Source organism: Eublepharis macularius, chromosome 5 (genome assembly GCF_028583425.1).
Source record: "Eublepharis macularius isolate TG4126 chromosome 5, MPM_Emac_v1.0, whole genome shotgun sequence".
Classification (NCBI taxonomy): Eukaryota; Metazoa; Chordata; class Lepidosauria; order Squamata; family Eublepharidae; genus Eublepharis; species Eublepharis macularius.
This window is the reverse complement of record NC_072794.1, coordinates 117,529,031-118,682,463: the sequence shown is the minus strand read 5'-3', so window position 1 is coordinate 118,682,463 and position 1,153,433 is coordinate 117,529,031. Positions and strand designations below refer to the sequence as shown.

Here is a 1,153,433-nt window from a genome sequence, read left to right as displayed (position 1 = left end):
AGACTTTTCTTTGCCATGCCCTCCTCTGCTTCTAGTTCTAAAGAATCTGAGGGTTGAAAGGGCCACAAGCTTATGAGGGTCCTATCTTCCCAGTCTTTCTGGGTCCTTGGTGTAGGCTCTGGTATATCTTAGGAATGATCTTGAGTCTGATTAAAGAGTGAATGAAGAGTGTTTATTCAGGAAGTACAACTTTGACAGAAATGAGAGAAACAGAATAGATACTAACTACCTCAGTAAAAAGGGAGGAGGGACTTCTGGGAAGAAGCAGGAAGTAGCCTAAGAATACCAATCTGGAGACATGCAAGAAGGACAGAAGAGAGAAGGAAAGAAGGATCCCACTCTGCCAACTATCTAACTGTCAGACCCGCTGCCCCTTGCAGGTATTCTGTGTCTTCTGCCTTCTCTGTACACAAGATATTGTATCTCCAACACTTGGTTAGGTAGCTATGAAACTGTGTTTCCATACTTGCTAGGCAATTGGGTAGGAGGGTAGTAGGGAGGCAATTAGTATTTTAATATTCAGAGGGGATAACATGCATTAAACTTGCATTCATGTTTGAAGTGTATTTCCAATGCATTGTGGTTTAGGGTTCATCTTTCCATTACCTACTCTCTACTGGGGAGTAGTTTATGGATGTACTATAGATTCATATCTAGGAATGCCAGCCCCCCTCCCCACTATAGAGACCTCCCAGCCTCCAGCACTTGCAGAAAGAACTGGGGGTGGGGGGGAGCTTGGTGTGCCAGCAAGTGAAAATGTCACTTCCAGCTTAGACTGGAAGTGAAAAAGATGCTCTAGCATTCTACAAAGAATCGTTGGTATATCATACAGCATCCCTGGCAGTGTGCTGATACTGCTTCTGGGCATATATGTAGTGATGTCAACACACTGCCAGCGATGTCAGCACTTCACTGGTAATGCCATCACTACCACACCACCAGCAAGGTAATTCTTTCACCAGTTGAATTAGTTTTTGCAATGACCGTTTGAGTATAATTGGTTTCATTTTAACCTAGGGTAGTAATTGATAAGCCATAATGACAGAATTCGGCACTTTAGGGTGAGAGAAATTTGCACTCATGATGGTTGAGGACAGTTACATACTTTCCCACGGCTTGTTCAACATCTTGATTCAGCTGTTTGTCCAAATAGGGTATGTGAAAAAGAAAAAAAATTGATATATTGGTATTTTTTTAAAAAAGGTATGTTCGTCATTTAGAATGCTTAGTGTAATGTTAGCAGGTGTAAAATATCACTTGTCACTTTCCTGGTTCTCAGAATAAAAACTGAAATCAAACAGACTGGATCATTTGTAACTCATGTTTACTTACATGAAATTGCTTCATTACCGAAGATGTATGTTTCTGGCTTCTGTTCTGGGATTAGATTCAAGCATGTCTATAGTAAAGTAGTGATGGATGAATACCTGCTGGGAGAAAAAACATGTAGTGAGGAACTGAAACTTAAGATTGCCTCCATGCAAACTGTTAAAACAAGTAAATGAATTTCCAAATACTACATTTACAGTGCAATCCTAAGCAGTGTTATACTTTCCTAAGTCAAGTGACTTTAGTGGATTTAGAAGGCTGTAAATTTGTTTAAGATTACACTGTTATTGTTTTTTAAACTGACTGCATTACTTAGCAACAGCTGACCTGCAACATTTCTCCTAAAAACAAGTACTGTTAATAGGCAGATGTGTTATTAACAAGTAGGATGAATAAACGTTGGGATTGGTGAAAATAAGAGGAACGAAGAGGGCCAGAGAAAAGAACTAAAAAAGTCCTGCTTTATAAAATTTCCTAAGGGAAAACAAAATGGGGTAGCATTGGGGGAAGATTTAGCCTTTCAAGCATATTGATCTTCTAAATGTGTTTCATTTGTTCTGTATTATTGTAAATATAAATTTAAGAAAATTGCATATCTGTCTAGGCTATTGTTATTAGAGCAAAAGGTGGATATAAGCAGAGGCTGGGCTTTGACCTCAGAGATAGGTAGCCAATCTGCTCTGTGTCCTTAAGGCTCTCTATAGTTAATAGTAAGTAGAGAGAGAGAGCAATGTGGATGATACGAGAGATTAAATAATCTCCTGGGATCTCTTCCAGCTCTATGTTTCTATGTTTTAAAATTAGCTGAATTTGAACATGAATAATATTTCTGTGCATATTTCCAGTCCTTGATCATTCCAATTTAAAAGCATTCCAAATAGCAAGAAGACATCTTACTGAGGCCTTGTGAAGGATCTTCTCATCAAAGAAGACAATGCTAGGCAAGATAGGCCAGTGCAAAACGGGAGGGGGAGTTCCACTTCCAATTCAAGGATACAACAAGGAAGAGAAGAAGTGGAAGAAGCACAATCGTAATCACAAAATACAAATATATTCCACAAAATTACAATTGCAAACTCCACAATCCTAATACCATAAACGTCCAGAATCACAATCAAAGTAAATCTTTCGCTACAGTAGGTAAATATAATGCAAAAAGTTCAAGCCGTAATACATATAGGGCACTTCAAAGCAGTTGGCTGTGTAGAGGTACCAGTCAAGAGTCCAATTAAAGACCAATCATGGTCGTATCCAGTAACAGTGTGAATGCGTATACAAAAGGCAGTGCTGCAAGCAGATAATTGGTGAAGTAAGTGGATGGCAACGAGTATGAGCCGGCAGTCTTTCTTCGCTCGTTTCAGACTGCAATGTCTTTCTTCAGGCCACCATATCTGGAAATAACAATGCACAATAATACTACAATTATCATGCCAATAGCACAAGATGTTACAAAATTAAACGCCATTCAATTACTTACATCAAGGAAAAATTTCCAATCAATTCAATTCCACCAAGGTACCGCATCCATAATTCCATAAGTTATCCAGTGTGAACACAAGCCCTCCTTTCCCGTTTAAATATGTCTCCTAATAAGTTAATTGAAACACGCCCAAATTAATAAAAGTTCCATTGCACTTTTCCCCGTTTACCAATTACAAGTAATATATGTAGTTTTTAATAAATATTTCAATAATAAATACTTGGTAAAAATATTTTAAAAATAGAACTTTTAGAATGTAGTATATTCTAAATGGGGAAGGCACCAAGAGAACCGGCGTTTAAGGGGAGGGAGGGAAAAAAGGGAGGGGGGGAAAAGAGGAGGAAAAGGTCATATAAGAAAACTTAAAGGGGACTATATAAGGCCTGTTGTTATATTCATAAAAAGGATGAAAAATCGATGTCATGATTAAGGCCATGAGGGATCATAGTGTTTAATCGAAAGATCCATCTGATTTCTGTTTGAAGGAGGAACTTCACATGATGTTCAGACTTCGATATCGTTTCCAAGACGGAGAAACAAAAGGTTCTGTCATTAGGATGTGTTGAGCGGAAATGTTGGTATAGGGGTGTATCCATATTAAAAAATTTTATCCTTGAGATGTGCTCTTGGATACGAAGGCGGACCGGGCGGGTGGTGCATCCCACGTACAGGAGACCACAACTACACTGGAGGAGATAGACAACATATGAAGTATTGCATGTAGAGAAAGACCTGGAATAGAGTGGTTTACCAGTGAGTGGATGGGAGATCTGTTTCAAGTCAATGCAGAATCTGCATACACTACAATGACCACAGGGGAAATGTCCCAATGGAAGATCGTTCTTTTCCGTCCCTCTCCTGAAGTCAGAGTGTACCAACATGTCCCGCAGGCTCTTGGTTCTCCGGTAGCCGATTTGAGGTGGCTTGTCACATCCAGGTAAGTTTTTGAGTATATTCCAGTACTTTCTGATAGTCTGAGTGATCGCGCCTGACATAGGAGTGAAATTAATGGCCCAGGTAATTACCCCAGCTGGACTGTAAATCGGGCTATGAGAAGAGCCGAGTCAACACCCCGATCCCACTTACTCACTTATAGACCTCGAGATCAGGGCTCAGATAGGATTACCTGGGCCATTAATTTCACTCCGGTTCTCTTGGTGCCTTCCCCATTTAGAATATACTACATTCTAAAAGTTCTATTTTTAAAATATTTTTACCAAGTATTTATTATTGAAATATTTATTAAAAACTACATATATTACTTGTAATTGGTAAACGGGGAAAAGTGCAATGGAACTTTTATTAATTTGGGCGTGTTTCAATTAACTTATTAGGAGACATATTTAAACGGGAAAGGAGGGCTTGTGTTCACACTGGATAACTTATGGAATTATGGATGCGGTACCTTGGTGGAATTGAATTGATTGGAAATTTTTCCTTGATGTAAGTAATTGAATGGCGTTTAATTTTGTAACATCTTGTGCTATTGGCATGATAATTGTAGTATTATTGTGCATTGTTATTTCCAGATATGGTGGCCTGAAGAAAGACATTGCAGTCTGAAACGAGCGAAGAAAGACTGCCGGCTCATACTCGTTGCCATCCACTTACTTCACCAATTATCTGCTTGCAGCACTGCCTTTTGTATACGCATTCACACTGTTACTGGATACGACCATGATTGGTCTTTAATTGGACTCTTGACTGGTACCTCTACACAGCCAACTGCTTTGAAGTGCCCTATATGTATTACGGCTTGAACTTTTTGCATTATATTTACCTACTGTAGCGAAAGATTTACTTTGATTGTGATTCTGGACGTTTATGGTATTAGGATTGTGGAGTTTGCAATTGTAATTTTGTGGAATATATTTGTATTTTGTGATTACGATTGTGCTTCTTCCACTTCTTCTCTTCCTTGTTGTATCCAAGATAGGCCAGTGGACTGATCTGATATATGTTCATCTCAATTCTCATTTGTATCTAACAAACTGGTAACAGTTTCAAACATTCAAAAATAGAAAGCCTCTATTCATGATCATAGTAATACACAAACTTGTTAATAAAGCTGTAAATACATAATAAAGCACAATTTCTTTATTAGCAATAAAGTTAATGCCATCCGCTATGGATCTAATCAACTATACATTATTAGATCAGAGTGAGGAAAAGTTGGCTCAACTGAATTGACATGTTCTCCCTCCCCTCAACACCCAAACTCCTGTGAATAAATTCATATTGTTTTGCAAAAGCGTATAAAAAAAGCACCAGACATGTAGGCCTGCTTTACTTGGATTAAATTGCAAGAGTCCAGTAGCACCTATAAAACTAGCAACATTTGTGCTAGGGTATGAGATTTCGTGAGTCGCAGCTGACTTCTTCAGATATGAAGAAGTATCTGAAGAACTGAGCTGTGACTCACGAAAGCTCATACCCTACCACTAATTTTGTTAGTTTTAGAGGTGCTATTGGACTCTTGCTCTTTTCTACTGCTATGGACAGACTAACATGGCTACCCATCTTGATCTATCTCCTTGGATTAAATTGTTTGTGAAACATGTTTCCTACCTGTCACTCTCGTTATGAATCAGCACTAGTTCTAATATCATATTGCCCTGCTATTTCTCATTGGAGGATTGAGATTCAATGTGTGTAAACTACATTTCCAATATCTTCCATAGTATGCCATGTCCACAAATGGTGAATGGTATTCATTTTGGAACTTAGAATGCCTGGGGAAAAGGAGGGTCTTTAAATATTTTAAATAAATAAATAAAATATGGAAGACCAGAGTTTATCAATGAATCCGACTGTATTGCCTTAGGTAGTTCAGTAACTCACAGTGTAATCCTAAAAAGAGTTACTCCAGTCTAAGACCACTGAAATCAATGGGTTTAGACCGGAGTAACTCTTCTTAGGATTGCACTGTCAGTTTAAGACTGTCAGTGTCAAAAGATACTCTGTAACCCTCAGCTAATCTCAGACTGAGCAGGAAAAATGTAAAGCACAAAATGAAAGTCTCTTGAGCATGTATCTGAATCACTCAACCATTCAGTCTTACCTCTGAGCACTGCCTGTGAATCACTTCAGATTTGGAAACTAGCTACTGCGACTATTAGAAATTGGTCAATTTCACTGTAGCCTTGTATATTCAATCACTGTGGTTGAGATGCCCACATAGCCCACATACCACTAACAAATCCAGGATCTTCTGGACTAGAGAGCTTGAAAAAACAAAGAACAAGGGGCTGTTAACTTTAACAAGCAATTAGATAGCCACCTACAAGGCTTGTGCCATTTGTTACTAGGAATTGTACACGATGAAGCACTAGGAAGCATGCTCATTTTCTTCTGGAAGTGTAGAGAGATGAGCTATGGCAATGTGTTAGCACTTAAGAGTAAACAGACTTCACATAAGGTAGAACTGATAGAATGCTGTTAGTAAGGTTGCCCTTTATATGAGGTACCACAGAAATGTGCCAGGACGGAAAGAACTATACGTTAAGAACAAGTTAAATTATACAAACAGTAGTACTAGAACTTCACTGCGGTGCAGAAAAATTACGTATGTTTGAGGTACAATGCTATCTTAAATGTCAGGGTTAGAAACGCTTCCGAAATATTCTTTTCAAAACCAACTTTTTTATATTAAAGGAGATTCTCTTTGCATTACCAGTCCCAATGGATATTTGCATTTCTAAATACTGAGGAAGTTACTTACTTTGTTCTAATGTTACATGATTGTTTCTATATCCGCAGATTTGATATTTGATATGCTTTGTTGTCCATTGTTTCTTATTTATGATGCAACTTCAGTTTAACTAAGTAATAATACCCTTCTAAACAGGTACTTCATTGATCCTGCTATCTGGAATAGTATTTCAGAGACTGTGCAGGCAGCCCCAGGTCCTTCAGCCTTTTGAAAAACTTGCAAGGCTATTATATTCGAAAAAGCTTTTCCTGAGAGCATGAATTGATCTGCTATATTGAGGCCTATGTATTAGAAGATAATATACTTAGTTTGAAATGTTTTATGATTGGTGGTTTTGCAGTGTAAATGGGATTGTATGGTATCTTTTTGTAAGCCACTCTGAGTTTTTATGGAAGGGTTGGCTGTAAATCATCCGATCATGCTCTTATACAAACTTTGTTCAGTGCAATGGTGTTTGTTTGGAAGGAATTATGGGTAGATTACACTTGATGTTTGTGGCAAATGAGTATTCAACTGAGATAACTCTTATTTGGGGTCTACATTTTATGCCCAATCAAGGTCTACAACACAGGAGATGTAACCCTTGGATTTCTCAGAGAAAGGAACCTGCACTTGCTTATAGGCTGGCTTGCTGCTGAGAGCAGAACCACAAGTGACAAAAGGCACAGATTGGACACTTGTCAGCTTCCCTCAAGTTTTGATGGGAAATGTAGGCAGCTTGGCGGAATGTTGGACAAGTGACAGTTGAAAAGTCCATTGGACAGCAGTCAGAGAGCGAAGCTGCGAGACCAGGATGCCTACATTTCCCATCAAAACTTGAGGGGAGCTGACAAGTGTCCAATCTGTGCCTTTTGTCACTTGTGGTTCTGCTCTGAGCCTCTGCTTTATGTAACAGATTGAGTGGCACCAACCATGCATCCCTGTGGCAGGGATAGTCAGCTTCCTAAAATCATGCTATAGAAGTGGAACACAAAGTGAAGGAAGAACTGAGAGAGACCTCAGACATTTCTATGAAGCCTCTAAAGAAGCCTTTAGGATAACATAAACATAAAATCATAAGAAGAGCCTGCTGAATCACGGGTCCATCTAGTCCAGCCTCCAGTTTCACCCAGTGCCCAGCTAGTTGCCCTGGAGGGCAAACAGGACATAGAGGCCGAGCCTCTCCCCTGCTGCGGCCTCTCAGCACAGGTATTCAGAGGTTTGCTGCCCCTGGATATGGAGGCTCCCTTCATTCATCTTGCCAGTACCCATTGCCCTCTCCTATACTGACTGGTCAAACTCCCTTTAAAAGCTATCTGTGCTTGTGGCTATCACTGCCTCCCCTGGCAGTGAATTCCACAGTTTAATTTCTCATTGGGTAAAGAAGTATTTCCTTTTATCTGTTCTGAACCGATTTCCTAACAATTTCATCAGAAGTCCTAAGTTCTAGCATTATGAGAGAGGAAGAAAAAGCTCCCTCTACCCCCCTTCTCCACCCATGCACCATTTTATAAGCCTCTATCATGTTTCTCCTTAGCAGTCTTTTTTTCAAGACTGAAAAGTCCCAGACGCCTTTCCACATGGAAAAAAGTGTACCGACCCCCTAACCATGTTGGTTTCTCCTCCAATGTACTTTTTTGGGTTCTGCAATATCCTTTTTTTTGAGATGTGAAGATCAGAACTGTACACAGTATTCCAAATGAGGCTGCACCATAGCTTTATACAAGGGCATTGCAATATTGGCTGTTCTATTTTTAATATTGGTGTTTGCCTTTTTCACCACTACTACATACTGGGTTTACATTTTCATTGAGCTTTCCAAAACAAACCCTAAAATCACTTTTAATATTAGTCTGAGATGGTTCTCAGACCCAATCAGCATATATTTAAAATAAGATTTTTTTTGTTCCAGTGTGCATCATTGCACACTTACCCATGTTTAACTTCATTTGCCACATGGTTGCCCACTTACCTAATTTAGAAAGATCCTCCTTTAGCTCTTCACAATCCATCTTGATTTTCACCAGCCTGAATAATTTGATATCATTTGCAAATTTTGCTATTATATTTTTATTTTTAAAATTTTACATCATCATTCTTTCTTCCATTTTATCCTCAGAACAACCTCGTGAGGTAGGTTTGGCTGAGAATGTGTGACTGGCCCTAAGTCACCCAGCGAATTTCCATATCAGAATGGGGATTCAAAACTGGGATTCACTGATCCTAGTCTGACACCCCTAACCACTACACCACACTGGAACTGCCAAATCATCTATGAACAAATTAAGTAGCACTGGGCCAAATACCAATCCCTGTGGGATCTTTCTTTCTTTTGTTCTTTTGTTCTTTCGTTTATGTCATTGATAGTCTACCTTTCTCACTGAGACTCAAGGCTAGAGGTGGGCATGGACCAAAAAAACCACCAGCCCATGATCTGTTGATTTTCATGGACCACAAACTTTCCGTGGACCAGCCCCATTCACGGACCAGTTCATCGGTCCATGGTCCATCATTTCTGGCAGCCCTGGCTCTACCCACTTCACACCTAGAGAGTCCAAACTCACAGAGAATCTTCAGCAGCCTCTCCTCAAGCCACCCTCCAAGTTTGGACAAGATTGCATTTTGGACATCTGAGTTACAGACCCCCAAAGCAGCCACCCTCGGGAAAATTCCACTAGATACTGGAGTCACAAATGCCGACTTGCATTGGCTAGCAGCATGAAAAATTTGCAATGAGGCAAAATCAAACAGAAAAGGGTGAGGGAAGAGCTCCCTCATTCACCACGCAGACACTTTCCCAGTTGTTGCCTAGGGAATTAATTCTTGCTCCTTGCTTGCATAGAGAAGAATGAGAACTCTTTGGTTGGCAGGCATACCTGTGTATCAGGGTTTTGAGGGCTAAGATTGGTGCTGCCATGGCTGCAGAATGTCCACCCCTCTGTTGTCTAGAGAATTTATTCTTCCTCTTTGATCGCATAGAGCAGAATGGGAGCTCTCTGGTTGGCAGACAGAGCTGCTTATCAAGGTTTTGAGGACTAAGATTGGTGTTGCTATGGTTGCAGAATGTCCACCCCTCCATTGCCTAGGGAATTAATTCTTTCTTCTTGCTTGAACAGAGCAGAATGGGAGCTGTCTGGTTAGCAGGCAGAGCTGCCTATGTTTTGAGGGCTAGGACTGGTGCTGCCTTGGCTGAAAACGTCCACCCCTCTGTTGCCTAGGGAATTCATTCTTCCTCTTTGTTCGCATAGAGCAGAATGGGAGCTCTCTGGTTGGCAGGCAGAGCTGCCTATCAAGGTTTTGAGGACTAAGATTGGCTGCAGAACATCCACCCCTCCCTTGCAGAATGAGAGCTCTCTGCTCAGCAGGCAGAGCAGCCTATTAAGTTTTTAAGAGCTGCAAAAGGTCTGTGGATATCCTTGCCATTGCCTAGAGAACTGATAGATCGGTGCCAGGATGTCTGGACTCCTGGACCAGGGACCAATAGACTGGCTCAAATGGACCAAAATTCATGAAAAAGGTGAGTCCCACAAACTGTGTGTTTGCGAACCATGAACCAGGCCGGTCCATGCAAAATTTTGGTCCATTTTCCAGACTGTGCCCACCTCTACTCAGGGCAGATTACATAGTGTGAGGTTAGTACAATCAGTATCAAGGACATTTCTATAAACAATGCCATAGGGTAAATAAATACAAGTTTACAAAGACATAGCATTATCAGGGATCCAATACAGAGTAGAAGAAACAGAATATAATCAGTTCTAGGACTGATATTAGGCAACATGAAGCACAGGTAGTATATAGGAGTACATATTTAAAGCAACAGATAGTATGTAAGGCAACATAGTGGTGAAGTCTATGGCCCCTAACTCATTAGTAAAGCATCTGAGACCCCCTCCATACAATATAGCTCTCCTATCCTTTTTGAATAATTTGGTTTTGCATTGTTTGCGGAAAGCCAGCAAGGAGAGTGGGGGCTCTCTGACCTCAGGCAGGCCGTTCCACAGGGTAGAACTCCCTGCCTCCCTCCAGTACAAGAGCTGTCCATTTATTCTGCTTCCTGCCATTTAACCAATTTTTAATCCTCTTATCCCATAATTGGTAAGCTTACTTAGGAGGTACCTTGTCAAAAGACTTTTGGAAATCCAAGTACATGATGTCTACCAGTTCAGCCTTATCCACATGCTTGTTAACCAGCTGAAATAACTCCAAGAGGTAGGTGAGGCACAACTTCCCTTTGCAGAAGCAATGTTGATTTTCCCTTGGCAGCCTTTGCCGTTCAACTATGCTTAATATTTCTCTTTAATATCAATTTCTACTAATTTACCTGGAAGAGATGTAAGGCTAACTAGCCTGTAATTTCCTGGATCTCCTCTAGAACCCTTTTTTAAAAACTAGGGTGACACCTGCAGTTTTAGTGACAAGTTACATACGCTTGTTAGTAGGGTGTGCTTTTATTTCATAAGGAAGGGGACCTTGCCTGGTGTGGCAAACACTTTATACCTGCTTTTCATAAGAAACAAGTACTACTGCCCATACCAAATTCAGGAAGCAAGAGTTCTCTGGAGCGAGTGGGGAGGTGCAAGAACTGCACAAATGTGAAGCAGAGCCAGATGTGACTCTTGGAGGATATTTACAAGTCATGTTGTAGACTTTTAAAAGCTGGAAAGTGAATTGCTTTTGTCATAACAACCACCCTGTTGGTTCTCAGCTGCCCCATAGGGCATTTAAAAACCTTTTCCTTCTCACTCCAAGTTTGCCTGAAGTTGTTACTTCAGATTATAAACTGCCATCGACAAGAGAAACTTCCCCTTTTAATCTTTGATCCTGGCTTTTTTGTACACAAAAAGTTTAGGGGAAGAGTTCCAGGTCCCAAGCATATGCTCTACCATTGAGCTGCAGCCCTTCTGCATCATGACTCCTTTGACAGCTTGTCCAAATGGTGAGATGAGCTCAAATCAATTCCATTCTTAGCTCCACTGATATACCTGACTCTCCCTTCCTGGGATGTAACATCAGGATCTAATTGTCCTCCTTCCACAGTTAAGCTGCTGTTATTCTAAAGACATCCTCTATACTTTGGTATCAGCTTTCACCTAGAAAAGGTAACAAAAATCATTATTCACTGAGATGTTGCCTCTCCAAAGACATGCTCAAAGCAGTTCATGAAGTAAAAACCAGTACAATAAATCCATAAAACACCTTTTTTCTTGTTTGCATTTGTCTTACCTATTCTGGCAGGTACTACAATGAAAGGCAATGATTTAAACCATTTGGGTTCAGAGCACTGCTCTTTAGCACATGATTTCCTAAGTCTTCACAAAAAGTTAATTGATAGATGTATTTCCAGTAAATGTTTTTTGGGCTGCAGCTGTAAAAAAATCCATTCTTATGAACAAACTTTAGTTGTTGCAATGCAAGCAATTTTGATCTTTTTGGCCTTTCAGAAAGTAACTAATCAGACCTGAGCTGAACATGCCTTATTTGTTAACTGTGGAAGGCTGTTTTTCTTCCTTCTGTTCCTATTTCCATGGAGAATGAAGTGTATTTTCCTAATACTTCTACAATCTGTCTTCAGATATCCCAAAATGTACTACTACTAGTGATAAACATGGACAGCTGTTCGTCAATCAAATAAGTACTTAAGTGGGTAGATCAAATGGAACCAGGATGTTCACTGGGTTTCAATTTAAAGCTCTTGCTAATTCGGTTGAAAGCTCCTGCTATCTGGCGCCACTGCAACAAGCCTTGCTTGCACAAAAGCACTGCCTTTCAAAAATAGATTCCAATTACTGAACTCTCTCTCCAATCAAAACAACCTTGCACTTTGGCCAGGTTTTGTTTTGCTTTTCCCCCCAATGGCTTCTATGTACATGAAAATTAAGAAAACAAACATGGCTATTTCCAGCCCTAGAAACCACTTTGTTTTACTACTGCATGTAGATAAATTCACTGTGGAATCAAGCTTGCATAGTGACGAGAAGAAGGGGGGGAAAAACAATTCTTTGAAAACTGGCAGAAGTCAGATAATTGGCCTCAAACCTACCCAGGCTGCAATTCAGAGGATGTTTCATCCAGAGAAGTCCTGATGTCCTCAGTAGGGCTGCTCTTGAGTAAGAGAGTGAGAGATTGTGCTTGAAATCATTAAAAGACCTGTAATTATACTGCTCAGAATTAACCCAGAAGGCTGTTTTTTAAAGTCCATTTTAAAGTGAATTTATACTATTATAAGGCCTGTCGACTGTGAGCAATAAAAGTGGAGATGCTAAGTTAAGCTTTGTGTTATCCTGTTTGCTCAGATGGTGCTTATGGTGCTGTATCCCATAGAAAAGCACTTTTCAATTTATTTTTATTGCTCTTCTCTAAAAGCATTCCATTAAAGGAATATTACACTGTATGAAGTTTCGAACCACAGTCGGCAGTTTATTTGCTTGTTTTGCTGGAATGGAATAAACAGTTATTCATGTAACTGTTATTACTACTTCATCCTTGCAACACTATAGTTAAGGGTCAATCGCTGTTTGTTCTTTGTGTTTAGATACCACATCTTCATTTTTAGGAAATTTTAACTTGCCTCATTCAGCAGTCAAATTGGTCTGGGATTTGGTATAGAGCAGCAGTATGCCTGCCGAGGTGGAACAACGGACTTCACTGAGACTTTAATTGGCTTGGATAACACTTGTCCTTTCAAATGCTCAGTCTGGAGGTCAAAAAATAGGGTTTTTGTGCCAAAATCAGGTGTAATATGGAGTAAAGGGCTACATGACTTTTCCCATCGACTTGAGAGCTCAAGGAACAAGGGTCCAGCAAGTCATTGAGACCTATGGAACAGGACTTGATAATACTCTGTCATTATCCAAACCCAGCTTCCTATGTATTCTGGCTTTTAACTTGATACATTACTATTATGTCCCATGAAAATATAATAGAATTCTCCTTGAGATAGATAATCACAGCACAAGTGTTGTACATAGGAGAGAGGTGAACAAAGGAGCATTTGGCAGGTTCCTAGGCCTGGCACTTGGGCTAAAAGCTAAGGAGTAGAATCCATCTACTATACCAGTGCTGTAAGCTCCCAATATGAATGCACCTTTCAACAGCCTAATAGTAAGCTTTGTGAGTGAAGGGCTGAATGAGAACTATATCAATGCACCAAGAGTCTAACTTACCTTCTCCCCTGGCCCAAATCTTATATTTATGTCCATTATATCACTGTTAATACTATTATACTTCCAGGCTGGCAAATTTTGTCTGGGTTTCCATAAAATAGTAATATTGGTGGGTTTCCTGATGGATCAGTAGAGGTGGATGGAAATGGGAATGACATTCTATAGGAGGTGCAGTTTACCAGTGGTATATCCTGGCGGAAGCCAGGTTCAAGTATCTGGCTCAAGGATGACTCAGCCTTCCATCCTTCCAAGGTCAGTAATATGAGTACCCAGTTTCCTGGGGGTAAAGTGTAGATGACTGGGGAAGGCAACGACAAACCCAGTAACATAAAGTCTGCCAAGAAAATGTCGTGATGTGACTTCCCCCCATGGGTCAGTTATGACTCGGTGCTTTACCTTTACCTACCCTTCTCTGTTTAAGTAATTACACTATTTCACTACACTTTCCATCCCTCATCTCCTGAATCTTCTTGCAAGGAGTCCTATGGTAGCAAAGGTGACAAAACTCTGAAATGATGCAATTAAAGGTTGAAAAGCAGCCATGCAATAGTTGTCTCTCAAGTCAGCAGGGATATTCAAGTAAATTCCACAATCTATTTATGCATAAAATATTACAGGGTGTTGATCTTGCTATAAAAATTAAGTACAAAGGAATACCTCTGCAAACCAATGCAACAAATACGCAAACCAATTGAACAATGAATGGGTTGAAATGCAAAGCATTTCACAAAACCCCTAGGATATTGCAAGTACACAATACAGGCATTGTGTGGGATGACTACAAAGAATGTTTCACATATCTGTGTAAGAACAACAGATGATGTGGGATAACTTCTCTTGCTCTGTTGCATTCTTTCAGATCTTGTGCATTTGCAAGCATCTGAATTGTGCTTGATCAGGAATGAATAATATTTCCGAAAGTTCTGAAGCATCATCAGGGGCATCAACCTTGCTGTCACATATAATGTAAAGAACAATATAGGCAGCAATAATTGGAATTACATTCTGCCCCTCAACCTCAAGTCAGGTGGCAAACCAACACCAGCAGTTCTCTGACCCACATTTCTACATGTCTATTACTTAACATTGTACCTACAATGAATGAAACAAAAATGGATATATGTCTGGTTTGGGACTTCTGAGAGTAATCATGCTTTTTATGAGTATTTTTGCAATAGGTATTTTATGAGTATTTTTGCAGCAGCTCCATCACTATCTTGCCTGCTGTTATGAGCAGCAAAATTCCAAAGAGTTTAGCTGCCAAATTATAACAGCTGAGAGTTGCATATTTCTATGGAGTACTTATTTAGTACCCACAGTGTAGTTGGAACTTTATAAAACAATGTAAACAAAGAAAGAGAGAGAGTTGAGGCAATTTTAAGATTTTACAGTGGAGCAAGTAACAACTGTACTTAGCTACATAGTGCCACAACAGCTACATGTTTAAGACATGGCAGCTGCCCAAGAGTGGCAACAGAGAAAAAAAATAAATAAGTAGATAAAGGAATGCTGTTCATCCTCCTCACTCTACCCCCCAAACCCACATGGCTATTCCTCTAGGAATTATGTTTCCAAAGTTCAGAAGGTACTGCAAAAACAAGAATGTGGGAAAATAAAGCATTCTATGCACAGAATGGTAACATACTACACATGAGGGCAGAATGACATGTTTCACCATACAAGGAACATGGGGCTCCTGTCCCAAATAGTACTAGTGTACTAAATTACACCTCTAGGTTTGCATCCACATGTCATTTGATATTATGCTATAGTAATCATTTATATCTGATTTTTCTTTTGTGGGCAAGACAATTGAGAAGATGAATGATTGTTACAGTGCAATGGTAATGCAATATCCAATGACGTGTGGATGCAGCCTAGAACAATTTTATCACATCATTACAATATATGTTTCCTCCCCCCTGTCTCTGGAAGCCAATAAGGTGGAGATGTGGGGATACATCATAATGAGAGCAGGAAGTAGGTTAAATTGAACTTGACATTAAATAAAAGGAAATGGGGTCTTGAGATAAGAATGCCATTTTTGGAACATGAAGTTCACTCTGGCATCTATTCGGGCTATTTTGCTCATCTTCAATCATCCACAGCAACTGGTCTGGTTATAGATTTGTCTGTACTGAAAACAAACTAAGAATCGAGTGGGAGAGGCCAGGGTAGTCTGTTTCTGACTGTTTCTGACTAATGATCTTACCAGTCATTATTGTTGCATGCATATACATTCAAAGGCATCTTAAGTAAAGGGGCAAGTGCTGTCAGCATGATAAATGCAATAGTGACAGAATATAATGTCCAAGGAAAAGGCCATTTGACCTAAATTCTTATGGTTGAGCCTCATATGTGAATCCTGTGTTTTCTGTGTAGATAAGGAAATGATTTGCAGACATCAAATTTTGTAATTCAGTTAATGTTCTCTAAACTTAGGACAGCAGTATATACAGACAAGAGTTGTTGATGCAGAATAATATACTTGCACATGGTAAGCAATAGACTAGCAACAGTCTATCACAGTGAACAGTAATGGCAGGTTTGGGAATCAAATAAATTGCAGAAAAACAATGAAGAAGTCAAGCAGCCCTTAAAGAGGCAGGTGATAGAGATGGGTGTAACGCCACTGCCCCCATTGTTTGGTGAAGGGAGATGGTGACCAACGGGGTGAAGGTAGAGGAAATGGGTAGCTAAGGTCTGTAAAGCTGTGATCATACATAGACATGATTATAAAAGGCTTTGACCTGGACAAGAAAAGATAATGATAAGGAAATTAAAAAGGAATGCTCAGACACCTGCTCACAACAGGACGAGCAACTGCTAATCTCTTCACTGAAGACTGTGAGAGGTTCAGAGGGCCATATTCTTTTCTTCCATGGTTCTCATATTGTCTTTTCCATAATACCCAAAAGAATAAACTGGACTTGCAGTGGCCCTCTGAAGAAAGTGTGTTATGTACCGTCAAGTCCTATGGCAGCCCTATGAATAAAAGACCTCCAAAATGTCCTATCATTAACAGAATTGCTCGGATCTTGCAAACTGGAGGATGTGGCTTCTGTTATTCAGTCAAGCCATCTTGTTTTAGGTCTTTTCCTACTGCATTCCACTTTTCCTAACATTATTGACTTTTCTAGAGAATCTTGTCTTCTCATGATGTGACCAAAATATGATAGCCTCAGTTTTGTCATTTTAGCTTCTACGGAGAATTCAGGCTTGATTTGATCTATATCATAACATTTGATTTATATTCTGCCCTTCAGGACAACTTAACACCTACTCAGTGCAGTTTACAAAGTATGTTATTATTATCCCCATAACAATCACCCTGTGAGGTGGATGGGGCTGAGAGAGCTCTGAGAGTACTGTGACTGACCCAAGTTCACCCATCTGACTTCAAGCAAAGGAGTGGGGAATCAAACCCAGTTCTCCAGATTAGAGTCCCTCCACTCTTAACCACTACACCAAACTGTACCCACTTATTTGTCTTTTTGGCTGCCCATGGTATGAACAGAACTCTCCTCTAGCACCACATTTTCTTCCTGTCAGCTTTCTTTAGTGTCCAACTTTCACATCCATACATGGCAATGGGGAATACCATAGTCTGGTTTACCTTGACCTTGGTTCCCAGATAGACATCTTTATCTTTAAGAATCTTCTCTAGCTTCCTCACAGCTGCTCTTCCAAGTCTCAATCTTCTTCTGATTACTTCATTGTAGTGTCCTTTTTGGTTGATGACTGAGCCAAGGAACAGAAAATCTTGAACAATTTGAAAAATATAGACAGACACACATTCATTTTATTTCTTTTAAACCCTTGTTTATCTCAGGCCTCTTTTGTGCTTGGAGAATCACAGGAAGCAAGGATGATACTAGAATGATGCAAGGAAAAATACCTTGTGAAATATAGTTAGCTGAGATGAAATGACTCAGTTTTATGAATATTTGGAGCAGCACCAACCTCACCTTTCCATGATCTTAGTTGGAAATAGTTTTAAACATATTTGCCTATTCATTTACAATCTCCTGATACAGGCACACCTGAATTTCTTCCACACATGAACATTAACATCACAGGACACTAGGACAGTGGTTTTTCACACATGCAAATAACAACACTTGAAGTAATACCTACACAAGTGGTTTAAAACTGATTTTGGACATACTGATATCTGCAGTTTGGGGTTTAGGCAACAGGGGTGGTGCACCTAGAAATGAATTGTTATAATTTTGGATCCAGGCTTGGTGGGAATTTTTACCATGACTGCTTATTTCCAAGTAGGGCGTTAACAGTTTGGATTCAAATCATGTGTTTTTTCAGATTCTGGATTTCTGGGATCATTTTTTTCAACGGGGAATGCACAGAACACACTCTAATCTACCCCCCGCCCTAATTTTCAAGCATATTGAATAAAGGTGTTTATTTTACACACACACACACACACACACACACACACACACACACACACACACACACACACAGAGTAAAAAGTCCAGTAGCACCTTTAAGACTAACCAACTTTATTAAGGCATAAGCTTTCGAGAACCACAGCTCTCTTCATCAGATGCATCTGACAAAGAGAACTGTGGTTCTCAAAAGCTTATGCCTCAATAAAGATGGTTAGTCTTAAAGCTGCTACTGGACTTTTTACTTTTTTGCAACTACAGACTAACATCGCTAACTCCTCTGGATCTATGACTAGACATGGGCATGAACGGGGGGGGGGGGGCAAACAAGCTGTTCGTTGTTTGACTTCCGGTTTGGGATCCATGGAGGTCTAACGCAGCTCTAAGTGCAGAGCTGACCGGGCTGCCGTTTCAGCGGCCGGAGGGGCACAAATAGCCCCCGGCCACCTGCTCTCAGGCGGAGAACAGGCAAAGAACGCTCAAAGACCTCAGGGCGCGTCGATCTCGGGCGAGGGGGGGTTCTGCGCTAAGGACTCTCTCTCGACCCTTGAGGTCCCACCCTTCGACAGGTCGGCATAGATCTCTGCGGCAGACCCGGGGCCAGTGCGGCTGGCATAAGACCTTTGTGCCCAAGCTTCAACAGGGGGAAAACAAACGGAAAGAGAACTTAAGATTGAAGCAGTGATTACAACCCAGAAAGACGTTTGAAAAGGTAAAGATCACTATCTCCTGAATTGGGATGGATTGTTAAGAGTAACGAAGTTTTAAAAAGACTTTTTAAACTGCAACAGACTTATTATAAGGAGGGGGAAACCCGGCAAGAAATAGATTGGAAAAAGGACTAAGTAAAAAGAAGTAATTTAAGAAAAGGGACATTTGTTTATCATACCTGTGGTTGAGAATCGATAGCAGGCTGTGGGAAAATTTCTACCATCGCGAGAGCTGCAGCGGAGAGTCGGGAAACAGGAAGTACGTAATAGTGATAGAGTCGTCAGAAGGAGACGGCCCCTACTGGAAGACAGGAAGAAGGGCATCGCCATTTTTGAACAGGGAAGGGCTTTGGCTTCAGCAAGGGCGGAAGTAGGACATCTTGGATTGCAAAAGGGTACAGAGAAACCATAGAGAAAAGACGCCCGACATTTTGGATTTTCGGAGCGATTTTTGTTTATTTAAAGGACCGGGACTTTTAAATTAGTTAAAAGGATTATCAATTTGGACGCCACGGAGCTAAGAAAACGTGCAGACTCGTGGGAGCGAGGTAAATCAAGCCCCACGATGTCGAAGAAAGAGTGGCAAGCAGCCATAGAGAACTTGGACAAAAAATTCTGTGAAATGCTAAAGGAGCTTAAAGAAACAAAATTGGAGTTGGTGAAAGAAGTCAAAGATGTCAAAGAGACAGTTAAAAATGAGCTGGCAGAAGTAAAAAAGGGAATGGAGACGATACAAACCAACCTGCAGGCAGCGCAGCAAAAAGTTAACGATGTGGAGAAGGCGATGGACAATCTTACAGAGACGCAGCGAACGGATATGAGAGTAATGAGGGGAAGAATGGCAGTTGCGGAGAGTAAATACATGGAGAAGCAGCTGAGGTTTCGAGGTTTGCCGGAAGTAGAAGGAAAGACAGCACAAGAACAGGTGACTGAAGTGTTAGCTGAATACCTGGAAAAGGAGGAGGAGGAGGTTGTGGCTTTCCTGGATGTGGTGTACCGAATAAATTCCAGATTTGCGACCCAGAGAAAGGTACCAAGGGATGTGATAGTGCAATTTACGACAAGGAATGTAAGGGAAATGATAGTGACCAAGCAATTTCAAGATCCACTGATAGTTGATGGCAAGACAATTATCATTATGAAGGAGTTACCCAGATCGGTGCTCTTGGACCAGAAAAAATACAAAGTGTTAGTTCAGACTTTGAAAGACATGAAAGTAAGATATAGATGGGAATTACCGGAAGGGATATCTTTTGAATTTGGAGGAGTAAGAAAGCGCATCAGATCTGAATTGGAAATGGAAAGGTTCATGACGGACAATGAAAAAGACTTACCAACAACAAGGCTTTGAATATGGAGTGCAAAGTTTTATCGTGGAATGTAAATGGACTCAACTCACCTAATAAGCGAAAAAGTATTTTCCACTGGCTATTAAAACAGAAATGTGATATAGTTTGCTTACAAGAGACTCATATTAGAAATCAGGACGTAAAATACCTTAAAGTAAGTAAATTGGGCATTGAATTTGTAGCGGCCTCAAAAAAGAAAAAAAGGGGAGTGGTATTATATATAAAAGAAGAGCTGCAGCCAAAGGTGATAATTAGAGATGGGGAAGCCAGATTTATAGCAGTGGAATGTATTTGGAATTTAAAGAAAGTGTTGGTGATTGGAATATATGCACCTAATGGAGCTAAAGAGTGCTTTTTTGAGGATTTAAAGAAGCAACTAGATGAACTTTCATATGATCAGATAATACTTGCAGGAGACTTCAATGGAGTTACGAATTTGGAACAGGATAAGAAATCAGCCACTACACAAAAGAAAAGAGAACTATTACCAAAGACTTTTTTTGGATTAATGCAACAGGAAGCGTTGGAAGATGTGTGGAGAATGCAGAATCCCATAAGCAGACAATATACCTTTTTCTCTGCAAGACATTCTACCTTATCGCGTATTGATATGATCTGGGCCTCAAAGGACTTAGTACTTTGGACTAAGGAAGCAGAAATAATGCCCATGGTAGGCTCAGATCATAACCCAATTATGTGGAAGTTTGGAAAAAGAATTAAGAGAAAAGGATGGAGAATAAATGAGGATTTGTTGCAAGAGGGAGAAAATATGGAAATGTTGAGAAGGGAGACTAAATTCTTCATACAGTACAACATGAATCAAGAAGTACCAACCAATAAGGTATGGGACACGTATAAAGCAGTAATCAGAGGTGTATTAATGGACTTAAATGGAAGACTTCGAAGGAAAAAAGAGGAGAAGAGACAGGAGATTATGGAAAAAATAAAAGCCAAAGAAATGCAGCTGAAGAAAAGACCAGGGAAAAAGAAAATATATCAGGATATTAAAATCCTTCAGGAGCAGTTGACGGCTATGAACAATAAAGAACTGGAATGGAATCTTAAAAGACTGAATCAAAAGTCATTTGAAGGGGCGAATAAACCTGGGAAATTTTTGGCATGGCAATTGAAGAAAAGAAAGGAGAAAAAGACAATAAATAAAATATGTGATGACAATAAAGTACACTTGGAACAGGTCGCTATTAGCAGAGCCTTTTATAAATTCTATGCTAAATTGTATGATAAGAAAGAAGTGAATAAAGATGCGATAGCCGCATATTTGGAGAAAATGAAGCTTCCAGTAATTTCCGAGAAGTGGAGAGTTAAACTAAACAGCGAAGTAACAGAAGAAGAGATAAGGAAGGCAATACAGTCAACAAACCTAGGAAAAGCGCCAGGGCCTGATGGACTTACAGCTAAGTTTTACAAGGCAATGGCCAATGAACTGGTACCGTTTTTAAAAGAGGTGATCAACGGTGTTTTGAGGGACCAAAGGATCCCAGATACCTGGAGTGAAGCAAATATATCATTGATCCCCAAAGAAGGACAGGACTTGACCAATGTCAAAAACTACAGACCTATCTCTTTACTCAATAATGACTATAAGATTTTTGCAAAGATCTTGGCGGAGAGAATAAAGGGATGGCTAGCCGAAGTTATTGGAGAAGAACAAGCAGGCTTTTTACCAAATAGACAAATTAGAGACAACCTAAGGACAGTTATAAACGCTATAGAATATTATGACAGGCGATGTGATAAGGAGGTTGGTTTCTTCTTTGTAGACGCTGAAAAAGCATTTGACAATTTGAACTGGGACTTTATGTTTGCCACCATGGAACAGCTACAAATGGGGGAAAGGTTCATAAGAGCAGTGAGAGAAATTTATAGAGACCAGAGTGCAGCAATTGTGGTGAATGACGAGCTGACTAAAAAACTGATTATTGGAAAGGGTACAAGACAAGGTTGCCCGCTATCCCCATTGTTGTTTATTTTGGTTCTTGAAATTTTGATGATGCAGATTCGAGAAGACAATGCAATCCGTGGTATAAAGATAAAAGACTTTTCCTATAAGGTCAGAGCGTTTGCAGATGATATAATGTTAATTGTGGAAGATCCAATTGAAAACATGCCTAAGGTAATAGAAAAAATTAAAGAGTTTGGAGACTTGGCAGGTTTCTATGTAAACAAAAAGAAATCAAAGATTTTATGTAAGAATATGACCAAACAAAAACAACAGTTATTAACGGAAATAACAGATTGTGAGGTAACAAGTAAGGTGAAGTACTTGGGAATTGAATTGACTGCAAAAAATATAGATCTATTCAAGAATAATTATGAGAAATTATGGACTCAAATAGAGCATGATTTGATTAAATGGAATAGACTGAACTTGTCATGGCTGGGAAGAATTGCAGTAATTAAGATGAACGTGTTACCAAGAGTTATGTTTCTGTTACAGACGATACCAATCATTAGGGACTCCAAGCAATTTGATAAATGGCAGAGGAAAATATCAGAGTTTGTGTGGGCAGGCAGGAAGCCTCGAGTGAAAATGAAAGTGTTACAGGATGCAAAAGAAAGAGGGGGAATGCAACTGCCCAACTTGAGACTTTATTATGATGCAATCTGTCTGGTATGGTTGAAGGATTGGATCATGTTGAAAAATCGCAAACTGCTGGCCTTAGAGGGATACAAAAAATTATTTGGATGGCATGCATACCTATGGTATGACAAAGTAAAAGCAGATTCTATGTTTCTGCATCACTACATTCGGAGAAGCCTCTTTACAATTTGGAAGAAGTATAAAGAATACCTACAAGAAGGAATTCCCTCCTGGGTGGTTCCATATGAAGTAATAGATCCAAGAACGGTCGACAATGAACAACAGTGTTTAACGTACAAGGGAGATAACTCAAATAGAATCTTCTAAAATAAGAATAAGAACGCAACAAGAGTTGTCTCCAAATTACGACTGGTTTCAATATAGACAAGTTAGAGATCTTTATTACTCAGACTGTGCGAAGGGAGGGATAAGGATGGAGGACTCAGAATTAGAGAAAGTAATTTTACAAGAAGACCAAAAGGAAATTTCCAAGGTTTACAAAGTGTTGTTAAAATGGTATACTGAAGATGAGATAGTTAAAGTGCAAATGGTGAAGTGGGCTATAAACTTTAACAAAGAAATAACAATGGAGGCGTGGGAATACTTGTGGAAACATACATTGAAAATCACGACATGTACCAATATTAAAGAGAATATTTACAAAATGATCTACTGTTGGTATCTGACGCCAAAGAAGATTGCGCTAGGGAACTCGAATATGTCTAATAAATGCTGGAAATGTAAAAAACATGAGGGATCAATGTATCACATGTGGTGGACTTGCGAGGTAGCTAGGCAGTACTGGGGGGAAATAATAAGAGTAATGAGTGAGATTTTACAATTTCAAGTTAATAAGAACCCAGAACTCCTGCTACTGAACTTGGGAATGGAAGACATTCCAGCACAACATAGGACATTGATATTTTATATGACGGCAGCAGCCAGACTTTTGTATGCGCAGAAGTGGAAAGTACAAGAAGTGCCAACTATTGAGGACTGGATTTACAAATTGCTGTACATGGCGGAGATGGACAAAATGACAAGAAAACTGAGAGACCTTGATCCAGGGCAGTTTAACACGGACTGGGGAAAGCTGAAACAATATCTGGTGAAAAAATGGGAGGTGGGAGGAGAACTGTGGCAGTTTGAAAACTATTGAGGTACATAGGAGGAGAGAAGTGACTATACCGAGGGGGTGGAGCGTTAATGGAAAAATTCTAAGCAACTTTATATGATTTTTAAGTATTATATTAAGTAGTGTTGATACTATGAGAATTATTGGGATAGAAATTAACTAATCTATATTTTTTGGAAAGATAACCGTATAACATAGAGTGAATATATACATACATACGTAAATTTAAAGATAGGTCTAATTGTTAGACTTATGGTATATGTATAGATAAAGAACAATATATAGAATAGAAGCCTAAGCAAATGACAATAAGTGTGTATAATAAGTATGTGTATAGCAGTATTGGAATTGATGTATAAAGGGGGGCAAATTGTTTGTCCCATATCGAAGAGAATAGAAGGAGTAAGATAAAACACAGGTTATCAAAATGAATATTATTAGTAGTTTTAATGAAAAAGATAGATTAAGAGGTTTTTATTTATATGACAACTTATATGACAATCTATATGTGAAAGGAAGTGGAAATAGTGCTTAGAAGAATCTGAAAGTATATTATAATAAATAAATAAAATAAGTATGAAGGGAGTAGAGGGAAAGTGGATAGGGGGTTGGAAAACTGTTGGAAGTCAACAAATAGGGGGGGGAAAGGGAGGGGGTTAGAATTAGAAGAAATTAAAGAATGTGATTATAATTGTTATTATATGTTTCTAATCCAATAAAAAAATTTTTTTTAAAAAAAAGCTGTTCGTTGTTTGTTGCCATCCACGAACAATGAACAATGAACAGTAACAAAAATGACCCTGTTCACAAACATGTTGGTTGTTCGTGACCCCTTAAAGATCCCTTTAAACTATCAGCTGGCAGGTGGCAGGGGGAATTCCCCCCTGCCGCCTGCCAGCTGATAGTTTAAAGGGCCTTTTGTGCCACGTGCAAGGGGCAGGGCCGTTTAAACACCCCACAAGCTGACCTTCCCAATGTCCAATACCCACCAAATTTGCAGGGGACATAGTCTTCACTGTCCTCCAAGGACCCTCCAAGTTTCAGAAAGATTGCACCCCAGGAAAGGCATGATCCATGGGTCATTCCCTTTGTTGTCATTTTCTGTTCACAGTGGCAAAAATGGGACTATCTGCTGGAAGCTAGTTTGAGGGGTTACAAACTGACCTTCCCAATGTCCATTACCCACCAAATTTGCATGGGACATAGTCCTCCCTGTCCTCCAAAGACCCCCCCCCCCAAGTTTTAGAGAGATTGCACCCCGGGAAGGACATGATCCATGAATCCTTCCCTTTGTTGTCATTTTCTGTTCACAGTAGCAAAAATAGGACTCTCTGCTGGAAGTACTTTGAAGGGTTAAAGCCAGAAGGAAAACCAGAAGAAGTTCAGAGAGAGTTCAGTCCCTGCCGTTACCAGGGGAATTGATTGAAAGGCCTCAGACTGTCTGGCTTGATGAACAGCTGACAAAGGCAACAAAAGAGTTTTGCAAAGACCACTCGTTGTTTTAGAATGGAGCCTCACGAACGGCTTGTTCGTGAACAGATGAACAGGCTGTTCTAGGGTTTTTTCCATTCGTAGTGCTGTTCGTACCCATGTCTATCTATGACACACAGAGTAGGTCCACGGCCACACTAAATTTTCTCTTCTAATTCCTAAAATAGCTGTCAAGCAGCTACTTGCCTGCAGAAGAGCTGCAGTAGGCCACCAGATTTTTAAAAAGTAAAGCCTTGTGTGCATTCATTTCATTCCCCTACTCTTACAGTGACTGACTGTACAAAAATACCTTTCCACTGAAAACTCTGCTTTTGCCATCCTTCCTTGTTGTTTTTTGTTTCCTTTCAGAAAGTGAGGAAGAGTTCTGTTGCAGAATTGCCCCTCCCGTCTTGTTGGTCTGCCATTATTCCCTACAGGAGAATATTGGGGGGAGGTAGTCGTCATATCTTAACCAAAAGCCACCGAAATTGCAGTGGAACTCCTTCTACCTGTCTGCCTAAGAACCACCAAGTTTCAAGCATATTGGACAAATGGTTTAAATTCTATAGGCCCCTGTATGAGCCCAGGCTTTCGACATTCAGGGGGAGGGATCTCTCTGTACCCCACAAGGAGAGGAGAATGAGAATGGCATCTCTCTGCAGCCTGGGATTGGCTGATAATATTCTGTGCTCCTCCCCTGTAAGGATCTGATTAGAAGAGAAATAACATTGTCCAGGAAATCAGTAGAATCAAAGCCAAATTCAAGCTCACGCTGCATGGCCGGTAAGCACTGGAACTCAGGGGGGGGGGGGGGAAACAGGTTTTTTTCAGGAAGGGGTTTTTGTGATTCCCAAGCAGCCCAGATTGTGTTATAATTCCAGATCTAGAATATCACATAGTATCCCTGAAATCAGTTATTTTTGACAGTTGTCAACGCCTCGGCATAGTGCTAAACTCATGGAACAAGAGCTTCTACATGGCGTGATTTCTGATGTCATTGCACCATGATTCTGTTTTCGTGGAGCGATGGCATCGAAAATCATGCCATGAAGATGCCCTAATTCCATGAGTTTGGACCTATGCCAAGACGTGTGAAAATGGCCTTTGTGTTTTTTTTCTAGCTCAGGAATTTTGCAATGCACACCCTATTCAGGGTAATGTTCCTCACCACATAAATAGACATTCACAGTGTCTATTTCTGGTAATATACTTAAAGTATGCAAAAGCAACCTAAGAATGATGTCACCCTTTGAAAGCTATATCTAAAATGACATGTATCATGACTCCGTCTTACCAGCCCAGTGATTCTGACTTAGAGAGCATCTGAGGAGCCAAGGCCAGGGAACCAAGACCATGCAATTAACCTCAGAGATAACCACTAGACTTCTACCAGACAGGATGTGAACCCAAGTCTGAAGTCCCCCCACCCAGGACCTACTCCCACTCTGCATGAGCAGTGCCAGTGGAAGACCTGGGCTAAGATAGAACAAAGGAAGTAAAGTGACAGACTGGTAGCACACAATCCCAGCTTGAACAGGGCTCTGAGAGTAGAAGTGCTATGCAGGATCCTGGCCAAGACACAGCTCCGTCTCAGGAACCTCATCCCTGCCAGCAAATGCAGCTGAGCTAGATTACCTCTCAGCCTATCTAGGCTGAAGCTTGAGAAGGCTACATTGCTGGATCAACTGGTACACTAGGCACAAGCCCTGTACTCCAACTTCAGGATCCAGTCTATGCTCCCACATCTAGCCAGCCAGACCAGCAGCCTCACTCCAGAGAAGCCCAGACCCAGCCAGCCTGCAGGATAATATGTCCCAGATATCATTGTCATTTTTGGAATGAGTTTCCGTTAATTTGCAGTGTTCTTCAGCAATGATGAAATTGCCTGCAGGCCTACATGAACACTACAGTGCAGACTGAAAGCAGAACTATAGCTTGATGAAATCTGAAACTTAGGATGAGCTAACACCCTGATTTTATATGTTTACACACAAATAGAGTGCTTTGTTGTTTCTCTTCACAGGTTACACATCTTGAATGGAGGCTAAGCCTGGACATTTACCTCAACCAAGCAAATTAAAGCTACATGAGTATAATTTGCTGGATTTACTTCCTGAGGCAAGAAGAAATAGTTGTTTTGATCCTGTAATTGTGACTAAGATTCTCTCTACATGAGATATCTGACATGTGAAGAACACATGTTGGGAGATGCAATGGTAGCCAAGAAGGGTAGTTTAAAAAGACAGAGACGGTGGCAGGGTTTGCTATACACTGGAGTTGTGTGAAGGGGCTTTGAAATTCCAGAAGGGAAACTTCAGCCCATTATAACCTCTCCAGGTCCAAGTCCGGCTATGGAAGGCAGCTCCAGCCCATTTCCATTACTCGCTACCCTCTGATTGAGATCCTACATAGTTTTAGACTGGAGCAGTGAAATTGACAGAGCCTTTAGGGAGGCTCTGAGGAGCAGTCTCCACCATCTCTTTTTAAACTATACTTCCTGGATAACATTGCATCTCAGTACACTTGACAAATGCACATTGAGGTGTTTCATGTAGGGAGACAAAGCTTGCTTCAGCAGAAGAAGGGTTGCTCTGGCTAAGGAAGGCTAGCCCACTACAGAAGTCACACAAGCCAATCCAGGGAGTTTAAATGACAGGAATGAGGTCATGAGTAAGACAGAAACAAGCATGGACCCAGAATACTATTAGAAAAATGGAATTAATTACTCAAGGAAACTCCTGTATAATCACCAGTATTCATTTTTTTAAGTGACTGCTTAGGCATCTGAAATAGTTGGTCCTTATTATATCTTATACCCTTGACCCCAAAATACTGCATTCCTTCTATATGGGATAGTCATCTTCTTCCACCAAGCATGCAGCTTTGGGAGGGATGCAAAAACAATGGTGATGAAGTAAGGGGACACCCACCTAGCCAGCCATATCAGCTGAATCAAAACTGACAATCAATGGGGTAAGGGATGTCTCACTCATCACACCCTCTATGATGGACTCCTCCTTTACTTCCCCAATGTGAGGCAGATTTTCCTGCCAAAATTCAGTTTGTCTGCTTTGGCTGAGCAGCTCCAAGTAGCGTGTTAATCTTTGTGGGTTAAAAGTCTGTTTTCCCACCCTGACAGTCAGATATAATTTTGGCTTTTCAGCCCAACCCAATAACTTGATGGGGAAAAGCAAGAGCCTTCTTCCTTTTTGATGGAAATGGCACTGGAGACTATATAAAACAGTTAAAAGGAAATAACTATATTTAATAGGCAGGGATTGAATAAGTGTAGTCAGAGAATGAAAAGTGCTCAGCTAAAATTTTGTTGGTTCTGCAGAATACACTTTCAATAAAAAGCAAAATAATTTCCTTGAAGCTTAGTTTCTTATATTCTTGGTTCTTAGCAGTGAGAGGTGTTTTACTTAATATTTTAGTTACAGCAACAATGTTTCCTCACAGAGTTTCCTACAACAGCTCAGGTTTCCTGGAGTTAGTTTAAAACTGTTTTCCCTCCACAACAGACCCAGGGTCCTCTTTAGAGCCAACCTCCCTTTAGAAACTGGGCAGGAATTAATCTTCTTCTCCTAAGAAGATATAACTCTTCTTCTTTTGGCTTGAAAGGGAGTCTCCACCTACTATCCGATCACTCTTGCCAAAACACACTCCCAGTTCTATGGTGTCTCTGTCAAGCAGGCTTCAGCTTACTCTTATACTAAGAATTCTTAAATAGAATTCTTCTTCAGGACAGTGATGTTACAATTAAGGCAAAAGATTTCTCTTCCTTCACTTCAGAGGGAACTTGTCTGACCTTGCCTGTCAGATTCACTCACAAACTCTCACTGAACAATCCTGACACATACCAACTGTCAGCCCCTCTAACTGACCAATCAGAGAGGAGGGAGCAGCTTGTCCCTCAAACTCTATTCCAAGCAAGAGAGTTAACTCTTTCCTTCCAAGTTCTCTGATTGCTGCACCTAGGAAACCTGCTTTCAAGTGCAGTTCACCACACCCTTTATCATTCTTTACCAGTTAAGAGAAGTGCAGTATATTCATGAGCTCTTGACATTCATTTAAGTACTGTGAATCTACAGATCCATACTGTCTGGCCATTTTCCTGGTGTTTCTGAGCCTTACCACATCCTCTGATCTTGCAGAAAAATGGGAGGGGACAATCTGGTTGTACCAGGGGGTTCTTATTACACCAATTTGCTTCAGAAACATCATTAACTCCTGTGCAGCACTCCCGGCTACAAAGGCGATTCAATGGTTGCAAATAATTTCTTCATGCAGCTTGGTGCTATGATCAGCCTATCATTTTGTACATATCCAGGAGACTGATTTCTTTATTTAGAATATGATGTCACTTCCTACAATGGCTAAGCTGAGGAAAAGAAACACAGAAGTGCACACCAACAATTACAATAACCAGGCAGAGAAGCAAGGGGGTGGGGAACACCATGCATAGATGGCTAATCTGTATTTAAATCTATCATTGCAGCTCTGGGTAGTGCTGGGGCACATAATTATTTAGACTCAGTTGGACACATACCACTATGCTACACAAACACATCACACTCATCAGAGTTAAATAATAGATTCACTAGCTCAGTGTGATTTCTCCCATCCAAGCATGCTCAAACTAGCTCAAACTGCAAGAGCACATTCTTATGTCCCAGTTCCCTTTCTTGCTTAGCCTCCTTGCTTTTTTGAGGGGGAAGAATATGTATATTTCATAGCAATGCACACAGTAGTTAGTAATTTTTCAAATTGGGGTCTCTGTCCAGGAACAATTCAATTTCAAGCCTACAGGGCTTGTCAGTTGGCCCTTCTCCCAATTCTAGCTGCCTTTGCTGCAAATTACCAAGCAGGGAAATAAATGACAGTTTTCATCATTCCTGTGTAAATGATTCCGTGCTGATTCAGCCATTTTGGACTCCAACTGCATTGCTTTTTTGAGAATGGAGAAGGGAAAACAGTATGAAAGTCAAATGAAAATCTCCAAAGGAGAAAACCAAATTAGACTGTGTGTGTGGGGCGGGAGTATTAAGAAAACTCATTTTTTTCTTTCTGATTCTGTGCCTATTACTACTTGTTCCTTGTTCTTCTTAACAATTTCCATTGACAGGTGGGTGAGCAGGTGCAAAAGAGGGCATGGCTTTTCTATGCCTCTGTTACTCATATAGAAGAGGAATGTTTGGCAAGCACACCTTGTCGCATAGGAGTGAGAAACCTGATATATGATATCTCCTCTTTGACACAACCATGAAAGATACAGGTGTTCTCTATTTGTACCTGATGGCATTGCTAAAAAAATAGAATACGGTTCCTCATTATACAAATAATAAAAAGGTACATATGAGTAAAGGCATGGAGGCAAAGAAAATTAAGATATTCAAAATCTTACCTTTTAAATGACGGGGCAGCTGCATTTCTAACTAGGCAAATCTATCATTTTTATTTTTATGGCATATATTACAGACACACAACATCTAACTCAAACATTTAGGAAAGCTATCTTTAATGCTGCAATCCTATAAACACTGTGGAAGTGTATCTGATTGCCCTCCATAATTCTACATTGTGTAAGCTGAATTTCAGCATAAAATTGTCTCAGCCCTACTGGACCTCATCCATTCCACAGTCTTTTTGCCCCACTGTTTTCATCTCGTTCTCTCCCTCACCTGCCCCATTTGCATATGAATGTGTGTGTATATATATATATATATATATATATATATATATAGGTGTATATATAGGTGTGTATATAGGTGTGTGTATATATATATATATATATATGCCATAATAAATCTGTGAGTCTTTAAGGTGTCAAAGGGTTCCTACAATACAGTAACACAGCTGTTTCCCTGTAATCTATGCCTTTACTGCATCTTGCATGTTACATTTTGTATAGATTTTACAGACAAGAAAGAAAACATAACATGGTTAAGAAAGAGAAAAAGCTTGAATATGAACATGCCACAGTATTTATTTATCATTCTCAATACTAGGAGGGTAGAGAGCATCCTTGTAGCTCAAAGCAGCTTTCAATTCCAATACTAAACACATAAAAAATACTGAATGCACTTTGCTCCAACTCCTTGCTTACCTGCAAGCCAAACCCTGTCACCAAATAACCTTGATGTTGTTGACTGATCTATGATTCAAACACCATGCCAAGGAGCTTTGCATCTATATGGTTGCAGCTTGGACTCCAATGTCGTGGTCCAGGCATGCCTTGGTAAATAAGTTATATTAGTAACCTCTCTGTTGGAGCTTGTGGAACCATTTGCACATATTGTGCTCATGCAATCCACTAACTGAATCTTCTCAGTCAGCTATGAAGGCAAATATCATCTGGGGTCATGGTCAAGTCTCACATCCATCCCATCCTCTTTGTGCCTGCATAGCCAAATGGATCCTTTAAATTATCTACAGTCTATATAATAAATGCTTTTTGAGTGTGCACAGTCATCAGTGTCTATCATGTTGGCACATGCACATCTTGTGCACCATCCCCAGAATCTCTAATACTTAATTTGACAAAGTGGCAGGTCTCTGATGCCACTAGACAAGGCCCTGTAGTGACAGATGCCTCCTCCAGCAAAGCCTGCCTGTGCATAATACCAGGGACAGACGGAAGCTGCTCATGGCTGCCAGGATTCATTGAGGGAAGGAGCACAATGAAAATATACAGCATGTGAAAATAGCCCATCAGAGCAGCTCTTCATTGTTACTCTAGACAGCATAAGCATCTCCTCCCATACAATCCAGCCTGCCATTTAAGATCTGCCTCATAGGCGATATTCCTGGCCTTTAGAGGTGAGGTGAGTGGCAATTAGAGAGAGGGCATTTGCAATAATGGCACATCACTTATGGAATGCCCTTCCCTTTGAGACTCACCTGGTACTTACAATGCTTTCTTTTAGGCACCAGGCCAAAACATTTCTGTTCACCTATGTTTATAATTAAATGGCTTGATTTTTTCACTATTTTAATAACAACAACAACAACATAATAATAATAACATTCAATTTATATACCACCCTTCAGGACAACTAAACACCCACTCAGAGTGGTTTACAAAGTATGACATTATTATCCCCACAACAATTACCCTGTGAGGTGAGTGGGGCTGAGAGAGCTTGGAAGTGCTGTGACTGACCCAAGGTCACCCAGGGGGCTTCAAGAGGAGGAGTGAGGAATCAAACCCAGTTCTCCAGATCTGACCACAAAAAAACCAAACCATAAGGTTCGTGGTTCGTGAGTTTTTATGAACCAGGAACTATGAACTGGCATGAACTGGGGCAAGTTTACAAACCAGTTTGTGGTTCATGGTTTGTGGGGTTTAAATGCCCCTTTCCGGCTGCTTAGCAGTGGTAGGGAAAGGGGCATTTGACAGTTTAAAGGTCCCTTTCCTGCCGTGCAAGTGGCAGGTCCCTTTAAACTATCAGCTGGCAAGTCCTATGAGAGACACTGTGAGAAGGAAGTTGGTTTCCTTTTTGTTGATGCAGATAAAGCTTTTGATAATTTAAACTGGAATTTTATGTTCGTCACAATGGAAGGACTGCAATTGGGAAATGAATTGATTCAAGCGGTGAGAGCAATATACAAAGATCAATGTGCAGCAGTTGTAGTAAATGAGGATTTAACAAAAAAAGTTGGAAATAAGAAAAGGTACAAGACAAGGTTGCCCACTATCTCCACTGTTGTTTATTTTGATTTTGGAAACGTTATTGATTCCGATAAGAGAAGATGATGCCATAAGGGGCATAAAGATCAAGGAATTTACATACAAGGTTAGAGCTTTTGCGGATGATGTGATGATTATTGTCGAAGATCCAATACAAAATATGCCGAAGTTGTTTGATAAGATAAAGGAATTTGGAGATTTGGCTGGATTTTATGTGAATAAGAGAAAATCAAAGATATTATGTAAAACATGGTCAAACAAAAGCAACAAGAATTGATGGAAATTACTAATTGTGAAGTAACGCATAAAGTAAAGTATTTAGGAATCGAGGTCACTGCAAAGAATATTGATTTATTTAAGAATAACTACGATAAGTTATGGCAGCAGATTGATAGAGATTTGATTAAATGGAATAAAGTAAATCTGTCATGGCTTGGAAGAATGGCAGAAGTAAAGATGAATGTGTTACCACGGATTATGTTCTTACTACAAACAATACCAATAATTAGGGACAGCAAGCAATTTGAAAAATGGCAGAGGAAAATATTGGACTTTGTATGGGCAGGCAAGAAACCACGAGTAAAGATGAAAGTTCTATGTGACGCTAAAGAAAGAGGTGGACTGCAGTTACCAGATATTAGATTGTATTATGAAGCTGTCTGTTTGGTGTGGTTAAGAGATTGGATGTTATTGGAGAACCGCAAGCTTCTGACTTTGGAGGGATACAAGAAATTGTTTGGTTGGCATGTCTACATGTGGCAAGATAAATTAAAAGCAGATGCTATGTTTTTACATCATTATATTAGAAGAAACCTCTTCACGATCTGGAAAAAGTACAAGAACTATTTGGGTGAAGGTATCCCTGCATGGGTGGTACCGTTTGAAGTTATCGACCCGAGAGCTATTTACAATAAAGAATAATGTCTGCCATATAGAGAGATATTGACAATGGAACAAAATATGATTAAAATTAAAACAGAAGAAGAGTTATCTTCACACTATGGATGGTTTCAATACAGGCAAATTAAGGATTTATATAATGCAGACTGTACAAAACGGGGAATTAGATGGAAAGATTCGGAGTTTGAGGAAAATATACTACAAGAGAATAAGAAAAAGATATCAAAAATTTATAAAATATTTTTGAAATGGTATACAGAAGACGAAACTGTTAAAGTCCAGATGGTGAAGTGGGCTATTAACTGCCAGAGAGATATAACAATGGAATCATGGGAGTATTTGTGGAAAAATATGTTAAAAATTTCAGCTTGCACTAGCATTAAGGAGAATGTTTATAAAATGATATCTAGGTGGTATTTGACGCCTAAAAAAATAGCGTATGGAAATGCCAAGATGTCAAACAAGTGTTGGAAAAGTAAAAATCATGAAGGATCATTGTATCATATGTGGTGGACTCGTGAGGTGGCTAAGCAGTACTGGGGAGATATTTTAGAAGTGATAAATGAAATTTTGCAGTTATCGATAACAAAGAACCCAGAACTGTTGCTACTGAACTTAAATATGGAAGATGTTCCTATGCAATATAGAACATTATTATTTTACATGACAGCAGCGGCAAGAACACTATATGCGCAGCAATGGAAGGTGCAAGAAATACCATCTATTGAAGTCTGGATACAAAAACTGCTGCACATGGCAGAAATGGAAAAAATGACAAGGAAGCTGAGAGATCAGAATTTAGAAGAATTTTTCAACGAATGGGGCAGGTTAAGACAATATTTAGAGAAGAAGCGGGCCGTAAAGTGAAAATTATGGCAGATGGAAAATTATTAAATTGGGAAATTAGGAGATATGAATCTTTATCTGACAAAGGGAAGTTTTAATTATGGTTAGTTTAAAATAAGAATTAGCTTTAAAATTGATGGATACTATTTAGTATAGTAAAGTAAGATGTTATAATGATGTGTAGAAGGAATAGATTAAGTAATAGATTTTATTATTGGGTTGGAAAGCTGTTGGAAGTCTCAGAAAAAGGGGGGAGGGAAAGGGTGGGGGAATATAGATATTAAGGGTTTAATAGATAATTGTTATTTGTAAATTATGCTCACCTAATAAAAATTTTCAAAAAAAAGAAAACTATCAGCTGGCAGGCAGCGGGGGGGGGGATCCCCCCTCGCCGCCTGCCAGCTGATAGTTTGGACTAGGATCCTGAAATGAAGCAGGAGAGTGACTCATAGATTTTTGTGAAGCCAACAACCTGTTCACTGCTAACACATGCTTCAGGCAACCAAAAAGATGATTGTATATGTGGACATCACCGAGTGACCAATAAGAGGAACCAAATAGATTACATAATGGGAAGCAGAAGATGGAGAAGCTCTATTCTCTCTGCTAAAATAAGACCAGGAGCTGATTGTGATATAGATCATTAGTTGCTATATCAAAAATTAAAATAAAGCTGAAGAGAAACTCTAAAAGAATCATAGTCCCCAAAAAGGGAGATGCCAAAGAGTGCAGCAACTATCAGACTATTGCATTAATTTCTCATGCAAGCAAAGTGATACTGAAAATTCTATAGCAAAGACTCTTACCATATATGAAATGAGAAATGCCAGATGTTCAAGATGGATTCAGAAAAGGAAGAGGCACTAGAGATCACATTGCAAATTTACGATGACTAATGGAACATACCAGAGAATTGCAGAAGAAAATCAGCCTGTGTTTTACAGATTACAGCACAGCTTTTACTGCGTAGTTCATGAAAAGCTATGGAGAGTGTTAAAAGAAAAGGGGGTGCCACAACACCTGATTGTTTTGATGTGCAACTTGTACAAGTGGCTACTGTTAGGACAAATTATTGGGAAACAGAATGGTTTTCAATTCGCTAAGGTATCAGACAGGGATGCATATTTTCTCCCTATCTGTTCATCCTCTATGCAGAGAATATCATAAGCAAAGCTGGATTAGATCTAGAATAAAGTGGAGTGAAAATTGGTGGAAGGAACACCAACAATTCGAGATATGCTGATTACACCACATTACTGGCAGAAAATAGTGAAAATGATGAAGATTAAAGAAGAAAGCACCAACGTAGGATTACAGTTGAACATCAAGAAGACAAAAGTAATGAGCACTGAGGAATTACACAATTTTAAAGTTTACAATGAGGAAATTGAAAAGTGGAAGACAGTAGGAAAAGAGGAAGACCTAGACTGAGATGGCTAGACTCAATAAAACAAGCCACACTCTCCAGTTTGCAGGATCTGAGCAAGTCTATTAATTATAGGATGTTTTGGAGGTCTTTCATTCATAGGGTAAGTCGCAATAGGCTGGAGGTAACTTAACACCACATAACGCACATGCGCACAAGAATACCTTTTCATCTTTTTGTGCTGTCTCTGATACCGAAGCTAAGACACGAGCACCAAAAATTCTTAATATGCAGCAGCAAGCATAACAGCAAGTTGAGAACGGCATCTCCACACACCCATCTCTGCTGCTTGCTGCGGCTACCACCCCTTCTCCTGCTCCTCCCATTTTTCTACATCACATCTGGAGAGAAGCCCAGCTATGGCAGCAACTTTCATGCCCACTTGCAGCCATGGACCAACCCCCTCTTTCCCTCAGCTGGGAAAAGGGAAGGAAAGCTCTTTAAGGGGCTGAAAAGTGGTGGAGGAAATGTGAAACATTTGATGGTACAGCATAGCTTCACTCCCTCCCATAGTAGCTGCAGGCTGAGCATCCATATGGACTCTCTGCCTACAGCCACCCACAGGTTATCCTTTGAGCCAAATTAAAGTAGGTTTACTTTTAGTCCACTTCAAAGGAGGAGGATGTGGGTGCCAGACGAGGCATAACCACATTGTTCCCAAATACTACAGGGACTTCCTGCTACCCAGGAAGAGAAAAATCTCTTGATTTATTTGGTGCCTTTTTTGTGCCAACGTCATTAATCAAGGATCACTACACAAAGAGCCACAGAAATGATTAGAATGTGTGATTGATTCTGAAGCGTGGCATTTCAGCAGTTTTGAAATCACAAAATTCTCTTGTGTGTGCTACAACTTCCTCTGCATTCATATTTATTGATATTTTGAATTGTGTTTTTATCTGATCCCATCCCAAAGTCTTGTAGGTAGTAATGACATATACAAATATAAAACTTGGAAAGGGAGGGAGTTCTCCATATTTGAGATGCAAATCCTGAGGATACCTCTCAGGATGCCCTTGTAGTTCTAATGGGCACATCAGTGGCAAACTTAAAAGGATGTTTTTAGTCTGTCTTACCACTCATGATGGAACTCAAGAGGATGGGCGTCCTTTAGGCGCATTGCGGCCAGATTACTTAGGGCTTTGCAGGTTTATATAACTCTATGTCAATTGGTCTTAATTACACAAAGGACTCTGTCATCATCATGCCTGCCAATTTGCTCTTCTTTACCTACTCTTGATAAATGCCATAAAATTTATGCCCATTATTTGATACATTATTATTGCCCTTTTCTACCTTCCCCTGGGGCACTCCTAGAATAATGTCAAAGCACCAGTCTTATTTGTGCTGAAAATGCATTGTAAAAGTGCTAGATTATGCCTTCAAGCATCAAAACTGCTTATTTTATCATTTGCCCAGGGATTTTGAATTTCAGTCTGCTGTTACCATCTTGAAAACCCTGTTGAGAGGGATTATTTTTGCTATAGTCCCTATTTGTAAGCATTTTCATTGTAATGCAATGTGCTTGGATATTGAAATGCACTTTGCAGAAACGACAGGGGAAAATTGCTTCAATTGTGCCAGTAAGTGCCTTTTGTGGTAATTATTAGGTTGCTTCTTTTAGATACTTGCTTGCTTTGGCCAGTTGAATTTTGCCCTTTCTTCTTCCTTTCCTCATTTTTGGGAAAGAGCAGAAGATCTACCATAGTGCAGAGAAACAGATAATCAGTCATTACAGGGCAGATTTCGCTAAAAGCCTGCCATGTGGCAGCTCCAACCATTTGATTCCATGCCACAAAGCTTCCAAGTTCCTAGTCAAATGGGGTGGAGGCTCACCTTTGCTCATCTTCAATTTATATCATTAAAAATGGCATAATTCTGTTAATGTATGAGTAAACTCTGGCTTCATATTGTGATATGATTAAACCAAATAGCCATATGAGCTGAGCTCACCAGGCTGCCACAATGTTACTGAAAAACTCATAAACTGTCCTCTGCCTTTTCTTATACGTAGTTGAAAATTGCCTTGCAGGGTGATTAAAATCTCTAAATAGTCTGCAGCCAGGATAATCAAGGTCTATCTTCTTCCATATGAACGAGTCCTTAGAAAGTCTGTTGCATTATGTGTCTCCTCCACCCATCTGAGATATTGGGGTAAACTCACATGACAGCAGTGGCCCTGTTAGAGGCTGAGGCTGCTGGGTCAGAATCCTGGGCATGGCTGTTCTCCATCCTACTTTGTAGGAAGGTCTCTGTATTAAGAGACAAAGGGATTAAACTCACCCTATGTCTTTTATCTCCCACACCAGGCCTCTCCACAGCCTAGGAGAGAGAGTCTCTCACATCCTCCTTAGCCTTGACTCTCCTTTAAAAGGAATTACAGGAGCCCCACAGATCCAAGAAGATCCAGGGAACTCCTGCAAGAGTAAGTACTCTCATTAGGCTTCAGATGAGGGTGTGGCTTTAATCATCGCAAGGAAATTTCCCTCAGCCATATTCTGGGCCTGCCAGCCAGTCAGCAGCAGAACTAGCTATTAGGTAAAGCCCCTTAGGGGCAACACAGTTTTTTAGTCACTGCAGACATTTTGATCCCTGTTGCTGTCCCAGGTTTGGCGAGCCTTTCCTTGGGGTACAGCGAGAGTAACCCCCCTGCTGCTGGACTAGAGTTGCCAGGTCCCTCTATCCTCCCATTGAGAGGTTTGGGACGTGGCACTTACCTTCTGCTGCTCCATTTAAAATCTTTGTGATTACGCAAAACGTGCATGCGCTCCAACACTGACATGATGATGGCACTTCTGGAAGTCGTCACCATGCCAGCTGCATGGTGCTGTCACTTCCATAAGTGACATCATTGTGCCAGCCATGCAAGCACTCCTGCGCTCCACATGGCTCTTTGTCTGGTTTGGGGCCTAAATCAACCCCAAATGGAGTGCAGGGACTCTCCTGTGGCTGGTGCAATTATGTCACTTATGGAAGGGACATCGCCATGCCAGGTGGGAGCACATGCACAGTGCGCATTCCTGAGGTACCTGCCAGTGGCAGGCAAGCTCCAAGAGTTTGCCTCCTCCCGTTGATCACTGGGCAATTGGCAGATGAGGGGACAAATCCCTGGGAGTTTGACCATCACCAGCGGGCACCTGGGAACCCTATGCTCTGGGGGAAGGCACTTCCCCCCCCCCTCAGTAAATACAGGGATAAGTTTCCAAGCCCTCAACAGGGCCCAAAACTTAAAAATTTTCTGCCCAGGTGGGTCCATCTGCCCTTGCTTTAGTAGCCACTAGATGTTTAGCATGCTGTGAATTTTACCACAAATATGTTCAAACGTTAGACTCACTATGTTCAAAGATGGGAACTGATCACTTGGCCTTTTCAGTTGATGCCAAGCAGCCATTAATACCTGCCAAACTGGTTCCTTGCTTTCCAAAAACGGTGCATGTGCAAAGATGCTGCCAGTTCAAACTGATCAGTGGCCATTAGCATTGCTAAAGACTACTCAGATGAACACTGAAGGGTAGAGTTTTACTGAAACAGCATTTACTGATGATTAATTTAAATTATCAGTGACTGATCTAATTATCTATTTAAATCATTACTTGCTGAGTGGTAGGTGGGGATAGAATTCCATCAGGCTATATGGAAAAATGCATATGTAAAAAGACCATTATACTATACTGCGTGGTTCATAAGGAGTATAGCAAAATAACCTGCTGAACATCCATAAACAGATTGGTGAACTATTGAACCAATCGTGGAAAATTAGGTCTTTGTTCATGATCAATGTACAGGACACAAAACAAACAGGTGGGTGTTCAAGCATCCCTATTAAAGTGCAGCTGAACGCAGTCTCTTTCCAGAAAGCCTTTGGTTTATAGTTTCTAGCTGGAACTATATTTGTATTTTAAATATCCCACTCTACTTTAAAACACTACTGGCATTTCTCCTTCTCTCTTTTTATTGCATACATTACTTTTAATTTTGTTCCTATAGCTTTTAGAAGGAGGTCTGACAAAAGATGGGGTATAAATAAATCCAGTTGGGGATGAATAAAACTTTGTACTTGATAATGTTGGACTGGATCCAAAGTACTGCCGGCAGAGCAAAACTTGAGAAATGTAACTTTCCTGCCTCTCCCTTCCCGCTGCAACCCACAGAGTCTCCACCCACCCCATTTCTACCTCTGGGATCAGGAGACCTTCATGCACAATGTGGGGCAAAGCGGGGGACTGCAGTAAGAGGCAAGAACTGGCAAATTTCCTCCTCTCCTTTGCGCAGAGGAGTGCCATTCCCTTAGCATAAGTGACATTACACAAGCAAAGGAGCACCTCTGTATTCAACCTGTTGTCTCTAACATTACTTGTTCACAGAGAACAACCTTGAATAGCACATCTAAACTAGATTGAATCCTCTGAAAGGCATTAGAAAGCCTGTTGTCCCTGCTTGCCCCAATCCAGTTTACATTCTTTATTAAACATCATACAGAACAGCACATCTTAAACACCATTCACAAAATATATCTAACATTTATCATTCATTAAAGCCTTCTGCAGGGCTTACACATGGGCAAAATCAACAGCTGCCCGTACATGTACATTCTCTGTGGTAGCCCCCACTTTATGGAATGGTCTACCTGAAGAAGTTAGGAAAGCTCCCATTTTCCTGGCTTTCCACAAATGATTCAAAACCAAATTATTCAGGAGGGCTCTTCATTCAGATAGAAGGTCTGTACCATAAGGAAGTGGTTTCAAGAGAACCATCCTTAAAGGAATAGGGAACCCATCAGTAAAGGGATAAGGAAGGACCACAAACTTTACTACCATTGCTGTAAATATTGAGGGACCATGGACTTCTATTTCTAGAAGTATGATCCTACTGAGTAATTCCTTTGTGGTTTAATATGTCAGTCATGGAATTGGTTCTGCTCTGTTTCATCATTTCTTCAGCTTTATATTGGATTTCTGCTGATTTTTTAAAACTTTGTAAATTTGCATGTATATAACCATTACATGTTTGATACTGACTGTACTGACTCAGACTGTGCAATCCACCTTAAGTCTCAGTGAGAAAGATGGACCATAAATGATGATAAATTTATTAAATAAATAAATTAAAAAACATTAAACACATGTTAAAGGGAATGACCCATAAATGTTACTCCATTTTGTTATTAATTCTAACTAATTTCCCATTAATTCTGATAAATTCTGTATCCTATCCTGTTCTTTAGGTTGTCTGATATACTTTAATGCTACCATTTTAAGAATATACCTGGTATTCACCATTAATTATTTCCTCATTTCTGGTGTCATTAAATGCTGATGTAAGCCCATCATCATCTAATTTTAGGCACTATGATAATCTTACATGTAAGGTAAAAAGAGATCTATGCCTCCTTCTTGTTATTTCTGGGCCCTGAGATGTCATTGAATCTTTTAAATATTTCTACTGTAGAAAGAAAAAGGAGTCTCTTCCACACTGGGTGATTGGGGCAAAATTCCCATTAATCATACATTCATTTATAGCAGTGATATAGACAACATTGGCAACAATCTTCTGTTTTCCCTATTCTTTCCCCACTGCACTCCCAGTTTTCTAAGAGCTGCTTGTTTTCTGATTTTTTTCCTACTATGGTTTAAAAGGGATGATTTCTGTTGTTAATGATATTTGCACTACTATCCTAGGTAGTTTTTGTTGTTGTTATTGTTTTTGTTGCAGATTTCTGTCTTTTTAAAAAAAGAATAGTACTATAACACCATTAAGAATTAGCATCATTTCTCAGCATAAGATTTCCAAAGGAAACCATGGAATTTCCAGCCAAAATGTGCTGAAACTTGGATGCAGCCTGGGTGGGAATGGGGTAGCACAAATAACTTCTTGGGAACCAGATACTGGATTAAAGGATTTGCTTCTTAATAGCAGAATGAGCATGGGGAAATGGCAATATATTACTATGAAATAATGGGGCAAATGGGCTCACTTTAAAAAAATGTTGCAGAGATATCCCTCTGCTGATAGTGGTCAACAGAGGAAGAGGCCAGAATCATGATTAGACCAATAGAATCACTCAAATTGACAAAAAAAAATCTCAGAGGTGAATGAATTCAATGGCATGATATCTGTTGTATGACTTTTCCATTGTAATTCCATATATGCAACTAATAGCATGACAAGATCAACCTGCTTGCATAGAATCTCTCCAACTGTGGACTGACCAAAGTGCCAGCAACAATACAGTTAGGTGAGATAAAACCCTATGTGGAAGAGCTGTGAGGAACAAAGGAAGTTTTTGAAGTACATGAAACAGAACATCTATTTTTTTTAAAAAAAAATCTATCTACTTTCAAGAGAGTTTGAAGTGTGAGTGAAGGGCAAGAGGAAGGAGCAAAGCAGATAACAAGAAAGGGAGCTGGAGAAAAACTCATGTGGAGGTTAGGATATATGTTGTTGATGGGAAGCAAGTAGACAGTAGGGATGTGCACCAAAAATTTTTTGGTTGATCTGGACCCAGGTTTCAGGAAAACAAAACAAAACAAAAAAATCAGTATCTCTGAAATCCAGGTAAGGTTCTCTCATCTGGTTTGGCAAGATCAGAGAACCCCAAATTTATCAGGCCATTATTCCCCACATGGAACACTGTCTGGGTGGCAGGAGGTGCATTTTTCAAGCAAACTCCACCAAACTTGCAGGAAATTTACTCCTTCCTGTCCACCCCCAGGTTTCAGGAAGATTGGACCTTGGAGTCTAATTATATGGGTCCCTGAACAAGTTGCCCCCAGCCACTCTCCATTGTTTCCTATTTGGGGGGTAGGGAATTTCCAAGTTCGCTGTCAGACAAAAATACACAGAGGCAAGGCAGCCACTAGCCAGTCCCAACTGCAAGCTGAACTCAGAGAAAGCCCAACAGGACCAAATTGAAGCAAGGGAATGGAATCCCCCCAAGAACCAAAGTGAAGCAAGGGAAACACCATCAAACAGAAGAATCATGTCAAATCATCGAATTCTACCAAATACAAACTGAAGCAAGGGACACTATTGCAAGCCCCATGGAACCAGTGTCCCTAACAGAAGCCTGGCAGAACTCAGGGCCAATAGGGGGACATCACAGAACAGAACCACATCATCAGCCCTAAAGTGACAGAACCATCAAGCACAAGGCAATGGAAAGCAATCACAGTTGCTATGACTTACTATAATGAATCCATTTCCCAAAGAAGGCCTCAGAAAGTGAGAGGGAGGGGTAATTTTGGGAAACCCAAATTCTCCTCTCTCTAGCCTCTGCATTCTGCTCTGCAGACTATTCTGCCACTCTCACTGGCTCAGAGACCCTCAAGCCAGAGCTGCAGGCTACTGCAGCACTTCATCTCTGGTCATCCTGTTCTCTCCCACCCTGCAATGAAGAAATATTATACACAAGAATAACACAACAGCATTCTCTAGCTTTATTTTGGCTGTTTCTGATTATTTGCCTCTGGCACTTACATGGTGTGTCAAAATCTTTTCTTTCCCTAAAATCTCTCTCTGACTCTTCCTGTTCCAGTGGCAAGAGAACACCATTTCAGAGTTTCCAGTCTCTGACTCAAAATCATGCTATGAGCCATGGCTGCTTTTAATCTCTTTTGCAGAATTTGAAAAAGGCTGTTTGTCTCCCATCAGACAATCCTGATTAGTCAGACAACGGCCATTTCCACATGGCTTACCTTTGTTCATAAGGACCCGGAACATCGTGCAAAAAACGCAGAAGATTGCGTTTTCTCGCGCGAGATTTGTGCAAAGTTGCGCAACGTCGTGCAAATCTCGCGCGAAAAAACACAATCTTCTGCATTTTTTGCGCGATGTTCCGGGTCCTTACGAACAAAGGTAAGCTGTGTGGAAATGGCCAACCAAGCTCTCTCTCGCCATTGGCTATTCACTCACTCACTCACCCTCTCTCCTGCCTCACTTCCTCCTTCCCTGCTGGGAAAAGAAGAAAAATAGCCTGGAGAAGCAGCCAACATTTGACAGATTTAACTGAATTAACCCAGTTAATCCAGCCCATCTTGATCTGGCTTCCCAGATCCAATCTGGGATTCTATCATTTGATTTGGCACAGTTGGATCAGAAAAGCCAGATTACACACCCCTAGTAGACAGACAAGGGAATATGGGAGAAAAGGAACTGTAGGCTAGAGAGCCAACAAGCCACTGACATAGTGATCTGAACTTTACATTTGGGCTTGAAGTTCTAAATCATCTTTGCCTAAAGCAGAGATGCTTTAGGCTGATCCTGCGCTGGGTAGGGGGTTGGACTAGATGGTCTGTATGGCCCCTTCCAACTCTATGATTCTATGATTCTATGATTCTCAGCAAATCTTTGACTGGGGTCTTCAATAAGATCTAATGGGTGACTAGAATATGGCCCTCCCAGCCAGCAGCTTCCACTGATAAGGCTGGGGGCGACTCTTTGGCTCCCTGGAAGGAGAAGGAGACAGAGCATTTCCATGGTATCTGGGTCTCAGGCCAGAGGGGCGGAGAAAGGAGTCTTATGAGGCAACTCCGCCCAGCCGGCTGGCAGTTGCTCTGCATGCTCGGCCCACCCACCTCACCCTGTAGTAGTGCAAGACTAGCCGGCTGCTGTTGCCAGAGCCAGGTAGGAATTTTTTCCCCTTTTCCCTAATTGGCATGGGGAAGAGCCGGTTTTTTGCCTACCTTGTACTGCTTGCAGAGGTTTGAGGTAATTGGCAAGGTGGAGCCACCTTAGGATGGTCACTGGCAGGAGACAGTTTGGGAATAGGGAGCGGGCCGGTGAGTACCCTAGGCGCTTCTCCACTGATGGGGAAGAGGGGTCTGCCAGGAGCGGATGGTACTGCTTGTGACGGCTGCCATGCTGCGTGGGCAGACTGCCTTGGGGAACCCCATGTGCAAGTCCTTCCCTCACTGCTGTACGGCTGAGGCTTAGGAGCTTGAGCTGGGGGGGATGCATTTTGCCGGCTGGCTGGGTCTTAGCCATCCATAGGATGGCTCGCACCTGGGGCTTCGGGGCTCGCCCAGACAGGTCAAGGCGGAGGTCCAGGGGTGACCCCGTGGCTTGACCTGTACCGCTTGTTGGCCCTTGCCGTATTAATGGTTGATGTTATGTTTAATAAAGTGGCCCTTTAGTTCCAAGCCTTGTGTCTGTCTCATTATTCCGACTAGGGTGGCAAAGATAAAAGCCCACATATTGGTAGGGAATTACTACTGCCTCCTTAGCTATGCATCAGAACTATCCATTGTTGGCAACTGAAAATTAAAGAGATATTGGAAAAAATCCAAGTAACGACATTGTATTTTATTGCACATTTCCAGGCAATAAAGCTTACCAAGACAGAGAGAGAGTTAAGGATAAAATCAAATTCTTCTGCAGTACAGCAACACTGGTAGACTTTTAAACTTAAAATGAGAGAGAGAGATGAGGAACTAGGGAAATTTACATGAAAGATTCTACTATTAGCCCTCTTAACTGTATATACCATTTCTTACCCAGCAGGAGAGAAATAGTGTGTTGCTTGTCAACGTGCTACCAAGAGGCTTACCCATTTTCTGTGATGCCCACTTGGCTCTGAATTTTATATATTTTGTATATAATAAAGAACAAAAATATGGTTCCAAATACAACAATAAAGGTATTATCAAGGGTAAGTAATATTATAGTATACATAATCAAAGATTCCATTAAGATGATCATTTGTTTCCAATTAACCATGTCCCCTAAATGTTTAGCTCTCGAACTGTTGGTCAATCTAACCATGCTTGAACAGTTCATTACTTTGTCCAACCATTCTGTTCTATTAGGAGATGAAGAGTTCTTCCAACAATATATGAACACTGTGCATGCAATAGCAAATGCATATCACAGTAGATCTCTTATTTTGCCTGGAAATTCCCCTGAAATCATGATGACCTTTCTGGAAGTTATACATACTTCTCTTGTTTTATTCTAATCCTCCTGCTAAGTGTCTCCATTCACCATCTAGTCTCAAGTTATATCTGATGTTTGAGGATTACTACTAGTTCATCCTTGGTCTTCCTCTGCAGTCCCACGGGACTGCGTGTGCATAGGCCTGCCGAATTTTGAGATTTTCTAGCTAAAAACCACCAGGGGCACCCTCGCTTCCCAGCGTGCATGTGCGGCCATCTTCCCGCCAAAATGGCACCTAAGGAGGTGGGGTGCCCCCGATTACCCTCAGTTCCTCTTTTGCCACCATTTCAGGAAGTTCTAGCTTTGTCGACTTGGATAAGTATGCCGATTTTTTTTTGCAGAAACATGTCAGACAAAGTGTTGTTTAAACAATGTGTTACCTGTAATAGGAAAATGACTCGTGCTGACGGTCATTCCAATTGCCTTTTCTGCCTGGGCGAGACCCAGAGGTCATTCCGTAGAAAAAGAACTGCATGAACTCATTAGCATAACCCATTAGCATAACTCATTAGCATGTGCCACGCCCCTTACCATCACCAGAAGTGTGTCATTGGCATAACTGATTTCCATATGCCTCACCCCCTGACATCACTGGGGGGAGGCTTTATCTCCCTCCAGAGTGCTCTTTTTCTCCCTCCAGAGGAATACAGATATGTATTCCTAGGGCCCTTCTGGAAGATAACAATTAACAGATAACAATAAAAAGATATCAATAACAATCAAAAGAGGACAATCAAAAAATAACCGCAGAGGAAAAAAGTCACTACACAGTGTAGTACACACTAAAGAACAACCCTGTCCTTGCAGTGGCAAAGATCAAACTGAGGAAGAGGTCCCTTAGACTGCAGTAACTCTGCTTAAAATTACACTGTAAGTCACTTAACTATACAATCCTCTCTAAGTGGCCACCTTGTGCACTTGCTAGGCCAGCACAGAGCTTTCTAACACAGTTCAGACCTGAACTTCATCTCCTGGGCAACTCAAGAAGGAAAATGGCATGCTAGACAGATAACTGAAGCAGTAGAGCTGATTCTCAGATGAAATGAATTTGAGATCTGTGGATATTTGTATTCATGATCTATGGATTGATTTCTCTCTCTCTCTTTCTCTCTACCACCCCCACTCTCTCTCTCTCTCTCCCCCTCCAGTCCACATACACACTCCTTCTCTCTCTCTCTACCACCCCCACTCTCTCCCTCTCCACACATACACACTTTCTCTCTCTCTACCCGCCCCCTCTTCCTCTAGTCCACACTCTCTCTCTCTCTCACTCAGGAGCCATGAATGAAAATAAAGCAAATGAAATCAAAGCAGCTTACCCTCCTTTAGAAAGCTAGCCCCAGCAGGCCGGCTTGCACTCACTCACCAGTCACGAATGAAAATAAAGCAAATGAAATCAAAGCAGCTTATCCTCCTTTAGAAAGCCAGCCCCAGCATTGCACTAACTCACTCACTCACCAGTCACGAATGAAAATAAAGCAAATGAAATCAAAGCAGCTTACCCTCCTTTAGAAAGCCAGCTCCAGCAGGCAGGCTTGCACTCACTCACTCACTCACTCACTCACTCACTCACTCTCTCTCTCTCTCTCTCTCTCTCTCTCTCTCTCTCCAGTCATGAATGAAAATAAAGTAAATGAAATCAAAGCAGCTTACCCTCTTTTGGAGAGCCAGAGCCAGCCTCAGCCCCAGCAGCCTGGCTGCTGCCTCCGCTGCCTGCTGCTAAAGACACGGGCAGCAGAGAGGCAACCGGGAGGAAAAGGAATCACATGGGTGGGGCCAAAACCCATGTGATCTCTCTTCAGATTTACAGGAATGCTGTTCCAGCGCATTCCCCGAACCTTTACTCCGAAGGCAAGGACAGAAAGAGCAGACAGATTACAGGCTTCCCACTGGCAGAAAGCAATGGTAGCCATGGATCCCCCAGCTAAGGCAAAAACACCTACCTCATCCAGTATTCCCGAGCACTCCAATTCAAATTCTAGCAGATCAAAAACTCCACGCACTCAAACTTCTCCATCACACCCAGAGCCTCAGCCCCTGTCAGAACCACAAACCTTGGAACCGAGCAACCCTCGGGTTTGAAGCGCCTCAGAACCATTGGTGCCAACCACTTCAATGGATCTGATCCCCTCGGTGTCTAAGACGCCTCGGAGTCGTACTCCATCGACTGCAGTCACAGTACCCTCCACTCCTACTTTGGGCCAGCCTCGTCCACGATCATCTCAGATCCGACTGGACCAGCCTTTGGAACTGAAGGACCTGGAAGTGGCCTCAGAGCGGAGATCCTCATCTGGTTCCGACCTGAAAAAGAAAAAGAAACACCATGCTTCTAGAAGAGACAAAGCTGTTCCAGAGAGCTTTTTATCATCCCACCCATCCATTGATGACTTATATGATTTAATAGAAAAAGTTCAGGGTTCAGTGGTATAGGAATTTTGAGAATCTGCTGGATCATTCTATGAGTCATCTTCCAAAACTCCACAACTTTTTTACATGTCCACCACATATGGTAATATGTACCCACCTTAATTTCACATTTCCAACATTTGTTTGGCATATTTAGAAACATTTTAGCTATCTTAATAGGAGTCAAGTGCCATTTATAAAACATTTTGTAAATATTTTCTTTTAAAGAGGCAGATTTTGTCATCTTTAAATTTTCTTTCCACATTTGCGACCATTGCTCCAAATCAATTGTATGCCCCACATTTTCTGCCCATTGTATCATATTGTCTTTGACTTCTTCCCCCTGTAGTTTTACATTTAAAAGCTCACCATATATTTTCTTTATCATTTTAACATTGGTACCACACATTATCATATCAATTTTCTCTTCTGTTTCATAGAAACTCATTGTCTTATCTTTTTTATATCTAGATTCCAATTGTGCCTGGCCCCACCAGCCCAATTCTATATCTAAATCTGTCATTTCTTTTGTATTTTTTAATAGACCACCTGGTTTCAGTAACATCTTATAAGTGGGCATCTTCCCCTCTTTTTTCAAAGTAGGTTGTGTAAATACTTCAATTGGGGATATCCATAATGGAATTTTCTCATAAAAGGTATATCTTATTCTTTCCCAGACAGACACGAATGCTTTCCTTATCCAATGATTTTTAAAATATTTATGATGTTCCCATTTTTTGTACCACAAAAATCCATGCCTGCCCATCATTAGGTCATGACCTTCCAAATTTAAAAGTCTTTCATTTTCCAGGGTAATCCATTCAAGTCATTGCACAAGCTTTATAATATAATGGCCAGTCTGGTAAGGAGAGACCAGCTCTTTCCTTTGTATCTTGTAAAGCTTTCAGTTTGATTTGTGGTATTTTATTCTGCCATATAAAGGATTGTACTGTCTGATTCAGTTCTTTAAAAAATACTTGGGGAACCCCTATTGGTATAGATTGAAACAAAAATAGGACTCTTGGAAGGATATTCATCTTTACCGCTGCAGTTCTTCCAAAAAATGATATCTGTAAGTCCTTCCATCTTTTCAAATCTTTTTTAATTGCTTTCATTAAGACCATATAATTGTCTTCATAGAGAGAGCTACATCTATTAATCATCCAAATTCCTAAATATTTTATCTTCTTGTCGGTCACAATTTGTGATTTTTGAGCTAGTTCTTCCATTTGCTGCTTTTGAACATTTTTTGTAATCAGCTTTGTCTTTTGAATATTTATCTTTAACCCAGCCATGGCACCACATTCCTCAATTTCTTGCAGGAGCTTCTGTATTAATGTTAAAGGATCCTCTAGAATAAATAGAAAGTCATTTGCAAATGCTTGCACTTTATATTCTTGCTTCCTAATTTTGGCTCCTCTGATTCCATCTGTGTTTTGGATCACTAGGGGACGCTTTCTAACTCAAGTGGTCCACCCTCCATTCCACTTCTGACCAGAGTAGTCAGCAAGATTCTGGCAGACAGGACATCGACAATCATAATAGCTCCTTACTGGCCACAGCAACCCTGGTTTCATGGACTGATGAGGTTGCAGACTCAGATATACCGCCTACCAACGAATCCAGACCCGTTGTCCTGGAGAGAGGTGCTGCACCACAGCACAGTCAAACTCAGACTGACAGCCTGGCTGATACTTCAAGAAACACCTTCTCAGAGGATGTGACTCATGTCCTGTAGAACACCCGGCGGTTATCTACCCACCAATCATACAGTTTGAAATGGGAGAAGTTCAGTACCTGGATTCAGGGAAAAGGACTGAACCCTCTTGAGTGTTCCCTCCCTGAGATATCAGAATTCCTATTATACCTCAAACAAAAAGGTTTATCCAATTCCTCTGTTAAAGTCTATTTGGCGGCAATATCCGCCTTTCATCCCCCTATCAATAAGAAAACAGTTTTCTCTCACTATACTTCTAAGTTGTTTTTGAAAGGATTGTTCCTGTTGTATTGTTGAAGGCTTTCACAGCCAGAGAACGATGGTTGTTGTGGGTTTTCCGGGCTGTATTGCCATGGTCACAGTGTCACAGCAATACAGCCCGGAAAACCCACAACAACCATTGTTCCTGTTGGTTACGATTATAGTTCCACAGTGGTCTTTACCTCTATTTCTAACTAAACTTATGACAAAGCCTTTTGAACCTTTGGCCACTTGTCACCTGCGGCTGTTATCGATGAAAGTGGCTTTATTAGTAGTGGTCACTTCTGCCCAGAGGGTCGGGGAATTGGCTGCTTTATGTAGCGAACCCCCATATTTAAAGATGCACTTGGAAAAGGTGGTATTCAGAACCAAGACTGACTTCCTACCTAAGGTAGTTTCTAAGTTCCATTTGTCTCAAGAAATAGTTCTGCCTGTATTCTTTCATAATCAGTCTACCAAGGCTGAAAAGGCCCTACATACGTTAGATGTTAGAAGGGCACTTCTGTTTTATTTAGACTGTACCAAGCCCTTTAGGTTGGATTCTCAACTTTTTGTTAGCTTTTCGGACCCAAAGAAAGGAAGGTGGGATAGGTGGGATAGCCTTCCTATATCGTTGTGTTATAAAGCAGCTAACTTACCTTGTCCATTGGAGGTCCATGCTCACTCCACCAGGTCCCAGGCCTCTTCGGCAGCATTGATGAGAGGTATCCCAGTTCAAGACATCTGTAAAGCTGCTATGTGGGCTTCGGCTGACACCTTTGTCAAACATTATGTGTTGGACATCCTGGATAGGAAGGTGACAAAAGTGGGCACAGCAGTCCTCCAGTCTATCTTCCTATGATGAGACATCAGTGCCACCACCCAGGTAATTAAGCTTGTTAATCTCCCATGTGGGACTGCACAGGAAGACCGACGATGAAAAACAGTGTTGCACTCACCTGTAACTGTTGTTCATCTAGGTTTTCTGTGCATGCACATATACCTTCCCTCCTTCCCCACTAATGCTCTTGTGACTTACCTGAGAGTATGGTGGTGAAAGAGGACTGAGGGTAGTCAGGGTGCTCTGCCTCCTTAGGTGCCGTTTCGGCGGGAAGACAGTCACGCATGCCTGCTAGGAGGCGAGGTCTCCCCCTGGTGGTTTTTAGCTAGAAAATCTCTGAATTCGGCAGGCCTGTGTGCACGCAGTCCCATGTGTGTCTGCACAGAAGACCTAGATGAACAACAGTTACAGGTCAGTGTAACACTGTTTTGACTCATTACACTATTGGGCTCACTTCTCTTCCCCTTTACTGCCTTATCTTTAGCCTTTGTTTCTGCTAGAGCAGAATAAAATATTAAGTGTGCACCAATCAAATTCAACTTGCTTTCTTCCTTTTTTGTTATACCAAATATCCTGCAAAAACCATAAGTAAGTATGCAGCAAATATGATGACAAACATATTCATAGGTGAATATAAAGTATTTGACAGCCATTATCACCTGTGAGCCCAATGTCTGACCTATTTGCCTGTCCTCCATCTGCCTTGAACAGCTGTTGAACAGCTTTACAGCTACCCAGTAGCTGGGCTGGAGGAGTTTTTTTTTTCCTTGTGGTAGTGGAGCTTCATGTCCTGCCTTGTGGGTACTTTTGCATATACACAGTAGGTAAGATGATTCTGCTCAAGGTCATGGATGGTTGGGTCAGGTAATTAAATTAAGTGAGGGGAAAATAACATATCTCATTAGGCTGTGCAAAAAGGCATGTGCATGAAATATCATTGATAACATGGACTTAAGCAAATGCCAAATTGGCAAAACGTTTGGTTTAAAAAACAAAAAAACCCAGCATTTATTTGTAATTACTGGCTGATTTGGCTGCCAAGCAACATGCAGGGACAACATCTGTGGATGAGGCAGAAAGTTGGACCCTGTCTGGCTGTGCTGCCCTGGGAGCGAAGTCCAGGGCCATCACCAGTCTTTGAGCACTTTGTCCAGCCTGGATGCATAAGAAGAGGTCTCAGAAGTGGGAAAGGAGTGAGGTTGTCTTGTCTCTCTACAGCAATATGCCACTCTACACAGCTCTCTGGAGTGGTTGTGGTCTTCCTCCCTGCAGGGCTATTTAAAGGATCCTCCAAGGGTCACCCAAACAGTCCCTCTCCCATGGGAAGCCCTGGGAGAGGGGCCAATGGCTTCCCTTGCTCTGCCTCCCTTCTTGAGGCCCTGCCATTGGTCCCTGTCATGTGGTTAGCTATTCCCAGCCCTCATTCTCACCATCCTCCTCTGGCAGTGGCTGCCTGTAAGTCCAGAGAGGGTTCTGCATTGGCCTCACTTCCTCCACTGCCATGCCCATCTGGTCCTATGGCTGTTTGCTGCTCAGAGGGATCGCCTGCTCCCACATTCTCCTCAACTTCCAGACACTGTTGAAGGTAGCACCACACCTGATGCTCTGGACCTCACACACTCACTCCTGCCATGTGTTGGGCTGGCAGTCATGGCTCTTGTTGCTGTTAGTGAGGGGCCTTCCCCCACCATCTCTTCTCTTGTCTTGCCACATCCCTCTGCTACCACCCTGTCTGTGACTCTGAGGGTCTGGTGGCTGCAGCTGCTCTTCACAAGCTCTGTGGGGCTGGTGAATGCAGCGTTGGGGTTGCCTACTCTGGACAGACCTCCATTGGGCTATGTGAGAATGAACATCTAAACTGCTTGATGAAAAATAGGCTCTCTGTTAGCCACCAGCAAACAGACCATCAGCCAAAGTGGTTGGTGTTCGAGCATTCCTAGCCATAACCCTCTTATTAATAGTTCTTAGAAATTATTACAATATGTGAAGTAACATATAATTTGCAGCTTTAGATGCTTGCCCCAAAATTCCTTTTAAGTAACAATATTTTTCAAATATTTATCTTAAAGAAAATGTACTTGAGCTTGAAAATAGGAACCTTGTCCTTAATAAAATTGAATAGACCCACAGATTGGCTTCCATCGCATGCACATCTCATGTGCTTTAGTCAAAGAAACCAAATTATAGCACAAAGGAGAGTCCTTAGACATTGGTGATTAAAGGTACAACAACATGGTATTAGTTTTATATTGTCCATCAAGCAAGCAGTATCTAATATTTAGGAGAGGCTGTAGGCAACTGTTGCTTTTTAAAATATTGCATGTAAGGATGGCTGAATATGCTGTTTCTTGTTTCTTTTTTCCCCTATATTTTGTCATGGTAAACGGTTTTGGGATGATCTGCTTGTTTCTTTTCCATCATTTATATGTGGTGATTCACAAATAACTCTGAAAAATAAGTACATTTTATGAAAGAATTTAGCTCAAAGAAACAGAAAATAGCACAAAAAGAAAGACACAGGTTTAATTCATACAAGGAAGAAGGGAAATGGAAACAGGGATTTTCAAGCTGAATCAACAGGTATGGGAAAGTCAATAGCATTTCTAATTGTACACTACATTTAAATACAGAAATAAAGCCACAAATGGACATGGCTGAGATTATCAGAAGAATAGTTTGAGTGGTATGTTTGAATTTTGTTAGCCATGCTGGGCACATTTTTCATTTGGAAAATAAAGGTAAACTTTTGGGGCGTAATGATTTATGGCATGTTTTCCCACATTTTCTCCTCACAACCCCATGGTGCAGTGTTAGAAAGACATTGAATGGCCCAAGCTCATTCAGAGAGATTCATGCCTGTGCAGAAATTTGAACCAAATCTTCTGAGTCCAACATCCTATCAAATACTAGAAGGTTAATAAGTTCTGGTACATTTAAATATGGAAACAAAAACTGAGAAGACCTTCAGTTACAAGAAACCTAGGCCCAGGATGATGCAATCCTCTAACCAATTCCCCCAGTGCCAGTATGTCTGCAACTGCATGGAGGCTGAGCTCTGTATTCCACAGCCATTATAAAGATCTGAGTATTTTTGCTGAGCTTTAATGTGTTACCACCTTGTCAATTTGCATCTGAAGAAGTGAGCTGTAGTCCATGGTTTCCACAAGAATTAAATTTTGTTGATGATGCAACAAGACTCCTTTTTTTCATGTTGAGGAGTTAGCCATGTTAGACTGTAGTTGCAAAATAGTAAAGAGTCCGGTAGCACTAGGGCTGCCAATCCCTTGCCTGGGGTGGGGGAGTCCCTGTTCCGACCTCATCCCCCTGACCCCGCTTACCTGGCCAGTGGGGGGCGTGCTCCCTGGGGCACCCCCTGGCAGCATGGCACACCCCTGGGCAGTGTGGCACACCCTCACACCCCACAATGGGCCTGTTTCGGGCTAAATCAGTCCTGGGGGGGGGGGCGATCCAGCCCTTCAGAGAGCGCGGGAGTGCACTCTGGGCCACCCTTTGACCCAATGTTGTCACTTCCCAGAAGTGACATCATCACACATGCTGGGAGTGCGTGTGCGTGCAGGGTGAGTACTGGGTTCCCAGTCCCCTGCTGGGGGACTAAAGGGACCTGGCAACCCCAGGTAGCACCTTTAAGACTAACCAATTTTATTGTAGCAGAAGCTTTCAAGAACCACAGCTCTCTTCATCAGATGCATCTTAGGCTATAATAAAGTTGGTTAGTCTTAAAGGTGCTACTAGACTCTTTATTATTTTTATCTTGTCACTTTTTCAGGTGCTAGGCCTAACTTGATGTCCTTGTCATTGACCAATTTGCTTTCTTTCTATCAATGCTGACACTCATCCTCAATTCTGCAAACTTCCTCAAGATGAGAGATCTCTCAACATAAAATGATATTGCTGTGTCCAGACATGGCTGAACTACATAGTTTCCTATTATGGTTCTACTGACATCTGTGGAGCTAATCAGAATGGGGGGGAGGGTCATTAGTTTGATCAAACTGTTTTATATGTAATGCAGAAAACATGATCTGCATCCTGATTGACTCTGATTCAGAAGTCACTGGGATTCAGTGAAGTTCACAGCATTTGGCAAGAGATTGATCTCTATATTTTCTATGTCTAAATTGTCACAAACGGTATTTTATAAGGTCTCTGCTTTTCATTTTGTTTTCTTTCTTTGTATTGGACTATTCCTTCATTAGACAATGCTTTGAGTCTAATAATTTTTCTCTCCAGACGCCAGTATTTTGCAAGCAAGTAGAATGAGTCTTGGAAATGGAGCATTTTAAAAAAGTTAAGTGTAATTCTGGTGTTACTGTTGGTTTTTCCCCCCAGTAGAGCTGCCTCTTAAACTGCTGTGTAAAAAAAATAGCCATAAGAACATTTTGCTTGCAAAACAGAGTCATAGATGTGATTTTTCATTTACCCACATTTAGGAAGTGTTAAATGTACTGGAACGTAGCAATAACCATAGACTGCAACTGTATTGCAAGCTAAAATTGTTAAGGCAATCAGAGCTGAAAAAGTGACACAAGCTTTCTCCTCTCATAATGCCCCACAGGCTGCTGTTGTTTAATCCAACTGATGGACTTCACTTTTAATTTGAAACTAATGCTCCTTGATAGAGGTATCCAGCATGGACCAAATCCAAACCGCAAAAACAGTTTTTTGCTTTTTTGCCCTGTGACACAAACTGTCAGACTTCTTCTGGTTAGACAATCTTGCTCCAAAATGAGGAAGCCTCCCTATGAATCACTTGAAGCCTTGATGGACTCTTTGAAGTGGGTCACTTATTTCAGGTGCTCGGAAGTCGGCAGAATAAATCCAGGTTCATGTTACTCTTTTGATGTCCTTCTGCTGCTTTGGCTGTGAAAAGACATTAACACTCAGTAGAATTTAGTATGCCAAGATTCATCTTCGGAACCTATGCAGCACTGTATTTTTTGTAGCTTCCTTTTTAAGTCTTCCTAATGGAACTCCTCAGAAACTTTTACAATCAACAACAGGACTAGGCCAAATTATCCAGTTCTTTTAAGGAAGCTGCAATGTAGCTCAATCATTCAGCATTGCAGAGAGATTTCCCAGCCAGTCCCCTCAGCTCTTTCAAAAATGTCCGCAGCTCAAAAAATAGGGTCTGTTTCCTGATCTCATCAGGGAGCTAAATTGTAGCCTGCCTGGACTACAGAGTATAATAAGTCCCTTTAGTACAAGTTTTCTCATACTAAGCTTCTACTCTGCTTATAAAGTGGGTGTACTGTGTCCATAGGTGATTCTCTAATTCTGAATCCGTTGGGGTGAGATCCGATCTAAAGCATCTATGCCCAACAGCTAGTACCTTGGTTCAGTGATGTCATTTCTTCTTGCAGTCAAAATGCAAGTTGTTATTGCTGAAGAAGTTAATTTTGCAAGTCCATTACAATTGTATATGTTCTCTAGACAGAGATTGTGCAAGTATCATAGACACTTATTGAATGGTGCTTTTAATATTACCAGCAAGGAGACACATATTTCCTCCCCTTGCTTATCAGCACCAGTTTTTTTATGGGTTTGAGAGGGACAGAAATTTAACTTCAAGGAGAGTGTTTTCTATACTACCATACCTAACTTGCTACTCAGAAATCCCTTTCTCCTATTATCTTTTATCAATGGATTATCCTTATATTTAATAAACAAGGGATGACCTATTGAGCATATCAAACATTCCACACAACGGGCTTAGCCAAGACTAGAATATAGGCAAACCTAGGAAAACCCACAGGTTGGCAGAAAAAATTGGGGGGAGGGGATTGGGAAAACAAAACATTGAGATAAAAACTTATCCAGAAGGGTAACAGAAATTCTGCACATGTTCAGGCATTGTGAAAAACACTGAGTGGCATTTACATTTATCATAATAATCTAAAATGGCACCAGTCATTGTGGAAGAGAACATGGCTGCCATCAGAGGAGTGAGGGCCAGATGTGAGGGAATGGGAATCAGAAGAGAAGGGTGAGAAAGAAGAGTCCGCAGGCACTGGTGGGGGCAGACGCTGATGAGGGGGAGGGGGAGGAAACATGTAGTCCACATAGGAAAATGATAACAAGGGACGTGAGGACCAGTGTGGTTGGAAGGCAAAACTAAGAGCCAGAAAGAGAGATGGGGAGTACGAACTAGAACCTAAGGAGATAAGAATGCCAAGACTGTGGAACTCCTTCCTAAGGGATATTTATCTGCTCTCATCTATCACTGACTTCTGCCAGCAGGGAAACATTTTTTTTTGTTTCAGCTGGCATTTCCTCAATTATCTCTCCTTCCTGCCCTACGTTTTTTAATTGGTGTCTCTTTGTTTTGCCTCTGTGGGTGTTTTAGTTCTAATCTTTAACTTACTTCATGACTTGCTTTTATACTACTCTATTTTCAGTTGTTAGCCACCTTGGCAGTCCTCATTGGACTGGAAGATGGGATTTAAATCTTTTAAAGAACTAAATAAATAATAAATAAAATAAGAGGGGGCAAGGTGGGGAAAGCATGATCCAGAATGGAAAGGGAGGCCAACATAAGCAATAGGATTTCTCATCCCCTTGTTTCTTTACAGATCCCATATGTCCCAACACACACACCCATACTACCTTGTACCATGCACCACAATCCCACAAAGCAAGTGAAATGCTGCAGTTAACAACAGCCGCAACAACAGATTATTATTTTTATTTATTTATTTATTTATATTCAATTTATATTCAGCCCTCCCCACATCAGCAGGCTCAGGGTGGATTACAACAAAGTTTAAAATCACATTTCACAGTTTAACAGTTTAAAAACATAAAACACCTTAAATGCCATAGATTAAAATAACAAATATATAAATATAAACACAGCAGCACATAATCTGGACGACCACCTTACAGAAATGAAACCAGTTTTAAGTGGCATTATACGACACTACATCTTCAGTGACTGATCCACATACATGTACATCATTTATCATTTAATGCTGTCCAATGACTCTTAGATAAGTCTCATCTGGAATTTATTTTGAATGTATATTAGGCTATCTGAAAATTCCACCATTAGTGATTAATCAGTTATTGCTCATTCACACATGCAAATCATTATTTGATGCTGCAATCAACAAGTGATAAGCATGTGAGTATAAAGCGGAGTATAGATATCTGTGCTGAAGAAAATCAGTAGGCTGACATGGTGGCCCATTCCAAACAACTAAATTGCCATCACTTCCAACTCTGTAGGATTGTCACCTTTATTCTAGTTCATTAGTACATTTTTATCTCTACTCCAGGGAGCTCAGAGTCACAAAGAAATCTTCATGGCAGGATGGGGATTTGAACTTGAGTCTCCCAGACCCTAGTCTAACACTATCCACTGTACTACATTGGTTCTGTACCTTTAACAGCTGCAACAACAGGCAGAAATTCAACAGTAAAATACCACTCTTAATAGAATCTCTGTGCCAAGAAATACAACTTGTATTCAGTCTCTGCCTGTTGTGCCACTCTTGCACAAGAGTTCCACCTGAGCACAGTAGTTAATTGTCTATGGATGCCGAGACTGTTCAGTGATAGATGTTGCAATCTATTCATTGCCTTATAGGATTGTGTTATATGGATAGGAACATTATTATTTAAATCAGTGCACACAATGGGGCTTCATCCCACCTCATGCTATAATAACGTAGGCCAACCATAATGAACTAGTTCCTGGGGTAGAATTAATGTGCAATAGTAATGGTGATTAGGTAATTATCAAGTACTGTAAGAATTTAACCTTCCCTCTGACAAGCATATCTGGCATCACCTGAGCTCATACAGACTCTCAGAAAAGAATTAACAGTTTTAAATTATGCCATTTAAGTTATTAATCGAGAAATTAAAAGGGAACTCAAGAATAAAACAGGTCATGCACACATTCTTCTCATGTTTTAGTATTTTGGCATAACTTAAATCAAAGCAGTTCTTTTTAGTGTTAATATAAAATAAAAATGGGATTGCAGATCTGAAGATTAGAGATGGGCACGAACCGAAATACGAACCAAAGTTCAGCACAAACCAGGCTGGTTTGTGGTTTGCAAACTGGCGGTTCGTCAGAGCCCATTTCTGAGGAGCCGCCATGAACTTTAGGCTGGTTCATTAGTTTGTTTTTTGGTTTGTCACTGCAGACAGCCTGGTGCTGATCAATCCATTTCCTAGGCAACAGGGAATGAACTTCCTGCAGACTTTCTACAGACCCAGAAGTGGCCTTCTGTTGGCCCGGAAGTGACTTTCTGCTGACCTGGAAGTGATGATTTACTGACCTGGATGTGACGTTTTCATGAACCAAATGAACCGGTTCACGAACCAGGGCAGGTTTGTGAAAGTTCGTGGTTTGTGAAATGTGATGAACCACAAACTGCACAGTTCTCTTTTTTTCCAGTTTGTGCCCATCTCTACTGAAGATAGGGGGAAGTATGAAATGTGATTGGTCAAAGACCAATCTTCTGGTGTTTTCCCTCATTCTGGTCAGGCTAGCAGGAATGTGGGCAGCAGCTGAGGATGGGAGATCCCTGCATGTCCCATGCCACCCATTGGGGGGACCTGGAAAACCTGATTCCACAAGGTTCTGTTTTGTCCCCCATGCTTTTCAACATCTACATAAAGTCACTAGGAGAGGTCATCCAGAGATTCATGTGGATGATACTCAGCTCTGTCTCATGCTTCTACCAGATCCAAGAGTGAGTGTGGAAACCATGACCAGGTGCTAGAGGCAGTTTTGAGATGGATGAGGGCTAATACCAGAAACTTAATCCCAACAAAACTGATGGGCTGCTGTTGGGGAGAAGGTTTGACCCAGGAATCGGGGCATTTCCTGTTCTGGATGAGGTTGTCATAAAGAAGCAAGTTTGTAATTTGGGGGTGCTATTGGACCCAGGCCTCCTGTTGGATAAATAGGTGTCTATGCTGGCCAAGGGGGCTTTTCACCAGCTTCAGCTGCTGAGGCAACTGTGGCCCTTCATGGGTAAAGATCTTGCCACTGAGGTGCATGCCCTGGTAACGTCTAGATTAGATCACTGCAATGTGCTCTGTTGTGGGGCTACCCTTGAACAGTGTGTAGAAGCTACAGTTGGTACAGAATGCTGTGGCCAGAGTGTTGATTAGAGTGGGTCTTAGGGACCATATAATTTCAGTTTTGTTCCATCTACCCTGACTTCCAATTGGCTTCCAGGACAAATTCATGGTGCTGGTATAGAGCTTTAAAGAACTATGCAGCATACCATGGACCACATTCTCCCATGTGAACCTATACACCCATTCCAGTCATCTTCAGAGGCCTTGCTTCAAGTTCCTCTACCATCTGAGGCTAGATGAGTAGCAACCTGAGAAAGGACCTTCTCAGTCATAGCACTAAAACTTTACAACTCTCTCCCTTAGGAAATTCATCTGGCTCCCTCTATCATTGTCTTCCATGAGCAGGTGAAGATGTATTTGTTTTGTTTGGCATATTTATTTATTTATTTATTTATTATTTATTCATTCATTTTATTGCACATATTCCACTCTCTCCCTATAAAACAGGCTCAGAGTGAATCACATCAAAATTATAAAACAAGGTAGCATGATAGATAAAAACAATTCCAACAAGTAAAATAAATATTTATTAGATTTATATCCCGCCTTCCCCACGACTAGGCTCAGGGCAGTCACAATATTATAAAGAACAACAAAATATTACATAAAATGACAATAAAATGCTATAAAATACAATATGAAAACAAATCCACCTCCCAGATGCAGATCTCACACTAACAATTTCAGTCACAAACTTGCAGTGGGGCAGGTATGGCAGATCTAATTAAGATGGCAGATGCAGAGCAGACCAGGCAAGAGACCAGCAGGATAGTCTACCAGCTCCTCAACCACAGTCATAGGCCTGGCAGAACATCTCCATTTTGCAGGCCCGGCAGAACTGTAATAGGTCCCGCAGGGCCCATATCTCAATTGGGAGAGTGTTCTACCAGGCTGGTGCCAGAGCCAAAAAAGCCCTAGTTGAGGCCAGGTGAATGTCCTTGGGGCCAAGAATCACCAGCAAATGTTGATCTACCTAGCATAATACCACCTAGGAAACATACCCCCAGTAATTTTTATTAGCCCTCCTCCCTTGTTGTGTTTTTATGTGTGCTAGTATGTTTATATATGTTCTTGAATTCTTTATTTAAGATATATTGTTTTAAATGCTGTTTTCATGTTTCAATGTTTTGGGTAGAAAGGTAGCATAGAAATATTTTAAATAAATAAAGAGTAGTAGTGCAGTTCAGAGAGAGGGAGAGAGAGAGGCAATTAGGCAACTTTATCTCCAATCAGATCTCCATACAATTTATTGTAACATCTTTTAGATACCAGATGAAGTGCATCCAGGCTACTGGTAAATAGTTTACTGTTTTATTTGGGCTTTTTAATTGGATGCTACTTAGGGTGTTTGACATCATAAGCCCCTTTCATGGCAGAAAAACAGGATAAAAATTCCTAAATAAATAGTACAAATTTGGAGGAATGGGAAGATGAATATCTGTGTTTGTTGGGAAACAAAAAATGGGCCAAGCCACTGGGTTTACTCATGATTAGAATTAATTTTGAAAACTTGTTATGTGATTCTCCTGCTAACAGAGTTAACAAGAAGTCTGCAGTATTGTAAAACTGTCAACCATCACTTCACACAGCCTGTGCAAAATACAGGCTTCACCATGTGTCTCATTATATGTAGTAAACTAATAACACATTGGGGGTAGCTCTGTTGTTGTCATGGTGGCCATGCAGTCCAACTTACTGGTGGGTCCTGACTAGAGATGGGCACGAACAGCAATACGAACAAAAAAAAAAGCCACGAACAGCCCAATCTGCTGTTCGTGAACAAGTTGTTCATGAGGACCCATTCTAAACGAACAGGTGGTCGTTGCAAGCCTTGTTTGTTGCTGTTCATTGCTGTTCATCAAGCCAGACAGTCTGGCACCTACAATCAATTCCCTTGGCAACTTAAGCAGAGATTGTCTGAACTCTGTCTGAACTCCTGCTGTTGCCCTGGAAACCCCAATCTAAGCCCAATTTAGCTTGATAGGCAGGTCTTCCTTTCAAGTGTGGAGCTCCAAATTTGTTACAAGGGAGCAAAGAGCATGGGAGAGGGGGGCTCCCAGCTCCGGTTTAGTTTGCAGACAGTGGAGAGGGAGAGAGTTGCTGTTGGCATTTTGATAGAGTGCATTGGAGCTTGAATTTTCTTTGTGTGCGGTGGGATAGGGATCTACCCCTTCAAGTTCCAGGGCTGCTGCCAGGCTCTGGGCCAAGCTGTTATTTAATATTGGTACTTTTCCTGCTGCCTGCTCAGGTAAGGTTTCTGGGAGTGGTGCAGTAGGGATCTACCCCTTCAAGTTCCAGGGTGCTGCCAGGCTCTGGGGCCAAGCTATTATTTATTATTGGTACGTTTCTTGGTGCCTGCTCAGGTCAGGTTTCTGGGAATGGTGCAGTAGGGATCTTGACTTGGATAATGGCTGGAGGAGAGCCTGCTGGCCCCCACGAACAGCCAACCACAAACATGTTTGTGGACAGGGCCATGTTTGTGGTTGTTCATGGATGGCAATGAAGAATGAACATCATGTTCATTTTTTTTTCTGTCTGTGCCCATCTCTAGTCCTGACCCATCCTTGAAAAAAGATTGGGGGACATTTGTCAAGTCAAGCTTGGGCAGGTACGTTGGGGAAGAACCAGGCAAGGAATGTGTTTGGTTATGAACAGAATTCTGGTGGTATTTGGCAGCTCTTAAGTTCAGCTTGCTCATTCTAAGAATAGGGTTAATAGCAAAATATATATATATATTTGGGCCAACTCTGTTGTTGTTTTTTAATTTGCTTTTATGACTGCCTCCCAGAGCAGAATCAGCCAGGAAAATATCTGACTGTACCAACACTCCTTGAAAATTACTGGCTACAATTCCTCTCTTCATATACTTAGTATATGAAGAATTTGTTTCTAACAGTGCTTATTCAAATATTTGGAATGTTCACACTTCAGGTAGAAAAATTTTCCTCTTAGAGAGCTAGGTTGTGGAAGAGGTTTGTGTCAAAATCATGTTCATTTTGAAAATACGTGGGACACATTCTTGCACAGTAATTCCCATTTTGTATTGAATCTAATTTCCTATGATGAATCACAACCTTTTCACAGGTAGCAGGAAATTTTACAGCATATCCAGGTATTAACACTTTTTTTTTCACTGTTCAGAATCTGTGCATGATCGTACTTTCAGCAATGACATTTGTAAATAATCTTACCTGGTTCAGTCCAGCCAGCAGGATGGAGCATACAAAGCAGAATGACATTGTTGATGCCATACAAAATGCTTCTATCAAGGAGTGCCACTGCCACTGCCTACGCTGAAGTGCCAAAAAAGATTACTGTAAGACACTGACATCAGTATGCGGTTATATCACTGGGTGCAATAATATGAAGATGGCACTGAGCTCACAAGTTTCACAAAAAAATGAAAGACAAAAGTGAAAAGTAGCAAGCAATTTCTACTCTGCTGTGGTTTTTGATTAGAACAGGTCTAGTTCAATTTTGAACCATTAGATCTTTTCTACATTTGATTGCAATTCTCTTTTGTGCTGAAGACCAAACGTGTTGTGTCAGTGACTTCAAAAGAATAAGATTTGCTCTCTTCATCTCCTGGTTTAGAGACGACTGCTTTCAGAAATCTCCTCCCTACAGAGATCAAATAGCATCTTAACCTTCTTATTGATAAAATAATTAGTCCAATAGTTCAGTTTTCAAAGTTTTAATCTGGGGGAAATACCATTACAGCGAATGGGTCTAGGGCTAGCGGTGGACCCTGAAGACCGAAGCAACTACTTTTAAGTAATAAAGCTGATATTCTGTTCGGTATTTCTGAGCCATAATTCCATTTTAGCAAAGTTATAAACAAGTTTAAAATAGCTTGAATACTCTTCTGTTACCTTAATGGCAGGTAGCATAACAATTCTGCCTACATCGGTACAATATGTCTTGCTGCATTTATTTCTGCTCAGTATGAGCCCCTTTGGAATACACAGTTTTCATATTCATTGTGTATTCTTCTCACTACATTAGAGAGTCTGTTTCTTTCTCTTTATTAGTAGCCAGTAATATATTAATGCATACCTTGGTGTGAAATGTGCTCTTAACTATTACCTTGGATGCTCATTTAGCTGAATTTGATAGTGACAACACATTGACATTGGTAAGGTTAATGATCCAATCCTTTATTTCATCGAACAAGTTGAACAACATTTAGTACATTGTTTCATGATGTCCTGGAGAGCTGTCTTGGCTATTACTTTAATAGTGCTGTGGCATCTATGCCCTTTAAATAATTGGCACCGTGAAAATATTCTCCAGGTCCCGTCACAATTGATTAGTATTGTTCTGAATTACAAAAAGATTACTTTTAGTTTTTGCTTTCTGCTGGAGATGTTGAAATTTGGTGATTACGTAAGTCCATAACTGTTTGTTTCCAGCACCTAGTAACTAAGAAATCTTCTTGCAAGACTTACTACATCCTTGAAAACCATTTCATCTCTATCATCCATGACTGCCCTTAATCACACTTTACTCAAATATTGTGAGCCTGGAGTCATTGCCAACAAAGTCAAAGTCTTATGCTCCAACCACACCTTACCAATGATTTAATGATGATGATTTACTGTCTAATTGTTGATAACGCCTTCAAACCTTTCCCATTCAGAATTCTCTGTGGTGTCAATTAGCATAGCAAAATCTCACATCAAAACCTGCTGGTACAGTCACCCTTTCATGTATGGACAAAATCAAATTTAGCAATATTATTTTATTGTTCTCATCCCTCAACCTATTGACAAACATGTCCATCACCAAGCCAATAAAAGGAGTAACTAATTCAAAACTCACCCCATCCTTGGAGGGTTCTCTTGCTTCTCGACAAAAGAACCCAAATAAAGTAAGAGCTGACAGGGCAATGTGTCTACTTTGTCAAGGAGGGTTATACTTAAGGGGGTGTTAAGGGGGTTGTAACTTTAACACTTTGGCTTTAAATAGAATTAAAGATTTTGGTTATGGATCAGAGTCCCAAAGCGACAGATACAAACTAGAGTTTCAAGATTTCCCATACAAACAAGATTGAAATTTTATTTTGGAGAATGCTTACTATACATTGCCATATCACATATGGCAGCACCATGGCCATTATTGATACTACATATAACATAACTGACAGTACAATTTACCTTGTTATAATTCCTTGATTACTTCCAGATATTGTTCATTTGCTGATGTGTTCACAGTTTAGAAAAGGCTGTATTTTGAGTTTATGCACAGTTGGTGACATTCATCATTGTGCTAGGCAGCTGACCAGTAGCCACTGCTAACACATGCTCAGATTCATAAAGCAAGGCATTGTGACACATGGCTTTCACAGATATACACAAAGTTATACTAAGTAGATAGACCTAGGATGCCAGGTTTTTGAATGCACAGCACTTTATTCTTAATGTTGTAATATGGAAAGGTGCACCATGCCTACAAAAAGTATGATGGCAATATGTTTGCCAGAATGTTCTTTAAAAAATGTTCAGAAAGCAAAACACGTAAAAGTAATGGCCAGAATCCAAAAGAATTGCACAACTACTTTCCTGTGTCCAATGAAAGACTTGCAGAGCTGTATTTCTGCAAAAACTTTCCAGAATGCAAGGGCTTTTAAACTACTTTAAAAATTCAACTAAGTTTCAAAGGCAGTTTGTAACATGACATATAGAACAGCTAGGCAAAGAATTAAAAGTTCTGCTAAAGTAGCCCTTTGGCCCATGTTTTATATCTTTAGCTCTGATTATCTGAAGGGGGGCTGAATTATGATTTAAGGCTGTCGACTGATGTGCAAAATCCGCACTCGTGCAATTTGTAGTTAGATCATTCCATTTTGGTGACCAGATATGTGTTTTCCTTCAGACAAGAACATTGCCTCCCTGGTTCTTAGCTAAAGTTTCTGGAACTTGTGTGAATGTCCAAACTAAGACTTCAGAGTGCATGGAATGAACATGTTACCAGCAAGAAAAGTCCACCTTATGTGTAGCAGAGAGTATGGATAGCAAGTATGCTGGGAGGGAGCAATGTATGGGTGCAATTCCTTTGGGGGCAGAGAGCCAAGAGCACAGCACTGAAATAATGACATCCGGGGGGGGGGGGGAGTGGCATTTGGTGGCATTGACTTGGTATCCAGCCAAATTATTCACCAGGGGACTTGGAAATGCAAACAGAATGGGGGGGGGGGAGGGGGAGAGAAAGAAAGATCTTGAGGCTGATTGCTATTTTGTCCTCCTACCACCTTCCCTTTTCTTTAAAATTACCCTTGATTGTGTAGCATCTGCTCCTTTCAAGCCTGCATATGGTACTTTCTGTACATCTGCATGTGCCTGTGTAGAAGCAGCATAAAAGCACCAGAATACAAATACACGTCAGAATTTTTCCTTTTGAAGCTCTACAGTAAATCAAACAGGCAAGCTATAGTTGCATTGCAAAACCAGGGGACAGATGCTGAAAGTGCAGGCCCAGCACGATCCTTTCTATGCAGATATCGATAGTGTTCTTGTTAAGATTCTGGAGTGCCAGCCAGCCAGCTCAGTAGTGCATTGGATGTTATTGTATCATCTTGAAAGATCAGCAAAGTTTCCAGAAAAAGAAAGGACCCAGACAGACTACTAGATGAAGTGGATTTGTGTGGGAATATTATTTTTTGATGCTTGAAATTTAGTCCTCCTCACTTAAACACAACACTAGCAGGACAGAAGAACTTACCTGGTGTGATTTTCGATGCTCCCAACATTTCATGTAAACATGTATGCCAAGTGGTTCATGTGCTATGCCAGAAACCCATAGCCCAAGCCAATGTAGCACAGTTTAAATAAGATGCTGGGAGTGTGAAGTCACACAGATAAGTTATTCAGACACATTTAAATCAGGCTTTAGCTGAAGAAGCTAAAGAAAGGATTTCATACCTACACATAGGTAGCCTTAGAGAAACACAACAAGAATACTTGCCTAAGGGCTTTGCTCACCTTTCTATAATTTTCCTTCAAGGGGACAGTGATTCTCTATTTAGTACTGAAATTGCACCTCCTCACACACACACCATTTCAACTCTCAAAAAAGTGCCAAACCATATCTACAAGCTTACGGCATTTCCAGGACCTTATTGGGCAGAATGAGTGCTCAGGGGATGGCATAATAACTGATGATTAAAGGGAACTTTATGTACCGGACTAACATATTGTATTGGAAAGCAGAGAGTGTGATCATTACATAGCTAGCTAGAGAGAGTTCAGTGTGGCACTTCAGAAAAAAGCAGGATGTAGCCTACGTGTAGTATTTTGGAGACGCACAAGGAAAGGACACATAATGAGATGGTAAAGAGTCGCACATTCCTATCTGACTAGCTCTCTTTATGCTGTCCCCTGCAGGACCTTCTTTACTTTTTGGAAATTGGATATAGCCTATTCCAACAAACCTAAGAGTGTCTCAAGCCATGTTTTTACAGTAGAGTTTTCAGGCACATGCCTGGAACTCATGGCAGACTTTTGGAGATAGAGCATGAGGAAAAGGGCATTGGCAACCCTTCGACATCACATCTAGGTTCCATCCATCACCAATGCTTTAGGATTTTGCCCAGTTTCTGTGGTCAAAACCATAAAGATCAGGAATATTCCTAGAGTGTCACTGAGGTTCCTTTTCCCCCATCAACCCTACCCTGCCTCACAAACAGGAACAGGAAATCATCAGCTAAATTAGCCCAACGATAGCAGGCAAACACGAAGCCTAGTCTCCAGCAACTGTTGGTGGAGGGCTTCCAGTATCCCAAAAAAGCTGACCCCATTACATGATTAACAGCAAATATATTGCAGTGTGTATGTGCACTGATAGAGTAATGAAACTTGGCCCCCTGTGGGTTATTCAAGTGCCCCAACTGTTAAACTAACTTATTGGCAGAGAAGAGTTGTGCAGCTTTGACTGGCTCCCAGTCTTAACTATGAAATTGCATTTAGGTCACCTGCATTTTAGATCAGACTTTTGTTCCTTGAGAACTTGAAGTTTGGACTATTTTGTTCATATGACAGCCTGGTCGCTTTCAGCCATGACAGGCTGTTGCATGATCTATGGTGTTATAATAGCAAAAGCTGTTCTTTATTGCTAAGAAATCCAAGCAATTCCATCTCCAATGCAACACAGTGGCTGAACATAAATCAATTATATATGTACTGTTATCTCCAGTTGGAGCTCTGACAGTTCAGTCTCATCACACTATATAGCTGTTCAGTCCAAATGCAAAAGAAGATTTACCTCTAGGTCTTAAAGTGATCTTCATATACCACCATCAAGATACATTTGGGATTCCCCCTACCCCCACCCCATCTTAGTTCTTTGAGTTACTTTCTTTCTTGACCTTTCCTGAAGCAATACCTGCAAGGGTATAAGCCGCTCCTTTATTGGAAACTTCCTCAATCTCCTTATCTGTATTCCATTCCCCACTCTGTTCAGCTAGCTTTGCACCCTTCTTAGGCAACATAGGATACAATTTTGGAGCTGTAGTTACCAATTAAGGCTTTGGTCTGCAAAATTTTTGTCACTTTAGCCCAAATCAGCAATAAATATGATACCTAACCCCAGCAGAAATATGTACTCTCCTCTCCTTTCCCCTACACAAATGCATTTGGATACACGTCTAACTTTGGTTACCTCTCAGAAAAGAGGTGGCGGAACTCTCAAGAGGGAAATGAGGAAGAAACACATGGGATTCTTTGAAATAATATTATTTTCATGCACTATTGCTGAGTATTTTCAAGAGGTGCCGGAACTCTGTTCCACCGCGTTACCGCTGAAAAAAAAACCCTGGTCAAGGGCCTGTCACACTGACATACTATGAATCTTGACTATTCTCACCTTCCCTCTTTCTGAATTTAATCCAGTTTGTTCTCAATCCATCAGAAATATGTAGACGAGAGTAATTGCTCTTGCAGTCTTCTCTGATCTGTCTGCATACTCCATCTTTCTTGATTTCATTTCCTATTCTGAAGTCACAATGGGCTTCATGTCACTCAATTTTTTGGCCTTGCATTGGCCTCTTTAGGGACATGGTCTTTGTGGATAGAATTAGCACAGCTGTTCTAATTCCCATCTTCAGCTGTTCTGATGTCACAAATGGTTTATCCAACCTTAGCCCAGGCAGCAGTTGGTTTAGGAGAGATTGGGGGGTGGGGTAGAATCTGAGCTATGTAACTTACTCTATGGCAGGGTTCAAAAATATTCTATTGCAGTGTGCCATGGACTTTGAAATGCTCTCTTACAGAGATTAACAGGTCTATTGGCAAAGACTTTTTCCAGAAAGGGACAACATGTTCTGCTTATCAAGTTAATTGTCTGGCTTTAGGTATGTCAAGGAGCATATTCTTCCATATGAACCCCTTCCATAGAAAATTAAGTTAGAGCAGAGCTGCATCACAACTTGGCCTTGACACAAAGCTGAATCTTTTCAATGGTTTCCTCACATCATCCCTTGAAAATTTTGCTTGGCTCCATCTTTGTATAATTTTCCCAATGGGGTGTTTAATGTGTTTCATGTTGCTGTTACTTCATCTTTTTTTGGGGGGGGGGCTTTTATTATGCTGCTGGTACTCCTTTTTATGGATATGAGCTGTATTTTTAAAAAATAAAAATAAAAAATACTGTAATTGTATTTCTCATGTTGTATGCTGTTTCAGAATTCCGTGAAAAAGAACCTATACATTTTGTAAAACAAATAAAATAGATATTAGTAGTGTCAGACTGATTATAGCCACACCATCAGCATTGAATCCAAGCCACCCAACAATCATAAACATCTGTGAAATTACCTGATTTTCACTTCGCATAGTATATTTTCCCTCAGAACTACTGAAACACATTTGTGAGGTATTGGATCTGACCATTCTATAAATGCTTAGAGGAGCCCATATTTCATTTGACATGGTATCTGAAAACTTGGCAGGTAGATAGGACAGACTTTAATAATAGCCTTGTGTATTGTATTGATTGTTACCCCTGTTTTCACCAGTGAGCATCCTCATCAAAAAGAGTGGAGTAACTGTAGGCAAATTGCTGTTAGCTAGAATAACTCATTAAGTACATTTGAATGCATGGATTTGAGAGAGAAATCTGGATTCAATACTAACATATTGGCTAAGCAGAGGTATTACATTGCTGAATAATTGGATATTGGTATGACAATACACATTAATTATTGAACAAGATGTATTTTTGAATGCAGCAATATGAACATGCAATTTTGTGTGTAATGATTAATCTCACCTAGGAATAATAATCAGTAGGAGAACAGCCAGTTCCAAAAGCTGTTGGGCATGAAGGTGGCAGCAAGAAGGTACAGAACTATTGTGAGGTGTAATCCATCTTTATGCTGTTTTTTTTTAGCCCACTGCTTCATTAAGCAACATTCACATATGCTTATTATTAACATGCTTGGAAAATCACACATCAGCCCATGAAAAGTATCAGATTTATTTCTTTGTAGCTCAAGTGGTATGCAAGGTGGTCTTGATGGTTGTGAAGTGGGGCAACAGTTTATAGGAACCCACAAGGAAACACACATCACTGAAACAGATCCACTGCTAAACTTGTCTTAGGAAGTATGACAGGAACAGAGTGAGACTAGTTGTTAGTACTAGAATATTTTGGAAGCCTTTTGCGAGAGAACTATCTACATGGCTTTCCAAGACTTGGCAAAGCATTTCCCCAAACTTTAACTGCCATGCATTCACAGATTCCTTGTCTCTCCTCATCTCTGACCTCAGTGTGTGATGGGAAGAGGATCAAGTCTGAGTTGTACTGAGTTTTAAAATTTCTAAACTTGTGTAAACTGGATGGAACTCATGGAACTGAAAACTCAAGGAAATCAAAACAAATTATGTTTTTATTTCAAGCTAGATTTAGACAAGAAGAGTCCATTCCTCCTACATAGCTGATGAGATGTTTTCAATAAAAAGCTGCCAGATTTACCAAAGCAAAGCAATGCAGCTTCATTCTTCCCTTGAAGGTTGACTTCTGGGGCTGCAGTGGTCAGAAGACACAGCCTCAGTGTGGCATTTCATACAGCCAATACAATAAGCACAAAAGTAGTGTACCCCAGATTACAAGTTCAATCGTATCATTCAGTCTGCAGCTACCATGCACATGATCAGACTTTTGGAGGGAAAAAAAATAATATTGGCATAACCATGAAGAATTATCCACATAAGAGATGACAGTTGATGGTATGAAAGAATGATAATGACAAGTGTCAAACAGAGACATTGAAAGTGGCTCTAAAGGACTAAAAGCAGTCATCACAGCCAACATCTACAGTTGGAAACACAATATTATTCCTCCTCTTTTCTTTTCCACAGAGATTTTAAAAACCCCAGAAGAGAAGACGAAAGTGGCTTTGTCTGTTTGTGAAGAATCCATACAATTAACATGCTCAGGAGGTCTCCTCAACAGATACTTGTTAGCCTAAACCAGGAACCAAAGAGCTTCAACAAAGCACAGAGTGGTGAGCAGATAGGTCTGTAGTATAAAGGCGTGTTTTCCTGCAAGCTGTATTTAATGAAAGCCGTTCCTCACCTCCACTCCTCCTTTGTTTTGTTTTTGTTCTACTTCTGAGGTATTGGCAATCATTTCCTACTCTATTTTTTAAAGTATCCCTTATAAAAAGATACAGCATTATTGAATAGTCCCCCGCAGCAGCTTGTGACAGTTTTACAGCAATTTTTGTTATCTCACAGGAGGACACAGCTGTGTTTCTCAATTGAAATTCCAGTTGTAGATTAAGCAATACAAAGCAAAATATCCTTTTCTGAAGATAAGGACTGTCCAGTGTTTGGGAGAACAATCCTAGGCTGAATTTACACTAAAGTGAACAATAATCGGTGTCACCAGAGGAGTTTGAGCCCACAGTCCAGTGTGCCTCATAAGGTGAGTGTGCAATGCACACACACATGCAACAGCTTTTTACTTTTTTCCTCTAATATCATATCTTGACATTTAATTGGACAGGGAATACTTCTGAAATTTGGGGAACAGCTTATTGGAAGTTATGCTGAACTGTTTTTGGAAAGAGAGGACTTAGAAGCTCCTCTACAAACTGGCCACATTACACCCCCCCACACACACACACAAACGCACATACACCCAAGAATCAGGGTCTGCTTGTTTTATTGCAGATTAACAATGTGATCCTGAACAGAATTACATTCTTCTAAATCCACTGACAGAGTTACACTCTCCTATACCCATTGAAGTCAATGAGCTTAAAAAGATGTAACTCTGCTTAGCATTGCTCTGATCGTATCTGATTCTTATATTGTCCATAAGCACAACAATGTATATTGCTGTGGCTGCTAGGTATCTTTTCCTAGAATGATTGTTTCCTAATAGGCAGGAATGATGTTCCTTCAATATAAGCTAACAGCTACAGATGTGTCCTGAATGAGCAATTTACCTGCAAGACTGGTTTCAAGATCCATGTTTTGCCAGTAGGGTTGTGTAGCAGAAACAGCAGTAGTTTGTAATTTGGGGCAGAGATGGAAGATGTTGAGCATTTTTATCTGGAATTGGCAGAAACAAGGCATCCTGGGTAGTTGAGAAGTTGCTGAAGGATTCGTGGTTGTGTGTGATTATCCCAGTATATTTCACCTTTTTGGAAATAAACAGATATTATAAGGATAGCAAAAGTCTCCAGTGCTCTCTCAGCTAAAGGAAATTCAACCTGGTAGCAATTCTTTTGAATGTCAGTACTTAACAATATATTGGCCAACACAAATGAGTAGAACAATACTCATATTCTTCATACTTGTATTCACTCAACAGTATCAGATTACAAAATATTAATTCCCCAAAGCATCTTTGGTTTATTTCTATCTATTTGCCTATTCCTACCCACTCCCACCCACCCCCCATTCACAAAATCCCATTCATTCCTGATTGTATGGTCTTATTACTCTCTCCACAGGTCCTCCTTGGTAGCTCCTGCCTCATACTTTCTGTAACAGCTTTTCATTTGCATTGCCTATACCTATCAGCCTTGCCCCAACACAAAAGCCACATATGTTTATTTAGAACCACCCGAGACAAATGAAATGACCTCATTGAAACATGTTTTATTCAAGCTTTTTGCAATTGCTCTTCTCGACTCTCTCCCTGCCCTCCCCCTGGGTCCTTTCTCTCCACTCCCGACTTGGATCTTCCTGGAGTAGGCAATGTATCTGTCTGTTGCTTCCCTGCACACCCATTATTATGTGGAATGCAGGAGCTCTGCTCAGAACCTCTGCTCAGTGGCTCAAAGTGGGTTGAATTGTAGCCAGCGGCAGGGGAGGATAAATGTAGTGTGAGATGCCTCTTTCCATAGCAAACTGCAAATTGCCTCAGCAGCACGGTCCACAAAAGGTTCCTGTGGAGTGAATTTATCTCCCATTGTCATCCCAAAGAGGGAAGCAGATAAGACCAGGCATTTTATTTTTTTTAAAGTATTTGATCTTGTTCAGCTTTGGAGTCCATGGCACTTTAAAGGACTTTCCATGGGGAAAAGAACAAGAATGCAAGCCTGGGAATGCAGTACTGATAAAGGGATTTACTTTTAACAGCGGACAGGGTTCATGACCATGTAAGCATTTCAATTTTTAAGCCATATGCTTTGGATAATACCATTTGCCATCATGAGTGTTATGTCACTGAATGACCCATGGGGTAAGAGAAAGACTGCCAGCAGTGGAAGAGAGCTAAGAGAAATTATCCCCCAATTATGATCCCATTCTACCTTTAAATGGAGAAAAGGTACAAAACTTCTCTCTTTCTCTTTGACTTCCATTATTGAAGCAACACTCACCTGGCAGTCCTTTACCAATCACATTTCATACTTCCCCCTAGCTGACACTGGGATGCTACCTTTATGGACAGTAGTTGAGCCACAATGTAACTTGCAATAAACATTATTACAAATATTGTCCAAGATCACCACTGCCAAAGACAATTACATGGGAAATTATCAGATATACAAAAGCAACTGTTTTACCTTATCAAGATACCCTATTAGGAGAAATAGCATTACTGCAATATGAAGCAGCCATACAACACTCACACCTTCCATATTTTTTTTAAAAAGCATCATTATTATCTTCATAGAAAAAGTTCAAGGAATGGAAATACTGGTTGAAAATGTAGCTATACTGAAGAAAATGCTTCACTGCTGTAGTAACTTTATACTGTAAATTCACGATAAAGTCAAGGAACTACAATGCCAAGACCACGGCAATACAGCCCGGAAAACCCACAACAACCAAAGTCAATTTTAATTGCAGTTGCGACAGGAAGTTGCCACAGAAGAAGAAACCTTCACTCTTATAATATAAATTTCAGCTCAGGTAACTGAAATGTTTTCTTGGGGAAAGTTTGAATAAATTTATATAATGGTGTTTTAGAAATATAATTGCTTTGGTATATTGAAAGTAATCATGAACCACTTCCCCTCCTGCCAACTCCTGCCTCTTCCTATCGAGAGCTGAGTGGCTTTGCCCCTAGCTGACATGTTTAGAAGATCGTGATTTGGGCTGTAACAAAGCCCCAAGAACCTTCTGAACTGCTGGAGCAAAAGTAGCCCTTTTGAACCAGAGTGAACAATTTCACAAGTACCCTCAAAAAATCTCTTCTCCATTATTTGTAGTTGTTTTCCTACCCCCCCCTTTTCCAGCCTCAATGCCATAAATTCCCATAAGAGAATCCCATTGAACATGACCACACAACCTAAAATGTTTTGCTTTAAGCTGCTCCAAAGCTGTACCTTATGTGAATATATTTTCATCTACAGAGAAATATAGGACTACATTTAGAGTGGATATTAACAATACAATGCAATTTTAGTTACCCCAAACCATTTGCTTCTGCTCCAAATGACCATTCACTGGAAGATGTTACCATACAGACATCCCACTCTCTGAACTAGAACCTCTTAAAAGGTTGGTGCATCACAGATGCAAGTCCTTTTTCATATGTTGGTATTTTTGCTGCCAGCTGATGGCTCAGATGAATAAAGCTACTGAGAATACAACTTAATGGGGATACATTATTTTACATAATTAATTTGTATATTCATGAATCTCTGGGTATAACAGGCTCACAAACTTTAGATACAGATCTAAATCTGCATTAAGAAGGGTTTGGGTTGAAGTGGGCTGGAGAAAAGATGGAAAGGGCCATTTGATATACATGTAGTCCCAGCAAGTGCTTTTAAAAAGATCAGGCACCAAACTAAATGTGATGGGTGAATCATATTCATTGCTTGCAAGTCTACTCTCTTCACATGTAAAGTAAAATACTGAGATCCTAATTTCAACATCAAAAAGGGATGCATTTTAGAAAGGAGAGCCAGGTAGCCACTGAAAAGTGTCACCAACAGAGGAAAAACAGCACTGGAAGCTCTGCAGCTCAAGCTCTCTTCAAATCCTCCCAATGCAAAAATGTGGTACAGAGGGGAGAACAGAACGCCACCAACATCATTTGGATTAGCCTTATCTGCCAATTTACCAGCACAAATCCCCTGACAAAATACTCAGCTAGATGAAATGTCAGTCCACTTTAGAATGGAGATATGTGCACTACACCCTGAGAAAGTGGTCAAGAAAACAACATCTAAGACAATTTCCTACAAGTATTCATTTTCTCTCAAGCTGGAGAAAAACACATTGACCTTTTTACAATTCACAGTGATATTCTGGGAAAAGAAATACCCTAGTGTGCCATGTTATTATAGCAGGAAATATATATGTGCACATTTATGTTCTTGCATATATAAAGAAACATTTGAGTCAAAGAAAGCTTGCACAATGTAAAGTTTGTAAATGGCAGCACTCAAAACCTATACTCTGTGTCTTCTGCAAAATCTCCCACACCAACTTACTGAAAACAATTCAGATTTCTTTAACAGCATTTACACTATACATCATTGAGCTTCCTTCTGCACTACTGGGAGTGGTAATCTTTAAATCATGTTGAAGAACCGGAGTACACAAGCTGTAGCTCTTAAGATTTTTTTTGTAAGGAAAACTATTTTTTCTGTTTACATTGCAATACTAAGAAGACGTCCCCCTGACACAGGGGGTAGGGGTGTGTGTGTACCCACATGTATTCCAGGCCTGTCACCCTTCACGCAGATTTGCCCCTCCCTCATTTATCAGTGGCTTGGGACACTAGTTGGGCTCCATGCGTGTGAGTGTGGATGCTTATAGCTCCCACCACCCTTTTGCCTGTTGCTATCCAACCCAACCTAGCCAGGAGATTGTAGTGTATGTGGTGAAGAAACGTTCAGGTGTGCAAGTGAGGGTCTTGGAATACAGTTGAATTCTTAAAACAGAAAAATCTTTATTCACTATAAGACAGCTTTATGTTCTAGATCACACAAACATAGGGATTACATATATCACAATACTAAGGACTAGAGATGGGCACGAACAGCAATACGAACTAAAAAAAGGTACAAACAGCCCAATCAGCTGTTCACGAACAGATGGTCATTGCAAGCCTCATTCGTTGCTGTTCATCAAGCTAGACAATCTGGCACCTGCAATCAATTCCATGTGTGCTGCACTGAGCTCCTCTGGCAAAGGGTGGAATACAAATGTACCATAATAAAATTCTCAATATGGTTTTGTAGCATTAGAAGCCTTTTTTTAAAAATGAGAGCTGATTCAGCAATGATTAAACTTTGTTCATATGCACCTGTGCTTCTGCTTACATATAAGGTGTAGATTTCTAGTAGATCTAGTATGGCATCAAATCTAGGCAGCTTCATGTTCATTGTAGGACACAAATTGGGCTACAGGTTATATTTGCATGAGAGCAATTATAAAGGACATTTTGAGGAAAGAATACAGAGCTGAACCCATAAAAAAAGGATTTGAGAAGCAGACAAACCAGCCTCAAGAACACTGGAATTGGGATGCTTATGAGTGTCTGAAGCAAAAGTAATGAAATAGTCATGTGAGAATTATTGTGTTTGGGATGCTCAGCTGGGAAATTACCAATCAAGATTTAACCTCAGCAATTCTCATTTGTAAACACCAAATCTAAACAAAATTATTTCTGATATTTGGAAGTAATTGGAAACCTTCCAACCGTATGGTTTATTCTAGCATTTCCCTGTCATTTTCCTGGGCAGTGAGGGGCAGGAACAGGCTGAGGCAGCAATCTGTACATGACAGGAATATGGCAGGATGGTCCAAAATGTTGATTTTAAACAAAACATATCCACTTTCCCCAATCATTGCCATTTCACTGGCTTTGGAGAGCCTTTCTGATTCTATCTCAGCATGAGTCCTGGTTGCCTGTTCCATCATCTGGGGTTGTGTGCATATTAGGCAGCAAGGGCAGACGGAGAGTGGGAATACAGGCACAGAAGCTAATGCTCCCATAGCTTATACTCCCATATGTAAGTGAAGATGGGGGTCGGGATAAAACAGATGCCCGAGCTTTTATTTCTGATAGAAACAGGCAGCCCATCTGCCCTACAGGCAGATAGGGTTTGTGCTTTATTTACTGATTTATTTTATGTACTTACATGCCACACTGTCAGTAAAGTTCTCAAGGCATCTCAAGGCAAACAGAGGCAGTGGTGTGGGCTTCGCCTTCCAATAATTAAAATAGTACAAAAAACACAATCCACAGAAAGAGAGAGATAAGGAATTGGTGATAAGGAGACCCAAACCATCGCCATAGATGAGAAACAACTGCTAGATCAATATTTAAAAACTCTGAACATATGTAATTTCATGTAGTAGAACTTTCCCACCAAAATATCTCTTGCTCCCCAGCAATGCCACTAGTGAAAAAACACAAGCAACCCATTTATATATAAAGAAATATAAAACAAAATCAGAACACATGGACTATGGGAGCTACATTCTGCCCCATCCCATTCCTTACTCTATTACATGAACCTTTTTCATCTGGATCTGCTCCAATAAAAGAAGTCAGCCAGTGTGAGAGAGGTAGATAAAGGTAGACCCCAGTGCAAACACTGAGTCATTACTGACCCAGGGGGGGACATCGCATCACGATGTTTTCTTGGCAGACTTTTGTTACAGGGTGGTTTGTCATTGCCTTCCCCAGTCATCTACACTTTACCCCCAACAACTGGGTACTCATTTTACCAACCTTGGAAGGATGGAAGGCTGAGTCAACCTTGAGCTGGCTACCTGAACCTGGCTTCCACCAGGATCGAACTCAGGTTGTGAGCAGAACTTGGACTGCAGTACTGCACCTTACCACTCTGCACCACAGGGCTCTTCATGTGAGAGAGAAATAGTGAAAAAAATGGACTGCAAAGAAATAAGGAGAGTATAATGGGTAGAGAGCTGGACTGGACCAGAGATTCCTGTGTTCAAATCTATATTCAGCCACGTAGCTCACTGGGTGATCTTGGGATTGCCATTCTAGTTGAGTCTAATCTGCCACACAAGATTTGTTAGGATAAGGCAGCAGAGGGGAGAACCAAGTACGTTGCCCAGAACTCTGTTAAGAAAAGGCAAGATAAAACAGAGAGAAAGACAGTGGGGGACGGGATGGATATGGCATTGCCCACTGAACATGGATGCTTACTTCTATTTACTTTAGGGTTGCCAGCCGGGCACCCACAAAAATCCCAAGAGCTTTCAGGTACAGAGCCTGGGAAAGCATTGTGGCACTATGACTTCACTTCTGGGGGGAAGTGACATCACAGTGTCTACAACATTTCCTCCCTCCCCCTGCCCGCTGTCAGACTGTGGCTTGAACAAAAGTTGCAGTCCAGATTACCCCTTGCAATGAGACAAAAGTCCATCGATTTCAAAAGGCTTTACTGAAGATAAACAACCATTATAAGTCCACACTCCAAGATACAAGGATCATGGCTGAGCTAGAAATTGTTACGAATGACAGGCAAAAGCAAAGGTACAGAATAGCAGTTCCCTGAGGGCCCCATCCTCCCCCTCAATTCTCAAAACAATCGGCCCGAGGGTGAGAAAGTGAAAGTTTCCCAAGGGTGTCTGAAAGGCAGATATATGTAGACATAACATTCCTCTTCTCTCTGTGAGCTTCCAGCGGAAAGCTTGTCACCTGCAAAGAAAACACTTAATATACAGACAGGATCAAAATGGAGTTTCTTTGGTTTAAACAGAGTCAGAAACTGACATTCTGACCCCTCTAAAATGTTCCTCCCCCAGGTTTAAGAGGATATAGAGTGTGAAATGCTTTTAACAATTTAGGGGCTTGAATATGAATAGACTCCACCCACTCATCATGCCCAGAGTCAAAATCCTTCCACCTAATGAGGTAAAACAATTAATTGTGTCTAATTTTAGAGTCCAAAACTTCTTGCACTTCATAGTGGATTTGGTCATCAATCAAAGTAGGTATTGGTGGAGAGGTGGTACTCCATTGATGTGCAGGGGGGACCTTTTTCAGCAAACTGATGTGGAATGTAGGATGGACTTGACGTAAATTTTTTGTTAAGTCAAGTGCTACAGTAACTTTGTTGACCACCTTGTGAACAGGAAAAGGTCCCTGGAATTTCAGAGCCAATTTACAGCTTGTTTGAGCCACTCTTAAGTTCTTTGTTGAAAGGTAAACAAGATCTCCTGGATGTAATTCCCATTCGGCCACACGATGGCGATCGGCGTATTTTTTATAATACTGTTTGGCTTTGTCAAGATGTGCCTGAATTAGAGTCCATTGTTGTGCAGCTTCCCCCCACCATTCTGAAACATCTTTGGGAGCCGTTGGAGGGGGAAGAGCTTCAAAAGGATAGGGTTTAAAGTCATAGCCATAAACTACTTTGAAGGGCGTTTCTCCAGTAGAGGCATGAACACTGTTGTTATAGGAAAATTCTGCCAAAGGTAGTAGATCAGTCCAATTATCTTGTTGAAAATTAATATAACATCTGAGGAATTGTTCTAATATTTGATTAGTTTTTTCCGATTGTCTGTTGGTTTGTGGATGGTGGGTGGAGCCCAAGCCTTGTTCCACGCCCATAAGTTGAAGGAGTTCCTGCCAGAAGTTGGCAACGAACTGTCCGCCGTGGTCAGATATTACCTTCGATGGAAAAGAATGTAGTTTTACAATATGTTTCTTAAAAATGTCCGCTAATTTCTTTGCTGAAGGTATAGTGGTACAAGGAATGAAGTGGGCTTGCTTTGAAAATAGATCCACTATGACCAGTATACATGTGTGGTTCTTGGAGGGGGGAAGATCAGTGATAAAGTCCATAGAAATAATTTCCCAAGGTCTGCTTGGGGTTTCAAGGGGTTGTAATAGTCCTGGAGGCTTCCCTTTTCACGTTTTGGCGCTGAGACAAATTGGGCAGGAGGCCACATACTGGGAAACATCTTTGCGTAAGCCTGGCTACCAGAATTGTCTCTGTAATAGGTGAAGGGTTTTTAGATATCCGTAATGGCCAGCAGTTGGGGCATCACGACAATGTTGCAATACTTCTTTTCTTAAGCTAGCAGGTACATAAAAACGATCGCCCCAAAGCCATTCCCCTTGTGCAGATTGAGTTAGCTTCTCTTTGGGCACATTTCCCCCCTCCTTTTCCACTTCGTCTTTCAGTTTTTGTCTCCACCCCTGATCTGGGTGAGGAGGTTGGGCTGCACGGCTGCACGTTGTGACCACACCTCCTAATTGCGTAGGCGAAAATACTGTCTCTACTGTTTCCTCCCTCTTGCTTTTGAGTTGGGGCATGCGCGATAGAGCATCTGCTAGGAAATTTGTTTTGCCAGGCAAAAATTGGAGAGTGAAATTAAATTTGGAAAAATATTCTGCCCATCGTAACTGTTTTGCATTCAATCTCCAAGGGCTGCGCAAGGCCTCCAGGTTTTTGTGATCCGTCCAAACTTCAAAAGGATGACAGGCCCATTCTAGCCAATGCCTTCAAGAGGAGAGCGCTGCCTTGACTGCAAAAAAGGGGTCTGGCCCTTCCAAAGGGAAGCAACCGGCCAAGAAGCCCCCGCCCAAGAGGCCCCCCCTCCCATGTTGTCATCTTCTGAGGAAGACGAAGGCCCAAGTCGCCAGGCCATTTTGGAATGCATTGCGGCCTTGGAGCAAGCTCGGGGGTGGGGGTGTCAGATACTGTGAAGCGCAGTAGGCCGGTTCGGTTTGCATCAGCTGCTGCTTTCCAGACTGATGTTCTTCGACAGCTTTCTGCCCTTGAGGGGCCTTCTGTTTCCCCAGATGCTGTGGCTACCGAGCAACAACAATTTACAGAAGGCATGGTGGGCACTGTGGAGATGTCAGGTGTTGATCCAGGAGGGATTGCTGATGCTGTGCCTGTGGCAGTGGCTGTGGAACCGGTGTGGGATGGTAAGTATTCATTTACCCAGCCGGGTGATGGATGGCCATGGGAACCATGGAGTTTGGACCCTGCCCACACGGCCTCAACATTAATCGCTACCCTGGGCATGCAGCACGGCACTGCGCTTAGTCAGGGTGAATTTGGGGTGGGGCCAGCTTGGGGTAACCAAGCATGGGGAGGTCAGTATGCCCATTCTGTCCCCGGCGCACTGGGTCCGATGGGCAGGACTAGTTGGCAGGGTTTTGATGGCCAGTCATTGTCTGGCCCATCCTCTACATGGACTGGTTCCCCCCCCCCTGTTGGCTCTACTTTTACAATGTCCCCCTATGGCCTGGTCCCTTTCCAGGCCCTTCCGTTTGGGGACACTGCCCTCCCACTGACCGCTCGGACAGTGGCCATTTAGTCCAACGGTCCAATAAAACTGAGGGGAATTAAGTACTTCTTAGAGACTTATCCTAAGTGGGAAGACGCTGTGTTCTTGTTTACTGGGTTTAAGTTTGGGTTCAGGATTCCGTTCCAAGGTCACAGGACTCCTTTCATGGCTGCCAATCTTCGGTCAGTGGCTGGCATGGAAGGGATCATTAGGGAAACGATTGCCAGGGAGTGTGCTGAGGGTAGGGTGTTGGGCCCCTTTGCGGCTCCTCCAGTCCCTTGTTTGAGGGTCTCCCCCTTGGGGGGGGTGCCAAAGAAGGCAGCGGGCGAGTTCCTACCCCGGGGGGATCAGTTAACGACGCCATCCCTGACCACCTTTGCTCTGTTAGGTACACATCCTTTGATCAGGCAGTCAGGGTTGTCAGGCGTTGTGGGCAGGGGGCTGAGATGGCCAAATGCGACATTAAGTCAGCATTTTGCCTTCTCCCAGTTCATCCAGATGATTTTGAGCTGTTGGGTTTCTCTTTTGAAGGCCATTTTTACATGGACAGAGCATTGCCCATGGGGTGCTTGATTTCTTGTGCGGTCTTTGAACGCTTCAGCTCCTTCCTTGAATGGGCACTGTGTTGCCAGCTTCGATGCCGGGACACTATTCATTATTTGGACGATTACCTTTTCCTGGGGCCCGCAGGAACCGGCCAATGTGCCCGGCTTTTGGAGGGCTTTATAGCCCTGGTGGCACATTTGGGGGTCCCCTTAGCCCACGAGAAAACTGAGGGCCCTGCCACTGTCCTCACTTTTCTGGGAATCGAACTGGACACTGTCCAGCAAACCTCCAGGCTGCCGCTGGATAAGCTCGCTGACCTTAGGGAGCGACTTTCCTCATTTAAAGAGCGGAACAGAATATCATTGCATGAGTTACAGCAGCTAGTTGGCCACTTAAACTTTGCTTGCAGGGTGGTGGCTCCCGGCCGGCTTTCTTAAGGCGTCTCTGTGATGCCATGGGCAAACTAAGGCTTCCCCATCATAAGCTCAGGATGGATGCTGGTATCAGGGAGGACCTTAGGGTCTGGGAGGAGTTTTTGCAGGCATTTAACGGCATCTCTTTTTGGAGGGATGACCTTCTGCTAGAAGCAGACCTGCAGGTCCACTCGGATGCTTCTGGCTCCATGGGATTTGGGGTGTTTTTCGAGGGCACTGGTGTGCCGAGCAGTGGCCCGCAGATTGGATAGAGCGGGGTCTCGGAAGGGACCTCACTTTCTTGGAATTCTTTCCTATCTTAGTTCCGGTATTCCTATGGAGCCAGCAGCTTGCCAATCACACTGTGCATTTCTGGTGTGACAATTTGGCAGTAGTGCATGTAGTGAACACACTTACCTCTAAGTCACAGAGGGTGATGAAGCTGGTTAGAGCTTTCACTCTTCGCTGCTTGAAATTGAACATTGTGTTCTTGGCCAAGCATGTCCTGGGGTTAGATAATGCGGTGGCAGACGCTTTGTCTTGCCTGCAGATGGAGCGATTTCATCAGCTTGCCCCAGAGGCTGACCTGATACTGGCCCCAATGCCACAGGAACTATGGCAGCTTGGAAGGTTGAAGCCTACAGGGCCATCCAGCTAGCCATTGCCCCCAGCACACATAGGTCCTATGATCATGTGGTGAGGCAGTTTGCTGGGTTTAGAAAGGAGCAGGGGCTACAACAGGTATGGCCTATTCCGGTGGGTCACCTTATGCAGTTTTGTGTGCAGCTGAAGGTGAGGGGCTTAGTAGTGAAGTCAATTAGGGGGCAGATGGCGGCATTGGCATTTGCCAGCAAAGCCCACGGGTTCACGGATGCCACTGGGGACTTCCGGCTCAAGAAAATGTTAGAGGGTTGGTCTAGGGAGGCGGCCAGACCATGGGATGTGAGGGAGCCTATGTGTCCAGACATCTTGAGTGGCCTGGGCAGGTAATGGAGTTCAGTGTGCTGTTCTGGCTATGAGGTGGCCCTGTTTCATGCAGCTCTGCTCACAGCATTTTTGGGGGCCCTTAGGATAAGTGAACTAGTAGTCCACTCCATTAAGGATGCTTCTGGGAAGGCCTTAATGGCCTCTGATGTCAAGTTTGTGGATGATAAGGTCACTTTATGTATTAGGCGCTCCAAGACTGACCAGTTGCAATGGGGGTCCATGATTCAGCTAGGTCCTTGTGCAGATGCTGAATTGTGCCTGGTCCTGGCTCTGCAGCAATATATTGCACTTCGCGGTGAGGACGGGGGGTTATTATTCCGTCACTGTGATGGAGCCCCCTTGACTAAGTACCAGTTCTGGACAGTTACTAGGCGGGCTCTGACAAAGTTGGGTCTGCAGGATGTTAAATTTGGCACCCATTCCTTCCGAATTGGGGCAGCCTCGACAGCTGCAGCCATGGGCTACTCCAGTCAGGTTATCCAGCAGGTCAGCAGGTGGAAATCCAAGGCCTATCGGTCTTACATTCGTCCTCTGGGTGCTGGGAGCCTCAATTGAATTGTTCTCTCTTTAGGTGCTGTGTTTCATCGCGGAAGGCTGCAGATCCTTGTGTGCGGACACAGCATGGTTTTTTGGGCAGCCCACCAAGCCAAGAGGACAGCCATCAGGTCCCAGCTTGGGTTGAGTGAGTGGGCCACCATCGAGTGGCAGGGCCGACACGGCCTAAGGAGGCCAGGGCTGCTGCCTTTGCTGTTCAAGGGGAGGAGCGGTCCTCCGCCTGACATATTGGTCATTCACCTGGGTGGTATTGACCTTGGCCTCGTCAAGGGACAGACCCTTATTTTGCAAGCACAGGCTGACTTACAATGGATCGGCAAGCAATGGCCCGGCATCTTAATTATGTGGTCTGAGATGCTTCAGCACCGGGTTTGGCGTGACGCTTTGAACCGCAAAAGGAATTGAAGGGGCTAGGTGTAGGGCTAATAGGGCCCTTCAAGTAGCTTTGGGGAAGGGGCTGGGTATTTATCTTCCTCACCCCAGGATTAAGGCCCGTATGGCTGACCTCTACAGAGGGGATGGGGTCCACCTATCGGTGGCTGGCAACAACATATTTTTAGATGACCTCAGGCAAGGGCTGCAACTTGCATTAAGTCACCTGTGGGGTGCGAAGGCCTGAGCAGAGGCTCGGCCTTGGTGTTGGCAGGATTTAGTTGGGAGGATGTTAGCGGGATGGTGAGTACCCTTGGCACATCTCCATTGGTGGGGATATTGGGGGCCTGTCAGGATCGGCTGGCATGCTTGGCGGCGGCCAGTTGAGAGGGCAGGCTGCCTGGTGGGAACCCCTGGAAAAGTCCTGCCCTCATGCTCTGCGGCGGGGGTGCTTGGAGCTTTAAGGGGGAAACCATCCACCAGGCCGGCCAGATCCCAGCCATGCAGTTGGATGGCTCACATCCGGGGCAGCGGGGCTCGCCCAGACAGGTCAAGGCGGGGTCCAGGGGAGTGACCCCAGGGCTTGACCTGTACCGCTGGTTAGGCCCTTGCCAGGTTCCAGTTATTGCATTTCATGTTGTTGCCATAAATAAAAAGTAGCCCTTTATTTCCCAAGCCTTGCGTCTGCCTCTTTATTTCGACTGGGGGGGCAAAAACAAATTAAACAATCACCAAGTCCATCAGCCTTTTTATTTTCAAGTACTGAATTGGTGCAGTCACAGTGACATATTTCAGCATTTCTCTCTTCTGTTGCTAATTGTTTTAAAGTCCTGTACTCTTTAGCTTTCTGCATCTGTAAATTGAAAAATTGCTTCTTGAATCCTACACAATAGTGGATATTTTAACATCTGAGCTGACAGAATGTAAGTAAACAATTAGAGCAGAGCACAAGTACTTTTTTGTCAAGACCTCAATGTTTCATGTATTGTGAAGTTTAACATGCCTGAAGCTCCGGGTCTGAAAACTATTACATACAGTAAAATGAGGGAAGCTGTCCCATACTGATATTTCTATGCAGTGTAAGAAATGTTTTACCCATTTTTGACCAGCGGTGTTGCATGCACTGCTGGGGTATTCAACAAGAGGTATATGAAATACTTCGATGGGGGTTTCTTAATGCACCAAATTGTATTCTGTTCCTTGTTCCAGCAGCAGAATTTCTGTTGCTGGATCAAGCAACAGAATACAATTTTAATTTCCAAACTAGACTTTATTTTGGATCTTAAACAAGCATAAAAACTGCTGTGCTATCTCACTCAGTAAAACAAATTAGACCCAGACCAAATCGCCTCCCTTCTACTTCCTCTTTTCTGTCCTATGACACTATATCCCCCTGCAGGCAACAGATGTTTTCCCACATCTTAAAAATCGCATGACACTCACAGAATTCTGGCAGCTTCATGGCACAATTTCTGATGTCAGGCAGTGATGATTCCATTTACGTGGCACCATGACATCAGAAATCACACCATGAAGTAGCCAGCATTCCGTGAGTGTCGGGTAATTTTTAAGATGTGGGGAAATGGCCAATGTTTCCAGCTCTGTGGTTTATAGCCACAACTATGTCTAACAATGCCACAGGCTCCTCCCTTTAGGAAAAAAGGCAATCTTATTGGCTACTTAGCCAGGCGAGGGTTTTATTTAATTTACACATTCAGATTTGTTTGCCAGTGCATTCATTTTTAACATGATCAATCATCAAGGCAATAAACTATTCACCTGAAAATTTAAGTGCATTTATTGAAGCAAAATTCAACATTCCAAGTTCACATGACATCTCTGAACCTGTTTCCAAAGCATGGAAGGCATAACAATACAATGAGGTTATATCAACTGAAAACTGAGACATATAATGAGAGCTAGTGTGCACATTCTGGACACCATTTTATGATTCAAATTCAATTTGACTCAGACCTGTTCTCAAGGAGGTGTAGAAAAATGTAAAGCATACTATAATGCAATGCCTGCCTCCCTTAAAGATATCAGTATGAAAGAGGGAGTATTTTCAAAACTGTATTCTACATTTCAAGTTCAAATCAATATAAAGAACACCAGAATGCCTTATCTCCCTGGAATATTGGATAATAGAATGAAATTTGACATGTACATATAAGATATAATTTGAAGAGTGAATACGCATTCAACCCCTGCACTCATTTTCAAGGAAATGCTCAAAATACATTGTAATGCAATTTTTAAAGAAAGGCCTCAAAATCATATGTAATGCAATTTTTAAAGAAAGGCCTCAAAATCATAGTGCTTTATTGTTAATGAGAGCTATCTGCGCATACAGAGAGAAACCCCATGAGCATTATTGTCCCTAAATCCAACACTGTGTGCCATGGATCCCATACACTACCTATTTAGCAGATGATCCATCAACTCAGCAGGAAGCTATCTATGTCAGTAATAATAGAGTTCTCTGGCTCCCAGACATTATCAGTGAATAAATTATAATAAGTAACAGTTAGAATTCAATAATGAACTTAGCAAAAGATAATAAGATAGTCATTAGACTGACAAAGCTTTGCCTGCTGGTGAGGAGAAAAGTGTACTATCAAAAGCAGTACTTTAGCTAAAGAAGCATTCCATCAAGTGCAAGAAAACATAGCTTTCAATTAGTCTGAAATACAAAAGGGGAATCATTCCATCTATTGAACTAGCACAAGACTGGGATCCAGGTGACTTGGCCTGTGCCCTTCTGCATTTGATAAATCTGAAAGATATTTGTAAAGGGACTAAAGTAGACTTGGTATGATGAGTGATAAGCTTGATACCTTGGATTTTGTGAAGGACTCAGCTGGAAATCCTCATGAGAGGAGAGTAAGTGGGAGAGAACTAACAGCACAGCCTTAAGCAGCTACACACTTCTAATGCCATTGAAGCTAATGGACTTTGAAGGGTGTGTAACTTTGCCTAGGATTGCACTGTAAGTGTTCTTTCACATCACTCCCAGAAGCTCTAATAATACCAAACTGAAAATGAGAGGTACTTCCAAAAGGGAGGAAAATGTTTTAAGCTACCAACACTCTTTGGATCAATGCTTACTTTGTCACTTGCATTGATCCTACTGGAACATATGATTAGCTGCAGTGAGCACATAGATTGAGCCTTTCCCCATACGGATTGTAGGCATTCCAGGTTTAATTGAGTGCATGGATCACTTAAGAAGCTGTTTTTATGGAAATGCTCCAGATCAACCCTCAGATGTTTTCCTACTCACCAAGCTTCCATGCAGGTTTGATTTATTTTATTTCTTCTGGATTTCCATGCTTCAATATTTTCCTAGTATGTTGAGGATAATTGACTCTTCAGATGAGTTTTGTGACCAAAGGGAATTGTGGAGTTGGGAAGTGAAAAGAACTGAATGCTTAGCCATTGGTGATTTACTCACAGTGGGAAGAGAATTGTGGGGAGAGGTAATCGAGGGTATAGTGGGAAGGCAAGTTAGCAGTGCCATCCTGTGCAGAGTTACATCCCTTCTAAGTCTATTGAAGTTAATGGGCTTGGATGGGTACAACTGTGCATAGGATGGGACTGCAAATTTGTCACCCGACTAGACAAGAACAATAAAAATCTCTTGCTCTACCGCATCAGCTTTCACAATCTATAATGAAATCCAGACCTAAAGAAATATCCAGTGCATGATATAAGTTAGCCCACAATAGAGCAAGAAGCTGTTGATCTCAAAAGTGTTATTTCATGAAATGGGTGAAATTTTAATACAATTCTATGGCATCTATGAAATTCTTTCTCACCAAAGGTCAAAAGAGAAGGGGGTGGGGCAGATGCTTGTCCCTATAGGGCCTTCATTCCCTCACCTCCACCTCCTCCACAAGGGCTCAGGCCATCCAGCTCCCCTTTCCAGATGTTGTAGCAAATCACACCTCCTTCTGATATCTCCCTTGAGGCCCTGGTGCAGGAACATTTTTCTCAGACTTGCCCATTTTGGAGCTGACATTCTGCAACAGTTGCAAAAATTGCAATTACCCAAGGAATAGGGTGGAAATGAGGTTCTAAGGAGACTAGAGAGCAATTGTAGCACTACCTGTCCACACATGGGAAAAACAAAATTGAATTAGGAATTTTCAAGTCAAACCATGCACAGGGCTACAAAATTCAATAACATCCTTGCTACAGTAAAGTTGGTTAGTCTTAAAGGTGCTACTGGACTCTTTTCTATTTTGCTACTACAGAGTAACATGGCTAACTCCTCTGGATCTAATAACATCCTTATCCACCATACTAGAGATGGTCATGTAAATGGAACATTTGAGTCATCAAATAATAATGATGATACAGAATTCAACATAAAATTGACAAAATTAATTAACTGGGGAAAGGGTATTTACTTGCAATGAATAATTGAGAATCTGAATGCTAATTAGATGAACAAATGTCAATACTTTTAAAAGGAAAATAACTCAAAAGAGATGTTTAAGAAGGACTCCTCTCTACATCAGAAAGGGGGAACTGTTACCTGAAGTAATCTTGAAGGAGTCCCCCCCTGGACTTCTAAGTAGAGATGGGCACGAACAGCAATATGAACAAAAAAAGCCACGAACAGCCCAATCTGCTGTTCACAAACAAGCTGCTCATGAGGCCCCATTCTAAATGAACAGGTGGTCATTGCAAGCCTTGTTCGTTGCTGTTTGTTGCTGTTCGTCAAGCCAGACAGTCTGCAACTTAGGCAAGGATTGTCTGAACTCTGTCTGAACTCCTGTTGTTGCCCTGGAAACCCCAATCTAAGCCCAAATTAGCTTGATAGGCAGGTCTTCCTTTCAAGTGTGGAGCTCCAAATTTGTTACAAGGGAACAAAGAGCATGGGGGCGGGGGCTCCCAGCTCTGGCTTTGGAGAGGGAGAGACAGCTGCTGTAGGCATTTTGATAGAGTGCATTGGAGCTTGAATTTTCTTTGTGTGTGGTAGGATAGGGATCTACCCCTTCAAGTTCCAGGGCTGCTGCCAGGCTCTGGGGCCAAGCTATTATTTATTATTGGTACCTTTCCTGGTGCCTGCCAGATCAGGTTTCTGGGAGTGGTGCAGTAGGGATCTTGACTTGGATGATGGCTGAAGGAGAGCCTGCTGGGCCCCACGAACAGCCAACCACAAACATGTTCGTGAACAGGGCCATGTTTGTGGTTGTTTGTGAATCCCTGTTTGTGGATGGCAATGAACAACAAACATCATATTCATTTCTTTTTTCTGTCCGTGCCCATCTCTACTTCTAAGTACAGAATCTCATTTGAAACATTCTTTTTTTAATCATAATAAGCACAATTAAATATAAGTAGTTTAGAAAATGTCTTAGTATGAATGAATGCATTAAATAGAACACATTAATGTGATTCCAGGCAATTATACATTTTCACTTCATCTTTGGTGAGTCCCTAATACAGAAGCACCCACAGTGCATAGTATTTTGAACTAGACATTTTGTAGAGAATACCCGCCATGCAGGATAGCACTGTAACTGAGACAGTTCTATGAAGCCAAATGTATTTAAGACAAAGAAAAAGCCTCCATTATTTGATGAAATTAAATACATGTCTGTCAAGCAAGAAATGCAGAAGTCCGCCATTATCTGCTTTTAATATATGGAAGCACATAATAGAAAGGGGTTGGTGCGTCTAAAAGTAAACCGGATATGTTGAATAAGTACTATTTTGCATATACAAAAAAGAGTCAATTTAAAAAATCAGATGAAAATACACTGGCATCTAATCCAGCTGACATCATTCTGCTCAGCTGAAATGTATTCTATTTCCCTGTTGGAAGGGTGTTTTGTAGGGGAAGTTTCTATTCCTATTGTTTTCTTAGTCATAAAGTCTTTCAAGGATTTGAAAAGGGATAATTATTTAGTCAATTAGAAACCTGCCACCAAAGATACTGATGGTTTTTTAAAAATCAATACATGAAAGATGTCCCCCAAATGTGTAGGAACATATAAAGAGGCATTGGTGTTGCATGAGAGGGCAAGCTCCACCACTTTTCCTTGGCCCCTCCTCCAATCCTACTCTAGTGTTTTCTTCAACAACCTCCCCTGAGCAAACTCATCGATTTAAGAACATAAAAAGAACTCTGCTGGATCAGACCAGCCATCTACTTTAGCATTCTGTTTCCTGGTGGAAAACCAGATGTCTGCCCTTAGATGGCTCCCCCAATAGGTTCATAGCCTGTTTGGTGTAGTGGTTAAGAGCATCTGGAGAGCTGGGTTTGATTCCCCACTGCTCCACCTGAAGCCAGCTGGGTGACCTTGGGCTAGTTACAGTTCTCTGCAGTTCTCTGGAGCTCTCTCGGCCCCACCCACCTCACAGGGTGATTATTGTTGTGGGGATAATAATGGCATACTTTGTAAACCACTCTGAGTGGGCATTAAGTTGTCCTGAAGGGTGGTATATAAATCGAATGTTGTTATTGTTGTTGTAATTATAGACTTCAGTTCTCCTCCTGTTGTTGCCACCTAGCATCTAGCATTCAGATATATATTGTGTCTGAACACAAGGGTTCCATTTCACCATCATGACTAATACCCTCTGATAAGCCAGTCCCCCATTTGTCTGGTCCCTCTGTGCATTTTCAGCCTTGTCCCACCTCCTCATTCTTCCAAAGCAATCCTTGTCTGCCTTAGCTTGTCTCCTTTTTTCACCCTACTCCCTCCATAACTCTTACTCTTTCTGGTTGCATGTGTCATTTCTTCTTTCTTCCTTTCCCTTACTAGCTACTTCATTTTTATTTAGAAAAAATTTATGCTGCCTTTCCAGGAAACCTACTTTTCAGCTTTTTGCCTATATTTTACATTCTTGTTTCTTTCCTTATTCCTAGTAATCCCAGTTAAATATAGTCCATTTCATTGGCCATGATTCTGTGTACATTTCTGAGGAGACTGGACTAGAACATCAGTTTTCGTTCATCCCTTAGTATCTTCTGGAGTGCTTTTACAGCTTCTTTGGGGATGACAGGATGTCAAATGCTGTGGGCTTCCTGATGGTAACTGCTAATGGCAGGATGTTTGGTGAGAGTACTATTTCTGTGCATCTGGAACCTGGAAGATAGGGGAGATGGAGGTCTGAAAGATGGATGGTGAGACATAACTAATTGCCATCCCATCCAGAGAGATACTAGTGTGAGGGCCCCTAGTGCCTCTACTTCCTCACCAAAATTGTGTAATTCCAGACTGAAGAGGAATAAAACTCCACTCCTGTCTGAGTTTCTGGAGCAGGCAAAACTTATCTGGTTTGCATAACCAAGAACTGATTAGAAGAAAACAGTGATATACAGTGCTTCACCTGACACATAGTTGAGAGAGGGGGCATCAACCCCACACTGGAGTTTTTGTGAAGGGGGTTGGCTATTATTCTCCAAGAATCTTTCACTTTTTCAGATTCCCAGAGCAAACTATTGCCAGGATAGATTGTCTGTTCCTTATGTAAGGTTCCAGGGATAGATTGAACATTCTGCTTATTTATTGGCCACCTAGTTCTCTACTGGGCACTCTGTCTGACCTAGCAGAGATAGTCTCAGGCTTGATGCTGGAGATATCTAGATTGATTGTTTTAAGTGATTTCAATATTCATACCAACAACCCCTTGTCTGAGCCTGTGCAGGATTTCATAGCTTCTTTGACCACTATGGGTCTCTCTGAAATTGTGATGGGCCCCATCCATAACAAAGGATATACCTTAGACTTATTTTTTTGCACTGAGCCTTTGGAAGAAGCTCTACTCTGGGGGCTGGAGGTTCAGCCTGTGTGGTGGTCTGACCCACATTCCGAAGGGGTGGGGGAGCTGTTAAAATGGTCTGCCCACAGGGACTTATGGATATGATTGGATCCCCAAATGCCCAGCAGGATTTTAGGATCCAAAACAACAGCTCTGTACAGAACATGATCGGAGCTTAGAATAAGAAACACCTGAAAGCATTGGCATGGTTGCCCCTCCCCATCAACATCTCCTGTTCTTAAGGTGGCATCTAGTGTCTTTGTTTACTTCGGGGCTGGGTGATCTGAAGAGGACTGGGAGACATCTAGAATGGCACTGGCAAAAAATTCTTATTGAATCTGACAAAACCAGTTATAGAGCAGTGAGGAGATGTTCAAAGCAGTAAAGAATCCCATTTCGCTGCTACCATTGCATCAGCTAGCTTGCACCCAGCTCATTGTTTCAGCATGTGTGAACTTCAAAGTTTGAGTCCTCAGACTCTTAGGAACTGATTATTAGTGGTGATGCTCTTGCAATGTTTTTTTTTTTTTACTGAGTAAATCTCTAAAATATGTTATGAGTTAGAGCTGATTGTAATATAGCTGAGATTGTAGAAATTCCCAGAGCTGGTGGTGTTAGTGGAGGATCTCTGTTTGAATCTAGATAAAGATGATGCCTCTTTGTTTTTCTTTTTGGATTTATCAATATCTTTTGATACTGTGGACCATGTCATCTTGTTGAGGTGGTTGGGGTTAGAAATAGGGATATGTTTTGGATTAGTTTAAATCATTCCTTATGAACAAGACTCAGAAAGTTCTTGTTGTTGACTTGCTGTCATGGGTGCGGGGCTTGTCCTGTGTAGTTCCATTAATAGATTTTTATTGGATGGGTCAATATATATTCAATTTCAAATACAAATACATTCCATTTCATAGTTCCATAGGGTTTAGTCTTGTCTCTTGTGCTATTTAGTTTCTATATAAAGCTCTTAGGAGAAATCATTTACAGTCTTAGTAGGCTCTCGTCAATATGCTGATGGCACCGAGTTCTATATTTCTTTATCCAAATCACCTGGTAATTCTGAAGAGGTGGTAAGCTACTGCCTGACTTCTGCTGTTAAGATGAACAAGACGAAACCAGTGCTGGTTGGGAAAGCTAAGGTCTTGAAGAATATTGTGCTACCCACATTTGATGGAGTCTATTTGACACTCACTGAATCAATTAAGAGCCTAGGGGTTGTAATGGATCCAGCATTATGCAGCTGCAAAAAATGCTTTCTTTCATTTTCATTTAGCTCAGAAGATGGCTCCCTGTCAATCTGGCCATGTGGATCAATGGCACTATAACATCAAAGTGGGACTATTGAAATGCGCTCTCTGTGGGTCTACCCTTAAAGTCAACTTGGAAATTCCAGCTAATATGGAACACTGCAGTTTGGTTTCTATCCAAAGTGAACATATCATATCCATTCTGCAGCGACTCCTTTGGTTTCTGATCATTTACTGCATTGTTTTCTAAGTATGAAGTAGGGAGCTCTTACTCTCAAAAGCACATACCCTGAAAATCTTGTTGGTTTCTTAATTTGCCACTGGACTCAAATCCTGCTATACTACTGCAGACTAACACAGCTACATACCTAAAACTATTTTATAATTCTGTAATCATTTATTCAAGGTACTTGACATCACTACAAAGCCTCATGGCCTTATTATGAGGAATTCCTTTCCTACTTTGCTCCACCATGTGAGTTTTGCTTGCTTGAGCAAAGCCTTCTAAAGGTGCCACCCTGCAAACAGCATGTATATGTGCACTGCCTGTTGTGACTCTCATTTTGTGGAAGTGTCAGGAAGCCCCTCCTTAATCCTCACACACACTTTTACCATTTCGCAGAAGGTACAAAACAGAAATGTTCAGAAGGGTATTTTTATAAAGCAATTAGAACTGTAACATGATGGAACAGCTCAGGAGACCATAATTATAAGGAATTTTTTTAAGGAGTTGTGATCTATTGCAATGTTTGTTTTCTGTATCTCCTTGCTTTTACTGCATTTGAAATCCACTTTATGCATTGTGGTACGTCATGCTTTAGACAGTGTTTTGTTTGCATTGTTTTCTAATTTTGAAGTAGGGAGTTCTTACTCTCAAAAGCACATACCCTGAAAATCTTGTTGGTTTCTTAATTTGCCACTGGACTCAAATCCTGCTATACTACTGCAGACTAACACAGTTACATACCTAAAACTATTTTATAATTCTGTAATCCTGTTCCTATTGCATTTTATTGGATGTCTTATGCTATTTTATTGCATTGTTTTATACCATGCAATCTGCTTGAGTTCCAGTGAGAGAGGCAGACCATAGATGAAGAAAATAAATGGTAATGCATATGGAAACATGGTCCAGAACTATCCATTCATAACAAATACAGGGGCTTGAAATGATTAAACCACAGGACCTCCTGTCACTCATTCTCTTCCTTCTGGTGACATTGCAGCATTGGTTGGGAGCATGTGCACTTCCAGAAGTGACATTGTTGTGCCACTGATGCACCGAAGTGTTCCCATGCTTTGTTTGGGGCCGATTTTCAGTGCATGGGAGTGCTTGCGTGGTTCGCGTGGTGACATCACACTGGCTCTGGGGCAAGTGCGCACAAAAAAGAAGACCGCGTGCCTGGCACAAGGTAAGTGTCAGGGACTCCACACTCCCAACAGGAGATAAGGGGTATCTGGCAACCCTAGTGTGACTAGGAGAAGAGAGTAATGTGCCTTCGGGTAACAGAGCAAAAAGATTCTGCATCTAGTGTTATCTACAGGCACTGAGATGTAAATGTGGTCAGAATTTTAGAGTTTGGATCCATCTGAACCCAAACTCATAACATAGAACCAGTCCTGGCCCAAGAAGCAACTTCCAAAGGCTCTCACTTTGGTTCATGTATGCCTGCGTTGTGTGAGAGCTGGCAGAAGTCTGCAGCAGCTCCCCCTTGACACAAACCAGACATGGGCCATAACAGAGCATTAAATTGGGAGAAAGGTATTCGGCTTAGACATATAAGACTGACAGAAAGAGGTCCAAGCCATGATATAAGGGTTAAAAAGTTCCCCCCTGACCTCTTTGATCAATCAGAGCAGGACAGTTCATTAGGCTTCATGAGTAATGCTGACCCTTCAATAAGGTACATTTGATAGCACCAATACAGTAAAAGTCACTTGAGAAGAGAATGTTCCAAAACAATGCTATTCTAGGCACAAGGATAGGGAACACCTGAAGACCCAAGATAGAACAAAAGAACTGTAAGATCATATATATCAACCGGGTCATGTGACCACCTATGTCAGAGGGCCACTGACCAATTAGAAGGTTAGGGACCACTCTATAAAAAGAGTGACCACAGAGCTGGTCCTTGCCACTCCTTGGGAAGACACAAGGGCTTTGTGTCTGCCAACTGGGGGCCATTAAGCTTCCTCTTGGGAACCCATAAGGACCCACTTTGGTCCAGGGGCTTTCCAGGAGGTAAGTCAGAAGGCTTTCTGTGGGGTTAGTAACTTTGTTATAAGGGTTTAATGTATTATTTGCTTATAGGTTAAGGATTTATTGGTTAACATAAGTATAGGTTAAGGATTAAGAAATTAGGATTGTATAAGGATTTTGCTATAGAATTGATGTAAGGTTTGCTTAGGGGTTTATATCATTAAGGTTAAGTATTCTGTTAGCTCTCTCTATCATAAGGTTCATAGGTTATAATATTACTAACTGCATGCTTGTATTTCTGTACCGTTACTGATCTTACTCTGTATTTGTAATATTCAAGGGCAGACGGACCTAGTGGCGCCTGGTCTTGACATTAAATGTAACATGCTATCTGTCAAAATAAACCTTGGGACCAGTTAAGATCTTCCCTATACAGAGGTGATTACTTACGTCACTGGGACGGACCGACGAGGGAAAGCAAGGATAGGTTAAGGGTTACACCATTCACACCTCACAAGCCTTGGTAAGTGGCTGTCCAGAACAAACGGACCGAGGGGCTGCCCGGGGAGGGCAGAAGGGGAGAGAGAAAGAGGGGTCCATCCCCCATTTCCACAACAGTAAACAAAGAATTTCTGGAAAATTTGAATGCCAAAAAAAAGCAAATATGTAAAATATCAAAGAGGCAACTTGAGTTCTTCAAGTTTAGTACCAAAATGTTATTCAAGCTCTGTTGCTGTAAAGCATTTTGTAGCAAAATGGAAACAAACAAACAAACACCCTGCCCAACAATGAAAAATAATGAATTGCATCTCTAAATAAAGCTTACAAATGAATCACCTGCGAGTCACAGTATTGAAGGAAAGTTACATAAAAACACAAAATGATGTTGTAGAAATCAAGCTTCCAACGGGAAAAAATGAATGGACTAAATCTCCTTGATTCTTTTTTATGGCTCATTCAGAGGATATAAAAGAGAAAAAGGAAGCACCTGGCCAAATTATTGCTAGCCAAGATATTAATGGAAAGAAAAATGCCAGAGCAGATGAAAATGAGCTTGTTCTTGCTCAGAAAGTTGGTAGAAAGTGATCAAAGTGCTACTGTCAATGGTGTCTGGCCTTTCATTAGTGGTGAAAGAACAGCCTGATTAATAGGAAATGGCCAAGGTTGCCATTGGCCTCGATGAACTGAGAGATACTCAGCAGAGATGCGGGGGAGTGGGGGTGATATTCCAAAGAGTTTTCGGCAATCACAGGCAAGATGCTGAGAAACCTGCAACTTATTACTGTCTCGGTTCAGCCCCCCCCCCCTTTTTAAAAAAAATACTGTTTTCATCTCTAGAATACTGCAGGTGGATTTGTCACAGAACCCAGTAATCAAATAGAATGCCCCTGAGTCAAATCTGTGTACACAGATCCTTTTTCAAAATACAGGAATGCTGCTGATCAGCTCTTCAACAAGGAGACTAAATTCAGCCTCCCCCTACTCTTAGCAAAACCACAGTTCATCTTACTTACTGCCTTTTGAAAATGATGCCACGTGGAGCCCTGATAGCTAAACACAGGAGCAGAAATACACAGGAAGCACTCTGTCAGACTCTGAGGCTGCCATACTCTCCAGTATTCTTTTGAGGTGGACCACAGGAGGAGCCTCAGACACTGTGGAAGGGGTTTCAACTCACCCAGGACCCCCTCTCTTTCTTGCCTACATGTATTCCCTGCCAGTAAGATAAAGGTCTGACTGGATCCTGCCTTTTAAAGGAGGTCATGGGTTTGGCTCATCTATTGCCCTGCAACATGAGGAGGGGCTCTGTCAGGCATGGGAAATAAAGGAGACTTGGTTCCCAGTGCATGCCCCCTCCCCATGCCCCTCCTTTCTCCACTGTCTCAAAAGGCTTCCTCCTCCTCAGTCTGTGCAGGTCCAAGAAAGGTGAGGATGCTGCTAGTCTCAACTGAGGGAGTGCTGGCAGATGCAGCTTGGCCATGGAGCACTGCTTCTCTTCTGTGTCATGTGGTGGGTGCAAGTGGCTCGGGGAATATCTCAGGTGAGTTTATCTGGGCCATGGCTTGCTCAGATCTTTCTCCTCTGCTTCTGGGCAGGGCCTTGGACAGGGCTGCCTCAGCCATCTGCAGATCCTGCACCACCTACTCAGAAGTCCCCTTCAGCCCTGGTAAGTTTGGGAGTCGGGCTGGAAACACTCTCTGAGAGCCAGTTTGGTGGAGTGGTTAAGAGAGCAGGACTCTAATCTGGAGAATCGGGTTTGATTCCCCACTCCTCCACTTGAAGCCAGCTGGCTGACTTTGGGTCAGTCACATTTTCTAGGAGCTCTCTCAGCACCACTCACCTCACAGGGTGTTTCGTTGTGGGGATAATAATAACATACTTTGTAAACTGCTCCGAGTGAGTGTTTTGTCCTGAAGGGCAGTATATAAATTGAATGCTATTGTTATTATTATATTGTACCACTAGAAATGAATGTTGAGGCCTCCTTCTGAGGGACAAAATACATATTTGTGTTTTAATGTGTGAGAAATTGGGTTCCCTGCAGCCACACAGAAGCTGCAAGGAATGGCTTTTTATAAAATAAAAGAGAATCTAAATGGTCTTGGAACGCATCTGGTAAAGGGAGGAAGAGCTTCTGCCTCCTCCCTAAGCCATTTTCCCACACAGAAACAATGTGGAATATTCTATGCATGTGAAGTAAAAAAAATGGAGAAATAACTTCTCCCCAGCATTGTTTCAGTGCAGGGAAATGGATGGGGGAGGGAGGGCAAAAGTCGTTCCTCTCCAGGAGGTGGTGTTCTGAGCCTGTTTGGGCTCTTTTATGTTGTTGTTGTTGTTGTTGTTGTTGTTTTTTAACATCCATGCACTGCAGTTGTGTGCCTGTGGGGAACCCAAGTCGGTTCCAGGCAACCCAGACCAAACTCATTAAAAACTAAGTGTGTAGTTTGGCCCTGAGTGTGTACAGTATAGATGGATGTGGACATGTGTTAGGGGAGAGGCCATAGCTCAATGGTAAAGCATCTGTTTCATGTGCAGAAGGTCCCATGTCCAATCTCTGGCATCTCCCTGATCCCAAATTCTGCTGATGTTAAAATGGGCTCTTAAGGATCTGTGAATTTGAAGTGGGCATATATGCAAACCTTCCATTGTCATTTGTGTGCCTATCAGAGGCCACTCAAGAGATGAATCTGAAGAAAAGTGTGCAGCAGATTGGTTCTCTAAAAAGCTTTGAGGAAGATTTTTTAAAAAACATTTGAGTATTCAGGTTATATCTGCAGACATTCACTTGTATCATTCTACCATGTGACAGTGGAAATGTGCTGGTCGCTGATTCGAAACTGACCAGATGGAGCAATAACTTGAGTGGGTGGATTAGCAATTCATGGGACTCATCATCTATGTTTGGGGGGGATGAAAATTATTGTAGCAGCTGTTATTAATAATGAGATATTTTTGTGCTGCATATGGCACTTCTCTTACTTTTATGACACCTGACACATAGTACATGTCTTGGTCAACAAAACATTATTGAAGGAGTCATTCATCATTTACTGTGTGTGCAAGATTCCAATTAACACTGAGCCCAACTTGAAATTGTAAAATATATTCCTCCATGAGCCAAACTGCTAAACTGAAGAATATCACCTTTGCTACAATTCAGATAGACATGAAAGACATGGGTTACGGTGCCTGTTCAATGCTGCATTGAAAATGCAGACAAAGAACCCTCCAAATATTTCAGTTATTTTTTAATGTTACAAAGGTCACCATTTTGGCAGGGGGTAAGTGGGTTAATGATGATGCTAATGATAAGGGCATGCAGGCAATCAGACCCTTACATCCTTCGTGTTAATTAATTCAGACCACCCTTCTGCCTCACAAAATTGTGAGCACAGATTGCATCCCAATCCCTACATCAGGGGTCCATCTCTTTACCAAGCATTACAGTGCAATCCTAAGAAGAACAACACTCTTCTAAGTCTACTGAAGTCAGTGAGTTTTAAAAGTATAATTCTGCTTTAGGATTGCACTTTTAATGACCTAGATAGCAAGCAAGATAGCAAGGTAGAGAGATAAATAGACTGCATTAAAGTATCCTGCCTATGTTCCTAATCCTGACTAGCAGGTGGAAACTAGAGATGGCGTTTTCAGTGGTGGCACCTTGCCTGTGAAATACACATCTACTGAAGACTCGCCTGGCTCCTACCCTACTCTCTTTTTGGTGCCAAGCCAAAATGTTTCTTTTTTATTCAGGGTTTAAAAACTTTTAAATTGTCTTTATAGTGTGTTTGTAGCCAGAGAATTGTTTTACAAGAATCATTTTAGGCTGCTCAATATTTTATGCTGTTTGTATGCTCTGGCTGAGTTTTTAATGGCTGGATTTTTAATACTTTGTTAAGTATCAATACTTTGTTAAGTCTTTTCTGCACACCAAATTTAACCAACACTTCTCAGTATTCATGCCAATCGGAGGTGAGTCAACTTGGGCTTCCTGTATTCCACAGTGTATGACACCATACTGAACTGGTGTCTGGTTTTTCTTTCCAGATGTGTTGATATGTGTTGGTGTGGAGTTGGGTTTTGCAGGGACTGGAGTCTACCTCATTTTTTAAATTATTTTCATGTATGCAGTGTTGCAACTCAGTATGTATATGATTCCCCTCCCTCTCCTTGATTCCTGTAGTTGCTGATTGGACAGTCCTGTTCCCACCAGTCTACTTTTGGAGTTCTGGAGAGATAGTTGGTGATGGATTTCTGGAAGGAAATGCTCAAAGTGCTTTTTGCATGGTTGATTCACACACAGACTTTTCTGGCAGCCATTGCGGTTGTTTGTGATTGCTCTGGTGTGTTTTTAATTGTCTGCTGGGAGCTTGGTGAGAGTCATGAGAGTTCCAAAAACTGCCATGCTGGCCTTGATCCAGGTCATTCTGCTGTCTTCGAAGCATTTGCTGGATGCCTGTGTAATCCCCATGAGCTAATGGTTTAGCCCAGTAGGGCGGCATTAGTATCTGGAGCCAGGCAGCTGAGGAAGAGGCTGGTTTCTGGAAGCTTAATAACATTTTACAAGCTCTTATCATCTTAAATAAGGTAATCAGAAATATGTTATATGTGAATGATAGTAAGTAAAAGTGGTGCGTGTGTGTTATAATTAGTTGGTATTGTTATAGGAATCATATTATTCTTGCCGGGCTGTAATTCTCCAAGAAGAGGATAGAAGCCTGGGTTCCAGTTACTTCATAATTGGAAGGATTGTGGCAAAGGACTCTATCACTTGGTGGGATCTGACAAGTTGAATGTGCTTACTTTGAGTGGTTTTCAAAGGTATTGTTGGCTGAAAGTTTGCAGCCTACTGCTGAGGGCAGGGAGGAAGGAGGAGGCAAGGTGACAAACTCAGACCACACACTTGGCTGGAAAGAAAATAGGCCACAACTTTATTGAAACAGCATGTAAGGAGCATAGGCGATCATGTGGATCGGATCCCGCACAAAACATTGGCAGACCTGCCTGCCAGCCGATGACCCCTCCCCCCTCAGGCCCCAGCTGAGGGGGAGGAACCAAGGAGTGGCATTAAGGGGGAGATCATGTGGGTGTACACCCCTGAATGATTTCCCCTGCCACCTGGAAGTCAGTGTGCCCCAGCAGCCCCCGAGCTGGGCATGCACCTCCATCACTCACTCCAAGATTCCATATGGGAATCCCCTTAACGGGGAACCTGGGCACGCTGACCTGGGAATGTGAAGGGACAAAACAAATCAGCACTTGATCACCTGCTCTGGGTGGATGTAGGAACAGAAGGCTCTGGAACACCACCGGCCGAGGCGCTGGATGGCGGAAGTGGGGAGGCCAAGGTCAGACGCCACTGTGGCTGCCCCAATGTGGAAGGAATGGGTGGCAAAGTCCGCTGGAGGAAGGCCGGCCACCTGGAGGCATGAACGAAGCAGGGCTGCAAACTGGTATTGGGTGAGGGGGGGACCCATCCCTGTGAACCAGGAAGGGGCCTGGTTGGTGTGGCCGGACCAATAGGAAGGCTCGCACGGCAGAGACGGGGCAGATGGCCTGCTCTGGAGAGGCCTGCAAGCAGTCGGTGGTGCCCCAGCCATACTGGTCCATCTTGGAGTGCCGTACTGTCATAGTCACCCTGCATCACGAAAGGGCAACATCCCTGCAGGAAGAGTCCCAGCGGGAAGATGCCACTAGCTCGCTGACACGGAAAGCCCCCAAAAAGGCCAGAGCAAAGGCCGCGTGAAAAAGCCGAGCCTCGAAGGAGGACCAGCAGAGGTCTGGAACTACCCGAAAAATGGCCTGCAAGATGGGCAGGGTGATGGGCATCCACCGATCGGGGGTACGAGGGGAGGCCCGACCCCATCCTTCTATGGCCCTGCGGGTGGCAAAAAAATTGCAAAGGTCGGGGAACCCCTGCACCTTGCTGAAGAAAGTGATGGTGGCCATGTCTGTCCGCATGGTTCCAGGTGCGAGGCCCAACTCCCACAGATGGGCCAGGTATTGCAGCACCAGTGTCCGTGCTGCAGGCCAAGGGTCCTGCTCTCCTGCCCTTGATGCGAAGGCCAGGAATCACGCTACAGCCTTGGAGTATGCCCGCAGGGTCAACTGGGCCACCGAGTTGAGGATTCCCTGCATTATGCTGTCTCGCCAATTAGCCACAGGTCCAAGGAGTGAAACGGGCCTTGGGAGCCAAAGCGAAGAAGCTCTCCATCTGGAAGCAAGATAGTGCATCTGCAGTGTCATTATCCAAACCTGCTACATGATGGGCTGAGAAGGAGATGTTAGAAGCAAGGCAAACCAACACAAAATGGCGGACGAGGTGCATGACCCGCTCAGAGTGAGAGGACTGCTTATTAATGACCCTCACCGAGGCCTGGTTGTCACACCAAAAAGGACCCGCCTATCCCACACTGGGGAAGAGGGGGAATGGGGAAGAGTTCCAGGAATGTTAGATCCCTGAGAATCCCCAAGTTGGCCCAATGGGAGGGCCAGCACTGAGCACACCACCTCCCATTGAAGTAAACCCAAAACCTGAGGCTGCCGGCCGCATCTGACCGGACCTGTAGATCAGCTACGGGGACAAGGGAACTCTGCCACAAGGACACCCCATTGTAGTTGGACAGAAATTCGAGCCAAACCCTAAGGTCATCCTTGATCCCCTTTGTGAGGCAGATGTGATGGTAGGGGGATGAGGCTCCCCTGCAGGCCCTGGAGAGACGGGCACAAAAGGCCCAACCAGGGGAGACCACCCTGCAGGCAAAGTTAAGGTGCCCGATGATGGATTGAAGGTCCTTCAATGTACATTGCTTCCACACCAAGGTGAGTGTATTGATTTCTCGCAGGTGACCCAATTTATCCAGAGGGAGGCGAGAAAGCCCGGCCTCCAAGTCCAGCTCGATTCCAAGGCAGGTGAGCTGGGAAGCCAGGCCCTAAGTTTTTTCTCGGGCGAGGGGGATGCCTAATTCCTCGGCCAGGGACTGGAATATGTGAATGCAATCGGCGCAAGAGCTGCCCCTGGGGGGAGCCATTATCAGAAATTCATCTAAATAATGGCAAATGTGGGGGGAACCCATGCGGTCCTTGGCAGCCCATTCAATAAAAGTGCTAAATGTCTCAAAAGCAGCACAGGCCACTGAGCACCCCATGGGCATAGCCCTGTCCACATACCACTCCTCCCAAAACTTAAAGCCCTGCAAACAAAAATCCTGGAGGTGGACAGGTAACTACCTGAAAGCGGACTCCACATCACATTTAGTCATAAGGGCCCCTGGCCCACATGACCACACTAGGCGAACTGCGTGGTCAAAGGAGGAGGAGGAGTAGTAGTAGGTTTAATTGTATATGGCCGAAGGCCGTCACAATACAAAGTTAAAAACAGTAAAAATAGAAATCTAGAAGGAGTACTTTACTGAGCAAAGCTCCTGGGGAATGCAATCGTTGACTGATGAACCACAGGGCTACGAAAGATGATGGATCAGCCTGTATTCCCCGGGGGCCTTTTGGGGGACCACCCCCAATGGGGAAACCCTCAATTTAGCCATGGGGGGAGAGGCAAAGGGGCCAGACACCCGGCCGGCTGCCACTTCCTTTGCAATTTTGGCTGCAACGACGTCTGGCAAGTCTCTGGCAGATTTAAGGTTGCCAGAGGTGGTAGCTACCCGGGGGCCCAAGAACGGAATGTGGAATCTGGCTGTAAAACCTTCCAGTAGGAAGCCCGCGGCCAGCTTGTTGGGGTACCAAGATAGGAGTGGGCCGAGGGCCTGTAGACACACGGGGGAGTAAGCTAAGCCCAATTCCACAGGACCAGGGCTATTTACTGCCACTGGCAGCCTGGGCATCGGTGGCACCAGTCCCCCCATCCTTATGGGACCTGCTATTGGAGGGCTGGCCACCCCGAAAGGGCACAGAAGTTGGGGGGCCACAGGGGCAGGACTGGTGGGAATGGGGGCCCCCGCATGACTCGTAGTTATGCTCATAGCAGCACTTTGACCGCTGGCACCTGCCCTGATTGATCTCCCAGCACAACCCCCGGAACCTGTCCCGCTGACCAAACCAGTACACCTCCTGGGGGCCCTTGGTCTTCCCCTTCATGTGGGGGCCCACCAGCCAGAGCCACAATTTCTGGCTGATGAGGTCCACCTGGCTCTAGGATTGTGTGAGGCCCTCTTGCGAAAAGCCTCATCATAATCCATAGCCACACTGTCTCCAGCCAAAGCCTGGGCCCGAAGAACATTAACCAGGTGGTTAGAGAGATGCCAGCCCCTCTGAGGATAAGCGACCTGCACCACCCCCATGTAGATGGTGAACCCTTCCAGCCAATTGCTGAAGGTGTGCTCAACCACCCCCTTCTTGCCCCCTTTCTTTTCCCGCTTGGAAGAGGGGGCACTTCTCCCATCCTCCTCCTCTGGCTTGAGGAGGGAGATGTCCACAAAAAACCTGTCTAGAATCCGCTGCCTAACCTTGCGGGCAAGGTGAATACCAGGAGGGTCCTCATCATCCATGAAGGAGTAAAGAGCAGGAGGGGCATCGTTTTTTTCTGTATCCCAGACCCCACAGGGATCCTCCTTTCTAAGTGCCCCCCCCTGTGATGATGGGCCCAGCCTGGGAGGCCTGAGACTGAGGATGCCGTTTCCCAGTAATCCTCCCATGGGGCCCCCTCATCAGAAGAAGAAGACTCACCTGAGGATCCATCACTGCTTGAATCCTCATGCCGCCTGTGCCGCCGGGCCTTTTTCCGTGAGACCCTTCTCTTCTTGGGAACTGGCTGCCTCTCTCAGCTAGAGCTTCCAGAATCGGAGCTGGAGGGCTGTGGTGCCCGGTGTCCTTTGACTGCTTCCTTTTTTTTCTTCTGGGTGTGTGATCTCTTCGGGACCTTGACAGGCACTGGAGAGGGCAAAGCCACTTCAGGCCCGGAGTTCCCCCGTTGCTCTACTCAGGCTGTAAGGAGCTCCAATGCCCAGCTGATGCTTAGAAGAGAGCTAGGGGAAGAGTCAGAGTTAGCAACTGAATTTTTTTGTCTACTTCCCCTCCCTTGGCAGGGTAGCTGAGACCCCCTATGCTCCCTCCCCCCTTTCCCACTACCGGTTGCCCCAGCATGGGATGGTAAGGGGGCCCCTGCTGAGGACTTCTGCCGCCCTTTTTACTTTGCAGGCTTGCCTTCTTTTCTCAGCCCCCTATTGGTTTTACCCTTGCTGATTGGTGGGGGTGCAATTGCTCTGCTGCCAGCGGCCTGCCCTTGCCCTGCTGCCTTCTTGGCCCTGGCCACCTTAGAAGCCGATGCTGGGATACTCCACCCAGCCTGAGAAGGAGCGCCCGCTGCCCTTGCGCCCCTTGAGGCCCCTGGTCTGGCCACCCTCGGCTGCCTATTTGGGGACATGGAACAGGCCTTCATGGAGGATTTAAATTAAATAGAGGAGGATCCCCGCCTGGGCTGCTCCTGGCCTGTGCAACCGGTCCCAACCGATAGTGTGCTGTCTTCTGCCCTGCCGGGGCTTGGGGCTCAGCTGCACCCCGCTGCCCACAGGCTTGGTGCTCCCACCCGACACAGGCGCTGCCTGGATCAGGGAGCTGCTCCTCTGTTGCCTCGCCGATCAGCGCACTTCCCGCTCCCACCTGACTCCAAGTGTTCCTTCGTCAGGCAGCTGCTTTGTGGGGGAACAGGGGAGAGGCTCAGCTCAACCTTCCCCACTCTCGGGTCCCCTACAGGTCTTCTGCACTGTTGCTCTTCTCTCTGCTGCTCTTTGCTGCTCTTTGCTTTGCAGCCAGGAGCAAAGTGGCGAAGAGCGGGGCAGCAGCTGCTTAAATGCAAAGCTGCCGAACCGGAGTGAAGACAGCCTACCTGAGGTCCGGCAGCAAGCGCACCCCCCCCCAGCCACTGCTGATTGGGTGGCCGGGATTCAAAATCATTGGCTGCCGGCTCACCCAGTGAATGCTGGGTGAGCCAGCATGGCAGCTGCCATGCTCCATCATGCCTCCCTGCCCACAGCAGCAAACCGATCGCCCAGTAAGTTGGGCATTCATGCTTCTGGGGGTCTTGCACTTATGAGTTTGGTTAAAGAAAAAATAGTTGTATCGTTCTAATCATTGAAAAGTTTGATGAAAAATATTCTTAACTTACATTTGTGTGAAAGTTTGCTCCCTAAATTAGCCCCATAGAACCCATACAAAAGAGGTTACACCTGCTCAACCTATTTGATGAAGGTGTCTGCCAAAAGCATGTATTGAGATCTTCCAGGGCACTTTCAGTTATCAGACCTATTTCTCCAGTTTGCAAAAAGAAGTCTCATGGAACAACTAGAAGACAGTTAGCGCTTGCAGGAGTGCCTGTGTTGCTTCTGGGTCAATCCTAGAAGCACAGACTGGTGGGGTAACTTCGTTCTTGTGATCTGGTATGACTAACAGTGAAAACTTGTGGATGAGCCACCAAACTTTCAAGGAAGTGATAGCATCCATCAGAGGAAAGTTGGTGTGGCAATCAGCCAGCACACAGGATCTCATTCCAGTGGGAAAGAGTGTGGCAATCACAGTGTGGTACCTCACCAACTGCAACTGTTACCAATTTGGGGTTGGTCTCTCAACTGTGGCAGAAATTGTTCTTGAGGTCTGCTTCACCCTTGAGATAGATTTTCTTTGAAAAACCATTTGCCTGGGAACAGAAGTAGGCAAGGTAAGGCAGCACATGTCATTGCTTTCTTTTCACCTTTTATCAATGTGATTCAATTGCAAGGCCATCAATGCGAACACTGCCTTTCTGTTATGTGATCCTTTTATTTTTCTGAATTGTTACCATTGTGTTTTTATTTTTGTTCTTATTTTGGGTCCATAGCACCAGTGGAGGGATTCCAATGCCTCTGCTGTGCAGCATACTTTTTTCCTATTTTTAAAATGAATAGCACCGTGATACTGGTCTGCTAGCTGCTCTTTGCTTACCATGTTTATGAACACATTGCAAGATGGTTGGCCTATGTGTGAAGTAATAGGCATCTTCCCTGTTATATTTGTCTCCTTTCATATTATGGATAGTTTCCTTAAACTCTGATTTCCACACTGCATAGGCGCAGTAGATTGGACACACATTACAATTCAGCAATCTAAGTGGCGACATGGCCAATAAAGAAACAGAAAGGACATCTCCACATCAGTTGATCACATCAGTTCCTTTACAGATGCAGAGGTGGGCTGGAGTGGCAGAGACCATGATACATTCATGTTTATGAACTCCATCATCTGCAACACAATGGATGCTGATGTATTTGTGCCCAGAAATCCTACTTTGACTCTGAATTGAGCGAATGTTCCATGACTGATCATCTCTGATGCTGCCTACCTGAAGAAATGGCTTATGAAGCCATACAGAAGACCAAGAAACCATTGGGAGAGGCACTTCAACTACATACTGAGCAGGGCTCATGGTGGAATGTGTCTTTGATCACTTAAGGGTTCGTTGGCATTGCCTCTCCTCTAGGCTGACTGTTTTTGAAGAGAACATTCCCAGTATAATAACAGTCTGCGTTACCTTGCACTATGTGTGTGAGAACAAGAGACATGCAGTACTACAGAGTCACTGTTCATACCAAACAACTCTGTACCTGGTAATAGGTAGCACTTGAATGACAGAAAACAAGTTCAGGACATGCATGCTAGGTTTATGAAAGAAAGTATGCTTGATGTCTGTGTGCAAAGAAGAGAGAGTGTGAGTTCCACTTTTCCTTTCCTGTTTAGAGTTCACAATAAAAACTAAGTTGCTGATATAGAATCTATGTCTCTTGGTTAATGAAAGACTGTGGTTGGGGTACTGGGGAGAGTGTATGGTGGTGTTTGTCTTTGTCTTCCTTAACTTGCATGTGAAAACCCAGCAGCAGACTCCACCCCCCACCCAATGAAAAATCTACTTTCTGGCTTTGCAGTAATTTGATATTCAAGCCTACTTTTAAGAACTCTGTTCACAAATTCCTTCAGAAATATAGTTATGATGCACTGAATTGCACCAAGCAACTCTTTCCATCTTCCCCTGGTCAGTGTATAAAATGGAAGGGAAACAAGGAATATGGAAGCCCACACTTCCCAAAACGTAGCAACACAGTTGATTTTTGAATCCACCAGTAGAGATGGGTATGCGGCGGGAAAAGAAACAATCAGCAAAGAGAACAGAGGGTCATGATGACAGGGCCACCAATCAATTACTGATAACCAATTCAATATAAGCAGCAATGTTTCTGTGTTGCAGCATCTAGACAGTAGCCTAACCTTGCCACTCGCAAGAAGCAAAGGCTCCATGAAAAAGTGTTCTTGCTGTTGAAATTCATTCTATGGCTGGAGCGTGCCTGATGGCGAGCACCCAACAGAGGAACTGGTTGATCTACAGAGCCATTTCCAGGGAGCTCTCTGAAGCTGGCTTCACCTACATGACTGACCAATGCTGGACAAAATTAAAGTAGATGAAGTGCAACTTCGTGGAATCCCTGTAGGGATGGTAGGAGATCCCTCGGCAAAGCTGCCAGATGCTCCACTACCATTCTATAATGTGCCTTTGGGAGGCTACAGGCCACCTGCATGAGGGTAATGTTTATGTGAAGAATTCTGCCATTTAAAATTGGAGGAGTGTAACTATAATTCAAATGTAAATTGGTGGAGTGCAAATATAATGTATTATATTTGCACTCCACCAATTTTAAATGGCAGAATTCTTCACAAAAACATTACCCTCATATGGGTGACCTGCAGCCTTTTTTACCTGGGACTCTACCTATACTATAGCACTACTTTCTCCAGGCCTCTTCTCACAAGCCATTATCTCCTTGCTCTCTCCCTTCAGCACAACACAACTAATATTGTTGATCTATAGGAGTTGTAAGTACGCAAACATACGTTGGTGAAGAAAGGGCCATTTACTGCTGGATGACAATTTAGAAATATAATCATAACAAGTGGAGACAAAATTGTGCAGTGTGTCCCATTCCAGATTCTAAGAGAAGCATCTCTATTCAGGATACCGGTAAACCTGGAACCACAGAGTTGGACCCTTGGGGCTTGAAAACTGGGGATTTCAGAAAGCGTGAAAGTAAAAATTATACCTTTTTATTTCCTACCAACCAGAAACCTATCCTCTGCTATATAATAGTAAAGGGATTAAATTGGGGGTGGGGGTAGCTGATTTAAACCTTCCCACATGTACTTGGGGAAGGGAGTTAAAGCTGCCCAACCTGTGCTGTTCTAGAAGTTCACTGGCCCAAACCTTAGCACTTTGGCATGACGTAGTCAAAGGTAGAGAATGTGTTTCAAAGATCAAAACAGAGAAAATGAGTCGTCTTTCCTTTCCCTCTCATGAAATTTCAGTACACTTTCCTTTTCCCTTCATGAAATTTCAGTACACATACCATCCCCATACCACTAGCAGGTGTTTCCCACCACTGTTCAACTGACTGGGGTGGGGGGGAGGCAGATAACAATAAATAGGAGGGTGTCGGCAGCATCCCAAAACATTTATGTCCCCCTCATATGTACCTAGAAGTGATACAGGGATTCTCTGTTATTTGGGCAAAACTCTATGGCTGAATGATATTAAACAATAACTGATTTACTATGGTTATGGATAAGTCTTAGTATGTAAACAAATAAGAGAAAGTAATGCACACTCAGGTTTTGGAATGAATTAAAACCTAAAGGGGTTGCCAAAGCATACATTTTGTAAAGCTTAACTAGATAATAATATGTTTAATGTTAGGATAAGCAGGTGTAGTTTACTATAGAAAAGAGGTGATTTTATACCTGAGATACTTTGGATGTTATTGATGGAAAGTTTGTTTTGTATTTTGTATATGTTTCAGGCATCTATGAATAAAATTTGCATTTGAGGATATGTGGTAATAATAAAATAACAATAATAACAAAACAATTATTATCATTATTATAATTTTGCTTGTAGAAGGTCCCCAGTTTAGTAGCTGGCATCTGTAGTTAAAGATCCTGAGTAGAAGAGATGAGACAGAGCAATGGCCAAAACAAAACTTGACATTCTGGGGGGAAATTTGGACAGAAGCATATTTTATTTGTGCTTTTAGGTTCTAATTTATGGTTTGTCCTAAAATCCACCTTGAGTCTCAGTGAGAGAGGCAATAAATGACATAAATAATAAAATAATAATAATACTGCTATATCATATGCTTAGAATAGGAGTATGATAAGAACAGCAATGACCAAGTGAACTCTTAAATATTTTCCCAAAGATACGTGATGAACTGTGAATTTAGACAGTTAAACGCCCTTGAGGATGCTATTAACAATGGGACACTGCAGTGAAGTACTTCTGAAAAAAGTTCTCTGCTATATCCATCAGGAGCCATTCTATCAAAAACGGACATAAAAATGGTATTAGACTCTGGCAGGCATTTTAGGCATGAAATGGGCATTTATGTTTCATTTGCCAATGGCTTGCTTTTTATAGCAGCACTCCTCGGGCTGCTTTGATTTCTGGATGTGCGAGTTTTTCTTTGCATGCACAGATGCAGCTGAATTATTATGGCACAGCTATAAGGCAAGTGCTTCCAACCATCCGGTTCTTTAAACAGCTCCAGGGATTCTTTGTATCAACAACAGAATCCACCAAGATTACCTCCTGTTTGGATAATATTCCACTAATTGTGCTGTTTTATTGTCATTGTCATTTATATTAGCCAGCCTTGGATTCCTTGTCAAGCAGAGCATTCACTTCTGTCTTATTTTACTTCTTGTACAAAACTTCAGAATTGCTGACTATTTATTCTTGACAATGTTCATGTTCTAGCACAAGGTTGCCAGTTGCAAGTGCTGCCTCTTCTGTCATAGTGGTGAAGAAGTGGAAGGAGCTGTCCCTATGGAAGTTTCCCACCTCTATCCATCTTTTATGGTTTGAGGTGACAGTCCATATTGTGTTAGAGAGTATAAGGTAACTTCATATATTCACATAAAATAGACTTAGAGTTTCAAACTTCATATTTCTCTAGTGAGCCTCCTGTGAATCATAGAGGAAATGATATCTTCCTGTCCAAGTACAATGAAGCAGTGTCTCCAGACCACACAAAGTTCCTCCAGAAAAAGTAGATTCCTTGCTTCACTGTTCTAGTCCTTCACCCACCCATCCACCCCACCCCTGGCATCTAAAAACTCGTGGAGAGCAAGGGGGAAAGAAGATAAAGGACTGTGCTGATCTAAAGCTCAGTTTGGTGGATCCTTCTTGCAAGCATTCATAATCCCATGGCAGCTGTTTTAATCCTAAATTTCCTGGGAGAAAGCACTTCTGAATAACATGGGGTTTGCTTCCAATTAGACCTGCTGGGAATTGTTCCCTTAGCCAGCACTGTCAGCCCTGACTCAAGGAAGCAGAATTTTGCCAATATAAACTTCAAATTGGGAATATTGTAATGCCATGCAAAGGCTTTGACTGTGACTTTAGACAATTGCTTAGACTTTCAATGCCTTAGATTTCCTTCTGTGATTTGGAGTATTTTAAAGACAGCACTTCATCACTGTGGTATCTAGGTATAATAATATGGGCCATAGGCAGCTAAGTACTTAATGAGTTATATTCAGATCACCAGTAGAGGGAGATAAAATAGCAGCAACTGAAGCTGCTTTGTTCTTATAAAGATAATACATCTGAAAAGAAGAGATTAAAATACTCTTTCCTTTGTTTATTTGTTTGTTATTTTAATTCTGGCCTTTGTCTTGCTGCCATAAATGTCTCAAAAGACACTTATGGGCAATGTAGAAAAGCTCCTCATTGCCAGTGAGGAAATACATTTAAAGCACAAAGCAAAGTGTTTGCTTTGGAGTTAGCCCAAAATGAATGGGATTTCAGGACTTGGGGAGGGGGAATGTTATTGGTAAGCCAAATTTGGCTCCCAGAGTCTGTTCAAGAAAATCTGAAAAAAGACCACTGATGTTAATGGAGCCATTCCAAATTTAATCGCGCATTTTGTCAAACCAGAAAGATGTGTGACTGGAATAAAATCCCTTGTATACATTTTCCCCAGAACTATTCTTCATAATAACCTTTGTATGGTATGAACCTTGATGTATATACACAACTTTCAGCTATAAAAAATGGCATTGGACCAAGTGTAAGAATAACCTCCAAATGCAAATTTAGCAACCTTTCTTTCTTTCTTTCTTTCTTTCTTTCTTTCTTTCTTTCTTTCTTTCTTTCTTTCTTTCTTTCTTTCTTTCTTTCTTTCTTTCTTTCTTTCTTTCTTTCTTTCTTTCTTTCTTTCTTAGATGACGCAAACCAAGAATTTGATCTCAGCTGTACTTTTTTTAAAAAGCTCTTCACATGCCTTGATATGCTTACTAAAGACATACAGCTTTTGTTTTTTTTGTTTTTTTTAAATTTTTATTGGATTAGATTATAATATCATTCAGTACATTCATTACCCCCTTGTAAGTCTATTTCTAACCCCTCCCTTTCCTCCCCCCTTTTTAGTTGACTTCCAACAGTTTTCCAACCCTTAGTCTATTTTATTACTTAATTACTTAATATCTCATATACCCTGTTAAACACACACTTAATACTCTTTTCTCTAAGCTTATTAAATCTCTACTAAAAATATCTCTATATCTCTATGGTACAAGTTTCCCTTTAAATACCTCAGGTAAACCATATATTCTACCTAAAATAATGCTAGCATAATCATATATATTAGCAATCAAGATATTAAAAATATAACATTGCATCCATTTTACTTTCCGATTATCTAAACTCTTTACTTTCCACAATCCTCCTGATTCTAATATTAACTTAAACTCTAATATTCTATTACACACCCATCTTTTACTTTTTCTTGTTCTGAGCTTATTTTAAGTCTATAAGGTAACTGTTATACTCAAATATCTATTATATACTCTTTACTTAAACTATATATTGTACATAATATCTAGCTAGCTTAATCTTATATATCTTATGTATCCATAGTAAAAAATCTATTATTTAATACTCTATAATTTTTACTTTTATCATAACCCCAATAGTAGCTTAGATTTCTATAATTATATTCCCCCTTTCCCGGTAAAGTCACTTCTCTCTTCTTCTTCTATTACATTTCAATAACTTTCGAACTGCCACAGTTCCCCTTTCACGTCCCATTTTTTTTCTAGATATTGTTTCAATTTCTCCCAATTTGCATTAAATTGTCCTGGCTCAAGATCTCTAAGTTTTCTTGTCATTTTGTCCATCTCAGCCATGTACAGCAATTTATAAATCCAATCTTCTGTAGTTGGTATTTCTTGTACTTTCCATTTCTGCACATATAAAAGTCTTGCTGCTGTAATCATGTAAAATAACAATGTTCTATACTGCATTGGAACATCTCCCATTCCCAATTTCAGTAGCAGCAATTCTGGGTTCTTATTTATTTGGGTTTGCAAAACCTCATTAATTACTTCAATTATATCTCCCCAGTATTGCTTCACTACCTCACAAGTCCACCACATGTGGTATAATGATCCTTCATGTTTTTTACATTTCCAGCATTTATTCGACATATTAATATTTCCTAGCGCAATTTTCTTTGGTGTCAAGTACCAACGATAAATCATTTTGTAGACATTCTCTTTAATACTTGTACATGTTGTAATCTTCAAAGTCGTTTTCCACAGGTATTCCCACGCCTCCATTGTTATTTCTTTGTGAAAATTTATAGCCCACTTCACCATCTGGACTTTTACTGTTTCATCCTCTGTAAACCATTTTAAAAGTACTTTATAAATCCTTGAAATTTCCTTTTTACATTCTTGAAAAATTACATCTTCTAATCTGAATTCTCCATTCTTATTCCTCCTTTCAAACAGTCCGAATTGTAAAGATCTCTGATCTGTCTATATTGAAACCATCCATAACATGGAGACAGCTCTTCTTCTGTTTTTATTCTCAATTTTGAAAATTCTACTCGAGTTATCTCCTTGTAGGTTAAACATTGCTGCTCATTATCAACAGCTCTCGGATCTATTACTTCATACGGAACCACCCAAGAAGGAATTCCATCTTGTAGGTAATTTTTATACTTCTTCCAAATTGTGAAGAGGCTTCTCCGGATATAGTGGTGTATAAACATAGAGTCTGCTTTTACTTTATCGTACCACAAATATGCATGCCATCCAAATGTTTTTTTGTATCCCTCCAAAGCCAATAACTTGCAGTTTTTCAACGTCATCCATGCCAAACATATTGCTTCGTGATATAGTCTTAGATTGGGCAGCTGCATTCCACCTCTCTCTTTAGCGTCCTGCAATACTTTCATTTTCACACGAGGTTTCTTGCCTGCCTACACAAAGTTCGATATTTTCCTTTGCCATTTTTCAAATTGTTTGGAGTCTCAGATAATTGGAATTGTTTGTAACAAGAACATCACTCTTGGCAATACATTCATCTTTACTGCTGCAATTCTTCCCAACCATGACAAATTCAACTTATTCCATTTTATCAAGTCTCGCTCTATTTGTATCCACAATTTCTCATAGTTTTTCTTAAATAAGTCTATGTTTTTCACAGTTAGTTCAATACCAAGATATTTCACCTTATTTGTTACTTCACAGTCCGTTATTTCCATTAGTTCTTGTTGTTTCTGTTTAGTCATATTCTTACATAGTATCTTTGACTTCCTTTTATTTACATAAAATCCTGCCAAATCTCCAAATTCCTTTATTTTCTCCATTACCTTTGGCATGTTCTCAATTGGGTCGTCCACAATTAACATTATATCATCCGCAAATTCTCTGACCTTGTAGGAAAACTCTTTTATTTTTATTCCTCGGATTGCATCATCTTCCCGTATCTGAATCATCAATATTTCCAAAACCAAAATAAACAACAATGGTGACAAAGGGCAACCCTGTCTTGTACCTTTACCTATTGTTAATTTTTTAGTCACATCATCATTCACCACAATTGCTGCACTTTGGTCCCTATAAATTTCTTTCACTGCTCGTATGAACTTTTCTCCCATTTGCAGCTTCTCCATAGTGGCAAACATAAAGTCCCAGTTCAAGTTGTCAAATGCTTTTTCAGAGTCCGCGAAGAAGAAACCAACTTCTCTATCACAACGCTTGTCATAGTATTCAATAGCATTTATAACTGTCCTTAAGTTGTCTTTGATTTGTCTATTTGGCAAAAATCCAGCTTGCTCCTCCGCAATAAATTCAGACATCCATCTTTTTATTCTCTCAGCCAAAATCTTCGCAAAGATTTTGTAATCATTGTTCAGCAACGAAATTGGTCTATAATTTTTAACATTGGTCAAATCCTGTCCCTCCTTAGGAATCAATGATATATTAGCGAATCCCCAAGTATCGGGGATCCTCTGATCTCTCATGACTCCATTAATCACTTCTTTCAGGAAAGGCGCCAGTTCATTAGCCATTACTTTATAGAATTTAGCTGTTAGTCCATCCGGACCTGATGCCTTTCCTAATTTTGTTGACTGAATTGCCTCTTTTATTTCCTCCTCCGTCACTTCCCTATTCAATTTTTCTCTCCAGCTTTCAGAAATTGCAGGGAGCTTCATCTTTTCCAAATACCTCGTTATAGAGTCTTTATTTACTTCCTTTTTTTGGTACAGCTTTGCATAAAATTTTAAAAAAGCTCTACTAATGGCTGCCTGTTCCAAATATGTCTTATTCTCCTCACAAATTTTATTTATGATTCTCTTCTCTTTTCTTTTCTTCAGTTGCCACGCCAAATATTTCCCAGGCTTGTTTGCACCCTCAAACGACTTCTGGTTCATTCTCTTAAGATTCCATTCCAATTCCTTGTTATTCATTGCCGTCAATTGTTCTTGTAGGATTTTAATATCCTGATATATCTTCTTTTTTCCTGGTCTCTTCTTAAGTTGAATCTCTTTGGCTTTTATTTTCTCCATAATCTCTAACCTCTTCTCCTCTTTTTTCCTTCTAGCTCTTGCATTTAAATCCATTAGTATGCCTCTAGTCACTGCTTTATAAGTGTCCCATACCTTATTAGTCGAAACTTCCTTATTCATATTATGTTGTATAAAGAATCTGGTCTCTCTTCGTAACAACTCAATGTTTTCTTCTTCATGCAAAAGATCTTCATTTATTCTCCATCCTTTTATTTCTTTTCCCAAATCTCCACATAATTGGGTTGTGATCTGAGCCTACCATAGGCATTATTTCCACATCTTTAGTCCATAACGCTAAGTCTTTGGAGGCCCAGATCATGTCAATTCATGATAAAGTAAAATGTCTTGCAGAATAAAATGTATATTGTCTAGTTTTGGGGTTCTGTCTCCTCCACACGTCTTCTAAAGTCTCTTGTTCCTTTATTGCAAAAAAAGACTTTGGTAGTAATCCTCTTTTCTTTTGTGCAGTTCCTGATTTCTTATCTTCATCCAAGTTGGTAACTCCATTGAAGTCTCCAGCTAAAATTATCTGATCATAAGATAGTTCATCCAGTTTTTTTCCCAAGTCCTCAAAAAAAATTTCTTTTGCTCCATTAGGTGCATATATTCCAATCACCAACACCTTTTTTAAATTCCACATAATTTCCACTGCTAAATATCTGGCTTCCACATCGCTCACTACTAATTTTGGCTGTAATTCTTCTTTTATATACAACACCACACCTTTTTTCTTTTTTTTTGAAGCAGCCACAAATTCACTTCCCAATTTTGCAAACTTTAAATACTTTATATCTTGCTTTTTAATATGGGTTTCTTGCAAACATACAATGTCACATTTTTGTTTTAATAGCCAGTGGAAGATATTTTTCCTCTTATTAGGCGAGTTAAGTCCATTTACATTTCAAGATATTATTTTGCACTCCATAATCATAATCTTGTTGTTGGTAAGTCCTTTACATTGTCCCTAATGAACTTTTCCATCTCCAATTCAGATCTGATGCGCTTTTTAGCTCCTCCAAATTCGAAGGACAGTCCTTCTGGTATTTCCCATCTATATCTTATCTTCATGTCCTTCAAAATCTGGACTAAATCTTTGTATTTTTTGCGATCTAACAGCACCGATCTGGGCAATTCCTTCATAATAATCACCACCTTGCCTTCGACCTCCAATGGGTCCTGGAATTGTTTACTCACAATCATTTCTCTTGTGTTTCTAGTCGTGAATTGCACAATCATGTCTCTTGGTAATTTCCTCTGGGTCGCGAGTCTTGAATTTATTTTGTATACCACATCTAGGAAAGCCGCAATTTCTTCTTCCTCTTTCCCCAGGTATCCAGCCAAAACTTCTGTAATCTGTTCTTGGGCAGATTTTCCTCCACTTTCCGGCAAACCACGAAATCTCAGTTGTTTCTCCATATGTTTACTTTCTGCTACAGCCATTCTGCCTCTCATCGCCCTCATCTCAATTAGTTGCGTGTCTGCTAAAGTGTCCACTGCATTTTCTACTACATTAACTCTTTGCTGTGTGGCTTGCAAGTCATTTTGTATTTTTTCCATACCTTTCGTCAGTTCCGCCAATTCCTTCTTAAGTGTCTCTTTAAACTCTTTTGCCATCTCTTGTATCATATCTTTAACTTCTTTGTTTCCTTCTGAAACTTTTTTATCCAAACTTTCAATTGCTGCTTGCCACTCCTTTTTCGACATCATGGGGCTAGCTTTGCCTTGCTCCCACGAGTCCGCTCTTTTTCTTAACTCCGTGGCGTTTAACTTTATATACTTTTACTTTTAAAAGTCCCAAATTTGATCTATTCCTTTAAGAAGAAAAAAACACATTTACACAGTCCAAAATGTCGGGCGTCTTTTCTCTATGGTTATTTCAACTATACTTCTAATCCAAGATGGCCTACTTCCTCTTCCGCTGAAGCCACAACCTTTCCCTTCTTCAAAATGGCGATCTTCTTCTTCCTGTCACATAGAAAAGGCCGCTTCTCTCCAGCTTCTCTATTGTTCTGACGTATTTCCTGTTCCTCTGCCACACACAGCAGTTCTCGTGATGTTGAGACTTTCCCACAGTCCACTATCTCTTACTCTCCGCAGGTATGTAAACAATAATCAGCTTTCTCTACTAACTCCATTATACATAGTCCTTTTTAAAAAAATTTTCTTGCCGGAACTTCCCCTCGTTATAATCAATCTGTGGCAGTTTTTAAATTTCCTTTAGTACTTTATTTCTTAAAGCAATCTGTCCCATTTCAAGAGATAGTAATCTTTACCTTCTTAGTCGTTTTCACGGGTTGTAATCACTGTTTCTATATTCAATTCACTTCAAGTCCCCTTGTCCCTGTATGAAGCTTGGGCATGCAGGTCTTATGCCAACCAAATTGGCTCCAAAACTGCTGTAGAGATCTTGGCAAAACCTTTCTTCAGGTGGGACCTCAAGGGACGGGAGAGAGTCCGTTGCGCAGGACCCCTCCTCGCCCGAGATCAATGCGCCCTCAGGTTCTTGAGCATTCTATGCCTGTTCTCTGCCTGAGAACAGTTGGCTATGGGCAAATCCTCACCCCTCTAGCCTCCAAAACAGCAGCCTGGACAGCTCAGCTCTTAGAGCTGCATTAGACCTTCATGGATCCCAAACCGGAAGTCTCAAGACATACAGCTTTTGAAGAGTGGGCAACAATATCTTCATGCAGTGTTTGTGATGCTATTGCTCATATTTTTAACAAAGCATTGTTTTCCTCTGCATTTTCCTCTGTATTTTTAAAAGGACCATTTTTCCTTTTAAAAATAGCAATTTTTAAAAGGACCATTTAAAAGGACTTTTCCAGAAACAAATCACTCATCAAATCACCACTTTTAAGAAACCTACACATAGCCGTCTCATATACCACACTGACTTCTTTTCAACCAGCTTGGTATTGCTGACAATGCTGATTAACTCACTGGAAACCAGTAGAACTTTTGAAACAATACAAATGTTATTTTTCAGGGACACACTATGCCAACATTTACTCCTCCTGAAACATACAGAAAGCTCCAAGATTACAAGAGAATTTAATTCAGTCTAGAATACTGAACAGTTGCTGCCATATCCAATTTTTGTATAAGTACCTAACTACACATCACATCAAGATCACCTGTACTCTGAAAGAGTGTGAAGACTACTACTAAATTTGCCTTCTATGCATCACTCACAGATGTTAGTTTAACAGAGCAGCTCTTTCCAATTGAGGAATTCAGGAGTTCGGCCATGAAAAAGTCACAAACAACAGATGTTGCTGTAATGGACAATGTTTTGTAGCTCAAAATTTTCATGCTAAGCACTCCTGTTTTGTGCTAAACAGATTTGAAAGCAACTGTGTTCTAAAATTCACCTGTGCAAATTTAGAATAAAGATATAGTTTGCAAAGAAAGGAGATGAAGTCTATGGTAAAGAAGGATAGCGGAAGTCATTGTGGGAAGTTTTTTAAGTCACAGACATACTAATTCAAGATAGATGCTGTTTATGCTGCCCCTAACCTGATCCCCTACTAGACTGAAGGAGTTGCAGGACAGTATGGGTGAAACTGTGCACAACCTTAGCAAAATTTTCTTATGCTGGTGCATACTGTAGTTATTTTCAGTGCAGGCTTCAGAAAACTTGCACCCGTTTAAGCCTATTAATGCTGCATATGATTGTGTTTATAAGTTAGCAATCCTAAGCATGGTTGTTGTGGATTTTCCAGGCTGTATCGCCGTGGTCTTTGCATTGTAGTTCCTGACGTTTCGCCAGCAGCTGTGACTGTCATCTTCAGAGGTGTAGCACCGAAAGACAGAGATCTCTCAGTGTTAAACTGTGGAGAAGACGTTAGCAGGTAATTTGTATCTACTCAGGAAGGTGGGGTTGGGTTGTGTCATCCTGTAAGAGTTTCCCAGAGTGTGGAATGCTAATACGACCTTACCTCCAGGCAGCTTGCTGCTCAGGAGGGGGTCCTGCATTGCTTCCTCGGAAGGAGGAAGAGCACCATAGACTCACAGGCATCCGGGTCTTTGCTGGGTGGGTGGAGCCAGTAGCTGTTACAGGCTGCTCCGCTTACCCAGCCTCAGTTGGATTCAACGCTCGGGGTGGGCAGATGTGCTCCAGAGCTCCCGAGCGTTGGAAGAGGCGGCGACGGTGGAGTCCGGCGGCAGTTGCAGTGGCGCTTCCTGGAGAGGAGGCAGAGAATTGGCCGTAGCTGGTGCTGTTGGCAGCGGTGTTCGGCAACAGTGTTTGATGGTGGCGGCGGCAGCTCAGTGGTGGCTGTGGCGGCGGCTCAGCTGCTGCACAACCGAGAGGCTTGGGTTTGCAGTGGCTTGGCTGCTGCGCAAATAGGAGGCGCGGGCTATTAGCAGCGTTCCGCTGCAGCGACTCGGTGGCTGTGCCATGGTGGCTCAGCTGCGGCAGCTGTGCAGTGCACTGCAGCAGGGCCAGGCCGTCTGCGGCGGTGTGCCCTGCAGGGCCCTGACTGGGAGGCCGGGAAGGGCACTTGAGTGCTTGGGCTCTGGGCTGGTTAGGTGTTTTGAGACTCCATTAGGGGTGCGGGTGGGCCAGTGGAGTGTCCTGCCCCCCCCCCGTATTGTGGCCTAGTCAGCAGGAGGCCCGGGCCATGAGCTTCACCCTCCCCGTGCCTTTTTTTTTTTACAGGGTATCTACTCTCCTTGGGGAATTAATGGGGGGAGATTTGGCCTAATTGAAACCCCTGTGCATTGCATGCAGGGCCAGCCTTTGTGGCCTTCTGGGGAGCGGCGGCCATTTTCGAGGCCTCATTGATGGCCATTGTGTGGCTTCACTGGTGGCCATTTTGAGTCTTCCGGCCTTAGGTGCTTGGTTGCCCCCTTTTGGCCTGGGCCATTTCTGTTATTGTTATACTTTAGTGTATAATACTTCCTTTTTTATTTGGTAATTTGATAAGCAGGCCACCGTGATTTACCATGCCACCTAAAAAGGGTGCTGGCCCAGGTAAGGGCAAAAAGCCAGCTAAGCGGGCTCCAGTTAAGCGACCTGCACCACTGGCCACTTCTTCAGAGGATGAGGAAGACTGCTTTAATCAGCAGGCTATCCTTCAGCGTCTTGAGGCCCTTGAAAAGAATAAAGGAGTGGGTGCTGGGTCCACAGCTGGTAGTGACCATGCTTGGCCCATTCGCAGGGCATCAAGGGATGCAGTAAACTGAGAAATTTTAAGACGTCTTTCTCTTTTGGAGGGGACAGCAGGTGCCATGGCTGGTCAGTCCAGCAGAGTTCGTTCGGCAAGTGGACAACCGGGCGAGGACACAGTGGTGAGCATTGCACAGGAGACTGTGGAGGAGACTGCGGCATATCCTGTGCCAGTGGCGTTGGCTGTGGATGATCCCATTCCTGCTACATTGGCGGTTGACCCTGTGGGGTCTGGAGGTACTGACACTGCACCTCACACATATTCCTCTTGGCCATGGGGGCCTTGGGGGCAGAGCGGCTATCATGGGACTGCTGCAATGGCTCCTGGAACCAATCAGCACTTTCCAGCAGCCTGGGCCCCATTTGGCCAACAGCCCTGGCTTTCGCAGGGTGTCGGGCTTGCGGGGGTTCAGCAGGCTGTACCAGCTCAACCCACATGGGGTGGAGTGGATGGTGCTTGGGCTCAGGGTCAGGTAGGAATGTGGCCTGTTTGTTCGGGTGGCCCTTGGGGATTTTACCCTTATCCTGCGATGGCTTATGGGAATGTGCCTTTTAACGCACTCCCCTTTGGTGACACGGCACTTCCTTTGGGTGACCATCTTACTCAGGCTACGTGGGATAAGATTCTCAAGGGAGAACATGTTGATGTATTTACCCTTCTTTTTCGAGAGCTGGAAAAGAAGGATAAAGAAGATTTAGATGACAGGGATAAAGAGTGCCTTAAGAGGCAGGGCGTGGAAAGACCTGGGCAAATTGGCTGCCAGGCTTTTTGATCTACGCTGGTGTACTGGTTAGGGCGCAGCCTCAAAGGGCGGCATCTCTTCTCCAGTATCTTGATATTATTTGCAAGGGTTATACTGGATTTTTGGGTGCTGCGTGGATGCAGTATGATGAGGAGTTCAGGATGCGGGCGGCGCTTAACCCTTCTTTACCTTGGGACCACATTCACCAGCAGCTTTGGCTGCAGGTGATGGCACCAGCAAAGCCTAACTTGGGGGACCGGTCTGACAGTGGTCATCTAGTCCGGTGCCCATCTTCAGGGACTACCACCCGCCCTGCGGCGAGGCAGCAGGTTCAAACCCGGCTGCTTTGCTGGGAATTTGCCTTTAAAGGTGGATGTAACTGAAAGCCCTGCAGGTTTAGGCATGAGTGCCCCTCCTGTGCTGGCCAACACCCATATAATGCCTGCCCCAAAGCTAGACAGGGCGGGGGAGGCAAAAAATTTGCAGGCAGTGGAGGTGGCTGTCAGCCAGCTTCTGGTAAAGGGGTCCAGCCCGGTAAGGCTGAGGGTCCTTGAGCGCCTGTTGCAGGCCTACCCAAGGAGGCAGGATGCTCTTTTTATGTTACAGGGCTTTACTTGTGGTTTTCGCATTCCAGTTCAAGGGCAGCTTTCGCCCTATTTATCAAAGAATTTGCATTCAGTTGTTGGGATGGAGGATGTAGTTAGGAGTAAAATAGCCAAAGAGTGCGCTGAAGGACACGTACTGGGCCCCTTTGAAGCTACTCCCGTACAAAATTTGCGGGTGTCCCCTTTGGGAGTTGTTCCCAAGAAGGCAGCAGGTGAGTACCACCTGATACATCACCTCTCCTTTCCTCACGGGGAGTTGGTGAATGACGCCATCCCTCAGCATTTATGTTCAGTGCGGTATACGTCCTTTGATCAGGTGGTCAAGGTAGTTCGACGCTGTGGGGTTGGGGCTGAGATGACAAAATGTGACATTAAGTCTGCATTTCGCCTTCTTCCTGTCCACCCTTATGACTTTGAACTTTTGGGGTTTTCTTTTGAAAGGAAGTTTTATATGGACAGAGCTCTCCTGATGGGCTGTTCCATTTCTTGCGCGGCCTTTGAATGTTTCAGCTCCTTTTTAGAATGGGAGTTGCAGCGGAGAGCGCGCAATAATAACTCCGTTCATTATTTAGATGATTTTTTATTCGTAGGGGAGGAGGGGTCTGGGCAGCGCACCCAGCTGCTGACCACTTTTCTCCAATTGGCTGAGGAGCTGGGAGTTCCATTGGCACACGAGAAAACGGAAGGGCCTTCTCAGGTTTTGATGTTTTGGGGTATTGAGCTAGACACAGTCCATCAATGCTTTAGGCTTCCCCCAGAGAAAGTGGCTGACCTTAAGGCTCGGCTCTTGGAGTTCAGGTCACGACGAAAGGTCACATTGTTGGAACTGCAGCAGCTGGTAGGCCACTTGAATTTCACCTGCAAAGCAGTTGCCCCGAGTAGGGCTTTCTTGCGGTGTCTTTGTGACGCCATGTCATCGCTGTGGGGCCCCCATCACCGCCTTAAGGTCACTAAGGGTATGCAGGAGGATTTGGACGTTTGGTCTGACTTCCTCGTGGATTACAATGGGGTTACATTTTGGCGGGATGACCTGCTGCTCGAGGCCGAGCTGCAGATTACGTCGGATGCATCGGGCTCCCTGGGCTTCGGTGTTTATTTCCGGAGGCACTGGTGTGCTGACCAGTGGCCATCTGATTGGCTTGTGTCTGGGTTAGATAGGGATTTGACTTCCTTAGAGTTTTTTCCCATGTTAGTGGCAGTGCACCTTTGGGGCGGAGAGTTGGCCAACCACGTTGTCCACTTTTGGTGCGACAATCAGGCAGTGGTTCATGTGGTCAACTCCTTGACTTGTAAGTCCAGCCGGGTGATGAGGCTGGTTAGGGCCTTTACCTTGCAGTGCCTCCAGTGGAACATTTTATTTAAAGCCAAACAGGTTCCAGGTGTTAGTAATGGTGTGGCAGACACTTTGTCTCACCAGCAGATGGAGTGGTTTCAGCAGCTTGCCCCGGAGGCCGAATTGGAGCCGGTGCAGATGCCCCAGGAGCTATGGCAGCTTGGGAGGCCGAGGCGTACAGGGCCATAAGGCTTGTGGTTGCCCCCAGCACGCGGCGAGCCTACAACAGAGTGGTAGGACAATTTGCGGGGCTTAGGGAGAGTGCTGGCCTTCAGCAGGTTAGGCCCATCCCAGTAGAACATCTGATGCGCTTTTGTGTACATCAGAAGGGAAGGGGTTTAGCAGTTAGGTCCATTCGGGGTCAGTTAGCGGCCTTGGCTTTTATGAACAAGGCTCAGGGGTTTCCTGAGGCCACAGGTGACTTCCGAGTTAGGAAAATGTTGGAGGGGTGGTCATGTAAGACTATTGTCTGCGCTGACCAGAGAGAGCCTATTTCCCCAGTGGTTTTAAAGGGCCTCATATCAGCCTGGGGTATGATTTGCAGCTCTGGCTATGAGGCCAGGTTGTTTCATGCAGCTGCGTTGGTGGCCTTCTTTGGGGCTCTCCGAATTAGTGAGCTGGTTGTCCAGTCCAAAGCGGACACGGCCAAGTGTGCCCTTATGACACGGGACATAACGTTTGAAGGAGATGGGGTATCTCTTATGATCCGCAAGTCGAAGACGGATCAGAAACAGAGAGGGATGGTTGTTAAATTAGGGACCTGCTCAGACCGGGAACTGTGCTCGGTGCATGCTCTTCGTAAATTTTTGCGTGTGCGGGGTGATGGGCAGGGGGTCTTATTTCAGCATGACGATGGTTCCCCCCGACCCGTTACCAGTTTTGGGCAGCAACAGAAAAGGCACTGGCCAAGCTGGGGTTGGCTGGTGTCAAATTCGGCACACATTCCTTCAGAATTGGGGCCGCATCCACGGCCGCGGCCATGGGATATTCGGGGCAGGCTATTCAGGGAGTGGGTAGGTGGAAATCTTCCACGTATCATTCCTACGTTTGCCCTTTAAAGCAGTTTTGAATGTAATGCTAATTGGTGTTTTCCTTAGGAGCTGTGTCTGGCCGGGAGAAAAAGCAGATTCTGATCTGCGGACACAGCATGATCTTTTGGGCTGCGCATCAAGCCAGGAGGACGCAGTTTGGGTCCCAGCTTGGTTTGAGTGAATGGGCAGCGGTGGAGTGGCAAGGCCGTCGTGGCCTTAGATGGCCTGGCTTATTGCCCCTCTTATTTAAGGAGCAGTGGGGTCCCCCACCCCACATCTTGGTCATTCACTTAGGTGGGAATGACCTTGGTTTTGTCCACGGTAAGGAGCTGTCCCTGCAGGCTAAATGGGACATGCAGGTGATTCTGCAGCATTGGCCTGGCGTTCTGATCATGTGGTCCGCCATGTTGCCCCTCAGGGTTCGGTGGGAGGCGGAAGATCGTCAGGCAATTGAGTGGGCTCGAATGAAGGCCAACAGGGCCATTCAGAAAGCTCTTGGGGAGGGTTTGGGGGTTTATTTACCCCACCCTAGGATCAGGGCCGAATTTGCCAGCCTCTACCGAGGTGATGGGGTTTACCTGTCAGTAACCGGCAATGAAATTTTCTTCAAAGACTTGCAGCAAGGGCTTAGGTTGGCGCTAGGCCATTAGTGGGGTGCATGGTCCTAAGCAGAGGCTTGGCCCTTTCGATGGCGGGATAGAGTTTGGTTACAGCTAGCGGGCTGATGAGCACCCTTGGCGCTTCCCTATTGGTAGGGACGAGGGGTCTGCTAGGAGCGGCTGGTACTGCTTGTGACGGCTGCCAACACGCGTGGGCAGACTGCCTGGGGGAACCCCAAGTGCAAGTCCTTACCTCACTGTTGTACAGCTGAGGCTTAGGAGCTTGAAAGGGGGGAACCGAGTTGCCTGGCAGGCAAGGTTGTCTTGCCATCCCCTGGGAGGGCTCGCACCTGGGGCTTTGGGGCTCACCCAAACAGGTCAAGGCGGAGGTCTAGGTGTGACCCCGTGGCTTGACCTGTACTGCATTACCCTTGCCGCAGTTTAGGTTAGTGTTCATGTTGAGGTTAATTTAATAAAGCGGCCCTTAGATCCAACACCTGTGTCTGTCTATTCATTCCGACTGGGGGGCAATAGAATGTTAATGCATCACTGTATCCTGAGGAGGTTCTTTTGCATATGGATTGGTGCTTGATATGCTAATCTTCTCTGCAGGGCTATTGTCGGGTATAGAGTGTTTTGTTAGCCTGGTGTTTTTCAGGACTGGAAACCATGCTCTATTCATTCTTAAAGTCTCTTCTTTCCTGTTGAAATTGTGCTTATGCTTATGAATTTCAATCACTTCCCTGTGCAGTCTGACAAAGTAGTTGGAAGTGTTGTATAGTATTTTAGTGTCCTGGAATAAGATACTGTGTCCTGTTTGAGTTAGGCTATGTTCAGCCACTGCTGATTTTTCAAGTTGGCCAAGTCTGCAGTGTCTTTCATGTTCTTTTATTCTTGTCTGGATGCTACACTGTGTGGTCCCGATATAAACTTGTCCACAGCTACAGAGTATGTGGTATACTCCTGCAGAGGTGAAGGGGTCTCTACTGTCTTTTGCTGATCGTAGCATCTGTTGTATTTTTCTGGTGGGTCTGAATACTGTTTGTATGTTGTGCTTTTTCAAAAGCTTTCCCATCTGATCAGTGATTCCTTTGATATATGGCAAAAACACTTTTCCTGTGGGAGACTGTTTTTCCTTAGTTGTTTGATTTATACTTGGTTTAATCACTCTTCTGATAGAGGCATGAATTGGGCATCTGAGTGAGAGTTTACTCCTATCCATAGAGCCACAAGTGAGGAATAAAGGGCTTTGTTTTTCAGAAAAATGGGGTCAAGGGCTGAAGGGAAATAAATTTTGCCCCTTGTTTAACACTGCATTCAGGTACTTTCAGCATTTTTCTGCCAGCCTGGCTTTGATATCAGAAGTCAGCTGGACTGGGGATAATACTCAAAGCATTGGAGTAAGATGCAAGATGTGACAAGATTTAACTCCTCAAGCCCACTCATTACAGTATTGTTCAATAAACCCTTCACCTTTGGTCATGAACAGGAAAAATTCCTGGTCTTTTTCACCTACTGTGGCTAATAATAACTGGGAGAGGCCAATTTGTATCAGGGGAAACTGCAGCTGCTTAGCGCTTTTAAATGAAATGTCAGATATTGAGAGAACAAGATCTAGAATCAGATGTTCAATCTCACATTAAATGGATGATCTGATCTTTCTCATCACAGTAAAAAGTCCAGTAGTGCCTTTAAGACTAACCATATTGAGACATAAGCTTTCGAGAACCACAGCTCTCTTCATCAGATGCATGGAGGGTATAAAGAACCTGGCCAAAGATATATAGGTGGTGAGGGGAGGGGGAAAGGGTGCAGGGAGTGAGGTCCATGTAGATGCAAATCAGTTGGAAAAGTCATGAAAGAGCTGGAGTGCACAATTCAGGCCGGGTGTGACCCCTCCCTTCCATTACTGAATCTGATAGTACTGGATATTTTACTATTTTGCAGCTACAGACTAACATGGCTAACTCCTCTGGATCTATTCTCATCATACAGCTCTTTTTTCTGAGTTTGGGGGTAGCGTTTACTGTTGAAGGATGCTGAGCCTCTGCCCTCTGTTCCTCCCATGCTGTCTGCAGAGCAGGTGACCTTCTGTTAGAGGAGCAATGCATGGGCATTCTGTCCCTGCCTGCCTTCTTACTAATAAAATCCTGTGCCGTGTTGCATAGGTTGGCTGGCTGGCAAGCACTACTTATATGGTAGGGGGGGAGAGCCATAGCCACTGCCTATATCTTTACTCCAGTCTGTAAAGGTCTGCAAGCTAAGCCTTTATCCTGGTTTCTTGCTATATGCACAGCTCTGAATAACAAAATAGCTCAGGCTTACTTATAATTAGAAATTCCTCCTGGACCACTGTGATGGTACAATAAGTAGAAACTCCATTCACAGTATGTCAGTCAGGATGATCCTGTCTGATGAGAATACGAGCTAACTGTGCTGTTTGGATGCCAACCATGTTTATTAGGTTATCTGCTTTCCTCCCTCCTACCTTCCAGTGCCTTGGAAAATTACACCAGATAACAAGGCACCAGAATATCCATCAGATAGGAAGGCTTCTGCCAACTCCTAAATGATTTTCTTCAGATTCAGACCATTAACAATATTTTTGAATGGGACATTGTTTGGGTTAGATTGTAATCAGTAATAGGGATGTGCTCTGAGAAAATTTCACTTTCAGTTTCGGTTCCAGAGCGTTCCAGAATCATTCCATTCCATTACTGTTTGTTCTGGCTGGGATGGTGCAGGCTCAGAACTGATCCGTTTCATTTTAATTTTTTTTTCATGCATTTTGGTCTGTCACATTTGTGTGCAAGGTGGGCATAGCTACACATGCACAAACACACACTGTTCTTTTCAAGGGGGTGGGGAAACATGGCAGTGGGGCAGCTGTTTTTGCACACAGTAGCACAAAAATCGCACAGATCACAGTCCTCCCTCTAAACCATCGACCCACTGAGCTTGAAAGCACAAAATAATGGGGTTCCCTGAGGAATATTTGGGGAAGGCATGCATCAAGGTGAGCGTTGATCAGCTGTGCACATGCACACTCATTGTTCTTTTCAGCATCCAAAAACCCATTGATCCAATGAGTTTTGTTCTCAAGCACATCAAAACTCACACAATAGTGGACCTCAAAGAAGACATGTGTTGGCAAGTGCACACAATGGTGAGAAACTTACTGGCAAAGCAGCATTGATGGTGCACAAGCAGGAAAGCACTTTGTTGCCAACCAGCACAGTGCAGCAGGAAAAAAAAGTTGCTTCTGACTAAGCCAATAAATTACTATCTTTGAGTCCTGCTGTTATGCTGTGTTTCTCTACGCCTTGTAATTTCATTTCCATGATGAGGGGCAGGCAAATCCTCCTCACCCTAATTTGCTTTGCAGCAGTCTGGGACTCCTTGTTTAAACTCACCAGCCACTGGCCGGTCCTTGCACTATGAGTAAAAGTGCACAGAAAGAAAGAGTTAGATGTTGTTTTTTCCTTCACAGAAAGGGACATGGAGGATAGCACTATTTTCCCCTACTTTTTACCAGTAGAACTGGGAAACTGGACAGGTTGCTGGCTGAGTTAACCCAGAGTTGAATGAAAATGAAGAAAAAACATTGGTGTCCACTGCTGAACAATAGAGTTCTTTTGCTGTGCCAGAAAATAACAAATTTGACCAGATTGGTCCTGATCTAGAAAGTCGTGGGTGTGTATGTCTGTGCAAGTGTGCAATGCACTTACTACCTTCCCATCATTTAACACTGGATTAACAATTTTAATCAGAGAAGCCCAGAAAGCCTGCTAGAAGACTATTGGAGCAAGATGAAATTCCTCCTGGTATTCCTCGACCCACTATCTTTGGAGGACTTCTTAAGTCACAGTGAGTGGCCCTGGCACCATGGCATCTAAGTGAAGGACAGCAGCAGCAGAAGGCCACAGAGTGGGTATGAACCAGCTCCACATACTGAAGAGGGACCTCCTCATGTGGCTCTCCTTTAATAATTGCTTTTTCTTTCCAAGTTTCATCCTAACCTGAATGACATGAGCCTTTGTGGCATATGGGGGATCAGAGACCCCTCCCTCCTCAAACCCATGTGTGCACACCCACATGGATGTTGCTGGGCCAGACTTTCCTTGTATTGTGTGCTAAAACACACAGAAAAGGATGGCAATGGCAACATTGGTGTTGATGGCATCATGCTGTCTGTTGCTCCCCTCCTCAGCACATGGCAACCCTTTGGTCCCTATGAGCCACTCAAAATGGACTCATGTATGCCACACACATCCTCCTCTTGCCAACAGAGTTAACACTAAGGGCTCAATCTTTCTCCTTTGGAGCCAAGAGTGTAGACAGAGTGTAGACAGACTTGCCATTAAGGAAAATAAGATCCTGCTGGATAGCCTGGCTTTCCTCACTGCCTGGCTTGCCTGCGCAGCCTCTGTGCAGTAAGAACCAAAACAAAACACACAAACTTTTTGGCAGGGGGGAGTCATTACAGCCTCATTTCCCAGATTTGATTCAGTTTTACAGAAGCTGCTTTAATGAGTAGAACCATTGATTTCTGTGTGTATTTTCAACTCTTTTTTCATTATGAACACTCCTAATCAGTAAATAGCAGACCACCAGCGCATATAGCTTTGTTGTTCAAAGAACAACAGAAATAGAATTGTATCTCACTGCCCAAAGATGTGAATGCAATCCTTTCATCACTTCACATTTTCTTAGAAGTGTTCCAGCTAATGTTCAGGTGAAGTTTAAGATTCTAAAACATTCAGATCCATTTCTTTCACTGGGATTTTCTCATGAAGTCTCCAGCTCTGTTTTTAAGGGGATTGAATAAGTACTGGAGTGCAGCCAAAATCTTTTTAAAATATACTTTTTTGTCTAATTATAATCTGCCCCCAAATCAAATGGATCTCCATAGCACAATATTTAAAGTTGACGCTTATTACTTTATATGCACCTTTAACTTAAAATTGTTATCTTGACTATTGGACAAAAAAAAAGTCTCAATTGTAACATGAACCTTGCTGGGTTAAATTCTTCCAGTTTATAAACCAACATTTTTAACTTAAGTGTAATGAGATGGTTATATTATAGAAAGCACTGACTTATTAAAGTTGAATTTCACTAGATTTTTTTGCTGCTGTTGTAAAGCATAAACACCATCCATATGAATTGCAAGTTCACAACTATCTGTACTGTTTTCTGTTTTCAGCAGCCTAGCCAGATCTTCTAAGTACACTAGGTTAAGTGATTTCTCAACCTTCTATTTAACACAATAAACTTTGTCAGATGTTGTTATTTTTTTTGCTGAGAGCACTATCCAAAGTGTAATAATTTGCATAAAATCCCCCTTGACTCCATAAGCATTTTAAATAGAAAAGAAACAAAGTGAAGTGGGAAAAAAGAAAGAATTTGGCAAGGTAGCTTTTATTTAATCTAGGTAGAACAGCATGTAATGATAGACATTAAAATGTCACTAAATCCAGTGGAAAATTGTTATTTGCACAGTGTAAACTGAGGGCATTGCCAGTCAATCCCTGCCCCCACCACCAAGCTGAATACACACTGCATTGGAAACCTTTAGAAATGCATCAAGCTGTTTGATTCGGACCCTGGTAATGTTCCTCACTCAGAATGCCATTTCCCCATTTTGACAAGGTTAAGGGAATCACCAACAAAGATACATTATCTTCAGTACAATGTGGATTATCACAGTTAGGCTGTTGCAAATTGATGCAAATACCTAGGAAAACTATTGTGTGGGTGTGGGTAACATAATGCATTCATGCTGCTTTTGAAATCATGCAGACAGCAAAATAATCCAATGAAGAAAGTACTTTGAGAAGATATTAAAAGTAAAACACACAGAAAACATCAAAATATTGAAACCACCAAGGAATCCATAGAAATCATTAGACGGTAATATAGACCCACCACTGCATATTGGAAAGGCACACACTGAAGTGCCCTGCCGTTGTCACTTGCACCAACAAGAGGATATTCTTTCTTGGGTTGGGGAAGAGAGCAGCAGCAAGCATAGACTGGGACAGGGCAATGATTAATCATTAGTCTGTGGACAAAATTGAGAGGTTGCAGAAGAGAGCGAGGAGGATGATCAGGGGTCTGGAGACCGAGCCCTACAAGGAAAGGCTGAGGGGCTTGGGAATGTTTAGTTTGAGAAGAGATTGACGGGGGGGGGGGGGCTGACTGCTCTCTTTAAATATTTGAAAGGCTGTCATTTGGAGGAGGGCAAGGAGCTGTTCCAGTTGGCAGCAGAGGATAGGACCCAAAGCAACAGGCTTAAATTACATGCACAAAGATACCAGCTGGATATTAGGAAAAACTTTTTCATGGTCAGAGTAGTTCAAAGGTGGAATCAGCTGCCTAGGGAGGTGGTGAGCTCCCCTTCACTGGCAGTTTTCAAGAAGAGGCTGGATGAATATTTGTCAACGATGCTTTAGGCTCATCCTGTATTGGGCAGGGGGTTGGACTAGAAGGTCCGTATGGCCCCTTCCAACTCTGTGATTCTGTGTGATTCTAACACAGCCACATTCAGCAAACTGTTTTTTGGATCAGGTTGCTTGCAGAATCTTGAACTTATTGAACAGTTCTTAGGGGGGCTGTTAATTTTGTTATGTGGAATCAGGACAGTGCAAGGATCTTGAGATTACCCAGAAAGATGTATGATAAAATGCTGTATTTACAAGATCATTTTATTTTAAAACTGACATGCTATGTGCAAAGTATCTGCAAAGTAAAAGTATGCTTTAACTCGAACATTCAACCATCTGTTTTGGATACCAGTAGGTATCCAAATATTACCTCTGTATGGAGCCCCTGCATTCTGTATTTTAGATATTTGCATATATTTACACACACACATATGCATATGTACAGAGAGAGATACAAGTATAACAGCTGGCTTTTTGTACAATTTTTCCCAGCTCATGCAGCTTATTTATATTACAAATCAAGTGCTGTAATTCTCAGAAGGTCTTATCTGACATGAAATGTTAAATGAAACAGTAGCACCTCCAAAGCATTCAGCAGACTGTAATCAAAGGAGCTTCTTTGGTTCAAGGAAGTTCTTGACTATTAACACCGTACTCTCAATGGAACTCTCATTGACTGCTAGAAATTACGTGAAACTACTCTCACACCAGCAATCCAAGCAGTCTGTTGTTTGGTGAACATCTTCTCTGCTTGGGTGATTTTTTCTGTTCCAGACGAATGTTTTATGTGGTTGCTCCCATCCATACCTAAATCCTCCTCTGCTTCCTGTTTTGCTTTCAGGAGCGGGGGGGGGGGCAGGGGGATCAGTAGAATATCCAAGGAACTCAAGTCTCCACCAAAGCCGGTGCTGTGGGCAAGGTACAGGGCAGGGAAAACCAAACTGTGGCCGTTTCCACACATCTTACCTTTTGCCGGCACATCGCGGAAGAAGGCGTCTTCGCACACAAAATCGCTCCAGGAAGACGCTGTTATTGTGCGAAATTGCACCAGGAAGACGCTGTCTTTCATGATAACAGCGTCTTCCTGGCATGATTTCGTGCACAAAGATGCTGTCTTTCGCGATGTGCCAGCAAAAGGTAAGATGTGTGGAAACGGCCTGTGTTTCCCAGAGGATAGTATGATAATGAGCATGAGGGCTAACATCACCAATATTCTCATACCAGCACTTAAAATCTGTGAAATAACATAACATAAACCTTTCTAATAGATGGTTGAATTATTGGGAGCACAATGTAAAGGCAGGAAGGAGGTTAGTGTGATGAAATTGATAGTGCTGGATTTGGTTTGGAAAGACCTGGGTTGAAATTCCTGCTCAACCACTGCAGCTCCTTGTATTAGCCTGAGATGAACCACTTTTCCTCTGCCTAATGTAACTGCTTGCTTGGGTTGTTGTGAAAATAAAATAGGATATCCATTCCAGTACACCTGAATGAAGCCAGTCGGGTGCTGATGAAAAGAGACTTGGAAAGGAGAGGAAACATTACAAGCACATGCAGAAAAAAGAAAGCTAAGGTACCAAACCAATCATGAAGCAAGAGGGAAAAAATCTCTGACAAGATAAAATATCCATGATGTAATAATGACTAGGGAGTCAAGAAGAGCTTGGAGGAAGATGACAATAATGATGAAAAGGACTTACAATCACTTCACTAATTTTTGAAAGCCCGAGAGTGTATTGTTCAGTTTTAGGCAGAGGATATCAAATAAAAGGTTCAAAGGTCCCACGTTACTGCACTGAACATGATGACTGTTCTAGTCTTATTGTTTTGTTTGTTCGTCTGTTTGTTTGTGTGTTCCTTTCCATTTCCCATGCACAGATCCTGTCAAGGACACTGTCAGTGAGAGCAAAGGAGGAAAGAAGACATTCCCTTTATGCTTGAACTGGAGAGAGAGGCTTCATTCAGGCCTTGCCCTATTTAGACTGATAGTTCCACACAGCAGCAGCTGTTTTTGACTTTATGCACTGTGCACAATGGATGAAATGTTGCCCGAAGTGTTCAGCTGCTACACACAAATAATGAATAAACCATAGTTGCCCCTGAAATAATGCTGGTCAGTAAAACTCAATGGGACTAAATAGGCACTACAAAGGGGAAAGATTTATTCAGGCAAGAAAGAAATGTGCGGTAAGGCAGAAGGATCTGCAAGGATCCATCTGAAAGAGTTAACCTATGACATCACTTTTCTCCCATGAACTGAATATATGAAAGTAAAATGCTGCTTTTTACTGATGGGGAGCAACTCTTCAAGGCCTTTTTTGCACGGACAATTTTTGTTGCTCTTCAAGTTTTCTTCCAAATTCTGGACACTTAACTCCCCCTTCCGATTTCAATGTGGTGTTTCAAGGGTTCTCTTGCTAATTTTCTGACACCAGTATAAGAGAACCTGTGAAACACCACATTGAAATCTGAAAAGGGAGTTAAGCATCTGGAATTTGGAAGAAACCCCAAAGAGGTATGGGACCAAAAGCGGCAAAAACTGCCTGTGCAAAAAAAGGCCCATGTTCTCAGACAAGGATCCTTCCCAGTCTTGTTTCTGAGGGCCAAGCTACAAGTGACGAATGGCACTTGAACAGCAAGTGGATTGAGTGGAGTGCAAGTGAACAGGGGGAAATACACTTGCCGTTCAAGTGTCATTCGTCACTTGTAACTTCGCCCTAAGATTCTTTTTAGTTGGTAATGCCAATGAGCTGAACCACTAACCTATCTCCCACTAAAGCACATGGTGAATCTACCAGTGTTATCCTTATTTATTTAAATTTAGTTCATTAATTAAACATTTATACTATGCTTTTCTATCATACGGCAGCCTCAAAGTAGTTTACATACAAAATATACACAAAAAATGAGCTGGGGACTGTAGGAACCCATCCAACGTATCATCAGTGACCTACAACCCATCCTGGAAAATGATGCCTCACTCTCACAAGCCCTAGGTGGAAGACCTCTCCTTGCCTACAGACAGCCCCCAGCCCAAACCTTAAACAACTTCTCACCTACAACCATGAATTGGCTAGCAAAGGCAGCAACAGAGGCACCAGACCCTGCAACAGACCCAGATGCCAGCTCTGCCCTCATATCTACTCAGGAAATACAATTACAGGACCCAATGGCTTCAACTACACTATCTCTGGCTCTTACAGCTGCTCATCCTCCAACGTGATATATGCCCTCACGTACCAACAATGTCCATCTGCTCTGTACATTGGACAAACCAGCCAACCTCTGCACAAAAGAATAAATGGACACAAATCTGACATTAAAAATGGCAACATCCAGAAACCAGTGGGAGAACACTTCAGTCTATCAGGACATTCCATCAAGGACTTAAAGGTCACTGTAGTTCAACAGAAACCTTTCAAAAACAGAATCCAATGGGAAGCTGCTGAATTGGAATTCATATGTAAATTTGACTCAGTCAGGCTTGGATTGAATAGAGACTATGAATGGTTATCTCATTATCAAAAGTGACTGATTTCATTATCAGAAGCAAACTGATCCCATTACCAGAAGCTACTGATTGCATCTACTCCCCCCTCCCCTCTCCACCTATATATCTGACGAGTTTCTTCTTACCCTCCATGCATCTGATGAAGAGAACTGTGTTTCTCGAAAGCTTATGCTTCAGTAAAGTTGGTTAGTCTTAAAGGTGCTACTGGACTCTTTTCTATTAATGATGGCAGCCGTGTCCATCTGGGGGGTAAGAATGACACACTTGCACAGCCAGTCCATGGACTTCTCTGTGATAGTGATGATAGCAGGGTATATTGTAGCTGTTAGGTCTGATAGGGTCGTCACTACTGTGCCCAGGCCTGCAGGGATGGTCACCTTTCCTTTGGACTCAGGATATGCTGTCCCCTATTTTTAGTAGGAGTTCAGAGAATTCCCCAGCAGACATCTCACCTCTCAAGTGGACCCTCATGTTCTTTCTTAGTGAGAGTTTCCTGATGAGGGGCCACAGGTATGACACCTTGACACACAGAGCAACCCCGTCAGCTTGAGTTCTCCAGCCAGCAGCACTGTGACTCCTCCCATCACTCTCTCACTGTCCCTGACATCTTTGAGGGTTATGCTCAATGCCTCAAAACACCCCTTAAGCACCATAGTGCTCAAATCCCAAACAATGAGCTTCCAGTTCCACTGCACTTAGGCCATGTTGCTTTGTTTTCAGATGCTGAACATGGGTGTTTCTGCATGGATGAGGTTAAGAGGTAGCTTGAAGGGAAGGAAGTATCATAGGCCATGCCTGAGTGAGCCTTGACCTTCCATGGAAGTGAGCGCCTCTCTACTTGCCTTCCAGGATTGCTATGCTCATAGAGAGACTCTGCTGCTCTGTGGACCTTGGGGTGATCTTGCTGGTTCTTGGCCACTGCTGCTGGGTGCACTGCAGGAGCAGGACATGCATATTTCCTTGCCACATCTCTAAGTTGCTTACTCTTTTTAGCATCAGTGTATCTTGCGTGACATCTGCCAGAAGGCTTCTTGGTGGCAGTAAGAGGTGATGGCTGCAAGAGGTGTGAGGTGGAGGTGGACTGAGGGAGGGGTACTGTGGTGGGCACGTCGGCAGATTCATGAGAGAGGTTCACATTGAAATGGCCCCTAGAAAGGTTGTGTACCATCTCCCCATGAACATTTAAAAACTCAGTTGCCATACTGACTTTTATATAAAATCCCTATTCAGGAGTCTTGTACTGTTTTTCTTCAACTGTCTGCAGTTTCCTTTGCCTGATTTTTACCTCTACAACACAAAAGGCACGTCCTCCACAAATTTCATGTTTCTAGGTCCAGGGGTTTGGGCTGGGTGTTGATGATGAGTCAGTCAGGACACTTGTCTTTATATATATACTAGCTTGATACCCATGCTTCGCTATGGTATTTAACTACTTTAAGTCCAATTATAATACTTATGGGTATGTAACATTTTTTTGGTTGGCGGGGGGAGAGTTGAGTTGTTTTTGTAGTCTAATAACATAGTACCCGAGCTTCACAAAAGTATTTGAATAAAGTGAAGTGTGTTGATGCCAAAAACTGATGAAGTGAAATTCAAAATGTAACAGTTATTTAAGAGATTTTTAAAAGGAAAAGATTGTAGTGCAAGAAATAAAGTGAAAAATACACACAACCTTTTTTTTTCTACTGAAGGACCTTTTTGTAGACCACATTGGTGGTTTTCCCCTTGGGTGCTAGGATCACCAGGCTGCTGGGTGAGCTCACTCTGCAGCAGGCCATGTAGAACTGCCCATGTGAGAAGCAATCCTCCCTCAAGTCAGTTCCTACCACCTTAAGTGTCTGCCCCTGGGACTTGTTGATTGTCATAGCAAAGCAGGCCTTGAGGGGAAACTGCAGTCTCTTATATTCAAAGGGGTTCTCTGATGGTATGGGTAATATGCATGGTATGAACACCACCACTCCCCCACCCCCACCCCAGCATTGCCGGTGAACAATGTGGCCTCGATGACGTTCCTGTGGAGGTCTTTCACTCACAGTCTGGTTCCGTTGCAGAGTTTGGGTTGGTTGAGGTTCCAGAGCAGCATTACTGGAGCCCCCACTTTGAGGAGAAGCTTGTGGTCTGGGAAGCCAGGAGGGTTGAGTGTGTTGAGGAACTCCACAGGGTAGTGGACCATTTCATCCATTTGCCTCACTGAGTCCCCAGATCTGTACTCCATTTCTGCTCCTTTGAGGGAGTTGTGTTTCATTAATGATGGCAGCCTTGTCATTCTTGGGGGTCAGAATGGCATGCTTGCACAGCCAGTCCATGGACTTTTCCATTATAGTGACGATATCAGGGTATATTGTGGCTGTTAGGTCTGCTAGGGTAGTCACCATTGTAACCAGATCTGCAGGTATGGTCACCTTTCCCTTGAACTCAGGATATTCTCTGTCCCATATTTTTAGTAGGAGTTCAGAGAATTCCCCAGTGGACACCTTGCCTCTCAAGTGGACCCTCATGTTCTTTCTTAGTGAGAGTTTCCTGATGAGGGGCCACAGATACAATGCCTTGACACACACAATAACCTCATCAGCTTGAGTTCCCCTTGGGACTACTGGCAGAGTCTGCCAGAAGTCTCCAGCCAGCAGCCCAGTGACTCCCCCTATCACTCTCTTGTAGCCCCTGACATCTTTGAGGGTTATACTCAGTGCCTCAGAATACCCCTTCCTCCTTTTAGCATGGTGTATCCTGCACTATGTCTGCCAGGAGGCTTCCTGGGGGCAGTAAAAGGTGATGGCTGCAAGAGGTGTGAGATGGAGGTGGACTGAGGGAGGGGTGGTGTACTGGGCACTTTGGCAGGTTTATGTAAAAAGTTCATATTGAAATGGCCCCTAGAAAGGTTATGCACCATTTCCCCATGAACATTTAAAAACTCAGTTGCCATACTGACTTTTACATAAAATCCCTATTCAGGATTCTTGTACTGTCTTTCTTCAACTGTCTGCAGTTTCCTTGACCCGATTTTTACCTCAGAACACAGAGTTCCACGACTGACCCATCAGAGAGAGGGGGGGGGTGCAAGCAGGCAGGCATCACAGTAGGGTTGCCAGGTCCAAGTTAGGAAAATCCTAGAGATTTTCAGAGTGGAGCCTGGCTAAAGTGGGGTTTGGGGTGGGGAGTGGAGGGGCCTCAGAATGGTATAATACCACAGAGCCCATTCTCCAAAGCAGCCATTTTCTCCAGGGGAACTGATCTCTGTCACCTGGAGATCAGTTGTAATTCTGGGAGATCTCCAGCCACCACCTCCACAGGGAGATTGGCAACCCTAGTGAACTTTTAGGGGAAGACTGTGAGGTGCTTTTTACCTCAGGACACATTCAATGACTCCCTTAGCAACTGTTTAGAATGTTGGCCCCATATACAAATGACCCTGAAAGCTAGCCCAATCAGGGAAGAGTGGCTGAGGGCCAAGCTACACATGACGAATGACACTTGAACGGCAAGTGGATTGAGTGGAGGGCAAGTGAACAGGGAGAAATACACTTGCCATTCAAGTGTCATTCGTCATGTGTAGCTTGGCCCTGAGTTGGCAGGATTGGAGAAGCCTGCCAGCCACACAGGGAAGCTGTATCCCTATGGGAAAACACATTTCACCATTTTTTAACCCCCGTAGGGGGCAAATTTCTTAAAATCCCTTCTTAGTGAGCCTCTACATCACAAAAGGAACGTTCTCCCCATATTTCACATTTCTAGGTCCAGGGGTTTTGGCTGGGCGTTGATGAGTCAGTCAGGAGGACACTTGTCTTTATATATATAGAAGAAAGGTAGAAGTAGTCCCCTGTGCAAGCGCCAAGTCATTACAAACAATACTCTAAAATCTCTAATGGACTCCCTGACTATTCCAGGACTGTTCTTATTCCTTTTCCTTCCAAAATCTCCTTTTTCTCAATTTGTCATTGGATGTTAAACTGCCTCAGGTGCCCCCCGCCCCAACATTCCATTCAGCATTTCAAATGTGATCTGTTGGAGCTGAAAGGGGAAGAAATCTTCTGTCTGTTACATTTGTGTGATGTCAGAGAAGTAGAGGTGGGCATGGACTGGGAAAACTGCATGCTCCGCCGGTTCATGGTCCGTCAATTTTCACGGACCACAAACTTTTAACAGATCTGCCTAGTTTGTGAACCGGTTCATTGGTTCATGATTTATCACTTCTTGGGGCTCTGGCTCCGCCCCTTAACACCCAGAGAGCCCAAACCTGCAGAGAGTCTTTAGCAACCTCACCTCCAGCCACCCTCCAAGTTTGGTCAAGATTGCATTTCAGACATCCAAGTTACAGACCCCCAAAGCAGCTGCCCCCAGGAAATTTCCAAAAGAAACTGGAGTCACAAATGCCAATTGACTTGCATTGTCTAGCAGCACCAAAAAGTTGCAACAATGCAAAATCAAACAGAAATGGGTGGAGGAAGAGCCCCCTCACTCACCATACAGACACCTTCCCACGCATTGCCTAAGGAAATAATCCTTGCTCCTTACTCACATACTGGCTACACAATGTCCCATCCTCCATTACAGACTGGGGCCTCTTTGTTTGGCTGACAAAACTGCCCATCAAAGTTTCGAGGGCTAAGATTGGCTGCAGAAAATCCCCAGCCTCCCTTGCAGACTGAGGGCTCTTTGCTTGGCAGGCAGAACTGCCCATCAAAGTTTTGAGGGCTAAGATTGGCTGCAGAACATCCCTGGCCGAGCTGGGAGCTCTTTGCTTGGCAGGCAGAGCTGCCTATCAAGGTTTCGAGGGCTAAGATTGGCTAAAGAACATTCCCACCCTCCCTTGCAGACTGGGGGCTCTTTGCTTGGCAGGCAGAGCTGGCCATCAAAGTTTCAAGGGCTAGGATTGGCTGCAGAACATCCCCAGCCTCCCTTGCAGACTGAAGGCTCTTTGCTTGGCAGGCAGAACTTCCCATCAAAGTTTTGAGGGCTAAGATTGGCTACAGAACATTTCCACACTTCCGTGCAGACTGGGAGCTCTTTGCTTGGCAGCAGAGCTGTCCATTAACATTTTGAAGGCTAAGATTGGCTGCAGAACATCCCCACCCTCCCTTGCAGGCCTGGGGCTCTTTACTTGGCAGCAGAGCTGCCTATCAAGGTTTTGAGGGCTAGGATTGGCTGCAGAACATCCCTTGCAGAGCTGGGAGCTCTTTGCTTGGCACGCAGAGCTGCCCTTCAAAGTTTTGAGGGGTAAGATTGGCTGCAGAATGCCCCTCCCTTCCTTGCAGACTGGGGGCTCTTTGCTTGGCAGGCAGAGCTGCCTATCAAAGTTTTGAGGGCTAAGATTGGCTGCAGAATGCCCCCGCCCTCCCTTGCAGAATGGAAGCTCTTTGTTTGGCTGGCAGAGCTGCCTATTGTCAAATCTGTGGCTAAATAATAATTGTAATCCAGACTACCTTCTGCAATCAGACAAGAGTCCGTTGTTTCCAAAAAGATTTACTGAAAAAGCAATCATTATAGTCCACTGGCCCAGATGCAATATCTGGGTTGGTACACGTGTATTGTTACGAATGACAGGCAAAGCATAAGGTACAAAGTATCAGATCCCAGCAGACCCAGCCTCCCCCCATAGTTCTCAAAACAATCTCTTTGAAGCTGAGAAAGTGAAAGTTTCCCAAGGCTGGAAAAGCGATAGCCAAAACAATCCTCTTCTGTGAGATAGCTGCTTGGAACATCTTGGCACCTGTGAATGAAGCACTTAGAATACTAAAAGAATTAATATGGAGTCTCTTTGGTTACACATTCAGGAAGAACATCCTAACCCTGACACCTATTAAGTTTTTAAGGGCTGCAAAAGGTCTGCATATATGCCCTCCATTGCCCAGGGAATTGGTAGATCAATCTCATTATGTCTGGACTCACGGACGATGAACCAACTGGCCCAGACGGAGCAAAATTTGTGAAAAAGTTGAGTCCACCACCTGTGTGTTCATGAACCATGAACTGGGCTGGACCGTGCAGAATTTTGGTCCATTTTCTGGACCGTGCCCATCTCTACAGAGAAGCATTCCACTCTAGAACAAGAGTGACACAGTGTCAAACTAGAATATGGAAGGTCTGGGTTCAAATGGCCACACTGCCATGTAGCTCACTGGATGACATCGGGCCGCTCACATTCTCTCAGCCTAACTTACTTCATAGGGTTATTATGAAAATAAAACAGGGAAGACTAAACCATAGAAGTCCTTGGAAGTAGGGTGGGATTTTTTTAAAAAAATGTCCTAGATTAAAATGTCCTATCCCCCAATATGCTAGTTTCTTTTGTCTGACTGTTTTCCTCATGGGGAATATATGAGCACACAACCCCTTCCTCTGCCACAGTGAAATATGAAACGGAACAGCCCAGAAATATCTTCTGTTGTTTGTGTATTGATCAGGGCTCCACACACAGACCTAAAGATACAGACAGAGTTTGTAATCTCTTAAATTTATTAAGACAGTAGCAGCTGCCATAAATTTTAGGTAGTTTATCTACCTCTCTCTGAATGTTTTAGTTTATTGAGGGCAGGAAGTACTTCTAGAAATTAGTTATTGTTTCAGAAATGCATGCTATTATTGGCTTATGTGAGTTAGAAAGAGAGAGAAGTGCAGCAAAGAGACTGATCATTTTCTGGGTGCACATTATGAGAAAGATTGCTGGCAAAAAGTGTTAAATCTTAACACAGGAATCATGTTTATACTACAGCAGTTGTCAACATCACAAGGTTAAAGAAAAGGTCAGCTGATCTGCAGTTTTGTAATATTTTTAGACTTCTTGGCAAAATCTGACATTTCTGTGAAATTTTAATTAAATAAGTTAAATTCAAAATTGTTCTACAATGTAACTTACAATAACGATTTAAAGAAGCCTACAATATTCCCATCAAGGTCACAGAGGCTATTCACATGCTTATTGTTAACTCAAAGAAGGTACAGTTTCTTGGGCAGAGAAAATACTCCTACGGCTTACTATTTATAATGCATTTACAGTCAACAAAGCTCTTTATAGTATTTTATTGAGCTTCCCTAATAACGAGCCTACAAAGTAGATTCCTATTATTGGTGTTTTAAAGATAGGAAGCTGCTGCTTGAAAAGCAGTGATTTGCACTGAGAGTTGCAAGACTGGAAGCTAAGAGACCATTGTCTCTTTAAGCGCTGTGACATGACCAGCAAACTATGGGGGTAGAGGCTGTATTTAGCCACCATTACTGAGTAGCAGTTGTGATGGAATAGATCAATGATTTTACCCAAGGAAGATGCAAGAATTCAGCAAAGGCTTGGCTGGTAAATGACCACCGAGTGCCCCACAAGATGTTGAATGCCAACACCAGCTGTTTATGCAGGATGATGCTGGCCATTCACCAACCAGGTACTTGAACAATTCTGGAAGTTAGCAATAGAGGGAGACAGACGAATCTCCTTAGGGAGGGAGTTCCAGAGTTTTGGTGCCTTGAATGAGAAGGCCCTTTCTTGGGATGGCACCTGTCTAGCCTTAGATGGTGAGGGCAACAGAAACAAGGCCTCTGAAGATGGTAGATTGGATAGATTCATTTGAGAATAAGTGGTCCTTCAGGTATGTTGGCTCCAAGCCATATAGGTCCTTAAAGGCTAATAGCAGCACCTTGATTTGGGCCCAGAAGCAAATTGGGAACAAGTGTAGATTGAACAAGACTGGAGTGATATAGTCCCTACAACCCACTCTAGTTGCATTCTAGCCACAGCATCATGTACCAATTGTAGCTTCCAAACAGCCCCACATAGACTACATAGCAGTAATCTTATCACCAGGGCATGCACCAGTGTGGCAAGATCATCTTGCACAGGAACAACTGCAGCTGGTTTACTAGCCAAAGTTGGTAAAAGGAACCCTTAGCCACCACTGCAAACAGTTTATCCAACAGCAGGCCCAGGTCCAGCAGTACCCCCCTCCTTTAGTGGGAGTGCAGCCCTATCCAGAACATGAGATATGCCTGTGCCTGGGTCAGACCGTCCCCCAACCAGTAGCACCTCCATTTCATTTGGATTAGTAGTTAAAGTGCAGGATTAGGATCTGAGAGACCCAGGTTTGGATCCCCACTGTCCCATGGAAGTGCACTAGGTGACCTTGGGTCAGTCATACACTAACACCCTCACCTGCTTCACAAGGTAACTGCATTTACTGTCTCATTAGTATCTCTTTTCATACTTATTATTTCTAGGGATGTGCGTTTCGGCATTCAGAATGCCGAAAGAATGCTGAAACAAAAGTGTTTCGGCTTCTTTCGGGGAATGCCGAAACGTTTCGGGGAATGCCGAAACGTTTCGGGTAGCCGAAAGAAAAAAGCCGAAACGTTTCGGGATTCTTTCGGCTTTCTTTTGGCTTTTCAATGGGAAAATGCCTCCGTCTTCCCGGACGTCTGGGGGAGGCATTTTCCCACCGAATAAGCCCAAAATTGGTGGGGACCTTCCTCTAACCCTTCTCTAACAACCACCCAAGTTTCAGACAGATTGAACTTTGGGGGGCCATGTTATGGCCCCCCAAAGCAGGTCCCCCCATCCTCCCATAAGAAAGCGAAGGAGCAGCATATTGTTAGCATGCTGCTGCTCATCTTTCTTCATTATTTCCTATGGGGAAAAAATGAAGAGGCAGGCTTCCTTTGCCAGGGGTGGCATTTTGCATGCAAAATGCCCCCTTACCCTCAGGGGCCCTTCTCCCACCCCTCCTCCCACCCCCCACCAAGGCTCAGCCTGCTCCCACTTGGGGGGGCCATTTCATGGCCTCCCCAAGTAGGTCCTCTCAGCCCCTAAAGTCCACCCCTTACAGCCCCACACAAACCCAATTCCCCCCCAGCTGCCACACACAGACCCAAATCCCCACATTAGCCCCTCACAGACCCAAATCCACCCCCACCTGCCCCACACCCATAACCCCAGGAACAGGCTGGCAAAGGCCAGCCCTCTCCCTTTGTTCCCTATGCTGGGAACTTCTAAACTCTCTTTCCCTGGGCAATTCTGCACAGCCCAGGGGTGCCACAATGGTGGGCACACTTCTGAGTGCCAGCTGGTCCCTGTGAAAGAGCACCTGAACCACAGACACCCTCCCTCAAATTCCCCCACCACCTACAGAGATGGCTGGCCGGCCAGCCCCATTGTTCCCTATGCTGGGAACTTCTAAACTCTCTTTCCCTGGGCAATTCTGCACAGCCCAGGGGTGCCACAATGGTGGGCACACTTCTGAGTGCCAGCTGGTCCCTGTGAAAGAGCACCTGAACCACAGACACCCTCCCTCAAATTCCCCCACCACCTACAGAGATGGCTGGCCAGCCAGCCCCATTGTTCCCTATGATGGGAACCAACTGCACAATAAAGAATAAAACAAGAACAACACAAAATAAAGTTTTAAAAAAATTATTTTCTCCCTTCCAAAGTACAAGTAGGCAAAGCATTATGACACATTACACCAGCAGTCCCCCACACAGAAAAATTAAAACAAAACTCACTTAACATCAGAGAATCACAAAACATGATTCCTGTCAAAAACACTTTATTTCTTGAACAGCTTTAGGTTACACAGCAGGGGGGAACACCAAAGGGCATGGCAGCACTATCTTACACAAAAATAACACAACTCACTTAACATCAGAGAATCACAAAAGCACAATTCCTGTCAAAAAACACTTTATTTCTTGAACAGCTTTAGGCTACACAGCAGGGGGGGGGGGACACCAAAGGGCATGGAAGCAGTATCTTACACAAAAATAACACAACTCACTTCACATTAAAGAATCACCCCAAAAAATTGCTGTCAAAAGCACTTTATTTCTGTAACTGCTTTAGGTTACACAGTAGGAAGGCACCACAGAGCAGGAAAGCAGTGTACTACACAAAAATAACACAACTCACTTCACATCAGAGAATCACACAAACACAATTGCTGTCAAAAACGGTGAAGTGGGTTGTATTATTTTTTGTAGTACATTGCTATCATGCCCTGTTGTGCCCTCCTACTGTGTAACCTAAAGCTGTTCAAGAAATAAAGTGTTTTTGCCAGGAATTGTCTTTTTGTGATTCTCTGATGTTAAGTGAGTTGTGTTATTTTTGTGTAAGATAGTGCTGCCATGCCCTTTGGTGTTCCCCCCTGCATCAGAGAATCACATCAGAGAATCACAAAGCACAATTCCTGTCAAAAACACGTTATTTCTTGAACAGCTTTAGGCTACACAGCAGGGGGGAGAGAGTTTAGAAGTTCCCAGCATAGGGAACAATGGGGCTGGCCGGCCAGCCATCTCTGTAGGTGGTGGGGGAATTTGAGGGAGGGTGTCTGTGGTTCAGGTGCTCTTTCACAGGGACCAGCTGGCACTCAGAAGTGTGCCCACCATTGTGGCACCCCTGGGCTGTGCAGAATTGCCCAGGGAAAGAGAGTTTAGAAGTTCCCAGCATAGGGAACAAAGGGAGAGGGCTGGCCTTTGCCAGCCTGTTCCTGGGGTTATGGGTGTGGGGCAGGTGGGGGTGGATTTGGGTCTGTGAGGGGCTAATGTGGGGATTTGGGTCTGTGTGTGGCAGCTGGGGGGGAATTGGGTTTGTGTGGGGCTGTAAGGGGTGGACTTTAGGGGCTGAGAGGACCTACTTGGGGAGGCCATGAAATGCCCCCCCCCAAGTGGGAGCAGTCTGAGCCTTGGTGGGGGGTGGGAGGAAGGGTGGGAGAAGGGCCCCAGAGGGCTGGGGGGCATTTTGCATGCAAAATGCCACCCCTGGCAAGACAAGCCTCCCCCAGCTGTCAGTGGTAGAGATGAGAGCAGAGCACCTACTTGGGGAAGCCATGAAATGCCCCCCCCAAGTGGGAGCAGGCTGAGCCTTGGTGGGGGGTGGGAGGAGGGGTGGGAGAAGGGCCCCAGAGGGTTGGGGGGCATTTTGCATGCAAAATGCCACCCCTGGCAACACAAGCCTCCCCCAGCTGTCAGTGGTAGAGATTAGAGCACCTACTTGGGGAGGCCATGAAATGGCCCCCCCCAAGTGGGAGCAGGCTGAGCCTTGGTGGGGGGTGGGAGGAGGGGTGGGAGAAGGTCCCCTGAGGGTAAGGGGGCATTTTGCATGCAAAATGCCACCCCTGGCAAAGGAAGCCTGCCTCTTCATTTTTTCTCCATAGGAAATAATGAAGAAAGATGAGCAGCAGCATGCTAACAATATGCTGCTCCTTCGCTTTCTTATGGGAGGATGGGGGGACCTGCTTTGGGGGGCCATAACATGGCCCCCCAAAGTTCAATCTGTCTGAAACTTGGGTGGTTGTTAGAGAAGGGTTAGAGGAAGGTCCCCACCAATTTTGGGCTTATTCGGTGGGAAAATGCCTCCTCCAGGCGTCCTGGAAGACGGAGGCATTTTCCCATAGAAAAAAGCCGAAAGAATGCCGAAATAATGCCGAAAGAATCCCGAAAGCCGAAAGCCGAAAGAGATTCTTGTTTCGGCTTTCGGCTTTAACGATAGAGAATCTTCTTTCGGCTTTCTACTTTCGGCTATAGCCGAAAATTTTTGGCTTGCACACCCCTAATTATTTCAATGGTAATATCATAATTAAAATTTAAAACTGGACTATTTTTTCTTAATGTAAATTATTGCTTATTTTTCAAACAAAGCAGTGAAGTCTTTCTATTTAAAAGGTTATCTATGTTATTTTCAGGAGAGTGAGGTTTGGGATGTAATCATCCACTTGCTTTATTAAATTCTGTAAGTATCACAATTATTCCTCTGTGGGCTGACAGCTGGCAACTCAAAGTTTCAGCTTGATTTGAAATGGCTGAGAGATGAATTCCAGGGGAAAAATAACCCCAGCTGTGTAATGGACATGCTGACAGAGTCTTTAACTAGAATGCTGTTCTCTACCTTAGCAAGCAGACATTGTAATTATAGGTCAGGAAGGAGAGCTGTATTTCATGTGATTAGAGCCTATTTGCTTTCCCAAACGTTAGAAAACAAGATGGAGGAAGCTTCCGTCATGTGGGGATGTTAAAATCTAAACTGTTTTCACTGTAATACATGTTCAGCTTCTTGTTAAAACACTCTCACAGTGGTGGAATTATAGCCTCATCAGAAATGTATACAGAAAAATTTATATTCAAAGAATTTTGAAAATGTCTTGTTAAAGAAAATATATATATACATGACTGAAAGTTTCAGAAAAAGGCATCTAAATCCACCTTCATAACAAGGAAAGACTGAAGAAGTATTTTCATTTTGGGATTATTTTCATTTGGGGTCAACAGATAACTAAAAGGGACATAGTACAGAGCGTATAAACTATGTAAAAGGAAGAAAAATATGATTTTTCCCTCTTCACTCATAATATTAAAATTTGGGGCAGTTATAGAAGTTCATGGACATAAGAAAATACATCTATGTACAATAAATCACTGCATAATTCACTTAGATAATTTATTGCATGAGAAGCTTCTGTGCACTTCTAACCACAGTAACATACATTGAAAATCCCACATCAATACACAGAAATAAAAGATGCAAACTCATTTATATGGCAAAACATTATAACACTGTAACTAACTTTGGCTGCAGTTCTATAGAAATAAGGCCTATTGAATTCAATAGAGCTTAACTTCAAATTAAACAAGCTTTGGATGACTTGCACAACTGACTTTTTTTTAAAAAAAGAACTAGACAAATTCATGGAGATTGTGTCTGTTATGATTGAGAGGGCTTCTCTCTCCCTCTCCAATTTTTGGTTCCTCTGGTAGGCTGCCACCACCCAAACTGAAACAGGTTTGACCCTTCACCAGCCGTTTGGGAAACCGGTGAGCCTTTCTGTGCATGTGCAGAGTTCTAGGAAGTGGCTGAGCAGAAGACTTGAAGATGAAGCTTGGAGCACACTGTGACTCAACCAAAGTAAGATCTTTATCATACTACAGTAGACGATATAATATACAGAACATGAGAATATATGTAGAAGGAACTGTGCACAAGGCTATAGCAAATGAAAGAAAGAAAGAAAGAAAGAAAGAAAGAAAGAAAGAAAGAAAGAAAGAAAGAAAGAAAGAAAGAAAGAAAGAAAGAAAGAAAGAAAGAAAGAAAGAAAGAAAGAAAGAAAGAAAAGAAAACCAGAAGTCTAATATCTAACTGTCCCTTTAAAGTTACCAACCAGTACCGGAAGCATCCCCTGTTGGAATGGGTGTCCAGAGCTTGGGAAGGTGAAGGCAAACCTGCCTTTAGGGCTCTCCATTATCTCAACTTCTCTCTGAATTGAGACTTACATAAATGGAAAGGAGCATAATAGGCTGCAAGGGTTGGGAGGGATTTTTTTAACCTTTACTGCCCTTGAGTCTAATGTGAAATATGCAGCCTTAAACAGATCCTGCTTTATTAACTGTGTTGTTTTAAACAAATACATTAATATAAGCTGTGCTGAACATGCCTTCTGCTCTGCTAAAATGACCACACATCTCTCTTGATATATGCATATATTAAGAGGTCAGCATGCCCTTCTCCATAAAAATTCAATAATGATCTCTACAACTGCCCATTAAACACCACAAATGGATAAATGAGGAACCAGGCTGTGGCACTTTTATGTTACTGTTTGAAAAAGACAGCCTCATATACTCCCAGACTTGGGCTTTTTTGTAGCTGGCAGACTCCTTGTGGTCCTCCTGAGGCCCAGAGCTCCCCAGTTCCTGAGCAAACACTCGGGAAGAATGATGTTCACCCTTGTGGTAATAAAAAAAAAGGAGATGAAATAAATAAATAAGATGAAGACTGCATTTTGTGTCTGCATGATATATCCTTTCACTACCTGTCCTACTTGGATTCTGGGCTTTAACTCCTTCCCACCACACCCCTCCACACATCATTGTCCTGCTTATTGCCCCAGAGAGAGAAAGAGAGAAGCACTGCATTGTGCCTTTTTCCCCTTTACAAGACTACACAAAATAAGAAAGTATAACAATCACAGAACCATTGTGATATGGAACAAAAACCCTTGGTTGATAGAGGGATTAGTTCACTCTCTCTCCTCAGGATGAACCCGAAATTGCATAGTTACCAAAGGAACATCTATCACATGCTCATTCTGTTGGCTTAAAAACAGGCATTTATGTAGTTTTTAAATAGAGAAGGGGGGAGGAAGACATTCAATTTGCTCTACTTAAAAATATGAGTTGTTACACTGTACAATACAGAGGCCTATGAATGAAAAAAAAAATCTTCCTCAGTTAGGTAAGCTTGCAAGTAGCTATATATGTCTTAATATTGTTACTTTGAATATATTAGTTTGTTGTTCCTCCAGGAAAGCTGATTTATTTGAAATGTTATTACTTGAAACAGCCTAATCTCTTTGTAATAATTCATATACTGGAGATTACAGTTTTGGAAGAAAGCCCAGCTCTGGCTGCAATCCTATTTATGGATTAAAGGATTTAAACAGCCTTGCAAGCTAGATCTCCAATAGCAAGGATAATGTAAACCTGGTTCCATATAAAGTGCTTTACCTCTGCAATAAGTAACCCCATTAAAGGCAGACAGTGAGAGGACACCGGACAAGTGTACTTTCATTATTGCAGAAAGTGAGCTCTTGAGCCCCGTAGAGCAGGGTTTTTCTGAGCCCTTGTTAGGATCTTTTGTAGGCATTCTTTTGTAGATTGCCTGAAAGACCATCAAGACAACTTATTAGGAAACCTTTACTCCAATTCATGAAAACCTTTTGTGGGGCTTATCCCATGAAGAAGCCCCCTTTCTTTAGCTACTGTAGTAAGCAAAATAGGGCTGCATTCGTAGGGAACATTTGCCAGGAATGTGTAATATAATTTGGAGAATTAAGTGCTACAGTTAACTTCTGCATTAAAGTCTGATTTCTTCCAGGCTCAATTGAAACTGCTGTTTTTATATATGAAAGCATAGACCCTTCCACCCTGCTGCAGAGATGGAAGAACATCTCTTATTCTACATTCCGCTGCAATTAGGATAAGGAAGTTCTCATAATTATTTCATTTGTATCACATATCTGAGAGGTGTTGTGGAATTCCTTTCCTCCAGATATTCACCTCCTTTGAATACTTTTCTGAATGTACTATAGGACTATACTATAGGACAAGTTTTTGTGGTTTCCCCTCTGCTGCAGTAACAGGACTTCCACTTGACAAGCTTCCCCATAGTTTCTGAGCCCCAGTCCCCTCAACAGTGGCCTACCCAAATCCACCAGGGCTTTTAATGGTTTTTTTTTTTTTGTGGCAATGAAATATCATTGTATTGCTACAATATTCTAACAATCTGTGGATCATATTGCCTGAATTCTCCGCTTTCATTTTTGAAAAGTTGCCAAGAGATGACCTTCCTCTTATATCTCCACAAAGAAAAGTACTAAAGACTTAATTTAAAAAGAAAATATTCAAATGTTGATTGATAAAGCAAAAAAAGCCCCCCCCCCCCGCCCATGGCAAGTGGGAAATAACTTCTGCAGGAAAGGGACAGAGAAATTACTGTCATGTGGATGGGACCAGGAGTAACTCCCCACCCCCCACCCCCACATAGCATCCAGGCTTTGCTGTGATCTTACCCAAATCTTTGCAGCAAAGCAAGTGTAAGAAAGATGAGGGGAAAGCCAGAGGGCACTTTCCAACAGCATCAAACCCAGGGAAAATAAACCATATGGAAAAGGTCAAAGCACTGCAAGGTTTGGGGCCTGCATAACTGATGGGCCACCTACTTCCATATAAACCTACCCATAGAGTTGCCAACTCTGGGTTGGGAAATTGCTAGAAATTTGTTGGTAGACCCTGGCGAGGATGGGATTTAAGGAGGGGAGGGATTTGAGTGGTGTATAATGCCTTACAGTCCACCCTCCAAAGCAGCCATTTTCTTCAGGGAAACCAATCTCTGAAGACTGTATATCAATTGTAATTCCTGGACATCTACAGGTCCCTCCTGAAGGCTAGCATTTCCTCAGTGATCCATTCTTCCTGCCCTATGTTTTAATTACTGTTTTATGTGCTTTTAATATGTATTTTAGTTTTGGTTTTAATTGTTTTATGAATAGTTTTCATGATATGTTTTTACAATTTTTAATTGTTTGCTGCCTTGGTGGCCCTGACTGTGCAGACAGGTGGCATACAAGTTTTGTAAATACATAAAGAGAATAACAAATAAGATGCTGTGCTTTTAATATATCTGTGGCCGAAGCTACACATGACGAATGACACTTGAACGGCAAGTGTATTTCTCCCTGTTCACTTGTACTCCACTCAATCCACTTGCTGTTCAAGTGTCATTCGTCACTTGTGGCTTGGCCCTGAGACAGGCAGAAATGCATTGGGTACAATTTATTTATTTATTTACTTCATTTTTACCTTGCCTTTCTCCTCATTGGGGACGCAAATAAACTTACATTATTCTCCTCTCCATCATTTTATCCTCACAACTACCCTGTGAGGTAAGTTGGGCTGACAGTGTCTAAGGGCCAAGCTACACATGACGAATGACACTTGAACAGCAAGTGTATTTCTCCCTGTTCACTTGCCCTCCACTCAATCCACTTGCCATTCAAGTGTCATTCGTCATGTGTAGCTTGGCCCACAGTCACCCAGCAAGCATCCATGGCAAAGTAGATATCTGAATTACATCACCCAGATCTGACTTTACTATTTGCCTGGCCTTGATGGGCAAACTCCCAACCTTGCTCAATAGAACATCCGGAGAAAAATGGTAGGGAAACGATGTCACACAATGGGCCAAGCTACACATGACAGATGACACTTGAATGGCAAGTGGATTGAGTGGAGGGCAAGTGAACAGGGAAAAATACACTTGCCGTTCAAGTGTCATTCGTCATGTGTAGCTTGGCCCAATGAAGTGACATCACTTTCAGGTGCTTGTCAAGAGATGATGTCACAAGTGCTTCTCTAGGAATTCCCGCAATCTCTATGGTCTTTACATAGAGATTGGGGTAATTCCTAGAATGTTGTTCGATGCAGTCTCCACTCAGAAAGAGCATCATGTTGTCTCACTCTGTTCCCCTCCCCATGCCCTGCCCCTAAAGTTTCCAGGATTGCCAGAGGCAGTTCTGGCAACCCTACCCAGATCAGAATCCAACACTGTAATCACTACACAACACTGACTTTAGGAAAAGCAACCTCTGTGGAAATTTTGGTTGTCAGGAAGACTCAGAGCATATCAAAATAATGGGGGGGGGGGCAGTCGTAAATAAATCTAGAGAGTGTGGATAAGACTTGATGTCATGTTGCAAAAAAATTCACAATTTGCTGAACACTCAGCAGGTTCTCACAGGTGACAGGAAGGTATGCTTTTATACATGTGAGAGACTGGTAAGGTTGCCTGGGCCCCTTTCACACTGCTTACCTTCACTCACAACGATGCAGAACATCGCACTAAAAACACGGAAGATTGTGTTTTCTCATGTGAGATTTGCACAATGTCGCACAAATCTCATGTGAGAAAACGCGATCTTACGCGGTTTTTGCGCGATCTTCCGCGTCGTTGTGAGTGAAGGTAAGCAGTGTGAAAAGGGCCCTGGTCTCCCATTATGGCAGGAGCCCTCCCACCAGCAACTCATGCTTCCTTTGGGCAGCAGAAGAAAACAATTAAAAATTGCCATCATCATGCACAATGTGACGTGACATCACTTTTGGGGGAAATCTGGAAGTGACTGTCAGATCTGTGGCTAAATAATAGCTGTATCCAGACTACCTTCTGCAATCAGACAAGAGTCCGTTGTTTTCAAAAGATTTACTGAAAAATGCAACCATTATAGTCCACTGGCCCAGATGCAATATCTGGGTTGGTACACGTGTATTGTTACGAATGAAAGGCAAAGAATACAGTACAAAGTATCAAGACTCAGTAGGCCCAGCCTCCCCCCACAGTTCTCAAAACAATCCCTTTGAAGCTGAGGGCCAAGCTACACATGACGAATGACACTTGAATGGCAAGTGTATTTCTCCCTGTTCACTTGCCCTCCACTCAATCCACTTGCCGTTCAAGTGTCATTCGTCATGTGTAGCTTGGCCCTGAGACAGTGAAAGTTTCCCAGGACTGGAAAAGCTGTAGCCAAAACATTCCTCTTCTGAGAGATAGCTGCTAGGGAACATCTTAGCACCTGTGAAGAGAGCACTTAGAACACTAACAGAATTAAAATGGAGTTTCTTTGGTTACAATATATTCTGAACCTGACAGTGACATCATGTCACTCTAGGACTTGTTTAGGAACCCTAGAGACTGATGTGTGTTTGCATACTTAAATGCAAATTTTCCTCTCTTCCTGGTCCCTGCTCTTTTTGTTGAACAAGTGTCACTCTACAAGGCTCAGATAAATGGTGATCTTAATACACTGACCAGTATCCAGAGACATCTGTTCCCAAACCTCTTCTGAGAGTACATGAATGAGAGTACATGGTGATTGGTTCATACATAAGCAGTAATCTTTAAAATAGTGTAGGAAATGATCTCTGGGAACTTCCACTTGAAATAATAGATGTGATTCACCCGAGAGCCTCCTAATTTGAAGGCTCTGAGGACACATGCTTTGCAATGTCCACTAAGTCTGTGAGATGGACTTTCATTGAAAAATACTTTATTCATGTGAAAGCAGAGAACAAATTATAGAAAATCGGGAATAATTATCATTCTCCAGCAGCCCAAAATGTTGGCATATTTTATTAAGCTCCCATATGGTGTAAAAATCTGTCTGTAAATAGAAAGTTGTGGGTTATTCTTCAAATAAAGAGAAGAGAGGTTTGTGATATTAAGCTTGGGACTTTTCAATATCAACTCAGTAACTTTTTCTTTTAACTCTAAACTATAGTTCTGTAGATAGGCTAGATCTATGGTAAGGCCCTGCTAGCTAATATTAGTATTATTATTGAAATATTAATTTTCTGTTTAGAAACAAATTTTGATCCAAAATGCTATGAGTAGTGATCTACACATGCAGAGGAGTGTCTGAGTTTCCCCCTTCCAGGGGCAGCCTCTGTTTCTCTCTGAAAGCCCCTCAAAGCATTACCCTAAAACAGGCCTTCTCAACCCAAACATATTTTTTTTATTTATATATTTATATCTTATTTTTCTCCCCAATGTGGACCCAAGATAGCCTACAACTTCATTCTCCCCTTCTCCATTTTTGTCCTCACAACAAGCCTGTGAGGTAGATTAGGCTGAGAGACAGACTGTGGCTCAAAGTCACCTAGTGAGCTTTGACGGTAGAATGGGGATTCAAACCCAGGTTTCCCAGGTCCTAATTCAACACTCTATCTACTACACCACAGTGATTCTCTCTAACCACTTCACTAACAAGTTCTCCAGTGTCAGCTCTCTCACAGGTAAGTTGTGAGACCAGGAAGGAGGAGGAGGAAGAAGAGGACCAAAGTGAGCTAATAATAAATAATAACATTTGATTTATATACCACCCTTCAGGACAACTTAACTTCCACTCAGAATGGTTTACAAAGTATGTTATTATTATTCTCACAACAATCACCCTGTGAGGTGGGTGGGGCTTAGAGTGCTCTGTAAAAGAGCTGTGACTGACCCAAGGTCACCCAGCTGGTTTCAAGTGCTATGGGGCACTTGATGGTGAATTTGAATATGCCTTTATATGATACATAAAATGGTCATGGTAGAGCATAAAAGTTTATAAATTCTGGTGTTTATGAATGCTAAACACACACACACACACACATGTTCAGTGTTAGTTTATGTGACATTTGTTTTATGCTGAGTGGAGGCAAGCAGAGTGGAATTACTTTGAAGTGTGTCCCTAAAAACAGAGTAAGTTTAAAAGTGGGGTTCCACTTCCAAATGTTTGAGGCAGGAGAAGGAGGATGTGCTGGGGAAGATGTTGCACTGTATGTCCAAAAGGACAAAAAAAATCAAATAAGATAGAAAACATTAATGGAATGAATTCCCCAACAGGAGCAATATGGACTGAAATACTGGGCCCTAAGAGTTACTTTAAAATGGGGTAGTACTATTGCCCACCTGATCAAACCCTTAAGGCTGATCTTGAGATAGAGAAGAAAAACATCATAAATGACTGTACATTGTGACAGCTGGTCACAGCCAACCAGAGGGGTAGTGATCTTGGACTTGGTTCTGATCAGAGGTGTAGATGTTGTAGAGGTTCTGATCAGAGGTGTAGAGGTGTAGACAAGCATTCTTGTCAACGGAAAGTTACCCCCGAAGTCCAAAACAATAACATTTGATTTCAAATCTAGAGGACAGTTAAAAGGAAGCTGAAAGCACAATGCAAGAGAGTCAATTCCCTACAGGATGCTTGGATGCTATTTAAAACCACACTAAAGGAAACCCTGATAGAATGCATTCCCCAGGTTAAGAAAGGCCCTGCCAAATCTAAGAGTGCCTGCATGGTTTATAACTAGACATGGGTATGAATAGCATTACGAACAGAAAAAACCCACAAACAGCCCGTTCATCTGTTCGCGAACAAGCCGTTCGTGAGGCTCCATTCTAAACCAACAAGTGGTCATTGCAAGCCTCGTTTGTTGCCTTTGTCAGCCATTCATCAAGCCAAACAGTCTGGGGCCTTTCAATCAATTCCCCTGGCAACGGCAGGGACTGAACTCTCTCTGAACTCCTTCAGGCTTTCCTTCGGGCTCTAACCCTTCAAAGTACTTCCAGCAGAGAGTCCCGTTTTTGCCACTGTGAAGAGAAAATGACAACAAAGGGGGAGACCCAAGCATCATGCCTTTCCCGGGGTTCAATCTCTCTGAAACTTGGGGGGTGTTCGGAGGACAGTGAGAACTATGTCCCCTGCAAATTTGGTGTGTATTGGACATTGGGAAGGTCAGTTTGTGGGGTGTTTAAAGGGACCTGCCCCTTGCACATGGCAGGAAAGGGCCCTTTAAACTATCAGCTGGCAGGCGGCAGGGGGGAATTCCCTCTGCCACTTGCCAGCTGATAGATTAAGGGAACTTTAAGGGGCCAGGAACAATGAATAATGAACACATTTGTGAACAGGGTCATGTTCATTACTGTTCATTGTTCGTTGTTCGTGGATGGCAACGAACAACAAACAGCTTGTTCGGTTTTTTCCCTGTTTGTGCCCATGTCTATTTATAACCCAAGTCAAGGAATCCATAAAAAAAGCAAAAAGGCTTCTTTTAAAAAGTCGAAGATCTGCCCCAGTGAAGTGAACAGAAATGACTAGCAGGTCTGGCAAAAGAAAAAGCTTGTTGAAGGGAAATCTGCACGGCTTCTGCAAAGGGAAGTCCTGTCGTACCAATCTTTTATGTTCTTTAAGAAAGTGAACAAACATGTAGATAACAATGACCCATTTATCAGTGGTTAAATGACAGGAAGTAAATGGATGGTTCTCATAAAGGAGGGAAGTAAGCAGTGGTGTCCTACAAGGATAGGTACTGGGGCCAGTGCCGTTTAATTTTTCCATAAATGGTCTGGAACTGGGGGTCAGCAGTGTAGTGGGCAGATTTGCAGATAATACAAAATTAATCAGATGATTAAAAACAAAGCCAGCTGTGAAGAGTTTCAAGAAGTCTCCACAAATTGAATGAGTGACCAACAATGTGGCATATGAAGTTCAATGTACATAAGTGTAAAGGGATGCACTTTGGAGCACCCCCCCCAAAAAAAAAACCCTCGAGTATATGCTAATGAGATCTGAACTTGCTGAAATGGGGAGGGAAAGAGACCTTGGTATTATAGTGGATAGCTCAATGAAAGTTGTTCTGGATGATTCTGGCCAGGCCTGTACTTAAGAAGCCTAATTGGCTTTCCTATATCAAATCATTTCACTCCTAGAAAGAGGTACTCTACAAATAATGTTTTAGGTTCACTGCTGGGTATAGTGCATAACTAACACTGTAACAGAATCTTTGTTTCCATTCTAAGCCTTTATTAATAAAACATGATTATTCAGCATTCTTAATATTGGCTCAGTCAACAGAAAATCATACCATCCATTATCAACTACGGAGATCATTAAGGAGAGCAATTACATGAGTCCAAGAAAAATATCTTACCCAAAGGTAAGAAGGTCACAGGCAAAGAGCCCCTTCTAGGAAGACCCTCCCAATCAATTCAGCTTCTCATATTTAGGGTTTCACAACCATCTCCTAACAATAACCACTTGTCCAGCTTCAAAGGGCTAAATTTTTTGGCTAACCAATTATCTTATCATTTCAAACACCAGACAAGGTTATCTATATATGAAACATCTTCTTAAAGTTTATAAAATTGTTAGTTCATTCTTAATATATTTTATCTTAACAAAGTCTATGGGAAATTAGTGATTACAAGTTTCTAATACGTATGAATATCTTTTGGCCCTCCACCAATATCCATCCCTGAGTTATACCTCTAACTTCAGTAAAATTCGACATTCCTGTCATTCTCAGACACATATTATACCTGGGCTTTAAAACATTGTATATATTCATATATGAGTTAGACAGCTCTTCTAAACTACACAAGATCATATATCTGTGTTTCTCCTCTGATTTGTGCCACTCTCCAAGATTGTTCTGTTCTAGGCCTCTAGACTCCCTTTGTGACATGTCAAGCTATGGGACTGGACTAGCTCTGTTTCTGTGTGCAAAGGCATCTTTCTTGGTCAAATCCAGCAACTGTTCTCTGATAGTTCTAGCTTTGTCCTTCACAAAGCATAAACCCAATGTGCCACAGCAGTGAAAAAGAATATTCAGAAAGGGGAAAAAAATAAAACAGCCAATATTACAATGTGTATATCTATGGTGTGGCCTCATTTGGAATAGTGTATGCAGTTCTGATCACCGTATCTCAAAAAAGACATTGCAGAGCTCGTAAAGTACAAAACAGGGCAACCAAGGTGATTAAGGGGTTGGAGCACCTCTCCTATCCTTTCATGTGAGGAAAGGCTGGAGAATATGGTACTTTTCAGTTTAGAAAAAAGACCGCTAAAGAGGGAACATGATAAAGGTTTATAAAATTAAGCATGGAGTAGAGACAGTGGAAAGAGAGAACATTTTCTTCCTCTCTCAAAATACTAGAACTTGAAGATATCCAATGAAGCTGTTGGACAGTAGATTCGGGATGGAAAAAGATACTTTTAAATACTTCTTTACACAATGAAAGATGAAATTGTGGAATTTGCAGCAAAAGGATGGCGGCCACAGGCAGAGACAGCTTTAGACAGATTCATGGAGGATAAAGGCTGTTTCCTCATGGTCTAAAAATAGCACAATACTCACAAATGTGATTTGTGGTGTTTTGTAAATGGAGGGTGTCAAAATCGTGCGAGGAAGCCAGCACCAGCAGCCTTCCGTGAGTATTGCACTATTTTTAGACCATGAGGAAACAGCCAAAGTCTATCAGTGGCTACTAGCCATGTTGACTAAAGGGAACTTCCACACTCAGAGGCAGTAAATCTCTGAATGCCAGTGCCAGGAGTCAACATCAGGAGAATCCCTCATTCTCTATGCCCTGTTGTTGGCCCGTGAGATTAACTGGTTGGTCCTATGTGAGACAGGATGCTGGACTAGATGGACCACAGCTCTGAGCCAGTAGGGCTTTTCTTATGTTATGTTAGAGCCAGTACTCTACAAGATGTGCAGGACTGTCACAGGCAGGAAAAATCAGCCACCACATCCTTGTATGACCACAGAAGAGCTTTGCACAGAAGCTTCTTTGGATTTCATTCCCTGTAGCTCTGTGTTACAGCATTAAGATTATCATTTATATGAGCCTCACAGAGTGATAAGTATCCTGAATATAACAGTTGTATTATGTATTTTGTCAAATAATCTTGCTAGAGAAAAAATGCCTTCTCTGGCTCTTCTTTTGGACCTCATCTTTGCAACTTTTAATTTTGTAAACATTATTTATGGTTTAGAAATGAGTGTGGAGATTTGCAGATTTTTAAAAAAAAATTAGTCCGCCTCAGTTGTACTGAGTACATGTAGGATAGTTTTGACCAGATGGATTCAGGTTAACATATGAAAGCTTGCTCTGCCAGTAATACATCAGCATGACTTACAAGCAGAAAATGTATTGTTCTTTTTATTCCTCCTTTGTGTTTCAAAGGCACCCAAACACAATTGCATACAAAATTATTCTTTTAATGGTCCCTAAATGCTACTATAATAATTCATGCAGTCCTTTGATGCACTCATGTTCTGGCTGACAGCCCAAATGTTTAATGGAGTACCTGATGGAGCTTTGATGGACATTTGTACAACTTGGGATGCTTCTGCGTATAAACAGAACCAGCATGGCATCTCTGCCTGCACATACACTGACACACTAACTGGAACAAGTATGCTGTTTTCATTTCCTCTTTGAGTAAGATGTACAAGGGGAGGGGTCTCATAAAGACAGAAAGAAGGGTTCTGTTTCCAGGAATCATCCTCTCGCTAGCTAACCAGGGCATCTGGAGAGTGTGTGGGAAGAGGCAACCTTTCCAAGACATTGTGAACACTTATGTACACAGCAGGAGGTTCTCTAATCACATTTCTGTGTGTTTCTGCAAAAGGCAATTGATCTTGCTTGCAATTAGATGGCATTCAGAATATCACATATGCTTATTAAAATTACGTAGGACAAAAAGGGTGACATTTATGTTTGTTCAAAAGACAAAAACATTTCATTCTAAACTGATGTCATGTTGAGCCCTCCAGTTCACTGTCGAAAACTTCATTCTAGAGATCCCTTGTTCTTGCCAAGCATGCAAATGAGGACTGCTTTGTAGAGTTGGAGAGAGAAAGAGCAGCATTTACTACTTCCACTTCCGCAGGACTTTATAGTCCTAAGAAATTCATGATCCCTATTTGAGTGCTGAGGAGATTGAAAGAAAATCTTTCCTTCTCCAATTCCAAAATCAGATTTTGGAAAAATCAGTATTGTATTTTGAACTCTTTGAGTTTTGCAGTGAAATTTGAAATAAATAAGCTGAGCATTAAAGGTGCTTCACGTTCAAATTTGTCATTGTTTGCATTAAACAGTACCTGTTTTGCCTTTGCTAAATCTCAGTCCCTGTTTTTCTCTTGTCAGTTTTTTTAAAAACATTAGTACCTGCACATGTGTAGTAGATCCATGCCACAAGTGCCATACCGTTTATAAGTATTGCTGAGCCAGAACCACTGTAAAATCGAATATTGCACTAAATATCTACAGTTATTAAAAATTGCACACTAAAGAGAAGAATACATCATAAATAAAAGCAATAAATAAATAAAATATGAGTCCCTATGGTTGTCAACTTCAGGCTGGGAAATTCCTGGAGATCAAGGGTGGAACCTGAGGCTGGTAGAGTTTCAGGAGGGGAGGACCTCAGTGAGGCATAATGCTGTGGAGTTCACCCTCTAAGGTAGCCATTTTCTCCAGGAGAACTGAACTCTCCTGTCTGGCGTTCAGCTGTAATTCAAGGAGATCTCGAAACCCCACCTGGAGACTGGAAACCTTAGTCCAAGTATCTTTTCACTCCATGTAGTTGAAAACTTTAGTCCCAGTATCTTTTTACTCCATGTAGTCGAAAACCACTTGATGTGTGGGAAGAAGTGATTTCGAGCAGACAAATGGGTGGCAGAGAATCTACCAAGCACCATTTCTTCAACCAGTGATCAAGCTTCTTTAGTATTTTTCTGTGAAAAAAGCTCATTGGGAAAAGGAATTCATCCCCAAACACCTCTGGGAAAAGAGCCTTTGGCACAAGCCACTGAAAGGAAGCCTAGGCTGATGGACCTATTTATCTCCATTTCCTCCACACTCCTTTTCTTGTATCCCTCGTGTTAAATTTTAGATTATAAACTGCTCAGAATAGCCATTTAAATTTCAGGGAAATTTTGCAGGTCACTGCCCTACAGGGCTGGTGCTGGCCAAATGCAAGCAGAGCCAAGGCCCAGTGACTCTGCCTCTGTGACTACTTGGTTCCTATCCTGAATCAATGATAATCCATGTCACCTCATCAGCTGATGCCTCCTGCCTTGCCTCCAGTAATGGCCATTGCTGGTACTGCTGAACTGTGAGGCCCCTGGAGCATTGACTACTGCCGGGGCTGCTCTGCTTGGTTTGCTCCAGGGCCATTTTAACTTCCCTGTCCACTTCTGCTGACTTTTTGTACTCTGCAAAATACCCTAGACAATGATTGCACACTTACAATAATTACATGTAACATGGAGTTTGACAGAGAAAGAGTTTGTGGATCAGTTTGTTACTAATCTCACAATATTATTGGCAAAGGGCATCTACCATGACATATTCGATTTCACATCTCTGATGATAAGACACTCTTCAGCAAACTCCAAGATGGAATCTTAATGCTGAATTTGTTTTACCATGCATGTGCTTTTTTCAAATGTCCTGCAAAAGGAGGCGAGAGCAGGAGGAAAGTGGTGGGGGCAGTGCAGAGAGGACTAAATGGCAATCTCACCCCCCCCCCCCCGCTCACCCCAGCACTCCAGGGTGAGGCAGCAAGGCTGTGCCCCTGGGCCTGCTGGCTGGCCCACATGTATAAGACTGCCCAGCTGTATGCCTGATCTGGAAAGGGACTTTGTTGAAAAACTACAAATCAATTAAAAATGGGGCCAGCAGGTATACATCCAGAGAAGTCGTCACTTCCAGATTGGCCCTGAGATATTTGTATTGTGAAGAGGAACTCTAGTTATATCCTATATACTTGGCTTTTGCCCACGGTCAGAGTTAGTACCTCTGGAATGTAAAACAAAGGACCATTGATTAGTGTTCATGCAGTCAGTCCACTCTTGTAAGAGGGCCTTGGGAGGATTTCTACCTTGTAAAGAGACTTTATTTTGCTATTGAGTTGGGAGGAATCTTTCCCTCTATGAGTCTCAAGAAGATTTGGAGGGGGTTCTCATTGGCTAGCAATTCTAAATATAGAATGATACTAGGTAGTGGTAAACCGCTTCATCTCTTTCAATTGCAATCTACCCAAGCATTTAGTAGGATTACTCTAGAGTAATGGGCTATCGCAGCCAGAGCCACCAAGGGGGAAGGACTTGGGGTACAAAATTCTAAGCATATGAAAATCCAGGTGGTTCATCTGCCTCAATTTGCTTTCATTTGCATGCAAATGAGAAGTCAGCAGAGTCCTGTTGGTCCCAGTTATCGTATGAGTGATCCTTTTGCACAAGTAGATACTGGCTTGAAGCACCTGGTTCACACACTACATCATTTTTGTGGTAAAGTAAAGGGGGATATGTCTGTTTCTCTACCCTAAGTGGATGAAATGAGGAAAAATTTTGCTTGATATATTAGCAGTGAACAAATAGGAGGGGGGGAAACAGCCCTTTTTAGGATTCTTTCCCTGCCCCTCCTCTGGTTGTGAGTATAGCAGCTAGCATGTGTAAAATACTATGTGAAGATTTTGTACTTGCCAGCAGATCATCAGTAGATGGGACTTTACTGGGCACTGCTCTAAAACATAGGGAGTTGGATCCTATCAGCTTTTTCACCAAGTCCTGCCTGATTCTCCTCCACACTGCAGCCCTTTCCTGCATGGTTTGTGTCCATGTGGATCCCACAATCCTTAGCAAAATCTAAGGCCCCTTCTCACACTTCCACCTTCAGGAAAGCTTTAGTATCCAACCCTATGGCCATGAATGTGGTGTACTAGTATCAGTAAATAAAGGTATTGTAAAAGGAAAATCAATAATGAAACATTCTTTTAAGTACACTGGATAAACCAGTCATAGTTTGGCCTTTGCTTCCTTTTTTATTTGTTTGAGTAAAACAGAAAGTCAGTATTTTCTGTCTTCTGAATATGTGAGTGGAGTAGCATTCTACAGAGACACTGTCTTGGCAGATTGGAAATCATAAAGCCATTCTTTACAGTGTCTATGGAGGAATCACAGGCTGATCTTGATAAATAAAATGTGACATTCATAACAAACAAAACCAAAGGAAAGGAAAGATAAAGGATAAGAGCTTTAACATCATTGCTTTAAAAACCCTGGTGATAAATAAAGGATATTATAATACAGTCACTTGTGGGGGGGGGCGGGGTAGATAATATTGCCAGTGAAGAAAGATGGATTGTTCAAGTGGTTTGCTTGACAGTAAAATAATGGTTATTAGATGAGATGTTTGGAATATATAAAAATATTAGTGTTATAAGAGAAGATAACATTCAGATAGTCCTGGCATCCTATAGAAAAGGGCTTAGCTACAGTAAAAGGAAATGGATATGTGGAGAAGGGGGGATAGGACAGTAGAGTCAGCGCATAACAGAAGCCCTGTTTTGACTAGAAAGGTGTATAGATTCAACTTGCAGAGGGTGTAGCAGGGTTAATCTTGCGGACCCTAACCCTGGCTCTACTTATTAGCGGGGTCATAATAAGACAAAGCCTAAGGCTGTACAAACTATATATGCATAGGCTCTGAACCTTCTAATATTGCAAGGTGCTGATTGCATGGATAGAGGATACATATTTTAGCACCTGTTCAGAACTAGACATAGGCACGAACAGCATTACGAACGGAAAACACCCACGAACAGCCCGTTCGTCTGTTCGCAAACAAGTCATTCATGAGGCTCCATTCTAAACGAACAAGTGGTCATTGCAAGCCGCATTCGTTGTCTTCCTCAGCCGTTCGTCAAGCCAGACAGTCTGGGGCCTTTCAATCAATTCCCCTGGAAATGGCAGGGACTGAACTCTCTCTGAACTCCTGGCTTTCCTTCTGGCTTTAACCCTTCAAAGTACTTTCAGCAGAGAGTCCTGTGGTTGTTGTGGGTTTTCCGGGCTGTATTGCCGTGGTCTTGGCATTGTAGTTCCTGACGTTTCGTCAGCAGCTGTGGCTGGCATCTTCAGAGGTGTAGCACCAGAAGACAGAGATCTCTCAGTGTCTCTGTCTTCTGGTGCTACACCTCTGAAGATGCCAGCCACAGCTGCTGGCGAAACATCAGGAACTACAATGCCAAGACCATGGCAATACAGCCCGGAAAAACCCACAACAACCATCGTTCTCCGGCCGTGAAAGCCTTCGACAATACAGAGAGTCCTGTTTTTACAACTATGAAGAGAAAATGACAACAAAGGGAAGGACCCATGGATCATGCCTTTCCCGGGGTGCAATCTCTCTGAAATTTGGGGGGTCTTTGGAGGACAGTGAGGACTATGTTCCCTGCAAATTTGGTGGATATTGGACATTGGGAAGGTCAGTTTCTGGGGTGTTTAAAGGGACCTGCCCCTTGCACATGGCAGGAAAGGGCCCTTTAAACTATCAGCTGGCAGGCGGCAGGGGGGAATTCCACCTGCCACCTGCCAGCTGATAGCTTAAAGGGATCTTTAAGGGGCCATGAACAACGAACAACAAACATGTTTACGAACAGGGTCATGTTCGTTACTGTTCGTTGTTTGTGGATGGCAATGAACAACCAACAGCTTGTTTGTCCCCCCTCCTTCATGCCCATGACTATTCAGAATATCTTCAACTTGCATGTACCAGGAGTTAGGCAAGATCTTCTTTCACACATTTGGGCAGGATCCCACCACCGAGAGATCTGGTTCTTTTTCCTGCTCTCTCACAGTAGTTGTCTGTTGGCTTTGAAATGACAGGGTCTCTCAGGAGACCCACATGGACAAAAAGCCACATAACTTATTAACAATCCTGCTTCTTCCACCAATGGAAATTTTATTGGTGCTAAAGGTTCCAATGATGGAAGAAACCAAGAGGAGTAATTTTGCTTGCTTTCCTCTCTTTGTTTCAGTTGATATGGATCCTGCATTGATGTGGATATTGCATGCCTCAGCATAACCTTTTCAGGACTCATAGGGGGCTGCTGGGGTAAGGAGAAGTTGAAAAAGGTTCACTTCATGAGTGCCTTCTGTTAGCACTCCACAGGATCCACCTCATTGTTTCCACAAGCATTTGTTGTTTGAACACTGAATAGGACAGTTTTGTAATCGCTTTCTGTCAAGCAGTCTTGCACTATTTTTTTATTTTTTAAGAGCCACTTTTTAATGTGCACTCTCTGTTTAGTCCTCGCTTTAACTGAATTGTTTAAAGAACTTAGAAAGGCAGTTGCAAATCAGATCTGTTTATAGGTGGGGAATGACTACTTGGGCATAATCAAGCATTAGCCAACAGGTAACAGCAGCACCTTCACATTATTCTGCAGAATCACCCTTTCCTTCCCCTTCCTAATAGCAGAATCAGATTTCCCCCTGTACAGCTAAAGAATGCCTGCAAAATTTGTTTTATCACACATTATGTACACAGTGAGACAAATAAATATATTCATGTACTGCATGCAGAAAGGGTCTTTTCATTCTGCCTCCAAAACCAAAATTACAAATTATATACAGCCCTACATTTCTCCATATGTAAATTATAACAGAAAAAATTGAAATGGCAAAATGGCAATTGCAATGGAGATTATTTCACCCCACACCATCACTTGCAACATCTGGAAGGTTTATTTCCCCATTTTCTAAGGAAAATGAAATAGTTCTGGAAAATGGCAGATTGTATCTGCCCAACAAAGTGTGTACAGCTTGGTGGCAGTATAGAGTAGTATTTTCCTCTCTGGTCCATGTAACAATGTTTATATTTGTCTTTTGGCTGGATCTATTTGTATGTGCTGCAGTTTGTATTCATTTCAGAGGCTGTAGAGCTGGGTGGGTGTGAAGGTCAGAGGGTAGTGCTACAAGAACAGAGGGAGCCCATCTGGCAGCAAGACTGGGACAATGTGGTGTTTGAAGCTGCTCAAAGGTTTGATTGGCAGGCAGGGCTGCGGCCCCACCTGGTGTGGCTGTGTAGCAGCAAAGCCATCTCAGGAATGCAATTGCCTCTTCCATTCTGAGCACTGGGAGACACAGAAATTCTATCTGTAAAGCTTCTGTGAAAACTGTTAATGGCCAAAGACAAAGCCAGCTTCTGACAACTTGAACTTCACTTACCAGTTGGTCGCTTTCATTATCAAACAAAAACCCACTCAGCCATCAAAGTTATGCCAGCTGGGCACTGGGGATTGGGGCAAAAAAGAACACTCCTTCCAACAAACTAGGAACAAATCCCTAAACTTGGGGGGGGGGGCGTGTCTCAGCTGCCTGCACAGTTGGCCCAGCTGGCACAATAAAAATCAGTTTCTCACCAGCTTGTGGATAGTTGTTACATGTGGTGGTGAGGCCTTATCATGGGAAATTAAAAGGAAAAGTTCCTGGTAATTCAGTCAAAGAGGGATGCAGCCATTGCTGATTCTATAAGCATTTTACTAAATAAGCAGGAATAGATGTTTGCTTGCTTCTTTTAATCTGCTTTGTTAGAGAAGATGAGATTGGAAAGGTTGACTGAGACTCAAAAATAATATACATACTAAATAAGACCTTACTAAAAGCCAGCAACCCAAAGTGTTTCAAGTCTATCTACTTCTTTTCCAGTCCCTCCTGATAGTAGCTGGTATCTGTACACCCAAAGTTCTAGTATTTATATGGCATATATCATGTGTTTAGAATATTTCACTTACACTGTTTTAGTGAACCCTTCAAAAGCCCCATCCATATTGCTGATGATAGAGTCTGACACTATAATGGTTAGCCTAAGTCCATGCAGTGAGTTAATATCTAATATGAGATTTTAAACCAGGGACAGGGCTTGTAGCTACAGTCTTGCAGCTCAGTTTTGTGCATGTTATTGAGTACAATGGAACTTGTTCCCATGTAAAAATGCAAATACAGTTCCATCAATACATCTTCTAATAGTAAAACTGCTAGCCTCTGTTACAATCACAAAAGAAGCACTATTTTAGCCACCATTTTGAATGCTGAATTTCTTTTCACCAACATCTCCCACAAAGATGGAATACGAGCCATTAGGAACACAATGTCTGACAACACCTTGACTGAGCTTGCTACCACCCACAACCACTTCAGATTTGATGATGATTTATTTCTTCAGATCAATGACATAGCCATGGGCACCCATATTGCACTACAATATGCCAACATTTTTATGGCTGACATGGAACAGTGCTTTCTCAGTTCCCACTCCCTAACAGCCTCCTTGAAGTTTAGATTTATCGATGACGTTTTTATCATCTGGCTAGGGGTGTGCACCCCCAAAAGATTCTGGTTTCCTGCTTCTGTTTTATCCAGAGCAGGAAAGAAATTCGGGCAAACCCGAAACCCAAAGAAGCAAGCTGCTTCAGGTTTGGGTATTCAAGCAGATTCAGGTCTATTAGGGAAGATTTAGCCATTGTTTCCAATGGGAAACACTGCTCCCGGCTATCTGGGGGTCTAGGAGGGCATTTTGCACCAAATTTTCAGGGTATCCTCTCTCAACCCTCCTCTCACAGCCACCCGAGTTTCAGGGAGATTGGACTTCGGGGGGCCATGTTATGCCCCCCCCCAAGAAGGTCCCCCCAGCCGTCGCCTATCTCCATTGTTTCCTATGGGAAAAACCGGGGAGGAAGGTTCCCAGGAGGCTGCGGGTGGCATTTTGGAACCAAAAGGCACCAAACCTTCAGGGGACCCTCTCCCAACACTTCTCTCACAGCCATCCAAGTTTCAGGGAGATTGGAATTCGAGGGGCCATGTTATGCCCCCCCAAAGAAGGTCCCCCAGCCGCATTATTCCCTATGAGGACTAACTTCACACCAGAGAATCACAATAAGAAAAAATCGTTTAAAAATGCACAAAACCATATGAAGCAAGTGAGTGAGCAACTAGAAGTGAACAAATGATCAGCCTCACTCGATACAGCCAAACGGATGAAAGGGCATCAACTTCACTCCAGAGAATCATACATTGAATTCAGCCCAAACCTAATGGGCAGTTCTGGAAGGCTGGGGGTGGCATTTCGGATGCAAACCTTCAGAAGACCCTATCCCAACCCTCCTCCTTCAGCATACCAAGTTTCAGGGTGATTGGACTTGGGGTGGCCACTGTTTATAGCAGTGGAATGAATACAATAATGATCAGCATCAATTTGCATGACCCTCTGACAGGAATAAGAACAAAGAAGCAACCAGGCCAGCAGAGAGAAATGTAAAGCAAACTGAAAGGAAAGAGACACTCCAAGCAGAGACAACTTTGCTTGCTGCTTCTAGTCAATTTCACACCAAGGCATTGTGAAAGGCTGTGCTTAGAGGACACAGTCAATGAATAAAGTATAACTCTTAACTTGTATAAAATGAAATCTAGTCTCAGTAGGCGCAGGCTGAAGCCCACCTCAGTGCCCCTCCCTTCACCCAGTGCTCTCGGAGCCAGGGAACTCCGTGGCTCCATGAGAACTCTGCTGCTCTGAGAGCACTGGGTGAATGGGTACCTGGCAGCAAGGCGTAGGCTGAAGCCCGCCTCACCTCCCCCCCCCTTCATTCTGTGCTCTGGACAGGGAACTCCGTGGCTCCAAGAGCAGTGGGTGAATGGGTACCTGGCGGCAAGGCACAGGCTGAAGCCTGCCTCCCTGCCACCCCCTTCACCCAGTGCTCTTGGAGCTAAGGAACTCTGCGGCTCCGAGAGCAGTCAGTGAATAGGTACCCGGTGGCAAGGCGCAGGCTGAAGCCCACCTTCCTGCCACCCCCTTCACCCACTGCTCTCGGGGCCATGAAGGGAGAAAGGGACTCTGAAGGGATAAAAATTCCAAACAGCAGATTGTTTAAATGTCCCTCTCCCTCCTACTCCGCAGGCAATGAGAGGGTCGAGGGACATTGACCTGAAGCTTCCCGAAGCTATACAAATAGCTTCAGGAATCTTTGATTCGGGTTTCTGAAATGGCCCCGGTATGCTGCAGCTGTTTTGGAAATCCCGAATCTTTGCAAATTGGGTCCGATTTGGGTATTTTTCCCGAATTGGAAACCCAAAGCGCACACCCTTAATCTGGACACAAAGGAAAGAAGCACTAGAGAAATTTCACCAGACGTCCAGCAACTTCTACCCCACCATCAACCTGACCATGAATCAATCCACATAAGAAGTTCATTTTCTAGACACCACTATATAAATACATGATGGAAGCATAAAAACCACCTTATACCAAAATCCAACTGATCATCAAACATATTTACACGCCTTCAGTCATCATCTTAGACACCACACAATCCATTGTCTACAGCCAAACTCTACATTATAGCCGCATGTACTCCAACTGAGATTCTAACCAGTATGGTATGCAATAGAGATTTCTGGAATTACAATATCCTCCACATATTGTAAGCAAACAGATCAACAAATCCAGAATGATACCGAGGGATGACCTACTAAAAGATAAGCCCAAACAAAATAACAACAGAACACCACTGGTAGTCATATAGAGTTTCCAGCTCAAACCAGTTCAACACATCATTAATGACCTGTAACCTATGCTGGACAATGATACTAGTCACTCACAAGCATTAGGAGGCAAACCGTTTCTTGTCCACAAACAGGCTATCAACCTTAAACAACTCTTTACTAACAAAAATGCATTTCCCAACATGGAGACAAACTCTGGAACCAGGATCTGCAATAAACCAAGATACCAACTCTGCCCCCATATTCACTCCAACAACACAATCACTGGGCCTAACAAAACCAGCTATGTTCATCTTCCAACATTATATATGCCATCAAGTGTCATCAGCAATGCCCTTCAGCTAGTTTTCTGCACTTCAAACCCCTGCTCTATCAAACTAATTAGAACATTATTATAGCTAGTTTTCTTACACTTTAATTTACAGTACCCCACCCTATGCCTGGATTATAGATTCCTTCCGTTTTCCACTCTTTCTGTCTGATGAAGGGAGCTTTGACTTTCGAAAGCTCATGCTTTAGAAATCTAGTTGCTCTTTAAGGTGCTATTGGATCTGGGTTCTACAAAAGCTCATATACACTCATAACTGACTCATATAAAACATAGGGGATTTTATAGAGAGAGGGGCTATTTATATTTTTATTTATTTATTTATGTCATTTATAGTCCACCTTTCTCAATGAAACTCAAGACGGATTACACAGTGTGAGATTAGTATAGTCAGTATCAAGGACTTTTTTATAAACAATGACATAGGTAAATAAATACAAGTTTACAAAGACATAGCATTAGCAAGAATCCAATACAGAGCTGAAGAAATGCTGAAACAGAACATAAGCAATTTTAGGACTAATATTAGACAACACGAAGCACAGGTAGCTTTTATTTAAAACAACAGATAGTACATGCAGCAAAATAGTGGTGAAATCTAAGGTCCCTAACTCATTAGTGAAGCATCTGAGACCCCCTCCCTACAATACAGCTCTCCAATCTGAGTAAAAAGCCTTTTTGAATAATTTGGTTTTGCATCGTTTGCAGAAAGCCAGGAGAGTGGGGGCTCTCCTGACCTCCTCAGGCAGGCCATTCCACAGGGTAGAGGCCACCACAGAGAAAGCCCATATATGGGCTGCAGTTGATTTTGTCCATGTGTTCATATATAAAAATGTGACGTTGTTGACTCAAATTAAAAGAAGAAGAATATCTGTCCTGATTAAAGGTGTGCACGGACCAGAAAATGGAACAAAATTTTACACAGACCGGGCCAGTTCGGTGTTTGCGAGCCAGCAGGTCGTAGGATGTGCCTTTTTTCATGGATGTGACAAACTTTGGCCGGTCCGTTGGTCTGTGAAACCAGACATTCTGGCACCAAGCAATCAATTCTCTAGGCAATGCAGGAGCCACCTGTAGACTTTCTGCTGCCCTCGAAACATACCAATCTTAGCCCTGAAAACCTTGATAGGCAGCTCTGGCTGCCAACCAGAGAGCTCCCATTATTCTCTATGTGAGTGATTAGTATATAAGACACAGCCACGGTTTCACTTTCCAGCCCTCAGTTACTGAGTGAGGAACTGCTTGCCGTGGGAGGTTTTTTTGCATTGTGCGTTGCGAGAGGGAGGCTTGGGGCTTGTGTTACAGCTCTAGGTGGGAGTAAGCTCTGAGTGGGAGCAAGCTAATTGGGTTTCCTTCATTAAGGGCTCACTCTTCTGTTTAATTTTTTTAATTTCATTTCTCATTTGCTTGTGGGGTGGTGGGCTAGCCTAGGGCTCTGCCCCAACCTAGTCTCAGAGCTGCAGTAAGGCTCTGGGTGCAAGCTTATTGGGCTCCTTGAGGGCTCACTCTTCTGTCTCATTTTTTTCCTTTTCAATTCTTATTTGTGGTGTTGGGCTAGGGCTCTGCCCCAAACCAGTCTCAGGGCTGCAGCAAGTTTCTGGAACCAAGCTCAGGGGGTTCCTTGAATGAGGGCTTTTCTTATAGCACCATGAGGGTTGGAATGAGGAGGAAGGGTGGTCATGGGGGGAAGAAGTGCCAAGGTTGTCCTGGTTGCCCATCAGTGCCCAGTACCAGCAGTACTTCTCTCCCTCCTCATTCGAGCCCCAGAGCAGTTTTTTTTGCTCCCAGGAACCATCATTTCAATCTGTGGGGGGGGGGGGCATCAATCCATTCTCAGAGGAAGATTCTCCAACTCAATCCAACATTTTCATTGCAACGTTTTGGTTCTGCAAGCCAATGCAAATCAATTGGCGTTTGTGGCTTCTATTTTATCTACTGAAAGTTTCCTGGGGCGGCTGCTTTGGGGGTCTATAACTCAGATCTCTGAAATGCAACCTTGACCAAACTTGAAGGATGGCTGGAGGAGACCCTGCTGAAGACTTGCTATGAGTTTGGCATCTGTGAGTGTGAAGGGGGTGGTCCCAGGGCCCCCAGAAGTGACAGACAATGGACAGACAAACCGGTCTGCAAACTAGGGTAGGTCTGTGACTGGTCCATGGTCCATGATCCATGAAAATCAATGGACCATGGACCAACGGACCATGTTTTTTTCCTGGTCCGAGCCCACTCTAATCCTGATGAGACTGAATATGTTCCAGGAGTCACAGAAACCTGAGAGCAGTTAAGAGCCAGCTAAAGAAAAGCAAAATTAGTTTGCTCACACTGTTTGGAAGTTTATATATTTATGGAAGGAGAGGTTTTGGGAAGTGGGGGAATTTCCAAAGCGTTCTTCCTCCTCAAATTCCTCATGGGCACCCAGCATGTAGATTTTAACTCTCAGCTTCTGGTATATCTTTTAACTTAACCACCTGGTGTACTAATGCCAGCTACACATATATATATATAATTATTAATCAAAGAGAACAGCGCCGTCTAGCTTCTTGCAGTGCCATCCTAAGCAAAATTACACCTTCCTAAGCCAATTGACTTCAATGGACGTTGAAGGCTGTAAGTCTGTTTAGGATGATACTGTTGAGTCACTATTTTTTCACATCCAGTTGGGTTATTGCAGAACATTCAAAGCTGCAACCCTTCTTGGTAGACTAAACACTGAGGAAAGCTTTACTATGATTCTGAAAATTTTATGAATTCACTCTGTCTGCATAACACCTTAGTAAAACTTGCATCCATTCTGCCTGGATTGCAACTAATCAACATATGAGCTACTATGAAATAGTCTGGGATAAACTTCAGCTCTGTAGCCTTATATATGTACTTCAGACATAATCGAATCAGCTTGGGCTTTATGTGACTCGACAAAATGTTTATTCCTACAGGAAGACAAAATGTTTTGCTTGTGCTTTTGCTTTTAAATGGGCTGGACTTGTGATGTGCTTGGCAATTAACTTTGATGTAGTGGTGAATTTTGAAAAACAGCAGCTCTTCAAGATACCCCATTACCACATTCCCTTATCTAGAACTGTAGTAAAAGTATACAACAAAAATGAACTTTAGATCTCCCTTAAGCAGAGTTCACTCAAATGAGTGGGGAATGTAGGATTAGGGAGTATGTGAGATGTAGTCTCAACTAGATACCTCTGTGAAGTTCAATACCTCTTACCCCTCAGCATATATTTAAAGTTAGAAATGTTTGCTACAATGTACATTACAGGGAAGGGGTCATAGTGACAAAGCATGTGGATTGTATGCAGAAGGCCTGCTAAGGGTCCATTTAATGCAGCATTCTGTTTAACTTAATATCCAACCAGGTGCCTCTGGGAAAACCATAATCAGAGCATGAAGGCAACAATTCTTCTCTGTTCCTCCAGCAACTGCTATTCAGAGCTACACTGTCTCTAAGTTTTCATTTAGCCAACATGGTTGATAGCAATTGACAGTCCTGTCAATCAATCAATCAGTACCTTTATTGGCATAAAAACAGTGATAATCTACAGTCAGAGATAAACATAAAAAACCTAATAAATAAAAACATGAGCATAAAACAGTCAAATAAAATAATGAACAATGATAAAAATGAATAAGTGACTGACAGTTAACATATAGTAGTGTGCTTGGACTTAATTTTGTAAGCTTCTGCTAAATATTTTGCGACACATGTAGTAACTTGGGGATTAACATCTACCAGAAGATAAATTAAGGTTTTCGTTTGGTAAGAGTGCTGTGCTGAAGATACTCAATCAAGAATTGTTTACATTGTGAGGCAAGGAGAGGACACTCTATGAGACAACAAATCAAGAACTCCTAATTCGCATGGGCATAGCCTGTTTTGAGAAGGTATTTGCCTAAATCTGCCAAAGAGAACTATTGATGGAAAGGCATTTAGGCAAGCCAGAATAAAAGTTTGGTGCTGGAATGGGGAATCTAAAACAGAAAAATAATGGGGTATCATTCCATGCCTTTGGTGTATACCTAAATTGGCTGCAGAACAGACAGGGGGGTGCGAGGGGAACACTTTTTGGAATTCATGATCCATAAGCCTGAATTTGATTGGCTGTTGTGGGTTTTCCGGGCTGTATTGCCGTGGTCTTGGCATTGTAGTTCCTGACGTTTCGCCAGCAGCTGTGGCTGGCATCTTCAGAGGTGTAGCACCAAAAGACAGAGATCTCTCAGTGTCACAGTATGGAAAAGATGTAGGTCATTTGTATCTACTCAGGAGGGGTGGGGTTGAGCTGAGTCATCCTGTAAGAGTTTCCCAGGGTGTGGAATGTTAATGGCGGGAGGCTTCACTGTATCCTGAGGAGGTTCTTTTGCATATGGATTGGTACTTGATATGCTAATCTTCTCTGCAGGGCTATTGTCGGGGATAGAATGTTTTGTTAGCCTGGTGTTTTTCAGAACTGGAAACCATGCTCTGTTCATTCTTAAGGTTTCTTCTTTCCTGTTGAAGTTTTGCTTATGCTTGTGAATTTCAATGGCTTCCCTGTGCAGTCTGACAAAGTAGTTGGAAGTGTTGTCCAGTATTTTGGTGTCCTGGAATAAGATACTGTGCCCTGTTTGAGTTAGGCTATGTTCAGCCACTGCTGATTTTTCAGGTTGTCCAAGTCTGCAGTGTCTTTCATGTTCTTTTATTCTTGTCTGGATGCTACGCTTTGTGGTCCCGATGTAAACTTGTCCACAGCTGCAGGGTATACGGTATACTCCTGCAGAGGTGAAGGGGTCTCTACTGTCTTTTGCTGATCGTAGCATCTGTTGTATTTTTCGGGTGGGTCTGAATACTGCTTGAAGGTTATGCTTTTTCATAAGCTTTCCCATCTGATCAGTAATTCCTTTGATATATGGCAAAAACACTTTTCCTGTAGGAGACTGTTTTTCCTTGGTTGTTTGATTCATCCTGGGTTTGATTGCTCTTCGGATTTCATTTCTGGAGTAGCCATTTGCCTGAAGTGCGTGGTTTAGATGATTAATTTCCTCATTGAGAAAGTGCGGCTCACATATCCGTCTTGCACGATCCACTAATGCCTCTTTTCTGTCAGTCTTGCATAGTTTTCTGTGCGTGTCGGGATGTAGTGAGAATCCACACTACCCGCAGAGAACTTGCTGCCACAGACAAGGAGCTATTTTGCTTGCATATCAACACCAGCCATAAAATGAGAAGTCAGGATTGGGACAAGGTTGATAATCTCACCTACAGGAAGATGGAACAAGTTTTTACCAACCACACATCCAGACAGAAGCAGAAGTTTAACAAACTACAGGGAAAAAGACAGACAAGCCCAATGCTCGACAATGCACGCATTGTCATCAATCTGACAGACCGTCAACTCTCACCAGAAGAAACCTCTATCTTGGCGAAGGGAGGAAACTTTGCAGTCACCCCCACCAGAATTCCTGTGGAAGACATCATTGCAAATGTAGAAGCTGCCATTCGTCATCTACCTGAAGAGGAAGCTGAGGAAATAAGAGGAGAGACAGCCAGGATTCTACGAAAGGCAAAGCTTCCCACCAGCAATATAACACGCAAGGAGAGAAATGCCATCAAGACCCTCAATGCAGATTAAAACAATTAAAACAATTCAATGTCTGCTGTGGTAGATGGGAGGAAATGGCTACTGTAGGGACAATCTCAAGAAAAAGGCCTCCCCTCCTTGGATGATACGACCAACTTCTCACATCTCCGTAATTGTCCTTCCCCATTAAGCCTCTTTATGTTGTTGTGAGATTGCTTTTTTGTTTGGAGGGCTTCTTACACAGATTATAGGATTGTGAGATGAGGAAATGGTTTAAAGAGATGCTTTGAGAAAGTGATAGGAAGTGTAGACTATACTACTGTGCACTGTCTGTTACTGTGAGTTCCGACTGGGTTGTTTCCACGTTGTTTAATATGTCATGTCCCAGATGTTTCACCAATGAGTTAGGAACCATAGATTTCACCATTATGTTGCCTTACATATTCTCTGTTATTTTAAATATATACTTCTATATACTACCTGTACTTCATGTTGTTTAATCTTAGTCCTAGAGCTGATTATGTTCTGTTTCAGCAATTCTTCAACCTCATATTGGATTCTTGTTAATACTATAGAAAAGAGTCCAGTAGCACCTATAAGACTAACCAACTTTACTGTAGCATAAGCTTTCGAGAATCACAGTTCTCTTCGTCACATGCATCTGACAAAGAGAACTGTGATTCTCGAAAGCTTATGCTATAGTAAAGTTGGTTAGTCTTAAAGGTGCTACTGGACTCTTTTCTATTTTGCTACTACAGACTAACACGGCTAGCTCCGCTTGCTAATACTATGTCTTTGTAAACTTGTATTCACCCTATGACACTGTTTATGGAAATGTTCTTGACAACTGTATGGAAATGCCTGCCCTTGTCCTTGCCACTGATTGTACTAATCTCGCACTATGTAATCCGCCTTAAGTCTCAATGGGAAAGGCGGAATATAAATTACATAAATAAATAAATAAATAAAATAAAAATAGTCAAGGTTCAGCAGTGTTTTCACCCTCGAAAAACAGCTGCTACAGGTCTCAGGACAGAGGTTCTCCTGAGAAGGAAAGAGCACACATTGCTTTTAAGCAATAATCTTTATCCACTGAGAATGCCAGTAGATGATGTCATCGCTCCAGGCCTGAAAAAAGTCCTAGAGCTCCATTCCTGTGTGTCTCTGTTCTATATACCATGGAACCACCAAAATGTGGAGGGGTCTAGGGGAGTCTTCAGGGCCCCTTCCATTTGTTCACCTGTAATTGCACTTTTAGCCCAGTTTCATTACTTTGATACATGATTTGCCTGAAGGATTGATCCCTGTCATATAAAGTAATACATTTGCAGACTACAATCTGTAAATCTGTATTTACATATAAGTGAATGAAAACACATTTGTTTGGCTTTCACACTTATTAACCTCATGATGTCTGAATATTCTTATTCTGTTATCCATCATACTACAATCATTCACACATATCCTTTTTGCTGAATGGACATTGATGTTAATTCTCCTGTGAATTAAAATATTAACATGCACATCTGTATTGACAGCACCCCGTCATTGTTGTCAATTTGTGCCATTTGTTTACAGTTGTTGAATTTATTAGACAGCCCATGTCAGGTGACTTTGGAGCTCCATCCCTCAGGCAATTGCCTGGCTCACTTGCTCCTAAATTAAGCTCCAGTTCCAGTTCACTCCTAGAAATGGGTTCTTTGGATTGCACTGCTAGTAACTGAAGTTACAGTCCTAAAAATACATTCCTAGGAATAAACTAGGACTTATTTCTGAGTAGACCTGTTTGCTCCCTTTAACTGCTAGAACTCTGTGACTAGTAATAATAATAGAATTTTATAGTGGTTTTTAACTTTTCAGAGTGTGTCAGTCCTTACAATTATCCTATAAAGTAGGCCAGCATCATTACCTTCATATCACAAATGGGGGGTGGGGGGAAGAAGGTTGAGCTGAGAAATTAGTAGTTTATCTAAGGCCACTTAGTGAGTTCATGGCTGAGGTGAGATTTGTGCTAGCCAGGGCATTTTTTTTTAGAGGGAATGCTCTGGAATGGCGTTCTGGCAGCTGTAAAATCTGTCCACATGATTCCTTCCTCTTTTGGCCCCACGGGCTCAGCAGAGGAGACTAAGCTGCTTTGAGTTCATTCTGCTTTCTTTGGTGAATGAGAGAGAGAGAGAGAGAGAGAGAGAGAGAGAGAGAGAGAGAGAGAGAGAGAGAGAGCAGACGCTGCTTGGGCCTGGTGTGGGCTCTGCAGAGGAGGCTAAGCAGCTTCAAGTTCATTCTGCTTTCTTTTCATTCCTCTGTGAGTAAGGGAGGGAGGGAGAGGGAGAGGGAGAGCTGGGGTCCAGGGCGGGCTCTGCAGAGGAGGTTTAGCTGCTTTGAGTTGATTCTGCTTTCTTTTCATTCCTCTGTGAGTGAGTGAGTGAGTGAGTGAGTGAGTGAGTGAGTGAGTGAGAGAAAGAGAGAAAGAGAGAAAGAGAGAAAGAGAGAGAGCAAGCTGGGGGGCCAGCACAGGCTCTGCAGAAGAGGGTTAAGCTGCTTTGACTTCATCCTGCTTTTATTCAGGGGTTTCTGTGTATATGTGTGCTGCTTTGAGTTCATTCTGTTTTATTTTCATTGGGGGAGTAGGTGGGGCTGTGTGTGTATGTGTGCTGCTTTGAGTTCATTCTGCTTTCTTTTCATTCCTCTTTGAGAGAGAGAGAGAGAGAGAGAGAGAGAGAGAGAGAGAGAGAGAGAGAGAGAGAGAGAGAGAGAGTGCCAGTAGAGCTGCTGGGGCCAGCTCTCCAGAGGAGGCTAGGCTGCTTTGCGTTCATTCTGGTTTAATTTCATTCAGGAGTTTCTGTGTATGTGTGCTGCTTTGAGTTCATTCTGCTTTCTTTTCATGGGGGTGGGTGGGGTTGTGCATCTCTGTGTGTGTGTTGCTTTCATTCTTTTGTTGACTGAAATTGACATTGTTATGGTTCCCACAGCTTTTGAATTTAGATTGGTTCTCTGTTAGTTAAATATATCAGTTATGGTTATTTGTATTAGTTAAAATATCAGTTATGGTTTTTCCAGTTTTATGCTAGGAATGGATAGCTGTGTCCAAGTCACAGAAGGCTTTCATCAATATATTCATCAGCATATAGGTGTTCTTATATTTTAATAGCTGTAACTCAAATGGTTCTCCCCACCCTCAGCTGATCAACATCACTTAAATTGCAGTGGACATATGAGTGTTAAGGAAGTTTTTATTAATACTGTTTATGTGGGACATTGGAATATTTATGAGCATTTCACAATGTCATGACAACTTATCCATTGGTAAGGTAGAGCTGGCAGGCAACAAAATAAGCCATTTTAAACTAAGTATAAATCTAATGCAGCTAAAGCTGAGTATCTAAATTTGTATTGCTCCAGTAAAGCAAAACCCTCTCTGAAAATATGGAAATTCAATATTCATTAGATTAGGAATTTCAGACTCTGTAGAATTTTGAGAAAGAATTTTGGATTTTTTTTTTCTACGCTGGCAGACGGAATCTGTTAGAATTTAGATTTGTGAGATGGGTTTTAGATTTTTAGAGGCCCCCTCCTTCTTGCATAATTTAAAACATGATTCCAAAGAAATGAAATGTTTGTGAAAGGGAATGGAAGATTTCACTTTCTGTAGAGGATACAGAAAGAAAGAAAAAACCCTTTCTCATAATAGTGTAATTTCCCAAGCTTACTAACATTTATCTCATCGTAATGCATTGTGCTGGGTTCCGGGCAGTGACGTCACTTCTGGGAGTGATGTCGCTTCCTGGAGAAATGTAACTTCCAGAAGTGACATCATCACACTTTTTTGGGAGCACATGTATGCTTCGCACGCACAATTGTGATAATAGAGAGTTCCACCACCTCTTTTCACAGAAAAAAAGCCCTGGTGCTAGCACTTCCCATCTTATAGTTTTCATCACTAACTGAGTCAAGAACAGTTAGACAAAAGATAGGATTCTGAATCAACTATAAAGATGACTCCTAAATGATCCTGGCTGCTGGAACAATTTTTATTCCAAACTAGACATTACAGAGTCATGCTGCTGCAAACATATGTACACAATTCCATAAAGTTGTTATGGAATCGCAAGATACAGTTCTTGGATGACATAAGAGCTGTTTCGATAAGGGCTGTAAGTTTACATTTAAAGGCAGGGTTTCCCAATTCCAGCTAGGGAAATTCCTGGAGATTTAGGGACAGTGGTTTGGAATGGTAGAGTCTGGGAAGAGGAGGAAGATCTGCTGGGATGAGATTCCTCTGGGGGAACTGATCTCTGTATTCCGGGAATCAGTTGCAACTCCAGAACTCCAGGCCTCAGAACTGCCAGCCTGGAGGCTGGCAATGATATAGGCATTGTTATTGGTTTGCAACATGTGAGAGGGAAGAAGGAACTAAAATACGCTGAACATACAAGATGTGGCGTATTCACAAAGTAAACCCACCATAATTCTAATTTACATAAGTTGTCTTTCTCCCTCTAGACCAAAGTATTTTCCATTTACTACAATAGTTGATGGTCCTTTCAGAAATAAGGCCCATGTGGGAGGTGGGGGTGGGAATGGCATTCTTTGAATTTCTCTATGAAAGGCACAGGGGAGGGGATAACAAAATGTGATCAGATTTAACTAACAGAAATATAAATGTAAATGTTTTAGTTCCTCTCATAGTTCACAATGGACCCAAATATCTTACAAGATTCCAATTTAAAAACCAAATATAACTGAAAATAACATACATTTAAAATTGACCACTAAACACACACATTGAAAACAGTCCAAATGCATGGGCTTTTCTGCACAGGGTTTTTCCATCGGTTCTAGCACCATACAGCTTCGATTTATCTCCTGATTTCAGCACATGTTTTTTTGCCTTTAGTTTTCACTTCAGGTTTCTTTGTTTTGTTTTGTTTTGAGAAACTTTTACTCCGATATTTTAAAAAGCAGATTCTGAGTCACCTTTGCTCCTTGTGCAGAAATTTTGTTTTGTTTTTGTCTATCTTGTCCATTCCCGCCCACATCCAAACTACTTTCTGGTGTTTGGTTGTTATTCATAGTCAAACCACTCCTCCCTCCCTCTGCCTTCCTTCCCCCTCCTGGTTTCACTTTCTATTTTTTTTATCATCAAATTCATAAAGTTATAAGGCCCTAACATTGTAATAATAGATGCAGCAGATTCTCTGAATACCTAGCTTTCATTTGAAAAAAAAAGTAAGTTTATAGTCCCTTCTATTAAGGAAATATGCCTCTCCCCCTATATCTCTACAAAGGAAGGGGCTAAAGATCTTTTTTTTTTTTAAATGAAAGCTGGGGAGTTAAAGAATCTGCTGCATCTATTATTACAATGTTAGGTTGTTATAATGTTACGACAATGTTACAATAATAGATGCAGCAGATTCTAAGAATCTCCAACTTTCACTAAATATCTCTAGCCCTTTTTGAAAATATATCACAAAGACCGCAATCCTAAATTCACTTACCGGAGAGTTTATCCAATTGAGACTTCCTTCTAATAAACTAGCATAGACTGGGCTGCTTATTTAGCTAAAAGTAGGTCAGCCAGGTCAAACAAAATAAGAAGTTCTTATCTGCCTTTCTAAAGGTAAGTATAAGGTTGTCTCATAAAGGGTTGTCAAAAAAGGAGTTTCACAGAGATAGCATAACAGAAGTTCTGACATTACAAGCCTAAGAACTCTTTCCTGGGAGTAAGGCCCAATCAATAGACCTGAGTAGAATTCTGAGTAAACCTGCTTAGGATTGCTCTTTAAGTTGCTCAGACTTTGGAGGTCAACACAATGAAACCCCCCTAGGGCTTCATCAAGTGATTTGAGCTTTTGAGAAGGTCCATTTGACCCATTTTTTTTCCCATGAAAGACTGTTGTTTATTCTCAACCAGTCACTTTTTAGTATCAGGGGAATGAAGCAGAACAATATGCCCTTTTCAGTTCAGCGCAATGTTGAGCATTATATCCATGCTATTGTCAATGTGGGTGGTACCAAAACAAGCAGAAGAGATGCACAACTTAAAGATGTGGACACTGCAGACTATGTTCATGTCACTGATGTCTCAAACTGACACTGACCTTTGGAAAACATATAGTACAAAACATGCTTTCTAAAGTTAAATCCGAACCTTCACATAATAAATGATGCTGACCCTGAGAACAGCAAAACTTATGGGCTCTTTCAGAGCACAATCAAGAGCACACTGACAACCTGAGCACCTTGTCACTCCTTGCAATTGGAAAGTGTTGAGAGGTGCATCTGTCTAATTCATATTAGGCACTGCAAAAAGTAAGTGGAGCATTTTTTTACAGAGATTTCTTGGCATTGCCACTTTTTTGCTGATAGGGGCATGCAGGTATTGATGGAAGTCTGAGCCAGGAAAAAGGGGATTAACCAAGATTAGATCTGCCTGCTAATCATAGCAAGACTCATGGAGGAAGGCAGCATGCCATGTTCCAGTGATCCCAGAGCAGAATTAATTATGGACGAGAATACAAATCATTCATGGTAAAATCACAAAAGACATAGAGAGTTGCTAACCATGGTTGCATCATTCTCTTTCAATAAATCCAGGGGAACATCCCAGCATCAGCATTTGTTGTCTCTGCTTGCATTTCAAAGCAGGACATGCAACAGGGCAGTAGAGATAGTTTATGAATAGATGTACTGTTGTGTTCAGAGCATTCTTGTGATGAAAACCTCAACAAGAAAATCCTGAAACTCAATCCCACCATCAATTGGCTGTGTGACAGACAACAAATCCAAACACCTGCGTGGTAGAGGTATGCAGCTGTTCAAGTGACTGCTGCTGATCAGTCTGACGGATAGGACACTGTTTCTATTAGACTTTATAATGAAGGAAGCTGAGAGCAGTTGAGGTAACAGAACTAAATCCATGAATTGCCTATGTAAATATTCAAAGAAGCAAAGGAACTTAAAAATAGTGTAAAAAGTCAGTTACTGAAGAGTGCAGTAACTATGCATGTTTATGCATGTCAGAAGTAGACATGGGCATGGACCGAAAAAAGATGAACCACGTGGTTCATGGTCATCACATTCCTCAAACCAGAAACCAGGTCATGAATCGGTTTGTGGTTCGTGTTTCGTGGAATTTCAAATACCCAGTGCCTGCTGCTGAAGCCGGCACTGGGTGTTTGAAACAGACAGCCCCCTTCTCCTGCTGCTCGCGGTGGCAGTAGAACGAGGCTGTCACTGTCACAAACCCCAAGCCAGTTTCAGCCCATCGGCTGAAGCCAGTGCAAAGTGTGTGAAGCTAACAGCCTGTCGGCAGGAGAACAGGGCTGTCAGGTTCACTGACCCTGCGCCAGCTTCAGCCCAGTCTGTGAAACTGACAGCCCCTCCTACCACCCAGGCGGCAGGAGAAGGGGCTGTCAGTTTCACACATGATTAGCGATGCCAGCCTGTCTGGCTTTACAAACTGCTGATGACTCGCACGAACTTGGTAAAAAAAGTCATGGAGTTTGTGGAAAATACGGTCCCACGAACTGCATTTTCACAAACCACAAATCGGCCGGTTTCATGCATTTTTTTGCTTCGTATTGTGACTCGTGCCCACCTCTATTCAGAAGTAAATGCAGCTTTGTTCAATGGGGGTTTGCTCTCAAGAAGATGTGCATAAGATAGGTTAGGCTGAGAGTGTGTGACTGGCCCAAGGTCACCCAGCTTTCTTGACAGTGTGGGGAACGAGGAGTCAAACCTGATTCTCCCAGATCTTGTCTGACACTCTAACTGCTACACCAGGCTGGCTTTCCTCAATGTCGCATGCTTTGTGTTATAACTTTCAAGCGAGTGGATCAAAGTTGCACTTTATAGAGAAGTTGCACTTTATAGACAGTTCTGCTCTTGCAGGGGGAAGATTTCTATAGATTGTCCTTTTAAGCTGCAGCACACACACATACATGCTCCATCACATGTTGTTCCCATCCAGGGCTGCCAAGAGGGAAGACCTGCTGAACAAACTGAGCGGGGAGGGCTGGTCACCTTGGGGTCCTTGAAACTGGGTAAGTCATATTGTTTGCTTTTATATGTTTGGTTGAGTCTGGGCCCATGATGACTTTGGGCTGCATGGTTACCAAACTCCATTTTAAGAATTCCTGGAGATTTGAGGGTGGAGGCTGGGGAGGGCAGAGTTTGAGGATAGAGCTCAGCAGGAATGTGATGCCATGGCGTCCACCCTCTAAAGCTGTCATTTTCTCAAGGGGGACTCATCTGGGTAGTGTGGAGATCAGTTGCCATTCCTGGAGAAGTCTGGGGCCAGGGCATATGGTGACTAAGGAAGATAGGAGGAGCTACACAGGGTTCTCCTAGCAGTTCATTGGATCCAACCCAGAGGGATATGATTCGGGTTTCTTACAGCTAACCTCCATACCTTAAGCAACATATCATGCTGTTTCTGGCATACTATGCTGTTGTTGCGTAAACATTTGGAAACTGTGAAAAATCTGTGCCTCTCTGCTGTGCAAATGGTTTTGGTAGAAAAGTAAAAAGCATTCATAGCATGAGCATCCACTAAAACAGCAGAGAACTTAGCGCTTTAAAAAAAATGTCTTCTCTGGTTCATTTATATTTAATTTCAAATTAATTAAGAGAACATTTATCAAGGCCTTAGCAGAAAAGAAATTAAATATTTTATATTAATGGAAGTATTTCTATTTTACAAAGTTTGAAAAGCTTTAAAGAACAACTTGTGCTTAATAAATAATAAAACCACATTGGTCATTTAGGTGTACAATTAAATCCTCATTAAAAAGGTATACATTTATCATATTCTACCGATGAATTAAATAGACAATTCTCAGCTATAATTTTATGAAAGCTAAACAAATCTGTATTTAATGGCTGGAAGATGTGTAATCAGCATAATTGTCTTTTTAGCTCTAAGTGCAATCTTTATTGGCTTCAAGTAATTTAGCAGTATGACCTTTATTCCGTCTTCTAAACTCGGCAAAACTTTTCTGTTTGTTTCCTAGCTGCAGGCATTTCTTTCCATTGCATTAATAAAATATTGAGTCCCAGGGATGGGTGTACACAAGAGAGAAGTCACAGTACATGGCAACAAGAGTTGGTTTTTTTCCAGATATTGTGCAGATATTTTGAAAGCCAACATCTGCCAATCCTACACACATTTATTTATGACTTCAATGAACATAGATTCCAAACAAATGCACTTCTGTTATATTTGTGTTCAACTACTTTTCTGAAAAACTCAGAATGGCATTTTAGCCTCAAACAATAACCCTGTGAGGTAAACACACCAATAGTGTTTTGCCCAAAGTTTGCTCAAAGTTGCAAGCAAAATCAACTACATATGAAGGTTGACAGACACAACTTTTTAAATGAGGGTCTGTTCAGTCATATGTACAGCAAGGGCTGGAGTCTGATTTCAACAACAAAGAGGCCACATAGGCAAGGAGTGCCTAAATCCTCATGTTATTCCTGGCTCACTTCCCATAATAAAACAAAAGTCCAGTGGTATCTTAAAGACTAACAACATTTATTTTTGTATGAGTTTTTTTGAGTCACACAGTCCCTTTCTTCAGATAGATATAGACTCCACTGCTTCTCCTGGATGAACGTCAATCTGAATAGCTTAAGACAGTCCTTTGTAAACTTGCAAGCCTAGGCTTTTCACCTTCCATGATTTTAACCATGGGTTTTGGTCAGACAAAACAGGCCATAAAACAAAGGATATTGGACACTGAATGCCAGCTTGATTTAGGGAGGGTCCCCACTTTTTTGTGCCCCATGAATACCAGATATATAATCAAGCTGGCTATCTGTCCCTCTTGTAGGTGTATAGTCACAGGAGGGCCTTTACACTTTCAAGGTGTGCTGCACTCCCTTCTGCTGTTTTAGATGGGCAGTTTAATAGAATTTCCTTTGAGAAAAGGCTTTGCCCCTGCCATGAAGGAGAAATTGAGACTGTAGATCATGTCCTTCTATGTTGTCCCTCCTATCAAGATGCTCATATTAAGACCATCACCCCTTTGATCAATAGAATACCTGGAAGAATGAGCTTGGAATATGCTAGGCTACTTCTAGAAGATGGAAATACAACAACTGCAGCCTCAGTTGCAAAATTCTGTGCAATAGCCTATAAAATCCATCAAATGCTTTCATTATCGGAGTTTATGTAAATACCAGCCTTTTATATTACTGTTTTAATTAATTATTTTAACTTTGTGCTATTTTTATCAATAATTTTAACCTTGTGTTAGTATCTCACCTATGCTGGTCTTTGACCATACAATAAAAAAAATGATTTGATTTGATATAGGAAGGCAAAATCATACCAGGAATTCTTCTTATGGATTATGGGGCCTTGGTGGAAATTCCACCACGAACTTTTCAAGTGTAACATCTCAATAAAAGGGAAAAATGGATGTGTTGATATAGGAAAGTTAGGTATGAGTCCCATCATAAATCAACAGAATTAGCAGTTATACACACTGAATGGTGATGAAGGTGAGAAGTTTGCACAAATAAGCAAAAACTTAAGTGTAAATTAAATGATATCTGTACAAGGTTATAGTCTCATACAACATGTTAAGAATAGTCAATTAAAATGTCTAAAGAGTGAGTCCTGTAGAGCTATTAGAGAAGTCAGGATGACATGTCATGCTTTATTTTTGATAAATTCAGGACTTTCATGCTGTATATTCTCTTTGAATTTTTTGTCCTAGTCTGTAACTGCCAGGTTCTTAAAGATACGTTTAGGGCTACATCTTAAGATCTTTTTCATCATAAGTCTCCTAATGCTACTCAGAAGAGTTTGATACAATACTACTCCATGAGGCATAATGGGACTGAAGGAAGACAGCCCAAGTCAAATGATATCAGGCTGAATACAAGAGCTTTAGCAATGATAAGAATGGCAAAGCAAACTAACAGGACACCATTCCATAACATTCATAACATTTGAAAAACAGTTTCTTACACAAAATTTTTTTTGGTTCATACAATTTTGAATTATTTGATAGGAATGAATAAAAAGAAATATCTCTCAGTCTGTGTGTGAGGAACCCATTGAAATCCACTTACTACACAGACTACAGTGAGAAACTATGCAACACCTTATCCAGGGAACTCTTAATTCACCTCATTGGACTGATGTACAGCAAGCAAGCAAGAGATCTCTGAACTAGACTCTTCCATGAAAAACAATCCCTCTGCCCAGACCAGGAACTGGCAGATATTTACCAAAACCAGAGAAACTATTTATTGCACTCTTTTCACTGAATTACAGAACAAGAAGGAGAAGAAATTCTTAAAACTCCTGCATGCAACAGGGAACAAGAACACTTTGGATCCACCAAGCAACATCATCAATCTCTCCAGCCACAAACTGAGCCCAGCAGAGGAATCTGTCCTCTCACATGGACTATCTTTTTGCCCAGCCAGACCCACACAAACCATACAACTTTGTGGAGACCTGGAGGCCTATTTTAGACGTCTAAGACTGAAAGAATTCTTCAACTACTCTGCTGAACAAAACGATGAACAAAGCACTGAATAGACACCATCACAGCAGCAAGCACCCCCCCCCAACCCAGCAATACACAAACATCGTTACAAAACTCCAGAAAAAAGAATTCCACATGGATACCCCCTGAGAGCCGCAACTCCTCATTGGACTTTTACATTGAATGCTTCTGTTGACGTACTCAGGCTGAGATAATTGACAAACAACAACACCTAAAGCAGAACCTCAGCCGTGCAGAAAGAGATGCCATAAAGAGCCTCCAAAATAATTCTGGCATCGTAATCAAGGAAGCTGACAAAGGTGGAGCAGTTGTCATCATGGACAAACATAACTACATACAAGAAGCAGAAAGACAACTCTCCAACACAACATTCTATAAAATACTACCTTCTGACCCCACGGAATAGGCACTATCACAGTAGGAGTCTCAGGATACATGGACTCTATCCTCAAGCCCTATGCCACCAGCACACCCAGCTATTTACGGGACACCACTGACTTCCTCAGGAAAATACAGTCCATTGACAACCTACCAGATGACACCATCCTAGCAACCATGGATGTGGAGGCTCTGTACACCAATATCCCACATGCAGATGGCCTGCAAGCCATACGGAATATTATCCTGGACAAAACCACAGCACACCTCGCCACTGAACTTTGTCACTTCGTACTCACTCACAATTACTTCGAATTTGGTGACAACTTATATCTACATATTAATGGCACAGCCATGGGCGCACGCATAGCACCACAATATACTAACATATTCATGGCGGACTTGGAGCAACGCTTCCTCAGCTCCCTTCCACTGGAACCACTACTATACTTAAGATTCCTGGATGACATCATCATTTGGACCCATGGGAAGGAAGCCCTTGAGACATTTCATCAGGACTTCAACAACTTTCACCCTACTATCAACCTAAGCCTGGACCACTCTACACAACAGGTACACTTCCTGGACACCACTGTACAACTACATAATGGATGGATAAATACCACCTTATACCGGAAACCCACAGACCGATACTCATATTTACATGCCTCCAGCTACCACCCTAAACATACCACTCGGTCTATTGTCTACAGCCAAGCCTTACGTTACAACCGTATCTGCTCCAATGCTCTTGATCGGGACTCCTACTTAAGAGATTTACAACAAGCATTTTTGGGGCTACACTACCCACCAAATGAAGTGAGGAAACAGATCAACAGGGCCAGACTAGTACCCAGAAACAGCCTGCTCCAGGACAAACCTAAAGGAACTAACAACAGAACACCGCTGGTTGTCACCTATAGCTCCCAGCTCAAACCCATCCAACGTATCATCAGTGAGCTACAACCCATCCTGGAAAATGATCCCTCTCTCTCAGAAGCCCTGGGTGGAAGACCTTTCCTTGCCTACAGACAGCCCCCCAACCTTAAATAACTTCTCATTTACAATCATGAATCGGCTAGCAGAGTCACCAGCACAGGTACCAGGCCCTGCAACAGACTCAGATGCCAGCTCTGCCCCTATATCTACCCAGGGAATACAATTACAGGACCCAATGGCATCAACTACACTGTCTCTGGCTCTTACAGTTGCTCATCCTCCAATCTGATATATGCCCTCATGCGCCAACAATGTCCTTCTGCTCTGTACATTGGACAAACCAGCCAACCTCTACGCAAAAGAATAAATGGACACAAATCTGACATTAGAAAAGGAAACATCCAGAAACCAGTGGGAGAACACTTCAATCTACCAGGACATTCCATCAAAGACTTAAAGGTCGCTGTAGTTCAACAGAAACCTTTCAAAAACAAAATCCAACGGGAAGCTGCTGAATTGGAATTCATATGCAAATTTGACTCTGTCAAGCTGGGACTGAATAGGGTCTATGAATGGTTATCTCATTATCACAGGTAACTGATTTCCTTTTCAGAGGCGGGGTCAGGGGGAGTCCAGTGGCACCTGGCATGGGCTTTCGAGGACCACGGTTCTCTTTGTCAGATGCATCTGGCAGGGAGGACTGTGGTTATCGAGGGCTTGTGCTGCAGTGCTGCTGAACTCTTTTTGATTTTGCTACTACAGACTAACACGGCAAACTCCTTTGAATATTTACACAAGCAAACTGATCCCCACACCAAAAGGAGCTGTCTGCATCTCCATATCAAAGGAGTTGTTTACATCCACTCTCTCCTCCTCCCCCCCTTCCTCTCCTCTCCTCCTCTATATTTAGCCAGTTTCCTCCTGCCCTCCATGCATCTGACGAAGAGAACTGTGATTCTCGAAAGCTTATGCTACAATAAAATTGGTTAGTCTTAAAGGTGCTACTGGACTCTTTTTGATTTTGCCACTACAGACTAACACGGCTAACTCCTCTATATCTCTCAGTGTGTCTCAACTATTCATTGCTTCATAGCATTTAATTATAGGAAGAGTGAAGTAGTTTATGACAGACAATGTATCATTTCTAGAGATGGGCACGAATCGAATTACAATCCAAAAAAACGTACAAACCAGGCTGGTTCATGGTTCGCGAACCAGTGGTTCGTGGAAGCTCGTTTCCATAAACTTCCATGAACTGGTCTACTGGTTCATTTGGTTGTAAAGGGACAGTTTAAATGGCCATTTCCCCAGGGAAATGGCCATATAAACTTTTCCTGTGGCTTGCAAGTGGCAGGTCCCTTTGAACTATCAGCTGGCAGGTGGAAGGGGGTATCCCCCCTTGCCGCCTCCCAGCTGATAGTTTAAAGGGACCTGTCACTTGCAAGCTGCAAGGCCCTTTAAACTGCCCAAACCCCAGCCCCACACTTACCTTGCCCTGCAGGCCACAGCATCCTGCCGCTGCGTGGGCCCACAGGGTGTCAGAGGAGGCCGAAAATGGCCTTCCTGCCACTCAAATGGCCACTGCTAAATGGCTGGAAAGGTGCATTTAAATCCCACAAACCACGAACTGGTTCATGGTTACTGGTTCATGTGGGCCTAGCGTTGGACGCCGAGGAGAGGTTGGCAATGTGCGTGGTGTACCAACTGCCTACTGCACCTGCATCTTCCCTGTCTGTTCTGTTGGAGGCGGTGGCCAGCTGGGCCTTGGAATTCCCGAAACTTTTGGTTCTCGGGGATTTCAGCATCCATGCTGACGACGATGCCTCCACACAGGCCATTGACCTGGTGTCCTCCATGGAGGCCCTAGGACTCCCCCAGTTTGTTTCAGCTCCCACGAATCAAGCAGGTCACACACTGGATTTGATTTTTGGGGTAGGGATGATGGTGGTCCTGGATGCCTATGATGCAGTGCCATGGTCAGATCTCTTTGTTCTGAAGGCTCATCTGAGCATGCCGCTCCTTTCCCGGGTGGGTGGTGAGCACATTTATGATTGCCCATGGAGACTTATGGATCCAATTGGTTTCCAGGTGGCTCTGCGGGATCCGATGCCCCCTGGCAATACGTTAGATGAGCTGGTGGATGATTGGCATGGCCGACTTTCCGAAGCCATCGACGTTATTGCCCCCTGCTGTCCTCTCCGAGCCCGCAAACGGGTAGCTCCTTGGTCCACTGAGGAGCTTCGCCAGATGAAGCGGTCTCTGAGATGACTAGAGCAAGTGTGGAGGCGGGGGCGTGACGAAGAGGCAAGAACATCTTATAGGACGTTTATGAAAGCCTATGAGGTGGCAGTGAAAGCAGCAAAGAGGGATTTCTTTGCTACTTCCATTGCATCTGCTAGCTCACGCCCAGCTCAATTATTTCAAACAGTGCGGTCCTTGGTCTCCCTCTCTCAGGGAGACCACCAAATTCTTAATTCAACTATTGGCTGCGAGGCTTTTGTGAGCTATTTTGCGGGCAAAATTCTGTCCCTTTGCCATGGCCTGCTGCCCACTGTTGATAGAGTAAGGGAACTGGAGACCCCTTGGCCATCTTCTGGGTCCGTATTAGATCATTTCAGGCTGCTCTCTGGGATGATGTTGACAGGATCCTGCAGGGGATGAGGCCAACCACCTGTCTTCTGGACCCCTGCCCATCCTGGCTGGTGAAGGCCAGCTCAGATGGGCTACGGGACCATTTGGAGGCCATTGTTAACATCTCCCTGAGCTCTGGGGTTTTTCCAGGAGCGTTAAAGGAGGCAGTAGTGCAGCCCATCCTGAAAAAAACATCTTTGGACCCCACCAACCCATCCAGTTACCGCCCAGTGTCGAACCTCCCGTTCCTGGGCAAGGTGATTGAGCGGGCGGTGGTGGTACAACTGCAGGAATTCCTGAATGATGCTGTAGTCCTGGACCCATTCCAGTCTGGCTTCTGTCCTGGCCATGGGACAGAGACGGCCTTGGTTGCCCTCACAGGTGACCTTCACAGGCATCTGGATCGAGGCGGGTCAGCGCTGCTTGTGTTACTCAATCTCACAGCAGCATTTGACACAGTTGACTATGATTTGTTGGCCAGCCGCCTTGCCGATGTGGGGATTAGGGGGACAGCCTTACAGTGGCTGGTCTCCTTTCTCCAGGGTCGGGGACAGAGGGTGGTGCTCGGGGGAGATCTATTGCCCCGTCACCCTTTGGTGTGAGCGGTTCCCCAAGGGGCGATACTCTCCCCGATGTTATTTAACAGCTACATGCGCCCCCTCACCCAGTTGGTGTGGAGGTTTGGGCTGGGTTGTCATCAATACGCGGATGACACCCAGCTTTTTCTGTTGATGGACGGCTGGCCAGACATGGCCCCAGACAATCTGGCCAGAGCTCTGGAGGCTGTGATGGCATGGTTGAAACAGAGCAGGCTGAAATTGAACCCAGTGAAGACGGAGGTCCTGCAACTGGGACAGGGGCTGCCAGATGTTGGGATCCAGCCCCCTGCCCTGGATGGGACATCACTGGCAACTTTGCCAGTGGTGAAGAGTCTGGGCATGCTCCTGGATGCCTCCCTATTGATGGAGGCCCAGGTCACGGCGGTTGCCTAGTCTGCATTTTTCCATCTTTGTCAGATCAGGCAACTTGCTCCCTACCTGACGCCCCAGGACCTGGCTACAGTGATCCATGCAACGGTCACCTCCAGGCTAGATTACTGTAACTCACTCTACACTGGGCTACCTCTGGGCCTGATCCAGAAACTACAATTGGTCCAGAATGCGGCAGCGCGGGTCCTGACTGGTATATCTTACCAGTCACATATCACACCAGTCCTGTGCCAGCTGCACTGGCTTCCAGCCCTCAGCGGGTTGGGACCGGCATATCTTCGGGACCGCCTCTCCCTGTACATTCCCCAGAGACCGCTTCGATCAGTGGATAAATGTTTACTGGTGGTCCCCGGCCCTAAGGAAGCCCGCCTCGCTTCAACCAGGGCCAGGGCCTTTTCAGTCCTGGCCCCAGCCTGGTGGAACACTCTGTCAATGGAGACCCGGGCCCAGTGGGACATATTATTGTTCCGCCGGGCCTGTAAGACAGAGCTGTTCTGCCAGGCGTTCGGTGGTTGAAGGAGGCGGTGCCATGTCGGCCTCCCACCTTTGGGGTGGGGGAGGGTTCTCCCCACCATTGCACTTGGTTAATTTATTTCATTATTGGTTTGTATATTGATTTTAGTATTGTTGTTTTTTGTTTTTATTGATTTTAAACTGTTCACCACCCAGAGCCCCTGGGATGGGCAGTATATAAATTGAAATATAAAAATAAACTTGGCCCAGATCGTGCCAGTTTGTGATTCCTGGTTTGTGAAAACCCACGAACCATGAACCTCATGGTTCAGTTCTTTTGTGGTTCGTGCCCATCTCTAATCATTTCAGTCTTCTCCTTAAGTATGAACATTGTTCCATAGGTGTTTCAACAAGATTTTGCTTTATTTTTGCATCTGCCATTTTTGAGACTATAATATTTCAAAATCCATGGAATTATGGTGTCCCATAGCACGTTGTACTAAGAAATATATGTCACCTATCAAAAAAAGGTTACATTTCCCAATATCCTTTTTGGATCAAGAATGTGCACAACTCTTACTGCACTGAATAGGTGCAGTCCTTATGCTCACTGTCCTGTTTTCAAGTGTACTGCTCAGAGAACTCAATTGTGAAGAGCACACAACAACAAAGAAAGAAGATTTCTCCACGTGACTTTATTTCATGCTGTAATGCTGCCGGCTTTGGAGCCAGCCAAGACAAATCCAAAATCTATCCGCTATTGTGTCATGTCAGTTGCTTTCCCTCTGTCACTGATTTCTCAACAAGTACCGATATAATAGCTACTGCATTTTTGGTGCACAAATGCAATTTGTTTGAATGGTAACAGAAAATCCTTCTGGCACAGCATCAAAAAACAATTTACCATGTGCTGTTAATAACATTTCCATTGGGGGGGGGGGACTTCCTTCAGAGCAGGAAGTTTCTGAGCATCATATGTTAAAGATGTGATCCAGAAGCCACTTGGGGAATAGAGAGCACTCCTCAGTGAGCTGCAAACACAATTTACAATCCTGTACTAAAACAGCTGTTACTAGAGATCATTTTTTGAAATATTCACTGGCATTTGTCAAGTAACTTGAGAAATTCATTTTGAACTTTGAAAATAAGCCATATACAAGAAAGGGAAAGAGAAGCATGGGGGGAGAAAAAACATGAGGAAAGATACATCTCTATAAACAGAAATTTTGTAGCATCCAAGCCATTATCCTAAATGGGAAATATCCAGTTTTATATTTTTGAACTGATGAAAATGTTGAGTCAAGATATTTATAAGGTATAAAATAACAACAAAACCAGGGACTATCAGAAGGTATCCTGGTAAGATACAGGATTCTATCTTCTAAAAACAGGAGCCACATCCTAGTACCTCTGACAACTTGCCATTTACATGACTCTAGTAAGAAGCCCATAATAATAAATAATGGTTATAATTTGAGCACAGCCTCATTGTGGATGTTGGATTGTGGATTGTGGCCACAACATATGACCTATTGTACCATATTTATGCTTGACTTCAAAACACAGATATTTGTCCCATGCCTTTTTTCTTACCCAGAAGTGAGTGAAATTAAAAAAGTGGTTTTTACTATTCATTTTTGATCTATATGTTCTGTTAAAAGGTTTTTGAGGTAGTTGATAGAGAGCTATTGGCTTAGTTCCACATGTTATAAGAATATTGTTGGATATGTTTTATATTAAATGCAAAGTTTATTTTAAAAATATTTTAAAAGCATATTATATCTACTTATTCTTTTAAGAGAAAAAGGAAAAAAAAGAAACCATCCAAGCACTGATTTCAGTACAAATGCATTTTATTTTTTCCCAAAAGTTATTTATTTTTATCCTCCCTGCCTATGTCTGAACTTTCTATTTTTAATTTAGATAAATCCTCTAACTAGTAATCTGAAGTATCATTTGAACAAAACCTTTCATATTATCCTTACATCTAAGATATATGCAGTGTATTAGATGAACTATAGAAGCAGCTGGTCAGCAGCAACAGTGCACATTATTTTTTATGAGCCGAGTTGCACAATCTAGTATTACCAAAGTCTGATTTATTCACTGTATCCTACTTGATGATACTGAAGAATAGCACCTTTTAAAAGAGAAGGAGAGGTCTGTTATGGCAAATTATGAAAGTTCAGATCACCAAACAAACACCAAAGAACAAGAAATCACAAGATTGTTTTGTGGATAATTCTTTGGTCTCCTCCAGGAGAAGGATGATTGTTGTTTTTTTGGAAAGTTAATCCTGAAGGTGCATGGCAGTTGCATTAGTTTAGCAAGATTGAGCTGTTTAAAATTTCAGGGTTGTCCGCCAAAAAAATAATAATAGAAAGTTGTATGGAGAGGAATCTGCTGACAGCAGTAATGTTTCGGTAATAATTCATGTATTGTAGATGATGTGCTGGAAAGAAGCCCAGCTGGCTAATGCAGATTGGTGATGCTCTCCTGCTGATGGTTGTTCAATTGATTGGCATTTCTGCTCCATCATGAAATCAGCTTGCAAATTAAATGGAGATAGTTGAAAGGGGGAGAGAACAGACAAGGAGGCTCACTGCCCAAATGTATTGTGATGGACAAGATTCAGAAGTCTGATTTCTTCTCAAAAGAAATGAGCTGAATTTGTAAACTCAGTTTGACTCCAGTAGGAGTTTCATCATCCAGTAAAGGAGACAAATTTCTCTTCTACCTAAGCATCTCCCTCCCTTTTTCTCCCAATAGTAGACTACTGCCATTATAGAGATATGTGCTTACTGAACTTAAGGGAAGTTTATGCTCAGCTGTCTATTTAGGCAATGCCCTTGTGGACAATAAGAGCATTACAGCATTGGTCAAAGATAACATTTTTTGATGCTTACCTTAAAGCAGAAAATGGCAAACATGACAATGAGGTAATGCAAGGCCAAAACACATCCCTAAGTTCTTCTATAATTCCATAGCCTTGTTGTACCTTTCGATCACTTATTCAATTGAAAGGTGAAAGAAAATGTGCTGATGTTTGGTTTTTTTCTTGGTGCAATAAAGATTATATCTGTACTTGCAGCTTTATATTTGGCCAGAGGCTTCTAAACTGTGTTCTTCATTCAATAATTGGATGTAAGTCTCTCTAAATCTGTGCAAATGTGTATTCACTGGACATCCCTGACATTTTGAGACCACTTTCAACCATACAATGCTATACGTATCTCACACAGGGCTCCTCTCTGAGTTCAGATGCATTAATTCAGCAATGACTGGACCTTGTAAACCACAAAACAGCTGTACTAGTCTATGTGCTGGTGCCTGCTAATCCAGGGTAGATCAAAAGGATTATGGCATTGTCATTGTTGGATCTTTTCTTCTTGCAGGTGCTATGTCTAGTGTTTCCAACTCAGTGGCTAAAAGGTGAGCTGGTAATATGGGAAGTTCTCGTGCAGGGCATACTGATAGTTAGGACTGTGCAGAACAAAACAAGTGAGCCAGAAATGCACCCAGAAATTGCTGTTTCAGTTTGTTAAAGTGGCTGATGGAACAATGAACCAAATCCAGGAAACCAAGTTATAACAAACACTCTCCCACCCAAAAGTTTGTATATTTCTTCATTTTAGTCCTTTAGACACAACAGCAGCAGCAGGCAGGCAGGCACTGAACTGGCAGCTGGTTGGAGGCTCTGCTGCTTGGATGCTGGACTGCCACCACCAGTTCTCTACTATTTTGCCAGTTTCCCGCCATAGTGTGCTGCTGCCAACAATCACCTTCTTTGGGCATCCATTGCTCTGAGTATGTGTGTGTAGTGTACTTGAGGAAAAACTTGGTAAATCAGTGTCTTAGAGGGGGAACTGATGGTTGATATAGTTTTTAGTGCAAAAACAGCTGCCCCAGAGCCTCATCCCCCAAAAAAGAACAGTGTACACAAACACAACCAAGACTCACTTTAACACCTTCCCCAAGCATTCTTTTGGGTCTGTAAACACTGAAGCCCATTGTTGTGCTGTGATTCTTGTGTGCTTCGAACTCAGTTGGTCAATGGTTTAGAGGGAGGACTAATGGTCCATGTGGTTTTGGTGCCATTAAGTGCTAAAACATCTGCCCTAGAGCCTCCCTCACCCACCTTGAAAAGAACAGTGCGTACATGCTGAGCTAACGTTGCCCTTTATGCTTTTTCCTAAGCATTCTTCATGGTCCATAAATACTGAATGTTGCTGTGTGTGCTCAAACAAGGTGAGTTAATGGTTTATCAGGAAGACTATGGTCTGTGCAATTTTGGTGCCATTAAGTGCAAAAACAACTGCCCCGAAGATCCTCAAAGGACTCATTACAAAGGGCAAGAGCCAAAACATGATAATTTTTTTAAAAATGGACTTGAGCCATAACCAGCAATGGCCCTCCCAGAAAACACCAATTGATTGTAAACAGTTTGTTAGAAACCCCCAGATTCAAAACTGAAATGAAAATTTTCTCAGTGCACACCTCTACTGATTGTTTTTTATCTACAATAGTAAAAATATGGAGGCCAAGTAGATGTGCTGCACTCCTGTGAGATCTACACTTCCAAGTAAGTCAGTTGTCTAACTAATATAGAATCTGCCAGCACAATCATCTATTTTGCAGATGAGTGCAGTTGCTGGATATATCTATGGAGCTGGAGTCCATACTGTGTCAAAGGCCACTGCTGCACTCGGCTGTGCCCCACCCTCACGTATAGTGTTGCAGGACAGCTAGTCTGTGAAAGTACTAAAACAACTACTAGTGATATAGAAGCTGTTTGGCATGCAGAAGGTCTGTGGTTCAATTCCTGGCATCTCCAGTAAAAATCATCTGGTAGCAGATGATGAGGCAAACCTCTGCCTAAGAACCTGCCAGTCTGTTGCCAAGAAGGCCCCCTCTCCTGCTTCAAGGCCTGCCATGAACTGTGTTGGAGTTTCCCGCATTGCTGATTTACTGCTTCACCAAAAACTGCCCTGCACGTGTGCACTTTAATACACGTGTCAGTTTCCTGCCTGCATGCTAGTTATCCTGCTGTTGCAATAGACTGTGTCAGTTTCCTGAATCCATGTCTGGACAACTACACTAAGGACTCTCTTTCTGGGCAGCCTTGCCCAAGCCTATATCTGGACCTCCCTGTGTGTGTTTGGACTTTATTACACGTGTGCACCGTGCCTGCCTTGCCCTCCACCACGGGCTGTGCCTGTTCCCTGCTATGGACTGTGTTTTACGTGCTATTTCCCTGCCTCCATGGAAGCCTACCTCACCTGGGCCCCAGCCGTGCTGTTAGCAGCCAGGTGCCAGCCGTGGAAGACCTCCAGCGAGCCTGACCAGGCACCCCCTGGCCAGTTCCCACCTGGGAGCCTCCCGCGGGCCGGTCACCCAGCTTGCCCTCACTACCGGGCAGCCTGCTAGCCAGCCCCAGCCATGCCCATCCGGCAGCCATGTTCTTAGGCAGCCAGAAGACCTAGAGAAGGCCTGCTTTGGGAAGCCATTTCAGAGAAGCGGGCACACCACGTTCACAGCAAGAGAACCTCGCCCCGCTCTGCATATCTTAAGAGCTGCCCCAGAGAAGAAGCTAAGTGCCAACCATCCCAAGCACTTAGAGAATGTATCTCAAAGAAGCCTCTGCATTCCAGAGCTGATGACATCAGGACAAGCCCCGTCCGCTGGAACATCCATTCAACATGCCCAGATCTCCCCCTCCCTCCTTTGTCCCCTCTTCCTAAGGTGTCACTATAACACAATCAGATTACTAAAGTGGCCCATCTAAGACATTCAGAAAACCATTAAGACCTTTGTTTCGACCCGTGAGAACCACAAGGTACAGCACCAGCACCAGGGTACGTTTTGGGGTATTTAAGCTGGCCACCCCGGCCACATGGCATGTATGCCTTCCCTCTCCAGACCCCTTGCTGTCTCTCTATGGATGCAGTGCTGGCATTGGACCACCTCGCTGCTGTGTCTCTACTGCGTTTCAGGATTGTAAGTATATCCCTTATCATCGTGGGTACCTGCTCATGCGACCGTCTCTATATTTCCTACTCTATGTTTCCTAGTCCTTGTATGCTGTCTTGTGTGTATGTGCAAGTTCAGGCTTATGCCACACTACTAGTAAATACACGTTATTGATTGAATATTTGTAGTCTGCCTCTTTATTACGTGAGCGTCTGGAGAAGGGACCTTGGTATAGATGGTTAGATCCGCGCTAAATTTAGTTCCAGACTGCTAAGCTAATTCCCCATTCAAAAGTGCAGTTCCGGTAACAAGTCTGAGTAGCCAATATGGACATTGGCGGACCAAAGATCTGATTTAATACAAGGTAGGTTCATGTGCTCATTTTTTTAAAAAAAATCAAGAACATAAATCCAAATTATAATTATTTCAGTGAAAAACCCTATAGACCAAACCTGACATACCTTGCAAAACAGTAGAAGTACTCTTTCATTGTTCATAATTTCTTTACCGGTTTGTTATTTTCTCTTGTGAAAGAACTTAGCAAAATTATCCGCATAAAAAAGACACTTCTCAACAGGTCATTAGAGCCACTGCCAAGACCAATATCCAGGACTATTTTAGGAGTTTATTTTCAACCTATACTCTTTTTTAAAAATTTGTAGCCCAAATAGAATACAACACTGAAGTAGTCTTTTATATGATCTGTCACTTACCTAGAGCTTTATTCATGAAACTATACATTTTGAAACATTTGCAGGGGCATGCTAAATCCGTTTCTGAGTGATAGTAGAGTACTCTTATTGATTCAATACACCAACATACAGATCAGAAGAAGCGCAGGCTGAAAGTAGGCCAAAATTGTTATGTATCAATCCTGAGTACACCATTGTCTGAGAGGCCCAATTCCTTGACTGTGCTGTATGAGCCCACTCATCTTTCCTTGACTGTGCTGTATGAACCCACTGTATCTTTCCCTTTTAAAAAAGAATCTTTGCCAGCTTTTCTAATCTGGTCTCTTCACCTGACATGTGATCCTGAGATTTTGTGCCAGTCCTTCCAATCTTCTACCTTGCTATTTTTTCCTTTCAGTTGCACACATTCAATTTGTTTATTTTGATGCAAAAAGTGCGGTGGGGGGAAATCTCTTCTCTGAGAAGCTTACAATTCAAAATTTGGTAATAGGAAGCAAGCTAGTGAAAAGTGGGAAAAGAAAAGACCAAGGGTCCAAAGAGACAGAACAAAGGGAAGCATGCAAGTAACAAGTGTAACTCGAAGGGAATATAAGCACTGATTGCTGTGTGAATAGAACCATTAGACAAAACCAACCCTATAAAGTTCAAAAGCCACAATGCTTTTCTCCTCCATACTTGTTCAAAGCATTGGCCACATTTGCTGATATCTCCATTAGAGAATGTTTTTGCCATGAAAACAATTAAATAGTGAGTAAATTATACAAAGCCTATAGAAACTTCTGGAGTCTTCCAGTAAACCTCACAAATTCATACATTCCTTACCACTCAGAAATAAAAGGTAAAGGTGCAATAAATGAAAGAATAATCTCCTGCAGTAGTTTAGATGTTGCCAATTTTATATAAAATACATTAGGGCAGTTACCAGAAGGCAGTACAGTATAACCTGATGTCATCAGATCTCAGAAGCTAAGCAGGGTCAATACTTGGATGGGCAACCACCAAGGAAGACTATGTAGAAAAAGGCACCACCAAACCAACTCTGCATCTCATTTGCCTTGACAACCACTTGTTGGGGTTGCCATAAATCAATTGCAACTTAACAGCACATACACACACACAGGATAGTTACCAACATCATACCAAGCATTACTGTAAATAATTAAAACTGAAAACTCAGTCAAATGAGCTAAATCCTAATCTGGTGCTGCAATAGACTTGCTATAAAAATAAATTTGTTTTCCATCTCTACCTCGCAGAGTAATATTTTAGTTTATTTGGGGTATACATAATTTCAATAGTATGCCCTGCCTATTGTGGAAGCATAGAGTTGCCCAAATTCTGACACATGAAAACTACTGCCATCCTAATCAGTTTTGGTCTAAAAACAGATGCACTAACCAAATTTGCATAGTTCTGATTGTTCACTTCTTGTGATAACAATAAAGCAGATTCTTCTCTTCTCGAAGAACTGTGACCAGTGCTGATTGATTGTCTTATCTGTCATTCAGGATCCCCCAAGATCCAAAGCAGTCTTCAAATTCTAATAAAACCAATAAAGTATGCTGGAACAAATGTTGGAGCCAATTACCATGCCAGGTGCTTTTTTTTTAAAATATAAGACAGTATACCTGTAGAGGATGTGCACTGATAAGCTGCTTTTTATGCATGGGATAGGATCAAAAATCATGTTAGAAAAAATGTGGAGAGTAGTAGTAGGAGACATGGCTATTAGTATTTTTGTCACTAAAGGAGATGCCAGAATTCCACCTGCTTTCAAGCCAGCCCTTCCAACCTAAAAACTCATTCTCTAACAGCAGGCAGGTAGGTGAATGTGATCACTGTATAGTGAAGGAAAGCCAAGGCCAGGAATACAGCCAAGAACATTCTCTTTTCCTGTTTGCAGTCTTGGCATTGAGAGCACAGGCTATCCCCACCTCAAAAAATATTTAAATTCCCCCCTCTCACACAACACAAGACCTTTGGTTGCAGCAGTTGGAGCTTTGGCAGGAGTCAGGCCTCCGGCTCCTCTCCAGTGGCAGATTTGTGGCATTGGGCCGGATCCCAATAGGGTGAGTGGACCAGGGGTCTGCTCACCCCGATGGAGCAGAAGGAGAAGACTGCCTGGCATGTGCTTGCTTTGTTGGGCCAGCACGAGACTGGCAGAAGAGGCATCAGTCGGCAGGGTGGCCCTCCAATGCCAACAGGGATCTGAGCCCAGATGCCGGGGCAATGTTCCATCAAACTGTAATCAATAAAGTTGTGGCCATTTTCTAACCCAAGACAGTTGTCGTGTGAGTCACTTGAGCTGGAACACAGACTGACATAACACATAGGTGACAACCAGAAGTGGATGTGGCATGACCATTTGAATGAATAGCTTTGAAAAAAGGATTGGATTCTTTGGAGGTGAGGTCTATAGCTGCTAGCCAAGGCAGATGTTCAGAGACAGTAAACCTCTAAATAATAGGACTAGGAGGTAACATCAGGGGAGGCCTTGGCCTCTATGCCCTGTTTTTGGGCCCAAAGGGCACAGGGTTGCCAACCTCCAAGTGCCGGCGGAGCCCATTCAGCTGGAGATTCAATTTAAGCAACAGAAAGGACGCTTGTTAAAAAAACGCAATTTGAATTTGCAAAGATTTTAATTGCAGTCCGTCATTAACATGCCCAAGAAGAAGTGAAATCATGAAATGGGAATTGGAAATTTGCGAGCATAAGCCCGTCGGCTGCATGTCTAATGGCACGTTCAGCTTTATTTTTCTGCTTGGATTGATGGTCTTCAACCTAAAAGCCAAGGAAATACATGGTTAATGTTTCATCTCTTGGAATTCCTTTCTCACCAGTTGGAACTCTTATTATAGAGCGTTGATTTCTATATAATTGGACTGGCGGACATTGCATACATATTGTATTATAATAATAATTGTAATATTGTATTTATCATTTGTGCACTTAGCACTTTGCACTTTGCACTATTTTTTAAAAAATTCTATAATTGTGTAGTGACTGTTGGTAATTGTGTCTCCCCGGACTATAATATTGGCAACCTCCAAGTGGGACCTTGGAATTATCATGAGATTACAACTAATCTCCAGATTATATAGATCAGTGCCCCTGGAGGAAATGGCAGCTTTGGAGGGTGGGCTCTATGGCCTCATATCCACACTGAACTCCCTCCCCACACCTTCCCTAGGCATGGCTCCTAAATCTCCAGGAACTGTCCAAGGTGGAGTTGGCAACTATAGGGCAATTGAGTGACCATGCTGTGAAACAGGATGCCGGACTATGTAGACTGATCTGATTCAGCAGGGCACCTTTTATACCCACTATCCTTTACCTCTGTTTGAAGAAGTCCCTCTGCTCCAGAAGGATATCTGCCTTCTGGAAGGGAGTGGCTGCCTGCCTGCCTGCCTGCCTGCCTGCGTAGAGACTGTTGCCATCAAGAACAGAGCAGTTACTACTGATTCTGCCCTTATATTGGTATATAATATAAAATAGTTTGCGGCAGTAGAAGGTACCCCACACATGCTGATGTACCAGAAAATGACAGACCCGGAAGGCAAACCAGAAGGCAATCTGAGTACATGCATTAGTTGTTCCCTCTTTTGAGTATCTGATTCCCAGCAGCACTGGCCTAATCCATGCTTTTAACTGAGGGTTTCCATTATTTTAGTTGTTTTACATTTTCTTCTAGCCTGCGCATTTTTTTAGGCACGGGATGTTTGTTTTATTTGGTTTTTATACTCTGGCTTGTTTTTAATGACTAGTTTGTGCTTTGTTGCATTGCTTTACTTGTGGACTGCCTCAGGCAGATCACAGGAGAAGCAGTATATACAGGCCCCAGCCTGGTGGAACGCTCTGTCAATGGAAACCCGGAGCCAGCGGGACATATTATCGTTCCGCCGGGCCTGTAAGACAGAGCTGTTCCACCAGGCGTTTGGTGATTGAAGGGGGCGGTGCCATGTCGGCCTCCCACCTTTGCCATGTCAGCCTCCCACCACTGCACCTTGTTAATTTGTTTTATTATTTGTATATTGATTTTAGTTTTTGTTTTTATCGATTTTAACTGTTCACCGCCCAGATCCCCTGGGGATGGGCGGTATATAAATTGAATAAATAAATAAAATAAATAAATAATAAACCTCTTTTGAGGCATTTTCTTATTTATTCATCTATACTTTTGCATCTCTTTTAATTAATTACATGATCAGTTTGTCCCTCCATATATTTCCTCAGGTTTGCCAGGGAAATTCTTGGAGATGTTGGGATGTATCCCAGGGAGAGGCCTCAGCACAGCAAAATGCTATGGAGTCCGACCACCAAAGCAGCCATTTTGTCCAGAGAAACTGATTTCTATTGTCTGGAGATGAGTTTTCATTCTGGGAGATCTCCAGGCACCAACTGGAGGTTGACAAACTTATTTCTCCTGTAAAATCTATTCCTCTGTAGTGCTCAAAATGGAGCACACAAACTTTTCCCTATCCACCAGTCCCCTAAAGGTATGAGACTCCAGCATACCTAAAATGTTTCGGCGGGTGCGGGGGAGATGCATATGAATATGCAAATCAGTGCACTATGGGATGAGTTGTGGCTGACCACTCATCTTATTTTTTATAGAACAGCTCTCTTTTTTACAGTTCAGTCCTAAGTAGATTTACACCTTTCCAATGCCATTATCCATAGAAAGGAGTTCACTAGAGTCATATGTTCTGCATTCCATAGTAGAATACTAATAGATACCATAAATGTATCTTTTCTATGAGGCTGGACTGAAATAAATGATTTTAGGGGCTAAGAGTCTTCTGCAAAACCACAGAGACCCTAGCCAGTCTTTCACAGTTGTCTTATCCATTCATTTCTTATTTGTACCACTTGAGTCTGCCTGATTATTTCATGATATCTACAGTAGTTGTTATTAGCTAGGACAAAACAGTATTTTGACCAAGAAGATTCTATTGTAAAAGCTTGAAGTACTTCCTGTGCACATAGAGGCCACAATAATGAGCCAACTCTATAGCCTTTGGTGGTGGAAATGCCCCATCTAAAGTCCTGACTCCCTGGTTGTACTATTGGTTGACTACCTGGATGGACAGTTGTGACCGCTAGGATTTCCAGCCAGTGGCTGGTAACCAATGAGAATCTAGGAGTGAGCCATAGGGAGCACCATCTGTGCAACAATATGATGTTACTTCAAGGGAAAAACCAGAAGTGACATCACGCCGTTGCAGCAATGGTGATTTTTAAATTTATTTTTCTCCCACCAGCTGTGGCAAGTAGTATAGGGCTGTCATCCCCCTTAGTGGGTCAGGGGATTCCATGCCACCAACAGGAGCTTCCTGCTACCATTCAGCAGGCTAGGGAGGGTGGAATGGTGGGAAAGGGGAGAATGTTGGTAGCATCCCGACATGTTGACATCACTCCCCCCTGCACAGGGAAGTGATGTCAGTGTGTCAGCAGGGGATGCCACTAACACTTTGCCCAAATACCAGAGTGTCTGTGACATCCCTGGCAATGCACAGAGGTAACTTCTGGGTGCACAGATGTTGCCAGTGAGCCCCCCTGACCTAATAAGTCCCTCCACCTGGTAGTCTCTCTGCCCCCCTGCTGCTGCCAGGAGGGTTTTGGCAACCCTGTGACGGTGGGAGGTCTCCTGTTGCATGATGGAGAAGACTTCTTGTTCAGTGAGTTCTGCATGTGTTGTTTATCTTTCAGGTCTTGTGTTTAGGTTAGGCTGGGAGTTCTCTCAGAATTACAACTGATCTCCAGACTATAGAGATCAGGCTCCCTGGAGGATACATATAGACCACTGTGGCCCTTTTACTTTCATATTTGTACCCCTGGAGGATGCCCTGACTTGGAAAGCCCAGGTGAGTCTGATCTCATCAGATCTCAGAAACTAAGCAGGGTCAGCCTTGGTTAGTAATTGGATGGGCAACCTCCAATGAAGAACAGGGGTGCAGAGGCAGGCAATGCCAAACCACCTCTCTTAGGGCCAAGCTACAAGTGACGAATGACACTTGAACAGCAAGTGGATTGAGTGGAGAGCAAGTGAACAGGGAGAAATACACTTGCCGTTCAAGTGTCATTCGTCACTTGTAGCTTCACCCTTAGTCTCTTCCCTTGAAAACCCCACCAGGGGTTGCCATAAGTCAACTCTGATTTGAGAGCACTCTCCTCCACCACCACCCCGGAGGATATGGCAGCAGACATACAACAATAGGTTAGGCTGAGAGTATATAACTGGCCCAACTCTGACAACTACACCAGACGGGCTGTCATGGGGTGGCTGCTGTTGAACAGTAGCAAGGAGCTGGGCCTGGGTGAGTCATCGAACTCATGTGATATCAAGTCACTCATGGTTGCTGCCAGGCCTGGGCACAATGGGTCTTCCCTCACAGAACCCTGGAAATCGCTCTGCCCCTTCCCCTACCTTTTACTGACAAAAAACAAGGCTTCAACTGGCAACATTGTTAGAGTCGCCTAACAATGGCCACTGGGGCCATTTATTTCTTACAGACACTGTTTCTGTTATTGAGGGGAGAGGTGGTAGATCAGATCAGATCTAATTATTAGATATAAATAAATGGGGGGGTTAATTAAGATTAAAGTGCTTGTGTATATGCAATTGCAATACGATAAAGTAAGACTTTATGTACTCCAGAGTGCCCTAACTGAGCTCGTCTGGAGATCAGCAATGAAGAAGGAAAGACCCAGACTGGAAGCAGCAAGTTGTCATAGGCTTGCCTTGACTATATTTCAGGATTTATGTATCTAGCATTATTGTGCAAGAACAAGAACCATGAAAAGGCAGTTTTTTAAAGCTCTGTTGTGCCATAAATGTATTTTTCTCTTGTTAAAGTTGCTGTAGATTCTTTATTCTGTAATGTTTAAGGGTATGTGTAGCAGTGGTTTAATTTAATAAAAATGTAATTCTCAATGTGCAATGCAATTGCAGCACTCATTTCAAATTATATTGGACTGGGCTGGCCTTAAAGGCTCAGAGATTATTTTTAAATGTAATTTTAAAACTTTTAATGCAGGAATATATGTGCATATCCTTCAAATTTTACCATTTTTGATGGCCTTGTAGGGTTGTGTGGTGGAAGGGGAAATCTCCTGTATTCTTGAATTTGATCAGAGGTCATCCTGTCAGTGGCAGAGATTATATTTTGCATGCAGAAAGTCCCAGATACAATTCCAAGAATTTTGAAGGCTCTCAGATCTCTGCCGGTCTACATGGAGAGTTGTTGTTAGTCAGAGAAGACAGTATTGTGCTATGTGAACCATATTCTGACTCAGTTTAAGACAGCTTTATATATTTAAAGAGCTGCTCCTTCCAATAACGTGAATCGAAATCTGTTCTCACACAGGAACTCTCTGTGTACTTAATAGTACATTGTACATAGTACATAGCTAGTATGGTATAGTAGTTAGTGTCAGATTAGGATTTGGGAGAACAGGTTTGAATTCCTACTCTGCTAGGGAAGTTTGCTGGGTGACCTTGGGCCAGTCACACAATCTCAGCTAAACCTACCTCACAGGGTTGTTGTGAGAATAAAATGGAGGCGATTATAACAATGTCTGCACCTTTGAGTCCCGTATGGAGAGAAAGTTGGGGTATAAATTAAGTAAATAAATACATAATAAATAAAAGTCAAGTTTCTGTATCAAAGTATCTGCCTGTATGAGTACCACATATGCACACTCTTTAACATCACAATCTGCTGAACCTTTCTTTCCAGTTCTTGTCAGCTTTTAAGAGGAGGTTTTACAAACAAAAATGTGTTTTCAAGTTACTGGATATGCTGTGATCGTATTGATAGGTTCAGGATCCCCCCCCCTTTTTAAATCAGGATATCATGAGCAAGAGCAATTAGGCAATTATTGTGATGTATACTATTCCACATAATGCAGAAACCTGCACAACAGCTCAGCAGCATTGCAATAGCAAGCCAGTCAATCAATGGTTAGCATAAGGGCAAGGAAGAGATTGGTACAATGTGCAACAGCAAGCCAATCCTTTTGTAGCTTGAGTTGGAAATGATACTGAGAAATAGCTCGCCCACTCCAAGCCCAGAAAAAAGGGAGGGTGGGGGTGGGAGAGAAGAGTATACATGTATGTTTTTATGCAATTTTTTAATATGCCATTTAAATCTTATCTCTGCACCTTCCAAAGAGGAATGAGGGCAATAATGATAGAATTAAAATTAGCATTTAATGTAATTCAGAAAAGCCTATGAAACTGGTTATTTTCCTCTGCAAGACAACAAAGAAACAAATACATATCATGCTAAGTCACATGCAGTGTTTATCGAAGATTTTTTTAAAATCATATGTTGCATCGGAATCCACTATATACTGTAGAAGCTGATCTGCCTGGTGAGTTTGTTGAAGGTATGAGACTACATTTAAAAAGTTGTCTGGTTAAATTTCTGACCAAAAAGTGCAAATTGCTAGCTCCTGTAGCTTCGGTTTGCCTTGAGGTCATGCAGAGAAAGGAGAGGGTTTTTAAGCCTTCAACCTCCATTTAATTTTGTTATTTGAAATTGGACTCTGTACAGGAATGCATTGGGGGGGCACCATAAAAGGGCCCTGTCCCCAGCCCACCTTGGCCCTGGCCTGGCCACACCCAAAGGAGGGATGGAAAGCCTGCTTTGCCAGCTTTGAGCAGAACGTACACATCCACGCTAGTAACCAAGGTACAGTGAAGCCAGACAAGGTGAGTCCAGGTGAGCATGCTCCATCACTCACTGCAGGCAAGTGACAGGTGGGTGCATCCCATCCAATGGCAAGGCTGGATATAGCACATCCCAGCCCTCGGCAAGGCCAGGTCAGGTAGACGCATCCCATCTCTTAGTGAGGCCAGACCAAGTAAAGGTGTGCCAGGTGGGTGTGCCCTTTGCCATGGTGAACCCTCCTTCTCTGTGCTTCTGACTCCTGCCCCTCCCCTTTGTTTGAGCTGGGGTTGGCCTGGTGGGAGATAGCCCCAGTGTAGGCAAGTGATGGCCTCTCAGGCCGTTGGTCCACGTGGACTCTTTCTGGTGGCTTTAATGGCCAATCTACCCCTGGTTATTAGGAGAAAAGGTATACACTTTAAAAATTAAGGGTGTGTACTTTTAAAATACTCCACTATTGTCTTCCAGATCCATCTTGCTAAGCTAGCAGATAGCTGCAATAAGTTCTGAAAGCCATTTGCTAATTCAGAGCTAGTTACAATGTCAACACATGCTCCAGAAGGATTGATTTCCACATAACATTATTCCTGTTAATGAATATCTATCTATCTATCTATCTATCTATCTATCTATCTATCTATCTATCTATCTATCTATCTATCTATCTATCTATCTATCAGAAAACATTATGTTATCTTTCCAGACCTGCTTAAGATGGCTTACATCAATACAACACCAAGAATACAGTAAAAACAATAAAAACAAATAATAAAAACATAATTAAATAAGTCAAGTCAATAATAAAAGCATACTAATAAAAACTACCATTAAAAGCAAGTCAAGACACACAAAAAAGCCTAAAATGGAGCATCTATAATGATATCGGCCCTGACCTGGATAGCCCAGTTGAACTTGATCTCATCAGATCTCAGAAGCTAAGCAGGGTAGGCCTTGGTTAGTAATTGGATGGGAGACCTCCAACAAAGACAACAGTTGCAAAGGCAGGCAATGGCAAACCACCTAGGGTTGCCAGCCTCCAGGTGGCGGCTGGAGATCTCCTGGAATTACAACTGATCTCCAGGTGACAGAGATCAGTTCACCTGGAGAAAATGGCTGCTTTGGAGGGTGGCCTCTATGGCATTATACCATTCTGAGGCCCCTCCCCAAACCCCACCTTCTCTAGGCTCCACCCCCCCAAATCTCCAGGAATTTCCCAGCCTGGACCTGGCAACCCTAAAACCACCTCTGACAGTTACTTGCCATGAAAACCCCACCAGGGGTTTTCATGGCAAGTCAACTCTGACTTGAGGGCAGCACACACACACAATGATATTGATAAAACAGACTATGAGTGGTACATAAACATCTTTAAAAGGTTATGATTACCCAATTAAAAGCCTGGGTAAAGAGAAATATTTTGGCTTGGAGCCTAAAGGACAGCAAAAGCAGGAAGGGAGCATTCCAAAGGCAAAATGAACACAAATACAAAATGAAATACTTGAATGAGTAATATGCTGACTACAATTTCTACACAAGTAATGGAAGTTTCACTTCTGTGAGACAGGAGTCCTTCTGTCCATGGAAATTTTACACAGGGTTTAACCCAATATTCATTATGCTAGAGAGGATTATGAGCAGGACACAGACCTTTTCATAGAACCAAGTGGATTATAGAGTAATAAGTATGTGGTTTCCCATGTAATATTACACTTAATTCTGCTCCATATTTTCTATACAAAAGTCATTCTAAAGTACTCCTTTAAATTTAGAATATTACACTGAACCTAGATAATTTGTTCTGTTCAGATGCACATTCTGTAAAGATATAATGTATATCTAGAAAATAAATAAAGATAATAAATGTATATAAAGATATATACATTTTTAAAAAGCAAGCAACCAAACACAAAATCCGTCTTCGTATCGGGATGACTAGGAAAAGATGTCCTTGGGCTGTAAAATTCTGCAGCTTGGATTATGAATTAAGGATTTCAGAATTCTACTAGAAAGCAAATAGTTCTATGCTGTTTCCATGAAATGTTAGGTATTTGATTTTTTTTCTGTCATGTAGGGGCTTGTTTGAGAACAGTAAAGTGGTTCTGCTAGATCAGTCACTGGTTTGTACTTTTCTTCAGCATAAGTAATTTAATCTGGCAATTTATTCATCTCCTGACATCTGTAACAAAACCCAAGGTTTCATCCTAAGCTGCTTCTTTTGTTGTAGTAATAATCTACTTATTGAATTTTGTTCAATAGGCATAAAATAGAAAGGTCTCCACAAGGAAACAGTTTATGGTACATTAGCACAAATTCACTTGAGATTCAGAACAACTATCATTGGGTTTCACAATGTACTTTCATGTCTAACTTGTAGAGAAACAAGTAAGAGCAGGACCTTAACTTGTATTTACCCAGATACTTACCAGTTAATGAATTTTAAATAAGCTAGCCATGATGAAGGAAGTCACCACAATGAAAATGCTAATACTAAATGTGAAGCAGGCAAATCTCACACTATACGTCCCAGTAAAAGTAGTTTTAGAGAGCTGATTGCAATTGATTCTGACATTTTTCCTTAACCATGTCAATCACAAGAGGGAAATCTCCTAATATAGACTACTCTCAAGGGAGCCAACATTCAAGGAGATCAAAATCAGGAATACAATAAAGCACCCAGAGAATCGCATACATCTGTTGTTATTTTAAGTTTTTAGATAATTATTACATACACTTCATTTAAATACATGTAATAAATCACAGTTCCGTTACAGTTCCGTTCCCAATATTTTGTGTGCAGACCCTTGTAAAGTCCTCAAGTGATAAGTCCTTTTTTATTTCTCGTTGCCTTTCCAGACTGCTCCAATAGATGGTAAGGAGTATAATACGACGTTTGTTCCCCCGATGGGTAGAATGAAATGCGGTGTTCCAAATAGTAGCTTGGCAATAGAAAACAGTGTTCCAAACTGTCGCTTGGCTAGGCTACGAGCTCTGCCAGCTCACTTACTAAGGCTCGTTTCGAGTTTCATCTTCATCTGGCCAATCATTATTTTTTTCCGATAATTCTTTTTCCAATCAAGGCTGCAAAGTAAATCCTGAATGGGACCCCCATTCAGGATTTACTTTGCAGCCTTGATTGGAAAAAGAATTATCGGAAAAAAATAATGATTGGCCAGATGAAGATGAAACTCGAAACGAGCCTTAGTAAGTGAGCTGGCAGAGCTCGTAGCCTAGCCAAGCGACAGTTTGGAACACTGTTTTCTATTGCCAAGCTACTATTTGGAACACCGCATTTCATTCTACCCATCGGGGGAACAAACGTCGTATTATACTCCTTACCATCTATTGGAGCAGTCTGGAAAGGCAACGAGAAATAAAAAAGGACTTATCACTTGAGGACTTTACAAGGGTCTGCACACAAAATATTGGGAACGGAACTGTGATTTATTACATGTATTTAAATGAGGTGTATGTAATAATTATCTAAAAACTTAAAATAACAACAGATGTATGTGATTCTCTGGGTGCTTTATTTTTCCTTAACCAAACATGACCCACAGATCTGCTTCTGGAAGGCATCACCAGCACTTCTTTGAGAGAGAATAAGATGCCAAAACACATCAAGGATGTGATGGTTAGACACCTTCTCAAAAAGCCATTGAAATATAGACTCCAGCAATTGCAGATGAATTGTAAATGCAGTCACAGCACAGATATAGCTGTCAAGATCTCATTGGCAGGGTTCTTCACCTGAACAATGTGGTGTCTTTCTTATACATCATGTTTAGAATTTGCTATGTTAAACTGTATAACCATCTAGTTTATTCCTTTCCATGTTTTGAGTACTGAGCAACAGTTACGCCATGTTACTGTGTTAGTTGTTAGCCTCTCCTTCCCTCCAGGCATTGCCGGACGGCTCCTTCCGTGGGAGAGAAGGCAAGTTTATCTTATGCCTGCAGCTCTGACCTTGAGGTTCCCGCTTCCTCGTCTCCGCACTCTTAACACTGGGAATTCTGAGGGGGGAGGATGGGAACCCAAAGGTTGAAATGTAATTGCTTTCATCAGCTACCTCATTCTTAGCAAACGTCTGTGGTCAGCTAGGACTGTCTAAGTCCTGGAATGTGGACCCAGGGCCTGTATGCTGTTTTTCTAATAAACCTTTTGAAATCAAGAGACTTTGTCGTCTTGCAGAAGGGAAGAGGGCAGTAGCTGGTTGACTGGAATGCCGCAGCCTGACAATAGCAAAAGTGGAGTCCTGTAGTACCTTAAATACTAACAAGATGTTCAGACTATAAGCTTTCAAGAGTCAAAGCTCTACTCATCAGGATCCCTGAGCCTTTATCCCTCCTCCTGAGTGGGATATAAAGGTTCAGGGACCTTCATTCCTACTTATAGCTGATGAAAGGAGCTTTGACATCCCCTGAAAGGTAGCCAGTCTTCATGTACATGATAGTAATTTCTCCAGAGAAGTAGTTTTCATATTTATACTGAGCCAGACCATGAGCTATGTGGCTGAATTTTGTCTGCTGTGACTGGCATTGATTCTCTATGGTCTCAAGCTGAGATTATCATTTCCACCACCATCGTTTACTTGAGATCCTTTCACTGGGGTTGCCAGAGATGGAACCTTCTGAATCCAAACTATGTATGCTACCACTGAGCTACTGCCCCTAGTTTAAAAAATCACATTCAAATTCTTGGTATATGCGGTCTAGTGGTATATATGAGGTGGCAAAAAAATGGGAAAAAATATTCTGAGCTTATTTGCAAGGATGTTCTAGTACTTTCCTGTTATCAAATGAAATTTATAGTATAGTACAAGATGCTGCATCGTAACACTTTGAACAGGGTTACATCAGAGTCATGGCTAGAATGTTTGACTGTCACAAAAGTTGTATTGGGATTCTATGCAACTCTACTCACCTACCCTTTGCACATATACCAAGCAAGTTCATTATCACAAAATTATGTCCATATCCATCTACATACTCAAGCTTCTTTTCTTCCTTCCTCTCTCCTGCCCCATTAACATTTCAATAACAATATTAATGCTACTAGAGTCCTAAATACTTTCACTATATATTTAACACCATATACAATATGAAACAATAAAACCTTACCCTTTTGGTAAAGGCTGTGCCCTTACCACTGGCCAGGCTAGCTGTTGGTACCCAGGCCTAGAGATGTTGGATAGACTGGTGCTGAGAACTGCTGAACCAGGCCAAGCTGATGCCTATGTGAATTTCACCTCTGTTCTCTAAGACAGCCAGGCCTGGACTCTCAGCAGTCACTGCAGAAAAGAGATGTAGATCCACTGCCAAGCTGCTGCTAATGCTTCAGGGAACTAGATATGTGAATAAACCTAGAACAACAACAATGGACAGCAAAAGCCTGAAGCAACTGCCCTAGTAGGGTGAACCTCGAGGGTCTCCACGCTCTGTCTGAAGCAATCTTGACCTATGAGCACTAGACCAATGTCAATATTCTTATTTCTTATATACATGCCCAATATTCTCATTCTGCCTAAAAACATGTTAGACACAATGCCATCAGAGACTTCTCAAGAGAAGAAAAGACAAGCAGTAGATGTTAAGCTCAGATAAATGAACATGGTTGTTCCAAGTTGTTCAACTCGGTTCATGATGATTCCTAGAAAAATGCAGGTTTTTAAAAGGCAGCTGGATTTGAAACGATATACAGATTGCAGCTGCCTTTGTAATTGTTTGCAGAGAGCAATATAAGCACCAAAATAAACAGACATGCAAATCCAAAAATGGTCTTTTCCAAGAAATTGCATGCAAGATAAACAAACAAACAGTCAGAGAGTCTAAGTACTTCCATTAATCGCTGTGTTATTATCATACTGACCCAACTGAAAGTGATGCTTGTAATGAATAATGTCTTTTGAATCCAAAAGGATGGTTGTCAGGGTAAAAGAAGGCTGATGGGAAATGGAGCTGAAACACTGACAAGCTCTGCTGTCAACAAGTCTAAATGAGCCTTGGTAATTTATTATCTGAAGATTAGTCACTAACAGGTTTTTTTTTTCTTATATGCCCATCTACAAGCCATTCAATTGTTTAGATAAAGTATTCATCAACAAAAATTGCCATTTGGTTCTTTTGCAATCCCCTTCTAGCCTCTGTTATGGGATGCAATGAAATTCTTGATTTTGAAAATGCAGATTCAACTCTGTGTAACTGTCCATTGTTTATTCTAAGAACATGAAATTGTCACAATTTAAGAAAACACAAATGCACATTCCACAGTCCAGATAGCAGATGTGATATTTTTCAGAGGTATGTACTAGCCTGAGGGTTCCCTTTCCTTCAGCGACATGTAAAAAATGGAACTTTAAAAAATGTCTGGATCAGCAATCCTGAAGGATATTTATTTATCTAAAGTAAGTGTAGGCCTGCCTTTCTCCCTAATATAGAGGCCAAGGTAGGTAACAATAACAGTCTAAAAACAAAACTGATCAATCTCGAAGCACAAAGCTCAGTGCACACAATGAGAAAAATAACCAAATATTTAAAACACTGAATAAATCCTATATTCCTCTTTAATAAGCTTGATTTCCCTGCTTTGCCTAAGAGAATTGTTGTTGTTGTTGTTTATAGTCTGCCTTTCTCATTGAGACAGTACCCAATAGTCCCTGAATCTGGCTCTTACCAAGTTATCTCTTTGAATTATTTTTTATGACACAGCCCTATAATCTGAGTAGAAAGCCCTCCAAATAATTCAGTCTTGCATAGTTAGTGGAAAGCCAGGAGAGTGGGAGCTTTCCTGACTAGACATGGGCACGAACAGAAAAAAAAATGAATATGGTGTTCATTGTTCATTGCCATCCATGAACAATGAACAACGAACACTGACGAACATGATCCTGTCATGAACATGTTCATTGTTCATTGTTCGTAGAGGCCAGCAGGCTCTCCTCCAGTCATCAAGATCCCTACCGCACCAGTCCCAGAAACCCTACCTGAGCAGGCAGCAGGAAAGGTACCAATAATAAATAATAGCTTGGCCCCAGAGCCTGGCAGCAGCCCTGGAACCTGAAGGGGTAGATCCCTATCCCACCACACACAAAGAAAATTCAAGCTCCAATGCACTCACCCTGTCTAACAGCAGCTGTATCTCCCTGAAAGCCAAAGCTGGGAGCCCCCCTCCCCCATGTCATTCTAAAGGGTTAGATTTGGTCCATGAGCAACCACTTGTGGTTCCGTAAGCCAAGGGAAGAATGTCTTCCAGTATGAATGGTCCCTATATAGACCAATGCTGCACTATCTCAGCAGTTTGTGATCTTGGTTCCTGCAAGCAGATGCAGACAATGCCAACACATTATCAATCTTTGTTTCCCCAGTAGGATCCTGGCTTTTGAAATAGCTTCCCTGGAAATACCAGAAGTGACCACTGGATGTGATAGCAAATCATTTTGGAGGGTGGAGACTGGGGCCCAGACCCACCTCTGCCTCTCATTTTTCAAGGTAGTCCTTAGACAAATATTGTTGCTCGGCAGAAGAATAGGTATTTTCTATCACAATGCTAGTTTCAGTCAGATGAAAAAAGGCTGCTATACATAATATGCATTTTGTTTTATTTGAAATACCTGAAATTCTCACCAATGGATTTATGTCAAGGCTGTTAGACACTTTCAGGAAATCTTAAGCTTAGCTGTCTATCTCCTCATGAAGTACACATACCTGTTAGACCTGCATCATTTGTTCTTCCTGTTATTCCTTTGGATCTGTAAAAGAGCTACAATTAATAATGACAACTTGATTTGCACATCTGGACAAGTAACATAACAGATCTTCTTTCTGAAGAGAGCATACCATTTAGAACTTTAAGTAAACGACTTCTGGCTTGGGATTAATGACTGTCTGAAGGAGCCCAAGTCTGGGTTGTCCAAGGCACTGTTTTTTTTTTGGAAAGTGAGGCGCCCGAATGCCTGCTGCCAACCCAATTTCAGGGAGAAGTTGGGCTTCAACGCTTCGCAACCCCAAGAGAGTGTGATCTCGGTGAGGGGGTGTTCTGAATCAAGGATTCTCCCCACCACCTTGAGGTCCCCTCAGAGAAGGGTGAGCTAACAACTCTGCAGTACCTCAGGAGTCATTTAATTGGCACAAGATCGTCAGAAACAAAGCTTCAGTAACAGCTTTGACCAAATATAAGTGTATGAAATAGCACAGACAACCCGCAGAAACATCGAAAGGTAAAGATCATTATCGGACTTTATAGATTAAATGATAGTAAAAAGACCAAGATAAAAAAGTTGAAGGAACAGAATCTAATAGAACAAACATCAAGGATTAATTACTGAGTAAAATTTTGAATGCTGTTGAAGTTTTAAGTACAAAAAAATGGAAAAGAAATATTGTTTATGCATACCTGTGGTTAGAAGTGAGATAAGCAGTGTGAGAGAAGAGCTGGGCTGGAGGAAACATCGCGAGATGGGAAGTAAGCAAGGGAGCAGAGAAGGTGCTGTCTAGGGAGGACAGCAGAGGGCAGAAAGAAAGAAGATCAACTAGAAGAAGGAAGACCCGGAAGCAAAACAAAGGAACTACTGGAAAAGCTACAAGGACTTCAGGAACAGGAAGTACGCCATTTTAAGTGAGGTATGAAGTAAAGCCAGTAATCAAAGAGAAGAGGTGAAGAAACCATAGAGAAAAAACAGCCAACATTTTGGATTTCAAAGGAACTATTTTTAAATTGTTAAAAAAGACATTTAAATATACTGAAAGAAGAGAAGGGCTATAGAAGTTAAAACGGATTTAAGAAAGAGAGCAGACACGTAGGGAGGTGCGAAGCAGAGCCCCACGATGGCTGGAAAAAAAGTGGAAAGAGAGTGGCAAGCTCAAGTGGATGCATCGAATGAAGGATTAGAGAAAAGAGTGGCGGAGAATCACAAAGAATTGTTGCAAAAAATGCAGGAAATGCTTTCAAAATACTTAAAAGATATGAAAGAGGCTATTAAGGCGGAGGTAAAAGATGTTATCAAGGAAGAGGTAGCAGGATTGGCAAAAAATATAGATGCAATAAAAGGGGAACAGCAAGCAACTAATAAAAAAGTGGAGGAGGCTGAGCAAAAGACTAAGGATCTTGCAACGGATATAAAACAGGAAAATCAAGGGATACAAGGAAGAATGGTGTTGATGGAATGTAAAGCAATGGAAAGGCAATTAAGATTCCACGGCGTTCAAGAATCAGAAGCACAATCTGCACAAGAACAAATGACAGAAATACTGGCAGAATTTTTAGATAAAGAACCAGAAGAAATATCAATAAATATGGATCTCGCATATCGAATTAATTCAGCTTATGCACAATGTAAGAAAATACCAAGAGATATTATTGTCCAACTAGTAACAAAGAGAATGAAAGAAGAAATTATCAAAAGGCATTTTGAAAAGCCCTTAACACTGGATGGAAACAGAATTCAGATTATGAAAGAAATGCCAAAAGGTATTCTCCAGGAGAGGAAAAAATATAGAGAATTGACCCAGAAATTAAGAGGAAAGGATATCAGGTTTAGATGGGAACTACCAGAAGGACTGAGTTTTTACTATAAAGCCTTAAGAGTTATCATCAAAACAAGAGAGCAGATGGAAAAAATTTTTGAGGAAAATGCATAAGATTTTTCCAGAACATTAATATAGTAACACAATGGAATACAAATTAATATCATGGAATGTAAATGGACTAAACTCACCCCAAAAGAGAAAAACAATTTTTCATTGGCTAAAAAAACAAAATTGTAATATAATTTGTCTACAAGAGACTCATATTAAAGATCAAGATATTAAATACCTAAAAATAAACAATTAGGAAAAGAATATATAACATCGTCTAAGCAAAAGAAAAAAGGAGTAGTGATTTATATTAAAGAGACTATAGATTCTAAATTAATTTTTCAAGATCAGAATGGAAGATACGTGGCTGTGGAAATTAATGTAAATACCAAAAAAACATTGATAATAGGTCTTTATGCACCTAATGGTGCAAAAGACCAATTTTATAGAGAAATAATGGACAAACTGGATCAGGACTCATATGAAGAGATGATAATGGTAGGAGACTTTAATGCTGTTGTGGACTTACAGACGGACAGGAAGATCAAAGGAGGCAACAAGAAATCTGGAAAGTTGCCAAAAGTATTTTTTGACATGGCCCAGCAAGAACAACTTGAGGATGTATGGAGAAAAGAAAATCCTAAAGCCAAAGATTTTACATACTACTCCGTGAGGCAGTTATCATTTTCAAGAACTGATATGATCTGGACATCAAAAGAGCTGGCTTTAAATACAAAAAAAGTGGAAATTCTGCCAAGGGTGAGTTCAGATCATAATCCAATATTATGGAAAGCAACAATGGGTCGGAGAAGGTTAAGATGGAGAATAAATGAAGATCGACTACAAAATCGGGATGATTTGAATTATTTGAAAGTGGAAACAAAGCAATTTTTTCAAATAAACAACAGTAATGAAGTTTCAATCCAGATGGTATGGGATACATATAAGGCAGTAATAAGAGGAAATTTAATTTTTTTAAATAATAAGGACAAGAAAAGAAAGCAACAGAAATGGCAAGAAATTCAAGAGAAATTGTACCAAAAAGAACAGGAGTTAAAGAAAAAACCAGGGAAAAAATCAATAAGACAGGAAATCAAAATACTGCAAGAGCAAGTAAGAGCCATCAGCAACAAGGAATTGGAATGGAAGTTAAAGGTATTAAAACAGAAGTCATTTGAAGGTGCAAACAAACCAGAAAAGTACCTAGCCTGGTAACTGAAGAAGAAAAAAGAGCAGAAAATTATTAGCAAGATAACTGAGGAAGGAAAGAAATTGAAGGATCATCAAGCAATTAAACGGGCCTTCTATAAATATTATGTGAAACTATTCCAAAGTAAGGCAGTGAATTTGGAAGAAATAGATGGATATTTCCAAAAAATAGATCTACCAAAAATATCAGAAGAAATGAAACAGAGACTGAATGCTCCAGTAACAGAGGAAGAAATTTTACAAGCAATAGAAGTAGCAAAGATTGGGAAAGCACCAGGTCCGGACGGGATCACAGCTAAATTCTACAAAGTAATGAAGGAAGACCTTGTACCGATATTAAAAAATATAATGAATGATACACTTCAAGGAAAAGGACTTCCAGATACATGGAATGAAGCAAGCATTGCTTTGATCCCGAAAGAATTACTAGACTTGACAGATGTGAAAAATTACAGACCAATTTCGCTTATAAATAATGTCTATAAAATAATGGCAAGAATACTAGCAGACAGACTTAAAATATGGCTAATGGACTTTATAGGAGACGACCAGGCTGGATTCCTACCAAACAGACAACTAAAAGACAACCTGAGAGTGGTTATAAATGCCATTGAATATTTTGACAAGCGATCAGACAAAGAAGTTGGCCTTTTCTTTGCAGATGCAGAGAAGGCCTTTGACAACTTGAACTGGGACTTTATGTTCGCATTAAGATAAAGAATTTATAGAAGCAGTAAAAACAAAATATAAGGAACAAAGAGCGACAATCTGTGTCAACGACGACCTAACAGAGAAGTTTGAAATAAGAAAAGGTACAAAACAAGGATGTCCACTATCACCGTTGTTATTTGTGATGGTCCTAGAAATATTACTAAGGCAGATTAGAGAAGATGATAATGTAAAAGGAATAAAAATAAAGGGATCTTCTTATAAGCTAAGAGTGTTTGCAGATGATGTGATGTTTATAGCAGAAGATCCACTACAAACTTTGCCAAGATTACTTGATAAAATTAAGGAATTTGGAGATTTGGCAGGCTTTTATATAAACAAAAAGAAGTCAAAAATAATAACCAAGAATATAACCAAGAAGAAGCAACCGGAACTGAGTGAATTAAGAAACTATGAAGTGGTACACAAGACTAAATATTTGGGAATAGAGCTGACAGCTAAAAAATATTGATTTATTTAAGAACAATTATGAAAAGCTCTGGACGCAAATTGAAAGAGATATGATAAAATGGAATAAATTAAACTTATTGTGGTTCGGTCAGATTGCCACAGTCAAAATGAATGTGTTGCCTAGGATTATGTTCCTAATGCAAACAATACCAAATATAAAAGACAAAAAACAAATTGAAAAATGGCAGAAGATATTGGAATTTGTGTGGGCAGGAAAGAAACCAAGAGTAAAGATGAAAGTACTTTGTGATGCTAAGGAAAGAGGTGGAATGCAGTTACCTGATCTTCGACTTTACCACGAAGCGATATGTCTATTCTGGTTAAAAGAATGAGTGTTGTTAACCAATCATAAATTACTAACTTTGGAAGGTTATAATAAACTATTTGGATGGCATGCATACATGTGGTACGATAAGTATAAAATGGATGCAATGTTTCAGCACCACTATTTGAGAAGAAATTTACTGTTGACTTGGCTAAAGTACAAAAAATTTATAGATCAGAAGAAACCACTGTGGATTATACCAGCTGAGGTGATCAACCCAAACCCAGAATACAAAGGAAGAGAATGGCTTACCCTCAAGGACCTAACAGAAGTAGCAGATAAGGAGGTGAAACTCAAACCAAATGAGGAGTTGCCATTCAAATATGGTTGGTTACAATATAGACAAATTAAAGACTTATTTGACTCAGACCAAAGAAAGACAGGTTTTAGAAACAAGAATTCAGAATTTGAAGAACTATTGTTGGTAGATAATAGTAAAGCAATTTCTAAAATGTACAAATTGTTATTGAAGTGGTTTACAGAAGATGAAACAGTCAAGGTACAAATGGTAAAGTGGGCTATAAATTGTAATAATGAAATAACGATGGAAGCATGGGAACAACTATGGAAAATACCTTAAAAATATCAACATGTACCAGTATTAGAGAGAATGTCTATAAAATGTTATACAGATGGTATTTAACACCGAAAAAATTAGCCATAGCCAATAAACAGCTATCTAATAAGTGTTGAAAATGTAAGGAGCATGAAGGTTCTCTATTTCATATGTGGTGGACTTGTCGTAAGGCTAGAGACTTTTGGACCAAAATATGTGCTGAGATGTCTTTGATACTTCGCTATACTCTTGCTAGAAATCCAGAAATGTAGTTACTATCTTTGCATTTGGAAGATGTTAACAGAAATGATAAGATATTGTTATATTACATGATAACAGCAGCTAGAATAATATATGCTCAGTACCGGAAGAGAGAAGAGATACCTGAAATTGAAGAATGGACAAGGAAATTGTTGTACATGGCTGAAATGGACAAACTAACAAGAAACTTGAAGGATCAAGATCCAAAAGCATTTTTGGAAGATAGGAAAAAGTTGAAAAAATATATGGAAAAGAAATGGGATGTTAAGGGACAATTATGGTCTTTTCAGGGGTTTTAATTATACTAAGTAAGATAAGATATAGTTAAGATCTTTACTAATAACAAGATAAGAACAATTTTAGTATAGAAATAATGTGTTACTAATAACGGGGGGTTGGAGTGCTGTGGGAAGTCAACATCGAAAAGGGGGGGGGAAGGGAGGGGGAAATATATTCATGGGAATTGAAATGGATTATATTTGTATCTTAATTTGACTACATATTGACCCATCCAATAAAAATTTATTATAACAAAAGAACTTTAAGTAAACAAATGCCTACTAGGTCCAGCCAAGAAATTATAGGGATTGAAGCTGTCTTTCTGCTCCCTGGGGTCAGATAAGTTTGTTTATGATGCCCAAAGTCTGCCACTTGTGGCAGCTCCCTCACCTTTCTTTGGGCTCATATGGTAAGTCCACTTCTGATGCCAGCTGAATCTTTTGAGAAAATGTGCTCAGGAATCCTGCATAATTCTACAAGAACTGGAGTCATGTTTCAGTCTGGATTATTTCTTTTCATTCCTCAGAACCAGATATCTAGTGCTTAGCTTCAGGATTGACCTGAAGTGCATCTACTACCTTTGAGGCAAGGAGTTGCAATGGATTTCAAGATGAGTGAAACTTTATGGATAGGTTCAGGTGGGTAGCATTCTTGGTCTGCAATAGAAGAGCAAGATTTGAGTCCAGACCTTCAATGAAGTTTGACTCTCAAAAGTTTATAATCTGTAAATCTTGTTGGCCTTTAAAGTGCTACTGGACAAAAATTGTGCTCTTTGGGGAACAGCTTGAAACATTTCACTAAACCTAATTTATGAACTATTCCAGCATCCTTACTTGTTTTTTATTATGCATTCAATAAATGAATAGATAAATCATTGGGCTATTTATTTTCTTTCCACTTTCAAATTAAACCAAACACTTGAAAATATTGCAGATTTAGCCCTGGAGTCTTTAAGCCATCCACATATATTTGGCCTTGATCTGAAACTAAAATCAATTTTAATTTTATATACATTTGATTTCTTTTTTTTTATTCCTAGCAAATTATGTAAAACTCCAGAGTGACTCAAAAATGAGAAAGATTTGTTTGCATCATCTTGGCATATCTACCTCTGTCTGATAACATTTATTCTCAGGTCACTTCTCTATCTAATTATTTGAATATATCAGTCCTGTTTTATAAAAACTGAAATATGGGGCTACTATTATTATGATTCTCAGATTTCATATATATATTAATATCTTGTTGGAACTAGCCAGCTTTTTAGCTGGAGAAAAAGGGAGGAAAGAATCCCCCTTTGATCATCAAAAAGTTTGTGGGACATAGACAAAAGCCACGTGGGACAGAAGCTGGAGTAAACAGGGAAACTGAGCAAGACTGAGCAAGAAAGCAGGCTAGAGAAAACCCCACGTTTGAACAATGAAGTCTATGTATTTAAAATAGATACAATACGTACAGCAGTACATGGTACTTTCTCAAATGTTTAAAACAAATGTTTAAAACCAGTCCCTCGCCAGGGGCAGAGGATCCCCTGCTCCCACCCTCCACCTCCACCCCTACCCCCACTTACCTGGCTGGCGGGGGGAAAGATGGGGGAACATGCCTCCTAGGGCCTGCTCCCTGGTGATGCGGCATGCAGGAGCATGTCGCAGTAGGCCATATTTGACCGAATTGGACCAAATTCAGCCTAATTCAGCCTAATTCAGCCTACTGAGGCACATGGGAGCACTCCCCAGGTGTCACATGGCCCGCACAGTGACATCACTTCCTGGAAGTGACATCATCATGTAGCCCAGGAGCCTACTGAAAGGTAAGTGCCAGGTCTTCTGCCCAGAGGGTGAAGGGACCTGGCATCCCTACTTGTATATACACCATAAGACTTTCAACAGCCTTGGAAAGTAAGCTGATGTATTGCGGACTGGGAGGAAAAGCAGAATGAGGCTTGCCTAAAGAAACCAAATGAATCAACAGCAGAGCTGAGATTTGAACAAAGATTTCCAGCCCCTAGCTGCTTTGTTACAATTGTGGTATACCAAGTACTAAGTTGCAAGCTCTGTCTCATTGAAATCAATAACAAAACTTCCATACTGGACAATGTTTCACCCATTTTTATTTGACTATTTTCTCATGGAGTAACCCAGTCAGCTGCTATTGGCACAATATTAATAAAACATAATTACATGTCTCCTTGGATATTTATTTCTGGCATTTTCCACCTAAGCTGGACTGACATATCAGGCATATGATTGGGGAAAAGTAGTTTGATCTTCCCCATCCCTATATATTTATTTCTAGTTCTCATTTTAAACAGTAATTCAGTTTCTGCAACCTTTTTGGCATCTCTGTATGATTCAGCCATTTGTATTGATAAATACACCCACATACATAACATCCCGTCTTACACTGCCAGCCATGGAAACATGGATTTTTACGCTTTTTTGCTACCTAGAATGCTTTCTGTAGAAAGAAGAATTTCAATTCAGAAGGTCATGTTTGAAAGAGGGATGTTGGTGGAGACTAGTGCACCAAAGAGAACTGACATGAACTCTTGCAAACGGGTGCCATTTACAAAAAGCTTCTGCCAATCCTGTTTTATCTACTTAACCTTTTCCACTTTCAAATGCAGCTGTTATTTTAGACAGGCTAAATTGATTTCACTACTCATTTTGCCATGACATTCGCTCGCTTTATTTTGGTGAATGGATCTGAGTTTTCTCCCCTTGATTCCATTTCTTTGACCTCTGTGCTTTCAAACTTGTTCACCTTGAAGGAGGAAAGCTCTTCCTCACTTAACCAATTAAATATACATACAGCAGCATTCTCGAAAAGATCAGTAAAAGAGTGTACCAGGAAGAGAAAGCATTTTAGGATGAATTATTGATCAGAATTTCAGTTTTTAAAAAAACTACTGTCACCATGTCTGATTGGGCCAAACACTGCGGTATCATCACATAGCCTTTGCTGGGTTAAGAAAAAAAGAACTCTCTGCCTCATAGTAAGTAGCAGAAAACAGTGATTCTGGTGCCTCTGAGAGTCAGAATCCTGAGTCAGCATGTTTATGGCTAACCTTTGCTGGAAAGCAGAACAAGCATTCTACTTGGTGGATGTTACAGTGTTTGAGAGGTGACTGATGTTTGCTGTGATAGATTTAACAAGGCAGGGACTTGCAAAGGACTTGCAGGAAGGCATCTCATTTTCCTCTCCCTGAGTATTTCTTCTTTCCCCATAGCCTCTCCCCTTCTCCTACTTCACCCTCACCTTCCCACTCATCAGCCAACACCTTTATCTGGGCCCTGTCTTACACTTTCCTCATTTCCCTTCCCCTGGCAGCCTCTACCTATGGCTTAGTTGTGTGGTGCCAGCTGTCAGACCTGAGCTCTGTTGTGAGGGCTGGTCACCAGACCAGTCCAAATCGCACAGTAGGGAACCCTCAAGGACATGCATGGGGCATGCCATTTCCTCTTCCACCACTATTTCCTCTTTCCCTTCCCCAAAGCCTCCCATAGCTTCTTCCTTTTTTCTGTTTCCTATCTTCTCTCCTTCCCATCCACCAGCTAACCTACCTTTATCTGCCCAATCAGTTTTCAGCTTTCCCTCCTTCCCTCCTTGTGGCAGCCTCTACCTGTGAAAACTATGGTACCATCCTCTGGGCCAGACCCACTTGCTCAGTGAGGAATCCACAAGGACTTGGGGGCAACTCATGTTTCCCAGCCTCTCCTTCCCCACAATATTTCCTCTTTCCCTCTTCCTGCCAACCCCCACATCCTCATCTTTCCCTGTTGCCTTCTCTTCTTCTCACTCATGCACCAACCTAACTTTTATCTGCCTCCCATCTTCAACTATATTTATTATTTCATGTATACCCCACCTTTCTCCAAAATGGGGACCCAAATCAGGTTACATCATTTTCCTTTTCTCTATGTATCCTCACAACAACCCTGTGAAGTAGGTTGGGCTGAGAGAGAGCGACTGGCCCAAGATCACTCTGAGCTTCCATGGCAGAGTGGAGATTAGATCCTGAAACTCTAACCATTAAACCATACAGACTTTTGAGGAGTGGCTGCTGTTCAACAGCAAGCAGCTTTGGCTGGATGAATCATGCAAGTTGTGTGATGGTTGCTGCTAGGCCTGGCCACTATTCCTCATCCCAGGTGTAGATTGGCTATTATGGGCACCCAGATGCCTGAGAGCCAGTTTGGTGTAGTGGTTAAGAGTGTGGGACTCCTCCACTTGAAGCCAGCTGGGTGACCTTGGGTTAGTCACAGTTCTCTGGAGCTCTCTCAGCCCCACCCACCTCACAGGGTGTTTGTCGTGGGGATAATAATGACATACTTTGTAAACCGCTCTGAGTGGGCATTAAGTTGTCCTGAAGGGTGGTATATAAATCAAATGTTGTTGTTGTTGTTGTTATTGGGATTTCTACTCCACTTCCCAGTTCTTGAAATGACTAACAAATTTGCTGCCAAATCTGTGCCCCACCCAGCTTAATACAAGGTAGAGCTACAGAAATGCATCTTTCTGTATTTTATTAGTCCCCAATAGATAAGCAAACATGTATAAACAGCTGCCTTTTCCCATATGAGCCTGTGAAAGCCTGTGAGGTACACAGTACTGTCATTTAGGACTAGGGTCTTGGACTTGGGCTGGGGAAACTCAGATTCAAATCCTCACTTTGGCAGAGGATTCCCTGCTCCCACTCTCCACCCCCGCCACCACTCACCTGGCTGGCAGGGGGAAAGGTGGGGAAACAGGCCTCCCAGGCACACGCCCATACTTCACACAAGGCCAATTTGAGCCCCAAACAGGCTGAATTGGGCCTATTTGGGGCCCAAATTGGCCCAGTGCAAAGTGTTCGTGTGCTTTGAGCACGAAGAAAACAGAAGAGGCATTGGGTACCCCCTCCCACCAAGAGGGTAGGGGGACCTGGCAGCCCTAGTTGTTATGAAGATAAAATGAAGGATGGCAGAACTACATTCCCCCCTCCCCTGGACTACTTGGAAGAGGGATGGGATAAAAATATGATAACCAGCCTACCCTGACTCTAAGTCCTAGGAGACTCTATTTGCTCCCCTCCATTTAAACTGTAGTTAGTGATGACTAGAGATAGGAACAAATCAAAATATGAAACAAAATTCATCATGAACCGGGCTAGTTCATGGTTCATGAACCAGTGGTTTGTCAGAGCACATTTCTGACAAACTGTGATGAACCACTATGATTTTTAGGGCAGTTTGGTTTGGTTTTTGGTTCGTCATTGCAGACAGCCTGGAGCCGATCAATCTATTCCCTAGGCAACGAGGGGGGTGGACTTCTGCAAACCTTCTGCAGTCCTGGGAACACTAACGTTAGCCCTCCAAAGTTTGATAGGCAGCTCTGGCTGCCAACCAGAGAGCTCTGATTCAGCTCTATGAGAGCAGAAGGAGTATAACACCCAACTCTCAGGTGAGTGGTTTCAATTTCTGGCAGGCAGTTAGACAGGGAGGAACTTCTGCTGGATTCCCAGTCACAGAGGGAGCTATTTGAAGCTTGTGCCTGACATTCTGGTGCTTCAGGGCTCTGAAGCACCTGCTTCTGTTCCACAGCCAAGCTCAGGGGCTAAGCTAGTGGGTTTCTGTGAGGACTCACAGAATACTTTTATATATTATACTTATTAACAGCATCATCATCATTATTTTGAGCGCCTCCCTCATAGTGTTGCCAGCTCCAGGTTGGGAAATTCCTGGAGATGTGGGGGGGAACCTCCTCAGGATACAGTGAAGCCTCCTGACATTAGCATTCCACACCCTGGGAAACTCTTACAGGATGACCCAGCTCAACCCCACCCCTCCTGAGTAGATATAAATGACCTGCCAACATCTTTTCCACACTGTGACACTGAGAGATCTCTGTCTTTTGGTGCTACACCTCTGAAGATGCCAGCCACAGCTGCTGGTGAAACATCAGGAACTACAATGCCAAGACCACAGCAATACAGCCCAGAAAACCCACAACAACCAACCACAGTTCTCTTCATCAGAACTGTGGTTCTCGAAAGCTTATGCTAAAGTAAAGTTGGTTAGTCTTAAAGGTGCTACTGGACTCTTTACTATAATGCATAGAGTCCACCTTCCAAAGCAGCCATTTTCTCCAGGGAAACTGATCTCTGTCACCTAGAGATCAGTTGTACTTCTGGAAGATCTCCAGTAACCACCTGGAGGATGGAAACCCCCCAGGATTGACTTTCCCTCATGGATCACCTCTGTCCTTTCCTGTACAAGAATATTCCGATCTCCCCAAATAACATCCAATCCCCCCCAAGATTAACCTCCTCTCATAGATTGTCTCTGTCCTGTCCTTTAAAAGAATATTCCCGTCTCCCCAAGAACATCTCCTTGACTGTCCCCTCAAAGAGTACTTCTGTCCCCATTCCAGTCTCAAAGCAGTTTTTCTTCTTCCAGGAACCGTCATTCCACTCTGGGAGCTGTCATTCTGTTCTCAGAAGAAGATTTTCTAACTCCATCCCACATTTTCATTGCAACTTTTTTGTGCTGCAATGTATTTTAATGGAGCCAATGCAAGTCAGAGCAATTTATCTGTTTCCAGAGACTGTCATTCCACTTTGGTGGTAGTCATTCCAGCCCCAGAGCAGTTTAGCAGCTCCCAGGAACCGTCATTCCACTCTGGGGGGCATCATTCTGTTCTCAGAGGAAGATTCTCTAACTCCATCCCACGTTTTTATTGCAAGTTCTTGGTGCTGCAATGTATTTCAATGGAGGCAATGCAAGTCAATTGACATTTGTGGCTCCCATTATATCTAATGAAACTTTCCTGGGGGCACCTGCTTTGGGGGTCTATAACTCAGACATCCAAAATCCAATCTTCCCCAAACTTGGAAGTTGGCTGGAGAAGAGCCTGCTGAAGACTCCCTGTGAGTTTGGCATATCTGACTGTCAAGAGGGTCATTCTACAGTCTTTGGAAGTGACATGAAGAACCAAACAAACCAGTTCGTGAACCAGGCAAGTTAGTGTAAGTTCATGGTTCATGGTTTGTGGAAAATGAACCATGAACTGCCATGAACCACCACTTTCCCAGTTCATGCCCATCTCTAGTGATGACGACTTATGAAAGGACATTCAAAACAACAGCCCCAAAGTTATAGAATTCCGTCCCCAGAACAGTTTATTTGATGTACATTTCTTAGGTTTCAGTACTCATTTGAACCATATCACTTAGTTAGTTGTTGTAGATTTTCCAGGCTGTATGGCCGTGGTGTTTTTATCCTTCTGGTCTTCATTTATGGCAGTTATTTTTTAAGGTTTTTAACTTCTGCTATAGATTTTATATGGCTGTGAGCTGCCTGGAAGACTGTTTTGCAAAAAGCAAGGTGCATATGTTTTAATTCAATAGATAAAGTAAAATAAATGGCTGGCCTGGATCTTTGACAAATATTGTAAGCCTTTTGTTATCATAAATTAGAACTTATTTGTTTATTTTTAAAATTCATGAACTCTCGTTCCAAGAAAATAAAACTTGAGAAACACAGCTGATTGCTGATGATCAACAGAAATAAAATTGCAGATTTAAAAACAAAGATATTAAATCCAACATAAAATATTCATAGAACAGTAACAATAATACCATTCCATTTAAAAACCAAAAAGCCTAGTACAAAGGAATTTTTCTACTTGGCATTTAAAAAGGAAGCCACACAGATTTCCCTGGGGAAGAAATTCTAGAGCTTAGAGAGCCTTGCTCCACACACCCATAAATTTACTCTCCTTCAGGGGCAGGATTTGGAGCAGGGTCTCCATAGTGGTAAGCTGCAATACTGCAGGCCAAGCTCTGCTCACAACCTGAGTTCGAGCCTGGTAGAAGCCAGGTTCAGGTAGCCAGCTCAAGATTGAATCAGCCTTCCATCCTTACAAAGTTAGTAAAATGAGTACCCAGTTTCCTGGGGGTAAAGTGTAGATGACTAGGGAAGGCAATGACAAACCACCCCGTAAAAAGTTTGCCAAGAAAATGTTGTCCCCCATGGGTCAGTGGTGACTCGGTGCTTGCACAGGGGACTACCTTTACCTTTTTACCTCCATAGAAGACCCAGCCCACCAATGATGGTCATATGTTTATAAGTCTCAGCATTTTCCAAAAGAAACTGTTTTTATGACAAAATGGCTCCCTTTCTTTGACTATTTGTTAACCAATGATATACACCCTCCAAAACATTTATCGTTTGTCTCATGGTGTTTCTGAGCAATATGTTAGGTTTCATACAAAATGTAAAGAACCTCCCTCTCTGCTTAGATATATTGCAGTTCTCTAACTGAATCTTATTATTTCTTTGTTAATGTTATATTTGAAGACTGGTAGTATATTATAAGCTATCTGTTTTTTTTCTTGTGTTATAGAGCCAAACTACAAGTGACGTCTTACACAGGTTGGACACTAGTCGGCTTCCCTCAAGTTTTGATGGGAAATGTAGGCATCCTGGTCTTGCAGCTGTAATGGAGAGCCAAGCTGTAAAACCAGGGTGCCTACATTTCCCATCAAAACTTGAGGGAAGCTGACAAGTGTCCAACCTGTGTAAGGTGTCACTTGTAGTTTGGCTCATAATTGACTTTAACATTGTGTTATTTGTTTTCTTGTTTATGCATTGTATGTTGTTTTTAAAGATAATAAAAAGTTTAAAATTAAAAAAAAATGATGGTCATATGAGGAAAAAATACCCTCCAGGATACAGTGGACCCAGGCCATTTTATAGGTCATCACCAACAGCTGAAATCTGTCTTGGACTGACTGGCAGTCAGTATAGATAACAGAGCATATCATTGTTATAATGGGAACTTAGCAAGATCCTCCAGATTCCCCAAAGAACTGATCCCAGCCACTGTAAAGGAATTCAGCAGATTTATTTACATACAGAACAACTTGTTCCAGAGATCCTAACTGCAACAATTCCAGCAGCCATTTTCCCCCATTACCTGTAATATCTTTTTTCTTAGATGAGCTATTTTATTTTTCAGTATAGCATTTCCATGTTTCCTATCACCAGACATTCCCTTTGGATTTGTGAACCATTAAATATAAAGTTAATAATTAACAGCACAGCCATTGAATAGATTAATTTCTGCTGTAAGGGTCAAGTTGGAAACTTTCCTGATCAAGTTGAACAGGAATGGATTTCAGTTGAGGTCCCTGAATTGAAAAGATAATACATTAATCTAACTCATTACATGAGTGAGAAATGAATTCTGTCTCATACTTGCACTCTCTCTCTCTCTCACCTCTTTATGATGAAGTATCTTGTTATCTGCCAGAAATGTGAGCTACAAAAATGCATGATACACAACTGGGTGTCTGCTTGAGATTAACGAGAAAAGCGAATAGCTTTTGTAATTATAGTTTGTCAAGATGACCATGATCAGCCTCTTTGCCCATAAATTAGGTCAGATCAAATCTGGACTACAGGAATGTATTTGCATCTGTGCATGTTTTTACTCACGCACATACATAAAGAAAGACTTTCCTAGCTAATAATAAAAATGTCTGTGACCTTGGTAAGTACAGATTCTGTCAAGATAGTAGCAGTTCTTACTGCTTATAGATATACAGTTCAACATTCTCAGCCATAGTACTCCTCCTTATTTTAAGGTGCTGGCCTTTCATGTACGATGCACAAAATCTTGATAGTGTGAACTGTTTTGCAAATTCTAAAAGACCAGGACAAATAAGAAGCTTAAAAAAACTTAAATGATTCATTGATACCATAATTCTGGGAACATTTTTATTACTTATATTTACATCTCTCTCAAGCAGAGACCTCTCAACAGCATCAATGATGCCGAAAGCTCTGTTCAGGTGACCATATCCATGGATATAAATGCACAAAGGATAAGGAGGATTGTGCACTGGCTCTGCCCCTTTACTCACCAAAAGGTTGCAACAAGTTGTGCGTAGTCTCTGCTGTGACCTTTGGATTAATGTGTGATGGACATGTCCATAATATCAGATATGGTCACACTGAAAAGGGCTAAAGACTGTTATATGGATAAAAAGGAGCCAGGGGGAAACCAAATTTCCTTACTCTCTTCATTGTGGCCTAATGTGGCAGCGGCAGGTACCTCCCCCCGCCCCATTTCATTGCTACAGTTCATTCACATCACAACAGCAGCTTGAGATACCTTCTTGCTCATCCTGATATGGAATTCCACTTTTTTTAACTGAGTAATCTTTCTGTCCCATGTCCTGTATAAAATGCAAATGGACACCATAAATCCAACATTTTTACATTAGAAGAGTGTGATTATGTGAGGTTGTTTGAGCAGGGGAAACTAGAACATGCTGCATATGACACCAAGAAATTGAAATCTTTAGGGAAGGTCTTAGAGATGAAAGTCCATCGCTTTAGGCTCCAATGTAGCAGTTTGTAATTTGCATATGGCAGATATATTCACCATGCCTTTGTGCTGCTGGAGGAGAACAGCTCTGCATGTTTTGTGTGGTGACCCAAGAGTATTGAGACTGTAGGGCTGGTGTGTGTGTGTTTGTGTGTGTGTAAAGTGCCATCAAATTGCTACTGACTCATGGAAACCCAATAGGGTTTTTAAAGCAAGAGATAACAAGAAGTAGTTTGCCACTGCCTGCCTCTGTGCAGCAAATGTGAACCTCCTTGGTGGTTTCCCATCCAGGTACTAACTAGGGGAGCAAAGAAAAGGAAAATCCACTCCAAGAAGACCATATAAGATAATTTATATCAACCAATGTACAGTCCGAGAATCTTTCTCAACAATTAAATTGCAGTACTAGAAATTACATTGTATTCCATTTTATTTTTGTGGTGTGCACACGATCTTCATTACTGCAACACCCCTTCGGTGCGGTTTTCCAACCATTGAGCTACCCCCGAGGGGGTGAGTTCCTGGCAGGAAGATAACGGGTTTGCCGGCCTTGGTGTTTTCCCGTTTCGCAGCACCTTGCTTCTTCACCAGCCTTTACTGTGTGTGGTATCCTCATTTCCTTTCAAATTCAATGCGTCCTCTTTTGCATTATTTCACAGTGAAATATTATTTCACAGTGAATCTCTTAACCACCATTTAGGGATTGGAGGATACTTCTAGGGATGTTAAACCTCTTGTGTTGAGGATCCCTATCAAGAAAATAAAAGGAGGTAAACCAAAGTTGTAGGGAACGCATGCATAACCTAGCCAATGGCACCACTGCAGTGGTAGATACCATACAACCTAGTAAGATTTGAAAGAAACGAGCCGATTGAAAACGGCATTTCTTAAGTTTCTTGATAAAAGTTTTAATCTTTATCGCCCTCTCCTAGGGAAGGAATCCTGCATTCTGGGCACCATCCAGAATGGTTCCTATAAATTGGATAACCTGGGAAGGGGTAAGCTTGGACTTCTTTTGATTCACAAACAAACCAAGTAACTGAAACCTGTCTAGTTACATCGTCGGCCAAGTTACCAACCAGTAACCAATCATCTAGGTAGGGAAAAATACAGCACCCCTGGATTCTCAGATAGGCTACCACCACTGTAATAACCTTGGTAAAAACCTGCAGGGCAGTGGACAACCTGAAAGGAAGGACCCTATACTGAAAAATACAGTCATCATAGGACAAACGAAGGAACTTCTTATGTTCTGAAAAAATAGAAATATGAAAGTAGGTGTCCTTTAGGTCCATAACTGTGAACCATGCATCAGTGGGCAATAAAGTCAGGACCGCCTGTAAAGTAACCATTTTGAACTTACGAATTCTAATAAAGTTATTCAAATTACGAAGATCTAGGATGGGCTGAAGGCCCCCATCCTTCTTTTCTACCATAAATAATTTGGAATAGAATCCTAACAAATCAGCCTGGTCAGTGACTTCCTCAATGGCCCTTTTCTCTAAGAGAGCCGAGAGCTCAGTCAGAACCCCTGATTGGGATGTCTCAGAAGAAAACACAGGAAGTCGTAGGTAAGGTAACTGCAAAAACTCAACTTTATAACCAACATCAACTATTTTTTGAACCCAAACATCAGCTGTAACAGAACACCATTCAGTGAAGAACCCACTCAACCTGACACCAAAACATGGGTCAGGGCCCTCTAATTGTCAGAATTGCTTGTGTGGTTGGGGTTGGTCCTTGGCATGCTGTTGAATCATGCCCTGTTTGGACTTCTGGCCTGGCCTCCTCCTAGAAAAGGAAGACTGTGGACTCTGGTAGGGTCATTGGCTCCGGTAAGCGTACCCCTGGTAAGGCTGAAAATGTTGTTCTTGTTGTTGGCCTCTTGGGAAGGACCTGTAGTGCGAGCGTGCTGCAACTTGTTGCTGGTGTTGTGGAAGCACACCATATGAGTAAGCGGTGAGGCAATCCATCCGTTTCTTAGACAGGAACTCATCATCCGTCTTATCGGAGAATAAGGCGGAGCCTTCAAAGGGGAGATCTTCTACCCTGTTCCTTGTGTCCATAGGCAGAGCTGTGGTTCTCAGCCATGCGTAACGGCGAAGGACAACAGCTGATAATAAGAATCGAGCCAATGTGTCCACCATATTATGGTTGGCATTGATTTGCTGGCAGGAAAGGCAAACTGCCTCCTCCTGAATAACTCTAAGGAACACCTTCTGGTCTTCTGGCAGTTTAGGCACAAATGTGGCCACCTTATTCCAAAGGAGGAGATGATAGGTGGCCATCATTGCAGAATAATTTGCGATTTTCACCCCAAAGGCTGCAGAAGTATAGAACTTGTGTCCCATTGCATCCAGGCATCTACTCTCCTTGTCAAACGGGACCAACAGGGATCCTTGCTTGGGTTTCGCCTGCATCTCTTCAGTCACCAAAGATGAAGGTGGGGAGTGGACAGAGAGTAAGGGGCAGAGTTAATCTTTCACTCTATAAAGGTTCTCGACCTTCCTATTCATGGCTGGGGTGGAAGCCGGCTTCAGATTTAGGTCTTTCAGTAGCTTCACAAACCCTTCAATAACAGGGAAAGAGACAGTCGGAGTCGATCCAGAGTAGATGTGATGTAAAATCTTATCTGTAAACTTCGGTTCTGCCGAAGTCACCTCAATTTCCAAAGCCTTTGCCATCCATTGGAGCAGTTCACTATATGCTCTGAAGTCATCTGTGGGAGACTCATCTCCCATAGGGCCAATCTCTCCATCCGGAGAATCAGACAAGGGAGAATCACTGGACCGATGATGGTCAGTGTCAGCCTCCACAACAGAGTCCAACAGGTGTGGAGTCTGTCCAGAGTTGGCATAAGAATGAGCTCGTATAGAAGGAGATCTGGATTCCCTCCTATAGGGAAGGTCTGAATAACAAGAGCTCTCTCTGTAGTGATGATGAGGTTGTTCGCCATGCAGATAGGGCTCTCTGGAGTAGCTCTTATAGGAACAGGGACTCACCCTGTGTCTGGAATGCCGCCTGTGTTCTTGAGATGATCGAGAGGACCAGGAGCCTCAAGACAACAATTTAGAGCATCCTGTCGGGGTAGGAGGTTTCTCCACAACAATAACATCCTCCTCATGACTGCTCCCAGAGTGGGGAACACTACAAGGTGATGGATGGTCCCCTGATCCCCTATGTCTCTTTTCAGGGGGTTTGGAACCAGTATCCTCCACGGGGGGAGCCAAGAGTACACTTTCCAAGATAGTTTATCTTGCTTCAATGACTGGTGCTTCCTTTTCTTCTTCTTCTTTTCTAGACCTGGTCTGTTTGATCCCAGAATTGACATCGGATCCGAAGGTGTCAGAACCAAAACAGCGTCCCCATGCCAACACAGCAAAGATTGGTCCACAATGCTAATTGGAGTCTTCGGATTGGAGGCCTTAGTAACAGTATCAGCTCAACAGACTCGAGGGGACATGACAACCACCATTGACTTTGAGGGCATTCAACTCCGAGGAATCTTTGAGCCCGATGGCGTTGCACCTGACCTTGCAGGAGTCAGTTTTGAGATGCTTCGGACCGAAGTCGGGATCGAGTCCGGTGGAAGTCTAGGCTCTGACTGAGTTGGAGATGACCGGGACCACGGCATCTTAGAGCCTGTTGAGGTGGGAACAGGTTGGGTTGTTGAACCGGGTGGGGCAGAAGATGGCACCTTAGCCGGTGGATCTGTAGTTTCCATGGCATGTTTCCAAAGGGAATCCTGTAGTCTACCCACCCGCTCTGCTCTGGCCTTCGAAGTGAAGGCTCTGCAGTGCTTACACATTTGTGTATTGTGAGTCTCTCCAAGACAGTAAAGGCAGCTCGAATGGCCATCCGATCTGGTCATCTTCCTGTTGCAAGACCCAGAGTGCTTGAAAAGAGCTGTTTCCGACATAGTGGACAAAGAGCTCAAGCGAGCAGAAAAACCTATGAACCTCTTTCATCAGTGGCAAAAGAGGAACTGAGGGTATGTCAGGGGCGCCCCATCTCTTCGGGATCATTCTGGCGGGAAGACAGTCATGCATGCACGCAGAGAGGCAAGGACGCCCCTAGTGGTATTAAGCTATAAAAAACCTCAGGAATCGGCAGGCCTGCGTGTGCGCAGGCCCATGTGGGACTGCACAGGAAGACCGTCGATGAACCATAAGTGTGTGAGACTCAGCAGAGACATGCCCACTATTTTACAGATAAGAATAGGGGATCTTCTGAACATTAATAAAGAAGACAGGATGGAGAAACACTACAGGAAGGGCAGAGATGAAAATGAAAGTGGCTGAACCTTTGAATGGTCATATCATTAGAAATCTGCAACAGGAATCTTCCCCACACTATTACAAAACGTCTCTGCACATGTGCAGAATGCCTTCCCCTCAGAATATTAATGGGCAACTTCATTGACCCACTTGCAGGAAAAGGAGAAAAACTTGCAGGCAATTACATATATCCCAAACTGATGAAACTAGAAGCTAAGCACAGCTCCCACCTCTCTGCAAAACCATAGAGCATATTGAATGCTATTCCACAAAAGTCCTCTCCTAGTTCCTAGTTTTAGGAATCATGTAGCATCACCACAGCTTTCTCGCCCTCTACTTTCCACTTTTCTAGTCAGGAATAGGCTATCTCTTTTTTTTTTAATATCTAACATACAACTACTACATACATACATACCCTACAGAACAGTAACTACAAAAGACTACAATAACACAAGGGATAGGAAAGAGGAGAGAAAAAAGAGAGAGGGAGGGAGGGGTGGAAAAAAGGGGAAGGTACCCTACAAACACTAAACACTAAACACTACATTTCTGTTTTCCCTTCCTACTGCCATTATTCAAAAGTTAAAGCTTTATATTATATTGATGGAGTGGTTGACCTTACTAAATGCAAATTACAATTTAATTTCAAGTTAAATTTTTCTTCCCCTCCTGGGTCCCGGACGGAGTTCTCTCTGCGCAACTGCAGCCGCAGTGCTCGTTTCCTCCCCCTCCCCCTCAGACTTCTCCTTTTCGTCTTGCTTGGTGCACTGGAATTCTGGGTTCCTGTCCTCAAAATCCCTTAGTTGATCTTCTGATAATATCTTAAAGGCTTGATCTTTATGGGTGAACCAGATTCCTTCCAGAAATAACCATTTGTACTTTATTCCACGTTCTCTCAGAAGAGCTGCGAACTTTTTATACTTAAAACGTCTTTTCCGGACTAGAAATGGGACGTCTTTCAATATCTTAATTTTTTTGCCCAAGAAGTCCAAATCCGCATTGTATGAATTATATAGGATAGTGTCCCGGATCCTCTTAGATGAAAAATCGATGATGATCTCGCGCGGCAACTGACGCTTCATTGCATACTTTGAAGTAGCCCGACGGGCTTCCAAAATGGCGCTTTTAACTTCTTCTTTAGTTGCCCTCGCGGGAGGAATAGGCTATCTCCAAGTGCTTTATCTTCCCAGCTGTTTGTGAATCCACAGTCCTTCCCTTTCCTCAAAGATGTCCAGTACTAGTAGTGATGGTGGAAATTTCCATCAAGTTATAGCTGATAGGTGGGTTGCTGTTGCCTGCCTCTGTGTAATGGCCCTGGTCTTCCTTGGAGGTCTCCCATCCAATGTCTTTTATATGGACTGTACTAATCTTGCACTGTGTAATCCGCCTTGACTCTCAGTGAGAAAGGTGGACTATAAACGATATAAATAAAATAAAAATTAAATTAATAATCAAGGCTGACCGTACTTGTTGGGAGAGAATGGGACTCCGTAGGAACAACCTCCAAGTTCCAAAAGAAGGATAAGTCTAGTGGAGTGGCCACTCATGCTGGACTCCATTTCAGTTCTTCCTTTGTCCCAGTCCAGGAGATACAGCTCACTTTCTTATGCAGGCCAGACAGCAGCCAGTCAGATTTTTTTAAAAAAATGTTCTGATTACTAGCTCTGACCTGGATGTCCTCAGCTAACCCAAGTCTCATTAAATCCTGGATACTAAACTGGGTCTGCCCTAGTTAGTCGCTGTATCAAGAGGGAATGGTCTTCAGTAGAATAACATCAAAGAAAAGGAGAATCCACTCCAAGAAGACCATATAAGATAATTTATATCAACCAATGTACAGTCCGAGAATCTTTCTCAACGATTAAATTGCAGCACTAGAAATTACATTGTATTCCATATTATTTTTATGGTGTGCACACGATCTTCATTACCGCAACACCCCTTCGGTGCAGTTTCCCAACCGTCGAGCTACCCTCGAGGGGGTGAGCTCCCGGCGGGAAGATAACAGGTTTGCTGGCCTTGGTGTTTTCCCGTTTCGCAGCACCTTGCTTCTTCACCAGACTTTACTGTGTGCAGTATCCTCGTTTCCTTTCAAATTCAATGTGTCCTCTTTTGCATTATTTCACAGTGTCAGCAAAATTCAGATGGATAGGCCCTCGATCATCCTGATAACCCCCTTTTGGCCGTGTTTCACCCCCTACTCAGATTACAAACTTGGAAACAGCTTCCCAGTGGAACCGGGCTTATCCTCAAAGGGGGTGTTCCAGCACAGGATAAAGAAACTCAAACTGACAGCCTGGCTGATCAATCGAGACAAGGGTTTTCCTCTGAAGTAGCTCACATCTTACAGAATGCGAGACAGTTGTCTACTCGGCAGTCTTATGAGACTAAATGGGAAAAGTTTCATCTTTGGTGTATAGAAAGGGGCTCAGATCCTTTCGTCTCCTCTCTACCAGAGATCTTGGATTTTATGTGGTGTTTAAAACAGCAGGGACTATCTAACTCTTCAATAAAAGTGTATCTAGCAGCTATCTCCATTTTCATCCCCCTGTTGACCATAAGACATTGTTTTCTCACCACACTGCCAAGTTGTTTTTGAAGGGTTTAAATAATCTTTTTCTTGCTGGCATACTGCCGCTCATGCCCCACCTGCCAGAGGGTGGCAGCGAGACGCCCGCCAAAGGCCCCTCTTTCCCCGCTGCCAGTGATGGGGGTGCCCTTCCAGCGGATAGCGATGGACTTTATCGGCCCACTGCCACGCACACCCCAGGGCTACCGTTTTGCCCTGGTGATCGTGGACTACGCCACACGTTTCCCAGAGGTCATTCCTTTGAAAACTATGCAGACCCCGGGGGTGGTCCGGGCGTTGTCCAAGCTGTTCGCAATGGTGGGGCTGCCCAGCGAAATCTTGACAGACCGGGGAGGGCCCTTCCGAGCAAAGGCCATGCATCAGCTCTGTCAGAACTTGGGGATCCGGCAGGTGTTCACCTCTGCCTACCACCCCCAAACAGATGGATTGGCAGAGCGCCTGAATCAGACTGTTAAGGAGGCCCTGAAAAAGATGACGCATGACAAACCTCACCAGTGGGACCTGTATATCGACCCCCTGATGTTTGCCCTCCGAGAGACCACCCAGGCCTCCACTGGCTTTAGCCCATTTGAACTGCTGTATGGGCGAAAGCCACGAGGAATGCTCTCCCGCCTGGTGGAGCAATGGGGCCCCCAAGCCAGCCCCCCAGCCCCCTCAGTCCAGGAGTACGTGAGCCAACTCCGCGAGCGGGTGCAGCAGTTCCAAGCAGAAGCAGGCCGACAGCTGGCCCACGCCCAGACACACCAGAAGGCCGCGTACGACCGGGGTACGCGACAGAGAACCTTCCAGCTGGGGGAGAAGGTCCTCGTCCACCGCACAGTTTTTCCCAGGGAGGAGGGGGACCCCTGGCGAGGCCCCTATGTGGTGACAAAGGTACTAGGACCTACCACCTATGAGGTCCAGTGTGGGCCTCGTCGACGCCAGAGGAAGACGCTCCACGTGAACCTGCTGAAGAGGTGGTACGAGCGGGACAGCGAGGAGTGCCAGCTGGCGGAGGACCCCCTGGAACTCCCGTCCAGTGAGCTGCCGTGGACCACAGAAGGCCCAGAATTCGAGGAGCCCAAGGTGGACCCCCAGCTCGACCCAACTCAGCGGGCCCAGCTACAGGCTCTATGGGCCCGGGTACCAGGCGTCTTCTCCCGCAGACCAGGTAGCACCAGCCTGATACAGCATGCCATCCCAACCGAGCCAGGGCAGGCGGCTTGGGCTACGTGGCGACCCATCCCTAGAAAGCGGTGGGAGGCGGTGGAAAAGGAGACGGACGAGATGCTCCAGCTGGGGGTGATTGAGCCCTCACAGAGTGCCTGGAGGAGTCCAATAGTCTTGGTGCCCAAGCCGGACGGGACCACCCGCTTCTGCGTCGATTACCGAGAGCTGAATAAGGTGGCCAAGTTCGACGCCTATCCCATGCCCCGAGCAGATGTGCTGGTGGATCACCTGGGGTCCGCTCGCTACCTGTCAGCTCTCGATTTAACCAAGGGGTACTGGCAGGTGCCCGTGCGACCTGAAGATCGGGAGAAAACAGCCTTCGCCACTCCCCAAGGTCTTTTTCAATTTAAGAAAATGCCTTTCGGGCTCCATGGTGCAGCAGCCACGTTCCAGCGACTAGTGGACCAGGTGCTGGGCAAGTGCCGGGCATACGCTATGGCCTACATTGACGACATCATTGTCTTTATCCCGGACTGGCCCACCCATCTCCAGCACCTGGAGTCAGTCTTGAGAGCCCTTCAACAGGCCGGACTGCGGGCCAACCCAAAGAAAAGCCACCTGGGGTTCCGGGAACTCCAATACCTGGGCTTTGTGGTCGGGGGAGGACGAGTCAGGCCACCACCGGACAAGGTGGCCTCAATAGCCGACGCCCCACAGCCCAAGACCAAGAAGCAGGTTCGGCGATTCCTAGGACTGCTGGGGTATTACGGGCGGTTCATCCCCCACTTTGCCTCCCGAGCGGCGCCCCTGACAGACAGCTTGAGGAAGGGGCTGCCCAACCAAGTCCGGTGGACCCCAGAACTAGAGGCAGCTTTTAAGGACCTGCGGTCAGCCCTCTCCAATGCCACTGCCCTATGGAACCCAGACTTTGACCGGCCCTTCACACTGGCCACGGACGCCTCGGACACCGGCCTCGGGGCCGTGCTGACCCAGGAGCGGGATGGCGTGGATGTCCCAATTCTATTCCTAAGCCGGAAGCTCCAGCCCGCCGAGAAGCGCTATGCCACGGTGGAGCGGGAGGCCCTAGCGGTCAAGTGGGCGGTTGGGGCCCTGCAGTACTACCTGGCCAACAACCCCTTTGTACTGCTGACAGACCATGCACCCCTGCAGTGGCTCCATCGCATGAAGGCGCACAACCCCAGGGTGCTGCGGTGGTACCTCTCCCTCCTACCCTTCCAATTCACCGTCAAATACCGCCAGGGGGCGCGGCATGTGGATGCGGACTTCATGTCCCGCATGTTCGAGGCTGAACCGGACCCCCACAACTCAAAGCCAAGCGGGGAGGTGTGTCCGGGGTCTGAGCCCCAGCCCCCAGACTTGACAAGAGGGAACAGCAGGTCAACCGGGCTGACGGGCAAACAGAGGGGGCAGCCAGCAGCCAGCAGGTCAACCGGTCAGCCAGCAGGCAGTAGGTCAACCGGTCTGACTGGCAAGCAGAGGGGGCAGCCTGGGGACAGCAGGTCATCCCCTCCCACGGGCAAATGGAGCCAGAACCTGCCGGCGCCAGGGGCAAGAGGCAAAGGCCCAGGGCCTCAGGAGTCAGGGGGAGACAGAGAGAAGCCAGTGAGTCCCACTCCCCTGGGGAAGGAAAGGGGACTAAGCAAGGCAGAAGGGGGCAAGGGCAGAGGGATTGGGGGCCCAGCAGTCACCCACCCAAAGACCTTACCTAAGGAGGAGAAGCAGCAGCAGCCCCAACAGCCCAAAGCCACGCCCCAGCTAGAAAATAGTAGCCTGGCCCAGGAGTTGCCAAAAGCCAAGCCACTCCAGGTGGGGCTATTGGAGGCACTCTGCAGGAAGCCCTGGGCAACCAGCCAAGGAGCCGCAGCTGGACCCACCTTCAGCCATCAGCTCAGCCAGGGAGGCCGAGCTGCTAGCCAGGGGACTGCAGCTGGACAGGCCTTCAGCAATCAGCCAAGGCAGGGAGGCTGGGCAGCCAGGGAACAAGGCACAGCTGGTGCTGGTCAGTGGGGCCAGATCAGCTACCCCAGCTGCAACTGCTTGGTGCAACCCAAGACTGGGCTGGAAGAGGGGTGGGGCAGTAGAAGGAAGCCCTATAAAAGCTGGCTGGGAAGAGCCCTGTGGTGGTGGATGTGAGTAAGGAGTGATAATGTGGAGTGAGAGCGGTGCAATGCAAGAGTGGAGGTTTGGAGGAGAGTTCTGGAAGGAGGGGATGAAGAAGGACACAGGGGGCAAGCAGGCCAGGTTGAGCAGGCCAGCGAGTGGACTGAGAGGGAGTCTGGGTGAGGTATACCGCCCCTCCTTTCACAGAGCAGGGTCCTGCAGCATCCCTGGCCCCCCTATGACGTCAGGAGCAGACTGCCCAATGCCACGCCCAGCGGCAGCGGCGGCAAGCCCTGACAATACCCTGAAAATCTGTTGATGCTACTAGACTCGAATCTGGCTGTTCTGCTGCAGACCAACATAGCCACCCATCTGAAACTTGGCAAAGAACAATCCCATCTATCCCCGTACCATAATCAAGGGACTGTGAATGTGCTGCATATGAAAGTCCATTATTCAACCTAAAGATGCTCTTCGAGCTGTAGTGATGGCCTCTTCTCTCCAAGAGTCCACAGAGATCAAGATTAGAGAAAATTACTAAAGTTTTCTGTTAATTCAGTGTTTTCATTAATGCAAATTAAACAAGTTCCACATAATTTTTGAAACACAGATAAGCAAGCTAAGTGAAAAGTATACCATAATCAAGCAGAGGAGTCATGGGGCGCAAGAAAATTAAATACATTTTTAATAGACATGATGGGTTCTTTCCCCCCATTTTCTTTGCTTTTTCAAAGTTGGACAGTGCTGTTCAATAAAACCCTTAACATCTGAGATTTTAAGATACTCTGGCCATCCGATGGATTAGGGGTTTCAAATCCAGAATAGCAATTTGCAGCAATATCTGATTCCCAAGATAACCTCACCTTGAGGATCAAAACAATCCACACCATGGGGCCATCCAGGAATAGGATGGATGTTTCTACAAACCTGGGGGGAAACCCAGGTTTTTAGAAAAATCTGGAAATTGTAAAGAAAAAAACTATAAAAGGAGTTACTTTCCCCTCAATAACATGCTACTAAAATCCCCAATGAAAGGTTGTTTTTTTTTAAAGGGAGTGGGAGAGTTGAGGGGAGGCAGAATTAGAGAGCGCAAGAAAAGTGTGCAACAGAAGGATTGGGGACAGGGCAAAGCAAGGAGGGAGGAATCGGAGTCAAATATGTTACATGCTTTTGATAATTTCCCTCTCCTGCAAATCCTCATGCAGCTCTCCTAGTAGATTTATATTTACACCACTGCTGTAGTTATGGAATTTGCTCCCCTGGAAGTCTGGCCAATTCCTTCCATACGAATTTTCAGAGATGAAGCCATAACAGTTCTTTCTCAGAAGCCTTTTAGAATGTCCTTATTGTGCTTATCTCCTGCTGTTCCTTCTTTTCTGTTATGACCATTTGCCACCCCAGTCAGAATGAAGAGACAGACGCCAGTGTTTGGAACTAAGGGCCACTTTTATTAAGATAACAATTTTAACAACCTTAACTACCAACTGAGGCAAGGGCCAACTAGCGGTACAAGTTAAGCCACATGGTCGCACCTTGGACCTCCGCCTCGACCTGTCTGGGCAAGCCCCGAAGCCCCAGGCTTAAGCCATCCACCGGATGGCAGCTACCTGGACAGCCAGGCAAAGTTGGTTCCCCCAACCAAGCTCCCACACCTCAGCCGTACAGCAGTGAGGTAGGACTTGCACACAGGGTTCCCCAAGGCAGTCTGCCCATGCAGCATGGCAGCCGTCACAAGCAGTACCATCCGCTTCTGGCAGACCCCTCTTCCCCAGAATGGAGAAGCGCCAAGGGTGCTCACCGGCCCGCTCCCCATTCCCCAATTCTATCCTGCCAATGCCCGGCCAAGCCTCTGCTTAGGCCCTTGCGCCCCACAGGTGGCTTAAAGCCAACCTGAGCCCTTGCCGCAAATCATCTAGAAACATCTCATTGCCCGACATCGACAGGTGTACCCCGTCATCTCCGTAGAGGTTGGCAAAAGTGGCCCTGATCCTAGGGTGAGGCAAGTAAATACCCAACCCTTCCCCCAAAACTTTTTGAATAGCCCTATTGGCTTTCATTCGAGCCCTTTCAATGGCCTGACGGTGTAAGGCCTCCCGCCATACCCGCCGAGATAACATGGCGGACCAAATAATGAGAACACAAGGCCACTGCTGAAGAATAAACTGCAGGTCATGCTTAACTTGCAAGGACAAGGCCTTGCCTTGCATTATCCCCAGATCATTCCCACCTAGGTGAATGACTAACATGTGGGGCGGAGGGCCACTCCTCCAGCTAAATAACAGAGGCAGCAGGCCGGGCCACCGCAGGCCCCTACGGCCCTGCCACTCAACCTGCGCCTATTTGCTCAAGCCCAACTGGGACCCAATCCACATCCTCCATGCTTGATGGGTCGCCCAGAAAACCATACTGTGCCCGCAGATCAAAATTCTTTGCTTCTCTTGGCAGGACACAGCACCTAGAGAAAATTCAATTAGTAACAGCTTGCCAAAATCACTTGCCAAAAGAGCATGTTCAGACCAGTCCAAGTTGGACTGAGCCACTAATTCACTAATGCGGAGAGCCCCAAAGAAAGCAGTCAGTGCAGCTGTGTGAAACAGCCGAGCTTCATACCTAGAACTGCAAACCTCAGCCCACGCCGCAAAAAGCCCCTTAAGCACCGAGGGAGAAATAGGCTCCCTGGTATCAACTCGAGTTCCTGCTTCCCTCGACCAACCTTCCAACATCTTCTTAACGCGGAAGTCCCCCGTGGCCTCAGGGAACCCCCGCGCCTTGCTTATGAACGCTAATGCTGCAAGCTGACCCCGAATTGACTTAACTGCAAGACCCTGTTCCTTCTGATGCACACAAAAGCGCATCAAGTGGGAAACCGGGATGGGCCAGCACTGCTGCAAGCCAAACTTGTCTCTAAACCTGGTAAACTGTCCTACCGCTCTGTTGTAGGCTCTCCTGGTACTTGGGGCCACCGCAAGCCATATGGCCCTGAACACCTCGGACTCCCAAGGTGCCATAGGTCCTGTGGCATCTGCACTGGGTGGGGATCTGCCTCCGGGGCAAGCTGCCTGAAACGCTCCATCTGTAGGCGAGACAAAGCGTCCGCCACCTCATTATCAACCCCTGGAACGTGCCTGGCCTTAAATAATATGTTCCACCGGAGGCAAAGCAGGGTGAAGGCTCGAACCAGCTTCATAACCCTGGGGGATCATGAAGTCAACGAATTAACCACTTGTACCACAGCCTGGTTATCACACCAGAAATGTACAGTATGGTTCGAAAACTCACGTCCCCACAAAAACACAGCTACCAAAATTGGAAAAAAATCCAAGAACGTGAGGTCCCTAACGAGACCCCACCTATGCCACTCCCTAGGCCACTGACCTACACACCAATGTTTCCTAAAATAAATCCCCAAACCCAAAGAACCGGAGGCGTCAGACATGACCTGAAGCTCGGCTTCAAGTAATAGATCGTCCCGCCAAAATGTAACCCCATTAAAGCCGGCCAGGAAGTCCGACCACACCTGCAAGTCCTTCTGCATGCCCTTACTAAGCCGCAGGCGATGGTGTGGTGCCTTCAAGGACGACATAGCATCACAAAGCCGCCTTAAAAAGGGCCTGCCTGGGGCAACTGCCTTACAGGCAAAATTCAAGTGCCCCACCACTTGCTGAAGCTCAAGGAGCGTAACTTTATGCTTTCCTCTAAACTCCTGGAGCCTGGCCCTAAGGTCTTGAACCTTTACAAGGGGAAGCCTGAAATACTGCCTAACCATATCAAGTTCTATTCCCAGGAACGTGAGAACCTGGGAAGGCCCTTCCATCTTCTCATGCGCCAATGGCATCCCCAGCTCCTCTGCCATTTTAATGAAGGTGTCCAGCAGACGGGGGCACTGTCCAGACCCCGCCGGCCCACAAAACAAAAAGTCATCTAAATAATGAGCCGTGTCACGACAATGCGCCCGGCGCCGTACTTCCCATTCAAGAAAGGAGCTGAAAGTCTCAAAGGCAGCAAAAGAGATGGAACAGCCCATCGGTAGGGCACGATCCATGAAAAATTTTCCTTCAAAATCAAACCCAAGGAGCTCAAAGTCCTCCAGGTGCACTGGGAGCAGTCTAAAGGCGGACTTAATGTCACATTTAGCCAGCTCCGCTCCCACCCCACACTTGTGCACCATCTTAAGAGAGCCAGTTTGGTGTAGTGGTTAAGAGCGTGGGACTCTAATCTGGAGGGCCAGGTTTGATTCCCCACTCCTCCACTTGAAGCCAGCTGGGTGACCTTGGGCTAGTCATGGCTCTCTGGAGCTCTCTCAGCCCCACCCACCTCACAAGGTGATTGTTGTGGGGATAATAATGACATACTTTGTAAACCGCTCTGAGTGGGTGTTAAGTCATCCTGAAGGGCGGTATATAAATCTAATGTTATGTTATTATTAACCGCCTGGTCAAATGGCGTGTATTTGACAGAACAAAGATGCTCTGGGATTGCATCATTAACTGAATTGCCTCTAGGAAATGACAGGTGATGAATTAAATGAAATTCTCCTGCTGCCTTCTTGGGGACTACCCCCAATGGGGACACCCTCAAATTGGGAACTGGTGGAGAATCGAAGGGGCCCAAGACTCTCCCTTCCTCACACTCCTTCCGAATCTTAGCTCTAACAATGTCTTCCTTACCTATAACCGAACACAAATTATCTGAATAGAAAGGGGAACGAGGTCCCACAACTGGGATCCGAAAACCATAAGTAAACCCATTTAACAAATACTGGGCCTCAGGAGCCTTGGGATAAGCCCTCAACAGTCCCTCAAGGACCCTCAGTCTTACTGGACTGGGGCCCTTTACCAGCAGCCTGCTGGCTACCACCGCCTGATCCCCCAAACTTCTTACCTCCCCCGCCCTGCCGGGCCTTGGGGCAGGTAGTATAGGAGTGAGGCCCTGAACATGATGGGCACTCGTGCCTGAATCTACAGGGCTTACGGCTGCAGCCTCCTTTAAAGGCGAACTACCAGGACAGCAGCTGGGATTGAACCTGCTGCCCTGCATTAGTGCGGGTGCTGGAAGCTGTGGAGGAGCGCTGAACTATATGACCACTATCTGACCGGTCACCCAAACTGGGCCTTGCAGGGGACATCACTGAAAGCCACAGCTGCTGATGAATGTGATCCCAGGGAAGGGTCGGATTCATAGCAGCTCGCATACGAAACTCCTCGTCATACTGCATCCATGCACCTCCGAGGAATCCCGTATAGCCCTTATAAATAATGTCCAAATACTGAAACAAAGGCGCCGCCTTATGAGGCCTTACCAACTTGCTCTTCAGGCTCCACCGCCAGGGCCACAGGTGCAGCAACTACTTCAACTCCCTGTTCCACTTCCTCAGCTGCCGAGCCAACTTCATGGGTAGAAGACATCTGAGCAGTGCCGGACTCACCTTTTGCTGTGCCTTCCAAAGCAGATAAACGCATCAGACTTTCTCTGTTTACTGCATCTCTGGAGGCCATACGCCGGGACCTCTTCCTTCCCCCACTTTCCCCCAAAGGAGCCTGAACTCGCTTGGCAGACTCAAGGGCCTGCAGCCGTTGCAGGATGTCCTCCTGACCCAAAACATCATCATCATCATCTGATGAAGAAATCACTGGGGGGACCTTTTGGGGGGTGGGCGCTTAGAGCATTGTTTCCCCTTAGAAGGGCCACTACCTTTCTTAGGAGGCATGGCCAGCCTAGTTTACCAAGCAATTTTTTTTCACAAAATACACTAGAAAGTCCAGCACAACCCCCAGGAATGCCTAACCCTGATGGCCAATGGGTAAAGAGGGAACAATGAGGAGAGGGTGCAACCCTGTGCCGTCTGCACCAAATGGCCACCTGAATCAATCGAATGAAGACAGCACTATAACACCCTCACAAAATGGCCACCCAACTACAAAATGGCTACCAGGAAGCCACAAGTACCGTCACCCCCCAGGCAATGGCCCTCCTGCGCTCAAGCACGGTACTAGAAAAGAGAGGGGGGTAATTCCTGAACCCCCCAGGCACCCCTCCCAAGCCCAGACCACCCCGCAAAGGAGGAAGGGGGGCGATGCAGTGAGGGAAGGCCTGGGCCGGCTGCTGCCACTGGCTGCTGCTTCACCCCCCGCTCGCAACAGCTGCGCCAGCCAAAGGAGCAACCACCCCAGAAAGGCCACCAGCAACGCCAACCAATGAGGCCGCCAATAGCCTCGCGCCACCAAAATCCACCGCTGCTAAGGCCACCGCCGCCGCCGAGACCGCCACCGGGACCTCCGCCGAGGCCGCTGCCGAGGTCGCCGCCGAGAGCAGAGCTCGAGAGCAGGCAACCTGCCTCCGAGCGCTTGTCCGGGTGACTGACGCCAGAAGGGGAGCGGAGCAGCCTAACGGCCGGCAAGCTCCGCCCCCTCGCAATCCCCGTATGCCCGGGGAAAGCATGCTTTCTCCTCCTCCTTCCGAGGAGGCAAATTGTGACCCCCCCCCCCTGCCACACAGCCAGGCTGGCGGCAGAAAGGATCGTTTTTATGACTGCTACAGCCATTCATGGCTGTTTTTATTTGGTTTGTTTTAATTTTACTGTGTACTGTGTACTGTGTACTGTGTACTGTGTACTGTGTACTGTGTACTGTGTACTGTGTACTGTGTACTGTGTACTGTGTACTGTGTACTGTGTACTGTGTAATGTTTTGGTAGCTATCTTAGAGAAAAAATTCAAAAGGCAGGATAAAATAAAATGTATTGATTTTGGAATATAATCATTTTAGCAATCTCTCCATTTCTTACATTAATTTATCTTTGCCCTTTGGATAGCAAAATCTTCATGGTGATTAAAAGAGCTTTGCTTTGTGTCTTCTTGCTGCCTCTGTTTAATGCAATGTCTGCTAAATTAAATATGCTACATGGGAGAGGGGCTGTGCTCAGTGATGAGGAGCACCTGCCTTGCTTTTGCATGCAGAAAGGTCCCAAATTCTATTGCCAAATCTCCATCTAAAATTTATTTATTTATTTAATATATGTAATGCCATTTATGGTCCACCTTTCTCATTGAGACTCAAGGCGGATTACACAGTATGAGTCAGTACAGTCAATATTAAACATGTAATGGGTGAAATCAATTTACACTACACAGGCCACATCTGGTAAAATCAATTTACAGTACAAGGGCAGCAAAAATAATTGTTAATGGAGACTTGACCAAAGCATGTGATATACCGAAAGGAACAAGACAAGGTTGCCCACTGTCCCCTCTCTTATTCTTGTTCTTGAAATATTGAATAGATAGATAAGACAAGATGAGACAATTGGGGGTGTAAGGATTAAAAAGAGTCTTGCAAGTTAAGAGCATTTGTAAATGATTTGGAATTAGTTCTTTAAGATCCTTTAAAAAGAATTGAAATACTAATGGCCAAATTGAAAGAATTTGGTATATTCGCGGATTTCAAGGTAAGTGAACAAAAGACAAAGATGTTAACAAAAATATGAAAATTCAAGAGCAAATGGAATTGATGAATAAGAGAGATTTAAGTCTGAAAAGAAGGAAAAATATTTTAGTATCACCTTGACAAATATGAATTGTATGCTTTTTCAAAATAATTACATTAAGACTTGGAATGAAATTTACAAAGACATGTTAAGATGGGATAAATTGCAGTTGTCGCTGTTGGGGAGAGTATCTGTAATCAAGATGAATGTTTTATCCAGAATATTATTTTTATTTCAGACTGTAACTGTTTTGACAACTGAGGCACCATTTAAACAATGGCAGAAAGATATATCTAAATTTTTATGGCAGGATAAGAAACCATGAGTTAAATACAAGGTTAGACAAGATACAAAGAAAAGAGGCAGACTGGATTTACTTAATTTGAAATTATACTTTGCTGCTTGTTGTTTAGTTTGGCTGAAAGAGTGGATGTTGTTGAAAAATAGAAGATAATTGGAGTTCGAAAGACATGAGCTGAAATTTGGGTGGTATGGATATTTGTGGTATGATAAAGTCAAGGTTAATGAGGAGTTTAAAAATCACTATATTAGACGTGTCATTTTGAGAATATGGAACAGATATAAACACAGGCTGTGTTCAAAAGCAATATTGTGGCTTTCAGCACAAGAAGCACATTATAGATGAGAAATGACAAGTGAGCATAAATGTTTAACATATCGTGATATGTTAGAATTCTCTCAAGGGGGTGTAAAATGAAATCAAGAGAAGATCTGATAAGTAAAGGGTATACTTGCTAATGGTTTTCCTATGCACAGTTATTAGAAAGATTTAAAGTAGATAAAAGACTTTATGGTTTTGAACAAGCCAAGACTGAATTGGAAACAGAACTGCATACAAATAATGAATAAAGTTATTGCTAAAATGTATAAACTTTTGTTGAAATTTGAGATGGAGGAAGAACAAGTGAAAGAATCCATGATAAATTGGGGAAAAATTGGATATAATATACAAATGGAACAATGGGAAACTCTGTGGGTGAAAAGACTAAAAAGTATATTAACCTCTAATCTTAAAGAGAACCTTTATAAGATGATGTATCATTGGTATATGCCTCCAGAGAAATTCTCTACAATGTATAAAGGTATTTCAAATGTATGCTGGAAAAGTGAACATCATCTATGGTGGACTTGATCTAAAGCTAAAACGTTTTGGATACAGATACATTCCTTAATTTAGAAGATTTTAAAGATCAATATACAATTGAATCCAGAGGCTTTTCTTTTGGGAATAATGGACAGACAGTTGGAAAAAAGTCATGGAATTTTGTTTTTATATATGACAAAGGCAGTGAGATTATTATATATGCAAAAGTGGAAAGGTTCAGCAATAATTATCTATAGAGGAATGGATGGTGAAAATGCTGGAACTAGCAGAGATGGCTACACTTCTTTGATTAGAAAAAAAACCCAATATCTACCTTTATTGCTGACTAGAAACCCCTCATAGACTTTTGGCATGAAACAGACAGAAATTAATTGATTTGTGGTTTTGACTATTAAGAAAAAAATTAGATAAATAGAAAAAAAGAGAGCTTTTCTTTCTAACCATAGAGTAAGAGATAATTTTATTTGTAATTGCCTCAGAGAAAATTAGAAGCCCTTTTTTCTTTATATATCCTTTTTATTATATTTTCTCTTTCCCCCCCTTCTCCTTTTCTTTTTTTCTTCGTTTTACACTCTCTTTTATTTCTTTCCTTTTTTCCTATTATTTTTATGCTCTTTTTATTTTATGTTGAGTTTTGTTATTTGTACAGTCTGTTTAAATAAAAAATAACCTTAAAAAAAAGAAGATACAGGCAAAGTGAGTTGCCCAAGTGAGAAGGTTAGCTTTTCACTTGAGTTTGGACTCTGAAGTCAGTAAGCAAATGGCTGTCATTTTGTACACAACAGCACCACTATGAGGCTCCAGTCCCATTTTGCAAGTTCTTCAGGATCTGCTGAACCTTGGTATAACTGAATGTGTTACAGTTGCGGTTCATCATCAAGCCATGTTTTTAGACAAAAGGTTTTGGCCTAAGATTCTTCCCAAACGTGTTAGTGGTGTTTATCAGTCAAGTTGTATTTAAGTTTGCTGCTGCTTCATTTTTTAAAGTTGTAACTGAAATTCCAACAGAGTTCATGGACAGCTCAGTTTCCATGAAAGTCAGACACAGCAACAAGCTTCAATCTGTGCAAAAAGAAGAGTGCAGATGGACTACTGGGATGGCAGCCCCTACACTCACCTGCTGCTTGCTCCTCTCAATCAAGCTGGTTCCTAAATCTGTGACTCTAACCAGGCTTCATGCCTGGGAGCTTGGTCTGAGTGTGGCAGAGAGCCAAATGGGCAAGCCAGGAATAGCATGCCTGTTTATATAAACCATTCCAGTGGGGCTGGGTAACTAGAATCTGTCTCAGCATTAAGGATTTGACAGTTATCCTTTTTGCTTGAGCAAAATATCCTCCAAAGCATGTTGTTTTTAAATCTCTAGTTCTAACTTTTTTCATTGTTAATCATGTGTGTAACATCAAATGCTTATTTGCTTTGTCTTCACCTCTGAAGTACATTATTGTGTTGCAGCAGCAAGGCCTATACTTGTGTTATATTTCATTTTATTTCACTTTTGTATCAGTATTATTTTTATTTCCCAGACAAACAAGCTTTCGCCTCCTAGAATTTTTACAGTAAAGTTTTAAAGTTTTAATATATGATAAAAGTACTTCATATGCTGGAGTGTACAAATGCAACTATGTATCTAAACATACTCCAATATTCTGATGTTAATAGTACTTTGATGGATGGGGGCAGATTCCCACCTCATCCTTGTAGGGATGGGGAGTAGTGATATACTGTCATGATATAATTGCACTAATTGGTTCTAACTGTGGGGGGGAAACAAATCAGAGGCATTCTTCCACTAATATCATGGAACATAGAGAGAAGCGGATATATGATGATAATGTCATTAAGCTCCCTGTGTGAATTGAAAAATATGAGAAATAAATGTTTTCAGTTGTGCAATATTCACCAACATATGGCTCCTCCAATGTAATGCCACATGCAACTAATGCCAGAGCAGCAATGCCTTGTTTTCAGAGCATGGCTCCAGCGTGAAGCCACACCAAGTGATACCCAGCATCAATGTCCTGCAACGTTAAGGAGTTTTTTATTAGACAGGGTGTAGTACCTCTTACTAGCACTAGAGCAAACACTTCTGCTGTTCATTTATTACATTATAAAGGAGTAAACAGCCTTTTTCACTTGCAGCAAGCTGTCCTTCTTTTCATGGTACCTTTTCTATTTCATTATTTTATAAGGATATAAAGCCACTGAAGTAGGATTGCAGAAATGCCAAACATAATGGCAAAAGTAGAAATAGTAATTTGCACAAAGCCTTAAAGGTAGAAGTGGGCACGGACTGGGAAAAAAACTATGGACCATTGACCTGTGGTCCATTGTGTTTCAAGGACCACGGAACCTGAAATTTTCACGGACCCGCCCCGGTTCACAGACCAGTATTTTGGTCCATGGTCTGTCAGTTCTGGGGGCCCTGGGACTGCCCCCTTCACACTCAAAGATGAAAAACTCACAGTGAATCTGCAGCAGGCTCTCCTCCAGCCACCAACCAAGCCACCAATGCAAGATTGCATTTCAGGGGTGTGAGTTACAGACCCCTAAAGTGGTTGCACCCAGCAAACTTCCAGAGCCTGTCAGATTCTTCCTTGCAATAGGAACAAATGGGGTGGCTGGGGACGCCTTCTTTGAGGTGCTCTAAAATGCCCTCCCCGAAGTCCAAAATTGACCAAATTTGCAGGGGAGCTACTCCTATCTGTCCCCTAAAGACCTCCCAAGTTTCAGGAATATTTGACCCTGGGAAAGGCAGGAGCTATGTGTTTATCCAGTTCCTGTCAGATTCTTCCTCACAATAGGAACAAATAGGGGAGCTGAGGGCACCTTCTTTGGGGGCTCTAAAATGCCCTCCCCAAAGTCCAACATCCCTGAAACTTGGGGAGTCTTGAGAGGACAGGAAGGAGTAGGTTGCTGCCAATTTGGTGCATTTTGCTTGGAAAATGTCACCCCCCAGCCACCTAGTTTTCCACATAGGGAATAATGGAGATTGGAGGTGGCAGGGGACAAACAGGCAGAAAAGAGTCTATTCCAGCTGACAACAAGAAATGCTGCTGCAGCTCCCAAAATGGGGACTGCCTACCCCCCTTTGCACAGATGCCCCCCTTCCTGGTGGGGTGAGCTGCAAGATCTCACCAGAGGTGTGGAAACCCTATTTTTTTAGCCCCCCAGGAAACCCAGCAGGTTTTTCCCCCTAATACATCCAATGGAGAGCTCTCTATTTGACAGCCAGAGAAGGTCTGTGGACATCCCCTCCATTGCTAAGGAATTGATTGCTCAGCGCTGAGATTTCTGGATTCATGACCCGACGGACCGGCCCAAAAGTCATGGGTCTGTGAAAAACACGCATCCCATGACCCACCTGTTCATGAACACCAAACCTGGCCAGACCGTGTAAAATTTAGGTCCATTTTCCGGTCCGTGCCCACCTCTACTTAAAGGCCATTTTTAACATTCCTTTGTTTCATATATTTTAACATCCTTCTGGAGATTGAGCTTCTGGGAATGCAAATGTACTACAGAACAATCCTATCAAACTCAGCCTAGGCAAATCTTGTTTAAAAAAAATCTGTTTATCACCAGTATCAAACTGGAATTGGGACTAGGATGGACATAGTCTCTCTTCTAGTTCTGTTTCTAGAATTTGGATCTAATCAAGTGTATGAGATCTGTGGCTAATGACCAAGAAAGTTGTCCACATTTTGAATTATAAAAAGACCTGATACTGTAAATGTCCATTTATTTTTATAAGACAAAATTAAAATCAGATATTTCATTGATTGGGTTGTACTGTATTCAATTTATAAATATCACAAAAAACTCCTGCTGTGACAGCACCATAGAAATATTAGTCTTACTGAATTTGTGTTCTCATATTTATTCTATTTAAAAATTCCTAGCTGGTATTTCAAGAAGTACCTGTCTAATCATTCTTTAACTTTTATGGGGCCATATTGGATGTCCAGTTTCCTAATAAATATTGCTAAGCTGTTTTTTGCAGCATGAATCTTATCATGGAGATGAAGAAATATCTGGTTTAACATACGTCAGTGGATTAGCCTCCTTTTGGAGTTAGGAAAGATATTGGCTATTATAAGGCCAAACTGTTTCTCCATTGTAAACGTGTTCTAAGATTGTCTTAATTGCACTTCTATCCATTGTATCCAACAAGAATGCATACATAGAAAGCAGACTTTTCTGGCATTCTGCTTCCTTCCAAACTCCAAAAAGATCAGTCCTGAGTGAAGTTATGGAACCCACACATATGAATAGCTGCGTAAGTCAGTGGGGCTAGAGTGAGGAGGAACAAGTGTGTGAAATTATTTTTCCTCCCTCCTCTTCAGCAGGACTGCTGAGGCAAGAGGATAGTTTCATTCCCTGGTTCATCCTCACTTAGTTTCCCTAACACACATAACTATTTATCCATGTGGGTCTTGCAACTTCAAAAATGATCTTTCCAGAAAAAAGTAAGGACTGAAGGAACAGCGAGGAATGCAGGAAAACATGTGCCCTCCATGCATGAATGGTTGATATCAGCCAATGTGTTTTATATGACCAGTTTGTCTTTCTTTATTGATGTGAGCTGCTTTGGGAGATGGTGGTTAAATATAACAAACAAAAAAATGTATTCCAGTAACATTTTTGTGATTTTTCAGCAATCTTTCATTTTGTCATTTAAATATGATGACACTTACACGTCCATATAGTCAAATCCATGCAGCAGGGCAAGCCATGATTGTTGTTCAAGGTTCTCTAAATCTGGGAGTACCCCTAGGTCTGTTGAAAGTGTTTTAAAAGTTAATAGCAATATCTTCATATAAGTTCACAACAGACAAATTGCCAGCATTCAAGTAGCATTTGGGGTTGCTACTCATGGCACTTTAAAAATGGCATGTAGAAGAAAAGGCAGAGTAAGCAGCAGCCAGCAAAAAGTAGAGGCTGGACCCAGGAGGAAAGCTGGAGCTGACAGCAGAGGGTGGGAGCCAACACAGAGAAAGGCAGAAAATGTGATTGTTACCTGAATTGGTCTCCTTGGGGGTAAGAGGGGGGTGGGAATTAGCGTCAAGGAAAATGGCTATATGACAGGGTAACTGTGGGATAAGCTCCACCAATGTTTACGGGGTCCTTTCTCCAAAGTAGCAGATGAGACTGGTGCTTTTAGGTTCAAAGAATAATATTAAAAAGAGGAAAATGCACATACACAGAAGCAATAATAAAATGGTCACACACGCACAGAGTCTTAGGAAGCTAGGCAGAAGGTGGAATACAGTAAGGGAGGGGAAGTATATTTACATATCCTGGAGAGTAGAGTAGTCCATGGAGGAAGAGAGCTTCAAATGCTCAGCGTTCTTGGCCAGAGAGACTCAAGGAAGAAGTATCCCCAAAGGAGCAACACTTGGATCCAATAAGCGTGTACAGTTTGAATGACACAAGAGCCCTGGTTCTTATAAGGCAAAATGTGTCCTGAGGCTGGGGAGTCCTCTCAGCCATTGGAACAAAGACCGTAAAGGCCAGTCTCTGGGAATTAAAGGTTTGATTACCTTGATTGCTTGCTGCCAAGGTGTGTGAAAGTAAATGCAAAGCCTCTCCTGCTGCCTCACAAATGGGCAGTTTGCTAATGAAGGCCACCGGAGCTAAATTGATTAATTTAGATATGAGAAATATAGGTTCCCAGAGAAAAATAAACTTATCAGTGCTGGTTGATTGATCACAGAGTTGGAAGGGGCCATACAGACCCTCTAGTCCAACCCCCTGCCCAATGCAAGATGATCCTAAAGCATCTTTGACAAATTCATCCAGCCTCTTCTTAAAAACTGCCAGTGAAGGGGAGCTCACCACCTCCCTAGGCAGCTGATTCCACCTTTGAACTACTCTGACCATGAAAAAGGTTTTCCTAATATCCAGCCAGTACCTTTCTGCATGTAATTTAAGCCTGTTGCTTCAACTTCTATCCTCTGCTGCCAACTAGAACAGCTCCTTGCCCTCCTCCAAATGACAGCCTTTCAAATATTTAAATAGAGCAATCATGTCCCCCCTCAACCTCCTCTTCTCCAAACTAAACATTCCCAAGGCCTCAGCCTTTCCTCGAAGGTTTCAGTCTCCAGACCCCTGATCATTCTTGTCACTCTCTTCTGCACCCTTCAATTTTGTCCACATCCTTTTTGAAGTGAGGCCTCCAGAACTGCATACAGTACTCCAGGTGTGGCCTGACCAAGGCAGTATAGAGAAGGTCTATTTACTTATTTATTTATTTATTTTATCATATTTATATTCCGCCCTCCCCGCAAGCAGGCTCAGGGCGGATGACCTCCTGCAATTTCAATGCAATGACCCTTTTGATACAACCCAAGACTGAGTTTGCCTTTTTTGCCACTGAATCACACTGACTGCTTATATTTAGTTTGCAGTCCACTCTTACTCCTAGATCTCTTTCACATACACTACTACCCAGAAGTGTATCCCCCATCCTGAATTTGTGCTTCACATTTTTGTGGCCCAGATGTAATACTGTGCACTTATCTATGTTGAATTGCATCCTGTTCACAACCGCTCACTTCTCCAGAGTATTCAGGTCTTGTCGAATTTTAACTCTATTTTCTTGGGTGTTTGCCACTCCTCCCAGTTTGGTATCATCAGCAAATTTAATGAGTAGCCCATTTACCCCTTCATCCAGATCATAGATAAAAATATTGAAAAGTACCGGGCCCAAAACTGAGCCCTGTGGCACCCCACTGGACTCCTCCCTTCAATCTGATGAAACGCCATTGACCACCACTTTTTGGGTGGTCCACCACTGGTTTGTGTGGTCCTCTAACCAGTTCCCTATCCACCAAACTGTCCTATAGTCCAGTCTGCAGTCTTCCAGTTTACCCATTAGAATGTCATGCAGAACCTTATCAAAAGCTTTACTGAAATCCAGGTAAATCATGTCGACAGAGTTCCCACGATCCAGTAAGCTCATCACTCAATCAAAGAAGGATACCAGGTTGGTCTGACAAGATCTGTTGGTGACAAAACCATGTTGAATTCCCCGGATCACTAAGCAGTCCTTCAGATATTTACAGATTGATCCCTTTAAAATCTGCTCTAATATATTTCCAGTAACAGATGTCAGACTGACCGGCCTGTAGTTTCCCGGATCATCCTTCTTCCATTTCTTAAAGATTGGGATAACATTCGCTCTTCTCCAATCTTGTGGCACATCCCCAGTCCTCCAGGAGGCCTTGAAGATGATAGACAGAGGTTCTGCAAGTTCTCTAGAAAGTTCTTTGAGCACTCTTGGGTGCACACCATCCAGCCCAGCAGATTTGTATTCATCCAGTGCAGCCATGTGCCTCTCCACAACCTCTCTGTCAATGTCAATTAGCCACCCAGGTGTCCTGTCATGTCTACTACCATCTCTAGATGGGCTCGAGTTCTTCAGGGAGAAAACAGAGGCAAAGAAGTCATTAAGCCTGTCTGCTTTTTCTCTGTTCTCTATCAAAGTTTCTCCTTCCACTCCCAACAGCGGTCCAATTGCCTCTTTTAACTTGTGTTTGCTGCTTATTGTAGTGAGCCCCCCTGGCCAGATCCAGCTCATACTGAGCTTTGGCTTCTCTGATGACTGATCTGCAGTACCTAGTAACCTTCATATATTCCTATTTAGAGATCTGTCCTTCTCTCTATTTCCTGAACATTTCCTTTTTCTCCCCTAGCTTATTCTAGAGGTCTCCGTTCATCCGCATTGGTTTCTTGGAGCCCTTACCATGTTTCTGTCTTGCTGGAATAGTGAGAGCTTGAGCTTGCAAAAACTCATGTTTGAGAAGAGCCCACCCTTCACTCATTCCTTTCCCTTCCAGCATACTCCCCCATGGAATGACTCTCATCAAGCCTCTGAGTTTATCGAAGTCAGCTCTATGAAAATCTAACCTACGAGTCTGGCTACAACCTTCCTTGGCCCCCCACAGCAACTGGAATTCAAGGAGGATATGGTCACTTCCCCCTAAGGTCCCCACCACCTTCATCTCATCTACCAATTCTTCCCAGTTGGTTAATATTAAGTCTAGTATGGCCGAGCCCCTTATAACTTCCCTCACCATCTGAAAAAGGAAGTTATGGGCCAGGCAGGTCAGGAAGTTGCATGATTCTTGTCACTTTGCTGAGCTTGTCTCCCAGCAACACTTCGGGGAAGTTGAAGTCACTCATAATTATAAGGTTCTGATGTCTGGATACTCTACCAATCTGTTCAAGGAGGGCATCATCCATTTCCTCTCCCTGGTCAGGCGGTCTGTAGCAGACTCCAACAACAATATCTTTTGTCCTTCCTCCCCTTATTTCCACCCATATACTTTCCACTGGGCTGTTAACCACATTCTCCTGAACTTACTGACAATCAAGCCCTCTCCTCACAGTCGATTCGGTTTCGTTTTCTCCGCCATGTCGGACGCTCCTCTTCGCTGGCTCGAGAGGAAGCGGCCGAGCACCCTGTCCGGGCGGCTGATCTGCGAAGATTAGCCCCCAAAACTCCCAGTGAGGGAGGCTGGGTCCGGGACGCTGCGGGAAGAGCCCCCCGGAATCAATGCGGGGGGTTAATTGCCCGTTTGTCCCTACAGAGGCCAGCAGACGTGTGCGGCGCCTCGAGTGCTGCCGGGCCATGAGAAACGGCAAAGAGCAGAACTAGGCGAGAGCCTACAAGTAAGCGAATTCCTTCTGTTATTACAAGCGTACGTGAAGGAGAGGTGAGATCTGAAGCTAAGAAGGCTCACTCTTCCCCTTTGCTGAGTCTCAAAATTTGGTTGGCGCCCCCCCCCCCAAAATGGCAACAAAAAAACAAAGTCCTGCCCTTGGCAAGTCAGTTTTGGCTGCCTTAAAGGGAGAATCGCTGGAGGAAATTGTACGGAGGGCGGTTGGTGAAGCTATAAAACCCTTTGTTGACAAGCTGAATGAAACAGATCAAAGGGTGGGCTTAATTGAGAGCGAAGTGAAAACCATCAAGGAAGTAGCGGGGGGGGGGCAGAGAAGTCTGCTCGGGAAAGTGCGTCACTCGTGAAGGCTACGAATAAAGAGCTTAAACTGGTGGAGAATCAGTTGATCGGGCTACAAGTGGAACGAACACAGACAATTTTGCGCCTCCAGAATGTGAAAGAGGAGGAAAACGAGGACTTATGGGGTCTTGTCTCGGAACTATTGGCGACACCCGCGAGGGCAACTAAAGAAGAAGTTAAAAGCGCCATTTTGGAAGCCCGTCGGGCTACTTCAAAGTATGCAATGAAGCGTCAGTTGCCGCGCGAGATCATCATCGATTTTTCATCTAAGAGGATCCGGGACACTATCCTATACAATTCATACAATGCGGATTTGGACTTCTTGGGCAACAAAATTAAGATATTGAAAGACGTCCCATTTCTAGTCCGGAAAAGACGTTTTAAGTATAAAAAGATATTAAGATATTAATATTTAAGATATTTAAGATATTATCAGAAGATCAACTAAGGGATTTTGAGGACAGGAACCCAGAATTCCAGTGCACCAAGCAAGACGAAAAGGAGAAGTCTGAGGGGGAGGGGGAGGAAACGAGCACTGCGGCTGCAGTTGCGCAGAGAGAACTCCGTCCGGGACCCAGGAGGGGAAGAAAAATTTAACTTGAAATTAAATTGTAATTTGCATTTAGTAAGGTCAACCACTCCATCAATATAATATAAAGCTTTAACTTTTGAATAATGGCAGTATGAAGGGAAAACAGAAATGTAGTGTTTAGTGTTTAGTGTTTGTAGGGTACCTTCCCCTTTTTTCCACCCCTCCCTCCCTCTCTTTTTTTTCTCTCCTCTTTCCTATCCCTTGTGCTATTGTAGTTTTTTGTAGTTACTGTTTTGTAGGGTATGTATGTATGTAGTAGTTGTATGTTAGATATTGAAAATAAAAAATTATATAAAAAAAAAAGCCCTCTCCTCACAGTCAATGCCACTCCGTCTCCTCTTCTACACTTCCAGTTTTTCTTGAACAACTCGTACCCATCCACTACCACATTCCAGTCATGGGAATCATCCCACCAAGTCTCAGTGATTCCTACTATATCGTACATCCTCAATCTTAGGATGGGGAATCATTATGGAAGGAAGGTATTGGAATGTGCTAAGTGGGGTGACTCAACAAGACCCTATCACAGCTCACACTCATAGCTGGGAAGACAGTAAATCAAATGACACCCAGTCCTCTGCATTCAGCATGAATATTTCTCTCATATCTGAACTCCTGGCTGGGTCTTAGCAACTCTCTTGCTGGAATTCCCCTGCTGTAGGTCAAGCTGCATTTAATCCAGGAGTCTTATGATTTTATATCATAGGCTTGTATATTAAATATGGCAGAGGCTGGAGCTGATTGCTTACAAGATTTCCTGAGGGTCCTCCTCACAGGTCCCCAGTTTTATAAAATATAAATTTGCTGTATGTGATTTCTTAATATTTTGTTAACCTGTTTTCAAGGTTTTTTTTGTTAGTTTTTGTGTTCACATCCACTACTCTGGTGGATTTACCACTGCAGGATGCTTGCTTGCTAATGGGCTAACAAGTTGGTATGTGTGTATATTAAAAGACCAGACTAATCATTCCCCAAAGGAGTACAATTAAGCAGCACCTAGTTTATAATTATTTTTAAATTAAAATCCAAACCATATGTTTGGGAGGATATGTCACTCTTGGCTTGTGATGGCATGGCACTATCCTATCGGTGCAAATGACACATGATCCTACACCTTGTACATTCATAAGGGATATGTTCATGGCTACAATTGGCCAGGGAAATGCAACATGCTCCCAGTAGCAGTGCTACTTTGAGAGGAGACTTCAAGATCCCGACAATGTGGCTGAGCGGGGGAGAACATAACACTGAAAAGGCCATAATGAGAAGAGTTCTACAGGGAAGCTTTAGGAGTTGCTGCTGTTTAATGTTTATTAATGAGTTGCCACCTTTTTTTCAAAGGCCAGGACATGTCTATATACACAGGGCCAGCACGCACATTGAGGCCAGGTAGGTGGTGGCCTCAGAGCGCAAGGGCACCGGAGGGGCACCGGAGGGGGTGTTGGGGCAGAGGCATGCGCTGTGGAGCTGGTGTGGCTGGGCCGCAGCTGCTGCAGCCAGCCAACCCTGTGCCGCCGCCACTGCCACCACCACATGCCCCCAGCCGGGCGCAGCAGCCACGAGCCACTGCCGAGGTGGTGTGCAGAGCGCAGAGCAGCCTCCGCCCACCCACCCCCACCCATCCACCGGCCAATGCCTCCGGCTTGCGTGGCGTGATGATATCATCGCATGATGACATCATCACGCAGTCCATGGTGCACACGTGGGGGAGGGGCCGCAGGCACCAGAAACCCTGGCGCTGGCAGTGTATATACAGATGACATTGGACAGGTCAAAGCAACAAGGGCCTGGCTGTCCATACACAATGGGGTAGCATAATCAGATTGGGACAAGTTCTTCATGGGACTTCAAAAAACAAACAAACAAAAAACACTCAACTCCCCATGTGTCAGAAATCAAAGAACTGGCATTAGCACATTGAGCTCCTGGTGTTGACTGGTGCTGCTATCATGGGGACAGAAATGCTGAGATGTTATCTAGCAAAGGAATAGGGCCTTGCTAGTCAACTAGTCTCAGAGATTTCTCAGCAACAGCTTGAATAATTCTGCAGTATAATTATTAGCTAATAAGCATTATAACTTGTGAAGGAAAGAAGATTAATCCTTGCCCAGTTTCTAAGGGGGAGTTGGCTCTGAGGAGAACCCCAAGTCTGTTGTGAAGGGAAAATGGTTTTAGACTAACTCCAGAAAACCTGAACTGTCATAGGAAACATTTCTTTTTTAATGTTATACAGTCTCTAGTGCATTTCCAAGAAAAAGGAAGAGGGATCCTGCTTTTCCCCATCAAGTTCCTGGGCTAGGATAAAGCCAGAATTATATCTGTGTGTTAGGGTGAGACAAACAGACTTTCAAACCCCAAGATACTAACATGCTACTTGGGGCTGCTCAGTCAAAGAAGGGAAACTGCATCTTGGCAGGAAAATCTGCCTCACAGTGGGAAGAGTGAAAGGGGGTCCACCATAACGGCACAAGTTTATTTTGCTGCCTTACATTAAGAGTACTTCTAGAACTGATACCAGTGTGACAAAACCTGGTCTTCCATAAATGCCAACAGGGGGCATGGTATTCCTGGGAATGTTCTGGGAGTTCATAATCCTATAGTATTGATGAAGCTAAGCAGGTATAAACCATATCAGTGCCCACATGGGAAATTATTAGATGGCTACTGTAAAAGAAATCAGGATGCAAGAAATAATAAGCCAAGCCAGTAGACCACATATTATCTGCTATGATGTTGAGCTGATAAACATTACAGCTAGTCACATGATTCAGTTCACTATAGTTCTTCACAAATCAAATTGCTTTGGAACTGGGACAAATCAATGGCTGCTATTGTATTGCAGGTGTTGCTTCTCAGAAGCTCACCTGGCATTTAGTCATAGAACTGTGCATATTTATACATATCTTGTTGAACAAAAGTCTCAGTCCCTAGTTGGTAGCTATGTAGCTCTGGGTCTGATAATGGGATACCATGCTGGCATCTTCCTCTAAGCCTGACTGCAGCATTTCTTGTAAACTACCTAGGATCCTAATTATACGTATGTTACATTAAAGGGCTCTGGTCACAAGCAACACCCCCCCCCCCTTTTCCCCTCACACACAGAGCTACAGATGTTCTCTAGCCGGGTTTTTTACCTTGGGAAAAACTTCCCTTGGAGGTTTGAATCCCATTGCTTACACCAGGGCTGTTTCCACACACGTTGAATAATGCACTTTCAATGCACTTTAGTTATCCTTTAGAAGTGGATTTTGTGTTCCACACATGAAAACCCAGTTCCAAATGATCACTAAAGAGCATTGAATGTGCATTATCCAATGTGTGTGGAAGCTGCCCATCTGTGGCTTTTGCCCCATTTGTGCCACAAGTATATTGCTGCCGCCTTGACTTCCTTAGTGTTCCCAAAAAGTTATCACTGCCACCAGATCTCTTTAGTTTGTCCTTGTCAGGGCTTGTCGCTGCCGCCGCTGGGTGGGACCCCAGCTGGGCCAGCCCTGACATCAGAGGGGCACCAGGGATACTGCAGGACCCTGCTCTGTGGAAGGAGGGGCAGTATACATCACCCAGACTCCCTCTCAGTCCACTCACTGGCCTGCTCAACCTGGCCTGCTTACCCTCTGCGTCCTCCATCATCTCCTTCTCCCAGAACTCTCCTCCAAGCCTCCACTCTCACACTGCTCTGCTCTCACTCCATACCATCACTGCTTACTCACACCCACCACCTCAGAGCTCTTCCTAGCCACCTTATATAGGGTTTCCTTTCCCCGCCCCACCCTCCTTCTAGGCTTGTTCCCTCTCCTGACTTGGCCCAGCTGTGCCTTCCCTCAGGTATTTCCCTCCTACCACTAATCCCTTCTTGGCTTCCTTGCCTTGCTGGCAGGGTGGGGTTGAATGCGAGCCATCCCCAGCTGAGGTCTCCTTGGCCTTGCTCATGAGGAGCTGCCCCAGCCGACTTCTGTGCTGCTGAGCATGCCTGGCCTTGCTCGCGAGGAGCTGCCCCAGCCGGCTTCTGTGCTGCTGAGCGTGCCTGGCTGCTGTCCTCTAGCCAGGACTCTGGGCTGTAGTGGCTTCTTCTCGTCCTTGGCAGGTAAGGGCTCTGTTTAGGCTGTTGCTGGGTCCCTGTTTCCCCTGCCTTGGCCCTTTGCCTCTGTCCTGCTCAGCCCCCTCTCTTCCCCCTGGAGGGTGGGACTGACTGGTCTCCCCCTGCTCCCCCCAGCCCTCTGAGGCTTGGGCCTTTCACCTCTTCCCCCTGGAGTGGGCAGGTTCTGGACCTGGTTGCTGGCTGGGGTGGTAGGGCCATTGCCTCCCGGTTGCCTCCCACTGCTCCCTCCTGGCAAGTCTGGGGGCTGGGACCCAGACCCCGGACAGTCCTTTATTGTAGGAAGGTTTTGTTATAAAATAGTAGAATGGTAGAACATTCAGTTCATGGGGGTGGCTGTGAGGTTAAAAAGTATCCTATATTCTAGATGAAATGGGTGTTTTGCTTAACCAGAAATAGTTTATTTATATGTAGGTATGTGTAATAGTTGCCAAATATTCATAAGCATATAGGTTTCAGAATAGGCTTGATGGTTTAAAATTAGATATAGATCCTTAACTCACAGACTCAGTCACAAAGACTAATTTCCCACACAGTTGCCACTTAGGCTAGAAATAATAAACAGACTCAGAGCGGGACCACAAGTGACGCCTGACACAGGTTGGACACTAGTCAGCTTCCCTCAAGTTTTGATGGGAAATGTAGGCATCCTGGTCTTGCAGCTTGACTCTCTGACTGCTGTCCAATGGACTTTTCAACTGTCACTTGTCCAAAATTCCGCCAAGCTGCCTACATTTCCCATCAAAACTTGAGGGAAGCTGGCAAGTGTCCAACCTGTGTCAGGCATCACTTGTGGTCCTGCTCTCAGTCACAAAGTCTTAACTCCCTCTATAAAAAAAAACCTCACCTTGCCCACACAGACACGGATTCACTCAGGCTTATCTACACAAACTCACTGAACCTGACAGACTGAACTAGACAGCTAAAAATTTCCTCAGCACTAAGTAAAAATTGCAGTTCATTCCACGCTCAGGGTACAGTAATGATCCAGTTACAGCATGCTTCAGTCCACCTTCTATCCCCCTTCCTTCTTACTTCAGAGCTCTGCAATTACACCACAGGAGCAAATATTCAAATCTTCTCCCCCATTAACTATCAAAAACAAAACACAGACAAGGGGGCGTGGCGTCAGCACTGAGGAGAATGGACACCTGAAGCCGAGGCTCCACTTCAATCCCACCCCAAAAACCCTACAAATTGCCTCACATCGCATTCTAAAAAGACTAGCATGAAGGCTAAGCAAGACCTCAGCATTAAGAAACAGAACAATAAGGTGGTTAAAAACTTACAAAGCTACTTTCCAGCCTCTCAGCTTGAGATCGCTGACGGAGAGGTGGAGGGAGTGCAAATAAACATGGCGGCTGCGGAAAACTCTGCCGAGGCGCGAAAATCACAGACACTCGCCTATGACCCAGCATTAAAAACTCTACTTAAAGAGCTAGAACTAAGCTTCTCAGATCGAATCTCTCGCTTAATGGAGCCACTATCGCAGCAAATTAATGAGCTTAAGATAGTAATGGACTCTGTGGCCCAAAGGATGGATCAAGCCCTAAATCAAAATGCAGCTCTGCAGGATGACGTGCGCTTTTTACAAACGGAAAATAATCGCGTTCAAAACAAAATCTTAGACACTGAAATCCAAATGTGAAGCTCCAATTTAAAATTCAGAGGGGTGGATGAGGCCATGACTGCAGAATTAGACCTCTCCAGATTTCTATCTGAGTGGCTGTCGAAAGAAATCCAACAAAAGGAGGATCCAGCTATACAGATTTCAAAGGCCTATAGAACTGGCCCTAAAAATCCAGATAAAAGAAGGGGACTACGGGACGTTGTGGCTATTTTCTCGGACTGGAGGGCCAGAAAGAAAGTACTAGAGGCTGCCAGAGCACAAAGGTTTCTAATGTGCAACGGAGCACGAATCAGCGTCTTTACAGATCTGCCTGCAGAAATCCTGGAGAGGAGATGACAGCTCAAACAACTGAGGGACTGAGAACTGCCCAAATCAAATATGGATGGACTTGCTACTCCACGCTAAGAGTCAAGACAAATGGCAAGGTACATTTCATTTCATCTCCTGATGAGGATCTTCACTTCCTGCAAGAACTGGGCATAGAAGTGGCCATGAAAACTGAAGCAAGCTCACAGAAAAGAAAGAGAAGTTTACCACTGTCGCCTCAAAAAAATAGCAAAATTCCTGTTCGTGGCAATTAATTTGAAGGCGTGTAAGAACTGTGTTTGGTACTAACGCTTTAGAACGCCTAAATCTAAAAATAACTCCCTGAAATTAAGGGTGGTTGGGGTGGGATTGAAAGGTTTGTCTTCCAGTCAGCCCTCTTTTTTTCTTACAGACAGTCCTTTTCACTGTTTAGTTGCAGTAGCATCAGTGAAGAATTTATTCACTGGGCTACTAAGGACTGTTTTGCATTTTGAATTGTTGTTAGGTTATTTGGGGGAAAGTAGAGCTTGATTTCATATAAAAATTCAAATATATATATATATCTTCATTGGGATTCATAAGAAAGCTTAATAATATAGCGTACAGTGCTTATAGTGCATAGTTAAGCGGGATGAACAAGGAGAATTTAATTACCTAATAGTACAAAGGGATATTTCATTTGATTGCTTCATATATATATATAGTTAGTTAGTTAGTTAGTTAGTTAGTTAGTATAAGATAGGTGGGGAATAAATAATCAGACGATTTGTTAAAAGTGTTATTTAGTGGATTGTTGAAAGTTTAAGGTTATATAAAATTGTTTTGATCGATTGTTGTGGTTTGGAAAATTAATAAGTATTATAGGGGAAATATATCAAGAAATCAATTATATAATATAGGAATATTTTTTTAAAAAAAAATAAAAAATAAAGGGAAAAAATACAAAAGTATAAATATACAAAAATTTATAAAAGGAAAAATTCAAAAAAGAAAACAAATTGAAAAGAATAAAGGGGATAAAGGCTATCAGAGTAATATTTTTCTAGTTCTTGACTACCTACAGTTTCTTCTGATTTTTTATCTCTTGAGGGGGAGAGAGTGAATCAACCTAGATAATAGAGCTTAGTAACGCATATAAGATTGAAATTGATTAAAAGGGTACTTCTTTGACTTAGAAAGGGATCTTCTTGGCTGTAACCTGTTCTATCTGTATTTGCTAATCTATCTGTTATCCGTGGTTGTAATATTGCATTGTTGGAACTGGTTGAGTGTGGATAGATAAGGAACTACTGTTTCCCATCCAACAGTTTGAAAATATACCCTATCCATTCAGAACAACTAAATACTAATTCATAGGGCACATCTAAATTTCTGAATTGCTTGGGATGACACCACAATCGAGAATTCACATTATCTCTCAAAATGTGCGGGGGTTGAATAAAGTAGTGAAGAGGAAAGGGTCTTAACCACTCTTGCAAAATTTAATATAGACATCGCTTTAATCCAAGAGACTCACTTGCATGCAAAATATGAATCAGAACTTAAAGCTTCATGGATACAAATGCAATTTCACGCAAAAGGTTCTTCAAAATCCCGAGGGATGGCAATTTTGTTGTCAAAAAACATTCAATTTACACATAAAGCTACCCTAAGAGACCTCAGAGGGAGTTTTTTGTTTGTGAAAGGTCAGCTAAATGGGCAATTAATTACATTAACTTCAGTTTACGCACCTAATGCAAGGCAATTAGACTTTATGGAAGAAATGCTGCAAAAACTAGAAAATTTCCAGGAAGGCCAGGTAATAGTGGGTGGGGACCTTAATTATATAGTAAATCATGATCTGGACAGATCTTCATTCAACCACAATAGAAATAAACTTAAAAAGAAATCTAAACATTCCAATCTAGACACGAAATTACTCACCCTCCTCAACCAGTTTCACCTGGTGGATGTATGGAGGGAAAAGAACTTAACAGTTAGGGACTACACATATTACTCGCCACGACATGAGATATACACCAGAATTGACTACATTCTTGTGTCCAATGACCTATCTGAAAGGGTGCAACATTCCAGAATAGGGAATATTGAATACTCAGATCACGCATGGGTGGACTGCATACTATCAATGGATTTGGAACACAGAAAAGAAAGGCACTGGACGTTTAACAAAAATTTAATACTTAATGAGGACAATGTAGTAAAAATTGAACCAATATCAACCAATATCTTAGGGAGAACCAAGTAGAAACAACTTCACCTCAAACAAGATGGGATGCCCTTAAGGCAGTATTGAGGGGACAATTGATTGCACTATCAGCTTCTTTAAACAAGAAAAAAGACAACAAAAACAAGTAGATAAAATCCATTATTTAGAACAATTACACAAAAAGAGAGGCAGCAAAAAAATCTATAAGCAGTTTCTGCATGAACGTAAAGCACTGGAGTCTTTGGAGACTCATCAAATTCAAAAAAATCTCTTGTACTTGAAGCAGAAGTATTGGAGTCATTCACCTAGAACTTTACGCTGTATCTCCTGGAAAGTAAAGGAGAGGAAAATTAATAGACACGTTGAACTCATAAAAGACGCTAACGGGCAGGCATTTACTAAGTCTAGTGATATTCTATAAGTATTTAAGAGGTTTTACTCAAATCTATACTCCTCAACAAGACCAGACAAAGCAAAGGTCGAAAACTACCTGTCAAATCATAAAAATACTAAAAAACTAACAGAGGCACATAGTCAGATCATGGATAACCCAGTATCTAATACAGAAGTATTAGACTCTATTAAAAGATTAAAAAGCAATAAGGCATCGGGACCCGGTGACTATTCAGCTGAATTTTATAAGAAATTTGCCTATGTGCTAGCTTCGCCATTGTTATTAGCTTGTAACAGCATATTTGAATCAGGAACCCTCCCCAAAACCTGGTCAGAGGCAACAATAACTATGATTCCCAAAGAAGGGAAGAACCCCGCAAGTCCAGGTTCATACAGACCAATATCACTATTGAACATTGACTACAAAATCTTTACTTCAATATTGGCACAACGATTTAACTCATTTATTGGAAATTATATCTTTAAGGACCAGATTGGATTCATTCCCAACAGAGACATATCAGAAAACATATATAAAGCCTTAAACATATTAACATTCTGTAAACATTACAATGTACAGACGATGTTTCTATCACTAGATGTAGAAAAGGCTTTTGATTCCTTGGAGGTCTCTTATTTACAAACTCTTCTTGCCCAAATGAACTTTGGTCATAATTTTCTACAGGTCATTAAAGCGATTTATGAATGCCCCCGAGCAAAAATCAAAATTAATGGTACATCGTCCCTATTTATTGATCTCCATAGGGGTACGTGCCAAGGCTGCCCCTTATCTCCTATCCTTGTTGCCCTGGCAGTTGAACCACTAGCGGAGGCAATAAGGACTAACGACCAAATCCGAGGCATTAAAATCAATAATAACACTTTTAAACTGTGTCTTTTTGCAGATGATATCTTACTGTTTATCACACAACCAATAACATCTTTGAGGTATCTCCATGAAGAACTATCACAATTTGGACAGGTGTCAGGTCTAAAAATCAATCAAAGTAAGTCCAATATTCTACCCATTAATTTGCCTGATTCAATAAATAACGCCATACGGCAGCGCTTTACATATCAATGGGTTACATCACATCTACACTATCTGGGTATAAATATTCCACACAATCTGGCTCAGTTGCTCTGAATTAACTATATGCAAAAAATGAAAGAAATTAAAAGCACACTTCTTAAATGGAACAAACAAAATCTGTCTTGGTACGAAAGGTACCATCTGATAAAATCATTTGTCCTACCAAAACTAATATTTTTATTTAGAACCATTCCAATAGATATTCCTCAAAACACCTTAAGACAATGGCAAACTACCCTAGACCATTTTTATGGCATTATAAACGTTTGAGAATTGCTTTCAAAATCCTACGCACTCGAAACTCCAGAGGAGGCTTTAACTACCTGGACATAGGGCTATATAACGCTGCAGACAGAATATCTGATGTACTTCAAATCCTACACCACAAAGGACATTCTGATTGGATTGATATTCTGCACACATTCCATCATCCAAAAACAATCCGTGAAACCTTTTGGTCCAAACAACATCTTCGCCCCCCCCCCCTGATAAATCACATGTTTCTCAAAGCGCTCTTAAAGTACTGGGACAGATACAAAAATAAATTGTTGCCTGTGATCTCTAGATTCTCGGTGGTTACATCACATGAAGGTATGCCCCATCACCACAATATAACTACACTGAAAACTTGGGACAGCTTCAGAGATATAAGATTATTGGATATAGCAAATAAGGAGGGAATATTAGACAGAACGGAAATAAATCATAACACAGGTAGGGAAATACCATGGTTCTTCTATTTTCAACTGAGTTACCTCCTAAGTGACTTGGAGATAAGAAATATAATGGCCAAACAGACAACTGACCTTGAAAATTTTTTAGAATCCCCCCTACTCGTTCGTAAGGGACTACTGTCAACAATCTATAACATATTACTGAGCTCCCAGACCTGGCAGAATGAGGTATTACAACATAAATGGCAACAAGACTGTGGAATAGATATCACACAGGCAGATTGGGAGAGAGTGTGGTCTTCCAAATTGGTTAATTCCACCGTAATCAATGTGAGACTTCAGACCTACAAGTTTATCCACAGATGGTATCTCACCCCCCAGAAATTAGCAAATATATATCCAAGCAGATCTCCTCTCTGTTGGAAGAAATGTGGAGAACAAGGGACATTCATACATTGTTAGTGGGAGTGCAGGTATATAACAGATTTTTGGCAAGCAATTCTCCACGAAATTTCTCGAATCACAGCTCATGTCGTACCCTTACGCCCAGAACTAGTCTTCTTAGATCTCTGGGGAAACTCAACAATACCCCGCCAACAGATGAATCTAATAAGAACATTCCTAGCTGCTGCCAAAAATGCGATTGCAGCCAAATGGAAATCTCACTTCCCCCCTAATCTGGACATATGGTATAGGATGGTATGGGATCAACTTATGATAGAGAAAATAGCAGAGAGACCCCTCAAAACCTGCAAATTTCTATGCCAAGTGGTACCCATTTCTAGACTTCCTAGCTAAGAATGACTTGCTATTTTCCAAGTTACCCTTTTATACAATCATAAACCCAGAAATCTGTGGCATAGTTATACTTTTTGCTATCATAGTTTTGATGGTTTATATTGTTATTGAGTTCTTGTTGCTTATCTATTAATGTCATATAATCACAATTAAACCTTGTATTCACAATAAGCGATTGTAAACAGAATGATGTCAATTGAGAGTAATTCTGTACAACTATGCGTTGTTTTTGTACTGTTGCTATTGTTCTTCTTAACTGTTAATAAAGTTTAAAACTTAAAAAAACACAAACTATTCATATTGCGAATTATTGCACTGACTGAAGACTGTGATTACAACAACACTTGATTTATATACCACTCTTCAGGATACCTTAACGCCCACTCAGAGCGATTTACAAAGTGTGTTATTATTATCCTCACAACAATCACCCTGTGAGGTGAGTAGGCATGAGAGAGTTCCAAGAAACTGGGACTGACCCAAGCTCACCCAGCTAGCTTCAAGTGAAGGAGTGGAAATCAAAACCGGTTCTCCAGATTAGAGTCCTGCCACTCTTAACCACTACACCAAACTGGAAGAAAATTTGAGGTGCACTGAGTTATCCCAAGTGATTTCAACAGGAAACTATCACTCCCCCCTCAAAGAGCTGTAACTGACTGAACCTGAAAACAATCAGTAAACATTCCTACAACTGTAACAGAATAAACAGTTTATTCTAGTGACTGAAACTGGAAACAGCCATTAGTTGACATAAAGTTTATTTAAAATACTAATTGAACCTGGAAACAATCAGCAACCAACAGAACAGAAAGTTTATTATAGTGATTGAACCTGGAAATAATCACTATATGACTGAACAGGACACACACAAATAAAAATTTTAACATACACAGGCCCAAGAATCTAAGTTCAAGGATCCTGAGGAAAACAAACATTGGCTCATATCCAATCCCACTAACCAATCATAAAGCAAGCCACATGCCAACTTCTGATTGGTCCAAGCTTGTCAAATACTGATTGGTCACGACTTGATGCTAAGGTACAAGGCAGATTAGAGTACATCAACCTCTCGGTCATGGATAATGGCTTTCGTATCAAAGATTTCTAGCAGAAGAGACAAGCCCACATTTTGTTTAGGACTGTTTGTAAATACTATCTCTGTATCTCAAAACTGTTTATTTTCACATGGGTATGGGTCTAACTTGTGGAACCACACTTATTGTTTTAACCACATTATTTTATTGTTTATTGTTTGATTAAATTTTTACACACATTATTTATTGATTTGTATGTTTTTTGTCTCAGTCTTTTTGTTTACCCTTTGGAGGGGAGAGTTGAGTTTTTTTCTACTTCTTTTTGTTTTCCTTGAAGGTATATGCCTACCAGCCACAATTAGAAATCCTCTCCTCCCAAAATTATCTCTACAGAGGAATGTTTATATCCATTTTCAAGCCATAAGCTCACCTATAGCCTACTAATATTTATATGAGTCAGCTAAGCAATGAGATACTCATTTATGAAAGATGACCTCAAGGCTAAGTCACATAATACACTTGTAGGTCAGCTACCAATGTGGCTGCTTTACAGAGCCAGCATGGTGCAATGTTTAAAGTGTCAGACTAAAATCTGGGAGACCCACATTCAAATACCTGCTCTGCCACGTAAGTTTACTGGGTGTCCTTGGTCCAATTACTCTCTCCTCACATTAGAGATGATCATGAACTGCAAGATGAACTAAAGTTCGTCACAAACTGGGCCAGTTCATGCTTCATGAACCAGCAGTTCGTGGAAACCCATTTTCCTCGAACTTCCATGAACTGGTTTGCCAGTTTGTTTGGTTCGTGTAAAAGCCCAATACCCCTTTCCAGCCACTGTGAAGTGGTACAGAATGGGGTATTTAAACCCCCTGATCAGCTGCTTGTTGGGGAGATCCCCGACAAGCAGTTGATCCAAGCTGGTGGGGAGTGAAATGCCCCTTTCCCTGCTGCTTCACAGCTTTAAACCCCACTAACCACGAACGAGTTCACGAACTGGGGCAAATTTGTGGTTCATGGTTTGTGAAACAGGTTGAAGCACAAACCACAAGGTTCATTTTTCCCCCGGTTCGTGGCCACCTCTACCTCACATACCCAACTGGCTTGTTGTTGTGAGTTTATAATGGAGAAGGGGAGAATGATGTTGTAAGCCACTTTGGAGCCCCATTGGGGAGAAAAGCAAATATGAATATTCAAATAAAATACTTAAATTCAGTTGAAAATAAAAGTTCAGGTAGGAATATGAGGTTGATCTCTCCTCCAAGAAGTGATTTTTAAAATATTTCAGTAGAATAGTATATCCAGAACATTATATAGTAACTTGATATCAATATGAAATTTGAACTAAAGAGCTCAGATTCCATTTCTGTTGGATTCTAGCCCACTCAAGAATATTTCCAGAAAAATGTAGTGAGTTTTGAATTTCTGTATAATAGTTCAACTATGTATTCCTCTATAGGAATCATTTTATAATTCTCTCATGTAACAGAAATACATTAGAAAATATTCTTATATCTTCCGCTGAAAAAGGAATAATTTCTCACATTATTTCCTAGGTAGAAGCATAATAGACAGATTATTTTCATGGCAATCTAGGCATGTCAGTCATCTGTTTTCCTCAATAAACACATTAAACTATGAAGAGAAAATCTTGCCACACTAGGGAACACACAGCAGACCTGTGCTGTGCATAGGAGCAGATTGGCAGTTAAGACCTCTACTAAAAGTCCTGGAGGGTGCTGGTTGGCTGGTCTCATTCTCACTGAGGTGGTCCTCCTCACCCTCTTCAAGGTAGGTGGGGCCTGCTACAAGCTGACAGCCCTCACCACATGTGGGACAGGAAGGAGGCATGTGACCAAATCAAGCCATGTGCAGATCAGGAGGCCGCACATAGAACAGGGAAGGAGGTATTTGGCCAAGCCCCACAAAGCAAAGGAGATGCCCATCCAAGCAGCACGCATTATAGGAATGGGTGAGTAGGGTCTCCATCCCTCCCTCCTTTCCTCCTTTGAAGGGGCTAGATTGGCAGTGGGAGCCCTTTCCAGGATTGTTTTTTTCATCCCTGGCTATGGACCTGTTCTTCAAAGACTATAGACTGCAGGTTTAGAGATGTACATTTCCCCTTCATACTTTAAATGTTTACCACATTAAAAAAGTATATCTTGGCTGAAACATGTCATATATATAATACAACATGGGCAGAGCTTCCATGTCTATAGCTCCTATGAGACTTTTTCTTTTATGCAGTATTTGTAAGATAATTCTTTCATCCCATAATGGGGACTTTTTATTTTGTCTTTGGCAATACCTGAATGTTATTTAATGAATGGTAGTCACAGGAAACGTTACAGACCGAACATTTTGAATCCTATTAGCAGAGGGGAGATATATTAAAGAAAAACAGCTTTGTAACACGCGTCTCTAGTTTTTGGTTCACCAGCTAAATCTTGCACTAAATGCTGTAGCATGTGTAGTTTATGGCAAGCTATATGTTTTATGAGCATCCTGACCAAGATCTCACATCACTGACAAGAAAAGACTGGAGAAATGAATAGTTTTCAACTTGCAACATGATCTCTCCCCAACAGTTTCCTCACCATCTAGGTCCTTCCAATAACTCTTACGTTCCTCATCTCTACAGATTTCATGCACAATGGCATAAAAAAGTGGCAGGAGTAAAGGAAAGAATTCAACAAGCTGAGGACAGAATAGTCTCCATGGAATTGTTTTCTCCATTTGTATCTGTAAGATCAAATTTTATCAAAGAAAGGGGCTCATCTTCAGGGCATCTAAACTAAAATTGCATTTTTCAAACTGTTTCATTATGCAGCAAATATGAGACTTAATTTTCAAAACAACACAAATCCAGATGCTCTGCTACACTTTAAAAGATTTTTAAGATAGGCTTTTCTGCATTTAGATTCGAAATTTAAGGTGTACCTCTAGACAACCACCAAATATGAGCCCTGTGCTCCATAAGAAATTACACCAACGCTTGCAGTTCTGTCTGAGAAAGAATACACTTTATAACCATTCACTCTATTTGAGAGATGCGTGCTTGATTGTAGGAAACATGCCTTATATAAAATCTATAACATACGTTTGCAGTATGAGTGAGAACCTGATCAAGCAAAGGAATATATTTACTCACTCACTCACTCACTCACTCACTCACTCAATCAATCAATCAATCAATCAATCAATCAATCAATCAATCAATCAATCAACCAACCAATCAATCAATCAATCAATCAATCAATCAATCAATCAATCAATCAATCAATGAATCAATGTGATAAAGAGAAGAATGGTTCCTTCTTCTGCCCAATCACGTTCACAAATAATGGAACTATGAAGTGGAGTGAAACTGTCAACCATCAACAGGAGAGACAGATGAAGTTTTGAGGGAACAGGGTTAGGAGGTTTATCTGGATTAGGCAGGGGAGTTCAGTAGGAATTATAATTAGTTGATGTTGACAGGCAGGAGTTTGGGTGCTGTTGTCCATGTAAAACAGTTTAAAAGTATTCCTCTTCTTGCATTTTATGGTGTTCTGAACTGGATTGCAAATACGTTGTGAATGCTTAGCACACTGGCACTTGGGTTCCGTGGTTCATATCATGAATCATGTTGATTTTTCCCATGATTCCAAGCATGTACCAATAGCAGCTGTCAAGTAACTGTCTTCTGCAATAATGAATGAAATATTCCTTTGATTGCACATATGCAAATACAGCACATAAGCTCAAAATCCATTATTGTGTGCTTTACCCCTGTCTTTGGGGCATTCACAACTTTGCCATCAGTCCAGTAGTTTTTTAACATGCACCACAAGTGGCTACCAGCCAGCTACACAGTGTGATGATATATACCACCAACTGTGCAAATATAAAAGCATCATATACACTGGAAATACAGTGCATTTGAAATTAAGACATATCAGTAGTTCCAGAGTATGGGTGATCGATTTATGAGAAATTGGGTTTTATCAGAATTTTTTATTCAAGCACATTATTTATGAAGATTGCAGCATCACCCATTTCTTTTTTATAAATTGTCAAGCTTACATTTGCTCAAAACTCTCCAGTTAGGTTTAGGGTAGTTTTGTTTTAACAATGTTTCAGCTCTGTATCAGATTTCTGCTTGTTTTCAAACTTCTGCTATTCTTACCTTATTATTTTATTTATTGAGTGTCCCAGCTGTTGATCATGTTGACACTGTGTAATCCTCCTCGAGTCTCTGTGAGAAAGGTGGACTATAAATAAGATGATAAGAAAATAAAAAATACTCACCTTACCTGCTTCACAGATGTCATATCTCTCCTCAGCTATTTCAACAAGCTACTTTGACCTTTCATATCAAATAAAAAAAAATCTTGTCCTTGTGTTCAAATCATTTCCTCACTGTCCCTTTGACTTTTGTTTTTCATGAAATGCTCAGGAGGACATACTTATTTCACCCCTCACTTTTATTTGCAGGTAAGTTAACATTTCAGCAGCTTTTTCTAATCACCTCAGTATGTGGATCTTCTTTCTCTTCTTCCTTGTTCCATTTGTTGTTTCTCACTAAGCTCCAACTTCAGATAAACACTTTGTCAAGAGTGAGCAGCATCTTGTATTAACATATTGCATTGTGCAGTCTGATGGCACCAGATACAAATGCAAACAAATGATGTTGATAAAATCGTGTTTAGTGATTCTAAATTTCAGTGAAAGCAAGGGACCGGGTAGCATGGGGGAAACTGAAGAATGTTCCCAGTGGTTAAAGTAATTGATAGAACTAGGAGATTGACACTGCAATCCTAAACACAGTGACACCCTTCTAAAGCCATTGAAGTCAGTGAGCTTGCACTGTGAAATACATAAAATACATGCATATACATTATAATAAGAATTATGCATTTGTAAATTTAGAGAACATTGCCTGATGCAGTTTGCCTGGTGGATAATGTGTTGGCCTTATGCAAACCCGGAAGGCAGAAACCTGAGATCCCCTAAATCTGAAGCTCAGGGGGTATGGAAGTCATCCCAAAGTCCCGCTATTCTTCAGAGCTCTGAACCAATCCTTTTGATTTTGATCTTATTTTCTGCCAAGTGACTGCTAGCTAATCAGAGCCCCTGAACCTCTCCTGGATGGGAGGAGGTTAGCCAGCCTCAGTTTAAGAATGGAAAAGAGATACTTTCCCCCACAGACAGGGATTTGGCAGCCGTGGACAACAGTGTAAACTTAGACATAATTTTTATTTTGGCTTTCAATTAGGACAAGAGGAGACTCACAAGGACTTGTGGGGGGCATCTAATTTCTCCTCCCTCACCACATCCTCTTTCCCTTCCCTGTCCCCCATTGCCTCTCCCCCTTTTCCTGCTTCCTTGTCTCCTTCCCACCCACCCTGGAGTGTCCCCTTGTCATCACTTTTCCCCCTTCCCTCCCTCCTGGCAGCCTCTCCTCATGGCCCAGTTGCATGGTGCTGGCTGAGCCAGGTCCAGGTACATGGTGGGGAACCTACAAGGATTTGTGTGTGGGGGGGTACTTCACTTTTCCCTGTATCCCCTTCTCCCCACTATTTCCTCTTTTGCTCATCTCAGCAGCCTCCCTATGTTCACCTTTCCCTATCTCCTACATCATTTTCCTTGCCTCCATATTATCCTCACAACAACTGGGAGATAGAGGTTAGACTAAGAATATATCAAAATCATCCCGTGAGCTTTCACTGCAGAGTGGTGATTCATGAGGTGGGGTAGCCTCAGTTGCTGCACTGCCACATTGTGCAATATAATACATTCTTTTGCATCAAAATATCACCAAACATCTTTCATTTTAAGATTTTGAACATTTTTGTAATCTTATCTTGGAACCTGTGAAAGTCTCACTTGGTTTATAGAACTATTTTGTTAAGTTTACATGGGTAAAGTGGCACAGGAGCTTCAGTTTTGCCTGTTCTATGGACTGTGATCTGTTTCTGATCTGTTGTATTAAGTATGTGTGATGGCTTGTCTAAGATTTTCTCTAAAAACCTCATCTCTCTTTTTAGCAGCTGTGCAACAATGAGCCTCAGAACAAGGGACGAGTTACCTCCACTAGCATCTCTCTCTCTCTCTCTCTCTCTCTCTCTCTCTCTCTCTCATGTACACGCAATTCAAATTTAGAAAATATTTAAAATATTTTAATGTCAGTGCAAAATAAGGAAGCAATCTGCATGACTTAAATTACAAAATTATCACAAAGGCTGATGAACAAACACAGGAATTCTAAGTCCAGAAATTCTGTTGTCAAATATCAACATATAGGCCATTTCCACATGGCTTATCTTCTTCTGAAAACTTCCGAAAAACAGCGTCTTTTTCATGCCGTTATCACACGAAATCACATGAGAAGACACTGTCTTCTGCGATAACAGTGTCTTTTCGCACAATTTCGCGCGATAACAGCATCTTCCTGGCACGATTTCACGTGCAAAGATGCTGTTTTTCGGAAGTTTTTGGAAGAAGGTAAGCCGTGTGGAAACAGCCATATTCAAAGAAATTTAAGGGCATGATCATTGAAAGAGCTCACAATGATATGACCAAAGAGTATTGCCCCCCTAGTTGGAATGAGAGTCAGACACAAAGGTTTGGGCAAAATGGGCCACTTTATTAAATGAAACAGCAAACAACAATTACGGCAAGGGGCCTAACTAGCGGTACAGGTCAGGCCCTGGGGTCATTCACTGGGACCCCGCCCTGACCTGTCTGGGCGAGCACCCGCTGCCCCGGGTGCGATCCATTCGTCAAATGGCTGCGACCCGGCTTGGCCAGGCGGAGTGGTTCACCCCTGAAAAGCTCCCCCAACCGGCCGAACGGCAGCGGAGTGAGACCGGCTTATCCAGGGGTTCCCCACCCAGGGCGTCTGACCTCGCAGCTGGGCCGTACGGCAGCCTGCTGCTCCTGAAAGACCCCAGTTCCCCACCAATGGGGAGGTGCCAAGGGTGCTCACCGGCCCGCCACAAATATATCCCTAGCTAAATCCTGCACCCATGGCAGCAAATAAGGTCCACCCCTACATTACCAAACTACACCCCTTACCCAGTGCGAGGTAGGCGAAAAAACTCCCGACCCAAGGCCAATCAGGGCAGGGAGACAAAAATTCCTACCTGGTCCCATAAACTAGCGACCGGCTAGTCCCGCACTGAAGTAGGGTGAGGAGGGTGGGCCGAGCACGAGGCGAGACTGATCTGTAGGAGGGCGGAGCGGCCGCCTACTGCCCATAAGCTCCGCCCCCCTCAGTAAAGCCCCATAAGCAGGGCTGGTCAGAGTCTCTGCCTCCCTCCAGCCAGGGAGGCAAATGGCTGCCACCAGCCTAAGGGGCTAAAGCCCCTGGCTGGGATGGCAGTATTGCCCCCCTAGTTGGAATGAGAGTCAGACACAAAGGTTTGGGTAAAATGGGCCACTTTATTAAATGAAACAGCAAACAACAATTACGGCAAGGGGCCTAACTAGCGGTACAGGTCAGGCCCTGGGGTCATTCACTGGGACCCCGCCCTGACCTGTCTGGGCGAGCACCCGCTGCCCCGGGTGCGATCCATTCGTCAAATGGCTGCGACCCGGCTTGGCCAGGCGGAGTGGTTCACCCCTGAAAAGCTCCCCCAACCGGCCGAACGGCAGCGGAGTGAGACCGGCTTATCCAGGGGTTCCCCACCCAGGGCGTCTGACCTCGCAGCTGGGCCGTACGGCAGCCTGCTGCTCCTGAAAGACCCCAGTTCCCCACCAATGGGGAGGTGCCAAGGGTGCTCACCGGCCCGCCACAAATATATCCCTAGCTAAATCCTGCCACCGCAGAGGCCAAGCCTCTGCTTAGGCCTCAGCGCCCCACAAATGGCATAAAGCCAACCTGAGCCCCTGCCGTAGGTCGTCCAAGAAAATGCTGTTACCCCTGTAAGAGAGGTGTACGCCATCCCCTCTGTAGAAGGAAACAGACTCGGCCCGAATCTGCGGATGGGGCAAATAAATCCCCAACCCACCAGTCAGTATCTTAAACAGGGCTCTGTTGGCCATCCGCCTAGCCCTCTCAATTGCTCTGTGGTCCAATGCTTCCCGCCACACACGGCGCGGAAGCATGGCTGACCAGAAAATCAGGACGCCGGGCCATCTCCTCCTGATTTCCAGGAAGTCGTCCCGCGCCTGCCAAGAGAGGGCTACCCCTTTCATGAGCCCCAGATCATTCCCACCAAGATGAACTACCAGAATATGAGGAGGAGGGGCGGACCTCCCCTCAAACAAGAGTGGCAGCAGCCCCGCCCAGCGTAGGCCTCTTCTGCCCTGCCACTCGATGGTAGCCCACCGGCTGAGTCCAAGTTGGGACCCGATCCAGGATCTTCTCGCTTGGTGCGCCGCCCAGAAGATCATGCTGTGGCCACAGATGAGGATCCGTACCCTCTCCTGACGACCCACAGCACCTGCAAAAAAGCGAATCAGCATGATTTACCGCGACCAAGCGGCCTGACATATGATGCGTAAGCTCCTGACCGCCAACGGCCTACCTTCTGGATGTCAGCCCCCGAGAAACCCATGGCAGCGGCAGTGGATGCCGCCCCAATGCGGAAAGAATGGGTCCCAAATTTGACCCCTTCCAGACCTAACTTACGAAGAGCCCTACCCGTGACTGCCCAAAATTGGTACCTAGTCAACGGGGCGCCATCACTGTGGCAGAAAAGAACCCCGGACTGATCACCCCGAACCTTCAAATAGCACCGCAAGGCTGCTATGGGACACAATTCAGCAATGGAACACCGGCCAAGGGCCAGGTCCACCCCTTTTTGTTGCTGGTCTGTCTTGGACCGTCTGATCCGAAGGATCAGCTGGTCATTCACAATTTTAACATCCGCTGCCATAAGGGCACGGCCAGAGTTGTCCCGCAGGGACTGCTGGACCAGCTCACTTACCCGAAGAGCGCCAAAGAACGCAAGTAAGGAGGCAGCATGAAACAGCTGCTCCTCAAAAGGAGAGCTGCAGACTTGCGGCCATACTGCCTGTAGTCCTAAAAGGATGTCAGGCGAGATGGGTTGTCAATCATCCCTGGGCGTGGCCGACTCCCTCGCCCAACCTTCCAGCATCTTCCGAATGCGGAAGTCGCCAGTGGTGTCCGAAAACCCTCTGGCCTTCGCAGCAAAAGCTAGGGCCGCAACCTGGCTGCGAATATATTTGACACTGTGCCCCTTACCTCTTTGAGTCACGCAAAATTGTGCCAAATGCTCAGCTGGAAGGGGCCAGACCCGCCGGAGGCCTGCCACCTGCCTAAAGGCATCAAAGTTCCGTACCGCCCTGTCGTACGCCCTCCCGGTGCTGGGGGCAATGGCTAACTGGATGGCCCTGGAGGCTTCCACCTGCCAATCGTCCACAGCTCCTGCGGCACCAGAGCTGGCACCAAATCGGCCTCGGGGGCAAGCTGTCGAAACCGGTCCATCTGCAGACGAGACAAGGCGTCTGCCACCTCATTGTTTACACCAGGTATGTGCCTGGCTGAAAACAATATGTTAAGGTGCAAGCACCTCAAGGTAAAGGCGCGGACCAACGTCATGACCCTGGGCGATTTAGATGAAAGGGAGTTCACCACTTGCACCACAGCCATATTATCGCACCAGAAGTGCACGGAGTGGTTGGCAAGCTCCTCCCCCCAAAGATAAACCGCCACCAAGATTGGGAAGAACTCCAGGTAGGTTAGATCCCTACACCGCCCGTCTGCCACCCAATCACCGGGCCAAGTTGCGGCACACCAGTGCCGCCTAAAATAAATCCCCAAACCTATAGACCCCGAAGCGTCCGAAGACACTTGTAGCTCCCCTTCTAAAAGGAGCTCCTGTCTCCAAAAGGAGACCCCATTGAAACCCTGCAAAAACTGCACCCAGACCCCTAGGTCCTCCTGCATGCCCCCAGACAGGCGTACCTTGTGATGAGGGAGCCGGAGGGTCCCCATGGCGTCACAGAGGCGCCGCAAAAAGGCTCTACCGGGGGCCACCGCCTTACAGGCAAAGTTGAGGTGGCCCACTACTTGCTGGAGCTCTAACAGGGAAACTTTACGCTTCCCCAGCATGCTGCGCAAGCGAGCCTTCAGGTCTAAGAGCTTCTCAGGTGGAAGCCTAGAAGTCTGTTGGACAGTGTCCAACTCGATGCCTAAGAAGGTCAGGACAGTTGATGGGCCCTCTGTTTTCTCATGTGCCAGTGGAACGCCTAGCTCCTCAGTTAGGCTGACGAAGTCAGCCAACAGGCGTGCACACTGACCCGTCCCCCGGGGCCCAACCAAGATAAAATCATCCAAATAGTGGGCGGAGTCACGGCAACGCTGCCTATGACGCAATGCCCACTCCAGAAAGGTGCTAAAGCGCTCAAATACTGCGCAGGAGATAGAGCACCCCATAGGGAGGGCCCTGTCCATATAGTATTGACCCTCAAAGGCAAACCCGAGGAGCTCAAAGTCCTCTGGATGCACTGGGAGAAGACGGAATGCAGACTTGATGTCGCATTTCGCCATCTCAGCTCCCCGGCCACAACGCCTGACCACCTTAACGGCTTGGTCAAATGATGTGTAACGCACTGAGCACAAGTGCTCAGGTATCGCGTCATTTACCGACCCACCCCTGGGGTAAGACAAGTGGTGAATTAAACGGAATTCACCAGCAGCCTTTTTAGGTACCACACCCAGGGGGGAAACCCGCAAATTAGGCACCGGAGGGGCCGGAAAAGGGCCTAAAACCCGTCCATCCAAACATTCCCTTGCAATTTTGTCCCGCACTACCTCCTCCATGCCCGCCACAGAACGTAGGTTGGCAGACATAAAGGAAGATCGAGGTCCTTGAAACGGAATGCGGAAACCTAACAAAAAACCATCCAACAGAAACCGGGCATCAGTCCGTCTGGGGTAATCCGCCAACATGGCTTCAAGTACCCTCACCTTTATGGGGCTGGGGCCCTTTTCCAGGGCCCTGTTGCCCCCCAAATCCGCCCCCCTTTTTACTGAAGGGCTTTTGTTTCTTACACACATTAAGGGCGTGAGGCCCCCGGCAGATGGGGCACTCATGCCCATAGCGGCAATTCTTCCTGCTGCAGGACCCCCGCGAGGTAAACTCAAAGCAAAGCAGTCGGGGCTGAACCGACTGCCCCGCGAATGTGCGGGGGCCAGAACTAGCAGCAACGGAACCAGACAGCCCAAACCCTGATCGCTGTACTACATGGCCGCTATCCGACCGTTCCCCGGAACCAAATTTAGTCGGGGTCATGACCTGTATCCAGAGGTGATGATGCACCTGGTCCCATGGCAGTGACGGATTAAGGGCCGCCTTCATTCTAAATTCTTCGTCGTATTGCAGCCACGCTGCACCGCCGAAGTCCACATATGCCCTATACACTATGTCCATATACTGGAAAAGCGGGGCGGCTCTCCCAGGCTGGACCCTAGCAATCACGCCCGCATATATCAGGAAACCTGGTAACCAATTGGCCCAGGTCCTATCGATCTTACGGCGCTTAAGGCGCTCCTTGTCTCTGTCTTCCAGATCCTCCTTATCCCTCTTCTCCAGGTCCCTGAAGAGAAGGGTAAAGACGTCTACATATTCTCCCCGCAATATCCTCTCACGCATTGCGGGAGTAAGGTGATCGCCAATCGGCATAGCTGTGTCCCCCATAGGTAAGGCCCGGTAGGGCACTGTCCCATAGTTGCTCCAAGGCGATCCTAAATAACTACCCCATGGGGGGACTGAACCCATGCCCCCGGCCGGCTGAACAGGTGGTGCAAGCCAGCCAGACGTCCCTGTCATCTGACCAGACCCCGGCGACTGGAACCCTTGTGCCCAATCGTATGGCCTATGAGCGTCCTGTGTGCAACCGTGTTGTGCAGTATAGGCATTATGCTGTGGTGCCTGGGACACCTGTGGGTAAGCACTCTGCTGCGTCGTGTAAGCATTATGCTGAGGTGCCTGAGACCCCTGCGCCCAGGGCCAGGACGAAGCCTGGTGGTGCCAGGCGCACTTACCCTCTACTTCAGGAGGCTGTACGACCAGAGCCAGCTGCCCCGCCTCTGCTGGCCAGCTACCCTCTATCTCTGCTGCTGCTGCTGCAACCACATCCTCCTCTGCAACTGGCCCGGCGGCTGCTGTCTCCGGCATCGCCCCAGCCACCGCCACAGTACCATCAGATGTTCCCTCCAAGGCAGACAAACGAGAGAGAATATCAGCCATAGACGAAGATCGCGAGGCAGCTCGTACAGGCCTCTTAGTTGCCTGACCTGCGCCCCCCAAGGAGGGCATCCTAGCGTGCTCTAAGGCGGCAAGCCTAGCAAAAATCTCTCGCCGTAGCGGTCCCTCGCCCTCCTCATCAGACGATAAGGCTACCGCCGGCCGTTTGGGAGGGCGTGGCGCGGGCTGTTTGCCCTTCTTGGTGCCAGTCCCCTTCTTTGGACCCATCCTGCTTAGCGCTCACCCTGTATGGGGAAAGCGCAGCACCTAGTAAGCAGGGGAAGGGAGAAATTCCCTCAGGATGACTAACGCTGGTGGGGAGGGAGAGGGGGAAGAATCTATGGCAACAACCTGCCCAGCTACAAAATGGCTGCCGCCCCCTAGCTTTCTTAAATGGCCGCCGCCACCTAGCTTTCTTAAATGGTGCCTGCAGTCTAAACCCGAGGCAGGCCCAACGGCAAACAGCCGCCCGTTGCCGGACGACGTGGAATAGCCAAGGCACTACCCTCTCGCATGGGCGGCAAGCGGGGGGGGGCCTTCTCGCTGCCCCACACCCCGGCCGCGGCAAGAAAAGCCCGGGGCCGCGAAAACGGCAAAGCCCCAGGCGCCCAGCAGCGGGAAGTCGTCGCGCAAGCGCGAGTGCCGGCGCCGCCTCGCCCGCGGGCGGGAGGAACGGCGCACTAACGGGCGTGCGCCGGTGCGGCCGCCTCACCCGCGGGCGGGAGAATTTGCAACCAACGAGCGGGCGCCGGCGCAGCCGCCTCGCCCCCAGCGAGGAAAGCCACTCGCAAACGAGCGGGCGCCGGCGCGGCCGCCTCGCCCCCAGCGAGAAAAGCCGCTCGCAAACGAGCAGGCGCCGGCGCGGCTGCCTCGCCCCCAGCGGGAAAGGCCACGCGCAAACGAGCGGGCGCCGGCGCGGCCGCCTCGCCCCTAGCGGGAAAGGCCGCGCACAAACGGGGCAGGCGGGCGAAGCACACCGGCAGCCGCGAAACGGCCCCGCTGCTCGCCCCACAAAGAGCCGCAGAAAGGCTGCGCGGAGGGCTGAAGCACAGGGCCCCCCAACCCCCAAGGGCCCTAACAAACCAAGCCTGTCACCCAACAGGCTCGTAACGGTCGTCCTGGAGGCCTCGTGCCGGTGGAGCAGACTCAACGTCCTCTCCAACCGAGCACGAGGCGAGACTGATCTGTAGGAGGGCGGAGCGGCCGCCTACTGCCCATAAGCTCCGCCCCCCTCAGTAAAGCCCCATAAGCAGGGCTGGTCAGAGTCTCTGCCTCCCTCCAGCCAGGGAGGCAAATGGCTGCCACCAGCCTAAGGGGCTAAAGCCCCTGGCTGGGATGGCAGTATTCTGCCCTAAACAATTAAATCTACCCACTACTTCAGAAACTTTCCCATGTTAGAAGCATCGAGTTCTTGTCTCTGTTAATGTAACTTGGTTACAAAAGTATTTTCAATAACAGTCCCATTAACCTTTTTGCTTGTCGTGCAAGTTGGAATGCTTTCAGTGTCATAAGTAGAATAAAGAAACCTGACACTCCTTCTTTGAGCAATTAGACTTTGTAAGATCAACAGTGTGCATTTCATTAAGAAAATAGATCCATCAGCTTTGGGAGTGTCGCAAGAATACTTTGCCAGAGTGGGAAAATGCACATGTTGACAAAATGAGCCACTTGAAATAGTTTTACTTACAAATAGCTGTTTAAAATGTGCATCACTACTATTTGAATTCTTTCCCCTACCTTTTTGAATACAGCATTGGGTGTAATTTTTTGATGATCCCTTTTAACTTGCACCAAAAAGAAGCAAGTTATTTACGCCTCTGTAGGATGTATTCTACTTTTACAGGATGTATTCCTACTTGTATCTGACAAAAGCAGCTTGACTCTCAAAAGCTCATGCCATAGAAACGTTTTGTTGGTCTTGAAGGTGCTACCAGACTTGAACATTTCTCATCTATTGTAAACCAACACCAATAACTACATGAAACTGTATAGGATGTGCTTACAAATAAGAAAACTGTCTGGCCATCACATTTCTTTATCACTAGATGATGCTTTGATTATAGAGTAAAGAGCTGAATGTGTAGGGTAGATTACTGGAACAATAGCTGTGCAAGCATTAATGTGTCCATCTTACCAACCTCGCATTAAGACTCAGCAGTAAGCATAGGGAATAGCTGTGTGCAGGGCTTTTTTTCTAGGAAAAGAGGTGGTGGAACTCAGTGGGTTGCCAGAACAGGGGGCAACTCTTGGCATGAGGTAGTACCCCTGGTATCACATGCATGTGCGCAAAGGACCGCACAATGACATCACTTTGGGTCAGCTGGAACAAGGGGGAAGTTTTTTAAAGTTTAAATCACCTTTAGTGAAAATGGTCACATGGCTGGTGGCCCCGCCCCCTGATCTCCAGACAGAGGGGAGTTTATATTGCCCTCCGCGCCACGCAATCTAAACTCCCCTGTGTCTGGAGATCAGGGGGCAGGGCCACCAGCCATGTGACCATTTTCAAGAGGTGCCAGAACTCCGTTCCACCGTGTTCCTGCTGAAAAAAAAACCTGGCTATGTGGGGGATTATGAGTGGTGTGATGTGGGACAGTCCAGAGTCAATGCTTCCCCTAAAGATATCAAACTTCTGGTTTCTTCTGACTCTTCAGCATGCCTGTGGCTCAGATTTGTGACATGGTGCAGATCTTACTGAATAAAAAAAAGCTGCAGGGGAATTTGCTTCCTGCTCCAGGGTATTAAAATCTAGTTGGATAGTCCACTCCCACCATGCTTTCTGGTATACTCTTCTAAGCTCTTTAATTTCAATAGACTTAGAAGGGTATAACTCTGCTTTGGATTGCACAGTCCTCTCATCAGTTTTAAATAGTTATATTTCAGCTATAGGCCTATTCATACCTTTATATTACAGCTACAGGCCCATTCATAGCCTTAAAAAAACTATATGATGTGATGAACATCTAACTGTGGCATCCTTTTTTCTCACTATTTTATGTACAATGTGTACAATGTATAAAATGTGTACATACATCTCAAGGACAGTCTTCTTACATCTGTTCCTGTACTCTAGCTTTGCTCTTCAGATGGCTACTAGCTGTTCTCCTATTCAGACTGGCCCACCTGTCATTGACCAGAGCCTGGGCCTTTTCTATCACAGGTCCTACTTTGTGGAGTGGGACCTCTGAAGAAGAGAGGGGATCCCTTTCATTGGAGGTCTCTAGAAGGCACTGTAAGACTTGATTGTTTGCCAGGGCTTTTGATGAGATATGAGAAGCAGGCATCTTTTAAGAGGGAGGGAGGTATCTAAAGATTTTAATATTATTTGGTCTTAAGTTGTAATGTTTTAATTACTGCTTGTAAGCCACCTTGAACCAAGAGAAAAGGTGGGGCATAAATGTTTAATGAATAAGTAAAAGTAAATCCTCTCTACACATGCTTAACACACACACACACACACACATATATAATTTTCATTTAATAAGTTTGTATCTTGTCTTTGTCTTTCCACCCAATTCGGGCCCTCAAAGCAGAAAACATTTGAGAGATAGCAATCTTTACCTTCTTAAATGTCTTTTCTTGGGTTGTAATTGCTGCTTCTTTTAATCAAACGAATCCGTTTCCCTTGCTGCTTAACGAAGCTCGGGCATGCAGGTCTTATGCCAATACAATTGACTCCTGAGCCACTGCAGAGATCTTGGCAAATCTGTCTTCGGGTGGGACCTCAAGGGCGGGAGGGAGCTCGTTGCTTAGAGCCCCCCACCACCCAAGATCAACGTGCCCTCAGATGCAGTGCGTACTTGCCTGTTCTCCGCCTGAGAACAGGGGGCCGCGGGCAATCTGTGCCCCTCCAGCCTCCACAAACAGCGGCACGGACAGCTCAGCTCTTAGAGCTGCTTTAGACCTCCATGGATCCCGAACCGGAAGTCATCAGTCAGATAGGTTTGAATGGAAGCAGATAGGCTAGGTGGTAAGGAAATCTTAAGCATTACTGACACAGCTCTCTCCAGAGTTTTCTCCTCTGTCTAGTATGACTGGCCTGACTTTAGCTGACTTCCTCATTTTTCTCTTTGGCTAGACACGATGTTGAAAGTTCTCAGAGTTATTGCTGCTTGACTACAGCAGCATCTGTGAACAATGACAAAACTACAGATAGAGTTGGTTGTGGAAGGGCAGTTTTAATCTGTGCATTACACTCTTGATGGGCTCAGCCATTTGGTGTTTTAGCACATGCCCTTTAGTTTCAGAAGCATATTCTGATTAAGCTTCGCTTTCCCCTCCCCATCTTTCCATTTTCCCTCATAACAGGGTGGATTCTAAAGGCATAGAACACTAAGATTTATATCATTAGGAAGAGGAGGAAAGTTCATAGCAGGCTTTAAAGGGTGACTTTTCCTTGGAGTACAATCCTGGACTGTTACAGATTCTTGGTTTTACTTGCAAATGTGCAGATATTATAGAAGTCTGATAAAAAAAACATACACAATTCTAGAGTGGTAGAGTAGAATTAGGGGGGCTGGAATATAAATCCCCACTCTGCCACGGAAGCTCATTGGTTGACCTTATGCCTGTCACTCTCTCAGCCCAACTTACCTCACCAGGTGTTGTGAAGATAAAACAGAGGAGAGCAGAACAGAATTGAAAGTTGTTGTGGGTACCCATTGGGGAGGAATGCAGGGTAAAAATAAATAAATAAATCCCTGGATCCAGACATAGTCACTTGGGCTGTAAGGTACTGTTCCATTACCACAGCAACAGTTCCTTCAACACAGCATCTTTTTCTGCTGCAGACTCCCAGTTTTAACCCCACACTGGTTTTTCAAGTTCACGGACCACAATTGGGGTTTAGGAGAGAAGGCTACAATAGGAGGGGGAGGCAGCAATTCTAGTTGTGCTGTTTACCACCCACACCTGTAAGGCTGGAGCAAACAGAAGATCTTTTTTCCTGCCCGAATGCCACTACAAATTTGCAGTCCTAATGTCTAGGCTTTGGGGACAACACTAAGTTTTAAAGACTCCTTGTTACAGTTAATGCCTCACTTAATTAAAAAGACCATCTGTCAAACAACACCCTTGCAGTGTTTCACAGGGCAGGTAGCATCCACATATTATGCATGATGGGTAGCTTGACTGTTATCAAAAACATCACTAGACCACAGAGTCTGCCCCCAGTGTATGACACTCACAGTTAGTACCATTTGAACTATTATATGGTTGCAGATCAGCTATCCCATGGCCAGAGGTTGCACACATCTACATTCTGGCTAGAATATATGTAGTTCATGTCAGACTGTGGCTTGTTAAAAGTTGCAATCCAGACTACCCCTTGTAATGAGACAAGAGTCCACCGATTTCAGAAGGTTTACTGAATATAAACAACCATTATAGTCCACAATCCAAGATACAAGGATCTTGGCTGATATTGAAGCATTGTTACGAATGACAGGTAAAAGCTGAGGTACAGAATAGCAATTCCCTGCAGGCCCCATCCTCCCCCACAGTTCTCAAAACAATCGGCCTGAGGGTGAGAAAGTGAAAGTTTCTCAAGGTTTGAAAGGCTGTAGACAAAACATTCCTCTTCTCCCTGCAACCTTCCAGCGAACTGCTTACCACCTGCAAAAGAAGCACTTAAGATACTGACAGGATTAAAATGGAGTCTCTGTGGTTTACACATACATAAAACATAGTCAGAACCTGACATTCTGCCATCCCTAAGATGTTCCTCCCCCAGGTTTGAGAGGATACAGAGTATGAAATGCTTTTAACAATCTAGGAGCATGAATATGAATAAACTCCACCCACTCATCATGCCCAGAGTCAAAGTCCTTCCACCTGATGAGGTAAAACAGCTTACTATGTCTAATTTTAGAATCCAAAATTTCTTGTACTTCATAATGGATCTGATCATCAATTAAGGTAGGTATGGGAGGAGTGCGGGTGCACCATTGATTTGCTGGAGGGACCTTTTTCAGTAGACTGATGTGGAAGGTGGGATGTACGTGATGTAAATTCTTTGGTAAATCAAGTGCTACAGTCACTCTGTTGATTACTTTAAGAACAGGGAAAGGTCCTAGAAATTTTAGCGCCAATTTACGACTTGTTTGTGCCACTTTCAAATTTTTTGTGGATAGATATACAAGATCTCCTGGATGTAATTCCCATTCGGCCACACGATGGCGATCAGCGTATTTTTTATAATCCTGTTTGGCTTTGTCAAGATGTTTTTGAATAAGAGTCCATTGTTGCGCCGCTTCCCCCCACCATTCTGAAACATCTTTAGGAGCTGTTGGGGGGGGGGGGAAGAGCTTCAAAAGGAAAGGGTTTAAAATCATAGCTGTAAACTACTTTGAAAGGTGTTTCTCCAGTAGAAGTAAGTACACTGTTGTTGTAGGAAAATTCTGCTAAAGGCAATAAATCAATCCAATTATCTTGTTGAAAACTGATGTAACATCGGAGAAATTGTTCTAATATTTGATTAGTTTTTTCCGATTGCCCGTCGGTTTGCAGATGGTGGACGGAGCTTAAGCCTTGTTCCACGCCCATAAGTTGGAGGAGCTCCCGCCAGAAGTTGGCAACAAACTGTCCGCCGTGGTCGGATATCACCTTCGATGGAAAAGAATGTAGTTTTACAATATGTTTCATAAAAATGTCCGCTAATCTTTTTGCTGATGGTATAGTGGTACAAAGAATGAAGTGGGCTTGCTTTGAAAATAGATCTACTACAACCAATATACAGGTGTGGTTTCTGGAGGGGGGAAGATCTGTGATGAAGTCCATAGAAATGATTTCCCATGGTCTGCGAGGGGTTTCAAGGGGCTGTAAAAGTCCGGGAGGCTTTCCTTTCCACGTTTTGGCACTGAGACAAATGGGGCAGGAAGCCACATATTGGGAGACATCTTTGCGCAAGCCCGGCCACCAAAATTGTCTTTGTACTAAATGGAGCTTTTTAAATATGGCCAGCGGTTGGGGCATCATGACAACGTTGCAATACTTCTTTTCTTAAACTGGCGGGTACATAGAATCGATCACCCCAAAGCCATTCCCCTTGCACAGATTGAATTATTTTATCTTTGGGTATATTCTCCCCCTCCTTTTCCACTTCACTCTTCAGTCTTTGTCTCCACCCCTGATCTGACTGAGGAGGTTGCGTTGCGCGGCTGCGCGTCGTGACCACACCTCCTAATTGCGTAGGCGAGAATACAGTGTCCACTGTCTCCTCCCTCTTGCTTCTGAGTTGGGGCACGCGTGATAGGGCGTCCGCAAGGAAATTCGTTTTACCGGGCAAGAATTTGAGGGTGAAATTGAATTTAGAAAAATATTCCGCCCATCTTAATTGTTTGGCATTCAACCTCCTAGGGCTACGCAAAGCTTCTAAGTTTTTGTGATCTGTCCAAACTTCGAAAGGGTGGCGGGCCCCTTCTAGCCAATGTCTCCAGGAGGAGAGTGTGGCTTTGACTGCAAAAGCTTCCTTTTCCCAGACATTCCAATTTCTCTCTGACTCAGAACATTTTCGAGAGAGATAAGCACAGGGTTGAAGTCTATTATCCTCCCCCCGTTGTAGGAGGACACCCCCAATCGCCATATTGCTGGCGTCTACCTGCACTATGAAGGGGCGATTTTCATCTGGGTGTTTCAGCACCAGTTCAGATATGAATTGCTGCTTTAAGAGATCGAAAGCTAATTGGCATTGTGGTGTCCATATTAATTTAGCAGTTGGTTTTTTGGCTTGTTCCCCTTTGTGTTTTGTTTTTAGTAGTTCTGTGAGGGGAAGAGTTATTTGAGCAAAGTTCTGTATAAATTCTCTGTAAAAATTAGCAAACCCCAGAAAGGATCGCAGTTCTTTATGGTTTGTGGGGGTTTGCCATTCTTGAACTGCTTTAACTTTGCTTGGATCCATTTTTAGCCCATCTTTTGTAATGCAGTATCCCAAATAACTGAGTTCAGATTTGTGAAATTCACATTTAGACAATTTGATGGGCAACTTGTTGCACATGAGGGTAGTTAATACTTGTTGTACTAAATGTACATGTTCTTCTTCTGTTTCAGAATAAATTAATACATCATCCAAGTAAACGACTACTCCTTTATATAAAAATTCGTGTAAAATTTCATTGTTCATGGACATGAAAACCGAAGGTGCCCCAGTCAGGCCAAAAGGCATGACTAAATATTCATACTGCCCTAAGGGCGTATTGAACACAGTTTTCTATTCATCCCCCTCTCTTATACGAACGTGGAAGTAAGCATCTTTTAAGTCCAATTTCGTGAAGATCTTACCTTGCGCCACGACGTTGAGTAGGTCTCTGATGAGAGGTATGGGATAGGCGTTTGTGGAGGAGACTGCATTAAGTCCTCTAAAGTCAGTGCATAGTCTTAATCCTCCATCCTTCTTTTTAACAAACAGTACTGGAGCGGCATGAGGACTATTTGCTGGTCGGATAAATCCCCTTTCCAGATTAGTGTCAATAAATTTGCGGAGCTCCTCTCTTTCTATAGGGCTCATTGGATACAATCTGCCTTTAGGCAAGGTGGCTCCGGGAAGGATTTCTACTGCACAATCTGTCCTTCTATGAGGAGGTAAAGTGTTCGCTTCTTCTTCTGTGCAGGCTTGTAGATAAGCACGATATTCTTTAGGTATTTGATTGATTTCTTCCTGGGTTAGGAGTGCTTGTTCCATGAGGGTAGGATTGGTACCCCAATTTTGGTCCCAACGATGATTTCTGCAGCCCTCGTGTCTAAAAGTAATGCTTCCAGCTGGCCAGTCAATGTCTGGGTTGTGGTCCCACAACCACCTGCTCCCCAAAATCAAAGGGTATTTGGCTGTAGAGCTAATTACAAATGATCTCGTCTCCCAATGCTGTCCCAATCCTGTGATTACAGGTATTGTTTCAGTGGTAACTGGGTTCATATTGGTACCATCCATTTGTTCAAAAATAACTGGAGTCTCTAGTTCTTTCATTGGGAGTACTAGTCCATTAACTAAAGCGGGTGCAATAATGTCTCTGGAGCATCCAGAATCAATGAGTGCTTGCACACGAATATGAGTTTTTCTTTCGGCATTAACTAACGTAACTGGCATGAATAATATGGACCCTCGGGGTCTTTCCACTATGGGAACAGACTGTTTTTTGATCTGCCGTTTGGGTCCGGTTACGACAGATCCATCTCGTTTCCCAAACTGGGGCTCCCAGGTCCTTCTTCTCCGATTAGAGCAGTTCAATCAAATTCCATGATTTCCTCTAGCTCTAAGCCTTTCTTGGGCGGATTTCTTCAGGATGAAACTCGCCCTCTCGCGGTTCGTGGAGCCAGCGTCGGGAGGTATGGCGGGGGAAGGGTGGTAGATGCTGTATGCACTGGCTGGAACGGAGTTCGTTGCACAGGCCTGAGTGGACATTGTGCTGCATAGTGACCGCTTTGGCCACAATGTAGGCACAGTCCTTGTCACCATCTAGCTTCTCTCGCTCCTCTGGCGGTGTATCTTGCTCCCCTTCCCCCTCTCACAATTATCGAAGTCCTTCAGTGCCCTGTTGCTTGCTGCTGCTCCACAAGCCGTACTTCCTGCATCCGGTTTTCCACTTCACATGCCAATTGAATCCAACCCAATATTGTGGGGGGATTGTCCTACATAAGAGCCCGATCCAGCAATTTGGGGTTCATGCATTGTTTAAACAAAATTATTTTTGTAGATTCCTCACATCTTGGGCATTTGGCGGCTAACTGTCGGAATTTAGTAACATAGTCTCTGGCCGACAGATTACCTTGTCTAATGGTTTGTAATTCCGTTCAGGCTCTATCTTCTTCTAACGGGTCTTCATATTGAGCTCGGAGAGCTGCTACCAAGCCTTGTAAGGAATCTAATTCTGGGGCCCCTAGTTCATACAAAGTTACATACCATTCTGCCGCTTTTCCTTGCAACCTGGATCCTAGGTGTTCAATTTGACTGGCTTCGTCCTCGAACAAATGTCCCCAACGATTAAAAAAATGATGCGCTTGCACTAGGAAAAATCCTAGTTTCGCGGGATCCCCGTCGAACGTGGCTTCCAGTTTCACCCATCCCATCGGTAACTCTTGAGGTCTAACAACTGGTTATGGTAACGGGTAGTACTGGAAAGGCGCTGGCCTCTGTCCAGGTCGTGCATCGGGTTGTCGTGGAACCTGTTGCATTGGGGGTTGTTGAGGTCATGGTTGCAGGTACCCCTGCTGTCTTGGAGGTGGAGGGCCCTGTGGCCGCGGTGGCGGGGGGCCCTGGCGTCTCGGAGGTGGAGGACCCTGCAGTACTTGCCTTGGTGCTAGGCCCCATGGAAGAGGTTGACGAGGCGGCTGTTCTTGCGGTGGTGGGAGTCCCGGGGGATGCTCCTGGGGCTGCAGCGGTTGTTCTCCTGGGGGAGGCAGCGGCTCCTGCGGCTGGAGAGGAGGTTGCTCTGATGGTCCTTCCTCTCCGTCGTCTCCCGGGGGCACTGGCAGGGCAAGACTATCATTTATTGGGGGTTCCTGAGGGAGCTCCTCTGGTATCCCGTCCGGTGGATCTTGTGGTTGGTCAGGCGGTGGCATCACTGGTTCTTGCTGATCATCCTCCGGCAAGAGCGGCAGTTGCCAGCCCTGAGGGGGGACCTGACCTTGTGCTGGCCGTAATCTGGGTGGGCCCCTCTGAAGAGCTGCTACCCCTCGACCGATCGAGATTCTAGGGCATTCCCCAACTTCTTGCAGGGAATCCTCTCCTCGTCCTTCTACAACCAGTACTGATAGCAAGTGCACTGCGTGCGCCAGGCTCTCCTCCATGCTGCTAATCCTATCTTCCAATTTTTGTACGTGTCGTGGTACTGAAGTATCGGCATCCTCATATGGCGGTTCCTGGGGCATCTCTGCTGGGAATTGTGTAGTTTCTATATATTCTTCAGAGGAGGTGGTTGCTCGGGGCCAAGGCCGAATCTCTCCCATTCCAGTGGCCCCAGTACTCTCCCCTTCCTCTGATATGCCAGCCAGGATTCCTTTCATTAGTCCCGTTATCGCCGAAATCCCAGCATCCACAGCTAAAGTGTGGCTTTGTAATTGCTGCCAACTATGATTGCTTGACTTGCGCTGCCCCATCCACGGGGCAACTTCAGCGTAGTCCCAACTCATCAGATCGCGACGGGTAGTTTCCCAAACCTGGGTGCTTTCGGTACCCCTTGGGTCCCACTCCAATTGGTCGGATTCTCTATTCCAGTAATACCACGGCTGGTTACTGGTCCGCTCCATTGATGAACAGACAGTCCTTTTCCCATCCATCTGTGACCTGGTAAACACCGTGCTTGCTCTCCTCTCCCTCGTCTCTCTTGGCCTCAAACCCCACTGCCTCGGTGTAGGCAACGATATCAGGGGTTCCGCCGCCGCCCTTGGTTGAGCTCCCCAGTCCCTCCGGACATCCTGGGTGCCAGCTCTGTCGGGTGCGAGGGTATACACTGTTGCACGACTTGACTCCATTTCCCCCCGAATGGGTTGCCTTGTGGTAGTAAGTTCCAGTACTTCCATGTTAGAGACATATGGATCAAACAAAAGGTCCCTGTTGGGCACAGCCTTGGTATCCGTCTCCTCCGGCCTAGGCATTGGAACAGATGTGATTCGTAACAAAATGTCAGACTGTGGCTTGTTAAAAGTTGCAATCCAGACTACCCCATGCAATGAGACAAGAGTCCATCGATTTCAGAAGGTTTACTGAATATAAACAACCATTATAGTCCACAATCCAAGATACAAGGATCTTGGCTGATATTGAAGCATTGTTACGAATGACAGGTAAAAGCTGAGGTACAGGATAGCAATTCCCTGCAGGCCCCATCCTCCCCCACAGTTCCCAAAACAATCGGCCTGAGGGTGAGAAAGTGAAAGTTTCTCAAGGTTTGAAAGGCTGTAGACAAAACATTCCTCTTCTCCCTGCAACCTTCCAGTGAACTGCTTACCACCTGCAAAAGAAGCACTTAAGATACTGACAGGATTAAAATGGAGTCTCTGTGGTTTACACATACATAAAACATAGTCAGAACCTGACATTTCAATGGGCCTAAAAGATCCCATCAGAGAATCTGCAAGTATTCAGCTGAACTTCATCCAAATAACTTCATAGCTATTTTAGACAAAAATAATACAAATTCTAGTGTTCCAAATAAACAAAGCTAGAACAATGAAGCTCATGTGCGTGTCCAGCAGACTCTGCTCTAACAGGGAATTTAACTAGTGAAGGATTCCCATATTCATATTCTGCAAGTTATAAAAGCTAAATGCAAAACTATTATCTTTCATGTAAGAGACTGACTGGTGAATAAATACACTGAATTCTAGTTATTTCTGATTGTTTTGATTCATCTTGTTAGCAGTCAAACCCTCCCTCACAATGAAAGGGCAGTTTATGAATATGGCAATATCATAAACCCCCTCTCTTCATGTTCCCTGAGCACATGCTGCCTGGCTAGGCAGAATGGTTCCCAATCCAGATGGTATTGGAAAATTAATGGAGCGTGAATCATGAGGATGGCTCGCTGCCCCACACCCAGGAGATGTGCAAATACTAAAGACAAAAGAGGTCTTCCAGGAGTTCCTGAGTTAATCTCATCCACACCCTTCCAATCTTTACGCTTCTTCCTTCCTAATCAGAGTTATTCAGGGGTCTGATAACTCTTCCCTTCCTCTAATCATGGGTCACTAATCACTTTTTTACCTATAATTCCGCCCAGATATGTTCAATCAAGCCTTTTCCAATTTATTGTCTCACCTCTGGAGACAGCCATTAAGTTATTGTTTGGGGGGGAGCAGAATACATGATCCTGCCCCAGGGTACATTTCACAGTATAATTGGACTGCCCTGCCATGTGCTCAGTGTGTGTTTTGGGACACAGCCACACACCCTCAGATTATGCCTGAGCCTTCTTCTTACTTCTGTGAAGCGCAGGTCACTCAAGCTGCTACTCTCTATGGACATCCTCTGCTTCTCTTAGACTGGTAAATATCACTCTCTCCTGAATCTCTCTCACCCTTCCTCACTGTTTTACATCAGCTCTGTGAGCCTGTCATGTGTGTTTTCCTGTGTGTTTGCTTTTGCTACCCCTTTAATAAAACTATTCCTGTTGAACACCTGCCTGGTTCTTTCAGCGAGTTCTCTAAGGGAACAATCCTGGTATACATTGGTGGAGATCCTGCTAGTTACTCCCTCACTGCTTCTTCTTGTATACTAATTCCCCCAACCCACAAGGAGATTCCCCATTTGGGTAACAATCTATAGAGATATTTCTCTGTGGAAACAGGAATAATTTCAAACCTCCTTTTGTCTCTCCTTTTTCCATTTCAGTTTTCAGTTTTCTTTTGGTCATCTTTTTCTTCCTTTCTCATTCCTCTGTTGGAGTGCTGTGATGTATTCTCTGTTAAAAAGCTCTTCCAAACAGATGAATTTTGGTTCATTTTTGCTAATCTTGAAAAAAAAAATGTTTTTGACATTTTTTTAATGGTAACATATTTTCTATCACAGAGAATGGGTTTGTAATATTTTGAGATTTAATAAATCACACCTGAAAATATTCTTTCCTAGATTCTATGACACTTATAGTGCAATACTAAGACAGTTTTGTGTAGTGGTTAAGAGTGGCAGGACTCTAATATGGAGAACTGTGTTTGATTCTCCACTCCTTCACTTGAAGCCAGCTGGGCGACCTTGGTCAGTCACAGCTTCTCAGAGCTCTTTCAGCCCCACCCTGCTCACAGGGTGATTGTTGTGAGGATAATAATAACACACTTTGTAAACTGCTCTGAGTGCATGTTAAGTTGTCCTGAAGGGTGGTATGTTACTAAGCAGAGTTGCACCCTTCAAACCCCTTGACTTCAATGGACTTAGAAAGGTGTAACAGTATTGAGTTCAATTGGACAGGACTTATTCCCAGACAAAAGTGCATAGGGCTGCAGCTATTGCAATCCTATGCAGAGTTACTCCAGTCTAAACCTATTGAAATCAGTGGATTTAGACTAGAGTAACTCTGCATATGACTGCACCATGAGTAAATTATCCAAACAGAATAAGTCCATTAAATATGATGTGGTTACAGAGGAGTTTTTTATACAGCCTTGTGCAAAGCTTGTTGAAGTACCCATATGAATTGAACAGCACAGTACAGAAGGAAAACATCACTTTAACCCTGTTTCACTCTTGCCTTTGCTCCCCTCTGCCTCTGCCTGCCTCTCCAATGCATTTTAAGCAGTGCTGCTGATGCCTGAAAATTCTCAGGCATGTTTTATGACCAAGGCATTATTGGTGCTTATAATGATGTGTTTCTTTCTACCTTGGATACTGTTGCTAGGTGGGAACACAGTGGATATGTCACCATGTTCCTTTGGCAGCACAATGACATCGCATGTGTGGGAGAAACCAACTGTCTTGCTTTCAATGTTTTTATATATGTGTGCTTTTTAAAAACTACTTTATGAACGTTTAAATCTTTCACAGCTTTGCTTGAGTCCCCTCCTCCAGCATTCTCTGTTTCTATACATTCTGCTGTATTCCTGTAGCCTTCCCTTTGGAGAGAGTGTACAATCTGGAATATGTAAAATAACACAACCTGTGGCACAAATGAACTTCATGGTGTTTAATAATAATACTTAGCATTTATATAACACCTAGCATTTATATAACACATTCAGTATGCAGGAAACTTGTCAACCCTTATAATAAAATAGGCCAGAGTTAATATCCACAAATGGGGGTGGGTAGGACAGGAGGGCTGTCATGCCAGAGGCTACCCAGTGAATGAGTGGGAGAAGCAAGATTTGAACAAGGGAGACTCTAAGATTACAGCTCATGTTTTAAGAGCTATATGGTTGGAAAGAACTTGCAGCCATGGGATCTCCCATACAGTGTCAAGCATTAAAGCTGAGAAGAAAAGGCAAAGTTGCAAAGAGCAACAAGGGGAAAGTAGCAGGTTAAATGAGACATTTTTATACTGTTCCCTGAAACAGTATAATTCCCACCTCACATTTTTCCATACCAAAGTACCACCACCCAGTATATGAGAAACTGAGTGTCTTGGATCAATCCTTAATGTAACTAGTAGGGAACAGGTGGCATTGCCATCACCAGCAGTTTTGTTTGGAATGCCTGGTTACTAAAGTGCAATCTACCATGCACAAAATTAAGTTAGGCTTGCATAGAGATCTTCCTATGAGTTATGCCTCAGCTGCTTCTTAGGGACTTTGAAGGCATATGAAGAACTTCTTTATCCAGCTGACAAGAGCAAGATATTCTTGGTAGGAAGCATGGCTGTCCTATGAAGGTGTGTGTGTGTTTGTATGTGTGGAAGAATGTATTTTAAATGGGCATACTTGTGCTGAAAACCCAGATCTTCAGCTTGTGGCCTCATCAGGGTAAGTCAGGGCTGAATAGTCAAATAAGCAGCCAGAGATGCCCTTTAACTATTGACACATTTCCTGGTGCCTACCACAAGTGTTTTAAAAATGGAGGGGTGGGGGCGTGGGACTGGAACGTATACCCAGTAGGGCTTCTGATCAGCGGTGCAGATTTTAAAAACTTGCTTCAGCAGCAGCAGCAGCCACAACACAAGGATCTCCACTGCATGACCAAAGATCAACTGTGTGTAAGCAAGAAAATACTTTAAACAATATATTCATTTAAAGATGCATCATGTCAATTAGACATGTTGAAATTAGAGTTATGCATGTCTTCACTCCCTGACACTTTGCACCCACCATCCAAAGGTGCCTGCAGGCTCATCAAGGGCCATTTCCAGACGGCTTACCTGCCTCCGGAATATTGCGCCATCTTGCGGGGAAAACGCGATATTTCGCGTTTTCCCCGCAAGATGGCGCAACGTTCCGGAGGCAGGTAAGCCATCTGGAAACGGCCAAGGTTGAGGATCCCTGCTTTAGAGCAATCTATAACAGCATGCTCTACATTAAGCTTCCCCTGAAGACTATCCAGATGCTGCAGATGCTACAAAATGCAGCTGCCTGTTTGTTATCAGAGGCTAGCAGATATGGCCATGCCATACGTATTCTGAAATCCCTTCACTGACTGCTAATTAGTTTAGGCCTACCTCTCTTTGCATGTCCTGCTTGCATGTGGCAACTTAGTTTTTCCCAACAAGGTCCATTATTAGTACCACAGTTGCCTGAGGTATCCTCTACCACTATCCAGGCTTGGGGTTTTTCAGTGGCTGCCCCATGCCTGGAATAGCCTCCTAGAAGTGGTGATTGGGGGGGGGGGGTCCTACCGTCTTGGCTTTCTAGCAAGGCTACAAAACAGAGGTATTCTGGAGAGGTTTGGGGCAGCTCAAGCAACCCTTCTGGTTGGGGAATAACTTGTTTTTAAGGGGGAGGAGGATGTAATGTATTGTTTTACTGTTTGTTATTTTTATGTTGTTATTACCTGCCTTGGCTCCTGAAATGCATAGAAGAAAGACAGGTACATAGATATTTTAAGTAAATAAATAACCTACTGTAACACACTCTATATGGAGTTGTCTTTGAGGAATTTTTGGAAAGTAGACTTGTTACAGAATTTTTCTTCTACTTTTTTAGGAGGAAGTAGCTGCTAGGAATATGTTATTTCTGTTCTGGTTCATCTGTACTCTTGGCCAGCAAACTTCCAGATGCAATTCAAATTGTTGATTGTGGTCGTTAAAGTTCTAAATAGGGCCAGTTTCTCAAAGATTGCCTTATCCCATATAGACTGGCCCAAGTCATTATTAGAGATTATTCTCCATGTGCACCATCATCTGAAATATAATAGGAAGTAAATAAAAGGCACTCTGTTCAGGTTGAGCTTTTATTAGCATGTATAAAGCTAATACCACTGGGAATCTGGAGGGAGAGCTGGAAAACTTGTTGCATTTCACTTTAAAAAGATGCATGAGCATGCAATTAAAAACAGAGATAACACTTTATCCAAATAAAGGAGCTTATTGTTCATTTTAAATAGTAAAATGTACAGATATGTTAATCCATCTCAGAAAAATTATGCATTTACCATCTTTCCCACTCTCTATGAAAAATATAAATTTCTGCTAGCTTCACCGCTGGAACAGTCTAAAACTGAAACTTCAGTCAACAATTTGAAAACAAGAACAGCTCCAGGCCAGATGGATTTTTGTCTGAGTGGTACAAAGTAGTGAAAAATAAATTTGCACGCCTGCTACTTAAGGTTGAGCAAGAAGCTAAAGAAACAAATCAATTGCTTGGTTCTATATATGAGGTACACATTTCTGTTTGGCTGAAACCTCATAAGGTTTTCTTTGCCACTCAGGCTTCAGATCTATAGCATTTATAAGCAGCATGACTTAAAAAAAATTCTGAGAGATACCTAATCCTGATTTCCAGGTCGCTTTTCATGTAATGTGGTATGGCCCAGGGCATGATCTCCTCCTACACAGACCCATCATGCTGTCATTGCTTGCCAGCAGTGCCCCCTCCCCCACATTCCCCCTCCCTTGCAGACCTGCTATACCACCAGCTGCCCGAGGCTGACTGTAGAGGCATTGTGGTGTCCCTAATTATCTCAGGAACTTTATTGGGGTTGTGGCAACAACTGAATCTACAAAAGAACTGCTTTTAATTGGATGCCAAGAAGGCATTTGACCAAATACACTGGAAAGGTCTATATTGGGCCTTAGCAAAATTCAGTTTCCCAAGGTGAATTCCTAAGCTTAACAGCAACAACATTATATAAACATTTTCTGAATACTTCTAAACCATATCTAAATCAATGGCTCCAGGAATCTGGTCTAATATTACACATTCACAATGGAAAGGTGCATTTGTCTCAGTAGATTTGTGGCTCTAGCTAATTCAGTAAAGAGTTATGTTTTGACATTGTACATTGGTCTCCTAATTATTTTTTTTATTAACAACTAATGATTATTGCTAAAGGTATAAGAGTCCACAAGCAACCTCAGCACATACTGTGGAATAACATGCTTTTTCTCTTCCTAGAAAGATGTTACAATCCCTGTTAACTTGATTCCATTTTTAAATGTATTATCATAAGTCAGTATTGTTAGAAAGGTATATTAGCTGGTTTATTCATGTATGTTCTTACTCTGCTCTGACATGACTGTCCTTAGTCTCCTTAGCATTTTTGGCTAATCGGTTATTCTAAACAGAATCAAAAATACACAGTGTAAATCAGTAGATGCTATAAGACAAAGACATTTCAATAAACATATAATAGGTATATACATGCAAATTTGCAGAGATTTAAAAACAGCAGAAATCCAATACAGAGCTAAAGAAATGCTGAAATAAAGATTCTACAACATATTAAACAACATAGAAACTACCCAGTAGGCTCACACTTACTGCAATAGTAGCGTAGTCTATGGTCCCTCACTGTTTACAGCAATAGTAAGGTGTGGTCCCACCTTATCCCTTTACTGATAGGTTCCTTATCCTTTTAATGGTGGATCTCTGTGAGGCCACTTCCTTACAGTACAACTTTCCTATCTGAGTAAAAAGCCCTCTTGAATAATTCAGTTTTGCATTGTTTACAGAAGGCCAGGAGAGAGGGAGCTTTCCTAACCTCCTCAGGTAGACCATTCCACAAAGTGGGGGCCACCACAGAGAATGCATGAATGCATGTGTATAGGCAGGTGTTGATTTTTCCATGTGCAGTGCGGCACCTGCAGAAGGCCCTGTTCAGATGACCAAAGTTGCCGTGGTGGAATATAGGGAAAGAGGCAGTCATGAATGCCATAAAGAGCTTTGTAGGTGATAGCCAATACCTTGAATTGGGCTCAGTAACTGATAATTAGCCAATGGAGAGACTGTAGAATGTGAGTAGTATTCATGGTCCTCTAGCTCCCGATAATACCAGCAGCGTTCTGCACCAACTGGAGTCTCTGAGTTAACTTAGAGGAAAGACAGTGCATTATAGTAGTCAAGTCTTGATGTTGCCATGGCATTGATCCAGGTGGCCAGATCAACCATGTCAAGGTAGGGGGTCATCTTCCAGGCTAGCCTGAATTTGTGAAAAACATTTTTGGCAGCTGCCTTAGTTTGCTTTTCTAGCAGTGGCAATGGATCCACTCTAACTTCTAGGCTCTTAATTAAGTCTGCAAGAGTCAGATGAACTCCATCAAAAGAGGGGAGCATGATGTCCTTCAAGTTCTCTGTCTTCCCAATCAGCAGTATTTCTATCTTCTCTGGATTCAGTTCTAATTTGTTTGCTTTCAGCTGTCTGACCACAGCCATCAGACAGCACTGCATCCTGCAGTGATTTGGACAGTGATTTGGATAGCTGGCTGTCATCTGCATATTGATGGCATCCAATTCCATAGCAACAAATGAGTTCTCCTAAAGGCTTTATATAGAAGTTAAATAACATGGGGAATAAGATTGCCCCCTGTGGAACCCCACAAAATAATTCCCATTCTCCAGATAGCTGGTCCCAGCAGCTACCCTTTGAGTCTGTCCCATGAGAACACATCCTTTGATACCTATATAAAAGGTGTGCGTGTATGTAGGCATTCCTCTGTATATTTAATATACTTTAATGTTTTTAAAACAATAAATAAGTACAGCAAATATAAAATAGAGCTGGAGCTTCTGAAATGCACATGTATTGAATCAGCACATCAGAACATTAATTTAAAAGCTAGGTCTTCACTTACAGAACTCCTGATCAGTGATGGGCTCAAGTAGCAAATAACTCTGAGATGCTGTGGGATTCTCTGGTGTAGTATATAATGGATATGCCAGCCTCCCCTAAAAGAAGAAATTTGATGATGTAAAGGACATTCTTCCTACTGTTCTTTTACTAACATGTGCTATAGTTAATTAGGAGCAAAGTATGTTCCTTTGCATTTTATATGGGGTAGGGGAAAGCAGTGAGGGGAAAACTTCTGGAGGTGTAAGGTGGCTCTCCAGGGTGCTTCTCCAGATGAGGATTCTATTTGCAAGGAAAATCAAATTTGGAAATCATTGTACGAAAGATCTTTTCCTGAGCTGCCTGCCAAGTGATTGATCTGATCCATACAAAACATCAGATCATTGCATTCAGTAATATAATTTTGATTATGTTACTTGTTTTTGCATATGATCAATGTGATAAATATTATTTTTAAAACATGAAAAGCAAAATGTATTATTTCTGACTCATGGGTGGGGGCAAGGCAAAGGGGCAAGCTCTGCTCCTGTGCTATGTGTCTTATGAAGCAGAAAAGCAATTCAGTCAGACTAAAGGCTACAGATGAGGCGGTATATTCTTGGCAATAAATGCAAATTATTTGAATTCATTTCCATGCTAACAGAGAAAGAGAGAGAGAGAGAAATTAAAGCTAAAGATGTTGCAGATCAAGGATTTCAACTTTAAGCTCACACAAAATTATCATAAAAGAAAACAAGCCACTAAAGAGGATGAAGGGAGAAAAGAACCCATGAAAATAATCTGTGCTAATGAACAAACCCTGTGCAGGGTTTGAAGTACCTCTCTGCACTGTAGCTTTTAATTTTTTTTCCCTTCCCAACCATGCACAATAGCATCAGGCTTTTGCTGCAATCAGTCTGCTGAGAACAGCTTGTAAATATTTGGATGCTCATTGGCCCATGAGGATAAATCGTCCTCCCTTAACATCAAAGAGTTCCTTTGCTAGTTCCTTTGTTAGGTAACAAATGGATGCAGTTTTTGAAGCACATTCAGATTTCTCTTAATGAGTTGTGACATTTTTCTTAGTCTTTTTTTTGTTCCTGGATGAAAGTGAAGTGGTCCCTGTTTGATGATTAATCATGATGAAACAAAGAATAATAATGCTGATTTTCTTTCATTCTCATAATAAAAACCAGAATGAGACAGAAGTTTACCGTGCAAAGATAAGGGGGATACTCTTATATAATAATCACTGAAGTGTGTTCTTATATATACCAAGAGGGACTATAAGGACCTCTTTGCTACAACGTCCAAACACTTCACAGTGTTTATTTCTCTTCTCTCATAATGCAGTTGATCAGTGTTGCTGCTGTTGTAGACTGTAGTGTTGTATAGCTATGGCACAGCCATTTTGCTTTTCATCCATTTTCTTGCTGCACATATCAGTGCTGTGAATATTATTTTTTATTTATTTTACAAAATTTATACCCTGCATCTCTGACTCATAAGGGCAACCAAGATGGCTAACAAATTAAAACATACATAATACAATCACATCTTTAAAACCAAATCATTAAAACAATTAAAACCAGTGTTAAAATACATACAAAAAATTTAAAATGACCATTAAAATATTGGACATAACAGAGAGATCACTGAGAGAATATTAAATGGGAAAAATGTGTTCACCCAGCAGCGGAAGATGGCAACAGAAATGCTCAGACCAGTCTCTGTGGGGAGAGAGTTCCAGAGTTTTGCCGCCTCGACCAGGAAGACCCTCTCTTGGGATGCCACTCACCTAATCTCAGAAAGGAGGGATGCCTGAATCAGGGCTTCAAAAAGTGACCATAGTGATTACTAGGTAGGTTCATAAGGGAGTAGATGGACCTTCAGGTATGTTGGTCCCAAACCATGTAGGGCTTTAAAGGTCAACACTAGTACCATCCCCCACCCCCTGGTCTACATTTGCATAATCTGTACAGGTGTCCAGCAGCACAGTTAGGGCTAACTTTGAAGACAGATGATGTGATGTGAAATATTAGTTCATTTCAAAATGTATTTTTGTTCTTTAAAATATTGCCTCCTTGGCCATAGCAGCATATCTTCTAGCTGATTCAATCCCTGTTTCACAGAAATAATCTCTCAAAACAGATTAGACAATGACAAATAATTTTGGCCCCTGTCTACAGGGCCAGAAAGAGAAGGAAGAAAATGATTTACACATCTCAAGTCCTGGCAAATCGGTAAACAAAGGGTTTTCTGTCAAAATTGTTCAGAGATGAAAGTTCATCAAAGGACAATTCTTTGGTTTTTCCCAGTTGCCTATCCAATTTTTTTCTCCCAATTCAGATAACATCAAGGCATGTAAAAAAACAAATCCAAATATTTGTAATTAAAAGCAGTCCTTTCTCTCTGCTAAGCTGGTATAGCTAGCTGGTTGCATATTGAAGCCTATTAATATTTGCCAAGAAAAATGTTCTTGTTTAAACCTTCTCCTTATCTAAACATAGAGAAGCTCTGGAAATGGAATTTGGCAGAGATTCATGGATTTTAATCACAACATTTTAGTCATGGGGGGGGGGATAAACTCTTAACTTCAGTTCTTATCACTGATTTTTATAATTGTGCTCAAAGTAGGTGGTTGGTCTGCTTAGCCATATGCCCCGTAGGACACACAGCTTGAGAAGCACATGGCATATCATGCAGTGCCAGTCACTATAACCCAACCATCACGTATTATTTTACTTGTGTGCACTTTTCCTCTACCAAACTATAGGGTAGGCTTTTTAAAGCAGATTTGTTGGCCTTCCCAGTACTGAATATCACCTTTCACCTGCAATGAATTGAATCACTTGAAACTGAAGATGTGATAGAATCAGGATGAGACTAGCTTGGTAGTATAGATGGGCTACGTGCTATAAAACTGAAGTTGTTAAAGGTACTGCTGGACTTCTTTTATTTTGCTACAGTAGACTAATACAGATACACTTCTGGAATTATATGTTATAATGCCTGAAGCTGGAGACTCAGGGTTTTTTTTCCATGGGTTCTAGCCCCATACAACTTTGATTTAATCCTCGGATTTCTGCACAGTATCTTTGCCTTTATTTTTCACTTTGTCCCTCCACCATTTCCCCCCAGTTCTTTGAGACCACTTTTACACCAAGCTTTTTTTAAGCCTTTGTTCCTTGGTGGAATGTTTCTCTTGATTTTGTTTGTCCTGCCACTTCCACCCATTCCAACCCACTTTTCAATTATGGGGTGTTCATTATAGTCAAACCGTTCCTCCCTCCCACTGCCTTCTTTCTCCCCTCCTAGTTTTGCTTTCAGTCTTTTTTTAAAATCCTCAACTTCATAACATTATAATGACCTAACATTGTAATAATAGATGCAGCAGATTCTTCCTGTGGCAGTGATAACTCATACATTGTTGCTTTGGGGGCTCCCCTTCTATTTCATGCTGGAGGCTCTGGCGGGCAGCTACTCCATCTTGCTCTGGTTCTGGGCCATTTGCCACCTCAGTCTGAGTCTCCCAACTTCCAACCTGAATGCGACAGAGTATCAGTCCTGGTACATGTCATTTGCACATCTTCTTTATCCACATTACTGCTATCTAAGATTTTGTCCTAGATGGAAACATATCTATTGACAAAGTAAGAAGATCTATGGCTTTTCTTTCATTAATGTAGCTGCTTTTGTTGCCATGAAGTTTTAACATAATTATTTTCATAACTCTCTGGAGGAAGAAGGTCTCTCATACCTCATTTTTCACAGATGGAAAAAAACAAACATAGTAAATGTATGTCATGTTAAGCTCACACTAGATAATTTTGTTGGCACAAAGAAGAAATAATTTTCTATGTGTTCAAGGGAAATTTCCTGGAAATTGTAATGTAATTGGGTGTCTGAGGTTTTTGTATAGACCTGACAAAAAACACTAGTATTATATCCCACTGTCTCTCCCCCTCACTCTGCTTTTCCTTAATACCGCAAGTGAGGGACCTGCACGGACTTACAGGGGCATCTCATTTTCCCTTCCCCTTCCCTGAAAGCCGAAATAGCCTCTTCCCTTTCCCTGCTTCCTTCCTACCTTATCTTCGGCTTTCACTGTTGTCTTACCCCTGGCAGCCTCTCCCTGGGAAAACTCTGGCCAAGTTTCACAGTGAGAATTCGGCCAGGCTCACTTGTCTCATGGGGAACCTGAAAGGACTTGGGGGGGGGGTACCTCACCTTCCCCTGCATCCCATCCCCATACAGTTTCCTCTTTCCCTTCTCCTGGCAGCCCCCAATATCCTCACCTTTTCTTGCTTCCTTTCCCAGCCACTAACTATCTAACTTTTATCTGCTCACCATCTCCAGCTATATTTTTTTATTTAATTTCTTCATTCATACCCTGCCTTTCAGGACAATGGGGACCTAAAACAGCTTACATTATTCTCATCTCCTCCACTTGATCCTTAACCCTGAGACTTAGGTTAGCCTGCGAATGTGTGACAGGCCCAAGGTCACCTAATGGCCATTGTGGCAGAATGGGGTTTTGAACCTGGAACTTTTATCCCAGATCCTAGTCTGAAACTCTAACCACTACACCACACTGGCTTTTGTGGTGGCTGCTGTTGAACAATAGCAAGCAGCCAAGTCTGGGTGAGTAATGCAAGTTAACTGTAAGGTTTCCAGCTGTCCAATTTTCACTCAGATGGTCCAGTATGTTCCTGGAGTGCCTGGGAGAAATAGAGTGAAAATACCAGACATATGTTTGTGTGCAGGAAAAGCAGCTGGCTGAGGCAAGCCAGCAGCAGCACTGGGACTGTTGTTGCTGAGTAGAGATGGGCACAATTGGCATTACAATAGGAAAATACCCCCGATAATGGTGTTCGTGCCTTCGGGACCCAGCTGATTGATGCTGTCCACGGCAACAGATCCAGTGGTCGGGGGGGGTGCTTGTTCGGGGCTTGATCGGATCGATCGGTATCTGATCGTGATCCAGACACTCTGGCGCCAGCAATCTATTGCCCTGGCAACGGAGCCAGGGGAATGCCTGAGCTGTGTTTCCCCTCCTCCTGTCGCCCTGGAAACCCGAATGGAAGCCCAGCTTTACTTGATCAGCAGGGCTTCCTTCCAACCATGGAGCAGCAATGCACTCACCAGTTGGGAGAAGAGACCCAGGGGAGGGAGGGGGAAGGGGGTGTTCTGTAGCCATGGGCACGCCAAATGTTTTTTGCTTTTTAAAAAAATGGGGCTTTGTAGGAGGAATGGCTGTTTTTTTGTCTGTCACTCTCTGTTTTTAACCTGCTTTTAAAACACTGTAATTTGTGGGAAAACCTCGTTCACGGCTCTCTGTGTGTGTTTAAAATATGCTTTTGGAAGACTGGCTGCTTGCTTTTAAAATTGGGTGGGGAGGAATGGAGGATTCTGTCCCTGCCATTTTTTAAAAGCTGTCTGGAACATGTTGACGGGGTGTCTCTCTCTCTCTATTTGGAGAGGCAGGAACGGGTTAAAAACTCCCCCCCCTGCTCTAAGTGTGTGTGTGTGTGTGTGTGTGTACGTCCCCTCCCTGAGGGGAGGTGGCTCATCACCGGGTTAAAAACTCTCCCCTGCTCTAAGTGTGTGTGTGTGTGTGTGTGTGTGTGTGAACGCCCCCTCCCTGAGGGGAGGCAGCTTGTCACTGGGTTAAAACTTCCCCCTCCTCTGCTCTAAGTGTGTGTGTGTGTGTGTGTGTGTGTGTGTGTGTGTGTGTGTGTGTGTGTGTGTGTGTCAACGTTCCCTCTCTGAGGGGAGGCGGCTTGTCGCTGCCTCCCCGTGCCCGCCAGGCCTGGCAGTCGCCACCACCACCCACCTCCCCACATAGCTGGGTACAGCGGGGCACCCCTCCACTTTGGCCTCCCCGATCCATGGATCGGAAATGGGAGTTGATCAGTGTGGATCGGTGATTTGGGTTCGTCGCTGGCACAGATCCACAATCAGCTTGATCGGTAATTTTTTTTGGATCGTGCCCACCTCTATTGCTGAGTCCAGGCATGCACAAGCTGGCAGCAGCACCAGCAGGCCCTTGCAGAGGAAAATAGGACTTCGGTTCATGTGCCACCTCTGCCTCCTCCTCCTCCTCCCTCCCCCGCTTACAGGCAGCACAGTCAGCCAGTCAGCTGCTACTGCTGGAGAAAACATGAGCTGAGGGTTCAGGAGAGTGGGGGCTCATGCTTTGTCTCCCTGCCTCCTCTCCTCTCCCCTCCCCATTCTGCTTCCAATACAGCAAGCCAATCATAACAACAAGAGAGACAAGATCAGCCTCTCCCAAGCAGGGGCAGGAGCACCCCCTACTCTTTCCCTGAAGAGGCCCCCTCCCAGCATTGTCAATAGCTGTGGGTAGCATGATGACATCACTTCTGGAAATGACATCATTGCACCAGGAGTGTGCATGTGCTCAAAGATTTTTCCTCTGGTGAGTACCAGGGTCTCCCCTCTCCCCTGGGTCCAGTATTTTTGCAGAAACCATCTGTCAGCCCTAGTCATATGGTATCAAGTCACTTAGTGGTTACTGCAAGCCTGGCTCAAACAAGCCCTCCCTTGCATGCCAAACTGCACAGGAAATGGCCCTGTCCCTCCCCCTGCCTTATACTGACAGAAACCAAGGCTTTGTTGCTTAGCAACAGCCACTGAGGGCATTCGTTTCTGAAAGCTGTATGGTTTCCTTCTGTCATTATACTTTTTTAGATTTCATATTTTTTGCAAACCTTGGCTTTTCTCAGGATTGTCTTGTCTTTCCATGGCCCCCAATCTCCATATTTAAGTATCCACTGATTGGCCGTGTTGAGAATTAGATATGTTGATATCCAAATAGAGGGCTGGATGCATGTTTGTTTCTTACACTTTTCTTTCATCATGGAATTTGAAGTGGCTTATTCAGGATTCCCAGGAGGAATCCCATCAAGGCACTGACTAGACCCAGATCTGCTTAGCTTCAGCAAGTTTGCTTGATCCCACCAAACTCTGAGAAACTGTGTTTGGTTTACTGACACTATGTATAAAAGAACATTCTCATCTTCCTCTTCTTGTCCTCCTCCCAGTTCTCCAAATAGTCCCTCATCTTAAGCATTTTTTATGTTTTTGATCATTTGGACTTCCGTGTACTGACTTCCTCTTGTTTGGCTTATCTGTCCAATAAGTAAGGAAAAGGCTAAAGACAAACCTCTATGAAGATAAACAAAACAAAGTACAAAAGTATTAGTGGTTTTAATAATAAAATTAAATATCTTGTGAAGATTACATAGATACAGTGTATCATATCCCATACAGAAGTTATTGTAGAATAAATGTATTAAAAATAGGTAGTTTAAACAGTGAAATGTAGATTGATATATTAGAAAATTGGAGATATAGAAGAATTTGAACATGCTTAGAATAAGTGATATAACATATATAGGATTTAGAAAAATTATGTTTAAGAGTAATTTGAGTAATAAGAGGGGTTTGGGGTTGGAAAGCTGTTGGAAGTCAGTAAGGAGGGGGGGAAAGGGTGGGGGCTGATTTAATTTAGATAAGACAGGGAATTTGTGTATTGAATAACATTGTATGTACTCACCAATAAAAATTTAAAAAAAGAAGTTTTGTAGAATAAGAATGCGATAGATAGATAGATAGATAGATAGATAGATAGATAGATAGATAGATAGATAGATAGATAGATAGATAGATAGATAGATAGATAGATAGATAGATAGATAGATAGATAGATAGATAGATAGATAGATAGATAGATAGATAGATAGATAGATAGATAGATAGATAGATAGATAGATAGATAGATAGATAGATAGCACTGAGAACAATCAATCATGACACTAGCACTGATCAGTCATGTATTGAATCATGTACTCATATGAAATGCTAGCAATTCTCCATTTTGAAAAAGTTCTTAATCAGCGAAAAGATTATTATGAAAGTCTATGTTCCAGTTTCAGATCAATTAATTAATATAATTTCCTGGTTTAAATGAATACTGAATCACTTCATATTGTATTGTATTCAACCCCAAATTGACAGCTTCTCCCTTTATATTTTAAAAATAGTGTTTTTTCAGTTTGCATTTTAGCATACAAATGCATGCCCTTAATTCTTCATAAAAACACATATTTTCTGCTGAAACATGAATATGTTCAACTACATAACATATAATGAAGAAAAGCTTTTCAGGTGGAAGCCAGAAAAGAACAGGATAGTGTTCAGTGGCACTTACACAGGCTATCCAACCATATATATTTTCATAGCATGATTGGTTGTTGCAGGGAACATGCTTCTCTTCAGACTAAAATAGTCATCACCATGTTTGTCCTGTTTGATGAACCAAAATAGATGCTACATACAGATGCATGGAACAGTACCATTTCTCCAAATCCAATCACTCCTCTGGAAACTACTGTTATCTTAAAAAAAAAAAAGCCACATGGGTAACGTGCACATCTGCACATAACATCTAGTTTGACCTTATGCAGGTCAGATGAACATTACAGATGCTTTAAATGGGGCCTAACATGTTAAACAACTAGCAGAGATAAGCACAAAGCCATTTGTCTTTAAGAACGTCTATGAAATAGGCTGCTATCTCTTGCTGTCTCCTAGTGAACAGGAATGAACAGGGATACACCTAAGCAGCACAGTGCTGCCAGCCAGCTTCCCCCTCTTGATCATCCCTGGGGATCAATTAGAATATGTTTAAGTTTGTTGGTAGCCTTAGCAAAACAATTTGCAAGTGTTTGAGAAATAATTCAATGAATTGATTTATTAAATGTATTCATTAATTTATTAAGATGTGCATTTAAAAGAACTATGCTATATTTGATTGTTGCATTGCAAAACACATACATTCCACCTGGCATTGGGAGCACTTATATTGTAATTTGTTTATTATAATAATAATAACATTCAATTTATATACCGCCCTTCAGGATGACTTAACACCCACTCAGAGTGGTTTACAAAGTATGTCATTATTATCCCCACAACAAAATACCCTGTGAGGTGGGTGGGGCTGAGAGAGCTCCAGAGAGCTGTGACTAGCCCAAGGTCACCCACCTGGCTTCAAGTGGAGGAATGAGGAATCAAACCCGGCTCTAAAGATTAGAGTCCCACGCTCTTTACCACTACACCAAACTGGCTCTCACCAAACTGGTTTCTGTTATCAAATACCCAAATTTCTGGTTTTTCAGAAACAGATGTTATGCCTTAGAGCAGAATTTTCCTTTATAGGACAGCATGTAGCTGCCATAGGAAAAGCTGCCCCTCATTTTTTCATCTCTTCCCCCTCAACAAGCAATAAAAAGAATATGTAAGGTGACACGATCAATGCTCACGTTTCCTTACCTACTGTTCATGGAGGGCAGCTAGGAAGGTATTTTGCCATTATAGGGAATACCTACTGAACAGACTGTTTATGGAGTTGAACACTAATGTGAATGGATATTTGTTCATATCAGCCAGTTCCAATAATATGTCCATTAGCTTGTAGTTACACAGGCCCCAAGGATGAGTCTGACAGATTTAATTTTTTTTTCTCAAGAACCGATTCAAAGTCCCTTGAAATTCCAGAAAAGGCACCCACGAATAGTTGTGGGTGCCAAAAAAAATCAACGAACCAACGGTTCGTGGTTCGGTGCCAATGACGATCCCGAGATCGCGAACCGCAACAAACATTTCCCGTTACTGAACTGGTTCGCGGTCAATGGTTCGTTGGGCGTGGAATGGCCAGCGTGGCAGCTTGTCTGATGGTAGCCCCGTGGCACTTACACATGTTCCCGGAGAGTCTTTTGCAGGCTCTCCCCTACAGCCATCACCCAAGTTTGGACAAGATTGCAAAAGGGATCTTGGAGTTATACCCTCTCCAATCCAAGGCCCCCGGGAAACTCCCACTTGACACAATTAGAGCCACCAGTTGACGTTGGCCCAGTGTACAGAAGGTGGGTGTTGACGGCGGCCACCGGGCCTGGTGGCCACGGGGAGATGCAAACCCAAGCAAAATTCATGAAAACTAACAAACAACAATAAATAACAATCATATATTTCAATCACGTGTAATTATTTGAGTATATCAAGTTCTATAATTTAACAAACATTGTATGCTATATAATACAGACCGTACAAAGACCGTTCAGCAGTGTCAAAGTTCTACAGTACATTCATTTTTAGGGGGAGGACACAGTTAAAGTGCTATGTGCTATGCCTTACTCATACCAATTCCTAATGTCCATACAGATATGTTCTGAAAGTGCAAAGTGCTAAGGCAAAATGTAGTCCATTCAAGCACCCTGTGTCTCACAAATAATTAATACAGTAAAAACCTGTTAGGGCGCTGCTGAGGTAGTTAGAAAAAAAAAGAGCAGTCCAACCACAAACAAGCCACTGACGGATGGACCGGTTCCTGAACAAGCCGTTTTGGGTCTTCTTCAGAGATGGCAAGATGGTGCCACAAAGGGTGTTGACGCTTTTCTTAATTGTTTCTTAACAGTATCATGATTCCATACATGCATTAACCCCGCTCCTTCAAAAAGGTCAAATACAAGGTGCGCGTCCACAAGGTTCCCTCATCCCAGCTGTCCCTTGGCTTGCTCCCCAGCCCGAGCACATCCCACATCACAAGGTGCAGCTTGTGCACCATGCACACCAGGCCTGGGAGGGATGCCTCTTTCAGGGCTGCCAACACATTGGCTCCCGTGACTGTGACCATGAAGCCATGGACAAACCCTTCCACCTTGGACGTCCACTCCCTCAGAGTCACCTTGATGGTGGTGGCGGTGTTCTTCCCAGTGTGGACCTCGTCCATCCCCTGGGCCTGAAGAAGAACTGCCCTGTAGCCCGGTGTCAAGCTGGGCACCTTTTTTACAGCTGACAGATCTTGGCCTGGGGAGGTGGAGGTCCTCTGGTTGCCACCAGTGGGCGGTGATGGCAAGGTAACTGTGATGGCAGCTGCTCCACAGGTCGGCTGTGAAGTGCACTGTTCTGCCTTGGGCGACTGTCAGGTCTCTGTGCACCATGTCTCACACTGCCTCGTACAGGGCGGGCACAACTCGACACCCAACGGTGCACCGTGATGGCATGGAGAACCATGGGGCAAAGTGCTGGAGCAGCAGTTGGAAGCCCATGCCTTCCACGGCCAACAGGGGGAAGCCTTGCAGGGCAATCATCTGAGCCACCACACAAGCCCACCTCCTGAGCCCTTGACCTCACCCTTTTCAGCAGAGCCAGCCCCGACCCCGATGGAATAACTTCCCCCAGGGCCGCCTGCCTGACCCTTCTGCTCCCACCAGCTGCAACCTCAAAGTAAGGCTTCTTGTTCGGGGTGCATTCCAGAGACCCTCCCATCGATCCTGGATCAGACTAGCTGGTAGCCCTCAGTCTCCCCCTGATGGATGTTACACTGGCCAAGGATGGAGACCACAGGCTCGGGTGGTGTCTCTTCAGGTGCCAAGTCAGGGCCGTTGATGACAGGTGCTTCGGGTCATTGCCCCTGCGCACCAGGCCCTCACACACACAGCACTGCACCACCCGGGGGTCAGTAGGAAGGGACCGAAAGTGCCTCCAAACATTGAGGTTGAACCATGGCCCACTAACGGTTCCAGGGGAGGGAGGATGAAGGGTTGCTGCTGGATGTGCCACAGAGCTGTCAATGGAAGATGGAGGGATGGGTGGACTGCAGGCAGGGGCAGCACCACCGGTAGTTTGGGGTAAGGACGGGCTGGATGTTTCCTTGAACCCCAACCATTCCTCTAAGGATCCCTCAACCTCCTCCTCCCCAAAACTTTTCAGGAGTTCCTCTTCCGCCACCTGCAAGACCTCTTTGGCCTCATACATAGCCGCAACTGGTGATTTTGGGGGAGCGGGAGTCTCTGCTGCTCCAGAGTCCTGCACAGCACTGTTTCCCATGCTGCAACCAGGACAATCTCTGCATTTCCCCCCATGACCACTCTTGTCCCCCACAACTGGTGATTTTGGGGGAGCGGGAGTCTCTGCTGCTCCAGAGTCCTGCACAGCACTGTTTCCCATGCTGCAACCAGGACAATCTCTGCATTTCCCCCCATGACCACTCTTGTCCCCCACCTGAAGCCTCATTGTGCCAGCAAACAACGATTGAGAAGAAGAATGGAGATGACACTGTGAACCCTCAGCTGAGGTGCCCACCAAGCTTGGCCCCAGGGCCTGGCAGCAGCCCTGGCACCAGAGGGAGGGAGGGACTAGAGCGCTAGCCCACCACTCCCACAGACCTGAACAGATCAGGCACTAATGTGAGCCCTCAGCCGAGGTACCCACCGAGCTTGGCCCCAGGGCCTGGCAGCAACCCTGGCACCAGAGGGAGGGAGGGACTAGAGCCATAGCCCACCACTCCCACAGACCTGAACAGATCAGGCACTAATGTGAGCCCTCTGCCAAGGTGCCCACTGAGCTTGACCCCAGAGCCAGGCAGCAGCCCTGGAACCAGAGGAGATAGATCCCTATCCCCCAAATCCAAGCTGAATTAGTCTCTCTCCCCAAAGGCTAGCAAGTGGCAAGCAAGAGCTCTGTCCCACTCCACTGCGCGCTGAAAGTGAAACTCAGCCTGGGAGCCCATGGCTATTTATAAGCACAGGTCCCATTGAGCAATGCAGGAGGTCTGTGTTTGGCCATCAGAGCTGCCTATCAGGGTTTGCAGGGATGAGATTGGAGTGCCTGTGGCTACAGGACACCCCCTTCCCCCTCCCTTCCCAGGGTGTCTTCTCCCAACTTGTAACCGCTTTGCAGCTCTGTGGTTGGAAGGAAGACCTGCCGATCAAGGTAAGTTGGGCTTCCATTTGGGTTTCCAGGGTGACAGAAGGAGCCAGACAGAGTTCAGGCATTCCCCCAGCTCCGTTGCCAGGGGAATTGATTGCTGGTGCCTGAGTGTCTGGCTTCTCGAACCACGGCCGAACACACCGAACCAGGCTTTTACCGACCGCTGGTTCGTTGGTCGTGGCCGATAACGAACCACTAGATCATGATCGCGCGATGGCCATTTTCCTGGGTTTTTGAAGTTCGTAATGCAGTTCGTGCCCATCTCTACCCACGAATCCCATTAACTACTACAACAGACCCCTTACAATGAGAGCAACACAAAATAGTTTTACTAGTGAACAACATAGTCTCCAAGTATTGCAGACAGGAACAGGAGCGTAAGACTGAAAAAGAACCTGGAAAATATAATGCCCACATTCGCTTTTATAATGCCCTTTCAGCTTGATTACCATTTTTTTCCTTGATTATTTGCAAGGAAAAGAGTGAAAAGACCAGCTGCATGGCCAGAGCTCCACAGGGACACTTTTTCTACTACTTTTTCATCCAGACCTTCAGAAAGAGCAATGTTTAATTGGTGTCCTGGTGAAATAAATGTTAAAATGTATCAAATGGCTGAGTTTTCCATATTTGCTTTAGAACTAATCCCCCAATATCTAGGGCCCCCTCACTGAGTATTCATCCAAAGAAAAGAACCAGCAGTGATCTCTCCTTTTGCATCTGGCCATAACGCTAAAACTCCCTAGGTACCCTTATCATACAATAACTCAATACATCAATTGAACCTGGCAGACCTTTCTTCAATAATCACTAATGCACACAATAAATCTCTTTCAGTGATCATTTCTTTTCTACCCACAGCAGCCAATTTTGCATATGTGCTCTGTGTATCTGTGTGTGTGTGTGTGTGAGAGAGAGAGAGAGATTGAGAAAGAGAGAGTTTGGTGAAAATGAAGAAATGGCAATTACACACAATCTGGAATGTGATATGTGTTTTCACATCCAAAATTTTTCCTACTCTTAATCATATGGATACATGTCATCAACAAATACTTGTACAAGGCATATGCCTAGAAGGTGTCCTTCTATAGTCTATTATAATTCAAAAAGATAAGCTTTTGCAGCACTAGTTTATATCCTTATATTTCTTTTTGCAATCTATCTGCATGTTTTCCTGTGTCTTACTCTGGTCTTGCTATCTTGCTATTCATTTCCATGTGACTTGTGGAAGGGAACTTCGAGGTGGATTGTATTTGTTGTCCTTATCTGCATTATAAGTTTAAAATATTCCCATCATTTTATTTATTTATTTATTCATTTATTTGTTATAGTTTCAGGTGGGTAGCCATATTGGTCTGCAATCAAAGAACAAGATCCAGGTCCAATAGTACCTTAAAGACCAACTAGATATCCAAGGTATGAACTTTTGAGAGCCGAAGCTCTCTCGATCTATCAACACTAGCTATACCATCTCAGGCTTATTCACTTATTCATCTTCTAACATATATGCCATCAAGTGTCAGCAATGCCATTCAGTGCTGTATATTGGACAAAAATATCAGTCCTTTCACAAAAGAATGACTGGGCCTGAATCTATCTATCTATATAAAAATAAGTGTCCTGACTGACTCAACGCCCAGCCCAAACCCCTGGACCTAAAAACGTGAAATTTGGGGAGAACGTTCCTTTCATAATGTAGAGGCTCACTAAGAAGGGATTTTAAGAAATGCACCCCCTAAGGGGGTAAAAGGGGATCAAATATGTTTTCCCATAGGGATACAGCTTCCCTGTGTGGCTGGGAGGCTGCTCATCCCCCTCCCCCTGCCAACTGCCAACTCAGCCACTCTGCCCTGAGGTCATTTGCATATGTGGCCTGATTGGTCATCACCCTAACATTCTAAACAGTATGCAGTTGCTGTTGGGAGTCATTGAAAGTGTCCTGAGGTAAAAATAGAGGATGGAGCATATCCTGAGTCCAAGGGAAAAGTGACCATCCCTGCATGCCTGGCCACAGTAGTGATGACCCTAGCAGACTTAAGAGCCACAATATACCCTGATATTGTCACTATCATGGAGAAGTCCATGGACTGGCTATGCAAGTGTGCCATTCTGACCCCCAAGAATGACAAGGCTTCCATCATTAATGGAACACAACTTCACTTCCTCGAAGGGCAGAAATGGAGTGCAGATCTGTGGACTCATTGGTGCAAATGGATGATGTGGTCCACTACCCTGTGGAGTGCCTCAACATACTCAACCCGCCTGGCTTCCCAGCCCACAAGCTTTTCCTCAAAGTGGGGGCTCCAGTGATGCTGCTCCAGAACCTCAGACCACCCAAACTCTGCAATGGCACCAGACTACAAGTGAAAGCCCTCCACAGGAACATCATCGAGGCCACCTTGTTCACCAGCAGTCAGTGTTCATACCACACATACCACTCATACCATCAGATAACCTCTTTGAGTTCAAGAGACTGCAGTTCCCCCTCAAGGTCTGCTTTGCTATGATGATCAACAAGTCCCAGGGGCAGACATTGAATGTGGCAGGAATTGACTTGAGGGAGGACTGCTTCTCACATGGGCAGTTCTCTGTGGCCTGCTCCAGAATGAGCTCACCCAGCAGCCTGGTAATCCTAGTACCTGAGGGGAAAACCACCAATGTGGTCTACAAAGAGGTCCTTCAGTAGAAAATAACTGGTTGTACATATTTTTCACTTTATTTATTGCACTACAATCTTTTCCTTTCAAAAATCTCTTAAATAACTGTTACATTTCAGAATTCACTTCATCAGTATTCAGCATCAACATGCTCCACTTTATTCAAACACCTTTGTGAAGCTGAGGTTGTCAGGGCTTGCCGCGGCCGCCACTGGGTGGGGCCCCAGGCGGTCTGCTCCTGATGTCAGAGGGGTGCCAGGGATGCTGTAGGACCCTGCTCTGTGAAAGGAGGGACAGTATACATCACCCAGACTCCCTCTCAATCCACTCGCTGGTCTGCTCAACCTGTGCCACTCACCGCCTCTGGCCTCTGGCCTCTGGCCTCTGGCCTCTGGCCTCTGGCCTCTGGCCTCTGGCCTCTCCTCCTCCATCCACACTCTTCCTGGTTTTGGCTCTCACTCTGCTCCACTCCATCACTCCTACTCAAACCCACCACTCCAGAGCTCTTCCCAGCCATCCTTTATAGGGCTTCCTTTCTCTGCTCTGCCCTCCTTCCAGCCTGGTCTTGGGCTGCCCCAAGTAGTTGCAGCTGGGGTAGCTGATCTGGTTCCACTGACCAGCACCAGCTGTGCCTTGTTGTCTGGCTGCCAAGCCTCCCTGCCTCTGCTGATTGCTGAAGGCAGGCCCAGCTGTGGCCCCTTGGCTGGCTGCCCAGCTCCTCCAGCAGAGTGCCTCCAGCAGCTCCACCTGGAGGGGCTTGGCTCTTGGCATCTCCTGGGTCAGGCTACTATCCTCTAGCTGGGGCGTGGCTCTGGGATGTTGGGGCTGCTGCTCCTTCTCTTCAGGTAAGGGCTCTGTGTGGGCGACTGCTGGGTCCCAAAACCTGCTGTCCTTGCCCCCTTCCTCTGCTCTGCTTAGCCCCCTTTCCTCCCCCAGGGGGGTGGGACTAGCTGGGCTCCCTTTGTCTCCTCTCGCCTTCTGAGGCCTTGGGGCCTTGCCCCTTCCCCCTGGCACAGGCAGGTTCTGGGTCTGTTTGTCAGTCAGAGGGGTTGAACTGCTGTCTCCCGGCTGCCCCCCACTGCTGCCTCCCGGCAAGTCCGGGGACTGGGCTGCTGACCCCAGACACACACCCCCTCTTAGCCTGGACACCGGCTCGGGGGGGGGGGTCTGACTCGAACAGCCATGACATGAAGTCCACATCCCTATGGCTGGCCCCCCAGTGGTAGGTAATGGCGAACCAGTATAGCAGTAGAGACAGGTACCATCTCAGGATGCGGGGGTTGTGCTCTTTCATCTGGTGCATCCACTGGAGGGGCGCATGGTCTGTCACCAATGTAAAGGGGTTATTGGCCAGATAATACCGCAAAGCCCCCACGGCCCATTTGATGGTGAGGGTCTCCCTCTCGATGGTGGCATATTTCTGCTCCACTGGCTGGAGCTTGAGGCTTAAGAACAAGACGGGCACCCTCCCTCCATCTTGCTCTGCCTGCTGCTGGTTGAACTGCTGTCTCCCGGCTGCCCCCCGCCGCTGCCTCCCGGCAAGTCCAGGGGCTGAGCTGCTGATCCCGGACACAGGTACCATGCTATTATACTACAAAACCAACTAACCCACCCACCCCCCACAAACCAAAAAATGTTACATACCCATAACTATTGTAACTGGATTTAAAGTAGTTAAATACCATAGGGAAGCACAGGTATCAAGCTAGTCTATGAATAAATCACAACATTAAAAAAAACAGTGGAAGAACATTTTAATTTCCCAGAACATTCTATGGCTGATTTAAGAATAGCAGTTCGCAAGCAGAGAAACTTCAAAGGAAAATTACAATGCAAGATTGCTGAAATTGAGTTTATTTGAAAATTTCGAACAATTTTCTCCCAGGACTGAATCAAGACATAGGATTTTTCTCACATTACAGATGCTAATTTTCTACACTTCATACCCCTGCTCTATCATGCTGATTACAACATGTATTATAGCTAGCTTTCTGACACACTAATTTACAATACTCCTCCCACCATCTGCCTAGAAGATAAAGACTCCTTCCTTTTTCCACTCCTCTTATCTGAAGAAGGGAACTTTGACTCTTGAAAGCTCATATCTTGGAAGTCTAGTTGGTCTTTAAGGTGTTATTGGATCCAGATCTTACTTTTTCTCACTGAGACAGCTTCCATCTCCTTACCAAAACAAAATGCCAAGAATCCAACGAACAGTTAATGAAATTATAAACCAACAACAGCTTTAACTTATCTCCAAACACGTCTTGTTTTTTTCTAGAGAAAAGCAACGGCCTTAGGAAAAAAAGGAAAAAAAAAATTTTTAAAGCAGTATGAAAGATGCTTAAAGTTTCAATTGATGATGTGACAGTTGTCAATGCTAAGTGAATGTGGCCCTGGCCAGTGCTCCCTATGTAAATCATTCCAATATTTTCCAAGGTCAGGGGTAATACAAGTGAAACTAATAATAAAATAAATATCCTAACCCACTGAAAGGATAGATGAAAGTTTCCAAAACTCTGCTCTTGTTTTTTATAATAGCTAGATTACAAATAAAGGATATAATCAGTGATAAAAATGAATGTGTTTGTTTGGGCTGCAATCAGTGTTTTTCTGGTACTTTGAGCTTAATATGGATGAAATGTTTTGGAAGAGCTCCATAATATTTTTCTTCTTCATAATCCATACTTAACCATTCATCTCACTTTCACTCACTTCTGGATGAAAGTAAGTCTTGATAGCATATTGTAAGATCGGTTTTGCCCAGGTTCTAAAATGACTCCTTTTACAAACTAATGAGTTTGAAGTCACTTAATAGCTATCAGTATTGGACAGATCTGGCTGGAGAACATCTTGCTGTTAGCAGAAGCTGACGTTGAAGCTTGAAACCTGGTCAGTGACATAAGAATAAGATGGTGTCTGTCTTCCATTGTCAGTTCAGCAGCCTTACCTCTTTGTCCTGAGTCAGTCGAAGGAGTAAAAGTTCTTTCCAATAAGCAATACATTAGTTGGACACCAGATTTTACACCCATAAGTAATTAAAGAAAACTACGCCATCAAGGGTATGTTGTTTCTTTTTATTACAAAGTGTTAACTTTTTCAATTGTATTTTAATAAATAGCTGCAATTGTATGCATTTAATCTGGTAGGATTTACTTCTGAGTAAGCATACATAGAACTGCTCAAAAGGCATAATACAAACAATTATACTAACCTGTTCTGAGCGATATCCTGATGGGATTTGAACATGCAGCCTGATTTTTAAAAATCCCTGTATCATCAAGTTTAAAAGTACATAAACATCAAAAGCTGATACTTCAGCCACACAAATGACCAGGGAACTGAAGCATCAATAAGTACTCTGGTTCCCCATTATCCTCTTGTTTCTTTTCCTATGGGTGAGGAAAGTTCTTAGAGAAGGCATTGGGAATGACTACTTCCCCTCAAGAAGCTTAAAGTTTCCCTGAACCCATTCAAACTGATTGCTTATGGTGAAGGGACCTTGAACTAAGTTGGCATGCCCAGCAGCAGCAACGCTGCTTAAGTTGAGGACCATCTTTTGATGCCTTGCCCGGGAGAGAGACAGACCCCCTCCTCCTGGGCATCTGGGTATTCAGCCGGGGGTGGAGCCAGCACCTTAGAAGGTGGCTCCACTTCCCGGCCCCTCAGTCTCGTCGCTTGCTCGGCCCACCCGCCTCACCCTGTTGTAGTGCAGGATTAGCCAGCTGCTGTTCCCAGAGCCAGGTAGGAATTTTTTGCTCCTGTTCTTGATTGGCTGCTTAGAGCAGGGGGTTTTTTTGCCTACCTTACACTGCTGGCAGATGTTAGAGGTTTTTGGCCTGGGTGGTGCCATTTAGGTTACCCGGCAAGAGATTCTCGGGGAATAGGGAGCGGGCCGGTGAGCACTCAGTGGCATTTCCCCCATGCGTGGGGGAACAGGGTCTGCCATCAGTGCGGTATGCTTGTGATGGCTACCACAGCATGGGCAGATGCCTGCAGGGATCCCCAGGTACAAGTCCTTCCCTCATGCTGTACAGCTGGGGCATTAGGAGCTTCATGGGGGGATCCAATGGCCTGGCTGGCCGGGTTGCAGCCATTCCATGGATGGCCTACACCCGGGGTTTTGGGGATCACCAAGACAGGTCAAGGCGGAGGTCCAGGGTGACCCCGTGGCTTGACCTGTACCGCAGAGTTTGCCCTTTTCGTAGTTGTAGTTATGATATTGTTCTATTAATAAACGGCCCTTTTCATCCAAGCCTGTGTCTGTCTCTTATTCCGGCTAAGGTAGCAATTTTAAATTGCAAGGCAGGATACAATAAATAAATAAATTCAATAAATAAATAGGAAGTAGTCAGTTCCTTCAATTTTATGCTCTCTCTCTGCAGGTTGACACCTGTGTACTTTCTGGAAGGAATTCACATTTTAGACCCATTGTGGAATGGACAAGATTGGTTAGTGCATGTGCTTTGTCTTCCCTTTAGTAAGATGTCTGTGGTTGGTATTGGTAACTCATCAGGACTACACAGTCCAATTGCTCTGGTTCTCTTCTAAAAGATAAACTAGTTTCTCAACCTAGCCTCAGCTTTTTGTTGCATATGAAGCAGAAGATCAACAACATATCTTTGCCTAAACTGCTTTGGAAGCTCATTGTTGAAACCTGCAATATTGTACATCTACCTGTCTAGATAAGGCCATCCTTTAGTAAGTTAAATATATATTTAATAATAATAACATTCAATTTATATACTGCCCTTCAGGACAACTTAATGCCCACTCAGAGCAGTTTACAATGTATGTAATTATTATCCCCACAAGAAAACACCCTGTGAGGTGGGTGGGGCTAAGAGAGCTCCAGAGAGCTGTGACTAGCCCAAGGTCACCCAGCTGGCTTCAAGTGGAGGAGTGGGGAATCAAACCCAGTTCTCCAGATTAGAGTCCTGCACTCTTAACCACTACACCAAACTAACACATACGTATGTATTTATTTATTTATATTACTTATAGTCCACCTTTCTCACTGAGACTCAAAATGGATTACACAGTGTGAGTTAGTACAGTGAATTCCAAGGACATTTCAATAAACAATGTAATATGGTATATAATGTAAATCTGCAAACATTTAAAACCAGCAGAAATCTAATACAGAGTAAAAGAAATGCTGAAATATAGCTTAAGCAATTCTGACATATTGAAAAACAGAACTACCCAGCCAGGATCATACTTAAAGGAATGGAGAGTATTTACTAGCACACAATAAAGTCTATGTTCCCTTTACTGATGCATCTCTTTGAGACCACCTCCTTACAGTACAGCCCTCCTATTGGGGTATGGTATGGTATGGTATGGTATGGTATGGTATGGTATGGTATGGTATGGTATGGTATGGTATGGTATGGTATGGTATGCCTATTATCCTAGTACCTCTGAATCATAATAAAGCAAGCCTCCTAGTTTAGGATATGTCCTCTGTGTATATGCTCTGATGGCTTTTTACTCCATGAATATTTCTCAAGGAACAGCCCACTAACCAGTTTAATGTTATAAGAACAGAAGGGCTATTGGAAAAGGCTATATGGTCCTTGCAGTCAAGAATATATATTGATAGTTAACACTAGCTTAGAAATTTATTTTGTTTCCTCAGATTTTGGAATATATACAGAAGGGTAAGTGGCAGTGACTTAATGTATTTTGATATGGCTCGGAGGCACCCAGAGTTGGAAAGGAGAGGAAGAGCCTTTTTCACGCACTCCCTTTACAATTATATGTCTGCTGTGCAGTTCACTGACTACAAGAATAGCTCACTTTGGCATGTCCTTGCTCTATGGCGTTTAAACTGTTCTAACCTTCTGCCTTTACCCTGCACTCAACAGACGTTTTTGCCATTGCATTTCTCTAGGTCTCTAAAATGTCGATTATGAATTACACAAATGCACATTACAGTCCAGGAGTTCCAAGTAATTTGTGCTACTAAATGAGAAGTATTATCCTGCACTAGAACAGACAGTGTAATGCATTGGAATGAGTAATTTAATTTCCTTTTGCTCTGCAATCTTTCACAAGATCTCCCTTTTCATATTTTGCCACCATTCTCAATGCCAATGCCTACCAGGAAATAGCTGTTACACATACCTTTTTATAAAGTATAAAAATTGATTGTGTACTATTTATCATGTAGACCCATATCTTCTTAAAGCCATTTCAATGTGTATTTGACCTGAATTAGGACTGCACTGCTTAGGACTGCACTGTAAGTCTCCCAGCTGATTTTGAGGGGAGATTAACATAAAGTGCATTCTAGTCATCTAGTCTTGATGTTACTGTAGTGTGTATGTGTTCACTTGCCAGAAGTGTAAGCTGGTCAGAGTTTTAGAAGAAAAAGTTCAGAGCCTGGAGGAGAGGATCACCACCCTTCAGGAGATCAAGGAGGGAGAGGATTTTATTGACAACAGCCTGGGGGCTCTGCACAGCCAAGAAGAGGAAAGTCAAGGAGGAGAAGAAAGAGTTGATCTCCCTTCTGAGCCTCCTCTCAGATCTATGGTACAAACCCGAAGACGTCAACAAAGAAGATGCTCTGGTCCACTTGAGCTCAAGAATCATTTTGAAGTGCTAGAAATGGTGACGAAGGTGAGAGTGGAAGGAGAACCGCAAAGATCTGGAAGAGGGTGTGCAGAAGACATGAGGCCACATGGAAGTGGAAAAAAACGGAAGGTGGTAGTTGTCGGGGACTCTTTGCTCAGGGGTATGGAACGCCATGTCTCTGGGCCAGATCCCCTATTCTGAGAGATGTGTTGCTTGCCGGGGACCAGAATTCAGGATATTACCGACCAGCTGCAGAAACTCATCAAGCCTGCTGATAAGTACCCGTTTGTGCTGATTCATGTGGGAATAAACGACACGGCTGCAAATACTGTTGCAAGAATTAAAGAGGATTATGAAGCTCTTGGAAGGCAGTTGAAGACATTGGGGGCTCAGGTGGTATTCTCTTTTATCCTTCCAGTCACAGGAAGAGGAAAACGCAGGGAGTGGACCATACTTGAGGTGAATCGTTGGCTGAGTTGGTGGTGCCGGCAGAAGCGCTTTGGGTTCTGGGACCATGGGATAGGTTTTCTTAGAGAAGGCCTTCTAGCACATGATGGGCTTCACCTCTCAAGGGCAGGGAAGAAAACGTTTGGAATGAACCTGGAGAACTTCATCAGGAGAGCTTTAAACTGATGCTGCAAGGGGAAGGGGACGATCGACATGGCGATTTCAATGACGAAGTGAAAACAGTGGGGACCCACCTGGGAAGGAAAGGTCAAACAAAGGTACAAGGCTACAAGTGTCTATATACCAGTGCCCAAAGTATGGGCAATAAGAAAGAAGAGCTTGAGCTTCTATTGCAAGCAGAGGGCTACGATATAGTAGGAATTACTGAGACTTGGTGGGATGATTCCCATGACTGAAATGTGCTAGTGGATGGGTATGAGTTGTTCAAGAAAAAACGGAAGGGTAGAAGAGAAGGTGGAGTGGTGTTGTATGTAAGAAGAGGGCTTGATTGTCAAGTGGTTACGGAGAATGGGGCGGACAGCCCGGTGAAAAGCATATGGGTAGAAATAAGGGGAGGAAGGACAAACGGTATTATTGTTGGAGTCTGCTACAGACCACCTGACCAGCGAGAAGAAACGGATGCTGCCCTCTTTGAACAGATTGGTAGAGTATCCAAACATCAGAACCTTGTAATTATGGGTGACTTCAACTTCCCCGATGTGTGCTGGGAGACAGGCTCAGCAAAGCGTCATGAATCACGCAATTTCCTGACCTGCCTGGCCGATAACTTCCTTTTTCAAAAGGTAGAGGAAGCTATAAGGGGCTCAGCCATACTAGACTTGATATTAACCAACAGGGAAGAATTGGTAGATGAGAAGAAGGTGGTGGGGACCGTAGGGGGAAGTGACCATGTCCTTCTTGAATTCCAGTTGCTGTGGGGGGCCAAGGAAGTTCATAGCCAGACTCATAGGTAAGATTTTCTTAGGGCCAACTTCGATGAACTCAGAAGCTTGATGAGAGTCATTCCATGGGGGAGTGTGCTGGAAGGGAAAGGAGAGAGTGAAGGATGGGCCCTTCTCAAACATGAGCTTTTGCAAGCTCAAGCCCTCACTATCCCAGCAAGAAGGAAACATGGTAAGGGCTCCAAGAAACCGATGTGGATGTACAGAGAGCTCCAGAATAAGCTAAGGGAGAAAAAGGAAATGTTCAGGAAATGGAGAGAAGGACAGACCTCTAAAGAGGAGTATATGAGGGTTACTAGGTACTGCAGATCAGCCATCAGAGAGGCCAAAGCTCAGTATGAGCTGGGTCTGGCCAGGAGGGCTCGCTACAATAAGAAAAACTTCTACAGATATGTGAGAAGCAAACACAAGGTAAAAGAGGCAATTGGACCACTGTTGGGAGTAGATGGAAAAATTCTGATGCAGGACAGAGGAAAAAGCAGACAAGCTTAATGACTTTTTTGCCTCTGTTTTCTCCCTGAAGAACTCAGGCACATCTAGAGATAGTAGAACATGTGGCAGGACACCTGAGTGGCTAGTTGACATTGACAGAGAGGTTGTGGAGAGGCATCTGGCTGCATTGGATGAATACAAATCCCCCGGGCCGGATGGGGTGCACCCAAGAGTGCTGAAAGAACTTTCTAGAGAACTTGCAGAACCCCTGTCCATCATCTTCAAGGCCTCCTGGAGGACTGGGGATGTGCCACAAGATTGGAGAAGAGCGAATGTTATCCCAATCTTTAAGAAATGGAAGAAGGATGATCCGGGAAACTACAGGCTGGTCAGTCTGACTTCTGTTGCTGGGAGGATATTAGAACAGATTTTAAAGGGCTCAATCTGTAAGCATCTGAAAGACCACTCAGTGATCCGGGGAAGTCAGCATGGTTTTGTTCCTAACAGATCTTGCCACACCAACCTGGTTTCCTTCTTTGATCGAGTAACCAGCTTACTGGATCGGGGGAACTCTGTTGACATGATTTATCTGGATTTCAGTAAAGCTTTTGTTAAGGTCCCCCATGACATTCTGATGGGCAAACTGGAAGACTGTGGACTGGACTATAGGACATTTTGGTGGATAGGGAACTGGTTAGAGGACTGCACTCAAAGAGTGGTGGTCAATGACATTCATCAGATTGGAGGGAGGTGTCCAGTGGGGTGCTGCAGGGCTCAGTTTTGGGCCCGGTACTTTTCAATATTTTTATCAATGATCTGGATGAAGGAGTGGAAGGGCTGCTCATTAAATCTGCTGATGATACCAAATTGGGAGGGGTAGCAAACACCCAAGAAGATATAATTAAAATTCAACAAGACCTGAATACTCTGGAGAAGTGGGCAGCTGTGAATAGGATACAATTCAACAAAGACAAGTGCACAGTATTACATCTGGGCCACAAAAATGAGAAGCACAAATACTGGATGGGGGATACACTTCTGGCCAGTAGTATATGTGAAAGGGATCTTGGGGTAAGAGTGTAAACTAAATATGAGCATTCAGTGTGATGCGGTGGCAAAAAAGGCTAATTCAATCTTGGGTTGTATCAAAGGGGCCATAGCGTCGAAATTGCAGGAGGTCACAGCCTCTCTCTATACTGGCTTGGTGCAGTACTGAGAGGGTGCAGAGGAGAGCAACGAGAATGATCAGGGATCTGGAGACTGAGCCCTATGAGTAGACATGGGCACGATCTGAATTACGATTTTTTAAAAAAAAACAATTTTGGCGTTTGCGCCATCGTGACTCAGCTAATCGGTTCCGTCCACGGCAACTGATCCAGCAGTCGGGGGTTTGCTTGTTCGGGACTTGATCGGATATATCGGTTTCTGTTCGGAATTGCAGACACTCTGGTGCCAGTAATTTATTCCCGGGGCAACGGAGCCATGGGAATGAGCTGTGTTTGCCCTGCTTCTGTCACCCTCGAAACACGAATGGAAGCCCAGCTTTCCTTGATTAGCAGGCTTCCTTCCAACCACGGAGCAGCAACCCAGGGGACGGAGGGGGAAGGGGGTGTTTTGAAGCCATGGGCACAAAGGAAAGGCAAAAGGCAGTGCAGGAGCCTGGAAGGCCGCCTGCGCTGTTCGTCTTTCCCCAGGACAAGGGGCGCGTGGGCAAGCCGGCCGCCCCTTGTCCTGGGGAAAGGCAAAAGGCAGTGTGGGAGGCTGGGAGGCCGCCTGCACCGTTCGCCTTTCCCCAGGACAAGGGGCGCGTGGGCATGCTGGCCACCCCTTGTCTTGTGGGGCAGGTGAACGGTGCAGGCAACCGCCGAGCCACTCGCGCTGCCGCCAGCTCTGCAGCGCACCAGGACAGCTGGCTTGCTGCATGGGCGGGGGGGGGGGGCAACCCAGGAGCGCGCGTGCGCGCATGCAAGAGCCTGACTACGGTTGCCCTGGGCACTGGCAACCATAGATCCGGCCCTGGGAATGTCCCCTCCCTGATGGGAGGCGGCTAGTAGCCGGGTTAAAAACTCTCCCGCTCTACTCTAAGTGTGTGTGTGTGTGTGTGTGTGAATGTCCCCTCCCTCCCTGAAGGGAGGCAGCTCATCGCTGCCTCCCCCTGCCCGCGGGGCCTGGTGGCCGCTGCCACCAACCACCATTCCTATATCGCTGGAAACAGCGGGGCACCCTCCCGCTTTGGCCTTCCCGATTCCGGATCGGAAATGGGACTTGATCAGTTAGAATCGGTGGCCTGGGTTTGGCAGCGGCCCGGATCCATGAACGGCTTAATCGGTATTTTTGGGGGGGATCGTGCCCATCTCTACCTATGAGGTAAGGCTGAGGGCCTTGGGAATGTTTAGTTTGGAGAAGAGGAGGCTGAGGGGGGACATGATTGCTCTCTTTAAATATTTGAAAGGCTATCATTTGTTGGAGAGCAAGGAACTGTTCCAATTGGCAGCAGAGGGTAGGACCCAAAGCAATGGGCTTAAATTACATGCACAAACGTACCGGCTGGATATTAGGAAAAACTTTCACAGTCAGAGTAGTTCAAAAGTGGAATCAGCTGCCTTGGGAGGTGGTGAGCTCCCCCTCACTGGCAGTTTCCAAGAAGAGGCTGGATGAATACTTGTCAGAGATGCTTTAGGCTGATCCTGCACTGGGCAGGGGGTTGAACTAGATGGTCTGTATGGCCCCTTCCAACTCTATGATTCTATGATCTTCTATGATTTGTGGAATAGCATTCCATTAAAATAAGTAACATCTAGCATATGCACAGCACCCAAACTCAGAGACCTTCCAATAACAGTAATGTTCTCACCTGAGAACTTGATCTGACCCACAGATGATGTTTAAACTGTAAAAGGACATGCTTGTCTGTTTCACATCAAACACTACACTTAAATTAGTTGATTGATAATTGACTCAGTGGTCCATTAGGTCTCATTCTGATCAGATACAGTCAGCTGGAGAAAAGTTCATTGCCCCACATGATAAAGATTTGTATGGGTTCTTCTTTCCTGCACACTAGCTGAACGAACACACAGATACACAGAAAAGATTTAAACTGGATTCCATGGGAAAGCTGGAGGAATTAGAAGGCAAAATGAGCCACTAGAAGGAAACAAGCAGCTTCAGACGGCACAAACCTAATTCAGACCTTCTAGGGTACACTTTTACAGCAGATGCTTTTCAAAAGAAGTGATAGGTTGTCGGAAGAGGCAAATTAGCCTGATAATCACATTGTTATTGTGAGTTGCTACCAGATCAAATTAAAACTGAAAAGAGTTTTCAGCCTTGACCATGTGATGTTTTTAAAGTGTAGCTTCAGTGATAATCTGCAAACACAAATATGCATACATTTTACATGAGACTACATATAATACCTTTCCAGCTAATTGCAAAAATAATTTACCAGGCTCTAAGGAAGGCTACACGTGTTTTTCCGCATATGTGACACACAGAACAACTTCAAAACTCCACCTAGTGAACTACTCAATAGTGATGTGCATGGAGAATTTATTTTAGTTTGGGGTTGGCTTATTTGTTCACTGTATATTTCTCTGGATTCTTGAATACTGTGATGCTTGGAATGGTCAGATGCAAGTGATATTGACTTTCTTTTCAGTAGGAAACATACCCCACCCAGTAACTTTTTGGTCTCTTCACTAAATGGTATCACTGTCAGAACTGTGGCTAGATAATGTCCTTACTCCAGACTACCTTCTGCAATTAGACAACAGTCCATTGTTTCCAAAAGGCTTTTACTGAAGAATTAGTTCATTATAGTCCACTAGCCTGAATACAATATTCAGGATGGTACATATGCATTGTTACCAATGACAGGCAAAGCATGAGGTACAAAGTAACAGATCACAGCAGGCCCAACCTCCCCCCACAGTTCTCAAAACAACCCCTTTGAAGTTAGGAGGGCGAAAGTTTCCCAAGGCCAGTTCTTGGTGGAACATTGGTAGCCAAAACATTCCTTTTCTGTGAGATTGCTGCCTGGGAACCTTGGCACCTGTGAAGAGAGCACTTAAACACTGAAAGGATTAAAAATGGAGTCGGTTAAGCAAAGGCATACAAGAAAGCATTCTGGACCTGACAATCACAATCAGAAGGATTCTACCCCTTAGCCTATAGATTTTCCCTTCCAAATTTCAGGCAAATAGAAAGAATTCCATTCTAAAGGGAAAAAATTGATTACATCCAGCCTAGTCTGTTAGGATCAAGAGATATTTCATTCAGCTATCCAAAGATTCACAAACGGCATATTCAGACCAAATTTTATAAAGTTGCTTTCTTTTTTAAAAAAAATTAAATTTATTTACATAGTTAAACTATATAAATAAATAGTTATATAGTTTATGTATTTATTTAATATTTTTATTTATTTATATAGTTTTTCCAACTCAAAGTTACAACAAACTTGATTAACAATGGTTGTTGTGGGTTTTCCGGGCTGTATTGCCGTGGTCTTGGCATTGTAGTTCCTGACGTTTCGCCAGCAGCTGTGGCTGGCATCTTCAGAGGTGTAGCACCAAAAGACAGAGATCTCTCAGTGTCACAGTGTGGAAAAGATTTTGGCAGATCATTTATATCTACTCAGGAGGGGTGGGGTTGAGCTGAGTCATCCTGTAAGAGTTTCACAGGGTGTGGAATGCTAATGGCGGGAGGCTTCACTGTATCCTGAGGAGGTTCTTTTGCATATGGATTGGTGCTTGATGTGCTAATCTTCTCTGCTAATCTTCTCTCCAGGGTCGGCTGACGAATTTAGAGTTTTGATTAAATGTTCCCAGGAAGAGCTTGAACTTATCAGAGCTGATGATAACCCTTGATTGCTGGATAGGATTTAATCAATGGGAGAAAAAAGTTTGGAATGTCCAAGAGGGGCTATTAGGATAAACCCTCAAGCACATTTCTTGTCAAAGAGGCTACACATTCCAAGGCTGGGTGGGCAGGAGTCAATGCACCTAATCTCTCAGCATTCTATTCATGTTATGTGCATTCCAGTCTCCTGAGTGGGAGCTAGCAATCTTTTGCCTAGCTGGGCAGCTTGGTCCTGCAGCATGAAGAGCATTATTTAAGGCCTTATGATTTTTCCCAATCATAAGCAGAGGGCTAGACAAACTGCTCACAATTGTGAGAGACTAGGGAATCCTACTAGGCATTCACAGTTTGCCATATCTTCTTCAAAAGGAACCAGGGAGAAGGTAAAGGAGAATGTGCATAGTCTTTCTCTGGAGAAAACCATGGATAGTGGCTGCAACCTCCTCCCCTCTTCATTGTGAGGCCTTGAAGGCACCCTCTCAAAGGAGAGTCAACCAAAGAGTGGAGCATGGACATGCTCTAACCCCCAAATATCCCAGCCACACACCAGGGAGAGAGGGAAGAGAATGCAAGAGGATCTTCCAGACTCATTCACATAAAGACAAATAATGGTTTGTTATTACCTGTGAACCATGCCAGGAGCAGATTTCCCCACGGAAAGGGAACAGATGGAATGGCCCTTACCTGTCTTTTAGAAGATAAAATAGTAATTGAAAAATTAAAGCCTCATGGTGTTTGCTTTGCCCAGTAAGAGAAATTTGCAATGCTCAAAGGTGTACCAAGTACAGATGCATTATAGTAACATTATCAGACTTTTTTTTCCAGACAGAAAAAGAGGTGGTTATATGGATAACTGCAATGAAGCTTGGCATGCACTTTCCTTGCTGTGTTAACTTCAGTATCTAGCCAAGTTGGAAGCTGTTCTGATTGGATTTGCTGGCATAATAGGGTGATATTGGTCAATGAGTATTACTGAACTAAATTATAATGATGGAGATAACCAGGCATGATAAGTTTTAAGCACAAATAAATATATTATTCTTCAGCTGAATCTCTGAAAATTGTTACTAGAAGAAAACAAATCAGTAAGAACTCCAGCACCAGCAGAGAGACGAGCAATGAATCCCATGTGATGTGAGAAAGGCATAAATGAAAAAAAGTATCCTCAATCTGATAGGGTTTGGTCACAAAGGGAAGGGAGCATTTTTTGCAAATGGGCAAGGCCCAGCTTTTGCTTTTGGGTGTCTGTATCAAAGTGGAGAGTATTGAAATGTATTTAAAATCAGTGTAATAGGATGCTGTTGTGTGACACTGGTTGTCGTCGTCGTTGTCGTCATCATCATCATCATCATCTATGTGTCTTTTACCTAACACAAATCCTAATGTCCAAAGAGATTATATGCTCCCTTAAGTATAGTCTCTAGTTCAGCATCTGTTCATACTCCTATAGTTCCTGCTTCTGAACAACCAGAAGAGTATGTTGTTTGGATTTTCTGCAGGAATAAAATGGCCATTTTCAGCTGACAAATACATCATGGATCCAATAACTTTGGATGCCTAGCATTGCATATTCACTAGCCCCAAAAATGGGACATGGCGGCAAAATGGGTGGGGGAAAGTCTGTATACCAAGAGTGCATAGAGTTGATTTCACTGGCTTACCCACTGCTGGGGAACTCCCAACCTCTGGTAATTCATCAAAGTCTGAGGATTTTCAGGAATAAAACATGAAAGATTAAGAAGTCTGGAATAATATCAGTTTTATACAGAAAGTTTATATTAAGTGAATAATCTTATTTATTGTTTTTAGAAGTATGTCATTTTACATGTTTTCTCTATTCATGCTAAAAGATCAAGATTGAATGGTTGGGGAATCTTTTTATTGTTTCAGAAAATATCCAAGATTTCTTCAGTACCATTCCACACAGTAGGAACCTAGGCATCAAAGAACCAAATAGTTAACGTATTGCTATGAGTTACTAGCATAGTAAGGAGAAAGTGCCAGATGAAAAACCTTCCATCTGCTGTACTGTTGCCGCACTTTTAATTAAGTGGAGAACAAATAATGCAAATTAAGATTCACATTTGCATAAATATCTGGCATAGCATGCACCTTATTCTTAGTGTCTCAGAAAACACCATTTAGGATATTGCTGAATGCTAAGATAATTCTATCCTTTTTTGCTTTGTATCCCACCCTTCTCTTTAGACGCCTTCTAAAGTGCCGTATGAAGGCTGTTTAAAATGTCATATTATCTGAGCCTTCAGTTTTTTATATCCTTGCAGAAATAGTTGGCAATTGTGTTTTTGACAGTAACAAGACATTCTGTAACTCAAGAGTCTCAGGCATTCTGTTCTGCTGTCACAGAACTTAATGAAAACATATTGGGGGTGGGGGTGGGAGTGGGATCCATGCTAATTTTTGCTTCATTCAGATGGTCAGGGTTGGGGGAAGAGATAAAAAAATGTCAGTAAGCTAGTGGGAGATTGCAACAAGTTGATAAGGAAAAGAAAGATCCTCCATAATATTCCGTGGAGCAAAGTGGACAACAAAAAGGCTTAAAACTGTTCCTACAAGATCATAAACCAAGGCTACACTAGAGAGTGTGTGTATGCCTGTCTGATGTTTCCTTCCTCTATTACACGTAATAAGGGTGCAAAATCAATAATTTTGAACAAATTGCATATGATTCTCCTGCAGTAGTGATTAAAGACAAATAATTGTTAATTCCTCTTGAATGTTACTTCAAAGTGTTAGGGTGCCTGTGAGCTAAGCTTTCCATCATAGGACAAGAAATGTCTGCCTGCCTGGTATCTTGAGAAACCTATAGATGGTGCTATTTTGTCTTCCAATGATTTCTAACAAACTCTGTGACATCAAGAAATATTCTAAATGGTTCTGTGAAAGAGAAAAAGGATCATTCCACTAGTGAATAAAAATAGGTAAAAACCCCTGTCATTTTGGAAGTGCATTTGGAAATTTATTTATTTCATATACGTTATTTATATACATTATTTATAGCTCGCCTTTCTCACTGAGACTCAAGGTGGATTATACAGTGTGAGTCAGTACAGGCAATTTCAAAGAGATTTCAATAAACATGTAATTTTAATTGTATATGGAATAGGGGTTTAATGTTTTTTATAATGTTTTTATTGTTTTTAAACTTTATGTAAAAATTGGATGTTGTTACACCGCCCTGAGCCTGCCTGATGGGGAGGTACATATAGGTATATATATATATAGGTATAGGAGGTATATATAGGTATATATATACGTATTACATGTTTATTGAACTGTCTTATATATGTGTGTGTGTGTGTGTGTGTGTGTGTGCGTGCGCGCGCAAATGTGGAAAATTTTAAAACCAGCAGAAATTCAATACAGAGCTGAAGAAATGCTGAAACAGGATAAACAATTCTAAGACTGACCTATTAAATGACATAGGAACTAGGGATGTGTAATTCAGGTTACGTATTTGGTAAAAATTACCAAATTTTACCTGCTGCCTGGTTTGAGAGTCGTAGATGCCCTGTTTTTTATTCTCTCGGGGGGGCTGGGGATAGCCTGGTGTCTGGGAGGGATAGGGGTGGGGGGAAGGGGAAAGGTTTTTTTTTTTTTTTAGTTTGCATTTTAAAAAGTTTTTTTGCTGTATGAGGGGGCTTTGGTTGGGCTTTTGTGTAGGGGAGACTGATTTTGGAGTTGGTTATATTTACTGTTCATTTTGCTGCTTGTTCTTCTGGGTGGGGGGGGGGAGTGTTTTATCCTGTTGTGGGTAATTTGTTTGGAGTTTTATAGTTCCTGTTAATTTTATTAAATCCACTTGTTCTTCAGGGTGTGTGAGTGTGTTTTCCCGTGTTGTTGGGCATTCTTTACAGACGTTTGATTGGTGTTTCTGCTGGGTTCTATTTTCTGTTGGCATAGAAGTTTGGCTTGGTCAGATGTTCAATTATTGTTGGTAGTTCTTCGTCTGGGAGGGTGTTTGCCACCCCAGCCGGAAGGAAGAGACAGACACAGGCTTGGAATTAAAGGGCCGTTTATTAAATGACCATAACATAAACAAGGCAAGGGCCAACTAAGCGGTACAGGTCAAGCCCTGGGGTCAACTCCGGACCTCCGCCTTGACCTGTCTGGGCGAGCCCCATGCCCCTGGGTGTAGGCCATCCTTTGAATGGCTGCAACCCGGGCTGCCGGGCCATGGATCCCCATTGAAGCACCTGTTACACCCCAGCTGCAAGGCATGAGGGGAGGCCTTGTATAGAGGATCCCCGCAGGTTTCTGCCAGCGTACGGTAGCCGCAACCATGCATACCGCCCTTAATGGCAGCCCTGTCCCCACTCACGGGGAAGTGCCACAGGGTGCTCACCAGCCCACACCCTATACCCAAAATCTCCTGCCACCGCCAGGGTCAAGCCTCTGCTTAGACCCTCACGCCCCACAGGTGGCCTAGAGCCACCTGAAGCCCTTGCCGCAGGTCATCCATAAATATGTCATTGCCCCCTGGTGACAAATGCACAACATCGCCTCGGTAGAGGTGGGCAAATTCGGCCCTAATCTTGGGGTGTGGCACATAAACGCCCAAGCCTTGCCCCAAAGATTTCCTAATATCATGGTTGGCCTTACGCCGGGCCTTCTCTATGGCATTGGGATTTAAAGCTTCCCTCCAAACCCGTCTTTGTAGCATTTCCAACCAAATTATAAGCACGCTCGGCCATCGGCTGCTTATATATCTCAGGTCCACAGCTACTTGCAACGACAGGGCTTTGCCCTTCATGAATCCCAGGTCATTACCACCCAGGTGAATGACCAGAATATGCGGGGGAGGACCCTTCCGTCCCCGAAACAGAAGGAGCAACAGGCCAGGCCATTTAAGGCCGCGCCGGCCCTGCCACTCCATGGTGGCCACAGCACTCAAACCCAGTTGAGATCCCATCGGCATTCTCCTGGCTTGATGAGCTGCCCAGAACACCATGCTGTGGCCACAAATCAGGACTCTCTTCCTCGCACGGCCCGACACGGCACCTGAGGAAAGAGCAATTAGTTCGCCATTTAAAGTCAAGGCAGGGGCCGGATGTAGGCACGATATGCCCCTGACCGCCACCTGCCCACTCTCTGTATAGCCTGCTGAGGGTACCCCATAGCAGCTGCTGTTGAGGCTGCCCCAATCCGGAAGGAGTGGGTGCCGAATTTGACCCCTGACAAGCCAATTCTCTTAAGCGCCCTCTCTGTCACCACCCCAAACTGATATTTAGTCAGTGGGGACTGATCTTCGTGGCATAACAAGACCTCCTGGTCATCCCCACGAAGTGTGACATATTCCTTGAGGGCCTTAACGGGGCATAGCTCCCGCTCATCGCAAGAGTCGAGAACCAAAGTGCTCCCTCACTGTCGCTGGTCCGTCTTGGACCGCCTAATCAAAAGGGAGACTTTATCCCCTACAAATTTAACATCCTTGGCAGCCAGGGCACGGCCAGAAGCATCCTCACGGGACGAGGGCACTAGCTCGCTGATTCGCAGAGCTCCAAAGAAGGCTGTCAAGGAAGCTGCATGGAACAGCTTCCTTTCAAATGCCGAGGAACATACCTCACCCCAAGTGGTCCCCAGCCCCCTCAAAACAGAAGGGGAGACGGGCTGCCTGGGGTCACTTGGCGTTCTAACTTGCCTGGCCCACCCCTCTAACATTTTTCTAATCCTGAAAACACCTGTGAATTCAGGAAGGCCGTGCGCCTTGCTGGCAAAGGCCAAAGCCGCTAGCTGTCCCCTGATAGTTTTAACAGAAAGACCCCTCCCACGCTGCACTACACAAAAGTGCATCAGGTGTTCAGGAGGGATGGGCCACGACTGCTGGAGCCCCTCTGCTGCCCTGAATTTGTAGATCTGCCCTACCGCACGGTCGTAGGCCCGGCGTGTGCTGGGGGCAATGGACAGCTGGATGGCTCTATTTACTTCCACCGTCCAAGCTCCCACAGCTCCTGGGGCATCCTTGCTGGTTGCCTGTTGGCCCAGGGGGCAAGCTGCCAGAATCGTTCCATCTGTTGGCGAGACAAAGCATCTGCCACCCCATTGTTAACACCTGGAACGTGCCTGGCCCTAAACAAAATGTTCATCTGTAAACATTTCAACGTAAAGGCTCTTACCAGATGCATCACCCTGGGGGACCGAGATGCCATGGTGTTGACCACATGCACCACAGCCAAGTTGTCGCACCAAAAGTGGACAGCTTGGTTTGCCAGCTGTGACCCCCACAGCCACACGGCCACTATCAAGGGAAAGAACTCCAAAAACGTAAGGTCTTTGGACAATCCCTGGGCTACCCAATCTGCGGGCCATTGGTCAGCGCACCAATGCCCCCTGAAAAAGACTCCAAAGCCCATAGACCCGGAGGCATCCAAGGTGACCTGGAGTTCAGCTTCTAACAGCAGATCTTCCCTCCAAAAAGTCACCCCGTTAAAGGTGGCAAAGAATTCCTTCCACACTAATAAATCTTCCCCGGCGCCTTCTTTGGCACCACCCCCAAAGGAGAGACCCTCAGGGACGGGACAGGTGGGGCATCAAAAGGCCCTAATACCCTACCCTCAGCACACTCCCTCAAAATTTTATGTCGGACTACATCTTCCATGCCAGCCACTGACCTAAAGTTGGCTGCCATGAAAGGTGTCCTGGGGCCCTGAAAAGGGATGCAAAATCCAAACCTAAAACCCAAAAGTAAATAGTCAGCGTACCTGCGCCTCAGATATACTTGCAGCAACCGCTCAAGTACCCTCAGCCTTACCGGGCTGGACCCCTTTTCCAGGCCCTTGCTTACCCCTGCCGCCCCCAAAACGTTTTCCCCCCTGACCTCCCTGTCGTCCCCTCGGACAGGCAGAATGGGCGTGGGGGCCGGCACAGTTGGGGCACTCGTGCCTAAATCTGCACACACGCCAGTTGCACACTCCTCTGGACGTGAAGTCCCAGCAGAGCAGCCGTGGTTGAACCTGCTGCCCCGCGGAGGCGCGGGAACCTGTACCCTGCGTGGGCCGGATAATCACGTGACCGCTATCGGTCCTGTCCTCAATAATGGACTTGGAGGGGCCCATCACCTGAACCCAAAGTTGGATCAATATTTGATCCCAGGGAAGGCTCGGGGTCATAGCCGCACGCATGCGGAACTCCTCATCATAGCGTAACCACGCCACCCCCTCGAAGTCAGTATAAGCCCTGTATACAATATTCATATATTGAAACAGGGGAAGAGCCCTAGCAGGCTGCGCCCTGGCCAAGACCCCAGCATACATAAGGAACCCAGGCAGCCAGTGACCCCAGGACCTGTCAATCCGCCTGCGCCGGATCTTTTCCTTATCCCTGTCATCTATGTCATCTTTATCCTTCTTCTCCAGTTCCCTGAAGAGAAGGGTAAAAATGTCCACATATTCACCCTGTATAATTTTTTCCCGGGTTGCCTGGGTCAAATGATCATTAGGCGGCAATGCAGTGTCCCCGGGTGGCAAAGCACTATACGGGACAGTGCCATATGGGGAAAAGCCCAAAGGGGGGGGACTAAAATGAGCCCCATACCCACCCAGGGTGGAAAGAGGCATACCGTGGCTGCCCAGCCTGGTAGGCCCCCCATAGGCCGGCAAGCCATAAGGTTGCTGCCCCGAGGCATAACCCGGACCCATAGGAAATGCCGCAGGAGGGGCGCCCTGCCCGAGAGAATCATGAGCAGGCCAGCCAGGCATATGCAAGGGATAGGAAATCGGCTGGGATGCCCCAGCCGCCTCCTGCTGCCCCACAACACCCCACGGCCAACTGGCTGCCTGTTGAGGCATAGCCGACTTACCCTCAGGAAAAGGCGGCTCCCCGGCTATGGCCACCTGACCTACATCATCTGTCACCTCCACCTCCACCTCCAAAGCGCCCTCGGGAAACGCGGTCGAAGGACCCTCCTCTGCCGCCACCTCCCTGGACGAGCCCTCCAGAGCAGACAGACAAGAGAAGAAATCATTATAAAATTCAGTCCTAGGCACTTTCTTAGCGGCCCGCCGTGGCCTCACCGGCGCCGTTAATAGCCCGTGTCCCTTGTCCCTCTCTAAGGCTGCAAGTCTCTCCAGTAGCTCACGCCTAGTGGGCCCACTGTCGTCCTCATCTGATGAGGAAATGGTAGGCGGGGGCTTCCTAACTGCAGGGCGCTTAGCCGGCTGCTTGCCCTTAGAGGGGCCAGTTCCCTTTTTGGAAGGCATTATACCCCCAGTAGCCGTGTCCTGTACAGGCAATTTCACAGCCACACCACTTAACCACCGCGACTAATAGATGTCTGTTATTTATTGAATGGCTCACAGCTCCACCACTCAACCTACGCACTGCGTGTATCAAGTAAAATTACACCCCGACACTTAACCACCACCAGGTGGTGTCAGAAAGGGTAATAGTACAAATTGCCAATACACCAACACCCAACCAACACTAGGTGGTGTCAGACTAGGCCCCCCAAGAGCTTCCAAGATGGCCACCCTCAGTAGGTGAAAGGCAGCCACCCAGTGTAACTCAAAATGGCCCCCGGGGTAAATCAGCCACCACGCCCCCCCCCCGGGATTAGGCCCCGTTAGTGGTGTTACCCGTTCCCAACCACCTGCCCTCCTCCAATGGCGTCCCCAGTGGCTTACACTCTGGAGAGGGGGAGGGGGCGTATGAGTGTGTGCTTTCTTGCTTAAACAATACCACCTGCGGGGGGAATGGCCGGCCCGAGGGCAAGGAAACATCCAACGGCCACCCCTCCTAGTGCGGCGCTGTTGCACTGCGCAAAGCGCCGCTGTGCCAAAATGCCCACTGCTGCCGCAAGGCCTCAGCCCCAAACGGCCGAGGGCGCCAGACCACCGATGCTGCCGATGACACCTCCAACGGCCGCAGAATCAGCCGAAAACAGGCACTGCGCCGAAAAGCGGCCGGGAAAAGCCACAGCCTTTGAAGCGCACAGGAGGAGAGGAGAGCACTACGCGCTCCCTCGCAAAGCCGGGCGCCAAACGGGCAACCGTAGCCTCCAAAGCCCTCGGGAAGGGAGGAGAGCCCAACACGCTCTCTCTCCCAACCGGGCGGGCAACTGCAGCCGTCAAAGCACTCGGGAGGAGAGGAGAACAAACACGCTCCTTCTCCTACCCGAGCTCTTTCTAAACTGCAGCCAGGGGAAGACGGAGCCGCTGAAAAATGGCCCTTGGCTCCGCCCCCTGGCCAATGCCCCGGATGCCCGGGAAGGAAGGGAGCCTGCCTCCTTTCCACCGGGCGGGGCGGCAAAGACAGACTCCCTGCTGAGGCTGCAAGCAGCTGCAGGGTGAGTCTTCTTGTTGGGGTGCTTAGTTCAGGTTAACTTAACCTAGTGGTGTTTGGGTGTACTTTTTGAGTATCCTGATAGAGCTCTGAAGTGTGAACTTTTAAAAAGTGTTTTTAAGATAGGCTAGGTATAGATTTTCCCCATAGGGAATAATGGAGATTGGTGGTGGCTGGGAGCACCTTATTTGGGGGGGGCATAAAATGGCTCCTTGGGGTCCAATCTTTATGAAACCTAGGTGGTTGTTAGAGGAAAGTTAGGAGTAGATCCCCTGCTAATTTGGTGAAATTTTGTCCAAATATGACCCCCTCAACCACTGGAAATTTCTGAATTAAATTTCCCATAGGAAACAATGACTGAATTTTACCAAATTTGCTCTGTATTACCGAACCAAATTGGAGAATAAATTCAGTATTCTCCAAATTCCAAATTTTTTCCAGTTTAGTATTACAGAACCGAGTCAACTAAAAATTTTTTCCTGTACACACCCCTAATAGGAACTACCCAGTAGGATCATACTTATAGCAATAGCTGTAGAGTCTATGGTCTATCATTCTTACAACAATAGTAGTAAAATCAGTAGTCCCTTCCTATCCCTTTTCTGATGGATCTCTTTGAGACCACATCCTTACATTACAGCCCTCCTATCTGTTCCTACCAAACTGCTGAACTTGGGGCAAATTAAACACCCATTCCACACTTCACATTTTCCTTCTATGAGAGCCAGTTTGGTGTAGTGGTTAAGAGCATGGGACTCATAGAATCATAGAGTTGGAAGGGGCCATACAGACCATCTAGTCCAACCCCCTGCCCAGTGCAGGATCAGCCTAAAGTATCTCTGACAAGTATTCATCCAGCCTCTTCTTGAAAACTGCCAGTGAAGGGGAGCTCACCACCTCCCTAGGCAGCTGATTCCACTTTTGAACTACTCTGACTGTGAAAAAGGTTTTCCTAATATCCAGCCGGTACCTTTGTGCATGTAGTTTTAGCCCATTGCTTTGCATCCTACCCTCTGCTGCCAACTGCTTTGCCCTCCTCCAAATGACATCCTTTCAAATATTTAAAGAGATCAATCATGTCCCCCCTCAACCTCCTCTTCTCCAAACTAAACATTCCCAAGGCCCTCAGCCTTTCCTCGTAGGGCTCAGTCTCCAGACCCCTGATCATTCTTGTCGCTCTCCTCTGCACCCTCTCAATTTTGTCCACATCCTTTTTGAAGTGAGGCCTCCAGAACTGCACACGATACTCCAGGTGTGGCTTGACCAAGGCAGTATAGAGAGGGGCTATGACCTCCTGCGATTTCGATGCTATGGCCCCTTTGATACAACCCAGGATTGAATTGGCCTTTTTTTGCCACCGCATCGCACTGACTGCTCGTATTCAGTTTACAGTCCACTCTTACCCCAAAATCTCTTTCACATATACTACTGCCCAGAAGTGTATCCCCCATCCAGTATTTGTGCTTCCCATTTTTGTGGCCCAGATGTAATACTGTGCACTTGTCTTTGTTGAATTGCATCCTATTCACAGCTGCCCACTTCTCCAGAGTATTCAGGTCTTGTTGAATTTTAATTCTATCTTCTTGGGTGTTTGCTACCCCTCCCAATTTGGTATCATCAGCAGATTTAATGAGCAGCCCTTCCACTCCTTCATCCAGATCATTGATAAAAATATTGAAAAGTACCGGGCCCAAAACCGAGCCCTGCAGCACCCCACTGGACACCTCCCTCCAATCTGATGAAACGCCGTTGACCACCACTCTTTGAGTGTGGTCCTCCAACCAGTTCCCTATCCACCGAACTGTCCTATAGTCTACTCCACAGTCTTCCATTTTGCCCATCAGAATGTCATGGGGGACCTTATCAAAAGCTTTACTGAAATCCAGATAAATCACGTCAACAGAGTTCCCCCGATCCAGTAAGCTGGTCACTCGATCAAAAAAGGAAACCAGGTTGGTGTGGCAAGATCTGTTAGGAACAAAACCATGCTGACTTCCCTGGATCACTGAGTGGACCTTCAGATGCTTACAGATTGATCCCTTTAAAATCTGTTCTAATATCTTCCCAGCAACAGAAGTCAGACTGACTGGCCTGTAGTTTCCCGGGTCATCCTTCCTCCCTTTCTTAAAGATTGGGATAACATTCGCTCTTCTCCAATCTTGTGGCACATCCCCAGTCCTCCAGGAAGCCTTGAAGATGATGGACAGGGGTTTTGCAAGTTCTCTGGAAAGTTCTTTCAGCACTCTTGGGTGCACCCCATCCGGCCCAGGGGATTTGTATTCATCCAGTGCAGCCAGATGCCTCTCCACTACCTCTCTGTCAATGTCAATTAGCCACTCAGGTGTCCTGCCACATTTTCTACTATCTCTAGATGTGCCTGAGTTCTTCAGGGAGAAAACAGAGGCAAAAAAGTCATTAAGCCTGTCTGCTTTTTCTCTGTCCTGCATCAGAGTTTCTCCATCTACTCCCAACAGCGGTCCAATTGCCTCTTTTACCTTGTGTTTGCTTCTCACATATCTGTAGAAGTTTTTCTTATTGTAGCGAGCCCTCCTGGCCAGACCCAGCTCGTACTGAGCTTTGGCCTCTCTGATGGCTGATCTGCAGTACCTTTTTCTCCCTTAGCTTATTCTGGAGCTCTCTGTACATCCACATCGGTTTCTTGGAGCCCTTACCACGTTTCCTTCTTGCTGGGATAGTGAGGGCTTGAGCTTGCAAAAGCTCGTGTTTGAGAATGGCCCACCCTTCACTCACTCCTTTTCCTTCCAGCACACTCCCCCACGGAATGACTCTCATCAAGCCTCTGAGTTCATCGAAGTTGGCCCTAAGAAAATCTAACCTACGAGTCTGGCTACGAACTTCCTTGGCCCCCCACAGCAACTGGAATTCAAGAAGGACATGGTCACTTCCCCCTAAGGTCCCCACCACCTTCATCTCATCTACCAATTCTTCCCTGTTGGTTAATATCAAGTCTAGTATGGCCGAACCCCTTGTAGCTTCCTCCACCTTTTGAAAAAGGAAGTTATCGGCCAGGCAGGTCAGGAAATTGCGTGATTCATGACGCTTTGCTGAGCCTGTCTCCCAGCACACATCGGGGAAGTTGAAGTCACCCATAATTACAAGGTTCTGATGTCTGGATACTCTGCCAATCTGTTCAAAGAGGGCAGCATCCATTTCTTCTCACTGGTCAGGTGGTCTGTAGCAGACTCCAACAGACTCCAACAATAATACCCTTTGTCCTCTATTCTGGAGAACCAGGTTTGATTCCCCACTCCTCCATTTGAAGCCAGCTGGGTGACCTTGGGTCAGTCACAGCTTCTAGGAGCTCTCTCAGCCCCACCCACCTCAGAGGGTGTTTGTTGTTGTGGGGATAATAATAACATACTTTGTAAACTGCTCTGAGTGGGTGTTTTTTTTTTAATTTTTATTGGTGAGTTTGAATTTTCAAATTTGATACATACGTTCCCTTCATATCTAATTAGTTCTGTCCCCCCTCCCCCCTCCCTATTGACTTCCAACAGCTTTCCAACCCTTACCCCCTTTTATTGCTTAATTCTATTTCACATATTTTCCTGCAACACACAGATCATAATATCTCTTACTCTAAGCATATTCTAATTCTTTTATGCATATACTCTATCAAATATACTCTCAATATAGTATTTGTTATACACTATACCATCCAATATAGCATAGCATGCATTGTAATATAACATAACATATTTATCTGCAACACATAGATCATAATATCTCTTACTCTAAACATGTTCTAGTTCTTTTATGCATATTCTCTATCAAATATACTATGAATATAGTATTTGTTATATACTCTTCCATACAATATAGCATAGCATGCATTATAACATAACATATCATAACATCCCAATATAGTATGCAGTGTGATATACTAACACCATACATCATAATATATTATATATAGTATATAGTATAAATTTTCTAATGTATCAATTTTACTTTTCCTTTGTTAAACTATATATTCTAAATCAAATTTTCTTAATCGTAAAATTAATCGTAAAATCGTAAAATTAGCTTAGATTGTTATAATTAAATCCCCCCCTTAATGGTAAAGTCACTTCTCTCCTCCATTTACAACACCGCCCTTTAGAAATTCTCAAACTGCCACAGTTCTCCTTTCACATCCCATTTTTTCTCTAAATATTGTTTCAATTTCCCCCAATCAGCAATATATTGTCCTAGGTCAAGATCTTTAAGCTTCCTTGTCATTTTGTCCATGTCTGCCATGTACAGCAATTTGTAAATCCAGTCTTCTATGGTTGGTATTTCTTGTACTTTCCACTTCTGCACGTACAAAACTCTTGCCGCTGTAGTCATGTAAAATAGCAATGTTCTATACTGCATTGGAACAACTTCCATCCCCAAGTTCAGTAGCAACAATTCTGGATTCTTGTTTATTTGAATTTGTAAAATCTCATTAATTACTTCAGTTATATCTCCCCAATATTGCTTAGCTACTTCACAAGTCCACCACATATGGTACAAAGATCCTTCATGCTTTTTGCATTTCCAGCATTTGTCTGACATATTCGTATTCCCTAGCGCAATTTTCTTTGGTGTTAAGTACCATCTGTAGATCATTTTGTATACATTTTCTTTAATATTCGTACAAGTTGAAATCTTCAGTGTATTTTTCCACAGGTGTTCCCACGCCTCCATTGTTATTTCTTTATGAAAGTTTATTGCCCACTTCACCATCTGGATTTTAACTGTTTCATCCTCCGTATGCCATTTCAGAAGTAGTTTATAAATCTTAGATATTTCTTTCTTGCCTTCTTGTAGCATCACTTCTTCTAGTTCAGAATTTTCCATTCTTATACCTCCTTTTAAGCAGTCCGAGTTATAAAGATCTCTGATCTGTCTATATTGAAACCATCCATAACAAGGAGACAGCTCTTCTTCTGTTTTTATTCTTAGCATTGAATGTTGTACTTGTGTTATCTCCTTGTAGGTTAAATGTTGCTGCTCATTGTCGACAGTTCTCGGATCTATTACTTCATACGGAACCACCCATGAAGGAATTCCATCTTCCATGTAAACCTTATATTTTTTCCAGACTGTGAAGAGGCTTCTCCGAATATAATGGTGCAAAAATATCGAGTCCGCTTTTACTTTATCATACCACATGTATGCATGCCATCCAAATATTTTTATGTCCCTCCAAGGCCAGCAATTTATGATTTTTTAACGTTATCCAATCTTTTAACCATACCAGGCATATTGCTTCATAGTATAGTCTTATATTGGGCAGTTGCAAGCCACCTCTTTCCTTCGCATCCTGTAATACTTTCATTTACACGCGTGGTTTCTTGCCTGCCCACACAAAGTCTGAAATTTTCCTTTGCCATTTATCAAACTGTTTTCAGTCTCGAATAATTGGAATTGTTTGCAGCAAGAACATCACTCGTGGTAAAACATTCATCTTTACTGCTGCTATTCTTCCCAACCATGATAAATTCAATTTATTCCATTTTATCAAGTCTCTCTCTATTTGTATCCACAGTTTATCATAGTTGTTTTTGAATAAATCTATATTTTTCGCAGTCAGTTCAATACCCAGATATTTTACTTTGTTTGTTACCTCACAGTCCGTTATCACCGTTAGTTCTTGTTGCTTCTGTTTAGTCATATTCTTGCATAGTATTTTTGACTTCTTTTTATTCACATAAAATCCAGCTAGATCCCCAAACTGCTTTATTTTCTCTATTACCTTTGGCATGTTTTCAATTGGGTCTTCTACTATTAACATTATGCCATCCGCAAATGCTCTGACCTTGTAGGAAAATTCCTTTATTTTTATACCTCGGATTGTATCATCCTCTCGTATTTAAACCATCAATATTTCCAAAACCAGAATAAACAACAATGGAGACAGAGGGCAACCCTGTCTTGTTCCTTTGCTTATTTTCAATTTTTTAGTTAAGTCCTCATTCACTACAATCGCTGCACTTTGGTCTCTGTAAATTTCTCTGACCGCTTGTATGAACCTTTCTCCCATTTGCAGCTTTTCCATAGTGGCAAACATAAAGTCCCAGTTCAGATTGTCAAATGCTTTTTCTGCATCCATGAAAAAGAAACCAACTTCCCTATCACAATGCTTGTCATAATATTCAATAGCATTTATTGCTGTCCTTAAATTGTCCTTGATTTGTCTGTTAGGTAAAAATCCTGCCTGTTCCTCTGCAATGAATTACACCAGCCATCCTTTTATTCTCTCTGCCAAAACTTTTGCAAATATTTTATAGTCATTGTTCAATAACGAAATTGGCCTATAATTTTTAACATTAGTCAAGTCCAGTCCATCTTTCGGAATCAGTGATATGTTAGTTTCGTTCCATGAATCAGGAATTTTTTGGCCTTGCATAGCTTCATTCATTACCTCTCTCAGAAAAGGTGCCAATTCATTAGCCATCACTTTATAGAACTTTGCTGTTAGTCTATCCGGTCCCGGTGCTTTCCCCAATTTCGTTGATTGGATGGCCTCTTTTATTTCTTCCTCTGTCACTTCTCTGTTTAATTTTTCTTTCCATTCCTCCGACATCGTTGGTAGTTTCATTTTCTCCAGGTATTCCTCTATTGAACCCCTATTCACATCTTTTTTCTGGTACAGTTTTGCATAAAATTTATAGAAGGCTTTACTGATGGCTGTTTGGTCCAATAATATTCTATCTTCCTCTCGGATTTTAATTATAGTTTTCTTCTCTTTTTTCTTTTTCAATTGCCAAGCTAGGTATTTGCCAGGTTTATTTGCACCTCTTTTATTATTACAGCACTTAGCCAGTACGTTAACCATAAAATTTAAGTGCACATTTTACAACCATTTGAAACATGAAGCATATAAGTATATACAATTTAAAAACATAATTTCCTAATATCTATCAAAATTTTTAAAAACCAGGAAGTCAGCATAGTTCTAAGCAAGCAACTGAAATAGAGGCCTACACTCTAATGGGCTTTAATGACCAGAGCACAAAATTTCGCTATCTGGTGTAATGCAGTAAAATCTGAGTTTGACAGCAGTTTCTCTAATTTTTTCTTATCCGAATGTTCTGAGATACCATCCAGAAAGGGAATAATAAATCTCATACGTGCTTCCTTATAGAAAGGGCATCTCAGGAAAACATGTTCCTGGGTTTCAACCTCCCCAAGTATGCAAGGACATAGCCTCTCATTCCAAGGAATCTTGTTAAATCTGCCATCCAGAACAGCAGAGGGTAAGGCAGAACATCTGGCCAAAGTAAGCGCTCTCCTGAGATTATTTACCTCCAGAATGGATAAATAAGAAGCAGGTGCAGAAATATATCTGTTACTAGGAGGAGCTATAAAAGCAGGAGTGCCTTGTAAGTCAGATTGTCGTTCAATATCATCAATCCTTTGCCTAACTATTTGCACCTTCAAATGTTTTTTGGTTAATTTTTTTCAAGTTCCACTCCAATTCTTTGTTATTCATTGCCATCAATTGCTCCTGCAATATTTTTATATCCTCATATATTCGCTTCTTCCCTGATCTTTTCTTAAGTTGCATCTCTTTGGCTTTAATTTTTTCCATTATTTCCTTTCTTTTTTCTTCTTTTCTCCTTCTATCTCTTCCGTTTAAGTCCATCAGTATTCCTCTAATTACCGCTTTGTAGGTGTCCCATACCTTGTAAGTTGACACATCCTTATTTATGTTGCATTGTATAAAGAACTTGGTCTCCTTTCGCAGCAATGCCATATTGTCTTCTATCTGCAGCAAGTCTTCATTTATCCTCCATCCTCTTTTTTTGATATTTTTTCTGAATCTCCACATAATTCGGTTATGATCTGAGCTTACTTTAGGCATAATCTCCACATCTCTAGTCCACAACATCAATTCTTTGGAAGCCCAGATCATATCAATTCTTGATAGTGTAAAATGTCTTGCAGAGTAAAAAGTATATTGTCTATTTTTAGGATTTTGTCTCCTCCATACATCCTCCAGACTTTCTTGCTCTTTGATCGCAAAAAATGACTTTGGCAAAAGTCCTCTTTTTTTCTGTGCAATTTTCGATTTCTTGTCTTCTTCCAAGCTTGTAACTCCATTAAAGTTGCCCGCCATAATTATTTGGTCATAAGTCAACTCTTCTAGTTGTCCTTGCAAGTCCTTAAAAAAGTTTTCTTTTGTGCCGTTCGGTGCATAAATTCCAATCACCAAAATCTTTTTTGAGTTCCAAATTATTTCCACTGCTAAATATCTGGCTTCTACATTGTTTAAAACTAGTTTTGGCTGCAGCTCCTCCTTTATATACAGTGCAACTCCTCTCTTCTTCTTTTTGGAGGCAGCTGCAAATTCATTTCCCAGTTTTACCAATTTTAAGTACTTTAAGTCCTGTTTTCTAATACGTGTCTCTTGCAAGCATACTATATTACATTTTTGTTTTAGAAGCCAATGGAAAATAGCCTTACGTTTACAAGGTGAATTTAGTCCATTTACATTCCAAGATATAATTTTACACTCCATGGTTACATTCTTGTACTTTTTGGTAAGTCCTTTTCATTGTCCCTAATAAAAACTTCCATCTCATGGCCAGATCTAATGTTCTTCCTTGTTCCACCGAATTCAAATGCCAGTCCTTCCGGTATTTCCCATCTATATCTAATTTTCAAGTCCTTTAACATTTGGACCAGCTCTCTGTATTTTTTCCGCTCCACCAACACCGATCTGGGCAATTCTTTCATGATTCTCACCACCTTCCCATCGACTTCTAATGGTTCTTGGAATTGTTTGCTTACAATTGTCTCTCTTATACTTCTGGTCGTAAATTGCACAATCATATCTCTTGGTAACTTCCTCTGTGCTGCAAATTTTGAATTAATTCTGTATGTTACGTCCAGGAGAGCTGCAATCTCCTCTTCCTCTCTTCCCAGGTAGCCTGCCAAAATTTCTGAAATCTGTTCTTGAGCTGATTTTTCTGTAATCTCCGGAATTCCGCGCATTCTAAGTTGTTTTTCCATTTGTTTACATTCAGCTACGGCCATTCTTCCCTTCATTCCTCTCATCTCTGTTCTCTGCACGTCTGCTAAGGTGTCAACTGTATTCTCTACTACATTTACTCTCTGCTGTGTAGCTTGCAGTTCGTTCTGTACTTGATCAATTTTCTTTGTGAGTTCTGCCATCTCCGATTTGAGTGCCTCTTTAAAATCTTTAAAGTTCTCTTGCATCATTTCTTTAAGCTCTTTATTTCCTTCTAAAACTTTTTTGTCCAAGTTTTCCAGCGCAGTTTGCCACTCCTTCTTTGACATCGTGGGGCTAGATCTACCTCGCTCCCACGAGTCCACTCTTTTCCTCAACTCTGTGGCGCTAATTTACTCCTTTCTGTTAATTTTAAATGTCCCAATTCAGCTTATTTTTTAAAAGTTAATGCTTGCATGGTCTAAAATGTCGGGCGTCTTTTCTCTATGGTTTTATATTGAAGTAATCACCCTTACCCTCATCCAAGATGGCCTACTTCCATTTTCTTTGAAGCCACAGCTTTGCCCTTCTTCAAGATGGCGGCTTTCTACTTCCGCTTTTAGCAAACCGCTTCTCACTGGTCTCTCTATGATTTTGATGCACTTCCTGTTCCTCCTTTCTTCACGGCAGTTCTCGCGATGTTAAAACTTTCTCACAGTTCGTTATCTCCTCTTAGCCACAGGTATGTAAACAATAATCAGCTTTCCGCGTTTATTTCTCTTTATAATGTCACTTTTTTAAAAATTTAACTTGCCGGAGTTCTCTCCTATATATAACAAGTCCCTTGCAGTTTTTAGATCTTCTTTATCTCTTTACTCCTTTTTATAGTCTGTCCCATACTGAGAGATAGCAATCTTTACCTTCTTAGATGTTTCTCTTGGGTTGTAATCACTGCTTCAATTATATGATCAATTCCAATTCCCTTCCTGGTTTACTGAAGCTTGGGCATGTAGGTCTTATGCCAGAAACTGACTCCAGAGCCATTGCAGAGATTTTAGCAAACCTTTCTTCGGGTGGGACCTCAAGGGTGGAAGGGGGCTTGTTGTGTAGAACCCCGCTCACACCCGAGATCAACACGCCCTCACGTTCTCGGGTGTACTTGCCTGTTCCCCGCCTGTGAACAGTGGGCTGCGGGCAGTTTGCGCCCCTCCAGCCTCCACAAACAATGGCACGGACAGCCCAGCTGTTTGAGCTGCGTTAGACCTCCATGAATCCCAAACCGGAAGTCCGCTCTGAGTGGGTGTTAATGTTAAGTCATCCTTAAGGGCAGTATATAAATCGAATGTGATGATGATGATGATATTATATCTATTCAGGAAATATATTCTGAGTGAATCCCTAGACTCAAGAACAGATAATGTTTGTTCATGTGGAAGGCAGTTACCTAAGGACAATACGAAAAAAATGATAGTAAACAGAAAATCAGAAGGAGCATGAAGTCTGTAGGTTGGCAACCCTATTTGTGAAGGGCATAAATACTGCAAATACTGCCATATAATAAAGCATGGAACCTAATAAAGTCATAAAGATGTAACGCCTGTCATTATAAGACACTTGCCTCTTGAACAGACATACTCCATGGTATCCCAGTGGTATGAAATTGTGCAACTGGAGAGTTTGTGTGCATATCACAAACATGAGGCTGATCACATGGCTTGAGTGGAAATTCAGCCCACATGACTGGTTTCATGGAACATGTGGTGCCTCTTCTATCAGCTTCAGGTTTATATACAAGAACCCTATTTTTTAAATCTGCATTAGTGGCAACCAATTAATTATCCTATGCATGAAGTACCGGCCATGAATACAGAAGGGTATAACTCTGCTTGGACTTGCACTGTTAAATACCAAACAGCCCTGAGCACACTCATTATGCAAATAATAATACTTGGTGCTTTATATACAGGCAATCCCAGTTAAGCTCCCATCAGAGCCATTTTCATACCATAGGCTGTGAATTAGTTCACCAAACTGCCCTCTTTATGTCCTAACCTAACTCAGCCACCCTTCTGTGAGCCCAAGAAAGATTTTTTTCTTGCTAAGGAAAGGAAAAAATGCCATTAATAAATAATAGACAGGATGCAGGATGCAAACAGTCATGCAAGAGGAGACATGATGGAGATGCTCTGACCCGCCTTGTATATCTTGCTGTGGAAAGGGAAACTGCATTAGTGATATATAATGCTTAACCAAGGCAGATTTTTCCAATGGACTGGAATGGAGTGTACTTCACTGTAAGATGCAAGCAATGTATCTGACATACCCCATGCTGTTAGGGAATGAATGTTTTTTCTCTGCTCAGCTGTGGCCCTTCTTCTTAGGCTGGCTGCACAAAAAGAGTCCTCTCCAGCTTCTAGTTACAGAATTGGGGGTTGATATTAAAATACCTACTATTTTGGGCTGCCACTGAGCAAACTCTGAAATAATCTGACCAGTTCTTTGTATACTCATTTTCCTTAGAGATTTTAAAAGATTGTCTCAAATATTATACAATGGGCGTAAATACAAATGTATCACAGATCTAATATATGAAAACAGACAGCTTTTCTTCCTACTCCTTGACTTGGCTGTCAGATAGGTTGAAATGTTGAATTGTATCAGGGCTTAATCCAGTGATTTCTAGAGCTACTCTACATCACTTTCAGGTTTTCCCAACACATCAAAGTCACCAACACTGCACACCACCCCATGTCCCCCTCTCCAACCCTCCCACTGGTTGCCAGGCTCAGCTTGGCAATCCTAGGCTACCATGTAGGTGGAAATGGAAAAACCGAACTTTCCAACCCACGTGACAGCCATCCAGGCTTTGCTATGATCTTTCCCAAAACCTTTGGAGTAAAGCAGGTTTGGGAAAGACCCAAGAAAAGCTGGGAAAATCCCAGGAGGATTGGTCCACAATGCTGTTAAGGAGGGAGGAAAAACCCTCTTCTGAACAGTGTTGAACCCAGGACAATGTCTAGTGCTTTTGCTTCTCAATGAAAGATGGGCAGGTTTTTTTGCAGAGACATCATACCGGTCAGCCTTACTTTTTGGTCCTAAATACACGGAACTCCTGGGGCCTCACACCTGCACATTATAGCAGCTATTTGTTTAACAAGGTGATGCTTTTTAAGGGTTTCACAATGAAAGGCCAGTTATTTTCCTCTTCCCTTTAGTAATCAAATACAGCTGATTTTAATACACTTCTTTTGCAGTTTTATGCACTTTCTATCTCACTGGAAGTCACTTTAATTTACATCCCATAATTGAACATGCTGGCAAAAGAGCAGCAAGACAAATGGAGACAAATAAGACAAATATTAAACACAATTTGGATCTAATAGTATAGTCTCAATTTTGGGGACAGTATTCATGAACTATGGCAAATATGGCAAAAGAGAGGAAATATGTACTTGCCCAATAAGTCTGTGTATAAAATAAAGGTTTCAGGCTTTACACAAAAGAGCAACAGTTTGCATCTATCTGAAAAAATCCCTTAAGTCCTTCCAATAAGAAAAAATGAAAGAGATATGCTATTTTGCTTCACCTTTTTATCCTCTCCTCCCAAACATCCCTTTAAGGCAGGGAGATAAGTCTGGAAGTAAATGACTGGGTTGCTGCTTGAAAGCGTGGCTTATCCAGCCCAACATTCCTATCACCACATTACCTCCAATCCTGCAGCTGCTCAGAAACTGCGGGGGGGGGGGGGGAGGTATGAGCCACTAACAATAAGTTTAGTCCATGATGAAATACTGCTGATCACTGCTACCCTTTCACACAGAACTAAGCTTTCCAATAGCTACCATATGTTTTCAATTGTACCCAAACTGAAGCCTTCGCCTTTTAGGAAGAAATAGAACTCTATTTCTTAAAAAAAAACAACCGCTCTAAATTTTAGTCTTAAGAAAACTTTAACCTTGCTTTATTAAAAACAGGTTTAGTTTTTTTTAATAGTCACGACAAACTACATTTAGCTTCATCATGATAACTACATGTGCAGCTTTACACAAGTTTATCTGTCCTGGCTATGCAGAATCCTAGAAACTGTAATTTGGAAAAGGTGTGAAAAGTTCTCTGTTACATTGCAGAGAAAGAAAATTGCAGGATTTCCTCAGGATTTCCTAGGGAGATGGAAATGACTGTTAACATCAGTTTAAAGTTGTAGTGTAGATAACCCAGAATAACATTTAATAGATAGGTATCATATGCTCCTTTCTATTATTGTGGGCATGAGACCTACCGCTAGAGGGAGTCTAATGCACCTTTACAGCTGAAATTCTTCCCCCAAATTGTGTCAAGGCTCTGTTCTCAGCACCATCATAAAATAAAAGCAAACCATTCATTCATATTTGTGAATAACATGCTATGCACATCAAAATAGGACAAATCGATCTTTTCTTGTACAGAATCACTTCTACAAGTGCTGTTAGTTATTGGAGGTGATCCAAATGTAAAAACTGCAGCCACTAGCACCTGCTCTCTGCTACAGGCGTATTCAAAAGTTGTGGATGTATGAAGCAGAGTATCAAAGAATAAATGATATGGCCTGCCTAGTGCAATTTCCCTTGAGCTTGGTTGGCTAAAAACCTCAGCTGCTCTGGCACATATGGCTCTCCTTTTATCATAATTTGTGTGTTCCTTGTTGCTTTTCTAGACAAAAGATTTATGTACATCAAAAGATACTCTTGTTCCGGGAGGAATTTTAGTTTGCTTGTTTGTTCAGCAGTACATCTGGAATCAGGTTCATGCAAAGTTAGCTGTCCAAAGTAATATCAGTTCTGAGGCAGTACTCCCAATTGCTTGAAATAACCCTGATCGCCAGACTTTCACAAGTGCTCAGCTACCAGAACTTACCACCACCACCCCTCCAGACTCAATGCTTGGTAAGTTCTTCCCACACACAGAGTCTCTGTCAATGTTGATATATTGCTTTGGAGCTGGCCAAAATGGATGCAGAGATTGAACTGGATTCCTTCAACATGAACTGCTGCTGCTACCCATCATAAATGTGACAGCACCCTTTAATTCTGCCTGGAAACAATAGGCAGGTTGCAAATACAGAGAACACAGTGCATTGAGAGGCCTGCTGCTTACTCAGCAATGTACTGAATTCTGCACATGCTAACATCCACAGGACTTAAAAGGGAAAGCCATGGAGATGCCCATTACAATAATCTCATGTCAGAGGGAGAAGGCTATGCCATGATGCATGAACTGGCCAATCAATGGACATCTAGCCCATTTCAGAGAGGGAGGAAGCTGCTACTTTTCTTAAGTGCCAGTCTGCTGTCTGTTGTCTCTCACCTTGCACTGGAAAATTTTAAGCTCACTGAAGCAGAAACAGTTGTTTATTTTTTTAAAAAAAATTGTGTGTGTGTCCATGGCAATTTGGTTCTGGTCCATGTGGAAAAAGAGACTATTATAATGAGTTTCCAAGTTTTACCATACAAACAGCTCAAGTCTATGAGCATGTCCATGACCCACAAGGTCAATTCTCGGGCCTCTTTAAACATGTTTTTTTTCTTGGCTACAAGATTAAGAGGATATTTGAATAAGAGACAAGGCAGTAGCTTCCTTTACCTGAAGAAAAGAGGAAGAACCCTCCGGAGGGTTCTGGGGAAAGCACAAGCCTATATTTTGCTCTGGCCAGAAAAGTTAGAAGCAGCCTGATTAGCCTCTGGGCCTAGCACCTGACCTACCTCTGGTGCAGGTTATGATACTTTCCATTAGAGAGAGAGAGAGAGAGAGAGAGAGAGAGAGAGAGAACACACAGATGCACTCTCCTTCTTGCTCTCAAATACTATCCGGACAAGATTTTTTCCTTGTGCTGGTGCCTCACACAGTAATAGCCTGCGTACTTCTCTCTTCTTTCTCTGTGAAGGAGGGTTAGATTTCTCTTTCATTTGACTTCTGATGGAGAAGTTCACATTTCACAACAGGGTTTGCAGCACTAGAGTAACTTGCTGGCTAAGAATGTGAGCTAGATAACTTTATTCATAATTAGTCTCTTTTTTATTCTGTCAGTGTAGTACAGAGGTTAGAGAGATATCTGCTCTGAGCCTCCATTATGAAGAGAGCGGACTGTAAGTCTAACTAAATAGGGTTACCAGTCCCCAGGTGGGACAGGATAATCCTTCACTCCTAGCTTCCCCCCCCACACACACACACCACCACTCACCTGGTCAGTGGTGGGGGGAAGCACATGGAATGGGCCCTGGAGCTCTGAAGCACATTTTTCTTTGTCACACTGGGAATGACGTCAGTTTCCATCACCATGTGCCCTCTCATGAACATGCCCTCCCATCCCACCAGGTTGGGCTCCAGGGCACCTAGCAATCCTAGTTAAAGATGGGGTCCCCAACCTTTCTGAGTCTGTGGTGACCTTTGGAATTCTGGCACAAGATGGTGGGTGCAACCACAAAATGACTGCCACAGAAGGCACAACAACAAAATATCAGGATGTGAAGTTATGCATAACTCTAATAGTTCAAAATTTCAGGCAGGAGCTATGCTTAAAAGGATAGCTTTTAAAATAAGCATGTTGTTTAAAGGTATTATCTTATACACAGCATTCTTTCAGTCATGTAGTGAAGATCCTTGCGCTGGTGAAGCAATCATTTTTGAATCTGCACAGCCAATCAAACCTCCAATGGCCAATCAGAAGCACTGCAGGGCAAAAGCCCCACCTAGCCCTGCCTTAGTATTGGCAGGTCCCCTTGGCAAACTATTAGTAGGTTGAGGAGAGTAGGGGTGAGGGTGCTGACTTGTTATCTTCCACACTCCCATGCCCTGCCCAATGACATCACTTCTGGAACATAGCAATTTGGAGTGATTCTTAAAGAACTGGCCCTTGCACGGTGCCTTCATTTCCAGTGTAACTGGAAGCAAAGTCATCATGCACTCACAAGAGATAGAGAGTAGGGGCATTTGTTCAGGCTCCCTGCTTACGGCAGGAAGTCTCCGGGCAGCTTGCCTCCTCCTGCCAATTGTCAGTGATCAACACACAGTGAGGCAAATTGCTGGGAGTTTTACTGCCACTGGCAGGCACTTAGCAAACCTACCCTGTCTACTTTCTAAAAATACTTGGTGGGCACCAAGAAAGGTATCAGGAGGTGCTATGGGACCTGAGTTCAAATCCTCACCCTGCCACAGAAGCTTGTTGGGTGACTACCCAAGGTGAAACACTCACAACCTAACTTACCTCATAGGATGTGTGAGGACAGAGAAGAACAATGTAAGCTACTGCAGGTCCCACTGGTGGAAAAGGCTGAGTAAACATGAAGTAAATAAATAAATACATTTCATCCTCCCAACAAACCTGTGAGGTAGGTTAGATTGACAAGTAGTGAATGGCCTAAGGATATCCTGTTTCATAATGGGGAGGGGTTGGGTTTGAACCTAGGTCTCCACAATCTTGGAACAACACTCTAGCCATTATACCACAAGTTGCTCCCTGGCTCACATTGTCCCCCAGCCAGTGTGGTGTAATGGTAAGAGTATCAGATTATGATCTGAGAGAATCAGGTTTGAATCCCTGCTTGGCCATGGAAACTTGCTGGGTGACTTTGGGCCATACTATCAGCCTTGGGCCTTAGGCCAGCCACTTATTCTCTCAGCTGTCCTATCTATAATGCGGGAATAATAATACAGATCTTGTTTACATGGCTGTTGTATGAATTAACAAGATCCTCTATGGAAAGTACTTCACACACATAAAATATGCTATATAAATGCTAAATATTATGTTAACAACAAGAACAGTGATAAAACATAAAGAAAAGACTGTTGGCAGCACTAAACCCACTCAGGTACAATGCGGAAACACAAGCCTTCAAAGTCATCAGTGGTGATGCTATGGCAACAGGCAGCTAGAGGGTTTACTGGCCTTTGAGGGATTGCCTTGAAACCCATTTCAGTTTTCACCAGCTTATATCAGCACCTTTTCAGCTGAATCACTTTACCTATTTTGACCTCAGATATTTCCTGCTGTTTGTTTACCCCAATCCTTTCTAGCTAGTGCAGAGGAGAAATCACACACCATACATAATCAGAAAGAGTCCAGTAGCACCTTTAAGACTAACCAATTTTATTGTAGCATAAGCTTTCGAGAATCAAGTTCTCTTCGTCAGATGCATGATACAAACTGGTCAAAATGACCAGTTTGTATCATGCATCTGACGAAGAGAACTTGATTCTCGAAAGCTTATGCTACAATAAAATCGGTTAGTCTTAAAGGTGCTACTGGACTCTTTCTGATTTTGCTACTACAGACTAACATGGCTAACTCCTCTGAATCTTACACCATACATACTTGGCCTAATCATGAAATTGGAATAGTGATTGTGGTGAGTAGAGGACCAACATTGCACTTCATCAGCTGTTCACAGATGAACACCAAAAGCACATATCAAAATGCAGAAGTAAATTCACCTGCCTGCGTGACCATCCATCAGTGTGAACACAGGAGGTTTTGACTGTCAAAACTAAATTTTGGCCATTCACATGCATGCACAATCTCTATGAATGATGTTAGGTGCATTTATTATAGTTTATTATCATTTGAGAAAACGCACTCAAGGGTAAGTGTCTTGGCCCAGAGTAGGATTGCCAACAGGCCTGCAAGGAATTCATGGCAGGGTATTTTTATTTTATTCTCCATAAGAGAGAATGAATGGTCCATGCTGACCTAGTAAGCTTGACATTTATTAAAACATTTATATCCTGCCTTTCCACATGGTTCAAGGCAGCATACAATAATAGTTTAAAAGATTTCTAATTAAAACCAAATTAAAATAACAAGCCACAAGTCTCTCCCTAACCCTCTTAAAAGTTGCCTGCCATTCACACTCCCTCAAAAGCCCAGGAGAACAAATAAGTCTTGCAGTGCCTCCTGAATATCTTCACGGTGGTGGGGGGGGGCTCTCCTCCCCTCTTTGGGGAGCCCATTCCACAGAGCAGGAGCCCTGCTGGAAAAGGTCCAGGCTCTGGTTGATGCCAGAGGGGCCACCCTAAGTGTTGGGGTAGTAAGCTAATGACTCCATGAGGAGTGTAGTTGGTGCGTGGGGATATAAGGAAGGCAAGCAGAGATTTGAATGCAAGTCTTCCCAAACTTAAGTCACCTACAACACACTGTTCATAGCCTAAGGCCCAAGCAGGATGCTCCATGATCAGTTCTTCTGTGATACTTCACTTACTTTACTTTATTTGGTATTTAGCCCTCCTTCCCCACAAGCAGGCTCAGGATGGGGTAACATTAATAAAATACATAATTATATAAACACAATTAAATTCATATCATAAAATCTTAACTCAGGTGGCCTACTGCACATTCCTGCCCTCAAATACAAAGAGGGAGACACCCGGACAGACAGGATGTCATTGGATAGGAGAAGACAACAGGAGGCTCAATGATGGTCCTCAACCATATGCCAGGCAGAGCATCTCCGTCTTGCAGGCCCACTGAAATGATACCAGATCTTGGCGAGCCCAAGTGTCTTCGGACAGAGAGTTCCACCAGGTTGGGGCCAGGGCAGAAAAAGCCCTGGCCCTGGTTGAGGCCAAACGAGCCTCCCTGGGGCCAGGGATCACCAGCAAGTTCTTTTCTGCTGAATGAAGCGCTCTCTGGGGTACATACGGGGAGAGACGGTCCCTCAGGTATGCTGGTCCCAGTCCATTTAGGGCTTTAAAGATCAACACCAACACCTTGAAACGGACCCGGAACTCCACAGGAAGCCAGTGAAGCTGAAGCAAACCTGGTGTAATATGTGACCTGAATGGAATGTTCATCAGGACTTGAGCAGCAGCATTCTGGACCCACTGTAGTTTCCAGGTCAGACACAAGGGTAGCCCTGCGAAGAGGGAGTTACAGTAATCTAGCCTAGAGGTGACCATTGCATGGATCACTGTGGTTCGGTCCTGGACTGAAAGATAGGGGGCAAGTTGCCTAGCCTGCCATAGCTGGAAAAAAGCAGTCAAGGCCACAGACGTGACCTGAGCCTCCATAGATAAGGAGGAATCCAGGATCACGCCAAGACTCTTGACTGATGAGACAGGCCTCAATGCGGGCCCCTCAAAGGCCGGAAGACAAATCCCCGTATCCTGCAGCCCATGGCTCAAATACAGGACCTCCGTCTTTGCAGGGTTCAGCTTCAGTCTGCTCTGCTTCACCCAACCAGATACCGCCTCCAAGGCTCTTAACAGGACGTCTGGGGCCGATTCAGGTTGGCCACCCATCAACAGATATAACTGGGTGTCATTCGCATACTGGTGACAACCCAGTTCGAAACTCCACACCAACTGGGCAAGGGGGCGCATATAAAGGTTGAACAACAGGGGAAAGAGTATCACCCCCCGTGGGATGCCACACACCAATGGCTGGCTCGCGGACACTCTCTCCCCCAGCACTACCCACTGTCCCCGACCGTGGAGAAAGGAGACAAGCCACTGCAAGGCCGTCCCTTGAATCCCCCCTTCCCCCCAAAAAAGAATGTTAAAAGCAGATACAGGCTGCAGGCGGTGAGTCATGGCTACAGCTCTAAAAAACTTAGCACTTTCCCACTGGCTAATTTTTTTTATTTTAACTCACATACACACATATACCCTTAGACAATTATATGGCAGAAAATAGACAGATACCAATAAGGGAAAGGGCATGAACACTTGAAATAAGATTTGGCAGCCCTTAACCCCATTTCCAATTGTGGCATACAGAAAGCCAGTATGGTGTCAATCTAGGATCTGGGAGACCCAGGTTTGAATCACCGCTCTGCCGTGGAAACTTGCTGGGTGACTTTGGGCCAGTGACACACTATCAGCCTAACGTGCCACACTGGGTTGTTGTGAGGATAAAATGAAAGACAATAGAATGAAGTAAGCAGCTGTGGGTCCCTATTGGGAAGAAAGGCAGGGTATAAATGAAGTAAATAAATATAAGTCAAACCATTGGTCCATCTAGTTCAGTACTGTCTATTCTGCCTGACGCCTGCTTCTAGAGGGTCCCAGCCAGAGAAAGGTCTTATCTCAACCCTGCTACCTGAAGTATTTTAACTGGAAATGCTAAGGACTGAATCTGGGACCTCCTGCATGTAAATCGTGTGCTATACTATGAAAGGCCAATCTATGTCAGTTTTCTGTCTCCAGCAGCAGCCGCAGCAAGGAAAGTGCTTGTGGGAAGCTTGTGAGCAAGACATGATGGTGATAGCCATGCCCTGTTTCAGTTCTCAGCATCTGGTCTTCAGATGTGTACAGCCCCTGAATATGAAGGTTACATTTTTGGCTGTCATGGCTAATAAACATTGATGGACTTGTCCTCCAGGAACTTGTGCAATCCTTTAAAATAAGTCAGCTTAGCTAGTGGCTAGCAACATGTCGTGGCCCCTGAATTCCATAAGTTAATTATGTGTTGTGCAAAGAAATACTTCCTTTTGTTTGCTCTGAAGCAAATGGCAATCCGTTTCCTTAGATGACCCCATACAAGGCCATTAGTATAAAAATGCAAGATTGGGGGGGGGGGGATCAAAACAAAATATTTGTGCTGTAAAATATATTCATTGGGTTTTGGTACATCTGACAAGGAAAAATTAGTACATCAAGCAATTAATTGCCTTAACTTTTGTCAGGATCTAATTTTCATTTTGGAATATAATTTTAACAGACTTTTTTTAGTTTAGGGTGAGCCATTAAAATGTCAAAAAGTACAGCCTTTTTTCAAAGAGAAATGTCAGAGAAGAATTACATTTTTAAGGAGACTTAAACAGGTATATAAGCAGGTAGATCTTCAGAGAGTTGGAGAGTTAGATAGCTCACAAGATTAGTACATGGTTTTGGAGCCATTAACTTTTAATCACAAGTTCAAATCCATCTGAAGTTGATCACAACTATGCAGTAATCATTTGGTGGGTTATACATGATGGCTGGAGGGCAGAGATTTTCAAGCTTTATCATAGCAAGTCTAGTCTTGCACACAGCTGATTCATACATCCTGTGCTGAAGTTCATTGTTCAAACCAAGTGTGTGTGTGGGGAGGGGGGGTATTTGAATTTGCTTGTTTGAATGACTAGCAAGGGTGGTTTCACCATAAGCCCAAATTTATTGTTCTCAGTTATTTTTTTAAAATGGGCAAGATCCGGGGGGTGGTGGTGAGTAATGGCATGCTCACAAAGCCACGTTTTGGGGATCTGACACATTTTGACACATGTGCTAGGAGCAGTTCCCCTCCCTCCTCCTGTCCACACAACTAGAAAGCCAACTTGTTTGCTCCCCACAGTTGTGCATTGAAAAAAATGATGTGCAGCTTCTTCGGTGAACAAATTCCATTCTTCAAGTTCCTTATTGTACAGTGACTAACCAGGAGCACATGCAGCTGCTGCACTGGCATGGCTCCAGTCAGTGGGAGGACAGGCATCATGGCCTCCAACAGCTCTCATTGGCACGATCATTAAACGGTTCACTCCACTGCCAACACTGAAGGCCCTTCTCACTTTCCTCTGTTGTCACTGTCAAGGACTGGGAAAAGGCAGCATGCCAGAGACTTCTGCCATATTAGCACAGCATGAGGGAAACTTGGTCTGACACTATTCTTCCCTGGTTTCCAGTGGTGCCTCGTACAGTAGTGTGGATAGGAGATGGATTGTAGAGACTGAAGAGTGACACAGAATGAATCTTAGTGTGATGATACACACACTCTTTAAGAAAAACAGGAAGAGTTGCTCCTCAGTATTAGCCCATCCTACTTCATGGTAGGGCTGAGTTAGTTACTGTTGCTGCAATGGAGAACACCCAAGACTGCTCCATTTCATGGACAACTCAACCCAATCACGTACCCATGTGAAATAACGGCAATTTCTATTTATGCCTTTGATGGTATGATTGATTTGTAAACCCATGGTAGAGTGTTGGACTAGGATCTGGGAGACTCAGGCTTGAATCCATAGAAGCTGGCTGGGTGACTGTGGGCCAGTCACACTTTCTCAGCCTGACCTGCCTCATAGGGCTGTTGGGAGGATAAAATAGAGAAGAGAATGATGTAAGCTAACATGGGTCTCCATTGAAGAGAAATGGTGGAGAATAAATAAATAAGCATGTTCTTTTTTGGGGGGGGGGCACTGCTAAAATCCCCATCCAAGGCAGTTATGATGCATTTACTTACCACACCTGTTCTTACATTTCTGCTTTCACTGTGAAGGGATCTGCCCTTAGGTAGGTAGTTTCAGGCATTAATTGCTTCACTGATGTTACTCTGCCTGGTTTTGGTTTCCATTGTATTGCCCGCTCGCCCCCCCCCCCCCGCAATCTGCAAAATCAAAGAATCATCTGCGATCAGATCTTTTCAGGGTAATAGCATACGACTCACTATTGAGCTTTATGTTGCTCCCCTCGCCCCCCAGAGTGGCATTATATGATATGATCTACCACTCTCCATACTACCTGTAGACTCCAGTGTGATGCATGACTTGCTGAACAGCAGTCATAATCAGGGATTCCCTTCACTGCGTGATAATTCAGTAACAGTCGATTACTCCCTAACACTGCCCAGAAAGGCAGATTGTTAGCAGTGCTTTTAAGGAAAAGGGTGTGTTTAGAGGGGAAAGGGCATACTAATATAATTCCACTCCGTCCTATGCCCGCCCGTCCTCCCGCGCTACCCCGATTTCTTTCACACAACCTAGTGTCTTATATGACCCCCAAAAAAACTACTCCCCCCCCCCCGCGCACAGAACCGTTTGGGCAGCCCCGTTGGGCTGGTTGGGAGGGGGGGGGGAGGTCCGTGCGCCTCAGTTTCAGATCCAAGATAACTCCACTCGGACACTCACATTGGATGCGCCCCCACTTCCTCTCAGAAACCCCCAAATCAAATAATTGCAGTATTCTCCTGGAATTTCAATTATAAAGCGCAGAAATCTCGAAAAAAACCTCCTCCAGCGCCTCCGAGCTCCCTTTCCTTTGAGGGCTGCGATCCTGCGCCCACTTACTTGGGAGTAGGAAGTGCCAACACTCGGAGAGAATGGCTTCCGAGTAAACGAAGGTCCTCGGGCTGCATGGCTCTTAAAAAGCAAGGTGGCTGCGTGTCCCAGTTGCTCTCCATTCATTTCTCTCTCCCGTACACTAGCAGGACGAGGTCCCACCTGTGGAGTCGCACAGTCTACCTGGCACAGGTGGGTCGGGCTCTTTGCGAGACGATTCCTTGTCCCTACTTCACCTTCTGATGCCTTTCCCTGCCTTGAGCAAACGGAACTGCTGTATCAGCCCCGCTTCTTTAGTCAGACCGTGAATTCTTTTGCTTTGCAACCCCCCTGCCCCCGAGAAGGAACCCCTGACGGCGGTTTCCTTCCTGGGGCTGTGTGGGTGCCTTTCCCGGGGCCCGCGGGGACAAAGGGCTGCGAATCTATTTTTAAACATATGCCAGCCTCTCTCGCCTCCTGCCTTGATTCGACTTTGCTCTGACGTCGCCAGAGGGAGAGCCAAGCAAGGGGTCCAGAGACTGCAGCAAAGCGGGCCGGCCTGGGCTTGGGAGCCGCCGGCTGGGGAAGGGTTAACCCCCGGTGACTGTATGTTAATGAGGGACCGGGTAATCAAAGGAGGCAGGCTTTAGCAGGCAGGCTGCTGCCGCCACCGCCGCCGCCGCTGCTGCTGCTGCTGCTGCTGATGGGGGGAGATGAGCGTTCAGTGCCAGTCTAGTGCCGGAGGAAGGAGCGCACAGTTACTGTGGTCCTGGCAGCGAGAGGGACTGTGCGAGAGAGGGAGGCGAGAAGCCGAGGAGCAGAAACAACCCCGTGGAGGAAACGCAAAGGAGAAGCCCAGGGAAGCCTGCCGGGAATTGCTGATGCCAGTCAGAATAGACCTAAGTGGGCAAAGAATAGCCCGGAAGACAATTGGCCAGATCAGATCGCAATTGGGCAGCCAGCCGAACGGAGGCTTCGGCGGAATGACTGACTGACTGACGGCAGGAAGGAACGGATCCAAGGAAGAGCGAGAGGAGCTTTAGGAATACAGATACATGCCAGTGGTGGGGGACTTGCCGTGGATTTCCATGCATTCGGGTTCTGTGTGGATTACCTCTTCCTAGTTCCAAGGAGGAGGACTGGGGAGAAACTGGGAGCTCCCACCCCACCTGCAAAAAGGCAAGAAGCATTCTGTAGCGTGGGTAAGTCACTGAAGCCGGGCAACCAGCCAGAGCTGGCAAAGGGGCTGCCCATGCCTTCCATTGGCACCTGGTTCCCGCTTATTCTGCATACATCTAGGAGGAGGACAGGTTCCCCACCCATCTCCTTTCCACCCCAGCCTTGATTTCCTTTGTAACACAGCACTGTGGCTCTCTCTTTAATTCCAGAATTTTGTCCCACCTATCTCCAGGCACTTTTCTGTGATGGCGATGGTGTGGAATTTGGTTCTCTTGGTGTCCGTGAAAGCTCCATCACTCAGTATTATTGGATGGTGAACAGGGTTGCCTTCCTAGCCATTAGGACACCTGTCCCTCTCGAACCAGATGTGTTTAGGGGCAGCATCCCAAGAGGTTCTTAAAGATGGTGTAAGTTGCAGAAGGTAGATGGGAGGTTTCTGGGGAATCAGTGTTCTGCTACCAATCCCCTCCATCCTGCCATAAATCCAATGGGATGATGTCTCTGATATCTTACTCTACATCTGGTGGAGACAAGTGCAACAAATAGGTTTGAAAAAAGTTCCCATTGAAAGAACATGAAATGTTTTCAAATCCTCAGCAATACAGTCATCTGAAAACATCTTTCCTGGTCTTAGAATTGCCTTGGTGGAAATTCATAAATCCATGTTTGAATTGGGGGAGGGGGGAGGATTTAAGCGCTGTATATTTTCCCCACCACCAAAAGTTGTTTGCATTGGGCATGTGTACATCTTAGAGCTGAGGCTTTTCTGTGGACAGAGCTCTTCTCTTCCTGTTTTGCTCAGGTTAATTTGGGATGTCACCTCTTCAGACCTTCCTTTTAACTACAAAACTTTGTGTTTCTGCAGAGTTTGGGTGGTTGGTGTTCATACAGTGGCATTGGGGAAAAGATCAAGATTCATAATGGGATTCTACATGGGAGCGGGAAAAAGAGAGATCGCCTTTGGTTGTGTAGTTCAGCACATGCTGAGACAGTGTTCACTATGAAATACTCCTGATGTGTGTGTATGCCTGCATGTGCACACATACCTGTTAAATACTAGCACTGTGTCCGCCACGATTTCCTCCAAATTCAGGTAACTTTTAGGAAAGAAAGGTAATGTTAGCAGCATAGAACAGATTGTGCTTTATGCACTGTCATTGACTGGATAGCCTCACTGATGCCGCTGTCTCACCAAGTCAATGACCTACTTCTCTTTTATAGCCGGGAGACTGATGACTATATTCTGTACAGAGCCACTGTCATTGTAAATCCAGCAATATATCAATATCTTAAATGGCTGATTTCCTTTGTATTCTTCTCATTCCTCTGAATCTTCAAACTTTATAAACACAGTCGTTCAGTGCTGTGGGGTTTACTGGACTGAATGCAATCAGCATTGACTTAGAAGTGCAGTCCAACTGAAGATAAAAGTTCGGTACAGGATTTTTCATCTTGAAACTAAAGGTATAGCAAAAGGAAGCTCCTCACTCTGTTCTTCTCAACACTCACAGAAAGAAGCTGAAATAACTCTTTTTACTTTATTTGTAGAATAAATATTTGCCATTAGCTGTAGAGGATCCTATGGGAGCCAGTTACAGATGACAAGTCAGTTGGAGAGTTGAACTAGAATTGGAGAGACCTGGGTTCAAATTCCCACTCAGCCATAAAGATCACTCACTCTTAGTCTAATCTACTTCACGGGGTTGTTGTAAGGATGTAACAGTGAAAGGGAGAACATCAAAGCTGTCTTGAGCTCCTTGGAAGGAGGAAATGATAAAAATGTGATATATTCTGAACAGAATTCACAAGTGTAATAGAAATGTTTCCCATTTATCGCCATGTCTGATGCTTCTCTCTTTACTCTGTGTTCTGCTCAGCTTCTTAACAAACAACACTAGTTTCCTCCAAAATGCAAAATAAATAATGATAATGATAAAGTTCAGACCAATTGAAGGCCAGAGAATAAATGACCCCACCTGCCTTTACCTCCTCCACTCTCTTTGGTGAATTGCATTTAGCGTTGGACAGATCAGCTCACAAAACAGTTAAATGGAAATGACATTTGGAGCAAATTCATGGGAGAGGCACATGGGTCAAGTCTCTTTTAGAATCTGAGATCTCCAGTGCTGAAATGAGCTGTAAAAACTTTGCTGCAAGGTTGCTTTGAAGGCTTGGGAACTTGGTGATTGTCTCTAGACAGTGGGTGTTCGCTTTGTCTGAAGGCAATGCTTAGAATGGAGAAATAATACTCTGATAAGGCTGAGCTGAATTGCTCGCTGTTTCAGGCCAATGTGTAATTTGCAAAAATGGGAGCAAAAAGTGATTTTATAGTTTCGGCCGAATGTTATACTAGTACACCAAACAAAGGGATAAATGGGGAACTTCATGATGACTGCCATGGCACCATACTTCTCTGTTTAGTGGTGGATCTTCTTTTGTGTCCAAAAGGATGCCAAACTGTCAGAAACAGTGATGTTTTAGTCTCCACTTTTCATACATGTACTGGAAGTTCACTGTCCAGTCCCCATGCACACTCTGTTTTGTCTGCCCATCTGTCCATCTATTTTCAGTCAGGCTGTAACGCTTCCTCTTGTTCTATTCTGTCCTTGAAACACTCCTCTACCTGTCAGGCATCCATATTATTATTATTATTATTATTATTATTATTATTATTATTATTATTATTATTATTATTATTATTATTATTATTATATGCTCACTTGCTCTCCCAACCTGAGCCTGTGCTGCTCTTGATACGGGCTCTTTCCACACACTTGATTATTCAGCTAATCTTTATTTCATGGGCATGTTACAAGAAATACACAAACGGGGGGAAAGAGAGAGCGAGCGGAAAGTGATGACGTTTAAAATACACAAGAAAGGCACTGGCAGGAATATAAATGTCCTTATTCTCCTGACATGGAATTCTTATGGCTCTAAGTTGCACCAAGGTTCTCACCATCCCCCTTGCTTTACAAACCTTCCCCCCTTCAGTAAATAATATTTAAACAATTCAACATGGGGCCCTTCTTTCTGATGCTTTCCCCTTACACACACATCCAGCTGTCTCTTCATGTAGCTTCGTGCAGCTGTCTACATGCAGAGCAGGGAGGGGGTACAATGTACTTCTGTCTGTTACTGTACATGGGGAAACCAGGAACTGTTAGTTAAGCTGTTACCCAAATCATAAAGAGACCCACATTGTATTACAGTCTGTTAACTAGAAATAATTCATTTCTGGCCAGCCAGGGAAAAAGTCCACAAATGCAGCCCCACCCCATTTTTTTTTCTGTCCCCTCTTTTTCTTATTCGTTGTGCTTGTATTTGATAACTGATGTCTGCTTACCCCCTTGGGCATTCTGCTATTAATTTATTAGATCTGAATTTTCTTTATTTTGTGCTCCCTATTGGATTCCACTCTCTTGCAATTCAAACAGTGGTGAATGGACAAAACTCCCTCAAGGGAATCATTTTTTCACTTAGTTACAAAGATTTCATGGCTAATTAGAGTAAATGTGGTTTTTAGAGAGTTAATCTTTTAACCAGATTGGCTTGCAGGCCATGGACACTTACAAAAGGAAGAGAGGACTGAAGCGGTAGGGGGTCACTATGAAGTTTTCCTCCCTCATTGATGACAGGGTCCATCCTATCCAATATCCATCATCAACAACATTGAGTTAGGCCCACTGTTCTTCCCTACTGGGCTTTCTTCATAGGTCAGGACTTTTTTTGTTGTTGTTTACCCCCAATAAGGTAAAACTTGAGTCTTTTGAAACTGAGGCAATGAAAGAAAGTTCTTTGTCTGTGGAAAGGAATTTTTTTAAAGCTTCAATGGTAATAACATTGGAACAAAAAGGGGATCAACATATTGTCCTTGGCAGGTGGGTGCAACTACCTAACACTGCAAATCCATCCAGTGTATGTAAAGAAAACTGTGTGGAATAAGATGCTGTAGAACGTATTAAATAGGATGAGACAAAGAATACTCATCTGTGGACCAAACTCTCTGTTCTACCACACATTGGCACTGCAAGCTTGGCCAAATAATTTAGCCTGCCTGCCGCTCAGGTGCCCAAGTATATTGTCTCACTGAGATGATCTATGGAAAAACAGGTTGAAATTGAAAGATCTTTGGGTGCAAAACCCTTTGGTCTCAGATCAGCATCTTCATTTTGCTCCAAGGTCAAATCTGAGTTAATGAGAAGAAAGTAAGCCAATTCTTCTTGTTTTGGCACTATTTCCAGGCATAGTTGTTTAAAAAAGTAACTCTTATCGTCAGCTTGTTCAGGGCTGAACAATTTTTTTGGTGTTATTTAATTTTTTGTTGATTTAAAATAAGTGGAGTGGTGCATGGTTACCACCAGGACTGCAGTCCAGCTTATCTTTGATACAGTTGTAACATCTATCACTACAATAACAAACTCCAGGGTGTTTCATATCAGAGGCAGGCAAGACTCTGAGCTTACCAAAACAGAGGCTGTAAATAAGAATACCACAGGCTTTTATGTACATATTTGTTTAAACTTTTCTATCCCTCCACTTCTTTTAACTATGTTCAAGATGCTCCAAAAGGTTTCATCCTTTTACCCTTCACTTTGTGTTGTGGACCTGCAATACTATCTTTTCCCACTAGATGGTAGCTCCTATAGATCGAGTTGATATACTGATGAGTGACTTCTTGGAAGGAACGGGCAATCTTATTATGAATTTGCCTCTATTATGAAACTGCTAAAATGGTCATTCTATGTCTTCTATGCTTTTGTAGTAGAAAGGTGGTGTTTAAAATGAGTCTAACATACTGATTCTTGGAGCTCTGGCTATGAATGAAATAGCATTTATGGGGGGAAGCGATGGTATCTGAGTGCTTGCTTGACATTCCTGGATGAACCTGGTTGATGTTTTCTTCTTCCCTTTAATCAGGGGAGGGACACCTTCTCCTGAAATCTCTCAGCATGATTTCTTATTTCTACCTCCCCTGCTGTGGCTGGAATGTGACTGTGACTGCAACATCACTCACATATGGTAGTAAAATTGTATTAGGAGGACACTGAAATATAACAATGCTCCAGCCCAGCAAACCAATGAAAGTAGTGAGGTGTCTTCTCTAATCCAATATAATCTAACCTTGCACAGTTTCCACTGCTTGTTCTTTTGCCTGAATTATGCTCTATCTTTTCATTTAATTGGCTGAGAGAAAATAGTGCATCTTTCCAGTGCCGACCAATAAAGATGCTACTGGCATCTCTCTTGGATTGTGCCCGTCAGGGATGGGGTGCTGAGAAAGAGTTGCCCTCTCCTTTTCTGATCTGATCTAGCCCAGCTCGTGTTTCTGAGTTTAATCTCTGCTTCTCTTTGGGCTGAAATTGAAACGGGGGGCGGGGGCTGGAAATATGAAAAGAGAGATAAATGTATCATGTTATGAAAGTTTAATCCTGCTTTGCTGTGGCTAAAATTACATTCAGAGCTGGAGATAAAAGGCATTGGAGTAACATTATAAAAAAGCCAGATCATCTTAAAAGGCAGAGCGATAGTGAGTTGTGTCAGACAAGCCATCAATCCGATGCTCACTCATTCTCTCTCTCTCTCTCTCTCTCTCTCACACACACACACACACACACACACACTCGATATACACACACAGGCAGTTCCAGAGGAGAGGGAGAGCAAATTAGGTGTGCGGCTGGTTCCCTCCTGCCTAATACTGCTGACTAGCTGCACTGGGGAGAAACAAAAAGAACTTGGCTCCAAATGGCCCTATCTACATAATGAAGGGCTGCCTGGTCTGTGACTGTCAGCTATTTTCTCCATTGATCTGATTGTGAGAGCGAAGTGTGAGTCCTTGAGCCACAGGATATTGGTGGTAACCATTTCACAATTGGCAGTAAATTAGCCACAATGGGAATTGTAAGAGTTGCCATGGTTGAGATTTGTGAGCTTCCCAGACCACATGTTAGATTATTTAACCAAATAGATTGCTCGAAGGAGTAAAGAAGACAGCCCAAATAAATCTGAACCCAAAGGAAAATTAATTTTGAAAAAATGGCATATTTCAGTAGCTCAAATGATTCAAGGGATGGAAAGCAGCAAGCTTGGGATCCTAGGTCCTCTGGTTGGGGTGGGGGATCCCCCGCTTCCACACTCCTGCCCCTGCCACCACTCACCTGGCTGGTGGGGGGGAAAGGTGTGGGAATGGGCCTCCCAGGTGCGCTCCCAGGGCAGTGTGACAATGTTGCTTCCCAGGAGTGATGTTATCATGCTGCTTCAGGAGCGCGCCCACGCTTTGATCAAATTGGTCTGCTGAATAGTGCAGCCCCCCGCACCTGTGCAATGATGTCACTTCCTGGAATTCACATGCTTCATACCTATTAAGCCCTTACTGGTGACACCAACTTTATTGTATTTCCTGAACATCCTGGAGGAGATTGGATTGTTCTAGCCGCAGCAAATGCATAAGGAGAATGCAGTAGCTTCCACGTATGCTGAAGCAAAACATCACTGTGCTTTTGAATGGCAATAGACTGAAAGTATTGTAAAGTTCTATGTCTCTCTGCTTAACATTTTCTTCTGTATTCCTATGAGTTTCCTGTTAACCACTGTAAGGATCTAATATCTTGAGTAAGACAGTGCATGCTACTGTCTTGAGTAAGACAGTAGCATATGACTTTTTCATGTTCATGGCAGCTTGCTTACTCTGGCTGCAGCAGACTGGGTAATTTTTGAGAACCTTGTGGATTACTTGGAAACCGGTTGTGCTGGTCGCTGCTGTAGCAGCAGTGGATTGTCATGAAAGTGGCTTCACCTGCGGACATAGCTTGATTTGAATGGTGGCAGGTCTGATATAAAGACCCTTAAAGCACAATGTGTGATAGCCCCCTTCCCCTTGTGCAAAATGAGTACTGAGGAGTGGCTGACCCAAAACCACCTGCTGAGCTCATGGCAGTAGTAGAATTCAAACCAGCAAAGTGCTGATTTGCAGCCTAACCATTTAACCGTTATACTATAGCAGTTCTCTATAAATGAATGCTCAGTTTACCTTTCTGTTGCATCCAGGCAAGTTTTCTCTTTACACTGTCTTTCAATCTGTTTTTCTGAGGCCTTTGGGGTTGTTGCCAGTACTAACCTATCTATACTGGATTTCTCTTCTCTCTCTCTCTCTCTCTCTCTCTCTCAGCATTGAATTTCATCAATATTTCTTGTACTGGCTGTTCCCAAGTCTTCACTAAAGTAAAGCCAAAGATAAGAGGTCATTCTTTCCCTTCAATCCTAATGTGAAATTTTCCATGTTTTCACTCTTCTCATTGCCATTCCCTGCTCCCTTACATCTCCCTTCTGTCAGCACTACTGGCATTTGTACCAGCGATTTGATACCATCACAAAAAAGCCAGAAGGAGCTTCATTTTATAATCGCAAGCGTAGCTTCCCCAGCAGACAGGCGGTACTACTCAGCACAGCCCTCCCTCTGCTTTGAAGTTAACTTCCCTTGCTTCAGGAAAGTGAAAGGTGACCTCTGGGTAAATATTACAGTGACCTCTCACCTCCCACGCCTCCTCCAGTTTCTTCTTTTCTTATCCTTCCCTAATGAAACAGTCAGAGGGCCTGGAGCTGCGTGGTTGAGGGAGGGGAGATTGCAGCTCCGGCCCAAAGCTTGTTTCAGTCTCTCAGAGGTGGGTGAGAGAAAGGAAAGGTTCCAAATTTTAAGCAAGACCTGTTATTTCAAAGCCAGCAGCTAAACAGGAAAGGAAAGGCTCCTTCCTAGTTGCCCGGAGTGATTGTGAGCTGGGTGAGTGCAAGATAAGCACTTTCTCAGCCTCAAAGTGGTACAGTTTGGTTGTAGAGGATTGGGGCAACTACAGTTTCCCAGCTGGATGAATGTGTTTGAAGTTTGAGGTTATCAAATCTTCAAAGCTGGCTTTTGGGAAATTCTCTGTAATTTTGGGAGGGTGGTTTCTCCCCCTCTCTACAGCAAATACTTGAATGCCAGGATTGCTACAGAGTCAGCTTCTCAAGACTGTTGTCTGTTCCATTAACACATTGAGGTGCATGGCCTTGAGCACCTGAGGGCTTGTATGTGTGATTCAGGAGGGTAATTCTGTATCTTGTGAAAGGACAAGGCAAAGTTCTAAGTGGCTGGTGTCAGGAGGAGCATCTTGTGAGGGTAACACATCTGGTAGAAGGTCAGACCTGGCAACAAATGGATTCAAGCAGATATGTCAAAGGTATAATCATGTAATACAGTTGAGGAGCTCCATCTGTTAGACACAGTCAAGGGACAGGAAAAGGAAAGTCTACTTAGACTCATCCTCCCTAGGATAGAACAAGGATGGATCATATTAACTTCTGCATACAAAATCCCATGAAGCCACTTTAAACATAGCTAGTGCTGCACCTAAAACAGAACCCCTTCTTTGGTAATCAAAAGTAGACACCTACTAATATCTGCAACACAACAGTTCCATTGTCTTACACTTCTTGTTACTTCTGAAAAAAAGCTATGGGCATTGTTGGACCAATCTCTGCCCTTCTTATGGGACTGAATGGCCCTTAGGGATGCAGGATCATTGGAAGCCAAAGCTCTTCCCATGTTTAATCCACCTGTGTCCTCATCCAGCATTGCTATAGGACAGCTAGACAGTTGTAGGCATAACCTATGAAGCTAGCAAGCCAACTCAGAGTGTAATATCTACTGGACATGACATTGTAGGAAAAGTTCCAGCATCACACTGAGTCATGCACAGTGATTATTTACATGTCATTAGCTATTGTAACCATTTACCATCTAGATTTTCCTCTCCACACAGATGTATTATGATAGTGCAATATCCAGCCATGTGTGGCTCCTATTTGATCCAGAATACAATAGCACTAATATCACTTCATAGCTCACTGTTCAGTATCAACTTAAGGCAGAGGAAGGAAGAAGATATAGGGGACAGGTTTAATTATTTACTATATCTGTCTGTCTCATCTCCCCTCCCCCACAATTTCTCCTTACCTCTCTATGTACCACTCATGTTGCTTTTTTGTATTCTCTTTCAAAAAATTATTTAAAAGGAAATAGTGGCTATGCCCCTTAACTGGAATCACATTCTTATTTGGGATCCGAACCCTGAGCTAAAGAACAATGTTGGTGTAGATAAGCAGCTGAAATGCTGTCCTTAACCAAAAAGAAATTGCTTTAAGAGGGCTTAATCTGAGCCATGGTTTATGTCTGAAGACTATTTTCATTGCTGAGACTAGTTAGAGTGCTGGAGAGACCTGGATTCAAATCTCCACTCTGATAAAGAGTTCCCTGGGTGACTTTGGTCTCTCACAGCCTAACCTACTTTACAAGGTTGTTGTTAGGGTAAAATGAGGGGGGCGCATACACTATCCTGAGTTTTTTGGAGAATGGGTATGATAACAAATGTGATAGTTAGATAGATCTACTGATCTTTGGGATTGTGCCCTGAAAAGCTACAGCTAATTAATGAAAAGGGCAATCGTAAAAAGCAATTTTCTGGTCCCATATTGAATAATAATAATAATTTAAAAAGACTACATAGAGCATTACAATTTTCAAAGTGTTCAATGTAATCCTTACAAAAACTTGTTGCCTAGATATATTATATCCATATGGCCGAGGGGGTGCTTAGGCGGTGAGGAAGAGTGGCTTGCCTAAGACCACCTGTTCAGTTCATGGATGAGGCAAGTCTTAATCCAGGACTTGTCCGCTCAAACTCTGTACCAGCTTTTATCAGTTCAGCTGTTGGAAAGGCAGTTTTTTTGTTCCCTCATCATAGTCACCAATCAGCATAATGCAGCAGAACTCCTACTGCTCTTTACCAGTTTTCAGGAAGCTGAGAAAAACAGGAAACTTCTAGAGAGCAGCGCTTAGTCACAGACTTCTCCGCATAAAAAGGCTCTCAAGGAAGCTGACCTAGGCTGGTTTCTTCAGTATCCTGGCTTTGATGGGACACTGACTCACTTTGGAACAGTCTACTCAGGTTTCCAAGCATGAGCTCTTTAGGAAAAAATGCTTCCAGGGGACATTTACATGCTTGCTTGAGCTACTGTATGTTTTGCTCCAGGCTACATCCTCTTTTGGAGTCAGGAGGGATCCTATTAAATTCAGTAGAGTTTTTTAATTTGGCAGTTCAGTGTGTAACATCTCCATAAGAAAACATAGGCTCCTTTAAAATTTTTAAATCCTTCCCTTCCCATATGCATGATGGATGTGTGGCACCATGAGAAACACATGAGGGAGGGGGACATATTCATGCTTGCCAACCCTACAACTATCCCACATTCTCCCTTCAGGGGAAAACGCATTTGGTACTCCTCATTGAACAGCTCTCAGTTACAATCAGGTGAACTTGACCTGAAAGGGAGAGCAGGTTAATGGCCTTTATAAAGCAAGGGCAGCCCAATGGTTAAGAAGACTTTGCTCCTCTACATTTTAGATGTGTGTATGGATCTGGATGACTGTCCTTGTGTGCCTCTGGATGGCAGCGTCTTGTGTGATTGTCGTGCGGAGAAGCATACAAACCCAGATTATGATTCAGAATAGGGCCTTGCAGTCCTCTGATCTATCACTAAGACCATCACTCTTCAAGCTATTCCCCCCTGCTGCTGTTCAGCTGCATTGTTCTCTTTTAAAAGCATGAGCACTCTCATCTCTTCTTCAGAGCATTTTAGTGCTGGTCAGATGACCAAATACACTTTAAACACAGAGAAATGGAAAAGGCCAGGGTGCATTTCAATCGCTCTGGTGTAGGTGTGCAGGGCTGCTGATGAGGCTTTAATGGTACCTGAATGATTTTGCAGTGCAAAGGGGAAGGGACAAGAGCCAAATTGTGCTTCATCTATCTGGCACAAGAATTCTATTATATAGCTCTGAATTATAGGCCTGTGCAACTTGGGAGCCATCACATCAAACTTATCCCACTGGACAGTTCACACTGTTTTTGCAGTCTCCTCCAGTAAGTAAATAGATGTATCATGCCTCTGGTTGGCAGCCAAACTTGGATGATGGCTTGACTATTACAAGTCCAATTGTCCTACAAAAGGGGAGACCGTCCTTCTTGAGCAGATTTTGGCAAATGCCAAATGTAGTTTTCAGTAACCACCACTAGAGGACTCATGGTTATTTTAGACCCCCCCCCCCCCCCACTACCAGACATTTCAGTGGAAAGAGGCAAAGAACAAAATTTCTATGTATTTCATCTGGGCTTGTGGTAACAGAGACAGACCGAACATTGCAGAAAGTCTTTCACCATTCATTAATGGATCCGAGGACCTAGCCACAGAGGAACTGAAGTCTTCTCAGCCCGTTGTGTGGCTATGTGCTGACAGATGGCGAGGCCGATCCGTGACAGCTTTAAAGCTGTGTAGCAATGGCAGAGAGCTTGCAAATGCTTTGCAACCCCGTTAAAGAGCAGTTCAGGAATTCTTATGTGCTTGGTTGCTCTCTGTGTAATAATATTCTGATCGAAGGGGCTTGTGCAAGGCAGCTTCTCAAGGCATAGAAATCACCATCATGGGCAATTCCACTGCATCAGTTCCACCAAATAAATTCTCAGCCTTGGAGGTGGTCATAGATTGTGGCAGCCGAGGCTGCAAAGCACCAGAACCAATTCTTAGGAAGATGCAAAGGCAGCTGTTGTTGAAGGGCTTGGACACCTGTTTTATTTGTTCAGAAGAAAGAAATAGATTGTGCCACAGGGACAGCAGGCCAGTGGGAAGTTTTACTTTTAACACTTCTTTCTTGGAAAGTTAGGAAATGCAAACTGCTGTGGGCAGGGGTGAGTGGACTTTGCCATTGCTGATCGGGCTTCCTTGAGGTAATGGCTAGTAACTGTTGCTTCCACTTATCCAACCTCTGGACTTTTGTGAAATTCCACTTTCGAAAGAGATTCTGATTTTCAGTGAGAGAGTCCTGAGTAATTTGACTCTCCTTGACATTCAGTGGCCACATTTTTTTAAAGCTCTGCTGGGTACTTGTGAAATTTTGTCTCCATGAGAACAAATCAGCATGTGTAGCCGTCGGAGGCTAGAAACAGCCATATCCACAAAACTGCGAGCAGAGATCAGACAAAAGCAATCCCAGAGATTGGTGTGAAGGAACGTGATGCTGTTACATTGTTGAAGCTTAAATCTTTGACTGGTCGGTGCCACAAATGGAAGACGGCCTGAATGCCCCATGTGAATTACAGAAGGAAGAATGAGAGCTAAGTGTAATGAATAATTCCGTCATGAGGAACGTGTGGCTTAGTTTTCATATAATGCAATAAATGAGCAGTTGTCGAAGGCTTTCACGGCCGGAGAACGATGGTTGTTGGGGGTTTTCTGGGCTGTATTGCCGTGGTCTTGGCATTGTAGTTCCTGACGTTTCGCCAGCAGCTGTGGCTGGCATCTTCAGAGGTGTAGCACCAAAAGACAGAGATCTCTCAGTGTCACAGTGTGGAAAAGATGTAGGTCATTTGTATCTACTCAGGAGGGGTGGGGTTGAGCTGAGTCATTCTGTAAGAGTTTCCCAGGGTGTGGAATGCTAATGGCGGGAGGCTTCATTGTATCCTGAGGAGGTTCTTTTGCATATGGATTGGTGCTTGATGTGCTAATCTTCTCTGCAGGGCTATTGTCGGGTGTGGAGTGTTTTGTTGGCCTGGTGTTTTTCAGAACTGGAGCCCATGCTCTGTTCATTCTTAAGGTTTCTTCTTTCCTGTTGAAGTTTTGCTTATGCTTGTGAATTTCAATGGCTTCCCTGTGCAGTCTGACAAAGTAGTTGGAAGTGTTGTCCAGTATTTTGGTGTCCTGGAATAACACAAACCCCACAAACCCAGTGTATGGTTCCGGTTTGTGGATGATACATTCATCATTTGGAGCCATGGGGAGGAAGAATTGATGGAGTTTTTGAATCATCTCAACAACATCCACCTGAACATACAATTCACAATGGAGAAAGAAAGTGAGGGAAAACTCTCATTCCTGGATACCTTGGTCATCCGCAAAGCAAACTTTCAGTTAGGTCACAAGGTCTACAGGAAACCAACTCACACTGATCGGTACTTACACAAAAACTCCAATCACCACCCCCGACAGAAAAGAGGCATAATGAAAACATTAGTGGATCGTGCAAGACGGATATGTGAGCCGCGCTTTCTCAATGAGGAAATTAATCATCTAAACCACGCACTTCAGGCAAATGGCTACTCCAGAAATGAAATCCGAAGAGCAATCAAACCCAGGATGAATCAAACAACCAAGGAAAAACAGTCACCTACAGGAAAAGTGTTTTTGCCATATATCAAAGGAATTACTGATCAGATGGGAAAGCTTATGAAAAAGCATAACCTTCAAGCAGTATTCAGACCCACCCAAAAAATACAACAGATGCTACGATCAGCAAAAGACAGCAGAGACCCCCTCACCTCTGCAGGAGTATACCGTATACCCTGCAGCTGTGGACAAGTTTACATCGGGACCACAAAGCGTAGCATCCAGACAAGAATAAAAGAACATGAAAGACACTGCAGACTTGGACAGCCTGAAAAATCAGCAGTGGCTGAACATAGCCTAACTCAAACAGGGCACAGTATCTTATTCCAGGACACCAAAATACTGGACAACACTTCCAACTACTTTGTCAGACTGCACAGGGACAACAACGAAAGGGAAGCTCCCGGAACAGCACGGAAAAAACACAAACCGGAGAGCAATGAAAATCGTAATATATATAGAATTATTTAATTAAAGTGCAAAGGTGCAAAATTGTGCAAGATGCTATGCAAGATTCATTCAGTTATACTAGATAATTCACAGAATTTACTCCAAACCAGGGAAGTCTGTCGCAAAAAACAGTCACTGATTCATATAAATACACAATCAAGAATGGAGAGTGCACAATCAGGGGAAAGGCAGTCCATGTGTCCAGAAATGGAATTAATAAGACAAAACTAGCCGACGGGCATCAGCTGTTGTTCTCAATTCCCGTTTCGGTTCTTCTTCTTCCAGGGCTAGTATTCATGGGCTAATGAATAAAGTTACAGTAATAAATATTAACTACATATCACATGTAATGGACAAGAACAATGTTCAAAGAATTTGTACTCACTCCACAAATGCCATCTCTCCTCACTCCCCACGATTAATTTCAAACGCAATATAGTCGACAGATAATCAGATGGACGACCCACCCCGTTATTAAAGTAGCCACCCTTGGTCACATGATATATATACAAACAAGCCAATTCCGCAAATACTTATACATTACAGAAATACATAGAAGAGTTCGAAAAACTTACACCCGCCTTACAGCAATTCCAAAGCGCACTCATAGAGACCAACAAAGCTGGAGGAGCACTAAAAGGGTATACTAGCCCAAAAAGCAGGAATAATCTATTGATTGATTTAATCCAGAAGGGCTTAAGCTGTGCAGCTCAAAAATCCATTTACTCTCAGACTGTAAAAGTTTAGTGTTGCATTCAGTGTCCAACACCTCCAAAACTGAGACCAACAAGTCCCTCGGGTCATCATGATTGGACAGGAAATGGTCCACCAAAGGGGCCTCCCTAACTTGATTCTTGATTCACATGGGAGGACTTGTAACCCTCCGAAGTGGACCCCCTTTGAATTTTTCGACTTGCAAGTCCTCCCATGTGGTGTACATCATTCAGTGCGGTTGCGGTCTTAATTATGTGGGCAGTACCGCACGCCAGTTACGCATTCGGATCCAGGAACATTTGTCTAGAATCAAGAATCAAGTTAGGGAGGCCCCTTTGGTGGACCATTTCCTGTCCAATCATGATGACCCGAGGGACTTGTTGGTCTCAGTTTTGGAGGTGTTGGACACTGAATGCAACACTAAACTTTTACAGTCTGAGAGTAAATGGATTTTTGAGCTGCACAGCTTAAGCCCTTCTGGATTAAATCAATCAATAGATTATTCCTGCTTTTTGGGCTAGTATACCCTTTTAGTGCTCCTCCAGCTTTGTTGGTCTCTATGAGTGCGCTTTGGAATTGCTGTAAGGCGGGTGTAAGTTTTTCGAACTCTTCTATGTATTTCTGTAATGTATAAGTATTTGCGGAATTGGCTTGTTTGTATATATATCATGTGACCAAGGGTGGCTACTTTAATAACGGGGTGGGTCGTCCATCTGATTATCTGTCGACTATATTGCGTTTGAAATTAATCGTGGGGAGTGAGGAGAGATGGCATTTGTGGAGTGAGTACAAATTATTTGAACATTGTTCTTGTCCATTACATGTGATATGTAGTTAATATTTATTACTGTAACTTTATTCATTAGCCCATGAATACTAGCCCTGGAAGAAGAAGAACCGAAACGGGAATTGAGAACAACAGCTGATGCCCGTCGGCTAGTTTTGTCTTATTAATTCCATTTCTGGACACATGGACTGCCTTTCCCCTGATTGTGCACTCTCCATTCTTGATTGTGTATTTATATGAATCAGTGACTGTTTTTTGCGACAGACTTCCCTGGTTTGGAGTAAATTCTGTGAATTATCTAGTATAACTGAATGAATCTTGCATAGCATCTTGCACAATTTTGCACCTTTGCACTTTAATTAAATAATTCTATATATATTACGATTTTCATTGCTCTCCGGTTTGTGTTTTTTCCAGACTGCACAGGGAAGCCATTGAAATTCACAAGCATAAGCAAAACTTCAACAGGAAAGAAGAAACCTTAAGAATGAACAGAGCATGGGCTCCAGTTCTGAAAAACACCAGGCCAACAAAACACTCCACACCCGACAATAGCCCTGCAGAGAAGATTAGCACATCAAGCACCAATCCATATGCAAAAGAACCTCCTCAGGATACAATGAAGCCTCCCGCCATTAGCATTCCACACCCTGGGAAACTCTTACAGAATGACTCAGCTCAACCCCACCCCTCCTGAGTAGATACAAATGACCTACATCTTTTCCACACTGTGACACTGAGAGATCTCTGTCTTTTGGTGCTACACCTCTGAAGATGCCAGCCACAGCTGCTGGCGAAACGTCAGGAACTACAATGCCAAGACCACGGCAATACAGCCCGGAAAACCCCCAACAACCAAATGAGCAGTTGTTCGTCATTTGCTACACATCTTCCCTCAAGGACATTTTGCCAGCACTGGGAAATATTAGCCTGTCTTCCAGCTAGCCTCCTGCTGCTCTTGCCAGCGTTGTATAGAATCTGGCTTTGTAAAGGTTAAGGGCAGAGTGACTGCGGCATCGCTGGTGAGAAACAGCTCTCACACAGTACTTGATGCTACTGCCCTCTACTCACCTCTTTATGCCTGTAATCAGAGCAGCTAATTCTAATATGTTTACTCCATATGGGGCAAACTGCAGCTCATTGGGACATTTTAGATCAGGGAAATATTGCTGGGAGATGACTTAAAGCCCACTTCTCACACCGAAGTCCCAGTCCAGTGGTGTAGTGGTTAGAGTATCAGACTGGGGTCTGGGAGTCCTAGGTTACGGTCCCCACTCTGCCATGAAAGCTTGCTGGGTGACCTTCGGCCAGTCACTCACAGAGTTGTGAGGGTAAAATGGAAAGGAGAACAACGTAAGCTGTTCTGTGTCCCGACTGGCAAGAAAGGCAGAGTATAAATTAAGTAAATAAATAAAATGCAATTTGAATTGGGCCCCACTACACCTGATAATAGCGTTTTTTTAAAATGGCAGGGAGCTCCAGACATGGAATTCCCAGCAGTTTTGGTAACAGCTTTTCTGTTACTGATTGCCTAGACACACCATGAGAGAAGACAATTCATGTATGTTGTCTGGAGAAAGTGCAGCTGAGAATTTGTCTCTGTCCTACTCCTCCCCCCATGTCTCCAACATGGCTTATGGTCCACGGGTACAAATAAAAATGTTCCTGTTTGCTCCACTGCACGAGCTGCTTATTCCCAGTGGACAAGAACTACAGTTGTCTCTGTCCAGACACACAAACACACCACTGCCTAGCAGGTATAGCCCCAAATCAACAAATAGCCAGCACGGTGGCATAGTGCTGGGGAGATCTAGGCTCACCTTGGGCCAGTTATTCTCTTTCAGCCTAACCTGCTGTTACAGGAATAAAATTGAGGATGAGAGAGCCATGTGCCACACCATGAGCCCCTTGAAGGCTTGGCAAGATTTTTTTTTAAGTAACCGATAAGCAGACAGGTGCTATGCCTTGTACTGAATCAAAAACTTTTCGCAGGCACATGAGCCAGCAATGTGAGAAGTGTAAGCAGTCTGGAAAGCCAGATCTATCCTTGCAATCCTATCAGTAGCAAGATCTGTGTAACTCTATGATTAGAAAATATCTGTTGGTTTGCTTTCCCTTCCCTCTGGCCTTCAGTTCTAAGCCTGCCAGAACAATGGACATATCCAAAGAATACTACTGTATGTTATTAATGTTTCAGTATGGATTAGTTATAACAAGTATATTAACAAATAAATGTTTGGGTAGATTTGATTAGCTAATACCCAAGTGCACACCCCATGCAATTAATTGCTGCATTCTATAATGTTATTGCATCATCATTAGTTTTTAGCCAATAATGATTAATGTTTCAAAGAAACATTCTCTACCATATCAGAGTAGTGTTTCCTTGTCTTTGAGTTTATATTTGTTTTTAATGATTAAAATGTGATAAAAAAACTAGCAAAACCCTGAAATATAGAGATAATTGTCCCTATTCACTCTTCTCCCAAGCACCAATTGTGGAAAAACAGCAAAACCTTGATTTTTCTTATCTTCAAGCCATCTTGCTGCTAAATAGGATATCATGTCAATTTACTTCTGGCTTTGTTAGATTTCCTATCAAACAGTATTTTTCAACCTCACAGGAGTAGGAATCGTATGACCTCCTGGCAAATAAAGGGTTTTGTATTATTGAATGCCTGGCTGGGTCTGTATTAAAAAAAACGGGATTCTCCAGATACATACCACACAAGTGCTTGGAGGCATCAGTATTTCCTTTTGAGTGTTGGCAATATTTATTTTTATTTTTCTGGATGTATTGGTAAAAGTCCCCAGAGCAACAAAAAAAGCATAAGGTTATCTGGGAGCTCTAAATCGAGCCTGCCATGACTAAGCAGCAGAATGGGGGAAAGAGCTCTAGGGATAACTTGTTCCAAGTCCAATTTTCATGTGAAGAACTGAACAAATAAGCAGGTTCTGACAGATTTATCGCATTCCATGAAATGCTGGGTCCACCTTTTTAGGCTCGATATAGGAAGGAAGTGACTCAACTGCTCGACAATAGCTTTTGCAGTGGACAGAAGACTGAAAAGGGATCTAATAGTCCTCTTAAGCTTGTTTCCTTACAGAATTTGTTATGATTGCCCCTTTGATTACAGACTAACCCATCAAGTCTTAGATGGAGGTTTTGCCTCCAATGCAAAACACTTCTTTATCCCACTTATTTTGGAGAAAACAAGCATATATACTCAAGAGACCATAGCTCTGTACACATGTGAGAGGGAGTGGGATTGTGTGTGCTGTCTGCATTCCCAACCTCCATGCATTCAATTGTATGTCTGGGTATAGAGATTACAGTTGTACAACTGCACCCAAATATTGGTTCTTTCTCAGGATAGGGGCTCACCTGTACCCAACTGATGGGCAAAGAGGATTTCTGAGGTCAGACCACTTCATCAGCTGAGCAGTGGCTGGAAAATGAGATAGAATGAACCTATGACAGCAGCAGGGAGAGGACCCAAACTCTCACAAAAATGGGATTTCTTGTGAGAGTCCAGAAGTTCTGAGAGCACCTGTACAACATGCCATACTCTCTTTAACGGGCCAGGGAATAGGCTGGGAAGGACATAAGCAACTGACTGCTCTGAGCAATGCAGGGCAGGGGTCAGCAAATGAAGGAGGTCTCAGATGGCACTTTGATCCAAGGATGTGGGGCAAACAAGGTCCAGATGGATGCCTCTAGGAAGAGCAAGCACAGCTATTCCATGCTTCTTAACCCTTGACATATTTCTTCATGAGATCAGGAACCATGGAATGGTGGGCTGATGATTGTGCAGAGACAGTCCGATGTACATATTTTTGTATACACTTTGGCTTGGGTCACATATTGCACAAATCTTTGGTTACATTAATTGTGGCTATTGTGATTAGAGGTGGGCACGATCCAAAATAATTACCAATCAAGCTGATTGGGGATAGGCCCTGGCAACGACCCCAAATCACCGATCCACATCGATCATCTCCCATTTCCGATCCGTGGATCGGATCAGGGAGGCCAAAGCAGAGGGGCGCCCCGCTGTTCCCAGCTATGTGGGAAGGTGGGTGGTGGCGGCGACCGCCGGGCCCGGCGGGCACGGGGAGGTGGCGATGAGCCACCTCCCCTCAGGGAGGGGACATTCACACACACACACACACACACACACACACACACACTTAGAGCAAAGGGGGGGACTTTTTAACCCGGCAATGAGCCGCCTCCCCTCAGGGAGGGGACATTCACACACACTTAGAGCAGAGGGGGGGGAGTTTTTAACCCGGCGATGAGCTGCCTCCCTTCAGGGAGGGGATGTTCACACACACACACACACACACACACACTTAGAACAGGGGGGGAGTTTTTAACCTGGTGACAAGCCGCCTCCCCTCAGGGAGGGGACGTTCACACACACGCACACACACTTAGAGAGGGGGGGAGTTTTTAACCCATCCCTGCCTCTCCAAATAGAGAGAGAGACACCCCATCAACATGTTTCAGCCAGCTTTAAAAAAAAAAGCAGGGACAGAATCCTCCATTCCTCCCCACCCAATTTTAAAAGCAAGCAGCCAATCTTCCAAAAGCATTTTTTAAACACACACACAGAGCCGTGAATGAGGTTTTCCCACAAAATACAGTGTTTTAAAAGCAGGTTAAAAACAGAGAGTGACAGACAGGAAAAACAGCCATTCCTCCTACAAAGCCCCTTTTTTTAAAAAAGCAAAAAACGTTTGGAGTGCCCATGGCTACAGAACACCCCCTTCCCCCTCCCTCCCCTGGGTCTCTTCTCCCAACTGGTGAGTGCATTGCTGCTCCGTGGTTGGAAGGAAGCCCTGCTAATCAAGGAAAACTGGGCTTCCATTCAGGTTTCCAGGGCGACAGAAGGAGGGCAAACACAGCTCAGGCATTCTCCTGGCTCCATTGTCCCTGGAATAGATTGTCTGCATCCCCGATCAGATCCCGGTGGCCTGAATCAAGCCCCGATGAATCCCCCCCCAACGCTGGATCGGTCACCGTGGACGGCATCAATCCCCCGGGTCCCGATCGAGTGAACACCATTATCGTGGGTATTTTATTTATTTATTTATATTTCAGTTTATATACCGCTCATCCCCAGGGGCTCTGGGCGGTGAACAGTTAAAATTGATAAAAAGAAGAACTAAAATCAATATACAAACAATAAAACAAATTAACAAAGTGCAGTGGTGGGGAGAACCCTCCCCCACCCCAAAGGTGGGAGGCCGACATGGCACCGCCCCCTTCAGTCACCGAATGCCTGGCGGAACAACTCTGTCTTACAGGCCTGGCAGAACGATAATATGTCCCTCTGGACCCGGGTTTCCATTGACAGAGCGTTCCACCAGGCTGGGGCCAGGACTGAAAAGGCCCTGGCCCTGGTTGAAGCAAGGCGGGCTTCCTTTTTCTATCATAATGCCGATCATGCCCGTCTCTAATTGTGATTGTCTAAATGTGGGCTACTCCCCTAACTATGGTTAATTAAGGTCTGATGCCAAAAATCTTAACTATGGTTTTGCATGATGTACAGAGACTATGGTTTGAAGTTAGTTTATTGACCACAGCTAATTTTAATTATGGTTTTGAGTAACGTATGAATGCAGACATTCTGGCTTAACCCTGGCTTATTTCCTGCCAGTGCCTTTGCAGACTCCCAAGCTGCAGAAATGTCAGGATGGAATGTAGGCAAGGAAACCAGCAATTGTTGAGAGAAACCAGGAGTTGAGCAACTGGCAGAGAGCCATCTACTGGTGTAACAAACTAGCCATAGTTGAGATAAGCCATGGAGAGGCATGTGTGCCTGGGAGTTCCAGGGCTCCATAGAGTAAGTTTAAAAGGTGACCCAGGTTCAAAAAATGAAGACCACCATGGCTCACTTTCTTGATACTATCTGATGAAGAGATAGAACCCAGGAATTTAATTTAAACATACATGATTGCTGTATATGTGGAGTAAGTGCTCTCAAATCCCACTGAAGACCTCTGCAGCATTAGATATAATTTACACCCTTAATTTTCAATGTTTTGTGTGAAGCAATGTTGGTTTTTTCACCAAGTTTGGGGAAGCTATGTTAGTGAATACAGTGATTGTGGCATGGAGAAAATCAAATGTGGTTTATTAAAGATTCCCAAATTATTCCCTAATAAGTTTCCCTAAGACCCTAGTGTATAACTGCATTTCTATCTTTCTATATTGAGATAAGTGGAGGCTGGTGCTGCCGGGTAGATATATGGTCTTTATCTCATGGGACAAACCCAAGAAGAAAAATGATTGCAAAAATAAAGGGATACAGACTCCTGTATTATATATACTGAAAGGGAGGAAATAAGGGTCCAGAGCAGTAATCTAACACTTGCATGCTGTAACAGAACTTGCTTAATATAACTTGTTGAGCTCACTGCAAACTATGTCACTTAGGGCTGCCAGGTCCCTTGGTGGGGGCAGGGGATCTCTCATTCCTAGCCTCTGCCCTCTGCCGCCACTCACATGGCCAGCAGGGAGAAAAGTCCCAGGGAATGGGCCCGGGAGGCAAAAAGCCTCCCAGGCCAGCACGCAACGGGTGTGCTCCCTCTGGCTGTGACGATGGCATTTCCTTAAATGATGTCATCATGCTCAGTGGCAGGCACATTTCCATGCTTTAGGGGCCCGAATTGGCCCATATGAAGGGCAGGAGCATGCCTGCCAGTACTGCAATGATGTCACTTCCAGAAATGATGTCACTACACCTGCCAGGAACTAGGAGGTTCCTCCAAGGTAAGTACCAGCCCCCCCCCCCCCACACACACCGGGAGGATAAGGGCACCTGGCAATCCTAGTGTGACTTACTGTGCAACCCTAAACAGAGTTACATCCTTCCAAGTCCATTGAAGACAAAGCGTATAACTTTGTTTAGGATTGTACTGCAGATTAGTTACAGTGCCATATTATGGGTGTGTGTGTGTGTTCTGTTTACACACTGTTGAAATTAATAGGTTTGTATAGGTCTTTAATGCCTGACCCTACTCCCTCAACAAATAAGTGTGTATACAAAGACTTGCTGACATAATGCTGAAATCTGTTTGCTTTGCACCAGTTTCACAAGCCAGTTGAGGATTTTGGCACAAGGAAACAAGGTGGCTTAATAAATGAAGACAGGGATTCCAGGCATAATGAGCAGCCTGCCTGGGAGGGAGCACAGAAACAAGACTAAGGGGTGGAAACAAAGGATAGATACAAGGCATGGCAGCAGAGATGAAACTGTACATGGAAAGATAGATGTAACTGCCATGTGATCTATGGGGAAGGTCCCTGGAGGCCTAGTTCTCCATGAAACATACAGAGGGAATAATAACTGACCTGTAAATGGCACCTCCTCTTATATTTAAACAATCAGAGCCCTGTATTGAATCCATGACTCCTTTCCCAGTTGCTATGCCCAGTTCCTGGTAGACTTGCCGCACTTGTATCACTAAGGCTTTGGGTGTTGAGACCGTGGTACATGCCATTCACCATCATAGCAATGCATATCTTTAACATCCTAGTGTTAGACAGGAATCTCTCGAGGGCAGGAGCTGTCTTTCACTATATATTTATGCAGCACCTCATACCATCAAGGTCTCACCATATAAGAAACATCTGGTGAGAGGAAAGAAAATTAGACTTCACTGCAAGATGCTGAGCCTTTCAGAGCTGAATGAAGTTTAAGACCCTTGTTATACCATTCCATTGTCTGGCCCTCCCTGACTGCATCCTTCCTAAGTTTTAATCTCAGCAGCTACTGTCACATGAAACTCTCATCATCTGCTTTCTTTACCCTGTTAGCATGGCTGGGGTAGAGAAGGTTTAAAAAAAAATGACAGAAACATCCTTAGCAAAGAAGCGAGAATCACTGTTCAGAATAAAGGAAACAAGACAGCTTGTTTCATCTAAAACGGGAGCTTATTAAAGTACCTTGAATTGCTCAGTGATCTGCCACTGCTCCAAAATCAAGAAGGAGGGCTCATTTGGAAGAGAGTCACTTTCTCGGGCAGAAATTTGCATTCGATGACTGCTGGAGAGATCGTATGATACTCTTCTGGCCGTGTTCCTCTCCACTCTTCTGCTTCTTGGGAGAAGAACCTTGAGGAGCCACTCCAGTCTGGGCTCCCTAACATGCTATTTTCACAAGGCTCCAGGCTTGCAGGGTGGAAGTGCTCCCACCTGCCTCCACTTCAGCTCAAAACTAAGTGGCAAGATGGCTGCTGATGAGCCACAAACAGATTCAAACCATGTAATGAAAGAAGAACATGATGACATCACCTAATGAGATGTGTTACTGCACTGGATCTTTCTCTGCTTGTGGTCAATAGCAAATAGTTGACTTATTTTTCATGCTCAGAATCCTCATCTCACAACAAAACCATTTCATATGTTAGTTTGGCTAGACTTTGGGGCTTTATACCAGAGCTGTGTGACTTCGGTGTTCTGTATTCTATAGAATATTTGCCACATAGTCTATATGTTAGCCTCTTTTCATATTCTTATCTACCAGATTGTTTAGTTATTACTTTACTATGTCAGCCATTCTCTACAAAATGGATTTGTATTTAATGGGGGGGGGGAGGATGTCCACAATTTAAATGTAGCTGTGAAAGTACAATCTCTCTCTCTCTCTCTCTCTCTCTCTCTCTCTCTCTCTCTCTCTCTCTGTGTGTGTGTGTGTGTGTGTGTGTGTGTGTGTGTGTTGTGTCATGCCATATTATTAATATTAGAAAGAACTGAATTCTTGTTCAATTTTTAACATTCTAGTTGATGTTCTGTTTGAGTGCTTGAATTGTGACTTCTCCCTGTTTTTTGTTGCCCCTCTTGTTGTTCTTTCCTCCCAGAGAATATTAAGAAACGAATTGTTGATGGACAGGGAGAGTTTGCACTTCTGTTGAATTTTCTTGGTGCTTACTGTTCTCATGCTCCAAAGATAATCCCACACCTGGAAGAGAATTATTTATCCTGTAACTAGAGAGAATCTTTCAGAGATTGTGTCTGTGCTGGCATTTGCTGTTGCTCATTCCTAAGAATATCAGCGCTGGCGGCAGAATGAAATCTATAGCTGCACAGTCGGGGATTCAGAATTTTAGAACCTAATTTAAACAAATGTACAATTTCCTGGTTTACTTAGGTAACAGCGCTGTGGCTTCTGTATAGCTACCATAGGGAACATTCAGGATAACGAACGCCACTCTCTTTTAAAGGGCTGGCACGGCCACGGGCTTCTGTTGTTTTAATGGGGAGTCTGGGGAGCTATTTAATTTGGTGCTGGGCGGGTTTATCTGCTGCCGGCAGTTTTTCTAGCATGCAGCTGGGAGAAAACAGGGATTCTCTTGGTCCTGTTTCTGTGATGTGTTTGAGACAGGCTAGCAGCTAGTATACTGAACTTTGACATTGGAGCCTTAAATTCAATCCATTTGAAGTCAGTTTTTGATACAGATTCTTTCTGTGACCTTGGGCAAGGTTAGTTTATGTCAGGTGCCTCTTCCCTTCCTTTTCTCCCCTCTGCCTCAGAATGACCAAGGGCATTAATGTCTGAAGCACTTAGGGTCTCAGGATCAATTCTCATGTTCATCTTAGATAGATACAGTTATCCTTCAGGGCTTATATGACTTCAATAGTGCATCACAAACCACTGGCACAAAACAACTAATGTGAAAAAAACCCTTACTAGAGGAAATGCTGGGTTCTATCCACACTACCAGTGAAATCCTAAGCAGAGTTACTCCATCTAAGCCCATTTAAATCAATGGGCTTAGACTGGAGCAACTCTGCCTAGGATTTCACTGTAAATGTTCTATAAGTGGAATGGAAATTCTCTGCCTCCCCCATCCCACTACAGCTCACTGATCTCCTTGAAATGCTGTTCCTGGGGGATAGGGGACTCCAGGGAATGATATGGGGATCTGTAACTTGGAGGGGAAATCCATGGAAATTGCCAATTGAGTCTGGATCCAACTGGCTCGTTTTACATTTTTAAAATTATTGGATTTTTTTATCACATAAAAGCTACGTGAAACTGAAGTGGAACAGCTTGACTGTTTCCCATTTTAATAGTACTTTTTGCTGCCCTATGCATGGTCACAAATGACTTCAGTTTCAATATGGAAAAAAGTTCCTTGTCAGACATTCTAAGGGGAGATAAAGAATGTTCATGGGAGGGGGACTGCACCTCCCCCCACCATGTCACCAATCAAACACCATCCCATTAAGACTCTATTAAGGGAGCAAGACATTTTTTTCTCCAGGTTGTGACAACCCTAGCAATATGGAACCATGTTCTTCAGGATTCCCAGTTGTGCAGAGAGCTGTACATAGGGAGGGTGTGCACGTTGTCCTGGCTGTGCAGGGACCCGGCTGGGCCAGGCCCTGCACCAACGCTGCAACTGCCACCACAACTGGAGCTTTGTGCTCTCACAGCGTTGGTGCGGGGGCCAGTCCAGCCAGGTCAGCTTGGTCCCTGCACAGCCAGGACTGTGCATGCCCCCCCATCCCTGGCTCTCCCAGGTGGCAGGGCGTAGGTGTCAGTCCCTGGCAGTTAGGTCCCTCATGTTCTCCACAGTTAACACATAGGTGTTCCAGTTGAAGTAACTTTATTAGAGATCCATACAGTTCAAGGTGTTCACACAAAGGTAGCAATTGGCAAACGTGACTATTTTAAAAAAAAAGCATTACTAATTATAGGGAAACTTCCTGCCCTTTGGGTCCGTTGACATTCTGGCACAAAAACCCAAAGAGTTACATGGGAACTGATTAGTTTAGGCTAGACAAAGTACAGAATGAAATCATCTCAGACTTTGAGAAAAGATACATCACTCGCTGCCCACAGCTTGCATCCAAGGACACTTACCATAGAAGTGAAAGTAAATGCTTTCAACAGATAACAGTCAACCCCCACTGGTCCAGTACATTACACGTTAACAGTTAACACACTCTCAGATGATTTATATAGCATACTGAAAACAACTTTAGCAAACAGTTATGATCAGCACAAAATGCAAAATACATCAATGGCAGGTATGCAGGCATACATGACAGCGGGGATCCGGCCGGCGCCGCAGCTGCTTGGGGCAAGTGCACAAAAGCGGGGCTGGCTGTGCAAGGCTCCGGCTGGGCCACGGCTCACTGCCTCGATGCTTCAGTGCCTGGCCATAAGGGCACAGAACAGGTGTGCAGTGCAGCCAGAGCATAGGCAGTGTTCCCAGCTGCCAGCCAGCCTCCCAGCCTGCGCTACCCTGGCTCATCCTGGGGTGGGTAGGAAGGGAGTGCCTGGAAGGTAGGTTTGAAGATTGTCGGAGGTGGGGGGGACCCTTCCTCCCAACAGAGAAAAGGGGAGTGGGGCTGGCTGGCTGCCACCTGCATGCTGCAGTCCAGCTCTGGAGATTTAAATGACCTTTCCTCCCTGCACAGTTCTGAGAACTTAATAGTTAAACGAGATGCCTACATTTCCCGTGAAAAGTTTTGGGAAACTGACATGTGTTCTACTCGTGTCAGATGTCACTTGTAGCTTGGCTCTGAGTGATTACAAAATTGGCCTTGTATGGAAAAATTAAGGAATTTAATCTAGAAGAGGAAGTTTGGCGGGAATACATTGAAAGATTGGACCACTATTTTCAGGCAAATGAGATCACAGAGGCAGCTAAGCTGAAAGCAGTATTCCTCAGTGTCTGTGGCAGCAAAACCTATACACTCTTGCGAGGCCTATTGCATCCTGAGAAGCCTAGAGACAAAAGTTTAATGGATTTGGAAAACGTTTTGTCTGAACATTACACTTCTAAACCTAACGTCATTGTAGAACATTTTAAATTCCATAATCGAATGAGGAAAGAAGGAGAATCTATATTAGACTATATAGCACAAGGCTTAGTCTGGGTCCTGCTAAGCCATAACCAGCAACAGCCACAACCAACATAACAAGTGAAAGCTGGAACTAAAGTAAACACTTTTTTTTCTTAAAGGATCATGTTAAAATGACTATACAAGACATTAATTCAAAGCTCCCAATGATATAATAACCCACATTTGTTTATTCCTTTTAGCATGCCTGCAAAGAATCAGCCTACACTGAATCAAATCAGTGGTCTGACTAGCTCAGTAGTGTCTGCTCTGGCAGTGGCTTTCCAGGTTCTCAGAAACAAAGAAGGAAGTTGTCTCATAAAAACTGAACCTTAAAAGATAAACTCCACTAGAAGCAACAATGGAATTTAAATGAAGTAGTCAAATATTGGTAATATATGAGAGTTTAGCGCAAAGGGTTGTTGTGTAAAATTAATTATTCATTAAAGAACAAATTAAGTGATGACTTCCAGATCTAATTGTTATTTAGCAGGTATCTAATCAGGGATTTTCATAGGTACAGTTTCTGAGTTTGTACTTCAATCACTCTGAACAATCCTGTGGATTAAGTCCTTGTGTGTGATTAAAAAATTGACTGCTGTTTTAATGCATCTTATTTAAACATTTGCTTCCACTATTAAGTGCAAGATTGCCGACAGAGATGTTGACCCCATGCTACCCCACCCAAAGTAATGGCAGAGGTTCAATTTGGGCCCTAATGTATGCAAAACATCAGTTGAATCCAGTAGGAAAGCTCACAGAGTGGATCCTTTCCCCATCTTCTTCCTGGACCATATCTCAAAAAAATACTCTGAGAGTAGGATTGCCAGCTGAGCACTGGCAACCAGTGGGGGACAGTGGCAAGCAGGGATAATGAAACTGACGTCACATCAACATGACTATGTCATTTCCATCTCGCACTGGCATGTTACTATAGAGGTTTCGGTGATTCCTAAAAAGTCGCCCTAATACAGTGTTGTCACTTCCAGGGTTGTGCAGGAAGTGATGTAACAACATTGGTGCAAAACCAGCCCCCCTCTCCCATTTTGCTCTTGCTGCTCCAACAAGCAGCAGTAGGAGCAGTGGGGCCGTAAAGGCCATAAAGGGAGACCTGGCCATCTTATCTGAGAAGGAGGAGATGATTAAATATAATTTCTGTTTCATACTGTGGTGTTCCCCCCTCACACACCAATTAGGGTCCTTTGACTCTCTGAGATTTTAGGACAAGCAACAGGCTGGTGGGGGAAGAAGGAGGTATCCATTCCATCAAGATTTTCCACTAGGTCCATCCCCTACCTACAGCTGTGATAGTCTGGAACCATTATACAAGACCAAACATGTTAGCATTTGATTTAGAAACAAGGCCGTCTCATGGCATAAGCATAGATGGTGCAGGGAATAATGAAGATATTGAAGAACTGGTTTTGCCTGGGCTTAGAACTTCAAAATAACTGTACATACTTTACTCTAATGCCCTAGGTCGTATGTAAAGCACCCTTCTTTCCTACCACTGAGTATCCTCACCAAATGAATTCTCATCCATGAACTTTCATTTCAGAGGGCTGGTCTTATTCTGAACTTTGGTGCATGCACACCAAAGCTTCCTTGGGCTATAGTGACTGAATTTTAGCAATTGTCTTAAATTTAATGTAATATCCAGAAGTCCATTTCATGTTTTATTACAGTTCTAGAGCACCAGAATCTGGAGTAGTTCCAGACCAAGTTTTACTATTGGCTTGAGATGAGCCAACCAGAGAAGCTGCAGTGAAGAACTCTGGTAGGCTTCCTGTTTGTTTCTTTTATTCTGAATAAATTTATACATGATGACTTGAGAACACCCTTATTATATTCCTGAATGTGTTGGCAGTGCCTTTGCACTGATTTAACATTAGCAAATTAACATTAACAAACTGATTTAACATTAACAAAACCTTTATTATTAGAACTGACAAACTGGATAGGAAAGTTGGAGAGATAAACTAGCAAACTTGAGAGAGAGAGAGTGTGGAGAGTTCTAGAAGGACAGCCTAAAATTAGCATTCTGAAGACAGACAAGGAAAGACTCATTTAGAAAGAATGTACTACCTTTACTGTCCTGTTTAGTTACAGTTTGTTCTCCCCTGATCTGTCTTCTTTTTTGTCTCTAGTTTGTGAAAATAAAACTTTCCAGATGTATCTGACCTGAAATACTATCTGCCTTTCAGATATGTAGCCTTATGAAAGCTACATTTCAAAATCACACGGTCCTTTTTTTGGGACGGGGGACAGTTTTGATTGAGTTTGAGTATCTGTCAGATGATTCTGAGAGATGTCATGCATGGGAACCAAGGCTGAAATTGTTTGGTTTCTCAGATGAAGCACAGAGTATCTCAATGGGCACGATGTGGCTTATGTAATTACTTTTGGGCTGGAGTTCATGGAGCTAGTTGTGCCTTTCTTCAAATTATTGTTTACTTCAATTCCCCACTGTGCTAAATGTTGTATATATCCAGATTGCAAGACTGAGATTATAACCTTAAATATCAAGGCAGATAATGTGTTTGGAATGGGAACCTGCAGTTCATAAAGAGTAATCACTCTGAATCATGGAAGTCTTTCCAACTTCACATGCTCTGCACTCTCAGGAAATGCTACTGCAGCAAATGCTTTGTCATTTTCTCAATAAGTCTCCTGTGTGCTAGACAGTACATCTTCCTTGTATCAGAGGCAAATCATGATAATCTATGTACTCATCTTGTTCTAGACAGAGCTCCATTACATTTTTGGCTCCAGCATGTGTGTGTGTGGGGGGGGGCGCTAGCCCTATTTGCTCGTAATGTTTCATGTGTGAACCTCAGAGGAATTTAATTCCTTGTGCCAGACTGTCCTGTGATATAGTGTTTCTTGTACAGAAGGGAAGCTCAGTCACAAAGAAGGGAAATTACTTGCTCAAAGTTATTTAGTGAGTCAGTGGCAAAACTAAGGAAAGAATGCCCTTAGTTGAAAATTATTCTTCCAAACCTCATTTCCTAGAGCGAAATGCTGTCACAGCTTGTAATTTGCCCACAGTTATGCTCATGAACATATTTGGCTTCCTCTTTTTTCCGTACAAGCTGACGTGTGCAAGGGAGAGATGTAGGGTGGGTGGGGGAGTGTGGAGGAAAGAGAGAAGGCTCATCCGGTACACTTGTTGTATAAATAATATCTGAAACTTGGACAAATAAGTGAGAATTAGGTCCATAATTCATGTGATTATGTTTGTTATTAGGGAAATGCCTTTTCACAGCTGGGTTTTATTCTTTCCCTCCAGCTTTCCTCCTCTTGACCCCCCCTCCTCTCTCTGAATCCTGCAGGAAGCAATTATCACAATACTGTACTTGGCCCTCCCAGCTATTTCTTATATTTGGAAGAACATATTACATGCCCATAATATTATACCTGGAGTGTAAACTGTATGAGACACAAAGATGGGGTCATCAGATTCTGGACCCTGGAGATGTCCTGATGGGCTTCTAGTTTTATAATACCCATTGCTGTTTCTGTGCAAGCCTTAATCATCCAATAATATAAGCCACAGCATTAATACTCTCAAATATGCAGGTGTACCTCTGGAGGCTAAGGTTGTCATTTTGCCAAGCCCTGGCAAAGGCCCTGGGAGAGGGAGGAATGGCTGCTGACCTCACGTCCCACTTCCTCATCCCCAGTTGCTTGTATTATTCTGCTTCAATCCTAGCCAAGAGCAAATTTTAAGCCAGCATTCATTTAAATTAATTAACACATTATTTATTCTTTCATTTATGTTATTTATGACAATAAACAAATAGGGCAAAAATTCTAGCTAAAGACAAACACGTTCTCCTCCTGTTGATATCACAAGAAGAATGAGACTGAGCGTTTGCTTAACACTCATAAAGTTCGTGGGACCTAAAAGAGTTTACTTTAGGCTGGATCATGCCCTCTGGTTTTGACAGAAGTGGTAGCTCTAGAGAACTGATACTATTTCTGCGTCTTCTCTCCATCTTCGTAAAAGGAGACAGCTGTGTAGTGGGCAAAGTGATTGGTATACTTTGCATTCCACCGCCATGTCTGAATTCTGTGATTGTGGCTGCCTTAACAGATGGGAATAAACGGCCATTGCATACTACCATCAAACAAGGTACACGTTCTCCTTTATATTCTGAGATTCCCCTCACCCTTACCCCACCTCATTAAGTTGCCAATTACTCCATGTGCTCATTCCCCTTCATTCCCTTGACTTATTTGACATTAAGATGTGCCAGGAATCACTCCTGACTCCTGCCCTGCTAGTTTTCAGTAAAAGTCACATAGGACTAATTTGTTCCTGATTTCATTGTTCCCAGCTGCCATGGTAAAAGAAGAAGAAAGAGGCAATGTGACAAGCCTGCAGCAATTTGAGAGTCTTTACTCCTCTCCTGATGCTGGCGCCCAAGGCATCATTGGCAGTCTTGTTACTCCAATTTGACTGCTGGGATAAAACCACCTTAAAGAAGCGATGAATTAGTAGTTCTACTACAATCTAAAGATTTAGATTCAGCCAGCTTTTTTTTAAAAAAAATTGCCCCATTCCCTTTCACACCATTCCTCCCATCCCAAACAGCTTTTCTCCATGCAGGTCACATGATCCCCAGCATGACATTTGCAGAGGTGAAAGAGGGTCCTGCTTCCTTTTTTCACTGGCAGCAAACCTGGTTGGGTCCAACCCACTGAAATGAGCAGAAGGGTTTGATTGAATATGAATAGTTGCTTCAAACCAGTGTGGAACGGTGGTTAGAGCATCAGATGATCTGGGAGGTACACGTTCAAATGGGCACTCTGCCATGGAAGCCTACCGGGTGACTTGGGGCCTGTTACGCTCTCTTAACCAAACAGGGTTGCTGTGACAATAAAAAAGGAGAACAGTGTGAGCTGCTTTGGATCCCCATTGGGGAGGAACTCAGTGTATAATGGAAGTAAGAGATCTAACAGGATTATTGAATTAGGAATTAAGTGGTATGGTTTTGCCATTGAAGGGTCTTACATATGCATTGTCCCAAAAAAGCAACCTAAAGTATTGTGTCCCCTAGTGCAGAACATAGAGTGAACAAAGAACAGGTCAGTTTAGCAGGACATTGCACATTTAGGATGGCTTGCCAGCATCTGAGAATGCTGGTGAACCTTAGCTAGTGGCTCCTGGTGGTTTATAGTGCAATCATAAGAGTTCCTCCAGTCTAAGACCATTGATTTTAGTGGGCTTAGACTAGAGTAACTCTTCTTAGGATTGCGCTGTTAGTCATGGAAGCACCTTAGCTGATGTAGGTAGAGAATTTATGTAGGCTTACATTTAACTCAGACAAATTAATACATTATATTCCTAATTGGAGATGGGCACGATCCAAAAAAAATTGCCAATCCAGCTGATCGTGGATCGGCGCCGGTGACGATCCCAACTAAACGATCCACACCGATCATCTCCCATTCCCAATCCGTAGATCGTGGATCATGGAGGCCAAAGCGGGGCGTGCTGCTATTCCCAGCAATGTGGGAAGGTGGGTGTTGGCGGCGGCCACCGGGCCCGGCGGGCACGGGGAGACGGCGACGAGCCGTCTGGCCGCTCGCCGGCGGCACCCCCCCCATGTGCCCACCCACCAGGCCAAAAAGGAGCCCGCTGGCGAGAAAAGAACGGTGAGTGATGCCGGCGGCATCTGTGTTTGTGTTTGGCCGTCTGTGTTTGGCCGTCAGAGCTGCCTATCAGGGTTTGCAGGGATGAGAGTGCCCATGGCTACAGAACACCCCCTTCCCCCTCCCTCCTCTGGGTGTCTTCTCCCAACTGGTGACTGCTTTGCTGCTCCGTGGTTGGAAGGAAGCCCTGCTGATCAAGGAAAGCTGGGCTTCCATTCGGGTTTCCAGAGCGACAGAAGGAGGAGAAACACAGCTCAGGCATTCTCCTGGCTCCATTGCCCTGGGAATAGATTACTGGCGCCTGAGTGTCTGGCTTCCCGATCCGAGCACGATCCAGCCCCGATCCAGCCCCGATCCAGCCCCCTCCCAATCGCTGGATCGTTGGCCGTGGCCGATCACGATCCGCTGAGTCACGATCGCATGATCGCCATTATCGTGGGCTTTTTTGGATCGTAATGCGGATCGTGCCCATCTCTATTCCTAATTCTCTGTGACAGGCTGTTAACAAATTAGTCAGCATGCAGTGTCGTTCTTGGTTGGTTGGTTGTGCATGTATTGCTGTCCTTGCTATTTTGTTCATTCATTTCTTCATCTCCTTGCCCTGCATTATACCATTTCTGTTAGCCACTTGTCTGTGCCTGTTATATGTTCTGACTCAGACCTAAGCTTACCTACATGTCTCCCAGCCTTTACATCTTTTTGAGCCATGAACAAGCCACTAGGGTGAATGAGAACAGATAATGTGATTTCATAAAAAGCAAGAATGGGATGAGACAGTTTAAACAGCTTAGTACTTTTTTTTTCTTGAAGCCACTGACGCTTGTAAACTTTGCCCTTTTGATGACCCTTGCAACAATATATGGAATTCTAGGGAATTTCTGACAGAATGATGACATATATCTGTGGTCAGTAGGATGAAACAGAGCAGCCCCCTGTTCCTTGCCTGCCAGTAATGAATCTGGCGTTGACATTACAAAATGGATGAGGAACAAATGACCAGCAAATGAGAAGGCATTCATCAGCACACATGGAAACCAACTCTGCTACTTCCATGGATGGTTAGAAAATCTAATCTAATCTAATCTAATCTAATCTAATCTAATCTAATCTAATCTAATCTAATCTAATCTAATCTAGTAATTCATACCCTTCCACAAATGTCATTAGTCTTATAGGTGCTACTGGATTCTTGCTCTTTTCTACTGCTACAGACAAACATGACTACCCATCTTGATCTGATCGGATTGGATTGGATCGGATCGGATCGGATCTTGATCTTGATCTGAACTGATCTGATCTGTGATGGTCATACCTTATTTTTAAGCCTGATTGGTTTGCAAAGTGTTTTAGGACTGACAACCATAAAAACAAATAAGAGGAATAACTGTTAGCATTGAAACAGCTTGCAGAACTAGTGGAGTGGTGGGACAGAGTTTTGCTATTGGAGAGAAGAGACTCTTTCTTGTGCTGGAAAGATGGTGTTCTTCATTAGCTGAGGAAGTGAGGAAACAGCAGTGAAATGACTGCACCTTTCCCTTTGTTTGAAACCTCTGCACTTCAGTTCTAATCTCCTCCTCCACCTTGACAACTACAGCTGTTCCTCTTTCTCCCCTTAGATGGTGACAGTAAAGAGGTTGGGTGGGGCTTGATCACAGAGAGCACCTGCTCTTCAAACAGGTGAATTTAGACAACCAGCTTATCATGTGGGAAAGGTTGACAAGTTTGCTTATTTTGTTCATGTGCTAATGTGCTTAGGTTGGATCCAGACTAAATTGGCCATTTCCACCAATTTCCCTTTCCCATTGCAGCCCTCTCTCCCCCATGTTGTTTCTCAAAATCCCTGATCTTCCAGGAGCAACATTTTGTGGACGTTGTTGGGTTGCAGTGAGAGGGGGTAAGGGAGGAAAGTTTCATTTCACTGATGGAAACTTTTGTCTGGATCCAGCCCTTAGTCACTGATTCATTCTGCTGCTGTGACTGAAGATGTTACTTCTGCTGATCCTGTTGCTATACACTAATGCAGCATTTTGTCTATGTTTCATAGTCCTTTATTTACAAATGCATATTATTGGATGGAAGATTAAAAGAAGTCCATGTCGAGTTTGTTTTAAATGCTTAGTCTTTTTAATGACACGCTCATTGTGCAAACCTGAACACACATACTTGTATACACATGCATATAACCTCTTTAAAAGGAAAAGAAATTGAGGAAAGTGATCTCCAGAAAGGTTCACTTTACAAATTAAAATTAAGCATATCCCTCCCCAACCATTTTCATACATGAACAAACATAACTTCAGAGATGTTGGGGTAATTTCTCTGTTTAAGAAATTCAGGCAAATCTTTGCCACAAGAATATATGACCGAAAAGAATGACACAACATTTGTAGAGACATAGGTGACCACAAATGTATGTGGTAGAACTACCTACCAAATGTTAAGCTGATTGCCTGTTTTGGCTCACATATGTATGTCTCCTTTTCACAGTTGATCCCCGTTGGTTACTCTTCAGATACCAGGATAAGATGCTTCTATTTGAGCATACATTTATGCTGGGTAACAGTTAATGATTTCAAGCTGTTGCTTTCTTGGTATATGAATGTGCAGTTCTGATTTTAGACTTGTAAATTTATTTTTACACTTGGTGTTTGGATATTTTGATATTTTAGTTATTTTCTTAAGTAATTTTATCCCGTCTCATCCAAATGGCTTTTATCAGGCTCTTCTGAACAGGTTAGCTTCCTAGACTGCTCTGTTAGGATGGAAAGGTGAGATATTATATTTTAATAAAATCTACAAAAATAAGCTTGCTAGCAAATATCCTGAACCCTTTTACTAGAACTTTCTTTGGTAACTAGGGTTGCCAGATGTCCAGTTTTCATCTGGACAGTCCAGTATTTTCTTGGACTGTCTGGAGGAAATGGATTCAAAATACCAGACACCTGGAGAGGAGGGAGGAGAAGGGAAGGAAGGGAAGGGAAAGGTGAGGAAGGGGTGGGAGTGGTGTAGTGCACAAGAAGCTGGCTTACGTGCTGGTGCAGAACAGGTGAGACTTGGCCCAGGAGCCAGTGCCACTCATAGGCCAGGCCCATAGCACCCCCGCCTCTCCACTCCCCATTGAGAAGTGACCTCTGGGAGGACTAGGCTGGGCTGGCCAGGCTGGCTCCCCACTGCCGATCCCTGGCTATGTGGCCCTGCCACGGAGAGACTTTGGGGCTGGGGCATGCACACCCTGGTACAATGACGTCGCTTCTGGAAGTGAAGTGGGCCAGGAGTGTATGCACTATCTTTCCTAAAGTGACTACTGTGAGCCCCCCTCTCCCCAGGGCCCTTTATTCTTCAGGAGACCAACTGGCAACCCTAGCATTGAGCCTTGCTAGATTGACAATATAATCCTAAACAAAGTTATCCCCTTTTAAGTCCGTTGAAGTCAATAGGTTTAAAAGGGTGTAACTCTGTTTAGGATTGCACTATTAGGTTAGCAAAGATAAAGATGAAAGTGCAGCATTTAATACAAGTGTGATTCCATGTGTACATTGTGACTGGTCACTTTTGTGCTCTGACACACCATATATAAGTGGTTAAATTGAAAATTCGTAACTCCTGGCTCAGCCCAAATTACATAGGTTCTCCAGGAATCATAATGAACTATGATGGAAAAGCAATTCAAATATAATTTAAAATAATTGAAATCTATAGACAACTACTCAGAATAGGTATGAATCTCTTCCAAGCGAGAATACAGAATCCAAAGGTAAATGAGCAGAGGACAACATGTAATATATAATCTGTCTGCCATTTCTCCACTAAATTTGTAAGGCATCATTATGAGCTTCTACCCTTCTAAGCTCACTAAGTATTGATCCATCAGAAATACAGAAACAACAGAGCTGATAGAGATTTGTTAATGTTAAGATTTACAGTGGTATGTTTGGCCTTAATGTCTCCAAGCATAGTCAATAGATCTTGACAGTAAAATGCACAAACCACTTAAGGATAATACCTTTTATTAGGACTGACTAAATCATCAAAAAATACAGAACAAGCTTTTGAGTTCGTTAGAATTCTTCAGGCTGCATGCAAACGCACAAACACCAAAAAAGGAGAAAGAGAGAAAAAGATGTAATTGAGCATGATGAAAAAGCTCCAGTGTCCAGTTTGCAGCAGTCTTAAAATAAAGTGGTGTTATGCAGCCTACACTAGATGCAAAAAAGACCTTAGGTTGCGCTGGGAAACCAGTTCATTCTCACAGGCAATTATTTGCAATCCTATAGGCAGTAAGTTGGAAATCAGTTCCACTGAACTCACTGGGCCTTACTTCTGAAGAAGCAGGCGCAAGATCAAGTTGTAAGTAGGAAAGGTTTGTAGAGTTCAGTCTCCTACTGGCATTCCATCCTCAGAATCCTTTAGAAAGAACTCAAATTTTCCTTTGAAGGCGGAAAAACCTATATAAACCTTCAGAGTGGAAAAAAAGGGATTTGCCCATAAATTACACCATAGAAAGTTAAATATATCCCATTTTTCAAAAGGAAGCAGACTCCAGTTTAATGAGGCATATGCAGCTAAGCCACATCTAAATGTTTCTTTTATGCATGTTGTGGGGGGTGGGGAGGGTTGCAAACGATTCTCTAATATATATTTCTAATTGTCTGCATACAGCAAGATGGATGGTAGTCCATAGCATCTGTCTGTTACTAACAGTAAAAATGAGAGAAAAGACTAATCATGTTTTCTGCCATCACATGGAGCTTAAATGACATCCCCCCCAACCCCTCCTGCCAAACACCCGCTCTGCTTTCTCTTCAATGAGAATCACAGGCATTTGAATAATAATACTATGGTCTCCATTAAGATGACAGTGGCGAAAAAATCAGCTCAAACCCTGTGATTATGCCTTCAATCTAATAATTATTTAAATACCAGATAACGCCTTTCAGACTAATTGAGGCCTTTCAGCTGCCTGCATTTCGATTGCATCGCTGCATTTACTCCCTCTCGACTTCCTTTACCAAATGGATCCAAATTGCTTTTAAAGTCGCATTTATAGGTTACATAAATTACATTGTGCTCTTCTCCCCCACACACAACCCATGCCACAAAGTGGTTGGGCAGTATAAATGAGTTTGAGTTAACTTGCCTGTATTATCCTGTTTGTAAAATAACACAAGAGAATAAGAAAGGGGGTAAGTAGGGTGTTGTAGTTTAATGTGGGGGCACATGAAATGAATGGTAGCAGAGGCCATGGTTGAGAGTTAGTATAGGTGCTTTGCTTTACATACAGAAGGTCTCAGGTTCACTCTCTGGGTTCTCCTGGTCAAGGATCTGCTCCAATGGCAGATGTTGGTAGCAACCTTTCTTTGTACGGACCACTGAGAGCAGCCAATACCGATATGGATGGTCAAGTAGTCTCACTTTGTAAGGTGGCTTCATATAAGTTCCCTATATAATAATTTGTATTATTGTCTTGCAGTGGTTTATATATCAAACAAGTAATGGTCAGATGCAATAAGCCAGATTTTGTGTGAGATGAGGAGGATGTTTTTAACTTAGGGTTGCCATCTCCTGGTTGGGAAATTCCTAGAGATTGGGGGAGGGGGGGCAGAGCTTTGAGAAGGCAGATTATGGGAAGCAGAGGAGTCCATCCTCCAATGCATCCATTTTCTCCAGGGTAACTGATCTCTGTTGCCTGCAGTTTAGTTATAATTCTGGGAAATCTTCACCCACCACCTGAAGGTCGGTAGCCCTATTCTATTTGTATTTTATCACGGTTTAGCAATACTGAACAGGAATTTGAATTCAGTTTTTGCCTTATAATATGAGGTCCCTGGTTCAAGTCCAGAATCCTCTGGCAATTAACTACTTCCACATAGTATCTGAAATACATATCCATCAATATTTTTCATTTGAACTTACAGGTTACTGAGAAGTCAATAAAGTATTAGAGTCAAACAATTAGAGTTGAGCCATATAGAACTCTTGGTTTTAATGATTTTTTTTTGTGTGATCAATTTAAAAAGTTAACATCAAGTCTAGAATAATTTACCACCTAGCGATGTATAAAACGAATGGTAATTTATTTAATGTACTATCATTTTAAATTTCTCCAGATGAAACAGCTTGAAATCTGTTTCTTTTTAGTTTAATTTTGTTTGTTTTAAGCTCATAAAATACCCCATTGATTGAAATATAATTTACTTCTAAGGAAGCATGCTTAGGATTGCAGTCTTTGTCATGATTCTTTATGTTTTATCTTTGACTATAGTCTTGTTAACTTTTCTCCAGACTAGGACAGTAGAAAGGGGGAAAGTGTACTGTGGTTTCTTGGTACTTAGTCTCTCTCTCTGGTATCTGCTTTCAGGCTGTGCTGTCACTTTATCAGAGAACAAAGCTGTTCTGCAAGCGTGGCTCTCGGGTTCCGGTCACTGGTGTTTATTACAGGTTATCTGGCTTCTCTTGTACACTTGAAAAGCAGTTAGCAACCTGAAGTGTCTTCCATAGAGCAGATGCACCTGAGCTACTTGATTCTGCCCTTTGGAAATTATCTCGCTTCAGGAAAGATGAGGGAGAGTTTAAGTTTTTAAAAAGTTCTCTTGGAAAATTAATGAGAGGAAATATGTGAGTGAGGTTGAACTGAAAGGTGAGCTTGTAACCTTGGCATTCCAGTTTCATTCTGTTTCCAGTCTCTAATTCATGTTCACCTCACGGTAACTCTCCAGCTTTGCTGCTGCAATCTTCCTCCTCATAATAGGAGCTGCAGTTTTCCTTTCATTAAGACTGAGGCAGATGCCACTGCTGCAAATGAAAAGGCCTCCCAAGAAGAGAAGGAGCCGTCACTTTTCTGAACTTGCTGCCTGTTTTTGATGTTCCTTTTCAGCTCTATCTTGTCACTGACCCCAGGAGTATTTATTCAGAATTACTCTAATCCTAAACCTGTTGAAATCAATGGGTTTAGAATGCAGTAGCTCTTCCTAGGATTTCACTGCTAGTTCTCTTCTTAAAAACACTCATCTTTTCTAGCTTTCTGAATGAGAATATTAATAAGCTGAAAGCAAAACCATTTAGTGGACATATCAGCATAGGGTTGTCAGACCCCCTAACCCTCCCAGTGGAAATGGGGGGAACCTGGCACTTACCTTTGGTTTCTTCTTGCCCGTGTTTGCTCCTAGAACAGCATGATAACCTCACTTCCAAGACTGACATCATCGTGCAGGCCCCAGAAGTGCTCCAGGCATTGTGCCAGGCCTATTATGGCTCCCAAATGGGACGAATCAGACTGGCATGAAGCTAAGAGCACGCCTGGGGCCTGCACAATGTTGTCATGCCACACCAGGAGTGCACCTGGGAGGCCCATTCCTGCATCTTTCCTCCCACCAGCCAGGTGAGTGGTGGTGTAGGGATCCCAGACCCCTGGTGGGGGCAGGGAATCCCTCGCCCTCGCCCCCACTCTCCACCCCCACCCCCACTTACCTGAGCAGTGGGGGGGCGTGCACCTTCCTTGTGAGCTCCCCCATGGCGCGACGCATTCCTGTGCTCCACATCCGCCAGGATCGGGCCCATTTTGGCCCAGATTGGGGCTGCTGTGGAGTGTGGAAGCGCTCCTGTGCTCTGCAGCACTCAAAATGGGCTTGATCCACGGCAAACCGGGCCCGTTTTCAGCAGCTGCAGAGTGCAGGAGTGCTCCTGTGCCCTGCAACACCCCAAAATGGGCCTATTTTGGCACAGATTGGCCTTGTTTTGAGGTGCTGTGGAGAGCAGGAATGCTCCTGTACTCCACAGCACCCAAAATGGGGCAGATTGGGCCTGTTCTGCCATGGATCCATTTTGGGGCAGATTGGGCCCGTTTTTGAGCCACTGCACTCTGCAGCGCCTCAAAAACGGGCCCGATCCATGGCAGAACAGCCCATTTCTAGCGCTGCAGAGGACAGGAGCGCTCCGCAGCGCCCAAAAACAAGCCTGCCCAGGGGCTGCGATGACATCACTCCTGAAGTGACATCATCGCACTTGTGAGGGCGCACACACCCTTCTCCCCAAAGGTAAGTGCCAGGCCCGTGTCCCCTGCCAGGAGTTTGAGGGGGCCTGGAAACCCTATGGCGGCGAGGGGAGGAAAATTGGAGCAAGGGATCCCTCACCCCACTGGGGGAACAGCAACCCTATATCAATGCTTGATTTTCACACTGCTTTGTAGTTTAAAAAAAGGGGGGATGCATCACAAATTTAAAAAATGGGGGCACAAGAACATTGTGATGTTTCTCTGGCCTTTGGGGATCTCTTTTGCAATACCACGTATTTCATCAGCACAACTGTGAAGGAACTATGAGGACTGATATATATATAGCGGCTTACATCTTTCTCCTCTCTTCCATTTTATTCTCACAACCATGCTGTGAGGTTGGTTAGGCTAAGAGTGGCAGAATGGGGATTCAAACCTAGGTCTCCCAGATCCTAGTTTGATATCTAGCCACAGCACTACACTTGATAGAGAAGTAGGGATGCCTTCAGACACGATGGGCCCCAGACATTGAGCGCCTCTTGTACAGCATTGTTCAGATCTCCTAAAACCATAGAATCACAAAGCTAGCAATGACTCCAAGGGTCATTAAGTCCAGCCCCCTGAACAACTCAGGAAATTCACAGCTACCCCTCTCCTATCCTCCAGTGACCCTTGGTCAATGCCCAGAGGAAGGCAATAAAATCTTCAAGATCTCTGGCCAGTCTGGCCTTGAAGAAAATTCCTTCCTGACTCCAAAGTCGTGATCAACGTTAACCTGGGCACATAAGAAAGGGCCATATGAGCTGAGCACTGGCTTATTTCTTCCTGCCCTCCCTCTCGCACTGAGTAAAACTCCAATGTAAGGTTAGCAGAATTACTGTGTGGATAACATGTTGTCCTAAAAGAATGCTAGTCTAGACTTAGTTCAGCTCCTTTCCAGGTTGAACTTCTAATATATATCACACAGAGATGATAGAATTTAATTTATTTAACCAAAAAGGTGGGGGAACAGATGCTGAATTAGGGCATCACAAGTCTCAGTTTCTCCACACACAAGCCAATGCAGATCAATAAAATAGCTAGGGTTGCTATTTTGCTAAGGGGTGCTAAGGGCCAGGAGTTCTCCTGGAATTACTACTGATCTCCAGATTACACAGATCAATTCCCCTGGAGGAAACGGGAGCTTCAGAAAGTAGACTTCATGGCATTACATATAGGGCTGCCAGTCCTCTGGTGGGGTGGGAGATTCCTTGCTCAGAGCCTCTGCTCCCCGCTGCCACTCACCTGGCTGGTGGGCAAAAAAGTCTGGGGAATGAGCCTGGGAGACAAAAAAACTCCTGTGCCAGAAAACAGTGGGTACCCTCCCACCGGGCAGCACAACATTACTTCCTGATATCATTGCCCCTGGCAGTGAGCATGCTCCTATGCTTTACAAGAGCCCAATTTCAAATGTATCAGAATGCATGGTTGCCAGGCTCCCAGTAACATGTGACTGAAACATCTGAAAAAAGTTTTTTTTTTTATCTTGCACTCCCACCTCTTAAAAAGAACATTTCTTCAAGGGTGAAGGGAAATGGACTCGCCAACTTTCACTTCTCCATGGTTTATAAGCACAGTTGGTAAGATAGGCCAGCTACTGGAAGTATATCTGCTGAACATGGTGTTTGGCATGGTTTTGTAAAGAGACTCCAGGTGTCTTTCACCAGTCTCTGCTCTGAGACCAGGAAAGGGAGTGTCGTGTGGAAGGGAGAAATTGTTCAGGAAATGTCCTCAGTCTCTGCTGAGACAATAACATGCACACACTGTTGATTACTCAAAAGGGACACCTCTGTTTAAGTATCTCATACAGATTAAAAGCAATCAGTGTGTAGTTAGGTTTGATGACTAGTGATTGCTGAAGAGCAATCATGGCAAACCAGAATGGAATTTCTTGGGAGTAGTGGAAGTCCAAACACATTTGACTTTGGTGATAATTTTTCAGAATACTGTTTAAAAGATGAAGTTAATTGGACCAGTAGTACAATTAGAGCAAATGGTTCCTAAATTAGTATTTTGTATTTATAGGACATTTTTCCTAGTTGCCCAAAATGCATTATACATATTATCCTGCATAATCTTAACAGCAGTCCCATAAAGCATGCTGATATTATCCCCATATTGCAGATGGATGGCTGAGAGATAGCGGCTTGCCTAAGGACATCTAGTGAGTTTGTGACTGAGCTGAAAATAGCATGTTCTAGCTCATAATTCATGTTCTTAACCATATGTTTGTCAGGAATCTATTCCATCCTTAAACATTAGCATTATGGAATGGTTTATATTTGGTTCAACTACATGTCAGTGTTTGAAAACAATAATAGAATTATTGCTAATTTTAGATAGAATTTTATTGGGCTGGATCCTGTGGGCACATACCTTGGAGAAAGCCCTGTTAAACTCAGTGGGACTTGCTTCTGAGTAAACATGATGAAGATCAAGCTGCACACTACCCCTGTGTTTGTAAAAGGCCTGTCAGAAACATCTAAGCTGAAGGCTGAGTAGTACTGGCAGTCGTATGCCTGTCCATTCCAGGGCTCAGGTGCAACTTCCTTCAAGACAGGGATTTGGGGCTTATGTGCTAAAATGATGTGATGTTTCTTTGGAAATTTTGTTCATTAATGTACTTATATTCTCACTTCAATACCATTTGAATTTTAGCCTTGTGAATAACAAAAGCATTATCTTTAATTTAGAGTTGAAGAACTGAAAGAGAATAGGGTAGATTAGGGTAGTATATCCAATCAACTCTAGAGAAGTCTAGAGAAACAGTACAGTCTCTCCAGTCACAGTTTTTGGTAATAATACTTAGACTATATATATTGCTTTGTAGAGTATTCAAAACATATTATACATTATTTAGTCAGGGCTTTTTTTCTGGGAAAAGAGGTGGTGGAACTCAGTGGGTTGGCCTCGGAGAATATGGTCACGTGGCCGGTGGCCCCGCCCCCTGATCTCCAGACAAAGGGGAGTTTAGATTGCCCTATGTGCCAGTGGCACATAGGGCAATCTAAACTCCCCTCTGTCTGGAGGTCAGGGGGCGGGGCCACCGACCATGTGACCATTTTCAAGATGTTCCGGAACTCCGTTCCACCACGTTCCTGCTGGAAAAAAAACCCCTGATTTTAGTTATCCTTAAAATACTTCTGAATTCTTCCCTTACTGCAGACAGAGTAAAGCCTGAGAGAATAGTGGTTTACCTGAGGTCCCCAAATGAATTCATGGTACAAGCAATTTTTGAGCCAGGGGTTTCCTATCTCACTATGCCACTATTAAACTAGCTTCTTGTTTCCCAAGCTTTGTGAGTGCAAGAATGAAAGAACCTTCACAAGCAACAAAACTTTCCCCTCACGTCCAAAAAACCTGTGACCTGGTGACAAGCTATGATGGAACCCACCCCCCTTCACTCTGTTCCCATTGTGAGGCAGATTTTCCCACCAAAATTCAGTTTCCTTTCTTTGACTGAGCGTGCCCAAGTAGCATGTTAATATTTGGGGTTCTGAAAGTCTGTTCCACCCTGACAGGTATAATTTTGGCTTTTTAGCTCAGCACGGGAACTTGATAGGGAAAGGCAGGATTCCTCTTCTTTTTTGTTGGCAATGGCACTAGAGACTGTATAACATTCAAAAAGAAATAATAACTTTATTTAACAGGCACGGATTGAGTAAGTGTAGTCAGGAGGTGGAAATGCAGAGGGAAAATTTTGTTGGTATTACAGAATGCACTTAGTGTAACAGACAAAATAGTATCCTTAATGTTTTTTTTTCATATATTCTTTGTTAACAGTGAAAGGTGTTTTAGTTAGTAATTTAGTTACAACAACGTTTCTTCAGAAAGTTTCCTATGATTGTTCAGGTTTTCCAGAGTTAGTCTAAAATCGCTTTCCCTTCACCACACAACTAGAGTTCTTTTCAGAGTCAACCCCTCCTTAGAAACTGGGAAGAATTAATCTTCCCCTCACAGTTATAACCATTCTTCTTTTGGCTTGAAAGCGAATCGCAACCCACTACCCAGTGAAAGGTATTTTACTTAGTAATTTAGGTACAGCAACAATGTTTTTTCAGGAAGTTTCCTCTGACAGGTTTTATTGAGGTAGTAACTTTCTTTGTGCACCTAACTCACTCCTTTCTTGAAACTAGAGGGTATTGCTATCTTCTGAGTAGGCTCCTGAGCTTTCCCTTCACAACAGATGTGGGGTCCTCCTCAGAGCCAAACCCCCTTTGAAAACTGGACTGGAAATAATCTTCTTCTCTTCAGAAGATGTAATCCCTCTTATTTTTGTCTTGAAAGGGAGTCTCAACCCGCTACCCAATTACTCTCGCCAAAACACATTCCCAATTCTCTGGTGTCCATGTAAAGCAAACTCAGCTTATGCTGACACAGACTTTGAATTCTTAGATAGAATTCATCCTCAGGACAGTAATACTACAGTTAAGGCAAAGGAGTCTTCTTCCTTCACTCTAAAGGTGCACTTGTCTGACTTTTCTTGTCAGACTCTCTGACTCCAAATCCTGTCAGAAAATCATCTGTCTTCAGACTGGTTCTAACTGACCAGTCAGAGAAGAGGGAGCTGCCTGTCACACAAGCTCTCCTTTCTAGGGAATAATTAACTCTTCTCCTCCCAGTTCTCTGATTTTGCTGCACTTCAAAAACCTGTTAAGTGAAGTTGATCACACAAGCCTTTTCGGGTTTAGCCTTTTCTGTGCATAACATGCTAGTTTTCTGTCATCTTGAATGGAGGGGTGTTCTCTCATGCAGTTCCACACTTATAGTGTGAAGGTTTAACATCTCAGTAATATATGACTGCTGGAAGAAGAATCCTATCTCTGGATTTTATAGAGAGGGCTAAATATTATTCTTCCTTTATATCAAACTTATTTGTTCCCAAACTAATATGAAGCATACGAGTTTGCCACCCCAGTGAAGGTGAAGGTGATTGATATCAAAGAACACAACCGTTGCCAGGTCTGCCTTTTTTCATCTTTGACAGGCCAGGCAACTGGCACCCTATCTTTCTCCCTGGGACCTGGCCACAGTAATCCATGCAACGGTCACCTCCAGGCTAGACTACTGCAACTCACTCTACGCAGGGCTGCCCTTGGGCCTGACCCAGAAGTTACAGCTGGTCCAGAATGCAGCAGCATGCATCCTTACCGGAGCTCCAATCTGAGCGCACATTCATCCTGTGCTGTGCCAGCTGCACTGGCTCCCAGTGGAGTTCCAGATCTGGTTCAAGGTGTTAACCTTGGTGTTTAAAGCCCTTCACGGACTGGGACCTGCATACCTGTGGGACCACCTCTTCCATTACATCCCCTGCAAGGTGTTGCGCTCTGCAGACAAGCAACTCCCAATGGTCTCCAGCCCAAAGGACATCCGTCTGGCCTCAACCAGGACCAGGGCTTCTTCTGCCCTGGCCCCAGCCTGGTGGAATGCTCTCCCACTGGAGACCCAGGCCCTGTGGGACCTGTTACAGTTCCACAGGGCCTGTAAATTGGAGATGTTCCTCCGGGCCTTTGGCTGAGTACCAGCGGGTGTCCTCCTTCTTCCATCTAAGACCACCACTTTTTCTGGGGCTGCCCTCGGCCATCTGCTATGCCCATATACGGACTCCCAATATTTGTTTAAATAGCCTGCTCCTGAACTATTTTAATGACTTTTTAAAAATTATTATTGATTTTATGTTTTTGTGACTTTTAATGTATTTTTTTAATGTTGTTAGCCACCCTGAGCCCATCTGTGTGGAGGGCGGGGTATAAACCAAATAAACAAACAAATAAATAAATAAATAGGACAGACTCAAGAAAGTGCTTTCTCACACATTGGATAATCCTGATTTCTAGTTTTATGTCAGTGAAAATTCAGAGTTGGTATGGCCATAAGCAGAGTTGGGCATCCCAGTCATTGTAGCAGGTAGAAAATGGTGGAGCAAACACAATCTGGACTTGATATGACAGAGGTAAGAATTGCCTGCAAGCAGGTAGCTCAAGATGATGAAAACAGCTCAGGAAGTCAAATAATGTAATACACATAAAATACATGGACATATGTGACATTTATATCAACTAGAAGACATTGATGTCATTTTACTGCTGAGGAGCACAGTAACAACAATGATTTCCAACATCTGTTAGAACATCCATGGTACAGAGTTCTTAAGCAGCAAGAAATTGAAAATCCTCAAGTATATGCAGAGTGCTTTTTCTATGCCACAAAGCAACAGATACTTCTGTTTTATATGCTTTGAATTAAGAAGGAGGTTTTACAGAGTCATGGCATGTGTACTTTACAGATTATAATTCCTACATGAAATTAAGCTCTGACAGTCAGCAAACTTGATCACAGCCTCCATACCACAATACATTTTTTCTCCCTTCCTCCCAACAACTTTTCACAAAACAAGTTCTTATTCCACCACACATAACCTCTCTTCCCTGCTTCCTTCTTGTAGGCAAGTATTCCTTGTCTGTGTTCCTACTTCTTCCAGATTTACTAAGATTTAGCCCAAGAGCCTGTTTTAATACCCAAGCTGTTTCATGGATTATGGGAAGCAAAATAATTCTGATACTGTGCTCATTGCTTTTCTCTTGCCACTAAATAAACACAGTCTTATGTCTTCCCATATCTTTAGAATTCTGGAGAAGGTACCTTTGAGCACACGTTTAGGTAGGTTTGTCAAGTATGGAAACTGAGCTCCTAATCCCTTACTTACACAGTCAAAACACACAAAAACACATCTGTTTCCCCTTCTCTTTCCCTTATTTCCAGCACCTGAGGGAGGGGGAAATCTCTTTTAAAAGAAACAGCTTACCAGTGGACAAGATATTTTTTTTGTAATATTTATCTTTATCCAAATTAAAGGCTTTATGAGAAGCTGAACACAACTAGGGATCCCAGGTGCCCGCTGCTGGCAGGCTCTCAGTCTCCTGCTGGGAAGTTTTGGGCTTCCTGAAGATCTCCTGCCACCAGCAGGCACCCCAGGAACATGTGCAGCATGTGCACTCCCAGCGGACACAATGACAACACTTCCAGAAGAAGCATTGTTGTGCTGGCTGTGGGAGTGCTTCTGCACATCATTTGGGGCCAATTTTTGATCTTCAAGGAATCAGCCCCATGTGGACCCGCATGAGTGTGCCCATGGCCAGTGTGACGTTGCACCTTCTGCTGGTTTCCCTAATCTCAGAGGGTTGAGAGAAGGAAGCAGCCAGTAGCAGTAGCATCAAATTTGCATTTAATGCTAGGGAATTTGCAGAGAAAAGTTTAGAGAAGATAAAACCATCAAATGCATTAAAAGAAGTGCATTTCGTGGCAGTTTCTTTGCTTGAGTAAGGGCTTATTTTTAATATAAATTTTATTTTTAAAAAGTAAAAGACACCTCATACAAAATAGAGATAAACATATGCTATTGTCATTTATAGACCATGAGTTCAAATATTGGTTGGTTCCCAGTCCATTGAATTATGGGAGGTGGGCATTTGTCTCTTCAGTGCTACAATATAAGTCTTTTAGCTACAGTATGCGTATGGAGGGTCAGGGTTGCCAGGTCCTCCAGAGCCCAAAACAAGAGATGAAGGCACATGCAAACGCACTCCGGAGCACTTCCTGGTCTTGCCAGGAATTACATCATTGCTGGCACCACAAGGAAGTGCTCCAGAATGCACAGGAGCATGCTTCAGGGGTCCTGCACCTTTCCCCCCTGCCAACCAAGTAAGAGGGGGCAGGGGGTGGATGCTGGGAGCAGGGGATCCCCCACTCCCACTGGGGGTTTGGATTCTGGAAACCTTATGGAGGGTCCATTTTCATAGACCATCAGTTAGGTTCCAGGAGATGGGCAAATAGGTTAAGAATCAATGAATATTCTAGATGCAATACTAATATGAGTAATAACTTCTTCCCAAAAAGACCGAATAATAGGACACACTCAAAGCATGTGATTAAGAGTTGCATCCTGTGAGTCACAACACCAGCAATTGGACACTGTACTTAGACCTTTACTAAAAAGGTGCTGTGGTATTCAATATACCCTAAATGTAATTTTTTGCTGACAAAGTTGCAGCTTAAACTACATTGAAACAACAAGTAGAGTTTAAGGCCATATTCCATTGATTTGACAAAATTAGGTGATCTAGCTTTTTATTCCACTCATTCCTGAGACTGAATATCATATTTTGTAACCAGCATCAAATATTTATAAACAAATAGGGTAGGTTTCATTTTCTGCATTGATTCTATTAGAGTTTCCAGAAATGGGTTCTTAAGAATCATGTTACTTTCTTTTAAAAATTTAAAGTTATTCTTCTAAGAGAAGCCACTTTGTCTTAACATTCACTACTTTCTTCTCCCCACACCGCACTGTTTGCCTAACCACTAGTTTGCTCACCTTCAGAAAATATAGGCACTGTTACAGAGGGAGACACTGAAATTGTGTTTTGTTTTTAAGGGCTCCCTTCGTGGCTTTGGCACATTTTCTCTTGGGTTCATTTCTCACCTGTAAAATGCAGCTGAGGTGCTTCAGGAAAGGTAACTTTCTATCAATTACACAGAAAACTGGCAACAAGAATGGGCCAGGGACTGTAGCCGACACAGTGGCAATAATCATTGAACAAAAACTGCTAATCTCTGATGCTCTCTGACCATACTATTCCACATAGCTGCAAGTTATTTTTATTGAGTTAAAAAAGCAGTCCTCAGGTATATGGGATCATATTGGAACTGGCACTTCGATAATAAGCTTTTTGGAGCAATTTTATTAAAGTATTTTCCCAGGATTAAGTTAAAAGAAGTTCCGATTCTCATTTAGCAGCTATTTGTCCTGTAAATAGTGTTGTGTAGCTACATTCCAAAGTGTTTCAGGTAAGAGGCAAGTTCTGAGGTGGAAAAGAGATTATGAAGCATAAAGCATTTCATCTCCTTTCTTTTCTGCCTCATACAGCTTGAGGAAAAAGGTGGTCATTTCAGAGAGAATAAGGTCAATCATCATCGTCGTCATCATCGTCATCGTCCCAGGGCTTTTAATAACTTTTTCATCCCGGAAGGGTGGATAAAAAGTTCTCTGAAGTAACTCAGCATCACACAACCTATCTAAGTCAAGCCTCCCATTTTCTAAGGAAATCCCAACCTTACGACTCCTAATTCTGCTTGACAGTTGACAATTGATTGTGTGTGAATGAAAGGGGAAGTAGGAGTGGGAGAAAGGATCTCAAAAAGGTCCTACTCCAGCATGTTGTCATTCTTCTGGCTTATCCTTCTGTTTAGCACTAGTCCTTCTGAGAATACATAAAGCTTTGGAGCCACAGGGTTGTACCACAGAACCTTCAAGACAGCAGTAATTGCCCCCCCCAACCCTTCCAGTTGAACGTGTCAATGTTTTGCAATGCGCCAAATCCTAGGCTGGCAGCAAGAGCTCCTTATACTTTCAAGGAGCATGAAGGAGGAGATATGCCCTTCCACTGTCACAACCAGGGTCCAAAACAGGCTGCAGAAGTGCTTGGAAGGATGGCATTTAGGGGTAGTAAAATGCATTGAGCTGGCTTTAGGATCACATACTTACATGGCAAATGTTAGTTATTTAATTTCAAGGAATCCTGGAGATTATAAATCTATCAGACACTGAAGCTCTTTAATAGAATTATAGTTACCAAACAAAGTACAGATGCTCCAGTTGAACTACCTGGACTTTGGGGAGTTCTGGGGCTTTTCTAACGTTGAAGGGTCTTGTTAGACTTCTTTGTATTAGAAGCTTCCTGGGAGCATATGGTACCATGATATAATCATGCCATGTCAATGAGACTTTGTTAGGGGCATTTGTGCATGCATGTGGCTTACTGTGTATGAAAAGCCTTTTGAAACAAAGATGGAATAATTTATTATGTTAAGTCCTGAGTCTGTTCTAGCTTGTCACCAAATTCCACCTACAATAAAATTCAGCATCAAGTCTGTTTCAGATCAGTTCTCTGCTAGAATGCCCATGTAGCTTTAGGGATAATGTCTTCTTTTGAGCAGTGTATTATGTGTTACTGGAAGAAATATTTGACTGATGTTACACACAGAAGTAAAACTTTTCATTCAGATAACCAGACACCTGTCCTTATCTCTTGAAAGATGCATGTCTGAGCATGAATTATATCCAGACTACACGTGTTTGCTGCGTAAAATGCAGTATAACATGTTATCAGAAGTAGGTACTGAGAGTATTAGCTATACCTGATCAGAGGACTTCAGTATGGTATGTGAATGTCCAGCAACACCTGAGTGAGGACTGTAGCTATTGCAGACCTTGTATACATAGCACTTTCCCAGACCACTAAGTGCTTTTGCAGGAAAAAAATAAGAGCAGCTGCTGAACTCTACCCCTTTGCAGTGTCTGTTCTTTCAGTCAGGTACTATGTGCAGCTGATGGCCAGCGTACAAATCAAAAAAGTGATGCAAGCCAGTGTTGAAAGGAATGTACAGCTGCTGCCTGCCAAACACAATGAAAGGCTGTTCTGCCTTTACAGAAAGAGTGGAGGTTGATCCAGTCTTAGTCAGGGTGAGCCTCAGATAGCGGAAAAGAGAGGTGGAGGTAGAGATTCAGCAAGCTTCAGTGCAGTGTGCAGTGCAATGCATTATGTAACTGACAGAAACCCAGAGATAATTGCTGACAAATGGGTAAATGGCATCAGAAAAAAGGGCTTCACACTTACTGGAGGTAGGAGCAAGAAAAGCCTCTACTTTCTTTTCCCAAGGGAAACTGAGCACTGCCTGGCTGGTTCATCCCTGTCTCCTGTCTTCACAATTGATTTAAGTTCCCTGATTTTACCTTATTCAAATGTTCTTCAGTCTTCTTTTTCTGAGAAATGTAAGTTTGGCACACCACTGAATTTAAGAAACATTAAAGATTCATGGAAGATAAAACAGGGAAGTATTTTAAGAGCCTCAAAATGCTAACTGGTGGAGATGGCTCATCTATCGAATGATACAGATATTTGTCCTGAGTGCCAGTCCTGAAAATGGTATTTCAGTCTCTTCTGTCTCCTCTGGCACAGTAGCAGTGTTTTATACTTGGTCCAAGTGGCTTTTATACCTGGTCCAAGGAGCGTGGTTACCAGGCAGCCATAGTACAGCTGCTTAGGTCCAGCCAGAGCAGCAGCCAAAGTGAGATACAGGAGGACAGATGTCAGTAGCTGTGTAGGCATGAGCGAGTGGGAAGAATAAGGGCACACTGTTGGGTCTAATTTAAGTTGCTTGACTACAGTTGGCTTCAATATCCAATGAGATGTGCTTAGATGTATCTCATATTTCTTCATGCTGTTCATGTGCATATCTTAGCTAGACCTTTTTAACATATGTGCAAACTGGAGGTTAGTCTTTTACATAAAACAGGATGCTAAATAATATATTGCCCAAATTCTTTTTGATCAGTATACTTCAGTATAGTTTTCTTTGCACTGCTTCCCTTGTTCAATAAATAGAAAACAGCTAATATGCCAGGGCTGTGTCTTAGCTTGTACCTTACAAATCAGGCATTCCCCATCAATACTATTTCATCCCTCATGCAAACCCCAGTGTACAAATGAACTGCATTTTATCAGATGTGCCAAAGTAGGTTGTTGTTAATGAAATCTCATGCAACAATAAATGAGCACTCTTAAGCGGGTCTACTCAGAAGTAAATTTCATTTTAATCATTGGGGCTTTTACTCTTGGAAAAGAGGATTGCAGCCACAGTCTTTAAAATACAAGAGGACTATTTGTCTTGAGTCTGAGGTCAGGATCCTAGTTTGTGGCTGCATATTTGTGACTGAGTGACTTGCCACTTAATGCAGACTCCGTACTTTTGTACAGTACTGGCATACAGCCCACTATCTATGGACTTGCCAGTTAAAGAGGGTGCAGACACAGCCCAAGACACCAAGATGCTGGTGAATGGGAAACATGCAGAAATAAGGTGTGCTGCCCACATACGAGACATCTCTGCCTGAGATTTTCCTCTTTAATTAAATTGTAACCCCCTATGGATTTCACAGGCAGGAAACCCCTCTTACTCACCTGTCAATTCAACACCTTGCAAATAAGCCCCCCTAGCCAGGGTTGTTAGATCTGATGACTGGATAGGTGAACTGTCTGCAAAACACTTGTCTTTTGGCTGAGATTGATTATTCCCTCCTGCAGCTGAATGAACTCATGACTCAGAGCATATTATGAGCAGTTAAACTGCGTAACAATTAATGCAGAGAGGCAGAACAGAGTGCTAAAGCCTTCACTGTTTACACAAATGGGAGTTGTGCTTATTCTTCATGGGCTTAGAGATGTCCTTGTTTTATCTCAATGAGTCTTTAATGAAAAAGCCTGCTTGAATTGTATCTGCAGGATGCTTCTGGTCTAATCTTTTTCTTCTGTGCATGTTTTTTTTTTTATTCTTGTAGAACCATGTGACGTGTGCCGCTGTGGCAAAAGACACACACAGGGAGCTTTGAGGGTCACATTCTGTTGCCTCTTCACTCCCCTCTGCAGGATGGAACAGAGAAAGATCTGGCCTCGGATATGGGACTCCGATGGCTGGTCAGTGGCCTTGGTGTTTCTTTTCTTGGTTTCCTTTTCAAAGAATGCTGCAAGCACTTCCATTTACAATACCTTTCATTCTGAGAACCGTGATTGGACTTTCAATCACTTGACTGTCCATCAGGCCACAGGAGCAGTCTATGTGGGAGCCATCAATCGGGTTTACAAGCTGTCTGGAAACTTGACCATCTTGGTAGCTCACAAGACAGGACCTGAGGAGGACAACAAGTCTTGCTACCCTCCACTCATAGTGCAACCCTGCAGTGAGATCCTGACTCTCACCAACAACGTCAATAAGCTGCTGATCATTGACTACTCAGAAAATAGGTTGCTGGCCTGTGGAAGCCTCTACCAGGGTGTATGCAAACTTCTGCGACTGGATGACCTTTTCATATTGGTGGAACCATCTCACAAAAAAGAGCACTATCTTTCCAGTGTTAACAAGACAGGTACTATGTATGGAGTTATAGTTCGTTCTGAGGGCGAGGATGGGAAGCTTTTTATTGGCACAGCGGTGGATGGCAAGCAGGATTACTTTCCCACTCTCTCCAGCCGCAAGCTGCCCCGTGACCCAGAGTCTTCGGCTATGTTGGATTATGAGCTCCACAGTGACTTTGTTTCATCACTCATCAAAATCCCCTCAGACACACTGGCCCTGGTCTCTCACTTTGATATCTTCTATATCTATGGATTTGCCAGTGGCAATTTCGTCTATTTTCTGACAGTTCAACCAGAGACACCTGAGGGTGTGTCTATTAACTCAGCCAGTGACCTCTTCTACACATCTCGAATTGTGCGTCTCTGCAAGGATGATCCCAAGTTCCACTCCTATGTATCTCTGCCTTTTGGGTGTGTCAAGGGTGATGTGGAGTATCGACTCCTACAGGCTGCCTTTCTTTCCAAGCCAGGGGAGGTGCTGGCCAGGTCTCTTAATATCACGAGCCAGGATGATGTCCTTTTTGCCATCTTCTCCAAAGGGCAGAAGCAGTATCACCAGCCCCCTGATGATTCAGCTCTTTGCATCTTCCCCATACGTGCTATCAATGCCCAAATTAAGGACCGCCTACAGTCTTGCTACCAGGGGGAAGGCAACTTGGAACTCAACTGGCTGCTAGGGAAAGATGTTCAATGTACCAAGGCGGTAAGAATGTTCACAGTGTTTTGGGTAACATTCCTTGGGAGGAAGGTATGGAGAACATCATGGAGATAGCAGTAGCATAATTATTAAATGGTTGAACTGCAAATCACTATTGTGCTGGTTTGATTCCCACTACTGCTATGACCTCAGCCATTGGCTTTGGGCAAGCCACTCCTCTTAGCCCCGGCTCCCCAGCTGTATTGTATAATATATCATTATACAGTATATATACTGTATAATAATAACATTGACTTTGTTAATGGCTCTGAGCGGGCACTGATCTGTCCAGAAGGGTGGTATATAAGTGCACTGTTATTATTATTTAACTTGTGTTCATTATTGTACTTTGCTTGATGAATGTTCTAGCTGTGGATTATATTGTACTTTCATTTTTAATCCAGTAATTTGTAATTTGGATCTCAGTGAGAAAGGCAGACTATAAATAGCAGCAGCAGCAGTACTAGAGAGCATTCTGTGATATAAGGACTTGCTTCTTGGCTTTGTGGATGCCATTTGATGGTTATTTTTAAAGAAGCAAGTTCAAATAATAACTCAGCTATAGTCTCACCCTATTGGACACATTTTCTTTTTTCATGTCTCTGTGGAAATTAAAAGCACCAGCGCTGATCTGTCAACATTAGCGGTCTATTGGGAGGCCATTGTCTGGAAAACAATTCTCACTTATAAATGCTGCTGTATAAAGTGTCATCAAGTTGTGTCTGCCTTTGTTGCCTGTGTGTCAAAATGAAGAGTATAATTGATTCATATATCATGATGGAAAGGTGAATAGTTTAATGAGCAATCGTTCTGTTATTATGGTAATAGAAGCCAATAATACAAAGCAGTTGAATTGGAGGATTCCATTTTTGCCCAGTCTGATGCCAAACCTGAGAGAGGCTCAAAAGAATGCCAGCATGAAAGCATCATCCAAATGAGCTTCAAAGATTAATGACAATTATAGTCTTCTTCTTTATTCTTGATTGATATAGCTGTTCCATTTGAATAGGTGCAGAAGAACCAAGAATCCTTTTTTTCCATGTCAAAGGGAGCAATCCTAGACAGGCCTACTCAGAAGTAAGTCCCATGTTATTCAATGGGCCATAGTCCCAGAAATATGTCCTGTAGCTTCAGAGCAAATAAAGACATGTGGTGACTAGACATGGGCACAAACAGAAAAAAACCCAAACATGGTGTTCGTTGTTTTTAGCAATCCACAAACAATGAACAACAAACATTGATGAACATGACCTGTTCATGAATATGTTAATTGTTCGTTGTTCATGGGGGCCAGCAGGCTCTCCTCCAGCCATCAAGATCCCTACCACACAACTCCCAGAAACCCTACCTGAGCAGGCACCAGAAAAGGTACCAATAATAAATAATAGCTTAGCCCCAAAGCCTGGCAGCATCACCGGAACCTGAAGGGGTAGATCCCTATTGCACCATTCCCAGAAACCTTACCTGAGCGGGCAGCAGGAAAGGGACCAGTAATAAATAATATCTTGGTCCAGAGCTTGGCAGCAGCCCTGGAACTTGAAGAGGTAGATCCCTATCCCACCGCACACAAAGAAAATTCAAGCTCCAATACACTCTCCCTGTCTCTCTCTCAAAATGCCAACAGCAACTGTCTCTCCCTCTCCACTGTCTTCAAAACTAGAGCTGGGAGTCCCCCTCCCCCTTGCTCTTTGCTTCCTTGTAACAAATTTGGAGCTTCACACTTGAAAGAAAGACCTGCCTATCAAGCTAAACTGGGCTTAGATTGGGGTTTCCAGGGCAACAGCAGGAGTTCAGACAGAGTTCAGGCAGTCCCTGCCTCCAGTTGCTAAGGGAATTGATTGCAGGTGCCAGATTGTCTGGCTTGACAAACAGCAATGAACGAGACTTGCAATGACCACCTGTTCGTTTAGAATGGGGCCTCAGGAACAGCTTGTTCACGAACGGCTGATTGGGCTATTCGTGGCTTTTTTTAGTTTGTATTGCTGTTCGTGCCCATCTCTAGTGGTGACCAATTGAGGCAGATCATTTAAGGTACTATATGAATGCAGCCAGTGGAAACAGTTTTTTTAATAGCCAGAACATGAATTTCTTTAGGTTGCTTGCAATTAGACAGGAATGCTGCTTGACCCCAGTCAGCATAAATAACATGAATTTACTCTTCAAGGTTTTCCATTTACAGAGGTTCTCTAAGTGGTCACAGAGGAAGGACAGCAACATTTATTCTCTCTTGCTGACTAATGGAGAGCAGGAGCAAAAGCAAGTTACTTTTCTGGGGTAACTGAAAAGTCAGGACTCAGGACTAGCCGAGTTGTCTTTTGAACCTGCCTTGTTTCACAAGAGAGCTCAGCATTCAGTCTTGAAAGAAATCAGGAAAGGGGGAAAGGGAACTGCACAGTTCTGCCAGCTGCTTAGAACATCCTTGTGGGATTGGCAGAGGCTGGCTTTTTTCTGCTCTGCTTATCCTCTTACAGTGTCCATCTCCTTAAAGGAAAGTACTTTGAGAGTGTGGAACCTTAACTCTGTTATCAAGTCATACTGTTGTACAGAACTGAGTTGGCTGCTTTCCTGAAAGGAGGGCGCAGCCTTCAGTGGGAAATCACAATTTCCTATCAGAGTGCAGACAACTGCACTTTCTGTGGTTGGCAAATCCCAAGCCACTAGCAGCTGATTTTTCACAAGTAGGGAAGATGATGTAGTCAGTTTTGGCCATCATATTTCTGCCAGATTGTTTCTAGGGGAAAAAAAGAATAGAGAATTAGGAATTGCAATGTAATCACAGAAAGGCTAAAGTTAGGCCAAATAAATGGTTAGGGGTTAGCTGTGTGCTTATTTCCCTCTCAGGATTTACTGGGCTATGGAGGAAAAAATTCTGACTCAGGATATGAATCAGAAAAATGCGGGATGGAGTGGTTATGAAGAATAGATTATGCTGTCTTTGTCTTCTCAGAAAGAACTTTGATGGCATTTTGTGTGGGTCCGTATATGGTTTTCTATAACAGAATTGCTAAACAATCAGGCAATCTGCCATCCATATCCAAATTAATCCATCAACTTTATGCAGCTCTTTTGGTAATTCTTAAGTTTGCAATGTATGCTTATCCACAGAGAAAAAGGGGGTTTCCTATTCCTCCCTTATACCAGGATTTCAGAGTGGGATCCTCAGTCTATAATGAGGTGATGAGGATGGCAAAGATGGGATCCACAAAATTATTGGCCAGATCTGGTTTTGTGCAGCAGGAATGAAGGCAATTAATGGCAAAGCTTCATGGCCTTTGATGCAAAAGAGATTTTGCTTGAATAGCATTAAAAATAAGAGGAGTTAGCAGACTGGTTTTCTGACCATTACTTGGTAGTAAGGTGCTGGATCAGATAATGGTGAGGTTGCCACCAGGCAATTTTTTAAATCAATCTAAGTCGTTTGTTTGCCATGGTCTTAAAAAAACATGAAGGGCTTTTCCATGATTTTTTCCACAGCAGACTATCTCTCTATCATCTAGACCTTCTTGGAACGGGATGCAGTGCTGTTCTTATGACTGAGACTTAATCATACAAGATAAGAAAATATAGTTGACGGCAGTGTGTGATTTGAGGGTGCACAAGCCCTAAGAGAATCATTACATGACCATCCAGGAAATAAGAAGCAATACTTTCCTTTTAACATGGAAATACTCAGGGTAGGAGTGTCACTTTAGGAGTTTCAAGGTGTGGATAAGAGAGGAATAAAAAGAGAAGATGGAGTCGCGGTCCTGAAGAAACAAAGGGGCAGAGTAATTGAAAGACATCAGTTTGCCAGTTTCACTTATGGTTCTAGTAATTCAGCTGTCCAAGTCACAGCTGTGTTACAAGAGCCATGAATAAAATGGATATGTTGATGAGTTGTCAGATTGCCCTGTAAAATATGATCAAGAATGGGTACAGTGAACTGAATCTCCAAAGTGGGTCACAAAGTGATTCCAGAGCAAAACACAAACACATACAGAAAAAATATGGCTGCTCCTGGCCTCAAATTTCAAAGTGCTAACTTAGGTTCAAATGATCATAATGTGTCGATCATACACTGCCTAGGATGGTTTAAAAAGTATAACTTGTACTTTTCTTTCACTCACATTCACCTATATGTTTTTTCCCTTTCAGCCAGTCCCGATAGATGATAATTTCTGTGGGTTGGACATTAACCAGCCACTGGGAGGCTCCGTACCAGTAGAGGGAGTGACCCTTTACACTTCCAGCCGGGACCGGATGACTTCTGTCACTTCCTATGTCTATAATGACTACAGTGTGGTATTTGTGGGGACCAAGAGTGGCAAGCTGAAAAAGGTAAGTGTGTTCTTTTGGCTCCAGGGAGCTTGAGACCACATTTTTCTTTTCTCCATGTACTGGTGGTCCACAAAAGTGCAGCCAACTTCTGATAGTTGTGAAGATCCATTTACAGTAAACAGTTATGACAGTAAAATAGTTAATAGAGAACTCCTGAAAACTCTTGTTCAGGTAAGTTAAACTTATATCCACTGTTAATTGTTATGTAATTTCAAATTCATCAATTACAAACACTGAATATGTACAGAAGTGAGATAACATAAAAAGAAGTGCAGGAATCGTCCACACAGTTCTTGCAGAGTTATTGTTTCAAAGCAGAGGAATAATCCTGGGGTGATGCTACTAAATGTAGCTGTGTCTACACAGTGTCCACTTATTTGCCATTTTCTCCCATCATGGGATCTGTCTATTGTCTGTCTTTTGTCTGAAGTTGCATATGTGATGGTTTTCTATATACATTTCACATTTTATCAAAGGCTTAACTTCTGTTTCTATGTTGCTGAGAAAATATGCAAAGTTTCAAAAATTACTTGCAATTGCTATTTGGAAGAAACATTGTTGTATTAATATATTTATTTATTGAATGGCTGAGAAGCAAGTAGCTAGTGTTCAAGAAGTGGTTCTGACTAGAGTTTTAAAAGTCTTTAATTCATTGGTTCTTGATCTGTATTAAAACCAAGCAGTGAATATACAGACATTAAGATGTTGGTTTTATATTTACATTTCTCTTAGAATTCTCAAACAAAAAAGAGACTTTTTATGATATCCATATAATCATTCCTAGCAAAATAAAAATTGCAGTTTTTTTCCAGCAAACCACTGGAGACATAACTTCTCCTGGTAAAGTGTTCAGGAGTGGCAGGATAATCTTTTAAAAAGCTGCTAAGGATTTAAATGTACACTTTTTGCAATTGAAAAGGTTTGTTTACAGCTCATGAAATGCATCTGAACATACTGATGGAAAATGCTGCCTGCCATTTATCTGTAAATAATAATAATAATAAAAAATCTCCTCTGCCCTTGAAACTTTCCTTGAGTCTATATGAGAGGAAAGAATAAATAAATATGGACACTTAAGAAAAAGATAATTCCAGAACTGGTAGGACGATAGTGAGTGATTACTTTCTGGCAAGTGCATGATGTCACATATTCAGGCTTCGCTTAATGTTTGTGATAGTACAGGCAAGATTAACTGTTTTTTAGCAGAGTTAGTTTGCACCCCATCACCTGTATTAGCTGGCTGCCTTCACATAGCCATCTTAGGTCCAAACTATACGGTCAGGTCTTTAACAGTCTGGATCTGGGTTTCCTGGACCCAACTCAGATTCCTTACAGCCACACAGTAGCTGCAGTGAATGGGTTTTTAAAATCCAAGCCCAATTGGGCTTGGAACGCTGCCACAGGGGGAGGAAGGACTCTTGTCTTCCCCCCAAGCGGTATATCCATTGGGAAATGACACTGGGAGGTGGATTATCTGTCTTTGCTGCTCCATATGCACAGAATACTCCACATATTCCCAACGTTTTGTGATTGGCACAAGCCTCCCTGGCAACCATTTTGTAGGGGTGTCAGATCTTCATTCTCAAAACTCCAAAACAGCCCAGAGGCTCAACAAAATTGGTGAATCCTGATCTAGGTGCCTCCTTAAGGGCTTGCTTTTACATGAGAGACAATCTGACATAGGGTTGAAACAGGAGTTTCAATCACTCCCTAGAATTTATGTGTTGCACTCTCTGCAGCTCCTCTCTTGATTCATGACTGTGCACTGAAGACTGATGTCAAAGCCTGATGACCCAACAGCCTCAGTAGCACTTTGCTTTATTGCATTGAAAGTCCTGTTACAGGGAGTGCATCATTTGGCAGTTCTTAATGTGGAATGAATGGGTTAATTAGCACGGGCAGCCTTTTGATAGTCATAGCCTAGAGTAAATTTTGCTGTTCTGTACTGTCTTCTTGTCTCTCACCTTCCACCCTTCTTATGGATCCTTGTGTGGTTGATGAAGCGCATTTAGATAACAGTCCTTCCTGTTTGCATCACAAAAGCAGAGCTTCTTGCCTGAGGCAACAAAATACCCTACATTCTTTTGCCCTTCAAGGAAAGCCTTGCTTTGTGAAAAACATGCTTAAGCTAACTGTATATGTACATGTACATGTACATATACATAAACATATGTATATAAAATCTCAGCGGTATTCAAACACCATCAATTTCAGTTGAATGATACCAGAGCTTGGTAATTTTGACCTGCCATAGCTATTGCAGTATTTGTCTGCATATATATATATATATAGCCTAGCAGACCAGTTCACAAAAAAGGTTATGCTACAATGCAGACGACATTTTCAGCACTCTGTTTCCTGTTATCACAGCCGTTACATGCATACAGAATATATACAACATAGATAAAGGAGAGTAGGTGTGCACATTCTTCTACACACACACACACACACACAATTAACCAAAACATGCCTTGTCCTATTCACAAAAATGTTTGTGTAGAGGAAAACGTCCCGTATCACCTCAGCAAGAGATTAATACTTGGCCATTGACAAATCCCAAGAGGAAGGGGAAGGGGATTGTTGAACTGAGGACCAGCAGCTAGAGGACTCAGGTGTACCATGTGCTTCTGGATGAATGCAGTGCCTACAAGCCCTGGTCCAGGACAGTCTGTGATGTGTTTTTGCTTCATGAATTCAAGCCAAATCAGCCATGTACAACACAGGGTCCAATTAATGTCTGTGTTCAGCAGTCTGCATAGTTTTCTCCAGTTGCTGCATTAGCTCACTTCTTAAAAGCTACTGATTTTTTGAAATACAAATTTTTGTTTACACTTTTTTATCCAACCTTTTCATAAATTGCTTAAGGAGGCTTCGGAAAAACAACAAACCTGTAGACCCCAAAGTTATCAATACCATAAAATCCTAATTGTTATATTATAAGAAGTGTTACAGAAATATTATAAAGATCTATCAAACATGTGTTCTAAAAACAAAGTCTTAGCTGAGTGAAGGAAAGCCCATACGCTTTTCAGTACAGTAGAATGGACCAGGTGATCCAAAGCCATAGGGGGTCCCTTGTCTGCCATCCACATCAATGGACCTCCAATGCTAGGGGAACATTCACAAAGCCCTCTTCTGAAGGTGGGTGTATATGGATATGTTCTTTCCGTGTAAGGATGTATGATCTGGATAAATAACTCCATAGTGTTGCATTCTGACAATCACTAGAAGCAGTATGCCAGCAGTAGAAGCAAACTCATAGGACAGAAGCAGGCTGTTCCACAGACCTTTCCTATAAAGGACTTCCACAGCTTTACATATGCAAATGAAGAAGTTAATCATCCGATACATTTGGTTTCTAGTTATGGCCATAGTAAAATGCTCATATGTTCACTTTACATCATGGGGCATCTGTCTACTTACATTCTCACCATCCCCTGTATGGTCAAACTTTTCACCATAAGTTACCTGTGACTTGAGGGTACATTCTACCACCACAAGAAATGTTAAAACAAAACCTGAAGGAGATATGGAATTGGATCCAATGAAGTATGAGCAAAAGGTGCTTTCTAACATGGATCCTTTCTGTATCCCAAGTCCCACAGTAACCCCTGAGAGCAGATGCTGGATGTTGTGGGACTTATGAGGACAAAATTACACAGGACAGGGAGCTGCCATGAAGCAGAACCGGAAGACTCTGACATCAATGGAAGCATTGCTGGCAAAAGAGGAAGATAGGAGCAATTTTGACTGGTCTCCTCTAGAGATGGGCACGAACTGGGGAAAAACAAACCATGTGGTTCATGGTTCGTCAAAATTCACAAACCACGAACCACAAACTTTCATGAACCTGCCCCTGGTTTGCAAACAGGTTTGTTTGGTTCGTGAAAACGTCGCATCGAGGTTTGAAAATTGTCACTTCCGGGTCAGCAGAAGGCCACTTCTGGATTAGCAGAAGGTCTTCAGGAAGTCCATCCCCTGTTGCCTAGGAAACTGATTGATCGGCACTAGGCTGTCTGCAGTGACGAATCAAAAAATGAACCAAATGAACCAGCCTAAAGTTTTGGTTCGTGTCCATCTCTAGTCTCCTCCTTCTCACTGCAGCCTTCCAGGCTGGTTCCCCTTCAGGTTCCTTTTCTGAACAGCAGCTCCTTACTTTCATCTTTCCAGACTGTAGCGATGCACTAGTTAATAAGTGGGAAGCACTGGGTGTGTGTGTGTGGGGGGGGGGCAGTGTACTGCAATTACAGGGTTATCCTAATCAGAGTTATATCCTTCTAAGCCTATTTGTCTTCAAAGGACTTAAAAGGATGTAACTCTGCTTAGGATGGCACTTTAAGTAACGGAAGAGAGCCCTGCTTTAAAGCTGCTTAAAGCAAGCTGCTTCTGCCTGCATGTTGACTATTTAATATACCAAGTAGAATTGTGTCCCATTAATTATGCAGAATTGCTAAAGGAATGCTCTTTTCAGGTTGGTTTAATTCCTGTTGGCATTTATTTTGTGGAGGCTTGTTAAATGGTTGGATCTCTGATGCAGAGGGGATTTATATAGCTGGTCTGTTTCACAACATTAAGTGAATAGTATAAAGAAAAGAAATGAGCTTCTGATTTTATGTCTCTTTTATTTAAGAGATTGGCAAACATTTGCCAGAAATTAGATTGAGGTGAGTTTATCCAAGGCATGAAACCAGCCCTTTATGGCTTTTGTAAGACATCTTATTTAACAGTATTCTGCATCACACATGGGTGCAGATGCAGAGTCAGTACCAAGGACTAGTAACTATGTTATTTATCTGTTTAGAACACAGTTATACCACCTGTCCAAAGTCCTGCTTGCAGTAGCTCCCAAAACAAAAACAATGCAATAATACTTTGATAACATACAGTTATCAAAGTTAAAACAAGAAATAAAAACATTTAGCAGCCTACATCCATAAAATAGGCAACAGGCTACCGGCAGGTCATAAAAACAGCTAAAATGATGGGACCTGTTTGTTAAAAGCCTGACTAAAAAATGTTTGGGCCTGGCACCTAAAAGATAGCAAGGTAAGTACCAGACAAGCCTCAAGTCACCACTGTTTAATCTGTCTGACTGTCTAGTACTGCTCATATGGCTATTGCCTTAAGCAGAAATTAAAATGGGGAAAACCTTTCTCTGATATTTATTGCCCCTATATATTTTTCCCAGAAAAAGTAACGAAATCATTTGTATTCGATAATAACCGTGTCACCTGCGCTCTCATATTAGGTAGTTCCATGTTTTTAGGTAGATGGATGATTAAGCTTGCCCTCAACATTAAATATGGGACATTCTATAATCATCTGTCCAATGATTTCAGTTTTATCATATGGACATCTGCATGTTCTGTTAGCATACTGTACTTTTTTGTAACTACCCTCCAAAATTGCTGAGGGAAGAGCTTTCATTCTTGCCAGCGTAAAAGCTCTTCTGAACTTTGCTACTGTCAAATGATGAAAATATTTTTGCAGTTGCATCGGGAGGGCAAGACCTAAGTAAAGAGTCGAACATACTCTCTGTGCCCTAACAGATGTACTAGTAATGTTCAACTTCCTGACATACATTTTTATTTGCCTAATTGTATCTTTAGTCTCTGTAGTCTTGACCATATTGTTTGTTATTCCTAGGCATTTTTTTTTCTTTCCCAATAGTTGATCCTATTGACTGTTATATTTATGTGCCTGGATGAGTCCAAGTAGAGTTACCACTGTTGAAAAAGTTCCATGTCTAGTTGTTCATCTATGCAGAGAAGGGCACAGAGAGCAGGACTTAGGAAAAGGATGTCAGCTGGCAGGCTGGACAGTATAATAATAACAATAACAATAATATTCTATTTATATACTGCTCTTCAGGACAACTGAACACCCACTCAGAGCAGTTTACAAACTATGTCATTATTATCCCTACAACAAAACACCCTGTGAGGTGGGTGGGGCTGAGAGAACTAATAGCTGTGACTGACCCAAGGTCACCCAGCTGGCTTCAAGCGGAGGAGTGAGGAATCAAACCTGGTTCCCCAGATTAGAGTCCTGCACTCTTAACCACTACACCAAACTGGCTCCCTATTCTAGAACCTGGTGATATTTTCCATGTTAAATTTTACTTCACCTGCACAACCCACTTTAGTTTCACTTCAGTCTTTACTGTACAAGAGGACAGTAGTTTCAGTCTTCCATACAACAGAAGGCAGTCACTGATTGGCGAGGTCTTTTAAATGGGCAAAATCAACAGCAGCCCACGCATCTGCATTCTTTGTGGGGGCACCCACCTTATGGCTGAAGAGGTTAGGAAGGCTCCCACTCCTGACTTTCCATAAACTATGAAAAACTGCATTATTCAAGAAGACTTTTTACTCAGGTAATAAAGCTATGCTGTAAGAAATGGCTCAAAGACAGACTTTAAAAAGAAAACTTTTTCCATTCTCCGGTATAAATGGACCCTCAGATCTAAGGTTGCCAGGTCCCCCAGCCTTGAAAATAGGGGCCAGGGGAGGTCTTGGGGGGCATGCCAGGAGAGCTTACCTTGCACGTGTATGCAGCACATGCACTGTTTGGAGCACTTCCTCATCTTGCTGAGAATGACATCATTCCTGGCGCGACAAGGAAGTGCTCTAGAGTACACAGGAATGTGCTGCAGGGCTCCCAGACCCATTCCCACTCTTTCCCCCCCTGCTGGCCAGGTGAGAGGTGGGGGGGCAGGACTGGGATCAAGAGATCCCCCACCCCCACCAAAGTAACAGTATCCCTACTCAGATGTGGCTAGTGGTGAGAGAAGGCTGCATCTTGGGAGATGAACTATGGTTCAGTGTTAACTGAATTATCCAAAGGGGAAATGTAATCCGCCCTGAGCCTGCTGGAAATGTGGGGAGGGTGGAATATAAATTGAAAATAAATAAATAAATAAATAAAATAGAAATGATTCAGCCATCAATGAAAGATAAGCAGATTTGTACAGAATTGCATCAACCGATTTAAGTTTCATGGCATTTTAAACTTTTGTTTGATTCTGGAAGAACGTGCAAGTTTTTGGAAGAATAGTTTTGGAGAATTCTCAGGATTGTCACAAGTCATAGTTTTCAAGGTTTCTTATCTTAAGATGAAATCTGCAGCATTTGAGAATGTAGTATGTTATACATTCTAAGAGAGAGAACAGTGAAGTTTAGGAATTTACCAGCTGTGGAAGGACTAGTTGGGAGACTTGTTAAAGAGTCCCTTGAAAATCAAACCACATAGTTCATCCATTAATTGCTAAAACCCACTAATTACCGAAAATTCCCTAAGTCCCGAGCACAGCCTTATAAGTGGGCTTGGCTGTGAATATCTTATTACAGCCCTGTGTGTTTTGATTGATACAAAGACTTTTATGTGCCTCTACTGCTAGGGCTATGCCTATTTCAGCTCCTCCTCCTTCCTAATCCTAAAACATTGGCGGCTCTGCTCTGAAGTAACCATTCCCTCCTGAGTTGCCAGCAGCAATTTAGGAAAATCTAAAATGCTTTCAGGAAATGTTTCTCTCTGGAATTTTGTTTACACAGGAAGAAAAACAAGGCTGTTAACAATGGATGGGATACAAACCTGCTATTGAAAGCAATTATACTGTACAGCATTATTCAGGTGATTTGAAGCTCCCTGCCTCAGTTTCCTGAATGCTGCAAAAACAGCCCAGTAATGCAGTTGCTTTGCCTGTCCTAACACATTATGGTTGAGAAGTGAGAACACAATTTACAGGGTCACCACTTTGATTACCCATCTGAACCAATGGGGGTTGAAAGCCAGGAATCTTGATTGCCACAGTAAGCCACCTCATAGCTATTAACTGTGGTCTCCGTTGAATGGATTTTCCCCCATTATACCCTGTGGGGATTTCCCTGCTGGAAGGGAGTCCGAATGCTGAGTGTATCATTTTCTAAATTTATCTGCATATCCTCTGAGGATTCATTATTAAAAACAATCACATTCCTTTGGTGATATGCTATTTCCTATTAGCTAATTAGCCAATTCTTGTGAAATACTTGGGGCTAGCCCCCCCTCTCTCTCAGGGGAGGGGGCTGTGGGCCTGTGCTGCAAAGGACCCCATCATTATGAGAGCTAGTGAGTTTCTTAGCACTGGCTATGTCACAGCTATATTAATTCTCTTTGAGATTTACCTCATGTGAAATATTGCTGAAGTGCAGTTTAAGAGCTGGGAAATATAACAGTGCAGCCTCTTCACAGAAGACTACATTTAGGCTATGATCCACAAGAATGCCAGTGGGCAGTCTTGCATCCTCCCACCAGAACAGGATGCTGCTGGGAGAAGTTGCATGTCCTGTCTCGTGAAACATCTAGCTGCCCAGGTATGATTAGGACTTGTTTTGACCTAGGTAATTGCACATGTGGGAATGGAGAGGAGGATTGTGTCAGTGTTAAGGATTCACAAATTCACTCACCTCATACACAAATTCATTCTCTTGCCAAGTGTCCATCTCTCCTCAGGTGATCACAACATGACAGGATGAGCCTACTTTTGAAGCTTGCTGCTGGGGAGGCACGGAGACTTGCTCACTTCGGAGGCTCTGTGGAAACCACCAAAACTCTGTGTGGTATCACAGACTTGATTCCATTTCTCTTTCATCAGTAGAGGGTAGGATTGGTGGCAAACACAGATTTTGCCCATCTATCAAGACTCAACAAAACCTGCAGCTGGATGAGCTGCAGGATGAGCCAATGGAGTATTTTTGTGTAGTGCACCTTACTTTACAAAAAGACCCTTCTCTCCCCTGTAAATCATCCTGAATGGCTACAAACCCTTGTTCCCAGAAGCTACTGTGGTAGGCAAAATTAAATTGTACATATTTAGGTTCCAGGCATCTGGGTCGTGTTGTATTCCATCTAGCCAAGGAAAGCTCAATTTGAGATTGAAAAGTTGACTATGGCCTGTCCAGACTCCTTTTGCAAACTTGAAAAATTCTTTCACTGTGATTCAAGCTTAACCTTTTTGGACACTTGGAAATACCTTAGCTCTGCCACAAATTGCAAAGCTCTTTATGAGTGTGTTTAGGTACTTGCCATGCTGTCACTCGTTTGTATACAAAGATTCTTCCACCCTCTTTTCTTTACTTCCCATACTACTTTGCTTTAGTAACCAGTCTGTCACAGCTATTACTGACTTTTGAAGAGGGGGGGGGTTGTCTGCTCCAAAAGAGAGAGCAGGCTTAATGCTGCTTCTCCTATAATGAGATTGGCTTGCTTCCCAGACTCCTGCTAGTGAGCTTGCTGTTTGTTTTGTTGTTTTATGAGCCCCATAGGGCCCAACGAACTGGACTTTTTGGAAGCTTGGCAAGGCTAGTGTTGGCAGTTTATTTACAGTTTACAACCAGCCTATGGAGGATCTTTCTTCCTGGGACACATTCAGAGCGTGCTGGATCCTCCAGGGACTGGGCCCAACTTTATCCATGATGAATGCTCGAAGGGTACATTGAAGCCAGAAAGATAGTGGAGGATATAAACGTTCTGGCAAGGGGGTGGAAATTTTTGTTGTTCAGTTTAGAACAAGACACTGTGACACTCTGTGTGATTCAGAGTGATTACTGTTTCAAGGATCTCTTACCATTGGCTGTTGAGGATCTCTTCTTGGCGTTCTTCCACACTTGCACTTTAAGTGAGGCAGTTTCAGCTGAGTGTTATACATGGGTTAAATGTGCAAAAGCAGCCAGTTCTCCATTTCAAAAATGATCTAGGGTCTTATTTTAAGTCTCAGGGGGATTTCTCAAAGGTTTAGGATCCTTAACTACTTAAACCTTTTAGGAAATGGTACTGTTGGTGAATTTAAAATACAAAATCTTTTGCAGCCTAATAGATTTGCATTAACTTCCAAGCAAGTGAAGCTATGACAGACTTCTGAGAAAACTTGTGCCGCTGGAAAACTTTTGTAATTGTGTGCAAGTCAGGTATGTCTTGATTTTCAGTAATGCCAAGTCTGAGGCTGCTCCCTGAAGAAAAGATCTTGTGAAAGCTATTTTACTAGATAAGAATGGAAGAACTTATGTCCCCAATGATTTTAAAAAACTACTTTTAAAAGCAAAACCCATTACCAAAAAAAAAGGGGGGGGGTACCAGCCAGCATTAGGCAGAGCTCTATTTTTTCTCTGTTCTAAACTTTGTCCTCTTGAATTCCATACCCCAGTCCAAGTACTAGACCATGTGTACCTATTTTATTGCTGACAAAGCTGGTTTGCAGGAAAAAGTCTCACCCACCCCACCACTTCTTACCACTGTCTCAGTTTAAAGATGATCTGTTGAACATTTCTTTCATTTCATAGCATTCTTCAGGGTGCAGCTATAATCTGCCAGGTTTGATTTCTGATACAAATACTGCAGTTCTGCTGATGCAGGCAAATATCCCAGATTGTCCATATGTATGATTCTGCCCAATTTAATTTCCATCACGGGGCAAAAAAAAAAAAAATCTCAGAGGATTGCTGCAGAAATTCTCCCACTTGCTGCTCAGAGAAAAAGAGAGATGCTGTTGAATCTAAATTTTTCTGCAAAAGCTGGGGGTTAATTGAAAAGCAACTCCCCCATCTCTGAAGCTAGTTTGAAGTTCACTTTCAAGGGCTAACAAGTTTATTTTTAGGTTTATGATGGTTCACTGAGCCTTTGCATGAGGACTAGATAATGCCAACATCAGGCTTGGAATATGAGGTTCAATGACTGCAAAGAATAGTGGTGAAACCACTTCCACCTTTGTAGCAAATTTGAATGAGTGTAGAATTAAAACGGGATTTTAAACCTATCGTCAGTTTCACCTGTACGGTGATGGCACTTTTCCAACTTGGGAAAGCTGGTTAGTATGCCTACTGCTCATCACCCTTTGCAGAAGGACTATGTAATGTGCAGTTAGCACTAAACTGTCCTAGCCTGGTGTATGGTTGCACAAAAAGCCAGTTGCATAAGGAAGCAAGGAGGGGAAAGAACAGATTTATGAGTGGAACAGATGTTCAGATACATGGCAGTTCTTTTGAAACTCCACAGATATCTGATACATTCTATGTATTTCTGACACTGATGAGAATGAAGAGCAAAAAACCATTGCAGAAATAAACTCTGTATATCTGTAGTGTTGGAAGGCACTGTGCAAGACCACAATTGGCTCCTATTAATTTCAATAGAAACAGTCTGTAAAGATGTTGTGGATGCACAGCTGCCTAGAGATTAATTCTTTAATATAAAATTTGGACAGGGAGAAAATATCTGAAGCCAAAGTCTGAATTCCTGTGTGAGAGTTGTTTTATTTCCCAATGGAATGATGCCAAGATATGTATATATTAGAATCCAAGAAAATGGTTTTCTGGTTATGCTGTTCAGAGGTATAATGTCTCTAAGTAATGCTAAATGCAACAAATGGCTGAGATGTATGTAAAGGTCAGCTTTGAAAGTTGTACTTCTGCAAGAATGAGCCATGGGAACAAATAGTTCAAGGACTGGGCAGAATCCAAGCTTAACTAACTTAATCCTGCTATATCTGTGTTTCAAGTTACATTTTCATAGTCCCAGTACTTTCTAAGCAAATTGTCTTGTAGGATATACTCTTGTCTGTAGTGTGATGCAGTTGGTCTAATTAGAATCCTGTTATTCAAGTGTAGCCCATAAATGTTCTGTTAGGAAATATTTAGTAACTGTTGTAGCTGAAGGTACTGAAGGGAAACTTGCATTTTTTACAGATGTGTAACTTGATCATCATCCAGAACAAGTAGACAATGTCCTTAGGTGACCAGGAAAATGGTAATACCAGCCTCTCCCTCCATTCCAATGGAGTGATAATTTGTTCATTGAATGTATAGTATCACTTTACAAGGGATAGAAAACTTAGTGCTGGTTTTAGTTTTGGATCATGTTTTGGTTAATCTTCTGTTAAAATGTAGAGCCATCCTAATAATTCTTCCATTCCATCACCATGTTGAGTCCAGCATGTTTTGCAATCCTCCCATTGAGATCATATCCCCGGTTGTCTCACAGCAGGGCAAATAGAATGTTGAGGGTGAATTGCATGGCTTATTTGTGAAAAATCAATCTTGTCTTTGTGCCAAGAAGTGGTGTATCCTATTATAGCTAATAAATCTTTGAAGTGCCCTTCATTCAGCTTGTCAATGGGGTAGTGTTTGTGTGATGGAGAATATATGAATGCCTCGGAGCTGTCAGGCATAGAGGAGTATATGTATAATTTTGCCATCATGCCGTTTATACCTGCTACCATAAGAAAAATGAGACTGGTATGATAACTTAGAGCCATACTGCAAACATCATGATCACAAGCTGCTTGGGATCAAACAAAATGTAGATGGCTTCAGTGACTTTTGGTAAGCACTAATATTAAAGCAAAATGCTAAATGTTTTTTGCTAGTGGGAATGCCCGACTATTTAGAAGTAGGCAAGCCTAGACTTTCTGTTTCTAGTTTATTAAACCCATATGAACACAATCTCATCATGTTGTCCAGTTTTCAGGATTTTACAAGCTCAGTCTTTTTCAATTTATTTTAGTAAATGCCTTTTTCTCCTGTATACTTATTTCACAGTTGGTTCATTTGTTGTGCTGTTTCCAGACAGTGTCCTTCAAGCAGCAGTTCTGTAGGCATAGTATTTCCCAAGCCTTTGGTGTTTTTCATCTGGGAGACTATGATTATTCCCCTAGATAGTAGAGTCTTTGCTCTTTTGAATGCCTTCTGGAAAATGCTGATTAAATATTATGGCTACCTATTGGGTACTGCCTGTGATATGAATGGTGATGATGACTGATGAGCAATACAGATTCCTGCTCTGTACTCACAATGTCATGTATTTTTGTTGGCTTTCAGTTATTGTTATTTTAAATGCTTTGCACAGGCCAGAGTATTCTATTCCATCACTAGTGCTTATCTAACTTGGGTATTCCATTCCAGCATTCACATAATCTTTAAAACATGGTGGATGTACACAAGACCATCTCTTTCCCTTATATCAGTGCCTGAAAACTTAACAAACATGGATGCTGGAACAACTCTCCCATAGGCTCAGCTGAATGGCTGTTCTACCTTTCAGAGGCAAGACAGCCTCCTGGCTGTCACAGGAGCTTTAATGTTTTATGAAATTTTTGTAGGCATTTTTTATAGAAAAGGAGGATATAAGTATTTTAATCAAACATGCTGGAGCAAAGGCAGAATGTCGAGGGCTCAGCTGGCTCACAGATATATACCCAGCCAGCAGATTGGGGGAAGACCTCCTACTCTAGGTCTGTTGACCAGGGCCCACCCCACGAGCTTGGCCAGTTTGATACTGATTGGCTGGCTGGGCAATTTTGAATCTAAGGTGCACCTGTAGTGTTGCAGGGCTTCTGGGAGCTCCTGAGCCACACAGGGCAATGGTGGTTGCCATCTGCCTCATCCCCAGATATTCTGCAAATCGCAAACAAGGTTCATTGTTTAGTGAACCATGTTTCACTGCAATATTTAAACCATATTTTACTGCAATCCATTCAACCAGAATATTTTCCAGATATTAATAAATATTTTTAGTTAACTGAGAAATTACCTCACTTCTTATACATTGTGCCGTGAAATATGTATGTGTATGTCATGAAATAAACAATGGTATGATGCTTGGAATTTGGCCAGTTTGCCAAAAGAATTTAAGAGAACAATTGTTTTTATTTTTCTGTCAGTCTGAAAAATGTCTCTCTCCCATGACAAACCCCAGCAATTTAGAACAGACACGGTGTTCTATAGTTCCTGCTGTAAATCTTTGTTTAGCATTTTTAAAAACTGTATGTTCTTCCGCTGCTATCCTCTCACCCTTCTGTGTTCATGCATGTTCCTAAAAAGGCTTGGCCATATTTCAGTGATAAACTTTGAGGGGGAGAGTGTTCCCCAAACCTTTTCTAAAACGCCTCCCTTTTTCATATTTGGTCACTGGTATTCACTGCTCCAATTGTTTACAATATTAGCGTGATTTTATTTAGAGGAACATTATGCTGCCTCTCCAGGAAACCTGACTGAGATGGCTTACAAAATAAAATGAAATAAAAACTTAAAATGTTAAAAGTTGTTAGTCAAAACACAGCATTAAAAATCCAGCCAAAACATAAAAACAAAGGTAATTGAGCAGCATAAAATGAATGTAACAGTTTTCAGTCTAAAAGCACATTATAAAAATGGTGTTAAAAGATCAAGCCCTTAATTAAAAACCTGGGTCAACAGATATGCTTTTCCTGGTACCTAAAAAGAGTAGTGTAAGCATTCAAGGGATAGGGCATTCCATAGACAATGTGCCACTACTGAAAAAGCCCTGTCTTTGGTTGCTACCTGCTACTGTAAAGCTGGAGGCACAGAGAATATGGCTTGTGGGCAGAATTTAGTTGGCAGGCTAGATAGAATGAGATGAGGTGGTCTTTCAAGTACCTTTGCCCTAAGCCTTTTACGGCTTTAAAGGTTAGAACTAGACAAGGGCATGAACCAAAAAAATTTAACAAACCAGCGGTTCGCGGTTCGGTGCCAACGACGATCCCGAGATTGCGAACCGCAACGAACATTTTCCCTTACTGAACCAGTTTGCGGTTCGTGGGGCGTGGAACAGCCCCCATGGCACTTAGAGAGCCTATATTCCTGGGGAGTCTTTTGCAGGCTCTCCTACAGCCATCACCCAAGTTTGGGCAAGATTGCAAAAGGGATATTGGAGTTATACCCTCTCCAATCTAAGGCCCCCAGGAAACTCCCACAAAAATCCAAGCTCTATTATACTCTCTCTGTCTCTCTCCCCAAAGGCTAGCAAGTGGCAAGCAAGAGCTCTATCCCACTCCACTGCTCACTGAAAGTGAAACCCAGCCTGGGAGCCCACGGCTATTTATAAGCACAGGTCCCATTGAGCAACGCAGGAGGTCTGTGTTTGGCCATCAGAGCTGCCTATCAGGGTTTACAGGGATGAGATTGGAGTGCCCATGGCTACAGAACACTCCCTTCCCCCTCCCTCCCCTGGGTGTCTTCTTCCAACTTGTAACCACTTTGCAGCTCCGTGGTTGGAAGGAAGACCTGCAGATCAAGATAAGCTGGGCTTCCATTTGGGTTTCCAGGGCAACAGAAGGAGCGCAGACAGAGTTCAGGCATTCCCCTGGCTCCGTTGCCAGGGGAATTGATTGCTGGCACCTGACTGTCTGACTTCCTGAACTGTGGCCAAACTCACCGAACCAGGCTTCTTCCGAATGCAGGTTCGTTGGCCGAGGACAATCACGAACCACCGGATCGCGATCGCGCGATCACCAATTTCGTGGGTTTTTGAAGTTCGTAATGCGGTTTGTGCCCATCTCTGGTTAGAACCAGCACTTTGAACTATTCCCAGAAACAAATGGGCAGCCTGTGCTGATCTTTCATCACTGAGATGATAGATACAATCTCTGCATCTCCATCCCTGACAATAGCCTAGCTACAGCATTTTGGACCAGCAGCAGTTTTCAGAAAGTTTTCAAAGACAGCTCCATGTAGAATGTGTAATTTGAGGTAATAGCATGGATCACTGTGGCCAGATCACACTTTTTGAAGAACAGCCATAGCTGGTATATCAGCCAGTCTCATAAAAGGCACTACATACCATGAACATCTGAGCCACCAACCAGAGACCAGGATCCAGCAATGCCTCCAAACTATGAACTTCATCGTTCAGGGGGAATGCAGACTGACTTCTCTCTCTTCAAGCAGTTTTGTCACTGATGAACAACACCTTAGTGAGTCTCTTTTGGAAAATAGCATGCTTGAAGGAGACATAGAATGGACATCTGAAGGAGATTTACATACTTCTGTGTTCATTGAAACAAATGGAATTAAAAGAGAGCAAGATGCTTAGGTATAGCTTTGTTTACCCTTTGCCTCACTGGAAATTAGGGAAAGATAACCGAGGAGGAGATATTAGGTACCATGAAGAGTGCAAAAATTGTGGGAAATTGAATTTTGGTTCCATGTTTGGTGTGGATATTTTCTATACCCATGTTTTGTACTGCCTTTCTTTGCTGCTTGCTTGAGGCAATTCTTCTGCATGTGCAACCTTTAAAATATGATTGAATTGAGACATTTATATTATTATAACTCCAAGACTGCATGTTGTTAGCTTTCTGAATATTTCAGTGTACAATGTATAATGCTGTCTATATTCATTACTCAGGCAGGCAATGGACAATTGCTTCATATTCCACTCAACTAAATAATAGTAGTAAATGAATATATTTGCCATTCTGTCCTGTCTGGGTAGACATAAATGTGGTGGTTGTTCCTTAAATGTGTCGAATTTTTATGCATATTAGTTGACTATGCCTTATTCAATTGGTAACAACAGATTAGATCTTTGAAAAGAGCTATCTGAAAGAAATTAACTCTTAAAAATTGAATAAATAAATTTCTCATGGATGTTCATTCCATTCTTTTAATTCATCATTAATTACAAGCCACATGGACTGTAGTTTAATTTTTTAAGCCAGTCTTACATCAGAGATCAAATTAAATGTGTTCATTCTGATCCAGCAGGATTGGTCCCTGCACACAGCCTTCATGGGTGCACATCTCCATCTTTGAGTGATTCTACACACGTTGGGTAATGCACTTCCAATCCTCTTTATAGATCATTTGGAACGGATTTTTTTGTGTCCGGAACAAAAAATCCACCTCAAACGATTGATAAAGTGCATTGAAAGTGCATTATCCAACGTGTGCGGAATCAGCCTTTATTGTGATGCCCATCCAGTACTTAGTGACATGGCCAGCATCAACAGTCTGTGAGGCTAAGCATCTGATGTGGTTCATATCCCAACAGAGGGATGATCAGAGACATTTGATCTGCTCCTAGAGAAGTAGGAAATTGCATATAGGTCCTTAACATGTAGAGGCTTCTGGAACAATCTTTAATTTTATGATTTCTGCCAGGACGGGTTTCTGTAGGCTGTACAGTAGGGCTCTCTCATAAGAGAATCATGTTTTGCTAACCTGCCTGACTTACTTGGATAATGCAGGGTGCCCTGGAGTGATCTCCCATGGGAAACGTGCCATTTCCTGTGATGGAGGAGACAATTGCTTCTAAATAATTTGTTAAGCCTGTTATTTTCTGTAACTTTTAAAGTGGGAAAAGATTTGTTTCAGAAGGGTTACTGTGTTAGGGCAAAACTACAAGTGACAGTGGGCTTGAGTCCATCCTGTCCCTACCAACACCATTTTAGAAGAATTTGTAGTTCTTTTAAAATTGCTGTGAGGCCTCAATCCAGAGTGCACACATGATGTGGCAGCCCCAGGAGCTCTTCTTTCCCTCCCATGCTTTTTCAGGTATGAAAACAGCCCTCCATTGGTGTTTGGGCACCTAAAATGGTATTGGGGGGTACAAGTTCTTGGGGTGCTGAGCAGTGTACATTCTTTGGATTGGGGCCTCACAATAGTTGTAAAACCACTGAAGACCATCCACTGAAGACTGCACCACCCAAGCAGGAGCTCATAAAGTGTGACACATACTCAGGGTTTTTTTTCGGGGAAAAGAGGTGGCGGAACTCTCAAGAGGGAAATGATGAAGAAACATATGGGATTCTTTGAAATCATATTATTTTCAAGCACTATTGCTGAGTATTTTCAAGAGGTACTGGAACTCCATTCCCCTGTGTTCCCCCTGAAAATAAGCCCTGGACATACTTATATCCGCCATCTGATCAATTTTATTGCACATGGATAAAGTTTTTAAATGTTTATTTATAATGTTTTTATTGTTTTAAACTGTATGTTATAAATTGTATGTTGTTACACCGCCCTGAGTCCATCCGATGGGGAGGGTGGTCTAGAAATGTAATAAATAAACACATAAATAAATAAAATAAAAGAACTACAAATACTTCTAAAATGGTGTTGGCAGCCACAAGATAGACTGATGGCTGCTGTCACTTCGAGTTTGGCCCTTAGTCTGCAATAGGAGAGCAAGATTGGCATCCAGTAACACCTTAAAGACAAACAAGATTTCCAGGGTTTCAGCTTTCAAGAGTCAAAACACCAGATGATGACACATGTGCACATACATGAGGGTGTCAAAGGCTTAATGGGAGGCGTCTCAAAGCTGACTTTGCCTGCTGGACTGGGGTGGTATATCTTTATCTCATAACTCCACTTCTTAGATATAACTTGTTCATGACTTCAGTTGGTATGAAGCCACTGAATACAAGAGTTCCTATCCCAAAAGATTAACCCATGGTTCGAATTACAGATGCTTTCCAGTTTGTAATGGGACAGTTCTTTTATTTATTTATTATTTTATTTATTTATTCAATTTATATACCACCCATCCCCAGGGGCTCTGGGCGGTGAACAGTTAAAATCGATAAAAACAAAAACTAAAATCAATATACAAATAATAAAACAAATTAACAAGGTGCAGTGGTGGGGAGAACCACATTTCGAAAATGTGTATGCTGTCTCTCCAGACCTCTCGAGGTGGTTCACAACTAAAATGGTAAAATATAATGATGGAAATCTGTAAGAATAACACAAAACCTATCAATAAAAACAATTAAAAAACTTATCTAGCTTGTCCATACATACCACAGATGCCATTGTACTATAATGGAAGGAGGTGTACATACATAGAGAAGGAAATGTTGTGGCTAAAAGAAAGGGTAGCAGTGCAATCTCATCAACAGTTGTATTAGCAGTCATCTGGATCTGTCATCACATATACCAGCTACGAGTTGCAATGCTGTTTAGATTCTCAGAAAGGGATACAAAATTAATGTGTCTGAACATGTAAAGTCACTTTTTTGAAGAAATGTCTGGAGAAATAATATAGAATGTTTAACAGTTTCTTAACTGGGGCTAGAATTACTGTAGTTGTAAGGGGAGGTGGAAAACAGCTCCTGCTGCTATACTGCCCAAGGCTACAGAACTGTGATCCTTAGTTAAGCACTTTTTAGTCCCATTGATTTCAATAGCTGAGATTTAAGCTTGTAGTTAATTTTTTCCATTGAAATCAATGATAGTGAAAAATGCTTAATTTTGACTAGATTGTGCTGTAAATCACTTTAGCTTGGAAATACTTCTAAACTCTCCTGTGGTAAGGGAAGATCCAACAGTGGTGGTTACCATGATGAAATTGCAGTAAATTGATGTATGAGTGTTGCTAATTCATTTCACAGAGTTCGCTTGGAAGACATTATTTTGCTTATGGCTTGAAATAGTCTGTACATGCTCAATACTAGGCGGAATATTCCTTTGTCAGATAAATGTAGGTCTCTAGCATGTGTTCCAGAAGTGCAAAACAGGCCTAATAGATACATTATGATTCTTTTTAAAATTGCTTTTCTAGGTTTTGAGGCTGTAAAGCTCAGACATGCTTGGTCACATTTTCAAACATTTCCATAGTATGGCTGAAACCTAATTTACTTGTTTGTTTGTTTTTTAAATCTGTGATTCTTACAAAATTATGGGTTTAATACATATTCCATTTGAATTTAATGGCAAAGCTGTCATCCATTTTAACAGAGCTGGGCTGCTCCCATTACGATTTGGAACTGAAACACTTAAAATAGATAAAATATTACAAGATTCATTCAAAAGCACTGAGTTGGCACTGGAATCCCAGAATAAAAATGAATCATTCTAGTTTTATGCTAAAAGACATAGTGGTACCCAAAATAGAAGGATGGAAATGTTACTTGAAAAAAAATGTATTTATTGTAAAGGGGTAAGAGAGGCTTAGAGCTTCCCAAGGTTTTTAGGGTATGATTTATAACACAAAAATGGCACTATCCACATACTATTTTGTCCTCATACAATAGAGGAGGAATTAACTTTGTTGCAGGGTTGTGGCCATGTTCCACAGGAACTGCCTGTTTGCTAGTCTTTTCTTTTAAATTATCAGATAATATTGTTGTGTGACCCTGCACTGGACATTGGAACAGCCTGGCAAACACAGAGAGAAGATGGCTAAAAATAGCAAAGAGTTGTGGTATAGCATGGTGAAGCTTTTGTTTTCAAATATAAATAGCTTAAGTGCACTCCTCTGAGGTTCCATACTTCTTTATGACTGCTGCTGAATACAGCGGGCCTGAACAAATGGGCACCAAATTAGTCTGCTGGGTTGCAATAAGCATATTTCCTTGGCAATAAGTCTAACTTTTGAATAAACAGGTATAGGACAGTAAAGGTATAGGACAGGTATAGGACAGTAAGAATAAACAGGTATAGGACAGTAACAGAGTAAACAGTAAAAATGTTTGAAAGATTAAAAATAAAAAAGTTCTCACAATGACATAGTCAAAGAGCAGAAGGTGTGTGCACTTGTTAGTGATGCCAAAGATACTATGATGTTTCTGCACCTAAAGTACAAACAGCAATAGAGTTTCAGCTGCATTACTGCCATGTCGGACGCTCCTCTCGGCAGGTCCGAGAGGAAGCGGCCGAGCCGCCTGGCCGGGCGGCTGATCTGCAAAGGTTAGCCCCCAGACTCTCAGGCAGGGAGTCTGAGTCCGGGACGCGGCGGGAAGAGCCCTCTGACAGATCAAGGCAGGGGGTAAATCGCCCGTTTGTCCCTATGGAGGCCGGCAGACGAGCGCGGCACCCAGTGTGCTGCCGGGCTATGGAAAACGGCAAGGAGCAGGATTAGGCGAAAGCCTGCAAGTAAGCGAATCCCTTCTGTTACTACAAGCGCATGTGAGGAGTGGTGGGGTCTGAAGGTTAGAAGACTCGGATTTTTCCCCCCTCATAGAGTCTCGGAAGATTGGCGGTTCCCCCCCCCCTAAAATGGCAGCGAAAAAGCAGAGTCCTTCTCTTGGCAAGTCAGTTACGGCGGCCTTGCAGAGGGGCGAGACGCTTGAGGAACTGGTTAAAAGAGCGGTTATGGAAGCCATAAAACCCTTTGTTGACAAGCTGAATGAAACAGATCAAAGGGTGGGCTTAATTGAAAGCGATGTGAAAGCCATTAAAGAAGCAGCGGGGGGGGGGGGCAGAGAAGTTTGCCCGGGAAAGTGCGTCACTTACGAGAGCAGCGAACAGGGAATTAAAGTTGGTGGAAAATCAGCTGATCGGATTGCAAGTGGAGCGAACACAAACCATTTTGCGTCTCCAGAATGTTAAAGAGGAGGAAAAAGAGGATTTATGGGATCTCGCCTCGGAACTTTTAGTGACACCCGCGAGGGCAACTAAAGAAGAAGTGAAAAGTGCCATTTTGGGAGTCCGTCGGGCATCTTCAAAATATGCAACGAAGCGGCAGCTGCCTCGCGAGATTGTTATCGAGTTTTCATCTAGGAGGGTCCGGGACAGTATCCTATATAATTCATACAATGCGGAATTGGACTTTCTGGGAAATAAAGTCAAGATATTGAAGGACGTTCCATTTTTAGTGCGGAAGAAAAGATTTAAGTACAAGATGTTGGCAGCTCTTTTGAGGGAACGGGATATAAAGTACAAATGGCTACTCCCGGAAGGAATCGGGTTTAGTTATAAAGATAAAGCTTACAAGATTAATTCGGAAGATCAGCTAAGGGATTTTGTGGATAAAAATTCAGAATTTGGACCAGACACCAAGCAAAGAGAAGAGGATTCGAAGCCTGAAGGGAGGGGGGAGGCAATGAGCGCTCCGGCGGTAGCTGCGCAGAGGGAATTGCGCCCGAGGCCCAGGGGAGGGAAAAAGTTAATTTGAACTGTAATTTGTAATTTGTATGATCAACAACTCCGTCACTATTTTATTAAGCTATTTTTTACTATGGTAGTATGAAGGGAAAGCATTGAAATGTAGTGTTTAGTGTTTGTAGGTCACCTTCCCCTTTTTTCCACCCCTCCTTCCCTTTCTCTTTCTTCTCCCTTCTTTCCCATCCCTTGTGCTATTGTAGTCTTTTGTAGTTACTGTCTTGTAGGTTATGTATGTACGTAGTAGTTTTGTATGTTAGATATTGAAAAATAAAAAATATTATAAAAAAAAAAAAGAGTTTCAGCTGCATTACCAGTGGGAAAGATACTTATGTCATTCAGTTTCTGTGAGTTACATACACACATTTAACAACAATAACAACAACAACATTCGATTTATATACTGCCCCTCAGGATGACTTAACGCCCACTCAGAGTGGTTTACAAATTATGTCATTATTATCCCCACAACAAAACACCCTGTGAGGTGGGTGGGGCTGAGAGAGCTCCAGAGAACGGTGACTAGCCCAAGGTCACCCAGCTGGCTTCAAGCGGAGGAGTGGGAAATCAAAACCGGTTCTCCAGATTAGAGTCCCGAGCTCTTAACCACTACACCACTACACCAAGCTGAGCAGTTAAATAATTCTATAGAAAAAGTGTACTTATTAGTGCTGCCAAGTCTCCAATGGTGGCTCCTTATTTCAAATGCTGCTGTTGCAGCTTGTGGAAGAAAAAGAAGCTTAAAAAATCACTTTTGCTGATGCCCTCCAATGTGCTCATGGCTCTGATGTACTCCCCTGGTTGCTAGGTCATACCTGGAAATCCTGTACTTTTTGGAGTTGTAACTCTAAATATGCCAAGTGCTACTGATCTTTCCATCATAGGAACTTCCCTTCTCTCATTCTCAGGCATGCAAATAGTAGCTATTATTAAGTTATTATGCTGTCTTGAGCCCCCCCCCCCTTCAAGTTTCTTATCAGTTTCTCAATAAACCAGCACCATGTAATGGCTGTTGACTTACACTCCAGTATCTTGTACCAAGCACATTTTCTGTCTCTTGTGTGATAGAACAAAGCTAATATTTCTACATACATTAGCAAACAGCTTATTTCACCAGTGTGTACGCACCCTGTCATAATGAAAATTGATTACTGGTAATATAATTAAAAGAATGGTTGCCGAGGTGTTCTTCGTAATGTTTAAATTATCTTCTCTTTTTTCCTTCTCCCTGTGTCTCTCTCCATATTCACAGTGAAGGCATGTTATCTTTCCTTCTACATATTCCTCTTTGTACTGAATTTCATTTTTGTTATTTATAGCAGTTCAAGAAAATTCACATTGATGAATCCATATATCCAGATTCATATTGGGATATATACATCCCTTGGAGCAAAACCTACAGAAGTGCAAGCCGTATTGAAGTTTTTTCTAATGCTTAGCAAAGAGATTGTTAGACTGAATGAATTCCATCATATATCTATTTTGTGCTGATTCTTCTTCTTTTACTCTGCTATACTCACCTATATGTAATACATGTGCGTCTTTTATCAATTGTGATTGGTGTGCAAGTTTAGAATTAGGTTATATATCACTTTTAAAAATAAATCAGAAGTAGAAACTAAGAATCAGTAGTAAATTACTGGAAGTATAGTGAGAACTATGTCATTGATAATTATTTCTTTAATAAGATCAGCTTTAATTATATCCAGGAACTAACAGGTAACCAAAGTAGATGCATCATGATTGTAGGGATCAGTTTGTTCCCTCTTTATTTACAGGCACAAGTCAAAGTACCAGTTTTGACCTTTAAAGACTTTAGTGGTTTGGAGCTGAGATACCTGAACCTACCCAGACACTGAGACCTTCTAATAAGGCCACCAGTTAATCAGGTGGCAACATGTGGCACGGCCTTGCCAGTCATGGCATCAAGATTACATAACTCCCTCCCCTGAGAAGCTTGATTAGAGACATTTTTAGCAGCCTTTAGAAAGGTGGTCAAGATTTATTATTGACACCTTATGTTTGCTTGGCTGTCCCCCAGTATTGTTTTATCAGAATATTTCCACAAGTTTCGGAGAAGTTTGCAGAAGTTGAAAAAAAATTATAATCTGCCTCTTAATTGTAAGGCTGGGAAACAAAAAATATAAAATCTAACTACACAAAATCTATGAAACAGTTAAAGAAAATGGCTGAGACCATACAAATCAGTGGAGCAGAGGTAAAACAAAAACAAAAAAAATAGAGTAGACTTAGCACCCAGCTGGTTTGACTCCCACAATGGCCATAAACTCTGCAGGCAGCCTTGGGGAAGCAACCTTTCTCAGCCCCAACTCCCCAGTTGTATTATGGAGATAATGACTTTGTTCACTGCTCTGAGTGAGTACAGATCTTTCCAGAAGGGCAATATATAAGAACTGTTGTTGTTGTTGTTGCTGCTGCTGCTGCTGCTGTTGTTGTTGCTGCTGCTGCTGCTGTTGTTATAACTGATGGGAGGGTTGGGGGCAAGGACATGAGGAGAGAGCAATGTCAGCATCATTGATATGTCACTTCTGGGAAAACCTCAGAAGTGACCATAGAGTTTCCTCAAATTCCTAGAACTACCTTAGGTCTCTTCTGGGTTTTCCCCATAACAGTGATGACACCAACACTGCAGTTTTTCATCCCTCCTGCTGCGGACTGGCAGTGGGCAAAGAGGTCTGCCACCAGGAAGTCTCCTGCTATATTTCTAGAAGAGGGAGAGTGAGAAACTTATAAATAAATGGACTAACACAGTCAGCCAAATGTTTGAATAAATTAAAATGATGTTACTTGGCACTTGGAATAAAAAAGACCAGGTGCTAGACATTCCAAAGATGAGGAACCCTTCTTTCTTGTATCTATGCACCTTACTTAAGAAGATGGCAGGACTCAGAGATTACATAGTAGGGCCAAGCTACAAGTGATGAATGACACTTGAACAGTAAGTGGATTGAGTGGAGTGCAAGTGAACAGGGAGAAATACACTTGCCGTTCAAGTGTCATTTGTCACTTGTAGCTTTGCCTGTAATTGGCCTGATTTGATGGGTTTATGGGAATATTCTTTAGGTATTTCAGGTTGAGAGCGTTTAAGGCTTTTAAAATAATGGCCAAGTCTTTGAATTATGCCCGAAGACAAACCAGCAGCTAGTGTTGTTTTTGAATATTAGGAATATGGGATCTCAGTAATTTGTGCTTTTGGGTAAAAGTTTTCTAATAGTCTTCAAGAGTCATCATACACATAAGTAATATGAGCACTTGTAGCCAATACTGTGTTATCAAATTTGAAATACTGATGGTTTTATTTGTATTATATTATTACTGATTTTATCTTGTATATGTACTGTTTATTGTTGTAATCCACTCTGAGCCCCCTTGCGGGGAGAGCAGACTGTACGTTTAATAAAACAAATAATTGTATCATAATAATTGGGTTGAGATGTGATAAGGTTATAGATTATCATGTACAACCATACTAACCAAAGCTGGGGGAAGGTAAAACTTACTAAAGTGGAGATCTGCACTTCCATCTGTAGGCAAAGATACTCCCCTAAGCTATGAACCTTTAAGGAGCGTACAGCCCCATCCAGAGTGGGCTTCCATTACCTGTACTGTCAGTGAAGCATACCTCAGTCTTGTCTGGATTGAGCTTCCATGTATTGCTTTTCATCTAGTCAATTACCAAATTCTGGCTCCATCATGTTTTATTAAAATACTTATATCCTCCTTTTCTATAAAAAATGTCTACAAAAATTTCATAAAACATTAAAGCTCCTGTGACAGCCAGTGTTACGTGCATACTGAGAACTAGGGTTGCCAGTACTCCCTCTTACCTTTAAAATGAAGAATGGGATGTGCCATTCAAGCAAGGAGGGTATGTTTGTGGCAGATTTGGCCCCACTGAGCCCCTGTCACTAGAAGTGACATCATCAGAAGTCCCCCTGCCCTTGAGTGCACATGCCATTTTGCTCATGCTCTGGAGGCTCCAGCCAGTTGGCAGAGGCTCCCCTCCTGGCCAGGTTAATAGGGAAGGGGGATGGCAGGTAGGGGGGGGGAGGATGCCCTGCCCTGAACTGGAGGCTGGCATCCCTACTGAGGACACTTACACACAATACAAAGTTCTAGTCTAGGCTGCCCTGCAAATCTCTCTTTAGTTGTATTCCGGATACCACCTTGACATACATCTGTTCTGGATTAAAAAGTATTAATTAAGAAATCATAGAGAGGTGCAAGATTCAGAGTGGTTACTTATGGGGTCTTTCAAATGTTTAGAATTTTACAAATCAATATTAGTGTCTACTCTTTTTTTTTAAGTGCTATTTTCAATGCCTTCATGAACAAAGTTACCAGAGTAAAAGTCAGAAATCTTTTATACTCGAACTACCTCTAAATTAATTAAGAACAAGAGACTAACAAAGCGTCAATGCAAGAAAGTCTATTTGCTTAACTGAAAGTATACAATTTAACATAATGGATAATTGGAGGTGGTGTAAAGTGGTGTCAATTTGCAGGCAACTTATAACAACCCCGGTGGCTTTTCAAGACAATAGATGTTCAGAGATGGTTTGCCATTGCCTGCCTTTGCATAATAACCCTGGTCTTCCTTGGAAGTCTCCCATCTGAATATTAATCAGGGCAGAGCTCGCTTAGCTTCTGAGTTCTGACAAGGTCTGGCTAGCCAGCACCAATCAGGTCAGGGCATGGATAATTAACATGTTGATTAATAAACCATAAAGTTTCTGTAGCCCAAACACTGGTTGTTGTGTGTCCTTTGTTAGGAAGTGGTGCACATGAGATCTCCCAATATGTAATAAACATACACAGGATCACCCTGCACAATCTGTTTACTGCTGTCATAAATATGCATATGGTTTGTACCTGGATTAAAGGCAATTGTTTTCCTCTATCACTTCCCTTTCTGTAAAGCATTTCCAAGAACCCCTTTAGTCTCATAAAAATCTTTGCCTGCCATTCCTTTCACATACTGGCTATACTCGCATCCCACCTACCCCTCCAGTATACTTTTAACTTAAATATTTCAATTTTTTAAAGAGCCATATTTGGTTCTGGGTTGCAGATACATAAGCCCTGATGTCCAATGCACAATCCATCATTCAATGCCAGTGGGCAGTAAAGAACACTGAGCCAAGACATACAGAAGTTTGATTTTACATCCTCACATAAATAATAAGGCACTACAAGATTCACCTGGGAACCTGAAAATTGAGAAGGTTTTCCTCCATCATTCTAGCTAGTGAAATGCACATTGCTATGGAGTATCTAGATGAATGGTGTATGTGTATTTTTTTGCCTTAGGTGACTAGAACGACACAAGGCTATTGTCTCAAAGATCCTATCTATTGATCCAGCAAAACAGACCTATCAAGACCAATGTGGAGTTTTATTTCAAATCTCGCTATCATGTTCCAGTTGGAAGGAAAGAGCCGTCGTTCTAGTCCTGCAGCAGGTCTGAATTTGCAAAGACGCTGATAACACAAAGCTGCTTTTTGTATCCTACCAATAGATAGCATGACAAGTGGGCAGCCAGGGACATTAAAAGTTGAAGAATAAATTCCTAGGCAGACTTATGGCAGGAGGAGGACAGGATGTGTGCAAGTTTCTGTTCCAAGCCTATTCAGTAGAAGGAAATGCCTCCCTTAATTCCTATTTGGTTTTCTGATCCAGTGTAGTGCAGATTGTTGTTATCCTTACTGTACACTGACAGCTAGTGCTGCCCCAGCAGCATGGAAGAAACATAAAAGCCATAGTGGAAATTATTGCATGTATTGAGCATGCAAATTCATCACATAAGCTTCTGCCGGATATTTATGGCCATATTAAACTGGCACAATCTGGATGCAGCCAATCTGTATATTTGTCTGTTTCATCTCTCATGATGCACAGTCCCTTCCCTTCTTTTTTATTACTGTCCTTTTCATTTCTGGAAATGGATGCCTGGAAAGGCAGATGCCGTGCTTCTCAGACTGCAGTTAGGTAATAAACAATAGGTGATAAACCAGGACTACGAATTACAAAATCTCTTAGAGGCAGTGGGATGCTTGTGTAGGAATGGTTGCAATTGTTGTAACAAAGAATTTCTGGGGAGAGTGGCCCAGCATCAAAGAGAATCTGTGGGATTATTTAGCCTAATATATAGGATCTCTTTTATATATATTGTGAAGTGAGATGCAAGAGATCGTCACCTCTTTTGAACTGCTGATTCTGAATTTTGTATTGGCCTGCTGGCTGGGGTGGTCGAGCCCTTTTCAGATGATTGGTTGTGGCACACCAGCCATGTGTAATGGGAGAACACTACCCATGATTTTCTTCATACGTGCAGTTACCATTTTCTGTACATAGGGAAATTCATGTAATTTCTATCTTCAGTAGATATAATGTAACACTGAGGCATCTTCCATACAATCTTAATGTTACTGTTTCATTTCCCTTCGTTACTGGGTTTGTTTGTTTTTCCCTGTTTCCCCACAGCTTCATTGCATATACCTTGCTGTCCTGGTTTCCACCCCCCACCCCGTCTTTTTTCCTGAAAGGCTCATTTTCAGTTTACCTTTCTGTGCTGTTTCTCATTGCTATACCCACCTTTACCATTTTGTTTTGGTGCAAGGTGGGCAGTGAACTTTAAAAAAAAAGAAGCAAAATAGTGATATACTGCACATGTGTGAGACAAACTGGCATAGCCAATCAGAATGTCAGAAACAAACAGTCAGTCTTCTTGCTGCTACCTGCAACTTTCCTTGTAAGAACACACTTGAGCATCATGCCTAGGCGCCATTTTTAAGCTCTTTACGCTGCATGCTAGGTTCCTTTCAACATGCAATGTAAAGAGAAAGGCAAGCCTGTAGAACTATCTGGGCTGTCCTAGAGAGAAAGGGAAAACATTGCTTTGTTATCAATCTTGAGTAAACAGAAACTTCAGAGTGTTTCTCATCTCCTGTGTCCCCTCATCATACGGAGCTTTTGATGGGATACAAACAGCAAGTACCCTTTGGGGGCCAGGAGAAGAGAGGTGTTTGGGTTTTTTAAATTCTGTTTGGTTTCTATTTGTAATATTTTGACTGTTTTTTTGTAAGATGCCTTGAGCCAAAAAGGAAAGGTGGGATGTAAATGTTTTAATTAAAAAAAAGTAGTTCTGGCTTTCTGTCCATTCATAATAGACACATCAATGTCCTTGCTGTCATTTCTATCTATATAAGACATTTTTATCCAGCCCTTCTTCCAGGGTGCCTTGTATATAGTTCTCTTCCATTTGATGTTCACAAAAAAGTCCTGTGAGGAAGGTTGGCCTAAAAGAAAATGACCAACCCAATATCACACAATGAACTTCATGGCTTTGCAGGGATTTAATGCAGGTAGAATATAGAATTAAATACTTCAGCTAATGGCTGTTTTAGTGGTCTTAGTTGAAAACTCTTTTCAGAACTTACCCTCTTCAGAATCATAATCTGCAAAATGAAGATGTGGATAATCCATTCTGTCTGCCTTTCTCACTCTCAGTGATAAACTGTTTGGTACAGATTTTTGTGTTTAACTGTAACACCTCTTGCAAATGGGGTGCTGACCGCATTTAAGGCCTTTAGATGGTGGATCTCAATAAATAAATAATATTCGATGCAAAGTGTTCACAATAATAAATGAGTGAGGCTGTTTCTTATGAATTCCAGACCGCGTAAAGCCAGACTTCGAAGCTCACTTAGCATTCACCTGATTCCTCTTGTAAGGGTGACTGAACTGAACCAAGTGCACGCAGTAAATGTAGTCTGTTTAAAGGGGGGGGCAATCTGAATGAATAATTTGTCCAAATGAGAATTTAAGATTCTTCCAACACACACATGTGGGCAAGCTGCATAAACACTAAACAACAGCAGCCCAGAATAATGACAGAGCAGCATGTTCAGAATAATTATTTTACGGGTTTTCTGTATCCTGCATGATCATCACAGGGTCTACTTTTTATCTCTGTTGTTGTTCCCTTTCTTCCTTTTGTCTGGTTACGTGTTTTGCATCAAAAGACACACATTGATGAAAGTGGCGTGCATTTAAAATATATGTAGCCATCATGCTGCTTGAGAGGGATGCTAAATTATTTATTGTGTACTGGGCTTTAATCTTATAAACCTGCTGCCTGCAGGCCTTATACCTGCCAGCCAGAGTATTCTGTAAAGCACATAAATCAAGCAACACAAAGCTTTCCATTGGCTGGAGGTAGTAATTATTCAGCTCAGCTCAGCATTCCCTCTATCAGCTTATTAAAAGCAGTTGAGCTTGTTACGCAGGGAGTCATTTGACTGTTGCTGCTAACTTACAAGTTGATTTGCAACTACTTTATCTGAGATCCCAGCTATAACAAGTGGAAGCCCTAATATCTTCTTTCCAGAGCAATTAAGCAAAAAGCATAAAACAAATTCCTCTTTCAAAAAGAAGTTTCCAACAGTTCAGTCCTAAGCAGGGATACACCCTTCTGCTTCCATTGATTTAGAATGGTGGAACTCTGCTGACTATGGCACCGTAACACTCCTTCCAACTGCTTGACAAGTGTCTGGTAGTGTGACTGGTAGTATTTGTGAGAACTTAAGCTGAAATTACATATTCAGTGTAAACTAGTCCAACAGCCGAAAAGCTGCTTCTACAGACAGGTTATCAGGATGAAAGATTTGGCAGCAGAGAGCACTTAACCCTTTCCCCATTTGTCCTTTTCTCACTCCCAGTTTTGAGCAGAGTTGCATCGTTCTAACTCTTTGATTTCAGTGCACTAGAAAGATGCAACTATGTTCAGGATCACTCTGCTGAGGTGGGATATGTTGGGTGAGGATCAGGTTAAATACCATCTCTTCTCCCTGCTCACTGTTTTTCTTCTGATCAATGCCCTCTCAGTTTCTTCTGTCTTTTCTCTACATACCCTGTTGAGTTGTAGGAAGAAGGCAGGGGGTGATGTCACTGGCTGTTTGCAACAGTCACTGTAGGTTTTTATTCTGCTTTCTTGAGACTCCTAGGAATTGAAAGCCACACAAATGATAACATTCAATAAAAATTATTCCCCAGGGAATATAAAAAAACTCAATAAACTTTGATTTTTTTTTAAAAAAATAGGAGCTTTGACATGTCACAGTACATGGCAGTATTGCTACTCAAAAAGTCAAAGCTGTCAGACTGTGGCTTGCTAAAAGTTGCAACTCAGCCTGCCCCTTGCAATAAGACAAAAGTCCATTGATTTCAAAAGGCTTTACTGGAAATAAACAACCATTAGAGTACACATTCCAAGATACACGGATCTTAGCTGAACTTGGAAATTGTTACGAATGCCAAGCAAAAGCTGAGGTACAGAATAAGCAGTTCCCTGCAGGCCCCATCCTCCCCCTTAGTTCTCAAAACAACCGGCCCGAGGGTGAGAAAGTGAAAGTTTCTCAAGGGTGTCGGAAAGGCAGATACATGTAGACACAACATTCCTCTTCTCTCTGTAAGTATTCAACAAAAGGCTTGCCACCTGCAAAAGAAACACTTAATACATTGACAAGATTAAAATGGAGTCTCTTTGGCTTAAACACAATCAGAACCTGACATTCTGCCCTGTCTAAAATGCTCCTCCCCCAGGTTTAAGAGGATATTGAGTATGAAAAGCTTTCACCCACTCATCATGTCCAGAGTCAAAGTCCTTCCACCTAATAAGGTAAAACAACTTATTGTGTCGAATTTTGGAATCCAGAACTTCTTGCACTTCATAGTGGATCTGGTCATCAATCAAAGTAGGTATTGGTGGAGTGGTGGTGTGCCATTGATCTGGAGGGGGGACCCTTTTCAACAAGCTAATGTGGAATGTAGGATGGACTTGACGCAAATTTTTTGGTAAGTCAAGTGCTACAGTGACTTTGTTGATTACTTTACGAACAGGAAAAGGTCCCAAAAATTGGAGAGCCAATTTACGGCTTGTTTGAGCAACTCTTAAGTTCTTTGTTGAAAGATAAACAAGATCTCCTGGGTGCAATTCCCATTCGGCCACATGATGGCGATCGGCGTATTTTTTATAGTCCTGTTTGGCTTTTTCAAGATTTGCTTGAATTAGAGTCCATTGCTGCGCAGCATCTCCCCACCACTCCGCCACATCTTTGGGCACTGTTGGAGGGGGGAGAGCTTCAAAAGGAAAAGGTTTAAAGTCATAGCCATAAACTACTTTGAAGGGCGTTTCTCCTGTAGAGGCATGAACACTGTTGTTATAGGAAAATTCTGCCAAAGGTAACAGATCAGCCCAGTTATCTTGTTGAAAATTAATATAACAGCGGAGGAATTGTTCTAATATTTGATTAGTTTTTTCCGATTGTCCGTCGGTTTGTGGATGGTGGGCGGAGCCCAGACCTTGTTCCACGCCCATAAGTTGAAGAAGCTCCCGCCAGAAGTTGGCAACGAACTGTCCGCCATGGTCAGATATCACCTTTGATGGAAAAGAATGTAATTTTACAATATGCTTCATAAAAATGTCCGCTAATTTCTTTGCTGACGGTATGGTGGTACAAGGAATGAAGTGGGCTTGTTTTGAGAATAAATCCACCATGACTAGTATACAGGTGTGGTTTTTGGAGGGAGGGAGATCAGTGATAAAGTCCATAGAAATGATTTCCCAAGGTCTGCTTGGGGTTTCAAGGGGTTGTAACAGTCCTGGAGGCTTTCCTTTTCTAGTTTTGGCGCTGAGACAAATTGGGCAGGATGCAACATACTGGGAGACATCTTTGCATAAGCCTGGCCACCAAAATTGTCTTTGTAATAAATGAAGTGTTTTCAAATACCCATAGTGGCCAGCAGTCGGGGCATCATGACAATGCTGCAACACTTCTTTTCTTAAGCTAGCTGGTACATAAAAACGATCGTTCCAAAGCCATTCCCCTTGTGCAGATTGAGATAGTTTGTCTTTGGGTACATCCTCCCCCTCCTTCTCCACCTCGCTTTTCAGTTTTTGTCTCCACCCTTGATCTGCTCGAGTAGGCTGTGCTGTGCGACTGCGCGTTGTGACCATGCCTCCGAGTTGCGTTGGCGAGAATACTGTATCCACTGTTTCCTCCCACTTGCTTTTTAGTTGGGGCATGCGTGATAGAGCATCAGCTAAAAAATTAGTTTTGCCAGGCAAAAACTTAAGGGTCTTGGATGAGGGGTTGGCAGAAAACGAGATAGATAAGAAAACTAGGGATGCACTTATCAACCCCAGCCCCAGAATACCTGTTTTCTATACATTACCAAAAATCCATAAGCCGGGTCATCCTCCCCCCGGACGTCCCATCGTTTCCGGCTCCAATTCAGCCCTGGAACCTTTATCACGTTATTTAGATCATTTCCTGCAGCCCTTTGTAATAAACACGCCTGCCTACCTAAAAGACACAATGTCCCTGATCTCCTTAATTGAATCATTGGACACCCCTTCGTCTGTATACTTGATGTCTTTGGATGTGAGGTCGCTATATACATCCATCCCTCACGATGAGGCGAGGAATGTCGTGCAAGACACTCTTCTTTCACGCGATGTGCAAAAACCATCCACTTATTTCCTTCTCAATATATTGAACATCATACTAGAGAAGAATTATTTCAGATTTAATGACTGCTTCTATTTTCAGCTGAAGGGGGTGGCCATGGGATGCACGGCGGCTCCCAGTATCGCGAACATTTTTATGTCCGCTTTGGAGAATCAATGGGTATTCAATGAGGACATGAATCCCTTTAAAGATCAGATCCTCCTTTACAGGCGATACATAGATGACTCCATTATCTTGTTAAAACAGGAAGGGTGTGCAGAGGAGCTGGGTAATTGGTTTAACTCCTGGCACCCGGCCATCCAGTTTACCTGGACCGGGAGCACTAATAGTATAGATTATCTAGATGTCACCATCTATCGTGAGGCAGGCAACAGATTGGCGGTACGTCCCTTTAGGAAGGAGACCGACCGCTGTTCTTATTTACACTATCAGTCTTTCCATCCGAGGAGCCTAAGGGATAATATCCCCTTGGGCCAATTTTTGCAGATAAAACGGAATTCCACCAACCCGTATTTTTATAAGACTTGGCACCGGGAGTTGGGGGAAAACTTTGCCATGAGAGGTTATCCTAGTCAGGTTATTCAACGTGCTATGGCACGTTCGGATACAACTGACAGGGCAGCACTATTGACCCCTAGACAGAGGGGATCGGACCATAAAATCAAATGGGGATTAGAATATACTCCCCTAGCCCCCAAAATCACCTCCATTATAAGGCAACATTAGCACCTCATAGCCGATGTTCGTGGGTGCGAAGCGGGACTGTCAGTGGGTTATAGACGTACCAAGTCAATCAGAGATATCCTGATTAGGTCTGAATTTTCCAGCAGCACCCCCCCCCCCACGTACAAATATGCCTAAGGGCCACTTTGCATGTGGCACATGCAATGTATGTAGCCATATGGTGGGGCTTGATCAGATTCTACCGACTTTTTCCTTCCCCCGGAACAAATTTACTAATTGTAAGTCAGCGAACGTGGTATACATCATTCAATGTCAGTGTCCCTTGCTGTACATAGGCAGTACTATTCGCCCCCTGAGGACAAGAATTCAGGAGCACATATCTAGGATTAAGAATGGAGTACTAGAAGCACCTTTAGTTGGCCATTTTCGTGAGTGCAAACATCCATATCACGACTTCAAGGTCTCTGTGATTGAACATCTAGACCACCCACATGCTTTGGACACAGGCAAATTACTCATGCAACTGGAATCCAAGTGGATTTTTCAACTTAATACTTTGTCACCGCACAGATTAAATCTGGAGATCGTTTACTCTTGCTTTTTATGAACCCTCGGAGGCTTCACTGTAAGTTGTGGGGTCCTTTTAGATCTTCCTCCAGCTGCAATTGGTTTAGATGGAACATTGAGTGATTCGGCCCTAATTGAGATATATATACACAGTTACCGTTTTATTAGTCAATAGTCCGTTAATACCATCCTTTCATAAGCCGTAGGAGAGTGTGTCTGGAGTTTGAAACGCATTGTAAGTAAAATTCCGTTTAGTTTTTATATGGAACGTTATGCGTGTATTTGCTTATTGCATTTTTATGTTTACAGTGTGTCCATTCCGAATTGTTTTATGCCCAGGATGAAGTGAGTTTTCCACTCACGAAACGGGTTAATGATAATTGCCTGCATATTCCCGTCGGCGTTTTTTGAAATAATAACTTAAGCTGTTGGACTGTGAATAGAATAACATCTTTGCACGACTCCCTACCTACTGGCTTTCTTTACTAATGTTGGCATCTTGCACTTTAAATGAATGAGTTTTACGGACTGTAAAGACCATCCAAGAATTATGTGCTATATATGAATGTACTGTGTATCTTTGTACTTTGTATTTATATTGTTAAATCAATTGAGTATTTATACATTTTGGCACTTTTGCACTTTTGCAGTTTCATATTTGATAAATTGAGTAACAAAATTTAAGTTGTGGTTCCCTGGTGTTGTTGTTCTTCTCTGGTTCATTTGTTCCAGGGCTGCCCGTTGTTTTCTCCCATCTTAATTGTTTGGCATTCAATCTCCTGGGACTACATAATGCTTCTAAATTTTTGTGATCTGTCCACACTTTAAAAGGATGATGGGCCCCTTCTAACCAATGTCTCCAAGAGGAGAGCGCTGCCTTGACTGCAAATGCTTCCTTTTCCCAGACATTCCAATTTCTCTCAGATTCTGAGAACTTGCGTGAGAGATAAGCACAAGGTTTCAGGTTATAGTCTTCCCCTTTTTGTAAGAGGACTCCCCCTATCGCCGTATCGCTGGCGTCCACCTGCACAATAAATGGGCGATTTTCATCGGGGTGCTGCAAAACTGGTTCTGATATAAACTGCTGTTTTAAAAGATTAAAAGCCAACTGGCATTCTGGAATCCAAATTAATTTGGATGTGGGTTTCTTGGCTTGCTCCCCTTTGTTCTTTGTTTTTAGTAATTCTGTGAGGGGGAGAGTTATTTGGGCAAAATTCTCTATAAATTCTTTATAGAAATTGGCAAACCCCAGAAAGGATTGCAGTTCTCTACGGGTAGTGGGGGGTTGCCATTCTTGTACTGCTTTAATTTTGCCTGGATCCATTTTTAGCCCATCTTTGGAGATGCAGTATCCTAAATAACTGAGTTCAGATTTGTGAAATTCACATTTGGACAATTTGATGGGTAGTTTGCTGTGCATGAGGGTGGTTAATACTTGTTGAACTAATTTCACATGTTCCTCTTCTGTTTCTGAATAAATTAACACATCATCTAGATAAACGACCACCCCTTTATATAGGAATTCATGTAAAACTTCATTGATCATGGACATGAAAACCGAAGGTGCTCCAGACAGGCCAAAAGGCATGACCAAATATTCATACTGCCCTAAGGGCATATTGAACGCGGTTTTCCATTCGTCCCCTCTCTTATACGGACGTGGAAGTAAGCATCTTTTAAGTCCAATTTTGTAAAGATCTTACCTTGGTCCACGACGTTGAGCAAATCTCTGATGAGGGGAATTGGATACGCGTTCGTGGAGGAGACAGCATTGAGTCCTCTGAAATCAGTACATAGTCTTAGCCCCCCATCCTTTTTCTTTACAAACAGTACTGGGGCTGCATGAGGACTATTAGCAGGTCGGATAAATCCTCTTTCCAAGTTGGTATCAATAAATTTGCGTAGTTCCTCCCGTTCTATAGGACTCATTGGATATAGTCTGCCCTTGGGCAGGGTGGCTCCTGGGAGGATTTCTACTGCACAATCTGTCCTCCTATGAGGAGGTAAGGCGTTTGCTTCTTCTTCAGTGAATGCTTGTAGATAGGCTCGGTATTCTTTCGGTATTTAGTTGATTTCTTCCTGGGTTAGTAGAGCTTCCTCCATCCGGGTAGGATTGGTACCCCAATTTTGGTTCCATCGGTGATTTCTACAACCCTCTTGCCGAAATGTAATGCTCCCGACCGGCCAGTCAATGTCTGGGTTATGATCCCACAACCATCAGCTACCTAAGATTAGAGGGTATTTGGCAGTAGGGCCAATCACAAATGACCTCGTCTCCCAATGCTGTCCCATTCCCGTGATCACAGGTTTGGTCGGGCGCGGCCTTGGTATCCGTCTCCTCCGGCCAAGGCATTGGAACAGAGGAGATTCGTAACAAACTGTCAGACTGTGGCTTGCTAAAAGTTGCAACTCAGCCTACCTCTTGCAATAAGACAAAAGTCCATTGATTTCAAAAGGCTTTACTGGAGATAAACAACCATTAGAGTACACATTCCAAGATACACGGATCTTAGCTGAACTTGGAAATTGTTACGAATGCCAAGCAAAAGCTGAGGTACAGAATAAGCAGTTCCCTGCAAGCCCCATCCTCCCCCTTAGTTCTCAAAACAACCGGCCCGAGGGTGAGAAAGTGAAAGTTTCTCAAGGGTGTCGGAAAGGCAGATACATGTAGACACAACATTCCTCTTCTCTCTGTAAGCATTCAACAAAAGGCTTGCCACCTGCAAAAGAAACATTTAATACACTGACAAGATTAAAATGGAGTCTCTTTGGCTTAAACACAATCAGAACCTGACAAAAGCTGCCAGTCTTTTTCCTTCTTTTATTTTAAAGATTATTAAGATTGGGCAGTGGTGGCGGGGGAGGGGTAGTAAAGAAGGAAGAAAGGAGAGCGAAGGTACGCATATGTCAGAATAATTAATCTCTCTATATATATATTCTAGCAATTCAGGCACAATGTCAGTAAAATTGTTTAGAGCATTGTTTCTATTAAAATATTTATACCCTACCTTTCCTTGTGGCTCAAGGTGGTTTACTAATCCCAGTTAAAACTTTACAATTCAAAACCAATTGAATAAGACCCCAGATATCACCATATCTGCAATTATGTCTCTTCAATTCTATTTTTTACTCAGACTTCCAGTTCAGAGGACCAGACTAGACCTTAACAGTGTTCCTGGGGATGCTGCTGCCATTTTACCACTGGAATTCCCCCACTTTATAAATGCTGCTGGAGCCTGATCCCACTCAGAACCTCAGCATGGGGGGACAGGAGGAGTTCCTGTCTCCCCCCCCCCAGTGCTATTCTCAAGAGCCCAAATTGCCCCCCGTGCTGTGGTCCCAAACAAGATTGGGCCCCTGAGGCATTTTTTATATGAGGGAATTCTAGTTGTAAAATGGCAGCAGCAGCCTTGGGGATCCCTTATTGTCTAGTTTGGCCCTGACTGTTCTTCTGCTGAGGTATCTGTGCTGGGTTGAAGTTTCCTAGTGTTGGAGGGTAAGATGTTTAACAATTGCTGTAGGCCTCAGAAGGTAAGGGTTTTGGCCCAGTGAGATCTTCCAAGAGGAAAGTGTGTGGTGGTGTAATAGTAGGTTATGGTCTGAAAAGAACTAAATTGGCTTGCCATGAGAGTGCCCACTTCTTTTGCTGGCACCACAACAGTTTTGTACAGGCAACTGGGCTTACAAAAATGAATTTTGCCAAGAGATGACAGTTTTGAGACTTAACTGGCAATAAAGAGGAGATAGTGCTTCCTCCAGTTGCATTGAGTGTCTGACAGAAGACCTTCTGTCTTGATCTCTCATCAGACTACAGGCTTCCATTCCTGTTTGTTGACAGCTTTATAGCACTAGATGGCAGGGCTGTGGGGACAAAGCTGCGTTACAGCAGTACTTAGCTCCTGATCAGCAGACATTTCCTTTGTTTTAACAGACTGTTGGCTGGAATTCAGAGCCCCTAGGGAGAGCAATTCCCTGTCTTTGTCAATGCTGCTGTCCTAATTACGTTCATAAGAAATAAAGTGAGCAAAAGGAGATTTACACTCCTCAAACTCTGTTCCTGTTATGTCTGAACTGGAGGGGACAGATGGAGTCTATTTCAACACATGAAAAGACCAAAAGGGATGTGGGGGCTGCGTATTTTCCAACCCCTACAAGCTGATGCCAAAGCTTGCTGGGCCTGCCCTGCTCCTGGATCTCATGAAGACTTTTGCACATTATTAATTCTTAGAAATTAATTATTGGAAATTAATTCTTAATCTTCAAATTGAACATCTCCAGCAAGCCAAATGTATCTTTAGAGGAAGCTGTTCCTTGTTTAACTCAGATAATGGTTGATGCAGCTTGTTCATGTACATAATATATCTTGGAGGAGTATTTCCTGGATTAATTAATTATTTTCATGTTATTTATAGTTCTCCTTTCTCACTCACCAACACAAGACCCAGATTGCACAGTGTAGGTCAATACAATCAATGGCTGGGATATTTAATAAACATTCGGTAAACAATACAATAGGTTAAGGATTACAGACATTTGAAAAAAAAAACATAAATCTGAACTATCCAGTAGAAGCATACTTAAAGCAACAGTAGTATAGTCTACAGTCTCTGTTACTTTCCAGTGCATCTCTGTGAACCATTTCCTTACAGACAGCCCTGTTACCTGTATAAGAAAGCCCTTCTGAATAATTTGGTTTGGCACAGCTTGTGGAAAGCCCAGAGAGTAGGAACTTTCCTGACCTCTTGTTCCCTGAAGTGGGGGCCACCACAGAGAAATCATTTGTATGGATAGCTGCTGATTTTGCCTATGTGCAGAATGGCACCTGCTGAAGGTTCTGCATGGAAGAGCGAAGCTCCTGTGGCAGGGCAGGGTCCTGTAGATATGAGAGACCAAGACCATGAAGTGCTTTGAATGTGACAGCCAAAACTTTGAATTGAGCATAGTAACTGATAGGAAGCCAATGATGTGACTGCAGAATGGGAGTAATATGCATGCTTTGCCATGTTCCTGATAATAATCGAGCTGTGGCATTGTACACCAAGTTGATTTTGAGGGGAGACCTGTGTAGAGTGTGTTACAGCAGTTTAATCTCGATGTTACTGTGTCATGGATCCAGGTGGCCAGATTGGCTGTATCAAGGTTGGGGTCATCTTCTGGGCTAAACTGAGTTTGGAGAGGGCATTTTTTACAGCTGAATTAACTTGCTTCTCTAACAGCAATATAACCTTTAGCCTCTTAACCAAGTCTACAAGTGTAAGAAATTAGCAGAGATTATGCAGAATTTGCACATTGGAAGTAACGAGAATTGACACAGACTCCAGTGTAGCTCTGTAAAATTACTTTACTAAGAGGATAAAAATTGGGTTACTTTGGAAGAAAACAAGAAATTGCTAGACTGACTACATCTTGCTAGAAAGATAACTAAAAGAGAGAGCATTTCCCAGCCTGTGTGTCCTGACTCAAAAGTGAGTCTTAAAGTGGGTTTTTTTGCTTTTCAAGTTTTATTGTTTTTTTGAAGTGAGTCACCAAGTAGGTCACCATACTAAAAAGGTTGGGAACCACTACTATAAGGGACTACAGAAAAAAATAGTAGGTAATTGTGTTGGTCCATAGTAAAATAAAAAAAACAGAAGCCCTGTAATACCTTTTATTGCTCTGATATGGATAGCCCAGGAGAGCCTGATCTTGTCAGATCTCAGAAACTAAGCAGGATCAGTCTTGGTTAGTAATTGGATGGGAGACCTCCAACAAAGACCAGGGTTGCAGAGGCAGGCAATGGCAAACCACTCCTGTTAGTCTCTTGCCATGAAAACCTCACCAGGGGTTGTCATAAGTCAACTATGATTTGAGGGCAGGATTTCACTTCAATACCTTTTATTAAGACCACCCAAATTAACACAACATGTTGTGCAAGCTTTCAAAAGTTCTCTAGAACTTTATGAGACAGGTTTTTAAAAATCAAGAGGAGGGGAGTGGCTCTTTACCTTGTGTACCAACATTGACTCTTTACTCAATGTACCAATTCAAATTCATCTCCAACACGGTTAATATTTGTCCTATGCTATATTTGCCATATGCGAACAGGTTTTCAAGGCACCTGTGAGTTCCATCTGGCATCTGACAAATATTAGATGAACATATCTGTTGTTATATTTTCAACTGGATGGCATCTATTTTTACTGTTGCTTTTACGTAGCAAACCAAAGGTGTGATGTGATACCAGTTGTTCTTATCTCCCTTTCCACTGAAATCAACAAAGCAGCCTGCACCCTACATAAAATGAAGACAGAGAGGCATCAGGTTCATGGCCTATAGAGCTGGTACACTAGGTAAAGAGTCAATGTTGTGAGACAAATTGTGGTAATATTACCCAGTGGTAGCTTCATAGTCCTCTAGCTGAAAGTACAAAATTATTATTTTCATGTTATTGAATGTCTCAGTCTTTGTGAACTCATAGCTTCTCCCTTACATACCACAACTATACGGCCCTTTGGGTCATGCTTGAGTCTTTGCCCAGGAATCAACAATTAGTCTTGGCTAATTATCTTCTTGCATTTTGCCTTTTACCTCCCTGCATTCTGCTGTCTTTGGAAAAATTAACCTGGTTTTGCCTCAGCCAGTAAAAGATTTAGGCCTTTTTTGCTCGTGTGATTTTTACAGCTTTTGGCCTCCATATTTTTTCTGTGCAGACAGAAAGAAAATCCTTGCAATCGCACATTGAAATCTGAAGAAAACCCAAAGAGGTATGAGGCCAAAAGTGTCAAAAGTCACCTGTGCAAAAAAGGCTTGCGTTTGGATTAACCAGTATTTGATGCCTTGAACTTGTAGCCATTGACTCCTGATGCTGATGGCCCTGGTCCTGCAGATGCTCTATCTGGATTTGCTTAGGGTATGGAGTTTTGCTTCAATGGTTGTGGCAATAGTCCTTGGGACCAGTGGAGCAATAGCACTAGCTGGTGATCTTTCGCACATTTTGAAGTCCAGAAGGTCTAGTATGATCATCTAGTAGAGCTTTTTACACACTGTGATTTATTAAGTGTATTTTCTTGTAGTGGTCTCAGTTAGAAATGGTCTGCAGGTTAGGATTCTCAAATAGACTGCCCTTAGTGAGTGGCTATGAGCTCTTGCTGACAGCAGTGTGCCCTCTTGCTGTGACAACAGTATCAGTATTTGACCACTGAACCTTTATTCCCCATACATGCAGACCATAAAGAACCACTGATAAGCATTAATAGATTATGGATTTTTTATTTATAAATTGAACAGAAAGAGGTTCAGTACTGAAAATTGTTCAGATATCCTGCCCAGACCTTTGCACTAAAACTTATCTTCCTTTTTATGCCAGAGCAGTACTCAATTTTCCAAATGAATGAGTGGTTGGGTTTTTCTTGTGTTTGTGTTTCTTTTTAAATCACAGCTGATGAAAAGCTCTTGTTCATCCAAAGGGTAGGTTAAAAATAAGAGAACAGCTTTGATTTGAGGGGCTGATAAGGTCACAGAGAGGAGGTAGAAGCAGGAGAGACCTGGATAAAATTGCATCTGTTAAGATCACTGACTGGATTAAGGCTTGCTTGGCTTTCCAAGGGGGTAAGGATTTGAAATGAATGATGGGAATATAATTACCATGAAAGCGGATAAAGGGTTTTTTTTTTCTCTTTTGCAAGGTTTTGTCACTGTCCCAGCAATAAAGGCATTAACAGTTTTTCTGCCATCAAACCTTTCTTTCATCTCTCTACCAACCCCTCCTCTTCTCTTCCTTCAGCTCAAGCCTGAGCATTTTTTGTTGTTGTAAGAAGTTTAGCTCAGCTTTAGGGGGCATTTAGAAAAAAAGAATTAAGCTGATGGCTGCTGATGCTTGGGAATGAAGTGTGATAATGGATCAGAAGTTTTATTATCCCCTTTCCATGTCCCTTGGGCACAGTGGGTCCTCTTAGATTGCCTTTTAGGGAGGAGAGTTATCAAAGATTTGGGCAATATGAATGCCAATAAGCAACTAAAGAGCCAATTATTTGTTCCAATTTTCTTCCCAGTGGGCTGGGAGCCAATTTACAATTCCTTCAGGTGTTAGGTTTTTATCCCTGAGAAAAGAGCTGTGATGTGTGTCTTTTTAAAAATACAGATCAGAGGTAAGTGAGTGATACATTCATCTCCATGGTCTTTGTGTGTTTCCACATGAGTTCTGAGCATGCACAGACCAGCCACAGGAGATGATGTTGCCTCTGAAAGAATTAGAAATAATAGATATACCACTAGATCTTTAAGTGTCTTGACACCCCAACTGGGTTTCCAAAGACCTAAGCCTTACACCAAGTAATAAAAAATCCCTTCTCTAAACAACAGTATTTCTAACCCACTTATCATTTGTCTTCTAACAAAATCCTAAAAGAAAACCCAGATCACATCCCTCCAAGATTTCTCAAGGGGACCCCAAACAGAGTGTTTAATTGTTCCACCACCATGCTTCTCAATGTATTTCTGTTCCTGAACAATTTGACAGGCTGTACCTCTCAGTGCGAAAACATTATAAATGACCAATGGGTCTTTTCTGTAATCCCCATTGGCTATGCAATAGAGGTCACAGATGTCCCCAAAGATCACCCCTCTCAACTGTCCCTGGTTGATTGATTCAGACAGCTTCTGCCAATTAGGCCTATAATCCATAAATCTAGGAAGGGGAGATTGGATGTGCAGCAAAGTCCGAACAACATTTTGAAATATTGCAGTTTCTTTGTACACATGCAAATAGGTTTGCAAGCCATAACGTGACAGAATCCAAATACTAGTATCTAGGCTACTAGTATGGACCAATAATTGGCTGTCTGGATAGAACAAGGTTTTTTGTGAGCTCTTGGCTAGAGACATGAATAATAATAATAACTACATTTATATATTTCTCTTCTAGACAGATTAGTGCCCCACTCAGAGCTGTGAACAAGGTCAGTGTTATTATCTCTACAGTACAGCTGGGTTGCTGCGGCTGAGAGGAATGGCTTACCCAAGGCCACTGCTGAGCTCATGGCAATAGTGGGATTCAAACTAGCAGAGTGCTGATTTGCAATCCAACAACCTAACCACTACGCTACTCTTCCACCTCCTCCCAAGCAAGAAATGGAAGACATGAATATACATCTTGCTCTCATATAAGGGCAAGGCTACCTGCCTGCAGTTGGAAGAGGGGCACTTCCCTTGTGTGCTGAGCTGTGTGAGTGGTGCAGGACATTTAGAACTCATCCAGCCACAGCATTTTAGGTTTCAGTCAGCCAATATGCAGCTATGGAGGGCAGGATGTAGAGGATAAGCAGTGTTACCGCTCAGCCTTAAGGCTTGTTGAAGTGCTTGGACATGAACCTGTAGCTGGCAACAGACCTCTCCTCCCCACATGCATCCTGGGCAGTACACACGTGCATACTTCCCCTTCACCTCCTTAAATAAAAATGGTTGTATTTTAAAGGTTTTGGTCCCAGTCAGTGATGGGCCATTTGCCAGCAAATGGGTTCCAGTAAATGCCTAGTCTCAGTAATCTCTTCCACTTGGTCTTATCGATAATGTCAAATGCAGGCCAGTCTTCATAAACAGATGGCAATGAATGTGTAAAGATGTGTAAAGATTCCCTTCCAAATCAGAGTGGCAGGGAGGGGGGTCACCTTCATTGCCTGAGCCAGTACAACTATGTTTGCTTTATGTAACTACTTCTACAAGCTTCCCTGGCACAGTGTACCTTGTACTAGATGATTATAGCACACTATAAATTTAGTTGATGATAAGGGCTATTACAGTGTTTTCCAAACAGTGTCACTAGGAACCCTGTGGTTTTTCAGTAGCTTATAAATAGTTTCTCGATAAGAAAAGTAATGGTTGAGAAGTTTTCTTTTCCTCCCAATGCATAGTCACAGGTATTCTCCAGTAATCGGTATGGGGCAATAGTGAAGTCGAAGAAGTGGGGCTGATATATCCAGCAGTGGAGGAAAGTTTTTTTCCAGCTGAATGAGATCTGAGCTGAGCTTCTACTCCTCCTTTGTTGGATGCATTTAGCTTGGGCATGACCAGAGGCCTGAGCTGAACAGCAAGACCCAAAGAGCTGTTGGCCCTTGGCTTATAGCCTGTAGCCTTGAGTGAACCAGGTCAGTGGATTGAGAAGTTTGTACTGTATTTCATATGCTTTGTTTGCTTAAGTTATATTTTTATTTTTCTATATAAACTGCTTTCAATCCCCCAGTGGGGAAAAATTAAATATAAGTAAAGAAATACATATTTTCGTATGTATTGAGAGTACATCCTAGGATCTATCTGAGAGTCATTTGCAACATGCAAATGTTGTTTTGTAGTACCAGATTCATAACAAATAAATTTGAAAACTACTAATCTGTTCTATTGGGGAGGCGAGAGATCTGAAGGATTTCTGTGAAGGAAAGGAATCAAATCACCCCTCCCCTGCCCCCAAATTCCCTTACAGGGACATCAAGTTGTATTATTCTAGCCATTGGTCATCACCAGACAGCTATGGAAATCTATGATTCTGGAAGCCAGTTCTGTGAATGAATTATTTTTCCCTGGACTTTTTTTTTGCTAGGCTTTTCTTCAGGCATACACATGCAGATTGTGGTTTAGAAATGGACCATATAAGCTAGAGGTAATAGAGCACTTTGGCAGCACTTTCCACAATCGGGCAGTACCTTTGGGATTTGTGATTTCAGAAATTCCTATAAAGGGTATCTGTGTAATTTTGTTTCAGATGGCACTATCTCTAAATGGAACCTAGGGAACAGCTCAAGTGCTTGAAACAAATTTCCAAGCAAAATATTTGGACTGTGGTACCATTGTATTTGTGGATGAAGGATGGTTTCCAGGGAACTGTAAAGAAAACTCAACATGTTTCTAATAAAAGTAATATGTCGCTGGGATCCTTACATGTACCAACTCTGGAACACAGCAATTTGTAGTTACTTACCCAGCTAAGGAAAGACTTGTCACGCTTTCTTTAATAAGACATAAAAATAAACAGCATGGCCTCCCATCATTATTTTAACTCAGGTAGGTAGGTTGATGACAGTCTATATGCTACCAATGTGAGGGCTCCTTCAATACAAAACCAGAAACTATTAAGAGAAAGGACCCTTCTCTGAAGGGGAAAAAAATACTGAGACTCATCAATGGTACATTAATAAATATTTTTGTATATTTTAAAATATTTTTTGTTATATAAAGTGCAAAGTGCTGAAATGCGCAATGTAATAATCAATTACCAAGAGAACCTATAATAATAGGTAGCCTTATATCAGAAAACTATGTAACAATCCTTCCTGTCATCACATGCACTTTCCGTCAGAAAGCTAGCCAAGTCGGTGATAAGAGTCTGAAGAATGCAAGTCCTCAGTTATGGAATGATGAGCCTCTGAAAAAGTTTTAAACATGAAATGGGAAAGTTGATATGAGAGTAAGCCCCATCAGGCTCTGCCCTGCAACTGGATTATTACATTCTGGAGCAAGAATATCATTCCAGTGGGAACATCTAGTTGGCACATGGTGATTGTAAAGAGAAAGAATAAGGATTGCCTATAAGAAGACATTGGAGAATACTTACCTGTAAGACTAACTTGGAGGACACCATTTTCACCAACTGGATTTGTGGACTATACATTTCATTGTAATATTGTAATATTGAGTGCATGTGATGACAGAAAGGATTGTTACATAGTTTTCTGATATAAGGCTACATTATTATATTTATAGGTTCTCTTGGTCATTGATTATTACATTGCAGATTTCAGCACATTGCAATTTATATAACAAAAATATTTTAAAACATACAAAATATTTATTAATGTACCATTGATGAATCTTATTATTTTTCCCTTTGGAAGAGGGTCTTTTCCCTTAATAGTTTCTGGACAGTCTATACGCTGGCTTGACTTTATGAACTCTGCAGCACTCCAGAATAGTAAGAACCTGGATTTTTGAAAGCAAACTCTGAGCCTGAATTTAATGTCATGTAATTTAATATGCACAGGGCAGAATTAAGCTGTATATTGAATTATTCCATAAAACAAGGTCTCTGCTTGGAGGTTCCAACTATGTGTAATAACCCAAGAGCTTGCTATATGCAGGGAATGCTTATTTGGCTCCTTAGGTCATGGCACCTAGCTCAGATCATGCTGACTGTCACATCATGAAGGCAAAATTAACAGACACTCAGTTGTCAAAAAGCACTATGACAGTGTCCCAAGTAGATCTTTTTTAAAAAATTCTAATTTCTTATCACCAAGAACTGTTTATTATTAGAGCTATATGCATATTCAGCTGCAAGTAATTGAGTGAAGGGCATTGAGCTTATATGAATTTGCTCTAAGGGCAGGAAAAGTAATACATATGAGAGAAATGGGGAATGGTTCAAACTGTGGCTCCCCATGACCCCTCAGTACTTTAATGAAACATTGACTGGGTTCAGATGCTAGGAGAAATAATATAATTCCTCATCACACCCTGAGAAAGGAGTTTTGTTTTCAACGCCATGGGAAACAAAAATATAAGATAGGCTGGATAAAATTGGACGATAATTCTTACATTTGCTCCAAAAATTTAATAATTGCGTGTGTGTTGGTTGCTCAGAAGACCATAAGGCCTTAGGCAGATAATAAACATCATTAATTTGTGAAACCAGAAAGGCTTATATAGAAAGGGATTGATGCAGCAATTATAGTTATTAACATTTACAAAACAAGTGCAGTAGATGTGTTATGATTTTGACTTAGTTTTGTTCTATTTTTCTTTTTGGTAAGAAATATACGGTGAAGATAGGTTTGCTGTCAAACAAATAACTCTCAGTGGCTTCCTTTCAGCTACATATCAAAAAGGACAGACATGCACACCAGCAAAACAGTTGCTAGTGTGCCAGTCTTGTCCCTCACCACTTGCTAGCATAGCCATCATATCTTGAGGTGAAATAAAGATGCACTGCTTAAAACAGACACCATTCTTACTATGCCAGCTCCATCTGTGGTCATCATTTTGGAGAGAACTGGTGGTCCTTTGACTTTAAACTCCAAAGTTTTTGTTTCTGGTTTGGAGCACAACCACCAAATGCACCTAATTGGCTGGTAGAATACCAGGTTTTTTCTGTGGCAACAGATTTATCAACTTTGCTAATACATACTGAACATGGAGATTATGAAAATCATAACATTTCTGAGATTGATTCCAAACATGCACATAATAACCAAACATTGTACTTCCTAAACATAAATTTTCCTGCCCATACAGAAGGGAAATGTACACTTTGTAGTCAAGGTTTCCAAAATTCTCTAAAAGTAGGATGAGTCATTGGACTCTAAGGAAGCTTTTTGGGTCTCCACTTGCTTTCTATCCCACTATAAACTGGTGTTTTCTCATTTAGAATTAATCATATGTACCTGTTTTCATCTGAATTAAATTAGGAATATACAACCAGTGAGACTGTATGATTGGAAATGACTTCTAGATAAGTGATGGTTAAAAAAACCCATATCTCATAATTTAATTAAATCCTAGATGTACTATTTTTCTCAGTTCTTACAATGCAGAGCTTTTTGAAATATATGTATTTATTTCCATATGCCCCACTTTATTTATCCTTCACTTTAATCTCCAGTGGAGACCCAAAGTGGAGATCCAGTGGCTGCAACACTCTCCTCTTCTCTGTGTTTCTCTGTGAGGTAGTTTGGGCTGGGATTATTTGACTGGTCAAGGCCACCCCTCAAGTTTCCATGACAAAGTGGTTATTCAAAACTGGATCTCCCAGATCCTAGTCTGACACTCTAGCCACTACACCATGCTAGCTTTCAACAGTGTGGTAACATAACTGTTGTATCATATTATATTTCTCATGGCAGAGGTACACATCGCTAGGTGTGGATTACTGTTCAGATTACGTCTGGTAAAATAGAAAGGGCTTGATCAAGTTCATGCTGGATGTTTGTGGCAGGGAGGACGAAAACTATTCAGATGTGTATCTTAAACCGTCTTCCTCATTAGAGGTAGGATGCCCTTTGCAGAAAAATGGGAAGAAAACTACTGTCAAGCCAAAAAGTATATTTAGAATGATGCAAGATATGACTTGCATTAATTAAACAAGGCAAGCAGATGTAACTATAAAAACTTTTGTCTCACATTGCAACCATGATTGTTAAGAAACTGTGATCAGAGTTGCTGAAGAACTAAGATTCTGTGAGATCAGTGTGTTGTTTCTCTAGGAGCATTAAAGAACAGCTGACACTATCTAGAAAAAAATTAATTTAATGCATTTCTAGCCCTCCCTCCCTGTGAGTGGGCTCAGGGCAAATAACAACATTAATAATATTAGAATAACATAAATTACAATATAAAATCAATAATATAAATCAAATACAGTGTGGAGTGTGCTTGCTTTCCCTTTCTCAGTTATCAGGGATTTTTGCACTGACTCTGCCATGGAAGTGCCCTCATCTTAACATACCTCACAAGATAAATGCAGGAGAGAACAATGTAAGCCACTTTGGATCCTCATTGGGGAGAAAGATGGGGCATAAATAAAATAATTAAAAACGTGACTTTTGCTTCATCTTCTCTCTTGCACTAAGAATATGAACATCTGCACCAATTGTAATGTTTTCCCAATGGATTCCCTTGAGAAGTGATGCCTGATGAGACAGAATGTTCTTCAGAAACCATCTTCCTTGAAGAGTCAAGGAATAAGTTCTTGGTGTGAAAAACTGAATTAGCCCCCCAGAATTTAGTAACTAGGATAGCTAGCCTCCAGGTAATAGCTAGAGATCACCTGGAATTTCAACTAGGCCATAGATCTCAGTTGCCCTGGAGAAAATGGCTGCTCTGGAGGGTGGGGTTCATGGCACTGCACTCTCCTCTTCTCAGACCCCACCATCTCCAGGCTTCACTCCCAAAATATCCAGAATTTTTTCCAAACTGGAGCTGGCAACCTTAATAATAACAGAATTTCAAACTCTGTTTTTCAAAGCTTGTTTTTAAATTTTTAAATTTTGTAGTTTTATAACAGAATATATAAGACTTCCTCAGTACCCTCTGATTTATTTATATGCCCACATTTCAAAGGTGGGGTCTGGGAAAACCTTTATGGGGGAGGGGGAGATTGGTGGGCATGAAGGCAACTCTGCCTGCAGACTCTTCCCCCAAATTATCCCTTCTGTGCCATTTTCACCAATTTTTTCCCCATTTCAAAAATACACTGGGAAGGATGGCTGTCCGGGGGGGGGGGGGGGGATGATGATGCAGTGTGGTGTGGTGCAGTGCAGGAAAGCATAGGGAGCACTGGAAGAATGAAGCTTTCTTCCTGCCTTCCAGTTTTACCCCCCAAAATGTCTCCTTTCCCTGTAGGATTTGGAAATATGCATTTGCTGAGATAATGTGTAGTTTCCCTAAAGACAACTGTCTAGGAACAGAAATAGATTTCAGATTGCTATTGGGATTATCATTTTTAAAAAAATCTCTAATGCAGTTTTTGGCTGCACTTAGAAAGTGTCACACAGTGAAAAAGGGAGGTTGCAGTCCCTCCTCTAAGTGTCATTTGCATTACCATATTCATTTACAGGCATCTCTGAACCAGTGAAATGTCCCCAAGTTGGAGGGGATTCAAGCAAGCAGTAAAAATGTTGAAGGGGCTGGAATTAGCTACTGAAGATGAAATATGGCTTGCTTAGCCAAGTGATGAGTAAGCAGGACTTGATAAGCATCTGCTGTGAACATGTTTGAAATGTGCCACATCCAGACTTTTTGAGCTCCCTGCAAGAACTGCTTAGAAAAGTTCGTGTCAAATGATTCCCTCTCTCAATTATGTGTGTGCGCGCTCATGCATGTGTGTGTGCGCATGCACACACACACAAATAATTATTTAGTGGAACACGAGGAAATGTATCAAGCCTGTTATAATTACAGTGCAACATATAGATTGGAAATTCAGCAGTGGATTAGAAAAACCTATCAGATAAATCTAACAGGAGCATGGGATTTCAGCTGGAAAGTCCCCAGGCCATCTCATCTCAGCCGTACATTCTGATGCCCCCCCCCCGGCCACATTTTATATATTTATTTATTTTATTTAAAACATTTCCATGCTGCCTTTCCACACAAGTGCTCAAGGGGCACTTAGTTGTACTCCGGGTTCCTAGGTGGCAAACACTAAAATGTCTTAAACATTTCAAATACAGGTAATTACATACACAATATTACAAACAATTAAATAAAACTATAAGCACATAAACATGCAGACACAGAAGCAAGGAGGAGGGTCAATGAGAATTACTGAGAGAACACCAAGCAAATCAAATCGAAACAAAACAAAATCTTCACTGCCTGGTGGAAGGCAACCATAGAGGGAGACAGACAAATCTCCCTGGGGAGGGAGTTCCAGGGTTTGGGTGTCACAATTGAGAAGATGCCTTCTCAGGTTGCCACCCATCAAGTCTCAGATGGCAGGGGCACCCAAAGCAGGGCCTCTGAAAGATGACTGGAGTGGCCGAGTGGGTTTATATGGGAATTGGCAGTTCTTGTACATCATGTTCTCCCATGGACACTATGTAGATTATATTTATCCTACTGGGTTGTTGTAACATTCATTGAAATCATGGATATGATGTGCACTGAAATGCTACAGTGATAGTTGTAGTTGTTGTTATGCCAACCAGATGAGATAACTTAAAAGAAGGCAAGGCAAAGGGTGTACCAAGGGTTTGGGGAATATAGTTGACTATGCAGAGCTGGAAGAGGTCCCCTCCCCCAGTAAACTGTTTCTTCAAGGTTTCCTTTCCCAGAGCCTACATAGTGATTAGTGATTTCTTTAAGTGATTTAAGTTTTCTCCTGGAGCAAATAACAGCTCTGAGTAGTGATTTACATCTGGGGAAACAGTTAACCCTTTCTCTCCCAGTACTCCCCCACTTCCGTGCCTTTAACTTTTAAAATACTTGCAGGACACCTGATCAGAGATCTCTCATTCTCTGGTCTAGGGCCTTCAGTGGAGTTCTGTTTTCTGTGTGTTCAGTGTTACAGGGGGCAATAAAAAGAGCATAGTAAATCTGTTTCTTAGCTGAGCCAGAAGCTGGAACCAAAGTGTTTGATCTGAACAAGAAGCAAACTTAAACAAGTGAGTTTCTTTACAATAATAATAACCTCTTCTGGTCTTAGTAAATGCTTGTACAGGTCCAGACACAATGGAGAACATGATAGTCCATTATTGCCTCAAGGCAACGCTACAACAAAGAAACAGTTAAAGGAAAAATAATCAAAGAAAAGAAGTAAAAGAGAGTGGAGATTGGGTTACAAAACTTTCTGCTGTTATTCTCAAATCCCCTTTGGTTCCTATCAACACAAGACAGAGAAAACATTGGCATATATACTACAGGCAATTAACCCAATATTGTCCCATATGAAGAAAGTGAAGGATATATGATGATGGATCCTCTACCAAATTGTGAAGCATAGAAAGAAATTTGCCTTTCTGCTTTGGAGAGTATCTGCCTTTTCTTTTTAAAGCACTGGCATTTTTTTCCCTAAGAATCTGTAGGCGTGCAATTATGCCCCTTATGCAACGCTCTGCATCCACCCCAGCAAAGGCAGAGTTTTGTCTCTTTTATCTTCATTAGGGTTGAACAATAACTGCATTCCTGCCTCCTGAATTTTCTTTCCTAGGAAGCTTGATTGTGGAGCCAGTTTTCCTGCTGCTTCAGTTCTCTGCCAGATGAGTTGTCATCTGTTCTTCAGCCTATTACAGACTTGTGTTGTGTGTGTGTTTATGCCAAGCCTTTTTTTCTTTTTGCGAAACTGTTGTCATTCAGTGGATGACAATAGCCACATATTAAAAACACAGTCATATGCAAAGTAGCAGTAGGCTACCTCTTCCCTTATAGGGGGAAATCTTAATAAAAAGGATTTTAAAGAGCAATAGCATATTCATTGATCTTAAACCTGGGGCGGGGGGAGGGTCCTACAGAATGAAGTACCTGTCGCTCTCAGACAGGAGATAAGTACTAGAGAAGAAGGATGTGTGTTGATTCTGGGTTGTGGGGGAACCTGCGCAGAGAGTGCTCAGCGGACCCCCTATACCCACTACTAGGTTCCCCTTCTTGTCCTCCAACCCACGTGCCCCCACCTGCCTGTGCATCCTTCTTTTGCTCATTCACAAGCTCTCCCACCACCTGCAGTCTTTCCCTGATAGTGCTGGGTGGTGGGTGCAGCTAAAAGTGCCTCTGCCCTGGCCACCAGAAATGCTGATGCTTTGTGTACCATCCCTTGTTACCGTTATATTTGTTTACTACCTGTATCGATAACCTGAGATATGCCAATAAAGGCTTTGTTGTTGTTGTTGTTGTTGTGTACCACCCACATGCCCTTCTCCAGCAGCGCTAGGCAGCATATACAGCTGGGAGCACAGATGACAAAGCACAGACAAGCAGTCAGTGGGATCAGAAGAGATTCAGCAGCAGTAAGCCCACCCAAAGGCCCAGGCCCTGGCAACTGCCCCACTCCACCATCTGCTGATGCCAGCCCTGTTCTAGAACACTTCAAATTTTACCAGAAGTGACATCATCACACTGGTGTGATGCCAGCCCACTTCCCAATTCCTTCCTCCCCTTTCCTCCCGTCTGCATGTCAGGTGCTGGCAGGCAGAGTGTGGGTTTTTCAAGAGAGCTGTTGCTGTAGTGGGAGACTGGCAAGCCTAATGTATGTATGTTGGGGTGGAGAGGTCAAAGGGGCTATACCCCATTTTGTTGCCCTGTCCTTAGTACATTGTATGTTCTGTTTATACTAAGGATACCTAATCCTGAGCCATCTTACTAAGAATTTATTCAGAAAATTGGTGTTGGACATCTTCCTTGGATATACCTAAATCTGGCAGGTGGTGGCTGCCGCCTTTGGTTCTTGTATGAGCTTAGAGAGGAGAGTAATTATGGTTCAAGAATCACACACTGATTCACTTGCAGAATCAAATGATGACTTGCATGGGCAAATGTATGGTCTCAGATTATCCACTATCTATCTGTCAGTACAGATTCACCCACTCAGTTACGGGCTTAGTGATTATTCAGTGCTAAACCTTCAGGTGAATGAGTGAGTAATCTACTTTGGCAGATAGGTAGCAATGTTATGCTCGTGCACATGTGAGCCAGTCTTCTGATTACATATATATATATATATATATATATATATATATATATATATATATATATATATATATATATTTTAAGAAGCTGAGTTTGTTTTAAAAACAGTTCCTTGGGCAACTGCCCCCATTTGAGCAGGGGCCCTTCATCCCTGTTGTCCTTGAGAATTTGCTAATGTTGGTCACATGACCTTGCAGCTGATCTGGAGCAGACCAAAGACATCTTCTTGCTGTTCCCATGGTGTTTCAGATTTGTAGGTGGAAGAAACAATGGTAGCTCAAGGACTAAAGATGTGATTATGTATGACAATGGACTGTGAGAATGATGGCAGCATGTCTGTCTCTCATAACACCAGAAAGGAACAAATCACCTGAAAGGAGAACTTAGGAGAAAGAATGCCTTTGAAGTTGTAACATGGCAGCACAGAAAATTAAGCAGCCTCTCCAGTAGTATAGACCCAGACCAAGTAAAAAACATGGCTGTTCTTTTTTGGAAAACCAAGTAAAGTGCAAGTGAGTCCCTTGCTTGCTTCCCTCTGGCTTGTGATAATGGGAAATGTTTTATGGGCTGCTGTGTGTTCCTTGACTGGTTTCAATGGCAACTGCTGCTTCTTTTTTAATTTGTTACTTAGACTAACTCAGCTTTGTGAGAAGTTTTAGCAGGAGCCAGGGCAGCAGAGCCATTCGTCTAGGAAGCAGTTATATATAAACAGCATGCTGGGTTCCTGCTCATTCCCTTGGGCTTGGGGCCGGAGCTGAGTGGGGCTTTGATGGTGCCAGATGCAGGGAGGGAAGGAGGGGAGATCCTCCTTTGGGCTCACGCAAAGCATGTCATTCCCTTGGTCTCCCTGCCTGTGGAGAATCTTAATACAGCTGACAGTAGTAACTGTCACAAACATCAGCTTACAGAAGCAACTTGGGCTAGACAAAGCAAGATAGTGGGGTGCTTGTTGAGCACCAACTCATGTTCAAATGATGTTTTTGACAGGGCACTACTGCTCCCCAAGTATCGGCTGGCTTTTAAACCAGTGTGATGAGCTTCTCAAAATCACATGGTATGTTTTTTTTAGCAGTGGGGTAGTAGATAATTATCAGTCTGTAGACATTTCCTCTCAGTTCCCTTTGATTTCTTAATTGTGGGGTTATTGCTCAGGTCCATGTGCTGTGTTTGGGGGTAATTATTAACACATACAAAGCTTGAAACTCTCCACCTGGGATATACCAAATCCCAAACCAGAGTATCTTCTGGAATCATTCTGTCCAGTTATCTTTTCTAATTTGTTCCAAGTAGCAGTAGATTTTTTGTATCCAATGTCACAGTGGAAAGAAAACTGCAGCTGCAATGAGGGGTGTGCTGTTCTGTTTTGCTGTTTGGGAGCATGGCCTTCATCACAAAGCTTAAGTTTCACAGTGAGGAATCAGGATAACTAATTCAGAAGGGAGTATATTTCTGCGCTGTAGAAACTAAGGAATATCTAGTGTTAAAATCTATCTGGTTATTACTTTGGGGAGGGGAGGGGTAACATGGTAGGCTTTTGTTTGCTTCCAGACAGTGGGCAATGCTGGACAGTGGGAAGGCACTTATGTAAAGTTGAAATAATATAAGCCCAAGCAGTATGGCTTGCAAATTTAAGCGCTTATCCAGATAATGATAGGTGTTCTCTACTTGCATTTTCAACCTTTGCACATTAGTCTTGTGAGCCCTATTCAAAAATAACAATGTGATATACATCCTAGACATAGCAGATACAGAGAATAGTCTTGCTGTAAGAGGGCAGATGTATTGTACAGGTTTTAAATGCCTCTTTAAAAATGGAGGGGTGTCTTGAAATGACAGGCTATCACTGCAATGAGAAGAGGTAATTTGCTGATGTTCATCTGTTTTTAAAAGAGTAAACGATCACCTTTTACTGAAAGCCAATTAGCCATGTGTATTTAAATAAAGCCTTTAAAGAGACACAAAATGGCACAGAAATTGTAGTGCAGGAGTTGTGAATGATGATACATCACATTCAATCAGCAGCTTCTGAAATGCATTAATGTGCTTTGTGATAGGGGTTTAAACACAAGAGCAGAAGTGCAGGAATTAGTACTTAAATGCAGCATGAGCCTTGTACCCAAGTGGTTTGTGCTAGCTGTGTTTCCTGTGAGAAAGTCAATATAACACAAAGGTTAGAATCTTAGCTTAGGGCCGGGGAAATTCAAACTGAAACCCTCAGTACGCCATGAAACTCAGTGGGTGACCCTGAGCCTATCACTGTCTCTCAGCCAAACCTACTCCACAGGGTTGTTTGAAGGATAAAGCAGAGGAGTGCTTTGTATGCCACCCATACTGTTTGGTGAAAAGGCAAAATAAAAATGTTACCCTCATCTGCTGTACAGATGGATGGAAGATCAAAATAGGCTCTGCATGGGCATGCTGAAAGACCTTGTCCCATATGGATGCGCCCTCAAAGCTACCAGATGAAAATCTGAAATGATGTTGGGTCATTGTCTTGGGCTTTTTTTTCTGAAATAAGAGATGCCCTCTTAAAAATAAAAGGCTGTTGCATGAAATCGGGGATATCTGGTAACCTGAGCTCAGTTCAGCTCTCTGTTTTCATCATTCTGTGTGCTGAGGAGATTTTCCCAAGTACAAACTCAAATTGATGTCACATCTCACATTAATTGACTTGTAGAAAGTGGAAAATTCCTGCCTCTGTCTTTCCAGGTGGTGTTTGTACTGTTCCCACAAATTAACGGAGGGGGGTGGATGTGTGGAAATCTTCTCTTATGACTCTGCTTCATTTGTCACTGGTGACCTCTCAATTTTGGAGACGACCTTCCCAAAGCAAGAGCAATGGGGTCAATGGAGGGTCAAGCTGTGGAGGTATCTGGGGGGGAAAGCAGCAGACTAAAACAAAGGATCACAACGCAGAAGGTTGGTTGAGTTTGCAAGCAAAGCCATATGCAAGCTGTGGAGTTGATGGGCACAGCTGGAAATGATCCATAACACACCATTGACTTTTTAATAAAATGTTCCTTGATACATTTAGTTTCCTGAAATGTAAAACATACAGCTTGAATCTTGTTCCAAATACTCAGAATTCTTTCCCTCTCCACTGTCTCTGTGTGTCCAGATGATTCCTAGCTTTTTTTTCAGGTATGGAGATGAGGAGGGGGGTAGCTGAGGAAGAGAATGCTTAAGTCCTGTAGGGGATCCACCATGTCAATTCTGTAACCTCAGCTCTGTCACTACAGCTTTTTCAACATTCCTATTTCACCTGCTTTGCAAGAACATACTGGCCTGGGCATGTGGCATATCGACCAATTTCCTCCGGGGATGCTGGAGGCTCATGAAACAATCCCACCAGGTATGATCAGAAGGCAGGTGATGCAGGAACCTTGCTCACAAAAGCTGATTCTGGAATAAATTTTGTTCAGCATTTAAGGTGCCATTGGATTCCTGCTGTTTTGCTGAAACTTAAGGGCCTGGATGGGAGTCCCTGGACGGGAGACCTCCAGTGAGCCTGCGTATGCCCCCTTGAATCTCACTGCAGAAGAAATGATAAATTAATAAATAAGAAAACCCAGTGCTGTGAGAAGTGAGCTAGTTTGTAAAGAACATTTCCCCCCTCTCACTGTTTGCTGTATTACTTGATTCTGCTAAGCCTTACCTTGATACCTCCCATCACTGAGTTATTTCTAGCAAATCTACACACATCCCCTGCAGCAGTTTCTGAAGTGAGGTTTATATGATCACTTATTTCAAGATAGCAGCTCTACCGCCTGTACAATCAATAGCTTTATTGAAGCTGAAGGGAATTGGGACATGGGAAAGGTCTGAGAAATCATCAAAACACCTTCTCTTGACTGGCTTGTCATTTCAGGAATAGCTGACCATGTAGAAGTTGCATTGCCCACGTAAAGCAAGAGGATGTTGGTAGTCTGTTACAAATGCACATATACCCATTAATTCCAGTATGCAGGGTTCTCTAGAAGGTATACTTGAAGACAGGGGGTTTTTTTTGCCTGTTTCCTCATTTGCTTGTTGTTGTGTATGTATGCATGTGTTTGTGAGAGAGGGAGAGAGAGAAATGTGCATACAGTCTCATTTTTCATAGATAATGAAATCAGGCAGGAGCATTTATGAAAATCTTGGATGACCATACAGAGAAATTTACTCAGCTATTTCTGAATCAGGCACAGTTGCAGAATCTCCTGCAAAGTCACGATGAGCCGTGATTGCCTCTTGGGGCTGGAGGATGGGTCTGGGAGGGTCTGAGAGCTGATGCAAACAGGAGGAGAATCTCTCAAATACCATTGTTTATCTAGATATGTCACCAGACCCTCAGGTCAACAAGGGGCCGCCAATCTATCACTTTCCCTCCTTGGGTCTGGGGGAGTTCCCCTGCTGACAGCTTAGAGGCAGAGTGATTTTCTTCCTTTCATCTTCTTAACTCCCTCTCAACCTTCTTAATGGCTTTAACACGTGGAGGAATCCTTAACAATGATGAGGTCTTCCTCCATGAAGAGAGAAATGAGCTCTCATGTGTTCCTGACCTGCCTGCCTGTGCAAAGCTCTCATTTATTGCAATATGATGCCACTTAAGTTTAAACACAATAATTGCTGGAAAACCATATTTTCCTGAAGCACTACAAAAGTAACTACTATTTAAAGAACATTGTGCATGGGAGCTGACAATTTTTTTTCTAAATAAGTAATAGGGAGCACAATGCCCCACTAGAGCTAGGCCGTTTCCAGACGGCCCCCCGCCTCGCGAAACGTCGCGCGTCGTTGCGCGTCGTTGCGCAGAAAACGCGAAATATCGCGTTTTCTCGCGCGAGTTTTGCGCGACGTCGCGCAAAACTCGCGCGAGAAAACGCGATATTTCGCGTTTTCTGCGCAACGACGCGCGACGACGCGCGACGTTTCGCGAGGCGGGGGGCCGTCTGGAAACGGCCCTAGTCTTGGGGGATTGAGTCCATGACTCCGATCAGTCTCCCTTCCTTAAGAGCATCCAACCTTGTCTCAGGGTGTGAGGGATGTGTTTAGCTGTGTTCCTGTGGAATCAGCCCATAGCAACTCAAAGTGATTTTTTTTTCATTCTTGTCCTCCATATGAGGTCAAAAGTAGCCCCTGGTTATTTCTGCATTCCAGCAGGATTCCAGCTCACCCTATTCCAGTGGTTAATGATGTGCTGCCAGGGAGTCTGCTCCCCATACTGCCCTTTCCCTTTCTTCTTTTATCACTTCATTTATTCCTTCTCAATTCTTTTTTTCTCTGCAGGCTGCACTTGCTCATAACAGTGGAGGGTGAGGCAAATGGTCCATTCATTCACATGTCCTGCTCTTAGAGGAGGAAGGGGTTATTTCTTTTTAAACAGCTGAAGGAACAAATGTTCTTTTAGTTCCTAGCAGATCAAGCCCTTTTAAAATTGGATTTGACACCTGTATTTCTCTTAGAAGGGCTTCCAGTCCTAATCTGAACGTTGTATGGAGTGAGGAGAATACCATTAGCCATGGCTCTTGCTGTACAGGCTCAGGTAGGTGATATGCCACCACCTGCTTGGAACAGTCATAGAAAGTTGCAGATTGCACACTGGAAAGAGTTTTGAGATGTGATCCCACCCAGTTAGGTACAGAGCTTTTCAGAGGGCACAGATCCTACCTTTAAACACACTGGGATGTGAAAATGGTCCTGGAGTAAGCCAAGCTGAGTAGGCCTTGAGGTATTACAAGCTAGCACTGTAGTTCTGTTCACCTCAGTGACTCCAGCAGTAGTCATTGACTCCCCCATAGCCCACTCAGCTCATCAACTGCTTCCTGGCCCTAGTGCAGCAGGAAGCAGTCAGTGAGCAGACACTATCATTAGCCCTGAAGGATCTCTCAACTAAGAGGCCCCTGTGGCACTGGCTGAACTGATGGTGCTTGGTACTCAGTACCAGGGGTCCTCAAGGGAGTGCCCCACCAGTTTCTGTATAAGTTAAATACTCCTACTAAAGCTAAATAATGCTCTGCACGACCCTCTTTATATAACATGTGCTAGTCATGAACAGCCAGACAGCTACTTACTATCAATGCCAGTGGCATAGGTAGCACTGTTGGAAAAGACTAAAGCTACTGATACTGCTTTTCATTTTTAGATTAAACTAACTGGTTTGTCAACAGTATGCTGCATAAATCCACAAAAAACTCTTACCTCCGGAGTTTTTTGTGGATTTATTACCTCCGGAGTTTTTTGTAGATTTAGGTTGCTCTTTCTGGGGGAGCCCTTTTGGATTGGATCAGTATACTGCATAGCAGCTTCACATTTCATGACATGTAGCAAGTTTTGCCACTTCCTTCTCATCTATTCCCACTGCAGTACACATACACACTTTCTATCTTAGGGTCTGAATCTGTTATAATCTATATTTATTTCAAACACCCTACTAAAGTTGGACATATGTGCCATTATCCATGCCGGACAGATGGGGACTGAAGCACAGTATGTTTCTTCATGGCAGGATTTTTCAGTTAAATTCACCTTGCTATGATTTATAGGGCTACCAGTGCCTTTTGTCCTGTGCTCTTTCACAGACACATTTTATTGTTCTTTTTAAATTGAATCTACAAGATCGAGTAGTTCTGAGACTAACTGGGTTGGTCCATAGAAGGTTTTCTTGCCTCGCCTTTCTAAACAAATCAGCGTGCTTGACTAAGGATCAGGAGACTGCCCCAAGTGCAAATCCGTGAGATACCAGAATGGCATCATTGCAGTAACCTTCTGGTGACTGGGGGAACAGTCAAACAAGAGAATGCAGCAAGCACAAGAAGACAACCCACAGGGCTTTGCAACAAACAAACCAGAGAATCGAAACACTCAGCAAGCCTGTTTCTGTAGAATTGACAAATGTAATGGGGTAGGAAGCTTTAAGACCATGGCCACTTCTGCATGCAAAGAAGAATCATGATGGCCAGTTCTTAGGATCAAAACCGATATATTTGTACTGGTATAAGCAGTGTAGTGATGTTTATAAATGCTGTTCACTGTACATACATTTTTGATACACTGGCAACACTGATTGTGAGCTAAAGCACCATGCAGATGCCACAAGTATGTTCTTCATTGAATCAATATTAACAATATGTGGTAAAATACAGCCATGTAGCTCACCTCAGACTGCTTAAAATCGATTGTTGAATGTCGATTGGAACATGGATCTCCCACTTCTGGTAATATCCTGCCTCCCTTCCCTTCTTAATGGTTAAAGAAGATCAGGTTTCCTTTGGTATGTTGACATACTTTGACACAGCAAGCTGCAAACACCCATCCTTCAGTCTCCTCAGGTGCAATCGACTCATCTCCAATCTGGGAATGTTGCCCAGGGAAAGCAGCAGGACCCAAAAAAGTGTAAGCCACTGCAGATTGAGTTGGCTCCAACCTGTAATGTGTGTGCTTTCCCTCCTGTACAAACAAGTACCTGTTTGCCATCTCAGTTCCATAGGAAAACATCTCTCTGCCAGATGTTGTCCTGATCAAAGGGATGCTCTTAGAAACACACACAGTCAGGGGGAGCATTCAATTTCCTCCCTGACAGGTAGGCTCTTCTTTTAATAGAATCTAGCAGAATTCATTACATTGGAAAAGCAGGGTTTAGTATAGCACAAATCTTAGCCTCTCCCACCTCCCACTCTTTACCCCGTGCACACAAAAGCCCTGTGTGAATAAGGATGCAGTAAATGTCTCTCTCTCCCAGATTTATTCCTTCATTAGTAATTTAAATAAATTCCACTGTATAGGAAAGACTTCTATAAAGCTGCTGCATTTTCTTCCTCCTGCAGAATAAATCCTGGGGCTGCATCCCTGATAACACTCAGCACAGAGCACTCCTCATTGGGATTTGCTCCTGGCACAAACAACAGAGCAGGGGTTGTGTTTTTGGAAATAGTTTCAGGACAAGACCTGCGTGCCTGAACAGCAGAATAAAAGGGAGAATTTTGGCAGGTATACTGTCTCCCATTATAATGCTTCAATGGTAGAAAAGCTGCACCAAGCTTCTGCTGTTCTTAAGGGTACAGGAGCCCTGGGCCTTACTGAATTTGCTCTGGGTGCTAAAACATACAAACAGACATGGAGAATCAGTCTCGTTTTCTAGGAACAAATTACTTTGAGGAACGACCGTTCATTGAAAGAAGCTAGGGAAGCATAAATGTTCTTCATGTCATTTCTTTGTATATTCATTTGTAATTTCATCCATGTTTCTTCTGATTTTCCGTTTCACACTGTGGGCATTGCAGACTTGTTTTTACTGTGTGTGCATGTTATATGTTTCTATATGCAATTTGTTTGTACACACAACATGCATCAATTATGCACATTATATATCCATAATGTATAATGCTGATTTAGTGTCGCATACATAATATTGAAAAAATGTATTCATTTTAAAGGAAAATTCAGTACAAGAATACAGAAAATAGCATTAAAATAAAGAATCACAGGTTTGATATATGGAAAGAGGAAGAAAATTCATTTTTTGTTACTCAAAACAGTAGAGATGAGAAATTCAAAATCATTCCAAAATAAACTAAAAGATTTTTAGCCCAAAGATTTTTAAAAATTCACATAAACATTTTCCAGAATGGATAATTTGCTGCAGTTTATCAACAAACACATAAATACTATGATACTGATTCCTTGAAAAATAAAAAGGAATTCTCAAAAAGGGACACATTTCATTTTGATTTTTAAAAAGCTTTTTAAAAAAGCATTCTAAAACCAACCTGCATATCGCTTCAAAAGTTTTCTAACCTTCCACAATTGTGTGCTTAACTTTAAATATTTATGTGCTTCTCAAGGCACACTCAGATACAGAGATAACTGTCTATTGGAGAAAGAAGCTTTCACAAAACTGTATGGTTGCAATCCTAAGACTATTTTCCTGGGAATAAAATGGAATTTACTTCTGAGTAGACCTGCTTGAGATAACAGTCGGTATTCTATTGCAAGGGAAATTGCCCTGGAAGAAGCTCTCACATGTGCATTGGGAGAAGACACCCAAGGGAGGGAGGGGGAAGGGGGTGTTCTGTAGCCATGGGCACTCCAATCTCATCCCTGCAAACCCTTGATCGGCAACTCTGAGGAGAGGCGGCTCATCGCCATCTCCCCAGGCCCACCGGGCCCGGCGGCCACCATCATCACCCACCGTTCTTTCTTGCCAGCGTGCTCCTCTTCAGCCTGGCGGGCGGGCACATGGGGGGTGATGCCGTTGAGTGGCCAGACCCCCCCACCCCCAGAGGGGAGGTGGCTCATCACCATCTCCCCATGCCCGCCGTCTCCCCGTGCCCTTTTCTTGCCAGCGCGCTCCTCTTTGGCCTGGCAGGCAGGCACATGGGGGGTGCTGCTGGCAAGTGGCCAGACCCCCCACCCCCTGAGGGGAGGCAGCTCATCGCTGCCTCCCCGTTCCTGCCAGGCCCGGCGGCCACCGTCATCACCCACCATCCTGCCTGCGCAGGGAATACCAGCGCGCTCCAGTTCGGCCTGGCGGGCAGGCACATGGGGGATGCCGCTGGTGAGCAGCCAGACCCCCTGCCCCCTGAGGGGAGGCGGCTCATTGCCGTCTCCCTGTGCCCGCTGGGCCTGGCGGCCACCGCCACCACCCACCTTCCCACATAGCTGGGAATAGCAGCACGCCCCGCTTTGGCCTCCACGATCCACGATTCACGATCCACGGATCGGGAACGGGAGATGATCGGTGTGGATCGTTAATTCGGGATTGTCACCAGCGCCGATCCCTTGATAGGCAGCTCTGAGGGGAGGCGGCTCATCGCCATCTCCCTGGGCCCGCTGGGCCCGGTGGCCACCGTCATCACCCACCGTTCTTTTCTCGCCAGCGCGCTTCTCTTCGGCCTGGTGGGCAGGCACATGGGAGGTGCCTCCGTCGAGCGGCCAGACCCGCCACCCCCTAAGGGGAGGTGGTTCGTCGCCGTCTCCCCATGCCCACCGGGCCCAGCGGCCACCGCCACCACCCACCTTCCCACATAGCTGGGAATAGCAGCATGCCCCGCTTTGGCCTCCACGATCCACAATTCACGATCCACGGATCAGGAACGGGAGATGATCGGTGTGGATCGTTAATTCAGGATCGTCATCAGCGCCGATCCACAATCAGCTGGATCGTTAATTTTTTTTGGATCGTGCCCACCTCTAGTCCCGATCTCCCGCCAGGAGAGTGAAGGGACCTGGCAACCCTAGCTGAACAGTAAGAGCAGTCATTGAACAAAACAGAACCAGAGACAACTGGGAAACTAATATTAGTCAAAGCTGTTTCAAGCTGTAGACACTAGAAAGTTGGTTGATTTTTACTTTTAACTTGCATCTTCTCTCTATGTAATTTATAGGTGATTGATTTCCCCACCCCCACCCTGTATGTAACAATGAAAAGCATTGTTAGCAGTTGATGGAACAACTGCACCCTGGGCTGAAAAAGGCCTAAAAGAGCTCTCTCTCTCTCTCTCTCTCCCCTCTCTCTCTCTCTCTCTCACACACACACTTACTCACTCACTCACTCCTTTCCCCTTCTTGCACCTGTTTATTCAGAGCTATGGTTGGCTTTTGGTTTTTTAATGTGTACAAACAAACAAATTTTTTCCTAAATACTGGAGGTGAAGAGTACTGCCAGTATGTAGCGTTTCAACATACAGAAACAAATTGTGGAAATCTGCATGAAATATATATATAGATTTATCTTTCTTAAACATAAAAGCATGTGCCCTTAACTAATAATGAAATACCTTTTGGAAGGTTAGGTTTCTGAAATTCTTTACTGAGGTTTAGACTGCCACTGGCCATACGCAAGCAGCTTGTTCGTGTTCCTTGTTTGTGTTCCTTGTCTCCTTAGTAGTGTACTTTTTGTTCTGTGGCAGAAGATAGAACCTTCTCTATGGCTTTTTAGTCCTAAACACTGGTATATTCATGTAATGAGGTGCCACCAGCTTCTTCACTATATCTGTTCCTGGACAGCAGCATTAGGGTGCTGGATGGGGTCTTGTTGAGCTGAAAGTCTTCAACTCCAAGACAAACCTTTCCATTCAATGAATGTCCTCTGACTAATTTCTCAAATTGAAATGTATACTCTATCAGTTTTTCCAAAGCTGGTCTCTTGAGGTTGCAAAAATGCTAGTACAGTGTTCATTTTATCTACTAGTTTTGCTATAGGCTTCCTTTTCTGCTGTAACGTTTCACCAGGTAGTCCTTATCTTGGCTAAACTGGGGACAGGTCTGCAGGTCCTCAAATACAAACAAATTTAAGACCAAATAAGAACCCTGTTATTTTAAGATTGTAAATACTGCTTTACTCAGGCTGTGTTAGCTCCCCAGAAAGGGACTGGATTGATTTGTTTCTTCAGAATACACACACACACACAAAATTTGCAAGTACTGTCTTGTTCTTAGGACCTCCTGTTGTTTTTCAGTTCACACTCAACATGTGAGGGATAGTCAGCAGCCTTTTTATTTGTCTGATTGAATATAGATACATTAGTCAACCCAAACTCTGTAGTTTCTCTTGCTGTTCAGATTGTATAACTCAGCTCTCCCTTGCTTTTTCCCTCCTTCTTAAAAAGCTTGGCTTCCCTCATAATGGACTGCCTAAGCAGAGATATAATAAAAACAGATGGAGGTGGGTTTCAGTGGAGCAGGGTTTATGGCCTCTTAGTTACCTTTGATTGTTTTGTTTTTCTATTTATTCATGGCTTTACTGTGGCACAGGTGCTTCCTAGGAAAGAAACAAAGACAGTACCTCCCAATATTATGTCCGAAGCCCTTTTTGTTCTGTTGTAAAAAGTCCTGTGGTAGAGGAACTGCAGCCAAAGGTCATAGCTTCACTTATTACTAATCCCAAGTCTGAGATCTGAGTCTATACCAGACTGTTTTTGATGTTAGGGGGATCATGGTAGCAAGCTCAGTCCTTGACCTCCATTAGAATCCATGCATAAAACCTACATGTATATGGCTCTCTTCATACAGTGTGAAAAAGCAGTGTTCATGATCATGCAAAGGGAGCTGACTATACATATTTATTTATTTATTTATTTTCAATTTATATTACTTCCTCCCTGCACCAGCGGGCTTTACAAGGATAGACGCTATGCATTGCAATGAATGTACATCAGTCAGGAATGGAGCTTGTTGTTGCAATCCCATATCTCAGTACATTCATTGCATGTAAAATTAAACACTAAATGGCTGAACGGGTTTCTAAGTAAATAGTGTGTTGTATTTGCTAATAATTTATTCTCTATCCTTAACCTGCCTTGCCACAATGGTGAATGTTTTTAAATATTTCTGTCAGTTGAGAAGTCAACACATCATTGATGTAGATATAATTGCTGCAGATATAATTCTCAACCCTACCAGATCTGAGGATACTTAAATCTGGAAACTGGAGCTGTGAATGGACAGAACTCCATCTTTCTATGAACCTGAGAAATACCCTAGTTTCACAGAAAAATCTGAAATCTAAAAAAAATACATTGGGGGGTTAACTAGGCTGGCTTGCCCAATCCATGCATGGATCAAGGAGGGCAGTCCCTGGCTTAGCTCTCCTGAGCCATGCAAGATATAAGGTAAGGAAGACAGACCCTGGTTTGGCTTGCCCAAGATGCAAGAGGTGATGCTTGGTTCAGCCCACCCAGTTTCCTCAGGAGATGAGGAAGATGGCAGAGGTTGGCCCAGCCTGCCCTGTCCAATCCCTGCATGAGACAAGGCAAGTGGCACTTAGTGTGTCTAATCTCCATACAAGGCAAAGTGGCAATGGTGGCACCTGGCTCACCCAAGCCCTGCATGGAGCAAGAGAAGCAGTGCCTAGCTTGGTCTTCCCGCATCCTGTAAGAAGAAGGGTGAGAGAGACAGCTCCTGGCTCAGCCCACCTGGTCCCTATGTGAAGTGAAGGAGGCAATGTCTGGCCCATCACAGCCCTGCATGAGATGCGGGAGGAGGTGTTTGACCCACCCAAGCCCTGCGTGAGGCATGGGGGATGAAGCTCAGCTGGGCTGACTGAGCTTTATGCAAAATGAGAGAGGCAGATCCTATTTTGGCCTTCAGACTGCCTCTTCCTCCCTCCCTCCCTCCTTTTTCAGGAGGGCAGGGCCAAGGGGGGGCACTGGGAAAGAGGCACCTTTCCAGGGATTTCCAGTCCCAGTCTACACAGTTCTGCTCTGAGGATGATGAAGGAATGAAGTGGTAATGAAAGTGATGAAATGGAAAAGAGGATAATGAAGTAAGCTGCTTTGGGCCCCTATTGTGGAGAAAAGCGATGTATAAATGAAGTAAATGGCCCTGACCCAGCAATTGGCACCGTGCAACTGGGCCATAGTTTTCCTGGGTAGAGGCTACTAGGATTAGGGAAGGAGGGAAAACTAAAGATGGGAGTGGGAGATAAAGGTAGGTTGGCTAGTGAATGGGAAGGGCGAAAAGAGGCAGAAAAGGGGGAATGGCTTGGGGGCTTTCAGGAAAGAAAAGGAGTAAATATTGGGTGAAGAGAAAATGAAATTCTCCCCATAAGTCCTTGCGGTTTCCTCTTATTTATTCTGATACTGCATGGCTCATGCAGGATTTGTGTAGAAGAATACATAATGGTGTATCCCAAGATGAAAGAGAGTGTTGAAGTCATTTTTGATAGGCCAGACACTGGTGTGCCATGCTTAAGACATGGTGAGGCTGTTGAACTAAACTTGTGGGTGGCTGTCTCTAGCTTTTGCTTTTTAAAACTAGATTTACTGTGCAATCCTGAACATAGTTATTCCATCTAAGATCACTGAAATCAATTTACTTAGGCTGGAGTAACTTGTCATTGCACTCTTAATAGTGTTAGCCTGTCATTGATGACATAACAGCATCCATGTCGTGCAGTGATTCTTCTTAACCACCTGGTGGGTAGTGTATCCAGTCCTGGCTTCCTCAAAAAGTACAGATCGTACTCTGAATAGAGATGGGCACGATTGGCATTACGATAGAAAAATACCCACGATAATGGCGTTCGCGCGATTAGGACCCGGCAGATCGGTGCCATCCACGGCGACTGATCCAGCATTTGGGGGCGGGGCTTCATCGGGGCTTGATTCAGGCCATCGGGATCTGATCGGGGATGCAGACAATCAGGCGCCAGTAATCTATTCCCGGGGCAACGGAGCCAGGGGAATGCCTGAGCTGTGTTTGCCCTCCTTCTGTCACCCTGGAAACCCGGATGGAAGCCTAGTTTTCCTTGATTAGCAGGGCTTCCTCCACGGAGCAGCAATGCACTCACCAGTTGGGAGAAGAGACCTAGGGGAGGGAGGGGGAAGGGGTTGTTCTGTAGCCATGGGCACTCCAAATGTTTTTTGCTTTTTAAAAAAAAATGGGGCTGTGTAGGAAGAATGGCTGTTTTTCTGTCTGTCACTCTCTGCTTTTAACCTGCTTTTAAAACACTATATTTTGTGGGAAAACCTCATTCACGGCTCTGTGTGTGTGTTTAAAATATGCTTTTGGATGACTGGCTGCTTGCTTTTAAAATTGGGTGGGGAGGAATGGAGGATTCTGTCCCTGCTTTTTTTAAAAAGCTGGCTGAAACATGTTGACAGGGTGTCTCTCTCTATTTGGAGAGGCAGGGACGGGTTAAAAACATTCCCCCCCTCTGCTCTAAGTGTGTGTGTGTGTGTGTGTGTGTGTGTGTGTGAGAATGTCCCCTCCCTGAGGGGAGGCAGCTCGTCGCCGGGTTAAAAACTTTCCCCCCCTCTGCTCTAAGTGTGTGTGTGTGTGTGAACGTCCCCTCCCTGAGGGGAGGCGGCTCGTCGCCACCACCACCCTCCTTCCCACATAGCTGGGAACAGTGGGGCACCCCTCCACTTTGGTCTCCCCGATCCGATCCACGGATTGGAAATGGGAGATGATCGGTGTGGGTTGGCGATTTGGGGTCATTGCCAGCGCCTATCCCCGATCAGTTTCATCAGTAATTTTTTTTGGATCGTGCCCACCTCTAACTCTGAACAACAGCAGCAGCTCGATCTTTTGGTCTGACTCTGTCCAGGATCTTAGTTCCAGATTGGGTTACCAGGAGCTAGCCTTGATTGCAGGGGGCCACAGCTGCCTACCAAAAAGGAAAGAACATTTCTGTTCAATTTTACATATGACTTTAACTGTATTGAGGAGAAACTTAGCTATAATACTTTTTTTTGTAAACTGTAATTTCTTCTTTGTACTGTAGTGTAGAGATGGGCACAAACCAAAATATGAACCAAAGTTTGTCATGAACCAGGCAGGTTCATGGTTCATGAACCAGCAGTTCATCAGAGTTCATTTCTGATGAACTGCCACAAACTTTAGGGAGGTTCATTTGGGTCATTTTTTTGGTTTGTCACTGCAGACAGCCTGGTGCCAATCAATCAGTTTCCTAGGCAACAGGGGTTGGGCTTTCTGCATACCTTATGCTGACCCAGAAGTGACTTTATGCTGACCCATAAGTGGTGATTTGCTGGCCGGAAGTGGTGTTTTCATGAACCAAAACGAACCGGTTCATGAGCCGGGGCAGGTTCGTGAAAGTTCGTGGTTCGTGAAATGTGACAAACCACAAACCGCATGGTTCGGTTTTTTCCTGGTTCGTGCCCATCTCTACTGTAGTGTAGATGATACATAGAGGATAGTTTTTCAGCTTTTTGGTATACAGATATGTGTGTGTGATTCACATAATGTATAGCACTAATTAAGCAAAAACTGGATACAAGAAAATAAAACTTTGGGAAGATGCAGCAGCTAAGACTGCTAAAATGCCATGCAAATGGTGGGAGATGCCAGGGGACCAAGATGTCTTGCTTCTGATTCTGTGATTCTCATTTAAATGAACAGTAATAGGGGATAATCATCATATGAGCCAGTGTACCGTTCAGCCCACTTCTATCTATTCCAACTGGCAGCAGCTCAAGCAGAAACTATTGCCTGCTACCTGTGATTTTTTTAGCTGCATATGGCAGGGAATGAACCTGGAATATTTCTTAAACAGAGTATGCACTCCATCATTGAGCCACAGCCTCGTATTAATAGAATTTATGGAGGCCTGGCTCCTCTTTCTTTCAAGGCATAGGCATGTGTGAATTGGCAGTTAAAACCAAAGCAAGAATCATACACCATTAGGTTCAAAACAGACTCTTACAAGCCACATCAGTTGCGAGCACTATGGGACCTCTTCTTTCAAAGTCATACCCTGCCTTCCTTTCTTACAGTGCGGTCTGAAGTAAAGTTACATTCTTTTAAACCCATTGACTTAAATGGACTTAGAAGGGTGTAACTCTGCTTAGGGTTGTTCTGTTAATTACTTACTTTAGGTGAGTGTTATGTGGTATTTAATTTGGCTCATCCAAAGAGATAAATGATTTATCATTCGTAATAAACTTAGTAGCAATGAGATGAATGGGAGCACAATCTATAGCTTTACATAGAAGCATCAAAAATAAATATTCCTTTCTTTCTTCCTGAACTGTGCAAGAGAATGTAACTAATTCCATGGCAAGAAAGCTGAGAGATGGCAACTACAAATTAGGTCTTTGTTGTCTTTATAAGAGCTAAAACACCAATACATCAAGCAAAAAATATTTTCATATTTTGAGTGCAATGGGTTCATGCCTTTGAGAAGTTTCTTGTATTTCTATAACAAGCATTCAAAATCCTTGTCTTTGATCCCTTCTATATATGTGAAGCTACATTCTTATTCATGCATAACATGGGAAAATGTGCAAGTATTGGAAGCAAAGGATCAAAACTGGAAGAAAGTATTGCTTTTCCCCTACTTTTGCAATAGTAATGGTATCCCCTAATTTAATTTTCAGGGCTGTGCAACTTACCAGTGAAGCCAAAAACCTGTGGATACACTACATCTTACATGTAAGATGTAAGAGGAGAACTACATCTTAGTGTCAGGGCTTGCTGCGGCTGCCACTGGGCGTGGCACTGGGCAGTCTGCTCCTGACGTCACAGGGGGGCCAGGGACTCTGCAGGACCCTGCTCTGTGGAAGGAGGGGCGGTATACCTCACCCAGACTCCCTCTCAGTCCACTCGCTGGCCTGCTCAACCTGGCCTGCTTACCCTCTGCATCCTCCTTCATCTCCTCCTTCCAGAACTCTCCTCCAAGCCACCACCCTTGCATCCTACTGCTCTCACTCCACATCATCACTCCTCACTCACACCCACCACCTCAGAGCTCTTCCTAGCCACCTTATATAGGGCTTCCTTTCCCCGCCCTGCCCTCCTTCTAGGCTTGTTCCCTCTCCTGACTTGGCCCAGCTGTGCCTTCCCTCAGGTGTTTCCCTCCTACCACTAATCCCTTCTTGGCTTCCTTGCCTTGCTGGCAGGGTGGGGTTGAATGCGAGCCATCCCCAGCTGAGGTCTCCTTGGCCTTGCTCACGAGGAGCTGCCCCAGCCGGCTTCTGTGCTGCTGAGCCTGCCTGGCCTTGCTCGCGAGGAGCTGCCCTGGCCAGCTTTTGTGCTGCTGAGCCTGTCTGGCCTTGCTCACGAGGAGCTGCCCTGGCCAGCTTCTGTGCTGCCTGTTCATTGATGCTGGGAGGGGCTACCCATCTCCTCCCCCAGAATGCCTGTGGCAGCTCCACCTGGAGGGGCTTGGCTCCTAGCACCTCCTGAGCCAGGCTGCTGTCCTCTAGCCAGGGTGTGGCTCTGGGCTGTGGTGGCTGCTTCTCCTCCTTGGAAGGTAAGGGCTCTGTCTGGGCTGTTGCTGTGTCCCTGTTCCCCTTGCCTTGGCCCTTTTCCTCTAGCCTGCTTAGCCCCCTTTCTCCCCCATGGTGGGTGGGACTAGCTGGCTTCTCCCTGCTCCCTCCAGCCTTCTGAGGCTTTGGCCTTTTGCCCCTTCCCCCTGGAGTAGGCAGGGTCTGGCTCTGTTTGCCAGACAGAGCAGCTGAACTGCTGTCTCCCGGCTGCCCCCTGCCGCTGTCTGCCAGCAAGTCCGGGGGCTGGGCTGCTGACCCCGGACACACCCCCCTCTTAGCCTGGACGTTGGCTCGGGGGGGTCTGGCTCGAAGAGCCGTGACATGAAGTCCGCATCCCTATGGCTGGTCCCCCGGCGGTAGGTAATGGTGAACCGGTATGGCAGTAGAGACAGGTACCACCTCAGGATGCGAGGGTTGTGCTCTTTCATCCGGTGCATCCATTGGAGGGGTGCATGGTCTGTCACCAATGTAAAGGGGTTATTCGCCAGATAATACCGCAAAGCCCCCACGGCCCATTTGATGGCAAGGGCCTCCCTCTCAATGGTGGCATACTTCTGCTCCGCTGGCTGGAGCTTGCGGCTCAGGAACAAGACGGGCACCCTCCCTCCATCTTGCTCCTGCATCAGGACCGCCCCCAGGCCTGAGGCCGATGCGTCAGTTGCCAGTACGAAGGGTTTCTCAAAGTCCGGATTCCAGAGCTTGGTGGTGTCCGATAGTGCAGTGCGTAAGTCCTGGAAGGCAGCCTCCCGCTCCGGCGTCCAGCCGAGGCGATTAGGGCTGCCCTTCTTCAGACAGTCCGTCAGGGGGGCTGAGCGGGTCGCAAAATGGGGGATGAAGCGCCCGTAGTAGCCAAGAAGCCCCAGAAACCTCCTGAGCTGACGCTTGGTCTGTGGTTGGGGCACATCCCCTATGGAGGCCACCTTTTCAGGCGGGGGTCGGATCTGTCCACCTCCGATGACAAATCCCAGGTACTTGAGCTCCTGGAATCCCAAGTGGCTCTTCTTGGGGTTGGCCTTCAGCCCTGCCTTCTGGAGTGCGGTGAGGACTTTCTCCAGGTGCTGTAGGTGGGAGGGCCAGTCGGGACTGAAGATGACGATGTCATCAATGTAAGCCATTGCAAAGTCCCGACAGTCCCCCAGGACTTGATCCACCAGCCGCTGGAAGGTAGCCGCTGCCCCGTGGAGGCCAAAGGGCATGCGGCGGAACTGGAAGAGGCCCCGGGGGGTGGCAAAGGCCGTCTTCTCCCGGTCCTCCAGGCGCACTGGTACCTGCCAGTACCCTTTCGTCAGGTCGAGGGCGGACAAGTACCGGGCCGGCCCCAGTTGCCCCAATAGGACGTCCGCCCGCGGCATGGGGTATGCGTCGAACTTGGCCACTTTGTTCAGTTCCCGGTAGTCGATGCAGAAGCGAGTCGACCCTTCTGGCTTTGGCACCAACACGATGGGGCTGCGCCATTCACTTCGGGACGGTTCAATCACCCCCAGGCGCAGCATTTCCTCCGTCTCCCGATCCACCGCCTCCCACTGCTTCCGGGGGATGGGTCGCCAGGTTGCCCGTGCAGATTGCCCCGGCTGGGTGGGGATGGCATGGTGCACCAGGTTCGTGACCCCGGGGCGTCTTGAAAAGACCCCGGGCGCTTGCTTCCACAGGGCCTGTAGCTGGGCCTTCTGTGCAGGGTTGAGCTGTGGATCCACCTTCGGCTCCTCGAACTCCGGGGCGTCAGCGGTCCATGGCAGCTCGCTGTCTGGGAGGTCAAAGGGGTCTTCGGCCAAGGCGCACCCATCCTCTGGCCGCTCATGCCACCGCTTGAGCAGGTTCACGTGCAGGGTTCTCCGTCGGCGTCGGCCTGGCCCGCACTGCAGCTCATAGGTGGTGGGGCCCAGCACCCTCCGAATTTGGTAAGGGCCCCTCCATGGGTCCCCCTCCTCCCGGGGGAACACCGAGTGGTGTACCAGGACCTTCTCTCCGACTTGGAAGGTCCTCATCCTTGCGCCCCGGTCATAGGCCGCCTTCTGCTTTGTCTGGGCGTGGGTGAGCTGGCGGTTGGCCTCAGCCTGGGACTGCTGCACCCGCCCACGGAGCTGGCTCATATACTCCGGTATGGGGGGAGCAGGGCTGCTGGTGCGGGGACCCCACTGTTCCGCCAGCCGAGAGAGCATCCCCCGCGGCTTGCGCCCGTACAGCAGTTCAAAGGGGCTAAAGCCAGTGGACGCCTGCGGGGTCTCCCTAAGGGCGAACATGAGGGGGTCGATGTATAGGTCCCACTGTCGAGGCTTGTCCCGTGTCATCTTCCTCAAGGCTTCCTTGACGGTCTGGTTCAGACGCTCTGCCAAACCGTCAGTCTGAGGGTGATATGCTGAGGTGAACACCTGCCGGATCCCCAAATTCTGGCAGAGTTGATGCATGGCTTTGGCCCGGAACGGCCCCCCCCGGTCTGTCAAGATTTCATCAGGCAGTCCCACCATGGCAAAAAGCTTGGACAGGGCTCGTATCATCCCCGGGGTCTGCATCGTCTTAAGCGGGATGACCTCAGGGAATCGTGTAGCATAGTCCACAATCACCAGGGCAAAGCGGTGGCCCCGGGGCGTGCGTGGCAGTGGGCCGATAAAGTCCATCGCGATGCGCTGGAAGGGCGTCTCCATGACGGGCAGCGGGGAGAGGGGGGCCTTTGGTGGGCGCCGGGCTGCCACCCGCTGACAGGTGGGGCACGAGCGGCAGTGGGCCTTCACGTCCGCGTTCACAGAGGGCCAGAAGAACTGCTCGAGGATCTTCTTCAGGGTCTTGTGGTGCCCCAGATGCCCGGCCCAAGCGTGTTCATGGGCCGTGCGGAGGACTTCTGCCCGGTAAGCTGCCGGCACCAGTAGCTGGCGGATCTCTCCCTGGCCGTTTGGGGCACGGGCTAGGCGGACCCACACCCCTCCTTGCTTCTCAATGCGGGGAAGCCGTTGGGACCTCCGCTCATCCTGCACTCGGTCCTCTTCACGAGCTGCTGTCTCCCGCAAGCGCTGTAGGGACTCATCTGCCCCTTGGGCCTCGCAGAAGGGGCGGTCGGCCAGGGGTCCCGCTGGTTCCTTGGCCTGCGGGCCTGCTCCTGGTCTGGTAGAGGGACCCTCATCCGGGTCGGGGGCCTCCTCTACTTGCAGCGCTGGGGCAACCTGTGGGTTTGCCAGTCCCTCGGCTGCCTCCCTAAGTAGCCTGGAGAACCCCGGGGCATCTCTCCCCAGCAGCATAGGGAGCGGTAAGTGGGCTACCTTGGCCACTTCCAGGCGGCGGAGCGCTCCCAGGTATTCCACTGTGATCCAGACCATAGGGTACGGCTGGGTGCGGCCCATCACGTCTGTCACCGGGACCCAGCGATGCACTGGGGTGTCAGCTGGGATAAGTTGGGAACGAATTGCTGATACTGCGCTCCCTGAGTCCAATAGGGCTTGTAGGGTCTGCCGTCCTATTCTCACGGTGGCGCACAGCCCCTGCACCGCCTTGCCGGCTGGTGGGTTAATTTCCCACGCGAATGCGCATACCACTGGTGGAGTGGCTGTGGGGGTGCAGGCTTGTATCTGGTGTTCCACCGCCTGTGCTAGCTTCACCTGAGCTGCTTGGAAGGTTGCCTCCAGCTTCCTCCACACCTCATCCAGGTGTGCCTCTAGCCATAGTCTGAGCTCTGCAGTGGCATTGGGATGCATCCCCTCGCCTGGCGCCTGCGTTGGAACGACCTTCCCCGTACGGGCCACCAACTTGTCAGGGCTTGCTGCGGCTGCCACTGGGCGTGGTACTGGGCAGTCTGCTCCTGACGTCACAGGGGGGCCAGGGACTCTGCAGGACCCTGCTCTGTGGAAGGAGGGGCGGTATACCTCACCCAGACTCCCTCTCAGTCCACTCGCTGGCCTGCTCAACCTGGCCTGCTTACCCTCTGCATCCTCCTTCATCTCCTCCTTCCAGAACTCTCCTCCAAGCCACCACCCTTGCATCCTACTGCTCTCACTCCACATCATCACTCCTCACTCACACCCACCACCTCAGAGCTCTTCCTAGCCACCTTATATAGGGCTTCCTTTCCCCGCCCTGCCCTCCTTCTAGGCTTGTTCCCTCTCCTGACTTGGCCCAGCTGTGCCTTCCCTCAGGTGTTTCCCTCCTACCACTAATCCCTTCTTGGCTTCCTTGCCTTGCTGGCAGGGTGGGGTTGAATGCGAGCCATCCCCAGCTGAGGTCTCCTTGGCCTTGCTCACGAGGAGCTGCCCCAGCCGGCTTCTGTGCTGCTGAGCCTGCCTGGCCTTGCTCGCGAGGAGCTGCCCTGGCCAGCTTTTGTGCTGCTGAGCCTGTCTGGCCTTGCTCACGAGGAGCTGCCCTGGCCAGCTTCTGTGCTGCCTGTTCATTGATGCTGGGAGGGGCTACCCATCTCCTCCCCCAGAATGCCTGTGGCAGCTCCACCTGGAGGGGCTTGGCTCCTAGCACCTCCTGAGCCAGGCTGCTGTCCTCTAGCCAGGGTGTGGCTCTGGGCTGTGGTGGCTGCTTCTCCTCCTTGGAAGGTAAGGGCTCTGTCTGGGCTGTTGCTGTGTCCCTGTTCCCCTTGCCTTGGCCCTTTTCCTCTAGCCTGCTTAGCCCCCTTTCTCCCCCATGGTGGGTGGGACTAGCTGGCTTCTCCCTGCTCCCTCCAGCCTTCTGAGGCTTTGGCCTTTTGCCCCTTCCCCCTGGAGTAGGCAGGGTCTGGCTCTGTTTGCCAGACAGAGCAGCTGAACTGCTGTCTCCCGGCTGCCCCCTGCCGCTGTCTGCCAGCAAGTCCGGGGGCTGGGCTGCTGACCCCGGACACTTAGGTCTTATACCTTACCTGTCATTTGTAATCATTCTAAGAAACATTTCCCCCCCCAAATGTTGCTGAGTGGGAGAACAACATGGAGGCAAAGGTTGTGCGGTTTATAGTTTGGGCTTAGAAGTTTTTCAATTTTTTCTTGCCTATGCTGTTTTCCCAATGAAAAAACACACTTCAAGCTGCTTTTACTGCATTGTGGAAAAAAATATGAAATAGGGATAAAACAGTAAAACAGTGAAAGGCAGGATGATGTCTTTCACTTGGGAAACAGTATGGTTTGGAAGGATTGAAAAGCCCTTCTGGCCCCATGTTGTTCTCCCCCCTCAGAGTAGCTTTTGGAAAACAGCAAGTCTTTCAAAATAATAATTAAGTTTATAATCCCACCCCCGCCAGTACTTGCCCACTGTTTCTGGCCATGGCTGGCATTCAGTATGCACAGTGGAGCCCATATCCTTCCTTGGTGATAATGGGTGATTGCTGGATACATCTCTGTGTTCATGCCACCCATTCAGAAAGTGCAAGAGCTCCAAACTTCACAATACTTCCAGCACAGCAGCATTTAGTATGGAAAGTATCACCTAATACAGGCTCTCATTTACTTTACCATGTGACCTGGGAGGTCTGAAATGCTTGAAAATGGTAATGCTCCAAACTTCTACTTATATCACTGAGATGATTAGGACTAGAGGAAGTTTGAGAATCACTGGATTGATGCTAATTGTTTCAGCTGAATTTTACCACAAAATGGTCTCTTATGAATCCCAATATTGTATTGACCCAGATGGGACCTTGAGGAGTGTTATAAATTCTGTGTGGCACAGAGACATTCAAGACTTGAAGCTCAAGGCAGGGAAAGATGTTTAAAAGTTCAGGGAATGTCAGACATGGGAAAGTGATAGACCTGTCTGATAATGAGAAAATCTTAGCAAAAAGTGCAATCTAAGCTGTAAGCTATACCTAAGTGAGGTCCAATAATGCCATTCAACCTGCAGCTTTTCTTTTCACTTACACGGATCATAGGTTCAAGCCAAGCTGAAGAACACTTTCCTCAACTGACGTGCTTGGATTTGGAGTCAATACGCTCACAGGAGCTGTAAGACTCTACCATCTGCCCTGGATCCATTGTGGAGACTTTCTTAGAAACGTACAGGTTAAAAGTTTAAAAGCTTAAGGTTTCATTCATAATTCACGTATCAATAAGGCTTTGATTCCTGCCAGGGAAAAAGGAGCCTTTATCTGGAGTGCATGCTGATAAGGTTACTGCTGAGATGCAGTTCAGGACCTGTTTAGGTTTTCTTTGTAGGACTGTCTTTTAAGAAGCATGGCTCCAGTGGGCTGCTGAAAGCCTAGGGAAACTACTCTGTTTGGGGTCACTGGTTTGACCCTTGCCCAGGTCAACTCTTGTCAAAAGTCATTACTGTCAGCTCCCTGTTCACTGGCCTGTGAAGAATGAGCCCCTGGGTGTGAGTTGATTCCCTAGCACCGGCAGATGTCCATGGGATGTTACTATTTTAGCTGACCAGGCAAGCACTGAATGGTGGCCTCTAGAAGACTGGTATGTGGGGCGGGGGCTGGGAACAGATTTATATTCTTTTTTACATCAACATCACATAGAATACAGTAAGACAACATTAATGCCATCAGAGCCTTGTCCTGCAGCTGGCTGTCTATTCAGTGGCTTAGTTGATAACTTGGCAGAATACAGAACTCTCAAGATAATGCAACTTTTAAAAAATTAAAAGTACATGAATACCAGTACCATAATATAACAATAATAATTATAAAAGAGGTAGGAGTAAGAACAAGAACCATAGACGCCAAGCAGTGCACTTCTCTGCCTCATTGCCTTCCACAGCCATGCCATTTAAAAAATCTTATAGGCTTTAATTTACTATTTTATGCCCTTTAATAGTTGCATGGTCCCTATATAGGTGCTCATCCTGTACCAGTTATAAGCGGTCCCAATACAACTAAAGCTAGTTACATCAATCCCATTAAGTTCAACAGGACAAGTCAGCTGTGAATTAAATTTGCCCCTTGGATTCCAGTAGCACTTAGAGACAACCAACTTCAGTTTAATCAGCGCTAAAAAGCCCAACCAAATACACATGTACACACAACCACAAGTTTCTTAGTTGTATCTGAAGAAGAGAGCTTTGATTCCAAAAAGCTTACACCCTTAATATCTTGTTGGTCTTTAAGGTGTCACTGGACTCAAATCTTGCTGTTTTATCTGAAACAATTTCTTTTGTTCTATTATTTTCTTGAGCACATTTAAAAGAAAAAAAGTTCCAGCTAACCTCCCGCTGCAACAGACAACCTTCCTAGCAGTCCCCCAGTCAGTTCTTAGTAGGATGTGGGGACCATGCTCCCAAATGAATTTCTGATCATTTGGAAAATGCCTCCCCCCATTGTCTTCTCCAGAATCAAACTGCCTGTCTCATAGCTGCACACTGTCCTCATGCTTGCCCTTTTAGCACACCATTTCAGTACATTGATTCACAGCTTCTTATGAATGAGTGTTTTTCTGGCAGCCTTTAGTCTGTGGCCCCAGCTGGAATGGTAGAGATTACAGCAGAAGGGTCTGGACTAGCAGATGCTGCTGTTAGTTGATCCCTTGGCTTTACTTCGTGACAGCAAACCTTCAGACCCATTCCTTCCATTTTTAAGGGGTCAGACTGAAACTGAAGGGATTAATGTAATTCCCCCATACCCCAAGCCTCTTGTGCAGCTGGTTCATGCTGTTCAGCTGTTAGTGTTTTTATTGGCATAAACTATTTTTTTCCAAGTGTTCTGAAAGCTTTGCAGTATTAGGAAACCTCCAGTTTCTTGTGGTAGTTTTATCTACTGTCATCCTGAATGTAGTCTTTAGGAGGGTGAGCGTCATCACTTTCTGACATTGCTTGATGGACAAGTAAGAGCTACTGGGCAACTGAGTAGCCGTTCTAGAAGGGGAATTCCAAGGGGTTCTGGCAAGTGCTGCCTGTTTCTATAGAACTGGACAATAAGCAACTAATGGTCCATTTCTGTGTCAGTTGAAATGGATTCTCTGTTGAATGATGCATAAAACGGAAATACTAGTTGTTCCCAAAAGATTCCACAACACAGCTGGTAGGTTCTGTAGTTATCACGTTAGGGTTTGTTTGTTAGCCACACAGTGAGCCACCCCACTGCAAATCTCACTGTATTATGGTTGAGAAAAAATACCTATCATCTGAATTTTCCCTTTTTGTGGGTCCATGCCATTCAGTGTTCAGGCAGGATTAAAAGAAAAAGCTGTCTGGAGGAAGCTTCACTACAATAATGTTGGAGGGTGGTACAAAGCATAAAAGAGCTCTTGTGTTCATACACTGGATGGATTTTCTCTGTTTCACTAAATAATTATCAAGTTCTTATGACTTTAGATTCTATATTAATCTCTGTGTTCTCTATTTTTCTGGGGAAGTGGGTGGGCTATTGTGCTGTTCATCACCTAAGTCCTGCTCTCTTTGAGATATCATGTCTGAGATATCTAGTTCAATCCTGCAATGAGAAGACCCAGGCACAGTAAAAGGAGAACCTTGACCTTTAAAAAAATCTTTTTGCCAGACTGCCCTGTGAATAGAACACATAATGGGAAACCATGTTGTTACTTTTTAAAGCACTGATTCCCTCCAAACCCTGTAGGGATAGCTGTTTCATCATACAGATGAAACACTGCATTTTGCAAAAATATGCTATGTATATAAGATCACACCCCAATAACTGGTGTTAGCATGTCATCCATCAATTCTTTGCCAAGACAGAGGCCTTTGAGATTCACACTTACGTTACTGGAATATTGTTGCTATGCCATATTCCTTCCCTACTAAAATATTGGCTCCTACTCCCTTTCAAAAAGGAAAGCGGTATATACAGCTTATTCCATTGATGATAATGCAGATAATCAACATTTCCTCAGCAACTGACAGTGTAATCCTAAACAGAGTTGCACCCTTATAAGCCTATTGGCTTCATATCTGTTTAGGATTGCAATGTTGATGTAGTAAGATGGCTCTTCTCCCCAAATCCCAACTCTTCTTTTGTGAAAAGTTATATGTATTTTACAGTCAAACATTGTCATATCTTGTTTTTTCCTTTTTTCTTTCACATGTAAAATACCACATTTTAGAATTTTCCTTTGTTCCAGTCTTCCACAAGTGGCTCCTTTTAAATCTTTCCTAAAGATGCATAAGCAGGAGGAGGATTGCAGATCCTGGTCCTGCCCCAGTAGACATTCAGTTGAATATTGGAACAGAGCCTTCATAATCATAAGTGCAACTGAGTGCACATGACGTAATACTCCCTCCACACGATTGGGAACTTAGCATGTCAGGGTTCTCAGTTGCACAGAAAAAGCCCTACATGCATACAGTTATAGGCAAGTAGACTCTGTTCTGATCTGTAGCTGAACATGCATTGCTTGGGTGAAACCTAACATCATCATGCCCCTTTCCACATCTGTCCACTGTACATACTTTATTCACTATGATGAATATCTGAACAGGACTAAAGTTACTTAGCTATAGTTCTAGAATGATCAGATCTGAATAATGCAGTAACTCAGAGAATTGGCTACCCATGTTTACAATATGATCTGCATACTCACTTATCCTCCATTTTTTAAATGTATTTCTGCCTCACTTGTTGCTACTGGCGGTGGAGAAGGACACTGAGTCTCAGTCAGTATCTTCTTTGGAAATATTCTTTGGGGGGGGAGGGGGTATCCAGATGGTGTTTGAGTTTACATTCACTCAAGAATCATTGATTCCATGAGTGGCACCCATACCTGACTTATTTTAATGCCCTTAGTCTATTTTTAGTTGTTATATTTTGATGGCATTGAACTTTTTAATGGTTATGTTTTAATGGCTCTGTTTTATTAACTTAGTTGTAAACCACAAGCAGGTCTCTGGAAAGGTGGCATATCAATTATTTAAATGAATAAACAGCAGGGGGGGCATATAAGATTTGGCTTTTCCAGATCTCAGATTAAACACACAAGATCTTTCTGGGAAATCAGACAGGCAGAAAACGGTCCTGGGTAGTACACTCATCATTCAATGGCAAAGTCCACTTGTATTAATTATGTACACAGAGTTTGACATTGTTCAATTAATTTCTTTGGTTTAGAAATAACTGGAAGCAGTATTCTGTGTAAGGGGTTAAATACAAAAGCCTGAGGATGAGAATCCAGTCTTAATAGGATTTTTATCTAAGACAGCATCATTTTCTGCATTGGAGATACTGATTTGGGGAAGTTATAGGGAAGAAAATTAAGAATGTTCCATTGAGGTCAGCAGCAAAGGTTAGCAAAGTAGGACTGGGAAGTGAAAATGGCCCTGGAGCAAGTCAAGCTGAACAACGCATGCTTTGCTACAAGCCAATACTGCAGAGCCCCTCAACTCAGTGGGGTTGGCAATGTGCATTAACTCACCCATTGTATCATCCCCCAAACTGGAAGCAGTGCAGGAGGAGAGAGTTGGGGAGCAGACACAAGCTGCCATGGCTGCTGGGTAGGCTTGCCAGCTTCCAGGTGGTTGCTGGAGATATTCCAGAACTCCAACTGATCTCTAAATTACAGAGATCAGTTCCCCTAGATAAAGTGCTTGCTTCGGAGGATGGACTGTATGGCATTATACCCCACTGCAGTCCCTCCCCAAATGCCATCCACCTCAGGCTCCATTCCCTAATCTCCAGAAATTTTTCAACCTGGTGCTGGGTTCTGAGTCAAGCAGCATCTCAGGCTTGGGCAGAGTTGCTGGGTCTTGGCTTTGTTTGCTCCTAGCCACCAGCAGCCTTGCAGGGGAATTGGCCCACTGCCAATAAATCCAGGAAGGAGTAATCCAACAGGTAAGTCCTTATTCAAAACATTATTCCAGAATGTCTCATATATTTCATTTCTTTTTGCAGGTGTACAAATGACAGCGGATGATATTCAACACTTTCCAAACCCAAACTGGGGCCGGCTATTCCACAATGTGCCCTGTGGAAGGAACTAGCACCATCTCTGGGTTCAGAGAATCACATGTATATCACTCGGTAATTTCAACAGTGAACAACATCCACACACCTGAGGAAGTCCTTCGGGACAAAATCTGCATCATCTGAATAGCCGGCCCTAGTTCAGGCTTGGAAAGTGTTGAATATCATCCGCTGTCAACAGGACTTACCTGTTGGGTTACTCCTTCCCAGATTTATTGTTATGATAGCTTGATATGCTGTAGGGGTATAGTGCTGTATATGAGTTACTGTATGAATTTTTATTGTTCATGACATTGTACACTGGCAGAATTTGCACATTAAGAGAGTTACAATTAGCACTTAGCAATTTAAGATTCTGTAACTTTAATACTTTGTTACTAGAATATACATTGTATATACATCTCTTATCTTCCTCCTGGGTTTTTTTCCCCCTCGTGTGCTTGTGTAGACTTCAACCAGGAGTGCCTTTGTTTTACGTAGTTGGCAGATACATGACAAGGCTACTTGCTCCCTGGTTGGGCCCAAAGTACCTTACAAGAAAGCTGTACAAAAAAATACAATTAAAGAAACAAGAACAATAAACCATTTCTTAGAATGGTTCTGAAACTAGTGAGCCACTTTGTCACAGGCTACAGGGCATAAATCACAGGTCCTTTGGCTCACAACCAAGACTTGTGCCTCTCACCACACCTAATCTTTATACCTGCATTCAGGAAACAGGAAGAGCAAGCAAAAGCACAGCTTTAGATGGTGCAGCTGGCCATAGTGTTCCTTCAAACGAACTTTAGTGATCCACCTACTCTATCTCTGCCTTTGATTGGATTTGGGACCTCATTTAATTGGGGGATATGGTTTGATCAAAGATATTTTGTATATTTCCTGGTAATTGTCAATAATGTGACTAGGGATCCCATTCCTCTGGTGCAGGTCAGGGATACCCTGCTCCTACCTTTCGCCACCCATGACCGGTTACCCAGCCAGCTGGGGTGGGGGGAAGCAGGGAACTGGGCTCCTGGGTGCACTCCCAGGAGCAGCACAACAACATTATTGACATCATTGCACTGCCCCAACAGCACTACCGCACTTTGCAGCAGGCCGATTTAGGCCCCAAACAGGCCAAATTGGTCTGCTGTGAAGTGCTTGTGCTCCCCATCTTGCACAATGATGTCACTTTCTGGAAGTGACTTCATCACACTGGTGTGGACATGTCAAGAGCAATAAGAAGGTAAGCACCAGGTCCCTCCTCCTGCCAGGAGGCTAAAGGGACCTGAGAACCCTAAATGGGATGGAATGGGCATTTCAAATGCAAGGACTACCAAATGCTGCATACAGAGAGTGAAAGGTAAAGGGTTAAAACCAACTGCCTGAAGAGAAGATGATTGATATGCTGCTCCCCCCACCCCTGTGATTGGCCAGTGAAAAGGGAGCTGACAGGATTGTCAGAGAGAGTTAAAGCTTGGAATCTGACCAGGGAGGAAAAGAAAGAAAAAAAAATTGCCCTAACTGGGACAGCTTAAGGTTGATGAAAAGTTTTTAGTTGATGAACTAAAGTGGAAAACCAGCACTAATTTTACTCAGACAAGACAGAACTGGGAGCATGTGGTTGGCAGAGGAAGCAGGTAGTGAAAGGAGACTCCCCTTCAGCCACGAGATCAGGGTTATATCTTTTAGAGAAGAATAATTCCTGCCCAGTGTCTGGAAAGGGAGTGTTGGTTCTGTGGAGTATTTTGAGTCTGGAATAAAAGGGAAAGAGTTAAAGTTAAGTGTGGAAGTTAAAACACTGGAAGTGATGTCATCACATCACCTATGGGAGAGCTCCCGCACTCTGCATGGGGCCGATTCGGCCTGTTTGGGGCCCAAATCAGCCCCAAACGAAGCGCAGGAATGCTCTCATTGCCAGCAAGACAACATCACTTCTGGAAGTGACGTCACTGCATTCCTGTGGCATGTGTGCCACATGTGTTGCTGGGGTGCCTGCTGGTGGTGGGCAACCTCTGGGGGACTCCCCACCTCCTGCTGATCACTGGTGGATCAGCGGATGAGGGAACAAATCTCTGGTAGTTTGCCCGCCACCAGCAGGCACCTTGGAGCCCAAGTGAGCAGGCTGGCTCATTATAGTAGGTAGTAAGTATTGACTGTTTTTGTACAAAATCTTGGAGGCTACATGTTGAGCCCGCAGATTATTTAAAAGCTCTTGTGGATCCTGTAATGAAACACAGTAGGTTCAGCTCATTTTTATTAGGTGGGATGGGGAAGAGACAAAACAAATTGCTTTTTACTCTAAAAAAGTGTTTATTAGGCAGTTTTGATGGTAAGAAGCCATGCTGATATATTCTTGAAAGTAATTTCTTTGATCTCTCACTTTTTCATGTTGTGCGTATTGTGCCCTTCTGTTGTGCTTTAGATCTATTTTATTTAGTTCTTGTATATACCTGTTAAACTTTTTGTAAAAAAAAAAATGGAAAAAAATAATGAATTCCCTTAGTGTTCATCCTGTGCACATTTTCCACACGTTCGCTAAATGTGAATAACCATGTTAACCTCATATCGACTTCTCTGGGAGTTTCAGTTAGTCCGGAATGGTTGACAAACTCCTTGTTTTTGCAGTTCCATGGAAACACCCAATGTGGGAGATTTATGGAGCACCTGGTAGGCTACTGTTCATGACTGGTGGATTGTGCTTGGGTATGTGGTCACGATTTTTACAGGCCCACCTTAGAGTGTCTGGCAGCATGCTCCATCTTGTCTGCTAGAATAATCACCCCCTTCCTATCAATGGCAGGAAGCAAAAAGAATTTTAAATACATTTTTATTTCATAAAGACTTCTTTTAAGGTTGAGATGGGCGCTGAAAAGTTTTTATAGGGGTGTTGTGCGGTGTTTATTTTTGCTGTTTTAGTGATTTAATGATGTGTCCTTTTATAGGTTAGCATTTTAATTGTTATATTATAGATTGCTGGCTTTAATAGTTCTGATATATTTAATAGATGGGAAAGACATAAAAAATAAATAAAGCATGCCTGCTTCAGAATGTATAGCTGAGCTTCGTATTCAGAGAAGACTGTGTTTCGTGGGTGGCTGAGGTTTTATCATCCATCTTCAACCTGCTTCAGATTAAAATAAACACTGTTACACATCAGCTGCTCTCTGCTGGTCTTCTAAACTAAACTGCCCACCCCGTTGCTGCAGCTCTCAGGTTGGTGATAATTGCTTCAAGACATTTCAACTCTTATTAAAGTTCCTCTCTAAATTTGGCAGAGGAGTCATGAGTTGTTGCTTTAGGAGGAATTGCGGGGAGGGGAAGGGTGAGTGAGATAGGGAGAACAAGAATGCTCTGTGTTATGAGGAGGAAAAATCATTTTACTATCAGCCTCTGGCAATCTGGTGGTGCTGTCTGAGAACAATTTACCTGTCAGCACCCATCAGAAAATGGGGAAAGTAAGAAAAAAATGCGAGCTGTATTTGGCGGGGGTGGGGGGAGGTGGAGGTGGAAGAGGAAAAGGTGAATAGCTGATGAGAGCTGCACCTTTTTCCATAGTGGTTTGACATATGTGGGAAGAAGGCCCTCTGTGGATGCTGTGCAATGTTTTAGAAAGCAAGCCTCAGCAGGTCTACTCAGAATTCTTCTTAGGTCTATTCAGAGGGGATTACTCCCAGGAAAGTGTACTTGCAAGGTCACTGTTAGAGACTTGCTTTCAGATTATTGCTGGAGAGGGATAGAGAGTACAAGGCAACAAAAGAGGGCGGTGAAGGAAGGAAGCTACCGCATGTGTTCAGTATTTTCTTGCAGAGTCCTATTATTAAGACTATTTTTAATACTTTCTAAAAAATCTGTGTGTAAACTACACAATTTAAATTGTGGCCTGCAGGACTTTTTTTTCTTTCATACAGCAGCAGAAGGAATAGGACAGGAAAGGGGAGGCATCTTGGATATAATCTCACTTGGGGCCAAGCTGCACATGAGGAATGACACTTGAACGGCAAGTGGATTGAGTGGAGGGCAAGTGAACAGGGAGAAATACACTTGCCATTCAAGTGTCATTCGTCATGTGTAGCTTGGCCCTCAGTGTCTGGAGAGCTAGAACCCACGAACTCAAGTAAGGCATTCATCATTGTAGCAATGCTCTGTAGAGCTGTCACTTTTCTTTTTGACAGGCCCTCTGTTCCTTTAACAGTTGCATGGGAGGCAGAAAATTCAACAGGTGAACACTTCCCTGTCACCACATTCCTATCTGAGGGGAAGTGACACCTATTGAATTTCTTCCTGTCCAGAATGAAAGGCAGCAACTCTAATGGGAACATGCAAACTGCAGATCTGGTATTGAAAGTGAGTATCAGCTGTTTTGTCTCTCCAGGATGGGGTGCAGCTTTCTTTTTAAAAGACATTGTTGTAAGAGCTCCTGCTCCTGCTCCTGCCCTGCCCTCTGCTCAGCTTCCTACAGGGGCAGGTCCATTGAGGGAATAGTTAGTAAAGCATTACCTGTATCAGGGTGAATTAGACAAGGAAGATCATATATGGCAGGACTTGAGTCTGTTAAAAATGACCAATGCACTGACTTGTGAGGAAAAAAGAAATTTTCTCAAGAGCTTATGGAAAGCCTGCTTTGCTTTATGCTTGTTTTTCAAATTTTTTGGATATTGCATGTCTTTCATTGAATGTCCTTGTTGTTGTTCATTATGGTACTTTGCTGATGCTTATTTTCACTTTCACCATTAATCCACTTTGTATCTCAGTGAGAAAGGTAGACTATAAATAAATAATAATAATAATTGGGTCCAGGTTTCCCCACAATAATCTTGTTGGGGAAACAGAAAATGAATCCCTTTGGAAAATCTGTTTCTCTGATTAGTCTGTGGCAATTCAGAGTGGGGCAGGGGTGTAGACTTTCCAATTTATGGGGGGGGGGCTGGGGCTGGGCCAGAGGTATTGCTATGTCAGGTCCTTAAAAGAACTGGGGCCCAGTGACATCACAGGGAGGAGCCAATGACATCACAAGGAGGGGCTTCTGTTGCCACCATCTATGGAAGCAGGGCCATGGGGGAATTCGGGAGGGGGTCCCCACAAATTTAGAGGACCCGGGCACCCATGGGGACTCCCCTAACAACGCCTCTGGGCTGCGATAAACCTAGGAAAATGTAGGAATTGGCCAGTGGTTATAGTGGTATCTACAAAGGCATGAGAATGACCTTTCTGAGGTGCAGGAGGAAACAGGTATGGTAAGGCCTGTTCTGATAAGTTTAGCTAATTCTGGTAGCAGCTGATGCAGTCATTTTCCTTGTCTGGCTGTTCTGGCTTGTATACATTAGACGTTCTATTTTGGTCCTTGGCAAATAAATGTGAATGTCTTCTGGGATGGGCTTACTTGGGTTGTTCGGGCAGAGTGTAATTACTGCAGCTTCTAACTTTTTGTAATAGCATTTCAAATTTATGAAAGTGTTTTATAGCTTTTTATCCAAACAACCACCATGCAAAGTAAGCTACAATGCAACGATACTGTTATATGCTTGAAACCACTTCATTTAGCTGTAGCTGCCTAGTTGGTGAACAACTGTCAATACACACCTACTTGACATTTTAAAAAGAATGCTTAATAGGAGCAAATCCACATGCCCTTGGCATGTCCTGGCACTGCACTAAATGTTCGCTAAACACCCAGAAGTATAGTGTATTTCTAGCGCGATTCAGAAATTGTGCTAGAAAGATTCTATACTTCTGGGTGTTTAGCGAACATTTAGTGCAACGCCAGGACGCTCCAAGGGCATGTGGATTCAGCCCAGGTTTGCTGGGACTATTAGTTAGCTTTAAAAAGAATCTGGTTCTGCATCCATTTCAGCAAACATAGAAAATCACAGGCTTGAAGAAGACACAAAATATCTATCTACCGAAAGAATCCCATACATTTGCTGTAGTTTTGGAAGTGCTACTTAACTGTTCCCCCCCCCCCCAGTTTCTTCTCTAAATTGGTCACCCTTAGTTGATCACCCCTTTGAAACTGTACCACACCATTTTAGGTACCAGAAAAATGCAGAGTATGAACATGTACAGAGCACACATTCCTTGCCAGTGTTCTCTCTGGGTTGCACACAGGGCAAAAGTAAATTTTAGAAAGGCCTCTGATCTGCATCCCCCCCCCAATCTTGTTCTTGCAGATGGGGTTTCTCATTGCTTCAGAGAGACAGCACTCAATTTTAGGAATTGTCCTTTTCTGCAATTGAAACCATGTCTCCATTTAAAAATGGAATGGAAATTGAAAAAGGAGCTTGAGTGGCTGAAGCAGCCCCCCGCCCCCTAACCATGAAAAAACTGTTCTCCCGCACCCAGCCAAAAAAATCCAGCAACAAACAAAGCTATTTCAACAAGGAAACATAGGGCCTACCCTTTCCTAGTGTTCCGTTTCCAAAATATAATATAAAGATAATATAACTGAAAAGTAAAATAAAATACTCACTTTTTCCCTATTAAAAGGGACAGAAACTGAGTAGCATTGATTGCAGAGAAAACGTAATGATGGGTGGTTGGAGCGTGCTGGCTGGTGTGAATATGGAAGAGAAAATAACAAACTTGCACTTGCCTTAGTTTTAGAAAAGAAGCTTTCTTTATTATAGGAACTCCATACTTTGATAGGAAAGTGGAGAGATAGATTCCTATCTACTGATCTATTCCTGAGGAGGCAGTCCTGAGATTAGCAATCTACACATCAAAGGATAGTTCAGAGCAGTAAAGAAGTAAACAGTAAACAGATGCCCTGACCTGTCTATCTTTCTAACTCTCTGGATTCTCCTCCTCTGAAACCTGAGGAAAAGGACAGCATTAGCAGCGGAGTCTTCTAACATTCCCCAAATGTAAATTGTAGCCAAGCAATTATACTGCCATTATGTCCAACAGAAAGGCCTTATAATCTGACTGTTGCTACGTTGAAAGTGGGTGGAACTAGCCAAGGTTAAGGACTAAGCTACTTAGTGTGAGCCGTAGCCATAGATATTTTAAGGCACTGTATACATTCTTTTTTATATAAAATTTATTTTTATAAATATAAGCAGAACAGAAAAAATAAAATAAAAATGAGAGCACAATTATAATTACATCAAAAGAAAAAAAGAAAGAGTAAACATATAATATAATAAACAATATAAATAAGTCAGTTTTTTTTAATATTCAACACATATCAATCCTTGAATGTGTTTGGTGTCCATCAGAAAAGAAAGTATAGCCTCCAATCTTCAAATTTTTGAACCTCCAAGCATCTTCCAATTGTAACATTTCCATATAATTAAACACATTTTTGGGAAGTTTGCCTTCTTTGATTTTTTTCACCTATATTTTTTTTAGATCCATTACCCCATTCGTGTCTCTGAAACTCATTATCTTCTTGAAAATCGAAAGTGGATTGGAAAACATTTTTATAAAAATTTTCTCTTGCATTGTTTGGCACATATATTGTTGCTAGTGTGTAAATCTTGCCTTCCAGGAGCCTGATTTTCAAAATCATATATCTTCCATGAGAGTCTCTTTTCTTTTATAACATTTATTTGTAAATTGTTTATATAAACCTCAATTCTTTTTTTAAATTATAAATTCTTAATAAACACACACATACGAGCAAAAAATGGGAACAAAGTCCCAAAGAATCATGGAAATTGTAATATGATACAACAGGAAGAGTGGATAGTCCTGTGCTTCATCTGCCATTGTAACTGATTCCCTCATGTGAGTTTGTCACTGCTTGCCACCCCATCCAAATCTGAGGGGTCTTGAGCTCCTCGGCCCCCACCCTCCACCCCATTTACATCTATGGTGTGGGGTGAGCCCAGACTTGCTACCTTGTATCCAAATCTCTGGTTCTTATAGATTGGTTCTCTGTTCACAAGGCCTTCATTTTTTTGCTTTCTCAGTTTCTCTTCCTCCTCAGACTGCAGCCTATCCATCTCTGTCCTTCACAGACTGCTGACATACAACAAATGACTCTTACAGTTCATCTAGATGTTCCCTCAAGCATTTCTGTGTCTGGCTGACTGGAAACTGCTAGCACTTTGAGGGTTAATGCACCCAAAATAGCATACCAGGTCACTTTAAAACTGCCACAAATAAAGACCCATCAAGAAAAAAAAACCCATGAAAGAAAACTTTGTAAGTCAGTGGTGTGTCTCCTCTGAGTTATGGCTCCATGCCCTTTGTAAAAGGCACCATGTCAACCTAACCATTTACAGGTGAGATATTGCCAGTGACCCTTCAGTACTGGCATCTCCTTTGGCCTCATTCCCTCCCTCCTCTTAATGCAAACAACAGGTGCCTTCTGATAATTAACATCTGACCTTCCTGCCTCATCTAACTAAAGAGAAAACTCAGCTAGGAATGCAAGTGATGTGACTTGTTACTCTTTTGGCCCCAGACAGTTCCTGATTCCAACCCAATCAAATAACAAAGAATAGAGGCAGTAAAAATCCATGAACAAGTCTAGGCTTGATTAACCACTAGGTCTAAAAATATCTCCCTGCTCTTCAGGCAAAGGAAATCTCCCACCCACTGCTAGAAGCAAAACCAAATACTGTGTCCCCTGTAGCATTAGAAAGGGCAGAGGGTGGGTGGCAATTTGGGAAGAAGAGTATCTTACATCATAATGTTGTGACTGTTTCTGTAATCTTGCTCTGTGTATTTCTTGTTGGTACATCTGGAATGTATAGCTACAGATTGTAGCCAGAAACCAGGCAAAAGTTATCTACTTCAGTAAGTCAACAACATATTTGCCAGTGCAGTCTTAAGAACACTTTCCTGGGAGTAAATGCCATTGAATAAACTTGAGTAAGATGCTGAGTAGACCTACTTAGGATTCTGATACTAGACTGTGTTATCATCATGGGAGTCCTCCAGTGAACAAGGTACTTCATGAAGCACGTACAGGTTGGGTGGACAAGGCTCCAGTGCCTTTAATGGTTGTGGAATTCAGATTTCTTCTGAGAAATATTCCTACCATCTCAGCAGCAATTTATTCCTTTGGTGATGGAGATTGATCTTAAGCAATGGTAGAGGTATCCCAATTGAGTTAATTGCCATCATCTCAGTGAACTTTGCTATAGTTCCTTGTTGCTGCAGGACCATATTGCTGTTTTCAAGACACTTTTGCAATGTCTGTGCTGGAAATGTCTAGCCCTGTGTGAGTGCCTGTTAGCACATGAGAGATATTAGCTTGCATCAGAACTTATTATATAAAGTCACTGATCTGATAACTAAGCAGCTGCCATTTTAAGAGAATGCTATGGTTTGGTTAGCTTTCAGCTCAAGAGCTCCAAGTCTGTTGTCACTGGAGCCCTCTTGTCTAGTGCATCTTGTAAACTTTCCCAGGGAATTATCTTGTGTGATTCACTTTCTTTCACTCACACACACGCAACTGGCTTTTTCTGGCTAGCCTGCATCCTGGCCTGTCCTTACTCAACCTTTGGGCATTGTAGTCCTTTTCTCTCTTACTGTCTCTAAGGGCTGTGTGAGTTGAGAGAAGGTGATGTCTGAGTAAATTGACCTTGACAGAAATCTATAACCTCTGGTACCCCTGAGCTACACATGTGTGAAAATAGGAGTGAGCAAGTAGCATTCTGAAATCTCTTCCACAGCCCCATCTACATTCTGAACATTGTGTACATACATATGAAATTACCTTGGAATATTCTTTGAATAGTGCATATACTATACCCAGAGTTTTAATGATCATCAGCAGTCAGAACAGCCGATATGGTACTATCCCCAATTTTCCTTACTAACAGTGTGGATGAATGGGGCCAGCATGAACCTACATCCCTAGTGTGTTCTTTTCAGGGTCTAGCTGTGCTATAGCCTTAAACACAATTAATAGTTGTTCCCTTGTTTAAGAGAATCTTGGGAACTGTTTTGTACATTGATGGGAGGAAGTAAAAAAACACACCAAAGGATTCTTTGGGATAGCTCAAGTTATTTAAACCATTATAATATTCTAGTATATTTGTATGTCCATGGAACACTCTTTGTGATAGTGCTTTGGAAGAAAGCTGTCACGTCATTGTGCCTCACTCCTCTTAAGCTTTCTCTAGCTTTCCTGAAAAAGTGGTATGGTGCAATGAATAGACAGAGCAACTTGGATGGGGAAGATATGGTCTGTCTTCCACCTCTACCTCCAGCCAATAACTGTAAAATGGGAATAGAAGTCAGAGACTTGCCTTCCAAGATTGTTTTGAATGACTGTTGTGTAGATTGTGCCATCACTGTGCATGATGTTTTAGAGAGTAACAAGAAGAAATCAGGTCCCTACTTGAGGATCCTAAGTGTAAAACTGAACAGGGGACAGAACCAGGATGTGAGTAGAGATGGGCACAAACCGCATTATGAACTTCAAAAACCCACGAAACTGGCAATCGCATGATCGCGATCCGGTGGTTCGTGATTGTCCTCGGCCAATGAACCTGCATTCGGAAGAAGCCTGGTTCGGTGTGTTTGGCCACGGTTCAGGAAGCCAGACAGTCAGGCGTCAGCAATCAATTCCCCTGGCAACGGAGCCAGGGGAATGCCTGAACTCTGTCTGCGCTCCTTCTGTCGCCCTGGAAACCCGAATGGAAGCCCAGCTTATCTTGATCGGCAGGTCTTCCTTTCAACCACGGAGCTGCAAAGCGATTACAATTTGGAAGAAGACACCCAGGGGAGGGAGGGGGAAGGGAGTGTTCTGTAGCCATGGGCACTCCAATCTCATCCCTGCAAACCGTGATAGGCAGCTCTGATGGCCAAACACAGACCTCCTGCGTTGCTCAATGGGACCCATGCTTATAAATAGCCGTGGGCTCCCAGGCTGGGTTTCACTTTCAGCGAGCAGTGGAGTGGGACAGAGCTCTTGCCTGCCACTTGCTAGCCTTTGGGGAGAGAGACTGAGAGTATAATTGAGCTTGGATTTTTGTGGGAGTTTCCTGGGGGCCTTGGATTGGAGAGGGTATAACTCCAAGATCCCTTTTGTAATCTTGTCCAAACTTGAGTGATGGCTGTAGGAAAGCCTAGGAAAGCCTGCAAAAGAGTCCCTGGGAATATGGGCTCTCTAAGTGCCACGGGGGCCGTTCCGTGCCCCACGAACTGCGAACTGGTTTGGCAACGGAAAATGTTCGTTGTGGTTCACAACTTTGGGATTGTCATCGGCATCAAACCGCGAACCGCTGGTTCATTAAATTTTTTTGGTTTATGCCCATGTCTAGATGTGAGTACAAAGGAAGATGGATGTGAGATTAAACAAGGGAAAGCTGGCATCAGAAAGGTGAAAACAGTAAACCAAAATGATTTTCAGATTATAAATTCTACAAACGGAAAATAACAGCAGTGAATATTATTAAAGATTAGCTGAAGTCTACTTTGAAGCATTTCCCTTCAAAGTTTGCTGGCATGAATTAGCAAAGCTTTAAATAATCCGTATTCCAGCAGATCAACAATTTCTTGTAGCACGTTATGTCTCAGCTGCATCTGTGACATTCCAGATTTCAGTGCCCAAGACTACAACCACAGAACATTGCTTCATGTCTGGCCAATCTCATGCGATTAATAATATGTAGACATAAAGGTCTGGCTGTTGTTTTGCTTTCCCAGCTGTTTCCATAAGAAGAATTAGAGCCCACAAAGATTTCCATCTAATTTTAAAGGGTATAAAAATTGTTAGTTTTAAAAACAACAATGAGTTATTTTAAGAATGGATAGCATGGTAATTTAGCCAGGATGGATGATTTTGCTTTCCCCAGTTTTCTGCTTTTGTTGTGTTGTATGTGATTATTTTTCTTTTAAAATTATTATCTTCATCTGTCTACCCCATTATCCACATCTGCACAACTGTTTTCTTCTCTGAGAAACACAGTTAGACACAGACGTTTTCTGCACGGATATGCTTATGGTGACTTATTTCCTCTCTTTATACACAGAATCACATAACCATCACCCTTAAATGCACAATAAAGACACTATAATTGTTGCTCTCTTTTAGTTGAGTAGGAAGCTGCAATCATAATTGGGGATTTTTGCCTTGCTTTTACTGGTGGAAATTGACCATATGTGTAGCTGGAGGATGAGTCAGGATGAGTCAGGAGCCCAAGGCATCATTAACAGATCAATCTATAGAGGAACTGAGTAGCAGCATAGAATGCACAGCTTTCTTTTATGTTTCAGTGTATTGCTCATTTACCTGGTGTGCAGTGGTCTGCTACGAAAGCATGAACAACTTACGATTGAGTTATTTGCTGATAGCTACAGCAATTAATGTACATGAATATTCTGGATGTCGATTGCACATAACTAAAAACTAAGCAAAGCGTTAAAGAAACACCTGTGATAATTCCATGATCTACAGCTTTAGCTTTAATTTTCTCCTCGAACGAGCTTTTCGTTTTGTATTTGGTTGAAGTGTGAGAATAAAGATATAACAAAATAAATAGACTGGATAGCTATTATTTTAGATTGCTTCAAATGCTGCAGTTTTGTTCACAAGAGTAGTCCTATAAGCCATACATCCCTGTATCAAAACCTTATCTTTAGCAGGTTCGATACCCATGTGCATTTGTGAATAAGATACAGGGCATACAGATCATTATACCAATGTCTGGCTCATAAACAGCCATGGGTAAAAATCCCATTCCTAATCACGATTCTGATCTGCTAGAGCACATCTGCCAGTGGCATAACTTTGGAAATGACCTTTGGTTCCAGTGTTTTACCTACAGCAGAGTTATCCATGTTAGTCTGTAGTTGCAAAATAGTAGAGAGTCCAGTAGCACCTTTAAGACTAATCAACTTTATTGTAGAATAAGCTTTCAAGAACTACAGCTCTCTTTGTCAGATGTATCTGATGAAGAGAGCTGTAGTTCTCGAAAGCTTATGCTACAATAAAGTTGGTTAGTCTTAAAGGTGCTACTGGACTCTTTACTACTTTAGTGTTTTACCGATCACACGTACCTCCCATTTTATATGGATCTGGAACCAAGCCTAGAAATAATAAAGTAATTGAATTTTAACTTATTTGGACAGTCTTATCCTGGGATTCTGTTTCGGCTGCTTCAGCAGAAAGCCCCACTTTCCCCCCTTCCAGTTGTTTTACTGATCCCCAAGTGGGTCATAGCTATCCTGTTCCTGCCCCACTCCACTTTTTTTTTTACTCTGTACAACTATAGGGTAATAGAGAGCTGCTGTTCTCTCTACTGTATTAATGAACTGCCTATTGGACAGATCATAAAGCACCATTCATTTATAGAATTATTTCAGTGCTTCTTTCTTTTCATCTTCCCCAATGGTCAAGTTCCTTGCATAAGGTACTTGTGATAGGATCCCACCTACTATCAGACTCATTCTGTGAGCAAGTGTGATGAGAACATATGGACTAAAATGTTCTTTGTCAGAAATTGCCGTTTAGTCAGTTCTATTGCCAGATGGTATTGAAAGATAGCAATGGTAATTCAAGCTCTGTTCTCTATTACTGAAATCTAGGTGGCGATATTGCTAGGAAAAGTGGAAGGCAGTAGGAAAAGAGGAAGACCTAAAACGAGATGGCTTGACTCAATAAAAGAAGCCACATCCTCCAGTTTGCAGAATCTGAGCAAGTCTGTTAATGATAGGACATTTTGGAGGTCTTTCCTTCATAGGATCGCCATAAGTCAGAGGTTACTTGACGGCTTGTAAATAATACACATATAGTTAGTGCTGTGGTGAGAAGCAAACCCTTGCTTTGATTTTCTTTTGTTGTTATGCATTGAGCCTTTAAGGATCCTGTTGTGGGTGGTCCAAAATAAATTAATTAAGATGAGGAGAGAAGACAAGGGGATCTGTGCTGTAAATGTAATTCTGTGCTGATTATACTAAGCAGGAGAAGACTCTCTCTAAGAGATTCTATATAACACTTCCACTGAAGTACAGTGATTTATTCATCTTCTTCAAAGCATCAAGGATATACTCAGACAGGACAGAAGATACTAATTATCATTTGTTTTTATTATTTATATTCTGTCTAAAAATATGCCATTCCTAGCGGGCCAATCATATGGCCTAGTAGGTGGAAGGCAAAGTTCATGTATTGCATATAATGAGATCCCAGGTGTTCAGAATGGGGAAAAAATCTATAGATTTCTGGGAGAAATACAAATATGAGTCCACACATGACAGATTTTTTATGCTCTCCCAGCAGGTTTCAAAATAGTGCACAGAGGAAACTGACAGTTTATCTTATCTGAACATTATACATGTCTATGCATCTCTCTGATTCTGGCTTCCATTATTCATGCATTGAGTGATGTAGCTTACATTTTAAAAGTTTACGGTTTCATGAAATAAGCTGGTAATTTCTCATTTCTTTGGAAAATGCTTTATACTTAGATTGTTGATCCATCTATGTCATTAGTGTATATTCTTCAGTGCAGAAGAAAGATCACTAACACTTGTGTTGCTGTAACTGAAGATACCAGGGACTGAGCCTGGGACCTTCTTTTTACAAACCGTGTACTCTACAAATGAATCACAGAGCCTGTAGGAAATCATATTGAAGGTCTATGCACTTGGATGAACTGATCAAGGGGTGATTCCGCACAAATGGTTTTCCCTGCTTCAGCTTCTAAATGACCTCGATTTTTTCTTGTTTCCACACGTGGGAAGGCAATCCTAGCAGCAGATTCGAAGTCACTGCATGTTTTGTCCGGTTTTTTTTCCATCCTGCTTTCCCCCAACTTATTTGTCCATGCACAGCAGATTAGGGATTTTAATCATGCGGAATTCTTTATCCGATGTTCTCCCCACCCTTGCCCTTTTCTCTCACCCTTCGAATCAACTTAATTTGATTGGCCAATCATGTTTTCTAAGCTACACCCACTACCCTTTCCCTTCCCCTCTTTTTTTTAAAAAAAAATGTAAAAAAAGTTGCAACATTTCTACAAATTTATGCAGAAACATATCCTGTGTCACATGACAACAGCTGACCAATAACGGGTCCATTTTACAACACGCCAAATTTGTTACTTGTTGCTCGCTGACAGCTGACAGCTTCTGAGGTAGAGTGAAAGTGTGATGGAGGGACTTCAGCGTTCAACTAGTGGTCTAGGCATTTCATGGAGGGAGAAAGAGACTGTCCTCAACACAACACCTATCACTAAACCACACTGCTCACGAAGAAAGCGGGAAAGATACACGCGGGGTCATTGGTAACAATTTTCCCTCCAAATATCAATAGCCAATACTCTTCCACAATATCGGCGGGAAGTGCTCTGGCCTATCCAATATGTTTATTTGATGCAATGTTTATGTGTAGCAATGTTTTTTTGTGAGAATTTTTTTTTCTAATGTGTTGGTTTGATGCAACGTTTATGTGTAGCAGCATTTGGGGGGGGGGGATGAAGATGTGCATCATTCAACACTTCCCCCGGGAAAAACGAGGAATCAATTTTTATCCTGTCAAAAATTCCGCATGATGGACTTTGAGCTGATAAAATGTGCGAAACAAAAGCCTAATGTGGAATCGGGGAGAAGTGGATTCGTAGGACTCCACCGCGGCATGACTGCTCAGAAAGTCCGATCAAAATTGATCATGCGGAATCCCCCAAGGTCTACATGCAGCCCAATCCTATTCAGAATTAATGCTGATCACTGAAATCATTCAGCTGAGACATACCTAATTTTGCACTGGATTGCAAAATTGTGAATACCAATCCCACATACCATGAATATAGAAGTAGGACTATGATGTCATAGCTACCATTTTTTCTACACCTTTATGATTGCAAGGGTTACACAAGCACAAACGACATATATAATATTTGCTTCCATAGCTGATACTAGTGCCAAGGGATAGTGCAGTATAATATACAACTGCAAGAGACAAAAGGAAAATAAAGTATGCTTTGCTATAACCCAACACACACACACAGAGAGAGAGAGAGAGAGAGAGAGAATGGACTATGAAGCTCTGAGGAAGAAGATTAGCACCAGAGGCAGCCAAAGAGAAAGGGGAGCTATGTCAGTCGCTGCCCATTTGCAAACAAGACAAGAAAAGTCTGTACACAGCTGAACACTTGAGCTACTCCCTGCCTCATAATCAAAGCATATCTCACTTGTGAGCACAAAGTTTAAACTGGCCATTTTAGATAGCTAGGTGTCTGATTGTTATAAACAAAATGGTTTCGTACCTCTACAACTAAGAGTGAACTAGGAACTCTGCTTTGTTTTAAAAGATCAGAGTTCATCACTCTTTGTCACCACTTTAGATTTAAATAGGTAGTTACTTTTCCTGAATCCTACCAAAAGGAAGAGCCCCCAGCAGTAGTTGTTATTCTGTCGTTTGCACATCACATTGTAGTAATAGATATCATAGCCCACTGCAAGTAATGTCACAAAGGACACAAATGCATATTATGAGTCTTATCCTTCCTCTTCTCAGAGAGATAAGTATGGAGATCCTGCATTTAAAAGGATTTTTAGAGTGGGTTCATCCTTTCAACACCTCAGTGATATTAGATAAGATATTACAAACAAGGGACTTCAAAACACCTAACACTAACATGCAGACTTGATGTCTCTGGTAAAATAGTAAGCATTCTACATCAAAAGTCTCTGAATTTTTCCACTACATACTATAGGGGTGTGCGCTTCAGGTTCCCAGTTCGGAAAAAACCCCAAACCGCGCCCAATTCATAAAGATTCGGTATTTCCGAATTGGGGCCAGTATGATGACCCGATTTGGAAATACCAAATCAAAGCTTCCTGAAATGATGTGGGTCACTTTGGGAAGCTTCGGGGACCCCTCCTACCACCACCCCACTTACCTGGGACATCCTGGCAGCAGTGGAAGCCATGGCGTGGGCAGTGGAGGCGCCGACTGCAGCCTTTCCTGCTGCCCTGCTGGCTGCCATGGCGGCCGAGGTGCCAGCTGTGGCCTTCCCTGCCACCCTGCTGGCTGCTGCAGAGGCCGAAATGGTGGTGTGGGTGGCCGAGGCACCAGCTACGGCCTTCTCTGCTGTCCTGCTGGACGCCGCATAGGCCAAAGCAGAGGCGTGGGCAGCAGAGGCACCGGCTGTGGCCTCCCCCACTGCCCTGCTGACTGCTGCAGCAGCGGAGGCACCTGCTCCTGCCTTCAGGAAAGGTAAGTGGGGTTGGAATTGGGGGAAGCGAGGCTCAGGGAGGAGGTGAGGGTCTCATTTTGGTATGCTCCAAATCATTACGAAGTATACCAAAGCAATTCCGATAACCGAACTCAGCCTTTGGATTAAACTGAAGCGGGAAAACCGAATATTTCCTGGGTGCACACCTCTAACATATTAAGTATAGCCTTTTACTGTCTGATTCCATATTAAATGAAGGTGTCCAATGGGAAGAGAGTCATGTACAAAGTGTTCATATTCATTACATGACACATTAACTTTAAATGTATAAAAGTGACCCCAAAGAACTGTCTTTTGTCCATTTTGGACAATATGGATTGAATTGCTTTTTAGCCTTTGTGGATCGTCTCTTTGGATCTTGTCCATTCGAACTGAATTGTTATGTTTTCTTTTTCCTGTTTCTCTGCTCGAGCCTTTTGGAGCCTGTTAGCTTTCTTCTCTGTGTATTTTCTCTGCCTCTGCACTTCTTCCACTACTTTCTCATCTCTTCTTTCCTGGGAAGCTCTTTTTCTATCTTGCAATGCACTTGTCTACCTCTGCTCATTACTCATTTTCTACTGAGTTTTGTCTGCCTGTTTAGTGACTCTGTACGCCTTCAACTCCTGTGTGTGAGTGTATGTGTTTGGTCTCACTTTGGCCATGTCTGCTGCCATTCTTTCCTCTCCAGCACCCGTGATGCTGAACCTTTCTTTTCACTGTACATCACTATACTTGGAATGCAATCAGGAAGAACAGCGGTGAAAGACCTTCCAATTGTTGTCATATTCATATCATATCATAAACCTTTTATTGGCATAAAATACAGTAAAACAAGGTAAAATTGTTGTCTCTTCAGGATAGACTGTATGGTCTTATTTTGTACTCACATTTACACATTAAGGAAAAACACCCCAACATTGCCAGCATTACCCAATCAGTAGCCTAGGCTCATTTGTTTAGTATGTGGTGGAAACCTACCTACTCTGACTTATGAAATGCATGTAGCTCAGTGTTCCTATCTATGCCTACATTTTCCTTGAGGTATTTCTATTAATCTTTGCCTTGGTAACCATTCCTTTGATGTTATACATTATTTTGATTAATCCTCGTATCAGATCCTAGAGGTTGGAAGTGGCATTAATATCTCCCTGGTGAATGGGAAACCACATTGTAGACTGGTCTTGTTGTTCTTTGTTTGTTGTAGTATGTTTTTTGTTATTGACTTCATTATTATTCCTGTATATGTCTATCTTGAGTTAGTAAACATTTTTATACCAGAAGCTCATCATGAGTTGTCTAAGCGGTTTTTTTAAAGTTGGTCAGATGATGTTAATTCCCCAATAATAATAGAAAGTTGCAACTTGGAAAAGCCGTGAGATCTTTCTTTCCTTTATAAGTAGCATTTTATCCCAGGCAACCAGGGATAGCCCTTCCATTGGACCCCAGTATACACAGGAATGATCCTGGTATAAAAGTTCACCCAGTTGTGTAGTGTTGGTTTGTCCTTTGGATATGCTCAGAGGGACACCTCTAAAGGCTAGAGGGACAAACTTGGGTAGCCATTTGGGTAATGATTCTGTGCACAAGCACCCATGACAAGTGGGTGATTCTTAAGTTTTGCCGAGATCAGTGTAGTACAAAGGGCAAGCAATTTACAGAAGACAGAGAAAGTTGGGATGAGTGACACATGCATTTTCTATTCTATTATTGAATAATATTTCTGAGTAGGTGGTTTAAAAGACTGCATTTTGAGATACTGGCTTGCATTAATTGGTTTACCCAGAGTCCCAAAATGTTACCATAGAGTGAACAGAATAAATGACTCATGAATGATAGAAGTATATTAGAGATAGGAAGGTATTTTTATTGCTTTGTTAGAAGAATATGTTGAAATGCGGTGTACAGCCATCTCTAAAGAGCTGACTAGAGTCGGCGATTTCGAGTTCTGGGCTTTTGCTCTCTAAACCTTTCATTTTTTAAAAAAAAAACTAGCTTGGAAGCATGTTAAAACGCTGCTGAGAGGCTCCAAGGTTCACATTCTAATTAACACAAGCAAATACAGAAATGGTGCTAAGCAAAGGATACATGTGTTAGAATTTAATTATATAACAAAACCCAAGTCTATTACGGTCACTCCTGGGAACAAAGATAGCTGGCAATGTAGGGTGGACTGGAGTTAGTTTTTTTTTTAAGTCCTGTAATGAATTAATTAAAGATACACTATAGCTTGTCTCCATTGGGGACATCTGAAATAGCAGGTGAGTCACCAAAGTGAGTTATAGTTAGCTTAGGCAGTCACTTGTTATTCCACAACTGTTTTTTGTACAGCAACATAATTGTCATTAAGTTGTGCTTGCTGTGCTTCTTAATGAAGAAAATCAATAGTTTTTTTAGGGGCAGGGATGGTATTTCTCTTCTTGTCACTTACAGTGCAATCCTAAACAGAGTTACTCCAGTCTAAGTCCATTGTTTGTCCTATTGAAAAGGTATAGTCACCATGGTTACCTGCAAGGACTGCTTTAACATTTAGGTTTTCAGTTTGGCCTTACAATGTGATTTTGCATAGGATTTGTTCTTGGGATCTGGCCCAAGGAGGTACTTTTAGAACTAGGTATGCTCAGTCACTTGCTAGTTCAGCTCATGTCAATTGTTTAACAAGTGTCCAGATGCATCTGATTTGTGAATTTGTGATTTGTATACTTGATTTGTGCAATTATATTGTTTGCTCACAAGACTAGATTTTTTTTTGCTACTGTGGTCTCATTCTGCCTTCTTCTGCCCTTGATATTTAAAAGGTGCATAGTAATTGTTTTTTTTATTAAAAAGCTATTTGATATTTTTGGGTTGAGATTTACTACTCAGTTCCAGTGTACACCTTCTGTATCTGCCAATGGATCCTGCTGATTTTGTGATCACTTCTTGAATAAATGCCTCTTACTTTGTCTAATGTTGGTCATTTAAACAATGTATCCAACTGCAAGATGTAAAGAGAGAACGAATTGCAATAAATTACATGCTTTGCACAGGTCAGTCAATTTAATTGTGACCCAAGGGGGATACCATCTCTTCTGAATAGCAGGATATGGTCTCTTATCTGATAATTAGATGATAAAAGTTGCAGTGACCAAAAAGCTACTGCACAGGTGTAACAGCATGGTGTTGTAAATTAGATTAATATTTCATGAGAACATGGAGGCTCATTTCACATGTAATTGATGGAATTCAAAGTGAGATCTAATGTTTGTGTTCATCCTGAACTTCTCAATATGCCTATTTAGGACTAGTAATCTATATGTGAGTTTGTGACTGCATCTTGCAATAAATTATGTTACCATATTGGTCCCAAAGAACTGTACACAAAATTAAGGAAGTTGATGTGTTGGAGGAATTTATGTAAGTACTGCTAAGAAAGCCTTTTTGCTCTATATTATTTTTTCAACAAACAGATAAAAAGGAAAATGACCAAAAGGGAGGTGCAGGGCCCCCCACCTCCCGCTGGGAGTACAGGGGGACCTTGGCAACCCTAGTATGATCTCTGATATACTAGAAAATACTGTGGCATTTCTGAGAATTTTTTATGTGGGTTGGTGTGAATGAGTGTGCAAATATGGTTTTGTAATATGCATTGAAACATGAATGACCCCCCAGTCATTTTCATTTCTTTTGAAACACAAATGAATGGGAATTGAACAGAATGTACTAATCCCATTTGTTTTTGTTTCCCTTGGTTTCAGTAAGAAACAGTTCCAGCAGAAAGTTCTTTTATTTTCCATCCAATTGGGATGCAATTCTCAGTACTGTACTCTTCTCTAAAGGAATCATCTGTGACAAATTTGAGAGAAATGGTAGAAGAGACTTCAGTTATATAGCAAGTAAAACAAAGGCTTGTGGTCTAAAAAAACAGAATTGAGAAAGCTCTTTCTGTGGGCTTTCCCATAAACTGACTGTACCATCTTAAAGAGAGTTAATCATCCTAAACCTAGTGATTTAAATGGGTTTATGATGGTGTAACTCTGCTAGAAAGGTGCACTGTGGCTCTCCTGTAATTAGTGGTTTGTCTTCTGCTACTGGTTAAATATTTTGGTGCTCTTTTTGTTAGTGGGTCGGTTGATGGTAGTTGACTTTTATATTTGTGATTTTTTTATGATGTGTTATTTTTCATCCGATTTTAAATTTCTTTGAAATTTCCAGCCAGGAAAATAAAACATTTTAAAATAAATAAAAATTTATTCAGTTGCCATGAAATATGTGTTGGGGATTTGCAGGTGTTTCCATTTCAGCCACAAAAGAGTTAAACTATTTGTGTTACTTAATTAGTAAACTTACTTTGCATGTAACCATTAGGGCTTCGAGTAAAGATTCTTGAGTAAAGATTCTCGCCATAGAAAGGGGAGTCTCTAAGCATAATAAAGTAGAATTAGAATTTTCTATTGGATAACTTGTTTATTGTGGGGGGGCAATTAAGTGATGCTATATGCTGAAGATTTATTGCTCTTTGTTCAGTTGCTGTTTCTCTCTCTTTCAGTTATCTTACTAGCAAAATGTAGCCTATTAGCATTTATTATTTTCTTCCAAAAGTAACCCTATTTTATCCTCTTAGTAAAGTATTTTTACAGAGCTACACTGGAGTCTGTGTCAATTCTCATTACTTCCAATGACAAATTCTGCATAATCTCTGCTGATTTCTTACAATATGGGGTGACAATCATACTCATGAGGGTATTAAAATAAAACGTAGGGAGTAATCAATTGTCAAATTAGACAGCAAATAGTCATCATCGGACTAAAACATCTTTTAATTCTGGTATGTGTGATCAGAGGAAGAGAGAGTGCTTATTTTGAAAGCAACCTTTATTCCTTTCATATGAGTATAAAAGTTTTGAGTACCTTGATACCATGGAAAAAACATACTCAAGGTGATTCCACACCAATCAACTCTAATGCAGTTGCTAAAGAGATCAGTTCCCCTGGAGACAAGTGCCGTTTTGGAGGATGGACTCTATGGAATTATATCTTGCCAAGGTCCCTTCCCAGACTCCACCTCCAAAATCTCCTCGTTGCCATCAATTGTATACCCAGTTATAATTCTAGTTCCAGGCAACATCAGTAACTTCCTACTATTTCCCTGTTCTTTCTCCATTACTTTCCTGATTTTTCCAGAAGCCAGTTTGTTTGAAATTTGTTTCCTGTTGCTGTGGAATAGAAAAAGGATTTCGTGGTCTGCTACTATTCTGGTTGACCCTTCCTGTTAGTTGCAGGTTCCTCCCCTGTTACTTCTCAGAAGTGCATCAACAGCTGAATAGACACCTTGAAAAAATAATATGACACTCTAATGGTACAGTGATTAGAATGTTAGTTAAGGATCTGGGAGACCCAGGCTGAAATCCCAACTGTGCCATGGAAGCTTGCTGGGTGACCTTGGCTAGTCACACATTCTCGGCCTAACCGGCCGCTTCTCTGACTGGTAAATTATGCAGGAATTGTTATTCCATAATTAACAATATATTTTTTAATATTATGGACCAGAAGTCTTCATTTGTAGAGAACCTTTCTGCTTGCTCTTGTGAAGCTATCTGCCCGACCCTCCCCTCCCTTAGTCTCTATGTTATCATTATTTTGTTGTTTCTTTCCTCCTGTCTCTTAAAGGAACCTAATTGTCACATAACCTACTCTAACAGGGATGTTATTAGGATAAAACAAAAAAGAGGAGACAATGTAAGCTGCTTTGGATCCCCATTGGGAGTAGGGTTGCCAGGTCCAGGCTGGGAAATTCCTGGAGATTTTAGGGGTGGATCCTGGAAAAGGGCAGGGTTTGAGGAGGGAAGAGGCCTCAGAATGGTATAATGCCATAGAGTCCACCCTCGAAAGCAGCCATTTTCTCTAGGGGAACTGATATTTGTCGCCTGGAGATCAGTTGTAATTCCAGGAGATCTCCAGCCACCACCTGGACACTGGCAACCCTAATTGAGAGAAAAGTGTGGCATAAATGAAGTAAGTAAAGAATTAGTGCAGTTTTGCTGCATGTGGTTTGTACCAGAATATGGTTTCCAAAGAGAGATTTTGAATCTGAAATAGAGAGCCTTGAATTCTGTAGCTATAGTTGGCTGAAATCTTGGTGCAGCCTTGGGGGATGGGAGGGGTGTTCTACAAATGGGAGTCTTAGAACCAGGGTTAGCAGATTTGCTGTTAGTTGCAATGTGAGGGTAGCGAAGATAGCAATATGATGCCATGAAGTAAAAGCGCAAATTAGCACATACTTTTAAGAAGTGGAGATATACCTCTGCTGATGTTAGTCAAAGTGAGAGGGAACAGAGTCATGATCAGAACAGAACCAATCTCTCTGTGGAAATGAATATTTGGAAGGAGAATGATTTCAATGTTATATGTCTACCAACATGGATCCTACATTGTGGTTCTATGTGAAGTACAGATTGCAATGTCATTGACCTGTGCAGAGTGAAACCCAGACAGCAACTGAATTATACAACTAGACCACCTCTTAGGTTAGGCTCCTGAACAATTGCAACTTAACTCAAACTGAAATTTGGCCCAAGGAATCTATAGAAAAAGAATATAATCTGTCTATATTGCAGAAAAATGCAAAATAAAATGATCAAGTTATAGAAATGTAAAGCAGTGGCCTTGATTGTGAAGGACAGCCAGTTTGGTGTAATGGTTAAGAGTGACAGGACTCTAATTGGGAGAACCAGGTTTGATTCCCCACTCCTCCACTTGAAGCCAGCTGGGTGACTTTGGGGCAGTCACAGCTCTTCTAGAGCTCTCTCAGCCCCACTCACCTCACAGGGTGATTCTTGTTGGGATAATAATGGCACACTTTGTAAATCGCTCTGAGTGGGTGTTAAGTTGTCCTGAATGGTGGTATATAAATTGAATGTTGTTATTATTCACAAGTTTGTGACATTCAGTTTTCCTGTGGTTTATATTTTGTCAAAATTTCATAAATATTACAAAGGTGTATGCTGGTTTGATGAAAAGCCACTGTGTGTTAATGAAGTTATAAGGGCTTCACCATTCCCATTTAAAACATTAGCTGATGGAAGGAGGCATTGTGAGTATGAATGTGCTCAGTGAAGTTAGCTTTCTCTTTGGAATGGTGGCGGCCTTCTCCTTTTCTTTATATCCTGATGTAGGTGGCAGAGACAATCCCAGGAGTAATAACAAATCTAGGGAGGGAAGTTTAGGCAGAGAGAAGAGGAAAGGGTCTACTTGAAGGATACATTTGTTTGTAAAGGTGGTTCTTTTGGGTTTGTTCATTGCACAGTGATGCAGCAACATGATGTGATGAATTTACTTTCGAAAGTTGACTTTCCTTTTGTTCTTTTCATTGCACAGTCATAAAGAAAAGTAGCTATATGGTGTCTACTGTGTATCTGTACAGTTCACTCTGGATCCAGCGGCAGCTTCAGAGGGTGGGCTCTATTGAATTGCAGCCCTACTGAGCTCACTTTCATTGTCTGAGGAGTCTTTATCTAAAGAAAAGAGTCTTGCTCTGATAGGGGAAGCTATTGTTACAGCAAGACTCCTTCCTCAGAAGCAAAGCTCCTTACTTAGCAGAGAGAAGTCATTGGCTCCAACTCATAGTGGTACTAGGGACATTAACTTAGGGGTTTGTGGGGGACAGTGACTGCAGTTCTGACAACTCTTAAACTGAACAGGGACAGAGGGATTTTAGAATTATCAGTATGGTGCCATCTCTTTCAAACATTAGCTCCCTACCGCTGGCAGATTTCTCTAGCTAATCTTTATGTTTAACAATAGAAGATATTTAGAATCTGGTTATAATAGCCAGGACATTTAGCTGTGTGGTACTGTTTCTGTGGTGGAACAAGCAAGGAGGCAGCTGTATTATCTTGTGGAAGACCCTAGGCTTTCAGAGCCCAGGAGGTAGGCTAGATAATGAACAAAGGGCACATACTATGACTCTTCCCGCTCTGCTAAAAAAGCCTCAAACATTTTCAGCTACAGATTTTTTTTTAAAGGTGAAGTAGAGTATAAAAATCACACATAAAGTATCTCCTGGGAACAAGCAGAGAAGAGACAGGAAGAGTAGTTGTTGCATTTGTGTAGATTCAGGCGACACAGATCAATTTCCCAGATGAAATGGCAGCTTCAGAGGTTGGAGTCTATGGAATGACATCCTCACTGAGCTCCCTTCCCAGATCTCCAGGAATTTCCAATGTCTGAGATGGCAACCATGTTGGGAAGGCCAGTAACCCTTTGGATGTTTTGATTTTCTAATCTCTTTACAAGTGCAGTTTGCCTCCGTTGGATGATGATGATGATGATGATGACGATGATGTCATTTATAGTCCGCCTTTCTCACTGAGACTCAAGGCGGATTACATAGTGTGAGATTAGTACAGTCAGTTTCAAGGACATTTCCATAAATAATACCATAGTGTAAATAAACACAATTTTACAAAGACATAGCATTAGTAAGAATCCAATACAGAGCTGAAGAAATGCTGAAACAGAACATAAACAATTCTAGGGCTGACATTAGACCACATGAAGCCAAGTAGCTCATAGGAGCACGTATTTAAGACAACAGGTAGTACGTAAGGAAAAATAGTGGTGAAGTCAATGGTCCTTACTCATTCACGAAGCATCTGAGAGCCCCTCTCTACAATACAAAAGCCTTTTTGAATAATTCGGGTTTGCAGAAAGCTAGGAGAGTGGGGGGCTCTCCTGACCTCCTTAGGCAGGCTGCTCCACAGGGTAGGGGCCACCACAGAGAAAGCCCATGTGTGGGCTGCTGTTGATTTCACCTGTGTGCAAAGTGGCATCTGCAGGAGTCCCTGTTCAGATGAGGGAAGCTGCCATGCAGGAGGGAGGCGGTCCTGTAGGTATGCCAGGCTAAGGTTGCGAAGAGCTTTGTATGAGTCATCTGAAGTAAGTCAAATACCCTGCTGCCATGTGGCTGCTCTGTTTTGGGTACAGTGTGATCTGAATGGCTCAGATTGCTATTGTGAATTGATGGAGGAATCATTCCACTATAGCTAGAGGCTTGATGATTCTAAAACATTGTTTTGATTGGAAAATTCTGTTTATAGCAAGCTGTGATTCTTTGAATCTAAGAACTAAATAGATCTAGGTTGGTATTGTATGCAGCTTCATACAAGACTTTAACATTCTGATTCTGGGTTGTGATATGACATTTGGATGCCAAATAGAATTCAGAAAATCCATAGTTCCTGTTTCCTATCACTTTTCTTGTTCACAGGGTTGCCACTGCCAGCTTTTAAACTGGTCCCTCTAGCTGTCTTTGTATTATATAATTTTGATCAGCAGCAGTAATCGGGTGATGTTTAGCACTATGCAATGAACAACTGCCCGTTTCTGCACGTTAAACCTCTATTAAAGAGTGATGGTGGTAGAAAGTACCCTCAAGTCATAGCTGACTTATGGCGAGCCCTGGTAGGGTTTTCATGGCAAGAGACTAACAGTGTTCACATAAACAGATATGGTTTGCCATTGTCTGCCTCTGCAACCCTGGTCTTCGTTGGAGATCTCCCATCCAGTTACTAACCAAAGGCCAACCCTTCTTAGCTTCCAAGATCTGAGGAGATCGGGCTTGCCTGGGCTATCAAGGACATTTTTTCCTGTCCAGCTGGCAACCCTGCACTTGTATACTTTGTTTATATTTCCTAAGCATTATTTTAGACATAGTGTGTGGCATTTTCAGTGGGAACCAACTGTTGAAGCATGGCCAAGGCAATGTCCTCATGGAAATGAGAGCATTCTTTGGAAGACTGAGGCTGTTCTGTGTGACCATATGCTTAACCTTCACATAAAACTCATGCAGAATCATTTGGGTTTTTACATAGTTCAGGTAAGTAGGCAAAATAGCACTTCAAGAGAGAGACCCATATATGGCAAGATTGCCCAGGTACCTGGCTTGAGAGGGACTATGGCTGCAATCCTAAAGACATTTGAGGGGGAGTAAACCACAATGGATAACATTGGGCTAACAATGAATAACATACCTCCTTAGGATTGCTTCATAGGGCATGTACTTTTTCCAGAAGTGGAGGCCCCCATATGAAAAGCATGATAATAAACAAGGGTGACTGGAAGTCTGGTCAAGCTTTGCATCTCGCATAATGTTGCTTTGTCAATAAACTCTTGCTGAAACAAATAGTATGCTGAGCTAAATGCCTTTCTTCTCTTTCTTGGGCAATCAATATCTCTGAAGAGCAAAATGCAATTCCTCGCTGTTGGAAAGATAATTGAAAAAGTCCAGGGGATGTAAATAATTAACACTTGTTGTGGGGTACAGGGAGCTCTTTCCCCAGTGCCTTGTCGGAGTAAGTTAGTACCATCTGATTGACCATCATTTTGATCAGTGTCTCTGTAACTCCTGAAACCTCCTGCTCAAGTGATAACATCACATTGGCCATAGAGTGGTTGCCTGACTCCTGTAAGATCAGCCACTGACTGGCACTGTGCATATGTAAGTACGCAGGGGCGGGGGCGGGGGACACAAGGAAAGGGATTGAAATGGAAGGTGTTCTGATTCTGCAGTGATGCTGAGAAGGTGGCTTCGCCTGTCTGCTGCTTCTTTTCCTGCACCAGAGCACACTTACTGAACACAGAATCACTGAATCATAATTTTGAAGGGACCAGAAGAGTGTCATACTACTTCAGCCGCATGAGCTGAGACTGCTGCAAAACAGGGAGCACTTTCTTTGTGTTAGGCCAATATGAGATGAAAGATGGGTTTGTTATTGGTGACTGTCAACAGTTCCTTTAAATACTTGTCACTTCCTTTAAGTGCTTGTCACTAAGTAGAAGTTGCCAGGATGTGGTCCTAACGCCCTTCCTCCTTAATTTAACCAGAATGTATTCAGCCTTCTGAAAATTGCAACCTCTATAAAGAAAAGGAAACGTACAGCAGCAGCACTTCAAACATGGCTCTAACAGCATTGCTTGGCGGACAGTTTATATTTACAAAACTATGGTAAATAGATTTCCTTATTGAAGTAAATACTCTCTCCTCATCTTGGAGGTACTCTTCTGGAATGTCAGCTGTCAAAAAGCTCAAAGAGGCAATCTGATGTACACTTACTGAGACCTACCAAATTTTAATAGGACTTCCTAATCAATGTTAATAAGATCAGGCTGTAAAATTATGAGTAGGGACACTGATTTACTGCATGAGTTGCACTCATGCTATGATTCCCAGAACTTGGCTGTTTCTAGAATATAAGGGAGCCTGATATATGTGCTTTAGTAGGTGCCAGGTAATAGAAGTTTCTTTCTAGTCATGAGTAGAGATGGGTGCGATCAGCATCACGATTTGAAAAAAAACCTGATAATGGTGTTCGCGCCATCAGGACCCGGCTAATCGGTGCTGTCCACAGCAACCGATCCAGCGGTCGGGGGTTTGCTTGTTCAGGGCTTGATTGGATCGATCGGTTTCTGTTCGGGATTGCAGACACTCAGGCGCCAGGAATCAGTTCCCCTGGCAACGGAGCCAGGGGAATGCCTGAGCTGTGTTTGCCCTCCTTCTGTCGTCCTGGAAACACGAATGGAAGCCCAGCTTTCCTTGATCAGCAGGGCTTCCTTCCAACCACAGAGCAGCCAGCAATGCATCACCATTTGGGAGAAGAGAGGGGAGGGAGGGAGAAGGGGGTGTTCTGTAGCCACGGGCACTCCAAATGTTTTTTGCTTTTTAAAAAAACGGAGCTTTGTAGGAGGAATGGCTGTTTTTCTGTCTGTCACTCTCTGTTTTTAACCTGCTTTAAAAACACTGTATTTTGTGGGAAAACCTCATTCACGGCTGTGTGTGTGCATTTAAAAGGGAGTGGGTAAAAGCTGGATCCAGATGCTTTTAAATGGATCCTCATGAATCCATATGATTTTTATATTGAAACAAAACAAAACAAAAAGGCTGTCATATTATAGATCATGTCCTAGTCTACAGACAGCAACAAAACAATCATGCATCAAATAATCCGTGGCACTGCCACAGCACAAAAACATGCTAAAAAAGTACGGATCCGCATGGATCCTCTTGATTTTTAAGTGGGGCCACCCAAAATCCACCACACAATCACAGACCATGTCTGTTGCCACAAATGGGACCAAAAAATTCAGCCATCCACTACTTCGTGGAACTGCCACGGAGCAAAAATACGGTTCAAAAGCACAGATCCACATGGATCCTCTAGGTTTTTACATGGGACCACCCAAAATCCACCATACAATCCCAGATCGTGTCCATTGCCACAAAAGGGGCAAAAAAATCCACTGCTTTGTGGCATTCCCACGGTGCAAAAACATGGTCTAAAAGCATGGATCCTCATGGATCCTCTTGATTTTTACATGGGATCACCCAAAATCCACCATACAATCCCAGATCATGTCCATTGCCACAAATGGGACCAAAAAAAATCATTCATCCACTGCTTTGTGGCAGCACCACGGCGCAAAAACATGGTTCAAAAGCACGGATCCTCATGAATCCTCTTGATTTTTACATGGGGCCACCCAAAATCCAGTATACTGACCCAGATCATGTCCAATGCCACAAACAGGACCAAAAGATCTAAAGTATGACAGCCTTTTTGTTTTGTTTCAATATAAAAATCATATGAATTCATGAGGATCCATGTCTCAGATTCATGTTTTTTCACTGTGGCAGCGACAAATATTTTTGGATCTGTGTTTTTTATATTTCAGTCTGTGGACCTGGCTGTGATATGTGATTTGATGTTTCATTTGTGTTTTTCCTATTTAAAAAACCATAGGATCTGCGAGGATCCGTTTGGATCCTGGTTTTACTTTCTTCCTGTTTAAAATATGCTTTTGGAAGACTGGCTGCTTGCTTTTAAAATTGTGTGGGGAGGAATGGAGGATTCTGTCCTTGTTTTTTTTTTTTAAGCTGGCTGAAACATGTTGATGGGGTGTCTCTCTCTCTCTCTCTATTTGGAGAGGCAGGGACGGGTTAAATACTCCCCCCCTGCTCTAAGTGCGTGTGTGTGTGTGTGTGTGAAAACATCCCCTCCCTGAGGGGAGGTGGGTCTTCGCCAGGTTAAAAACGTTTTGCCCCCTCTGCTCTAAGTGTGTGTGTGGGGGGGGGTTAAAAACTCCCCCCCTCTGCTGTAAGTGTGTGGGGGGGGGACTCTGCTTTGGCCTCCCCGATCCCAGATCGGAAACGGGACTTGCTTGGTGTGGATCGGTGATCTGGGGCCGTCACCGGCGCGGATCCACAAACAGCTTGATCAGTATTTTTTTTTGGATCGTGCCCACCTCTAGTCATGAGCAAGAAATGTTGGAAGGAGCAGGGCATTGCCAGATCTGAGAGTCATTCACTTTTGCAATTCATGTACCATTTCATAGGGCTTGATGGAGAAACTTTGATCCAATCTGTTATATGAAATACTCCTCTTTTCTGGAAGACATGCAGAGAACACATAAGCCAAGCCATAATGGTTCCATAGAACAATAATGAAGCAGAACTGAGGGAGTGCACTCAGTTCTAGTTGTTGATGTTTTTAAATTTCCTGTCAGCTACAATTCCTGCTCATGAAGCTGGACTAAGTATCAATATTTGTTGATATGCCAATATTCTCTTAACAGACAATATTTGGAGTACTTAATCTGAACCAGTGTTCATCAAAGGTTTGCAGGATGCAGGGTCATCTCTGGAATACATGCAATTGTAGGGAATATCCATGAGTGCATACAACTTACTTTTCTCTTATGATTGAGTAACTAGTCTACTAGCATCTACGGAGATAGATCAAGATGTATGTCTGTAGCAGTAGAAAAGCAGTAAAAGCAGAAAAGCGGTAGAAAAGCAGTGTTAGTCTGTCAGTAGCAGTAGAAAAGAGCAAGAGTCCAGTAGCACCTATAAGACTAACAAAATTTGTCGTAGGTGAGCTATGACTCATGAAAGCTCACACCCTACCACAAATGTTGTTAGTCTTATAGGTGCTACCAGACCCTTGCTCTTTTCTACTACTGCTAGCATCTAATATGGTAAAGGGGAATGGGAGTTTTCTAGGTCAAGGATCATTGCTTGGAATACCTAACTCTGCAGCCCCCTTCCTTCCTTCCTTCCTTCCTTCCTTCCTTCCTTCCTTCCTTCCTTCCTTCCTTCCTTCCTTCCTTCCTTCCTTCCTTCCTTCCTTCATAAAATCAAAATTAATACGACTTTTTTAAAAGTCAAAAGTTGATACTCAGCCATTGCCATAGCCAAGTAGTAAGATTTGGTTCAAGAACAGATAACATCACTTTAACTACTATTAACCGTATCCCATATCCAAAGCTTGGGCAGGCTGAAAAAGATGATGACATGGCAGTCATTGATATAAAGAAAATGCCTAAGTGACAGCAGTGTGATGAAAAGATTAAGTGTGAGGACCTGGCTTGGATCAAGGATAATCACTTTGACCCTGCCATGTGTAAAACATCTTGGGAAAATACAGAGTGACAGGTTAAGGGTCACTGAGGAGGCAGAAGAATGAATAAGTAGGCAGTCTCTCTTCCAGGTGGGTGGCTGTCAGGAACTTTAGAGAGTCTAGTAGGAACAGATACAAAGGCAAATTTACCAAGGCAGAAAGACCAACAGTTTACATCAGTGGGACATTGCTGGGGGTTGCACAGCAATGAGATATAAGTTTGCAGAGTAGCAGAGTTTGATAATAGTGCAATGGAAATAAGTAGACAGACTTCTGTGATTCTAGCTCTATAAAAATACTTTACAACAGGGGTGGGCAATTGTTTTGGCTCGGGGGCCACTTTGTGGGAGCGGAGGTTAGCGGAGGGCCGCACTTTTTAAAATGATTGCATTCATTAGTTAACTTTGCATTTCAGAAAAGGTATAAATTGTATCATAAAAATCGATAAATATAAATTAAATAAAATAGTGGTAGTTTTATTCAATTTATTTATTGTGCTAATTTCATATCATCTGTAGCTGCAAGCACATTTAATTTTAGAATCGGTTTAATGAGACAAATGTAGGAATGAAGGTAATGAAGGAAATCTCGGTTCAAGGCAGATTTTTCTGACTGTCTTGGCGGGCCACAAAAAACTCTGTAGCGGGCCGCAATTTGCCCCCCCCTGCTTTACAACATAATAGGGTAAAAAGGGTACATTTGGTAGGAAAAACAACAAACAGTTCCTGACTACATCTTGATGTCTAAACTAGATCCTAGAAAGAGAAAAGCTTAGATTGCAAAGAGAAGTAGACTGTAGCTTAGACTGCGTGGTCTAGTGAAGTAGTAGAAGTATAGTAGCAGCAGTGAAAAAAGAGCAATAAAACCTTAGTGTATGTTGCTAGCTAATTGCCCCCCAATAAACTGGTTCATACAATAGACATTTCTGGATTCCCTCATTAAGACTAAAGACACCCACTTTCTCTGGCGGGAACGTCTCTCAAAGCCTAAGTGGTCCTATGCTAACTAGTTATCTGACTAAACAGAACAACAATTTAACTCTTTCATGATTGAGCATAGGACACTTGCAAAGATTCCAACAGACATGCAGGCTAGTTGTATCGTATTTGTTGAATGGATGGAAAGCAATAGATGAGGGAGAGTGATTTTACTTTTTTTCTGTCATTCAAAAAAGTCATGAGTCTGGAAACAATGTGTCTGTGTCCTGATTACAGACTCACACAGGCAACAGGCAAGAGGAAGTTCCGAAGTTGTCAGAGCAGGACAAACCACGGTTCCAAGGTTCAGGCACAGGTTAGACCACACTCACAACTTTGAATCAAAAGGGGGTATTCCACAATAACAGGCCAAGGTCAGAGATGAGAGAATCCATTCCAAACACAAGCGGCAAAGTCAGTAGTAAGCAAACACATTATTTCCACACAGCCAGCCACTCCCTTCTCTGCTGCTTTTAAGCCTCATGTTGCTCAGCCACTTGTGCTGCATCATGCACCTGCCAGCTCTCTCAGCCCTGCTCCTGCAAGCACTCATCATCACTGTTGATGCTGGGCCAGTGCTGAGCTGCTAGTCTGGCACTGCGCCTTCTGGCTTGGAGGGCTCTCCTTGCCCTCCTCTGATGGTGATGAGTGGGGAGAGCTGGCCCATGTCTGGCTCTCTGTTGCTGGCCCAGGGCTGGGAAGCTGAGGGGCCAATGTGCTGGGACCTGGCTGTGGGTCTATGTCTGACCCTTCAGAGACTGCCTCTTCCTGCAGGGCCTCTGCCACTGGCTGTGGCTCTGGGTCAGGTTCGCCAACTGCCTCTTCCTCAGAGGAGTCCTCTGTGCCTTTCTGCTCTGCTGGGCTGGGCTGGTCCATGACAGTCTGGAAGCTTCAATGACTTCCAAATTCAGGGTTAGCGAATTGCAGTACTGAGCTGAAGAGTCATGAAATGGAGATCACTGTGACCTCCTATTTGTTAGAAGTGTTTCAGGGCACAAAATTCTTATCAGTATTCGAATACATGCTAAAATAGCTGCACTAAGCAAAGCAGTTGAAATCCAACAGGTGTAACCTTGAACATTTGGTCCTATAATAGAACACAGACTTACTTAAATTTTTCTTGGATGGTTACATAGAAGATGGTATGCTCTTATTTCATCTTTACTAGAGGCAAATTGAGGTCCTAGCCTTTTACAATAAGAATTATTTCAGTAAGGTGTCACTGCCATCATTTACTGGACTTGGGGTTTTTTTGGAATAGAAATGTACTTCTGCTGATCCTTCCATGCAGGTGAATACTTCTCTTATGGTCTATGCCTGCTTGCATTATGCCAAATACATTACTGCAATCAAAGTTGTTTGTGTGACTTTACATTGAACTAGAGTTCTTTGACATAGGGCCAAGCTACACATGACGAATGACACTTGAACGGCAAGTGGATTGAGTGGAGGGCAAGTGAACAGGGAGAAATACACTTGCCGTTCAAGTGTCATTCATCATGTGTAGCTTGGCCCACAGATTAGCTGCTTAGGAAACAAGTGTATGTGTCTTCATTCAATATTTAAAGACTTTGGGGCTGATGGTTAGCTATGAAGAGGCTGTGCTTTTCTTAGCACAAAAAATATATTACTGTGTAAGATAGAGGGCAAATCCACACGCCCTTGGAGCATCCCGGCATTGCGCTAAATGTTCTCTTAAACACCTGGAAGTATAGTGTCTTCCTAGTGCGATTTCTGAAATCGCACTAGAAAGACGCTATACTTCCAGGTGTTTAAGAGAACATTTAGCGCAATGCCGGGATGCGCCAAGGGCATGTGGATTTGCCCAGAGATAGCCTTGTTTCGGGTAGATATAGTTGAGGTAGAGATATCCTTGTTTCAGGAAGATGGGTAAAGATAGCCTTGTTAGGTAGAGACAGGTAGAGATAACCTTAAGGTAGAGATAGCTTTGTTTCAGGAAGAAACAAAGCTTCTGTAGCACAAGGAGCTATTTATTCCTTAATCCACAGACCAGTGATGAATAAAAAGAAAAAGGTATGACAAGAGCTGTGAAATGGCTGTCATATTGCTATGGGTGGGACTGAGGTGAGGAAGGAACTTCCAATGTTCCTTAAAATGCCGTATTTTTCATTTAAAAGGCTGCAAGAATGCTCCATCAGTTACAGTATAAGGTAAACAGGCATCCAAGATCTAAGTTATAAGAAAACCTCTCTTAAAAACTGCACAAAGAACAAATACAGAAGGACCTGAGGCTCTAGTCACTGGAAGTCACAAGCACCATCCAGGAGATTACCTTATCACAGAGCCAAACTGCCATCACAGATGTGACAAAACAAGTGTCCTTGGAGGAGGGAACATGGCATTTTAGTAGAAACTCAGTATTGTGGTTTGGACACTGGTAGAATGCAATAAGCTCACAACATGTGAGGAAAGAATGATATCTGATGGATCACTATACATTGTATGTGCAAAGGGAAATTGCTTAGAATGGCCTTTTGTCTGTTTGGCACTTTAAGCTTAATTCCCCACCCCTGCCCCAAGCATGGGATATGTTGTGTGACACTGCACCCAGTACCTTCCTTCCCATCTTACCACTCTGCTCTGTGCCATGTGATTGCTTAAACTGCTGCCACGCATTGTGCTAGGAGTAATAGTGCAGTTATGTGCTGATTTTGGTTCTTCAAATCTGTAAAAGTTTTTGCAGAGTGGAAAGTGCTATGTCTATATAAGTCAGTCATATTATTATCAATAAATGGCATATAGTGTGTGTATATAGACCCATAAAAATAAAGTAGTTACACTCCATAAGGAAGAGCAATAACAGACTAAAGATGACTATAAGGTGTCTCCTTACATTCTCATCTCACTAAGAAATATATTGATGGTTGGTTGGTGGCTGGTTAAAATCATCTTCTCTCCGTAAGGCTCTACTGGTGATATCATCATATGAAAGACTCCCTGCGGGGGATATTTTGACAGAAAGTGTGATAAAGTATAATACTGTGGATATCTCCCCCATTTGCTATTTATGAGGGATTCTGTTACCTGGGGGATTAATTCTATATCGTGTTACAGCACAATATAGATTTCCCTGCTTCAGCTTGCTGTTTCACAGTATGTGTAATAAGCTAACCTTCTTAAGTGTTCCACATTATATGGCCGGTTTTGTGTAGGCTATTAGGTCTTTCCTTCCACTGTCCACTCCCCCACCCCCAATCATCTTATTTGAAAGTACCTAAACTGCAACATACAAAAAAAGAGTATTCATTCCTGCATTTGGAAAGTTTGAAGTTAAGCACCACGAATACTGGAAAGTATTCAAAAGGGGTAAATCCTATCATTCAGCATACACTATTAGGGGAATTGTCCCTAGCCAGAGTGCACATGGGCTGTACAGGATCAATGTACAATGGATGCTTGCCCGAATGAACTCAAAACGTTTTTGGAAAAAGATTCTGGACTGAACTGAGAAGACACAGGAAGGAAACTATTGGTTGCAATATTTTAAATGTCTGATTTTACTTCCTAGGTATTTCAGACATCCCACTACTGTCACATGAGCATCTTACAAAACATGTTTCAAACACCACTACTGTCACAAATGTTGTGGCAGTTTAAATGCAGGAACCTGAAAACAGTGATCTGTGAAAGACCTTTATTTGAGAACAGGAGCAAGCTCAGAATAAACAAAAATTCACAGAGATAGAGTTACGCAGATATATATATATATATATACACAGATACACAGTGTTTCACAGCTCTGGATCCACATATCTGCCAACCTAAGAAGCTGACGAGATGTGAAGTACCATACACATTTTCAGCATGCATGAAATGCCTGTTACAGACAAGAACTCTGATATAAAGGCAGTGATGGATTGCAAGAGTACTTTATCTCTTGAGTTCAGATCAAAACTATGAGTTCGCTGCTCCTGGTTATATCTAACCATACTGTTTGTTTGATTAGAACTCTGCATCTCTTGTTTAGGATGGAACATTTGCAATCTCTGGTGTCATATGTGAAAACAATTCTGCAAGACAAAGAGCAAGTTAAAATGCATTATAATAAACTGGGCACTTCACAAAGGACAAGTGTGGCATTGTATCACAGAGCTAAACAAGTATGCCAAAGTAGATGTGACAGTGGCAGATCTGTGAATGGATTTCCCACGATATTTCTGTATGTCGTACCTCTGTTTTTCTCCCCATGGGTCAAATATCAACCCGAGTTGGACAGTTCAGATCTGAATTGGGGCCTTGCACAGGTGCAGTTTCAATATAGCAGGAGACTCCTTCACAGACTTCTCATCTTTATTTATTTACATATTTATATCCGGCTTTTCTTTCAAAGGGACTCAACCCAGCTTACAACAGAAACAACGCTACATAAATAAAGCTGTGCTCAGAAAGCATGCATAGGAGAACAAACACACTTCTCAGGCTGGTTCTGGGCTCATTGGCTAGCTTTATTAAAAATACAGGCTACAAATCATGGGCTAACAGCCTACGAAATTATGCCTCTGGTCATGCCCAAGCTTTTTAAGGTATCTGAGAAAGAGAGATGACAAGCCAATCTCGGCAAAGGTGTTGCTCCTTTTAGCTCTTCCTCTCCTTGTTCCATCGTCACATCTAGTTTGTTTTTAAGCAGACAACAAATCTTACCTCGCAGGTGAAGTGCATGCATGCTCCAGAGCTCTGAACATCATTCCCACAGTGACAAGGAGCTTCCTTCTCCACCCCTCCCTGCCCTGGGTGAGTAATGGTGTAGGGCAGCGGCTGGGAGCAGGGGACCTCCTGCTTCCACCGGGGGACTGATAACCCTAGCAAAATAACCTGATGAGGGCACTTAATCCCAATGTCCTTGACAGGGATGAGAACCTCTGAGAACCTATTTTGCCTCTGGCCCCTGTTATGAATGTGGGGCGGGGGGGGAGGGGAGAGAGATCACTCTGGTGTTAAAACAATAGACATTTATTTGCCTGGATTGGTAATCAGATTCCTAGCTGCACTGAAGGAACAGAGTGGCAGCTTTAGTATGATGCATGGCTTGAGAAAAGCCAAACCGAGGCAATGAAGCCTCAAGTTTCTTCTGATGGCTGATCTTGTTCTCCCCTCAAAGATTCAGGGAGCCCAATTGCCCCCAAACCAAATTGGAGGGTGCGGCCAGAAAGCTTCTGATATATAATGGAGAATTAGGAGGTTAATACAATAAAGCTGTTTTAGAAATCCAATGAGATGGGTCCTTGGGGTAAGGGAGCTCTGTCATAGAAGACTCCTACTTATAGACCACTTGGGCCATGGAAAGGATACTGAACTAAGGACTCAAGTTCAGAATGATGCTCTGTCCAGGGAGGGGAGGAAAACACAGAAAAATGGAGGAAGGAACTAAATGACCGGGAAGGTTGAGTCCAATATTATCCTTTAGACACATGTGCATGTGTGTATACACACACACACACACACACACACAAACACGAAGAGAATAGACTGGCCAGAGAACATTTCTCCCAGTATAGTAATGAGGAATCCTTATCTGCAGATTCTCTTGTGGTGGCATGAGACCTAGTTCTGGTTCAATTTGAACAAAGAAATCCAAATTATTTATGTATTTATTATTTATTTATTTTATTCGATTTACACCCCTCCCTCCCCACAGATGGGCTCAGGGCGGCTAAAATTAAAGTTTCTTCATGAATCCCACCTTCTTGGTGACTTGGCACAGGCTGTTAGGAGAACCAATGGTTGGTAAGCAAAGGATGTGATCTGAGGGTTGAGGAGATGTGGATTGTGTGACAGCCACAATTTCCCCAAAGTTCACAGACTAGTATGACCTGAAAAGCTCTTCTCACTCACCATGGGCTTTGTGGGCCCCTTCTCATTAGAAATTTAGCCCCAGGCACTTACTTGAGCTGCCCAGCTGCTAACACCAGACCTGGTAAAATCGGTAACTTGTCAGATCTTTTTAATGTCTCAGGCTTTTTCATGCGGTATATAAAGATATACACAAATGTCCAGTTTCTTCACCTCAGAAAATCTTTCATTCAGGACCATGCAATTCTCACCCAGCAGGGATTCCTCTTAAGGTCTCATTCAGACGGCTGTAGCATGTATCCTCAAAGTCTGCTTCCTGCCAGTGCATGGACCTGTCACTCTAATGTGTGAAAATTATTAAGCATTATGAAAGAAAATTCAATCACAGTGTGGGAGAGAGAAAATGGGATAGTTTAGTTTCTCATCTCTGCTTACTAGATTTGTTTCCTGTTGTTTTCCTGGAAGCCTCAACACAATTGCTTTACATCCTGTGCCATCCATAATTTAGATTAGAACAAATAGCCACAAGTCACTATTTTTTTTTATTTGATAACATATTTAATGCATATAGTCATGCTATATAATGGTGGCCAACACTAATGATTCTTAACTCTGAAAGCACCAGGAAAAGAACTCTTAGGATAGAGGTTATGATACCACATGTGACTTTTCTTTCCCACATTAATTGGTGGCTCCAGCTAGAAGGATTTGAGGTAGTTGGAGAACCTCACTGAGCCAGAATTGGTCCTGCAGGGCTAGATGGACATTATGTGATGTAGTGGAGGTGGAAGGTGCTGTCAAGTCATAGCTGACTCATGGCAACCCCGGCTGGGGTTTTCAGGCAAGAGACTAACAGAGGTGGTTTACCATTGCCTGCTTCTGCATAGCAACCTGTTCTTCTTTGGAGGTCTCCCATCTAATCACTAACCAAGGTCAGTTCTGCTTAGCTTCCAAGATCTGATGAGACCGGGCTTGCCTGGCCTATCCTGGTCAGGGCATATGTTATATAGGGTCTGCAGTCTATTTATTTAAAAATCTGTGCCCTGCCTTTCCTCTTGGCACAAGGCAGCATACAAGCAATGATCAAAACATTACAGGTTAAAATCAGATACAATTAAAACCCCATGTACCTCTCTCTCTCACTAAAAGATAAAGACTGTTCTTATCGCATCAAAAGCCTGGGCAAACACTTAAACAGTGTTAAAAGACATTTTAGGAGCCACTATGGAAGGAAAGTCTAGAGTCAGCTTCTGTTTTATCTACAGGGCTGGTGCCAGGTTTTTTAGCACCTGAGGCCAGATACCTGTACCCGGGGGCAGCTTCAGGGGTACTGGTGCCCCCACATGCATGTGCGTGAAGCAGGTGCACATGCACCCAAACTGCATGATGACATCACTGCATGTGACATCATCACACAGGGCATGCCGCTGAGAGCCAGCCACCCCATTGGCAAGGCAGGTAGCTGGGACGGCGCACAGGTGGCCTCCCACCCTCTAGCTCAGTTGCCCTGCACTGCCCCGGCTGCCTGCCATGCCTGGCTGGCCCAAAGCTGTGTGCTGGCGGCAGTGGTGGCAGTGGTGGCGGCAGCACGGGGCAACTGAGTGGGAGGGCTGGGAGGCTGCCTGCTCTGTTGCCCTGCACTGCTGCTGCCAGCACGCACTCCTGGCCAAGCACCTGTGAGCCAGGTGTGGCAGGCAGCCGGGGTGGCACATGAGAGTGGCTTCCCAGCCCTCCTGTTCAGCCACCAGCGCTGCTGCCCCTAGCCCCACGGCGTGTACTCCCACCCCCAGTCAGTGCTCAAGGCGGCTGCCAACACTGCCTCAATGGACACACTGGCCCTGCTTATCCATGGCCTTGTTGGATGTCCTTGGGAAAGTAACTGTGTTTCATCCTCAATTTCTAATCCATAAAATTTGAACAAAGACTGACAGTCACAGTTGTCTGGTTTAGCAGAGATAACAGAGCACAAGTAGTTTGCTTGTGGAAGATGTACTATATATTTTTGAGAACTTAATGAATAAGGCCCAAATTAAAATTATTGCCTCTGGAGACTCATGGGTGCTGCTCCATATGGTAAACTGCTTGTGCGTATAGATGTCCACACAAGATGTGCTTCTCACAAACAACTAACCCTCTAAAGTGTTACCTGTGCAGTTTGAGTCCCCAGAATCAACTTTGCCATTGGGGTAATGAATGAGTTAGCCCTTGAATGTAGAGACCCCTCTGTGGATGTGTCATATTCACACACACTCTGTATTGGCCACAGCATGGAACATTCCATAGTATTTAATTGTCCCCCAACTCCTTTTTGTGATTACCACTTTGCCTTTTCATGGTTTCTTTCTCAATACACTCTATTTGAAATTTTAGCACGACCACGGACATACTGAGTGGACTCTAGGTAAAAAACAACAGAATTAGCTTGCACATTGTGTTTGTTCTGGAAAGATAAGAGGGAAAGAAGGGAGAGCAGAGGGAGGGGACAGTGTGGAACTTATGCATGAATCCATACTGTGAAATTAATACCAAGAGACATGCTCTAGGCTAGCTATATTTTGACTGGATTTATTTTTGAAATGGAATATTTTTACCTCAAGCAATAGACCTGTTTCCCTCACCCCACTGGCTTCCAATCCTAGCACTGAGGAAGCCAGTGGATACATTTGCTGTCGGCTTGTGGAGCAATTCTAGCTTGCAGTGCAGCACTGAAGAGGAATTTTAATTTCATGCTGCGTACAGCAAGAGCATGCATCAGTAGCAGGTGTATATTTTTTATTGAATAGATGTACAGCTTTTGAAAGTGTCGTTATACAGCTTTCATTTCTCCTGGCCTCTTTGCTATCTGCCCATCATAACATATGTGAGAATTGAAAGTATGTCCCCGACAGATGGACATATACAGCATTGTGCATATTTCTCGGTTACACTATGAACAAGTTCAGAGACCTTTTTGTTGCTTTAATTTCTCTGAGATTGTCTAAACATGATGCTGTTTTGTTTGAAAGGAGATATTTTTAACCTACTGCCTCTTGCACAGTTTTACAAGCTTTAAACGAGAACAGCAGTAAGACAGCAGAACCCATTAGTGCTGCTAGGATTACAGGGAGGTTGTTAAATAATTAGCTACTTTATTTTCTTAAGTGAATCACCCTTGGTGGAAGTGGTCAGGCTGTTGGCCCTGGTAATATAGGAAATGTATTTCCTTGCTTGACACATCCAACAGTAAAAGCATCCTGCTATTTAGCCCCCAAGCAAAAGTGGAGGACGTGGCAGGATTTAGTTCACTGCAGGCTTCAAAAAAGCCACTCCCTTAATCACCTCTGGCGAGTAACCATTGCTTCCAGGCAAGCAGGTGATCTCTGTCTGCATGCTCTTTTGTTTTTTCTTTCTCCTAGGCAGAAAGAGAAAGATGTGAGTCCAAGCAGGACAGTTCGCTAGCTCTTGGTCATGTACAGTTCTAGTCTTGCTTTCCTTCCTCTATCTGTCTCATCTGTCAGTCTCTTCTGCCTCATTCCTCTGGAGCTCTCCCTTTTCCAGCTTTCCCATCCTAAAGCTCCTCCTCCTCCCCATGAATTGTTATCTTCTTGCATCTTCCCTTCTTGCCTCTACCCTAAACTTTTCTAACTGCCTTGCCTCTTTGTATGAACTGAAGGACTCGACTAACAGCATCCAGAGATGCTTCCATCTACCTGCTTGTGTGTGACATCATGGCAGCTCAGTCGAACTCTGCTAAAGACATCTCTTCATTACCAGATCCTATAGTGAATATATAGATGATGTGCAGAAGAGAATGCCTGGCTTGATTATTGATCTCCCAGCTGTTACACAGGCTTACAGAAGCCAAATGAATTAGCATTAAATTTCTTCTAACACCATCCTTGAAATGAGCAACTCATGCTAAACTGTTTGCACATATAGCCACACATTTCAGTATGTCCATCAACCAGCAGACGTTGTCACTTAACAGATGAATAAATCTTCAGCTGCATGGAAGCAGATCCTGCTAATTTGTCTGTGTGGTAGAAGAAGGTGCGTGCCAAAGAAATCTTTGTTGTAATTGCCTGAGAACTGAATGCAGAGACAGAATACCTAGAGTCTGATGCAGGCATCAATACAAACAGCAGAGCTGGTGGAGACAGAGCTGAGTTTGTAAATGAGGCCAGCAGAAATGTTTGCAACCATGCAAATGATCCCTGCTCCTCTTCCCATCTTATCTCCTTGACAGCCGCTGGCAGTGCATTAAGTTGAAGCCCAGCAGTGATAGAGCTAGCTTTTTGCATTTCCTGCCAACCTGCTTGAAGGATGGAAGAACCCGGCAGAGTCACCAGATGGACCTTGCTTTGTAATCATTAACAATCCTGATGGGTTTGTCAGGGCTACGGCATATGCTGGCTCTTAAATTCTTGCCTGTAGTTCACAGTCAACCCACCAGGTGGAGAATGACTGTCACTGTTATCTAGGCAATGTCCATTGTGGTTTGAGGGCTATCTCACTAAATTTAGGGATGGACAGTTGAAGTAACAAGACACCTCAGGGACAGTGTCTTCGCATAACATCAGCTGCAGTTGTGATTTGCTGTCAAACAGATGAGACTTTGTGCTTGATATTGGTGATCTGGACAGTTTCTATGCAGGTGCTGTTTTTGCATAACATGCATTGGGCTAACAATACAATCCTAATTTCTATCTTTTATTGTGGATTAATTATCCTAGATTGTTTGAATCCTGTAACTCTTAAAAACTATTTTTCACTCATGTGATCACCCCTCCTGTCATTTGGCCTTAAATATGCCTTAGCTTAACATTTAGGCTGCATCCACACATTTTATTGCATTATTGTTGCATTGTAGTAATTATTTGCAACTGGATTTTCCTGTGGAACAAGGCTGTCCAGTTACAAATTATTGCTATAACACAACAATAGCACATATCCAATGATGTGTGGGTGCAGTCTTAGAGTAGTTAAAAGAATGGAAGAAAGATGGGATCTTTTATGATTTCATTGACATGTTTTTCAATTCCAGGAGAAAAATTCTGTAGCCGCCAGTTCAAAACATCTTGGATTCTTTCACAAGACCACAGTGATTGTGCACAAACAAGCAAATACTTTGCATTGAACTAGGGAAGAACTATCTGTAGATTTCAGGATAGAACTTATATGCAAAGAAATAGCAAACCATTTATTTCATATCCTCTGATTGTCCCATTTCTCCCAGGGTTATTCTAACTATCTGTTTTGAATCTCAGGTGTATGGTTGTCCTGGGGAAATCCCAAGTGTTGTTACCCTGGCTGCCTGACACTTGCATGGTATTGGTATAAGTAACCATTTCCCAGATCAGTAGCAACAGCCTTGGGCAGAGCAGAGCGAGCTTGAAGCTTTTTATTAGTAACTGAAACTGCCCACTCCCATGGGCTTCTGTGCCAAGTCTGTTCCACTGCCTGGAAAGTTAGACAATGTCAGATGGGAACATCCTTTTGTATCTTAGTGCAGGCAGGCATACAGTTTAACTGCTTTTTGTGAAGGCATTGTATAGGAAGATTAGCCGTGAAATGCCAAATGCTGAAAATGGTTGGCCTTCCTAGGCCTGTTGAAACTAATGTTTTAACTCTTAAAGTTTATTAGCACCAACTGAAAAGTGCTTTAAAGGGTGCTCAGAAATGCTAGCAGCAGTTTATAGCAGAAATGGGATGGAAATTGTAGGGGGGGGGTGTTAACTTGCTTATTTTTCAGCTTAATAAATTTGACCATGCTTTTCTTTCACTGAAACTTACATAACATTCCTTTAAAGGGGAGGTTAATAGTCATGTAAATATATTAGTCTTGCTTTTAAGCTGCTCAGTTTACTTGACAAACATTGTGGGATTTATGCTGAACAACTTGGGCCAGGGTCTGATGGCTTCCTTTTCTTTACAAGTTGTTCACAAGTCTGTCCCTATTTCCATACAATTTTGGAAGCTGTGGTATTTCCAGTTTTATCTTTAGGACTCTGTGTCTGTTACATCCAATAGCAACTGACTATTGACTGGAAAATTGTGTATCTTACTGATCTGTAGTGCTGCAAAACTGCTAAGAGTGTATGTATTTACTTGCTTCATTTACAGCTTGCCTTTTTCCTGAGACTTGGGGCAACTGCAGATCATATTGTGAAGAATGCGTTAAGACACAACAAACTCCCCCCAAAATTTCAGTATAATAGAGTTTATAAAAAATTCCTCAATGATGATGGGAGAGTGGTTGTGTAAACCTATACCCCAAAAAATTCACAATATGCAAACACGCCAAGTCTGTGTCACACATGAGCATTCCCTCCAAACACTAACTCCTGCCCCGTACAAGAACAGGCATTTTGTCAGTTTGTCATTTTAAAACAATGCTGTGCGTATTAGCGTTTGCTTTTTTTTCATGCTGAGCATTGTAGTGTGCTGTGTTTCTTTTACAACTGGGTAGGCTGTAAGCTTTGCCTGACCTACAAAAATGAAGACTGAACTTTTCACTAGGGCTGTCCGTCCCCTGGTAGGGGTGGGGGAATCTCCTGTTCCCAGCCTCTGCCCCCACCCCACCACTACTTACCTGGCCGGCGGGGGTGGTAGTGGTGCAGGAACAGGTCCAAGAGGAGGCAAGGAACCTCCCAGGCAAGCGCACAGCAGGTGCTCTCCCTGGTGGGCATGACATCACTTCCTCAAGTGACATCATTGCACCTGGCAGGGAATCTAGACTATTTGGCACCTTTTTACTGACTGTAAGAAGCGTGTACTCCCTAGAGATAAATGGATCTCAGTACACATCCAGAAGTGAGGGTGTGTTTTGAAAGAAGTAGTTTCAAAGATTTTAGCTGATACTCACCTGAGTGTAACTCTTGCTGTGGCACAATTTTTATCTATGGTTTTTAATGATTTTTTTTCTCCTAACAACATATTTTTTACTTTGTATTTAGCATTTTGGTTATTTGGTTAACCATTTTATTAAACTGAATTCTGTATTTTGAATTACTGAACCTATCTGCTTATGATTTGTTCATCTGTAAGCATGAAATAAAGGACTTGGATTTGGCAGCAGGGATGCTCCTGCTCTTTACAGGGGCCAATTTTAGCTCCGGACGGAATGAACTGGCCCCGCACGAAGCACAGCCTGCTGCTTGCGCAATAACATCACTTCCCAGAAGTGACATCATTGCATCAGCACCAGAAGTGCTAATGCATTTTGCGTGTTCACAGGATTTTGCTCTAAGGTAACTGCCAGGTCCCCCCTCTCTCCAGGAGGGTATAGGCAACCCTACTTTTCACAGCTGTTTACCACTAGCCTTTAGGCCAAGCCACAAATGCCTTCATAAACCATATGGGGCTGATGAGCTGTGTGTTGTTGTGAACCTACATGCTTTTTCTCTGTGCGATAAATGCATTTTTCCCTGTTATACACACACACACACACACACACACACACGCAAGCCATTTAGACTTAATGGCTATGGATTGATACAGCTGGAGAACTCATTAAAGAGTTCAGCAGCAAAGCAGACTCATAATTAATAAAATACAGACTTTCATTTGAAATCATTGCCCAGAGTAGCTTGCTAATAAAGGCAGAACCGTCTGCTTGGTTAAGTCAAGCACGCATTTTGCCGCCATCCTTTTGGAAACCCATCCGGTCTCGAGATGGTGTTTCTTTGTAGACTTTAACCTGAGGTGTATGTTGCATCCAACAATGTTGCATCAGCATTGGTTCATTTGTTAGGGTTTTGTAAAGGTGATGGCAACTTAAAGCAAAAACAGTCATCCCTTGTGCCTCATACATCTTGCTTTTCTGGAAAAAAATAGTATGATGATGCCCAAACCACCTACAAGTCATTTAGAATTGTGGCAAACTGATGAACTAATGATATTAAACTCAACCCGTTTGAAAGCTGCAGCTTTTCATTTACTGAGCTAATGAGGCACATTGGGTCTTTGGGAATCTGAGGTGCAGAGCTTACATAGCTGGGCTTAACCTTCAAACCTAGTATCTGTCACACAAATACAACATTGATTTATAAGTGTTTTTAGTTTAGTGTTGCTGAAGCGTCAATCACCAAGAGCTTAGAAGATTACATAAAACAATAGCATGCTATCAAGAGACTCAGATTCAGTTCCCCTAAGCATAATGCTTCTTCCTACGGTATATTATGTAGATCTAGGTATCCTGTGATTTTAAACTGACACTAGCCAGGACGTTCTAATACCTCACGGTAAGTGAACTGATAAGAGCTGGTCTGATGTTTGTATTCCTCTACCTGCACTGTTGCTACCACTGGCAGGTAGCTACATGAGACATCTGGAAAATAATAAGGAAAAGGGAACTGGGTTTTGATGTTGTTTTTCTTACTACTTACCATACCATAGTTCATAATTTTAAATGTAACATACAGCTGCTTTAAAGCAGAATCGGCACAATAAACAATCTAAATGTTTCACAACTAGAGATGGGCATGATCCAAAAAAAATACCGATTAAGCCGTTCGTGGATACGGGCCGCTGCCGAACTCAGGCCACCGATTCTAACCGATCAAGTCCCATTTCCGATCCAGAATCGGGAAGGCCAAAGCGGGAGGGTGCCCCGCTGTTTCCAGCGATATAGGAATGGTGGTTGGTGGCAGCGGCCGCCAGGCCCGGCGGGCAGGGGTGGCGGCGATAAGCCGCCTCCCTTCAGGGAGGGAGGGGACATTCACACACACACACACACACACACACACACACACTTAGAGTAGAGGGGGGGAGTTTTTAACCCGGCAACGAGCCGCCTCCCCTCAGGGAGGGGACATTCCCAGGGCTGGATCTACGGTTGCCAGCGCCCAGGGCAACCATCGTCAGGCTCTTGCGCGCGCCCCCCCCCCGCCCACGCAGCAAGCTGGCTGTCGCGGTGCGCTGCGGAGCTGGCAGCAGCGCGAGTGGCTCGGCGGCTGCCCGCGCCATTCACCTGCCCCGCAAGAGAAGGGGCAGCCGGCTTGCCCATGGGGAAAGGCAAATGGTGCAGGCGGCCTCCCAGCCTCCCGCGCTGCCTTTTGCCTTTCCCCAGGTCAAGGGGTGGCTGGCTTGCCCACACGCCCCTTGTCCTGGGGAAAGACGAATGGCACGGGTGGCCTCCCAGCCTCCTGCGCTGCCTTTTGCCTTTCCTTTGTGCCCATGGCTTCAGAACACCCCCTTCCCCCTCCCTCCCCTGGGTTGCTGCTCCGTGGTTGGAAGGAAGCCTGCTAATCAAGGAAAGCCGGGCTTCCGTTCGTGTTTCGAGGGCGACAGAAGGAGAGCAAACACAGCTCATTCCCCTGGCTCCGTTGCCCCGGGAATAAATTACTGGCACAAGAGTGTCTGCAATTTCGAACAGAAACTGATACATCCAATCAAGTCCTGAACAAGCAAACCCCTGACTGCTGGATCGGTTGCTGTGGACGGAACCGATTAGCTGAGTCACAATGGTGCAAACGCCAAAATCGGGGGGAGGGGGTTGAAATCATAATTCAGATCGTGCCCATGTCTATTCACAACACTTTTTGGCATAGTTAAGAATGTGGACGCCAAGTTTTCCCTGAATTCAAAACCACAGGATGCTGGACCCCCCTAGGTAATTTGTCAATGAGGTGTCTGTAGTAGGCCTCAATTCACTGTTCCTAAGAGAGATCTGCTGCAAACTAGAGGAGCTGGAATCCTGCAGTTTTGCTCACTAACAACACTCTCTGAATCTGAATGCAAATCATAGCATGTCTAATGAGATATGACTTTGAAACCATTGTGGTTAGGAACGTGTTTGGGCTTTCAAAAATAGAACATGGCAAAGTTGAAGGAGAAACTTTATGAGATATGGCAATAACTTATCTGGATGTTCTGACAGCAAAAATTAATGGGATCCCCAATCTGGAAAGAGGTTAGCTGAGGTGGAGAGAGCTTTTTCAGTCAACATTCCAGGCCAGCTCTCATCAAAGTTTGCAAAGATGTTGTGACTTATGAGTGTAGACTAGGGCTGCCAACTCTAGAACAGCAAATTTTTGAAACTCTTAATCCTAAAAGGTGCTATGAGCCCTGCACTCAGCTTCTTCACACTGAATGTGTGAAGGGGAGAACAGGAGTGCATCAGCAGGCTCCACTCCACCTCCATGCAGTTTGCTGAAGGTGGACTTATGGCAACAGGCTTGGTACACATTATTGGTGATTTTGTCTATTGCATGGTTCCTGATTGTGAGCAAGTTAAATATATGAAGATCAAGCAGGTATAAGCCCATCTACCCATCCTATACATACACAAACACATTCACCGAATATATGAAGAAGACTAGGGTGTGAATAGATCATCAGCAAGGATCAACAAATGTCATTGCCTTTATTTAAATGTCACTCTGTTCTCAGAAGTAATAATGAAAGTAATGAACTTTGTTAAAAAGGGTCAAATCAGGATATGGATGAAGGGCTTCCCAGAATGCCACAAGGAAGCACCTCATGAGACTGATAAGGACATGATTACACATTAGATTTGCCTGTCTAAGAAACCCTTCTAGTCTTCATTGATAGGCATATCTTCATGTTTAACATATTAATCTGCATAGCCTCCTGTGATTCAAGACTCCTATCCTTCATTTGCAGTACAAATCTGGAACATTAGCTTTCCTAAAGTCACACAAAGGAGTCCAAATATGCAGCTGGCCTTTCTAAATCCTAGCCAGTGGGCTATGCATCTGATTACGCTAATGCTAACCATTGGCTATGTCTGAGGCCCTCCTTTGAGGATTCTAATTCACATTCATTGTAAATGTACTGAAGTTTGCACTGAATTTAATTTTCAGTAATAAACTACTACTGTACTGTCTTATGTTTTCCACCTCCATGGCAACCTCATCCACACTTCACATAACAGCAAAGAAAAGCTTCCTCAGCACCTCTAAGAAATCAAGCTTGATCAGCAGTGACTATTTTAGGATAAATTAGTAGCACACAGAAACCAATAACTGCCTATTGCTATTGCTACTGCTATTGCTGCAGTACCTGCAGTACATGGGGTACTACAGGTCATAGAAGAGAAGACTGTGCCCTCTGGGCTTGATAGATTAGTAATGTGACTAAGGTACATGTGGAAGTACAAGTCAGGTCAGGGTAGCTTTGCTGATGGCAGGAATCTGGAGGGAGGCATTGAAAGGAAGAACAGGAAATAGCTTGCAGGATGTTCCAAGCATAGGTAAGCAACATGGCAGAAAATACAGAACAGCAAATGGGAGGAGGAATGGAAATGTGGGATCACCCACCTCCACCAGGGCACCTGGGATCCCTAGGGTTATCTCTCTAGATGTGTTTTTGGGATTCTACTTAAACTTACCCCATCACTTTTCATTTCTGAGATTATTGTGTTTTGTAGCAACAAACAAAAGAATACTTGGAGTGGGCTTCCAGGATTTTTCAGTTAAATAGTGCCGTTTCCACACAGGTTATCTGCCTTGAGTTTAGGGTTACCAGGCGCCCTCGATCTCCCAGCGGGAGATTGGAGCCTGGCTCTTACCTGGAGAAGGGAGGGGGTGCACGCACAAGCACACCTGCAAGCATGATGACGTCAGTGACGTCACCACGCAGCCTGTTTGGGCATGGATCGGGCTGTTGTGGGCCCCTGTGGAGCACAGGAGCATTCCTGCGCTCCACTGGGACCCACAACGGGCTCAATCCGCACCCATTTTGGCATGAATCGGGTCCATTTTGGCGTGGATGAGGCCCATTTTAGGCCCCTGTGGAGCGCGGGACTGTTCCTGTGCTCCGCAAGGGCCCACAACGGGCCCAATCCGTGCCAAAATGGGCCCGATCCGCACTGAAACAGACCCGATCCGTGCCAAAATGGGCACGGATTGGGTCCGTTTGGGTGTGGATTGGGCCCATTGTGGGCCCCTGCAGAGCACAGGAATGCTCCCGTGCTCTACAGGGGCTCCGATCCAGGCCAAAACAGGCCTGATCCTGGCGGTTGCTGTGTGCGGGGGTTCACAGCACCGCAGGGGGGCACGCATGGAAGGTGCGTGCCCCCCCGCCAGCCAGGTAGGGAGGGGCGGAGTGGCAGGGTGGAGGCGGGGGATCCCACACCCCCACCGGGGGTCTGGCAGACCTACTTGAGTTTAATGCTTTTGGAAAGCACAGAATCATGGTGCATTCATGCACCTTTGGGGATTTTCCTGGCTTTGCTCCAATCTTTCTCAAATCTGTTTTGCTTTGAAGTTTTGTGAAAGATCTCAGTAAAGCCTGGATGGCTGCTGTGTGGGTGAGAAAAGTTAGATTTTTCCAACTCATATGGCAGCAATTTTCTCAGATCTGACCCCTGCCGAAGCTATTTTCCCCCTCTGCTATTGAGGGATTTTTTAATTTTTTAAATGCTACTATGATATTGGTGTATTGATATACCATTGTAACAATAGGTATGACAGGTTGTCTGAAAAAAAAGTAAGTCTCCAACCCCTTTTCTTGCAGAGATATAAAGGAAAAAAATATATCGTTACAAGGGATCAGGCTAGAGCTTTATTATTTAATTTTATTTTCTTAATTTTTCTAATGAAAGCTAGGAATTCAGCAGACCTGCTGCACATATAGTTACAATGGTATATTGATCTCAAGCCTATCACAGAACGAGCTAGGAGGGCCATTTGGCCCAGACCTCATATTCATGGTGGCCCTCAAATTTAGACTTTTGAAGTTATCACAGTCACCAAGATACACTGACAGAATTGAAAGAGAAAGATGTTCATCATAAAACTTTAAAGTTTTGTCCCATTACTGGGCCACATTGCCTATTTTTCACTATGGATGAATATCATCATCACCACCACCACTTCCATCACATTCTAATAGCCAACTGCACTGTGGCCCCATCTGTGGATACTTAAATCTGCAGATTGGGACCACACTGACAGAAAACAGATAGTTCTGCAAACTTGGGGCACCCCCCCCCTCCGCCCAGGATTACAGACAAATCTGAAAACATTTTAAAATGTGTTGGAGAGTTTAAAGCCCCCCCCCCCAAACAAAAAATTGTACTAGTGCAAACAACGCACCTACCACCTGCTCCTAAGTCAGCAGCAGCAAGTCAGGATCAACACTGGGCGCAGTGGTTGGTCCAGTGGTAGAGGCATGGAGTAGGGTTGCCAACTCTGAGTTTGGAAATTCCAAGAGATTTGGGGGCAGAGCCTGGGGAGAGCAGGGCTTGGGGAAGGGAGGGACTTCAGTGGGGTATGATGGCAGAGAGTCTACCCTCAAAAGCAGCCATTTTCCTCATGGGAACAGATCTCTGTAGGATGGAGATCAGTTGAAATTCTGGCAGATCTCCAGGCCTCACCTGGAAGATGGCAATCCTAGCCAGGAGCAGTTCTGGGGCTGGTGGTGACAATGGGGGGAGGGGCTCAAAAATGGAAATATCCTAGGCCTCTCTCAACCTCTCAGAGGCTCTTATTGATATAATGATATTCTAGTACTTATTTTAAAAGAAGAAAATTGCAAAAGCCCTGGTGGCCTATGGGTCCACCTCATGGCCACTTCTGGGTGGTTGAGGCAGGGAACATGTGGGGAAACCTGCCATATGATAGCACCATTGTTGCTGTGCTTTATCTGCATCCACAGCAGCTCTGAGAAAACCACAAATCCCATCTAAGGCTCCACTTGGCTCATAAATCTTGAACCACCATATTCCATAAAAGAGAATTGTTCATAATTTCAGTAAATTCATTCTTGGTAGATTAAGGGCGAATCCACACTTACCCGGCACAGCGCTAAGCAGGCAGAGTGAGAGCGTCTTTCTGGCGCGTTTTATGATGTCATCGCGCCACGAGAGCAGCATCATGGTGCAATGATGTCATAAATCGCGCCAGAAAGACGCTCTCACTCTGCCTGCTTAGCGCTGTGCCGGTAAGTGTGGATTCGCCCTAAGTTAGTTTGTAGCTGGATGTTGAGAAGAAGAACAGATAGTATCTACTTGGCAACATACAGATAAGGGACAGCTATGCATGGGATTTCATTTAAATTCAGCAAGTGAGGCAGATCAGTCTAACAATCCATTTTGGCTTACACACAGAAATCTGGTTGTCTTTTCTATAGAAGTTCTGCTATATTGCTAAAGCTAATTTATCTTCCTTCAAGCTGTCTTTTCCTGCTCATACTGTGGTTCAATAAAAAATTGTCTTCATATTCCTCCTTTCATTTTGTAGGCTAACCTGGTATATAATTAACAACGTAAACTGAAATTAATGTAAATTGTGAGTTTCAGTTTGAGGAACTTGTGCATGCATTTTTCAGGTTCAGGTTATAAGAGGATCCTTAGCTGGGAAAGACATGTTTGCATGAAAAAAGATCCTTTCAGGTTCAATCACTGTAATCCCCACTGAAAAGGATTTCAGGTGCCGCTTGAGATTTTTTCAATTGGATCAAAGACCTACCCCCCACCCCCGGCCAAAGTCTGGTGAATCACTGCCAGTGGATTAGACAGGACAGAACTGGACCAATGATCTAAACTGTAGAAGGCAGATGTATTGTACTGTAGAAGGCAGATGTAGAAGACAGCTTCATATGTTTATAAAAGTTTCCAAACAACAGAAAAGAACCTTTCAAGCAAAGAAGTAGAACTCGTGTTCCTTTTCCATCTGCATACCACAAAACCTTTCCTCAAGTCCTGGCACAGAGCTTCTTGATCCATTTGCAGTAATTAAAACAAGCCCATCACCTTTCTACAGATCAAGTGAATCCTTGTTCTTAGAATCTAGAAGGAGAGCTGGCAAGCATGGGGCTCTATCAGCCACACTTACTTTCTCGGCAACTGCTAGCTATTTAATGTTTAAATAGTTGCATGTCAAGATAGTTGTGCGACAGCAGCTAACCTTATGGCTTTTGAAGTGTGATTTGAAAAGCAGCCACAATCTGTTGTTCTGTCGTCTCCAGGACCTGACTTTAGATACGGCTCCACTTGGCTCATAAATCAAGCACAAGTCAACTCCCAGTTGTGTTTTTTGAGACATGTCCACCATCCCCTAGATGTTGTAAAAAGGCTGCTGAAAAATTATTGAACTGATTTGATTGTGCTTGCTGCTTTATCACCTGCCAAGTGGCAGCACAATACACTGGAAGGAGGTCATAGCCAGTTACCCAAGCTTTATCCACTTTTACGTCAAAAACTCCAGCCATCTGGCCAATGGTCTGGCCTTGTCTGATTGATCTCTAACCAAAGCCTTTATGATTCAGAGGCAGCAGAGGGGATTTGCCCCTCAAGCAAGCTTATAAAAAGTTGTGTTCATAGGTGGAAGCTGCCTCCCATGAGCCCTGCAGGATGGATCAGAGGCAAAGAGACCACAGAATCATAGAGGTACAAACTCCTGTTACATCGGTATTCCATGGTGGGGGGTTTGGCAGGAGTGATTTCCCAGTGGCTGAATAAAAGGTGAAATAATTACAAAGGAACTTTTAAAAAACCCTCTTATGAAACAACCCACCCTGCTGCAACTGCAATGTGTAAACTTGATATCCCAGCTGGAATTCATTAGCAATGCAATATTGTGTTTAGCTTAGTGTGGCATTTGTGGCTACAGAAAAAAAGGGTGGTATTTATCAAGTTTAAGTTTGGGCTGAGGAGAGAATGAGCTGTTTCTAAATTTCCTGTACCATCTGCCCCCAAATACCCCAAACTCTCAGGAAACTGCTTGGTCTGGACCACTTCACTTTTGTTCACCTTATTTGGAAAGATTCATGCAACTATTGAGATCTTCCTCTGTATGTTAATCTTGCAATGGAGAACTGGGGAGATTCAGGACCAAATTGTGGTGTGTATGCACATGTGTGGGGGTGGGGGTTAACCCTTCCACTTACACCATTTTCTTGACCTCAAAGGGCCCTCCAGATTTACTATGTATACTATAGGGGAAATATTACTTATTTATTATCATTATAAATTAACTGAGATTTTTGTAATGTTTTTATGGATTTTTATGGATAATTGTATGTAATTATGCTTATTGTGCTTTAAATGATGTGACCTGCCCTGAGCCTGCTTGCGGGGAGGGTGGAATAGAAATCCAATTAAATAAATAAATAAATAGACAACCTGTAAATTTCCCCTAATTTGTCAAATGGGGGAAGGATGTTTGGAGTCTGTACAGCTCTTGAGGAACACAGCATGGTAAAAGGGTTTTTTTTAAAATGTCCTGCTTGCACCTTGACTGGGATCAAAAATGCAGCCCCAACTATTTATAATAAGAAACCCTTGAGAGATACAGTCATGCAGGAATGTTTGTTAATTTGTCCAGTAGTTCAGAATACTAGAGCTGGTTATGTATCAAGGGGGTCATATATAAAGAAGATATAAAAGATGTGTCTTGGCCCACCTATCCATTTACACATCCCTCAGCTCCCCAAAGCAACTCAGCATCTTTCAAAAGCATTGTAAGAACTAGTCATTTGGACTGAAAGTTGGCGTTAAGATATCAGGGGGTTCGTGCATTTCACTCTTGTTTTATTCTATATTTAAGATGGAAAGGGGTATTATATGATCCTTTTTATTTGTTACCTCTAGCCTTCCGGGAACGACAGGCCATAAATTTCATGGAATACGTTTCCAGTTTGAGCAAAGAGCTGGAGCAGCATGAAATGGTTTGAGAAATTTACTTTTCCAAGTCTGTTTGGAGTTTCAGTCAAAGTTCTGCATATCTTCTGCCCATGTTTGGTATGAACCCAGCTAACTTTATGGATCCAAACATTTTGCTCCAGAGGAGTTAGCCATGTTAGTCTGTAGTAGCAAAATCAAAAAGAGTCCAGTAGCACCTTTAAGACTAACCAATTTTATTGTAGCATAAGCTTTCGAGAATCAAATTCTCTTCGTCAGATGCATGATCCGAACTGGTCAAATACAGAAGAGGAGGGGAGAGAGGGGAGAAAGAAGGGGACATATATCACAAGGGGACAGGATGCAATTAGCGGGGAGGCAACCCAAACATTCCTTTGCTAGTAAATGTAAACATCTCCTTTTGGTGTGGAGTCAGTTTGCCATGTTAGTTTGTAGCAGTGAAAGCATGCAATTACTATGTAGTATAAGCCTTCGATAACCACAGCTCTCCCTGCCAGATGCATCTGACAAAGATGCATCCCCGAAAGCCCACACCAGGCGTCACTGGGCTCCCCTAGACCATGCCTCTGTAAAGGAAATCTGTTACCTGTGATAATGTGATAACCATTCATAGTCTCTATTCAGTCCCAGCTTGACAGAGTCAAATTTGCATATGAATTCCAATTCAGCAGCCTCCCGTTGGATTTTGTTTTTGAAAGGTTTCTGTTGAACCACAGCGACCTTTAAGTCTTTGATGGAATGTCCTGGTAGATTGAAGTGTTCTCCCACTGGTTTTTGGACGTTTCCATTTCTAATGTCAGATTTGTGTCCATTTATTCTTTTGCGTAGAGGTTGGCTGGTTTGTCCAATGTACAGAGCAGAAGGACATTGTTGGCACATGAGGGCATATATCAGATTGGAGGATGAGCAGCTGTAAGAGCCAGAGACAGTGTAGTTGATGCCATTGGGTCCTGTAATTGTATTCCCTGGGTAGATATAGGGGCAGAGCTGGCATCTGGGTCTGTTGCAGGGCCTGGTACCTGTGCTGGTGACTCTGCTGGCCGATTCATGATTGTAAGTGAGAAGTCGTTTAAGATTGGGGGGCTGTCTGTAGGCAAGGAAAAGTCTTCCACCCAGGGCTTCTGAGAGAGAGGTATCATTTTCCAGGATGGGTTGTAGCTCACTGATGATACGTTGGATGGGTTTGAGCTGGGAGCTATAGGTGACAACCAGTGGTGTTCTGTTGTTAGTTCCTTTAGGTTTGTCCTGGAGCAGACTGTTTCTGGGTACTAGTCTGGCCCTGTTGATTTGTTTCTTCACTTTATTTGGTGGGTACTGTAGTCTCAAAAATACTTGTTGTAAATCTCTTAAGTGTGAGTCTCGGTCGAGAGCATTGGAGCAGATACAGTTGTAACGTAAGGCTTGGCTGTAGACAATAGACCGAGTGGTATGTTTAGGGTGGTAGCTGGAGGCATGTAGATATGAGTATCGGTCTGTTGGTTTCTGGTATAAGGTGGTATTTATTCGTTCATTATGTAGTTGTACAGTGGTGTCCAGAAAGTGTACCTGTTGTGTAGAGTGGTCCAGGCTTAGGTTGATAGTAGGGTGAAAGTTATTGAAGTCCTGATGAAATCTCTCAAGGGCTTCCTTCCCATGGGTCCAAATGATGAAGATGTCATCCAGGAATCTTAAGTATAGTAGTGGTTCCAGTGGATGGGAGCTGAGGAAGCGTTGCTCCAAGTCCGCCATGAATATGTTAGCATATTGTGGTGCCATGCGTGTGCCCATGGCTGTGCCATTAACCTGTAGATATAAGTTGTCACCAAATTCGAAGTAATTGTGAGTGAGTACGAAGTGACAAAGTTCAGTGGCGAGGTGTGCTGTGGTTTTGTCTGGGATAGTATTCTGTATGGCTTGCAGTCCATCTGCATGTGGGATATTGGTGTACAGGGCCTCCACATCCATGGTTGCTAGGATGGTGTCATCTGGTAGGTTGTCAATGGACTGTATTTTCCTGAGGAAGTCAGTGGTGTCCCGTAAGTAGCTGCGTGTGCTGGTGGCATAGGGCCTGAGGATAGAGTCCATGTATCCTGAAACTCCTACTGTGATGGCGCATTTTCCTGAAACAATTGGGCATCCTGGGTTACCTGTTTTGTGGATTTTGGGTAGTAGGTAGAATTTTCCTGGTCGTGGTTCCTGGGGTGTGTCCGTATGGATGCATTGGGGAGTGTTTTTAATATTTTATTGAGTTCCCTTTTGTATTGCTCCGTGGGGTCTGTTCTTTAGGATGCATAGGCAAGACTGATTGCTCCAATTGTTTCCCCTTTTTTGTTGGCATGGTCGCAGAGCTGTTTCAGCCTACCTGATTACTGGAACAGATGGTTAGTGATTATCCTGGAAGCCTGGATAAGTAATAGAATGAATAAGGCTTATCAACAGAAACTCACTCCGGAGGTGTTGTTAGTAAGTGTGGTTCAACTGACGGTGGAAATGGTGTGGACCAGAGCTTGGGGATTCTACTAGATCTAGCTTTGCATAATGATACCCAAGTAGACCATCAGTGTGGAATAGTGTTTAGAGTGTCAAAGTAGGATTTGGGAGACTTGCGGTTTGACTCCCTACTTTGCCATGGAAGCTCACTGGGTGACCTTTGACCAGTCACTGTCTCAGTTTAATTTGAAGAGTTGTTGTGAGGGTAAAATGAAGGAGTGGGGAACAATTCTGTAAGTAGCTTTGTGTCACCTTTGGAGAGAAAAGTGGCATATATAAATGTATCAATAAAAATTAAAATGTCCATAGCTAGGAACATATTTGATTAGTGCACCAGCTGCATCATCTATATAAAGTTCAAGCATCTCTAACTTTAGAGGCCACAAAAAATTCACAACTTTTCATCAGTGTTTGAAACATGCAACCATGTATTCCAAGTGCATTGTTGTCATGTTATCATTCATCATTCCCATTTATGTCATGGTATCTGGCTTGCCAATACACATGGACCTGCTCTCTTGTAAGATAAACTAGTTTTGGGTGATGTCTGAATAAAAAGGATTAAGAACAGAGACTGTACTAGGAATTGGGAAAAAATGGCATCAAATGGAAATTTTAACTACCAGTTGAATGTGAATCATGTTTCTTTTTGAAAGGGGAAATGGTGATAAGAAAATTAAAACAATTTGATAAAACTATGCAAGAAATAGTTCTGCAATAAACTTCTTAGCGAGTTTTCCTTTCCCTCATTTGTCTTCCCTGTTGGTCATTTTAGCATTAACCAGCTATTTTTTGCTTATGAATGCTTATAGGCACTGTTGAAAGAATAATGTCAATACTAGTAATAGTAGTAAACTATACACATGGATCTTCCTCTGACATAGTTGGTGCTAGCTACTGCATGTAGGGGAAGCTGTAGTGATGAGCTTTGAGTGCAGGCAGCTGTTTTGTAACATGCAGGCCAGTACAGGTCTTATGTTATTGCCTAAAGCCTGAAGAACAAGGAAACTGAATCGCCTCACTGTTATCCAAGCTTCAACATCTTACACCTGGGACTGCTTCCCTTACAAGTCGATCTGCCCAGCCTCCTCTGGGACAGCATGTTTAACTTTATTTCTGATGCACTGATAGCATGGGAGGAGTTGTTACATATTTGTTATTGCAGGCTAATGCCCCTGTTATTGAAGTTCTGTCATCAAGCCAGAAGGCTCCAGTTGCAATCAATGTCTTGTTCTTGTGGCCTCCCCAGTGTGGGAAAACTGGACTTGGAGGCAGGGGATTAGTTTACCTTGTTCAATGCAGTGATGGGTCTCAGCTGCTACTTGACTTCATTGGAGTTTTTGTGATAAAAAAACGAGCCCATTCTTTACAGAGAACTGATTATTACAAGGGTTAGTGCATGGCATGTCTTTGTCTGTAGCCTGTAATATAATAAAGAGGAGCATAACAAGGACAATTTTAGACCCCCAAAACCTAAATGTATCCATCAAAGCAAAATAATGTTTTTCTTCTCCCCACTTGTTTGATTATCTATATCAGCCTGCTGTTCAGATGGGGCCATCCATCTGAATTAAGTGTCAGGGCTTTGAAAAGAAATCTAATTTGGTTCTTGTGGTGTGTCAAATCATACAAACTGTAGTTAACTTGGACAAAATGAAAGCAATGCTTTGGCTGTTGATTCAAATTAGGATGGGATTCATAACTGAGACTTAATTGCCATTTGGTATGGGATCCAGTGAAGCCTCAGCTTTAGCCATCGGATATCAAAACTACGATGAAAAATTGAACTACAGAGCTGTGGAGATTTGCTGCTGAAGAGAAGCTCGGGAACGATTTTAACGCCATGAGAAATCTCAGGTGCCGGAGAGATGAGGCATGGAGAGAGACCGTTCGTATCCTTGTGGGATTATTCATTAGCTTTGTGTTTATGAAGAATTGCTTCTGGAATTTTGGAAATTCCAGTTCCAGAAACTGGATTCTGGAGTCCAGTCCTTTCAGGATATTATTTCCTTATTTGAAATATATATGGCTCTTGCTTTTCCAACAGTAGATTACAACAACACCATGGAATATTTTAACAAAAAGAAATTGTTAAAGTTCTTAATATACAATGAAAAGATGAAGTAATGGACATTCTGTCACTATCCTCTTAATTAATCTTGTTTTTAATTAATAAATTAAAGCTCAAATATGTTAAGGGTGTGTGTCATTGGTGAGTTCATGGCATACTTCAGCCTTTTGTTGTTGTTGATGACAAATATATATATATAATTGAATTTTAAAAGAAATGAAATAGGTAACATTTACTGCCTATTTTTTAAATAAAAAATTAATAGATGGTTGTTGGGGGTTTTCCGGGCTGTATTGCCGTGGTCTTGGCATTGTAGTTCCTGACGTTTCGCCAGCAGCTGTGGCTGGCATCTTCAGAGGTGTAGCACCAAAAGACAGAGATCTCTCAGTGTCTGAGAGATCTCTGTCTTTTGGTGCTACACCTCTGAAGATGCCAGCCACAGCTGCTGGCGAAACGTCAGGAACTACAATGCCAAGACCACGGCAATACAGCCCGGAAAACCCCCAACAACCATCGTTCTCCGGCCGTGAAAGCCTTCGACAATACAAAAAATTAATAGTTTTATTTATATTTTTAATTTTTTTTATAATACAAACAGTCCAACACTAAACTCTAACCGTTAACATCAACCTATAAGGTAGACAAATTAGCATAAATTTAGCATATGATTGCAGTGAAATAACATATATATTCAACAGATTTTCCAGTATCAATATAATAAAGGGTAAAAGGTGTTTCCTATATATGAATGGAAATCAATTAATGCTTTATAATATTCCGTTTTCGGAATTGTTTGTTTTGACTATTTTATTGATTGTGAGAAAATCCAAAACTGGGAACCATTGTTCAAGCAATTACGTCTTATTGTTTGGGATTTCTAATTCTGCTTCATGGTTTGTTAGTTTCTCCATTATAAAATAATCCTACATGTGGACAAACCAATTTGATATTGTTGGTGGGCATTTTTGATTCCACTTAAATGCTATTATTGCTTTTGCAGTTGACAATAACACTGATATGAGATTCTTTCTAATTTGGGGGACAACTAGATCTTTCTATAGATTTAACAGTAACAATTCTGGGGTTTATATGATGCATCTTAACAGGTGTCATAAACCAATGTGTTAGCAGCTTGCATATTCCAGTTGCTTGCATATTAGCTTGATGATGCAAGCTAAATTTCATAGAGGTTTAGGTATGGATGGTTTGTCAGGTTGAGAAAGTGACCATAATGTTCATTTCATTATCTAATTCTATAATTAAAGAATCCTGACAGTGTTTTGCCATCTTCTGGACATGGAACAGGGGTCACTGGGGGTGTGGAGAGGAGAGGTATTCGTGAATTTCCTGCATTGTGCAGAGGGTTGGACTAGATGATCCTAGAGGTCTCTTCCAACCCTATGATTCTATGGTTCTAATTGTGTGAAATTTGACCCACTAATTGTGTACCACTCAAGGCTAGAAGTGAGCAGAGCATGCTATGTTTCTTTTACCCCTCCATAAGTTTGAATTAAGGTACAAAGGTACATTCAAAGAAATCTTTCCAAATACGTTTTCTTTTGTTTGTACCTAAATACATCAAAAGTTAATCCACCAAACTAACACCTTAGTAGACTTGTGATTGTCTATATAGCTAGTCCTTAATTAATGTGCTTGTGCCCTATTGACTCTTGGGTATCTTTGTATGTACCCTACAACTTGGAGTTAAATTTGAATTACAATAAAATGATGGTGTGATTTCATTTTTTCTCAGCCTGACATTTTTAAAATCTGGCTGTTTAAAATGGGTGTTCTAAAATTCACAGCTGGGCTTCCAATTAAAGTGGCTAAATTCTCCAAAGCATTGAGCATCTGTCACTCTTGCTGTCTGAAATCAGTCAGCGCTTCCTCGGCTGAAGCTCTGGGAACCTGGCCACTTTTATTCACAGGTCTGAATGTAGATTCTAGAGCCCAGCTTTAGACAAGTTTTTGAAGGGGTGGAAATTGGCCTGGGAAAATTGTTACTTGTCGTCAATCTGTGTGTGCGTGTGTGCGCGCACATGTTAATTTGCAAAGTTAGAGGTGCAGATGGGGGAGGGAGTTGCCTACAGTGGCAACCCCTGCTGGTGGCAATGTTTATTTGTTCTCCCAATTCTGTTGCTACCCCAACAGGGATGTGATAGCAGCCTTTTTGTCTGGATGAGGCCAGCAATACAATACTTCATGAGATTTCAGGCCTGTTACAGTTGGGAAATCATTCAGTGCTGTTTAGGAAAACAAATTGACAAGCAGAGTGGGAAGGGGAGGGAAAGGGAATGGGGGCTATTTCTGTGTTAAACCATTGAACCGCACACTTGTATTTTCCTAGCCAGCTAGATCTGAAAGACTATTAAAACAGTATTTTTCTGCCTGACATTGGCAATGAGGGAGCTAATTACACTGGATTAGGGTTTTCTGTTTAATTACATGAAAAATGTAGAGCAGCTAATGATCAAGAAGCTGCAGGGAGACGAAAGCAACACCCTTGTTTTTTTCACTGGTTGGTCAGGTAGGTGGACTAGATGTGAAGGACAGGCTCTATTGGTTGTGCAGAACAGGGAATTTGGGCTGGTGGAGTCTGTTGTGCAGGCCCAAAAAACTGTAGCTCCTGATTTTTTTACTTCTAAGCTATAGTATCTGTCCTTTGCATTTGGCTCTGCTAAGATAAGAGGCATAAGCACCAGGGTGACCAGACACAAAGGATGTATCTTTTACTTGGACTAAAGAGGGGGGGGGGGGGGTTGTCTTATCACGAGAATCAACCAAATGCAGGTTACTTGACTAAAGTTCATCAGACCAGGATCTTAAACAATTATTTGGATCTGGTTAGTTAACTACGAGCAGAACCACAAGTGACAAAAGGCACAGATTGGACACTTGTCTGCTTCCCTCAAGTTTTGATGGGAAATGTAGGCAGCTTGGCGGAATGTTGGACAAGTGACAGTTGAAAAGTCCATTGGACAGCAGTCAGAGAGTGAAGCTGTGAGACCAGGATGCCTACATTTCCCATCAAAACTTGAGGGGAGCAGACAAGTGTCCAATCTGTGCCTTTTGTCACTTGTGGTTCTGCTCTACAATTTGTATGAATTTTTGTTTCGCATGACGTACAGGTGCCAGTGCCCTTGGGTTCATCCTGATGCCTGGCCAGAGTGAAGGCAATTCATCAAGGTGAACCAGAATTTGAGTAATTATCTGCAAGCTGAGTCCTGGTTTCAAACACTAACTACAGTTTATTTAAAACCATGGCTGAACTGATCCAATGAGAGTAGTACTGGGCAGATCTTTTCTCTTGAACATATGGCATATTTCAGGCTTGCCTCCTGTTCTGTATTTCAAAGAACTGTTCCTTGTTCATTTGTTTCAGAAATGGTCATGCAAAAGAAGAGATGAGCCATTAAATGCAAAACCATTTTTAATGTAATACATTTAATTTAACACAAGGATGGAATGATCCAATAAAATACTTGCAATGTTCCCTCACATGAATATGTGTCTTGTTTTGCAGCTCTTAAGGTAGCAAGCCTAATGTCTTCACCTCTTAATTTCATGAGTAGAGATGGATCAGAATTAGAGGATGGTTGTTGTGGATTTTCTGGGCTGTATAGCCATGGTCTTGGCATTGTAGTTCCTGACGTTTCGCCAGCAGCTGTGGCTGGCATCTTCAGAGGCGTAGCACCAAAAGACAGAGATCTCTCAGTGTCACAGTGTGGAATAGATGTTGGCAGGTATTTATATCTACTCAGGAAGGTGGGTTTGGGCTGAGTCATCCTGTAAGAGTTTCCCAGGGTGTGGAATGCTGATGGAGGGAGGCATCACTGTATCCTGAGGAGGTTCTTTTGCATATGGATTGGTACTTGATATGCTAATCTTCTCTGCAGGGCTGTTGTGGAATGTAGAGTATTTTGTTAGCCTGGTGTTTTTCAGGACTGGAAACCATGCTCTATTCATTCTTAAAGTCTCTTCTTTCCTGTTGAAATTGTGCTTATGCTTATGAATTTCAATGGCTTCCCTGTGCAATCTGATGAAGTAGTTGGAAGTGTTGTCCAGTATTTTAGTGTCCTGGAAAATGCCAGTCACAGCTGCTAGCGAAACGTCAGGAACTACAATGCCAAGACCACGGCTATACATACAGCCCGGAAAATCCACAACAACCATCATTCTCTGGCCGTGAAAGCCTTCGACAATATATAGAATTAAAGGGTGTCCATATATCCACCCAAACAGGCTCTGTCCCCCACCCCCCTTGTTTGGTACTCTACCCACAAAGAAGATTCTGTGGGCCAAACTACAAGTGACAAATGACACAGGTTGGACACTTGTCAGCTTCCCTCAAGTTTTGATGGGAAATGTAGGCAGCTTGGCGGAATGTTGGACAAGTGACAGTTGAAAAGTCCATTGGACAGCAGTCGGAGAGCCAAGCTGCAAGACCAAGACGCCTACATTTCCCATCAAAACTTGAGGGAAGCTGACAAGTGTCCAACCTGTGTCATTCGTCACTTGTAGCTTGGCCCTATGTTGCTTGTGTTTCTTCCTGTTTGGAACTCCACAGAACCTTATTTCTGAGCAAATAGCATGTAATCTCTAGATGTGGACTGAAATGCCATATAAAACTAGTCACACAGGGTCACTGCCCTGGAGGTCAAGAGCAGAAAAGCAACCAGATTTAATCTAATTAATTTCCCCTACCCCTAAGCATTCTTTGGACCTGATCCTTTGAGACCTGGACCACAGGAGCAGAAGGAAACCAACCTGCTTGCTTTCTCCTTAGTACCTCATGTACAGCTTCTCTGTTTTATCCTCGCTCAGTTCTGTCCCATGGCAGCAGTAGCTACATTGGTTCCATGTAGAACAGAATAAATGATGCATTATGTGCATGTACCTTAGTAGGCCATTGAAATACTAATGCCTTACTAGGCATTAGTATTTCATTATATTATGGTAAGATGTCATTTTCTTACTGTTTCTTCTCTTATGGATGACAGTAGGATTGACCAGCTTCCTCTTAGGAATAGATTAAATGAAATTGATGTAAGAGTGATAACAGGTATCTGGCCTACCCCGCCCCCCAGTGCTGTCTCTCCCCCCCCATCCACATTTTGTAAATATTAGGCCTCAAAACCATGTCCCCAATTTTTTGTTAATTTGCTATAATTCCATGATTCTCACAAGGCTCTAAGAATTGTTACAGAAGGATGTTCACATTAGGGTTGCCAGGTTCCTATATACTCCCAGTGAGAGGAAGGGAACTCGGCACTTATCTGGAAGTACAATCCCATGGGAGCACAAAGTGCACGTGCTCCCAGTGCCAATGCAATGACATCACATCCAGGAAGTGATGTCATTGTTCCTGCACTTTGCACATGGCCAATTCAGCCTACTGAGGCCAAAATTAGCCCCTGCAAAGTGCAGGAACATGCTTGCCACTGGGCACAATGACATCACTTGAGGAAATGATGTTGCTCCCTCGGGAAACGTGCCTGCTGTCTGCTTACCTGGGAGGTTCATTGCCTCCCCGGGCCCATTCCCTGTGCCCCCCCCACTGGCAAAGGTTTCAGACCCTGAATCGTTACTTTCCTTTTCAGTCATGCCAAAAGAATACTTCTCTGTCCTTGGTTTGTTTGACAAGTCAGCAAGGCTGGTAGTCTATGGGGCAAGCCTAATTTTTCATGGCCTTTTTCTTCTCATCTGAAGATCCCCTCTGGGACCTGAAGTATTTTACAGGCACAAGCAGCTCTACTCTTGTTTCTGTTCATTTGATCTGCCTGCCTGCAGGCCTATGGCCATCAGCTGTGCAATCTGTCTTTGCTTTGTCTTAGTTACACTTGAGGAGGCATGAATAATTTGTTTTCTTGCCCTCTAGGAGCTCAAGTTTGTTCTTCAATAGGCCTTGTGCAGGTGGGAAGTTTGAAGGACATGTGTCCATGCTGGGGGTCTTTTGTCATCTATAGGAACTCAAAAAAGTTATGGATGATGCTAGGACACCTCGTAAAAAATTACATAATTTTCTTTATTCTTTGGGAACACAGAAGATCTCCTCATGATTGATGTGGAATGAATATAATTCTACAAATAAAATATAATTTTGTCAAGGGACATCACACTCCTTATGTTGGGATGCCAAGGTCTGGTTAGCATTTGGACAATTCTAGCTTAATGTCTTTAAAAGTAAATGTCTAATTTTCACAGTGCAATGAACACCCTCTAATTCTGATTACAGAGCCATATGAGCTGTAGGAGCAAGTAAAATGTGAAGCGTGGTTAGTCATTGGAGTGCAGTGCTTCTCTATCCAACTGCTTTAATTTATGGGAGCAGAATCTTGAGTTGACATCTAACTACAAGGGATGCTGGGTGCCTCCCGGAAAAAAAACAAACAGGCAGGGCCTCAGCACTCACCAAATTATTTTCATGCATGTGCATCGTGTGCACACACTCCTGAGCCCTGTGTGATGATGTCATATCTTCTAGTGCCATCATTGCTGGTGCCGATGCCCGTGCGTGCTAGCCAAGTGCTTCCTCAGCTGGGAGAGTGGACTGACCAGGTGCTTCCCTTCCCTTTGTGGAGGAGAAGGTCAGGACAGGAGGTGAGAAGGCTGGCCACTTCATTTGCCCAGTGCTGGATGGATAAGTGAGCCAGCTGGCCAATTCCCTTCCCTGGGCAGGCTGGTCACTCCTCCAGCACGCAGGACCCTAGGCTGCCTGGAAGCAGGGGGAGAGGGAAGGGGAGGGAGGAGGAGGAGGAGGAGATGCAGGAAGGCCTGCTAATGCTGCCTTCAGCTGCTACATGCCAGCGGGCAGCTGCTCCCCCCCCCCCCGCATATTTATATTGTATGATTTTTGTTTGTATGAACAGACATTGATCTTGGAGCACATGTTCCCCCCTATATATTTGTTCAATAAAGATCTCAGGTAAAAACATAAGAAGAGCCCTGCTAGAACAGATCAGTGGTCCATCTATTCTAGCAACGAGACAGTCCCACTGGCAGGCTAGGCAGCTGAGGCCGGGGGCCGGGGTTGCTACCCCAGAAGGCGAAAAGGCAGTTGGCCTTTTCCCAGGCATCCAGGTATCTACTAGGGGGCGGAGCTGAGGGCTTAAAGGTTGGCTCCGCCTCCCCAGCTTGCAGTCAATGTTCAAGCTCAGGTAGAGGATAGCGCGCATTGCTCCTTCTCCCCCAGCTGATTGTGGGCTTTGGCAGCGGCAGCATTTGGAGCGACAGAGGTGTGAGCAGAGATGTCTTTCCTGAAGGGAGTAGACTGGTAGTGCTCGACTCTGCCTTCTCCCCATGGAGTTAGTTCACTGTGCTCTCTCTTCTCATCGTGGCTTCAGCTGTGTCAAGCCCCCGCTGTAGTAGCGGCTGCAGAGCACAGTGGCTCGGTTTTTGTGGTGCTCGGTGGTGCTCCCCCCTGTCTTTTAGCAGAGGTTCTTCTCTGCCCCCCCTTTCCCCCAACTGCTCACTCTTTGAGATGTGAGTTCAGCACGCTTTTGCAGGCATTGCAGGAAACACAGCAAGCCTGCACACGGTGGTGGTGGTGGATTGAGGCTGCTGGGTTTCTGGGGGATATCTGGCCATCAGGCTTGGTAGCTTTTGACTCGATTAGCCACTTAGGCAAGGCATCCCATTTTAGCAGTGTTTGTGGGCTGGGCCTTTACATTACGTGGCCTTGTGGCTGATATATGGGGTTGCAGGACCTGAGCTGGTGGTTGAGGTCTAGGGTGATTAACTTGTTGGGCATTAACAGACATATGTTCAGGCAGTCATTTTAACTGCTCCACTACTGGCAGCTGTTTTAAGGCTTATTGACAGACATCATGAATCAGTTAGTGGTCATTTTGAGACCTCTGGCAGTATCATTTTTAAGTGACTTGGCAGCCAGTTTGTAGAGGGTATACATTGTTTTCCTTTGTTGTCCCCTCCCTTCAAGGAATAAAGGGGAGCTTGTTTACATTTATTTCAGAGGGCAACCAATTGTGGTTACTGATGGGCTACCTTCACTAATTATGCCATCAGGGAAGGGAAAGGGGCCCTCCAAAGGCAAGCAGCCAGCTAAGCAGCCCCCTCCCAAAAGACCCATCCAGCAGCCAGTTGTGATGGCAGAATGCCTGGTGGGACCCCTGGACAATGCCACCCCCAATCTCCATGGCTGGTGCAGGTCAGAGCTTTAAAGGGGAGTCATTTGCCTGGCTGCCGGGTCCCAGCCCTCCTTTGGATGGAACACCCCCGGGGCAGCAGGGGCTTGTCCAAACAGGTCAAAGTGAGGTCCAGGGTGACTGCAGGGCTTGACCTGCACCACTAGTTAGGTCCCTTTCTGTAATACGGCCCTTTCCCAGCAGCTGCCCCGCAGCTTGGGCTGGGGGCCGAAGTTTGCCCCCTCGTATGGAGGAGGGGACAGACTGATATCCCAGTTATCCGGGCTCTTAGCCGGGAGCGGAGACAAAAGCCCTAGGAGGCATCTCCGCCCTGTGGCTTCAGTCTCTCCGTGCGATCGGCCCACCCACCTTGCCCTGTTTCAGTGCAGGATTAGCCGGCTGCAATTTCTGAGCCAGGTAGGATTTTTTTCCCATTCCCCTAATTGGCTGGATGGGGTTGGGTTTTTTGCTTACCTTGTACTTATGCAGGGATTGAGGCATTTTTAGGGTGGCATCTAGTAGGCGTCACTGGCACGAGAAAGTTGGGGAGTAGGGAGCGGGCCAGTGAGCACCCCTTTGGCAATTCCCCATCGGTGGGAAAAGGGGTCTGTCAGGAAGGAGGGTATGCTTCATGGCTGCCACCACCTGGTCAGACCGCCTCCAGGGAACCCCAGGTGCAAGTCCTTCCCTCATGCTGTACGGCTGAGGGTTTAGGAGCTTGATGGGGGGGAACCCTTTGCCTGGCCGGCCAGGCCCAAGCCATTCTTTGAATGGCTCAAGCCCGGGGCAGCGGGGCTCGCCCAGGCAGGTCAAGGCAGAGGTCCAGGTGTGACCCCGTGGCTTGACCTGTACCACCAATTTGCCTTGCTGCAGTTTAGTGTTGATGTTATGTTTAATAAAGCGGCCCTTAGTTCCAACTACTGTGTCTGTCTCTTTCTTCCAACTGTGGGGGCAATGACAGTTATTATTAATAAAGTGGCCCTAATTTTATTTCCAAACCTTGTGTCTGCTTTTTATTTCAACTGCGAGGGGTGGGGGACAGCCAGCCAATTACCTTGGAGGACCAAGAAACAGAGCACAGAAACCAACTTGATGTTGCCTCCTGGTATTTGAATCTGGAAGTTCCCTTTACCCACTATGGCTAGTAGCTGGTGATGGAACGATCCTCCATGAATCTGTCTGCTCCTTTTAAAGCCATCCATGCTCTTGGCTGTCATTATATCCACTGGCAGTGAATTTCACAATTGAATTACTCACTGAGTAAAGAATTTTTTTTTATCTGCCCTGAATCTTTTGCCCATCAAGTTCATTGGTAATCCTGAGTGTTAGTATTATGGGAGAGGGAAACAAAGTTTTCTTTCTCTACCCCAAGCATAATTTTATAAACCTCTATCTTCCCTCCCATTCAAGGACAGGAGTCCTCAACACAGAAGATGTGCATAGATCAGGCAGCTGGATTAGTTTACTTTTTAAAGATCTGTTGCCAAACTTCTGCAATGTCAGTTTACAGTATTCTCAACAAAAAATTGTCTGGGAATGTGTGGTTGCTTCCTTGGCAGTGCCAGATCTTTTAAGATCATCATTCAAGGAATATACTTGTATGAGAGATATTTATTTTTACTTATTCAATATTTTCTATTAAAGTTGATCTGTGTAGCGGCTTATAAAAATGCACAAAATGCAAAACAACAACAAAACCCAAACTGCAACGTCAATGATAGCAAATAAAATTAAAAAACCAGGAACCATTTATATTCAGATGCCAACTCTAAGTTCAGTCTTCAGCTGAAGATTGAAATGTATAGGTGAAGTTTTTTATCTTAATGCTAAATGTGTTAAGCATAATTTTTTTAAAAAAATAAAATAAAATCTAAGTCTATAAAGTAAGTACTTGTTTGTACTATTATTTACCAGAAACCACATTTACTTCTGCGGGTAAAGTCTAGCCTGCAGCAGCCAATGAGACACTTTGACATATCATAAGAGCACAGCGCATGTGTACCCTGCGAGGCTTGAAATGGCATCACTTCTATTTCAAGCTCTAAGCAATGATGTCTCAGAGGCTCTGCCTGCCTCCCCACACTTTGCCTCCTGCTGCTCAAGTGAGTGGTGGCAACCATAATTGGCCTAGGTGAAGGCATAATGTATTCGCTCTTACTGCTTAAGTGAAATACAATATACTTTTATCAGCTGTCCATAGTCCCTGACAACTATGATACAGGAGAGAATAGTTGTGAAACAAATAGTTGTCAAACACCCACATGGATGTTGGTTGCTTGCCAGCATTTCCTTGCATGGTGCATAAAATCCCACAGAAAGGGACTGGGCCATCTGCTGCTCTCGTCCTTGGTGCAAAGCAAGGCTTTTGCAAATTTACACCTATAAGGACAAGCCACTCAATGGCAACATCATTGCTCAGGAGGTACCATAGATAAAATGTGCTCTTGCGCAACATGCACATTCCCCTTCCCACCAACGGAGTTATGCTATGCTGGGGCTCAGTCTTTCCCCATGGGATCCTAATGGTTGGTTACTGTTAAGGAAAACTGTTACAGATGCTGCTGCCTGTTGCTGTTGCTTTGTGGTAAGAACTGAACTGAAACAAACAAACTTTTTGGTGGTGGTGTTGTTGAGCGGGGGACGGTGTCATTAACAGCTTTGTAGCCTGAATTTGTTTCACCATTCTGGAAGTCGCTTTAATGAACCAAACCAGTGATGTCCCAGGTGTATTTCCAGCAAGCCCTTTGTGTGTGTGTGTGTGTGTGTGTGTGTGTGTGAGAGAGAGAGAGAGAATAATGTTGTGAATAATGTTTTGATCCTTGACAGTAACTTGTCTTGCAACTTTATATGGAGATGAATTGCCCCAAGTAAATACTCAGACTTGATCTGTGGCTGAACAGTATTGTGAATTGCTATTTATTTCATGTTGCCTGGTCATTCAACCAAACTAAGCAAGTTCAGCCTGTGCTGCTGTCTTCTCATCTGTGAAAGCTGTTACTGTGAAACTGTGATCTTCTGGGAGAAAAAACCACACTGAGGGTCAGTGGATTATTCATGTTGCTGCTATGGGGGGATATGAATGGACAATACTTACATGGTTTTCTGTAGAGACTTCCTAGATAAAAATGTACCAATCCAGATACAAGGAGAAAGAGCTTCCTGGTGCTTTCCCTAATGTTTGCAGCATATTTTCTTGAAGAATGAGTTGATTTTCTAAAGCCACCTAATGAGGCTTTGTTAAATCTCTCATCCACGTATTTTGTTCTGATGATCTTTTGCTGAATTTTAGGGCACTTGAGGGTCAAACTCAGTGATTAAAGAGGGAATGTGGAGGCTGTGAGTGTGCATGTGTTAAATCCCAAGGTGTAGGGGTTATCAGACCTAGCTCTTCATCCACTTGGTAATGTTAGACTGTTCATTAACAGCACTGTAAGACTTTTCTGTAACCTGGGAGAAAGCGGAATGTTGTATTACTGATTTGCAGAGGTAGGAGAAGTAATTTGCCTGAAATTCAGGGGAAATGACAGACAGGACAGCTCTCTGATCTCTATTTCTTGTCTTAAAAGAAGTCTAAAGGTAGTCAGTTCTATTTTGATCAACAGAATCTCTCTAGTGTCCAGACCCAAGAACGAAATACAATACCATTTCATGACAATAATAATAAAAAAGCAAAAATCTTTTCAACCCATCTCCCCAAATCTAATTTTAATGAATCTATCCCCAAAAGAATAGTAGTTAATTAATTAGGAGCTCATTTGCATGAAGGTGGAAGTTCCTCTCCTGTGAGCAGGGATATGACAAAGTGCATGCTGACAGCTTTTCAAATAAAAAAAAATCTTTTAAATGGAGTGATCTTCCTGAACTCTTGGCTTTGTTCTCTACAAGCTCTTATGGGGTAACACATTAAAGATGCTTTGGCTGCTGATTACTCTTGGTATGGCAACTCTTTATCTTTTTATTAATTTCATCTTCAAAGTTTGTGTTTGAATCAGAAGTGCAACAGAGTAGAAGTGAATGGTACAGTGGGGAGAAGAAAAGGAAACTGAAGCCTCAATTGTATTGCTCCACCATCCATTTCTTGATTTACAGAACAAAGTTTAATCTCATTAAAGTTAATGGAGAAAGAGTCATGAAGACTGGACCTAGCAAATGCAACAATAGCAAGACAGGTATGATGCAAAAGAAGGCCCAGCTTGCTTGATTTAAGGGAGAGAGGAACTTGGTCGGGGAGCTTGGAGAAGAATTGGAACTGATAAAATCCAAAATCCTTGGAAGTCATCTTTGACGCATCATTCAGCTGTTTTGGCTTCATGTAGTGTTTAGGTGGGGCTGATTAGACATTATTTCTTTGCAGTACATGCCACGGGACTTCCTGGCTGATTTGAAACCTGTATCATCTCATACAAGGAAGTCAGTCTACTCCAATGCAGTTTCAGTTCATGTAGTCTTACAAAGCAGTTCTCTTTGTGGTCTTTGATTCAGGATCTTGATTTTATGTATGAGTAGTTTTTGGTTTTATATACGATCTTTTGTCAAAAGTGGATCCTCATTGTAAAATAGCACAGCATATCATCTTAATGTAAACTCTTTGGTTGTGTCATGGCCAGTAGGTTCTGCTTTAGGGCAGTCAGCAGTGCTGTATCTAGACAGTGGGAGAACAACAGGGTTGTACAAAGAACAACTCCACTTCCTCATCACCAATACTGCCATTATATCACCTTATGAAGTGCAATGATCTCAATACATCTCGGTGGATAATATTAATGTTGAATATTTATGCCATGCTGTTCAGCATGGTTTGGCATCATGGTCCTCATCATCATGAGCAGTCAATGCAGTGCCTCAAACAAGTATTGGGCTGTAGGAAGACCTGGGTTCAATTCCCAGTATTAAGAAATGTGTGATTTTGGTGAGATCTTCCTTTTATTATTTAGTTAGTTTTTTATTCGGTTTGCATTTTACACTTTTCTGTGTTTTGTTCAGTTATCTGGTAGTATATGTTTTACATAAAACACCTTGAGCTCCTTCTGAGGAGGAAAGATGGTTAGAAATATTTTAGTGATAAATAAACTGAAACTACCCTCAGGTTGGAAATGTATATAAAATTTGAATTTTGAGTTTAAAAATCTAATTAACATTAAAGGTTTTTTAAAAAATGACACAGCCTTAGTCGACTAAAGATGTGTGATTCTGCACATGTAGACTGCAGTCCTAAGGTCACTTTTCTGTTTTTAAATTACATGAGAATTACTTCTAAGTAGATCTGCATAGGATTGTTCCATTAGTGTTTCATGTTAGTCATTTTTTAACATTTGTCTTACATTAAAATTGTTATAATAAATTCTAGTGCTTGGCTGGGTTTGAAATGGAAATATATTCTCCCTGATTTCAACGCTTCAAGAATCTGGAAGCCATGCAAAAGAAATGGTAGAAATGGTACAAATCAGTAAAACATCCTTAAAATATTTAAGGAGACAAAAATCTTCCCTTTTTGTTGTGTCAGTTATGCAGAACTTTAAATGAATAGTTTGAATGTTATACTTTGCTTTAAAAACATTGACTGCAATGGCAAAGTTAGCTTCGAGGCTGTTTCAGTGCTTCTGTGTGTGTGCCAGCGTGAAAGGATCCTTCTCTTGTGTTCTTAGCAGGGCTGCTGGAGAGCACCATGCAGAGTGGTGCATTCATCTCTTCCCTTTTGTGCTCAAAACCTCTTTAACATTGCATTTACCTTTTATCTCCCTAGCCAGTCTGGGCTGCAGTTGCTGCCATAAGGAGCAGCCTGATGGGCGGTGATGCATACATTTCCCCCCTTTTTTCTTCACTATAGTTCGGCGCAGGAAATTAGATTACTTTTCCGTGCTCTATTCAGTTGTTAGTGTGAATATATATATTTATCACAACTGTGTCCTTTCCTGAAAGTTGCACAGAGTAGCACACCACATATTATTATATTGTAACAGCAGTGCACACACACACACACACACACACACACACATACACACAAACAGAGAGAGCGAGAGATTCATGACTAAGTGAGGATTTGAATCCAAGTTTCCCCAGTTCTCATTCAGTAAATTCGCCATAGCACCACACTAGAAAATGGAACTGCTTGTTGGTTTAATGGGAGCTTTTGGTGTATACAAGTATATTGTTGGGTTGCAAAGGCTGGCTGGGGCACACAGTCTCTTTCATTTGTCTTTTAGGAATCCAACAGCAGTTTGTCTGAGGCAAGATGTGCATGAAAACACATGCAGTTCTCAGTTTAGGTGCATCTATAGCTTCATTCCATAGTGGTGGTCTGTAAACTAAAGTAGAGCAACCATTTTGATACCAGTATGAACTGGTTAACCACATATTATGAGTCTGCAGAAAAAAGAGTTGGATTATGCATTCATTTATGTATATTTATATACATACAGCCAAAAGACCTTGAAGCCGTTTTCAGTAAACACAATAAATAAAATACCTATTTTGTTTCCTTCTTGTACACGCAGTTTATTTCACTGAAGTACCAGATTGAGGATATGGGAAGCCCCTTCATAGTGCTGTGTGTTCAACGTGTATTATTGTTCTCTGTGTTTCATAACATGCATGCTCATTTTGGAAAATACCCAGCAAACTCAGCATTCTTGAATTAGCCAGCAAGCAAAAAGAACCCTCATGGCTCAATTATTCTAGATCTGGTGCTCAGTAGACACTAGGTTAATTCATTTGTGTGTGCTGCTCTGCTGCTTTTCAGCAGCTCTGGGTTAAGAAGTCTGTCTGGATTCATAAACTGCCCCCACCATAAAATACGTGCAACCCCAACCCCTCTAGGGCAGCAAGCTGTTTGTTATGCAAATTGCATGCCTTGACAATTTCCTGTAACAAACACTACATAGCAATTTCTTATGTAACAGCCCAACAACACATAAAGCAAAATATTTGTGGGTTCATGTGCATGCACACACGTTTAATGAGAGACTGATAACACATTTTTGGTCAGTGATGTGGGTCTCCAACTTCTGTGTAATTGAAGATGTTTTCACAGCCCAGCATAAGGAACATTGCATATTATAGATATTTGTCTGTCTCTCTTCCAAAAGCCTGTTTTGCAGCTGGTTTAAGCTATCATCTGCCAAAGAGAAACAGGGGCAGTTGCTAGAATAAAATCCTTCTGTGCCACCCTTGGTATGACACCTGCCTGTCCGTGCCAAGACTCAGGAGAGGCAATTTACAGTGCAATCCTAAACAGAAACACATCCTTCTAAGCCCATTGACCTCAGTGGACCTAAAATGGTGTAACTCTGCTTTGGATTGTACTATCTATCTCATTCCTTGTCCTCACCAAAGTGTTCTTGAAAATATTTGACCAGAGCAAAGAGAACAGACTGCAGCCAACTCAAGTCCTTCTCACTGTAACAGACTCTCCATGTTAATCTAATTTTTAAAAACTCAGATCCCAAAAGGAGAAAAATGAAAATTATTGGACTCATTAAATACAATAAGTTCCCATCATGCAAAGATTAGCTTGAATTGATAGCTGTCTGATATTGTGGTGTTTATACTAGCTTCTTCCTGCCCTAATCTTTGCCATTTCCTGTATCTGAAAATTGATATACATAACTGTTTCTGATAGCAGCTAAACACTGGTAATATACTAAAGTTGTGGGTAATTACTGTAAAAAGCAAGGTATAACAGTGTGATGACATCACTTCCGGGAGTGATGCCATCATGCTGGCCTCAGAAATGCTTCCGTACTTTGCGCAGAGCTGATTCTTCAGGAATTGGCCTGTTTGGGGCCCAAATTGACCCCAAGCGAAGCACGGGAGCATTACCCCAGCCAGCGTGATGACATCACTCCTGGAAGTGACATTCTTGCATTCCACCAGGAGCATGCCCATTGTGGGCTTGCTTTAAAGGGTATTTTGCCTCTCAGGCCCACTCTCTGTGCCTCCCCCTGTGCCCCCCCGGCCAGTCAGATGAGCGGTAACTGGGCCAGAGGCTGGGAACAAGAGACTGGGAGGCTGTCATCCCTAGTGAGAAATAAACTGCAGTTCCATCTAGAGACAGTAAAACAATATCTGTCTTGGTCTTCTGCAAACTACGCAAAACTGAATTAATCAGGAGGGCTTTTTTACGTAGGTAAGTGAGCTGTTCTATAAGGAAATGGATCAGAAAGATGCTTTGGCAAAGGGATAGGAACTGTAGACTAGAGGCAGGCATGAACCAAAATACGAACCAAAGTTCATCATGAACCAACTGGTTCATATTTTGCAAACCAGTGGTTCGTGGGAGCTCATTTCTCACGAACCATGATTAATTTTAGCCCAGTTCATTTGGTTCATATTTCAGTTCATCACTGCAGACAGCCGATCAATTGGTTTCGTAGACAACAGAGGATGGGGGTGGGCTCTCTGCAGACCTTCTGCTGACCTGAAAGTGATGTTTTCACCGAACGAACCAGTTTGCAAACCAGGGAAAGTTCGTGAAAGCTCGTGGTTCATGAAACACAACAAACCACAAACTGCATGGTTTGGAATTTTCCCAGTTCATGCCCATCTCTACTGTAGACTACTACTATGTACTTTCTGCCTCTGTGAGTATGCTTCTGTTAGGTAATTTCTGCATTGTTTAACGTGTCGTGTTTAATTCTTTGTGCTAGTTTAGCATTGTTTTAGCTCTGTATCAGATTTCTGTTTTAGCTCTGTATCAGATTTCTTGCACTGTTCATTGAATGCCCCAGCTGTAGATCATATTGATTTATACTATGTAATCTGCCTTGAGTCTTAGTGAGAAAGGCAGTCTATAAATAATGCAAATAAAAAAAATATCTCTATTGAGACCAACTGAAACCACGCAGGTTACAGGGAAATTGTTATAAGGGCTTTTAAAAAGTTTTGTTTTATTATTCCTGTATGGAATTTTTCAAATGAGACCCTTTCCACATGTCCTTAAAGGGACAGCCCACTCACCAAATGCTGATGGCTTTTCCCCTTGACTCCAGACATCTACATTTTCAAAACAGTTGCAGGCTGTTTGGCTTCCATTTTTTCGGTGCCTTTCCTATGAGCACACTTTCCCACGGACCAAGAAAAGGCACTGAAAAAACGGAAGCCAAATAGCCTGCAACTGTTTTGAAAATGGAGACGACTGGAGTCAAAGGGAAAAGCCATCAACATTCGGTGAGTGGGCCATCCCTTTAAGGACATGTGACAGGGCCTAAACCAGAATCACTACTTATGTGCACTTTAGCCAGATAAAAGCAAGTTACATTGAGATCAATTATGTGGGCGTTAATTCCCTGTCATTACACTGAAATTTGAGTGAAACTAAGCAACTTACTACAGTGCAAGTTGGATTACCACCTGCAGGAACAATTCACCAAATACTGCTTCTTTGGAAGTCCTCAACAATCATTCCTTCACAAAGCTCAGTTACTGTTGTAATGTGATTTCATGTAGTCCTTATACTGATACAATTTGTAATTGAGGTTATGATGTAAACTGTTTCAGGGTTATTTATACCAAAAAGCGTAATTAAAATGTTGTAATAAATAATTTCACTGGTAACTATGTGGGAGAATCAGTTTCTAAATTGTACCCTTGAGCTGATTTGCGCATTGCATTTGCCAGGCGGAAGCTACTTGAAACAACCTTTGCATGGCAAGTGCTCCATGCTCTAATAGTATTATCTGGAGCAGGTTACCATATGTATTTACAACCATTGGCTTATATCAAGAGCAGTATTTCTGAGGGCATAAGTACATTTGCATGTCATGCAAATTTCTTGCTTCTACTCTCCCACTGCAGTTCCAAATGACCCCACCCCAATGCTGGGGGACAGCATGAAGGGGGAGGTGCTAAAGTCACTTGTCACGCGCAGAAGTCCTTCAGCACATCAAAGCACTGCTCTAGATCCAAGCCTTAATGTGAGAAATTTCTACACACCCTCCTAGTAGCATATGAAAATGACACAGAAACTCTTCATATTCATCTGCAAAAAGACTGCATCCTCAGCATTCAGGCAACATCTAAAGAGGTGTATTCAGAAACAGACTGTAAAAGTGCATAAAACACTAAAAAGCACATGATGGCACAGATTTTGTCTATGTGGATAGATGTAATCAAATAGCTACAAGCATAATTCAGCTAGGATAACACTTCAGCCCATATTCTCATTGCACTACTTTGGTCTTGATTTGCCTATTGTAAGAAGCCACACCTGTATCAGAGCCCAGATTTTCTCACAGGCAGCCTAGCAAGTGACTCATCCTGGTGTTCTATTTAAAAGTAAAAAATTCTTTGAAACAGTAAGAAAGCCGTAGCCACCCTCATCCATTTCCAGTACAGCATCAGCAGGGAAGGCAGCAGCGTAGATGAGATAGTTTAAGTTTTCTGTCCTCCTCTACAATTATCTTGGCATTTAGGGTCAGACTCTGAGCTTTCCTCTAGGGAGCTCCAGGCTGCTGAGTTGAGACTTTGAACATTTAGTTAACATTTCCAAAGATAGGGGTTAGGAGGCATGTGTGTGTGCACGCCAGGACAGAAAGAAAGAAGGGGAAAGACATACACAGCCACACATTTTGACACAAGTATTGAACTTACAAAAGACTTGAATCTATAAATAATTTGGGTCATCATAAATCCTTATAAAAATAAACCCTGTGGCTCCCTTTCTTTCTTTGCTCTCAGCACTGAATGCAGCACTGCACTCCCAACTGTACCTCATTAACTCATTTTCCAGCTTCTCAGATCTCATTCCCAGCTTTCATGCTTTTACATTTGCCATCACCGCCTCTTTGGAAGGGGCAGAGATTCACTGAGCATGCCTGAGCTTTTCCCATACAGACAAGCACACACACATGCACATCTATTCAACACTGGGAGAATGCTGAGTATACAGGACGGGGTGGGGGGAGGGGGGTCATAAGTTATACATTTGCAGGTTGTATGTCCCTTAAACAACAAACAAGAGAAATCAGGAGTGAAAAGGAAGACGTGGCCCAGAATGGCTAAGTTTCAAATCAGAGCAGACAGGCTTCCTTGGCTTCATGCTGGTTTGCTCCTTTGTTGATCTTATGCCCAGCAGTGTGAGAAAAAGGCTGAGATGTCAAGCTGGATTTGCAGTCTAGGCTTCATTGTCTGTCTGTTGTTGCAGTTCTGGATCACGCTTTTAACACCCATGGTGATTGCTGTGGTTTGAAATGGCTACTGCACCACAGTGACCCCCTTGTGTCCCATCTACATACTTGTGCAGGGCTACACAATCACATGAGTGTATAAAGAAGCCCAACAAATGCAGCCCACGTCCTAATCAAATAAAGCTTTTGCTGCTTAAAAAAAAAAGGATTGTTGTACAAGATGGGTAGAGATGCTAGGAAACCACATTCCTCAGCTTGAAAACTCTTTGTCCCACTCTAGATATAAGATGAAGCTGCTTGTCAATAGAGGAAAGGGGTTGCAACTTGCAATTTCCACGGGAAACTGGCAGAGGAGGATCGTTTTAATCCCCCTTCTATATCTCCACACTCCTTTTAATCATTGCTGGGGAATAGATGGGTACCAGTTTTTTTCACTAGCTGTGATAAAAGAAACTTGGAGGTGGAGATTTGCGGAGGAGAATTCATCTACAAGAAACAGGTCTGTAGTTTGGAAGTCCTCTTGGACACAGCTGCCACCTGCTAATCCAGCAATAGGCCTCGGTGTCCCCCATATTACCCTCTCAATAGGGAGATTTCTTTTGATTGCCTTTACTATTGTCAAACAAAATCAAATTGTCAGGGACTGACTGTTTGTTTGTTTGTTTGCTTGTTTGCTTCTAGTCTGCCTTTCTCAGTTGAGCCTCAAAGTGGAGTACAAAGTTGGGATGGGGTGAAAAAAAGACAGCAGTATATGATGTACCTAAATCAATGGAACAACTATAGTACAAATATTCAAACACAATGAAATAAAAGCAAGATAATAAATATAATAAACTGTTATCGTATTCCTTTATGATAGTGCTCCACTGACCAATTCAATTTTCTAAAACCCTGTTTCCTTCATAAAAATGCCCTCTCTCCCAGTTCCATCTTACCCATCGTAAGAACAGAAGTGTGGGAGCCTTCTTGACCTCCCTAGGCAGGCCATTCCACAAAGTGGGAGCCACTACAGAGAATGCTCAGTACAGGCAGTTGCTGATGTCAACCATTTGAACTTGGCATCTTCAGAGGACTTTGTTCAGAAGAGTACTTTTCTTCTGAATCCCTGCTTTTCTTTTAAAGTACAGGTGTGTGGTAGCCAGTGCCCCCCATTGATAAGTATGCATACATGCATTTCCATAATTGATATATGTGTTTTACATTTGGATATCTTCCCTGAGTTGGAAGTAGTAATTGAGGAGGAGGCTGTAATACAGATGAAGCTGCGATTATCAGACTTCTACAGTGGTATTTACGGCTGTCATGGAAGCAAGCTGCCTTGGAGTATACAATAACATTGTACCAAGGTGAACTGCTGACTTTGTTTTCTTTGTAGAGTTCCTGTATGCGACAAGCAGAATATCAACAAATGAAGCTTTTTCATTGTGGCATCTTTGGGACCACCAAAGCTATTAGCTCCCCCTGTGCAATCTAAAGTATGTGATATTATTAGAAGCTTCTTCTGCGAACTCGTGTTCTAAATAGCTATGTAATTAGAACTTCAGCTATCAGATTTATTTAAGACTCTTTTATGATTGGGTCTGTTTCATCTTCCTTTTCAGTACAGAGTGTCCGGGGTCTGGGTCCCAGCCCCCAGACTTGGTAGGAGGGAACAGCAGGTCAGCCGGGCTGACGGGCAAACAGAGGGGGCAGCCAGCAGACAGCAGGTCAACTGGTCAGCCAGCTGACAGCAGGTCAACCGGTCTGACTGGCAGGCAGAGGGGGCAGCTGGGGGATAGCAGGTCAACCCCTCCCACAGGCAAATGGAGCCAGAACCTGCCGGTGCCAGGGGCAAGGAGCAAAAGCCCAGGGCCTCAGGAGGCAGGGGGAGACAGAGAGAGGCCAGCGAGTCCCACTCCCCTAGAGAGGGAAAGGGGGCTAGGCAAGGCGGAAGGGGGCAAGGGCAGAGGGATTGGGAGCCCAGCAGTCACCCACCCAAAGACCTTACCTGAGGAGGAGAAGCAGCAGCAGCCCCAACAACCCAAAGCCATGCCCCAGCTAGAAAATAGTAGCCTGGCCCAGGAGTTGTCAAAAGCCAAGCCACTCCAGGTGGGGCTATTGGAGGCACTCTGCAGGAAGCCCTGGGCAACCAGCCAAGGAGCCGCAGCTGGACCCACCTTCAGCCATCAGCTCTGCCAGGGAGGCTGGGCTGCTAGCCAGGGGACTGCAGCTGGACATGCCTTCAGCAATCAGCCAAGGCAGGGAGGCTGGGCAGCCAGAGAACAAGGCACAGCTGGTGCTGGTCAGTGGGGCCAGATCAGCTACCCCAGCTGCAACTGCTTGGTGCAGCCCAAGGCCAGGCTGGAAGAGGGGTGGGGCAGTAGAAGGAAGCCCTATAAAAGCTGGCTGGGAAGAGCCCTGTGGTGGTGGGTGTGAGTGAGGAGTGATGATGTGGAGTGAGAGCAGTAAGATGCAAGGGTGGAGGTTTGGAGGAGAGTTCTGGAAGGAGGAGATGAAGGAGGACGCAGAGGGTAAGCAGGCCAGGTTGAGCAGGCCAGCGAGTGGACTGAGAGGGAGTCTGGGTGAGGTATACCGCCCCTCCTTCCACAGAGCAGGGTCCTGCAGAATCCCTGGCCCCCCTGTGACGTCAGGAGCAGACCGCCCAGTGCCACGCCCAGCGGCAGCGGCGGCAAGCCCTGAGAAGTTGGTGGCCCGTACGGGGAGAGACGTTCCAACGCAGGCACCAGTCAAGGGGCGGCCTCCCAAGGCTGCCGCCCCAGCGGAGCTTGGACCGTGGCTGGAGGAACGCCAGGATAGGATGTGGGGAAAGCTGGAGGCAGCCTACCCAGCCGCTCCAGTAGAACTAGCACAGACAGCGGAGCTGCAGAGGCAAGCCGGCGTGCTCACTGAGGCCTTGCCAAGGGTTTGCGCCCTCGTTTGGGAAAATAACCCACCGCCTGGCAAGCAGGTGCAGAGTCTATGTGCCACCGTGAAGATAGGCCGGCTGATCCTACAAGCCCTGTTGGACTCTGGGAGTGCAGTCTCAGCAATTCGGCCCCAGCTCCTCCCAGCTGCCACCCCAGTGTGCCGCTGGATCCCAGTGAAGGATGTGATGGGCCGCACCCAGCCGTACCCTACGGCCCTAATCACGATAGAATACCTAGGGGTCCGCCACCAAATGGAAGTTGCCCAGTTAGCCCACCTACCCGTACCAATACTGCTGGGAAGAGATGCCCCAGGGTTCTTCAGGCTCCTCCAGCAGGCAGCAAAGAAATTGGGAAGAGACACCCCAGGGACCGCCGGGTCTCGGCTGAAGGCGGCAGGGGAAGTGACAGACCCACAAGTTGCCACCGCTCTGCAAGTGGAGGAGGCCAACGACCCGGGAGAGGGTCCCTCCACCAGGCCAGGGGCAGAACCACGGACTGGAGGCCCAGCTGGAACCCTGGCAGACCGCCCATTCCGTGATGCCCAAGGGGCAGATGAGTCCTTGCAGCGCTTGCGAGAGACAGCCGCTCGTGAGGAGGAGCAAGTGCGGGATGAACGGAGGTCCCAACGGCTCCCTCGCATCGAGAAGCAAGGAGGGGTCTGGGTTCGCATAGCTCGTGCCCCAAATGGCCAGGGGGAGGTCCGCCAACTACTTGTGCCAGCAGCCTATCGGGCGGAAGTCCTCCGCACGGCCCATGAGCATGCTTGGGCCGGGCACCTCGGGCACCACAAGACCCTGAGGAAGGTTCTTGAGCAATTCTTCTGGCCCTCCGTGAATGCAGACGTGAAGGCCCACTGCCGCTCGTGTCCCACCTGCCAGCGGGTGGCAGCCCGCCGCCCGCCGAAGGCCCCCCTCTCCCCGCTGCCCGTCATGGAGACGCCCTTCCAACGCATCGCAATGGACTTCATCGGACCGCTGCCACGCACACCCCGGGGCCATCGCTTTGCCCTGGTGATTGTGGACTATGCCACGCGGTTCCCCGAGGTCATCCCGCTGAAGACCATGCAGACCCCGGGGATGGTACGGGCCCTGTCCAAGTTTTTCGCGATGGTGGGGCTGCCAGATGAAATTTTGACGGATCGGGGGGGCCCGTTCCGTGCCACAGCCATGCGTCAGCTCTGCCGGAATTTGGGGATCCGGCAGGTGTTCACCTCGGCGTACCACCCTCAAACAGACGGGTTGGCAGAGCGGCTGAACCAGACCGTCAAGGAGGCCCTGAAGAAGATGACGCGGGACAAGCCTCACCAGTGGGACTTATACATCGACCCGCTCATGTTCGCCCTCCGGGAGACCACGCAGGCCTCCACTGGCTTCAGCCCATTCGAGCTGCTATATGGGCGCAAGCCAAGGGGGATGCTCTCCCGGCTGACGGAACGCTGGGGGCCCCGGGCCAGCAGCCCCGCGCCCCCCATACAGGAGTACGTGAGCCAGCTCCGTGACCGGGTGCAACAGTCCCAAGCGGAGGCAAATCGCAGACTGACTCGCACCCAGTCAAAGCAAAAGGCCGCCTATGACCGGGGTGCGCGGATGAGGACTTTCCAGGCCGGAGAGAAGGTCCTCGTGCACCACTCGGTGTTCCCAAGAGAGGAAGGGGACCCATGGAGGGGTCCCTACCAGATTCGAAGGGTGCTGGGCCCCACCACCTACGAAGTCCAGTGTGGGGTCGGCCGGCGTCGGCGGAAGACCCTGCATGTGAACCTCCTAAAGCAGTGGCACGAGCGCCCAAAAGAGGAGTGCGGCGTGGCTGAGGACCCGCTAGAGCTCCCTGACAGTGTGCTGCCTTGGACCACTGATGCCCCGGAGTTTGAGGAGCCCAAGGTGGACCCTCAGCTCAACCCAGCTCAGAGGGCCCAGCTACAAGACCTCTGGGCTCGGATTCCCGGGGTCTTCTCCCGCAGGCCGGGCAGCACGAGCCTGATCCAACATGCCATTCCAACGGACCCGGGGCAGACAGCCCAGGCTACCTGGCGCCCCATCCCCAGGAAGCGGTGGGAGGCAGTGGAGAAGGAGACCGACGAGATGCTCAGGCTTGGGGTAATCGAGCCCTCGCGAAGCGCTTGGAGGAGCCCGATAGTCTTGGTGCCCAAGCCGGATGGGACCACCCGATTCTGCATCGACTATCGCGAACTGAATAAGGTGGCCCAGTTCGATGCATACCCCATGCCCCGAGCAGATGTGTTGGTAGACCACCTAGGGTCCGCCCGCTACCTGTCGGCCCTAGACTTGACGAAGGGCTACTGGCAAGTGCCCGTGCGGCCAGCGGACCGGGAGAAGACAGCCTTTGCCACCCCACGAGGCCTCTTCCAGTTCAAGAAGATGCCGTTTGGTCTACACGGGGCAGCTGCCACGTTTCAGCGGCTGGTGGACCAAGTGCTGGGAGAGTGCCGGGCGTATGCAATGGCGTACATAGATGACATCATCATCTTCAGCCCGGACTGGCCCACCCACCTCCAACACTTGGAAGCTGTCATGAGGGCCCTCCAGCGAGCCGGACTACGGGCTAACCCAAAGAAGAGCCACCTGGGGTTCCAGGAACTCCAGTACCTGGGCTTTGTGGTCGGGGGAGGCCGAGTTCGCCCACCACCAGACAAGGTGGCCTCAATAGCTGATGCCCCCCAGCCCCGGACCAAGAAGCAGGTCCGACGTTTCCTGGGACTACTGGGGTATTACGGGCGGTTCATCCCCCACTTTGCCTCCCGAGCCGCCCCCCTGACAGACTGCTTAAAGAAGGGGCTGCCCAACCAAGTCCGGTGGACCCCAGCACTAGAAGCAGCTTTCAAGGACCTGCGGTCAGCCCTCTCTAATTCCACAGCCCTGTGGAACCCGGACTTTGACCGACCCTTTACGCTGGCCACAGACGCTTCTGACACCGGCCTTGGGGCAGTCCTGACTCAGGAACGTGACGGAACCGACGTCCCCATCCTCTTCCTGAGTCGGAAGCTGCAGCCCGCAGAGAGGCGCTATGCAACAGTGGAGCGGGAGGCCCTAGCGGTCAAGTGGGCAGTGGGGGCCCTGCAATACTACCTGGCCAATAATCCCTTTGTCCTACTAACGGACCATGCGCCCCTGCAGTGGCTCCACCACATGAAGGCACACAACCCCCGTGTGCTGCGGTGGTACCTCTCCCTCCTCCCCTTCCGGTTCACCATCAAGTACCGCAAGGGGGCGCAGCATGTGGATGCGGACTTCATGTCCCGCATGTTTGAGTCTGACCCTGACCCCCACAACTCAAAGCTAAGCGGGGGGTGTGTGTCCGGGGTCTGGGTCCCAGCCCCCAGACTTGGTAGGAGGGAACAGCAGGTCAGCCGGGCTGACGGGCAAACAGAGGGGGCAGCCAGCAGACAGCAGGTCAACTGGTCAGCCAGCTGACAGCAGGTCAACCGGTCTGACTGGCAGGCAGAGGGGGCAGCTGGGGGATAGCAGGTCAACCCCTCCCACAGGCAAATGGAGCCAGAACCTGCCGGTGCCAGGGGCAAGGAGCAAAAGCCCAGGGCCTCAGGAGGCAGGGGGAGACAGAGAGAGGCCAGCGAGTCCCACTCCCCTAGAGAGGGAAAGGGGGCTAGGCAAGGCGGAAGGGGGCAAGGGCAGAGGGATTGGGAGCCCAGCAGTCACCCACCCAAAGACCTTACCTGAGGAGGAGAAGCAGCAGCAGCCCCAACAACCCAAAGCCATGCCCCAGCTAGAAAATAGTAGCCTGGCCCAGGAGTTGCCAAAAGCCAAGCCACTCCAGGTGGGGCTATTGGAGGCACTCTGCAGGAAGCCCTGGGCAACCAGCCAAGGAGCCGCAGCTGGACCCACCTTCAGCCATCAGCTCTGCCAGGGAGGCTGGGCTGCTAGCCAGGGGACTGCAGCTGGACATGCCTTCAGCAATCAGCCAAGGCAGGGAGGCTGGGCAGCCAGAGAACAAGGCACAGCTGGTGCTGGTCAGTGGGGCCAGATCAGCTACCCCAGCTGCAACTGCTTGGTGCAGCCCAAGGCCAGGCTGGAAGAGGGGTGGGGCAGTAGAAGGAAGCCCTATAAAAGCTGGCTGGGAAGAGCCCTGTGGTGGTGGGTGTGAGTGAGGAGTGATGATGTGGAGTGAGAGCAGTAAGATGCAAGGGTGGAGGTTTGGAGGAGAGTTCTGGAAGGAGGAGATGAAGGAGGACGCAGAGGGTAAGCAGGCCAGGTTGAGCAGGCCAGCGAGTGGACTGAGAGGGAGTCTGGGTGAGGTATACCGCCCCTCCTTCCACAGAGCAGGGTCCTGCAGAATCCCTGGCCCCCCTGTGACGTCAGGAGCAGACCGCCCAGTGCCACGCCCAGCGGCAGCGGCGGCAAGCCCTGACACAGAGGCTGAAGAGGGAGAACCTGACCAATGTATTTAAACTCCAGTAAGATGAGACAACTTCTCTGTTTATGGATTTCCTTTTGCTTTAGAGAGAAGTTGGCTGCACACTGTACTCTTTTTAGATGTTCTTTTCACACCTTTCACGTAGAGCAGATTCTCACAGAGCTGCTCTGGGATGACCTATTAGTGACCTTTAGAAAATGAACCCATTCATTGATGCCCTCACAACAGCCAATGGAGATGATGTCCACTAAGAACGCCTTCATCCCACTACAATTTAGGGCTAAATAGTAGAAATGTGACCGAGATGCTGAGATAACAGAGCCTCCAGGTAAAACAGTTAATTGAATACGCTGATTTGAAATGAATATGCATGTAAAGAGTTGTCCATTAATTTCCTTAAAGACATATATATGATTTAAGGGGAACATACTTAATAGGATTAATATTTCATTTTAATTTCAAAGGGGAAATTTCCCACACAGAAGACAGGGTACTAAATCACATCACTATTGCTTCTTAATGTACCAGAGCACAGGATGAGGGGGGGAACTGAGTTCCAACCAATGGTGTGGTAGGGAGTTACTGCTATCTTTGTGATATTGTCTAAACAGCAATCTTAGTTGATGCTAAAGTAGTAGCAAAGAAGGAAACATAAGTTAAATGGTTACAGGTACACCAGATTCCGGTGCTCCAGATGGCCTCATATATGCATAGACAGAATTGGATAAGATGATGGGAGACTTCTGTGCTTGTGCCTCAGTAATGGTACTCTGAAATCATTAGATTTCTCCCTTCTTCTGTATGTGAACTTGGGAGTTCTTGCTCTTTCCTCTGAGCGATCATAAATAGATTGAGAAAATGACTGAGGACAGACAACAAAAATAACTTTGTGATGTAACTTGCAATTAGTTTATGTACTTAAATGCCACGTTACATAACGAAGGCCAAAAACTTGGCCTGTAGAGCCCTCCCCCATACCAATATTAGTTTTTTTTTAATATCAAGAGTTAACACCTCAGTGCCTTTACACTGCCCCATTGCAGTCATCTGGAAAAATACGTTCAAACATTTAAATGTAGATTTTCCAGTAGTAATAATTTACCAGTTCTGGGTTAATCTCCATTCTTATTATGTCCCTCTTTTTAGGATGTCTGTTTTTTTTAAAAAAAAGATTAATGTGCATTTGTTAGCATTGTTATTCTCCACAGTTAGGTTCCCTCCTCAGGTCTCTGAACTTAAATTACTGAGTGGGAGGTGGATGCATCTTATCTGTAGTTTACATGCCTATAAATGCACGCACATGAACTCTGCCATCATGACATTTCATAAATTGTAACTGCTGTAGGATGATTATGTTTTTCTAGCATATTTTTAACAACATCTGTTTGGCTGTGGAGAACCAGCTACTGCACAGTAAATTAATACAGCATGAAGTAGGATGAACAGAGCCTTCAACAATGAGTGGGGGTGGGGGTGTGACCCTTGGAGTGTTACATATCCATATTGTAATCTGTGAAATGAATGGTATGTAGCTGTTCATAACTAAGCCATGTGCAGTTCTCAGACAATATTGTTTTATGAGAAATGGAATTCAGTTTCAGCTGCTCAATCTCAAGCAGAAGCCAAGTTGCTGACCAGTAGAAATGAATGAGTGGCTGAGATGTGCAGGGAGAATTTCACTGTTGTTATTCAAGAGGTTGAGGGGCTGCATCAAGCCCTTTGCTTATATCTTGGGTCTTGCAAGAGCAAACCTAGTGGGTGGAACCAAGCCTGCTGGCCCTTAAGCACCTGCTTATGCCAAAACATAACTCCTATGCTCTATTTGCTAACTATGACCGTGTTTGGGTGCATACAGACTGAAAGGATATCTTAATAATTACAAGCTTCTTCACCTGTCCATGACTTAATTCATCTCTTGTCTCATTACTTTGAAATTCTACTAGAGATAAAAGAACCTGGGAAGTTTCTATTGGTAATATTACAATTTGACTTACACTGACTGTTAGTGTTATCTACTAAAATTAATATTTACTATTGTGCTATGTTTTGTTAGAAGAAGGAACTGGCAACGTCTCTTGCTCAGGCCTTTAGGACCGCCAGCAGAGAAGAAGGAAGGCAACAACCATAGAGTCAGTTAGATAGGCTGCTATCAGTCTCCTTCCTGCCAGGGGAACTTCCTTCCTTCTCTCCTTTTCTTCTCTCTCTTCTTCCCTGCATGCACCAAGAGAGGCAGTATGGTGTCTCCTCCTGAGAGAGATGGCCTACTTTCAATCTAAAGCCATCCTAGCTAGTTAGATCAGTTACTAGTTCTTTCTCTCGACTAAACTTATGTAAATATATTTCTTCAGATAAATAAACAGTTATTGATTCTCTAACTTGGATGAGATGCTTTCAACTTGCAATTTGTTTCATTAATATGCCTTAACTAAAACCCAGTATGTTTTCCCTTTGCTCTTGGCCTTTTAAGGGACCTTGGCCTCTGTTTAGCATAAGGGAGGTGTTTGATCAACTACTGATTGTTATGTGTTCAGTTGGATGGCTTCCATTTTTAACGACATCATGCCAACCTAATGTTAGCCACACCCTGTGCTCATAGAAGTCAGTGACGAGCCCTTAAGATCATGGCCTGAACTATCGTTCTGCCTGCCCCCCCACACACACCTTTTAAAGACATGCAGCCTAATGGAGAGTTCTGGAAAACTCAAAATTTTGCACAGCGTGTTTTCTTATGTTGGTTAGTCTTAATAAAGGTGTTATATGCCTTTTGTTCTGTATTTTGCTGTGGGCTGATGTAGCTACCATTTTTTTCTGATGTGTGTGTGAGAGAGAGATTAATGCATTTCAGGTGGATTGATATTTTTGATTGGCTATTAAGTATGCCTTTTTAGCCAATGAGTGACAGCCAATCACAGGGAGTAAGGTACAAAAGGTATGTCTAGCCAGACATACTTGTGAATGATAGAACAGCAGCTTGATGGGTGATTGCACTCATACAACGAGCCTTATCAATTAACTATTCATTTTGGCTGGTATGTACATTTAAGTTGATTTGCATATTTGCAGTTTGCTGGGGAAGCGAAGAAGCTGCTGAAATGAGGGACATATATTGAAGGACAATGAAGACAGAAGTACAAGTCTTTAAACTGCAAGAGGGCTCCTAAACCTGTGTACCATTCCCCCTCTTCACACTTGTAAACATACAGGAAAGGATCGTATGGTTTTCTGGGAGTTAACAAAAGCAGATCTTGCTGTTTCAGAATATGAAGCTTGGTATGCAAGAACTTATTCAGCTATTTTTCTGGCGCCAAACACTTTGTCATGAGATTCTGTCTCACTGAAGAATTCATAATGAAAAAAGACAGGTAATTTAATCATGGAAAGTTCTCACAAAGAGTATTTAACACCCTTTAATGAGAGCCTGCAGAGAGGAACTGGAAGGAGATGCAGACCCATCATAGCATAGTTAAAATGACAGTTGTGATGGTGAGTAAAATACTGAGTAGAAGACTTGGTACAAGAAGCAGCTAGGGGCTTCTGTGTTGTGTCAGAGTCTTGAATGGATCAGACACTATCACCAGGGTGCTACTGTGCAACATATACATGACACAATATGGTATTTTGCTAATCTCTTAAGATAATGCAGAGCTTATGCCTGCAGTCTGCATTGTATGGGTATTAGCCAGACAAATCTCCATGATGCCTTTGAAGAACTGAAATTTTTCAAATCAGAATACATTCTGCTTGGTCACGTGCAAGTGTTTTGCTGGCCTTGAATGCTCTGAGCTGGCACTGATATTTGGATTTGCAGATTATGTTGTTAGGCTCTTTTCAAGCTGTATTTGCAAACACACACATCAACATTGATTGAAGAAACAAGCGCCTTCCATCCCAGGAGACTCCTCAGAATCACAGCTGAGTACTAGGGCAGGACTCCTTCTCTATCCTCTTAACTTGAACTGTTTTATAGCTTTCTAGCTTCCTGAGCTATGCCTTTTCCTGTGCTATACCTTTTCCCGTACAATGAGGTTTCTTTCAGACTCTGAATCTGATAAATGGTTAGTGAAGTGCCTCTGCAACCAAGTTAATTAATTAAGGCTTCTATAATCTGATAACTTTGAGAGCCACGTCCACTGGCACCTTCACTTTCCTAGATCTATGAGCATATATTCCATGCTCCTTCTGTGCTCCTTTTCAAATGTGTAGCAGCTACTCTCCTTTCTAAGGGGCAAGGGTAAGGCAGCAGTGGCCAACGTCAAAAACAGGGAGGGGGAGCAGACCCTCCCTGACAAAGTACAGAAACTGTGAGGACGTCTGAGAGGTTTTCCTCCTTATGTTGAATAAAATGAGACCTCTCCAGCATCAACAGGCTTTTGAATTGATCAGCCAACAAAGCAATTCTTATATTCTAAAATGTCCAATTTATTATTTACTAAATCACTGTTGCCTGGTGGCCTATAAGCTCCGCCCCATACAATGAGACAAGCCAATACCCAATCACTTGCTGTTGAGTATATCAATTTATTCCTGTTTGAAAGAGCCTCATAAAGATTGGAACAGTCTGCAAGAACCATTGATAATTAGAAGCCCTGGGAAGTTTTGTAGGCTACGCTTTCATGCTTAAAGTGGACCTCGGCAGCTAGGTCCATGATATGATTTGGTTATGTGTAAAGTGCAAGAGTGTGTGTGTGTGTGTGTGTTTGGCTTGCTCTGTCCATGTGCAGATGTTTTTCTGCAGTAACCTGCCTCTTCTTACATAAGTATGTGATCACATACTTTACACAGTACCAAATCACTTGGCAGAGTTTCCAAAAAGTTTTTGAGTGCACACATTAAAATGTGCACATTGCACATATATTATTACATTTTGTATGTAAAGAAATACAAATGCTATATTTAAAAGTTGCATCACTGACAGCCAGGTTCAAATCCTGATCAGCTCTGACACTTACTCCCTCTTTCTCTGTTCTCTCTCTGTCTCTGTCTCTGACTGCAATTGTAAGGACAAGTTCACTATGCTGAGTTCTTTGAAACAAGGACAGAACACAAACATAATAAATGCACACAAACAAATAGAGATGTGCCTTCCTATGTAGGAATTTTGTTATATATGACACAGTCCTAAGGTCAGAGGGTTTTAAAAACTGTATTAATATTAAAGTTCTCTATAGAGTAGGTTGATTTAGACAAATGGCTTGCTGCATGGAGATACCTGCCACAGGATGCCATTCAAAACAGAAACTATGCAATAGCTGTTCATCTAAATGCACCCAAGGCAGTACTGTTTATGGCTCTGGCTAGTGCAGAGTTCTCACACTGACATTTTTTAAATGGCACGTTCCAGGTATGATAAGTAAAAACCTTTGCTATGCCTTCTTAGAAGTATGTGTATTCCAGGTGTGGCCTATGCTTTTTGGAGAAGTCTTGGATAGTCATGGAATAATGAACAGAAATGTGGCTGCTTGCCAGAACTATTTATTATGTACTAGGTGCTGTATGAAATGCAATTAAAGATAAAAGTCTGATTCTAACAGATGCTGCTGGAGTTGTGACAAAGAGTCTGTAGCATCTTTTCCAAGTTGAATGGTAAAAATATATATATATTATTATTTTATTGGAGATTCTTGGTTATTTGCTCAAGGAAAAGAAATGACCAAAGTGTCCTGACCATAACCTCATATCCTGTGATGAAGAAATGCCATTCCCATCAATCCATTGCCTGCTGGCCTGTAAGGATTAATTAAATGACAATCAGACATTTTAATGGAATGACTTGGTAGTCTGTTGTCCTGGCAACAGCTTTAAACAGCTGGTTTAATAATGGGTGGAGAAGGGGGCTGCCGCTGGGAGTGTGTATGAAGGGCTTGGGGACAGAGTGGCCAGCTTTCCTGGAAGCTGCAAACTAGCATGTTTGGGGGGCTTTTGGAATGAGTGCAGCACTGCTTATCATACATGGTGTAAACATACAATATGTTGTCTTTTAAATCTAGCCATATTGCTATGTTTTTTTAATAAAATGTTTATTTCTTGCCAATCAGGAAAGTTAGTTGTGCTGTAAATATTCTGATTATCTGCGCTTCTTCTTCACCCCCTGCATCCCTTCATCTCTAGTATTTTCTTTTCCAGTTTTAATGCCTAGTGCAGAAATTAGAAACTGAGTCAGTGAGCAGCAAGATGGGATAACCTGCGACAGCCAGGCATGAGGCTGTAGCAGATGGCTCCTTTGTGACAGGAACCCCGCCCCCAACCCTTCCACCAAACCTATCATCCTACCATGACAGCACATGCATATGCTTTGAAGTACCCCTTCACTCACAGCACTTTCTCTCTCCAACAAGTAACAGCATCTCTATCACTGAGTGCCACTGGACCATCAGGCAGCTTTCTGGAGCCCTTGGTTCACATGGCTGGTCTAATCTCTCAGCCTGATGGTTGCCAATGTTTACAGCTTGGTGTTATGTAAACACCATGTTGTAATCAAATGGCTACTCAAATATGCAAATCCTGGTGGGGAAAATACAATGTAAATTGTTTGCTTATCCCTCCCCTTCTCTTCCCCAGGGCCATCAATTATTAACATTTGGAAAGAGACTGGGATGTGTTCAAGCAGTTGTGTTTCCCACTGTGAGCAGTGAGGTCTCTTATAATCTGAGCAGAGTTTTTCTGCAGGGGGAGAGATTTGCATAATCAAGCCTAAAATATCACCAATACCAACAGACTTGGAGGCCTTCATATGGAATCAGCCACCTCATTTATCTGCCTAGAACTCTCTCTCTTTCTCTGTTTGTCCCTGTGTGTGTGTTTGCTGGAATCTGCCAACTTTAGGAGGCAATGAAACATCCATATCAGGTTTAAAAAATGCAGTCATTGTATTTTTTTTTTTAGAGTCCAATTCACAGGTCATGGTCCCCAAAGCAGAAAAATCAAACAGCATTCCTCATGACATAATACATTAAATCACTGATAATTTGCATCACCAGTAGTTGTCAGATCTTCTGCCCAGGATGGGCAGCCTCACTTTTCCTGATGTTAGGATCAATCTCATATCACTCAAACCCATTCTTACTACTGTAATAAGATTTGTTTTTGGACAATACCACTTCAGGGTGCAGGTAGTGACTCATATAACTGAATGCTTCCCCCCGCTCCAATTATTTTCACATAGAATGCTGGCATATCAGTTAAAACGTTAGTCTAAAATAATTTTGGTATAGAGATACACACCGTCTGAAAAAGTACAGCACATATACAGGTTAGAAATGGGCACGAAACGAACCACAGAACAAAATTCCGAACGGAATGGCTGGTTTGTTTTCAAAGAAACACGTTCCACATTTTTTACGGAACAAATGACTTTTCCTACCGTTCTGTTCCATTGCTGGTTTAGGAAGCCAGACACTTTGCGCCATTCAATCCATTGGCCAGGCAACGGTGGCAGTCTTTTGGTTGCCCCCAATCTGAGGCCTCCACGCTTGATTGGCAGCTGTCCCTACGAACTAGAGAGCTCCCGCTCTGGCCCATCCAGCCAGGAAAAGGGCCAGCCCCTCAAAGTAGCTGCCAGCACACACTCCCGTTTTTGCCACTGTGAAGAGAAAATGACAGGAAAGGGGAGACGCATGGATCATGCCTTTCCCGGGGTTCAATCCTTCTGAAACATGGGGGGCCTTTAGAGGACAGAGAAGACTATGTCCGCTGCAAATTTGGTGAGTATTGGACATTAGGAAGGTCAGTTTGTAGCCCTTCAAAGTAGCTTCCAGCAGACACTCCAGTTTTTGCCACTGTGAAGAGAAAATGACGTGAAAGGGAGGGACCCATGGATCATGCCTTTCCCGGGGTTCAATCTCTCTGAAACCTGGGGGGGGGGGTCTTTAGAGGACAGTGAGGACTATGTCCCCAGCAAATTTGGTGGGTATTGGACATTGGGAAAATCCTTTTTAATTTGCCTGCGAGCACGAAGGTGCCCATTCTGGGCTCCCTTGAACCTCGAACCGGTTCAGAACCGGCTCAAGTTTGGCTAATTTGTGGTTTGTGTTCTGTGAAAATGAATGAACCACGAACCACGTGGTTCATTTTTTTCCCCGTTCCGCGCCCATGTCTAATATGGGTTTATCTCCTCTGTTCTGTGATGGTGCCTCATTAAAACAATGGAACTTGGGCTCCTTCTAGTTAGATTTGTAAAATCATCATTCAAGTTCTAACTAATCAAGCTAAGGTACAATTATGCAATTGATTATCAACTCAAATGTTTAGGCTTTGACACTCAAACATGTAGAACTGATAGACAGATATCATTCTTATGAAATTAAAATTGTTTGCTTTCTCTGTTATTTTTGATCACTAAATCATGTTGTTGCTGCTTTAAAAATATAACATTGGAATGTGACAGCCACTGCTGGTGCCAGGGTTTCTGGCGCCTGTGGCCACTCCCACGTGCGTGTGCACGCAGTGTGCGCGCCCCCGGACTGAGTGATGATGTCACCATGTGATGATGTCATCACACAGCAAAGCTGGGCCCATTGGCCGGCGGGTGGCTGGGACAGTGCATGGAAGCTGCCCGCGCTCCGCACACTGCCCTGGCCACCTGCCGTGCCTGGCCCACAGCTGCTGTGCCCGGCCAGGGGCATGTGGCGGTGGTGGCAGCAGTGCGGGGCTGGCTGGCTGCAGCAGCTGTGGGCCAGGCATGCCAGCTCTGTGGCACACGCCTCTGCCCCTGGCACCCCCTGCGGAGCCCACCTCACCGCCTCAATGGTTGCGCCGGCCCTGGTGACAGCTTCAGTCCTGAACTGGTGTGCCTGGTATGCTTTTTCCAGTCTTTATTAGTGTGAATGATTGATAGTGTTAAATAAAAGTTCTGCAAGCAAAACTGAATATAGCTCATACCAGAGAGAGGGGGAGAGAGAGAGAGAGAGAGAGAGCTACAAACTGCTGCATTATATGCCATTATTAGCAAATGTATTTAAGTCTAGCCATCTGAGCAGCAGGAAAAACAAAAGTTGAAAATGAAAGTGAAATTGTTTGGAGAGAACCAATCCCATAGGACCAGCAGGATAGTTGGATATCAACTTAAACTTTGCAACATTAAAAATGCTATGTTATCATCATACATATTAGAGCCCAAGTTCTGCTCACGACCTGAGTTCAATCCTGGCAGAAGCCAGGTTCAGATAGCCAGCTCAAGGTTGACTCAGCCTTCCATCCTTCCGAGGTCGGTAAAATGAGTATCCAGTTTCCTGGGGGTAAAGTGTAGATGACCAGGGAAGGCAATGGCAAACCACCCCATAACAAAAGTCTGCCAAGAAAACGCCATGATGCGACATCCCCCCATGGGTCAGTAATGACTTGGTGCTTGCACAGGGGACTGCCTTTACCTATTAGAGTACATTTATTAATTGTGGACAAAATTAGACACATTTAAGGAATACAAATATCTTTGAAAATATGTCTGTGGTAAGCCCAAGAATTATCAGTATATCCAGTTCTCAGTGTGGCCCAATCTGTGGATACTTAAAGTTGGAGATTGGAACTGTGGGCAGACAAATCATCTTTCTATAAACCTGAGAAAACCCCCAGGTTTGCAGAAAAATCTGAAAAACGAACAACAACGACAAAAGAAAGAAAAACATTGTGGGGTTTAAAACCCCCAAAATAATAGGAGCAGTGCCTGTACCTCTAAGAACCACATGCCTTATGCAATGACCATTGTGGGGGTTGCTCTAGGTGACCACACCAATCGGGACCGGCAGCTGCAGCTGCACCACATAACTTGGCAAGGCTGGTGGCTGCAACTACCATCATGCAACTGGGCCCAGCCAGCCCAGCATTGAGTTGGGCCTGTTTCTGCTCAGCAGCTGCTACTGCATAGAGGTTTCATAGGGCAAGCCTGCCAGGAGAAGGAAGGAAGGAAAGTTAAATATATGAGGTCAGATAAATGTAGGTTGGCTGGTGGGTGGGAAGGAGAGAAAGAAGCAGGGAAAGGGGAACGGCTCTGTGGGCTTTCAGGGAAGGGAAAGAGGAAATATTGGAGGATGACGAGATGGCCTTGCAAGTCCTTGTGTGTCGCTCACTTGTCAATATATCTAATTCCCAACACGGCCCCAACTGTGAATACTTAAATCCAGAGGCAGGGGCCATATACAGACCAGATTTCTTGTGAGTAAAATTGGGAGTAAAATCCCTAAAAAGCATCTCACATTCCCAAGGAGAAAATATTTTACAGGTGTGTTGTCAGTGTTCCACAATACCCCCCTCCCCCAAATGTATGTTTGTTTGTTTTTCCATGGGCCTTTACATCTGTATTCAGTCATAATAACCTCTTTTCATTAAAATCCATTCAACACTCTGAATATCAAACTAGTCTTGACAATTCGCAAAGTATGTTCAGTTAGTTAATATTTGCCTTTATTTTCTTCCACTCTTAATGACCTGTAGTATATCTGACTTTCTTACAGATCCGAGCAGATGGGCCTCCCCATGGTGGTATTCAGTACGAAATGGTGCCAGTTTTCAAGGACGGAAGTTCTATCCTTCGTGACATGGCCTTTTCCACAGATCATAATTTCCTCTATGTGATGTCAGAAAGACAGGTAAGCTCCACTTTTCCACACCACAGCATCTTTTAAGTTTGGTCCCACTGCAGAGAAAGCACTACATATTCTAAGCTATTCTTTGGATTAGCATTTGCTTCAGATATGGATAGTGCCAGTGGAGGCTTTATTTTTATCTGTGCCTGGCCACAGACAACCATCTGTGCTCTAGGGAAGAAGGAGTTTTCCTTCTCACTGGCACACTATTGTCTTTAAGAAATGAAAATTGGACAGAACGACTATGAATGAAATATGGTTTGGGGATTTGGAGTTTGGTCTGTTAGCAAAGCACATCTCAAGCAAAAACCACATCCATTCATTCCTTCCCATGTGTTTGGCACTAGGTAATATTTGCATAGAATTGCCCTTCATTGTTTTTTTTTGCTCTTCTGGATTGCAATAGGTTTTGTTTCTAAAAGAGACTATGAAACTATAAGATTGTAACATATATAATTGGAGGCAAAGGACACTTCAGGAAATCTGTGTTCAAGGATAGTCAAGAAAGATGCTGTTTTTCCTACATGTCTGTCTCATTCTGGTTAAGCAATGTAAATGTATTGAAATCCTATCTGCAAATATCCTATCCTACCTTCCTCTATAACGGTAGGGTGAAATTCTACTCCATATGGTTCTTCTCAATGTTGTTAATACAAATAGAAAACAAGATTTTTAAATTGAAAGTGGGATATCCAAAATACAGACTTCGAGGCTGCAAATCAAAGCACTGACAGTCCAGATTTCGCCCCCCCCCACAACTGTTTACAGTTTATTCTCAGGTTTGAGGGATTTGTATGTACTAAAAGCTGTACCAGTCGGGAGGCTGTAGTGGGAAAGGGAAAGTGAATGAGACTGCCCTTTTTGTCCCTTGCGTGAGTAGAGCTCCATTCACAGAACAGAAAGAAAAACATGATTTCATTCCCTTCCCACTGGTGCGGCTGTTGGTACGCACAAGTCCATCAACCTTGGGAACAAATGTTTCCAGGATCATGCTCCAGGTAGGAGGGTAAATCAGGGGAGATCCTACAGTCCCTGTGCCTGCAGATCATGGGATCCAGCCTACAATCCTGTGCCATTTCTCACTCTGACAATCCATTTGTAAGACTATTCCTAGGCCTACAGGTGAAATATTCATTGGGCTTGGTTAGTGGCATCTGAATTGTCTGGATGAACTCTCATTCTTATTGTTTGGATTACTTACATTCTTAAAATTTTGATGTATGCAACCATAAATCAAGCCATCGCTGTTTCAGTACTTTACTGTGAACATGTGGAGAAAGAAAGCATCTACCAGTTATGACAATGCATAATAACAGTATCGTGCGGAGGCCTTAGAAATTCTGATGTTTTTTCCAATGACTATTTATTGGGCTGCTCAGAAATGTGTCAGTTCTTGATAGGTTTGGTCCAAGATTTCATGGACCAAATCTCCTGTTCAATCTCCAGTGTATTGAAATCCATAGCAGAACATCCATGAATTCTATTGAAACCTCTGTATATTTCCTGCCAAGATAACATGACAGCATAGTTGTCATGTCTGATGATCGGGTACAATTTATCTGTGTTATTTTCTACAAAGTATCTGTTCCTAGTGATCCTTGAGCATTTTATCCACAAATTACATTTCTCCCTTTTGTTATTTGTCACTTCCTGTAAGCATCTGGGACAAACGTGGTGATCCACAAACTACTTAAACTGGCATATTCACATTTAGCCCATTCTGACCCAATTTTGATGGAATGAAGAATAAGCATGCTTATTGGTGGAGCTGATGGTTTGTGTGTAGAACAATCTGCATGTTCATTTCTTGAAAGTACTGATGATGATTGAAATGCCTGTCAATTGTGAGTCAAGGAAAGAGGAAAGTGATTACTCCTTTCAGGCCCAGTTTCAAATAGAAAGTAGGTGGCCGAGTCACTGCTTCCCAGGCTATGTAATTTTTTCAGTTCCCTGACATTTACTGCCTGCATGGCCCTTGCTGTGGACCTGGGCTGTCTCTCCACACATCCTGGCATAGTGCTGTACTCACAGAACAAGGGTGTCTTCCTCGCACAATTACTGATGTCATCGTGCCTCAAGAATGACATCGTGGCACAATAATGTTAGAAATTGTGCCAGGAAGATGCCCTCATTTTGTGAGTATAGCGCTGGGCCAGGATGTGTGGAAATGTCCTGTTTATGAGAGTGATAAACTGACCCTCTGAGAAGAGACCAGATTGTACACAGCAATACCAAAATGATTATGATGGAAATTTATAGCCTTTGCAGTCCACTAGAGTCTTTTGCTTAAGGGAACCAACATTATGTAAATAATCCAAAACCTTGACTGTAACAAACCATATTACACTCCTGTCGGAGATGAGCAAGTGCAAGAGATCCCAGCTACAAAGCCTTGCTCTTGGGTTCACTGATTCTGTTAAGCATTTTACTGGCTGTAGCTCAGGATTCTGTAATATTGAATAATGAGTCTGGTGCTGTGTGTATGGCAGGAGATGAAGGTATCATCTCGGTGAGGCTGAACTTTGCTGAATTTTTCTTTGTAGAATTTAATACATTGGACGTGGATGTTCACAACAAATAACCTGATTTTCCAAGCCAAACAGTGCCATCCAAAGCAAAGTTGCACACTTCTAAGCTTATTGACTTCAGTGGACTTAGAATGCTGTAGCTCTGTTTAAGATGGGACTGAAAGTTAGCACATCTTTAAAAAATATTTAAAAAGTGACAAGTACACAGTCACTAGGGTTGCCAACCTCCAGGCCTGGACACTTCGAGGAATTACGACTGATCTCCAGAATACAGGTAGCCAGTTTACCATTCAAAAGCACCAGATTTAACATGACCGCCAGTGAGGCCAGATACTTGCCGGCTGAGTTAATTTTGCGATCTCTAGAACATCTGGAAAACCAGGGAGATTGAAGAACTAAATCAGATGAGCCCAGCACCTTTGAAAGCAAGGCCTCATCATTACCTCCTATTCGCGCGTTAAAGTCTCCTGACAATATAACCAACGCATTAGGGTATTTGGTAAGTGAATGTCCCGCTTGGTCAGTAAAATCTTCCCAGAGTGACTGGGCTTTAGAATCCCCTTCTACTGGTGGAATATACGCTGTGAGAATCAGGAGAGGCTCTACTAAGTAGTTAGTCCATATACAAACCGCTAACAACATGGGTGAAACCATGATTATTTCGCTCTTAGTCAATTTCAGGTCCCTAGAAACAAGGCAAGCGAGGCCGGCTTTAGGTCGGCCTTTACCCCTGCTTTTTATTGCAGGGGCCGAGAAGGACCAATAATTTGGCAAACTAATTTGATCAAGGACCCATGTCTCCTGTACAGTTATTATATGGAAATGACCTAACACTCTCAGGATGTGAGGGTTACTACACTTGCTTTTCCAACCGTTTACATTCCATGACAGGAGTCTAATAACATTAGAACTGACTAGTCAATTATGTCCAATATCCTGGGATCCCTCTGAAGTGGTATTTCTTGAAATGACTTCCTTAGCAGTCGAAGAGATGATCTCGATTTCCTCTGAGATCTGCTCCTCCAACACACATCCATTTTTCCGCATGTAGGAACTCCTTGCGGGGAGGGTTTCCACCCTTAATTGTCTATTTGGTGCAGGTTGTAAGATTGAAACTTGCTCGGCTGCATCAGCTAGTTCATCCGCTAGGGATTTTGAATCCATTAAAGATGATGGGTTTTTATTAGAGTATATAGAATGCAGAAGTAAGGAGTCTAGCTCGTAATCAATCAGTGGTAATTCTGATGTTTCAGCTAACTTGTTCTTACTTTGACAAGTTTTTTTCCAAACTGATTGGCACAGTTAGCCAGTTTACTATAGTGGTTAGAGTGCTGGACTAGGATATGGGAGATCCATGTTCAAATCCCCACTCTGCCATAGAGGCTTGCTGGACTCTCAGCCTAAGTTACCTCACAGGGTTGTTGTTGTGAGGATAAAATGGCGGTAATGATGTAAACTGCTTTGGGTCCACATTGGGGAGAGAGGAGGGGTATAAATGAGGTTAAAAATAGGATGGAACATTCTATAAGTCTTCTAGAGCCCTGCATACCTTACAGGTGATGTGTCCACCATGCTGGATTGGAATCTGGTTTAATTTAGAATGTCTTTATTGAACTCTAATATATCTGAGATTCTAGATAAAATTTTCATAGGGAAGACGTTGAGTTGAATTTGTGCCAAGGTCACGAATTTTTAATTTGAGAACTCAGTCTTAGTACTCTAGCACAAAAGAGAATACTCTATACCGATCTTGGCAGCCTCCACAACAGGGAAACTGCACAAGCCTGTCCCCGTGTGGAAAACACCACAGACAGTGCAATCCTCCTAAGTACCTATATTCAGAAGTAAAACCCTCTGTGATCACTGGGTCTTAATCCCTAGTAAGTTTATGATTTTAGCCAGAGCTTTCAGCCTCTCCCTGCATTTCAGTGCTGGCACCAATGATCAGTGCCCCTCTGTCACTGACGTTACTAACACTAGTGTAAGTCTGGCTATTTCTCCCAGGTAAGCCTCAGTCTATTTGTAGCAATAGAGTTTGTAAAGACAAAAGTCATAATTGACTGTATATTTCACATTTCTTCACGGGCTGCTGGATTGTCAGGCTGTTTTATGTGCTGCAGTTGCATTGTGGGCCAGTGCAGGTGGCCCTCCGAGTCCCCCTCTGAAGACTGCCACGTATGGTAGATGAGCCTGCACTGTGCCAGCACCTTTTCCTCTTCTCCCCTTTCCCTCTTTTTAATATCCAGCCTGAAGGAAAGTTCTGTTAAACTCAAAAGCTAGCTCTCAACATTAAGTTATTTCTCATTAAAGGCATTATGCCTCTCCTATTTTCTGGAATTTTTTGTAATGGATCAATATGAAAACAGAATGTGAAGCTGGATTTAGCTGTGGTGAACAGGAGGTAATCTTCCTCAAATATAATATCAATTTAAAACTTAAACCAGGTAATCCTCATTAGTAAAGCCTTATATCTGGCTTACACATAAAGAATGGGAAAAAAGACTCAACTGTGTATGAAGGTTTCTAACGGAGATCTGGTGGGGATGCCTTCAACTCATCTGTTATGGGGCGAGAGGGTCTAAATATTCATCAGAGCTGCTAATTCTGTTAGTTGTGAATGGGAGAGAATTACTAAATAATGAAACATACCTGAAGCATAATTCCATTAAGAGCTATGCTTTACTCATTGGTGAAGTGTTTTACATGACTCCATTAATTTTAACTTGTTTGCATTTGTTAACTGTCTAGCGTTCTTATGTAAGAAACACCATTCTGAAAGAAGCTCTTACCTTGCAGCCCTGGCTACGGGCTCAATGACTTGCTTAACTTTTTTAGAATAGGGAGTTTGTACATAAAATTATTTCAGTACCTTCCTTAGTGAGAAAGTAACAAGTTTGGGGCACATGGTATTTTCGATTATGAGAAGGGAAATATGTAGGATGATTTCAGAGGGGGGAAATGAAGCAAGTAGAAAGGACCATCAATGTCAGGCTGTAAGAGTAGCTGAAAGCAAAGATTAACTTTTTACAACTTCAGTGAAATGTGAAAAGTTTCGGAATCCACTAAGAACAAACACCACATCCCATAAAGAACAGGTGTCTTTGTTGTTGTTATTCTGTTTCTTCTGGAATCCTGATTAAAGACATATTGTGCCTACCTGAATCAGCCAATGGCCTGATGGAGGTGGCAATTTCTGTTCTTAGCATGGAAAGCAAGTCATAATTTTCTTTTACTTTTGTTACTTGTGTAGAAGAGGGAACTTTGGCAGATCAGCATTTCTCAACCTTGTAGCATTACCACATTTGACAATCTGTGTCTGCTGAAATTCCTTCTTCTAAAGATATAGGAGCATGGTTCTCTATACATCTGGTCATCCTATGTACACATGGACGTTCATGCATTCTGCACCATTCTGGAAGCCCTGAATGATCTTTTCGGAATAGTTTTATACAGGGCATTTTTTCAGGGGAAACACGGGGGATCGGAGTTCCAGCACCTCTTGAAAATACTCAGCAATAGTGCTTGAAAATAATATGATTTCAAAGAATCCCATGTGTTTCTTCCTCATTTTCCTCTTGAGAGTTCTGCCACCTCTTTTCCCAGAAAAAAACCCCTGGTTTTATAGCATCCATGCCATAGTGGGCTGGATGATTTCACACACTGAAATGAGTGTTAATATCAGTTTGTGCTATTACTGTTGTGGGATAACAGCTGGTGAATCTACAGGTCAGAATTAAGACGCATGAGCTGGGTGATGTGCTGTGTCAGTATTGTTAAAAATAGTAGCAGATGTGGTTGTAGATATAGACAAGACTTATCAGCACATCTGTACTGAAAGAGTTGCAAGGAACCATTTTTAGTACTGTGGCCAGCGCAAGCCACCTTGCAGATCTCACAAACATTCAGATGTCTTTATGCATGTGTTTTGTGCAGCCAACATTAAAACCTGTATTCTTGCAACTCTCTGTTCTGGTGATGTTTTCCTCTTGCTTCAGCAATCTATGCAGAAATTAATGAGCCGTGAGGATATGCAATCAGGCATATAAATAAGCTAAATAAATAAATATTGGACTTACACTGAATATGCAATACTTGACAGGTTAAAGAGAATGCAGTGGCATAACACTTCTAAATGTCCAGGACTTGCCACCAGCTTACATATATACGAGAGGTTCAGTCTGCTACAATTCTGCAGTTTTAAATATACTTGGAAGCAAACTCCATTGTGATCAGTTGGACTTCCTTCTGAGTAACCATATGTGATGGACTGCACTTGAAAGCAGGTTTCTTAAGTGCAGCAATGAGCAAGCTGGGAGGGAAAGTGTTAACTCTTGCTTGGTGTCAGACTATGGCATTCCAGACACGATGGTCTGTCTTACTCCCTTCTGCAAGAAGACAAGGTCTTTTGATTTCAAAAGGTTTTATTTTGAAAGACAGCATTCAGGCCCAGACGTCCATATTCCAGGATTTGAGATCCTAGCTGAACAAGGCATTGTTAGGAATGAGATACAGAACAGAAGTTGTTATATTTCACACTCTCAGCCCATCCTCCCCCCAGAGTTCACATAGCAGGAGAGTTCTCTGTGGGAACACTAGCCAAGGTCGATTCGGCTCGAAGAAAAGATAAGACAGTGTCTTCTCCCATAGAAGCGGCTCCTCGCAGGTGGGGCCTAGAGGGAAAAGAAGACTAAACATGGTTTTACTCAGGTTGCTTCCTTTCAGGCAACATACAAACAGACCCTGACATTCTGCCCCCTTAAGACCCCTCTCCCCCTGGCTTGTTGGGATATTACTGATGGAAACGTTTGACCAGACGGGGAGCTTTGACGTGAATTGACTCCACCCATTCCCTATACCCTTCCTCAAAGTCTTTCCAACGGATCAAATAGTAAAGTTTACGGCATCTGATTTTAGAGTCCAGTATTTCTTCAACTTCATAATATACTTGGTCATCAATCATGGTGGGAATAGGGGTTGCTGGTGATGGATGCCATTTGTCTGGCGCAGGAGCCTTTTTTAACAAACTGATATGAAATGTAGGGTGGACATGATGAAGATTCTTTGGAAGAATAATTTCTGCAGTCACACAATTTATTATTTTCTTGACAGGAAAAGGACCTAAATATTTTAAGGCCAGCTTTTTGCTGGTTTGTTCCATTTTGAGGTTTTTGGTAGAGATATACACTTTATCTCCTGGTTGCAATTCCCATTGCGCCGCATGGTGGCAATCGGCATATTTTTTGTAGTCTGCTTTGGCTTTAGTTAAAGCTGTTTGGATAGCCACCCATTGTTCTGTGACGTTAGTCCACCATTGGTGCAGATCTCTGGCGGGTTGTTTTTTCCTTAGTATTTCAAAGGGGAATGCTTGCCCATCGTAGCCATGTACAATTTTAAAGGGGGTTTCACCTGTTGAACTGTGGACTGCGTTGTTATAAGCGTATTTGGCGAAATGAAGAAGCTCCGCCCAGTTGTCTTGCTGGAAATTAATGTAGCAACGTAGGAACTGTTCTAAGACTTGATTTGTTTTTTCCGACTGTCCGTCAGATTGTGAATGGAAAGCGGAGCTGATTCCTTGCTCTATTTCTGTTAATTGGAGAAGCTCCCGCCAAAAGTTGGCAACGAATTGTCCTCTGTGATCCAATATTACCTTAGAGGGAAAAGAGTGTAGCTTCACAATATGTTTCATAAACAGCTCAGCTAGTTTTTTGGCCGTGGGTATAGTCGTACACGGAATAAAGTGTGCTTGGTTAGAAAATAAATCCACAACTACCAGAATACAGGAGCAGCCTCTGGAGGGAGGTAAATCGGTAATAAAATCCATGGATATTACCTCCCAGGGTCTACTGGGAGTTTCTAATGGCTGTAAAAGTCCCGGAGGATTTCCTCTTCTTGTTTTGGCGCTTATACAGGTTGGGCAGGAGGATACATATTGGGATACATCTTTTCGGATCCCAGGCCACCAAAATTGCCTTTGTATTAGGTGGAGGGTTTTTAGATAGCTGAAATGACCAGCGGTACGGGCATCATGACAGCGGTGTAGAATTTCTTTTCTGAGGCTGGCTGGTATATACAAACGATCGTCTTTAACCCAGTCTCCCTCCGCCGTTTGAGACATTTTGGCTTTGGACGCTCCTTCCCCTTCCTTTTCCACCTCGCTTTTCACTTTTGCTCTCCACCCCTTTTCTTCTACTTGGGCTTGGCTGCAAGTGGTAACCACACCTCCGAGCTGCTGGGTGGTGAATACAGTGTCAATAGTCTCCTCCCTTTTGCTCTGATGTTTGGGCATGCGTGAAAGAGCATCGGCCAGGAAGTTAGTTTTCCCTGGTAAAAAGTTGAGAGTGAAACTAAATTTAGAAAAGAATTCTGCCCACCTGAGTTGTTTAGCGTTAAGACGTCTAGGGCTTTTTAGTGCTCCTAAGTTTTTGTGATCTGTCCAAACTTCAAACGGGTGCCGTGCCCCTTCAAGCCAATGACACCATACTGTGAGAGCTACTTTGACGGCAAAGGCTTCCTTCTCCCAGACGTTCCAATGTTGTTCTGCTTCAGAAAATTTTCTAGATAGATACGCACATGGTTTGGCTTTCCCGTCTCCCCCCTTGTGCAGGAGAACTCCCCCTATGGCCGTATCGCTGGCATCGACCTGTACTATGAAAGGGTGATTTTCATCGGGGAGTTGCAAAACAGATTCAGACGTAAATTTGATTTTGAGTTCATTGAAAGCCAGTTGGCAGTTTCAGTTCCACTCCAATTTGGAGGTGGGTTTCTTTGCCTGCTCCCCTCTCCCTTTCATTTTCAGAAGCTCAGTTAGAGGTAGGGCAATTTCGGCAAATCCCTCTATGAAATCTCTGTAGAAGTTGGCAAACCCCAGGAAAGATTGCAATTGTTTACGAGAGCAGGGGGTTTTCCAGTCCTGTACCGCTTTGACTTTGGCGAGATCCATTTTTAGTCGTCCAGATATGCGGTAGCCTAAGTAATCCAATTCTGTTTTATAAAACTCACATTTGGAGAGTTTGATAGGGAGTTTGTGGCACATTTAAGTGGTTAGTACTTCCCATACTAGTTTTATATGTTCCTCTTTTGTTTTTGAATAAATTAGCACATCATCTAGGTAAACAACCACTCCCTTATATAAGTATTTATGCAGTACTTCATTGATCATAGACATATATACGGAGGGAGCTCCAGATAAGCCAAAAGGCATAACAAGGTATTCATATTGACCTAATGACGTATTGAATGCGGTTTTCCATTCATCTCCTTCTTTGATTCTGACATGGAAGTAGGCATCTTTTAAATCCAATTTGGAAAAGATCTTACCTTGAGCCACGACATTGAGTAGATCTCGGATGAGTGGGATGGGGTAGGCATTGGTTGTTAACACTACATTGATCCTTCTGAAATCTGTGCACAATCTCAAGCCACCATCCTTTTTTTTGACGAAAAGTACAGGAGCTGCATGAGGACTATTAGCAGGGCGTATGAATCCTCTTTCTAAATTTTTATCGATGAATTTTCGTAGCTCTTCCCTTTCCAAGGGGCTCATTGAATATAATTTGCCCTTGGGTAGACTTTCCCCCAGTATTATTTCGATGGCACAGTCTGTAGCACGATGGGGGGGAAGACTGTCCGTTTCCTCTTCACTGAAAGATTGTTTCAGGCTTCTATATTCTTTAGGAATGCGATTAATTTCTTCTTTTTTTTTTTTTGTAAAATTTTTATTGGGTTAGAACATTAATATTTTTACATTACATTGCATTCAATTATCCCCTAATTTTTCGTTTCTAACCCCCTCCCTTTCCCCCCCTTTTGTTGACTTCCAACAGCTTTCCCACCCTCTGTCCCTTTTCCCTTACTTCTATTAATTTCCTCTATCTAAAACAAATATATATTCTCCATTATATTAAGCAGTACATCTTTAACTCTTTTACTTACTATACCTCCAAACTATACTTCTTTAGATAAACAATTTATCCCATTTTCCAGTTTTGAATATTTCTGTATGTCATAAACCATAAAAATTTCCCACATTTAAATCAAACAATTTGATTTGTTCTCTATATATTAATCATTTCTTCTTTTTATAGTATTTCTATATAACTCATCACATAGTCAGTCATTTTAACTCTTCTATACATTCAGTTTGGTGCATATAAGTCTTATCAAGTAAAAAAAAAATATTGTTAATTACTCAATCCTCATGTTTAAACCGTTAATTATTCTCTATCAATATTCTATCAATTAACCTTTACATATCTATATATATCTCAATCAATTAATTAATCTAACTGCTTATAAATTCACATTTCTCTTCCTCCCCCGGTAAAGTCACCCCTCTCTTTTATACTTTTATTGTACTTCAGTAGTTCTCAAACTGCCACAGTTTTCCTCCCACCTCCCACTTCTTCTCCAGATATTGTTTCAGCTTCTCCCAGTCTGTGTTAAACTGCCCTGAGTCCAGATCTCTCAGTTTTCTTGTCATCTTGTCCATTTCAGCCATATACAGCAACTTGTAGATCCAATCTTCAATAGTTGGCACTTCTTGTACTTTCCACTTCTGCGCGTACAAAAGTCTAGCTGCTGCAGTCATATAAAATATCAACGTCCTATGGTGGGCTGGGATTCCCTCCATTCCCAAGTTTAGCAGCAGGAGTTCTGGGTTCTTATTTATTTGAAACTGTAAAATTTCACTCATTTCTCTTATTATTTCCCCCCAGAACTGCCTAGCTACCTCACACGACCACCACATATGATAGAGGGAGCCCTCATGCTTTCTACATTTCCAGCATTTATTAGAAGTGTTCAAGTTTCCTAGCGCAATCTTCTTTGGTGTCATGTACCAACGATAGATCATTTTGAAAATGTTCTCTTTAATATTAATACATGTCGTTGTCTTCATTGTAGTTTTCCACAAGTATTCCCATGCCTCCATTGTTATTTCTTTATTAAAATTTATAGCCCATTTCACCATTTGTGTTTTAACTGTCTCATCCTCGGTATACCATTTCAACAGTACTTGGTATACCTTGGATATTCTTTTCTTGTCCTCTTTAAAAAGGGTCTGCTCTAGTTCCGAATTCTCTGTTCGTATACCTCCCTTTACAGAGTCCGAGTTATACAAATCTCTGATCTGTCTATACTGGAACCAATCGTAGTTCGGTGATAGTTCCTCTTGCGTCTTTATTCTAAGTTTAGACACTTCAGTTTTAGTTATTTCTTTGTACGTTAAACATTGTTGTTCATTATCAACAGCTCTCGGATCTATCACCTCGTATGGAACCACCCACAAAGGGGTTCCTTCTTGTAGGTAAATTCTGTACTTCTTCCAGATTGTATATAAACTTCTCCTTACAAAATGATGCAGGAACATCGAGTTGACCTTTACTTTGTCATGCCATAGGTATGCGTGCCATCCAAAAAATTTTTTATATCCCTCTAGGGCTAATAGTTTCTTATTCTTTAATGTCATCCACTCTTTTAACCAAACTAGGCAGATTGCATCATGGTAAAGTCTCAGGTTGGGCAGTTGCATTCCGCCTCTTTCCTTTGCATCTTGTAGAACTTTTACTTTCACTCGAGGCTTCTTGCCTGCCCAAACAAAATCTGATATTTTCCTCTGCCATTTTTCAAATTGTTTAGAGTCTCTGATGATTGGTATTGTCTGTAGCAAAAACATTACTCTTGGTAACACATTCATCTTAACTGCTGCAATCCTGCCCAACCATGACAAATTCAGTCTATTCCATTTGATCAAGTCTCTCTCTATCTGAGTCCATAATTTTTCATAATTATTCTTGAACAAATCTATATTTTTTGCAGTCAGCTCAACTCCCAAATATTTCACCTTACTAGTTACTTCACAGTCCGTTGTTTCCATTAACAATTGTTGTTTCTGCTTAGTCATGTTTTTACATAATATCTTTGACTTCTTTTTGTTAATGAAGAAACCTGCCAAGTCACCAAACTCCTTGATCTTGTCTATCACTTTTGGCATGTTCTCCAATGGATCTTCTACAATTAACATTATGTCATCTGCAAATGCTCTAACCTTGTATGAATAGTCCTTTATTTTTATTCCTCGTATTTCCTCGTCTTGTCGTATTTGTATCATCAGAATCTCCAATACTAAAATGAACAACAATGGAGATAACGGGCAACCTTGTCTTGTTCCTTTACTAATCGTCAATTTCTTGGTCAGTTCATCATTCACTACAATTGCTGCAGTCTGGTCTCTATAAATTTCTTTAATTGCTCTGATGAATCTTTCTCCCAATTGTAGCTTTTCCATAGTGGCAAACAAAAAATCCCAGTTTAAATTGTCAAACGCTTTTTCAGCGTCTACAAAGAAGAAACCAACCTCTTTGTCACAACGCTTGTCATAATATTCAATAGCATTGATCACTGTCCTTAAATTGTCTCTTATTTGTCTGTCTGGCAAAAAGCCTGCTTGTTCCTCCTCTATGACTTCCGAGAGCCACCCCTTCAGTCTCTCCGCCAATATCTTCGTAAAAATTTTATAATCATTGTTAAGTAGTGATATAGGTCTGTAATTTTTCACGTTAGTCAGATCTTGGCCCTCTTTTGGGATCAATGATATATTCGCTTCGCTCCAAGTGTCTGGAATTCTTTGATCCCTAAAAACTCCGTTCATCACCTCTTTTAGGAATGGTGCCAGTTCGTTGGCCATTGTCTTATAAAATTTAGCCGTAAGTCCATCTGGCCCTGGCGCCTTTCCTAGATTTGCGGATTGTATTGCCTTACTTATTTCCTCATCAGTTACTTCACTATTCAACTTATTTCTCCAAGCTTCCGAGATCTCTGGAAGTTTGGTTTTCTCCAAATATGATGCTATTGATTCTTTGGTTACTTCTTTTTTATTATACAGCTTAGCATAAAATTTATAAAAGGCTCTACTAATGGTAGTCTGCTCCAGGTACGTTTTATTTTCTTCACAGATTTTATTTATTATTTTCTTTTCCCTTTTCCTCTTCAATTGCCATGCCAAATATTTCCCAGGTTTATTAGCACCCTCAAAAGCTTTTTGATTCAGTCTTTTAAGGTTCCACTCCAATTCTTTATTACTCATTGCTGTTAACTGTTCTTGAAGAATTTTAATTTCCTGATGTATTTTCTTTTTCCCTGGTCTCTTTTTTAACTGTATTTCTTTGGCCTTTATTTTCTCCTCAATCTCTTGTCTTTTCTCCTCTTTCTTTTTCCTTGCTCTGCCATTTAAGTCCATTAGTATGCCCCTTACGCGATTAATTTCTTCTTGAGTTAGAAGGGCTACATCCAACTGGGGAGGTTTGTCTCTCCCCCATTTTGCCAGCCAGCAATGATGCTTACAGTAGTCTTTGTTGAACATAACTATTCCTTTAGCCCAGTCTATGTAAGGGTTATGATCCCATAACCAACGGCTACCTAGGATAAGGGGGTATTTTGCTGCATGGCTGACGACGAAACATCTGCTTTCCCAGTGCTTCCCCATACCTGTGGGAATTGGTTCGGTTTCTAAAGTCACTGGGTTCATGTTGGATCCATCCATTTGTTCAAAAATGATAGGATTTTCTAATTCTTTGGTTTCCAACCCCAAGCCGTTTACTAAGGCTGGGGCTATAATGTCTCTGGAGCATCCAGAATTGATCAAAGCTTCTACACAAATATGAGTTCCTCTTTTCGGATTTAGGAGTCTTACGGGAAGAAACAATACAGACCCCTTTTCTCTCACCTCTTTCGGGGTGATTTCTTTTTCGATCTGCCGTTCGGGCCTTGTTACGACAGATCCATCTCATTTCCCGATTGGAGGCTGGGAGCTTCTTCACTTTCTGCAAGTTGTACATCCAGCTCCATTAAAACTTCTTCCGCTTCCAAGCCTTTTTCTGGTTGACTGCGTTTTGGTATTTCATGTCCCCGGCTGGCCCTTGGGGCCGGGATGGGGCGAGCAGGAGTAGGGGCGGTGGTCGCCGGTATGCGTGATGGGCATTGAGCTGCAAAGTGTCTGCTCCTTCCGCATTGGAGGCATAGTCCTTGTCGCCAACAAGTGTCCCTTGCTCCGTGACTTGGGGGACCTGTTTGCCCCCCTTTGGGTATTACCGGTGTTCTTCTTGCCCCTAAGGCTTGTTGTTGCTCCACTAATCTTACTTGTTGTATGCGATTTTCGACTTCGCAAGCCCGTTGTATCCAACCTAACAGCGTTGGTGGGTCATCTTGCATTAGGGCTCGATCTAGCAGCCTGGGGTTCATGCCTCCTTTAAATATTACAATTTTTGTCCCTTCTTCGCAATGGGGACATTTGGCCGCTAGTTTCCAAAATTTGGCTGCGTAGTCTCTGATTGGTTGCGTACCTTGCCTTAAAGTTTGTAATTCTGTGCGGGAACGATCTTCTTCTAGTGGATCCTCATATTGAACTCATAGCGCTGACATGAAACTTTGTTAAGTGTCTAATTCAGGAGCGCCAGAGTCATATAACCTTACATACCATTCGGCTGCTTTGCCTTCCAGTCTTGATGCCAGGTGATCAATCCTACGTTCCTCATCCAGGAAAAGGTGTCCCCAACGGTTGAAAAACTGGAGTGCTTGTACTATGAAGAATTCCAACTTTTGCGTATCGCCATCAAAAGTGGCTTCCAGTTTAATCCATCCCCATGGTAGCTCAGGCTCCCTCCGTCTGTCTGGCTGTATCAGCCATGGGGCTGGCGGGGGACCGGGCGGCACCAGCCCCTGCATCAGTCCTCTGGGCCAGTCTTGCGGGCCTCGGGGAATTCATAGTGGCCAAGGTCTGGGTGCACTTCCGGGCAGCGGGGCTCGCAGAACTTGCCCCGGGGGCCCTGGTGGGAGACTTCCTGGACATGGTTGGGGTGCCAGGGGGACTTGTATAGGAGGAGGAGGCCTCGGCAGAGTTGGTTGCTGGGGTACCACCTGTCTAGGAGGTACCTGAAGAGGAGGTGGCGGAGGCACCTGTCCCGGAGGCACCTGCGGAGGAGACGGTTGTGGTTGTGGAAGAGGTAATGGCTGCGGTATGGTCTGAAGAGGAGGAGGTGGTGGTGGGACCTGCCGCGGGGCCGTTTGAACAGGTGTCGGTTGAGCTGGGAGCTGTAGCATTTGTGGAGGGGTTGGTACTATTTGCCGGACCAAAGGCGGTGGAGTGGGTGCTGCCGGCATAGTTTGAGTCGGTGGTGGCTGAATTGGTGACGGTCCCACACCTGACCCCAGAGTTGATTGGGTACCCACCGATATTGGGCCCCTCCTCGGTACTTGTCCCTGCGCTACGGGTGGCACTAGTGGGGCTACTGTTTGTCCGGCCGCCGCTCTCAACTCCCTCTGCTCTCACCAACACGCCAATAAAGTAGATGGCTTGGGCTAGGTCTTTTTCCATCGCTCCCACTCTGCCTTCCATCCGATGGTAATGTTCTTGAATTTCGCGGTTCGTTCCATCTTCCCCTCGTTCACTGGGTTCTGAGGTTTCCCGTGACCTCAGAGGAACATAGTCTGTGGGCCAAGGCCTTATCGGTCCTTCTGCACCCCCGATCTACTCCCACTCATGGGCCGTATCCCCAGTGTCATGGGGCCGTATCGGACCTTCAACTCCACCGCCTTGCAACAGTTGCTCATCCTCCATAGTCATGCTGGCCAGAATCCCTTTTGTTAAACCAGCAACGGCCGAAATTCCGGTATCCACTACCTGGGCTCAATATTCCAATTGATGTGTGCGCCCCCGCTTCCACGCTCTGGCTGAGTTTATGTCTGTATAATTCCAGCTCATGAGCTCATGTTGGGTAGTTTCCCAATCTTGGATATCCTCGGCCCCACCTCGGGGATCCCACTCCTCCAGGCTGCCTGCATCTACGTCCCACTTATACCAGGGTAGGGTGTTGGCTCGTGTTTCCTCTGGAGTGCGGGCTGCTCTCCTTAGATCCCATACGACGCTTGGGCCCTCCTGCTCCGTCGACCCGACAGTGTGTCTCACATCGATCATCGACCGGGAAAACATTGTGCCCGCTCGCCTCTCCCTCGCCTCTCAAGGCTGGGAGCCCCACTGCCGCGGTGTCGGCAGCGAAATTAAATGGTTCTCCCCGGTAGCTTTGTGCACCTTTGGTCGTGCGCCGGCTATGGCCGGGTCAGCCTGTTCCACCCCTCTGCCGGGCACGAGTTCCGTCCGGCCATCGGGAACAGGCGCCACTCCTCCGATAGGAACAGTGAAGGTTACGTCGGTAGGTACAACTCCTGGATCAGGGACCACCTCCGATCCATTGTCCGGTACCAACGTTGTCAATTCAGGAAGTCCCCCATCCTCCGTGCCAGGATTGGTTAGATCAATCAAGGCGTCCTTGGTATCCATCCACTCTGGGTGAGGTGTTGAAGACTTCAAAGGCCATTCCTAACAAAATGTCAGACTGTGGCATTCCAGACACGATGGTCTGTCTTACTCCCTTCTGCAAGAAGACAAGGTCTTTTGCTTTCAAAAGGTTTTATTTTGAAAGACAGCATTCAGGCCCAGACGTCCATATTCCAGGATTTGAGATCCTAGCTGAACAAGGCATTGTTAGGAATGAGATACAGAACAGAAGTTGTTACATTTCACACTCTCAGCACATCCTCCCCCCAGAGTTCACATAGCAGGAGAGTTCTCTGTGGGAACACTAGCCAAGGTTGATTCGGCTCGAAGAAAAGATAAGACAGTGTCTTCTCCCATGGAAGCGGCTCCTCGCAGGTGGGGCCTAGAGGGAAAAGAAGACTAAACATGGCGTTACTCAGGTTGCTTCCTTTCAGGCAACATACAAACAGACCCTGACACTTGGAATGGAGAGCTTGAGTGGCAGGCTACTCCCTCTTTTCTGATTGATCAATTATAACTTGGCTGGAGAGCTGACAGTTGGTTTCTGCCAGGATTGTTCAGAGAGAGAGCATTTGTGAGTGAGTCTGAGAGGAAAGGTCAGACAGGTTTCCTGCTGGAGTGAGAAAAGAGGAAACTTTTGCCTTAACTGTAACATCACTGTCCTGAAGAAGAATTCTATTCAAGAATTCTTGGTATAAGTTGAAACTTGCTTGAGATAGACCTCATAGAACTGGGAGTGTGTTTGGCAAGAGTGATTGGGTAGTAGGTTAGACAACCTTTCAATATTTCCAAAGAAGGAAATATTTGGACGACGTCCAAATGCCAAACGCCATCCAAACGCCGTCCAAACAATGTCCCTTCTTTGGAAATATTGCACAGATCTTCCCGTCTTTTTGTTTTTTAGACAACCTTTCAAGCCAAAAGAAGGAGGGTTAAATCTTCTAAGAAGAAGAAGATTAATTCCTGCCCAGTTTCTAAAGGGAGGATGGCTCTAAGGAGGACCCTGGGTCTGTTGTTGAGGGAAAACAGTTTTAAATACAGGAAACCTGAGCTGTTGTAGGAAACTGTGAGGAAACATTGTTGCTGTAACTAAAGTATTAAGCAAAACACCTCTCACCTCTATAGGGTTGCCAGGCCCCCTCAAGCTCCTAGCGGGGGATCGAGGCCTGGCTCTTACCTCTGTCCTACTGGGAAGTGACATCATCACTCTGTGCATGCCCCCCCAGCATGCCCACACTCCACAGGGGCTCATGTTGGGGGCAGCTGTGGAGCACAGGAATGCTCCTACACTCCACAGCGTCCCAAAACACACCCGCGGATTGGGTCTGTTTTGAGGTGCTTCGGAGCACAGGAGCACTCCTGCACTCCGCAGCACCTCAAAACGGCCCCGTTTTGGCCCATATTGGGCCCATTTTGAGCTGCCATGGAGCGTGGGAGCGCTCCTGCGCACCACAGCGTCCCAAAACGGGCTCGATCTGCATCAAAACAGGCCCAATCCATGGCATTTTAGCGCAAATTGGGCCCGTTTTGGGACACTGCGGTGCACAGGAGCGCTCCTCCACTCTGCAGCACCTCAAAATTGGCCTGATCTACACCAAAACAGGGCCATTTTGAGGCTCTGTGGAGCGCAGGAGCGCTCCTGCACTCCATGGTTTCTCAAAATGGGCCCAATCCACAGGAACACGTAGCTCCTCACGGGAGCGCGCATGGAGGGTGCGCGCCCCCCGCTGGCCAGGTAAGTGGGGGCAGGGTTTGGGGGGGTGAGGGCAGGGGATCCCCCACCCCCACTGGTGGTCTGGCACCCCTACACCTCTAAGAACCAAGAATATAAGAAACTAAGGCTCAAGGAAATTATTTTGCCTGTTACTGAAAGTGTGTCTTGTAGTTTAACCTCAGCACTTTCATTCCCTGACTACACTTATTCGATCCCTGCCTGTTAAATATAGTTATTTCCTTTTAAATGTTATACAGTCTCCAGTGCCATTTCCAACAAAAAGGAAGAGGGCTCCTGCTTCTCCCCATCAAGTTCCTGGGCTGGGCTAAAAAGCCAAAATTATATCTGACTGTCAGGGTGGGACAAACAGACTTTTAACCCATAACGATTAACATGCTACTTGAGGCTGCTCAGCCAAAGCAGGCAAACTGAATTTTGGCAGGAAAATCTGCCTTGCAATGGGGGGGTAAAAGGGGGTCCATCATACCATGTTTCAGATCAAACTGTACATCCACTTCCGAACATGTGCAAGGGGGAAAAATCTGTATGGACGTTTCCTCATTTTGAGTTTAAAATCTGTTTTGCCTTAAACTGATGTGCTGGTTTCCTGAGGCAAGACACCACCCCTAGGAGTCCCCATCTGTTTTCTACCTACTTCACTGCCCGGGGATTCCTAGCAGAGATATAAAAATGGTTGGCAAGCAAGATGGTTCTTCATTCATTTCTTGGTTGTCTTCCTTTGATCACTCCTATCCTTTGTATGGACTACTTCTTTAAATTCCAGTCTCTTATACCTTCCTTGTTACCCAAGGAGTTTACTTCTGTGTTTTGGTTCTTGGCTGTGCTCTTGCTCTTGTATGTGTGGCTGCTGTTCCTAACCACTAACACACCCCTTTCACACAAATTTCTTGTAAATACCCCCCTGAGAACAGCACAATTAGGAGTGGCACATAAGAAATCCATAAGGCAAATAAAAGAACTACACATGTATAGCTTGCTTTAAAAGATCTTGAATTAGGAACATATTTTGAGACCATGGCCATTTATGCACAGCTTCATGTTCCCGCCTTTTCCCTGCTTTAGGTCTGTGTTTTGCTGAGTCACCCTGACAACTCATCCTCCACATGCAGTAACCACAAACACTTACTTTTGGTTGTGAGGTCACAGGAAAACCTTCAAACAGTAAAAAAAAATGATTTGTGAGGGGAGGTTGGATACTTTCATCAGCATGGACTGAAAGCACCTGTCCTGCTTTTAATATTTTTTTTTTTTACTTTGCACCTGCATGGTCACATGCAGCTACTGTTGCCAGCAGGATTCTGTGGCCGAACAGAAATGTGAAGAAGGAAGGGCAAGAGCTTCAAGGGAAGAACTGGGCAGAGACTGAGGAGTAGGAGGTTTCTTCAGAATTGCTTCAAATTCATGCAAGCTTGGGGAAAAGCTGCCGCAATCCCGAGGGTTAACCGCACCTCTAAAGACGTGCGAAAACAGCCCATATGAAAGTAACTTCATGTTTGTTAGAACAAGAAAATTACTTTATTGGAATATATTATGATTGTAATGTATTAAATGAAAGTAGCAAGCCTAACTATATGTTATAGTTCAGTACACACAAATACCTTCCTCCTTCCATTGGTGAGTCCTTTACAGGAAGGGGGGAGCCTACTCTCCATCAGACTGTGAACCCAGTTCCATGAATTAATGCTTTTACTTGCACCAGAACACTCATGTTTACAATGCTTTAATTGTTTGCAGAGCTTTTTTTCTGGGAAAAGAGGTGGTGGAACTCAGTGGGTTGCCCTCAGAGAAAATGGTCACATGGCTGGTGGCCCCGCCCCCTGATCTCCAGACAGAGGGGCGTTTAGATTGCCCTCCATGCTGCTGAGCGGCATGGAGGGCAATCTAAACTCCCCTCTGTCTGGAGATCTGGGGGCGGGGCCACCAGCCATGTGACCATTTTCAAGAGGTTCCGAAACTCCGTTCCACCACGTTCCTGCTGAAAAAAAGCCCTGATTATTTGACCTTTTATGTAAACTGCTTGTTTTGCAAAGTGGTATCATGGATAAATATATTTAGGGCTTCATTCTTTTATTTGTCCTTTAAACAACCTCTTTCTCCTTGCAGAGTTCCTCTCATATATCCCTCACCCTTGATTCTTCTCTTCATATAAGAGTCTTTTAATATCACTTCATTTAGACATAGATGCTCTGTTACATGAGGTCCCTTCGTCATGATCACAAAGAGTCTAGGACATAGACTGGACTCCCTACTACTCCAAAATGTTGCCTAATATCTTCTTTAGAAAACATAGATGGGTCTTATTCCTGGTTTTACCTTTGGAAATATTTTTTGAAAGAAAGTCAGTGAACTGTAGAGCTTTTGAGTTCCGGCTTCTATGACATTATTACATTGGTTGGATGTAGTTTAGTGACCGTTGTGCAGTATATTATGAATGGAGCAGCACTCCTGCCTGCCACTTGGTAGGTGGTGGGAAAAGATGAATGCTGTGCACTAAAGATTCTCCTCACGTTGCAACAAGAAGGGCAATGTAGTCATACCAAAGGGAAGGCTGAGCCCCTGCCTGTATAAATAATAGGCCTTTTTCTTCAAAGAAGGGAGGTAGGTGAACTCTGTATGGAAGAGGTGGGAACATTGACTCTTGAAGGTTATTTGAATGAAAGGGGTGGCAGTATTTTTTTTATTGCAGCTGAAGAAGACCCATTGGAAAGGTTATGTACATAGACAGTTTCAGTGATACTTTATTGGCATGAAAACTTTACATAAATTGCCAAGATCTGTGAAAAGGATAGATCCCCTTAGGCCAATCCCAGGAAGTTTTCACTGGATCAAGTAATTAGCATTTGCTATAAGGGGAATCATTCCAAGAAGTTGTGAAAGGGAAGGCATGAGGGAATAGATGGTTTTTCTGCTTATTACCGATTACAGAAATTTGGTCTAAAATTTATTCTAATACAGCTGGAGGAGATCTCACTGTCGTGCTGAGTGAAGCTGGGCATACTAATCAAGGTGTAGATAGCATTGCTTCTCAGAGGTGGATCTGCCACGCTACCAGGCCTTCTATGGTTTGCATATGCAGATGTGTTTAAATAGAGGGAAATTAAGAATTGATGATTGCCAAACAATAAGGCTAAACAAAAGACTGGAAGATAAACAAAACATTAAATAGCAGAAACATTCTGAGATTGGTCTGCTCACTCTGAGGAAAGCAGCAGAAGCTAGGTCATTTGGAAAAGGGAGTATGTATGATTTTAAAATTTTAACATACAATACGTATGAAATTTTTACACATTTCCCCCAATTTTTATCAGCTAAAGGTTTTGTAAATACAGACAATGGGGATCTAAATGGGTTATATCCAGCCAATGTTTTCACTTCTCCAATCCCCCTCCCTACTATAGCCCCTCTCCCACATAGGTTTGACAGTGAGATCCCACTGTACCCAGTGGTCAAGGGGGCAGAAGGACCTCCCCTCTTCCCTCTTTGGAAAACCGCATTGCATCCAAACCATTAGTTTTAGTCACCATAAAGGCTGCATTTTAAGTTCAAAGTGGTTGTCATCCCTGATCTGTACGGAACGGTACTTTTGCACAGCCATTTCAGTGAGGTTTGCGTGGATATTAAGCTTGGGATGAGATTGAGCCACTCCAAATTTATGCTGCTATAGTTGCTGCAGATATGTTTTTGCAGAATAAATCATTTTGCTTTCTGTAAATTTCAATTATCATCAAGGGATCTTTATCAACCTATGCATAAGAATTGACATTTACTAATAAAAGTCCATTGCTGCCAATCAGACACAGAAAAAGATCTTAGGATCACTAGATTGAATAAGTCATTAATTAGAACGTGCACCTTCTTGCCCAGTCACATAAGGTTCTTGCATGAATATTGATGACAGAACTTGAGTACCCTGTTAATCTTTTATGGGAAAGTAGGAAAGAAATGTTTAGGAAAAGGTAAAGAAGGTTTAAGCAGCCTGAATAACCCAGACTAGCCCAGGTTTCTCAAGAACTCAGAAGCTAAGCAGGGTCATCCACAGTTGGTACTTGAACAGGAGACCACCAAGGAATACCTGGGTTGCTATGAAAAGGAAGGCAATGGCAAAACCCACCTCTGATTATCTCTTGACTTGACAACCTCATAAGATGAAACTTCATTGGGTTATCATTAGTTGGTTGTAACTTGGTGACACTTAATTACATCTGAACCTTCCCATTCACTCCAGTCATCTTCGGAGGCCTTGCTCTGGGTGCTCCCACCATCTGAGGATAGACAGGTGGCAACCTGAGAAAGGCCTTCTTAGTCGTTTTACCAAAACTTTGGAACTCCCTTTCCAGGTACATTCATGTCTTCCCCTCTATTACTGGCTTCTGCCAGTGGCAGAAGACTTTTTTGTTTTGTCTGGCATACCCCCAATAACTATTGTTCACCCTCCCCTTGTTCTTTGTGTTGTGTGTTTGTGTAGCCATATTTATGGAATTGTTCTAATACTATTTAAAATGTTTTAAATTTAAATAGTTTTCAAATGTTTTGAATTGTTTGCTAGTGTTTTAATGTTCACCGCCTTGTGTGGAAAGGGGGCATACAAATGTTTTAAATAAATAAAATTAATAATTACTAAATAAGATTTACATTCAAAATACTGATCCCCCCCAACCCAGTGAATTACATAAGCAGAAACAATTTTGTTGAACTATAGGTGGTGTGCCATTCTAAATATTTGTCACTCGGCACTATTAATGTTTGGTAGTAGCAGTGTCTATAGTCTAGTGGTTGATAGTCACTCAGGTCTGAGCATGTGCTGCCTGTGTCCCTCTCACTTGCAGGGAAGGGTTACATTGGCGTGAATTACACTGCTATTGTGTTGCTAAACTGCCACCATATCTGAAGGGATCCTTCCTGCACTGCTAACAAATATCTTTGTTTTGAAGGTGCTGGGACACTACACAGGCTCGGAGTAGGAACATAGTTGCATTAGGAATAATTTGAGGCAGAGCCGCCTACCTTGCTTATCCATATGGGTTTCACTGTCCTTGTATGCCCTGTTGGAGGAGTGGAGGTTCGCCATTAGACGTTTCTTTCTGAGCTGGAGTATCTGTAACAAGTATGAAGTAAGCAATTTTATACGTACGCTATGGCAGTGTTTGTTGTTTCCCTTGGCTGTTTGTGCATATTTAACCAAGGTGCCCTTTCTCTAGAATTCCCATCACCAGAATTCACCGTGAGCACACAACACAAGCCCAAAGAAATGCAGCTGTTCCCTCATCCTTAGACAGTATAAATGATACCAGAGGCATTTTTAAAAGTCAAAAATACTAACTAGTTTATTTTAGAAGGGAAAGATCGTGTGAAGTCAGGACAGAGTTGAAAATTTATGAGGTAGTTCAACAAATATATCTTTGCAGTAAAATCAGAACATGCACAGATTTCAGTTCTTATGCTTTCCAAAATACTTAAAACGCTTATGTAGTGAGGCTTTTCTTCTCTTGGTTTCCCACAAACTCACTCTAAGCAGGGCTACCCTTGAAACTGACCCAGAAATTGCAACTGGTCCAGAATGCAGTGGTGCATGTCCTCATGGGACCCCTGTTTAGGATGCATTTTCGACCTGTACTGCACCAACTGCACTGGCTCCCAGTTGAATTGCAGTCAAGTTCAAGGTGTTGATGTTAACCTTTACGGCCCTTAATGGACTGGGATCTGCATATCTTCGGGACCTTTGGTCCCTGTATGTTCTCGGAGGTCATTTGTTACGCTCTGCCGATGAACATCTGCTGATGGTTCCTGACTCCAAGGATATTTGCTTGGCCTCAACCAGGGCCAGAGCCTTTTTGGCTCTGGCTCCAGCCTGGTGAAATGCTCTCCCAGTTGAGATTTGGCCCCTGCGGGATTTATTACAGTTCCACTGGGCCTGTAAAATGGAGATGTTCTGCCAGGCCTATGAGAGTGGTTGAGGAGCTGGCAACCTACCCTGGCCGAATCCACATTACCTCCGCGTGGCGCTAAATGTCCGCGAAACACCCGGAAGTATAGCGTCTTTCAAGCGCGATTTCTGAAATCGCGCTTGAAAGACTCTATACTTCCGGGTGTTTCGCGGACATTTAGCGCAACACCGGGACGCGCGAAGGTAATGTGGATTCGGCCCCTGTTAGTCCCTTGCCTGTTTTGTTCCACTCCACTGTCTAAAGAGATCTTTTGTGCCTATTCAAGAGTATGTATTGATATACAAGCAAATTCTTTCAGCATTGTATTTTGCAACCTTGGGAAGGAGAATTTAAGTGTACTTTGGTGGACCTAATTGTTTGGCCCCTGATGAAATGTCTGTTCATGAAACAAGTTTGAATGTAATAGCCGGCCACTTGTGGGCTGGGGGGATCTCCAGGTCCTGTCCCATCCTTGTATCTCCACCTGCAACATAGAAAAGGAAAGGAACATTACTTACTTACTGTTGGATTAAATACTTACCTTTTCAGTTCTGGCTTGCATCCAAAGGTTGTTCTTTGGCAACGTCACCTATAAAAAGAAAAAGAAAACTCTGAAGAAATAGAAATTGTTCTATTACACAGCTGTTACTGTATGAATTTGTATAAATATGTATTTTGTCTTCCTCTTATGAAACTTTATTTTGGATACTTTATATATTTATATACTTTATATATTTTATATATTTATAGATTTTTATGAATACATGTGTTAGGCACTATTGCACTTTGAATACAATTATATAATATTTATATTTGAATGATATTTATTGTTACAGACTAACACGGCTAACTCCTTTGGATCTATGACCTTTCGAAATTGTGGTTTTATGATGTTGTTGCCCATCCCTGAGCCCGTTTAAGGGGAGGGTGGGATATAAATCCAACTAACTAACTAACTTATTGTCGAAGGCTAAAACGAGATCCAACCTGCAAAAACACCAGGCTAACTAATGCACTGATCAAGAATTCCTCACTTCATCCCAACACGCACAGAAAACTATGCAAGACAGACGCACAGCCACTACGACTATATGGACTCCCTAAAATTCATAAGGATTCAGTCCCACTCCGACCCATCGTGAGTGCCGTTGGTTCACCAACATATGAATTAGCTAAACATCTGGCCAATCTTCTACAGGACCACATCAGAAAAACCACATCTTACATCAAAGATTCAGAACTTTTCATCAACAAAATCAGTTCTCTGAAACTCAATCCACAGGACATACTCGTCAGTTTTGATGTTGTATCCCTATTTACCAAAGTTCCAGTAAAAGACACAATCACACTTATTAATCAGATTTTTCCAGAGGATGTAACAGTCTTATTCCACCATTGTCTGACAACCAGTTACTTCCAATGGGATAACGAATTCTATGAACAGATGGATGGGGTGGCCATAAGAAGCCCTCTCAGCCCAGTTATAGCAAACTTCTACATGGAACATTTTGAAAAAACAGCTCTAGAATCAGCACCCCACAATCCTACAGTCTGGTTCTGGTTCATGGATGATACCTTTATTATTTGGAGCCATGGTGAGGAAGAATTGATGGAGTTTTTAAACCACCTCAACAATATCCACCTGAACATACAATTCACCGTGGAGAAAGAAACCGAGGGTAAACTTCCATTTCTAGATACCTTGGTCATCCACAAAGCAAACTTTCAGTTAGGTCACAAGGTCTACAGGAAACCAACTCACATGGATCGGTACTTACACAAAAACTCCAATCACCACCCTTGACAGAAAAGGCCTCTGTCGGCCTCCCACCTCTGTCGGCCTCCCACCTTTGGGGTGGGGAAGGTTCTCCCCGCCACTGCACCTTGTTAATTTGTTTTATTATTTGTATATTGATTTTAGTTTTTGTTTTTATCAATTTTAACTGTTCACCGCCCAGAGCCCCTGGGGATGGGCGGTATATAAATTGAATAAATAAATAAATAAATAAAAGAGGCATAATAAAAACATTAGTAGACCGTGCAAGACGGATATGTGAACCACACTTTCTCAACGAGGAAATTAATCATCTAAACCACGCACTTCAAGCAAATGGCTACTCCAGAAATGAAATCAGAAGAGTGAGTAAACCAAGGATAAATCAAACAACTAAGGAAAAACAGTCTCCCACAGGAAAAGTGTTTTTGCCGTATATCAAAGGAATCACTGATCAGATGGGAAAGCTTATGAAAAAGTACAGCTTACAAACAGTATTCAGACCCACCCGAAAAATACAACAGATGCTACGTTCAGCAAAAGACAGTAGAGACCCCCTCACCTCTGCAGGAGTATACTGTATACCCTGCAGCTGTGGACAAGTTTACATTGGTACCACAAAGCATAGCATCCAGACAAGAATAAAAGAACATGAAAGACACTGCAGACTTGGACAACCGGAAAAACCAGCAGTGGCTGAACATAGCCTAATTCAAACAGGACACAGTATCCTATTCCAGGACACTAAAATACTTGACAGCACTTCCAACTACTTTGTCAGATTGCACAGGGAAGCCATTGAAATTCATAAGCATAAGCACAATTTCAACAGGAAAGAAGAGACTTTAAGAATGAATAGAGCATGGTTTCCAGTCCTGAAAAACACCAGGCTAACAAAACACTCTGTACCCGGCAATAGCCCTGCAGAGAAGATTAGCACATCAAGCCCCAATCCATATGCAAAAGAACCTCCTCAGGATACAGTGAAGCCTCCCTCCATTAGCATTCCACACCCTGGGAAACTCTTACAGGATGACTCAGCCCAACCCCTCCCCACCTGAGTAGATATAAATGACCTGCCAACATCTTTTCCACACTGTGACACTGAGAGATCTCTGTCTTTTGGTGCTACACCTCTGAAGATGCCAGCCACAGCTGCTGGCGAAACGTCAGGAACTACAATGCCAAGATGACAGCTATACAGCCCGGAAAATCCACAACAACCATAACTAACTAACTAACTAACTAACTAACTAACTAACTAACTAACTAACTAACTAACTAACTAACTAACTAACTAACTAACTAACTAACTAACTTTTATTATTCTCTGTCACTTTTGGAGTTACGAATGCCAGTACCCGCTTTCTAGTAACCCAGTCCACTTCTTTTTACACGCCAGTGCTTCCCTTCAGTCGCTAACTGAATCTGAAGGGTTCCACAGGCAGTTTCCAACCACACCTGACCAGGGATCTCTTCCCTCTCCAGAGTTACGTTCTGGTTTGAATAGATAGGGAAAATCTTCTCTCCTTAGAAGATCTATCCCCTTTCCTTTGGTCGGTTAGGGAGTCTGACCTCCTTCCCAAACCTCCTTGCCAACTTTCCCCAGTTCTCCTGTTGGTGTTAAAAATGCCCTCTCTTTTAGGACTCCATCTTCCAGCTCTTCACACTGGATTCCACTCTCTGCTAGGACTGAAAACAGACCCTCCTTTCTTCAGCTCATGTTACCAAGTCATTTTCTTTGTAGTAGCTTATCGCTCAAAGCTCTCGGATTCTGTGAGAGATTAACTCTTAACAGTCCTTCAGCTGTGTGTGTACAGCACTTCCAGGCTTTGACATGCAGTCCATCACAATAGCCCCATGTCATCTTTTCCCTGAGACTTGAGTGTCCTTGCTGGAGTTTATATGGTGCCTTGGAGCGCTGCCATTGCAGACTTAGAGCTAAATTAGAGGAGATGGGCATCCCTGAGTTTGTACTGGGTATGCACGGCCATTTTAGAGAGTGAGGTCCCCTCTGGGGACTCCTTTAAACTGTGTTGTGGCAGCCAATTCAGGACAGGACTAGACATGGGCACGATCCAAAAAATAATCCTGATTTAGCTGATCGTGATTCTGCGGCAGCGCCGAACCCAGGTACCCGAACCTCACCGATCAAGTCCCGTTTCTGATACAGAATCGGGAATCGGGAATCGGGAAGGCTGATGCGGGAGGGCGCGCTGTGGTTTCCAGCGCTAAAAGAATGGTGGGTGAGGAGGATGGCGGCCGCCGGGCCCAGCAGGCCCATGGAGGCAGCAGCGAGCCGCCTCCCCTCGGGGCGGGGGAGGGGTCTGTCCCCACGGGAGTGTGCCGGTACTGTCACGGTGGGGGGGGGGGAACCAGAGGAGATAGCTGCCTATTCCCTAATTCCCTATCTGCTGAAGCCCAATGCTAAAGCTCCCCTCCTCTCTCTCTTGCGCTTTCTCTCTCCAAAAGCAGCAAGCGAGTGCTTGCCTCTGTCCCACTCCACCGACGAGCGGAAAGTGAAACTTTGTTGTGCAGCACATGGCTATTTATAAAGCCTGGGTCTGCTATGCAGGAGGGCTGTGTTTGGCTGTAAGAGCTGTCTCTCAGGCTTTGCAGGGATGAGATTCGAGTGCCCATGGCTACAGAAGAACACTCCCTTCCCCCACCCTCCCCTCTCTTCTCCCAAATGGATGAGACGGGCACGCGCTTTTCTGGCTGCTCCGTGGTTGGAAGGAAGCCCTGCTGATCAAGGAAAGCTGGGCTTCCATTTGCGTTTCCAGGGTGACAGAAGGAGGGCAAACAGCTCCGGCATTCCCCAGGCTCCGTTTCCACGGGGCTCCATTCCCTCGGGAACAGATGGCTGGCGCCAGACTGTCTGCAGACTGCAGTCCCGAACGTAAACTGATCGATCCGATCAAGACCCGATAGAGCGCCCCACCTGAGCGCTGAACCGGGAGCTGTGGATGGAACCGATCAGCCTGGTCCCGATGGCGCAAACGCCAAAATCGGGGCAATTTTCAGTCCGTAGTTCCGATCGTGCCCATGTCTAGACAGGACTACTATGGTGCAGGGAGAGAAGTGGATCCTGCCCTTTCTCCAAGCCATTTCCCCCTTCCTTGTATTTTCCCATACGCCCCCCCTCCCCCGACTGCTGTTTCATGTTGGAAAAAAGTACAGGGGGGTGGCAGGATCCCCTCCTCCCCACACAGCATAGACATACCAACCAGCAGTTCGACTGAAAGGAGGCTGGGAACTCACTCTAAAATGGCAGTGTGTCCCAAGATCAAACTCAGGGTTGTCTGTCTCGTCTAGTTTAGCCCTCCTTAGTCAGTAGCCCAAGTTGTTCCTGGCTTGGCAGCAGGGGCAGAGACTGGGAAGGAAAACTTTTATTTTTACTCCCCATATTTTGTATGGCATTTTCAAAAGATACACCAAGGTTATCACCAGTTTAATGTTCTGTAGGGTATGGGATAAATACCTGCGTATTTTTGTTAATCTTTCCAGTCCGTGTAACCCTTTGTTATATTTACTGCAGCAGATGGGACTGGCTGCCCTTCTGAAAACAACTGTCTTTGTTGCATTAAGAGCAGACAGGTGATGACATTTGATTCATCCTCCTATTTTAGTTTCAAAATCTTTTACTCTGGAATCTGTTCATTGGTCTTTAAGGTGCTACTGGATTTGAACCTTCCTCATCTATTTTATTTTAGTTCACATGCCTTTATGTCCTAAGGAGGCCCTTACATTTTTGGAGTCATAATTCCATAGTATCCAGGACAAGCCAATATAAAAGTTGGGAAGCCAACAGATATACTACTGGCCTAATGAATGTGGCTGTCCCCCATTGTACCATCAGCACTTCCACTAAAAAAAGGGTTCTTGTCTGTGTGGTCCCTCTTTCTCTCTCTTCTTTCTTTGTTGGCTGTGAAATAAATGCATAGCAAATGTTCCTTTGTCAGGCACCATAGGAGTCTCTAGAAATAAATAGCAATCAGACTTGATGTCTTTTAACCCTGAGACATGTAAATCCCATGAAAACAGATTTGTATGTAAGATAGATTTTCTGGCTGCCCTCTTGGAGCTGGCATAAAACAGGGAGTAAATGCTAGATGCCTGCATGATTTACAAAGGGGTAGGATTAGATTAAGGGCTGAAAAAAATAAAGGACCATCAGTTCTGGAACAGGGAGGCCATAAATGCAGCTGATATCGTGAAAAGAATGGAGAAAAACAACTAGAAATGCAGAAGGATGGAATTGCAACAATATAAGGGAGGAGAAAGAAAACAAAGTCTTTTCAAAATCTGAACTGTATCTGCTTGTTCAGATGATTTTCCAGACATGATCTTTAATATTTGCTATAGAGAGAGAGAGCTGCTCTTGTTAGGTTAATCAAATATGTTATACACAATATTTAATCTCCTTCCTATGAGAGACCTCTTATGGTAATAATTGTGCTAAGCAGGTGGGTAATATGTAAAGAGAGATTGATGGCATTTGGAACAGGATGTCTGAGTCATAGTTGGCTATGTATTCTCTAAAAGCTGAAACTATATGGATTTTAAGCTTAATAGAATTTAAGACACAATTTTCAGTGTTGCAATATCTATAGTCCATTTCCAGCATTCCAAGTTGAGTGTTGGCATGATGTTAAAGATGCTTACTGGACTTATACAGATAGCTTAGAGCTTAAGTAAACTTACACATTCTGTAGATATGTGCCTGCCCACCCCAAAGGGTTAAATCTTGCAATCACAATCCCCTATAGCACTGCCTTCAGTTTATTAAATTGGGTATGTACTAGGGTTGCCAGGCCCCCTCAATATCCCAGAGGGGGATTGGGGCCTGGCTCTTACCTCTGTCTCAAGGGGGGTGCATTTGTGTGAAGTGACATCATCACGCTGCGCAGGCCCCCCCCCCAGCGCGCCCATGCTCCACAGGGGATCGCGTCGGGGGCTGCTGTGGAGCTCAGGAACGCTCCTGCACTCCACAGCGGCCCAAAATGTGCCCGCGGATTGGGCCCGTTTTGAGGTGCTGTGGAGCGCAGGAGTGCTCCTACGTGCTGCAGCATCCCAAAACGGGCTGTTTTGGCATGGATCAGGCCCGTTTTGGTGCTCCTGCGTGCTGCAGCGGCTCAAAATGGGCCCAATCCACGGAAGCGCAGAGCTCCACAGGGGAGCACGCACAGAGGGTGTGCGCCCCCCCCCCACTGGCCAGGTAACTGGGAGTGGGGGTGGGGGGTGAGGGAGGGGGAATCCCCCACCACCACTGGGGGTCTGGCGCCTCTAGTATGTACAGATTGAGAGCCAGGCTAGCATGTCAGATCTGGGGCACCCAAGTTCAAATCACTGCTCTTCTATGAAAACTTGCTGAGTGACCTTGGCCAGTCACACTCTCCCACCTTAACCTACCTCACAGGGTTGTTGTGAGGATAAAATGGAGCCACTTTGGTGAGCATGAACAAAGGTGAGGTATAAATGAAGTAAAACTATATATATATATATATATATATATATATATATATATATATATATATATATATATATATATATATATATTTTAAATGAGCGTGTCCAGTGGTAGCAAACTTCAAGAGAATAAAGGTGAGCACTGTTGCAACAGATTGTTGAGATTTAAATTCAAAGAAAAGAAATGGAAGGTGACTCTCAGGCAAAAGCACTTGAAAACAAATATCTGAAGGAAGCTTGGGGTGTTGGGGATCTCAAAGGAAAATATTAAGAATGCTACCGCCCTTTCTTCCTGTACAAATTAGTTACTTAGATCAATTATTAATAGTTACAGTTGACATTCATCTGAGGCCAATCTTCTACCTGGGAGCAACTGTATAAGAAAAGGAGAAAAGGAAACGGAGGGTGAAGCTACAGGTTCTAATCACTTTCTTTCCCTGAAACTTTCCCTTAAAGGAAACCTTATGTTCCAATATTGTCTTACCATGCTTTCCATATAGAATTTTCTCCCTATGCAGGTAGCTCTGCTGTTGTGTATGGAATACATGTGTCCTGATTTTTAAACTATCTGGTTGTTGTTGAGTTCTGATTCACTAATGTATAAGATAATAGGAATTGCTCTGTTCTTTTACCAACAACACAGCTAATTTTTATGATATGTGGTACGGTGAAGGAAAAAGGTACCTCTTGAACTATATCCTTTGTTTTCAGTTTTATATTATAACATCCAACCAGAAAATTCTCAGTCAGGTGGGCCTTAAGGAATGTGCTCTTTGCCCTTTCAGTTTTGCAAAATGAGTCAAAGTCATCAACACCAAATACTGAACCAAATAAGAGTTCTGGAGAGTATCGCTTCACTTAGTCTGGCCCCTGAGATTTATTTAATGCATGTTCTGTTTGGTAGGGATGGGAAGAGAAGGTATGAGATTATGAAGTCTCTCCTCTTCTTCAGAGTTAATCCCTTAGGTTAAGAGAATCCCACAGCTCTTAGTAGTTAGCCAAAATATAACATGAAACCCTTCAGGATCCCATAGGACAGATCTTACGGATATGACTTCAGGTCAAATGTTGCCTGTAGGTCACAAACACCTCATTGTCAAGCATACTGGACGGCACTAACAGTTGAATAGGTTTGGTGAAAAATAAATTTTACTGTCACTTTCCAGCCATAGCTCAGTGGCTACAAGAATGCTTCTGTTCCTTTACCAAGGACAAAAGTGAACTGGTATGCTTGTTGAAAGAAAACTTAAGTAAATGCAATTGGCCAAGAAATGTGCTCCTGTTGGCACAATGCTGTCCTTTCTCCTCAGATTGTAACATTAGATTAAACAGCCAAGGTTCCTCTTTTCCTGTAATCATTTAAAAGTAGAGAAGAAACTTAGCTTAAAAAAATTAACCTGAGGTCATTTAAGAAAAGCTACCTGTCAAGCAGGATGTGTTAATTACCTTTAATTGATCTTTAAAAAGAATATAACCAGGTGGGATAACATACTGCCTCATTTTTCTCCTCCACTATTAGACAATGTGTCTGATTTTTTTAGAGCATTAGGTGCTTAAGCAGTTGCCCTTGACTAGGTCAATTAAGTACCCAAGTATCATATCTTTGGTTTCAGTAAAATGTGTGATACGGACCTCAGCGCACACTGTCCTATCCAATTATTTTGGGCCAAACACCCCAGGGCACCTGAGCCAGTTAAAGCATAGGATCAATGTTAGCTTTTTTTAAAAAAGCATTACTCAATTTTTATTCATAATAGCTTTGTGGGTGTGCATGCAATCTGGGTTCTTCCTATTGAATTAGCAACAGCACATACACTTTTTTCCCAGCAGAAGCTAATGTTAATAGTCTTGCTCTGAGTAAATGGACTTTTCAAAAGTGCAGAGTTTAAACAGTATCTGAATCTCTCTTTTTTCTGAATATTGGTTAGAATTACTGAATTTTATTTTCCCCCTCTGATCTTTTCTCTCATGCCTATCTGAGCTCCAAGGTCCCCAGCATGAACTTCTCCTGATGTTAGTTTCCCTTTCCATTTTCATCATGTTCCTGTTGTTTAATTTTCAGATTAGCAATGATGGCTCTGAGACATTTCTAGCATTCTTAAAAAAAAATAGTTGCCCCCAAATGCCAGTGTACAAAAAAGGGCAGCAAGCTGCCTTTTGTAATGGCAAATACTTTAAAGCCATAATCAAGCAGCTGTGAATTGAGGCCCTGTCTAGGATTGGGCCTACATGCTTGGTAGTATTTCAGTTGTGCTCTTTTTTTCCTCTCAGGGAAAATGAGAAAAAGGCAACTTAATTTAGCATTATACGTGTCAGTTATTAACATTATCGCTACTTCGAAAAAGGCCAAACTAGATAACATAGAATCTTGTTTTAAAGGCAGAAAGGGTGCAGAGTAGACGTGGGCATGGAACGGGAAAAAATGAACCATGTGGTTTGTGGTTTGTTCATTTTCACAGAAAACAAACCACGAATTAGCCAAACTTGAGCTGGTTCCGAACCAGTTTGAGGTTTAAGGTTCAAAGTAGCCCAGAATGGGCACCTTCATGCTCACAGCCAAACTAAACAAGACTTTCCCAATGTCCAATACCCACCAAATTTGCAAGTGACCTAGTGCTCACTGTCCTCTAAAGACATCTCAGTTTTCAGAGAGATTGAACCCTGGGAAAGGCATGATCCATGGGTCCCTCCCTTTCCTGTCATTTTCTCTTCATAGTGGCAAAAACTGGAGTGTCTGCTGGAAGTTACTTTGAGTAGCTACAGACTGACCTTCCCAATGTCCAATACCACCAAATTTGTAGGGGACATAGTCCTCTCTCTCCTCTAAAGACCCCCCCCCCCAAGTTCCAGAGAGATTGAACCGTGGGAAAGGCATGATCCATGGGTCCCTCACTTTCCTGCTGGCAGCTACTTTGAGGGGCTAGCCCTTTTCCTAGCTGGATGGGCCAGAGTGGGAGCTCTCTAGTTCGCAGGGACAGCCGCCAATCAAGCATGGAGGCCTCAGACTGGGAGGAACCAAAAGTCTGCCACTGTTGCCTGGGCAATGGATTGAATGGTGCAAAGTGTCTGGCTTCCCGAACCAGCAACAGAATGGAACAGAACGGTAGGAAAAGTCGTTTGTTCCGTAAAAACGCAGACTCGCGGAACACATTTCTTTGAAAACGAACCAGCCGTTCCGTTTGGAATTTTGTTCCATGGTTCGTTTCGTGCCCATCTCTAGTGCAGAGATAAGGAATGCATAGCCCTTCCCTCTGTTATGATTTCTTTCCCGCAGCCTCCATCCCAAGCACTTTTCATTTAGCTAGCATGTCTTAGCTTTAGATGGTAGAAAAGTGCTGGGAATGGCTGAGGGGAGGATGAAGAGGGGGATTCTGCATTCCTAATCTGTGCACCCCCTTTGATTTGAAATAGCCCCCATTGTCACGACTATTTCTACGTGATGAGGATAATTCCATGTCTGAATGTAGAATTGCTGCCATAACATCTAGTATGACCCAAAGGCAGCTGATTTCATCTGTAGTCAGAAAGTCCCCATTATTCTAAGTGTAGTAAATATTGAATTTGCAGTGTCTTTTTTTATGGATGTCATTTCACACAGCTGCAGAATGGGAAAGCTGACCAGTACTGAAAATATTAGCCTTCAGAACTTGTTCTGTTTCAAAACAAGTCATTCATGTCACTAGCTTTCTTTCTCTATTTGAAATACTGCTATGCACTGTTTGTGTGTGCGCAAGAGAGAGAGAAGGGGGGTTGGGGTGCAACTAATGTATGACTCTGTTTATTCCCATTTTATGAATCAATGTTTTAAACTTTTTATAGCCCGTATCTGTGTAATCTGGGTAAATACTAGTGCCATGTATCTAAAAGCTGTTTTGTTTAGTTGTTGGCTTCCCAGGACAATTTGGTTTGAGACAGTTTACAACTATAGATCAGGTAAATTAAGAGGCTGAGAATACAAAAGCAAAAGGAAAAAGATTTTGTGATTCTAAAATGTAAATGGAACTTGAAAAAAATACAATGTTAAGGAATCTCGTTGAAATCACTTTAAAGATAATGTCAATTCAGAATAAAACCACTAAATAGGTAATTCATACAGCAATACCAATAACAGCTAGCCTCAAATGTACAAACAGGTATATCCCAGAAGTGATATTATTGTGTTGGGGCAATAGAGTTGTCAGGTCTCCTTCTCCTCCCGCCAGAAGTGGGAGGGACCCAGTGCTTATCTTCTCATCGCTCCCAGTGTTTTCCTTGTGTGCACACTAAGCACATGCGTGCTACCCACGGTGACATCACTCCCAGAAAGTGACATTGTTGCACCACCCCATGAGCACATTTGGGAGGCCCATTCCCACATCTCCCCCCACAACCAGGTAAGTGGTGACAGGGGGCGAAGGGTGGAAATGGGGAATTCCCCACTGGGGGAATGGGATCCTCATGGGGCAATACTCCAGGATTCACCCAAAACTTTAAGTTTTGGGTGGAAATGGGAAATGGGGGCTGATGCTAGTAGGTCTTCCACCATTGCAAGAGACCTGATTTCCATCCATCTTCCCAACCCAGATCATAACCAAGGCCAAAAAACAATAATGCAGCAAAAAAGTGTTTTTCCAAAATTACCTTCCTCAGTGGTCACCACCAATCATAAATTGTACAATAGATGAGAAATGCACATAGAAGCAAATGTATTATCCTTACTGAGGACTGCAGCTGATCAGGAAAAACAATTTGAATCTTCAAGTACATGTTCAATAATCTCTTCTTAGGATGCCAAGTTCTTGGTATGACCCAATGTGTCAAGAACCTGATCAGAACATATGGCTCAGTGTATTTGTCTATATGCTGATAAGGGTGTCTATGTTTTGATTAGGCAGCTGGTAACCTGCTAAGTTGATGCTGGGGACAAGGATAGTAGTGCCAACATCAGGCTGATGCATGATGTCACTTCTGGTGCAAAATCAAAAGTGTCATTATTGTGTTAGGGCGATGCTCTTGTTACCCAAATAGGGAGTCTCCTGATTAGTTGGTGGAATTAGCTTAAAGGAGATAAGTGAGAGGAAATAACTGGAATTCTCCACCAATGTTTACGGGTATTATTCCCTTAAGAAAACTTTTGAAATAAGCCTGGCAGATGTTCAAATGGAAAGTTTTTTTTTTAATTAAAGAGAAATAAAAGGGTGAATGTACAGAAAACCACACACAGCACACATACAAGGCTAACTAAGAGTAAATCAGGGAGGAAAAGGAGAGAAAGCAGTTTTGGGGAAGACGATAGTTACCAATCTTGAGGATAGCGGTCCATGGAGGCAGCAGCAAAACGTTTCACAGAGAAGAGGCCCAAATGAATTTGGGAGTGTGTGGACTGTTCCAAGAACACACACACACACACTGGTGGCCAAGGAGTCCAGATATAGGGCAAAATGCTTCCTGAGGCAAGATGACATCTTCACCTCAAAAACAATAACTCAGGGTAAATGGGTGAGGGAAGTGAGGCAGGGTGTGGATGAGATTAGCCAGGAGTGCATAATTGCCAGGAGTGGATGAGATTAGCCAGGAGATGCCTAAATTATGCATCTTTCTGGGGCATGGAGGGAGTCTTTAGTCAGTCTGACTTTCCTTTTAAAATATTGTTCCAGACTCTTGCCCAAGTGGCAGCCATTTTGTTTTATGTCAGACTTGGCAGTGTCTTGCATTTATGCTATATGAAGGAGGGGGTTTATGATTTTATATGTATAAACTGCCCCTCAGTGTGTGGAGGGGTCTAACTGCTAATTCTCTAAGATACATTTCAGGTGGAAGTGGAGAATGGGAACTGATGCTAGGAGGTCTTCCACCATCACAGGAGACTTGGCTCCCCCCACTTTCCCCTACCCAGATAATAACCAAGGGCAGAAAACAATAAATCAAATAACCAAGCAAAATTATAAAGGCTCTTAAAATAGATTATAGAATACATTGGCCAAATAATAAGGCATTGGAATATAGTCCAGACTAAAACTCAGAAGCCTAGGGAAATGCCTTAACCTAGTGTCAAAACCAAAATGATAAGTAGCAAGTGAACACTGAGAGACCAGAACATACCACAAATGGGGTGCCACTACTGAAAATGCCCTGTCTCTGGTGGAGATTTACAGAAAAGGCTGTGGAAAGAATATCTTAACCAGCAGACAGGTACTTTAAATATCCTGGTCCCAAGACTTTTAGATTTGGTTGTTGTGGGTTTTCCGGGCTGTATTGCCGTGGTCTTGGCATTGTGTTCCTGACGTTTTGCCAGCAGCTGTGGCTGGCATCTTCAGAGGTGTAGCACCAAAAGACAGAGATCTCTCAGTGTCACAGTGTGTCACTGTGACACTGAGAGATCTCTGTCTTTTGGTGCTACACCTCTGAAGATGCCAGCCACAGCTGCTGGCGAAATGTCAGGAACTACAATGCCAAGACCACGGCAATACAGCCCGGAGAACCCACAACAACCATCGTTCTCCGGCCGTGAAAGCCTTCGACAATACTTTTAGATTTGTTTTTTGCCCAGTAACAGGCACTACAGAGATGATATGTTTCATGTATCCACCTCCTACCAATAGTCAGGCCATAGACAGAGTGAAGCTTCTGAACAGTGTTTTAAAAAAAGGCACTGCATAAAATGTATGACAGTAATTTAACCTGGATGTGATTGAGCATAGATAACCATGGCAAATCTTATGCTTGGTCACAGCTCACATACCAGATGAAACTGGTAAAAGGTGCTAGGTGTCAGGTGAAAACCTGAGCTTGCAATTGTAGGCCTGGTTCAGGCGACACTTTTAAGCTAGAAACTGGTTTTCCAGAGGCTGTTTTGTCTGGAACAGGAGTCCTTTAATGGATTTGGATGGTCAAGAAGGACAAAGGCAAGATATCATTGCAATGTGAATGTGGTTTAATAATAATAAATTTCCTGTACAAAGACAGTGATTTCTTACATCCCTGAGAATGTTTCCTACATGATGGCCATGGCCCTGAGCTTGGTTCTGAAGCATCTCCTCATCTCTGGTAAAGCTAGGCGATCCCAGGTGCCGACTGGCGGTGGGCAACCTCCCAGTGGTTTGCCTACTTGCCCACCAGTCACTGGCAATTGACAGGAGGTTGCAGGACACCCAGCAATCACCTGCTATGCAGTGCACTCGACAATGTCACTTCCAGAAGTCACATCATCACACCAGCTGAGGGAGTGCTCTCACTTTTCGATTGGGGCAAAGCACTCCTGTGGCTGAAGCAATAACATCACTCCCAGAAGTGATATAAGGGCACCAGGAGCGCATGCACGTGAACAACCTCCTGCCTGTGAGTACCAGGTCCTCCCCCACCCATCAGGAGATTACGGTGACCTGGTAACTCTAGGTGAAGCTCACTTGCTGCCTCTTTTTAAAATTCTCTACAGCTTCCCAGGACTTGTAACACTTGACAGTCTGCTAGATCATGCTAGCTTGGGCCTAATGCCTGCACCTAGAGCTCTTAACTTGTTATTGGGTAGGCTGAATGTCTAAGAGGAAGTATTTCTGTAGCTACTTATAGCTATGGAACCAGTTACCAATGTTCTGGAAGCCAGAAAAAAGGTCACCCGACCACACCATCCCTTATCTTCCTTGGAGGTTCTTCTGCATTGGCACTCCAGGAACCCACTTCTTCAGGGGAAGAATTCAGAATAGGCTCTTAATTCCCCGATGGACAGCATTACACCATGTTTTGGAAATGAACAGTCATGTATGAACCTAGTCACTGGAGCACAGTGCCCACAACCCCTAGCTCAGCTATCATATTCAGGAGGATAACATAGTCTGTGGTATTGAAGGCTGCTGAAAGGTCCAGGGGAATCAACAAGGCCCTGTCTTGGGTTGCCACCCACTTTAACTTAGAAGATGGGAGCATCCGAAGCAGGGCCTTCAAAGGTTACCAAATCAGTTCTGTAGATTCAAAGGGAGTAGGCGGTCCTTCAGGTATGTTGGTCCCAAACCATAGACAGCTTTAAAGGTAAGCGCCACCATCTTAAATTGTGCTGTGGAACAGATTGGGAGAGCAAGCACCTTGCCATAGAATGGAATATTGACCACAGACTAAAAGTTATTTAAATTGTTGTGTCCAGGGATGCCTGTTTAAGGAGAGGCTTCACAGCTGCTTCTTTCAAACTGGTGGAACTCTCCTCTCCATTAAAGAGGTGTTTATCATCTGCTGGATCCATTTGGAAATCCCCCTTCGTCAACATTATCAGGCCTTACCAACTGAAAAATATCCAAGCAGTTATGTCTAGAATACACTCTGGCATGATTCTGAGATTGGTTTCAGGTGTTGTAAATGTGGGTTGAGTGCTACTTAATGCATAGTGAAATAATTACATTACTGCTTGAACACTAGTTAACCTCATCTAAGACCCAAGATCCGCTTGGTTATAGGCTGTGACTAGGCTAGCCAGGACTCCCCCTATAGCAAACACTGTTAGGGATAACTTATAGAATATCATCCTGATGTGATGGTGTCACAGTTATGTGCTGGAAGTGACATTGCACATTACCGCAATGCCAAATCACTAGTCCCCACCCCTGAATTCTTCTGGAACATCAGCTATGACACAGGTTGTATTGAGGATTTTTAAAAATTTCCTTTGAAATAAAAATACTATTTTAAAAACAATCTCTGATACCTTGCATAGATTTGGGGACTGCATGCATGTAGCCATGACTTGGAGCTAGAGCATCTGAGGTAGAGCACCTGGCATGCAGAAATTCCCAGGTTTAATCTCCAGCAACACCAGTTTAAAAGAAAGGGAGAAAAAAGAGCATGTTGTAGGTGATGTGAAAGACCTGTTCCTGAGATCCTAGAGAGCAGCTGCCACTCTATTAGATAATACTGACCTTGATATGGTTAATAGCAAAGGTCTGAGTCAGGAGAAGGCAGCTTCGTGTTTTAAGGCAAATCTCCATTCATACACAAAGAAGGAACATCTGCATAATTTATAATGTGCCACTAGCTTCACTAGGTGTATTCCTTCACATTCACTGTTCTGGTTGTACCTGCAGATTAATGTACTGGAATGGGGGGGGGGGGGCATTGGAGCATGCACCAGGATGCATCTTCCCATATAAGTAAGTCCAGTATGTATCTAAAAAGCACAGTGGCAAGCAGTTGCTGGTCTATAAAGTGTTAAACAGGTCTACGTTAGACTGACACCATCCTTTTCCCTACAAAAAAATAAGAATAACAAGAAAGGAAACTATATTCTCAAGTCAGATAATTACTTAAAGGACAAAACTGAAATGTCCCATTGCCCAATTCAGAAAGTGCTCAACTATGAAATTTAAAAGTAAACCTTGGATTCCTTGTTCTTGTTCTATCAAGACTTCCTATCCTATGCCTTTTCAGTGCTGCCTTAGCTGTTAGAGGCTTTTCAGTAAATGAGTTTGGCGGCTAGTCAGCCGGTGAGGAAGGGGAATTGTTCATGCTGGGTACTAACAGAAAAGAAACATAACTCACAATATGGAGAAGGGAGCTCTGAAATTGCACAAATTATTCCATTTTATATTTTAATTAGTTTGAATTAGCAGTGGGAATGGATGCATAAAATGATCCAGTGAAGGGTGAAATGGGAAAAGGGATATGGTATAGTGTATCACTATTATTATTAAGTTTTTAGGGAGTGAATATAAGATACTCATGGACCCTCCTAGCTGTTTCCATAAAACTGCCCGGGAAGCTATCCTATAAGGAATTGCCTGCATATACCTAGAAGCCAAGGGAGCAAGCCCAAACCAGGATGTGCTTCTCCAGTGAAAGAAGGAAATTAGCCTACTCAATCCATGTTGACATTACCAATGTTTTCCTGAAGGTACTTGTTCTAGAATGGGGATTCTACCCACATGCTATAGTAGAATACTGGTGATGGTGTCAAGTCGTAGCTAATTTATGGTGATAACTACTGGGATTTTCAAGGCAACAGACCAACAGAGGTGGTTTGCCATTGTCTGCCTCGGCATAGCAACCTAAGTCGTCTTTGGAGGTTTTCTGTCCAATTACTAACCAAAGCCAATTCTGCTTAGGTTCTGAGATCTGATAAGATTGGGATTGACTGGGCTATCCTGGTCAGGATGGTAGGATAGTAGCATTCCAATATTTATTTACTTGGGATTTTTCTTTTCTACTTCTCTAAAAATCTTGCCCCTAAACCAAACCACTCCAATTGAATTCAGAGCATGAGGCACCATGAACCTTACTCATTCCTCTCTCTTGATGACATCTGAATATCCCCATCCTTATCTCATTGTTGGAGAATGGCTCCTAACATGACAAGACTGGAAGATATATTTCAAATTACATCCTGATTTGCATACTATTTTGAATTTTGGTTAAGAAAAGATGTATGATATTGAAGCAGAAGAAAGCTGGTCATCATGTTAGTGTTATTATTATCACCATAATACAGCTGGCCTGGGAAGCTGGAGCTGAGAGGAGTGGCTTACCCAAGGCCACTGGCAGAATTCATGGCAGTGGTGGGAGTCAAACTAGCAGAATGCTGATTCTGAACCCAGCCACTTAACCACTATGCTACAGCTTTTCAGGAGCTAGGCAGAGCATGCATATTACTTCCATTCTGTAGTCACTCCACTGACTACCCATCATTTACCAAGCTCAGTTCAAGGTGTTATCTGTCACAAGGCCTTCATGGCCTTGTTCTCTCTTCCATGCAGGACTGCCTCTCTCCCTATGCTCCACCATGACAGCTTCACTAATCTGAGCAGACCCTTCTTTAGGTGCCACCCTGCACATGGGCAAAATCAACAGCTTCCCGTACACACACATTCACTGTGGATGCCTCCACATTATGAAAGGGCCTGCCCAAAGAGGCCTGGGAATGTCTCACTCTCCTGCCTTTCCACAAACTATGCAAAACTGAATTATTCAGGAAGGAAGGAGAGCTGTATTGTAGCAAAACAGTTCAGAAAGATGCTTTGGTGTGGATTATACTACTGTGAACCATCTGTGGCTGTAAGTATGTTCCTATGCAGTAATTTCTGCATCGTTTTAATGTGTCATGTTTATATTCCGTATGCTTTGTTTCAGTATTGTTTAGTACTGTATCAGATTTTGGCTTGTTTTCAATTTTTCTGCTGTACAATACCTTATTGCATTGTTTATTGAATGCCCTAGCCATACATCTTATTGACGCAATCCACTTGAATCTCAGTGAGAAAGACAGATGATAAACAAACAAACAAATAAATAAAAATACTTTGTTTTGCAAAAGAGAAGAAAAGCAGAGGCATCGACTGACGTACCCAAGATTATATTGGGAATGTATCTGCATTAGGGTTGCCATCCCCCCGCCTGGGGCAGGGGATCCCCTGATCCCACCCTTCCCACCCCGTTCCCACTTACCCACCTGGTGGGGAGGTGCGCACCTCTGGGTGAGGGGTGAACTCCCACACCGCTGCCGCTGCTGCTTGCTCTCGCTGCTGCAGGCTGCTTTCACCAGTGTGGTGGTGGTGGCAGCGGGTAGTGCTGGCGACAGTGAGCTGCTCTTGCTGCTGCGGCTGCTGCCACTGCCACAAGTGGGCTGCTGCAGTGGCAGCTGGGAAAAAGGGGACACAAGCGCCCTTTTTCTTGTGCACGTGGTGATGCCAGTCCCGAAAGTGCCATCATCCCGCACCTGCGTGATGTCACTTCCGTGAGTGACATCATCATGCACACCGAGGCGCGCATGCGAAAGAGAAGTTGAAAAAAGAAAAACAAGTAGGGTGGGTGCCAGGATCCCACTCCCCTGCTGGGGGATACGAGGGACCTGGCAACCCTAATCTGCATGGCAGTCTATTTCTTTATTAACATGCAGGAAGGAAGTGTTCTGAGAATGGTGAACTTTCTGTTGAAGCTAAAAAACTTCTGTGGCTGAAATTTTTCTTAGCAGGCCAATTTTGTGTTCACTGCAAAAAAGGGAGACAGTTTGCTTATGCAGAGTCACTGTAGACCATTCCCCACAGAGCCTCTGACATTCTTTAGGAGCTGCTTGATAACTTTGGCATCTCCTGGCGACACTGCTGAGGAAAAGCAGCTCCATTAATAATCTTGTATTTATTTTAGCAATCCAGGAATGTGCCAAGCAGACTAAACATTCTGGCTTCCCTTCTCTACCTCAAAGCTCATGGGAGCAAGGAAGTGAGGAGGGCAGGGTGCCAGCATCAATAGTGCCCACTGCTAAGCCTGCAAATTTAAATCTGCCAAGTTTCCTAGTGTCCCTGCTGAGATGGAATGTAGTGTTCACTAGTCCTCGTATATAGAGGGTGTCTGATAGGTGGTGAATAGTATTACCGTGAGAATCTTTCTGGGACACACACAACACATATTTTTAGATTATAGATTCAGCTAGATGGAACACTGAAGCAGCAATGCTCACTAGGCATTCATCGCTTAACTAGGAAGTAAATTTGAGCTTCATTGTCGCCACCTCTGAAAATATTATAATGATCAGCTACTTTACAAATATGTTATAAAATTTGAAGTGCATTAGGAATGAGGACATGAAATCAAACAGTCTGAATTCCATTTTGCTTCCAGGTGCTGAAGAACATGGGATAAAAGATGGGATATGTATTGCATTACTGTTATTTCACAACAGTTCCCCTTTATGGCATGCATGCAGCTCAAAAAGGATGCCTGCAAGATCAGACTATAAGAACATGGCCTGATAACTCTGCCTTCTACCCTTCTATCTTTTTAAATTTTGTAACAGCCTGATGATGAGCTCTGGTGAGCAAAAAAGCTTTCAGTGTTTTCTGCCAATTTTGTTGGTCCTAATAAAAGGTTTTGGTCTTGTTTTTGAATTTTGTGTGGATCAATGTGGCTGCACAACTTTTTATACATATTGGAAAACAGCTTTCTTTCCTATTACCAACTCTCCTTCTAATGCATGGTAACTGCCAGAAATAGGACCAAAGCGTGCAGCACTGGTTTCAAGTGACACCTCCCTTTCCCAGTTTCCAGCTCACATGGTGAGGCATCAACATATGGTTTTTGTAAGTTGGGCACTATGGACAGGGCCCAAACCAGGGGATGGGGGTCATGGGGAGCATGTGTGGGAGAAATTTACGTCATTCTTGGCACAACAAGGAAGCTCCCAGACCCATTCCCCACACCTTCCCACCCTGCTGGCCAGGTAAGCGGGGGGGGGGGTTGGGAGTAGGGGCTGAGACTGGGGGATCCCCCGCACTGGGGAAATGGCACTAAACTGGCACCTCACAACTGGGCCATAGTTTTCCTAGAGCCTGCTGGGGGAGGAAAGGAGGGAAAGCTCGAGATGGGGAGTAGATAAAAGGTAGGTTGTCTGGTGAGTGAGAAGGAAAAAAGGAACAAAGGGGGCTTTCAGGAAAAAGAAAGAAGAAATAGTGAGAGAAGGGAGAATTAATTGCCCCCACAAGTCCTTGTAGGTCCCCTTCTTGTACCATCTAAATTATAACAGTGATCTTTTCTAAAGACAGTGTTTATTTTGGTCATAGCCATATTTGTCATGCTAACTGACCATACCTCTGGTTGGGGTGGTAGTAGATCATTCAGTTAAATTATGGCACAACTTCTTTGTGACAAACACACACAACAGGAAAAGATTGGTTAAATGGAATGTTCCTTTTATTATTGTTGTTATTGTTGTTATGTTTCCTTTTTTTATAGAAAAAGATAGATGTTCTGGATGACTCTGCTCAAGCTTGATTTAGATATAGGCATGCAATTAAGAAGCCTTGAGCAATTAGCTAGCTTTCTTGTATCAAATAATTTAACTCCTGGCAAGAGGTACACCACAGATAACATCTTAGGTTCGTTACTGGGTAGTCTATACAATTAATACAATTATGGAGTCTCTGCTTCCATTTTAAGCCTTTATTATTACAAAATAATTATTCAGTATTTTTTATATCAATCAACAGAAAATCATCCATTTTAACTGCATAGATCATTAAAGGAGAGTGATTACCAAGGCTGATTCCGCACGTGTTGGATAATGCACTTTCAACACACTTTATCAATCATTTGAGGTGGATTTTTTGTTCCGCACACAAAAAAATCCATTCCAAATGATCTATAAAGAGGATTGGAAGTACATTATCCAACATGTGCAGAATCCGCCTATGATAGAATGCTAAGACATGACCTGCAGGTCCACAGTCTACTACTACAGCCTGTGGAAGCCTGCACAATACTGAATGCAAGGAAACTTAAAAACATTTGCCTATTTCCATTTTTTTGTATCCAGATTCTCCTGAACTAGAAAGTGTACATCACATAGTGGCACAGCATGCTTTGTTTACAACTTCTCTGTTCTGTCCTTTGTTTTTCTTTCTGCCTGCTTTCCAGTTCTAGCCTAAAACTCTTGAGAGAGCAGTGACCATTGTCTAAAACAGGCAGTGCCATTCTAGCTTATTTTCTCTAGCAAAAGGGAACTGCAGTCAGAGTGAGACCTAATGTTTCTATGTTTCTCAAGACAAATAATGAATTATGATATCTTTGAAACATGCCAGGATTGCTTTCTCAGATCCATTCTCACTTCTGTAGTTTTTGGAACAATGTTTTTTAAATACACATACACATACATGCAAGGGAGTCAAACACTAAATCTAATTTTGAAAAACCTTTTTTATTGTGCACAGAAAACACTTCCAGAAATCCTCTCTCATCCCCATGGGGAAAATTTCTGAGAAAATTCTCAATGAGATATTTTAAGCCTTTTTTATTAAAAAAATTCAAAAGCTAATCATCCTTCTACCAACTTTAAAGATATTAGTAGTGCAGACAGATGTTGCGTTTCTTAGGGTATCCTATGCTAATACTTAGCTTTGAAAGGAAAATGTTCCTTTCAGTGGCCAGTGAGACATGAACAAGTACTAATCTATGTGAGATTGTTTAAAATGGTATAAATTCGTTGACTATGGGACATTTAAAATTCGCCAATCAGCCTTACCCTTGCCTATTAAATCTTCAGAGCTGTCTGTAGACTGTAACAAAGGTTTTTATACAGTGTGGTAGGGCATTCCAGATTTCTATCTGAACTGGGCAGGAAACTGACAAAAGTCAGGCAGACTGTCTAACTGAAAAAAATTAAAAATTACCATCTAGCTGTCACGCTTAGCCACACTCCACAGTAAATCATCTAAACAGAGTATGCTGTTACACAGGCTGGTGAGCGAAAAAATAGGTGAGATGTCTTCAGTCATGAACTATATATGGACCATGCTCTGTTTTAAGCAAAATGAGATAGCAGGAGAGAAGTACTAGCAGGAGAAGTTAAAGGACCGAGGACAGTTTCTAACAAGAGTGTTGCTTTAGGAACCCCAAGTTTAGGAATTAAAGCTGTGATGGAATAAGGTAGACCGTCAGAAGAGATATTCATATGGCAAAGCTATTTTTGTTCCCTTGTCCAATACCCACCATCTACCGAGATGCGTAGCAGGTACTGCACTTAGGGTGGAATTTGCCCAACCCTCAATTGAGAAGAGAGCATGGATTACAGCCTTTAAGTTGTTCTTGAACAAGGAAATTTACAAGGCCAATTCAGGGAAAGTAGGTTTTGCACATTTGATCTCGCAGGATACCTATAAGAGTAGCCGAACTAATTTAATTAACTAGAAACTAAAAATTCTGGATATTGATATAACATCCTTACAGACAAATGAGGCCCTAAGAGTTATAAAATTAAAACTAAAGGATCTCGATTACAGCAGTACTCTCCAGAGAGCCAGACGTACATGTTCGGGCTTATCCCTGGGACTTTCACCCCCAGAGGCTATTCCATCTCATTGCTATTCTTTAAAGATTCCAGCTCAACGCAGAGCCTTCACATTGGCTAGACTTAACTCCTTCCCCTCTAAAGTGCTTTCTGGTCGTTTCTCTGGACTCCCTTATTCTGAACGAGTTTGTGACTGTGGACAAGGAAAGTTAGAGACCTTGGATCATATAATAGTTTTTTGCCCTAAGTGGAGTAAGAAAAGAGAGAGATTTTATTATTCCTATTATGTTAAAAGAAAAGCTTCCCTTCCTTCCTTGGGCAATCTCAGTGTTATTGTCTGATAACTTTCCTGACAATCAAACCTCTGCCATAGTGGCTTCCTTTTTAGCCATGGTGATAAAGAAACAAGATTTTCATGAGTTTAGATAGTTTAAAGTGATAATGACGATTTATGTCTATGTGAACTGGGTATGTTCAAGTGTACAGTTCATATTTTGTTGGTGTTTGTATGGCTTATGGCTTCGGCCGGAAAAGCAATAAACATATTATTATTATACCCACCTTCTACTAGGTTGTTTGTTCCTAGTCTTTGGAAAGCACCCACCCCCCACAATATATTCAGCATGTCTTCATTTACTCATCCTGTCAACATAAGGAGACTGTCCGCTACAGTCCATATTTCTTACAAAACATTATGCAGAGTAATAATCTCTTGGACACATATTCATTCTGAAGTCTGTCCTCTACAATCCATATTACTTGCAAAACATTATGTAGAACAATAATCTCTGGGGCACATATTCATTCTTAGGTCAGATCGGGCAATACATTCCTCACTTAGTAGTAACCTCCACACAGCATGAACCATTTTGTACTAGTAAATTTGACTCTGCTGCACTCATGAAAGGTTATGCAAGGCTACCATCTAAAATCCAATCTTCCTGCTGTGATTGCGTATCCCTCCTTGTTGGACAAAATTGGGCTATTTCTGTACATCCAGGAGACAGCAAGGAGGAGATTATGCATCAGATTATGGTTATCTTCCAACCTTGAGGATTGCCAGCCCAGAAGGGAATTTGTCAGGGCATTCAACTGCGGAGGAGTCACTACCAGCATTTCAGAGTAAGCTGGGAGCTGAAGCATAAAGGCTGCTTTACATGATCTTCAGCAAAAGGAAAATATTATTTCATATTTATGTTACTGACACTAAGGCAGTGGTGTGTGTCACAAAAGAGGAGGTGGAAGATTGGCAGGCATAAGAGGAAGTCAAAATCCAGTCTTTCATGTAAAAGTGCGTAGACTGTTGGCTGGTTTATGTACATTCTGAAAGGTGATAATAAGGCTCTCCTGATAAAGTCTGCCATCAAAGCCATGGATGGTTACATTTCTGAATATAATTTGCCACTCTAATTTTTCTAGTGGTTTATAACTTTCTCACCCCGTAGTTTTGTTTTCCTTTATTTAGTGTAAATAATTCTTTTTAACAAAAATTAAGCCATGGGAAGAGCACGTTTCTTCATTTTTTTCTATATCTGTACATTTAATATCTAATCTGATATACTTCAGGAAACTGTATGTTTATGCTTAGGAATTGGGGATGCCCAGCACTATGGTATTCCGCATATGAGTCCTTTGTACATGAACATTCCCCACTCCTCTGCTTGAAGCCAGCTCAGTGACTTTGGGTCAGTCACAGCTCTTTGGTGGTCTCTCAGCCCCACCCATCTCACAAAGTGATTGCTGTAAGGATAATAACAACACATTTTGTAAACTTCTCTGAGTGGGCATTAAGTTGTCCTAAAGGGCAGTATATAAATTGAATGTTTTTGTTGTTGTTGTTGTTAACATCTTTAAGGGGGGCATGCTGCAGATTCCTTCTTTGTCTGAGATGCAATTGGTATCTATTAGGTACTGGGTTTTTTTGAGGATATGGTAAGTGCTTTGTGATATTACCTCCGTTGGAAGGCAAGCCATTGGGGTTTTTTAGAAAGTGTATTTACAGTACAATCCTAAGAAGAGTTACATCCATCTAAATCAATTGAAGGCTTGGAAAGGTGCACTCTGGTTAGTATTGCACTGTTGTTCTGTTCCTGTTCTAGCAGCCTACTGGGACTGACTTTTTAAAATGAGTTTTAAAATATGTTATTGTGTCAATTATTTTATTGTAAATAGTTTTCTTTTGTGAGCCACATATTCCAGGTAAAAGATTTAGGGCCATTTCACATAAAACAAAACACAAATTCTCAGATGTACACACACGCACTTCAGCAAACATAAAGAACTTCAGACAAGAATCAATTTTCTGTTAAAACTGCACAAAATCCTGTGTGTGTTCGTAGTGTTGGGCACAGTATGCATGTTTTGATGGCACCATGATGAACCATATGTTTCTGTTATACAATTTCCTACCTAATTTTGAAGTATGAAATGGCTGTTATATGAAGTGGCCCTTAACCACTAACTGCCCATGAACATGACATCTCAGCTGTGATCAGATTCTGTGGTAACATAAGGAGAATAGCAAATGTCATTCAGCATCCTCACTTCTGATTTGTGATTTTACACACACACACACATGGCTTGGCTTAAAGATGGAGTGGCTCCCTGTAAATATGAGGGTCAGCTGAAATCAAGTTATAATTCTGCTGGAGGCTGAGCTCTATTTCATTGTGTGGTCTGCGTGTAATCACATTGATGGCAGTGGAATAATATGTTTGAAATATAGGTGACTGTGGCAGGAGAAAGCATCTCCTTTTGCTTTGTTGCTTCTGTCTCAAGATGTGTAAGCTTCAGGCTAGAATGAGTAAATGTAGATAGAAAACCATTCCTAGATAATGAAACCCTGGGAGAGAGGGATTTGGTTTCCCATTTGTAAGCCTTCTAGATAGGTGGAGGCACATCCATCTCTGTTACTTGGGGTCAGCTCTTGCTTCCCTCATGGTTTTTGCCTGTATGCATGATTGTATTTGTTAACACTGAGATGTTGCCATTGTTCTTGGGTATGTGCCTCAGGGCAGTAATTTTTTTATGTATGCGTCTGTGAAAATTATAGTTGCAAATGGTTTGTTTTTCTGTAAAAATGTACAAGGCAAGATGTAAAAATGACTAGCAAAATAAGTCAATTACATTGCAGAGCACTTACCTTTTTCCTGTTCAGTTTCTCTCTGTGTATATAAATGGAAGGAATGTGAGCCCTTAAGCAAATCATCTGAAATAATGTCTCCCAGATAAATGTATCTCGTTTTGCATTTTATTTGTTGGCTGGGATGTCAGTGCTGCAAACTGGATCCAATTCAAGGTCATCTTATGTTTGGCTTGAGCCTCACTGCTGCTAAGTACTAACGTGCCAGATCTGGCTGTGGAAATAGTTTTCTTGTCCCATTCTTGTGTACTTCATTATGTTTACTGAAGTTTATGTGTACATCTGTTGGTTTTCTCATTATAAACAGTTATTACCACAAAGGTCAGTTTTCAGATCTCGACTTCACCCAGGCAGTCCTGTTGTTTTTAGGCTTTGGAGAATCAGGAAAACACAGAGGTGTCTCTTCAATGACCCATGGACCTTGCAGAATAGGACCTCCTCACTTTTCCCTCTTGCTGCAGCCTACCAAACATTCCCCCCCCCACACACACACCATGTTGCCCCAATTAGTCTGCAAATCATAAGGAACAGCATTGGAGACAAAATGGAGATCTGCAGCAGAAAGGAGGAATTGGTAGAAACCACTCTTCTGAAGACTTAATTAGGGTTGCTCAAATCCCTGCAGGTTCTGCTCATGTCATAATCTACTGTTGTGAATAAACCTCAGAATGATGGCTGATCAGATTGTGTGGTTGCTGAGTCTTTCATCAGAATTCACTAGGCAGCTTCATAACTACATCTAAAACAAACAAGAGAGCAAAGAAACATAGGAACAGCATTTTGCTCCCCCCCCCCCCGCAGTTGAAATAAAGAGGCAGACACAAGGCTAGGGTAATAAAGGGCCACTTTTTATTTATGGCAACAACATGAACTGCAACCAGTGAAACCTGGCAAGGGCCTAACCAGCGGTACAGGTCAAGCCCTGAGGTCACTCCCCTGGACCCCACCTTGACCTGTCTGGGCAAGACCCGTTGCCCCGGATGCAAGCCATCCAACTGCATGGCTGGGATCCGGCCAGCCTGGTGGATGGTTTCCCCCTTAAAGCTCCAAGCACCCCCGCTGCAGAGCATGAGGGCAGGACTTTTCCAGGGGCTCCCACCAGGCAGCCTGCCCTCTCAACTGGCCACCGCAAAGCATGCCAGCTGATCCTGACAGGCCCCCAATATCCCCACCAATGGGGATGTGCCAAGGGTACTCACCATCCCGCTAACATCCCCCCAACTAAATCCTGCCAGTGATAACCTATACAGCACCACCATAGCCAATAGCCACAGCTCCAGTAAGAAGTTCAAGGTAGGCAAAAAACTTAGTTCCCAAGGCCAATCAGGGAAAAAAGGAAAAAATTCCTACCTGGCCCCCAGAAGGTGACCGGTTAGAAACCTGCACTGTCACTGGGTGGGCGGGTGGACCGAGCACGAGGCAGCAAGTGTGGAGATGGGGGCAGGGCTGCGCTGTTAAGGCGCCAAGCCCCGCCCCCTCCCACAAGGCCCTATGAGGCCGGGGGAATGCTGCCGCTTTTTCTCTGCGGTGGCAAATGCAGCCCCCGACCTCAAGCCCTTGGTTGCCGGCCAGGTGGGGGCCGAATTTTCATGGTTACTTTAACGTCAAGTATTTTCTTCGCATTGACTTCCGGTTTGGGATCCATGGAGGTCTAACGCAGCTCCAATAGTGGAGCTGACCGGGCTGCCGTTTCCAGCGGCTGGTGGGGCAAATTCAGCCCACGGCCACCTGCTTCCAGGCGGGGAACAGGCAAAGAACGCTCAAGTACCTCAGGGCGCGTCGATCTCGGGCGAGGGGGGGTTCTGCGCTAAGGATTCTCTCTCGTCCCTTGAGGTCCCACCCTAAGACAGGTCAGCATAAATCTCTGCGGCAGATCTGGGGCCAGTGCGACTGGCATAAGATCTTCATGCCCAAGCTTCAGCAGGGGAAATTAATTTCGGAAGAAAATTTGGAATCGAAGCAGTGATTACAACCCAGAAAGACGTGTGAAAAGGTAAAGATCACTATCTCTCAAACCGGGACAGACTGTTTAAAGTAATGAGGCTTTAAAGTGAACTTTTAAACTGCAACAGTTGGACTATATTGAGAAAAAGATCCGGCAAGAATCTGATTAGAAAAAGGACTAAGTTAAAGAAAGTTATTGAAGAAAATAGATAATTGTTTACCATACCTGTGGTTATAAAGTGATAGCAAGCTGTGAGAAAACTTCTACCATCGCGAGAGCTGCAGTGGAGAGTCGGCAAACAGGAAGTGCGTAACAGTGATAGAGGTGCCTGTGAGAGAAGGTCCCCATTGAAGAACAGGAAGAAGGGAATCGCCATTTTTGAAAAGGGAACTTCAACAGGAGTGGAAGTAGGACATCTTGGATTATAAAAAGACTATAGAAAAACCATAGAGAAAAGACGCCCGACATTTTGGATTTTGTAAGTGTCTCTTGTTTATTTTAAGAACCGGGACATTTAAATTATTTCAAAGGCCGGAGGGCAATGCGCACGCGCTAGCGTTTGGACGCCTTGTCTCCACTCTCCCGAGGACATCCAAGTTAACAGCTTTAAAAGAATGTAAACTGCTGATTGAAACTGCTGAAACTGATTTATGAGACGTCTGGCACAACAAGAAGAAGCTTGGTGAAAAGAATAGGTGAGAGGATAACAGAACTTGTTTAGTTTTAAAAGGGAAGGGAGGACGAGCCGAGACAGATAACATGGCGGCTACTGTGAAAGGCTTATCAGAACAACTGGCACAATTTCAAGCACTAATGCTTGACTCCCAGACCAAAATACAAACTTCTTTAACTGAGCTAACAGCAGAAATGAGAAATTTGGGCTCAGAGGTTAAATTGGTGGCAGGCATTGCATCGGAAGCCAAGGCTCTTGCGCAACAGAACAAAGTGGAGATAGATTCATTGAAAAAACAATACATAGACTTATCCGACCGTAATAGGAGGGGGAACATTATTTTCTTTGGTATTTCTGAAGAAGTTAAAGCATGTGATTTAGAGCGGACCCTGGTGGGATGGTTATCACAACAGGAGCTGGAAATAGAAGAAGAAGATATTGAACGTGCCCACAGACTCCAAACAAGAAGAATGGGGGGGGGGGGAACCGCGCCCGGTGATAATGAAGCTTGTGAGGGAGAAGTTACAGCAGAGGATATTCAAAACACTCAAGAAAAATAAAGAGCTGACATTTAAAGGCAGAAGGGTTTATGTGAAGGAAGATTTTTGCAAAGAAACGCTTTATCAAAGGACTCAAATGAAACCTTTTGCACAGAAACTTAACCAAAGCAACATTAAATTCAGCTGGGCGTACCCAGCATCCCTGGTTATTTACCAAGAGGGGAGGAGGCTTTGTGCGAGGAACCCTGAAGAGGCACGGGACCTATTAGAAACTTTGGGAGTAAATGTGAGGAATACTGAGTCAATCCCGATGGATGAAACGCATCAACCTCGGCCACAGCAACCGGACTCTGAGGAAGGTCCATCTAACCGTCAGGACAAGAGGCCAAGACTGTCTCGAGACTGAGACATATTAAGGGAAGTATACAAACAAAATTAAAATAGTATTAAAATGGTTATTAATATAACTCGGGGAGTGGAGGGTGCGCTTACCCCAGATGTGTAGAGAAGGGATGAGTACTCATCCCCAGCTCATGGCTCTACACAAGGGAAGGGGAGGGGGAGGGAGGGGGAAGGGAAGAGAAGTTGGGTATACAAAGGGGAATATCAAACTAAATATCGGGCCAGGGGAACAAAGGGAAGGTAAATCTGAGTTTGAAAATGGATAAAACGCTACAGGTGCTGACACTGAACGTCAATGGTCTGGGTTCGGATTTAAAAAGGTATAAACTTCTTAGATTTCTTAAACAACAGAATATAGATATAGCATGGCTCCAGGAAACACATAAATCAAAGAAAGATAAAAGACCTTTATTCAGAGACCCTAATTGGGGGATCTTGGCAGAGGCACGTGGATCATCAAAATCAAGAGGTGTGGCAATTCTGGCTCACAAGAGGAATGATATAAGAGTAATAGAAGTGATAAGAGATGCTGAAGGGAGGTTCATAATGGTTAAATGCCTGGTTGAAAATAGATTAACAACATTGATAAACATATATGCTCCAAATATGGGACAGAAAACCTTTTTATTAAAGGTATTAAAAAAAGCGCGTAGCTTCTCTGAAGGAGAGGTAATTTTGGCAGGAGATTTAAATAAGGATTTTAATAAAGATAACATAATTAATTGGAAACAATGGGATCTGACTGAAGTACACAAAGTTCTTAACCTAGTGCCCAAACCCACATATTTTTCAAGTAGACATAAAACCACCTCATGTTTAGACTATGTACTTATAAATAGAATGAGTACCTGGGAGGTAAAAAGAGTAACCACCCATCCAATATGGATTTCAGACCACGCCCCGGTAAGTGTAGAAATAATACTAATGCATAAACAAGTTAGAAGACCATGGAGATACAACAACATGATTATGGCTAGGGAGGAGGACAAGCGATATATTACGGATCAAATAAAGCTATACTTCAAAGAGAACAGAGGAACAGTGGAGACAAATACACTATGGGATGCGGCTAAGGCGGTAATTAGAGGGCAATGTATTATGAAAGAAAAGGAGATAAGGAAAAAATGGCATGCCGATAGGAAAGGGAAACTACAGGAATTAAGTAAGTTGCAAGAGGATCAAATAAAGAAATTTTGCCCCAATAGACATAAATTAATTAGGGAACTACGGAAAAAACTGGATGTTCTTGACTCCATGGCATTATGGAAAAAGCAGGTTATGGTAAAAAACGAATACCAGAGAAATACACTTAATTCAGCCAAGAGATTAGCAAATTACCTGAGAAGGGAAAAGGAGAGACAAAGGGTGAGGAGTATTAAGATAAATAAAAAGGTGACACAGAATCCAGAGGAGATAAAAGGAGCATTTGAGAAATTTTATAAAAGTTTATATGAGGAAAAAGAGGTGAAGGAATTTGAGGAAGAGATAGGGACAGTGTTAACGGAAACTGAACGAAGGAGGCTTGAGGAGGATGTAAAGTGTCAAGAGATTGAGCAGGCGATAGGTAGCTTAAAGACAGGTAGATCTCCAGGGTTAGATGGTTTTTCAGCTGAATTTTATAAGGAAATGAAAGAGGTATTGATCCCTGAATTACAAGAAGTATTTAATAATATACTAAAAGGAGGAAAGGCCCCGGATACCTGGAGGAAAGCAGAAATAACGGTGATTTTGAAACCTAAGAGAGACCCCCAAGAAGTGGGTTCATATAGACCGATTAGCCTGCTGAATCAGGATTATAAACTCTTTGCCAAAATATTGGCAAATAGACTTAAGAATATTATTCGGAAAGTGATAAAAGAGGATCAATACGGTTTTATGGAGGGTAGAAACATTGCACACCCAATAAGAAATTTAATCAATGTCTTGTGTCATAGTAAATTTAGGAAACTGGCTTTATTAAAATTAGATGTTTATAAAGCTTTTGATACACTGTCATATCAATTTTTATGGACAGTTATGGCCAAATATGGAATTAGTCAATCAATTATACAAGTATTCCAGGAAATATATAGAGAAGGCACAGCGGTAGTTAGACTCAATGGGGAACATACCTCACAATTCTCAATTCAGAGAGGAGTTAGGCAAGGATGTCCGCTTTCCCCGTTCCTCTTCATAATGGCTATAGAACAACTAGCTCAACGCATTAGGAACTCTGGGAGGATAGAGGGATGTCAAATAGGCAAGGAAGAAATTAAATTAAACTTATTTGCAGATGACCTGATCATAGTTATATCTAATCCGAAAGAAGGAGTCAAAGAGACAAAAATTATATTAGAAGACTTTGAGTTAAACTCAGGATTAAAAGTTAATATGGCAAAATCAGAGATAATGTATATTAATGTGAGGATGGAAGAAAGGAAAGCGATACATAAATGGACAGGAATAGGTTTAGGGGTCAAGAAATTCAGATATTTAGGGATAGATATAGTTAAAAATGTTAATAAGATGGTAGAGAGGAATTATAATCGGACGTGGAACACAATATTGAAAGAAATGAGGAGGTGGGGCAAGAAGACATTAAGCATAACAGCTAGGATTAATATAGTGAAAATGTTCTGGACCCCAAAGTTATTATATTTGTTTCAAATGATACCTTTAGAAATCAATAGACAAAAAATTAACAGTTGGAATGCGAGAATAAAAGAATGGGTCTTTGGCAGTAAAAAAAGTAGGGTTTCTAGATATTTCATATATGCTCATAGATCTGACATGGGATGGGGTGTCCCAGAACTGGGAAATTATTATGAAGCATTTCAAATAAAAACATTAATGGAAATAGGGGAGAGAAGTGAACAAAAATGGGTTAGAATCGAGAATGAGGCAAATAAAGGGGTTGGAAGATTTGGAGTATTTACAGGAGGAAAGTTTAAATACAGTATGTTAGAACCGGGACCGAGAAAAACTGCATTAATGATTTGGAGGAAATGGCAACCGAAATGGTTAAAGGGAGTATCTAAACAAGTATTATTAGAGGCATTGGATGAGGAGGAGGAAGATGAGAAGTGGTGGAGATTACTTAAACAGAAAGGGTACACTAGATTGCAAGATATACTATGTGGGCAGTCACTTAAACCATTACAAACATTACATGATGAAATAGGAAGGCAATATTGGTTGAAGCTAATAGGTTTACATAATAGACTTAAAAAGATAATCGAAAATAGGACTCTGACGGCGGGGGAACCAATGGAGGAGTTATTAAAGGTGATGATAAACACAAAAAGAGGATTAGCAGGCAAGATATATAGAAGGATGATGTCTGATAAAGATCGGACAAGAACCCTCCTTCAGGGGAAGTGGAGCGTAGAAATTAGTCTAGCGGATAGAAGGGCTGACAGAATTATAAAAGGTATACAGGAGATAAAAGTGCATAAATTCAGAGAGCTGGAATTGAAATTCTACACGAAGTGGTATAGAACCCCGGCTATATTAGCTAATATGTTCTCAAGACTAAGTTCAAACTGTTGGCACTGCAGAAACGGGAAAGGATGGTACTCCCATATGTGGTGGGAGTGTGCAGAAGTTAAAGCTTTTTGGGAGAAGGTAACAGAGCAACTTTATAAGTTCTTCGCAATAAGACCAAAGATAGACCCAGAATTGATGTTAGGTAGTACTTTAGGTCATAAAGATATCAGAAAAGAAGGACAGGACTTATTTAAAGCACTGGTGCTAGCCGGTAAAGCAGTAATAGCATTTGGTTGGAAAGACAAAACTAAGTGGACGGAACTAAACTGGCAGGATTATTTATTTGAATACATTCAATCAGACATTATAGCCATAATTAATCAGGATGAGTCATGGGAATTAAGAATAGGAAAGATTAAGGAAAAATGGCATTTATATTTAAAATGGGTCATGGAGGATCAACAACGGGACGTTCGGTGGAAGCTCCTAAGCTTGTGCCCCTGGCTAGAAAGGATGAGTAGCTAAAGGGAGGGCGGGAGGGATAAGGGTATGGAAATACAGATGAATAACTTGAATGGGAAATAGTCATCCAAAATACACTAAAACTCTCAACCCTCCCCGGCTATAGGATACAATAAAAAAGAAAAGAAAAGAAGGAATTATTTCAAAGGGACATTAATTTAGACGCCACGGAGCTAAGGAAACGTGCAGACTCGTGGGAGCGAGGTAAATCAAGCCCCACGATGTCGAAGAAAGAATGGCAAACAGCTATTGAGAATTTGGACAAAAAATTCCTGGAAATGTTCAAGGAACTGAAGGAGACAAAACAGGAGTTGGTGAGAGAAGTTAAAGATGTTAAAGAGACAGTAAAAAACGAATTGGCAGAGGTGAAGAAGGGAATGGAAACAATACAAACCGATTTACAGGCAGCGCAGCAGAAAGTTAATGTTGTGGAAAAAGCGATGGAGAATCTTACAGAGACGCAACGAACAGATATGAGAGTGATAAGGGGGAGAATGGCGGTTGCGGAGAGTAAATATATGGAGAAACAGCTGAGGTTTCGAGGCCTGCTGGAAATAGAGACAAAGACAGCACAAGAACAGGTGACTGAAGTGTTAGCTGAATACCTGGGAAAGGAGGAGGAGGAAGTTGTGGCTATCCTGGATGTTGTGTACCGAATAAACTCCAGATTCGCGGCCCAGAGGAAATTACCAAGGGACGTGATTGTGCAATTCACGACAAGGAATATAAGAGAAATGATAGTGAGTAAACAGTTTCAAGATCCATTGGTAGTCGATGGCAAGACGATTATCATCATGAAGGAGCTACCCAGATCGGTGTTGCTTGATCGGGAAAAATATAAAGTGCTTGTGCAGAATTTGAAGGATATGAAAATAAGATATAGATGGGAATTACTGGAAGGGATATCTTTTGAATTTGGAGGAATGAAAAAGCGCATCAGATCTGAATTTGAGATGGAAAAGTTTATGAGGGACAATGAAAAGGACTTACCAACAACAAGGCTATGAATATGGAGTGTAAAGTTTTATCTTGGAATGTAAATGGACTTAATTCACCCAAAAAGAGAAAAAGTACTTTCCACTGGCTAGTAAAACAAAAATGTGACATTGTATGTTTGCAAGAGACCCATATCAGAAATCAGGATGTAAAATATCTCAAAGTGAGTAAGTTGGGCATTGATTTTGTAGCGGCCTCAAAAAAGAAAAAAAAGGGAGTGGTACTATATATTAAAGAGGAGCTACAGCCAAAATTAATGATTAGAGATGTGGAAGCCAGATTTATAGCAGTGGAATGTACATGGAATTTTAAAAAAGTGTTGGTTATCGGAATTTATGCACCAAACGGTGCCAAAGAAAGCTTCTTTGAGGATTTAAGGAAGCAACTAGATGAACTTACATATGATCAGATAATCCTTGCAGGAGACTTCAATGGAATTACAAATTTGGAACAGGACAAAAAATCAGTAACTGCACAAAAGAAAAGAGGACTTTTGCCAAAGACGTTCTTTGCATTAGTGCAGCAGGAAACTTTGGAAGATGTATGGAGAACGCGGAATCCCACAAGTAGACAGTATACATTTTTCTCCGCAAGACACTCTACTCTATCACGTATTGATATGATCTGGGCCTCAAAGGATTTAGTGCTTTGGACTAAGGATGTTGAAATAATGCCCATGGTAGGCTCAGATCATAATCCAATTATGTGGAAGTTCGGGAAAAGAAATAAGAGGAAAGGATGGAGAATAAATGAGGATTTGCTACAGGAGGGAGAAAATATGGAGATGCTGAGAAGGGAAACTAAGTTCTTCATACAACATAATATGAATCGAGAAGTACCAACCAATAAGGTTTGGGATGCATATAAAGCAGTGATTAGAGGCATACTAATGGATTTAAATGGAAGAGCACGAAAGAAACGAGAGGAGAAGAGACAGGAGATTATGGAGAAAATAAAAGCCAAAGAAATACAACTAAAGAAAAGACCAGGTAAGAAGAAAATCTATCAGGATATTAAAATTTTACAAGAGCAGTTGACGGCAATGAACAATAGAGAATTGGAATGGAATTTGAAAAGAATGAATCAAAAGTCGTTTGAAGGTGCAAATAAACCTGGGAAATATTTGGCATGGCAACTGAAGAAGAGAAAAGAAAAAAGATAATAAATAAAATATGTGAGGACAATAAAGTGCATCTGGAACAGACTGCCATTAGTAGAGCCTTTTACAAATTTTACGCCAAATTGTATGGGAAAAAAGAAGTGAAAAAAGACTCAATAGCGACATATTTGGGAAAAGTAAAATTCCCAATAATCTCGGAAGACTGGAGAGTTAAATTAAATAGTGAAATAACAGAGGAAGAAATAAAGAAAGCAATACAGTCAACAAACTTGGGAAAAGCGCCAGGGCCTGATGGACTTACAGCAAAATTTTATAAGGTAATGGCCAATGAGCTGGCGCCATTTCTAAAAGAGGTGATCAATGGGGTTTTGAGAGACCAAAAAACTCCAGATACTTGGAGTGAAGCTAATATATCATTGATCCCTAAAGAGGGACAGGACTTGACAAATGTTAAAAATTACAGACCTATTTCTTTACTTAATAATGATTACAAGATCTTTGCGAAGATCTTGGCAGAGAGGCTAAAGGGATGGCTAGCTGAGGCTATTGGGGAAGAACAAGCAGGTTTTCTTCCAAACAGACAAATTAGAGACAATTTAAGGACAGTTATAAATGCTATTGAATACTATGACAGGCGTTGTGATAAAGAGGTTGGGTTCTTCTTTGTAGATGCTGAAAAAGCGTTTGACAATTTGAACTGGGACTTTATGTTTGCAACTATGGAACAGCTACAAATGGGAGAAAGATTCATAAGAGCAGTCAAAGAAATTTACAGAGACCAAAGTGCAGCAATTGTGGTGAATGATGAGGTGACTAAGAAACTGACTATAGGGAAAGGTACAAGACAAGGTTGTCCGTTGTCTCCACTGTTGTTTATTTTGGTATTGGAAATACTGATGACACAGATCCGAGAAGATGATGCAATCCGTGGAATAAAGATAAAGGACTTTTCCTATAAGGTCAGAGCATTTGCAGATGACATAATGTTAATTGTGGAAGATCCAATCGAAAACATGCCTAAGGTAATAGATAAAATCAAAGAGTTTGGAGACTTGGCAGGTTTTTTCGTAAACAAAAAGAAGTCAAAGATATTGTGTAAAAATATGACTAAACAAAAACAACAGCAACTTATGGAAATAACAGACTGTGAAGTAACAAGTAAGGTAAAATATTTGGGAATCGAACTGACTGCAAAAAACATAGATCTATTTAAGAATAATTATGAGAAATTATGGACTCAAATAGAGCAGGACTTGATTAAGTGGAATAGATTGAAGTTGTCATGGTTGGGAAGAATTGCAGCAGTTAAGATGAATGTTTTGCCAAGAGTGATGTTTTTGTTACAGACAATACCAATTATTCGGGACTCTAAACAATTTGAAAAATGGCAAAGGAAAATATCGGAGTTTGTGTGGGCAAGCAGGAAACCTAGGGTGAAAATGAAAGTGTTGCAGGATGTAAAAGAAAGGGGTGGAATGCAACTGCCCAACCTGAGACTTTACTATGATGCAATCTGTTTGGTATGGCTGAAAGATTGGATGACACTGGAAAATCGCAAATTGCTGGCCTTAGAGGGATACAAAAAACTGTTTGGATGGCATGCATATTTATGGTACGACAAAGTGAAAGCAGATTCTATGTTTCTACACCATTATATTCGGAGAAGCCTCTTCACAGTTTGGAAGAAATATAAAGATTACCTACAGGAAGGAACTCCCTCCTGGGTGGTTCCATATGAAGTAATTGATCCAAGAACGGTCGATAATAAGCAACAGTGTTTAACGTATAAGGAGATAACTCAAACAGAACCTTCTAAAGCTAGAATAAAGACACAACAAGAGTTGTCCCCAAACTATGATTGGTTTCAATATAGACAAATCAGAGATCTTTATTATTCGGACTGTGCGAAGGGAGGAATAAGAATGGAGAATTCAGAATTAAAGTAATTCTACAAGGAGATAAAAAAGAAATTTCAAAGGTCTACAAAGTGTTGTTAAAATGGTATACTGAGGATGAGGTAGTTAAAGTGCAAATGGTGAAGTGGGCTATAAACTTTAACAAAGAAATAACAATGGAGGCGTGGGAATACTTGTGGAAAAATACGTTGAAGATTACGACATGCACTAATATTAAAGAGAATGTTTATAAAATGATGTATCGTTGGTATCTGACACCAAAGAAGATAGCGCTAGGGAATTTGAACATGTCTAACAAATGTTGGAAATGTAGAAAACATGAGGGTTCTTTGTACCATATGTGGTGGACTTGTGAGGTAGCTAGGCAGTACTGGGGGGAAATAATAAAAGTAATGAGTGAGATTTTACAATTTCAAGTGAATAAGAACCCAGAACTCCTGCTACTGAACTTGGGAATGCAAGACATGCCAGCACAATACAGGACATTGTTATTCTATATGACAGCAGCAGCTATACTTTTGTACGCGCAGAAGTGGAAAGTACAAGAGGTGCCAACCATTGAGGATTGGATCTACAAATTGCTGTACATGGCGTAGATGGATAAAATGACAAGAAAATTGAGAGACCTTGACCCAGGGCAGTTTAACAAGGACTGGGAGAAGCTGAAACAATATCTGGTGAAAAAATGGGAGGTGGGTGGAGAACTGTGGCAGTTTGAAAATTACTGAAATACAATGGAAGAAGAGGGAAGTGACTATACCGAGGGGGGGAAAGTTGACTGAATAATTCTAAGCAAATACCATATTGGATTATTATATAGAGTATTAGTAGTGCTATTATTATAAGAAATGTAAGGATAAAAGCTAAACTAAATATCTTTCTGACGTAAATAATAGTTGCAAAAGGGTGAATGGATACATATCAGCAGGTGAAATGTGGAAATAATAGATTGACTTATGTTAAACGAATATATGAATGGATTACTCTAGTTAAATAGCTCTATAATGGAGAAATTAGATAATTATATTGGATATGATATGTAAAAGGAAGTAAGGAGCAACATATATAGAATATAAGTCAAATTGATTGATTTATTATGAATATCTGCAAAGTTTATAGAAGCACTAGAAAATATGTATAAGGTGGGGCAAATTGCTTGTCCCATATTGAAGAGAGTAGAAAGAGTAAAATAGAGTATAGGTGATCAGAATGAATATTATTGAAAGGAATCAGAAATAGCACAAATATGATAGATAAGCTTAGAAGAATTTGAAAGTATATTATAATAAATATAGTAAAATTCATATGAGTAAAGGGAAAATAGATGGGGGGTTGGAAAACTGTTGGAAGTCAACAAAAGGGGGGGAATGGGAGGGGGTTAGAATTGGAAATTAAAGGAATGTGAGTGTAAATGATATGATATGATATATTTCTAATCCAATAAAATTTTTACAAAAAAAAAAAGTATTTTCTTCGCATTTGGGGGCACCATTTCATCAGAGAGTGGCTTTTAAAAACATAAAGGAGATCCCATTTGGGCTTGAAACACTGCCACTGGGAAAGGACTCCTGCTTCCCCTCCCTCCCACTTCCAGCCATTTTCCCATGCTGAAACTGCTTGGGGGGAGTTATTTACCCCTTTTGTTTCTTCACATGGAGCATTCTGTGCATATGCAGCAGCAAAAATGGTGAGCTAACTCCAATGAGAAAATTGAAATGGTTCAAGATTTTCTATTCCTTGGCTCAGTCATCAACCAACAAGGAGACTGCAATGAGGAAATCAGAAGGGGATTGGGACTTGGAAGAGCAGCTGTGAGGGAGCTAGAGAAGAGCCTTAAAGATAAAGATGTCTCTCTGGGAAGTGGGAACCAAGATCACGATAATCCAAACTATCTTATTCCCCTTTGCTATGTATGGATGTGAAAGTTGGACAATGAAGAAAGCTGACAGGAAGAAAATAGATTCATTGGAAATGTGGTGCTGGAGGAGATTTCTGCAGATACCATAGACAGCCAAAAAGACAAATGAGTGAGTACTAGATCAAATCAAGCCTGAATTCTCCCTAGAAGCTAAAATGACAAAACTGAGGCTATCGTACTTTGGTCACATTATGAGAAGACAGGATTCTCAGGAAAAGTCAATAATGCTAGGAAAAGTAGAAGATAGTAGGAAAAGAGGAAGACCTAAAACAAGATAGTTTGATTAAATAAAAGAAGCCACATCCTCCATTTTGCAGGATCTGAGTAAGTGTTAATGATAGGACATTTTGGAGGGTTTTCATTCATAGAGTCGCTATAGGTTGGAGGCAACATGACGGTATGTAACACACACACAATTTCCCCAGCACTGTTTTAGCATGGGGGAAAAAGCCGCCCGCCCCCCCCCCCCAGTAGCATTTCTAGCCCAAATGGGCTGTCTTTTATTTTTTTAAAGCTGTTCTCTTCTGCCACTGTGCAGCTGCAAGGAACCTAAATTAGATTTAAAACAGGTATGCCTTTAAAATCAAGTAGGTCTATACTTTGCCCCTGAATTGTTTCTTATCATGTAAGCTTACTTTCTGATGCATCACCACCCACTTAACTTTGGTTATTATGAAAAGATAATGAAAAAGTGTGAATAAATCACCTTTCTTCATCTCAAGTATCCTGAAGTTATTCTGTCTCTCTAGTTGTCCCCATTAGCTTGGAGAGTTGAGTTACAACAGTCTATAATCTATGCTACAGGTTAAAATAATAACACACAGGTAAAGAAATATTTTTCATTTTAGAAAGAAGCTTTCAAGATTTAGACCTGTGGTAGGACTTCAATAATGGTTTGTGGGCTTGTGAGCCAAAGTCATGCCATGGAAACGCCATCTAGAATAGCTGCAGGAAGGAATTGTGGAGACTGAAAAGCCACATCAGCATTTCCTTTTTCAATTCCCAACTGTCAAACATGACAGTTCCTACAACAATTGCTCATTGGTGCTCTTATGTTCCTGTACAGGGAAATAGCTTCCACGTTTAGTCTTGCATGGCCTTATTTGCCTGGCCTTTTGCTTCATGCCTACCTTGTGGAGATTAATTCCACTTGCTAGTAAAGCTTTACTTTAATGTGATGACTGTAAAAAGGGTACACCGTCAGATGGCCAAATTTTGCCTTCCAGAATACTGTCTGACAGTGGGTTCAGACAGCCTGGTTAACAACCCATTCACAAGGTGATTCTTTCATTACATGTCAGCTTTCTTCTCACTATCTTCCATTAGTAGAATATGACCAAAGAAGACCCAAGGTGTTCTTAATACCTATTTACTTAACTGTTTACCCAATGAAGTTGATGGGCAGTATAATCAAGAGTAAACAAAGAAAGAACTTCATTATGTTTTGTATAATTAACATACAGAAATAACTGCCTCTTTGTGTAGTGATAGCCTCTGAATTAGGTGATTTTAAAAAGGAATTAGACAAATTCATGAAGGGAGAATTGATCAGTACCTATTGCAGGGTTCCCCAACATGTAGGCACCATTTCATCTGCTGACACCTTTCCTAGTGTCCACCAAATGTTTTTTAAAAGTAGATACAGCCCGGTGGGGCTTTTGCCAAGCATAGCTTCTGAATGGCCATTGGAGATGTGATTGGCTGTGCAGATTTTCAAAAACATTACTTTGGGAGAAGGTGCTTCCACAGCATAAGAATCTTCACTGTTTGACTGAAGGTGAGCTGTAGCAGCCACTTTGTTTTTGGCTCCACCTCCTGTAGCAGCCATTTTGTGGCAGCTGTTTTGTAGCTGCATCCTCCACTTTGTGTCAGATGGTCCACAGGCTCAAAAAGGTTGGGGACCCCTGACCCATTGGCTGTGATGGCTGAATGGAACTTCAGTGTTCACAGGAAGTGAATTTCTGAATAACAGTTACTAGGAGGAGAGACAACAATGGGGTGGTCTCTGTGGTCTGAACCTGGGTCCTCCAGATCACCTGGCTGGCCAGTGTGGGAAACATGTTGGATTAGATGGGCATTTAGTCTGATCTGTGAGGCTTTTGCATTTCCAAAGGGTTGTTTCAATTATGTGAATTCTTAACTTTAGCATCTACAATAGTCATCATCTCAGTAACCTTACTGAGCATCTCACACTATAGCTATATAGGGCGTCAGTTGTTTTTGTTTTTATTTTTTAATAAATGCAATTGTCTGCATCTAAATATTTATCCAAAAGTCTGTATGACTAATGAAATGTGGGTAAGGGAGATAAAACTGGTGACTGTAGACTGTGGTGTACAATAAAAGATTATGACACACAAACTCCACATGCAACAAATCAAAAATGCATGTGGTGCATGAGATACAAATGTGGGGTGGGGAAAAATCTTATTTTGCTGAAAGAATGCATTCTAATTGTTTTGCATTCTCTTCATCTCCTGCCCAGCCCAATGAGCATATGTTGTCCTTTGCGTATAATGAAGGCTTTGAATGTTTAATACATTTCTTTAAAATGCTAACTAATCTTTCTTAATGTTCCACAGTTGCATGTTCTGTAATTGAATGTGTTTTATTTAGAAAATAACATTTAGTGCCACTTTGGATTTCCAATTATTTTTCAGTTGGACTTTGAGGGTCTGCTGGCTTTGTCGTTTTCATACGCACAAAAAAGGGAAACATCAGAGAAGGCAAACAGCAAACTATTTCCAAGGCTGATTACTAGGGGAACTGATAAAATGGGATGACACGGGGCCAATCATATTCGTGAGACAAACTGATGGAGGCAAGTGAGTTTTAATCCAAGGATAATTTTAGTCAGTAACTAAATGTATGGGAAGAAATTGAAGCTGCTGAAGAAGAAAACACATGGCGGACTCAGGTGTGACCCAGTTTTGTCTATTGATCTGAAGGACTCAAGCTTTCCAATCACTGTTTTGGGGTATTATTGTAGGGCTGGTGGAAAGTGCTAAATTGGTAATGCCAGAAGTTTGCTGTGTAGACCTGGAATTTAAGATCAAAGCTCATAACTTTTAGATATTCAGAACAAATAAACGATATGAAGCATTATCATGCAATTGCTGTTGAAGGTAGCTTGCAGGAATGCAGAATGGGGATATATTCTGATAGGAATGAAGGACCACAGTGGAAATTAATTTAACATGTAATTGAGCTGTAAAATGTAGCAAGTACTTGGGAAGGGCGAGCCAACTCTCCCCTCTCCCTCCTTACAACAGAAAATGCTGCTTCTTCCCGTGGCTTTAAGATCTGGGAAGGAGGGAGGTGAAACAGGCTTGATATAATTACAGTACCAGTCTGTATAGTCATAATTTGGAAAATGGTGCAGGGGAAGAAGACTTAAACCTTCCCTTCTTGCTGAGACCACAAACCCTACTCTTCACTAGCTTCACTTTGCACCTCAGTTGCACCTCTGAGGATCCAAACATAGACTCCCAACTTTAATTTAATTTAATTTAATTTTATTTTATTTTATTTAATTTATTATATTTATATTCCGCCCTCCCCGCTTTCGCAGGCTCAGGGCGGATGATTTGTGAATGATTTGGCGGTAAGGCTGCAATCCTAAACTTACTTGAGGTTAAGTCCCATGAAACTCAGTGTGGCTTGCTTCCAAGGAAGCATGCATAGGACTGGGGGGTGGGGGATCCCCTGCTCCCAGGCTTCATCCCCCACCACCTCACACCTGGCCAGTAGGGTGAAGGCTCATGAATGGGGCTATGAGCCCATAGCGGAGCACTGCCTCGTCGTGCCAGGAATGACGTCGTTCCTGGCATGATGAGAAAGTGCTTTGGAGTGTGTGTGAATGGCGCACGGCCCCGAAAAAACCTTTCCAGTTTCAAGCCTGAGGGGTCTGGCTTGGCTGTAAGACATGTAAGAAAGAATAAGGTTGGGATCTTGGGTATGTACTCTCAGGGTAACTCTCAGGGTAATTCTCAGGGTAACTTATACTATAAAGCACTGCAAAGAATTGCTTTGGGATGCCAAAAGTTCAAGGGTTGCTTTCTGTAGTGGTGGGTCTGTGGGGTTAGTCTTTGAGTGGCTTATTGATTTTTAACATTTTAATGGACTTTAAAATAACCACATCTGCATTCAAGTGCATACACTGCAGTGTCTTTGGGTCTAGCAGTTAATGTACATGGTCAGGTCTGTACATGGTTAGGCCTCTGAACAGTAGCCCATAGTACAGCTGCCCATTTCATGCCTCTTGCTTCCTTCCAACATCCCTCATGTATGCCACCCTGCTGCTAGTCCATCTGCTTCTTTTTTGCACACCTTGGAAACTACCCCAGTCAGGGTTAGAGAATAAGCAAGGGATGGGAGTGGAGGAGGGGCCCAATTGATCTCTTCCATAACTGGGGTGGCAGAACTTCTAGTAATAGGATTCTCCTTTCCACTGCATAGCTTGATCTGGCCGGGCTAGCTTGATCTGGCCATCTCATTCACAATTAGAGCCAGCAAGAGCTGGCAGGAAGCAGCAGTGATCAGCTCCATGCAGTTCTGGTGACCTAGGTGGGGCAGATGGGGTGGGGGGAGAGATATCTTTCTGTCCTGTCCTGCTTGTATATGTTTCCTGACATCCTTGTTCTGTTTCTGTCTCTTTTTCCATCTGTGTAAACCAAACATAACATAAGGGGGGCAACCAAGTTTGTAGTTCATGTGTATGTCCCATTCATACCTAAAGGGTGTGTAGAATTTTCATATAAAACTGGGCATGTAGGCGAGGGAAGCTGAAACCTCCTCCATGTTACCTCTATACAATCTTGTCATTTTTTCCCATCCATCTCTCTCACTGTCAGTGTAGAGCTGGGCTGGGAGGAACGTGCTAGAATGATGGTGTGTGTGGGAAGATAAGGTGTATTTCGGAGGAAGGTTCAGGTGATTCTCTCACACATTCTTTTTGGGGTTAAATTGTGTTCTCACCCTACTCTATTTACATGAATGGCCCAGGATACCGTGTCATATCAATAAAATTCTCCAAATAAATTATCTGAATAAATAAATCCAAGTTTGGCTTTGAGACTGTCTTTTTGCACTCTCTGTGAGTCTATCATGCTTTGTGTGATAATACTTGCGGTTGAGAGGGGATTTTTACCTCACCAAGTAGTCCAGTCTCATCAGATCTCAGATACTAAGCAGGGTCAATCATGGTCAGTATTTGGATTAGAGAGCACTAAGGAAGGCCAGGTTTGCTATGCAGAAACAGGCAATGGCAAACCACCTCTGAATGTCTCTTGCCTTGAAAACCCCAGCAAGGATCGCCATGAGTCAGCTTGACTTTACAAATTCACAAATCATAAAGTCTAGAAGAACAATGAGTGTTAGTGAAAGATATAGATTGAAGATGACAATTTTTAAATAGTTACTAAATAATTAAAGGGATAGGTCATTATTTTAGAATCTATATTGTTAAAGGCTATATTTTGTAATAATTGTGTAAAGATTATAGGAAAATTCTTTTGCCAGGTTTATGAAGTCACTTTATACTTTATGCAGAATGTATCTTTGTACTTTGGTTTCTTAACAAGTGAGAAAGATTTGTAGCAGTCATGACAATAAACTTATCTTGAAGGGTATCTGACCCCATGGGATCTTACAGGGATCCAACTTAAACCTAGTCTGTCTACTGAACATATTAACAGATTTTTTGGTAAAGTAATATCTAGGCAACAGACAGCTGTTTTGAAAGCCTTCACTTTGTCCCTGTTAGATACCTGATATAATTCTCTCTTCTTCAGCTACAATAAATCACGTAGGGAGCCTGGCTTGAAATTGGGAACTTGAAATAAAGGTCTGGCAGGAATAGAATGAGTAGTTTAATTTTATTTCATGTTGGGAAGACCTGAGGGAGCTTCTGAGTGGTTAAAAACTTTCTACAAAATAGGTGTAAAGTCTGTCCTTGATTTACTGCTCTGTATATCCTGGATACAAGGGAGAATTCATCTTAGAGCTGGAAGCGAGATTCAAGAAATGTCCTTTTTTAATCACTTTCCTTTAGAAGTGCTCAGAAGTATAACTGCAGATTTAGAAGACAGGAAGAGATGCTTTATTTCTCTGTTGAGGTGTTTTGCTTTGCTTCTTCTACTGAGCAATAAGGCCAATGGGAGTCTGGCAACTCAGTTACCTTGTCTGGAAAAACTGCCATACAGTTGGAGTCTCTGTGAAAACTGAACTCTTCTGAAATTGGATTATTCTAGATTTATTTCTGAATTTGGAACCATTCATGGGGTGTATAGCATTTTATGTATGTGGTCCCTCCTCTGAGCTTTATACAGCCTAACTATATTCTTTTGAGCCAACTCTGCAATATTCTGCTCCATGTTCTGAGGTTTGACACTGGCAATATTATTGCCTGCCACTTTTCCATTTGTTTCCAGAATGGTATGAATATTTAACTATCCAACTGTGGGATAAAGAATTAAATACTGATATGACATCGCACTAAGTAGGACTGCTTGAAGTTTGCAATCCACTTGCTAGTATTCTAAAATCCAAAAAGCTTCATCAGGATTACCATTTTATTAATGATTTTCTGCTACAACTTTTTGAGCTAAAAACTGAGTTTACAAACTTCACGTTGTCTAAGTGCCCCCTGCAAAACATAGAATGGCTTGTTCTAAAACACAAAGCTATTTGTTTCTGGCTTCAGTTTCAGTCAGTCTCCATAACAAAATCCCTAATTAATGGTGTGTACTGCATTGCATGTGGGGTGCTACAGAACACAGCTGGTTTTAGGAAGGTTAAATAACCTTAGAGGTGCTACACTGGCCAATACTGTAGTGTGCTCTTTGCCAGAACAGCAGATTGGCAAACAGAGAGTTATATTATTAATACAAGTATTTTTTGCCAATCTGAAAACTTAAACACTGTGTTTTCAACTCATAATATGAGAAAACTACCTTGATCACTCTCAGCTCAGGGTAGTTTTCAGCTGTGTAATCCTGCCAAGTGGTATGGGGAATTTTACCAGACCAGATAAAGATGTGTGGGAAAATTATTTGTAACCAGTCTAAGGTGATTCCTAGACTATCAAACCAGGCTGTTCCTTATGTGTTAGGCAGTAGAACACATTTCCATATGATTGTTCCAAATCCTCTGAGTCTGTGTGAGTGCGAATAGCCTAGAACAGAGTAGTCCCTATGCATTGCCTCACTGCATTTGGAGGAAGAGTGCGCATATGAGTGTTCTGGCCCCACCCCCACCTCTGCATAGTTGCCTGGTCATCTGCGGAATGTGACTACATGCACCCTCTCCCCATGATCAGTGACACTGCTTGTAGAACACTGCTGATCCTTGGAGAAGTGTGCCTGTGTGGCCGCTTCCTCTGCATGGTCGCACTTAGCAGATAACCAGGCAGATTGAATATGGTTTCCTGTCTGATGGGAGAATTAAACTCTTGAAGTTTTTTGGATTGTTTTTCTTTGCATTTTTGTTACTGTACAAACTAGAGTCTTTCCCTGAATACATTATTTGAATCCATTTGTAAGCATAGGTTATCAGTAGGATTACCAATCTCAAGGGGATATGGAGTTCTCCTGAAATAACAGCTGACCTACAGACTCCAGAGATCAATTCTCCTGGAGGAAATGGCAGGTTTGGATGATATACCATAGAGAAGAGGTCTGCAACGTTGTGCCTGTGGGCACAATTATGCCCACCAACACCTTTTCTGTTGCCCTCCAAGTGTTTTTAGGAAGTGAGTGGGGCCAGAAAGGGCTTTTGCCAAGCATGACTTTTGTTTGGACATTGGAGTATTGATTGGCTGTGCAGATTTTTAAAAACAATGCTTTGGCAGAAGCCGCTTCCACAGCACAAGGATCTTCACTGTGTGACTGAAGGTAGCAGTCATTTTGTGGCTGGTTCTGTGTCCTGCAGCAGCCATTTTGTTTCTGCACCCACCACACTGTGTCAGAATCCAAATGTGCCCGCAGGCTTAAAAAGGTCGGGGACCCCTGCCATAGAGTCTAATAGGTTGAATTCTCTAGGACTTCAATTTTTCCTATGGTATACCATAGAGACTAGGAGAAACTCCAAAGCCAGAGGAAGGTTCAGTGTTGAGAGAAGGATGAGACTGCTGTTAGCTGGTGTCCTGTGGGTCTTCAGTGTGTGAATTTTTTCCCTTCAGCTCTGATAAAACCTGAAGAGAATTTTGAGAGGGCTTTTTTTTTTTAGGTTTAATGGAACATAACTAGATAGCAGCCTGTTATACTAGCACAAATATTTAGGATCCAAGTAGGGTAGTATGGCATACAGAACACATGCATACAGAAACCTACAAGTGATATAAAGTGGAAAATTAGATTGGCAGTTTTTTCCTTCAGTGATGCAATTACATCAAATGAAATTGTATAGTCACAGAAGGTGAACAAACCACTATTGTGGCCATTTCTAGTGAATGGATGCACCTGGACCACAGAAGCATACAGGAGCCCTAAATAGGCTAGGATGTCATGTGGTACAATTCCTGCATATGATTTAATAATTTGCCTAGTCTTGGAAAAGGCACTTAAGTTTGTTGATAAAAACAATTTCTACTTGACATGGTGGGTCTTGTGTTTCTCAGATTTCCCTTCAGATATTTTCTATGGAGATTTTTTTTTGTAACATTCATCTTCCATCCAATGCAATGAAACATTCCACTGTCTTGCTTTCCAAGCAGCTTCATGTGCTGAGGCCAGCTGCTGCAATGCTATAGTTTTCAGTGTGGATATCTGAAGAAGGTTCATTTGTCACTATGGTGGTCAGGTTCGTAAATTGCTTTTGACAGCTAGACGAGCTGATATATAGAATTGGGTAGAACAACAGATGAAAAAGTGGGTGATGAAGCAGGAAGGACAATGGGAAGTAGTTACAACATAACACCAAACAGTTAGCTACAATGGAAGAGTGTCGGGGATTAATCAACCCAAAAGATGAATGACCAAGTTACAAAATCTCGGACAATGTAAAATATTTATAGGAATTCATTAGGATTGCAAGCCAATGGCTGGTCATCTCTGAGTTTTCCCTGGAAATGACATCATGCTTTCACACCAATGACAATTTTTAAATTATTTTTTTCATGCAATGGAACATGGTGGGAAGCTTGTGGTTCCAGCAGAAGACAACTCTAGTATTCACATTTGCCATTGAAAATAATTTGGCAATTATATTGTGCTATAATTATTATGTGGATATATGTTTTGAAATGTCTGGAAGCTAGATGACCAGTTCTTCTCATTAGAAGATGATGGTAAGCAGTCTGCAGAATCTTTTGTTGTTGTTTCTTCACATCTTTATTTCTCAGCATCTGGTAATCAAAATAACATGAGGTAAATCACTCATTCTTTCAAAAAAGAAGTTACCTGTGTGAACTACCTGTGCCTTCAATCCTGCATTTTCCCCCAGAGAATAATTGATAAATATGGTTAGGCCAGATACCAGCAGTAACGACTGCTATAATTGAAGGAAACAAAAAAGAAAATTACATTATAACAGTGGTTTTCAAACTTCTGCCTTCAGGGTATTTTTCTTACAATGACTGCCACAAGTACCCTCAGCATTGCAGATAATCTGGCCTGTGTTCTGTAGTGCACGCTTAGCTGAACAGGGCACTGGGACTCACAATTGTCTCACCTGAGAGCCAAGCTACAGGAGACAAATTACACAAGGAGGAGCACGTGAAAAGAGTCTCTGTGTTAGCTGGGAAGCTGAGTTTAAAAGAAATCAGAAGGCTTTGTCAATTTTCCCTCTCTACAGAGCCAGGGAGATTGCGGCTCAGAGGATTTGTTAATTTCCTCTTTGTTGCCCAAAGGCTATGGCCCTTTTCACACTGCTTACCTGCTGCCGCAACGACGCGAAATATCACGCAAAAAACATGGAACATCGCATTTTCTCACGCGAGATTTGCGCGACGTCGCGCAAATCTCGTGCAAGAAAACGCGATATTCCACATTTTTTGCGCGATATTTGGCATCGTTGCGGCAGCAGGTAAGCAGTGTGAAAAGGGCCTATGTCGGTTTCACCTCCCTTTCTAAGAGGCAAAGAGGAAATAAATAAACCCTCTGAGCAGCAATGCTCTGGCTCCGTGGAGAGGAGAAATTGACAAAGCCTTCCAAACTCTTTTAAAAGTCAGCTTCCCAGCTAACATTGCGGCACCCTTCACATGTTCCTCCTTGTGTAATTTGTCTCTTGTAGCTTAGCTCTGATACAGAAGTGTACCCTAGAATAATTCTCCTCTGCAAAGATCAGTAGTGGTAGTCAAGCTGTCTTTGAAAATTCCTGATAAGCTTCCAAAGAACCCCAGCACTTCCTGCAAGACAGACAGAAAACAACAGGGCTATGAAGCTAATTCTTTGCCAGACAATCCCTCTGCTACTGTGATACTCTGCATGAAGCCTGTTGCTAGATAAGTTGAGGTAGATTGAGGTAGAATTCCCTGGCCTGTTTTCTTTCCCTTGGGGTGACTGGGAAGTAGTATGAAGGTTAAAAGTATGAATGCTGAACACTTCTTCCATTGTGAGAGCATGTGTATGTTAAAATACTGAAGAAGATCTGGCCTCCCACTGTATTATGCATTAATTTTATTTGAATTTAAACATTTTCTCTCTCTTTACTTCTCGTAAGGTTACTTTTTTGCTCCTTTCTGTGTCTGAAATGTGGCCACATACCCTTAAAACTGAGGGGAAGATTTTAGCTGGTCTGATAACTTGTTTTGGAAATAGAGACTTTGAACACTAGAAGAAGGCAAGAAGAAAAAAAGAAGCTGGGTGGTTTAAAACCGACATACCATGAACAGTAGGTGAAAACACAGCATCATATAGCAAAATAGTTATCTCCTTATCATAGGGGGAGAGCTGAAGGCCAGGAGAACAAAATGATATACCTACATTTTTTTATAGAACTCTGTTGACAGAGTTTCTCTCAGAATCCTTGTTTTTCCCAAGGGCTTGTATAGGTAAGTGTAACAGAAGTCACTAATGAGGCAGGGAAATATAACTAACCTGTAACAAATTCCTGAAGATGCTGAGGAAATGTGAGAGAGCTGCCAGGTTCCCTTGTTTCACAACAACCCCCCTGCTCCCATTTGTCTCCAATACATATGCTGCTCATTTTTCATACCCTGCTTGCCTGCTGCCTGCATCTTTCTCATAAGAGAGAAATCGGGTAACTGTAGAGGTTCATTTGCCAATTGTCATGCTGTTGGCACATTACAAACGGTCTCATCTGTCTGATTTTCTCCACTTCATCTTAGCAACGTAATTCTTTTTTTCATTAGCAGTGTTATTTATTTATGCTCTCCCCAAGCTATTGGGGATACTTGCTGGTTTGTTCTTACCTTCCAGGGCCTGCTTGGCCTTGATTAGCTGCCCAGTGAGAAATAAAAACAGATTTTGTGGTCTCCCCTTGCTTCACCTGAAGGGAAATTCCTTCATTCAACCCAGCAGGAAACTACCAATTGATCGCTGAGGGAAGAGCTCAGCTTGGCAGGGAGGACCTACTCTGTAGGACTTCTTTCCCCCCTCTTTGTCTAGTAATTAGAGATTTCAAGTTAGAAAGGGGAGGTCACATATGAGGTTGTCCTATTAACCTCATCCCTGTCTGGTTGTCCTACAGAGACACCTGTATACAGCTGAGAGTTTTCAGTCAGCTCTGATGGAAATGTTAAAGGCAGAAAAGTCATTGCTTCAGTTCTTCCTCTATTCTCATTTTATGGTCGTCCCTTTCAGAAAATGACCTTAATAAACAGCCCATTTCTTTCTGCATCTTCCTTTAGTCTCTTTTCAGATTCTCCTGGCTCTGTAGGTACCATAGGACATTCATTAATTGCTCCTGTTAGTTCTATAGCTTTTAATATTATTGTTACTTAAATGTTTGTTTTAAATATTCTTTTAAGTAGAATATTTTCATTTGTTAATAAAAAAGTTTATATATACAGTTAGAGCAATCTATATAAAAGGAAAACAATATCAGAATGTATTCAAATAAATATCATACATATTAACAACAAACAATTTTGCTGAACTTGCCATAGAGAAGGGATGTGCACTTGGATATATCTTGTCTGAATATATGCCTGAAAAAACCTTTACCAGTATTGCTTGATTTTCAGTTTTATGAAGAATATTTCTTCCATATTTGTCCAAACACGAATATTCTGTTTCCACAGTTAACATGCTATAAGGTGTATGGTAATATTAAATTATTGGTTTAGTGTTTCAGTGTTAAAATCTTTAACTCAGTATCCAAATATGCTGCATATTGTGACTGTCTGAGACTTTTCTATGTCATGCATTTTCCTTTGCTTACTCTATTTTGTGATCTCTGTTTTATTTTTTCCTACCCCTCAGCTGGCAAAAAGGTAATGTAGGATGCAGCAGTGTGCAGCTCTCTTTCTATACTATTTCTTGTGTTTGCAGTTTTGTGTGTAGAAAAGTAAAGCAATTCCATTTTCACATTGCGTAAATGTGCAAAACAATGCAATATTATATGCTATCTAAGTTATAAATGAAACACTTGTTGTTAAAGCAATAAAACAAGTTTGGACTTAATAAGAAAGTATTGCATATATTTTGATTTTTCATTCCCCCCTCCCCCACAGGAAAACAAAAAAATCCAGAGGGAAAAAAAACAATTTCCCCCCATAGCATCAAAATTTCCAGAAGTTTTATATCACTTTTTCAGAAGAAAAACAAATAATTCAGAATGGGTTATCTATAAGACAACAATCATCTACTTTGTGATACCTGACCCTTGACCTTCTCTGATAGGCTCTGTGGCTTTGACAGCTGGTTCTGTTTCTAAGTAGGTTAATGGGAGCTCCTTGTACTTCCTTTCCCCGGCTCCTAGGTACACTTCCAGATCATGAACACTACTATTCCCTTCACAGAGTGGAGAAGAATAAAGGAAGAACTCAATATAGTTGACTAATTAGTGGTAACAAGAACTGTCCAACCCCAGGATTAGGGTTTTTGAAGAGTGAGAAGGCTACTTAGGATGTAGTTATTATGGTTTTAACAGCAACAAGATATATATCCATGTTTGTCCTTAAGACCAATGTAATATTGCAATACTGCATTAGAAAACAATACACAGCTAGACTTCTCTGTCCCTCCACCTCCTTTCATTTGGTGACCTTGATGCTGTTTCCAGGGCTTCCTGTCAGTCATCTATTGGTTTACCAGTTAATGTAGTCTTTAGAAAAAGTATGTAGAAGGTCTTGTATGAACCAGCCTTCTATCTGCATACTCCCAGATCTCAGTGTAAATCTGTTCAAGGAAATGATTTAACCTGAACTTATTCATTTCTTTTGTAAGAAATTTCATTATTTAAGATTTATAAAGGTACCATATTGGAAAGGTCATCTGTCCCCTCAGCTGCAGGAATAATAGTGCACATGATTCCCCTGCCTTCTTGAACAGTTGGTTAGAGTAAGAGAGCACAGCCTGTGGGAAGTTAATTTATATTTTCCCGAAACGTTCATTTCATCTCCCCAGGTTCGTTCATCATGATGCTCTTGTTCCTCCATTAGAGTTCTGTATAGATAGGGACTGGCATTTGATAAGAAGGGAATATAGTGTCAAGAATTTGAGAGCATGAACCAAGGACTTGCCTGAAGCTGGTTCCTGGTCAGCAAGTTTACTGGGATTGTTTGTGTTTGTGTGTTTGTTTGTGTGTGTGGACTTCACAGGTGGAAATGTGGTGTGTAATATCAGCTGCTATAATGAAGCTTCTGGATTGGTCAGGCCTGATATAAAGATTAAGGGCCTTCTGCCTTTGCCTGGATAACAAAGCTGTACCTTTTGCCTGCTGCTGCAAACCGCAGAAGAGCCTTGAGATCTTTTGCTTCAGCTCCCCATGTGACTGTCCATGGTGTGTGCACTCATTCCACTGTTAGGTTTTATGAATTTCTGTAGTGTTTCAGAAATCTGCAAACTCTGATTGCTTGTGCCAACAGTCCTACAAAAGAAAAGTATGTGTATATACCATAGTCTACTATTTTAAAAACTCGTGATCCAACCTTATAATGCCAGCAGTAGCTAGAAAAGACCAAGCAGCTATAATAATTTGTTTTAAGTTATATAGGGCTAATACATTTTTCTCGTTCTCTTGCATGTCTCATCATCTCTGTGTGTTGTCTTTTTCTCAGTATTCCTGAGATAAAAACTCCAAATCTCTTTTAGTGGCTTCAAACAGCGGCAGAGAAGAATTTGCTTTTATGTGGAATATGGCCTTGTTATTTATCGATGAGGAGTAATTGAAATAATTTTATAGAGTCTGCTAATGCAGTATCCAGGGATCTAATCTATCTGCTGGATATTTATGGGTAATATTCCAGTGCTTCTTTCATTCATTACTGCTTTCATTAAGACTCTAATCCCATTTAGATGCTTGTTTGTCATTTTAAACTCCTCTATTTAATCGTGCCTTGTCCTAATCCTTTTTTAACAGCACCACTGAACTTGGGGTTTTTTTTGGCAATTATAGACAACCGGGAAAGATTCCCTGTTTTCCAGCATATGGTTCTTTAGAAACAGCAGTTCTCTCGAGAATGCATATAAAGACAGTGGTCTAAGTATACTTCTTCCAAAAATGTAGGCGTAGAGAATATTGTCATAGGGTGTTTCATAGGGAGCTGCTGGTATCATGATTCTCTAGAAACCTGACCTTTTGATTTGGATTATAATTGGTCTTTTTCAAGAGCTTGGTCCTGTGCTGGAGGAGAAAGAGTACATCCTCTGTGAGACCATGGTCAGTAGGCTTGTCTAGCTGAGAGATTTACAACCCCAGTGATTTTTAATCAAGTTCACTTTTTGCAGCCCTAGATCTTCTTAGGAATGCTTTCTAATGTGCACAGTGGGCTTTATGGGAATCCTGATAGGTAATCTGGACCTTAACTGCAGCTATGTTATCAAAATGCTTACTCCTTCCAGAACCATGCTTCTACACATAAGCAAGGATCTTCCTCGCCACTCTATTGTAATTACAATTGGCTTCCTCCTGAAATAGAGTTGCTTTTTATTGGTTTATCCTCTTTATAAAATTATGCCATTGTACATATATTGTATTGGCTACTGTGTGTGACAGAGGCACGGGTTACCCATGCATGAATATAGAATAGTTCAGTCTCCTTCCTTTTATTTTTGTGGATGTTGTTTGCAGAAGGGAAGCTTCAGAGAGAATGCTAGACTTGGTGGATGCACTCAACTACACTTTCGAATAGCTTGCCCTTGTCTAAAGATCCCTCCAGGTACATTTTATGCAAATATGGGGCCTATTTGCTTAGAGATGCAAATGACCTAAAACTACTATCATTATATACTATATGCAAATATCAAAACCAGGAGACATGTGCATTATAAATGTGCAAGGCAAAAGAAACTAGCCCAAGAATTACAACTGTGATATAGCCATGGTTTTCATAATTTTCAAAATAACCCAACTAATGTAATTTTTTCTACAATTAATCACTGAGCCAATGGAACTGAGCCAGATTTATATTCTGAGCATTGGGGGACTGTCTGGAAAGGCATGTGAACCAGTGTTGTGGGCTGCAACTAAAGAGGAAAATCACTGGGAATTTTAGATACCTCCTCCACCCTACATGACCAGAAATGCTTTTCCCTTTATACCACAAACCTATTTCCTTTATGGAAATGCCCTCCTGAATGTTTCTGTATTATGCATTCTGTGGAATAATAGAAACATGGGAGACTTGCAAACCTCTTCAGGCAAGCCATTTCACAAGGTGGGAGCCACAGCAGAGGATTACTAGGTGCGGGCCACAGTTGTTTTTACCCATTTGCCTCATGGCACATTCAGAAAGCTTTGCTCAGATGCATGAAGCTTTCATAGTGGCTCATAGCAGGAAGGCAGTCCGGCAGATATATGGGTCCAAAACTGTGGTGGGCTTTGTAGGTTTCTGAGGGAGTGGTCTTGTGGAGTTTTGGCATGGTATTCTTGGTTCTGAAAAATGTAATTGTTCTGAAGTAAATTTCTGATTAACTGGTTAACAGTTATGTGAGGACTTAGGTACTTTAAAACTCACAAAATAAATATCATCTTAGGGTCCAGTCTCTGTTTTCCAAAAATAATAATAATAATTAGGCATTTGTTAGGCTTCCAAAATAATAAGAAGCCGTGTGGTTTAAAAAAATAAGTAACTGGACTTAAAATAACTGGGTTTACTTAAAAAAAAATAGGGTGCCTGGGCTTTGAAACAATAGAAACCAGGTGGTTTTTAAAAGTAGAGTTTAGGCTAGACTTCCAATCCCTCAGAGGGAGTGGAGAATCGCCTACTCCCAGCCTCTGCCCCCACCCTCTCACCTGACTGGCGAGGGGAAAAGACCCAGGAGAACCAGGGAACAGGAGCATGGCCACTGCCAGGTGAAATAACGTCACTTCCAGAAGCCAAGAAGTGTTCTCCCTCCAAGTATCCTGTAGAGAAGGGATGCCAAGCATTTCTGATGGAGATATTTGATGTGGTCGACACTAATGTGCCAAGGCATAGGCAGAAACAGACAGGTTAAAGGGATACTTGTCTTGTTGAAGAGATGATTGTTCCATTGTCGAGAATGCCAGGTTCCACAGGCTGCTTCAAGATGCATATCCCTGGTACACAATCGTTGCTCTCACATTGAGTAGGACTTTAGTGCCCTCCATATGATGCTTACTCCTATATAACTGTGCATAAGGTAGCAGAGAAGTAACTGTGTTAGTCTGTTGTTGCAAAATAAAAAAAAAGTCAAGTGGCATTTTAAAGACTAACACCATTTATTTCAATATGAACTTCTGTAAATCTGAGCTCACTTCTTCAGTTTATTGTCTCACATTCTGCATAACAACAACATGCTTATATATTGCCCTTCTGGACAGATTATTTCCCCACTCAGTGTGAGGGGGAAAGTCAGTGTTGTTATTATCTCCACAATACAGCTGGGGAGCTGGGCTGAGAGGAGTGGCTTACCTTAGGCCACTGCTCATGGCAGTAGTGGGAGTCAAACTAACAGAGTGCTGATTCACATCCCAGCCATTTAACCACTACACTACAGCAGCTCTATATACTACAGCATAAGGTAAAGGTAAAGGTAGCCCCCTGTGCAAGCACTGAGTCATTACTGACCCATGGGGGGACGTCGCATCACAACATTTTCTTGGCACACTTTTTGTTGCAGGGTGTTTTGCCATTGCCTTCCCCAGTCATCTACACTTTACTCCCAGGAAACTGGGTACTCATTTTACCGACCTCAGAAGGATGGAAGGCGGAGTCAACCTTGAGCCGGCTACCTGAACCCAGCTTCCACCAGGATTGACCTCAGGTCATGAGCAGAGCTTGGGCTGCAGTACTGCACAGGGCATAACTCCATGGGGCATAACTGCACAGGAAAAGGTGGCAAAGTGGGCTTTGGTGTGAGAGAGAAAGTGCTTTTTGGTGTCAACGGTAGACATGAGCAGCATCTCTTTGAAACAAAGGTTTTTGCAGAGCTGGCAGCCTCCCTGTTAATTAGACGCAGGAATATGAAAAAAAATCTTAGCTTGATCGTTCCTCTTGTATTTGGTGATAGATTCTGGCTTGAAAGAGCAGCTGTTAATGGCACAAGGCCAACACTGCTGGAAGATGGAATTAAGAAAAGCACAGACTTCCCTGCCTGGAGCTATAAGGAGCACAGAAAAGTGCCTTGAAAGGAGAGTACAAAGCAGTCAGTGACTCTCCCTGGTTACTTCAGGAGACAACAGAGTTACGGATCCACTTGTCTTGGAATGACCTTTATAGCCTGACCAAAGAAACCAATTCTTCAGACTAAAGTAAACACCTGATCTATGATTCTTTGCTACTCCTGCAGGCAATAGTGCAAGCTTCTTTAATATTTCAGGACAGCCTTTTCCAGCCTTCTTTTTTTTCCCCAGACATCTCTACATCCACTGTTGGCTGAGGTCTACAAATAAAAATTTGGTGTGGTGATCACACAGTGCCGTCAATTCCTGTTTCCCACACAGATTTGGGAGGGAGGAGAAAAATGTGTCACCTGTAGCTCCAAGAGAAGATTTAATTCCCCAGGTGGTAAGGAATTTGGGCCTAATTAGAATTCCAGAGAATCAACCAATTGTGCTATTAGTGATTTTTCTGGCAACATTCTGATTAAAACAGTAATTTTAATAAGCATATCTCAATTGTTAAGTGCTCACTGAACACCTAATTACACTGGTTATAACTCCAAAATTATTTAAAATCCTATTTTTGCCATTTAAAACAAAGAGAGGGAAAGCTATCTGCCCAGTAATTATTCCCCTTAATTAATTTTCTGTCTTTAAATGACTGCCAATTGTGTTACAGGTTATGAGGTGTGGAGGAAAACAGTCAAGAGTAAAACTATTTGCTGATTTGAGATCAAAGTCCAACTGCACTGGACAGTTCTCCAGCTGAGCTGAGAAATTTTTGAAGGCTGCTCCCCTTTTCCGCTTAATAATTATTTCCCCCTGAGATCTGAGGCTCATCAGGGTTGAGGTTGGGAGAGTAGATACATTATGGTGTATAGATATGCTACATGACTCTGAATCTATTAACTGATTCTGAGAGAAAACCTTTGCAAATAAAATTAAGACATGGCATGCTATCAGAAGAGAACTCATGCAGGATGCTGGGACAATTCAGACGTCTATTCAGTTTCTTTTTCTTTTTGTCTTGAATTGTATGTAAAAGCCAAAACATCAAGATTTATTCTTCACACTAAAAAAAAAAAAGCACCAGCGTAACTAATAACTAAATAAGTTCAAAGAAAAAAAATAAAATTAAAAGTTGGATGTCTTAAAATTAAATATAACATTTTAAACATTTTTAGTGGAGTTATTCTGTTTCAGTATGAGTACTTGACATTTTCCATTTCAGCTTTTGGGTTGAAAAGTTTAATAAAAAGAAATTGACATTTTACTCTCCAAGTAATGATGATTGTCAGGACTCATGACATGATGGAGAAATGGAAAGAATTATAATTGATGGGATTCATTTCTCCTGGTCAATCAAGTTTACAACCTTAAGGTGCTCCTGTATCCTCTCTAGCACTTTTACTGTGATCCTAAATAAATTGACCTAGAGGTAAATCCCAAGTTATTGAATGAATGAAGCTACTTGAATGAAGCAACTACAGACTGGAGCTCTGATATGGCATGACAGCACAAGTACAGAACTCCCAAATACTAGGGACCATCAGTTAGCTGGGCTATCTTTCAGAAAAGGGACAGGATAACATTTCAGACGTATATCAACAGTGTTCTGTATCATCTGTGTATCATGCTGCCACTCAGGATCCTCATGCAAATATCAGTTGGACAGAGGTTCTGTCTATCTGGGGTTGCCCAAAGTTTTGTTTTTTAGGGATGTCTAACAAGTACTTTAGATACATAACTGTCAAACAGACATACTTTCAGTTAATAGGTGAATCACGGATTGGAGAGTCATGAACAAACCATGAATTCCCATGCTCCCTTCTCTCCATCCTTCATCTTCTCTCCTGTGCATATTTCCTTTCTGTTTCCTGTTTAGCACTAACCATATTTTTTGTGGCTGCCACAACAGCACATTATAGAGGTACTTGACCACTAAAAGAATCAGAAATCTGCCTGAAATAATGGTTTCTGAGTCTGGTTTGGAGGACAAGCGTTAACCATTGTTTGCTCACTCAGATGTCATAGATCTCTCAGGGACTTAACAGGGGGCTGAGATTCCTCAGCCGTTACAAGGGTTAACTTTCGTAGCAAAACTAGGCAAATTATGTCATCACCAATTACTGATATTGAGAAACCTCTCCATTTGAATTTTACATAATTACATCTCACCCTGTACTTCCTGTATATCATGACTAGAGGTGGGCACGAATAGCAATACGAACAAAAAAAAAGCCATGAACATCCCGATCAGCTGTTTGCGAGCAAGCTGTTCGTGAAGCCATGTGTTTGTTCCAAGCCCTGTTCATGGTGTTCATCAGCTGTTCATCAAGCCAGACAGTCTGGCGCCTTCCAATCAATTCCCTTGGAAATAGTAGGCACAGACTTTCTGAACTCTGTCTGACCTCCTGTTGCCCTGGAAACCCCAATCTCAGCCCAGGGGCACTTCACCCCCAACTCAGATGCTTGTCAGGGAAAACCCTGACAAGGGCTGATTGCAGCATGCCGGGGTTTAAATTTCCCTCTCCCTGCTGCTGCACAGTGCAGGAAGAAGGACATTTAATTCCCCCACACCGCTGCTTGTCAGGGAAACCCCTGATAAGCGGCTGCCAGGGTGAAATGCCCTTCTCCCTGCTGCTGCACAGCAGCAAGGAGAGGGACACTTCACCCCCGACTCAGCTGCTTGTCAGGGGTTTCCTGACAGTCTCCCCACCTCCCTCCAGCCGGCTGGAAGGAGAGAGAATTTGAAGGGAAGGAGGTTCCCCACGCCGTTTGCAAACCGCATGGGGAACCTTCTTCCCTTCAGAGTCTCCCCCCTCCCTCCCACGAACAGCCAACCATGAACATGTTCATGAACAGTGTCATGCTCATGGTTGTTCGTGATCCCGTTTGTGGATGGCAACGAACAACGAACATCGTGTTTGGTTTTTTTCCCCTCTTCGTGCCCACCTCTAATCATGACCCTATGACATCTTTATGTGTGTGCCTTGGGATGACCCTCCACATGAATTTGATGAAGTGTACTCTAGTCCATGAAAGCTGATCCTAGAATTAAAATTTTGTTAGTATTTCAAGTGCTAGAAGACTCTGGATTACTATAGCAAACTGTGTTTTGTGATGAACACAAAATGGAAAGGAAGAGGGAACTCATGAGAGGAGATAAAGAGGAGAGAACCTGCAAAGAATTGTCTGAATGGCTGATCCTGGATTTTTCTCAAGAAAGATAGTCCTATATAGGAGAGGGTCATAGTTTAAAATGAACAGAAGGTATATACCTTTAATTGGCACTTTTATTTTTTGTATAACACAAAATCCATTTTTTGCAGGAATTCTGCAAATTGTAATCACCTATTGCCTTTTAGAGAATTGATACAATTTGGAATATTCTCCCAGGAATACTCTGCTGATACAAAGCATCTGCTTTTAAACAAAGTAGCTAGTATTGATTTAGGATGGGTAGTGTCAAGCAGCAGCAGCAGCAGGTGATGCTTGTGGTTCCAAAAGTTGGTGGTTTGCAAGAAGTGGTAGTGGTAGTGAAATTGGTTATTGAGGTCCTAATTTAGCAACATGTTTCCACTTATTACTTCCGTTGTATGTGAATATAGCCTCTCTCATGAATGATAAGGTTTCTGGCTGTAAAAACACTAACATTCCAATTCTGTATTAAAATTGAAGTGGTTGAATATTAGGTTCTCTGCTTGATGTTTCATTTCTGTAGCCTTGCCTGATGAAAAATCAACAGAAGCATTATAACTTCTGATGGAGCCGCTCTAAATCACTGTAGCCAGGAATCTGCCTCTCTGATAACTTCGTCCTGACACAGCCATTAGTTCAACACGAGGTTTTATCTGTGGCATGTGTGTGCAAAGGATTGCTTAAGTAGCAATGCTGGTGACAGAGCCAGGATGCTATAAAGATTTCAGCAACTCACTCAAGCTGCTTGAATGATGTGTCTGGGATGGAAGGAAACAGAAGGCCAGAGGTTGTTCAGTTTATGGAGCTGTTCTGAAAATAAGACCATGGGTGGTACAGTGCGAATTTCTAAGGAAATGTTGACCATAATGTGATGTTTCAATGAAGTTTTGGCCTCTAGAGCAAATATTAGCCATGCACCAGGTTTGTATCCAAGGTAGAAATAATAATTATAAATTAGTGTCTTGCATCTTAAGGGTTGGCTAATGACTTCCAGTTGATGGGTGATTTCCACCCCCACCCTCTGGGCTTGCCCCCACTTCTTTGGGTTACATAGCCCACAAGTTCCAGAAGGCCCCTCATGTGGTCACTGTGTTCTATTGATAGCAGCAGCACAGAACTCCCAGTGTGGAAATTTTCACATTTTACAGAACATATGCAAAAAGATGAATTTTGGTGGGGAGGAAGCAGGATTGCAAAGACAGGCACCACCACTTGACTTGCATGCAGTCATCCCCCCCCCACCGCTATTTCTCCCCGCAGGCCTTGGAAGGGCTGACAGGATACAGGAATAAACAGTGAGAGGTATCCAGTGCACAGAGTGTTTATGAGTACAGGTATGCACATAGCTGTCTGTGTATCTTAATCACATTCACTCATATGCTCTATGCATATCTTTAAATGAATACATGCAACATATCATGGACACCCCAAATTCATGTTCAGTCTGCCTGCATATTTTTCTGAAAAGGCCTTCTGATTTTTTTTCTTTCTGTTTTTTCCCCCCATTGCACATAAAGTTACTTTCTGATTGGCCATAAAGAGTTATCCTTCTTTGTTGTCACATGCCACTGGCCTTTGCCTCACTGAAAGCAAATAATTCTGTGATGTGTTTGTATCTATGATGACCCCTGCCTTACAACATAAGGTCATGGACTGGGATTGGGCTGTTTTGCTGCCCTGCTATGAAGTATGTGGGCACGAACCGAGAAAATGGCAGTCCATGGTTCATGAAAACCACAAACTATGAACCACCATGAATTTGCCCAGTTCGTGAACTAGTTCGTTTGGTTTGTGGTTTGTCAATTCAGGGCAGCTGCAGCACTTTTCTAGCTATTTGCATTTGCAAACAGCAAGAAAAGTTTCAAACTTCCTACCCCACTGCTTTTTTCACCAGATAGGAGGGGGAGGAGGGAACCCCCTCCTCTTCCTCCTATTGAGTGAAAAAAGCAGGGTGGGAAGTTTGAAAGCAACACTTTTCTTGATGCTTGCAAGTGGCAAAAAAGTGTTCCTTTCAAACACAGCCCTCTTTTCAGCTGATGAGAGGGGGAATCCCCCATCAGCTGAAAAAATCTGCTTTCAAACACCAGCAGCTTTTTTTCAGCTGAGGGGAGGGAGAGGAGGGATCCCTGTGCAAGAAAAGTGTTGCTGCTTTCAAATACTGACAGCTTTTTTCAGCAGACAGGAGGGGATCCTGCTCCCTTCAGCTGAAAAAAAGCTGCTTTCAAATGTCCATCACTTTTTTCAGATGAAGGGAGGGGTAGGAAAGAAAATGGCAAGAAACAGCAAGTGCTGCTTTGAGCTTCGGAAGACCTGAAGCAGGAAACCCGAGGGGATGCACACCTCTAGTGACAAACCAAAAAATGAACCGGCCTAAAGTTCGTCGCTGTTTGTCAGAAATGGACTCTGACTAACCACTGGTTCGCGAACCATGAACCGGCTTGGTTTGTGATGAACTTTGGTTTGTATTTCAGTTCGTGCCCATTTCCAGTTGGGACCAAAACCAAATGTGATTGTGGCAGCCACATGTTTTCACACAAATTTCCCATTCATGTGTATCCTATCTTATCTGTCCCTGTAGTCCATCAACTAACCTCCCCACAGCCTGGTTCCACTTCCAGAAGAAAACCAAATGGGAGAAAACAGCCCAGTATGGTACATCACAGGGAGGTAAAGAGAAAGGGGAAGAAAGTTCAGTTCCATTCATTTATGCACCTCATTTGATATGAACATGAGATAAAAACAAATCTGGGTATCCCTGTGACATTTAGTTAGACCTTGAGGTGCTAGAACCCGAGGTGTTAACATGCAATTTAGAGAGAACACCCACTGCGAGCTAAAATGAATCTGAACATTTCTTGTTTGGTAAGAAACTATTTTTGTTCCCCTTACACCTCAAGCATTTCTTTTGGGTATAAAAGAACATAGTCTTTCCAGTTTGTTGTTATGTCACCATGTTTCACTGAGGCGCCTCAGACAGCTCTGATGATGCGTTGAAGTTGTGGTAAACCACAAGCCAGGCATGGGTTTTCCCTTAGGAATTCTGCCCAGTTGGAATGTTTACTTGGTGTTCTGAATCTTTCCTTAAGCATTCTATCCTCAAGACACTATGTGCCCTTTCATGATTTCCCCTTAAAGGACAGCCTGAGCAGAATTACAACAGGGGGAAGAACTTCACTGATGCAGTTGAGTGCTTTTGGAAGCTGATACTCTCCTGATTTGGGGGGCGGGGGGGTTACATATAAATGCACATATACTGGCCCAAAGCAAAATTCAAAAATAATAATCATATAATACCTTTTATTAGGACTACCCAAAATAATGTTTTTCCTCTGCGCTTGGACTTTTGAGGGACCTGTATATACTCTTTGGTGTTTGAGAGAAATTTGATCAACTACAGGCTTTTATAATTTCATTTGGAGACTTCAATTTTTCTTCTTCACAGAGGGTTGAATGTACAACCTGATACCAGCTGCAGCTCACACCACTCAGTCTATTCAAGATTGCCTGATAAAAAGTTGCCAACCTCCAGGTAGGACCTGGAGACCTCCCAAAGTTACAGCTGATCTCCAGATGACAGAGATATGTTGCCTTGGAGAAAATGGCTGCTTTGGAGTGTGGACTCTATGACATTATGTCCTCCTGAATCCCTACCATCTCCAAATCCTGCCTTCCACAGTCTTCACCTCCAAATCTCCAGGAGTTTTCCAACCTATAGTTGGCAACCCTATCCTCACAGTCAACACAGGATGCAGACATGTGCCTTAATATCAGAGCCTGAAATTTCTGCTGCCCCTATTTCTTTTTTTAACATCGAGTTTGATGAAGAATTCTGGACAGCTTGAAAGGTATTCGAATTCTGGTTTTGCATTTGCAAGGCATTGCTAATGCACGTTCTTAGTTTGAAGAAAGATGTTTTGTACACTTTTTGAATGTAGTAGGAACTGAGTTCATCAGTGAAATTGCATAAGTATGCAAAAGGGGGCATTCTTCTCCAAGTTTCTTGCTAACTTTTTGATTTAGTAATCCCTTTGCATTTATGTGTGAATCAAAGTAGGCATTGTCTATGCCAAGTTTAATACGCTGTCCTTTGATATTGCTGTGTCTTTAAAAATGGCATCTGTAGATATGATCTCAGAAAAATCTGTCATGCTATTCATACCTGTTGAACTGGAAAGCGAAGCCCTAGTTTTGACTTAGCCTCAGCCTGCTGAGTAACCTTGGTTCGGTTATTTCAGGTCTTTGTTCCTCTTTGGGGATTGTGTTATCTCATTTGCCATATAATTCTAAATATATAGATTAAAAACAGCTGATTGTATTATTTTGACATTATGGTCTTTTACTGCTGTAAAACCCACATGACTTAATTTCTTTTGTTGCATCATAAAACTTTAACTAACTATGCTGCACATGCAAATCCAAGAACTTGTCAATATAACAGCCAGACAGATACAAAAGATACCTACAGTCAGCTCTGAAAGATGCCTGCAGGTGGTAATACATATAGGTAAATCTATTTGATATGCAAAGCCTTGTTGATAGCTCCAGTAACGTTCATTCTTTAACCCAGTCTGCAACTATCACTTAGTAATCTGGAAACTCAAATACAAATGCCTCTTCATGCCTAGCCTACTTCACAGGGTTGTTGTGAGGAAAAAAATGGAGGAGAGGGATATAAGCCACTTTGAGTCCTCATTGGATAGAAAGGTGGAATATAAATGAAGTATATGATAGACAGACAGACAGAGGGGGAACATTTGGAGGGGGAACATGCCGGAACGGCATTCCTGTAGATCTGAAAAGAGGTCATGTGGATTTTGGCCCTGCCCACATGATTCCTTTTCCTCCCCGCTGCCCCCCCCCCCTCCAAAGGAGGGTAAGCTGCTTTAAATTCATTCTGCTTTATTTTCATTCGTGACTTGTGAGTGAGTGCAAGCCAGGCTATTGGGGCTGCCTCTCCAAAGAAAGGTAAGCTGCTTTAAATTCATTCTGCTGCTTTATTTTCATTCATAGCGAGCGAGCGAGCGAGTGCAAGCCGGGCTACTGGGGCTGGTTCTCCAAAGGAGGGTAGGCTGCTTTGAGTTCATTCTGGTTTATTTTCAGGAAATACCTGGAGATTTTGGGGGAAAGGGGCCTGAGGGGTGGGTGTTGCCTTCTGACACACTTCCGGTGATGTCAGGGGGTGTGGAATATGAATGAGATATGCTAATGAGTTCCTGCAGTTATTTTTCTATGAAATGATCCATGGATGGATGGATGGTTGGATGGAGAAAGAGAGAGAAAGAGAGTTGATGTAGGATCACATGTTCCTTTTCCATATGTGAACAAAGATATGTTTCATAAAGTGTGTGGTGGCAGAAGGTGCCCTCAATTCATAGCTGACTTATAGCAACCCCTGATGAAGTTTTTATGGCTAGAGACTAACAGAGGCAGGTTTGCCATTGCCTGCCTCTACAACCCTGATCTTCATTGGAGGTCTCCCATCCAATTACTAACCAAGGCTGACCCTGCTTAGCTTCTGAGATCTGACAAGATCACGCTCACCTGGGCTATCTAATAGAGATGAAAAAGTTAATTAATCAAAATATATCTGTTCCTCTGACTCAAAACAAGAATGTGACCACCTGCATTCTAGTATACCAATTAACTACCCAGAACAGAGTATTGTTGTGTGGTATAACTAGACGAGTGAATGAGTTCAAATAATCTATATATTGATACTAACTTGCCAAGTGTTCTGTGGAAACAATGTTCTTGTACTTTCCAGGGTTACCTAGACCTCATTTAAATGAAAATGTAGGTATGCAGAACAATAAATGGTGGACAAAACTTTATTTCATAATGCTTAATGGGGCCAAATGTTTCCAACTATGTAAAAGATTATTCCCATAACCATAAATATTGTATTGGTGCATTGAGATGAGCTTATGTGAATATTAAGCATCAAACATGAAGCAACCTTGTGAAGTTCCAAATTAGGTTGACTTGGGAAGCAGATTGCTTATTTCTGGAAATTTCATTTGGGAAGAAGAGAAAGCAACAAAAACTAAAATTGCTGGCAGCCAAAACTAGTAACAACTAGGAATTAATTCTGTAGAATCCTTCCTAAGGAGCTCAGCCCAGTAAAATAAGTGATCAGAAAGAAGCAAAGAAAAGCAGTCCAGTTGGCAATTCAAAACTGTTGCACTGTTGGATGAGGGATACAGAAGCCTAAGAGTTAACTCTCCAAACTCCAGCACCTTAAAACAGGGTAAACTATCATACTTATCAGCTGATCATCTGAGGGCCCACTGGATTCTTTTAACTGTCAGAAACCTGCAGCTTAGAGTCATTAAAAGGGTGTCGAAAAGTGCATGGCTTCCATGGGAATCTGGGAAGTTGTTTGGCATTGTATTTGCTGTATATATTTTGATCACTGTGGAAACCACCACCTTCTGTCCTTTAACTTATGGCACATTCCAGAAACTTTAACAAGCACCATAGTGGCTCACAGATTGGCAGTGCTACCTTGTTTCAGCCATCCTGTTTCATCATATTATAAAAATATTATGATCAATTTGTAAACGTGCATAAAGCCCATCCGCAAAGCCATTACCAGGAATCTTTGGAAGTGCAAGTCCACATCATATGCATACTGTTTCCGTGGCATTCCTTCACGCCACAGTAGGACATGGAATGCCTTTTTTATACTAATGAGCCAGAGGAATTGTCCAAAATAAAAACTGCACCTCATAATTGACCCAACCTTGTTCTGAATTTAGTGGGGTTAGCATATGCATATTTAATAACTGCAGTAATGTCAGTGTAGGCAATTACACTGTTACTGTCAACTATGTGAAATGTTGACCTTTAAGGACCAGTCAAAGAAGTATTGAATACAAAATTCAAATAGCTGCTGCTTGGTATCCAGCAGTTAGTTCCATGAAAAGTTATCAAAGCAAAACATATGTTCTCCTACATTTTGATGCTCCAAGATAAAGTGTGAATCAAATACTTAGTCACATAGCATTCCCAAAGACTTATATAATTCCTTATAAGGTTATTTTTCCAAGTTGTATCCCAAGTTGTACACCCTGACCTGGATAGCCCGGGTGAGCCTGATCTCATCTAATCTCAGAAGCTAAGCAGGGTCAGCCTTGGTTAGTAACTGGATGGGAGTCTTCCAGTGAAGAAGAGTGTTAGTCTCTTGCCATAAAAACACTGCCAGGTTTCACCATAAGTCAGCTATGACTTGAGGGCTCTCCACCCCCACCCCCCATATTAATGAGAGTGCCATTCCAAAGCATCTAATAGACTTCACTCATATGCATAAAATGTGTTGCCCTACCTAGAGATTTCTCCTGGATATAAGAGTTCCTATGAACATGTGGAGCTTTCCCACCTGTGTCACCTTGTCTATTTGCATCTAAGGAATTGTATCTGCCTGCATAGTCAATTGTTTTTCACTGTAGCAAATAAACTGTTGGCTTAAACCCAAGAGACCAGAGCTCAACTCTCAACTCCCCATTTGGTCCCTACCTGCCATGAAGCTTACCAGTAGCCTTGGACAACTCACCATCTCTCAACCCAACCTGTAGATCATCCCAGAAGAGGGTTGAATTGGAGCTCCCTTTTGAATTGGAGCTCCCATTGCTTTTTAAAATTCCATTATCAGTATGTGGTATATCATTCAGATTGGATTCACAATGCAAGCTGAAGAGGATCTAACCTTACTCCCCTATGTTTTCTGATCTGAAATGCCCCTGAACAGTTGCTGTTATCTGTATGTTTCCCTAAAAGGACAAATAGTGTCTTTCCGGGGCTGTTTTAGATAGGAAAATTATGCAGAGGGGGATGCTTAAAAATGTGTTATTATCCCAGTTCACACTGGACCTCCCACACACACACCTGATGATTGAATTTTGAAAAATACTGGGACAAGTGCACAAGGAACTCATAGTGTCTCATCTGGTTTGGCCTGACAGGTCTATGGAAAACAGGATACATTGAAGCCGATTTCCCCCATTGCAGCAAGAAATCCAAGCTCTCTTGAATCAAGGTTTTTTATTGAGAAACCATAACTAAAGCGTATATATGTCCATAGATTACACAGAAGCAAATAAAGCGTCTGGCTGTACACAGAACTCTTGTTGAGAATGACGTATGGAATGCTTGCTACAAATTTCCTGTCCCTCCCTGTGAGCCCCCCACCCTCAGTGCCCAACCAGCTGGGCATAGTCAGTGGGAGAATAGGATGGAACCATCTCAAGGCCTCTGTGGCGAGCCATCCGAGATAAGCGTGCTGTCTTCCCAGGAGCTGGACGGCCTGTGTGAAAAACTACACCCACACCCACATACATACAGAGGATGATTGCAAATCAAGGGAAGATGGAGGGACTGTGGGCAACAGACCTGACATGGCCGTGTCACAAGGTTGTTGGAAGGAAAAATGTGAATGCTTCTCTGAGATGCTTGGGAAAAGGGAAGAAAAGAAATGTGATTCCATAGACTGTTCCTTTATGCATATGGATTTGCTTCCTCTGTTGAAATGTTTGCGGTAACCAATGCACTTAAGAGGCCTGTGTATACATACAGATCTTGGTAGCAGAGCACTTGTATAATATTTTGCTGTCACTGCTTCTATTTATCAGTCATATAGTATTTAGCATTTATAATTTTCTAGTGCTTTATAATCTTTATTGAGTTTACCCCCATGGCAACTCTTTGGAGTAGAAAAATATTACTTTTATAATAGAATGCTTCCAGGTATGTTTCTTTGCAGTAATGGGTGCTTTATATCATAGTAATGGTTTCTTGCAATATATATTTTAATCATGATAACTGCTGATAGTCTGAATGGATTAACAGGATCATAACTGTGATTTTGCCAGAACTTTGATGGCAGCTCTTAACAGGAGCCAGAAGTCCAGTGAAATGTCAGAGACATGGTCGTGCATCCTAGCCTGGCTTTTTCCTTCCCCACTGAGGAAGAGGCAAATGTTTTGACAAGTTTGTAACCAAGGCCAACAAAAATTTGTAGAATCCTGAAAATAAACCCCTAAAGCACTTCTTCTTGAGACACTTCTTTCGTGTCCTTTTTGGTTTTGCAACTTAGAGCTGGGTTTTTATTTTAGTTTATTATTTAATTTATTTAAAATATTTATATCTTATGCTGTCAGTCTGTCGATTCCTGCCACCTGAACGATGGCTTTAGAGGTCCAAACCAACAGCTTTATCTCTGTTAGACCGCATTATCTCTCATATTTTATTAATATAAATCTTAAATCCCAACAGTAGTTATATTTAGTAAAACCTCTCTGCTCTGATTTATCTGAATATTTAACTGTTTGAAAAGGGAGGCAAGCGCTCTGGTTATTTTCTCAAAACTTGTGGCTTATTATATGTAAACTGCTATAAAATGACAGGTTGTGCCTGTATAAATATATACACCATATATGTACACATACACCCTATTTTATGACTCCCGCTGAAGCCCATAGTTTTATGTGTCTGTGTTTTTAATGAATAGAAAAAAATATCATTGAAAAGTTCATCAAGTTTCAGCTCCTGCTCACTGAGTGATAGATAGCTTTAATTACATTGAATTACTCAGCATCTCCCCAGAACTCCCCAAAGTCATTAAAAATAGATTTTCTGTTTGAACTCCTCTCACCACCGACAGGTCTCTGAGGCAGCGTGCCACTGACGGGATGCCCCATGGGTTGGCTCCTAGTCAGAGAGGTCAGCTGCTTGTTTTGGTAGCAATCAAAAAGGCTGGAATGGGGAGTGTGGGAGGGGGCATCCACCAGCACTCCCCTTACTTATTTAATTATTTCCAGGACCATATTGTTCAGAGTATTTGTTTTATGACTCTGGTGGCTAGTCATGGGAAAGAACAGATACTAAATGGAACGGTTTGTGGAAAGTCCCCATAGGTTTTGAAAAACAGAGCTGATCAGGCAATCAAGGAAAACAGTAATGAGTCTTTATCATTTAATTACTGGGTAGGAAGTTCTGTAATTAGGGAAGTGAAAAAGTGAGCCCCAAAGCTGCTATGTCAACTAAACAAACAAAAAAGGTTGCTGTACTTTGAGATTCCTGTAGAAAAGTGGGAGGAAATACCTGGTGAATGCTTGCATCTTCATGCTTATAGTGAATGATAATTAGGATTGATTTTGAAATGACTAAAATGAAAACAGTGTAAATGATATGTAAACCTCTGGAACATATCACTTGGGAAATGTTCTGTACTCACTCCTTTGATGTGTATCAATTACTTTGTTTTAAAAAGGAATTAAAGGATAATGGTGAGAAATATGTAGAATATTTATGATAATTATTTATTCAGGTGTTGGTCTGAAGGTCTTGTTTGACCTGCAGTTGGAGCCTCAGTGTACTGCCTTACAGGCCTATCTGCATGTTTCTCTATTTGTTCTGGTTCTGTTGTTTGATAAGCATGAGGCAGTCCAACTGTATTTGCCTGAACCAATGAATATTAACTTACTCCTTCCTGATGCTGAACCAAGTAGAATAGGGTGTCAGGTACATGTCAGGGGCTCTGCAGGGTTTAGGTGGTGGGCTGGGATTTGCCCTCCTATCTGAGCTGAGATTTAAAACAGGCTAGCCCCATGTATTTGACTCTTTAAGTTCTGTTGAAAGAACAGGAACATACAACTGTGGTTGAGAGACAGAGCAGAAGTTGTGATTGCATCATGTAACCCCCCCGAGTCAAGAGGACCAGGTTCAATGTTTACCAATTCAAAATATAAATGCAATTTATTTAAACACAACTATGAAATATTCCCAAAGTTATCAATACTGGATCAGTAACCAGTGACCCCAGCGCAAAGTCCTACTCACAATCCCTTGGTAAAGTACGCAGACAGTTCTGTGGATTCCACCAGAGGCTATGCCTGGAACAGCATCCGAAATATCCAAAAGGCCTTGCCACAGCAAGACTCTGTGAAGATGCTGTCTGAATCCTGGAGCTTGCTGGTTGCCCTAGTTGCAGTTCCCCTTTTCTCCTAGTAAGATGAAGTGGGGCAGCTCTGTACTAGGGTGCTGGTCTGAAAGAGTCAACAAGTCCAGCTGCCAGAAATTCCTGTGCTTTGCTCTTCCTTGCTTCTTCAGCTCTTGTCAGTTACTGCAGTTCTCCCAAGGAGAAGGGTTCAGCTCTTCCAGCTAGTAGATTCAGCTCTATGATCTTCTTAGCTCCAAAGCTTTGAAACAAGCTTTGCCTTCCAAAAAGCAGCAGCTTCAGCTCTCTTCTCTCTCTCCCTCCAGTCTTTCCAGCTAGACTAGTCCTGTGTTATACCACCCATACTAGTCATGGTGACCTCTTTTTTATATACATGCCCTGTTGGCTTTTGCTAAGCATGCAAATTAAACAACTCTAGTTACAGCTGTTATATGCTAGTCTGGTCTATCTATGTATCTGCAGTCTATTAATCAGGCCTAGGTCCTAGGCCCCAAACCCTTTTTCCAGTACAGGCTTACAATCATTACTACATCACTTCAACTTCAACGTATTAAGTGCAGCTTGGCAGCACTTGCAGAAGGAGGAGAATATGCTTGGAAACAGATCTGTGTCTTTCTGGTGTGTGTGTATGAATTCATGAGATAGTAACAGTCAACAGGGAGATTCTGTGGAAAGTCAAGGTTGAAGTGCTGCTGGTGCAACAGTATAGTATGTTTCAAGCTGCTCCAGCGTGGAAGTATTCTGCCTTTCATTTTCTGCTAGATCATTGTTGATAGTTGCCAGTCGGCCAGCTTCATTGCTACTTTGACACTTCTTCACCAATAAAGAAAGACAAACAGTATGTTATTTGTAACAGGGAATATTCCATCATTAAGCTTCAACGTAGAGTGCAAGCTGTTCATTTCTTTATATTCTGCTATAGCTAGAGATGTACTCTGTCTTTGCACTCATCACTTGTGACCCTACATATAGGAGTGAAGAAGAGATATAAATAGATTCTCTCGGTGCCTGCAATCCTGTCCTTCCTACCCCTAGTTTTTTGGTGTGTGATCTTCACAACTTCCTGTCAGTCCTTTTTCCATATCTGTTGGGAAAGGAACAGATCCTTAGGCATGAGCCAGTAGATATGGGTATTCTAGTGGGGAGTCCATCAAAGCATACAAGAGAAATTTCTCATTTCAGTTGTCAGGAATCTATATGTCAAAATTTATTTGACTGTCAGGGTCACAGGCAGCCATGTACCCAACAAATTGCAGTGGGATGTTCCATAAAATGATTTGCTACTTTCAAATCAAAACTAGGTTGTTTTTGCTCCCTCAGTCGGAATGAAAGGCAGACACAGTATTTGGGTTCTAAAATGGGCCGCTTTATTAAAATTACAACAATTAAATATAAACTACAGCAAGGGCCTAACTAGCGGTACAGGTCAGGCCCTGGGGTCACTCCTGGACCCCGCCCTGACCTGTCTGGGCGAGACACCTGCTGCCCCAGGTGCGAGCCATCCATGGTATGGCTGGGACCCGGCCTGGCCAGGCGGAGTGGTTCACCCCTGTAAAGCTCCCCCACCCGGCCGTACAGCAGCGGGGGGAGACTGGCTTGTCCAGGGGATCCCCACCCAGGGCATCTGTCCTCGCAACTGGGCCGTACGGCAGCCAGCCGCTCCTGACAGACCCCAATTTCCCACCAATGGGGAGGTGCCAAGGGTGCCCACCGGCCCGCTCAAATTTCCCCCTAACTTAAATCCTGCCACCGCAGAGGCCAAGCCTCAGCTTAGGCCTCAGCGCCCCACAAATGGCTTACAGCCCAACTTAAGCCCTTGCCGCAGGTCATTCAAAAATATACTATTGCTTCTCGTAGAGAGGTGTACACCATCCCCTCGGTAGAGGTCTGCAAACTTGGCCCGAATTTGCGGATGGAGCAAATAAATCCCCAACCCCTCTGTCCTAGCCTTGAATAGGGCTCTGTTGGCCATTCGCCTAGCCCGTTCTAAAGCATTGTGGTCCAATGCATCCTGCCACACCCGGCACAGAAGCACTGCAGACCAACAAATCAGGATGCCGGGTCAATGCTTGCTATTCTCCAGCAAGTCATCCCACACCTGCCAAGACAGGGCCATGCCCTTCATCAAACCCAGGTCATCATCTCCCAAATGAACAACCAGGATGTGAGAGCCAAGGTCATTACCACACGATAAATGACCAATGTGAGGCAGAGATCCGCACCTCCCATCAAACCATCAGACCACTACTTGCCTGGGCAGTGCAAGCCTGCGTGCGCTTGTAAGGAGGCAGCCATGCCCTGTGAGCCAAGGTCATTACCACGCGGTGAATGACCAACATGAAGCGGAGGTCCACACCTCCCATCAAACAGTAGGTCACTACTTGCCTGGGCGGTGCAAGCCTGTGTGAGCCTGTAAGGAAAGGGCCATGCCCTGTAAACCAAGGTCATTACCACACGGTGAATGACCAATGTGAGGTGGAGGCATGCACCTCCCCTCTACTGTCAGGCCACTACTTGCCTGGGCGTTGCAAGCCTGTGTGAGCCTGTAAGGAAAGGGCCATGCCCTGCGAGACAAGGTCAACACCACGCAGCGAATGACCAGGACGTGAGGTGGAGGAACGCACCTCCCCTCAAACTATCAGGCCACTACTTGCCTGGGTGCTGCAAGCTTGTGTGAGCCTGTAAGGAAAGAGCCGTGCCCTGTGAGACAAAGTCATTACCACACAGTGAATGACCAACATGAGGTGGAGGACCACACCTATATGACCAGGAGGTGAGGCAGAGAACTACATGTCCCTTCCAGCCACCAGGCCACTCGGGCACTGAGATGGGGGTGTGCCATGCATGTCAGAACAGTTGCATCCTATCGCTGGACCTCCATGTACAGGCCAAGGGGACCCCTGGGCATAGCTCCCAACCTCCCTGGGGCCCAACAGCCTCCTAAGCCCCATTGCCGTTGGCTCGTTTGCAAACGTGACACCTGTAAGATTTGTGTTGCGAGCCATAAAGGCTCCTCATGACCCATCTTTAAGGGATTAGGCCACAACAAGGCAGAACAGCTGAAAGAAGTGTCACATCAAAGCCGGGAGGCACGCTAAACCAAAGTTGCTATGCCTCCCCTCGACCTAAACAGGTGTTCAGCAGTATTGAAAGCCCATTGAGTGTTGAGTAAAATGGCAAACTAGATTGCCCTGTACACCTCTGCTTTCCAAGCTGGGGAGGGGGGAAATCCTGGGGAATCCAGGCCAGGGATCCATCAGCCTCAAGGGCAAGCTAACTAGGGCTGCCATCAAAGACCTTCAAGCAGACATTGGAGAAGGCCTAAAGCACACCAACTAACAACAGGCCTCCCTCTATAAAGTGACTCAGTTAAAGGAGTTAAGAACCCCCCATACTTAGAGGTTCTTCCACATGCCTGCTATAATCCTAACATGGTCCATGGCCATGTTAAAGCTGCGGGTGAGCGTTACATGGCCCCTCAAGAAAAGAGCTGAAGCAGCCAAAAGCCACACCTGAGACAGAGCACCCGGTTGGCAGAGCCTTGCCCGTGTAGGGATGGTCCTTGAATGACAATCCAAAAGCAAAGAGTCTGTAGGCAGGCCCCGGAGGAGGCAAAATGCCAACTCAGTGTCACCTTTCTGTGCAACTGTGCACCACTGATAACCTGATGGCCAGTCGAAGCATGTGTCCGCACAGGCATCATTTACAGGGCTTCTTAGGGTGGGAAGGTTGATGAATGGAATGAACTACAGCAGGCTGTCTGGTACCTGACCAAAAAGTGGGGGAGACCAGCCAGAAAGGAGGGAGTTTCCCGTCCCTAGGAACATTCTTCCCCCAAACAAGGCATTGGCACGTTTGGGAGATCCTCCATGCTGCTGAGATACCTTCAGTTGTATAGGGCTGGGTCCTCATACCAGACTACTGCTGGGCTTCCCACAGACCCACCAGCACCTGGCACCCACACTTAGCCACCTAGGGCAGGATATGGTGGACTGAAGCCATCCCTGAGGATAGGCATGACATAGGCATGAATAGGCATGACATAGCCAGTCTGTGCTTCAATGAAGGGTGTGTGTGTGTGTGTGCTGATAGGAACTTGAGTGGACAGCACTTAAGCTACCCCACCATATAAGCCCGTTCACATAACCAGTCGGGACTAACCCTGGACTGTGCTAGCCAGGCCCTGTTGGGTGGAAAGAGCCATGAGGTAAGGAGGCAGGGACTGACCCACAAGGCCCCCAATGGCCAAGCATACCCCAGCCAGGGCCAAATGGACCTACCATCACTGACCACCGGATACCTGCCATAGATACCGCCTCACAGCCATGCACTCTACAGTCTGGAATCCACTTCCCTCACTGCCAGCATGGCAAATGCTCCCATTACCTCATTAGGTGGCTGCACTGCCACTGCTACCAGCCTCCTTCAGCCATATCCATGTTGTTTTTCACATTTCGCCAGACTCATCACTGCCAGGGGTGCTGAACAATCCTCCTAGGCCATATGGACCCAGCTCTGTCACTCGGTTCACTGCCATGCAACCGGATTGGGTTAAGGCAGGCTAGCTCAGATCAGCTACCGTCCATCAGTTGCACTAAACTGTCAGAAAGGACAGAAAACATCTCAGACTTCTGTGCCCCATGTGACAACTTTGCAGTTTTCTGCACTCCCTCCCTCCCCAGAAGATTCCCCACCTAGCTTCCTCTTCTGGGCCCGGGCATTTCCTGGCATCTAGATGTGCCACTAGTTCCCTGATGCCACTAGTACTCAGCAGAGGAAGAAACTTGCCTCAGGGGTCTCCTGGTTGTGGGGGCACATACATGCTTCCCCTTTCTTTGGAGAAGCTTTGGATAGCTTTCTTTGGTGGCAGTCCACCATGCTCTTACAGCAACCTACAAAGCCTGACAACTATGATGATTGTTCTCCAACATCAATTTGTTCTGTTTCTTATAAATGAAACGTTATTCATCAAATCCCACACACTGCCAATCAAATGGTTGACCTCTTCTCACCCTTCAGTGCCTCTTTCTTTGCACAAAAACCCAGCACTTGCTAAAACAGATGCAATAACACAATATGTCATTGGTGGCATGAGTGAGAAAGTAACAATGTGTGCTACCAGCCCAGGTGTGAAGCAATCTGCCCCTCAGATGGCTGCAATCCATCTCTGTTGCTTTAAGTACTCTCACCAATAAAGTAAAACAATGGGGTGGGGGGAGGCCTAGATAGGCTGGAGGCCTGAGGGGGGCTGGGCCTAACCCTGCCTCAGCCCTCCTGACTGATGGACACTGATACCCCAGTATTTCCCTCATTCCTTTGGTCTCTTCATCATTCTCAAAGGATGAGTCTGCAAGTAGCTGCACAAGCCCCACCAAAATGACTGCTACTGCTAGTAATCAGGAGGCAAATCAGGCCACACAAATGCCACACTCAAAATGGCCACTCTTGGAGCTGTGCATATTGTAGATGCCTTCATAACATGGCTGCACTGCCAGGCTAAGAAGGTCACTGGGTGCCCCTCTCAAAATGGCTGCACCCACTGAATAAACTGCAAAATGGCCCCTGCTGCATGCAGGCCAAGGCTGAGCTATTGCTGCTAGAAATACTCGCTCCCAAGTAAGTGTAAATGGTGAGGGAAGATAAAGCCTAGATGGGAGGAAGGGGGCTACCAGCATCCACCCTGCTAGGCCAGTAGCAATAATGTATGAATTAATCCACCCCTTAAATGGCTGCAACTCACCTCTGTGGCCTACAGCAAAGCCTATTGCTGCTGCTGCTCCTGCAGCAAGTATTCTCTCTCAACAAAGTAAAACGTGGGGCGAGGGGGGGGGGGAAGAGCCTAGGTAGGCCAGAGGCCTCAAGGGCTGGGCATAATCCTGCTTTAGCCCTCCTGACTGATAGACAACAGGACAAATCTAAATAAGGAGAAAAAAGTCTCTGCCAAACCAGTGAGCCTGGCGCTGGGCCCTGGCACTCCTCTTGCAGTCTGAAGGTAGCAAGCAGGGGAATATCAGCTTTTCCAAGGCAGCTCCTGCTGCCTAGCCCTGAGGGCTTTTAGTAAAACCAGCCTCAGAGGAGCTCGGCTGAGAGAGCTTGAAATGAGCTCTGCTCAGGCTGAGCATGAGGCACAATTGAAGGCAATGGGGTGGAGAAGCCAGCTAAGGCTACAGGCTCCGCCCCCAATGCTAAGCCCTGGATGCCAGGGTGTGCCTTCTGCTTTCCTCCTTCTGACGAAGCAAAGAGGGGCCACCAGCCTGAGTGGCCATTGCCACTGGCCGGGATGGCCGAATTCTTTTTAACAGAATCAGGCATGATCATATTTACAAGCAAAGTTTTCTAATGGGTTCTTGTGCAATTTTGTGTCGAGAGAAATTTTGCAGGGTCTTTATGGGGAAGGTTGTAGAATTGAAACAGCTTGGGGGGGACGTCTTTGTTCTTGGCCGCTTAGTGAGTTACAGCTTCACTAGAAGCCGATCAGTATCATCGTAAGCAAAGTTATACTGTTCTAAGTTCCTTGAAGTCAATGGGTGTAGAAGGGTATAAATTTGCTTAGGATGGAACTGTACATTTCCTGTATTGTGTGTGTGTGTGATCACCTGTATTGTCAAATTGTTAGGTTATGCCGGTAGAGAGTGTTCTCAAGTCATAGCTGACTTTCAGTGACCCCTGGCAGTGGCTGCTTCCACATGTTCCAGTTTTTTTCGGGTTTTCCTGTCCCAAAGCTGCATCTTTCCTGTCCCAAAGCTGCATCTTCAAAAATTAATCTTTCACATGCATCATCCTCATGCGTGTTTTGTGGGTGTTTGTCACACACACACACACAAAAAGTCTCAAAACAAAGTGCGTTCTTTATCTGCGCCTCGTCACAAATAACGTTGGTGCATTCCTGGCCAACTTCCCTTTTTCCCCCTGAGTTCATGCAGGATTGTGCTATACAATTGTCCTGTTTTTCAGCTTCGGTAGAAACTGGGCATGCGTAGTACTCCATTCTCTACCAGTGATTTCCCACTCAAAAGTGTTTCATAAATATGCAAACAGTAGAGTAGCGTGATTGTGCAATTCCATATCCTACTATATAAAGAGCAAACCATGTTCCTGACCGCTCTTTCCTTATCCCCATGCAGGCGCAGTACGTAGGGATAAGAAGCGAGTTGGGGGCAAAACTGTTTGCCACCCTGCTGCCTCCTTGGGGCTTCCAGAGGCCCAGAAAGGCTCAGCATGGTGGTGAGGCCTCCCAAGGTCCCACAGTCCCTGGGGACAGGGCTCCCTGCTGCTTTTGCAGGGCCTTGGGAGGGCCATGCAGAAACTGAGTGGCAGCCCAGGGGCCAGAGGAGGAGGGTGCCCGTGATCTCTTCCCTGATCTCCCCCTCTACTGATGCTGCAGGCGGAGGCATGGGCGGGGGAGCGCTGCGACGGCCTGTTGTATTTTCCCAAACAATGGGCCTTATTGCTAGTTTAAAATGAAATCAGAAATGGCATTCCATTCTCAATGTTGTTCCTAGACTGACATGTGGAAGTGACCAGTGTTTTCATGGCAAGGGACTAACAGAGGTGGTTTGCCATTGCCCGCCTCTGCAACCCTGGTCTTTGTTGGAGATCTCCCATCCAATTACTAACCGATGCCAACCCTGCTTAGCTTTTGAGATCTTACAAGATTAGGCTCACCTGTATAGTGCCACTTTAAAACAATGACCTGTACTTGTGCATTGATTTTGTCATAACATGCAGCTGCAAAGGAAACACAACCTAAAGAGTTAAAACAACATCTTGTGACGAGGTATTACTCTCTGTATTGAATGAGATGAAACCACAACTACAGGCAAGTATAGATTTCACACTTACTGACTTTCAAATTATGGAAGAGAAGCATTGTCATTCTGCTCTATTAAAAACTGAGCAATTAAACAGTTCTTGATACAGCAGTTTGGAGATGATTCATTTTGTGGCATAAGTGTTCCTCCTTTTCCCTCAGTCATCTTCTACTCATAAATGACACCTGAAATCAAAGCAAATACATTAAATTATGAGTTATAGTGATGAAATGACATGCCTCATTCTGCAGTAAATATCCAATATACTGTATCTAGCTCAGTAGTTTTAAGTTGCCACTAAAGAAGATACACTTATATATGAAAACATGGGCAGTCAGGTATGTGTGTGTTGTACAAGAATTACATAGGTCATTAATGATATCTTCATTTTCTAAATGGGCAAGTGTCCAAGGTTTTTCTTTTCCAAACATAGTACCTTCTCCTTAAAGATCCTTCTAAGTTTTTCATATACTTATGAGTTCACACACAAAAAGTTATCCATCCCCAGAACTAACATGTACAATTAGATTGGTAAATGTTCCATCATGTTTAGATCACAGTTTATCTTGTCTGGAAGTTTTTAATCTCTATGGTACAGTATTTTCCAAATTCCATTGCCTGGGGAACTCATGGAAAACTGCTAGTAGGATAATATAGTAGCTATTATTGCAAATTAATGTTATACATTGCAAAATTGTTTTGGTGAGCTTTTCAAGAGAATTTTGAAATGATACGTCTGCAACATGCAGCTACAATCCTGTAATAGCACCTTTAAAGATGAGTTAGTTAAGGATGAAGGACTGATCTAATAAATTTGTATTCCATGACTTTGTTCTTCAAAACAGTATTTTACTAACCTTGAAAAAAACCAGTGAGAGATAGTGGGCTGAGAGATTGTAAGCTTCAGAAGAACCTAACAGCTTTATGGGGATTCTAACCGGACTGTACCATTTACCAAGCCCAACTGCCTCATCAGCTGATGTCTTGCAGCAGAATGTGTAAGCCATCACCATGGAAAAGTGCCTGCAGAGCAACTTGCCCATGTTCACTGTGCAAAAATCTTCAAAACCACCCTGTAACCATATGATTAAGCCCTGAACTGGCTCCTAGATGACTTTGCTTTTGAACTTTTAATTTTTTTTTACAGATTTAAGGAGCAAGGAATATAATGAAGCTAAATGTAGTCTATCTCAGTCCTCGTTTCCCTTCTTTTTATTGTGAGACATTGTTCTACAATCCTGCAGCAATCTGTTGCCAGATATGCCTTGCCTTTTTAGGATCCATAGCATTCATCCTACAGTCAGTCTTGTATTTCAGATAGTCTTCTTTTCTGTCCCTGATGAGGCATTTTACATACAGAAGTTCTTTGATCTCATAATGATAATTAAAGCAGCAAATAACAGTAAAAAAAATAAGACACGAGCAAATGCTTCCACTCCATTGTTTTAAAGAGCAAAAGAACACTAGACCTTTCCCCTTTTGGTACTGTAAGATTTCAGGGCCAGGAATGGCAAGATAGAAGTATGTAAAATACATAAATTTAGACTCACCCCTTTATCAACCAAATTCTTTGTGTGTTTTTTCAATACCATGAAAATACTAGGATATTTGTATTCAGGCTTGCAAGAGCTAATAGAGCTAACAAAAAAACTCAAAAGGGAGGTGGAAAGCCATACTGTGATCAACTAACTTTCAACATAAATACTAGGAGATGGCAGAGCAAAGTTGTTAACAATTTTGCCAATCCGATCATGTGTAAAGAGAGACTGACTATGCATGATTGTGTCAACATCTGTGGTCACTGGTCACCATTTTGTGTGAATAGGTTTGGTACACACAATGGGAAGTCTGGATTACTTGCTAGTATGCATTTGTGTGTACCCAAGCTGAAAATATACATGTTGTCCTATATATCGGGGGATTGCAGCTAGCGCACTCTGCTCTTACGTAAGGTCAGAAGGTCAAAATTGTAGTGACTGAAAAAGGCTATTGTGGAAAGGAGAGGAAGCAACGCTGCCTCACGGGAATGCTGCATTTTCAGCTGGATTGAAGTGACTATCATGTAGAAGAGCCACATTCTTTAATGCAGTTTTGATGTGTTTATGCTCATCTGTTGGTACTAATTCCATGCCTGTAACTGGGGTTAACTTTTTTTTCTCCATTCCAAATGGTTCAGTTTTAATATAAAGAAACCCAACTTCAAGGTGTTGTGCCTGCCCTGAACAGGTGCCATTTCCCAATCATGGAGCCAACCTATGTGACAGAAAGAATGAAAGAGCATAACAGTTGGTCACTGCTGTTTTCGCCATGGTTATGCTGCTGGCATATCTTTACAGTACAGTACTGTGTTACTTGGACAGTGTTCACCAAACATCTTAGGTGACTTGTCCTGTAGAGGTAATGAAACTAGAGTGCTGCTGCTACTACTGTTAGTTTTATGAGTGCTACTCAAATATGCTATTATAGAAAGTTGGCCAGTTTTCAGAGAATTATATATGTACTGTATGTGCATGGTGCATGATGCTTATCATGTACAGTCTCAAATCTATACTTGTATATTGGATGTCAAACAAACTATTTCTTTGGAGTTCTAAGCTGCTTATTTCTGGCAGTATTGTTTGCAAATAAACTATTTTTTCATTCCTAGTTGTTTGTGGGGAAAAAAATCTACACTGTCTTATTTAGTAAAACAACATGTGTCCCTATAGTTTACTGCAATCATGGTTGGTGTGGCCCCGTGCATAAAATGCATTCCACATGCTGGGGGCACATATGAACCAGATTTAGAAGACGTATGTAAACTTATATGAAATCTCTCAAAGTGAAAATACCTGCAATTACTTGTAGTTAGAATAAAAAAGTCTTCTATTTAAGATAACCTTTTAAATCTTGGATCTTCAAATGCAGCTTTGGCTCCCATGATGAATCAGTGTCTTTTAAACACAATGTGAGTGATGGCCTTCAGGCTCTCAAAAGTTAAACAAGCCACATTGGATGCAAGAGACATGCCAACCCCAAAGACATTAAGTGAAACAAGGGAATTGGACAGTGCTTCGCTAGCTGATTAAATCACTTCCAGGCAGTGTTCCTTTTGGGGGTAGCTTGCCTAGCCCCATCCACAGCCATAACCTCTCACTTCCAAGTGGTTTTGTCCAGCAGAGCTGTGTGTTCTCCCAGAAATGATTGCAAGATCTAATGTATTGTGCTTTGAGATCCTTGATGAAAGGCGTGACAGGACTGCAAAGTGTTTCATCACATTAAAAAAGCAGGGTTATAAAGCCTCCATTGGCCTCTGGCAGGCGTTTCATGTGACAGATTCACATGCATACTTTCCTGCTCTGGGAAGGAAGAAAAACTCACCTCTTGCATAGTGCCCCATGACAATTGTCTTAATTAAAACACTGCCGGATGTCAGTGAGCCCTGTGTTGCAGAGTGACAGAAATTCCAACAGTGAGATTGAACAGCACCTTGGGTGACAACTGTTTAGTGCTCGAGGGAAAAGGAAGGGCAGCTTGATTCATTAAACTGCTCTTCTTTCACAAAGCATCCAACAATCTCCCAGAGTGACAGCAGTAGATTTTATGCAGGGCCAACTGTACTTTCTGCAACCATAGCCCAGTGTACCCACTTTCAGACAAGTCCTTCACTTCAGTTGTTTTCTTTGCAGTCTCTGTATTTACATTTCAGAGACATATTTGCAAAAGCAGATGTCTAATCCAAGTGTTCTGGTTGAGGATAGGTGCGGGGTGAGACCAGATTCCAGATTGGAAATGGGATTATGTTCTTTATTTCTAATTGTTTCCCATTCCTTTGGAAATCTCAGTGCCTAAATTCCACGTCTTTCACCACTCCACCTGATCTTTCATTCATCCTGTCACTGTAGCATTCCTTTTAAGCAAAATAATCATATTTCTCAGGGGAGAGAGGGGGAGTGGAGGGGGAGAAATGTTCAGGCGAGATAAAACAGGCCATGTAAGTATTCAGTATTGGGCTTTATGCAGAACTCTATGAAGTTACTTGTTTGGAGAATTATATACACGTGTTGGTCTGGGCAGAAAGAATATAATAGAGATAATAGCTAAAGTGATTTTGGTATGTCTTCTGGGCAGCCTGAACTTTGTATGCAGGGTGATGGCACCGGGGAGGCCATTTTGCGCCCAACTGGCCAGAGCAACAGCTGGAGTGACGGCACCACATCACCATATTCAGATTACCGAGAAGCTGAAAGCAGACCTGCAAATCTGGGACACCTTCCTGCAGGATTACAATGGCGTGTCCTGGTGGCGTGAGCCCCTCGACCTAGGGGCATCTGTCCAAGTGCACTCAGACGCTGTGGGGGGGGCGTGGGATTTGGAGTGTACTGGGAGGACCGCTGGTGCGCTCAGAGGTGGCCAACAGCCTGTATTAGGGAGGGCATTCTCAGGGACCTCATGTTCTTGGAGCTCTTCCCCATCCTGGTTTCAGTAGTACTCTGGAACGACCAGTTCCGCAACAGGAAGGTTCTCTTTTGGTGTGACAACCAGGCGGTGGTGCGAGTGGTGTAATGCAGCTGGTGCGCAAACTGGTACTCCTGTGTTTGCAGCACAACATCATGTTTGGAGCACGCCACATACCCAGGGTGGACAACGACATAGCGGATGCCCTTTCTTGCTTTCAGGCGGACAGGTTTCGGGAGATGGCACCAAATGCCGAGCGACACCCAGACCCATTCCCGGAGGAGCTGTGGGAACTTGGGAACATTGGATCCTGCAAGGAGTTTTGAATTCGCTAACGCCAACGACCAGGGGGGCATAGGAGGCAGCTATTGCAGCATTTGCTGCATTCCTCTCCGAGCAGCCTGGCTGGACAGCAGGGGATGTGCCAGAGGAGGCTCTCTTGGAGTACCTGGCGCGAATGGACAAAGCGGGTTACGCATCCAAGACCATCAGGACACACGTGGCGGCCATCTCATTCTTCAGCAAGACGATGGGGCGGGTGGACCCAACTTGCAGCTTCTTGGCCCGCAGGGCCATGGAAGGTTGGGCCCACCGGGAGCCTCCTTGCCAGGACTCCTGGCGACCCATCATGGCTGACATTTTACGGGTCATGTTGGGGCAACTGGGTGCGATATGCCGCTCATCCTTTGAGGTCACACGCCTTCTGCCTCGCATTTTATGGGGCCTTCCACGTGAGTGAGCTGGCAGCAATGTCAGCTGTGGACCAGACCAACAGGGCTCATTGGCACGGGGAGATATCTCGCTTGGGGGTGGCGGGTTGCTGATCAAGGTCAGGCAGTCCAAGACTGACCAGCAGGGGCATGGAGCAGTGCTGCAGGGCAGAGGGTCCCTTGCCCGGTCCAGGCAGTAAGGGAGTACCTGGACAGGTGCCTGGCCACATCCAGCCAACTCCTGGTGCACACCAACAGTGGACTACTCACAAGGTACCAGTTCACAACTGTCCTGAGGTCCAGCTTGAGAGCAGCAGGCCTCCTACCAGCCAAGTACGGCTCCCGCTCGTTCCGCATTGGGGCAGCGACCATAGCAGCCAAGGCGGGGTTGTCCGCTGACCATATAAAAGCCATTGGCAGGTGGGCTTACAGAGCATATGTGGCTTATGTCAGAAGAGTATATACTAACATTGTGTGATCTAGTTGCAGGCACGGCATCCACCAAGGAAAGACGGCACATTGCCGGCGACACCACAATGAGAAGCTCAACCGGAACAGCTGGGGTCAGGGGGGTGCGAATGGGCCCCCTGGGGGTCCCAGCAGAGATCTCCAGGACCATTTGTGCCGGTCACCTTCAAGGGCCAGGAAGGAATTTTTCCCACAAGGGGGCCAGATTGGTTGCTGTCTCTTGGGGTTTTTCGCCTTCCTCTGGGCATAAAAGTCGGGAACCCTAGGGATGGCAGGGTGGCTCCACCTTTCTTGATTGCAGCAGCTGGAGCATTGGTGGGAGTCGGGCCTCCAGCCTTCCTCCTGTGGTGGTTTTGAGGCACTGGGCTGGATCCCAACCGGGTGAGTGGACCTTCGGGACTGCTCACCCCGACGAATCAGGAAGCAAGGGTCGCCAGGGAGGGCCGGCGACTGAACGTGTGCTGAGGTGTGCCAGCGGGAGGCTGGTGGGAGATGCATCGGTCAGCAGCCAGGCCTCAAATGCCAACGGGGATCCATGCCCAGATGCCAGGCCAATGCTCCATCCAGCTGTAATCAATAAAGTTGTGGCCATTCCTAACCCAAACTGAATTATTCAAAAAGGCTTTTTACTCAAATGGAAGGGCTGCATTGTAGGGATGGGGTCTCAGGTGCTTCACTAACAAGTTGGGTATCATAGACTTAATCACCATTTTTGCCTCATATGTTAAATGCTGCTTTAAATATGTACTCCTATGTACAACCATTGCTCCATTCTATCCTAGAATTAGTCCTAGAATTGATTATGTTTTGCTTCAGTATCTCTACTATGTCTTGGATCCTTGCTAATGCTGTCTTTAAACTTGTATATGTTTACCTAATGGTATTGTATTGAAATGTACTTACTTGATACTGATTGTACTAACCTCATACTGTGTAATTCACCTTGAGTCTCAATGAGAAAGGCAGACTATAAATGACGGAAATAAAATAAAATAAATAAACAGGTGTCTGGTGTGATTCATTAACCAAAACGCAGTCTGACATGGCACATAGGTGACAATCAGATTTCTCAGGGGAGAGAGAGGGAGTGGAGGTGGAGTAGAGAAATTTTCAGGCGAGATAAAACAGGCCGTGTAAGTATTCAGTATTGGGCTTTATGCAGAACTCTATGCAGTTACTTGTTTGGAGAATTATATACACGTGTTGGTCTGGGCAGAAAGAATATAATAGAGATAATAGCTAAAATAATTTTGATATATCTGATAGACTAGAAGTCCTATCCACTGCTCTAACAAGTTATAGCTAGGCTCCACTTTGTATCAGGATATTGTACTAGCAAGGTAGAGCCCCCCCTCCCCCATCCACCTGAAACACTGAGGCCACTTATGTCTACATGTAGCACTTTACCGGAGGTATGTGAAATAACAATCAAATATATTTGACAAGGTTTTGTGTTTGTTTGGCTAGTGCCTGTTCCAGCATAAAACGGTATCCTTGACTTTCCTTTTAAAAAGCATTTTTCCTAACTCACAAAACTTTATGACAGCCAGTCACTTTAGAATGTCCCAGTTGTATCAAGGCTAAGAAGTATGCCATTCTACTTCTTTTGCTGTTCCATATGTTCCTTTCAGCATTGGAATGGCTCCATAGTCATCTCTGGCCATCTGCTGCACCTGGCTGGGCTACAGGTCCTGTACTTCTCCACTTTTCATGCCTTTCTTGTTTTTGTGATATAAGGGACTGGTTTCCTGGCTCATGGGAATGCTGTGGTACTACCTTTTGTGGTTCTTAGACTGTTTATCCCTGGAATAGCTACCCAGTTGTGGATCCTGGCTATTTTCTGATCAGCTTCCAGCTTCTGCACTGATCTGTTGTTTGAACATGATTTAACATGGGATTTCTGTGTTCAGGCTTCCCTCTGTGTATCAGGGGGGGGGGGGAAGTTCCACATCTGGAATGAAAGAACTGGTCTGGAAGTAAAAATGGGATGAATAAGAACATAAGAAGAGTCTTGCTGGATCAGATGAGTGGTCCATCTTGTCTAGCATCCTGTCTCACACAGTGGCCAACCAGTTGTTCTGGAGAGCCAACAACAGGGCATAGAAGCTGAGACCTTCCCCTGAAGTTGTCTGCTGGCACTGAGGTTTACTGCCTTTGAACGTGGAGGTTCCCTTTAGTCACCATAGCTATTAGCCTCTGATAGATCTATCCTCCATGATGCTATTCATCACAAGGCTCTTGACTTGAATTCTGTCAATTTTATTTAATCCAAATATGGTGGTCCATCAGCACAGTTGCTTTCCTTTTGTTTATTACAACACATTTTGATTATTTGATTATTTTCCTTTTGATTATTACAACACATTTGATTATTACAACACATATGCCAGACAAGAAAGGTAACAAGAATACAAGCAATACAAAAACCATTTTAAATTTAAACAACCATGGAGGGAGGAGGTTTTTAAAATGTGAGGCATCCACAAAGCAATAATCTTGAGGAGCCAAAGTCACAAGACGGTACAACCAGAATCTTTGTAGCTCAAAGTGTCAATGAGACTACAGAAAAGATTTTGGACATTTTGGTGCTTGAGGCAGAATGAAAGGAAAACCCATTACACAGAGTAATATGTCTTTCAAGATGATAGCAGGAATCAAAATATATTGTGTATAGGGCAAGGAGCAGTTCTGGAGGATACTAGCATAGAATTGAAATCTAGTTTGGCATCCTTTGTGAGAGCTTTGCTGGAAGAGTTGCAGAATGTTAAGTAAGTTTGTCCCATTCTTCAGTATCTTGTGGCATCATGTTTACATTTGTTGCTAGTATTGCATGGGATCTTTGCTAGCCTTGATTGTAACTTTCAGCATCTCAATTAATGATTGGGAACTGCCTACTGCCTCCAGTACATTTCTTTTTTTTGGTCATGTTACACCTATATTTTAGCCATCACCTCCTGATCTACACTATAAGTGGGTGTTTTTGCACAGCTGCCAAATATAAAACAAGAATATGGTTTCACTCAATAAGGGACTGACATCACTTTCAGTTTAACTTGAGAATAAGATCAAGTCTCTTTTTATGATTGCTACACCTGTTTTCTTGTTCCAGAGGGAGAACTGAGCTGCATCTGACTTTAGACACTTTTGGTTTTACTCACTTACACACATGTAATTTTTCCTCTGAAAAAAATCTGCTCAGTAGGGCCCAGGAAACAAGAAAAAAGTGGCCTTATTAGTTTCAAATGTAGAGAGGAACTGAGTTCTCACTGTATCAACAGTATTTGGCGTGAAAATGGTCTTTGTTCCAGGACACACTGATGCCTTTCAGCTTCTGATTCTCCAGCTGCTGGGAGCTGGACACTGTTTTGACGCACAGAGCTAATGCAATGCAGACAGTTGTTTTAATTCTCAGCCAGTTGCGGACATCACTCACAAGGGCCAGAAAAACTGCGGGAGGGAAAGGAGTCTGGGTTCTTTCCTTTAGTTACCTCTGCATTAGAGCCACATTTGGATGGCAGGGGTAGAAAGAGAGTCCATTGGTGAGTGTAATGGATACAGCTGCCTGTGCTTGAGCTTGGGAGAAGTGAACTGGAGCAGGAATCAGACATTTCTTCTTAGATCTACTGGAGCATGAAGCTTTGGGGGGAACACAAAACCTTATTTTAACGTTCACTTTCATCTTCTCCCCAGGGTTTCCTATTCAGTGCTCTTTTCCTACTCCGCTGTTTCTTCTTATTATGACACTGTATATATAGTGCCAGGAGGAAGGGGGGGAAAGACTTACTGTTGTTTTAAAATATCTGTAACTTATTCATTCTCCCCTTGAAGACCTTTTTTCCTGCTTGAACTCCAGACGTGTCAACGAGAATGCAAAATTGCAATCAAGACAACTGTCCTCTATACATACTTAATAGTTTAGTCCCCAATCTAGCCTACCAAAGTATTTGCATTTTAACAGGTCTGCAAAGGGGGCCTACTTCGGTTGAACTCAAAGGGCAGCTTTAAGAAGAAGAATTGCAAGATGATTGCAATTATGGAAAGAAGGTGTCTGAAATGCAGAACACCAGCAGGATGAAATATGAGGAAGGGAAAAATTATAGTCTTTTTAGGAGCTTTTTACACAATCAAGATTTTTGCACAGCTGTTGCACATTTCTCCTCATTTGTTATACAAACTTTTACCAAGTTTGTGTTTCTGTTGCACAAATATCTTGTTTTCCGGTTGGTAGAGGAAGAACAGGTTACTTCAGGTTGTTACTGTTCATTTTGGCTAGCACATAGAGGAGAGTCCATCTATCATAGAACTGGTCCAGTTAGTAGCAGAAAAGGGAATTTTCACAGGCCTTCTTTTGGAGGTCTGTCTATACACTATGGTTGCCAGCCTCCAGGTGGTGGCTGGAGATCTCGGAATTACAACTGATCTCCAGGTGACAGAGATCAGTTCCTCTGGAGAAAATGACTGCTTTGAAGGGTGGACTGTATGGCAAGCCCCTCTCCAAACCCCATCCTCTCCAGGCTCCACTCCCACCCCCAAATCTCCAGGAATTTCCCAACCTGGACCTGGCAACCCTATTATACACTAACTGCAAAAATATATCAGTTTCTCTTGTACCGTGTCAAGTCAAGTTAGCCTTTATTGGCATATATCAACAATTCAGGTTATTAAAATACAGATGAATTTCTTTAAAAAAAACAATCGTAACTTAATTCTATGATAATCTTTGACACAACTTCAAAGCAGCATGGAGACAGTTTCTCTTGTAAAATGAGATAAATATCAGGTAGAGGAAAAGAAATTTATAACAAAAAACCTCACCACTTGGTGTAGGGAGGAAGGAAAAGCATATCATTGTATCTGTGACCTCCTCAGACCACATGTGAGAAACCCCTTATCTGGAGTAGCGAGTTGAGTTCAGTTATGTGCACTGCACTTTAATAAGGATGTAGGCAAATTGCAACAGGTTCAGAAACATTTGGAAAACAAGTCCTATGAAGAGAGGTTGAGGGAACTGTGTCTCCTTAGTCCAGAGAAGTGAATATTGGGGTGGAGTAGGGATTATAGTGCTATTTGGTTCCTGAAGGGGTGGCACATAGAATGCAGAGACTTGTTTTCTGCTACTTCAGGGTGCAACAGTTCGATCTAATGGGTTTAAATTACAGGAGGACACAGTTTAATTGAAGGACAAACTTCATAGTGGTAAACACAGTTTAACAATGGAACAAGTTACTTTGGAGGTTGGTGGGCCCTCCCTCACTGGTCTCCAAGTACATAGCTTCAGGTTTTCTATATCAAGGCCCAAGTGGCCTATAAAACTCCTTCCATCTCTATGATTCTCATGATGTCCAGTAGTCTCAATCCAATTCTGACAAAATTATAAATGTATACCAGGCGACAAAACCATTTGCACATGTGAAGCTGCCACATCCCACTCATCTATGAAGGTCAGTAGTATCTACTCCCAATTGGCAGGGACTCAGAGCTTTCAGCTATCCATCCTTGTATCTGAATGTGCCATTGACTGAACTTGGGGTCTTCTGCATGAAGAGATGTTCTTCCACTGAGGCATGTCCCCTCTCCTCCTTCTCTGTCTTAATATTTTTCCCAGTTTAATGGCAAGGCAGCACATAGATTAGAGCTGGAGATGTCACAAACATCATCCTTGATAAGATAGATTATAAAGTTTCCACTAGATTGTTAAAATTGTAAGCATTGTCACCAACTGGGAAAGGGAGGAGGGAAGGGTTCAGGTAACTGTTCTGCTGCCACTAACTAGAATGAAAACTCATAGTGAGTCCAGTTATCCTTCCCCCAACCCTCTAATCACTTATATTGCACATAGGTAAACACTGTCCTTTCCCTGGAAAAACATCCACTGCTATTGTGGTTGCAATCTGGAAAGTCCAAGCGATAGGGTACCTGTTACGTATTTTATGCCTCATAATTGGAGATAAATGGCATACTTCTCTCATGCACTCATACACAGTGCGTCTGATGCCACATCATTTTGTGAATTTCTTTTTAATTACCTTTAAAAAGTCTTAGCACTTATGCCATGCAACTGTTGCAGGAGAGTACTTCTTCCTCTTCTATTGTGATGTACGAACATTTATTTTAAACATTTGTATACTATCCTTTACAGTTCAACATCTCTCTCTGTTTTTTAAAGGAGATGAATAGCAACAAAGTTATCCCCCACCCCTAAATTTAATATATGCAGATGGGACTATTGCACAAATAGTAATATAAAATAGATCTGTTGGTTGGTTCATGCTTTGACTTGCAATGTATAAAGGCCTCCGAAAGACATGAGCTGACTGAACATGGATGAAGATTTCAGCAGTAAGGCATATTGGATGCTGAAGGCACTGAAGAAAAAGATAGTGTAACTTTTTATGGGTTCTAAGGGGCTTAGGAAGCAAACTTTCATACAAATTTAAGTTAAGAAAGATTTTTTCTTTTTTAAACTTTTTAACTATTAATAAAATACAATTATTTTTTAAAACTAAACTCATAAGTGCAACCATACAGAAAACTTTAAATCAACAATGCCTTTGAAAAGGTAAGACAGTTCAACATTCCAGGAAGTGGTGAGTAGAGATGGGCACAAATTGAATTACGACCCAAAAAAATGCACAAACCAGGCTGGTTTGTGAGTCACGAACCAGTATAGCTTCCTCCCCACCACCGCAGGTCCCTTTAAACTATCAGCTGGCAGGCGGCAAGGGGGGGGATCCCCCCTGCCACCTGCCAACTGATAGTTTAAAGGGACTTGCCACTTGCAAGGCAGGAAAGGGCCCTTTAAACTGTCAAACACCCTTTTTCCTGCCACTGCTAAGCGGCCGGAAAGGGGCATTTAAACCCCACGAACCATGAACTGGTTCATAAACTTGCCCCAGTTTGTAGCTCCTGGTTCATGAAAATCCATGAACCACAAACCTCATGGTTCGGTTTTTTTGTGGTTTGTGCCCATCTCTAGTAGTGAATCCTTTTTCACTAATTCGAAGCAGCTGTAGCCCAGGCTTCTGTCCTCTTGTTGGGGAATTACAGCCCTGCAAAAATAATACAGTTCCAATAACACCAACCAAACACAATACACAAGCACCACTTTAAGTCATATTGTTTACATACAAATTTTATTACTTTATTCAAGGTGATAAGAGCATGTAAATTATTATTAAGCTCCCTAGCAACCAGCCTTCTCCTCAGCAACCTGCCTCTAGCTACTGACTCCACCCTACTGGGCTAAACCAATCACATCATAGGAGTTCCAATAGCGTCCTAGTTACACCCTTCATACCAAGAAAGCATGCTAGAGCTATACCATAGCTCTACTTTTTGAGGTCATAATTAATTAACAAAAGGGGGACAGGCCTGTGAGTGAAGGTTGCCTTCCTGACCCACTTCTTGTCATTGTCATTCCTTAGATTTGCCTGTAAATAAGGTGATAGTGTGCCTTTTCTCAAGGCTGTGTAGAATAAAGAGTCATCTCCTGTCATAACCATGTCCCCAGTCATTCAAGTGATTGGGCATTTGAGGGAACAGCTTTTTGATCCGGAGTTGTGCCAGGAGAAGTGCTGCCTGAGGCATTAGCAGACAGGCTTCCTTGCACAAGCCTGGAATTGATCCTTGATGTGTTCAACTTAGACTGCTGGGCCATCTGTCAGCACAGGCTGTGCCCTGTTCTCTGGCCTTATTAGACTTGTTCACAGTCACAGAAAGTACCAGCAAGCTGTGCCAGTGAGGTGACTGAATCATTGCTGTATGGTGTATAGGTTATCTTTATGTTTCTGCCATTGAGTCAATGAATGATTATTGTGGTTTTATTCAAAGAAGTGTTTACATATTCCATAAACTGAGTCAACTTGCAAAATTATTCCAGCATGAATCACAAACACAACCACCGTTATGTATCAAATGGACACTTGTTTTATTCCAGTATCTGGCAATGAGCAGCCAGTCTTGGCCACAAAGTTTACATGCTGTTCTGCTGGGTCTTCATTTCACTTACCCTTCTGTCATGATGGCAAATTCCCTTGCTTCCACTCTTCAACATCCTCCCTCCCGTACACACAAACAAGCAAACATGTAGCAGTTCCTGCTCTGTGGTTCTCTTTGAAGCTGACCTGCTGTTAGGATTCTAGCAGAGTGGGTGATCACAGGCACAGCTAGTAATGTGGCTGACTTGCAAAACAATATATGTTCCACTTTATGTCAATATTCCACCAATCTCTGTCCAACATCCTCCTAGCTAAGATATTTTTGGTCTTTAACTTGAGATTTATGCAGCGTTGCATGTGAAACATCACAAACTCCAGCATGGTCCCTCAGTTCACATATGGGTGCATCCATATACACTGAAGGCCTAGTGCACCACCCCTACAATATGGTACCTTAATATTCATGTTTGTTTGATGACACTTCATATTTGTTTACTATTTTTTTTTTACTTCTCAGATGGATTTCTTCCCCTGACTGTTGATCCTTCAGCATTCCCACTTTACTGATAGGATAGTGACAAAAAAAATATCTTGATATAGCTCATCAATGTGGATATCATGTCTGGGAGCTGGGATAGTCTGGTAAATAGAGAATCTGATGGAGGTAGTAGACCTGGGTTCAAATTCTGCTCTGACACCAACTCTTAGGACCTTGGGCAAATAGTGTTATTCCAGCCTCAGTTGCTATCTGTAAGTGGCAGTAATACTAATCTACCTCACAAGGTTGTTGAGTTGAGCATTGCACTGTACAGTTTGAATACACAGAAAGTAACCAGCAAACAGGCTCAAACAGCTTATATGCAGCCTAACAAAAAAAGGCTCCCTGTTTCTGACCAGCAAGCTGAACAAGAGCCAAACTGGTAAGTTCTTAACTATCCATAAATGAAAAATGTGCCACGTCAGAAACCTAACCCAACCAACATAGTTTTAAAACTTCCTATGAGAAAGTATCTCAAAATATGTGAACAATTTTACAACAGCAAACAGCAAAATAGGGATTTTATATTCAACTTTTTGACTTTGTATTTGTCTTCTATAGTTAAAAAGATGTCATTAAACTAGTATGTTATTAACAGCCAATATTCTGGATGCTATTGCTTTGGCATTTCTGCTAAGACTATTTATTCTTTTGCCTTTTCTCTGACTTGTATCCCTCACATAAATGTATTCAGTTTCAGACAGAGAATCCTGCTGTTAGGTTCTGAGGAAACTTTCAGTACTTGATTGATTTAGGAGAAATAAGGGCTGGAAAATGGTGGCTACTCACAATAATCTGTTGTATTGTGAATACTAACAAGCTGATTAGTGGTTCTCTGAGGACTTCATTTAACCAAGAACAATTCCCCTTTGTGAAGGGAGGTGTTGTCCAAATGGTGCCTGCATTGTTAAAACAAAAGGTAAATTTCCATAGGATAGCTTGCACAATTCATTAGGAGAATCTGCTCCTTACGTTTGCTAGTGTGTGACTTACACAAGTCACTTTGGGTAACATTGGGTGCTTGTTAGTCACAATTAACAAATTGGAAGCCAGCCTTGATAATGAGCTCTCCCTGGAGCAATTTTCTCTTCTTCCCTTAACTGTGTCTGAGGGAAGTGTTCGCATCCACCGTAACAATGTTTGAGTTCAACAGCATGTTCTTTTTAGCAGGAGCTGAGGCCATCCATGGCTTGTATTTAGATTCACATGTTCTATGTACAAAGGAAAACTCACATTTACCTGCAGCAATCACATACTCCATAACAGTTATGATAAAATGAGGGATTCTTTCCAGTGAGGGGAAAACATTTGGAGAGAAAGTGCAGCTTCCCAAAGTTGGCTCCATTTGACAACCATGGTTAAGAAGTCAGTGTTGTCTGCTCTGATTTTACTTTTCCTTCGTCATTGCAATGAGGGCAGTGGGAGGAAGGGGACAAGTTATTCACATATCTACCTGAGAATGTTGAGAGTTTTAATTAAAAGGCTGTCACTCATTTACTTCAGGAAGTTCAGCTGTGTGTGGCTTGTTTTCTTGAGTTATTTTGGCAAGCAAGGTGAGTGAAATTGCACTGAATGAGTGTTTGCTGTGTTCCTTTTTCTCTAGGTGTCCCAGGTTTCCGTTGAATCCTGTGAACAGTATACAACCTGTGGTGAATGTCTGAGCTCAGGAGACCCTCACTGCGGTTGGTGCGCCCTACACCATACGTGAGTCTGGCATTAACTGGCAATTATTATCTCAAGACCAACCAAAACACCTCTTAAATCCCTTCCACGTATAGCATCATGATTACTTAATTAGTACAATCACAGCTCTTTTCATTCCATACTGATAGGGACTGCTTAGCATTGTACAAAATATACTATCAGACGTTTAGGGAAGCCTTGTTTTGTAACAGAGGGTTTAATCCAAATATTGAAAATGATATCACTTGATATTTAACCTGTAGAAATGTGAGCTAGTCTACACAGATCTTCTTTTAAAAAAAAATACTATGAGCAGAACGATCCCTTTTTATAGCCAGTCAAATCCATGCAGTCTCATTGTTGTCAAGGAGACTGTAGTGATGTGACTAGGATCTGGCTAAGTAAATTGTGAGAAAAACCTAATTTCAAGATGTTGATGTTTTGCAAAAATAAAAAAAACTCTCAGGTTTTTACCATTAACTTAATGCATTTCATTAGACATTTCATTATGTCAGATTCCAGAAATAGCCCAAATACCCTCCAAATCCTACTTACCTTAATCTAAGATTGTCACTTTAATCTCATTGCAATGTCTTCCTCATACCCTGTTTTCTTCTTGCCTCTTTTTTTTTTTTTGAAAAACAAGTTTCCACACACTGCCAAGACTCCTTCCTGATGTCAATCACTTCCCTTTGACTGTGACCTAATAGAATCACTGTTTAAATACCACTTAGAATTTTCAGAAAGGCTACACACTTCAGTCTCTGGCTTAAATCCTGCAAAGTAATGGAATTGTCTGAGCTTGCTAGCCTAGCAGTTCTCTACTGAGCTTTAAGATGTCTGCTGGGACAAAGGATAAAGGCTTTCTAGGCAACATCCTGGGGAAAACTGAGGAAGCTGCACATCTGAATTATGGAGGTGTTTGGCATCTTTTTCTCTTCAACAATGGTATGCTTTCTTAGGCGGAAGGGGTGCCCAAAGTGTGAAGGAAGGAGAGGCTTGGAGTTTACTGGCAAAAAGGAGTCCAAAGCCCCTTTGGGACTGGTGCCAGCACTCCCATTAAATGTTTAGCTGTTGAGGTGGAGGCAAAGGGTATCCACACAATAGTAGTGGGCTGTATGCCCATGTGGCAGGTGTGGAGAGAGGGGAGGGAAGCTGTGATGCAATGTCCGGATTGAATCTGAAACCTTTATATGAGGGGGATAATTTCAATGCCATATTCTCTGCAAAGAAAGGCTTAATTTCCAAGGCTTTTTTTTTTGGCCAACTTTTAACTTTCTTTTGATTGTATTTTTATGACACTTATACTGCCACCTTGCAGAGGCACTTGAGGACAGATTTTTGCCTCCCGACCCACAAGGTTGCTAATGCATGTGGGTTTTGCAATCCTAGGTCTAAACATTCCTGGGATCAGAAAGGACTGCTAGTGACAAGGGAATTCAGGAAAGATGCAGGATCCATACATCCTCAGATTGCTGGATCCAATGCAGAGTCTGGATCTGGTGACTTTACTAGCAATACAGTAAGATTTGTCTAAGTGCTCAGGTGCCTCCTTGAAGGAAGAAATCTGACATTTTGGAACAGAAGCTTTTGCTATCGTATTTTGCACTATTTTAATTGCCATACATCACAAAATATGAAGGAATACTCCCCAAAGCAATGTCAGTACAACAGACAGTTGTACTGACGTTGTAATATTGCAGTCCTGTGCAGTTACTCTGGTCGAAGCCCAAAGCCATTGATTTTGGTGGCTTTGGACTGGAATGACTCTGCATAGGATTGCACTGTAAATCACCTCTGAGGACCAGTTACTGCAGGCATCTTGTTTGGGCCAGGGTACACTGTCTAACAGTTCATACAATGGAGCTTTGCTGTTGTTTTCACTTGATACATTGCTGCACATTATTGAGGCAGCCACTTTTATGAAAACCTCTTCTCCTCCTCCCATGAATGCTTTAAAGTTAAGCCGAAATTAGGTTGTTGTGGGTTTTTTTGTGCAGTTTGTCTTTCACAGCAAAAGGTAAAAATTCAAAGAGAACAAATTTTTCTCCAGAACAGCAATCTTTTGCTGCAAAACTGGGATCCCACTGCCCCTTCTCTTGCTGATTTAAGCAATTGCAACAACCACTTTAGAGAAGCAGACATTTCACCCCATGTTGGATTGCTTCGAAAGATTGCAGAATAGGAGATCTTTTCTTCAAGGAAAATATGGTGGAGAGATACTTGGCTACAGCCAACTTAATCCTTGGGTCTCTATTTACTAAAAGATAGTGGACTATATGATCTTTTGATACAGTGGAAGATAATTTATTAAAGTAGGGGCAAGCCATAATTTGTGATCAAATTTATAATGAAGGGCATTCCAATATCATATGGGATAGGGAGTCAACCTTTTTCAAAGCATATCTGGGTGAAGCGTACTGTCTGAGCTCGTATAACTGAGCTAGAGTAATCTAGATCTTTTATGTGTTTCTTGATAATTAGTAAAGATTCGCTTTTCCCAAGTCATAGTATATCATCACTTTGTAGGCCAAGACTAAATAGTTTCTTGTCTATTTCTTGCATACACAGAGAGTAGAATTGATCTTGATTTAGCTCACAGAGCAGACCTTCCTTCTTAGTGGAGAAAAGAACCTTTAGCTTATGTTTAAATGCATGCAGCCATGCTTTGGCTTCAATAAAGCCCTGGCCCAATTATAATCTTAAGACTATCCCAGCTATGCATTTTGTGGTTCCCATAATACATCTCAGAAAATGGCAAAGTGGGTGGTTTAGGTTCTCATTCACTTAGGGAATCCAGATTGAAGCCCCATAAAGGAGCTGCGGAATGATTTTCATATTGAACTCATGCAGACCTCCTGGGATATATTTGCCTCCCTTAGAGAAGAAGAAGCATTCAGTCGCTGACACAGAAGGTTTGATTTTATTTATTGCAAATTTGAAATGGGATTGCCAGTTAAGATGAGGATCAAAGACCACACCAGGTATGGAAATTTAGGAAATATTCCAGACTGATGGGGTATTCTCTTGGCTTTAGAAAAAAACATAACCTTTGATTCTGAATAGTTAATCTTAAGTCCTTCACGTTTATAGTATTTTTAAAAACGGCTTAGGAGTCTTCTCAGTCCAACCTGAGTGTAGGACATAAGGATAGTATCATCTGCACAGAGAAGTAAAGTTAGTGCCTTTGGGGATAAATACGGAGGATGAAATTCTGCTGAAGACAGGGTAGTTGCAAGGTCATTCAGATACAAATTGAAAAGTAGAGGTGCTAAGAGGCAGCCTTGCTTCACTCCTCTATCAAGGCGAAAACACTTTGTGAGTTCTCCCTTTTCTCCACAGCAAACGTGAACCACACAAGAGAAGTAGAGATTTTTTTAATAGCCAGAGCAATCTTTTGTTTATTGAAGTACACTCCAATTTTCTGCACAGTCTGCTCCTAGGTATGGTGTCAAAAGCTCTCTCAAGATCTATAAATGCAACATACAGGCCGTTTTCATGCGTTTTAACTATTGCGCAAAACTCACAGAACGACGGCGTCTTCATGGCACAATTTCCAGTCATGATTCCATTTCATGGTGATTTCTGATGTCATTGCGCTATGAAACGGAGTCATGATGTAGAAGTCATGCCATAAAGGCACTGTCATTCCGTGAGTTTTGCATGATTTTGCATGACGGTTAAGACGTGTGAATTTAAAGGTAAAAGGTGAATTTTTTCAACTAAATGGGCCAAGATCAAACAGTGATCTTGAGGTGCCCTTCCTAAAGCCAATTTATTCCCACCTAAGGATATTATTTGAGGTTATCCATTTCTCTAATTTGAGGTATAAATATGAGGTATACAGTTTTGCCACTGATGAGAGAAGACAAATGGGATGGTAGTTTGCTGAATCTGTCTTGGAACCTTTCTTGAAGACTGGGACAATGACAGTGTGTTTCCAAATTGGGAGAATCTTCCCCGTAAGGTTGATCTCAGAGAAAATTGGGGCTAGAATCGTAGCCCATTGTGCTGGATTAGCTTTGAACAAGTTGTTAATCATTAAGTCCAAGCCTGGAACTTTGCCTGAGTGTAAACGCTTAATCATAGAGGTAACTTCTATCTTGGTGATAGCCGGCCAAGAAGGGAGATCAACAGGGGTCAAGTTACATGGTAGTATTTTCAGAGGAGAATAGTTCCTTAAAGAATAGCACTCATTCAGAAGCAGAAATACAGAATGGAGGGGATGATCTTCTATCCAAATTTCTAGAGGACAAGGACCAAAAAAGACTGGGATCTTTGTTATTTATTGCAGAAATCAAGAGGGCCCATGTCCTATATATTTCCTCTATTTTTTCTGTTTATTGTTTTCCTATATTGGCCTTTAAGATTCAAAAGTTCCCTTAGAACTCTCTGTGTATTGTTCTGTTTAAATTCACGGTGTTTGCAATGAATCACCTTCTTTAGAGATTTGCACTCACCATGAAACCAACTATTGAGTCTTTTGGCTTCTTGCATATCTGAGTACAGTCTAATATATATAGTTTCAAATATTGAATAAAGAATATAGAGGGGTAATAAAATCATGCTTTAGCTTATTGAAGAGGAGTTTTTCCTTCCTTTTCCGAAATTCTTCAGCATCAAGCAGCTTGATTGCTGCCTTCTCAGTTGCAGAAATCCATAGAATGTGGCATGTAAATGCCTGCTTATCAATTAGATGGAACAAATGCTCATAGCACAGGTGACTGTCCACAAAGCTACAGAGGCTGAGTGAGATTGGAAGATGGTACCCCACCTGTATATTTTTCCACATTGACTTTCTCAACTAGATTTAAGTAATCTGTTGCAGTGATAAAGTACTGTCCCCCTTGTGACCAAACAAAGTAAAGTTACCTTTTCCATCAATTTATCTTTGCCCATTTAAGGTGACTAACCCTCTTTGCGTAGAAAAATCAAACAGGTTGAGAACTAAGGCATTAACTGTCTTATCTTTCGAAAATCTATTATACAAATAGGGGGAAATAATTTCTTATGGCTCACAACCTAGCCATTTTTCAACCAGACACTCATCATCTGAACCAGTTCTGGCACTGAGATCTCCTGCAATAAGGATTGGGTAATTAGGGAACCAATGGGTTAAATTATTATACATTTCCGAAAAGGACCAATAGTAGATCAGTACATGTTTATTTGGAGTTGGAGGGATATAGGTTGATATTACTATAAAGGAAAAATCAATCATTGGATCAGAACAGCCAAAATGAGGTCAAATGAGGCCACTTCTGATCCAGAGATATTGAAGGCAGATGAAATAAGGCAGGCCAACCTGACTCTTGGCCCTCTCCCTTTCTCCCTCTTTTGAGCCTTCTTAGAGAAAGTAATATAGCCTGGAAATCCTTGTATTAAAGTAGTATCAAAAGTAGATAAAAGAAGTTAACTTCTGGAAAGGAATGGTTGGTCTTCCAGCCCACCACATCCCAGCTTAATATTTTTATATTGCTACGGGGGTATAATCATTGGTTCTCAGGCATGGCATTTTCAATTTGGCCGTGTTAGAAGGCAACAATTGGATTTACAGTGCATATTTGAATTTTGGGTTCAGGAAGAATGGGAACTGAAGGGTCAGATGATGAAACATCACAAGAAAGTTTCTTTACAAGGAAGGGAATAAACCCTCCTATCATTTTGTGAAGGGAAGGGTTTCCCCTTTCCTCTGATTTCCTCATAGGTTGTTTGCTTATCAGTCTGAGTTTTAGTATTGATGTGATATGGTAAATTCTGCACTCTTATTGTTATTCTTGTCATTGTTAATTCCTTTGTTGAGCTTTAATCAAGCGATCTTGTAATTGTTCAAATCTCTTAATAATATCAGTTTGCTCTTCAGGTGGAAGGGCCTTAAAAGAATTTAAGAGACTTTTATCAATATTGTCCAGATCATTTCCCTTTAAGAGTGTTGGAGTAAAATTTTTGGTTTTCCTTGTCCTTTGCAGTTCAAGCACTTTTCTGGCCTCTTGTGTAATTGATGGCTAAATTAAATCAATCAATGGAATCTCCGGAATTTCGGAGGCCTGTCTCCTGCCTATTAAAGGTCTATTGCTATCATTTTAATCTAATTTATATACTTTCAAAGGGAGTTTCAAAGAGAACTTAGAGGGGAAAAGAGGGGTAACTGCAGTGGTTTTGAGGGGGCATTGAGGGAAAACACCATGGCTATGAAACCTCTCCCTATTTGACATAGGCTACTGGACAGATTATCAAATATTTTAAATTGATTGAGGCAGGATGTAAATTTAGAAGAGATGATAAATGTTCCTCTATGAGATATTTATTACTCCAGTTAATAGTTCTTCCTCTAAAATGATAGATGTCCACCAGCATTCTGTGAGGGTTAGGGACAGAGGAAGAATCATATTTTGGGCTTTACCCCAATTTTTCACTGGATTGTTGTTTGAGATTTGGGTGGAGAGATTATCTATTTTTTCATAAATTTTGTTTAAAGTATCTGCAATAAGAAAGGTTTGTGATGCCAGCTGATTCAGTATTGAGTCCCCAATTTGGGATATCTCAGGTCATCAGGACATATTCTGTAGGTCATCTAAATTAGCAGCTGCCTCATTAGTTGGAGTATCATTCAAGAGATTATGGACACTATCCGCTTTTATATTATTTGATAAAAGGAAATGGTCTGTGGTTAGTTGTAAAACCTCAAAACTATTTTCAGAATTATAGAGTATTAGAGGGTCTTCTGCCCTACTTTGCTTAGGAGAGGGAGGCGTAAGTTCCTCAATGGTTCATAATAAGCTCTTCTCTCATGGGGAGAGGAGGAAGTCTTTAGATTGTACAAAAATTCTGGTATAAAGTAATTCACCTTTTAGTGCTTATGCATCTCAAATCCATGTTTCTGTATCCAGCCACCAGTAAGCCCTTGTCTTGGTTATGCGGCCCTTTCCTGGCACACAGCAACGCTACTTGGGCCAGGGGCCGTTTATTGCTGCGCTGGAGGAGGGAGGCAGCACCCCCCCCACTTCCTAATAAGGCATGGCTAGGAGGGCGGAGCAAGGGCCTTAGGCGGCTGCTCTGCCCATCCTAGCCTCATTGCAGCAAGTCCCTCGGCCCACCCTCCTCTTCCAGTATTGGTGTAGGATTAGCCGGCTGCTATTACCAGAGCCAGGTAGGAATTTTTTCCCCCTCCTTCCAAATTGGCATTGGAAGGAGGGGGGGGGGTTCTCCTACCTTGCACCTATTTTGGGGACTGATATGATTGGCCAAGGGTGGTGCCTGTTAGCAGTGTCATGGCTGGTTTGAGTTAGAGTAGGGTGCAGGCCGGTGAGCACCGTTGGCGCTTTCCTATTGATGGGAAGAGGTGCCTGGGTTGCTTTGGAGTATGCAAAATATGCTACTGTAGCCTATAAACCTGCTTCCTAGCCTATTTTCCCCAAAAGTAATCTCACTTCAAATACCAAACAAAATAAAATAGGATAAAATAAAATAGCTCAATGAAATCAAAATACCCCGACCTCAAAGTAAACTAGCTCTGATTAGGCACCAATTAAACTATGATAGTAAAAGTAACTGAACACACATACCGTTAATTAATTAAGTTACTAGGAAAGTAAAAGTCAAAGTGAAAGCAAAATAAGAACAAAACCACCTCCCAACCTTACTGAGTTATTCAAATCTTACTTAATATTTTCTATATTTCTTTTTTCACGTGTCCCCATTAGGGAGTACAGGGGTCAGCCAGGAGATGGAGACAGAGAATAGATCAACACATGTATTGAAAGGGCTGCTTGCCATCCTTTGATTTTGTAAAAAAATAGCTGGCAGGTAGCATTGTGTAGAGAGCAGCTTCAGGCATTAGTCTGAGAGCAAAACTACTTGGTTTAATTTCAACTCCTTGTATTTGGGCTTTCTGACCTGACTTTATGAGGATCATGTGAAACAATCTTCTGCAAGAAAAAAAAAAACCCTGTGAGCTTGTCCAGAGTACATTTCATCACTGCAAAGCAACCACAGCCTTTCCTCTCACACATCTGTAATTAAAAGAGCAGGGCTTTCTGGCACACTTAAATCTTAGCACTTTTCAACCACTTCGTCCACTTAAGCGATGAGATTCACAAAATCCTCCAAAACTGACTTAGTTACCTCTTTTTCTGAGCAGTGTTTTTCAGGAGGTTGTGTTGTGTTTGAATTTCCAGGAAGAATCAGGGTACTTGAGACATGGAGACTTCTTAGAACAGCTTTGCAGGGAAAGCAAAAGTGCCATCACTGATCAAGGAAGAGCTCTGTTAAAAGGGAATATTGACTTATTCTGCTTGTCACTTTGGAGGCACAAGGCTCCTGCGTAGCTATGATGATTCAGACAAAAGCACTTGCATGGTGGCAGAAACAGTCAATGAGGCTTACAGCGTGCTCTCCTAAGAAATATTCCTTCTCTTCCAATGCATAGAATGGTGGCTGTGCTTATGGGCAGCCTCTTTGTAAGCTTAAAAAAAGGAGGAGGTAGCAGTGGGGCAATAAAGCAGAGACAGGAAGGGGGACCCCACTGTCTGTCCCCCCTCCCCAAAAGGAGAAGCTTTATGTCATGGCTGTTCACAGAAAGCAGCTGCACTTTAAATGCACTTTCAGTGTACCTTAAATACATTCTTCCTTACTGTAATGATTTGCTGATTTTTTTACATTTGTTTTTAAATCTTTTTAACCTTTTACCATTGGACCTTTAATCCAGCTCCTCCTTACTATACCTTAAACATACCTCAAGAGGGCCCAGGTCACAACCAACACTCTTTATTAAAGGTGGGCACGGAATGGAAAATGGACCAAAATTTTGCACAGTCCAGCCCGATTTGTGGCTTGTGAACACACAGTTTGTGGGACTCACCCTTTTCATGAATTTTGGTCTATTTGAGCTGGTCTGTGGTCCGTGGGTCCAGACATCCTGACGCTGATCTATCCGTTCCCTAGCAATGGAGAGGATGTACGCAGACCTTTTACAGACCTTAAAACTTAATATGCAGCTCTGCCTGCTGAGCAGAGAGCTCCCATTCTGCTCTATGTGAGCAAGGAGGAAGAATTAATTCCCTAGGCAATGGAGGGGTGGATGTTATGCAGCCAATCTTAGCCCTCAAAACCTTGATAAGCAGCTCTGCCTGCCAACCAGAGAGCTCCCATTCTGCTCTATGGAGCAAGGAGCAAAATGAATTTCCTAGGCAACGGAGGGATGGACGTTCTGCAGCCATGACAACACCACTCTTCACCCTCAAAACCTTGATAGGCAGCTCTGCCTGCCAAGCAGAGATCTCCCATTCTTCTCTCCCTAGGCAATGGAGGGGTGGACGTAATGCAGCCATGGCAACACCAATCTTAGCCCTCAAAACCTTGATAGGCAGCTCTGCCTGCCAACCAGAAAGCTTCCATTCTTCAAGGGAAGGGTGGACATTTTGCAGCCAAGCTTAGCCCTCAAAACCTTGATAGGCAGCTCTGCATGCCAGCCAGAGAGCTCCCATTCTTCTCTATGCAAACTTGTTGGCTTCTGTGTGAGAATGCTGGACTAGACGACTACTGGTCTGATCTAGCAGATCCATTCTTATATTTCTGTTTGTTTGAAACATTTGTATCTTGCTTTTCAAGCAAGCATAAACTAAACTGAAAAAACCCATGTAACACTTAAAGGTAACTAACAATACTAAAAAATATTGGGTTGGATCCCAAAGATCCAGTCTGCTAGCAATAGTGCTTACTGCTTACTACGGGTGTGCACTGAGCCAATTCAGAAATACGGAAGCAAAGCTTTCTGAAATGCTTCATAATGCCTCAGAAAGTTTTGTGTAGAGTGGTGGCAACCACAGCACTTTCCTTGCCATTTGCAAACTGCAAGAAAAGTGCTGCTTTCAAAGGCTCCCGCCACCTTCTTTCAACCAATGAGAGAGGGGAGGGGGGTTCCCTCCTCCCCTCTCCCATTGGGTGAAAGAAGGCAGTGGCGAAGCTCAATACAGCACTTGCACGGCAAGAAAAGTGCAGCTTTCAAAAGCTCCCACCGCTTTCTTTCATCTGATGGGAGAGGGAAGGGGGATCCCTCCCCCCCCTCCCAGTGGGTGAAAGAAGGTGGCGGTGAAGCTCAAAACAGTACTTTTCTTGCCATTTGTGAATGGCAAGAAAAGTGCTGCTTCTATCTTCCATGTGCTCCAAATCTTTACAGAACATACCGAAGTGGTTTAAATACCTGAATCCCAAATCAGCTTGCCATTTCAGGATTCATGTTATTCTGGATTGTTTTTCCACTTCAGGTAAACCCGAAGCAGGAAACCTGATTTTTTTTCGGCTGCGCACCCGTAGTGCTTACCTCCAGGGGAAGCCCGTGCCAAGGGAAAGTGCCACTGAGTGTAGAACAGAGCTACACAATCCAGCCCACTAACAATAGATTATTACAATAGACTAACAATAGACTATTACAAGTAATGTTTGAAAAGTGTCCATGTCAGGTTCCTGTAGCATGGTGAAATAGAAAGGCCTGCATTATAAGGGAAAGAATGTCTACAACTATGATGGTCTCAAAGGAAAGCGCATTCTGCAGTGAAGTTGCAATATGTACAAATAATTAATATCAAACACACAAAAGCAGCCATGTAGTAATTTCCCTCCATGACTACTGAAGAATTACACAATTTTAAGGTTGACAATGAAGAAACTGAAATTGTTGAAGATTTTCTACGCCTTGGTTCAATTGTCAACCAAAGGGGAGGGTGCAACCATGAAATTAGAAGAGTGAGACTTGGAAGAGCTGCTGTGAGGGAACTGGGCAATGCTTTTTATAAAATTCAGAAATAAACAAATACAATAATGACAAATGAAATTATTTAACTTTGAAAATATGACAAATTCATTAGATCTCTGGAATCCACACACACAAAAAAATGGAAGTAACCAACAAATGAATCTCTGTTTTGATAATACTGAAAACTTACCTAACATCACCAAATTATTCAGTAGTAGAAAGAAATTTTAAGCTCTGCAGCCTTTCTTTCCTCTCATAATTCAGTATAACCCTAGAGCCCAGTTAAACTACTCGTGAAATGATATAGAAGATGTGGTTTGTTACAGGTTTATGAAAGTCTAGGGGCCCAAGACAGCTAGCTAAAACTTTGAGATTCAAGTGTATATAGAGCATACATGTAATGGCTTGAGATCTCTGTCTGTCTGTCACTGCTCAGCTTCTCTTTAGAATATTCCTGCTTACCACCATGTTCCTGAAGTGGTGATGATTTTTTAAAACTTGGGTGTCAATAACTGTGTCAATCTCACTGCTTCCAAAGTTGCTCTCCTGTTCAGAGGTCTCCTCCAAATGAAGGTTTTTATTTCAAATGTCAAGTTTTGTCTTTATTTTTTTTCTACCAACTGGGTCAGTTTTTTCTGTGCTCTGCTGTGAAAAGGTTGAAGGTCACAGCAGTGCTTTTCACACTGTGTTTGTTAAGGGACTGATAAAATCAGACCTGGGCTGATGAAATCACATAATGGCCAATTTGTTGTTTGTGCTTGAGGCTGCGTGCCCTGATCCATTCCATGCAGACACCAAACAGATCTGCAGTTCACCACCTCTTCTCTGTTATTTTCACTACTGTCATGCCCCCCATCCTTTTTGTTGTAGACCTTGAGTTTATAGCACAGTGATGGCTATGTTTTGCTTTTGTCAGCACCGAGTGCAAACCTTCCCTAAAGGAGATCTGAAAAAACTAAACTGTGTGCATGCATAAAAGTCATTTAATTTTGCCTGTGAGAGTAGATTGTGTGTGTGTGTGTGTGTGTGTGTGTGTGTGAGAGAGAGAGAGAGAGAGAGAGAGAGAGAGAGAGAGAGAGAGAGAGAGAGGAGAGAGAGAGAGAGAGAGAGAGAACTCATTGCCCTGTACACTTGACATTAAACCACTGTTAGGCTGTGGAAGCAGGGAGTCAATTAGGGTTGTCAGCTCCAAGTTGGGAAATTCCTGGAGATTTGGGGGGTGAAACCTGGAGAAAATGGGGTTTGGGGAGAGAAAAGACCTTGGCATGGCATAATTCCATAGAGTCCACCCCCCAAAGTAGCCATTTTCTCCAGGTGAACTGATCTCTGTGGCCTGGAGACCAGTTGTAATTCTGGGAGATCTCCAGCCACTACCTGGAGACTGGCAACCGTAGAGTCGATAAATGGGGAGGTAGAGAAAAAGCAGGGCTGTGGAAAAACACTGTGCTTGGGAATGAGAAGGAGGTTTATAAAGGCTAGAAAACTGAATACGGAATGGGTCCAGGGGCAGAGTATCTGAAACAAGGCTGAGTAGGCAGTTAACTGAGAAACAGAGTTCAGACGGAAGTACAGCAAAGGAGTCCATCCAGAAAAAGAGACAGCAACACCTAGCTGATGGCCTGAGGACTTCAAAGTTCTCATCCATTTTTTGTTCATTCTCAATCGCCCAGACTGTTTATTTTACATGCTGCAAAAGATGTCACAATCAGCGCAGTTGAACATTTGACAAACTATTCATTTGTACTTGGACAGTTGTATATGTTCCTCATGGTGCAAAAAGCTGATTGTGCATGTGCATTCTTGTGCATTTCCTGCAGCTTTCCTTCCATTCTACCTCCACTGCCACAACCTCCTTTCCCCATCTGCTGATTCCCACTTTCTTCAAGTATATAAAATATGTATATTCCATAGTGAATGACTTACAGATGTGAAGTGTCTCCTGTCTTTTATGGTTGCCAGTGTTAACTTAATAGGAAAGAGAAGCAAACTGCCCAGGTTAGAAAAAATTGCAGCTCTTTCCCATGGCTGTTTGTTCCTCCATTTTTTTCTGCCCAAAGAAAATATTAATAGTACCATCAGTACTATTACCCATCAGTACCCATCAGTGAGAATGAACTCTCCATAGTCAAGTGATCTTTCTTTATTTGGTTTTTGTTCTATTTCCCCAAAGTGAGCAAGTACCTAAATATATTCATCAACTTTATTTCACATCCCAAGGCTCAGAGCTCCACTCCTCCAAACTACTCTTAAAGCCCAGATGGGGTGTCTGCAGTGTAGGGTTGGTGTAGGTAGTCAATATTCTGTGGTTCCTCAGCAGAGAAAAGAAATTGGGTATGATTCTCTAGGTAAAGAAAGTGCATTGCACACCATTAGGGTATATAGAACAAAAAGGGTCCTGATTGTGAAGAGGAGAAGAATGCTGCCAACTGCATAGGTACGAAAGCAGGTCATGTATCTTAATTTAGTGGCACAGTATACATATATAGGGCACAGTAATGAAGTATGCATGATCAGTAACGCAACCAACATGGAACATGCTACTGCCACGTAGATGCAGAACTGCTTGCACCCTGCAAGCAGATTTTCAAGGTGGCAAAAAATAGGTCAACTTTAAAAAGTGGCCATTTTGAACAAGTATGAAAATTCAGTGATGGGCTCTTCCTTTCTTGTTCACAGTCTCTGTGGAGGGAAAGAGTTTATTTTTTAAAAGAGAAATATTGCTGGTCTTGCTGAAATTATTTCAACTTCCCTGCCATAGCCTTGTAAATTCATATGATTATGTTTCTACAGATTTATCTAAAATTTCACCATAGGCATAATAGATGGCAATGAAGAGACCACCTCCCATTTCTCCCACTCCTGATGAAATGTACCAGCAGAGAGGCTGTTCTGCTTGAGTCAGGATTAGAGATGGGCACGATCGGCATTACGATAGAAAAATACCCACGATGGTGGCGTTCGCGCGATCGGGACCTGGCGGATCGGTGCTGTCCACGGCGACCGATCCAGCATTTGGGGGGGGGGGGCTTCATTGGGTCTTGATCGGGGCGATCAGTATCTGATCGGAGATCCAGTCATTCCGGTGCCAGTAATCTATTCCCCTGGCAACGGAGCCAGGGGAATGCCTGGGCTGAGTTTGCCCTCCTTCTGTCGCCCTGGAAACCCAAATGGAAGCCCAGCTTGCCTTGATCAGCAGGGCTTCCTTCCAACCACTGAGCAGCAACGCACTCACCAGTTGGAAGACAGCCAGGGGAGGGAGGAGGAAGGGGTGTTCTGTAGCCATGGGCACTCCAAACGTTTTTTGCTTTTTTAAAAAAACAGGGCTTTGTAGGAGGAATGGCTGTTTTTCTGTCTGTCACTCTCTGTTTTTAACCTGCTTTTAAAACACTGTATTTTGTGGGAAAACCTCATTCACGGCTCTGTGTGTGTGTTTAAAATATGCTTTTGGAAGACTGGCTGCTTGCTTTTAAAATTGGGTGGGGAGGAATGGAGGATTCTGTCCCTGCTTTTTTAAAAAAGCTGGCTGAAACATGTTGACGGGGTGTCTCTCTCTCTCTATTTGGAGAGGCAGGGACGGGTTAAAAACTCCCCCCCTCTGTTCTCTCTCTCTCTCTCTCTCTGTGTGTGTGTGTGTGTGTGTGTGAACGTCCCCTCCCTGAGGGGAGGCGGCTCGTCGCCACCCTCCTCGTGCCCCCCCCCGACCCGGTGGTCACCACCACCACCCACCTTCCCACATAGCTGGGAACAGCGGGGCGCCCCTCCACTTTGGCCTCCCCGATCTCCAATCCATGGATCGGAAATGGGAGATGACTGGTGTGGATCGGTGATTTGGGGTCATCACCGGCACCGATCCCCAATCAGCTTGATCGGTAATTTTTTTTTTTATCGTGCCCACTTCTAGTCCAGATCTTCTAAACCTGTCTTGAGTTTTGCTTTCAATAAGGTTCTTCTTATGGGACAATATCAAACATGGCAAACAGCAGTGTTGAGAGAGCCTTAAGGTGCAGCTAGGAGAGACATGCCTCTTCCTCAAAAGCTCTTATTCATCTGGAGTATAAAAATGTAAGGAATGGGTATCCTGTGTGCAAAGTTTTAAATCCTGGGTATGTCACCTTAAGACATGTGTATCTTTTTTTAAACAGGAAAAGGAAGGGAATTTTCTTCTCCTCCTCCTTGACAGTGTAATTCTCAAATAGTTTAATCTTAAAATGATTGCAGTGGACTTAGAAGGTTGTCCCAACATTTAGATTGCAATGCAGGTCACCCTGTTGTTCAAGCAGCAAGCAGAGCCAACAAGGAGACTGCTAAAGAGTCCTCTTGGTCCGCTGGGATCTATAACCTGCAGGGCTCCTCCATATGCTGCTTGTTTGCTAGTGTGTTATTGTCTCCAGACCTATTTATCTCTGTTAGGGCTGTTGCCATAAATAGTATGATAAAAAGAGCCATTCCAGCAAGTCAATGAGATAAAGTCTCCAGTCAAGAGCTCACTTTAGAGCAATCTCACAGATTCACTTAAAAGACAATAATTCTTTTCTTTGGCAGCATTCATATTTCAGTCCATTATATTCAAGTAAAGGGGGAGGGTGTGGAAAGAAAATAGCTGTATCAATTGCCAGGTATCTCTGTTGTTGCCTGCAAAGGGAAAAGTGGTAACACCCCCCACCCCTTGTGCTATTTCTTAGAAGCAAATAGCCCTTCAGTAATGAAGATTACTTGGCGTTTTCTGTCCCAGTTCTGTGAGCCCTTCTTGTCACCCCATCTGGATGAGGTTTGCCACTGGAAGATTAAGACCCTTTGTGGAGCAGTCAGCTTGTCTAATAATGTAGACATTTTCCTAAGATTACATTCAGACATACTGAAAGGAAAACAGTGGCTTTGCAGTGTGCCATTACATCTAGTCTCAGTGATGGGGGGAAGATGACAAAGTCCTCTTGCACTAGTTACAGTAACAAATTGCTTCCAAAAAAAGTTTCAAGGGAGTGCAAATGGTGGTGTGGGAATGTAAAGAATCTATTCACAATTGTATCAATATCAGAATTTATTTTGTGTTCCTGTGTAAGACGATGAGGGAAACACTGGGCTTGGATGGACCACACATTCCAGCAGTTCCTATATTCCTCTAACATATCACAAAAAATTATTCACCCTGACTCCTAGGAGGTAGCCTTCTACAAGCCTCTTATTTTACTTCATTTTATACTCCACTTTTCTTCCTAATGGGGACCCAAAGTAGCTTACATCATTCTCCTCCATTTTTTCCCTCACAACAAACCTGTGAGGAAGGTTAGGCTGAGAGTTTGTGACTGACCCAAGGTCCATCCAGCAAGCTTTCACAGCACAGCAGGGAATCGAACTTGGGTTGCCCATATCCTAGTCTGTCACTCGAACTACTACACCACACTTATCACATTTTATAGCAAAAATTGGTTTCTTAAGTAATTGCTGCTTTAAAGGTAGTACCCTTTCTGAAGAGGAAAAATATTGGACTGTAAAGCTGGGCTCTAAAGATCATCTCATGTAATGTACATGAACATTGCTAACAGACTAATCCATATAACTGAGAATACAGAAGTTTTTGCAATAGTAAATAAGAGGAATGATTTGAAGTTTACTATGCTACAAATGTGCTCTGAACTGGATAACCCAGGCCACCCTGATCTTGTTATATCTGAGAAGCTAAGCAGGGTCGGCCTTGGTTAGTAATTGGATCGAAGACCTCCAACAAACACCAGTGTGGCTATGCAAAGGCAGACAATGGCTAACCACTTCTGTTAATCTCTTGCCTTGAAAACTCCAGCAGGGGTTGCCATAAGTCAGCTATGACTTGAGGGCATGTTCCACTACCTAGAAATGTCCCCTGGATTACCAGGCATTTCAAGCAAGTAAGCCAAGGCATTTTTTTTAAAAAAAACTAAAGTTTACATATCAGTTTTGCCTGAAAGAAAATTCTGTCTTCCCCACTTTTCCCTGTACAGTATTCTTTTGAATAAAAGCAGACATTATTGGAATACATCCTTCTAAGTCCTTCTAGTAAACTTGCTTAGCTCTTGAGGACAAACATACCAACTCTGCCATGCTATATTTGGTCCAAAATCTTCTAGCCCGATTTATTATAGACTCCACTTGCACTGAGTGACACAAGCTAAACAATATCTTTGATACTTGGTTGGTAGCATTCCTCCTGCTACTTACTTTTTCAGAGCTCTCTGGGTATGAGTGACCCCATAACCTCTTATGATGAAGCAAAATGGAAAGATCAGGAGATTATTAGCCTTTTCTCTCCATTTTTCTTCATTTTGATAGAAGCTCAGAGCTTCAGCCCACTCTGGGGCTCTTCTCAAATGAAATGATTCTGGTGATGAGCCAGGTGTCCAACACTTGCCAGCTGCAGGGCTCATAACTCAGCTTGTGACATGTAATGGCTTCTGTTCAAGGAGGAAGGTATGTGTGTGTGTGGGGGGGGGGACCTTGGAGATTCAACCATGAAAGCAAACATTAACTCTAGTGTCTCCAGTGTACAGAGGAGGAATGCAAGCTTCCAGCATTCCAAGACCCTTAACCTCCGTGAGAAGGAGATTAATTAGCCACTAGGGATGTGCGTTTCGGCATTCAGAATGCCGAAAGAATGCCGAAACAAAAGTGTTTCGGCTTCTTTCAGGGAATGCCGAAACGTTTCGGGGAATCCCGAAACGTTTCGGGTAGCCGAAAGAAAAAAGCCGAAACGTTTCGGGATTCTTTCGTCTTTCATTCGGCTTTTCAATGGGAAAATGCCTCCGTCTTCCCGGACGTCTGGGGGAGGCATCTTCCCACCGAATAAGCCCAAAATTGGTGGGGACCTTCCTCTAACCCTTCTCTAACAACCACCCAAGTTTCAGACAGATTGGACTTTGGGGGGCCATGTTATGGCCCCCCAAAGCAGGTCCCCCCATCCTCCCATAAAGGAGCATCTTCTTCATTATTTCCTATGGGGAAAAAATGAAGAAGCAGGCTTCCTTTGCCAGGGGTGGCATTTTGCATGCAAAATGCCCCCTTACCCTCAGGGGCCCTTCTCCCACCCCTCCTCCCACCCCCCACCAAGGCTCAGCCTGCTCCCACTTGGGGGGGCCATTTCATGGCCTCCCCAAGTAGGTGCTCTAATCTCTACCACTGACAGCTGGGGGAGGCTTGTGTTGCCAGGGGTGGCATTTTGCATGCAAAATGCCCCCCAACCCTCTGGGGCCCTTCTCCCACCCCTCCTCCCACCCCCCACCAAGGCTCAGCCTGCTCCCACTTGGGGGGGCCATTTCATGGCCTCCCCAAGTAGGTCCTCTCAGCCCCTAAATTCCACCCCTTACAGCTCCACACAAACCCAATTCCCCCCAGCTGCCACACACAGACCCAAATCCCCACATTAGCCCCTCACAGACCCAAATCCACCCCCACCTGCCCCACACCCATAACCCCAGGAACAGGCTGGCAAAGGCCAGCCCTCTCCCTTTGTTCCCTATGCTGGGAACTTCTAAACTCTCTTTCCCTGGGCAATTCTGCACAGCCCAGGGGTGCCACAATGGTGGGCACACTTCTGAGTGCCAGCTGGTCCCTGTGAAAGAGCACCTGAACCACAGACACCCTCCCTCAAATTCCCCCACCACCTACAGAGATGGCTGGCCAGCCAGCCCCATTGTTCCCTATGATGGGAACCAACTGCACAACAAAGAATAAAACAAGAACAACACAAAATAAAGTTTTTTAAAAATTATTTTCTCCCTTCCAAAGTACAAGTAGGCAAAGCATTATGACACATAACACCAGCAGTCCCCCACACAGAAAAATAACACAACTCACTTAACATCAGAGAATCACAAAGCACGATTCCTGTCAAAAACACTTTATTTCTTGAACAGCTTTAGGCTACACAGCAGGGGGGGAACACCAAAGGGCATGGCAGCAGTATCTTACACAAAAATAACACAACTCACTTAACATCAGAGAATCACAAAAGCACAATTCCTGTCAAAAACACTTTATTTCTTGAACAGCTTTAGGCTACACAGCAGGGGGGGAACACCAAAGGGCATGGAAGCAGTATCTTACACAAAAATAACACAACTCACTTAACATCAGAGAATCACAAAAACACAATTCCTGGCAAAAACACTTTATTTCTTGAACAGCTTTAGGCTACACAGCAGGGGGGGAACACCAAAGGGCATGGAAGCAGTATCTTACACAAAAATAACACAACTCACTTAACATCAGAGAATCACAAAAACACAATTCCTGGCAAAAACACTTTATTTCTTGAACAGCTTTAGGTTACACAGTAGGAGGGCACAAAAGGGCATGATAGCAATGTACTACAAAAAATAATACAACCCACTTCACCGTTTTTGACAGCAATTGTGTTTGTGTGATTCTCTGATGTGAAGTGAGTTGTGTTATTTTTGTGTAGTACACTGCTTTCCTGCTCTGTGGTGCCTTCCTACTGTGTAACCTAAAGCAGTTACAGAAATAAAGTGCTTTTGACAGCAATTTTTTGGGGTGATTCTTTAATGTGAAGTGAGTTGTGTTATTTTTGTGTAAGATACTGCTTCCATGCCCTTTGGTGTCCCCCCCCTGCTGTGTAGCCTAAAGCTGTTCAAGAAATAAAGTGTTTTTGACAGGAATTGTGCTTTTGTGATTCTCTGATGTTAAGTGAGTTGTGTTATTTTTGTGTAAGATACTGCTGCCAAGCCCTTTGGTGTTCCCCCCTGCTGTGTAACCTAAAGCTGTTCAAGAAATAAAGTGTTTTTGACAGGAATCGTGCTTTGTGATTCTCTGATGTTAAGTGAGTTGTGTTATTTTTCTGTGTGGGGGACTGCTGGTGTAATGTGTCATAATGCTTTGCCTACTTGTACTTTGGAAGGGAGAAAATAATTTTTTAAAAACTTTATTTTGTGTTGTTCTTGTTTTATTCTTTGTTGTGCAGTTGGTTCCCATCATAGGGAACAATGGGGCTGGCTGGCCAGCTATCTCTGTAGGTGGTGGGGGAATTTGAGGGAGGGTGTCTGTGGTTCAGGTGTTCTTTCACAGGGACCAGCTGGCACTCAGAAGTGTGCCCACCATTGTGGCACCCCTGGGCTGTGCAGAATTGCCCAGGGAAAGAGAGTTTAGAAGTTCCCAGCATAGGGAACAAAGGGAGAGGGCTGGCCTTTGCCAGCCTGTTCCTGGGGTTATGGGTGTGGGGCAGGTGGGGGTGGATTTGGGTCTGTGAGGGGCTAATGTGGGGATTTGGGTCTGTGTGCGGCAGCTGGGGGGGAATTGGGTTTGTGTGGGGCTGTAAGGGGTGGACTTTAGGGGCTGAGAGGACCTACTTGGGGAGGCCATGAAATGGCCCCCCCAAGTGGGAGCAGTCTGAGCCTTGGTGTGGGGTGGGAGGACGGGTGGGAGAAGGGCCCCAGAGGGCTGGGGGGCATTTTGCATGCAAAATGCCACCCCTGGCAACACAAGCCTCCCCCAGCTGTCAGTGGTAGAGATTAGAGCACCTACTTGGGGAGGCCATGAAATGGCCCCCCCAAGTGGGAGCAGGCTGAGCCTTGGTGGGGGGTGGGAGGAGGGGTGGGAGAAGGGCCCCAGAGGGTTGGGGGGCATTTTGCATGCAAAATGCCACCCCTGGCAACACAAGCCTCCCCCAGCTGTCAGTGGTAGAGATTAGAGCACCTACTTGGGGAGGCCATGAAATGGCCCCCCCAAGTGGGAGCAGGCTGAGCCTTGGTGGGGGGTGGGAGGAGGGGTGGGAGAAGGGCCCCTGAGGGTAAGGGGGCATTTTGCATGCAAAATGCCACCCCTGGCAAAGGAAGCCTGCTTCTTCATTTTTTCCCCATAGGAAATAATGAAGAAGATGCTCCTTTATGGGAGGATGGGGGGACCTGCTTTGGGGGGCCATAACATGGCCCCCCAAAGTCCAATCTGTCTGAAACTTGGGTGGTTGTTAGAGAAGGGTTAGAGGAAGGTCCCCACCAATTTTGGGCTTATTCGGTGGGAAAATGCCTCCTCCAGGCGTCCTGGAAGACGGAGGCATTTTCCCATAGAAAAAAGCCGAAAGAATGCCGAAATAATGCCGAAAGAATCCCGAATCCCGAATCCCGAAAGAGATTCTTGTTTCGGCTTTCAGCTTTAACGATAGAGAATTTTCTTTCGGCTTTCTACTTTCGGCTATAGCCGAAAATTTTTGGCTTGCACACCCCTATTAGCCACAGTTTTTAATTAAAGAGCAGGTGTTGTGAGGTTGTTGCCATCTACTGCTGTATAGTTCTTTTAAGTCTTAGTGGATGGTGCTTTTAATGCTTAGAAAAATGAAAGCACCAGCAACAGCCACAGAACCCCATGATGGCAATTCAGATCCATAACTAAGATCCTATGTTAAAATGCATAGCTTCCAAAGCCAGTGACGTGACTCCAGTCATATTTTTAGGCATCAGCACATGCTACTTCCATACAGAGGCTTTGCTTTCATTTGGCATCCAAACTGGAGTAAGTTTTTTTTTTAAATCTATGTAATGTCTGCTTTCCAGGTTTCCCCTGCTTTGCTCCAATCTTTCCCAAACTTGATTTGATAAGAACTTGTGAGAAAGACTACAGCCAAAATATTTGTGCATGCTTTGTGGATAGAAGGTGTGCATTTTTGCAGGTCCTGCCCACATTGGTGCCATTTTCCTTGCCCCTCCCCATTCCACCATCCCGCTATCCTTCATCACCAGAGTGCATTTTAAAAATTGGTAATTGCTAAATAACAACAGTTAGTTTGTATGCTGCTTTTCTAGACAAATTAGCGCCCACTCAGAGTGGTGAACTTAGTCAATATTATTATTATCCCCACAATAAAGCTGGCATTGAGAGGAGTGGCTTATTCAAGGCCACCTGTTGAGCTCATGACACTAATGGGATTCAAACCAGTAGACTGCTGACTTGCAACCCAACTACTTAACTACTATGCTACAGCAGCCCTCAGTTTTTAACTGTAAATAATTTGAAAATATTTTAATTTGCTCCATTGGCACCCCTGACTGCGAGGCAGTCTGGAAGTCTAACAAAATAAGAATAGGTAGATTTTTAAATCATAGATGGGCAGTGTCTGTATTCTTCAAGGCCCACTGTGCTTTCCATAGAAAGGGCAAAGGCACATACTACATCTACTCTCATGTGATCAGGCTATATAAGAGCTTTAAAATTTGGGAACAAATGGAGCACAAACACTGAGGTATGTGTGGAATGTTACATATAAAAGCTAAAGTCTGATATAATACTGAAGTGTAGTATCTCTCTTATCTGTTATTCTGAAAGCAATTTTCCTTTATTAAAATCTAATATGGTTAACAGGAGCCAAACAAAAGTGTTTTACTGGCCAGATAGCCCATGCTTCACAAGTTGGTTTTGCTCTCTGTTCCACAAAGTTATCTGGTTTCAGCCGATTCTGTCCTCTGGTATACCATTCTTGCATTCTACACAGCTTGATGCATCTTTGTCTTAACTGGGAACACTTGCTCTTTTTCTTTGAGAGCTTAAGGTAAGGTGATCAATCTGTTCTAAAATCAGGGATGAATCTTGAGAAAGTAACTGCAGAAATCATTACGATTAGATGCTGTTGAACAGGACCACATTGCAACTGTTTATACATACCGCATGCTGTCCAACATGTCATTAAATTACTTATTCTTGAAGGAGTGGTAATGCCTCATAGATAATAAATTATGTTGCAGCAGTTATTACTCTAGTAAACTTCTTTATCATATGGTACTGTGTGTGTAAAGTTCCATCAAGCCATAACTGTCTGCAAGGGGTTTTCAAGGCAAGTGAGAATCAGAGGTGGTTTGCCATTGCCTTCCTCTGCAGAGTCTTCCTTGGTGGTCTCCCATCCAAGTATTGACCCTGCTTAGATTCTGAGATCTGATGAGATCAGGCTATACCATGCTGCCTTCCTTCCCTGTTGTATAGTACTAGTTAGAGGCAAAATAACATGAAATACAAATAACTTTGGAGGAAAAACTAGTCCACTAGCTTCTATTTATGCTATCCTATACTTTTGGTATTAGGTGTTCCCGGAGGGACAAGTGTGAACGAGCAAATGAACCATACCGATTTGCAGCCAGCATCAACCAATGCATGAGTATCATTGTGCAGCCCAGCAGTATCCCAGTTTCTGAGCATAGCCTTCCGGTAAGTAGCAGTAGTGGGTGAGGGCTTGCATAAATGTGTTTTCTATAGTTATGAGGTTTTTATTCACTGCTAATTTCAGGTATGGATTCCATACACTGAGGTGGCCACATGCAGGGCTCAGTAGGGATTAGCTTTTTGCCTGCCACTGTGAAAGTAGATTTTTGAGCATTCACAGTGGTGTATAGAAATCCATGCTGTGATCTGTGTGGGGCAGAACTATCACTGTCACCTCAGCACATGGCACTAGGGGCTGGAAGTCAACACAAATTGACTTTTGTGTACAGTGACTTTTGATTTCTGAGGCTAGGCTCCAAGGAGACATCCTTTACTGACCAAACCTTTGATTTTTAGAGTATTAATGGAAAAAATATATATTTTCAAATGACATGTGGAAGAAAGTTGCCCTGGTTGGAAGCTAGGCTATTTGTAGATCTATTAAAAGCTTTTGTGATGTCTAGCTGGGAGAGAATTGTCAACTGTACTTCTGCCCACTGGTATTATCACATATCAGGTCAGCTGAGGGACTTCTACTGTTGTACAGTGACGTAAATACTATTGAAGAGCAGCTTGCCGCTTTTCTGCTGCTTCACTGCTGGGGAAAGCAAGAGAAAATAATAAAGGTTTGTGTCTGTGCCAGTTCCTTTCTTCTTCCTTCTTTTCTTTTAATAATTTGTATTCTGCTCTCTCCACCAGAGCTCAAGGTAGCTTACATGTAATTCAGAACAATATAAGTAATGTTACAATCAGGAATTTAAAAGAAAACACCTTATGTAATGTCAGGACTCAGAAAGCTATTTTAAACACTCACCATCATTGTCTTTTTCTCCTTTTTCTTTAGCTCAGCTTGCTAGTAAGTGATGCACCTGACCTGTCAACTGGTATCACCTGCGTATTTGGAAACCTCACTGAAGTGGAAGGCCAAGTTTTGGGCAATCAGATTGTATGCATCTCACCAGTATCTAAGGATGTCCCTGCCATACCTGTGGACCAGGGTGAGCTGGCTTATTATTTGAGGTACAATAGGGCAGTCAAACTGCAGTACAGATATCACAAGTAGTAGAACTTCATGGAATATTCTTGGAACACAAACTGGGGCGAGTGGGTGAGCCTAGTATTAGAATTAGGCTTGCTCTGTTGCTTACCTCTCTAGTGATGCCTTTTTCTTCAGTCAGTAAACCTGAAGCAAATCTGCCTCAGTGTACATTTATCATAGTATGCACTGTGCTGTGGCACTAAGCAGTGCCACTTTTGATGTCAGTTTTATGTCCATTCATTCTCTTGCATAGAGATAGATATATAAACAACTACATGGTATTGTTGACAGGCGATGGCGTATATCTGTAGGAAAATATAGCAGAGATTGTGCAAAGATTGCGCATTGGAAGTAATGAGAATAGATTCACAAACACACATTCCAGTGTAGCTATGTAAGAATACTTTACTAAAGGATAAAAATTAGGGTTACATTACGGTTGCTAAGCTGACTACATCTTGCTAAATAAGTGACTTAGAGTAGAGACAAGAAGAAGTGAAGTAGAAGTGGAAGTGAACAAAGAGCAATAAAACTTCAGTATATAGCATCAATTAATTGCCCCCAATAAACTAACTGCCCAATAGAAAATCCTAATTCTACTTCATTATGCTTAGTGACTCCCCTTTCTATGGCGGGAATCTTATTCGAAGCTCTAATGGTTACATTCAAAGTATGTTTACTAATTAAGTAGGTAACACAAACAGTTTAACTCTTTCATGACTGAAATGAAAACACTTGCTAAATTCCCACAATCCCCTTCTCAGGTGTTGGAGTGGAAGTCATGAAGGTTCATCTTCTTGCGTAGGTGTTCAAGCTTTGCTTTGTTGAGCGGCTTGGTCAGTATGTCAGCAACCATCTCATCAGAAGGACAGTATTTAATGTCTATTAGTCCTTGCTGTTGCAGTTGTCTCTCTTTGAGATGTTTCACTACTACGTGTTTGGTTTTTCCTTTGATGTTTTCACTCTTGGTTAATGCAATGCAAGCTAAGTTGTCTTCAAATAGAGTGATGGGTCTTGGTTCTTCTATTCCAAAGTCTTTCAGTAGGTTGATAATCCATCCAAGCTCATCACAGGCTTGTGCAGCAGACACATATTCAGCTTCAGTGGTTGACGTGGCGATGAGAGTTTGTTTCTGGCTTGTCCAGCTGATCAAGTTGTTTCCATAGAAGAAAAGGTATCCACTGGTTGACTTGTAGTCATCTATCTCCTCAGCAAAGCTGGCATCCATGTATCCCACTAGGATTGGGTGATCACATGGTGAAAATTCTAGTTTCAGGTTTGCTGATCCAATCAGGTATCTGACTACCCTTTTGACTGCTTCCCAGTCATCTTCGTTGGGTGCACTTGCTTTTCTGCTCAGGATCCCAACCGCTGCGCATATATCTGGTCTTGATACTTTACTCAGGTAGAGAAGCTTTCCAATTATTTCTCTGTATTTGACATTGTCTCTTAGTGTCACTCCATCATGGTATTTGATGTAATTTTGATCCAGTGGTGTTCCCTTTGGTCTGGCATCTTGCATCTCTAGTGATTCCACGAGTTCCATGATCTTGTGTCTTTGGCTTAGAAGAAAACTTCCATTCTTGGTTCTCTCGATGAGCATTCCCAAATAACTGCTGGGTTCACCCAGCTGCTTAATCTCAATGTCCTTATTTAGTTGATTGACAATTTCTTTGGCTTGTTCACTGCTGTCACAACATAGTATCAAATCATCCACAAAAGAAAGCAAATATTGATATTGTCCATTTATCGTCCTTGTAAATAGGCAAGGTTCAGCTTCACCTTGTTTAAAATTCAGTTGTGATAGTAGCTTTCTTAATTTCTCATTCCAAGCTCTGGCAGATTGACGTAGTCCATAGATGCTTTTTTTTTTTTATAATTTTTTTTATTTTTCATAACTACAAAACACTACACAGCACTACACAAGACTATCACAAGGAAAGGGGAGAGGGAAGGGACAAAGGGGGGTGGAAAAAGGAAAAAGGAAAAAGGGGGGGGAATGAACTACAAACACTAAACACTACACTTCAATGTTTCCCTTCATACTGTCATAATACAAAAATAGCTCCATAGGATAATGATGGAGTGGTTAATCATACAGAGAATAAACATTTCAAATTCTGATTAAACTTTCCTCCCCCTTCTAGGTCCCGGACGCAGTTCTCTCTGTGCAACCGCTGTTGCGGTGCTCTCCTCCTCCTCCCCCCCCCTCCGGCTCCTCCTTTTCTTCGTTCTCGGTGCAGCAGAGTTCTGGGTTTTTATTCTCAAAATCCTTTAGTTGATCTTCTGATAATATCTTATAGGCCTGATCTTTATATCTGAACCATATTCCTTCCGGGAATAACCATTTGTACTTTATTCCATGGTCCCTCAGAAGAGCTGCAAACTTTTTATATTTAAAACGCCGTTTCCGGACTAGAAATGGAACGTCCTTCAAAATCTTGACTTTCAAACCCATAAAGTCCAAATCCGCATTGTATGAGTTATGTAGGATGGTGTCCCGAATCTTTTTAGATGAAAAGTCAATAATGATCTCACGAGGCAACTGTCGCTTTGTTGCATATTTTGAAGAAGCCTGGCGGACCTCCAAAATGGCGCTTTTAACCTCTTCTTTAGTCGTCCTCGCGGGTATCGCCAATAGTTCCGAGACCACCTCCCACAGATCCTCTTTTTCCTCCTCTTTCACGTTTTGGAGACGCAAAATTGTCTGCGTTCGTTCCATCTGTAGCCCGATCAGCTGGTTCTCGACCAGCTTCAGCTCCTTTTTTGTAGCCTTCACAAGTGACGCACTTTCCAGAGCAGACTTCTCTGCCCCCCCCCCGCTGCTGCCTTAATGGTTTTCACTTCGCTTTCAATTAAGCCCACCCTTTGATCAGTTTCGTTCAGCTTGTCAACAAAGGGTTTTATGGCTTCCACCACCGCCCTGCGCACCAACTCTTCGAGCGACTCCCCCTTCAAGGTAGCCGAGATTGACTTACCGAGAGCGGGACTTTGCTTCTTTGCTGCCATTTGGGGGGGGGCACCAACAAAATTCTGGAACTCAACGAAGGGGAAGAACGAGTCTTCTTCAGATCAACCTCTCCTTCACAAACGCTTGTAGAACAGAAGGGATTCGCTTGTTTACGGGCTTCCGCCTGTTTCTTTAATTTGCCGTTTCTCGTTGCCCGGCGGCACTCGAGGCGCCGCGCACGTCTGCCGGCCTCCATAGGGACAAACGGGCAATTCCCCCCCCCCGCATTGATTTCGGGGAGTTCTTCCCGCCGCGTCCCGGACCCTGGCTCCCTCCCTGGGAGTCCTGGGGGCTAATCCTTGCGGATCAGCCGCCCGGTCAGGGTGCCCGGTCGTTTCCTCCCGGACCAGCCAAGAGGAGCGTCCGGCATGGCTGAGAAAACGAAACCGAATCGTCCATAGATGCTTTTGTTGAGTTTGCAAACTAAAGTCTCTTTGCCTTTTTCTTTAAATCCTTCTGGTTGAATCATGTAGATTTCTTCATCTAGCTCTCCGTTGAGAAAGGCTGTTTTAACATCAAGGTGTTCAATATGTAGACATCTGGAAGCTGCTATGCTTAGTAGGATTCTTACTGTTGAATGTTTTGTAACTGGTGCAAAAGTTTCAGAAAAGTCGATTCCAGGTTTCTGTGTATATCCTTTGGCAACGAGGCGTGCTTTGTATTTGTCAATGCTTCCATCTGCATTGTGTTTCACTTTGAATACTCATTTGCACCCAATGGGTTTTCTTCCAGGTGGCAGTTTTGTAAGAGTCCAGGTTTGGTTCCTGTGAAGTGAGTTGAACTCTTCCTTTGCAGCATTAATCCATTTGCCTTTTTCATGTTCAGGCAGTTCAAGCATCTCAGCCCAGTCTGCTGGTTCATCAGCAGTTTGCACTTTAGCACAAGATTCGTATCTCAATGGTGGCACACCTTTGTTTTCTCTTGCTGAGCGCCTCACCTCAGTCTCTGTCTCTGTGTCATCTGGCCAGGTTTCACCTGTCTCCCCTTCTGGTGGTAGGATCCTTGCCTCTGCCCCTTCTGAAGGCGAGGCTTCTTTGGGTCCTTCCTGGAGATTGGCATCAGCATCAGCAACAGGCAACCTCAAAACCAGATCACAAGAGAATGGACCTTCTATTTCACGGCTTGGTGGTGCTGCTGAGTCAGGTTCTTTGTTCCCTGTGAACACATGCTTCTCATCAAAGAATATAGTGTTAGCAACTTTTATTTCAAAGGTTTTGGGGTTTAGGATGCTGTACCCTCTTGGTGCATAACCCACAAGGATTCCCAGTTCTGCTCTGGGCTCCAACTTGCCTCTTTTCTCCCTTGGGATGAATGAATAAGCCTTAGCACCAAATGATTTAATATGCTTTAATCCTGGATTTTCCCCATACCAGTGGAAAAATGGAGTTTGTCCAGTTACTCTGTGCAGCGTTCTGTTATACAAGTAAGCTGCAGTCATTACTGCTTCTGACCAGCACAAGTCAGGGAGCTTTGATTGAAATAAAAGACTTCTGGCCATGTTTTGCAGAGACCTATTGAATCTCTCTATTGCCCCATTTTGGTATGGGCTAAATGGGACAGTTCTCTCATGTTTTATTCCTTCTTGCTCAAGAAATTTCTGGAATTCAGTGTTATAGTATTCACTTCCATTATCAGTATGCAAGATTTCTGGAGCTTTCCCAAATAGATTTCTCATAGTAGCCACAAAGTTCTTAAATTTATCTATTGTTTGATCTTTAGTCTTTAACAGGTAAACACTTGCAAAATGACTGTGGTCATCCAAAAAGGTTAAAACATATCTGTGTCCATCTATTGAACTCTTATATGGACCAATTAAGTCTGAATGAACTCTCTGTAGGAGTCTGGTAGCCTCAAGTTTCTGATGCGGCTTGCTCTTTGGCTTGGTAGCCTTTGCCTGTAGGCAAATCTCACAGGTTTCCTCAATAGCCTTGCAATCATCATATACAATTCCATTGTTCTCTAACAGCCTTTGAATAGAGTTAACATTCTTATGGGCAAAACGATGATGCCAACCAAAAATGCAGTTTTTATGCTGACAATCTTTCTCTTTCAGGCTTGCAACTTTATCAACTTCTGTTCTCAAGCACAAACAATTTTTAAATTTCACAATAGGAATCTCAGCATCATGTCCCTCTAAAATAACCTTTGAGGTTCCGGTACTGTTCGTTTGTATCCGGATCCCGGCCTTGAGCATCTTGCCAAGGGAAATTATTCACTCGGTGGCTTGGGGCACATATAGGCAGTCTTTGAGAGTTAGGAAATTAACATGCCCATTAAGATCAATTAGCTTTAAATTCACAGTACCAGTGGCTTCCACCTTGAGCGCACTTCCATCAACTTGGTGGAGACTAACTTTAGGTTGATCATTAAAATTAATAAAGCAATCAAGGTCTGGGCATAAGTGATGGCCAGATCCACTGTCGAGTAACCAAAGATGATTCAAATCTGCATCATATTCATCATTAATCATACAAACATTGTGTCTACAATTAGAATTCCATCTTTCTTTGCTCATAGAAAAGCTTTCTCTGCTTGTTCCTCTGCCAGCACTGCGACTTCTAGCTCTGAACAACCCTCGACCATGTGGTTCTTTGTAGTGATAATGGCTGCCTCTTTGTTCTCTGGGCACATCTTGGCCTCTGGGCAAATTGTCTCTCATCCTGCATTCTCTTGCAAAATGCCCTTTTCTCTTGCAGATATTACAAATTACATCACCTCTGTTTCCTCTCTCTGATACTCTGAAAGCACAAAAACTTTCGCTCAAGCTACTAGCTTCTTTTTTCCTTGCTGCATCCATCAGACTCTTAGTAAAAGATGGAATGGTCAAATTTGGAATATTTTTCAAGACTGTAATATGGCTGTCATATGACTCTGGGAGACTTCCCATTATAGCTGCAAAAATTTCAGATTTAGGTACAGTACTGCCCGCAGATTGGAGCTGACTAACAATGTGGAGTATTCTATTAATATGCAGCTCCATGTCTTCTCCATGTTTATATCTGATCGTGTACAAAGTTAATCTCAGGTCTCTAATTTGATCATCAGTTTTGCCAAGATTTCTCTCTCGGATTGCTTCATACAGCTCCTTTGCAGTTTCACACTGATCAACCAATGGACTGTAAGTCTCATTTAGAGAGGTAACAATCATAAACATCACTTTTGCATTTTTCATTGAGTATTCCTCAAATTGAGGATCATCGCTGGGAGGTGGATCTTTAGTTAAAAGATCAAGCATTTTGTTTGCCTTGAGGGCTAGCTTTAGACTATTGTTCCAAATTGTAAAGTTGGTTTGATTCAAATTAGGTATTTTAAAGGAATTCATCTCCTCACCAATTTTTGAAGTGGTGGCTGCGGTGGCTGCGGTGGCTCTGGTACTCATCTTTCCTTTGATGTGGACGACTTAGATGTCCCTTCTTTTCAGATGCACTTTTCTTTCTTTCCTTGGGGCCAAAGTTGTCAGGGTGATTCCTCAAATTGGCTCCAAAGGGCTCCACAGTGAGAGGGAGTGAGCACAGAAGAGAGGAGACCTTCAAACTTACAAAAGCCAATAGAATATTTCTTCCTTTAGCTAACACATGGAGTTATTCTCATTATTATATCTGGAGGCCATAACCTTGTAGGAAAATATAGCAGAGATTGTGCAAAGATTGCACATTGGAAGTAATGAGAATAGATTCACAAACACACACTCCAGTGTAGCTCTGTAAGAATACTTTACTAAAGGATAAAAATTAGGGTTACATTTGGAGAAAATAATAAATTGCTAAACTGACTACATCTTGCTAGATAAGTGACTTAGAGTAGAGACAAGAAGAAGTGAAATAGAAGTGGAAGTGAACAAAGAGCAATAAAACTTCAGTATATAGCATCAATTAATTGCCCCCAATAAACTAACTGCCCAATATAAAATCCTAATTCTACTTCATTATGCTTAGTGACTCCCCTTTCTATGGCGGGAATCTTATTCGAAGCTCTAATGGTTACATTCAAAGTATGTTTACTAATTAAGTAGGTAACACAAACAGTTTAACTCTTTCATGACTGAAATGAAAACACTTGCTAAATTCCCACAATATCACTGTGGCAGATGTTCAGGTAGTTTATATTACTACGTTCTGTAAGACTTGTCCGGGGTCTACAGCCCAGCCCCTGGACTTACCTGGAGGAAAGGACGGGAGACCCCCGGGAGACAGCAGCCCAGCTGCCTCAGCAGGCAGCCAGGCCCAGTACCAGCCAACCACAGGGGGAAGGGAAGAGACACCCAAGCCCCAGCCAGCCACAGGGGGAAGGGAAGCGACACCCAAGCCCCAGCCAGCCACAGGGGAAAGGGAAGAGACACCCAGGCCCCAGCCGGCCACAGGAGGAAGGGAAGCGACACCCAAGCCCCAGCCGGCCACAGGAGGAAGGGAAGTGGCACCCAAGCCCCAGCCGGCCACAGGCGGAAGGAAAGAGACACCCAAGCCCCAGCCGGCCACAGGGGGAAGGGAAGAGACACCCAAGCCCCAGCCGGCCACAGGGGGAAGGGATGAGACACCCAAGCCTCAGAGGGTTAGAAGGTGCAGGTGGAGACCAGCCAGCCCCACCCTCCAGTAGGAGTCCAGGGAGCCAGCAGGGGGCCAAGCTGAAGCCTTACCAGCCAGGGAGGAGAAGCTGCCTCAGCAGCTCAGAGCCACGCCCCAGCCTGCAGCCCTGCTGGAAAGCATTAACCTAGCACAGGGGATGCTAGGAGCTAAGCAGCTTCAGGTAGAGCTGCCTGAGGCATTCTGTGGGAGGAGATGGACAGCCGGCAAGGGAGGCTCAGCTGTGCCTGCCTTCAGCCATCAGATCAGCTAGGGAGGCTGGACCAGCTCAGTGCTTCCAGCCAAACAAGCCCAGGTGCAGCTGCCTAGGCCAGCTAGGGCCCTGGGTGGAAGGCAGCAGAAGGGCATGGTTAGCAGGCAGAGCCTGGCTAGGCTGAAGGGATAAAAGGGAAGCACGCCCACAGGATGGGGTGGGTTTTGAGTAGGAGTAATGGAGTGGAGTTGGAGCAGAGCCAAGTAAGAGCAAAGGCAAGGAGGAGAGTGGATGAAGGAGGAGGAGATGGCAGAGACCAAGGGGAGTGAGTGGCACAGGTTGAGTGGGCCAGCGAGTGGAGTGAGAGAGAGTCTGGGTGATGTATACCACCCCTCCATCCACAGAGCAGGGTCCCGCAGAATCCCTGGCCCCCCTTTGACGTCAGGAGCAGACCGCCCAGCACCCCGCCCAGCAGCGGCCGCAGCAAGCCCTGACAAGACTGTTATTTGAACAGTATAAACAGCAGAATACGTTGAAGAAGGGCCTGGTCCCTGGGCTTGTGTCTTCATTAGGTGGCATGCCATTATTGGTAAGAAACTGATTCAGATTGAAATGCTGTCTGCAAGTGAGGACAGGCTTAGTACACAGGAGAACCTGTGAGAAAAAGTGTCATTATTCAGGATACTGTTGCTCTGTTGAGCACTTTAGGTTGGGAAAGGTGACAGCAAGGCGTGTTCTGTCACTTTCTTGGCTGAACTTGGCATGTAGCAGGCACCACCTGGGTGTCAGTGAGGTCTTGTCAGTCTCTTTCTTTACTTCCCAAGGTTGCTAAAAAGAATTTTAAGAATACCACTATGTGAGTCATTGTCCATAGAACTGGAACTAATGCCTGTGGTATTTAAGCCTTGGCTGTAGACTCTATCAGTGGGCAGAGCTCTAGCCCCAAAAAGTTGGTAAGAAGGGGATAGTATCTGCAAATGTTCTTCCCCTGTGTTTGCCTGCAGTGGGAGTAATCTGTTTCTACTAAATTTTATGCACCCCACAGATTTAACAGTCAAACTTCAAGCCATCTGCTTTCTGGGCTTATGTATCATTAGGGGTCTCATTCTTTTGTTATTTGAGACAGACCAGGAAGGAGGCAACGTGGGTGTTACTCACACTCTGAGGTCTGACTCAGCCACCATGAGTGGGTGGAAGAGGTTTCTATTTTTCAGGCTGTGCTTTGCTAATGTCACTGCTGTTAAGTTCCATCTTACACACATGCTTATGCTCATCGTTACCAAAAGCTAATTGTTTTAAACTTATTTTCTCATTGGCTGGTTTCCAAGTATCCCTACTTGGGCAGAGACAGTTCAAACTTTAATACTAACTTCAGAGAAAGTTGGTAGTTGTTCAGATGAATCTATTTCCATAATTGCAAAGCAGCTATGGAAATTACTTTTCTTTCTGTTGCTGTCACATCTGCTTATCACATAGATGGAATAATTAAAAAGGCATTTGTCAATCTCAGATCCATTTCTCACGTGCATGGATATGGTGTGGCAGAATGAACTATACTATGGCCATTTTCACACACGTTGAATAATGCACTTTCAATGCACTTTAGCAATCCTTTGGAAGTGGATTTTTTGTTCCACACATGGAAAAGCAGTTCCAAATGTTCACTAAAGAGTATTGAAAGTGGATTATCCAATGTGTGTGGAAGCAGCCCATTCCAGACTGCAGGAGGAGGATTGCACTTTGCAGTGCTTCCCTATTTTAGCCAGTGTTGGGTGGTGGTTAGTGTGTCAGGCTAGGATCTGGGAGAACCAGGTGTAAATCTCCACTCTGCAATGGAAGCTTGCTGGATGACCTTGGTTCAGTCTCTCTCTCTAATCTGTCTCACAGGAGGGGTCCCTTAGACATACATGTCCCAATGCACTGAGGGCTTTGTAGGTCAAAGTAACTCCATTTGTTTAGGAGCCAATGCTGAACCGCTGGTACGTTGTGATCCCAGCGGCCTACTTAACAGAATTAGACAGGTCACCAAAATAATTTTCCACTCTGTAAAACTATTCATCTGGCATCAAAATCATGAATGCTCTGTGATGTATTCCATATTAAAAGAACTGGTTGCAGCAGCCTTACCAGTCAGAACAGGTGAAAAAAGCAGCTGAAAGGCAAGCAAGAACTCCAAAAAGATGTAAAAAGGGGGCCCTGCATATATTGAGGCTATATATGAAGAAGCTAAAACGTTCCATCATTAAATCTGATATTTTTTCTTTTAATTGTGCTTTCCTCTCTTTCTCCAGACTGGTTTGGGATAGAGCTGCTGCTGAAATCCAAAGAGACAGGCAAGATGTTTGTCAGCACTGAGTTCAAGTTCTACAACTGCAGTGCCCACCAATTGTAAGACTCTACTTCTGTTCTGTTCCATCATCTGAAAATTCTAATAACTAAAGTTAGCTTATTCAGTGCAAGAGACATCTCAGTACTGAATAATAGTTCTGAAAACCAAAAGTCAGGTTAAGAAGGGGTGAACTGTTGCAGCCAGTGTTAGGAAAGACTATTTCCCAAGTTAGTTAAGAAACAACTTTTAATTACACGAGTATGTTGAGCATAGCTTGATTATCTTGCCACTAAAGCATAATATAGAGATGATTAGATGCCAAAGATGAGCCAGTAGAACATCAATGCAGTTTTGTGGTATTAATCTTTCTCAGCTGCCTCAAGCATTCCTTTTGGGAGACTACATAAAGAAAGAAAACCACCGTGTTCTGAGATATGGTGCTTGTATAGTTGTTGGCATGCTTCATACTTAAGCCCTCATGTGCTGATGGATTAAGAGCATCAGGCTCTCTTCCCTTTTTAAAGAAACATTTATTGTTTGTCAGGGTTCTGGATGCATGGCCCTAATGTTTCAAAAAGAGGGGCACATTCCCTCTGAGAGAGAGCTTCCCATTGACAGTAGCCCAAAGATGTCATTTATCAGTCCTAAAGTGGGGAAACAGAAAATAGAAGAAAGCAGGAAACCCATAAACCATCAGCCACTCTGTAACCAGATTCACATGCGCTTCCTAAAGCATTTTCAACCCTTCAGCTTGGTATGCAAATATGGAAAAAGTAGGATTTGGACCCAATACAATACAGACAAAGTTGTGCTGTGCAAATGGTGACTTTCCAATGTCTTGCTGCAGTCATCTCTGCTCTCAAAATTGTTCCTGCTTGGGTCAGTGAACTCCCAGGAACAGAATGGGGGTCAAATAAGATGGCCTGCAGTGAGAGAAGGGAATCAGCAACACCCCCCCCCCCCACACACACACCCCTCACTGAGCAGAGAGACGTGATCCAAGCCCAAGTTTCTGAGTTCTAAATGTGTGGTTATCAAGTTTCTCTCACAAAAAAGAGAAACACAACTGACAGGGCTCTTGTACTTGGTTTCTGAATTGATTAATGACTGTGCTGGAAGGTTCATTGGCAATCACATTTCAGCCTTCCTGAGCTTTGCACATGTATTGTCGAAGGCTTTCATGGCCGGAGAACCCACAACAACCATCATTTGCACATGTAGTTTCAGTCTAAATAGCAGGCAGCCATGAGGAGGCTATTCCCAGCTGAAACAGAGTGGGAAATGGCATTGGGTCACTGCATGGCGTAGTGAGATGCTCAAGCTACACAATGGGAATAGTTCTCTGAAAGAGAGATCCATTTCTAGCCAAGAACGTAAGAACTAAGAGCAGGTGCCACACAGATCCCTACCAACAGAAATGGAGAGAGAACACGAGTGAGGAAATATGCTCAGCTCACCCTTGTACATAGTGCTACCCTCCTCAGATTTGCATTTGTATGAGTAAAATAAACTTTCTTCAATATTAAGGTCATTACAAAAGTATCAAAAGGAAGAAGATACAATTTAAGATATGGGGTGTTTTCTGTTGCAAGATGGTGAGATTCCACATGTGCTTCATTTTAGATAACAAATTATAACTTCAGTTTTCTCAGTGACACCAAAGAAACTACTTTATCATGGTGGCCCATTAAAATTGCACAGTGGCCTGAAAAATCTCTGACCATTTATTGTATTTCCATTAGTTGCTGGGGAGGGGGAGAAAAAACAGGTTTTTTGCCATTAAACCACTAAACTACTGTGAGGGATTGAACTCTTAGATCATAAGAATGCTGTTCCTCTTTGCAAATATAAACTTTCCCCCTTTTCCCCCTAAATTTGTTTATTAGTAGAAGTAGAAGAAAAGACTCTTCCACACTGGGACCAGAAATGCTCATGATTCAAATGCTGTTTAGCGTTTTGTCCCTTTGGGAACTGCTGCTCTGAAAATATCCCAAGGCAAAAAAACAGCTAAAAACACCATCTCAGTGACAGGAGAAGGAAAATTGCATGCATTGCAGAGGCTAACCAAAGCCCTGGGCAAAATCTGGACCAATTGTACAATAGAATTGTAGCAGCCTTTTGCCTGAGCTCCAGCTGACCCGCTAGATGGCATTAAACTATTATTGCTGCTGTCATATTTGAGTTGCAGACAGTAACTTTCAGGATACCAGGTAAGGTAGTATAATGTGAAACCAAGTGAAATTTGAAACCTACAAGAGAAAAAAATTATTTAAAAAATCCAGTCCAGTCTTAATGGGGACCTGGGATAGAATTTTTCCCCTTGCAAATAATTAATTGTATTCAAGTGAAACTTGAAACCTACAAAAGAAAAAAATTATAAAAAAATCCAGTCCAGTCTTAATGGGGACCTGGGATAGAATTTTTCCCCTTGCAAATAATTAATTGTATTATTTTGGCTCATTAACCAAGAGGACAGGGTCTCAGAGCTGCTTCACTCACAGTCATAGGGGAAAATCTGTCCATCAACAAATTAACTCCCCTTTTGATGTGCAAACAAAAGCTCTGCTTTACTTAAGCAAATGATAGTTTATTAATCTTTTGGCCAAAAGTCATTTATAACACACACAAAAATTACTTGGCTTTTGTTGTTTAGAGGTGGAGGAAGAGGTATATGAAATTGTGGTGATGACATGAAGCCCACTCTTATGATCACAACATTCTTTGTAAACTAGATAGTCATGGTATATCTATTCAACTATTTGCGTAAAAATGTTTTTCGAAGGGGCTCATAGCAATTAGAAGAGATTTTGCAATAGATGTTTAGTTTTAGAAACTAGCAGCGCATTCCTAAATGAGTCTGCTCCTACTCACTGTGGTTTACTTCTAGGAAAGTATTCTTTAGGATTGCGCCATAGAAGACACAAACATCTATCAACATCATATATAAAGAGCTGTTGTAGCATAGTGGTTAAGTGGTTGGCCTGTGAATCAGCACTCTGCTGGTTTGAATCCCACTGCTGCCATGAGTTCAGTAGATCACCTTGAGTAAGCCATTCCTCTCAGCCCCAGCTCCCCAGCTGTATTGTGGGGATAATAATAAAACTGACTTTGTTCACTGGTCTTAGTGGGGCACTAATCTGTGTAGAATAGTGGTATATAAGTGCAGTTATTATTATTACTATTATATTGTAAACATCCACTCAGTACACCATGCAGTTGCTTCTGCACCCCAGAAAAAAGCCACAAGACAACTGTATTGAGATAAACTAAAGCAAAGCTTTATTGACCATCTGATCTGCAGTCTAATTCTGTATTTATGCAACCCCATTTGGATAACCACTTAGGAAACGGTTTATGGCTGCCTCCCATGCATTAGCGACCCCATCCTGGCTGAAAGCTTTGGAACAGCAGGCAAACTGTGTCAGCCTTTCATCACTTATGCACTTTCATTGCAGCATCTTTGCACCTTCCACCACTCAGGTCAGGGAGCTTTGGGCTCAGGATTTTAGGTGGTTAGTGAGACAATCAGTGCCCACAAGATTCCCTTACTACATTCTTACAGACTGGTAAACCATGAGAAGTTAATTTGAATAAATTCACCAATTAGTACTTCACGATGCTGGCCAATATATTCTACCAAATCTGGACTATGTCCACATATTATCACTCATAGTTAGAGCCTAACAAGTAAAATCAAGTTGCAGGATCAGTTGTTAATTCTGTCTTTAGAGCTGCAATGCAAAGCAGGAAAAAATGATCAACTCACATGGGTAGTTAGAAAGTATAACCAAACTTCCTTTGATCCTGATGATAACTGGATAATCCTATATACAGGGGACTTGGGTTGCTGTGGTTGCACACTGGGGGGTGGGGGTGGTCAGCTTTATGTAAGTGTGCTTTCTTTCTCTTTTCACTAGCTAATTCACAGGAAGCTCTATCTGGCTCCACCTCCAAACTAGAGATGGGCATGAACAGCGATCCAAACAAAAAAAAGCCATGAACAGCCCAATCTGCTGTTCACGAACAAGCTGTTCATGAGGCCCCATTCTCAATGAACAGGTGGTCGTTGCAAGCCTTGTTCATTCCGGTTTGTAAAGCCAGACAGTCTGGCACCTGCAATCAATTCCCTTGGCAACGTAGGCAGAGATTGTCTGAACTCTGTCTGAACTCCTGCTGTTGCCCTGGAAACCCCAATCTAAGCTCAATTTAACTTGATAGGCAGGTCTTCCTTCCAAGTATGTAGCTCCAAATTTGTTACAAGAGAGCAAAGACCATGGGGGAGGGGGGACTCCCAGCTCTGGCTAGTCTTTGCAGACAGTGGAGAGGGAGAGACAGCTGCTATTGGCATTTTGATAGAGAGACAGGGAGAGTGCATTGGAGCTTGAATTTTCTTTGTGTGTGGTGGGATAGGGATCTACTCCTTCAGGTTCCAGGGCTGCTGCCAGGCTCTGGGGTCAAGCTATTATTTACTATTGGTACCTTTCCTGCTGCCTGCTCAGGTCAGGTTTCTGGGAGTGGTGCAGTAGGGATCTTGACCAAATTTGGATGATGGCGGGAGGAGATCCTGCTGTCCCCTACAAATAGCCAACCATGAACATATTCGTGAACAGGGCTATGTTCGTGGTTGTTCATGAGTCCCTGTTCGTGGATGGCAACGAACAACGAACATCATGTTCAGGGTTTTTTTTCTATTCGTGCCCATCTCTACTCCGAACCCTCATGCCTTATTTCATGCAAAGGATTAAGGCAAATTCACCTGCCTCCATGTGGCATAAAGAAAGCATTTTTTAAAAATGCAGTACAATTTCATGAACATTTTTAGTATATTTATTGTGTTAACTTATCCATGAATTCATTATTGATTATTCAGTAGTAATAACATATTAACAATTTTTTTAAAACAAATTCATAATGAAATCTAGATAGCATCATTCTGTCTCTCTCTCTCATGCTCATGTGTGCACACGTGCATGAGCGCACGTGTGCACAAACACACACACAGAGTGTAACTTGGTCTTCTATTCTTGACAGGTGCCTCTCTTGTGTGAACAGTGCTTTTCGTTGCCACTGGTGTAAATATCGGAACCTCTGCACCCATGATCCTACAACGTGTTCATTTCAAGAGGGAAGGATCAATGTTTCTGAGGTATGGACACTGGATTATGGTTAGGCAGTACCTTTTAGTGTAGAAGTTCTCAGGTGTTATTCTCATGAGACTTTATAATTTAAAAAGCAAGAAAGAAGCCTCTACTAGGTGAAGAGTCAAAGTAAGTTGTTTGGTTCTTATTTCAATATTAGGGGCCAGCATAACTACAAGTAAATGGAGGGTGCAAAACTTCAGAGGTTCACAGCATGCTTTCAAGTCAAAGATAGGAGGTATATTTTGAACAGAATGCCTGTGAAAAATTCATCATGTTGGGAGGATAGTAAATAGCACCTATTTGACTGATGCAAGAAAGAACAATTCCCATCATCTTTTGTGCTAGCAGAAATTCCCTTTTTTTAACTTTAGGTAATAATGTACTACCAGTTTACTCAATCAAAAACCCCAGAGAAATAATTGGGCTTATCCATGCATAGCTCATAAGACTGCAGCATTAATCATCATAGCCATAGCTGCATGGAGAGGTTCCTAGACTATATTACAAGTGAGGTACTGGGTGCCACAATAGAACTTTGGGAAATCTATGTGGAGATCCCAGTGTTTAATAAATGGCAAAACTACTATATGAGTCCAGTGGTGAGAGGAGCACAAGAATGTGCCTGTCTTTTTGCTCCAAGGGTTAATAGTGTGTGTATTGGGGAGGGGGGGGGGTTAAACCCCATCTTTCCCTGCACTGCAACTCCAACTTGAATTACAGCCCTGTGCAGCAGCCATTTCCAAGCATCAGTCATAGAATTATCAAGAGGTGCTTTTCAAGAGCAATTAAGGTGCAAAGAGAGGGAAGTGCAAGCTATTGCGTTCATCTTCTTCACAGTTACAGAGAAGATTAAACTCATTGTCAGTGCTCTTACACTCTGATGACATATTTTATACTAGACCATATTTATTAATACATTATCAAATGCTTGTATGGATGCTCAAACCTTTGTTCCAGGATATGGCTATCTTTTATTTATTTATTTATGTCATTTATAGTCCGCCTTTCTCACTGAGACTCAAGGCAGATTACACAGTGTGAGATTAGTACAGTCAGTTTCAAGGACATTTCCATAAACAATGCCATAAGGTAAATAAACACAATTTTACAAAGACATAGTATCAGTAGGAATCCAATACACAGTTGAAGACATACTGAAACAGAAGTTAAGCAAATCTAGGGCTGAAATTAGAAGTCTTGGTACAGTCTTGGCTAAGATTGAGAAATCACAAACGACCACTGCCAAAATGATTGAACAATCATTCAAGTAATGCCTAAATAAAAAGCCAAGGAAAACAGGGTAGAGAAGCTTGGTAGCAAAGCCTTATTTTGTAGGCTTCCTTCCCAGATAGCCAAAACCCCTGTCATGCCCTTCTGAACTTCCTTCCTTCCCACTCCCTGCCAGTAATCTTCTGGGGATAAGAGATTTTGAGAGAAGAGTTTAGAATACAGCAGCTTCCATTCTCACTTTGTGAGAAGGCACTGTAGCTCATTAGTTAAGCACCTGCTTTCCATGCCAAAGGTCCCAGGTTCAATCCTCAGCATCTCCATTTAAAGGGATCAGGTAGTAAGTTATTTGAAAGACCTCTGCCTGAGACCCTGGAGAGCCACTGCCAGTCAGAGTAAACAGTACTAAACTTGATAAACCAGTAGTTTGACTCCATATAAGGCAGCTTCATGTGTTCATGTGTGTTCACCTTAAGAGTATGTGAAGGGTGGATTCTTAACCTAAGACAACAAGCTCAGGTCTTTAAGGAAGTACACAGAATGAAGATGAGACAGGACATTACTCATGACATCTTCTGACATTAAAGAAATTATCAATATTTTTGAAAATGTGGGAGATAGCTTCTGCATTTGGTTGTAAATTGCATATATATTCCACCATGCCAGCCAGGTTAAGTGATTGATATTTATCCTCTTAAAGGAAGAGTCAGACCAGCAAGGAAATGACATAGAAGCAAATAAAACACTCAGTTATAAAGGCAAAATAAGATATTTTGTTGCATACTACATCACTAAGAAAAAGCTAAAACAACATACTAGTCTTTCCAATTAGAGAGCATGCCAAGAGATAACATAATAAATATCAGCAGGGCTTGGCAACAGAGAAGAAGCAGACATACATCTCATTGGGAGCAGTCCCTGCCTTCTTGGTGCCTTTTACCAAAAGCAACACCAGACAAACCAGACAATTTACGCTGTCTGAGATTTCCAATAGAGATGGGCACGAACCAAAATACAAACCAAAATTAAGCACAAACCAGGACGGTTCGTGGTTCACGAACCACAGTTCATCAGATCCCATTTCTGATGAACTGCCATGACCTTTAGGCTGGTTCGTTTTGTTAGTTTTTTTGGTTTGTCGCTGCAGACAGCCTGGTGCCAATCAATCAGTTTCATAGCCAACAGGGGATGGACTTCCTGCAGACCTTCTGCTGACCTGGAAGTGAACTTCTGCTGGCCCAGAAGTGACCTTCTGCTGACCCGGAAGTGATGGTTTTCTGACCTGGATGTGACGTTTTCACGAACCAAATGAACCCGTTCGCAAACCAGGGGCAAGCCTGCACAGAGAGAAGACGCCCAAGAAGAAGTTCTAAATTTTAGAGACGAAGCAAAAGCTTTAGAAAACCAAATGCAAAACTAAGATATATTTTTTTAAGATGGCAGGGGGGAACTGTTATATTTTATCATTCCTGTGCTCTAGTGAGGATGGAGCTTCCTTCCTGTCCAGTGAGGTTGTCTTCATTACCTTTCCTTAACTTTGGAGATTTGTTTTCAAGCATGAAAGCAGTGGCAGCAAAATTCCCTTCTGCTGTAGGTTGCTGTTATTACCCCAGTAGGAAATGGAAAGGAAAAATTTCTCCAGACCAGACTGAAGAAGTGAATCTGTGGCATACCTGGGAATTGAACTCTGGAGAGATTCTGAATCTCTTTCTGTTCTCATTGCTATCACAGAACTTTTTCATATATTCAGGCAGCAGGATGTTCAAAAAGTGTTCTAAGAACCTGTCCAAGTGGGAAGTACTGAGAACGGCAGGAGGATTGGCTTTCTTGAAGATCAAACAGTTTTGTTTTATTTTAATGACCCTGAAGAAAGACATAGGTATTGAAAAATCTGCCTCTGTGACTCCCCCTGCCACTTCCTGCCCATCCTGTGTAGCTGCTAAAGCTTATGTTAACCTCTTTCTAGTTAATGTATGTTGAGCAAATGTATTGTGCTACTTTGAGGGATCTCTCTTGCTCAGAGTAACAAGCCATGATACAAATGAAATGTCATTCCTCTGTGCTCCACACACACACACACACGCACGCACGCACGCACACCCAATCAGCTCAGCTGACGAATTTGCTTATCTTTTCTGAGGAAAATTAATTAGGGTTTCTGAATAAACTATAATTCAGTCATCATGTTAAAAGCACTTTGCAGAAAATAACGCATGAGGTCCTAAAATCTCTTAGTAAGGGTTTTGTTTTTGACTTTCAGCACCACCTTGCTAGCAAAGCTGTTCTTACATCTGTCTTAATATATTAGTGGTATATTCATACACAAAATACTTGCTGTGAACAGAGGGCATATTGTCTTCAGAAACTTACCAAAATGATACTAGTGCAGTCAAATGAGTTCCGATTGGAAAAAGAAGTACACATACAGGTTCCCTCATGAAGTCTGTCTGGAATATAATTCAGGATCAGCACATTTTGTAAATGGAGAATCCTGCCTACACAATGATATTAACATATCAGTTGACCTTTTTTCTGATAGGTTAAATCATTTCTTTTATCTGCCATTAACCAATAGTGTAAACGCTGACATGTTGCTAGCAGTTGGTTGTTTATGTCAGAGCAAATGCAACCTGAAGCCTTTAAAGTAAGGTTATACTTTGCAAAATGACTGAAAAAGTGGCACTTTCATGTTTCACCACCTTGTTCTCTATTAATGCTTGGAGGCAATTCTGCTGTTTGCAATCACTCAAGTAAATTTGTGCTGCTTGGTTTCTTTTCCTTTTGCACTCTTGCCAATTTATTCTTTAACACAGTTAAACAACTGTGTGCTTATTTCTGTGCAAGCCAGCCTTTTAAGGTAATGAGGATCTGGGACACAGTTTTTCTTTGAAGGATTAACTGAAAATTGTGCAATTCACCTTATAAGAATCAGTTGTCCCAATGTGTTAACTTCATTAATATGATATGAATTATTTCTCAGATTTCCATGACATCATGTATGTCTGAATGTTTTCTCTAAGGTTGTGTTTTCTAACATGCATGAACATCCCCAGAATCCAGAGTCATACAGAATACATATTCTATGAGCAAATTCTCAAGTATCGCCCATTGATTATTGTGTATTAATGGCTTCACACAGACCCCACAATGTCTCTGTGAACTGTTCCATACAGCCCAAGGGAAAATTAAAGGGGGAGTGTTCTAGAAAAATAGAGGATAAAGGACCACAGTGAACAGCCAAGCATTGAACTGGGAAGTGGAATAATATCACAATGAATTCAAAATGGTTCTTAACCTCAAGTGAGATCACTGCTTGAGCTTGGAATTTGGCCCAGGGATTTACCATCTCTGTTGATAAATTAAACCACAGTGAACTCGGCATGAATCTAAGACCCCATGTTGTATGTTCGGTGGTAGCACTTAGGGGAGAAATAATTGTGTTGCTATGGAGTTAATAGCCAAATTCACATGGAAGCCCTTTTATGCTAATGCATATACATTTAATCACGGAACAAACATTCTGATTAATGCTGGCTGCCGGGTATAACCTCTTGTCACTGTCAGAGTATTCCATAAGTGGCATAGCAAGACTCCTAGGAAATTATTTCCATCCAGTTACTCCAGGAAGTGAAAATAATAACATTGTGCTGTGATGTAACTCTATAGACAGCTTTCTGTTATTAACATTAGTGCAGAATGGAGTTAGCTACATTTATAGTGCAGTCCTAAACAAGATTTACCTTCTAAGCCCGCTGACTTCAATGAATTTAGAAGAGTGTAATTCTGCTTAAGATGGCACTGTCCTGGTTTCAGTTAACTTAAATAAAGGGGCGTGTCTTACTCACAAAGATTAGTGATTTTTCAGGTATGTTCTCATAGGAAAAGTATTTATTCAGCATTCCCCACCCCTTAGAGCTTATAAGAAAGGGCCTTCACCTTAGATATCTGGTTTGAGATGAGTTTCATGACATGAAAGAAATTTCTGTGAAGAATTTGGGTGTCATCATATTGCTGTAAGGTTTATGTTGATAAAATATGTAACTGTGTAAATGGAAATAACATGCAGGCCCTGGGGAACACAGAAGCATAAATGTATGGTCTTCTGGTGGTCTCATCTCAGTGGGGAAATATTTAAAAAAATCTAATTATTCTTCCAGATTTAGGGATATCCTTTCTTCTTTGGTTTCTGCTGGGTGGAGGGAATGTGGCTTCCATGTGTATAACATTGAAACAGGCAGTGTATTCAAAGGCCCTGAAAGGTTAAATGGGATGTTCTGTTTCCTTTCAGCGGAAATGTTGAGGTAATCATCTCACCTGGAAATCTCCATATCTGATTTTGTTTTCAGCCTGGCTTGAAGTTCCTTGTAATTATAATCATTGTCAGCAGTATCAACAACAAAAACCGAAGCATCTGTGTGACCTTTAAACACCTAGATCTTTCTTACTAGAAGTTGGAGCCCAAAACCAAATAAGGAGTCAGCTGGTTTATTCATTTGCTTTTTGGTGACAGATTTTGCAAATTGTTAAAAAACAATTAATTTAATTTTAATTTAATTTATTGGGTTCATTCTCCGCCCTCCCCACATCAGCGGGCTCAGTTTTTTTCTTTTTTCTTAGAAAAAGTATATGTAATTCAAGTTGACTTGATTTTTTTATGGAAAAGAATTCAATTTCTTATATATGAGTAAAACATTAATATGAGCTCAACTCTTTTTTTTTCAAAATGTATGATAAAGCCACCCTCCAAGATTATTCATTTCTGTATTACTTCTGCATATTTATTTTTAAATAGATGGTATATAATTTTTGAATAGATAAAATCTCACTGCATATACTATCATTAGACATCCATTAGTTCCAGAGCCATTTGTGATTTTTCTACGTGACAGCACAGAACTGTCAGGCCATATTTCAAATTACCCCAATATTCAGAAGCAAATTTAGGATTAGGTTAGAAGGCAGAACTGAAAAGACTTCAAAACCATATGCTCCCTTATTTATTTTTTTAGAGGTTTTATATGCTGCCTCTCCAGAGACCTGTTTGAGGCAGCTCAAGAAGTAAAACAATATAATAAAATAATTTTTAAAGCACAAAAATGTTCAGTAATAAAGCAACTATAAAAACAAGTCAAGGCATAAAAGTGTAAAACAACATTCAACAGTCTAACATTATAATCATAAAATAGTCCTCTGGCTGGAAGCAGACCATAAAGCCAGCTAAAGAGATGGAACTCCTCAGTTAAAAGCCTGGTGCCTGAAAGAGATTAAGGTTAACACAAGGCGAGCCTCAAGGGGCAAAGGCAAGATGCCATAAGTGAGAAAGTCCTGTCTGCGGTCACCATCCGCCTTAGCTCTGCAGGCAATGGCAAAGAGATGCCAGCATGGAGTGCAGATCTTAAATGCTGAACCGAACAGCGTAGGGGGAGGTCTTCCTTCAGGTACACCTGCCCCAAGGCATTTACATCCTTAAAAGTAAAACCAGCACTCGATGTGTTCCCTTGCATGTACATACAGGGTTTCCATGGTTTATGGCCTCCAATTCCTCTGAAACTAGAATGGCCCAGTGCTTGCATACCAGAACCATAATTCAGTGGGACTTTGCTATTCACCTTTCTTTTACATACAAGGACTTACCTATTCATTACAAAGTTAGCAAGATAGTTTGACACACCCAAAGTTGAACATAAATAAAGGTACCCACTGTACTGAAGTGAAAAGCAAGCCTGTTTATGCAGGATCTATGTGTGGTTGCCATCCAAAATTGATGCTATATGCAAGGATGTATGATGCATTTCTCTACCTAAATGTGGTATATCTGCTCCAGTTGTCTAATATGGGCCGATTCCACACGACTTACCTGAACCCGGGACATTGCGCTACGTTGCAGATCATGCCGGGGAAAACGCGAAATATCGCGTTTTCTCACGCGAGTTTTGCGCGATGTCGCGCAAAACTCACACGAGAAAATGCGATATTTCGCGTTTTCCCCAGCATGATCCGCAACGTAGCACAACGTCCCGGGTTCAGGTAAGTCGTGTGGAATCAGCCATGTAGTGGGTAGCCCCTCAGACATCACTTTTTAGTGGAATGACTTTCATACACAAGTGAAGAAGGCAATATCTACCAATTCCCCTTTCTACACAATTTCGAAGGGCCTTGAAACCATTAAGATCAGCTGCAGGGGGTGGGGAGGAGGCACAGAGGGCTGTGCTGGAAAATTGACGCCAAGAAAAATATGTTTGGATCTAACCCATTATCTTCCAAATTTAACAAACACCGTAGATAATATACTGGTATATTACAAGGATTTACTGGTGGTATCTTGATGTGGAGAGTCCAGGCAAGCCTGATCTTGTTAGATCTCGGAAGCTAAGCAGGATTGGCCTAGGTTACTAATTAGACGGGAGTCCTCCAAGGAAGACCAGGGCCGTTAATCATAGGCAGGCAATGGAAATAACCACCTCTATTAGTCTCTTGACTTGAAAGCTGCTGCAGGCATCACCATAAGTTGGCTATAACTTGAGGGCATTTTCTACCACCACCTAGTAGTGTTCAGTAAACGCATTCCAAACATATGCTTTAATACGGTTAAACAGCTAATTAACATTTCACTTCCTGACACATACTACTTGTAATCAGTTTTAAACAACTGTATCCTTAGAATGAATTGTATGCTCATTTCATCATGTTCATGTTTTGTAAACTGGGTTTACAAACATGGTTCATGTTTTGTAAATTGGGTTCATTAACATCCTTTTTTGTTCCATGCTATAACAAAATTTTAAAATTCTAAAAAGTGATTGTGAAACAGATTTAGATCCTAGATGGATATCCTTCTTAGGAAATTCTCTATGTTCATTCACACAGTGTAGCTTTAAGGTAATTTTCTTTTGTGGCTTAACATTGCCTTGTTTGGACGTTGGGGGGGTGGGATTCCAGTCCTCAGAGAAAAAAAACCAATTCCAGTTGCTTTCCTGAATATACCACTAAAAACAAAAATGTTAGAATGCTTCATGTTTGCCAATTTTTAATGCTTCAGCATAGCTGTAAGCATTTTGTTGTTCTGTTCACTGGTAAATGCTGAACTAGGCATTTCTACCAAGGCTTGCTTTTTCAGTTCAGAATGCTATAATGCAGAATCTGGTGCTCTGAAAAGCTTATTAAAATACAGTGTCAAGAGCTAGATTTGCTACATCACAGCACAATACTTTTTTTCAATCTAGCTCAGCTCTTAATTAATAATTCCAAGAAAGGTGGGATACAAGAAAATCAATTGAACTAAACAAACAATTGTCTAGGAGCTGAGCTGTGTTGTAAAGTGCTTTGCTTTTCTATGGCAGCTTTTCTATGGCAACTTCAGCTTTTGGACCCCTTAGGGTGATTGACATAAACATTATTTAGAAAACAGCAATGGAAGTGGGAAACATCCAGAGCATTAGCAGGATCAGGAAACCAGACTTTATTTGGAGTGAAGGAGATCCGATATAAAATAGAAGTTTGATCCCGCTGAAAATTTCTGCTGATGCTACAGCCTCCTTACCTGTCCCTTTGTAAGTCTTCCTAGTAACAGTCTTGTCTATCCCCCCACATGTACACACACTTGACCCCTTTTGAAAATACAAGAATGCCAGCACTCTCTTTTCTTGTGTATACAGGGGAAATAACACAATATCAAATGTTTAACCATATATGCTCCTACTACAAGATCAATTACACAAACACCCTAGTTGTACTTGATCGTGGTGTCTTGTGGGTCACTTCTCTGGAGTTTGCTTATTATGGGCAGGGCCAGCCCCTGCCTCGAGCGCTGAGGCGCCGGAGGGGGCACCAGAGGGGGTGTCGGGGGCAGGGGGTGCACCACGGAGCTCGTATGCCTGGCCCGCAGCTGCTGCAGCCTGCCAGCCCTCCCACCCCACGCCACTGCCGCTGCCACCAACACATACCTCCAGCCGGGCGCATCAGCCATGAGCCAGGCAGAACAGGTATCCAGGGCGGTGTGCGGAACCTCCCCAGCCACCCACCGTGCCTGACTGGGAGTGCGAGCAGCCTCCGCACGCCACCCCAGCCGCCCACCGGCCAATGGGTCCGGCTTCCTGCGTGATGACATCACACACAGTGATGTCATCATGCAGTCCAGGTGGCGTGTGCGCGCACTCTGTGCTCATGCTTGTAGGGGTAGCCGTGGGCACCAGAAACCCTGGCGCCACCCCTGATTATGAGCATGCTCCCAGTGCGTGATTGGTGGGTGGGAAAAACAGCTGTGAAATACACAAACTGCCAAGAAAGGAAGGGGTAGATGAGCTATGTAGTATCTTATACAATACTGTATTAAGGAACAGCAGTGGTATTGTTAGGTACAGAAAGGTAGCTAGGTTTGGGAGGAAGCTTCTATTGGACCCTGAGTTGTTTGGGCAAATTTGCCAGGTGGGGGTGTTATAGCTAAACTAGTCACAGGAATTTAGATCCCTTAGATTTGATGTGAGAAAAGGGTTAATGTGAAAAACAAGCAGCACAAATCTGAGGAAAGTGGAGGTCTGTGGCCCTTACTGTATAGCATCAGTCAGTAGTAAGGGAGTTGCTGACATGGTGAGTCTCTGAGAAACCACAGTGCCCATTGAGGTGCCAGCTGGGTCCTTGCAAGGGAGGCAGGCAAAGGTAAGGTGGTTGAAACCAGCATTTTGTTGGTGAAAAGCTGGACTGAATAAGCCATGAGCCGAAACTAACCATAGTTCAGCCATAGTTTCTTGTTATGACTGAACTGAGTCTTTATTTATGCAATAGGAATGTTGGTGGTGGAGGGGAGGTCTGTAAAGAGGATGGTGACGTAGATCTCAGCTTTGCTCAGTTCTTCTGGGCTTGTCAGGAAGATTATATATTGTTGAGTAGACTTATGTTGTGTGTGAAATTGCCAGCCTCAAGAATTCTAAAGTGGAGGTCAGAACATGAATAACCTCTCTTGAAAATTTAAAGTAGTTGGCCATGAGCCAGTGAAGAGTGTATTCCAAACCAACATTCACATTGGTCGTTGTGGGTTTTCCGGGCTGTATTGCTGTGGTCTTGAGCACGGAAAACCCACAACAACCATTGTTCTCCGGCTGTGAAAGCCTTCGACAATACATCCAACATTCACATTGTTGTTTGCAAATTGTTTTTTCTTTCAGCAGAACCGTATGAAATCCCTTTGTTTTTTACACTCCAGGTTTAAAAAATGTCTAGTAACTCAGTGGCTGTAGCTACATGGCCTAAGCAATGTAAGCAATGATCACAGTGTAGTCTTACTTGTGCACACTTAACACCTTTGCTGGGTTTGGATCATGGCTTTCTAGATCTTCATTCTCTTCTTTATACTTCTTACCGATATTGTCCTTTCCCCTGAAACTTTGTACTTTAGGACCTTGCACTTTGTTAAACAACAGCTGTTACTAAAGGGGTTCCAAGCACTGGGAGTTCAATAACTGATGACAGCATGGAGATTTTTGAACAAGATAGAAGAGTAAGTCGGACTATATCTGAGAAAGGAGCAAAGATGGGGAGGCTTTGTATTCTGGAGCAAAATAGTCACTGGTCAATATAAACTGAATTTTAAATTGTTAGTAATAATTTTAATTTGTTAATAATTTTAAATTGTTAGTAATAGTAATAATCTTTAGGGTGAAAATACAATTGTCCGTTTGCAAAGCAAATGGCAGGAAACCAAATTAAATGAGGGACTGGATTCACAAAGGACAGGATTGCCGAAAAGACAAGTAGAAATTCAGCAGCTGCTGAAATTTCCTTCTTCCATTGGATTTCCTCTATCTTATGCCAGTATTTTAAAAGATGACATTCTTCTTAGATTTCACTAATGTAAATTAGGAGCAATGTTAGCTAAATCAATGGAGCTGTCAACAATGTACAGGGAGAGCAGTGTTTTAGATCACATGCCAATTCAGTTAGCATTTATCAGGGTGTATAATTAGCTGATGCTTGCAGGGGTACTTGCAAACAAGTCAGGCTGCCGATAAGGACCTTTGCTTTTTTCCCTTTAGGCTCCAGGTCTTTCTGACTTTGCTTAGAAGGACAATTTCAGGCGTCAGTAGGTGCTTATATATATAATAGAGTATTTGAAAGCAAACTATTACATGTAGATATGTTCTTAACGTAGTTTTCATCTGCAGAGATCTTAGAGAACTCTGGCATTCCATGACAGCAGTATAGTCTGTATTGTGTGACTGATGCTGAATATTTCATCAGGATTGTAATGGTTTCTGGCAAGCCTGCCTGAGTACCCAGGGGGCTGCTGGTCACTTGCTGGTATCAAAAGGCAAAATTCCAAAAGGACTGGCAAGTGAAGCCTCACTGCTAGGGTTGAAAACTGCCACCAGCCTCTCGTATCTAAACCTTCAGCTGTGGAGCTGAGAGGCAAGTTCTCAACTCTACCAGGTTTTAGACAGGAAGTCAGCCCTGCAGGGCAGGTACTCAGCAGGCTGAGTCCAAAAGCAAACAAACGGGGTGGTATGCGGCAAAATGGCCAAAGAACTGGATTTGGATTGAAACCACAACTCTTGATACTTCACACCAAATTGAGAAAAGGAATTTACTAAAGAACCCTGCAAAGGCAAACAAAATAAGCATAGATGTGGATGTATGTGGACCAGGGCTTTTTTGCAACTGGAATGAGGTGGAACGGAGTTCCAGCACCTCTTAAAAATGGTCTCATGGCCGGTGGCCCCACCCCCTAATCTCCAGTCAGAGGGGAGTCTAGATCGCCCTCTGCACCGTGGCACAGAGGGCAATCTAAACTCCCCTCTGTCTGCAGATCAGGGGGCGGGGCCACTAGCCACATGACCATTTTCACCGAGGACAATTTAAACTAAAGTTTAAACTAAAGTTTAAACTCTCGCCTTGCTCCAGCTGACCCAAAGTGATGTCATTGTGAGGTCCTGAGTTCCACCAACTCTTTTCCCATAAAAAACCCTCTGATGTGGACCAACATAAAACTATAATGGAATAGGCTATATTTACTAGAAATTCCTGAACTTGTTCCAGATGTTACCTTCAGCCAGGGGTTATTTAGTAGAAAAAGAGCTGGAGGAACTCATTAGCATGACTTATTAGCATAACTAATTAGCATATGCCACACCTCTTGCCATCACTGGAAGTGTGTCATTAGTATAACTGATTTACATATGCCACACCACCTGACACCACCTATTCCAGCTGTTTTGGACCCAATCCTGGCCATTCAGGGCTGAAATTGTGCCCAAAATGGCAAAAAGGGGCCCAAAATAGTTAGGATCAGGCCGCTGATGAGCGGGACAGTGACCCACCACCCGTCAGAGGCCCTATCCGGGCCGTTTCGGCCCCAATCCAGGCCAAAACGGGCCCAAAATGGCTGAGTCAGGTGGGCGGGGCTACCTGACGTGACCTCTTTGGGGAACTGCCGGAACTGCGTTCCTGTGCGTTCCCCCTCTAAATGAACCCTGCCTTCAACAAGTTTCAGATTCCAAAAGAGAGCTTTAGCTCTTACGTCCAGAGGTCCCAAAGACAAAAGCACAAAGGTTGCTAGTACAGGAATCCATCAGTGGTGTAGCATTCAAGAATAGGAGCAAATGCAGATATGGGTGCAGGAACAGGTCCCCCTTCTCTTCCCAAGAGACTAGAGAAACAACTCTTTTGAAGACTATCCACCTGCAGCTGCCTAAGCTCTTAGCCAATCAAGAGGGCCAAAACCCTCACAACAGGCTCGGCTGTGACCTGTCCTCACAGGTAAGGGAGGGTGGAAAGAACTCATCACTCCACCCCCATAAGGCTATGTGCTAACAAGCCAGGAGGTCAGTGCCAACCTCTGTCAAGCTTTGTCCTGGAAATCAGTTTCAACCTCTTATCTGTCTGGAATAGATAGTGCCAAACAGCCCCAATCTCCTAAAAGAAATAAAAATCTCAAACTCGTAACCCAAGATATTTTAACTTAAAAAGAAACAAATTGGATAAGTAAAGTTCACTGCCAGGATTTGTTGGAGCAGAAAAAAGTTGCATACCAAACACAGATTAACTCTACAATACTTTCTCATAAAACCTGCTGCACTCTGGTCCCATACGATGAGCCGAAATGAGCTCAAATGTGGAACAGTGTATGAAAATGCCAGTCGAACATGGAAGTGCCAGGTTCAAATCCCATGAAGTTCAACTAGTGTAACTTTCAAGGGTCTTAAGGCCACATATTGCAGTTTGGTAGTGCTGTCTCATGAGGTGATGGTTCTTTATTCAGGATTAATTTTGCCATCTTCTGGGCATGGAGTAAGGAGGACCACTGGGGGGGGGTACTTGTAAATTTCCTGCATTGTGCAGGGGGTTGGACTAGATGACTCTAGAGGTACCTTCCAACCCTATAATTCTATGACTGGGCTTGCCAATACCATGTATCTGAGAAGTCTGTAGATTGAGATTCCCTAGTATGCACAAAAAAACAATATAGTATTTTTGGGGAATATTTTTGGACCTGATATACTGAGTCACACATTCCTATTGCCTACATTGGTAAAGACAATGTCACTTTCATTAATTTCCACACGAGTTATTTGCTCTGGGTTCAGTACTGTTGGGAAATAGATACCCCCACCACCACCACCTGCTTCACCATAGCATCAAGGTTCTTTCATGCACCTCCCGGGGTTTCCTCAACTTTTTTTTTGTTCTTTCTCAAATCTGCTTTGCTTTGAAGTTTTGCAAAAGATTTCAGTAAAGCTCCAAACTTTCCCTCCCAAACTTTCCCTCCTTACCCTGTCCCTGCAACAGTAATTTCCTCCTATCACCATGAGGGCTTTAAAAAAAAATGTTGCTATAGCGATATAATATAAGAATATGTGTAACAGGTTCTCTGACTTCCTAGCTTTCACTTTTAAAAGGTCATTACCCGGGCCCAGCGGGACATATTATCATTCCGCCGGGCCTGTAAGAGCTGTTCCTCCAGGCGTTTGGTGATTGAAGGGGGCGGTGCCATGTCGGCCTCCCACCTTTGGGGTGGGGAAGGTTCTCCCCACCACTGCACCTTGTTAATTTGTTTTATTATTTGTATATTGATTTTAGTTTTTGTTTTTATCGATTTTAATTGTTCACCGCCCAGAGCCCCTGGGGATGGGCGGTATATAAATTGAATAAATAAATAAATAAAATTAGTATAACAAAAGTATAACAATAAAAACTTCTGGTCTAGGGTAAATGCATGTTTGTGTCACCAAAAGTATTATAATTTTCAGCATATCTGCCAGAATTTTTAGGACAGGATTCCAAATTTCTAGAAACACAATTTGGGTTTTTTGTGACGTTTGGCTTCAGTTCTAACTTGCCATAACATAACAAGGTTTTTAAATGTGTAAAATTTGTGACCCGCTTGTGTATAGGGCTGATTCCAGCGAATTATGTACAGTGATGTATAGATCTTTACATCCCCTCTATATAGCACTTTGCATTAACTTCTAAAAATATTATTAATGGTTTAATACCTATTGCCAGTGAAAATGAGAATTATTCATGTACTCAAACACCTTAAGTAGAAAGTTAATAGGGGAAAATGCAAACTGGCTTTCACTGGATGCTCAGATTTTTGTGCTTAGATACCCTGGTGCATCTAATCGCTTACATATAAACACATGTATGTGAATTGATCTCAGTGTATACACCTTTTCAGACAACTCATTAGCACCTAAAGACCAGTATAAAACATGGCACCAGGCAGCAGGATAGAAACATTGGGCAATGTTCTTCATAATTTATACCTCTTCTAAGCAAACCCAAAGTTATCCTCAAGCCCTTACAGGTTCTGTGTCTTCATTCGTTCATCTGATAAATTCAGTGAAAATGGCCAGTAGCAACATAGTACCCGTAAGTGCCCTATGCAGTTGGTGATATTGCATCCTGTAGCATATCCTTCCACGTTTGTAGATCCCTTTATTAATGCAATCACAGAAGCTGTCAAACAGCAAAAGCCTACAGTTTCTTTCTTGTCCCCAGAGTCAAGTGTACTCACAGTCTGACTGATTATTTCCTTTCACTTAGAATCTCAGTGTGACATTTCCCTCCCAATGAAACCTTTGCTAAGAGAAAATCTTCATTATGTACTTTTTGTATCTAATGATAATAGAAATATTTTTCCGATGAACATTTCTAGCCATACAATATACAGATTTAAGAAGGGGGCGGGGTAGTTCTTCTCACCAATTTCCCTCTGAAAGATACATTCAAATACTGTAGGCTGGAAAGATAATGAATCATACTACATAGTTCTTTTTCAGTTCCTATTCTAATGTTGTTCCATGGTGCATGCAGGGTTTTTGTCTTATAACAATAGCTCATTTCTTTTTTGCAAAACAGCATGAATATTAAATTTGATGTTATAAAACTTAAAAGATTAAAGTATAATTAGGTTTGGGGACCTAACTCAACAAAACTCTGTTTTGAATACCCCTGGTCTTCAAAATCAAATAAAAAGGTAGTGAAAATCGTTGACTTGGACATGTACAATAACATGGAATATAAAAAGACATGATAGCAGAGTGCCTCTACATGTACTTTATCCTTCTGCCATCTTTATTGGCTTCTCCTGTTATGTAGACACTTTTTGAGAGTACTTTTTTTTCTAAATATTTGCATTTCAAATATCCTTGGCAGCCCAGTGCAACACTCCTGCTAAACAAGCAGCCAAGGCTAACACTGGCATACTGTATTTATGCACAGAATTCTGTGTGCTCTTAGTATCAAAGCAGAAAGTATAATAGTAATGCTAGAAACAAGGGATACTGTAGCATTATTGGCAGCCACTCCCACAGCATGCAAGATAGCTCTTCACCAAAAATGCTTGTGCATTACTAATGTAGGGAGAGCATCAGTCAACCGGTGGTGATACCAGAGACCCAAGATAATATCATAGAATCCAGTTTACATTCCCTCTAGAGCTCAAGGACAAGCATGCTGCCAAGAAAAATCACAGCTCCTCTACCAAGGCAGGTCTGATCCTCTAGCACATATGTTTATGTTGAAGTGTGTGAAGGGACACTCTTGTTGAAAAACAGAGGGGAAGGAATCACATGGACCAGGAAGGATACATACTTATGCAACGGCTGTCAGAAAACAACCATATAATCTGTAGTTCAGTGTTATGCAGGGAGAAAGACTTTTGCATGGGTTTTTAAGAAAAATGCTGAAGTGAATGAAGCTGATAGTCTGTTCCTGTGTGAATGCAAGGTTTAGCATGCTTTGCCATTTCTGTTATAAAATAGGCTCCAGCCTCTTATCCACATCAGGCTTCTGACACGGGGAATGGACAAAAAGAAAGAGGAAAAACTAATCCTCTCATCTTCATATGTGCTCTTTGCCAGTGAAAAGCAGATCCTTTCTGCTGTCTCTCTGTAATTTGACTGTGAGGTTCCTTTGGGTAAAGGCCTTCATTGTTTCTAGAGCAAGGACATTTTCTCATTTATAATACTGAAAGGGAGACTCCCTTGGGTGAGGGGAATAATCTCTGAGAATATTGGGCCAATTGGGGGAGCAGGGAGTTGCAGGTGGGAATGATTTCCTCTTGAATCCAACGTAAATAACTATTCAACGGTTTATTGATCTAGATTAGAGATGGGCACGGTCCACATAATGGACCTAATTTCATCACGAACTTACCCAGTTCGTCCTTCGCGAACACGCGGGCTGTGGGCGCGTGTTTTTCTCATGAAACCGCCGAACATTGGGGCTTTCTGTCCGTGTGTCCATTGGCCCGTCATGCCAGGATTCCCGCTCAAACAATTTCCTCGGCAGCGGTGTGGAGCCACCTTCCCCGTTTGGAACAAACCAATCTTAGCGCAAGAAACCTTGATTGGCAGCTCTGTCAGTCAAACAGAGATCACTAGCCTTTCTGCATAAAAGACAAAACGCGCGAAGCTCCGCTCCATTTTGCTGGCGCGGGGACACGAGTTAGCTTAGCAACTGCTTGCTGTGGGGACGGGTTTTTTTTTTTTTTGTGAGAGCGCGGCTTGTGCCTTGGGGCCTTGGGGCTTCAGTTGCAAGAGAGCTAACTCTTTTCTCCATTCCTGTTTAATTTTTTTCTCCTCCTTTCTATTCTAGTTTTCTTGAGAGCACTTTTAAAAAAAATCCTTTTACCGCACTATCGGGTTACTCTGTTTTCTTTCTGCGTTTTTCGAGTCCTTGGGTTCTTCTCAGGCTTAATCCCCCCTCCCCCCCAAATCTCTTCCTTTTTTCTGGGTTGCCGGTGGGTTCTATTGTGCTCTGACGCCACCCACTCACAGACCCACAGTGGGTGCAAGGCAGCTTTGGGCGTTGTCTGCCTGAGTTCTTGCCTTCTTTCCCCCATGTTCTTTCTTGGCTGCTGATGAGATGCAAGCGGAGGGAGAGTGCTGTTGGGCTCTGTGAAACACCCACTCTCTGATGACCAGCAGCAGGTTTTGGGGGGCTCTGTCTGCTTCACTTCTTTCTAAGCCTTTTTCACTCTCTAAATAGTGGGTGACTTGGGGGGATATTTCCAGCCTGGCTTTTGAGGTGCAGGGGGAAGACTGTTACTGGCCTCTGTGAAACACCCACCCTAGAACCACTGGCAGCAGGTTTTGGGGGGCTCTGTCTGCTTCACTTCTTTCTAAGCCTTTTTCACTCCCTAAATAGTGGATTTGTATTTGTATATTGACGAAATAGTGTAAGGCACATGATGACTGAGCTTTACAAAAATATATTATCCTCCTCCCGACATCCTTGGCACCTTCTAAGTACCTCCTCTTTTTCTTGATATGATTTGTATGCTGACAAAACAGTCTAAGGCACATGATGAGCTTCCTTGATGGACTGCATCACGTTCGGTGAAGTGGGTTTCGTCGGCGACCATCCTGCTCTTGCGAGCGCAAGGGCCCCTCTGAGGGTCAATCCCCAAAGTCCAGTGAGAAGTAGGACAGTGGCCCAGGTCAGCTTGCTTGATAGCAAGCAAGCTGACACACCACATCACTAAGGTGGGACTCGTTGTCCACTGCCCAAAGAGGCTCCCTCTGAACAGGGTAGCATAAGTTTCCTTCCCTCAAGGTGTGGAAGACATCCTTTCCATCCCTCCCGTGCCTTCCATTCCAGCAAGAGGCCTTTGAATTGCTACATGATCATGTTGCGGAGTTGGCTTTCACTCAAGTACGTCCATTCATTTCCCATCATGGAGAGTTGGTCTCCCCACCCCCGGGGAGGGCATCCCTTGTTGATGCAGCCCCATGTAGGTGGGTTTTGTGGGCAGCCGCCTCTCCTGGACAGGAGCACAAGTCTCTCTCCTTCCCCCAAGGGTGGGTAAGGGTCAGTCAGAATAGGGGAGGGGAAGTTGTTGTTTGTCTCTTTGGAAAAGTGATAATCGAGGAGCGTTACATGAGAACCTTTGGTGGGGAAAGTCAACTGAAGTGAAAATCTGTGGGAAAACCAAGGCCTTTTCTGACTCGAACTGGTTCTCGAACCGGGCCTGGTCCATTAAAAGTTCGTGGACCGTGGTCCATGGAAGCCCACGAACCCCGAACCATCCATAGGCAAATGCCGGTCCGTGCCCATCTCTAATCTAGATAGATTACTGTGGTAGTTCAAGGAAAAATGTTAGACAGAATAAGCACAACTTAAACTAAAATAGAAATATCTGTGCATATCCCTATTCTACATGCTTGAATCAAATTCTCTCTGCCCACACTGAGTTTTCATTCATCTTATAGTCTCCCTGATGCCTGTGTCTGGGGATTCAACCTCCTGTAGGAGGTATTGTTATCATTAAGATGATACTCATGCATTTATCATAGACAATTGTATTGGAATCCCTTTGTTCTCATGCCATATGACTTGGTTCTGATCCAGAAAATAAGAGTGAGTCATAAGTGCTTGGCCAACTGTTCCAGTAGCTGTAGTAGAACACTTGGTTTGCTAAGGTGGTTTTGCTCCCCATACTGCTCCCCAGTACATAATGACAGTATAATTGTATTTGGGGGTCTGTGACCAGTAGAGCTTCCTTAACACAAAATGCATACTTACCTTTGTTCTGAGTGTAGAAAATACTAGCTCAAACATTTGAGTAAAGGGGAAATCCTTAAGCCATACCTGGTTTCTACATTTCAGGAGGAGAGTTGTATTATCAACAGCTATTCCCACAGCATCCAGGAAAATTCTGCACCAGTGATGTCTGTGCAGTAGCCATGTTGGGATGGCTCCAGTGGTAATAGCAGGGTCCCATAATGGGCCATGGTGTTAAGCTCTGCACATGTGGGATTATTTGGAGGAGTAGACCTACAGTCGTCATCTGAGATGATCTTCCCCTCATTAGAGGGCCCCTCACTACTTGCACATCATCTTCAGGTGTTGGACAGGCTCTGATCATATGAGTCCAACTCTGCCATTCTCCTGCTAAACTGCAAGCTCTGACCAGTTGTTTTACTGCCAGTATCTTACTATAGGTGCATTATGCTGGAATATAATTCTGTTTCATGCCCTGGCATTTAATCGCAATCCTGGGTTCACTCAGTTCTTCAAGTGGGGAAGAAATGTGCATTTAGAAGATAAAATTGAATGAAATGTCTAAGTTCTGAAATTCTGATGTGGAGAAATTATTTTAGGGTTATGGTAGCTTGTTGGACTGAATCCATAATTGTCTTTCTAACATGTTAATTTGCTGGTAAGTTGTTTACACCTGTTTTTTTAGCAAAAGCTATGATGACCTAACAGAAAGAAAAGCCAGGTAATGCATTCTGTTACAGCCAAATGAAATAAAACAAAATACTGTGCTAGTTTCCATATCTTTCAGAGCTCTTCATCAGGCTAGATATTTTAAAAACGTAGAGACAAGGAGAGGGAAAGAAGTTGCAGACAGCGGTCTTAAGCTTTCTGGTCAGCACCCTATGTAGAATGTCAGACAGAGTTGAATAAAAATATGTTATTGAATGGAGCTGGAGGTATTATTACTTTGTATTAGAGACTGGCACGAACCGAATACAAACCAAAATTAAGCACGAACCAGGATGGTTCGTGGTTCATGAACCGGCGGTTCATCAGAGTCCATTTCTGATGAACCACCACGAACTTTAGGCTGGTTTGTTTAGTTTGTTTTTTGGTTCATCACTGCAGACAGCCTGGTGCTAATCAATCAGTTTCTTAGGTAACAGGGGATGAACTTCCTGCAGACCTTCTGCTGACCCAGAAGTGGCCTTCTGCTGGCCCGGAAGTGACAATATGCTGACCTGGATGTGATGTTTTCACGTACCAAATGTACCAGTTTGCGAACCAGGGCAGGTTCGTGGAAGTTCATGGTTTGTGAAATACAACAAACCACGAACCACACAGTTCATTTTTTTATAGTTCGTGCCCATCTCTACTTTGTTTCTTCAGCCTTTGGGGTAGAAGAAAGGAAGCTTCCAACTGAAAATATAAAATTAGTCCTCGATTAAATGTCTCGTTTATATCAAAGAGAACACACCGCTTAAAAGACCAAGGGCAAAGGGAAAATATGATTGTTTTATTAACAAAGCTGGCTACAGATGCTGAAATATTTTGATTATCTGTTGAGCTTTTGATTATGTAATGTGGAAGTACACATGATTGTGAGAGCCAGTGTAATTTTGTGGTTAAAGTGTCAGACTAGGATCTGGGAGACCCGAGTTTGAATCCCCAATTTGCCATGGAAGCTTGTTTGGTGACCTTGGGCAAGTCACACAGTTTCAGCCTAACCTACCTCACAGAGTTGTTGTGAGGATAAAACGGGAAAGGAGAATGTTGTAAGCCACTTTGGATCCCCATTGGGAAGAAAAAGCAGAGAAAGTATATAAATAATAATACTGCCAGAGGTAAGAGCAGGTACCTAACACCATATTTTGCTTGCTTCCTTGGACAGTTGGCCTTATATCTGTTTTCAGGCTTTCCAGTCAAAGTTCCTGATTTGTACAAAAAGAGAACAGGATAGTCCCATGAATAAGAGCTTTTTCCAGAACTTCTTTGTTGTAGTGAGCTAATGTTTTTTATTTGGTCATTAGGCACTGCTATAGTGCTGTTTGCTGTGCTAACAACATAATATTAACACCTAAAGACAAATTAGATACATTACTTCAAAGCCAAAGAATAGAAAAACCATCCAAGGAAGGTGCAATATTAACAGACCTCAACACTTTAACTGTAGTGAACATCCACAAACACTTTCTCTATTAAATGCATTCACATATATTTAAAAATTCTTGTCCTTTAACATCTGAATCCTAGAGATACAAGGATCATTAATAGTACAGCAAATGGTGTCTACCAGTTTAGTTAGAGTGGTGCCCCATAGAAAAGGGCATCCTAATTGTGCTACGGGTCATTGTGTGAGTAAGATGAACAGTTTTGATAAGAAGGCCAAGAGGACACAGTGTAGGTACTTAGTCACAAATATTCTCCAGCTCATAAAGTCACTACCATGAAAATCCTTTTGCCCTCACGAAAGCAAATGTTTTCCCTAATCAGATTTGAAAATCGCTTCTGACAAAATTTGTCTTAAAAGTGAAATAAAGCATATACAAGAGTCGCTGTAAAAGTTTATGGCACTTCAGGGTAAATCTGTTGGCTCTCCCAAAACAGGCATCATCTGTTTTCCATTTATCCACACCTGAGCTAATATCATTTCAAGTGGGTGGCCGTGTTGGTCTGTAGTAGAAGAATAGGATTTTGGTCCAGTAGCACCTTGCTACAGAATCCAAATCTTGCTGAGCTGATATAGAAGCTGAAGGATTATTAGACCTGGGAGCATAGCTAAAGAAGGCTGTGAGGAAAATTTATTACGGAGATGGATGGATTTGCTTTTTTGCGGCACCTGTACATAGTTCTGCACATGTACATAGTTCTGACACTGAAATTAAGCAATTACAGAGTGTGAGTTTGTATGATTTGTTGAGATCAGGCAGTCTGCCTGTGGTAGGGATCCCATTCCCCCAGTGAGGATCCCCTGCTCCCAGCCTCCACACCCCTCACCTGGCTGGTGGGAGGAAAGGTGCAGGAACAGGTTAAAATGATGTGGAAGTGATCCGAAGCACTGTGCACATGAGTGAGGTAGGTTCTCCTGGTGTACCTCCTGGTGCCTCCCATCCCCTGGTTTGAGCCCTGGGGGACCTGGCAATCCTAGCCTGAGGACACGATGTAGATTCTTATTTAAGCCCTAATTTTATTTCCCCTGAGGAGTTCAAAATGGCAGCTTACTGTTCCTTTGGAGCCCAGCATCACTCGGCCTGTACTCAGAGGAAATCACGTGGGCGGGGCCAAAACCAACGTGACCTCTTTTTAGCCCTACCGGAACACCATTCCTGTGCGTTCCGGCTTCAAATGAGCCCTGGTTTTATTACATTTTTATTCTACCTTTTCCCCTTTACGGAACTCAAAGCAGTGTAAATAGGAACCTCGGAAGTCCAGGAACAGACTAGACCCAGAACTTTTAGTGTCAGTACCCCAGCCTCACTCACTCCATCCAGCATGGCTATGTGTATGTCCTCAACATCCACAGCAAGTCATTGTGTGCTGATGATTTAAATAGAATCTTCTCATCAGTTTAAAGTTTAAAAGGATGAGATTCTTAATGAAAAGATAATTTTACATGCATTATGATACCATCAACTGGGATTTTCCATTAGATAATTAACAGACATCAGGATAGTTCTGGGCTATTGTGCTGTAGGATGCATTATATAATTGAATCAGTGCTTTATTTTGAAAGTTATGAATGAATACTGTGAATGATATATGTTAGTTTCCATGTTTGTGATACTAAATAAATAATTATAAATCCTAAAGGAGTTCTCAAAGCAGATTAATATTCTGAACCAAGATATCTGTCAAAAGTTTGTGTCTGTTGTTTAGAAAAACCTTGCTTATATTACCCCTGAACTAATTTTTCATTCAAAACACACTCAAACACTTAGAAAGTATTCTCTGAATTGTCGGAGGCTTTCTTAGAGCAGCCTCATTTTAATTGGGAAAGCAAATGAGAACTCTTGACTTATTTGTTGCTCATTTGTTTTATTCACTTAATCATCACAGAGTAGTGCATTCTTTCCTGCCCATCCAGTTGATAGGTTGTCTGTATAAATCAGTGGTAAATTGTATGATGACAGGCTGGCTAGTTTATTTCCATGCTTAATAAGAGGCTGTTCTAAGGAATCAAGAAGATTGTCCCAAAGAATCAGGACTGAAAATTGTGAGACCTAAAAAAAGTGGGTTTGGTGTCTTTGTAGCCAGCTTTGTTCTTCATCAAGACCTACAGTTCATGTGTACTTAGAGGCTGCAGTTACCTGGATATGTGTTTTTTTGTATGTTTTCCTCTAGGATTGCCCACAGTTGTTCCCTACAGAAGAGATTCTGATCCCTGTTGGTGAGGTGAAGCCCATCACACTGAAGGCCAGAAATTTACCCCAGCCTCAGTCTGGCCAGCGTGGTTATGAGTGTGTCCTCAGCATCCAAGGCGTGATTCATCGTGTGCCTGCTCTTCGCTTCAACAGCTCAAGTGTCCAGTGCCAGAATAGCTCAGTAAGAGCCTCAGCTTGTGGCAAGAGGGGCAGGGGTGTGGGAGAGAGTAAGGAGGAGGCAGATTGTGTGTAAAAAATGTGGAAAATAAAGGGCAAGTATGTATGACATTATATGAGAACCAAGGCAAACACAGTTCATGATCTTGTGGAGTGAGGTAACAGAGTGATGCTGTCAGAGTAAGGTGGGGTAAAATAATAATAATAATATTTGATTTATATACTACCGTTCAGGACAACTTAACGCCCACTCAGAGCAGTTTACAAAGTGTGTTTTTATTATCTTCAGGGCAATCAGCCTATGAGGTGAGTGGGGCTGAGAGAGCTATGAAAAGCTGTGACTGACCCAAGGTCACTTAGCTGGCTTCAAGGAACCAAGATGTTCTGCTTCACTTTCTCAGGTGAAACTAAAATATAGCAAGGGACCAAAGCATATGAACAGGGACTTTCTTAGCCCCTGGCAGGTTTCCAGGTGATTACAATGGATGATGTACACCTAGGTTAGCATTTGAAATAATGACCTTGCTAGGATTTATATGATAATTTATTCCAAAAAAATTATCAACAGACCCTATTTATTAACAGGGTTTCATTGTAATCCTAAACAGAGTTACACCCTTCAAAGCCTATTGACTTCAATAGACTTAGATGTGTGTAACACAGTTTAGGATTTTACTGTCTGTCTCTTACTTTCAACATGTCTTCGGCCTTTGATGAAACTAGAGATTGAAGCATCTCGATTACTTTAGAACAGCAGTTCATTTATTTATACAATACTCCAACAAAGCTTTGCCCTACTATGTAAGACTTGTGCATCCTGTGGAAGACTTGTGGGAAGTAATGTCATGTGGGTGTCATAGCTTGTTCCAAAGCGACAAGGAAAACCAATTTAGTTCAGTGATTTTTTTTGGTCTGACAAGTTAAACAAATATTCAGTAAATAGAAAGTCTCCCAGGAGTAGGTAAATGAACCTCCAAGTATGGGGCATTTACTTCTTGCATCCATTCATCATGACTGCCCATTCCTTAATGCCACAGCAGGCTGTTGCATTGCACAATACTAGCTTTTCTGTCTTGTCTCTTTTTTTTTTCTTTTGCAAATGTGAAATGTCTTTTATGATCCTTGATCATTGGAGGCATAACTTACTCATGTTTTTCCTCATCTTCAAAGAACTGAAGTGGCAGGCACTTGGAGATGGAGCAAGTATGCATGAAGTAATAGTGTAGAAGGCAAAGGGAAAAGCATCAGGAAGCATTATTCTAGGAGATGAAGGGGGGTGGTGGTTAAACTAATCCTGAATTCCAGGCGGGAATGTGCTACAGGCAAGTGAGGTGTTTAATTAGAATCCTGGCCTTAGAAGAGATCTTTTATCTGTCAGCTTCCCGTCTGTGACTGTGGGGGGTCAGGAAAGGGGGGTTGAGGTGGGGAAGTGACAAAGGTGTTAAGGCAAAGCTAATTCACACAGGAGAGATAAAGAGAATTGCAGGCCTCTTATCAGGGAACTGTCAAATTCCAGGCTGCAGCAGCATGATAAAATGTATAATACTGGAAAGCTGCCTGTTGCTGGGAGAAGGAGCAGGGATGAGAGTGAGAGAAGGAAGGAATGAAAAATACCCTCCCTGAAAAAACCACAACCAACAAGGGCCACTGCATTCTTGACTGTAGAGAAACAAGGCTTTGGATGATTTGATTGGAGTAGCCAAATGGACAAGAATGATGTTGGAATCAATCCATCCAGTCTGGACAATCAGTTTTTACTGCATCTCCAAGTGCTGTAAGAAGAACTCTTTGTTGTTTTGAAGACTCAGAATTTATTTTTTAACCCAGAAATGACCCCAAATGATATATTATTGAATCAACTGGTGGTTTAACTTTGCTGTAAGTTGTTCCTTGGGCATTTAGAAGAAAAGTAAAAGAAGCAAAGGAAGTCAGATTGTGCTGTAATCTAGTATTGTAATCATGTGCAATAATAAAGCTGGACAGGAGGATGGAATGCCCAGGTATTGTACTCAGGTCTCCTCTACAGCATTCACTTTTAAGTTAGGTGGCTCCCATAGCTTTCCAGGAGCCTGAAGGCCAAGGTTTTAGGGGAAGAGTTCTGTCTCAGTGATAGAACACATGCCTTTCATGTGGAAACTCTGCAGTACAATCCCTGGCATTTGTACTTAAAAAATAATGGTGGTTATTTGAAAGACTCTTACCGACATGAGATTCCAAAGATCTGCTGCCAATCAGAGTAGACAGTACTGAACTTGATGAACAAATGGTTTGACCTTGTATAAAGCAGCTACATATGCTTAAGTTATCAGAGGCCTGTATTCAATAGTTGATTTTATTTTAAAACTACCAATAAAATATATCATTTCCTTAATACTGTGCCTCTGTTTTCTGGGACATAATAACATGAATAGGAGAGACTAAAAAAGCTATGAAACTACCTGAATAAGAGAGCCTTAAAATGCTATGAGTTTCCTATGTGGACAATTTTTCCCATGTAAGAAAATGTGAAAATCTCTCCTAGATCATCGCATATAGTGGTCACTACAGCCAGTAGTTTCTAAGCATATAAAACACTCCTGTTTGACTCCTTTTCAACTGCTTAAATAATTAATCAGTAAGAACTCAAAATAATCCAATCCTCCCCTGCCCTTGAGAGTATGTTCATACTGCTCCCTTGTTCTGATAGAACCTGAATCCACAGTGTTGAATAATGAATGGGCTTTGTGACAGCCACAAGAAAAAGACTTGGATGGCTCTGCTTCACTAGCCTGTATAGGCTCATATATAACTCTTTAGAATGCTCTCTGGAATGCATTTGTTTATCATAATCACAACCTCACAAACAGCTGGGAAGTATAAAATGGATAGTATAATAAGAACTGGTCACAAAAGAGGAAGCCCTACTCCACAGACTTCAGCCTCTAATGCTATTACTTCTTGTCTGCTTACATTTTATCCTATAACATTTTTGCCCTTGACTGTGCACCTCAGAGTTACTTCATAAATCATACACATTTCCAATTAGTGTCCTTACAGCCAAAATGACACTTATGCAGATATGCAAATTATAAAATGTTCGGTCTTCATGACAATGAGCTTCATAAGAACATTTGAAGAGCTCTAGTGAATCAGATCAGTGGTTCACCTAGGCCAGCAACCTCTTTCACAGAGTCACAAACCAGTTACCTTGGAAGGCCAACAAACAGAGAACAGAAGCCAAGGCCTTCATTTTCTTGTTGAGAAATAGGCCTTATTAAGGCAGATGGAGGACTTCCCAAATAGACTATGAGCAAGAATATGCTGGACAAACCACATCTTAATACTCTTACCAGATAGACACCAATTCTTCCAGGTCTTGAATACCATTACAATACTCAAGGAAACATTTGGTGATAAAAGGAGATGGGAGATTGCAGTTCTTATTGGCAGGGCTCTTTATAGGGTTGTTTTGGCCTTAGAGGGAGGACTTATTGGGGCCTGTTCCAGAAGCAGCCACTTGGCAACTTGATACCGCATGACTTGCATGACTCACCTGTGCCTGACTGCTTGTTATGATTCAACAGCAGCCCCCTCCCCAAAAGCTCGTGTAATGTAGCACTTAGAGTTTCAGGGTAGGATCAGGGAGACCCAGGTTCAAAGCACCACTCTGCTGTGGAAGCTCACTGGGTAACTTTGATCCATTCACACACTCTTAGCCTAACCTACCTCTCAGGTTTGTTGTGAGGATAATATGGAGGCAAGTAGAATGATGTTCGCTGCTTTGGATCCCCTTTCTGGAGAAAGGCAGTGTATAAATGAAGTAATATAGATGAAAATGGGGGAGCAGATAAAAAATAAGTTGTTTAGTGGGTTTGAAGGAGAATGGGTATAGGAAAAGAATACCAGGAGGAGGGATATATGGAGGCTGCCAGGAGGAGAAAAAATCATGTGGGGAAAGAGATATAAGAAAAAGTGAAGTACCACTAACAAGTCCTTGCAGGCTCTCCACCATGCAACTGGGCCCAGCTCAGCCAGTAGCACACAACTGGGCCACAGAGAGAGGCTGCGGGGGGCAGGGGGGGGGAGAAGACAGAGGGGCAGACAAAGAGTGCAAACCTAAGCAGAGTTACATCCCTCTAAGTCTATTGAAGTCAATGGGCTTAGAAGGGTGTAACTTCTAAATTTGGGTGGGAAGGAGAGAAAGAAGCAGGAAAATGGGAGTGACTATGGGGTGGCAGGGAAGGGAAAGAGGACATGGTGGAGGAGGGGGGGAAAGAGATGCCCTCTGAAAGTCCTTGTGGGTCCCCCACTTGTAATCACATATTTTTTATTATATATTATGGAGCAGCACAGTGTTGCACTCATATTGCTTTTTAGCATTCACTTTTTTCATGAGTTCTGAAATTAGTGATGACGGCTTATTGGGCAAATCAAGATCTGCATGGTGAGAACAACCTGCATGGATTAGGTCATTAATTTATAACTTCTCTTCAGGTCTCTTGACTGATTTATTTTGGAAGGATGTGTGTCCCACCATGCAGGTGACGTAAATAAATGACTGATAATTGTCTTGTCATTCAACATCTTGTCTCGCATTCCTAAGCAATATACTGTTAAAATGCAAATAAACAAACAATAGGCCTTCCCCTAGTCCTTCTCTCACTTTCATACAAAAAGCATCATTAATATATTGTCTTTATCCTATAGTATCTCTATGATGGAATGGACATCAGTAACTTAGCAGTAGATTTTGCTGTGGTTTGGAATGGAAACTTCATCATTGACAACCCAGAGGATCTGAAAGGTAACAATTTCTTAACGCATTTGATGTCTTTTTGTTACACTGGTATTATGAGCTAGATAGATATCTGATGAGGACATTTAGAGCTTCTGTGTTTCTGAAAGTCCTGTGGTACTGCCATATTTTTATTTGTGGCTTACTGATAACTATATAATTAAAATGGATTTTGTAATGCAAAATAAAACCCTTTTTTAAAAATCCACAGTCTTATAGCCCTTTTTCACTCAGATGCCCTGAACATGTTCCAGGAAGATTTTGTATGCCATCTCCTGAAACAGCCCACAGTGTTTGTGTGGACTGTCAATTGTGTCCAGTTCTTAATCTCTCTATCTTTCCCCACAGTGATTGTGTAACAATTCTGCGGGGAAAGATGGAGAGATTAAGAATTGCACAGGCATATGTGGATATATATTTAATATTTATTTATATATGTTATTTATAGTCCACATTTCTCACTGCAACTCAAGGTGGATTATATAGAATATGTCAATATGATCAACCACTTCAACATTCAATAAAGCTGAAATGTGAAAACAAGCAGGAATCTGATACAAAGCTGAAAAAATGCTGAAATAAAGCATAAGCACATTGATATGACATATTAAACAACATGGAACTATCCAGTAGGAGCATACTTAGAGTGACATGCAGTACACAATAATATACTACAGGCAGTACATAGTGGTATACTTATCCCTTACCAATGCAGCTCTCTCAACTGTTTTCTTACAGCACAACCCTATTACCTGTGTAGGATGGCCTTTCTGAATAATTTGGTTTCGAGCAGTTTGCAGAAAGCTAGGAGAGTGGGAGATCTCCTGACCTCTTCAGGCATGCCATTTCACATGATGGGGGCCACCACAGAGAATGCATGTATATGAGCAGCTGCTGGTTTTGCCCAACTGCAGGGTGGCACCTGCAGAAGGCTGAAGTTGCCATGGCAGAGCATCAGGAAAGATGCAGTCCTGCAGATATGAGGGAAGGCCATGAAGCATTTTTTATGTGATAGCCAAAACCTTGAACTGAATAATAATAACAACAACATTCAATTTATATACCACCCTTCAGGACAACTTAACGGCCACTCAGAGCAGATTACAAAGTGCGTTGTTATTATCCTCACAACAATCATCCCATGAAGTAGGTGGAACTGAGAGAGCTCTGACCCAAGGTCACCCAGCTGTCTTCAAGTGGAGGAGTGGGGAATCAAACCCGGATCTCCAGATTAGTGCCCTGCCACTCTTAACCACTATACCAAACTGAGCCCCATAACTGATGAGTATTCAATGGAGTGACTGCAGAATGGTCCTTCTAGCTCCTTATAATAACTGAGCTGCGGCATTCTGTACCAACTGGAATCTCCAAATTGATTTTGGGGGGAGACCTACGTAGAGTGCATTACAGTAAACAAGTCTCAATGTTACCATGCTGTGAATCCAGATGGCCAAATCAGCTATCAAGGTGGGGGGCCATCTTCTAGGCTAGACTGAGTTTGTAGTGGCATTAAGTTGCTTTTCTCGTAGCAGTGCTGGATCCAGTTTAAACCCCCTAAGTTCTTAAATATATAAACCACACATTTTTCCAGAAATATATTCAAAAGGACATAAAATATTAAGTAATAAATGCAAAATAGAAACATTAGAAGTCTACAATTAAAAGTTAAGACTTTAAAGCAAGTGAAACCAAGAATTCGCAGCCTCAGTTAAAAATACAAACCTGTCCTGTATAGCCAACAAAGGCGAAGCACTTTCAGATCCAAAAATTTTTTAGGTTCCAACTAAAGGATAATGGACAAAGCAGCAGACATATCTCCCAATACGTAATGTTTCTCATGAGGGCTGCTATTGTGAAAAGTCTCCATGTCTTCAATCACAACTGAGTAAAAGGCAGAGCGTAATGCAGGGCCTTCCCAGCTGAACTCAATGAATGAGGAGAAACCTAACTGTAAAAGGAAGCAGGGTGATACTTTAAAGAAAAAACAGATACTCATAAAGCCATTGTGCACTTCTCTTGTCTGAGTTTCTCCCTGCACATATTGTATATGACCCTTAATGTTTAAGGATGACCTACCTGTGGGTATTAAAGAGATTTGTCACTCTCCATGACTTGCTGCAAGTGTGACATCTTTAACCTTCTAAGGCTCTCATTCAAAGACTTCAGTGAACTTAGAAGGGTGTAACTCTAGGATTGCACTGACAGACTCTTTTCTGCATCATGTTAGTTTTATAAAACTGGAAGGTTGAAGAGACACAGTAAGTTATTTAGACAGTTAAATTCTATTTGAGGTAGAATTTTCTTTATTTAAACTATAAACCATAACATAATAGCTATAAACAATAAACACAGAGAATAAGAAAAACAGAACATTCTAAACATAAGACACATTAACAATACATATCTCTATATAATTAAAAAGAAAAAAACCCTAAATTATACTACAGGTTGAGTTCCGGTTTTCTCCGCAACAAGGATATATCATTTCTAGCGTCACACATTCTAGGTTAGTCACAAAACCCCTCTTTTTTCTATTGTTCATGTTTCTTAATCTATAAATCCAGATGTCATCAAATCCTTGTTATCCATTTCATGCAAAAAGTCGATAAAGGGTTTACATTCAGTCAAAAAGTTAACTAATGTCCTTTCTCTAATCGATGTAGCAAGTTTTGCCATTGACGCAAACACCAAAACTTATGTCCACCGTTCCTCTTCTGTAGGCAATGTTGGAGTTTTCCAGTTTTGTGCAGTTAAATTCTATTTGAAAGAAAACACAGTTCATGGTATGTGTGTTTATCCCATAAGTGTGCTTTGTTTCTGGTAAACACTTTTTGAATTGTTTCAAAACCCTTCAAAATCTGTTTCACCAGAAGTAACAAAGGGGCAAAGCAACCTGCATGAGCATCTTTAAACCCCCTTTCAACTCTCAAAAAATGATTATCTGTTTCTGGAGATTTGAGACAGACAGACAGATTTGAACTGGTTTTAGATAAACGTATTACAAACATTTATCATTAAAGATTCCAGTTGTAAAGATTGTCTATAACTGTCCAAATATGACTGACCAAAACTGAAATGTAAGTGTATTAAAGAAAGGTTTGGGCAAGACAGACTGTCACATACCATGGCAAGATTGTCCATAGTTGTCTATGCAATAACTTGAAAGGTTGTGTTCTTCATACCCTTCTTGGGCTTCTTTTCCATTATGGTAGAAGCTGGATTTCAACATGATTTTTATGCCACTTTCTATGTCACATGAAAATTCAAAGGGAATTTATTAACAGCATATTTAACCCTCCTTTCTTTGAAATCAGACTCAAAGCTAGTTTCAACTATAATAAAAATATACAATTAAAAAACTATTACCTCTAACAAATAAATATAATTACAAATTAGGTGTCAAAATCCTGAATAATTCCATTGTGTACAACTTGTAGAAACTTAACAAGGTAGAAGCCTTTTTAACAACTTCAGGAAGGCAATTCCATAAAGAAGGAGCAGCCAATAGGTATTGATCTGAGGGGTAGAGCTGCCCCATGGGTTGGTACTGGGGGCAGGCAGTCCTCCATGTATGGGGGTCCCAAGCAATGATGAAGGACTTTAAAGGTAGCAACCTGCACCTTGAATTGGACTCAGAAACAAACTATCAACCAGTGTAGAGATCTCAAAACAGGCGCAACATATGCCAAGCAACTGGCCCTAGCTCATAAGAAGAATGCTGCTTTTTGTACCCATTGGAGTTTCTAAATTGTCTTGAAAGGCAACCCCATGTAGAACTTGTTATAATAGTCTAAAAGTTACTATTGCATGGATCAACACGGCCAGATTCACTGGGTCCAAAGGGGGCCAGCCTCTGAACTAGATGTAAGTAACTGGTAGACAGCACTTTTTGCTACCACTGCAAATGTTTCTCCAGTAAAAGAAATGGGTCTACAACCACCTCCAAGCTCTTAAGCGGGTCCAACAGGGACAAACTTATCCCTTTTTTAATTAATGGGAAATTCAGTTAGGCCATTATGTGATTCTCTTGATTATGGTAATACTAAACCCCCATTAGAAACAGAACAGAAAAGGTACTTTACATAGGGGTGTAAAAGAAGATTAGCATAGACGCCAAAAGCTAAATTATGGTATATTCTTTTTTTGTGTGTACTTTTTGCTTCAGCAAAGTAGAGACTTAAGTGGTCCACCATATCTACTGATCATGGTACAACGCTAGTTTGAAAGTCTTTAAAAATGAGGATTTCTGAATAAGGCAAGGCAATCATAATTGAACCAATCAAAAATATCAGGGGATGTATATATGTGATTAGGGCTGATTGAAAACAATGAGCTATGATTGGGGAAAATAGTAAATACTAGTAGTAAATCCACACTTACTGGACAAAAAAGAAAACAGTTTAATGATAGCTGCTACACTAAGTGGGATGCTATCAGAGTCAATTATTATATAATTAAAGCTGCAATAATGTACACACTTGCCAGGAGTAAGCTTCATTGAACACAGTGTGGTTTGCTTCTGAGTAAAGATATTTAGACTTGGGCTGCAAATCTGTGGCAGTTCAGATCAAACCAAGACCTCTGAAAGCAGCAGGCTTGTTCTCTGAAATGAATACCCATTAAAGAGTCTGTTTTTTATGGCTGCAAGAACATCCATTTAATGTGTTCCCATTTGTTCCCATCTGAGCTATATTTTGCTTTTGAGTGCTTTTGAAGTTTACTGTGGAACCTGATATATTGGAAATCCTGCCAGGCTCCCTGGGAATGGAGACATTGTTTTCAATGAGGTCTTTCTTGGTTGAAATCAGTGGAGGAAACTAAACAAAGAGGTTTTGAAGGCTGTATTCCAAATCAAGCATGGAAGAAATAATATCTAAGAACATCTGGGGAAAGGTTCAACAGGAAGAAGGGTTTATGTGCCCCTATTGTTCAAACTCTTGTGCGCTAGTAAGGACCTTACATAACCTTGCCCATAGCTTTGAGTTATGTTTTTAGTTGACTCATGCCTGGCACTATTAGCTAATATCTGAAGAGGGAGCCACTAAATCAAAAAGAGAGGTTGAGAGAGCCAGGAGATCTGTGATTGGCTCCTATAATTTTTTTAATTTGAAAATAGCACCATGGAGCCCAGCTCAGAACTTCATAGGAAGGATTAACCCTTTCCTCCCATTCTTTTGCCCTGTCCTGAAATGCCCCTGCAAAGCTTGCATTTGCCCCATTAGGATAAACATGGTAGTAACGTAGTGTAAATGGCAGCTTCCAGTCAGAACAATTGCAAACAGAACATCTTACTGTGCTTTGCTGTAGGGAGCATTTAATTTTCTCCATGCAAGCCCATCAGCTCCTCAGTGGTGACTGGCAGGTAACTTGGGCACAAACCAGCAGAAAAATGCAGAAATGAATGGACCTAGTGTGTACACATTCATGGTTTACGGCCCCTTGCCATTTCTGTTTTAAAATAGATCCAGAATCCCAGCAGTGGGAAATGATAGAAGGAAAACCTATCACCATCCCTCCATGCATCTGCTGTGCAAGGAAGAATTTTAATGGCCTGAAAAATTGGGACCTTTCTACGCTCTGTCTGCTGTTTGGCAATGTGGTTCCCTTGGGAGAGGTCTACTGACTTTGAAAGTTTCATCCCAACTGAATAAGGAGGGGGAAAGTTAGATCCAGAAATGTGGTCTTCATTTTATTGTCTCTCAAACATTCTCCTTTCTGTCTGAAATATGATAATGAGGCTGAGGGTACATTCCCTGAGGATTCAGTCCCAATTGGTTGGGAGACATATAGTACAATCTTAAGAACATTTTAATGGAAGTAGTCTTGAGTAGGATTCTTTGTAAACCAACTTAGGAGTGTCCCCTGTGAGAACGTAAACATGGCCTGCTGAATCAGACCAGTGATCCACCTAGTCTAGCAACCTGCTGCACACAGTGACCAACCACTTGCCTTGGAGGGCCAGAAAATATGGCATAGAGGCCAAGGCCTTCCCCAGATGTTGCCCCTAGCACTGGTATTGAGATGTTTGCTTCCTTTGAATATTGTGGTTCCTTTTAGTTACCATAGCTGGTAGGTACTGATGGATCTATCCTCCAAGAATCTGTCTAATCCCCTTTAAAGTTATCTCTGCTCATGGCCATCACCACTTGCACTAGCAGCAAATTTAGGGTTTACAGGTGCCTGTCAATGGTGGGCAAACTCCCAGCAGTTTTTCCCCTTACCCACCGATCGACAGCAATTGGTGAGAAGTTGCAAGCCATCTAGCAATTGCTCACCCCCAGCAAGTACCTGGGGGAAAACCATGGGGTGTGTGCTCCCAGCAGGCATGACGACATCACTTCCAGAAGGAGCACTCCTGTGGCTAGCGCAATGACATCACTTCCAGAAGTGATGTCATTGCGCTAGCCACAGGAGTGCTCCTGTGCTTTGTACTGGGCTGATTTTGGCCCTAAATGGGCCAATTCTTAAAGAATACTCATCACCTAGAACCTGGGACTGTGCATGTGCAAACGGGAAAGATGAAACAGTAAGAAACACCCCCACCCCCGCCAGTCAGCCCAGAAGACCTGGCAACCCTAAGCAAATTCCACAATCTAATTAGGCATTGAATGAAGAAGTTCCTTTGTCTATCCTGAATCTTTTGCTCATCAGCTTCATGGGATACCTCTGAGTTCTCCCGGTCCACATTCTCTACCCCATACATAATTTTATCTTTTACCCTCTATTATGACTCCCCTGAGTCATCTTTTTCTAAACTGTAAATCTCCATACTCTTCATCCTTTCCTCATCAGAAAGATGCTCTGACCCCTTAAGCAGCTCGATTGCCTTCAAAAACAGTTCCAGCTGGGAATCCAGATGGGAACCTTCATTTCATTGACTTTTTCTGTCTCCACAGTTCACCTGTACAAATGTGCCGCCCAGCGGGAAAGCTGTGGGTTATGCCTGAAAGCAGACCAGAAATTTGAATGTGGTTGGTGCACTGTAGAAGGGAGGTGTACTCTGCGTCAGCACTGCCCCTCTTCTATTGGGGGATGGGGAAGGTGGCTTGACTGGTCAAGCAGGAACGTCAAGTGCTCCAATCCACGCATTACTGAGGTAATATCTAGAGAGACTGTATTTTTTCCTGTTCAGTTTGATTTTTTCTTTGTATATATATATATATATATATATATATATATATATATATATATATATATATATATATATATATATATATATATATATATATATATATATATATATATATATATATATATATATATATCCGTTTACTAATTTGTAAACTGTTAGTTATGTGGTTACCTACATTAATTACAAAATGCTGCCATTTTTGCATGAGGAGGTAGTATTTCCAGTTGTGTCAACTGTGCTTTCTGCTCCAACCAATAATTATTGTTTAATTTTTATCTCCAGGATAAGTAAATAACATACCTTTTAAATGTGAGGTAGTCTCAATTCATGTTGCTATAGCATGAGTCTTAGTTTTACCGTAAGTCTTCCTCTCTTCTCTGATTCCTTCATTTATCACAAAACTAAGCCACCCTAGAGGCTCATTGGCCTAATATTGTGATACATTAAGCAGGAGTGAAAGTAACTTACTGGTCCTGTCTCTCTTGGAAGGCTCTAAGCAGAAGATGAAAGGTACCACTTTGGCCACTTTCTTAACCATACTCCATAGCAGCTTAACTTTTACCCCTGATATGAAGGCCATAACCTTTCATTAAATCTTAATCTTTTGATCTGTTTAAATATAGGTAAAATCTGCTGGTTTTTCATGATCCAATGTGCCAAATTACGAAATTTTTCCTTGAGTATCAAGAGACAGTTCTTTTATGCATGAAGTCAGTCCATTCAGGGATGGGTTTTGCCATGTATGATTTTGTTTTACTGAACATTTTGCAGAGAAGTAAATTCCACTCTTTGCAGTGGAACTTCCTTCCACGTTTGTATTCTTAGAAATGTTCCTGGTTCCCCTTTGCTTGTCCTGATTTAACACATTTCTTTTATTACAATGAAGAGGAACAAATAAAGCAGCGTGTGATTTCCTATTAAATTAATTTGTAACGTCTTTAATGCATAAACTGTATACGCTTTTACTGACCTTAGTCACCTATTCTTGGTTGTCAGGCTCAGTCATAAGTTGAAGGGTGCCCTTTTTGTCCTTTCGCAGGCACACTAATTAAAACAGGAAAGTAATTAGTCTGTAATTGATTTCTCTGGATTGCAGACCAGTACAGAGGCAAGAATCTTATGAAAACTTTGTTTACTCTAACACTTTCATTGGTGAGAAACTGGCAATGCTATAAATAGTCTTCAGCAGTGAGTTTAGGACTGTGGGACTAAGAAATCATAGATCTGTTGTGTTGCCATTGCCCAACATTCACTCTGAGCTTCTTTATCAAGGACCCAATGGGGCGAAGGCAGATATACTTTGCCATGACCCAAATGTCCAGAACTGCAAGCCTGTTACCATGATGTCAACCGTTTATTACATTTCAAAAATAAAATAGACATTTTTATTCACTGTTATGAGGTTATAAGTATGGGAAGGGATTTGATTACATTTGTAGTGAAGCCTGACAAAATGAAGCTTGGACTCTATATCTGTTGGTATTATACTTTGGATACAAAACACAATTACTTAAAAATGTTGCAAGTTTCTTTGTGTGAGAAGAACCATGCTGGATCAGACCAGTGGTCCATCTATCCCAGCATCCTGCCTCACATACTGGCCAACCATTTATTTTGGAAGGCCAACAACAGGGCATAGACATGGAGGCTTTCCCCTGATGCTGCCTCCTGGCACTAGTATTCAGAGGTTAACTTTCTCTAAATGTGAAGGTTACTTTTAATTGCCACAGTTTGTAGCCACTGATAGATCCATGGAGGATAGGTATAATCCCCCTATGAAGCCATCTGAGCCTGTGGCCATCCTCTGTCAGAAAATTCCAAATTTTAATCCCTCATTGTGCAAAGAAGTATTTCCTTTTGTTTGCTGTGAATCTACTCCCCATCAACTTCATTGGATGCCCTCAAATTCTATTATTTGAGAAGAGAGAAAATTATCTTTGTCCACTCTCTCTATTCTGTGCATAATTTTATAAACCTCTATCATTTCTCCCCTTAGCCATCTCTTTTCTAAACTGAAAAGTCCCAGACTTTTCAGCCTTTCATCTTGCTTGCCTTCTTCTGTACTTATTTTAGCTCTGCAATGTCCTTTTGGAGATACAATGACTAGAACAACACGAAGTACTCCCAATGAGGCCATACCATAAATATATCCAGGGGCATTGTAATATTGGCTAATTTATTCTCAATCCCTTTCATAATAATCTCCACCATGCAATTTGCCTTTTTAGAGCAAAGAGAGAGCTTCTCAATGTACAAACACTGTCCACTGTAAAGGACTTCTGAAATAACATGCCTTATCATAAAATTGTATAGATATAGATTTTTTTTTACTTCATATGGTCTGATCAGTAGCCACCTATCTCACTTTGAGGTTGGGAATCACACAGATAAGGGCCTCACCAGAAGATCTCTGCTTTCTCTTGTTGGACAGGTATGCATGGGAGCAGGCAATTCTTTAAATGTCCTGATCCTGGACAGTTTAGGGGTTTAAAGGTAACAACTTAAGTTATACTAAAAAACAAACCTGTAGTCAGTGAAGGTCACTTAAAATTGGCAGAATATGTTTTCACTGTCCTTTGCTAAGTAGCATTCTTGCTTCTGCATTTTAGCTACTGCAATTTCCAAATAGTCTTCAAGAGAAGGTAGCTCCATGTAAAGCACATTGTGATTGTTTAATCTGGGTGTGATCAGAGAATGGGTAACTATGGCCAGATTCCTCTTCTCAAGAAACAATCAGAGACAGCATGCCCGCAGAAGCTGTGTATGAAGTGTCAGGGTGGGAACTGAACAAGGACCTTTCCCAGTCAGGCCCAGCATTTTACTACCTTTGCCACAGGATGAGTTGCTGCAGCCTCCATATAATAATAGCACCTCCTATGCTGTCATTTCTCCCTTGGTCTGGAATCATATCTCTGGGTTCCATCAGAGGATCCAAGAAGCCAATCACAAAGCCTCAGTGGCTTTGTGATTGGCTGCTTGGAGGGAGGGTCTTCTTGTGAGTTGGGGGAATTGGCATTAAAGGAGACGCAGTGAGAGGGGATAACTTAGGGATCTTCACCAATGTATACCAGGATTGTTCCCTTACAAAACTCTCAAATGAACAGGAAAGGTTTCTTTATTAACAGAGGAATAAGAGGCAAGCATACAGAAAATACACACAGCATATACACAGAGCTAATCAAGAAAGTAGTCATAAAATGGGAAAACAGTTTCAGGGAGGGCTATAGTTACTAGTCTTGAAGAAAGAGAAGAGGTCTGTGGAGGAGCAGCAAAAAGACCAGCACTTCACAGAGGTAATCTGAGGGTGCATGGATGGATCCCAGAACACACAAACAGGACATGGCTGAGGGCAGCCCAATTATAGTGCAAAATGTATCCTGGGGCAGACTGACGTCTCTCTGCCCCCAAAACAATGGCTTGATGACTGTCTCCGGTGATGGACAGTGGAGTTGGGAGAGGCTTCCTAAGGTCGACTCAAGGTATGAAAACAGTGCTTGATGATACTGCTATTACCAGATGGGAAGAGATATCAGGTCCCTGAATAGCTCTGATTAGGAAGGTTAGTGAGGGAAGTATGGAAGGGTGTGGATGAGATAAACTCAGGATCTTCCAGAAGACCTCTTTGTTTTACTTAAGTGCTTCTCTGGGGTTGGAGGGGCAGCTAGTCAATCTGACACACCTTCTGGTAATTTTCCATCTCCACCTGGGGCTGTCATCTGTTCTGCTTTGCCAGGCAGTGTTTTATGCTTAAGGCACATGAGGAAAAGGGGTTTATTATATTCCATATTCATAAACTGCCCTTCCAGCTTGAGGAGGGGATCTGACTGCTATCATACTCTATAAAATCAGGGCTTGTAAGCTTCTTCCTGAGTCTGGTTGATTTGTTAACCTTTGAGGACCTGCCCCAGACTGAACTTAGTGATTCCATTCACCAGCCTGACTCTATTCTGCCTGCCATGAATTATGACTCTGGCCCTAGCAGATTAGTCTGCCCATTCAGACTTCTTATGCTGATTACTCATCTGTTGCCCTTGCCGCTTGGGGAGGGGGCCCTGGCTCAGTGGAAGAGCATCTGCTTGTGATGCAGAAAGTCCCAGGTTCAATCTCCTGCATCTCCAGTTAAAAGGACAGGTAATAGGTCATGAGAAGGACCTCTGCCTGAGACCCCGGAGAAGCACTGCCAGTCAGAATAGAGGATACAGGCATTGATGGACCAGTGGTCTGACAATTTCATGGACTGCTTGTTCAGTCATCCCTTGGATGCTGAGTTGCTCACTTGGACTTCTGATCCTCAGCTGCACCTGGATGCTGCTTCTTACTTCTATCATCCAGGCTTCTGACACTGGACAAAGGTACTTTGTGTCACAGACAAGTCTTGAGCCTCTGTCTTAAATCCAGATCTAACAGCATTCCTAAAATGCACACCTGCTTCTTTAGGAAGAGTGCAACCCTATCCAGAACAGTCTTCCATTAGCTCTATCATCAATACTAGTCTTATCTGGATGAAGCTGAAGTTTACCAAGCCTTACTCAACTTGTTACTATCTTCATATGCTTGTTCAGAACTTCCACCATTTCACTTGCATTGGATGAAAAGCAGAAATAGAGCTGGATATTTTGTGCATACTATTTACACTGTACTCCAGATTTCTCAGTGACTTCTTCCGGTAGTTTCATGTAGTTGTCCTTTCAGGTAGGACAGAATTAAACTTTGCAGAACCCCATAGGCAAGAACCATGATGCAGAGTGGTTGTCCCCCAGTATCATTTTCTGGAACTGATCTGACAAACTCAGAGCACATTGCCCCTGTTTCCCGTATCAGCTGGTCCGATTAGATTAATACACAGTTGATGGTATTGACAATTGACAGGAGTTCCTGGAGTCTCAAGAGAGGCAGATTCCACATGTATGTTTTTACTGGTGATGGTCCATCAGTCAGGGAACCCAAGGCAGGAAACCTGATTAAAATGGGTACAGAAAATCAGTTTCATCCCACAAAGCCTGAAGCTGAACATCCATCATTCTTCAGAGCACCTTGTTTAAAAAGGGGTTACTGCCACCAGCCTGTTGGTTGTACTCATGCAATCAAATTCAGCTTCTATCAGAGACCAAAAAACCTATTAACTTCTGCTCAGAAATGATTCTAGCTTAAACAGCATGCAGAATAGAACAAGACTCAATATTAGCATTATGTTGTACTGTATTGCTTGCAGTAAACCTTGCTACAAATGGCACATATATTAGGAAGGAGGTGGATGGACAGAGTGGGATAAATGTGTGAGAAATCGGTAAAGAGAAAAAGTGCTGGAGACAGAGACAGAGGAGAAGTTGGTAGACAATGTGAGGAGGGGAGAGAGAATCTCCCATGGTTTGCTAATTGATAAGTAGGAGGTGGGTAGGGAAGAGAGGTTGTAATTTACCAGTCAGAAAGTGGGCTGCTGGCCAGTAGTTTTATTGGAATTCACAGATATGGCAACAGCAGAATCTTACTACAAATGCAAGCCTGGTTACAGTCAATTTACTGAACAAAATGTTAGTTTTATTAGATTTTTGCAGTCATTCCCTCTTGCAATGACAACATACTTACTGGTTGCAAATGTGGATGTTTCTGGGTCACAGCCAACAAGCTGAAGCATGCTGCTGATGGAGGTTTTACTAGAATCCACAGATAGATCAATAGCAAAAGTCCCCATTAGAGGTAGCCCTTCTTTCAGCCTTTTTTGTCAGAGAAACCTGACGAACTTGTCATGTGAGTGCTTGAATTTTATACCCTTTTATCCAGCCTGTGGAAGTATTTTTATAATACTCCACATTTCTTATGGTATTCTTTGTTTTGTAGACAAGCTTCTGTAAGCTAAAAGAAGCAAGAGAATTGCTTGCTAAGGAAGCAAGAGAATTGGTCAAGCTTTGAGTAACTGGAGCTTTGCACAAACATATGAAAATGATTAATAAGATGATATGCAGCACCATTGCAAAGAACACTGGGCAGTGAAATTACCAGTGAGTACTGCAGGAAGTTGCTTTTTGGCCTGTTCTACAGGGCACTGGCTGATCAAACTGTCTGCTAACTACTTGGGAGGTTAATGGATCATTAGGGAATTGGAACAGAAGTTTCCTTTCTCTAATGCTTTCCTACACTTCTCATTAAGCTCCTAAGAATCATTCTTCACTCTCTTTGCAAGTTCCATTATTTTGTTTTTAAAGCTACTAAGTAGCTCAGTATTTTGCTTTTCTACAAGAAATGCCCCTGTGATAAACATGAGTAATGTGGGAGTGTGCAGGCAAGAAAGTCATACTCAGCAGTTGGAAATCCTTCCATCCATGGTAACACTCCAGTGGGCCCAAGCTAAAGTTTAGAAGGCACACAGCTACCACTTAGTTTATATTTATTTACGTAATTTATATCCTACCTTTCACCCCAACGGGAACCAAAAGCGGCTTACATCCTTATCTCCTCCATTTTATCCTCATAACAACAACCCTGTGAGTAGGTTGGGCTAAGAGAATGTGATTGGCCCAAAGTCACCCAATAAACTTCCATGGCAAAGCAGGGATTTGAACCTGGGTTTCCCAGATCCTAGTCTAACACTCTAGCCACTGCACCACACAGGTTTTTCCAGCTTGTGGCTGCAGTCCAGCAGGACTATCCAGCCAGCCTTCTGCAGGGAGGCCCTGAGCCCCCCTCTTGTTTTTGCTGGTCCATTCTATACAGCTTGCCACACCCGTGTCACGATGGTTGAGTGTATGGGTTGTACAATATTGAGTGCCAGATCTGGAAGTGCTTTCTTATATTTGTAGTATCTCTGATGTATTTTAGTCTATAGTATTGTATAATTTATTTATATATGGATTAATTTATTTATATATGGATTAATGTTAACTGCTCTGAGCTCGCTTGCAGGGAGAGCGAGCTAGAAGCCTAATCAAATCAAATCAAAATCAGGATAAATATTTTGCCACTGCAAGAGGGAAAAAACAAAATGTGGGCATGTATCTGTGGCAGATAGGCAAAAGATTCCAAAATGGGGACAGGGCTCAAAATGATGGCATGGCTTAATTTTTTTTTAAAAATGCTTTCAGTTTAAATATTATTCTGACAAAGTTTCCCTTGAGCCAGATTTGGCCTTGATATCAAATAATTCATGTGCAAGCTATAATGGATAATTTAGGAGCTCATGGCTCATACAGCTATGCTCAGATCTTTGTCAGCCTCATAAACAGCCTGATAAACTCAGTATGGCCCAAGCTCATCAGGTCATAGTAAGTACTTGGATGGAAGACCTCCAAGGAAAACTGGGATTGCTACGTGGAAGAAGGCAGTGGCAAACCACCTTTGCTCTTCTCGTGCCTAGAATGCTCCATGGAAGATTTGCCATGAGTTGGTTATGACTCTACGGCACATTCTTCTGCTCCTGACATGGACGATCCAGACTAGCTCAATCTTGTCAGATCTTGAAAGCCAATCAGGGTCCTCCTTGGTTACAGTTTGAATGGGAGACCACTAAGGATGCCCAGGGTCACTATGAAGAGGCAGTCAGTAGCTATAACAACAACATTCGATTTATATACCAACCTTCAGGACAACTTAACACCCACGCAGAGTGGTTTACAAAGTATGCTATTATTATCCCCACAACAATCACCCTGTGAGATGGGTGGGGCTGAGAGAGCTCTGGAGAGCTCTGACTGATCTGTGGTCACCCAGCTGGCTTCAAGAGGAGGAGTGAGGAATCAAACCCGGTTCCCCATATTAGAGTCTCGTCCCTCTTAACTACTACACCAAACTGGCAAACCATCTCTGGTCATCCCTTGCCTTGAAAACCCTATGGGGTCACCATAAGTCAGCTGCAGCTTGACAACACTTTACACACACACCTTTACACACAAAGGGGTTTACATCCTTGTTTTATACCTGCTAGTTAATGAACACTTACTGTAATTTTCTCGGCTACACTTATAATGTAACTGAAATCCTAGTGCAAATTCTAACATCTTAGTATTGGTGCCAAACATACATAACTAAGCATGCTTTAATCTTGGGAGCTGCAAAACAGTGCTATGTTGTGGTCTCCTATTACATATGCAGTACCTATAACAGGTTGTTCAACAAAGGTTTATATGGACATTTTCTCCTCATTCTTTCATTTTGTCGTCTGCTTTAGTGCATGAAGAAAATCCTAGTGGATCAAGGCTGTTATCCTGTTGATCTAATTCAAAGATACTAAGCACATAGGACTGGTTCACCCATTGTAGAACAAGATCCTAGTAACCAGTGGGATTTTTTTACAATTATATAGCATTTGTTGGTGATTATGTGAAAATAATAATTAAAAAAACCTTCCCTGTAGGTTACCTGGGACTAATAATCTATAATTTTTCCATTGTACCATGGAAGCTGCAAAAAATGTTAACGAGTCTGAAAGTGTGTTTTACCAGTGAAAGCATCCCATGTTGACTAGGTTTCTGATGCTTTGTTAGCAATGGCCTTGGTTTTCAACAGAATTTAAGTAAAATGCAGACTTTGTGTTGGCTTTTGCCCAATACTGAATGTTACACAGTGCTTCCACAGTCAGTAGGAATCAAGCAATACTTCTCTCTTTCAGCTTGATTCTGTGTGACATTGAGACCCACCCACTCTGCCAAGCTGATGGGCTCACTGGATTTTCTTTCACCCCAAGGGGCTTTGTTCTATTTTTTACTTTTAATCAAAGCCTAGAGACTTTCTATAAATAAACAAACTTGCCTTATCAGCATTTTAATGTTGCTTTTCTGCGTTGTTTGCAAAGCTGAGGTTTTGCAAGTCACCAGGAGCAAAGTACCTTGTAGACAATCTTACATTCCACTAAACTGTTCAGACAGATGGAACATTTTGGGAAATAAAAGAGATTCTACTTCCCTTCCTTGAGCTGAACAGAGAGCGTGGAGGACAAAATAATTGGTCATGTTGTCTCCATGCCTTCATCCTTAGGGGATTCATAGTGACTTTGAACAAATATGTGCTATGGAATATTGATATCTTTGGTTAGATTTGTTCTGAAGAGAAGAACAGAATCCAGTGGTTTGTGTGATTTTTCAACTAAAGGACCCTGGAGGCTAAAGTAAAGAGAATGACCTGGAGCCTACTCTAACAAGAGGATCCAAAAATGGTGTATACCACAGATGAGCCAATTCCCCTTGACTTGATTTGGAAGTCGATTTGACAAACAGAACTGAAAATAGCTTGTTTTTTTTCCAATCCCAGGTCTGAAAATCAGATTCCATCATACTCTACATGACATCAGTGGGAGTATGATGGGCTCTGAATATCATTTACCAAGAAATATTCCAACCCAACACCTCCCAGCACTGTAATTTCTTTCTCCCAGATTTATATAGCAGTAGAATAATGGAGGCAGGGAGATCTTGGTAGGGAGAGAGCTCTGTGTGAGTTTTCCTTCCTTCTGGGTGTGGTGCTTAGAATCCTGCAGTGTTGCAGATATCAGGCAGCCTGGTAAACGTAGTTCTCATGACAGCTCAAGTCTATATTATGAACATGTTACACAGGAAATTTCATAACCTTAGGGTACCCTAGGAAAATGTTTCCCTGGATTCCAATGCAAGGGAAAGAGGGAGGGAGGCACTCAGCTCAGATAGGTATCAAAACCAAAGAAGAATGTTCAGAAGAAATAGAGCCCACCACAACTGAAGTACATAACTGAAGTGAACATTACAAAAAAGAAAAAAATTGTGTTCCCAATCCAGTAATTATGAATTATATATAGGGAGTACATACCAATGAACTAAATTGGTTGCTTCTGTGGATCAGTGCAAATGATACGGATCCAACCATCTTCACCTGGACTTCTCAGTGGCTTTCAATACCATAAGTCATGGTATCCTTCTGGACCAACTTTCCAACCTGGGACTGGGAAGCACCATTTTACTGTGGTTCAGGTCCTACCTGGAGGGTAGGTTTCAGAAGGTGGTACTGGGGGACCTGTTCAGGCCCTTGACTGTTGGCCTGTGGGGTTCTGCAAGGCTCCATCTTGTCCCCTGTGCTTTTCAACATCTACATGAAACTGCTGGATTCAGAGATTTTGGCTGGGCTATCACCAATATGCAGATGACTCTCAACTCTATCCCAAGCTTCTAACTGATCCCAGGAATACTAGAAATCCTGAAACCTGGAGACAGTTTTGGGATTGATGGAGGCTAATAAACTTGAAGCTTAATCCCAACAAGATGGAAGTGCAACTGGTGAATGGGATCTTACCCAGGATTTAAGGTATCATCTGTTCTGGTTGGAGTTACAGTTCCCTTGAAGAAGCAGGTCCATAGTTTGAGGGGTGATTTTGGACCCATGCATACTGTGACATAAGCAGGTAGCAGCTGTGGCCAGGCATGCATTTTACCTGTTTTGACTTGTTAGCCAGCTGGAGCTTTTCCTAAGCAAAAAAAATCTGGCCACAGTGGTGTGTGTTCTGATTATATCAAGATTACATTACTGTAATGTACTGTACATGGGGCTGCCCTTGAAAAGTACTCAATTGGTACAGAATGCTGCAGCCAGGAGGATGTTGACTGGAGTGGGTTTTAAGGACCATATCACTCCAATCTTGGCCCACCTACACTTATTCTCAATCTTTTACCGGCACAATTCAAGATGCTGGTGTTGACCTTTAAAGTTCTATGGGGTTTTGGATCATAATACCCAGAGGTATGAACCTACCCTACTATTACAATCATCTTTTGAGACCCTACTTCTGCATCCCTTCCTTGTAAGATTAGGCTAGTGGCAACCCAGGAAAGGGCCTTCTTGGTCATGTCACCAAGACTCTGAATCTTTCTCCAGGGATTCTCATCTGTCCCCTTTTATTGCTGTTTTCCACCAATGAGTGAAGACTTTTTTGTTTCATCTGGTGTTCTCTCAGTGATTCCCCCTTCCTGCCCTATTTTTTAATTGTTGTTTCTATGTTTTAGTTATGTTTTTGATGCAGTTTGTTTACTCTCAGGAGCTAGACAGAGCATGCATGCCACTCCCATTCTGCAGACACTCCATTGGCTAACCATCAGGCACAATTACCAGGCTCAATTCAAGGTCATGATTATCACATTCAAAGCCCTTCATGGCTTTGGCCCCTTGTATCTGCGTGTGCACCTCTTCCCCTATGTTTCTTGCAAAAATCTGCTCCTCTTGCGTTTTCCCCCGGGAGCTCAGGGGGTGGGGGAATGTCAGAGCAGCAGGGCCAGAAGGATGTGAGGGAAAGAGTAAACGAGGGGATCCTGAAGAGAGACAAGCCTGAAGCTGATAAGCGGCTAGCAGTGGCAGAAGGAACTGTTTAGGCTGCCACTGCTGTCACAACCTCTAGACTCAATCATCCCTTCTCACAGAGAGGGGAAGGAGACTTGAGCCCCCCCAAGCTTGGAGCTCTATGGGAAAGGATGGTTAAGTCTAGCAGCTGTGATGGCAGCAGCCTCAGCAGATCCTTCTGTCACTGTCAGCTTCAGATCTCTTCAGGCTCCCCTCGCTGCTCTGACATGCGCCCCCCAGCCCCCGAACTCCCAGAGGAAAACCTGAGTGGAGCTGAATTTTGCAAGAAACACTCTTGCAAAAATCCTCTCCACTCAGATTTTCCTCTAGGAGCTCGGAGACAGGGGGCAACTACACTTTCCAGGTAAACTTGTGGGAACCCAACAATGCTGGGTGTCTCATGTAGTTTAGCTCTGAATGTCCTAACTGTTGTTCATTATTGTACTTTGCTCTGTTAGTGTCATAGCTGTTGATTATATTGTATTTTCACTTACACCGTGTAATCTGCCTTGGATCTCAGTGAGAAAGGTGGACTATAAATAAATAGTTTTGTTTAGTTTTAAGAGTTTTTAAAACGTATTTCTATTGTTTTTAATCTGTTAGCTGCCTTGGTGGCCTTTATTAGAACAAAAAGGTGAGTTATACATTTTGTAAATAGATTGATAAGTAACCTTCTTCCAACTTAAGTGGCTCTTCCTCTAACTTATATTGTTGTTCTTCCAATAGAAGAGCCACTTGAATTGGAGAAAGTTCCTTAGACTGAAGCAAGACTCCAGTCCCAACATGAGCCAAATTGACAGGTTGGGTATAAATATTTTAATAAATGAATGAATAAATGAATAAATTCTGTTCATTGGAATGGTAGGATACCGGTAAAATCTACCCCAATGTTATATTCCTAGGGAGCAACAGGGAGTAGGCCACAAGATCACAAGGTCTCTGTCCACATTCTCCATACTCTGGATCATGAATTCTTTGCATTAGATCTAACTGCTGTTAATTATTATTTGGATATCCTTGGATACAGAACTACCCAGGATTCTTTCTTAACCTAGTATCAGAAACCATGGGTAAATTTGTTCAGAACCTGACTTAAATGAGAACCCTGGTTAGCTGTAACCACTCTTGAACATTCCAAGGATTGGATTGTTAGTTAACATTCTGGGAATTAGGGATGGAGTGGGAAATTTTATCAGAAGCAATTTGTTAATGAAAAATTTGAACAGTTCAATACAGGTGGTAAACACTGAAAATTGTAACGAGCCTCCAGGGAGTGGAGGTTTAGGGGAATTCTTACTCATTGACAGTAGAGGAAAAAAATCATTAAGAGTGTACATGTTAACATGCAATTTTCTGCATTCAAATAACATGTCATTGGGATCTGTCGTGTATTCCTCTTGACAGCATAAATCATTCCCCTGTTGCCTGAGACTTCGGTGATGAAATGAATTAAAAAATCGGCTTCCTTATGAACAAGTGATGCTCTGATCTATTCACTTATTTTCAGGGCTCATTATTGTAACATCACTGCAACAAACAGCTAACAGGCTGCCGGAGAGGGGAGAGAGAGCAGTGTCAGGCTGAATAATGGAATCGCTCTGCTGAGATAACAATTAGGTTTGGAATGTACTATCAGCTAAGACAGAGACAAGGAGTGATCATGCAAGGTTGATGAACTAGCACCATGAATGTGCCGAGCTCCTGCTGCGCTCATCCATTGGGATGTAGCCAGCTACAAATATAGACAATAGAACAAAAAAAAAGCAAATGGAAAATAAGTGACTTAGTTGCATTTTGGTACTGCCTTTTTAAAACAATGTCTCTGCCTTTTCCTTTGTCAGTTATGGCATTATTACATCCAAGAAAGCTTATAGTGTGGGAACTGATGGGCTCACCTCTTTCTTGTAATTTATGTCGCCACATTTGACTCACCCAGTGCTCAAGCCTTTGCAATCAATTATAACTTGCTCTAAACAAATCCTCAGAATGTAGGTTCCACACAGTGAATTCAGCTCAGTGATATGGTGCCTGTTCCTTTGTGGTGCACCGTCAGCATGCGTGTGTTGGTCTGTGCTTTATGCAGTGGGAGATGCTGTTTGGCCTGTGGACCTTGATTGGGTATTTGGTATTGATGTTTTTGGATTAGCACTCTAGGGCTGTGTTTGCAGTATTTCTTTTACAAGGCCTTGGCAAAGTATACACTGTCCTGAGATGTCACATTCCTTTACTGCATTGTTCTGTCAGTATCTTGTGACTTGCAATGTTACACTGGCAAGTTAGCCCTTAAGCTCAGTGCTATCCTAGCAAACCATCAGATTAAGCCATTAAAATTGTGATGGGTCATAGAAGATTTTTAATTCTTTATTCATTTACTTACTTCTTTTACATCCTGCCTTTCTTCCCAGGGACCCAAAGTAGCGTACATAATTCTCCTCTATTTTATCCTCACATCTACTCTGTGAGGTAGATTAGGCTGAATGTGTGTGGTTGGCTCAAGGTCACCTAGCAAGCTTCCCTGGCATGGTGGAGCTTTGAACCTGGATCTCATAGATCCTAGTCCAGTACTCTAACCACCACACACACTGGGCCCTCAGCTTTTATGTAAGAAGGGAACACAGTTTTTCCTTTCCAGGTTCCCATCCACATTTGTCTCAAATAAGACATGCTTTTAAATATGTTTGTACATTATTTGGGATGTAATAGGGTAGAACCCTATTGTCTGTGGCTGTGGGATTTGATAATATATACTTGCCCCATGGATATATTACCATTCATAATGAATGCTATCATGATGCAACGTCCCCTTATGGGCCAGTAATGACTCGGTGCTTGCACAGCGGACTTTACCTTTACCTTTAATGGTGATATAATTCTTTGCCTTGTGTAGTTGCTTTCATCCTGTGATTGTTGAACACTTTAGATACTTGAGGCAGCTGGAGCACAGTGACAAACTGGTAGACTAGGGATTTGAACTCCTAAGAAGATAATTTCCTTTTCTGAATGGTAGCATGAGTTAGAGCAGTGGAAAATTACCTTAGAAAAAGATCTAGTTGTTCTCCAGGTCTATTGTAAGAAGGGATGGGATGTTATACATTAACATGCCATTCTAACTGGAGGCTGTGTATGTAGCCAAGCATTTTTTTGCATGTATATTCCTACTTGTATTGTCGAAGGCTTTCACGGCCGGAGAACGATGGTTGTTGGGGGTTTTCCGGGCTGTATTGCCGTGGTCTTGGCATTGTAATGTACAATGCCAAGACCACGGCAATACAGCCCGGAAAACCCCCAACAACCATATATTCCTACTTGGTTGGGGAACTATGTGAGCAAATGGCACATGCTTGCTATTCCTCAGGTCAATACAGTAGCAGAGCCAGATGTATATTGCCTTAAAAAAAACAGGTATCTCACTTACCAGCTGTCAAGAGGAGGAGCAGAATTCTGGATTCATCCCAAACCCCTTTCCTGCCAAGTCTTGGGATTAAATGGAATACATTTTTTAAAAAAAATGGGCTATGAGTGCATATAAGGACACCTGGTCTCCTGCCAGTAGCCCTCATTGCTCACCACTACTCTTAAGTGCTGGCAGGAGGGGAAAAAGTTGGCAGCATCTGCACTGCAACATGCAGATTTTCCCCAGAAGTTATGTCAGGTAGCTCTGGGAATCACTGGAAATTCTATGGTTTCCGGAAATTTCTGGAGCTATCTGACATCACTTCTGGGTTTTCCTGGAAGTGACATCTTGGGACAGAAGATGACACCCACCCATGTCCCTGCCTCCAAAGCTTTTGCTGATCTCTAGGTAACCTTATTTCTTACAGGACCAGCTTCAGTGGCTTTAACAGTAGCCCAAGATTCAGAAATTTAGAAGCTGTGGCTATTCTCATCACTTATCTCCATTCCAAAAGAAACTGCACCTGCCACACCTTGGTGTATGGAGCAGGGTCAGCATAACCTTTCTAGCCTTTAATGAAGGCTGGTATCCTGTAGACACTGAGATGCTGATAGAAGTCTAGGGATGGGCTTAGTCTGCATAAGTGGGGGCCTTGAATCTACAGAAAAGTAGGATCAAGAAACAGAGATCTCTCAGTGTCTCTGAGATCAAGAAACAGAGATCTCTCAGGACACTGAGAGATCTCTGTCTTTTGGTGCTACACCTCTGAAGATGCCAGCCACAGCTGCTGGCGAAACGTCAGGAACTACAATGCCAAGACCACGGCAATACAGCCCGGAAAACCCCCAACAACCATCGTTCTCCGGCCGTGAAAGCCTTCGACAATACATAGGATCAAGAAACTCCACATTTTGAAAGATTTGGGATGCTGGAAAGTTGGCTTTTTGCTGGACTTTTGGCCAGGTCCAGTTACAAGGGTCTCGGTTACCATATCCTTTAATTTGTTGCTGCCTCCTATGATTATGACTGAATTTCCCCAGCTGTAATTAACTGAATGCATCTGTTCTAACCCTGGGGCTGCATTGTGACACAGTTCCTTCAAAACTGTTCAATTAGTGGCCACTAAAATCTAGGTCAAATGGGAAATCTAGTTTGGGTATTTTCCAGGTCAGAACGTTTGGAAAATAGAAAGGCACCACTGCCTTGTCTGACACTGTAGTCAGTTTTTGTTGACTTGAGTTAGGTAAGAAATGTTAATGGCATCTCAGAGAATGGCAAGAAGTGGGTTCTGCTAGGGAGGGGCAAAGCAGCTCAGCTTGTCATGCAAATGCTGCCGCAAATGCATTTTTAAAAGTAACACACAGTTGTAAAGGAAATAACTGTCAAGAATCATGAACCATTGTGTTCGGGTGACTTGTAAACATTAGCAACAACAGACCTTCAGCGCTCCGTATAATATAATACAATTTGATTTTTGCATAGTGTCTTTTGAGATACATGATGCTTTGCAAAGGTAAATGATACAAGACACACTACAGAGTGTGAGTTACAGAAAGTGGGAGCGTAGCCGCTACACAGAGAATAAATTAAAGCTTTTAGTCCCAACACAGGAGGAAATGGGAACTGAGGCAAAAGCAAAAGAACAAAAGAACACAATGGCAGCAGCCCCATCTAGAATGGCACCAGCATGGTTCACTGTATCTTGGAATGGTTTACAGCCTTAAATCATGCAGCTTACAAGATACAGATGAAATAGGAGCAGACCTGAAGTGAGAAAAATTAAGAGGTAGAGAGAGGGGGGGGAAGTGGGAAGGGGGGGTCTGCTGTGATTTGAATGGAAGAAGGAAATTGATGGGATAAGTTAAATTAAGAGACAGTACTGAATAAGAACTAATGGGATAGAAACATGTTCTCACACAATCTATGAAGGAGGGATATATGGAGGAGGAGGGTTTAATAGAGGATGCAGGTTTAGCATATAACCACCTGGGACAAGGGTTTAGGCAGTGGTGAATTTTCAAAAAATAAATGCCTGGATGGGCTCAATTCCAGATGTGCTAAGTGAGTTGATTTTTTAGTGATAAAGGAAGTTTACTCTGAACATGCTCAGTAGGCTCTGTTGCCTCAGATGTGTGCAGCAAGCAATTGTTGGATAACAAAGCTGGAATACAAGTTACTCATTGAGGAGTCAAAATATTGTAGGTCACAAATTAGATAAAGAAATCTTGCACTATGAATATTTCTCCATGTAAGTATTACTTTATTCCATGAATAACAGCTTATAAAATGAAAGGTTGGTAGCTACTTTAAAATAACATTTTCACCCATGTCATCCTATATTTCATAAGAAAATGTCTATTATGAAAGAAAGAAGTGTTTGAAGTAAGATGTTAGTTCTGAACCAGCACTTCAAAATCAAGAGTATCAGCTTCTTTTGCTCTTCTTGTTATTACTTATAAAACAAATGTTATTTTCTGATTTTATTAAAGGTGGAGTTCCAAAGCTGGCTTCCTGACTATTTCATCACAAGCCTTGTTGCACCAGCCTGGATATGAGCTCAGTTCTCAGCTTTTATTCTGAGATATTTTCAAGGCATGATGAATAGCAATAGTGTCCAAGCATGTTATCATGAGGCATCGCCATACCCAACAAACCAAGTTGAGGTGTGCAAAGTGTTACAAATTGTTGCTGAAATAGTTTTGGGAACCAACCCATATTTTTTGGAAAGCACACAACAAAAGGTACTGGTTTTCCCAGGTTGCACTGCCAACCACAGGCACAGCTACCACATATCCTGTTGACTGGTCATGCCTATTTCTGACTCTAAGTTCCTGACTGATTGTATCCCTGGGAGTTGGATGGAGTGGGTACCCTTTTCATGACTGGGAACTGAACTAGTTGTGGCAGAAGTGTAGGATAAATAGGTAGCTCATGAAGTAAACTCTCCTTTTAATATTTCAAAAAGACATTTAAGGAGGTATGAATGCTTTGTTCTTTAATAAAATGTGGCATTTAACATGCAAAGCCTGTCCAAAGTGGAGCTTAATGAAGTTCTCCAGACTAAGTGTCAAGCTTTTTAAGGTTACTAGCTTTTATAAAGGTCTATAAAAAGGAAGCCAATCCCACTCTCTGAGCATAAGTTTCTACCATTAACATCCCACCAGCTTTCCCAACAGCTTTCTTGTGTTCTGCCAAGACAGACACAGAAGCTTCCTCCTATGACTGGAAGATGTTGGAGCATGATGAAGATGCAGGGAAGATAAGCTATGTATGCAGGGCTAGGAGTGATTACAATACAGTAGACAGTTTTCCAAAATGGACATTGTGGTTTGGTTCCCTGTGTTTACAACTTGCATGAAAGCTACAGGATGGAGAGCAAGATGCAGCTACTGAAGGATAAAAGGAGTGCGGGGATGTGCCATGAACTCTGTCTATGGATATATTTTTGCTAGCTCCTTGTGCATTAATTTCCCATTGATGCAAATATAACTCACACATCTGGTGTGTGATATCTGCAGAAGAAACAGCTGGCAGTTAGTACAGCTGTTGGGTTCTTGCGCTTAAAGCCATATTGGAATGACAGCCTACTGGAATGGGGCCAAATTATATCACTTGGCTATATAAAGGGGCACAAAATTTACCTAGCCATGTTAACCCTATACTTTCGCTAACCCAGTTTCTATCTGAGGGCTTGTAGGAAGAATATTCCTAATAGTTTCTTCCCTTCTTTTCTCTCCCTTTGTTGTCTCTTCAGCTGCTAAACTCTAGATTGTGAACTTCTTGGGGCAGGGACCTCTTTTAAATTATGTGTTTTTGTGTATATCATACTGCAAAGTGGCATGTACACTGCTGTTCTATGCTTGAGAGAAAAGCTTATCTCTTCATTGGGTTCTGTATTCCTTGTGTTGCATGTATAAGTATATCTTGGTTGTAGGTTGTATGATTGTGTTGTTACAGAATATAATGAATAAGGTGGTGAAGTTTTTTAAAATTTATTAACACAAAACCTTGACCCCCTATAGACAGCTTCATTATTTTAGAGTATCTCATCTTGAGCAAAAAAAAAAAAGTAAAGTGTTCATTAGATGTGAGAGTACACAAAGAACACAAAATAAAAGTTAAAAACGCTGCACCAGTGTATACCAAACAGACACAAAATATCCTGTGGTGCAGTAGAGAATGCCTAAGACTATGACTGTTTCTACATGCTGTTAAAGCAATGGGCTAGTTACTGAATGCTGGCAGTTTTTTCCACAGATTCCTGATGCCTCTGATTTCAAAGCAGAAGCAGGCAGTTTGGCTTCCGTGTGTTCAGTGTCCTTTACCTGGCACAGGAAAGAGTGGGAAATCCCATTCTCACAAAAGACGTTGAACAAACGAAAGTGAAACTGCCTGCTTCCTCTTTGAAATTGGAAGCGTCTGGAACCTGTGAAAAAAAACACCAGCATTCAGTAAGTAGCCCGTCGCTTTAACAGCATGTGGAAACAGCTAATACCAGGTGCTGAGGTAAGAGGGTGATAAGTGGCTCACTTAGTGATACTGAAGGCAAATTCCATTCACTAATAGACTTTCACTATCTCATCCTGCTAATTTTCAGAGCAACCCCCATTCAATCCTCCCTTGATGACAAATCTGTGCAACGTTAGTCTAAAGGAATGAATGGCAGCCTATAACTGTACATGTTTTCACAGTGGAAGTTACCAAAAGGGGACCAATGCAGTGATATATAGAGGTGCATTACAAAATTCTCAAGCTACGCACAGCAATCACAGTTTCAGCATGTTGCCATGATTTTCCAGAACAGTAGCACAAGATGCTTGGGAGTCATGAAACCCTTTTCCCTGAACAATTTTTTAATTTTTTTTTTAGTTCTGGTGCTTACCAACAATGCAGCATGTGCTTGTGTTTATCTTTGATTCTATTGATTTCCTGGGCAATGGCATTCCCCCCCCCCACTCCAATTGGATCCTTGTGAGAGAGAAGCATAGTGCACTCCCAGCCATTCACATGGGGAGACAAATCACAGAGAGCCACAATTCTCCTTCTCTCTCTCCTTTGTGGGGGCGGAGCTCTTTGTGGATGGCTAGGGGCACCTGGTCACCTTGTTCGGGGGCCTGTAGAATTGAACCTCTTGGTCTAATTTTCTTGAAACTTGGGGAATCTTTAGTGATTAAAAAACAGCCATTCCAATAGTGCCACCCCCCTCCCCAGGAATAATGGCAGACATGTAGGATGGAACAAGATGGTTTTTTTCTTTTATAGAAGACTTTGTGAAAGGATACAAACAATGCATTGTAACAAGGAAGGATGGCAAACACAAAGTATTCATTGGAAAGCGTTTTTTTTTACTGACAGTCAGTCACTATAAGAATAAGGAAATGAAATAAATTTGCCTTTTTTTAAATGCCAGAAGCCAGATTGGGCTCTCCTGCTAGACTGCAGCTCAGTTGCCATTTTAGGAATCAGTAGAGAGAAGTGCAGCTTCTCAGGACTTCAGGACTCTGTAAAATTGAATCCCTTTGTTCAATCTGATAGAAACTTAGGGGTCTTTAGATTAGAGGGAGGACTGTGTTCTCTACAAATTTAGTGCCATTATCTTTATAAACAGCTGCCCCATATCCACAAATAGGCTCCTCATTGAAAAGAATAGTCCTGACCTCTGGAACCCAAAAACCACACAAATTTGAACCCTGAACCGGTAATGTCCTACCTGGAAATACGTGATCACAGCATACATATACGCCCTAAGCCTGGATCTGAAATTCTAATGATTTTTTTTTCTTGTCTCACAACCCTAGTGATATGTTGCCACAATGTACTTTTCTGCTTTTGATTCTTCCAGAACTCTTTGTCTGTAGGATTGAATTCAGACCATTTTCTGTCCACACACAGACTTCTACACTTCTACAAGTACTATGTAATAGGATTGCCACATAACTGTGTTACCCAAAGAAGTCTCATGTATAATGAAATCCCAGCTCCAATGCTTTCAACAAACCTCAAAATGTGCCCTGTTGCTAATTTACCTTATGATACAAAATCTGCCGTGTGCTGGGGAAATGAGAAATGGTACCAATTCCTGCCATTTGTATGAGAGTCTTTTCAGGTTTTCAAAGTGTTTTTCAAAATGTTAAATGCTGAAAATGTGAGAATCTCAGTTTTCCCTTAATAATAAAATAACTTTATCACCTCTGTAGATGTGGGAGGAAATTTGAATATGGAACTATATCGTAGAATGTTAGACAATTTAAAAGAATAAGATGTTAGGAACTGGAAGGCAATTGAAGATTTGGATTTTTTTTAAAAAAGTCTTGTTAATCTTCTGGTGTGTTGCAATGCATTCCTAAACAGAGTTACATCCTTGTAAGACAACTGAAGTCAACAAGTGTAACTCTGCTTAGGATGGCACTGCTCTCATATATTTGAGGTTTGGTGTGACAATTCTGATTTTGTTAGTCCTCACGTTGTATCAAGTGTTGGTATTTTTTATCATCAGAAAATTGTAAAGTAATGTGCAGAGAATTCGTTTTCCACTGTTTCCCTCGCACTGACCTATGGCCAACTAACTTTGTATAGTCACCAGCCATTAAGTTATTTCTACTCCCATAATGATCAGAGAGTATGAGCAGACGGTAGATTTTTACATTAATAGTACCTGAAAGTACTGCTGTTGTCTTGATCAGCTCACACTTCATTGCATAGTCTGTCCAATTAATGCTTCGCTTCCAGGTGTATTTGTATAGTACCTCATTAAGCAGGGACTAATCCTTCCCATGGTGTCCCTTGTTTAGCTTTAGACAAATGCTTTTCCATGTCCCTTATATTGGTAGCAGTTTTGTGATTCCCCAGTTATTTTTCAAACTGATATCCCTTATATTTTGCATACAATCACCATAGACACAATGGAAGCTCACAGAGAATTGTGGCAATAATAAACAAGAAGGACATGCTACCTGCAGCATGAAACTGCTTTTGGCCTATTTCTACACTTTATATGTTTGGGGCTATATTACCACTGCTTTATATCTCTGGCTGCTGAGATTCAAACCTGAGTCCTGTAGTGCAGTAAGAGATTCAAGTTTTATTACCCCCTCGCAATGCTATATGGGGTACCTTATTATAACCCACTTCAGAAACCTGTTAGTGCTTGTGTAACTTTAAAATTTAAAAAGGCCTTGGGATAGGAATGCAATTAATTAGGAGCAGAGGAAGTGCTTTCCTCTGATTAGTTAATCTTCCCACCCTAACTCTTCTATCTTTAAAGAAGTCAAGCTTCTTCAAATATTATAACATCCTAGATTGGAAGGGGGGAAGGGAATAGGGTTGGAGGGCTGACAGTTCATAACGTACATCATCCAACCCTAATCCCTTCCCTTTTCAGAATGTTTCAGAGGCTCTAGCAAGCCAGTCTCTTATTACCCTATTCCATCACCCCCTCAACAGATGTTTAATTGTGTGGATCATTCCATGCCTCCTGGAGAACAGAGGATGCATAGTCAGACACTGGCTGATTCCGCACATGTTGGATAATGCACGTTCAATGTATTTTATCAATTGTTTGAGGTGGATTTTTTGTTCCGCACATGAAAAAATCTGTTCCAAATGATCTATAAAGAGGATTGGAAGTGCATTATCCAATGTGTGCGGAATCAGACCTTATCAGCCGATACAGGAAAGTTTCTTGGGAGGGGGGTGTTTGATTTACAAAGTTATATTGTTCTACATCTTTTGAGTAGGCAAAAACTGCCTGCACCACTTCTGCACAATAAGAACCTAAACAAAACACTTTTTGGTGGAGGGACTCATTACAGTTTCCTAACTTTGATCTGCTGTTCCAGAAGTCACTGTAATGGGTATAGCCAATGCATTCTGTGTGTATTTTCAGCTCATGTTTCATTATGCACACCGCTAGTCTTTTGTTATTAATATACAAACTAAATTTTTTTCTCCATATCCCTGAGTATGCAGAAAGTTAATTCCAGCTTTGTCTGCAAGTGAACAGACTTTTGCTGCCTTTGTGGTAGGTGCTTGATCATGAAGTTTATTATTAAATTGAATATTTAATTAATGATAAATTTCTTTTTGATGAGTGTGGGTGGAGAGGCTATTGTTTCTGACCTCACATAATCCCTCCATGCTATCTGGTAATTTTTAGGTGTCTCTCACAATTTTTTTTTGTATACCAAACCAAGGTTATTGTTGCTTGACATAACAGGTTACATAGTTTTTGCATATCTAGCATTAGCAAAACAGATGTCCTGTTCCTGAGAAAACAATAGCATATATAAAGTGTACTAAGCAGCAGGACTCCAGCTATCATGCACCAGGGCCTAATTTGGCTGAAGTGCCTTCCCCTCGGCCTCAGACAGAGAGGGCAGGGTTTGGTCTTACCTTAAACCACTTCCTCTCCTGTAGCCCTTCTGAGCTGAGAGTCAGAGCTAGTCTATATTTCTCAGCCTCCTCCCTCAAGCCTTTTGAAGGCTCTAGCCAGACCAGGAGCATGCCCAGTTGCCTCCCTCTAACCAGAAGCCCAATGGAGGTGTGGAGGTGTGGCTTAGCCTGATAAATACCAACAGTGCCTCCTACACAATTTCTGCCTTGTTACTCTCCTTCCTTTCCCATCAGCTAAGTATCAGGAAGCTGGCTGTCAAAGAGCCAGCTGTCAGTGTGTGTCTGATTCTTAAAGAACCAGCTAACACTGATGAGCTGGATGGTGTGCAGCTCTTTATAAGATGCTTCTGTCAGCCATCTGGGCATGTTAGCTGCTAGGTTTGACTCTTGGGGAGGGCTTAGAAGGGAGGGGCATGGTGTTGTCTCCACCTCACCCGGACATTCAGCAAATTCTAGTTACAGGAATAATGAGCAGCTACGGAAGAAAGGCTTCTTTGGACATTATGCCTGTGTGAAGGAGTAGCCTGTCAATCTCATATTGGGAATATGCGGACCTTGTGGCACCCAATATACATAGTTGCCATATCTTGTATATTTAGCAATGGATTGCATGTATAGAAACTTTATATATATGAAAAAACCATGCATTGCACAATTTACTTGAAACATCATTAGGTGCATCACAGGGTCCAGGCACCGCAATGTATGTGGACACGAGGGGTGTGCATTGAGAAAATTTTTGTTTCAGTTTTGAATCCAGAGTTTTTTAACAAATTACGTACCATTATTGTTTCTTTCCTAGTGGGCCATTGCTGGTTCAGATCTAATCCTTTTTTTTTTTTTTTTGCTTTCATGATTGAGTTTCGGCCTCGTTCTTTGCAAAGAGGGCTTCCAGGTATTTTGGGGCAGCTGCTTTTGCACTTAATGGCACCAAAATTGCAGAGTAAAATCGTTTCTCTAAACCTTCAACCCACTGAGTTTGAGCATGCACAACAATCGGGTGGGTTACTGTGCATCTACACTTTTTTCAAGGGGGGATGGAGAAATGAGGCTCTGGGGCAGCTGGGTTTGCACTTAATCACACCCAAATCACACAAGACACAGTCCGTTCTCTAAACCATTGGCCCACCAAGTTTTTCCTCAAGTACACTCGACACATATACACAACAAAGGACCCTGAAGAAAGTGAATATGAGAGGGCATTCACTATGGTGGGAAATTGACTGGAAAAGCAGTAATGGGGTGGCGGTGGCACCCAAGCAGGAGAATGCTCCAACCAGCACAGGGCAGCGACATTGTAAAAAATCCTGCTTTATGTTAATTTCTTTCTTTTTCTAAGTGATGGTAGGGCCAGTATCTTATTACATGTGCCTTCTGCTGCTGCGTGTTGGTGCTATATTTCCTTGTGCTTTGCAGTTTCGTTCCCAGAATGAGGGGAAATCGTTTCTTTTGACACTCAGCATTTCATTGCAAAACAGTGTTCTCACATTAATTGCTGTCAATCTCCACTGTCCAAGTGCAGGCAGGCAGGCAGGCAGCATGATTGTCTGAACCCCCACTTCCCAACAGACCTTTTTCCCCCTGTACATTCTCCTTTTGTTGTGGGAAGGCAGAATTGTTTTTGAAAAGACAGAGTAGGCTGGTGGATCACAGGGGGCTTGACTAAAGGTTGATGTGGAACATTTGTTTATAAATATAAGTTTGTTTATATGGATGCTGGATTTGGGGGGGCAGGGGCTGGCAATAGGTTGGAAACCTGTAGATTGTTTGTTGCATAGGTAGGAACCATGAAATGGCTGAAGTTTCATGGGGGTACACATTTGCCCTTTGACTCAGTAAAAGAGAGAGCCCTGAAAGACTATGGAAGCAATCTAAAACAGGTCTGCTCAAATGTAAATCCCTTGTTATTCATTAATGTCATCCTAAAGACACTGTCATCCTAAAGACACTGCCTTGAGTGTCTTTAGGATGACAGCCTATGATCAAAATCTTCTGCGACTTTTGTCAAATTCAATTGATAGACCACTTGCGCCCTCCCCAGTGGCACAGCAACTGACGATCCAAGTGCCCTGATAACAGTGGGAGTGGGGAGACAGTGCCCAGGTAGCTACATAAAAAAACTCCATGTTGCACATCCCCACTTCCCTCCAATGAAGTTAAATGAATATTTCCAAAGACAATAGGTGGGGAGGGGTCTCCCTTTGTGAGGACTGGATTATCAGGGAGACAATTCCATTGCCTGGGTAGCACCAGGAAAAAAGATGCACTTGTATGTACTGCCCCTTCCCACCAATGGAGTTAAAGGCTCTCTTCCCTTGGAATCTGATTGGTGAATGCTGCTGGGCCAGCCAAGTGTCTGCTTGCTGTTGCCACCATTCAGTAAGAATGGGAGGGTTCCGTTATAACTTGATTTCCTAGATTTGGTTCACCCTTCTGGAAGCCGTTTTAACAAAATGAAACAGTGTATTCTGGGTGTATTTCTTGCTCTTTGTTTCATTTTGCATATCCCTAGTGGATACAATGTCTGAAGAGGGCTAAATTTTCTCCTGGATTAGGTGAGCAGGTGATACCAGTTTGTCTGTTCAAACAATTAAACAGTCTTCTTAGACAAATGATGTGTGCAGATGTGTTGCTTATTTTGTTGAGAACCTGAGACCAGAACTACTTACTTGGCAAGACCATATTATACCTGTATTATTCTGGTTTTCCTTATGACAGTCATGAATTTGCTCTTGGTATACTTCTCTTAAGAAACAGGACAAAGACACCCATTTTTAGAAAGTTTAGTGGTATCTGAGAACACTGTAATTTTTCAAAATTATTGAAACTGTATTTAAAATAGCAACAAAAATCCACAACTACTGCCAGTATTTTCAGGCTTTTTAGTAGACCTTATTTGTATTATAAACATTATACTTTGCTTCCTTCCTCAGATCCTAACAGTATCAGGCCCACCAGAAGGAGGAACACGAGTGACAATTCGTGGTGTTAACCTGGGCTTGGATTTCTCTGAGATTACTCACAATGTGCATGTGGCTGGTGTGGAGTGTACGCCACTGGAAGAACAGTACATAATTGCTGAGCAGTGAGTTGTTGTAGTTGCATTTCAGTGTTTATATCAGCAGAACACTTTTTAGCATTTCATATAAATGCCAATGCATCTTGCATCAAATGGAAAAACGTATACTTCCAAATATTGTGGTTTTATTGTGGTTTTTAAACTACGAATTCTAATAGGATTTGTATATAAGCTTTCGTGAACTATTTGTGGAATAGCTTACAGCTTACTTTTATTGCTTTAGTACTATGATATGTAAGACCCAAGATAATTATTTTATAGAGCAATCCTAAACAGATATACTCAGAAGTAACACCCATGTTATTCATTGGTGCTTATTCCCAGAAAGGTATTCCTAAGATTGCAGCCTTAGACTTGTAAAATGCATTATATCAGTCTGACATAATTTTAAAATGAGATGTATTTCATAATGGCTTCAATTTAGTGTAAAAAGTATTATTGCTTATAGTGCAATTACCATGGGATACTATAAGGGATCTTTAGGGTTAATTTCTTCCCTTGGGACATGAGGAGGGTACAAGTATTATTTCTTTAAACTTGGTACAAAATTGCAAACATACCTTTCTCTGCCCATTCTCATACAATCTCATGGGTCATGAAAGAACAAAATCTTTATTATTTCTGAAATGACATAAATAGACCAGGTACAGAGTTACATACATGCAGCCTGAGCCACCCTGAGCCCTATCAACTCCCTGCTGCTTGACCACCATAGCCCTCTTGCAGGGATCATTTCATAGAAAAAGAGCTACAGGAACTCATTAGCATAAATGATTAGCATATACCATGCCCTTTGATCAGGCCATTTGGACAGGCCATTTTGGGCATGATTGGCCTGGATCAGGCACAAAACAGTCCAGATTGGGTTGGTTCTGGGCAGGAGAGGGTTCCCCCACCTGGCACCAACCTGATCCTGGCTGTTCCAGCCCATCTCTGAGGAAATGGGCCCAAAATAGCCATTTTGGCCCAGATTTGGGCCGAAACGCCTGGGATCAGGTCAGTGCCAGGTGGGGGTGTTTCCCCACTGAGCACTGACCTGATCCATGCTGTTTTGGACCCAATCCGGGTTGATTCTGCCCCAACCCAGGCCGAAATGGGCCCAAACTTGCTGAAAATGGCCATTTTGGGCCCGTTTCAGCCCAGATCAGGGCCAAATCAGCCAGGATCTGGTCAGTGCCAGGTGGGAGAGTTCCCCCGCCTGGCACTGACCCAATCTGGGCTGTTTCAGCCCTGATCTGGGTTGAAATGGGCCCAAAATGGCCATTTTCAGCAAGTTTTGACCCAGATCAGGCCTAAATGGCCAGGACCAGGTCTGTGCCAGGTGGGGGAGGCTTCGCCTGCCCCGCACTGACCTGATCAAGGCTATTTCAGCCCCGATCCAGGCCAAAACTGGCCCCAGATGGCTGAAAATGGCCATTTTGTGGCCATTTTGGCCCAGATTGGGGCCAAAACACCCGGGATCAGGTAGGTGCTGGGCAGGGGAGGGTTCCCCGCAGCCGGCACCAATCTGATCCAGGTGGTTTTGGCCCCAATCGAGGGTGAAAAGGCCCTAAATGGCCAAAAGTCAGGTGGGCGCGGCCACCTGACTATTGGGGGAACTGCTAGAACAGCGTTTCGGTGTGTTCCCCCTCCAAATGAGCCCAGCTCTCTTGTACGAATCAGTAGAGAGAAGTGTGCCTGCCCCAACTTCAGAGGTCTGTATAATCAAACCCCTTTGTTCAGTCTTGTGAAGTATAGCCATTTTCCCTATATATTTGAACTCTGAACCTTACTGCCCCTGACTCATACTCTTTCACTTTTCCCCTTAACTGAAATTTCCTGGAGGTGTAAATAGAATTTTTTTTTTAAAAAACAATGACTTATCTTAATACTACATCAATAAATGTGAGTACTGTATGTGAGAATGAGGGGTGTGCATTCCAGAATTCCCAAGCCAAAAATATACATGAAGATCGCTGTTTGGGGTTATTATTTGGATTGGTTATTATTTGGATTGGCATTATGAAAAAGAGTCTTAGGCATTATGAAAAACACATACCTGAAAAATCTCTGTATTTTTTCATGTTTGGGAGCTTACTATCAAGGCACATTGTTTTTCTTTATTCTCCAAATTTTCCAGGCAGTGGCCTGGTGAAGGTGGTGCAAGCCAGGCACAGGGTACAGAAGAACTCTGGTTCTGGTTCACTACTTCTCCTTCCCTCTCTCCTTTTTAGGGACAGGGTTGTTTTTTCCTCCACAAGTAGGCTAGCCAGGGGCACCTCATCCATGGAGCTGTAGAACTAGAACCCTTAGTCCGATTTGCTTGAAACTTGTGGTTCATCATTAGTGGACAAGCAGAACTAGCTCCCCAAGAATTTTGATGTCATTTGGTAGAAAAACAGCCACTCCAGCTTCCCTGAAAATGCTCCCCATTGGGAATATGGGGTTTCTCTTTCTCTCCCTCCTTCCTCACTTTGTGAAAGCAAACAAACCACAGACCACAACAAGGAAGGATGGCCAATGCAGAGTTTTCAGTGGAAAGGTTAAAAAAAAATGTCAGTCAGTCAGTCACTGTAGGAAAAACGAAATGAATGCAGACGGGGTTTTTAAAATGCCAATGGCTGGCTGGTGCTCTCCTTCTAGGCCACTGTTTGACCACCATTTTCCTCTTGTAGGAATCAGTAAATGTGTGCAGGGGTCTGTATAATCAAACCCCTTTGTTCAGTCTCGAAATTTCAGGGTTTTTTAGATTAGTGGGAGGGTTGTGTTCTGTGGAAATGTGGTGCCATCTTTTTATACAGCTTTCCCAGTTCATTTAATAGGGTACCTATTGAAAAACCACATGGATTTGACCCCTGAATCAGTAATATCTTACCTGGAAATCAGCAATCATGGTAAAAAAAATCCACTACAACTCCAGCCTTGATCTGAAGTTATAATGGTTTTTCCTCAGAGCACAACCCCAGTGAGAAGAACTTTCAGTATGTTGGGATCATTAAATCTTTTCAGTACCTCGTTTCATTCCCATTTCCCACCTATCTTAATTGATGTCTGATATCCATTTAATAAAACACTAAACATGGAGGGGAGGATTGTATACGTTGAAACACTCCTAAACAATCAATCCCTGTGTTGCAAAAGAATATAAAAAGCATTAAATATGTCAGGTAGGCAGGTTCCTGCATATTTTTATCATTCGTGCTTTAGTTGCATCCAGATTAAAGTTCTCTACATGGGGCTGCCTTTGGATAGCATCCAGGAATTAAAGCAGGCCCATAATCTGATAGATCGTTAACTGGAGTTAGCCACCTGCCAGTTTTGTACACTGCCAGTTTTGTACACTGTCAGTTTGTTTCAAGGCACAATTTAAAGTTGGCTTTAACCTTTTAATTCATAAGCGTCAGGGTCTAGGATTCTTCAAGAACCCTTTAATCCTATATGAGCCACTGTGCATATTGAGATCTTCCTCAGAAGTTCTTCTCCACATGCCTTTGGTTTTGGAGATGTTTTGAAGGACGTGTAGCATTCACCCCTCCCAGGAATTCTCTCTCTCTCTCTCTCTCTCTCTCTCTCTCACACACACACACACACACACACACACACACACACACACACACACACACATTCTCTCTCTGCAATTGCTTAAGTGAGCTTTTAAGGTCTAGGATGAGATTAAGTGTCTGTTGGAGTTCTGTAATAAAAGGAGTATGAGTTGATGATGTCTTAAAGTATTTGGATTCTGGATGACTGTACTGTGATTGTACTGTGATTTTCAGTTACATTATTAGTTATATTCAAAGTTTGTAAGCTTTGTTTATTTCTTTTGATTTGCTGAGTATTATTATTGGGTGTAATTGTTGTGGTTTGTCTTAACTAAGTAGTTAGCCATCTTGTCATTTTAAACAAGGTAGAACAGAAACTTTTAAAATAAATAAATATAACCCTCATCTCACATGGGACTGTTCTTCCACCTCTGACTCCAGTGCAGATAGAGGAATATTTGCTTAAAATTGGTTAGTCTTAAAGGTGCTACTGGACTCTTTTTGAATTTGCTTGGAAGTGCTCCAATGTCACAGTCTGCTGCACATTAAAAACTAATGTGTGAGGGAGGAATTCTCTATTCTATGATGCATTTTCAGTGTGTAAGAAAAGTTTGACATGGGGCCATCCAAAAAACCACTCCTCTGATGCAATCTGAGGTGAAATGATCCCACCAAGTTCTTCCTGCCTGTTTGAATATTGCTTCCTAACCACTTTTGATACAAAGCCATAACTCTTTTCTTAGGGCCAACATGACTTAAATGGCATTTGTTGGAAAACATCTGCTGTTAATAGTTTATGCTTAATTAACCCTGCCTCAGTGCCAGGATGGCTTCTGGAGTCACCTTCCACCATGGCAACTGAGATGGTTCTATATTCCTGTCATTTCCTTCTTCCCCATTCCGTGGCACTGCACAAACAAAACCCTGTACCTGTCAGGCCAGATTCTCAACTGGTATAAATCAACAGTGTTCCAATGATCTAGGCCAGTTTGTACCAGCTAAGAAACAAGAGCCAGGATTTTATCACAGGGATTAAACAACCCTTTTTAAATGTATTGTCGAAGGCTTTCACGGCCGGAGAACGATGGTTGTTGGGGGTTTTCCGGGCTGTCTTGCCGTGGTCTTGGCATTGTAGTTCCTGACGTTTCGCCAGCAGCTGTGGCTGGCATCTTCAGAGGTGTAGCACCAAAAGACAGAGATCTCTCAGTGTCACAGTGTGGAAAAGATGTAGGTCATTTGTATCTACTCAGGAGGGGTGGGGTTGAGCTGAGTCATTCTGTAAGAGTTTCCCAGGGTGTGGAATGCTAATGGCGGGAGGCTTCACTGTATCGCCTCAGGATACAGTGAAGCCTCCCGCCATTAGCATTCCACACCCTGGGAAACTCTTACAGAATGACTCAGCTCAACCCCACCCCTCCTGAGTAGATACAAATGACCTACATCTTTTCCACACTGTGACACTGAGAGATCTCTGTCTTTTGGTGCTACACCTCTGAAGATGCCAGCCACAGCTGCTGGCGAAACGTCAGGAACTACAATGCCAAGACCACGGCAAGACAGCCCGGAAAACCCCCAACAACCAACCCTTTTTAAACTTTTATTAAGCATTTGGTTTCCCTCTGAATCTGGGCTCCTGCTTTGCTAAGCAACTTTCTTGATGAGCACCTTGCAGTTTACACTCAGCCTCCTCTCCATTCCAATTGGAATGCATCCCGCCGTGCTGCCAGATGCAGGCAGCCATTTGTTAAACGTGTGAGGCAGTGACAGCAGTTTAATCCGAATAGGCCTCTGCTGGAGTCAATTCATTTATTTCACTAAGAAAAATGTCAGCTGAAAATTAGAAAATAGGCATGTAACAAAGGACGCACAAACAACCCTTCCCCAGTGACACATGTCCCTGTGTTAGCTGCTTATTTGTTTGTTTTTGTGGAGTTTTTTTGGGGGGGGGGAGGAATGGGTATACTAAAAGAAGGAAGATGCCAGTAAATTCTCATCTCTGTACGACAAGGTAAGAGAGAATACATTAAGGTTTTATTTTATTTTCACTGAGCAACAACTTAATAGAGTTGTAGTAATGGGTCAACCCACTGACTGTCCTACCTCAAAGTTCTCTCCAGCTTAGGGAGATTTGGAAAGAGTAAATTATGGCAATGTACTTTGTATTATTAGGCTGCAGCATACAGTCTTTGAAAACCAAGAATACATTTTTAGCTGTCAGTATAGCTATTAGCTGATAACAGAGCTATCTTCTGTGCGCTGATCTTCCTTTAAGAGGTAGTCATGATAGAGCCCATCATAGCATCCTATGGAAATGCAGCCCATTGAATAATTGCATGCTCTGTAATAGTTTTCTTCCTATGATACAATCTTCGCCTTTTCAATCAGGCTTCAGACCAGGGCACGGGAAGGGACAGCACTAGTAGTATTAGTGGATGATCTCCATCTGAATATGGACAAGGGCCATGCCTCCTTACTGCTTCTATTGGATCTCTCTGCAGCCCTTGATACAATAGACCATGTCACCCTGTTGAGGCATTTAGAAACAGAAGTAGGCATCAAAGGATGTGACCTGGACTGGTTTAAATCTTTTCTCTTGGAGCGGACTTAAAGGGTTGCTGTTGGAGATCAGCTATCTCCAGAATGGGAACTATCTTGTGGGGTTCCACAGGGCACAATCGTATCTCCCATGTTATTCAACCTCTATGTAAAGCCTTTAGGAGAACTAATTCGCAGCTATAGAGCTGGATGTCATCAATATGCAGATGACACCCAACTCTATATCTCGCTATCCAGGTCCCCACAGGATGCAGTGGAAATCTTAGATCACTGCCTGACAGTTGTGGTGAAATGGTTGAAAAACAACAAATTGAAATTGAACCCAGACAAGACTGAAGTGATGCTTGTTGGGAAGGCAGAGATCTTGAAGGACATTGTACTCCCCACTTTCGATGGAGTTCATCTGACCCTTGCAGACTCAGTTAAAAGCCTAGGGGTTATACAGGATCCAGTATTATTACTAGAAAAACAAGTTAAGGCAGAGGCAAAAAATGCTTTCTACAACCTCACTGTAGCCTGGAAGATGGCTTCTTATCTTGACACAGTTGACCTGGCCACTTGGATCCATGCTATGGTAACATCAAGGCTTGACTATTGTAATGCTCTATACATTGGCCTCCCATCTAAGTTAACTAGGAGGCTCCAATTAGTGCAAAATGCTGCAGCTTGATTGTTATCAGGAGTGAGCAGGAGCATGAACATCACTCCCATCCTACAGTCGCTCCACTGGCTATCCATCATTTACTGTGCTCAGTTCAAAGTATTAGTTATTACATACAAAGTTCTTCACGGCTTTAGTCCAGCATACCTATGGGACCACGTCCCTCCCTATGTTCCTCCACGGCAGCTTCCCTCATCTGAACAGGGTCTCCTGCAGGTATCAGGCTGCACACAGACGAAGTCAGCAGTAGACATGGGCACGAACAGAAAAAAAAAACCCAAACATGGTGTTCATGGTTCGTTGCCATCCACAAACAACGAACATTGATGAACATGATCCTGTTCACAAACATGTTGGTTGTTCATTGTTCGTGGGGGCCAGCAGGCTCTCCTCCAGCCATCAAGATCCCTATTTCATCACTCCCAGAAACCCTACCTGAGCAGGCAGCAGGAAATATATCAATAATAAATAATAGCTTGGCCCCAGAGCCTGGCAGCAACCCTGGAACCTGAAGGGGTAGATCCCTATCCACCACACACACAAAAAAATTCAAGCTCCAATACACTCACCCTGTCTCTCTAACAGCAGCTGTCTCTCCCTGAAAGCCAGAGCTGGGAGCCCCCTCCCCCCTGGTCTTTTCCTCTTATAACAAATTTGGAGCTCCAGTCCATGCTTGGAAGGAAGACTGGCCTATCAAGCTAAATTGGACTTAGATTGGGGTTTCCAGGGCAACAGCAGGAGTTCAGACAGAGTTCAGACAATCCCTGCCTGAGTTGCTATGGAAATTGATTGCAGGTGCCAGACTGTCTGGCTTTTTTTTTTTTTTGAAAAATTTTTTATTGGGTTAGAATATTATTATTTTTACATTATATTCAATTTTCCCCAAATTTTTCGTTTCTAACCCCCTCCCTTTCCCCCCCTTTTATTGACTTCCAACAGCTTTCCCACCCTTTGTCCCTTTTTCTCTAACTTCTATTAAATTCCTCTGTCTAAAACAGATATACATTCTCCATTATATTAAGCAGTACATCTTTAACTACTTTTCTTGTTATACACCCAAACTGTACATCTTTGGATAAACAATTTATCCCATTTTCCAGTTTTGAATATTTCTATATACCATAAACCTATATATCATAAACCATAAAAATTTTCCGCATTTAAATCAAACAATTTGACTTGTTCTCTATATATTACTCATTCCATCTTTTTATGGTAATTCTATATAGCTCATCACATAGTCAATCGATTTGACTCTTCTGTACATTCAGTTTGGTGCGTATAAATCTTATCAAAGAAAGAAAATATTGTTAGTTACTCAATCCTCATATTTAAACCTTATCATTACTTATTCTCTATCAATATTCTATCAGTTAACCTATACATATCTATATATATATCAATCTATTAATCTAACTGCTTATAAATTCACATTTCTCTTCCTCCCCCGGTAAAGTCACCCCTCTCTTTTATACTTTTATTATACTTCAGTAGTTCTCAAACTGCCACAGTTTTCCTCCCACCTCCCATTTCTTCTCCAAATATTGTTTCAGCTTCTCCCAGTCTGTGTTAAACTGCCCTGAGTCCAGATCTCTCAGTTTTCTTGTCATCTTGTCCATTTCAGCCATATACAGCAATTTGTAGATCCAATCTTCAATAGTTGGCACTTCTTGTACTTTCCATTTCTGCGCATACAAAAGTCTAGCTGCTGCAGTCATATAAAATATCAACGTCCTATGATGGGCTGGGATTCCCTCCATTCCCAAGTTTAGCAGCAGGAGTTCTGGGTTCTTATTTATTTGAAACTGTAAAATTTCACTCATTTCTCTTATTATTTCCCCCCAGTACTGCCTAGCTACCTCACACGACCACCACATGTGATAGAGGGAGCCCTCATGTTTCTTACATTTCCAGCATTTATTAGAAGTATTCAAGTTCCCTAGCGCAATCTTCTTTGGTGTCATGTACCAACGATAAATCATTTTGTAAATGTTCTCTTTAATATTAGTACATGTCGTTATCTTCATTGTAGTTTTCCACAAGTATTCCCATGCCTCCATTGTTATTTCTTTATTGAAATTTATAGCCCATTTCACCATCTGTGTTTTAACTATCTCATCCTCAGTATACCATTTCAACAGTACTTGGTATACCTTGGATATTCTTTTCTTGTCTTCTTTAAGAAGGGTCTGCTCTAGTTCCGAGTTCTCTGTTCGTATGCCCCCCTTTGCAGAGTCCAAATTGTATAAGTCTCTAATCTGTCTATACTGGAACCAATCATAATTAGGTGATAGTTCCTCTTGCGTCTTTATTCTAAGTTTAGATACTTCAGTTTTAGTTATTTCTTTGTACGTTAAACATTGTTGTTCATTATCAACAGCTCTCGGATCTATCACCTCGTATGGAACCACCCACAAGGGGGTTCCTTCTTGTAGGTAAATTCTATACTTCTTCCAGATTGTATATAAACTTCTCCTTACAAAATGATGCAGGAACATCGAGTTGACCTTTACTTTGTCATGCCATAGGTATGCGTGCCATCCAAAAAATTTTTTATATCCCTCTAGGGCTAATAGTTTCTTATTCTTTAATGTCATCCACTCTTTTAACCAAACTAGGCAGATTGCATCATGATAAAGTCTCAGGTTGGGCAGTTGCATTCCGCCTCTTTCCTTTGCATCTTGTAGAACTTTTACTTTCACTCGAGGCTTCTTGCCTGCCCAAACAAAATCTGATATTTTCCTCTGCCATTTTTCAAATTGTTTAGAGTCTCTGATGATTGGTATTGTCTGTAGCAAAAACATTACTCTTGGTAACACATTCATCTTAACTGCTGCAATCCTGCCCAACCATGACAAGTTCAATCTATTCCATTTGATCAAATCTCTCTCTATCTGAGTCCATAATTTTTCATAATTATTCTTGAACAAATCTATATTTTTTGCAGTCAGCTCAACTCCCAAATATTTCACCTTACTTGTTACTTCACAATCCACCAGACTGTCTGGCTTGACGAACAGCAACGAACAGCAACAAACGAGGCTTGCAATGACCACCTGTTCATTTAGAATGGGGCCTCACGGGGGCGTGGCGTCGGCACCGAGAGGAATGGACGCCTAAAGCTGAAGCTCCGCTTCGATTCCACCTTGAACCCCCATTAACAGCTTCAGAAAACGTTCTACGCATCATAGCATGAAGGGTAAGCAAGACTTATCCTCCAAGAAACATAATAATAAAGCAGGGAAAAGTTTGCAAAGCTATTTCCCTGTATCGCAGATCGAAAGTGCTGAGGGGGAAGGGGAAGGAGCGAGCAATAACATGGTGGCCGTCGGGGCTAATGCTGAGGCGCGAAAAACGCAAACGATTTCATACGACCCAGCATTGAAAACCTTACTGCAAGAGCTTGAACTGAGCTTCTCCGACAAAATCACTCATCTGATGGAGCCGCTATCTCAACAATTGCGTGATCTTAAGATAGTTATGGACTCTGCTGTTTTAAAATCGGATCAGGCTCTCAACCAAACTGCCGTTTTGAGGGAGGAGGTTCACACCCTGCAATTAGAAAATGATCGTATTCAAAATAAGATCCTGGATATGGAAATCCAAATGCGGGGTTCTAATTTAAAATTTAGGGGGATAGAGGAGAATACTGCCGTGGATACCAACCTCCCTAACTTTTTGGCGGGCTGGCTGACAGCAGAGCTTCAACTGAAGGAAACCCCTGTAATGCTTATAACCAAAGCCTATAGAGTCGGTCCCAAAAATCCGGACAAGAGAAGAGGCCCTAGAGATGTTGTGGCCGTCTTTTCGGATTGGAGAGTAAGGAAGTTAACGCTTGAAACAGCAAGGGCACGAAAGTTCCTATCCCATAATGGCGGACGGATCAGCGTCTTCACAGACCTGCCGACGGAGATCCTGGAACGGAGAAGGCTGTTTAAACCCATAACTGAAGAGCTTAGGAATGCCCGGATAGAGTATGATTGGACCCGCAATTCAACGCTGCGTCTCAAGATAAACGGCAAGCCTCAGCTGATCCCCACTCCCGAAGACGGCCTTCGCCTCCTTCGTGATTTAGGCATAGAGTTCGCCATGGAGACAGAAATCAACACGCAAAAGAGAAAACGGAGCCTGCCAATGTCTCCCCAGAAGAGTAGTAAAATACCCGTTCGGGACACCTGACTTTCAAGTGTAAGATACGTGGCCGAATGTGTTATGTTAGAACGTCCCTATCTTGTTGTGATTATTAGCAGATGGGGGTGGGTAAGGTGGGATTGAAGGGGTTGCTTCCCTATTTGCCCTTTCCACAGACAGTCCTCCTCACTGTTTAATTGCAGCAGCCCCGTTGCAAGGAATACTCAAGGGGCTGCTGAGGGCTGTTCAGCAAGTTTAGTGTTATTGTTCTCAATATACTGAAGAAAATTCTTGCTTCTCTTAGTACACAATTGTTGTATTTGTATATACATAATTTCTCTCTTTTCTCCTTTTTCTCTTTTTTCTCCTCTTTCTCTCTTTTTCTTCTCTCTTTTCTCCCTTTCTTTTGTTTTTACTGTTTAGGGCACCTTAGGAAACTATAAAGTATAGTAAAGTGCTGTGTGCTTGTTGTATATAGTTCATATTGATAGTTAAGGCAAGCTAGCGTTTTAGTATTAGGGGTAAATCCATTAAGTTTGTTAGCCCCCCAATAGGATATTAAAAAAAAAGAGAGAATTTTAATTAATTTCTAATCAATTGAATAATTTATTGAACACTCAGAGTTGATTGAACCTTAGTGTATCATTAGTCAGGAAAAATTAACACTGCAGCCTGCTTTAAAAGCACAGCTCTATACCTTGTTCGCTGATAATCTGTTTTAATTGCCAACGTTCTCAAAGAGTCAAAGGGGTTTGATTAAATATTATATTTTATTATCATAGCGACTTGATTCTCAACCGTGGTATTCTCTACTAAAATCATACTAAATGCCATGATTTTTAATCTTTTCTATCCATGAACTCATTGAATGATTGTTTTTGTTGATTACTCTGGATTAATTGATTTTTCTTTGACCATGAATTCATTGTATGCTTACTTTTAAAATAATGAATTTCTGATTGATTGATTGATTGATTGATTGCTTAGTAACAGATAATAATCTTCTTCGTTGAATCTTACTGCATCTGTATATCAACTCTTTATTTAGTACTTAAGGTATCTCTCACCGTACTACTCTAACTCTCCATAGAATATTGGGCCAGTCATTCCAAAAATCCCGTTAAAGATCTAGACATACACGATCCCTGATCCAAAATATTAGGCATCCCCCTAAGGGTTATCCTTACTAATCTGACTGTTCCCTCTTCAAGATGGCATCACAACCAAGTCTTCATATTGTTTCTCAGAATGTGAGGGGGCTGAATAATTTAGTGAAGAGAAAGAGAGTTCTGTCAAACCTTGCAAAGCTTAATGTGGATATAGTCCTACTACAGGAAACTCACCTACACGCAAACTTTGAGGCGGAGCTTAAGGCGTCATGGATACAAATACAATACCATGCAAAGGGCTCTTCAAAATCCCGAGGGGTGGCCATCTTATTTAACAAGAAGACCCAATTTGTGCATAAGGCCACTCTAAGAGACCACAGGGGGCGGTTTTTGTTTATAAAGGGCCAGGTAAACGGGCACCTACTCACACTAGCTACAATCTATGCGCCTAATGCACAGCAATTGGAATTCACTGAAGAGGTTCTGCAAAAGTTGAAGAAATTCCAAGAGGGACCGGTAATACTGGGAGGAGACTTTAATTATGTAGCAAACTACAGTTTAGATAAATCTTCATTTGCCCGTAAGAAAACTTTTAAAATGCTAAGAGCTCCCAAAAATCCCAGCCAAGACACAAAACTGCACACGCTATTCACACAATTCCATTTAGTAGATATATGGAGGGAAATGAACAAGCTGGTTAAGGATTACACGTACTACTCGGCCCGTCATGACATCTACACCAGGATTGATTTCATCCTGGTGTCACCAGACTTGATTGACAGAGTACTACTCTCAAATATAGGGAACATAGACTACTCGGACCATGCATGGGTAGACTGTAAATTATCCCTGGAAAACACGCATGAAAGGGAGAGGCATTGGACGTTCAATAAGAACCTAATGTTATATGAAGACAATGTGTTAAAAATTGAACAATATATCACTCAATATCTTGCAGACAATCAGACAGACATGATATCACCCCAAACAGTATGGGATGCTCTTAAGGCTGTATTAAGGGGGCAACTGATAGCCTTGTCTGCTGCCCTAAATAAAAAGAAAAGGATTCAAAAACAACTTATAATGGATAAAATCCACCAATTGGAACGCCTGCACAAAGAAAGAGGTGGCAAAAAAATCTATAAGCAGCTGTTACACGAACGAAAGGCCTTGGAGTCTCTCGAGACTCACCAAATCCAAAAAAACCTCTTGTATCTAAAGCAGAAACACTGGAATCATTCCCCTAGGACACTACGCTGTATATCCTGGAAAGTTAAGGAGAAAAAGATCAATAGATACATCAGGCTCATAAAAGACGCCAAAGGACAGGTATTCTCTAAATCCCCCGAAATATTACAGGTGTTTAAAACATTCTATGCGAACTTATATACATCAACTAAACCTGATAATATGGCGATCAGACAATATCTCTCAAACCACAAAAACATCAAGAAATTGACATTGGCGCATAGCAGTATAATGGACAGCCCAATCTCCATTACGGAGCTACTGGACTCTATTAAAAGACTGAAGGGCAATAAGGCCCCAGGGCCAGATGGATACCCGGCTGAATTTTATAAAAAGTTTGCTCTGGTCTTAACCCCACCCCTATTACTGGCCTGTAATGATGTATACACCTCAGGGACCCTCCCCAAGACCTGGTCTGAGGCAATACTTACTATGCTTCCCAAGGAGGGTAAAGATTCTTCAAACCCCGGATCTTACAGACCTATTTCCCTACTAAACGTTGATTATAAGATCTTCACCTCTATATTTGCCCACCGTTTTAACTCCTTTATTGGAAACTATATTCATACGGATCAGATTGGCTTTATTCCCAATAGGGACATCTCAGATAATATCTACAAGGCACTGAATATCTTGGCATTCAGCAGACATCATAATATACAGTCCATGTTTCTCTCACTAGATGTAGAAAAAGCCTTCGACACCCTCGAAATCCCATACCTACAAGAGCTTCTCTTCCAAATGAACTTTGGTTCCAAATTTTTACAAATAATCAAAGCAATTTATGAGGGCCCCCATGCGAGAATTAAACTAAATGATATAGCGTCCGATTCCTTCCCTCTCCACAGAGGCACGCGCCAAGGCTGCCCCCTCTCCCCTATCCTCTTCGCTCTGGCTATAGAGCCTCTGGCAGAGGCAATAAGGACTGATAGGGGAATTCAAGGCATTGAAATTAATAACCACAGCTTTAAGCTCTGCTTATTTGCTGACGACATCTTATTATTTATCACTAAACCACTTGATTCTCTAAAATTTCTGAATGACGAACTTTCTCATTTTGGGAGAGTGTCTGGCTTGAAAATAAATCCTAGCAAGTCCACCATTCTGCCTGTAAATCTACCCGAGACCACATGTAGTAGCATAAAACGGCAATTTGGTTTCCAGTGGGTTAAAACACACCTTCATTATCTGGGTATAAATATCCCTTCTAATCCGGCTCAACTGCTCCAAGTGAATCATGCTCAAAAGCTTAAAGAAATTAAACAACTCCTGCTCAAATGGAACAAGCAAAATCTGGCGTGGTATGAAAGATACCACTTGATAAAATCCTTTGTCCTCCCGAAATTGATCTTCCTATTTCGAACGATTCCAATCGACGTCTCTAGTACAATTATCAGCCAGTGGCAGACAACTTTCAACCGATTTCTATGGCAGAACAAACGCCCCAGAATAGCCTTTAAAGTCCTGTGTGCCCCTAGGGCGGCAGGAGGCTTTAATTATCCTGACATAGGGCTCTATTACGACGCAGCCAGGCTGTCAGATGTCCTTCAAATCCTGCATCCTACCGGGCACTCTGATTGGACTGGTATATTACAAGTCTTCTCCCAGCCGAAAACATTAAGGGAAATATTCTGGTCCGCGCCGAGCCTCCGTCCCCCCTCAGTACACCACAATATATTCCTCAAGGCGCTTTTAAAACTTTGGGACAGATACAAAAAGATCCTCCTCCCGGCTATATCTCGCTTTTCAGTAATCACGGCTCATAAGGGCATGCCCCACCAACACAATATAACAGCGCTACGCCCTTGGGGAGACTTAAGAGACTTAAGGCTGTTAGACGTAGCTACTAAGGACGGTATCATAAGCAGAGTAGAACTGAACGCTAAAGTAGACAGGGAAATCCCTTGGTTCTTCTATCTCCAATTGAGATATCTCCTAAATGCTCTAGATATAAAAAACATAATGGCCAAACCGATAACTGCACTTGAAACTCTTTTAGACTCCCGATCACTTACTCGTAAAGGCCTCCTATCAAAATTCTATCACATACTGATTGATAACAAAAAACCAAACAATGAGGCACTGCTGAGCAACTGGCAACGCGATTGCGGGACAGAACTATCTCAGGAAGATAGAGAGCAGGTTTGGGCATCTGCACTGATTAATTCCCCTGTCACCAGTGTGAGACTTCAAACCTACAAGCTTATCCACAGATGGTATCTCACCCCCCAAAAACTAGCGAAAATATACCCAGGCAGATCCCCCCTTTGCTGGAAAAAATGCGGAGAGCAAGGTACTTTCTCACATTGCTGGTGGGAGTGCACCTATATAGCTAACTTCTGGCAGACGATTCTCCGTGAAATCTCTCATATCACAACTTATGTGATACCCCTCCGCCCGGAACTTATTTTCCTGGATCTTTGGAATGATTTGGCAATTCCCCAAATAAGGAAAGATTTATGGTTGTTGGGGGTTTTCCGGGCTGTATTGCCGTGGTCTTGGCATTGTAGTTCCTGACGTTTCGCCAGCAGCTGTGGCTGGCATCTTCAGAGGTGTAGCACCAAAAGACAGAGATCTCTCAGTGTCACTGAGAGATCTCTGTCTTTTGGTGCTACACCTCTGAAGATGCCAGCCACAGCTGCTGGCGAAACGTCAGGAACTACAATGCCAAGACCACGGCAATACAGCCCGGAAAACCCCCAACAACCATCGTTCTCCGGCCGTGAAAGCCTTCGACAATACAAGGAAAGATTTGATCAGAATTCTCCTAGTGGCTGCAAAAAATGCGATTGCACTCAGGTGGAAATCACACTTTCCACCCACTCTTGATATGTGGTACAGAATGGTGTGGGATCACCTTATGATGGATAAGATAGCAGACAGAATCAAACTGCTGCAGAACCCCTCTAAAACTACGCAGTTTTATTCAAAATGGTATCCTTTCTTGGACTTTCTCTCCCAGAATTCATGGCTGACCTCTTCGCTTCCTCATTACACGGTTATAAACCCTGAGATTTGAACTATAGGATTGCTATGTAATATGCCGGTTTTGCTTGTTTATCATTTCCCCTACAAGGCTAACACCTACCTTATACTGTATTCGGAACTTGACAAAGATGTACATTTCTTGTTTAACTTATCTGTGTAAACTACTGTTATTACTCTCTTGCTTTCGCTTGACTATGTATAGCACCATGTTAAGGTTATGCAGTTGCTATTGTTATTCTTGTTATATGTTGAAAATTCTTTAATAAAAAATAATAATTAAAAAAAAAAAAAAAAGAATGGGGCCTCACGAACAGCTTGTTCGCGAACAGCAGATTGGGCTTTTCATGATTTTTTTTAGTTCGTATTGCTGTTTGTGCCCATCTCTAGTCAGCAGTAGCCCATACACGGGCTTTCTCTGTGGTGGCCCCTATCCTGTGGAATGACCTACCTGAGGAAACAGAAGAGCCCCCACTCTCCTGGCTTTCCGTAAACGATTCAAAACCAAACTATTCAAAATGGCTTTTTAGTCAAATGGGAGGACTGTACTGTAGGGATGGGGTCTCAGATGCTTCACTAACGAGTTGGGGATCATAGACTTCATCACCATTTTTGCCTTATATATTATTTGCTTCTTTAAATATGTACTCCTATGTACAACCAGCGCTCTGTGTTGTCTAATGTTAGTCCGAGAATTGATTATGTTTTGCTTCAGTATTTTCTACTATGTCTTGGATCCTTGCTAATGCTATGTCTTTAAACTTGTATATGTTTACCTTATGGTATTGTATTGAAATGTACTTACTTGATACTGATTGTATTAACCTCATACTGTGTAATCCTCCTTGAGTCTCAGTGAGAAAGGTGGACTATAAATGACATAAAATAAATAAATTAATTAATTAAAAGTGCACAAAATGAGGGTTCTTAGGTCCTGTCTCCCCACCCCCACTCACATACAACTGAAGTCCTTTTATGCCATAACATGATAATGGTTCAGAGTATATGGGTGCTGGCTAGAGAGAACAGAGGCATCTAGCACTGTGTTGCACGCTGCTGCTGCTGCTGCTGCTGCTGCTGGTTCATGCATATTTCTCTTGGAGATTACAAGATATTATTTGTGCAGCCCAAGATTGGTGCCAAGTGCTCTTTGCTTCATCTGCAATCAGATATAGGCAGATCTGGGTTTTACTTGCAAAGAAAATTCATCAAGAAGTGTCTGATTGTTTCTTGATGACATGTCCAAAATGGGTTTGCCAAATTTTAGTTAATCCATCCTTCCAAAGCATGTGCCATCTGTTGGTATCCACAGAATTGCTAGTATTCATGGCTGCCTCAGCCTTCCCAAGAGCCCTTGTTGCCATGAAGACTTACCTCCCCTTTCATGCCTAGATAGGAAACAAAAAACACTTGGGTGATGATGATGATAACAACAACAGTGTGCTTATATACGGCCCTTCTGGACAGATTAGTGCCACACGGTGAACAAATTCAGTGTTGTTATTATCCCCACAATAGAGCTGGGGAGCTGGGCTGAGAGGAGTGGCTTACCCACTCATGGCAGTAGTGGGAGTTGAAAAAGAAGACTGCCTAGCCACTTAATCGTTAAGTTATAGCAGCACTGTGCTCCCCCAGATAGTATCATTAGGCAACAGTTTACTCCCTCCTATTGCTTATTCAGTGTTTAATACAAGAATTTTATTGATCCCTGATTTTGCCTTTTCTAGTGCATCTTCTGAAAAAAAATAATACTGCAGAACTACTAAGCAAGGTAAAGCTCTTCTGGGTTAAGGCACAAAGCTTTTTGAACTATTAAGATCAGAGTGGTTTATCCTCAGCTTGGATAAACCTTTGAATAATCAGAGTAAACAAGTATCAGATTCTGCAGAGAATCTGGTTTTTTGAAGGCAAAGACCATTTCAGTTGCTTGCAGCTCTGGTTAGTTGTGCTTATATATTGGAATTAAAACCTGTAAAATTGGAGAGAGCGGACTTCATAATGCAACAGTCCCAGATATATTTTAAATGTCACCTGTAAATACTAAGAATTACAGGAAAAATTGGTTGTAAGGACGACGTATTTTGGCTTTTTATTCTGGGGAGTGCTATATGCAGATTAAAGCCTAGTTGTTGCAGTCAGTAAAACTTGTTTTTAAAAAAATATTTAATTTTTCAAACAAAAATACATCCATAAGATATACACTATAATCCTATAAACCTAAAATAAAAACTTCATACGTACATTTGAGTGGAGCTTACTTAAATCTGCCTTTGATATTTCAATTCTATTTAAATATCTTATTCTATCTTTACCATCTTATTCTATCTTTACCATCTGTCTTCATATCTAATTTTTATCAGCGAATAACATTTTTATTATAAATATATATCACCTGATTATTTCCTTCTATCATTCTCTTTATTAAATTAACTTTCTTCTTAGTTTCAGCTAAGAAAAGCTCTTCATTTATCTTGAAATTTTAAAATCGGTCTGTTGTGTATAAAGGAGGTTAATTTTGCCATTGTCTCGTATTTATTTAATTGATTCATCCATTCCTTCAAGTCTGGGCATTTTCATTTTGCTGCTAATATTACTCATGCCACTGTCACCATATACTTGAATAATTCACTATATGGTTGTTGGGGGTTTTCCGGGCTGTATTGCCGTGGTCTTGGCATTGTAGTTCTACAATGCCAAGACCACGGCAATACAGCCCGGAAAACCCCCAACAACCATCGTTCTCCGGCCGTGAAAGCCTTCGACAATACAATTCACTATATATTTTTGCAATTTTACTTGGTAAGATATTTAATAGCATATTTTTAGATCCATTGGAAACATGCATTTTAATATCTTTTGCATTTCTTCATGTATCTCTATCCAATATTTTCTTGGTTCCTTGCATGTCCACCACCTGTGATAGAATGTTGAATCTGTATTCTGGTGCAGTCAGTAGATCTGACAATGCTAGTAAATATTGCCTCGTGCAAGACAATACTTTGGTTTGAAGAGGGCAGTGTATTCAAGTAGTTACAACAGGAGACTCAGATTCTGCTCCCAGCAATAAGCAGTGTTTGCCAACTTTTAAACTGGTCCCACTAGTTGTCCCTTTGACAGCAGTTTTATCTGCAGTAAGTGATGATATTTCCTTGCTATGAAAAGCTTCAATTGCCCATTTCCACACATTGAGTCTCTATTAAAGCAGCAGGACATTTTCCTCCTGGCCAGCTAGCAACCTTAGCTCTAATCCAACTTGGGCAAATCATTAAATTGCTGTGTGCCTCAGTTCCCTCTTTTCAGGATTTGACTTCATTATATTTATCTATTGTTCAATCCTGGAGTGCTGAGGGTTACCTAGCGCTTACAAAGTACCTTTAGACGCCTGAATAAAAGAGTCTATAGAAGAGCAAAGTATTATTATTGTTATTACAGTAATGGCATGGGGCCATGCAGTAATGCCCTCATAAGCTATAGCAGGGTTGGGTTTACATGGCCATTAGACTTTATGCACTGTAGTATTCCATTTTTTTTTTAGGCAAGTGGATGGGGGTGATTATTAAAAGTCTCTTTTGATGATGGTATGAAACCTTGATTTTATGATCACAACTCTAATTAGAGCTCTAGAAGCTTTCAAAGATTGTTAACATCATTAAAACGTTTATTCTGGACAGATAACAGCAAGTGTTAGCTGTTTTTTCAAGACGAATCTAGATAAAAAGTCTCTTTTAAGGGTTATATGGGCAGACTAGATTCTCAGATAGTATGACTTGCCATGTTCTAGCCATACTATCTGTCGGCCAGCAATTAAGTTAATACTAGTTAAAGGCCACTTAACCCAATAATCAGCCCCCTATTGTGCTTCCAAAAGCCTCATTTTGTAACCGGGTGTTTATGGTTTCAGACTGGATTAGCACTTCAGTTTCTTATCAGATCAAACATAGTAATTAATATCTCTTTATTTAATTTCCAACATGCCTGTGGATTCCATAACTGTGTATTATTATTAGAAAGTAGTAATGGAAGAATGGAAGAATTAAAAAACAGGTGTACCTAGAGGTCAACAGTCTAATTCTGTGGAAAATATTAATTTTTTAATCTACGCTAAGCAACTGAAGTTATATTATTACTTAGAGCAATACTTTCTTTGCAGTTTTGAAATCTCTGGCACTTCTTTTCAAATAAAGATGGTTAGGATGAGACTGAAAAGCTTTCAAAACAACAAGGTTTGTACATTTTCAAGAATAGCCAACCTATATAAGGTGACTGAGCCTGTTCACAGGATCAGCATTGCATGTGAGACTGGAAGTTAAGGAGATAATTGCAGAGCATAGAAAATTGTAAAGCAGTTGCTTCACCACATGCCTAGATTGCCTTGCATACTGGGTTTGCCACACAGTATTTTTACGTAGGTTCTGGTCCCATACCGCTTCGATTTATCCCCTTTTTTTCCGCACACAATTTTTTGCCTTTGGTTTTTCACTTCAATTATTTTTTGTTTTTCCCTGATTTTTTTCCAGTGCTTTTAAGACCACTTTTATCCCAATTTTTTTTGGGCGGAGAGAGTCAATTTTGAACCAATTTATTCCTCATGCGTAATGTTTTTTTGGTTCTGTTTGTTCCACCCATTCCCACCTATCTCTAGCCTACTTTTTGATGATTGGACATTCATTATCATGGAACCACTCCTACCTCTACCTTCCTTTCCCCCCTTCCTGGTTTTATTTTGACCTTTTTAAGTCATCAATTTCATATTGATAGATCAACCTACCATTATAATAATAAGTGCTTTAATTTTTTAAAAAGTAAATCTCTAACCTCTTCCCTTGCAGAGATATAAGGGAAAAGACATATCTTCACAAGGGAAGGTACTAGTCTTTTTTTAAAGAAAGCTGGGAGTTCAGAGAACCTGCTGCACCTTTTATTACAATGTTAGGTTGATCTATCAATATGAAATTGATTATTTTTTTGTAAAAGAGTGCATCAGGGAAGGGCGGTGGCCACTTCTGGCACCAGACAAAGTGGCATGATTTGTAAAGCACATAGCCACTGCTGCTCTGAGCTTAATCACAACAAAGGTTGGTTTGCCCCTCTGGGTCAGCCTAGGCCAGGGCTCTCCGGTTTGGATGGGAGGGGAGACTTAGATATAGGTGGTGGATCTGCTCTGTTTTTAGGCTTCCCTATGGAAAGACTTCCCCATGTAGTCATTCTCAATGTTTTAAAAATTCAGCCCTTATATCAGTCTACCGTTCCATCAATATAAGCTTGCACAAAAATAAAGGGGGAAGGTGATTCCACCAATGTTGCCAGCAATGACAACAATACCCTCATTTGAAAATCCTGAGTATTTAAGGCATGTGCAGAACAAAATAAACTGACTCCACAATGGTAAAAATATAAAAGGAGGGCAGATGTACTCAAATTGATTCCCAAACCAGGAATAAATCAGGTCTGCAGAAAAGCCTACTGTGAGTCACTGCAGATGGTGAGAGAGACTAATTGCCGACACCAACTGTACTTCTTGGGTGCCTGTCTTACTTCAAGGTGGCCAGTCATCCCACACATGGACATCATCTTGCATAGAGCCTGTGTGGGGAAATATATACCATGCATAGGCTGAACTCTACCTTAAATTCAGAAAACAGCTGCATGATTTGTATATATTGGAGCCTATGCTAATTTTTTCAAGAACGGTCATTATAAAAACTGTGGCATCCAGATATGGACAGCCAGTGGCCCAGAGGTAAAGCAACCACTTCCAGTGGGTGGTACAGGTTGGTGCAGTCTTACTTCCCTATCATTCATAGCCTGTGAGTTTTCTGAACCAGCTCATTTACTGTACCAATGCTAAACCTACTTTCAACAGCTTTGCAGTTGTGTTGTGAATGTAGGATTCGTTGTATGCTGAGTGCACAGTGAAGCAACATAGTCCTTTCCTTTGTATGTCATTCCCTGAACATGATGTCACAATAATTTTCTGTTTTTTAAAAAGTGAAAATGTCAGCATTTTCTATTGAAACCAGATCAAGTCCCCATTTAAAGGTATTAGCTAGCAAGATGAATTTGTGAAAACTTCTCCCCAACCAAGTTCTTTTTCAGCTTGTTTATACGCCTGCAGTTTTATGTGACCAAGATAAATGCCTGTTCCCATTGCTTTTAGTGTGCAGGCTAGAAGAGGTCAGCAGCCCTGTTTTGATTGGAGTGAGAAAGAGGCACATGTGTAATCCATGATTAAGATGATGATAGAGAAGATCACACGAAAGATTTAGGTACCCAGAAGAGGTGCTAGGATTGTTCAAGGGAAGCATCTCTATAGGGAGCTTGTGCTGATATGTAGTGATAACAGATTTCACATTTGCTAGCATTTACATGTTTTAATGTTAAGCCTCTTTCAAGGATTTCATCTATACGGGGGTGTTATAAGTTCCTTATGGGAGTGGATTGACTTAAGGGAGCAATAGGAGAATGTGGGGATGTAGCTGACATTGGGCTTTCTATTTATTTATTAATTTAATTCAATTTCTATTCCACTCTCCCTGCAAGCAGGCTCAGAGCGGATCACAGCATTTTAAAATGTACAATAAAATAGAATAAAATTTAGCAGCAATATAAATATAAATAACAACATAAATTTCTAAAAAACAGCCATACTCATATTGCCCCGCTCACTCAGGCTAGATAACCCATGGGGCAGTGTAGCCAGATGCAGATGGTTGCAAAAAAAATGAGGGGACGCGCTCCCTATGGCAGAAGGCCAATACAAATAGCTTAGTTGGTCCGCCTGCCTCAACCACCATATTCCTGATGGAGCATCTCTGTCTTGCAGGCCTGGTAGAAGGATAACAAATCCGAATTAGCCTGAGTTGACACAGACTGAGAGTTCCACCAGGTTGGGACCAGGGCCAAGAAAGCCCTGGCCCCAGTTGAGGCAAGGCGAACCTCCTTGGGGCTGGGGACCACCAGTAGGTGTTTATATGCTGAATGAAGCAGCCTACAGGGAACATATGGTAAGAGGCGGCCCCACAGGTATACTGGTCCTAGTCCACTAAGGGCCTTAAATGTTAGAACAAGGAAGAAAAAAGGGGGTGGGGGGAAGGTCCCCACAAACTCAACCCAAACAAGCAGGGGAACAGAAATGGGGTCAAGTAACAACCTAAAAATATATATAGAAAGTATTTATTATAGATATGCACAAGTGTAGATTAAAAACAAGTTTAAAATATAAGGCCTGAATGGCAGGCTACACATATATGCTAAAACTTGCTAAAACATCTCAAGGTACAGATGACGGTACAATGCAATGACCAACACAAATAGACCAAGGTACAGTAAAAAAAACAACAACAACGACCAGACATGTTTCGGCCCTAAGGCCTTCCTCAGTGGACAATTGTAAACAATTTATAATCAAACATACCCATACATATAGAAACCAATCATAAAATGCTCCCGATGTTTTATCTAGAGCTGTAACAAAAGAAGAAGGGGAGGAGGAGAATTTTTTTTTTAAATATAATGTAGTCTATTATTATGTACTAGAATTCTTTAAGGTAAAATACTAAATCAAAATTTACCTCTAGTATTATCTGATAAAATGCAAATATTGCAGTATACCCAGGACTGCATTCACACAATGCTCTTTATTTATTGTTGTACTCTATAGAAAAAATGTGCCAAATTTGATAATTATTCCATAACAAACTCTTAATTATCCCCCCAGGTTCTCAAAACCCAATCACAAACCAACCTGAGGCTTGGTTTCCAATGTATAAGGGTGTGTCACATCAATCTGTAGTAAAGATAGAATGGCACTTTAACCTTAAAAAGTTCAGCTATATGAAAAGGTAGAAGGATGATACAATGTCTCCTTGTCACATGGGAGACATTGCATCAGCCTTCTATCTTTTCAGATAGCTGGAGGAGGCCGCGGCGGGTGCTGGGCACTCACGTGATCTCTCCGTCCCGGCGCCAATTTGCTCAACTCTTGCAGTGTGTCACAGCCAGAACTGAACTCAAGACTAGACATGGGCACGAACAGCATCACGAACAGAAAAAAACAGCCTAATCTGCTGTTCTCAAACAAGCTGTTTGTGAGGCCCCATCCTAAATGAAAAGGTGGTCATTGCAAGCTTTGTTCATTGCCTTCGGCAGCCATTTGTCAAGCCAGACAGTCTGGCACCTGCAATCAATCCCCTTGACACCTGGAGGCAGGGAGGGACTAAACTCTGTCTGAACTCCTTCTGGCTTTCCTTCTGGCTTTAACTCTTCAAAGTACTTCCAGCAGAGAGTCCCGTTTTTGCCACTGTGAAGAGAAAATGACAGCCAACGGGGAGACCTGTGGATCATGCCTTTCCTGGGGTGCAGTCTCTCTGAAACTTGGGGGGTCTTCAGAGGACAGTGAGGACTATGTCCCCTGCAAATTTGGTGGGTACTGGACATTGGGAAGGTCACTTTTGTAACCCCTCAAACTAGCTGCCAGCAGACACTGCTGTTTTTGCTAGGACAGGGCCCTTTAAACTATCAGCTGGCAGGCGGCAGGGGGGAATCCTCCCCTGCCGCCTGCCAACTGATAGTTTAAAGAGATCTTTAAAGGACCAGGTAAGTGGGTTTGAGGGGAGGGGGGCTAAGTGGGGGGGTTGGGTTGAGGGTGGTTCTGGCCCCCAAGAACAATGAACAACGAACATGTCTGGGAACAGTTCATGTTGGTCCATGTTCGTTGTTCGTTGTTCATGGAGGGCAACGAACGACGAACAAGGTGTTCATGTGTGGGGGGGGTTCCGTTCGTGCCCATGTCTACTCAAGACTCCCAGAGAGTTCCAGCTAGCATGGAGCAGAGGAGAGCAATTTAAAAGTTGGCACACAAATTAACAGAAATTCTGTACGAAGAAAAGAAAAATGAATTTGACAATCATTATAAATTTTATCTCAGCAGAACTTTTAAGGACCTAGCTAGCTCACTCCTAAATCCTTCAGCTAATTGAAGCAATAGCTATTGCCTGAAAGCAGAGTCCTGAGTATGCAATGGTCAGACAAACTCCATCAAAAGTGGGGAGTATAATGTCCTTCAAGGTCTCTGCCTTCCCAGTTAGCATCATTTTTGCCTTTTCTGGGTTCAATTTCAATTTATTTGCCTTCAGTCATTCGACCAAAGCTGTCAGACAGTGACCCAAGATTTCTACCAGATCGTGTGGTGATTTGGATAGCAAGATATAGATTTGAGTGTCATCTGCATATTGATGGCATCCAATTCCATAACTATGAATGGGTTCTCCCAAAGGATTTACATGCAGGTTGAATAACATGGGGGATAATAATTATCTTGTGGAACCCACAAGATAATTTCCATTCTGCAGATAGCTGGTCTCTGACACTGACTTAAGTCTAGAGATGGGCACGATCCAAAAAAAAATTGCTGATCCAGCTGATCGTGGATCGGTGCCGGTGACGATCCCGACTAAACAATCCACACTGATCATCTCCCGTTCCTGATCTGTGGATCGTGGATCATGGAGGCCAAAGCGGGGCGCGCTGCTATTCCCAGCTATGTGGGAAGGTGAGTGTTGGCGGCGGCCACTGGGCACGTGGAGATGGCGACGAGCCACCTCCCCTCAGGGGGCAGGGGGTCTGGCCGCTCGCCGGCGGCACCCCCTATGTGCCCGCCCGCCAGGCCAAAAGGGAGCGTGCTGGTGAGAAAAGAACGGTGGGTGATACCGGCGGCATCTGTGTTTGTGTTTGGCCTTCTGTGTTTGGCCGTCAGAGCTGCCTATCAGGGTTTGCAGGGATGAGATTGGAGTGCCCATGGCTACAGAACACCCCCTTCCCCCTCCCCCCCCGGGTGTCTTCTCCCAACTGGTGAATGCTTTGCTGCTCCGTGGTTGGAAGGAAGCCCTGCTGACCAAGGCAAGCTGGGCTTCCATTCGGGTTTCCAGGGCGACAGAAGTACGGGAAACACAGCTCGGGCATTCCCCTGGCTCCATTGCCCTGGGAATAGATTACTGGCGCCTGAGTGTCTGGCTTCCCGATCCAGCCCCCCTCCTGTTCGCTGGATCGTTGGCTGTGGCCGATCATGATCCGCTGAGTCACGATTGCGTGATCGCCATTATTGTGGGTTTTTTTGGATCGTAATTCGGATCGTGCCCATCTCTACGTAAGTCCATTCCATGAGAAACAATTTAAACTAGTCTTGATACCCACTTCTACCTCCATAGGCCTCAGCAGGATGGCAAATGTGCAGATATATCCAGGAAGAGCAATAATGAAGCATGGCCTTTATATTCAGGCTTATATGCTAAGAGTGCAAAGAAAAGGAAAAGGTTAGGCCTCAACATCCCAGAACAGGAGATATATTTTTCAGGAGCTTTTTAAAGACTTCCAAGAAAGGGAAAATGCTGATATGAGAAGGCAATGAAATCTTGAGAAAGGGGCACCTAGAGAAAGAACAAGGCATGAGACGGAAGTAACCTCGGGGTTGTTTGTATATCTGTTGACTGAAATACATTTAAAAAAGGAGAGGGTGCTCTCAGCTTTAATGCACATTACTGTTTCAGCTCATGAAGTAGATTTTTTACTCACAGCACTGCACAGCTTAGAGGGAACATTGGCCCCAGGGGCAAAACTAGGGGAGCAGGGAGAGGGGAGGTAGCAAGGTTTGCATGCAAGTACTCCCACACTCTCCTGTCATGCTGGAAAATGACGTTTTTCTAGTGTGATGGAGGAATTGTGGGCTGCGCTGAAGCCAAGTTGAGTAAAAATCACCTCCAAAAAGGTGTTTTTACTGAACTGGTCTTCAGCACTACCCATGGCTCCTCTGTCACACTGGAAAATGATATTTTCTGGCGCGACAAGGGAGCCAAGGGTCTTGCTGAGGCCCAGTTAAGTAAAATTGCTTAGAGGTTTAGAGGTGATTTTTACTCAACTGGGCTTTAGCACACCCTACAGCTTCTACTTTTCTGGTATTTATTTATTTATTTTATTTGACTTATATCCCACCCTCCCCACGAATGGACTCATGGCGGCTCACATCATAATTAAAACACAAACATGAACAATACACATAGACTACAATAACTAACACACTTGGTATAAAAACAACAAAAAGCAGCAAAGCAAGCAGTGCAAGCAGTCCCCTGGCAGCAGCCTTGTAGGCTGGAGCAGACAAGGGGTGGGGCCAGGCAGATAGAAAAGCCCAGCCCTTGATGGAAGAAGCTCCCTTGGCGGTGGTGGCACCAGCAGCAGTGCAGGCAGACCTCTGGCAACAGCCTTTGTAGGCTGCAGCAGGCAAGGGGCGGGGCTGGGCAGATGGAAAAGCCCAGCCTGTATGATAGAGGAGCACGGTAGCATGTGCATGCATTCTTTCCCACCCCCATGCCTTTCCACCCCATTGACCAGATAAGTGGTTCCAGGGGGCAGCTGATGAGGACAGGGGTTTCTTCACCCAGGGTGGAGAATGGTGGCAAGTCTTACATGTGGGTAACTAGGCCAGAGCTTTTTTTATTTTTATTTGGGCAATGGATCTAATCCCCAGGAGACTGCCTGCAGTGTCCCCAGGACACTGCCTGCAGTGTGCATATGGTGATCCTAGGCAGAAATGATGTTGTTTGATACTTCAATGTCACTTCCAGGTGAAAACCCAGAAGTGATGTCAGCACATCAGTTGACTCTCTGAAATTCCTCCCAAAATGTAGAGTTGCGTGATATCACTTTTACCCACCCCCCATGTGTCTCCTACTTGCCTGGGGGAAAGGATGGGTATGTAGGCCAGTCTGCTGGGAGGTTCCCTGCCTGGCCCGGGCAAATATTAATGCCTAGCACATACCTACATGCAATAGCTGGTTTGGGTTTTAATATGTAAGGTATTAGTTCTCTTTCCCAGATTTTGACAGCATTTACAATTTTATCTTTGAATATGCTTGCAGCATGCCAGGGATGTTCCATTCCACTTGCCTTATGCTCTCAAAACTAGCATTCTCTTGTGGTCATATTTACCAGATCTATTATCTTCACATTGGAGTATGGGCACATGTTTCTGATTAAACTGGGGCCTGCAGTGTGAGCTGTTCCCTTAATGAACTCATCCTTTTCTTCAAGGACTTCACACTTTCTTTGCTAAAGGCTAATATATTTGCCCTTACTGCTTTGCTTAGCACTCAAGTTTACAGCTTGCAATAATTATATCTAATTTTTACTTTCTCCCCCCCTTAAATTAGTACATAGCCACACACACCCCAAACCCAGACTCCATAATTAGCTAATTCAGAAGATGAGCAAATTGGGCATGAAAATGATGGGACTTGGGAATTTAGATACATAGCAGCATCTCTATCTTTCATGAAACTCACTGTAGGACTTTACATTTTCAGAATCGTGTGTGAGATGGGGCAGGCAGAGCCAGGTATCAGCTCTGGTCCTGCTCTTCTCTGCATTGGAGAATGCAAGGCAGAATTCGTGGCCAAGTCTGCACAGCATTACACTTTTGTGGTGAGTACTAGTATAGCTGTTGTGATTATTTTATTTGGCAAAACCATACTAAATATAGTGACACAGAAATGCTTTATTATTCATGCTTTAATGCCCCCGCAAATATTTAGATTATATACTGCATTCATTTTTGTCATACCAGCTGTCATGATTTTTTTTTCTTTCAAGTTGTCTTTATTTTTCACCTTATTCACTTGGGGTTGTCATCTGCTCTTCCTCAGTCCGTTCTTGGTCTATATTGTAATCCAATGGGCTCTTGGCTATAGAAGATTATGCCACAATAACCCATTTACAGATGGTTCCACACCAATGCTAGAGGTTGCCATGAATAGCGTGACTTCATATGATCAGTTCCATCTAATTGATAAGTTGCTTATAAATGTCAAGCACCACTCAGTGACACATTTATTCTAATCATGGGGCTGTTGCATCCATGTTGGCCCTTAGTCTGACATTTGTTTATTTATTTCATTTATAGCCTACCTTTCTCCCCAGTGGGGACCCAAAGCATCTTACATTGTCCTCCTCTCCTCCATTTTATCTTCACAAAACAGTGTGAGATAGGTTAGGCTGAGAGTGTACGACTGGCCCAAGGTCTCCCAGCAAGTTTCCATGGTAGACTGGTGGGTATTTGAATTTTCATGTTAATGCGGGAAATCTTCTGAAACTTAAGAGTTTGCAAATGTTCTGGAAAAGGTAGATGTAACTTTACATGTGTCACAGATTAACTATGAGAGTTACTCTCAGATTTTTTTCTAAGTCGGCAGAGCGAGTTTGGTGTAGTGGTTAAGAGTGTGGGACTCTAATCTGGATAACCAGGTTTGATTCCCCACTCCTCCTCTTGAAGCCAGCTGGGCGACCTTGGGTCAGTCACAGCTTCTAGGAGCTCTCTCAGCCCCACCCACCTCACAGGGTGTTTTGTTGTGGGGATAATAATGACATAATTTATAAACTGCTCTGAGTGGGTGTTAAGTCATCCTGAAGGGTGGTATATAAATCGAATGTTGTTATCATCATCATCGGGGGACCTATCAGCCTGTCATTAGTTAGTTTTGACAACTAGTGATCTAGAGCTTTATATAGGCTCACAGCAAGCCACCACTTCCTGGGCTAAAGAATTTGATATACTTACTCATTTTGTAGACAAAAATTAACCCTACTGACCTTGTAATATCATTATATATGCCCACCTGGAAGAGAGACTGACACTTAATGATTGCAGGTGTCCTCAGTGCCAAAGCATGGCTTTAAAAAAAATGTAAGGTTGAGCTCTCCCTGTGTTCTCTTCTGGCAAGGAAAGGTATCATGTTGGTCATAATTTCCCTCCTTTTTCACAATGGAAAGAATAATGAGAGCCCTTGTTACTCTGGGACTTAATTAACTAGAATTAATCTATGGAGCTCTTACAAATCTGTTTTGTATGTGCTCAGAACACTATGCAGTACTTTTGTCAGGACAGACATCTGACAGGGTCATTCTTTTATCACTTAATTCTTTACAGTAAGTATATCTGCTGTAGTAACTCTCTCTCTCTCTCTCTCTCTCTCTCTCTCACACACACACACACACACACACACACACACACTCACTCACTCACTCACTCACTCACTTTAATTTTCTGTTGCAATTTGCCTTGATGTACAAGAGTTAGTCTGCATTGCTAACTCAATAGTTTCCATCCATCTGTTTAACCCACAGTTTCTCTTTGTGGTCTTCCATTCTTGGACTAATCATTGCTTCCTTCTGTTATTAAATTATGAAACATGTTATCCATATGCTCTCAAGTTACACCTGGGGCTTTTCTGTATCTCCATTTTTGCCTAAACAAGGCATTTTATCCAGCCTCATTGATTTTGTGCTGACTACGTGTTAGTGCTTCTCAACAATAGACAATCTGTGAAGTAATTGATAGATAAATTAAGTTTTCACCTGCTTTCTCACTGTTATGAGCAGTATAGTAGAAGGGAACTATAAATACGATAAAAAAAAATAACTGGGCTTTTGTTTTAGTGGTGGACTAGTTGCAAAAACATGAACTCTATCAACAGTCTTCAAGATGGAGGAAGTTCAGATTTCACATTACCAGATACCTTTACATTTGGGATTGCTTGTCAGCTGCTTCTTAATATCAGGGCTGCTTCAATGGCTGTTCATGATGTAGAGTTGAGGGGAAGACCTCCACGGGCAAACAAAAAGTCTTCTATATGCCTAAAGAATCCTATTGGATTTTGTGGCTCAAGTGTAGTTCTGTAGATAAACAAATTAAAAACTGTCTCAAATTTTAAAAATTAACTGTCTCAAATTTTAAAATATCTCCAATCCCAGTGGTTTGGACCAGCATATCCACATTTTCTAAGGTTCTGCCCACATTGGCACCATGTTCTTTCTGTCAGACCTTCACAGCCACCCCTTCTGTGCCACTGGGGCTTTGGTGGGGATGGTTAACAAACCAGTAATTGCTGTGATGCTATTACAATTACCGATCTTTTAAAAAAAATCTTTAAAATTGCTTCCAGTGATGGGGCAGGGGAAAATACATGGAAAATGGCAGCTGACAGAGGGAAGTGTGCTGAAAACTCCCAAGTGGAAGCGTCATTGCCAGTGTGCCTGCCTGTGACAAAGAATGCAGAATGGAGAATCCTTGCTGTATGGATGCAGCCTTAATCTAATGTGATATCCTCAACTATACTATAGGAATGATTTTCCATGTTGCTAAAACTGACTAAACATAATGGCTGGACCTTGGGGTTGCATGCTATGCATTGAGAGTAAGAGGACAATCTAGGTGAGGATTGGGTGATAAGAGTAGGTAAGGTGAGTCTCTGGTGACTCAGTAATGGGATTGCTGTTCTCAAGAAGGGGCATAAAAAAGGGAAAGAGATTGACTCTGTTAATTTAGTAGCTTTGCAAATACTGCCTGCGACAGATATATAATTCATCTCCGTTCACTCACCGAAAGAGGAGCTAAGACTACCCACAGTCTCTTCAGTAAAGTCACTTATAACATTCAGCAATGAAGATTGTGCTGAGTTTGATCTGGTAAACTCAAACTAAGACTTCCTTTCCCGCTCCAGAACTGCCTTTGCATTCAGTCTTTTCTGTATCACAAAAAGCCATGTTGCAAGTGCCGCAAGCCACGAGCATCTTATTGGTCCCCGCAAAGCTGTTTGTCATTAAAAATAATCTTTTAACTGTACAGAAGGCAACTGTGTTGGGCAATGCTAAGTAATAACCAGTGCCTGGGTGAAGGCAATTGTGAAGATGAATCTCAGAGTAACACCTTGCAGCAACTCATTAAACATATGTTGAACATTATCATGCTTTGCATTGTTGCGCCTTGTTTATGAATGGAAAAAGCTGCTAGTACATCATTTCATCCTATTGCATGGACATGTTTTGCTTTCTTTTTTTTTGATACTGCCTGGTACAGACTTCATAAAGGAAAGTTAGTGCTTAAATATATGGATAAAATGGGGAGGAAAGCATATTGAGAGGGTCCTGATGGGCATGCTCAGTGGTCACTTCCAGTGTCTCACACTACCCATGAGTAATTTATAGTCACAAACTAGATGTGATAACAGCAGACAGATATTTTTGTTTGCTCACCTTCAGGAGGTAAGTCAGTAGGCCCTGGCAACAGTACGGTGGGGGGTTGTCTAATTTTAATAGCCAAGGAACTGCATCTGGTGATTTTTGCCCAGCCCAGCTGTCCTCTGATATCAGAGCTGAGTTGGCGAAAGTGTCCAACCAAGGGTCAGTAGGAAGGTGGGGAAGAGTTCAACTTCCTTTACTTGTGGACTCCTTTACGTGTTAAAATCAGAGCAAACCCAGCCAGCTGAATGGAACTGGCAAAGAAATGGCCCCTGTATCATCAGTTGTCCTGGGATGACATTGGCCATTTAATTTGTTTTATGCGTTTAGAAGCTGGCTCTCAGTCTAGGTGAAAGGGTCAATAATCCAAACAAGATAAATTATGTGGTCCCCTGATTTACGTCCCTGCATATCTATGTGAGCAGCAGCAGGCTTGTTTACCTCAGTGGGTGAAATTTCATAAAGAAAAACTGTGACTTATGCACGACCCATCAGAGTCAGTAAGGGTGTATAGCTGAACTGCCTTGCAATTCATTATTTGTGTAGTTACAGAGTCCTTCCTTGGGATAGCAATATCAGAAATACTAGAGAATCAGACAAGATAAGGAAACACTGGCTGTCTGCCAAAGCTCTGGGACTGTTAGCTAAGGAAAGGCAACATATTTAGCAGCAGGGGACAACAGGAGAACCATGGCTAATTTGAATATTTTGTTACATGGAATTAATCTAATTTGCACATTAGCTTTAAGAATGGAGAGCTGCATCTTACTAAGTCTCCTGTATTTAGTCTACAGTATTTATATTCTGGAATTAGTTCTCTCAGAAATCTTGACCTGTCCTTGAAACCATGACATGCAAGAAAGCCCACATTTGAGCTTGTTATTATTCAACTCTGTAATGCAGACCATTTTGCATCTATCGATATCTTCTAACTATATCTGTAGCCAGGAGGGCTGGAATCTTGGAAAACAAAATGGAATACTCTAATAAGCTCATGAGCAACAAAAAAGAGCATAGGAGATTACATCAGGTCTTTGGTCTTATCCTGCTTATTTCTGCAGTGGCCATCCTGCCCACTGTTACCTAACGTTACTTAAAAATACACCTTTTAAATTCTCAGCTGTGAGAATCCTAGGTTAAGTACTATTTAATATTAAAAAACCACCGTGCTTTCATTCACGGACCTCAAAGCATTTGCAGTAGAAGTCAGAGGCATCATTATCCTCATTTTAAAGACAGGAGAAATCATGGGCACAGAAAAGTCATTCACCAGACCAGGCAGGAACTAGAACAAGTGTCTATTTATGCTGACTTTTATTACCTCCTTTGGTTATGTTGCTGCCATTAGAGGATCATTACCTAGCATTAAAAATTCAACTACAGATTTAAAGACTTTTATTTTAAGAGGAAAAACTTATTCCACATATAACCTCTTTGGGAGCCTTTTGAGCCCCTGAAGCTGAGAGAATCATTTCACAAACATTCGGCTTAGGTCACTTCTCAGAGCCAGGACTGTGGATTAGTTTGACCATTGAATAGATTTTATATGGCAGTTTGGATGATGCCCACTGGGAAATGCCATGATTTGAGAGCGGAGATGGAGTGGGAATGGGCTACTGTGCTCCTGTAGCACCAAAATGTATTCAGGGAACGCTACAAGGATAATGCCAGAGAGCAGATGAGGTCCATAATGAGGGAAGATGTAATGGAAGAATTTGGTTATGCTATGAACTGAAAGCAGATGGGAAAAAGCTACCTGCCTTTCCCCTCTTCTCTTAGAGTTTCATTTTCGTTTAGTGGGGTTAAACATCTATCACTAAAATGTGAGCATGCTGTTTGACCTTAATTCTTCTAATGAAGCGTGAGGAGAGATGGTGCCTCTAAAAGATGTTATCTCAGTTCCTACAGAGTCTGTTGAATGCCTTGGTTTCTGTATCGCTGCACACATGTGTACACTGTTGGCATGCACGTAGTATATCCTGCAGAGCCATTTTCCAGTATTTTCCTGTTAAATAATAGAATTCTGTCCTTTCATTCACCTTGCAAGTGACCACAAAAGGAATTATACAGCCATAAGAGAATCATAAGTATCTTACTATATAGAAAGGATAAATGTTCAGAGTAAGATTATTTTATCAGAAACACCCATTTTATGGGTGGTGATTGCTGTTTTTCATGTGTAATCGTGCATTTGACACAGTGGGCTCTGGCTTACCAAAGCTCTGGCTTTGTTAATTTGGTTGCAGCAGACTACCATGACTATACCCTGGAGATGGTTGTTATTTTTCTTACATGTGTATCATAGCCTTCCTCTGAGGACTTCAGAGCAGAGTTGTAGCCTCCCAGCAAACCTGTGAGGTGAGCTAGGTTCAAAGATCATGACTGGCCTGAGTCCACCAAGTGAGCTCCATAGCAGAGTTGAGTTTGGAGCTTCATGGTATAATCCTACAGAGCTAAACCTTTCCTAAATTCATGGGCTTGGAAGGGTATAACTCTGTTTAGGATTGCACTGTTTCCTGTCTCCAAGCACGGAACTGGTTGCTGCCAGTGAAATTGTTTCCACAAAATAAAATGAAAATATGCTACATGTTGCAAAGCCTTATGTGATTGTGCGTTTGAGAATTTCAACTCAAGTTCCTTCATGGCCTTCTCCCATTCATAGCAATGTATCTCAGTGCTGTATGTTCACATGGAACAACATCAGACCAAAGAAAATGATCTTTGTTTTTTTCCCCCAAGAATCCCACAGTGAGCTCCCTGAGTCCCAGCCGTGGGCCCGAGTCAGGAGGGACCATGGTGACTATCACTGGCCATTTTCTTGGGGCTGGCAGCAGTGTGTCGGTGTTGCTGGGTAACCAGACCTGCGAATTTTATGGGTAAGGGTGCTGATATATGCATATGAGCATACATTGTAATCTCTTCTCTGCTTCATGGGCAGCATTTCAGCTGTTCCGGCTCTAAACTCCAGTCCTCTCATTAATCACCTTAAGTCGTCCTGCCTCTGACAGTGATGAGTGCTGCATAGCAATGGACCAATTTAATGTCTGTTAATTTTATGTAATGCTTTATTTGGGTATATTCAAGTCCCTCCTCCTCCCCAAATCCCAAGTACATGTTATTTTGTGTGTGTGTGAAAATCCCTTTACCTGTTCTCCATCCCTTTGTTTCAAGATCCTGAAAGAACAACAGGCAGCTCCTTCCACTCTGTTATCCACTTCATAGCTCTGGCTGCAGGTTTGTCTGCATCTTGGTAGCGTTCTGAACAGTGGGGAGATTAGATATGAGTGGCAGGAACTAAGGATGAAACTTCTATCTTGAGACTTGGCTGTCATAAATAACTGTTTAAATGTATGTGATTTTTTCCCCTTTAAAAATCCAGGTTCCTCAGTGAAAATGATGCCACTTTGCATTAGTTGTCCTTGCTAAAATATAGGACCCTAATTTATACATCCATATACACTATGGTAATGATCAGTAAATAACTATGAAAACATGGGCTTGGATCCAAAATAACGTAAGCAGAAAACTGCAAGAGGAATAGAACTTTCTATTTCTAGGGGTGGTATGGGGTCAGTGAAAGGAAGGAAGAAACATCTTTGTCCGCTGGTAGAAGTGCCCTTCTGCTAGTGGAAATCTAGGCTTAGGTCCAAGCCATGGTTTTTTGCTTTACTTGGGCAGTTGGGTAAGAAGTTCTGTCTCTGGAGAAGACATAGTTGTGCACAATTTGGTGTATATTTTTAAAGTCCTCTGTATATTTCAGGATTTTTCACAAAAGGAAATCAGCCCTCCCTATATCAGAAAGTGCAGTGTGATCTTCAGCAAATCACAGGAGATCAGAGTTCATCATAAAGGCTTTGAAATAAAGATGATCTCTCTCCACCCTACCCCCAGTCTTAGTATGGAAATATGGCCGTATGATTATAGTAAAAGTGACAAGGTGGTTGTTCATGTGCTATGGCCTGAATACTGAATTTAAAATAATAGGAAATTTAAGCAGTTTTTTTCAAACTTTGTTCAAAAAGGGGTGTTGAATGCTAGGAATACATCTTATGATCAAGTCTCTCTGCCTGAATCTGCTACTAGTTAGTCATTCCTTCTGGAGCCCACCATTTGAAGAACCTAATCTCTCTCTTGCCTTTTCATCTTTCTTCTTTTGCTTGCTATAAAACCAGGTTTTCCCAAGCTACATTATGTAGTCTAATGAGAATGTTATATATCAGAATTGCTGCCTTCTGCAGCCTCTGAAAAGATAAAATAACCCAGCACACCCATTTTATGCCTGGACTGGGAAACATTAGATTAGGGGCAGCATGTTAATGTGGGTATGATTTAATGGATTTTCTACTTCCTCGTCTCATTTAATAATGAGTTCATTTATACCTTTGGAATGAATAAATGGGAAAACAGAATATGCCTTGTTAAATTTTACCACCTATTTCATTTCTTATCTTTAGATGAGGTTCCTTCTTCTTAGCCTTTGCTTTTCAGATGTCCTTTTAAGCCTGGGGTTGCATAAGAGCTCTCAGAAACTGGCACTGGGAGGAAGCGCTGATGTTTACAGAGCTCTGCCTTTTGCTGATTTCCATGCCCACAGTCAGCCCCGTTGGGCCAAGAACATGACAGAAAAAATGCCAAGTGGACCACATTATATTTGGTGCCTTGGAAAGCTCAAATGAAATATATCTTAATATATCCTTGGCCATCTTTGCATTCTTTCTACTGCTCTTCCAGAAGTGTATTTGTATGGTATACTGTAGGATGGTGAATGTACAACTGGGAAGAATTACTCATTGGTGTTAGTTGTTCTGATTATTCTCTTTGCCAATTTCTGAGAGAGTCCCGTTACAGGCACTTGAGATCTTTTTTTTTTTTCTTCAAAACGTATCCTGCCTTCCAGCTTGCAAAAATTACTTTTACAAGGTGGCTAACAAACTAAATCCCTGAAAGCACAATCAGTTCATACATGACTCGTGTAGCACAGTGGCTCAGAGAATCAACTCTGATTCCATCTCAGTCACAAATTCATTTGAGGACTTAAGGGAAGCCAGTCCTCCCAACTGGAGATAATAATACCTGCCTACTTTGCAGGACTGTTGTAAAGGTTAGTGTGGTAATGGATGTAAAGTCTTGGAAATATATGAAAGAGGTGGAATAAAATAACAACTCAGCCATATTTAAAGCACTGTGTAAGGATGGCTGAGTTGTTCCTTTAGATCTTAAACATCAAAAGCTTGGCAGAATACTAGAAGGTTTTGACTCCTTAAAATGTCCCAAAAGCTGTGTACATAGACATCTCTAGGAAAGATTATGTTCAAAGGAAGGCATCACAATAGAAACATGTCAGGCAAAACAAGTGGGGAAGATTATTCTTCAAAGGGTTCCATATTGCATTCTCCCTCCTCTGTACCCTCCTCTACAATATTTGGTATTTTTAGAAACAGGAAGGTGGCTTTTATATTGTTCTTTTAATGAGTCAGAACTCTGGAATGTTAAAGAGCCCCACTGCCCTGCTCAGCCTTCACACTCCAAGGTCTGAAGGGTCCTAGAATGGGAAAGGGCCTTATAAACTGTCTAGCCCCCTTTCTTAGTTCAGGAAATCCAGAGCTAGAGCATTCCCAATAGATGGCTTTTCAGTCTCACCATGAAGACCTCCAGTAAGGGACAGCCCCCTGCCCCAAACTCAGATAATTGTTCCATTGTCAATCTGTTCTTACTATTAAAACTAAGGCTTTCTCTTAATGCTCATCCAAAATCTAGCCTCCTGTAACTTAAGCTCATTAGTCTTGCTGTCTGAAGTAGCAGAAAACAAGTCCTTGCCCTCTTCTTTGTGACATCCCTTCAGATATTTGAAGAGTGAGATCATGTTTCCCTCAGTCTTTTCCAGGCTAAATGTACCCAGCCCCGTTAACCTTTCTTTATAGGACTTCTTTTTCCATATCCCAGATAGGCAGCTTTCCAAATAGTTGAATCAAATACTCTGTAGTATCATTGGAGATGGGGGGTAGAATGTTTTTCTTAATGGGCTGATCAAAGATTTTTTTTCAGAATTATTGCCTTCAGGACCAGAATTATTCCACCACAATCATCCATGTATATATGTATACTTATATTTAGGCACTGTTCCTAATTCACCGTATGATCCGATTACCTCCCCCCCCCCCCCCCACAATAAACCAATAAAACAACCTTTCTCCAAACCTACCAGTCTGCTGTTTTACCCCTGCCTTTCTATGCAGGGTCATAACATGACCCTTTTCTTGTCTTTTCTTCTTTTTCTTTTCTTTTTTTAAAACCGACATGCTTTGTAGGTGATGAACTTGGCATGTACTTATGATGTGCAAGGAGACTGATTAGATGAAGCAGTTTCTAATGAGATTCACTATAATTACAGCTTCTCTCTATTCTCCTGCCTCTGATCGGAGGAGTAGGGAGATTCACCATGACGACATGGTAATAGCGCAGAAAGCTAATTAACTGATCACAGGGAGCTTGCAGTAACTCTTTGCCAGCAGTGATGTATCGCTTTGGATCTCACACAAGGGCTAAGCAGGCTTCTCTGAAGTCTGGTCTCTGGCATGGCAAAATGCCTGTACTTATTTGAGGCCACTGGCAGGTAGAAGGACAAGGCAGGGAAAGGCCTGAATCATTCTGCTCTCAGGGAATTTGGTTTCTTCAAAAGCCTAAGCTACACACAGTTGTTGCAGTCTCTCATCAAATTCTTTATTACCTCTGCCTCTCCCAGTCCTCCAGTCCTTACTCTCTGTGGTTTCCTCCCATTTTGTACTCCCTCTCCATCTAAATTTAGATTGTAAATTCCTCAGGGTAAGGACTTTTTATGCACTTTGGGGGAAAGAAAAATGGTATGGAGAAAAACAAGTTACATTGTCTGATTATAACAAGACATAAAATAATTGCTTTTCTTGAGGTCCTACACATCCATCTTACCTCTCTGCAGATAAAAAGGTAGAACTAACATTCTACCATTTTTAGAATGGTAGTATCAAAATTCTCCTAATATAAAGAGCTGAGAGACAGGCACAGACTGCCCTTTTCCCATTGCAGATTACCTTGAAGCCAATATTACAGATTGTATCCTTCCAGTTTTGTGTGTCAACATCACACCTGATCCAAGTAGTGTTACTGTTAATTATTATGGTTAATTATGTTTATTACAGCTGTATTTAAGAAGGTTAAAACCTTCAAGACTGTAATTTTATGATTGCATGTTTATCTGCCAGGTATATATCACTGGGCCAAACTGGGTATGTGTGTATGTTTTAATGGAAAGCAGTCTTGGGTAGATGCAATCAGGCAGATGTTTAACTCTTTCCATTCTTACCATTTGTATACTCAAATTTATGAGTTTTCCACTCATACAAAAAAGATACAGAGTGTATGGAAGGAGGCAGGGTGGTGAGGACAAGAGAGAAGGTAGGGAGAATTTTCCCTTCCCCTGGGCAGTCGGACCTTGGCCACTATTGCCTGCTTCCACATTAGCTGCAGATAATTTGGAGGTAGGAAAGGGGGGAGAAAGTAATCTCTGTCTCAGATGTACCATCTAACCCAAATTAAAATTCAGGATACATAATTCTGTCCTTTCATTGAAGATGAAAATTACAAGCTACTTTATTCTGAGTTTGTGACTTCTCTAGTTGCAAGTGAACATTATAAGCATCATAGAAGTGTCACTGTCACTTATTCATCTATGTACTTGTTTCTCTCTTTCAGGAGGTCCATGAATGAAATTGTGTGTGTGTCTGCCCCTTCTACTCATGGCCTAGGCTCTGTGCATGTCTCAGTTGGTGTGGATCGGGCACAGTTAGAAAGCACCTTGCAGTTTGAATACATCGATGACCCCAAAGTTCAACGCATTGACCCTGAATGGAGCATAGCCAGGTAGCTGGGCTTATAAATGGAGAGATGGGAAGGATGAATTGGATCAAGACATGGTTAATCTGCCCTCTCCTGATTAAAGTTATGGAAGCTGGTTTGGGGTTAGAAGAACTGGTTCAAGCGGCATGATTTTACAAGACCTATTAATCTCATCTTCTTCAGGCTAGAGCACCAAAATAAAGGCATTTCCTATGAGGTGTTGGGGGGAGGAGGCAAGGGTTGTTTTAATAAGCCAAGAAGCAGAATGTTGTGGACTCTCTCATTTTTGAGGTCAACTCAGCTGTGTGAGCACCAGGGATACCTTCATTCCAGAGAGCCAACCATGTTCGCCTGTTGCAGAAAAACCAAGAAGAGTCGTATGGCCTCTTCAAGTCTAGCAGATTTCTTGTGGCATAAACTTGTGTGGACTAAATGAAATTGGGTCTAGTGCATTTTACAAACACTTTTTTTAGGTTCAGGCTTGTCCATTTGCCAGAATGATTCCTGCAGACATCTTTGGTTTCAGTGTGCTTAAAAACTAGAGATGTTCCTGTGGCATAATCAGACAGGATTTATTTCCTCAGAGCATAACATTTTGCTAACCTACTTTGGGTGTATAACTTGAAATTTCTTGAAATAGAGGTAAGTCACAAATTCAGTCTAATATTCTGGGCATTGTACTTAATCATGATTCAAAGTGGATTACTTTACAACACAGTTAACTAACAGCATGTATCTTGGGTGATAAATGGTGATCTTCAACCTTTTTAAGAGTTCCAGACCAAGTTTGCCTCTGGCTACTGCCTGCTCCAAACTCAAACCGCAAAAGCCAAGCAAAAATTAGATGTGAGGAAGAAAATTTTTCACTTGACCAACTTGCTCTCAAAAGAACATGTAGAAGAAATTCATAATATTTGCCTCCACAGATATGCCTAGCAAGAGTCATAGGGGTATGATAGAGGTGGCTATTAACCACATCAAAAAGTCATTTCCAAAACATGCTGATGTTTTTAAAACCAGTTAAAAATGTTTTATCCTTGTGAAATCAATGTGTTTTTAATTTGAAAAAAAGCAATTATTTATGTAAAAGCCGCTTTTGTAGAAAATGGGAAGAGAATAATTCAAGGGAAATTTTTCATGGAAAATGTATATTTATAGATATTCATAAATATATTTCAAAAACATGACCAGAGCCAAACTGCCATTTTGACTGAACAACAACAAAAGTTTGGAGGGATTATGGCAGCTTTAGTTATTTGTCACCTTCCGCCACCTTCTTTGTCTTCTCACCCTTGGGAGTCCTACTGTTGACTCTAGAATCAACACTAACTTTAAAAACATTAGTTTTAAAAAATGATTACTCATCCCCCACCCCAAGAAAAGAAAACATGATCTGTGAATCAGCATGGCAGAGCCAAATCCTCTGTGGGGGAGAAAGGGCTATTATCTGCAGTTCTTTTTCATTGATTTGCTCTCCATTGTCAACACCCAGCTTCATAGGCTCCTGGGGGATTTATTCCACCTGTGTAAATACTGAAGATTTATGTATAAGGTCTGATTCTTCAAGCAACTTGGCACATTCCCATAGTGTTGTGTTTTTTTAGTTCAAAAGGATCTGGGTATTCTAAAGAATTAGGCCTTTAAAATCAAGCATTTGTTGGGCTTAGTTGCAGAAGCTCCAGTGCCTTTTTGAAAACATCTCCGTTCCATTTCAGTACATTGCAAACTCTCTGAAATAGTATGTCTCCCATCCACAAACATGAATTCATCATTGCCTGGCAGTTACAGCATTCCTGTTTCCTGAGTTGGAAAATCAGAGTTATTAACTCAATTGTAATTACTGAGGCAATTACAACTATGGCAATCTGTGACGAGATTCCGGGAGAGCAAATAGAGCTCCGTGATCACTCCCATCTGCTGGCGAAGTGCACAATTGCTCATTAAAGGCTTCTTCTTAAGAGCATCGGAGAGTCAGGAATAAAACAAAACAGTGACAACCAATGCATTAAAAAAGCTGATGCTGATCAAAACATGCTGTTTACCCAAGGTACATTGCAGCAGCCCTCTGAACTACAGGACCCAATGAGCCAATTTCTAAAGAACCTGGATTTTTTTTTCAAAGAACTGGATATATAGGGAGAAACTTGTAGTAGTTTCACACAAACTGAAATGTTTCTGAGAAGTGAACTCTAATTGGAGACTCTGACCTGGCTTTAGAGATCTCTACAGGGATTGTGCTCTTCACACTGGTTTCTAGAAGTGAGATTTGAAGAAGCCTGCAGTTTTAGGATATGGGGCTCCATTAAACATTCTGAATAACACAGATTAGGCACTGATTGTAATTGAGACAAACAGACAAGGCCTCCTTGGAGAGGCATCCATAGCTCTTTAAGTGTGTGAGTAGGGTACGAGTAGGGTATTGCAACAAGGCTGTTGGTTTTTTTTCATTCATTAAAATCACTTTCATGGGCAGTTAGCATACACTCTAGGAAGGAGCTTGGATATACATAGTGTATCTCTTGGTTACTTCTTCTGGCTAGCAAAGGTGACTGTGGGCCTTTTTCATATGTGGAATGAGCAAGTTTCCTAGCCATCTGTCCTCTGCAAAAGAATCCCTGTTATAGGAGAGGAGACAAAAACAATTCTGGCATCGTAATCAAGGAAGCTGACAAAGGCGGAGCAGTGGTTATCATGGACAAACAGAATTATATACAGGAAGCAGAAAGACAACTCTCCAGCACAACATTCTATAAAATACTACCTGCTGATCCTACGGAGCAATATAAAAGAGAACTTAATAAAATATTAAAGACTCTTCCCGTGGACATACAAGAATGCATCCTTACAGACACACCCCAGGAACCATGTCCAGGAAAATTCTACCTACTACCCAAAATCCATAAACCAGGTAACCCAGGACGCCCCATTGTCTCAGGAAGAGACACTATCACGGTAGGAGTCTCAGGATATGTGGACTCTATCCTCAGGCCCTATGCCACCAGCACACCCAGCTATTTATGGGACACCACTGACTTCCTCAGGAAAATACAGTCCATTGACAACCTACCTGATGACACCATCCTAGCGACCATGGATGTGGAGGCTTTATACACCAATATCCCACATGCAGATGGACTACTAGCCATAGGGAATACTATCCCGGACAAAACCACAGCACACCTCGCCACTGAACTTTGTCACTTCGTACTCACAATTACTTCGAATTTGGTGACAACTTATATCTACAGATTAGTGGCACAGCCATGGGCACACGCATGGCACCACAATATGCTAACATATTCATGGCGGACTTGGAGCAACGCTTCCTCAGCTCCCATCCACTGGAACCACTACTATACTTAAGATTCCTGGATGACATCTTCATCATTTGGACCCATGGGAAGGAAGCTCTTGAGAGATTTCATCAAGACTTCAATAACTTTCACCCTACTATCAACCTAAGCCTGGACCACTCTACACAACAAGGTACACTTCCTGGACACCACTGTACAACTACATAATGGACGAATAAATACCACCTTATACCAGAAACCAACAGACCGATACTCATATCTACATGCCTCCAGCTACCACCCTAAACATACCACTCGGTCTATTGTCTACAGCCAATCCTTACGTTACAACCGTATCTGCTCCAATGCTCTCGACCGAGACTCACACTTAAGAGATTTACAACAAGCATTTTTGGAACTACAGTACCCACCAAATGAAGTGAAGAAACAAATCAACAGGGCCAGACTAGTACCCAGAAACAGTCTGCTCCAGGACAAACCTAAAGGAACTAACAACAGAACACCACTGGTTGTCACCTATAGCTCCCAGCTCAAACCCATCCAACGTATCATCAGTGAGCTACAGCCCATCCTGGAAAATGATACCTCTCTCTCAGAAGCCCTGGGTGGAAGACCTTTCCTTGCCTACAGACAGTCCCCCAACCTTAAATGACTTCTCACTCACAACCATGAATCGGCCAGCAGAGTCACCAGCACAGGTACCAGGCCCTGCAACAGACCCAGATGCCAGCTCTGCCCCTATATCTACCCAGGGAATACAATTACAGGACCCAATGGCATCAACTACACTGTCTCTGGCTCTTACAGCTGCTCATCCTCCAATCTGATATATGCCCTCATGTGCCAACAATGTCCTTCTGCTCTGTACATTGGACAAACCAGCCAACCTCTACGCAAAAGAATAAATGGACACAAATCTGAGATTAGAAATGAAAACGTCCAGAAACCAGTGGGAGAACACTTCAATCTACCAGGACATTCCATCAAAGACTTAAAGGTCGCTGTAGTTCAACAGAAACCTTTCAAAAACAAAATCCAATGGGAGGCTGCTGAACTGGAATTTATATGCAAATTTGACTCTGTCAAGCTGGGACTGAATAGGGACTATGAATGGTTATCACATTATCACAGGTAACAGATTTCCTTTACAGAGGTGGGGTCTGGGGGAGCTCAGTGGTACCTGGCGTGGGCTTTCGGGAACCACAGATCTCTTTGTCAGATGCATCTGGCAGGGAGAGCTGTGGTTATCGAAGGCCCATACTGCATTGGAATTGGATGGTCTAGCTGTTTGGCTGCTACAGACTAACAGGGCAAACTCCTTTGAAGCCAACTGATATACACACTAAAAGGAGATGTTTACATATACTAGCAAAGGAATGTTTTGGTTGCTCCCTCCCCCTTCCCCCCTAATTGCCTCTTCTCTCTCCTCCTCTTCTCCTCCCTCCTCCCCTGTATTTGACCAGTCTCTGTATCATGCATCTGACGAAGAGAACTTGATTCTCGAAAGCTTATGCTACAATAAAATTGGTTAGTCTTAAAGGTGCTACTGGACTCTTTTTGATTTTGTTATAGGAGAAATGCTTATATGGATTTTCAAGTGACTTTGTCTATGTTATGCTTGAAATCAGAGCCCAAAGATTATCTCAAGTTATATGACATCTTCGGTGCCCCTTACTTTGGGATCATGCACCGTGCTCCCGTATGTTCCCAGTCAAGCAAGAAGCTTACCTGCCTCTTCTGTGTAAATCCCTGCCTGTATATAGTAGCCCTGCTGAAAAGTGTAAAGGTAGGCAAACAAACTGGAAACGCCTTCCCTGTATACACTATATTATGTCTAGCCTCCTTTACCTAGGAGCATCACTATGTAACTAATTAAGCACTCCGACTAATTTATTGCCCTTATTTATTTAGCCCTGGGTCTTTATTTTCTCATCCTACCAGCCCTAAGAAATGTTACGTGGGAGAGGTGACTGCCCACTAGGGGGGCAGATGAGACCAGACAATCCAATTAACTTGTGAGACTATTCTAGCCAGTGTCAGGGTGATGGTATATTAATCCACTTTGTCACTCAGTTCCTGTTCAGCCTGCAGAAAACATCTTGCTGAGTTTCACAAACAGAGACACTGGGCACTGCCCCATCTCCCTTTGCCAAACCCCATTAACCAAAACCTTCTGCTTCTCCTTAGCGGCCACACGCCTCTGACTATCACTGGGTCCAATCTGGATGTCATACAAGAGCCCAGGATCCGAGTGAAGTACAATGGCAAGGAGTCTGTCAATGTAAGTAGCTTCTTGTGCCCAAGGCTTTGCCCTGTCTAAATGCAGTTGTTGCAAGGTCTCTTGCAGACATAGCCACCACATCACAAACTGTGCCTCTGCAGTTTCTTTTGAAATAAACTGGAAAATAAAAAATCTACTTGATACTATTCTGCTTGAGCAATCAAGGTGTATTTGAATGGAGAGTTCTCTGATGGAAGGAAGGTGGGATATAAATATACTATCAATAATAATTAAGGGAGACCATTTTTGGCTGCAATGAGTAGCCCCCATTCTTTGGCAATGTGCCTTGTTACCTCTGCCTGCTTGCAGTGCAGACAGAATAAAAGATTGTTGGTAACAGATGGAGTCAAGAGTTATGGTGGCACTGGGGCTTTCGCATTCTGTGTTGCTCTTGGTGCTAGAGAAAGAGCAGCTTCCTGTGCTCCCACTTGTAGTGCAAACAGCTGTGACGTGAGCACAGAAGCTCACTGGTTTGGATAGAACGATGTTCATCCACCTTTTTTGGACATCCTGGGAATCCAAACAAAACTGATATATCTGTCCTTGATTTGAATCAGTTTATGGTGAAGAGATGATTCTTCAGTGTTAAACTTCCTATTACCTTATACATTTTGCCTCGACTTATTTTCTGATAGCCTGGCCTGCTGCACTTTCATATTCTTGACTAATGATGAAAAAAACCAGGCTTCTGGCTCCCCCCACCCATAGCCATTCTAGAAAGAGAGACATATTTTCTTCACAGCTAGAAGATCAAGCCTACCTACCAGAATTAAAACCCTGGAATCCCCATTATTGCTGCAGACTGGGGGTTCTTTTGGGGAAATGGTCTGGCGTACTTGCTGACTGTAGTTTCTGTCACTCTGCTGCTTTTCTGGATTTCTGTAGGCAAAGGTCCTCTAAGAGCACAAAGGTTTGGCACTGCCGCACTGAACATATGGTCAGTGCTGTGCCCTAGTCTCCCAATATAGGAGACCAATACCATTCCATGATCTCTTTAATGTAGAAAAATAGCGTTTGTCTGCCTTAAAGGATATTACTAGGCTGATAATGCAGTCTTCTAAGACGGTTGATGTCAATGGATTTAGAAGGGTGTAACTGCTTACAATTGGGCATATACAGCCAATTATCCTATTATGTATAGGTTTACTTGACCAAATCCAAGGGCATTTTTTTCTGCTACAAATAACTCACAATCTGATCATAGGGATGTTTACTGAGAAATAAATACACCACTGCATGGTGAATATCTATGGGTTCCTATTGTGAGTCAGCTCATTTTCAAATTAAATATTTCCAATTCAGGTTTCTGGGCATACATCCATATGCAGAAATATCCACCATGAGGTAATTGAAAACGATGATTTCATATTGGGAAAATAACAATAAACCCTTGCATTCCAAGACAAATGCCAATAACCATAGGCAGACATGTCTATGCAGGGCTGATTCTGCATGGCTTACCAGAAGCCGGAACGTTGCGGGACGTTGCGGAACATGCCAGCAAAAACGCAAAAGATCGCGTTTTCTCGCACGAGTTTTGCACAATGTCACGAGGTCACAGCTTGATCCTATGGATAAGAAGTTAACATAATAACACCCCTGGGTTCAGCTGCAAGAATGCCTATGTATAGAGACTCAGCTTGGAGCTTGGGAATTACAGAGGTATAACTCATATTTGGATCCTGACTCCTATTTATATGAGACTATTTTAAAGCTAGATGTTCCCCTATCTTAAAACTCCCTTTTGAGTGCACATTGAGCTTTTAAATATATATATATATATAGCTCTATCATTTTACACAATCTTTTTTTTTAAAAAAACAGTTAAACCAACCTTTTAAAACCTACCTTATCAGCAAAACAACTCTCTCCCAGCTCATCAAAAAGTATCACTGATTTGTCACCAAAAGAAGAGAAACCTTCCAGATCACTTTCTGATTTTACTTCAGAATTAAAGTCCAGTTAGAAGAACTGCAGGTCAATTTAAATAAACATGTCTCATGCTTGTAAAAGTTTTAAACCCGATGAAGGTTTTATACTTTCATTGTTTATAGTTCAGAAGATTTATTTATTAAAACTACATTTTTAAACAAGCACTGAGATCACAGATGTAGATACTAAATTCCAGAGAATGTAGACAATGGACTTGTTCACAGAGGGAAACTGTGTCTGAAAGAAAGGGTGTTATTTACTGTGCTTGCTGACAGATTGCTCTTGTAATAAAAGGAATCGACAGGACAGACTATTAACTGGAGTGACCTTTGGCCTTTTCTTAGGAAGACAGAGAATATAGTGCAGTCTTCTTTGTGTTTTTATCAGCTTGTGACCACATTCTTATTGCTGATTCAGTTTTTTTGCTAGGTAGAACTTGTGGCTTCATAGATGTGTCAACCCTATAAAGCCACACCTTGTAATCAAAAAATTTTCAGTTCTACTACGTTCTATTTGCCATAGTACCAAAGGATTTGGTTTTGTTGTGGGAGAGGCAGGCTTAAAGTTATGCTCAGGTATGAAGATAATGAATGATGCAAATAACTGGCTCCTAAGTTTCAATACTTCTTGAATATAAGGCAACCTTATCCTGAAAGTGTTATTCTATAATTAATAATAATATGCATTTTAAGCTGATAGCCTGTATTTATTTATTTAAAGGATTTTTATTTGATATTCCTCCAAGGAACTCAAGGTGGCATAAATGGCTCTTCCTTCCTCCATTTTATCCACACAGTAAGTGTGTGAAATAGGTTAGGCTGAGAAACAATGACTAGCCCATGGTTTCTCAGGGCCAAGCTACACATGACGAATGACACTTGAATGGCAAGTGTATTTCTCTCTGTTCACTTGCCCTCCACTCAATCCACTTGCCGTTCAAGTGTCATTCGTCATGTGTAGCTTGGCCCTCAGTGAGTTTCATGGCCAGCAGGGATTTGAACCATCTTATTCTTAGTCTATCACTATAGCCACTTTACCACACTGACTTTTGCACCTGTGTAGTTAACATTAACCAAGACCAGTAGGCAGTATTAGTACATGCACAGAACTTCATCACTTTAAAGTCTTACTTTGTCTTTATGAGAAACTGTGTTTCCTTCTTTTCTGGTGCATTATCAGAAAGGATGGCAAATGTGCCTCCCACCCCCACCCCCCATTCTGCTCAATAATGCCTGAGCGGCACTGCAAGCCTCCATATGCATTTACAAGAACATTCATGAGCTAATTTAGAACATTTGAAGAAAAACAAGTCATTTTTAAAAAATTGTTCATAGAGGAAATTCAGAATTAGCACCCCCAAAATAGTTTGAATAAAAGAGTCCGACTCCTCGCCTATCGATAAAGCTTATCTAAATAGCTTTGACTAAGTCAATATTGCTTAGCCTCATCATACCTTACAAAAACATTGGGATCCTTGGAAGAAGCATAATGAATTAACTATATGAATTAACTACCTTTGTAAAGACTGCCTGTTTGAGGCCACTCACTCACTCACTCACTCACTCACTCACTCACTCACTCACTCACTCACTCACTCACTCACTCACTCACTCAGTCAGTCAGTCAGTCAGTCAGTCAGTCAGTCAGTTAGTTAGTTAGTTAGTTAGTTAGTTAGTTAGTTAGTTAGTTAGTTAGTTAGTTAGTTAGTTTTCTTCCAAGACATCATGCATTTGCTTAGCATCCCTTTGCCTTTAGGCTCTTTTGAGGACTAATAAACCAGAATATCCATTTTAAAAACAAGAATAGCTGCCTGTTGCTCAAGCTCAATACTAGTCCCCTTTGGTTTGGTATTATAAGGTCTTTGGAAAAGGAATTATTTCAGTGGGAATGAACTGTGTCAGTTAGGATATGTAACTTTTTACAGTTCTTACAGTTTCTAAGAATTTCATCCTGGTCTTCCATCATAGTCCCAAAGGAAGCAACTAGCAGCATAAGTATAGACTCATCTTAGGGCAGACCAGGTGAAGCCTTCTGGAAAGGTCTTGGTCAGGGAGAACACCAGGGATTCACTTCTGTTTTGCTCCACAGAGCCTTCTCATAAAGTGAAATAGCATGGACTGGGAAACAATTGAGGCATATGGTTCATATGTCATTGTGAGGCCCTGCTATATATCATCCAATGGACACAAAAACCTCTCAGCAGAAGGGAGAGGTGCACTAAGTAAACAGACAGTGAGGGTTTGACAGGGACACAATGGAAGTGATGCTTACACAGTCTTATGCACACACACCCTGCACCTGCTTCATGACAAAGGGGCTTTCCTGGGGCGGGAGCAACCTGGAACTATTAGAAAAGCCCCATTTAGGCTCACACATTCACACCATTCCAAGTCAATGCAGAGCTCAGACCTTCCTAAGCTTATTTATATTTGCATTTCCCAATAGTTTCTCCCTCTTCTTAGTGGTTACTCAGCCCCTGGTCACATGACTAGAAGTCAACTTTCTGCTGCTTCTCCCTAAAAACCCCTAGTATTTCCACAGTTTCCAGCTCTTGCACATGCATTTCGGTCCCTGCGTTTGTAAGCAAACATAGACATGGATTAAACATTTCCGTGTTATTTTAGGATAACCCCTCTCCCCTTGATATGTGTGTGTATAACACATGGGATTCACGAGAGAACAAGATGGGCCTCATAAAAACAGTGTGTTGTTAAACAAACAGTATGTATAAGGTCAATTGATCACAACTAAAGAAAAAGGCTGCCCTGTTCCACAAAATTAAATTAAAACATGAAGAATTATGTGAATGTTCACATATGGCACTCACACAACATGATTCAAGGAGAACGACCTGCACAGAAAGAGAGAAGGTTAGAAATTAACACATGTGCAATGCTTTGTGGCCCTTGGGGTCTACATATTTTCCCAGTGTTCTCTGTGATTGGTCTGGATCTGAGGGCGAAGCTACAAGTGACGAATGACACTTAAATGGCAAGTGTATTTCTCCCTGTTCACTTGCGTTCCACTCAATCCACTTGCTATTCAAGTGTCATTTGTCACTTGTAGCTTGGCCCTGAGTTAGTGATTGTATTGTGAAGCACTCACAGATATAGCAAAGAGTCCAGTAGCACCTTTATGACCAACCAACTTTATTGTAGCATAAGCTTTCCAGAGCCACAGCTCTCTTCGTTAGATGAAGAGAGCTGTGGCTGTCGAAAGCTTATGCTACAATAAAGTTGGTTAGTCTTAAAGGTGCTACTGGACTCTTTGCTACTACAGACTAACATGGCTAACTCCTTTGGATCTACTCACAAACATGCAGGCTTGTAATGGGGAGAGACCTTATGCTTTCACTTTATGAACCTAATTGCAGCTTTTAAGGGACTTGGAGCCCTATATAAAATGATATAATTTTTTTTAATACATCACTCTTTATTAGCTCTAGCTGGCCATTTAAGCCATTTCTTCCTTACCACCCGAAAGCCAATAAATAGGATTGTAATACCTTTTATCTTTGATGTGTAAAGTGGTCTCTCCTGACTCAAACATTACATTAACTGGCAAGGTAATCAGATGTCACATACCCTTAGTTCTCTTTTTTAATATATTCCTCCTTTTCTCTAGCAGCTAATGAGATTCATGTGACCTGTTCTGAGCAAGTGCCTGTAGGTCAGTATAAGGTTGACACCTGACTGCTAGATTCTGTTCAAACCACGGCAGTGCAGGATGGGGAATTTCCCACTTGTTTCACTCTGACCTTTGTGCCATTTACCCTGTCCTCTTTACTCTTGACATTAAAATAAGAATATTAGTATTATCTTGAGAGCTCTTAGGCTAAAGCCAAGCTTACTTGTAAATTGCATAGAGGTGACTGATTGAAAGAGATAGAAATCTGATATTTTCCTTTGTTGTGCAACTTGCAGTGCTTGTGTGCACACACACAGACACAGAGACAATTTGCGACTTAAATGCAGAATTATATATTATATGAAGGAGATATAGTATGATTTTCACATTTATATATTCTTGTTTTGCATGCACAAGTGTTGTTGGGGAGGCACAAGCCTCTGTGCAGGCACTGGCTAGCAAGAAACTTTCATCATAAACGTATCATGCACTTACCCGTTTTACCAATTTGAATTGTGGTGCTCTTGGATGCTTTATAGGTGTGAATATTATTGTTTTTCCAAGGTGCTTGGAATGCCATAAAGAAATCAAATTTACTCGTGCCTTTTAGTAACTTTAAGGAGCTGTTCAGCAGGGAAACAGCTTCATTTTACTGCATGGGAATATAACTTTGTAGGTATGCTTGTACCAGACAGCACTTGAAGTTCTGATCTGATAAAAGGATTTCCTGGTAGGATTTGATATTGATTACTGAGGTCATGATGAAGTCAAAGCAAGGTGTCACACTGATGAAGGCATGTAGATTTAATTGCCAGGATATTGTATAGATGAGCTGCATGCTTTTATGATCCCTGCCACCTTGCAAGTGGGTCCACATAAATCTGTTAAAATGTGGCTTCTAGTCAATTCTCTTTTTAAAACACCAATGAGGCATTTCTCCATAAATGTCAGGGCTAGAAACTATAGTTTCTACAATCCTGCATAATTATGTGCACTCAAATCTCATGCATGTAAATTAAAATTGCGCACCGAACTGAATGCTGCTGAGATTTCCGTGCCTCCAAAAGGACTAAAGTTAAAACAAACATCAGCTATAGAACAACATCCTAAAGTGGTCTGATGTTTGGTGGCAGAGCTTCTCCTTCCTTATTTGTTCTCTTTAGGGATGCTTTAGATGGGTCAAAAAAGGTCTTGCTGTGAACACTACAGAAAGTGAACAAAACAGAATGGCCAGGCTCCCTTACCCAACTGCCTTCCTGTTACTGTTCAATGTCTAGTATCAGAAATACCGTTGACTTGTTGATCTAAACATGAATGTAGTTAAAATTTTGAGAGATTCCCCAGAAATGTAGCAGAAATGTTGTGGTCTTCTTAATGTTTGAGCAGGGTCCCTCTATATCCACATACACTTCTAATTTTATCTAACGTTTCCATTTTCAAGAACACTTTGAGGAGAGAAAGCTTTTTAAAAATGTTTAATTAAGAAGGCCTATAATTAGCAGCTGAAATATGTTAGTGTGTGGGGGAGATTGCCCAATGCTAAAGCCCACCATGTAGTTTTGAAGAAAACTTTTCAAGCTTCTGTTATATGAGAGACTGGAAAAAATCTGGTATGTCTTTGACTATGATGGGTAGCTATTTCAATGCCTTAATCAGGAAGCATCAGTTAGGTCAGCTGGGCTGAGACCAAGAAACTCTGCCTAAAGTGTTAATATCTCTGCAGTGGAATTCTAAGCCATGGAAACTCTACTTAGCGTTGCATTGTCTGAGTAGTAAATATATGTAGCTGAACTAGATAGAAGAGACAAGTGCAGGAAAATGTTCTGTTTGGGCACTAGAATAAGAAATATCATTGCTGCATGATATCTCACCATTCCAGAGTTGTTCAAGCTACAGAAGCAAAGTCTTCAGATCAGGATATGGTATCTCCAGATCAAAACATGATCACCTTTCCAGCCATGGAAAGAGGTTGGTTCACGTGAGCCAATAGGCAAAGATTGGGACTTTATTATATTATTATTTAAAAGGTTGTACTTAATATACCAATGTGAGTTAAATTTACTGTTTGTTGAGTGCATCCCAATGAAAAGCCTCCTGCTGCTTTACAGGGCATGATTTCTTAATGAAACCCCTGCTGCAAGAGTCATGTTCTGCTTTCTAATGAACTCTCCTCTCAGGGGAACAAGGGAGCCGGCTGGGCCTCCAACTTTTCACCAGGGGGTTATAGCCTTCATTTTACCCCAAATCCCTTGTGACCAACTGATTGTTCGTTACAGCTGGCATGGGAAAATTGCTCAGATTTGTCACCCAAACCAGACATTAATTACAAGTTCAGCTGAAAGACATATTTAGCGGCAACTGTGTAGCATGAAAGAAAAGAATGTGTGGCAGTTTGAGTTAGGAAGACTCTCAAGTCCTGCTGTTGTTTTCATTTTGAAGCACTGACTAATGGCTTCCTTAGTGAGGACAAAGGGAGACCTTCACATCACACATTTGAGCAAATGATACTCATGATCTCAAACAGGTTTGCTTCAACAACCAAAGAGATCTCCACATTTTCCTGGGAATTCTGTGTCCACCTATAATAAATCAGAACTCTGGGCTGGCATCAGCGGTAGGCACTGGTGGGCAGCTGCCAAGGCCCTGTGACTTTGGGAGGACTTACCAGTGTACAGCAACATATATATAACTTTGAAACATTGGATCTGCCCACCCTTTCCCCCCTCCTTGGTGTACCTGCCATCATCTCAAATGGAGGAAGTGGATCTTGTGTTCCTCCTCTCTCAAATAGTTAGAGAGCCGTCACCAGTGCCTCCACCTACTGAAACAAGCAATGGTGGTTGTTAGGAAAATGAGCCACCAATGAAAGGGAGTGCCTGCTTCTCTTCCTAGCTGCAGCTCCTGCATGTTCACCTGAAGAGGTGAGTGAAAATCAATAGTGATTAGGAGTAGCAGCCACCATTTGCTTGCCTGTCCTCTTTCTCTGTCACAGCCACATCTGGGAGGGAGCCCACTTGTTGAGAGGGGCCAAAAACCTTGAACCAGCCTTGCCCGAAATCTCCCAGATGACAACTGATGTGTTATTCCATTCTGTGTTTGGTTGCTTTGCTGCAGTCTTACTGCATGCTCTGTAGGGGCATTATGCTTTTCTATAGATCCAGAGGAGTTAGCCATGTTAGTCTGTAGTAGCAAAATCGAAAAGAGTCCAGTAGCACCTTTAAGACTAACCAACTTTACTGTAGCGTAAGCTGTCAAGAATCACAGTTCTCTTCTTCAGATGCATGGAGGGTAAGAAGAAACTGGTCAGATATAAAGGTGGAGAGGTGAGGGGGGAATAGATGCAATCAGTAGCTTCTGATAATGGGATCAGTTTGCTTCTGATAATGAAATCAGTTACTTCTGATAATGAGATAACCATTCATAGTCTCTATTCAATCCAAGCCTGACTGAGTCAAATTTACATATGAATTCCAATTCCGCAGCTTCCGTTGGATTCTGTTTTTGAAAGCTTTCTGTTGAACTACAGTGACCTTTAAGTCTTTGATGGAATGTCCTGATAGATTGAACTGTTCTCCCACTGGTTTCTGGATGCTGCCATTTTTAATGTCAGATTTGTGTCCATGTATTCTTTTGCACAGAGGTTGGCTGGTTTGTCCAATGTACAGAGCAGATGGACATTGTTGGCACATGAAGGCATATATCACGTTGGAGGATGAGCAGCTGTAAGAGCCAGAGATAGTGTAGTTGACGCCATTGGGTCCTGTAATTGTATTTCCTGGGTAGATATGAGGGCAGAGCTGGCATCTGGGTTTGTTGCAGGGTCTGGTGCCTGTGTTGGTGATTCTGCTAGCTGATTCATGGTTGTAGGTGAGAAGTTGTTTAGGGTTGGGGGGGCTGTCTGTAGGCAAGGAGAAGTCTTCCACCCAGGGCTTCTGAGAGTGAGGCATCATTTTCCAGGATGGGTCGTAGATCACTGATGATACGTTGGATGGGTTCCCAGCTCAAACCCATCTGAAGAAGAGAACTTCGATTCTCGAAAGCTTATGCTACAGTAAAGTTGGTTAGTCTTAAAGGTGCCACTGGACTCTTTTCTATACTTCCCTAAGCTCCTTTCTACAACCTCAGGCTCCTATGAACTTGAATATATGTTGGAGTTTTGAAATACTGGGTTATACCCAGCCAAATGCAAACAGAAGCTGCTGGTGGACAGAGATTGGGGCCCTGCAGCAATTTTTAAAGAACTATTAAAAACTATTACCCTTTCCTTTTTGACCAACAAAACTCTTTGAGTAGAATAGAGAGGAGGAGGTGATTTTTGCCTGATTCCCTTCCCCCTGCTGCAGCCTCTGAATTCATCTAGCCTTTTGTCCAGCTCCAGGCATCATTTTTCAGGGGGGGGCGGGCGGCGTTAAAAAAAAACTGCCGGGGGAAGGAAAACACTGGTAAAACCTGCATGCATCACTCTGGTAGCTGATTGAATACAATCTACTGAAGCTTGAGAAAAGATAACAAAATGCCATGTCCTATTCATATCATGTTGGAAGACTATATACTATGCATCCATATATTATGTGTGCTGAAGCACATGAAAGATTTGGACTTACCTGAGCTATATGAAGAACTTGTCATTCTCCTCAGCCTAGAAAAACAGATAGCAGCTCAGTGAAAATTGGGTTTCCATCAATCCACAGATGGTTTGCAAGCACATGAGATATACTGCTCATGGACAAGATGACCTTGCAAATTGAGCCCCCCCCCCCTTAGACGTCTGACTTGGATGCTTTCTTGGAATGGTGGCTGTCTTTTGTAATGTTTTCGGAAATTGAGAGAGCCTGACTGAGCTAGCCAAATATTCATTTGTAAGAGGCTTATTATGACCAATCTTTTAGTATAAGTTGGGAAAAGTAAAACTCATCAGCGGACATAGATAGTTCTTATTGAAACCTTTAGTGTTGCTCTGAATGGGCTAATTTTTTAAAGCGTTAGAAATGCTAAGGTATTAAGACTGGAACATGTTTCAGTATGTCCTGTAGAATAAGATCTGTTTTCTTTCTCTTTATAGCACTGGACAGTTTTATAATTGTTTTTTATTTGCCATGGGGAATATATATACATATTAATTATATAATAATTAATAGATAGGTACAGATAGTAACTACAGGCACAGTTTGATTGTGTCTGAGCATGATTAGTGCTGTCCAGCAGATAGAATGGAAGAAGTTTCTATGTTTTGGTCTTAGAAAATTTCCCTGAAGTTCTAAAGCATCATTTTTGAAAACTTTTGTAAAGAGAACTAAGTCCTTTTAGCTTCATGCACCACCACTGTATGTAATATGATAGGTCGTTATTCAGGTCAGAGTCAAAACAACTCCCCCCCCCCCGCTCCGTTTGCTGTTTCAGGACCTGAAAGGGCACGGGGGGGGGGGGGAGAGAAGAGCTCTTGTGGTTGCTGTGCCCTGTGCATGATCTGGATTGGGGCCCTGCAGCAATTTCTAAAGAACTATTAAAATGGCACCAGTAGCCAGGGGATGGACCTATGGCTAGTGTCATGTAGTCTGGCTCAAAGGAAAAGGAACCAAGTCAACACTCTGCAAACTATCATTCTATCCACTTAATGCCTGTGGCTGCAGATGCTTGTAAAAACAACAGCTAGAGTTGGGGTAGTGTGGTATTTAAAACACAAAGAGACACTATGAGGTGTTTCCTGGAGTGGTTAGTGAGCTCTAGGAGGGGAGGGGGAGATGTGTTCATGTATTCATTTCTTTACTTGAGTAGAATTTCACATTAATTCTATGCCAGACCTCTCAGCATCATATGTCTCTATTATTTTTTTGTGCTTTGCAAGGCCGTTTTTAAAAGTCTGCTAGGGAGCAAACCTAGAAGCAGAACACATTTCTCTTTCGCATACAGAGACAACATAAAAATAGCAAAGTCCTTTTTTGCGTGCAGTTAGTGGGCTGAATCCAACCAGCTTTTTCTGCTAGTGAAAGAGAGAAGAGAGACCCCTTTTGACCTCCAAAAGAGTATGCTGAAGACCATGGGACATGTATAGACAAAGGGGAAAGGATGAAGGCTGATGTGAGGAGGGGAATTGTGAAAAGCTGGTAGTGAATTCAACATGTGGGATGGAAGGGTACCATGCTTTGGTCATAATCAACCTCCACTGAAGTCCAGAGCATGGAAGGGGGAGAGTATTATCATATGCTATGTATTCATAGTGTAACTCTTATTTGCCTCTGTCTCCAGGTCTGTAAAGTTGTAAACGCAACCACCCTGACTTGTCTGGCTCCCTCCCTCACCCCAGAATACCGTCCTGGTTTGGATGCTGTTGAACGCCCCGACGAGTTTGGCTTCATCTTTAACAATGTTCAGTACCTGCTAATTTACAATGACACCAAGTTTATCTACTACCCAAACCCCACCTTTGAGCTCCTGAGTCCCACTGGTGTGCTGGAGCAGAAGCCAGGCTCACCCATTATCCTGAAGGTAATGAGACCGTTCAGTCTGGGGGACCTATCCAGGACACACAAAACTGGGCTTATTAGAGGGAGCATATTCTGGGAGTTCAGATGTACTTGTAAATCTTGGCCTTGTTAGAACTAATTGATAAATCTCCCCATCAGTTTGCCATGAGTGTGACCACTTCACACTGTACATTTTAAGTGTAGAGTGCAAATGCAAAAAAAAATGCTGAGATATATGCGCAATAGGTGGAACTGCCCATGACTGAATGCAACTATAAGTGTTTCACTTTAGCATAGTCTGCAGAATGCCCCTACACTGATTGTGTGGTGAGTCACAGAGCAGAACTAAATCTGTAAAGTATTTCAGCCAGATGTACTAGTTAGGAAAACCAGTCAGCAGAATTTTAAATACTGTCTTACCAGGGTCCCACACAGTAGTTGACCCCTTCATCCTCCACTATAGATAAACTTACCACCACGCACTTTTGTTTGCTGTTGTCTCTGTAACCCTTCATATTAAGAACCTAACCTCTGAATGTTCAGCAAATGCACAGTGGAATTAAAGGTAAAAAATTTTTGTGAGCATAATGGATCACTTCTTGCCTCAGCATTTCACCTCCACTCCCATGTTGAACATGTCACAGGGTGTCAAACTTAACACACTGGGAAGTGGTAGAGAGATGCATAGTGTTCATTTTACTTTTTATAAGATACAGGCATGGGTCCTCTGCCTTTTTTTCTTCTTGGGCCCAGCTTAGTCCATTGTAGTGGTGAACTTTTGCTGTGGTGCGCTTCCTTTCACGCTAGGCACTTTTGGGCATCTAGGAAAAAACTTGTTTTTGAATGAATGGAAGTGCCTAGCACTAGAGGGATTCATGTTCCACAGAGGAAGGCTAAATCCCTGTTTGTTTTTTACTTCATTCATGCCCCACCTTTCTCCCCATTGGGGACCCAAAGAGAGTTTGTGGCTGGCCCAAGGTCACCCGGTGAACTTCCATGACAGAGCATGGATTCAAACCTGGATCACTCATATCCTAGTCCATCACTGTAGCCACTACAGCACACTCCTTAATGTATAAAGGGAACAGAAACAAGATGTAGGATCTGAACCACAGCATCTGAAGAAAGTATAATGTTTTTTCAGAGTTTAAGAAGCCCCTTTACTGTGGTCCTGTTTATTGCAGATATGCAGACTCTTCTCCTTGAACCTGGCATGTAGGATTTGCAATATATTCTCAGATCTACTCAGTACAGCTCATGCCCACTCCTCTCACTTCCAGCAATCATTGCTCTTTCCTAAAGGGCAGCCTAGACTGCAAGAATACTATAGAACTAGACATACCCAGACAGGCTTCTTGTGTCCTTCAAAATTTGTAGTCACTCACTGAGCTGCCAGTCACTGCAGAGGCAGATAAATGTGTTTTGGAGAAGGTTCATAAGATGACAAGAAAAAATGACTCTGAGAAATGTGACAAAAATTACAACTTTCAATCTTGTTATATCCTTTTCTATATACATTATTGGGAGTTAGTTCTCATTAAATTATGCAGATAATTATAGAAATGTGTATCACTTGTGTAACACCAGTTAAGGTGAAAAGGTATATACAGGAATGTTTGTTACAAGTATTATACTGGCATAAGAGAGATCATCAAGGAAGAGCCAAAGAACTCTGTGATCTTTTCATGGAACCTTCATTTCCTGTTTCTACAGGGTAAAAATTTATGCCCACCTGCCTCTGGTGGAGCAAAGCTGAACTACACTGTTCTGATTGGAGAGACTCCTTGCGCCGTCACTGTGTCGGAGACCCAGCTGCTGTGTGAGCCTCCAAATCTCACTGGGCAGCACAAAGTTATGGTGAGGTCAAATAATTGTACTTTCCTCCCTATCCTTCTTTTTGTCTTTCCTGTCACTGAAGTATCAAAGCAGGACTCCTCTCTGAACTGCTTTCGATCCCAACTGCTGAAATGGAAATTATTAAAAAAAAAAAACAACTGCTTTGATATCCAAGAAGAAAGGAATTCCCAAAGCCCTCAAATTTCCTAGACACGCACAAAGCCGAAATGAGTATCTTTGATAATATAATGCCACAAAACTGCTTTATTCACCACCACAGTAACTTGCACAGATAAATCTAAAGCATATACAGTGTATTGTACCAGCAATGGTCTCATAGGTTTTCTGTTTGTGGAACATTTTTTTGTATATATGTTTATAATTCGGAAAACATAGTGCAGGTATGCATGCATACTCCCATTTTAGCATTGTATGGATTTTGGATGAGCATTATTTAGCAGTGGTAGCTAAATCCACCATAACTCTTGAGTTACTACGGCTGGCTGGAAACTGCAAAACTCTATAGCTGCTGAAAAGTCAAACATTGCTGTTGCACCTCTGAGCCTAACAAGTTTTATTGTGGCAAGAGCTTTTGCTGGCAACAAAGTGTCTAAGTGGGTGCAAAGAGCTCTCAGCTCAGTCGGAAGGAGACACCTTGTTTCAATTCACTTTGCACTAACTGAAGTCAGGATTAGGCAGTCTGTCAGATTTGTTGATGAATTCTGTAGCCTTGTACCAGCTTTTTTGTTCTCCTGGGTTACGCCAAGGAACAAATAAGAGATGATGACAAACAAATATACGTTTAAAATGGGACGACAATAGTGTGGAGACAGCCTCATTTCCCTTTTCTAATTTGACACTGCCTATAGCAGTCCTAAAAGCAGAGATGCAGTGTTTCAAGAAACTGAAATGCTCTCATTCTGTACACACTCATGTTAATGCCTAGTTTGTGACTGATTCTTCTCTTGCACAGGAGTTCCCATTTAGCTGATTTATACCATCACAAGGTGTTGCCGGCAAGTGAGAGAGCATATATGTTATTTTAGCAGACTCGCAGGTGAATGAGCCTTTATATCTGGCATTATTAGAGCCAAACATATCGTGGCCAGAGTAGATAAAGGAGAAAGCTGGTATTTGAGGTTTGTTTTAAGACTAAATGATTATCTGAGATGTGTCTCTGGAACTCTGTTGCTGTTTTTTTTCATGATCTCAGGTAGTCTGCTTGTAGTCCTGTCACCTTTTGGGGAATAATTGTCATTTTTCAGGATCCATTCTAGGTCAGAAAATGTACCGCCAAATTTTTTACTTGACAACCCTAAAGTGTTTTTCAGTCTTTCATCCTGCTATTCTTGACTTTAGTAGACACGGTGGTAAAATGCCAGGTAAACATACCTTGTTTTAAAACTAATATAAATATATCCAACATAAGATGGTTCAATAATCAAACTTTAGCGATCTTTCAACTATATACTTGCAGCTATATTTTCTCTATAAATAAATGAGTTGAAGAGTGCTAGGTACTGAGTACTGTAAACAGAATTTGGCATCTCACACTTCATTCAAAATGCCATCACTGATGTACAGTATAGCAGGGGATCATAATATTTTGGTTATGGGACATTTCCTCCAAATTCTCTCACTGAACTGAAATACCACAAAGATCATTAGATCAAGTTTTGTGTATCTCATGGGACTCTCCGCCCCTCCCCCCCCCCACTTAATGGCTGAAAGAGAAACCTGTGAAATGGGAATTGTTTTTTGTTTATTTACATGCTTGCTTGCTTACATACCTTTTTTCCAATATAAGATGGTTCAATAATCAAACCTTAGTGATCTTTCAACTATATTTTGCTATGATCCAGTAAAAAGCTATCACCCGTGCCTGCTTTGTGTTTCACACTTTCATTTCGCTGTTGTAGTATCAATGCAATTCAGCCTCTCCCCATTCCCATATGTCAGAGGTCATTGTATGTTCTCCAAAACCTTAGTCCATCATTAACCATCTACCTGTCTGTTCTGTGGCATTCCCATGGCTTCCCCAAAGCCCCACTGGTCTGTCATTCCTTTTGTTTTCCTCTCTTCTTCTCTGCTTTCCATTTAAACTCCTTTGTCAGTGAAATTGTCATTCTGTCTCTAATGTCCATGGTTTACAAAAGGAAGCTGAAAGACTGTGAAATGAAAGTCAAATGGAGTTATCAGATAATCAGAACAAAGCCAGAAATAGTACTGGAATGATGTGTTTATCGCAACTTCAAGCTTTGTGTTTCAAGTATGCTTTGCTCTCCCCCCCCCCCTTTTTTTGAGGACAGACAATGTTTGTACGGTCTTGGCTGTGACTTGGCAGACACTGAATACTTTGTTTTCTGAAGGCATCTTTGGCATTTTGGGAATGATTTTCAAAGTATGGGTGAAATGCACAGGGAATCTGTCAGACACCAAGATGGGTAGCCATGTTAGTCTGTCTGTAGTAGTAGAAGAGAACAAGGGCCAAGCTACACATGACGAATGACACTTGAACGGCAAGTGGATTTAGTGGAGGGCAAGTGAACAGGGAGAAATACACTTGCTGTTCAAGTGTCATTCGTCATGTGTAGCTTGGCCCCAAGAGTCCAGTAGCACCTATAAGACTAACAAAATTTGTGGTAAGGTATGAGCTTTCATGAGTCACAGCTCACTTCTTCAGAAATGAAGATGTATCTGAAGAAGCGAGCTGTGACTCACAAAAATCATACCCCACCACAAATTTTGTTAGTCTTATAGGTGCTACTGGACTCTTGCTGTTTTCTACTTTCAGTCCTTGAAGCCCAGTTTTTTTTAAAAAAAAAATCCTGCTAAGGTAACAACTGCTGTAAAATTGCAGTTTCTTATCCATACAAGAGCTGGCATTCATATGAGCAGAGATGCATTTAGAACCACTTCAAGGGATCTCCTTGGTGTTTTTACTAAAAATCCTAGAGGTCTTGGCGCCTCTCTTTCTTCCTGTGTAGCAAATTTTTCAAACTTTTTAATTCTTTTCTCAGACATTTCTTGCTCACCTTCCCAACTAGGTTTTCTCAATCTATTTGGCAGCTGTTATAAAATCTGAAGACTGATTCTCATGTCTTTTGCTTGGCTAGGTGCATGTAGGCGGCATAATCTTCTCCCCTGGCTCAGTAAACGTGATCTCAGACAGCCTGCTGACTTTGCCAGCAATTGTCAGCATTGCAGCAGGAGGCAGCCTTCTGCTCATCATTGTCATCATTGTCCTTATTGCCTACAAACGCAAGTCTCGTGAAAATGACCTCACCCTCAAGAGGCTACAGATGCAGATGGACAACTTGGAGTCTCGGGTGGCCCTAGAATGCAAAGAAGGTCAGTAGTACCTCCCCAATTGTATGCTTCCAATCTGGAAATGTCAAATGCAGCATGAGATCTGTTTGAGAAGGACACTGCTTAAGAAATTACTAGTGCATGTGTCCTTCACAAAGGGGGTGTATTCCCAGCATTCTCAAAGACAGCTTCATGAAAGCATCATGGATCCTAGGAAGTTTTCTATCAATGATATAAGGTTTCCTTTATTCTCACCAGTACAAGTGGGTTGCTGGCCTTCACATGCATTTTCTGGGACTATAACTTGTTACTGAGGAAAAGTACATCATAGAAAAGTTTTAGGTGTGATAGTGCCTAAATTCCTGATCTAAAGCCTTCCTAGATTAGTACATAAAATGCCATTTGAAGAATTTCCAAAATGTCAGTGTGTGAGTAAATACCTAAAGTTGTCTGTTTCGCAGTCTCAAACTGGTGATGTCCTCTAACAAGACCAATCCTACCTCTGCCAGTAAAATCAAGTCTTATTAAAGACTCTAATCTTAATCCATTTAAGTTCTCTTTATCTCACACTTGCTCATGATTTTTACCATCTTCTCTACCATCTTATCTTTCATGGACATCCGCTTCATTTGCTGGATGACCTGAAGATATGGTTGTCAATGCAAGCTGCAATGCAAGCTATCTTAGATTCTCAGAAAACCAGGTGTAACTGAAGAACCAAGGACATAGCCCTTTATGGGAGGAAGAGAGGCAGAAATAATTCAAAGTGCCAGGCTATAACTCACTTCTCATTAACAGCTGTAATATATCTTTTACACTGCCCAGATGCATTAATTTTATAGCATAAAAACATGAGAGCACAGCTTCTCTTTGTTTTTCTCAGCAAGACTTAATACTATAGTACATTTCCTGGCTCATCATCATTGTCTTCTAAGAATAAATTTACTTCAGTCCTCTTACCTAAACTATGTAAATCTTGAGAAAATGATATCAACTTATGGATGTGTCTTAACAGAAGCCTCAGCTGAAGGGTTTCAAATGCATCCAAGCAACAGTGGCAGAAATCGCTAAGAGCGACCTATCCCCGTGCAGTTCTTCCAGTATCACTGGCAAGATGGTGGAAATTCTGCTCACCTAAAACTGAACTTCTCTGAATTAGGCTTTCCCAGAACAGGCCACAAAAACATATCCTTTCATAGGCGTTATAATACCACAACCCATTATTTATTGCAGACAGGCACAAAGGCAAACTTGGTTATTAACCAAACCCTCTCGTGCTCAGGTACCTATATGCAGTCTTTACTCCAAAGCTGAAGGATCGCAAGCAGAGTTCTAACAAAGTTGTGACAAAAGCAATATTGTTCTAATAATGCATTAAGGCAGCCAATCCTTTGCAAACGTGTTATGTGCAAAACTGGGAGCAAGTAACACTTAACACTGTTGGACTTCCTTCTGAATAAATGCCTAGAATCTGGATGCCAGTATCCAGCAGACACCTGGATATGCTCTATATTAAGAAGCTCTTTCTTAGACAGACAGGCAGAGAAGCACACCTAGTTTGTCTGTATAACTTTCCCCTACTGATTAGATGCATCTCCAGGACTAAGCAGCACCAAGTTTAGTTTCCGTGGTAACCACTTCCCACTTACCCTGAGTTGACTTTGATCTGGTATGAATTAACGGGGCCTGAGTCTACCTACAGCTGTCAAATAAACATTTGGTCAATCTCTTTCAAACACATACGCTCATAAAATGCCCTCTTTCAGTCGGGGAGGCTGAGAACTTGTATACAGTCCTCATGGGAGGAAAGACATTAACAACTGTATTGGATTCAGAAGCATCATTTTGCTTGACTAATGTGTGGAGAACAGGATTAGTGCTTGATCCTATTTCAGCGACATGAACAGAGTTTGTTGGTGCCAGGTTGTTTGGCCTGGCTGCCTACTGGCCTTTTTTTTCTGTAGGCTTTTTGTGTGGATATTAGCAAGGTCAGGCCCTACAACAATAGAGAAAGAGCTGCATGGGGTGAGTCAGAGCCAGGCGGAAAAATAATGGGTTGGATCCTACCAGCTTTTCCGATGGTGCAAAAAGGGAGTAGGGGTCTCCTATAATGAACCAAAATTGTGGGGATCATGGACATGTGCATGGATTAAAGATGTGTGGGGCAGATTCTGTACCAAGAAAAGGAACTGGTTAAGATTGATTGGAAAAGTCGGCTGGATCCATCCCCGTTTGCACACACATTCATGGTTAAGTTGCATACACACAGCATTAGTAGGTGAATTCACATATTTTGGAACCTGAGAATATTGAATAATGGCATAGACCGTCAAGCAAAAAGACCAGCTGTGGACCTAGTGCAGCACAGCATAGAAATGGGTGGTCTGTACTTTTGCACAATAAATGCAAAATCATTTTTATTTATTATTTACTTTACGTATATCCTGCTTTTTTCACCAATGGGGACCCAACACCATTTGCATCATTCTCCTCTCCATTTTATTCTTACCTCAACCCTGTGAGGTAGGTCAGGCAGAGAGTGTATGACTGGCCAAGCAGTAAAGAGTCCAGTAGCACCTTTAAGACTTACCAACTTTATTGTAGCATAAGCTTTCAAGAACTACAGCTCTCTTCATCAGATGACCAGCCAAGGTAAGCAATTGGGCTTCCATGGCCAAGTAGGGATTTGAAGCTGGATCTCCCAGATCCTAGTCTGACACTCTAATCACTATAACATGCTGGCTCTCCTGAATTATATCTTAGCATTGCTGCTTAACACATAAGCAGATGTTAAAAGGGAGATACAGAGACTTTCCTCAGCTGTGTTACAATGTCCCCATTGGATCAATAGAGAACATTTTTCAGATGATAATCTTGCCATGGTAAGCACACACAGCCATGAGAGGAAAACATCATCTGGAGTGACTGTCTGTGTGGTTAGAAATTTACTAGACATCTGCAGCCAAGCACAAGTTCCTTTCACCACACTGGCAGATGCTACAGAAGAGCATGCTACATGGTTGAATGCCTACTACTGCCACTTGTTAAGTGGTGACCTATATTCATCCATTGTCAATATAACAGAGTGGTCAAAGAATATAAAAGATTTACAAGCAGATGCTTGAATGCATTTTTGGAATGCTTCAGGGTGCTTTGTGTTCTTGATGAAAAACAAGTGGCTTTGAAGTGCTTCAACATGCATTGAAAATGCACGTGAACATATGAAGCTGGCCTATCAAGGTCAGGCTGGCAGTGGCTCGTCAGGGTCTCACATTACTAGTTACATGATTCTTTTAATTGGAGGTGCCAAGGACTGAACTTGGAACTTCTGTGTACAAAGCAGATTCTCCAACTCAGAGCCACTGCCAAATTCTTAGGGAATTTGGATATTGATTTAAAATATTTATCGACTGCTTGGTGTGCTCAGATATTTTAGTCCAGCATGGAATTTGATTAGGTAGACATGCAACATTTATGGAAATTGTGAAAACAAGAAGGTGGAGGCAGAAATTTTGAAGAAAGTTGAAATATTTCAAGTATATTTCAATACTTCCTTGTCAAACTTAAATTTATTTTATTTTCTCAACAACATGAAATGCTTCATTTATAATTAAGCATACAAAATTGTACTGTTTGATATACTGATGGAAAAGCATAAATTCTTTGATTTCTGCATACAACAAGTTATGCATACAACTCTCTCATTCCTACATTCTTGTACAGAGAATGAAAGTTAGAAATTAACTTTAGTTACTCATGACATACAAGTGCAAGCATGCAGGTTAACCAGAGATAAGACAGGCTTGTGCATATCCCAGGTGAATGTTGCTTTAAAGTGATCTCCGAATGCAGTAGCAGCTTAAATGTTTTCTCCCAAGCAAGTATCTGCAGTCTGAACCAAAATTGAAGCTTCAGTAACTAAATACAATCTGCCTTGTCCCCATGTTAGGTCAAGAGGTATGTTTGGGAGTTCTGTACTTCCCAGAAAATGTATCATGTGACCCATTAGTAGCTGTGGAGCCCCTATAGTGGTAAACTGCAGCCCATAGGGGGTCAGGAAAATGGCAGAGGAGAAGGTCTAAGCTTCCTTTTTCCCTTGGAAAATATGGAATTCTAGAACAAGTCTCTTGCGCTAATGCAGGGACATCCTTGTGGAAAATGTAATTTGTAGTTAGGCACTTAGGAAAATGTAATTTGTAGTTAGGCGCTTAGGCTGGTAAGCACTGTCTCCGCTCAGCTTGGAGGGGAGGAAGAGAAACAAGCTGGTTCTGCTATCTCTTTCAATTTCAGTGTGTAGCTATTTTGCTGAGGGGAATGGATCAGAACTGAACTCCCAGTTGATCCCTGGATCAGCTGTGAGTTGGCTTCTGATAAACAGACTGCTCCATACATGTTTAGCAATTGTTCAAATCCCTAGTTGTCTTGCAGTCTAATTGTGAATGTTGCACAAGGTAAGTTTGTCTGCTGAGAAATTGGCAGCATCCCTAATCAGAAGCTCCTTACTGTCTATAGCTGTCTATAGCAAATTTTGTGGCATTAATGAGGACAAAGGAATGATCTTTGTTGATATGGACCTTTTTGAATGGTGGTGCAATAAAAATATGGCTTATCCAAAAGGGAACTGTGTTAGTTTGTTGATCAGAACATGACCCTTGTGAATTCAAACTGAACTGGATCAAAATATTTTTGTATGAATTGCTCAATCCAGCGTAAGGGAATTCACTGTACTAGGCCCCTGGTGCACATGTTAGAAGAGCATGAATGATTAAATAGTTCTGCCATGCCATCATTGTAATAATGTGTGATGCATTTCTATAAGCACAAGATGTGTGCAGTCCTTACCCCCTGAAAAGGAGGAGGATCAGACAAATGGTACATCATACAGCCACTGCACACACTGCTTGGAGGTGGGACCCTGCAAGCATTTATGCTCTCCCGTTCTGGTGCACGAACACTTAGTCTTTGTGAGATAACAAGGCTATGCTTGCCAACTGGCAACAACTGTAAATCTTGTTGCAGTTCCATACCCCCGCCTGAAAGGTTGATTTTCTTCCTGGACCCTGGATAATACCACTTAAGCTATGACACATGGGAATAGATTCCCTGTGCTAGCCACAGCAAAAAAAAAAAAAAAAAAAGCTTGGGCGGGGGTGTGTGACTGAATAGAGTGAGAAAAAGAAAGCCACACACAGCACAGTGATTTAAAAATAGGATCTTTATTTTTATCTAGTGCCTTTCAAGGCATTTTCAGTGCTTACATACAAGGTGTGAATAGCATACAAATTAGCAAGTGTGTTTTGTTCTCAGCATCTGTTCTTTGCATTGTGTGTAGTCTTTTTTCCTCTAGGATGCTGCAGAAGTAGCTTCCCAGCTTGAGGGCATGTCTGAGTGACACAGAGAGGTCTTGAGCAAAGGAGCTTCCCTGAGCGGGCTCATTTGCAGTCGTTGATTGCTCCTGCCATGGCCTCCTTTCCCAGAGTTTGTCTCTGATTGTCTTTCTTTCTCTCTCCATTTACCATAATAGCTTTTGCAGAGCTTCAGACGGACATCAATGAGTTAACCAGTGACTTGGACCGCTCAGGAATCCCATACCTTGACTATCGCACATATGCCATGAGGGTCCTTTTCCCTGGCATCGAGGACCACCCTGTACTACGTGAGCTTGAGGTAACCAAGTAGCTGTGTGTTTCCTTGGTCTTGCTTTCATCAGGTAGCTGCATTGTTGTTTCTCAGGTCCCCTCTGGGAAGCGAGATTGAAACCCACACAGCTGTGAAAGCACCTTTCTGCCTCCCACACTGAATCTTATTAGAAGTGCTAGGCTAAGCACAATGAACACCGAAGTTCATTATAACAAAGGCATTCTGTTTTATCTCTTTTACACACAGTTTGCTTCCTCTTGATTTCCTCTGTGGCTGCTGCCTTGTCATCTCCTCCAACCCCAGTTGTTAAAGTCCTATGACGAGGCCTGCAAGTCCAGCGGCAAAGCAGCTGTATATGTTACCATTTCAAGGTTCCTTTAATTCCCTTCCTATGAAAAGGAAACTGAAGAGAAGGGAGGTGCTTTGAGAAATTGCACTCTGCTGCCGCAAGGGAAACAAGGAGGCTTGCCAAGTTTTCTGCATCTTGTCCTCTCCTTGGTGATGCTTTTGTGTGTGAGATCTCTTCAGCCGCATTAAAATAGGCCCCTGGTGCACCTGTTAGGAGAGCATGAATGCTCACATAGTTCCACCATACCATCAGTGTAATCGTGTGATGCATCTGTACAAGCACAAGATTTGTGCAGTCCTTACCCCTTGAAAAGAAAGAGGATTGGACAAATCGTACATCATGCAGCCACTGAACGCCTTGCTTCAGAGTGGTGGCGGGGCCATGGAAGCATTTATGCTCTCAAGTAAAAGAATAAACCAACTTGTGTTAGAGAGAGAAGTATACCCACTTTCAAATGCCTTCCTTTATCCCCAAAAAGATCTTCACAAAATTCTGGAAGATCATGAGTGAGGGCAACATGCAGGTTTGTAGGGGCAGGGAGACCCATATTCCCACAAATCTTATCTCTGCCAGCATGGAGACAGAGAGAGAGAGCGTGTCTTAGCATTTTTCTATGCAGGAGTTTGCACCACCATTCAAGAAAATAATTATACTGCCATAGTGTAAAAAAAGTTGCCATTTTAAATGCATAGAAATGAATGGGTTTCATTTATGCTGTGGTTGCATTTTAAAGATACAGACTCTGGGATATTTTAGACAGGAAAGGAAGTTTTCTACTTTGCTGGAGTTTTCTACTTTGCAAGACCCGTAAGGGCAAGAAGCTTAACAGTCATTTTATATTTTAAAATGAATGTAATTCAGATGAAGTTTTCTTCTACACAAAACTTTTCTGCCTTGCAAAATAAGCAGTATTTCAATTATCAGTTTACATGCAGAGTCTCCCATTGGGATTAACTTGTGTAAGTGTGCCTTTAAGAGCCAAACTAGACATGTGGGTTTTTTAAGAGAAGGGTCCAGATTCCCTGCAGCTGCACAGCAGCTGAGGGGAATGGCTGTTTAAAAATAAAGGAAATCCCAGCTGGGCTAAGAATGCTGTATCAAGGGAAGGAATGGCTCCTAGCCATTTTCTCATGCTGAAATAGTGTAGGGAGAATTATTTATCCATTTTTGCTGCTCCACGTGGTGTATTCTGTGTATGTGGAGAAGCAAAACATGAGTAAATAACTTCCCACCAGCACTGTTTTGGTCTTGGAAAACAGCTGGAGGGGGCCGTGTAGCGTTCTGAGGCAAGATGAGCTCTCCTTTACTTTTTAAAATCCATTCCCTGCAGCGGCTGTGTGGCAATATGGATACCTGGACCCAACTCTTTAAAAACAAGCACGTCTAGTTTGGCCCTAAGGGATCGGTTCTTGCATTCCCTTCTTATATCACAGACAAATTGGGCTCACTACCCAAGCAAATATTGATGCTTGCTACTTACCTTGCCCAAAAAAGTTATACTGGTGATGAATGTGCTGCCAATTACACAGCTGCTTAGTTTTGTAACGTGAGCAAGGTGAACAAAGTCATTGAAAGTTTTAGTAAAGAATTACAAACAGTGCTTTATCATTTTGACTTGTAAAGAATTACTATCAACCAGGACTAGTAGAAAAGCCTGGATTTCTTTTGACTGTTGCTTCACAAGAAAACAATAGCCTAAATTAGTAATTAATATGCCCTAAGGAATATCACCTCTGCAACTGAAGCACAATTATTGTGCCACTTGTTTTACTCTGGAACACACAAGGGCCACATCATATAATGTACTCTCTATTTCCATGCTCTAAGCCTCTGGAAAACCCAAGGAAGGCTGGGAATAGGGTACAGCAGCTCTTTAACTTGATTCTTAAGAACATTCTCCTGTTCATATAGGTTCAAGGTAATGGGCAGCAAAATGTCGAAAAGGCCTTGAAGCTCTTTGCCCAGCTGATCAACAACAAGGTCTTCCTGCTGACTTTCATTCGGACCTTGGAGATGCAGCGGAGCTTCTCGATGCGTGACCGTGGCAATGTGGCTTCCCTCATCATGACAGGTCTGCAGGGAAAGCTAGAATATGCTACCGATGTCCTGAAGCAGTTGCTGTCTGACCTGATTGAGAAGAATCTAGAGAACAAGAATCACCCCAAGTTGCTCCTGCGCAGGTAAAAGCAGACAGAAAAGAGAAAACTGATGAAGGTGTGTAATCTATATGGGAAGATCCTGATGTAAGAGTGAAATGGACAAACAGTACTGTTTGGGGGGGGGGGCAGAAATCTGAGCACTCTCTTGCACTGCTGAAGTTGGTGGGCTCGCCAAATAGTCTGTGGCTAACATTTTAAGATTCACTGCAAAATGCTTTTGTGATATTCCAGTTTGAAAAACCTGATGTCTCACCGAGACTGTTTGATGTTCCAGAGTTCTTTCTCACTGTGCCTCATGTCTAGTGGCTGCTCAGAAAACTAAAATGCAGCATTGCTGTTTGATGCTTTTTTACTTTAGTTGGGCAAAACCAAGAGAGGAGGATGTAAGACTTTAGACTCGGCTTGGACAGGGGAAGTGTTAGTAGCATAACAGTAGCAGAGGACAGCAGAGCCTGGTTCACAGGAAACAGTGGAGGAACTGCATTCGCTATGGAGCAGTGGGGAAATGGCCACACCAGAAAACCCATCTTTCATTCTTCTGCCCAGCCAATTTCCTGTTTAGAGTAGCAAATGTCAGAAGGCAATGAAGAGCAAATATCTTGCAAATTACATCTGACTAATATTCATATTCTAAACAACTATGCCAAAATTTCAACCAAAATGCTACATTGATATCACTGTAAAGTTAGTGTTGTCAGCGCTAGCTATCACTGCCGCTGGGCGGGACGCCGGCTGGGCCGGTCCTGATGTCAGAGGGGTGCCAGGGATGCTGCAGGACCCTGCTCTGTGGAAGGAGGGGCGGTATTCCTCACCCAGACTCCCTCTCAGTCCATTCGCTGGCCTGCTCAACCTGGTCTGCTCACCCTCTGCGACCTCCGCCATCACCGCCTCCGTTCTCGCACTGCTCCGCTCCACCTCCACACCATCACTCCTTACTCACACCCACCACCTCAGAGCTCTCCCCAGCCAGCCTTTATAGAGCCTTCTTTCACCGCCCCGCCCTCCTTGCAGGTCCTGCCTGCCAGGCCACACCCCTCCCTGGCCTTCCAGCGTTGGCCCGGGCTGTCTCAAGCTGCTGCAGTTGGGGTAGCTGGCTGTTCTGCCTGGATCAGCAACAGCTGCGTCATGTAGGCTGGCTGCCAGGCCTCTCTGGCTGAGTTGATTACTGAAGGTAGGCCCAGCTGTGGCCCCTTGGCTGGCTGCCCAGCTCTTCCCACAGAATGCCTTCAGCAGCTTCACCTGGAGGGGCTTGGTTCTGAGCATCTCCTGAGCCAGGTTGCTGTCTTCAGGCTGAGGTGGAGGCTGGGGCATGGCTCTGGGCTGCTGTGGCTGCTTCTCCTCTCTGCCAGGTAAGAGCTCTGTTTGGGCAGCTGCTGGGTCCCTAATCCCACTGTCCTTGCCCCCTTCCTCTGCCTTGCCTAGCCTCCTGTCCTCTCCCTGGAGGGTGGGACTAGCTGGCCTCCCCTTGCCCCCTCTAGCCTTCTGAGGCTTTGGAACTTCACCCGTTCCCCCTGGCACAGGCAGGTTCTGGCTCTGTTTGCCGGCCAGGGCGGTTGAACTGCTGCCTCCCGGCAAGTCCGGGGGCTGAGCTGCTGACCCTGGACAAGTGTGATGTCATGTTTTTTGACACTGCATGGATACAAACAATGTGTTGGACCCCTGAGATGTAGGAACAAGGAGTAAGTACACTTTGATTTCTTAAAGAATTCTCAGTCTGAAAAGTCTAAAGATGGTTCCCCCCTCATGCATAATTAGGTGCAAGATTGCAACTTATATTTAGGAATGGCAGCCAAGATACCCCTGAGGGGAGTGGGAGAGAAAATGCTTCTTGAAACCAGTAAATCGCATTGAGAATATATTTTGAAAGTTAGCAACAGGGCTTTTTTTCAGCAGGAACGCGGTGGAACGGAGTTCCGGAACCTCTTGAAAATGGTCACATGGCTGGTGGCCCCGCCCCCTGATCTCCAGACAGAGGGGAGTTTAGATTGCACTCCGTGCGTGGAGGACAATCTAAACTCCCCTCTGTCTGGAGATCAGGGGGCGAGGCCACCAGCCATGTGACCATTTTCTCCAAGGGCAACCCACTGAGTTCCACCACCTCTTTTCCCAGAAAAAAAGCCCTGGTTAGCAGTATTTCCCATTATATATGGTAGCATATACAAACTACATTTTGAGGGCTCTGAGATCTGGCAGTATAGAACAGAGAATTCCCTGGCCACCAAAATAACCCAAGAACAAAGCTGACCCCATGAGATTTCCCTTCTTCTCCTGCTAATGATTTTTTCTTGCCCTCTTTGGTGTCTCAGTAACTGCACAGGGGATCCTTGCTCAAGCTTTTCACCTGTCCTGCACCAGGAATGCTTGTAGGTCTCTGTGTTGTCAAGGAGCAACTCCATATGGGGTGACCTTTGGTGATTGTAATAAGTAAGAATGTATAGAGGAGGTTTTGACATCTTGACAGTTTTTAACACATTATTCAGCATCAGCAGCCTGAACTCAACCTACAGGGACATTAGCCATGTTACTCTACATTTTCCAGATGTCAGGTTTTAAATCCCAACTCACGCTATTTCTAGAGTACCTGCTAAGTTGGTGGATTTTTTCCCCCGAACTCATTTTAGAATAAGATAGAAATCAGATCGGCCAATTATATCGTGGATTTTATAGGGTCCCTAAACGATACCATGATTTCAGCGTGCTCAGTTCCTATGATCAACTGGGCAAAAGGGGATTAGACACGTTTATGAAGGATAGGTCTATCAATTGCTACTAGCCAGGGTGACTAAAGGGAACCTCCACACTTAGAGGCAGCAGGGCCTTTGAATACAAATGCTAGGAGGCAATATCAAGGGAAGGCACTGGCCTTTCTACCCTCCAGTTTGCTGGCCCTCCAGAGCAACTGGTTGGCCACTGTGTGGAATAGGATATTGAGCTAGATGGACTGTTGGACTGATCATGCAGAGTTATTCTTATGTTCTATTAATCCTTTTTAGTACAAAAGATAGATGAGAGAAATTGTGATGGCAGCGTAGGTGGCGTACTCCACATGATGGAGTGTGCCACCTACACTGTACATTACTCAACATTTTCTTTTCCTCCTGGAATTTCTAACTTTTGCTTGCTGACTGGCATGGGGAGGATCAGAAGTTAGGAATTAAACTTACCACCAGTTTCACCATTGCGCTTTAATTGTTGGGGGAAGGGAATTATGGCTTTTTTTTAAAATATGACCATTCTTTTCTTCTGCCTGTAGCCATTCCCATTTTACCTGATAAAAAGTCAGCATGTAGGAGACAAAGTCCTACGGAGTTTATTGGATGGTTGCATCCAGCTAGGCCTCAGCTGTGCCAAAGAGGAGAAGGAGAAAGGACAGTGGAAAATAATGTGTGAAACAGGAGTGCTGGAGGCAATCACTCTCTTATAACCAATTTAAGGCCTTGCGCAGCCACCCATGAAATCATACGATAGAGTTAACCTCATGTTACTAGAGACAGGAAAGGGAAATGAATTGACTGCTCAAGGCCTCTGATGGATAGTAGCATTTTTCTTCCCGCCATGAGCCCCACATAGCACAACTGGGACTTTGTGGTCTGCAGGCCACTGAGTCTGAAAGAAGTTTGCTTGATAAATGAGGATGCGGGGGGGGGGGGATCTCAGAGCCTACCAGATGGGGTCTGTACTTTCTAAAATTCAGACCTTTCTTTTCTAAGGGGAGGGTGAATGAATACAGAACCATCAGTCTCACTAATGCCATGAGGTTACACAAGGCCTTAGATGTCAGACACATATTTAACTCCCCCTCCTACCATTCCCCATCCCATTTCATTGTCTATTTGGACTGGCAAGGGAGTAACTGTCAGAAGGGGGTGCAAAATGAAGGGCAAGTATACAGGAAAGCACATTCCCTTAGGAGTTAGGAATGGACAAGGAGATTAATCTGAGGGGAGATTCAGGTCAAGGATTCAATACACCTAATTTATCTGACTATCTGAAGAGACATAGGCCTTATGATAAAGCCACTTGGTATTAGGTTTCTGTGGCCCACTTCACAAAGGATAGTTCATGGGCTAATTTCTCCAGTCAGCTGTAATCTTCCAGCCTTCTTTATGAATGAAATTCAATGTAACATCTCCTGAAACACAAGACTTGTTGTGTGAACCGAATGAGTTCCATAAACTATTAGTACAGGATAGTCCAAGAAAAGCTTCCTCAATAGTAAAGAATGCAGTTGCACAAGGCATCGTGTGGATGCATGGACAGTTTTACCACGCTGATTGTTCCATGGCTTATACGGGCTTATACGGGCTGCATTGCATTGAATAATTTCCTCAGATAGCCAATGCTGTGTTTGTTTAATGTCACAACAGAGAAACAAAAATAGAAAAAGCCCAGGTCCAGTCCTTTTCATACTTGGCAGCGTTGTTCCTTCACAGAAGATATTTAGGATTGAGAGTTGCAGATACAACTATAGTAAACTAGGATTTGGGTAAAACAGGAATCTTTTTATGTACAGGGGATATAAATCAGGCTTTTGAAGATAGCTCCTAAATGGGCCCAAAACGGCAATGAAATGGCCCAGATCGGGGCTGAACCAGCCTGAAACTGGCTGCTGCTTGGTGGGGAAACCCTCCTCCGCCCAGCACCAGCCCGATCCTTGCTGTTTTGGTCCTGATCCAGGCCATTTTGGGCCCTAAAATGGCTAATATAGCCCGGATTGGGGCCAAAACAGCCAGGCTCAAGCTGGTGCTGGGCCGGGGAGGGTTCCCCCACCCAGCAGCAGCCAGTTCCAGGATGGTTCAGCCCCAATCTGGGCCATTTTAGTGCTATTTTGGCCGCTGTGAGCCCATTTAGGGTTCCCCTTCATGGCAGCAGCCAGTTCCAGGCCAGTTTAACCCCAATTAGGGCCAAAATTAGGATCGGGGCCAAATTGGCCAGGATTGGGGCCGAAACAGCCAGGATCAGGCCAGTGCCAGGTGGGGGAGGGTTCCCCTACCCAGCAGCGGCCCATTCCAGGCCAGTTCAGCCCCGATCTGGGCTGTTTCTGTTCTGGCCATTTAGGGCCCATTTAGGGCCTGCATGATGATATCACTTCCTGGAAGTGACATCATCATGCAGTCCTGGGAGTGCACACACGCTGCACATGTGCATGTATTGAGAGGTACGCCACCTCCTCCCAGAAGTTGTCCCAGGTAAATGTTCCCCCACCTCTTTCCACAGAAAAAAAGCCCTGGACTTTAAATAACCATTTTATCCCTGTACATCAGAAAGGCCATTCTTATGCTTCTGTAGAATAAAGACCTTTCTACATAGGGTGAGGCAGGCTCAGTCAAATGCTTTTCTATGTGGACATAAGCCGTTATCTTGGGAGATGGATTTTAATAATTATAGCTAATAAGTTCATTCTAAGACCACCAATTAGAAGAAATACATTCAGGACAGAAGAATTCTAGCAATATGCATACTGAATGTATGACTTCTAATTGGTGCTCTCTGGATAGCTCTAATAAATTTGTTTTTATATAAGCTTTTAAGTAAGTGTTTTCAATTGTTTTAGTTGGATTTAGGGCTTTGATCTTTGTTTTGTTAAATCAGCGCACATGGCACTTGGAAGGCTTTCACCAGGTTTTCTCCCCTCCTCCCCAAATTGTAATGTCTGCACTCCTGCAGCCAAGAACAAGCTAGGGCAGTCAATACAACACCATTTGGTTCACAGGGCTACTTGCTTCAGTTTTGCAGTAGGAGCTGCCTCATGCAGCTCTTCTGTTTCAAAGCCAAGCCCTAGTGTTTATTTGTTTCATAATGCCCGGTGGAGTTAGGAAAGTAAATACTTCTCCAGAACAATGCCAGAAACAAAAAGTTTCCTTTGTCTTATGTTTCAGAATGGTCTACTTATGTTGCAGGTTACCTAATTTCTTGTTTGGCTCTTTTCTCTAGCCCTGCAGACATCCACAAACATTACAGAGATGAACCTAGCATAAATAACCAGAAAGACAAATTTAATTTTAGTGAACAGATGAGAAGGCTTTACTTGATGCATGAGAGACAGCAACGTTGTAACCTATCACAAGCTTGGTCATCTTCTAGGGACGCCAGCCCCTCAGTGAGGGCAAAGGACCCCCTGCCCCCTCCTTCCTCCTCCCAGCCTTGATCACCTTGCTGGTGGGGGAGGGGAGGGGGAGGCAAGCTGGGAGCCATGAGAACACATGGCAAAATTTCCATGCAATTTCCCCCTCCTTTCAGTATTGGTCTATTGCAAGTCTAAGGTATGCCATGATTGTGAGGTCATGGTATACAAGAATTCAGCATTTAAAAAAATAATAAAAGTAAATTTCTTGCCAGTGCACTGACTGACAATGCCCAGCTTAGGTGGTATATTATTATTATTATTATTATTATTATTATTATTATTATTATTATTATTATTATTATTATTATTATTATATTTTTAGTCCGCCCTCACTGCCAGGCAGGCTCAGGGCGGAGTACAACATTTCAAATTACATAAATACAGTTAAAAACAGATAAAACAGTATACAAATAACATTAAAACAACTTTATACAAGGTAAAACATGAGAAAATCTCAGAAGCTGGCAGAGCAATATTTCCAGTGATTAGATGGGAAACTTCTGTGGCCTGTGCAGCAACTTGCTCCTCCACATGACAAACAGAATAAATTATGCAAAATAAGCATGTCTCTGCAGGGTGTTTTAATTTGCAGAATTTGTATGGGTTGTATCATTTACCTAGCTGCGGAATTGTATTTATTTATTTATTTATAGTGCAAAAGATGCACATATCCCTCCTCACTGTGCAGGCATGCCTGGTCTAGTCTCTGCTGGAGTAAGACCTTAGGATTGGCTGACTGGAGGTTCCACGGGTGCTGGAGGCAAGAAGCTGGTGCACTAGGCTTCTACCTAGAGGACCTGTTGACCCAGCAATGCAGCAGCCTCAGCCTAAATAGCCAGGAGTTAATCTGGCTCAGCTGCACTTGCTGGAAGGGACTGAGGCTCCTGAGGCTGTGCTGGGCTTTGGCCAGGATCTTGCAATGAAGTATTACTCTCAGGGGCCTGTTCTGGATCCAGGCTGCATGCTGCGAGTCTGGCACTGCCTCCTTTTTGCTACCTTGGCCTGGTCATAGTCACTGCCCAGGTCAGAGGAGGTCAGCACAATTCCGATCTTAAGTTGTTGGTTGCTAAATGTGATTAATGTTATGGAAAACCTGGTAGCAGCAGCACAACCCTTGTATATATACTGAGTGTCTCTGGTTCATATCATGGTGTCTCTAATGCAAGGATCACAAGGAAAGACTTTTATTCAGAATTCAATGCTTCTGAATCAGATGGACCATACAATATGACCATCCATTTGGATTTCAAAGACACTGGGAAGCCTTTCTGTTAAGGGAGGTTTCTGAGGACAATTTGGTGAAGTTTGGGCAGCTGTGCACATGTGGCAGAAATATCTTATGGGTGATTTCTTTTTTGGTTATTCATACGTACTTTTCCATGCCACTTTCAGCTTCTGTTTAATGGGGGGAAGACACAGTGGGAGATAAAATATTAAATAAGTAAGTCTGATGCCATACTATACTGATGTATACTAAGTTCCATGAACCAGTATTTGACTTTGTGTATGTTCATGACATGGCCAACTGTATACATGTGTTAAGAAGTCAGCCCACAGATGCCTGTGCCCAGAGGCCTTGCAAACAACAGACCAGATGGAGATCAATGCAGAGAAGAGAGTCCAGTAAAAGAAATAGAGAGGAAGAGAGATAATAACTGACAGTGGAAGATGTAGAGACGATGAGGCTATGGTGCTTTGGGAGATGCTGCTTTTTCCCAACAGGAGTTTGTTCTGATAAATTTCTAAAAAATACAAACTGTTCTAGTTGTTGTTCTGCTAGAGCATGTACTGTATATGCACATAATGTTTATCTTAGGCATTTATGAAGCACCTTTGGCCATCCTATATGTGTCTATTGAGAGAAGTGCTGGAGTTCATACTTTTTGATGTCTTGAAGCCAGGGAGGTACTACTTCATAATACAGATGCATAAAGGTAATGCTCTCACATCTCCTGCCAAGTCTGAGCAAGGACAGGGCTGCATAGGTAAGAGAGGAGGTCTTTGAGAAATGATGCCCACTTTGGGAATTTGCTGCCCATGGGCGTAGCGATGCCGCTTTAAGAGCTGATTAGACAGCTTCATGGAGGAAAGGACCATCAGTAGCTATTAGCCATTTTGACTAATGGGAACCTTCACATCCAGAGGCTGTAAACCTCTGAACACCAGTGCTATGAGGCAGCATCAGTGGAAGGCCTTGGCCTTTATGCCCTGTTTTGTTGGTCTTCCTGGAAGACTAGTTTGTTTCTGTGTGGAACGGGATACTGGACTAGATAGACTATTGGTCTGACCCAGCAGAGTTCTTCTTATGTTCTTATGACTCCGCTAGCCCAGTGTATGCAATCTATATCTCGTTATTAGAAACACTGGCCTCAATGTTTACTCTCAACAAGTAGTTGATGTCTACCCGGGCCATGCTCATAAAGGCAATAGCTTCTCAGAAATGAAAGCACGCTGTTATTTTTCTTAAATTTTCTTTCTGCTGCAGAAAAGGATCTTTTGCCAAGGCTGTTAGTAATGATTTCACTATTCTCCAAAAATATGATCTCAGCATTTCCCTCATTCCTTACCAGCAAAAGCATCAGGTTTTCTTCATAATCCAGTGTACCACATCAGAGCTGGCCTGTCAACATCACAGTTTGATTTCCGGATAGATGGAAAAAGATTGACAAGCTCACAGCAGCTGTGGGTGGCGAGCTGTGGTCCTGCTCTCATATCCCATTGCCTGCACAAAGTGTCTGTGACATGTTTTATTTGACTTCCTTCTGCCAAACCCAGAGTCAGAGTGGATTGTAGTGCATCCAGTTATGAGCTAGGAAGGCGTCTCGGAGCTGAAAAGGGAAAAGGATTTAAGCCAAAAGCAGATGTTCTGCTGCCCAAAGAAGGCTTAGAGAAAAAATCCCTGACAGCCTTTTTTGTGGTACACTGAGGAGCTGGGTAACTGAATTCTCGGATTTACACTGTGGCATGTAAATCTATTGCTGCCCAGAATAAAATAAGAACTACTCCACTGGAGCAGATGAGCAGCTCTTAAGCAAACCAGCTCAGTCAGGATCCTGTTAAGCAGTAGCCAGCACCAGGTCTGAGGCTGAGCCAGACTGTCCCCTACACCCAGCAAGGTTTGCTATCCTGTTCACAGGCTGCAGATTTAGAGCAGTAATTCCACTGCGGGGGGGGGGGGGAGGTACATGAACTGGAGCATGAGGGGGATGCCTGAACTCCCTCATAGTGGAGACTGTTCTCTTGCTCTGCTGGATCCCATTTCTTTTCCTTTTTTGAAACATGGCTTCAGATCAACCCCGTGTTTTCTGCCCTCTCTCTAGTGTCTTGTGCATTCAAAAAAGGGGAGACAATAGTTTGATAAAAGTGGGGGAGGTTATCTCTGCTGCTGTCAGAACCACTCAGCTAGGCCATTGTGAAAAGCTGTGTAGGGCATGATATCAGGAGACTTTCTTCCCTGTGCCCTCCCATTTTAAAACAAAAAAGGTTCAAAAAACAATGTGTGGCTCAGCCCTAGTTTGTACCACATGCCTGGCTTTTACAAGCCTAACTTAAGCAATCTAGTTGTTTACATGGGCTGCAAAACTGTTATGGAATTAGTGTAAGTTACACAAACACATTGGGGCGTTTCACTCCTGTTAGACATCTTCCTTAAAGGCATAGGGAGAACTAACTAACCATCATGTTCTATGCCTAGCTCAATTCCTTTATGCAGTTGAGTCTGCTTATTGCATCCAGTTCTGGCATTCCTGTAAAGTAATATATCAGGAACGGAAATCACAACTGAGGGGCTATACACAGATGATACAAGGATGCCATTTTTGGCAGTAGCCCCATGTTTTAAATCTTCTTCCTTTGTGTCCATAGTGTATGCTAAAATGTACTCATGCCCTATGTTATGTTGTTAATTTTCACATCCATGTCAGCAGTAGCTAATCATCGGACTTGGGTGCCATCAATGCGGCCCTTTCCTGGTGTGCTGCAAAGCAGCTGAGCCAGGGGCCATTGATTGCCTCTTCGGAGGATGGAGACAGCACCATCCCCCGTCTCCAAATATGGAATGGCTGGGAGGGCGGAGCAAGAGCTGTATCCGGCTGCTCTGCCCTTCCCAGCCTCAGTGCTGTAAGTCGCTCGGCCCACCCTCCTCTCCCTGTGTTGGTGTAGGATTAGCCAGCTGCTGTGTTCAGGGCCAGGTAGGAATTTTTCTCTCCCCCCCCCTTTCTATATTGGTGCTGGAAAAGGGTTTTTTTTCGCCTACCTTGCACCAATTTTTGGGATGAGGTGATTGACCAAGGGTGGGGCCTGTTGGTATTGTCCTGGCTGGTTTGAGTTGGAGTAGGGTGCGGGCCGGTGAGCACCCTTGGCACTTCCCTATTGATGGGAAGAGGGGCCTGCCTAGAGGGCTGGTACTGCTTTGACGGCTGCCAGATGCAGAGGCAGGCTGCTTTCAGGAACCCCAGCCTGCAAGTCCTTCCCTCACTGCTATACGGCTGAGGTGTTCAGGAGCTTAAAGGGGGGTGACCAAATTGCCTGGCCGGCCGGGTCCACCCCATCCAGTGGATGGGTCCCACCCGGGGCTTCGGGGCTCGCCCAGACAGGTCAGGGCGGTGGTCTATGGGGAACCCCGTGGCTTGACCTGTACCGCTTTAGGTCCTTGCCGCTGTTTGGCTTGTTTTAGTTATATAAAGTTAATAAAGTGGCCCTTAGATCCAGCTTGGTGTCTGTCTATTTATTCCGACTGGGGGGGGGCAATACGCAGATGACACCCAACTGTATCTGATGATGGATGGCCGGCCTGGCTCTGCCCCAGATGTCCTGGAACATGCCTTCGGAGCTGTGACTGGATGGTTGAAGCAGAGTCGGCTGACATTGAATCCCTTGAAGACGGAGGTCCTGCATGTGGGTCTAGGGTCCATGGTTGTGGAACTCCAGCTCCCTGCTCTCGACGGAGCACCACTTATGCCGGTGTCAAGAGTGAGGAGCCTGGGGGTGGTCCTGGATGCTTCCTTGTCTATGGAGGCACAGGTCGCAGCGGTTGTTAGATCCTCTTTCTTCTATCTAAGACAGGCTCGACAACTTGTCCCCTACCTATCGACCCATGACCTTACAACAGTGATCCAGGCAACTGTCACCTCCAGATTAGACTACTGCAACTCGCTCTACGCAGGGCTTTCCTTGGGCTTGATCCGGAAACTGCAACTGGTTCAGAATGCAGCTGCACGGGTGGTTGCCAGAGCACCAATCATGGCTCATATAACACCCATCCTCCGTCAGCTGCACTGGTTACCGGTTGAGTACCGGGTCCGGTTCAAGGTTTTGGTGTTGACCTATAAAGCCCTATGCAGACTGGGCCCAGCATACCTTTGGGACCGCCTCTCCCCATATGTTCCCCGGAGGTCACTTCGATCAGCTACTAAGAACTTGCTGATGGTCCCTGGCCCCAGGGAGGTCTGCCTGGCCTCTACCAGAGCCAGGTCCTTCTCAGTTCTGGCTCCGACCTGGTGGAACTCTGTCTGAGGAAACTAGGGCCCGGCAGGATTTGTTATCTTTCCGCCGGGCCTACAAGATGGAGATGTTCCACCAGGCATTTGGTGGGGGCTAGGCTGTCCTCTTGCTGGCCATACCACTGAAGACCTTCCACCACCCATGCAGGACAATGCTGTATTTTAATATTTTATACCCGCCAATTTTAATTGTTTGATAGAATGTTTTAATGTTTTTATAATGTTTTTATTGTTTTAAGCTGTTGTTAAACCACCCTGAGCCCGTCTGACGGGGAGGGTGGTCTAGAAATGTGATTAAATAAATAAATAAATAAATCATTTGGATGTAGGCCAGGGAAGTACAAGGTTTGAAGATGTGTTTCACTGCTCATGGAGGAGGCTAACTCGATATAGGATTGTTGTTTTAGCCTGCATCCCTGTAATATGATGTTTATTCCATACCATATGTGAAAGATCCAGCCTATATAAAGGAAAGGCAAGAAGTTACTTCTTGGAAACTAGGACTGTGTTCAAGCCTAGTTTCTCAGCCACCTCTTTCTCTTCATTTAGCTATCATGAATTTCAGCTGCAAAGCAGAAATCCATTTTGACTTACAAATAGATTGAGATTGAAGAGGCCTAGTTTGCACCATTTATTTCTCACTTGCCAGTCCCTCATACATAATCCTGTGAGATCCTATTTTCTTTTCTGCCACACGCATGCAGGTTTTAGAAATGCATCTTTAAAGGATATTTGTCACTCCTTCGCCATTTCCCTACATCTTAAAAATAGCACCCCACTCATGGAACACTGGTGGCTTCTTCGCGCAATTTCTGACATCACCCAGGTGCAGGCAGTGATGATTCCATTTTCGTGATGTCAGAAATCACAAAAAGTCACCAGAATTCCCTGAGTGAGGTGCTGTTTTTAAGATGTGGGGGAAACGGCCCTTGACTCAAAATTAAGGGAGCAAACAAAGTCCAAGTAAACCGAACATAAAGAAAGGTGCTTTCCCCCCCAGAAATAGGGTTGCCATGTGCCCACTGGAGGCAGGAGATATTTCATCCCCAGAAAGCCTTGTCTGCTGAGACTCCAGAGGCTGGCAGAGAAAGGAAAAAACCCAGAAGTGGCATGCTACCTCTCTAGGAATCACTGGAAACTTTATGATAAAACTGTCACTCACATCCAGGGTTGCCAGGTGTTACTGGAACTGCTTTTAATTGGATGGGGAAATTAGCTTAGCAGTCCAGAACTAAATTTAGCACGGATCTAGCCAGCTATACCAAGGTCCCTTCTTCAGAAACTCACGTGATAAAGAGGCAGACTACAGATATTCAATCAATAACGTGTATTTACTAATGGTGTGGCGTATGCCTAAACTTACACAAACATACAAGATTACATACAAGAACTAAGAAATACAGAGTAGGAAAATTAGAGACGGTTGCTTGAGCAGGAACCCCATGATGACAAGGGATATACTTACAATCCTGGGGCGGAGCAGAGATCTAGCAGCGAGGTGGTCTAGTGCCAGCACTAGGACCACGGGTAGAAGGGCAGCAAGGAAGTTAGGATAGGAATGGCGCGTGCCCTCTGGTTTTAGGGGCTAGCTTATATACTTTCAAAGTTTTTGGGGGGCGGGCGCCCCGTTCAGTGGTTCTCACAACTTAAATCAAAGGATTTGGGGCTATTGGAATAGCCTTGATTGAACACTGTTTGAAGTCTGATTGATATCATGACACCTTTTGGGAGAGGGGATGGGGGAAGGAAGGGGATCCGGGCAGTTTGCACATTAACAGCGCTCATCCTGGTGCCATCAAGTCCGGAGTGCAGAGGTTGCTTTGATGTGCACTTGTTGATTTCTCTGGCTGACCGATGCTCAATCTTCATTCCGGATAGGTGTCAAGATATGCAGAGGAGAGCGGAGTTCTCTCGCTGTGTATGTGGTCAGTTCGCTTCTTCAAAATGGCTTCCCAAAGCAGACAGTTCCCCTCGGTTCCCTGGCTGCCTGAGAACAAGGCTGTCGTCTGGGCACGGCTAGGGCTTACTAGCAGGCTGCCCGGTAGCAAGGGCAAGCTTGGTAACCAGCCTGTGGGAGGCTCCCAGCGGGAGCTGGCCAGGGGGTGCCTGGTCAGGTTCGCTGAAGATCTCCCTGGCTGGCACCTGGCTGCTAGCAGCGTGGCTGGGGCCCAGGGTAAGGCAAGCTCTCATGGCAGGCGAGGAAGCAGTGTTTAAGACACAGTCCGTGGTTGGTAGCAGGGTAAAATCACAAAGGAAAGTCCAAATATAAGCTTGAGCAGGGCTGTGCCACACAAGGGTCCTGAAAGCAATTGTCCAGGAAACTGACACAGTCTGTTGCAGCATCAGATATGAAACTGACCCGTGTATTAGAGGTACACGCGCAAGGCAATCTCTTAGTGTAGAACTCAGACACAGTTCATGGCTGGCCTCAAGGCAGGAGGGGGGGCTGCTCGGTAACACAGGTCCCTGACTATGATGGAAGTCCCCTGCTCCCACCCCCCAACAGCTGCCCTCCCCACTGGTGCTCACCTGCCCAGGAGGAGACAACTGGAAAAGGAGGAAGCAGGCAGGAATATGCACAAAATGTGTATGCACCCCCAGCAACAATGTCATTCCTGGCATGACCTGGAAGTAACAAGGTGTGCCAAGGCCCGTTTTTTTTTTAAACAGCCTCTGGTGAGACCTGTCACTTCTGGGTTGTGTCAGAAATACATCATTGCAGGGGACTGCATGTACAGGCATACAGATGTGTTCTCCATACCCCCAACTCCCTATCCCTCATCCCACAGTTGGGAGAAGGGGGTAATAACAACAACAAACAACAACAACAACATTCAATTTATACTGCCCTTCAGGACAATTTAATGCCCACTCAGAGCAGTTTACAAAGTATGTTATTATTATCCCCTCAACAATCACTCTGTGAGGTGAGGGGGGGGGCTGAGAGAGCTGTGCGAGAGCTGTGACTGACCCAAGGTCACCCAGCTGCCTTCAAGCAGAGGAGTGGGGAATCGAACCCAGTTCTCCAGATTAGAGTCTCGTCACTCTTAACTACTACACCAAACTGGCTCTCTGGACCTGCCAACCAGTCAGCCCCCATATGTGATTGTGGCTTGTTCTGTAAAATATCATGTTGGTCCCACAAGGATATTCTGCTCCATTGACTTATGCAGGAGATTTCAAGTTCCTTAAGTTAGCTTCATGCAACATTTTTTCCAAGTATACTTTTCATACAGGGCTGGTGCCACCATTGAGGTGGTGAGGCAGGTGCCACAGGCTCTGGAGGGGGCGCTGGAGGGGGTTCTGGGGGTGGAGACACATGCCACAGAGCTGGCATGCCTGGCCCGCAGCTGCTGCAGCCGGCCAGCCCCGCACTGCTACCGCCATACGTCCCCGGCTGGGCACAGCAGGCATCTGGGGCAGCGTGCAGAGTGCGGGCAGCCTCCGTGCACTGCCCCAGCCACCCACCGGCCAATGGGCCCGGCTTGCTGCACGATGACATCATCATACGGTGATGTCATCACACAGTCCAGGGGCGCACGGGGACACACTACGTGCGCACGCACATGGGGGCAGCCATGGGTGCCAGAAACCCTGCCGCCACCCCTGCTTTCATACAGTTTCATACAGCTGCCTTCAAGGTACCATGTGTTCCATTACACCTCTGTGATCCTACACTGTCCTCCAAATATGAAGCCGACAAAAATACCCCACACTTCCTAGTATATTATTGATTTCGATAGATGAAGTACAGTTAGGGTTGCCAACCTCCAGGTGGGGCTTGGACTTCTACCAGAATTACTATTTATGTCCAGGCTACAGAGGTCAGTTCCCACAGAGAAAATAGCAATTCGGAGGGCAAATTCTATGGTATATCATAGATTTCAGGTGATAACACTTCCCAAACTTTCCTCTCTAAGAGCTATGCCCAAATCTCCAGGAATTTCCCAGGCTGGTGTCCTACCTACAATTGAGCCATGTGGTATGATAGAACCACAGCAGCCACCTCAAAAGGGTTAACAAAAAGTAGCAGTTATTCATAAGGAAAGGCAAAGCTGCAAAGAAGGAAGAATGCGACAACTTAAAAGCCAGCTTCACTGTGTGAAGATCAAACATTTCACATTTTCCAATCTTGTGTATCAGCAGACTCCTTCAGTTTTATTTAGTATGCAAAATATTGTGAGATGGAACATTTTGTTCTAACTTAATAATGAATGAGCAACCACAATGTGAGATTTTAAGAAAAATCTTTGATGGAAGCATTTTTGAACTTGCATTCAATTCTTTCTTTCCCTCCTCTGTCTCTCATTACTTTTGGGAATCTGGGGTAGAGTTGATACCAAATGAAATCACTGAACTAGTCCCTAGAACAAGAAGCAAACTGAAGTTCAGATTCCCATACAAACCCCAGAAAAATTAATAAAATACACATTGATTTTTCAGGGATCTCCTAAACCTCTTTGTTTGGCTTAGTTTTATTCCCCCTGTCTCTAGCCAGCCAGAGGGCTTTGGTTTCTGGCGTCAGGCTCTCTCTCTCTCTCTCTCTCTCTCTCTCTCTCTCTCTCTCTCTCTCTCTCTCTCTCTCTCTCTCTCTCTTTGAAAGCTGGCTCATCTCTGGAGTGTATTTTGCCCTCATTATGTGGTCAATATGAACAGGATTTTCTTTGCATCTGGGGATAGTCCCCTGCTGCTTTAATCCTTGGGAGCTTATTTAATATTTTTAGAGGCAGATCTATAGCAGTCTTTTGAGTGTTTGCATAGGAAAAAGCATACCTGCTTTGGGGGGGGGCAGTGCCTCAAAGCCGCTATCTTTACAGATCAGAAAGCTCTATTTTGCAGAGTAGAGAATTGTAGAGAGGTCCCTCCAGAACATAGCAAGCAAACGTTAAGGGACGATTTATAGGACCTCCAGCACAGGCCAGATTTCAGAGACTAGTAACTAGAGATGGGCACGAACCACATTACGAACTTCAAAAACCCACAAAATTGGCAATCGCGCAATCGCAATCCGGCAGTTCATGATTGTCCTCGTCCAATGAACCAGCATTCGGAAGAAACCTGGTTCGGTGCTTTCAGCCGCGGTTCGGGAAGCCAGACAGTTAGGCACCAGCTGTAGTTCTGTAGAATTTATGACTTTTTTCTTTGAATGGATAATTGCCATGTAATGTTACAAACTCTTTACTAAACAACCATTGTGAAACCACTTTGTCAGCAAAAGCAGGGATTGGGGGAGGGGGGAATGATGTTTGAGCAAGCACCCAGGGTTTACAGAACTAGTTTCATATCAGTTACCTTTCCATCTGGGGCTGCAATTTTCACAAGACATATTATTTATTTATTTACTTAATTTATGCCCCATTTTTCTCCTCAGTAGGGACTCATATTGTTCTCCTCTCCTCCATTTTATCCTCCTAATACCCCTGTGAGGAAGGTTAGGCTGAGCATATGTGACAGGCCCAAGGTCACCCAGAAGCTTCCATGGTAGAATGTGAGTTCAAATGTGAGTCTTCCAGATCGTAGTCTGACATTTCAAGTAAATCAACTTAGTAAATGCAGTGGGAGTTGCATGCATATGTGCATCAAGTTGCAACCAATTTATGGCAAGCCAAGGAAGGGGCTGTCAAGGCAAGTGAGCAGAGGTGGTTTGCCATTGCCTTCCTCTGCAGTCTTCCTTGGTGGTTGCCCATTCAAGTACTGACTTTGCTTAACTTCCAAGAGCTGACAAGATCAGACTGTACCATACCACCTTCCCTCCCACAGTGGGATTTATTTCTGAGTAAATATGCATAGATTTATATTGCACATACTGCATAAGATGAAAATAAAGATAAGCGCTTCCTTCAGGCTTGCAATGTAATAATAATAAGTGCACTTATACTGTCCTTCTGAACAAATTAATGCCCCACTCAGAGTGGTGAACAAGGTCAGTGTTGTTATCTCCACAGAACAGCTGGGGAGCTGGGGCTGAGAGGAGTGGCTTACCCAAGGCCACCTGCTGAGCTCACGGCAGTAGTGGGATTTGAACCAGCTGAGTGCTGATTTGCAGCCCAATCACTTAACCACTATGCAAAGTTTGAGAACTGGAGAAAGGGAAAATGGAAGAGGAAAAAAAAGATTATAATTGCTTAAGCAAAACCAGTATGTCTTCATTATTGAACAACTGAACAATTGTTACGAAGGGAGTTCCAAAGGAAAAGAATAGGAATGTATAATGAAGAAACAGGCAGGTTAATGAAAAAGGATGGAAAATGAATTTAAGTAACAACAATATTCATAAGGAACTAACCGAAAAGATAGGTTAGAAGGAGCTAAGGAATGAACACATTTGTAAGCAAAACAAGTTTCAATTGAATTCTGTACAGAAAAAGAGAGCCAATAGTAAGTAACATGGTCCAAATGATTGCAACAATAAAGCTTCTTCTCTCTACTTCCTCTAAAAATGTAATATTCATATCCAGAGCTCTGATTGTCTCATCAAAGGAGAGATGTCAGCAATTCACACATTACAATTTTAGCTAGTATTCTAGTGCAGTCTCTATACCCATAATATCAAAATTACTACTAATGCCAGAATGTATCTCCAGTGACTGAGTTATCACAAAATAACCCTTTGTGTCTGACCATCAGACTTGCACTCTCCCTCTTCCCCACTCCCATTAAAACATGGCAGCAAAATAATTTTCGCTAATAAAAAGATTTTGTAACTTTTTTGCGCCTCATTTCAGATATGAGGACGTTGAGATGCAAGTGGATGTGAGTGGATTAATTTTTTAATCCATGGAAGTTTTTTCCCCTCTTTCCCCTCTGTTTTTCTCTTTTTTGCTTTTTGGTGTCTTTTTTGCAGATTAAAAAAAATAAAAAAGAGCACAACAAAACAAAACTACCTAGGTGTTTGTAGTACTGCTCAGTGGTCATTCCATATTGATGATGAGATTATTTCCATGCTGCTATGATTTATTAGTTTTCAGTTTGTTTAGACCTTAACTTTATTGTTTCTTGTTTTCCTTCTTGGAACTTTTCTCAAGATACTACCAGATGTTATGAGAAATATATTTCTGTGTGTCTTTCCACTGACTGTTTTTTTAAAACAAAAGTAACTTCATGAGACTTTGAGACTGAGAAGAAGAATGGTTAGAAGGAGATCCTTTCCCCTCCTCACTTTTTTTTCTGTTCACAGTCCCCACGACCACCACCAGCTGCTCTTCCACCACAGAGAACAGCTGCTAGGAAGTATTTTGGGCAGAAAAATCACTTGGAGGGAACGAACAGCCAACCACCCTCCCCCTTGTTCCTCACTTCCGCCGTTCAGCTTCCCAAAGAAGAAATGTAAGGGGAAAGATACAGATCCCATCTAGTCTGATTCTCAGGAAAGGAGCTGTTTATTTTGTTCCCCTTATACTCCTCTCTTCTGCCCAATAGGAACCTAAAGTGGCTTACATCATTCTCCTCTCCTCCATTTTATCCTCACAACAACTCTGTGAAGTAGATTAGATTAAGAGTTGACTGCCCAAGGTCATCAAGCAAGTTTCCATGGTAGATTAGAAATTTGAACCTGGGTCTCACAGATCCTAGTCTGACATAGACATGGGCATGAACCACAAAAAACCCGAACCATGCAGTTCGTGGTTCATGAGTTGTTGCGGCAGCCTTTTGAGGGGTGAGAATGCCATTTTTGGGGTTTGTGGGATTTGGGCATTTAAAGGTCCCTGCCACTTGCAAGCAGCAGGTCCCTTTAAACTATCAGCTGGCAGGCGGCAAGGAGGGATCCCCCCCTGCCGCCTGCCAGCTGATAGTTTAAAGGGACCTGCCACTTGCAAGCGACAGGAAAAGTTTAAATGGCCATTTCTCTGGGGAAATGGCCATTTAAACTGCCCTTTAATACGAACCAAACGAACCAGTAGACCAGTTCATGGAAGTTCGTGGAAATGAGCTTCCACAAACCACTCGCTCGCGAACCATGAACCGGGCTGGTTCGTGGGTTTTTTTGGTTCGTATTCAGGTTCGTGCCCATCTCTAGTCTGACACTGTAACTGCTACACCACACTGGTTCTCACAGTGTGAGAGTTGTAAGGATTAACCCTGATTTGGTTATTTCTAAGCCCTTTACCATATACCTAGGAAAATAATTTTGACCTTTTCTCACAATGTATCATTACAAACTGGAAGACACTTAAATGTTGGCTGCTCATTAATCATGGTACTTCACTGCCTATGTTAACAATGTTTCTCTATTGAGTAAATCACAGAAGAATTTTTTTAAGCAAAGCAATTAACATGGCACAATCCCAAGTGGAACTTGTAAATAGCAGACATGTGTTTAAGGATTCCTCTTCTGCAACCACCCTCTGTTTACTGTTTACATATATATTTACATCTGTCCTTGGAGTGACAGATCAAAATTTAAAAAAATCAATGGCACTTCAAAGCAGTATCATTGGTTGCAAGCAACTGTAATTTTTTGGAAAAGAAAACTCTGTGCAGATATGATGTTCCTGGACTGAAGACAAACAGAAAGGATACTTTTAATATAAAGGGCATATTATCACATTCCCTTATAAGGTTATGTGATTACCATTATGAACAGAGGAGTCCAAGATGCATCATTTTAATTGAACATAGCACTTTTCCTTCTTGATAATTCTATTCCATTAAGTTGAAAACCTGGATCCAGTTACATTCTACTCTGCAATAGAATTTGGTGGCATCCCTAATAACTTTTATACGATTAAAATTTCCTTCTTTGGGCACCCTGACCAAAGATCTATACATGTACCTGAGTGTACACAGGTGTTGCTCATGAGTGTTGTTTTATATTAATTTTAGTAGCAGGAAAATCTCAGTATGAAGGAACAGGTGCACAGAGTCGCTTTCTGGACCCAGTACAAACTTATAAAATGTCCCCTCCCATTCCATTCCATCCCATACGTACAATTTCATGAATCATGGGGGGGAATACTTATTTTCTTTCCAGAAATGACTTAAATAAGTATCATTGTAGTAGACTTGCTGCTTGTACTGTACCCCTTTGGATCTTTAGACCACAGTAAAGTATACCTGTTCTTCTCTTTTCTACCCATGCTTGTGATGGGTAGAAAAGAGTAGGGGGTGAGTATGAGTTATTTAAGAAGAACAGGAAGTGTTGTAGAGGAGGTGGAGTGGTGCTGTATGTGAAGTAAGGGCTTTATTGTCAGGAAATACTGAAGAAGAGTAGTGACAACCCAGTGGAAAGTGTCTGGGTGAAGATAAGGGAGGGAAGAACTAGCAATATTGTGGCTAGGGTCTGTTTTAAACCATCTGACCAAGGAGATGAGGTGGATTTTGCCCTCCATGAGCAGCTTAATAGGGTAGCTAAAAAACATGACCATGTAGTTATGGGAGACTCAACTTCCTTGATGCGTGCTGGGAGACCAACTCTGCTATATGTCCAGGGTGCAGAGATGCAACGGGTGCAACCAGGATGATCAGGGGCCTGGAGACCAAGCCCTGTGAGGAAACACTGAATGACCTGGGAATGTTCAGTTTCGAGACGAGGAAGTTTAGGGGGGAGACAATTGCTCTCTTTAAGTATTTAAAAGACTGTCACTTAGAGGAAGCAGGAGAGGATATGACTCAAAACAAAGGTTTTAAACTACAAGAGAGAAGGTACCGGCTGGACATTAGGAAAAACTTCTTCACATTAATGGTAATTCAGCAGTAGAATTGGCTGCCTAGGGATGTAATAAGTTCCCCCTCATTAGTGGTCTTCAAGGAGCGGCTGGATGAATATGTGTCGGGGATGCTTTAGGCTGTGCCTGCATTAGGCAGGGGGTTGAACTAGATGGTCCGTAAGGCCCCTTCCAACTCTATGATTCTGTAACCAGCAAGGGAATGATCGTGTGGCTCATTCTTTCTGTTGAAAGGAATGAGAATGTAATTTTGGGCTCTGTGCCTACAGAAGAGTTCTCATGCCCAACAAATGTCTGAATCATAATAACAGTATTTTGTAAGCAGCTCAACAAGAAGCAAAACACTAAGTGGTACATTTAAAAATGCACATTGTGAAAAATTACTCCATTCTAAGGCATTTTTCACACTCAGACTTTAAAGTATTTCTGTACCTGTTCTGCATCCCATGTTTGCAGTGGTTTCACACTTGCAAGCTAGTCATGGGACGCAGTGCCACTCTTTGTCCACATTTTCCCTGATTTTTCCCCCTGCAGACATACCACAATTTTATTTTTAAGCCACTGCTGACTCATGGCTGGCCTGATTAATGCCGTTGTGAACAATTTTGCTTCTCTCCCCCCCCCCCTCCTTTTTCCTTGGGAGCTGATTGGTCTGTGTGGAATTAACCACTCCCACCCAACTCAGCTCTCTGAATTCCTTTTCCACCATTTTTGTCAGCGAAGCAACCCACAGCTGCTTCCCTGTTGGCTTCCTTCTTCCTGGGTATGCACTTACTCTCCTATTTTTTTTCCAAAGCCAGCCTGGAATAAGCAAGGAATAAGCAGCAAGGTAAGGTTAGGATTTGTTCCTGGCTTTGGGGGGGAAAAGGAGAGTAAGTGCATCAGCAGGAGCAGGCCGCTTTGTTGAGTTTCTAGGTAAGATCCCCCAAACTTACTCCTGCTTGTGGGGGGGGCAGGCATTCAAGCCACCTTTTGATGCTGCCCCACCTCCCTGTGCTTCACAGTGGGGCTTGGCCATAGCCGAGTGGATGCTGCTCTGCAGCCCTCTTAGTCAAGCAAAGTGGGGGTTGTCCTGATGCCACGGCTGTGAAGCAGGTGAGCGCCGAGCCCAGCTGAGCTGCGGCTCGGCCAGCATCTCAGCTGAGCCAGGGCTGGGCACTCTCCTGCTCTGCAGCCTCCCCAACCGAGCAGGGGTTGTCCCAATGCTGCAGCTGCGCTGGCAAGTTTGTTAAGATGTTCTGCAGCCATGTACAGAAAATGAAGTGCTTGTCTCCCAATTAAAACTACTCTGCAAGGTCTTACCTACAGATCCTGGGTGAGCGGAGTAAGGGTTGACTCGATGCCAAGCAGCTCAGCTGGGCCAGGAGCTCTCCTGCTCTGCAGCCCTCCTAGGTGAGCAGAGCAGGGGTTGTCCCAATGCTGCAACTGTGAAGCAGGTGAGCGCCTGGGCCAGCTGATCTGTGGCTCGGCCCACATCTCAGCTGAGCCGGGGCTGGGCAGGGTGTGGGGGCTGACACTGCAGAGGGGAGCCATGGCCCAGCTGGGGTGATTATGATGAGCCTGCCCGGCGGTCCTCCGTGGGTGAGATGAGAGGCTCGCATGTTGTTGGAGGGGGGCTGCGGCCCAGCAGGGCCAGTGGGCACCCACGTCCCAGGCCAGGGTTGCTGGCCTGCCAAGCCCCCTGTTACTAGGCATGCTCAAAGTTTTTTAAAAAAACTGGTAACATGCACTGCAAAGCCCCGAAAGCCCAAAACTGAATGGAAGCTTCCAAGCTGGTCTGAAAGGAATCACAGGATGCCCAATCGAAACTGCTGTGGACAGTGTGAAAAGAGCAGGTGTAAAGCTGAAGCCATTGCGATCGCTGTGACTGCTCAGAAATAGCGCTTTAAACCTTAAGTGTGAAAGGTACCTAAGTGCAATGAGATCAGTGGGCTTGGAATCAAGTGACTGTGCATACAATTGCGGTGTTAATTTGGTGTCAGTACAATCCTATGCATAGTTACTGCATTCTAAACCTATTAAAATCAATGCAGTAATGGTACATAAGATTGCACTGTAAGTTGTGAACACGGCACACTCTGATGTCCAGTTTGAACCTCTGATATACCCCAGAATGTGTTTGGGTCTTACCAGTATTGTTATGGGCCCACCCCTTTACTCAGGCTTCCCTGCAAGGGGTGCATCCTGCTTCAGCTCTCACTCCTTTGGCTTCAAGCACAACAATTCACTTCTATGAAGTTTTGTATTTTTTTTAAAAAAAAGCAATTCCCCCAACTGGGTAAGACAGGTGCTGTGTTGCTTCTTTAATACTATATTTGCGAAAGCTAAATGTAGGCCTTCTTTGGTACTTTAGCTCCTCTTTTTCTGAGTCTGGATAATAGCCAATTCATCCCCAGCTCTATGGCCACAATTCTCCCTATACCATATTTTTAAGGACCAAATAATACAAAAGACATACAACTTACAAAACTCCAGCATCATATCCAGATTAATCTTTATCAAAGTCCAAGTCAGTACCTATTGTAATATCTTTCGAAAATATCACATTGTCCTGTGTCAGCATTATTGACCATATGATCATTTCCTTTCTGATCTTCCTCCCCATGTTTTCGCCATGTGTCTGTAATTAAGTATAAATATAGCAGTAGTGCATGGTACTCAGTGTGGTAGTATATTAAATATATTAATAGTTTACGGGTTGGATCCTGAGATCCATCCATGGAAATGGCTGACAATTGTGGATCTTCCCCATATTCCCCTCTTCCATTAGTCCCATCTGACCCCAGGAAAATTGATTCCCAGGGTCACGGAACCTGTGACTGGGTCAGGGGGTGGTAGTGGAAAAGGGACAAAATTGTTCTTCCTGCTACTTCTCTCAGTGGAGTTGCACTAATGGAAAAGGAAGGAGATAGCAATTTCACCTCCTGCCTGCCATAGCCTCCTGACCTGAAAGATTATTATTCCACAATCCACATTGGTCCTTGATTCCAGGAAATCAGTTTTCCTGATAGGGCAGCTGGGGGGACCCTGAGAGAGAAATGTAGGGAAGATCCTGCCAGTGCTTGTGCTGATGGATCAAAGTCTTTATTTCAGTGTATGCCTCTAGTCTCACACCATGGAATGTGACACTAAATTTGGCTCTTTTTTCTCTGTTTTCTTTTTTGTAAAAAAAAAAAAGGTCTTGTTTTATAAAATTCTGACAAACACATTGTTCCTATCTGTGAGGCCCTGCCCCGCCCCCAAATGTGCCCTCCTTGCGCTCCGCCGTCCCTTCCTTCGCCTCCAGGGGGAGGGGTGAGTTCCCTCTGCCTCAGACTTGGCTGGGACCGTGGCTGCTTCAGCGGCCTCTGTCTCCAGCCAGCTGTCTCCGAGAACTTCTCCTTCCCTCTCTCTGTGCCACCTCTCAGTCAGCTACTCCTCCTCGGCGTCATTGGGACCTCCCCCTTTATAGCGGCTCTCCTCCCCGCCTCTGGACCCGTCACCAATCCCTGTGCGTGCCACCTCCACCCTCTGCTCTCCCTCGGTTTCCCCCCGTTCCCTTTGGTCACCGTGCCCGTCCATCATCCTCCCTCCTCCCTTCTTCCTTGTCTCGCCAGCTGTCTCCTCTTCCCCATTGATGGCTCGCCGGCGCTGGCCGTGCGCCAACCCCTGCCCGTGGCTCACACCGGCGAGCCCTCCCAGGAGCCGTCCAGCCAGTCAGGGGATGGCGTGGCTGGCTCTCCGTCCCGCCCCCTCGCCCCACTGTCGGCCAGGCCCGCTCCTGCGCCCCCGCCCCGGGCGGTGCGGATGGCCGCATCGGCGTTTCCTGGGCCGCGGCCCTTCCCCTCGTCGGAGCGGCTTCCCTCGGTGCGGCGGCTGTCCGTGCCAGCCCGTGCGGCTCTGTTGGCAGTGGCGGCGGCGCGGGTGAGGGCTTCCTTGTTTTGGCCCGGCTCACCGTGCGCCCCGCCCATGCTCCCCGCAGGTAGGGGGTCCCCGGGGGGTGTTGGGGGTGCGGGGTGCGCAGGAGTGGGGGGGAGCTCCGCGGGTGGGGGGGAGCTCCGCGGGCGGCGGGGAGGCCGGCGTGCGCGTCCAGTCCGGGGCAGGAGGAGCATGCTCCGGACACTATCATTGTACAACTTGTAGTGTTTGTGCAGAATAGTACAGTGATTAGAGTGTTGGACTAAGATCCGGGCAAACAAAGTTTAAATCCTCACTCTGTCATGGAAGCTTGTTGGGTGACCTTGGGCCAGTTGCACACTCTCAGCCCAACTTACTTCACAGGTTTGTTGTGAGGATAAAATGGAGGTGAGGGAGGAAATGTAAGCTGCTTTAGGTCCCCCTTTGGGAGAAAGGGGGTTATTAAGAAAGAAAACTTCCTGTTCTTCTCCATGCCTCATATGATGCAATCCTGTACATGGTTACCCATAAGTAAGTTCCACTTTGTTCACTGTGGCTTATTCCCAGATAAGTGCACATAGGGTTGCACCCTTGGTCCTGCTTCTTTTCTTGCCACTTGGGGCACAACAGTAGTCTTTCACCCCTGCCTCAAGTAGGCATAGGGCTACCAGATTCTCTGGAACCCAACCCAGGAGATGGGAGAGTGCAGGGGGCATGCTCCCCCCCGGCCAGATGAGTGGTGGTTGTGGTGGGTGAGGGCTGGGAGCAGATGATCCCCCCACTCCCACTGGGGGAATGGAAAACCTAGTCAATTCCAGCAGAGCAGAGATACTCAAATTAAAGTAGACCCAGCAAATCTGAACAATCTGTTCTGCATATAAAATTTGGTTTCCTGGTCCCAGAGTTTTATAGGGGGGGTGGGGTAAAGCATTGTAAGACTAAATCTGATTTAAACTTTGATCAGCACAACATGGGAGCCTGCCTAACATTATTGCACTTGAACATTAATTGAGGTGTCAAGAAAATAATGTTCACACTTGCCCTCAGTCACAGATCTTTCCCAGTCCTGCCATCTGCAGTCCTTTAAATGGATGAGCCAGAACATGCAAATCATTTCCTCTCCCACTGAATGATGGCGTCTCCACTTTCTCTACAATGAACAGTCTTCCGAATCTAATTTTCACTCATCAAGGAGCAAGGATCTATACATGAAACACTACTTGAAAAATAGTCTGCCCTGATAGTTATAAATGAATATACGATCATGCAGGAAGAAAGCATTTTATGGACCTCTAGTAAATCTGCTAAGAAGGGTTCCTGCTAAATCATTGTACGCTCTCTTGAAGTCAGTCCAGAGGAATACTGTTCAGGATAACACACAGCTGAATGGTACATAGTAATATGTTTTGTTATGTGGTAAAACAAATAGGTATCACCACTGGCCAGCCTCTAATAGAAGAAAATCTGTTGAAGAGACCAGCTTGACTTGTAAAAGATTCATCTGCAGCATGTTTTAAGTTGTCACAGCCAGAAATAAATGAAGCATCTTGTCCACTGCTCTGCAGCTGCTCTTTGAACAGCACTGTAGTGAGAAAGAACAGGAGCGCTCTTCCTTTCCTTGATGTATCTTTCAAAATCTTCCTTCTCCATCTCCAGAAAAGAGATGGTGTCTCTTTGAAGAAAAATTAGCAATCCTGCGGAGCACATATTTAAAACTATCATTAAGAACCATTGTGTTTAAATTAGAAATAATCTTGGGTAAATTTGAGGGGAGCTAGTGCTGGGTGTGGCCCTTGAGAAATCTCCAGGTCGCCAAGACCACGGCAATACAGCCCGGAAAACCCACAACAACCATCGTTCTCCAGCCGTGAAAGCCTTCGACAATACAATCTCCAGTTTCCCTTGCCATTGTCATTTTTCTGTCCTTGATTGCCAGCAGCCACAAATTCCAGTGATTTACTGAACCACAGGGTATAATTTGCACCCCGAGTGAAGAGTCACAGCTCCACAAGGCAACCCCTTTGAAGGGGCTGCTGATGGGCTGTCAGCTGGGCTTTGTTACAACACTCAGTTCATGAGCAATCTCCATTTACTTCTGACTGAAAGTGTGGGAGGGGCAGGGCAGAGGACAAGAACACCAGATTGACTTTTTGATTCCAAATGATCAAAAATTAAGATTGGGGCCATGTAGCATTCATAAACTTTAGCATTAAAGTCAATGTTTCTTGTCCTTTTAAAATTTTCTTTCTGGAACACGTTGCAGTCACATTTGCAAGGCTCTCTTAGATCCTAAACGCAGGAAATTAATGCTTCCTCATAATTACTATTATTAAGTATTTCATTTGTATCCCACCCTTCCTCCATGGAACTCAAAGCAACATTTACAACAACCCTTGGGGGATAATATAAAACTCCTTGACTTGCCTTCATATGGCCAATAACTAGATATATACTTGCCCCATCCAGCTGATGTTAATTATAAAGGCTGTGATCCTAGCCACATATCTGATTCCTTGGAATTGAATACAGTAGGATTTTCTTCTGAATAAATGAACTCTAAGACTATCTAAACTTCCAAATCCTGCATCTAACCTTTAAGTGTATGTGTATAGAAATATATTCTCTCTCTACACTAGCTGCTAGTTCAACCAGTAATAATAACAACAACATTTGATTTATATACCACCTTTGAGGACAACTTAACACCCACTCTGAGCGGTTTACAAAATCTGTTACTATTATCCCCACAGCAATCACCCTGTGAGGTGGGTGGGGCTGAGAGAGCTCTGGAGAGCTGAGACTGACCCATGGTTACCCAGCTGGCTTCAACTGGAGGAGTGGGGAATCAAACCCGGTTAGAGTTCCACCAGTCTTAACCACTACACCCAAGATGAGAGCCTGATGGAAGAATTGCTGTATGCAATCCTGAATAGTACAAAGATCAGACAGAACATGGTCTAGATTGTTCTCCTCTGTGGTCATTGTATCAGATGACTTGTGTCCAGCAAAATTATTCAAGGTAGTAATTTGGGACTGACTCTCTATTTAAATCTTTGACTCTAAATCTTTGGAAACTGCTGCAGGTGTTTTGAACCCGTGCCTTGAAGCTGTGGTCAAGTGGTTGACGGTGAACAAACTGAAAGGCAAGATGGATGCAATACTGCTTGAGAAGGCAAAGACTATGGCAACTGGTAATTTGCCAGTCTTGGATGAGATTAAGCACGTTTTAACAGATTAAGTAAAGAATTTAGGAGTGATCCTAGACCCAGCCTTTTTTTTCTAAGGTGTACAAAAGTGACTAATTCTAGAGGGCCTTGGGGAGGTACTAATGATGTAGTGGCCTTTGTGGTAGACAAAAGATTGTAGGATATTATGTGTTCCTGATACTGTTGTTGTTGAGGTGGGAGTGTTGCAACCTGAAAGCCACCATGAGTTCTCAGAGAAAGACAGGATATAAACATTTAAACGCATAAATGCATCCTAAGGAAACATGCATAGGATCAGGCTGCACCCTTTCATTCTCTTTTAAGAGATTGTCGTTTACATCTTTATGAGGAATTCCACGATTTATTTGTACGATTTTTTAAAACAGCAGATGGTTTTCTGTTTCTTAGTGTATTTTCTACTGCTGCTGGGAGTTTTTTTTCATTGTTTTGTTAAGAAACAGAATTTTTAAAAAATCAGTCAGAAATTTCACAAACATGTTGTATGATGGAATGTCACATCATTTGAACTCTCCTGCTCGGTGTCATCTGTACTTTTGTACTGCTTTGGCGCCCTGGCGGTAGTATAGTGTCCTATTGTAGAAAAAAAAGGAAGAGGGTGTATGGAGGGCTAATATTATTTGATTTAATACAAGGGGTAAAACTCATCTAATCAGCAGCTTGATTTTACAGCTTCTCTTTGTGATACAATAATGAGCAAATGCTATCTATTGTTTTTAAATAAAACATCTCTATTTCCAGGACTGAGTCAGTGGCCGAGAAGATGCTGACTAACTGGTTTGCTTTCCTCCTTCATAAATTCCTAAAGGTAAGACAATGTCTATTATGTCAAGTTTAATCCCTTTCCTTGCTCATGGTAACATAGTTCTTGCTGATTACCTTAGCCTTTCAAATTTCTTGTGGAGCCAAATCAAGAGGTCACCATTGCGACAGTGTGGAGAAAGGCTAGATAAATAAAAAATCAAAATTATAGAGCTGTTTTAAAATTACACTTGTGTGCCACAATTTGTCTACCTCAGATGAGCTCTGCTTTTACCTAAGTCTTATCCTTTTCTGTGTCAAACAGGAATGTGCTGGGGAACCACTCTTCATGCTGTACTGTGCCATCAAGCAACAGATGGAGAAAGGCCCAATCGATGCTATTACGGGAGAGGCGCGTTATTCCCTGAGCGAGGACAAGCTGATCCGGCAGCAAATTGAGTACAAAACTCTAGTGAGTGGGTGCTTTCCCTGAACAATTTATGCTGTGCCACTAGCCATCAACTGACATGGGGAACATGCAACGTACTAGAGCCCCAGGCAGGACATGGGTTGGGCAGGGAGGCTAGATGGCAAGTTTCCCCCTCTTCTAATCTGTAGTATAATAGACTTTTTCCAAGATGAATCACCATGGCAAATTCTGAGCATAAGACAGGCTTGTTCATAAAAAAAAGTTGAGGCCTTGTCAGGCAGCATGGAACATCATTGTGAATAAAATTAATAGAAAAATGATTCTTACAGTTTTATGCTATTTGATCACTTTCAGAGATAGGACAAATCCTTGTAAATCTTAGAGTAAGTACTAGCTGGAAATAGGCATAAATTATCTTAATTAAGTCCCACCATCAAACTTAAAACTTTGGAGGCTGAAGTATCATTGGCAATGCTTTATTGAATACATGTTCATCACAGCTGAAGAGGCAAACCTGGCTTTCAAATAGACATGGGCACGAACAGCATTACGAACAGAAAAAAACCACGAACAGCCCAATCTGCTGTTCGCAAGCAAGCCGTTCGTGAGGCCCCCTCCTAAACGAACAGGTGGTCATTAAAAGCCTTGTTTGTTGCCTTCAGCAGCCGTTGGGCACGCCAGACAGTCTGGCGCCTGCTGCAATAAATCCCCTTGGCAACCGGGGGCAGGGAGGGACTGGACTCTGTCTGAACTCCTTCTGGCTTTCCTTCTGGCTTTAACCCTTCAAAGTACTTCCAGCAGAGAGTCCCGTTTTTGCCACTGTGAAGAGAAAATGACAGCCAACGGGGAGACCCGTGGATCATGCCTTTCCCGGGGTGTAATCTCTCTGAAACTTGGGGACAGTGGGGACAATGTTCCCTGCAAATTTGGTGGGTATTGGACATTGGGAAGGTCAGTTTGTGGGATGTTTAAAGGGCCCTGCTCCTTGCACGAGGCAGGAAAGGGCCCTTTAAACTATCAGCTGGCAGGGGGCAGGGGGGAATCCCCCCTGGCCGCCTACCAGTTGATAGTTTAAAGGGATCTTTAAAGGGCCAGGTAAGTGGGTTTGAGGGGAGGGGGGCTAAGTGGGGGATGGGTTGGGGGTAAGGGTGGTTCTGGCCCCCACGAACAACAAACAATGAACACGTCTGGGAACAGTCCATGTTCGTCCATGTTCATTGTTTGTTGTTCGTGGATGTCTCTGAACGACGAACAGGGTGTTCGGGGTTTTTTTCCATTCGTGCCCATGTCTACTTTCAAAAGAACTGTGTACTTGATCCATGTGAAATAATATATTTAATTATTATACATCTGTGTAAGAAATAGACACAGTATCTGTACATTTGCCAAATGTAATTATTATCTGTTCATATTTCCAGGCCTGAAATTGTGAAATAGAAAATGATTGCCCTCATTTCTACTATGCCGGCCTCCCAATTTAAATAGCACTAAAATGTTGGAATTAAGTAGATATTCATGGAGATTATGTGGTTTAAAAATGCCTCCACTGTATGATGAAAATTTTTATTGGTATATTTTTCCTACCCCTCCTGGGATGAGATTGATATTATTAATATCTGCTCTCTCTAGATCTTAAACTGTGTGAATCCCGACAATGAGAACAGTCCTGAGATTCCTGTGAAAGTGCTCAACTGCGATACCATCACTCAGGTCAAAGAGAAGATTCTTGATGCAGTGTATAAAAATGTCCCATACTCACAAAGGCCACGAGCTGTTGATATGGATTTAGGTAAGGAGTGTTCTTGTCATGTGAAAAGATAGAGGGTTTGGGCAAGAGGGAGTATTTATTTTATTTTTATTTATTTTCTTTGGATTTCTATTCCGCCCTCCCAACGAAGGGCTTAGGGCTCAGTAGTGTCAGGATTCCCCTTGAGATGTTTACCATATTCGAGGAGACAATGGTTCATGTTTAGATCAAATCCCAAAGTAAGAAACCTTTATTAGGATTAGGGATGCTGAGAACTTTGCAGCAAAGGCAGACATACCATTTTCAACAGGTGAACTGAGCCTCGGATCTCCTTGCCAGGCAGCTTTGTTTCCTGCTCACTTGAACAGCTCTGCAGCTACACAGTAGACGTGATAGTGGAGTTACGTTTACTTCTGCCTTGTAGGTGCTTTAATGCCTGCACAATAGGTGGATTAAGCCTCCAATGATCATGGATGATTAGATCAAGTAATTAAATGATGCTGGCTGGGGGGCAGGGCTACAACTGCCATAATCTTTGTGAAAATTTACATTCAGAAAATGTGGACAAAAATGGCAAGACATTTTTTTTTTTAAAAAAACCGTATTTATAAATAACTGTAGGTTGTTCACTCTTTCTTTCACCGGAAGGTCTGAGAGGGAGCTAGGGCATATATGAAGCTGTCTGAGGACATCTATCACATTGTATTGTACTGTTTGAAAACACTGAAACTAAACCTCCAAAGAGCGTTGAGCCAATTTAACTTCAACAGAATTATTCTTCGGGCTAAATGATAAGATTTTAAAAAACTGAAGATTTTTTTCTGTTCCCCATTTTTTTGTTCCTTTTTGTTTAACCTTTGGCCTGAATAAGAGTTCTACTGAGTTCAATACTTTGCTCATTACTCTGTGCTGTTTTAGTTGTTCCTAATTAGGGTATTACCCTACTATTGCTTTTTATTTTTTTCTGGTGATCAGCATGATTCTGTATGTTTATAATTAGCATGGATTATAGTTCCCATGTATACAGTATTTATTTATATATGCTAAACCTAATATAGAAGAATGAGGAGATAATTCAAAATATAATCCAGTGTTTGAGCAAGATAAGTCAAATAGTACCTTACTGTATTATCTTTAAAATATGCAGCCTTTTGATATTATTATACTATTCATAGTCCAACTTTGCAAAACTCCTTTAGGAAGCCTTCTATTGGTGTTCATGAAGGCAACTTGGATATGACAGGCACCTTTCCAACCTTAGGATTAGTTTTATCTCAGCTGCATGAAACCAAACTATACTTGCAGTATCAACTGCAATTGTGCAGGATTGAAAAGAAGAAGAAAGTAACCTTTTACAGAAAAAAAATCCTAAAATGCATGTTAATGGTGTCTGAATAATCTCCAGCACAGAGTTTGCCTTTTTTGTGATTGCCACACACTGGGTAGAAATTTGACAGAGATAGAAAGAGATCTTGCGGTTGTAGTAGAAAGCTCAACAAAAATTTCTACCCAGTGTGTGGCAATCACAAAAAAGGCAAACTCTGTGCTGGAGATTATTAGGAAAAGGGTCAACAGTAAAACAGCCAATATTGTAATGCTCTTGTTAACTTGCATTTGGAATACTGTGTACAATTCTGGGAATGGCCAAACAGTCTGGAACTTTTCATTTTAAGAATAAGACAACTAAGGGAGGACATGATAGAGATCTATAAAATTATGCATGGGGTGGAGAAAATAGAGAGAGAGCTTTTCTCCCTCTCCTATAGGGGCACCCAACATAGTTGATGGGCAATAAGTTCAGGATAAACAAAGGGAAATACTTCTTTACTCAATTATTGTGGAATTAGCTGCCAGTGGATATAGCAGTAGCCACAAACATAGATGGCTTTAAGAATAAATTAGACAGATTCATGGAGGATAGGCTAATCAATTGCGATTAGCCATGATGACTAAGGGAACCCTTAAGTGCAGAGGCAGCAAACATCTTATAGCCAACGCTATGAGGGCCTCTATTCCATTTGTATTGGCCTCCAAGGAAACTGGTTGGCTGCTCTGAGAAACAGGATGCTGGACTAGATGGACCACTGGTTTGATCCAGCAGGGCTCTGCTTATGTTCTTAGAACGTATTTTGTATTGAGAAATCTATTTTTGTAACTTTGACTGCCATATATAGTCTTGCTTCCTCTTCAGAATGGCGTCAAGGCCGAATAGCACGTGTGGTCCTTCAGGATGAAGATATCACCACCAAGATTGAGGGTGACTGGAAGCGGTTAAACACCCTGATTCATTATCAGGTAAGCAAGAAAAAGCTAGTGCATAACCTGCAGAAATTAGCTAAGCAGAAGGCAAAGCAAAAACAGAAATTTAATTCTGCAGCAGCTCTTCTAACAAGATAGGCAGGGAGGGTCACATTCTTATGATAAATCAGAATAGTTCAGTGTGTTCACATATTAAAAAGGAAAACAGCCCTGACACACATCTCACAGGAACAAGCAGAGCTGAAAATTGACTAAATTAAAAATGCCAGCCGTGCTCACAAGACAGACAGCATATGCAGAGGAGCTGAGCTCCCAGCATTAAGGATGTGAAAGACCATGTAGTAGCTGCCATGTCAGAGACCTCAGACTGGAATGTGACGAGTGCAATGTTAAGGAGGAGGCAAAATCTGCAGATTACTCAGCTGGATGGAGCAACAGTCAGAACAAATGTTGCGGGACATCAGGCAATTGGTTTTTCACCAGTTCACACACAGGGTCTTTCTACAGCTCAGTTTAGGATGATCGGCCCATTGCACATGTCACAGTATCTGCACTGAGAAAAACTGGGGTCTGTTCTCTGCTTTGCCATGGAGCCAGGCTGACTTTGCAGTCTTTCCTTATTTTGCTACTTGGGTTTCATTGTTCAGTCTAAACAAGAAATGCTGCACCTGCTTGAAAGAGGTGAATGTTGCTGTGCTGTATATTTAGAAGTATGAATGTGCAACAAGGCCTGTTGGCTTGCCTAGATCTGGAGAGATACTCAGGAAATGGGAGTATTGGAATGGAACTGCATCAGCCCTAGGGGAACAGAATTCCGAACAGCAGTTGTGTTCACCAGAAATCCGATACTCTTTATCATCTCTCTCTGTGGACTTTTCATTCAGACCCCGTTAAACTTCCCAGTTCACAACTTCCTCAGTTATTTACCTAGAAAGGGTGGGATATTGATTCTTCTTAGCCGGATGCTTTGGATTTAATGGAGGAAGGATAGGTGATTTTTATCAGGTCCACATCGTATCTGGAGATCATACCAGTGGATGTTAGTCCTTTTGGTCCACAAATTCAGTGGCTGTTGATTACTTTGAATGCAGTAGCTTCTCATGCAGAGTAGTTTGCTTCCCCAGTTACTCCTTCAGGAAAGTCTCTCTACTTTTGGTTTGTCTGAAATGTAATTGTGCACCCATTTTGGTGACCTCTGCCAATTTCAGTATTCAGCTACTCATAACCCCAAAACAGTAATTTCAGTTTGTTTTGGGGTGTGTGTGTGTCACAGTTCAACTCTTCTAGAGCAGTCCCCACTTCGACTAGAACAGAAGTTTCTCTTTTCTTTCCTTAGTTTGCACTGTAAGGCCCAATAAACATATCACTTACGTGTAAAAATGCTTAACACTGAATATGTTTTATTCAGCTGTGTGTGCACTGTGACCTAAATTGTTTGGAAAGAAAATCTTTGGAGAGAAAAATTACAAAGCATTTCTATTTCAGTTTTGAAAGTACATAAATTCAGTATTGCTCACTTGCATATGACTATTGCATTATATGCAAGCAAATTTTAAATTGGTGGTATGAGAGACCTAACATGTGTATGGTACGCCCCACAACAGTCTGACCTGGCATTCAGCAGCAGCATTGTCTGTTGTCAAAGTATCTACTCTCTCAACAGTCTTCTTTGAGCCATTCACCTAGCTAGGAACTCTTTTTGGTGGTTTTCTCAGCTGACCTCAGCTGACCTGGCATTTCACATGGAGCATCTACTAGTTCAGAAGCCATTGCCATGGTTTCATCAACACTAAGGGAGAACTTCTTCCTGCTCCCTCAAGCAGAATCATTTGGTCCAAATCACTGATCAAAGTATTTCCATCTTAGCACTTGACCTTATCTCCAACACAAACCAGCCATTCTGTGACTCTGCATGCTCCAGTATTGATGGATGGAGTATTGGTTGCAAGCTAATGTTGAGCTAACATAGGCAGTGTTTACCAAATGGTGAGTTGGATGGACGCAGACTCTCTGCTGACATCTAACCAAGTTGTAACCCGCTGCTGAAGTCTTCCTGATCACTGGAATCACATTGTCAAAGTATCTACTCTGAAACAGTAACTAATAAGTCTTTATATCACACCACACAATAGCAGTTAGTGCCAAGAGTCTATTGCAAAGTAAAACCAAGGCATATTAATTTTATGTGACAAGATCACTGCCTATTCACCACCTATCCATCATTTTTGAATGGTCATTGGGGGGGGGGGAAGAATGTGATTTGCTGTGTCTCAAACAATTCTAATTTTCAAAGAATTTCTAGGAAGTGGGAAATTTCATATCTTTGTCAATTCAGAAGCGACATTAGCTAAATGAAAATGGAATGTAACGTCATATTGTCAGGAGCTTTAGTCATGTTAAAAAGGATCACAGCTCTTAACTATAGCACAAGAAGAGACTGAATTCTAAATAATGCTTTACTGTCATAAAATCAGTACAAGTTAGCTAGGCATTTAGTAAATATGCCTGTATTCTGGGCAGATTTCATGTTATCCATAAACCCTGTGAAACATACTTACTTCTTTAGCCCCAGCAGCTGTTCTGGAAAGAGGAGCCACTTCCTAAGAGAAACTGAATAGCCACTTCATGTGCTTTAAGCAAAAGTGTTCTCTGCAATTTAGGTCAAGAATGTTCTTCACTGGCAAGAAGCAGAGAGTGATATCTTTATCTTCTGTATTATTCCTGTATCCTGTAAAGCTTTTGGAAGGCATTTCCAGATGAATCAAAAAGTTTGTTTTTTTGCTGCTTGTGCTAGCACTGGTACAGCATTGGCTGCACTGTATCCCACTCCTTTGTAATTCATGGGAGGCTGGGTATTCAGCACTGTGAGAAGGGTGTGGGGGACAGAAAGCCTGTTCACAGGTCTTGTTATTTTTAAACTTTGGGAAATGTGTACTGAAGAGAGGGCACAACACCCACAGAACTAAATAAAGATATTTGAACAAGGAAAGCAAAAACTGATTTATGAACTGGTGGGGCAGTGCTATGGGGAAGCAGGTATTTCTGCTGTTTTTCTTCATTTATTGTTTTGTTTTGTAGAGCTGCTTGAGCATTCCACAATGAAATAATACAGTGGAGAGTGCTAAGCCTCTGATCAGTTGCGGGGTGTTTGAAAAAAGTGATGTTTTTTAAAAGGTCACAAAACAGCATGGCAAGCTGTTGTATTGTTCATCATCACGCTCCATGGTGGCCATGACAATCACACAACTCCAGTCCACACAGCAGCACTCGCTATTGAAATAGGGATGCTTGCAGGGGGGGAAATGGCATTTTCCCTGGGATAAAGCACTGCAGTAATTGTGGCAAAAAATGTTATTTCCTCACAACAGAGATGCTGGTAAGTGGGAGGATGTTTGGATTTCTGCAACAATTATGTAACAGATTGATCACCTTGGGAGCTGTTAGAGAGTGCGGTCCTCTTTGTTCCAGCGCTGATACAGTTCTCTAGTCTAGGCTAATACCATTAAGTGCAATGGAGTTTCACTAGGAATTGTGCTTCTAGTTTAACTCCAGGCCACTGTGGGATTCTCTTCAGGCTGCGCTTGTGGCATCCTATACTTTTGTACTGTCATGTTACCATTTTGGCCAAAGCAGGAGGAAGAATCATTTGTGCCTCTCTGAGCAGGATGGATATAGCAAGATGTTATAACTCGTGCCAGATATTTTGTGATCATGCAGATATATCTTCCTTAGCTAACAGTATGATGACAGTTAGCTGTGAAAATTGTACAGGCCATCTGTGTTCTGGACCTGGGAATTTGTGCTAATGTGCCAGAATGGTCTCAGGGTTGCTATCAATAGTACAGTTTTGCAGGAGTGTTCCCACAAGTAATTCCTGAAAATCATAACATAAGCAAGGCTTATTTATATCCATGGTTCACAGTGAGTCAGCCATGGGATTGCTAAGAAACTTCCAGATTTCTTGATAAAGAGTTGAATCCAGTAAGCTTTTCTGATGAGTACCCAGAAAAGGATCATAGGACCTTATGTACAAATGCCGTGTGAGATGGGGCAGGATTCTATACGGGGAAAATGGGTTGAGATAGAGTGAAAATCTGATCTATATTCTTGCTTGGCAAAGAACATCATATAAGTTTTTAATTTGTTGGAAGCATTTCCTTGAATTAAAACAATAAGTTCAATATTAGTAATAATTTCTATGGCATTTTTCAAGGAATAAAGTGCTTTTCCATCTTTGCAAATACTCTCTGAGGTAGATTAAAAGAGATCACGTCTGACCCATTTAGCTTTGTGGTGGTAAGCAGGGTTTGAATGTTTATCTGCCTCTCTCGAAACCCAAGATACTCTCTACAGATTTTTTTAAATGGAGCCATAGTCCTGGGTTTTCAGAGTGGGATAATACAGTACAAATAAGGGCTAAGATTTGTAAAGCCACCTCAGCTGTGGTGAGAGAATGGAGGGGATTTTCACAAGCAGCTAAGTGACGGTAAAGCACAAATTCCCTTCACTTTAAAAAATCTCAACTCATTTTCCATTTAAATTTTTTTAGAATCAAGTATCCAAATCTCTTTGATAATTTGGAGAGTTTTAGCATTACTATACAGCCAGTATTATCACCCCTATAGCAGGATTGTGTCGAAAATGTAATTTCTTTTCTTGAACAAATGAATGAGCCACGCAGTATCAGCCTCTATGTGGGGGCCCGTGTGCAGAAGCATGCCTAGGGCATGCATTTCAGGGATGCTGGTATTTTGCTGTGCTCTTGGTTTGTCTTTAAAGTTAATCATCCTGTTGCCCCAACTGACAGTAATAGCTGTTTCCATTTCCTGAGTATGAAAAAGCAATAATTTGCTGCCAAATGTGCATATTCCTTTCTCAGCATATACCAGATGAAGAGCAGCCCAAGCAGAAATTATTTAAGCTGCAAAAGAAGCTGGCCTCTCTGCATCAGAAATCTTGTCAATGTTACGTTTCTCCAAAAACTTGTAATTTGACTTTGTTCCCAATGAATTTTCTTTTTAGTTTCAGTAAAAATGTTCTTTTTGGTTATATTTGTTATAAAATGTTAATTGTAGTAAAAAAAATTATAGAAAGTTCAGATTGATAATCTAGGTAAGGTGATAATTGTGTGTCCTCTATTTAGTATATAGAGCTAAACTGAAGGACGTTCATTATTGCAATGAATAAGAATTTCTTTCCAAATAAGCAGGCAAGCGCTTGTAGTAAACAAATGCCATTGTTCTCCTAGACCAAACACTCCTGTAGAAATCTTAGGTGAAAGCCACAGCTAAAAGTACCAGTTATCATCTTGAAGTGCTTAACTTGAAAGTGTTAAAAACATCATTGATCTAGATTATTTTAGCCAGTAACAGTTTCTCTGTGACCCCTCTCTCTATACACATATGGGGCTTGGTCCAAGTCTTTTCTTTATTAAAAGGTCAATTTTTACATTACAGATTTCACAGAGTGGGAACCATGGACCCAGAATACAAACGTTAAAAAATGCATGAATAAATTTGATGGTTCTCTATTTTCCTCCTGCATTACTGACCACATGTCAAGCATATGAGGCACTTCATAGCACCAATCCATTAATTGTTTAGGTTTTTATTAGCAGCAGAAACATAGAGCTGGATCCAAAGTACTACAAGTGATGTTCTCTTAATGGAATAGTTCGCTTCCACCTTCCCCAAGCTGTAGCCCCTTTGCTACCTCCAACGTTCTGTCCCTGTGACCCAGCAAGAGTCATGGGTTCAGCCCTAAGAGATGGCATGACAGAGTGGCTGAAATTTTGGACAAGAAACCTTGGAGACCTAGGTTCACTTCTACCCCAGTTCTATCATGGAAGTTTACTGGCTGACCTTAAGACTGTCACATACTCACAGCCTGTCCTACTTCACAGGGTTGTTGTGGGGAAATGGAGACGGGAAAAACAATATTCTAAGCTGCTTTCAGCCCCACATGAGGAGAAAAAGGAGTATAGATAGATAGATAGATAGATAGATAGATAGATAGATAGATAGATAGATAGATAGATAGATAGATAGATAGATAGATAGATAGATAGATAGATAGATAGATAGATAGATAGATAGATAGATAGATAGATAGATAGATAGATAGATAGATAAATGCAATGTAGGAAATCTGCTGTGGAAGGGGGGAAGTGGTAAAAATCTCTTCTCCTACTCTGGTGGGAGTGCCCTTCCACCTGATAGAAATAAGTATGGGATCCACACCATAGATTCTGCACACCTAGTTTTACATGCTTTTTTCTAGAGAATGCATTCCTCATACTTAATCATCTCACAAATCAGTTCTACCAGGTTCACAAAAGCTGGGCAGGTGAGAAAAACCTGCAGCTCAACTTGAGTATGAACACTATGCTTTTGCGCTGTCAGTGTCTTCTCTCTCATACACACACTGAGTAATAGATTAAGAGCTTTTAGGATATCTGGAAGCAGGACAGGAAGCAGCGACAACCCCCCTGGTCTATTTTCCAAATCTCTCTCTCTCACATTAGATATTGTTAGAGGCTGATGCTTCAGACGGTAGTGTTCAGTTGTTAAGTGGGATGAAAGAAGATACAGGACTGGATCAGAGCTATGAGAGTGCCTGTATTTAGTGTATATGTATTTTATTTAAAACACTTGTATCCTGCTCCATCAATGTGACTTTCTAAGAGTGGCTTACAATAGTTAAAACAGTAGAATGTGTAAACCACTCACATCATAACCAGCTGACATGATTCTTTTTTTATAAAGAGCAGAGAACCATTAAAGCAAATAAGCAACAGATGGGATATTGGGTGGGCTCCTATAAAAGATGAGCATGAAGTTCTCATGAAAACAGATTTTCCCTATATTTCCCCTTCTGCCTCAGTTCCTTTTAACCTGTGAAAACTTGATGCCAGATATTGGGGGGATCCAGATGAACAAAAAAGTACATGGGATGGGGGTTAGAGTGAAGAGGAAAAAGCAGGCAAAATTACCTCTCTAAGCTGTTCCACTAGTAGTGCTACTGCTGCACAAGACTCTCTGTTAACATAAGGGGAATAGAGGGCATGGTTCCTCCTTATTGCAGCCATCCCTGTTTGTTCATATAGGTCTCTCAAACTGATTTTTGTGAGTCTAAAAGGAATATTTACATCTATACTGTAAGTTAAAATGGCACATACCTTCATTGGAGAGACCCATATTTCAGTAGGGTAGCAAATGCTTTTTATGCATAAGCCTCCACATTTAATCCTTTGCATCTCCAGTTCAAGGATCACAGGTAACATGTATTGGAAAAGACATTTCTCTGCTTGAGAGTTAAGAGAGCTGCGACAACTCATAGCAGACAATGGACTAGGCTAGATGGACCAATGGTTTGATTCTGTAAAGGGTGGTTTTATGCATTCGCATATACACAAGGCTGTAAACTCTTCTAATGAAACAGCATTCTGAATGTAGATACAATCCAAACACCAAATAATGTGTTGTTCAACCCCATGCAATAGAAACCCACTAAATTCCCATTTGCTGTTTCTAAGGACCATCATCTCCAGCATGCCAATTCATTGCAGATTAGTAGTTCTTTCAAATATATGCTATGTATTGTTACCAGAACTGCTCTTTATTAATGGGGGAAATTAGCTTTAGCAGTCTGTAACTAAAATTAGCGCGGATCTTAACCTATGTTTACGGAGGTCCTGATTCCAGACACTCTAGTGAAAAAGAGGCAGACTACAAATAGTTTCCAAACACGTGTATTTCACTAATAGTGTGGCGTAAGCCTGAACTTGCACATACACACAAGAAAGCATACAAGATCTAGGAGATACAGAGTATGAAATATAGAGACTTTCGCATTAGCAGGTTCCCAACGATGGTGGGGAATACTCACAATCCTGAAGTGAAGCAGAGACACAACAGCAAGGTGGCCCAATGCCAGCACTGGGACCACAGACGGACAGCAAGGGATTCTGGATAGGATGGCACGCGCACCATGCGGTCTGAGGGACCGGCTTAAATACCCCAAAACGTACCCTGGGGCTGGTGCTTTACTTGGTGGTTCCCACAGATTAAAACAAAGGTTCTAATGGGTCACTGAATGGCTTGTATGGGCCACTTTAGTAATCAGATTGTGATAAGTGACCCCTCAGGAAGTGGGGACAAAAGAGGGAGGGGGAAATCCGAGTGGGCTGAATGGATGTTCCAGCGGACAGGGCTTGTCCTGATGTCATCAGCTCTGGAATGCGGAGGTTTCTTTGAGATGCATTCTCTAAGTGCTTGGGATGGTCGGCACTTAGTTCCTTCTCCGGGGCGGCTCCTAAGATATGCAGAGCGGGGCGAGGTGCTCTCGCTGCGGACGTGGTGTGCCTGCTTCGCCGAAATGGCTTCTCAAAGCAGTCTTCTTCCCTGGGTCTTCTGGCTGCCTGAGAACATGGATGCCGGCTGGGCATAGCTGGGGCTGGATAGCAGGCTGCCTGGTAGCGAGGGTGAGCTCGGGGACCGACCCATGGGAGGCTCCAGGCGGGAACTGACCAGGGAGCGCCTAGCCAGGCTCGCTGGAGGTTTCCCCGGCAGGCGCCCGGCTGCTAGCAGCGGCTTGGGCCCATATGAGGCAGGCTTCCATGGAGGCAGGGGAAACAGCACACAAAACACAGTCCAAAGCAGGGAACAGGCGCGGTCCGTGGCAGATGGCAACGCAGGCACGGGGCACACTTGTAATAAAGTCCAAACACACACTGGAAAGTCCAGGTACAGGTCAGGGCAGGGCTGCCCAGAAAAAGAGTCCTTTGTGCAGTTAACCAAACATGGAGTCAGTAAACTACACAGTCTATTGCAGCAGCAGGGTAATTAGCAAGCAGGCAGGAAACTGACACGTGTATCAGAACACACGTGCAAGGCAGATCTGTGTGTAGCAGTGGAACAGCAACGCAGGAAACTTTAACACATTTCATGGCAGGCTTCAAAGCAGGGGAGAGGGCCTACTTGGCAACAGTATTACCAATTGAAAAACAACAACCCTGACCTTAAAAAGTCAGTGTTCTGAAAACAGATCGAAATGATTGGAGGAGGAAATACAGTTTTCACAAATGTACCCTTTTATAAGAAAAATGACTTTCTCTCAATTTAGCATTGAACGACGTATAATTTCATATGTAAGGTTAATTCCAAGGTAACAAACCATGTCAATGGAAAGCAGAAAGAAAGATTAGAGCAGCTCCAAAGGAAGGGGGGGTGTAAATGAGTGTGGATGGGGCCTAGTTAAAAGAAACATATATAGAATTGGTAGGTGGGACCCTACCACCTACCAAGGCCAAATTACATTTTATGTGGGAGGTCCATAGTCCAATGGATAGCCCCTCCTAGACAACAGTTGTAAAAGACTGAAACCCATGTTATACCTTCCTTTTTGTTTTACGATGGCTAATAGTCGGAGTGGATTGGCCATTAAGGCTGATGGGGAAACTCTAGTGTGTGAATATTTTGAGGTGTCACCCCCACCAGGGCCATCCTGGCCCCAAACAAGGAGACACTTGCCTTGCACAGGGCAGCCCTGCAAGAGGCAGGCAGGAGATGCTACCACCACAAGTGGGTAACCCTCACTTTGCATGAAGGGAGTGGTAGGGAGCTTCCATGAACCACTGCTAAACTGGTGGCTCTCATCCCATGCAAAGTTGGCAGGAGCCTGTGGCCCATGCAAGGTGGGTGCAAGCTGCCACTGTGAGTACTCAGTTCTCATGCAGGGGGCAAGCCTGTTTTCCTCCCTCCCTCACTTATTATGGGATGGATGGAACTCTTGTCTCCCAGTCTGCCTCTGTTAATAATATATGGAAATGGCACATGTGGGAGTTTTAATAAGGCTTTCCCTCAGCATCACAACTCCAGTCCCCCTTGTAACTGCTTTTTAATGTTAAAGAAAACATCAAAAGGAGAAAACATAAGAAGGGGAAACAGAGAAGCCACCTATGGCCCTTCTGAGAACTGTTCCCCAATATGTCACCCACCCATGTTTCAGGAAATTAGGCAAGGCAATTCCCTAGTAGGGCTTGTGACTGGCTGGTTGTTCTCATATTGAAATAGCTGCCATCAGAGGGACTGGAGGACAAGCTGTGAGCTTTCCTGAGGTGATCTTTGGTCCTCACGTGGAGCTCATCTGTTAGTGGGACACCATTAGCAAAAAATGTTTTATAAATTCCTTCCCATGTGTTATAGTGTTATGTAGTTCAAATAAGAAACAGGACATGAGTTATGACGGTGTAATCCAACTTTAATTCTCCTGCAGTCCCATTAATCGTTAGCAGTGCAATCCGAAGCAGAGGGCTTAGACTGGAGTAACTATGCTTCAGATTGCACTGTAATTGGGCTTACTTGAATTGTAATGAAAAGGAAGATATCCATCAATTTCTCCTATATCTTTGGAATTTAGGTTTGGAGGAGTATGTGTGGGATGGAATGAAGTATGTGTATAACATCAGATGCTACTTTATCTGATAAGAATGCCCTACCTAAGCCTTGGCATGGAAAAATCTGAGGTGTTTGCCAATTGTCTCTGCATTTAGAAATGTGATACTAATGGCTAACAATTTGAAATACTTGTCTATCCCTGACTGGAGGTCTGAGTATTAGTTGCGGGGGATGGGCTCTTCCTTTTGGTTAACTACACCGCTGAAAAAACTATTCAAAGTCCCGGATTGTTTGTGAACTGTCTTTTGTCTTCCAGCCACTGGAGTTAAACCAAAGTAGCAGTTAAACATCCTAAAAAAATAATATGATTGCTGATAGTCCCTTCCAGAACCTTATAAATAGGCTAACAGGAGGTAGAGGAGGGCTGAGCAGCAGAGGAACTAAGTGTTGTGTTTGCCAAATATAAATATTCTTCCTGCATATCATGCTAGGCCTTATTGTTAATAATAATTATTTTACTTTAAAAAACTTATAATGAGGGGCTTCACAGGCCTCCATGTATTTGTAATTATTTGCCTTTGCCATGAATGTGCAGTAAGAGCTTCCAGCAGCTCACTACGATGCTTACTATTGGTAGATTAAGCTTTTATCACCTTATGAATTCTCACATCAGCCCTGTAAATGAGGCTGAGTACTGAGACCTGGGAAATATTGAAGAAAAAGCCAAACAATTACGGGTTGTGAAGGCAAGCAGGATGAAGGAAAGGAAAGCACTTCTGTACAATATAGTATTCCCAACAATAATGAAAACAGCAGTGGCATCCTAGAGTCCAACAGATTTATTGTGGCTTGGACTTTCATAGGTAAGAAACCACTTGAGATCATCTCTGAGGTGTCACAACTCTTTGTCATTTGACTGCAGCAGTGATTGAAGTTTTTTTCTTTGGAATCATAATTAGACATGGGCACGATCAGAATCACGGTCTGAAAATTGCCCCAATTTTGGCGTTTGCGCCATCGGGACCGGGCTGATTAGTTCCGTCCATGGCTCCCGGTTCAGCAGTCGGGTGGGGCGCTCTATCGGGTCTCAATCGGATTGATCAGTTTATGTTTGGGATTGCAGTCTGCAGACAGTCTGGTGCCAGCCATCTGTTCCCGAGGGAACGGAGCCCCGTGGAAACGGAGCCTGGGGAATGCCGGAGCTGTTTGCCCTCCTTCTGTCACCCTGGAAACGCGAATGGAAGCCCAGCTTTTCTTGATCAGCAGGGCTTCCTCCCAACCATGGAGCAGCCAGAAAAGCACACGCCCATCTCATCCATTTGGGAGAAGAGAGGGGAGGGCGGGGGAAGGGGTGTTTTTCTGTAGCCATGGGCACTCGAATCTCATCCCTGCAAAGCCTGAGAGTCAGCTCTTATGGCCATACTCAGCCCTCCTGCATAGCAGACCCAGGCTTTATAAATAGCCATGTGCTGTGCAACAATGTTTCACTTTCCACTCGCTGGTGGAGTGGGACAGAGGCGAGCTCTCACTTGCCACTTTTGGAGAGAGAACGCGCAAGAGAGAGAGAGAGAGGGAGCTTTAGCTTTGGGCTTCAGCGGATAGGGAATTAGGGAATAGGGAGCTATCTCCTCTGGTTCCCCCCCCCCCGTGACAGTACCAGCACAGTTCCATGGAGACAGACCCCCCCCCGAGGGGAGGCGGGTCGCCGCCACATCCATGGGCCTACCGAGCCTAGCGGCCGCCATCCTCCTCACCCACCATTCCTTTAGCGCTGGAAACCGTGGGGCGCCCTCCCGCATCGGCCTTCCCAATTCCCGATTCTGTATCGGAAACGGGACTTGATCGGCAAGGTTCGGGTACCTGGGTTCGGCGCCGCCGTGGAATCACGATCAGCTAAATCGGGATTATTTTTTGGATCGTCCCCATGTCTAATCATAATCATCATCTTGATCATCTTGTAAAATAGATTATTTCCATTATATAGAGAGTGTAGAAAGATAAGAATGATATATGAGGAAAGTGGCAGGGTAGGGTTTCTCAAATTCTGTGATATATCAAGCCTGCCTAAATCACTACGTGTATTAAACCTGTATTGTCAAAGGCTTTCACGGCCGGAGAACGATGGTTGTTGTGGGTTTTCCGGGCTATTGCCGTGGTCTTGGCATTGTAGTTCCTGACGTTTCGCCAGCAGCTGTGGCTGGCATCTTCAGAGGTATAGCACCAAAAGTCAGAGATCTCTCAGTGTCACAGTGACACTGAGAGATCTCTGACTTTTGGTGCTACATCTCTGAAGATGCCAGCCACAGCTGCTGGCGAAACGTCAGGAACTACAATGCCAAGACCACGGCAATACAGCCCGGAAAACCCACAACAACCATGTATTAAACCTCTCCAAAGAAAAAACAAAGTCTCCATTTGAAGGAGTTGGCTTTGGGCTAGAACAAACAGCTGGTAAAATTAGAAGGTCTCTCTCATAACAGTGCACTTTACTGGCAGTGAAGACAAGCAGTGGAATCCACAGCATGTAGCATTGTGCTCTATTTTTTTTAGATCAGTAACTCTCAGAGTAGTTCAGTAATTACTTTTAAAATTTATGATATTTTTAGTCTGCCTTTCTTACTGAGACTCAAGGTGGATTACACTGTGGGAAAAGCTGCAGGCTGATAGAGGTTCTATACACTAGACCCAGCACACTGTTTAATCAAGCCCTGGTCAACAGTAGGCTTGCCAGACCTCCTGTAGTAGGAGGCCTCTCACTGGAAAGCCAAGTTGTCCACTGCTGCTTGGAATAGTGGAGGGAGAAAAATACCATAGAGTTTTGGATACCATAGAGTTTACAGTGGTTCCTAGAGCTAGTATCTGTCACTCTTGGGTTGTACTATAAGTGACACAAAGATGTAGCATCAGTGACATTGCTGATGTCACAGTCCTCTTGCCAACAGAAAGGGTGAAGAGATCATGCAAACCATGGAGAAAGAAACCACTAACCTAAGAATTTGTTCATGTGAGAAGGAAGTAATGATGAAAGCAAATAGAGTCAGCAGCAGCAGCAACCTTTATAACAACATCATAATAATATTTGATTTATCTACTACCCTTCAGGATGACTTAACACCCACTCAGAGCAGTTTACAAAGTATGTTATCCTTATCCCCACAACAAAAATCACCTGTGAGGTGAGTGGGGCTGAGAGAGCTCCTAGAAGCTGTGACTGACCCAAGGTCACCCAGCTGGCCACAAGTGGAGGAGTGGGGAATCAAACCCGGTTCTCCAGATTAGAGTCATGTGCTCTTGACCACTACACCAAACTGGGTCTCCAGTTCATTGGCATTACATCCATATTAATGACAAAAACACTCCACGCAATCAAAACTCGGTCTACAAATACATGCATAACTCGCCTCATAGATGCAAGATACAAATAGACTCCTTCTCTCATCATTTAAAAGGTTAACAGATAACTATGGAGTTATTTAGGACACAGATGCGTAGGGGGGAAAGCTAAGACATGCAGAACTGATCATCTCATAACAAGAGAGTGAATAAAGGAAAGCTGCAAAATTGTAATGGACTATGGAAATATTATAGATAGAAACTTTATGAGGATGATACATTAAGATACTAGAAATACTAAGTAAACAGTTTCATTCTCCGATGAGTAACCCTGCCATGTTTCAGATTTATATCATTTATTCCTGGTGGCTACATTTGGTACTTTTTAACTCCCATACATACTAACATATTCTTCAGCAGCATACATCTTTCACTTCCCATACAGCGTACATCTGTCACTTTAGGAATACTTTAAGCACTTTACTGGATTAGACAACAGTGTTCAACACTTTCAAAATGAACAACTAATAATTAAACACCAACAATAAGATGATTTGATGTGGTGAGGACTCCTAAGTCAGAGAACATTCTTAAGCTCAATCGGTCATACTCAAGTCAGAAAGCATTTTTAGCCTAAAGAATCTTCCATTTCACTTTTCACAACTGCTCAGCAGCAGGAGTCTGTTAGTACAAATCTCAGAGATGTAAAGGTCTGTTAATGAAGATAAGTTTAAAAACTTCATGACTTTCTGATTTATAGGGTGGGTAAAATTAAAGGCTACCACTAAAACCTACTATAACAAAATCTCGTTAGTGTTAATGTTCATTTATAGTTTGACTTCCCCAGATTTAATTCCCCTCCTTCTTTTTGGTGCAGTTGTGGGACTCACAATTTAAGATCCCGAAAGATGATTTTATGACTTGTTAAGCTGTAAATCAAACTTTTAAAGTTCATAAAAATGGTTAAAATAAAAAATGGTTTAATAGGAATATTTTATGGTCCATAACATTATTATAGCTGTTTTATTCCCTGTGCATTATTGCTTTAATTGGTTTGCTACAATTCTTGGGATTCTCCATTTTTATTGGATCAAATGTAATCCTAAATCAAAATGACCAAGAATACCTTCAATATGTCTGTTCGTTTCTAGTCCTTTTCTTCAGGGGCAGAACAGGCCATCAGGGAAATATATTCTTTATTTTCCTTGGTCTTCCAGCACCACATGTCATTCCATGTGTTCCTGCCAAGTTTGAATTGAAAGATTAATAACTGTCAGTGTTTTCAGCTAGCTGTACTCTGTGAATTTCTTTAGCACAGAACTTCCTTGGAATGTTCCATTTGCCTACTTACTCTCTTTGTCCTTTTCTTCTACTAGGTGTCTGATCGCTCTGTAGTGGCTCTTGTTCCCAAGCAAACCTCTTCCTACAACATTCCTGCTTCTGCCAGCATATCACGGACCTCAATTAGCAGATATGGTAAGAAACAAAGTTATATGATAGAGAGAGAAAAGATTCTCTAGTTTTTAAGTTCTCCAGCAATCCAGTCCATGAAATTAATCAGCTTAACCAGGAGGGTTGTAGTGTAAATCAGGTAACTGTTCCAAGTGGCTGGAATGCTTGGTGGAGTGCTTATCTCTGAAGACTGGGAAAGTTTCTCTTTAAAGAGAAGCATTTCTCATTTGGGCAGTGAATTTAACCTTGTTCAATACTTATGATCAGACTGTGAGCCAATCAAGGGTTTGTTTGAATTGCATTGAGCAACTTGAAAGCTGCCAGACATTAAGTTTGCAGCTGCCTGATCAGAGGATCAGCTGGGAAGTCAAGTTCTTAACCACCCCACCCTTCCCCAGCAAAATAGCTACACAGTGAAGTTGCAAAAGGGCAGGGACAGAAGCAATGCTTTTGATTGCTGCATTGCAAAAGGGAGGTGGAAAGAGCTCATTTCTCTTCTCTCCTCCCCCACAAGTTGGATGAGGAGAGGTGCAATATGTATAATTTCTGCATTGAAGAGGAGCTATGACTCAGTGGAAGAGAATCTACTTGGCATATCAAAGGCCCTAGGTTCAATCCCCAGCATCTCCAGTTAAAAGTATCAGATTGTAGGTGATATAAAAGTTTTCTCTTTTTTTAAAAAAAAGAATTTTTATTGGATGGGTTTACAAACATAAACATAAAAATCATCATCATTATCCACCCCATTGCATTTTTCCCCATCCTTCCCCCCCCTTTTTTTTCTGGTGACTCCCAGCAGTTTTCCATACCCAACTTAATCTAAAAAGTATATCATATAAATTCTTAAAATCTATAATGTATATCTATATTATACATACTAATCAAATCTCTTTACTTATCTTAACTATCTACACTAACTATATTAATTATCTTAGTTAAAAATATAAAAATTATATAAGTAATAATAGGTACATATACTAGCTAAAAAAAACTACATATATATATGTAACATACTATTCCTTACATACCAATTAACTATATTATCTATATTTCACATATACTCCCTATAACCTTATTACTCATACTTATACTCCCCTGTAAATATACTATACTAATCCATTAAAATACAGTAAAATATACCACTTTTTAAGCTTAAGTAAGTTTCTATCTCCCCTAATTCTCCAAAGACCACAGTTTCCCCTTCATGTCCCACTTTTTCTCCACATATTTCTTGAATTTTTCCCAGCTTAATGCATAGTCCAATTCTTCTGTGATATAAAAGTTTTCTCTACCCAAGGCCCTGGAGAGCTGCTGCCAGTCTGAGTAGATAGTACTGACTTTGATGGGCCAGTGGACTGGGTCTCAGGCAACTTTATGTGTTCATGTGTATGTGTGTTCATTGAAATATGGAGAAGAGAAAGGGCTCCTTTCTTCCCCTGTCTATGCAGTCCAATCCAACAGTTTGGGATGAAGAGAAATCAGCTGGGCTACTGATCACCCTCACACACACAAAAATCGCTGTATCTGAACATGTCTGGTAAGCAGCAAAGCTTCCAGGATGGAAGTTGGGAAGAAGTGGACTTCCAAATGGGAGGTGGTTCTTGATTCTACCCCCACCAAAAAGAGGGGGGGAAACCTTTGCTGTGTACAGAGCAAATTTTTCCAAGCAGAAAATCAGCAGAAGCCACCTTCCTCCAATACCTCATCAGCTGTGAGGTTTTTTTTCCTGATGGCTGAAAACAGACTGTTCTGCAAATACACGAAAACAGGCTGCAAAATAGACCGTTCTGTAAATACACGAAAACAGGCTGCAAAATAGATTGTTCTGCAAATACACGAAAACAGGCTGCAAACAACCCAACAGCCTGTTGATTAACTGGCTGCCCAGTTGCTACTTATGAATGGGAAATGAGCTGAACTGACAGGTGTTTGAGCATCCCTAGTCACTGAGCACTGAGTGAAACTGCCCTGGGGATCTGGTGCACACATGGATCCCTTCACATGCAGGTTCTACTGTATTCACCTCTGTTATTTATGGATTCTTGTGCCTCAGCAAACGGGATCTCACTGAAATCAATTGTGAGTATAGCAGAGATAGTGGATTTGGAAACTACTTCTATAGCTTCACACTCTGATATATTCAGTGCTTAAATTAATCCTTTATTCAAAATCCGTTGGATGCTGAATTCAAATATTTAGAGATCTGATCTCCCCCACTGAAGTTCAAATGCTAAGCACAGGAAATTAACAAATTTGGCAAGAATTCAGATTGGCCAATAAAGGACCAATTCACATTTGTGGCTTGGGGTTTGTCGAATATATGTTTGTACTTGTACATCTAGAAGTGTGTAAGAAAAATGTGTTTGAAATTTGGCAACCATTAGCGTTCTGCTAATCAATATTTGGGGTAGAAATCATCTACTTTAGGTGGAGCTAGAAATTATATTAGAAAATTGTATTATTGGGGAAATAATCACTTTTTTCTATTTTATTCATGCTATTTTTCTTTATTGCTTCTGTTCAACACCATTTTTTTTAACTGATTAGGGCTTCTTTTTCCATCCTGTATTAATCCCAGCCAACCAAAGACCACACATTGAAAGTAATGATGTCAGGATGTTATTTTAACCATTTCAATTTCGTTATGTGCTGATATCACTGAACAAAAAGGCAACTGGAAACAGAGCTCAGCCAAAATGTTCCATACACATTTTTTGTTCTCCACAAAATGAGCTGTCCATTTCAGCAATTTTTCACTCCTCTTTGACAAAGTAGGTTGGTGTCTGGAGATAGCGCAATATCCAGCGATGTGTGGATGCAGCCTAGATGTCCTTTCCTTTGAAACCTATTCCAAGCAAGATTTCCTAATTTCAAGAAAGATCTAGCAGGGACCAACAGAGTCAGAAATAGTTGCCATAAAAGCATTTGCGCGCAATGACACAGTTGTTGCTAACATTGATATTGATATCTCTGATTGCACAGATGGCATGCAAATGAAGCCGCATGTTTACTCTCTACATTTGCATGATGTACTGGTGCAGAGTTGAGTTTAAAAATAGAATGATTCAGTGCTCTCACCCCTTAATTACATCCACAGGAATATTCATAGTTATCTGAGCATTAATCAAGAATGAAGCTTTGGCAAATTTTGTAATGATTCACTCATTCTCCTGCTAATTTATGGGGATCCCCTTAATTCTGCTGTCACCTAGAAGTGAAAAATGGCGAATTAAGAAACCAGTCTGAGCTGGTCACAGCAAAACAAGCATTGCTTGATAACAAGGAGGGGAGAGAGAAAAATGATGGACAATTTATCAACTGGTTTGACTTTAGTCTAAACCATTTTATACCACAGGGCTTTTCTCCTCTCACTGCATGGGCACATACTAGACAACACTGTCCCTAGCTCCTAAACTTCCCCTGCATATAATAGGCATGGTTGCCAGATTGGCCACATCTTAGAATGTTTTTGTTTTAGTACTCATGGATAGCCACTAGACAGGTCCTATGATGTTGAAGAGTCATTGAATCTTGGAGGTCAAATATAGTTGCACATAGTGCCACTTTTCCCTCATGTAACATAAAGCATAGAAAAAGGTTGGATAAGTATCCACCTTCTAAACATTACGTGAACCAGCTCAGTGGACTAGAACCTGTTTAAGACAGGCCACAGGTTTTGTCCAGTGACTCCATCCCATGGACAGTGGATGTCCAGTGACTCCATCCCATGGACAGTGGATGTTGTCTGCTCTCCGTCCTACTAGCAAAAAGGCTCAAAGACCAAAACAGCCTAGAAAGGCTCCTGCCTCCTCTCCATGCTTCTTACTGGTAGAAACAAAGGTTTAAAGCCCGGCAATACTGTTGTAATTGCCTAGCAATAGCCAAAGTGAGCATGCGTTCCTTAAAACTACTGGAGCTGCTTCTATTATTTGGAGCAGGGGAGTTAACCAAGTGGGTTTTTTTTAAGATTTCAGATTTTTCTGCAAACATGGGTTTTTTTTCTCAGACTTGTAGAAAGATCTGTTTTGTCTGTTCATGTCTTTAGTCCAGTTGAAGAGGCTCCTTACATCTAGGAGACTCTTTTTTCACTAAAGGAAAGCTCCATTCACCCTGAATAGATGATGGATGACTTGCTAGTTTATTGTATACACATTACTAGACATGGGCACGGACTGGTAAAAAGCCATGGATCATCAGTTTCATGGACCATGGACCATTCACAGACCTGCCCCAGTTCATGGACCGGTTTGTTGGTCTGTGGTCTGTCACTTCCAGAGGCCCTAGCATCACCCCCTTCACCCTCAGAGATGCCAAACCTCACAACATGTCTTCAGCAGACTCTCTTCCAGCAACCCTCCAAGTTTGGTTAAGATTGCATTTCAGGTGTCCAAGTTACAGACCCCCAAAGCTGCCACCCCAGGAAACTTCCAGTACATAGAATAGGAGCCGCAAATACCGATTGACTTGCATTGGCTTACAGCAATTGGCAGAGCCCTAGGCTAGCCTAACACTCCACAATCAAATAAGATTTGAAAGAGGGGGAAATGAAACAGAAGAGTGAGCCCTCAAGGAGACCAATAAGCTTGCACCCAGAGCCTGACTGCAGCTCTGAGACTGAGTTGGGGCACAGCCCTAGACTAGCCCACCACCCCACAAGCAAATAAGAATTGAAAGGAAAAAAAGGAGAAACAAGAATGAGCCCTCAGCTGAGGAAACCCAATAAGCTTGCTCCCACCTAGAGCCTTGCTGCAACACAAGCCTCCCTCTGGCGCAATCCAAAAAAACTCCCTCAACAAGCAATTCCTCTGAGCTACTAACTAGCTGGAAAGTGAAACCATGGCTCCACACTGTGTCTTATATACTAAATGCTCACATAGAGAATAATGGGAGCTCTCTGGTTGGCAGCTAGAGTTGCCTATCAAGGTTTTCAGGGTACAATTGATGTGTTTCAAGGGCAGCAAAAGGTCTGCAGGTGGCTTCTACGTTTCCTAGGGAATTGATTGCTCGACACTTGGATGTCTGGTTTCACGGACCAATGGACCGACAGACCAGCCAATGTACGTCGCGTCCAAGAAAAAAGGTGCGTCCCATGACCTGCCAGCTTGCAAATGCCAAACCAGCCCTGTCTGTGTAAAATTTTGGTCCGTTTTTTGGTCCGTGCCCACCTCTACTCATTACTCTACACATAAACCAATGATCATCTGTTCACTGTGAACATTAAGCAAGACAGAAATGTAATCAAAGCTGTTTTTTCTTTTGTGCATTACCAGCTTCTTTCTCCTCCTACCCAGATTCCACATTTCGATACACAGGCAGTCCAGACAGTCTTCGCTCCAGAGCACCCATGATTACCCCAGATCTAGAAAGTGGGGTGAAAGTTTGGCATTTAGTCAAGAACCATGATCATGGTGACCAGAAGGAGGGTGATCGGGGCAGCAAGATGGTGTCAGAGATCTATCTGACCAGGCTGCTAGCTACAAAGGTAATATCAGAAAATATAATCTTCTTGGGAAATGACACATGAACTGATAACATGAAGGCAGTATGGACACCTCAGGAACTTTGTGCCTTTTGCAAATTAAGTCTTTCCATAGTTTCTTGAAAATGGGACCATTTGGGTCATTGATGTACAAGGGAATATCTCTTATATTATATAGGTACTTGGACCATCAAGGTCAATTTAGAGATGCTCTTGTTTATATTTTATTAAGTTCAGGCTGACTGGACCAGGACCAGTTCTTTAGATCTTTTATTTGCTTGCCAGCTTCTGAACAGAGGTATCAGAATGGGTCATGGTTAAATTTATTATTAGTATTGCATACTATTGCTTCTGTATGTCATATGGAAAGAAATAATTAAATGAACAATGAAACTATGGTAAGATCATCCCATGAGAGAATTAATCCCGGTTTGTAAACAGTTCAGATAAACATTACCAACTCCAAACCAACAACATACCTACTTAAAATAGACAGAAATGTACAGGATACATGACATGCAATTTTCCTCCACAGCCCAAACAGACCTGCTGTTTTTACAGCTCCTCAAAGTGCAGAGTGCTTTTCAAAAACAAAAGCAAAGAGTATTGGCTGATAGAATAAAAATACTGTTCTTGGATCAAATTCTAAATGAAATTATAATAAAAGCAGAGGAAAATAGAGATCTAGCACAGTGTAGTGGTTAGCGTGTCAGATTATGGAGGTTTCCACATGTCCTTATTGGAACGGCACACCTTCAGTATTCTGCTGCTTTATTCCCATTGCTCCACATGTCCTCGTTATCTACCTGTGCGCATTGTGTCAGTTTTCCATTTCTCTTGCACTTCATCCAAGAATGCACTTCTACCATTTTTTCTTCTTGGATATGGGTTTTTCGTGCATTTTTTTGCAATGCATGAGAATGCTTAGAAGTACTTCTTAAGAGAATGCCCCCACATATACAGCCACTTTTGTTCTCTTGCTTTCCCTCCCAGCAATCCTCCCAGCATTTTGTGAGTGCAGTCACAACTTCCTGCCTTTTTTTTCTTTATTATATTTTCATTGCTCTGCTGTGATGAGAAACAGGGAAAGTGTCTTTACACTCAAATCCCAACATTGGTAATAGAGACAGCACTGGAAACCCATCGCTGTATTTTATATAACAATAATTTGTGATAACAATACTCCCCTCTTGGTTTTGAGAATGCAAGCCCCAAATCATTCAACAGCACTATTGCGCAACTTCTAAATCATACATGAACAGACAACTTCAGTTTTGAGCAGGAACGTAATGGTTAAGTACATTGTGTTGCGCATGCATGGGCAATCACCTCTGCCTAAGCGTATTCCGAGCACATTCGATATGCCATGGTTTTCAAAATCAGTTACTGTGATGTTCCACTGGTGACTTCAAAAGTAAATTGGCAGGCACTCCAACAGCCTATAACTGCCTTGTTTGGGGGAGGAGAATTGACTGTACCATTGACAGTGAACCAGCGATATAGTGCAATTCTGAATGCACCAAATTTATAAAAAAGGGAAGGTGGGCGTGATTGCACTCTCATCAGCTATAACAATAGCACGTCAGATCCCCTGTCCAAGAAAACTGCTTTTTATGTGGCATATGGACTTCTGGAAGTGAGATGTAGATGGACAAATCCCACCAGTGGCCACTGCATGTGAACTGTCAGTGCTAAAAGTGGGTTTGCAAGACACGGCTTTGAGGCACAAAAAAAGTGCTAAAATAGGGCAGTGAGGAAAAGGCCTAGGATATGGGAGGCCTTGCTTTGAATCCCCCTCTGCCATGGAAGTTCACTGGATGACCTTGGGCCAGTCACATAACCTCAGCCTAACCTATTTCATATGGTTGCTGCAAGGTGAAAATGGAGAAGTGGAGAACATTGTAAGACACTTGCAGTGCAATACTGAGCAGAGTTACTCTCTCAATGGGCTTAGACTGGAGTAACTCAGCTTAGGATTGCACTGTTGGACTCCCCTTTACGGAGAAAAGTGGGATATGTATTAAATAAATATAACAACAACAATAATAATGTGTGCCAGTTTGGAAAATCTATAGAAAGAAACACAGAATTGTGCTTGAAAAAGTATTGTATTTTAAGTAAAAATAATGGATGGATAATTGTATCTAGTGTTAGGGTAGGCATATCTTATAATTATACTGTTCTGCACCTGCCGTTGCCTTTCTTTGCAACCAGCCCTCACGCTGTGGTTTCTCTTTTCATAAGGGTACTCTGCAAAAGTTTGTAGATGACTTGTTTGAGACCTTGTTCAGCACTGTGCACCGAGGCAGTGCTCTCCCACTAGCCATCAAATATATGTTTGATTTCCTCGATGAACAAGCTGATAAGCATGGTATCCATGACACAGATGTGCGGCACACCTGGAAGAGCAACTGGTGAGAGTGGGCAAGATTTATTGGTATGGGACCCACATTATGACACTGAACTGAGACATACTCAGGGTACTGGTCAGAATGCCAAGACCACGGCAATACAGCCCGGAAAACCCCCAACAACCAATTTGCATCAGTCTTTGAAGCAATGAGCAAATACCTACTTCCTTTGAATTTGAGGCTGTCTGGTAGGCAGTATGCGCTATAGACAATCTAATTATTCATGTTCAGCACCATACCCTGCTCTGTCAAAATTACTTTTACAAACAGAATGCTTCAAAGAAAGTGCAAGGATTTGTTGAGTTGGTGTGGCAGAATTTGGCCTCAGAGGCCTCCTATATGTAAGTATGGTTTTGATCCATACATACTTAGAGCCTCGCTATAAGTGACATCTTCCACGCGAAGGGCACTTGATCATTTTCGCAAGTCTTTCTGGGTACTGAAGTCCCTCTCCCACACCCCTTTTCCTTCTGTTCCTTCCCGTCTCCGTTAGCACGGCTGCCTGAAGAGACGGAGAAAGCCTAGGAGAGCAGCTTTTGCAAATCATCTTGCTGGGGGGTGGGGAATGCTCTAGAGAAAGCTGACATGTGAAGTCCTCCCCTCTCTGTTAGAACTGTTAGGATCGCTGCCTTAAAAGTCAGAGAAAGCTGCAACTTTCTAAGCTTTCTCTAGAGTATTCCCCCCCTCCCCGAGCTGCCCGCTGCAACTTTGCTAATCGTCTTGCTCAGGGAGGGGGGGAAATACTCTAGAGAAAGCTTAGAAATTTGCAGCTGCCTGCCCCCAAAGATCATTGAGAGCAGGCTTGCGACTAGAGAAACGATTTGCAAACACAGGCTTTCTCTGACTTTTAAGGCAGCGATCCTAACAGTTCTAACAGAGAGGGGAGGACTTCACATGTCAGCTTTCTCTAGAGCATTCCCCACCCCCCAGCAAGACGATTTGCAAAAGCTGCTCTCGTAGGCTTTCTCCGTCTCTTCAGGCAGCCATGCTAACGGAGACGGGAAGGAACAGAAGGAAAAGGGGTGTGGGAGAGGGACTTCAGTACCCAGAAAGACTTGCGAAAATGATCAAGTGCCCTTCGCGTGGAAGATGTCACTTGTAGCGAGGCTCTTACTCACTAATCTAGTCTAATTAATTCCATGACTTGACAGAGTATAGCTTGAAGTTGACAACTATTTTAGCCTGAGTGTTTGAAAAAAAATGAAGGATCAAGCTGTGAAAATGTTGGTGAGTCCACAAACAGAAAGGGAGGGAGAAGCAGATGGAATTTGGCAGGACACACTGGAAACAAGGCCAAGCCCAGTGGTGCTCCAGCATCTCAGAAGTTTATTTTAGTTGACTGCATGGAGTGACAAGCAAAATAGTCTTGTGTGTCACTGTTCAGCACAGGTGCCTATCCTTGGCAAAGCTGATTGATACACTCTAAGTCTATAGAGTCAGATGTGCAATCCATGCTCTTTGAATTGCAAGCAAGTCTTTGAGGGCAAAATCATCCATTCCATCATTAAGATGACAGACCTTGGAAAAGTTTGGATAGGAGATACAAAGGGGAGCCAACATAAGGTTGACATATAATATCACATGAAGTTATCTTATACTGAATCAGGCCATAGGTCCACCAAGGTCAGTATGGTCCACTCAGACTGGCAGCGGCTCTCCAGGATCTTAGGCAGAGGAATTTCACATCACCTAGTACCTGCTGCTTTTAACTGGAGATGCTGGGGATTAATCCTGGGAACTTCTGCCTGCCAAGCAGATGCTTTACCACTGAGTCACAGTCCCTTCCCCTTGTTGTAACTAAGACTGAACCAAATATTCATTCCTCTCATGGGCTTTCATTTATACACAGATAATCACTCTTTCATCCCATGTGACTGTGGCATTAGAATGAGACGAACCATTGCCAGTCTCATGACCTGTGGGAGGGTTTATATCACAGAGTTGGAAGGGGCCATACAGACCTTCTAGTCCAACCCTCTGCCCAATACAGGATGAGTCTAAAGCATCCCTGACAAATAGTCATCCAGCCTCTTCTTGAAAATTGCCAGTGAAGGGGAGCTCACCACCTCCCTAGGCAGCTGATTCCACCTTTGAACTACTCTGACCATGAAATTTTTTCCCCTGATATCCAGCCGGTACCTTTCTGCATGTAATTTAAGCCAGTTGCTTCGGGTCCTATCTAGGGGTGTGCAAGGAAAAAACTTTCGGCTTTCTTGTTTCGGAATTACCCGAAACAAGATTCTCTACCGTTAAAGCCGAAAGCCGAAACAAGAATCTCTTTCGGGATTCGGGATTCGGGATTCTTTCGGCATTCTTTCGGCATTCTTTCGGGGTTTTTTTTTGGGAAAATGCCTCCGTCTTTCAGGACGCCTGGAGGAGGCATTTTCCCACCTAATAAGCCCAAAATTGGTGGGGACCTTCCTCTAACCCTTCTCTAACAACCACCCAAGTTTCAAACAGATTGGACTTTGGGGGGCCATGTTATGGCCCCCCAAAGCAGGTCCCCCCATCCTCCCATAAGAAAGCGAAGGAGCAGCATATTGTTAGCATGCTGCTGCTGATCTTTCTTCATTATTTCCTATGGGGAAAAAATGAAGAGGCAGGCTTCCTTTGCCAGGGGTGGCATTTTGCATGCAAAATGCCCCCCTACCCTCAGGGGCCCTTCTCCCACCCCTCCTCCCACCCCCCCACCAAGGCTCAGCCTGCTCCCACTTGGAGGGGCCATTTCATGGCCTCCCCAAGTAGGTGCTCTAATCTCTACCACTGACAGCTGGGGGAGGCTTGTGTTGCCAGGGGTGGCATTTTGCATGCAAAATGCCCCCCAACCCTCTGGGGCCCTTCTCCCACCCCTCCTCCCACCCCCCACCAAGGCTCAGCCTGCTCCCACTTGGGGGGGCATTTCATGGCCTCCCCAAGTAGATGCTCTGCTCTCATCTCTACCACTGACAGCTGGGGGAGGCTTGTGTTGCCAGGGGTGGCATTTTGCATGCAAAATGCCCCCCAGCCCTCTGGGGCCCTTCTCCCACCCTTCCTCCCACCCCCCACCAAGGCTCAGACTGCTCCCACGGGGGGGCCATTTCATGGCCTCCCCAAGTAGGTCCTCTCAGCCCCTAAAGTCCACCCCTTACAGCCCCACACAAACCCAATTCCCCCCCCAGCTGCCACACACAGACCCAAATCCCCACATTAGCCCCTCACAGACCCAAATCCACCCCCACCTGCCCTACACCCATAACACCCTCAAATTCCCCCACCACCTACAGAGATGGCTGGCCAGCCAGCCCCATTGTTCCCTACGATGGGAACCAACTGCACAACAAAGAATAAAACAAGAACAACACAAAATAAAGTTTTAAAAAAATTATATTCTCCCTTCCAAAGTACAAGTAGGCAAAGCATTATGACACATTACACCAGCAGTCCCCCACACAGAAAAATTAAAACAAAACTCACTTAACATCAGAGAATCACAAAGCATGATTCCTGTCAAAAACACTTTATTTCTTGAACAGCTTTAGGTTACACAGCAGGGGGGAACACCAAAGGGCATGGCAGCACTATCTTACACAAAAATAACACAACTCGCTTAACATCAGAGAATCACAAAGCACAATTCCTGTTAAAAACACTTTATTTCTTGAACAGCTTTAGGTTACACAGCAGGGGGGAACACCAAAGGGCATGGCAGCACTATCTTACACAAAAATAACACAACTCACTTAACATCAGAGAATCACAAAACACAATTCCTGGCAAAAACCCTTTATTTCTTGAACAGCTTTAGGTTACACAGTAGGAGGGCACAACAGGGCATGATAGCAATGTACTGCAAAAAATAATACAACCCACTTCACCGTTTTTGACAGCAATTGTGTTTGTGTGATTCTCTGATGTGAAGTGAGTTGTGTTATTTTTGTGTAGTACACTGCTTTCCTGCTCTGTGGTGCCTTCCTAAAGCAGTTACAGAAATAAAGTGCTTTTGACAGCAATTTTTTGGGGTGATTCTTTAATGTGAAGCGAGTTGTGTTATTTTTGTGTAAGATAGTGCTGCCATGCCCTTTGGTGTTCCCCCCTGCTGTGTAACCTAAAGCTGTTCAAGAAATAAAGTGTTTTTGACAGGAATCATGCTTTGTGATTCTCTGATGTTAAGTGAGTTTTGTTTTAATTTTTCTGTGTGGGGGACTGCTGGTGTAATGTGTCATAATGCTTTGCCTACTTGTACTTTGGAAGGGAGAATATAATTTTTTTAAAACTTTATTTTGTGTTGTTCTTGTTTTATTCTTTGTTGTGCAGTTGGTTCCCATCATAGGGAACAATGGGGCTGGCTGGCCAGCCATCTCTGTAGGTGGTGGGGGAATTTGAGGGAGGGTGTCTGTGGTTCAGGTGCTCTTTCACAGGGACCAGCTGGCACTCAGAAGTGTGCCCACCATTGTGGCACCCCTGGGCTGTGCAGAATTGCCCAGGGAAAGAGAGTTTAGAAGTTCCCAGCATAGGGAACAAAGGGAGAGGGCTGGCCTTTGCCAGCCTGTTCCTGGGGTTATGGGTGTGGGGCAGGTGGGGGTGGATTTGGGTCTGTGAGGGGCTAATGTGGGGATTTGGGTCTGTGTGTGGCAGCTGGGGGGGAATTGGGTTTGTGTGGGGCTGTAAGGGGTGGACTTTAGGGGCTGAGAGGACCTACTTGGGGAGGCCATGAAATGGCCCCCCCAAGTGGGAGCAGTCTGAGCCTTGGTGGGGGGTGGGAGGAAGGGTGGGAGAAGGGCCCCAGAGGGCTGGGGGGCATTTTGCATGCAAAATGCCACCCCTGGCAACACAAGCCTCCCCCAGCTGTCAGTGGTAGAGATGAGAGCAGAGCACCTACTTGGGGAGGCCATGAAATGCCCCCCCAAGTGGGAGCAGGCTGAGCCTTGGTGGGGGGTGGGTGGAGGGGTGGGAGAAGGGCCCCAGAGGGTTGGGGGGCATTTTGCATGCAAAATGCCACCCCTGGCAACACAAGCCTCCCCCAGCTGTCAGTGGTAGAGATTAGAGCACCTACTTGGGGAGGCCATGAAATGGCCCCCCCAAGTGGGAGCAGGCTGAGCCTTGGTGGGGGGTGGGAGGAGGGGTGGGAGAAGGGCCCCTGAGGGCTGGGGGGCATTTTGCATGCAAAATGCCACCCCTGGCAAAGGAAGCCTGCCTCTTCATTTTTTCCCCATAGGAAATAATGAAGAAAGATCAGCAGCAGCATGCTAACAATATGCTGCTCCTTCGCTTTCTTATGGGAGGATGGGGGGACCTGCTTTGGGGGGCCATAACATGGCCCCCCAAAGTCCAATCTGTCTGAAACTTGGGTGGTTGTTAGAGAAGGGTTAGAGGAAGGTCCCCACCAATTTTGGGCTTATTCGGTGGGAAAATGCCTCCTCCAGACGTCCTGGAAGACGGAGGCATTTTCCCATAGAAAAGCCGAAAGAAAGCCGAAAGAATCCCGAAACGTTTCGGCTTTTTTCTTTCGGCTACCCGAAACGTTTCGGCATTCCCCGAAACGTTTCGGCATTCCCCGAAAGAAGCCGAAACACTTTTGTTTCGGCATTCTTTCGGCATTCTGAATGCCGAAACGCACATCCCTAGTCCTATCCTCTGCTGCCAACTGGAACAGCTCCTTGACCTCCTCCAAATGACAGCCTTTCAAATATTTAAAGAGAGTAATCATGTCACCCCTCAGTCTCCTCTTCTCCAAACTGAACATTCCCAAGACCCTCAGCCTTTCCTTGTAGGGCTCAGTCTCCAGACCCCTGATCATCCTCATCGCTCTCTTCTATACCCTCTCAATTTTGTCCACATCCTAAGTGAGGCTTGCAGAACTGCACACAGTACTCCAGGTACAGCCTGACCAGGACAGTATAGAGAGGGACTATGACTAGAGATGGGCACAAACAGCAATACGGACAAAAAAACCCCACAAACAGCCCAATCTGCTGTTCACGAACAAGCTGTTTGTGAGGCCCCATTCTAAATGAACAGGTAGTTGTTGCAAGCCTCGTTCATTGCTGTTCGTTGCTGTTCGTCAAGCCAGACAGTCTGGCACCTGCAATCAATTCCCTTGGGAACTTAGGCAGGGATTGTCTGAACTCTGTCTGAACTCCTCCTGTTGCACTGGAAACCCCAATCTAAGCCCAATTTAAGTGATAGGCAAGTTTTCCTTTCAAGTATGGAGCTCCAGATTTGTTACAACAAGGGAGCAAAGGGCAGGGGGGAGGGGGGCTCCCAGCTCTGGCTTAGTTTGCAGACAGTGGAGAGGGAGAGAGACAGTTGCTGTTGGCATTTTGATAGAGAGAGTGCATTGGAGCTTGAAGTTTCTTTGTGTGTGGTGGGATAGGGCCAAGCTATAATTTATTATTGGTACCTTTCCTGATGCCTGCTCAGGTAAGGTTTTTGGGAGTGGTGCAGTAGGGATCTTGACTTGGATGATGGCTGGAGGAGAGCCAACAGCCAACCACGAACATATTCATGAACAGGGCCATGTTCATGATTGTTCTTCAGTCCCTGTTCATGGATGCCAACGAACAACGAACATCATGTTCATTTTTTTTCTGTTTGTGCCCATCACTATGACCTCCTGCAATTTCGATGCAATGGCCTTTTTGGTACAACCCAAGACTGAGTTTGCCTTTTTTACCATCGCATCACACTGACTGCTCATATTTAATTTACAGTCCACTCTTACCCCAAGATCTCTTTCGCATACACTACTACCCAGAAATGTATCCCCCATCCAGTATTTGTGCTTCACATTTTTGTGGCCCAGATGTAATACAGTGCACTTATCTATGTTGAATTGCATCCTGTTCACAACCGCCCACTTCTCCAGAGTAATCAGGTCTTGTTGAAGTTTAACTCTATCTTCTTGGATGTTTGCCACTCCTCCCTATTTGGTATCATCAGCAAATTTAATGAGTAGCCCATTTACCCCTTCATCCAGATCATTGATAAAAATATTGAAAAGTACTGGGCCCAAAACCGAGCCCTGTGACACCCCACTGGACACTTCCTTCCAATCTGATGAAATGCCATTGACCACCACTGTTTGGGTGCAGTCCTCTAACCAGTTCCCTATCCACCAAACTGTCCTATAGTCCAGTCCGCAGTCTTGCAGTTTACCCATTAGAATGTCATGGGGAACCTTATCAAAAGCTTTGCTGAAATCCAGGTAAATCACGTCGACAGATTTCCCATGATCCAGTAAGCTCATCATTCGATCAAAGAAAGAAACCAGGTTGGTCTGAAAAGATCTGTTGGGGACAAAACCATGTTGACTTCCCTGGATCACTATGTAGTTCTTCAGATGTTTACAGATTGATCCCTTTAAAATCTGCTCTAATATCTTCCGAGCAACAGAAGTCATACTGACTGGCCTGTAGTTTCCCGGGTCATCCTTTTCCCCTTTCTTAAAGATTGGGATAACATTTGCTGTTCTCCAATCTTGTGGCACATCCCAGTACTCCAGCAGGCTTTGGAGATGTTGGACAGAGGCTCTGCAAGTTCTCTAGAAAGTTCTTTGAGCACTCTTGGGTGCACACCATCCAACCCAGGGGATTTGTATTCAATCGATGCCGCCACATGCCTCTCCACAACCTCTCTGTCAATGTCAACTAGCCACCCAGGTTCCCTATCATGTCTTCTACCATCTCTAGATGGGCTCAAGTTCTTCAGGGAGAAAGCAGAGGCGAAAAAGTCATTAAGCCTGTCTGCTTTTTCTCTGTCCTCCATCAGAGTTTCTCCTTCTACTCCCAAAAGTCGTCCCATTGCCTCTTTTACCTCACATTTGCTTCTCATATATCTGTAGAAGTTTTTTCTTATTGTAGCGAGCCCCTCTGGGCAGACTCAGCTCATACTGAGCTTTGGCTTCTCTGATGGCTGATCTGCAGTACCTAGTAACCCTCATATATATTCCTCTTTAGAGGTCTGTCCTTCTCTCCATTTTCTGAACATTTCATTTTTCTCCCTTAGCTTATTCTGGAACTCTCTATTCATCCACATCAGTTTCTTGGAGCTCTTAACATGTTTCCGTCTTGCTGGAATAATGAGGGCTTGAGCTTGCAAAAACTCATTTTTGAAAAGAGTCCACCCTTCACTCACCCCATTCTCTTCCAGCACACTCCCACACGGAATGACTCTCATCAAGCCTTTGAGTTCATTGATGTTGGCCTTATGAAAATCTAACCTACGAGTCTGGCTACGAACTTCCTTGGCCCCCCACAGCAACTGGAATTCAAGGAGGACATGGTCACTTCCCCCTAAGGTTCCCACCACTGTCACCCCAGCTACTAATTCTTCCCTGTTGATTAATATTAAGTCTAGTATGGCTGAGCCCTTTGTAGCTTCCTCTACCATTTGAAAAAGGAAGTTATTGGCCAGGCAGGTCAGGAAGTTGTGCGAGTCTTGTCACTTTGCTGAGCTTGTCTCCCAGCACACATTGGGGAAGTTGAAGTCACCCATAATTATAAGGTTCTGATGTCTGGATACTCTACCAATCTGTTCAAGAAGGGCATCATCCATTTCCTCTTCCTGGTCAGGCAGTCTGTAGCAGACTCCAACACAACAATACCCTTTGTCCTTCCTCCCCTTATTTCCACCCATATACTTGCCACTGGGCTGTCAACCACATTCTCCAGAACTTCCTGACAATCAAGCCCTCCTCTTCTACCCTTCCGGTTTTTCTTCAACAACTCATACCCATCCACCCATTTACCCATTATATGGGTAAAAGGTAAAGGTACCCTGTGCAAGCACCAAGTCATTACTGACCCATGGGGGGATGTCGCATCACGACATTTTCTTTGCTGACTTTTTGTTACGGGGTGGTTTGCCATTGCCTTCCCTAGTCATCTACACTTTACCCCCAGGAAACTGGGTACTCGTTTTACTGACCTCAGGAGAATGGAAGGCTGAGTCAACCTTGACCTGGCTATGGGATATATAAAGGAAAAATACCAGAATTGTTGCTTAATTGCATTGGGCAGATTTCCTAAGCCTTTCTTTGGTCTGCCAGCTTCCTGAGGCCTTTGGGGCTCCTTGTGCAGTGATTTGTGTCTAGGAATTTGGGGAAAAGAGCAAGAATCTCAAGGGGCTATCAAAAACATGATGGAAAATGGTTGTGCTTTGCATTAGCAAAACTGAACTTGAATAGGTACTTTTACCATTCAGCCTTTGTTATAATATAGAGAGTGCAGCTTGCTACATACACACACACACATACACAAATGCTCACTTAGTCACTTCCCAAGTGTTTCAAAGGGCTTCCATCGGGTAGCTGAGAGGAGCTTGTGCTCTGACCCAGCAGCAGTTTGTATTCTGTATTTTCAAAACAGTTGCTGCTGTTACATCTTTCTCTTTGCTGTTATTTTAAGATTAAAAGTTCCCTGGGTTAGAAATTTACTACTAAAAACAGAATAAAAACTGATACATGTACCAACCACCAACCCCCAGACAATATCAACAAAAGGAAAGTGAGATCTTTATACATATGTATATATATAAATTCTTTTTCAATCCCTTGTGGTTTGAAAAGCCTCCAATCATCATGTCTGCCAAAGTCAGATTCCCCGCTAAGGCTGTAGGGAGCTAAAAACAATTTAGCAAAGGCTTTAGAGGAACGAGTTATTAGGATAAAATGTTGGGATCCAGAATAAATTGACACTTCTCAAAGCTACCAAGTGGTGCCGATCAGCAGAGATATTTTTTCCCCCCACGGCTGCCAGACCACAGGGGCCTTCAGCACAGAGAGACACCCAACTGTTGCTGAGCTCTGCAAGCCCCAGATAGAAAAGAATCCTGAGAGGAGCATCCAGTCTCTGTTTTCAGTCATCAGTGTAGTTTTTCCTTTCAGCTGTGAACAACACACCTTGCTGCCTTACATGTAACCAGATCATTGTTTCCTGTAGCCTAGAACTCTCTTAAGCAAGGGTCTTTACCAGCCTCCCTGCCAGATGATACCTAGGAAATTCTGTATGCAAACCATGTGTTTGGACACTGAACTGTGGCTCTGATCAGTTGCCTCAGATCCTGTTACAGGTAGATTGTCAATAAAAGTGGGATCTTTATAATTTCTTATTTAAATTCATAACCTTCCACATTGCAAACACATGACCATAAAGTGCTCAGTGTTTAGTTCTCATGGCCCCTTCTTACATGCCCGAGGCCGATCGCCACCTTGGGGTCAGGTAGCAATTTTCCCCAGGCCAGTTTGGCTAGGGATCCTGATGGTGTTTTGCCATCTTCTGAGCATGGAGGAAAGGCCACTGAGTGTGTATGTGGGGGAGGGGGAGGTATTTGTGAATTTCCTGCATTGTGCAGGAAGTTGGACTAGATTACTCTAGAGGTCCCTTCCAACCCTATGACTTTATGATTCTGTAAGCATACTTTAGATGGGACTGGAAAAAGGAAGTTCTTCTTGCCCAGCACATGGCAGCTGCAGAAGAAGATAAGTGTTTTCTGCCTGCCCCCCTCAGCAGTTTGCAAGGGTGAAAAAGAACTTCGCCTTTTCAAAACCTGCTTTGTTTTTCCTTTGTTTCCAAGTATTGCCACCAGATGGGGAGGTGGGAAATAGTTATTAAATCAAATAAAATTGATATAAATGTAAGCAACCCGGGGGGGGGCAGGAATGAAGCTGCCAGAAAATGGCTTAAAGAGGTATGTGACTTTACAACGTTAAACACTGACAGGTGCAACTCTGAGGTACACGAACAATGGAGATTTGCCAGAAATGTGACTCAGTTTTGCACCTGATCTTAGCTGGAGTTTGGTACCAAATATAATCTGGCTCTTTTTCTTTTTCTGCAATATACTCCTCTTCCTCTTTGGATTTGTAATGTATGCATTTGTGATTTTGCCCCTCTTTTCCTACAGTCTTCCTCTTCGCTTCTGGGTGAATGTAATTAAAAACCCACAGTTTGTCTTTGACATCCACAAGGGAAGTATCACAGATGCCTGTCTCTCAGTTGTGGCCCAAACTTTTATGGATTCGTGCTCCACCTCAGAGCACCGCCTGGGCAAGGACTCCCCCTCCAACAAGCTGCTGTATGCCAAGGACATTCCCAGCTATAAGAGCTGGGTAGAGAGGTCAGTGTAGGAGTTGAGCAGCATCTGTTGTATCATGATTTTCTACCCGAAAGCCTCTTGTGGTTTTCAATTATTGTGCACCCAACGGTTTCACTGCAAATATGTGAACTAAGTTATGCAGGGTTAAGAGGGAGAGGGAGATATTGATGCACACGGCCTGCTAATGATTCACTTGCACATTCTAGAAGAGACCCAACATTCTCTCCCAACATTCTCTTTTCTGGTTCTACTTCCTAACATAATTTCCTCTACCTGTACTTCTAATCATACTGTATCAAGGGTTTTATTTTTAGTGTACCTTCAACCTGGGCCAGTAAACCTATAATAGCAATAAGTGAGAGCTAATAGATGTGTTACTGATAAAAGCACATCCTGACCTGGATGGCCCAGGCTAGCTACTTAGTACTTGGATGAGAACCCCCCAAGGAAGACAAAGGTCACTATGCACTAGGCAATGGCAAATCACCTCTGTTCATCTCTTGCCATGAAAACCCTATGGGGTTACCTTAACTCAGCTGCGGCTTGTTAGCACTTTGCACACACAGTAAAAGCACAACTTGGCTTTTTTTTTAAGGTTCACCATGTAACCCACAAGATCCAATAGGCTGGTTGCTCTGTTTCTTTTGATAGCCTAACTTGCTGGCTGAACACAACTTTGGAATAGATCTAAAGCAGGAAATATTCCTATGTGCCAGTCCAAACATAGCTTACCAGCTAGATTAATAACTGCAAAATATTTGGTATTTCCCACTGCCATCACCATATTTTTGCAATTTCAGGGAGGTAACAAGATAGGAAGTTACTTGGTGAGCTTTTCAGAATCACTGAGCACAATTTATAAACTCAGGGCCAAACTACAAGTGACGAATGACACTTGAACGGCAAGTGTATTCCTCCCTGTTCACTTGCCCTCCAATCAATCCACTTGCCATTCAAGTGTCATTCATCACTTGTAGCTTGGCCCTGAGACAGAATTTAGATGAGACTTAGGACTTTTTAAAATAACATCCGGTCTCTTAACAAACTACACCATTCTCACATTCCTTTCCATTAAATGTTGCAGGTATTATGCAGATATTGCAAAACTTCCAGCCATCAGTGACCAGGACATGAATGCCTACCTCGCAGAACAGTCACGTCTGCATGCTGTTGATTTCAACATGCTAAGTGCACTCAATGAAATCTATTCCTATGTCAGCAAATACAGTGAAGAGGTAAGAGATCCTTCCCTCTTTGGAGTGGAGAGAAGTGCTGAAGGAACCATTTGTCCTAAATTGAACATTTGGCTTAGAGGTGTGATTGGTTCTAACATACTGGCCTGATTCCAACTGTATTGAGGGTGTTTTGTATTTCAGAGGAAGGTGGAAGGTTTCTAAGTGTGGTAAGAGCACACTTGTGCAATCTTACCATTTAATAAAGATTTATTTATATATTTATTTTATTTACTTCATTTATATTCTGCTGAGATCTGGCAAGTGTGCTCACTTGGTTTCCTAAGTTTGCCTGAACCTTAGGGAAATTCTGACAGCACAGGTGCCAAGGTCCAAGGGTTTTTTACAAACTTTCTGTCATATAGCTCATCAGAAGTCCCATGGAAAGAAATGTGATCCAGTCAACAGTCTGAAGGAGGAAACGCCCTGATCCAGTTGCAAAATCCAATCCAATTTCACAATCATCCTTACTTCTAAAACCCATCACTATCATATATTTAAAAGCTAAGTTGTACAAGATGTTTTAAGCAAAAACGTGTTTTAAAAACTTCTCAGCTTCCTCTAAAGATCCTGATTCTTTCCTGATTGTCTTTGTAAGATTCCTTCTTCCTAATTTATATTCATTATCTTTGCCATTCTCTGAAATTAACCTCAAATAGAACCAAATTTATGATGATGTCACCTATTATGTAATTATATCACAGCCCACAGAGAAGGCCTGCTTTTATTTTGTCCAGAAAAGCTGCACTGGTGTCTGCCTGCTTTCAAAAAACTATTCTGACCTATGGAACCATCCCCTCCCCATTCCCTTCTCCTTGGAAACAAAAAGCATGGCAGAACCTAGGCGTGATCTATTTTGCAAAGTGTTGCTGGCAGCATGGGCTCTTCTGATGGATGCATCACTTGAAACAAAGTTTCCACCATCTGTTCATCCCTTTAATTTGCAATGCAAGAAAAGCCTATTTTGCAATTACAACCATTAAAGGCAAGGTTTTTGTCATTTAATTGCATGTATATATACGTGGTACTGTGCAACAGCCATTTGCCAATTAGAGATGAGAACCTCATTACTTTTTTGCTAAGTGAAACAGGAAATGTAGCATCCGGAATATTATTGTACGCCATGCCAGTAATGTGCTCCAGCATGATAATACAGCAGTGACGATGGACTGGTGCATGCAGTAGCCCTCTATACTTCTCCTTTTCATCCTGTACATTGGTCCTGGAAAAATACAGCTAAGGATTAGGATTTATACTAGCTGCCTCTCTATTAGACCTTACTTCATTATAGTTACAGTTGATCTATTAAAAAGTTTTGGACATTATTGACCTTTCTACACTCTGGGAAATATGTACTGGGCCTACCATAAATATTTACAAAGCCTGGCTGCAGTGTCAGGACATCACTCATATGCAGTCCATGGAATGGAATCAACATATTTTTCCTCTCTGTTCATTTTTGCATATAGACCCTGACTGTGTGTGCACTCAGGCAGATTATTATGTATCTATCTGTATGCTCATACTTTGATATGCATACATGCAGCTGAATAGTTCACCAGACTACTGTATACTTAAATTTACAGAAGATAGTTCCATGGGGCCTGGCCCAGTAGTACAGCATGTGCTTTGCATGCAGAAGGTTAAAACATTTTAAAGGATCTCATGATACCAAGGATGCAAAAGACTTTTGCCTGGGATCCTAGATAGCCGCTGTGAATCAGAGAAGCCAGTACTGGGGTAGATGAACCAATTGTCTGATTCAACATCTGTGAGGATACAATATATGCACATTTCCAGACCTGGAAGATACATATATTTTATCAGCATGGGTGTAACAAAGGAAAATCATTATGAAAGACCATTTTGTTATTTCTGCATACCCTTAGTTCTTCCATCCTTTGAACCTTCGCTTTGCTTTCTGCTCTTCCTGAATTGTCGATACTAATTTTATCTGCTTGGTTCTAGATCATTGGGGCTCTGGAGCAAGATGAGCAGGCGCGCCGGCAGCGCTTGGCATACAAAGTAGAACAACTTATTGGTGCCATGTCTGTGGAGAGCTGAAAAAAGGAGCTGGAACTCCTGGAGCAAGGAGAAGGAAGTGATTACCACAAAGACTTCTGGGGATTAAGAGTTGGAACAAGCCAGGAGGCCACTGTAACAATTGCCAAAAAAAAGGCAGAAGTTGGCTTAGATACTCAGCTCAAAATCACTCACCAGATTCCAGTTGAAAGTAACAGGAGAGAACGACAACAACACTGCATTTCTAAAACCAGTTGGATCCACCAAGATGTTCAGCTCCTCAAGTTGTAAGCCTCGAAAGGCCCATGGGAAGGCTAGATCCCTTCGTGACTGCTGCTTTGCATGAAAGTTGTTTGATGTATATTAGGAGAAAACAAAAACACTATTTAAAGGTTTTTTCCCTTTTATAAAAAAGAAAAAGAAGAACACGAAACAGAACCAAGTCACAGTGGCCACGTCAATTATCTGTCAAAAAGATTCTACTGCACACACTGCCCCTCTGCTCACATGAGTTGTTTGTGGCTCAGGTGGATGTGATCGACAGTCACCCCATTGGGAATGTTGAAAAAATCAGTTATTCCTCTTCCTGGGAACTTACAGAAAACCCCACAAGCACAAATTTGCACCAAACCTTTTTAAGTAAAGGAAACACCACAGTTGGGGAAGAAGCCCAGTAATTTGTGCCTGCAAGAGGCACTTAGCAGACATGTACCAGAGTGGAAAAGCCATCTAGTCATTCAACTCATCAATTTTGAAGTCCTTCTGTGGCTATGTATTTATAGAGTACAGATATTTTTTTAATGATCCTGTTTACCATTGGAGGGATACTATGATTTTTGAAAGTTCTTCATTCCTCTTCTACTTCAACAAAAACTCCACCCTGCTGCAAAGATCCTCCCTCTTTCTATGTATGTGTCCCTAAGGAATGTCCTGTCCTTTTGACACTAAGGAAGTTGTGAGTGGTTTAAACTGAAACTGATGCATTGTGGGCTTCTGCTTGGTGCAATTTGTGTAAAAACTAATTGGCTTTCTTGGTTAGCTTTTTTTCCTTCTTACTTGCTATGTGATTTCTTGCAGTAAAAATGTTTACAGCAAGCAATACTTGAACAGAGTAGACCTAGTGAGATGACATATTTATTGCTTTCCCTCTTTGGATTCCCTGATGCTTATGTGATCAGGACAAATGGCATTTGCTTTTTTCTTACACCATATGCAAGGTCATGCAAAGGTCAAGCGCAAGACTTCTTTGTCCACTGGGAGGGTGAGGTGCAGAGGAACCTTCTCTCTAGTTAAAAGGAAGTAGCACACTTCATGTGCTGATTAATGGCTGTTGTCTTTGTCTTTGTCCATGTGTTTCGTCTTGGGTTAGGTTTCCTAGCTGACCCTCCCAGCCCGTTTCTTTCTTAGTGATCAATGGAAGGCTGGTGTCTGTGAGTTGTTCCTTTCTCAAAAGACCAAAGCTTTCTTGTCCCTTTCAAGAGTGCCAAGTAGCAGGTGGAATGCTGTAAATATTTCTCTCTGTGATAAATATTGATATTTGTGCAGGCTGCAGTTAAGAGGGGTGATTCGGGGCAAGGTGATTAGACCTAATAGAATAGACCACATGGGTCAGAGCCTGAACTGGAATCTGAGTCAGTTTTAAGAGAGGAAGTTTGGTTTTTGAGATTGAAGAATGGGCTGGTTGTAGCACTGATCTTGAGCAAGTCATAATTTCCCCAACATTGTAACATTTTAGCCATAAAATGTCTAGCGGACTCACTGGAAGCCAGGACGGCCATACCAGAAGGCCTCCACAAGTAGTGGGTGGCCATTTTGTAGTATTTTGTAGCTATTTCATGGAAGGAAATTTCAAAGGGAAGAGATCTGATCCCATCCCACTGCCCCACAGTTCTAGGGATGTTCACAGTTCTATATCTATGTTGCATCCTGCACATCATCAGGATTCTGAGTTAAGAAGTGGTCAAAAATAATGGATATCATGCATAAATAAGATATGCTTAGCCAGTCATAAATAATACCTGAAAGAGATGACTGGCCACTTCTCTAGCAGATCAGGTGCTTCCTGACACCCATGGTTTGTGCAGGTGTGTATTAACCACATACATAGAACCTAATTTCTTCCTTCCAACATACACTATCCCTGTTCTTCTAAGAGCAAAAGAAGGGATGCTTCCACAATAGGCTGAGGTTGAGTGGGTTTGCCCATCACATGAGAATCCCTGAGTTTTAGTTTCTAACCATTATCCCGAATGCTGCCAGAAAAAGGATAAAGGAAAGGAGCAACTTGCTGCTTTAATTATAATTCATTAAAAGCTTTGCCAAGCCCACTTTCCCCCGATAATTCACTTTCATAAGTTTCCCTGAGCCCTATTAATAGCCTGAAAGAAATACTAATGACTGACCTCGTGCAATAAGCCAAAGCCTTTGACATCCACAGCAGCAAAGCTTTGCAGCCAGAAAGCTCTGATTTACATTGACTTGGCAGTAACACAGACCAAGAGCCTAATGCAGAAGGCAGCCCACATCCCACAGGGCAGCCCACATTCAGGAGAGTTTCCTCTCTTGCTCCTTCGTACCCCTTGGCAGAGTAGTGAGTTTGTTTGCAAAGTCTTCTATATTACTGAACGTTACTGGGATGGCAGGCAAGGTCAATTGCCAGTTTTTGTTAGAAGAATCACCACTTCCTCTATTTTCAGGCACTTTATAATTGAACCATGTTAGGACCTTGTACGTAAAGTTTCATTTTTATCAGGTTTTACTGATATGATAAATGAGCTGTTTGGCTGCAGTTTTAGAGCCAAGCTACAAGTGACACCTTACACAGGTTGGACACTTGTCAGCTTACCTCAAGTTTTGATGGGAAATGTGGGCGTCCTGGTTTTACAGCTTGGCTCTCCATTACAGCTGCAAGACCAGGATGCCTACATTTCCCATCAAAACTTGAGGGAAGCTGACAAGTGTCCAACCTGTGTCAGGCGTCACTTGTAGCTTGGCTCTGAGTCTCCCAAACAAAGTCTGCATCCAGGCACATCTGAAGTTTCCTATATCATTAGAAATGAGGGAAGAGGTGATTTTTCTAGTAACCCCAACTAGCAGGAAGAAGGAGGAAGTCAGCACTACAGTTGCTGACATACTGCCTGCCTGTTCAGCCTAGTAGCAAGCAGCATGATGATTGGTATAATTCTTGCATGGCTTGCCAGGATCAGGCATGCTGTGCTGGAATTGCCCCCTACTTATGACCATTGCTTTCAACAGTCATGCTTTTAAACTAGCAGACTGATAGCTTACATTCAGAGCTTTTAAGGCTTCATAGCAGCATTTCATCTAGCATTTTCCACATTGGCTAGGGTGCATTGTAAGATGAAATGGCAATTTCTGCTCTGTGAATTAGATATTTATAACACCAAAAGGCTACCAAATGGTCTAGCTCTGGCAGTCTGGCCTAGATCATGGATGACTCAAGTGTTGTGAGAAATTTCCAGTGGTGTTTTCTATGGACAGCAGCCAGGCTCAAGCATTTAGAAGCCAGAGTATTGCCTTAGATTACTTTTTTCTCCATGCATGTCATTGCCTCCTTTCCCTGATGTCTGAATCCCAGCCTGCTCTCTTTCAGGTGTTTTCACATCAAAGCCAGAGATGTCGTTTCTGGAATTTCTGTCCCTTCCACTGCTGTTTGAATAATTCCATTTAATCTTCCACTGATGAGTGCTATCCAGAGCCATCAAAGAGCCCTCTGCAAGGGGTAGAGATGTGCTAATCAAATGCTTCTTTCCTTTGAAGGCCTTTATTTTTTTTAAAAAAATCCATCTTGTTAGCATACTTGCCTGCCCCTGCTATAGTTTTCCCCATTCAGAACTCAAATTCTGCAGCCATTCAGCTTGCCAAAGCAATGGCTTCTCAATCTCTCTAGTCCGTGTACACTTAGAAGGTAGTACAAACTGCTACAGCTATGTTAAGAACAACCTGTTGCTAAATTAACCACTGTCATGGTAAAGAAGCGTCAAAAATTACAGGGCTGCCATGTTGCTAGTGGGAAATATTCTAGGCAGGAATGAAAAGTTTGTGTAGCTCATTCAGAATGATGGAGACATAGTCTTCCCCAGGGAAACACTGTGGTCTGAGTCAAGAAGGAATCATTCTGTCCCTGTTGTGATGGAATCCTTTTTGCTTGGGAAATTCAGTATAAGAACTGGGATCTATGTATAAGCTTCCTGTTATGAAGTAGGCATCCTTCCATTCCATGCCATGAAAGAATATTGTTATGTGTTCAGTTTTCTGCCAAAGTGCTGCTATTTCTTTTCAATAATGGCTGGTTGTCTGGATAGTCCTAAGTGCTGGTTGCTTATTTCAGTGTGTTTCAGTTCATCTGTTTCAGCTCCAGTGAACTCAGCTTATATTGCAGCCTCTGGATGAACTGTCCCAAAGTGATATCAGCCCAAGGGAGTGGCCAGGTTTTGATCAGACAAAGTTTTTGTTCACTTCAGTGCATTCTATCTTGACTAAAAAGTTACCTTGTTGTGAAGGCTTCTTCTGTAAGAGGCCCATTCAGTTACAAGAGCTTCAGAGATACCTGCACCCCGCTGAGTGGTAAGCAACCTTCACTTCTTCCATGAAGTCACTTACGAAATGAGTGACTGAGCAGCCTTTATTTTTGATGGCTCCAGCCTGGAATTGAAACTCGAATAGAAGCTGTGGCATCTGCACTTCGTTGCCCCTTTTCATCCTTTTATACTTATGTTCTGTGGCTCTGTACTCATAGTCACAGGAAAACTACCAAAATAACTATGCAGAATAGCATTACAAATAATGTAGTGGAACTGTTCAGATTTTGTTCCTTCAGTATTGCTGCTTAGACTCAGCTGCAGCTACGTGATATTTTTGCATTTGTGTTTTGTTGTATAAAAAGCAAAAACACAACACTGAGGAGCCATGGGGTGGTTGAAACAAGACTAATCTAGACCTAGGCCATTTTCACATGCAACCATAAGATTGCGCGAAACTCACAGAATGAAGCATCTTCCTAGGGCAATTTCCCAGCATGATCCCCTTTAATGGCGTGATGACATCAGAAATCGCGCCATTAAACGGGATCGTGCTGGGAAATCGTGCTAGGAAGATGCTTCGTTCCATGAGTTTCACGCAATCTTCCAGAGAGTTTGGCAATGTGGAAACGGCCCTAAAGACAGACAGACCACGTAGATATTTAAATGGAGGAGAACTTATGTGCATCTGTTCCTGTGAATAACCATAATCCAGTGCAACACACAGATCCTCCACAGAGCTCCAGTTGGAGAAAACTCCTATTTCATCTTTGAGATAGGAATGAGAGATTTCCCATTAGCAGCACCAGGTGCTGAGATTTTCATACAGTCCCCCTGTCACTTGTTATGCAGAGTCTGTTCACCAGACCAAATAAAACAAAAAAAATTGACCTAAGTAAGTCTGGGGTGCAAGGAAAGGAGGCTGAAAGTCCACCTGGAAAAAAAAGAGACACAACAGTGATTGAAGGAAGGATCAATAGTCAACATGAACGAGCCATTAAAACTCCAGTAGAGCTAGAATCTGTCATTCAATACTCCATTTGTATCATAAACCAGAAGCCAATAACAGAGAGCTATCATGCTGTATATATTTACTTGCTAGTTACACCTAGGTGAACAGTCTGATCTAAATAGTGAATGTGCCTCCCACTGACTAGTTCTTGGCTCTGCTCTAACATTCTGTTTCCCTTTAGCTGTTACCTGTCTGTCCCAGATCCCACTCAGTCAGCAGAGTAGTAGGATCTAAGTGATAAAAACTCAAATGACGTCTTCCCTTTTTGTTTAAATATACAAGGTGGATTTACCAAAACTCTAAACAACGTAGCAAATTCACTCCTTTTGTATTAGTGTGTGATAACTAATAATCACCCTTTACTGCCTTTTTAAGAGAGGGATGTGTATCAAGGCTTTGGCTCAATTTAGGTTCAGTACATAAACCCACCCTTATAAGTTTGCAGATGAATGGACTGGGTGGAAAACTAATCTAAATGCAGGTTGATCCGTTTCAGAAGATTTTTGTTTGTTTTCAAACAGGAAGATCATTTTAATGAACTTCTTTCCTTGAAAGGAGAATGCAGAAAGGGGAAAAACAGTTAAATTTTCAGTAAGTGAAAATGTACCTCTGAAAGATTTGGCTGTTTTGAAACATAGTTGATGACTAGATTTCCTCCCTCCCTCCAAACTCTGAATGTACACTTTTATCTAGTTCTTGTGATTAGCTACTTTGTATGGTGCAAAGAAGCAGGAGGAGAAAATGCCCAAGGATGCTCCTCTTTTTGTCCTTCCCATGTGACATGGAAATGTGGACTTCCATGGTGAGGAATAAGCTACTCTTTCCAAAGTCCTCCTTTGCACGTTGCACAAGAAGCACAAAAAGAAAATGTCACTCATTTGTTCTAGCTGTCCCTATGTTTCTTCCAATCATGCAAATCCACTCTAAGAACTGCAGTGTCCGAGCATTATTTCTAGATACTTTGGTGACATAAATTTACTACAAAACCCAGTGTAGTAACTTTTCTATCTATAAGTATTTGTGCAAATCTGGTGACCATTTTGCACAAGAAAATGAGAGTGGAAGGCTTCCCCCTCAGAAATCCAAGGCTCTGTTGCACACGTTTCCTGCCTCAAGTGTAGGCAAGGCACAAATGTGCTTAAGTGCAATGGTTCAACCCTTTCAGCAACTGGAAAAAGTTGAAGAGCAAGTGGCAACTATCCTCATGTGGTCATTTGAGGCTGTCAATGATTTCCCAGTGTGTTGTATGAAATCAATCAGGTCACTTAACTGGAATGAGACACGTCTTGCTTTGAATGTGGGTAGTGCTTAGGTGTCTGTGTTTGTCTCTTGTTTTCAAGCGGAATCTCTGTTTGTTTTATTTTGTTTGTATTTTGCCTTCTCTGATTTTTTTCCTTTCACAGAACAAATATGATGATGGGCTCTAACTGAAAAAAAATATACTTGAAGAAGTACAGATGTTTTCCATATTTTTAAAAACTTTGTTTTGTTTACAAGTTGGTGCTCCAGAATGGACAGCAACATTTTCAAATTAGCTTTTCAGATCAGACTTTTAAAAATCCTGATTTTGGCAAAAAGTTGGAGACATTTGTATGTTGAAGGTTTAAAATGAGGGGAGGACTTACTAAGGTGTTAACAGGTTTTTCAAAGGAACTTTGGTACCTGTCAATTTTTATTGTCAAATTTGGCTTTTTTGAAACATTTCTGAAACATGAAACTAGTTGATATTGTCTGACAACATTCTGCTTTGATAATGTCCCAGTGATATTGAAACAATATTTCAGAATGTTTACAGGAACAAAACTTTGTGCAGATATTTCTGAAATGGTGCTCTTGTTCTGAAAATTTCAAAACACTTTCTAGATAGGTTGTGGGTCCTATCCATAAGGTTTCATTATTCCTGTTAGACTGCAGTGGAGCTTACTCCCAAACAAGAGTGTTAGGAAGGTCCTGAAAATGCAATCCAGTGAGCAGCTTCCATCAAGCCTTGTTCAAATGGAGGGGGGGGGACTGAAAAGATGGTGCTGTGGGGATTTCTCTCTAGTGCCATGCTAACGTGATCTTTATTCTGATTTTCATTCTGCAAGTGCACTAATGTCAAAAATAATAACAGGACCCAAACGTGGTGGAATTCCTAATAAAAGATCCATTTGAGTACTATGAGGAAGATCTGAGGGGGCGTGAGAAAAGACTTTTATTTAATTTGTCCCATTCCTGGAACTGAATCGCCACAGCAAGCCAGCAGGGCTGTGGAGCTGAAAGGTCTACACTTACCCACTCCACAAGACCCTACACTTTTCCTCATCTTCTTCCTCCTCTTTTATACTTGACACACTGGAGCTCTGTGTTATATTTTTTTTAAGATGGTTATCTGGTTTTTGTTGTTTTTACAAGTGTCGTGGGGGAAAATGTAAGAAAGCTGACGTATTTAAACATGTTCCAAGGGGGAAAAGGTTTTTTTGTTATTATTCTAATATATTATTGTGTACCTATTGTAAATATGAAACACTCCTATTTTGCAATCCAAGGACTCACTTTGTACTGTTGTTATATATAAATAAAGTTTACTGGAAAAAATATCTCTTATCTACTTCTGGAGTGGAGTAACTTGGGATAGGTGGGATTTACTACTAAACATACTCCCTAAACCAGTGAGGAGTATTTACTTGCTGTGTTACACCAGTAATAAATAAGTAACAAGCAATCCAATATGAAATATTTAATCTCGTTTATTTTTGCAACATGCCAAGCACTTAAAACCAAGATGTTGAGGAAGAAGGATAAACACTGCCATCTAGCACCAAACCTGGAAACAGCAAGGGGTCCTTTTCTTTTAGGCAATTTTTCTTCTAGCATTACCTCTTTTTAAAAGCCATTACACAGTTTATAGAATGATACAGGACCTAGCTGGCCTTTTAAAAAAGAAAACAGTAAAAAAGTGTCTTAACTGGTGAACCTCTCTTTTGACTATCAGGAGAAGAAATTTCTGGAAATGTCCATTACTGTCTTCTGCCCCAAAGACAAGGACTTCCCATTTCCTGGATATCTTTTTCTGTATGTTCATATATTTATTTTCATGCTTTTTTATCAGTACGCTATATTTTAATTTATGTTCTAGTCATGCTCCCAGATTCTGCTAGGGAGGGATATAGGTATACTTAGCTGCACGTCCAAGTGAGTGTCGTACATATGGTCCCTAATTCTATCCAGTCTGTAAGAATGCACAGTACATAGTCCAGGTCAGAAAATCAGCAAGGAGCCATACAACTCACCCATCCATGTAGGCTTGTGTACAGCAGTGCTGTGGGATCGACCATGGGAAAAAGCAGGGGAGTCATACTGTTTCTAGCCTTTGACAAAGGTTTTCTTCCCCTCTACCCTGCACTTGACTTATTTTATCAGTGGTCTCAGAGCCACTGTATGAGAGATAATTTCATACACCTATCAGCTTTTTAACCACAGTTTGAAGTTTGCTACATCCAGTACTTAACCACCCTCTATTAAGGTGGTGGAAAGCGCCATTGAGTCATAGCTGACTTATGATGAGCGATCCCGCTAGAGTTTTCAAGGCAAAAGACTAACAGAAGTGGTTTGCCATTGCCTACCTCTTCATAGCGACTCTGGTCTTCCTTGGAGGTCTACCATCCAATTACTAACTCAGGGCCAAGCTACACATGACGAAAGACACTTGCCTGGCAAGTGGACTGAGTGGAGGGCAAGTGAACAGGGAGAAATACACTTGCCGTCCAAGTGTCATTCGTCATGTGTAGCTTGGCCCTCTGTCTGACCCTGCTTAGTTACTAAGATCTGATGAGATCGGGCTTGCCTGGGCCATCCAGATCAGGGTATCCTCTATTATAGAGGAAGAATAACTGTTTATTTTGAAATAAGAGAAAGAGAAACTGTAACACTTTCTTGACAATACTGGTGGGGCTGATTGGATCCAGGAACCCTTCTGCCCTGTGGAAGAGATCATGACACCAAACACAGCAGGGGCCTACTTAGATTTCCTCAGCAAATAAAACCTCACCAGGAACACAAGAGTTAACTCTTAGCTCTTCTTTGAATACTAAAGGAGGGCATTTATCATAAGATAAGGGAACTTGCAGTGATTTCTGCATGCACACGCAATACCTGTGAATTCCCATGTTTGAATCCACACCAAGCCTAAAACAACAGGTGAATTTCAAGCTGTGGTTTTGTGTTAGTATAGACTGGCATATCCCCCATGGTATCCACAAAACCGCTTCATTCTTAACCAGCAGGTTAAAGCTCTCACAGTGCAATTCTAAGCCAATTTATGCACTTCTAAAACCACTGACTTCAATGGACACAGGACTTTGCTTACACTTGTAGTTGGAAAGGAGCATGAACCATCTCCTGCTAAACAAATGGAGACTGGGAACCCACAATATAAGCAATCCTGTACTCCTAAAGATGTGGTGACATACGCTGTTATTTCAGCTGCAGAAGAAGAGTGGTATTTTTCCAAAATGTATTACAAACGTAGAGCCATGAGAGAGAGCTCCAGGGGGATGTTTCATTTGCTGAACGATCTGGCTTGATTTAGAGAAGATGCCTGTGAAATAACCTTGTTTATAAACAAAGGCCTGAGTTCTGAGCACTCCCAGCGACCAGAAATTATTTCTCCTTGAGGTGAAAGAAACCGGCTACCTTTCCCAGCAACTCAGGCTTGCCTTTGAGTCAGCATTGGGAGTCAGCAACTGAGTGGCAGGAATCAATGAGTGACTTTCTCAACAGCTGTCTGTCAACTTTAATGACCAATCTGGTTGCAATTACAGCAATGAACTTGCTCTAACAGCCCCAAATTACTCTGGGTGACGAGAAGAGACAGAGAAATGGAAACCCTTTGGGAAATGCAGAAAGGAAATATGCTAAATCTCGGACAGGGTGGGGGAGGGTGTTCAAAAATCTTTTTTAAAAACTCGAGTTTTAATAAATTCAGAGATACACAGCAGGTCAAATTTTATAATCTTTAGAGACATGTAATAATTCCGCTCGGATAGAATGTTGCTTTATTGAGGGGCACTGTCCTACTTGTGTTACGGAGAAATAACTTATTTTGGGAAATAAACTTACAAAATGCCATGTAACATGAAAACTGCTCAGCATTGCATAGCACTCAGTTTCAAGATGCTGAATAGGAGACTTCACATTTAATACTTGTACATTTGCCATTTGATGTGAATCAGCCCGATGCGCTTCTAAAACACATTGGACTAGCTTGATCTGCACTTTCTGTAATCCATCCTGAAGTTGTCTATTCTGCTGGCAGCCAAAGTTGTGTAATATGTCTGCACAGCTGGGATCAGTCATAAGCAGTGTTCACACAGTGTTCTCATGCACTACAAAATTCCTGTTTAAATAGAAAACCTTTGTGCACAGAGCTTTCATTATGAATATTGACCTTAGTTAGTGCTTTACTTCCTACAAAAGCACTGACAGAACCCCAAATGCATATTTTGTATACTCAACTGCATGGAAAGTCCACACTACGTTTATGCATACACAATTTATCCACTTTGGCCAATGTTTAGTGAGGCTGCCTATCTTTGGAAGAATGACTTGAGTAATCTTACATTCTCATTCAAATATTGGAGAGAAGCATAGGTGGATTGCACCTTGTATGACCCTAAATATACTGGTTCATGCTAAGCATTTATTTGAGCTTCCTTGATTTATGATCTACAAACATATTCTTAGCAGTACCAGAAAATATTGGGATAAAGGGGATATTAAGAAACAATAGCTGTCTAAATTCCTGGACAGGAACATGCAATTGGTACTTCATTAATCACCCTGACCTGGATAGCCCAAGTGAGCCTAATCTCATCTGATCTCAGAAGCTAAGCAGGGTCGGCCTTGGTTAATAAATGGATGGGAGACCTCCAACGAAGCCCAGGGTTGCAGAGCCAGACAATGGCAAACCACCTCTGTTAGTCTCTTGCCATGACAATCCCAACAGGGGTCGCCATAAGTCAGCTCTGACTTGAGGGCTCTACCACTTCATTATTCAAGATTTGATCTGAATGCCCTTTGTAAATATTGTATATGCTATGAATTCAAACAGAATTATTTCTGACATTCATAGTGTTTGAATTAGAGATGGGCACAAACAGAAAAAAAAACCAAACACGATGTTCATTGTTCATTGCCATCCACGAACAGGGACTCACGAACAACCACAAACATGGCCCTGTTCATGAACATGTTCGTGGTTGGCTGTTAATGGGGGCCAGCAGGCTCTCCTCCAGCCATCATCCAAGTCAAGATCCCTACTGTACCACTCTCAGAAACCTGACCTGAGCAGGCACCAGGAAAGATACCAATAATAAATAATAGCTTGCCCCAGACCCTGGCAGCAGCCCTGGAACCTGAGGGTGGGTAGATCCCTACCGCACCACTCCCAGAAACCTTACCTGAGCAGGCATCAGAAAAGGTACCAACAATAAATTATAGCTTGGTCCAGAGCCTGGCAGCAACCCTGGAACTTGAAGGGGTAGATCCCTATCTCACCACACAAAGAAAATTAAAGCTCCAATGCACTCTCTCTATCAAAATGCCAACAGCAACTATCTCTCTCCCTCTCCACTGTCTGCAAAGTCAGAGCTGGGATCCCCCCTCCCCCCTGCCCTTTGCTCCCTTGTTGTAACAAATTTGGAGCTCCACACTTGAAAGGAAGACCAGCCTACAAAGCTAAATTGGGCTTAGATTGGGGTTTCCAGGGCAACAGCAGGAGTTCAGACAGAGTTCAGACAATCCCTGCCTAAGTTGCCAAGGGAATTGATTGCAGGTGCCAGACTGTCTGGCTTGATGAACAGCAATGAACGAAGATTGCAACAACCACCTGTTCATTTAGAATGGGGCCTCAGCTTGCTCGCGAACAGCAGATTGGGCTGTTCATGGCTTTTTTTTGTTCGTATTGCTGTTCGTGCCCATCTCTAGTGTGAATCTGAAAGTCTGCTGTCTTCTTGTCTAGTTTCACTTTCCCAGGCCACAGGTGGTTAGAGGGGCAGAAAAGAGAGAGACTAACTCAGCCCATATGTGCCTGATAGGGAGGTCAGCCAACCAGAACAGTTTGCCAGTGACTTTGCCAAACAGGATCAGTCTGACTGATATTTATGTGTTCAGCATTTCCGCTTTCTGAAGTGGAAATGCATCATTGCATCTTCCCAGCTTGGGGAATGAGAGAGTTTTCTGATTTATATGTGAGAGAGATTTCATATTTTGGGCCTGTGCTTACTTGCGAAAGAGTCAGAAAGATCCTGCTTATACTCTGTCCTTCAGATAGAACAGACATGCTACAGGTAGGTGGGAGAAATTGAAAGAACAGCCTCCCATACCTTAAGACAGGGCCAAACAAGATGAGACATGAATGAAATTGGCTTCCTTAGGGATGTGGTGGGTTCCTCTTCATTGGCAGTCTTCAAGAAGCAACTGGATGAACACTTGTCGGGGGTGCTTTCGGCTGTTCCTGCATTGGGCAGGGGGTTGGACTAGATGCTCTGTAATTCCCCTTCCAGCTCTATGATTCTACAAATGATTTACGATGATGAAGAATCTGGCAGGATCACAGATGAGGATCAAATTTCTTAAATATTAGCCTCAACGTCTCTTGATTTTCATGGGAAAGTGTTGACACATCTAGCTACATCATTGCCCTGTTTAAATCAATTTTTCCCCAGCTGCTATAGGGGAAATAGAAAGGCATCTCCCTTTGCCATGTAAAGAAGACAGTCTATTTTAAAACAAAAATTGAGTGTGCCAGCCAGAGAAACTAAAACCTGACTCATCACTTGCCTTACTGAGCAATTTTGTCCAAGCACAGCTGACTTCAAGAATGAGATCTAGGAGCATCAGATCGGGGAGACAAAAGCCTGAAGGTACAAGAGCATGCAGAGATAAGATACCAGAGGTTCAGAGCTGACCTCTCCTCTCCAGTATTCTTCACATATTAAAAAGAACAGAGAGAGAGAGAGAGCTTGTGGATCCCAGGAAAGGATGTGGTCCTGCGTCCTCGGGCCAGCTCTGCAAAGGGAACTTTTAATTGCACCTAAGAGGGGATTGTTTCCATGTCTTCTATCTGTTTGCAATTTGGCAGGAATAGATCCTTTGGAAGAGCAGCACAACCTATGAGAATCCCATCCCAGTTGGGGAGGGGAGGGGTTACATCTGGAAATGGGTCTCTTTATTGAAACTAACAAAAATGCCTTTGGGACTGATTCAGTCACATGCCTCACTTTAATTCTGAATCTAAAGAAATGGACTCACGCTTTTAAAAAGCTAAAGAACTGACTTTGAATCCCATTCTCCTCCACCCATCCCAAAAAAGTGCATAGCACTGATCCTTGGCACCTCTATTGCCTGGAAGAATAATCACGTTGAGCATCATGATAAATATATCTATTAGCCTCCAATGCATCATTTCTGAGTGTTGTTAATGGTGGGCTATGGAAACCAGGAAAGGACCATTTAACATCGCATGTGCATTTTCGATGTGGCATTTTTTTTAGAAATACAAGAGATTTACATACAATTCTTAGCCTTCCTTCTGGAAGTCCTTTAGATTCTGTTCCATGGAAATGTGAGATACAAAGCAAAGAATCACCTATTGAGGTACTGTCAGGTTTTGCCTCTGCTTAGTTGTGGTTCAAGCATGGTGCTGGCCCACCTCCATATACACTATAATGGGAGTATCTATGTTATTGTTACACAAAGGGTAAGCTATCCTCTTTGTTGCTGTCTCCATTGTAGTTAAAATAAATTGGGTGATTATCATTCTGAAAGAGAAAAATAAAAGGAAACATTATGGGAGGTTGTGCCACACAACACTATGGAGAAATGAAGGTATTGTAGTGCATTTCATGGGCACCTCAGCAATGCAGACAATAAGATACCGCAAGATGAAAAATTCTTTCTCCCCTCCTCGTGCTTTCTCAGGGAGGTCGTTGTCTCTTCTGGCCCTGTGGGTTACAAAAGAAATTTGAATCTAAGCGCAAAGGATTCAGTGGTGGCAGGGTCATTTATATTCCATGCCACCTTGGCTGGATATAACTATACTTAATTAAAATTACATTTTGTCTGGTGTGCACTTCTCAGGGCTTTATCTGCACCGACAAGGTCAAATGGTGCTTAGGAAAGTTAATATAAAATGCAGATAACATCCTCTGCTCAAAGGCACCATCCTATCAACCACTTCTGTCAAACATGGCAGGTCCAGGACCTGCATCCAAAGGTTTTCTGAAGAAAATGGCACCCATGAAAATTAGCCCCTTTCTTTATGTTTAATCCTATCTACTCAAGATCATCTTGCTTGCTCCAAAGCTGTAGAGTTATCGCGCAATTATACAAACAAGCCTACACAGAACTCTTAAGAATCCACTATTTAGAGAAAAAGTTTTTTCTTTTTCTTTCTTTCTTTCTTTCTTTCTTTCTTTCTTTCTTTCTTTCTTTCTTTCTTTCACACTGCTGTTTATAAAACCACCTTATAAAGATTTTGTTCACATATAGGAATGTTTGGCTACAGAAGAGATTACTTTTATTGGCATCCCAATACCTTTGTAAGATCACCAAGCCCTTGACATCTCCAGATTCCCTGTTTCATTGGACACAAAGAAGGGAATTGGGAAATCCGTCATGCTTGTGATAATTGCCCTCAAGTCCTGTTCTCGAAAACAAGGACCCCTCTGGGCTTCTGCCATTCTGCTTCCCTCTTCTGGCTAAGCCATTGAGGTTTGAATCCACTGGCATCTTAGAGATTAATAAGATTTCAGGATGTAAGCTTTAGACACTCAAGGTTCCCTTATTCAGATACCTTCTTAAGAACTGGCTAAGCAATATGGTCTTGGGTGGGGGGGAGAAGAAAGGAAAACCCAGCTTGGGCAAATGGTCATGCCATGTGGAATCTTACCCACCTTGTTTTACCTCTCAGCTCTGGCAACCATATACAGCCACAGGGAACAGCAACAGCATGGTATAAAGCTTCTAATCTGCATATCACCATTAGACATGGGCACGAACAGCATTACAAATGGAAAAAACCCACAAACAGCCCGTTCATCTGTTCGCGAACAAGCAGTTCATGAGGCTCCATTCTAAATGAACAAGTGGTCATTGCAAGCCTCGTTCATTGCCTTCATCAGCCACTTGTCAAGCCAGACAGTCTGGGGCCTTTCAATCAATTCCCCTGGCAACGGCAGGGACTGAACTCTGTCTGAATGCCTTCTGGCTTTCCTTCTGGCTTTAACCCTTCAAAGTACTTCCAGCAGAGAGTCCCGTTTTTGCCACTGTAAAGAAAAAATGACAACAAAGGGAAGGACCCATGGATCATGCCTTTCCTGGGGTGCAATCTCTCTGAAACTTGGGGGATCTTCGGAGGACAGTGAGGACTACGTCCCCTGCAAATTTGGTGGGTATTGGACATTGGGAAGGTCAGTTTGTAACTCCTCAAAGTAGCTGCCTTCCAACAGGCAGTTCTGTTTTTGCCACTGTGAACAGAAAATGACAGCAAAGGTGGGGAGACACATGGACCATGCCTTTCCCAGGGTGCAATCTCTCTGAAACTTGGGGGGTCTTCAGAGGACAGTGAGGACTATGTCCCCTGCAAATTTGGTGGGTATTGGACATTGGGAAGGTCAGTTTGTGGGGTGTTTAAAGGGCCCTGCACCTTGCACATGGCAGGAAAGGGCCCTTTAAACTATCAGCTGGCAGGCAGCAGGGGGGAATTCCCCCTGTTCGTTGTTCCTGGGTGGCAACGAACAACAAACAGCTTGTTTGTTTCTTTCCCTGTTCATGCCCATGTTTAATCATCATCTCTTTCTCATATAATGATCTTTGTCAAAACTATAATTTTGGACTCCCAATAATTAATGCAGTAAGTTTATGTATGGGGTGCTTAATATGCGACAGAGAAGGTGCCATCACCACACAAAGAAAACAGTTATTGTGCATAGTCAGTAGAGTCAGTCAATCCACACAGCCATTTTGACATGGTAATGGCAGCAAATTCATTAAAGGTTGATTTTCTATCTCTTTTATTAGTGTCACACATATTCTTGTGTATGTTTCGGGCTTGGCTATGATGTATGCTGAGATTACAACTCCTCAGTCTACCCATCTGTAAACGTTTTCTAGGCAGCCTCCAAAAAGTTTTCCACAGTTCAATGAAGCAAGATGAAAGGAAGCACAAATGAAATGTGCTCCCTCTCACTGCATTGCTGGTGTAATGTATGAAAAGGAATGTGAGGGATAAGATGTGCAAGCTCCAGGTGCCAAGCAGCAATGTATGCAATGTCCCTTGCAATGTCAGCTCAGCAATCCTTTTCTGTCATCCTCTTTTCCCATGCCTCTCCTTCCAAGGTTGGTTAAATGTATCCCTTTGCAAGAGCATTAAGCCATCTCTGAGACAATATGCTTAGCTTTGATGACCTGCAAAACAACATGCATCCATTCCATCTGCTTATATTGTCTGCAAAGCAATGGCATCCTGAAGTCTGCTGTGCTTAGAAATTCAACAAAAATAAAGTCCACTTGTCCTGTAAAGATTAACAAACCTATGGGCTTGGGAAGTGAGCCTCTGGAATCTTGCACCACAATGAGCTTACTTTCTTTAAGTTGCCACAACGTCGCTCTTCCAACAGCAGATTCAACACAGCAGTTCTTCTAGAACAGGTTCTTGATTTTTAGATTACCTTCACTTCTCATTGCCAGTCTTAGCTTTTATTTAGCTCTCTCCCAAACTTTCTTAGCCACATCTTATCAGTATTATTTCATAGCTTCCTCCCGAATGTTTTTCAAGATAAGCTAACACAAGGTGGCATTTTTTAAATTATCAAACACAATCACCATATTAATTTGACCAGCAATTGTTCAAATCCCAGTATCTTTCTTTTTTTACAAACACTTTGCTGGAGGGTGATACATAATTGGATTTAATGACAAACAGTTGTTTGGAACTGACAATAATACACAGAAACATCCAATTTCTTTTATTCCCATAAATGTGCTTTTGAGTTAACATGTATATATGGATACTACATTTGAAATTTAAATTTACCAATGAGTACTAGCAACAGATAGCTAAATATATTCAACAGCAACATACAGATCCTCAGAGCTTGCTTTCTTCTGCTGGAAGAACAATTCACAAGTGAAACATTTTATACTCCTAATCACGAGTTTAGCTTGGGGGTCAACATGTAAGCCCCCTCCTGACGCCTAATGAGTGAATTCTCCAACCCAAGCCAAAATGGCTTATTTATGGAATCTGATTATTTGTATTCCCGTATGGGGAGGCCTGGACCGATTCAGCAACCAGGATGCACTGAGGACAACATTAGCAAGAGAGTCAAGTGATAGGAATGTGCTTTTGTTTATCCCACAGAGGTTCTAATAGAAAACCATTCCTGCTTTCTCCATCTAGTTGCAGCACTCCATTAATTATGTGCAACACACCAATGGTATACTAGGACCCAATGGTGGATTTAAGAGCCAGCAAGGCCAGCAAAAGCTGGCTGTTCCTGACTTCCAAATTAGGCTCCTCCAATTTCCCACTGGAGGATGATCTTTTTGGGCTTTAAGTGCTGCAAGTATGCTGCTGACCTTTAAATCTGTCTTTCCAGGACACTCCTGGAGATGGAGGGCTCACTTCTCATCATTCTGGTGAAACGCTAATTGCCTGCAACTAAATTTAGAAGATGAATTGATAGTTGACCTGTAGTCATATTTGCAATCACACAAACTCTTAGAGAAATCCATACATACTTCAAGATTATAATGAAGTCACTAACCAGCAAGGTGGTCTAGTGGGCACAGAGTTGGCCTTAGATCTGAGAGACTTCATGTCCTATCTCAGCATATATTCATTTTGTGACTTTAGCCAAAACTGTGTCAGTGTTTTTGCCATGATACAGAATGGGCCCTTCCTGCCTTTCTCCAGCCAATAATTATTTTATGAGGTTTAAAAATGGTTTTTCACAAAGTTCCATTGACATAAAACAAAAGAATTAAAACAATAAAGTGTTAATATAAATTAAATAAAGCAATTTACATCAAGTAACACAAAATAAACAGCAGCAGTAAAATAAAAAGACAAAGAAAAGGAAAATTAAATGCAACTTTTAAAGTCTGGTTTGAGGAACACTTGCGGAACCTCTGTAAAGACAGAGCCAAACAACTTTTTCATAGAAGCTGTTCCAGAGCTCCAGGGTAACCATGGTGATGGCACTGCCATGAACAATCTAGTCTCCCCAAAAGTCGGGATTTGAAGTCGGGATCTCTACAGGTGGTATTGTTTTGAGATATGCAAACAGGTACTTCCTGAGATGGCCAGGATACAGACTGTTGAGGGCTTTAATGACTAAAGTTAGCACCGTGAATTTTATCTGGCAATATATAGGTAGCCCTATGATATGGGAGGGAAGGTAGCCCTTTGATATAGTTATGGGAGGGGAGACATGGATTAGTCTGATATTGTCAGAGCTCAGAAGCTAAGCAGGGTCAGTACTTGGTTGGGTGACCACCAAAGAAGACTCTTCAGAGGACTGCAATGGCAAACCACCTCTGTTTCTCACTTGCCTTGAAAGCCCCTTCCTGGGCTTGCTTGCGACTTGAGGACACACACACGCACACACACACTATAGTTTGCTGGCTATAAACCAATAAAGGTTTGACTCTCCTGGAAGCCCTCAGTTGAACTGTAATGGGAAAAATTCATTGTGCTTAACATGACTTCCTCATGGATTAACACATCCTTTTGACTCTCAGAAAAATCTACTATGCATGATTCAGAATCAGGCTCGGTCTAGTACACATAGAACCAAATGGCTGTTCCTACTTTCCTGGGTGCATCAGGGGTTTTGCATGTATGAACCTGCTTTGATGTAAAATTATATTCAAAGTATAGACCTGCTTGATAAGAGCTGAAATGTATTATGAGTAAAAAAGGTAAAGGTAGTCCCCCTTGCAAGCACAAAGTCATTACTGACCCATGGGGGGACGTCACATCACAACGTTTTCTTGGCAGACTTTTTGTTACGTGGTGGTTTGCTATTGCCTTCCCCAGTCATCTACAGTTTACCCCCAGGAACCTAGTTATTCATTTTACTGACCTCAGAAGGATGGAAGGCTGAGTCAACCTTGAGCTGGCTACCTGAACCTGGCTTCTGCCAGGATTGAACTCAGGTCGTGAGAAGAGCTTGGGCTGCAGTACTGCAGCTTACCACTCTGCACCATGGGGCATGGGTATGTTTGTTAATTTCCAGAGACATAGAATCATAGAGTTGGAAGGGGCCTTACAGACCGTCTAGTCCAACCCCCTGACTGGTGCAGGATCAGCCTAAAGCATCTCTGACAAAAATTCATCCAGACTCTTCTTGAAAACTGCCAGTGAGGGGGAGCTCACCACCTCCCTAGGCAGCTGATTCCACTTTTGAACTACTCTGACTGTGAAAAAGTTCTTCCTAATATCCAGCAAGTACTTTTGTGCATGTAATTTAAGTCCATTGCTTCGAGTCCTACCCTCTGCTGCCAACTGGAACAGCTCCTTGCCCTCCTCCAAGTGACAGCCTTTCAAATATTTAAAGAGAGCAATCATGTCCCCTCCTCAGCCTCCTCTTCTCCAAACTCAACATTCCCAAGACCCTCAACCTTTCCTCGTAGGGCTCAGTCTCCAAACCCCTGATCATCCTCGTCGCTCTCCTCTGCACCCTCTCGATTTTGTCCACATCCTTTTTGAAGTGAGGCCTCCAGAACTGCACACAATACTCCAGGTGCGGCCTGACCAAGGCAGTATAGAGAGGAGCTATGACCTCCTGCGATTTTGACACTATGGCCTCTTTGATACAACCCAAGACTGAATTAGCCTTTTTTGCCACTGCATCACACTGACTGCTCATATTTAGTTTACAGTCCACTCTTACCCCAAGATCCCTTTCACATATACTACTGGCCAGAAGTGTATCCCCCATCCAGTATTTCTGCTTCCCATTTTTGTGTCCCAGATGTAATACTGTGCACTTGTCTTTGTTGAATTGCATCCTATTCACAGCTGCCCACTTCTCCAGAGTATTCAGGTCTTGTTGAATTTTAATTCTATCTTCTTGGGTGTTTGCTACCCCTCCCAATTTGGTATCATCAGCAAATTTAATGAGCAGCCCTTCCACTCCTTCATCCAGATCATTGATAAAAATATTGAAAAGTACTGGGCCCAAAACTGAGCCCTGCGGCACCCCACTGGACACCTCCCTCCAATCTGATGAAACGCCGTTGACCACGACTCTTTGGGTGCGGTCCTCTAACCAGTTCCCTATCCACCGAACTGTCCTATAGTTCAGTCCACAGTCTTCCAGTTTGTCCATCAGAATGGCATGGGGGACCTTATCAAAAGCTTTACTGAAATCCAGATAAACCACATCAACAGAGTTCCCCCGATCCAGTAAGCTGGTCACTCGATCAAAGAAGGAAACCAGGTTGGTCTGGAAAGAGCTGTTGGGGACAAAACCATGCTGACTTCCCCGGATTACTGAGCGGTCCTTCAGATGCTTACAGATTGAGCCCTTTAAAATCTGTTCTAATATCTTACCAGCAACAGAAGTCAGACTGACCGGCCTGTAGTTTCCCGGGTCATCCTTCTTCCATTTCTTAAAGATTGGGATAACATTCGCTCTTCTCCAATCTTGTGGCACATCCCCAGTCCTCCAGGAGGCCTTGAAGATGATGGACAGGGGTTCTGCAAGTTCTCTAGAAAGTTCTTTCAGCACTCTTGGGTGCACCCCATCCGGCCCAGGGGATTTGTATTCATCCAGTGCAGCCAGATGCCTCTCCATAACCTCTCTGTCAATATCAATTAACCACTCAGGTGTTCTGCCACATTTTCTACTATCTCTAGATGTGCCTGAGTTCTTCAGGGAGAAAACAGAGGCAAAAAAGTCATTAAGCCTGTCTGCTTTTTCTCTGTCCTGCATTAGAGTTTCTCCATCTACTCCCAACAGCGGTCCAATTGCCTCTTTTACCTTGCGTTTGCTTCTCACATATCTGTAGAAGTTTTTCTTACTGTAGCGAGCCCTCCTGGCCAGACCCAACTCGTACTGAGCTTTTGCCTCTCTGATGGCTGATCTGCAGTACCTAGTAACCCTCATATACTCCTCTTTACAGGTCTGTCCTTCTCTCCATTTCCTGAACATTTCATTTTTCTCCCTTAGCTTATTCTGGAGCTCTCTGTACATCCACATCGGTTTCTTGGAGCCCTTACCATGTTTCCATCTTGCTGGGATGTTGCCAAGTAGGCCCCCTCTCCTGCTTTAAGGCCTGCCATGGACTGTGTTAAAGTTTCCTGCATTGCTGTTTCACTGCTACACAAAGATTGCCCTGCACGTGTGTGCTCTAATACACGTGTCAGTTTCCTGCCTGCTTGTTGATTACCTTGCTGCTACAATAGACTGTGTAGTTCCCTGACTCCATGTTTGGTTAACTGCACAAAGGACTCTCTTCCTGGGCAGCCCTGCCCAGACCTGTATCTGGACTTCCCAGTGTGTATGTTTGGACTTTGTTACAAGTGTGCCCCGTGCCTGCATTGCCATCTGCCACGGACCGGGCCTGTTCCCTGCTTTGGACTGTGTTTTACGTGCTGTTCCCCATGCCTCCATGGAAGCCTGCCTCGTCTGGGCCCAAGCCACTGCTAGCAGCCGGGCGCCTGCCGGGAAAACCTCCAGCGAGCCTGGCTAGGCGCCCCCTGGTCAGTTCCCGCCTGGAGCCTCCCGCGGACCGGTCTCGGAGCTTGCCCTCGCTACCGGGCAACCTGCCAGCCAGCCCCTGCTATGCCCAGCCGGCAACGATGTTCTTAGGCAGCCAGAAGACCCAAGGAAGAAGACTGCTTTGAGAAGCCATTTCAGCGAAGTGGGCACACCACGTCCGCAGCGAGAGCACCTCGCCCCGCTCTGCATATCTTAGGAGCCACCCCGGAGAAGGAACTAAGTGCCGACCATCCCAAGTACTTAGAGAATGCATCTCAAAGAAACCTCCGCATTCCAGAGCTGATGACATCAGGACAAGCCCTGTCCGCTGGAACATCCATTCAGCCCACTCGGATTTCCCCCTCCCTCTTTTGTCCCCTCTTCTTGAGGTGTCACTTATCACAATCAGATTACCAAAGTGGCCCAACCAAGCCATTCAGTAACCCATTAGAACCTTTGTTTTAATCTGTGAGAACCACCAAGTACAGCACCAGCCCCCGGGTACGTTTTGGGGTATTTAAGCTGGTCTCTCAGACCACACGGTGCTTCGGCCATTCCCTATCCAGAACCCCTTGCTGTCTGTCTGTGGATCCATTGCTGGCATTGGACCACCTTGCTGTTGTGTCTCTGCTCCGCTTCAGGATAAGTGAGTATTTCCCTTACCATCGTTGGGAACCTGCTAATGCAAACGTCTCTATATTTCTTGCTCTGTATTTCTTAGTCCTTGTATGTTTTCTTGTATGTATGTGCGAGTTCAGGCTTACGCCACACTATTAGTAAATACACGTGTTTGGAACCTATTTGTAGTCTGCCTCTTTGTCACTAGAGTGTCTGGAATCGGGACCTCCATAAACACAGGTTAGATCCGTGCTAATTTTAGTTACAGACTGCTAAAGCTAATTTCCCCATTATAAAGAGCAGTTCTGGTAACAGGGATAATGAGGGCTTGAGCTTGCAAAAGCTCATGTTTGAGAAGGGCCCACCCTTCACTCGCTCCTTTCCCTTCCAGCACACTCCCCCATGGAATGACTCTCATCAAGCCCCTGAGTTCATCGAAGTTGGCCCTACGAAAATCTAACCTACGAGTCTGGCTACGAACTTCCTTGGCCCCCCACAGCAACTGGAATTCAAGGAGGACATGGTCACTTCCCCCTAAGGTCCCGACCACCTTCTTCTCATCTACCAATTCTTCTCTGTTGGTTAATATCAAGTCTAGTATGGACAAGCCCCTTGTAGCTTCCTCCACCGTTTGAATAAGGAAGTTATCGGCCAGGCAGGTCAGGACATTACGTGATTCATGATGCTTTGCTGAGCCTGTCTCCCAGCACACATCGGGGAAGTTGAAGTCACCCATAATTACAAGGTTCTGATGTCTGGATACTCTACCAATCTGTTCAAAGAGGGCAGCATCCATTTCTTCTCGCTGGTCAGGTGGTCTGTAGCAGACTCCAACAGTAATACCCTTTGTCCTTCCTCCCCTTATTTCTACCCATATGCTTTCCACCGGGCTGTCCGCCCCATTCTCCATAACTTCTTGACAATCAAGCCCTCTCCTCATATACAACGCCACTCCACCTCCTCTTCTACCCTTCCAGATTTTCTTGAACAACTCATACCCATCCACTAGCACATTCCAGTCATGGGAATCATCCTACCAAGTCTCAGTAATTCCTACTATATCGTAGCCCTCTGTTTGCAATAGGAGCTCAGGCTTTTCTTTCTTATTACCCATACTTTGGGCATTGGCATATAGACACTTGTAGCCTTGTACCTTTGCTTGACCTGTCCTACCCAGGTGGGTCCCCACAGTTTTCATTTCATCATTGAAATTGCCATGTCGATCGTCCCCTTCCCCTTGCGGCATCAGTTTAAAGCTCTCCTGATGAAGTTCTCCAGGTTCATTCCAAACGTTTTCTTCCCTGCCCTTGAGAGGTGAAGCCCATCATGTGCTAGAAGGCCTCCTCTAAGAAAACCTATCCCATGGTCCCAGAACCCAAAGCGCTCCTGCCGGCACCACCATCTCAGCCAGCAATTCACCCCAAGTATGATCCGCTCCCTGCGTGTTCCTCTTCCTATGACTGGACGGATAGAAGAAAATACCACCTGAGCCCCCAATGTCTTCAGCTGCCTTCCAAGAGCTTCATAATCCTCTTTAATTCTTGTGACAGTATTCGCAGCCGTGTCATTCGTTCCCACATGAATCAGCACAAACAGGTACTTATCAGCAGGCTTGATGAGATTTGGCAGCCGGTTGGTAATATCTTGAATTCTGGCCCCCGGGAAGCAAATCTTCTCACGGAATAGGGGATCTGGCCCAGAGACATGGTGTTCCATACCTCTGAGCAAAGAGTCCCCAATGACTACCACCTTCCATTTTTTTCCACTTCCGTGTGGCCCCATATCCTCTGCACACCCTCTTCCAGATCTTTTTGGTTCTTCTTCCACTCTCATCTCTGTCACCATCTCTAGCACTTCAAAATGATTCTTGAGCTCAAGTGGACCAGAGCGTCTTCTTCGTTGACGTCTTTGGGTTTGTACCGTAGATCTGAGAGGAGGCTCAGAAGGGCTCTTGTCAATAAAATCCTCTCCCTCCTTGATCTCCTGAAGGGTGGTGATCCTCTCCTCCAGGCTCTGAACCTTTTCTTCCAAAAGTCTGACAAGCTTACACTTCTGGCAAGTGAACTCCGTCTTCTCTTCTGGGAGGAAAACAAACATGGCACACTCCATGCAGGTGACTGCGAAGGGGACTTCAGTAGACATGATTGCCTTCCAAATATATACCTAGAGTACCAGCAGTACCAGTATACCAGCAGACTTTTGGGTCCCCCAGGCAGATCCCCAGGCCAAGAGCTACAAGTCTGATCTTGTTACAATAGGAGGATGGGGAGAGCCAAGGCTAAAGCATTCCATCCAATTAGCTTATCTAGATTCAGTTTTGGGTCTCAGGAGAAGCTGGTGCAGTGATACCTGAGCATAACACAGCTGTAGAGTGTCATACACTTACATCATTGTTGAGCTCTGATTAGTAAACCATGTTGTCAACCAATATGACAGCCATGGTGAAATGGTTGAAAAACAACAAATTGAAATTGAACCCAGACAAGACTGAAGTGATGCTTGTTGGGATGGCAGAAATCTTGAAGGATATTGTACTCCCCACTTTTGATGGAGTTTGTTTGACCCTTGCTGACTTGGTTAAGAGCCTAGGAGTTATACTGGATCCAGCATTACTACTAGAAAAACAAGGTAAGGCAGCGTCAAAAAATGCTTTTTACAACCTCTCTCTTGCTTGGAAGATGGCTTTTTATTTTGACCTGGCCGACCTGGCCACCTGGATCCATGCTATGGTAGCATCAATCCATGCTATGGTAACATAGACTTCACCATGCCTATTGTAATGCATTAAAAATAGGTCTCCCATCTAAGCTAACTAGGAGGCTCCAATTAGTGCAAAATGCTGCAGCTCAACTGTTATCAAGAGCAAGCAGGAGCAGGAGCATCACTTTCATCCTACAGTCACTCCATTAGCTACCTATCAGTTACTGTGCTCAGTTCAAGGAATTGGTTATTACATACAAAGCTCTTCATGGCCTTGGTCCGGCATACTTGCGGGACTGCCTCCCTCCCTGTGTTCCTCTACGGCAGCTTTGCTCATCTGAACAGGGTCTCCTGCAGGTGCCAAGCTGCACATGGGCGAAATCAACGGTAGCCCGTACACAAGCTTTCTCTGTGGTGGCCCCTACCCTGTGGAACAACCTGCCTGAGGAGGTCAAGAAAGCCCCCAATCTCCTGGCTTTCTGCAAATGATGCAAAACTGAATTATTCAAAAAAGGCTTTTTACTCAAACGGGAGGGCTGTATTGTAGGGATGGGGTCTCAGATGCTTCACTAATGAGTTTGGGACCATCATGTTGCCTTACATATTATCTGTTGTTTTAAATATGTATTCCTATGTACTACCTGTGCTTTATATCATCTAATGTCAACCCTAGAATTGATTATGTTCTGTTTCAGTATTTTCTTCTACTTTGTATTGGATTCCTGCTAACACTATATCTTTTAAACTTGTATCTATTTACCCTATGGCATTGTTTATGGAAATGTCCATGATACTGTATGGAAATGTACTTGATATAGATTGTACTAATTCTCATACTGTGTAATCCACCTTGAGTCTCAGTGAGAAAGGTGGACTACAAATGACATAAACAAACAAACAAATAAAACGATCAGTTCAGTCATGTCTTGAGTTCCTTGAAAAGAGTTAGGCTCTCCTTTGGAGATTTTTAAGCAGAGGCTAGAGGGCATGAGAGGGAGGGCAGGAAGGGTTATATCAGTGCTTAGTTCTCATGACCCCTTCTTACATGCCCAGAGGAATGCTGATTGTCACTTTGAGGTCAGGAAGCAATTTTCTTCAGGCCAGTTTGGCCAGGAATCCTGGAGTTGTTTCTTTTTTGTTTGTTTGTTTTTGCCATATTTTGGGCATGGAGCAGGGGTCACTGGAGGTGTGGGGGGAGGTAGTTGTGAATTTCCTGCATTGTGCAGGAGGCTGGACTAGATGACCCTGGATGTACCTTCCAACTAGGGTTGCCAGTCCCCCGCCCTCCACCTCCCATCCCTGCTTACCTGGCTGGTGGGGAGGGAAAGCACCACCTGGGCATAGGAGTACACTGCAGTGGCCCAATCTGGGCCACTTCAGGCCCAATCTGGCCCAATTCAGCTCCCTACGGAGCGCAGGTGCACTCCCAGGTGGCCACATGATGATGTCACTTCCTGGAAGTGACATCATCACACTTGCCAGGAGCGTGCGCCCGCCCAGCAGCAAGGTAAGTGCAAGGCCCCCAAACTCACACCAGGAGGTTGAGGGGGCCTGGCAATGCTACTTCCAGCTCTATGATTCTCTGAGTTGGATCCAGCCTGGATCCCTACCCATGGTCTCCTAGATTACAACTATGCCTTAAAATTTGGAAACTTTGATGCTAAATGCTAGGTTTACTGGCAGGGTTAGGTTTTCAGTTAATAATATTTTATCTATACTTTTGTGCACACTCTGACAATTAGTATTTGATATACCTTTTTAATAAACAAAATATATTTTACAGCTGTGTGGTGTTTCATTAGTTTGTGGTTTCAATCTGCAATCTTTGTAACTTTTGGATTGGGACTCAGCATAGCTGACACCCATGTAGAGTCCGGTAAGGCTTGAAGTTTTATTCCCCAGTTTCTAGGTAGGACTTAGTAGGGGAACTAGTGGCATCTACTGAATTTGGGGGCAGGTGGTTCTTTGTAAAGGTCTGTGAACCTCCTTGAGCTTATGACAGCATGCGCAGAACATTTGTGGCAAAAGATTATGGTATTCAGCTGCTTAATATGAAATCTGTCACCCAGGAAACACTGTGCTGTAAAGGCAACGTCAATAGAAATACTTTACTTTCCCAGAATTTAAGGGGATTATTGTACAATAAAAGGAAAATCCCACTTATTCTGCATAATGTTCATTTCAGTCTTTCAAGTCTTTTTCTGGGCATTGGAAAAGGAGGAGGTAGTGAGTAGGGTTCTTGTTAGCAGGCCATATTCAGATTTAAAGCACCATCAGCCTGCTTAGCAGGAGGAGTAGACTGATTATTTATTTCTCTGTAATATGTGTGTGGAGGAAGGGATGGGGGGGTTAGCAGCAAAATTGTTTTCCTCTTCATGCCAACTATGTCATTCCGACTAAGGTTGATTCATGTGTTCACTAGACTGGTTAGTAATAACAGGGTGGTGGTGTTTTTCATAAACCTAAACCACCATATTCTGTTTGTCAGACAGCTTTCCTGAAATATTATGGTGAATGATAACAGTCCTTGATTACATTTGAATTTTACAGAATAAAGTCACATCATGTATCTTTTGCATTTCATGACCTTTTGACCCTGTTGTTTACACCTTTCTCCATACACATTATGGAGACATCCATAATCACACACACATACAATAGGGTGTGTGTGTGTGTGTGTGTGTGTGTGTGCATGCCTGCATGCATGCCAACTAAGGATCCACCTCATCCATCTGATAAAGTGGGCTCTAGTTCATGAAATTTCATGCCAAAATGAAACCACGACAAAGGTTTCCCAGTTTGTTTTTGCTATACACATGGGGAAAAATGCAAAGTGGTGAATCCAGGTTCAAAAATCTATGTTGTGCAGAATAAAGTGTAGTAAGAGTTTTAACGAGAAGTGAAAGTCATTAAAGAGAAGCTTGTCTTGCCCTGCTGCATGCACTTTCTTTTGTCCCCTTAGAGACCAATGGCTGACTGCCACAGCACAGGCTATCCCAGAGATCGCCTCAGGTTCAGCTCCTGACATCACCTAAAGGGCAGCAGGTGCTGAGAAGAACCTTTCCCCGCCTGGGATCCTGGAAAGCTGCTGCCTCTCAGAACAGAGTGAGTGGGTGAGTAAGAGGAACCAGTGATTTGATCTACTAAGCAGTGATCTATGTGCTGGTTTTCTTCCCCACAAGATGCAGTTAAGAGGCACTGTCTCAAGTCATATGTGTGTTGCCAGTGCATGTTCTCATGCCAAATTTCATTCCTTAATGGACTGAAAATTAAATAGGGGGGAAACCATGAAATGTTGTAGATGGAATAGGGTAGTGATGATTTTTTTTTTGGTAATCCCCTCTTTATTGCTATTATCCTCCTCACGCATACAAGCGAACCTCACTCATGTTCCCATTCAATTAATGGGGTGTGCAAAATGAAACAAATAAGCCAGCAATACAACTGGAAATCTCTAATTCATTTCATTACAGCAGCTTCTAGAATGGTGAACCAAATCCAGGAAATCAAATTATAACAACACCTGCCCACCAAAAAGTTTGTGTATTTCATTTTGGTTCTGCAGTGGCAGCAGCAAGCAGGTAGGCACTGGGCCCACATAGCAGCATCTTGTTTTACCTTAATGGCATTCATCAATCAGATCCCAAGGGGAGAGAGCCCTTATGTTAACACTGGCAGTGGGAAGGGGAATGTGTGCAATGTACATGAGTGCATCTTTCCCCTGTCACTACTCAGGCAATGGCATTGTTGCCCTGCCAATAGGGTCCTCACAAGGGGAGACACCTATTGGCTTTGGAAACATTTGGAAGGGATAACGTGCAAACTAAATCATAGGCTGCATTTTTAAAGACACTTCCCTGGGAGTAAGTACTATTGAACTTACATCTGAGTAGTCCTGTTGGGGTGCATTTTTGTTTGCTTTGTGCTGCTACCCTGGCACTGGTCTGTCTCCCCTACCCCTATCAGGGTACTTGGATGGTCACTGTGAGGAAAAGTGCTGCTGGGGAGGGTACATATAATTTGTCCAATCAATCAGACTTGATAAAAGCCTTGGAAGAAGTCCATCATAGGCTGCAATTCTAAAGACACTTCCCCGAGAAAAATGCTATTGAATAACATGGGACTTACATCTGAGTAGACCTGTTTAGGATTGCCCCCCCCCATCCAGCATCTGCCAAAGCATTATTTAAAAACAAATTTTCCATATCAAGCTTAAGTTAAGCTCCCTGTGAGCCATTCACCTACTCTGCCCTTTCAAAAATAATAATCCTGCCTGCCCATAGCAAAAGGAAAACTTATGGGGAAAACATAGGTCTGTTGGAGAGGGGAGGGATTCAGACACTCATACTCCTTGCCTGCCTCCATTTGGGTGATGGAGACTGGCAGCAATGAATGTGAGAACAACCCATTTTGAAGCAGAACACTGAGCATCAAAAGGAAGGATTTGCCCCTCATTGTGGAAACAAAACTGTAAAATGCAAGGAAACGTGACACCAATAGACAACAGCTGGATGCAAATGTAATAATTTATTGGCTGTATAGAAAAAGATAAAAGTGAACATTAATCAGGAATGTTTTTAATGCCACTGCCACACCCCTACTCCTTTGCCAGCCAGTTTCCTGCCATAGTGTTATGGTTGCCAGGTCCCCTGTGACCCAAACTGGGCAATGGGGGGTAGTAGGGGGGCGCACAGAGGGAACTTGCCTTGCGCCAGGAATGATGTCATCCCCATCGCAACAAGGAAGTGAAGGCCCTTATGCACAGCCAATTTAATAACACTATTTTAGAGGTCGATTTTTATCTGATTGGCCCCATGCAGGGGCCTTCACTTCCTTGTTGTGCCAGGAATGACATCATTCCTGGCACAACAAGCAAGTCCTCCAGAGTGCACAGGAGCATGTGCTAGAATTCCTAGGCCTGTTTCCTGCACCTTTCCCCCTTTGCTGGTGAGGACAGTGGTAGCAGGGGGGTTGAGGCTGGGAACAGGGAATCCCCCGCCCTTACTGAGGGAATGGGATCCCTACATAGCATGCACCTGCCAACACTCATCTTCTTCTAGGTCCGTTTTGTGTGTGTGTGTGTGTTTAGTGTAACTGAAGATAAACTCGGGGGATCAATGGTTTAGAAGGAGGACTGTGTTCTATGCTATTCTGGTGCTATTAAGTGCAAAAACAACTTCTCCAAAGAGCCTGGAATCCTTCATTGCTAAGAATGGAACCAAAACTCACGAAAACGAAAAAACCAAATGGATCAGATCTGAACAGGCAACACCCCAGTTGGAAAACACCAATAAAGATAGATAGTTTGAAAAGCCCAGATTCAAAACTGAAATGGATTTTTTTTCAGTACACACCCCTATCAATTAACTCACATGACACATATACTGCTTACCCTATAAACGTACATCACTCATACAGGCTTTTTGTGTGTAATTTCTCTCATTGCATCTTCTTTCCACCTCAAGATAAATTATAGGACTAGAGGGATTATATATTTGGTTTCAGGCTTGGGTTCAAAACTGAGACAGCTTTAGCTGCAATGCTTGTTTAAAGCTGGACAAGGGACACTCATCCCTGTTAATATCATTAGACCTATCAGCTGCCCTTGATACGGTTTGTTTATTTATTTACATTATTTATAGTCTGGCTCACTGAGACTCAAGACGGATTACAGTGTGAGTCATTACAGTCCTCAGGCTGCCTGTCACATACTCTTTGTTCTCCCACTGAAGGTAGCCCAGTTGACATCAACTAAAGCCCATGTCTTTTCTATTTTAGTTCCCACTCTGTGGAATGGGCTCCCTCTGGAGATCAGGTGGTCAGTGTCTCTACAAGTTTATAGGATGTACTGCAAGGCATAGATTTTATTTGCCATGGCTTATAATTACAGCAGACATTGGGGGGGGGCAGATTAATTGGGGTTTTGTGTATTTTAAATTGTGATTTGTAAGCTGCCTTGAACTATGAGGAAGATGGGATATATATGTTTAATAAACAGACAAACAAATATTTGTGCAGTAGCATTATATAAGTAATCAGTATCTTCTGTTAGCTTCTGGCTTCCCAGTCTAGTTACAGGAGTCTTTGGCAGCTTTTGCAGCCTTTGCTGTTGGAACTGCCAGCCTGTTGGACCCTATTCCCTGCACAACCATTGGTTTGAACTATTCCTGTAATAGTGCTCAAACCATGCAAGGCTGGGGTCCCCAGATTGAATGTATGGCCCTCATTTATCCTACGATATCTCCCCCCCCCCCGCCCCCCACACACACATGCACTGAAGGCTCTTCATCTGAATGGAAACAAGCCAAGGCATGGAGATGTAGAAGCAGCTTCCAAAGTGGGTTAACAGAGCTGGTATTTAAAAGCTCCAATGTACATTTTGTTCTGTTTATTGTGCTTCCCAAGTGCTAGGCTAATTTAAGTCCAGAATCTTTAAGATGAAGTCATTAGGGGTTGGAATGGGAGTCACACATTGGTTTCTCAGAGAAGTGGGAAGTGGAGCTGTTGGTTGTTCAATGAGTAGTAAAGCTTCCCTGTTAATGTTTTGGCTCTTTTGTGATTAAAGATTCAATCATCCAGTATAACTGCTACCACTTGGTATCATATTCAGTCATCAAAGGGGATCCACACCTTTTACCACTGTTTAGCCACTCTGCTAATGAATATCATGGGACCCTGTAATTATATTGGGACGTGGGATAAACCACCTATATTAAGAGTACTGAATATGCTTCCTTGTAGGGATATATGAAAGTTGAGAACCTTTACAGTGTTGGTATGTTAACATTAAAAACCTTCTGCCCCCTCAAAGGTTTTTTCCATAAAGTAATAGATACTAAAAGAGACGTCTGTCAACATTTATTGTGCCCTTATAATTAATTCCAGCAATGGAATCTCAATTGCTCACCAAGTCACCCTGCAGCAAGCTGTCTGTAAGGGAAGGATACTCAGCTTAAGTAATAATTACGTTAAAATGAAATCTGTGGCTCCATCTGATAATTAAGACAGACATCCCATTAGCTTATCATTGTATTAATGAATTGAGCTATTATTTTTACATTTGATTACTGGAGTTTTATGACTACTATTTCACCCTTATTGCTCTTGAAAATTGCCATCACTGACAGCATATTGAGCATGGAGGGTTAATGTTGGGAGATATAACAGGGCATCTTTAGCATTATTTTACTTAGTTTCTCATAAAACATTTGCTATTTTGGTCAACAGAGTTTATTAAAGGAGAACATTTATAGTGCAATAATTATATACATAAATGAGATCTTTTTAAAAAAAAAATATTTGCACATTTCTGCATTGTTTCTGCTTTAATGGGAACGAGACACAGGCAGAGCCTGCTACCCTGATATATAAATGTGAAAACTGGATTAGAAACACAAAATCAATGCCATTTTTCATTGGCCAATGATATTTTCAGAGCTTCAAGCATTAATTGATTTAATCTGTAGATTAATTGGGTAAAACTTTAATTACTCTTGTGGCTTCTCATTGATTTTACTGGTGCATATACGGGATGACTTTCTGGTGGATTCTGTGTCCATTCACTTATGAAGCACTAGATCTTCACAATACAAACGAGATTTAAAAATCAAAACTATTTTGGTTCCATCATAGAGTATACATTTTCCACTTCAGGTCCATCCATCCACATTTCCAGTTAAAAAGTCTTTAAGTAGAGATGTTTGGCTCAACCACTTTATTCTGAAACCCTGAAGACCCAAAGCCTGTCCAAGTGGACGATACTGAAGAAGGCAGACAGTGTTGCCAACAACCTGAAGAAAAAATGTCTTGCCCCTTTAAAAGAGTCTTAATGTGTAGAAATGTGCCACAAAGCTTTTCATGGCGCAAAGGTAAGTAACATTACCTGGCAAATAACATCCCATTAAGTTCCTATTAAAGGAAAATGACTTTTTTCCTCCAAGTTGTTGTCATCTCTTCTGACAGACTAGTGGTCTGCCTCAACTGCATAAGACAGCTGCACAAGGCAACTTATGCAGACCATTGAAGTTGCATATATTTCTGCCCACCACAGAGTTTAAAAGGAGGAACAATCTAAGTAGGCCATATTCAAGAAGTATTGGTGAGTGAGTAGATGAAACCAATCCATTGACAGCAGTGAGGAGTTATCACCTTTTCCACTGGCCCCTTTCCTTGTACACTAACAGCAGCTTTTTCTGTGGAAATCAGCAGAGCTTTACATTTACTACCATGCCATACCCTGAAAGCCTTTACCTCAGATTTCTGTAGTTCTCTGCTTTTAAAAGTGCAGGAGAAAGCCAGGCCCTTTTTGTTCATATGGCTGAAAAAGCTAGGCATGTAAGACAAATTTCAATATAGCTTATAAAGATAGTTGCACGATACTCAAGGTATGCACTGTTCTGGGCCAGCAGCAGCAACTGCCAAAAACCCAAGTTAATGCCCCAGTGACAGTAACAATAACATTCACCGAGCCATGTGCAGAGTCTGGAACAAAGCCAGAGTGTCTAATGATTAGAAGTAACTCTTTAATTAGTATTATCAGTTAGTAGAAATAAGCTTTTGTTGTTCCAAAGCAAGTCCAGCAAACTGAATATCCTTTTATAAATCAAAAGGTCAGTTCAAGAACGAGAGCCTAATCCTCTATAGACTGTAGGCAGAAGAGACTGTGTAGGATTCAGAACAAGGGCACTACTCATCCTCTTCTGTAGTAAGGGTGCTAATGCTTGAAATAAAATTATGGTGCTGAGATGGGGGTATGATGGGGAAGAATCCAACAGCTGTGGGTGTACAGCTCTGGCTTGGGAAATCCCTGGAGATTTGGGGGTGGTGCCTTGAGTAGGTAAAGTTTCCCCTTGGGAAGATAGGAGCTCAGTGGAGATATGATATCACATCCTGTGACAGCACAGCCAAGTCAAAGTTCACTTCCTCCAACTCTTCCCCTTCCTATGAAGTTACCTGTGTGTGTATGCACTGTTAAATCACTATTGTCTTATAGGGATTTCAAAGCAAGTGAGAAACAGGTGGTTTGCTATTGCTGATTTCTGCAGAATCTTCCTTGGTGGTTTCCCATCCAAGTATCAACCTTGGTTAGCTCCTGAGATCTGAAAAGATTGGGCTATACCATGCTGTCTTCCTTTCCTATTGTATGATACTAGTTAGGGACAAAATAACAGGAAATGCAAATAACTTTGGAGAAAAACTAGTCCACTAGCTTCTATTTATGCTATCCTATGCTTTTGGTATTTTATTTTATTGCATTTTTCACTATATTTTATGCTTGCTAGGATAATCTAGTCTATTATGTTTTAAATGTATTTATACCCTGTTGTGACCCACCTTGAGCCTGCTTGTGGGGATGGTGGGCTAAAAGTCCAATAAATGAAATGAAATCAACCATTAGCCCTGCCCCCCCCCCCCCAATCCTGGTCTAAACCATTGATCCACTGAGCTTTTTGTCAAGCTCAGTAACACAGAGAGAGAGAGACACAATGAATGCTGTAGAAGGCAGCTGTTGTGGGTGCATGTTATGGCAGGAAACCGACTGATAAGGGGAAGTGGCAGCAGGGTAGCTCCCAAGCAGGAGAGAGCTCCAATCACAGCAGTGCAGCAACATTAAAAACAATCCTTTTTTCTTTTTCTATAGTGCCAATAAATTATTACCTTTGCATTCTATTGTTGCCTGTTACTTCTATATTCCCTTGTGATTTGCAGCGTTGTTCCCAGAATGAAGGGAGAACACAAATCCTTCCTTTTGATGCTCAGCATTTTGCTACAAAATGGGGCTAATCTTCTCCATCACCCAAATGTAGGTGGTCAAGCAGGCAGGCAGAATGATTGTCTGAATTCCTCTCCCCCGACCCACCCAAGCAGCCCTGTTTCTTCCCTAAGTTTTCCTTTAGCTGGGGGGGGCAGGCAGAATTGTTTTTGAAAGGATGGAGTAGGGAGATATTTGCTATTTGACTCAGAAAAAGAGAGTTTCCAGAAAGATCATGGAAGCAATCCTGAACAAGTCTACTCAGATGTAAGTCCCATGTTATTCAGTAGTGCTTACTCCCAGAGAAGTACTGTTTTTAGAATTACAGCCTATGATTGGAGTCTTCCAGGACTTTTATTAAGTTTAACTGATACAACAGACCACTTGCACACACACACCCAGCAGCACTGTTCTTCACAGGACCTGACTGTCAAAGTGTCCTGGTGGGGTGGAGGAGACAGACCTGGGTAGTACTGCAAAACAAACCAAGATGCACCCTCCCTAAAAAGGTCTACTCAGATGTAATTCCCATGTTATTCAGTAGTGCTTACTCCTAGGGAAATGTCTTTAGAATTACAGCCTATGATTGATGCCTGCACATTCTCCCTTTCAAACATTTCCAAAGCTGATAGGCAAAGAGGGGTCTCCCTTTGTGATGACCCACTTGGCAGGGAGACCATGTCATTTTCTGAGTAGCAATGGGGAGGGGGAAAGATGCACTCATCTGCATTGTGCTCATTCCCCCTTTTACCCATCAGAGTTAATTAATAATGTAAGGGCTTTCTCCCCTTTTAATGGGATAGGTGAATATTGTTCAGGAAAACAAGATGCTGCCATGTAAGCCCAGTGCCTGCTGTTGCAATGAAATGAACCCCCCCCCCAGTATATGCAGTATACTCCTGCAGAGGTGAGGGGGTCTCTACTGTCTTTTTCTGATCGTAGCATCTGTTGTATTTTTCTGGTGGGTCTGAATACTGTTTGTAAGTTGTGCTTTTTCATAAGCTCTCAGCCCAGTTATAGCAAACTTCTACATGGAACATTTTGAAAAAACGGCTCTAGAATCAGCACCCCACAAACCTATAGTCTGGTTCTGGTTCGTGGATGATACCTTTATCATTTGGAGCCATGGTGAGGAAGAATTGATGGAGTTTTTAAACCACCTCAACAAGATCCACCTGAACATACAATTCACCATGGAGAAAGAAATCGGGGGGAAACTTCCATTTCTAGATACCTTGGTCATCCTCAAAGCAAACTTTCAGTTAGGTCACAAAGTCTACAGGAAACCAACTCACACAGATCGGTACTTACACAAAAACTCCAATCACCACCCTCGACAGAAAAGAGGCGTAATAAAAACATTAGTAGACCGTGCAAGACAAATATGTGAACCGCACTTTTTCAACGAGGAAACTAATCATCTAAACCACGCACTTCAAGCAAATGGCTACTCCAGAAATGAAACCAGAAGAGCAATTAAACCAAGGATAAATCAAACAACCAAGGAAAAACAGTCTCCCACAGGAAAAGTGTTTTTGCCATATATCAAAGGAATCACTGATCAGATGGGAAAGCTTATGAAAAAGCACAACCTTCAAGTAATATTCAGACCCACTAGAAAAATACAACAGATGCTACGATCAGCAAAAGACAGTAGAGACCCCCTCACCTTTGCAGGAGTATACCGCATACCCTGCAGCTGTGGACAAGTTTACATTGGGACCACATAGCGTAGCATCAAGACAAGAATAAAAGAACATGAAAGATACTGCAAACTTGGCCATCCAGAAAAATCAGCAGTGGCTGAACATAGCCTAACTCAAACAGGACACAGTATCGTATTCCAGGATACTAAAATACTGGACAACACTTCCAACTACTTTGTCAGATTGCACAGGGAAGCCATTGAAATTCATAAGCATAAGCACAATTTCAACAGGAAAGAAGAAACCTTAAGAATGAACAGAGCATGGTTTCCAGTCCTGAAAAACACCAGGCTAACAAAATACTCTCTACCTGACAATAGCCCTGCAGAGAAGATTAGCATATCAAGCACCAATCCATATGCAAAAGAACCTCCTCAGGATACAGTGAAGCCTCCCTCCATTAGCATTCCACACCCTGGGAAACTCTTACAGGATGACTCAGTCCAACCCTACCTTCCTGAGTAGATATAAATTACCTGCCAACTTCTTTTCCACACTGTGACACTGAGAGATCTATGTCTTTTGGTGCTACATCTCTCAAGATGCCAGTCACAGCTGCTGGCGAAACGGCAGGAACTACAATGCCAAGACCATGGCTATACAGCCCAGAAAATCCACAACAACCATCGTTCTCCGGCCGTGAAAGCCTTCAACAATACACCAGTCATAACTTGGTTTCTCAGATTTGATTCACTATTCCAGAAGTTGCTGTAACAAAATGAAACAGCTATTTCCGTGTGTATTGCTGGCTTCCCCCCCCCTTTGTATATCCTTAGTCTGTAGACTGTAGACTGTTGATGTAGATATGCTCCTAATGGGTAGTTTTCACTTAAAATGTCACATTAAATCACTTATGCTTTGTTTCAACAGTGTTTCATCTCTATGCTCATGATTCAAATTTATGCTTCTTTTTCAAATTTCTGCAATGCATATCCTATTGTTTTGTTTATTGAATGTCTCAGCTGTGTAATCCACCTTGAGTCTCAGCATGACAGACAGTCTGACGGATGGACAGAGTGACAGATGTCATATTATCCCTTTGATCCAGTTGCTGCTATCCAGTTATAGTCCCCTCAACCTAAAAATCTCTCAGCATCCTCTTGAAGTTGCTCTTATTTTTAAGAAGAAAAATATACTCTGAAGGCCCATAGGAGGATGCCAGCAAACAGCAGTCTCACCCTCTCTCAATCCCCAACTAGCTTCTGGCCTTTAGTGACTTTACAGGTGACAATAAATCAGTTTATCCTCTACTCCATGATGTACAGCCTTGCCATGTGGCCAGTGGGCAATCCCCTGGCTTCAATCTCCCACCACTGATGCTTTGAGGACTGGGAGAAAAAACGGGTAAGGGGATAGTTTGATGGTGATTTCCTCAGTTTCTATGGTCTTAGCACAGAGATTGGAAGAATTCCCAGAGCATCACCAAGAAGTGATGCCATGTCTTCCATGATTTCTCCATTTTCTATGGTCTTTACCTTAGAGATTGTGGAAATTTCTAGAGCATCACAGTGGATGTGATGTCATATTCCTTGAAACTCCACCCTCGTTAGGCACCACCCTAAAATCTCCCTACAACTACCAGCACAGTCCTGGCAAGCATAATGGTACACAGGGGTATGTGATACAGGTCTGGGATTCAGGGGAAAAGTCAGCTGGATCGGATTTTGCTGATCCAACTAAATTCCACTTTCCTGAATCAAATCAGAGAATCCTGGATCCAATACAGGAACCCTGTTCAACACTCCAGATAAATCTGGGTTTATCCAAGAAACACAGCTTCCTACTTCTTTTTCAAAAGAGGAGGAGGAGGAGGGAGAGAGGAGTGAAGTAGAGGCAGGAGGGAGGGGGAGTGAAGCAGGAATGGGGGAGTAAGTGGCCAATCTGGGGAGAAGCTCTCCTTGTCTTCCTGGCTTATGTGAGTAGGTGAGTAGGGGATTCCATCCATTCCCTTGCTCCTCTTTGGTTCTGTCGGGCTTCCTCTTATATTTGGGAGAGTGCCTACGCCCAGTGGTGGCCTTGTCCCTGGGTATTTCTGCATGAGAGCCTGCTTGGAAATGTTTCCCCCATAGGAAACAATGGAGAGTGGCTGAGGGCCCATAGAATTGGACTCCAGGGCCCAATCTTCCTGAAACTTGGGGATCTTTAGAGGACAGTCAGGAGTAAGTTCCTTGCAAATTTGGTGAACTTTGCTTGAAAAATGCCCCTCCAGCCCGTGAATAGCCCCAGGTTTCCCTGTTGGGAATAATGCCTGGATAAATCCAGGATTCTCTGATCTGTTTGAACTGGATCAAAGAAACTTCTGTTCCACATTCTCATGAAAAACAGCAGTGATTCTCAATGAGTATTGAAGGCTATGTCTGAAAACTCCTTCCTTTGCTCATGTGAAGCCATTTCCAAATTGAAATTCCAGGCCAGCTGCTGGTTTCTGGAAGAAAGACGAAAGCATTTTCTCCCTGGTTAGATCTCAATTAGATTTGGCTTTGAAGGGAAGGTATAAAATGCTCAGGTTCACCTTTCCCTCTTTTTTAGCCATGTTCAGCTTCCCCATGTGGGGAGTGCTCCTAAATAGGGTTTTAAACATTCTTTTGACACAGTCATTTGATTGTTGCAGCTGGAACCAACAGTCAATTTGAGCTCAGCACAGAGGCATCGCCTCAGGCAGTACAGGAGTTCATAGCCTAGGTTAGGGATCCCAATGTATACTTTACAAATACTCCCAATGGCACTTTAGCCTTTGGCAGGCAGGTATAGGTCAGCACAGCAACTGTGCACAGAAAAGAAAGAACACCATCCTTGTCATTTGGAGGAATAAATGAATTCAGGAGCATAGCACAAGTCATATTAGGAATCAGATAGTTTACTGTGGAATGTGAGGATTGGCAAAACATTCTTGTGGCTATGAGAGTATGTTTATTAATTAAAGTTTTAACCAGTGCTTCCTTCTAGGAATTCAAGATAATGTAGTGGTCCTCTACTCATTTTAACCTCATGACAACCTGTATATTGTCAAAGGCTTTCATGGCCAGAGAACGATGGTTGTTGTGGATTTTCCAGGCTGTATAGCCGTGGTCTTGGCAACCTGGTTAGATAAGAGAGACTGAGAGAGTGAGTGATTGGCCCAAGGTAAACCAGTGAACTTCACGACAGAGATTTCTGAACCATGGATTCAGTTTGGATTGTGTCACAATCACCAGTCATGAATACCCCCCCCCCCCTCATTGATCAATGATCAGATCGAGTCTTCACCAAGCCATTCACTGGAGTTCACCAGGCAGCGATACATCTAGCACAACAGCACACACATGCACGCACAATTGGCCATCACATTCACATATGGGGTGACAAATGCATAGTTTTGGAAAGAACCACGGGAGCTGTATTTTCTCCAGGTCAATAGTTAGGAATATCCAGGTAGCCTTCCACACATGCATCAAAGAAAGGAAATTGGTCAAGGAAGTACTGTTAACCAAAGGAAACAAATACACTTCCATCTTTTATGGTATGCCCAGTTGTTTATGAAGTATTTTGATTCCTTATGTCCCCCTCCAATTTGGGAATCATACACCTCTCCACCGGTACTGTATTTGGTTGTGGGGGGGGGATGTTTCTGTTTTTTAGCACACATATGATAGGGACTGTTTAATCATTTTGATAACAAATAGCTGGGAAGAACTGACACAGAACATACCCAGCCTGATGCCTTGTCAGTGCCATTGGATGCAGCCAAAACAATTTTCCGTTTCTGGCTCTGCATGCACCTGAATTTACATACCCATGATGCTCCAAGGTTCCACTAATACACTCTCCTCCTAGATCTGGAACAATGTGGTTCACCAGGATGCTGGATCCATCTGTTAAGTATGCTCAGAGATCAATCAAACAGTATGTCTAGCAGCAAAAAAAAAATCCTACTGCGCAACTGCCAACCAGTTTGTAAGGAGGTTGACATTTGCTACCCCAGCAATCTAATCCTGGGATCAGCTCACTGTACTTGCTGCCATCAAATATGGTAAGTTAGTTTGATGAACTCATTTGCAGCAAAGTTCACAGAATCTCTATTCCCTGCAGTCCTAGTACTACTCTAAATCACTAACTCAAACTGGCTCAGTAGCATACCATTCTTCAAGGAATAGACTGAATTTATTGGTGAGAGTCAGCTGTCTTAATGCCCACTATGTCATATTTTGGAAAGACTGTTGAAATCCAATCAACATTTCCTCTTAAAAATGTCTATTAGGGTTTTCGCCCAAGTGTGCATACTAATCTTCATATCAGCCTTCATCCAGTTTACATTCCTACTAACTTTCACCCAGTTTGACTTTATCTCAGTTTCTTTCCATAAGAGAGTGAGAGACCATATTGCCTTTTTATTCCTATCCGTTCTATCAAAGCCTGAAGAGGTCTGCTAAGTAGAGGCAGAGGAAGAAACTTCACTACCTTTTTAGTGGGGAATTATAGCAAAATGTACAACAGAGATGTGTAAATCTGCTACTAGATTTATAGTCAGCTCAGTTACAAGGTTCTAGGATGATTTTCAGTGTGTGTTACATAAATCATTTCATGATCTAAAGGCTGAGAACCTACTTAGTAGTATTACCATGAGGAAGAGAATCCTGAGGCAAGAAATGCACTTTCTGGCACTCCCTGTTTGCTATGCTGGGCTATTTTTTCTTATCCTTACCCTACCTGGATATTCCCTAAACTGATACTAATATTATTCCTGGAACATTTTGCAATCTTGTTAGGCATTTGTCTGAGCCCTGGTTATTTATCAATAAATAGGTGGGGAGGGGGGTTGTATCAATCAGAGGTTCACCCACACTAATGAACTATTTTTGCCCAAGACCCCGAAATCTGAAAGAATTTTAAGAAATGTATTGGCATCTCTTCCCCCAAGAGCAGAAGATAATCCGGGGTTATTTCAAGGAGGTAAGCCTTTGGTTAAGCTTATTCTTGCTCTGGCCTGACTCATGCCAAGAAGCTGAAAAACTCAGTTTAAATCACAGGAAATCCTCACAAAGCTGCCTTCAGTAAGCCTTGCATGCACCCAGAGTTTCATGTTCCGACACACCTCCTCTGCCTGTTTGTAAAACAATCTTTTTAATTTTCTGGTTGGCTTGGCAAATCACAGCTGCTCGTTCCCCAGAGCTGCTGAGTGCATTCGCTCAGGTTCCTATTTACATACAGTTGGGCTTTTAATTTCCTTCCCACCACACATTTTATAAAGAAGCCATCTGAAATGCTGCAGATGGCTGAGGGGGAAACCATCCACAGGTTTCAGAGCTGAAAGCCCAGCATGAAAAAGGCAAATTTCACTTAACAACAGAGCCCCTGGTTTGTTGTGGCTGCCCCATGGCGAGGGTTGGCTTTCCACTCATTATTTCTTTAACTCAATAGCTTTACAGTTACCCAGCCTGAGCCAAGGTACTTGAGTAATAATTGATACGTGCCACTGAGAGAGGCTTATTAAACACCAGCTTTTGAGGGGTGAAAGTGGCTGTCCTCACAGGTGGTAACGAGCAGAGAGAGGCCCAGGACTGAAAAATTAGCTCTCCTTCAGCATCTGTTATCACAATTACAATACGAAAAGGGCTGCAACAAGAAGACTCCTCCTGCAAACGCCCCCATTCCAGAAAATGATAGGGATTTTCTCAGCTTGCTATGTTCTGCAGCTGGGTTAATTACTGCCATTTTGCAGTGCACTGCCCAATCCCACTACCAAACAAATTCTGAACAGAAACATAGGGTAGGGAACAGAAATTACTAATTCACTAGCAATGGGGCTGATTGGCAATAGAGACTTTCCTTCACATATTTGGGGGGAGGACTAATTGGCATGCTGTAGTGATTAATACAGTACCATTTGTACACATGGTGATTATGTGGATAATTTATGCATTCCACCAATGATAGCTTAGTTCCTGCACTATTAAAACCACTGGCAAGCTGAACATCAAAATTCATTGAATGTAACTTCCCAATACACATTTCTGAATCTGGAAAATGTCCCTGCATGATAAATGGACTATATTTATTTATTTATCTTGAATAGTTATGCCATTCCTTTCCCCAAACAGTTTCAAGGCAGCTTACAACAAGAAGAATACCAAATACTGTATGAATAAAACATTAAAATCAATAATAAAATCCAAAGAACAACGTCCCATAGAAGAATCCACCACATAGCCAAAACACCAGACTCAGACCAGAGAAAAATATCTGATACTACAATTAAAAAAAAACCTGAAAAGCCTGGAGAATAAAAGAATTCCACACCTCTTATGCAAATTATTATCCTGCCTACTCTTCAATAAGCTCAGAATGGTGTACATCCCCCCCTCATTTTATCCTTACGACAACCCTATGAGGTAGTTGATCACTGACCCAATGTCACTCAGTGAACTTCATAGCAAGAGGAGATAAGTGAGTTCATGCCAGAGAAGCAGACCAGAATTGGAACTAATTCTTTTTTAAGTCTCTGAACGTGGAACTGAGTTATTTCTAATCAGATATACTGGGGGGGGGGGGGTTAGTCAGCTTTCTGCTAAAAGGTGGCTGTGCTTATATTGTTGTGATCATTGGGTTCATTAAGTACGGACACCCATGAATGATAAAAGGATAGTAACTAATGCAGAGAGAAAGAAACTGTAAGGTGTGTGTCTTTATTTTGAAACGTTGGAACCACAATACATTATTCCATTTGCTTCAGAGTCAGAGAGGGTTTTATGGCTCTGTATGTTTACAAATGCCATGCATAATTGACAGGCTCAGCAATCCCATTTTGAAGGCACAAAACTCTGGAATTGTTGAAGTTGTCCTTATAATTGTCTAGATACTCTGGGCCCAACCAAATGCTATCCTGCTGTGCAATGAATATTTGAGCAGATCAACTTGTAAATGGCCAGTCCTAGATATAAATATTTTACCATTGTGATAGATAAACTCAGCTCGGCATTTGATGAAAGCTTCTTTGGATGGCAGCCATGACTTTACAAGAAGCTTCTGCTGAGGCAGCAGAAGAGGGAATCAGCAAAGGGTAGAATAAAATGTAATTTTGGCACGGTTACCAACTACTTCAGTAGTTCTAGGGCTACCTACACATAGGTGTGAATACAATCACAGTTTTTAAAAAAAATCTGTGGATCATAGCCACTAAAGCAAGCTGGAATGACACTTCATTTTTGGACAGAAAACTCGTTTATTAAGTTATCTGTTTAATTAATTAAATTTATGGCATTTCGAGCCCACCTTCCCCCTACAATCCTGTTCCCTTTTAAAAGTGCCTTTCTGAACTATTCCATTAAACTATAGCCCTATTCCCTTTTACACAGTTTGCAGAATGATAGAAGTGACCTCGCCTTGCAGACCATTCTGTTACCCAAATAGGAGGTCTCCCTAATTAGCGGGGGGAATTAGCATTAAAGGAGACAAGTGAGAGGGGGGAACTAGGAATCTCCAGATTTACAGGGACTATTCCCTTAGAGAACTCTCAAATAAATCATGTAGTTGTTCAACTGGAAAGGTTTTTTTTTATTAAAATAAAAATAAAAAGAGCAATAAAACAAATACACACAGCACACATACAATGCTAATGAAGGAAATTAGTGAGGAAAGGAGGAGAAAGCAGTTCAGAGAGGGTGATAATTATCAGTCTCGAAGAGCAGAGATTAGTGGAGGCAGCAAAATGACCAGAGTTTTATGGAGGAGAGGGGAAGGCCCAACTGAATTTGGGAGTGCATGGATGGGTTCCAGAACACACACACACATACAGCACATGGCTCGGGAGCCTAATTATAGGGCAAAACTGGCATCTTGCTTCCCAAAAATCCTGAGGCAAAACTGGCATCTTGCTTCCCAAAACAATAACTTAATGGTTTGTCCGGAGGTAGAACAATAAGTGGGAAGAGGTTTGAAGTGACTATCTGAGATGGGCTATAAGTGAAAATATCGCTTGATGACCTAGTAGGTACCAGACAGGAAGGTTATCAGGTTTGCTGAATAGCTTTAATTAGGGTAAATGGGTGAGAGGAAGTAAAGCAAGGCATTGACAAGATTAAGCGGACAGTTTTCTCAGGAAGCCTAGTAAGCTCTGCATCCCTCCAGGGCGTGGAGAGATAGTCAGTCAGTCACCAACCTCTGACGCATGTCCTGGTAATTTTCCAGTTCACTTGCCCATCTGGCATTCGCTCTGGGCCAGGCAGTGCCTTGGATTTATGAAATATGAGGAAGGGGTTTCATCCATAAACTGCCATTTCAGCATGGGGACGGGTGAGTTTGAACATTCCAGTGTGAATGTTCAAGAGCCTAAGACTTGAAGTGAGTTGCAATACAGAGCACCACTTTGCAACAGAAAATTTCTGCTCTAATTTGGGAGTCGGAGTCGTGAACCATTAAAAAATATTGCCACTCTGTCTGCTCTTGACTGTTGGCCCTAAATTGTTGGATATGGCTGGTTGTTCCTAAATATTAGCTACCGTGCATTATCATTCTGTTTTAGGATAGGATTCTATATAAAACTTTGAATTTCTTTGACATTCAAAACTGTGCTTTGTTTTTGCCGTATGAGGGAGGGAATGTCTGAATAAAGTTGGTTTATGCAGAGTTGCAGATGGCACACAAGTCACAAAAAATAACCATGATGGGAACAGCTTACAGTAATATTTATGAAAAAGGAAAGAAAAGGAATCTAATGGATGGATAACATCTTTAAAAGAGCAAGCATTTGTGGCAATGACAATGGGGAGAGCTAACAATAATATTTCACAAATTGGTTAAAAAAGGTGTCTTGAAAGCGCTAACATTTGTGATGAGTGGCATGTTCATTTCAGAAGCACTTAAAGCTTAAATTTCCCCCAGACGAAAGTTCTGTCATTCTTTCAAAGTGCCTTGTGATGACATATAATGTGGGCAAAATGGCATATACCCAAAGGAGAACAAAAATGACATTGTAAAAAGGCTTTTCTGTTGATACAAGATAATAGAGGAACAATAACTCTACTTCTGCTTGCAAATGCATCCTGTTGTAAGAGGTTTGCCTTGCTCTTGTCCCATCATTTAAAAATCTTCTGCAGAAAAAGCAATAATTGTTGTCCTTTATAATAAAATACATATTGTTTGGAACTGATATAAGATCTTACCTACATGGAGTAATTCTAAGGATACTTACAGTTTGGAGTTACTGTTATTTCAGAGGAGTAGAAGATCCACCTTCACCACAGAGAATGCTGGAAGGAAACTGGCTTTGCAAGAAAGAAACAAGAGCAATGGTCTTTAACCCCTAGGAGCTCAAAGTAGGTCACAAGCCCCTGTAGAACTACCATTTCCCCCTACTTTTTGGAAGGCTCTGCTGATAATGGGCATTCATAGAGTGAAGATGCCATACCTTCTACCTCTCATTGCTCAAGCACTGAGAGGAGCAACAGGATGATGAACTGGGGCAATCAGCAGTGATTATTTTAGCATAGGTGGATTCAAAGACTCTGCCTTCTCATCATCCTGTCTCATCATGACTGAGATGTCATGTTAATTCCTGTGACATGATTACAGATCAGTTGATCCCACACTGTTTTCTTATCTATTAACAGTGAATATTTTTTTCTTTATCTGCAGGCTACTTTCTAATAAATTTTCTCCAAACTATTGTTACATGCAGTAGAAAAGAGCAAGAGTCCAGAAGCACTTATAAGCAGGGCCACCACATCCAGGGAGGCAGGTCTGGCAGCCGCCTTGAGCGCTGAAGCACCAAAGGGAGTGCTGGGAGGTGGGGGCATGTGCTGTGGAGCCGGCAGCAGCAGCGGGAGGGCTGGGAAGCTGCCCACGTGCCGCCCTGGCCACCTGCCACGCCTGGCCCACAGCTCCTGCTCCTGGGAGGGAGCGTGCGCTGGCGGTGGCAGCATGGGGCAGTCTGAGCGGGCAGTCTCCCAGCCCTCCCATTCAATTGCCCCTTGCTGCCGCTGCCGCCTTCACACAACTGGGGCCGGCTCACAGTGGCATGCTGCATGATGACATCACATGCAGTGATGTCATCACACAGTCCGAGTGCATGCATGCACGCTTTGTGCACGTGTGAGGGCGGCAACAGCCGTGAAGCTGCCCCCAGCCTCAGGTGCCAGAAACTCTGGCACCGGCCCTGTTTATAAGACTAAAAAAAAATTGTGGTAGAGGATGAGCTTTCTTCAGATACAGCTAGAATGTGAGTCCATCTGTTCTTATATCTTAGAGAGTGAGTAATAACAAAAGCCAAATGATAATAGCTGATGAATGAAAATGGCAGGCATGATTGAATAGGGTGGGGTATGCAGAGGGGTAGTGGGTGTGGAGAAATTACCATTGGTAATGAGACAGGAAGTCTATGTCTCAATTCAGTCCAGGTGGATGCATTGTCTTGAGCTTCATTATTATTGCAATTCAGTAGTATTGTTACGTGATCACTTCCATAGTATACAATACTCTATGTGAATAATTAAAGAAATGTGAATTAATGAATGTGAATAATTATTTAAATAGCTAACTATCAAAATCAGAGACAGTTGACTTGGTGTACTAAAGGAGATAATGCCCTGGTTGTGGCTGAAATACATGTAATCATGACTAGAGATATAAAATTTCCATAAATTTTGAAGCCATGGGGGGACCCTTCTACACCAGACAAAAATGTACATTTCAGGGAGAATTGAAATATATACAATATTTGTTTGCCTATCAAATCTGAACTTCTTTTACTGATTGACCAACATAAAATGCATGATATATAACTTAGTCAGCATATAAAATTGTACTATTTAGCATATTTATACAATTTAAAATATAAATATCTTTACTTTCTATAAGAAAAATTGAAAGTATACCCAATGGTTGAGAAAAAGTTGCAAACTACTGTAACTACTGTAAAAAGTTGCAAACTACTGTAACTTATGCTACCATATATATATATACACACACACACACACACACACACACACACACACACACACTACATACAATATACTACCATGTATACTATATACTATGCTACCATATACTATACACACACACACACTACCATATATAGTCTGAGAGCTAGGAAAAAATAAAAGTTGAAGGTAGAAAACAAACATTGCAGTCCTAAGCAAAGTTACTCTAGTCTAAACCTATTTAAATCAATGGGCTTATAAACTGGAATAACTCTGCTTAGTATCGTACCTTGTGAGTCACAATAGGTAGAATTGCCAGCATGTTTGGATATTAAGCTGAATTTTATAACACTGAAAACACAATCCTTTAATAATGCATTGTCATTAAACACATTGTAGCATATTAATTGTTGCCAAAATTATTAAAACAAAAAAATCTTTTAAATGTTGTATACATGTACAGTATAAGATGGCGTTTTTCCTGGTTGTCTCCAAAAGCTTCCAATTTTCCCATTGGAAATATCGAGACATTCCTCAGACTTTTCATGCTGTACATTTTGAGTGTGAAAAACTTTGCCTTAAAAAGCATTTTACTCATTCTAAAAGAGAAAATATTTCATAGATTTTTTTCAGTGCTTCCACAATTTTTTTCCAGTTTTTTGGTCAGAAATTAATGGATCAGTGCCAGGCTGTCTTGCTTCATGAACTAATTACGAACCAAATGAATCTGCCTAAAAAGTTATGGCGGTTCATGACTTCCTGTTTGGGATCCATGGAGGTCTAACACAGCTCTGGGAGCAGAGCTGACCGGGCTGCCGTTTTTAGTGACCGGCGGGGGCAAACAAACCCGCGGTCCCCTGTTCTCAGGCGGAGAACAGGCTTTGAACGCTCAAGTACCTCAGGGCGCGTTGATCTCGGGCGAGGGGGGGTTCTGCGCAACGGACTCTCCCCCGTCCCATGAGGTCCCACCCTAAGACAGGTCAGCCTATATCTCTGCAGCAGTTCTGGGGCCAGTGATGGCTGGCATAAGATCTACATGCCCAAGCATCAACAGGAGGAAAGAAGGTGAAAGAGAACCTGAGTTTGAAGCAGTGATTACAACCCAGAAAGACGTTTGAAAAGGTAAAGATCACTATCTCTTGAAACGGGATGAATTACTTAAAGTAAAGAAGCATTAAAGGGGACTTTTAAACTGCAACAGTTTGATTAAAAGTAGAGGAAGACTCGGCAAGAAACAGATTAGTAAAAGGACTAAGCTAAAAGAAGTAATTAGAGAAATTGGAGGATTGTTGTTCATACCTGTGGTTGTGAGGAGATAATAGACTGTGAGAAAGCTTCTACCATCGCGAGAGCTGCTGTGAGGAGACGGGAAACAGGAAGTACGTAATTGTGATAGAGCTGCTGGAGAGAGACGGCCCTAAGGCAGACAGGAAGAGGGCAATTGCCATCTTTGAAGAGGGAAGGGCACGGGCTTCAGCAGAAGAGGAAGTATGCCATATTGGATTACAAAAATATAGAAAAACCATAGAGAAAAGACGCCCGGCATTTTGGATTTTGTAAGTGCTTTTTTTTTCCTTTTGAAACTGGGACATTTGAATTAAATTAAATTAAAGGGACACTTAGCCAAGCGCCACGGAGTTAAGGAAACGAGCAGATTCGTGGGAGCGAGGCAAGTCAAGCCCCACGATGTCGAAAAAAGAGTGGCAGATGGCTATGGAAAATTTAGACAAAAGATTTTCGGAAATGTTAAAGGTCCAGCAGGAGCTGGTGAAAGAGATCAAAGAAGTTAAAGAGACAGTTAAAAGTGAATTGGCAGAAATGAAAAAGGGAATGGAAGCAACACAGCAAAAAGTTAACGTGGTGGAGAAGGCGATGGAGAATCTCTCAGACACGCAACAGACAGATATGAGGACGATGAGGGGCAGAATGGCTATTGTGGAGAGCAAGTATATGGAAAAGCAGCTAAGGTTTCGCAGTTTGCCGGAGATGGAGGGAAAGACAGCTCAAGAGCAAGTTGTTGAAGTGTTAGCTGGATACCTGGGGAAGGAAGAAGAAGAAATCGTGGCTATCCTAGATGTGATGTATCGTATAAACTCAAGACTTGTGACCCAGAGGAAGTTACCAAGAGACGTGATTGTGCAATTTACAACCAGAAATATGAAAGAAATGATTGTGAGCAAGCAATTCCAAGACCCATTGGAGGTTGATGGCAAGACGGTGATTATTATGAAGGAGTTACCTAGATCGGTGTTGCTTGATTGGAAAAAATATAAAGCCTTAGTCCAAATTTTGAAGGACATGAAAATAAGGTATAGATGGGAATTACCGGAAGGACTGGCATTTGAGTTTGGAGGAGTGAAAAAGCGCATCAGATCTGAATCTGAAATGGAAAAGTTTATGAGGGACAATGAAAAGGACTTACCAGCAACAAGGCTATGAATATGGAATGTAAGGTTATATCTTGGAATGTAAATGGACTTAATTCACCCAATAAGAGAAAAAGTACTTTTCACTGGCTATTAAAACAGAAATGTGATATTGTTTGTTTACAAGAGACTCATATTAGAAAACAGGATGTAAAATATCTAAAACTGAGCAAATTGGGCACTCATTTTGCAGCGGCCACAAAAAAGAAAAAAAGGGGAGTGGTCTTGTATATTAGAGAGGAGCTGCAGCCAAAGTTAGTGTTTAAGGACCCAGAAGCCAGATTTTTAGCGGTGGAATGTGCATGGAATTTAAAGAAAGTGCTGGTGATTGGAATCTATGCACCTAATGGAGCAAAAGAAAGCTTCTTTGAGGATTTGAGGAAGCAATTAGATGAACTTTCTTACGACCAGATAATTCTTGCAGGAGACTTCAATGGAGTTACAAATTTGGAGCAGGACAAGAAATCAGCAACTGCACAAAAGAAAAGAGGACTACTACCAAAAACTAATGCAGCAGGAAACTTTGGAAGATGTATGGAGAATACAGAATCCCAAGGGCAGACAATTCACATTTTTCTCCGCAAGACACTCTACTTTATCACGAATCGACATGATCTGGGCCTCAAAGGACTTAGTGTTATGGACTAAAGAGGTGGAAATAATGCCTATGGTAGGCTCAGATCACAATCCAATTATGTGGAAGTTTGGGAAAAGAACTAAGAGGAAAGGATGGAGAATAAATGAGGACTTGTTGCAAGAGGGAGAAAACTTGGAGATGTTGAGAAGGGAAACTAAGTTCTTCATACAATACAACATGAATCGAGAAGTACCAACCAACAAGGTATGGGATACCTATAAGGCAGTAATTAGAGGCATACTAATGGACTTAAACGGAAGAGCCAGGAAAAAACAAGAGGAGAAGAGACAGGAGATTACAGAGAAAATAAAAGCCAAAGAAATACTACTAAAGAAAAGACCAGGGAAGAAGAAAGTTTACCAAGACATTAAAATTTTACAAGAACAGTTGACAGCAATGAATAATAAAGAACTGGAATGGAATCTGAAGAGAATGAATCAAAAGTCGTTTGAAGGAGCAAATAAACCTGGGAAATATTTGGCGTGGCAATTGAAGAAGAGAAAGGAGAAGACAATAAATAAAATATGTGAGGATAATAAAGTATATCTGGAACAGACTGCCATTAGTAGAGCCTTCTACAAATTTTACGCTAAATTGTATAATAAAAAAGAGGTGAATAAAGATTCAATAACGACATATCTGGGGAAAATGAGGCTCCCAGTGATCTCGGAAGATTGGAGAAATAAATTGAATAGTGAAGTGACAGAGGAAGAGATAAGGAAGGCAATACAGTCAACAAATCTGGGTAAGGCGCCAGGGCCTGATGGACTCACAGCTAAATTTTATAAGGTAATGGTCAATGAACTGGTGTCATTCCTAAAAGAAGTGATCAATGGTGTTATGAGAGACCAAAGAATTCCAGATACTTGTAGTGAAGCTAATATATCATTGATCCCTAAAGAAGGACAGGACTTGACTAACGTCAAAAATTACAGACCTATTTCCTTACTTAACAATGACTATAAGATCTTTGTGAAGATCTTAGCGGAAAGAGTAAAGGGATGGCTATCCGAAGTTATTGGGGAAGAACAAGCTGGTTTTTTACCGAATAGACAAATCAGAGACAATTTAAGGACAGTTATAAATGCTATTGAATATTATGATAGGCGTTGTGATAAGGAGGTTGGGTTCTTCTTTGTGGACGCTGAAAAAGCATTTGACAATTTGAACTGGGATTTTATGTTCGCCACTATGGAACAGCTACCGTTGGGAGAAAGATTTATCAGAGCAGTAAAAGAAATCTACAGAGACCAGAGTGCAGCAATTGTGGTGAATGACGAGGTGACTAAGAAATTGACTATAGGCAAAGGTACAAGACAAGGTTGCCCGTTGTCTCCACTGTTGTTTATAATGGTTTTGGAAATTTTGATGATACAGATCCGAGAAGATAATGCAATCCGTGGAATAAAGATAAAAGACTTTTCCTATAAGGTCAGAGCATTTGCAGACGATATAATGTTAATTGTGGAAGATCCAATTGAAAACATGCCAAGGGTAATAGAAAAAATCACAGAATTTGGAGATTTGGCAGGTTTTTTTGTAAACAAAAAGAAGTCAAAGATACTGTGTAAAAATATGACTAAACAAAAACAACAGCAACTTATGGAAATAACAGACTGTGAAGTAACAAATAAGGTGAAATATTTGGGAATTGAACTGACTGCAAAGAATATAGATCTATTCAAGAACAATTATGAGAAATGGTGGACTCAAATAGAGCGAGACTTGATTAAATGGAATAGATTGAATTTGTCATGGTTGGGAAGAATTGCAGCAGTCAAGATGAATGTGCTGCCAAGAGTGATGTTTTTGTTACAGACAATACCAGTTATTTGGGATTCCAAGCAGTTTGAGAAATGGCAGAGAAAGATATCGGACTTTGTTTGGGCAGGCAAAAAGCCTCGAGTGAAAATGAAAGTGTTACAGGACGCGAAAGAGAGAGGCGGAATGCAACTGCCCAACCTAAGACTTTACTATGAGGCAATCTGCTTGGTTTGGCTGAAGGACTGGATGATGCTTAAAAATCGCAAATTGCTGGCCTTAGAGGGATACAAAAAAATATTTGGATGGCATGCATACTTATGGTATGATAAAGTAAAAGCGGACTCTATGTTTTTACACCATTACATTCGGAGAAGCCTCTTCACAATATGGAAAAAGTACAGAGATTACCTACAAGAAGGAATTCCCTCCTGGGTGGTTCCTTATGAAGCGATAGATCCGAGAACTGTTGATAATGAACAACAGTGTTTAACGTATAAGGAGATAACACGAATAGAATTTTTTAAATTAAGAATAAAGACGCAAGAAGAGTTGTCTCCAAACTATGACTGGTTTCAATATAGACAGCTCAGAGACCTTTATAAATCGGATTGTGCCAAGGGAGGGATAAGAATGGAGAACTCGGACTTGGAGGAAGTAATTTTACAAGAAGACAAAATGGAAATTTCAAAGGTCTATAAAGTGTTGTTAAAATGGTATACTGAAGAAGAGGTAGTTAAGGTGCAAATGGTGAAGTAGGCTATAAATTTTAATAAAGAAATAACAATGGAGGCGTGGGAATATTTGTGGAAAAATACTTTGAAGATTATGACATGCACTAACATTAAAGAGAATGTCTATAAAATGATCTATCGTTGGTACCTGACACCAAAGAAAATTGCGCTAGGGAATGTGAACACGTCTAATAAATGCTGGAAATGTAAAAAGCATGAAGGATCTTTGTACCATATGTGGTGGACTTGTGAGGTAGTCAGGCAGTACTGGGGGGAAATAATAAGAGTAATAAGTGAGATTTTACAGTTTCAAGTTAATAAGAACCCAGAACTCCTGCTACTGAACTTGGGAATGGAAGATATTCCAGCACAACATAGGACATTGCTTTTTTACATGACAGCAGCGGCTAGACTTTTGTATGCGCAAAAGTGGAAAGTACAAGAAGTGCCAACTATCGAGGACTGGATTCACAAATTGCTGTACATGGCGGAGATGGATAAACTGACAAGAAAACTAAGAGACCTTGATCCAGGACAGTTTAACACAGATTGGGAGAAGCTGAAACAATATTTGGTGAAAAAATGGGAGGTGGGAGGAGAACTGTGGCAGTTTGAAAATTATTGAAGAAAAACAAAAGAAGAGAGAAGTGACTATACCGGGGGGAGGAGAGTTAAAGAAGAATTACTAAGCAATTATTCTATTTGATTATTCTATACAGTATTAAGTAATAGTTATTATGTGATATATAAGAATAGAAATTAATTAATTAATTATGTTGCTGGCAGATAAGGGTGTAATTGAGAATTAACAGAATTAAAATTCATGAATATAAGAAGGGGGGGAATGAGAAGTAGCATATAGAATATAGGTTAAATTGATTGACTTATGCTGAAGGTATTTTTGTTTATAGGTATATTTAGAAATGTGTAGAATATGAGTCAAATTGATTGACTTTATGTTATAAAGATAAGAGATATAAGAGGAAGTAAAGAGTAACATATAGAGTATAAGTTAAATTGGTTGACTTATAAATGTATTCATCACTTATGAGTACTCAAGTTATGTATAGGGAGGGATAAATTGTTTGTCCCATATTGATGACATTAGAACGAATAAGTTAGAGTACAGGATATTGAGAATATTACCAGTATTATTACTATTAAATAACATGCCAGGAATGTATTAGTTAGTTGATAAGTGAAGGGAAATTGACTTAGTACTGTGTTATAACAGACTAGCTTAGAAGAGTGTGAAAGTATATGTTTAATTGACAAAATAAGTTGAAATGAGTAGGGGAAGAATAGACAAAGGGTTGGAAAACTGTTGGAAGTCAACAAACGGGGGGGGGAAGGGAGAGGGTTAGAACTGGAATATTAAAGTAATTTGATTGTTATAAATGACAAAATATTTCTAATTCCAATTAAAAATTTTTAAAAAGAAGTTATGGCGGTTCATGAAAAAGGGGTCCCACGAACCACCAGTCTGCAAACGTCAAACTGGCCCGGTTCGTGCCAAACTTTGGTTTGTAATTCGGTTCGTGCCCATCTCTAGTCATGCCTATTGAGCACTTCTGATGCCAATATTTACTTCTATGATTTTATGGCACTATCCCACCCAAAAGTCCTTTAAGATGGCTAGAGGTAAAAGTTAATTATTTAAACTTTGTTTAAGAGCTAACTTTGGGACCTAGTCCATAAATATGAACAGCCTTGAATTCATACCCATGGTTAAGTAGTGTCATCAAATCTGTATTGGACAGGTAAATGTATTGTAATGACTTACACTGGGGAACTGATAGCTGCCTAATCCAAAATACAAAGGTAAATGGTTCTAGGCCTTCAATATGGTTTTCAAGGCACACTATGCATTACGCACATTTAAATCTTGATGTTGGAGTAGCATTGATTATTTCTGGTCCCATTCAGAGAAGAGGACACCAACATTTTGGTAATGACAGTGCCCCAGGGAGGCAAAGGGGCAGAGTTTCAGCCAAGACTGAGGTGCAGATCTAGGGTAAACTCTCTCGAATACTTAACACATATAGGATGCTGTCAATCCACCTCTTCACCCTTGACTTGCTTACTGCTACAGCTGACAGCTTGCTTGCCTGGGATGTGTTGACAACTATAATGCATTGACCTCTCTTCCTCTTCATCTTTGCTTGTGCTCAGCAGGGTTGGTGATAGTGGTAGGTCAGCCTGGGTAAGTGACAGTGGTTAGTATACTAAACCTCAGCTAGGCAAGGCTGGTGAAGCTCTTACTCACTACCTTCATCATCTGTCATGCTCAGCTGTCTTCTTCCTCCATTATTGTCCTACTCTTCCTTTTTCACTGCCTTCCACAGCTGAACCAGTCATGGGGATTCTAAGCAGCAAGTGACAGCTGCTTCTCACAGTGGCAAGACCCAGAAGACAACAGTTCAGCAGAGCACATTGGCAAACACCCTTTAAAGCTGTGCAACTTGTATGTACTGGGCAGCCCTGTGACAAGGTAATAACTAAACAAAATATCAGTACATTTTTGAAAGAAGAAACTAGGGGAAACTAGGTTTCAAGTGTCTTTTTCTGGAAATTGGGGCACTGAAAAATCCACTAGGGCCAATTTCTTCCCGTCAGTTGGCTAATCTCAGTACAAAAGCTATCACTTCACTTAAAGTGTACAGCTAAAAAAAGGGGGGGGGCTAGTAACATCAGCATGTCACCAGTGACATAATAATGTTGCTGGAAAGGTGGCAAGAAGAGGAGGAATCAGGTAGGCTCAAACTCCCTCTGTTCTCCAAGACCATATCAGTGGCAGCCCAGGCCTAAAGAAATCAGAAGGGTGGGGCTGGAATGTTTTATTCTCTTCTATGGGCCAAGCTACACATGACAAATGACACTTGAACAGCAAGTGTATTTCTCCCTGTTCACTTGCCCTCCAATCAATCCACTTGCCGTTCAAGTGTCATTCGTCATGTGTAGCTTGGCCCTCAGATGGATGGGCAAAGGTTCTGCTCCTTACTGTCAGTCACCAATCCCCTGTATGCCTCTTTGGTATATGTGTAGAGCAGCTACCTAGCCAGTTGTGTTTTTGTTTTATATAAGAGTAAAGCATGGAGAAAATGGGGAAGATTGCTGGAAACCCCTAAACTCTTCCCAAGTTATAAACATCAGGATATCTTCAGACTATACACCACATTACCATGTTTTGTTTCACCTGAAGAATGGAACTATTTAAATTCATAGGATCTGTGGGGCAGGGAGGGTTGGCTGATTTTTGGTTCAGGCATCTCCAGCTAATATATCCAGACTGAACTGTGAGCCTTAAACAGATGACAGAAAATGAATTATTTCTAGGGACCCTGGGGGACTGTCTGTAATAGAACAAGGTTTGCACAATTTATTCCTGGATAAAGAAATACCTCCTTTTATCTTCCTTTCTATTTTTCCGGTTCACTGCCAAAATTGCCTCTATAATATATAATTTTTTTAATTTAAAAATTCATTTTCATTTTTCAAGAAATAGGAAGCTCACAGCCAGATAAGGAGCTCCATCTGTCTTGAAGAGAAAGGATATGGGATTTTGGTGTCACTAATCCGGTAACGTCTTAAATGATGGCACCACTTAGAAATGCTTTCTTCATATTTATGAAATTATTATTTGACAGAGACATATTTAATATTGTTAAAATAATTACTGTGCCTGCTTAATACATCAATTTGAGTTGTTATCATGCAACCTATGAAATGCTGGATAATTTCATAAATAATTATAAAGCCTTTTACAAAATGGCGTCTTCATACAAACTATTCTTGCTAATCCTTTTTTTATTCGCAAACACAGAAGTAACAATTAGATTTCTGAAATTAAGAAGGGTGGTGTGTAGCACAAGATGGAGGGGGTCCATCTTCTGTGAAATGCAAATCCAACCATCAGAAGAAAGGAAGCAAAAGACTTTAACCTAAAGCCCATTGCCATGAACTTTATGCAATAAAGCCTTAGATCTTTATGCAATAATTTTCCTGCAATGTTTGCTGAGAACTATTCATTTTGTTCAGATGTTTAAAAAAATCTGTGTATGGCATATAGTGGGTACTCCACCTTTTTATTTATTTAGAACATTTAAATCCCACCACTCCATATATCTATTCCAAAGAGGAAAAATAAAATAATAAATAATAACAATTTGGTTGTTGTGGATTTTGTTGGAAATAGCAATGTCTGGTGTACAACAGCAGCAAGAAGGAAGAAGAGCCTACCATGCAGGGGGCAGCAAGGATCACTTAGTTAGGACAGTGAGAGTAGCACCTCTCTTGTTTCCTGGGGGTCATTTCCTTGTCTTGTCTCCTATTGGGCTAAACAGGGCAATATCCTGCTTCTTCTCTCTCCTGCCACACTTCTTCTCTCTCTCTGCAAGATGTAGTCAGATAGCAAGGATCTCTCTCTCCCTCTTTCCTATCAAGTATGTAACTTCCTCGGACTTCCGGTTTGGGATTCATGGAGGTCTAACGCAGCTCCATTTGCGGAGCTGACCGGATTGCCGTTTTAACCGGCCGGAGGGGTGAAAATAACCCGCGGTCGACTGCTCTCAGGCGGGGAGCAGGCAAAGAACGCTCAAGACCCTAGGGTGAGCTAGATCTCGGACGAGGGGGGGCTCTACACAAGGAGTCTCCCCCCCGATCCTTGAGGTCCCACCTTGCGACGGGTCGGCTATAATCTCTGCGGCAATTTTGAGGCCAACTCGGCTGGCATAAGACCTACATACCCAAGCTTCGATCGGGGAGGGAAGTCGAGAGGAGAATTTAAGATCGAAACAGCGATTACAACCCGAGAAAGTTGAAGAGAAGGTAAAGATCGCTATCTCTTGAAACGGGACAGATTGACAAAAACAGAGAGGAAAGAAAGTAGATTTTTAAACTGCAACAGACTAGTGAAAAGGAGGTGAAGACTCGGCAGGAGTTGTATTTTAAAAGAGACTAAGTTTAAAGAAGTTATTACAAAAATCGGACTATTGTTTTGAATACCTGTGGTCTTGGAGCTGTGGGAAAAAGACACCATCGCGAGACCTGCTGTGGGAAGACGGGAGACAGGAAGTGCGTAATAACAATAGAGTGGCTGGAGGGAAGCGGCCCTTGCCAAGGGACAGGAAGTGGGGAATCGCCATTTTTGAAAGTGGAAGGGTCGTGGCTTCAGCGGAAGAGGAAGTAGGCCATCTTGGATTATAATAACATAGAGAAACCATAGAGAAAAGACGCCCGACATTTTGGATATAAAAAATTAATTTTGGCAAAGATTGGGACATTTGAAAAAAAAAAGGAAAACGTTTAATTATACGCCACGGAGCTGAGGAAGAGAGCAGATTCGTGGGAGCGAGCTAAAGCAAGCCCCACGATGTCGAAAAAAGAGTGGCAATTGGCAATAGAAAATTTGGACAAAAAACTTATAGACATGATGAAAGAACTTAAGGACACGAAATTGGAGCTTATTAAAGAGGTCAAAGAAGTTACACAGACAGTAAAGTCGGAGCTGTCAGAAGTGAAAAAAGGCGTGGAAACGATTAGCAGTGAATTACAAGGAACGAAACAGAGAGTCAAAACAGTAGAAGACGCGATGGAGAATTTAATAGAAACGCAACAAACAGAGATGAGATCGGTAAAGGGGAGGATGTCAGTTGCAGAAACTAAACACATGGAGAAGCAGCTTCGTTTTCGTGGTCTGCCAGAAGTTGAAGGGAAGTCAGCGCAAGAACAGATGACTGAGGTGTTGGCTGAATACCTGGGGAAGGAGGAGGAGGAAATTGTGGCTATCCTAGATGTGGCGTATCGTGTGAACTCGAGAATTGCAACCCAGAGGAAACTACCAAGGGATGTGATCGTGCAGTTTACAACTAGAAATATGAAAGAGAGGATTGTGACAAAACAATTTCAAGACCCATTGGAGATTGATGGCAAGACGATTATCATAATGAAGGAATTGCCCAGATCAGTGTTATTGGACAGGAAAAAATATAGAGTGTTAATTCAGACTTTGAAGGACATGAACATTAGGTACAGATGGGAGTTACCGGAAGGAGTGTCCTTTGAGTTTGGAGGGGCAAAAAAGCGTATCAGATCTGAGCGGGAGATGGAGAGATTTATTAAGGACAATGAAAAAGACTTACCAACAAAACCATGAATATGGAGAGTAAAGTATTATCTTGGAATGTAAATGGACTAAACTCACCGAATAAGAGAAAAAATATTTTTCATTGGCTACTAAAACAAAAATGTGATATTGTTTGTTTGCAGGAGACCCATATTAGAAAACAGGATGTAAAATATTTAAAATCTGGAAAATTGGGCAAAGAATTTGTAGCGGCTTCCAACAAGAAAAAAAGAGGAGTGGTGTTGTATATAAAAGAGGAGCTGCAGCCAAAATTTGTTATGAGAGATGTGGAAGCTAGATTTGTAGCAGTGGAATGTAACTGGAACTTAAAGAGAGTGTTGGTAGTCGGACTTTATGCACCTAACGGTGCAAAGGAAAGCTTCTTTGAGGACTTAAGGAAGCACTTAGACGATCTTGTATATGACCAGATAATTCTTGCTGGAGATTTCAATGGAGTGACAGATTTGGAACTAGACAAAAAGACTACAAAAGCACAAAAGAAAAGAGGATTATTGCCAAAGCTTTTTTTTGAGTTGATTCAACAAGAGACTCTCGAAGACGTATGGAGGAGAGAATATCCTAAAACCAGACAGTTTACTTTTTATTCTGCAAGGCATCTTACATTATCAAGAATTGATATGATCTGGGCCTCAAAGGACTTAGCGTTATGGACTAAGGAGGTAGGAATAATGCCGATGGTAGGCTCAGATCACAACCCAATTATGTGGAAATTTGGAAAAAGGAGAAAAAGGAAAGCCTGGAGAATAAATGAGGACTTGTTACAGGAAAGTGAGAATATGGAAACATTGAGAAGAGAGACTAAGTTTTTTATACAATACAACGTGAATAAAGAAGTACCAACCAATAAAGTTTGGGATGCGTACAAGGCGGTTATAAGGGGCATACTAATGGACTTAAATGGCAGAGCAAGAAAAAAGAAAGAGGAGAAAAGACAAGAGATTGAGGAGAAAATAAAAGCCAAAGAAGTACAGTTAAAAAAGAGACCAGGGAAAAAGAAAATATACCAGGAAATCAAAATTCTTCAAGAACAGCTAACAGCAATGAGTAATAAAGAATTGGAGTGGAATCTTAAAAGACTGAATCAAAAAGCGTTTGAGGATGCTAATAAACCTGGGAAATATTTGGCATGGCAATTGAAGAAGAAAAGGGAAAAGAAAATAATAAATAAAATTTGTGAAGAAGATAAAACGTACTTGGAGCAGACTACCATTAGTAGAGCCTTCTATAAATTCTATGCTAAGCTGTATAATAAAAAAGAAGTAAACAAAGAATCAATAGCATCATATCTGGAGAAGACCAAACTTCCAGAAATCTCGGAAGCTTGGAGAAGTAAGTTGAACAGTGAAGTAACTGACGAGGAAATAAGCAAGGCAATACAATCTGCAAATCTAGGAAAGGCGCCAGGGCCAGATGGACTTACGGCTAAATTTTATAAGACAATGGCCAATGAACTGGCACCATTCCTAAAAGAGGTGATGAATGGAGTTTTTAGGGATCAAAGGATTCCAGATACTTGGAGTGAAGCGAATATATCATTGATCCCAAAGGAGGGCCAAGACCTGACCAACGTGAAAAATTACAGACCTATATCACTACTTAATAATGACTATAAAATTTTTGCGAAGATATTGGCGGAGAGATTGAAGGGGTGGCTCTCGGAAGTCATAGAGGAGGAACAAGCAGGCTTTTTGCCAGACAGACAAATAAGAGACAACTTAAGGACAGTGATCAATGCTATTGAATACTACGACAAGCGTTGTGACAAAGAGGTTGGTTTCTTCTTTGTAGACGCTGAAAAAGCGTTTGACAATTTAAACTGGGACTTTATGTTTGCCACTATGGAAAAGCTACAATTGGGAGAAAGATTCGTCAGAGCAATCAAGGAAATCTATAGAGACCAGACTGCAGCAATTGTAGTGAATGATGAACTGACCAAGAAATTGACGATTAGTAAAGGAACAAGACAAGGTTGCCCGTTATCTCCATTGTTGTTCATTTTAGTATTGGAGATTCTGATGATACAAATCCGACAAGATGAGGAAATACGAGGAATAAAAATAAAGGACTATTCATATAAGGTCAGAGCATTTGCAGACAACATAATGTTAATTGTAGAAGACCCACTGGAGAACATGCCAAAAGTGATAGACAAGATCAAGGAGTTTGGAGACTTGGCAGGTTTCTTCATTAACAAAAAGAAGTCAAAGATATTATGCAAAAACATGACTAAGCAGAAACAACAATTGTTAATGGAAACAACGGATTGTGAAGTAACTAGTAAGGTGAAATACCTGGGAGTTGAGCTGACTGCAAAAAATATAGATTTGTTCAAGAATAATTATGAAAAATTATGGACTCAGATAGAGAGAGACTTGATCAAATGGAATAGATTGAACCTGTCATGGTTGGGCAGGATTGCAGCAGTTAAGATGAATGTGTTACCAAGAGTAATGTTTTTGTTACAGACAATACCAATCATCAGAGACTCTAAACAATTTGAAAAATGGCAGAGGAAAATATCAGATTTTGTTTGGGCAGGCAAGAAGCCTCGAGTGAAAGTAAAAGTTTTACAAGATGCAAAGGAGAGAGGCGGAATGCAACTGCCCAATCTGAGACTTTACCATGATGCAATCTGCCTAGTTTGGCTAAAAGAGTGGATGACATTAAAGAATAAGAAACTATTAGCCCTAGAGGGATATAAAAAAATTTTTGGATGGCACGCATACCTATGGCATGACAAAGTAAAGGTCAACTCGATGTTCCTGCATCATTTTGTAAGGAGAAGTCTATTTACAATCTGGAAGAAGTATAGAACCTACCTACAAGAAGGAACCCCCTTGTGGGTGGTTCCATATGAGGTGATAGATCCGAGAGCTGTGGATAATGAACAACAATGTTTAACGTACAAAGAAATAACTAAGATTGAAGTATCTAAACTTAGAATAAAGACGCAAGAGGAACTATCACCTAATTATGATTGGTTCCAGTATAGACAGATTAGAGACTTATACAACTCAGACTTTGCAAAAGGGGGCATACGAACAGAGAACTCGGAACTAGAGCAGACCCTTCTTAAAGAAGACAAGAAAAGAATATCCAAGGTATACCAAGTATTGCTGAAATGGTATACTGAGGATGAGATAGTTAAAACACAGATGGTGAAATGGGCTATAAATTTCAATAAAGAAATAACAATGGAGGCATGGGAATACTTGTGGAAAACTACAATGAAGACAACGACATGTATCAATATTAAAGAGAACATTTTCAAAATGATCTATCGTTGGTACATGACACCAAAGAAGATTGCGCTAGGGAACTTGAATACTTCTAATAAATGCTGGAAATGTAAGAAACATGAGGGCTCCCTCTATCATATGTGGTGGTCGTGTGAGGTAGCTAGGCAGTTCTGGGGGGAAATAATAAGAGAAATGAGTGAAATTTTACAGTTTCAAATAAATAAGAACCCAGAACTCCTGCTGCTAAACTTGGGAATGGAGGGAATTCCAGCCCATCATAGGACGTTGATTTTTTATATGACTGCAGCAGCTAGACTTTTGTATGCGCAGAAATGGAAAGTACAAGAAGTACCAACTATTGAAGATTGGATCTACAAATTGCTGTATATGGCCGAAATGGACAAGATGACAAGAAAACTGAGAGATCTGGACTCAGGGCAGTTCAACACAGACTGGGAGAAGCTGAAACAATACCTGGAGAAGAAATGGGAGGTGGGAGGAAAACTGTGGCAGTTTGAGAACTACTGAAATATAATAAAAGTATAAAAGAGAGGGGTGACTTTACCGGGGGAGGAAGAGAAATGTGAATTTATAAGCAGTTAGATTAATTGATTGAGATATATATAGATATGTATAGGTCAACTGATAGAGAATAATTAATGATAAGGTTTAAACATGAGGATTGACTAACTAACAATATTTTCTTTCTTTGACAAGATTTATATGCACCAAACTGAATGTATAGAAGAGTTAAATTGATTGAGTATCTGAGGAGTTATATAGAATTACCATAAAAAGTTGAAATGAGTAATATATAGAGAACAAATCAAATTGTTTGATTTAAATGTGGGAAATTTTTATGGTTTATGATATATAGGTTTATATAGAATTACTCAAAACTGGAAAATGGGATAAAGTGTTTATCTAAAGACGTATAGTTTGGGTGTATAATAAGTAAAGGAGTTAAAGATGTACTGCTTAATATAATAGAGAATGTATATCTGTTTTAGACAGAGGAACTTAATAGAAGTAAGGGAAAAGGGACAGAGGGTGGGAAAGCTGTTGGAAGTCAACAAAAGGGGGGGAAAGGGAGGGGGTTAGAAATGAAAAATTAGGGGAAAATTGACTGTAATGTAAAAATAAAAATGTTCTAACCCAATAAAAATTTTTCAAAAAAAAAAAAGTATGTAACTTCCTCAAATAAAACTTTTTGCCTCTCTAATCAGCACAGCGTAATTCTGCTGCATTATTTATACTCACTCTATCAGATTTTCCAGGCTGTATCGCCGTGGTCTTCTTGGCATTGTAGTTCCTGATGTTTTGCCAGCAGTTGTGACTGGCATCTTCAGAGGTGTAGCACCAAAAGACAGAGATCTCTCAGTGTCACAGTGGCACACTGAGAGATCTCTGTCTTTTGGTGCTATACCTCTGAAGATGCCAGCCACAGCTGCTGGCGAAATGTCAGGAACTACAATGCCAAGACCACGGCTATACAGCCCAGAAAATCCACAACAACCATCGTTCTCCGGCCATGAAAGCCTTCGACAATAACAATTTGACTGTACATCATTAAACACCTCATATTTCAATAAAACTAAAACTCATTCCCAGTGATAAAACCCATTCCAATCTATATGTCAAAAATCTTCATTCAATAAACTCAGCAGCATAAAACAGCCTTAGGAATAAAGTTGCCAGTCTCCATGTGGGAAATTACAGAAACGGGGGATCAGGAGGGTAGAATTTATACCCTATTGATGTACCTCCACTCCCCATACCTTCTTCTTCCAAGGTTCCACCCTCAAATGTCCAGGATTTTCCAAATTTGGAGTTGGAAACCCTACATAGGAACTTTAACATGTCATCAAAGTATTATTCAAAAAGGTAGAGAATATAAGCCACGTTTTTTTATAATAAATTTTATTGGATGGTTCAATATATAATCAAATTAAGATACAAATATAATCTGTTTCAATTCCCATGAATATATTCCCCCACCCCCTCCCTTCCTCCCCTTTTCGATGTTGACTTCCAACAGCACTCCAACCCCCCGTTATTAGTAACACATTATTTCTATACTAAAATTGTTCTTATCTTGTTATTAGTAAAGATCTTAACTATATCTTATCTTACTTAGTATCATTAAAACCCCTCAAAAGACCATAATTGTCCCTTAACATCCCATTTCTTTTCCATATATTTTTTCAACTTTTTCCTATCTTCCAAAAATGCTGTTGGATCTTGATCCTTCAAGTTTCTTGTTAGTTCGTCCATTTCAGCCATGTACAACAATTTCCTTGTCCATTCTTCAATTTCAGGTATCTCTTCTCTCTTCCAGTACTGAGCATATATTATTCTAGCTGCTGTTATCATGTAATATAACAATATCTTTTCATTTCTGTTAACATCTTCCAAATGCAAAGATAGTAACAACATTACTGGATTTCTAGCAAGATTATAGTGAAGTATCAAAGACATCTCAGCACATATGTTGGTCCAAAAGTCTCTAGCCTTACGACAAGTACACCACATATGAAATAGAGAACCTTCATGCTCTTTACATTTCCAACACTTATTAGATAGCTGTTTATTGGCTATGGCTAATTTTTTCGGTGTTAAATACTATCTATATAACATTTTATAGCCATTCTCTCTAATACTGGTACATGTTGATATTTTTAAGGTATTTTTCCATAGTTGTTCCCATGCTTCCATCGTTATTTCATTATTACAATTTATAGCCCACTTTACCATTTGTACCTTGACTGTTTCATCCTCTGTAAACCACTTCAATAACAATTTGCACATTTTAGAAATTGCTTTACTATTATCTCCCAACAATAGTTCTTCAAATTCTGAATTCTTGGTTCTAAAACTTGTCTTTCTTTGGTCTGAGTCAAATAAGTCTTTAATTTGTCTATATTGTAACCAACCATATTTGAATGGCAACTCCTCATTTGGTTTGAGTTTCACCTCCTTATCTGCTACTTCTGTTAGGTCCTTGAGGGTAAGCCATTCTCTTCCTTTGTATTCTAAGTTTGGGTTGATCACCTCAGCTGGTATAATCCACAGTGGTTTCTTCTGATCTATAACTTTTTTGTACTTTAGCCAAGTCAACAGTAAATTTCTTCTCAAATAGTGGTGCTGAAACATTGCATCCATTTTATACTTATCGTACCACATATATACTATAAACATCACATCATCTGCAAATGCTCTTAACTTATAAGAAGATCGCTTTATTTTTATTCCTTTATATTATCATCTTCTCTGATCTGCCTTAGTAATATTTCTAGGACCATCACAAATAACAACGGTGATAGTGGACATCCTTGTCTTGTACCTTTTCTTATTTCAAACTTCTCTGTCAGGTCATCATTGTTCCTTATATCATTTATATCATTTATATCATTTGTTCCTTATATATTGTTTTTACTGCTTCTATACATTCTTTACCTAGGTCCATCTTTTCCATTAATGCATACATAAAGTCCCAGTTCAAGTTGTCAAAGGCCTTCTCTGCATCTGCAAAGAAAAGGCCAACTTCTTTGTCTGGTCGCTTGTCAAAATATTCAGTGGCATTTATAACCACTCTTAAGTTGTCTTTTAGTTGTCTGTTTGGTAGGAATCCAGCCTGGTCCTCTCCGATAAAGTCCATTAGCCATATTTTAAGTCTGTCTGCTAGTATTCTTGCCATTATTTTATAGTCATTATTTATAAGTGAAATTGGTCTGTAATTTTTCACATCTGTCAAGTCTAGTAATTCTTTCGGGATCAAAGCAATGCTTGCTTCATTCCATGTATCTGGAAGTCCTTTTCCTTGAAGTGTATCATTCATTATATTTTTTAATATCGGTACAAGGCCTTCCTTCATTACTTTGTAGAATTTAGCTGTGATCCCATTCGGACCTGATGCTTTCCCAATCTTTGCTACTTCTATTGCTTGTAAAATTTCTTCCTCTGTTACTGGAGCATTCAGTCTCTGTTTCATTTCTTCTGATATTTTTGGTATATCTATTTTTTGGAAATATCGATCTGTTTCTTCCAAATTCACTGCCTTAATTTGGAATAGTTTCGCATAATATTTATAGAAGGCCCGTTTAATTGCTTGATGATCCTTCAATTCCTTTCCTTCCTCAATTATCTTGCTAATAATTTTCTGCTCTTTTTTCTTCTTCAGTTGCCAGGCTAGGTACTTCCCTGGTTTGTTTGCACCTTCAAATGACTTCTGTTTTAATACCTTTAACTTCCATTCCAATACCTTGTTGCTGATGGCTCTTACTTGCTCTTGCAGTATTTTGATTTCCTGTCTTATTGATTTTTTCCCGGGTTTTTTCTTTAACGCTTGTTCTTTTTGGTACAATTTCTCTTGAATTTCTTGCCATTTCTGTTGCTTTCTTTTCTTGTCCTTATTATTTTAAAAAAATAAATTTCCTCTTATTACTGCCTTATATGTATCCCATACCATCTGGATTGAAACTTCATTACTGTTGTTTATTTGAAAACATTGCATTGTTCCCACTTTCAAATAATTCAAGTTGTCCTGATTTTGTAGTAGATCTTCATTTATTCTCCATCTTAACCTTCTCCGACCCATTGTTTCTTTCCATAATATTGGATTATGATCTGAACTCACCCTTGGCAGAATTTCCACTTTTTTTGTATTTAAAGCCAGCTCTTTTGATGTCCAGATCATATCAGTTCTTGAAAATGATGTGCCTCGCGGAGTAGTATGTAAAGTCTTTGGCTTTAGGATTTTCTTTTCTCCATACATCCTCAAGTTGTTCTTGCTGGGCCATGTCAAAAAATACTTTTGGCAACTTTCCAGATTTCTTGTTGCCTCCTTTGATCTTCCTGTCCGTCTGTAAGTCCACAACAGCATTAAAGTCTCCTACCATTATCATCTGTTCATATGAGTCCTGATCCAGTTTGTCCATTATTTCTCTATAAAATTGGTCTTTTGCACCATTAGGTGCATAAAGACCTATTATCAATGTTTGTTTGGCATTTACATTAATTTCCACAGCCACGTATCTTCCATTCTGATCTTGAAAAATTAATTTAGAATCTATAGTCTCTTTAATATCAATCACTACTCCTTTTTTCTTTTGCTTAGATGATGTTATATATTCTTTTCCTAATTGTTTATTTTTTAGGTATTTAATATCTTGAACTTTAATATGAGTCTCTTGTAAACAAATTATATTACAATTTTGTTTTTTTAGCCAATGAAAAATTGTTTTTCTCTTTTGGGGTGAGTTTAATCCATTTACATTCCACGATATTAATTTGTATTCCATTGTGTTACTATATTAATGTTCTGGAAAAATCTTCTGCATTTTCCTCAAAAAATTTTTCCATCTGCTCTCTTGTTTTGATGATAACTCTTAAGGCTTTATAGTAAAAACTCAGTCCTTCTGGTAGTTCCCATCTATACCTGATATCCTTTCCTCTTAATTTCTGGGTCAATTCTCTATATTTTTTCTTCTCCTGGAGAATACCTTTTGGCATTTCTTTCATAATCTGAATTCTGTTTCCATCCAGCGTTAAGGGCTTTTCAAAATGCCTTTTGATAATTTCTTCTTTCATTCTCTTTGTTACTAGTTGGACAATAATATCTCTTGGTATTTTCTTACGTTGTGCATAACATGAATTAATTCGATATACGAGATCCATATTTATTGATATTTCTTCTGGTTCTTTATCTAAAAATTCTGCCAGTATTTCTGTCATTTGTTCTTGTGCAGATTGTGCTTCTGATTCTTGAAGGCTGCGAAATCTTAATTGCCTTTCCATTGCCTTACATTCCATCAACACCATTCTTCCTTGTATCCCTTGATTTTCCTGTTTTATATCCGTTGCAAGATCCTTAGTCTTTTGCTCAACATCCTCCACTTTTTTATTAGTTGCTTGCAGTTCCCCTTTTATTGCATCTATATTTTTTGCCAATCCCGCTACCTCTTCCTTGATAACATCTTTTACCTCCGCCTTAATAGCCTCTTTCATATCTTTTAAGTCTTTTGAAAGCATTTTCTGTATTTTTGCAACAATTCTTTGTGATTCTCCACCACTCTTTTCTCTAATCCTTCAATCGATGCATCCACTCGAGCTTGCCACTCTCTTTCCGCTTTTTTTCCAGCCATCGTGGGGCTCTGCTTCACGCCTCCCCACGTGTCCGGTCTCTTTCTTAAATCCGTTTGGACTTCTATTGCCCTTCTCTCCTTTCAGTATATTTAAATGTCTTTTTTTTACAATTTAAAAATAGTTCCTTTTAAATCCAAAATGCCGGGCGTTTTTTCTCTATGGTTTCTTAACCTCTTCTCTTTGATTACTTGCTTTACTTCATACCTCACTTAAAATGGTGTACTTCCTGTTCCTGAAGTCCTTGTAACTTTTCCAGTAGTTCCTTTGTTTTGCTTCCGGGTCTTCCTTCTTCTAGTCGATCTTCTTTCTTCCTGCCCTCTGCTGTCCTCTCTAGGCAGCACCTTCTCTGCTCCCCTGCTTACTTCCCATCTCGCAATGTTTCCTCCAACCCAGCTCTTCTCTCACGCTGCTTATCTCACTTCTAACCGCAGGTATGCATAAACAATATTTCTTTTCCATTTTTTTGTACTTAAAACTTCACCAGCGTTCAAAATTTTACTCAATAATTAATCCTTGACATTTGTTCTATTAGATTCTGTCCCTTTTTTTATCTTGGTCTTTTTACTGTCATTTAATCTATAAAGTCCAATAATGATCTTTACCTTTCGACGTTTCTGTGGGTTGTCTGCGCTGTTTCATTCACTTATATTTGGTCAAAGCTGTTACTGAAGCTTGGTTTCTGACAATCTTGTGTCAATTAAATGACTCCTGAGGTACTGCATAGTTGTTAGCTCGCCCTTCTCCGAGGGGACCTCAAGGTGGTGGGGAGAATCCTTGATTCAGAACCCCCCCGCCTCACTGAGATCACACTCTCTCGGGGTTGCGAAGTGTTCAAGCCCAACTTCTCCCTGAAATTAGGTCGGCAGCAGGCATTCAGGCGCCTTGCTTAAAAAAAAAACAGTGCCTCAGACAGCCCAGACTTGGGCTCCTTCAGACCATCATTAATCCCAAGCCGGAAGTTCAAGAATATAAGCCACGTTTTTTAAAAAACCTAAAAGATGATGTAAAATTTTAGTTAAAAATCTACCTGAATATTTTGTTTAGTATGACAACTGGATAGGATCCAGGCAGATTTCATGGAGGAGGGCATTCCACAAACAGAGTGTCACTCTACTGCATTAGCCCTGTCTCAGATTGTCACCTACTTCACCTCCATGAGCAAAGTGGCACAGAAGGCAGTGCTTGGGACAAAGATCTTAACTGGAGAGCTGGACAGTACAGTGAAGGTGTCCCTCCCTTCTGAAACTCTGGTTCCAAACTATTTAGGGTTTTAAAGGTAAATACCAGCACTCTGAATTGTGCATAGTAACAGACACAGACAGCAAAGATTTCCAGCAATTTATCTAGCGCATTCTCACTCATAGTGATTTTTTGTTGTTATAGTGGGAACAACTTGACATTTTATAGTAGCAAGGGGGGGGGACCAAACTGCCCAAATATAAAATATGTATATGTTGAAATATCATTACAAAATACTGTTTGAATGAACAATTGTGTTGTGAGAGCACCTGAGAATATTACAAGACTGGTAGCCCTTTCAGAAGAAGTAAAAATGTTTGACTATGTTTGAAATGTGTTGTTTGGATGATATTGTTATTGTTGAATAGGCAATTTCAAGAGCTGATGTCGTCATCATTGTTTAATATTTATAAAAATGTCTGAAGATTTACTAGGTGTTATATACAGATTAAAATAGATGCATCCCTGCCTGGAAAAATCACAAACAAATTTTAAATGGAAAGGGGGAAAAGGTAAGGAAATGTGGGAGGTGAGATTTGGGGGGAGATTTGAAACTTGTTAGGCAAGACATACTTTGCATCGAAAACAAAAGGTTGTTAGGAAAGGGCTGGCAATTGTAACTCCAGAGACTTTCACTGGTGTTATGAAATGGTACAGAATGCTATGAGCCTGTGAAGAAAACCTATATATCAAATATGATGTTAAGGATGTGTGTGTGTGTGTGCATGCGTATGCGCATGCACATGCACTAAACAACAATTACACTTCTAATGAAACTGGCTTCCTGACTAATTAGTTATTTCCCTGCTTACAGTTATTCTTTATTATTATTTATTCATTTATTTTAAAATGTTAAACCCCATCTTTCTGCCCTCATCAGGGCCATCAAGTCAGCTAACAGAATAAAAACATATATAATAAAAATATGTTTTAATAATCATTAAAATCAAACAAAAACATATCATTAAAACAATTATAACTAAGCTAAATACACATACAAACACATAAAAATAACAATTAATACATTGGGCAGGAAGGAGGCATCCTCGAAGGAATGCCAACCAAAACAAATAATTTATACACTATACTGTGGAATCTACCATGAACTTTAATGAGAAAGTAAACAAACAAATATGTGGTACCTTTTAAGACTCTTTCATACAGCATTTGAACATAATGAGTGTATGTATGAGAAAGTGTGGGTAACAGCATCAAGCTTTGTCCCATGCCTTCATCTAGAAGTCTGCAGAGGTCCCACAAGGGTTGCCCTCACCCTGCTGTAGGGTTGCCCCAGCCCCTGCTTCTACCTGCTCTCATCTTGCCAGCAGGGGGGAAATGCACCTGAGGAGGAAGGCATGCACATGAAGCAGTTGTCTATATAATGACAATTATTCTATTATACCATCTGATAAAAGAGAACACTATTTTGGGGGGGGGGTTAATGAATTGACCCATAGCTTCCACGTCATGCTGGAAATGACATCATTTTCCAGGGTGATGCGTGGGCATGGAGGTAAGTACCTCACTGCCCCTGACGCCCCCATTTGCACAAATTTACATATTTATGTGCTGTGTGACCTGCTTACACATAAGGTGATACTTGCATTTGTGCTGAGCAAGCATATGGAAATAATGAAAATTATATTTTTACTATTATTTGGATACAGTCTGCAATTATTATACTTTCCATATGATGTTGTGATGAATACTTCTTGTTGAAATTATTAATCATTCCTGCCTTGGGTGTCCTTCCTTACCCTCAGAGCTCACTGACAGAGCCTAAAGCTACTCATAAGTGATTATGGAGAAACTTTGGAGAAACTGGTCTATGAGAGGGTTACATTCTTATTAGATAGACGTGCTATTTCTAGTCCATATATAACATACAGTGCAAGCCTAAACAGAGTTACTCCAGTCTAAGCCCATTGATGTCAACAGGCTTAGACTGGAGTGACTCTGCTTAGGTTTGTGCTGATAATCTAGCAGACTGTGATTGTATTACCTTTGAAATCAGTTTCCTAATTCACAACGCAAGAACGAATTCTCCTTCTGATATCTCTTCAAGATGTTAGTGGCATGACATACCACATTAATACAATCACAGTTCAAGATGTTAGTGGCATGACATACCACTTAATGTGGGGCACTTATTCTACTTGTGGATCCCAAGTACATCACAGAAATCATCTCAAGCTATCTACCCAGAACTATTTTCCATTTCATCAGGAAGCAAAATGGCTCTCACATAAGGCTGAAAAAGTTTGTTTCCCGATCACTTGTGGACAGATTTGTCAAGTCAGTTCTCAGTTCTCAGCCTTTATTGGCATATATAAAATATAAATGGCATATATAAAATATAAAATATAAAGGCATATATAAAATATAAAGGACAGATTTGTTGTTGTTTGGAACAGATATATCCAGGGTAGAGATGGGCATGAACTGGAAAAAAATGAACCATGTGATTTGTGGGTCGTCGAATTTCATGAACCACAAACCATGAATTTTCACGAACCTAAGCCTAGTTTGCGAACTGGTTCATTTGGTTCATGAAAACATCTCATCCAGATCAGAAAATCATCACTTCCAGGTCAGCAGAAGGTCACTTCCGGGTCAGCAGAAGGTCTGCAGGAAGTCCATCCCGTTGCCTAGGAAACTGATTGATCAGCACCAGGCTGTCTGCAATGACGAACCAAAAAACCGAACCAAATGAACCAGCCTAAAGTTTGTGGAGGTTCATCAGAAATGGGATCTGATGAACCACTGGTTCGTGAACCATGAACCGACCTGGTTCATCATGAATTTTGGTTCGTATTTTGGTTTGTGCCTATCTCTAATCTTGGGCTATGTATATTTTATACTATCTCTAAACAAAATGCATTTAGGAATTGCTGTGATCAGAGGAAATTATGTGAAGTGGGCAGATTAGTTGCTTTTGCACAGAGTACAATTTGCATGCAGAATTCTGTTTTCAAATTAGAAATGCTCTATGGCTCTGAGCAAGAAGCATTAACTGGATGAGCCCTAAATTTGTTGGGCAACAAAGATAACGTTATTATTTTAAACTTATCATTGGGTGATGTTAAGAGAAGTGACTTCTAAAATGGTCAAAGTGGATTGTCTGCCAAAATAATAGCTGTCTTACTTATATACAAATATACTTTGAAGTAAATAACCTAGAGATCACAACTGCAAGTCGAAATAAAAGCAATTAAAAGACAAAAGGGCTATCATTAATTGTGACTTTCATGTGGTATATAGTCAACAGAAATATTTACACTGTATTACCACTTTTTCATTGAATTAAAGGAAAGGAGAAATAAATGGTTTAAAGAAGAAAAGAATAAACTGAACATCTGGCTGAGAAAAGGGGAGTCTTACTCAACGCTAGAGATGAGCATGATCCACATTATGATCGAAAAAACCCCACGATAATGGCGATCGCGCGATCGTGACCCAGCGGATCGTGATCGTCCATGGCCAATGATCCAGCAATTGGGAGGGGCCTGGATCGGGGCGATCGGGCTCGGATCGGGAATCCAGACACTCAGGCACCAGCAATCTATTCCCCTGGCAACAGAGCCAGGGGAATGCCTGAGCTGTGTTTGCCTTCCTTCTGTCACCCTGGAAATCTGAATGGAAGCCCAGCTTTCCTTGATCAGCAGGGCTTCCTTCCAACCACGGAGCAGCAAAGCAGTCACCAGTTGGGAGAAGACACCCAGGGGAGGGAGGGGGAAGGGGGTGTTCTGTAGCCATGGGCACTCCAATCTCATCCCTGCAAACCCTGATAGGCAGCTCTAACGGCCAAACACAGATGGCCAAACACAAACACAGATGCCACCGGCATCACCCACCGTTCCTGTATTGCTGGGAACAGCGGGCTGCCCCTCCACTTTGGCCTCCACGATCCACAATCCATGATCCACGATCCATGATCTGCGGATCGGGAATGGGAGATGATCGATGTGGATCATTTATTTGGGATTGTTGCCGGCCCCGATCCACAATCAGCTGGATCGTTAATTTTTTTGGGATCATGCCCATCTCTACTCAGCACCCCCAATAAAATGCAGTGATCAGGAGTTCTTGAAGATCATAATATGGAAGGAAGTCTACAAATTGTAACCACAGCAGCTTACAACACAATAAGTAACTTAATAAATCATTAAAATCACCAAAACTACAATCATGCCATCCATCAGTGATAAAAATACAGTATAGTTTAAAGTAGATAGTTGTGTTGGTCTGCAGTAAAACAGTAGGATTTGAGTCCAGTGGCCCCTTAGAGACCAAGATTTTCAGGGTATGAGCTTTTGAGAGTCAGAGCTTCTAAGAATCTGAAGAAGGGAGCTTTGACTCCCAAACGCTTATATCCTGAAAATTATTAACAAGATTTTTACCCTACCTTTTTGCCATCACAGAGCCACCAAGGCGGCTAACAATATACAAATTAAAATCTCATCTTAAAATTTCATCTGAAAAGCTATTAAAACCAACACATAAATTCATCATTAAAACAATTTAAAACCAGAATTTTTAATAAGTACAAAAGATAGAGGCAATAATTAAAAACATTGGGGAAGGAGGGAGGGAGGCTCTCATCTTTGGGCTTTGGGTCTCATCTTGGTTATATTCTGGATTGAGGGCAAGAGATTGCCCCAAATTCAGCTTTCTGTGGATGAACCTGCCAGACAACATTTTTGTGGTGTTTGTGACAATTCCATTCCAGGATCTAGGTCAGTATTTCAGAGGCCTCCCTATGTTAACCACATTCTCTCCTCCAAGATTACTAACTAGAAGGAGTGACAGAATCCCTAAATATGAGTTGCTATTTCAACTTGGTTCAGGAAAGGACCCTCATTATTCAACTTGGCATCTGTTTAATCTATGTACACTGTCTGCTAGATACAACATCTGCTACTACCACAACCCTCATAACTGGGCCTAGTCACACCAGAAGCTTCACAATTGTTCACTATACAGCATTATCGCTTGCCTTTATCCCTCTATGGAATGGATGCCATAAGTGAGCAAAAATCCCAACCAGCTTAACAAACACATCCTTGCCATCATTGGCAAGGATTGTAGCCTGTGACTATTTTAAAGTTTGCATGCGTAGCACCATGCACACTTTCCAAGACTTTTTCCTAACTCATGTAAAAAGAAAGAAAGAAAGAATAATTTTTAAATTAAAAAAACAAATCAATTTTCCGACTGAATGCAATGAATAAATGTTTTTCCTTGAATAAATGTTTTTCCTTCCCTTTCGTAAATCTTCTAGCAGCCAACAGAGTTGTTCAAATACTGACCAGAATGGCCAAAAGCATCCAGTTGGCAACCCTTTACAAGGAATGTTTCCATGAGCACCGTAAAAATTATTTGCCATTATTTGCAGTCCAAACACCTGCATTCTGTGTGAAGATACTTTGCTAAAAGGCTCCTTGGCTTTGGCTGAACCATCCAAACCATTTAAATAGAAAAGACTTATACTGAGAAATGAACAGTTTTTAGCATCTGCCAAAGTCAGACAGCTTAATTTTCAGTCAATTTCTCATCAATGCCATTATGTAGCTTGAGTATCATTATGATACAGGATTCTTATAACAATATTGTCATCGTAGGCCAATTTTTTTCCTCACCTGAGCACTGAGTGTAGAAGTTTTAGCAAATAGTACATGTAATAATTTGAGATTTCCACTTGTGAGGATAAATTTTCTATTTTGGCAGTTTCGTCAGTAGGGAATGTTTGTTAGAATTCTTAGGTTCGAATGGCATAAAATCCACTTTGCTTCCAAGTAACATAAAAAGTATTTTTGCAAAGACCAACAGATCTTAGATGTAGGTTCGCTTTTATCAGATAGTGTAATGTTATTGAATAGACAACTGCAGTGCCTGTGATAAATGTTATTTTTACATATCACTGTTATTTCCATTAGCACCAATACAATCGTTTACTAACTACTGTAAAAATGGTCTTCAATACAGCTCCACTGGAAGTTTCACACTTTTGATGCCTTCTTGAAAGCCTTGCTATGGCCATCTCAAATGTTTTGTATTTTGACAATACAGGAATCAGAGTGATGGATGAATTAAAAGGGCACTGAGACTTGGATTTGATAGCCAGTGAATGGAATAAGGGAGAAGTTAGGGAATAGTCTTGCAAAGAGAGGACAACCACACAAGAAACTCAACAAGACCATCTTCTGATGGTTGCCAGATTTGATTAGACTCCCTCCCTCCCCACAACTGCATCAGACACTGATTACACATTCTAAAGGTTTTCTCTGCAATGAGAGCTAGAAACAAGTTATTTTTTAAAAAAAAATTAAAACAGACAGCTGACATTCTCAGGATGTCAAACCTTTGTTCCAGATAGCACACCCCATCCTTGTATGCTGAACTTGCATGTGAACAGAGAGACCTGGTTATATCCATCTTCAACATGAATTGAAATATTATGATTATTACAAATCATCCTCTAGATGGCATTGAATAGTACAGGTTACAACAGAAAGAAAGTCTGAAGTGTTTCTGCATCATTCAGGTTGGGGGTGGGGTGGGGTAGAATTTGTTTTTGGGTGTTGAACTGAATAAAAACTTCTCTTTTGAAATTTAAGTTTGAATTTTTAGCAAGGACTTCCCCCTGATTTGCAAAGGAGCATCTGGAACTGTCGACTGAGCTGTATATCACATCTTGGTGATGCTGTCACTGAAAGACATGGCGGAACAAAAACAAAAGACGTGGCAAATTGTGTGCCCCCCCATAATTAGCCCAAATATCTCAGCATGAAGCAAAGCATGGTTCTTAATTAAGAGGCAGGCGGGAAACTTTTTTTAAAAAATGCAATAGCTGTTCTCCCCCTGCTCCCAACAATTAGACTTGCAATGGAGAATGATATTTCAGTCAGATGCAGCAGACTGAATGCCCCGTCCCCAGTGTAGCAATTAATATTTCACACCTGCTAAGCAGAATGGTGGCAGAAGGAGAGAGGGGAATAGTATTTGAAAAGGGGAGATTGAACCATGGAGGGCCCAAGGTTTTTCAAGTGCAAAGCTGCAAAAGAAGTAAATTCTTTTTGTCGCACTGTGAACAGTGAGGTGATACCATTGTTATTGAAACTTGGACAGTGGGTGGGGGAGTTGCTTTGTGAAAAATGAATGTCTGTGAAATAATGATTTGGGAGGAAATAGCCTGTGAGTTTCAGCTTCTGGTGGGATCAGACAGAACATCAGCTTATAAATGAAAGGAGGAAAGCTTCTGAAGACCGAGTTTATGATCAATAAAAGGAGCTCTGTATGGCATCCAAGAGTCCTCGTAGTCACCCTCTATTCCTCCTTCGCTTTATCACATTGTCTGAGTGCCTTAAGGTTGCCAAATCCTTCTCTTTCCACCCACTGCCAATCACTCTATGATACCTGGCGGTTCTGTAACCCTCGCTATAGGAAAGCCTCAGAAATCATTTGGAATTTTACCTTGCAAGCAGAATGGTGAGTTGCAGAACAACCCAAAAGGGACCATGAATATAAGTCAACAGATGACAGCCTAGCTTCATGCTTGAACTGCAGCTTTCCTCACACCAAGCTGGTTCAGTGCTGGTCCACAGTATTTATTGCACATTTGTATAGAGGATCTTGGGGGGAAATTCCATCTGCCATTCTGAACAGATCTGGAATACAGATTCTAACAAGCCAATAGTACATCTGCCATGGTATATTTATTGGTTTAATTAGATTTTTTTAATTTTGATTTTATTTGAAATCTTCATAACATTCAAAACATTACACAGTCATTACAATATTATATAGTCATACCATTTAAAATTAAAACTCTAAAACATATGAATACATGGGAAAGTTAGGATGAAGAGATGAATAGGTTGAAAAAAAGAATTTTAAAATGCTGCTCAATAACAAGAAAAACTCTTCCACATGGAGAATTATTAGTTTCTCTGAATATGCAGGAGGGGAGCATGGATTTCTTGTACCTAGGATATATTGTATACACATTTAGGCCACACTGTTGATTTTATTTTCTGTGCTGATTCAGGAAATTGTGATCTGGGAACTTTCAATAATTCCTTTGCTATAGCTGGACCACTTCCTGGGCAAGTGTATATTTGTAGTGTTTTGGATCCAATTACAATTTCCCACCCCAAGAGACTGATAGATTCAAACAATTTCCTGCTGGCTTTGGGGGATTTTCCAGCTGAGATGGCTGACAGTCCTCTTGAATCCCAGACTGACGTCTGAATGGAAAAATTAACTGAGTGCAATTTAAAATAGTCTTTAACACATTTCATGGCCAAGGACTCACATATCTGAAGGCACCAATTGGCACCTAGTGGTTCCTCTGCTTAAGATTACCCACTTAGCATCTTTGTCCTTTTCAAGAGTTGCTCCCATCATACGTAATGGGCTCCATGAGGATATGGGCATTGTCATAAGAATCTTCAGGATGCGTTGTAAGGCTTCTAATGTATTAGAGCTTTTATTGGGGTTAAAGCTGCAGGAATTTTCTTGTGAAGTTGGGTTAATGGGGTGTTATGTATGGTTTTAATATGGAATTGTAAACTACCTTGAGCTGCAAGGAAAATGTGGGAGTAGAAATACATTAAATATGTAAATAAATACTGTGGTGAAAAAGGTTTATAGTCAGGAAACATCAAAACTGAAGTAGGGTTTCTACAAAAGTTTCAAGATCTGAAAATCATGAGTGATATACTTTCCCCCGTTTTGGACCTCTTGGAATCCCTTGAAGTATCTGTAGAAAAACATCCTTACATAGAAACACATCACCCCACTGATATCCTCACACAACTGTCCTCGATCAATATAGTTATATTAACAGAAACAGGATCTTAAATCTAGTAGATTAAAGTCAATAGATGGATTTCCCTGGAATCTCTGGAGAATAATGCCTTATTCTAGTACAGAACTTCCATCAGAAATTCTAAGACAAGATATCAGAAAATATATAGTGTACTGGGAGTACTCTCCCAGTACTGGGAGAGTTTATCTTCTCTCTGAAATGAAGTATGGTTCAGTTAGGCAGTGTCCTACTCCTTCTACTGGCCCTCAGAACTTTGATGTACTAATGATCAGAATTTTGTGTTTTTTTGTGAGTACATATGCTGGTTGTCCATCTTCAAAATGGAAAGGACAGAGAAAGGCCAAGAATGGAGGTATGATGGCAAGTCCTGAGCTCTATAAACTGGAGACTGGTACATGTAACAAGAGCATCTACTTTCTCATTACAGGGTGATTTCTTTTTACTTGTGGACATTTTATTTTGATATGTCCCTATTCACAGTATTTAACACATTTTGAATGACAGTGCTTTTTTTTTCCTAAACAAAGAGGTGCCAGTACTCATGATGTTCACTGCCTTGGGGGCCCAAGCCTTCTGGCCAAAAAAGAAGCTGGCACTGCAGAAAGAATTGCCACTGATACCACTGGAGGAAAAGCCCTGATTTCAGTCATTGGACTTGGCAAAAGCCCACATTCAAAACATCCCCAGTAATCCTCAGGATCACTGTAGCTTGCTCCACTATCAGATTCATTCTCAAGAGGTAGATAATTAATAACCATAGTTATCTGTTCTTTGAGGTGTGATGTTTGGCTTGCCAGGCTGAAGGATGAGGTATGAATATACACTTGCAAGTCAATTGCATGTGCAGCTTCTTTTCCTTTCCTTTGTTCCTTTTCCAAGGTATCATGCTCTTCCTGTGGCCAGTGTTCCAGTGTGGTGATTTCCTCCATCTCTCTGAGCCTACCTTGGTTCCTTCTTAATCATCTCCTCCAGTTGCTCGATTAACTTTCTCCCACAGCACATTACACTTTTCAGATATTGATACCATGGGGTTTTTTTGCTTTTAAAGAAAATCTCCGCATTCTCAAACTGTTTTAGCCAAGTTTTTTTTCATATTCCTTTTCAAACTAAAATTACTGTGCCATAATTTTTGGATCTTTTCCTGTTTATTCTGCCCTTTAAAATCTATCTCACTGCTATTACCATGTGGCAGGAAAAGGCAGGAATAAAGGAAGAAGATGGTGTCCAGCCTCTTGGAGCAGGCAGAGTGCTTTTCATGCACTCCTAACCTGGCTGCCTCCCATTTCCTAAAACTTTATACAAGCCTTTTATCATTAGCTGCCAGCTAGTTCTTGTAAAGCTATCATAAAGAATTCTCAAATTTCTAGGAAACCAAGTTGGATAACATGATTAGTCGGTACACTGAGTAGGTGTGGCAGTAATCTACATGCATAGGGGTATGCTTTGAGATAATATTTGTTATAATTTTGGATCTGGGATTGGGGGAGGACACCTTTCCCATTTATTCCTGATTTTCAGGTAGGACAGTTCCTGTTAAGGATTCAAATTCATGTTTTTTAGGGAGGCACTCTGGAAGTTTGGGACCATTTTTTCACTGGGGGAACTATGACAGACCCCCCCTTCACTCCCCCACTCTGAGGCAGATTTTTCCACCAAAATCTAAGTTTGTCTGCTTTGGCTGAGCAGTGCTAAGTAGCATGTCTTTATTTGTTGTTTTAAAGTTCTTTTGTGTCCCACCCTGATAAACAGTTATACTTGGGGAGGGGGTTAGCCCAGCCCAGAAACTTGAAGGGGGAAAAGCAGGAGTCCTCTTCCTCTGTGTTTGAAATGGAACTGGAGACTGTACAACATTCAAAATAAACCACAACTTTATTGAACAGGCAGGGATGGAATAAAGGCAGTCAGGGAATGAAAGAGTTAAGGTAAAATTTGTTGGTGGAACAGAATACTCTTTAAGCCACAGGCAAAAGAGTTTTCCTGAAGCTTAGTTTCTATGTTCTTAATCTTTAACAATGAGAGAAGTTTTGTTTAATACTTTGGTTACAGCAACAATGTTTCTTCACAGATTTCCCTTTTACAACTAAGGTTTTCGGATGCTAGGTCCAAAACTGTTTTCCCTTTACAACAGACCCAGGGTCCTCCCCAGAGCCAACTCCCCTTTAGACACTAGGCAGGAATTAATTTTGTTCACCTAAGAAGAATAAACCCTTCTTCACGGCTTGAATGGGAGTCTCCACTTACAACCCAATCACTCTTTGCCAAAGAGTTGAGATCCAGATTGGTGTAGTGGTTAAGAGCACGGGACTCTAATCTGGAGAGCCAGGTTTGATTCCCCACTCCTCCACTTGAAGCCAGCTCGGTGACCTTGGGCTAGTTACAGCTCTCTGGAGCTCTCTCAGCCCCACCCACCTCACAGGGTATTTGTTGTGGGGATAATAATAACATACTTGGTAAACCGCTCTGAGTGGGCATTAAGTTGTCCTGAAGGGCGGTATATAAAACAAATGTTGTTGTTAGATAAAAACACACACCCAATTCTATCATGGCTATATAAACAGGTCTCAGCTTGTGCTTGCTTTTATACTTGGAATTCTTAGCTAGAGTTCTCCCTCAAGACAATGATGTTACAGCTAGGGAGAAAGATTTCTTTTCCCTCACACCAGAGGGGAAACCTGTCTGACCTTCCCTGCACTCACTCACTCTATCCCCAAATCCTGTCAGCAACCATCTGTCATCCTAAAGCCTGGTTCTTACTGGCCAATCAGAGAGAGGAGGGAGCAGCCTGTTAATCAAGTTCTCATTCCAGGCAATTGTCAACTCCTTCCCTTCCAGCTCTCTGAGTGCTACACTTAGGAAACCATTAAAGTGCACTCCTTCACAGGAACAAATTCACGTCTGGTGCAGTTGTTATTAAAATTAATGGTATCAATGCAGTTCTTCCTATAATCTAAAGACCTCCTAAGTTTCAAACAGAATGAATAAGGGGGTTCAATTGTTCAGAATCCCAAAGTAGGTTTGTCTCCATTGTTTCCTATGGGTGGGAAATGGCGGCAGCCCTGCAGGAGAACACTAGCTAATGACATTTTTTTAAAAAAATCCTGGCTGCATCCTGTTTCTTTACATAATCTTACACTGACTGACAGTACATTTTGTTTACCTTCCTTCTTGTAGTGTTTCTCCTTTTACAAAATATGGAAGACATCCATTCTAGAAAATAGCCCTCCCCCACCCCATCACTGCAATCTCTGAAAACAGTTTCAATTTCTCAAAAAATAGAGCATGTGTGTGTATGATTGTATGTGATGAATTACTTGTCCAATTGCTATACATGTCTTCATGCTAGGTGTCCATTGCAGGGGGACCTTATTTACTCCTGCTGTTCAAGGAGTTCCTGATGGGTGGGGTCTTTCATTCATATCAAAATGTTGTCTGGCTCTCAGATATTTATGTCCTTTGTCATTTTTTAATTATATATATATAATAAAGTATAAATATATATATATATATACTTTAAAATTCTTTCTCTGGGGCTTATCTCCAGTGGTGATTGAAAGTGTCCTCCTGTAGATGATGATGGTAAGCCCTCAAGGACAAAAAAAATATGGATTTTGCAAGAAGTATTTTTTGTAATGTCTAAGAATTCCAGATTTGTGTTTATCATGTCAGAAATCATGATAATGACCCAAACACCACCTTTGGTGTATATTTTCCTGATCCTCACAGGGGACTATGAAAAATTAGTTTCCTGCTGCTGGTGGTCAGTCTTGGACCACCAAATCCTAGTGGAAACCTTGTCCCTCACAAATTTGATTCTTGGGCTGCCAAGGCCCAGCCAGATGCATCCCTATGTGATTGGGACACCAACTCACTGAACCAAAGGAGCCCAAAGAATGCCGTCAAAGAAGCAGCAGAAAAAGCTTCCTCTTGTGCTTAGAGGAACAAACTTCCCCCCAGGCAGCCCCCAAGCCCCTTAAAACCGATGGGGAGATGGGGATGCCTAAGATCACCATGCGCCCCAGCCTCCCGTGCCCATCCTTCTAACATTTTACAAACTCTAAAATCACCCCTGTCTTTTGGTAGGCCACGTGCTTTGCTCACAGAGGCCAAGGCGGCCATCTGTCCCCTAATGGACTTAACCGAAAGACCCTGCCACACAAAGGTGCATAAGGTGTTCAGGTGGAATAGGCCATAACTGTTGAAGCCCAGCTGCCTTTCCGAACCCATTAAGCTGCCCCACTGCACTTTCATAGGCCCAGCACATGCTGGGGGCTATGGAAAGTTGGATTGCCCTGTTTACTTCTGCCGTCGCCCTGTTTACTTCTGCCATCAAACTGCCAAAGCTCTTGTGGCATCCACAAGATGCTAATCAGCCTAAGGGGCAAGCTGCCAGAATCATTCCATCTATTGGTGAGACAAAACATCTGCCACACCATTGTTAACTCCCGGAACATGTCTGGCACTAAATAAAATGTTTAATTGGAGGTATTTTAGAGCGAAGGCATGCACCAGCCTCATCACCCTAGGGGATTTAGATGGTAAAGAGTTGACCACCTGCACCACTGCTAAATTGTCACACCAGAAGTGGACCAAGTGGGCCAACTCTATTCCCCAAAGCCACACAGCCACCAATAAGGGGGAAAATTCCAAGAATGGAAGGTCTTTGGACAATCCCCGTGCCATCCAATCTGCAGGCCAATGGTCAGCACACCAGTGGCCCCTAAAGTAAACTCCAAATCCCATAGCCCCTGAGGCATCAGAAGTGACCAAGCATGCCAGACCTCTAGGTCTTCACGCATGCCCCTACTGATCCTCAAATGATGATGGGCAACCACAAGGTCCCCCTGGCATCACACAGCTGTCTGAGGAAGGCCTTACCCAGGGCAACCACCTTACAGGCAAAATTTAAATGGACAACTAACTGCTGCAGTTACAGAAGGGACACTTTACCCTTACTCCTACAGTCCTCTAACCAGGCTCCTAAGTCCTCCACCTTTTCAAGGGGCAACCATAAGGTTTGCTGCCCCATGTCCAATTCAGTGCCCAAAAATGTTAATACCACAGAAGGATCTTCCATTTTCTCATGCCGCAAAGGAACCCCCAGTTCCTCGGCCAACAGAGACCCTCTGGAATGCCATCATTCACTGAGCTTCCTCAAGGAAAAGACAAGTGGTGAATAAGATGGAATTCAGCAGGCGCCTTTAGGAGCCACCCCAAAGGAGAAACCCTCAAGGAAGGGACTGGAGGGGCATCAAAAGGCCCCCAAACTGTACCCTCAGTGCATTCCTTCAGGATTTTAGTCCAGACCACCTCTTCCATGCCAGCTACCGATCGAAGGTTGGCTGCCATGAAAGGTGTCCTAGGGCCCTGAAAGGGGATACAGAAGCCAAACTTAAACCCAAAAAGTTAATATGTAGCATTGTGATGCCTTGGGTAAGCTTACAGCAAGTACTCAAGTACCCTCAGCTGTACTGGGCTGGGCCCCTTTTCCAGCTGACTGCTGACTGCCCCAGCCCCTGGAGCGTCTACTGCCCTTCTTGGCCTTGGGGCAAGCTGCATACAGGTGCACACAGGAAGGGCACTCATACTTGAATTTACAGGCCTTCCTGATGCACACCCCCTTGGACAGAAAGTCCCCACAAAGCAGCCAGACTTGAACCTACTGCCCCCACAGGAGTGCAGGTACCTGACGCTTGTGGAGCCCAGAAAATCAGGTGACCACTGTCCAACATATCACCTAGTTTAGATTTAGCAGGGGTCATCACCTATAGCCACAGCTGCTGGAGGATTTGGTCCCATGGAAGGCTTGGGTTCAAGGTCGCCCGCATGCGAAATTCTTTGTCATACCGCAGCCAAGCCACCCCTTCAAAACCAGTGTATCCCCTGTAAATGATGTCCATGTACTGGAAGAGGGGGAGAGCCCTCCAGGGCTGCGCATTCACCAATACTCCTGTGTAAATAAGAATGCTGGGCAACCAATGGGACGAAGTCCAGTCAATCCATCTCTGCCCAATCTTTTCCTTGTCCCTCTTATCCAGATTGTCTTTATCCTTCTTCTCCAGCTCCCTTAAGAGAAGGGTGAAGACGTCCACATACTCCCCTTTTATAATCTTGTCACGGGTGGCTGGTGTTAAGTGATCCCCCAGAGGCAACGCTGTGTCCCCAAATTGCAATGCCCTATATGGAACCATGCCATACACAGGGGAACCATAAGGAACTGGGCCCCATTGAGGGCCATAACCATAAGGCCACCCTACTGCAGAAAAAGGGTAGGCCTGGCTATCCCCACTAGTACAACCCCCTTGGGCAGGTGTGACTATGTTGGTGACTCAGTGACCCAGTGGTGAAACCAGGCCAAGCAGGTAGACCCACCGAAGGCCAACCCTGCATGGGAGATGAGAATAAAGATGTAGAAGCTGCAGACCCAGCGGAAGCTGGTTGACCCCAAGGCCAGTTGCAAGTTGGCTGCAGCAGAGCTGACTTACCCAGAGATACTGCCAGTTTGACTGCTATAGGAGGCAAATCAGGCCACACAAATGCCACACTCAAAATGGCTGCTCTTGGAGCTGTGCATATTATAGATGCCTTCACAACATGGCTGCACTGCCAGGAGGCTAAGGTCACTGGGTGCCACTCCCAAAATGGCTGCACCCAACTGAATAAACTGCCAAACCCTCCTGCAAAATGGTCCCTGCTGCCTGAAGGCCTAGGCCGAGCTATGGATGCTGGAAATACTCCCTCCCAAGTAAGTGTAAATGGTGAGGGAGGGGAAAGCATAGATGGGGGAGGGGGGCTACCAGCATCCATCTTGCTAGGCCAGTAGCAATAAAGTATAAATTAATCCACCCCTCAGATGGCTGCAATTCACCCTTGTGTCCTACAGCAAAGCCTATTGCTGCTGCTGCTGGAAGTACTCTCTCCCAACAAAGTAAAACAGTGTTGGGGGGAGTGGCGGCTAGGTAGGCCAGTCCTTCAAGAGCTGGGTATAACCCTGCTTTAGCCCTCCCAACTGATAGCGCAGGCCCCTAATGTAAATATGAAAAAGTCTCTGTCAAACCAGTGAGCCTGGCGCTGGGCCCAGGCTCTCCTCTTGAAGTTTGAAGGAAGCAAGCAGGGAAATATCACAGCTTCTCCAAGGCAGCTACTACTGCCAAGCCCTGAGGGCCTTCAGTAAAACCAGCCTCAGAGGAGCTCGGCTGAGAGAGCTTGAGATGTGCTCTGCTCAGGCTGAGCATGTGAAGCAACTGTGGCCGGGGAAAGCGGAGCTGCCTGTAAAAGGCTCCTCGCTCCACCCCCGGCCAAAGCCCTGTATGCCCGGGAAGGGAGCCTGTCTCTCCCTCCGGGTGGGGCTGCAAAGGCCGGCTCCCAGCTTATGCAGCTACACTGCAGCTGGGTAAGCCGAATTATCATGTCAGAAATCATGATAATGACCCAAACAGCACCTTTGGTGTATATTTTCCGTTTGGAATTTCAGGATGCATGCCTCTAGAACTATATTTGTTATAAAGGAATATTGTTACTACATGTGGCATTTTTTAAAGGGAACAAAAGCAAAAAAACTCATAAAAATGCAAAGGATGAGAAAATGAGTCCTTTGTTCTCGAAAACATTTCTGAGATGTCTCCTGGCCATATGACCTTTTCAAAAAAAAATAATTATTGCTACCCATTCAGGACACTGCAGCATCTTCCATCCCTTTCTAATATCCTAACCAATCAGAAGGCTCCCTGGAAATAAAAAATAACTGGCTTGACTCCTTATTTTTCTAGCAACTGGTGTGAAAGGGGAAAAAACACCCAGGCTATTTATTCCTGTTCATTTGGTAAGTGTAGCTCAGAGGCAAAACCCTGAAGTTGATTGCACCAGCTCTGCTAATAACTTCTATAGCCCCTGAACTCTGAATACTCTGGGTCAGATGTGTGCTCTTCTATAACTCCACCAGTTATACAAATGCAGTTCTTTCACAACTTCTGTTGTTACTAAGGCAACGTTTTTTTCAGATAATGTTGATTACCGAATATTTCCTGTCTCTAAATAATAAAACCCTACTAGACATCATCTCTGTATTCTATTCACTGGTCTCTCGAGAAACAAAGTCAGTCAGCAGGAGAGGTTACTGGCTGCCAAGAGCAAGGAAATTTTCTTCCAACAAAAACATCTGGCTTTTTGGCTGGCATGATATCCACAAAAGTGTTAGAATGTCAATTGAGGCCTATCACAAGCTGGGGAAGCTCCTGGCCCTTGAAGCTCCTCAGCTTTTGTTCCACTAAAATTAGCTCACTTTTATTCCACATTCACTAAGGTTAAACAATGTAACATTGTATCATGTATGTGTCTATATTAAAGTACCCTCAAGAGATTTTTCTTCCTGCCTAATAGAGGGTTAGGACAAGGAAAATGTGATATTACTTGCACATTTTGATGTCTTTAGTGCTTTAAAACACACACAGGCACACACACAATATCCATTTAATCATAAGTTGCCTTTCTGAATGAAACTTCCTCCCTCCTGTGCATCAATGAACTTCAAACAGTATTCTCACACAATTTTATTTTGAAAAGGTAGAAGACCCTCTCTCAAGGTAAGTCTAAATGCACAGAATTTTATCAGTATGTCAGTTCTACATTCACTGGTTTTTTTAAAGTGAGATTTATAATTTTCTCTTCTAGGTTAAACACAGGGACCCCCCCCCCCCCAATTTTTTCTGTTTGCAGAAGTTGTGCTTGGCACTGACTGGTTAGAAACCAAGGAGGTCATCAACCCATCTTCCACCTCCTTTCTGAGGTTTTTGGATATTAAAACTTTTTTTTATATATTGAATAAATGTACACACAGTACATTAGAAGTAAAGACAGGTGGGCTGCCTGAAGCATAAAGGGAACATCAAGACAGACTACTAAGTCTCAGTGTGCAGGCTAGTAATATGTGAAACATGTTACAACAATGATTTTTTTTAACAAGAGTGGTGGTGGTACTTAGCTTGAGCTGCAGTGCTAAAAAACCCAACGCTGGTTCCTGATTTGTATGCATCCCTGTTTGCATCCCCATTCTGGCCAGACTACTTCTGTATATGCTGTTCAAAACAGTACTGATCCTAGTAGTAGTGCATTAATTTGCTGATTATTCTTGCTACAGAAATGTGCAACTGTTAGGCAAGTGTCATTCAGTGAGAGCAACCTTTCACCAGTTAGTAGCTGGTTGCCAGGTTGTTCTGTATCTTAGGGAATGCTAAGAAAAGCAGCCACAATTTCTAAATTTGCCTGGGTGATAAAAGTCTGCAGAAATGTCTTTCCAAATAGGTGGTAGGAATCTTCACTGAAATGTTGCAAGCCCAAGATCACTGTACATTGATTAGCATCCTCATCAACATACCTTAGCCATTGTTGCAAATTGAAATCATGGTGTTTAAAAATTAATAAAAGGACTATTTCTGCTATTCTCTTGCAATGTATGATGCTAGATGTGACAATTCAAATTCATGTTAGTGGTTGTGAATTAGAGGAGGAGTGTTAGTTATTTGGGGTGATTTAATCCAAAATAAAAATGCATAATCTTGTGTATGGACTCCTGGAGTGGGCAGATGAGCAACATTTTTTGTTCTCAGGAATTCCTGAGATTGTCCTGGGGGGATTTTCTGCTTTTGTGAAGTATGAGAGCTGCTTTTATGTGGATTCCTCCAACAGCGCTATTGTAATGTTTAAAGGCCCACAAGCACAAAAGCAGGGCCAATCATATGTGCCCTTAATATATTATCCTTATGCCCCGGTTTGCTGGAAAATAACTCATGTAATAAATTTATTTATTTATTACAAATCTGCCCTACCTTCAGCCTTTATGGCTCCAAGATGGCATGCAGCTCATCATTTAAAACAATATCTGCATATGATGGAAAAGACAATCAAAGTATAAGAGCCATGAGCATTGTGAAAAAGCCTCCATTTTGTTTATGCTCCTACTGCTAATCTTGGTATTAGGATCAACGTCTATCCTCTCTGTTTTTGCATCAAACCATTAAAAAATTTTTGATCATCCCAGCAGAGAAAGCAAGCCCAGAACTAATTCAGTCATGCTAACAGGAAAAGAAGGGTTATCCAAGGGAAAAAATTCTGCATGCCCAATGTCTGATGGGTGGTTGACTTCCAGAACAACACACTCCTCCATGCCTGAAGCCCTCCTTCTGTCACTTTATTTACAATAATTCCAAAACCTTGGACCACGCCATTCATTTCCTTTGACTAGTTAGGTTATGCACCTAGCCCACTCCTGTCATTTCAAGCTTGGAAACAAAAAGAATATTTTGCTTTTGACCTCTGCTGCTTTGACTACATGAAACATTTCCTCTGATGGAAAGGATTTTTTTCAGTAGATATTGTGGGCAAGTAGCAGCAGGCCATTAAAAGTCACAATGGTGCTACGGAATGAACCAACAGATAAGAGGCTTCCAGGCAGATGCTGTAACAACTAAAAAGCCCTTAAAAGGGGAGGTCATTCCAGGAAAAAATGTGAGCATGTAAACTGGATGGTGGTTAGAAAAGAAAGTGCGCCTGGGACATTTTCCAAATTCAGTGCTCGATCAGTCAGATGTATATCACTGCAGTGATATGAATCACACATCCTTACACCCTACTTTATTTTAAAATTTAGGATTTCAAAGGCTTCTGCTATCACTCTTCTCCAACAGTCCCAGAGTTTATTGCCTGACTGATTATTCTTATTTAGCATAGAGGAAGGGGGGAAAAGAGACACCTGTTGAGTGAGAAAATCAACACAAGGCTGCTGATCCCATTCATAGGAATGGAGCAGCAGTACTAAAAAGAGTGACACCTGAACCTACATGCTGGCATAGACTGTATAAAAACACAGGAAGTATCAACATTGACAGAATTTATTATCCTTTTAATAAAATCAAACAAAAGCACCTTGGTCTCACTCTGGCTGTCATCTGGCTCTAAATGAGACTTCAAATGAATCAAGCAACTCTATCAAAGCAGATTTAAGTTTTAATTATCCTTGAAAACAGGTGAGACTAAGAAAGCTTATTCAGAATAAATATGCTCCAGGCCCATGATCAAGTTGCAGGAGGATTATTTTTCACATGAGCATCTGTAGAACTGTGTGTTGCTAATGTTTATTACCAGTGGGAGATGAAGCCCTAAAGATTTGCTAGTGGGAAGAGCATCCGGCTAATATCTGAAATGTTAGCATCCTTCTAATTTAGGTATGCATCATTGCTGCTACACCACTGCCTCACTGCAGTGAAACTCAGCTTACTATTTACCAATGGGGAAACTATCAAGAATAGTCTGATTTAGCTCACCTAAGAACTTTCTGGAACACAGGGTTTTAAAATCTGTGACATGACAGCTTCCACTTAAAAAATGAAGATTCCATCCCAGTGGAAGATCTCTCAGATTTGCCTATTTGACCATTTCAGTAAAGATCCCAGTAAAGATCCCCCCTGGCTCAGGATATATTTTCTAGTCTTCATTATGCTTCAGTTGTCCTTTTAAAAAAGCTGTCCCTTTTTAGCTAATAAACTTAGGGTAAAGTACACATTACAGTTTTCCATGGGTTCCTGCAAATCCAACTTTTAGTCATCAGTCACATATCAGCTATGAATTCCCTGTTTGGAATTCAGTACCAAGTGTGTGGTGTGTAGACATGGGCACGAACCACAAAAAACCCAAACCATGTGGTTTGTGGCCTTTTCACGAGCCGGGAGCCAGGAACCCCCACAAACTGGGGCAAGTTCACAAACCAGTTCGTGGTTTCTGGGGTTTAAATGCCCCTTTCTGGCTGCTTAGCAGCAGCAGGGAAAGGAGCATTTGATAGTTTAAAGGGCCATTTCCTACATTGCAAGTGGCAGGTCCCTTTAAACTTAGCTGGCAGGCAGCGGGGGGGGGATCCCTGCTTGCAAGTGGCAGGGCCCTTTAAATGGCCCAAAGCCTACAAGCCCCAGCCCCCCCCCCCCAGCCCACCCACGTACCTTGGCTCTGCTGCTGGGGTGGTTAAGGCTGCGGCACAGCAGCAGCGGTTCCGGCCTTCACTGCCCAGCAGGCCTATGGCCTCCTCCTCCAGCAAGCCACAGGAAGGATGTTTTTGGCCTCATCCACTGCTGCACGGGCCCACAGGCAGTGGAGGAGGCCAAAAATGCCCTTCCCGCCCCTCAAATGGCCACCGCGGTGGCCATTTGAGGGGCAGGAAGGCCCCGTTCAGCCTCCTCTGCCTTTGTGCAGGCCTGCAGGACAGCAGAGGAGGCCAAAAATGCCCTTCCCACTCCTCAAATGGCCACCGCCATGGCCATTTGAGAGGTGGGAAGGGCATTTTTGGCCTCCTTCATTGCTGTACAGGCCCACAGGGCAGTGGAGGAGGCCAAAAAGCGCTGTGGTGGCCATTTGAAGGGTGGGAAGGGCATTTTTGTCCTCCTCTGCTGCTGTGGAGGCCTGCGCAATGGCAGAGGAGGCCAAAAATGCCCTGCCTGCCCCTTGGTGGTGGTGGAGGAGGAGGCTGTGGGCCCACAGGGAGGCAGAGAAGGCCGGAACTGCTGCTACTGGGGTACAGCCTCCACCACCCCAGCAGCAGAGCCAAGGTAAGTGGGGGGGGCTGGGGATGTGTGGGCTGGGGTGGGGGGCTGGGGCTGGGGTTTGTGGACTTTGGGCCATTTAAAGGGCTCTGCCACTTGCAAGCAGGGATCCCCCCTGCCGGCTGCCAGCTGATAGTTTAAAGGGACCTGCCGATTGCAAGCAGTTTAAATGGCCATGCAGTGGGGAAATGGCCTTTTAAACTGCCCCTTTCCCTGCCACTTTGCAGCTGCACAGAAAGGGGCATTGCCCTTTAAAATGAACTAAACAGAACCAGTAGACCAGTTCTGCGGAAGTTCATGGAAAAGAACTTCCACAAACCACTGGTTCACAACCCATGAACCGGGCAGGTTCATGGGTTTTTTTTGGTTCATATTCAGGTTCGTGACCATCTCTAGTGTGCCCAAATCAAAAGAAGTGGTTTCAGCTCCCCCCCACCTACCTGCAATTTTCCTGAACTGAAACAGTCCAATCAGTCCAAAGGGCACTATTTGCCTTGTTGGTCTCAAAAGAGTGTAAGCCTGCTAATAATTGCACTGTCTAAGAAGTTGTTTAAGAAATATGTTCAGTCTAACAGTCACTCTACACGTTACTTCTCTTAGGGGTTCTTCATGGAGCCAATCTCTGTGCTGTGCAGACACACATCACCTCAGGGACTGGCTTCTATTTAAAAAACCAGCTTGCAAATGGGATCAGAAAGCTGCCACTGAGGGAGGGAAGATCCTGCCTTTCTCCCAAGCTTTTCCCCCATACAAATACCAGTGTGCGGAAAGAGAGTTTTCCCCTTTCTGCTGCAGCATGTGTATACGGTACCTCCATGTGGAGCAGCAGAAATGGGGAAATATCTCTCCTCTGTTTTTGCACAAGGAAAAAAGCTTGGGAGCTTTCCCTCCCCCAGCAGCAGCTTTCTGAACCCATTTGCATGCATTTTTTAAAAAAATAGAAACCAACCCCCTCTCCCCCCCCCTCCCCCGAGGTGATGTGTGTCTGTGTTGCTCCATGGAAAACTCGTAAAAGAAGTAATGTATACAGTGACTGTCAATAGGCAAAAAAAAAATCTTTTGAAGAGTTCTTATTCAGCTTGTATGTGTCACCTTTTAACAATTCAAAGACACAGGCAGTCATGAAGAAACTACAAAAAATCCTTAAGGATAAAGAAATGTTGTTGGGGACCAAGATCGAGATAATTCATACTACGGTATTCCCCATTACTAGGTATGGATGAGAAAGTTGTACAATGAAGAATGCTAATAGAAACAAATTGATTCATTTGAAAGGTGGTTTTGGAGGAGAGTTTTAAGGACGTCATGGATCGCCAAAAAGACAGCTTAGTGGGTTTTAGATCAAATCAAGCTTGAATTCTCCCTAGAAGCTAAAATGACGAAACTGAAGCTTCTGCAGGGCAATAGGATTCTAGCTGTTTCTAAGAGTTAAGAGGATACTCACTGATCCTTCATTTTTTGATACTCCATCTATAGCATGGGAGCCCAACCTAGTGAGGAGCATTGCCTTGTCACACAAGGAGGCTATGGCCAGACACATAACCAAAGGGCACAGGAAGGTGTGATAAACTGGGATTGTGCTCCCACCAAAAAAACACGCACACAAAACTTGAGTCCCACAACTTAGGAAGCTGTGAGAACTCTGTCTGGTCTACTGGTTTTGCTTTCTTTGTAACTTCTTGAGGCTGCTTTAGTACCCTCAAACTATGCAGGGGACCTCTGTCCTCAGGTTCTAATTTAGCAGACGACATGAAAAGTGAAAACAGGAAAAAGTGCGTGTTGCATCAGGGGGAAAGAGGGAAGCAAGTTCTCCCTTACTCTTTTTCTGTCCCATCCACCCCCGTTTTCTCATACTTTGGCTTCAACCTTGCCAGCTGTATTATTGTTTCTAACTAGTCCACACATCCTCTGCCATGCCCTCTGAGATAGGTAGCCCATCATTTCTTTTAGCAAAAATATTTTAAATCTGAGTACCCAGTAATCAAGTCCTATAAGCACACAGAACACCTTTTTCACTGTGTGGGTTTGTTTTCTAACAGTATATGCCAATATGCAGTATTGGCACCTCTTTCCTCAGTACCAGCACTTCTTGTGGCCAGCAGTCTTGGGCCCTCAAGGTGGCAAACATCATGAGTACCACCCCCCACACACTTTTTTAGAAAGAAAAATGCACTGCCTTTTCATGTTCTAAACATTCTACACATCAAAATCTATCTGTGGAGTCATTGCTGATTTAACTCTTATAATCTAGCCTGGACTCAGAGGGTGCAGGTATGCAAATGGCCATTCTTTAGAAGGAGGGCAGCTGCTGTTGGAGGCTTATGTTCCTTCATTTGGGGTTTAAGTTGCTGCATCTCTGCCATTTGAAAGACTAGCTGTGATAATCTCCAGCATGGGCACACCATTATTTTCCACTCTATGGGTTCCGATAATAGGATTTTCAGTCTGGCTGCTGAGCTAATGTTCTCTTGCTCCATGGGAGCAAATCCTTCCCACACTCAACTCCAATAGAATCCTCTTCAGCATTCTGCATCCATCTCCGTTTTCAGCTTCACAATGGCTTCTTGAAAGGGATCCAGTGAGGGGTTTTAGTATGTTTCAGACCACAACTGATGAAACTCTGTTTCAAATCCCCAGGCCGCCATGCGAAACACACTGGGTAATTTTGGTATAGGGTTTATCCTACCTCAAAAGATTGTTGTGGACAGAAAAGAGGACTGAGGAGAATTGTATGTATAAGCCTGAGTACTTTGTTGCACAGGAAGTTTTTAAAATGTAATAAATATAATCTTACGGCACCACCTGCAAGTTATGTCAGAGCTTTGTTCACACCAGCAACGATTGGGGGAGCTTTTCTTTAGTCTGGCACTTGTTTTCTTTCCTAGGAAATCAGATTGCAACTCCAGAGCATTTTTCCCCTCAGATAATAACAACAGGACAGTATATGAGGGACTTTAAGGGCAAACGTCCGGAAACTCTGCCCACTGCATAAGCAATATCCTTGCCCTACATTGTTATTTTCTATCAGATTTTAACACACATTGGTGAGACATTTTATTTAACGCAAAATCTCCTTCTTTAAATCATAAAATGGACCATTTCTGAGCTTTCACAAATATGAGCAAGAGGGCCCTTTCTGCTTCAATCAGGCTGTGAAATACAGATGTGTAACCATAGCCAAGAAAGTATAAAATGCCTTGTTTTATTTCAGAGCATGCACATCTCTTAGGCAACTAGCTCCCCTGCCCACCCCCAGCTTTTGCATAACGACATTCATCTCAACAGGTGTTTGTTCAACCTCAATTCCGTTCCACATAGAAGTTTAAAAAGTACAGAAGTGCAGTTCCATGACAGTTTTGTAAGCAAAGCCATTCTGTTTTAATGTCTTTCCTATATGGCATGTTTCTGACATATGGATGTCATTTGGCATGGGTTTGCAAGTTGTTCCCACTCTTGACTTTGCCCAGCAATATCTCATTGTTTTCTGCGTACCTGGCTCTTGACATTCTCTGCGGCAGTCAGGGCTCAATAACTGTCATTGGAATGCTAGGTGGTGCTTGCAGTAAGGTGGCTTGAGAGAGCACAAACAGAATAAATAGGGCTTCTGGCTCCATTAGAGGAGCCTAGAAGGGGAAGCCTTCTGTGCCTGCTTCATACTGCTGCCTCATAACTGGCATAATGTTGCATTTGATGGCAGCACTGATTAAATGCCCCTCTTATGTCTTTTCCCCAGACCAGGTTCAGCATTAGATCAACATAAAGGGAGAAGCAAAAGTTCTAACAGTGCCACATTTCCTTCCTCAGTGCTAAAGGTGATATCAGCATCATGTTTTGCAATGGCTTTGCTCCCAGTACATGCCAGCTTGATGGTTTCTGACAGCTATGACAGGCCTCAAATGAGACAATTAATATTTCACAGCTGCCAAGTTTGGATGATGACAGCAAAAGGGGGGTTGGAGGGGAAAGTTTGTTTAAAAAATTCACAAACTAAACAAAGACACTAATTTTGAACACTGATGGATGGGCTACTTGTGCTTCATTTTTGAAGGAAATGTGATTCATTCCAGAAGAATTGTTTAACTTGTCCTTGTATTACAGCTCTTGCCCCCCCCAGTTGAAATAAAGAGGCAGACACAAGGCTTGGGTAAAAAGGGCCACTTTTATTAATGGCAACAACATGAACTTCAACCCATGAAACCTGGCAAGGGTCCTAAAGCGGTACAGGTCAAGCCCTGGGGTCACTACCCTGGACCCCGCCTTGACCTGTCTGGGCGAGACCCGCTGCCCTGGGTGCGAGCCATCCAACTGCATGGCTTGGATCCGGCCGGCCTGGCAGATGGTTTCCCCCTTAAAGCTCCACGCACCCCCGCCGCAGAGCATGAAGGCAGGACTTTTCCAGGGGCTCCCACCAGGCAACCTGCCCTCTCAACTGGCCGCCGCAAAGCATGCCAGCCGATCCTGACAGGCCCCCAATATCCCCACCAATGGGGATATGCCAAGGGTGCTCACCATCCCGCTAGCATCCCCCCAGCTAAATCCTGCCAGTGAAACCTATACAGCACCACCGTAGCCAATAGCCACAGCCCCAGTGAGCAGTGCAAGGTAGGCGAAAAACTAAGCTCCCAAAGCCAATCAGGGAACAAAGAAAAAATTCCTACCTGGCCCCCCAAAAGGCGACCGGTTAGCAACCTGCACTAATACTGGGCGGGCGGGTGGGCCGAGCACGAGGAGGCGAGTGCTAAGCAGAGGGCGAGGCTGCGCGAAGCTATGCGCCAAGCCCCGCCCCCTCCCAAGAGGCCCTACGAGGCCGGGGAAACTGCCGCTTATTCTGCCGCGGCGGCAAATGCGGCCCCCGGCCTCAAGCCTTTGGCTGCCGGCCGGGAGGGGCCGAATTCTCTCTGAGAGCTACTGGAATGAGATGCTGTATGTTTTAATCTTACTCACATTTCAATATATTTACGCTTATATAATACTATTTTCTACTCTGTTTAATATGTCACGTTTAATACTTATGACTTTTTCGGATTTCTGAAATCCTAGCCCTATAACATTTATGTATGTATGTATGTATGTATGTATGTATGTATGTATGTATGTATGTATGTATTTATTTATTTATTTATTTATTTATGTATAGTCCACCTTTCTCACTGAGACTCAAGGCAGATTACATAGTATGAGATTAGTACAAGTGTCCTTCAGTAGCAAGGACATTTCCATACAGTGTCACAGGATAAATAAAAACAAGTTTACAAAGACATAACATTAGCAAGGATCCAATACAGAGTTGAAGAATTGCTGAAACAGAGCATCAGTTCTAGGACTGACATTAGCCAACATGAAGCACAGGTATAAGAGTACATATTTAAAGCAACAGATAATATGTAAGGCAACATAATGGTGAAGTCTATGGTTCCTAACACATTAGTGAGCATCTGAGACCCCCTCCCTACAATACTGCCCTCCTATCTGAGTAAAAGGCCTTTTTGAATAATCCAGTTTTGCATTGTTTGTGGAAAGTCAGGAGAGCAGATGCTCTCCTCAGGGTAGGGGCTACCACAGAGAAAGCCTGTGTACGGGCTGCTGTTGATTTCGCCCATGTGCAGGCTGGCACCTGCAAGAGACCTTGTTTGGATGAGCAAAGCTGTGTTATCCTATCGATTATACTGACGTCCAGGGCTTTTTTTCTGGGAAAAGAGGTGGTGGAACTCAGTGGGTTGCCCTCGGATAAAGTGGTCACATGGCTGGTGGCCCCACCCCCTGATCTCCAGACAGAGGGGAGTTTAGATCTAAACTCCCCTCTGTCTGGAGATCAGAGGGCGGGGCCACCAACCATGTGACTATTTTCAAGAGGTTCCGGAACTCCGTTCCACCGCGTTCCAGCTGAAAAAAAGCCCTGCTGATGTCTACTATGTAATCCACGTTAAGTCTCAGTAAGAAGGTAGCTATAAATAACATAATAAAATAATAACTTTCAAATCTCACTTCAGCCAGGAATCCAGTTGTAAGTCTTACAACTGTTCTCTTGGTCTCAAACCACTGCTATCACAAGGTGCAATATGGGAATTATAATACTGGCCTGCCTTACAAGGCTGTATGGAAATGATGGCACAGTAAAACCATTGTTTTATAAACTACCAAGAAAAACTGATTATCTACAAGATATGAGTTTTTAAAATCTTGGTTAGTGGGTAACCCAATTTTGCCTGCCCTCTAAACCTATCAGCATGGTGGCCTTAGTGATTCTGGGGCCCTGGGAAAATGTTTAGAATGGGATCCCAGAATCACTGCCACCACCACACCCGCCAGGGTGAAGCAAGGAGTGGCCCTCACCTTCTGGAAGGTGGACAGGGCCATTGTTGGCATTAGAAGCCAGCTGCCTGAGCCCCAGACAGAACAGGTGCAAGCAAAAGCAGGAGCCTACTCTTCTTCTTTTCCCCTTCCATTGGGGTCTGGGGATGTGGGCAGTTGGGGGAAGCTTCCCTTGTTGCCCCTGTTGCCTACTGGCTAAGACCACCCCCGCCCAGCAGAGCAGACATCCTCACTATTCTGCCATCTCTGTGGCTACTCAACAAACTGTAGTTTTTTTTGTAGCATCAAATCACAGTTAGTGCAAGTTATGATTGATGAGCTAACTAGAGGCTACTTTGAAATCTAAGTCTGGCACAAACCAACAACTCCCAGTTTGTTAGACCATCTGCATTAAGACATTACACTAACCAGGCTTGATCAAACCACTGTTTAAAAATACTGTGACCTCTGAATGCAGCTAATATGAGAAATATTTTGAACACTTAAACTGTGCTGTATGACTGCTAAGTATTATTATTCATGCAGCCCGATACTAGGAGAGGAAGGCAACTCACTCATTCCTAACACTTATTAATATGATTTCTAAATATTTTAAGAGATAAGAAATTGGAAGGCTTACAGTTAGAATCATAAATCTGCTTGTTTTCAGATGAGTCAAACTTCTCATTGGCTCACCTTGCTGTTCTGTACAAAGTTTGAATCAGATGCTCTATCCATCATTCCTCTGCCTGCACAGTTTGCAGTATTCAGCCTGGCAGCTGTACAGGTAACTTCTAACTCATACATGGTCATGGCAAAGTCATGACTTGGCAAATGAGCAACATTTGTAATAAGATGCATCCAATGAGATGTGCTCTTCACCTTGATGCAGGTTGAGAATCATACAGATACTTCAGGAATCTTCTTTTCCAACTAACTACAATTCCCATGAGGCAATGCAAGTAGATACACACAGAAACTGTTCCAAATTGTGATGGTTTGCTTGCCCTCATCATTAATGAACACCAAGTCAGTAATAAGGGTCACAGGAGACTCTTCATAACTGTACATTACTAACTATGAAACATAATGAACAACAAACAAGGAGGTGAAGCAGTGGTTCTGGACAGGGAGAAGCCATAGGAAATCAGTATGAGAAGATATGTGCACAATTAACTTCTTTTGCATGCTCTACTGTATGCAGACTATGAAAATAAGCAAAAAAGTTGGCATACCTTCAATGCTGCTGTTTCCAGTAAGTGGATGGGCTGCAAAGTGATCCATTGAGGGATCAAGCATCACTCTTTCCAAATTGTACTAATATTAGGGAGCCTTCACTGCCGCTTCCTTTCTCAGTGATAGAGAGCAAGTGTGTAATGCTTTCAAAACAGGCACCATGTTTTTCATGTGCCTCAATGGATGTGCAAAAATGAAAGGTGAGGATCAAAAGGCATGCAATAATGAAAATGTACCACTTAGTAACTCAGAGTCAGAGGAGAAACTGATTGAAATGGAAAAAAATCTTTTTCTAGGTACCTACCAAACACAAGTCAAATTATCAGGGCCCCTGGCACTGGGAAAGGAGAGAATAAATTATGCTTGTTTATAGTAGGGAGAGACTGCAGACATGACATCATGGAATCCGGCATCAGGAATGGTCAAGAATGATAAATTTCAGGAATGACAAGAGTTTTAGAGAATTGAATTGCTACATGGAAAGGAAAAGAAGGGGGGAGAGGCAGAGCAAGTGAAGAAAGCAAAAAAAAAGTAATGAGTAACAATCAGCCAGGCTCCTTTCCTCTCTGTAGTGCTAGTAGAACTGTCAGTTGCTGTGATAATTTAGTGCTACATAAAACAAACACCCTGAACTGTAGAGCTACTGTGGTATATAGCGAGAGTGCTGTATTTGACTAGTGTGATCCAGGCACAAATCCCCACTCAACTAGGAAGCTCATTGGGTGACCTTGGCCCATTTGCTATTTCTCAGCCTAAACTGTTTCACAGGATTGTTGCAAGGGTAAAATAAGGGTTAGGGTTGGAGCTCTATGTTCTCCAGTCTTCACTCCTTGGAGGAAAGTCAGAATTAGATAGATCTCATCCCTTCTTTAATTTATATAGGAAGTATGTTGCTAATATCTATTTTTAATTTTAAAAAAATATCCCATTCTCAACCCAAGGGCTTGTGGGGTAGCTTAAACACAATAAATATTAAGGCATAATAAATATTAAGATAATATCCGACCCCCAAACCACAAGACCAATATTACACAACAGAGCCATACTTAAGACAATTAATACTTGAGAACAACTTCCACAAACTATATAAGCAAAGCAGCAAAATTTAACATAGGCGTGACAGCCAAGCAAAGGAGTCATTCCACAGTGCAGGTACCATGACTGCAAAGGCCATGCTTCTTGTAGTGGAAAACCTTGCCTCTGCTACAGATGGATTTATGACAAGGAGTTTATTTGACAAGTGAGGATATTCAGAAGCAGCCAGTAAATCAGATATCCTCCACTCACCCACCACCAGCTATTTATGGGAGTAATGATAAAGCCAGTGTAACTTCTGATCAATTGATATTGTTGTTATCTGATCAATATATTGATATACAGATTAAAATGTATTCAAAGTGTGTATGGAACATCACAAAGGGATGCTGGAACAGAAGGAAGTATGTGAGAAGTATGAAAGTGAGATAAGCCCTAAAGGTAGAAATTCCTGGGAGATTATAAATGATATGATAATCAGGGCTTTTTTTCTGGGAAAAGAGGCGTTGGAACTCTCAAGAGGGAAATGAGGGAGCAACACATGGAAGAAAAGTGCTGCTGCTTTCAAATGCCCCACTGCTTTTTTCAGCTGAAAAAGCTTCCAGCATTTTAAAACAGCTTTTTTCAGCTGATAAGAGGGGAATCCCCTATCCTATCAGCTGAAAAAAACTGCAGACTTTGAAAGCAATAACACTTTTTGCAAGGCAAGAAGTGTTGTTGCTTTCAAATGCCCTGCTGCTTTTTTCAGCTGAGAGGAGGGGTGGAGGGGGTGGTTCTGGCCCCCACGAACAACGAACATGTCCAGGAACAGTTCATGTTCATCCATGTTCATTGTTCGTGGATGGCAACGAATGATGAACAGGGTGTTCAGGGGGCGGGGTTCCGTTCATACCCATGTCTAGCCCTGACATAGCCAATCTGGCCACCTGGATGCATGTCATCGTAATATAGAGACTTGGTGACTGTAATGCACTCTACATAGGTCATTCCTTAAAGTCTACTTGGAGACTCCAATTAGTGCAGAATACCTCAGTTTGACTATCAAGAGCCAGACAGAGCATATATATTACTTCCTTTTTGTACTCACACCATTGGCTACCCATCAGATACCTGTCTCAATTCAAGACTTTGGCTATCACATACAAAGCCCTTCATGAACTTGTCCCCTCATATGTATGGGACTGCCTCTCTGCCTGTTCTCCACCATGGCAGCTTCACTCATCTGAACAGGGCTTTCTGCAGGTCCCACCCTGAAAAATCAACAACTACCCATACATGCATATTTTCTGTACTAACCTTGAAGAATCGCCTTTTGGAAAAGGTCAGAAAAGCTCCCACTTTCCTGGCTTCCTGCAAACTATGCAAAACTGAATTATTCAGGAAGACATTCTTACACAAATAATAGGACTGTGCCATAAGGAAGTAGTTCAGAGAGATGTGTTGGTACAGGGATAGGAACTGCAGACTATACTACTGTGTACTGTCTGTTGCTGTTAAGTATGCTCCTACTGGATAGTTCTGTGTTTGTTTAATATGTCATATCAACCCGATTACGTTGTGTTTCAGCATTTTTTTCAGCACTGTGTAGGATTTTGCTTGTTTTCAAATGTCTGCAATCTTTACCTTTCTATGTTGTTTATTTGATGTCCCAGAGGCTGATGGTATTGATTTACAGCATGAATTCTGCCTTGAATCTCAGTGAGAAAGGCAGACAATACATAATGTAAATAAATTACATAATGTAAATAAATTACATAATGTAAATAAACAATCATAAAGCTCTATGGTTTTACCATGGAGTTTCTGGAAATTCCTACTGCTACTTATCATCATTTCTGGGTTGTACCCGGAAGTAACATATTAGCAAAGAGGTGTACAGTATTTTAATTTTTCTCTAGACACCACTTGGAGTGGCAGTGAGCAAGAGATGATTGTTGGGATAAGCCTATGTATTGGTGTGCAGTAGAAGACCATGATTTGAGTCTAGTAGCATCTTAAAGACCAACAAGATTTCTAGGGTCAAAGAGTCAAAGCTTCCTTCATCAGAAACATCCCTTCTCATATGTCATTCATTATTCTATAATAAACATTATGCATAGTGAAGCAAACTAAAAAAAAAATCACATAGTCATCTCATTCATTTCTTACCTGAAAGATCTTTACATTTATGACACTGACACCTTGAACCGGAAAAACAAAGAAGAAACAAAAATTGGTGCAAAGAAAAATGTGAAATGACAATCAGTGCACACAGATAAAAGACGTCCAGGAGAATTCTGAAGATCCCCCTGATGAAGCTGAGGCGAGACACTTAGGGGTTATACTACATTAAAGAATTTTCTTTGCACCAATTTTTGTTTCTTCTTCGTTTTGACTTGACTTGGTGCGACCCCCCCCTTCTTCACATCTACCTTGAACTGGACCCAGAAGCAAATTGGCAGACAAAGTGGTTGTTTCAAGACAGGTCTAATGTATTCTCTATAAGAGAGCAATCTGGCGACAACATTCTGAACCAATTGTTACAGCTTCAGAATTATCTTGAAAGGTAACCACATGCAGACTGCTTCCAAACGGAATGTGAACAGTGCATGGATAATAGTTGCCAAATCACATCAATCAAGTTAGGCCACAACAACTAACACACAAGCTAAAGCTGGTGAAAGATGCTATATGTTGCAAAAAGATCTGTACCACCTCCAAAGCTATGGAACTGCCCCTTCAGAGGGAGCACAACCCCATCTAGAATATGCTGTTTTCTCAGCCTCTGACTGGTCTTGTTACTGAACAATATCATTTTATCTTATGTGTAATGGGCTTTATTCATTATTCCAGCCAGGCTTGCCAGTATCTGCCCACACTACCTCTCACCTGGCTGATAGGGGGAAAGGTGTGGAAATGGAGTAGTGCGGGCAAAGCATGCTCTTATGTGCTCTGGAGCACCACTGCATTGTGCCAGGAATTATGTCATCATTCGTCCCCTGACACAACCTGTTACTTCCACATTTTGGCTCCCCCCACAACCTCTGCCTCTAGAAAAGGATTCAGAACATCTTCCACATCACCGGCCTTCATTTCTCTCTGCTCCACCTTCTGATTTTATTGTGTCCTTCCCTGTCCCCTTATTTTCCAGTCTTGGTCACAGCTCCTTCTCATCCCTATGCTACTTTGCAATAGATTACATCTTTTGTCATATAATGTGAAGCTTAATGCTTAGAGCAACAAAGTAGCATTTGCAAAAGGGTATTGGATCCCCTACCAATACAATAATAATAATTATAACTCACCACTTGAACAGTGTTTAAATTGTAGTTCAAGAATGGGAAAGGAGTTCTAACTTCTGTTCCACTAAGGCAGATTAACATTCCATTACCATGCATGTAATGGGTTGGGGGCGGGGGAGCTTTGATAGATCATGGGGAAATATTGACTCACCCTCCCTTCTGTTCATAATATTAACAAAGGTTTGTTGCTATACTAGTATTAAATACTAGCTTTATTTTTTGGTGAGTTATGCCTGCCAGAGATAGACATATGGATCCTTTTATTCTTATAAATGAACAGTAACAGCAAGCGAAGCCATTAGTTTTGTTATATTTTCTTTGGATCAGGGTCATGGAGGGGCATATGGAATCTTTGTCTGGAGGCCCATGGTGGCTCTTGGCGGCCCTGTATATTGATAAGTGTTGCCAATTTTGGTTCTGAAATTCCTGGCAATTTGGGGGTGGAGCCTGGGGAAGGTGAGATTTGGGGAAGGGAGGGACCTCAGAAGGATATAAGACCATATAGTCTACCTTCCAAAGCAGCCTTTTTCTACAGGGGAACCAGCTTCTTTAGTCTGGAGATGAGTTGTAATTCCAGATCTCCATGCATCACCTGGAAGTTGGCAATCCTAATGTTGATTTTAAAAAAATCTTTGAAACTTAGTGTTGCTTTTGTAAGCTGCCATTAATCATGAGAAAAGGGCAAGAAATGAACATTTGAAGTAAATTAATAAATATTTAAAGTAAAGGCAGTGATGGTGGGGGAGAGGTCATGAAGACCCAGAGAAAACTCCAATTTCTTCTTTCAAAGCCATTGAAACTACTCTTTCCAATAATGATACTGTTGTCTCCTGTGTCTTTAAGATGCTAACCCAGGCAGCCTCAGGGCAAGCAGAAGGGACACAGTTTCACTTCCCTGCTAGTAACCTGCAAGAGTGCTGGGTTTACACCGACTCTTCAGAATCAGAATCCAGAATCCTGGGACTAGTGGACAAGAAACATCTTTTTTTTTCTGTCCCCCCGCCCCAGCCAAGTTACTTGCCTTGAAGTTTCAGGGTTAATAAGTAAACCATTAAGTTAAGGAAACTAGGTTTTTGTTGCAGTTCCATTATGCAATAGATTGCACTTAATTTTCTAGTAGGGTTCCCAGGTCCCTATACCCTCCTAGTGGGAGGGGGGACGTAACTGTTGTAGTCTCCACAGGTGAGCACAAAGTGCACGCACATTCCTGGAGAGACATGAGGATATCCCCTCAGGAAGTGATGTCATCACGCCCCACCAGGAGCATGTCCGGTTGTTAGTGGCCAGACTTGCCCTCACAATATTAAGAAAAATTATTAATATGGCTATGCCATAAACCCTTTCTCTAAATGGGCTTCAAACACAAAATACTGCCCAAGCAGGCAGAAATATGGAAGCCAGATCCCAGCCAGGAGATAAAATGTGCTAGCTTGTGAGATGTTCAGTGAGGCCAGCTCTTAGCCCCCACACCCCGGCATTCTGCAAAGACCCTAAGACAGAGTTCCTGAATTAATCACCGTATTAATTCCTCCCAGAGTTCCTGAATTAATCACTGTAACACACCCTACCAATCTTCCCTTAGCCACTCTCCTATTCTCAAACAACTCAGGGCTCTGAGTACCTTACCCATCCAGAGATCACAGGTCGTCAATCATTGCTGACGTTTAATAACGTCTTCCCTCCCAGGAAGATGTTATTAAACCTTTCCAGTTTTATTGTCTCATCCTGGAGACAACTCCAGTCCTTTGTCCCACTCAGGGAACAACCATTAAATTACTGTCGAAGGCTTTCATGGCCAGAGAACGATGGTTGTTGTGAGTCTTCCAATGGGACAACGAATTCTATGAACAGATGGATGGGGTGGCCATGGGGAGCCCACTCAGCCCACTTATAGCAAACTTCTACATGGAACATTTTGAAAAAACAGCTCTCGAATCAGCACCCCACAAACCTAGTGTATGGTTCCGGTTTGTGGATGATACATTTATCATTTGGAGCCATGGGGAGGAAGAATTGATGGGGTTTTTTAATCATCTCAACAAGATCCACCTGAACATACAATTCACAATGGAGAAAGAAATCGAGGGAAAACTCCCATTCCTGGATACCTTGGTCATCTGCAAAGCAAACTTTCAGTTAGGTCACAAGGTCTACAGGAAACCAACTCACACTAATCGGTACTTACACAAAAACTCCAATCACCACCCCCGACAGAAAAGAGACATAATGAAAACATTAGTGGCCATTAGTGGCCAGGTACTGATAATAATAATAATCATTGTGAGCCCTCAGCCAAGGTACCCACTGAGCTTGGCCCAAGGGCCTGGCAGCAGCCCTGGAAGCAGAGGGATGGGGTAGAGTCCTAGCCCAGCACTCACAGATACCTGACCGGATCAGGCACTAATAATAATGTGAGCCCTCAGATGAGGTGCCCAAAGATCTTGGTCCCAGGGCCAGGCAACAGCCCTAGAACAAGTGGGAGGGGAAGAACCCTAGCCCAGCACTCCCAGAAACCTGACCAGATCAGGCACTAATAATAATGTGAGCCCTCATCCGAGGTGTCCACTGAGCTTGGCCCCAGGGCCTGGCAGCAGCCCTGGAACCAGAGGGAGGGGGTAGAGTCCTAGCCCAGCACTCCCAGAAACCTAACCAGATCATAGATCCAGAGGAGTTAGCCTTGTTGGTCTGTAGTGGCAAAATCAAAAAGCTTCCAGTAGCACCTTTAAGACTAGCCAATTTTATTGTAGCATAAGCTTTCGAGAATCACAGTTCTCTTCATCAGATGCATGGAGGGCCAAAAGAAACTGGTCAGATATAGAGGAGGAGAGGGGAGGGCAGGTTAGATGCAAACAGCTCCTTCTGATATGTAGATGCAAACAGCTCCTTCTAATACGGAGATCAGTTTGCTTCTGTAAAGGTTCAGAGGAGTTAGAAGTGTTAGTCTGTAGTAGCAAAATCAAAAAGAGTCCAGTAGCACCTCCAAGACCAACCAATTCCACTGCAGCACAAGCCTTCGAGAATCACAGCTCTCCCCGCCAGATGCATCTGACAAAGAGAACCGCGATCCTCGAAAGCCCTCGCCAGGTGCCACTGGCCTCCCCCTGACCCCGCTTCTGTAAAGGAAATCAGTTACCTGTGATAATGAGATAACCATTCATAGTCCCTATTCAGTCCCAGCCTGACAGAGTCAAATTTACATATGAATTCCAATTCAGCAGCTCCCCGTTGGATTTTGTTTTTGAAAGGTTTCTGTTGAACTACAGTGACCTTTAAGTCTTTGATGGAATGTCCTGGTAGATTGAAGTGTTCTCCCACTGGTTTCTGGACGTTGCCATTTCTAATGTCAGATTTGTGTCCATTTATTCTTTTGCGTAGAGGTTGGCTGGTTTGTCCAATGTACAGAGCAGAAGGACATTGTTGGCACATGAGGGCATATATCAGATTGGAGGATGAGCAGCTGTACGAGCCAGAGACAGTGTAGTTGATGCCATTGGGTCCTGTAATTGTATTTCCTGGGTAGATATAAGGGCAGAGTTGGCATCTGGGTCTGTTGCAGGGCCTGGTACCTGTGCTGGTGACTCTGCTGGCCGATTCATGATTGTGAGTGAGAAGTCATTTAAGGTTGGGGGGCTGTCTGTAGGCAAGAAAAGGTCTTCCACCCAGGGCTTCTGAGAGAGAGGAATCATTTTCCAGGATGGGTTGTAGCTCACTGATGATACGTTGGATGGGTTTGAGCTGGGAACTATAGGTGACAACCAGTGGTGTTCTGTTGTTAGTTCCTTTAGGTTTGTCCAGGCTCAGGTTGATAGTAGGGTGAAAGTTGTTGAAGTCATGATGAAATCTCTCAAGGGCTTCCTTCCCACTGGTCCAAATGATGAAGATGTCATCCAGGAATCTTAAGTATAGTAGTGGTTCCAGTGGATGGGAGCTGAGGAAGCGTTGCTCCAAGTCCGCCATGACTATGTTAGCATATTGTGGTGCCATGCATGTGTCCATGGCTGTGCCATTAACCTGTAGATATAAGCTGTCACCAAATTCGAAGTAATTGTGAGTGAGTACGAAGTGACAAAGTTCAGTGGTGAGGTGTGCTGTGGTTTTGTCCGGGATAATATTCCTTATGGCTTGCAGTCCATCTGCATGTGAGATATTGGTGTATAAAGCCTCCACAGCAACCATGTATAAAGCCTCCTAGCAACCATGGATGTGGAGGCTTTATGCACCAAGATCCTGGACCACTCTACACAACAGGTACACTTCCTGGACACCACTGTACAACTACATAATGGATGGATAAATACCACCTTATACCGGAAACCAACAGACTGATACTCATATCTACATGCCTCCAGCTACCACCTTAAACATACCACTCGGTCTATTGTCTACAGCCAAGCCTTACATTACAACCGTATCTGCTCCAATGCTCTTGATCGTGACTCCCACTTAAGAGATTTACAACAAGCATTTCTGGGGCTACAGTACCCACCAAATGAAGTGAGGAAACAAATCAACAGGGCCAGACTAGTACCCAGAAACAGCCTGCTCCAGGACAAACCTAAAGGAACTAACAACAGAACACCACTGGTTGTCACCTATAGTTGCTACTACAGACTAACACTTCTAACTCCTCTGAACCTTTACAGAAGCAAACTGATCTCCATATCAGAAGGAGCTGTTTGCATCTAACCCGCCCTCCCCTCTCCTCCTCTATATCTGACCAGTTTCTTTTGGCCCTCCATGCATCTGACGAAGAGAACTGTGATTCTCAAAAGCTTATGCTACAATAAAATTGGTTAGTCTTAAAGGTGCTACTGGATGCTTTTTGATCTGACAAGATCAGGCACTGATAATAATAATAATCATTGTGAACCCTCAGCCGAGGTGCCCACTGACCTTGGCCCCCGTGCCTGGCAGCAGCCCTGGAACCAGAGGGGATAGATCCCTATCCCACCACACATTAAAAATCCCAGCTCCAATGCAATCTCTCTGTGTCTCTCCCAAGAAGCTAGCAACAGCTCTCTCCCACTCTACTGCCTGCTGAAACTGAAAGACAGCCTGGGAGCACAATGTCTTTTATCACCAGAGGTCCCATACAGCAAAGCAGGAGGTCTGTGGTTGGCAGTCAGAACTGCCTAACTGGGTTTGCAGGGATGAGATTGGAGTTCCTATGGCCACAGAACACCCCCATTCCTCCCCCCTGGTGTCTGCTTCCATGTAACCAATTGTAACCAATTTGGAGCGCCGCACTTGGACGGAAGACCTGCCTATCAAGCTAAGGGCCAAGCTACACATGACGAATGACACTTGAACGGCAAGTGGATTGAGTGGAGGGCAAGTGAACAGGGAGAAATACACTTGCCGTTCAAGTGTCATTCATCATGTGTAGCTTGGCCCTAAATTGGGCTTAGATTGGGGTTTCCAGGGCGACAGAAGGTATGCAGACAGAGTTCAGGCAGTCCCTGCCTCCTTTGGCAAGGGAATTGATTGAAGGTGCCTGACTGTCTGGCTTCACGAACAGCAGATGAATGCAATGAACAAGGCTTGCGACAGCCACTTGTTAATCTAGAATGGGGGTCTCACGAACAACTTTTTTGCGAACTGCCAAATGGTCTGTTCATAGCCTTTTTACGTTCGTAATGCTGTTTGTGCCCATATCTATTCAGGACCAGTAGTACCTTAAAGATGAACTAGATTTCCAGGGTGCTTCTAAATGTATCTGAAGAAGGGAGTTTTGATTCTTGAGAGCTCATGCTCTGGAAATCTTGTAGGTTTTTAAGGTGCTCCAGAATCCGAATCTTGCTCTTAATATGCTTAGAATCAGTTTTCATGGTCTAACCTCATACATCCTGATTCTATGCATGTTTACTTGGAATGCCCCATTACCTTCAGGGAGATATACTTTTAGGTAAACCTGCATAGCATTGTAACTTTGCTTGCTTGAGAATAAACATTTTGCTGGTGTAGAAAGCTTGTGCAATAGCTTACATTAATGCAAGGTCAAAACAAAGTTGTGGCAGATTTTTAAGACAGCATTTGTGTCTTTTAGATGAAGCTTCAGCTTTTGGAAAAACAACTTCAAGAAAATAATTTAATGTACTTTTTTCCCACTATGAAATCTTTAGTGATCATATAGCTACAGAAAAGTACAGGAGCACAGAATAACTTCAGAACTGAAAAATAAATTCCCAGAAAGATTTTCTGCCTTCAGAAACTTACACAGATTTTGGAATTTTCTGTGATCCATTTTCTGTGGATGTCCATGAGGTTCCAGAGGACCTCACTCACAATTAATTAATTGATCTGCAGTGTGATGTTGTACTTAAGGATGTTTTCTGAAGTTGGCATTAGCAAATTTTACCAATTTGGGGGGGGGGTCTAAATTACCTCTAAATTAAGACTTATAAATTTGGTCTATGTTTGGGACAATGTATGTCTGCGAACAGCTCTTTTTTGTAAAGAATGTAAATAAATCAAATGTTCATTCTCAGTTTACAGAGACACACCTGAACAGAACATTCAAAATTGCTACAGCACAGACTTTAACTCCAGATTTTGATGCAATAATTCAGAGAAAAATGTGCCAGTTATCAAAGACTGTTAAATAAAGTGTTCATGTTTTAAGCATGTTTGTATTTTGAGTAATATATATATATATATAATTAATTGGGTTTGCCTGTGCTCTTTATAAAATTTATATCTCTGGTACCTGGCATTAAATCTTATGGTGCACATGGCCTGGCCCAAAAAAGTGACATTTATGTCAGATCCAGCCCTCATAACAAATTAGTTTGACATCCTTTAAAGAGACTTTAAGAGGAGCTGTATCCTGGGTCTAGTCATTTCAGGGTGAATTTTCCCCTACTTAGGATCCCACCATTTCCCCTTACATTTAATTACCCACGTTTCTTCAGTAAACCAAAGTGCCTGAACAACATGGGAGAGAAGAGTGCCTTCTTCAGCTGATATGCCATGTACAGCCATCTCTTGAAAAGCCAAATTCCTCTGGTAATGATGATCACATCCAGGTTAGATTACTTTAATGCATTCTAAGTAGAGCTGCTTTGAAAGCAGTCTGGAAACATCAGCTGATGCAAAATGCAGCAATCAAGCTATTTTCAAGGAATGGATACAAGGATCATATCACGTTTATGCTGAAAGATCTGTACTGGCTACTTGTTTGTTTCCAGGCACAATTCAAGGTACTGGTTCTTAAGACCCTAAACAGCTTGTGGTTGGGGTACATGAAGGAGTGTCTACTCTGTCCAACTTGACAGTTAAGATCTGCCTCTGAAACCCTGCTATCTGTGCTGCACCATCTTCAGAGGTGAGGTGCATGACAACTATCAATAGGGCTTTATCAGTGGAGGCTCCTTGCTCTTGAAATGCCATTCCCCTTGAGGTGCACCTGTCACTTACCATGTCTTTATGTACTTGCCAAAATGTTTCCTTTTACTTAGGCTTTCAATTAAGAGATTTTATTTCATTATCTAGTTTATGGTCTGCTGTAAGTACTGTTTTATGGAGGGTTTTTTTTAGTGACTGTTTTATGCCCATGGCTTGCTTTGTTTTTATGTTGATCATTTATGATGCTTTTATGATTTCATGTAATTGCTTTACTTGTAAGCTATCTCACGCAGGACCCTGGGTAGGCACCATTATAGATTCCATAAACAAATAAACAAACAAACAAATTAACAAACAGAGGGGGTGCTTGGGAGTGATTGTGTCATATCTGTACCCCTACATCCATAACATTGTTCTATGTGTTGAACTAATTGCTAATGCTGTAATGCTGTACCTTGTTTGCATTTTGCAAATGCTCTGACACTTTCATTTCTCCAACTGCCTGAGAACCCAGCTGTGTTATCTTGTTTCTTTGAAGCTCACTGAAGTGACCTTGTACTGTCTAAAATGTTACAGTTTCATGCATTCCCAGACCCTTTTGCGTGCAAACCAGTGGTCTAGCTGGGAGGGAGGAAATGAGTGGGTATTTAGAGTTGTACTTTCCTCAAATCTTTATTCCTATCAAGGAAGTATGTACTACTGGGACGCTTTTTTGCCTCTGAGTAACTCTATGGAAATATATATGGAAAAGATTGAATTTCTGAATAAAACCATTTAACCAAGAGCTTGGACTTCTTGTTGCAATGGTGCAGGGACCTGTCTACCATATTCTTTCATCCATAGCCTGACAGATTGTGTCCCCTTTCCCTAGATATCACCTAGAGTTTCAATAGGAGTGTCAATCATGGAAGCAGGAAACTCTATGAGGTCAATCAAGACACCATCTGGATACATTAGCCTACAGGAGCAGACTATTTCACTAGACCCACCACCATCACAGTCCTTAAGAGATGTCATCACTCTAAAAACATACCAGTTAAACGTGTATCTATGGGGACTGGTTGTACAAATATCTCCCATTGCACCACAATCCCATCTCAAAGCTCTAAGCCAGATCAAGTGTATCATATCCATATATGTCAGTCCCATGTTTTCACTTTACACCTTGAATTAATGAACTGATTACTCTTCAATCAGTGGCTGTGGGAGAGAACAGCCATTTCAATACAGCTCTGTGGTTTGGTGGTTACAGCTAGAGGTGGGCACGAACAGCAATACGGACTTTAAAAACCCAGGAACAACCTGATCGGCTGTTCACGAACAAGCCGTTCGTGAGGCGCCATTGTAAACGGACAAGTGGTCATCACAAGCCTCATTTGTTGCGTTCCTCCGCTGTTTGTGAAGCCAGACAGTCAGGCGCCTTCAATCAATTCCCTTGGCAACGGAGGCAGGGACTGCCTGAACTCTGTCTGCACTCCTTCTGTTGCCCTGGAAACCCCAATCAAAGCCCAACTTAGCTTGATAGGCAGGTCTTCTTTCCAAGTGTGGAGCTCCAAATTGGTTACATAGGGAGCAGAGACCAGGTGGGAGGGAGGAGGGGTGTTCTGTGGCCATGGGAACTCCAATCTCATCCCTGTAAACCCTGTTAGGCAGTTTTGACTGCCTACCACAGACCTCCTGCTTTGCTGTATGGGACCTCTGATAAAAGACACTGTGCTCCCAGGCTGTCTTTCAGTTTCAGCAGGCAGTAGAGTGGGAGAGAGCTGTTGCTAGCCTTTTGGGAGAGAGACAGAGAGATTGCACTGGAGCTGGGATTTTTTCTGTGTGTGGTGGGATAGGGATCTATCCCCTCTGGTTCCAGGGCTGCTGCACCTCAGCTGAGGGCTCACACTGATTATTATCAGTGCCTGATCTAGTCAGGTTTCTGGGAGTGCTGGGCTAGGGCTCTACCCCTCCCTCTGGTTCCAGGGCTGCTGCAAGGCCCTGGGGCCAAGCTCAGTGGGCACCTCGGCTGAGGGCTCACAGTGTTCTCTCCTTCTCATTCCACCTTAATTTTTGTTTGCTGGAACAATGAGGCTTTGAGTGGGGGCCAAGGTTGGACGTGGGGGGAACTGCAAAGATTGTCCCGGTTGCCATGCAGGACACAGGGCTCAGGGGCAGGAGAAACTCCTTCTCCCCAAGATTCAGCTGTGGGGGCTGTGGAGGAGGCCAAAGAGGAATAGTTGGGGTTCGATTAAACATTCATCCTATCCCCATCCCAAACTCTCGGTGCTGTCACTGCCTGCAGTCCACCCCTCACTCCATCTTCCAGTGCCAGCTCTGCAGTGTGGCCTGTAACCCTTCATCCTCCTTCCCCTGGACCAGTTAGTGGGCCACATTTCAAGCTCTCCGTATGGAGGCACTTTTGTGCCCTTCCAAATGACACCCATGTGGTGCAGTTTCGTGTCTGCAAAGGCCTGGTGCGCAGGGACAATGACCTGAAGCACCTGTCATCGACGGTCCTGAATAGACACCTGAAGACACACCATCTGAGCCTGTGGTCTCTGTCCTTGTCCAGCAAAACATCCCACGTGTGGAAAAAGCGGGCTACCAGCTCGTTTGACCAGGGATCAGTGGGAGGGTCACTGGAATCCATCCAAAGCAAGAAGCCTTACCCCGACGAGGCTGCTGCTGGTGGGAGTGGAACTGTCAGGCAGGCTGCCCTTGCAGAGGTTGATCTGTCGGGGGCAGGGACAGTGCTGCTGAAAAGCCTGAGGTCAAGGGCTCAGGAGGCGGGCATTCGCATTGTGACAGAGATGATTGCCCTATAAGGATTCCCCCTATCCGTAGTGGAGGGTGTGGGCTTCCGCAGGCTGCTGCAGCATTTCACCCCATAGTTATCCATGCTGTCATGGTGCACCGTTGACTGTCAAGTGCTGCTTGCCTTCTATAGGGTAGTTCATCTCCGGGCCTGGGGGATAGACAATGTTTATACTGGGAAGAACATCACCACCACAATAAAGGCAGCTCTGAGGGAGTGGATGGCTGGCGGGGGGAAGGCTTTGTCCATGGCTTCATGATGACAGACGCGGGACGCAACATGTTGGCAGCCCTGAAAGAGACACCCCTCCCAGGCCTGGTGTGCATGACACACAAGCTGCACCAGGTCATGAGGGATGTTCTCGGACTAGGGAGCAAGCCTAGGGACAGCTGGGATGAAGGAACTTTGTGGACGCCCAACCTTCTGGAAAGCTGCCAGCGCATTGCTTCCCACTTCTACTGCAGCATCAACTCTTCCCGCGAACTGCTCCAGTGGCAGAAGGACGGGGGACCCTGAGCACCACCTCTATCAGAACCTGCCCATCCACTGGAACTCCTCCTACAACATGATAAGTCATCTGGTGGAGCAGAAGGACCTGTTGCAGGACATCCTGTCATCGCTGGACGTTCTGAAGAAGGGATAGGAGCTCAACCTCAGCTCCATAGAATGGAGAGTCCTTTCCCAGATATCCTGGTTCTTGAAACCCTTTAAGGAGGCCACCGAGCTCTTGTGCTCGTACGAGGCCAGCCTGGGTCAGGTCATCCCCCTGATCCATGGGCTCAACCAGTTCCTGGCCAAGGAGCTCCTGCACAAGCAAGAGCTGCTCCCCAGGGTCAGGGACTTTGTGAGGAGGATGCAGGCATGCGTGGCTGAGCACTTGCATCCTCTGCACCACGAGGTGCCATACTGAATGGCCTCCCTCTGTGACCCCCATATCAAGGGCAACATCACCATGCGGGGGGGGGGGGGCGAGATGCAGCTCTGGAAAAAGGAGCTCCATAGAGCAGTGCTCCGTTTCCAGAAAGAGAAGGCAAGATGGAGGGAACCGGGCAGGGGTGAGGGGCAGGCAGTGGAGGAGGAGGAGGAGGGAAGAGAGCCACGCGAGGAGAGACCCACCTAAACAGGACCACTTGATCTCTGGTCCTCGTCTGTGGGTTGTGTGGTTGGCCGCAGCACAGTGGGCACGTCTCTCACAGTGGAGGACTCGGCAAGGGCCATGGTGTGAGAGTACCTTGCGGAGTCCACCGAGCCCCGTCATTCCAACCCGTTGGAGTACTGGGTGAGTAAATCTGCCTTATGGCCAGACCTGTCCATCATGGCAACCAACATCCTGTTCTGCCCTCCCACCAGCGTGCAAAGCAAGCAGGTGTTCTCCCACCAAGGAGACCTCTTCCGTCTCTGCCGCACACGTCTGCACTTGGACCTGGTGGACATGTTGACCTTCGTTAAAGTCAACCTCAACCTACTTGGATATCCCTCTGTGGACCTCGACCTGCCTGGGTTCTGAGCCACCCCAGTCTACTGTGTTTCTAGGCAAAGCTCCTCTGCAGCAGCCTCAAAATCTCTGGCCCGCTGACTGGCTCTGGGGCAAAGCAACTTAAGGCTGCTCAGGTCAGGTAGCTGGGAATGGTGGTGTCATGCTCTAGTGTCCCCGGGGCTGCTTCCAAGGTCAGAGGCCAAGCTCAGTGGCCACCTCTGCTGAAGACCCACTTTGAGTATTGTTTATGCCTGATCTGGTCAGGTATCTGGGTGGTGTCGTGCTCTAGCCCCCCTCAGTTTTCAGGGCTACTTCAAGGTCCAGAGCCAAGCTCAGTGGATTTCTCGGCTGACAGTTCACAAATGTTTGGGTCTTCCCGGTCCTGCTCCATAACCTTTTGTCCTCCTCTCCCTGACAAGTTCCCAGTCCCTCATTCAACCTCTCCCTCTTTGGAACCACTAAGACCCTTCCCAACGACTTGTCCTGCCCATCCCGTCCTCTCCCAGACACGTTCCCAGTCCCTCTTTCAACCTCTCCCTCTTTGGAACCACTAAGACCCTTCCCAACGACTTGTCCTGCCCATCCCGTCCTCTCCCAGACACGTTCCCAGTCCCTCTTTCAACCTCTCCCTCAGCCCAGAGAGCCCTGAGCTGGGGTGGAATCATCCAGTGCTGCCTTTCTACAGTGCTTGTATGCATTTCTAAACAACAACTTCCAGTATGCCTACCATCATTTTGAAAAGAATTTAATTACCATTTTCTGGGGAGATAAATGTAGAATGGTTTGATTATATTTTCCAAGCTTGCAAAACTGATTCAATCTTAATTTCTAAATTTGCTTTTACTTTCTCATAAAGAGAGGGTTTTTTTCCAGATGAAGTTGCAAAGATCCATTGTCTGCCTCAACCTACGGGAAGCAAGGAGAGAGGAGATAAATGGTAGCAGCCGCAGCAGTATGTCCAAGCAACTGGTCTATAGTTTTGCCACAGCCTTCTTTTCTCTTGCTTCCTATTAAAGTTTCTTATTGAATTTGCTGGAGGTCAGAACTACACATTAGATGGATTTTATAAGGCAGCCTATGAGTTTTGTACTTTTTGTCTGTTTGAATTAAAATATACTGCCCTCTTCAACTAACTTTTGACATTTCTCTTTTCCTTCTCTTTTGAAGGTGAAAGCACTCCTCTCTTTTCTCTCCCTTGCAAGTATTTGTGATATGCAAAACAGAAAATCCCACAACATCTTGGAAAGTTGCCATTTGTCAATACACGGCACATCTGGCTTCATCTCAAACTTGTAGCTCCAGCAGACGAAATACACTAATTTCTTGTAGTGTATGTAAGCCCTAGTATTAGTGAAGTAAGTCAGGTTATTTGGTTGATTTAAATGTGAGGGGGCTATGAAACCTACTATTTCAATTCCATTCAACCCAAGGCAACAAAAAGGATAATTTTTGAATCCTGCCCATTCTATGACTGTCACAACAATTTGTATACATGTGAAAGAGGGCATGTATAATATGCATACTGACTATTTTTAAAAATCCTATTGTCAGCTTTCTTCCATTCCCTCCACCCCAACCCCGTCTATTCAGCAGAAGTAATTTTGGTCTATCAGCACACAGTACTGTTATGACTAGCAGGGGGTGAGAAGTTGCTTCAGTAGAAAAGCACAGCACCTGAAAGGTGGTGGGGGGGAACCAACATAATTGAAAGGATTGTGGTTCCTATTTAGAGTGGCATTGAGGTAAGCCATCCGTAAGTCCCTGTGGAAGAATAAACATGCTTCATAGGTTTCCTCCCTCCCTCCTCTCTGTAGCAACAGTGTGTAGCATAGGCAAGTCTCAATGGAGGTTGATGGCTTACACAAGGTCAAGGTTAGCAGAAATGGGCTCCAAGTCTCTGTGCAGCAGAGCATACCATATTCATGCTTGTACTCATTGTAACACCGGGTCGTACATGAAAATAAACTGGATAACATGGTCAGGTGGGTGTTTGTGGATAGGGGGGAAAGCAGCCAGTTTCTGACATATTTGTTTTTCTTATTATTTCCATCCTTCGTAGTGTCATAGAAAACAAAAGCATTATTTACTTTCTAGTGAGCAGTTCCAAAGCCTTGACATCATGCTTCTTCTTTTAAAAAAAGTAGAAGGCAAGCAGGAAACAGCTGGTGGCCTTGAAATGAAGCTATACAGGGTTCCCAGCAGGTGTAAAGGACAGAAGGAACAGATACGGAAAAAGAGGAGCTCCCATTTACCCACCATGGTGAGTATTTTAGAAAATCTAGTGATGGCTGTTAGAAGCTCAGATGGTTGCTCTCTACTGCAGTAACACTATTAGTTTGCAAAATGCTCTAGTCTATATTGTTGCCCTCATGTAAACCTGGAAAGTTTTTCATTAGTGTCAGTCTTTATATCGGTGAGAAACTGAGGGTAAGTAGCTTGAAATTTTGCTCAAGTGTTGTGTCACAGAGATGGGGTTTTAACACAGAGCAATTATACCCAGTTCTCATTCTCTGCCCACTCAACCATACTGGCAGTTGCTAATATATTTCACAAGCTATTATTTTTAAATTTTGTTTATTGCTAATATAACAAACTTTTGATAGCTTTACAGTGCAAACCATGATAGTGTCAGATAGGATGAAAATTTTGATTGATTTAATAACAACAACAACAACAACAACATTCAATTTATATACCGCCCTTCAGGACAACTTAACGCCCACTCAGAGTGGTTTACAAAGTATATCATTATTATCCCCATCACAATCACCCTGTGAGAGCTCCAAGAAGCTGTGACTGACCCAAGGTCTCCCAAGCTGGAATCAAACCTGGTTCTCCAGATTACCGTCCTGCTGCTCTTAACCACTACACCAAAATCAACAAAGCATTTAGAAGGGAATTTTTTTAACAGTGAGGCTGAAAATAAAGGATATATATAATTTTAGCCCTGTTCAGGAAATTAACAAGAGCCGCTGAAAAAGCATGGAAGTGAGAGAAGCAGGATCCCACTGGCATGCTCCATGTAGTTGAGACAATAAGGTGCCTCCTCCAATATCATCCAGCATTTAGCTGAGATAACTCACATTTTTTATAAGAGGAGGAATGTACACTCATGAACACACAAGAAACTGCCTTATAACATTTCAGATCATTTGTTTACCAGTATTATCTACTCAGCTTGTCAGGTGGTTCTCCAGAGCTTCAGGCAAAGGTCTTTCCATTACCTCTGACTTTATCCTTTTAAACACTGTGTATGCCAGGGATTGAACCCAGGTCTTTCTGCATGCCAAGCAGATTCTGTACCACTGAGCCTATGGCCCCTTCCCCATAAGACTCAATACTGTGGCTGATAATGACAATACCTTTCTAACATTACAAATTGTACCTGGCATCCGTAAATCATTCAAAACATCAGTCTGTGCAAATGAGTCACTTCTTGACTTCATCACATATAGAAACCCGAGCTACCTAAGATTTAACTCCTATTGAACATGCTTAAAACAGCCAGTTAAACAACCAAAAATCTATTCTACAAAATACACCAAATTATATCTCCGATCTTATCCCTGGGTATTCCACTCTGTATAATAACTCAGGACCAAGATTTGAAAAATGATGTCAGATCAATGAGGATGAACCTAATATTCCATATTTAAAAGCAGTATGTACCAACTTGCAAGAAACACAGTTTAAAATAAATAACTAGTGCGACACAATTTCTGTTAAGCTATACAGAATTTGTTCACTGTTCAGTCCTAAATGCTGTAAGAAGAGTAGCCACATAGGCTGTTCTTCCTGCATGGTGGGTATGCCCAGTAGTTCAAACATATAAGAGATAGGATTCTTTCTAAATGTGGTTTAATTTCAATCTGCTTGTCATGTATGCCTGCCTGCAATACATGCCATGGGTATGTTGTATGCTACCTAGTAATTCTCTGACACTATGAAGAGTTCTGAGTACCTTTCCATGTCTGTTGTTTAGAAGCTCACTGTGTTATCTCTCCTTTGAAGTTAAACACTTTCACTTCTGTAGCCGATGGCCTTGGAACCAGATGCAGCTGGACTGAATCGTATCTGCCATGAGAACAAGGATGATTTCATCCCTCACTTCTATTGTTGCCTATCATAGTCTAAACTTTGATACATTTTGTTTCTGGCGTTCACACCAGAATTTCAACAGGCTACTAACCTGGGGGGTGGGACTTTACTCTATAACTGACCATTCTTTTCCTATACACATCACTTCTGCTAATTCCACTGTCTGAGCACCTTGAACCTGATAGATCTCTAATAAAAGTTACTTCAACCACTTCACCTTTGTGATTGCTGTGGAGAACTAGGGGATTTACTTGCCAAGGACTGACACTGCTCCATTTACAAGAACCTCAACTGGATCCTGTCACAATCCCTGGACTTAGACCATCTGCTCTGTCTAAGATGTAAGATGCTGAGAATGTGACATGAAATATGAAAAACCAAGAGCATCTATCGAACATACCACTAAATGCCCCTTTGGCACATGTCTTGAATCATGGGGGAAAGAAATCATCTGGAGAGGTAGAAGAAATAACATCATGCCATGTTATATATGCAGTTGAGTAGATGAGTGTAGAACTTAGTATATAGTGAAGAGTTAATACAATGGCTTCAGCACTTGCAGCTTAGCCCATATTTATCACAGCATTGCAAAACTGTTGGAAGTGAATGGAAAAAATACCTGAAATCTGGGTGTGTGGTAAAGTAACCCAGTAACTACTTTATTACATAGAAAGCTCTGCAAGGAAGTACTTGACCCACATACCCAGCATGCCAATTTAGTTGAGTGAACAAAAGACCCACAGAAGTAAAAAGATATAGTCAGGCACCAGCACTGATGAAGTAAAGTATGCCACTGGCCATATCCCCATCCTGTCTGTTACAGGCATGCTCAAGTTGCGATCTATCATACCAAATGTAGCGCCCCAAATGTTTATCAAAGCCTCCCTGTTTTTGCAGCTCCAGGTAAGCTTATCAAGGCTCTTGACTGCCATACATGGCTTTTATACTGCATTCAGGTGGGTAACAACTGGGCAGTTACCATACCTGGGATGCTTTGAAAATAAGGGAATTTCGAGACCACAGACGGTGAGTCCACCAGAGCTGCAGTCTTCTGACATGGAACAAGAGGCAGTCCTGTTGAATAAGAAACATCTGGCTGATCTTCCCTTGAGTTAGGTTATACAACAAAGCAATTAACCTTTCTCTGTGGAAAGCTATTACTTTCAGACACCCATTCATGGCTGCAACCTGCACAGAAGGCAGAACAGCACTGTCAATAAAATATATCCTGTATGACTCCAGGTGCTTGGTTTAAGTCTTACTTTAATCTTGTTTAGCTGCTGACAAGATGCCAACTTGAGCAAAGAAAGGACAAATCTGCTTCACCCAGCAAGCATCCATCAGATCTGACATCCATTCTGTATCTCTGGACAAATTAGGAGTCATTAATTCTTCATTATGCCAGGGAGTCTTATTCTACCTTGGGCATTTCTAATGTGCCTATTATTCTCACCCACTGCAAATACAGTTAACCTCAAGGCCATGGGACCTCAAGATAGATGGCAGTCAGATGAATGGGACAAGTTAATGGTACTTCATATGTCTCATTATAGTGTGTAGGCCCTGAATGTTTTGCTTTATTGCAAAATTATTCCAGCACTGCAAATTCTATACTATTATAATAAAATATTTGGCACACTGTGGTGGTCTCACTTAACCTGGAGACTGCTGCAGGATGCAAGCTGACTCCAAAAATCCCAAGAAAGCATAATTTTATTTATGCATATTACTATATAAGAGGAGACTGATTAGTGACAATGCTTTCCCACCTGGACTTCATGACAATACTGTATTACCTTATACTAAAAGTCTATTTTTAAAAAATATGTCGCTTTCTATAATTTGATGCATCTGATGAAGAGAGCTGTAGCTCTCAAAAGCTTATGCTACAATAAAGTTGGTTAGTCTTAAAAGGTGCTTCTGGATTCTTTGCTATAATTTAACCGAGTTTCTGTCATTTTTACAGTTTGCTTATGACAGCAGTTCATTCAATTTCATTGTTTTAATGTTAACCACATTCATTTTTCATGATTTGATAACATGGAAGGCTCCCATCACATGACCAGCTCTTTAGTAAGTAGGAATCTATTTCCACTTGTCAGCTAGGAAAATAGTTCATCTAGCTCAGCAAGGCCAAATAGGTAAATAGGTGGCAGGAAGGTTAGTGGGGAAATGGAGGGGATACTATTGTTAGCAATCTTGGGTTCTGTACATCCCAACATCTAGAAGAGAAAAATAGGTAAATGCTAGTTTTATACTATGTGAATACTATACCTCTATGAGTTTTAGTTATATATCCTACTAAAGAAATTTTGAAATATTGCTGTCATATTAATTAATTACCTGTATAACTCCTAAATTCAATATATAACCGTCTTAATTTTGTACCTTTTTTGGTCCTACAGTATGTGATTCCAAAACACATAGGACAATAACATTTTACTGCTTCCTATAACACTTTAACTTGGCTTCCCTCATCAATCCTGGGAACTGTAGCTTCTTGAAGGTGTTGTTAGAAATTCCCTAGCTTGTTCACATGCCTGTTAAACAAATTGAAATCTGCTGTAACATTTCAAGATTTCAAAAATTAATAGATAGATTGTGGCCCATCATCTTCCATAACCTGACTTGGAGGGAGGATCATCTGAGAAAGGCTGAGTTGCTTCATTCCAGCAAGGGCACACAATCAGAAGGAGGTCAGCATCTCTTGAGGGAGATGCTGAATCTCATCACCAAGTGCAGGATCCTTTGGTGTTTCTAGCTGGAATTCACTGGAACTGGATTGCAACCTTGAGGAAATCATCGGAGGCTGCATTCTTTCTGATGTCACTTTTAACAAGTATATGCAAACTCCATGTAGATGCCAAGCTTACGCAAGTGCCTTATTCCTCTCTCCTCCTCCCCTTCACATGTGTTGGGTTTAGCCTAAACCTTTTGTCACACTTCTGTCCCCCTAGTTTCAGAAGTCCTGTTGCCTGCCCTTCTTCTATGAGGCTTAACTGCTTTCCTTTATGTGCTTTGATTTGTGGAGTTGCTAAGACCTTTTTGTTCTATTATTCACCATAGTCCTGTTTGTGTGTGTGTGTGTGTGTGTACATGATTGCCTGTGATTATTATGTGTCATCAGAAGGTGCTTGGTTGTCTGCAGCCTTGCCAACTGTCACTAATGTACAAACATATCAATAAATAAGCGGCACCTGAAGTTAGTAATACGCTCATAATTGCTATCATAACAGCATTTTTCTTCAGGTCATTCAACAGAGAGTTGGGTTGCTCTTGTATTTCTCCCTTCTGTAATCAAAGGAGAGAGAACTGATTGATTTTTTTCCAGATCAGAAAGATAGTTAAAATATGGTGACTGTCTTGCACGTGACAGACAATGATAGAGATAAAGAACACCAGCAAGTCCTAAATGTTATAATATATGAGTGAACAGCTGCTGTTGGGTGCCAGTGCTCCCCTCTGTGTTGTCTGTTCATTAACCCATTCCTCATGTTTGAGGATTCAGTTTTCCTTTTCTTGAGATGTCTGCATGGAAGGTATCTGACACTGTCATCCCAAGCGGAGTTCCATTTTTATTCTAACTCCCTTGAAGTCAAGGGCCCCAGAAGGTTGCAACTCTGATTAGGAAGGCACAGTAAGTGTTGGAAGGTGGGTGTTAGAAAGGTGTTGGGGTGTCTGTATAAGATGTCATCTATGGAGTGTATTGCACCCTTGCCATCTGTCATATTATTGACACATGCACAGAGCTGTGACGAATGTAAGCTGACTATGCTATGGAACTGTATATCAACCATATTATAACATTTTGAGGCAACATTTTTGGATGTGGCATTATATTGCTATGAGGCAGAATCCTGATTTCAGTGTTATGGGTATCAATATATTTAATCCTCAACCTGGCCCCATCTGTGGATACTGAAATCTGTGGATTGGGACCAGGTGGAGAGAAGGGAGATTTCCCCATAAACTCAGGGGACACCCCTCCCCCCGCCAAACACACACACCCTTGTGGAAAAATCTAAAAACTTACCCAGAATGGAAGGTGGTTAACCCCTTCCCAAAGGAACTTCTCTGCACTTGCACAGAACCACCACTGACACCACCTGTCCATTATCGCTGCCTCTCATCAGCAGCAATGCTATGGACAAGGAAGTCAGCCTCAGTGCTGTGGGGAGGAGGTGGCGAAGGAATTGTTGCTGCAGCCATCAGGCTCACCAATTGCTGCCTGTCTTGTGGTGTCACTGTGGGCAGGGGGAGGAAGAGGAACCATTGCTGCTGCCACTAGCCTGCCATCATTGCCTTTCCAGCAATGAGGGAGGAGGAGCCAGTGCTGATGCAGCAGAGAGAGAGAGAGAGAGAGAGAGAGAGAGAGAGAGAGATGGGATGAGAGACAGAGAAAGTAAGAGAGAGGATGTGTAACAGTATGCATTGAGAGAGGGAGAATGAGAGAGAGACTGGCAGTAGGTATAGGGGGAAACAGAGAGAAACTGAGGGTGAGAGAAATTGACAACAGGGGTAGGGAAGAGGGGAAGAAGGGGAGAGGAATGGGATGGCTAATCCCTCAAATTCTATGCTGGTTTCTGCTTGTATTAACATCTACTGCCCTTAATCTTGCATAGTATATATGTGAGTAGAGGGAATAGTTTGTGCTTGTCCCGTGCCATGTCCTCTGTCTGCTTATGTGCCATGCAAGGGCTTAAGTCATTTACTTGCTGTGAACACATGAAGATCATAGAATCATAGAGTTGGAAGGGATATCCAGGGTTCATCTAGTCCAACCCCCTGTACAATGCAGGAAATTCACAACTACCTCCCCTTCCCCCATACACATCCTGTGACCCTTGCTCCATGCTCAGAAGATGGCAAAACACTCTCCCTAGCCAAAATTGCTACCTGATCCCAAGGTGGCAATTGCCATTACCCTAGGCATGTAAGATGGGGCCACGAGAACTAAGCACTGATGTAACCCTTCCTGCCCTCCCCCTCATGATCTGCCTAGGTTCACAGAATCAGCATTGCTGTCAGATGGCCCTCTAGCCTCAGCTTAAAAACCTCCAAAGAAGGAGAGCCCACCACTTCCTGGAGAAGCCTGTTTCATTGAGGGACTGCTCTAACTGTCAGGAACTGACCAAGACCATTGATCTATCATGTGCCCTTAATCTTGCATAATATATATGTGAGCCCCTGGGGATGGGCGGTATATAAATTGAAATATAAAATAAAATATATATATATATGTGAGTAGAGGGTATGGTTTGTGCTTGTCCCATGCCATCTGGGCTCTGAGAAGGAGCAGGAAAGAGAGCTGCTGGAGTGGTGTGTCTTTTTTCTGTTGACTTCCTTAACTAAAGGGGGGAATTAACTGAGGTTACTCTGTGGGAGGATAATGTTTGGGGGAGGAGGGGAAGTGTATACAGCCTGCTTCAAAGTGGTGCCGGTTGGAGTGTTTTTTTTTCCTGTTTGTTTCTTTTGCCTGGGTTGGAACTAACTGAGGAGGGTGATTGTTCCTAATTGAAGAGTGTCTGTTTTGCCTGGGGCTGACTGCTGGCCCCAGCCTCTGCTAGGTTAGCCTTGAATTGAATTAGGCTCCTCCTCGCTCTTCCTTTTGGCTCTTAGCCTGTGGGTCTGGTTTGTGGGCCCTGTTAGAAGTTGAGTATCTCTTACATCTTGTAGGTGTTAGCCTTTTTTATCCTTCTGCCAGCCTTTCACAAGTTGTCTTCTGAGGCAGTTTGGCAGGGGAATTATCAGGGAAGTACCATAAAACCTAAACTACCCTTGAAATGGATTGCAGCAGCATAGCTGGTGAGAGAGCTGAGGCAGTGACATGTACAGTCTGTGGCATGTTTGTATTCTTACCTGAGGGAAACAGCAACTATACTTGCAGCAATTGTAAGTTGGTAGCCCTACTGGAGGTGAAAATTCAGGGACTTCAGACTAGAGATGGGCACGAACAGCAATACGAACCAAAAAACCCCACGAACAGCCCTATCTGCTGTTTGCGAACAAGCTGTTTGTGAGGCCCCATTCTAAACTAACAGGTGGTCATTGCAAGCCTCGTCCATTGCTGTTTGTCTTGCTGTTTGTCAAGACAGACATCTGGCACCTGCAATCTATTCCCTTGGCAACTTAGGCAGGGATTGTCAGAACTCCTGCTGTTGCCCTGGAAACCCCGATCTAAGCCCAATTTACCTTGATAGGCAGGTCTTCCGTTTAAGTGTGGAGCTCCAAATTTGTTACAAGGGAGCAAAGAGCAGGGGGGGAGGGGGGCTCCCAACTCTAACTTTGCAGACAGTAGAGAGGGAGAGACAGTTGCTGATGGCATTTTGATAGAAAGAGTGCATTGGAGCTTGAATTTTCTTTGTGTATGGTGGGATAGGGATCTACCCCTTCAAGTTCCAGGGCTGCTGCCAGGCTCTGGGCCAAGCTATTATTTATTATTGGTATCTTTCCTGCTGCCTGCTCAGGCAAGGTTTCTGGGAGTGGTGTGGTAGGGATCTACCCCTTCAAGTTCCAGGGCTGCTGCCAGGCTCTGGGCCAAGCTATTATTTATTATTGGTACTTTTCCTGGTGCCTGCTCAGGTCAGGTTTCTGGGAGTGGTGCAGTAGGGATCTTGATCAAACTTGGATGATGGCTGGAGGAGAGGCTGGAGGAGAGCCTGCTGGCCCCCACGAACAGCCAACCACGAACATGTTCATGAACAGGACCATGTTCATGATTGTTCATGAGTCCCTGTTCGTGGATGGCAACGAACATCATGTTCAGGTTTTTTTCTGTTTGTGCTCATCTCTACTTCAGACACGCATGTCCACACTCTATTTAATAAGGGAAGGTGAAGAGTACATGGACAGAACACATGAAGCATTTTTCAGAGGGCAACATGAGGAGGAGGGAAAGGTATCTCAGGATTTGGAGGAGCACCTAATACAAGAGATGGGCACGTGGAAGAAAGTAACCCACAGGAGCAGGATAATCAGGAGACATTCTGAGCCTCTGATGCTAAGCGATCGGTTCCAGGATCTCCCCATAGATTTTGATTCAGGACCACTGGTTCATGAGCTACTCCCTCAGACTCCTCAAACCTTGAAAGAAATTTCTCAGGCCCTTGCAGATGAGAAGATTCAAGCTTCCATTTCTCAATACAGGAGAAGACGTGTGCTAGTAATTGGGGACTCTCTACTAAGAGGAGTAGAGGGTAAAGTATGCTGACCAGACTTGGCATTTCAAGAGGTATGCTGTCTACCAGGTGCACACATCCAGGATGTGACAGAAAGGGTACAAAGACTTATCAAGCCCACAGATTATCCCTTCTTCCTGATACATGTGGGAACAAATGATATTTCCTGGCACAGTCCAGAACACATTAAAGGAGACTATATGGCTCTGGGTAAAAAGGTTAAGGACCAGGGTGCACAGGTTGTGTTTTTGTCAGTTCCTCCTGTCATAGGCTGTGGTTTAGGAAGGGAAAGAAGAATGCTGCAAATAAATGAATGGCTACGTAGGTGGTGTCATCAGGAGCAGTTTGGTTTTTTGGACCATGGCTTACACTTTTGAGATGAAGCTCTTCTATTGAGAGATGGTTTGCACCTCACAAGGGTAGGAAAAATGTGTATGTTAAGAGCCTTGCAAACCTGATAAGGAGGGCTTTAAACTAAATCCTACAGGAGAGAGAGACAAAAATTCAAAGCCTATAACTAGAGGCATTAAACACTGAAGACCTGCAGAGAGTGGAACGTACCCTAGGAAAAATTAACTCACAGATAAGCACAGAAACAAAAACCTTAGGGCATATAACTCATGGCTTCCAATGTCTCTATGCTAATGCAGAGTATGGGAAACAAGCAGGAAGAACTTGAAGTCCTAATACAGGAAGGGGGCTATGACATAATAGGCAATACTGAAACTTGGTGGAATGACGCTCATAACTGGAATACTAGGATTGAGGGATACAACTTGTTCAAAAGAGATAGACAAGTAAGGAAGGGGAGGAGTATCATTATATGTAAAGGTAAAGGTAGTCCCCCTGTGCAAGCACTGAGTCATTACCGACCTCAGAATGATGGAAGGCTGAGTTAACCATGAGCCGGCTACCTGAACCCAGCTTCCGCCGGGATCGAACTCAGGTCGTGAGCAGAGCTTGGGCTGCAGTACTGCAGTTTATCACTCTGTGCCATGGGGCTCCTAGCTATATGTAAAGGATGTATATTGTGAGGAAATACATTTATCTGAGCATGGAAATTCAGTTGAGAGTCTCTGGGTAAAAATAAAAGGAATAAGAAAAAATAGTGATACTATGGTGGGGGTCTGCTATAGACCACCAAGCCAAGCAGAGGACTTGGATGAGAAACTCCTAGAACAAATTACAAAGTTCACAAAGAGACGGGACACAGTGGTCATGGGAGATTTCAATTACCCAGATATCTTTTGGAAATCTAACTCTGCTAAAAATGAAAGGTCAAATAATGTATTGTCGAAGGCTTTCACGGCCGGAGAACGATGGTTGTTGTGGGTTTTCCGGGCTGTATTGCCGTGGTCTTGGCATTGTAGTTCCTGACGTTTCACCAGCAGCTGTGGCTGGCATCTTCAGAGGTGTAGCACCAAAAGACAGAGATCTCTCAGTGTCACAGTGTGGAAAAGATGTAGGTCATTTGTATCTACTCAGGAGGGGTGGGGTTGAGCTGAGTCATCCTGTAAGAGTTTCCCAGGGTGTGGAATGCTAATGGCGGGAGGCTTCACTGTGTCCTGAGGAGGTTCTTTTGCATATGGATTGGTACTTGATGTGCTAATCTTCTCTGCAGGGCTATTGTCGGGGATAGAATGTTTTGTTAGCCTGGTGTTTTTCAGAACTGGAAACCATGCTCTGTTCATTCTTAAGGTTTCTTCTTTCCTGTTGAAGTTTTGCTTATGCTTGTGAATTTCAATGGCTTCCCTGTGCAGTCTGACAAAGTAGTTGGAAGTGTTGTCCAGTATTTTGGTGTCCTGGAATAAGATACTGTGCCCTGTTTGCGTTAGGCTATGTTCAGCCACTGCTGATTTTTCAGGTTGTCCAAACAACCAATGATTGTAGGGAGAGTATTAGACAAACTAAAGCTCAATATGAGCTTAAGCTAGCAAGAGATGCTAAAAACAATTTTAAAAGGTTTTTTTCCTTATGTTCAAAGTAAGAAAAAGAGCAAGGACATTGTAGGCCCATTGCAGGGACAGGAAAGTGAAATTCTAACAGGCGATGAAGAGAGGGCAGAACTGCTCAATTCCTACTTTTCCTCAGTCTTTTCTGGCAAGTGAAATGGTGCTCAACATGGCAGTAACAGAACACAAGATGGGGGAAGGGGGTTAAAGGCTAGGATCAGTGTAGAGGTAGTATGTAAACACCTAGTTTCTTTAAATCTTCTTTAAGTCCTCAGGGCCAGAAGAATTGCACCCAAGAGTACTAAAAGAACTTGCAGATGTAATTTCTGAGCCACTGTCCATTATTTTTGAGAATTCTTGGAGATCAGGCAAGGTACCAGAAGATTGGAGGCGGGCAAATGTTATCCCCATCTTCAAGAAGGGGAAAAAGGGGGATCCAGGTAACTACCGACCCATCAGCATGACATCTATACCTGGAAAAGTCTTAGAACAAATAATCAAAGAATCAGTCCTTGAGCATTTAGAAAAGATGGCTGTGATTACTAAGAGCCAGCATGGGTTTCTCAAGAACAAGTCATGTCAGACTAACCTTATCTCTTTTTTTGAGAAAGTTACTACCTTGCTGGATCAGGAGGTTGCTGTAGACACAGTTTATCTTGATTTCAGTAAGGCTTTTGATAAGGTTCCACATAATATCCTTGTTGACAAGTTGGCAAAATGTGGTTTGGATCCTATTACTGTGAAGTGGGTCTGTAACTGGTTGACAGATTGCACCCAAAGAGTGCTAGTTAATGGTTCCTCATCCTCTTGGAGAAGAGTGACAAATGGAGTTCCTTAGGGATCAGTCTTGGAACCTGTTCTGTTCAACATTTTTAGAAATGATTTGGATGAAGGAATAGAGGGAATGCTTATTAAATTTGCAGAAGATACTGAATTGGAAGGGGAAGCAAATATGGTCGATGACAGAGTAAGGATACAGGATGATCTTGACTAGAGATGGGCACAATCAGCATTACGATAGAAAAATACCCACGATAATGGCATTCGCACGATCGGGACCCAGCGGATCAGTGCTGTCCACGGCGACCAATCCAGCTTTCGGGGGGGCTTCATTGGGGCTTGATTCGGGCCATCGGGATCTGATCGGGGATGCAGACCATCAGGCGCCAGTAATCTATTCCCGGGGCAATGGAGCCAGGGGAATGCCTGAGCTGTGTTTGCCCTCCTTCTGTTGCCCTGGAAACCTGAATGGAAGCCCAGCTTTCCTTGATCAGCAGGGCTTCCTTCCAACCATGGAGCAGCAACACACTCACCACCAGTTGGGAGAAGAGTCCCAGGGGAGGGAGGGGGAAGGGGGTGTTCTAAACGTTTTTTGCTTTTTAAAAAAACGGGGCTTTGTAGGAGGAATGGCTGTTTTTCTGTCTGTCACTCTCTGTTTTTAACCTGCTTTTAAAACACTGTATTTTGTGGGAAAACCTCATTCATGGCTCTGTGTGTATGTTTAAAATATGCTTTTAGAAGACTGGCTGCTTGCTTTTAAAATTGGGTGGGGAGGAATGGAGGATTCTGTCCCTGCTTTTTTTTTAAAGCTGGCTGAAACATGTTGACGGGGTGTGTGTCTCTCTCTCTATTTGGAGAGGCAGGGACGGGTTAAAAACTCCCCCCCTCTGCTCTAAGAGTGTGTGTGTGTGTGTGTGTGTGTGTGTGTGTGTGTGTGTGTGTGTGTGAACATCGCCTCCCCGTGCCCACTGGGCCCGGCGGTCACCGCCACCATCCACCTTCCCACTCCCTGATCCAATCCACAGATCGGAAATGGGAGATGATCGGTGTGGATCGGTGATTTGGGGTCATCGCCGGCGTGAATCCACGATCAGCTTGATTGGTAATTTTTTTTGGATTGTGCCTACCTCTAATCTTGACAGGCTGGAAAGCTGGGCTAAAACAAATACAATGAATTTCAACAGAGATAAATAAAAAATTCTGCATTTAGGAAGGAAAAATCAAATGCATAATTATAGGATGGGGGAGACTTGTCTTGGCAGTAAGGAAAAGGATCTAGGGGTCTTAGTAGACCATACACTGAACATGAGTCAGCAGCGTGATATGGTAGCTAAAAAGGCAAATGCAGTTTTGGGCTGTATAAACAGAAGCATAGTGTCCAGATTACAAGTAGTGATGGCATTGCTCTACTCTGCTCTGGTTAGACCTCACCTAGAGTATTGTGTTCAGTTTTGGGCACCACAATTTCAGAAGGATATAGACAAGCTGGAACATATCCAGAGGAGGGCAACAAAGATGGTGAGGGGTCTAGAGACCAAGTCCTATGAGGAAAGGATGAAGGAGCTCGAAATGTTTATCCTGAAAAGGAGGAGTTGTTTTCAGCTAAACATTAGGAAGAACTTCGTGACAGTTAGAGCGGTCCCTCAGTGGAACAGGCTTCCTCAGGAGGTGGTGGGCTCTCCTTCTTTGGAGGTTTTTAAGCAGAGGCCTTGTGGCCTACTTACATGCCCAGGGTAATGCCGATCGCCACCTTGGGGTCAGGTAGCAATTTTCCACAGGTCAGTTTGGCTAGGGATCCTGGAGGTGTTTTGCTATCTTTTAGGCATGGAGCAGGGGTCACTGGGGCAGTTGGGGGAAGGGGTATGGTTTTATCATATATTTGCTCAATGCAAGAGTAATCTTGTCACTTCCAATTTAAACTGGAAGTGACATCAGAGCTGCAGCATGATGCTGGCATGCCGTTTCCCCTCCTCAATTCCTCCTGCTATTTTATCAAAGGAAGTTGTCAGGAGGCCTATCTAGTGGCAAAGAATATTTTCGGACTGCATAGTGGTCTGTAAAAGGGTCTATGATGAGAGTATTTATAAAAGAGGCAATGATTGTACAAGTCTCTAGGTTATACAATGATTTCCATCAGTCATTATATCTCAAATTATGTCCCATAATTTTCTAATTATGAGTCAGTCTGTTAAACCAAAAAAAAGCTGATCCAGTGAAGGAGATATCAAGTATAAGTAAATGGTAAATCCTATTCCCTGATACCTAGGCTCTGTTTTTTATATAGGCTGCTGATGTTATGTTGCTTTCCAAGGATTAGGAAAATGAAATATGTAACAGGATATTACCTTTTACTGGGCTAATGCTTGTAAGAGTGTATATGTTTTTGAGTCATTAAGCTATCTAAAGCATTCATTACTAACTGAATCTGGTCCAGTTAAAAGATACCAATTTTACTATTTTGTGTTTATTTGGGTTCCTCCTGGCATTGAGGAGCAATACATTGTGCCTCCTATTGAGCTGCCAATGCCAGTAACTTTACATTTCTCCCTTTTCAAGTTCTGTTAGCCTGAACCATGTTTTTGTTTGTAAGGTTCATAAAGGCTGTCATTCATTGTGATGTAGCTTACATAAACACCAATTTGTGGTGCCCTAAATGTTAGGGACTTCACAGAAAAACTATTCCAAACTGTAAATCTGCTTTAGAACAACCATGCTTTCTTTCCTCTTGAAAGATATTGCTACTACTTTTAGACTGTGCTTACTTTAAATAAACTATAGCTGGCGGGGATTTTCCCCTTTTGAATGATGAAATTGGAAAGTATTTTGGGTTTTTTTGCTCCTTAATTCAAGCTAATGTTACTTCTCTGGCTATGTCAGACTATCCAATTAGGCCTAACAATCACTGTTACAAGCACTAGTACACTCAAGTGTTTGGTTATTCAGCCACTTTCTTCCCTTTTTAATGTGCTAATAATATTAAATTAAACTCTCTGGCAATCCGTAGCACACACAAGTTAAATGAGCACATGCCCCCCTCTCTCTCTGAAGTTCTTCACCACTTAGAAAAAAATCACGTCCCTTAATTTTCAGAAAGTTAGTCAAGAAAATTATCTTTATACCTTGAGAGGATCTGTGGACAGTTACTGCATACAAAAGATGGTACATAAAATGAGATATTCATGGTCTAATCCCAAGCAGAGTTGCACCTTTCTAAATCCATTAATGTAAATGGAATTAGAAGGGTGTAAGTCAGCTTTGGATTGTGCTGTCAGACTTGTAGAACCATTCTTTAGCATGCTATATGTCAGGATAATATGATAGCAAAGGTGATCATGCAATGCTGAACCATTATTTGTCAAATTGTAATTGTGTTACAGTTTATTTTGTATTGCAATTAATCCTCAAGTGCTCTTAATCCAAGTTTAATAAGGACAGGAACACTGAAATTTTCTAGAGTCTGGAAGAGCATTTGATGCCCTTCTGAACCTTACTGTTCATATTTCTGTAGATACTGGTATTTATTGATCTTCTTTCTGGGCTTAATAATCTATATTGCAGAAGAGAAGCAGTCAGGCCTGCTGTGTAGTTGGGATGAGCCAGTTTGGTGTAGTGGATAAGAGCACAGGACTCTAATCTGGAGAGCTGGGTTTGATTCCCCACTCCTCCACTTGAACCCAGCTGGGTGCCCTTGGGCTAGTCACAGCTGTATGGAGCTCTCTCAGCCCCACCCACCTCACAGGGTGTTTGTTGTGGGGATAATAATGACATACTTTGTAAACCGCTCTGAGTGGGCATTAAGTTGTCCTGAAGGGTGGAATATATGTTGTTGTTGTTGTTGTTGTTATTGTTGTTGTTGTTAATAGTTTATCTAGTTCAAAGTAGAAGAAAGGAAGGGCTCCTCTAGTGTATTTTTATTCTTATTCAGCAATAGTGATGCATATCAGCTTTCTAGAGACAACTCTTATGTGTCAGATGGTGAAGTGGAGGGTGGGGAGGGACCTTAGCATTACATGACATACTATGAGAATGGCCAAACAGCTAGTGATGGTCTCCTTGTTAGTGCTATCCCACCCCAGCAGGTAATGAGCATGTATCCCTAGATCAGTGCTAAATCCGAAGTGCAAAAAGCTGCCAGTTTCACCCAGAGAATGAAAATTTTATGTCAAGAACATTTCTAACTAGTCATAAATTCTTTGATCACATCCCAAAATGATCTGGGTGGTCTCTAAGGGCCACATTGAATAGACCGCAATGGCCTGTTCTTTTTGGCAGGTCTATTATCTCTTTCATGACTCCCACCAGCGGTGGGACAGAAAACACAGCAACGATTTATGAGCATTTTCTTGAATATGTTCCATAATGTAAATAAAGGCACTGGGGGTGTGTGATGTTAGTGGTGCTAATGCTGGAGAGGCCCCAACATACTTCATGGTCAGCACCAACACCTTAAGGTAAATTGGATCTTAAAACATTTCTTCCCTTAACTCTAACATTGATGCTGGGTAATAGAAACATGTGTTTTTAATGTATTTTGTGTGCGTGTTTTTGTATGAGAATTTTATGGATGTAACTTGTGTAGAAACCATAGCCCCCAACCGTCTAAAATTAATTGTGACTATGTTTCATGGAAAGCAATGTGATTTAAGCTAGTAATGATTGATTTGTTCCATTGGCTTCAATGTAACTTCATTCCAACATCAGTAACTTTAACTGGATCAAAGCCAGTGACACACATCCTACCACTCTGCTATCTTTCCTCCAGCCTAAGAAGCCTTCCCACAACTTCAGTAGCTCTTCTGCCAGAGGAAGAACCACTTCCTCTGTTGGAAGAAGGCTCCTTAAAGTTGGAGGTCTTCAAACTTTGTTGAACAAAGTGAAAGGATACATGCCAATAGGACTAGAAATAATGGCAATATTATACATAACAATACTTAATGATTAGTCACAAAATCAGCTGGTTACTTTGAATCATTATGTGCAGTTAAGTAGCTGACACAATTCCACTGAGTTTGGGACCTCACTGCCTTTTTAGGATAGCTATGTGACAGTGCTACAATAATGACTGCAAACACAGCTAACACTGTCTTCTCTCTTATACGCAGCTTGTAAAGGCACAGAAACCATCTTAAGCTGTAGACCTGGTAATGTTATGCCCATCTTGAGGCACCCAAACTTTTTGTTTAGGCTTATGCTAGTTTATCTATCCTTTACTACTCCACCTTTCAAGCTACTCTGTTTCTGGACTTCTGAACTTTTTAATGGAACTTCTATATCTTCCCCTTTCCCAAACAGAACTTAATCCCATTCCAACTGAGAGCCATTGCTTCTGTGAAAATGTTATTGCTAATATCTTTGTTTCCTGAACATTGGAATGTTTATAGACAGGGCTATCAAAAGCCTCTATTTACCCCAGAGAATGAGTATTTACCACTAAGAACATTTCCAACTAGTCATACATTCTTGGATCATATCCCAGAGTGGTCTGGGTGGTCTCTAAGGACCACACTGAATAGTTCACAGTGGAGTACCCATTTTGGCAGGTCTATCATTTCTTTCATCATTCCTTATGCATACCACCCAGGCATAACCCAAACATCACAGGAAAAGAAAGCACATGATCCCCCCCCCACACTCACACACACACCTGGTGCCAGAACTTTGTTCTTCCAGTCCTCCTTTTGGCGAGCCTGTTTATGGGCCCATGGCTGTCAGAGACTTCCCTACCACAAGTCCAAGACAATATAGATAATTATCTATTATCTATTCCTAGGGAATGAATCTAAGATGAGGTATTTTTCAGTTCTAATGTAGATATCTAGAGTAAGGAATAAACATCAATGCATTCTGGTTTCATTTTATTATCATAAAACAAAAATCTCATATATTTTTAAAATTGGGCATTCTACCAAGATAATCAGCTGTATTCCATTGTAACACAGACCAACTGAAATTTTCCCAGCAGTACTAAGATTATTAAATCTTGCTTGGCTGAAATATGTACTCTAAGAGGATGCCAGTCATTGTCAAGTTTATACCCCTACTTTATAGTAATTAAAATTTATTTATTTAGAATATTTAAATGCTGTTTGATATCACTCACACCCCAAAAGCTTGTTTTATCAATTGGAAAAAAATGTCAAGAACAGCAAGTGATCTGGGGCGAAAACGCTATACTTCCCAAATACACCTACTGCCAAGAAATAGAATAGGTGAAAATCTGTAGGCCAAGGTGGTATTATCCTCTTCTAGTCCCAGGCAGCAGATCTTTATACCACCAGGTAGTACTGGTGGATTCAGAAGATCACAATCTGTAGGCTAAGATGATAGCAGCCTCTCCCATACAGCCCTTTATACCATCTCTAGGTTAATCATATCTGAGGCAATCTTTCAAATTCCATAATTTTCAAAATTTTATGTGAAGAGGTTGGAACCAATTCAGTGTACTAGGAGTGTGCACTGCGAAAATTGCCTACCTCTCCTGTTATGTTCTGGTGTGACAGTTCCACTCATCTGAGAAAAGTTATCTGTAGGTATCACTCTGCAAACAAGTAAAATCAGCAATTGCCTATTCATGCACCTTCTCTGTAGTGCCTTCTAAAATTATCTACTGGAGGCTATTAGGAAGGACCCACACTTCTATCATTTCACAAAATGTGCAAAACCAAATTTTTCAGAAGGGAATTCTTGTTTAAGGAACAAGCCTGTGGTGTAATGTTTCACCTTAGGAAGTAGCTTTTATTAGGGATAAAGTATTTCCTACGCTGATTGTCTTGTTGCCTTAAACAGCTATGTTTGCATGTGTTGCTCTGGTTTTTTTTCTCTTATTCTGCAATCCCATCCCATTTGCATTGTTTTGTCTTTACAGAAATCTTTGTTAGATTCAAATGTCATCGTATCTTGTAATCTGCTCACTGATTGCTTGATATTATCATATTGTGCTTACTGAAAGTTTCTTTATTATAATTGTAATCTACCTTTGTTCCCAGTGAGAAAAGGTAGACTAAAAAATGAAAATAAATTGATGATGGTGATAACATAAGAAAATGTGGTGAATATTGTCACAGTTCAAGACGAGGTTGTCAGCTTCCTTTGAAAATAATGCCAATGGAGAGTTCAGGTAGATGTCTCCCTATTCTCAGAATGAAGTGTTACTTGAGGTGATGTCATTTGCTGATGAGATCATTCTGCACTTGCTTTCCATGGCACAGCCCAGCAATGGATACTTGCTGGTTTGAAACACTGTGAAATGAATGTATGCATTATGAGACCCTTTTCAGTGAAGGAAAAAGGTCATCAAAGATTAGGATATCTTGGCGCAAGTAGTCACATGACTTGGATTGTGAGAAGGTAACATGTTGAAAACAAACTTTCAAGATTCTGACCAGGTAATCTTATGGCAAAAAGCTGGTGGTGAATACCTGCTTCTTTCTGACTGATTCACAAAGTTCTCCTCATATTTGCCACCAATGTATCAGTACAATGGTGGCTTTATTGTCTTATAGAGTGTTTATTTATTTATTTTTTATAAAAAAATTTTATTTTTCATAACTACAAAACACTACAGACTATCACAAGGAAAGGGGAGAGGGAAGGGACAAAGGGGGGTGGAAAAAGAAAAAGGGGGGGAATGAACTACAAACACTAAACACTACACTTCAATGTTTCCCTTCATACTGTCATAATACAAAAATAGCTCCATAGAATAATGATGGAGTGGTTAATCATACAGAGAATAAACATTTCAAAATCTGATTAAACTTTCCTCCCCCTTCTAGGTCCCGGACGCAATTCTCTCTGTGCAACTGCTGTTGCGATGCTCTCCTCCTCCTCCCCCCCCCCTCCGGCTCCTCCTTTTCTTCGTTCTTGGTGCAGCAGAGTTCTGGGTTTTTATTCTCAAAATCCTTTAGTTGATCTTCTGATAATATCTTATAGGCCTGATCTTTATATCTGAACCATATTCCTTCCGGGAATAACCATTTGTACTTTATTCCATGGTCCCTCAGAAGAACTGCAAACTTTTTATATTTAAAACGCCGTTTCCGGACTAGAAATGGAACGTCCTTCAAAATCTTGACTTTCAAACCCATAAAGTCCAAATCCGCATTGTATGAGTTATATAGGATGGTGTCCCGAATCTTTTTAGATGAAAAGTCAATAATGATCTCACGAGGCAACTGTCGCTTTGTTGCATATTTTGAAGAAGCCCGACGGACCTCCAAAATGGCGCTTTTAACCTCTTCTTTAGTCGTCCTCGCGGGTGTCGCCAGTAGTTCCGAGACCAAATCCCACAGATCCTCATTTTCCTCCTCTTTCACGTTTTGGAGACGCAAAATTGTCTGCGTTCGTTCCACCTGTAGCCCGATCAGCTGGTTCTCCACCAACTTCAACTCCTTTTTTGTAGCCTTCACAAGTGACGCACTTTCCAGAGCAGACTTTTCTGCCCCCCCCCCCCGCTGCTGCCTTAATGGTTTTCACCTCGCTTTCAATTAAGCCCACCCTTTGATCAGTTTCGTTCAGCTTGTCAACAAAGGGTTTTATGGCTTCCACCACCGCCCTGCGCACCAACTCTTCGAGCGACTCCCCCTTCAAGGTAGCCGAGATTGACTTACCGAGAGCGGGACTTTGCTTCTTTGCTGCCATTTGGGGGGGGGGGGGGCGCCGACAAAATTCTGGAACTCAACGAAGGGGAAGAGCGAGTCTTCTTCAGATCAACCTCTCCTTCACAAACGCTTGTAGAACAGAAGGGATTCGCTTGTTTACAGGCTTCCGCCTGTTTCTTTTACTTGCCGTTTCTCGTTGCCCGGCGGCACTTGAGGCGCCGCGCACATCTGCCGGCCTCCATAGGGACAAATGGGAAATTCCCCCCCGCATTGGTTTCGGGGAGTTCTTCCCGCCGCGTCCCGGACCCTGGCTCCCTCCCTGGGAGTCCTGGGGGCTAATCCTTGCAGATCAGCCGCCCGGTCAGGGTGCCCGGTCGTTTCCTCCCGGACCAGCCGAGAGGAGCGTCCGGCATGGCTGAGAAAACGAAATCGAATCCGTCTTATAGAGTGTTTATGAAGGCATATGAGGTGGCTGTGAAGGTGGCAAGGAAGGAGTATTATGCCACCTCCACAGCATCTGCTAGCTCACACCCAGCAAAATTATTTCAGGTAGTTCAGTCCTTGGTCTCCCTCTCACAGGGAGCCTGCCAAATTAGAAATTCAGCTATTAGCTGTGAGGTTTGGGGGAGGTTTTTTGCTTTTAAAGTCTTGTCCCTCCACCACAACCTACCGGCCACAGTTGATACAGTAATGGAACTGGAGGCCCCTTGGCTGTCTTCTGGTCGATCTTGGACCACATCAGTCTGTTCTCCCAGAAGGATGTTAACAGGATCCTGTGGCTGGTGAGGCCCACTACATGCCCCCTGGACCCCTGCCTCTCATGGCTGGTTAAGGCCAGTATCGATGGGCTGAGGGCCCCGTTGGAGGCCATTATTAATCTATCACTGACCTCCAGGGTTTTTCTCAGGACATTAAAGTAAACCATAGTGAGGCCCCTCCTGAAAAAGCCAACTTTGGACCCCACTGATTCATCCAGTTACTGCCCAGTCTCGAACCTTCCGTTTCTGGGTAAGGTGATTGAGTGAGCGGTGATGGAGCAGCTGCAGGGTTTCCTGGAAGATGCATCGATCCTGGACCCATTCCAGTCTGGTTTCCACCTGGGCCATGGGACTGAGACAGTGTTAGTCACCCTCTCTGTAGGCATCTGGATTGATGCAGGTCAGCACTGCTGGTGTTGCTAGACCTCTCAGCAGTGTTCAACATGGTCGACTATGAATTGTTCACCCACTGCCTTGCTGATGTGGGGATTTGAGGGACTGTCTTGCTGTGGCTTGTCTCTTTCCTCCACGATCGGGGACAAAGAGTGGCACTGGGGGAGAGGTTATCAGCGCATAAATCCTTGGTGTGAGGTGTCTCACAGGAGGAGTTACTCTCTCTGTTGTTCAATCTCTACATGTGCCTTCTCACCCAGCTGACACGGAGTTTCGGACTGGGTTGCCATCAATATGTGAATGATACCCAGTTGTACCTGTTGATGGACGGCTGGCCTGGGTCTACTCCTGATGTCCTAATTAGAGCTTTGGGGGCTGTGTCTGGATGGGTGAAGCAGAGAAGACTGAAGTTGAACCCCACGAAGATGGAGGTCCTGTACTTGGGCCATGGAGGGGTAGATATGGAGATCCAGCTCCCGGCCTTTGATGGGGCACCACTTGTGCCCGTTCCATCGGTCAGGAGCCTTGGTGTGACACTGGACTTCTCCTTGTCAGTGGAGACCCAGGTCAAGGCAGTTGCCCAAATTGCCTTTTTCCATCTCCAGCAGGCCAGGCTGTTTGCCCCCTATCTCACAACCTATGACCTAATGACAATGATCCATGCAACGGTCACCTTTAGATTAGACTACCATAACTCAATCTATGCAGGGCTTCCCTTTGGTTTGACCCGGAAACTGCAGCAGGTCCAAAATGCTGCTGCTAGTGTCCTGACAGGAATTTCATTCAGGGCACATCTGACTCCAATTCTGCAGCAGTTGCATTGGTTCCCCATGGAGTTCCAGATCAGGTTCAAGGTTCTGGTTCTGACCTATAAAGCCCTAAATGGACTGGGACCAGCATACCTGAGGGACCACCTCTCCCCGTATGTACCTTGGAGAGCTCTTAGATCTGCAGGTAAACACCTACTGGTGGTCCCTGGCCCCAGGGAGGCTCGGCTGGCCAGGGCCAGGGCATTTTCTGTTGATGTCCTGCCCCGATCTGGTGGAACTCTCTGTCAGAAGACACTCAGGCTCACCAAGATCTCATATCTTTTCTGTGGGCTTGTAAGACAGAGATGTTCTGCCAGGCATATGGATGAGGCCAGCACTGGATCCATCTAATTAGTCTCCCTGCTGGTCTCCTACCAGCGTGTGGGGGGGATATAGTCCATCTGCCCCCCCCCCCATGCTTGTGGAGTTAGAGTTTCACCAACCCACACTTCCACCCTTTTCTTCCTTTGTGTATGGTGGGCAGGGAAAGGGGAAAGGGTGCCCCATGTGGAATACTGAAATTCATGTTTGTACTGAGATGTCATTTTCTTGTTTTTATCTGTTGTAATTTATTTATTATTGTAACCCGCCCTGAGACTGCTTGCGGGGAGGGTGGGCTAAAAATCTAATCAGTCAGTCAGTCAGTCAGTCAGTCAGAAAAAGACATTTCAGCAGGTTCTTCTTTTTCCTGGCATCGAGTTACCCAACAATCACATCCCTAGAAGTATTCTGTGAATTCACACTTACCTTCTTGTTCCTATCATACAGCACATCAAGCATGGAAGATGAACCAAGAAAGAGAAGGCATGATGTGTTTTTTAAAGACAGGGAAGATTCTAAAGTTATGTTACTGCCAGGGAGGTTGCTAGAGCAAAAAAATGCTGTTGATAACAGCTCTAACAATGTACTGCCACTAATTCTCTTAGCTAGGATTCTAGCACCCCCTGCAGTTCTTCCTGTAACCAGTCCAGCAATCAATCAGTTATGCTCGTTTATGTCATTATCTTAAATACAGGCAAAGGGAAACAGCAAAGGAATTAAGGGACAGTCAACACAATCTACAGAGCACTATAGGTTTCCCTGATTTGTGAATTTCTCAGCAGTAGTATTTATATTCACGCTAAAGTATGGGAAGCATGGGACTCTGGATGTCATGCACCATGTTGTTGTACTTCATGGATTAGATAATGTTATTTAGCTAAGGTTGCCTAGACTGGCCTCTGAAAGCTGAATGAGATTTGTCGTGACTAGCAGGTTTTCTTTCCTTTTTCTAATATTTTGCTGCTCTCTCTTGCATTTGCTGCAGCATTTAGGACTCCAGCACTAGAGATGTGTGGTAAGGAAAAAAAGTTATATTTTCATATCTGGGAGGGGGGATTTCCTCCCCTAATTGCTTGTGTTTGTATAGGATATTGCCAGTTTGGGATTCAAATACATGTGGTTTTTTAGGTTCTGGTGCTTTGAGAACATTTACTTTCAATGGGGAATCTGTTGCAGGCAGGGCCAGCGCATCCATGGAGGAGGGTCTGGCAGCCGCCTTGAGTGCTGAGGTGCTGGAGGGGACGCCGGGGGTGGGAACGCACACTGTGGAACTGTCAGTGGCAGTGCTGGCAGCTGAGTGGGAGGGCTAGGAAGCCACGCGCACACTGCCCTGGCCACCTGCTGCACCTGGCCCGCTGCGGCTGCACCCGGGCAGGAGAGTGTGCTGGCAGTGGCAGCATGGGGCAGTCTGAGTGGGCAATCTCCCAGCCCTCCTGCTTAGTTGCCCCATGCTGCCACCACCTACACACAGCTGCAGGCCAGGAGCAGCAGGTGGCTGGGGTGGCAGGGGGCAACTGAGCGGGAGGACTGGGAAGCTACCCACATGCTGTCCCAGCTGCCTGCCATGCCAATGGGGCTGGCTCGCAGCAGCATGCTGCGTGACGATGTCACATGCAGTGACATCATCATACAGTCTGAGTGCATGCGCGTGGGGGCAGCAACAGCCCTGAAGCTGCCCCCAGCCTCAGGTGCCAGAAACTCTGGCACCAGCCCTGGTTGGAGGGTCTGGGATAGTTGTTTATAAACGTCTTCTGATGTTATATGCTGACTGCATTGCCGAACTCCCGATCTCAAGCGATCCACCGGCCTCAGCCTCCCGTGCTTAGACTGGGATTACAGGCGCGCGCCACCAGGCCCAGCACTATAAAGATAATAAAGATAATTGCACCAAATTAGCACAAAACATAATTCCCCCTCTAATCTAAAGACCTTCAAGTTTCAAAAGAATTGGATGAAGGGGTGCAGTTTTTCAGACCTCCAAGTTAGATGCCTCTTGACATAGGGACAGTTCTCTCGAGTGCCTCATAGCTCCAGTTTTCAGCATTAAAAAACCTGTCTGTATTCATTTCATTTTCCTGCTCTTACAGTGCTAGAATGAGAATTAAAACAATTCATCTCTCTGCTAAAAACTCTGTATTTGCCATCCTTCTTTGTTGTGGTCTGTGGTTTGTTTCATGAAGTGGAGAAGGAGGATGGCAGCTTTGCAATTATTCCCTATGGGGAAGTTTATTTGGGAGGGGTGGAATGGAGTAGCTGTTTTTCAACCAAATGATACCAAAATTGCAGTAGAACTAGTGCTGCCTGTCCAGTAAAGAACCCCCTAAATTTCAAGCAAATTGGACCAATGGTTTCAGTCCTATGGGCCACCGAATAAGGTACTCTCAGCTGCTACTTGCAGATGAACAAAGGGCTCCACTCCCACAAAGCAGGGAGGGAAGGAGAACGATAGTTCTCTGTAGCTTGTCTCCAATGGGAATAATCCCTGTAAACATAAGTGGAGAATCCCAGTTAGCCCATCTCACTTTGTCTCCTTTAAGCTAATTCTCCCAACTAATTAGAAGACTGCCTACTTGGGTAACACCACTGCCAGTCAGAGTATTCATCTTCATAAACCAAAGTGCAGACATGTATGGCATGTTAGTGAGAGACACTAACTTCTTAAAGTTTCTTGTTATTCCACATGCTGGATTATCTAACTCCTTTGCCGTTATTTGGCACACCCCTGAACAGAGGGGATGTGTAGTCTTTCTATAAATTTAGTTAGTAAGTACTGCTTAACTGGAGTGGGGAATGTTGTGTCAGGCTAAGGATGACAGGATATGGTAGACAGATCCCTGGACCATTGCAGCAAGACACAGGTTCTTGGTTAATCAGATCACTTCCATATATATGTCCATAGGACTACTCAGATGCAAGGTAAGTATCTAAGCAGCAAGAGTAAAAGTTGAAAGGAATGACATCATGCGAGAGAGGCTTCTCTTTTAACACTCAGGTCTGCTCCTTTCCCCCCTCCCAGTCATAAACAAGATTTTGGCACTCTCCTTGTGTGAGAATGTTTTACACATTTGTAATATCAAGTTGAGTCACTAGAAAACAAGACATAGCAAAGTCTGGCAGGGAGTAGCATACAAGGTCAGAAACACTGGAAGCGGTTTCAGTTTGTTAGATAAACACCTGTGAAAGTCTGTGAAAGAAATAGTTGGGCATGGGTAAAATGACATCGAGTTACAGCAGGATACATTGGTTCAGAACAATAAAATTGGCGTGGATGGGGCTCAGACATAACATGTTGTTTAGAATAAAGAGATTTTTTAATACTGGATGTTATATGGATCAGTTCAAGAAAGGATAGGGCACCCATCCACATGCAACAGCATAGCAGATGCTTCCTTGTGGTGTATTTCCATGTGGCTAATGAACATGAGTGAAGACGATTACACTGGTCTTCTCACCCAGTCACTGTCAGATGAGAAAAGAACCATGAACCTATGTCATTCTGAGGCAGGAGTATATGGAGTTTTAAAGGAAGAGAGATGGGGAATGGGTTGAGGAGTTTCCTTGGGAAAGGTGGCCATGAATAAAGTGGGGCTACTGGGGGACTGCATTGTGAGAAGAAAAGAGCAATAGTGGATGGGAGATTGTTTCCCTTTCCTATTTGGGAGATTTGAGTTTCTCAGGAGATATCTGGGTTAGGACTAGGGAAGGAGTTCTGTTGTGTGGCTTGGTGCAGGCAAGGATACAACATAAGGCATGATGGCTGGCACAATACTTTTATTCTTCTGTTCTTCTTACAGCCCCTGCTTTACTCCCCCCCATCTTTCTTTTCCCCTCCTATTCTGCCCTTTTTCTTTCCCTATCAAGGAGTCTAGTCAGCCCAGCAACAGACTATGGTCCCCCTAATGAGACAAACATTTAAACATCAACAGTGAAACAAGCTGAAGCTTTTAAATCACAACAGATTGGGAAGTGATGAGAGAGACTGAAAGGATGAGAATGCACTTTGGACAAGAGGAAGATTTTCCTTTGCAGTGGCCTACTGCAATCTTCCCTCTTCTCCTTTAACTACCCTTTAGTTACAATAAACGATATCTTGGTTTAACAACAATAAGCTCTGTTGAGTAGATCTTAGTTAACCCATTGATCAGCTACTACCCAACAAGCCACTCAGTTAAAGGAAAACAACATGTTTAATTATTGTGTTCCTTAATGGACCAGCTAACCCCTGCAGCAATGGTCTGTCAAGTAAAGAATAATATATACCATAGGGAATGTCTTATGGACAGGACTAGACTAAATACTTGGTGGTCTTATGTGAAGCACAGTCCAGTGCCTTTAAACACTTAGATTAAAGTATTTGCTATGTGACTTGGTGGTGGAGAATGCCCTCAAGTCATAGCTGTCTTATGGCAACCCCTGATGGGGTTTTCACAGCTAGAGACTGACAGAGGTGGTTTGCCATTGCCTGCCTCTGCACCCTGGTACTAACCAAGGCTGACCCTGCTTAGCTTGTGAGATCTGACAAGATCAGGCTCACCTTGACTATACAGATCAAGGTGTTTTGTGGCTTAGACTATCAGTATCTTGTATTCGTCTACAACTGAAAAATGTTGACTGTGTCCCTAAGTTTTGAAAGGGTGCAGCACATTGATTTTACAGGCCTCTTCTATGAGTAAAAGCCAATCATGGGAGGTAGGACTTTGCCTTTTGGTTCAAAGTAACAGTTTTAACTGGTGCTCAAAGCACAATTATAAGGTGACAGTTTATCATGATGAATTCATATTCTGTATTTCAGAACAACAGAAAATTACTCCAGAATAACTTTGATGATTATAGTTGCAGTCCTTATGGTTCCTCACCCTACACAGTATCACAGCAACTGTTCACAAACGGTGCTTAGAATACGATTGGTCCGGGGGGGGGGGGAGGACTAATAGTAGCCATATTTGGAAACTCATCATGGAGTTGTTTTAAGAGTAGGACAATGCCCATGTTTCATTCTCAAAGTAACTAAGAGCTAAAATATATTTTGGCCTGTCTTTCTCACATATCAGTTAGATTTTTCTCCCCTTATCTTTCGCAAAGAAACTTGAACATAGTTTTCATGAAAAACTTCTCATAAACAGTATGAATCTGCAGAAGACTAACATAAAACTAATCCCCTAATGCTTATGGATTGTGGTAAAACTAATATTGTGCCTTCTTGAGGTATCTGCAACAAAAGTTGTGTTTTGTAAGAAGAGTCAAACTGATAGTGTATTTTTATGGTGTAAGATGAAATAATAGCACCGCCTACCACAAGGGGGAAGTGTTACACCATGCAATTGTTATTCTACCTGTTCTCTCTTTTTTAAGGGGAACATATGTCCTAGAAATAATTTTTTTTAAAGGATGTATAGTAAAATATTTCTTATTTCTACTTGGAGAACATAAATTCACTATTCAGGTTGAAATCTAGGTGATTGACAGTGCAATCCTAAACAGAATTACACCACTGACTTCAAGGACTTAGAACTCTGTATAGAATTGCACTTTATAACTCTGTTTACTAGATTGCACTGTGAGAAACCAGATTAGATCATCCACACAATGGGGAAATGGCTGCTGTAACACTGCAGGTAGTCATTTTGTGAAAATGTGAAGATCATAGTCAATACGATGTGGCAAACGTGTTATATAACTTTTGCATGAGTGCAAGTTTTTTATAATTCAGATATTTGACAGCAATGTACTCAAATTTTAATGGACACTAACAATGTGAGTGCTTAGAGGGGAGCAAAATATACTAAAAATGTGAAAATAATTTGATCTAAACATTATTCTCAGCAAATCAACAGCGAAACCTAGTTTGGTGTAATGGTCAAGAGTGCCAGGACTCTAATCTGTAGAACCGGGTTTGATTCCCCACTCCTCCACTTGAGCCTTGGATCAGTCACAGCTTCTCAAAGCTCTCTCAGCCCCACCCACCTCACAGAGTGATTGTCATGAGGATAATAATAACACACTTGTTGTTAAGTTGTTCTGAAGGGCGGTATATAAATCAAATATTATTATTATGGATTTTGAGATGGAGGAGTAGGCATGTGAACAGTGTAAGCATGGTTAAGCTTTGAAGCCTGAGTTACTGAATCATTTAACAGAGGGTTACAGTAGTTATTTTATCATTATTTGGGTCTTCGAGAAGGCAAATCATGGTGATCTTGGGATGGTACTCTCAACTAGACATGGGCACGGGCAGAAAAAAAACTGAACATGGTGTTCGTTGTTTGTTGCCTTTCACGAACAATGAGCATTGACTAACATGACCTGTTCACAAACATGTTTGTTGTTTGTGGGGGCCAGCAGGCTCTCCTCCAGCCATCAAGATCCCTATCACACCACTTCCAGAAACCCTACCTGAGCAGGCAGTAGGAAATGTACCAATAATAAATAATAGGCCCCAGAGCCTGGCAGTGTTGCACAAAAGTGCCTCCCCTCTGCCCCTCAGATTCACTGAGCAAAAGAGACGAGACAGACAAGGGCTGATGTTAAAAAAGTATATTTGCAAATATAGGGCACAGGCTTCAAGATGAGCTCAGAATGTACCCCCAGAACAAAGGAGCACGTGTTACTTTTAAGGGCTTGTGGCATCATTTTGGAGAAACGAAAGTCACATTCAAAATAAGGCACCTGGTCTCTTTTACACCTTTAGATTGGACTATTGTCCACCTTTCAGTCTCGCGACAACATCATTTGCCATCCTATCCTGGTCTCCACAGTAGCATCTCCCTTCATCCCACAACTGGTTACTTTTCTACACAAACTCTCTTCTCCAAAGGGGGAGGGGGGTGGAACTTATAATTCTCCCTTTGTCTTTGGCGTTTGCCTTTTCAGATGCCCTCAGGAATGTCCAGTTATCTATCCAAGGCTAGACATTCTCTCTTTCCATGTACAGCTAGGGAGAAAGGGGGGGTGGCCAAAGAGCAGAGACCAGTTACTTTAAAACATAAAGAATCCATTCTATACCTCCTGCTAGCTTAATATTATGGATATATTAATCCATAGTCTTTACTAATATAAATTTGCTAATTCCGCAGCAGCAGCCCCGGAACCTAAAGGGGTAGATCCCTACTGCACCACTCCCAGAAACCTTACCTGAGCAGGCAGCAGGAAAGGTACCAGTAATAAATAATAGCTTGGCCCAAAGCCTGGCAGCAGCCCTGGAACTTGAAGAGGTAGATCCCTATCCCAACACACACAAAGAAAATTCAAACTCCAATGCACTCTTTCTAGCAAAATGCCAACAGCAACTGTCTCTCCCTCTCTGTCTGCAAAACCAGAGCTGGGAGCCCCCCTGCTCTTTGCTTTGCTTCCAGATTTGGAGCTCCACACTCGAAAGGAAGACAGGCCTATCAAACTAAATTGGGCTTAGACTGGGATTTCCAGGGCAACAGCATGAGTTCAGACACAGTTCAGGCAGTCCCTGCCTCCGGTTGCCAAGGGAATTGACTGCAGGTGCCAGATTGTCTGGCTTGACGAACAGCAACAAACAGCAACAAGAGGCTTGCAATGACCACCTGTTCATTTAGAGTGGGGCCTCACAAACAGCTTGTTTGCAAACAGCTGATTGGGCTGTTCGTGGCTTTTTTTAGTTCTTATTGCTGTTCATGCCCATCTCTACTTTCAACCCATGCAGTTGTAGTGATGAATACAGAGACAAAGTGCAATCCTGGTAATATTTTTATTCCATGATGAATAAAAATGATTGAATACTATATTGCTCAACTTTCCCTAGCAACTTTCCCTTTAACCTGGCATAAACCCAACAAATAATATTCTTGGTCAGTTTAAACTAGAGTGGTAAACAATGCATGCTGACCCTTTTCCTTATATTTATCCCTTGTTCCAAACATGAAATAAACATGTATACTCAGAAAGAATTCATTTCCAAATAAAGTACTGATTTTGCTGACTTCTAAAGTTACTGGTTTGGTAGTTTTTTATTGTAGGGCCAAGCTACACATGACGAATGACACTTGAGCGGCAAGTGTATTTCTCCCTGTTCACTTGCCCTCCACTCAATCCACTTGCCGTTCAAGTGCCATTCGTCATGTGTAGCTTGGCCCGTAGTCATATTTACAGTGTCCAGGGTAACAATACTTATGGAGGTGTTTTGACCATTTCTTCTCTGCTTTAAAATAGAGGATCTCTAAAATTTTGACTATAATCCATCATTTTAACGTATGGACCAAAATTTTGTGTGATTTTGAAGTTATGTGATTGAAAATCTAGACATATTTATTGGCCCCAAAAGACAGCTCTGGGAAGGGCTGATACGGAACAAGGTGATGGCATAGGAGGAGATTTCAGAGACAGGAAAAGGGAGATATGGCTGCTTGTAGGTCTCATGTTATTTGATCTTTTCTCTAGATTGTTTCTCACCTTGCTTAACCAAATATCAACCATCTATTAGGTTTTTACGTACAAAGAGTTATACATGTGTAGCTGCACAAAAAAATCTCTGGACTGAGGTGAATGGATATTTTAAAAACATTTAGCAGATTTCCCATTCCTACTTCCCCTGACAAACAACATTCCCATTTAACCTCCTAGCCAATCTAGCATGGGAAAAACAAGAAGTGTGGATAAAGCTGGTACTGGTGCCAGGCAAGAGTCAGCACTGACTATCCTCACCACACACATATGCCTTGCATTGGTAATTCTCACATACCTTGCAGTTTATTTCTCCAGAAAGGGTCTTCCCTACAGTTTCAGTGTCTAGGAATTTTGGGATTCAGAAACACTGAATCTGTCACTGCCTGCTAGGTCAACATCAGTTATATCACCTACCTATCTATCTTGGTACTAGATAATAGAAGCATGACCAAGTTTGAAACTTGGTTGACAAAAAGCTAATTTAAGGTGAGTAGATTTTGACATTGGGGTAGATACTATCAGTATGTGCCAAATAAAGAATTGCATGTTTACAGCTTGACAAAGGGAAAACAGGCAAAAGGATGTGCTTTTATTTGCAGCATATTTATAGGTGATGTGTGTTGACCCCCAGTTACTGAGACATCCATCAACAAAATTGTCTATGGATAAAGATGTTATGGGAAGACGGAAACCATTTCAGTGATGAGTAAAATCATGCCAATGAGACATAAAAAAGGGAAAGAGGAATATAACTACATATCAGCCACCTGAACCATTTCATATTGTCCATTTTGACAGGAGCAACTGTGTCTGTATACAAATAGTTCTGTTCAACTGTAGGATGCATAGTTGGTGGAAATAATGAACAATTATTGTAGAAAATAATGGATCATTTTGAATGATGAGGGCTTGAACAGTCATGAAAGAAAGTAAAGGTACTAATAATCTAGATATTGTATTGTCGAAGGCTTTCACGGCCGGAGAACGATGGCTGTTGTGGGTTTTCCGGGCTGTATTGCCGTGGTCTTGGCATTGTAGTTCCTGACGTTTCGCCAGCAGCTGTGGCTGGCATCTTCAGCTGCTGGCGAAACGTCAGGAACTACAATGCCAAGACCACGGCAATACAGCCCGGAAAACCCACAACAGCCAATCTAGATATTGTTAGCACTCATCCTTCCCAATCCAACATTATCACTTATTTGTGGTTATTTCATCCTAGTTTTACTGACTCTGCATGAATGCTTCATTTTTCTTATCTTAGACTAGTCCCCAGGGCAGTTTCACTAATACATCACCATCAAGGCTGGTATCATCCTCTTCCATTTCAAGTCAGATTTTTTTCCCTGTGCATTTAGATCCAACCCTAATCGTAGCAAATTAGGACTCAATTTTGCCCTTTTTACATTTGCATCAAATTGCTTCTTTCATTATAATTATAAATATGTTATGGTTTAAAAAGTTGATTAAAATGGCCAATTTTTAAAATAATCTTGAAAATATGTTGTGGTAAATAATCAATTTATTAAAAATGAAGGTTAAATTAAGTACCCAACATCTATCTCTGATACTAACTGCTTCTTTTGGCAGTCAGACAGTTGATGGATGGTGCATCTAGGTAATAAATCTGGCGTATACCTTCATGTGACATCCATAAATGGGTGGAATAAATTGTAATCAGCAATCAACAGATCTAGTATGGAGAGGCTAATACGTGTGCTAAATTATGAGCCTTATGCTTTAATAGTTTTTATTGGTGTTTTGTTATGCTGCTGTTTATTAAAGTTAAGTATTCTGGACAGTGAGGCATTTGAGAGTAGTCAATGAAATTGAGTAGGTTAATGGAGCTCTCTTCCAAATGTACTGATATATTAGTACAGAATTCAGACCAGTTAAGCTCTGTCCTCCTTATCCTCTGTTTTTTAATTCTTCATAGCTTCTGTGATGGACTGCACTTAACAACAGGTTTCCACAATGCAGCAAAATCAGAGAACTGGGAGGGAAAGAGTTAACTATTCCCTAGAATGGACAGCTTGAGTAACACACAGCTCCCGCTTCTCTGGCTGGTCAGAACCAGTCTGAAGACAGAATTTGGAGTTAGGGAATCTGACATAGAAAAGTCAGACAGGTTCAACTTTAGAGTGAAAGAAAAACTCCTTTGCCTTAACTGTAATATTACTGTCTTGAGGAAGAATTTTATCTAAGAATTCAAAATCGAAGCATCAGCATAAGCTGAAGTACACTTTACATAGACACCAGAGAACTACGAGTGTGTTTTGGTGAGAGTGATTGGGTAGTGGGCTGAGATTCCCTTTCAAGCCAAAAAGAAAAGAGGTTATACCTTCTGAGGAGAAGAGGATTAATTTCAGCCTAGTTTCGAAGGGGGTTTGGCTCTGAGGAGGACCTCAGGGCTGTTGTGAAAGGAAAACGGTTTTAGACTACTCAGGAGATAGAAATACCTTCTAGTTTCAAGAAAAAGCTAGTTAGGTGCACAAAGAAAGTGACTAAGTCCAGAAAACCTGAACTGTCAGAGGAAATTTCCTGAAGAAACATTTTTGCTGTACCTAAATTACTGAGACTCGAAACAGACGTGACGAGTTACCTCAATTCAACCTGGGTTTCCTTGCCTCAAGTTTTGACGGGAACTGTAGGCGTCCTTGCAGGTGCATCGCTGCATTTCTCCTTCCCCTGTTTGCGTGGCCCAGAGCTACATAGCCGCACGTGCTCTGCCTCCCCCCCTGGTTGCACTGAGCATCACTTCATCTCCCCCCCTCCCTCATCTGGCCCAGTCCCCGCAGTTCTGGCTGCGCGGCTTCTGGTGGGGGCCGGGCGAGTGAGGGGGAGATGCAGCATGCTCCGGGAGCCTTTCCTCCCGATCTCCCGGTGCAGCCCGGTGTCGCTCTGTGGGGGCTGGGCCAGGCGAGGGGGGGAGATGAAGTGATGCTCAGTGCGACTGGGGGAGGCAACTCCACCCTCCTCGCCTGGCCCAGCCCCCACAGAGCAACACCAGGCTGCACTGGGAGAGCGGGAGGAAAGGCTCCCGGAGCATGCTGCATTGCCCCCTAACTTGCCCAGCCCCCACCAGAAGCCACGCAGCCCAGAACTGCGGGGACTGGGCCAGACAAGGGAGGGGGGGAGATGAAGTGATGCTCAGTGCAATGGAGGGGGAGACAGAGCACGTGCGGCTATGTAGCTCCGGGCCACGCAAGCAGGGGAAGGAGAAATGCAGCGATGCACCTGCAAGGACGCCTACACTTCCCGTCAAACCTTGAGGCAAGGAAACCCAGGTTGAATTGAGGTAACTCGTCACGTCTGTTTCGGCTCTAAGTAAAACACTGCTCGCTGTTAAGAACCAAGAACATGAAAATAAGCTTCAAGGATACTATTTTGCAGGTTAAAAGAAGTGTATTCTGTAATACTAATAACATTTTACCCCAGCATTCCATCCCCTGGCTACACTTACTCAATCCCTGACTGTTAAATAACGTTATTTCTTTTTGAATGCTATACAGTTTCTAGTGCCATTTCCAACAAAAAAGAAGAGGGCTCCTGCTTTTCCCCATCATGTTCCTGAATTGAGCTAAAAAGCCAAAATTATATCTGCGTGCCAGCATGAGACAGACTTGCAAAACCACAAATATTAACATGCTTTTGGGGGGCTGCTCAGTCAAAGCAGGGAAACAGTTTTGGTGGGAAAATCTGTTAGTTGAGTTAGTTGTTTCTTAGGAATTCTGTGATAGATGTGTACAAAACCCAGGATAGTGGTAAAATTTCTCTTGGTCATCTTATTTGCCATATACATATAAATGAACTGAAAACTGACAAATCCATGAAAACTTCTAGGGTTTGGTGATCTCTGTGCAATAAGTTACTTTGAAAATGGGGGGTTATGAATATCTCAGCTGCCGATTATAACTTTGCCTGTAGTTTTACTCGTATCTCATGATTTCAGTTATAACTTCAGGAAATGATTAATATTCCTGCCGTAAAGATTTGGCAGATTCTTTAATCTGATGATATATCCAAGATAGCCACAATTCTGGGACTGAGTCTTGGAAAAGATGGATAGATACTATTATGCAGGGAATAGTTTCTTGTAGTGGTGATCTTCCACTGGATTTTCCAGTATGCAATTTGAGCTCAAAAAGCAGTCATGGGGAGGGGCAATTTGGATCAGACCCATGGCAGGAGGGATTTATATTATCACCTATGTCATTTCCCCAAGGGAAATTGCCTCCCTATCGTTTACCAAGCTACTGCTATTTTATAGAATTTACAGGTCTGCTTGTCTGTTTCTTACTTGGACTAGACGACAGTCAGGAAAGGGCAGTTTCTTTAAGAGAAACATCACAGGGAAGAGAAGTTAAAACATTTCCAGCTCACTGTCATGATCTCTTTACAAATGTCCACTTAGCTACTTCTTGAGCTTAAAATTAGAAGGGGTTAGCTAAAAAAATATTCATTTCATTCTTGTATCCTGGAACTAGGGTGAATTTTTTTTCCATAACTGCTTATGTTCGTGTAGGACATTGCTGTTTCGAGATTCATATCTGTGTGTTTTTTTCAGGTTCTAATGCTTCAGGGCCATTACTTTCAATGGGGAATCTATTGGAGAGTTTGGGGCAGCTGTTTATAAAGATAATTGCACCAAATTTGCACAGAACCTCTAAATTTCATGCAGATGGAAGGTTAGATTTTACAGACTCCCAAAATAGGTCCCTCTCTTTCCACTGACAAAATTAAAAAATTACCTTTCCACTGCCAGCCTTCCTTATAGTTGTTGTTTGTTTCCTTTCACAAATTGAGGAAATCTTCCTTTGCAGGACCTGCTCATTCCCATTCCATAGCTCTGCAATTGTTTCCTATGGAGGACTTTGAGGGGGCTGGAAAGGCTGTTTTTCATAGTATCATGGAGTTGGAAGGGGCCTTACACACCATCTAGTCCAACCTCCAGCCCAATGCAGGAACAGCCTAAAGCATCTCTGAGAAGTATTCATCCTACCACTCCTTGAAGACTGCTAGTGGGGGGGGGCACCACATCCCTAGGCAGCCGATTCTACTGCTGAATTACTCTTAACATGAAGAAATTTTTCCTAATGTCCAGCCGGTACCTTCCTTCCTGTAGTTTAAACCTATTATTGTGAGTCCTAACCTCTGTGGCCAACGGGAACACCTCTCTTCTCTCCCCTAAGTGACAGCCTTTTAAATACTTAAAAGAGAGTGATCATGCCTCCTCTCAACCACCTCTTCTCCAAACTGAGCATTCCCAAGTCTCTCAGTATTTCCTCATAGTGCTTGGTCTCCAAGCCCTTGATCATCCTGGTTGTTCTGCTCTGTACCTGTTCCAATTTGTCCACATCGTTTTTGAACTGCGCACAATATTCCAAGTGGGGCATGACCAACATGGTATATAGTGGGACAATGATATCCTGTGATTTGGATGTTATTACCCCATGACCCCAAGACTGCATTTGTCTTTTTTGCTGCTACATCACACTAACTGCTCATATTTAGCTTCCCATCCTCCCATACCCCAAGACCTAGTTCACACACTATGCTACCTAGAACTGCATCCCCCATCCAGGATGCGTGCTTTGCATTTTTGTTACCCAGGTGCAGAACCTGGCACTTACCCTTGTTAAATTGCATCTTATTTAAATCTGCCCTCTTTTCCAGTATGTTCAGATCTCGTTGAATTCTATGTCTGTCTTCAAGGGTGTTTGCTACTCCTCCCAGTTTGGTGTCATCTACAAATTTAATGAGTAATCCCTTCACACCCTCGTCCAGATGATTTATAAAAATATTGAAAAGCACTGGGCCCAGAACCGAGCCCTGGGGCACTCCAGTGGACAACTCCCTCCAATCAGATGTGATGCCCTTGGCAACTATTCTTTGGGTGCAGTTATCCAAACAGCTCCCTATCCATCTAACCATCCTAGAGTCCGGGGGGGGGCAGGTGTTGGGGGAGACGATTTTGTAATTCCAAAGCATCTTGAATTTATGTTACCATTCTAGAAAATCATGGTAATGACCTGAAACAGTGATTGCCATATACATCTTCAGCTTGGGAATTTCATAATGCACACCCCCACTTAAAATACCTGTCAGAAGATCAAATCAGTATAACTGATTTTGTTTGCCAGTAGCTGATTGAGCAAAAACAACGAGAGAAACATTATGCTGTCTCTTCACTGTAAGAGAGAGAATTCCAACTGGTCATTCAATTTAATTTCCATGCAATTCTCACAATCCTATCTACCCTTGGAGATTGTTATTTTTGTTTAGCCCTTTGTGTGGCAATGTGGAGGCATGAAGTTCCTTATATTTTTATTTTATTTATCAGAGTGAAGCAAAATCAGATAAGAGCCTGAATGATGGACATATGAGAATTATGAGTATGCTGGGTTAGAGATTATGTCTAATACATTGAAAATTAGTTTGAATTCACTGTGCTTTATGTCCAAAATTACCAAAGTCACATTATGAATAGTGTAGTTATTGGAAACAGGAGATGAGATGTTAAACATGTTTCCAGATTATAACACTGCATGCTGTAAGTGGGGCTCGCCAAAACTGAATGCTCACCCATAGAAAAAAATCCTGTACATAAAAAACCAAGCATGTCATAGAGAAGGTTTGCCATCTTCCTGATATACTCACTTTCTAATGTGAGAGGGGAGACTCTTTTTATACTGAGAAGCATACGTATACCTATGTAGTCTAAAGTGGTTCAGTTTGGAAACATGTTTACTACCTCATTTGCTGTTTTAGAAGAAATAGTCTTACTGAGTCTTACTGTTTAATTGTTGTATACACTTTCATATAAAACAAATTTATTTTTTTTAAAAAAAACTATGAGAGAGGAGCATCGAGCATTATGTTGGGACATTCTCCTTGAGTTGTTCTCTAAGGCCTTTGCCATAATTTCATGCCGTTTATTCCCATCATACCTCTCACAGGTTATTTTCCCCTTCCTTTCCTAGGAAATATTACAAGACCTTAGTAACTGGTGGTCCTGTTCCTGCTACTTGCTCTTGCTCTACTAAACATGTAGAGGATGTGTGGGATGAGGTGAATTGCACAGTAGCACAGTCAGGTGGTTTTGAACAGATGCATCTAAAATAACTGGATGCTCTGAAACTTTTTCTGTTTCCTCTTTCATTCCACCCACTAAAAACAGGTGGCTGATATCCCTTATCCTGTAAATGTCAGAACTGGTTCAGTGCTTTAAAATACTAGTGAGCGTTTTTAACTATAATTTTCTCCCTTCACATGCGATCAAGAATCTGTCTCTTAATACAATCCAGAAAGCCCCCCCCCCTTTCCTTCCTGTGCCCCAGTCTCTCAGGCAGGGTTAGAACCACTGCACATATCCCTGTCTCCTACAATGCCAAAGGAAGAGGGAAGGCAGGATGGAGGTAATCAGGGACATAGAGATCAAAGGAGGATTCTGCTGCAAGTAAGCAAGGATTGGGATGGGGTGGGTTGGCCTGTCAGTAGTGTGTGTCTTTAGTTTCATAGCCTGTAAATATGTGAATACTGCCTATTAAGCACCTGCATAAACTGCTTTGGTAAAATTTCTGTCATTGTATCTAGAACGGACTTCACACATAGATTTTCATCAGTTAGTGACTAAAATATCATTATGAAGATTAACAAATTTTGTTAATCTTAGAGGTGCTACTGGATTCTTGCTCTTTTCTACTGCTGCAGAGTTACCATTACCAACCTGCCCTAGAGTTCTCCTAGAATTACAACTGATTTGTAAAATTACAACTGATAGGTGCTACTGGACTCTTGCTTTTTTCTGCTGCTACAGACCATTACCAACCTGCACTAGAGTTTCCCTAGAATTACAACTGATTTCCAAACTACAGAGATCAGTTCCCCTGGAGAAAAAGATGGCTTCAGAGGTTGGCGCCATGGCATCACATATCTGCGGAACTTTCTTCTCTCCCCAAAATTCATCTTCCCCAAATCTCTAGGAATTTCCCAAACTGAAGCTGGCAACCCTTAAAGAGTGCTACTCCCATATTCACCTATTTGACCATTATGGAAATCCTGGTCTGGGTGCCCCCATCATGTGATGCTAGATTGGCAGCAGCCCAAAAAATGGCCTTCTTGGTCAACAGTAAAAAGTCCAATAGCATGTTGAAGACTAATCAACTTTACTGAGGCATAAGCTTTTGAGAACCTCAGCTCTCTTCATCAGATGCAGTTCTTGGTCAATGGAACTAAACAATGGAATTCTCTCCCAAGAGAGATCTGTCTGTCCCGCTCTATCGTTGTTTTCCATCAGTTGGTGAAGAGTTTTTTTTGTTTTGTTTAGTATTCCCATATTGACCCTCCTTAATTTGCGGTTTTACATGTATGTATTGTTCTTAAAGTTTTAATGTCTTTTTAACTGTTCACCATCTTGAGGACCCTAACTGGCAGAAAGGTGGGACACAACTTGTTTAATAGTGAATAAATAAAGATAACTGGTGTGAAAAGGAACAATGACATCAACTCAAACAATAGAGGCAGATCATGCATTCAGCATGGCTGAAACAACCCTGTGTGAGAAAGCACAGGGCTGCAGCCCCAGCGTCTATTCCCACTGAATTCAGCAGACCTTACTTCTAACTAAACATGCATAGGATCTCTTGTGTATGTGCCATAGTTACTTTCTAATATATTTTTTTTCAAATGAAAGAGGGAACATTTGATTTTATTCACACATTCCTTCAATTTCTATTCTAGCTTTTAGCCCCCAATATTTATTTTAACCTATTTTTATCTAAACATTTGTAATAATATAATAGAACAAATAATGTAATTATCATTATAAACTATGCAACAATACAAGTATCAATCATGGTGCCTGGGAAGGGAGTTTTCATTAAGATTCTGGTTCAAGCTCTTTAGTAGTGCCTCTTCTCCATCTGGTCTCATCAAATGTATTTGGTAGCTAGGAAGGTAGCAGGTGGAATCTCAGCTGTGGTTGATCCAGGCTCTGCTCTGACCTCCCACACAATATGAATAAGGTGCTTACATAGATTTGGGTGGCAGCCCTGTCCCAATCAAGAATTTTGGAAGTCTCCAAAAATTTATTTCTGCCAAGAAAGCATGTATTTGTATATTTTTATCCCACAACTCAATGTTTTGTTCAGTGTATTCAACATATCTAGAACCCATATGTATTATATTTTTTAAGCAGTAGAAAAGAGCAAGAGTTCAGTAGCACTTATAAGACTAACAAAATTTATGGTAGGGTAGGGTATGAGCTTTCATGAGTCACAGCTCATTCAAAAACAGCTAGAAATCTGATTCTAGCTATATCTGAAGAAGTGAGCTGTGACTCACCGAAACTCATACCCTCCCACAAATTTTGTTAATCTTATAGGTGCTACTGGACTCTTGCTCTTTTCTATCACTACAGACAAACTATCATGGCTACCCATCTTGAGCTATATTTTTTTAAGAATTTCAAAACTTACTATGCACTGTCTGTGCTGTCACATATGCTATCAGAGCAAGAAAGCCAGCATTCTTCTGGCTGCCAAAGATTTTATTTCAAGGCTATGCTCTAGTACGAGTTGCAAATTAAACGAAACATTGCATATTCTAGGGGGAAACCAGGTATTATTCTTATTTTAGAGAACCTTCATTATAAAGGTTTGCTTCTATCTCCCCTGGCAAATAATACTAATTCAAGACTAGTGGTTTATCTGGATTCAATCTGAACTCTTGACCACGAGTCTAAATTAACATCTTGGTTTTGTAGTTCTGCTTTCATTTTTAATAGTCCTTTGTTGTATAACAATTCTTTATATCTAATAATTTTACTTGCCGAACATACATTTGGTTGGGTGAATGCTTCTAATCGGGAGACCCATTGACGGGTCTTCTCATATATTTGCGGTGCAATTTTTTCCCATATTGTCATGAAGGATTTCCTTATTAGGTGGTTTTTAAAATATTTATGTCCAACTGTCTTCCCATACCATACAAATGCATGCCATCCCATCTGTAAATCATGATCTTCAAGGGCTAGTAGTCTTGAATTTTCCAATAAAATCCAATCTCTCATCCACACTAGACCACACGCTTGATAAATGGGGGGCTTTTATCTAGAACAAAAAGAGTTTGAAAAAGTGTTATGTGATTCAGATGAAAAGTTGATAAAGAAAATGTATATCTTCCTAATGGAAATGAAGAAAATGAAGGGGTGGTGAAATGTAAAAGATTATGGATACAGAACTTAGGTAATGATATTGACCAAGTACAGTGGAATAAGATATGGGAAGTAAATGTTAAAATAACTAAATCTGCTGTGTTTAAAGAGAATTTATATAAGATGTTCCATAGATGGTATCTAATGCCAGATAGACTGGCTAAAATGTTTAAAAATATGTCAAACAAGTGTTGGAAATGTAAAGAAGATATAGGGACATTTTTCCACATGTGGTAGTCATGCAAAGAAGTGCATAGATGTTGGATAATGGTACATAAGTTATTACAAAATATCTTACAGATATCAATTCCTTTGAAACCAGAAATTTTTCTATTAAACTGTATACCAGATATAAAGCAAGAACACTTGGTAATACATATAGTAACAGTGGCTAGAATCTTATTAGCAACCCATTGGAAACAACAAAGAATCCCTCAGCAAGAAGAATTAATAACAAAAGTAATGGAGATGGCGGAAATTGACAAATTAACATTGTTAATGAAAGGGCAAATGGAAGACTTCTCTGCACCATGGGATCCCTTCTACAAATGGATGACAAATTATTACAATGTTTAAACATAAATATGATACCAAGACTAACTGTATAATGACATAATAGAACTCAACATTAAAGAGGTAACAAGATGAAATATAAGAGGTAAAGAAATAGATAACAGATATCGACAAGCAAAATGATAACTGTCTCATGTCTGTATATGTATATGTGGAAAAATTAATAAAAAATATTTTTTTAAAAAAAGACTAGTGGTTTAGCTCCTGAAGTGGATCAACTAGGGCTCATAGCTGCTATAGGGCTAGTTTCAGAATTCCTGAAGAAAGAATGGCCATCCAAGTGTAGAGTTGCCATCTTTTCAAGGAAGCATTGATAATCTGTGTACTGCTATTCTGTTGCTTGATTGCACTCAACATAGGGTATGGATAATATTGTTTGCAGTTTAATGTTTTTTGAGAATGCAACCTAGTGTAATACTCTAGTAATGTTTGCAGAGACACAGGAAAAAGAAACCCATGATGGAAACTGATGGAAACTAACATGCATATTTGTGTTTAAGTTGTGTTATGTTATGTAAATAGCATAGAAGGAAACATGTCATCTGAGTGAAGGTTATATTATTACTTTGTGGTATAGAGGGAATCACTGAATGTAAAGTGTGGCTATTTCCATCTAAGCAAAAGCCTTGAAGACTCACTAACAAAGGATAAAACAGTTGAATACTGCTCTGTTGTGATTTATTTGTTGCAACAGAGAACTAAGGGGATGTGTTAGTTTTGTTGGAGAGATGATACCTTCTGCTTTTAGAAGAAGAAAAGATTGTGTCCAATCTGGAAGCTAATCTGCTTGGCGAACCAATGTAGCTAACACTGACTTTGCTGCCCAAAGGCAATGAAGCTTCCAAGGCACTGGAGTCCAGCAGCTGAAGGATTCCAGAAGCAGCCCTGAGAGGGCAGTACACTCTGCATTTCCTTGAAATGGTCGAGACACTTTTGGAGTTTTCTGCAGCCAATCAATATACGGACAACTAAGAGAATTTACCAAAGTAGCCAGAGAATCTTTTCCTCTGCTTGTACTGAGACACTTAACTTAATATACTTTTAGGATAATTTTAGGATTGTAGCCAATAACAAATAATCTCCTATGAATAAAATGGGACATCAATAAACCTTCTTAGGCTTGCTCTCATTGTGTGTTAGTAATTCTTCTGTTCACTCACCCAACCTTGTCCTGTCCTGTGCAGACAGGAGCCTACCTCCAGTAGGCTCCTGTCTGCACAATTAGAGAGGTTTCTGTTAACATACTTCCACATAGTCATTAATTAAATGTTCTCATCCCTATACATACCAATGTATTTGCTTATATTTTCTCCTTCACAGTTTAGTTAAGCAAGAAATTGCTTAACAATAAAATAACACCCCCCCCCCCCGGTACCTTAAGCATAAAGGCAGTTGCTTCAAGATGCCTTTGTATGTAGCCAAAGCTGGCCTTTATGTTTCCGAAGCAACAGGAAGTGAACCTCTGAACAATAGCTAACCACCATAGGTTCATTGCCTCCCAAACAGATGCTTATCTTCCTCTCACAGGCTGTTTGAATGCCAGTGGAGTTTCCGGAGACAAAAGAACTTTCAGGCAGATTAGTTTCTTCTAACCGTCCCTCCCCACCCGAGCATCTGAGGAGTGTCCGACTGGTGACTATTTTTAAAGCTGCTTCCCCTAACATTTAAGATAATTTTCAATGACTGAAGGCCTTCTCATTAAACAGACCATTTCACACCAGCTCCTACAGCTGCCCACTGTAACCTACTTATATCAGACCAAAGTGCTTCTTTTGTGTGTGTGAACTTTATTTAAAATATTTATACCTCATCTTTCCCCCTGAAAAGGGGGACCAGGGTAACTTATAAACATATATTCACAGTGTGATACAATAAAACACATACCACTCACAAGCACACCTTATCCCATTACTGCTGGCTGAAGAAAAATGATCATCAGTCCATCAATATTATCAGCCGATCACAGTCATAACCATCCAGCAAAAAACTCTATGCAAATTAATTGTTTATGGTACCTTTTAAATGCAAGTCAAAAAAATGCCTACCACCTCTTCTGGGAAATTCCAGAGGTATGGGGCCACAACTGACAAGGCTTACATCTGGACTGAGGATTAATTTCCTGACCTATGTGATCAACCTGGGACAGAAAAATGGCCCTGGGAAAGAGCCCATCTGTCTACTCTACTCAGCTTCCCAAAAGAATGAAAGGAGAAAAAGCCTTGCCTGACTAGCCAGGTGCACTCCGCAACTGGGTACCACAACTAGGCTAGGCACTGCTCTTCCAGTCAGTGGCCTTGCCCAGACAAGGGGGGCAGGCCCACCTGAAAAAGACTCGGTGGTCATAATGACTAATCCATCCACGTACGAGATGGGATGAGAAGTAAAGGCTTCCGGGGTATGTGAAGCTGGTAAACAAATTTGTTTGGGGATGGAATGTAATTCCCTTCCTAATTTCCCATTTTCCAGAATGTTTCCTTAACAATGTTACTGGGACTAAGAATGCTGAGTGTTACATTTTGAACTCAAGGGATCTGTGAAGATTGTAACCAGTGTTTTTTTTTCTGGGAAAAGAGGTGGCGGAACTCTCAAGATGAAAATGAGGAAGAAACACACAGAATTCTTTGAAATAATATTATTTTTCTCCTCATCCCTCTGACACCAGGCAGAAGCAGCACGGCGCGCTTGCTCTACCAGTGGGAGGGGGGAGAATCTTCCTGTCCCTCTCAGCACCGAGAAAGCTGGCACCATGGGGCTGCTTCTGCCCAGTGCCAGTGGGGCGGGGAGATTCTCCCCGCTCACACACGGCAAAGCCGGTGCCACAGGGCTGCTTCTGCCCAGTGCAAGCAGGGTGGAGAGATTCTCCCCATTTCGCTCGCACCCAGTGGAGCCGGCGCCACGGGGCTGCTTCTGCCCTATGCAAGTGGAGTGAGGAGATTTTCCCCGTCCCGCTCACATGGGGTAGAAGCAGCCCCATGGCGCCGGCTCTGCCTGTCGCAAGAGGGACGGGGAGAATCTTCCTGCCCCACTCGCATCAGGCAGAAGAAGCCCAGCAGTGCTGGGGTGGGGCAGGGGGGTGGGGGCTGAGGGTGTTTAAAGGGCAGGACTTGCAAGTGGCAAGACAGGGCCAGGGAATCCCCCTGCCGCCTGCCAGCTGATAGTTAAAAGGGATCTTTTTTTTTTGAATTTTTTTTTATTTTTAATATCTAAAACAGAAACCTACAAAAAAACTACAAAAGTACTAGGAAAGGGGAAAAGGGAAAGAAGAAAGAAAAGGGGAAGGAGGGCTGGAAAAAAGGGGGGGTTACATACAAACAATAACACTACACTACAATGTTTTCCCTTCATCCTGCCATAGTTAAAAATTTAAGCCTTCATAAAGTAAGGATGGAGTGGTTGACCTTGCAAAATACAAAATACAACCCATATTAAATTTTCTTCCCCCCCCCCCCGGGCCTCGGATGCAGTTCTCTCTGAGCAGCTACAGCCACTGCGCTCACTGCCTCCCCCCTCCCTTCAGGCTTCAAGTCTTCTTCATTTTGCATGGTATCTTGCCCGAATTCTTGATTTTTGTTCACAAAATCCCTTAGCTGATCCTCTGAGTTTATCTTGTAGGCTTGATCTTTATAATTAAACCAAATTCCTTCCGGAAATAGCCATTTATACTTTATCCCTCGTTCCCTCAGGAGAGCTGCGAGCTTTTTGTACTTAAATCTTCTTTTCCAAACTAGAAATGGAACGTCCTTCAGTATCTTGACTTTATTTCCCAGAAAGTCCAAGTCCGCATTATATGAGTTAAATAGGATAGTGTCTCGGACCTTCCTGGATGAAAACTCAATAAAAATCTCGCGAGGCAGCTGCCGCTTCATTGCATATTTTGAAGAAGCCCGACGGACTTCCAAAATGGCGCTTTTCACCTCTTCCTTAGTTGCCCTCGCGGGTGACGCCAATAATTCCGTGGCAAGCTCCCTTAGATCCTCATTTTCCTCCTCTTTAACATTCTGGAGACGCAAAACAGTCTGTGTTCGTTCCACTTGCAGCCCGATCAGCTGGTTAGTTTAAAGGGACCTTTAAAGGGCCAGGTAAGTGGGTTGGGAGGGGGCCTAAGTGGGGGTGGGGGTGCTGGTAAATTTCCTGCTTCCTGCTCAGGTAGGGTTTCTGGGAGTGGTGCAGTAGGGATCTTGATGGCTGGAGGAGAGCCTGTTGGCTCCCAAGAACAATGAACAACGAACATGTTCGTGAACAGGTCATGTTCATCAATGTTCATTGTTCGTAGATGGCAACGAACAATGAACACCATGTTCAATTTTTTTTCTGTTCGTGCCCATGTCTACTTGAAACCTAAGGATGATCCATATCTATGAGAGGGCAATAGATTCATGTAGCCTAGTATTTTATCCTATGTATGGCTTCAATTGCTCTCTTTTTCAGCTTCTTCATAGTAATCAAATATCATAGACAATTATGTGTATCAAATTTTAGCTTTCTAGGTGCTTTGGGAATAGTTGAACCATTTGGTAGAGTTATGTTGTCCCTTTATGAGACTTATTTATCAAGGTGTCATGATTTTCCAGCTGGCATGAAAACAAACATCTGGAAGTATATTTCATCATGTTCAAATGCAGGGACACATTCCCTTCCCTTCCTAATTTCCCCGTTTCCAGAATGTTTCCTTAGCAATGTTACTGGGACTATAAATGTGCAGTTTCAAGACCTTTGAAATAATCAGGGCGTTGGGGTTTTCTCAGCTTTCTAAATATGGAAAGGCTGCAAGCATTTGGGCACACTTCATGCCCCTCTGTTCTCATTGTTTTATCTAGTAGTTATATTGTACTTAAATATACATGATGTCTGCAAAGCCCTTAGTGACAGGATATTTTAACTGTTGCAAACCCAACAATACAAACACTATTTTGATGGTTGTTGGGGGTTTTCCGGGCTGTCTTGCCGTGGTCTTGGCATTGTAGTTCCTGACGTTTCGCCAGCAGCTGTGGCTGGCATCTTCAGAGGTGTAGCACCAAAAGACAGAGATCTCTCAGTGTCACAGTGTGGAAAAGATGTAAGTCATTTGTATCTACTCAGGAGGGGTGGGGTTGAGCTGAGTCATTCTGTAAGAGTTTCCCAGGGTGTGGAATGCTAATGGCGGGAGGCTTCACTGTATCCTGAGGCGGTTCTTTTGCATATGGATTGGTGGGGAAAACCCCCAACAACCATCGTTCTCCGGCCGTGAAAGCCTTCGACAATACTATTTTGATGGATTAGAGATGCTGTAAATTTTGCTGCCAACATGTTGAACAGTTGAACTTATCATATTTGTGCTGGAATATAGACTGCAAGGTCTGGCATTCAGTCATTATGTGTTTAATATTAGCCATTATGGGGCTAATATGTTTACCCAGTGTTCTCCCTGTTTGTGTTGACCTGGAAGAGAAACCTGGCAGAGAGCCAATAGCCTTATTTAACTGAAAGCCTGGAAAACTGAGAAAATACTATTTGTCAATAGGCCTGGTGATTTTCTCTCTAAGGTCAAGAAGCAGGAGAAGAATCTCCATTGCTCATTCTGTTTAAGTTTGTACTCCATAGTGTCAAGATGTAGGGGATAGATTTCTTTGTTTTGTAGCAACCTCATGTACCTTTTTTCCTTTAGGGTAAACTTTTAAAAAAGCAAACAGGCATCTGACTCTGTATGGATTCAAGATCCATTGCAACTCTGAATTTAAACTGTTTTTAACCCCTTTTCCCTACAATTCGAGGGTATCAATCAGATGTGAGTTGAGCACCCAGTTTGTTCAGTTTGTGCCAAACAGCTCCAAACACCTGCCAAACTGGTTTGTATCCAGCTTTTGCAAAACTGTGAAAGAGCATAGACCCTGCAGATTCAAACCAATTGGCAGCCATTACTATCACTAAAAGTTACTTAGATGAACACCAAAGGGTAGGATTTTATGGAAAAATAGAATTTATGAACTGATTCAGGAGTGATCTAATTGTCTATTTAAAAAAAATAATAATAAACAATTGCCTGATGCATAGATAGGGATCCGAGATGTCCACCGGTGATGGGCAGTGTCCCAGCGGTTTACCGGATTGCCTGCTGGTGACCAACAGGAGGTTTCCAGCTGCCCAAAGATTGCCTGACCCAGGAACACACACGGTGTGCAAATTTCCAGCAAACACAATGACATCAGTTCTGACAAAGACATTTGATGAAGAGAGCTGTGGCTCTCAAAAGCTTATGCTACAATAAAGTTGGTTAGTCTTAAAGGTGCTACTGGACTCTTCACTATTTTGCTACTACAGAATAACACGGCTAACTCCTCTGGACATCACTTCTGTAAGTGAAGTCACTGGGCCAACCAGGGGAGTGCTCCCACACTTCATTTGGGGCCGATTCTCAAAGAATCAGGCCCGCGGCAAGCCCAGGAATGCTCCCATGGCCAGTGTGACAATGTCACTTCTGGAAGTGACATCATTGCTCCTGCTGGGAGCATGCACACACACTTTGCACACATGCAAGGAGGTTCCCTCAGGTAAGTGCCAGGTCTTCCCCTCCCACTGGAAAGGTACTTTGACCTGGCAACCCTAGGATGGGGGGAAGATTATAGAACCTGATTGAGCTGTTGTCCCAATGCAGACTCACACTGGCAGCAGGCAAGGGAAAACTCCCAAGTTGTCCGATCAGGGCAGCACCCAGTTCCAAGGTTCAGGCACCAATTTGGCACACTCACAGCTTCAAGTCCAAAGGGGGCTTCCAGAAACACATCCACAGGAACAGGCCAAGGTCAGGGACAAGAGAATCAGTTCAAAACACAGCAGCAAGGTTAGTAGTAAGCGGACTCGTTGCTTCCACGCAGCCACTCCCTCTTTGGCTGCTTTTAACCCTCACAGTGCTCAGCTGCCTGTGCTACAGCAAGCACCTGCCAGCTGTCTCAGTCCTGCTCCTGCAAGCACTCATCATCACTAATGATGCTGGGCCGGTGCTGTGCTGCTAGCCTGGCACTGCACCTTCTGGCTTGGAGGGCTCTTTGAGCCCTCCTCTGGCAGCGTTCCTGAGGCTCTGATGAGGAAGGGGGAGAGCTGGCCTGCCCCTGGCTTTCTGTTGCCAGCCCAGGGCTGGGAAGCTGAGGAACCGATGTGCTGGGACCTGGCTGTGGATCAGTATCTGAGCCTTCAGGGCCTGCCTCCTCCTGCAGTGCCTCTGCCACTGGCTGTGGATCTGGGTCAGGTTCACCAGCTGCCTCTTCCTCAGAAGAGTCCTCTGAGTCTCTCTGTTCTGCTGGGCCAGGTTGGTCCATGACAGCTGTGTGAGAATATGCATGCGCAAAAAGCCACTTTCAATGTACTGCATAGTTAGGAAGGAATATGGTGAAAGAATATAGTAAAGTTACTTATTGAACACTTACAAACAGAACAACAAACGATCAAACTGGAAGCGAAAAAAGCAGGTCCCTGTTTGTGACTAGCAAACATGACATGAGCTGAACTGGTGGGTGTTCGAGCATCTGTATTATGGATTAGGTTGTAATTAATTCAGTGCTCAACATGGGATGAATTTACTTATTATGCTAGATTCAGTTTGGCTTGCAATCTTTTGGTATCTAATTGCTGCTTAAACTATTTGCTAACAAGCTTGAATCAGATATTCACACTTTGAGATCATTATAGTAAGAAATCAACCACTGCTAAGAATAAAATTACTGTAGATGTCAAAAACTTTCATGTACCTGTCCTAATATTAGCTATTATGTACCTTCAGAAAGTTTCCAGGTACACCAGTTGCGTAACTGTATGTCTTCACAGCAAGACTGGTGCAAGGAGTATAGCCAGCTGGATAATGTCCCTTGTCCAACCACATTGCAAATTCTGGCAAGCCCTGCAGACCCTATTTCCACCTTCTAACCTTGCCCAGTCCAAACCTGTTTATGAAAGTTGATCTGGGAAAGGAAGACCCTGCAGAGGCAGGCACTTGGAGAGAGAGCACCTGCTCTTCCTTCCAACAACTGGGGTTTAATAGACTTTGGTGTAGGCAACTCTTAATAAAATCACACCCAGACAATTCTCATCTTGCCATGCTCAGAGACAGTTTCATCTTCCTCCAACTGCTGGAGCCTATTTCTACCTAGCATTACTTAGGAAGGTATGAGCTTGAAACATTTCTTAATGGCTTTTTGAAATTGTTTATGACCTTGCTCAATCCTAACATTTTCCACTACAAAAAAATGTGGCATGGTTGTAAGTCTACCTGCAAAATAATGGGATGGCATCCCACTAAGTGGATTCATATTGCATTCATATAGATAGTTTTCTTTACTCCAGCACATGTGGAAGAGACATTACCATGAATAATCATTTCTTTCTCTGACCCTTTCCCTTTGCTCAGTGATGTGAACCTCATCAGAAAGGGGTGTTGTGGCAAGGCTGAGCAATTGACTCCACTGTCTCTTATGTGCTCCTTGCTTGCTTGTTGTCTCTCTTCTACATGTATTGCTATAGTAAGTTCTAATCCATTCCAAATACTTTTTAAAAAAATACTCAGTTGTAACCAAAATAATAAATCTACCTCCCATATTTTCCTTTGATAAACTCCACCCACTTCAGCCTCATTTGTGTAAAAGGAAACACTTTCACTTAATTTAAATAAGAATGAAGAAGCATTTAAAAATTCCTTGAGGTGTTCCTAGTGCTTCTTTTCATGGTGTTTTTACAATATCCATTTTTAAGAACTTTCAGGCCTTCAATATGTAGTAGGAATGTCATGTCTCCAAAGCAGTGATCTTTTGCATATGGGGAAATGATTGGGCCAAAGTATTATTCACCATCTGTCTTGCTCAGCAAAGATACTTATAGAAAACATGTATCCTGGCAGATACAATCCTCACCATATGTCCACTGCATCATTCAGTGTTAAACTGAATTGACTTTTAAACATTTGGATGAAGTCCTAGTCCATTTGAATTAGCATTCAACAATGAGCCAGAGATACTCAGTTTGGCATCCTGCAAACACCCAACACTCCATTGCCAGTCATTGATTATTGTTTACAGAATAACTATTGTCTAGAAAGATCAGAACATATCTTGTCCATCTTTGTACTGAGAAGTGCAAACATGATCACTTTTATGTAGAAACTATTAAATTGGAAGGGGGGGCAGAGATAATGACAGAAGTTCATTAAAGGTATAGTCTGAACATAGAACGGTAGAAGCTGGAGTACCTTGGTGGGTGAGAAAATTAGCTGTGATCAGAGAGGTCACTCTGTATTTCAAATCTCACCACTGCCAAGAACTCACTAAGAAGTCTGAAGCAAGCCACTCTATACATTCTGAGCATTATTAAGGATCTTGGGGCTTCCAGTTAGAATGGTTGCCAGTACATTCAGGGGTAGAGGGAAAAGCACTCCTTTACCCAATTCATAATTACTTTATGGAATTAATTAGCACAGGATGTTATGATCGTTACTAATTCAAATGGTTTTTTAAATGAAGATAAATTAGGATGATTAGGTAATTCAAGCAAGACAGTTTGTCTGACATGGCTGCAGACAGCCAATAGAGTTTAAAGCAGGCTGAGAGAAGCATCATTTCCCAGATATTTCTGTTGTCCCACTGTTCATTCTGGTCATATGGGCTTTGCAGTTTTTGAAAGACCACAAAACTGAAGCAAACATGGAATGTGTACATGCACACTGAGCAGTAATCATTCTTTTAATGAAACTCCTACTATAATAAAGAGTTTTAGCTCCAGCTTCAGTGGCTAGTGGCTCCTAGCCATAACAGTTAAAAATGGAACACAGGTAATATCTCTTGGAAACCAATAACTGACAACTGGGATTACGGCTGCCAAAGAGAGTAAGAAACAAAAAATGTGTGGAGAGGACTTGACTTTCCTACAGACCTTCACCCTGGGATCAGTGGAGACACTGTACAAAGAAGACTACTTAAGTGACCACATTATAGTCTCTGTGTTTTGTTCTTCCATTGTGCAACTGTACTGCTCAACATAATTAGTGCAATGTAGCGGCTAGATTATTGGACATGGGGGGGGGAGGATGGGCTTGGATTCACAGTCTAAGAAAGTTTATAGGTGACCTTCTGCTAATCATTATTCTTAAGCCTAACCTATCTACAGGACTATTGTGAAGATTAAAGGAGAGGACAATGCACACAGTCCCACACTGTTTCAAAGACAGGCAGGAGACAAATATAATTAATATTAAATAAATATATGAATTTCTTTCAGCATTATCTCTTCTGAATCCTCATAGGAAACAAATCTGAGTGATAACATATTAAGATGATGTCCACCAAAATATTTTTATGCATACATAAGAAGTAGTAAATTAAATTATTACATCTAAATGTAATCTCCTCTCACATCAGCAATGAAAAAACCTTTGAGGTTCTCACACCCTAAAGGCCTGTAGGTTGATTCAAATCCTATTTTTGGCATGATGCACTATTTTTAGCCCTTTTTTAGTAAAAAAAAAAGGAAGAAAAGGCAAGTTGAGGTCAGTAGTTGTAGTCCGGATGGGCCTGCTGTTTTTCTTCCATTCAGTCCCACACTTCAATGCAATGAGAGAGAATACCAGGAAACCAGTCATCACAGACAGGAGAAAGCCTGAGTGACAGAGCAGGGCAGTCAGGAAGAGACAAAATGAGGAGTAATTTTCTTTGTGACAGACAGGAACTGACATCTGGCTGGTGGAATGTACCTTTCTATTTAAATGGCTTAACCCCTGGCTTGGATTGACATTCTAGTACTGTTTTAACTTGCTGCAGCAGAATTGTTTTAACTCCAGATTAGATGCTGATGGCCAAGCATTAGCTTGCTGCACCTCAAAAAAGGTGACCACACTGGGCTGCGTGTTGGAAATAAATTATATTAAAATCAATAAGACTTGCAGAACAATCCAATGAATGTTTTCTCAGAAAGAGATTTCTATCCCACTCAGCTTTCGTTGCTTGTTGGTGGGGAACCCTTCAGAATTCTTAACAGGCAGAGTTTTGCATGCTGAGGGTATTTTTACCAGAGGAGAGTATTATATAGTCACACTGTTAGGTTGTATTACATTAGGTTGTATACATAGTTACCACAAATTAGACCGTCCCTGTTCAGGGGGATTCATATCTTCAATACGGACCAAGCTAAATAAATGGAGCATTTGCACACTAGCATCATGTAACCATATTTGATGGCGCTGGTAAATGCACATTCCACAAGGCCTGGTGCTATTTCAGCAGCTGATCTCTGGCAGTTTGCAGTTAAGCACCAGCACAATGCATTTATTAAAACACTCAGAAGAAACACTCCGAAGTGATGTCGTTCTGCATTTTCCAACAATATGTATTATGTTACTCTAGCCCCAGTTGACAGGTTTCCCTGTTAGCAGTCCAACCCTCCCCCATACTGAAAGAACAGCTTATGAATATGGACATAGCATAAGCCTTTTCCCCATGTGCTTCAAGCACATGCTGCCTGGCCAGGCAGGACAGTTCCCAACTCCAGATGGAGATGGAAAATGACTGGAATGTGAGTCATGACTCATGAGGCAGGACTGGCCAGCAGCCCCACACCTCGGAGAAAAGGTCTTCCAGGAGTTTCTGAATTAATCACCCACACCCTGCTGATCTTCCCTCACCTTCCTTCCTAATCAAGGCTACTCAAGGATCTGATAGCCCTTCCTATTCAACCATTGTAGGTCATCAATCACCATGTTTACCTATAGTTCCACTCAGGAAGGTATAATCAAAGCTTTCCCATTTTATTATCTCACCTCCGGAGACAGCCATTAAACTATTATTTGGGGACAGAAGATGCGTTCCTGCCCCATGGTCTGTTTTGCACTGCCTTGTGTCCAGTATGTGCATTCTTGGGATCCTATGCACACCATCAGACATGTGTCTGAGCCTTCTTTCTTTGGTGGCAAAGTGCTGGTCGCTCAGCTGCTACTCTATGAATGTCCTCTATCTTCTAGACTGGTAAATATCACCCAACCCTGTAAACCTCTCAATTTTCCTCCCTGTTTTCTAGTTACCTGTGTTTAGATTGAGTGTGTTTTCCTGCATGTTAGTTTTTGCTACCCCTTTAATAAAAAATGTTCCTGTTGAATTCCCGCCTGGTTCTTTCAGAGACGTCTCTAGAGGAACGATCCTCATATATGTAGATGGAGATCTGCTAGTTACCCCCTCTTGCTGCTTCTCCTCGTATCCTAATTCCCCCAACTCACAAGGAAACCCCCCCTCATTTAGGGTAATATCCCCAGCAACCAGTGTGAGGTAGGGTTGCCAGGTATCCAGTTTTCACCTGGATAGTCTGGGGAGAGTTCGGCTGTCTGGGGGAAAACATATTTAAAATACTGGATACTTCACCTGTCCAGCCTACCCGCCCAGCCTCCTGCATGGTACTACCCAGAAATGGCTGGCTGGCCACCTGGCCTCCTGTGCACCACTGCCAACAGGGGAATGAGTGGACAACCCACTCACCCTACATCCTATGTACTGCCACCAGGGGATGGGGGAAGTGAGTGACCAGCCAGCCTGCCCAGCCTCCTGAGCAGTGCTGCAACAGGGGAGTGAGTCATTAGCTCGCCTGCCAAACCTCCTGCAGTACTGCGTAGGAATGGCTGCCAACCCCAGCGTGAGGTGGTGGGGATGATGGGTGGGGTTCCCAGGTGCCTATTGGTGGCAGACAAACTATTGGGGGTCTGCCCCATTGCCAGCTGATACACTAGCAATCAATGGATGGTGGCAAGTCCCCCAGAGGTCACCCGCCACTGGCAGGCACCCTGGCAACATGTGTGAAATGCTCACTGGGACCAATTTTGGCCCCAAGAGGGCCAGAATTATCCTGCGCAAAGTGCGGGAGCACACCCATGGCCAACGTGATGACCACTTCCCAGAAGTGACGTTTTCACATGTGTGCAAAGAGAAACACAACAATGGTATGAGGTAAGTACCGGGTCCCCTACTTCTTGCTGAGAGGGTAAGGGGACCTGACAACCCTACTGGAGATGGTAGAGAGGACAGTAGGTACAGTCAATTGTTAAAGAATTATTAAATAACTGTTTGGGGCTGATTGATAAAGAATAGGCCCGGGCTTCGCTCTGGAATGATATCATCAACCAGAGCTATGAGTGCACCCACTTTCCTGGCCTGCCTCCTCCCACACAGTCCCATTTCCTGGGCCTGCCTCCTCCCACCAATCAGCTGTCAATCAGCAGCCAGAAGCAACAGTTATTGAGAGATTTCAGTCATTGGCAGACACCTAGCAAGGCTACCAATCACCTATAAGCATTCACAAATAGAACTTAAAATACATTTTTTTTATATACAGGAACGCCTCTTCTATCTTCCTGATTCCAATCACTTCATAAGTACAAGTCAGTAGCTGCAAATGAATTTTGTGGGAAAAATAAATTGGCTGGAGTAAAGCTTGCAAAAGAAAACCAGGTCTGAATCCCCACTCTACCATGTAAGCTTGCTGGACCAGTCACAGTCTCAGTCTAACCTACCTCACAGGATAGTTGCAGTTAGAATAAAGTGGAGGAGGGGAGAACAATGTAAGCTGCTTTGGGTTCCCAGGTGGGAGAAAAGCAGGGTATAAATGAAGTAAATAAAATAAAGTAGGGTTTACTTCAACAGGGAGGGATGGGAAATCAAAGCAGGATGCACATATGCAAAACTCCAGCTTAGACAACACAATTTAAAGTTGGAACCAAAAAGGAAATTAGTCTTTCTGAGGCCTTTTGCAGGTCTCTCACATTCCACCTTTGCATGGCTTCGCTGGTTCTCTGTGGTGCTGTTGCTGCTCTTAGGGCTCGTAGTACAGATAACTGCAGATTTCCCAAGGCTGCAGTTATCTCAAGGCTCCTTCTCAGGCTTCACTGTTCTCTGCACAGGACCCAGATGGCTTTCATGTCCTTTTTTTCTCCCAAAAGCCCCCCTCCCCTCATGTGTCTTTTTTTTCCTCAGGCCCTCCTGCAGCTCCCTTTCAGTTACAAAACAGCTTCCTTCCAAACTCTGACAGAGAGCCAGACCCATAGGGTTACACTGTGATGCTTCAGTACCGCTATTAGAACATCTAAGCAGCTTTACAACATTTTTGAAACGTTGTGGTCCAGCTGTGCAGTGCATATTACCTTCAGGCAGTAGCCAGTTGATCTCCAGTCATCACAAAGATTCAGGACTGAGCTTGATCCAAAGAAACTAAGATTTTCTTTATTTTATTACATCTAAGTTTTGCCTTGATTTTCCAGATAATTTTAATAATTCATTCTAGTTACACACAGAATATATCTGCTATTCCTGAAACACAATAGGGACATTTAAACATTGCCTACATTTGGCAATCTCTAGTAATGAATAATGTAAGTCTTCAGATATGTGTATGAGATGTGAAATTCAGATGTAAGAAATAATCTACTATATGCTGCTCCATAACATTAATCACTATGAAAATAGGGTAACTGGGTGGGTGCAGGTTTTTAACTGGTCAGTCCTAGCTTTGTGGGTGGAGACCCTGCCCTAAGGACTTCATGAAGTCTTTTTGGTAAGGTTGCCAACTGGCGAGGAAAAGAAAAATCATCTCCCTTCAATAGTGGTTTAATATGCAGAAATTGGCAGTTGAAGATTTTCATGTCAAGGAGCTAAATAATATCACCTGATAATTGCTGCAAATCAAACTGCTTTTAAAAGGACAGCAAGAGGTACTAGTTTAAAAGCAGGCAACCTTATCTGGGGGATATTGGGATATGTGTTGGAAGGAATGGACTGCTCAGTGTCTCTCATAATGCTAGTACAGACATTGGAGTCTCAGGGGAGAGCAGAAGAGAGTCACTAAAGGTTAGATGGGGTGGATCCTGACCTTTCTTTTTGTCCACTTTTGCTGCTGTCCCTTTTTACCCTGAATGTTACTCTCAGAGGTTTCTTCCTTCCAGTCACTTCCTTCTCTCTCTCTCTCTCTCTCTCTCTCTCTCTCTCTCTCTCTCTCTCTCTCTGTCCCCCTCTCCCCCCTCCATTTGTCCATCATGAAAACTCTACGTTCTACAATCTATTGCTATCCTAGCTTAGATAGATGTAAGCCTTTACTCTGCCTTTCCTACGTAGTATGGAATTCTCTTATAATAAAGAACTATTTCTTTTCTAAGTAACAAGCCTCAGTATGAACTTACTCCTCAGGGAGCCAAACTTAGAATTCTGCTTTGCAGAAATTCAGAGCCAAACCATACGATACGAATTACACGTGAATGACATGAAAATGCACTTACACGTGTTCCAACATTGTTCTCAACTACACACGCCAGGAATGCAGGACCTCCATTGAACCCATGTTCACGGTGTCATGGGTTTTCTCCGCGTTCCTCCAAAATGCAAGGATATCCCATCATGCATCTGCACTCTGCATATAGACGTGAGCACCAGCTACCCGCAGTTCTGAGAGCATGGTGGAGTGAGCTGCAGATAGGAAGCAGAAGATCCAGGGGGAAAGGACACTCTGCATTGTCGACTTACTGGTTGCGAGACCATGAACATGTGCCGTCGTGGCCACACTGGAGCATAACATTAAGAATCCGTGCCTGGACCAGGACATGTGCTCATCGAGAGAATGCTGGACATGGGCATTTGGGGTAAGACAGGACTCCTGAGTGACACTCGCTCAGTCTCGTGTAATTTGTATTATGTGGTTCAGCTCTTAGTTCTACTTTCAGTAGAACCCAATTTTTAGCAGTATGGAGATCTGAACAGAGTTTAGGATTAGTGTTATGGGGTGCAGGAAGATAGCAAATGATTTTGAATGAGAGGGAGATTTCAGAATAACCATGGTTCCTATATCTTTTCTTGGGATAAGAATCTAAAGTTTATTCCAGCATTATGTTCTGCCCTCACATATTTTATTTTGAATTGATCCCAAAAGAACCTCCACATGAAGAATATTGCATGGGAATTGTAAGTTTCCCTTGATGTACCCATGTGTGGGATCTTAGGTTCTTGCCCAGTGCTATTAACAAATTTGGCTCAGAAAATATGAACACCATTTTTCTTGTAACATTTTCACATGTAAAAGGCCATGGGATACCTTTAAAACATTTTTTAAAATACAAAACATCTTGTGGAAACAAGGCTTTAGACTACTTGGAAGAAAATGAAACTCATAAAACATGATTTCAAAATTCCAAACCTAAACCATGAATCAATGCAAACAAGAGAGTAATCAAATAATACATAATTTTTCACTTAAAGATAAGCAAATCTTCCAAGAAGGAGAGAGAATGAAATCCATGCCTATATGACTATTTATATACTTTTATGCAGGAGAAGTATCATTTGAAGAAAACTCAAATTTTTAATTACATGAGGCAATAATCAAATTGAAACTCATTATTTTCCCTCTAATGATTGATTCAGTAATTGATCAAGTGTGTGCCTCTTCCATTAGGAAAACTAGTTGCCAATTATAGAGAGCATATTCTTTGGCAGTGAGGCTAACTTGGCCCCCTTCTATAACATGGTGATACGGCTATCAGCCATATAGCAGTGACGATACTGGAAGCTTCACCTTTGCAAGAGAGTACCTCTGTAGAATGATCTTTTCCATGTTTGCTCATAAACAAGTGCCTCCAAGTTCAATGGAACTTACACCCCCATATGTGTTCACTGGATTGCAGCTTGGAAACAGCTAGATATGCAATGAGCTTGTTCAGTAGATGAAAATGCTCTGTTATGGCATTTTGGATAGATGTTTTGGATCAATGTTGGATAGAAATTCTGGAGAAAAGTTAGAACTCCATTGATATTTTTAGCTGAAAATTTAGAGATAATCTTTAGCCCTTCTCAAAACTAGCCTCATTATGAACATGAAAAGTTTGTGATAGCAGCACTAGATCAGAGATCAATACCAGTGAAATACTATTTATTTCAGACAGTCTGCATTTATGAGAAACAAACATACCCTTCAATCAACCCTTCAATCAATGAACTCTGAAACCCTTTGTGAGTAAGCCACAGTTAACAATTAGACATGAAAGGGAAAAACAATGACCACCCATCCCTAAAACCTGTCCATGCAGCCTCCTTTCTTAAGCTTGCTTGTGCTTCCACAAAGAGATCGATTTTCTCTCAGCACACAAACCTAGTATTTCTCTAGAAGAAATTTACAATAAGTCTGAGTTGCAACTCCACAAACATGACAGCAATCAGATGGATAATTCCCTGGCTTTTCCACAATACCTGTGACCTGATAACAGCAATCATCCTGCCAGGTGGAAAATTGTTTGATAAACCAGTATACTTAAAATCTGAGCTGGGACATGAGCTCACCAGCAGATATTGACCTTCTATGATTATCTAGAAATGAAGTATTTGCCTGGCTCCTAGCCAATGTGTTTGCTGGAAGAAATAGGTTGCTGAGGAAGAGAGGTCAGAAAAGTTATATTACCTGTGTTTTAGACAGATAATGAGTGTACAGTGCCTTATCTTTCCAGATCTCGGAAGCTAAGCAGGGTCAGCCCTGATTAGTACTTAAATGGGAGACCACAAAAGGAGTCCAGGATCACTACACAGAGGCAGGCAATGGCAAACAACCACTGTTCATCACTTACCTTGAAACCCCTTGAGGGGTCACCATAAGTTGGTTGTGACTTAATTATTAGCCCTGACCTGGAAGGCTCAGGCTAGCCTGCTCTTGCCAGATCTTAGAAGCTAAGCAGAGTTGGCCCTGGTTAGTACTTAGGTGGAAGATCCACCAAGGCAATCCAGGGTTGCTACACAGAGGTAGGCAATGGCAAACCACCTCTGTCCATTTCTTGTCTTGAAAACCTGGGGTGGGGCGGGGGGGGGGCGTTGATACACATAATAGAAAAGAGCAAGAGTCCAGTAGCACCTATAAGACTAACAAAATTTGTGGTAGGGTATGAGCTTTCATGAGTCTCCAAGATATAAGGACAGATGGACTTACATTCTAGCTGTATCTGAACAAGTGAGCTGTGACTCACAAAAGCTTATATCCTACTACAAATTGTGTTAGTCTTATAGGTACTACTAGACTCTTGCTCTTTTCTACTGCTACAGACAGACCAACATGGCTACCAATTTTGATCTGTCTACACAGATAATAGATATCTGATACAGTTCAGCAATTCATAAAAGAAATGAAGGACATTCCTATGCATGATGGGTAAGGTCTGAGGCAGAATCCAGCAGCCCAGCAGAACAGCATGGCAGCAATGATGGGGCCAGCAAGCAAAAACTAAAAATTCTTGCAAGCACCTGGCTCCAGATGATAGATGCAAGTGAGGCAAGCAACAAACCAAAAGGCAAATCAACCACACACAGAATACACATATGTGTAGAATATTTGATTTAGGTCATTAAATGACATTGTTCTTGATTGCCAGGTGGCAACTTAATAAATTCATTTGCCAGTGTTGGTGTTTTCTAGAAGATAAAGCCTAGTTATGGAAACTGATATTCTTTTGTATGTACTTCCATGCATGACAGGACTTTTTCAACAGTGTTTGTGAAACTTTAAAGTTGTTTTGCCAGGGAGGTCTGTTTGGCCCCTTCTGCAATTGCCTTTTGTCAGCAACTGAAGAAAATACTTTATGGGAGAGGATATGGTTTGCAATGATTTGATGAAACCTTCGCTTTTTTATCATGTTCTCTTGACTTTTATTTTAATCCATGGGGAGACAGATAAAATGGGCAAAAGCCTTCCCCCACCCCCCGCCTCCCTCTCCACTGGCAAAAGTGGGGTGGGAGGGAAACCAGAAGCTCCTCCTCCCTCCTCACAACCCTCCTTTGCAGCACTAAATGAACAAGTGATTTTTAAGACAAGTTCCCCCAAAGTACATCTGCCTGCAAGTCTGGTCATGACCTGGCATGTGTCAGGTGTATCATGTAGCTTTGCACTGAGTGCAAAGGGGCTGTTAAGATGGAGCCAGTACTTTTTAGCTCAGGAGGATTTCCATTGTAAGGGCAAAACCCAATGTCCTCTACCTCCACAACCCTCCCCCTCCTCTCCTGGCTTTGATTTGACTGAACCGCCCCATTTCCCTTGTTCCAGGAGGCCACTTCACAACATAAAGATGTCTTTTCAACTTAACCAGTACATTGGAAGGCATTTTTCATTGTTTAGTGTTCATGTCTCAGGCTGTTTATCAGTCATGCACTTCTCTTGCTCAAACTCTTCCAGCCTTCTATCGCCATCCCTACAAACTTCATCTGCAGTTGCTAGTGCCTTTTTCTCTCCAAATTCAATAGTCTAGGAGAAACAGATATAGATAGCAATTTAATATACAATTTGTGCCACATGAGACTAGCTATGGGTGCCTGGCTAGATTTGTTGTCACACATAGGATCAGTGTTGTGATGCTCTACACAGCTCCAAATGCTGCAAGGGGGGAGGAGGGGCTTCTGGATTCCTTCCTGTGGGCAAAGTCTTACCTTTCTCACTACTGTGAAAAGGTATTTATTTAAACCATTTATACATATATACATTTATACATATATATATACATATATATATATATATATACATATATATATAAAAAACCCCAAACTGACTTATAAAAATCAGTTACAACAATATAAAGCTAAGTAAGAAATGAAAAAAAAACACAGCCAAAATCAAATAAAATCAATGGAAGGCAAGGCAGCAATAACTAATAGAAAAGCAGCCATAAACTTAAATTTCAGCATCAAATCCCCAAAGTGATAAAAGGAACAGCTGTAGTTTTAAGAAAGGGACACCCTCAGTGGCTATTGCTAGGCAATGACAAAAGCCAGGCAGTGGGGACAGGGCCCTTTCTAGGAATGTTTTGGCCTTTCAGGGGAGATTCATTCCATGGGTGCGTTGCTACTGCCTGACTTACATTACTGATCCAGGCCTTGCTGCTTGCTGCTGTACAATACAATCCACCCCACAAAAGCTAGTGTGGTGGTGTGGTTAGGGTTTTAGACTAGAATCTCAAACCCCCGATCTGCTGTGGAAACTCACTGGGTGACCTTGGGCAGCATCCACCAGGTGACTTACTCACCCATACCCAACTGCTTGCAATTGTTTTACAGCATGCCAACCATGAAAGCCAGTGTGATGAAGTGGTTAGAGTTTTCGACTAGGATCTGGGTGACCTGGGTTTGAATCACCACTTTCTGTGGAAGCTCTCTGAATGACCTTGGACTGGTTACACATTCTCAGCATAACTTACCTCACAGATTTGTTGTGAGGATAAAACGAGAACAAGAGATTATTATATAAGGTGCTTTGTGTCCCAACTGTAGAGAAAAGCAGAGTATAAATGAAGCAAATAATAATAAATACAGCTAAAGGGGGACAGATTAAAAGATTGGTAGATGAAGGAGATAAGGAAGCATAGAAAAGTGAGGATATAGAGGTTGCCAGAAGGAAGAAAAGAGGAAATGTTATGGGGAGGGGGAAAGTGAGGCACCCCCTGCAAGTCCTTGTGGATTTCCCACTGTGCAATTGGGCCTGGCTTGGCTCAGTGGCTAGAACCTCACAGAGTATTCCAAGGGAGCAGCTGCCAGGGCACAGGAAGGAGGGAAAATAAGTGTCCAAGCAATTGGAGGAGAATTATTATTTTTTTTTTAAAAGGTCAAATGTTCAGTGCACTGCTATGATACTTCCAGAAGTAATGTCATTATGTGGCCCCTAGAAGTGTTCCTGGGCTTCATGCTAGGCTGATATGGGCTCCAAATGGGCCAATTCTTTAAGTCTTTAAGAATCAGCTTGGCGCGAAACCTGGGAGCACTTCTGGGGCCTGTGCAATGACGTCACTCCTGGAAATGACGTCATTGCACCACACTGGGAGCGCGTGCACACAAAGCACATACATGAAGATTCCCCCAAACCTCATGCTGGTTGCATGGCCTGGCAACCCCTAGAAAAGTTGAAGACAAGGAAACAGATAAAGTAAGGTTGGCTAGTAGGTGGGAAGGAGAGAAAGAAGTTGGGGGGAAATGGCTTCAATCTGGAGAACAATACACGAGGTTTTTGCTTGTGTATTGTTTAAGTAAAATTACACTTGCTGGAATTTCCCCTTCTATACTCTTGTACCTAACTTGACTTCATAGCTGCTAACTCTGAAAGGTATATGCAGTATTGGACAGAGGTATTGGACAGAGATTTTGTTTCCTAGAAAGACTAGAATCTTTAAGAGATATAAACAAACATCTTCCTTTTGAAAATTGCACTCGACTCTAGGCTGAAATCCCTACTCTCAGAATAAAGTCTTTATTGTTCTGGATTCCCTAAAACCAAATTGGACAAATACATAGCCTAACACCAGAATTGCTTTTCGTGATTTACATATAGGTGCTGCTTGGCTGACCCCCCTTTGCTAAAGTGAACTGACTTCATTTAACAGTCTGTAGCTGTGTTTTGTTTGGTTTTTTATATGGGGAAACTGATGTGAGAGGGTGGCAGTTAATCTAGAGGGCACGCCTACAATAGGCAAATCCCCAAAATCATTAAACATGTTAGTTGTGTATGCTAAGAAACCGTGGGAAAGTGAGATCTTGTAGTCTTATTCATGCCCTCACATCCCTGTTCCTACATTACAAAAACAGGAAGACTATAAAATGCTTAGGGCAGAAACTGTATCTTAAATTGGGGCTGTGGATGGTATGAAAGCATAGAGATGTTTTCAGAATAAATTATACTAGGAGACTGCATAGTATGAACACATTTCATTAAAAGACATTAATTCATGGGAAGGTCCAGCAATAATTTTATGTGAGGATTTGTCAGACACAAGGACCAGCAGATTTAATGATGAATGTATATTACGGTGCCATCAAATCAAAATGTTTTTCTGTAAACACAAGTACAGTCAAAAGTCTGCATGCTTGATTTCATTTAAATGTTTTGGGTCTTCTATGATGGTAACTATTGAAAATATAATATTAACGTGATAATAAGAGAAGACTTATTCCACCTCAGATCCCAAGGCCTGTCTTCTATATCACTTAGGCCCTTTTTGTACTTATGGTTTAAACTGCCATTTATGAGCATTTGCCATGATCGCAATGATGTGAGAGGGTGGCAGTTAATCTAGAGGACAAGCCTACAATGGGCATGTCCCCAAAATCATTAAACATGTTCGTTGTGTTAAGAAACTGTGGGAAAGTGAGATCTTGTAGTCTTACTCATGCCCCCACATCCGTGTTCTTACATTACAAAAACAAGAAGACTATAAAATGCTTAGGGCAGAAACAGTATCTTAAATTGGGACTGTGGATGGTATGAAAGCATAGAGATGTTTTCGGAATAAATTACACTAGGAGACTGCATAGTATGAACACATTACATTAAAAAACATTAATCCATGGGAAGGTCCAGCAACAATTTATATGAGGACTAGTTTGATACCCGTGCTTCACTATGGTATTTAACTACTATAAATCCAGTTATAATACTTACGGTTATGTAACATTTGGGGGGGGGGGTTGTTGGTTTTGTAGTATAATAGCATAGCACCTGAGCTTCACAAAGATGTTTGAATAAAGCGAAATGTGTTGAGAGGATGAGATGAGGAATGCTGTAAACTCCAATCAGCCCGCATATGCAAATGACCTTGAAAGGCTTGCCCAATCAGGGAAGAGTGGCTGAGCTGGTAGTGAGCAGAGGTGCAAGCAGGCAACAGTCTGCCAGCCACACAGGGAAGCTGTATCTCTGGGAAAACACATTTTACCCTTTTTATTCCCTTAGGGGGCAAATTTCTTAAAAACCCTTCTTAGTGGATGTTCACATAATGAAAGGAATGTTCTCCCCAAATTTCTTGTATCTGGGTCAAGGGGTTTGGGCTGAGTCAGTCAGGACTAGACATGGGCGGGAACCAAAAAAATTTAACGAACCAGCAGTTCGCGGTTCAGTGCTGACGACGATCCCAAGATCACGAACCACAATGAACATTTTCTGTTGCCGAACTGGTTCGTCGTTTGTTGGGCGCGGAATGGCCTCCGTGGCACTTACACAGCCCATATTCCCAGGGAGTCTTTTGCAGGCTCTCCTACAGCCATCACCCAAGTTTGGACAAGATTGCAAAAGGGATATTGGAGTTATACCCTCTCCAATCCAAGGCCCCAGGAAATTCCCAATCGATACAATTAGAGCCACCAGGTGACGTTTGCCCAGTGTACAAAAGGTGGGTGTTGACGGCAGCTGCTGGGCCTGGCGGCCACGGGGACACAGCAACAAGCCACCTCCCCTCAGGGAGCGGGTGGTCTGGCAGCTCGCCGGCAGCACCCCCCATGTGCCTGCCCGCCAGGCCAAAAGGGAGCGTGCTGGTATTCCCAGTGCAGGCTGGAAGGTGTGCATTGGGGGTGGCTGCCAGGCGTTGAGCCACCTCCCCTCAGGGGGCGGGGGGGTCTGGCCACTCACCAGCGGCACCCCCCATATGCCCGCCCGCCAGGCCAAAAAGGAGCGCTCTGGTATTCCTGGCGCAGGCCAGAAGGCAGCGGCCACCAGGCCTGGTGGGCACGGGGAGGCGGGAGGTCTGGCTGCTCACTGGCAGCACCCCCCATGTGCCCGCCAGCCAGGCCAAAGATGAGTGTGCTGGTATTCCCGGCACAGGCCGGAAGGTGTGTACTGGGGGTGGCCACCGGACCTGGCGGCCACGGGGAGACAGCACCAAGCCGCCTCCCCTCAGAGGACAGGGGGTCTGGCCACTCACCGGCGACACCCCCGTGTGCCCGCCTGCCAGGCCAAGGAAGAGAGCGCTGGTATTCCTGGCGTGAGTGTGAGACAACATGACATTTGGAAAGGGGCCTGATACCCCAGCAACTACGGGTCCTCACCTCGGGGTCCCACTAAGGAAAATTTTGACAGCAGCCAACAGTACCCACCTTCCTGCCTTGCCGGAAAGGATGAGAGGGAGAGGACCTGTCATGTGGGGGATAAGTGGGAAGATCCCCCCCACCTCCAGGGCAAAGAGGAGCGTGCAGGTATTCCTGGAGTGGGTGGGAGAGGACCTGTCATCATGAGGGGGAGGGAGAATATCCCTCAGCATCCACGGGTCCTCACCCGAGGGTCCCACTGAGGAATAGTACAGTGGCGGCAGCCAACAGTACACACCTTCCTGCCTTGCCGGAAAAGATGGGAGGGAGAGGACATGTCATCATGAGGAGGGGGAGGGGGAATATCCCACAGCATCCGCGGGTCCTCACCCGAGGGTCCCACTGAGAAACAGTGCGGCGGCAGCCAGCAGCTCACACCTTCCTGCCTCGCCAGAAAGGATGGGAGGGAGAGGACCTGTCATGTGGGGGGTAAGTGGGAAGATCCCCCCCACCTCCAGGGCAAAGAGGAGCGTGCAGGTATTCCTGGAGTGGGTGGGAGAGGACCTGTCATCATGAGGGGGAGGGAGAATATCCCTCAGCATCCACGGGTCCTCACCCGAGGGTCCCACTGAGGAATAGTACAGTGGCGGCAGCCAACAGTACACACCTTCCTGCCTTGCCGGAAAAGATGGGAGGGAGAGGACATGTCATCATGAGGAGGGGGAGGGGGAATATCCCACAGCATCCGCGGGTCCTCACCCGAGGGTCCCACTGAGAAACAGTGCGGCGGCAGCCAGCAGCTCACACCTTCCTGCCTCGCCAGAAAGGATGGGAGGGAGAGGACCTGTCATGTGGGGGGTAAGTGGGAAGATCCTCCCCCCAACCTCCAGGCCAAAGAGGAGAGCGCTGGTATTCCCAGAGTGGGTGGGAGAGGACCTGTCATCATGAGGAGGGGAGGGGAAGATCCCCGAGCTTCCACGGGTCCTCACCCGAGGGTCCCACTGAGGAACAGTGTGGCGGCAGCATCCAACAGTACACACCTTCCTGCCTTGCCGGAAAGTATGGGAGGGAGAGAACCTGTCATGTGGGGGTAAGTGGGAAGATCCTGCCCCCCCCCCCCGCAACCTCCAGGCCAAAGAAGAGCGCGCTGGTATTCCCAGCACGGAGGGGCCGGGAATCTCTATCTACATACAGTTCTCCAACCATATACCATTCTCTAACTGTAACATTCATTCTCTAATGTTTGTGCATACATTCTAATGTCTTTTACATTATACTGATACATTCTGTACTGTTTGTCTCTTTCTCTGTTTTTGATTTTCAATCCTTTTCTCCATGGATGTGGTGTGTTCTGTTCGATTCTATATCTCCTTGATGCATTCGCATTCTATTTCTATTTCTAGAATGGTTGATATCTGTGTGCCCCTTTCTATCTGTTTCTCTGTTTCTCCCTCTCACTGTCTATTTGCAACTTTCTATCTCTCTCTGTCTCTTCCTATGTGATTCCACCACTATTTGTCTGAATCTATCTCTTTCTATGTATATATCTGCCCTTTATTATTTCTTTCCATCTCTAGCTGTCTTTTTTTCTCTTTCAATAACTATGTTGTTTTCTATTTTCCTTTCTCTATCATCATCCATATGTAGGCTTGTGTATCCATCTTTTTCCAATGGTTTTGTTTTTGTTTTTCAATACATCTTTCTATCTGTCTCTCTGTCTTGTTCTGTCCGACATGAGGAAGGGGAGGGGGAAGATCCCCCAGCAGCTACGGGTCCTCAACCGAGGGTCCCACTGAGGAGTAATACAGTAGCAGCTCACAGTACCCACCTTCCTGCCTTGACAGAAAGGATGGGAGTTGTGGGACACATTCCCACCCAGCTGAAAGAGGTCCTGTCAGTCCCATTGACAGGGGTACCGCCACATTGTCAACCGACTATATCTGTACACAATACAATCGGCTGCATGAGTGCAACCGAGCTGTGTAACCAAGGAGGGAGCAGTAACAGGATAGTCCCTCGTGAAGCAGAGGTTGACCTGATCCGCTGTCCTGCCTTTGCGGAAAGTAGGGGATGGGCAGGACAGGAGGCATTATTTGGATGGGTCAGAGTGGGACCACTCTGCAGCAGCTGACATTGGCCACCTTCCTGCCTTTGCGGGAAGGACATCAGTCGAGTGACCCATTCCCCCCTGCTCAGAGGGCTCTGCATTTGCGATGGATGGGGGCACCGTGCGGCTGAACTATATGTGAAACAGTTCCTGGGCTGCTGCAAAAGTGACCAAAGGAGGCTGCCATCAGCAGCATCACCCACCTTCCTGCCTTGCCGGAAAGGATGGGAGGGAGAGGACCTGTCATGTGGGGGGTAAGTGGGAAGATCCCCCGCAACCGCCAGGCCAAAGAGGAGTGCGCTGGTATTCCTGGCATGGGAGGGAGAGGACGTGTCATTCGGACCGGGGGCCTGATCCCCCAGCCACCGCGGGTCCTCACCCGAGGGTCCCACTGAGGAACAGTACGGTGGCAGCCACCTCCTGAGCCACCAGCCTCGAGGTTGTAAGTGGCACTGTCCCAGATCCCAAAGGGACAACCTCCACCAGTGCAGCCTGCCAGAGCGCTCTGCTCTCACCAGTATCACCCTCAGGGCAAAGTGATCCTTCCACTGACCCCCACACAGAAAAGCTGTGGAAGGAGGACGAACGGGTACAGGCTGTGCTGTGGGGCTGGACACGGACGATGGGGTGAGGGGTGGATTGCAGGAGGGGACACCAGCGAGAGTTTGGGATGGGGATGGGAGGGATCTTTCATAACACACATATTGAGAGAGATTCTCTCACCCCTGCGCAGACCTCTTGGACCTCCACAGCCCACATAGGTGAATTGGGGGGAGCGGGAAGACTCCCTGAAGCCCCCGAGCCACACTCAATACTGCTTTCCACAACTGAACCAGGAGGACTACCATCGCACTTCACCCCACAACCACCCTTGGCAGCCAACACAAGAGGAAGACTCATTGTGCCACCAAACTAGAATTAAGGAGGACAGGAAAGGAGATGACTCTGTGTGCCCTCCACCGCAGTGCCCACTGAGCTTGGCCCCAGGGCCTGGCAGCAGCCCTGGCACCTGAGGGAGGGAGGGACTAGAGCCCTAGCCCACCACTCCCACAGACCTGAACAGATCAGGCACTAATGTGAGCCCTCAGCCGAGGTGCCCACCAAGCTTGGCCCCAGGGCCTGGCAGCAACCCTGGCACCAGAGGGAAGGAGGAACTAGAGCCCTAGCCCACCACTCCCACAGACCTGACCCGATCAGGCAGTGATCAATAATCAATGTGAGCCCTCAGCCGAGGTGCCCACTGAGCTTGGCCCCAGACCCAGGCAGCAGCCCTGGAACCAGAGGAGATAGATTCCCTATCCCCGAAATCCAAGCTGAATTAGTCTCTCTCCCCAAAGGCTAGCAAGCGGCAAGCAAGAGCTCTGTCCCACTCCACTGCTTGCTGAAAGTGAAACCCAGCCTGGGATCCCACAGCTATTTATAAGCACAGGTCCCATTTTGCAACGCAGGAGGTCTGTGTTTGGCAGTCAGAGCTGCCTATCAGGGTTTGCAGGGATGAGATTGGAGTGCCCCTGGCTACAGGACACCCCCTTCCCCCTCCCTCCCCTGGTTGTCTTCTCCCAACTT

The 1,153,433-nt window shown here is 42.9% G+C and overlaps 1 protein-coding gene across 1 annotated transcript; it reads left to right on the top strand.

The window, feature by feature from the left end:
- Positions 1–419,894: 419,894 nt before the first annotated feature.
- PLXNA2 (plexin A2) lies at positions 419,895–966,758 on the top strand. Its single transcript, XM_054980080.1, has 31 exons — positions 419,895–421,134; positions 425,263–425,445; positions 604,023–604,157; positions 723,593–723,693; positions 746,476–746,599; positions 747,438–747,591; positions 757,707–757,803; positions 762,776–762,890; positions 786,433–786,633; positions 791,316–791,412; positions 798,300–798,499; positions 824,543–824,694; positions 853,256–853,373; positions 859,704–859,840; positions 864,693–864,860; positions 870,338–870,431; positions 882,237–882,476; positions 884,168–884,311; positions 887,407–887,641; positions 893,124–893,266; positions 895,500–895,768; positions 924,882–924,948; positions 925,207–925,353; positions 926,941–927,100; positions 929,250–929,353; positions 944,424–944,523; positions 949,791–949,981; positions 952,223–952,392; positions 963,271–963,483; positions 964,547–964,697; positions 966,663–966,758. Exons 1-31 carry the CDS (start codon positions 419,947–419,949, stop codon positions 966,756–966,758), a joined length of 5,694 nt encoding a protein of 1,897 aa, XP_054836055.1. The 5' UTR covers positions 419,895–419,946.
- The last annotated feature ends 186,675 nt before the right edge of the window (positions 966,759–1,153,433 follow it).

Excerpts from the sequence above, each read along its gene's own strand:
- PLXNA2 (XM_054980080.1), top strand. The coding sequence starts at position 419,947 with ATGGAACAGAGAAAGATCTGGCCTCGGATATGGGACTCCGATGGCTGG. Across the intron at positions 882,477-884,167 it reads GCTCACCCATTATCCTGAAG|GGTAAAAATTTATGCCCACC; the intron begins GTAATGAGACCG and ends CTGTTTCTACAG. Across the intron at positions 887,642-893,123 it reads GGCCCTAGAATGCAAAGAAG|CTTTTGCAGAGCTTCAGACG; the intron begins GTCAGTAGTACC and ends TTACCATAATAG.